This window comes from Bos grunniens, chromosome 5 (genome assembly GCF_055505025.1).
Source record: "Bos grunniens cultivar Pamir isolate PY7600 chromosome 5, Bosgru_T2T1.0, whole genome shotgun sequence".
Classification (NCBI taxonomy): Eukaryota; Metazoa; Chordata; class Mammalia; order Artiodactyla; family Bovidae; genus Bos; species Bos grunniens.
The window spans coordinates 71921835-72816282 of record NC_141169.1 but is presented as its reverse complement, the minus strand read 5'-3'; the positions used below and the strand labels follow the sequence as shown (position 1 = coordinate 72816282).

Here is an 894448-nt window from a genome sequence, read left to right as displayed (position 1 = left end):
GACCCAGCTCATACCAGCTCACGAGAACTTACTGCGCACATCTCTTTCTTACTCCTGTGTTCAGTAACATCACATTTGTAGCATGGAATCACCTGTGATCATAGTATTTACACCATGGAAATCAGGAAACACCACAAATCAGGGCACCAACACCCTGAGAGCCAGTTGTTAAACATCCACTGGCACACCACCTTTTCCTTTCCCCTGTGTACACACACACACACACAGTCTCTTTCAAACTTTCATATGCTGGTAGCTGTAATTCCTTGCTTTCACTCGCATTTCTGTGAGTATGGTTGTGTCTACATAATTTGTTATCTGAAGTGGGTCACCTCTGAGAACAAAAGAAGGTGCTAATTACTTAGACACAGTAGGTATAAATTGGGGGATGGTATTGCTTCACATACACTGAATTTATTAAAGCTAGAATCTGACACTCTATACCAATAAGAGAAAAATCCTGTTTTCCCCCAAGACAGGTGCCTGACACTCTGAAGCCAATCTCACTTAAGGCTAGAGCTCAGATGTTGGCTGATGCCCAAGTTCAACACAGAGACTGCCAACCCAGTGGAGACTGAAGTCTGTAGAGCCAACGGCGTGAATTCCCAGAACTTATGTTGAGAGCAACAGCTCATTGCCAGCCCCAGCTCCTGTGTGGGGAGCTGCAGCCGCTTGGGCAGAAGCAATTGCTGCAGATGTCGATTCCTTCGTATCAGTTTCCTAGGGTAAAACAAGCTTATGAATGGGGCACACTGATGTTTTCATGCTTAAATAAGCCAATACCGTCTTGGCTTTCAGCTGGGAGGAAGGAAAGGATTGTCTCATTCAGCCCCCATAATACTCAGTGTACAAGAGAGCTGAGATTTATTGAGTAACCACTGTGCAAGGACCTTTGGCATGTATGAGCTCACTGAAGCCTTGCAGCAAAACAGCAAAGTGGATATTACTGTTTATTGATTGGGACCCTGAGCTCTGGGAAATTAAGTAACTTCCCCAAATTCACATAGTCTGTATATCGCAGAATCAAAATTTAAAACCCAAGCCTACCTGTTTAAATCCAAAGCCATGTAACCTGCAATGATGCTCTCTTCCCCAATAAAAAAAAAAGAAACATACTAAATATTGCCAGAGGGCCTTCCCTGGTGGTCCAGGGGTTAAGAATCTACCTTCCAATGCAGGGGATGTGAGTTCAATCCCTGGTTGGGGAACTGAGACCCCACATGCCATGGGGCAACTAAGTCTAAGCGCCACAAACTAGAGAGTCCACACGCCACAACTAGAGAGAAGCCCCCGCACCACATTGACGAGTCCCCGGGCCACAACTTACTGACAGCCATAAACAAATAAATACTTAAATACTGACAGAGGATTTGAACCAATGGAGTACTATGAGATTCCTGATCCTTCACCATCCCTCCAATAATGCACACACCGTAGAGAGCAACCCTTCTTTAGATGCTCCAAAACTTGCAATGCTCATGGGCTTTCTGAAAATTCATTTGAAACAGGTCTGGGAAATCTATAACCATATATAGACAGCTGAGATCAACTCTAGGAGGGCAGTAATTGATTCCCTGCACACTTCTCCTGGGTTATTTCCTAGATGGTGTGGCCCAGGTAGAAACACTTAAGTTTTCAGCTCCCCTTTGGACCTCATCTGTGTGCCGCTTCAAAGTCATCTCTCCGAATGCCTTGAGCTGATTTACAGAGGACATATTTGCTGAATTGACTAATAGCGTCTTTGTACCCCATCATGAAAGGACAGACCCTACTTTAATTCTATTCCTTTCAAAGACTCTACTGTCTTTGAGTTAAGGCTTCATTTGTGGTCACCAGGCCTTTAGGGAGCTCTGTGTTAGTGGAAGAAACGTGATTAAAATCCCCTCTCAGATGCAGCCCCTGCACCCTCTTGCTGAAGATAATAAGAGCTGCCATTTACAGAGCCAAGACTTCTATGTGAGTTGGCACTGATAGGTCTTCACATCAACATTATAATATAAGGAAGGTATTATTATCTCTATTATTTAGCTAATGGAAGTGGTCCTGAAAGAAATTATGTTACTTATCTTAATTCACACAGAGGTTGTTAAGGAGGTGCTAGAATTTGAATCAAAATCTAGCTGACATCTGAAACCCACGTTGTTCTGCTCTGTGCTATCTCCTCCTAAGATATTGAAATCAGCTTGGCTGATGGGCTTATACAGTTCTATCTTCATGTAGTTCATGACTATATGCTTTTTTTTTCCTCTTGCTTTTTTAATCCCAAGGGTTTATTTTTCAGTCCAGTGTCAGTAAAGTTTAGGATAGTCAGTTATCTACCAAATGCATTCTAAGAAGTTTCAGATCCCGAGAATCTAGTATCAAAGATATACCTGTCTTTGTTTTCATTCATTTAACAAAAATGTTCTTAGTAAGTGTCCTCTAATTTCAAGGGATGATTGATGATATCTGAAAGGAGACAGTGGGGCACCACAAAGATGTAGGGGTTCTCTTGTGAATATTTGATGGATTTGATTATTGATTTATTACAACACATTCAATAGTCTTCAGAGATAGCATCTTCTGGAATGCAGGAGTGTCTGTCAGTCAGTAGGGAAGTGTTTCTCACTTGGTTCTCAGGTACCAAGACTATCTGGTCAATGAGGCCGGACACTGTCATGAAATGATTGACGGCTTGCTCAGAAGAGACTCATCAACAGATTCCTGGGTAAGTAATGCTGCTGTGGTTCCAAGGAAAGAAGTCAAGGCTGTGGTAGCATCTTTATCACTTCTTCTGTATTCCACACAGCTGAGTATCTGCTCCATGATGGGCATGTGAATACAATAGTAAGCCAGGCACAATCTATTTTTGTGTCATGTAGAATTATATAGTTAACTGAAAAGTAAACAGACGATGCCAAGATGTTTCACCATATTACATTCATGGAAACAGCTTATTTTCAAACTTACAGTGCAGAAGAGTAGCAAAAATAATACAAATGACTTTCGTATACCCTATTTAGTTTCACCCATTGTTAACATTTGGCCACATATGCTTCATATCTCTGTCTATAATATTTTTTCTGAAACATTTCAGAGTAAATTGCATATGTTATGCCCCTTACATCCCAATATTTTAGCATGTGTTTTTTAAATAAAGACATTCCCTTCTGTAACTGCAGTGCACTGATCAAATTTTAGCAATTTAACACTGATGTAATACTATCATCTAACTCACAGCCTACATTTAAAGTCTGCCAGTTGTTCTAGTAATGTTTCATATAGGTAACACTTTTAATGTCCATCCCTTACCTCCACCCCTGATCCCAAGACCCTGTCCAAGATATTGCATTTTAGTTGCCCATAGTCTTTAATGAGAAACAATTCCTGGTTCTTTTTTTTTGCACCTTACGACAAGGACATTTTTGAAGAGCACAGACAATTGTCTTGCTAGCTTAGTGTTTTGAATGAGAAGTAGGTACACATATACAGGGAAATTCAGAAAATAGATATGTATATATATGTGATTTTTTGAGTTCATTAATACTATATAGCACAAGATGTAACAAACATTTATGGCAGATGATGCTGAAGAAGCTGGAACTCAGAAGGCTCCCCACCAATGTGTACACATGTGTATTGCTGAGACGGTCACATGAGTGGTACCCTATAGCAGTGCACACTGTCACAGGACACTTCCTTCACCCCATTCTGCTGCCTTATCACCTGACAATGGAAGTGATCATGTTCTACCTGCTTAAAGTTCTGTAGCAACTTCTAAGATATAGCCACTAATTGAAATATTCTGTGTGTTCTGATGAGTGCATGTTATATGCAGATGTAAATGTGAGCCTTTTGGATTTTTTTCAGCTTCCCAGATCTACAAGAAAAAGGTAAAACAACAATTCTAGGCCTTTCCCTGACTTCATTATATATAAGCCCACATTATCTTTCCCACTAATATTTCCATTCTCCCCAAGGATTATTTAACATTTAGGTAGAACTTGAGAAATCTATATGCAGGTCAGGAAGCAACAGTTAGAACTGGACATGGAAAAAAAAAAAAAAAAAGAACTGGACATGGAACAACAGACTGGTTCCAAATAGTAAAAGGAGTACATCAAGGCTGTATATTGTCACCCTGCTTATTTAACTTATATGCAGAGTACATCATGAGAAACGCTGGGCTGGAAGAAGCACAAGCTGGAATCAAGATTGCCGGGAGAAATATCAATAACCTCAGATATGCAGATGACACCACCCTTATGGCAGAAAGTGAAGAGGAACTCAAAAGCCTCTTGATGAAAGTGAAAGTGGAGAGTGAAAAAGTTGGCTTAAAGCTCAACATTCAGAAAACGAAGGTCGTGGCATCTGGTTCCATCACTTCATGGGAAATAGATGGGGAAACAATGGAAACAGTGTCAGACTTTATTTTTTGGGGACCCAAAATCACTGCAGATGGTGATTGCAGCCATGAAATTAAAAGATGCTTACTCCTTGGAAGGAAAGTTATGACCAACCTAGATAGCATATTAAAAAGCAGAGAAATTACTTTGCCAACAAAGGTCCATCTAGTCAAGGCTATGGTTTTTCCAGTAGTCATGTATGGATGTGAGAGTTGGACCATAAAAAAGGCTGAGTGCTGAAGAACTGATGCTTTCAAACTGTGGTGTTGGAGAAGACTCCTGAGAGTCCCTTGGACAGCAAGGAGTACAAACCAGTCAATCTTAAAAGAAATATACCCTGAATATTCATTGGAAGGACTGATGCTGAAGCCAAAGCTCCAATACTTTGGCCACCTGATGTGAAGAGCCAAATCCTTAGAAAAGACCCTGATTTTGGAAAAGGTTGAGGGCAGGAAAGGAGGGCAACTGAAGATGAGATGGTTTGATGTCACCATCGACTCAATGGACATGAGTTTGAGCAAACTCCAGTAGACAGTAAAGGACAGGGAAGCCTGGTGTACTGCGGTCCGTGGGGTTGCAAAAAGTCAGACACAACACCACTGAACAACACACACCACAGATTATGTATTAATAGTTGGTCCTGCATATGTGGTAAGTAATGGGAATAAGCTCAGAGATGAGCTTTGTCTACATATTATTTTTGGAACTTTATGATTTCCACCAATCACTGAATATGAGGGGCCATGAGCTCAGGAAAAGAGCAGCTCCAGTAAACAGAGAGGAGATGGACACTGCTTTGTGGTCTTCCTCCTGGCAGCAGAAAGCAGCAGTCTGAAGGCCTGGGAATGGGCAAGAGAGGACCGAGACACTTCCACTGGTCTACAGAGACCTGCCTGTCCTACCTGCCTGACATGACACAGCAAAGCTACCATTAGAACTTAAAAACAATGTTAACAGGATTCAGCAACTGGGGCTTCCCTGGTGGCTCAGTGCTACAGAATTTACCTGCCAGTGCAGGAAGACATGGGTTAGGTCCCTGGTCTCGGAAGATGCCACATGCCTCAAAGCAACTAAGCTCGTGTGCCACAACTACTCAACCTGTGCTCTAGAGTCCAGGAGTCACAGCTGCTGAGCCCAAGAGCCACAGCTACTGAAGCCTAAAGGCCCTAGAGCCCATGCTCTGTAACAAGAGAAGCCACTGCAATGAGAAGCCAGCACACTGCAACTAGAGGGTAGCCCCCACTTGCCGCCTCTGGACAATAGTCCGTGAAGCAATGAAAACTCAGCACAGCCAAAAAGAAATAACAGATCTCATTTTGAATCAAGGATTCACTGCTTCCCAGCTAGTTATTGCACCTCTCTGAGCCTCCATGTCCTCATTTGCAAAGTGACAATGCTAAGGATTCCTACTTTCCAGGACTAAGAAATTTATGTGAAATAGTACCTAGGACATAGTAGGTACACAGAGTTGATCCTTTCTTTTCCTTTTATCTTCCCTGTTGTTTCCCTGTCCCTTTCACAGGTGTTTCCTCTGCAAATCCTTGCAGGAAAGAAAGGTCTTTAAGTTTGGACTCTGAGAACCATCAAGAGCGTAGGGGTGAGAGGGAGAAGAGAAGGGTAGAGCAGTGAGACTGGGATGGGAAGGAGCAGGACTGGGGATATCAGAAAGTAGAGCGGGCAGTACAAGATACACAGAAGAGGAAAAACAGAGGGCCAACCCCAACGCCGCTTGTATTTTTAATTACAGTCCTTCCTAGTGTTCCATCACTCTACACGCCTTGTATACATTGTCCCATCTGCCTCACAAAACAGCCCCGAGATATAGGCAGTGTGTACATTTTTAACCTGAGTTTGCAAATGAGGAAGTTAAAGCTTAGAGTGGTTAACCAGGGTGCCCAGGTCATACATAAGAAACAGAGTCGGCACTGGAACTCAGGCCTGACTCCAAGCCCTCTGCTTTTAAGATAACTCTTTGATGAGCCATCATCAAGAGGGGAGCAGCTGGAGGGAACTTTAGGTCCAAGCAGTTCATCAAAAACCCACTCTCAGAACCTGTCAGGGTTGGCAGGGGGCTTATTAATGGGAAAATAAAAGGCTCTGGTTGGCTGGAGGTTAACAAATACAGGAAGCAAAGGTTGAAGAGCTTACAATAAGTCATCCACAGATTTTCTTCAAGATTCCTGGTTGACTGAACAAAAACAACAAAAATGAGCAGGCAGAAAGCAGACAGCAGAGGCAGCTCTGCGTTACAGACAGGAGGAGAGAACGCACAGGCAGTAAGCAGCCGCCATGCCCTGGCCCTGTGCTGGCTGCAGGACCTTCATCACCTCATTGCATCCTCAACCAGCCCTGGGACACAGATGCTGTGATCCTCTTTTCTGTGCATGGGAAGTAAGGGTCATGGAGGGGAAGCAAGGGGACTTCCCTGGTGGTTCCCTGGTTGAGAATTCACCTTCCAGTGCAAGGGACATGGGTTCGATCCCTGGTCAAGGAACTAAGATCCCACATCTTGTGGGGCAGCTAAGCCAGTGCATCGCAACTACTGAACCCAGGAGGCCACATGCCACAATGAGACAGAAGCCCTTACACCACAATGAAGATGCCACGTGTGGCAACTGAGAGCCAATGCAGCCACATAAATAAATAATTTTAAAAAAAGGTGGTGAAGCAAAAGCCCACAGTCTTGCAGCTGGTAAGGGGTGCATCATGGAAATTAACTCAGGTGTGCCAGGCTCCAGAATCCTTGCCACTCCACCAGCATACTTCCCAAGACCAGAGGGATGTCACACAGGATTTCACAGAAGGGAATGAAAGAAACCAGTCTGAGGAAGAGGTTTTAAAATATTGCTTTCAGTCACTAAATCATGTCCAACTCTTGCAACTCCATGGATCGTAGCCCACTAGGCTCCTCTGTCCATAGGATCTCCCAGGCAAGAATACTGGAGTGGATTGCCGTTTCCTTCTCCAGGGCATCTTCCCAACCCAGGGGTTGAACCCACATCTCCTGCACTGGCAGGTGGATTCTTTACCACTGAGCCACCTGGGAAGCCCTTTAAAATGTAGGTTTTGCTATTATTCAGGAATGATGAGGCCAACAGATTAGGAGATGGTTGTCACTGAAAATAGAGTTTGTTACAGTTCCCAAGGTGGCAGGGGGACTAGCACACCACACAGGGCCATGTAGGGAAGTAGCAGGACCAGTTTGGAGGCAGAAGGAATAGGAGAAAAATGTGGACAGGAGGCCCTGCTGAGGTTTCCAGGGAAGGAACAGGTGAGACAGACTAAGCAGGCTTAGGGTTGGCTAGTTAAAATTTCAGTAGGCTCTAGGTGAAGGGCTTTCTCTTCTTGTCTGATACCTGACCCTGCAGTGACTGGTGCAGAGAAGTGGCTCAGTGTCAGAGCTTGATAAAGGAGGCAGGAGAAGTGAGCTTTGCATTGGCTGACTTGCATATGGAAGATGAGCTCTGGGAGGGGCCAACTCTCCAGGGTCAACAAAGCCCCAGATGTTGGACACACATGATCTTACAGAAGAGCAATATTTAACCAGGCAAACAGGTTACACCACAAAACTTCAAAGTAGCTAATAATGGTGCTCCTGGGTCTTCTCTTCATTCTGGAACCAGAGAGTGGAACAATACCAGGAAAGACCTCTCAGTTGCACTGCCATCATTTGGAGAAAGCAGGACGGGCATTATTTTCAGCACCCTGACAGCAAGTGATTGCAGATCAAATGACCCAAGGGGATAAACTAATTGTAATTAAATGAGATTAATCAAAATAAGCTCTGTTATCTCTATATCAGGAATGTCAAGACATTGTTTCCTAAAATGAAGAAGTGCATATGAAGCAAGTGTGTGTGTGTGTGTGTGTGTGTGTGTGTGTGTCTGTGTACAGTGTTCACACAAATCCAGATTGGAAATAAAGAGAGGGCATTTGATTGCCTAGGCAGGCAGGGAAGTAGGATGAAGCAAGGGACTGAAGGAATGTTCTTTCAAGTTTATTTTTTGCCCTTTCGATGATTTCTGGATATAAATAGAAACTGAATCTGCCTCCTCTATTACTTATCCTTAACATTATTTGACAGTGCGATTAAAGGTAAGGAATAGAAATAGGAATCAGATAAACCTTGCAATATATCTAGGATAAAGATAAAGTTTCTTATCATGGCTTATAGGGTGCTGCAGGCTCCAACCTCCACCTCCATTTCTAACCTCGTCTCGCACCACACTCCACCCCACTGCCTAAAATGCCCTTGCTCCTCCATCAGCTGCCTAGCACCCTTTCATTCTCAGCTTTAGCACTATTCCATCAAGAAAGGGTTCACTGAGAAGTCACAAAGAAAAAGACAAATAGCATATGATGTATGTGCAAACTAGAATAGGACACAAATGAACTTACCCATGAAACAGAAACAGGCTCACAGACACAGAGAACAGACCGCGCTCGCCAATGGGGAAGGCTGTGGGAGCGGTGAGTCGGGAGCGTGAAATTAACAGATGACTACTATATGCAAAATATAAACAACAGAGTCATGATGTACAGCTCAGGGAACTACATTCAATGCATAATGGGAAAGAATATGAAAAAGAATACACATATAATATATACATAACTGGATCACTTTATTTTATACCAGAAACACAACATTGTAAATCAACTATACTTCAATTTTAAAAAAGGATTAAAAAAATCCTACTAACAGAGAAAAAAAAAGTGTTTATTGAGCTCCCTGCTCAAGTCAAACCCCCAAACTATGTTCTCAAAGCACCAACAACGTCTCCCTTGCAACATCTGTCACAGCTGAGTTTCACACTTGTTTATGTAATGATTTGTTCAGTAAGGTTGACCTGAGGCTGTAGGCTCTTGAGGTAGGTAAGAACTGAAACTGTTTTCATTCAAGATTCTAACAGGCAGGAGGTCCTAGATACTTGTTAGATGAGTAAACACATGAATGATCTTGCATTCTCTCCCCAGACCCATCCCTATACAGCTCCTCATTCTTCAATAAGTAATTCCCCCAGCTACCGGCCTCCTTTATCTGTAATATGAAAGCATTGATTGCAATGGTTTCTAAAGTTGTTCCTGGTCTGATGCTGTGAAGGGCTGTTTAAAGGCTTTCTGTGTCCTGGAAGGAGCAGTTTTATTTCCTCCTTCTAGTAAAGAGAAAGGGACTTCTTTCAGATGTGGGAAGGCTGTAGGGAGAGACAGCACTCAAAACGTTGAAGGGTGGTCAGGGGAAGTCTCACTGAGACGTTCAGAGACTTGAAGGAAGTGTGTGAGTGAGACGTGTGGACATCTGGGCAATAGCAGATGCAAACGTCCAGAGGCAGGAGAATCCTTGGAAGCCTAGAGGATTGGCAAGATGGCAAGGAGCATGGGAGTAGGGCAGACTAGGGAAGAGTAACAAGCAAGGAGGACCAGGAAGTAAGGGTGGAGAGGACAAACACACAGGGCCCGTGGGGCCATTGTGAGCCTGGCTTTCACTCAGAGTGGGCTGAGAAACCACTGGAGAGCTTTGAGCAGAGGAGTGACACGAACATAAGACCTAACTGGGTTCCTGGATGACGGTGAAAAGATGAGTTATTGTAAATTAAGCTTATATTGTCTACAGGTGCAAATTCCCTGGAGTCCCATGTCCATAAATTCATGTCATGCCATAAAAATATTGCAATTACTGAAGAAAACAAACACCAATATATGTCATTAAAAAAGGTGCCCTTGGAATTCCAGCTACTCATTCCTTCACCTCTCTTTCCAATAGTGTAAACAAGCACTGGATGGATCTAGAGTTTGTCATACAGAGTGAAGTCATAAAGAGAAAAGTAAAGATCATATATTAATGCATATATGTGGAATCTAAAAAAATGGTATAAAGGAACCTATTTGCAGGGCAGAAACAGACACAGACATAAAGAACAGACTTGTGGACACAGGGTGAAAAGTGGGGATGGGATGAACTGGGAGGTCAGGATTGACATATATACACTGCTGCTGCTGCTGCTAAGTCACTTCAGTCGTGTCCGACTCTGTGCGACCCCATAGACAGCAGCCCACTAGGCTCCCCCATCCCTGGGATTCTCCAGGCAAGAACACTGGAGTGGGTTGCCATTTCCTTCTCCAATGCATCAAAGTGAAAAGTGAAAGTGAAGTCACTCAGTCGTGTCTGACCCTCAGCGACCCCATGGACCGCAGCCTTCAGGCTCCTCCATCCATGGATTTTCCACGTGTTAAATAGCTAGCTAGTGGGAAGCTGCTATACAGCACAGGGAGCTCAGCTCAGTACTCTGTAATGACCTAGAGGGTGATAGGGAGATACAAGAGGGAGGGGATATATGTATACATGTAGCTTATTCACTTCATTGTACAGAAGAAACTAACAAAACATTATTAAGCAATCATACTTCAATTTTAAAAAATAGCTTTGTAGTAAATCTAGGACTTTAATTTTGTCTCTGAAAGTTATCAACTATGAGACTTTGAACTTAAGTCATCACTTAAATTCCTGGAATCTGGTCTACAAAATGAACACAGAAATAGACCTTAATACATGCTTCACTGGGCTAATGGAAAAGTTAAATGAAAGTGCACATGTAGTATCCTTCCGATAGTACTTGGGTCATACTTGGTGCTCAGAAAATGCTAGTTTCCTTTCCTCTTTTTTTTGCATGACTTGAACAATTCTCCATATGGGAACGGCAGACTGGGGCTTGGGGCATGTAAAGATCTTGACAATAATATACATTTGACCAGAAATGAATTATGTTCCTAAACACTGGTACCAGACAATTTTGTGAGCTATCCAGAAGAGAGAAAAGTGTCTCCATTTTATAGTTGGAAAGAGTAAAATCCAGCAAGTTAGAGAGGCTTCTGTGGGATCACAGCATGAATAAATGGCAAAGCAGGCGTTTTGAGCTTTACACTCCAGTGCCCATTTCTGTGTTCTCTCCAGCTACTTCACTCCAGCGTTTGGCTTCAGTTTGTTTGAACAGTCAACCAATTTCCAAAAATGCTGGAATCTGTGAAAGGTTTAAATAATAAAGGCAGTCCCCACAGGTGTTATCCACACCATGCCTAAGAATCTCTTCTCATATCCTCCCGATGTATAAAAACCACATTTGAAAGATTCAAGGAGCCACATGTCTCTCGGTAGATTAATTCTGCGGGAGAATTACAGCTGATAAATTCTTGGCTCGCCTTGCTGACAGTTCCCTGCTCAGCTGGTAGAGGAAGCAGCAAGAACTGCCATTCTGGACTTGATTTAGATCAATAAGGAAACACTGACTGCTTGTCTGGCAATGACACTGAAATGAAAGAAACAGATCAGCGTGGGGTAAAAGGAAGAAGCCCCAGCACTCACCTCCTGGGGATCTAAACTTTGATAACGCAGATGTCAAAAGTAAGGCAAAAAAATGAACATGATCCCAGAAACTGACTCTTCAAAAAAGCAAAACATTTAATATAGAAGACCCTAAAAATGAAATCTGACAATATAATTTACAATATTCCTAGTCAGAGATGAAAGAAAGAGACATCTTAAGAAATTAATACGGCTGCCTAGGTGGGGCCTATATCTTAGGTAGGGTCCTTTTGGGCAGAAACAACAAATCACTTTGAACAAACTTTAGAAGAATCAAATAAAGCAGAATACATTAAAAGGATTCTGGGAAATATCACAATATCCACAGGTAGCTAAGTCCCTTTAGTGCTTCTGGATTTCAAACAGTAAACTCAGATATGCCAGAAATATTGCATCAATGTACATCTGGTTGTGGTTCTCCCATTTGCCAGGCTGAAGGGGTATAAAATCTTGGTTATCTGGGGGACATCCTTGCCCATCTTTGTCCATGGAGCACCGGAGAAGAGAGGAGGTCTCTCTGGTCTTTGGTTAGCAGTTCTCAGTTTCCATCTGTTGTTCTGTTTTTTTCCTATCGTCCCAGTCTGCACTTCAGGTCTTGAAACTCTGTTACTTCCTTGCTGAATCACATAAGATTCAATATGGCTATATACAAAACTTAAAAACAAAATAGCAATGGATTAGGATAGAAGTCTAAGGGGCTTCCCTGATGGCTCAGCAGGTAAAGAATCCGCCTGTGATGCAAGAGACCCAGGTTTGATTCCTGGGTCAGGAAGATCCCCTGGAGAAGGAAACATAACCCACTCCCATACTCTTGCCCCAAAAGTCTATTTCCCTCTCATAAAAAAAAAAAAAAAAAAGGAAATCCAGCCACTTTTACAGGGATGACCAGCTAAAATTTGGCATTCTTTTCCTGAATAAGAAAAAAAGACTGGAGATTGGGAAGCTGCTAGCAGTCTGACATCCCTGCCGTCCTCTGGGCCTAGGGACGTCCAGTGAAGCTCAGGAGCACAGTCCTGCTTTTCCAGATTCATGAAGAAGGCAGTGCTCCCCTCTGAGGCTCGGCCCATCCTCAGACACCGCTTCAGAGTATTGCACGAACTGCTGCTCTGCCAGGCCACCCTAATCTCTACTGTCTACATGGTCTGCTCCTCCCAACACACACAGCATCCTACATGGTGCTCCTCTCCCTCATCTCATCCTCTGGGGTACTGTTCTTCAATTAGTTTGGGTCTTCGGGGAGGGAGGAAGTATGATAATAAAAATAACTTGCACTTATTAGTTCCTTTATGACATGATGATGATTGTTCTAAGAATGTTATGTTTTTGCTTAATTTAATTGTCACACTAACACCATGAGATAGGCAGCATTATCTCTACCTTACAGATAGGACAACAGGTAGATTAAGTTATTTGCCCAGGTTCACAGCCAGGAAGCGATACAATATCTTCTAAATCAGATGGCCCAGCTGGAGAACATTTGCTATTATTCACCACCCTATACTGCTTCTGTGTTATCTTTAGGCAGCTCTTGCTTTCTACCCTATAATATGAACAGCAGTAATCCAGCAACCACCTCATAGTGGGAGCAGGGACACACAGAAACGCAAATTGAAGTTTCAAAAAATAATCCTGCCATAATTTGCTCTATAAAAGTGAAACTCGCTCAGTCATGTCCGACTCTTTGTGACTCCACGTACTGTAGTCCATCAGGCTCCTCTGTCCGTGGGATTTCCCAGGCAAAAATACTGGAGTGGGTTGCCATTCCCTTCTCCAGGAGATCTTCCCAACCCAGGGATTGAATCCGGGTCCCCTGCATTGCAGGCGGACTATGTACCATCTGAGCCACCAGGGAAGCCATGATTTGCTAGGACCTGGAAAGTCATCAGGAGCTCATCTCCTTGGTTCACCATCTGTATGTCATTCTGTACATCTGTCCATTTTCCTCTCTCACCAATTCATTGGGTACAGTTCAATTATGCTGCATTGCACAACCTCTGAGGTCCCAATCTTTCCATTCAAGCAGTCCACCCAGACTAAAAGACCAACTCATTCTCAGCTCCAAATTGCTGGGAGAAAGAGTTTGATTCCCTAGGTGTCCATCCTTTGTCCAGTCTGCAATCAAGAGGGATGATGACCTAGCATCAACCCTACATCTGGTGGTAGGCTCAGAGAAAGAGAGTGACCTCAAAAAGAATCGTCTAGGTTCTGTTTTCTTAAATAGAAGCGTCTGTACGAAATCCAGAGAAAGGGAATCATAGCCAAACAACAATGACAAATTACTGGACCCAAAAGAATTTTGCCAGGAAAAGCAGAGGTTGACATAGTTGTAAATAATACAACAAAGCAAACAAAGAAAGGAATAGACTCACTTCTTTACGGCAGATATTAGAATGTTATCACATGAAACAGAGGAAAGTAAATGATTCAAGTCCTACTTTGCTTCACTGCCAAGGGGAATAATTCTAACAATAAATGGTAGAAAAACTGTCTTTAAAAGGACACTTCCCCGAAGATAAAAGATGATAATAAAAGAGCATTTAACATACTTTAAATTCCCAGGACCAGAGTAATTACATCTCAGGGCACAAAATGTATTAATAAAATGTATCTTTGTTGATGCAGTCAACATTTCTGCTCTTTAAGAAATGATGGAGAAGGACAGTTAGGCTGGAAGACTGGGGGAAGGTAAATGTCATTCTGTTTTACCAATAAGGTAAAAAAGAGGACTTTTAGAAATAACTATTAATGTTTTTGAAATTAGAACAAAAAAATGGAAGAAAATATCATTAAAAACATGGTTTATAAGCATTTAAAAACTTTAAAAGATTATTAGGGGCTAGAAAAAATAACTTATGATTAATTTATTCATTTGTCAAACATCTATTGACTACATAATACATGTGTTGACTGAAAAAATATACAACCTAAAAGTTGAGGATTATGTTCTATTTGGTGAACTCGCTGAGGACTTAAGCCCAGAAGGTAGCCTCTCAGATAGCTCTGTGGGAGGGCTCCGAAGAGGGGAAGGAGGAGCCAGGATATATAGGAGTTTTTACAAAATAACAGGTAGTCAAAGAGTACTGGTAATTAAAGAAAACCAGACACCTCAAGTTAATGAATTTAATCCTTTTATACATATAGGAAGATGCAAGAATCTGGGCCTTACCTTTGATGTGCTCCTTAACTATATAGGGCCAGGATCCTGCTTTTCTCCATCCTGAAGCCCCTCAGGGGCACAGTAGAAGCAGCTGCAGTGGCTGATGGCTTGATGGCTGCAACACCATTTGTTTACTGATATGGCAGGGGTCAGTCTTCATCCACATGTGCCAGACAGAGAAGTTATAAAAATATATAACTTGGACTTCCCTGGAGGTCCAGTCCAGTCAATCTTAAAGGAAATCAGTCCTGAATATTCATTGGAAGGACTATGCTGAAGCTCCAATACTTTGGCCACCTGATGAGAAGAACTGACTCCTTAGAAAAGATTCTGATGCTGGGAAAGATTGAAGGCAGGAGGAGAAGGGGACGACAGAAGATGAGATGGTTGGATGGTGTCACTGACTCGATAGACATGAGTTTGAGCAAGCTCTGGGAGTTGGTGATGGACAGGGAAGCCTGGGGTGCTGCAGTTCATGGGGTTGCATGAGTTCATGGGGTCAAAGTTCATGGGGTCAAAGAGTCGGACACGACTGAGTGACTGAACTGAACTGGTGGTCCAGTGGTTAAGAATCCACCTGCCAATGCAGGGGACACTGGTTTGATCCCTAATCCAGGAAGATTCCACATGCCATGGGGGAACTAAACCCACGTACCACAACTATTGAAGCCCAAGTGCTCTAGAGCCTATGCTCTGCAACAAGAGAAGCCATAGCAATGAGAAGCTCCAGCCTGCTGCAACTAGAGAAAGCCTGTCTATGGCAAAAAAGACCTAGCCAAATAAATAAATTAATTCTTTAATTATATATACGTATGTGTACACAACACAAACAGATATGATGATTTCGAAATGTGGTGCTGGAGAAGACTCTTGAGAGTCCCTTGGACTGCAAGGATATCAAACCAGTCAATCATAAAGGAAATCAACCATGACTTGTCATTGGAAGGACTGATGCTGAAGCTCAAGCTCCAATACTTTGGCCACCTGATGCAAAGAGTTGGCTCATTGGAAAAGACCCTGATGCTGGGAAAGATTGAAGGCACAAGGAGAAGGGGGCAACAGAGGATAAGATGGTCGGATGGCATCACTGATTAAATGGACATGAGTTTGAGCAAACTCGGGGATATAGTGAAGGACAGGGAGGCCTGGGGTGCTGTAGCTCATGGGGTTGTAAAAAATTGGACACAGTTGAGCAATTAAACAACAATACATATATATATATATATGGCTTTACTATCAATTTAGTAGCATTTTCCTAGCAAAAATTCATAACTAGCTTCACTGTACTTTTTGATACTTTTACTAGCTTGGTAGGGATACATTTAAATTCCAGTAAGCCCTTTGAAATGGACTCTGATAGCTTACAGACAAGATGAGGATATATGGACTGACTGGTATTTGTTAAATCACCATAAACAAAGGCCATTGACAACTTGTCAGTCTGACCACAGTGAACTTCTCTGAGGCCCAGGCATATTGTTTCCCAGCTGATGGGGACAAGGAGTGAGCTGAAAGGCTGTGTAGATTCCCAGCACCAAGGTGGGAGATGAGTGGAGGAAACTGATCTGGCAACAGAGGCCAGGTTTGGAATTTGAACAAAGTTGAATAATAGCATCCCTCTTCTAAGCTTTTGAATTAGGTGAGAGAGGTGAAACTATAAGTAAAGGGAGAACAAAAGTTCTACTTCGTTTACCAAGAAAAGGTGATATTGGTAAATGTGCCACAAAGGCCAGCTGAATCCCTAATACCAAGCCCTGAAATAGACAGATTCGTCTACCTTGTCACAGCTCATGGGGGATGTTGGCCAGACTGCCTGTGTGAGGGCAGCCCCTTTTCTGTGTTTCACATGGTTCTGAGAGGAAACGAGAGGAAGGCTCTGGGTTACTCATGCCCAGTTTCTTCTTCAAAAATCACAAATCCCAGACTTCCCTGGTGGCCCAGGGTGGAGAGTCTGCCTGCCAATGCAGAAGATGTGGGTTCGATCCTTGGTCTGGGAGGATTCCACATGCCACGAGGCAAATAAGCCTGTACGCCACAACTACTGAGTCCATGCTCTGGAGCCCGTGAGCCACACCTACTGAGCCCCTGTGCTGCAACTCCTGAAGCCTAGGCACCCTAGAGCCCATGCCCTGCAACAAGAGAAGCCATCACAGTGAGAAGCCTGTGCACCACAAACAGAGGAAGCCCACGTGCAATAACAAAGATCCAGCACAGTCAAAAATAAATAATTTTTTTTAAAATTACAAATCCCACAAAAAAAGGATACTTAAGGCCTGGTGTGTTTGACTTGTGGAGCTACCTCCACATGGAAGAACCCATCAGGAGTAAAGAAGAAACCTGTCTTTCTCAAGAACAAGCTCCAGAAGGAGGACACAAGTGGTCCATATTCAAAGGAACATCGTAGTCCTTCTCACCACCAAACTTAAGCCCTCGGCTCCAGGATATTCAACTGAGTGGGTGCAATATCAAGGGCCCAAGTGAGCATACAAGCATGCTAAGTCATTTCAGTTGTTTCTGACTCTTTGTGACCCCATGGGTTGAAGCCCGCCAGGCTCCTCTGTCTGTTGGATTCTCCAGACAAGAATACTGCAGTGGATTGCCATTTCCTTCTCCAGGGGATCTTCCTGACCCAGGGATCGAACCCATGTCCCTTATGTCTCCTGCATTGGCAGGTGGGTTCTTTACCATTAGCACCACCTGGAAATATCAAGTAGTGAGCAATCAGATTTAGTCATGGGTCAAAAAATCAAAGAGGGGTTTCCAGTCTTGCGGGGGAAAGATGTGGCCAAAATGAGGATTGATGTTAACTAAATCAGTGGTCTGTGATTCAAACTGATTTTCTGCTCCAGAGGTAGGGGCCTTTAGAGGAGCTGCTGCTGCTAAGTCACCTCAGTCGTGTCCGACTCTGTGCGACCCCATAGACGGCAGCCCACCAGGCTCCCCCGTCCCTGGGATTCTCCAGGCAAGAACACTGGAGTGGGTTGCCATTTCCTTCTCCAATCAGAATTTCTAGCACCGTCTCAATTTCTCAGCATTTGCAGACACTTCGTGGGCATTTGTTGCACACCAGGCACCAGTCTTAGGTTGTCCATAGCCAGCTCCATCATGAACAGCTTGACACATGTCCAGCTTCCACAATCAGCAGATAATTCCTTAATCTTTACACCTTCTAAATTGGAAGATCCCAATTCATCATTGTAAGGATGTTTAGATAATTCTGACTATTCAATTAAAACACTGACTCGAGAAGAACAAATTTATCACTGAAGATTGCTTTCCATGTTCATTAGACAAAAACACATCATAGGCAAAGTTTTAACTTTAATCTTTCAACCTGAAAGAGGAATACCAATTCATTCTTGGGTTGAATGCATCTCTGGAAAATATTTCTACATGGTTTGTGACAGCATTTTGATGTGATTTTTCAAACACTATCAATAATATATCATTAGTTTCTTTATCTGACAGTGGGAGAAAATAATTATCATGATGACTGAAGAATTTCTTTACAGTTTGGTCTTCTTAAGAAATTCTGCTATCTTGTCCTAAATATTAAAAATTATAATCCTTTATCTCTGAAATGATAGATTCAGTTTATTCAAGATATTGACTCCCATTTTGAAATATATCAATTCATTCCAAGTAATTGAAGTAATCAAGTCACAAAGAAATGTTTCCTTTTTATCCCTAACTTTAAAAAAAACAGAACATTTTGTTTTTATCAGCCCCTATGCATCAGCATGAAAAGAACAATAGAGTTTTGTATACATCAACCATTTTTTCAACACATAGCACCAGAAAATTCACACATATAGGCTTTCATTTATCATGGTAAAAATTTCCATTTTTTTTCAACCTTGGATCAAGATTGGGAGGCATGTTGTTGGCTACTGATGAGCCTCTGGGAATAAAATATTCTAAAAAATATATGTGCTCTATTGGTATGGGTCCTCTGCATCCCTACTTCTCATGGCTCACAAAATCACTTTAATTTAAATGAAAAAAGTTTTCTTACAACACAAGCTTTCAATGATCAGAGGTTACTGAATGCTTTTATGTCATATATGTGGAAAAGAGCAGGACTCTATGGGCCCTTCTCATCCTCATTCATGTCCTCTGTCTGTCTTTTGTATGTAGAAAAACCTTAGCTTCCTAGGCCTTCCCCAAGTTCCAAAGAATAAACTTAAACAAAAAAGTGAGAAAATTCAGAAAGAAAGAAAAACAAAGACAAATAATAATAGCTTAGCTATTAAATAATTTCAAGGACCTTCAGTTTCTCAACAGCTATAGATAATATTCTTAGCCATGTATTTTGAGCTGTTCTGCAGATACTGAAACCCCTAACAAGTGGGAGAAGTTTACTGTATACTGCCCACAAGCACATAGGCCCCAAACCCACTGGAATCAGGTTAATGATGTTGACTCCTGATTACCTCACCAGCAACCAATCAGAAGAATGTCCACGAACTGATGAGCCAAAATCTCCCTCTCTCACCAAGTCTTTATAAACCTTTCCCTGGAAGCCATTCAGGGAGTTTAGGTCTTTTAAGCACTATCTGCCTGGACTCCTCTCTTGGAGCCTTGCAATACACTGCATGTTCCTTCACCACAACCCGGTCTCAGTAGATTGGCTTTACCAGGAGCAGGCAGGTGGACCCAAGTTTGTTCATGTAACACATGCACTATACATGTTTAAGGAGTTGACTCATGTTCTGCAAACCAGTGTGGTGATGCTGCTGCTGCTGCTAAGTCACTTCAGTCGTGTCTGACTCTGTATGACCCCATAGATGGCAGCCCACCAGGCTCCCCCATCCCTGGGATTCTCCAGGCCAGAACACTGGAGTGGGTTGCCATTTCCTTCTCCAATGAATGAAAGTGAAAAGTGAAATTGAAGTCACTCAGTCGTGTCCGACCCTCAGCGACCCCATGGACTGCAGCCTTCCAGGCTCCTCTGTCCATGGGATTTTCCAGGAAAGAGTACTGGAGTGGGGTGCCATTGCCTTCTCCGAGTGTGATGAGCTACATGTAAAGCAAAGCATACACTAGAAATGTACACCTAGTAATTCTTCTTCACATTTTTTTTTTTTTTACAGTTGATAAGATGTAAGGTCAAAAAAAAAAAAAACGCAGACATTTCTTTGCCAACAAAGACCCATCTAGTCAAAGCTATGGTTTTTCCAGTAGTCATGTATGATGTGAGAGTCAGACTGTAAAGAAAGCTGAGCACCGAAGAATTGATGCTTTTGAACTGTGGTGTTGGAAACGACTCTTGAGAGTCTCTTGGACTGCAAGATCCAACCAGTCCATCCTAATGGAAGTTGGTCCTGAATATTCATTGGAAGGACTGATGCTTAAGCTGAAACTCCAACAGTTCAGCCACCTGATGCGAAGAGCTGACTCATTAGAAAAGACCCTGATGCTGGGAAAGACTGAAGGTGGGAGGAGAAGGGGGCGACAGAGGATGAGATGGTTGGATGGCATCACCAACTCAATGGACATGAGTTTGAGTAAACTCCGGGAGTTGATGGTGATGGACAGGGAGGCCTGGCGTGCTGCAGTCCATGGAGTCGCAAAGAGTCAGACATGACTGAGCGACTGAACTGAACTGAAGGTCCAAAAATGTTATATGGTGAAAGAATTTTGCAATTTTTTATTTTGGCCCTTCCTTAATCCAAAATTCACTAACTTTTTGACTAATTTGATAACATTTTCAGTGGTATGATTGGTATAAAGTTTGAATAATGCCTCTGGAGTTTGGAACTCTTTTCTCCATTTGTATATACAATTCACTTATATATCATACTATTAAGCATTATTTGGTGCAAGGACTGAGGGGAGAAAACGTGACTGGATTACCAAAGAGGTCACTATTTTATTTCAAAATAGTACATTTCTATGGCTATCTGTCAGTATTTGCAAGGATTCAAAACTGACAGTTCCCTAGGCAGCAGAAGTAAATGGAACGCAAGCTCAATAAAATACACTTTCAGATACTCACTATTATATTTAATATTTTTTGGCTGAGGATTTATTCTTCACTCTGTGTTGTATGGAGACCTTTCCTTAATTTATATCTATAATGTTATTTTGAATTCCTCTTCACCATGTATTGTATGGAGATCTCTCCACAATTTACATTTGTAATACCATTACTATTTTCATTATTTTTATGTTTCAAAAAAGTACTTTTGAATCAGTAGTATTTTGCACTTTGCAGAATTTAACCCAAAGCAGAATAGTTCTTGTCATCACTTTTTAAAATATGACAGCACTCTAAATGTTGTCTTCATGGTTGTCATTAAGAAATTAGAGAGAAATTAGAGAAGATGTAGGAAACTAGCATAGAGCCAGACACACAGTAAGCAGCTCCATAAATGACAGTAAAGGCCAAGAGAGGTGCCGTCACAGAAGTAAACGGGAGCATGAAGACAACATTCAGATAAATGGCTTTATCCAATTTAATCTTCCAGATAACCCCACAAGCTTGATTCTACATTCTCCTCACCTGGATGCTATAGCCTAAGGGCTTACTCTAAATGTCACTTCTCAGGGAAAGTTTTCACAACTCTCTACCCCAGTCCCCAAACAAGGCTAGATAATCTTGTTCTCTGCTCCTATTCAATTCTGTAATTTCTACCTCATGGCACTTAATTTCTGGTTGATGCTTTGTTATCTTTACTCCCTCATTGGATTACATGTTTTATGAGGGTAGTGACTGTGACTGTTTTGTTCAGTGTTATACCCTTCGTAGCTTAGACAGTGATTAGTTTAAAAAAAAAAATAGAGTAAGGATTGGGTAAATGAATGAATGAATAAAATTGGGGTCCAGTGTTTTTTGAGATGCTAAAAATCTCATAGTCTGCAAATCTCATAGTCTGGGAGGTGTCTAGAGCTACATACTTATACTGAAGTCCTAATGCCAGGTACCTCAGAATGTGATGTTAGGAAATAGGGTCATTGTAGGTGCAATTACATGTATCTAGATCAGGTCATACTGGAGTAGGATGGCCCTTAATCCAAAATGACTAGCGTCCTTATAAAAATGAGGAATTCTGACACAGAGATACACACAAGGGGTGCATCCCCTGAAGAAGAAGGCAGGGACTTCCCTGGTGGCCCAGTGGCCGAGACTCCATGCTCTCAATGCATGGTGCCTGGGCTCAATCCCTGGTCAGGGAATTAAATCCCACATGCTGCAACTAAGAATTAGCATACTGCAACTAAAAAAAAGATACTGGGGGTTTCCCTGGTGGTTCAGTGGTAAAGAACCCACCTGCCAATGTAGGAGATGCAGGTTTGATCTGCATCTGGTGGGGGAAGATTTCCCCATGCCACAGAGCAACTAAGCCCTTACACCACAACTATTGAGCCTGTGCTCCAGAGCCCCGCAAGCTGCAACTACTGAAGCCCACACACCCTAGAGCCTGTGCTTTGCAACGGGAGAAGCCACCACAACGAGAATTCCATGCAGCAATGAGGACCCAGCACAACCATAAACAAATAAAAATATTAAAAAGGAAAGATCCTGCATGCCACAATGAAGACTGAAGATCCTGCATGCCACAAGACCTGGCGTAGTGAAGAAAAAAAAAAAAACCACAAAGGCAGAAATCAGTATGATGCTTGTCTAAGACTGCCAGTATACTACCAGAAACTAGGAGACATGGGACAGACTCTCCCTTACAATCTACGGAAAGAACCAATCCTGCCACCACCTCAGACTTCTAGCCTATAGACTTATGAGAAAGCGCATTTCTGTTTGTAAGACCAGCTTGCAGTTCTTTGTTACGACAGCCCTAACAAACTAATTCATGTCCCTTGAGTTTACTGTTCAGCCTTGTTAACCATTAAATTCAATTTATGTTTATCGAGTGTCATCAAGATCTTCAACATTAATTTAGATCCTATTAGGGGGAAAAACAGGAGAAATAAGAGCTGCTCTCCTTGGGAAAATACAAGTTTTTCTTCCTTTTTTTTCATTCCCAGAAGAAGTTCTGAGATTGTATCCATGTCAACCAAAATTATGTAGAACTGCTTTAAAAAGTAGAGGCCAAAACACTCTTTTACTGCATGAATCTATCTACTATTATGTGTTACCCAGCCAACACATATCTGTTCCAGTTAAGAATCTGCTTGGGAAGGGCTTTGAGATTAGAAGCTTGGTTGGTGCAAATATACTGATTTCGGACAAGGGATATTTTTTAACAAGTGTTGGGGGAAAATAGGTCACCTGTCTCCACCACAGGTACACGACTGCCATAAGGTCTTTAGTGAGTCGGGGTTCCCATCTCCTAAGAGTATTCTATGAACATATTGACAGTATCTATTAATTTTTTTAATTGATTTTTTTTTTTTTGGCCACACTGAGTGGCTTGTGAGATCTTAGTTCTCCAGCCAGGATCAAACTCATGCCCCCTGCAGTGGAAGTGCAGAGTCTTAACCACTGGACCACCAGGGAAGTCCATCTACTTATTATTCATTCTTTCCTCTAACAAATATTGGTGGAGAGCCTTGTCTGGGCCGGGCACTGTACTAAGAGCTGGAAATTTAACAGTGAGAAAAACCCAGCTCCCGCCTTTGAGGAACACGGCATTAAGTGCTGCTATGAGGAATTGCAAGACGCTGTCATGAGAGTTCATAGAGGAACATCTTAACTACCCTTGAGGAATCAGGAATAATCTCTAAGCTAATAGGATGGGGAGTGGGTGTATCTGGGGGAACATATTGTTTGAGGTGGAAGTAACAGGGTGTGCAAAAGTCCAGATTTGAGAGAAAGTGTATGCGTTCACCAAAAGAGATGGCAGGTGTTCATGTGTTCATGAACATGTGTTCATCTTCTGTGAGAACATGTGTTCGTCATCTTCGTGAGAACACCAAAATTGCAACTAGCTGCTAAACAATCGACAGGAGAATGTTGGAATCCACCCAAAAAAGATACCCCATGTCCAAGCACAAAGGAGAAGCTGCAACAAGATGGTAGGAGGGGCTCAATCACATTTAAAATCAAACCTCATACCCGCCAGAGACACTTGAAGGGCATAAACAAAACCTTGTGCAGAGACTTCCCTGGTGGCACATTGGATAAGAATCCACCTGCCAAGGCAGGGGACATGGGTTTGACCCCTCATTGGGGAGGATCCCACATGCAGAGGAGAAACTAGGCCCATGCGCCACAACTACTGAAGCCCATGCTCTCCAATGAAGAGTAGTCCGTTCCCCACAACTAGAGAAAGCCTATGTGTAGCAACAAAGGCCTGCTGCTGCTGCTGCTGCTGCTGCTGCTGCTAGGGCGCTTCAGTCGTGTCCGACTCTGTGCGACCCCATAGACGGCAGCCCACCAGGCTCCTCTGTCCCTGGGATTCTCCAGGCAAGAACACTGGAGTGGGCTGCCATTTCCTTTCAGTGAAAACTGAAAGTCAAGTCGCTCAGTCATGTCTGACTCTTATCGACCTCATGGACTGCAGGCTACCAGGCTCCTCGGTCCATGGGATTTTCCAAGCAAGAGTACTGGAGTGGGGTGCCGTCACCTTCTCTGAACAAAGGCCTAGCATGCCCCAGAACAAATACATTTTAAAAACAAAAACCTGTGTGTACCGGGACCCAGGGAAAGGAGCAGTGACCTTCACAACAGACTGAACCAGACCTGCTTGTGAGTGTTTGAGGGTCTCCTGCAGAGGCATGGGTCAGCAGTGGTCTGCTGTGGGGGACAGGGTCTCTGGCAGCAGCAGTACTGGGAGGTGCAGTGTGTGGGTAAGCCCTCTTGGAGGAGGTCGACATTAGCCCCACTTAAAGCCATCAGGTAGGCGATCCATAAACTAGAGAACAACTCTACCAAAGAAGTTCTCACACTGCTGCGAAAGTTCTAGGCCTACATCAGACTTCCCAGCTGATGGATCCAACAAAGGGACTGAGAATCCCCAGGGAATCTAACTTTGAAGGTCAGTGGGATTTGATTACAGAACTTCCAGAGGACTGGGTACACAGAGACTCTGGGAGGGCACAAACAAAGCCCAGTGCGCACCAGGACCCAGGAGAAAGGAGCAGTGATCCCATAAGAGGCTGAGTCAGACTTGCCTGTTTGTATTTGGGAGTCTCTGGCAGGGGCATGTGTCAACAGTGGCCTGCGTAGGGTCAGGGGCACTGACTACAGCAGTCCTGGGAGGCACGGTGTGTTGGCATAAGTCCTTTTAGAGGAAGTCGCCATTACCCTAGCGTAGTTTGGCCTCAATGAAATTATGAGCCATGCTGTGTAGGGCCACCCAAGATGGACGGGTCATGGTGGAGAGCTCTGACAAAACCCCATGGTGGTCCATGGAGAAGGCAAAGGCAAACCACTTCAGCATTCTTGCCTTGAGAACCCCATGAAAAGTCAAAAAGATATGACACTGAAAGATGAACCCCCCAGGTTGATACGTGTCCAATATGCTACTGGAGAAGAGTGGACAAATAGCCCCAAAAGGAATGAAGAAGCTGAGCCAAAGAGGAAACGATGCCCAGCTGTGGATTTGTCTGGTGATGAAAGTAAAGCCCAATGTTGTAAAGAACAATACTGCATAGGAACCTAGAATGTTAGGTCCATCAGTTCAATTCAGTTCAGTTGCTCAGTCATGTCCAACTCTTTGTGACCCCATGGACTGCAGCATGCCAACTTCCCTGTCCACCACCAACTCCCAGAGCTTGCTCAAGTTCATGTCCATCGAGTCAGTGATGCTATCCAACCATCTCATTCTCCTCCCACCTTCAATCTTTCCCAGCATCAGGGTCTTTTCCAATGAGTCAGCTCTTCGCATCAGGTGGACGAAGCACTGGAGTTTCAGCTTCAGCATCAGTCCTTCCAATGAATATTCAAGAATGATTTCCTTTAGGACGGACTGGTTGGATTTCCTTGTTGTCCAAGGGACTCTCAAGCGTCTTCTCCAATGCCAGTTAAAAAGCATCAATTCTTCTTCTTCTTTTTTTTTTTAAAGCATCAATTCTTCAGCGCTCAGCTTTCTTTACAGTCTGACTCTCACATCCATACATGACTACTGGAAAAACTATAGCTTTGACTAGATGGACCTTTGGTGGCAAAGTAATGTCTCTGCTTTTTAATATGCTGTCTAGGTTGGTCATTGGAGAAGGCAATGGCGACCCACTCCAGTACTCTTGCCTGGAAAATCCCATGGACAGAGGAGCGTGGTGGGCTACAGTCCATGGGGTCGCGAAGAGTCGGACACAACTGAGTGACTTCACTTTCACTTTTCACTTTCATGCACTGGAGAAGGAAATGGCAACCCACTCCGGTGTTCTTGCCTGGAGAATCCCAGGGATGGGGGAGCCCAGTGGGCTGCGGTCTATGGGGTTGCGCAGAGTCGGACACGACTGAAGCGACTTAGCAGCAGCAGCAGGTTGGTCATAAATTTTCTTCCAAGGACCAAGCGTCTTTTAAGTTCATGGCTGCAGTCCCCATCTGCAGTGATTTTGGAGCCCCCCAAAATAAAGTCTGTCTCTGTTTCCACTGCTTCCTCATCTATTTGCTCTGAAGTGATGGGACCAGTGTCCTATCTTTTTTGCCTTTTCATACTCTTTAAGGGGTTCTCAAGGCAAGAATACTGAAGTGGTTTGCCATTCCCTTCTCCAGTGGACCACATTTTGTCAGAACTTGCCACCATGACCCATCCATCTTGGGTGGTCCTACACAGCATGGCTCAGTTTCATTGAGTTAGACCAAGGTTGTGGTCCACGTGATCAGATTGGTTAGTTTTCTGTGACTGTGGTTTTCAGTCTGTTTGCCCTCTGATGGAGAAGGATAAGAGGCTTATGAAAGCTTCCTGATGGGAGAGACTGACTGAGGGGGAAACTGGGTCTTGTTCTGATGGGCCATGCTCAGCAAATCTTTAATCCAATTTTCTGTTGATGGGTGGGGCTGTGTTCCCTCCCTGTTATTTACCTGGGGCCAAACTATGGTGTTTCCCTTGTGGCTCAGATGGTAAAGAATCCACCTGCAATGTGGGAGGCCTGGGTTCGATCCCTGGGATGGGAAGATCCCCTGGAGAAGGGAAAGGCTACCTTTATACAGAATACTCCAGTATTCTGGCCTGGAGACTTGGACATGACTGAGTGACTTTCACTTTCACAAACTATAGTGGAGTTTGTGAAAGTGGAGGTAGTGAAGATAATGGCGACCTCCTTCAAAAGGTCCCATGCATTCACTGCTACTGAGAGGGTAATAGGCAGGAAGGCCAGGGGTCTCCAAATGGAGGAAATAGCCTGCAAATGTCAGACATTTTTATCTCTCTTAAGCGGCAGGAGGAAACAAACTAGCAATATTTTTTCCTTCTCTATACAAATTTAAAGGGAGGTTTCTCTTAAAATACTGTGTTGCCATAATGACACCTGGTTTCGCCTGAAGTTAGCTATTCTTGAGCCTAGAGATGACCAATGCCTTTTCTTATGGAAATGTTCGTCTTAAGCTATGCTAATGTACTATGCCTTTACCCCAAACTCTGTCTCCAAGTCGGTTCCGCCTCTTGGCCCAGAACCTACTTGACAAACCAGTATGTTATACTCAGATATTGTTCCCCTAATCTATGTAAATGAAACTATTTGTATGGTGGTCTGACCTTCTTCAAGATTCAAGTTAATCATTTTATGGCCCAGGATAAACCATTTGGTGCCAAGATTATCCCAAAATGCATCTTACGGGGGAGGGGCCTGGTGCCATTCTGAATTTTAAGACATTCCTTTCTTTCATTAACTGCTAGTGACTATATAACATCCAGCTGAAGACTAGCAGGGGGGTACTCTTTCTGCCCCCTTCTGATGCCTATGTCAGAAGCTTTCTCTATCTCCTTTATACTTTAATAAAACTTTATTACACAAAAGCTCTGAGCGATCAAGCCTCGTCTCTGGCCCCAGATTGAATTCTTCTCCTCCGGGGGCCAAGAATCCCGGTGTATTCGCGTGATTCAACAACAACCTTTCACTACACTCAGTGCCCCCAAGCCTGCAGCAGGCTACACCGACCCACGCCTCCACCAGAGACTCCTGGACACTCACGGGCAAGTCTGGGTCAGTCTCTTGTGGGGTCACTGCTCCTTTCTCCTTGGTCCTGGTGCACACAAGGTTCTGTTTGTGCCCTCCAAGAGTCTGTTTCCCCAGTCCTGTGTAAGTTCTGGTGGCTCTATGGTGGGGTTAACAATGACCTCCTCCAAGAGGACTTATTCCATACCCAAGTCTGCTGGTCCCCTGCCCCTGCGGCAGTCCACTGCTGACCTGTACCTCCACAGGAGACACTCAAACACAGTTCTGTCTCAATTCTCTGGGGGGGTCTCTGGGTCCTGGTGTGCACAAGGTTTGTTTGAACCCTCTGAGTGTCTCTGGCAGGTATGCGGTTTGATTCTAAATGTTAGGTCCATGAGTCACAGTAAATTGGAAGTGGTCAGAAAGGAGACTGCAAGAGTGAACATTAACATTATAGAAATGAGTGAACTAAAATGGACTAGAATCAGCAAATTTAATTCAGATGATCCTTATATCTACTAATGTGGGCAAGAATCCCTTAGAAGAAATGGAGTAGCCCTCATAGTCAACAAAAGAGCCCAAAATGCAGTACTGGGATGCAACCTCAAAAATAACAGAATGATCTGTTCATTTCCAAGGCAAACCATTCACTATCACAATAATCCAAGTCTGTGCCCCAACCACTAATGCCAAAGAAGTTGAATAGTTCAATGAAGACCTACAAGACCTTCTAGAAATAATGCTTTAAAAAGATGCCTTTTTCATCATACAGTCTGGAATGCAAAAGTAGGTCAAGAGACCCTGGAGTAACAGGCAAGTTTGGCCTTGGAGTACAAAATGAAGCAGGACAAAGGCTAACAGAGTTTTGCAAAGAGAATGCACTGGTCATAGTAAACACCCTCTTCCAACTTCACAAGAGATGACTCTACACATGGACATCACCAGATGGTCAATACCAAAATCAGACTGATTATATTCTTTGTAGCTGAAGATGGAGCTCTATACAGTCAGCAAAAACAAGGCTGGGAGCTGACTGTGGCTGAGATCATGAACTCCCTACTGCCAAATTCAGACTTAAATTGAAGAAAGTAGGAAAAATCATTAGACCATTCAGGTATGATCTAAATCAAATCCCTTAGGATTATACAGTGAAAGTGACAAATAGATTCAAGGGGTTAGGTCTGATAGAGTGCCTGAAAACTATGGGAAAATAGCTGAGAAAAGAGAAACCAAAGGCAAAGGAGAAAAGGAAAGATATACCCATCTGAACGCAGAGTTCCAAAACATAGCAAGGAGAGAGATGAAACCCTTAAGTGAACAATGCAAATAATAATAATAGTACAGGAAAACAATAGAATGGGTAAGATTAGAGAACTTTTCAATAAAATTAGAGATATTAAGGGAAGTTTCATGCAAAAATGGGTACAATAAAGGACAGAACTAGCAAGGAGCTAACAGAAGCAGAGGAGATTAAGAAGAGGTGGCAAGAATACACAGAAGAACTATACAAAAAAGATCTTGACCCAGATAACTACAGTGATGTGATCAGTCACCTAGAGCCATATATTCTGGAGTGTGAAGTCAAGTGGGCCTTAGGAAGCATTACTACAAACAAAGCTAGTGGAAGTGATGGAATTCCAGCTGATCTATTTCAAATCTTAAAAGATGATGCTGTTAAAATGCTGCACTAAATATGCCAGCAAGTTTGGAAAACTCAGCAGTGGCCACAGGACTGGAAAAGGTCGGTTTTCATTCCAATCCAAAAGAAGAGCAATGCCAAAGAATGTTCAAACTACGGCACAATTGTACTCATTTAACAGGCAAGCAAGGTAATGCTCAAAATCTTTTAAGCTAGGCTTCAACAGTATGTGAACTGAGAACTTCCAGATGTACAAATTGGACTTAGAAAAGGCAGAGGAACCAGAGATCAAATTACCAACATTTGTTGGATCATAGAAAAAGCAAGGGAATTCCAGAAAAAACATCTACTTCTGCTTCATTGACTATGCTAAAGCCTTTGACTGTGTGGATCACAATAAACTGTGGAAAATTCTTACAGACATGTGAATACCAGACCACCTTACCTGCCTCCTAAAAACTTGTATGTAGGTCAAGAAGCAACAATTAAAACCAGACAAGGAACAACAGACTGGTTCCAAATTGGGAAAGGAGTACATTAAGACTGTATATTGTCACCCTGCTTATTTAACTTATATGCAGAGTACAGCATGTGAAATGTTGAGCTGGATAAAGCTCAAGCTGGAATCAATATTGCTGGGAGAAATATCAATAACCTCAGATATGCAGATGACACCACCCTAATGGCAGAAAGGGAAGAGTAACTAAAGAGCCTCTTGATGAAGGTGAAAGAGGAGAGTGAAAAAGCTGACTTAAAACTCAGCATTCAAAAAACTAAGATAATGGCATCCAGTCCCATCACTTCATGGCAAATAGATGGGGAAAAAATGGAAACAGTGACAAAGTTTGTTTTCTTGGGCTCTAAAACCACTGCAGATGGTGACTGAAGCCATGAAATTAAAAGACTCCTGCTCCTTGGAAGAAAAGCTATGACAAATAGACAGTGTATTTAAAAGCAGAGACATCACTTCGCAGACACAGGTCTGTATAGCCAAAGCTATGTTTTTCCAGCAGTTGTGTACAGATGTGAAAACTTGACCATAAAGAAGGCTGAGTGCCAAAGAGATGATGCTTTCAAACTGTGGTGCTGGAGAAGACTCTTGAGTGTCCCTTGGACAGCAGGGAGATCAAACCATTTAAACCTAAAGGAAATCAGTCCTGAACATTTATTGGGAGGACTGATGCTGAAGCTAAAGCTCCAATATTCTGGCCACCCTATGGGAAGAATGGATTCATTGTAAAAGACCCTGATGCTGGGAAAGATGGAGAGCAAGAGAAGTGGGTGGCAGAAAATGTAATGATTGGATGGCCTCACCAACTCTATGGATGTGAGTTTGAGCAAACTCTGAGAGATAGTGAAGGACAGGGAAACCTGCCGTGCTACAGTCCATGGGGGTCACAAAGAACTGGACAGGACTGAGCGACTGAACAGCAACAAACAAAATATACGTTCAGGGGACTACTAGTGGCTTATGATAGCTGAAGCAGTAATATAAAATAGTGAGGTTAAGTGAGGAAATCAGAGAGGTTCCCCCATTCAAAAGCTTGTCTACCACACTGAGCTGTTTGGAGATTGTTCTCCTGGCTTTTCCCAGGAGTACAAGGCATCCCATGGAAACTGTAAATGAGATTGCCTGGTTCCCAAGACAGAGAGGTCACAATACTGAGTAGATAATCTGAGCAGAACTCACCCAGGAAGAAGATGACAAGCCAGGAACTCGGAGATAAGCTATGGATTGGTAATTAGAGGAGAGGTAAGGCATCAGCAGAGAATATTGGTACCAAGCTAAATTTAATTGGATGACAAAGTGAAGAGTCTAGGAGTTCAGACACAGAACAAGCAGCAAATAGTGCCTAGACCTAGGGTAGATTAGCAGTGGACAAGAAAGGGTTCCTCCAAATCAATGGCTTTTCAATCAATATGTAAGAATGTCCACTCTCTCCAAGCTGATTTATTAATACAAGCTAAATACAATATCAATCAAAACGTCATCGATGGACTTTCCAGGTAATACAGTGGGTAACAATCTACCTGCCAATGCAGGGGACATGGGTTCAATCCCTGGTCCAGGAAGATTTCACATCCCTCAGAGGAACCAAACCCGTGTGTCACACCTACTGAGCTTGAGAGCCCATTAGCCACGGCTACTGAGCCTGCATGCTGCAACCACTGGAGCCCATGTATCTAGAGCCCGTGTTCTGCAACAAAAGAAGCTGCCACATTGAGAAGCCCCCGCTCGCAGCAACTACAGAATAGCCACGCAGCAACAAAAACCCAGCACAGCCAAAAAAACAAAAAAATTATATATATTCTTCATTGACAAGCTTATTCTAAATTTATATGGAAACACAAGGAATTTTTTAAAGTTCATTTATATCATTTTTTTTATTCCAAATACAAGTGATAGCATATCTTTGTCTTTCTTTGACTTACTTCACTCAGAATGATAATATCTAGATCTTGTTCTTTTTTTATGACTGAGTAGTATACCACATCTTCTTTATCCATTCATCTGTTGATAGACATTTAGGTTGCTTCCATACCTTGGCAGTTGTAAACAGTGCTGCTGTAACACTGGCGTGCATGCACATTTTTGAATTCGAGTTTTCTCTGGATATATGCCCAGGAGTGGGATCACTGGATCGTATGGTAACTCTATTTTTAATTTTTTGAAGAATCTCCATACTCTTCTCCATAGTGGCTGCACCTATTTACATTCCCACCAAGAAACACAAAGGATGTTAAAGAGCCAAAGCAATGCTGAAAACTGAGGAAAACCAGACACTATTACAGACACAAGGAGAGACAGACAGATCAATGGAACCTAACAGTTCAGATATATGGTCACACATATATGGTCAACTGATTTTTTCGCCAAGGCACCAAGTCAATTCAGAGGAAGATAGAGGATTTTTAAAAAAAACAAATGGTACAAGAATAAATGAATATTATTTACGAAAAAAATTAAAAAGGGGGGACTTCCCTGGCGATCCAGTGGTTAAAATTCCACACTTTCACTGCAGGGGTGATTCACTGATTCCTTTTCAGGGAGCTATGATAATGCATGCCATTCAGCCAAAAAAGAAAAGAAAAAAAAAAAATTCATACCCAAAATAAAAGAATATAAACAAGTCCTTGAAATCAATAGTACAAAGGCAAACATTCCCCCAAATGGTCAAAGACTTAAAGACACTTGAAAAACAGTTATGAATGGGCGGTATGCAAATGTTACTAGTCTTCAGAACATTGAAAACAAACCGCAAGAAAGAATATGTCACACCCATTATAATGACAAAAATTTAAAGGGCAGACAGAATCAAACGCTGGTGAGAATGCAAAGCAACATGAACTTGCATACATTGATGGTGGGAGTGTAAAATGATTCAACTATATTGGAGAATGTTTTGTCAGTTTCTTACAAAATTTAATGCATTTCTGTATTATGATCCAGACTTTCCACTTTCAGGCATATAGTCTCTAAAAATTAAAATGTATGTTCACAAAATGACTTGCAAATATACTTTCTTCCACTACAGGAGAAATTTTTTCTGCATTTAAATGACATAATATTATTGTCTGGAATTTACAACAAGCTTCTACAAGTGGAATTTTAACCACTAAGAGAAAAATGCAAACGATAGTAAAAATACAGAATTTGAAAGGCTAGTCATAGAAGATAATATATAGAAATATCATTAAATTACTGACAACCAAGGACGTGTAAATTAAAATCACTACGATACACCATCTCACCTGGTTGCAACAAAAAGCCCCAAAGAACAACCTGTTGGTACTAAGTGTTAGCAAGCCTGTGGCTAAGTGAGCACTATCACCCACTGCTGGTAGAAGTGTGAATTATTATAATTATTTTGGAATACATTGACAATACACAATATCCTCTTTGACCCAGAAATTTTCCTAGGTATATACCCTTCCCCCAAATTCCAGCATAAATAGAATAATAAGAATTTTCAGTATAACACATTGATCTCTTTTTCTTTCCTGTCAATAACAATTTTATTCCCATACACCATCAATCACTGAATCAAAATAAAAGTTTCTAAAATCACCAAGAAAAATGACGTTGAGACTTCCAAAGTAGAAAATACAACTCACTCATGAAAGGCAGTCTACCAAATTGTTAACAGTACTGGATTCTGCCTACTACTTAGATAGGTTTCTGGGATGTTCCTAAATAAAAGGAGATCAATTTCCACCAGCAACAAACATAATTATCTAATAAGTCATATTTGTTATTTACATTTTAATGTATAGCTCTGCCTACTTTTTCCATTCCTAATAAGGTCAATTTTTGCTCTCTCTTTTTTTTTTGATTGATATTTTATTCAGTTATTAGTCTTTTAAAGGGAACATTGATTCTTTTGTTTTCTCTCTCATTAATTTTGACTCCTACTATTCCATTCTTTTCCCTTTGGAGAGTATTCTGCTCTTTTTCTTTCATCTTCTTGATTGTGACAGCTTCCTAAATTATTTTCAGTATTGCTTATTTCTCAATATATGAATTTAAAGTTATAAATTTCCCACAAGGCATCGCTTTAGCAATGTCACAAAGTCTGAATGCACTAGTTTCATTGTTACATGATTCTTATTTGCTGTTTAGTCGCTAAGTGTGGTGTTCTGACTCTTTTTGACACCATGCACTGTAGCCTGCCAGGCTCCTCTGTCCATGGGATTCTCCAGGCAAGAAAATTGGAGTGGTTTGCCATTTCCTTCTCCAATAATTCTCCATATGGTTCTTAATATTTTCTAATTATTACTGTTACAATTTCTTTTTCAAACCATGAATAATAAAGATGTATATTTTCAGTTCCAAGCATGGTTTTAGCAGATTGTATTTTTGTTACTGATTTCTAATTTTATGGCACTGCATAATATTTATTCTTTGGTATTGCTAAGTTTTATTTAAGGACTATTTTGTGGTCAATGTGGTGGGAAGATTTGTTAAGAACTGGACTAGAGACCACCACTGTCTAACCGTCCATGGTAATCTCTGCTGTCTTACACTTGTTACATTTTTTAAAACAAGTCCCTATCCACTGTCTCACTTGACAATGAGATGTCAGTAGTTTGATGGTCTTTAAGGTTCAATCTGTAAGTCTTACATGACTGAAAGCCACTCAGTCGTGTCTGACTCTTTGTGACCCCATGGACTGCAGCCCGCCAGGCTTCCCTGTCCATCACCAACTCCTGGAGCCTACTCAAACTGTAAATCTCAGATTCTTGTAAACAGCTGGACTTCCTGAGGCACAGGTGTCTCATATAAGTCTCTCTCTTCTACAAGTATGGTTGGGACACGCTCCATTCTGTCTAGATCCATGGATACTGGTCACATATACCCAGTTCCTGTGGTCGCCTCCTAGCTTTGAACTGGACTGGCCCTTGTGCATTGTGGGGAGAAGTGCCAACAGCCTCCAACAACACCTGGGTGATTAATTATGGCTCCTTGATCTCAGCCAGATGGGAGCTCAGAAATTGTCAAAGCTTTAGCTCAATCTCTACATACTGCTGAGAAAAGTTTAAAATTCAGTCTGGCAGAAAAAACAGTGAAACTTACAGGTTGACGTGTAAGCTATAGACCTACCCCAGGGGAAAATATTGTTGGTGTGTTCACACCCCAACACTTTCCAAAGAAGATATTGAGACTTACAGCAAGGAATACGCACACATATCACACATCATGGGTCACCCATAGAAACAGAACATAGGAATTACTAAAGGGAGAGGAAGCCAAGTTGATGCTACTGCGGCTGTTACTGTTTGGAGATACGAACAGTAACAGCAAATTGTATTTTGCAAAGGTGGGCCTGACAATGTGTGTTTGTATGCTCAGTCACTCAGTCATGTCTGAATCTTTGCAACTCCATGGCCCTTAGTCCACCAGGCTGCTCTGTCTGTGGGATTCTCCAGGCAAGAATACTGGAGTGGGTTGTGATTTCCTCCTCCAGGGGATCTTCTCAACTCAGGGGTTGGACCCGCATATCCTGTGTCTCCTGCACTAGCCCACGGATTCCTTATCACTGTGCCACCTGGAAAGCCTGGGCCTGACATTGTCTCCCATTGTTATTCTTCTCTTCTTCTATGTGACTTTAACACATTTTTATCAAGTGGTGGAGTTCATTTTTTCACTCATGCATTTGTTTTCTAGGGCTGCTGTAACAAATTACCACAATTTGGGAGGCTTAAAACAACAGAAGTTAATTTTCTCAGAGTTCTGAAGGCCAGACATCCTAAATCAAGGTGTCAGCCGGGTTGGTTCCTTGTGGGGTCTCTGAAGGAGGATGGTCCCTGCCTCTTCCCAGCTCCTGGAGTTGCTGACAATCCTTGGTGCTCCTTGGATTAGAGTTGCATCACTCCAGTCTCTGCCTCTATCACATGGGTTTCTTCCCTGTATCTCTGTATCCCGCCTCTTACAAGGATACCAGTGATGATGTAGGGCTCACCCTAATCCAGTATGACTTCATTTTAGCTTAACTAATCACATCAGCAAAGACCCAATAAAATGAGGTCACATTCTGAGATAGTGAATGAAAATGAAGTTTTCTGTGTGTGTGCTTAGTCACTCAGTCATGTCCAACTCTGCGACCCCATGAACTATAGCCCATGAGGCTCCTCTGTCCATGGGATTCTCCAGGCAAGAATACTGGAGTGGGTTGCACAAAAGTATGAGAGACCCTTTCATTTCTTAAGTGTTCCAAGTTTGTCCTGACACTAAGGCCTTGCAATGAACTTTTCTCCCCACATGACTTTTCTTTCAAGCATTCACATGGGTGACTCCTTCCTATCATTCAGGCTTGAGCTCAAATGTCACCTCTCAAAGTAACCAGTCTATCATAAAACCCCTAAATATTGTTGTTAGCTGACATTTACTTGCTTGCATAGTTGTTTACTTGGCTTTTATTCTGGATCTCCTCTTCTTCCTCTAAAATATATGTTCCATGCTGAAGAGACCTGTCTTGTTTACTGCTCTATTCCCAAGTCCACAAGAGTGCCTGACATACAGGGGACTCTCGATAGATAACTGTTGAATGAATGGAAAAATGACAGCTTGTGTTTTAAAGTTGGAAGTTTCTTGAATCAAGCTGTCTAGGGGTTCAAATATTAGCTGTAGCATTTATTAGTGTTCTTATGTGAGTTACCTAATTTTCCTGAGCTGTTTCTTCATCTATAAAACAGGAATAAAACTATTCATCTCAAAGTATTTCTGGTAGTTATTTGATGAAATCATTCATTGTAGCATGTACAGATCTCAGCTGGGAAACACTTTTTTTCCTTTAAATACAATTACTGAATTTTATTGAAACTGGATTTTCTTGTAAGTCCCTTGTGTCTGAAGTATAATCTCAGAACATTTGGGTTTCTCAGTTTCATTTGCATTTTAAGTGCTGAGCATGTATGGTATCACCAGGATATCTGGCCAAACGATTCTCCTTTCTTCCAGATATATGTGGTAGGGTTGGACCCTTTGAGGATAGGCATGACTTTGTGATGCCCATTGCCCACTGAAATATAAGCAGACAAGACACGTGTCACCTCCTGTAGAAGCATTAAGAGTGTCTCATATGCCACAGTCTCATTCTACCTTGGTAACTGTACAAGCAAAAATTAGGATAGAGGCTTCATGAACTGGATCCATGAGCAAATATGATGAGCAGAGACCCTTGCTGATACGTTAGACATGGAGCATGAGTGAGATTTTGCAGATGAGTCCATTGGATGTGGAGGCTGTTACTGCGGTCTATCCTTAGTGATGCAACGTGTTCCCTAGTGCAGGCATTGGTGGGGACACTCTGGTCTATGGGAGGCAGTAAAATACCGGGGCATAGAGCAGGAATAATGTTCCAAATATTTAGCAAACACTGTGGCACAAGCATTTATCTATCTGTGGTCTTATTTGGGAAAGAAGATCTAGCAAATACTTTGAGTTTCCCCTTCTGCTCCTGATCCCTTAGGCCATCATTATGGACTGAACTGTGTGCCTATAAAGTTCCCATGTTGAAGTCTTAACCCCTGGAACCTCGGAGTGTGACTGTGTTTGAAGATAAGTTCTTTAAAGGGGTAACTGAGTTCAAATGAGTTTCCCCAGCGGTTCAGGCAGTGGTTCTGCCAATGCAAGAGACACAAGAGACACGGGTTTAATCCTTGGACCAGGAATATCCCCTGGAAGAGGGCATGGCAACCCACTCCAATATTTCTGCCTGGAGAATCCCATGGACAGAAGAACCTGCCAGGCTACAGTCCATGGGGTCGCAAAGAGATGGACATGACTGAAGTGACTTAGCACACACGCAGTGGTCATCTAATCCAGTATTACTAGGATCCTTATATGAAGAGGAGATTAGGACACAGAGTCACTTAGAAGGTCATGTGAAGACAGTGGAGGGAAGGCAACTATCCATAACTCAAGGAGAGGTGACTCAGAAGAAACCAACACTGTTACCGTCTTGATCTTGAACTTCACAACTTCAGAATCATGAGAAAATAAATTCCTGTTGTTGAAGCCACCCAGTCTGTGGTGGTTTGTTAAGGCAGCCCCTAGAGAACTAATACAGCCATCTCTGGGGGTGTCCAGCTATGAGACTTTTTTCTTAGAGACCAAAGCTTTGTGTCATCTCTCATACTGTCCCTTCACACTAGCCTGGGAAGTCTTTTCTCATCTGCAATCATACTTCTAACCAAGGAAAGCTGATCATGCATTCTCTCTTTATCATCTGAGGTCCCCCATGACCTAGACCTTTCAATCCCGAGGTCAAATGAGTAAAGAGGGGAGGGGACTAAAAACACAGGATGTAGGATGGAGGCCAGAGGAAAGACAGGAGGTAGGAGGAGACACGACACCTTTTATATACGGAGGTTCTCAGCATAGGTTCAGCATAGAGTAAGTGCTCTGCAAGTGGTCACTGCTACTACTGTACTGCCATCATCACCACCACTACACAGGCTGCTAACAACCTAACTTAGCCAACTCCCTCTACCTGGAAGTTCACTACTTCTCCACCTTCATTGTGTTCTCTCCCAAGAGCCTCCCAGAATTCCTCCTCGCTCCCGAGCATGCTCAGTGTCTGGACCTGCCTTAGAAAACCAGTTTCTGATAATGGTTAGCAACCCTTGGAAAAATGAAACTTCAATAAGTTGTAATAACAGAATTCAAAGCACAGCCTACCTGGGAAGCTCTGCAGAGGTCTCCAAGGCCTATGAATTCCCCTGCCCAGATGATAAATGGTGCACACAGATACTTCATGAGTCATGAGGGTAAAATCCTGCTTTCTGCTCCCAGAAAGCTAAGTTGTATTTGGTGTGCAATCGCTTTCTCACTTTTCTCCATTGTTTTGAAGCACGATTGCCAAGTCCTGAAAGACTTATAGGTCCATAAGTTAAGTACCTTGTGAAATGGCTACCATCGCTCTCCCATTCTTCACCCTGCCTTACCCATCAGCCCCATTTATCTGCGGCTTCCACGCCACAGAGCTTCTTCTCCCCTTTACTGCTTTGTGTTTCTGTCAAACAGACCTCACTAAGGCCATCACCTCGGATGCGCTTTGTCAAGAGAATCATGGCAAGAGCTGGAAGGGAGGAGCCTAAGTGAGAAAGCAGAAGCTCAGGCTTTCCAAATACCAGAAGGAAGATGGAACTTAATCTTCAGGCCATCCACTGCCAGACTCATGGCCCCATGGTGGTTTTCTCTTGGTTTATTTTCTCTCTTTCTTCCTGCAGATGAGCTTGACAGAGTTCATCCTTGCCATTGGTCCCCAGAAGATGTACACAGACTTGTCATTTGCAGGAAACATTGCAAGTCAGTGGGTGTGCCACACTTTGGTGCTGTTACAGTTCTTAAAACACAGGCATCTGCTGGGTGTAGAGAAAGCTGTTGGCCTGTGCTTTTTCTAAATAATTAATATGTCACTGGCATTTTGACAAATTGGCACCGATCGTCAGGCTCAGCAACCAGGAGCAATCTGTTTTGCAGGCTGAGAGAAACAGCTGTAAAACTCTGGTAAAAAATCTGTTCCATTGTGTTCAAATACATTTTAGGTTGAAAATTGTTGAAGTGGCAGAGGCATGGTTTGGGGATGCAGAGGTATCTAGGTTTGAATCCTGATACTTCTGCTAACTGTGTCTGAGTGGTGAGCAATTTTTTTTAGACATTTTCCTTGTCTGTAAAAATGGAGAGGTAAATACAGTCCTTGCAGAAATGCTGCAATGATTCGAGATAATGCTTTTATTTTAAACATGTCTAGTGTAAGATCGGTACATACATGGTTTCTGGTAGTAAGACAGAATTTCACAGCAGCGCTATTAGTTATGGTTGTGGTAATAGGAGCTATAATAGCAGTAGTTGAAATTAAGTATTAGTAATAGCAGTTATAATAATAGTAGTAAAGTGATGAAGTTGCTGGTCATGAGCCAGGAGACTGAGGTTGTATAAGTGATAGAGATAATTGAATAAGTGGTAGGTTAAGAATCAAGAGACCTGATGTCTAAGTCTTGGTAGCTCCTCAATATTTTGTGAGTCGGTGTAGAATTTTAGAAAATTGGAAGATTTTACGGTCCTCTCCAAATCTTCGTTTAAATGTCTTTCTCTAATTGCAATAACATGGAAGTTGAATAACAAAGGTTTCTTCCTTGTTCTGTGTGATTTAAGTGTTAATAAAAATAATAGCAATTTATGCTAACTTATATTGAGCATTGCCATGTATCCAGAATATTTCAGTTTTATGCATATTTCATTAAATTCTTAAAAGTACTCTATGAGCTACGTCTTCTTTTATTCTTATAGTTCCATGTTGAGGTATAAAGAAATTAAACATCTTGCCCAAGGCCACAGAGCTAGTGCTAGAATCAGAATTAGATCCTAGGAAACATGGCTCCAAAGCTTGTGTCTAAACAGTTTACTATACTATCCTGCATTAATGAAAGTTGTTCCAGTTTGGAGGGTAGGGCACATGGCTTGTATCATACAGAAGATTTCTTTTTCTATGTACAATCTGGTGTTACACTCTATCGAGTGGTTTAGTATAGCTGAGAAGCCAAGACTTAAAGATATATAAATTGCTTTTGTCTATTCAACCTTTCAGCTAATCAATCAATAAACAATCGATATTTATTTAATAAACAGTTCATAAAATATGACTCATTTTCAAGGGTTGGTGAGCAGTCCAATCATTTCGAGGGGAGGGTTAGTCTGGGGAGTAGTAGATTATCTGAAAGGACTTGATGGTGAAAGGCCTAGGGTGTCAAGCTAAGTCTGAACTAGATAATGAGACAGACACCTCCTCTGGGTGGCCATCACATCCCATTTCTCTACTTAAGAGCACACCCATTCTTTATAATGAATATGAACTTATTGCATTCAGTGTCTTGTAAGTTCTTTGAGATCTGTGACAATTTCAATGTCCTCCTGGTCAGTCCAGACAACTGTGTGTGTCTTCCATTAGAACCTCCCAGGCCAGTAGGCAAGTTCAATCACCTACCCATATACAGACTTCCCTGGTGGCTCAGACAGCAAAGAATCCACCTGCAATGTGGGAGATCTGGGTTCAACCCCCGAGTTGGGAAGGTCCCCTGGAGGAGGGCATGGCAACCCACTCCATTATTCTTGCCTGGAGGATCCCCAAGAACAGAGGATCCTCGTAGGCTACTGTCCATGGGGTCACAAACAGCTGGACATGACTGAGCAACTAGCACACAGCACTTACCCATACTACCAGCCCAGCCCATCTCTGAGAAAGGATTTACTCCCAGAGGTTGGAGTAAGTTAAGAACCTAAAATCAGCACAAACTTATCTGCCATGAGTGTCTTTCCTTTTTCTAGAAAGGAAAAGATGTTTTATTTTTAGGAAATTCTAAGTTCATAAATACTGGCATACACTCTGATTTCCAAGGGCCTTTTCATTGCTCTACAAGGACAAGGTTTGGAACTAATTGTTCCAGGATGCTCATCAATGCAGGGTTTCACCACGGCTCTTGAATAGGAAAGAGTTGGCATTAATTCCAGAATAGGTATTTAAAAACTTCAAAGATACTATTCTACAGTTCTCTAGTCATTATTGTTCATAAGAACTCTACTGTAAATCTAATCATAATTCTTTTACAGGGTAGTCTTTTTTCCTTTCTTGTTGCTTTCAAGGTTTTCTTTTTTGTCTTCGATGTTAAGTTTCACCATGATGTGTCAACATATGGGTTGGATTTTATTTATTATTCTCAAGATTCAGCGTGCCTTTTCAAGCCATCTTTGTTCTAGAAAACTTTGCCACTAATATCTCTTCAAACATTGCCTCTTCCCTATTCTATTCCTTCCTTCTGAGGTATTTATATTCTCTTTCTGAAATTTCTATTAACTGTCTCCTTGCATCTTATGTCCTTATTTAAAACAATTTCATAAATTTTATTCCTCTTTAATATAATTTATTTCCTTGGGTTTATCTTCCAGTTTATTGATTCTTTTTCCAGCTATATCTAATCTTGTATTTAAATCCACCATACTGTTTTAAATTTTAATGACTGTATTTCTTTATTCTTCAATATTTTGATAATTTTTAATATGCGGTTTTTCCTTGCTTTTCTTGTTTGTTATTACTTCTATTTAATAATTTTTCTCTTTATTTTACACATCATTTAATATTTTCTCAGGTTGTTTTCTCAATCTGTGAGTACTAATTCTCTTTATTACTTGTTGAATTTTATCATGATAATTGTTATTTCATTTATAATTTTATATGGAAACTCACGTTCATATGATTTTTCCCCCCAGTGGGAGGTCCATGTGTCTCATAGGTATCCTTACAGAGTGCTTTTGAATTTCCAGCTGCTAAGATCCTTGTGATCACATTAATTCCACAACAAATTAAGACTTTATTTCCTATTTGGGGTTTTCTGATATATGGTAGTAATGTTATTCAGCTTACCTACCAGGATGCTTCAGGCTCAATATTTCTATTTTTTATGGTGACTTTGTTTTTTCACCCATTTATATTAAAGCTTACCTGAGCAGGAGAACAAAGTTTTATTTCCTTCTAACAAATGGAACAGCACTTCAAGGCTCCTAGCTTTGTTAAAGCTCTCTCCTTCTCTCTCTTACCTTGCTACAAAAGCCAAGACTCTTTGCCTTTATATGGCTATAAATATCCCAGTCCATAGCTAACATGACCTATTTATAAGACCACTAACCCTGTGCAGCATCATTTCTTACTTAATATTTTCCTCAACTTCTTATTTTGTTTCTAGCAGCTACATATTTCTTTTTCTTCCTTTTGGGCTCAATGTAAGGTCAAGCACATGGCTGCTACAACAGAAAAAGTGTATTTTCTTTTTTATTTTAATTTATTTTTAATTGGAAAATAATTGGTCTACAATATTGTGTTGGGTTCTGTCATACATCAACATTAATCAGCCATAGATATGTATATGTCCCCTTCCTCTTAAAACTCCCGTCCACCTCCCATCTCATCCCACCTCTCACAGAGCACTCATTGATCTCCCTGCATTATACAGTAACTTCCCACTAGCTGTCTATTTCATACATGGTAACGTATATGTTTCAACGCTACTCTCTCAATTTGTCTCACCCTCTTCTTCCCTCATTGTGCCCTCACATCTGTTCTCTACATCTGTCTCTCTCTTCCTGCCCTGCAAATAGGTTCATCAGTACTATATCTATATCTATATATATCAGTACTATATCTATATCTATTCATCAGTACTATAACTATATCTATATATATAGATTCCATATATATGTATTAATATACAATATTTGGGACAAGGTGTATTTAAAAAAATCTTTAACTGTATTTATTTATTTAGCTGCACCTCCCAGCATGTGGGAACCTAGTTCTCCGACCAGGGATTGCACCTGTGCCCCCTGCAGTGAAGCAAGTGATCTTAACCACTGGACCACCAGGAAATTTCCAAAACAGTACATATTTTACAGGCTCTGTATTAAACTTTTTCTGATTTTAACTTAGTATTTGGAGAGCTAAGAATTCCTGCGACATCAGGTCTGACATACTGTCAGAAGTTGCCCTCAATCAGCATCACAGGTGTTTAGTTTTCAGACAGAGCCAACATTCAAAACATACACAAGGTTTTCTTCCATGCTGCTTCTGTAGCATCCCTCTGATTTTGAGGCAACTAGTTAAGGAACAGAACAACTGTGCTGGGTAAGTATGTACTCCCATATAATGCTTGCTTCACAATGAGGCTGTCAAGGTAAGGATGTACTACCATCTCATTTATAATGATTTAACTTGAGCTCCAGTCACACTACATTTATCTTTTATATCACGGGTATCTATCATTACAGTTGGCAAATGATAAAAATAACAACATTTATTGAGTTCCTACTTTTGTTCCAGGCACTGTTTTACATACTCCACACATACAATTTCATTTTATCTTTACCACAAAGAACTGAGGTACAGAGAAGCTAAATAACTTGCTGATGGTCACACAGCTAGTACGTGGTGGATCCAGTACTCAAGGGCTTACGTTATGGCTCTGCAGTAAAGGATCTGCCTGCAATGCAGGAGACATGAGTTTGATCCCTGGGTAGGCAAGATCCGCTGGAGGAGGGCATGGGAACCCACTCTAGTATACTTGCCTGGGAACTCCCATGGACAGAGCAGCCTGGCAGGCTACAGTCCATGGGGTCTCAAAGGCCGCAAAGTGTCAGACACAACTGAGCATGCGTGCAACTGCACTAGTATTCCAGTCTGGCCATTCTGATAGATGAGTACCTCTAGTGAGAACCTACATAGACACCCATTGGATGAATAGGAAAATGCTGACATTACTATTACTACTATCATCATCATTGTATTTGGAGAAGAATGTATTTGAGTGAGATCCTCCCTGAGTGTGAGCAAATGGAAGACTGATGGGCAAGAGAACCAGGAGGTAAGAAGCGTGTCACGGAAGCTATGCAGGCATGCGTCCAGTTTACATTCCATTTATAACCGTGGCAAATTGCTCTTTCCTTCCGCCATGGCCGCAAGCACATTACTTATGCAACTGATCATTACAGGCAGCTTTTCTTTGAAATCTAGCTTTTCTCCTTCTAAACTCTGCAAGCCTTATAACTGTAGATAAAAGGTTTAAATGGAGCAAATTTTAAAATTATCTTTGGTAGCACCATGTAGATACCGTGCTCTGTATTGTGCAATGAGCATGTTTTTTAAAGTCTAGACAGGTGTAGGGTCAAATCCAAGCTCTACCACTTACTCGCCTCCTTTTTTCCCAGAGGTGAAAGGGAGAGAACATAAACCAGCAGGGTTGTTATAAGAGAAACTTAGATAATACGACTGGGGGAGGGGCTCCAGGATCTAGTCAACAATATTTCTGAAACTGTGATGGCAGAAAGAGGGGACACAGTTGACAGCACTTCTTTTCTAAGGCCCCACCATGTAAGCTTGGTATTCTGTTTGGGACTAGGTCTCTCTCTGGGCAGAGGGGGACCACTGCAGGGAAGCCTAGTCCAGTAGTTAAGAGCACTGCTCCTCAGCCAAATGGCTTGGGTTAAATCCTGCTCTGTTACTTGCTGGCTGTGTGACATCAGTCAAATTACTCAGGCTTTCTGTGCCTCAGTGCTCTCATCTATCAAAATGGATGTTACTTCATATGATTATCATGAGCTAAGTATTTGGCACTCAGGCAGTATTCTGCAGGTCTTCTAAAAACATACCGACAGGGACTCCCCTGGTGGTCCCGTGGTTAAGCGTCTGTGCTCCCACTGCAGGAGGCGCAGGTTCAAGTTGTGGTGCAGGGTGGGGATGGGGGGTGGGAGCACTAAGATCCCACATGCCACATAGCCAAAAAAAAACAAACCCTACTTACCTACATTCATTTATAACTTAGTCACTCAGAACTAAAGGCAAATGCTAAGTTTCACGTGTATATACTTGAATGGCTACTTTTTTTGTTTAATAATTACAGTGCTATCTTCATTACAGGTGGTATAGCTCAAGTGAATTGTTCCTACTTATTTCTTTTTAATTTTCCTCTTGTGAGGCTCTGAGAGGGGAAAGAGAAGGGGGCTGGAATGGCAATGTTAGGACTTAGAGAATTCCTGTCTGGAGAGATGAATGAGCCTGAGTGGGTCACAGTGACAAGACAAGCTTCACGAGAAGGGAAGGGCTGATGTGGCCTAGAAGCCGTGCCTATGGGTGTCCAGGTGCTGTGCAGTGTCCTTGTTTTATTCTTAAACTCTGGTCAGAAGCATCCAGCATGAATTAGCTGTGTGCTGGGACTTCAAAGAGGGTCCTGCCTACAGTGTGGTGGTGAGCAGGATGTGGCAATGTGCAAAGTGGCCCCAGCAAGGCTGGTGACAGCATGGAAACATGATTTTGAGGCAGCCAATGCAAAAAGACATAAGTTCATAAAGCAGCCTAAAGGGAGTGGTGGGCAAGCAACAAATGGGTTTTTGGAACATAAAGTAGTCTGGGAAGCCTCAGAAATTCCTGGGAGATGCCCTGTCCTTCCAGCAAGCTGCAGGATGAATGCTGATATTAGTTATTTAGAAATAAAAGACTTACTCTAAAATTTGGTAAAAGACATATAGCGCCTATCTTTAGAGCAGCCAGCATGGTCCCTAGCACATTATGGATGTTCAAACGTTGATCATTTTCTTCCCCTTAATTTTTTTTTAACCTTCGTGAACTAAGGTACTCCAAAGGCACCCTAGCATTCAGACCAAGAGGTTGGCAGCTCCTCCAGCCCTGCTCCTCAGCTCAGAGCATCCTCCAGGGCTTTGCTCAGCAAGTCACTCTCGGCTGCCTGACCTGGCTGGTCCCTGACACCACCCAGCAACACCTGTTCCCTACATCTACAGCCAAGCAGACGTAGGAAAGCGGTGTCTTCTGTCAGATGCTGAGCAGAAACTTTCTCAATGAGCCATTGAGATCCCTGACAACCAGCGTGGAGGGGACTTCATCGGGGAGTGTGGAGGATGGGACTGTCTGGCTTTCCAACCAGACCTCTGACAGGAGCTTGTCTGTCCAGCAGGCTCCACAGTCACCTAAGCACTTCCTGCAAAAGACGACAGTCTCTTTCTGCTTCTCCTTCAGACAAATGACTCTGAATAATTATTCTGATTCATTACTTTGGGCTGTCAGGCCCTGCTCTGTCTCCTTTTGACAAGGGTTGACAGCCTGGGAGCCCGTGGCCTACCTCTCCTGGTTCTTCTAAACACTGGCTCTCCCTGTCCTGTTACTGACACATGTCATAATCTGAACCACCTTTGATGAGGCCTGCAGTTAGGGATCAGATTCATTATTCACCTGGCACCAGGGAGCTTGTTGAGTCCCGATTCAAGACATGGTGGACTCCAGAACCCAGATCAGTGTTCTCTGAAGTGTGATACCTTTGAAGTGTTCATACCCTATACAGTTTTTGGTCATGTGAGGTTGGAACAGTTTACTGTGATACGATGCTGTTTACCATTTAGAATATGAAAGTGAAAGTCGCTCCATCGTGTTCAAGTCTTTGTGAACCCATGGACTATACAGTCCTTGAAATTCTCCAGGCTAGAATACTGGAGTGGTAGTCCTTCCCTTCTCCAGGGGATCTTCCCAACCCAGGGATCGAACGCAGGTCTCCCACATTGCAGGAGGATTCTTTACCAGCTGAGCTACAAAGGAAGCCCAAGAATACTGGATTGGGTAGCCTATCCCTTCTCCAGCAGATCTTCCCAACCCAGGAATTGAACCAGGGTCTCCGGCACTGTAGGAGGATTCTTTACCAACTGAGCTATCAGAGAAGCCCCTATTTAGAATTTAAAGTACCCTTTAAAGTAGGATTTCTACTCCTCAAACATCTAAGAAAAAAAGGTGATTCAATTTAAAGAATATCAAAAATATACTAGTATGGGCAGAATGTGGGTATAGAAAAACAAAGGTTAAAATAAGAATGAATACATTTGGAAGGGGGGTGGGAGGGAGAGCCAAGAAGCAGGGGATATATGTATACATATAGCTGAGTCACTTCATTGTACAGCAGAAACACAATACTGCAAAGCAATTATATCCCGATTATTTTTTTAAAGTGATGATATGTTATACTATGCCTTGCAATATCCGCTGAAAAAGTTGGCAGAATCAACCAGTGACTGATTTGATGTCTATTATTAATCCTAGCTTATAGTACTCTCCTCCTCATAACAACAACAAATCTGTTGAAACAGTTCATCCATTATCTGACTTGTGGAATTATATACAGTCTAAGATGAATCTTTTATTGGTGATTAGACTTCTAAATTATGCAACTTTCATTTTTTTCATAAGAAATAAAATGTTTTCAATTTAAAAAAAAATTAATACATTTTAGGCAAATTTGACACCAGGAGGAAGCTGTACTGTGTACACAGAAGGGGAATGTGTTAATTTATTCATTCATTAAATAGCTTTTTGAGCACCCACTATGCTAGGCTTTTGCAGAGATGGTGAGAATTGGAGTGGCAATTGTACAAAGACACTGGGTTGCATGAGCATCAGGGAGTTGTTTTGGGCTTGGGTGGTTGGCATTTAGAACAGCAAGCTGCAGGCCCAGGAGCTTGGTAGATCTGAAAAAGGTCTGGCACCAGAGACCTAAAATCAGGTAATGCTAGAGGCTGGTCCATGAAGAACTTGGATATCTTCATTTATGTATAACAAGTATGGTTCCAAGAGTCCAAAATGAGTCACACATGGCCAGTTTGAGAGTTGGCCTTTGAGGGACTGAGTTACATGAAGGATGTTTCTACTGAATGAGGGAAGAAGGAATTTGGTGTATGGGTGTCTGTCCACTTTCCCCCTAATATGGTGTTGGACACAGCATTGACTCATTGACTATAGGACAGATTGGGTACTACGCAACCCTGGAGGGCATTGTTCCCATCTGAAGCACAGACCATTTGAATTGTGGCAGTTTCTGGGCAGATGATAGTAAGCTGTTTTCTTCCATCCAAATTAGCATATTATAACCACTTTCCCATAGATGGAAGCAAAATGTTTTGGGGAAGGTGCACTGTAGGCAAATTCCCAAGTGATTCACAAGGAGCATCTTGTTCCTTAAATTTTGATTTTGCCTACCATCAACATTCTTGGCTCACAGAAATAAACCCACATGCCTACAATCGATCCTAAACAAGAGAAGCAAAAATGCACAATGGAGAAGACAGTCCCTTCAGCAAGTGGTACTAGGAAAGCTGGACAGCCACACATATATCACTGAAGTTAGAACACTCCCTCATAAACTCAAAATGGCTTAAAGACTTAAATCTAAGACACTTACATTAAAATTTCCAGAAGAGAACATAGGTAAAATATTCTCTGACATAAATCATAGCAATGTTTTCTTAGGTCAGCCTCATAAGGCAACAGAAATAAAACAAAAATAAATAATTAGGACCTAATCAAACTTATAAGCTTTTGCACTGCAAAGGAAGCCATAAAGAAAACAAAACAAAATGTATGGACTAGGAGGACATATTTGCAAATGAGACAACCAACAAGGGCTTAATTTCCAAAATATACAAACAGCTCATTCAACTCAATAACAGAAAAACAAATAACCCAGTCAAAAAATGAGCAGAAGATGTAGTCATTTCTCCAAAGAAGACATACAGATGGTCAATAACACATTAAAAGCTGCTCAACACTGCTAATTATTAGAGAAATGCAAATCAAATCTACAACAAAATATCACCCCACACCATTCAGAATGGCCATCCTCAAGAAGTCTACAAATAATAAATGCTGGAGAGGGTGTAAGAAAAGAAAATCCCACTACACTGTTGGTGGGAATGTAATTCCCATTCTTTGGCATTGCATTTCTTAGGGACTGGAATGAAAACTGACCTTTTATCCAGAGAAAATTCTACTTTGAAAAAGATGCATGTACCCCAGCGTTCATAGCAGCACTATTTACAATAGCCAAGGCATGAAAGCCACCTAAATGTCCATCAATAGATTAATGTATAAAGAAGACATGGTATGTGTATACATATATACATACACACACACACACACACACACAATGCAGTATTACTCAGCCATAAAAATGAAATAATGCTATTTGCAGCCACATGGATAGAGCTAGAGTTATCATACTACGTGAAGTCAGAGAAAGACAAATATCATTTGATATCACTTATGCATGGAGTCTAAACTATGATACAAATGAACTTATTTACAAAACAGAAACAGACACACAGATATAGAAAACTTATGGTTACCAAAGGGGAAATGCATGGAGGAGGAATAAATGTGGAGTCTGGGAGTAGCAGATACAAATTACTAGATAAAAAATAGGTAAACAACAAGGCCCTACAGCACAGGGAACTGTGTCGATATCTTATAATAAACTATAATGGAGAAAACCAGTTCAATTGTTCCTCATGGGAATGCCTCGTTAGCATTGATTATTTTGAGATTTTAGGGAGTAAGTAACAGCCTATCTTCTCCACCTGAGAGATGGTCAAAAAAGTCAGGCAGATGGATATCAAAATGTTACCCTTATAACAGACAAGACTGGAGTGAAATGAATCAGATTTTTTGTAAAATGGTCTTGCTAATTTTAATACTGAGTAAGACATGCTCATTCATCCTGATACTGACCCAACTTCTCACACTCACAGAGCTCCCCATGCAGGGGCAGGCAGGCCCTTTACAACAAGGCAGAGAACAGGTGCAAAAAGACATGCAGGTAAGCAGATCCCATATGAGAGGAGATAGAAAGGTCTGGAAACTATGTAATAGGTCATTTTGCTTCCTATGGAGAAAAAGGCCAGGAAGATTACTCAAATGTCCCTCCTATCCAAAATGATCTACAGATTCAATGCAATCCGTATCAAAATTCCAATGGCATTCTTTTCACAAAAATAGAAAATACAATCCTAAAATGTGTGTGAAATCACAACAGACCCTGAATAGCCAAAGGAATCTTGAGAGAAATAAGCTGGAGTCTTTACATGTTCTGATTTCAAACTACATGACAAAGCTGTAATCATCAAAACAGTATGGTGTCAAAACAGACACAATGATCAATGGAACAGAATAGAGAGCTCAGAAATATACCCAGGCATACATATGTGGTCAATTAATTTCTGACAGATGCACTAAGAACACTCAATGGGGAAAGATAGTCTCGTCAATAAACGGTATTGGGGAAACTGGAAAGTCACATACAAAAGAATGAAACTAGAACCTTGTCTTATACTACACACAAGAATCAACTCAAAATGGATTATAGAATGTAAAACTGGAAACTGTAAAACTTCTGGAAGAAACACAGGGATAAGCTTCTTGATACAGGTGTGGCAGCGACACATCGGATTTGACACCGAAAGCCAGCGGAACAAAAGCAACAATAAACAAGTGGGACTACATCAAGTTATACTCAGTTTCAATAACTAGTATTTTTAATACAAAGCAGAAGCAACATTCAGACTTCAAAACTATGGTCTGGCCTTCATATGGCAGGTAGCCGCTTGTAGAAGAGTATCAAGGTGAGCAGAGGGAAGGAAGAGAGGGAGAGGGGGTGAGGGGGAGAAGGGGAGAGAGAGAGGCGGGTATAGGAAAAGACAGCACAGCCACTTTCCCTGGATGTTTATAGTTGACTTTGCTAGAGATGTAAACAACATAATATTTGTTACCAGAATTGTATGTCAAATTAATTCTTTTGTTCTTTGTGTATGCATGTTCAGTCATCTCTGACTCTTTGCGACCCCATGGACTGTAACCCACCAGGCTCCTCAGTCCATGGGATTTTCCAGGCAAGAATACTGGTGTGGGTTGCCATTTCCTTCTCAAGGGAATCTTTCTGACCCAGGGATCTAAGTGCCTTCTGCATTGGCAGGTGGATTCTTTACCACTAAGCTCCCCTTCTGTTCTTCCCTCTCCCTTTTTTCACAAGTGCAAAACATTGAGCAGAAAAGTGATATACCTTATAATTTAATAAGTTCCTTCATGGTAGGAGGATATCCTATACTTTTGCTTCTGGTGTGTGTAGTGGGGAAGATGTGGTGGGGACTGGAAACCTAGGGCCCCATGGAAACCTTCCCTTTCAATTTTTCATGGTCTCTCTCTTGTTGGAGTAGGAGAGATAATAAGGCAGACTGGAGCCCAGAAGTCTTGCTCTACCCATGCAAGGCAGAATCTCTGTACCCTAAATAGCAAGGGATTACACTCAGCTGTCTTCCTAAGAGAACGAGCTTGCAGGATTCAGCTGAAGGGTTTCCAGGAGATGAAGGGAGAGGAAGGAGGGCAGCCAGTGTGGGCTGTTAAAATGTACAAGATGCAAAAATTGATTCCTTTCTGCAGCTGTATCCTCTGTTAAACAGCATCTGACTCAGAGGAGTCTATGCACAGCCTCAGTGCCTCGCGCAAGCAATTGAAAACTTTCTAAGATTATCCTTCAAAACCTAAGAGAAATTGAAGAGGAAAAAAAGAACAGGGTCATGGACAGTCTGGGTGGGTAGGGGCGTCAAGAAAGTGAAAAACTTATGCCACACTCCCTTCAAATGAAAGGGAGAAAGGCAGGACCTAAATTTTCTTCCCCTTTTCAGAATAGCAAGTTCTTTTATCTATTTGCTCTCTTTTTCTATGCTTACTCTCCACTTCCCCTCCGTTCTTTCTTTAGTCTTTTTACTTGGTGTGGGGCTTTTTTCCCCTTGATTTTTCCACATTTTAAACAACTGTTAAAACAAAACATAAAGCTGACAAAACAGGCAAATATCATTTTATAACCTAACCTCTGAGCTCGTAACAATATTAGCATAATATCACTCCCCAGAGAAAGCCATTTTGAGAAAATGGCTTGAGCTGGCAGCAAACTCAATAAATTCCATGCTCCCTGAGCTGTGTGTGACCTCACAAGTCCAGAGAAGGCCTTTCTTTGTCCTCTTCCATTAAGAGAGGTTAGCAGTTTTCCCCAGAGTCCACAGTAGTGGAATTCAAGATGGAATCAAATTCACCATCAGTTGGATGAGGTTAGCATTATCAGTCTTATAGAATAGTACAACACACACCAAGGTTATAGTGGACTTTTACCAGAAAGTAACCTCAAAGTTTCTTTTTCCTCCTCAGGACTAATGCTTTTTGAGGGGAAGGATCCTTTATGAAAGATTCTATTGGGAATAAATTATCCCTGGTGACAGTGGGGGGAAATCTGAGTTTAACCACTGCTCTAAGCTTCAGACAAGTTACCTGCTTCATGGGCAGGCTGGACAGTAAGTCCGGCAGACATGAGGTCTGAGTTGTGACAGCTTGAAAGACAGCCTTCAGAATCAACAGCAGAGGGCCCATTGTAGCACTATTGACGATAGCCAAAACACGGAAGCCAGCTAAATGTCACTGACAGAGGAATGGATAAAGAAGATGGACGTATTTACAACGGAATACTACTCAGCCATAAAAAGGAGGAAACAATGCCTTTGCAGGACATAGGTGGGCCTAGAGATTATCATATTAAGTGAAGTAAGAGAGACAAATAAACGGTATCACTTATACCCACTTATATGTGGAATCTTTAAAAATGATACAAATGAACTCTTTTATAAAACAGAAATAGACTCACAGACTTCAAAAACAAACTCATGGTTATCAAAGGAGAAAGGTGTGGGAAAGAATGAATTAGGAATTAACATACACACTGCTGTTGCTGCTAAGTCACTTCAGTCGTGTCCGGCTCTGCGAGACCCCATAGATGGCAGCCCAGCAGGCCCCGCTGTCCCTGGGATTCTCTAGGCAAGAACACTGGAGTGGGTTGCCATTTCCTCCTCCAATGCATGAAAGTGAAAAGTGAAAGTGAAGTCGCTGAGTCGTGTCCGACTCTTAGCGACCCCATGGACTGCAGCCTACCAGGCTCCTCCGTCCATGGGATTTTCCAGGCAAGAGTACTGGAGTGGGGTACCATTGCCTTCTCCCCCATAGACACTACTATATACAAATAGTCAACAAGGCCTGGTGCATAGCACAGGAAACTCTACTCAACATTCTGTAATAGCCCGTATGGCGGAAAAAACCTGGAAAAGCATGGAGAGAGAGACAGAGAGAGAGAGAGAGAGAGAGAGAGAGAGAGAGAGAGAGATAAAACTGAATCACTTTGCTGTACACCTGAAACTAAAACATTGTAAATCAACTATATCTAGTATAAAATAAAAATTAAACCAAAAGTAAAAAACAAAACCAAAAAAAAAAAAAATACCAGCAGAGGGCCATTTCTGACAATGGTTGTTTTTTTTTTTTTCTGACAATGGTTTAATGTCTTCCTGACTCCAGAAGGGATCCTGAGGGTGTTATCCAATAGGGATTAGGGAAACTGCACTGGATTTGGAATGAGGAAGACATGAAAGATCTGGGGTGCCTTTCCAGATAAATGCCCTGCTGGCTCATACTTTTTGTTCACTCGTGTCCACAAAGCTGCTGGGTCTCTACTCTGTGCAAGCACTATGCTAACTATTAGAAGGAGACAGCACAGAGTAGAAAAGAGTTGCTCAATTTTTAGCATGTGCCTTCCCAGGTGGTGCCCTGGTAAAGAATCTGCCTACCAAGGCAGGAGATGTAAGAGACACACACGGGTTCAAACCCTGGGTCTGAAAGATCCCCTGGAGTAGGAAATGGCAACCCACTCCAGTATTCTTGCCTGGGAAATCCCATAGACAGAAAAGCCTGGCGGGCTACAGTCCATGAGGTCCCAGAGAGTCTGACAGGACTGAGCACGCACTCACAGTGTGAGTTCAATTCTCTTGGGGAGGTTGTTAATAATGCTGATTGTTGTTGTTAAGTACTAGAGAGATTTTAATTCAGAAGACCTGGGGCGAGGTCCCACGTCTACATGTTAGGAGAGCCTCAGGTGATTCTTGTGAAGAGAAAACGTTACAAGACAGCCATCGTTATGAGAGACACTGGCTTTCGATAGTGAAAACTAGGCGTTGGATCTTACGGATAACTCTACCTCCTTATATTATTCCTTCAATCAGAATCAGAATAACTTAAAACTATGCAAAAGCAGGGCTAAGAGGGAAACTTAGAGTCGTAAAGGTTTACATTAAAAAAAAGGACTAGGGGAATAGTCAAGATGGCGGCAGGATGGCCCTGAGCGCACCTCCTCTCTCGAGCACACTGAAATCACAACTACCTCGGGACAACCATCTATGAGAAAGACTGGAACCTACCAGAAAAGGCCTCCTACAACTAAAGACAAAGAAGGAAACACAAGGAGATGAAAAGGAGGGGTGGACTCGAGATACAATCAAATCCCATCCTCCCTGGTTGGGAGACCCATAAACAGGAGAAAAATATCACAGAGGTTTTCCTGCAGACATGAGAGCTCCAAGCCCCACGTCAGGCTCCCCAGTCGAGGGCAGAGGGGTGGGGGGCCCTGCACCGGGAAGACGAGCCCCACAGAACTAGGGGAAATAAGAGTCTTCACTCAGAAAGGGCATACGAAATCTCGCTCTCACTGAGTCCAAGCGCAAAAGCAGTAATTTGATAGAAGCCAGACCTGGGCCAGACCTACCTGCTGGTCTTGGAGCCTCTCCTGGAGAAGCGAGGAGTGGCTTCAGGTCACCATGGGGACGGAGACACATATTGGGGAGCATTCAGCCACAGGGCCCTGTGACGGCTGATATCTTGCCTCGCTAGCCCTGAGGCCTGGCTTCAGCCAACAACCACAAGCCAAACAACTAGCTGGGCGGGCACACAGCCCTTCCCATCAGCCCACAGGCTTCCTAACCACTAAAGAGCCACAGCTGCCTTTGGACATGCCTCCAGGCAAGGCCAGCCCACCTGAGGGCAGAGACCCAGCTTCACCCAGCCCTGCACTTGCACTGCCCCCTCCCACTGCTGCTGCTGCTGCTGCTGCTAAGTCGCTTCAGTCGTGTCCGACTCTGTGCGACCCCATAGACGGCAGCCCACTAGGCTCCTCTGTCCCTGGGACTCTCCAGGCAAGAACACTGGAGTGGGTTGCCATTTCCTTCTCCAATGCATGAAAGTGAAAAGTGAAAGTGAAGTCGCTCAGTCGTGTCTGACTCCTAGCGACCCCATGGACTGCAGCCTACCAGGCTCCCCTGTCCATGGGATTTTCCAAGCAAGAGTACTGGAGTGGGGTGCCATTGCGTTCTCTGGCCCCCTCCCACTAAAAAGCCTTAATTAACTTCTGAACCCCCAGGGAACATAAGCAGAAAGCCATAACCCTGCATTACAGGCCGGATACTACTCTGGAACCAGTTGGGCCCTGGCCCTGCCACTAGGAGGGCAATGCAAACTTCTGGACACTCCAGACTGTCTGGAGTGCTCAGTCATGTCCCACTCTTTGCGACCCCATGGACTGCAGCCTGCCTGGCTCCTCTGTCCATGGAATTTTCCAGGCAAGAATACTGGAGTGGGGCGCCATGCCTTCCTCCAGGGGATCTTCCCAGCCCAGAGATGGAAACTGAGTCCACTATATCTCCTGCACTGTAGGCGAGCTCTTTTCTGCTGAGCCACTGGGGCTTCCCCCGACCTCATACCAGACTGTATGAGTAGTTGTCCCCATCCGGTCCTCCACCCATACCCACTGCACTTCCCCCACTCCCCGAAATGACCTGAACAGAGCTTTGGGACCCCGGGCCCTGCAGCCAGACTCCAGAAACCAGCTCTGCCTGCCAGTAGTCCTACACTAACCATGGGACCTGACCTTACCTGCGAGTGGATGGGGCAGCAGCCTCAGAGACTTTGGGACCCTGACTCCACCTACCAGGCAGCCAGGACGAGCCCCAGGGCCCCTTAGGATTCCACACCAGCCTCCTCACGACCAGGACCTTTAAACAGCAGCCAGAAGCAGCTTCTGCACAAGTCAGAGCCTGACAACCAGACCAGGGGCCAGCCAAGAAAAGAACTACCTCAATTTAACAACCTTGCTTAGAGAATTCCCTAGTAGTCCAATGGTTAGGACTCTGTACTTTCACTGCTAAAGGCATGGGTTCAATCCCTGGTCAGGGAACTAAGATCCTACAAAGCCCTGCAGTGCAGCCAAAAAAAGAGAAAAACCCAAGCCCTAACTTTATACTTCAAGGAACTAGAAAACAAAGAACAAACAAACTAAACCCAAATCTAGCAGGAAAAAGGAAATAAAAAAGATCAGAGCAGAGATCAGTGAAATAGAGAACAGAAAAACAATTTTAAAAAATCGAACTAAGAATTGGTCTTTTGAAAAGATTAACAAAACTGACAAATCCTTAGCTAGATTAACTAAAAAAAAAGAGAAAAGATTCAAATAATAAAACCAGAAATGAGAGAGCTTTATGACCCATGCCACAGAAATAAAAAGGATTATAAGAGAATACTATGAAGATTTGTATGCCAACAAATTGGATAGCCTGGATAAAAATGGATACATTTCTGAAAACACACAGCATACCAAGACTAAATACTGAAGACATGAAAATATGAACAGACCAGTATCAGGTAGGGAGACTGAGTCAGTAATCACTCCCCTTCCCCCACTTTTGCAATACGATCAGTGTCTTCATAAAAGGAGATTAGCACACAGACAGAGGGACAACCAGGTGAAGACATGGGGAGAAAGCGGCCACCCACAAGCCAAGGAGAAAGCGTGGGTGGTGTGAGGCTGGAGGCCAGGGGCTCTGGACTCACACCTGTGAATGACACCAGGGCTGGGAACAGAGCCACAGAGGGTGGTCAGCAGGCAGGCAGAGCACGGGGAAGGCGAAGACCAAGTTCAACAAAGACCAAAACCTCCCCGCTGAGTTTCCAAGGGTGCAGTTCAGGCCAGGCATCTTCCTGGAGTGGCTTCAGTTACCTGGGACAAAAAAAAAAAAAAAACACTGCTGAACCAGTGCAAGGTGTGTAGACTGGGTTCTCCCACGGACTTGTAATTTTTCAGGGAATGGGACAATGGGAGAATAAATTCATTTTCACCACTGGATGTCACCCTTGTGCCAGCAGGCTTCCTTCTTCACCAAGTTCAGTAGAGGGACAGAGATGATCCTGTCACTGCTTCCCTGTGGAGGTTTAACAGTGGAGGCAGGCAGGGATCCCTTCATCAAGGACCAAGCCTGAGGAGGATTTAAAAGGAAAGTTGCACACTATTATATACAAAATAGGTAAAAAAACAAACAAACAAGGACCTTCTGTATAGCACAGGGAACTATATTCAACATATTGTAATAGCCTATAATAGAAAAGAATCTGAAGAAAAAATACATATAACTGAATCACTTTGATGGACACTTGAAACTAACACAACATTGTGAATCAACTATATGGGTGCGCGCGTGCTAAGTCGCTTCAGTCGTGTCCGACTCTTTGTGACCCATGGACCGTAGCCCGCCAGGCTCTTCTGTCCATGGGATTCTCCAGGCAAGAATACTGGAGTGGATTGCCATGCCCTCCTTCAGGGGATCTTCCCGACTCAGGGATAGAACCAGCATCTCTTACATCTCCTGTACTGGCAGGTGAGTTCTTTACCACTAGGGCCAACTGGGAAGCCCTAAATCAACTATACTTCAATTTAAAAAGGAAATTGATGGACTAATGGGAAAGGAGCACTTCCTCTGGATTACTTTACAATAGTGTCTCTTCACTTTGTCTACATACCAGAAACTTCTGGAAAGCTTTAAACAATTTTATGCATGAATCGCACCCTCAAGATCTTCTGTGTGGATTGACTGCGTGTGTAGCAGGGACATTTAGAGTTTCTTCATGCTTGCCCATTCATTCATTTTCAATTATTTATTCATTCATTTCATAAATGTGCTTTTAGCACTTGCCATTTTCCATCCTTGTGCTAGAAATAAAGACTGTAAAGATACCAAAGCTTTATACCCCACTTCAGTTACTTTCAGCCAGTGGAGGGCAGACCAAGAGACTTCCAAAAGAACTTAATAACTTCTATAATAGAAGTTTAAAAAATGTAGGAATAAGGGCATCAACAATGCACAGTGGGGACACAATTGAGAAGAGTTCACCTCTGCTTCGTGAAGTGGGGAAAGTCTCTTCTCAGAGCTGGGTCTCCAAGAAAAATGCTACCTTAACCTTCTTTGAAAAGGGATTTTAAGATATTCCTGGTGAGAGAGTCATTTCCTAGGCAGGTTGATAAGGAGTCTACGGGTCCCCAAGGAGAGAGGGGTCTGGAATTCTCAAGAAGGAAGAAAGGACAAACTTTTTTTTCTTTCTCTACATTCCTTAGGAGTATATAACAATAATGTATCCTGCCTAAGGACAGTCTCTGGATTAAGGACAGTCTCTGGATTAAACCTTCTGTTATCTTAAAATGTAAATTATGGGAGTAGACCTGGTCTATACAAGGATGTATCTTGCCTGAGGACAGTCTCTGGATTAAACCTTCTGGCTAATTCTGTTATCTTAAAATGTAAAGTATGGGAGTAGGTCTGGTGAGGTCTTTACAACCTCCAGACATTCTTTGGATTCATTGGAGAGTATATAACTTCATTGCTAACACTAGCAAGCGGGTACTCTTTCTGCCCCCTTCTGATGCCTATGTCAGAAGCTTTCTCTATCTCCTTTATACTTTAACAAAACTTTAGTACACAAAAGCTCTGAGAGATCAAACTTCGTCTCTGGCCCCGGATTGAATTCTTCTCCACCGGGGGCCAAGAATCCCGGTGTCTTCATGTGATTAAACAACAACCTTTCACTGGCAGGGGAAATAGCACATTCAAAGGCATGAAGTGAAAGTGTTTAAAGGTCGAAAAGAGCTTGACTGGTTCTGGGGGCCCTTGAACTGAGGCAAAGGTCCAGCCCTGCAGAAAGCAGTGGGGTCTAAGATTGGGTGAACACAAAGGCAGTGTGTGAAAGTTGTGCCACACCAAGGAGTTTGGGCTTCTTCTTTCAGACTGAGCATATTCACCTGGGAAGGGGCAGAGCATCTGGGTTTTAGAAAGATTGCTCAAGTAGAATGACCTTGAGATGGATGATGGATTTGAAAGGGGGGAGTTAGGGCTAAGCTGGTGAGGGGACTGTCAGAACGATCTCAGTGAGGAATGATGAGAGACTAACTAGCAGCCTGACAGGAGCCAAGCAATGAGACATTTCTGGGGTCACAGCATTTGACTTTGATTAGTTGGGTGTTGGGAATTAGGGATATAGTGGCGGATTAGAGATATCTTGATGGTTTCTACCTTGGGAGGATGATGAGCCCATAAATAGAGACATTTCCAAGCAAGAAACGTGACATTTCAGTGAAATGCAAAGTTAGAATCTTCTCTAATGGTTTTAGTGATCTTCTGAATTGTAGCCCCTTAATTTCTGCATAAGCCTTTATGTGGCTCTCTTGTCCTTCTGAAATAATAAAGATAATGATTGTCATTATATGGATTTTAGCATGGCACCAATAGTGCTTTCCCTGGTAGTGAGATGAGTTACTTTCTTAGAATTCATGATCACTTCCCGTTAGCTCTTAGCTCTTCCAGCCTCATGTTTCCAGTATTTCTTCCCTCTCTCCTAATGATATTCATTTTTCTGTTCTAAGAGCATTTAATCTGATTCCTCAGAACCAATGTGTATATTTTCCCACTTGTTCTTTATTTTAATCATGCACCTTATAATATGAAAAACCCGCTGTTAAACCTTGGGGACATACAGAATAATAAGATGGTCTGTCTCATTTCAGGACCTAGAGTTTACATGCAAAACAATTATATAAACATTGAAACACATTTAAGTGGTATAGGGAAGAGGGCATGAAGGAGCGGAAAGAAAAGCATGACTGATTTTTACCAGGGAAAGGCAAGGGGTGGTGATCAGACAGAGTTTCATAGAGAAGGTGATAGATGTTCCAGCTGAACCTCCCAGGAAGAGTGGGCATCTCAAGGCAGAGTGGGTGGGGAAAGCATCCTGGGAAAAGGAACCAGAACAGACAGAGTCACAGAAACCCAAAATGTTTGAAATGCGGGGAGAAATGAGCAGGTCTGTGTGCGTCTTAACTTAGCATGCATGTCATCACCCCTGCTTGCCTTTCCAGCTTCATCTCATGAAACTCTACCCTCGCTATAAACAACCTTTCCATACACTAGTTAAAAGCATGGAAAGCTGTAGAAGCCTTGCTGCTGCTGCTGCTGCTGCTGCTGCTGCTGCTGCTGCTGCTAAGTCGCTTCAGTCGTGTCCGATTCTGTGCGACCCTATAGACGGCAGCCCACCAGGCTCCCCCATCCCTGGGATTCTCCAGGCAAGAACACTGGAGTGGGTTGCCATTTCCTTCTCCAATGCATGAACGTGAAAAGTGAAAATGAAGTCGTTCAGTCGTGTCCGACTCTTCTCGATCCCATGGACTGCAGCCTTACCAGGCTCCTCCATCCATGGGATTTTCCAAGCAAGAGTACTGGAGTGGGATGCCATTGCCTTCTCCGGGAAGCCTTCCTAACCATAGCCAAATAATACAGATATTGTTGGCACACCTGGAAATTGATGGAGAAATGGAGCAATAAGGCATTCAAGGATCATTGCTCAACAGTTCCCCCTTAGAACACTGGGTGGCGGTGTCCACCCACTAAGCGGGAAAGACAATTTGAAGCCATTTTCAGCAATCATTTTCTTGGGAGTTAGGACCATTCATCCCACATGAGGAATATGTAAGGCAGTTGGGCTGCCTGCTCTGAATTGGGACAACTAAAAATGTCTGACGAAGAGAAAGAGGGAACCTGGCTTTCAAACTGATTTTGAAGTGGAAGCAGAATTGAGACCCATGATACCAGCCCTGGTTGGTTGATAACATGTTTTACTAGGATCAGGAGCACATACACACACACACACACGTCATGTAACATAAATGTAAAGCAATTTTATTGGTGGACTACTTCAGACAGATGGGTCAGCTGGGTGTGCTGTTCCCCTTCTCTTCTTGTTCTCTTGAGAAGTATGTCAATAGCTTTGGCCACCCTGGAAACACCAAAGAAAGTTCCAATAGCAGGACTCATTCCCATAATTGTACAAAATCACAGGGAATTTCAGAAATAAAGAGGAAACAGTTCACCTGGCTGGTGAACTAACCTGACTAGGGCTTAGTGAGGAGAATTTCCATTCCAACACTGTGGCTATCAATTAGAGAACCCATGTTTCTTCAATTAGCAAAATCAATTCTGCTGAGCCAGCTCCAAGCCAAATAACCCAAAGTGGAAAGAGAAAGAGCCCCTGGACTGTGCAGTAGGACAGCCAAATGATGGAACATTCTTTCCTAAATACACTGCCTGGATCTCCTATAATCCACCTTTTAAATTTTATTTATTTATTTATTTATGGCTGCTCATTGTGATCTTGGCAAGGCAACAGTGAGCAGTGGTGTGAAGCGAGATCTTAATTCCCTGCCCAGGAATTGAACCTGGGTAGCCTGGATGAAAACCAGGAATCCTAGCCACTAGATCAGTGAGAACTAGAGGCTAGAAGCTATTTTCCCCCAGATTTTTTGCCTCTAGTAAAAAATGCATTTATCACAGAGGCAAAACCATGAATGCAGGTACAAAATTGTTAGAGGCAAAGCACAACAAGTGGGAGAGCACACAGAAAAATGGTTTGTTTAGATGAGACAGAAGCAAGGCAGAGATGCACACTCGGAGAGAAAGAAAGAGTGTGGGTGTCCCCCCTAGTGAGGAGGAGCCCAGTAAAGACGTGGTTAAGTCATTTATATAAAGCAGTTCTTCTGGGTCTTTGTCTTCCATCAGGTCAAATATCTGGTTTCTTTTTCACACCTGACCTACCCTGGGACCCTAACCTGGATGCACATGCACCCCTCAGCCAAGATGGATCTCAAAGTGAAGGATTCTGGGAGGAGCAAGACTCCTATGACCTGGCATTATCCCCTGACTTTTGACCCACAAGGAGCTTTTCTGCGCATGTGTAGTGTCTCCCTTGTCCCCAAAGAGGGGGGAATGGAGATCCCTTAATCCTTTACTCAAGCGAGGTTTTGCCCTTCTTTGTCCTTGCCATGACTATTACCATAAGCTGTTCACAAGAGACAAACACTGGCTATTTACCCTGTCTCTGTTGTTACTTCCAATTTGGAGGGCAAACAGGAGACTGTAAATTCCTCAACTAGAGCCTACCTATCTCTTGTCTCAGAAAATGCTAACAGTTATGAGTATCCAGCCCACTTCTTCATTCCCCATGAAATGCAAACAGGAAGCCAGTTGTAAATATCTAACCTGGAGCCCATCTATCACCTAACTCAATTGCAGAGGCTTCTCATTGCAGAGTGTGGGCTCTAGGGAGCACAGTGTTTAGTAGCTGAGGCTCGTGGGCTCAAAAGTTGTGGCGCACACATTTTTCCTGGACCAGGGATCAAACCCATGTCCCCTGCGTTGGAAGGCAGATTCTTAACCACTGGACCACCAGGAAAGCCCTATAAGCGATCTTCTTATGGTTAAGGATGTGGCAAGGTGCCCATAGTCACATAACTTATTAATGGCCAAGTTAGAAGATAAACCTATTAGTTTGGATACTGAAGGACATACCTGTGTTTTAGAGAGGCAAAATATTCATCAGGAAAGTAGAGAAGTTCTTCCCACCCACAAAACAGTAAACAGGGTATGTTGACTTGGTGGATTCCCATATGCTACCAGGGCTTGACGTGTTTAGCGTGAGCAAGGAGAAAGACTCAACAGAAAATATTTCTGAGCCCTACTCTCCTCTCCATTCATTCCCTTATCAAAGTTGGCTCAGAGAAAGAGTCATCAGCACATTTTATTTTTATTGTAATTTAAGCAGTTGTTCACCCTGCACAGAGACATTTACATCAGCAGCGTCATCTTTAGTTGTAAAAGGAAAGACTCTGCCCCCAGGTCTTTCCTTTTACAGGAAAGGGCAGGGGGGTGGGGTGGGTGGTGTTTAGATGCCGCAATTAAGTGATGGAGGGGAATTTGTGAACACTTGGATGTCTTAGAATCATTGCAATTAAGCACTGCTCTCTTTCTACCATACAAACTTGTGCATAAAGACTGGCACCTTTCTGGGCATGTGAGAGATGGCCAAAACAGTAGTTTAATGAACTCAAGGTTTAGTATCCTGTTGAGTAATTCTGCCTAACCCAAAACAATATCCCCGGGTAACCCTTCCAGCCCTCTTGGTCCTGGAATCCCACAGGGTCCTCAACTCCAAGGTCAACAGGGTGGAACGAGGTGCTTGTGAGTCATTTCCACTGTCAATGGCTCTTACCCCACTCTACCTCCTGCCTTTTCAGTTGTCAAATGTATTTGAGACATACATACTGTGAGAAAAAGAATTTCATTCTTTTTACCAAAAGGAGTCACAGAGGTGGGAGTTAGGGCATTAGATAAATTAAATGTTGTTGGCTCTAAGAACTGACTGGGTTTCAGCAAATTTTTACCCATCTAGGCAGGAAGGCAAGTTAACACAGTTCTGACCTCAAATATTCCTGCTTCAATGAGGATGTAAATATAATCATGTATGATTTATTTGAGGGAGCTAGGGTCCCCGGGGACCTCTAAGTACATAAAACAGAACTTGGCTTCCATAGGCGGAGAAGAAAAGGATTTCCTTGAGAAACAAATGCTAACAAGTTGAATATTAAATGCAGCATTATCTTAGTTGTAATTAACATCTAGTCAAGCCTGGGGACATCTACAAATAAGTAACTATTTCCTGTGGCAAGAGATACTTTTTAATATATTGTGGAATTCTATTTTCTGATGTTATCAAAGAATTATATGTCAGTGTTCACAAAAGATTTACTTCTGTGAAGCAAAATGTTCGTGAATGGAGTCAGGGTACCGTGGTTAGTTCCTCATAATTAAAGTGGAGGGAGAATACAAGAGACTATACTGTGAAGTTTGTTGGTTTCTGCAATAACGGAGTCCACGTGTTATTGCCTCTCTGTGTGGTCCATGAGCAGAACTGCTACAAAACTCAAGCTGGTGCTCCTAGATTTCGAGCAGTGGCCCCCAACCTTTTTGGCACCAGGAACCACAGGAAGACAATTTTTCGTGGACCGGGGGATGGGGAGGGGAATGGTTTCGGTTGCTTCAAGTGCATTACACTTACCATGCGCTTTATTTCTATTGTTATTACATCAGGTTCACCTCAGATGGTCAGGCATTATCACATCCTGGAGGTTGGGGACCCATGGTTTAGCAAATTTTAGGCGGAAGTGTCGAAGTGATAGTTCTTCAGACAGAGGCAAGTCAACTACTGCACTCTTGAATTCCATCACTGCCCCCGAAGTTGGAATTGTGGGTCCTGTCAATATGCACAGTCCTGGAGCTGGGACAGTGTTTGTGGATTAGGATTAGGAAATTGGTCTGGCTTGTTAGAGCACAAGGACAGTTCCTGGAAGGAATGTGCTGGGATGTACCTGGCTGGGAGTTACAATAGGAAAGAGAACCTAGGGCAGAGATAGCCTGAGTCAGATGTTATATTGTCAGCCTAGTTGGAGTTGTCTGTATTGAATTTTTAACTTAAATTCATAAGAATTTATAGATTTACAAATTGTAGATTTAGACAGACATTTCACTAAATGTGTCTCTGTTTTCACAATGAATGCATTAAACAGAACAGAATACATGGCACTTATTGGGTTTATAGAAACAGGTCAATAGAGCAGTGGTTAAAACCTGTGGCCCCTAGGGTCAAAGTCCCTGTTTCAAAGGTGGATTCTGAACAAGTTTCCAAACAATTGCTTTGCTTCCGTTTCATTTTCTATAAATTGAAGATAATAATATAACAAATATTATGAGCTCGTTGCATATTAGGTAAAATAAATATGCAAAGCCTGGTACGTAAGAAATTCAGTGTTAGCTATTAGTTTTGTTGTTGTTGTTCAGTCGCTAAGTCTGTCTGACTCTTTTTGACCCCATGAATTGCAGCACACCAGGCTTCCCTGTCCTTCACTATCTCCTAGAGTTTGCTCGAATTCAAGTCCATTGAGTCAGTGATGCCATCCCACAATCTCATCCTCTGTCATCCCCTTCTCCTCCTGCCTTCAATCTTTCCAAGCATCAGGGTCTTTTCCAATGAGTCAGCTCTTCGCATCAGGTAGCCAAAGTACTGGAGCTTCAGCTTCAGCATCCATCCTTCCAATGAATATTCAGGGTTAATTTCCTTTAGGATTGACTGGTTTGATCTCCTTCCAGTCCAAGGGATTCTCAAGAGTCTTGTCCAGCACCACAATTCAAAAGCATCAATTTTTGGGCACTCAGCCTTCTTTATGGTCCAACTCTCACGTCCACACATGATTACCGGAAAAACCATAGCTTTGATTATACAGACCTTTGTTGGCAAACTGTTGTCTCTGCTTTTTTAATATGCTCTCTAAGTTTGTCATAGCTTTCCTTCCAAGGAGCAAGTGTCTTTTAATTTCAGTATTGTTTATAAATCAATAAATTGAGATTTCTCAAATTATGAAGTTATATATAATAGGATGAGATATTTGCATTTTTTGTCTTAAACTTCTGAATAATCACCTCTCAGATCAAATCAGTCGCTCAGTCGTGTCTGACTGTTTGCAACCCCATGAACTGCAGCACGCCAGGCCTCCCTGTCCATCACCAACTCCCGGAGTTCACTCAGACTCACGTCCATCGAGTCAGTGATGCCATCCAGCCATCTCATCCTCTGTCGTCCCCTTCTCCTCTTGCCCCCAATCCCTCCCAGCATCAGTCTTTTCCAATGAGTCAACTCTTTGCATGAGGTGGCCAAAGTACTGGAGTTTCAGCTCTAGAGTACTGTATGTTTCTTTCTTTTGTCTAGGGTAAGTTATTCTACATATTATAGGAATGAAATAATTAAAAGTGTATTAAAAACTCAAAATCAGGCTTGAAACAAAGTAAGCAGTTTTAATATTGTTGCTTTTATTGAAGGAGGAAACAGAACAGGCTCTGTCTTGAAAGCAGGGCTCCATCTTGGGCCGGACTGTGGACTTTGAGCTATATGGCCAGTATCTATGGAAACGACATACCAAGTGGAAAACCAGACCCACCCCCCTCCCCCCCCTGCCCCCCAACCCCCGCCGCCAAGGAAGAGCCCCAGGGCTCTCCATCACCTAAAAGAATACCCTAATTACCTGTGTATCCGAATAGAATCATACATTCTATTATGCTTATTAGGATATGACCACAAGCCTATTGATAATTGTTTACTGTTAACTACCTAAGGCTTAAAGCTTATGAATCGCAGGTTAGCTTTGATTGTATCTTTCTTTTTCCTTTGTTCAGTCTAGTTTCAGGGAATTTTGGGGAAGTGGCTTTGGGCACCTACACTTAGGGTGTATAAGGTTTTCACAAAATCTGGTTGGGGTCCTTGACTAAGAGGAGACTCTGCCTTGGGCCCACCGATGTAATAACCTGCAATCCACTATCTACATTGTCCTTCTGAGCGAGTTTGTTTCCCAGAACACAAGGCTACAAGATTATAAGGAACTCTTTATCTGTAATTCCCATGAAGAAAATTCCTCCTCCTTCCCCAGGCATCCTGACTTGTGGAAAGAAATTTAAACAACTATAGAGCCTCTTGGTTTTTCTGTTCTTATCTCCTGAGCTTCATTTAGATAGATTTAAGTAGGCTGATTAAATGAACTGATCTCAATAAATGTTTGATTTCTTATCTCTCTTAAGGCTAATAGGCTGGTTAATTTTTAACCAGAGAAAATTTAGGGCGATTGACATTCACACTGGAGTCCTTCCCTCTACACCCCTCTGGCAGTGAGTTGCTGGAGACCAGAATCTAATTATTGAAGTAAGTGGACTCCACCCTTGATCTATTCCTCTTTGAGCCACATGAGAGCCCCAGAATATGACCCCAGCTGCTGCCTTATTTTTCCTTCTACCTACAGAATAGGACTGGGTTTATGAGCTTGGATTTTGTCCTTGGCATTCACAAGGGCAGAAGCTAAGGAATTAAAGGATGCCAGCGGGAAAGGCATGAAAGCTACATGTGCGTCTTGATGGCTGACATGAAATTGCCACAGATTTAGGAGCTAAAACAGCATCCATTTATTATCTCATAGTTTCCATGAGTCAGAAGTCTGGGTGAAACTGTGGGAGTGGGGGAGCACCATGTGGGTTCCTGGGCATAGAAGCCTTTTTTTGTCCCCTGTTTCTTGTAGGCAAGATTCCAGCCTCCAAGACCTTCCCTGAATTCCAAAGGGTGGATTCCAACTGTTACTAATCAAGGGAGGAACAGCCAAGAAACCACCCAAGGCAAGATTGAAGGGACCAGAGAAACTAATCAAGATTAGGAAAACCACCACCTCAGACCATGCACACCTGAACCTTGTCAGCAACGGCGCACTGAAGTATTGAATTCTTGGGTCGGGAGGATCCCCTGGAGAAGGAATGGGCTATCCACTCTAGCATACTTGGGCTTCCCTGGTGGCTCAGATGGTAAAGAATCTGCCTGCAATGCGGGAGACCTGGGCTCGATTCCTGGGTTGGGAAGATCCCCAGGAGGAGGGCATGGCAACTCTAGTATCCTTGCCTGGAGAATCCCCATGGACAGAGGAGTCTGGCGGGCTACAGTCCGTGAGGTCACAAAGAGTCGGACACGACTGAGTGACTAAGCACACACACAGTTTCAGTTGCAGCACGTGGTTATCTTCCACCTTCATTGCAGTATGTAGGGTCTAGTCCGCTGACCAGGGATAGAACTCGGGCCCCAAGCATTGGGAGTGCAGAGTCATAGCCACCGGACCATGTCAAACTCTGTCTTTGAGATTCAATTCAGCACAGGAGCACAGAGACCAAGCTTTTGGTATCATGGGCATAATATAGATAAGAGGACTTCTCTGCTGAGAGTCCCAGGAGGCCAAGATCAATGTGCCCATAGGGATGCCTTCCTTTCTGAAGGCATCAGAAGGAAAACTCTGCTTCCAAGCTTATTCAGGCTGTTGGGAGAATCTGTTCCATGAGAATGTAGGTCTGAGGTCCCTGTTTCCCTTCTGGCTTCAAGTTCAGGACCATTCTTAGCTCCTGAAGGCTGCCCTTAGCCCTCAGCTGTTCATTTGTCTGCCTTTTTCTTTTGCCTTCCTTTTCTGCTTATGAGGGCTCAGGTGATTACATTAGGGCTGCCCCAGACAATCGAGGATTATCTCCTTATTTTAAGATCAGTCTGTAAGCTGATAGGTAAGGGGTCTCTGGAGAAAGAGAACCAGGCAGGCTTTCTTGACTTAAGAGAAGCCATTTTCTGATCTAAGCCTTGCTGCAGTGCTTGCCTTTGAACAGGTCTCAGTCATCAATGATCTTAAGGGAACAAAGGAATTCAGGGACAGAGAAAAGGCAAATGAACAACCCTATTGCACTGATGGGGCTTCCCAGGTAGTGCTAGTGGTAAAGAACCTGCTGCAGGAGACGTAAGAGTGCAGACCATCCCCGATTGGGAAGATTCCCTGGAGGAGGGCATGACAACCCACTCCAGTATTCTTGCCTGGAGGATCCCGTAGACAGAGGACCCTGGTAGGTACAGTCCATGGGGTCACAAAGAGTCGGAGAAGACTGAAGCGACTTAGCAAGCACACACGCATTGCATTGATAATTCCTCCTCAAGGATTATACATAAGAATATATCTGAGTTCTGCAGGAACTAAGGCAGAGCATGCGGGATGGAATGATGATGCTGACCCTCCTGACTTCAATCAACTAAAGCTGGAACTCTGTCAACTATGCCCCAATCGTACGCTGAATTCTCCTCTGCTCGAGCGCCTTCATGAATATGCATGTACCTTAGCTTAAAACTTACTCAGTTTTGCTGCTGGAGAGACACTGATTTGGGAAATATCCCTGGTGCCCTACTTATTTGCTGCAAGTAATAATAAACCCTTTCTTCTCTCAGTCTTTGGCTTGGTTGTGTCTATTGGCTCCACATCCAACAAAAGGCAAGCCTAGTTTTCAGGTGACAAGTTGCACGTAGGACAAAACACAATCACAGAAGTGAAATCACATCCACAGGAGGCTGGGCGTGAAATCCTGGGGGAGTGACTCTCTCAGCCACTATATGTTTTAATTTCTCTCAGGATGGACACCCAAGATTGGAGTTGCTGAATCATACAGTTGGTATGTTTAATAAAACTCCCAAACTGTTTTCCACAGCAGCTGTACCATTTTACATTCCTTCTAACACTGTGGGGGAGCTTCAGTTGCTCTGTATCTTTCTTTAAAATTAATTAATTTATTTTAATTGGAGGATAATTTCTGCTCTATATCTTTGTATTATTAGTATTTTTAAAATTTTAATTTTCCTAGTAAGTATGTAGTCATGTCCCATGTTGACTTTAATTTGGGTTTCCCTAATGACTAATGGTTTTGGAACATACTTCAATATATGTTTTAAAATTTTCCATCTGTATATCCTCTTTGGTGAAATGTCTGTTCAAGCCTTCCATTTTCTAAAAGAATCATTTGTTTTCTTACGCTTAGGTTTAGAGAATTTGTTGTGTACTCCCTTTACAAGTTCTTTGTCAGACACTGCAAATACTTTCTCCAGTTTGTGGCTTGTCTTTTCCATCTCTGAGCAGTGTTTAAGAGCAAAATTTTTATTTTCCAGAAAGTCCCTTTATCAGATTTTGTCTTTTGTGATGTAAGTTTTTTATGTCATTTTCAAGAATTCTACCTAGCCCAAGATTAGGAATATTTTTCTCCAATGTTTTCTTCTAAAAGTACTACAGTTTTGCATTTTACATTGAGATCTGTCATCCATTTAGAGTCAATATTTGTATGAGGCCTGAGGTTTTCATTGGAAGGACTGATGCTGAAGCTGAAGCTCCAATACTTTGACCACCTGATGTGAAGGGCCTACTCATCGAAAATGACACTGATGCTGGGAAAGATTGAGGGCATGAGGAGAAGAGGGCAACAGAGGATGAGATGGTTGGATGGCATCACTGACTCAATGGACGTGAGTTTGAGCAAACTCCAAGAGATGGTGAAGAACAGGGAAGCCTGGGGTGCTGCATGCAGTCCATGGGGTCGCAAAGCGTCAGACTCAACTGTCAGACTGTTTAGTGACTGAACAAACAAACAACAAGTGAGGTTTAGGTTAATATTAATTTTTTCAACCACCAATTGCTTCAACATCATTTTTAAATTTTTTATTGGAGTACTATTGCTTTATAATGTTGTGTTAGTTTTTAGTACACAGCAAAGTGCATCAGCTACACGTATACATATATCCCCTCTTGTTGAAAACTATCTTTTCTCTGCTGAGTTGGCTTTGCATCTTTGTATAAAATGGGCTGATTGTGTGTAATTTATGCAGACTTTCTTTTATGTTCCACTGACGTGTGTTTATATCCCTCTGCCAATACCACAGTGTCTTGATCACTAATATTATATACTAAATCTTAAAATTGAGCAGATCATAAATCATATGATTATATCAATTGATGCAGGAAAATAATTTGACAAAATTCAATACATATTCATAATAAAAACTCTCAGCAAACTCGGAATAAAGGGGAACTTCCTCAACTTGATAAAGAACATCTTCCAAAACAGCTACTGTTGACATCATATTTATGGTCTGAAAACTATGTCTGGTACATGCATGATCATTTAATTCTCTTCCCTGTGGTTTTGGCTCCAGCTGCAGCCACATCAAAACACATATTCTTAGCAAGGACTCTCCCCAACAAGAAGTACTTTCTCCAAACAGAATTTAGGGCACACATGAGAAGATAAAATGTTTCCCCATCTTATTCTATGTACGGTCAAGTTCTAACCTTTCCTTGATGAAGGAAATCTCTATTATCATCAATTAGATATATCCTCAGTACAACATTGACTAAAAAAAAAAGGATCAATGTTTTATTACACAAAAGCAAAGTAATGACAATGGTTCAACCCTTTGCTTGCAAAAAATATTCTAGAAGCGGAGTCAAAGGATTCACTCACCTACATGTTCTGGGTTGCTTACTGGGTATTTACAGTCCCCTGCTAGGTCAAACAGAGAAGGCAATGGCAACCCACTCCAGTACTCTTGCCTGGAAAATCCCATGGACGGAGGAGCCTGGAAGGCTGCAGTCCATGGGGTCGCTGAGGGTCGGATACCACTGAGCGACCTCACTTTCACTTTTCACTTTCATGCATTGGAGAAGGAAATGGCAACCCACTCCAGTGTTCTTGCCTGGAGAATCCCAGGGACGGCGGAGCTTGATGGGCTGCCATCTGTGGGGTGGCACAGAGTCGGACATGACTGAAGCAACTTAGCAGCAGCAGCAGCAGCTAGGTCAGAGTTTATTCCCTTTGACAACCATTGATATGCCAGTTGGCCTTGCATTTTAGGCAAGTAGTGGTTTACAGGAAAATAACAAGCAGTTATTCACTTTTGAGTTATAGTTCACCCACTTAATTGTGTTCAGTGCTGAGCTGTCCCCTACCCTAACTCAGAACTAACTTCTAATTTATTCTCTTTATAAAAATGTCTTCTAAAAAAAAAAAAAAGTCTTCTTCCCATACATTTATATATTTGATATAGATACGAAAGGAGACATTTGACCCAAATTTTAGAGTTCATCAAAGTTCAGGGCCATAAGAATTCCAGGGAGAAAGAATTTAAAAAGGGTAATAAGAATATGAAGTGTTCTATAAATAGTTTGATTTGTATAAAATATAATAAATTACAGATATTTTCCTTATAAGATTGTCATTGGGATCAAAAGAGGCAAGTGCCATGCATGTTAAAATAACGCATGCATGCTAAGTCACTTCAGTCATGTCCAGCTCTTTTCACTCCTATGGACTGTAGCCCTCCAGGCTCCTCTGTCCATGGGATTCTCCAGGCAAGAATACTGAAGTGGGTTGCCATGCCCTTCTCCAGGGGATCTTCCCAACCCAGGGATCAAACCTGAGTCTTACATCTCCTGCATTGGCAGGTGAGTTATTTACCACTAGCATCACCTGGGAAGCCCATGTTAAAATAGTATCTAATATTAATTAGCACTGCATACTTTACATTTGTTTGACCACTTAATTATGTATCACAATGTTGGTTCCCCTAGTACATTATTCTTACTGGGAATTACCCTCAATTCTAGACTTCCTGCTCTACATTTGGCCTTCTGTTCAGAAAATGGTCTGTGATGACTCCAGATCTGTGGTTAAACATAAGGAATAAGTCTTCAGAAAGAAGTCAGAATAGGAGAAATGGCCTCCTTATCCTGGTCTTATATGTATTGACAGCTGCTTCCATAATAGACCTGCTGGAAGGGAAATCTGAAAATGATTTAGGACTTCTAGTTGACAATCCTACTGGGCCCAAGATCCAAATTCAGAAAAAGTGGGTGGCCTAAGTCCACTGTGTGATTAAATATTAATTTTGTTGTCTTAGTTTGGACCAGGGATAAATATTTGAACAGGCAGCTTCATATCATTTAGCTAAGGCCTTGACGGAGTGAGCAGTGACCAGAGCCCAAGCCTCAGACACACAGCTAGGCATTTCAGAAAGAAATCTGAGAGATGCCCATCCCACAGAGGAAAGGCTCTGTCCTGAGAATGACTGGTAGGAGACAGACGGAGGTTGTGGGAGGGGGGTCAAGTATTTGTAAGCGGATGGATCTAGTGTATCATTTTTTTAATAGAGGTGAATATTCTAAGTGCCAAAAATGGGTTTTCTGAAATTATTTCTCTGGAAAACAGAAACATGACATAAACATAGAGTGAATATATCCAAATCAAGGTGCTTCTTGGGGGTTGCTGTGCTATAAGACTTAGCTGGACGAGAAAGGTGACAGCCAGGAGCAGAGGGTTTGGAGAAACGAGAGGGCAGGGCCGTCAGCTAACAATTAACTAATTAAAAGTACATAGCTGAGAACGCTGATTCTTAATTCAGAATGCTTTGAATAAGAATCTTGCCTCAGACTGTAACTGGGGTTTCCCAGGTGGCTCAGTGGTAAAGAATCCACCTGCTAATGCAGGAGATGTGGGTTCGAACCCTAGATCAGGAAGATCCCCTGGAGGAGGAAATGGCAACTGGCTTCAGTATTCTTGCCTGGAAAACGCCATGGACAGAGGAGCCTGGTGAGCTACAGTTCATGGGGTTGCAAACAGTCGGATTCCACTGGGCGCATGAGCACGCACCCTCAGGTTGTAACTGACTAGCAATCTGGTGGGAAATAAGTAGAATCACCTCTTTGAATCTCAAACCACTAATCTGTAAAATGAAATATAAACTTTCCCTTGTAGGGGTGTAATGAACAGTTAGGTACAGTTCTAGACCACCAGCTTCTTTGCCACAGACATCGTGGTCGCACGCATTTTCACTACAGATATTGTCGCCTCGTAACTAACTGGCCATAAGGCAATTTTGCTCTAAAAGATAAAAATAATGAAAGATAAAAGAGGGTCACTTAGAAGGATATAGCAAAACATTTAAGAAATGAATAATGAAATTTTAAAAACTTAATTGTGAAATACAATTATTTGAATACATTAAAAATGTGCAGATTCATGACAATATCATGCAAATAACTGATTTTACTTTGTAGATTGTACTTAAGCACTTGTCTTTTTTTTTTTTTTCTTTTGCTTGTGAAGTTCTCTCTTCATTCAGCATTGCACTTTTTTGCTAAAACTTCCTCCTTCAGTTTTCAAATACTAGGATGCATATTTGTAACTGAGCTCTGTATTGCATTGTGAAATCCTCTACAGGATTGTTGCTCTCTTACCATTGTGTCACATGTCCAGTGACAGATGTTCCAAAGTTCCATGGGAAATACTGGTTCAACTTTTTGCCTTCAAATCACCCAAGGATTTGCAAACTGATATGTTGTTATTTTCTAGGATGATATGCAGTCTATCTTATTTCACACTTGTAGTAAGTTTTATCCACTTATTTTCTATTATGTCTTTATATGTAGCTGTTATCATCCACTGTTTTAAGATCACCACGCCTACTCATCACTATTCGGACCATTATGAGGACTAAGATTTATGTAACATAAAAATGGGAGTACTGCATCCATGGAGAAATAAAACCAAACAACGGTCAGCCAGTTGAAACTGAACTCTCAGCCAGTTATTTTTTCTTTTAGGGCAAAATTGCCTTCTGTCAAATTAATTATGTAGCAAAAATGATTGTGGTGAAAATGCTTGGGGCAAAGATGCTTATGGCAAAAATAGCAGGCATGTGATGACTTCTTACTGATATGATGTTTCTAGCCCAATGTCTTTTCCATAATAAGCATTCAATATGTAGTAGGTTGGGGCTTCTCTCTTAGTTGGTAAAGAATCTGCCTGCAATGGAGGAAACCTGGGTTCAATTCCTGGGTCGGAAAGATCCCCTGGAGAAGGAAATGGCAACCCACTCCAGTATTCTTGCCTGGAGAATCCCATGGACAGAGGAGCCTGGCGGGCTACAATCCATGGGGTCGTAAGAGTCAGAAATAACTTAGCGGCTAAAGAAAGAGAGAGAGAAGAGAGGGAGAGAGAGAGATGTGTTAGGTTCTCATAAGAATAAAGGATTTTGTATTTAAGAATTGTGTTTGAGTGCTTTCTATGTTCTATCAGTTCAAAGACAGATGAAGAAAAAATGTTGACCTTTCAGGATTCAGAAACAGTTTTAACTGAGTAATTATTGCTGTATATGAATGATAAGGAAGTTTCAGGGAGTAACTTGCTCGGTTTACTAGTAAGGGCAAAGTTGTTATTTGAGTCCGTGTGTTTAGTTCTAGACATGATATCTTTCCTGGGCCAGGTTGCAACTCTACCTATCCACCCTTCATATATAAATAAAACAAAATAAAAAGCAGAAAAAAACCCCTTCTCTTTGTTTCTTTAATCAAGATCTCCGGATATTGGTCAGCATCATCCTAATGACAAATGCTGTCCTGGAGAAAGGAGGGTGTACCGGACCTCCGGGGCCACCAGGACACCCAGGGCCTCCAGGTATAAGAGGGCCTCCAGGTATAAGAGGGCCTCCAGGTATAAGAGGTGAGAAATACATTCTTCTGCTTTTTATTTGCACCTCCTGTTTCATGTTTTTGGTAGGAATGTCATAATCCTCATAAACTCAGGAGCACAAGGCATTGAGGATTAAAAGAATGTGGAGGAAATGGTCAGCTGTAGGGCTGGGTCCCAGGGCAGGGGAACCAGAGCTCAAATCACAGGCAACAAGAGAGACTGGCCTAGTTCTAGAACCAGGGTACTGGGATCCATGCGGGTTAGTCATGGTGGGAACATGTGCTAAGTAGAGTCAGTATCATGAATCAGACTGTCTGATAAGCAGCAAAAAAAAGGGTTTAATAAGTGTAGCAGGGCATCATGTATCGTCAGAACATTGTGTTTCATTGAGCACTTAGAGCCCCAAACCTGCTGCTAAGTCGCTTCAGTCGTGTCCAACTCTGTGCGACCCCATAGATGGCAGCCCAACAGGCTCCACCATCCCTGGGATTCTCCAGGCAAGGACACTGGAGTGGGTTGCCATTTCCTTCTCCAATGCATGAAAGTGAAAAGTGAAAGTGAAGTCGCTCAGTCGTGTCTGACTCTTAGAGACCCCATGGACTGCAGCCCACCAGGCTCCTCCATCCACGGGATTTTCCAGGCAAGAGTACTGGAGTGGGGTGCCATTGCCTTCTCCAAGAGCCCCAAACCTAGTTCTTATGAATAGGATGATGCCCAGGGAGCACCTGAGTATGAAGCAAGATTCTTCCCAGATTCTGTCCTGATTACCAGGACTTCTTTGTAGCCAATGAGACCAGACCAAGAGGGGCTCTCAGGAAAGATCACAGTTTTGTGTCATCTCTTATGGGGCCATTATCATGGGCCTTAAGGGTTAGATTTGGTAATCAAAAGGCTGTCTGGTCCCCAGACTTAGACACCCAGGCCTTTTTATCGTCTTCAGTAAGATTAGAATTATTAGCAAGAATTTTCCTTCCCAAGGTTGGGACGACCTCCTGGAGAAGGAAAATTTCTGCTGGGAAGATCCTCTGGAGAAGGAAAATTCTTGCTAATGATCAAACCCGGGTCTCCTGCGTTGCAGGTAGATTCTTTACTGACTGAGCCACCAGTGAAGCTCTTAGCAAGAATTAGTCCCACCCAAATCAGGATGAAATAATATACAGGAAAAGGTTCTTTACTGACTGAGCCACCAGGGAAGCTGTAGCAAGAATTAGTCCCACCCAAATTGGAATGAAATAATATATAGGAAATAATACGTATGCACCACGCATAGGTACTATAAGTACCTTACGCGCATTGTCTCTTTACAGCTTCACAATAATCACATGAGACGTCAATAATAATATTTTCAGATGAGGAAATACAGCCCAGAAAGAATGATTAACTTTAGTAAGATTACACAGCTGGTCAGTTTCAGAGATGTGACTTGAAACCATTTAATCATACAGCAAAGATCAATCTCTTAACCATGATATTATTTAAAAAAAAAAAAGTGGTGGTTTCACACATTGACTGGATATCATCTTTTTATTGGATTCTATGACCTTCTTACTGTGTCTTATCCATTTCTCCAAGGAATACCAGGTTTGCCAGGTCCGCCGGGAACTCCAGGACCAAGTGTAAAATGCCCATGCCACAGACAGTCCGCCTTCACTGTGAAGCTCAGTGGCCAGTTGCCTTCCCCTTCAAAGCCTGTGCCCTTCACAGAGGTCCTGTACAATGCCCAGAGAGACTTACAGGAGGACACTGGGGTCTTCACATGCAGGGTGCCAGGAAATTACCATTTCCTCTTCGATGTGGATCTCCATCACTGCAAGGTGACTGTTCAGCTGATGAGGGACAAACGTTCTGTCTTAGAAAAGCATCAGGTCTCCACCAAAGAGCCCAGGAGTCTCTCTGGCATGTTGACCCTGCCGCTGCACGTAGGCGAGAAGGTGTGGCTGGAAGCAAAAGTGGAAACTGAGAAGCCGGAGCAAGCCCGAGTTACAATTTATTTCTCTGGTTTCCTGACATAGTTCTGGCCTCTTTCTGTAGCAAAAGCAAATCCCTTATGATTCTGCTGTCAAAAGCAAACAAATAAATATGCACTATATCTTGACCTCTTGTGTGCTTTCCTTTCCTTAGCATTTTGGAATTTTGGTGAATAGATTCTCTGTTCATATGAGAGAACTGGTAGGTTTGGTCACAGTAGAACTGGACCTTAGAATTCTACTTCAGAAATCATGACATTATTTCACTTAAATCACTCTTCTGATAGCTTTCAGGGCCAAGCTGCCTCCCTGTCCCCAGATCCCCATTACTGGATGGACACCCTCTTATCCAAGAGAAATAGGCTCATGGTGCCTCCCATTCCCCAATCTACTTCTCCACCTAAGTGACAAGTTTCACCATGTGCGCCTCCTCATCTCTCTAATTCTTCCCTGTATGTCACTCACACCATAAATCTGGTCAAGTCATTTTTATGGTTAAAGAAGGTTGAAGAAAAACACACTGCCATCATCCTGCTTATGATAATGATAAGATTTAGTCTCCTTCTGTAACAACAAAAACTTGGGGAAATTTATATGATTTAAGCTAACACTGACTGATGAAACGGGGAAAAGAACTTAACTCAATAGAGGTTTATTTCTCACTTATTAAAATTCCAATACTGGTATTCCTGGCTGGAGGGTGACTCTCTCCTGAACAGTGATTCTGGGATCCAGACTCCTTCCGTCCTTTATGGCTCTGCTATCTTTGACACGTGGCTTACGAGCTTCCATTATTCTTACATCAAGAAAACCAAAGTGGAAATATCCTGGAGAGTCCTGTGGGAGATGTTTTTTTAACTGGGGAATGCCAAGGGATGGGGCACAAATGTTTTGCTTGCATGCCATTGACAAAAATTCAGTCATTGATTATCCCTAACTTTACCTCCTTCAGAAGCGTGGAATTTTGGTAAATAGATCCTAAACACTTAAAAATCACTCTTCTCATAAAGTCACAGATGTAGAAAACAAACTTATAAAGTGGGGGAAGAGAGGGTGGAATGAATTGGGAGAGCGGGACTCACATATATAGATTACTATGTGATAGAAGCAAGGTCCAATGCTGTAAAGAGCAATATTACATAGGAACCTGGAATGTCAGGTCCATGAATCAAGGCAAATTGGAAGTGGTCAAACAAGAGATGGTAAGACTGAATGTCGACATTCTAGGAATCAGCGAACTGAAATGGTCTGGAATGGGTGAATTTAATTCAGATGACCATTATATCTACTACTGCGGGCAGGAATCCCTCAGAAGAAATGGAGTGGCCATCATGGTCAACAAAAGAGTCCTAAATGCAGTACTTGGATGCAATCTCAAACATGACAGAATGATCTCTGTTCGTTTCCAAGGCAAACCATTCAATATCACAGTAATCCAAGTCTATGCCCCAAGCAATAATGCTGAAGAAGCTGAAGTTGAACGGTTCTATGAAGACCTACAAGACCTTTTAGAACTAACACCCCAAAAAGATGTCCTTTTCATGATAGGGGACTGGAATGCAAAAGTAGGAAGTCAAGAAACACCTGGAGTAACAGGCAAATTTGGCCTTGGAATACAGAATGAAACAGGGCAAAGACTAATAGAGTTTTGCCAAGAAAATGCACTGGTCATAACAAACACCCTCTTCCAACAACACAAGAGAAGACTGTATACATGGACATCACCAGATGGTCAACACCGAAATCAAATTGATTATGTTCTTTGCAGCCAAAGATGGAGAAGCTCTATACAGTCAGCAAAAACAAGACCAGGAGCTGACTGTGGCTCAGACCATGAACTCCTTATTGCCAAATTCAGACGTTAATTGAAGAAAGTAGGGAAAACCACTAGACCATTCAGGTATGACCTAAATCAAATCCCTAATGATTATACAGTGGAAGTGAGAAATAGATTTAAGGGCCTAGATCTGATAAACAGAGTGCCTGATGAATTATGGAATGAGGTTCGTGACATTGTACAGGAGACAGGGATCAAGACCATCCCCATGGGAAAGAAATGCAAAAAAGCAAAATGGTTGTCTGGGGAGGCCTTACAAATAGCTGTGAAAAGAAGAGAAGCGAAAAGCAAAGGAGAAAAGAAAAGACATAAACATCTGAATGCAGAGTTCCAAAAAATAGCAAGAAGAGATAAGAAAGCCTTCTTCAGCAATCAATGCAAAGAAATAGAGGGAAACAACAGAATGGGAAAGACTAGGGATCTCTTCAAGAAAATTAGAGATACCAAAGGAATATTTCATGCAAAGATGGGCTTGATAAAGGACAGAAATGGTATGGACCTAACAGAAGCAGAAGATATTAAGAAGAGATGGCAAGAATACACAAAAGAACTATACAAAAAAGATCTTCACGACCCAGATAATCACGATGGTGTTGATCACTAACCTAGAGCCAGACATCCTGGAATGTGGGCCTTAGAAAGCATCACTACGAACAAAGCTAGTGGAGGTGATGGAATTCCAGTTGAGCTATTCCAAATCCTGAAAGATGATGCTGTGAAAGTGCTGCACTCAATATGCCAGCAAATTTGGAAAACTCAGCAGTGGCCACAGGACTGGAAAAGGTCAGTTTTCATTCCAATCCCAAAGAAAGGCAATGCCAAAGAATGCTCAAACTACCGCACAATTGCACTCATCTCACATGCTAGTCAAGTAATGCTCAAAATTCTCCAAGTCAGGCTTCAGCAATATGTGAACCGTGAACTTCCTGATGTTCAAGCTGGTTTTAGAAAAGGCAGAGGAACCAGAGATCAAATTGCCAACATCCACTGGATCATGGAAAAAGCAAGAGAGTTCCAGAAAAACATCTATTTCTGCTTTCTTGACTATGCCAAAGCCTTTGACTGTGTGGATCACAAGAAACTGTGGAAAATTCTGAAAGAGATGGGAATACCAGACCACCTGACCTGCCTCTTGAGAAATCTATATACAGGTCAGGAAGCAACAGTTAGAACTGGACATGGAACAACAGACTGGTTCCAAATAGGAAAAGGAGTACATCAAAGCTGTATATTGTCACCCTTTTTATTTAACTTCTATGCAGACTACATCATGAGAAACGCTGGACTGGAAGAAACACAAGCTGGAATCAAGATTGCCAGGAGAAATATCAATAACCTCAGATATGCAGATGACACCACCCTTATGGCAGAAAGTGAAGAGGAACTAAAAAGCCTCTTGATGAAAGTGAAAGTGGAGAGTGAAAAAGTTGGCTTAAAGCTCAACATTCAGAAAACAAAGATCATGGCATCCGGTCCCATCACTTCATGGGAAATAGATGGGGAAACAGTGGAAACAGTGTCAGACTTTATTTTTCTGGGCTCCAGAATCACTGCAGATGGTGACTGCAGCCATGAAATTAGAAGGCACTTACTCCTTGAAAGGAAAGTTATGACCAACCTAGATAGCATATTCAAAAGCAGAGACATTACTTTGCCAACAAAGGTTCGTCTAGTCAAGGCTATGGTTTTTCCTGTGGTCATGTATGGATGTGAGAGTTGGACTGTGAAGAAGGCTGAGTGCCGAAGAATTGATGCTTTTGAACTGTGGTGTTGGAGAAGACTCTTGAGAGTCCCTTGGACTGCCAGGAGATCCAACCAGTCCATTCTGAAGGAGATCAGCCCTGGGATTTCTTTGGAAGGAATGATGCTAAAGCTAAAACTCCAGTACTTTGGCCACCTCATGCGAAGAGTTGACTCATTGGAAAAGACTCTGATGCTGGGAGGGATTGGGGGCAAGAGGAGAAGGGGACAACAGAGGATGAGATGACTAGATGTCATCACTGACTCGATGGATGTGAGTCTGAGTGAACTCCGGGAGTTGGTGATGGACAGGGAGGCCTGGTGTGCTGCAATTCATGGGGTCGCAAAGAGTCAGACACGACTGAGCGGCTGATCTGATCTGATCTCTGAATGTGAATCTGCTGTATAGCCTAGGGAACTCTGTTCAGTGCTCTGTGGTGGCCTAAATGGAAAGGATATCTAAGAAAGAGGAGACATATTATGTATATGTATGACTGATTCACTTTGCTATACAGCAGAAGCTAACACAACATTATAAAGCAAGTACACTCCAATAAACATTTTTTAAAACTCCCTCTTCTCATAGCTACCAAGGTCATCTTTCTTCTTGTCCCTAAATCCACATCACTGCCTGGAAGAATCCTTTATCATAGTTACAAATTAAATGAGAAAATCACATAGCCATTTAAAAGGACAATAAAAGCACTTGGTGTTTTAAAAAAATCAGAACTTCTTAAAAATTTAAAAATCTGTTAGGAAATAAAGAATAAAAGAGAATTTTCTTTTTTAATTTTAAATTTATTTATTTTTAATTGAAGGATAATTGCTTTACAGAATAGTGTTGGTTTCTGCCAAACATCAATAGGAATCAGCCATAGGGATACATTTGTCCCCTCCCTCTTAAACCTTCCTCCCATCTACCTCCCCATCCCACTCGAGAATTCTCTTAATCTGATAGTGACTACTTAAAAGTTATACACAAAGCCTCTCACCCTGGAATGTGAGCTTGCAGACTGAGACCTAAAAGTAATATGTCCACAATCACTTCTACTCAGTACTGTACCAGAGATTTTCACCCATGGCATAAGCAGGAAAAAATATAAAGTTAGAAAAGAATCAAAGTTTATATTACCAGTGTATGAATTCAAGCAGAAGAAAAAAAAACCACTTATGTGTAATGAAATTAATGAAAATTAACAAACATTTTGGATATAATTTAACTAAAAAATCAATTGTGCTTTCTATAGCAGAATCAATTAATCAGAATATAAAATGAAACCATGCAATTTAACTAGCAACAAAAATAGCAAATATAGGTAACCTGGGCTGGGAAAGAGGGAGCCAAGCTCACCGAGTGAGCCGGCAGAAAAGAGCAAGAAGGGGTTGATCCAACCGCATCTCCCATTGTTTGGCGGTTCCCAGGGCAATCTCTGCTCTGCCTCCGACAGGCCTGTGCGTACTGACTGCTGGGAGGAAGGCTCAGAGTAACGGAGGGCACTGCATCTTTTATTTTTTAAAGCAAATGTATCTAGGATGAGACCTAACAGAGTTGTGAAACGATTATGGAGAATAGTATACATTTTTACTGAAAGGTTTTAAATAAGATAGAGAGAAACCCTGTTCAGGGATTGTAAGACAACATACATGCATTTTTCCCCCAAACTGGCTGATAGCATTCATCGATGGATTTCTAGTCAGATAAAGAAAGATGTTATGGGGGAGTGTTTTGTACAGAATATGCCTAGAGTGTATCCTTAAAGAACTGGCAGGCATATTGAACAGCAGGTAAGTGTGTTGGCAGTAGCATAGTACAACTCCGATGCACCTTGACAGTAGCATAGAAACAGGATTCCCGGAGCACACAGGTCATGGAGTGCTATACAATGAAATTAAATGAGCATTGCCCACACATGTTACACGTACTGTGAAGTGAAAGTACTATCGACTTAAAGGATTCTTACAATAATATCCCACGTTTATAAATTTAAAAAAATGCAAGCCGGGAGCTCCCTGGTGGCCTAATGATTAGGATTGTGGGTTTAATCCCCGATTGGGGAAACTGAGATCCCATAAAAAAAAAACAGAAACAAAAACAACAAAAAAGCACATACTAAAATTAATAAATAAACATTAAAAAAAACATGCAAACCTAGACTACATTGAAACTTTTTAAAATTAGTTTATTTATTTATTTATTTTTGGCTGGGTGGGGTCTTCATTGCTTCATGTGGGCTGTCTCTACTTGCCATGAGCAGGGACTCCTCTTTGTCCTGGTCACGGGCTCTAGGTGTGCAGCTTCAGTACTTCCAGCTCTCGGGCTCTAGAGTGTGGGCTCAGTAGTTGTGGTGCATGGGCTTAGGTGCCCTACAGCATGTAGGATCTTTCTGAACCAAGGATGGAACCCATGCCCCCTGCATTGGCAGGCGGAGTCTTGACCACTGGACCACCAGGGGAGTCCTAAACTACATTTTTAAATGATTGATGTGTATGTATTAAGACGAAGAAAAATTAGCAACAAGTCCTAAAAGGAGCATGGGGTCTTTCAAAAGAATTCTGCCCAGGCAGTTATTTTATAGTTGCTTATCATATTGTTCATTTATGCTTTGCACTTTTTGGTATTCAGGCTTTGTTCACAATTAGGAAATCGTTAGTATGCAGCCACAGTGATTTCACTCTCAATTCAGGACCACTGGTCACAATTAGATCCTTTGCGTTGCTTAGCAACTCCATGCTGTGTCCTTCACTCCCATTTACAATTTCACACCCTCATTCTCTCTAAAGATCTCCAGCACCAACATTCAGCTGATTACCCTGTGTTCTGTTTTTCCTAGAAAAATAAGTATTAGAAGCAAACTTTTCAAAGTGCTTCCATCGCACTGACTCACAGTTCTGCCCCTCAGCTGAATTTCCTGCCTTCTGTCTTGTTCCTCAGACTGACATCTACACTGCTACGTAGGAATTCCACTTGTGCACGTGGTCCTGTTTTCTTGAGCTACTTGCAGACATAGTTTTAGGAAGTCTCCCCTCTCTCACCTAGTTTTGTGCTCTACTAGATCATTCCTTCTGTATGTAAGCACACCAGGTTTCCACATCTTCAAAGAGAAAATTCTCCCTTGACTCCGAAGGCTTCTCCAACTACTGCCTGGTTTATCCTCTTTACACAAAATCTTCTCAAGAAAGTTTCTATGGGCTGAGTTATATATCCATGAAATTATCATGCTGAAGTCCCAAGCCCTAGCACCTCAGAATATTACAGGACTTTTAAGGAGGTGATTTGAGTCATGAGGGGGAATCCTGCCAATTCAATCCTATTATGGATTGGCAATTTGGACACAGGAAGGTGCAGAGGGAAAAAACATGTGAAGACTCAGTAAGAAGGTGGCCATCTACAAGTCAAGGGGAGAGGCCTCAGAGAAAGCCAGCCCTACCAACACCTTGATCTCAAATATCCAGCCTCCAGAACCGTGAGAGAAGAAATGTCAGCTCAGTCACCCAGTTCTGTGGTCCTAAAACAGTTGTCTGTACTTCAGTTCCTAATTTCTCTTTCTTTTCAACACACTTCACTCAAGCCTTCTGTACTGTCCCACCAATAGTATTGTTATCAATGTCACGAATAACCAGGAAATTGGGTCCAGATGATCAGTCAACCTTTTACTTGACACACTTGATCCCTGACTTGTTGCTACATTTCTCCCTTGAGGCCTGTGTCACCACACTTGCCTGATTTTCCTCCAACTCCAGAGGTTTCTCTCTCAATCCCCTATATGTTGGCATGTCCTGTTTTTTAGATTTGTTCTTTTGACTTCTTACCTCCTTTCACCCCAGGGGCTTTCCTGGGGGCTCAGTGGTAAAGAATCTGCCTGCCAGTGCAGGAGATGCAAGAGACGTGGGTTCAGTCCCTGGGTCAGGAAGATTCCCTGGAGAAGGAAGTGGTAATCCACTCCAGTATCCTTGCCTGGAGAATCCCATGGACAGAGGAGCCTGGTGGGGTACAGTCCATGAGGTCACAAAGAATCGGACACAATTTAATAAATAAACAGCAACAAGAATCCATTCACCCCACATGTGATTTCATCCCATGTTGTGCTTTTAAATAGCTTCTAGATGCTGACAGTTCCAGAAATGTCTCTTTCCAGACCAACCTCCTGGATGTCAAACTCCAGCTGAGACATCAGACAGTGCTGAATGGTCAGCACAGTCCCATGAAATAGTAATTCTACAGGAAACACACTTTACTGAAAATGGGCAAAGAACACGACAGAGAAGCCATCACAAATACTACAGAGACATTTGGGAGATTCTGAATATGTCAAGCAGAGATTATGGGATCTCTTTTCTCATCCCAGAAAATGATCAAGTTCCAGAGTGCTGGCTGCTAACTGTGGGATCAGGACAAGATGGCGCAGGAGAGACATTTCATTCAGGGATCTCTAGGGTTTTATGCCTTCCCTGGTGGCTCAGCATTAAAGAATCCACCTGCAATGCCAGAGCTGCACGAGACACGGGTTCGATCCCTGGGTCAGGAAGATCCCCTGGAGAAGGAAATAGCAACCCACTCCAGTATTCTTGCCTGGGGAATTCCATGGACAGAGGAGCCTGGCAGGCTATAGTCTATGGGGTCGCAAAGAGTCCAACACGACTGAAGCAACTAGACACGCATGCAGGGCTTTGTACTTTGAGAGTCACCTGGTCCTTCTGGTCATAAGGGTTACATGACTAGCTTCCACATTTTATCAAGACATGAGTAAGTTGCATATTTATTTAAAATAAACCACTCAAGAGCATTAGCTCTAAGGTTTAGAAAATGTCTGACTGGTTACATTTACAAACTTCCTTGAGAAAGGTGAGGATCAAATGTCAGAGCAACTAACTATTCATCCTTTCTTTATTTAAAAAATAATTTTTAATTGACATATAATTGAATTACAATATTCGTTTCAGGTGTACAGCATAGTGATTCAGTATTTTTACAGATTAGCCTCTGTTAAAAGCTGTTACAACATAGTGGCTATAATTTCCTGTGCTATACAATATATCCTTGTCACTTATCTCCTTTATTCATAGGAGTTTCTATCTGTTAATTCCTTACCCCTAATTTGTACCTTCCCTCTCTTCTTTGGTAACCGTGAGTTTGTCTACATTTGTCAGTCTGTTCCTGTTTAGCATATATATTAATTTATATTTAAAATGAGCTATTTAACGATTGTATATTTTGCTAAATTGGGCTTTCAGAAAATAAACATCCTAGAAAGAATGATAGAAACTCAAAACTTGTTGAAATATATATTATAAATATTTTGTAAGAATTAACATTATACCACTTACATTTCAAAGCAAACTTCTAGTAGCTTGATGAATTATGCTGAATCATGTAACATTTGTCCAAGGGTCATTGAGAGTTTATTTCTTTTCCTTCAATATTTTCTCATTCTGTTTTTTAGATTGGGTAATTCCCTTGATCTTTAGTTTACTGATCCTTCCCCCTGCCAGCTTCAATCTGCTTTTGACATAATCTAGTTAATTTTTATTTCAGTATTTTATTTTCCAGCTCTCAAAATTTACTTTTTGAATGTAATTTTTATTTTGCTATTGCAATTCCCTCTCTAAACATGTATTTCCTTTATTTTTGAACACACTTCCCTTATTTAGAAATGTATATATTTATGATAGTTACCTTTAAGTTTTTGTTAATTTCAACATCTGGGCCTGGTTGAAGTCAATTTCTATCAACTGTTCTTTTTTCTCTGCTGAAGATGGGCACATGTTTCTCATGTTTCTGTTTCTTGTAATTTTTTTGCTTGAAAACTAGTTATCATAGATAATACATTGTTGAGACTCTGGGTTTTATTAAGCTGTTCTGAGGATTGTTATTTTCTATATTGTTTCTACTTATTTATAATATATAAATAATATATATTTCCATATATTATATTTCTATATTATTTTCTATATTGTTCTATTAGGCGGTTAACATGTCTGAACTCTAGCTGCAAATATTTACCCTGCTAATATTTCTGCTCTCTTTCTTGGGCTTCTAACTCTTGATTTATTTATTTTTAACCAGCCCTCTGTGGGTTTTCCCCGATGCCTGTGTGATTTGGTGCCAAACATACAAGTAGAATTTAGAGAGAGATCGGGCTCACCCTGTGGGTAGCCTGCTTGGGGGGATGACCTAATTTCCCACTACAGGGCTGGCTGCACCCTCTACCACCTTGAGGCCACAAGGCCTCAGTGTTCTTCTGTCCAAACTGCATTACTGTGAGAGACGTTCAGTTGCAAAGGCGGAAAATCCCAAGTCTTGTCCTGGGCTGCTATGTCTTTCAAGAACAGATTTCTTTCTGCCTCTGCCTGCTTTTTCAGGAGGCCCTCTGTTGTCTCATGCATGTAATTTTCAGCCAGTACTTGCTTAGAGTTCATACTCACACCTTGGGTCTAGAGACTCTTCAGCTGCCAACACTTCCTTCCTTTAAATTTCTAGGTGATTTTTCCAGCTCTGAACTCCTCATTCTGGCACCTTAGGTGGGTGGTAAGGCTACAGACTTCCTGCTGTTTTTGGCTATAGGGGATGTGAAGGGTTGGGGAGTGTGCTAGGCCAGAAAGGCACACTGCTGCAAATTCTACCCCTTCTAGGGGAACACTTTTAAGCATATACACTTTGCCATCTACTGTCTTATTTTGTATGCTTTCAGTGTCGTTTCAGTATTTTATCAGGTTATTATAGTACCCGTGGCATAAACGTCAGGCCTTTTACTTTGATTGTTATCCTGACAGTCAATTAAGTGATATACTTACGGGAGCAGACCTGACGTAAGATGTTAGTTGGAAAAGCTTTACATCACAGCTGTGCAAACAAGTTAAGTGGAATGAAATCTGAGCCTCCCATGTTCTTCAAAGTTGCTGCCATATTTCAGGGCCTTTCTCTTCCTTCACAGTTTTACACTGATTCAGCTCCTCTTATTTTGTTATATATACACCCACTTACTTTTTGGCTAGAAGGCTATCTTTTCAGATCTAAGGATTTTTTAAAAACAGTCTGTGTCCTTGGAAATTAATTAGAGGGCCCCTCAAGATTGATTTCTAAAGAGGAAAGCTTACAAATATTAATATATAATTATATATACGGTTTATATATATAATTATATATACGTAAAATTTCGTATACATATATATTCACACACATTCTGTATGTTTTAGGATCATATATGTGTTCCTGTATGATTGTTGCAATAAGTTAGTTTGTATCTGTGTTATTAAAATCTAAAAGTATAAGGTGCTAACTCTAATATACATAAATAAATACAAATGATATAAAAGTAAGTGCTAGGAAGTTGAGGGTAAAATTGGACTATTTTTTGGCAACATATCTAAAAGTAGGGGTTAGGATTACGTTTAGGGACAAACCTCTGAACTCCTCACGGCTCATTTCACCTGCGGTTCATCCAAATGGGACGAAAGGGACTTAGAGCATCTGCCGCAGGGAACAGAAAGACAGTCTAAGTGGTCACGCTACTGAAATCATGTCCGTATTTCTTGTGAGACAAATGATGTGTATACTTTCTATTACACTGAAAGTAAACATTTAGCAGAGACGCATGGCCTGGTCAACATTTCCATACCCTAGAACCATGTTAGTGTTTAAACAAAAGGTCATTCATTCCGGATAGTAGAAGCTATGATGTTTTAATCTTTCCTTCTTCTCCCTCCCACCATTGTTAGTGTCAACTACAAATTGGCACTTGCCATAAGGATTAAATCATGTGCTGCTGCAGCTGCTGACCTTCAACAGCCCCTGAAAGGAGTTCAGGGTAGAAAACAGAAATGAGATACTCTGTGCTCAGGGAAAAATTGGCAGAACAGGTCTTCAGATAGTTAGATATTTTCCAGAGCCAATTTTTTGAGCCCAATTCTTGTGTCTTCTCATTTCTAGAAAGCACTAAAATCCTTCATGGTGACTACTGTTGTTCGGGACTAGCAAAAGCTTCACGAGACCAGCAGAAACTTTCTGGAAAAATATGTGCTTGATTCCATGTAGCCTCTCTTTACCAGAATCACATATATACTGACCTTCTCCCCGACCCTGACCCCACCTCTGTGAAGCTGAGGTGCTGTCTCCTGGCTGCAGTCCTCATTTTTGCCCCAAATAAAATTTAGCTCGCAACTCTCACATTGTGTATCTTTTAAGTCGACGTTCAGTTCAGTTCAGTTCATTCGCTCAGTCGTGTCTGTCTCTTTGCAACCCCATGAATCGCAGCATGCCAGGCCTCCCTGTCCATCACCAACTCCCGGAGTTCACTCAGACTCACGTGCATCAAGTCGGTGATGCCATCCAGCCATCTCATCCTCTGTCATCCGCTTCTCCTCCTGCCCTCGATCTTTCCCAACATCAGGGTCTTTTCAAATGAATCAGCTCTTTGCATGAGGTGGCCAAAGTACTGGAGTTTCAGCTTTAGCATCATTCCTTCCAAAGAACACCCAGGACTGATCTCCTTTAGGATGGACTGGTTGGATCTCCTTGCAGTCCAAGGGACTCTCAAGAGTCTTCTCCAACACCACAATTCAAAAGTCGACGTTAGTAAGTAGAAATTAGTAGTAAATGTTTCTTTCCCACTCATGGGAAAAGTAATACCCACCTTCACACCTTGGCTACACATGTGCATGTGGACATGTGTGCACGCACACACACACACACACACACACACACACACACATACTCACTGGAAGTCAGAAGTGGCAAGTGTCACTTTTGTGCTTTACATGTTTTTTCATCGGTATATAAAAATGCCTTCTAAAAATGGTGAGAAATTTATATTAAAAGGGTTTTAGATGGATAAAGTGCCTTGCTGATGTTCTTTACCATTAGTAGAGATTTCACATCCAGAAATAACTAAAACGTTTGAAAGAAAGAAAATACGCTCTTTCCATCTTCCTTGCAATTTTTCAGAAATAACTAAAAAATATAGGTGAAACAATATGTCTTCTTTCAAAATATTCTTGGATATTATAGAGCACCAGGTAAATTAAGACACAAGCAGGTAAATCTATTTTATTGAGAGTGAAGGGCTTAGAGCATAGTAAGTACTTAATATATATAATTTTTCTTATATATAAATATATATAAATTTTATAAATAATTATAAAATTTTTATAAAAATTTTATAAAATTATATAAATATATATAAATTTTCTTCTTGTTCTCTTTGCTGCTGCTGCTGCCGCCACTAAGTTGCTTCAGTCGTGTCCGACTCTGTGTGACTCCATAGACAGCAGCCCACCAGGCTCTCCCATCGTTCTCCCTATCACTCTGTAAATATCTGTCTACTGAATAAATGCATGAATGGTTTGAGTGAGTGTAGACTAAATCACACTACAAGTTATGATTGGAACAAAGTCAATTTTTAGTAACAACAAAATAAGAAATCTGATTATAGCAAGTTAAACTTACCATGTGCTAACAACTGTGCTGTTTCTCTGCTCTCATTATTTCAAAAACTATTGAGCACCTAAAATGTGCTAGACACATGCGGGATTTTGAGATAACAATAAAGACCAAAATAAAAGCTAGTTTTTGATATCATGAAACTCACAGTTTAGCAGAGGGGAGAGACATTAGTCTGAGAATTTTTTAAAATGTAAGAATAAAGTGATGGGTGTTATTACAAAGTAGAAAATCATAATGTAAGAATGCATAAACGGGGCCAGTTAGTTTATTATCAGTTCCTTTCTTAAGAAGCTATTTCTGAATTCTGACTGAGCACAAAAGATGTTGGTGGTTATGGAGATAAGTGACCTGGGAAGAGAGTTGAACAGTGCAAATGCCCTGTGGCAGTGTGGTCCAATGACCGTACATTATTTAAGGGACTAAAACTTCAGCGTAGCTGGAAACCAGTCACTAAGGAAAACTGTAGGAGGAAGAAAATATGGAGAGGTGTAAAGGAAATCATATTAATAATTTATTTCTTTATTGAGGTATCATTGACAAAATGAAGTTATTTCCAGATGCACAACATAATGATTCAATATTTGCATACATATTGTGAAATGATCACCATAGTAAGTCTACATAACATCTGTTATCATACATAGCTACAGAATTTGTTTTCTTGTGACAAGAACTTTTAAGATTTACTCTCTTAGCAATTTTCAAATATACAATTACAATTTGATTTTTATCCTAAGAAAAATAAGACGCCATGAAATGATTTTGATCAGAGATTAGTATGATAACCTTGTCTTTTGTGCAATGAGCATTCACTGCTGGGACGAGATAAATCCGATCAAAGAGGCACCAAGTGGAGGACTGGCCCACCAGTTAGCACAGTGACAGGTGAAGATGATGGTGTTGCTTGTAGGAATGTCATGATGGAAATTGATTTAGCTTGGTGACAGATTGGACTGTGGAGGTGACATGAAGGGAGGTAGGTGGCACTAATCAGTGGATGGTGATGTTCATGGGGAAAGGAAACAATGGAAATAGAAGAGGTGTTGGAGTAAGAAGCAGTCATGAACTCAGTTTTGGACACATCAATACGGCAACCCTGAGAATGCCTCTGTGTGCATCAGTGATTTCTGATCTCCTCTGGCAACACATTACAGAGATGTAATTCATTCTCGTGTCTGTGTGTGAACTAGAGTGGGACCGTTAAGGTTAGAGATTATCTCTTAGCACAGTATAGAAGTTTAAGAGATGATGGAAAGGAAAGGGGGAAGAGTAAGGAGAGTGGATGGTAGGTGAAGTCTCTAGGGGAGAGCAAGTCTGTAAAGGAAAAGAACAGGTTTATCAGGGCTGCATTTGGTTACATTTAACAGAAACCAGTCTGCATTGGCTTACTCAAATCAGGGATTGTTATTCTCATCTGTAACTCTGGTGTGTCTGTGCAAGGACATTACCTGATCTGTTTCCTACTCCTTCAGTCTGCTTAGCAATACATGTCTTTTGTTCTCAGGTTTGCAAAACTGCTGCTTCAGCCACAGGCATTGCATCTTCCTAGGTGTGGGAGTCGGGGAGCGGTGATGGGTGAAAAGGGAAGAGTAGAGGGCAAAGGATAAAAATCCAAAGAAACAAGTCACTTGAGGATTTGTCTTTGAAAGAATCATCCAGGAAGCCCCGCCTGAGTATATTTCATTCTCCAGATGGTGTCACAGGTGACCCACGGTTTCAAAGAGGGTGAAGATCATGCCCTTAACTAGGTTCATTGACAACCCAAAGTTTGAGCTCTGTTAGAAATAAATTTAACAAGTGATAGAATGGGTACTGCATAGTGTCTGAGGAGTATTAAGCAACAAAATAATTCCTTTAATCTGTACCATTGGTCCTTGCTCAAACCATCTTCAAAGTATACTGCTGCTAAGTCACTTCAGTCGTGTCTGACTCTGTGCGACCCCAAAGACGGCAGCCCACCAGGCTCCCCCATCCCTGGGATTCTCCAGGCAAGAACACTGGAGTGGGTTGCCATTTCCTTCTCCAATGCTTGAAAGTGAAAAGTGAAAGTGAAGTCACTCCATCATGTCTGACTCTTCGAGATCCCATGGACTGCAGCCTACCAGGCTCCTCCGTCCATGGGGTTTTGCAGGCAAGAGTACTGGAGTGGGGTGCCATTGCCTTCTTCAATATGCATCAAATGCAAAATATGTACTTGGTAGACTGTAGTGTGACTTGAAGCAAATTTTCTTCATCTCTTTGGGATATTTTCTTTCCTAGCTATACTATAAATTGTGAAATTGAACTGGTGTCGAGGGCTGTGATCAAGACTATGTTTTTCCCTCTGGTGAAAAACTATCAGAAAAAAACAAAAGGCGGGATGACTTTCCTGGTTCCCCAGCCTCAACCAGCCCTTGTTTCCTGACCTACCCTCTTCCCAGAGTTCCTAGGATATAGCAGAATATATGAAATTTCATGGGCTTTCCATAAGAAATTGTTGACCAGTTAATGAATAATTAATCTTTACTGCTTTTTAGGGTTACATTCACATGGGTAAATTGGACGTTCTGAACGTAATTTATTCAATGATCACTGAAAAGTACTAGGGCAGGGAGGGAAGTTTGCTGGGAGGTTTAGGACCACTTGAGGAATTCAAGGGTGCCATTACCCCTTAGCCAGGATAATTTCCATAGAGCAAATACCCAAAGAACATACTTTGAATTGGTCCTTTCTCAGTCTCTGTTGTGTCTAGCTTGGATTCCAGCCAGACTCTGTCTCCCAATGTCAGCTGCAAGACGACATTTCCAGAAAGATGCCTATAATTGTCCTTGGCCTTGGACTCCTTCTCCAGGATTTGAGTGTCATTCTTCATGAGCCCTAGCTTCACAGCATGCTGGAATAGCTCTATGTCAAAGCCAAAGCGGTACACGCCAGGGATGGTGCAGGTGAACACTCCCGTGGTAAGATTGAAGTGGTCCTGGTCATTATGCAGGGCTTCCTTGAAGACAATGGGCTGGGAGGGGGCTGGGAGGGGATCATTCATCTTCACTGCAAAGGCAGATTTAGGGGGAGACAAGCAACTCTCAATGTCTCCCGGAATCCCAGTTGGTCCTCGCAATCCTGGAGGGCCTGGGGGCCCTAAACATCAAAGTAAACAGAAAGAAGATAGAGGAGATGTGAAGTTCATACATTTCACAGTCCATAAATGTCTTTCCACACCACCCCTCCTACTAACTTACACTCTCCCTTCAAGGATCACCTTACACATCCTTTTCCCAGAAAGTGTCTCCTCTCTGTCATTACAGTGGCAGAATCCAGCATTTACTTTGATTGTAGCATTTGCTTACACTGAAGAGTCATCTCTCCCATTAAATACCTATTTTATTTCCTTAAATAGATGATGAGCCAGTGCCCTACCTAATTTTGTTCCTAAAACACGATCATATGATATCCAAGGTCCAGATGATAGGCATAGTATATTTTTGGAAGCAGTGATTGAATAAATAATTGCTTCAATTGCCCTTTCAATTCATTTCATAGGTATGATGTTTTTATTATCACAAATGCTAAGTAGTAGGAGTACTCAGGGAAGACACTGACACAGGGAACTCTAGGAATTGTAGCATTCCAGAGATAAAAAGGGGTATTAGAGCAATGATTCCCTGGCTGGACTGTTCACGACAGTCAGCTGTGGAACCTGTGAATAGTAGTGTCTTAGTTAATAATACGTGACCATCTGAATTGGAATTTCAAGGGGATAAAACCTGGAACCTGAATATTAACCAATGTCCACAGATGATTTAAAGGCAGTCAGGTTAAGGAATCAATGATGCTAGATCACTCTGGTGAATAATTTCCAGTGAGATTGAGATGGCAAAGTAAGTTCTCAGAATTGACTCAAGAGCATAATGCCTTATTCTCAGTTGTTTTCTACAATACAATTTTGCCCTTGAGTTTGCAGGAAACTCAACAGTATTCCAGTGTGAATCAAGGGTGAACACAGAGTAATTGTGGACTTCCCTGGTAGCGCAGCTGGTAAAGTATCCATCCACCTGTAATTCAGAAGACCCCAGTTCAATTCCTGGATTGGGAAGTTCCCCTGGAGAAGGGATAGGCTACCCACTCTAGTATACTTGGGCTTCCCTGGTGGCTCAGATGGTAAAGAAGCTGCCTGCCATGTGGGAGACCTGGGTTTGGTCCCTGGGTTGGGAAGATCCCCTGGAGGAAGGCATGGCAACCCACTCCAGTATTCTTGCCTGGAGAATCCCCATGTACAGAAGAGCCTGGTGGGCTATAGTCCATGAGGTTGCAAAGAGTTGGACATGAATGAGCAAGTAAGCACAGCACAGAGTAACTATGCCATATTAAAGAGTGCACCAATATAATGTCTGAACTGTCATTTAGGTTCACATGGCGGCTTCTTCAGAACCCATCCCTGAAGTTTTTCTGGGGTAAAAACCTCATCATCTGCTTTAAGACTCTAGGTGTGTAGATGGGCGGGGAAGTGGGAGACCTTGGTGATTTCCCTCCAAAAACCATTATCTCTATTGTTACTGACCATCAGAAGCATCTGGATATTTCCTTGAGCTTATAGATATTTCAGTCAGAAAAAAGTGACCAATGCAATGTGAAGAAAAATGTTTTCTCACCTGGAGGGCCAGGAGGGCCAGGAAGGCCGGGAGGGCCTGGAGGGCCTGGAGGTCCTTGAGAATCACAGGACTCGGTAACTGGTACAGAAGTGGCGTCAGCCATGACTGATAGAACAGACAAAGCTAAAATCCAGACATCTAGAACAGGGGGTCAAACGGATAAATATTCACATAAGTTGAAAGATGGTGCTGCTTCTCTTGAAAGATTATGTTCCCAACACTGTCTAGGCAGCCAGGTCTCCCAATGTCAAGAAATAACTGTGAACTCGGTCATAAAGAGAGACTTCCCCCCACTTTCCTTCTTTTTTTTTTTTAAAGTCTTTATTGAATTTACAATATTGCTTCTGTTTTATGTCTTGGTTTTTTCGGCTGAGAGGCATGTGGGATCTTAGCTCCCCAAGTAGGGATTGAAACCACAACCCCTGCATTGGAAGAAGTTTTAACCACTAGACTGCCAAGGAAATCTGCCCCCGCTGCCCGCCTTCCTACTTAATGGGGTGCAATCAGGGCCAAAGATAATCTATAGTTTCCTTGTATTTGCTGTTAATATTCTTACTGAAACGTGAACTTCTGATGACCTAGAGGTTTTCTCTAGGACACTCAAACATCCAGTGTCTTTCCCTCTCTTGTCTCTTTAAGTAAATAGTCTTGTGGTATTATCCTTATGACAGCTAGGCACCTGCAGCCCTTAACAATTAAGCATGGTGTTTCCTCAAAAACAAGTCGACTGGGGGTTTCATTTATTGATTCTACACTGCTTACTAAATGTTTTCCGTGTATCTGCATGGTAAATTTCTTTTCATCCTTAAAAAACAGTTAGGGTTCAAGACAGGGGGACATATGTATACTTATGGCTGATTCAGGTTGTATGACAGAAAACAACAAAATACAGTAAAGCAATTATCCTCCAATTAAAAATAAATAAATTTTTAAAAAAATTCAGAGTTCACTCATCTTGGGATATCCTCCATGATTTCCTCAAAGGGAACTAATCGTTGTATTTTAAAATGCACAGAAAGAGAAGCTGTCAAGTGAACAGGTGATGATGAACAAATTTATGCCAAACAGTGGAATAACTTTCAATTATTTCCAAAGACCTTAGCTTGATCCGGAAGTATTGAAACACAAGATGGTCATTGGAAATGATGTTGTTGGGTGTTTCTTTTTTTTTAATCAGTAAAAAAGTATCACATTTCATTTTATAATGGTATATATGGTTATGTAAAATATATTCCAGGCCTAAGTGACAAAAATAATTGGTAAATAGACGTATATCATAGCAAAATAAAAATCAGATCTTGAGAAATTTAGTTTCTCTGAATATCTCTTTCCAAACTGTGACATAGAGATAATGAGCGTTGTGGTGAGAATCAGTGACAAATAAAGCATGTAATGCACTGTTGGCTGTAAAGAAAATGCTCAACCAGTAACTGAAAATATACGAACACTATGACTTTCATTGAATGACACCCCTTTACCTGCCTGAATTAAGCAGTGGTATTACAGCATAGACATGAGAAGAAAATCTGTTAAGATAGGTGCCTCTGTTTATGGGTTAGCATATGTACAAAGAAAAATTATCCTAGAAAACTGAAATTCATCTCATCAATGAAACACTGATGAAGTAACTTTTGTTAAGTATACACATCCAAGTGTTAACATTTCAACAGGTAAAATACACTAAAAAAAAAAAAAAAAAAAAAAACCAGCTCTTTGTTGAGATATAGTTTGTATACCATGAAACTCTCATTTTAAGTGCAAAATTTAATGATTTTAAACAAATTCCCACAGTTGTGTAACCACCACCACCATCCAATTTTAGAAGATCCCCATCATCCTCAAAAGACCTCAGGTGCCTATTTGCAATCACTCCCCCATTTCTACTTCTAGCTCTAGGCAACTCCCTTCCAAAGGCAAGCAAACAATCATCAATTTTCTGCAACAAAGCTGACTTTCATTTATGATTTTTTTGAAGCTTCAAGTAAAAAGGAAGAAAAGTCAACGAAGACAACAATTACACTCATTTCTTAATGTGTTTTCCGAAGTCATTCAGAGAGAGAAAGTGAAAGTGAAGTCGCTCAGGCATGTCCAACTCTTTGCGACCCCATGGACTAGAGCCTACCAGGCTTCTCCGTCCATGGGATTTTCCAGGCAAGGGTACTGGAGTGGGTTACTATTTCCTTCTCCAGGGGATCTTTCTGACCCACAGATGGAACCCAGGTTTCCTGCATTGCAGGCAGACGCTTTACCCTCTGAGCCACCAGGGAAGCCCTTCAGAGAGAGAGGGGAATTCAAATCCTAGCCGCCTAAGTACGTCCCTTTCGTGGAATGTGTCCCAGATCACCTTCTGTTCCCTCTGCTTAATATTCAGAATGGTGCAATAAATAGCACCTTCCTGTTAAGTGGTTGTGAGGCTTAAAGAAATGAGGTATGAAAAGGGTCTAGCACCATATATGAACGCTAAGGTGTGGTTCTTGAATATGTTCCTCCCACTCTTCTGACCTTCCTCTGAGTATACTATGCTGAGTTCCCAACAAGGAAGGTTACCCCTCAAAGTGCTGGTGGTCACTAATATGACAACCCAGAACATTCATCAAAGCAGTTCTACGATGGACATACAAAAATTGTCTATGGTGTCTACATATGTGTCTTTCACGTCTCTGATCCCCTTTTCTTGACAACTTGTGAAATGGGGAAGAGCTTGATATTGTATTTATCAATGTAGAGAAGAGAAACAGAAACACACATTCCACAGTCAAATACATGAAATTTTTGCATTATCTCTCCTTCTGTTTACTTTATATCATAAGTCCCTTGTGCTAATTTGCTATTAATTAGGGCTATTTACAAATTGATAACATAAGCTTCTGTCCAAACCTAAGGGGGGTGGAAATGGAAGTTTCCATTTATATTTGCTGTATCTGATTGGAAATACTGATATGAAATCTATCCTTTTGTCCTGTGTTGTGGCAAAATTGTATCTCAGAATTGTTATGATCATAAAACGAATCACAAGTGTTGGCAGGAGACAGTCCTTCGGGTAGTTCTTTGTAACAACATATGGAATCCAATTCTCTAGTGATTACACTTACCTACACACACCATGGAGAGAGATTGTCCTCCTCTCCCAGGCATCCTAATGCAAAGATGGAAGTTGTTGTAAGGGGTATGTCTTCAGCTGCTCTGTTCCTCTTTCACTTGTTTGCCTTTCAAAGGTATGAGGAAGATGTTCTAATAAATCAATATTCTTTAATATTTAATTTTTTGCCTGTCTGAGGCCAATGACCTCAGTTGGCTTTTAACCAGAGTGAAGTTGTGCCAGCTGATGTTCAGACAGAAGCTCTATGTGTTATTTGTACCCTCTTTTTCTTTTATGAACTTCTGGAATAATTGAGAATTTAAAACATTTTATTGATTTATTTATTTATTTATTTATTTTTTTCCTTTTTGACTTTTTTTTTTTCTTTCTTTTTTTTTTTTTTTAAATTTTATTTAAAAAAAAAAAAAAAACACATGCTCCCCATCCTGAACCCTCCTCCCTCCCAACCTCCCCATACCATCCCCCTGGGCCTTCCCAGCGCACCAGCCCCAAGCATCCAGCATCGTGCACTGAACCTGGACTGGCATCTCGTTTCATACATGACATTTCACATGTTTCAATGACATTCTCCCAAATCTTCCCACCCTCTCCCACAGAGTCCATAAGACTGTTCTATACATCAGTGTCTCTTTTGCTGTCTCGTACACAGGGTTATCGTTACCATCTTTCTAAATTCCATATACATGCGTTAGTATACTGTATTTATGTTTTTCTTTCTGGCTTACTTCACTCTGTGGTGTTAGGCCTTTTGTATTTTTCCATACACATATGCATATAACTTTTCTATTTAGTTTTGCTTTTTTTCAAGTTTCTATTGTTTGTATGTAGTATTGCATATACATATGGATATCCTGTTGGAGAAGGAAATGGCAACCCACTCCAATATTCTTGCCTGGAGAATCCCATGGACAAAGGAGCCTTGTGGACTACAGTCTATGGGGTCACAAGAGTCAGACACAACTTAGCAACTAAACCACCACCACCACCATGAATAGCCTATGCTTAATATAACTATTTCCTATTGAAGAGCATGTACACTGGTTATAGTGGCTCTTTAAACTTTTACTTATTTTTAATCTAATGAAAGATTCTCTAGATTCTATCAGATCAGATCAGATCAGTCGCTCAGTCGTGTCCGACTCTTTGCGACCCCAAGAATCGCAGCATGCCAGGCCTAGATTCTATAGTGCTTTACATTTTTCAAAAGTTTCACACACATGATTTCATATAATCCCATAATAACCCTTTCCTTTTTCTTAACCCCCTTCCCTCTCTCCACTGGTAACCACTAGTTTGTTGTCTGTATCTGTGAGTTTGCTTTTTTATCCACTAGTTGGTTGTATTTTTTAGATTCCACATAAAAGTGATATCATACAGCATTTGTCTTTCTCTGTAATGCCCTCCAAGTCACTCCATGTTGCTGCAAATGACAAAATTTCACTCTCTTTTATGGTTGGGTAGTATTCCTTATACAAATTATATATATATACATTTTCTTTCTCTCCACTATTGGGTTATTATCTATACCTTTGGTTTTATTGTGTTTTTTTTTAGTATGATTTTTGTAACGTTTAGCATATATATTTTCAACTTATCATAGGCTGACTCCTCAGATTTGTATCCATGAAATTTCATTTCCCAAAGATCAGGAAAAGGTAGGTACATTTGCCCTCACTCTTTTTCAACATAGGACTAGATGTTGTAGCCATTGTAATAAACAGTTACAGGAGATAAAAGGCATGCCATTCGGGAAACAAAAGAAATAAACCTGCCCCAATTGTCTATGTTAAAATTTCAAGGACTCTACAAGAGAAACTCCTAGCACTAATTAGTGAGTTACACAAGGTAACACAAGGTTAAAGGTGAGTTACACAAGATTAAAGGAGACAAGGTCAGCACACACGCAAAAATCGATCATATTTCTATTTACTATCAGTGAACTGATTGCAAATAGAAATGAAAAACACAATACCATATATTATAGCTCTGATGAAATGAAATACTTGTGTAAAAGTCTAATAAGACATGTACAGGATATGTATGCTAAAAGCTACAACCAGCAATCCCACTCCTGGGTATTTATCCTGGAGAAATGAAAATGCATATTTCTGTAAAAACCTGTGCATAAATATTTCAGATAGTTTTATTTGTTATAGCCCCAAACCAATGAGTCACTGTTCATGAATGGATGAACAAGCTGTGGTACATAATATAAAAAATATTAGGGAACAATGTCTTTTGGAGGGAAGGAAATGGTGAAAACTTCATCATATGGATTGACCCATTCCTTTGCAGGATGGAAAGAACCTACGTGACATATTACCTCATTGGTGCTGACAAGAAAATTCCAAACTGGTTGATTAAGATTACATTTTGAAGGAAGATCAAAACTACAATTAAGTTAGGTATTAAATCTAAGTTTGGTATCATGAGCTTTAGCACAAGTGATACTGTTTTGGATCTGTGATTCTTCTATTAAATGGATCTTATGTTCATTAAGGAGATCCAACCAGTCCATTCTGAAGGAGATCAGCCCTGGGATTTCTTTGGAAGGAATGATGCTAAAGCTGAAACTCCAATACTTTGGCCACCTCATGCAAAGAGTTGACTCATTGGAAAAGACTCTGATGCTGGGAGGGATTGGGGGCAGGAGGAGAAGGGGATGACAGAGGATGAGATGGCTGTATGGCATCACTGACTCGATGGATGTGAGTCTGAGTGAACTCTGGGAGTTGGTGATGGACAGGGAGGCCTGGCGAACTGCGATTCATGGGCTCGCAAAGAGTCGGACACGACTGAGTGACTGAAATGAATGTTCATTAAACTGAGTCTCAATCACAAAGTCACCCTAATATCCATCAGCAGAAGAGTAGATAAATGGTGTAGATTAGATAAATAGAGTAGATAAAAGAGTAGACAAATAGATAAATGGTGGCATATTTGTAATGGAAGACTACATTTCCATTCAATGAAACATTTTGGATGGATTTCACAGACATAATGATGAGTGAAAAAAGACTAGACACAAAACATTTTATATTGGATTATATCATTTATACAAAGTACAGGTATAGGCAAAGATGACAGCTTCCCAGGTAGTTCAGTGATAAAGAATCCATCTGCCAATACAGGAGATGCAGGAGATGCGGGTTCAATCCTTGGGTTGAAAAGATCCCCTGGAGGAGGAAATGGCAACCCATTCCAGTATTCTTGCCAGGACAATCCCATGGACAGAGGAGCTTCAAAGTCTACTGTCAATGGGGTCGCAAAGAGTTGGACACGTCTGAGCAACTGAGAGGGAACATCAGTTCAGTTCAGTTGCTTAGTTGTGTGCAACTCCTTGCAACCCCATGGGCTGCAGCAGGCCAGGCCTCCCTGTCCATTACCAACTCCCAGAGCTTGCTCAAACTCTAGGATGCCAGCCAACCATCTCATCCTCTGTTGTCCCCTTCTCCTGCACTCCTGAGCATAAGCATAGGCAAAGATAATTGATAAATGATGCCAACAGTCAGAAAAATAGATTCAATGATGCAGATGTGATTGTGGATGGGAAAGGCACCAAGGAGACTTCTGGGATGACAGAAATGTTCTATGTATCAATCTGGATGATGGGTCCATGCTTGTATGCATATAAAATTAAACAGTTTACTTTAGATTTGTGTTTTACTTTAGATTTGTATTTAAGTTATACTTCAATAATAAAAAGAAACCTGTCAATATTCTTTTGTTTTTTTAAATACTAATTCATGTATTTGGCACCGGGTCTTAGTTGTGGCATACGAGATGGTTAGTTGCAGCGTGTGGGATCTAGTTTCCTGAACAGGATTTGAATACAGTGCCCCTTTATTGGGAGTGCAGAGCAGAGTCTTAGCCACTGGACCACCAGGAAAGTCCCCAATATTCTTTTAAAAGTCTAGTCATCAGTAGCATAAAGATGACTTATGTCAGTGTACAAAAAACATTGTTACTTTTATCTTCCTATTCAACCATGGATTATGTGGCTTTGATTCAATGCCTGGAAGATGGTTGTTGCAGCTGTAAGAACTGCATCTTCATTCCTTATAGAAGAAAAGGAGAAAGCAAAGGGCAGAGATCAAAGGCCAAAAACATAAGCCAGTTGAGTCAAATCCCTTTTAAATAAGACTCCTGTAAGTACCATGCATTTACGTCTCACCAGGAAGGATAGTGTTTTTTTGTGGCCACCCTGAATGCAATAGCAGCTGGTAAAATTACTTTTTTTTTTTTTTAAACTGGGTTCATTGAGGCAATGTGAACAAAATTAGCTAAAATAGAAACTGGTAGAAGGGATATTGGGTAAGTAAGTAAGTAGCAGTTTCAAGTAAATTAATTATTAATCTGAAAACTATGAAGCCACAGAAATTCCTTCACTTCCATCTTTGACCCTCTGCCTTATGCACTATCACTCATCCAATTATCTTTAGGGCGATCATTTGATGGGAAGCATCTTCATTTGGTATTTTAAGCAAACTTGCTATCTCTGCCAGAGATATTTACTTGTATATTTACATCCTTAATTCCCAAAATGGATTTGAGAGTTTCAGTGAGGTTTTTGTCCCCTGGGGGTGAGGTGGGGTGTTGTTGAGTTGTTAAGTCATGATCCAATTCTGTGATCCCAAGCACTGTAGCCCATCAGGCTCTTCTGTCCCTGGGATTCCCCAGGCAAGAATACTGGAGTGGGTTGCCATTTCCTTCTCCAGGGGATCTTACTGACCCAGGGATCAAACGATCAAACCCACAGTTCCTGCCTTGGCAGGGGGATTCTTTACCTACCATTGAGCCACCAGGGAGGAGGGGTGGGGGTAAGCAAAACACGAGCTGAATGGGGGTTTTCCTGGTGTGTTTAACAGCAACCTGGCTGGGCAGCCTCCTACCTCACTTTGTTTTTTCACCCACTTTGTGCCACCCAGGATCTTGAAATTTGGGAATCACAAGAAAATATTGATAAATTGATGAACCATGCATCTTTATTGGTCTCAGCAATTGGTAGTACATTCATTTTGTCCAAGTTGGCCATTACTGTTTTAGTGATTTGTTCATCATTTAACAGTTCTAGATGAAACATTTGGGATGTAGGAAGCTTCTTTTCTTAAATTCAGAGTTACTTGAGGGAGAGAATCATGCAGTTACCCCTAGCTGTCTTAATTTCCATTGAGCAAAAACCCATAAAACACAGCGTGAGTAGTTCCTTTTTCAGATTCTTCTCTGTCCAGCTTAGACTCCAGCCAGACCCTGTCCCCTTTCTCCAGCTCCAAGACGGAACTTCCAGAAGCCTGCTCGTGGCTATCCCCAGCTTCTGCTCGCTTGTCCCGGATCTGGGTGCCATTCCGCATTAGACCCACCTTGACAGCACTCTGAAACAACTCAATGTCAAAGCCAAAGTGGTACACACCAGGGACGCTGCAGGTGAACACACCAGTGGCGGGGTCGAAGTGGCCCTGATGGTTGTACAGAACTTCCTGGAAGACAATGGGCTGGGAGGGTCCTGGGAAAGGCCCACTCAGCTTGACGGAAAAGGCAGACTGAGGCAGGGGTGGGCACTTCTCAACCAGTCCAGGAAGCCCAGGTCTCCCTGTTAGTCCTGGCATACCTATGGGTCCTAGATTCCAAAATAAACAGAAAATAGAATGATATCATTTAAGGTTTTGTATTTTGCATAGTAAATGAATTACTTCTCCTTTCTATGCTTCTTGCCCTTCCAACTACTTTCTTCTCACTGGTCAGAGCCTAGCTCAAGCATCACTGCTTCCAGAAGGCTCGCCTCTCTCCTCTAGATTTGGAAAAGTTCTGTCTCCTTGTACCACATCTGGTATTCATTGTTCCCATAGTTATAAAGAATTACCACAAAGAATTATAATCCTCTCCTTAAGTGACGGCCTCATCCAAACTGGGAACAAGAGTCGTACTTAAGTTTCTTCCTAAATGTCATACTCAGCATCATTTATAAAATTAGCACTCAAAATATGTTCAGTACGTGAGTAATTGAATGAATAAGTATATGAATGGGTCTTTAGACATGTTCTGCCATGTCTTTTCTTTACTATAAGGCTGAGTATTGAGGATCATTATTGGAAGTTACCCAGATAAATCTAAGGATCACACTATGGCAGGACTAAATGGAAATTCTGAACAGGGGTATCCAAACATGCCTGTTTATCAGAACAGCTATGGAATGCCATCCAACCAGAGTCCCCCAGTCACTCAGGGCTAGTCTACACTGCAGGCTTCTAGAGGACTCTCTGAGGATGGAGACTAGGAACCTACATGTTTAACAAGTCTGGGGGTGATTCTGATGCTCAACCAGATTTCAAAACCATTGCTTTAGAAGTTGAATACAAGTCTTCAAAGCGGATGGGATCTCCATGGGAGCTTAACCAAATGTACTTCTCAGCAGATGACAAGGGAACAGGATGTCAAAGTATCTGCTGTTTCATATGCCTGTGGTATCACTGGACGAATCTCAGCTTACACCTGCCCCATGTGATGCCAACATAAGTGCTCTACACTTCTAGAGATGGGGCTGTATTCCTATGTCTCAACTTGCACTGCACACCCAGTGTGTCTGAACAGCTGTTTGAGCATACAGATTTCTTGGGAGTTGGAGGCTGTCTTAGTAGATGAATCTTAGGATTCTACAGAATTGAGAAAAAGAGGCCATAGTCATTCGTTATCAAAAAATGACTTATCTCAATGATCAATATTCTCATCAGATCACCTGGAAGATTTCACTGAATCTATGAACACTGAAACCAAAGAGACACTATGGAGGCTAAGAGAGCCATTAAATTTTTTTTACCTGTATAACCAGGTGGCCCTGGAAGACCACTGAGTCCCGGAGGTCCTCGGGCTCCACGAGGTCCACACAGCTCAGAGTCTGCTGAAGACTTGACATTGGCCACAAGTAAGAGGACAAACTGAGCTAAAATCCAGAAACCTGGATCAGAAGAAAAATCAATGAAGTTTCAGATAGGTTGGGAGATGGATCAGACTCTCTTAAAGATATTGTGCTACAAATTTTGTCAACTGGCTGGATGGTTTTGCCATTCCAAGAAACTGATATTATTTCGATCTTTAGTTCCATGAAGTACTACATGCAACAATGCTGTGATTTATCCAGACAATATCAGGAAGCACTTTGAACTGAGATACTTTCACGTTGAACACAATGAAATTTTTAAAAAAATCTTCTAATTTATGCTATATGAAATAATGCTGCTTTTCAATCTTATGCAAACCTCTCATGGACTCAGAGCCTCCTGCCATCTGTTTAGCAGTGATCTTTAAACAATTGGTGAGAGTAATCTCACCAGAAGATATATAAGGAGTAGCTGTTTGTTGGTGAATGAATCGACAAATACCAAAGACTGAATCAGCCAACTACTACTTCCCACTACCCTAAACCTTCTACTTAGTGCAGTAGCCTTCATTCCACATTGAAGTATCAAGCTGATAAGATCAATATGCTTGCATTATACTTGCTCCTATTAATGCACTTGTTATATTGTCCCCTTTATGACACACTGAACCTTCTACCCCTGGTCCATGGCCCGGGGGTTGGAGATCCCTGATTTATGTCATAATGACCTTGATTTAATTTGAATGATTTGATATTGATTTCATAATGAAAGCAAAGGTCTTGCCCTGTCCCCCGTTAGCTTCTATTCCTTATACTCCCTTTGCAATATCCAATTGGCAAATTTGAAAAAGTGTCTTTATTTTTGTCCAGCATTATAGGCAGCTGCCTTCCAGAGATGTTCTAATTTTTAAAAAATAATATAAATCACATGCTGGGAGACTAAAGTGCTTTAGAAAGTGCTATCTACCAGTGCAATGGGTTAATTTAATTACTGTAGATATTAATAAGAAAACTTACCTGCAATGTTCATGGACCCAACTCTTCCCCTTCCCCCAGGCATTGAAGTGCTTTCGTTGACCACCTCCTCACCTGTCCTATAACTTGATCACCTGCTTGTTTTTGAAAGCTTATGGTAGATGACTTAATAGATTGTTCTTTTCTCAGTATTTGATTTTCTGGTCTCCTGAAGCTGAAGTCAAAGTTAATTTTTAACCAGATCAGTCAAACATTTAAATATGCCAGGAAAGCTCACAAATTGACATTCAAAGTGAAATATTTCTGTCCACCCATATCTGGAAGTCATCTCTTCTTGTGATGGCCAAGCCTGGGACTATTAAGCTGACGAACTTTGTTTGTTAGAGATGAACCCATCTCTGACTCTTCCAGGATAACAGAAATATGAGAGATGGACTATTATCCCATTTCCTCTAGTCTAAATCCATAATTTTATAGACTGTGATACTAGCCCAGGGCAGGAAGTGATTTAGTGGATAAAACTGGAGCTAAATATAGAATAATAAACATTTTTCTCCTACTTTAGAGCCCAGGAGATTTTTCTTCTGCTTGTCTCCCTTACTATCTATATTTTCTGAGACATTTTGCTTTTCTATAATAATCAATCTACTGACATCCTTGTGTGTGCCAACCAGGCACTCTGTGCTTGCCAAAGTGAACCTAAGTTAATAAAAATATAATTAATTGAGAATGAGACATTGGAAATAGCTGAGGAAAGAGCCTGACAATCTTCTCTTTAAAAAGCAAAAATAAAACGGGGCAAAATTGCCACACACAAAAATTGCAACTTTGGGAAATGATCAAAGTACAAAAAAAACTAAGAAATATTTATTTAAAAAGTTCAATGAACCTCATTAAGAACAGTGGTAGTCTATGGCTTCTTTATCGGAGGCTGCTTCCATCTAACTCCTAACTCTGGGCCTGAAGTTCTGCTGGAGTGGGGAGGGCTAGGAGGACTGGTAGGAGAGGGGATGACTTTATTTTGAGCAGTAGGTGGAAAAGCCCATGCCCAGGCCATTGTCAAAATAGTGTTATGAGCATCCAAAGATCAGGGAAAGCCAACACCACAGCTAGTCTGACATCTTGATAATAGTTAGAGCAAACAATGAACTAGCCAGAAATTTTAAAGATTGTTGGGGGAATGGAACAGCCAACCAGGACTTTAATAAGATAGATCCACCAAGGCAATATTCTCTTTACACTCTTCGGTAGTTGGAAAAAGTTGGAAATTTAGTTCTGTTTCTTTCTTATCCTGATCTAATCATTGGGGAGCTTAGTCACTGGAGGGTTTTTCACAAGACTCCCCACCTTGGATAGTTCTGGGACATTACTTGTGTCTTCATTGTCTCATAAAGCAATTAAGTGGCGGCTCCTATATGAACATATTGGAAAATAACTTCTGTAGGGAAAAAGCAGCTCCTGTGTCTTAATTTCCCTTTTTACTTCTCTTACCTCTAAACTCAGCCTTGTGTCTTTCTTAACATATGTTGGCTTTGACATGCTACTAAGGCAAATATAGATATACATACAGAATATATCTATACATATGGATAGATGTATATCTCTATATCAGAGACTGGCTACCTGTTCCCCCAAACTGCTTCTCCTTCATCTTGGTTTCATATGGAAATCCTCTTCATCTTGCAGTTAGTAGGGACCATGCAACTGGCTTCCAGTATTGGCACTTGTAATGGGAGTCACTTTGAAGACTTCGCCACAGATTTCTCCCATGTACTCCCATCCATCTTCTTTTCTCCTCTGCCACTTTGAATGTGCAGAACCTGGAAGCACATGCTGAAGAAGATCCCCATCCACAACAAGGAAGGACTCTGGTTCTCTTACTACTAAAAAGAGATTCACTCTTTTTTCAGAAATACCCTTGCAGAGTTTTTGTGAACACTTTGTTCAGCTATTGAGAGTTATAGGTGACTATGCTACAGCAGCTATTGCCACTTTTTCTAATACAATATTTGAATTCATCCTCATGTTTCAAGAAGAGGAATGATCACAATTTGTTAGCCCTCTATTATTGGCAGGGGAAAGTTCCAGTTTTGCCTCAGCCCCTTCAGTAGTACAAATAGGCTTGCCAGAGCCTTGTGTTCATGCTCAGTTGCTCAGTTGTGTCTGACTCTTTGCAACACTATGGACTGTAGCCCGCTAGGCTCCTCTGCCCATGGGATTTTCCCCAGCAGGAATACTGGAGTGCGCTGTCATTTCCTCCTCCAAGGAATCTTCCCGACCCAGAGATTGAACCCTCATCTCCTGCACTGCAGGTGGAATCTTTACCACTGAGCCACCAAGGAAGCCCCCGAGAGAGCCAATGGGGTGAATTACAGAAAATTCTTTACACGGAAGAATGCACAGAGAATAAGATCTTCAGGCACAAACAAACTCTGAAAAAAGATGGGATGTGAATAGGGAAAGTGGGGAGAATGTATTCATCACATCTTCCCAAGACAGATGAATTGGGGTCCAGTGGACTCTAGTTGGGGTGGTGTAAACAAGAATATCCTTGGTCTTAAGGATGGGGTTGATTGAGTTCATTTCCTGATTCTGATAACATCTTTCAAGCCCCAGTTTTAATGAGAGTAGATATGCCTTTTTTAAAAAATGCAACCATTTTTCTCAGAAGAGGGAGAGGAATAAATCCAAGATTTTAAAAAGTGAAACCTGGCTTTATTCCCTTCCAGGTTGCAGACTCATATGAGGCTTAGAGTTTCAGGGATGAATTAAGGAAACCTGAGAAACAGTGACTTCTGCTTGCTTTTATTCCTCACTTTCAGATGCTTCTAGCCACACCTTATCCCCCTTTTCCAATAACATAATTATAGCATCAAAAATATTATCATACTCTTCTTTGGCCATCAGATGTTTTTTCCAAAACCTGAGTTTGGTTCATCATTAGTTAAACCTTCACTTTGGAATATTAAAGCTCTACGTCAAAGTTGAAATAGTAATTTTCAGGACTCTTGCAGGCTCAGTTCAGTTCAGTCACTCAGTTGTGTCTGACTCCTTGCAACCTGGTGTGGACTGTAGCACGCCAGGCTTCCCTGTTCATCACCAACTCCTGGAGCATACACAAACTCATATCTATCAAGTCAGGGATGCCATCCAACCATCTCATTCTCTGTTGTCCCCTTTTCCTCCTTCTTTCAATCTTTCCCAGCATCTGGGTCTTTTCCAAGAAGTCAGTTTTTTGCATTAGGTAGCCAAAGTATTGGAGCTTCAGCTTCAGCATCAGTCCTTCCAATGAATATTCAGGACTCATTTCCTTTAGGATGGACTGGTTGGATCTCCTTGCAGTCCAACGGACTCTCAGGAATCTTCTCCAACACTACAATTCAAAAGCATCAATTCTTCAGCACTCAGCTTTCTTTATGGTCCAACTCTCATATCCAAACATGACTACTGGAAAACCCATAGTTTTGACTAGATGGACCTTTGTTGGCAAAGTAACGTCTCTGCTTTTTAATATGCTGTCTAGGTTGGCCATAGCTTTTCTTCCAAGGAGCTTTTAATTTCATGGCTACAGTCACTACCTACAGTGATTTTGGAGCCCCCCAAAATAAAGTCTGTCACTGTTGTCATTGTTTCCCCATCTCTTTGCCATGAAGTGATGGACTAGATACCATGATCTTAGCTTTTTGAATGTTGAGTTTTAAGCCAGATTTTTCACTTTCCTCTTTCACTTTCATCAAGAAGCTCTTTGGTTCTTCACTTTCTGCCATAAGAGTGGTGTCATCTGCATATCTGAGGTTATTGGTATTTCTCCCAGAAATCTTGATTTCAGCTTCTGCTTGATCCAGCCCAGCATTTCACAAGATGTACTCTGCATATAAGTTAAAGAAGCAGGGTGACAAGTAAGTCCTTTAAGTCCTTCTGGAAAGACGACAATTGTGGAGGGTGGAGGAAGGCTTGCTTCACTGTGAAGACTGACCTTTCTCCACAAGGGCATTTTACATTTTGACTTGCCAGTCTTGGGATTCCTGGCTCACCTCTCAATCCAATAGGTTCTAGGAGGAACACAGACCAGTCTATGAGAAACTAATTCCTTAGAGGAGCCTGAATCCTTCCAGAATGCACTTGTGGTGTTGTGATTTCACAGACTGATTTTGAGATGCACTGCTCTCTGGGTTGTTCTGTCTAGATTCCAATATATCAGAGTTTCAACTTCTGTTCTAGCTCCCCTTGTGCTATCAGAGTCCTGAATATAGTGTTCCACTGAAAGCAATCCTCCTCCTCCTCCTAAGTCACTTCAGTTGTGTCCGACTCTGTGCGACCCCATAGACGGCAGCCCACCAGGCTCCCCCGTCCCTGTGATTCTCCAGGCAAGAACACTGGAGTGGGTTGCCATTTCCTTCTCCAATGCATGAAAGTGGAAAGTGAAAGTGAAGTCGCTCAGTCGTGTCTGACTCTTAGCGACCCCATGGACTGCAGCCTACCAGGCTCCTCTGTCCATGGAATTTTCCAGGGAAGAGTACTGGAGTGGGGTGCCATTGCCTTCTCCGACTGAAAGCAATATTAGCTCTATTTCTTCCTGGCATTCCCGGATTCAGATGCTTATCCTTTCCTGGAACAGAGTCTCAAGGACTGCTATTCTGTACTTGGCCAGTACCAAGCACTTCAGAACTGTTTCAGTTTTGTATTTCGAGACTCTTGTTCAGAGCTTGGAAACTCCAGCTTGTTACCCACTAGCTGTCTCATCCTTGCTCCCCTGAGATTTTCTTTCACTTTCCATCTGAGCAAACTATGCATCAATCAGAATGTCGACGTCACATTAGCCTTCCTGTGGGGATCAACATGCTACCTTGGTTAAGAGTTTGAGTTTTGGCTTATAAAGGAAACAGTGCAGGTCATATCTCATCCCTGGTCAAGCTTCTTAACATTTATAAGGGTCCATTTTTTCGTCATCCACAAAAGCAAGTCATACTATGAAATCTCATTGGTCTGTTCTAAAATAATGTTATCATTAAATATTATGTGAGTTATCTTACATAAATTAATAGTACAAAGTGGAGAAAATTAGAAGTAGACAAAAGACAAAAAATAAAACCATACTAATGGTCAATTAAAGTGCAGATGTGTGCACCTACCCAGTTTCAAAATTTTAGTTGGAAATATGAAGCTGAGTTTCCTGAAGGCAAAACAAAACAGAAAAAAGTCCCCTTATATAATTCATATTGTTCATAATGAGAAATATGCATTTTATTTGGGAATTTGCAATATGGATAGGAAAAAATTATTCCCAAAGATTTCATATAGGAGCATTGTATGAAATAAGTCAACTGATTATTTAATAACACCTTCCAGTGGTGGTTATATTTTCTAATCAGCGGAAGTACTATTTACAATATCTCTGAGGACAGTGTAGGCAACCTGTATTGAATGACTGTGTGTGTGAGAGAAAACTTTGTGTTTGAGCGGCAAGCAGGTATATGTCTGTGTATATTTATTTGGGGGCAGGGGGTGTAGGGTACAGTTTAGACTCTGAACATACAAGGTATTCCCCACTCATCTCCAGTCATGTGAGATTCGGCCATAACTAAATAACAGCACAATCACTGAAGAGTAAACAGAACAATATTATAGAACAAAAGTTCCATCCTGTAAAACAGTCTCAAAGAAGTCAAAATACTTCCCTTTCCTGGACTTCAATTTTTTCCTCACTCCAATGAGGAATGTAATGTTGAAACTTTCTCAACCTCACAGAGAGGTCTAGAAAATTACAAAAATAAAATAAGGGCTATGTAAGCCTGAACACTTGGGATTTTTCTCATGACCATCTTAAAATTATTTAAAGATGCTCCAAGGCTTTCATATGAGAAACCATCAATAATTTCTGGTCATAAAGATGCTCAAATATGTACAGTCTTTTCATTAGAAGGCAGAGGGTAGGGGCCAGGGGCCAGGAGTTACTACATGGGACTGTTTGATATACCATGCATCATGGCAGGCATATTTATTACATCATTCTCTTTTGCTTCTAAGCAATTCTGTGACTTATGTCAGCATTCATAGCACCACTATAGCTGAGGCTGAGAAACAGTTTAGTTATTTTCTTCAAGGTTGCACAATTGGGAAGTGTCAGAGCTAGCATGTGTGAAAATGTGTCTGACTTTGACAAACAAATTCTCAGATTATTTTGATAAATAATTGTCTTGATTTACACTCATAATTACTTGACTTAACATTTTGTAAGTCATCAATGGAATCAGAAATTACAGCCAGTTTTCATTACCAAGGATATGACTGGTGGCTTAGTTGTCTTTTAAAGCAAGTGTTAAGATTATTAAGAAGACACAGACCTTAGACTTGTAATAACAGTTAGGACCACTCTGCTACAATAGTTGATTTATCAGCACAGACAGAGCTTTCAGTCATTAGGACAACTAGGGACAATTTCCTCTAGAATTTGTATTTATTGTTGACCTATTTTGTTAGATTTAAATCCATGTTCAGGCTTTGCTTTGTTAATGGGAATAAAAGGATGTCAATAAGGAAAATTTCTACCACCTAGATATATTGACAAGACGAGCAATGGTCAGGATAATCTTACGTAGGATGTCAGCCTTGTGCCTTCACTGTGCTAATACTTCATTATATTATCCCCAAACCCTATGCTACCCTCTTAGATAGGCGTAATTACCCCTTCATGTATAGGTGGAAAAACCGAGAAGAAATGAAACTAGACAATTTCTCCAAGGAAGAAACCTCAATGCTTAAATGAGTGGACTTCAGATGCCAAACCATCACGACTAAGACCAAGTAGCAGGTGTGGCTGCCAGAGGCTTCAGGCCAGCTGAAGCATAAGGTGGAAGAAGTGACACTGGATTACAATAGGAAAGATCAGCAGGTCCCTTCTGCCTTCTCCATGTCCCATCTAGAGGGCATTTGGGATAATGCCCTTGGAACCTTCCTAACCTTCTCTGACCCTAGTCCCAGCATTGATGTGGACGCCTGTAGTGACAGATACTTCTTGGGATTGTGAGGGTTTGCATCCCTTTGATGGGGCGGGAATACGATCCTTCGAGCAGCAGCACTGGTTTCAAGTCTGTGAGAACTTTTTCTGTTACTCTTCTGCTCTAGGTTTCTGGATTTGGGCTCTGTCCATCATATCAGCCCTAGCTGATCTCAAGACTGAAGGAGATTCTGAACCTGTGAACCTTTGGGACCCTGAGGCCCCCAGGCCCTCCAGGTCCTTTGGGAATACCTGGTGAAGATGGCGAGGGGTAGTTTTGTTTTGCTTTTACTGGTCTTTCCTTTCTCTAGTTGTAATGTTCACAGACCCAGTTAAATTCCCAAATGTGCTTGATAAGATTACTGAAGCAAGGCATTTCTTCTTTTCAGTGCCTACGAATTATTTTCTTAATTCTGATTATGCATCAGAATGTCAAAATTTCATCCTACAGTTACTGAATCAGGAACTTGGGAATAGATGCAAATTACCTATATGTTTAGAAAGCTTTCAGGAAATTTGATGTACCAATAGAGACCCAAGGCTGTAACTCTACTTGCTATTCATGGTGTGTAGAAAGGACAAAAACGTGCATTAGGTTCATTTAGTGTGTCTATAAAGAAATGTGGGAGAACTCTTATGAGTAAAAGTATCAGTAGCACAAATTCATTCTCATCCCCTCACCATCTTGTTGAGGAGTGAACTGCATTTGAGGCAGTTGGTTTGTACTTCGAAAAGATCTCCAAAAAAGGGATTCCATCTGCATATTGTTATTTATAGTAAGCTAAACCATTCAAAATTGCTGTTTTGTGGGGCAAAATCAGGGAAGTACTGACACTGCAAACATTTCAATCTAATATACATAAATTGGCAATGGGACAGGTGACACATAGTCAACTACATAACAAGAAGTGCTCCCTAAATGGAATATTGATGTTTGGCCGGAAGCTCACTAAGAATTCACCCACCAGTACTGCAGCTCTTGGCTAGAGACCTGGTGTTTTCCCACTAGTTTAGTTCTTTCTCTAGAATTGGGGAAATGTAGTAAGTAAATTGAGATACATTTTGATTCACGTGGTAAGAAAGACCACTCAGTTAACACATGCACGTGAACACATGCACACACCCACACACATGCAACACAATGTGAAAAATAACTCACTTGTAAAACATTTAGAGACAAGTCTTTTTTTGCTAGATTAGAGAAAATGGCTGAACCTGGTGAATTTAGAGAGCACACCATACAAGACTTGCATGAATATTCAGATTGTTCGTTAATTTTTAAGTGTGGTCATGTATATGAGAGAATAAGTTAACTTTATATTCTAAAAAAAGACATCGATAGTGCCCATATGTTTGGTTATCAGTAAGGATAATTAGTTTGAAAAAACAGATTGTACTACTGTTTGATAGTACAATTGTTTGAAAAATTGATAATAAAAATTGATAGATAATTATTTGAAAAAAGCTAGTACTTTTGCAAATATCATTGTTATTTCCATGCAGTGTGGCAGCACATATTTCACACTGAAGCAGTGGCGATTCTCACGAAGTCAGGGGCAAGGTGGTATCATGGAAAGATACCAATAGGCTGGGGATTAAGAGATCTCCATTCAGCTCTGAACATCTGCTCTGTCACTTGGATACCTGAGAACAGTGAGTTCCATCAGATTGACCAATGTACATCATTAACCTCAGCTCCACCCAGGGACTCAGATTTAGAAGAGAGTGCAGACAGGGTATCAGAGAGCCTTTTGAGCTCCATGGGCAACTGTAATGCTTACGTGGGTTTCAGTATCACTGACCTGTGTCTTTTAGCTATATAGTACAATAAGATTTCTGGATTTTTCTGCATTGATTCCTACAGAAAGTGGTCCTTAGATAGAAGGTTTATAATAAAGAAAACATATTATTCTGCCTATGTGATAAGAAAAACAATTCATGCACTTATACATTCAGAAAATATACTTTGACTTCTGGACACTTCAGGTATAGTCAAGGACACAAGTACTTAGGAGGGGGTTATAATTCAGTGTGGTAAAAACTATGACAAAAGTAAGCACTGGATGCCATTCCCATAGACTAGAGAGAGATCCCTGAAGAGAACCTGTAAGATCATAACTAAAAAAGGATGGGAGGGAGGGAGACAGAAATATGCTGATCATAAAATGCATGAGTTCAGACTTATTTCCTCATTTGTCTATGTATCTTGAGGATAGGTCCTCAAGGTCATCCAGGAAAAATGGGACAAAGAAGGCCACCTGGAGCTTCTGAGAAGTGCCCATCGACACCAAAATCTGCCTTTTTCATGAAGCTGAGTGAACCCTTCCCAAAGCCCTTCCAGCCCATTATTTTCAAGGAAGCCCTGTAAACCAACAAGACCATTTTAATCTGACCACTGGTGTTCAGCTGCACCACCCCTTATGTGTTGCACAACTGTGCATGTGACAGTTTATGTATGTGTGCCAATGCAGTTTCATACTGTACCACTGCAATTGTGACTAGTGTCCCTTTCACACTTAAAATTGCTTTATAAGAAAAGTCTATAATCTACACAACCTGCATGCTCAGTTTCTCAGTCGTGTCTGACTCTTTGCCACCCCATGGACCATAGCCTGCCAGGCTCCTCTGTCCATGGAATTTTCCTGGCAAGAATACTGGAATGGGTTGCCATTGCCTACTCCAACACAATCTGTTCAGTTCCGTTCAGTTCAGTCGCTCAGTCGTGTCTAACTCTTTGCGACTCCATGAATCGCAGCACGCCAGGCCTCCCTGTCCATCACCAACTCCCGGAGTTCACTCGAACTCCATATTTATGTATAAATATATATATTTTTTGGAACCATAAAAAGGCAAGAAATATTTAAAGAGGAAAAGAATCACTTTGCCATAACGTTTGAGCCCTTTATGAATATAGCAGGTAAGATAGTGGAGATCATATATTCTATTTTAATATTTTCCAGATTTTTTTCCTAAGCAGCAACACCACTCAATGATAGTGAACTGCCACAGGAACTTTAAAGTTGCAGAATCCTTCATGAACATTTTCCTGTGCAATCTTCAGAGCAAGGTTTTTGAAGAGGCATTTTTTGGTTATATTAGGATGACAAACTGTTATGTGTCCAGTGATTCCCTGGTGACTGAATGGTAAAGAATCTGCCTGGCAATGTAGGAGATGTGGGTTCAATCCCTGGTTCAGGAATATGCCCTGGAGAAGGAAATGGTGGCCCACCAGTATTCTCACCTGGGAAATCTTATGGACAGAGGAGCCAAGTGGGCTACAGTCCACGGGGTCACAAAGAGTCAGACATGACTTAGCAACTAAACAACGACAACAACCAATGATTAGGTTGTTGAGGGCATTAGTCAGCCTATCTACGTCTCCTAAAGACTTTAATCAATAGAAAAGAGAAAAGAGGGGGAAATCAGGAACATAGATCTTCCCTCACGTCATAGTCCAGTGGGTGGTTCTGAGCTGCAGTACTTTCAAGGCTCCTTTGTGCTCATGTGTAATCTAACATCTGCAGTATCCACTGTAAATCTTTGATGGGCGTGGGAACGTATGACTACTTGCTCTTTTTGCCTTACTTCCAATTTTATATGCAACTGGTGCCCTAAGAGTGCACCCTCCAGTAAATTATCTGCACATAAAGGTTCTTCCTCAGCCTGGGTTTTCTGAGGATCTGGGCTAGATGTTTCCATTAACAAGAGCATTTATATGCAATTCACAGGCAAAGAGGTCTTCCATCTTCCTCAAGGAAACCAACTTGAGAAGGAAGCTCTTCTGGTGAGTGATTCCTCAAATGCCCTGTTTTGTCTCACTCGTTTGTTTTTCAAGGTTTTGGTGAGATGTATTATTAACCAATTTCCATTATTATTTGCTAGTCTAGTCTCTTCTAGGCTTCCCTGATGGCTCAGTCAGAAAAGAATCCATCTGCAATGCAGGAGACATGGGTTCACTCCCTTGGTAGTAAAGATCCCCTGAAGAAGGGCATGGCAACCCACTCCAGTACTCTTGGCTGGAGAATCCCATAGATGGAGAAGTCTGGCGGGCTACAGTCCATGGGATTACAGAGTCAGACAAGACTGACCAGAAGTCAGACATCTAGTCTCTCCCAAAATGATACATGCAAGTTAGAAGGCTTTGCTTCTGTATCAGGGTGCAAGCCTAGATATCCAACTCTGCTAATTAATGACCACTTATACTGATGATCATGGATCTTTCATAATTTCCTGATTAGGGCTATTTTCCATCTTCATGTTGCCTAGCTTCCCAGTGGTTCCAGGGCAATAGTGTGTAAGAACAGAAAGACACCTTGAATATTACACTCCATCCCAATAAGTTTATAGATGGAAAGGCTGAGGCTTAAAAAGGAAGTGAGTTCCCACATTTGGGTAGCAGTTTTTAAAATGATTTATCTTTTTTATTTTTAGCTTTTTTGGTCACACCACCCAGCATGTGGGATCTTAGATCCTCAACCTTAACCCATGCCTACTGTAGTGGAGGCATGGAGTCTTAACCATTGGACTGCCAGGGAAGTCCCGCAATTCATCTTTTTTAAATGTGAAAATACTTTAAATTAACTACACATAAAATCATAAAGTATCAGTGCAATTACAGTAATAATTAAGTGAAGAGTCATGTGTTCACCACCCAAGCCAAACTAATGTAGTGTTGCCATACACCAAAAGCCCCTTAGAATCCCCTCCTGCTTTCCCTTTATCCAAATAACTACTATCCTAAAATTTGTGTTGTTGGTGGTGGTTTAGTCACAAGTAGTGCCCAACTCTTGAGATCCCATGGACTGTAGCCTGTCTGTCTATAGTATTCTCCAGGTGAGAATACTGGAGTGGGTTGCCATTTCCTTCTCCAGAGGATCTTCCTGACCCAGAAATCGAACCTGGGTCTCCTGCATTGAGCTATGAGGGAAGCCCCCAAATTTTTGTTAATTACTTTCTTTATTTGTAAATAAAGTTACTAAGTACATATTTTATATTTTCATTAGTGCTCCTAGGCACTCATCTCGTATGCACTTGTCTTTCCTGGATATAATACACCCAAGAGTGGAATTACTGGGTCATAAGGTGGGTATATTCAGTTGCAATAGAAATTGCTAAGCTGGTTTCCAAAGAGGTCATACTATTCTATGCTACCAGCAAGGGTTAAGAATTCAGGTTGTTCCACATGGCCACCATCGCTTGGCATTAATATTTTAAAATGTATCAATTTTGTTAAGTGTGAAGTGATACATCATTGTCATTTTACTTTGCATTTGTCTGAAGAGTAATTACTTGAGCACCTTTTTAACTATGCTTCCTGGCCACGTGGATACCTTCCTTTGAGAATGAGCTGTTTGTCCAGTTTTAAACTGCTGCTGCTGCTGCTAAGTCACTTCAGTTGTGTCCAACTCTGTGCGACCCCATAGACGGCAGCCCATCAGACTCCCCCGTCCCTGGGATTCTCTGGGCAAGAACACTGGAGTGGGTTGCCATTTCCTTCTCCAATGCATGAAAGTGAAAAGTGAAAGGGAAGTCACTCAGTCATGTCCGACTCTTAGCTGGGTTATCTTTTTTAATTAATTGCAAGAAATCTTACATGTTTTATCAGATGCATATGAATTTTAAGGGCTTCCCTTGTGGCTCAGCTGGTAAAGAATTCGCCTGCAATGTGGGAGACCTGGGTTCGATCCCTGGGTTGGGAAGATCCCCTGGAGAAGGGAAAGGCTATCCGCTCCAGTATTCTGGCCTGGAGAATTCTATGGACTGTATAGTCCATGGGGTCACAAAGAGTGGGACACAACTGAGTGACTTTCACTTCATGAATTTTAAATTTCTATTCTAATTCTCTGGATTACCTACGTACTCTGTTCATGGTATATCTTGAACAGATTGAAAGTCTCAATTACCTCCTTTTAAAGTCAGTCGGTTTGTGTCCTGCTTAGAGCAGTTGCCTAACTGAAATTAGAAATAAACTCCTTTATGTTTTCTTTGATAAACTTAACAGTTTTAACATCCTCACTCTAAGAAATTTATTTCATCATTTTCTTTCAGAAACAGAAATAAGGGAACTCCCCAGTGGTCCAGTGGTTAAGACTTTACCTCACAAATGTAATTCCTGGTTGGGGACCTAGGATCCCACATGCCTCAGAGTTGAAAAAACAAACAAACATAAAACATAAGCAATGCTGTAACAAATTCAATAAAGATTTTTAAAATGGTCCACATTTGAAAAAAGAGTAGAAACAGATATGTGTTCTGATTTTTGGTAAGTTGATAATTCTTGCTAATTATTCAAGGCAAAATTGGGTCCTGAATTGGGTCTTATCACACTCTCCTCATCATTATTCACCATAGTACCCCTGCCCCCATCCCCTCTCCTCTTGCATCTCTACATTCAGGAAATGTGTTGTTCTTCAGGTTTCTTTAGTGACAGGAGTGATGTGGAACTTTAAAAGAACTGAGTATGAGAAAGAACTGGAGATTAAATATTTGAGGATAAATTTTATAATTAAAATTGCAGGGACTACCCTGGTGGTCTCAGTGGGTAAGGCTCGGTGCTTCCAATGCAGGGGGCCCAGGTTCAATTCCTGGCGAGGGAACTAGATCCTGTATACCACAACTAAGACCCAGTGCAGTCAAAATAAATAATAAGTATTTGAAAAATAAAAATAAAATTTCACTCTGTAGTTCACTGTGCTTGAATAAGCTCTTCTCTTCCTTCTTCTGACAACTGAACAGGATATGTTATCTAGATGCCCAAGAAGATAATTCAGGCACCATGTTTAGTGAGTTCCTTAGCCCTGAGTCATTGACCTATTTGGGATTCACTAGATTCAGTTACAGTCCCATTGGAAATTTTTCCAGTTGACTCCCTGTGCTCAGGAAGAGAAATCCTGTGTGGCTTGTTGTCTTCAGATCTATCTGGGGGCCGGGTATATAAGCAGCCAAAGAAGTGCATTGATAGGGAGGGGTGAGTGAAAAAAAGGTGGACCCTCCCTCCCTTGCTCCCTGCTTCTGCATCTCACTCACTCCTGGCACATTTCACTTGCACCAGCAACCAAATGATAGGAAAAGTCTACTTCTCTCAAGTGTAACAAATCCCGCTGTTGTCTCTAGCTGTTGTTCAGTCACTAAGTTGTTTCCGACTCTTTGTGACCCCGTAGACATGCCAAGCTTCCCTGTCCTTCACTATCTCCTGAGTTCTATCTCCCGACATGAGCTCAAACTCACATCCATTGTCTCAATGATGCCATCAAACTGTCTCATCCTCTGCCACCCTCTTCTCCTCCTGCCTTCAATCTTTCCCAGCATCAGGGTCTTGTCCAGTGAGTCAGCTCTTCTAATCAGGTAGCCAAAGTAATGGAGCTTCAGCTTCAGCATCAGTCCTTCCAAAGAATATTCAGGGTTGATTTGCTTTAGGATTGACTGGTTTGATCTTCTTGCTGTCCAAGGGACTCTCAAGAGTCTTCTCCAGCACCACAGTTTGAAAACATCAATTCTTCAGTGCTCAACCTTCTTTATAGTCCAACTCTCACATCAGTACATGTCTCTAGAGGGTGCTCTGAATCCACCAGTCTACACGAAAGCAGCTTCCGAACCTACAGTGAAGAACACTGAGGAGCCAGAGAAAGAATAATGCAAAGAAGGAGCAAAGAGCTAAAATGAATAGAGCAAAATCCTTTTCTCCTTGGGGAAAGAATCAGTGACTACTGAAGTTCTGGCTTGCTAGGCCCCAAGATATCACTCAGCATCTAGTATTCGCCCAACAGGTAGACTTGAAGAGAAGACTCTTTAGAATCCCTTGGACTGCAAGGAGATCAAACCAGTCAATCCTAAAGGAAATCAGTCCTGAATATTCATTGGAAGGACTGATGCTGAAGCTGAAGTTCCAATACTTTGGCCACCTGATGCAAAGAGCCGATTCACTGGAAAAGACCCTGATGCTGGGAATGATTGAAGGCAGCAAGAGAAGGGATGACAGAGGATGAGATGGTTGGATGGCATCACTGACTCAATGGACATGAATTTGAGCAAGCTCCAGGAGTTGGTGATGAACAGGGAAGCCTGGCAGGCTGCAGTTCATGGGGTCGCAAAGAGTCGGACACAACTGAGTGACTGAATTGAACTGAACAGGTATCCTGAGAGAACTAATCTATGTCATGAAATTAAAAGACTCTTACTCCTTGGAAGGAAAGTTATGACCAACCTAGATAGCATATTCAAAAGCAGAGACATTACTTTGCCAACAAAAGTCTGTCTAGTCAAGGCTATGGTTTTTCCAGTAGTCATGTATGGATGTGAAAGTTGGACTGCGAAGAAAGCTGAGTGCCGAAGAATTGATGCTTTTGAGCTGTGGTGTTGAAGAAGACTCTTGAGGGTCCCTTGGACTGCAAGGAGATCTAACCAGTCCATTCTAAAGGAGATCAGTCCTGGGATTTCTTTGGAAGGAATGATGCTAAAGCTGAAACTCCAGTACTTTGGCCACCTCATGCGAAGAGTTGACTCATTGGAAAAGATTCTGATGCTGGGAGGGATTGGGGGCAGAAGGAGACGGGGACGACAGAGGATGAGATGGCTGGATGGCATCACTGACTCGATGCACGTGAGTTTGAGTAAACTCCGGGAGTTGGTGATGGACAAAGAGGCCTGGCGTGCTGCAATTCATGGGGTCGCAAAGAGTTGGACATGACTGAGTGACTGAAGTGAACTGATGCATTCCTCTGTGGAATAATATTACATATACTATGAATAATATATATACATATATATATAGCATAAATATAACTACCATTATATGTACATCCATTTTGTGTGTTACTTTGTTCACAATGCTTTACCCACACACTATAGCTTATCCTAGCAGCAACACAATAGGATACATTTTATTCCATTTGTTTCATAGATGTGGAAATTGAGTTGCAGAGAAGATGAACAGCTTGACCAAAAGGAACACAGTGTATTGGTATTGTAACAAATTTCAAATTCATGTTTCCTCCCATACATCATTCAGACCTTTTTTCAGCCTCTCCGAAAGTCCAAAATTGACTTGCTGCTGCTGCTGCTACTAAGTCGCTTCAGTCGTGTCCGACTCTGTTCGACCCCATAGACAGCAGCCCTTCAGGCTCCCCCGTCCCTGGGATTCTCCAGGCAAGAACACTGGGGTGGGTTGCTATTTCCTTCTCCAATGCATGAAAGTGAAAAGTGAAAGTGAAGTCGCTCAGTCGTGTCCAACTCCAAAGCGACCCGTGGACTGCAGCCCACCAGGCTCCTCAGTCCATGGGATTTTCCAGGCAAGAGTACTGGACTGGATTGCCATTGCCTTCTCCAAAATTGACTTAAGGTGCAATGATTTACACACATATTGCAAAATAGCAATGCATGATACAAATTGTTAAATACAATGTATGGAAGTTTATAAAACAGAATTTCAGGGCTAAATCTGACCTCAGAGGCCATTCAGGCCAGAGCACAAATCAATGTGAGTCAATCATCATCATATGTTGAAGTGTCTACTGCGGTTTCTTCATGAATGGCTCAAATGAGAAGGAGTCCCCTACTTTGCAAACACATCCTTCCACTGATAAACTTCTGTCAGATTTTCCTTGTGTGAACCCAAATCTGTTGTCCTGAAACTTGCAGCTGTATCTTAAAGGCGTTATTTGAGTCCACACAGGACAAGACCATTCTTTATTTTATATAACAATATCTCACATTTACATGCTCATTAAGCTGGCCCTACCCCTAGACTTTCTCCAGGTTTTACAAAACTCCAAGTTTCTTCTCTATTACCTTATATATTGCAAGTTTCAGGTTTATCCACAATTCCCTTTGTCTTATTCTGGACACATTTACACAGATGGGTACCAAGAATGAGCAAATATATATTTGTCACATACCAAAAACCTCATGTATGTCCCACCCACTGCAACTCTTTTCCAGACACCTCTTATGAGTTAATCATACACTTCTCAGGACCTCCTCTTTCTAAAGGCTTAATGGCATGTTAACATTTCTGGGTTGTGATTTATACTTTCATTTCTTTAACAAGGATTTGAAGGCAGGAGCTATATTCATCTTTACAACCTTAACAGTGTCTGATACATATTGGATGTTCAAAAAATGTTTCTGTTTTCTACATATATTTTGTTTACTGATGTGTACCCATCACTTAACTGCAGCTTGGCTCTAGTCCTAAAAAAAAAAAAAAAAAATTTATTGAGTGACTGCACACATAACTGAACACAGTGTTCCAGGAAAATCATTAAATCATGTGTTATTTTAAACAGTATCTGCTGAGCATATATTAGGTGCCCAGCATTATTCTGTCCAAAGAGATTCCAAAATCGTAACCCAAAGTGTCATTTTATGATTTTGACAATTTGATATGTTCCAACAGTCTAAGGTTGTTTAACATAAAGGCAAGACTTTAGTCTTTTTTTCAGAGTCTGTTATTAAGCCAACTCTCTCACTTACCCTTTACCACTTTATGACAAACCTTGACACTGTATTAAAAAGCAGAGACAATACTTTCCAGCAAAGGTCCATATAATCAAAGCTATGATTTTTTCAGTAGTCATGTATGGATGTGAGAATTGGGCCATAAAGAAGGCTGAGCACCAAATAATTGATACTTTTAAACTATGGTGTTGGAGAAGACTCTTGAGAGTCCCTTGGACTGCAAAGAGATCAAATCAGTCAATCCTAAAGGAAATCCACCTTGAATATTCATTGTAACGACTGATGCTGAAGCTCCAATACTTTGGCCACCTGATGCAAAGAGCAGATTCACTGGAAAAAGACCCTGATGCTGGGACAGACTGAAGGCCAAAGGAGAAGGAGGTGACAGAGGATGTGATAGATAGTATCACCTACTCAATGGACATGAAACTGAGCAAACTTCAGGAGATTGTGGAGGAGAGGAGTCTGCCATGCTGTAGTCCATGGTGTAGCCAAGAGTCAGATACGACTTAGCACCTAAACGACAACAATGACTCACCTACCCTCATTCTAGTGTTTGAAAGTTTCGAGGCTATGTTTTAGATTTACTGCTAGCATAATTCAACTTGCTCTTTTCTTCCCTTCATGCCAGCCTATTGACAGTTTTCTGAATCCTGATTCTATAATACAATCCATTTGTTCTTCCTCTCAGCCTTGACACATTCTCAGATTTGATCAGAGAACTATCAATGCTCTCTACATGAAACACTGATAAAAATGTTGAACTGGACAAGACCAAAGCCAGAACTCCTCAGAAGAGACCTTTATCCCAGGTTGTCATTAATCAATTAGTCAGCAATCTCAGGACACAGTTATTCAGTGACAATTCCACTCAGCAGTAACACCATCAATATTTGGTCATTTGTTCACAAAGGCATAATGAGATTTTGGAAAATACCACACTAAAATCCACATGTCCATGTCTCTACTCATCCTCCCAACAGATCATGTATAAACAAACCAACAAAGAAGGTGAGTAGGACTTGTTCTTGGTAACACTTTGATGCTTCTTTGTAACCCTGTTGTATCTTCCAAGCTTTCACATGCCATCTTCTTGGTATCCTTATCTAGTCACAAGAAACAATTGTCACCATGAAGGAGTTTAGTGCTTTTCTGGGTATGAGGCAGTATAAGAATTGGGCTCATAAAATCAGCTCCTGAGAATATCTAACTATCTGAAGACCTGTCCAGTCAGTTTTCCTGGAGCACAGAGTGCCTCATTTCTGCTCCCCACCCTGAACTCCTTCAGGGGTGTTGAAGGTCAGCAGCTGCAGTGGCACATGATTTAATCCTTGTAGAGGTAGATGGCAAGTGCCAATTTGTGGCTGACGAAACAGAACAAGGTTCAGGGACATGAAGTAACTTTTCCAAACTAGCAACTTGTAGAAATAGTTGTGTGATTCCGGGCAAGTCACTTATCCTTCTCAATCTCAGTTACTTCAGCTGTAAAATGGTTAATGTTACCTACACAGTAAGTGTGGGTGATAATTAAATGGCATAAATGCATATAAAGCTCTATGCCAAGTTTCTGCCACAAAGTTAGTGCTCAAAATAGTCCCTCTCAACAGTCTGAGAAGTTTATATTGAGCACACATTCTTTTAAAATCCACAAAAACAATAAAAACATTCCCATTTTGAAATGAAACTTCACATGTCATTTGTCTGAGCCACTCGACTTGAATGTATTTAACAGAGCAAGACTGCCTTTTCTTCTCTCTTGGATTTTTATTTCTTTATTCCCTCCAACCAACTTCAGCTTCCACTCTCCTGACTGGGTGATTAATTTTCCTGGCAGGCAGGATGGAGGATAGGAACACTCAGGATACAGGCTGTATATCTTCAGTGGGCTCCTTGTACCAAACTAAAAAATAGCCTTTCCATCCGCCTAGAGATTTTTAAGCTTTCTTTCCCCACCCTCTTCAAAGGCTTTCCCATCCGTCCAGCCCACTTGCCACCTTTAGGACACCTTCTCATTAATTCAGCTCACAAAAGCAGGCACACTGACCTCTTTAGACGACTTCCCTCCTCCCCTCTCTTCTTTCCTCACCAGGACCATTTGTACCTTTTAACCAGGATTTCATTTTTGAGGCGGGCTTGTTCTAATACTCGCTGCCCATGTGGTTTGTTTCCTTTGCTGCTGCAGCGTGCCCTAAGAGCATCCTGCACCGTCTCCAGCACCACTGCTGCCGCCACCAGCAACAATGACACTCAATTCCTTCCTGCCAGCGCTCAGTGTGCGGCAGACACCATGCTCCCTTCGCTGCATGCATGATCTCATCTAATCCCATAATGACTCGGGGACAAGGATGCTGTTATTATCCTCCATAAGCAACTAAAAAACAAGCTAGGGCTCAGCAAGGGTATCCAAAGCCACAGCATGAGCACATGGAACCATCGCCCGCTTTTCTCTACACCCACCTCCATCTCCCCATCAAGGCTGCCACTCCATCACCTAGACTGGGTCACCAGCCTCCCAGCTGGGCAGCTTGTCTTCCGCCTTGACTCTCTACCAATCTTTTTGCGACCCAGGTGAAATGAAGCTATAAAAACATAAATAAAGTCATGGTACTTCTTTGCTTAAAACCTTTGGGTGGCTCCTCATTTCTTTTACGATCATGTGCTAAGTCTTTATGCAGCTTTCAACTATCTGGATTTGCCTGAGATTTCCAACCTCAACTTACTTCCCCTCAATCCCTTCCCCATAGTTTATTGGAAGTCCAGCTCTATTGGACTTCATCTGTCCCGAGGCCTTGCACTGTCTGTTCTCTCAGCTTAAAAAACTGTTCCTTGTCCTCTACCCTCTGCCCTGAAAGAAAGTAAAGGCATCTCTCTTGCTTCTCTGCCCTGTACTTCCTTCAAAAAAAAATATGAATATCCAGGTAATTCAATACATTTGTAAGTTTCTATTACATCATTTAATTCACCCCCAACCCTTCATAGGAGAGGAAACTGAACTGAAGTGAACCACTCAAAAATCCGAATTCTATCAAGAGGCTGAGTTGGGATGTGAACGCATGTCTCTCTGACTTCAGACACTGTGATCTTTCCTCTGAGTTCTGTTGCTATGATGTTGTTCGAGGTTAAAAACCACAGTAGGCAAATATGGCTGGGGGTTGGGATTCTCTAGAGGCTGAAATTAATCAAGTGAATGGGGAGAAAAGGAATCTTAGCCTATGCCCTTGGGGGTAGGAAGGTCAGGCATTGGTCAGAGTGGTTTTCTGTTTTTTTGAATCAGAGTAATGTTTTTGCCTCCCTTTGTGTGCTACAATCACAGGATCTGTTTTATTAAGGCCCTTGGCAAAGCCCAGCAAGATGATCTGTCCTTAGCAATGAAGAGGCAGCTGAAGTCTGGTCTACAGAGCCAGAGGCTTAGCAGGACACGTGCAGGTGAACAGAGAGGAAATCTCCCAAGAAACCAGGTTTTCAGAAATGCTCTTCAGAGAGCTCTCAACATCTCTCCCTCACCCTTCTCTGCCCAGCACTCACCTACTACCTTGAAAGCTCTAGGGAAGGGCGTGTTCCTCATCTCTGACAAAAGACTTTGAGTTACTGCTCTGCTGTGCGACTTTCTCCATGTCCTTTCACCCACCCAGCTTTAGTTTCATCATTTGTGAAATGTAATAAAAGTACTACCTACTGCACAGGTTTGTTTGTGATTTCACTGAAACCATGATATGTAACAGGGACGCACACAGTGCCTGACCCAGAGAGGTTTTCTTCAGTTATCTATGTCGTCACTGCCCTATACTTAGAAAAATGAAATTAAGAAAATGCATGAGATTCCAGTGTAAAATGACCCAAGTCTTGCCTACAGCTTTTGGCCTAACCCCCCACCTGATTTCCTGAAAGACCAACCCTTATCTGAGTTCAGTCTCCTGTCCTACCTAAGCATCAGTCTGCTCATTGTCACTGAGTTCCCTGCTATTTGCCAGACATTGAGAAAAGCAGAGACCAAAGCATCTGCTCCTTGCCCACAGTGCAGCAGATGGACAACTGACCTTCTCATCCACTAGGGCTGTTTTAGCTATTAAGCTGCATGGTAACAGTATCTAAGACCTACAAGCTTTCTAAGGACCTAGGGAAATCTTTGAGATTTCAAATATGAAATCTTTGACCCTGAAATATGAAAGCAATAAAATCTAAATTAATATGTGTCTCATCCAGTATGTCTACAAAATGCATCATAAAAACTTTTATAACTTTATTTTTACAACTTATAACTTTATAATTTGTCATGTATAAATTCCATTTATCATGGGATGTGGGACATTCTAATATGTTTGTGTGAGGAACCAAAGTCAGAATGCATAAAGCTAAAGATGGCCTTAAAACAACCTGTACTAGCACAACAGACAAATTCCATCTGCTTCTTGACAAACCTTCACTCATAGTTTTCCTTTTCCCAAAAGGACTCCACCCCTCTGTGCCACTGGTGCTAACAACCAAGCTGGGCCCTCTACATCCTCAGAAAGCTGTTCTCTCTGTGATTCCATCATTCCCCTATCATTCTCTGTCTCTGTGGTATAACCTCACTACCCTTGATCATTAGGGGCTCTCTTTGTCAAGGAGAGAGAGCTGTCTATGTCCTTGAGGTTCTCCCTGTGAAGCAGGGAACTGAACAAATCCACATAAAAACACAGCTTTAAGCCAGCTTTCCAATGGACAGTAGATTTCCTCGGGCTTTCTCTGGCTTGAGAATTACACGAATCTGCAGGACCTCTAAGTTCCAGGAGCTCTCTTAGCTGGGCCCATGCCTTCAGAAGCTGTCATGATTAAGGTATTTCTATGTAAGATCCTCTATGGTTGGGGGAAATCAGGAAAGTTTGACAATAGCTACAATCAGCTCCTCCAATTGAATAATCAGATCTCAAAGGCAACTGGCATCTAGCCTGTGATAAAAGGTTTGATGCCTTGCTCCTGTCTTTGGCTTGATCCTGTTTAGCTTTTAAAAAAACATGCCAAACACACATCACACAGTTTTACCTTTATATAAGCCTTCTTTTTTAAGCAGAGCTTTTTTATCTCTGCCTCACATGGAATTTTCCCTTTTGTTGTTTTATTATCTAAGCAATGCATACTTATTATGAAAGAATGAGACCAACAGATAAACAATGACTCAAACCACCATCCCCTTGGCATTGTGACTGATGATCAAATCTGCCGCTACAGCAGAATGCCAAAAGCCTCCTGCCAGATGGTAAACAACCTGAGTAGGAGAGCCATGTCTGCAGCCAGGCCCTGTAGGAAAGCATGGATTAGGGAGCCCACGATTTGATCTTGGACTTGGAGCCCAGCTCCCTGCCTTTCTGGCTGTGCAGAAATCTCTACTCAAATTGCTAGGAACAATAAGGACAGTCATTGGCCCAGGGAACTGAAAGCTTCAGGACTGACTTAATCCAATGGTCTGATTCTCCTGGTCATGCCCACCCCCTGTACAAGTCACACTCAGGCTGATGGTGAGGTGGCTGTGGTACCCAGACCCCAAAATCATACACGACAATGTCAGAGGATGAGATCATCTCTTGCCAAGCCCTGCTTTAAAGAGTGAAGATGATATTTACAGAAGAGAAAATTTCCCTTGCAGTTTTTTGATTCAAATGTATGTTCATTTCTGAACTAATCCCATAGCCAACAGAATGCTCTGCACTGATTGGCTTAGGCCTGGGTTCTCCCACTGGAAACAGGGATCTGATTTCCGAGGTCTGTTCTGCTTATCAAGTTCTGCCCTTGCAGATGTTGTGGACTGCATGTTGGGAAGTCGATAGTAATTGTGTGGTGTTGGAAAAGTTAGCCACTCCTCTGAGCATCAACTCTCTCACTGATACAATGGGAATAATCATATACATTTCGTGGTGGAGAGGACCTGAGATAATTCATGAGAAATGGCAAAACATCGTGTCTGATGCTTAGGAGGGGCTCAGCAGGTTAATAATGTTTGATGAATCCATTAACTTAGCAGCTTCCTGAAGGTGGTGATGACCAAATAGAGGATCATTTCGTCACTCCCTGCTGGCTGGACATTTCAGGGTACATAACTTCAGAAAGTCCTTGAAACAGAGTTAAGGTCAAAAATCTACCCATGCTTGAGCAACCAAACCTGGCTGGGTTAATGATGAAAAGCATGGGCTCTGTGGTTAGATTTCCTGAGTTTTGAATCCACAACTTACTGGCTGTGTGCCTGTGAAATCATGGCCTTTCCTCCCCAGGCCTCTTCTGCCCCCATGAGATGATGGGTCCATAAGAAGCAACACCTCAAACACTAGCATCACATGGGCGTCATTCTAATCAGTACACCTCTCTACAACCCCCGCATCTTGGCACTTTCATCACACCACTGCCTGGAAAGGCTAAGTTCTTGCCTAAAACTTTATATTCAGTAAGTGTGGAACAAGGATATTTAACACTAATAGGTTAAAAGTATGTTTTCATAATTGACTTCTATCATTATAATAGTATATACCTCACAGGATTTTTGTGATGATTAAATGATATAATGCATACATGGTGCTCAGTAAGCTCTATAAATATAAATATAAATATAAATATAAATATAAACTCTATCTATAAATATAAATGAAAGATATTTTTACATTAGCTCAAAACTTCCACTATGAGAGCAATATTGATTTGATGCCCATAAGGGCATACATGACTATTGGTTCTCTCATCTCCCAAGGAGAAAGTACAGTTCCTTCTTCGATTCTCCCCTGTGGTTCATCCCATCCTCCCCACAGGGCACAGTGCCAAGCCTGCTGACATAAGCCTCCATTCTCCGCTCAGCTGTTCCCTGTGATGGCACAATCCACTATCTTCCCACCATGCTGACTGAAAAGTGCCCTTTCCACACACCCCCATCCCCCCACCCCCACCCCGCCCAGCGAATCACTCTTTCCTTTGCATCCAGGAGCCACTGGGTCAAGCTCTCCTTTGGTGTAGATTGTAATCAATTTTCAGCTTCATCAGCTTAATGTCTGTCTCCCCCTCAGTCCTGGGATGGGACATCATGTCCCAGCCATCTTCTTTCCTCCAGTGCTTGATACAGCAGGATACAAATTCAATAGATGTTTGTTGAATGAATCACTGTAACACAATTAGGATGAGTACCTACTGAGCACTGACTTGGTACTAGGTATCACCCTAGGTGCTTTTTGTGCTATATTTCAGCTGTGGTTACAAATGACAGATGTGCAGTTTAGATAATCTTATATGGAAAAAGAGAAGACTCTGTTTGACCACATAACCTGATTGGTGCTCACATAGTATTATGAGAATTTTAATATTATATATTATATATATTTTCTTCAGTCTTCTGCATATATATGTTTTATTCATCTTCTTTATATGTGAGACCTTCATTTTCACTTATTTTATTTTTAAAGCTTCAAAACAAAAGCCTGAAGGCAAAATACCTCATTAAGGAGAAAGTCATAAAACTGAATGAAGCCTCATGGTAGCTGAGAATATTAAAATATGTAATTAAATTTTAATATTTGCCTTAAAAGTGGTTCAAAATGCAATGCCATCAATAAATATTTTTTAATGGTTGAAAGACATTTTGGGAATGCTGACTACAGTAAATATATCAGATGATGAGCATAACAGGAATAGAACTGTCACTCTTAGGAATTATTCAGTTTCTTACTCTTGGTATTGGAAGTAGTTTCTCAGTTGAGTGGCCTCCATCATTGTGTGTGAATTATTTTTCTTTCAATTATGGAGAGACTACAGGACAATATGGAGAAGGAAATGGCAGCCCACTCCAGTACTATTGCCTGGAAAATCCCATGGACAGAGGAGCCTGGTAGGCTACAGTCCATGGGGTGGCAAAGACTTGGACACGACTGTGTGACTCCACTCCAGTCCACTCCACTCCACAGGACAATAAATAACCCTGAACTATTCTTGAGGTCTGGAGAAAACTGCAAGGACATTTAAATGTTAAATCATTGGAAGAAAACGAATTTTAACTTCTCTGGTCATTTCATACTGATCTTTTTCTCAGTAAAGTATTTGTTTTTTTTTTAATTTGGCTGGAGCATGGTTGATTTACAATATTGGGTTTCAGGTGTGCAGCAAAGTGATTCAGTTATACATATACATATATTCATTTTTAGATTCTTTTCTCATATTGGTTTCCACAGAATATTTGAGTTAGAGTTCTTTGAGCTATACAGTAGGTCCTTGTTGGTTAGCTATCTTATATATAGTAGAGTGTGTATGTTCACCCCAAGCTCCTGATTTATCCCCTCCCTGCCCACATTTCCCCTTTGGTAACCATAAGTTGGTTTTTGATATCTGTACGTCTGTTTCTATTTTATAAATAATTTTCATTTGTATCAGGTTTTAAAAAAGTAAGTTCCACATATGAGTGATATCATATTTGTCTTTCTTTGACTTACTTCACTCAATATGATAATTTCCAGGTCCATCCATGTTGCTGAAAATGGCATTATTCATTCTTTTTAATGGCTGAGTAATAGTCCACTGTACATATGTCCCACATCATCTTTATCCATTCACCTGTGCACGGACATTTGGGTTGCTTCCATGTCTTGGCTGCTGTAAAAAGCACTGCAATGAACATTAGGGTGCATGCATCTTCTGACTGAGATGGGAAGAGTCTAGTAACAGAACTGAATTCCTACTGAAGCCCACTGGGAATGTTGTAGTCTCTTCCTCATTCTAAGCTCTTTGCATGTATCATTCAATCAGGGCTGAGTAAGAGTTCATACCGCTGGTCATCCTGTTGTCCACATCCTCATCTGCTAGAAACGAGTTCTTAAAGGGACTGTCTCTTTCTCTCTCTTCTGTATCCCCAGCTGTTTCTGAGATGCATGGCAATGCATTCCAGTACTCTTGCCTGGAAAATCCCATGGATGGAGGAAGCTGGTAGGCTGCAGTCCATGGGGTCACTAAGAGTCAGGCACGACTGAGTGACTTCACTTTCACTTTTCACATTCATGCATTGGAGAAGAAAATGGCAACCCACTCCAGTATTCTTGCCTGGAGAATCCCAGGAACGGAGAAGCCTAGTGGGCTGCCGTCTATGGGGTCGCACAGAGTCGGACACGACTGAAGCGACTTAGCAGCAGCAGCAGCAGCAGCATAGTAGAGGCACCCAACCAGCAGGCGCTGATGGAGCCTAGTTCAACTGAGCAACAACTGCCAAGGCCACATCAGAATTTCTTTCTCCACTTTTAACTTCCCATACCTGAGAGCTGGGGCCTAAGAGTAAGCTTGGAGACCTGGCATTTGGGGAGCTGCTCAGATAATCCAAAAGCATGCCAAAGCCAGAGAGAAACGTGAAAATCATCTGGGTTTACATTTTCATTTTGTAACTGAGAGAAAGGATACCCGCAGTGGTGGAGGGTGTTACTGATCTGACACACCTGGTAAACAGTGCAGCTGGGACTAAACCTCACATCACCTGGCTTCCAGCACCTCCTCCTTTGTCACCAGGCTTTGTCTGTCCAGAGGGATGGGTGCCCTTCTTTTAATGCTGGCACAGAAAGTTTCCAGGCTATGAAGCTCCATGCCATCTGTACGAAGGGAAGCCTGCTCCCAACCTGTGTTAAGAGTGAAAGTGTTAGCCACTCAGTTGTGTCCAACTCCCAGCGACCCCATGAACTGTAGCCTGCCAGTCTCCTCTGTCCATGGAATTCTCCAGGCAAGAATACTGGAGTGGGTTGCCATTTCCTTTTCCAGGGGATCTTCCCAACCCAGGGACTGAACCCGAGTCTCCTGCATTGCAGGCATATTCTTTACCATTTGAGACAAGAGGGAGCCAACCTATCTTAGGGGAACTCATTTTTCAGGCTTGCAGCTTTTGGCATAAACAACTTGGACTCAAGGGGGATGTTTCTTACAAGGAGCTGCCATGCAGTGATTGCTTCACTCGAAGAGCTGACTCACCCCTGCCTCAGCCTCTGGGCTTATTTTAGCCCCACGTTTCTGGAGGAGGAAATGAGAACAAGATCAAGGATCCTGTGGGAAGAGCCCGGGGCTTTGGATTTCTCATTGGGGGCCTCAGGCAGTGCCTCACAGCTCCAGCTTCTTTAGAATCTCACAGCCAATTCCTTCTATTGAATTAGGGTTGCCAGCCTGACCCAGTTATAGGGTGCCTGGCTTTAAGAACCGCCCCACCTCCCGCCCCCCGCCACCGGAAGTGAGAATTAGGCAAAAGGACTAAATTTTGAAGTTGATTATTGACCCAGCAAAGAGTTTCTTTCCTTTTCTTCAGTGAACGGGGAAGAGCAGAACAAGTAAAGCTGTTGGATTCCCAGCTTCTGTTATTAAGCTATAAAACCTTGGGTCTGGGATGAACCTTACTGACATTGGGGAACTAGGGGGTCTTCGGGGGAGCAGTTTTGGGCTGGGTCTTGAAAGACTAGTGAGGAAAAGGGAAAGGGTGTTAGAGAGAGAGGAAGGGGAGTACGCCAGTTTCTGGAGGTATGAAAGTGTGGGGAGTCATCTGAAACGACTGCAGAAAAGGAAGGGGAAGCCAGCGGGGTCCCCAGCAGTGTCCTCTCCTCACATCTGGCATACTCCTGTCCACACACTTTTGCTTAGACCAATCCCCTTACCTGAAGTCTTTCCCTGTTTTCTCCAGCTCTCCAACCCTATCATCCATCCCTCTTACGTGGTCCACTTCTCGCTGTCCCAGGCCACGGGTCCCCTCGACTGGCCTCTGGCACCACTTTCCTTCAGCGCTGCACTCAGCCTTTAGCCTTGGCACTGTGTAATCAGTAATGTTTTTCATCTAGAACAGCAACAAAATTCATCTACAGGGACTTCCCTGGTGGTCCAGTGGCTAAGAATCTACCTTTCTATGCAAGGGACGAGGGTTTGATCCTGGTTGGGGAACTAAGATCCCATATGCCAAGTGGCATGGACAAAAAAGAGGAAAAAAATAAAAAAGATTCATCTATGAGCTTTCCCATTACACCTGTTCTCATGCTCCCTCTGTGTTAGTTTTCTGTATTAGTTGCAGGTAACAATTTACTTGGGCTTCCCAGGTGGTGATAGTGATGAAGAACCTGCCTGCCAATGCAGGAGACATAAAAGACGCATGTTAGATATCTGGGTAGGGAAGATCCCCTGGAGGAGCAGGGCTAAGGCAACCCACTCCAGTATTCTTCCCTGGAGAACCCTATGGACAGAAGAGCCTGGTCAGCTATAGTACATAGCATCGCAAAGAGTCAGACACGATTGGAGCGACTAAGCATGCACACTCACAATTTACCGAAAACTTAGAGGTTTAAGACAGCACCCACTTACTAGCTCACGATTCTCTAGGTCAGATATTCAGCCACAGCGTGGCTGGGATCTCTTCTCAAGGTCTCAAGAGGCTGAGATCAAGGTGTCAGCCACATTGTGTCCCTTTTCTGGGTGGTCTGAGGAAATAATCCACTTCTAAACTCCTTGAAGTTGTTGGTCAGAATCAGTTCCTGTGGTTGCAGGACTGAGCTCACAGTTTCTTTGTCAAGGGCTTCTCTGAGCTCCTAGAAGTCACCCACATTCCTAGCCACGTGGCCCCCACAGATGGCTCATGACTTCTTGTTGCTTCTTCCAGGCCACCAGGAGCACATCTCTCTCACCTCTTCCTTAGTGACCACCAAGAGAAAACCCTCTGCTGTGGTCTGTTTTGTTTGCTTTGCCATGTGGTTTATTTTTTTTTTAATAATGCACATTATAAATAGAAACAAATGCATATTATACATTTATATTGATTACAATTTAAAAATTAGAAATTATACATATCTTAATTTTAATAGTTATTTGATGATGTTTCTAAAAACTTTAAGCAATTCCTGTTACCATCAGCAATGTTTGAGAGACTGCTTCTCCCCATATTTAAACTAACAATTAAAGATGAGGGCTTTAAAATTTTTTCCAGTCTGGAAAAAAGTGATTGTATTATTATTTTAATATGCATTTCCATACTTCTGTTAAATCTACCATTTTCACATGTTTCTTGGTCATTCGTCTATTCATATCTTTTACTCATTTTCCTTCTGGGTTATTTATCTTTCTAGTCCACTTTTTAGAGTTCATTTTTCATTGTAAAGAAGTATCATTATATGACCATTTTTTAAAAACTTATCTTTAGTTTTATTTCCATGAGGTTTTGATTTTTTTTTTGAGGTTTTGATTTTAAAGGCTCAAATATAATTACATGTTTTTAATAACTTCTGGGTTTCCAATCTTGGTTAAGATCTCCCCTCCTTGATATTGTACTCAGAGTCTCTTAGATTATACTATGAAACAATGATTACCATCACACTTATCTGTGTAATAGGTCCAGGTTTCTTTTAATGGTTTAAGAGCAGGATTTTGCTCCTCATTTGGATAGCTAGTAGTGTCACCAACATGTATTAAATCACTCACTCTTTTACATTTGGTAAAATCACAACTTTAGTCAAATATGAAATTATCAAATATACTAGGATCTACTTTTGGATTCTACATGCTATTCCACTGACTAGTAAATAAGTCAATCTATAGCTATGCCAATGCCATATTTGTGAAAACTTTCTGCTTTAAAAATGCTCACTTGACTAGGTCAAGCTTCTCTGGAATGATCTCCCTTTGTTAAAGTCAACATGCATGTAATATAATCTGATCACAGGAGTGAAATTCAGCATGCTTACAGTCCCAGGTATTATGCAGGGCATGTACCTCAGGAGCAAGGATCCTAGGGGACATCTTAGAATCCTGTCTACCACACCCTCCAAGCTTCTCTCTATTAAGACAGAATGTTTATATTCAGGATCAGTTTGTGAATTCTCCTTTATAATCTGAGAACTGGACAGATTCATACCCCAAAGCAAAGAGAGGTAGGGCTACAACCCCTCTCCCAGTATGTGGCAAGATGTGGAGCAGGCCAGGAGCATGAGCTTTCTGGAAGGAAGTGGCCCTGTGGACATCAAGACTGGAGGAAGAGGAAATCACAGGAAACAGTTTATGTGTGGAGGGATGGGCAGGTGACAGAGGCAAAGCTTAGGCCTACTGGGAGAAGAGGCAGGAAAAATCAAAAGCTTGATTTTATTTTTTAGATATTTATTTATTTATATATTGACTGTGTCAGGTCTTAGTTGCAGTATGTAGGGTCTAGCCTGCTGACCAGGAATCGACCCCAGGCCCCCTGCGTTGGGAGCATGGAGTCTTACACATTGGGCCACCAAGGAAGTTCCACAAGCTTGGTTTCAGGTTAAGATTTGGTAGGAAGGTGAGAATGAGAAAGGGAGTTGAGAGGAATAAGGAAAAAAGATTTTAAGAAGCTCTGCTTTGAGCTGTAAATTGCATCCTCTGGGACACTCTTCAAGGGAAGCCAGTAAAAACATAAATTTGCTTTTACTAATGTTAGTTATTGGACTGTCTTTCCTTGGATACAACTCTGTGCAGACTCGGTGACGTATCTTTCTGTTGCATATGAAAGGACCTTATATAACTAGTTAAGTAGTAAGCAGGGTTGCCCTAAAATGTCAGCAGAAATATTGAGCAGCAAGGTAAAGGAGAAGCATATATTTTCATAGAAATGTACCATCTAACATCATGAGACATATTTTTTTAATCAAACTAAATAACATCTCAAACCCAAAGACCTATGCGAATGCCAGAAATCTCCAGTGTTACCTAGGAGCTCTTCAAGGTCAGGGATTGTCTTGATCATATCATATTTTCTAGTCCCTAGTACACAGTAGATATATGAGAAAATAGACTTTGCAATTAAACCTATTTGATTAATAAATATATTAGCTAATGTGTCGGGGCTTCCCAGGTGACTCGGTGGTAAAGAATCTGCCTGCTGATGCAGGGAACGCAAGAGACACAGGCTCTGTCCTTAGCAGGAAGATCCCTTGGAGTAGGAAGTGGCAACCACTCCAGTATTCTTGCCTGGAAAATTCCATGGACAGAGGAGCCTGGTGGGCTACAGTCCATGGGGCTGCCAAGAGTCAGACACAATTGAGGGACCAGGCATACACATAGCTAGCATTTATAAAACACAAAATTTCAAAGGTAAGATATTGCTTTATTTCCTGTTTTGATGATAGAAAATGAGGCACAGAGAGGTTAAGTGACTTGTTCAAGTTTACACAGCTATTACAGTATCTTCTATACTATAATTTAACATAGGCATTCTGAGTCTCTAGCCCATGGGCTTGTCCATAAACTATGAACCTTCAGTAAGGGACATGGGATTGATATATGTCTTCTTCCTTGAAGAAAGAAGTAAGACTCAGGATGGGTGTGGAAGGGGTTATGTAGAAGCTCCCTGGGCACCATCTATTTTCTACAAGCACTGGAGAACATACCCTGAGCTCTGAGTCCTTGTTATTGAACAGTGGTTCATGAACCAACAGCCTTGACACCACCAGGGAGCTCGTTAGGAATACAGAATCTGAGTCACCACTTGCAGAACTAATGAATCAGAATCTGCTTGTAACAAGATCCCCAAGTGATTCATATGCACAATTGGAATTTGGGTAGCCTGAGTCATATTATCTAGGCCAGCATAGTCCAATAAAGCTTTCTGCAATGATAGAAATGTTTTATATCTGCACTGTTCAATAGAGTACCCACTTGTGGTCATTAAGCACATGTGGTTAGTATGATTGAAGAAGAGAATTTTTATTTTACTTAATTTTGATCTATTTAGATTTAAATAGCTACATTTGACTAGTGGTTATTTTATTGGACAGCACAGATTCTAAACTTATTGTTCCCCTGTGTCCCCTGTGTTTATTTCCGCATGACACAAGACAAGAGAGTCTTGTCTTAAAACAGCCATGTCAGGGAACTCAGGAGAGGGCTTTGTGTCTCTTCTCTGCTTTGGTTAGAGCATTAGAGAAGACAAGGAATCGTAGCACCAAAGGCATCATGTGGTCTGGCTGATCTTGCTGCCTGCCTGATGTGCCCAGGTACTTCTTCAACAGCCTGTGCACGCTTGTACTGTGATAGGTGTAGTATCTTCTGTTTACTCAACTGTATTCATCACCAAATGCAAGCTTTCTAAAGACAATAACCAAGCCTAAACGTTAGGCAACTTCTTTTTTTTTTTTTTTTTCAAATAATTTCTAAACTTAGGTGGCTCCTGCCCCTCCCTCTCTCTGTCCTCTTGGCTGTTCGGTAGCTCAGAGCGGCTGCCGGGAGCGCAAGCGCAGCCCTCCCCTAGGCAACTTCTATAGCCATCAGCATGCCTTCACTATCAGTAACAGAAAAATAGTTAACAGTAACTATTCAATGAAACACCCATTGCCAACCTTATTTTAAATCACCTCCCTCCTGCTCCATGCTTCTTATTTTTATCCATACTATTTATTCTCATTCAACACACACAGGGAAGGGAAAAAAGCCTTTGTCTGTACAGGCCTAGGTTCTCTAGGAGGCCAGTGCCTGAGACCTTGCAGATGAAACTGAGAGGAGACAGATTAACAAGAGAAAAAGAAACATTGTATTAACACATGCAGCATGCATGCATGTGGGAGAAATCCACTGATGAGTAACTCAAAGGAGTGGCTAGAATTTGGGCTTAAAAAGCATCTTAGCAAAGAACAATAAATGTGCAGAGAAGTGATAAAGCAAAGAAAAAGGTTTAGGTTTCCAAGGGCAGCACAACTGGTGAAGAGAAGTACTGGGGGGAACTAATGGAGGAGGTTTTCTTTGTGCAGATGCATCTCATTGCTGGCTTCCTGTCTTCCTCATATGAACCTTTCCCGGGAGAGGGGATTTATGGTGGTCCTCATTTCTCAGAAGTCTCTGCTTTTAGTCAGATAAGGCAAGCTCCTGGAAGGAGTCTTTTTGCAGCTATTGATTCTTATTTGCCTCCAGCACAAAATAATATGTATGTCAAAGTGACATTTTTTTGAGTGGGATACTTTGATCTTCTATACGTGCTATATATTTAACTTATTTGTGTATGGTCTCACTTCAATCAAAGCTTTATGAAGGTAAATGTTAAGTGCTAGGAATAGAAGAATGAAAAATACATTCCAAGGGTTTCATAAATCCAGCTATCTAATAATAGCTACCATATAATTAAGTTTGTCACTATGCCAGGACTATCTGAAGCACTTGACAGACATCATGTCATTTAATTTTTACAGTAACCCCAAGAGAGCATAGTATCATACTCGCTATTTTAGATGAAGAAAATGACCATCAGAATAAGTGCACTCACCTTCCTCTTACTTGACCTAAACTCTTAATTCTTGAGTTAGCTAGAGTCATATTAGAAATAATTGGGATAACAAAAGATGTCCTTGTAGGAGGTACTGGAGCGCCTAGTGCTAAGATCCAGAAAAAATGAGCTAATTCTCTTGGATAGAGGTGCCCAAAGAGGCTATTTAGATAGAGCATTCCTTACTGACTTATGCTTTTCTTGGGGAAAAAAAAAATCACATTAAGCTTGATTATCTCTTCTGCTGCTCCTTCCTCAGTATTAATAGTTTAATCTGCATGATAGGTGTTGGATGTGCACCTTGGGGCTGTTTACAGCAACTTGTGAAGTACTTAACATTCTAAAGAAATTAGTTGTCTGGTGTAGAGGACTCCAGAGAACAGAAGAGCAAGAAATAGGATGTCTGACAATTCAGGTGTTCTTCCAAAGGGGGATAAATGAGGTTGCTTTCTCCTGGTTCTCCTCCAAACTTGCCGACCTCTTTCATTTTCTTACTGTTATTTATTTCTTTGCTGACCCCTTAAAGGTAGATGTTCCCCAGGTTTATCTTTAGCTGTCCCTTCCACTAATGTTGTATTCCCTCAGTGGACCATCTCATCCATCCAGTGTCCCAGAAGGCAAAGTAAGGGGGCCCATGTGAGGGGTCTAAAGAATCCAGGACACTCAGGACTGGTATTAAAAAATTACTCCCAATTTTTTTCTGTTTTTGTTGGCAATCCTGGAATTCTAGTACCATTAGCTTCAGGAGAGTTTTGAGGATCCTCTAATCTTGTTTGGTCTTTCCATATGGCACAGTGGTAAAGAATCTGCTTTCCAGTGCAGGAGACTCAAGACATGGGTTCAATTCCTGGGTCAGGAAGATCCCTGGAGAAGGAAATATCCAACCCACTCCAGTATTCTTGCCTGGAGAATCCCATGGACTGAGGAGCATGGTGGGCTACAGTTCACGAGGTCATAAAGAGTCAGACACAACTGAAGTGACTCCACACCCACGCACGCATATCATGGACCCAGATGCTTTCAAAACTCAGCACAAGTCCTGAAATGATGTCCTCTGAGCCCGAGTGGACTGATAAACTATCACAAGTAAGTGATTGAGAACAAGCTGCTACCATCTGAGGGGAGGGTGTGGTGGGGAAACTTGCCTAGAACACAGAGGGAAGTAGAGCAAAGACAGAAGGAGCTAAAGACTTGATCACATCACTGGGACCCTTGGATCTAGCCGTGCTTGAAGCAAGACTTTATTCTAGGACTTCCCAATGATATTGTTAATAGAATTTTTAAAAACCCCGCTTTTACTGCTGTGCTTTAAGTTAGCTTGAATTAGACTTTCCATCAATTAGCACTAGATGAATTCTACCAAATTTCGCCACCTAAACTTAGATGCCTTGCAGTTTGACATCCACCCAGATGTCTTTCCTGAGCTTCTGACTCAGATACTCAATGAGCTATTTCTCTGGAGATCCTCACAAGTCCCTCAACTGAATATGGCACCAGTTAAGAACTAAAGAGCCTCTTGATGAAAGTGAAAGAGAGTGGAAAAGTTGGCTTAAAACTCAACTTTCAGAAAACTAAGATCATGGCATCTGGTCCCATCACTTCATGGCAAATAAATGGGGAAACAGTGGAAATAGTGGCTGACTTTATTTTGGGGGGCTCCAAAATCACTGCAGATGGTGACTTGCAGCCATGAAATTAAAAGATGCTTACTCCTTGGAAGGAAAGTTATGACCAACCTAGATAGAATATTAAAAAGCAGAGACATACTTTGCCAACAAAGGTCCATCTAGTCAAGGCTATGGTTTTTCCAGTAGTCCTGTATAGATGTGAGAGTTGGACTATAAAGAAAGCTGAGTGCTGAAGAATTGATGCTTTTGAACTGTGGTGTTGGAGAAGACTCTTGAGAGTCCCTTGGACTGCAAGGAGATCCAACCAGTCCATCCTAAAGGAGATCAGTCCTGAGTGTCCATTGGAAGGACTGATATTGAAGCTGAAAGTGTAATACTTTGGCCACCTGATGCAAAGAGCTGAACCATTTGAAAAGACCCTGATGCTGGGAAAAATTGAAGGCAGGAGGAGAAGGGGAAGACAGAGGAAGAGATGGTTGGGTGGCATCACTGACTCAATGGGTATGAGTTTGGGTAGACTCCGGGAGTTGGTGATGGACAGGTAGACCTGGCGTGCCATGGTCCATGGGGTCGCAAAGAGTCAGACACAACTGAGCAACTGAACTGAACTGAATCTGCCATCCATCCTCCCCTATCATTTACCCTGTTCTATCATTACTCCCCATGAACAACTTGTCAATCTTCATTGTCCCAACTTGTGCAGACCCAGTTGTTCTAACCAGGAAACTTGGGGTCTCTGTCCCTCTTTATCATCTCTCAGACCCAATGATTCATTAAAGCCTTCTCCCAAATAGTTTCAGAATTCAATCTCTCCTCTCCAAGGAGAGGATTTGTAATTCTTTGACTCAGTCCACCATCACCTTTTACTTGGTGATAGCCTTCTAATTTAGTCTCCCACTCTGATTTTTCTTTACCAAATGTAATCTGCAATCATCCTACATTACAGTTATAAAGTTATGTCTCTCTATCCCACTTGCCACTTTAAAAGTTTCTGTGTCACCCCATGACTCTCAAGATGAATTTCAAATCTTTTATTGTGGCATTCAAAACCAGATAACTTTTCTGGTCTCCATCTCTGGCCACTGCTCCCCACCCCAACCCTCTGTGCTCCTATATACATACACACACACACACACACACACACACACACACATATATATATATAGGATTTCCCAATGGGTCAGGGGGTAAAGAATTTGCCTACAATGTAGCAGACACAAGAGACATGAGTTCAATCCCTAGGTCAGGAAGATCCCCTGGAGGAAGAAATGGCAATCCACTCCAGTATTCTTGCTTGGAAAACTCCATGGGCAGAGGACCCTGTTGGGCTAAAGTCCAAAGGGTCACAAAGAATTGGACCCAACTGAGCTCAACAGGAGTGAGCTCATATACAAACACATATAGCTGTAGTAGACTGTAAAAACAGACAAGAATCTTCCTATCCCTATATTCTTGCCCCTTTCAGTGTGACCTTGCAGCTCCTCTCATCAAAAGGGGGTGACAATTCCCATACTCCTTGAATCTAACTTGATCATGTGATTTGCATTGACAAACAAGAGCAGTAAAAACAGCGCAGAAGATGCAGATTGAAAAGTACTTGAACATTAGTATTTGACTTTGTGGCTCTTGGAAATTCTGTGACAACTTTCATTTGAATAAGCCCAGGTTAGTCTATTGGCAAATAGATGGGGAAAATGTGGAAACAGTGTCAGATTTCATTTTCTTGGGCTCCAAAATCAATGCAGACTGTGACTGCAGCCATGAAATTAAAAGACGCTTGCTCCTTAGAAGAAAAGCTGTATTAAGCCTAGACAATGTTTTAAAAAGCAGAGACATCACTTTGCTGACAAAGGTCCGTATAGTCAAAGCTATGGTTTTTCCAGTAGTCATGTACAGATGTGAGAGCTGAACAGTGAAGTAGGCTGAGTGCCCAAGAATTGAAGCTTTTAAACTATGGTGCTGGAGAAGACTCTTGAGAGTCCCTTGGACAGCAAGGAGATCAAACCAGTCAATCCTAAAGGAAATCAACCCTGAATATTCATTGGAAGGACTGATGCTGATGCTGAAGCTCTAATCCTTTGGCTACCTGATGTGAAGAGCTGACTCATTTGAAAAGACCCTGATGCTGGGAAACACTGAAGGCAAGAGGAGAAAGGGGCGACAGAGGATGAGATGGTTGGATGGCATCACTGACTCAATGGACATGAGTTTGAGGAAACTCAGGAAGATAGTGATGGATGGACAGAGAAGCGTGGTGTGCTGCAGTTCATGGGGCTGCAAAGAGTCAGACATGACTCAGTGACTGAACAACAATAACAACAGTCTACTGGAGACACATGGCCCCCAAAACTCCATCACCCCAGCTAACAGCTAGCATCAACTACGGGACATGTGAGTAAAACCATTATGAGCTGACCGTCAGCTGATTGCAGCTGCATGAATGAGCCTAAGCAAGACCAGGAAAAGAACTACCCAAGGGATCTCAAGTCACATTGGCAATCCACATGAGCTAATAAATGATTTTTTTTAATCACTAAATATTGAAATGGTTGTTATGCAGCAAACATTAACTGATCAGCTATGTGACCTTAAGGAAGTCATGTTACCTCTCTAGGCATCAGATTCCTTGTAACTAGAAGGGGATAGCATCTCAATATCCTGGATTAAAGGACTGCCCGAAGGTCAGTTGAAATATGGTTTTAAAATCCCTTTCTAAATTGGCATCAATAATATAAACATGACACTTATTCTGATATATGTAAAATTAATGTACATATTCAGCACTGTTTCAGTCTGTCTTTGGACACTTCTTATGCCATGTCCCTGGTCTAAGACTGCATGTTCCCAGAAGCTGTGGTCAGGTTTTTATTTATCACACAGTCTGAAAAATTAAGACTAAAACCCATTATTAAATGAATATGACACTAATGATGAGGTTCAGAGTATCTGAGGTTACTGGACTCCAAGAGCATGTTTCAACTCTGGAGATTATGTAGAAAGGAAGTGGGCTCCAGCATTTTCCAGAGGCCCAAAGAATTTTTCAAAAAGACTACCAAGAGCCAGAGAGCAAGTGCCAACATCCAGATGCTTTTCAACCTGCATTTGCATCGTATTTACTACTCTCTCATTGGTCAATGTGAATCACATAGTCAAGGTTATAGACAAGGAGTAAGAGAACTGCCTCTAGATTTTGGTGGGGGAGCTGCAAGGTTGTGTTGCAAAGGGGTGAAAATATAGGGATAGAAAGAATGTGTGTTTGAATACATTTTGAATACTATATAACTAATTAACTAATAATATTACTATATAACTAATTAATAGTGTCATAACTTACTTCAGAAAGAATCTGCCTGCAGTGCAGGAGACCTGGGTTCGATCCCTGGGTTGGGAAGATCCCCTGGAGAAGGAAATGGCAACCCACTCCAGTATCCTTGCCTGGAAAATCTCATGGACAGAGGAGCCTGGTGGACTGCAGTCCATGGGGTCGCAAAGAGTCAGGCACGACTGATCGACTAACACTAACTAACTTACTTCACCTTGGGCAAACTCCAGGCGATGGTGACAGACAGGAAGGCCTGGCATGCTGCAATCCATGGGGTCGTAAGGAGTCAGACATAACTCAGTGACTGAACAACAACAAACTTACTTCTATGTCCATTATGTCAATAACCTTGAGAAATTGGGTACTATCCCCATTTCACAAGGGAGGAAATAAGACTCAGAGCAGAACAGGAGTGGAGAAGTGGGGACTCAATCCAGAAGAGCCTACAGGTTTATTTTGTGTCTCCTTGCAGAGAGTAAAACTCCCACAGTTGCTGAGAGGGAACAGGCCCCAGTGATCTTCAGGGGATTGGGGGGGGGGGTCCCAGCTGGACTCCCACGCCCCTGAACTCACTGCCAGGAAGGTCCTGAATTAGTCATGAACAGTCTGGCATCAGACACATCGGTAGGTCTATTTAAAGCTAACGAATGCAGGGTGAGCTGAGGACTGCAAAAGAACACGGCTGGGAAGCCAGGCACTTCGTGGGGAGAGCCAACGATGGTTGAAGCCACATTTTGCTTTCCTCTGTAATCTCACGAAGGGAGGAGCATAAATGGAGGCACACGGTGAATGAGTGTGAACTGGGATAACGAATTCTTCCTTTCACTCACTGTTAGTGCTTTCATCACTAAACGAGCATTTTTAGGTATCACTTAGATGCCAGGCTGGAGAAGAAAATGGCAACCCACTCCAATATTCTTGCCTGGAGAATCCCATGGCTAGAGGAGTCTGGCAGGCTACAGTCCACGAGGTCACAAAGAGTCCGACACGGCTGAGCCACTATCATTAGACGCCAGGCAGTGATACTACAAAAATATATAAAACCTAGTGTTGTGGGTTGAATTGTGCCCCCCAATACGACATGTTGAAGTCTTAACCCTCCCTCTGGCTTCCCTGGTGGCTCAGATGGAAGTGTTGCAGAAACCAGTCTGCACCAGTCTGGCTTCCCTGGTGGCTCAGATGGAAGTGTTGCAGAAAGCAGTACTTGAGAAACCAAGCACCACACTCAGAGAGCTGGAGAACTCAGGTTTATTACACCGGTGGGCCCAGAGGAGTTAACACTCCAAGCTCTGAGCCCCGAACAAAGGGATTACAGAGTTTTTATAGACAGACTGTAGTGGGCAACACCAGCTGTTAATAGGCTGGTTTAAACTGCAGTGTTTTGCGTGCATGGTAACAGTGGTCAAGATGGGAGGGGGATGCCTGACCTGGACAGGCAGGATTAAGTAGGTTTGCAGGGGCTGGGTGACTGCAAAGAGCAGGACAAGGGTGAATGAGATAAACTCCAGTTCCTAGTATTGCAAGTCCCCACTTTCTGAGACTACGTGACCTACGTGATCCAGACTTTACAGGGGCAAGGTGAGTTACAGAGGCAGAAGGAGGTAAAATTTTAACTTTTCCTCTTCAGTAAGGAATCTGTCTGTAATGAGGGAAACCAGGGTTCGATCTCTTGGTCGGGAAGATCCCCTGGTGAAGAGAATGGCCACCCACTCCAGTATTCTTGCTGGGAGAATCCCATGGACAGAGGAGCCTGGCGGGCTACATACAACCCATGGGATTGCAAAGAGTCAGACAAGACTGAGCAGCTAACACTTTCTTTAACCCTTTCCCAACATGTGACCTAATGTGACCTAATTTGGAAATAAGGTCTTTATGGATGTAATCAAGCTTAAATGAGGTCATATTGTAGTCAGGTGGGCGCTAATCTCAGGACTGGTCTTTATGAGACAGAGATACAGAGGAGAAGGCCATGTGATGACAGAGAAAGAGATCACAGTGATGCACTTGCCAGCAGTCACCAGGAGCTAGGAAGAGCCAGGAAGTATTCTTCTCCAGAACCCTCGGAGGGAGCATGGCCCTACAGATATCTTAATTTCAGACTTCTAGCCTCCAGGAGTGTTAGAGAATAAAGTCTGTTGTTTTAAGCCAGTTTGTGGTACTTTATTATGGCAGCCCTAGTAATTCACTGAGTCTTTCTCCTCAGTTGAAGGAGACAGATGCATTAAAAGATCATTGTAATACAAAACGCCAATTATAATACAATGGAGGTATGTGCAAAGTGCTGCCCAGCACAGGGGAAGGAGTGATAAACTCGCTGGAAAAAACAGGGAAGTCCTCATAAAGTGATATCTGAGTGGATTTTGAAGAATGGATGAGAGCTCATTAATCAAAAATTGTGGACAAAAGCATTTCAGGCAGAGCTGACAGCACATGCAAAGGACTGGAGGCTAGGACTCAAATGGTGTTTGCCTGTTGTTTAGTCACTCATTCATGTCTGACTCTTTTGGGATCCCAAGGACTGTAGCCCGCCAGGCTCCTCTGTCAGGCAAGATTCTGGAGTGGGTTGCCATTTCCTTCTCCAAGGGATCTTCCTGACCCAGGATCAAACCTGCATCTCCTGCCTTGCAGGCAGATTCTCTACCACTGAGCCACCAGGGAAGCCTCATGGGTGTTTGGAGGAAATGGCAAATAATTTGGAAAGACTCAAGCTAAGTGTGGGCTGGATGTGAGGTGGGGAATTTCACTGCGATTGGAGTGTGAAGTCTGTTGCAGCCCGGCTCCCTGCCAGGGAGGAATAGCATCATCAGACAGAACTGGAGTGGAGACTGGAGGCAGGACCCTGGTTAGGAGAAACTGCTGAGTGCCAAGGTCCAAACAATACAGGAGAAGCCTCTCCACTGATAGAGACAGAATGAAGGGACAAAATAGGTCATTAGATAGTTAATCCCATTAGGAGATTGTAAGTAGAGAAATATGGGAGGCCCCTGTTAGTTAATGATTACTCGGGAAAGCAAGTTTACTTAACCACAAAGCCAAGCAGGCTTGCTTAGCAATAAAGCTGTGCAACAGAAGCAGGCTCCAAAACAGTAAAACAACTGTGGCACGAGACTCACATCCTGCCCAGTGAGCTCAATAAGTTAACAATCCCTAGGAATTGGTGGACCTAATTTGACCAGACAGGGACAAGAAAATTCTCCTGCTCAACCTGGAGGAGGAGTTGATGATGAAACCAGGACGCCTATTCAAGAAAGACAAAGAAGGTCTTTTTCCACTCTTCGCTTTTCCTTTGATTATAAAACTGTAGCCCACTAAGTTCTTGGGGCATGGCATTTCTAGGCCACCCACTGGTAAATCTCACAAGCATCCTATTCTAATAAATCACGTCTTATCTACCACTTTGCGCTCACTGAATTCTTCTCTGCGCTGACATAAAGGACTGCAGTACTGGAGTTCTTCAGAGCCCCCCTGAAATGACACCAATCAGTTTAAGCACCAGGATTGTGAAGAGAAAGGCTCAATTTGACCAAAGAGCCAGTCTGATAATGACTTGGACAAGCCACGGCCTTCTCCCTAATTCTCCATCTCCCACATCATAATAGCTACAGCTATTCAGGGACAGCATCTTTTCTGATCCCTCAGCTTCAGATGAGCTGTGAGAGTCACTTTTATTGAAGAGCTATACTGAAGATGCTCTGAGATAGAAAGTTCAGTTAGGACTTCTCTAGTGATCCAGTGATTAAGAATCTGCCTGCCAACGCAAGGGACATGGGTTTGATCCCTGGTCCCGGAAGATCCCACAGGCCACATGGAGAAACTCAGCCCGTGCACCACAACTACCAAAGCCCGCACACTCTAGAGCCCATGCTCTGCAACATGAGAAGCCACCACAGTGAGAAGCCCACACGCCGCAAGGAACAGTAGCTCCTGCTTGCTGCAACTAGAGAAAGCCTGCACACAGCAACGAAGACCCAGCACAGCCAAAAACAAATAAATAGTGGAGAATCCCAGGGACGGGGGAGCCTGGTGGGCTGCCGACTATGGGGTCGCACAGAGTTGGACACGACTGAAGTGACTTAGCAGCAGCAGCAGCAGTGTATAATTCACCTTAAAAAAAAGTTCTAGTTATATCTTTATGCCATATTACAATGCAAGAGCCCAGTCTCCTGGATTTAGAATAAACGCTCACTTTATTTGTTACAGAGATAGGCAGCCAGAATGTTTGTGGATCCCTGCATCCACTCTTCCCCACAGTACTTGCTCAGGACACACTGGAATGATTTCCAAAACTACTTCGACAGCCCCTGAGAAGCTGGATTTTGGGCCAGTGAAACTCCTCTGTTGTATTTACTTATTTATTGAAGAAAAGAGAAAAGATAAAACCCTGCTTACTCTACAACTCTCTTCTTACAGAATTAGAAGGAGAGCATAAGAAGTATTTCTGCTGGGGATTTGGGAGACTGGATTTTCTGAGATCTGGCTTTTGGAATAAAATGCTGAAATGGATAGTAATGGGATGGCAGGGAGGAAAACATCAAAGGAATATCAGAGATTAAAACATCAGCTCTGGGGGTAATATCCTGGTGGTCTAACGGCTAAGACTCTGTGCTCCCGGCATAGGGGGCCCAGGTTTGATCCCTGCTCGGGGAACTAGATCCCACAAGTTGCAACTAAGAGTTCACGTGCTGCAGCTACAATATCCTACATGCTGAGACCAAGACAGACTCTCCTTTGTGCCACAACTAAGACCCAGTTCAGCCAAATAAATATTTTTTCAAAGAATCAACTTTGAACCTTTAGGTGGTCCCAGGCAACTAACAACTCATCAAACCACTAAACTTTTAAAACATATCTCCAAGGTCAATACTACTATCTTCACTTCAGGGACACAGAAACAAAGGTTCAGAGATACTAAACCACTCTCCAGAGTCACACAGCACCTGAAGGGGCAGAGCTGGAATTTGAATCCAGGCCTATCAGTTGCAAAGTCTTACTTTTCCCCCATTCTAGCTTAGCACCCAGCCCAGGCCAAGGATGGGATGGCTCTGGCCTGGTCTGCTCCATCCAGGCACATCTGGGCTCCCTTCTGGGCGTCTAAGAAGAAGACCTGGAGCAGAGTCAGAGGAGAGGAAGTAGATGCTGGAGGTATTTGTCATATGAGGAATGGGGAAGACAGCACTCTGGGGATGTGGCAACCGTCTTCAAATATTTGAAGGGCTGTCATGAAGAAGAAAGATTAGACTTGTTCTGAAAGGCCTCCAGGGTGTAGAAATAAAGATGATGGATGGTGATGACAGGCAGTCAGATGTCAACTCAATGAATGAGAGACTTCCACCAGGCAGAACTAGGAAGATGGGAAGATGAGAGCACCCTGTCACCAGGGTGTCCAAGAATAGGCAGGTGACTCTGGTGTCAGGGCTGAGGAAGAAACCCAAGGACTGATGAATAAAAGGACTCAATTCTCTTAGAGGATTCTGATGGCTCTGAGAATCCAATGTTGTGGTCTATTTATACTCTCGGTGACCAAACACGACTAGAAATAACTATGTACTTAGTAACTCAAGCCGCATGGTTATATTCTGTGCACCTCAATAACTTCAGTTCAGTCGCTCAGTCGTGTCCGACTCTTTGCGACCCCATGGACTGCAGCACACAGGCCTCCCTGTCCATCACTAACGCCTGGAGTTGACTCAAACTCATGTCCATTGAGTCGGTGATGCCATCCAACCATCTCATCCTCTATCGTGCCCTTCTTCTCCTGCCTTCAATCTTTCCCAGCATCAGGTCAGGGTCTTTTTAAGTGAGTCAGTTCTTCGCATCAGGTGGCCAAAGTATTGGAGTTTCAGCTTCAGCATCAGACCTTCCAATGAATATTCAGGTCTGACTTACTTTAGGATGGACTGGTTAGATCTCCTTGCAGTCCAAGGGACTCTCAAGAGTCTTCTCCAACACCACAATTCAAAAGCATCAATTCTTCGGCACTCAGCTTTCTTCATAGTCCAACTCTCATATCCATACAAGACTAGTGGAAACACCATAGCATTGACTAGATGGACCTTTGTTGGCAAAGTAATGTCTCTGCTTTTAAATGTGCTGTGTAGGTTGGTCACAACTTTTTTTTTCCAAGGAGCAAGTATCTTTTAATTCCATGGCTGCAGTCACCATCTGCAGTGATTTTGGAGCCTCCAAAAATAAAGTCTGTCACTGTTTCCACTGTTTCCCCATCTATTAGCCATGAAGTGATGGGACCAGATGCCATGATTTTAGTTTTCTGAATGTTGAGTTTTAAGCCAACTTTTTCACTCTCCTCTTTCACTTTCATCAAGAGGCTCTTTAGTTCCTCTTCACTTTCTGCCATAAGGGTGGTATCATCTGCATATCTGAGGTTATTGATATTTCTCCCGGCAATCTTGATTCCAGCTTGTGCTTCATCCAGCCCAAGGTTTCTCATGATGTACTCTGCATATAAGTTAAATAAGCAGGGTGACAATATACAGCCTTGATGTACTCCTTTCCCTATTTGCAACCAGTCTGTTGTTCCATGTCCAGTTCTAACTGTTGCTTCCTGACCTGCATACAGATTTCTGAAGAGTTATTAACTTCACTGGAAGTAAAGCTCTAGTCTTTACAGGGTCCCACAAGGCCCTACATTCTACTCCAGACACAGCAGTCTCTCCCTGCCACACTCTGAACAGGCCAGATGCACTCTTCCTGTAGGACTTTTTGAGTGGCTGTCCCTCTAAGCACACCCTTCACCCAAATAACCCTGTGATTATTTCCCTGGCTCTTCTTTTACAGTTTCCCAAGTGCTCTATTCCTAAGCCTTCCTAAGAATTGTTTAAATATTTCCCACCCCTACATCCCATCCTTCCAATTGCCCTTCAGTGTGCTCAGATTTCTTCATAGTGTTTATAACTTTCTAGTACATTGAATAATTTGCTCATTTAATATGTTATTATTTAACACCCATCTCTGCCTTGCTTCTCCACTGAGATGCAAGTTCCACCAGGGCAGGAGTTGTCTTTGTTTGTTTGTTTTTTTACCATTTTATTCACTGTTGACTCCCAAGCACACAAACAGTATCTGAAACAAGGTGTGTGTGCTTAATCACTCAGCTGTGTCTGACTCTTTGTGACCCTGTGGACTGTAGCCCGCCAGGCACCTCTATCCACGGGGATTCTCCAGGCAAGAATCCTGGAGTGGGTTGCCATGCCCTCCTCCAGGGGCTCTTCCCAACCCAGGGATAGAACCCAGGTCTCCAGCATTGCAGGCAGACTCTTTACTGTCTGACCCACCAGGGAAGCCCAAGAATACTGGAGTGGGTAGCCTATCCTTTCTCCAGGGGAACTTCCAGACCCAGGAATCAAACCGGGGTCTCCTGCTTTGCAGGCGGGTTCTTTACCAACTGAGCTACCAGGGAAGCAAGATAAGTACTCAATAACTATTTCTGGAAATAGTGAATAAATGAATGAGATTTCCTTTCATTTCCATTCTTCTGCCTCGGGGGAGTACCTTTGGTAAACCTGAGTGAAGAGGCAGAAACTGCTCAGCTTGATAGCACATCAACATTCAACTGTGAAATAGGGTCAAAGTCAGCGGGAAGAGTTGTTTTAACAGATATTCCATTCTGCAGAAAATGGAAGACTTACTGTCTTTTCCAAAGATGGCCTGAGTCTTAAGGACTTGTGATTTCTTAAATTGGAACTAGGGTACTATATGGAGGACTGAGGATTAGTGAGGAAGTAGATGGAGACAAATAAGAAAAGGAGGAAATTCCTAGATGCTCACCCATGGTGCATTTAGCATGGATGATAAAAGGCATTGCCCATTTACTGAGAACTTCAAATATGGCAGGCACTCCTTGAAACACTTTACTGTATAATGGATATCTCTCTCTTAATGAACCCTATGCTGCTGCTGCTGCTAAGTCACTTCAGTCGTGTCTGACTCTGTGCGACCCCATAGACGGCAGCCAACCAGGCTCCCCCGTCCCTGGGATTCTCCAGGCAAGAACACTGGAGTGGGTTGCCATTTCCTTCTCCAGTGCATGAAAGTGAAAAGTGAAAGTGAAGTCACTCAGTCGTGTCAGACTCTTAGTGACCCCATGGACTGCAGCCTACCAGTCCTCGGTCCATGGGATTTTCCAGGCAAGAGGACTGGAGTGGGGTGCCATTGCCTTCTCCGAATGAACCCTATGAGATATCCCCATTTTTAGATGAGAAAATGAAGCATGGTAAATTAATTGATGTGCCCATATTCAAACAGTTGCTAAATCCCAAATCTTAAATCCCCTAGCAGTTGGGGATTCAGAGCCTGGCAGTCTGGTTCAGGAGACTGTACCCTTTAACTATATTAAGATTCACTCCCTGAAAAAATAAACAATTAAGCTCAGATCTCTGAATTTGTGTGTTACTGTGATTGGCTGAGAGGAAGACATCTTTCTGCTATCAACTGTACCTATACACAGCCTACCAGCAACACGGGCTTCCCCGGCTACTTAACAAAGTCGTCCTACTTTCTATGACATGGGTACTTTCTGAATGGAGTCACATTCAGCCTGAGACAGATTTCTCACTGGCACAGATGAGACAAAAACACAAACATTTGGACAGTGTTTTAAAACTTATAAATAGAAATATTTTAATTTGATCCACACAGCAAATATGTGAAGTGTTACAAGCAATCTCTTTTAAAGAGGAGACATTTAACACACACAGCTAATGAGCAACGGAGTAGAGACAGCAAGCTCAGTCATTGGGTTTAATGTCCCATGGTTTTCCCCGTTACAACCATGCTGCCTTCACCACACATGGATGTCTACACCACTCCAACCTCTAGAATCCCCACTAGACTATTAAACATTAGATACTGTCTATGTATCACCAATCTTAGATTAGAGAGGAGCTAAGTATGATGCATGAAAAGTTCCCTTGGTATCTCTAATTTTCTTGAAGAGATCTCTAGTCTTTCCCATTCTGTTGTTTTCCTCTATTTCTTTGCATTGATCGCTGAGGAAGGTTTTCTTATCTCTTCTTGCTATTCTTTGGAACTCTGCATTCAGATGCTTATATCTTTCCTTTTCTCCTTTGCTTTTCACTTCTCTTCTTTTCACAGCTATTTGTAAGGCCTCCGCAGACAGCCATTTTGCTTTCTTGAATTTCTTTTCCATGGGGATGGTCTTGATCCCTGTCTCCTGTACAATGTCATGAACCTCAGTCCATAGTTCATCAGGCACTCTATCTATCAGATCTAGGTCCTTAAATCTTTTTCTCACTTCCACTGTATAATCATAAGGGATTTGATTTAGGTCATACCTGAATGGTCTAGTGGTTTTCCCTACTTTCTTCAATTTAAGTCTGAATTTGGCAATAAGGAGTTCATGATCTGAGCCACAGTCAGCTCCTGGTCTTGTCTTTGTTGACTGTATAGAGCTTCTCCATCTTTGGCTGCAAGGAATATAATCAATCTGATTTCGGTGTTGACCATCTGGTGATGTCCATGTGTAGAGTCTTCTCTTGTGTTGTTGGAAAAGGGTGTTTGCTATGACCAGTGCATTTTCTTGGCAAAACTCTATTATTCTTTGCCCTGCTTCATTCAGTATTCCAAGGCCAAATTTGCCTGTTACTCCAGGTGTTTCTTGACTTCCTACTTTTGCATTCCAGTCCCCTATAATTGCCAACATCTGCTGGATCATGGAAAAAGCAAGAGAGTTCCAGAAAAACATCTATTTCTGCTTTATTGACTATGCCAAAGCCTTTGACAGTGTGGATCACAATAAACTGTGGAAAATTCTGAAAGAGATGGGAATACCAGACTACCTGACCTGCCTCTTGAGAAATTTGTATGCAGGTCAGGAAGCAACAGTTAGAACTGGACATGGAACAACAGACTGGTTCCAAATAGGAAAAGGAGTACGTCAAAGCTGTATATTGTCACCCTGTTTATTTAACTTATATGCAGAGTACATCATGAGAAACGCTGGACTGGAAGAAACACAAGCTGGAATCAAGATTGCCAGGAGAAATCTCAATAACCTCAGATATGCCGATGACACCACCCTTATGGCAGAAAGTGAAGAGGAACTAAAAAGCCTCTGGATGAAAGTGAAAGAGGAGAGCAAAAAAGTTGGCTTAAAGCTCAACATTCAGAAAATGAAGATCATGGCATCTGGTCCCATCACTTCATGGCAAATCGATGGGGAAACTGTAGAAACAGTGTCAGACTTTATATTTTTGGGCTCCCAAATCACTGCAGATGGTGACTGCAGCCATGAAATTAAAAGACGCCTACTCCTTGGAAGGAAAGTTATGACCAACCTAGATAGCATATTCAAAAGCAGAGACATTACTTTGCCAACAAAGGTCCGTCTAGTCAAGGCTATGGTTTTTCCAGTGGTCATGTATGGATGTGAGAGTTGGACTGTGAAGAAGGCTGAGCACCAAAGAATTGATGCTTTTGAACTGTGGTGTTGGAGAAGACTCTTGAGGGTCCCTTGGCCTGCAAGGAGATCCAACCAGTCCATTCTGAAGGAGATCAGCCCTGGGATTCCCTTGGAAGAAATGATGCTAAAGCTGAAACTCCAGTACTTTGGCCACCTCATGCAAAGAGTTGACTCATTGGAAAAGATTCTGATGCTGGGAGGGATTGGGGGCAGGAGGAGAAGGGGACGACAGAGGATGAGATGGCTGGATGGCATCACTGACTCGATGGATGTGAGTCTGAGTGAACTCCAGGAGTTGGTGATGGACAGGGAGGTCTGGCATGCTGCGATTCATGGGATCGAAAAGAGTCAGACACGACTGAGCGACTGAACTGAACTGAACTGAAGTATGATGCACAGCCACTTCCCTGGTGCTCAGAGGTTAAAGCGTCTGCCTGCAATGCGGGAGACCCAGGTTTGATCCCTGGGTCGGGAAGATCCCCTGGAGAAGGAAATGGCAACCCACTCCAGTATTCTTGCCTGGAGAGTCCCATGGAGGGAGGAACCTAGTAGGCTACAGTCCATGGGGTTGCAAAGAGTCGGACACAACTGAGCTATTTCACTTCACTTCAAGTATGATGCAACTAAGCTTAGGTCTTAATTCCCAGAGCTCAAGTGTAAAGTTGGTAAAAGATGTTTATCTGGGTCTATTTATTCAAAGAATATTTGATGACAGCATACAGTGTGTTAGACCTGTGCTGTCCAATGCAGTAGCCACCAGTCACATGTGGGTTTTTCTTTCAAGGTTAATTTATTTAAGTTGAAGGATAATTGCTTTACAATACTGTGTTGGTTTCTGCCACGCATCAACATGAATCAGCCATAGGTATACATATGTCCCCTCCTCACTTGAAAGTCTCTTCCGTCTCCCACCCCATCCCACGCCCACATGTGGTTTTTGAGCAGTGGATTTAGAACTAGTGTCACTGAAGAACTGAATTTTTTATATTACTTTTTATTGCTTTATATTTAAAGTTAAAAATGGAAACCATGTAAAATATTTTTAATTAATTAATTAATTTTAATTGGAGGCTAGTTACTTTACAATATTGTGGTGGTTTTTGCCATACATTGACATGAATCAGCCATGAGTGTACATGTGTACATCCTGAACCCCTTCCCACCTCCCTCCCCATCCCATCCCTCAGGGTTCTCCCAGTGCACTGGCTTTGAGCACCCTGTTTCATGCATTGAACTTGGACTGGTGATCTGTTTCACATATGATAATATACGTGTTTCAAAGCTATTCTTGCAAACCATCCCACCCTCTCCTCCCACAGAGTCCAAAAGTCTGTTCTTTATATCTGTATCTCTTTTGCTGTCTCACATATAGGGTCATTTTGGAGACGGCAATGGCAACCCACTCCAGTTCTCTTGCCTGGAAAATCCCATGGACGGAGGAGCCTGGTAGGCTGCAGTCCATGGGGTCGCTACGAGTCAGACACGACTGAGCGACTTCACTTTGATTTTTCACTTTCATGCCCTGGTGAAGGAAATGGCAGCCCACTCCAGCATTCTTGCCTGGAGAATCCCAGGGTTGGGGGAGCCTGCTGGGCTGCCGTCTATGGGGTCGCACAGAGTCAGACATGACTGAAGTGACTTAGCAGCAGCAGCAGCAGCAGCATATAGGGTCATTTAACAGAGCTTTACTGTTTTGGTAGAAGTACATTTCACCTTAGCTTTTGTGTTGTATAAGACAGCACGACTGTATAGTAATGCACATATGTGCATGCTGTTGTTTCCGCTAATACACATAAACACATAACTGATCTAGTTGGAATTGATGGATTGATTCAGTTTGAATGATTTTTTTCTATACATGACACATTGTACTGGGTTTTCTTGGAATACTGTATTCTGACAGCTCCAGTTACTGCATCAACTATGTAAATCTTCATTGATAATTAAATTGAAATACTTGCTAATATTTTAATTAGAATATAGTGAAAAATTTTAGTATAAAAATAAGTATGAACAAATTTTTAAAAATGTAAAACAAAAGCACACTACTGATGCAGAATTGAGTGGTGAAGGCAAAGCTACTACTGTGATCAGAATAGAAAAGAAAAGAAGAGACTGGAAGAAAAATATTTTAAACTTTACAATGAATGGCAATTGCAGTTTCCTGTAGAATAAGACAAAGAAGATTGATGTCTCATAAAAAAAGATAATAGACAAATATTAGAGACATTTATAGCAAATATGATGAATTTGATAAAAAGTTCCTTCTCAATAGTCAAAAAATAATTTACTAAATTGGTCAATAAATTTTAAAGATTTTTAAGAGACTCTGAGCTTGTAATTTTGGCCAGCTATGAAATGGCCCAGATTCTTACACATATATACATATACAGAACCATTTTTTGATAAATAATAAAATGAATTACTATTTCACTTATGAAAATTATTTTTAAATTATTAAGAAAATTATGAGGAAAGTACTAAAAGTGATATTTTACAAAAGTAGAAGATTTTCAACTAAGGCAGTAAGCAGTTGCTCATAGATTATGAGACCTTTTTAACATCAAAGATAAATTAACACAAAATTTTAAAAATTGTTTTGTGCCCTTCCCAGATCCGAGCAGCTCAGCCACTATGGAGAACAGTGTGGAGATTCCTTAAAAAACTGGAAATAGAACTGCCTTATGATCCAGCAATCCCACTGCTGGGCATACACACTGAGGAAACCAGAAGGGAAAGAGACACGTGTACCCCAATGTTCATCGCAGCACTGTTTATAATAGCCAGGACATGGAAGCAACCTAGATGCCCATCAGCAGATGAATGGATAAGAAAGCTGTGGTACATATACACAATGGAGTATTACTCAGCCATTAAAAAGAATACATTTGAATCAGTTCTAATGAGATGGATGAAACTGGAACCTATTATACAGAGTGAAGTAAGCCAGAAAGAAAAACACCAATACAGTATACTAACGCATATATATGGAATTTAGAAAGATGGTAACGATAACCCTGTATGCCAGATAGCAAAAGAGACACAGATGTATAGATCAGTCTTATGGACTCTGTGGGAGAGGGAGAGGGTGGGGAGAATTGGGAGAATGGCATTGAAACATGTATAATATCATGTATGAAACGAGTCGCCAGTCCAGGTTAGATGCACGATACTGGATGCTTGGGGCTGGTGCACTGGGACGATCCAGAGGGAGGGTATGGGGAGGGAGGAGGGAGGAGGGTTCAGGATGGGGAACACAGGTATACCCGTGGTGGATTCATTTCGATATTTGGCGAAACTAATACAATATTGTAAAGTTTAAAAATAAAATAAAATAAAAATTGTGAGGATTGTTTTCAGCTTCTAATGAGTTAGGAAATCTAAGAGATGCTCCTCAATTAATATTTGGTTACATGTTTCTCAAATTTCAAAAATATTGTCAACCCCTGGCCTAAAGTATACTACTTGTGGCATAGATCATTTTTAATCTTTTGCACTTATATAAAAGAGGAATTTCCTTACATGTGGAAAAAAAACAAGTTAAAGTCATAACACATGATGCTCTAGCCATGTTAAATTTTTTAAACTGATTTAAAAAATTTTTTAAACAACAGGCATCTATTGTTTCATTTCACTGTATGATATATATTGAAAATATTTGGACTAAGTATCCAAAGCATTCTTTATGAAAGGTGTCATGTTTGCAGTTGTTAAAATTCTTTAGTATGTACACATAAACCCTGTGAATCATTGTCAGTTTACAGATCTATTAAACAAAACCAAAGGCAATGAAGTCAATGATCTTTGGGGTGTTTTTTTGTTTTTTTACCAGTACTTATCAGTTGTTTTGAAAAAATTTACTGTATTGCTAACTCCAAGATTTTCTTGAAACAAAATTCCCTAAGTCAAAGATGAAACATGTCACTGTAATTTACCTTTCTAGCCATCGGAGAAGGCAATGGCAAGCCACTCCAGTACTCTTGCCTAGAAGATCCCACATAAGGAGCCTGGTAGGCTGCAGTCCATGGGGTCGCTACTAGTCAGACACGACTGAACGACTTCACTTTCACTTTTTACTTTCACGCACTGGAGAAGGAAATAGCAACACACTCCAATGTTCTTGCCTGGAAAATCCCAGGGATGGCAGAGCCTGGTAGGCTGCCATCTATGGGGTCACACAGAGTCGGACATGACTGAAGCGACTTAGCAGCAGCAGCAGCAGCAACAGCAGCCATATGAATGAGCCACTACATAGGAAGGAGCCAGACTTGAGGCTTCATGGAAAGGAAACTTACTTGTGACCCAACAAAACTGGTATGAGAATTTGCTGAAATTAAAAAATTCCATTACACAGGTTGATAATAATGCTTACTTTTCTAGTGAGAATCAATATGCAGAACAGTTACTGAAATTGAAAGAAGTAGGTACTCTGGCTGCAAAACTGACAAGAAAAATTTGAAAAACTTTTTTCAGAGTAAATTTAGAGCTGCTTTTCAATTTATCCAACACCATTTTGCACCCAATGCTAATCCTGAGTTCATGCATGCATGCTAAGTTGTGTGCAACTCTTTGGGACTCTTTGGGACCCCACCAAGCTCCTCTGTTCATGGGATTCTCCAGGCAGGAATACTAGAGTGGGTAGCCATTCCTCCTCCAGGGGTTCTCGCCGACCCAGGGATCAAACCTATGTCTCCTGAGTCTCCTGAACTGGCAGGTGAGTTCTTTACCACTGGGCCACCTGGGAAGCCCAATACTGAGTTCACACAAGAGTCAATGAATCTATATGGATAGACTTAGTTTTGCAATGGATATGCTTTAGCTTCAAGGCCAAATTAATTGTTCTCAACATGATGGGCCAGTTTTGTCTATATGGATTTAAATAGTAAAGGAAAATGATATTTTTGGTATTTAATTCCAATTTTAGAAAACTTTTACGTATGTTTAGAAGAGTATGAGCATATGACTATCCTTTTTTTGAGAAGAAATTTTGTAAACTCTAAATGTAAATCAAGCACTTCTGATGAAGCTTTGGTTGCTGAATTGAGAAACCAAAGTTTCTGAGATGTGCTGTAAGTATAAAATACCTATCAAATTTTGAAAACTTGGTGTGATAAAAAGAATGTAAACTAATATCACTGATTATTTTCCACACCAATTAAGTGCTGAAATGACGATGTATATATTGGTGTAAGTAAAACACATAAAGAAAATGAATTTCCTTTTTTCATATTCTTTAAATAGGCTACTAGAAATTTTAAAATTACACATGTAGTTTGCATTATATTTCTACTACACAATGCTGAGTTGGGCAAAGAGGATAGAGAGGTGAATAAAACCTAATTCCTCCCTCAGGAAGAAAACTAAGCACAAACATCCCACTGTAACACAGTGTGGAAGTCAAGTGGTAGAATACAAAAGATGTGGAAAAAAGAGAGCACCTAACTTAGACTGGAGAAAACAAGGAAGACTTCTTGGAGGAGGTGATAATAGAATATGGCCTTAAAAGAGGAGTAGGGATTAATAAATGAGAAAAAATAAAAATGGCTTTCCAATGCAGTATTATTATCAGCAAATGTCTGAAGAGGTAAAATTGAATCCTCATATAGGGAATGAAATCAGATCTGGTTTACCAGGGTATAAAGTGTGAGGAGAGTGTGGTCAGAGATCAGCTGGAGAGATAGTTGGATCACATAGGCCTAGTAGACTATGCTACCACTGGGACTTATTTTGAAGGTGATGGTAAATAGATTAAGTTGGACACTCAGGCAATAAACTCTAGTTCCAAGAAGTTTTTCTTTCCTAATCCGTTTCAATGGGGGAATGGGATCACTGATTATTTTCACTATTTATTATTTATTCTGGTGGATTATTTATTCTGTTGGATAAATAAAATTAGTTACAGGTACCTTTCTTGAGAGATGAAGAGATGTTGTATGGCAGCTGGCTTCATGTCACTAGTTTTAAGTCTTCCCCACATAGTATGTTTCAAACACAGATGATTTCTAAGCCTGAAGTCTTAAATTTCAGCATTTATTGATTGCACTGATTATTGTCTTATATAATATTATATATTCATTTGTGGCTCAGATTTTCCCACTGGAATATAGTTTTCATGAAGCAGAGATTCTGCCTTGTTCACGACGGTATCCCTAGCACTTATAATAAAGCCCTAACATAAAAGTACATGCTCAGTTCAGTTCAGTTCAGTCGCTCAGTCATGTCCGACTCTGCGACCCCCTGAAATGCAGCACGCCAGGCCTCCCTGTCCATCACCAACTCCCAGAGTTCACTCAGACCCACATCCATCGAGTCAGTGATGCCATCCAGTCATCTCATCCTCTGTCGTCCCCTTCTCCTCCTGCCCCCAATCCCTCCCAGCATCAGAATCTTTTCCAATGAGTCAACTCTCCGCATGAGGTGGCCAAAGTACTGGAGTTTCAGCTTTAGCATCATTTCTTCCAAGGAAATCCCAGGGCTGATCTCCTTCAGAATGGACTGGTTGGATCTCCTTGCAGGCCAAGGGACCCTCAAGAGTCTTCTCCAACACCACAGTTCAAAAGCATCAATTCTTCCGCACTCAGCTTTCTTCACAGTCCAACTCTCACATCCATACATGACCACAGGAAAAACCATAGCCTTGACTAGATGGACCTTTGTTGGCAAAGTAATGTCTCTGCTTTTGAATATGCTATCTAGGTTGGTCATAACTTTCCTTCCAAGGAATAAGTGTCTTTTAATTTCATGGTTGCAGTCACCATCTGCAGTGATTATGGAGCCCCAAAAAATAAAGTCTGACACTGTTTCCACTCTTTCCCCATCTATGTCCCATGAAGTGATGGGACCTGATGCCATGATCTTCATTTTCTGAATGTTGAGCTTTAAGCCAACTTTTTTGCTCTCCTCTTTCACTTTCATCAAGAGGCTTTTTAGTTCCTCTTCACTTTCTGCCATAAGGGTGGTGTCATCTGCATATCTGAGGTTATTGAGATTTCTCCTGGCAATCTTGATTCCAGCTTGTGTTTCTTCCAGCCCAGCGTTTCTCATGATGTACTCTACATATAAGTTAAATAAACAGGGTGACAATATACAGCTTTGACGTACTCCTTTTCCTATTTGGAACCAGTCTGTTGTTCCATGTCCAGTTCTAACTGTTGCTTCCTGACCTGTATATAGATTTCTCAAGAGGCAGGTCAGGTGGTCTGGTATTCCCATCTCTTTCAGAATTTTCCACAGTTTATTGTGATCCACACAGTCAAAGGCTTTGGTGTAGTCAATAAAGCAGAAATAGATGTTTTTCTGGAACTCTCTTGCTTTTTCGATGATCCAGCGGATGTTGGCAATTTGATCTCTGGTTCCTCTACCTTTTCTAAAACCAGCTTGAACATCTGGAAGTTCACAGTTCACGTATTGCTGAAGCCTGGCTTGGAGAATTTGGAGCATTACTTTACTAGCGTGTGAGATGAGTGCAACTGTGTGGTAGTTTGAGCATTCTTTGGCATTGCCTTTCTTTGGGATTGGAATGAAAACTGACCTTTTCCAGTCCTGTGGCCACTGCCGAGTTTTCCAAATTTGCTGGCATACTGAGTGCAGCACTTTCACAGCATCATCTTTCAGGATTTGAAATAGCTCAACTGGAATTCCATCACCTCCACTAGCTTTGTTCATAGTGATGCTTTCTAAGGCCCACTGACTTCGTATTCCAGGATGTCTGGCTCTAGGTGAATGATCATACCATCATGATTATCTTCGTCGTGAAGATCTTTTTTGTACAGTTCTTCTGTGTATTCTTGCCACCTCTTCTTAATATCTTCTGCTTCTGTTAGGTCCATACCATTTCTGTCCTTTATCAAGTCCATCTTTGCATGAAATATTCCTTTGGTATCTCTGATTTTCTTGAAGAGATCTCTAGTCTTTCCCATTCTGTTGTTTTCCTCTATTTCTTTGCATTGATCGCTGAGGAAGGTTTTCTTATCTCTCCTTGCTATTCTTTGGAACTCTGCATTCAGATGCTTATATCTTTCCTTTTCTCCTTTGCTTTTCGCTTCTCTTCTTTTCACAGCTATTTGTAAGGCCTCCGCAGACAGCCATTTTGCTTTCTTAAATTTCTTTTCCATGGGGATGGTCTTGATCCTTATCTCCTGTACAATGTCATGAACCTCTGTCCATAGTTCATCAGGCACTCTATCTATCAGATCTAGTCCCTTAAATCTATTTCTCACTTCCACTGTATAGTCATAAGGGATTTGATTTAGGTCATACCTGAATGGTCTAGTGGTTTTCCCTACTTTCTTCAATTTAAGTCTGAATTTGGCAATGAGGAGTTCATGATCTGAGCCACAGTCAGCTCCTGGTCTTGTCTTTGTTGACTGTATAGAGCTTCTCCATCTTTGGCTGCAAAGAATATAATCAATCTGATTTCGGTGTTGACCATCTGGTGATGTCCATGTGTAGAGTCTTCTCTTGTGTTGTTGGAAGAGGGTGTTATGACCAGTGCATTTTCTTGGCAAAACGCTATTAGTCTTTGCCCTGCTTCATTCCGTATTTCAAGGCCAAATTTGCCTGTTACTCCAGGTGTTTCTTGACTTCCTACTTTTTCCTGCCAGTCCCCTATCATGAAAAGGACATCTTTTTTGGGTGTTAGTTCTAAAAAGTCTTGTAGGTCTTCATAGAACCATTCAACTTCAGCTTCTTCAGCATTACTGGTTGGGGCATAGACTTGGATTACTGTGATATTGAATGGTTTGCCTTGGAAACGAACAGAGATTATTCTGTCGTTTTTGAGATTGCAGCCAAGTACTGCATTTCGGACTCTTTTGTTGACCATGATGGCTACTCCATTTCTTCTAAGGGATTCCTGCCCACAGTAGTAGATATAATGGTCAGTGAATACTTTTTAATAACACATTAGATAAGATGGTGACACCTATTGGTAACATGCAGTATTGCTACCTAGCTCTACTGCAGTCTATAGATACCTGGCTAAGTCACCAATGGAAGACAAATTCCACCAACATGGCATAATTATCTCTGAATCACACTGAGTTAACTGGTTCAAAAAAGTTAAAGCAAGTGGAAAGTCAAGGGAGGAAAATGCATATATATTAAAATAATTAGGCAGCCTAATGTAGTGGAAAAATAAAAGAATTCATAATCTCTCAAGCTAGGCTTCAACAGTATGTGAACTGAGGACTTTCGGATTTACAAGCTGGGTTTAGAAAAGGCAGAGGAATCAGAGATCAAATTGCCAACATCCATTAGATCATAGAAAAAGCAAGAGAATTCCAGAAAAAAACATCGTATTCTGCTTCATTGACTATGCTAAAGCCTATGATTGTGTGGATCGCAACAAACTATGGAAAAAAATCTTCAAAAGATGGAATACAAGACCATCTTATCTGCCTCCTAAGAAACCTGTATGCAGGTCAAAAAGCAACAGTTACAACCGGGCATGGAACAACAATTTCAAAATTGGGAAAGGAGCACATCAAGGCTGTATATTGTCACCCTGCTTATTTAACTTACATGCAGAGTGTATCATGCAAAATGCCTGGTTGGATGAAGCACAAGCTGGAATCAAGATTGCTGGGAGAAATATCAACAACCTCAAGTATGCAGATGACAGCACCCTTATGGCAGAAAGTGAAGAGGAACTAAAGAGCCTCTTGATGAAGGTGAAAGAGGAGAGTGAAAAAGCTGACTTAAAACTCAACATTCAAAAAACTAAGATCATGGCATCCAGTCTCATCACTTCATTGCAAATAGATGGGGAAACAATGGAAACAGTGAGAGACTTTATTTTCTTGGGCTCTAAAATCACTGTGGATGGTGACTGCAGTCATGATTTTAAAAGATACTTGAAAGTAGGAGAAGAAGGGGACAACAGAGGATGAGATGGTTGGACAGGATCACTGACTCAAAGGACATGAGCTTGAGCAAACACCAGGAAATGGTAAAGAATGGGGAATCTTAGTGTGCTGCGGTCCATGGGGTCGCAAAGAGTTGGACATGGCTGAGCCACTCAATAACAGCAACTTAGACCAAAATAGAATTCAATTCTCCACTCAGGTTTTTACTTGCTCTGTGACTCTGTGCAAAGTAACTCACATCTCTGAACCTCAATTTCTTCATCCTTAAAATGGGGCAATAAAATAATTGGAAATAACAGAATTAGAATTTGTGCTATATAGGATTAGTTTCAACGTAAGGTTAGAAGAAGTTAAGAAATGGGGTTTGCTAGTCTGTTTCCAACGTTTCCTCCTCATTTTGATCAAGGAGGAGCCTTACAATTATTCTCAAGTGTGTGTGTTTTCAGAGAAGGTAGTTTCTTTGCTCATTGAATTATAATCCATTTTCTGGCCTCATATGTCAAGCAAATAAGGTAACACATGGATTGCCTAGACTGCTCAGATCAGAAACCTCTCTCCAGAGGTTTTCCAGGCATGAGGAAATCAATATCCATTGTCAAGCAGCTTCAAAGCTGATTACCTTGAAATGAATGGTCACGCCTCCTTTTTAGGTCTCCATCCTCCCCTTTTTCAAAGGACTGACTGCAATACATTAGGTCCCTAATTAAGAAGGATGATGCTCAGCAAATGACTCCTTTGAGCAGAATACTAAACCACTGGAAAAGTCTTGGAGCAGATCTTCTAGCATTCACAAAGAGGGAGCAAATGTGAATAGAGTTGATGCTGCCTTAATTGGCAGTGGTGTAGGGATTATATTTCACCACTCTGCTGGGAGTAATAAAGGCTGACATTATAATCACTGTAGCAGTAAAGAAATGGAAACTTAGAATCTGAGCTGCTCTGCTATTCAGCTAGAGCCAGTGAAAAGGAAATGGATACTGCTTCAGCTGTTTGAAAATACAGACCCTTCACCTAATAATAAAAATACCATTGGCAGGATGAAATCAGACTCTATATCAAATAAAAATAATATTTCTGGAGAGAAGCCAACTTTAATTCAAATTCATTATCATTTATTACCCACTGAACCTAAAGCATATTGCTCAGCCTTTCTGATATCCGGTTTCAACATTTATCAAATGGGATTATAAAAAACATGTTAAATAAATAATTTATTGTAACTGGCAAAGCCTCTGGCACAGAGAAAGCTTGCAAACAATGTCATTTTCTCTCTTCTCTTTCCCCACTATCTGAAATGTCTTTACATTTTTCAGAGGTTACCAACCTGAAATCTGTATGGACATGAGGGTCTTTACCGATAAGCATGTCTATGGTTTTCTGCAGATTCCCAAAGGGGTTTTTAAATCTCAAAACAAGGCTACTGCTGCAAAATCTTGTAAAAACCACTGATCTGTATCTTTCTTTTATGGTCTGGTTCCTGCCTCCCTCTATACTTTCATTAACTTCCAGATTCCTTCTCATTCATTGCACTGCAGCTAATCTAATCCTCTCTGTTCCCAAACACACCACAGCTTCTTCCTGCCTCTGAGGCTTTTTGCTTGTCATTCTCTCTGCTCTCTAGCTCTTCACATGATAAACTTAGATCAAATGTCACTTCTTGATATGGTCTTTCACTGATGTCCCAATCTAAAGAGCCTTCTCTGGTCACTTTCTATCATATATGCAATTAGTCTACTCAGGCTGAATTACAGATTTCTGCATAGATGGGGTGGCTTAAACAACAGACATGGACTTCTCAGTTTTGGATGTTGAGAAGTCCAAGATCACGGTGCCAGCTAATTCAGTTTCTGGTGAGAAATCTTGGTTTGCTGATGACTACCTTTGAAAATCCCATGGAAGGAGGAGCCTGGTAGGCTACAGTCCATGGGGTTGCAAAGAGTCTGACACGACTGAGCAACTTCATTTCACTTCACTTCACTTCACTTACTTGGTAGAGGAATAGTGATCTCTTGTTCTTCCTACTCTTATAAAACCACTAATCCCATCATGAAGCCCCCACCCTCATGACCTCATCATTATCTCTCAAAGGCTAATCTCCAAATACTATCACATTTTGGGTTAGGCATTCAATAGATGAATTAAAGGGGAACACAGTCCAGACCATAGTAGTACCACACATTTTACTTACCTCAGAGCATTTATCCTTATCTGGCTTACTGATTTATTTCTTTATTTATTTTATTAATATCCAGGGTCTCCTCAGTTCAGTTCAGTCGCTCAGTCCTGTTGGACTCTTTGCGCCCCCACGGACTGAAGCACGCCAGGCCTCCCTGTCCATCACAAACTCCTGGAGTCTACCCAAACTCATGTCCATCGAGTCGGTGATGCCATCCAACAATCTCATCCTCTGTTGTCCCCTTCTCCCCCTGCCTTCACTGTTTCCCAGCATCAGGGTCTTTTCAAATGAGTTGGTTCTTTGCAACAGGTGGCCAAAGTATTGGAGTTTCAGCTTCAGCATCAGTCCCTCCAATGAATATTCAGGATTGATTTCCTTTAGGATTGACTGGTTGAATCTCCTTGCAGTTCCAGGGACTTCTCAAGAGTCTTTTCCAACACCACAGTTCAAAAGCATCAATTCTTTGGCACTCAGCTTTTTTAATAGTCCAACTCTCATATCCATACATGACTAGTGGAAACACCATAGCTTTGACTAGATGGACCTTTGTTGGCAAAATAATGTCTCCTTTTTAATATGCTGTCTAAGTTGGTCATAGCTTTTCTTCCAAGGAGCAAACATCTTTTAATTTCATGGCTGCAGTCACCATCTGCAGTGCTTTAGGAGTCCAGGAAAATAAAGTCTCTCACTGTTTCTATTATTTTGCTTCTATTTGCCATGACGTGATGGGACCAGATGCCACAATCTTAGTTTTCAGAATGTTGAGTTTAAAGCCAACTTTTTCACTCTCCTCTTTCACTTTCATCAAGAGGCTCTTTAGTTCTTCTTTGCTTTCTGCCATAAGGGTGGTGTCATCTGCATATCTAAGGTTACTAGACCAGGGTCTCCTAGGGCATGGAAGAATATACCCCACACAAGCACAGAGACTTAGGCTTATTCACTACTAATTCAAAACAATTAGAACAATAATTGGCACACAATAGGTATGCCAATTACTACCTATTCATCCACTACCAAGAGTGGATGAATGGTTGGATGGATGATGGATGGATAATGTCTATGTTTACCTTTGTGAGGGACGGAAGAAAGAGATTTTCCCCTAATTTTACATATGGGGAAACTGAAACTTGGACAAGTTCCTGCTACCTGCTACCTCGCTTCAGTTGTTGTGCCTTGAAAAAGGTTTATGCACAGTAATCAAGAGCAGTCTCTGCAGCTGACCACTTGAGTTCAAATCCTAGCTTTTCCACTTTCCGAACTATGTAACTTTGGGCAACTTACTTAACCTCTCTGTTTTCAGCTTCCACCTCTATAAAATGCTGACAATAACAGTATATTATGGTAGCTGTTGGTCAATATTCTGGTTCTCCTATTTTGGGTAGATAATAAGATATCTCTTCCATGCCCACTAGAAACTAAGCAGAGCCATTAAATGGGAGCCCTGTGACTATGTCACTTTCATGTGGAAGCACTGAAGAGACCATGTGTGATTTGTCTCTTCCTTTTCCCTGACATGAAATCTAAAACATTTCAGATGGAGGCTTCTCGAACAGCTTGGATCTTGGGGTAAAGACAGTGTGGAACGGGGTACCCAGAGACCTACCATGAACACACAGCACGAGTGAGAAGCAAACCACTGAGACTTGGTAGCGATTTGTTATTATAGTATGACCTTGCTTAGCCTGACTAATACACCAAATCCTTGAACCTTTGTGATGACTAAGTCAGTTAAAGTATCACATAAACAACAGGGTCTGGCACGCAGCAGGCACTATATAAATGGCAGCAATTATCATTACCCAGTTAATGTCAAAGCTGGGACAAGAATCCAGGTTTTCTGGCTATCATTATGATGTAATTTCCACCGTATTTTGTTATTTCAAAATCTGTAAAAGAACACCTGAGAGAAAGAGGGGAGAGGATAAGCAGAAGCCTCACCCTCACAAGCCTGCTGCCTCTAGCTCTATGAAACCCAGCACTGGGAGGGATGACAGCTCCTGAAACAAGTTCCTGAACACATGCAAGAACAGAGTCACTTTGGCCAATGATTTCATTGTCTGGGGAGAAAGACTGTGATCCACTTTCATAGGTTTCTTCTTCAGCAGAGCATCCTTGCTTTGCTTTTCTTCCTTCTTTCCTTGGGGTCTGGAGTAAAACTGTGCCTTGAAGGGAAATTTCCAAGCAGCCCTAAATTGCTGGGCTCTTCTCAACAGAATGGACCAACAGTTCAAGTTTTAAAGGGAAGAGAAGGCCATATTTTTGCTAGTTCATTCTGTGAGGAAACTGGGTTTGTTAACTCTACTGATATCTCTGGAAAGCATGGCAAAGCTTGAAAGAAAATTACAGTGTAAGATCCAGTCTAGTCCGTATGATGTCTAATAGAACAATGAGATAGTAATAAGCATAAAAATAATAAAGATAGTGGGTAAGCGCAATAGCTAGCTACTATGGAGTGCTTTTAATAAATATGCCCTACTCTGAGTGATGTGCATATCTTAGCCCTCACATTTAATCCTTACTGCACAACCAAGGGGAGAAGGCAATGGCACCCCACTCCAGTACTTTTGCCTAGAAAATCCCATGGACGGAGGAAGGCTGAAGTCCACGGGGTCGCTAGAGTCGGACATGACTGAGCGACTTCACTTTCACTTTTCATTTTCATGCATTGGAGAAGGAAATGGCAACCCACTCCAGTGTTCTTGCCTGGAGAATCCCAGGGACGGGAAGCCTGGTGGGTTGTCGTCTATGGGATCACACAGAGTCAGACATGATTGAAGTGACTTAGCAGCAGCAGCACAACCAAGGAGGTAACAATATTACCATCCTCACTGTATAGCTGTTGTTGTTGCTTATTATTCAGTTGTTCAGTTGTGTCCAACTCTTTGTGACCCCATGGACTGCAGCACACCAGGCTTCCCTGTCCTTCACTATCTCCCGCAGTTTGCTCAAACTCATGTCCATTGAGTCTATGATGCCATCCAACCATCTCATCCTCTGTCATCCACTTTTTCTCCTGCCCTCAGTCCTTCCCAGCATCAGGGTCTTTTCCAATGAGTCAGCTCTTCGAATCAGGTGGTGAAAGTACTGGAGCTTCAGCATCAGTCCTTCCAATGAACATTCAGGATTGGTTTCCTTTAGGATTGACTGGTTTGATCTCCTTGTTGTTCAAGGGACTCTCTAGAGTCTTCTCCAGCCCCACAATTCAAAAGCAGCATTGTCGAGATGAGAAACTACAGCACAAAGAAGGCAAGGAACTTGCCACTGACCACCAGGTAGAACTAGGATTCAAATCCAAGAAGCCTGGCTTCAAATCTCTGTGCTGTAGTATCTCCCATCTGTTTTGCGCCATTCAGTGTCACATTTCCAAGCCTTGGCACATGCTATTTCCTCTGAATTTTCACTTTTTAAAATTACTTATTTATGTATTTGGCTGCACCAGTTCTGTTGTAAGCATGTGGGATCTAGTTCCCTGACCAGGGATTGAACCCAGAGCCCCCTGCATTGGGAGCATAGAGTCTTAACCACTGGATCACCAGGGAAGTCCCCTGAATTTTAAAAACTTAGATCCAGTGTCATATCTTGTGGAGATCTCCGTGACCACTCCTCTTTTACTCCTCTTTGTCTTCTTCTTTCTCTTATGTAACCCTCTCTGCCTTTATTACAATGAATTTCATACTAAGCCATGAGAACCTCAGGGGAATAATCTTAGCATCTTTGGTGTCTCACACAGTCCCTGGCACAAATAAAAGCTAATTCAATGTTATTGAGTTGATATCTAAGGATTTGAAAACCTTGAGTAGATAGAAAGCAGCAGAACATAGAAACAGACAGCCTGGGCTCTGAAGTCAGACTGCTTGGCTTAAAATACCAGCCACCAATTTTTATAACTAACAGGTATGACCATGGCATGTTGATTTATTTTTCTGTGCCTCAGTTTGTTAATCTATACAGTGGGGAGACAGCACATATCTCAATGAGTCATTGCAAGGATTAAATGAAATGATGTAGCAAAGAACGTAGCCAGGGTCCTGACACATAGTAAATAATAAATGTTAGCTCCTCCTGCCTGACCATCCTGGTACATTTCACACTGAAGACGAATTGTAGCTATGCCTATCACTGACTAATGAGAAAAGAGCTTATAAGACCTTGGCCTAATAATGACAACATGGCAGACTGAGAGGTATAAACCAATTTACCTGTAAAGCTGCTGTACTTAAGTAATTTAGTCCATGCCCAACGGCAATCAACACATGCTTAACATTTTTTTTCCATTCAGATGGATGGAGGTTGAGCAGTCAATAGGGGAAAAAGAAATAGCCCTGAGAAAATTGATTACACCATTACCAGTTATTTTCTGGGAACATAATAATGCAGCTTTCATTATTTCTTTTATATGCCAGTCTCCTACTGCAAATTGAAAATAGTACATACACTTCAGGTATCTCTGAAAAGAAGCCTAGTTTTGAAAAGAACTGAAAACAAAACAGTGGTGTATAAGCACATCCATCCAGATTGGACATGAATTACAGTTTATTATACTCAGACTGCAAGTGGGATTTCAAGTGAAGGATATTCAGTATTCAAGTTTAGACTATTGGCACAATAAACAAAATGGATTATTGAAATTATTTTAATCATTGGATCAGAGGTGAGGGCAGTAAACCAAAAGGCATAACATTCTAATCTCTGTGTTAATATTAATGATAAAATATACATAGCACATATTTAGGATCTACATGCTAACTGTGCTAATCGGAAATGGAAAGGGAAAAATCCCTTATCCTCCTATGTCCTCAAGGAAAAAGATTAAAATTCTGTAAATTTATCTTGCTGTATGTGAGGCTGTTACATTCCAATACTGAAAGAAAATTTTTAGCCCAAAATTCTCTTTGAGCCACCACTGTCTCACCTACAGAAAACACTACTTCCATATCCAGCCTGCCTTCTACATCACCAATTGTGGAAAATCAAAAGTATTGAGAAGCAGCAGTGTTGTGCTTAATGCCCAGATTTTGGATATAGATAACCTAGTTTCAAATCTTAGTTATAAAAGTGCTATGTGGCCCTGGGAACGTTATTTAAGCTCTCTGTCTATAAAGTTCCTCTCTTACAAAAGAAATCAGGTCAGATCAGATCAGATCAGTCGCTCAGTCGTGTCCGACTCTTTGCGACCCCATGAATCGCAGCACGCCAGGCCTCCCTGTCCCTCACCAACTCCCGGAGTTCACCCAGACTCACGTCCATCGAGTCAGTGATGCCATCCAGCCATCTTATCCTCTGTCATCCCCTTCTCCTCTTGCCCCCAATCCCTCCCAGCATCAGAGTCTTTTCCAATGAGTCAACTCTTCGCATGAGATGGCCAAAGTACTGGAGTTTCAGCTTTAGCATCATTCCTTCCAAAGAAATCCCAGGGCTGATCTCCTTCAGAATGGACTGGTTGGATCTCCTTGCAGGCCAAGGGACCCTCAAGAGTCTTTTCCAACATCACAGTTCAAAAGCATCAATTCTTTGGCGCTCAGCCTTCTTCACAGTCCAACTCTCACATCCATACATGACCACAGGAAAAACCATAGCCTTGACTAGATGGACCTTTGTTGGCAAAGTAATGTCTCTGCTTTTCAATATGCTATCTAGGTTGGTCATAACTTTCCTTCCAAGGAGTAAGCGTCTTTTAATTTCATGGCTGCAGTCACCATCTGCGGTGATTTTGGAGCCCCAAAAAATAAAGTCTGACACTGTTTCCACTCTTTCCCCATCTATTTCCCATGAAGTGATGGGACCAGATGCCATGATCTTTCTGAATGTTGAGCTTTAAGCCAACCTTTTCACTCTCCTCTTTCACTTTCATCAAGAGGCTTTTTAGTTCCTCTTCACTATCTGCCATAAGGGTGGTGTCATCTGCATATCTGAGGTTATTGATATTTCTCCCAGCAATCTTGATTCCAGCTTGTGCTTCTTCCAGCCCAGCATTTCTCATGATGTACTCTGCATAGAAGTTAAATAAGCAGGGTGACAATATACAGCCTTGCCGTACTCCTTTTCCTATTTGGAACCAGTCTGTTGTTCAGCAAATAGTGAACTAGTACATCTCATACAGATAAGCTCTCAATACATTTTAATTAATATTCTGTGTCTTGAATATGTTATTCATGAATATCCTTAGCAAAATGGAAAGAGTAATAATAACTTCTTCTTAGTACATAGCACTTTAAATATTAAAGATTTAGCTTTCAGCATTTTTTGTACACTAACCCCTTTGATTCTCATAAAAACCCTTTGTGATAGTTCTACAGGGTAGAGGAGAAATAATTTGTCCAGGATCATACAACTAATGAGTAGTGAGTAGCACATTAGATTCCTTTTAAGCTTGTCCATGTTTATTTCCGCTGAGCCAACTCATTGGAAAAGAACCTGATGCTGGGAAAGATTGGCGGCAAAAGGAGAAGGGGCAGCAGAGGATGAGATGGTTGGATGGCATCACTGACTCAATGGACATGAATCTGAGCAAACGCTGGGAGACAGTGAAGAGGAGCCTGGTGTGCTGCAGTCCATGGGGATGCAAAGAGTTGGACACGACTTAGCGACTGAACAACAACGAATATTCATTTCACTCACAGGCATACTGATAAACACTATTTTCCATGTCTATAGGTTTTTATGAGGTCTAAACATTTGGTTTTGTTTCTTTTGCCTTTTCCTTGACAGCTAAAAGTAACCACATTTGGAACCCTAATGGCTTGTACAATTCAGCACCAGGGACAGAAGACAAACTTGATTGGCACTAGGAATATATCTGAAGCTTTTCTTTCAAATTCCTGAAGATCTGGTACTTTAGCATACACACACACACACATATACACACAGGTATTTAAAAAGATGAAGAATCCTAAAAATTACTAAACACAAGTCTCTCAAACAGAGAGGGAAATTTGTATCCACAAGGCCATAAACTAAATTCCTAGAACTAGTCTTTTTATAATTTATCCCATCTAAAGTACATTGTCACCATCAAGAAGGATTGTGTATACGTTCAGTGGGATGGTGTGGTGTATGGTGACAATTGCCTAAATAAGAATCAAGGAAGAAGTCAGGTACTCTGATTTAAGTTCCACAGGTTTCTTTATTTAGTCAGTTAGGAAGGTTTATTTCCAAATATTAGTATTTATTATTTCATATCCCCATATATTTCCTTATATATTTGAAAGCATGGGTGAAAAGAAGTTCCAGGGTTGATCAGAGGAGAAACAGATCTAAGTTACTATTGTCTCAGATGCTGAATTTCTTTGATCTCATGGCGTACATTAGAATTCTTTCCGGCCTATCAATGTTTATTAGATTTGACGCTGCCTAATTCTGACAACCCAGAGGAAGGTGACTCACTCACAGGAAGCGTGTTATCAGTCTCTAAAGACATGTCTAATCTGAATGACATCACCTTGTCTGGAAGATACATTTTAGGTGGATGGTGCCCAGAGCTCATGAAAGGAAAACTTTCCATTTACTGTGCTTCTCTAATCGCATCCAATCAAAGCAGCTACAAGAGGCTGAAAGGGAAAAAGAATGTGATTCTGTGAAAGAATATAGAATTACAGATTTAATCACTCGACTATATAAGGCAAGGGCTTCCCTGGTGGCTCAGAGGTTAAAGCGTCTCCCTGGAATGCGGGAGACCCGGGTTCGATCCCTGGGTCGGGAAAATCCCCTGGAGAAGGAAATGGCAACCCACTCCAGTACTCTTGCCTGGAGAATCCCATGGAGGGAGGAGCCTGGTAGGCTACAGTCCATGGGGTCACAAAGAGTTGGACACGATTGAACGACTTCACTTCACTCCACTCCACTAGTATAACGCAAAGCTCTTCAAGGAAGTCTTCATAGATATAAATAAGGATCATCATAAATCTTTTTCCTCCAAGAACTTTTCAACAATTATTCAACTTTTACTACCTCTGAGCTATGTAATCACGGAAAGTTACTAAAGTTCTCTAAGCCTCAGTCACCTCTTCTGAATAATGAGGACTGTTTTACTTATGGTTCCTCATTGGGGCATTATGAGGAATAATGAGAAAATTTGCCACCACTGGTGTATAAGAGTTGCAAGCAGAACAGCAGAAATGAGGCCTAGTCGACTAACGCACCTAAGGGAACTGAAATACTTTTTTTATTTTCTTTCAGAAAAATAATGAACAAAATCTCCTAAAGATTGGTGTAAGGATTTTCCTTGTCACTGTCAATGAAATTCTTCAACTACTGAAATGTTAAAAACCCACGAGATTTGGAGTAACAACTGACCTCAAATGCCATCCTTATCACATATTAGCTGTCCTACCTTCTACGTCCCAAACTTTTACTTCTCCAGGCTAAAAAAATATAATTCTTTTACTGGAATATGATTATCACTATATTTTTAGTAAAGAATCTAACCAGCTACTTGGATTAAAAGGTAGAGAAGCAGAGTTGCAGAGTGGTTAACAGTGAAGGCTCTAGCAAGGATTTGAGTTTAAATTCTGATTCTACCACTCACAAGTGGAGTGTTTTTGGACCAGTTTCTTAATCTCTCTGAACCTTAATTGTTAAAATGGGAACAATATCAATAACCATATTATGAGGACATGCTGATTAGAAATGTTAATAGGTGTCAAGCACTTACAGCAGTATCTGGCACCTAATTAAAAAAACTCAGTAAATGTCAGATATATGGAAAACATGCCAGACCAGATATAAAGTAGTCCAGTCCTTTGGAATAGGTACCCCCTGTCCCTTGTATGCAACCCACTCCAGTACTCTTGCCTGGAAAATCCCATGGACGGAGGAGCCTGGTGGGCTGCAGTCCATGGGGTCATGAAGAGTCGTGCACGACTGGGTGACTTCACTTTCACTTTTCACTTTCATGCATTGGAGAAGGAAATGGCAACCCACTCCAGTGTTCTTGCCTGGAGAATCCCAGGGACAGAGGAGCCTGGTAGGAGTCTGTCTATGGGGTCACGCGGAGTCAGACACGAATGAAGCAACTTAGCAGCAGCAGCAGCAGTCCCTTGTATACTTTCTGGACAGAGGACTAAAGACAGAGAATTCTGTCTCCTCTGTATATCTGCTTATTATGAGACCATACCTTGTTTTTCATTTATTTATTTTTCTTAAGGCCATTTCTTGCTCAGATGGTGACTCATACTGTAATCATGATCGTAGGAGGAAACACACATCAAAGATAATTTACTCTACATTACAATGATGCATAAGGGAATTCTATGGAAGAAAAGGAGAGATGAAAGGGTGTCCTGGCAAACAAGCAAGAGACCAGGCTTTAAAGAGTGAGGAAGAAGACACGAAGCAAGGCTATGCTCTTTCCTCCTAACATTTACAAATGCTGGCCCTCTGCTGATTCAGCCAGTTCACCCCCTTTCCTGTTGACATCAGGGCACAGAAAGACAATATGAATCACCAGAATAAGCAGATAATAGAGCTGGAGGAATTTAAGATGAGAAGGAGAGTGAGACCCAGGAAGGAAGCTCCTAGTTAGAAGAGACAGGAGGTCTGAATGCCCTCCTGTGCCTGGGAGGATTACAGGAATACTGTCCTGCTGGCTGTTCACAGGCCTGTCATCTGCAGGGCGATGATAACCCCATCTGTGTTATTAGTGTGCCTATGTTCCCGGCCTCCAAAGTCTCTACTCACCTTTGAAAAATGTTCTTCAAAAGTTGTCTGATTCCACCACTCACAAACTCTCTGAGCCTGGATTTAGTCATCATTAAAATGGGAATAATATCAATAACCTGAGGATGTTATGGTGATTAAAAATGTTAGTAAGTGCTAATAAATGTTCATAATAAACAGCAATTAGTAGAGTTTTGGCATGTTAGTCCAGTTATCAGGGTTCTGTGATAAAATTCAGAATATGAAGAATATGAATGAAGAGATAGGCCTGGAGATCCAAAAAAAAAAAAAAAAAGAAAAGGAGAGAGAGAGAAAGGAAGTAAAAGTAAAAGCTGCAAGGGTTGGGTATTAAGAGTCTGAAGGATTTCATGAGGATGAGCTGAGGAGCACAAAAGGGATGAGAAAGAGGAGAAAGAAAGACTAAAAGGGATTTTTAAAAGTTGTTCTAGGGGATTCCCCTGGTGGTCCAGTGCGTAAGAATATGCCTTGCAATGCAGGGGATGGGGGTTCGATCCCTATAAGATCCCACACGTCACAGGGCTACTGAGCCCGTGTGCCACAACTAAAGAAGCTGTGTGCTGCAGCTAAGATCTGATGTAGCCAAAAATAAACACTCTTTTTAAAAGTAAAATTTAATTTAAAAAAAAGTTGTCCTAGGTTACAAGATAGGCTCCTTTTATTCGTCTTTGAGAGAGTCAGGCATAGTTTAAAATTCCTTTTGATCGTTAGTTTGCACTTTGTAAAATATGACTTTATTTAGAGACTTATTTAAGATTCAGTAATCAAGGTTATGTATGTGTACTCTGAACTCTGAACTTCAGCCCCACTCAGTAAAAACATGGGTTGGCACATACAAGCCTCTTGACTCAATTAAAGGCAAATTCCTTTGCTATCCTAAGGAACTGTAGTGAAGTCCAGTAAGAAAATGTCAGCAAAATCTATTTAAACTTTGGGAATAAAGTTTAAAGAGAATAAAACTAACCCCTCAGTCTTCTCTTGAGCATAAATAGGAGGCACTTCCATCCTGCCCCTATTCCCTATGGGGAAGACGATCCAGTTGGCAGATGACCTGTGTAAATTGGATGAGCGCTGACATGATGTTCCCATCATCAGGGAAATTACCAACTCCAATGATAGGAAACGTATATCCCTTGAGACAGCTACAGGAAAAATTGATTTTCTCCCTTGCCCAGAAACGTCTGTGCTGAGGACTCACCAGGGGCAGGGTGCAGCTGCAATGGGGGCCAGCCCTGGGGGTTCATAGACCAGCATCTGACAGCCAGGACTGAACAACCTTAGCTGGTAGGGGCTTGGTCCAAGAATTGATGAGAAAGGATCTTGGGGCTGTGCACTGTGGGCTGTGGTGGGTGATGCTGGGCTGTGACTTAGACTCGGGACAGAAAGAGTCAGAGCTGGCTTAATGAGAGGATGAGACTGTGCTAGGCTGAGAAATGGTCCATCGCCCACATACCTACCAATCTGAACTGTGAGATTGAGAATGAGATTGAGATATGAGAATCTCCAGGGAATATTTTTGGAAATAAGTGTTCCTGTACCTTACCTGTGGAGACCTTGATTCGCAAGATCTCATATGAGGCCTGGGCATAACTCTTTCATAAGATTCTTAGATGATTCTAGTGAAACTTATCTACAAGCTGGAATTTGAGAACTACCTGTTAAGGCAGTCACAACTGTTCTCTTTCCAATCAACCAAGTAAGAAAATGATTCTAATTGCCACAAACTTCTGCTTCCAAGGTGGTTCAGTGGGTAAAGAATCCACCTGCAATGCAGGAGATGTGGGTTCTATTCCTGGGTTGGGAAGATCCCCTGGAAGAGGGCATGGCAACCCCCTTGAGTATTCTTGCCTGGAGAATCTCATGGACAAAGGAGTCTGGTGGCCTACAGTCCATAAGGTTGCAAAGAGGTGGACACGACAAATGACTAAGCATGCAGGCATGCCGCAAACAAGTCAATCAGAGACTTTTCCCCTTTCATTTCCACAGGAAACTCTCTCCAGGACGAAATGAAGGAAAGTCTCACAGCCTCTCCTAAAAGAAAACATAGTCCTCTTTCTCTCTTTTTTTAAATTTAACATCAAACACCAAACAGCTTTAAAGTGTACACAGCTTACATGAAAACATAAATGTACTTTGTCTCATAGGTGTCTTCAAGAGATCATGCAGGCTCAGGAATGCAGTGCTACAGCTAGGAGGGAGCCAAGAGTGTTGGGGGGAGTGTAGAGAGGTGGATATCAGAAACAAACCTCTCCCTCAATGTCAAGGAGAGATGCTCCCCTTAGGGTTCATGGGCTATGAAGGACCTGTATTGCTCCAGGGTTGATCAGAGGATCCAAGCAGGATCAAGAATTTGGGGTCACTCACTGCTCAGGGGCAGTGAGTCAAGGGACTTAGAGACCCCAAGGGATAGGGATCAAGAATAGTCAGTGTAAGAAGGTTGAGACCTTGATCTTAGTAAGATAATCAAACTTGGGGTCGTCTCTGATTGGCAAACAAGGTTTTCCAAATGCCAGCCCCTGGACATCAGAAGTAGTCAAGGAACTAGTTTAAAATACAGATTCCCAGGCCCCACACCATTTCTGATCCTTGCTACCTTCCGTCTTATTTATGCGAGCCATTCTATCAGTCCATAACGCTGCTATGGACCTGCCAGTCTGTTCACTGCAGGAGAATAGGGTTTGCCTCTCTCTTCTTCAGCCTCAGGGTCTAATGTAAGACTGGAAACAACATCCTTTCATTCAAAAACGGAGTGAGTGCTGACTGCACACCAGGCTGAAGTAGGGACACAATGGTTAATAAACACACTCCCTATACCAGGTCTGGTGGGGCACACATCCCAGAGGTCAAGTGCTTACACAACATGTATAAACATTGCTTACCTTCTGAATACACTGCACACAGAAGCCAGGAAGATAATCCTGAAACACCAAACCCAGCCATGGTATTTCTCCAGTAGTTTCCTCTGGTTCCTCCTTCCAAACAGAGGTCTGCAGACTCCATGCAGACAGGTGTCTGGGAAAGAAGTTTTCATGGTCAAGTAACTTCAGAAAACTCTGAGATAAATTCAATAAAATAATTCAAGTTTCTTTAACGGAGGAATTCTCAGAAAACATACGATACAAATGAGCCTGGCAAATCTCCAAAAGGGGAGGGAGTGATATTAAGCGCTTTCTCATTCTTCTTTCTCTGCAGCTCTTTCTGGGTACATCTTAAAGGATTAGTTCTCAGGGAACCAATTTTGGGAAATTCTGGCTGACCGCATCATGCCCAAGCCCCATAGTATGCCTCCTCTGGGGCCCCCAGGATCTCCTGCCACAGCCTCTGCTCCCCACTTTCATTTCTGCACTTTAACAAAAACTGTACCCCTTCCCACTTTCAAGCCTTTGCTCGTGCTGTTGGCCCTCCGCTCGCATTCCCCAAGCCCTACAACTTCTCCCAGGACATACAGAATTTGCCCGAAGACCATATGTGTCCTTGAAGCACCAGCTCAGCCACTAGCTGCACCAGGAGCCTCTTCTGTCCAGGGTCTCTTGGCTTTGTCCGTATAGTGCTCTCCCTGTCTCGCACACAGCATTCCACATGCCTTGTTATCATGGCCCCCCTGGACCAAGAGCTATTGGAGGGGAGGAGTCTTTATAAGCCTTTGTTCCTCTCTGATCTCTGACACCAGAATTTCTCAACCTCAGCACTATTAACATTTGGGGCTGGATAAGTTTTTGCTTCGGGAGGCTGTCCCAAGTACTGTGGGATGTTTAGCAGCATTCTTTGCCTCTGTCCACTATAGCACCAGCATCACCTCTCCCCGTCCTCCAAGGTGTGAAAGCCAAAGATGTCTCCTCTCATTGTTTGACATTCCTTGGGGAACAAATTCATCCCCCATTGAGAACCAGTGTCCTGTATTTTGCATAATGCCAGGTATTTATCAAACAAATATTTGCTGAACATGTATTACTTCAGACTCTGTGTCAGGCATAAGTAATACAATTATGAGCAATCACATGTCCCTGCCTTCAAGATGTTTATCTAGTTGCAGGGACTGAGAAGTAAAGAGATATTATTAAGAATGTAACAACAGTCATAATTCCATGAAAACTGAGACAGACTTGCCTATTTTGCTTATTTTTATATCTGCAGCTCACAGGACAGTGCCTGTTACATATTAAGTGCTCAATAAATAATTTGTTGATATACTGTATTAATGAAAATGTATAGAGTACTTACTTTGCATCAGAAATTGTTCTACACACTTTATATTAAATAACTTTAGCTCCTCGGAGGCTCTGTTATTGTGCTCATTCTACAGGTAAACAAACTAAATCACAGAAATTGTAGGTAACTTCTGAAGGAGATCAGCCCTGGGGTTTCTTTGGAAGGAATGATGCTAAAGCTGGAACTCCAGTACTTTGGCCACCTCATGCGAAGAGTTGACGCATTGGAAAAGACTCTGATGCTGGGAGGGATTGGGGACAAGAGGAGAAGGGGATGACAGAGGATGAGATGGCTGGATGGCATCACTGACTCGATGGACGTGAGTCTGAGTGAACTCCAGGAGTTGGTGATGGACAGGGAGGCCTGGCGTGCTGCGATTCATGGGGTCGCAAAGAGTTGGACATGACTGAGTGACTGAACTGAACTGAACTGACAGTGATCATGCAGTGAATACAAGGTGGAGCCAAGAACTGAACCCAAGCCACCCAGTCCAAGCTCTGGTGCCCCATGTGTAGCCATCATTGATTGAATCTTGCTTTGTGCTAGGCATGGCTTCCCTGGTAGCTCAGACTGTAAAGGATCTGTCTGCAATGTAGGAGACCCAGGTTTGATCCTTGGGTCAGGAAGATCCCTTGGAGAAGGGAATGGCAACGCACTCCAGTGTTCTTGCCTGGAAAATCCCATGGACAGAGGAGCCTGGCAGGCTACAATCGATAGGGTCACAGAGAGTCAGACACGACTGAGCAACTGACATTTGCACTCTATTGTGCTTCTTTTATTCTCATCCTTATCAGCATTTTACATATGGGAAATGTATAAATTTGTGAACTGAAGCACAGAAAAGTTAAGTAATCTGAATTCTCCCAGAAGAGGTAAGTGTTTGAGCTGATATTGTGCCCTTAACTACCATGCTATACTGCCTTGAATATGGAGGAGTAATAAAGGAACTCTAAGATAATAGAGGGACAGTGTCTAAACGCTTTCTGCACCTCTCACCAAGCAGAGGGCCTGATACAAGGGCTGCGCCCCAATCATGAGTTTAGAAATGATGGCAATGAAGTATAAGGATGGAACATTAGCCTGGTTTTCATATCTGACTTGTTTTCCTGACTCTGACTCAGAGTTATTGTGTGACCTTTAAGACTTCACTCCCACCCAGCCTGGCCTCTCCAAATGAGAGATTCAGATTTCCCAAGTTCCCTCCAGCTCTGATGCTGATTCCAGCAGCCACCGTCCTGAGTCAACCCAGAGAGTCCTCTTTCTATCTTGGAGGCCAACCAGGTAAAGCTCCTCCTCTGACTGCCCTGATTGGTTTGTTCATCTTCTGATGCAGGTGCTGTTTTGGTTGCCTGGTAACACAGTGATGGAGACTGCCAGTTCCCAGAGGAGCAATAAATGAATGAGCAGAGATATTCATGCTGGGAGCAGTGGCCATAGCCAGAGCAGAGCACTGTAGAATTTGTAATTCCACCTGTCCTGAATGTGCTTTTCCCATCATGCTTCGCGAGAAGTCTAATGGGGAATATTTGGTTGGGGAGGAGAGAGAAGAAGAATTTTCATTGTGGAAGTGACAAACTTCCCTATGCACAGTCCCTTACTCACAATCTTACCTGCCCACAGGAGGTGACCCTATCACAAAATCACAAGTGTGCATTTTAGTATCACTAGTACCCACTCCAGTGTTCTTGCCTGGAGAACCCCAGGGACAGGGGAGCCTGGTGGGCTGCCATCTCTGGGGTCACACAGAGTCGGACACAACTGAAGCGACTTAGCAGCAGCAGCAGCAGTAAAAGATCTCCTTCTACTCTCTTTCATATACAAAACTATACTGTTTCCTGCTTGTAAATGTACATCCCAGGTTATGAATAAAAGGACAGGTCATGTAAACTGGCTCAGTCAATCCCCATGCTGTGCTCTGCTGTATTTTGTCACTATGATCACCCTGCAAAATAGGTAGAACTGAAGTCAGCAGACAGGGAAAACTTTAGAAAGGTTAAGAACAATGATTCTCAAACAATGTAGATGTGGGTTCAATTCCTGACTCTGCTGCTTATAAAGTGTGCAACTTTGAATAACTTTCTTAGCTCCTTTGAGTCTCAGTTTCTCCATCTGTAAAATGGGGATATTAACACTAATCTCACGGTGTCACTGAAAAAAGTAAGATAAGGGAGGTTAAAGACAGCAGAGGCTGGTGCATAAATGCACAATTATTATTATTATTATTGCTTTGGGTCATGCACATCACGTTAGTATACAGCTGAGATTTGAACCCAGATCTTACTAATATCAAGGCAAATTTTTGCCATTACTTCATACTTCCTCTGAAAGGAAAAGCTGTTAAGAAGGTATTCTTTGAACAAATATTTATGTGCCACTGTGCGATGGTGATGAAAATGATACCTAACTTCCATTCAGCATTTTATAGACCAAGTAGTGCTCTCACATGCACTCTCTCTCTTAATATGATGGTGGCGTCTCTGATGTCTGGTGGTATGTCTCTGATGAATGGTGGTAATTTTGGGAAAAGCAATTGTCTGAAAGTTAAACTCTGTTCTTCTCCCAGGGGCTAGAAAGCCAGGAGAGGGAGCCCAATCCCCCAGAGTACCGAGACAACCAGAGGGGATGGAACTCTGCACCCAGGTCACTCAACTCATCCTTCTCTCTTCTGTTTGCTCTGACCAACATAAAGGACTCAAAGTCCAGCATGAAGGGACCACTGTATGGCCAGCTGGCTGGAGTCTGGGCTGAATCTGTTCTTCCTGATGACAAGGTAGAAATATCCAGCTAGGAGCCTCTTTCCTGCCTCCCCCAACACACACACACACTAAGATTTAAATCCAATCATCTAGTTTCTGTTGTTACTTGCTTCTGCTTAGAACAGCTGAGCTGAATGGAATCACAGAAATCCTCCCCCTTCTCTCTCCCTCTCTCCCTCTCTCGCTCTCTGTCTCCTCTCTGCCCCTCTCTCTCGAGGTCTCTTTCTCCAAGCCCTGTCACACACCCCTCCTCCTCACATACACACAGTATGCAGTGGCCCCTGAGCCACCTCTGGCAACACTAGGGCACTGAGAAGCACAGTTAGAAAACCATGAATCAGATCCAAACTTCTCCTCAAGCAACAAAGGAAAAACAGACTCAGAGAGGGAAAGTAACTCTCCCAAAGTCACACAGCTGGACAGCCTGACTCCCAATAGAGGGCTCTTCTGTGTGCTTCAGTCATGTCAGACTCTTTGCGACACTACGGACTATACCCCACAGGCCCCTCTGCCCATGGGATTCTCCAGGTAAGAATACTGGAGTAGGTTTCCATCCCCTCCTCCAGGGGATCTTCTTGACCCACTAATCAAACCTGCGTCTCTTATAAATCTCCTGCACTGGCAGGCAGGTTCTTTACCATTAGCTATACCTGGGAAGTTCGTGCTTCCTTCTGCAAAGCACTAAATGTGGAAACTTTCCCCATGTTTCTGTTCCAAACCCTCCCATTTAAAAATATCTTACTGCATTGAATGAATTTAAAAAAAAAAAAAGGATTTGGGTCTTTAAATTATGTTTTGATTATATCAATAATAATGCAAACATATTGTTGTGCTGTGTAGTTGCTAAGCTGTGTCTAATTCTTTGCAACACTATGGACTGTAGCCCTCCAGGCTCCTCTGTTCATGGGATTTCCCCGGCAAGAATACTGGAGCCGGTTGCTATTTCCTTCTCCAGGGGATATTTCCAACCCAGGGATCAAACCTGTATCTCCTGCTTGGCAGGTGGATTCTTAACCACTGAACCACCTGCCCTTGTGTAATGCAAATATAGTCTTATACAGATTTGAATATTATGGACAAGGCTAAAGACTCCTTTGAAACCTACCCACACCACATATAATGAGGTGGTCTTCTTGTGAGTCTTAAAGATAACCATTGGTAACAACTTTTTTGTGCTCTTATAGTATATGTGTGTGTGTGTGTGTGTGTACACATATATGTGTGTATATAGTGTGTGTAGATACAGAGCTAGTGTGTGTATATTTACAAATAAAATAAAATATGTACTTATAGATATATTATCTTTCTATATATATAGACATTCACATACTGTAAATTTTTATTTATTTACTAAGCACTTTCCCTTGATCATGATTAGCACATATTAGCTAATACGGATCTACCTCCTTCTTCTTAGTACTCTATAACATTGCATATATATGGACAAGCTATTTTATGCTTAACATTACCCTGATGAACAGTTAGGGGGTTCATCACGCCTTGATGGACATCTTTGCACTGTACACGACTCCTTCTGTGCATGAGTGAGCCGGCCATTAGAAAAGTGTCCTAGAGGTGAAATAGCTAGATTGTGGAATATATGCATTTTTAATTTGGATGTGGCCTCAAATCCTTCTTATTGATGCACATGGGTCCCCTGAGGGGTATTCCTGCCAAATTACTCCTTCCACATCAAATAGGAAGTGAGATAAAATATTCTGACTAAATAATACCACATGCACAGAACAGATGGGTCTGGAAAATAGAGAATGCACAGAAGGGATAAGCTGATGTGTAAGGAAAAGGTGCCCTAATGGAAAGGCGCTCAAAGTCCCAGACTGAAGCATAGCCTGCCACAGAGTTCCCTCATGAATGGACTTCCTTTGGGCAAAAGCATTAAGTCTTCAGAAAGCTCTTGTGACAATATAAGTATCTTAAATTAGAAGGATGACACATGAAGCCATTAATAGGGGTTAACTGATCAGTTTGGGGACTTCCCAGGTGGTGCTAGTAGTAAAGAACCTGCCTGCCAATGGACATAAGAGATGTGGGTTCAATCCCTGGGTCAGGAAGATCCCCTGGAGAAGGAAATGGCAACCCACTCCAGTAGCCTTGCCTGGAAAATCCCATGGACAGAGGAGCCCAGCAGGCTACGGTCCATGGGGTCAGGAAGTCAGACATGACTGAAGCAACTTAGAACAGCATTAGCAATTGATCAGCAATTGTTTACCCAACAAAGAGATGTAACAACTTGAGCAAACAAGTTCACTTCCCTGAACAATAACTTCAACTTCAGAGGGTTTTGTAAAGTCAAACAGAATAAAATATGTAAATACCTTTGAAAGGACAAATATTTTTCTATAGTTATGCAACTTAAAATGCATCTACTCTGTTCCTTTTTCTCTGAGCCAATACTTAAACCACATTATATGTAAATTTGTTTGTTTGCATATAGCACAGTAGTTTGCACATTTGTTTCTGGGTTTCGCAATCCCAGGCTTGTTCTAACTCGTATGAAGCTAACGTTGATATAATGGCATTTCCCAGGAACTTTAATATTTAAATTTTATTTATTGATTCTTTTTTTTTTTTTCCGGCTGTGCTGCACAGCTTGTAGGGTCTTAGTTCCCATGTGAGGTCTTAGTTCGCTGACCAGGGGCTGGACATGCCCCAACCCCTGCACTGGAAGCACAGAGTCTTAACCCCTGGACTGCCAGGAAAGCTCCAGCACTTATGTGTTTAAGCTTCACAACAGCTCTGTAAAGCTATTTATATTATCCTATTTTATAGGTGAAGAAATCTGCAAGGTGGAGAAGTGAAGAGGCTGGGCCAAGACCACACAGCCATATGGGAAGATGTGGATCTGGGATTCAAACTCCAGCTCAGTGGTTCTCAACCTTGATGACACAATGATGTCATCCAAAAGACTGACAAAAATGCCAGCTGATACCCAGGCCCCATTCCTTGTCACCTGACATATTTGGGGAATCAGAGGCCCAAACACTAGAATATCCAGAGGTGATTCTAACATGCAACCAGTGATGAGAACCATGGCTTATGCATTTTCATTGCCTATCTCATTGGATGGAGGCTGGTGGTCTTTCTGCCTTGCTGCAGCTGCTCCTTAGTGAATTGTGGAGGCAGATGTATTAGAACATTACCTTGAAACTGACTTGATCAGCTAAAACCTTCAAGCGCTCTTAATTACAAAGGAACGCCCACTGACATCTGCCTCCCCTGAAGGGGGATTCCAAAGACTTGGAAACCTAGCTTCCTGGTTGCCATGACAATCTTCTGCAATGTCAGCAAAAAATGCTTTGCACTACACACAAGCAAGCATGAAATCCTTATCTCAAAATCTGCTCAAAGGCTTTAGTTTACAATCTGCTTCAGCTTCAGACCAGGCTACTTTACTTTTGAGCCTTTGCTTTGGGGTTGAAAACAAGAATTACAGATGTTGCTGCTGCTGCTGCTGCTAAGTCGCTTCAGTCGTGTCCGACTCTAGACGGTAGCCCCATAGACGGTAGCCCACCAGGCTCCCCTGTCCCTGGGATTCTCCAGGCAAGAACACTGGAGTGGGTTGCCATTTCCTTCTCCAATGCATGAAAGTGAGAAGTGAAAGTGAAGTCGCTCAGTCGTGTCTGACTCTTAGCGACCCCATGGACTGCAGCCCACCAGGCTCCTCCATCCATGGGATTCTCCAGACAAGAGTACTGGAGTGGGGTGCCATTGCCTTCTCCGATTACAGATTTTAGGACATGTTAAACACTCCCCTCATTTTACTAAGGCTCATGGCTTCCCTGATGGTTCAGTGGGTAAAGAATCCACCTACCAAGCAGGAGAAGCAGGAGATGTGGGTTTGGTTCCTGAGTGGAGAAGATCCCCTACAGGAGGGAATGGCGACCCACTCTCAGTATTCTTGCCTGAAAAGTCCCATGGACGGAGGAGCCTGGTGGGCTACAGCCCAAAGGGTCACAAAGAGTTAGACACAACTGAGCGACTAAGCACAGAGATGTAGTAAGTACAGCACAGAGATGAAATGAATTGCTTCGTGTGGAGGAGTAAATTAATATTTTCAGATTTTCTTTTATTCTATGCCCCACCTCCTTGTCTTTCTAAAACAATTTTTAAATAGAAAGAGGAGGGACTTCTGTGGTGGTTCAGTAGCTAAGACTCCATGCTTCCAACACAGAGGGCCTGGGTTCAATGCCTCATCAGGAAACTAGAGCCTGCATTCTGCAACTAGGAGATTCCACATGCCCGTAAGTAAAAGATCCCGTGTGCTGCAACTGAGACCTGGGCAGCCAGATAAATGAATAAAATAAATATATATCTTTTAAAGAATCTAAAGAGGAAACAAATAAAATAACTATTATTTTTAAAAAAATCAAAAGAGGAAACAGGTGAAATTGAGAAGTTTTTCTACTTTTATGTCTTTTTTTGAAGTCAAATTGTTTTGTTTTTTAGTTAATTTATTTTTAACACCTGAAGAATACTTGATATACACCAGGCATTCTCTAAGAACTTTGTTTCAATAGCTTTTGTCCTTACCAGAACTCCAGAAGGTATTATTGTTTCTGTTGTTATTACTGTCCCTATTTCATATTTTATAGATAAGAACCTGAGGCTGTTACCACATGAGTATTTGATAAGCAAATACACAGTGAAATGTTGACTACATTAACCCTTTCTGGATAGGCTCCAAAGCTGTTTCACCCCCACCCCCAACCCCACCCCCAGCTGATAAAACAGCATCTTACTCCTTACAGGCACATGTGTATTTGTGTCCCTTGATCAATCTTCAAACAGAGCAATTCATCTTTGACTAAGGATTTTAGGCACCATGACAGGTAGAGAGTGGGAAGTATTAAAATAATTTTCTGTGACCTTAAACATCTATGTCTCCATGATGGGCTACTGAATCAACTCTGCCCTTGTTGACAAGTTTGAACAAGCCATAGCCAAACAGAATGGAAACGTTCCTGATTCAGGACCTGGACTCCAGTGATGGCAATGTCTCTCACTGGCTGTATTACATGACACCAAGCCATGTGTATGTTACAAGCACACAGCCTTTGTCATCAAGACAGAACTCTTGAGTTTGGAACAGAACTCTCAGTTTAGGACCTCCCTGGTGGTTCAGTGGTTAAGAGTCTGCACACTCCCAATACAGGAGGCATGGGTTTGATTCCTGGTCAAGGAACCAAGATCCCATACGCCCCAAGGCACAGCCAAAGACATTAAAAAAGACAGAACTGAGTTTGAGTTCTCACATCATCTATATGACCTTGCACAAGCCTCAATTTCATCACCTGTGATATGGGGATACTATCTCCTTATCAGGGTTGATATATGGGTACATAAAGCTTTTAGCACAGTGCCTGGCACACAAAAAGTGTTCAATAAATGAGAGCTATTATTAATTTAATCTCTGAGCCATGAATACTATCTAATCTGCCTACCATACAGGAGCACATATAAAATGAGGGAATTTATGTGAAAGGACTTTGCAAACCAACATTTACATATGGGAAGGCTTATTTCTGCAGTTGTTTTTGTTATTATAAGGACTTGGTCATTTTTAAAGATCTATTAAGCAGAGCAGATCTGGGTTCTTAACAAATATCCTTTTTAACCACCACTACCACCACCATGGAGCCAGATTTCTTAATGAGTGATAGGAGAACAGTGTATGCCTATCAGTGTGTGTCCATCCAGACATGTCCAAATTGTGTCTTATGATACAATGTTTCTTTCCTCCCTGGATCCATCAGGATTCTTGTTAATAGCAAGAGAAACAATTTGAACTGCTAACACAAGAAGGGAATTTAGCAGAGATAGGAGATTCACAAAATAAATCTGGATGGAGGACAGGGCTGGCATGAAGGAATAGGCTTGCAAAACTGACAGAAACCAAGGGAATTCTGGAGATTGGCCAACAAGATTCACGACCAAGGAGCAAGCACTGGTCTTCAAGGTATGGCTGCTGCCTCTACCATCACTCTATTCAGTCTCATGGTCAATCCCTAGCTCTCCATCTTTGTCACTTTCTGGAGAGACAAAGTCCCAGGAGTGAGCATCTAATTGGTCCAATTGAGATGACACCTCTGCCTCAAGAGTTTTGGGAGACTGAGAAGTGGAGAATCGTGGAAAGATCTGGCCCTGGGAATTACCAGGTCCCCACACAATGAAAAATTCCCTCCAAAGAAATGTGGAGACCTGAATACAAATGTCTTCTAGGAAAGCCACCTTTGTGCACCAGTCATTTTAACTGATGGAGAAGGTTCAGAGAGGCTATTCAATGGCTGTGTGCCAGGTCTCCCAGCTCTCAACCTCATGTTCACTCCGCTACACAAGATCCAGTGATTTATAAAATCATAAGCTGTTTCCTCAGTTTTAAACCATATCTCAGGTGGGGACAGAAGGGACTAATGCTATGGGGAGCAATTATCTGCTTTTAGGCTCTTTTCATTACATAAGCTCAGCACATAAGAATAAATAATTCTAGAGTGTAGCTGACCTCCAATACATGACAGGAGAATCTCATTACTGCAACGGTTGTTGGTGATATATAGACAGAATTGGCTACAATATATTGAATTTTTAGTAGAAACCATTAAGCACTCCTGATCTAATTGCCTTTTTTTCTTATTCATAGCTCAATAAAAAATAATTTTCTATACCACAATTTGCCTGGCTTCTCATCTAATCCTCTTACTCCCTGTTTCCTCTTTTCTTCTTTGTTTAAAACTGATACTTAGTGAGACCTTTTGAATTTACAGACCCAGACAAGAACACCTTTTCCATTATTGCTATGATGTAACTCTAAATGTTAGAGTTGGGAGGGGTCTTGGAGGAGCACTATTCTGAGCTCCTCATTTTACAGGTGGGGAAACTGAGGCTTAGAAATGAAATGTCCAGTGGGTCAAGGCAGAGACTGGCCAATGTCATCAAAGACTATGCTGTGCTTCCGAGTTGGGATTTCCTTGGTCCTCTTAACGTCCAACTATTACCAACATCTGTGTCTGGTATCTAGACAGAAAGTATTCAGGAAGTTTCTTGAAAGGACCTGAGATATTATCTAATCCAGAAGTGGAAAGTAGTAGCCAAATAAGCAAATCCTGTCCATACATAAGTTTGATTTTGCCCAACAGTAGTGACTAAAATTAATTGCCAAATTAATAAATCTGGAGATTTAACATAATCTGAATTCCTAGCCCTTTAATAAAAGTCAGATCATTTGGCAACTCAGGGTCCATGTTCCATATGGCAAAAATCAGCTGGTGTGGAATAATGATGGCTCACTTAGACAGGTGGGCACACCCGAGTGTGACACACCAACCACCCTTCTCTGTTTCATCCCCCCTGCCAACTTCACTTGCTACGTTACTGCCTGTCCATGTTCATATCAGAGTGTGCAATCCCTGAGCAAATCTTATTTCCCCTTAGTTACTAAAGTTGGGTCACTTCTTATTGACTAAGGTCACTTAGTAGAGGTCACACAATAAGTGGAAGATGTTGGAAGAGAACCTTGCAAGGGCTTGGCTCTCCTCTCTTCTCATACTGCACGCTCTCTCTTGGTGGTCTCATACAGCCCAGGTCAGGGCATCCTCCAATGCATATTTCCAGTCTCAGACCCTTACTTGTGCTCTAGACTTGTGTATCCAGTCACCCACCTTGGGCAGTGCCTTCATTTCCTCATCTGGAATACGGGGACAGTGAGAGTACTTTTCTACCATATGGTTATCATGGGAATTATATAGACAATTGTTAACACATATGGAATAATTTGAAGAGAGCCCGGCACTGTTATAGGCTATCTAATAGGTTGCTCAAATGCCAACAATGGAGCCTTCCTTTATTTCCCTCTGCTTCCAACCTGTTCCTCCATATTCTTCCCCATGTTGGCAATGGCACCATTACCCCGTGGGTAGTTCAAGATAAATACCGAGGAGTCATTCTTCATTCATTCGTTTTTCTCATCTCCTAAATCCAATCCATCATTAAGCCTTTCCATGATATTCTCAAAATATATTTCAGTCAGTTCACTCTCCCCATCTCTGTTGTAACCACATTGGTCTAAGCCCCTATCATCTCTTGCCTTGATTTCTGTAACAACCTTCTGCTATTATGTACCGAATTATGTACTCCCCACCCCTGTCAGTCATATGTGGTGTTCCTGACCCACAATGTGATGGTATTTGGCGATGAGGTGTTTCAGATTTTAGGTTTAGATGAGATGACGGGAGATTAGTGCCCTCAGAAGCAGAGACATCAGCATGCTTGGTCTTTCTTTCCCCACCATGTGAGGTCTCAGGTAGAAGGCAACAGTCTATAAGCCAGGAAGAGAACTCTCACCAGAAACCCATCCTGAGAGCACCTTGATCTTGGACCTCTAGCTTCCGGAACTGAGAAAATAAATTTCTTTGTTTAAGCCAGCCAGTTTACAGTATACTGTTACAACAGCACAAGCAGGGTAAGACTAAGACATCTCCTTGGTCTCCTGCTTCCGTTCTTTCCCTTCGAAAATCCATTCTCCACACAAAAAGCCAGAGTGGTCTTTTAAAAGGGGTCATATGGCACCCCACTCCAGTACTCTTGCCTGGAAAATCCCATGGACAGAGGAGCCTGGTGGGCTGCGGTCCATGGGGTCGCTAGGAGTCGGACACGACTGAGCGACTTCACTTTCACTTTTTGCTTTCATGCATTGGAGAAGGAAATGGCAACCCACTCCAATGTTCTTGCCTGGAGAGTCCCGGAGAAGGTGGAGCCGGGTGGGCTGCTGTCTCTGGGGTCGCACAGAGTCGGACACGACTGAAGCGACTTAGCAGCAGCAGCAGTCCCACTCAAAACCCTTCTCTCATTTATTTCCGTGCTTACAGCAAAGCTGGAGCCCCTAACACTGCCTCACACTTTTGTGAGCTCTGGGTGACTTAACCCTCTTTCCCCCTGCTCACTGCACTGGGCTATCCTAGACTACAGCTCCAGCCTCAGAACCAAGGTACATCTGCTGCTCCCTGTCAGCAATGCTGCCCCTCCAGCCCTGGAACGGCTTTTATTCTTCATCTCCTTGTTCAAAGTGGCCTTCAAGACCACCCCATTTATAGCGTCCCCGGCCCCCTTTCTTATTGAAATCACCCCACCGATAATGCTCACAACAATCTGGCATTACCTTTTTATTTGTTTATCTGCTTATAGCCTGCCCGCCCCGACCCCCACCTCGTGCAAAATCCGTGAGGGTGACAAACTTTGTGTGGTTCCCCGAGGCACGCCTGGCTCTAAGTGCCTAGCACAGGGCCTGAGACATCTGCTGTGGGATTTCTGGAGTCTCCCAAAGGCCAGGGAGGGTCAGGTGACTTTCTCAAAGCTGGTTTCCAGGGACTCTGCACTCTTCACACTCCCCGAGGGGCGTCTAGACGCTCTTGGGATGGAGAATTATTACCTTTCTCGGTTGCCTGAGCTTGGTGAGAGCTGAGTCTAGAAGCACCTCACCACTTGAAGGGGCCGAGAGCCGGGTAGCCGGGAGGCAAAAGGGGCGCGAGGGGCGCGAGGGGCGGGGCCTCCAGTGGGCGGAGCCTCCCGTGGGCGGGGCCTGGCTGCCCGAGCCAATGGGGCCCCGCGGCGAGGGGAGACGCTCGCGCGCCACGGGGTGCGGAGGCTGAGCTCCGGGACCCCAGTGGATCTGCAGGCGGGCGCCGCGGCCAAGGCACACCCCCGGCTCCGGGTTCCTGGCGGCTCGCAAGGTAAGCAGAACCCGCAGCGAAGTTAAGACTTTGTGAGGTTTCTGGTAACAGGGAGTCCCCGCCACCTCCCGCCGAGGCTGCTGGTGGCGTCCCGGCGCCAGGCTGCGTTCCCAGGCGCTCCGGCTCTGTGCCTGCGGGATGCGGGAGCGCGGAGGGGCCCGACAGTGGGCGGAGGAGCCGGCGCGGCAAGCTGCCTCCTCGAGTGCTGCTGCCAGCTCGCCGGGCCGACCCTGGGACGGACAGGTGTGCGTGCGGGGCACGCCTGAGGGGCCGGGGAGCCAGAGGGGCTTCGGATAGTGGCTTCGAAGAGAATCTCCACCCAGCGACGGGGCCCGGGGAAGAGCTTGCGGGGAACTGGCGACCGCAGAGGCCGGACGTCTGCTCTGCCTAGATCTGCAGACGCCTCCTGACCTGTTGCCCCCGGAGCCAGGGGTCAGATTCATCATGCCATTTCTTATTTCTAGGTCTCTTGGAGCTCAGAGAGGGGGAAAAAAAAAAAAAAACTCAGAGTGGTTCCATGGCCAAGCTAGGACAGAGAAATTAGTGCTTTATGGAGCGCCTCGTGTATTTATTCTGCGTTTATCGGGTTCCTATTGTGTGCCAGACAATGTGCTAAACCCTAGAGTCAGGAAGAAGGGTGTTGGAGGAGTCCCTGGGACTAAGAAGGAGAACAGGAGAAACAGTTATAATGCAGTGTTGTACAGGGGATGTTACCTGGAGAGGAGGACCATGAGCAAGCCAGGAAGGCTTTCAAGAGGAGGTGACTATTGAATGGGGACTAGAGGAGTAGGAGGGTTTGCCAGGGTGAAAGCTGTGTGGGCTGGGTGTGTGTGTGTGATGGGATAGCAGACTGGGGTGTGTGTGTGTGTGTGTGATTGGATACCAAGACTGGGGTAGGGGGTCTGTATGCGTGTGTGTGTGTGTGTGTGTGATAGGATAGCAGGAATTCCAGAGATGTTCCTGTGCAAAGATGAAAAAGTCCAGTATCCTAACTTAGACCATCAGTTAATCCTATGTCAGCTAATCAAATAGGACTGGGGCTTTTGTGGGGAGGAAATGAGCTGTCAACATGGCAGGAGCTAAAACATGCACAGACCTTAAAATGCAGTCTTAGACTCTATAGATTTTTGTCCTGTGATCAAGGAGGGCAGTGGAAGAATTCTGGCAGCTCTATGGAAATGGATAGAGATTCGAGCAATAGAAAGCTGGTAAGTTGCAGTTAATATTTTGGATGTGGTTGTAAATATTCTGGCCCCTAAAGGCAGAAGTGTCTGCCCCAGAGCCCTGCTCCCTGGCTTCCAGGCATGGATCATTCAGGCATGGAGACGTTGCTCATGTGATGCTTTCCTCTGCAACCTACAGGTCATTTTCATATTGTTTCTGGAGGTTTTGACCTGGACCTTGTTGTCAGGGGTGCCCCCTGGAGGATAGTGAAGGGAACCTCTGCCAGTCGTTTCTGATCTTCTGGTTTTCTCTCTATGGGCTCTTTCTGTCTCATGGAGACACAGCCTCAGCTATTAGAGGCTGTGGTGAAGAGAAAAGTCTTGACAGGGAGTCACACCAGAAAGTCACTTTAGCCATGTGCCTTGGGGACATTATTAACCTTTCTGAATCTCAGTTTTCTTATTTAAAAAAGAAGTCATCATCCCCACCTGTCATAGGTTGGATTCTAAGGGAAGAGACTCAGAGGCTCTGAGAATTGGGTGTAAGTGGATTCTTGGGGAATGGTCTCACTCTCCAAGGGATGGATGGTGAGGAAATCAGGATGGGGGCAGAGGGAGAAGTTGGTCAATGATGGAAAGCAAGAGAGGCCTCAGGTGATCTGAGGCTGGGGGCCAGGCCTTTGAAACCCCATGTTGATCAATTAGTGGGGGCAGACTGCCTCCAGGGAAGGGGGCATAACTTTGGGTGTCCCTTCAGCAGGATGGTTCCTGAAGAGGAGCTCAACTGTGAGCTGTGTGCAGCCAGCACTCCCAGAAACCGGCATGGGGAGTGAGAGGTGCCCTCTTCTTAGAGGGGGTTGCTGAGAGCTGTGCCTGGGCAGCTGCTTCCCAGGGTGGGCTTGGGAAGTGGCCGAGATACCAGAGAGAAGGTGCTTTGCGCTGTGCCTGGTGAAGAACAGAAGCATTTCTTTCTCTCACCTTTAAACTCTTGACTGCACTTGAAAATGGATTTTGGAGTTTGAATTGAGTCGATCAGCTTCCACAAGGAAAGAATCTTTCCTGATAATGACTACAATGACTACTATCCAGTGTCTCTTATGCATATGCATTCTCATTTTACAGTCAGCCCATTGTTTTCTAAAACCCAACAGAGTAGGTGTCCTTCTGCTATAAAGTAATGACCACAGCAAAAAACACAGAACTTGTTTCAGTCTGTGGAATGATTTCATTGGTGAATTGATTAACTAATTGATCAGTAATTAATTCATCAATGTGCACTGAATACCTCCTAAATGGTTGGTACTGTCCTCGGTGCTGGGAATACAGTTTAGTCTATTAGGGGAGGCAGAGACTGACATTAAATGCTTTGATTCCTTCAAAGCAAATACTGAAGAATGGACTGTTGCAATACATAGCCAGGGTGTGATGGAAAGTAATAGGCCATCTTCCCGCTGGAGTCTTTCTCACCATTCAGTTTCAATATAACCTCCTCAGAGAGGCCTTTTGGATCATCCGGTATAAAGCAGATATCCTCCCTTTTATGCCCCCTTCACCACACTTGCTGATTCATTGTATTTACTTCCCTGTAATTGGTCCTCCTTGCTACACTGAGGGCTCCAGGAGGTCATACCTCACTTTATCCCAGCACAGTGTTCAGCACATATTTCTTGCATGAGTGAAGTTAATGAAGGGTAGATCCACTTAGAGGAGTAGTATCACCAAGAAGTGATATTTACACTGAGATCTGAGGGATGCGGAAGGTCCAGCAATGCCAAGGTCAAGAGGCAGAGAGAACAACTTGTTCAAGGACCTTGAGGTGGAGGAATGGAATCCAGCATGACTGGAGAGCAGCCTGAGATGAGTTTGGAGAAATAGATGGGGCCATGGAAGGCCATGCTGAGCTTGGATTTTACTCAAGGTGCAATGAAAACTCAGTGAAGGATCTTAATGACCTAGTAACAACCTGGTGTTACATAATTGCTTGTTGTCTGTCATGCCTCTTGGAGACAAACTCCATAAAGAAAAGTGCCCAGTAAATATTGCTGAAGTGAATGGATGATGTGGTTTATGCAGCTCGCGGGTAAAAAAAAGGACTAGGAAGAAGAATGGGATCTTGGCACAAATGAGGAGTTTGGTGAGAGAGGTGTTGGTGTCCTGGCTGCAGGGGAGCAGTGATACTGGAAAAGCAGAAGGAGCTGTATTGGGGGTGTTAAATGGACAAGACTTGCTGATACATTCGATGTCAGGATTATGGGAAATGGAAGGATCAAGGGTGACCCCCCCCCCCCCCGAGGTTTATGGCTCAAGATTGGATGCCAGCTGTCCATAAACAGGGGAATGGATGAACAAAAATGTGGTATGTACTTACAATGAAATCTTACTCAGCCATAAAAAGGAAGGATGTCCTGATACATGCTGGGCTTCCCAGATGGCATAGTGGTAAAGAATCCGCCTGCCAGTGCAGGAGATACAAGAGATTCTGGTTCCATCCCCGAGTCAGGAAGATCCCCTGGAGGAGGAAATGGCAACCCACTCCGGTATTCTTGCCTGAAAAAGTCCACGGACAGAGGAGCCTGGAGGGCTATAGTCCATGAGGTCATAAAGAGTCAGACATGACTTAGTGATTGAGTATGCACTGATACTTGCTACCATGTGAATGAACCTTGGAAACATGTTAAGTTTAAGAAGCCAGACACAAAAAGTCACATATTATATGATTCCACTTATATGAAATAGTCCAAGTAGCCTAATCCATAGAGGCAGAAGGCAGATTGGTGTTGGCCAGAGTTTTGTGTGGAGAGGGGAAGAAAGGTAGACAGGGCGTGACTGCTAAGTGGTTTCCTTTTTGGATGGTGAAAATATTTTGGAACTGGATGGAAGTTGTGTTTGAACTATACTATGAGTATACTAAATGCTACTGAAATGTATACTTTAAAATGGTTAATTTTATGTTATATAAATTTCATCTCAATTACCAAAAAAATAAAAGATCAATAGATAGGAGCACCAGTCAAAGAGTGGTGGTGAAGATCAGGGGGAGAAAATGTAAATGCTGTCTTGGAGATGTCCAAGACACCCACACAGGGACGAGGGGGACCTCCGGCTATTAAGAGGGGTGTCAGCACTTTGATGCCAGCTGATAATATGGATGAGATCGAGGGAGAAAGTGCAGAGGAGTGCATCCAAACTCCTATCATTCTTTAAGTTGATCCTCATAACTACCTACAAGGAAGTTCTTGTAGGTAGTTATGTAATTCTTATAGCTTCTGTTCTTATTTTCAGATGGGGAAACCAAGGCCCCCTGAGAATGGGCTTGCCCAAGGTCAGACAGTTTTGTACCTGTGGTTCCCCTGGCTTCCAGTCCTTTGCCTTTCCCGCATCAGGGTGATGCTGTTTAGAATTTGAGTAAGGACCTTCCCTACCTCCCTCCCTCCCTCCCTCCCTCTTTCCTTCTCTCCACCCCTCCCTCCCTCCCCTCTTTCCACAGTCAAGACTGAGTGCTCACATGTGGCAGGTACTGTGCTGGGTCTATGTTGGTGAAGGTACAAATGGCTGTAATTAATCTTGTGGAATTTACCTGGTAAGCAAGCAGTGAGGCCACTGATGCAGAGGACATAGGAGCCTGGACCAGGGGCATCTCTCCCAGATTTGGAGGTAGGAGGAGGCTTCCCAGAGAAAGTGACAGCTAAGCAGAGATTTGTAGCAGAAGCAGAAGAACTGAGCCTAAGAAAGAGAAGGGTTCTCTGGAAGGTTCATGATCCCTGAACACCTGGTATGGGAATTCCCTTTCTCTTCACTCCCTAGTTCTTCATGCGTCACATGTTACTGGCATTTTCCAGCTTATCCAGGAGGTCTATTGTTTCTATAACCCTGGAGTCAATGAGTAGGCAAATAGCTTGATTTGATTTTGGAAGTTTCAAAAGAGGAGTAAGATAGGGTACAAACAGTCTGACTTTCAAAGCCGGGCTCTGTCTCTGAGCAAATGACTTAGTCTCTCTTTTTATACCTATGAAATGGAGCCAGTCACATCACTGCTCAGCGCAGGAAATAAGTGAGATGATATAGTAATGCATTGGGCATGTAACAAATGATCAGAAAAATCTCATCTCATTCCTTCAGAGAGGAAGCGTTTCTGAATAGGCCAGTGGTTTCCGCACTCTGAACACTGTTTAAGACACAGAAATCCATGCGGGCTTCCCTGCCAGCTCAGATGGTAAAGAATCTGCCTGCAATGTGGGAGGCCAGGGTTTGGTCCCTGGGTCAGGAAGATCCCCTGGAGAAGGAAGTGGCAACCCACTCCAGTATTCTTGCCTGAGAAATCCCGTGGACTATAACCCTCTAGACAGAGGAGACAGGTGGGCTTCAGTCCATGAGGTCGCAAGAGTCGGACCTGACTTAGCCACTAAACCATCACATACTTCTCAAGAATCTGATTTGGATGATTTGGGATGGAACCTAGCAATCTGTATGTTTAGAAAGCACCCCAGATCATCCTGGTAAAAGCATGTCCAGGACCCATAGGCTTGGACCAAATGCTTGAGTCTTTGCTGTGATGTTCACGAAAGGGTTAAGCACCTAGAAGTAGATAATGCCTTCTAGGAATTATTAGCCAATGGTAGTGCTGACTGGTGATGTAATGTCTTTGGCTGGCACTCCATTGGTTAAGTGTATTGTTTCTCTTGCTTCAGCTGTGTGAGGAGCAAAGCTGGAGCCCAAGGGTTAATAATTCTGTGGCAGCACACAGAGCTATTTTTCTCCCAGTCCGCTTCTGCTGGTTGTGAGCGTGGAGCATGGCTCAGCTGGCTGTTGCCCTTCTTCCAGTAAATAGCTGCACCTTCCTCCCTACCTCCTCCCAAGCAGAGCACATGTCTCCATAGTACTACGGAGGGGGAGGAGGGTGATCAGAAGTGTTTAGGGAAGAGAGAGCCCTTTCAAAGTTATACAGGGCAATCTCTCCTTGCCCCTGGGCACGGGCACAGCTCCAGCTGCTCTGGCCTGCAGAGGTCCCACTGGATGAACTGCTAAATGGTCACCTGCTTCTGAGCATTGTTCAACCTGGCAGGATCCTCAGAACCAGGAGGTGAGCCCCCGGTTTTGGAAGGAAGAATGGGCCTGGAGGAGAAGAGCCTTGGGGGCAGCGGGAGGGAACAGCTCTAGAAGGCAGGTTGGCACAGGCTCCATGCAGAACTGCCCCCACATGTGGTGTGAGCTAGGCCAGGACGGTCTCCCTCTCTGTGTTTATTTGCTCAAGAACACCATGTGAGGCTTGGATTAGGGGGCCGCTTGGTGGGGAGTGTGCTGACAAGACACTGTTCACAAGCCTGCTCTTGGTGTAGCTTTCTGCCCAGTGCTTCTGGAAGAGAGATGCTTCTCTCTGTTAATCTGAGGCAGGAGGGGGCTCATCAGGTTAGCAGTATCTCCCCAGAGCCAGCTGTCACCCACGCCCCTCCTTGTCTTATTGGGGCTCCCTCTTCAGTGCTCAGTTGAGTGCCCTTGATGGACTCTGGGCTGAGGTTTCCAGGAGTACCTAAATGGCCTCAGGGATTTTTGATTGTGTCTTTCAGGGGGACCTTTGGATCGCTGGCCCTTGGGTGTGCCTTTGTGGACTGGGTCATGTTCTTAATGTCCCGTGCTGGAGCTCTCCGGGAGCAGGAGGATTCTCTTTGTATTATGACAGCACAGTTGGGGGATTGTGCCGTTTGTGTTTCAGAGGGCGTGCGTTATTGCCTGGACTTGAGACTTCTCACCTTGCTCAGATGGGAACCTAGTGCAGCATGTCTCCCTCAAGGTGTACAAAGTGAAAAAAGTCAAAATGGGGAGGGGAAAGGGGACTGGAGTAACTGGGAAGGGCTGTTAGCAAGAAACTCTGCCCTTCATCTCACAGGGAATTCAGGGAAACTTTGCATTTCATAGACAGACTGTGACTCTACATCTCTTCTGCAGCCCTTGCCAAAATTTGTAAATAAAAAATACCGTTGCTTTTAGAATTTGGTTTTATTTGGAGTGTCCCTATTTTCTTTAAGGAGAGCAGAGCCTGCAGAGGTTTCTGTCTGTGTCTTGTGTGACCCTTGGCGTCTACCACCCCGTGTTCTGGGCCGGGCTTTATTGCTGAAGAACACGTAGGTCCTTGGGCAGGTCCTTGCACCTCTCTGAGTCTGAGTTTCTTCATGTGTCAGTCACAGAGGTGGGAGGGAGTTGAACTAATTGACTTTTAGAGCCCTTCCTCTCTGGCTGTCTATGCTCTGGATCATGAAAAGCCTCAGGATCTGAGTCTGTTGATTAAGTGGATGACTGCTGAGGTGAAGGATGTTTGCACAAAGGGAAACGTAGCATGTGTCCTCTGGGTGCAGGGGGCTTTACACACATTTTAACGCGTCACCCTCCCAGTGGGCCTGGGAGGAGGTAGAATAAGCAATCTAAAGATGTGAAAATCAAGGCTGAAGGAGTTCAGTGATTTACCCAATATCATCACTCAGTGAATGTTGACACTGGCATTTGAACCTGTGCTGGGGTGGTGGTTCATGGTAGAGTAACAAAAGAACTGGAGCTGGAATCTTTGTCTACCTCTGGCTCTTTGCATGCTCTCCATTCTTTTGGAAATTACACAGTGATTTTTCAGATCAGCCAGTTCAGTCAGATTATTGTGGATTATCCACTTTACTGTCTGGGACAGCAGATGGTCCCTGGATCTGGAGAGGACCCTACAGTCCATTGGATCAGGCCCCTCAGTTTATATCTGGGAAAATGAAGGTCTAGAGAAGTTACGTTACCTGTTTTATATCACTCAGTGAGTTGATACATGGTAGAGATGGAGACCAAGACGCCTTACCTTAGGTGTGTGAAGTGATATTATTATTAAAGAGTATTTTTAAACCTTCATTGAGAACTTTGGGATCATTTCAACTGAATTATCCTTATCTCCAGGCCCCTTTGAAGTGCCAGAGAGTGGAGGAAGGCTAAATGAGCACCTCCTGTGGGCTTGACATTGAGGCAGGTCTGAGACATGGATGGGGTAGTAAGTAAACAAAGCTTGAGACCTGGTCAGTTTCCCCAGAGAGACTCAGGATGCAAGCTGTGTTTCGGGAGAGTCTAGTTCATGGGTCAGCAAGCTTTCCTGGTGGGGAGGCAGCTGCAACCCTCACCCTCTACATGTGGCCAGCACCTAATTTGTACATTGTAAGAACACTGGCCACATGACATGTGATCTCTGTTCTTTGTCTTCCTAACTAAGCTGCATATTTCCAGGGCACAGCTCCCAAAATGTAGAACCTGATCAGTGGAGCCGCCTCGTGGGGAGGTGGGTGTCAGTGTCTTGGATGTGCAGAGATGAACACCCAGAAGTAAAAACCATCACTTAGTTATTTAAAAGCGCAATGCAGATATGTGACTCTTTTCTTGATCACTATAACGTTAAGAAAGAATCATCCTAATACCAGGCTTTGAATACGCTAATGATCATCATAGGAAAGAGGGGTTATAAATATTCTGCAGGGCTAGAAAGCAAAGCTAGCAGCCGGGGGTGGATGTGGAAGGGAGTGGGTAGCAGGTAAATGGAGGAAGAGTGGCCTGAGGATGGCAGTGGTCCAGTGGGCAGGAAACTCCTCTCCTTGCCAGCGTCATCAGAAACGGCTGGTAACCGTCAGGCGTTGCTGCCCTGGCAAAGAGTAGCACTTAGTAGCCTCTCTCTGCCTTTCTCGATCTATGATCTCTCGATTATTAACCAGGCAGGAGTAAACAAGAGGATTCCAGGAGGTAGAGAAGAGTTTTGTCTTACTGATATTTAGATTCCAGAGCCATAGTATGGGGGTAGAAATCATTCATAGCCAAAATACCCTTGAAGATATTTTCATTGCCCCTCAAATTGCATTTTGCCTGGTTTCTGTGTATGCAACACTGAACAATAATTCCTGTGCTAACTAGTGGGTAAAACCCTGACCAAGACTAAAAGAACTAGCATATAAAAAAAATTTATATGCAGTTGTTTGAGTTTCACACTGCTCTGTTTTTGAGGTAAGTTCAAAATTTCTAACTGGCATGAAGTGGGGGGTAGAGAATTCTCAGGTGTTCTTGTTTGCTTGCAGGATTGGTACCTTTGTTTTTGGATAAATAGCCCTTAATGCTTCATACATGTAACCCATTTAAAATGATGATGAAAATTAAGTGAGATACTAAACGTGAGCCCATTGACAGAGCAGATGCTCAGTACACTTTTACTGGAAGTGCTCAGCATCTTGCTTTAGCAGATTTGCTGATGCCGACCTTTGAGAAGTTTTAGTGAAGAATCTAGGTGTCCGGGCTGGCGTTTCCTGTTTGAGGTTGGCATGTCTGCTTGGTTCCTCTGGACAGTGTCCACCCTCATGAATATTGCTTCTAAAATTCAGAGTGGGAAAAGAATCGGGTTTGATGTTCCACAGGCCTGAGTTCAGAGCACCAGTCATTACCTATAGCTGTGTGACTCTGGGCATGTTACCTAACCTCTCTGTGCCTGGCTCTTTTCATGTATGAAAATGGGGCCCATAGAGTCCACCTTGAAGGGTGGATGGAGGATTAAATAGAACTTTTAGAGAGTGCCTGGAACATATAGAGTAGGTGTCCTTTAAGTGCTAATTTATTCCTTCTCCTTGGAATGGTGTTGAGGAGAGGTGGTATATTTTTTCTTTCTTCAATCTCACCTCCAACTTCTTTGCACATATTAGTAGCACTTCTAGATAGCTTTTTAGAAGCCCTGAGGAAACCCCATGTGGCATTACTCTAAGAATGAGGGTGCTTGCAGCCTTGCCCCATCCTAGCTCATCCCAAGCCAGGTACCTAACCAAGTACTGGAAGGCTGCACTTAGTAGGGAGTTGTTGAGTTAATTCATTTTTAAAACACTGATAGCTTAATTAAATAGTCTGGACTAAGGCTGCTTTACTTAGGCGCCAAGTGGACAGGTGATTTGAAGGATACTGCAAAGAAGTCAAAGTATGCGGCCAAGTTCAATGCATTAGGAATCTCATCACTAAATGTTCATCTCCTGGGTTTAATCACTGATCATTTAACAATTATTTGTGGAACTCTCATCTTGTGGTAGGCAAAGCCCTAGGTACTGAGGATGTATTGATGAATGGTACAGACAAGATTCCTAGCCTCGTGGATCTTATATTCTGGTGGGAAATATAAAGTGCATACAGATGTGAGTTAGTGATCATGCTATGAATTAAAATGTAAACAGTATAAGGGCAGGGGGGAATGCCATTATAGAAAATTCAGTTTAAGAAGGTCTCTCTGAGAAGTTGACAATTTGAGCAGAGGCATGGAGGAAGTTTGGAAGTGAGTTTTGGAAATATCTGTGGGAAAGAATTTCAGGCAGAGGGAACAGCAGGGGCGCCTCAGGGTAGACAGAGAGACACAGAAGCAAGAGTTTGAGAAGATGTGGCCCGAGAGGTATCTGAAATACCCGCACTGGTGGAACTCATGGGCTGTGGAGAGAAGTTTGGATTCTGTTCTAAGTTGGAGGGTTTTTTCTTTTAAGTTTTACTATTTTTCTCTATTTTCAGCTGTGCTGGGTCTTTGTTGCTACATGTGGCTTCCTCTAGTTGCAGCAAACGTGGGTTACTCTCTAGTTTGCGGTGCACAGACTTCTCATTGCTGGGACTTCTGTTGTGGAGCGTGGGCTCTAGAGCACAGGCTCAGTAGTTCTGGCTCACGGGCTTAGTTGCTCCACAGCATGTGGAATCTTCCTGGAGCAGGGAGTGAACCCGTGTCCCCTGCATTGGCAGGCAGATTCTTAACCAATGGATTACCAGGGAAGTCCCTAAGTTGGAGATTTTGAACCAGGAGGTTACATGATTTGACTTCTTTCATTCGCTTTAACTTTTTTTAATTGCTATATGGTAAAGTAGACTTTGTGTTGGTGTACAGTTCTATGACTTTTAACAGATGTATAGATTCATGGAACTACCAGCACCTCAGTGAAAATACAAACTGTTTCTTTGTCAGAAACATCCTTCCTGTTCTCCTTTTATAACCATGAATACCCCACTTCTGACATTTGGCAATTACAGCTGTACTTTCCATCACTACCGTTTTGTCCTTTTGAGAATGTCAGCTAAGTGGAGTCATACAGTATGTAACCCTCCGAGGCTGGCTTCTTTCCCTCAGCATAAGGTCTTCATGATTCGTTCATGTTGTTGGGTATATCCAGAGTTTGTTCATTCTCATCGCTGACTAGTGTTCCATTGAATAGACATATCACAGTTTGTCCATCCATTCACCCCTTGAAGGACACTTGTTTCCTTTCCAGCTTTTGGCAATTAGGAATAGAGCTGCTATAAACATTTGTGTTCAGGTTTTTGTGTGAAAATACATTTTTGCTTCTCTAGGATAAATAAATATCTGGGAGTTGGATTGCTGGGGCAGATGGTAAATTTACATTCAGTTTTATAAGAAACTGCCAAACTATTTTCCAGCATGGTTGTAGCATTTTGGCATTTCCTTAAGCAGTGTATAAAAGTTCCCATTGCTCTGTGTTCTTGTCCGCAGTTGGCATTTTCAGTATTTATTTTAGCCATTCTGATCATTTAGTGGTATCTCACTGTGGTTTTAATATGCCTTTCCCTAATGGCAAACGATGTTGAATATCTTTTCATTCATGTATGTTTTTTCCCTTTTTGTGTCCTTTTCGGTCAAGTATCTATTCAAGTCTCTTACCCATTTTTGGTTGCTTTTGTGTTTTTTACTCTAAAGTTTTGAGTTTAATTCTTTGTATCTTCTTGATGTCAGTGCTTGCTTTATCTGACTGCATCGGGTCTTAGTTGCAGCACTTGGGATCTTTGTTACATCACGCGGGACCTTTCCCTGTGATGCACAGACTCTAGCTGTGGTGGATGGGCTTCGGTAGTTGCAGTGCGTGGAACCCGCATCCCTTGCATTGCAAGGTGGATTGTTAACCCCTGGACCACCAGGGAAGTCCTTCAGTGCTTTCTTGAATATGTGTTTTGTAAATGCTTGCTTTGTTTTTAAGGAATTATTCTGAATGGTGTGTGAAAAGGAAGTTGTAGGGGATAGGGATCAAAATGGAAGGATCAGAGAGTGGACTGTTGCAGTAGTCCATGGGCAGAGATGGTGGTAGTTTGGACTAGGGTTATTGGGGTAGAAGAGGTGAAAAGTGGCAAAAAAAATATTTTAAAAGTAGAGCTATGGAACCCAGTGATGCATGGAATGTGAGGAAAAAGAGGAGTCCGGCATGGTAAGGTTGCTGGAGGTGCTGAGAGTTTAAATATAATTCAGGCATGTTCCCTGCCCTCAAGAACCTCACAGTCTGGTGACAGGAGATGTACTGTAAGCAGTTCGACTGGCATATGAGCAGGTATCTCTCAAAGTCACATGAAAAGGACTTGGGGAGCCCAGATGACAGGGAAGTTGCTAAGAGACAGTGGTGCAAGGCCAGCTCTCTGGGCTGTAGACTTAGTGTGTGTTGGGAGTCAGCTGGGGAGGTTGGTAACAATGCAGCTGGTTGGACTCCCACCCGCTAAAGTAGGAGGCCTATGGTCAGCAAGCACCACAAATCATTCTGTGTTGGTGATTGGCCAACTACACTGTAAGAAACTCCTGGGGGAGCTCACTGGGGTGACTTCGCAGAAGTAAGTGTGTTTGAGATGGGGTGTCAGTGTTGAGTAGAAATTCTAACTTGGAGAAAGAGGGAGAAGGGGCAGACAGGCAGAAGGAAAAGCAAAAGCAGAAGCTTAGAGGTGGTAGAAAATAACTGGAGCTGAGAGGAAGTGTAGATTGGGTGATGCTGCTGCTGGTTGACCAAGAGTACATGTCTGTATAGTGATGGGTGGCAGTCCTGTGAATTCGTGTGCTCAGTGAGTCTGAGGGGATTGCAGCAACTCAGCAGCTCCCCATTTACTAATAAGGGGCCCGCCACAGTGAAAGGTACCAAGCAATCCAAGAGTTAGGTGCGCAGAGGGGCAGCTGTGCTTTCAAGGCTCTTGTGACACAACCTTTGAGGAAAGCTATGGCTTCAGTGGGGCTTCCTAGGTGGTGCTAGTGGTAAAGAACCCGCCTTCTAGTGCAAGAGACATGAGAGATGAGGGTCCAATCCCTGGGTTAGGAAGATCCTCTGGAGGAGGAAATGGCAACTCACTCCGGTATTCTTGCCTGGAGAGTCCCATACATAGAGGAACCTGGTGGGCTACAGTCCCTAGGGTCACAGAATCGGACACAGCTGAAGCGACTTAGCATGCACACACGTGGCTCCAGTGAACGAGCTGGTGGACCGTGCAGAGGTTTGCGACAGGATGCCCTGTACCCAGTCCTACCACGGCCCTTCCTCAAAGCTCACAGACTCTGCATCTCCTTCTTGCACACCACCCTACCTGCTTTCCAAGGATGCCAGAGCCACATCTTCCTGCAGCTGAACTACCAATTTATTGCACATTCGCTGTGTGCCAAGCTGCGTTCAAAGCACTTTATGTAAATTAACCCATTTCATTCTCACAGCAGACCTCTAGATGAGATAGAATTATTATCTCTGTTTTTGGGTGAGCGGAGTGAGATAGAAAAATGAATGGCAGGCCCAAGGTCACAGTGCTGGGAAATAGAAGAGCTGGCGGGGGTATTAACCCAGGTTGTTCTGACTTCAGAACCCAGGCTTTTAACTGTTACGCTGCATAAACCCTCCAGGGCATCTGCAGAGTATGAGGAGAAGCAGGAGTAGCAGCAATGCCATGCATATCAATAGAATAGCTACGGTTGTGTTATAGAGTAGTGTCACGGTTGTGTTAACGGTGTCGTCTCAGGGTTATTCCACATAGGGACTATTTCAGTGATAAAGTTTCAAGTTATGAAGGTTTTTCTTTTCTGATTTTGGCCTTTGGCTTAAAACTTACTATTTTTATTCTATCTTGTCTAGTTAATAAGAAACAGTATGGTATACCTTTTTTGAGGTTTGAAAGAGTACCACGTGAAACATCACAATACATGTTACCCCTAAAAGTTGCTTTGTTTGGGAATGTTCACCCTTATCCTAGATGACCCTCGATATTATGTTTTTAGAGTTCTTCTAAATCTGTCTTTCTGCTCAACTTTTCCTGCATCCAGTAGATACTCTATTGTCCTCCAGCAAAACTGTGATTTACCGTGTGTTTTTGACTGAAATCGGGGAAGGCAAATGACACTGACAAATATACATGCGTTGTTTCCTAAGCAAGAATCAATAGAATCTGACTAATCACCCCCCCCACACACACTTGAATGTGACCCCCATGAGGTCAGAGATTTGGGGTTTTTTCCATTGTTACATCTCCAGCACCAACTGGAAAGGGTTGGCCCATGGGAGGTGTTCAGAAGATACTTGTGAGTCAAAGAAACAGAGTGACTCCATCCCGTATTGTTTCTTCGATGTCCCTAATGTTATAAACTGTTTGAAGACAGGGATTATATCAGATTCACCTCCATACAATCCCATAACAGAGCGAAGGGTTTGTTATGGGCGTGGGAGTGAATGAAAGGGATGCTTTGCTACTCTCTTCATCTGTCTCCTTCATAGACAGACATGCACAACAATCTCCTTCATAGATCACTGTGAAACCCTCCTTCCTGGTCTCCCTGTGTCCATTAGGTTTCCTCCAAATCCCATTTCCATAGCATATAGTGTCAGAATTTTTTTTTTTTTTTAAACACAAATGTGACCACGTCACTGCCCTGCTTAAACACAGCAGCTGCTTCTTGTTGTTTGTCCAAGCTCTTCCACATGGTTCTGAGACCCTTCACGCCCAGGAGGCTGAAGCTCCAGCTTCCTCTCCCACCATGGTGCCCTTTCACGTTATCTCCACTGCTTGCCTCCCACACAGTCTCATGCCTTTGCCTCCAGCAGCTCAGGGGTCCTTCTCCATCTCAGCTACTTGAGGTAGGATCCAGAGAGGGGAGAAAGGCTGAGTTCTAGCCTGACTCCTAGCCAAGATTCCTCACTTGACTCTTCTGTAAAATGGGATGTCTCCTGCCTGGGGCGGGGTCTGGGGGGCTGTGGGATCACTGGATTCTTTCCTCCACCCCTAACCCCCTTCTGCAAGGAAGAAGATGCTGAAGCACTGGGGGGCAGGGGAGCCGTGGGGGCTATTTTCATGCCATGTTCTGAGGCCTGTGAAGGTCTCCTTTCCTGAGAAGGACTCTGTCTCCAGACAGTTTCAACCCCCCCAGGAAAGAGTTTGAGAAAACCTTTTTGTGATTTAAAAAAAAAAAGTAAGTGGAGGGAAAGAGAGCACTGGTGGCGTGAAGGCGAGTCCAGCATTCCAGCAGCAGTTGGACCAGCGAGCGCAGCGGAAATGACTGTTCTGTGTGGGGGCTGGAGGCCCCACCATGAACATCTCCATCCACGCTGTGCAGAAACCTCCCCTGGTCTGCCAGTGCCAGCAGGAGAGAACCAGAGGGCCGAGCTCTGGAAGGAGTCACGGCGGCTGCCCGGGGATGTCTCGGTGGAAATCTGATGCCAGGATAGGAAGGCTGTGCTTCCCGTGGGCGCGTCCCCCTGCCTGTCACATGTCATCAGTCCTGGGGTATCATAGTGCCTGGCCTGCGGGGGCATTACTGCTGCTTGGCTGAGGCCAGCCGCTTCCCCAGCTCAGTTGCTCCTGAAGAGAGAGGAGTAGGGAAGAGAAACAATCAGACACAACTCGTGGTTAAAGGCCTAGACTCTGGGATCAGACCAACCTTGTTAGACTTCTTCAGCTTCTCTGCTGTGTGACCTCAGGCGAGTGACTGAACCTGTCTGAGCCTCGGGTGCTTCAGCTCTAAAATAAGGATACTAGAACCTTCCTTGTAGGATTACTAGGAGTATGGGACACAGTGAAGGTGCAGGTAAATGCTCAGCTGAGTGTCTGACATGTAGCAAGAATTTTGCCCATATTACTAATATCAGTGGAGGCTGACAAGCATTGTTAGAAATCAGGATAAGGGAAGGCAGAGAAAGAAACCACTTTTCTGTGTCTTGCATCTGAGTTCTTCAGAAAATGTGCATCTGAGTTCTTCAGATCTGAGCTCCTCCTCTTAGAAATGAGAGAAACTCTTGGGTGGAGAAGTGACGGAATGACGTGTGGGGCCACATCCTGACCCCACACTGAATCATGCTGACTACTGGGCAATTTATTGTGCCCTTCTGGCCCTCAGTTTCCTCTGTGTGAAAAATAGATAATAACGAGATTCACGTTCGGACTAATTGGTTTAATATATAAATAGGGCTTAAAACAGTACCCGACACACAGACAGCATTGTATAAATACTGTTTATTACAACAATATTTATAATATTGTTGCTGTTGTATTTTATTGTTACTGTGATTACTGTTAATGTTATTGCTGTGAATTGCTATTATTCTTATTATTACCATTACTGTCATTTTTATTGTTCGGGTCACACAGGGAGTCCGTGGTGGTAGCTCCCACCTCTTTTAGTGAAAGTCTGTGCTAGCGTTGCCCTCACCTGCTCCTTTATGCGAGCATGAGGCTGCCGGGTTCTCTAGCCTGCGAGAGCAGGGACAGTGTCACCATAATTGCAGCTGAGCCCACTGTTCCTGGAACTTTCTGAGCCAGTGCCAGGACTCAGGCTCCCGAAGGTGAAGGACACTGCAGAGGCTGCCAGAGTGCTGCCTGGTAGGTGTCAGGCTCTCGTGGAGCACTCCATTGATACTGATGTCAGGATTATTGGGAGGAGGGGGGCCAGCAAACCAGGGTATCACGTGGTTGAAGGGCTGCATCTGGAGATAGACTAGACTGATCTAGTACATGATGTCCTGCCGAGTCCTGAAATCCCTGAGCCTCGGTTTCCTACCTGTAAAATGGGGCTAAGAGTTGTATTTGCTTTACAGGGTTATGTGAGGATTAATGAAGTAATGCTTATAATTAGATTAGCTCAGTGCTTGAGTAAGCAGTCAGCCACGTAGTGGTTACTAGTATTTTTAATTTAGGAGAAAAGTGTTCCCTGGAGAGGGTGAAATGAGTAGTTGGCAAGTAGGCACTAAAAGCCCGAGAATCTTGTATTTTAATAGTGATATTGGTGGAGTCATTTAAAAAAAAAAACAAACAAAAAACACCAGCTGAAGACTTGGTGACCTGGACTTGCCTGGCCACTTGAATGCACACAGGTAAGTCTCTTCCTTGTCCATACCTGCCTTCCACATCAGGCAACAGAGTCGTGAGAGCAGGGGTGTCATGGTGCGTGGTTCTGTGTGGTTTCACAGGCATCCCCACCTTCCCAGGTCCAGCCCCTCCAGATAGTTGTTTCTGTTGGGATATCGCCCACACCCTCGTTGGGGTCCTGGGATCCTGGAGTCCTTTGACAGAGGATTACCAAGTTCTCAGGGTGCCAGTCTTGCATCTGAATCTTATGTGAGGTGTCAGGAGAGGGCTGAGGGGGTCTGGTCTGGCAGGAAGTAAAACCATTCCCAAGATAAAGAAGATGCCGCAGGAGGGTGGAAGGAGATTAGGGGTCCAGGGTGAACAGGAAATGATCAGAGAAGAGCTCTGGGACAGTGGCATTGGACTTGAGAGCTGGATGACAAGGCCGAGCTGGGAAGAACATTCTGGGCAGAGGGAATGGGCAAAGGGAACAGCATGTGCAAAGGCCTGAGGGCAGGGGATGGTGCTGGGGAAGGAGGCTGGCTTGTTTGGGAAACAGGAAGGTGGGTGGTTTGATGCAGAGACTGAGTGAGGGAAGGTCCCAGACGATGTTGGCCTGCAAGCTTTGAAAGAAGCTTGAATGCCATCCACAAGGAGGGCACGATACTGGATGCTTGGGGCTAGTGTACTAGGACGACCCAGAGGGATGGTATGGGGAGGGAGGAAGGAGGAGGGTTCAGGATGGGGAGCACATGTATACCTGTGATGGATTCATTTTGATATTTGGCAAAACTAATACAATTATGTAAAGTTTAAAAATAAAATTTAAAAAAAAAAAAAAAAAAGGAGGGCAGGAGTCAGAGCTGGGGAGCAGGTGGGGAGACAGGGAGGCCAGAGGAGAGCTTCTGGTTTGGTGCAGGAAGGCAGTTTGGTACAGGTGAGGGATGAGGGCAGCTCACACACTGATGGTGATGGTGATGGTGATGGTGGAGTTGAAAGAAGTAGATGGATTCAGAGGCTTCCTTGGGGATAAGAGCTGGTGGTGGCCTGGATGTGGGAGGCTCCACAGGGAGGAATCCTAGCATCTCCCCACATTTCTAGCTTAAACCACTGGATGGGGTATCTGCTGAAATGAGGAAGATGGAAAAGGGACAGTTTGGGTAGGGGTGAAAAGTGAAAGTGTTAGTCGCTCAGTCATGTCTGACTTTGTGATCCCAGAGACTGTACCCTGCTAGGCTCCTCTGTCCCTGGGATTCTCCAGGCAAAACTACTGGGCTGCATTGCTATTTTCTTCTCCAGGGGATCTTCCCAGGGATTGAACCCAGGTCTACCTGCATTGCAGGCAGATTCTTTATTGGGTGGGTGAGATGGCAGGAAATCAGGAGTTTGGGTTTGGACCTCATAAATTGAAGATGCCTCATAGCACGACTTTGCTCTGCGGAGTGAACTTGCTAAATTCCTCATTAGAGCAGCACCTGGCCACCAAAAGCACCGCCAGCCTGGCCGTCTGCCCTGAGGAAGCTCGGGCGGAGGCTGTGGGAGCTGAGTGACCGTGATGAGTGCCTCAGTGGCTACTGCCTGGGCCCTCTCTGTGTCTCCCGGACTGTTTCTGTCTTAATCTCTGTCTGTGTCTTTCCCTGTCTCTCCGTCTCTGTCTCTCTCTGTATCTCTTTGTCTCTCTATTTCTCTCTCTCTCTCTCTGTGTCTCCTTTTTTAAAATCTATTATTGGAGTATAATTGCTTTGCAATGTTGTGCTAGTTTCTGCTGTGCAACAGTGTGAATCAGCTATAGGTATACACATATATGTCTTTCTGTCTCTGTTTCTCTGTCTCCCTCCTCACCTGTGAATACCTTCATCCACATGTTCCGAGTGACTGGTGTTTCCCTCCGTGTCAGCCCTTCTTTTGTATCCTCAGGTATGCTGCAGACCTGAGCAAGCTTCCCAAAGGTCTCCTTTGTCTCTAGGAAGGTTCCTTATTTAGCTCCATGAGTTTTCTGACCCAGTGCACGGGAATGTGGCAGCTGGTTCCCAGACCTTGGCCATGCTGGCGTCTCTCCTTCACTCTGGGTACCTGGAGCTGCCTGGCACCATCTCTAACGCCAGACTTGGTCCCTACCCCACACCCACAGTGATGGGTGTGTGCCAGCCTCTGCAGGGTCACAGAGCCTTAGTCCTCATCAGTTGGTGAGAATAGTCAGGAAAGCCTCCTCAGAGGAGAAGGGGATGAGCTGAGTCAGAAATAACCAGCTGGAGGACATAGGAAGGCAAAGGGAAGGTCGTGCCAAACAGAGGAGACAGGGGTGTGACACCACTGTGTGGGAGGCAGGGCAGAGAGGAGGGGGAGCCCCAAGGGCATCTGTGTAACTGAGCTAAGGTGAAGGTGCCCAGGAAGACAGATTCCAGGCTCACAGAACCCCAAGGGACCATGATGTGATAAAAAATCAGTAGATCCCAGACAGACCTGGGTTTGGATCCTGATACCGTGAAGGGGCAGTGCTGCCTAGTGATTACCACGGTGCCCACCAGAGCTGCATTGCCTGGGTGTGAATCTCAGCCCTGCCCCTTGTCAGCAGTGTAACTCTGAGCTTCAGCGTCCACATCTGTACAGCACGGGTGAGAATAGCACACCTGCCTCATAAGGCTGAAGGAAGGATGCGTGAGTTCATAGGGACAGGTGCTTAGAGCAGTGCCTGACAGTCTGTAATGATCATTTATAAACTGAACACATGTCTTGTTGTCATTGGACTTCAGTTTCTTCTTCTGTGAAATAGGGATGATTGTACTTCCTGGGCAGGGTGCTTGTGAGGCTTAAGCACCATCTGCAGGCATCTACCTGCAGTCCTGGCTCCCCACAGGGACTCAGTCAGTGGCAGCCACCACCACCAGCGCCACCAGCACCACCACTATCATGGTCGTTATGCTTCCCTGGCGGCTCAGACGTAAAGTGTCTGTCTGCAATTCTGGAGACCATGTGCGATCCCTGGGTCAGGAAGATCCTCTGGAGAAGGCAATGGCACCCACTCCAGTACTCTTGCCTGGAAAATCCCATGGACAGAGGAGCCTGGTAGGCTACAGTCCATGGGGTCGTGAAGAGTCGGACATGACTGAGCGACTTTACTGTACTTTCACTTTCATACTTCCGTGTCGGCTGGTTTGGCACAGAATTCTGGCTCACTTACTCCCTTGCTCTGCCTTGCAAACATCACGGATCACCCAGCCTGGAGACTGGAAATGAAGTGCTGTCTAACAGGGCCACAGCAGTCCTGGAAGCCTGCCTGCCTTTTGCTGGGCAACAGTGATTCAGGTGCTCTTCTGGCCATGCTGGCAGCTGTGTTGTCTGCTTTTTCCCAAGTGATGCAAGAGGCCAACACAGGGTACTCCCTGAAGCTGGTGCAAATTAGCATCACACAGCTGACTCTGGGCCCGACCCTGACAGGGATACAGCTATGATCAGCACAAGGAGATATCCATACCATTCCCCGCTCTGTTTTCTCCATTCACTTGGAGTTGAGACTGGAGAGGACAGGACAGGTTCCTGGGTGTCATGGTTGGGTTCCCTGTGTGGCCCTGTCTGTTTGTTATCTAGTCTTCATCTTAGGAAGGCAGCATGGGGTATTTAAAACTGGACCCAGTTTAGAATGAAAAAGCCTAGAAATGATATCGTGCAATATGTCTTCCAAACCACTTGTGGTTTTTACTTTATTTTACAATAAGTTAACATCACTAGACATTTCCTTAATTTACTTTGAAGGGCACACCATGGGCAGCAATGAGAGGGGCCAAAGATGACCATTTAGCTCCAGATTTCAGCTTGTTTGTATTTTTGACAATGACCTTCAGAGGAAAGTCTTGATAAATCAGAGACAAGCCCATGTGACTGTCAGATAATACCAAGCCTGTGTCCAGTCTTATTTGCTAAATGTCAGTATTCACGTACATGAACATTTTTTGTGGCATTTCTCTATTTGGATATATGCCAAGGTGCGGAGGGTGATTTCTTTTTTTTTTTAAATTGATTTTTATTGGAGTATAGTTGCTTTACAATGTTGTGTTAGTTTTTTCTATACAGCAAAGTGAATCACCTGTCCATATACATATATCCCCTCCTTTTTTTAGTTCCTTCTCATTCAGGTCAACGCAGTGCTACAAGTAGAGTTAAGTAGAGTTCTCTGAGCTGTACAATATGTTCCCAATAGTCATCTGTGTTATACATAGTATCAAAAGTGTTTATGTGTCAATCTCAGTCTCGGAATTCCTCCCATTCCTGGACGCTTGTGCTCAGTCACTTCAGTGCTTGGCCACTTTGGTGGTGTGTCTGACTGAAGCACAGTGTCTGACTCTTGGCAACCTTATGGACTGTAGCCCGCCAGACTCCTCTGTCCATGGGATTCTCCAGGCAGGAACAGTGGAGTGGGTTGCCACGACCTCCTCCAGGGGATCTTCCTGACCCAGGGATCGAACCCACATTGCAGGCAGATTCTTTATCCCTGAGCCCCAGGGGGAAGCCTCCTGCCCAGGTGGGTTCTAATAACCTACAAATCCTGTCTCCAAAGCCCCAATTCTTGGCTGGGGATCCACAGTGTCACACCTGTGGGAACCAGAGTGTTGCTTCTCACAGGAGATCTGGGCCCCTGTGAGTGGATATGAACTCATCAAAGACAGCACACACTTTCATGTGGCTGTGGCTGGAACAGAGCTCAGAGGATGAAAGGCCCGGCGGATCTGTTATGTGGAAATGGAGCTGTTCCCTCGGCAGATGCGTGTTTGACCTTTTTTTCAGGAAGTTAAGCATCTCTTAGCTCTGCAACTTGAGTGGCACACTCTTTGAGTTTGAAGGCTCACCCACACTGCCTGTGCTCATCAATATATGGATGAAGCTCAGCCCATGTTGTCTCCATGAATTTTTAAACTTTCTGCCCAGGCAGAAGGAGTTTTAAACAGTTGTTAATTACCCAAACTCTGGTTCCAAGTGGGGGAGGAAAAAGAAAAAATTTTCAGCACTCATTGAGCCAAAGATAGAGAGAATTTATGAGTCTTGGTATTTCTTCGTAGAGAAGGAGTTAACTAAAAAAATGAAATTGGTTATGCCTTCCTGTTACTCCAGGTGTGGCCCAACTTAGGCTTTTATGCATCCACTAGGATGGCTGCTTCCTCTTACACAACTACACATTTAGTCTTCGCAGACAAAAGATAAGGAGGGTTTAATTTTGTTCCTGTTATTTTAAGCAGGTTTACTCAACAAATATGTATCGAGCCCCTATTATGTGCTAGGCACTTTTCTAAGTGCTGGAGATACATCAGTGAACAAATCAGAAAAGAGTCTCTGTTCTTTGGGGGCGTACATTCTATCAGGGAGCAGAGAACCAACAATAAGGAAAGCAAAAAAGTAGAGTATGTAGTTTATAGAAGGTGATGCATGCTTGGGAGAAAGGAACAAGTGGAGTAGAGTAAGAGAAATCCAAAGAAACAGATGGTTTAACCTCAGGTGGTCGGGAGAGGCCTCACTGAGAAAGTGACATTTGACCAAAGATCTGAAGGAGATGAGGGAGGAGCCATGCAGGTATCTGTAGAAAGGATGCTGCAGGTGAAGGAACAATGAGTGCAAAGGCAACTGATGATCAGGAGGTTCAATTACTGGATTTTTTCCCCCCTAATGTTCTAAGAAATGTACCAGGCCTTGAATATTCCTTATCTGATACCCCATTGTCAGAGAGCCAGGTATCAGCCCATGAAACATCATGCCAGCAACATTTACAGTGCAGTTTAAAGGTTAAAAAGCAATTTCCTGTGGATCGATGGAACTGTTCTCTACCCTGGTTGAGGTGGTGGCTTCATGAATGTGTTAAAATGTACTCCCCAAAAGTCAGTTTTACCCAGCATTAACTTAAAAACATGAACATGTTGAAAACCAGTTTAGCGCATTTTATTTCAGTCTGCTTAAAGACATGTGGAATAGGGAGGGCAGAGATTAGCACCTCCATTTTGCAGACCAAGAACCTGTGGCCAAAATATTACTAAGCTGCCAGAGACAGTCTGGGCTTCCCAGGGGGCTGAATGGATAAAAAATCCTCCTGCAATGCACGAGGTGCAGGAGATGCAAGTTTGATCCCTGGGTCAGGAAGAGCCCTTGGAGGAGGGCATGGCAACCCACTCCAGTACTCTTGCCTGGAGAATCCCATGGACAGAGGAGCCTGGCAGGCTATAATCCATAGGGTCACAAAGAGTCGGACACAACTGAAGTGACTGGGCACAAGAGGCAGACCAGGTCTCAAAGTCTGGTCCATTCAAAGCCTGTTCTCGTGTTTACAGTATCTCGTCTGATACTGCAGACCCTGACACACTGCATCCCAAACAAAAGTGGACCACGCTGCCAGACCTCCTGGCAGTGGGAAAAGAGACAGGCAATGGAGTTCCAGAGTCCTCAAGTTTAAGCTTAAGGCTCATTGTCTCTGTCCAGCTGTGTCCAGCACCAGAGTGCTAAGGCTAGGGTCATCCCTAGTTGGGGGTCTTACACTTGAAGAATCCTTTTTTTGTTTTCAGTAAGGCATTGTTTTTTTAAGTGTGAGGTTCACAACAACTTGCCAGCAAGGTAGCAAGATTTCCTTATACTCCCTGCCCCATCACATGCACAGCCTCCCCCACTATCAACATCTCCACCAGAGTGGTACATCTGTTACAACTGAGGAATCAAAATTGACACATCTTAACCACCCAAGGTCCATAGTTTAGAGTTCACTCTTGGGCATTCTATGGGCTTGGACAAATGCCTAAGGACATGTATCCATCATTATGGCATCATAGAGAGGATTTTCACTGCTGTGAGTATTATACTGTAAGTATTTTCACAGATCTTCTGTGCTCTGTCTCTTCATCCTCCCACCAGTGTCAGATCTCATCCCCCCCCCCCCCCCACCTTCCCACCCCCTGCCATAATCCCTGAAGCCATTGACCATTTTGCTAACTCCATAATTTTGTCTTTTATAGAATGTCATATAATTGGAATCACACACAGTACATGGCCTTTGCAGATAGACTTCTTTTGCTTAGTGCGTGGTGCTCAGTGGTGTCTGATTTTTTGAAACCCCATGGACTGTAGCCCGCCAGGCTCCTCTGCCCATGGAATTTTCCAGAGAAGAATACTGGAGTGGGTTGCCATTTCCTGCTGCAGGGGATCTTCCCGACCCAGGGATCCAACCTGCATCTCTTCTGTCTCCAGCATTGGCAAGTGGATTTTTTACCACCGCGCCACCTGGGAAGCCCCTTCTTTTGCTTAGTCACATGCATTTAAGGTTCCTCTATGTCTTTTCATGGCTTTTATAGCTCATTTTGTTCTAATTTTCTGGAGCTGGTCCTCAACGAGGGTCCTTCTGCTCAGTATTGTTCGAGCAGCCAGAATGAGCTCGAGTTTGGTTTAGAGGCAAAGGAAAGGTTAATCCTTAAATCAGAGGGTGGAGAGGTGCAAGCTTGTGCACTAGAATACACGCCTCTCAAACACGCCACGGGCAGGGCAGCTTTGTAGAGTTTTTGTCCACATGGAGGGAGGCGGAGTTCTTGCCTGGCGGCTGCCGCTGTACTACTCCCCACTGTTCAGATCAAAATGTGGAGCTCAGTGCTTCTGCACCTGGCCCAGTGTCACCATTTAGAAGTGAGGTGCCGAGAGCAGTGCTGCTGCACACGGCCCTCTGCCGCCATCCTGAAGTGAGGTGCCGAGTGCCGCCATCTTGAAGTGAGGTGCCGAGAGCAGTGCTTCTGCATGCGGCCCTCTGCCGCCATCTTGAAATGAGGTGCCGTGTGCATTATCTCTGCACACAGCCCGCCAAGCTCTGAAGTGTAGGGTGCAGCCACTTTGTACTGGGAACCCTGGGCTGAAGTGCCGGTTAGGGGGCTTGTGCAGGCAGTTTCCTGTGAGCAAGTGAAACTAGACTAAATGCAAAGGAGAAAAAAAGGTTAGACTTGACTTTATTAGGCAGATTCTGTTTTGATTTCTCAGAAATTGTTAATGGACTTTGCCAGTGAGTTTCTTCCTAGTACTAAATATTCACTTGCCTGGATGTACCACAGTCTATTTATCACTTCTGAAGAACATTTGATTTCTTCTGAAGTTTGTGCAATTATGAATAAGCATCGTGCTGTAAACATCCTTGTGCAGATTATTTTTGTGTGTGGACATACATTTTTTAGCTCCTTTGGCTAAATACCAAGGAGCATGATTGCTGGATAGTATGGTAGGAGTTTATTAAGTTCTATAAGAAATCACCAGACTTGCTTCCAGAGTCAGTGTTACCACGCCTTCTCACTGGCCACAAGTGAGGGTTCTTGACGCTCCACATCCTCGTCAGCCTCAGGTGTTGCCGGTGTTCCAGATTTGGGCTATTCTCATAGGTGTGTAATGGTATCTCATTGTTATTTTAATTTTCATTTCCCTGCCAACTGTTGATTTGGGGCATCCTTTTGTGAGCTGATTTGCCATCTGTGTATCTTTGGTGAGGTCTCTGTTAAGGTCATTGGTCCATTTTTTACCTTAGTCTGTGAAACAGTGATAGTATTGATGGAGGGGAGGAGACAATATTAAAGATGTTTGGGGGGACAGAATTGACAGGACCCGGTGACTGAGTGGCTGAAACTGCTGAGGCATAAGGAGGAGCAAAAGGTGAGATTCAAGTTCTGGCCAAAGTGAGTCGATGGTTAGTGGTACTTCTGGGAGGAAGGGGAGGCCAGGTACCAAAAATCATCTGAGGATGAGCACAGAAATGAGTCTGGGTGTCTGAGTCAGTGAGACACCGGTGCAGAGATGTCCACTCTCCTGAACAGTTCATGATCAGTTGCTTATCTTCATAATCAGTAGCTGGTGCTGCAATGGGGCAGTTCTCCCTCTATGGAGTTGTTTATGCTTTGATGCAAAACCTGCAGCCATATGATTTATACCGTATTTCTGTTGTGTGGCTCCATTAACAAGTGAGAAGTCTCCAAGCTTTTAAAACCTTCACAGAAAAGTCTTCCCACCAGCTACAGTCTCCAAGAAGTAAGCCTGCAAAGTTGCTTGATATTGTTGTTGTTGTTCAGTCACTCAGTCGTGTCTGACTCTTTGTGACTCCATAAGCTGCAGCACACTAGGCTTCCCTGTCCATCACCAACTCCAGAAGCTTGTTCAAACTCACGTCCATTGAATTGGTAATGGCATCCAACCATCTTGTCCTCTGTCCTCCCCTTCTCCTCCCGCCTTCAATCTTTCCCAGCATCAGGATCTTTTCTAATGAGTCAGTTCTTTGCATCAGGTGCCACAGTATTGGAGTTTCGGCTTTAGCATCAGTCCTTCCAGTGAATATTCAGAGTTAATTTCCTTTAAAATTGACTGGTTTGATCTCCTTGCAATCCAAGGGACTCTCAAGAGTCTTTTCCAGCACCACAGTTTGAAAGCATCAGTTCTTTGGCACTCAACTTTCTTTATGGTCAGACTCTCACATCCGTACATGACTACTGGAAAAGCCATAGCTTTGACTCTACAGACCTTTGTCAGCAAAGTGATGTCTTTGCTTTTTAGTATGCTGTCTAGGTTTGTCATAGCTTTTCTTCCAAGGAGCAAGCCTCTTTTAATTTCATGGCTGCAGTCACTGTTCACAGTGAATTTGGAGCCCAAGAAAATAAAAGTCTGTCACTGTTTCCATTTTTCCCACCATCTATTTGCCACGAAGTGATGGGACCAGATGCTATGATCTTCATTTTTTAAATGTTGAGTTTTAAGCCAGATTTTTCACTCTCCTCTTTCACCTTCATCAAGAGGCTTTTTAGTTCCTCTTCACTTTCTGCCATAAGGATGGTGTCATCTGCATATCTGAGGTTATTGATGTTTCTCCTGTCAGTCTTGATTCCAGCCTGAGTTTCATCCAGCCCACTGTTTTCACATGGTGTACTCTGCAGATAAGTTAAATAAGCAGGGTGACAATATAAAGCCTTGATGTACTCCTGTCCCAGTTTTGAATATGTTGCTTTATGACATGTTTTATTTTTCTGTCTGGTGTGCTTCCCTGGTGGCTCAGACAGTACAGAACCCGTCTGCAATGTGGGAGACCTGGGTTCGATCCCTGGGTTGGGAAGATCCCCTGGAGGAGGGCGTGGCAACCCACTCTAGTATTCTTGCCTGAAGAATCCCCATGGACAGAAGCTGCAGTCCATGGGGTCACAGAGTCGGACAGGGCTGAACAACTAAGCACATGTGGTCACTCTTGCCCTCTAGTGGCCAGTGGAGGCATAGCGTGGGGCTGAGCCCTCACTTGGCCTCTCCTGAATTCTATCCCAGAAAGATTTTATCCCAGGGTCTTCTGACCTTTTGTTCCAATTTCTTTCCTTCCAGAATCTCCCTCACTCCCACCTGGTCCCACCATCAAATTAAGTTTGTCACTGAAGAGATATCCAGTGTCTAGTGGCACAGGAAATCAGTGACTCACAAAACAGGAAGACACCTTGCAAATCATGTAATCCAACTCTCTTCTTTTATACCTAAGGACCTAAGTGATTTTAACAAGCTCCTAACTTGGCTGCTGCATCCATATATGTGCTCTTCAGTCTGTTCTCCACACAGTGGCCAGGTAGATGAGATTATGTGTGTCTCTTGCTTATAATCATCCAGTGGTTTACTTTTCACCCTTGGAATAAAATCAGAATTATTTTCAAGATGGCCCTTCATAATCTGGCTCCTTTCTAGTTCTCTAAACATTTTCTTATAAAAATCTTCTCCTTATTTTCTGATTAAGCTGGCCTTCCTTCTGTTCATCAGATGTGCCTAATACTTTCCTACCTCAGGGCCTTTGCATATGTACTTCCCTTACCCTTTATCCTTACATCTCGGCTTAAAGGTCACCTCTCAGAGAGGCCTTCTCTGTTAATCTCTATAACAGCACTCTGTGTATTGCCCCAGGCCATGAGTTTTTGTTCATTATCTGCCTCCCTTTACCAGATTATAAGCTCCCCCAGGGCCTGCAGTGACAGAAATTACAGAATGAGTCTTTAATGAACACTGGAGTTGGTCAAAAAACATAATGCTTCTAAAGGTGGTGAATTCCTGCCAGTGTAAGGTTGACCAGAGTTCCTAAAGAAGAGATTGTTAAATAATCTCTAAGGTCCCTTCATCTCTGTTTGTAAACTTTTCTATCCAGTATTTGAAAGATGGAAGATGTTCAGATCCAATAATTGCTCAGTAGCTTGTGTTGGACTAACCCTGTCACAGATGATAGTTATAAATTTTGGATAAAGTATTTGAAAGAATCTGAGATTTTTGGAGAGAAATAAAAAGTAGGTGGGATCTGGAGGAGATTTAACCCTTGAAAAAAGGCACCTTCCCCCACTAAGTGAGATTCACATTGATGTGGCTCTTCTCTGTAAAGCACTCCCCAGTCTATATGGCAGGGAGAAGCTAGAACCAGAGCAGGAAGCTGCAGTTTTATTGATTTGACAGGAAGCAGGCAGAGTCTGGGGCTTCCCAGGTGGAGCTAGTGGTAAAGAACCTGCTTGCCAGTGAGGAGATGTAGGAGACATGGGTCTATCCCTGGGTCAGAAAGATCCCCTGGACGAGGGCCTGGTAACCCCTCCAGTATTCTTGCCTGGGAAATCCCATGGACGGAGGAACCTGGCGGGCTATAGTCCACAGGGTCTCAAAGATTTGGATGGGCCTGAAGCAGCTTAGCAAGCACACATGCAGAATACAGGCTATCAGAGTGTCTAGAAAATGAGGAAATCTAAGGAGATGTCTTCCAATCCATGCTCCCAATAAGATCAGCTGAGGCCTCTGTGAAAACTGTATTCCAGTTCAACCCCTCCTTCTGCCCATTTGTGCTTGTCATGCTTGCAGTTGTTAATCATGGAAACACACTCCAGTAAACTTTCTGCTTCCAAATCATCCTGGCAGAGTCAGTTTCCAGGGGAACTTGACTTAACAACAGTCTTAATTGATGTTTATAGAATGTTGTACCCAGCGGCTACAGAATACATGTTCTTTTCAAGTGAAAATGAAGCATTCATCAAGATAGACCATGGTGAGCCATAATATTAATCTGAGTGGATGTCAAAGATGTTGAAGGATTAAACCCCTATAGACTATGTTCATTAATCATGAATGAATCATATTAAAAGCAATAACATTACAATATCTGAAAAAGCACTGGAGTTTGAAAGTTAAAGATATGTTTAAATAACACATAGATCAAAAACAATTAGAAAGAAATAATTTTAATTGAATGATAATGTAAATATAACATGTCAGATTTCTGGATTCAGCTAAAGTGGTGCATGGAGGGAAATAACATTGCTTTAACTGCTTGTATTAAAAAGAAGAAATGTTTAAAATTAATGGTATATTTACATCTTAAGAATGTAGAAAAAAGAGGAAATTAAAAATCGTAAACCCAAAGTAAGAAGAGAGGAAGTAATGAAAAGCAGATATAGGTGAAATAGAAAACAAATAATAGAGAAAATATAAAAAGCTGCAAGTTGTTTCTTTAAAAGATTAATGAAATATATAAATTCTTAACACAGATTAATCAAAAAGAGAAAAAGCAAATGACTAGTATCAGGAATATCAGGGAAAATTACTACAGATCTTGCAGAAAATGAAATGTTAAATGCTATGAACAACTTTATGCCAATAAATTATACAATTAAAATGAAATGGACCAATTGTTTGAAATCATATATTGCCAATATTGAAATAATAAGAAACAGAGAATATGAATAGATTTATAAAAGCATTTGAGGTAATTGTTAAAACCTTTCCAACAACAACAAAAAAATCAGCCCCAGATGGCTTCACTGTTGAATTCTGTCAATAAATTAAGGGGGAAAAGAACCCCAATATTACACAAACTTTCAGAAAATTAAAAAGGTAGGGACACTTCAGAATATATTGTGTAAGGTCAGCATTATGCTGGCACCAAAACCTGGCAAAGACATTGACAAAAAAGAAAATCACAGACCAGATTTCTCATGAATACGGACGTAAAAAATCTTCAACAAAATATTCTTGGCTTGAATCCAGCATTATATAAAGAGGGTAATTCACTATGACTAAGTGGGATTTATCCTAGGAATGAAAGATTGGTTTAGCATTTGAAAATCAATTAATGTAACTCACCACATTAAGCAAATACATGATTTTTAAAAACCTTGTTGTTCAGTTGCTAAGTCGTGTTTGACTTTTTGTGACTCCATGGACTGCAGCATGCCAGGCTCCCCTTCTCTTCACTATGTCCCAGAGTTTGCTCAAATTCATGTCCATTGAGTCAGTGATGCTATCTAACTGTTTATGTCATTCTCTGCCGCTTTTTTCTCCTTTTGCCTTCAGTCTTTGCCAGCATCAAGGTTTTTTCTAATGAGTCAGCTCTTCCCATCAGGTGGCCAAAGTATTGGAGCTTCAGCATCAGTCCTTTCTGTGAATATTCAGGATTGACTTTTCTTTAGAGTTGACTGGTTTGATCTCCTTGCTGTCCAGGGGACTCTCAAGAGTCTTCTTCAGCACCACAGTTTGAAAGTATCAGTTCTTCGCCACTCAGCCTTCTTTATGGTCCAACTCTCACATCCATACATGACTACTGGAAAAACCACAGCTTTGACTATCCAGACCTTTGTTGGCAAAGTGAAGTCTCTGCTTTTTAATATTCTGTCTAGGTTTTTCATAACTTTGCTTCCAAGGAGCAAGTGTCTTTTAATTTTATGGCCGCAGTCACCATCAGCAGTGATTTTGGAGCCAAGAAAATAAAATCTGTCACTGTTTCCACTTTTTCTCCTTCTATTTGCTGTGAAGTGATGGGGTCAGATGCTGTGATCTTTGTTTTTTGAATGTTGAGTTTTAAGCCAGCTTTTTCACTCTCCTCTTTTACCTTCATCCAGATGTTCTTCCCTGGTGGCTCAGAGGGTAAAGCGTCTGCCTGCAATGCAGGAGACCTGGGTTCGATCCCTGGGTCAGGAAGATCCCCTGAAGAAGGAAATGGCACCCCATTCCAGTACTCTTGCCTGGAAAATCCCATGGACAGAGAAGCCTGGTAGGCTATAGTCAATGGGATGGCAAAAGAGTCGGACACGACTGAGCGACTTCTTTCGATGCTCTTTAGTTCCTCTTCACTTTCTGCCATAAGAGTGGTATCATCTGCATATTTGAGGTTGTTGATGTTCCCCTAGCAGTCTTGATTCCAGTTTGTGATTCATTCAGCCCAGCATTTCGCATGATGTACTCTGCATATAAGTTAAACAGAGTGACAATTTACAATCTTGTATTACTCCTTTCCCAATTTTGAACCAATCCATTGTTCCATGTTCTGTTCTAATTGTTGCTTCTTAACCTGCATACAGGTTTCTTAGGAGACAGGTAAAGTGGTCTGGTTTAAGAATTTTCCACAGTTTGTTGTGATCCACACGGTCAATGAAGCAGAAGTAGATGTTTTTTTCTGGAATTTCCTTGCTTTCTCTATGATCCAACAAATGTTGGGAATTTGATCTCTGGTTCCTCTGCCTTTTCTAAATCCAGCTTGTATATCTGGAAGTTCTGAGTTTACATACTGTTGAAGCCTAGCTTGAAGGACTTTGAGCATAACTTTACTAGTATGAGAAATGAGCACAATTATACAGTAGTTTGAACATTTTTTGGCACAGCCCTTCTTTGGGATTGGAATGAAAACTGACCTTTTCCAGTTCTGTGGCCACTGCTCAGTTTTCCAAATTTGCTGGCATATTGACTACAGCATTTTAACATCATTTTTTAGGGTTTGAAATAACTCAGCTGGAATTCCATCACTTCCTCTAGCTTTGTTTGTAGTGATGCTTCCTAAAGCCCACTTGACCTCGCACTCCAGGATATCTAGTTCTAGATATGACCACACCGTCATGGTCATCTGGGTCATTAAGACTTCTTTGTATAGTTCTTCTGTGTATTCTTGCCAACTCTTCTTAATCTCTTCTGCTTCTGTTAGGTCTTTACTGCTTCGGTCCTTTATCATCCTGTCCTTGCATAAAATGTTCCCTTGGTATCTCCAATTTTCTTGAAGACATCTCTAGGCTTTCCCATTATATTGTCTTCCTCTACTTCTTTGTGGTGTTCATAGAAGAATGCCTTCTTATCTCTTCTTGCTGCTCGCTGAAACTCTGCATTTAGTTGGGTACATCTTTCCTTTTGTCCCTTGCCTTTGGCTTCTCTTCTTTCCTCAGCTATTTGTAAGGACTCCTCAGACAACCACTTTGCCGTTTTGCGTTTCTTTTTCTTTGGGATGGTTTTGGTCACTGCCTCCTGTACAGTGTGATGAACCTCCATCCATAGTTCTTCAGGCACCCTGTCTACCAGATCTGATACTTGAATCTATTTGTCACCTCCACTGTACAATCATAAGGGATTTGATTTTAGGTCATACCTGAATGGGCTAGTGGTTTTCCCTACTTTCTTCAATTTAAACCTGAATTTGCCATAAGGAGCTCAGATCTGAGCCACAATCATCTTAATTAATCTAGAAAATCACTTCACAAATTCAACATCCATTCGTGATAAAAACTCTAAGCCAACTAAGACTATAAGGCAACTGTCCCAACCACTATGGGAGGGTTTTGGACAGTTTCTTAAAAAGCAAAAACATATGCCTGCCCATGACCTAACAAATTAACTTCTAGATATTTTCCCAAAGAAAAAGTCAGTCCCTCAACCAGTCTCTCTCTCTGTCTCTTCACCCTGCTCTTTCCCCTTTCTTTGTTTCTCTCTCCACAAAATTACTTAAATAGAACATCCTTAGAGCAATTCTATTCAGAATTCCCACCCCAAACTGAAAACATTTCAGACATCCCTCAAAAAGAGAATGTAGTAACAATTTGTAGTTATTCATCTAGCAGAACACTACTCAGCGATAAAAGAGTGACTTGTTACATACAACATAGCTGAGTCTTGAAACCATTATGTTGAGGGAAAGAAGCCACGCAGAAAGGAATAAAACACAATCACATTTATATAAAGTTCAGGAATAGGTAAAATTAACATACGATGATAGACATCAGCAAAGCCTTTATCCATGAGGACACATGGATTGCTAGAAAGGGACACAGGACAACTTCCTGAGGTGACCGGAGTATAAAAAATCTTATGCCAGCATATACATATATCAAAACTCCACGAGCTGTACACTTACAGGCTGTGCATCTCTAAGTAAATTTTACCTCAGCAAAAACATAAAATAATCTTAAAAAAATAAAATATAGGTGGGGTCGAATTGCATGATTGAAACCATTTTTCTCAGTGAGAAATTTTGATCTTAAATGAATAATTTGGTTTTTTAAAACTTATTTTGCTCTGTTTGGAAAAGGACTTCATTTGTTTAGTAACCTGCTGGGCTGTCCTGACAAAATTTCACAGACTGGCTTAAACAACAGAAATTTGTTTTCTCACAGTTCCAGAGGCTGGCAGTCTGAGGTCAGGGTGCCAGAATGGATGGTTTCTGGTGAGAGCTGTCTCCCTGGCTTGCAGACGGCTGCCTCCCCGTGTGTCCTCACATGGCCGAGGAATAGCAAACTCCCTCTTGTCTTTTTTTATGAGGACATTAATGCTCTCACGAGAGCACCACCCTCATGGCCTCGTCTAACCCCATTACCTCCAAAAGAACCCATCTCCAGATACCAGCATGTTACTGGTGAGGGCTTCAACATACGGATTTGAAGGACACAATTCAGTTCGCAGCTGTATATATTCTAGAAAATGTGGAAAATACAGGTAACTGGAAAAAACAAAAGCCCGTGTAGTCTGGTGATGCAGATATAGTCACTGTTAACATCCTGATGTCTTTTTCTTTCCCAAGTTTTGTTATTTCAACTTTTATGTGGTTGTAGTCATTCTGTATCTATAATCTTATATCACGATCTTTTAAATTAAAACATGAAATTTTTTCTGCATGACTAAAATCCCTTTTTAAGTACTTCTTTTTAATAGCCACAAAAGGTTCCGCTGGATGTGCTGTAGTTTACATATTTGTTATCCTGTGGTTGAACGTTGGAAGACTTTCCAGTATTCTGCTAGTGTAAATAATGCTGTGATAAATACATTTGTCCAAGAGGCTTTTTCTGTAACTCGGATTGCTTTCTTGGGGTAGAATTCCAGAAAATGGAAATTGTAGGTTAAAAGGGTGTGCTCTAATTAGATGTTGCCAAATTCCTTGCCAAAAAGATGTCCTACTTTGCACTGTCCCCAGGAGCAGGGCAAGAACGGGCTTTATTGGTTTGCTCTTAAGAGGCTGAGGTCGTTTCCACTAATGTATTTCTTGGCCTGTTTCCACAGGTGAAAAAAAAGACCGCTGTAGCTGACTTGTGTGGGACTCCCTTGGCTCTTTTGGCCCAAGACCCTACCACTCCCTGTCCCTGGCAGCCTGTATTCTGGGCCTCACCTAGACAGCCCGAGTGGGAACAAGCCATCTCGTCCATCACAGCCATGAATTTCCTCCGGCGGCGCCTCTCTGACAGCAGCTTTGTGGCCAACCTGCCTAACGGCTACATGACGGACCTGCAGCGCCCAGACAGCTCCACCAGCTCACCTGTATCCCCCGCCATGGAGAGGAGGCACCCTCAGCCCCTGGCAGCCTCCTTCTCCTCTCCAGGATCCAGCCTTTTTAGCTCCTTCTCCAGTGCCATGAAGCAGACCTCACAGGCCCCCTCGGGGCTGATGGAGCCTCCGGGTCCCTCCACGCCTGTTGTTCAGAGGCCCAGGATCCTGCTGGTGATCGACGATGCCCACACAGACTGGTAAGCAGCAATCTGCAGTTGCCCTCACATAGGGGTAGGAGAGGAGACGGGGCTTATCTCACTCTTGAGGAAGAGAGAGGGGAAGAGCTGTGCGAGACTCTGTGGTATCAGAGACTGGCAGGAGGGAAGGACATTAATGCCAGGCACCACAGCAGCTACTTTGTGCCACACTCTGTCCAAAGGGCTTTATATTTAAGGTCTGCAGTCTCTCACTTGCAAATCCAAAACCCAAAAAGCTCACTAGAAAATATTTTATAGCCCATTTGCTAGCAAAGCGTGATCTGAAGGAAAGTTAGACTGTAATAGTCTTCATTGTACCACTCACTGTGCTTGTTCATATGATTTGCTGAAAACTTCTTAATACATTTGATATGGGCTACTGCCCAGGGCCCATAGGAAGTTTTATATAATATATGGTATATGTACTGTATTACTTTCCTAATAATAGAAAACGTTAAAAAATCTGAAATAACTGTGGTAAGTCGCTTAACCTCTTTGAGCTTCAGCCATGCTCCCTCATTGAGTGAGGTTGCCATGAGGGTAAAAGAAATCAACAAAAGTCCACAGTCCTTAATCTCAAGGGACCAGAGTACCTGAGTTTGCATTCCTACTCTTCCATTGACTGGCAGTCTGGTTCCAGAACCTGTCTTAACAGGACAGCAAAGGTGGGCAGAAATGATATCCCTTCCAGTCTCTTCCCAGGTGTGCCCCATCCTGATAGACGGGAAGCATCCTGGCTGGGGGGCAGAGACTGGACACATGTGTCAAGGTCATTGTAGCAGTAGTTCCACAGGTAGTTACTGAGCACTGATCGAGTGCAAATAACAGCCTTCAGTTCAGTTCAGTTGCTCAGTCATATCCGACTCTTTGCGACCCCATGAACCACAGCACGCCACAACCCCTGTCCATCACCAACTCCCGGAGTCCACCCAAACCCACGTCCATCACAACGGTGATGCCATCCAGCCATCTCATCCTCTGTCATCCCCTTCTCCCGCCCTCAATCTTTCCCAGCATCAGCGACTTTTCCAGTGAGTCAGCTCTCATAACAGCCTTAGGTACTCAAATGAGTAATGAACAGGCCCTGCACACAGGAAGCTGAATGCAGGTGGAAAAGAGGTCTCTCTTTGGAATTTTTGCTAGAGAAGATACATATTATCAGTCCAGTTGGAGACATAGAATTTGCAGTCCAGGAAGTAAACCTAAATATGGAGACCCGGAGGCACCCCATTTAGGGCAGTTCTGGCAATGGACCCATGGATGGCCACGGGGGCTGGAGGGCAAGGTTTCCTGTGTGTGTCTCCAAAAGCCACCATAGAGTAGGCACAGAGTCAGCATCCAGTAAGCATGTATTACATGAAGCAGTTAATATATTCAGTTCACTGAGCATGCCAGTGCTCTCTTATTCTAACATGGATGTGTGTGCTCACCTTCATTCCTTGAAAAGTGAACTCAGGCTGGGAATGGTTGAGCCTGTACTTTGGAGTGGGAGGTAATTATAGTTTATAACATATTCAATGCAGTCAACATTAAAGCATGTTCAGTAGGTTCAGACTTTCGCCTTTTATTTTCCTGCTATGGAATCACTTCATCTTAACCAGGATGGTCGGGTGCCTGGCCTCTGTTCTGATCTATTCTGAGTTGTTTTCAGTGATCCTTGAAGGGTCTTACATGAAGCATTGTTCATCTCTGCCTGTGAAGTTATGCAGAGCATCATATTTAGATTCTGAGCCAAGGGGTTGATTTCTGCAGAGGTGTTGATTTCACTCACCCCTGCCTGTGCAGTCCTGCTGCCTATCTGCCTGGTAATCAGAATGCCTACATGGCTTTTGCAGTCCTCTGTTTCTCTTTAACCCAACTTGACCTTGATTTTGAGTGTTCTCTGTTGACTGCACCATCTCTGGTTCAGTCAAGGTTTGCCATAATATGGTCTTGGGAAGCGGTATTTGTCAAAAGCTTTACTTTTTGTATGGATCCTGAGCTAATAAATGGCAGCAAGGTGAAGTGGTTAAGGATTCAGACTTCAGAACTATCTGCATTAAATCTCTACCCCATAATAGCTATATGACCTTTTAAAGTTACTGCATCTAAATGGTAAAATAGTACCTACCTGTAGAGTTAATATATGTAAGTACGCTTGAAATCTGAATTACTATAAAAGTGTTTAGGAAGTGTCTAGTAGACAGTAAGTGCTATTTAAGTGCATATTATTATTGCAGACTATTGTGACCTTTTGTGCAATATTAATCATCTTGACTGCAACCTCATAGGCATACTTATTTAATTTCTTTATGCCCAATATTAGGCAGAATAGATTAGGATTTACCCCGCTGTGCTATGGTTTTCTAATGGTCAATCTTCCCTACTAGCTCTCAGGTGATAAAGTTGAGTCTTACTAATTAATCTCTGTCTGCCCCCAACCCAGTGCCCATATGGTGTGTAGTTTAATGTAGGCGCACAGCTAATGACGCTGAAATGCCATAAATTACCTTAGCCGAGTAACATTTGAATTTTGACTTTGGTCTTCAATCTCTCTAATCCACAGGAGTGACCAGTGTGTGAATTTTAGTCTGTGCACCCTGGTGGGGGACACAGTTTTTGGCTAGAGGAATTTCTTCCGGTCTGTTTCAATCATGCTTCATGTGCCCACAGGTTAATTAGGGATTGAGAACAGCAGTCCACTTTTCTTGCCTCTCAGAGGGTTGAAAGTGGAACAGTGAGAAACTGAGCCTCATTATAATGTCACCTGGGAGTTAGCTGTGCATTCATTGGATGTTTGTGACAGAGACTTCCAACCCACACATGACAGCTTCTCATACAGAACTCATCTTAGATTCTTTAAGAACTTGAGAACCTTTGCTGGCTGCCTTAGAACCCCGATTTCTTCCCTGCCAAGTTCCGGAAGGATACCTGTCGTCCTCCCATACCAGGAGCGGCCAGCAGGTGGCGGGCTAGCCCCACTGTCCCTGGCTAGTTTTGGCAGAGTCCGGCTGCCTCTGGGTCAGCCCCCTGCCCAGCGCCTCCTTCATTGTGCAGACTGTCTCCTGAGAGGAAGAAGCTGTTGAAGAGGGAGAAGCCCGCTCACACAGTCCCTTTCTTTCTCCTTTGAGATGGTAATGAGAGGGGGAGATGATGCCCGTCTGGACTGAGCATGAACCCATTAGGAACAATGTTGCTCCCTTTTCTCCCTTGTCAGCCTTGGTTCCTTCTCTCTGTCACCCCTTTCCTGGTCCAGGACCCTGCTGCAGAATCAGGTTTCCTAGAGGGTGAGAGAGTTACAGGAACCTCCCCCTCTTGCTTCCTGACAGAGGCCAGCTTGCAGACTCTCAGAACCAGCCTGGGCCTCCCAGGGATGAATGATACCTGGCCAGTGGCCAGGGGGAAGCGAGGGAGAGGAGGACTGTCCATCTTCTGCGGAGACACACAGGATCCCAAAGCCGCCTTTACTGGAAAGGGGGACTAATGGCAGAGCATTTTGAGATCCCACGACCTTTTGGGGTTGCCCCAGAGGTCAGCCTGGCTACATCAGGGAGGTTGGGGAGCTTTGGACCAGACTCACCTGCCAATAAGATCTGGGTCAGGAGTCCCTCTGAACTCAAGCTGGCACTGTCCTCTGGGATGATGGGTGATCAGTCAGGTTTGAGAACCACAAGGGAAAGGAGAAATACAACAAATGGATTTCAGGCTCATTTTTCTTCGGCCCTCTCCACTCATTCTCTTGCCAATTTTCCAGCGCTTTGACTGGTGTCAGTCCTCTAGTCTTGACCTTGCCTCCTGTATACCTTTCATGTTACCACCAAAGTATCCTCTTTCCAAAATCCAATCTTGCAAGTTCACTCCCATGTCCCATCAGGTGTCACCTATTATAACCATTAGGTGGTACATCATTTCCCTCAAGTCCCAAGTCAGAGTGTAAGCATGTCTGCCCTCCCTCTAGGTCTGCCTCCAGCTCAGCGTCCTCTTTGCTGCTTATTCCACAGGAATAGCAAAGGTTTGTAGTTTTCAAACACACCTCTGCCTTAGCCCCTACTGTTCCCTGCTACCTGGAATGCCTTTCCCTATGTTGTTGTTCACTGGGCCAATCTCCATTCATCCTCAAAAGCCTGCTCAAGTTTCACTTCTTCTCTGAAGTCTTCCCTGACACACCTACCCTGCCAACAGTGCTAATAACTTCCTCCTTTGATAACTTAAAATACACTTCATCATGCCACCACAGCACACATCACACTGTGTTGTACTTGGCTTTAGGTAGCTGTCTCTTCTGCAAGAACAAGGCCTGTGTCTTCCTCTTTTTGTATCCCTGGAGCTCACCGTGTAATATATTTTCAGTTAGCATGTGTCATTGTCCCAAACCATTCCAACCAGAACAGCCTGTATTGGGCATCATGGGGCCTGAAATTCACCTTACTGCAAGAGTCAGCAATATAGTGCATACAGTTGAGGGCTTCCCAGTTTTACTCACCTGTGTATAAAGTCTTGGCTGTTTATTTTTCAGTATGTATGCCCCCTTCACCCCCACATCCTCCTCCCCAAGCCCATCCAGGCTCCAGAGACCTTGAAGGTAAAACTGAGATCAAAGAAGTACACCGAACCTTGTTATGAAGAATCTTTCTGGGGGTCATGATCAATGTTCTTATTTTGAAGAAATCAAACCTAGGGTTCTGGTACATTCTGTAGCAATAATTTTAAAAATTCATCTACTTGTTTTAACAATCTCGTAGAGCTGCCTTACACTGTAAAGCCGTAATCTACAGTGTAAATTATTGCCACAGAATGTACTAGAACCCAAGGTTTGATTTTTTTTTTTTTTTTCAAAATGAGAACATTGATCATGACCCAGAAAAGGGTTCTTCATAACAAGGTTGGGTGTACTTCTTGATCTCAGTTTTACCTTCAAGGTCTCTGGAGCCTGGATGGGCTTGGGAGGGGGATCCTGGGGTGAAGGGGGCATAAGGCAGCTGAGGCTGGGCCCCCAGCCCCTCCCTCCAGGGGTCTCTGAAACCCTCCCTCCTCTTGCTTCCCATGGTCCTTGTTCCCAGAATGGCTGCTCTTCTCTTTCAACAATGATCTATTGTTGTTGTTCAGTCGCTCAGTGGTGTCTGACTCTTTGTGACTCCATGGACTGCAGCACACCAGGCTTCCCTATCCTCTACCATCTCCTGGAGTGTGCTCAAACTCATGTCCATTGAGTCGGTGACGCCATCCAAGCATCTCATCCTCTGCCACCCCCTTCTTATTTTGCCTTCAATCTTTTCTAGCATCAGAGTCTTTTCCAGTGAGTCAGTTCTTTGCATCAGGTGGCCAAGTATTGGAGCTTCAGTCCTTCCAGTGAATGTCCAGGGTTGATCCATTGTTACCCTCCCTCTTATTCTCCACCCTTCCCTAGAATTTCCTTTTTCTTTTACTTGTTGAGGAAATGAAAAGGGGATTCTTAGTTTTAAACACCCCTTAGCTACTATCCTTTCAGCCTGGAGTTTATGAGGCTGCCCCATCCTACCATATGATGGTTAATGATACTAATTAGAGCACCTTGTGCATGTCTGGATTCACTGAGAGTTGCTATGTTGTATGATAATTTGTATCCCCACTACCACCCACCCACCCATGCCTACTTGCTGTCTTTGTGTCCCAGAGCCTAGAACAGGGCAGGTAGATAGTGGGTGCTGGGAAACATCTGTTGATTGAATGAGTGATTTGGAGGTGACATTACAGGTAATGGCAAGGATGAAGGTGTGACAGTGATGCTGAGAGTGACCGTGGTGGCATTCTTTAATCCTTTTTCCCTTCTCACACCGCTCAATCTAACTGGAAGTCACACTGGCCACCATGAGAGCATTTACACCATGGAAATGGGCAAATGCTGCAAACCAGGATTTTTAGGTCTCCCTAGAGAGCTAGCCAGTATACCACTGCCAGTCACACTTTCTGATTTTCCTAGGAAGGATTTTACAGACAAGAAAGCAAGGCACGGACATACCATGCACTGCTTGAGAAACCAAAACAGGAGAGGGGTAGGCTGGGACTTTACCAGGAGTAACTTCTTTGCAGGCATATCAGATGGTGACCTACCTCCTGCTGACTGTTTCCCAGGGCTTCAGTGTTTGGCATGATGTAGGTGCTAAGAAGTCTAGGTTGGAAATGAGTGAGCACACAAATGAAGAAACCACGAGCTCTTTGGGAGTACGGTCAGGTCCTCCTCACTGTCACAGGACAAGCACCTGTGCACTTTGCACGGCCAGACACTGTGCTAAGTGGTTTTCCTGGACTCTCTGATTTAACCCTCTCAACAACTGTGTGGAGCACTAGTACTGTTCTCCTCGTGTGAAGAAGGGGACTAAAGCTCCGAGCCCAGGATGAGAGCAGGCACAGTGGCGTGTGCAGCCGGCCCAGGCCGGCCAGCTGACGAGTCTGGCATCCCTGTCCTCCTGTCATCCTTCCCTCTCACACCTGAGCACAGGCCTCGTGTGCTGTGCCCGAGGGCTCTGGAGCCTTGTGTGAGTGCACATACCACACACGCTCATGTCCAAGGGCAGGACTCCCTGTTACAGCACAGTGGCCAAGTGACCTCCTCCTCAGAGGAAAGTGCCCACCTCGAGCACCCTCTCCATCAGTGCCTTTGGGCAGCCAGAATGTTGAGGTGCCAGGGGAAGTGGGGGTTCCTATAGCCATCCAGACACTCGTGAGCTCAGGGTGTCTTGGCAGCCCCTTGAAGCCTTGCTGTGGCCTAATTGGCCTCAGGGTGGCCAGGACTTTCTGCTTCCCACTGTGCCATCTTGTCGGGGGATGGTTGCAGTGGGTGGGAAGGGGGCATTAAATTGAGAGCTGGCATCACCAGCAGAGGCTTTTGGGTAGAGTTCCTTGTTGCTTTAGCCAGTAAAAATAAGGATGTCCAATTAGTAATTAGACAAACAATGAATCAGTATAAACATACCCCATTGCAATATATAGATTTGTACCACAAAATTATTTGTTGTTTATCTGGAATTCATTTTTAAGTAGATGTCTGCTAGTTTATCTTTCCACCCTACTTACGGAGAGTGGCAACAAGAGGCAGTGCCCAGCCCTGCTAACATGGGCCCAGTGAGAAGCTGGCCTTTGTGCGTCCTTGCATTCTGGTTGCGTAGCCAAACCAGCCCTCCCACCCCTTCTATTGACCTCATTCTCAGGAAGCTGCTTTCCTGGCCTGTGATGAGGACTGAACAGTCTCAGTCACCAGCAGGGCAGGAACAAAATCAAGTGGACAGTCTCGAGGCAGACTGCCTGGACCCCCGTCCTCTCTCTCTCTCATGAGACCTTGGGGGAGTCTGACCTCTGGGCCTCACATTCCTCAGTTGTAAGGCAGGATCGTGGCACCTCTCATGAAGGGTCAGTAAGAGGTGGAGATGATGCCACAAGTGGGGCTGGTATTGGGCTTAGCTGTCATAACAGGCACTGAAATGGTGATGGTGTTAACAGTTGATTGCAGGGACTTCCCTGTGGTCCAGTGGCTAAGACTCCATACTCCCAGTGCAGGGGGCCTGGGTTCAATCCCTGGTCAGGGAACTAGATCCCACATGCCACAGCTAAAGATCCCATATGCTGCAGCGAGAGCTCCACATGCCACAAGGAAGACGGGAGATCCTGTGTGCTACAGCTAAGACCCTGCACAGCCAAATAAATAAAAATGTTAAAAAAAACAAACAACCAGCTAATTGTGATACTAACTGCTGGTGAACATAGTGGCACTGGCAGGCAGTGGGGAGGAGGCCACTTGGCACGTTTCTCAGTTCAGCCGGACGTGCTTGAGGGCTGCGTTCTAGAAGCCCTGGAGGAGGGGTGTCTGGGTGCTGGTGGGCTGGCACACTCTCTACTCTGAAGATGGGAAGACGGGGACCGGGCTGGTTCCCCTCCTCCTAGAGTTGGTAGGGGGGCTCAAGGCAGGATACACACCTGTCTGTTCGAGACACTAGGCTCTAGGAAACAAAATCCTTATGTCTCCCCCGACCCACCTCTTCCCCCACCCCTAAGACTCTCCTTGAAATAAGGGCAAGCCCTGCCTCTTCCCTGTGGGGTAATCCAGAGGTGGAGGGCAGGGAGCTAGGAAAGGCCTGGTGAGAGGGGTCTTGCCATCCTCTTACTCCCTTCATTCACGGATTCACACAAGCCACCCCCTGCAACCTGGGGTGGCGCTGGGCTTCTGGGCTCGTCCTCCCAATCTGGGCACCCCCCTGCCACTCCCCCTCCCTCCGCCTTGGTGCCTGGGGCGGGAGGGGCCTTGGGCATTCCCCAGCAGCCTGGCCTGTCTCCTGGACACCAGCGCCGCTTTCCCAGGCCCGGCCCCTTTTATCAGGGGGACAATGTCCGCACACAGTGAGGGCCTTGTGTGGCACCCAGGCCCCGAGCCCTTTGACTTGAGGAATTTTTCAAGTGCTGACCTCTCTCCGTGAGGTCTCCCCGCCATCCAATCCAGAGGCTCTGTGCCCCGGCCGCTTCCTCCCCTGCTCTTGCACGGCGAGAGGGAAGGGAGGGGAAAACAGTGAAGAGTTGTCTCCTGCCCTGGTAGAGTCTTCACCCTGTGAGAGTGTGGCTAGGAAATCTGGGGGAAGTGTCTTAGAGCAGAAGGTAGCACGGGGAGGAGTCTGATGGATGCTGTGTCTTCCCCAGTTCCCCCTTCCCTGCTGATGCTGTGAAATCTAGGAGCCACTGTCCTCTCCAGGCTTCAGTGCCTTCATCAATCAAGCAATGACAATAAACTGAGATCACGGTCCCCAAAGCACTGTTTCCGTCAGAATGACATTCAGATTATCAGGTACCGCTCTTCACCTTCTGTATAGATAGAGTTCTTTGTTTGTAAGAAAAAGAAATGACTTTGGCTGAGTTAGGCAAAATGGAGGGTTTATGGAACATATGCCGGAGACTCACAGAATGAAAAGAAAACAAGAAGACCCAAGTTTTGGAGAGGTTAGGAGAGGCTCTGTCTGGACCTAAGAGGCAGGAGCCTGTGAACCCTCTCTGGAGAAGTCAGCTCCTATTGTCTTCCAAGCTTTGTGCCTCTCTGCTTAAAAATAAAATTCCTGGGCAAGAACAAACCTGGGTGGTTCCATAACATGTCCTGGGGACACTTGGGGACAGTCCCATCAAGACTGTGTGCAAGAGAGAGGCTTGGTTCATGAATACAAGTGCAGATGGAGGTGCTGATAATAGAAGTCAGAATGGGTGTGGGACAGGCCACACTGAGAGGCTCTTCCAGAACTACTGAGTCAGAATATCCAGAGGAGAGTGCAGGAAACATTTTTTAAATGATGAAGAGCCAAGTTTAGAAACCGTCGTGGCTAGAGGACTGGTTTCATGTGGTTCCCAACTGGGAGAACTGAGGCCGGTAAAGCAGACAAAGAGGGAGATGTGTCAGCTCAGTGTATGTAACGGGAACATCAGCTGAAGACCACGCGGGCTGCCCAGTGAGGAGTGAGCCCCCATCACCTGCAGCTTCCAATACAACTAGGCAGGCAGCCAGGGAGGAGTAATGCAGAAGAACCCAGACTCTGAAGGGGCCAGCCTGCAAGCCCTTAAAGGAGTCTCAGACCTGAAACTTTTCATTTTCCTCTCTCTGCTTTTATGTCTTAGTCATTTTTCCTGCCATTGCCCTGCCTTTTTCTGGATAATTCCACTGTCCAACTTCTGAGTCTTCCCTCATTCTTCAAAATGTGATTTTCTTGCCTAGGTCCTCCTCTTTCAGAGAAGTCCCTCAGATGCCATGGGCTCTCTTAGCAATAGCTGTTCCTGTTCCTCCAGACTTCACCTGTCTGGCTACAGCCTTGCCCTGGGGGGGCAGGTCACTGGGCAGACATCAGTCTCATTGCAGAATGTCTTTCCTCCTGAGGCCTGTGGAAGCCTGCATGGGATGTTTCCTCAGCAGGAGGGAGGCTGTCTGTGATGGCAAGAGAGGGGACGGTGCTTTGTATCCATTTTTCTGACCTCCAAACCTGAGTTTGGAGGAAGGGCAGTGGTGTGGGCTTCCTGAAGATTTTCACTGAGCTAATTGCCATCTTCATAATGGAATGAGTTAAATTAGGGGTTGCTTGTGCAGCTGCTCACAGAAGGCAAGGTGGTCGGTGAGTGAAGGGGCAGGTGCCAGGAAAAGGCAAAGGCACAGAGAAATATTTCCCTTCTGTAAGGAAGACAGCGGCCCAGGCTCTATGACAAATGCCTCTGCCACTTGACACTGGCTGCAGAGAGACAACAGGGAGCCATGGGGACTGTTGGGCGTGAGAACCGATGCCCCAACTGCAGGCAACAGCTGCCGTCCTCTCAGCCAGCTTTTGCCACGTGGAAATACAGGTCTCGTGATGCTCAGTTATTGATTTTCAGGGGAAGCCAGAAGTCTGAATTCTTGATAAATGAATTCTCTGTTTTAAAATCAAAAGTATATAATGTAAGTCCAACAAAATAAGACCGTGGACTCCATGAGGTTTGCCAGTTAGTAATTTCTGATGAAGAGAGGAGTCAGAGTAAATATTCTTCATCTGGGCCTGTCTCCTGGCTAGACCAGGAGCACCAGGATGGCAGGGGGTTGTTTTGTTCAGTATGATTCCTAGGGACTAGCACAGTGCTAAGCACATAGTAGAGCCTGGATAGAGAGATGGAACACTTCCTGGTGGCTCAGACAGTAAAGCGTCTGCCTGCAATGCAGGAGACCTGGGTTCGATCCCTCGGTTGGGAAGATCCCCTGGAGAAGGAAATGGCAACCCATCCCAATACTCTTGCCTGAAAAATCCCATGGACAGAGGAGTCTGGTAGGTTACAGTCCATGGGGTCATAAAGAGTTGGACACGACTAGCCGACTTCACTTAGAGAGATGGAGGGATGGATGGGTAAGCAGATGGGTGGGTAATTGGTTGAATACGTGGAAGGAGGGAGGTGGAGGGAAAGTAACTTCTCTTAGGCTTCTCCTTCTGTGCCTTGCCCTTCTCACCTTGACAGGCCTCACACAAACATCAAACACTTAATATTCTCATGGTTCCCTTCTCATTCTACTCATCCCATCTAAACCCCTTTTACGGATGGTCAGCTATAAGTCACTTACACCTTGGTGTGAATTACCTTTCAGGGTATCATCTTTTTTATGGGCATTTTGCAAGGTTGAGCTCTTAGTGGTGTTGTTTAGTCCCTAAGTTGTGACTGACTCTTTGTGACCCCATGGGCTGCAGCACACCAGGCTCCTCTGTCCTTCACTGTTTCCCACGAGTTTGCTCAAATTCACGTCCATTGAGTCAGTGATGCTATCTAACCGTCTCATCCTCTGCCAACCCCTTCTCCTTCTGCCTTCAATCTTTCCCAGCATCAGGGTCTTTTCCAGTGAGTCAGCTCTTCCCATCAGGAGGCCAAAATATTGGAGCTTCAGCTTTAGCATCAGTCCTTCTAATGAATATTCAGAGTTGATTTCCTTTAGAATTGACTGGTTTGATCTCCTTCTAGTCCAAGGGACTCTCAAGAGTCTTCTCGAGCACCACAATTTGAAAGCATCTTAATAGATAAGCATCTGTTAATGAGTTCTTGATAGATGCTCTTTAAATGTTTGCTGAGGGAACAGCTTAGCCTTCTAAATGTGAACTGTTCTTGTGAAATGAAGGCTGTGGACTTTCAGAATTCTGTGGGAGTGAGGATGACACAGTGTTGTGTCTCTGGAGAGAAGAGGGCTAGGGATTGGGAGGTAACATTCTGGCATAATCTCTGCTGTCAGAGTGAGTGGGTGGCTGACGATTTTATTTGCCTTAAAGGCTGGTTCTGGGGAGAAAGAGGAGCTCCCGGAGTGTAGCCAAGGCAGGTTTCCATCATGCTTGACATGAAGCTGGAGATCCTTTTAGAGTAATGAAGATACTGCCACCTTCCCCTGAATGATTTGTCACTTCCCCAGGTACATGCCCACCTGTTGAACGACAGGAGGGAAAGAGATGAACATAACATTTGCCATGTGTCAGGGACAACATTCATGGGGCCTTATGGCAGACATAGCGATGTGCTTATTTTTGCAAATGAGACTGGTGCTTGGAAAGGTTGATGTTTGTCTGAAGCAGCGCTAGGAAGTAAATAGCAGAGCTGGAGAGGACCAGCTAGTTCCAATGCTAGCAGTGCTCACCCACCTTTTTACCTGGAGGGTGAAGTCCATACCAGCAGCTCACCAGAGAGCAACCACTTGCTGGCACATTTTTGGCAGGTTCCCAGAGGCCTTCAAATCCACATCCTCATTTTATCCTCATGACCCTGTGGGTAGAGCTTCCCATCCTCACCCTTCAGATAAGGGAGCAGAGGCTTATTCAGAGTCATGTAGCAGGTGCCAGAGCTGCCATTTCAAATCCAGGTCTTCTGCTCTGTGCCTGTTGCTCATTTTTCCTGCACGTTGAGGGACATGCCCCAGGAAGATTCATTGGCCCCCAAGTGCCACCAGTACCTGCCTAACTCTTTTGCCCTGTGTGCCTTTCACACATATACACACTCATCAGACCTTCTCAGAGCCATCTTTGCAGCCCTTGATGCTGGCAAAGGATAGGTACCAAACGGATGGATGGATGGATAGATGAATGGATGGATGGATGGATAGATTGAGGAACTGGGTCACTTTACCAGGGAAGCAGTCTTAGGCTCTTAAACTGGGCTGGGTCTCTTTCAGTGGGCTGACCTGGTCTTAGAGCTAATGTCCTTTGTGGTCATTGTACTTGATGAGTCTCTCCCTCCCATTAGATAGTAAACCCCCGGAGGCCAAGCACTGAGTTATCTTCATTGCTATTTCTTGAGAGCCTGCAGGCTCTGGCACACAGTAGATGGTTAGTACAACTGTGTTGAGTATCTTCCAAAGAAGGCTTCCTGACTTTCCTGGATCAGATCTCCCTGCTCCCCACATCCTACCCTGTACCACCTTGTTCATCATATTCATCACTTCCTTTTCACCTGGTTAGTTTCCTGACTTTTCCAGGAGAATGTTAGCTCCACAAGAGCAGGGACTGTATCGGCCTTCCACCCCATGCCTAGTAAGGTGCCCAGTCCTTACGAGGCTCAGTGAGTAGTGAGTAAATGATGTGAATTGTGAGCAGACCTCCACAGAGGTCTCCTTCCTTATTTGCTGTCAGAAGGCATTGAGGGAACAGTCATCACATCCTTGAGGCCCTAGTGGGTCTCCTTTCCTTACCTTCACAGATCCTTGTACAGATGCAGGGGCCCTTGTCACTCTCAGAGAGCCCCTCCCCTTTCCAATTCCCTGAGGCCCTTCCACTTGCAAAGAGGTACAGTGAGGTTGCCCCATCACTGGAGGGTCCCCTCTGACAGTGGGAGGGGAGCAGGAGGGTTAGCTGTTCCTGGGAGTAAATAATGGAACTAGAATTGGCCACTTGATGCAAAGAGCCAACTCATTGGAAAAGACCCTGATGCTGGGAAAGATTGAAGGCAGGAGGGAAGAGGGTGACAGAGGATGAGATGGTTGGATGGCATCACCAACTCAATGGGCATGAGTTTGAGCAAACTCCAGGAGATAGTGAAGAACAGGGAAACCTGGCGTGCTGCTGTCCATGGGGTCACAAAGAATCAGACATGACTGAGCAACTGAGCAACAACAACGGAGTTGGGTCTCTGAGTTAGAACTCCATGTTCAAAGGCCCTGTTTTTTGTCACACCTCCATCCATCCAACCTATCATGTTAGCCTCTTTATCTTGCTAACTGGAAAACCTTGAGTGTGTCCACCTTCAGGGTTCTCCTATGTGATCCGTCATCCATCTCCCCCAGTTTCTGTCCAGGCCAAAAATCAGCGACTGACATGTTTCATCAGAAATGTGAAAATCAGTTTCTAGGGCCAGATCCTGCCTTCGCTGTCCCCCCCCACTACTCCCCCAATAGGCTCCAGTGTGCCTGAGAAGTTTCCTGACCCCTCATCCCTGGAAGGGCACCGCCAGGGCCGAGCCACACCGACTTTACATCCCAGACGGATTTATTAGAAGGGCGCTGCTTGTGCACAGGTGGATCCTGTTTGTGCTAATTCTCCTCTTCCTTCTGCTGCTGCTGCAGCCATGAAAGAACTCAGTATCGCTCCCCATAAATCTCTCTCACACACACCACATCCCGCCTCCCCAAACTAGGGATTTCCCACCCCAGGCGGCACTGGTTTTATAATATTCTCCTTCCTGGTGCCTCTGATGTGGCAGTAAAATATGAGACCACCCACAGAGGTGGAAGCTTTGTAGAATCAAGAGCTTCCCCCACCTCCTCCCAAGGCCAAGGCCTTGACTGACTGGCCTGCGGACTCAGAAAACTCATTATGAGAATAAACATATTAGGGCCTTTGGAAGAGGTCTGCGTTTAGGGAGACAGAGCCCTCAGGCACAGTGGGGTCATCCATTCTACCTGAGGTCAGACAGCCGGGCAATTACACCGGCAGCAACCCCAGCCCCCAAGGCATCTAGAATTCCAGACCAGCCCTACCCCTTCCTCTGCCAGACGGAACTGTTCAGAGGCAGCTCAAGCCTGAATGAGCCCCAGGCAAGGAGGCAGCAGTCTGTGTGGCCTGTCAGGAGACAGACTTCTGACTCCCGGCCAGGCGGGGGGATGGACCGCCTGACCCTCAGCTGCAGCCTGAGTCCGTCTGGCAGGCCCAGCGGTAAACATTCCAGAGATGGGCAAAACAAGTGTTTCTCCCGAGAAGGTGAGGCCAGTGGAGGCCAGAGCTGTTTGGGTGGTGGTGGTGTAGTGCTGCGTGCTCTGGGTTCCGAGCTAAGAGTTAGAATCCTGTGCCTGTGGGATGCTAAAAGGGGACTGACTCCACGTGGTAATGGGTGGGGATTTGTGTTGTGTTACACCATTGTATCAGTAGATGGCAGCAGAGCATCTGGAGCACGAGCTGCACCTTGGGCTATCCCAGGAAACATTCATTTACCCAGTCAGCAAGCATTCCTTAAACATGTGCCTGTGCCCTGGCACGTTGTGCCGGATACGAGAGATGCAGTGAGCTTTGAGACACGGTTTCGGGTTTCCAGGAGCTCCTAGACCAGGTGTATGGGGACAGGGGATGTGTAATTCGAACAAGAATGATATGTGTCGTATGGTGGTTAAGTATAGCACCCCGTGGGGACCCAGAGGAGGGACACCTAACCCAGTCTTATTGGGAGGGTGCTTTCAAGGAAACAGTGGTCAGGGATCTTGGGACATGAGAAAGAGGTAACCAAGCAGAGAAGGAGAGAACTGCACAGGCTCAGACTCATAAAAGCACAGGAATTGCAGAAAGTTGAGCGTGTCCAAAAGGTGGGCAGAAAACCAGAGAAGAAATGGGTCATAGGTCAACAGGGTCTAGATCATGAAGGAGCCTAGAGGGTCTAGACTGAATCCTGAAACTCTTGGAGCACAAGATCTAACTCACCATTGCTGCTTGCTTAGAGGCTCTGTGTGACTGAACCTGTGGGAGCTGCTCCCAGCCCTCCCGCTTGATCTCTGGGGTCAGTACAACAGGAGGAGGGATGCGAAGGACCCACAAGCCTTCTGTATCAACATCGCCTATTGATTATCATCACCAATCTCTCATCTCACTGAGGGGGCGGATCAAAGTGAGGCGGACTGTAATTCCGTTCTATAACCCCCAAGAGGGTAAGATGATGTTTGTGGGTCCCCGCACACAGCACCCTCAGCCGCAGTGTAAACACTTGGTAGTTCTTTGTTGTCACTGATTCTGCTTTAGGCCCTGGGCTGTATACTCTGGAGCTTACTCTAAAGTGCTTTGTACGTTGTGTCACATTTAATCCTCGCAATACCCCGTGGGATAGTTACTGTGATTATCCCCATTTCCCAGATGTGGAAACTGAGGCACATGCAGGTTGAGGGAGTTTTTCAGGGTTTCAGAAAAAAAAAAGAGTGAGGGGTGGCGCTGGGATTGCATCCAGGTGTTCTGGCCCTGAGTCCACACTCTCTACTTACTGTCCTTTGAATACAGGATCAAGTGAATTTCTCACCACACCTTGGCTGGCAGATGTTATCACCCCTTAACAAGTGACCTGGAGGAAACTATGACCTGGAGGGATTAAGTACCTTGTCTTAGAACATGCAGTGAGTGAGTCATAGAGCTAAGATTTTGCCCGAGCCTCTGTGATTTGAGATCCATGCTTTATCTAGTATACCAGTGATTTCATTCATTACCATTCGGCTACCATCCTGAGGTCCCAGGATCATCCAGTACTTCTTGTAAACCCAAGCAGCAGGGACCCCTGCCCTCAGTCCTACTTAGTCCTTTACTAGCTATACTCCTTACAACAAAGGAGGACCCTGAAAGTTATACCCTTTGATCATGCAGTGGTTATCCAACCTATAGAATTCCCTGCCCATGAGGACCCAGGCCTAATTCCAGGGCCTGTGTAGGTAAGTTCCCTGATGTATCCTGCCCATACATGGCATGGGGACTGTTGATGGGTGGGCAAGGAGATAAAGTTTGGCCGCATGGGCTGAGTTATCCACAAGCATGCATAGGAAGCCCCAGGGATGCAGGACAGAGAGAAGGCTGGGAGGAGAATTAGGAAGGACGATGGGAACCAAGAGCTGTCAACCTCCAGGCCACTGTGTTCTGGGTGGATCTCTAAGAGTCCTGAGAAGTTCAAATTCTGACCCTTCCAGGTCATTATGAAATTGTATTGTTCAAGGAAGGAAGAGACGGGCATGTTTTATTTAAATGATTGCCACCTTTATCAATTTTAAATGTTAGGCATATGATACATAGACTTCCATTTGTTCTTTTGCCCCATGCTGTACAAATATTAGAGGTGAGCTTATCCCAGTGTCTGGAGTTTGCCAACATTACCTTTATTCGTGATAAAATTCACAAATAATGTGAAAAGGTTCCCTTTGCATGAGGCTGGTCGAACACACATTTTTTAGAAGACCATCCTGGGAGAAAAAAACAAAATCTTGCTTTTTAAAGTCACACTAACAACTCCTGTTCCCATAAAGTTCTATCCACTTGACGTCTGAGCCAATCATCGCCATAAGAAGAAGTGGCATTAATATTAGAGCTGTCAGTCTGAGATTCAGGCAGTCTTGAAGAGAGGTGAATTCCACTGGAGTTGGCTAAATGTAGATAGACTTCAGGAGCAGACAGACTGCAACTGGTCAGAGAATTTGCAGAAGGATTCTTTCACAAGTGGAAGGTTGAAAAGAGATGGGAACATCAATGTTCCAGAGAAAAGAATAGAAAAGAAACTAAGAAGAAGGTTCTTGGATATAACACTACTGATGAGAGCTCAAGCGTGTGGTCATACCATAAAGAAGGCTGAGCACCGAAGAACTGGTGCTTTCGAGCTGTGGTGCTGGAGAAGACTCTTGAGAGTCCCTTGGACTGCAAGGAGAGCAAATCTAAAGGAAATCAACCCTGAATATTCACTGGAAGGACTGATGCTGAAGCTGAAACTCCAATCCTTTGGCCACCTGATGTGAATGCTTACTCATTTAAAAAGACCCTAATGCTGGGAAAGATTGAAGGCTTGAAGGTGAGAGGAGAAGGGGATGGCAGAGGACGAGATGGTTGGATGGCATCACCAACTCAATGAACATGAGTTTGAGCAAGTTCTGGGGGATGGTGAAGGACAGGGAAGCCTGTCTGCTGCAGTCCATGGGGTCACAAAGAGTCAGACACGACTGACGACTGAATAACTTGTGGTCATACCTAGCTGAATGGAAAGCTGGAATATATTGATACATTTCTTGGTGCCAGTCTGTAAAAGTTGTCTCTGTGGGCAAAGAGGAGAATTGGGATTGGGAGCAAATAGCTGTCTGTGCCCCAGAGAAGGTCTATGGATATGTTCAGCACAGTGCTCAGGTTACAGCAAGTCACTAAGAGCTCTTGGTTTCATCAGACCAACAACCAAAAAGAGCCAATGTAAACTTGTATTACTTCTGCTTTGTGGGAGGTCATCTAAACCCAAGAGCACCCCAACATTTGGTCATGTTTTTCAGGGCTGAGAAAAAGCATTGATCTGGCAGTGAAAGTCCAGGATTCAAGCCACTTAGGCAAAGTATTTCATCTCTCTGGGTTTCAGTTTCCTTATTTATGGAATGGAAATAATAATACCCACCTCATGGTGGTGGTTTTAAGTGTTAAATGAGAAGGGCTGTAGGTTAAGATGATAGCACGGTTTTTGGGTACAGAGTAAGTACTCAAAAAGTATCTTTTTTCCTTCATCTATCTCTTCAATCATTTATTCATTCAGCGTATGTTAATTGAGCTCGTACTGTGTATCAAGTACTCTGGTACATGTTGGAAATAGAATGATGAGTAAGATGGATTGTTCCTAGCCTGGAGGAATTGTGTTATAATTCAGTGGGAAACAGGCGTGAACCCAGTTACTAACTATAACGAATTATAGTAAATGCTGTGATACAAAAGTAGAGCATGAAGAGAGAATTTATATGAGAAAAGAAATGACTAAGGTCAAGATTCGGGTGCTTTTAGAGAAAATGGACAAGTGGATGGATTTGAGAAATAATTAGTATGTAGAACCCATGGCGATAGAGAGAAGGAGCTGATAAGAATGAAGTCTGTGTTTTTGCTTCGAGTGATGGGCAGATGGGATGCCATTTAATGCTGATGGGAAGACAGAAGCAGGGGTGTATAGGAAAGATGATAGAAGGGTGGTTGGATGGACGAAGGGGCAGATGAGGTCTGCTTCATTGGAGAGATGGACAAATAAAGGAGTGGATGGATAGAGCAACATAATAAGTCATTTACAGGTCATATAGGGTCTACCTAATAAAATAATTCTGCATTATTTATTTGTGTAGGATTCTTTATTCCTTTTGATCCTTAAAATAATGTTTAGAAATATATTATGCAGACGTTAATATCTCCCTTTTATAGAGGATAAAGCGGAGACACAGAGATGTAAAGTGACTTGGCAGAACCGAAACCTGAGTCTCCAATCCTCACATCCTGTACTCTTTCCCTTTCCCATGTGATACATATAAATAATGAGAAAATCATCCATCTGGGTGGGAGAGAGCAAGAAAGTGGGGAATGTGTCTGGACATGCACCTCGGGGGGTAAGGCCTTTGGAAGAAGGGAGGAAAGAGTGAAGCAATTGGTATCCTTACTCAGTAGATTTCTTCCTCTCCTTCACAGGGCCAAGTATTTCCATGGAAAGAAGGTGAATGGAGAGATTGAGATCCGAGTGGAACAGGTAGGTTGGAGCTAGTCTTTAGTGCTATCACCATGATCTTTTCTATAGGCAGAGCCATTCCCAGAAGCATACTTGGCCCCCATCTTCTGAAACTATAATGAGTAAGGATTACCAGAAAAATCCTGGCTTATACCTGGAAGATGTCTTAAATTCCAGAATTATTTAGTACAATAGTTTTCAACCTTTCTGTTTTAGCAGCAGAACCTTGATTCAAGAGGAATCTCAAGTAGGGCCCATTCTAACAAATAGAGACACATAGAGCTTCTCTGATGGAAATGGGCCATAGGGAGCCCAAAAGTCTGCTCCATTCTGTTCCACCTCCCTCTGTTCCCCACCATGGTCCCTGAGGTGTCTCTTTGGAAGCACAGTGTGGGCGCACAATGGGTTTGAATCCTGACTCCCTCATTTTCTAGGTATTGGGCAAGTGAGTCTGTGTCTCATTTTCCTTGGGATTAAATTATTTAACGCCTCAAAAGAGATTAGAATCTCGACTACTGGCTCTTGTTATTACCACTAGTATCCACACACTTCATTTTATAGGGAAAAAAAAGCACATACTTACCCAAGGTTATAGTGGAAGTCAGTGGTAGAATTAGGCCCAGAACTTGTGGCCTCCAGATCTAGGACTCCTCCCCTTCATTCACTGAAGACTTGCTGGGGACCAACTCAATGCCAAGCACTGTGCTTGGCCTTAGGAGAGCGCATGAGAGCATGGACTCTGGAGCTCAACTCTTGGTTCCAGTCCCAACTAACTTTGTGACATTAGTTCAACAATACTTAAGCCCCCCAAAATTCAGTTTCTTCATCTACCACTGGAGTAGAGCATCAGCTTGATAGGGTAGCCAAGAGGATCGAATGAGTTAGTCCAAGAAAAGTACTTAGACCAGCACAGGGCATACAATAACACTTAGTAGATGTTACCCATTTATCATCATCCTCATCATCAAAGGCAAGCAATAAGATGGAAAAGGCTCTTGCTGTAAGATGAACTCAGAAAAGCACCATAGAAAAATCAAAGGATGTGACTTTTCCAGCACTCTGAGTTTGATGTGTTGGAGGAACAGAAAGCTTTTTGAGCATCAAATTTGAGTTGGCTTAATATTAAAACACCTACAGCTTGAATTTCAATTTGATCCTGTGGCTTTCAAGTCAGTCCAGTGTCTACTGGTTTTCCTTCCATGGCAAAGAACGGGTTATTTTTGTTCACTTGACAAACATTTGTCAAACATCTACTATGCTAGCTAGCTCACATGTGCAGAACAAGGATAGAGAAGCAGAGGCGCTATCCCAAATAACTTGTGGTCTAGGAAGGGAGGCAGGGTAAGTCTTCACAGAACCCAACGCAGGTGGAATCCAGGAAAGAGAGATCCAAACTTAGTGCTGTGGGCAGCAGAGGCCACAGCTATTTGGAGGAGTCCAAGTGACTTCAACGAGGGGGTGGTATTTGAAATGGATTGTAAAGAGTGGCTAGGATTTCAACAAGTGATGATGGCAACAGGAAGAGTGAGGAGATTGAATCAGCGTGAGCAGAGGTGAGGAAAGTGGAAGCTCGGGGTGTGGAATGATTGAGGACACTCTTCCCCTGACCCTAACCTATTCATCCTCCCAAATCCTCTCTCTACCATCTACCTGGCATCTTAGCTAGAAACTGCACAGTCTCCTGGCTGCCTCCTTTTCCCTCCACCATTATACCTGTTCACCACATGCTATAGACGCCATAGCCCACATCCCTCTGGTCTATCCATTCTTCTCTGTTCCCATTGCCAATTCCTTGGCTGAACCATCATCAGCTCTCATCCTGTCTTCATAATCAATAGCCTCCTAACTTCGTATTTTCATCCACTTCCAATTTATTTTTTGTACTAAAACCAGGCTGATCTTTCTGAAAAATCAAAGCTTTAAAAGTGTTAAGTTTAAAATTCTTTTCTCGGACATTCTTTATTTGAGCCCTCCCACCGCAATCTAAATCAGAAAACCTGGTTATTCCCTTACCTAGCACCCCAGTTTTTCCTTTCTAGCCCTTATCTGAGTTTTTAACCACATATTTAGATGTGGTATTATTTGCATGAGGGTAGGGACCATGACTATTTGGATCTCACTCTGTTAAATAACACAGGGCCTGGCACATACTAGAGTGGAAGCAAATATTTGCAGAATGACTAACTGATGGATTCCACAGATTCCAATCTGTTTGTCAGTTTCCAACAGAGATAAATTGCTGTTCTTTAATCTTCCCTCAAAAATCTGAGTTTTCCATAAACCATCTGGTAAATGCTCAGTTGCTAGCTGTCTCACTTCATTCATGAAACCCCAGGAGCATGTTTTAATTTTGCCCTTTATCTCAATGCTGCTTCTGGCCCAACTTATGGGTGTAAATCTGTAAGCAGGAGCATCAGAGAGAGTTGTCCTAAGAATAGCTCACCCAGGACCCTGGGGACACTCAGCCAACCTCTGAAGGCTACAGCCACACTGCAAAAGTTGGCTAATTTAGAGTCATCTTGATTTCTCGTCATTTCCCTCTGTGGCAATCAGAAGGCAAATTATCCAAGAGGCCAATTAGCAGTCATTTGGGCATTTTTCCCTGGAAGATATGTCTTCCTAAACTCATCCTAGAGTCTGAATTGTTTGTCTTTTCCCATCTGGATCGATGGGTGGGTCACATAAGCAACCCCCTAGGAATCTCATATGCATCCTTTAGTACTTAGGAGAAGTCTTAGGATGGAAGCCACTGTTTAGTCTGAGCTGGCCTCACATTTTGGAATTCTGTCTCCCAAGTAAGGGCCAAATTAACCAGATAATTGCACTGTCTGGGTTTTGCTGGACAGAGCAAATGAGTTAGTTGTGGTTGGCCTAAAGGAAGCCTCCGCCCCTTCTCTCCACCCTCTTCCCCCCAGTTCAAAAACTGTTTGCCTCAGCTTTTGCAGAGCCAGGAATCAAGAAACCCTGGGGAGGCCAGTGGGGGAAACTGCCTCATGTTGCATCCCATTACCCAGAATGCCCTGCTGGCTCTGCAGGGCCTCTCAGCAGTGTCCTCGCAGGGCCTGAGAGGTTCCAGCCAGGGTGGCTGGCATGTCAAGCTCTCTTCTGTTTATATTTGAGGCAAAGGATCTCTTTCTCCACAGGTACAAGTCACCCCTCTGTGGGACTCAGCAGTGAGGTTGATGAATGGATTAATACCAAGTAGACTCAAAGTTCTGAGACTAGCTGGCTAGTACTTGGTGGAGCAGAGCCTTGGACTTCATTTTTCTTTAATAAAAAGACCAAAATTATAATAGTCTTTCCTCGGTGTTAACAGAGGTACCAAAGCCTAAGTGGCAGTGCATTGCTCCAGCAGATGGAAAGAAAGGCAGGAGAAGGTAAAGATCCTTCTCCTCTGATTTACGTAGGAATGCCCGTGGCTCCTTTGGAGTCCTGTCCTTGCATGATAGTGGAGTTGAGATGGGCTTCGGTAGATGCATATGGATCCTAGGGAAGGCTGTTGGTTGAAGTCCTGTTCATCTTCTCCTCTTTTTATATTTCCTCAACTTTGTCTGCTGGGAGCAAAGATGGAATTTCCCCCTTAAAAGAATTTAAGCATTCAAGACCATCATGTATATACATCATGTGTATATTTTTCATACCTACTTCAGCCTACCATCCACCATTCTTTCTGGGGCAGTCCTTCTTAGAGTAGATCCTAACTGTAGATATTGTCATAAAGGCTGTGTTATATTTCAAGAAATAATTGTCAGTGAGATAAAGAAGTGGAGGTTGGGTGTTAGTTAATTCAGTTTTGTGGATTGGTAGCTGGCACCCCACTCCAGTACTTTTGCCTGGAAAATCCCATGGACGGAGGAGCCTGGTAGGCTGCAGTCCATGGGGTCGCTACAGTCGGACACAATTGAGCGTCTTTACTTTCACTTTTCACTTTCATGCATTGGAGAAGGCAGTGGCAACCCACTGCAGTGTTCTTGCCTGGAGAATCCCAGGGACGGGGAAGCCTGGTGGGCTGCCGTCTATGGGGTCACACAGAGTCAAACACGACTGAAGCGACTTAGCAGCAGCAGCAGCAGGTTGGACATAACCCCCACGAGGAAATGACTACTTGATGGTAATTCACCTTGAGAGAAATACATCTAACACTTTGCCAAAGAGCTCTGCCCTTGGCTGTGTTGTACATCTCCTTCTCAACTGTGATTTATCGAATTACATTTGCTGATGACTTGAAGTTAATGGGAGAGAGTATGGTGGATTAAATTTGATATGATCCAACTGAGTAAGGATACAATATAAGATCCTATTCAAAAGCTCAGCGGAAGAGGAGCAGGACTGGGGAGACTTAACTTATTAACATCTCATGAGGAGAAAACAAGACCTAAAATTTGAGTTAAACAAATTCTTAATATTTGTGAGAAGAAGTATGGTGTGGAAGTTAGGACTGTGACTCTAGTGCAAGATATACTGGAGATGGAGTCTCAGCTCCATCATGTTTTAACAATAACTGACCTTCCACTTATAGCATCACTAAGTATTAGCTTTTTCATATGAAAAATGAGGATAATAATTTCTATCCTTGGAGTTAATGTGTGGAGTGAATTAGTCAGTATAAGTCATATGCTTGGCATAGTTTCTGACATGTTTATTAAGAGCTCAGTAACTATAGTTATGGGCTTCCCTGGTGGCTCAGTGGTAAAGCATCTGCCAGCCAATGCAAAAGATGTGGGTTTTATCCCTGGGTTGGGAAGATCCTCTGGAGAAGGAAATGACAACCCACTCCAATATTCTTGCCTGGGAAATCCCATGGACAGAGGAACCTGGAGGCTATATATAGTCCATGGGGTGGCAAAAGAGTTGGACAAAACGTAGTGATTGAAACAACAACCATGGTTATCTCTGAAAACCTGATGCATTATCAGGGTGCATTATCAAAGTACAGCATTTAGAATTCAGTAAAGTGATGGCACACACACACAGCACACATACACACTCTCATTGTATTAGCCGGACTCCAGTGAGAGATCCAGTTGTACCATCACGCCGGGAGGGGATAGTAGCAGCCTGAAATGTCTCACGAAGAGAGTGGCTGCAGTGAGAAGCAAAGGAGAGCAGTGTAAGGAACTGGAGATGCTTAGTCCGGAGAAGAGAGCCTTTGGTAGAACTCACTGTACTCTGCAAATATTCACCACCTGAATGAGTGGTTGAAAAGAGTTAGAGCTACCATATGTTGAGTATTAATACTTAGAAGGTAAGGATAAATGCTTTTTGCTGTTGAGATGGGCACTGTCATTGTCTCTGTCTTACAGAAACAGGCTCAGGCGGAATAAGAGTGCTTTCTCAAGGTTGCCTGATTTGTAATTGGCAGGAACCTGTTCTTGAACCTAGACAGTCTAAATTCAGAGTCCTCTTATCCACTGCATTTTTCTGCCATTTGCTGCAGATACCAAGAACAATAACCAGATGTATTGGTTAAATGTTTTTGTATGCATAACCTTATTCCAGCCTTACCCCAACACTTTGAGGTGAGTATGAGGGCTCTCCCTGTTTGGCAGATGAAGAAACTAAGGCTCGAAATGTTAAACATCCTGCTTGAAATGAGTGATGGAGGAATTCGAACCCAGGATTCATCTGCACGTGTGCTGAACCACCAGCCTGTATTGTTTCACTGGGATTAGAATTCAGGCTAACGGTACAATCATAGAAAAAGATGGACTTCAACTTGGTATAAACAGACATTGTTCAGCAATGCCGAGTAATGATGAATGGACCACATCCCTTTGGTGGGTACGGAGTCCCTGTGTTGGACATGCTTCGGCAGAAACTAGATGGTTAATTTGGGAAATATTTCGCAGGAAATGTATGTACCTAATCAGATACAACTTTCATTATTTTTTCTTATTTTTTTGCATAAAAGTAATATGTTTAAATAGTCAAAATTTTAAAAGGTAAAAAATGGTATCTGGTGAAAGATCTACCTCTAACCCTACTGCCCTTACCAATCTATTTCTCTTTTGGCTAATCATTTAACTGGTTATTGGCCAGTTCATTTAAACATTATAACTTGTTTCTTAGGCAGCTTTCCAGAGAAATTGTAAATGCCGTAATCAAATACACATTTGTGTTTGTTTTCCTTTGCTTTTCATAGATGGTTCTGTTCAGTTCAGTTGCTCAGTTATGTCCAACTCTTTGCGACCCCATGGACTACAGCATACCAGGCTTCCCTGTCTATCACCAACTCCCGGAGCTTGCTCAAACTCCATCGAGTTGGTGATGCCATCCAGCCATCTCATCCCCTGTCATCCGCTTCTCCTCCTGCCTTCAATCTTTCCCACCATCAAGGTTTTTTTCCAGTGAGTCAGTTCTTCACATCAGGTGGCCAAAGTATCGGAGCTTCAGGATCAGTCCTTCCAATAAATATTCAGGACTGATTTCCTTTAGGATGGACTTTTTGGATCTCCTTGCAGTCCAAGGGACTCTCAAGAGTCCTGTCCAACACCACAGTTTAAAAGCATCAGTTCTTCAGTGCTCAGCTTTCTTTATAGTCCAATGCTCACATCCATACATGAATACTGAAAACACTCTAACTTTGACTAGATGGACGTTTGTTGGCAAAGTAGTCTCTGCTTTTTAATATGCTGTCTAGGTTGTCATAGATATCATAGTTAGTCATAGATGGTAGTTGATCAGAAAAAAACATAAACAACTGTATTCAGAGGAGTATTGAATATGGAAGTTTGATTCCAAATGGGTCAGAGGGGGAACTCTTATTGCCCAGAGTTGCAGCAGTCCTACATTCACTGTTATCACTGCCTCGGCTAGAACTGCCACTATTGCCAGTGGGAACATGAGCCTGCATCCCCCTGAGGCTGGAGGAATTGCCACCCACCTGCTTTAACCGCTCCTGCTGTTGGCAAAGCTTTGTTGCCACCATTTGCCTAACCTCAACTCTTACCTGAATGGTAAGAAATTGGTAGAAATTAGCTGGAATTACATGTCAAAAGGGCTTCCCTGGTGGCTCAGATGGTAAAGAATCTGCCTGCAGTGCAGGAGACCTGGGTTCGATCTCTGGGTTGGAAAGAAACCCTGGAGAAGGGCATGGTAACCCACTCCCGTGTTCTTGCCTGGAGAATCCCCATGGACAGATAAGCCTGGCAGGCTACAGTCCATAGGGTTTGAAAGAGTCGGACACAACTGAGTGACTAAGCACAGCACAGTGTGTCAAAAGAACCCGGGAAGTGTAGAGATAGGCTTTCAGCCCCCGTAGTGCAGGAGAGGATAGGATGGGTGTGGGGCTGAGCGGCAGTCAACAAGTGAGCAGTGCAGTCCATCCACACGTACCCTGTGGTTCAGTGTATCTTAGAGTTTATTCCTTGAAAGTATGTGCAGAGCTGCCTCATTCTCATTAATGGTTGCTGAGGGGCTGTTATTTGAATATACCATCATTTATTTTCCTTAACTTTACTATTATAAACAATGCTAAACCTATGTCATTTGAAGCATCTGTTTGTATACGCCTAGGATTCCTATCTAGAATAGAAAAAGTGGTTATGAATGTATTGCATGTGGTGCTTGCTATAATGCACCTTGAAGAATGAAGGACTTTCCCCCAGCTGCTGGAGTTGATACCAGAAGACAGCCCTCAGTTGTCAGCCCTCACTCTGTGCCTCCCTCAGATGAAAAGGGCTGCCTTGCCCAAGGGCGCATCTCCTGTGACCTTGGCTGGCACAGGGAGTAAAGACCTAGCTCCTTTATCCCAATTTGAGACAACTCTGAAGGGCCACCCCAGCTTCAGAGTTCCCTGTGGAGTTGGTGGAAGCATCTGCTGAGACGGCAGTGCAGCCCAGCTGCTCTCTCTGCCCAGTCCTGCCTCCTTGCCTTGTCTTCCCTTCCAGTGGTGGTGATCCCCAAAGTTCTTCCTAATGAACTTCTCACGGGCTAATGTTCATCTCAGAGTCTGCCTCCCAGGACATTTATAATTCTGATAGATATTGACAAATTGCCCTCCACAGTGGTTATACAAATGATCTATAAGGCCCTTTGGGTCTGAATTTCTAGGACTTTACATGCCTCATGGGTCCTGGAGACCACCATGCACAGAATGCTCTCCTGGTTCCAGCCCAAGCATCGATGCTGAACTCTGAAGTGCTTCATCATTTGATCGTCATATTTGACCTCCTTGTGTTTGAAATTCACCAGAGCTTGGTATTTCTCTGCAGGGCTGAATCCGGCAGAACTCTACCCGCTCTGATCCACTAAGCCTTGTTTTGTTAACACAATCCTGCAAGATTTATTTGTTTGGCTTGGCTTACCCTGACCTCAGACGTTCTGTTTTGTATTATTTTTAAAAGCGTGCAGGTCTCCATGGAGGTTTTTTTTTTTTTTTCCTTTTCAAATTTAAGAAACAGCTGGAGGAATAAAGAAAAAAAGCAGGTGGGACACTAGGGCTATTAACTGAAACATAACTCATTAGAGGAGCAAGTGTTTCTCTGCTTAACCATAACATTGATTGATGTAGATTTATTACCACTCTTGGTCTGCCTTTAGGCTCACCGACTTAGGAAGACAATAGAGAAATGGAGAAGCAATAATCGTGGTGATAGTAGCAAACATATTGAGCAGGGACTGTATGCTAGAGGCCATGTTACAGCCTTCCTCTGTGTTAATGCATTTACCCTGCATAATATGCCTGTCACTGAGGAAACTGAGGCTCAGAGGGTTTAAATAAAGTGCCCAAACAGAGTCACACAGCTAGTAAGAATGTGGGGATCTAGGGATTTGAAACCAGTTTCAGTCAAGTCCAGGGTCCGCATTCTTAACCAAAGTAGAATGTGTTTGTCACTCAGTCATATCCAACTCTTTGTGACCCCATGGACTTGTAGCCCACCAGGCTCCTCTGTCCATGGAATTCACCAGGCAAGAATACTGGAGTAGGTAGCCATTCCCTTCTCCAGGAGACCTTTCCGAACCAGGAATCAAACCCAGGTCTCCTGCATTGCAGGCAGATTCTTTACCAAAGTATATCCATCAGCTTAAATATGTTGGATCTTGAATTTGTCTTCTTCAGGTTCTTTGCCTTTCCTCTCTTTGCTCGGGTTCTTTGAGCATATCACTCTACCATTGTTTCCTGTCTCACCCTACTCGTTTGATCTACTGGATAAATTACAAGCTCTTATGAGATGTTCTTCCAGCAAGACTCCTCCTTTCCCGACTAACCCTGATGCTCTGACTCATCATTTGATGTTTCTGGCTTATTGCTGCATTGTTCCCCTGTTAACAATTCTGTTTGTTCTTTTCTTCCCCCCAAGGGCTACTGTTTGTCTTTAAGTGTAGCTGTATATTTATAGATTACATAAATAGTGTTAATAGCTCAGACTCTGGAACCAGACCACCTGGGTTGGAATCTCAGCCTAAGTGACCTTAAGCAAGTAATTTGACTTCTTTGTGCCTCATTTTCCTCATATGTAACATGAAAGTAATAATAACAACAACAGCAATATGTACCTATAGAGTTGTTATGAGAATGAAATAAATTATCACATGTGAAAAATGCAAAGCATATCCTGGCATCCAGAAAGTGCTGCCTAAGTGTTAGTAGTTGTTTTTACAGCCACCTTCACATCACTGATCACGTGTTGCCTGAGTAGTTTCTAGGTGTCAGTATGTGGGATTATTCAGAAATGGAAAGAATATAATCCATTCTGTAGAGAACTTAGCTGTGTAGTTGAGGAATAGACGTATATGCATGTCATGTTTATATCTGTGTTTTTATTATTTATACACACACACCACACACACACACACACACACACACACACACACAGGCTTCCCAGGTGATGCTAGGGGTAAAAGAACTCTCCTGCCAGTGCAGGAGATGTGAGAGACACAGGCGCAGGTTCAGTCCCTGGGTCAGGAAGATCCTCTGGAGGAGAGCATGGCAACCCAATCCAGAATTCTTACCTGGAGAATCCCATGGACAGAGGAGCCTGGTGGGCTACAGTCCATTGGGTTTTCACAGAGTGGGACATGAATTAAGTGACTTAGCACGCATTCACGTGTGTGTGTGTGTGTATATATATATATATATATATATACAAATAATATCTCCAATATTATTTCCCATTGATACATGGCATTTAATTGACACCTGGTATAAACTTCTAGCTTTTCCTTGATAGCAGGTAGCACAGGTCCTGGTCAAAGTGTTCATCGAATGTTGAGTGTATGGGTGAGTGAATGGATGACATGATACAGTCATAGAAGGGTGGAGTCAAAAAGGGACTTTGAGATCATCTAATCCAGAGGTTCACAGAGGGCAAGTGACTATTCCTAGCATACACATCGGATTATTGTTGGAGTTCAAAATAGGGAGACCCTGGGCTTCCATCTCCCATGTCATTGTTTTTCCTACTACATTTACTTCAGTGTTGTCTTTTGTCTTACCCTTTGAAGAAACTCTTGGTCACTGCTGATGGATGTGAGAGTTGGACTGTTAAGAAAGCTGAGCACCAAAGAATTGATGCTTTTGGACTGTGGTGTTGGAGGAGACTCGTGAGAGTCCCTTGGACTGCAAGGAGATCAACCAGTCTATCCTAAAGGAAATCAGTCCTGAATGTTCATTGGAAGGACTGATGCTGAAGCTGAAACTCCAATACTTTGGCCACCTGATAATAAAGAACTACTGACGCATTGGAAAAGACCCTGATGCTGGGAAAGATAGAGGCAGGAGGAGAAGGGGACGACAGAAGATGAGATGGATGGATAGCATCACTGACTCAATGGACATGAGTTTGAGCAAGCTCCAGGAGTTGGTGATGGACAGGGAAGCCCAGCGTGCTGCAGTCCGTAGGGTTACAAAGAGTCGGACACAACTGAGCAACTGAACTGAACTGATAGTTTTAATAGCAGACAAATCTAATTTTCTAACTCTGAAGTTCATATTTTCCATGTTTACCTGTAAGAGGCTTTGTTCTTCAAGAATGGGGGGTGGGGGTGAGCAACAGCTGTTAACAGCTGATGGTCAATGAAGGAGCTGCACTAGGGGGGGTGCTGATACCATGTTGGAGAGCCGTACTGATTCTAAGTGTAACCAGGACTGCTTTGCCAGTTGGGTGATTCTTCCTGGTGTGACTATACCTTAACCAGTGATGAGAAGAAAGGAGCCATGGGCATGAAAGCAGGTCCATCTTCTGCACCGGGAATTGCTGCTCATAACTCCTTAGCCTATGCCTGCCAAGTTCTGTAATTTACCCTCCCTAACTGCCACCCACTCCATCAACATCTGTCCTGTCCCCTCTTAATATCATATTGAAAGTGAAAGTGTTAGTCACTCAGTCGTGTCTGACTCTTTGTGACCCTATGGACTGTAGCCCTCCAGACTCCACTGTCCATGAAATTTTCCAGGCAAGAATACTGGAGTGGGTTCCTATGCTCTCTTCCAGGGGATCTTTCCAGCCCAGGGATAGAACCTGTGTCTCCTGAACCTCAGGCAGATTCTCTACCATCTGAGCCACCAGGGAAGTCCAATATTGTGTTAATAGATAGATGAGACTCCAGTGGAGATCAAGTTAGAGGTTCTGTAAAAGTACAAAGTGAAGTCACTCACTTGAGTCCGACTCTACGATCCCATGGAGTGTAACCTACCAGGCTCCTCTGTCCATGGAATTTTCCAGATAAGAGTACTGGAGTGGGTTGCCATTTCCTTCTCCAGGGGATCTTCCCAACCCGGGGATCAAACCCAGGTCTGCTGCATTGCAGGCAGACGCTTTACTGTATGAGAAGGATAAAATAATAAGCCCTTTAATTTCTTGAGGAATGTGTAATAAGAAAGTAAATAAAACGCCGTATCTTAACCTGCCCCTTTGTTCAAGAAACACTTACTGAGCACATGCTTTGTATGTGGCCTTAATGACAGAGCTCACCACTCTCAAAGGGTTCTCCTTCTGGTGGAAAATAAACAGTGGGGGCTGTGGCTATTGTACACTGGGATGTGTGCTGATACAGAGATCATACAAAGCATAGTGGAGCACAGAAGAGGGAGGGATCGTCAACCTTGCCTGGGAACACTCTTAGGAGAGGCTTCACAGAGGCCTGGGGGCAAGAATTAGCCAAGTGTCAGGACAGGAAGGGTACAGTTGTGCACACAGGGTAGTGAGGTAGTCAGGTATTCAAGCCTTCCCACTAAAGAGTATGTTTGAAATTTCAATTTGTTACATGTCAGGGAAATGACCAGAGTAGAGGTTGCATGCAAAAGGGTGGTGGGAGATGAAGCTGAAAAAGAAAACAGTCTCTATCCAGGATGGGATTTGTATGGCAATGCATGCGGTTAGAAATTGAATTGTGTCCTGGGGGAGTGAGACATATTTTTTGGACTTTTTAAACCATGGAGTAATATGATCATGTTTTCATTTTAGGATGCACATGCTGATAGTGGTTTTAGAAGATAGACTGGGTGGCATGAGACTGGAGGCAGGGAAATTCCGCTCTGGATTGGGTGAAAAAAAACTTCTTATCCTGGAATATTATGCTTGGGGAGAAGGTTCATGGAAAGAACTTCATAAAATGTGTGTGTATCCCTGACTTGGTGTTCTTTAGCCCATTGAGCTTCATTCTCATACCTGTAACTTGTATTTGAGAATAGAAGGGATAACCTGTTTTCCTTAAAACAGAGAGGATGGAACCAAACCCGCAGGATGTGTTTGAGCTGGCAACGCATGAAAGTGACCACCGTCACCCTCATCTTGTTCACCAACAGTCCTGGCCACTTGCTCTGACCCATTTCACACCCACATTCCAGCTTACTCCCAACCTGCTGAATCTCTGGCCTCGTGATTTCTTCAACTACTTATGCTCTTCTCCCCATGCCATTTCTCCAGCTTTGACCTCCAGCTTTTGCTCAGCCATTCTTTATGTTTGCTGCCAGCTCTGCTGTCATCTCTACTGTTTGGGGTCTGGCTCACTCCCTGATGAGAGGAGCCCTGCTGGGTTCACCCCAGCCCTGCCAGCAGGCCCTGCCCGGATGTGCTTGCACACAGGATTTCAGTCTTTGCATTTCAGTAGGAATCAAGGGTTATTAATTAACCCAGGGTGGAACCTATTATGAAACATCCCAGAAAGCTGAAACAAACCAAAGGGACTTCTGAACTCACAGCAGGGAAAAATGCCTTTTAATTGACTTGGATGACTTCACTGCAGAAATCTGTCTAGCTGTTATGCTAAACTGGAAACTAATCTATTAGATTGTCTAAGGAATCTCCCAGCCCACCCTGACCAGAATCTCCTGAGGTGGGGAGTGTGGCCGGCACATAAACAGGACACATGCTTTGAAATGGCTTCTTTTGGATCATATCCAGTGTGGCTGCCTTTTCTAGACCCTGGGAAAGAGAGGAGAAGCTGGTATCTGAGAATGAGCTTATATGTCCTACAGTATGTATATTTAACATCACATAGGGAGCTTCCTTTAGAGTAGAATTCAACCTAAGCTGAACCTAAGAGAAGTCTTGGATCACTTCTCTCAGGGAGTTTAGAGGGTAACATGAGATAATTTCCACAGATGGTGTTGTCATGTACACGACAGCTGTGTAGTCTGGACTCAGAAGGGATTAGTGAAAATAACCAATGTCTAATCACTTGCTCACTGGGTGCTGGGCACACGCTAAGTACATCAGACAGATTAGTTTATTTATCTTCATCACTACTCTATGACGAGCAGATGCTCTACCCCCATTCTCCAGATGAGGAAACTAGGGCTAAGAGAGGTTGGGGGGCTTACTGAAGGCCACACAGCTTACCCGTGGCAGAGCTGGAATTCACAGTTTGACTCCAGATGCTCTTTTACTTGGGAAGGTGTATCTGGAGAAGTAAAAATCTGAAAAAGACTTGGTGAATTTCTTCTTCCGTGTAAGGACTGACCTGTCCATGAGACTTGTTCTGTGGGCTGCAGACTTGCCTACAGGGTCCTCTGCAAGTGAGCCCTGCCTACCTTTCCTTAAGGTTTAGCTCAGGCATTATTTCTATTCTGCTTCCCCTGAGCTGCTTCTGTCCAAGGAGGGTAAGGTGCCTCTTGACCATGCTGTCACATACCTCATGCATATTTCTATCATTCCATTTACCAGATTACTTTGAAATTAGTTGTTCACCTGCCTGTCACTCCCTCTAGTCTCTGGGCTTATAGAGAACATGGACAGTATCTTTATTCAACCTACAAATATTTACTGAGTGTCTACTATGTGGTGAGTGCTAAGACTGAAAAGGTGATTAAAAATAGACATAGTGTCTACCTGATAGAGCTTAAAGTCTAATGGGAAAGACAGATGTTAATCACATAATTGATCTCTAGCTCTCTCTCACACACACACACTGACACTTGCACACACTCGCATACATACATGCATACACCACAATTGCAAACTGATCAGGAGCCATGAGAAAAAGACACAGTGTTACAGTAGCACGATACCACTGGCTACTTATTCAGGTATTTAGTAGGTGTTTCCAGTAACCAGATACCTAATCTGTGCTCAATAAATATTTGTCTAATAATCTGAAGTAGGGGAAAATGCAAAAGCTACAGAGAAAATATCGGATCTACCGTAAGAACTTCCCAGGAAACAGATTCACCCAAATATTCTTTGGCATGGTGAGTGACATAGCTACAGCACTAATCTGACACCAGTGATACAGGTGAACATTAGGTGAACACAACAGGCCAGCCACTGTCTGAGTTTATCTGTATATGCTTAACCCTCACTGTGACCTCACCAAGGAAGTGCTGATGAAACTGAGACTCGAGAGGTCGTGTCTTACGCAAGGCCACCCAGCGGTCGGTCAGTGAAAGACCTGAGATGTGAATACTCCAGAAGCCCTGGTGCACCACTGACCCTGCATCTTAATGCCTGTTTTAATCTCTTCTCTAGAGCCAAGGCTAGTCACCAGGTATTCCTTGCCCAAGGTCATAGTGCTGGTTACAGTAAAGCCAAGCTTGTCTCCTCCTTGCCAAGTCAGGCTGTGGGAGTTCTCAAGGGAGAAACCTGGCTATGGCAGAGGGCAGTGGCAGATGGGAAGTAGAACTGAGTCCCCTTAAGGGGCACGGAGTTGCATCTAGGGGGTTCTGGGTGCATGTTAAAACCAAGAAAAAAAAATTATTATTGAAGGTCAGTTGTGTGCCCTTCATGGCTCTAATGCTTCTCTCACGGTGCTAAATTTAGTCTTGTTATTGTTCAGATGACAAGACCAAGGCTGGGAGGGGTAAAGTAGGTATTTGAGGGATTAGCAACAGAATTGTGATTGGAACTTGTGCCTGCCTGCTTTCTTTGGCTCACCTGTTGCCCCGCTGGACCTGGAAAAAAGGCTTGCTTCCTCTTGCCTACAGCACTTTTTCAGATTGATTTTCTCAGGGACCTGTTTACCTGTGTTTCTGGAACTTTCTTTCCTCCCTGAGGTTCCCTTCATGAGCTTCTGGGTGGGTTCTCAGATTGTTTGAGGTGGAACTGAACCAGGTGACCTCTTCACCCACCCCACCTCAGGGCCTACATTTTGTCCAGACAGAGAGGAGACAGTCAGCCCTCCCCTCTGGCTGCCAGGAAAAGCAGGGGAAACGAAGGGGCTGAACCTCCTGTGGCTGGGCCAGCCAAGTGCCAGGAGCCCCACATTTGCATTCATTGGACAGAACCAGGTTTTGATCACGTGTCTCACTTTGCTTACTCTCATACAACCACTTTGGTCTCTCTCTCCCTTTGCTCTCTGTGGCCCAGACTCTTTAATGTCTGTGGGAAGCAGGCCAAAATCTCTCGGCAGCACCAAGGCCCCCCCTAACCAGGCACCACTGCGGCTTTCTCACTGCCTCTCTTCCTCATTCTGCTCACTGGTGCCTCTGAGGGTCTTTGGAGAGCTAATACTTAATTCAGATGATCGCTTATTTATAGTGACTTTCCCTTAGGTTCTGCATCTTGGTTCCCCCACATGTTGTTTCTATAAGCATCTATCTGTCCATTCTTCAACTATCTGTATACCTGTTTGTCCAGTTACCCATCTGTCTAAAACCTAACTCTTACCTCACTGCTTTTTTGGGGGAGGGGTTTTAAAATCAGTTTAGAACTAGGTTCCTTTCCCCCCAAATACCTTCATGAAATTTAGTATTTCATAATACCAATAATAGTAATAATAATAATAAAGTCCTAAATATTAAGCACTTGCTACACACACACACCCCTGATGCTGAGAGTAGGACCATAAAGAAAGCTGAGCATGAAAGAATTGATGCTTTTGAACTGTGGTGTTGGAGAAGACTCTTAAGAGTCCCTTGGACTGCAAGGAGGTCAAACCAGTCAATCCTAAAGGAAATCAATCGTGAATATTCATCGGAAGGAGTGATGCTGAAACTGAAGCTCAGTGCTTTGGCCACCTGATGAGAAGAGCTGACTCTGGAAAAGACCCTGATGCTGGGAAAGATTGAAGGCAGGAGAAGGACAGGACAGAGGATGAGATGGTTGGATGGCATCACTGACTCAATGAAAATGAGTTTGAGCAAGCTCTGGGAGATGGTGAAGGATGGGGAAGCCTGGTGTGCTGCAGTTTGTGGGGTCTCAAAGAGTTAGACATGACTGAGCAGCTGAACAACAGCTACCTCACTTTATCCTCATGGTGGCCTTTGGAGTTACCTGTTTCTATTACAGAAGAAACTAAAGTTCAGAGAGGTCCAGCAATGCAGGTTACAGGATTTGAACTCCTGGCTCCTGAGCAGTCCATACTCTATAAAACAGATTCTCCTGACTTTGCTAATTCACCCCTCATTTCTGGGATACACATCTGCTACCCCCACCACCCTTCTGTGTCGCTTCTGGTTTCTTCTAATCCTTACTTTAACTGTTCTTTGCTTATATTTATTGGGAAATGACATTAAGAATCTGAAAGTAAACAGGCTCATTTCACTAATTCTTACTACTGCTCTGTAGTATTTGTGTGGAGGAAACTTTGTTGCCTCAGAAGATGAGACATCTCAAGAGGGTTTGGTATGATGGACAGAGCTGTGTCTTGGATCAGAAGAGCAAGGATCAAATCCTGGCACCACCTCTTATTACCTATGGAACTTTGAGCATATGACTCCGTGTCCTTGGTTACAGTTTCTTTCTTTGCAAAATGGAGGTAGTAATAGCAATATTACTGTGTTCATCACATTGTAAGATTTGGTTCATTTTAGTTAAATCCAGGAGGACCTTGGATCTGGGTTGACTGATTTGTAAAGGAGAAACTGGCAGATGCATGGAGTGTTTTCTACCTGCCAACTCTCCCCCAACAGACACCACTGCTCGATGAAGGCAGGCTTAGCTTAGGGCAGCTTCATCATTGTCCATGCAGCAACCAGAGCTGGCAGCAAGATGAAACTCACTCGGTAGCCCCAAAGGAACTTTCAGTTCTCACATTCTGTGGGTTTGATACGAGTCTACTTAAAGAGGATAGTAAATTATGGATGAGGTGGTTGGATCGCGCTAGATGAGCTGAGTTGGTAAATACACGATGGAAATAAAACCAAGACCCACCATCAAGAGAGTGCTGAATTCTATTCTGGCAATCTCTGGAGTTGTTCACTAGAGCAACTATTTTCCAGTTGTGCCCCTAGAGCCCTGCTGTTCCACAGGGGTACCTGGGGTTGCAAACATCAAGCATTTTGGAAGAAGAGAGATGGGGAGAGAAAGGAGGAGGAGAAAGAAGAGGAAAAGGGAGAGGTGGAGAGGAGAAAAGAGAAGAAGGGAGAGAGCTTAACTCATTCCTTCTCTGTATCAATAATTCTCAACCAGGGGTGATTTTGCCCCTGGGGGCCATTTAGCAATGCCTGGAAATGTTTCTGGTTGTCCCAACAGGGGGATGCTGCTGACCTCTATGAGAAGAGGACAGGGATGCTTCTAAACATCTTAGAGTACACAAGACAGCCTTCCATAACAATGAATGAATTATCCAACTCAAAAAAGTCAATGTGCCAAGGTTGGGGAACCCTGTACTAGATTGAAGCAACTCCAAGATGATTCCTTTTGTGCAGGGAGCCCTGTGGGCCCCTAGAGACAGGAGGTGGTACTTCAGTTTATGATGATGTGGGCTTCCCAGGTGGCTCTGAAGAAACTTCACCTTCCCTTTTCCTTTTACTCATCACTAAAGGCCTCAGGACAGAGAAGGGGCAGGGACCTTCTCCTTCATTCTTACAAAAATGTCACGGCAGAGGTTTCTATGATTTCCCGAAGATCCCACAGCGAGGAAGTTGCAGAATGAAATAGACACCTCCTGCTCTTGGATCTTTGTAACACAGCCTACCTCAGTCAATGTGAGCCCTGGTTGTGCACCCAGCAACCTGCAACAGAGGCCCAAAGCCAGGTGAAACCCCAAAGGGCTGGACCAAGCCTGGTGTTGTGTAGAGACCTGCGATTTGTTATAGGCGAGTATGATAAGACATGCAGACACAGAAATGACTGTCATGAAGGAAGAATTGTCTCATACTCATAGTCCCCTAAAGCAGGAGGCACAGAATACCACGGTGTGGGGATCCCATGGGGAAGCATCATGGCCAGTCTAGAGGCAGAGGGAGCAAGGGGAAAATGTGGGCAAGAGCCTTTATTATTGTGGTTCCACTGAAAGGAAAAGGCAAGGCATGGTAAGCACATTCTAGATTGACTAATCTGAATAATTTCAGCAGGCTCTGGGGTGTAGGGGCTGTCCCTGGTTGTCTGGCACTTGGCCCTGGGTTGTTGGGGGTCGGGGGAGATAGTGGCCCAGAGTGAGAGCCTACTTGTTGCTGTTCAGTCACTAAGTCTGGTCTGACTCTTTTCCACCCTGTGAGCTGCAGCACGCCAGGCTTCCCTGTCCTTCACCATCTCCTGGAGTTTGCTCAAACTCATGTCCATTGAGTCAGTGATGTTATCTAACCGTCTCATCCTCTGCTGCCCACTTCTTCTCTTGCCCTCAACTTTTCCTAGCATCATGGCCTTTTCCAGTGGGTCATCTCTTCGCATCAGAGCCTGGTAGAGAAGGTCATTACAGTATGGGCTCTGGATGGTTGTCTCACGTTTGACAGGTACTCTCTATGGCACGTCTTTACTTTCTCCAGGTTCTGGCTAACTCTGTGAGAGGTGGTCCATCCAGGTTCAGTGAGCCTGAAAGATATGAAAGCATCAGAATACAGAAAATAAGACCTGGTTAGCACACCTCTCTAACCCCAAAGCCTCACCATACTGCTGCTTTTTAGCCATCTTTTGAAATAAACTCTTTTGTTTCTAACTAAGTCTTTTTTTTTTATTTTTAAACTTTACATAATTGTATTAGTTTTGCCAAATATCAAAATGAATCCACCACAGGTATACATGTGTTCCCCATCCTGAACCCTCTTCCCTCCCCATACCATCCCTCTGGGTCGTCCCAGTGCACTAGCCCCAAGCATCCAGTATCAGTGCATCGAACCTGGACCCAGTATTTAAGCAAATTACAAAGTAAAAATTACTCTTCTGTTTGATGCAGAACCTTTGAACCTCCAGAAAGTATCCCACTCCATAGACATCCTCTTTAGAAGAGATTCTCACTCCCTCCATCCTGCTGCTCTCCTAGCCTTGGGTTCTGCCATGGGTTGGAAGACGCCTAGGGGAGTATTTGAGAGCAGGGATCCTGTAGCCAGATGACTTGTATTTGTATTCTTGATCCATCACCTCCCAGCTGTGTGACCTTGGGGAATTATATTTAATCTCATGCCTTAGTGCTGCCAACTATAAAGTAGGCATAATGATAATATCCAGGAGATGGTGAAGGACAAGGAAGCCAGGAATGCTGCAGTCCATGGGGTTGGAAAGAGTAACACACAACTTAGTGACTGAACAACAACAACAACGATAAAAGGACCTACCTAATGGGCTACTGTCAGAATTAATACACACAAAGCCGTTAGAACAGCACCTGGCACATAGTAAGTGCTTAACCATTATATGTTGTAATCCTAATGTAAATATAATTAGTGATATTAGATTACAAACAGTCTATATTATAATGTTGCTGCCAGAGCTACCAAGGTCACACATACGCTTTTCAGTCCTCTTGCTACTAGCCGTGCTTAGTACCATCACTCCTTCTGTGTCTTCCTCTCCAAAGACCAACACCCCTGCTTCTCCTGCGTTTCTTCATTCCTGCTACTTCTACCATTGCACCCACTGGGATAACCATTGCCCCCTCTGCTGCTGGGCATTGCTGCCATCAAGTGAAAACAATGTCAACTAGATCGTGAGGGTCAAAGAAGGTGTGAAGAAGCAGAAAATGATAGGAGCCACGGATGGGCCACCATGAACATGTTCAGTCTCGTACCCTCTTTGAACTTCCCTTGCTCCTAGTTTAGGGGAGGTTAGTAATAAAGTCCCAGGCCTGTGGGGCCATTATTAATGAAGTTGTACAGTGGTTCTACAATTGTGTTGTGTTTTTCCTGAGCCTGCAGGGTCAGAAATGGCCCATTACAGCTCTTGGTGGTCCTGGATGTGTAGATACCCTCTTGACTCAGGAATGACATTGTTTCAGCAGCTCATAGGGGCTGCCTGCCTCCGGAATGTGGACAGAGAAGCCTCCTCACCTTTGCTTCCCCGCACGGGAGTGCATAGACTGCAGGGGGCTCCTCTCCCCTGACTCTGACCCTGGAAATCCCCATTTGGCAATTAGATTCACGCTGACTCTGGGCTCTATCTGGGTCACACTGTCTTGAAACTGCTATGGCCTCTTGGGAAGAAAAGGAACATCTGAGAAAGGAGAACTCGGCCTTTAAAAATTTAAGTCTCTATTGAGGAAAAGGAATTGGGAAAACAGCCCTTTTGCAAGGAGGAAAATGGCTTTGGGTTCTCCTTTCCCAAGCCCAGCCTTAATTTGGAGATATTTCACAGTGGCCTTTTGAAGGGGTGACCAGTTCATACCAAGCTGCCTTAAATGCTTGGAGCAAAAGCCTGTGGGGACTTGCAAATCAACCCCGGGAAGAGAAATTAGCTGTGTCTTGTCTCAGAACTCCCGAAACCAGCTCCAAAGTAAACACATAAGCTGTGCCGGCAGGGAAAGCATGGCCCCTTTTTCTTCTTCATTTTAGAAACTCCATGTGTGCATTATTTTAAATAGGCGCCAGCACACGAGGCCCTTTTAACAAGATTGAAAACAGATGGGGCCTTAGGCTGTTCAGTAGCTCTCAGAAACTGACATGGGAAGTGCTAAGCCATCCTGTGTCCAGGCGACGTTCGTGTTCTTGAAGCACAAGTCTGGCCAGGCCTCTCATTCCCAGGGAGCAGGAGTCTGCTTCCTGCATCAGGTGTGTCAGCAGGGGAAGGAAATATCTCCTTTCACTGCATTTACCCGTGTTTGCATTTACTTAACCCTCTGGCAGCCTGAAAGAAGAGAGGCTTGTGCTAGCCTTAAGACCCCATGCTTCTGGAGCTGAGAGCATTGGGTTTTAACTTATCATTCATGGGATTGTTACTCCCCACAACCCATGGCTCTCCAGAGGCTCCCAATCTCACTGTAAGTGATGGCCAGAGTCCTTCGCATGGCTATACACCCTTCATGGTTAGACTTCCCTGGCCTTCTTCCTGCTCTTGTCTTTCTTGCTTACTCTGATCCAGTCACACTGGCCTTCTCACACTGTTCCCTAAAATCAAACACCAGGAAACAAGTATTGATGAGGATGTGGAAAGATTGGAACCCTTGTACATTGCTGGTAAGAATGTAAAATGGTATAGCTGCTACAGAATACAGTATGGTGGTTCCTCAAGAAGTCAGACAGAATCACCACATGACCCAGCAATTCCAGTCCTGGGTATATAGCAAAAGAATTGAAAGCAGGGATTCAAACATGTTTGTTAGCCCATGTTCATAGCAGCATTATTCACAGTAGCCAAAAGGTAGACCTAAAACCCAAGGTTCATTGACAAATGGGTAAACAAATGTGGTATATCCATACAATGGAATATGATTCAACCTTTACAGTGAAGGAAATTCCGACATATACTACAACATGGACAAACTTGAGGTCAAATAAGCCAGATGTAAGAGGATGAATATTGTAAGATCCCACTTGTATCAGGTACCTAGAATAGTCAAATTCAGAGAGACAGAAAGTACAGTAGCAGTTACCAGCAGTTATGGAGAACGAGTTACTGTTTCTTGGACACGAGGGTTTTGTTGGGGATGATGAAAAAGTTCTGTGGTTGGATGGTGGTGATGGTTGCACAACAAAGTGAATATATTTCATGCCACTGATTTATACACTTAGAAAACAGTTAAAATGGTAAATTTTACATTGCAGTTATTTTATCACAAAGAAACAAACTTTGAAAAACTCAGGCAATCACACCCTGCCTTGAGCTTTTGCTTTTCTGTTCTCTTTGCCTGGAACCCCCTTTCCCAAGGTATCCACATGGCTTGTTCAGATTCTTTGCAGCAGTGTCACCTTCTCAGAGGTACTCGACTGCCCTCTCTGAAATGGTACTCTCCACGCACACTTCTCAGTCACTCTGTGTCATGTCACTTGCTTCATTTTTCTTCACAGCATTTAGCACCCAGAATGCTGACACTCTGGTCCTTCTGAAGTGTCCAGCACTAAGCTCAGGCTGTAGGGGGCAGCAGGGACTCCATATTTGGGGTTTAAAACCAGCCATGTTTTCTGAGGCCCAAGCAGAGGGAGCAGCAGGCCCTCATCTTGGCGCTGGGCTTTACCCTGGTCCCTGGATGTGTGGACTGAATCAAGGGAAGGAAGGTAAGAGGAAAGACCCCTGGGAAGCAGCTCTAGGGAGAGAAGGTGAGGCCCAAGCTGTGGGTAGCAGTGGGTAGAAAAGGAGGGTTGAATGGTTTTTTCATTTCTACAGCACTGAAATGGTGTTGGACGTGTGAAATGAAAACCAAATAAAGGAAAGCATGTTAAGGTAGGATAGAACATTTTAATTTCTCAGAGCTTTGATGGATGAGATGTTCTTGTCATCACAAGTTTCCGTTTGGGAAAAAAATCTACAGAAATAAATTACATCAGCCCTACTTAAGCTCCTTCAGTATCTCTGCTCACCATACTCGACAGCATCATGCCTGCTTCATCTCTAGGCTCATCATCCCACCCCGAGCAGCTCTTCCCAGAGCTCCAGCCTCACCACCTCACCGTCAGCATCACACCCACCTGTGATACAACTGCCAAACATGGACTCTGCTTCTGCACCTCGATCTCCAAGCCCCTGAACCCATTCATCAACCATCTGGAAAAATACGGGGAGACGTTCACATGTGCTTTGTTTAATCCTATAAACACACATTTCTGAGAATTCAGCAGAATGGTACTTAAACCTGTGGAACCCAGCACAACAGTGAAGAGAAGTAGATGTCAAGGGGACACGATTCATCCTTCTTTAATACGTAGCTAAGTTGTGGTCTTAAAATCTCTGAACATTTGCCCGATCTGTCACAAGTTCGTTGCAGGTGGCAAAATTCACTCCTAGGTCTCTCAACCTTATAAAAGCTCTGGAAATGGGGAGAGATGAGGCTCTGACGATCCTACCATTCTGGGGCCATTCCCACCCCTTAAAGCTTCTTTCTCCCCCTCCCCTCCCCATCCTCCTTCCCCCATTCTCCCCCCACCTCCTCAATCCTCCTCCCCATCCTTTGTCTCCCCTTCCTCCCCCATCTCCTACCCTCCTCTTCCTCCCCCTCCTCCCTCTCTCCTTCAGCAAACACTTTCTGTCCTTCGGACATTATCAGAAGCTCTCCCTACCCTTCAAGTTTTCCCTGGCAGAGGGAAAATGACAGTGGATGTTTTACTTTGATTTTCAGATGCTGCTGTTTCAGTCTCTATTCTTGGCACAATAGTTGCTCAAAAAAAGAATTAGTTGTTAAGTTAATGAATTAATGGATGACTCGAGTTCAGGTAACTTTGTGATCTTGGCCAAGTCATTTTCTCTGTTTCTCATCCACTAATGAGAATGCTAATACCTACTCTCGTATCAGGAGGTCATTGTAATGATCAAATTAAAGAACATAAATGTGATATCTAACATTGATTATTCATTTTTCACTTAGGCACCTTGCTAAGGACTCAAGTGGATATTAATTCCATTTAATGGAATCCATTAATTGCAATGCTCACACCTGCCCTAGGAAGGTACCATTCTTTTTTTTTTTTTTTGGAAGGTACCATTCTTAACCTCATTTACAGATGAGGGACTGAGGCTTAGAAAGGCTAACTTGTCTAAAGGTGCACAACAAGTAAGGGGTAAAGCTTTGATTCAAACTCATGGGGTTCAATTCTAAAAACCTTCACATGCCAGCACTTTGTAAACTGCAAGTCACTGCTACTGATTTTTTAAAAAATAATATGGTGAACTCCAGCTAACTTTGGATATTTTATTACCTGAACATTTAGGAATGTAGGTGTTGTCATTTTATTTGTCTCTATTTTATGTGTATTTTGACATGTTTTTACCTCTCCCTTACCTGCCTTCTACACACACACGCACACACACAGAGGAATATTAAGATTTTTTTTGATGAGCATAGGTGCCTTTGCATCTGCCTCCACAGCTGGGTGTTTGGCACGGGAAGTGGGCAGTACTGCCAGGCAGCTCTCACTGACCCAGGGGCCCAGACCTTTGCTCAGATGCCTGGTACTGCTTCTGCACAATATTTCCTCCTCTGGAAAGGTCCATTGAATGAGTCTTCAGACATTCAAAGCCTGTTTTGTCTGCAAGGTGAGTCTGTACTGGTGGAAAAGAGCTCAGCCCCGAGATGCCAGCCAAGGAAGTCACTGAGCCCACCAGGCCTCAGAGCTGAAAACATGGCCTATGCGGGAAACCGACAGGAAGCAGTTCTTGCTGAGAGCAGGCTTTGGGCCGCCTGCCAAGTACTTGGTATCAGCAGGGCAGTTAGAAGGAGCGGAGCGGTGAAAGAGGGACCTGTGGGCTTCCCCAGCAGACGCTGCACACTGACGTGGGAAAGACACAGGAAGGTGTAAGAATTAGAGCTCTGCGAGTTAAGACTTGAGTCACCCCAGATAAGCCACTTGGTACAGTGTGAAGGGTGTCAGCCTGGGTTTGGACCCCAGGATGTATCTTTGGACAAAGTTACCCTGCTTCCCTGGGCCTCACCTTTGACATCTGCAAAATGGGCATCTGTTCATTCAGTGATATTCACAGAGCACCTGTGTTGTTTCCCCAGACACTGGTTTAGGTGCTGGGCTAGAGCTCTGGGCAAAACAGACAAAATCCCTGCCCCTGGAGCTTCCATTATAGTGAAAGAAATGGACGATTAAATATTCACTTGGGATGGATGTAAATATTTACGTCAGAGGGTGGTGAGTGCTGTGGGGGAGGATTAAGCAAGGAAATAGCTTGGAGCACAGCAGGTGCTTTGTAGGAAGGTGCCACTAGGGGCGCCAGGGAGCAGAGGTGTGCTGCCAGGTCTCAGAAACAAGGTTTAGCGGCTGAGGGATTGGAGGTTGGTGTCTGCTTCCTGTGCTTGATAATGGGAAAGAGGCCAGCATGGCATGGCGATGACAGAGTGAGTTGAAACAGGGGCAGACAGGGAATGGTGGAAGGAGGTGTCAAAGAACCTAAATCCTGTAGGAGTTCACAGCCTGCGTAAAGCTTGGGTTTTCTGTGTTTAATGTTTTATTATTGTTGCTGCTGTTGTTTATGCTTTTAACGAGTCTCTATAAGACCCTGTGAAAGAACTTAAGAAGTGAAGAAGAGACTCCCCTGGTGATCCAATGGTTAAGACTCCATGCTCCCAATGCAGGGGGCCCGAGTTCAATCCCTGATCAAGGAACTAGATCCCTCATGCCACAACTAAGAGATCCTCCATACCGCAGCGAAGATCCCAAGTGCTGCAACTGAGACCCAGTGCAGCCAAGTAAATTTAAAAAGAAAAAAAGAAATGAAGAAGATCACAGTGCATGCAGAATGCTGATTTATTTTAAAAGGAATTTGTTAATAACACACTTTCCTTCCCAAGAGTAAACATAACAATCTGTTAGGGATTAGGGTGGAATTTTGATGAAAACTTGTTAGAGGACTCAAGAATGCCCTAATCCTACCTTGACAGTTACTACCACCACCCCTTTTGCAGGTTCCTAGAGTAGACAAAAACACAAGGAGGAAGAGCAAATAAGTTTTAGAGGGCCTAGGCCCACCACCCCTGTGCAGGGTTGCCTGAATCAGCTCCAGACCAAAGCAGTGCAGCATCTTGCTGCTGCTGCTGCTAAGTCACTTCAGTAGTGTCCGACTCTGTGCGACCCCATAGACGGCAGCCCACCAGGCTCCCCCATCCCTGGGATTCTCCAGGCAAGAACACTGGAGTGGGTTGCCATTTCCTTCTCCAATGCATGAAAGTGAAAAGTGAAAGTGAAGTCGCTCACTCATGTCCGACTCCTAGCGACCCCATGGACTGCAGCCTACCAGGCTCCTCCGTCCATGGGATTTTCCAGGCAAGAGTACTGGAGTGGGTTGCCATTTCCTTCTCCTTGCAGCATCTTACCTGTAATGTCCCATTTATGAGTGTTACTTACTAAATGTGCTAAGTTGCTTCTATTGTGTCAGACTCTTTGTGACCCTATGGACTGTAGCCTGCCAGGTTCCTCTGTCCGTAGGATTCTCCAGACAAGAATACTGGAGTGGTTTTTCATGCCCTCCTCCAGGGGATCTTCCAACCCAAGGATCAAACCTGCACTCTTATGTCTCCTGCATTGACAGGTGGGTTCTTGACCACTAGCGCCACCTGGGAAGCCCTGTGAAAGTGAAGTCACTCAGTCGTGTCCGAGTCTTTGCAGCCCGTGGACTGTAGCCCACCAAGCTCCTCCTTTGGGATTCTCCAGGCAAGAATACTGGAGTGGGTTGCCATTTCCTTCTCCAACTTAGACTAAATACGTATTGCTAAATAATTTTGAAGTACCACAAACACAGTTAGGAAAAAAGAGCAGGACATCTGGGTCTCCTTGGAATCAGAGTTCAGTGCTGCAAACTCATGGGAGAGAGGGTGGCTGAGAGCAAAATGGATGCTGAGGGTGGCTTCTCTGAGGAGCTACAAGGCAGGAGAGAGGAAGTTAACATGAGGACCACCCAGTTCAGCAGGCACTCAGCTGGAGAGAAGCAGAATGTCGACTCCAGAATCACACATGATTGCCTGGTTTTCAACCCAGCAATGACCTTGCCCACTGTTTAAGGCAGCATTATGATGTCCTGAGCACTAGATTAACAGTTCCTCCTTATGAGGTGAGAAAGCGTAGAGAAAAGGGCAGAGGGTGAGAAGTTGTTCTAGCATTAGGAAAGGTCCTGGAGGCTGCCCACCTTCTGCCATCAGCCCAGTATCTATGTGTCTCTCTTGTCTCTCTCTTTTACCCTCCTGCAAATTACAAAGGGTGTCTAAGGCCTTGGAAAGGGGCAGACTGTAAGGGTTTAAGGGTACAGTCTGGACCAGATAGGTCTTCACTAACAAGAATTTCCAGTATCTTATCAGCCTCCCTTGGATTCCAGAACAATCTGTCTGCCAGCATCTTGTCTTTCTCAGGAACTCTGGACAACAGCTCTTTGTGTTGAAATCCCCCCTCCTTCAGTCAGGCTTCATGGTCAAGGCTGATAGCTGCTACCTCCACATTCCCACACATTTTCGGTTTCTTGTGTACATTCCAGTCACTCATCCAATTCCAAGTCCCAATTTCAGTTTCTTTCGCATTGATCTGTTGGCCCAATAGCATCCTTCAACTTACTATAATAATGATGATTGCAATCACCATTTTCTACTCCATCATCAACAACATTATCATTGCAAATGCAATTATCGGTAACTAAACGTGAATACCCCATGCTTTCAGTGATATTATCTGCTTGGCATCACATACTTTCTAGGTTCCACTGAGAACCCATGAAAGACTCTCAGGAAACTGAATGCATTCCATCTTGTTTGTGTGTGATGTGTGCACTCATGAGTGTGTGTGCACGTGTTTTCCTGGAGCTGGATATGTATTTAATTATAAACAGGTGCTTGTATTTCCTTGTGATAGAGGGTGCTATAGAAGAGGTCTTGTTAATGGATATGATTCCAACCATAACTAACTGAGTCTGGAACTTAGAAAGTGCTATGTAAATACTTGTGGTTAAATATTTATCAGTCTCTTATAACACAGCCCTTCGTATTTCCCAGTGGTCTCCCAAAGATGACTATACCCTAATCCCTGGAATCTGTGAAAATGATACTTAGAAGGGAGATGATGATGTGATTACAATTATGGACTTTAAGAAGAGTATCTCTGATTATCCAAGTAGGCCAGTCTGACCACAGAAGCCCTTAAAAACAGAACTTTATCTGGCTAGAGAGGAAGATGTGACAAAAGGGAAGTCAGAAAACTTTGGAGAATAAGGACTTGACATGCCATGACAAGTTTGAAGATGGGGAGTACAATGTGACAAGAACTGCAGACAGCCTTAAGGAGCTCGGACAGTCTCCCAGCTGTGATCAGCAAGGAAGTAAAACCTCAGTCCTATAGCTGCAGAGAGTTCAATTCAGCAAACTTGGAAGCAGATTCTTCCCAAAACCTCCCAGAAAGAGTCCAGATGGCTGATACCTTGATTTTGGCTTTGTGAAACCTAGAACAGAAATCAGCTGAGCTAACATGGACTTCTGATGTGTATGGAGCAGTGAGACAATGCATTTGTGTTGTCTGCGGCTGTTATATTTGTGATAATTTGTTGTGGCAGCAATAGAATACTAATACCCTATAGAGTACTGTTCCTTCACAGGGAGTTCAAAATCCTCAGAATTGGCCTCCCACCCACTTTTCTAGCTCTGTTCTATTGTGTTCCTCCACATACTCCATGCTCCAACAGCAGAAGGCATCTCACTGCTTCATTGCCCCAGAGCCCTGCGGCTCAGCTGTGCTTTTGTTCATGAAAACTTAGATTGGGTCTTTCTCCTCCTTTCTACCTGGAACCACCCTCCTCCTTGCTGTGGTCTAGTGGATCTGGCAGTGGGGCAGTTTCAGAAGGTGAATTATTTAGCATATGTAGGTATTGTAGTTGTCCACTCATCTACAAAGTATAAAAATAACACTTCATTCCACAAGTACGTTTTCAGTACTTCCTGTGTACCAGGAACTGGATATAAAGCGGTAAACAGCTTTCTAATAAAAGTATGATTGCTTGGCATTTCTTTTTCATAAGGTATGCTGTGGTAATAGTATTTTCGTTCCATGATCATTGGGAGACACTGGTTAAGAAAGAGAGGTGAAAATGAAACAGACCATGGACATAATTGACTCAGTTGATGATAACTCATTTTGAAGATGAAGAGGATTAAAGTGGAGAGAGAAAGAGGGGTTTGCCTAAGGCCATACACTTGGTTGGTGCTAAATCTGAAATTTAGATCCCTTGACCCCAGACCTCAAACCAGTTTCTTTTCCACTATTCTTTGATTCCTCCATGCAAATGCTTAATAAAAGTCATGAACAGAAAAACTCGGATAGTCCAGCATTTTCAGGTATCGTTGAGATCAGTGTTGAAAACCTCCCACACCCGGTTTTAGCAAGTGTAACAAAATACAAAGACCTTACATATGCTGCTGTGAAAACCTGCCTGTCTTCACTGGTGTCCATGACCCAATAATTTCACTCCTAGGAATATACCCAAAAGAAATGAGAGTGTATGTCCTTCAAAATAGATGTAGAAGAATGGGCATAACAGCTTTTTTAATAGCCAATGACTAGAAATAGTCCAGGTGTCCATCATCAGCAGAACCAATGAATGTATTATTGTACAGGAGGGCATGGCAACCCTCTCCAGTATTCTTGCCTGGAGAATCCCATGGACAGAGGGGCCTGGCAGGGTACAGCCCATAGGGTCACAAAGAGTCATACACGACTGAAGAGACTTAGCACACACCCCTGTGCAGGCACTGAAGCCCTACACAAAAATAAAATGATTTATTCTAAGCCCAACAGCATGAGTGAATCACACAGATATAGTGATGAGTGAAAAAATGCAAATACCAAAGAGTATATACTCTGAGATTCATATGAAGTTCAAGAACATACAAAACTAAGCTATAGAAATAGAAGATACCCAAGTGGTAGCATCATGGTGTGAAAGTTGATGTCAGTTATATTGAAGTTGACAGAGTACTCAGGGAGGCTGGAATTGTTACCAATTTTCATCTTGATATTAATTGCTCATGCTAAGTTGCTTCAGTTGTGTCCAACTCTTTGCAACCCTGTGGACTGTAGCCCGCCAGGCTCCTCTGTCCATGGGCTTCTCCAGGCAAGAATAATGGAGTGGGTTGACTTTTCCTTCTCCAGGGGATCTTCCCAACTCAGGGATCAAACCCATGTCTCTTATGTCTCCTGCGTTGGCAGGTGGGTTCTTTACCGCTAGCACCATCTGGGAAGTTGATATTGATTATGCAAGCACAGATCAATTAAGATCCATCAATCTGTAAAAATTTGTGAAATTTAATTTAGCTATCCCTCTTTTTTTGAGGCATTCTTCTAAGGTTTATAATAGCTTTAATTAATCAAGATCAATGAGTTTGAGTAAACTCTCTGAGTTGGGGATGAACAGGGAAGCCTGATGTGCTGCAGTCCATGGAGTCGCAAAGAGTTGGACATGACTGAGCAACTGAACTGATCTTTAAATAATGTTATACCACTTTATATACAGTGTAAGGACCTTTTAGCAGTACATTTCCATTTCCATCTTTGTGTTCTTGTTACACATTCTACTTCTTCATGTGTGATGAACTCCCATAATTCATACTATTGTCTTGCAGTCAATTATTCACCTTGAGAAGCACTGACACAAAAGGAACAGACTTCCTTCCAAGTCCGAGAGTATTTACAAATGTACTTTTTATGGCAAAATGTAAAGTGAAAGTAAGGTGCCTACAGGCATGGCAGACTGTAACAACTTGACTCTAATTCAAATTAAGAAATCTTTGAAGAAAAAAGTCATCAGAGCACAGGCTCAGTAGTTGTGACACATGGGCTTAGTTGCTTCAAATCATGTGAGATCTTTCCAGATCAGGGATTGAACCTGTGTCTCCTGCATTGACAGGTGGATTCTTCACCATTGAGTCACCAGGGAAGCCCAGCTATAATTCTTTGCCTCTCTTGATATAAAGTATATTTTTCCCCTCTGATTGCTTTGAAGGTTTTCTGTTCATCACTGGTTTGTTAGTAAGCTGATTATTACGTACGCTGGTATGGTTTTCTTCATATTTCTTCTGCTTGGGAGTCATTAAATTTCTTAGGCCTGTAGGTTTATAGTTTTCATCAAATTTGAAAAACTGAGACTGAGGGGAGCTTCTGCAAAGTTGAGAAAGCTCTAGGTAAACTAGGACAAATTGATCATCCTAGATCCAGAGCACACTGTGATCCAGGGCTCGTTTAGCCCCACTACTAAATTTTTGAGAACTCGACTCTTGCTACAAAGTCTTTACACTTACCTGGTGAGAACACGAACTATCCCCAGCCTTGTGTGTGTTATGGAGTACGAGTCTACTCTTTTCTGATAGTTATGTTACTGGCCCTGAGAAATTTCCTTTCGTGCATGCTCATATCAGTACGCAGCCAAAGACTCACAGATCTGCCTGGAGGCCTTTTTCTGTACAGTTGTATCTTTACTCTGCCCTGCAAATTCTAGCCACCTCTGCTGCTGCTGCTGCTAAATCGCATCAGTCGTGTCTGACTCTGTGCAACCCCATAGATGGCAGCTCTCCAGGCTCCTCTGTCCCTGGGATTCTCCAGGCAAGAATACTGGAGTGGGTTGCCATTTCCTTCTCCAATGCATGAAGGTGAAAAGTGAAAGTGAAGTCGCTAAGTCATGTCCGACTCTTCGCGACCCCATGGACTGTAGCCTACCAGGCTCCTCCACCCATGGGATTTTGCAGGCAGGAGTACTGGAGTCGGGTGCCATTGCCTTCTTCAGCCTCCCTGAATTCTAACATTTGTCTCTTCAGCTTAGTCAGACTACGGGCACTGACTGCGTTCTCCTACACCTGAAAACTGCCTCCAGGCAGTCAGCTAGGGCAGTCACAGGTAATTTCATGTGTTTCCTTTCTGCAAGGTCATAGTCCTACAATGCCTGTTGTTCAGTGTCTGAAAACTATTAATGTATTTTGTCTGGCTTTCCAAGTTTAAGATGAGAGTGTAAATATAGTCCCTATTACTCCATTGTGGACCTAATTAAGGAGAAATCTTTACTCTTTATATTGTATGCCTTCATATTTTAAAAATTGTTTATGTTATAAATATTTGAAAAGGTTTCCCTTTTTCTGGTTATACCCTTTTTTATGCATTTCAATTTACTCTCACTAAGACAGTTAAATATTTGAATATAATACTGATAGCTGTTTATAGACATCTTCCTCCTATGTATGTCTCAGCTCTGTGCTAGGTGTCTCATATACACTATCTTGAATCTTCACTCACCACTGATATCATTGCCTCCATTTTAGAGATGTCAAAACTGAGAGTCTAAGCAGTCAGTAACTGGACCAAAATCATCACATGTTGAGCAGTTACTTTTAAATGTAGTTGCTTTGAATATTTATTTATCTATACCAGCATGCCTAGTATATAGTAAAGAGACATCATATTAGAAATAATTGGGACCAAAATGTCTTTGAGGTCAAAAGGTTAACTTACATCAGAAAATGCAGAAACATGACTCTCATAGTGGTGCTTTATTTTGTGTGTGTGTGTATACATGCATTTAAGTATGTGTTTGCTGAAGTGGATACAGGAGCCTTACCTAAACCAGTTGACATTCTTTGAACCCTGACAGCTTTGCATGCAATACTAAAATTGGATCCAATTTCCAAAATTATTTTATTACATTCCTAGGATTATTGTAACAAATTACTACAACTTGGCGGCTTAAAATAAAATAAATTATCCTCTCAGAGGCCAGAAATTGGAATCAAGGTGTCAACAGATCTGTACTCCCTCTGAATACTGTGCTTCCTTGCTTCTTCCACCTTCTAGTAAGTCCTGTTGTTCCTTGGTTTTGGGGCAGTGTAACTCCAGTCTGTGCCTCCATCTTCATACAGCCTTCTTTCCTGGTCCCTCTGTCTCCCCTTCTCTTCTTTTATAAATACACCTTATTATATTTAGGGTCCACTCTCATCCAGTATCTGAGAGCCTTAATTATATTTGCAAAGACTCTGTTTCCATACAGTCACATTCACAGGTATCAAGGGTTGGGACTCGGACATATCTTTTAGGGGAATCCATTTAACCACTACAGTCTATGAGAGCTCTCCAGGCCCTGATATTTAGGATTCTACCAGCAGGGTCATCCTGCTGTCTTGAAGGAGAGATGGTTGGATACTTCTATGTTCATTTTCATGGTTGTTGAAATTTTTAGAAAGATAAAATTGGAAAGTGTCGTTTCTTTGCTACTCCAGCTATCTGTGCTTGATCTAGCAGAGGCTTGCTGCCCTATAACCCAGGAATCTACCTCCTAAAATTACTCATAAACTATGACTAGGAGACAACTGCAGACACTCAGATCTGAACCAGATGAACTTCTGACTTGTATATCCAAGCCCGAGGGTGTCTTCTATCCAGGTATTTCTCTTTCCATTTAAGCAGCAAGATAGCCTCTGGGTCTTTGCCATCTAATTGGAGATTTTACCATCCAAGATTCTGACTCACTCCTTTTCTTCGTATATCTTGTGCCCAGCAATTCTGTGTTGCAACTTTGTTTTTTCTCCACACAAGCAACTTTTCTCGCTAATTCTTCTTTGTAATCTTAACCAGTGAAATATCTTGAACATGATGGGCTGAATTTTTAAGGCATTAGATTTAATAACTGGGTCATTACCACTGTTTACCAACCTGGCCTCATTACAGAGGTCTTTGCTTTTCACCTTTCCACAGTATAATGAGGTTATTAATTAAAACAAGAGACACAAGCACTCTGGATTTGCTTTAATGCCATCTGGGAAGATAGCTAGGTCTTTGGTCATAATTTCTGGTAAATGATTCCAAGGGGATACATTTATATCACCATGAAATGATATTTCCCTTCAATGTAAACTTGTTTTTCTCTTTGAGTGGTTTATTTTTAGGTCCCTAAAATTCCCAGTTGCAGTCCACCTAATGCCTTATTTAGCTAAACAGTGGGGACAGTGGGGTGCTGCAGTTAAAAGACCGGCTGGAGCCAGACTGCCTGGGGTTAAATCCTGGCTCTGCTACCTACTGTGTGACAGTGTGCAAGTTATTTGATCTCTCTCTGCCTTGGTTTTTCATGTAGACAAGTATGAGGATTAAATGAACTCATACGTATAAAATGCTTAGGACAGTACCTGGCACATAGTGAGTGTTGCATGTATGTGAGCAGTTATTTTTATTCATTAAATCCAAAGAAATAGCTTTTGGTTTCTGTATAAGTCAGTGTAGTATTATGCATTTTCTAGAGTGGGGTTACAGGTTGAATTACGTCTCCTAAAATTCATGTGTTAAACTCCTAAGGCCCAGTGCCTCAGAATGTGACCTTATTTGGACACAGGTATGTGGAGATAGGATCTTTTCAGAGATAATCAAGTTAAAGTGAAGTCAGTAGGGTGGGTCCTAATCCAGTATTACTGGTAGAATGGCTACAGAGACTTGCATAGAGGAAAAACATACTGATAAGAGACAGAGAGAAGGTGACCATCTACAAGCCAATGCGAAAAACTTGGAACAGAGCCTTCTTGCACTGCCTTCAGAAAGAACCAGTGCTGCCCACATCTTGATTTGGGACTTGTAGCCTCCACAGCTGTGAGAAAGCACTATTTTCTGTGTTTAAGCCACCTAGTGGGGTACTTTGTTATTATGGCAAACCTAGGAAATGGTTATAACATCAAGTCACTACCCCCAAGAAGCATATAATCTGGTAGGAGGGATGTATTCCACAGGAAAGGGCTTCCTAGGTAGTGCTAGTGGTAAAGAACCCACCTGCCAATGCAGGAGACATGAGAAATGCAGGTTCGATCCCTTGGAGGAGGGCATGGCAACCCACTCCAGTATTCTAGCTTGAAAAATCCTGTGGACAGAGGAGCCTGGCAGGCTACAGCCCATAGAGTTGCATGGAGTCAGACATGACTGAAGCTACTTAGCATACACACATTCTATAGGAATAGCAACAGAGATTTTTAAAGCTTGCTCAACCAAATAAGCCAACAAAAAGATGAACTTAGAAGGATATAGAAATGTCTAATAAAACACAAATGTGACACTGTAGTTGGTACATAAACATGAAGAATACTCCTTAGTGGGGACCAAAAAAAATAATACTGCTTATATCTCTTGTCTCTGCCCCTCTCTTGGTAACTATGGAGTTTCTCTATACCACTACCTCCTATCTCTCTCTCCCCCTGCCTGTCCACTCCCCTAGAGTTAGAGTACCTTCTTCCACCTTCGAGGAGGTAGAAATTAGTAGCGATGTAACCATGGATGTGTCCCCATGCCTCTCTGCATCTCAGCTTCTTCATCTTTCAAAAAAGGGAAATAAATAATATTACTAATTTCACATGAGATTTAAATGTATATTTGGCACATATAAATGTTTCGAGTCATTGGCATCCCCAGTATTTTGTGAATCCTTATTGTTTTGCTTTCTCTTCTAGGCCGAATTCTCAGAGTTGAATCTAGCTGCCTATGTTACGGGGGGCTGTATGGTGGACATGCAAGTCATGAGAAATGGAACCAAGGTTGTGAGGTAAGGAAGACCAAGGTGCAGAAAACCTTCATTCCAGAGGTGTGTATGAAGTACCTTCAGAGCCAACCCCTCTGTTTGTTGCCTGCAACCTAACGCCTGTACTGCACATGCTTTCTTGTATAGAATGTATGCTTCCAAAGAGTTTAGGTGTTATTACACGTTAATGACTAACGCACAAATAATATGGGGAAGCAGCTGAGTACCCTGGAATGATCCCTGGGCTTGGGGAAAGAAGACTTGGGTTTCATTTCTGACTTTGTGGCTCTGTTCAGTAATATTATTTACTCTCTCTTGCCCTCTGATTCTCATCTGCCACATGATGATAGTGAATATGAAAGTAGAAGGCAAGTATGTGAGAACGCCCTATTGTTAATAATTATAAAGTGCTGTACAAATATAAGAGATTTTTTTAAATAGGCTGCATCCTTCTTCCAGCAGTAGGGAAGAATAAATGTTCAGAGACTCTCTTCTCAGGACTTCACACCTAAAAGTACTGGATATAATATAGTAATACTGGATATAATATTAATATATTAATGGATATATAATGGATAATAATGGGTAATTATCCATTATATTATCCAATAATACTGGATATAATAGTACTGGATATAATATTCCCACCTACCCACCCAAATCTGTAATATATGCTGAGCTAGACAGGACATGAGGGAATTCTTCAGAAGCCCAGGAATGTCAAGAAAGTATAAATCTGGAGGAGCAATAAAGAGCATATTAAAACATTTTTATCTAGTTAAGTACTGAGAGAATGATACAGACCAGGTCTTGTGAGGATTCAGATGGAGAAGAAATAGGATTCATATTTAGGAAAGTAGAGACAATAGGAATAAATTTGAGGAAAATGTGGTATTTGTTCTAATGGGCGTTCTATGTGTTTTAAGAATAGGAAATAGTTCTGATACAAACGAAAAAAAAAGGGAGTATGTTTAGGAAATTGTAATTCAACTAATTCAGCTATCATTTACTGAGTACCTGCTGTGTGCCAAGGAAGACACTACATGGCTTCCTATTTCCAATAATGGTTGACCAATTCTAGATTATCTGGAAACAGCTTCAAAGCTGGTTGTAAATAATTATACCTTCAAAGCCATCAAAGAGTTGACATGGTAGTAACTTGCCAGGAAGAGAATGATGGGGAAGTGGAAATCCAGAGAGAGAAATGAGTACAAAAGCTTCATTTTTGCTGTGAGTATTGCTAAGTTCAACAAACTTGAAAATTGGTTTTGATAGTCTAGCAGGGGCAAGGGAAAAAGAAATCAATACCCAGGGTTACTTAGGATGTAATGGTAGGGCCTCCCCAAAATAAGCTGAGACCTCAAAGGACTACATCTCAAGGTAAATGTGAACCATAGGTATATGAGTCCTCACAAGTAACTGCAGCTTGCGTTGCACTTTGATTGACCTTCCAGGGAACCTCGAGCATTATTCTTAATTTATGGTAATCCCTACATGCAAGAAGTAAAAGCAAATCCTGTGTAGTGGAAGGCACTTTCATCCTCGGCTTCAAATAATTATGCAGATCATTTTTTGTATAATGTCTAGTACATAGTGAAAAATAATAAGGCACGGACATCATGGATGAGAAGAAAATGAAAGTGAAGTCGCTCAGTCATGTCCGATTCTTTGGGACCCTGTGGACTGTAGCCCACCAGGCTCCTCCATCCATGGGGTTCTCCAGGCAAGAATACTGGAGTAGGTTGCCATTTCCTTCTACAGGGGACCTTCCCAACCCAGGGGTCGAACCCAGGTCTCCCGCATTGCAGGCAGACACTTTAACCTCTCAGCCACCAGGGAAGTCCATGAATGAGAAGAAACAGGAAATATAGACAGCAGAAAGATACCCTCAAAAGACACCATATATTGGAATGATCAGACACACGTTCTTAAAAGAAAAAAATCCTACATATTAAGTTGAAAATCAGATTGGAAGATGTCTGCAATGAATAGGAAACTATAAAAAAATGACAGAACAAATTTTATTAAAATCAAAAAGAACGTCTAGAAAGGAAAACTACAATAACCAACATTATTACAAATGTTGTGTTTAATGACATATTAAACAGCATTGAAAAGGTGCTAATGAAGTGAAAGTATTTTATGAAATAAGCAAAATAAAAATATTCAGGAAGACCTCACTGAGGGAAATTGTAAAGTATGTACTTCAAGAAAAAGAAAATGATCTCATTATAACATAAAGCAGCATGAAGACGTGAAGAACAAAGAAGGTGGAAATGTTAATAAATGTTATCTCCAAAAAACAGTAGTAATAATAATATCTTACGGATTTGAAAAATATATGAAGGATTAAAATATACCACAGTAAGTAGATTCTGGGGTTAAGTAGAATTAAGATATTTTGAGGCCCTTGTATTATCAAAGAGGAAACTGAATATATTGATTATTAATAGGCTTCAAGAAGTTAAAAATGAAAATTAAAGAATAATAAAAGGTTATCTCTGTGATAATTATTAAAAATAGAAATGAAATGTAGTACTTAAAGGTGATAAGAGAAAAATAGAAATAATAAGAGAAGACAAAAGGAAAAAAGCCAATGCAGAACAGGTATTATAAATAACACCACTAATGTGATAAATTTAAATCAATATATATCAACAGGCTGATAATCTGAATGGTGTGTACAGCGGTACTGGTTATTAAAATACTGAAATTTTTCTATAGAAATTGGTAAATAGTCCCTCACCTGAGCCCACTGAATGTCTTCAGCCACCCTTAACCATAGATGGGCAGGGACATTGGACTTCTCTTTGTCCCTCAGTTCACAGCTCTTCTGTCCCCCATCTCGTATCCTTGTTTCTCCCATGGTCAGAGGATACCCAAACATTGTAGGGGAGATTCACCCTTGGAAGCAGTAGTGGATTCAAGTTGTTGTTGTGGTTCAATCACTAAATCATGTCTGACTCTGTGACCCCATGGCCTGCAGCACACCAGGCTTCCCTGTACTTTACTATCTCCCAGAGTTTGCTCAGATTCATGCCCATTGAGTTGGTGATGCTCTCTAACCATCTCATCTTCTGCTGTCCCCTTCTCCTTTTGCCTTCAGTCTTTCCCAGTGTCAAGGTCTTTTTCAATAAGTCAGTTCTTTGTATTAGGTAGCCAAAGTATTAGAGCTTCAGCTTCAGCATCAGTCCTTCTAGTGAATGTTCAGGGTTGATTTCCTTTAGGATTGACTGGTTTGAGATCCTTGCTGTCCAAGGACTCTCAAGGGTCTTCTACAGCACCACAATTTAAAAACATCAATTCTTGGGTGCTCAGCCTTACTTATGGTTCAACTCTCACATCTGTACATTACTACTGGAAAAACCATAGCTTTGGCTATATGGAGCTTTGTCTGCTAAGTGATGTCTTTGCTTTCTAATATGCTGTCTGGGTTTGTCATAGCTTTCCTTCCAAGGAGTGAACAACTTTTAATTTCGTGGCTTTAGTCACCATCTGCAGAGATTCTGGAGCCCAAGAAAATAAAATCTGTCACTGTTTCCACTTTTCCCCCATCTATTTGCTGTGAAGTGATGGGACTGGATGCCATGATCTTAGATTTTTGAATGTTGAATTTTAAGCCAACTTTTTCACTCTTTCACCCTCATCAGGGGCCTCACCAGGGCTTCCCTGGTGGCTCAGATGGTAAAGTGTCTGCCTGCAACGCAGAAGACCTGGGTTCGATCCCTGGGTCGGGAAGATCCCCTGGAGAAGTAAATGACAACCCACTCCAGTACTCTTGCTTGGAAAATCGTATGGATGGAGGAGCCTGGAAGACTCCAGTCCATGAGGTCTCAGAGTTGTACACGACTGAGTGACTTCACTCACTCATCAAGAATTCACTGTCATCAAGAACCTCTTTAGTTCCTTTTCACTTTCTGCTATTATAGTGCTATCATCTGCATCTCTGAGATTGTTGCTATTTCTCCTGGAAACCTTAATTCCAGCTTGTGATTCATCTAGCCTGGGGTTTCACATGATATACTCTGTATGTAAGTTAAATAAGCAGGGTGACAATATATATCCTTGTTTTACTCCTTTCCCAGTTTGGAACCAGTCCATTGCTCCATGTCTGGTTCTAACTGTTGCTTCTTGACCTGTATACAGGTTTCTCAGGAGACAGGTAAGGTGGTCTGGTATTCCCAGCTCTTTAAGAATTTTCCACAGTTTGTTGTGATCCACACAGTCAGAGGCTTTAGTGTAGTCAATGAAGCAGAAGTTGATGTTTCTCTGGAATTCCCTTGCTTTCTCCCTTGCCTAGAATCAGAATATCCCACTGTTTAGGAGGGAGAGCCTGGGACCCAAGCCAAGTCAATGAGAATTCATGTGAGACCTTTGCTGGAATTCTTGGGTGAGAGACATATTTGTTCTGCTGGGGCTGCTGAGCCAGTGGAATGGTCTCCTGGAGCTGCTGGTGGCCATGGCTGTTTGTCCTGGAGGGAAGGATCTGCTAAGAATGAAGCAAAAGCAAAGGAAAACACAGCAAAGATAGAGAATAAGAGTCAGTGACCTGATGATGTTTTTCAAGCCCTTGACTCCAGGCTCATCTCCAAACTAGAGCCAAAAAAAAAAGTTCTTTTTGATGAAGCCAGCTTGACTTGCACATACAGAATTCATGAATTTTTATCTACTTAACCCACACTTTATAGCATTTCCTATGTGCTAGGCACTGTCCCCAGCACTTAACATGTATTGACTCATTTCATCCTTTTCAACAGCCCTGTAAAGTGTGTACTATTACCATCCACTTTTCCCAGATGAGAAGACTGAAGTTGGGTAATGGAATCAAGGTCTCCAGCCAGTAAGGGATTCAGGCCTAGGTACTTGGTCCCGTAGTATTTGTGTCACCACTTACTGGTCTGCCTCTTTAACAAGGGGAAGACTGTTTTGTAGTTAGAGCTGCTTAAAGAGGCAGTAAGAGCTTCCCAGGTAGTGCTAGTGGTAAAGAACCTGCCTGCAGGACACATAAGATACACGGGTTTGATCTTGGGTTGGGAAAATCCCATGGAGGAGGGCCTGGCAACCCACTCCAGTATTCTTGCCCAGGGAATCTCATGGACAGAGGAGCCTGGGAGGCTGTGGTCTGTAAGGTTGCAAAAGTTGGACACAACTGAAACAACATAGCACGCGTGCACACAGAGAGGCGTTAAAGTCGTGTACATATGAGCAGTGCACGGATACCATTAGACAAGTATTGAGGTCCCAGAATCTGAATTTTAGACAGTGGGAGGGGAGCTTGGAAAAGTAAGAAGATACTCATTAGTAAAATGAAAACAAAACTGATGAAAGAAGTGAAAGCGTTAGTCCCTCAGTCATGTCTGATTCTTTGTGACCCCGTGTACTGTAGCCCTCCATTCTCTTCTGTCCATGGAATTCTCCAGGCAAGATTACTGGAGTGGGTAGCCGTTCCCTTCTCTAGGGGATCTTCCCAACCCAGGGATTGACCCAGGGTCTCCTCCAATGCAGGCATATTTTTTTTTTTTTTTTTACCATCTGAGCCATCATAGAAGCCCCTATAAAACTGATAAAGGTAAGTATTTGGTCAGATAAAGACTGCGTCCCTGGTGGTTCAGATGGTAAGGAATCTGTCTGAAACGTGGGAGACCTGGGTTCAATCCCTGGGTTGGGAAAATCCCCTAGAGAAAGGAACGGCTACCCACTCCAGTATTCTTGCCTGGAGAATTCCACGGACTGTATAGTCCAGGGGGTTGCAAAGAGTCAGACATGACTGAGCAAATTGCACTTTCACTTTTTAAGAATACTCTATGCTATGCTATGCTAAGTCGCTTCAGTCGTGTCCGACTCTGTGTGACCTCATAGACGGCAGCACACCAGGCTCCCCTGTCCCTGGGATTCTCCAGGCAAGAACACTGGTGTGGGTTGCCATTTCCTTCGGATACTCTAATACTGTAGTAGTGGTGTGTAAATAACTTTTAAGTCTAGTAAAAAGGTTAAAAGGCAAAAGTGTTAAAAATAACAATAGCCACAATGATTCATTAATGAATATACAAAAAAAGATATAAATTGTGGCATCAAAAACATAGACTGTAGGGAGGGGCAAATAAAAGAGTAGTTTTTATATGCAAATAAAGTTAGGTGGTTGTCAACTTAAGATAGACTGTTGTAACTATAAAATGTTTTATGTAAGCCTCATGGTACCCATAAAGCAAAACCCTACAGGAGATACACAAAACAGAAAAACAAAGAATTCAAAGCAAACTACTACTGAAAAGTAGGCTTCCCAGGTATTGCTAGTAGTAAAGAACCTGCTTGCCAGTGCAGGTAGATATAAGAGACCCAGGGTTCGATCCCTGGGTTGGAGAGATCCCCTGGAGGAAGGCATGGCAACCCACTCCAGTATTCTTACCTGGAGAATCCCATGGACAGAGGAGCCTGAGTCCGTGGGGTCACAAAGAGTTGGACACGACTGAAGCAACTTAGCATGCAGGCATAGAAAAGTATCAAGTCATGAAGAAAACCAGCAAGGGAGGAATAAAGGAACAAAGAAACTGCAAACCTGCCAAGAAACATTTAGGAAAATGGCAGGGATTTCCCTGGCAGTCCTGTGCTTAAGACTCCATGCTCCCAATGCAAGGGGTGAATGTTTAATCCGTGCTCAGGGTACTAAGATCCCACATGCCATAGAAGATGGCCTAAGAAAATAAAACAGTAAATAAACAAAATGGCAATGATACTTTAAATAATTACTTTAAATGTAAATAGATTAAATTTTTCAATGAAAAGACATAGGATGACTGAATGAATTAAAAGAAAAAAGATGTTGCTTAAAAGAGACTCACTTTAGCTTTAAAGACATACTTAGACTGAAAGTGAAGGGATGGAAAAAGATATTCCATGCCAATAGGAACCAAAACAGAGTAGGGATAGCTGTGCTGATTTCAGAGAAAATAGGCTTTAAGTTAAAAACTGTAGTAAGAGACAAAAGTGACATCATGCAATGAAAAAGCAATCTATTTAGAGGATCCAACAATTGTAAATATATATGTGCCCAAAATTAGAGCACATAAAAATGTAAAGCAAATATTGACAAATATGAGGGGAAAAGTAGATAGCAATACCATAATAATAGAGATTTTCAAGACCCCACTTTCATCACTGGGTCATTCAGACAAGAAATCAATAAGAACATTAAGCTTGAACTATATGTTAGACCAAATGGACCCAACAGACATACACAGAACATTCCATCTAAGAGCAGCAGAATATACATTGCCAAGTGCATATCGAATGTTCTCCAGAATAAATTATATGTTAGGCACAAAACAAGTCTTAACAAATTTAAGAAGATTGAAGTCACATCAGATATTTGTTCAGACCACAGTTATATGAAACCAGAAATAAATCACAGGAAGAAAACTAATCTAAAACTAAAAATAAGTCTATATAGCAAAGGAAACATCAACAAAATGAAAAGGCAAGCCATTTTTCTAAGGGGTTAATATCCAAAATGTATAAAGAACTCATAACAACTTAATAGCAAAACCAAATAACCTAATTTCAAAAATGGGTGAAGGATCTGAACAGACTTTTTTTTCCAAATGAGATATATAAATGGCCACTGGTCTATGAACAGCTGCTGCACATCACTAATCATCAGGGATGTGCATATCAAAACCGCAGTGAGATACCGCCTCACACCTGTTAGGACGACTGATACCAAAATCGAAAGTAAGTGTGGGTGAGGATGTGGAAAAAAGAGAGTCCTTGTGGATTGTTGGCGGGAGTATAAATTAGTACAGCCATTATGGAAAACAGTATGGAGTTTCCTTGAAAAATTAAAAATAAAGCTATTGTATGACCCAGAAATCTCACTTCTGGGTCATATCCAAAGGAAATAAGATCACTATGTTGAAAAGATATCTCTACTCCTATGCTTATTGCAACATTATTCATAGTATCCAAGGTGTGGAGACAATCCACATGTCCATCAGTGGATTAATGGATTTAAAAAATTATATATATGTGTGTTTGTGTATGTGTGTATAAATGGTATCCAGCCTTAAAAAAGAATGAAGTCCTGCCATTTGCAATAACATGGATAGACCTAGAGGACGTTATGCGAAGTGAGTTAAGTCAGAGACAGATAAATATTGCATGATCTCATTTATATGTGAAATCTAAAAAACTTGCAATTATAGTAACAAAGAATAGAATGGTGGTGACTAGTGTCTGGTGAGTGGGAGGAATGGGGAGATGTTTGTCAAGGGGTTTACACCTACACTTTCAGTTATAAGATGAATAAGTTCTGAAGACCTAATGTACAGCATACCGACTATAGTATATGTATAGTATACTTGAAATCTACTGATTATATCGCAAGTGTTTTTCTAACATACAGAAAAGGGTTAAGTATGTGAAGTGATAGATATGTTAATTAACTTGATCATGGTTTTCATTTCATAATGTATGCATATACCAAACCATGTTGTACATCTTAAACACGTGACAAAATAACGCTGTACACCTTGAATATATACACGTTTTAGAAGAAAGGGGTAGCACTTGGATTTGAATCCAGGTCTCTGGTTTTATGCCAAGTGAGTTCCCAAATGTCTTTAAATCCATAAATTTTGTCCACTCCACAGCACCGGTCCTGTTGAGCCCACCCCAGGCTGACTTGAGTGGACTCTGGGTCTGTGCAGGAAACAGCAGGAAGTAGAGATTTCTCCTGGGTGCTGAGGCTGGCTTAGGCTCATCTAGGGTACAGGATGTGTGTTGCTCTCCTTCAGAAATCTGTTGCTCAGATATGAGATTCTACCTCTTTCTGCTTTTTAATCTATTAAAGTTGATTGTATTATTTTATATAGTCTCAAAAGAATTAAATGAGATGTTATATGTGAAAGTTTGTTCATTCATTCATCCCACAGGTGTTTATTAAGGGCCTATTCTATGTTCCAGGCTCCATTTCAGATATTAAGAATTGTATCAGACATGCGCTAGGCAGAAAACAGAATACACCCCCAAATAATTTAAATAAAGAGATTTTAATGAAGCAATCACTTATAGAAGAATATTGGGACTCAGGGAACATGGGGCCTCCAATAACAACAGCAAGAAGCCATTATCATCATTAGGGATGAAGGGACAAGGAGAGGAAGTAGAATAGACTCAGTCTGGAAGGTTTCATCTATACTTGGGCAGGAGAGCCGTGTAATTGAAGCAGTAGTTGTCGAGGAACTAACTACCTCCAAGGTCTTGGCACTGAAGCACGGTGGGCACTAGAAAGAAGCACCATTGCCCTCCAGTCTCCTGCTTGGGCCTCATTTTGGCCCAGTGAGCAAAAGAGCCCAATAGAACTGTCCACAGAGTTCAGTCTTCTGGGGCTCAGAGCAGGGCAGTGAAGAATGGGGTGGGGGCAGGCGGGTGCCAGAAGAGAATAACTCTCTTAGGAATCTCCGGTAAACAAAACAGCCCACGTCTCTGCTCAAGGCCAGGTTCTACTAGTGTTTTGTAAATGGCAAAGTATTACACATGAATTGGCTAAATCATGGATAATTGTAGTAATTAAATTGATAGCACCCCTTACTCTGGTTTCTGTCAAACACCCAAACTTAGAGTGGACTGCCAGCCAGCTTGAGGTGCTCAAGAGCAACTCAGACAACCCAGGTTGTCAGTAAAGTTGCGTAATTGTATTTAGAGAGCAGAGCAGGGGCCATTCCAGGGCATGTTAACATTAATGCTTTGTGGATGGCTGTGGCCATTCTGGGCCCAGATTCAAGCCTGGCTTCACAATGGAGCAATAAAAAAAAGGGCAGCCGTGTCCATACAGCCAGATGGGATTCAAAATACAGGATAGGAGAAACCAAGAATGAAAAACACCCAAGGAGGCAGACGTTAATGAGGTCCCAGCCTAATTACGCAAGCCCAGCTCTCAGTGTCCCGCATTAGGCAACACTAAATTACAGGCACCCGTTCAAACCACGGCGGCTGATAATGTGTCTCTGCTCATTAGAAGGTCAGACCTCAGAGAGGGTTGAAGAGAGGGAGCCAGCAAGCATAAGTAACACAAGAACTTGAGGAGAGGCACTGAAGACTCTCAGAAATTACCCGCCCCCGTACCCGCTCTAGCTTTAGTGTTTCCAGGGAGAATGTCTGGGGCAAGACGGAGATGTGTGGGCCTGGCCCAGAGGAGAAGTTACTTTACAGAGTCTTAGAGGTCCCGAGTTAGAAGAGTCCCTTAGAGTTTTCTGTGTGTCCTCATTTTACAGATGGGCAAGTTGTGCCCCAGGGGTCAGGGAGGAGGATGTCTTGTCTAAATCATCCTTTTGTGTCAGGATCAGCTCTCCATCCTGAACCTCTGTCCTGAGAATTCTCAGACATCTCACCAAAGAATATTATAAAATCATGTTTATTTCACACATAATTGCTCAAAGTCTTCTGAGCTTCCTGAACTTGAAGTTTCAAATTCCGGATATTCATTCATGCAACAAATATTTATTGAGCAAATTTAGAGTGCCAGGTACCCTCCAGCAAATTACAATGAGCCCAGTTTCTGCTCTCCCTTCTTGGTGCCTGTGTCTGTTTGGAAAAGTGTTTCCTTTAATTCTCTTTCCTTTAATTCTCTTAAGTGGCTACACACTCACTGAGCTTTCCTCCTTTCCTTTCTTTCACGCATTGAAGATGTGCCAGGCACAGAGGATACAATAGTGGACAAAACAGACAATAGTTTTTGTGGAGCTGAGATTTAAGCTACAGAAACTGAAAACAAATTAGACAACAAATATGCAGTCTAATGGCAGGTTGTGAGCAAAGGCTGAAGCCAAAGAAGAGTTCAAAGGTGATTGGTATTTGAGGTGAGTCATCAGGCGAGGCTTCGTGCAGGAGGAGACCTGCATAGAATAAATAATGTGAGCAGAGTGAGCCATGTGGACTTGGGAGAGGCAGTACCCTCTCTCTCTCTTGACCCTGAATGGATGTGCACACAGGTGAGGGGCAGCTTTGGGGCCAGAAGAGGCCAAGGAGGAAGGCAGAGACCGCCCCCCAACCTGGTTTACTCATGTGCCTTTCTCTGCCTTCTTCTGCAAAGTTGAATTTGGCACCCCTCCTCTTTGCAAAAAAGCATCGAGGACTTGCCCAGGTAGGTGGCTTCACAGCCAAAAGTCCCCTTACCTGGGCAAAGCAGGCCGCCTGGAGTGGGTCCCAGCTCTCCCTGCTGCAAGCTGGGAGGCCTTGAGTTAGTGTTTCCACCTCCCCAGCTCTTGGTTTCCCCATCTGTGAAGTGAGAAATACCCTTAGTTCCGAGAGTTAAACACATGAGTGGGTAGGACCGTGTCTGTACCTTTCAGGGACAATCTTTGTACCTGCTCTTCCTTTCTCCTAAAGCACTCCACAAATGTCACTATATCACACACTCTTACTTCCTTTGAAGTGTCTGATCAGATGCCACCTCCTCAGAGAGACCTTGCCAGACCATGCCATTCCCACAGTCGAAGCTCAACTATGTAGTCTTTTCCTTCAAGCAGTTGTCACTGCCTGAAACTGTGGATAGGTAAATAAATAGATGGATGATATATAGATGATTGATAGCTTAATAGATTAGATATATTAATACAACATATTAATGTAATATTATTATATAATATAAACTATTATATACCAATTGTATGCTTTATGCAATTAGTTTGTGCATACATGTGCATGTGCTAAATCTCTTCAGTTGTGTCCAAGTGTTTGCAACCCCATGGACTGTAGACCTCTAGGCTCCTCTGTCCATGGGATTCCCCAGGCAGGAATACTGGAGTGGGCTGCCATGCCTTCTTCCAGGGGATCTTCCTGACCCAGGGATCAAACCCACATGTCTTATGTCTCCTGCATTGGCAGGCGGGTACTTTACCACTAGTGCCACCTGGGAAGCACATTAATAATGTTAATGTTATAATTATTATAATGTGTATCATATTAATACAATCTATCAGTATTTTTTATTGATTATATTACAAATATAGATAGAGTATGCTATTATGTAATTTATTTTATTGTGTTGTTTTCTAGAAGAGAAAACCCTGTAGGCAGGGACTTTGTTTTGCTTCCCCTGTATTCCCAGCCCCTAGAACTGTGCCTGTCGCATATCAGTTTCTCAGTAACTATTTGTTCAGTGAATGAAGGAATGAAACAGCCCTTAACTAACAGCTCCGTGTTCTTGCCTTTACTGCTCATCCCTTACTGTGATCACTTCAGGAGATTAGTAATTGCTATTTACTTCTCGTGCCTCCCACTAACTAGACCTTGAGGATCAGGTTAAGGACTGTTTTTATAAGTGGTACCCCCAGCGCCTGGCACAATGCCAAAATCTTTGCTGAAGGCATTCAAGACTGACCGACTCTTCGAATGAATAAGAATCCCACAACTTTGCAAAATAAAAAGCTCACCAGTGAGAGGACTCCAGCCAGCTTGCACCAGGCATGGACTTGCTGACCAGCACACCGCCCACCGCGTTCTCTCCCCAGGAGGGGATGGGGTCTGGGAGGCCAGAGACAATGAGGCATTGAGGGTCCCGGCGGAGCAGCCTTGGAGGGGGAAGGCCCGGTCTATCTCATCGTCCAGGGCCTTTGCCCTCAGCACTGCAGGAGAAAGCAGAATCCCTGGGGACTTGCAGAGGTGGGGCGTGGGAACGGGAAGAAAGCAGCACAAGAGAGAGACAGTGAGAGCCTGTAAAGAAATGCCAGGCTCCGCTGCCCATGCATCTCCAGCCAACAGGCCAGCTGCGGATCTGCCAACTCCCCCAGGAGAGGGAGCGGTGCACTGATGGGGAAAAACAGTGTGGCTCCTGCTTCCCAGGATCATAGAACTGGGGACGAGAGACCTGGGAGGCCCTCGGAGAGCCCCTGCCCTCCCCACACGCACCTTCCTTCCCACTTGCTGCTGCCGCTCCCAGGAATGGCTCCAGTGCTGAGTCCACTCCGCCCTCCCGGGCACCTGCTCCCAGCCTGACACCATCTGGGTGGGGAGAAATTGCCCAGTGTTCACTTCACCCTTTTGATTTGGGCATTCTGTTTTGCATTCAGAAGCAATCACCTTTTACTAACAAGCTGCTGGGTACCAGGGAACTTCTCGGTGGCAGGTAATTTGATCCCCCTTTTTAATGAAGGGATACTTTCTGAGAAGGGTAGGGCCTAGGTCTATGGTCACACAGCGAATGAGCAGGAGTGTGGGGTTCAGACTCCCATGTCTTCACATCACACTACCCTTCCATCTGCGTGGCAGAACTTGATACCAGAAGCAACACTAGCATTGGTGCTAGGTGGCCCTGGCTTTGAATCTACGTTCCCCACTTACTGTTTGTATGACTGCCCAAGTAACCTCACTTCCTGACTCCCACATTCTGCAACTGTAAAATGGAAGTATTGCCTACTTTGAGGGCCAAATGGGAAAGTCTGCTAATGCCTGAAACATTGGGTGCTCTGCTGGTATTCAGCCTGCCCCTTCCTCGCCCTCCCACCCCACGACTCATCCTGCACACTCTTCCTTTCCTGACTCCCAGGGTGAGTCTGGCAGAGGGGAAGGAGGAGACTGTCTAGGATCCCTTCCTCACCCAGACAGCATGGAGGAGCAATCCATTTACAGTTTGCTAAATGTCAGACTCTGTCTCTTCATTTAAGCATGTCTGTCTGCTTCCTGAGGGCTAATTGACCTAGCAGTTCAGTAACTTTCAGCCTTTCCCATGAAGGAGAATAATTTAAGACTCCTCTCCCCACTCCAGCTTATTTATTAAAACACAGATGCTTGTGCCCCGTTACCAGAAAGTCTCTTTCCTGGGTGTGGCCCGAGAATCTGTTGTCAAGCTCTACCTACAAGGTTTCAAGACCAGGAGTCCAAGGACTCTGCTTTAAAATCCATTGTACAGCTAGCCTGTGAAGAAGAGCTGCAAGCAGACAACTAACATGGAATGATCCTTTGATATTAATCTGTATGGTTTTAAAATAAATGTGGAAATTTTAGAACAGTCATATAAAAAAAATTGAACTTGTGTAGAGAAGTTACAGGTTCAAAGTCTAGCTCTACTGGTTACTGACTATGGGGCTATAGAATAGTAATTGCTTCCTTTCTGAGTGTGTTTCCTCATTTGTGTTTGAGGTGGTATTTCTGACTTCATAGAACAGTAGATAGAATCAAAAGAGGCAATGGGTTTGAGCATGCTTGCTAAATTATGAAGTAGAGCGTACACATTAGATGTTAGGCTAAGATGAACAGTTTTTCTGGGACATGTCTTCATTTTGCTAATAAAGAGCTTTTCTATGCTGTTAAGCCTATTTGGGGGCATTCTGGACAATATCTCTTTACCTTCTGCAGTGTTTGTCTTGATGGCAGTGAAGTTTCTAACAAGGAAGTCAGTCCTGGACAATCAACCCTTCATTGAACGAGGGAGCGGCAGAGAGAAAGCAGGCAGCACCATGCCCAATGGGTATGGGGTCTCCAGACCCCTGAGTTGCTCCTGATGGTGATGATGGGTGTGTAACTTTTTCTCATGTCAGCACTTTTTATTCCCTATCACCATTCCTGCTTCCCTGGTGTCTCAGACAGTAAAGAATCTGCCTGCAATGCAGGAGACCCAGGTTGCATCCCTAGGTCAGGAAAATCCCCTGGAGAAGGGATAGGGTACCCACTCCAGTATTCTTGCCTGGAGATTTCTGTAGACAGAGGAGTCTGGCGGGCTACAGTCCATGGGGTCACAAAGAGTTGGACACTACTGAGTGACTCACACACACACACACACACACACACACATTCACACACACACACACACCACCATTCTTACCTTAGACCAATCGCCTCATTCCCTTACCTGGATTTCTGCAGTACCCTTCTCCCTAGCCTCCCTGCCTCTGTCTCAATTATCAGTAGCTGTGTAACAAACTGCCCCCAAACCTGATGGCTTAAAACCTCAGTCGTTTTATTTGCTTGAGGCCTGTGGGTCAGGAATCTGGGTCGGGCAGGGACGGGCAGTTCTGTGCCTGCCCTCTGGCTTGGCTGGGCTGGACAGTCCTGTCACCTTCATATGTCTCTGGTGCCTCGATGCTCGTCCACCTGTTCTCTCTTTCTCCCCGTGGCTATTGCACTTCCTCAAAGCAGTGTCGTCTCAGGATGTCAGACTTCTCATATAGCAGCTGCTTTACAGAAGGACAAGTTACAAGAGGATAGAAGGTGTAAATATTAATATCTGAAGAGGTCAGAGTTAGAAGCTCCATAGCCTCACTTCTGCCACATGCTAGTGGTCAGAGACAGGGCCAGGGGCAATTAGAGTTAATGAGACCCCACCAGTTGATGAAAGGAGCAGCAGAGAATTTGAGGACACTTTAATTCACCATGGCCCCATTCAATCCATTCTCCACACAGAAGCCAGAGTGATTCTTCTGAAATTAAATCAGATGCCAAGCCCATGAGTTCTTCGCATCTCTCTTAGAGTGGAGTTCACAGTCGTGGTTATGCTCGGTAGGCCCCTGTAGTCTAGACTTCCTCTGTCTCCCCCTTCCTTCCCATCAACCACACCAATCCTCTTTTGTGCCATTCTCTAAACAGGTCATGTGTATTCTCCCCGCCTGAGGGCCTTTGCACCTGCTATTCTCAGCCCGGGAAGGGCTTCCCAGGTGGCGCTAGTGGTAAAGAACCCATCTGCCAATGCCAGAGATATAAGAGATGCAGGTTCAATCCCTGGGTCAGGAAAATCACCTGGAGGAGAACACGGCAACCCACTCCAGTATTCTTGGCCTGGAGAATCCCATGGACAGAGGACCCTGGTGGCCCTGAAGAATCCTATGGACAGAGGAGCCTGATGGTCTATGGGGTCGCAAAGAGTCGGACACAACTGAAGAGGTTTTCTCCCAGATATAAACATGGCTCACTCCTCACGACTTTTGGCTTTGCTCAGATGCCACCACTTCCTTCTCTGACCATCCTATCTGAAATAACCTCCCTTGTGGATCTCTAAGCCACTCCCTGCTTTATATTTTAATGAACAGCAGTCAGCACTACTGCTGTGTCTGTCTGTGGTCCCTGCCTATAAGCTGTTTGAGGGGAGGGATCTTGTCTATTTTGCCAGTCACTGCATCCCTACTGGCTAGCGTGGTGACTAGCACCATTTTGTTTGAATAACTGATTCTTACATCTTGCCATTTGTTTTATTTTCTGCATTTGTACCTATCCTCCCACCCAGACTGGGAGGTCCTTGAGGGCAGAGGTCATGTTTTCGTCGTTGCCGGTCTCTAGCATGGTCTTTGATAACTGTGGGTTGGGTGCCAGGTTTGACCCCCACCCCCATTTGAAACCCCAGCCTTGCTCTTTTAGAAGTTTCTACTGTCCTTCTTTATTCTGAAACATACATTGATTAAAAACTGTATGGCCTGTTACTATTCCTATATTACAGATAAAGAAATTGAGTCACAGAGTGACTAAACAACTTGCCTGAGGTCACATGGAAAGTGGAGGAGCCAGGATTTAAATCTAGGAAGGCTAATTCAGAACTCATGGCTGTAAGGGCTCTACCATACTGCTTCCCCCATGATTGGGTCCTTGGTCACAGCTAATCTGTTTTATGTCATTTCATGACAGTTCTATGCTTACACAACCTACTTCCGCAATTAACTTGGGTTTGTATCTTTTTAATTTTTTTAATTGATTACTTTTTTTTTGTTTGTGACATGTGGCATGCAGGATCTTAGTTCCTCAACCAAGGATTGAACTTGTGTCCCCTGAAATGGAAGTGCAGAGTCCGATTCACTGGACTGCTAGGGAAATCCCCCTTCATTTTATTTTAAACCAGCTCTGTCACTTACATTGGGCAAGCTGATGGGCCTTTCTGTGCCTCAGTTTGCCCAGATACAACAGAGATAATAGTATGTCCTAGTGAGAAGCACTAATTCATAAAAGGCCTTATAATAGGACCTGCGATGTAGTTAGTTTGGTAAACTGTGAGTTTGGGTAAACTCCGGGAGTTGGTGATGGGCAGGGAGGCCTGGCGTCCTGCGGTCCATGGGGTCACGAAGAGTCGAACACAACTGAGCGACTGAACTGAACTGAACTGATGTAGTTGGTAGTCAATAAATCTTAGCTGTTACTGTAATTTATTTCCCCCAAAGCATGAAACACAGCTTTAGCCCTGGGCCATACATTCTTATAAATACTTTTGCCCCTGGCAGTAGACACTGAGACTTTTTTACCTGCTATGGAACACCATCAGAGGATACCCACTGTCCCCCCACAAAGAGCTTTGCGTCCTGACACTGTCTTCCCAGCGTCGAGCTCATTGTTTCACATCCTGCCAGAGTGAACCCAACACATGTGCTGTACCTTGTGTTGCTTTATATTCTTGTCCCTGTACCACAGACGGAGAAACTGGAGCTCTCACAGCTTATGTAACTTGTCCCCAGGGAACCCAGCAAGACAACAGAAAAACCCAGCTCTGTGGTCTCCCCTGCTGGCTTCCAGTCTATGCTCTATACCACAGCCAGACTGAGTTTTTTTCTCTTTTATGTATTTTTGAATTAATTGACTTTATATTTTTAGAGAGATTTTAGCTTCACAGCAGAATTGAAAGTACATGGAATTCCCGTATACCCCGTCCTCCCCACCACAAGTCTCCCCCATTATCCACGTCCACCACCAGAGTGGGACGTTTATTACAACTGACAAGGCTACACTGAAATATCATTATCACCCAAAGCCCATAGTTTACGCTAGTGTTCATTCTTGGTGTCATACGTTCTGTGGGTTTTGATGAATATATAACATATATCCACCATTATAGCATCATACTAGACAGTTTCACTGCCCTAATAATCCCCAGTGCTCTGTTTATTCATCCTCTCTCCTCCCTAACCCCTGGCAACTAATCTTTTTTTTTCTGTCTCTATGGTTTTGCCTTTTCTAGCGTGTCATAAAGTTGGAATCATACAGCATATACTCTTTTTAGAGTGAGCTTCTTAAAACACTGATTTGACCGTGTTGCTTCATCAGTTAAAACCCTTCAATATGTTCCTTGTACTCTTAGACCAAAATCTTGACTGTAGCTGTTGTGGTCTGTCCCTGCCCACCCTGCTAGCCTCCTCCTGCTCTCTCTGCATCAGCCTTGTCAATTCTTGCACAATTCTTCAACCTTCACCTATTCTTTCCCATCACAGGTTTTCACATATTCTGTTCCCTCTGCTTGGAAAGTTCTTTCCTCCCCATTTCACCTAGAAAACTCCTGCTCGCCCTTCAGATAGAAGTGGCACTCAGGGAAACAACCCAACCCTCCCCCATCATATTTACTGTGGCTGGTTCTCAGCAGGCTGGGAGTCAGTCTTCATTGAATAAGTGCAGGCACTATGCATATAGCTATTTAAAGCCCTTACTGTGTCTCAGGTACCATATTGGGCACTTTGCATTTATTACAGATAATTCTTATATCCTCCTTGCATGGTCAGTACATAAGTTATATTTTAGGGATGGGAAATTGGGGCTCAGAGAGGTTCAGTATCTTACCCAAAGTCTTACTGTGCATGAGGGGTGGAGTTGCCATTTGTACCAGCTCTGTCTGAATTTAAGGCCAGATTTTTACAACCATGCCACGCCCTCTTATTTCTCTTAATGCTGGAGCCAGTGTTTGGGCCTCTGTTGGTGGCAGCATACTGGGGCTTTCTGGGTGGGTGGGTGGCTATTCATTTCCAGGGATCAGGGGTCAGGGGAGAGGTTGGTGCCATTTAATAATGTGCAGCGGCAGCTCTGCAGTGGGCAGTCAGAGCATTTGTTCACCATATGATGCTCTGGCTCCCATTCAGCTACCCGGAGAGAGCCATACAGCCATCTTTTATTGCCGCCCTCTGTTCTGAGAAAGAAGGAAGCACAAAGAGATAAAGTGACTGTGTGGCTTGCATTTGCTTTGCGCGATCAGACAGAGCTTCCTGACTGCGCGGCCCCCTTGCTCCTTCGCCTCACCCAGAGCTTTCAGGGCAGGGCTGAGACTAGTCTTTATTTTTCTCATCCAGCCAAATTCAGTCTCTCCCTGAGCTGCTCTCCACCCAAAGCTGAGGCAGGGGAAGAGTGAGGGTCATTGTGTAAGCTTGTACAGCTTGTGAATTGCTCAAAGGCCTATCTGGTGCCCTCCAAGTGAGGGCTAAAAGTTAGCCAGTTCTCCGCTCTTCTTATGCTCTAGCTTGGGGCTGCCTATGTCCTTTCTCTAATAAAGACCATAAGTTAGCCCAGGGCTCTGGCAACCAAACGCCTTTTTTCTGCTTGGAATATGCATTCAGTAGGGTGTTCAGACTCTAACCTTACTGACACCAGAACTCCTGCAAGCATAAATTACTGTAGCCACCTTTAAATATACTTCCTTGTAGGCTCAGAAGTCCTTAAGCAAATTACTAGGAACAGGACCCTTACTTGTAGGGTCAAGAACCCTAGAGTTTTGGCTGAGTGTTAAGACCACAGGCTGCACAGCTGAGCAGACGTGGATTCAGGTCTTCCTTCCATCACCTATTGTGTGACCTAGGGGCACTCTCTTCACCTCTCTGAGCCTCAGTTCCTTTCATCTGTGAAACAGAGTGGTGCTTATAAAAATTAGATGTAACAATTTATTTAGTTGTGAGAAAAGTGGCTAACATAGGTTGCTTACTATGTACCTGGCACTGTTCTAAGCATTTTGTGGAGATTAATTGCTTTAATACTCAGAACAATCTATTTCCCATATGAAGAATCTGAGGCACAGAAAGATTAATGGACTTGCCCAAGGTCACACAGCTGCTAAATTGGTGAAGCTGGGATTTGAATCAGGGCTCTGAATCAGGAGTCTCTATTGACTCTCAAAGTAAATAAGGGTAGAAGTCCAGTCCAGCCCTAGCACAAAGGAAGTGCTCAATAAATAAAAGCCATTACCATTAAGACCCTGACCCTGGGGAAGATTGAGAGCAGGAGGAGACGGGGACGACAGAGGATGAGGTGATTGGATGGCATCACCGACTTGATGGACATGAGTTTGAGCAAGCTCCTAGGGATGGTGACAGACAGGGAAGCCTGGCGTGCCGCCGTCCATGGGGTCATAAAGAGTTAGACACGACTTAGTGACTTAACAACAATAACAATTACTGTTATTAGCAGTAGCAGCTGAAGCTGCCAGAATCAGAAGCTGCCAGTGCTTGAAGTTTTTATAGATCATCTATCATGGCATATGGTTCTCAAACCCACAGAGGTCCCTCCTGATCTCTTTCAGATTATTAGCAAGGCTTATTAGCAGGCAGGATTCCAGCTCCCCCTTTTTCCACTTCTGCCATCTTTATACAGAAGAATCAATCCCACTTTCATCTATTTCTATATTAAAATTCAAAGTAAAATTTTGTTTGAAAAAGAATTCTGCTGCCAGGCAAGAGTTTTAAAATGTGGCTGAGTCTAATCCATTTATCTTTAAATAAAAGTGCCACAGAAAGGGCAAGTACCTTGCTCAAAGACACACAGTGAGTGAGCTGGAGAGCTTGCCAGGGCAGAGCTCTTTCCTGCTTCCCAGAGTAGTGGCTTTTTGCTAAGCCTCGTTCAAGGTCTTGTTTTTTCCCCTCAAGTGCCAACTGGGAGAATATATTTTGTTCACATTTCCCAGACCCCCCTCATTCCACTGCGCTTTCTCCCGGTCTCCGAGCACACCACTTGTGTCTGCATCTGACCTGCGTGCACCCCCTCATGCAAAATGCTGACAGGTGCCTCCAGTCCCAGGCAGATGAACCCCAGCACCACCCTGCTTCACAGAGGCGAGCCGGGCAGGCTGGCCTTACACTGCTGGCTCCACCTCTCACTGTGCTGGTCAGACCTGAGCTCAGGGAGGAGGGAGAGCTGACCGATTCCTAGTGTTAATGGGGTACATTTGAGAAATGCTAAACCAACAGTGTTTGGAAATTCAGGCCAGCAGCCAGGCCTAGAGCCGGCCAAGTTTCAGTTGGGGTGGGAGGGGATGGTTACTCTGAGGCGGAATTAGTGTCTTTTAAAAGCTGGATGAAGACATTGTTTATTCAAGACCCTGGGAGCACAAAGATAAAACATGCATAATAGATTCGGGGTCTTTCGGCAGACAGCTCTTCTAAACTGTCTCCATCATCATCATAAAAGAATCAGGCCCATCCTCTGAGGCCTATTGTGTGGTGGGGCAGCTCTGCAGGAGTCCTCTCCCTGCAGTAAACTGTATGGCACTGATTAGGAAGCTTGCGGTTGGTTCAGAGAGGTGCAGAAACTTGCTCAGGGTCACCTGAATGATGGAGAAGCAGCCAGAATTTAACCAGCGTTCTCGAACTTAGAGATCATTCTTTTGATTAAGACTAGGTCTTAAGGCTTTAGGACCCTGATCTCTAGGGTCAAGGGCAAAGCAGTTTAGCCTGGGTTTGAGACGAACTCTTAGATGGAGGGTTTAGATGGAGACCATTGAGATACTCTAAATTGGGATGGGCAGCATACTGGGATTAAGACATCCTCAAAACACTCTAAACCTTCAAATTAATTTAGGCTTATAGGACAGGTTATCATGGCAAGGAGACCCCTAAAGTCTTGTAATAAGTGCAACAGAAAGACTGGACATTCCCAGGTGGGGTCGACCTAATTGTTTCTCTAGACTTGACTGGCCTTACCACAGTATGATATGCTCATACTACTCACTCACTGAATATTAATGGAGTACCTTCCCTGGCCAGGCGGGAGGCATTGGCACCTATGGCAGTACAGGGTGTATACAGCCACGCAGAGCTGGAAAGTTATGCTTTATCAGAGACACATAGGGACAGAACTTCAGGTGGCTAGATATTTTCAGGAACTGATTTCGTGATCCCAATCCTTGCATCTCTTCATATCTAGAAAAGCACTAAATCCCTCGAGCACACACTGCCTCACTCCCCACCCTGAATTCCCCTCAGAGGGTGTTGAAGGTCGGCAGCTGCAGCAGCACAGGGTTCAATCTCTGCAGAGGCTGATGGCAAATGCCCTTACTGTTGTAGTTGAGTTCAGTTCAGTTTAATCCCTCAGTCGTGTTCGACTCTTTGCGACCCCATGAATCGTAGCACGCCAGGCCTCTCTGTCCATCACCAACTCCTGGAGTTCACTCAGACTCAAGTCCATCGAGTCGGTGATGCCATCCAGCCATCTCATCCTCTGTCGTCCCCTTCTCCTCCTGCCCCCAATCCCTCCCAGCATCAGAGTCTTTTCCAATGAGTCAACTCTTCACATGAGGTGGCCAAAGTACTGGAGTTTCAGCTTTAGCATCATTCCTTCCAAAGAACACCCAGGGCTGATCTCCTTTAGGATGGACTGGTTGGATCTCCTTGCAGTCCAAGGGACTCTCAAGAGTCTTCTCCAACACCACAGTTCAAAAGCATCAATTCTTCGGCGCTCAGCCTTCTTCACAGTCCAACTCTCACATCCATACATGACTACTGGAAAAACCATAGCCTTGACCTTTGTTGGCAAAGTTGTTGTTCAGTCGCTGGCAAATCCTCTTGGCAAGTGCCAATTTGTGGTTGACATTTCCCTTCTAACTGTGGGCATACCTTCACACTCTGCACGCTCATGATGATCTCAGGGTATTCCACAGTGGATAAGGGCAGGGAACAGCACACTTTTTCTGTAAAGGACCAAGTATCAAATTTTTTCAGCTTTGCAGCCCATTTGGTCTCAATTCCCACTACTCAGCTCTGTTTGTGGCATGAAAGTGGACATTTGCAATACATAAATGAATGAGTGTAAGTGTGTACTGATAAAATCTTACTTACAAAAATGGGTGGTAGGCTGGATTTAGCCAGATTTGGCCTGTGGGTTGTAGTTTGCTAACCCATTTTTAGCAGGAAAAAAAAAAAAACCCACATCCAACCACAGAGGATGAGATGGTTGGATGGCATCATCAACTTGACGGACATGAGTTTGAGCAAGCTCCAGGAGTTTGTGATGGACGCAGAAGCCTGGCGTGCTGCAGTCTATGGGGTCACAAAGAATCAGACACGACTGAGCGACTAAACTGACTGAACTGAACCTCTTTTTAAGGGTGTGGCCTCTGGAATGTGGCTGCCTGGGTTCAAATACTGGCTCTGCCCTTTGCTGGCTATGTTGACCTTGGACAAATTATGAAACTTCTCTGTGCTTTAGGGTTACCATTACAAAATTGGGATGATAATCATCCTTCCATTAATAAGGAGGTTATGAGGAATAAAATAATATTTGTAAGGCACTTACATAACAGTGTCTGGCATGTTGACAGCATGCATAATCATTAGCTACCCATAGGGAGAGCAGTGGGTGTGGAAGAGCAATGATATTAATACCTGCCCTGTGGGACCTTAGGGGCTTCCCTGGTGGCTCAGACGGTAAAGAATCTGTCTGCAATGCAGGAAAACCTGGATTCAATACCTGGGTTGGGAAGATCCCTGGAGAACGGAATGGCAACCCACTCCAGTATTCTTGCCTGGAGAATCCCATGGACAGAGGAGTCTGGTGGGCTGCAGTCCATGGGGCTGCAGAGTCGGATACAACTGAGTGACTAACACACACATACAGGGTGTTTAGAAGAGTATGGTACACTTCTTGAACACTCAGTAGTTAGTAACCTCTGTATTATTTTGCTCCTGGCATTATGAGTCACTGATGGGCAAAATGGCAGAAATGAGTAGGGCATCTAAGGAAGAACTAGCTAGAACTGTTTCAGTAAAGTGGCATTTTCTCTTCTTAAACCTTACTGAGCATCAGAACTCTCTGGCGAGCTTGTCTAACATGTGGATTCCTGTTTCCCAGGATTTGGATTCATTACGTTTTTGCCTCCCAAATCCTCTTTTCCAGCTTGCCAGGTGAGTGTGATGCAGGGGTCCCAGGAGCACGTGTTGAGAAACAGCAGATCTTTGGTTTCCAGGGAACAGCGTCTCTCAGGCCTTGCAGCTTCCTGAGAACAAGCAGATCAGCCACTTCCTGTCTCCTTTCCTCCCTCTGTGTCCCTTGAGGAGGCTCTGCTTCCAGATGGGGTCAGTTAGTTTCAGCTGCCGCCAGACCTTTCCCCGGGGCCTCCAGCTGTGCAAACCTTCAGCCCTCTTGTCTCAGGGACTTCCTAGCTTGTGTATTGAGGGCTCTGCTACACCCTTCAGCTGAATGTGGGACTCTTCTGCAGAGGACGCCTTGAAAACCGAGGTGTTCCCAGGAGATCTGGTTCTGTGGTTCTTGATTGTCGAAGGCCAGGATGCCCTTAGAGGTATAACCAGCACCATTCCTTCAAGGGCAGCTGGAAGCTGGGGAGAGAGATGTGCCTGAGATGAGGGCAGAGGCGCAAGGGGAGGATTGCAGGCTCTATAGTATACAGATCATGGGGCCTTAGAGATTCAATATCCATGGACCGCTTGGATCCTGGCAGAGCTCTTGTGAGAGCTAAATGCAGTAAGGAGGCAGAGCACCTAGCTGGTATTGGCACGCTGTCAGAGTGTACCTGTGTTTACAGACAAGAAGGATGTGAGGTGGGTTGGGGGAGACCAGGAGATCTCCCCTGCCTGCTCACCCCTCTTCTACCACTTGTACTGTGTATGGCCCACCCTCTAGGATGTTTCTTGGTTTTGCAGGTATGGTTCTCATCCTTCCAGCTAGATTGTAGGCTCAATGAAGTCTCAAGCTAGAACAATACTGTGTATGGGTGCCACTCACCTAAAGTATATTGACCACCACCTTTGTGGAAAGCAACTCATCTGAAAGCTTCCTACACAACATGAGAGACAGCCCAGATGTTAGCCGCGTCGAAGAAACTGCCCATTATTCATCCAAGTGCTTGGTAAAATCCAAAGACCCTACAGCCATAAGGAGGTTTGTTTGCTTGTTTGGAATGGGGTAGAAAAAACTACGAGCTGTAGAGGAGAATGTCTTTAAAACCCAAGGTCTGGTTTTTCTTTGTGTATATAAGGTGGACTGATTGTAGTGGGGAAACAAACTAGATGGCCTAATGCAAAAGAAGCCCATTCCTCACATTCAGTGAGTTACTTAGGAGGCCAGCCGGGCCCCTTCCGTCATGTGGCTCCATCATCCCTGTGTCTTCAGGATCCTCTGCAGGCATTTGCATCTGCTAACTGACAAGAAGGGAAAAAAAAAGTGGAGGACTGCTGTGAGGATTTTTGTGGGCCAGGCCTAGCAAAGCCATACGTCATTATTACCAGTGTTTCGTTTATTCCATTGGCCAGAACTCAGTCACGTCGCTGCGTCCAGACACAAGGCCTGCAGGGAAATATAGCCCAGCTGGGTACCCAAGTGAGCAAGCTTGGGAACAAGTTTGACCAAGTATCTGGCCTCTGCTACACTTCGTAATCTTGAACAGGTCTCTTCTGTTACCCATCTTTAAATGCAGGAAATGAGGCCTGTTTGTGTCATATAATTGTGCTAAAGATCAAGAGATCATAGCTGTTAGAGGACTCAGAAGAAGGGAATACAGGTGAGCTGCTACTGTTACTATCTTCGCTGCCTCCTGAATGTCTGGCCCAGGGCCAAGTCCTTAGTAGGTGTAAAACAAAACATTGTGCAGGTGATGGTCTTCCTCCCAGCCTCCTGAACGCACTCTTTGCCTGATCTAGCTGGCGTTTGGTTCACACACACATCTTTTCAACAGCTCATCCTTTGCAATCAGTCATTGCCGATGGCCCTGCCAGCTGTGAACTGGAACACAGGAAGGGTTTTATCTGAAGCCAGGGACATCCTGAAAGGATGAGGCCTCCCTTCTTGGGTCCCTGGAAGGCTGCCCATTGCACCTCACATTCTTTTCTGCCTAGAGGCCAATGGTAACCATGCTCATTGATGGGTTGCTGTGGCCAGCTCTGGAAGCTGCTGCTAATGCATGGAGCTCGTGGCATGTGTCCTGGAGATCTTGTTTATTCCTAACCCTTCCAAGAGCCCCTGTGTTGCTCAAAAGGAGGAGGAAATGGCCTCAGATACTGTCAGAAATTGATCCCTAGTGGTGTGCCCAGCTTACCATACCATATTCAAATGGACATTATGAATGTTTAAGACAAGAGTCACTCCTCAGACAGTAACAATACTAACAGCTTATACTTAGGTGATGTTTGCTGTGTGCTAGGCACATTAACTCATTTAGTCTTCACATTAACCCTATGAGACAGGCAGAATTATTATCCCAGTTTTATAGTGAAGAACACTGAGACACAAAACATTCACCAGTCTTCCCCATGATCCATCACAGGAACATTCCTTAGTTAAAGCACAGACTCTGTAGTTCACGATAGCCCCTGCCACTCCTTAATGCCACCCAGATGTAGAGGTTGAGTGTCAGTTGCCACTTTGCTGCACTTGAAGAACAGTAGAGACTTGTGTTGCTTAAGACTGGATGCTGGATCCAGATTGCCAAAGTCCTAGCTCTATCACGTTTTAGCTATGCAAGCCTGGGCAAGTTCTTAATGACTCTAAACGTCATCTGTAACATTCATCTAAAATCATTGGCTTTTTTGCCTCCAAAGGCTAAATTTAGTCCAGGCTACTGGTTTGTAGCCTCTGATTGGAGCATATTCAGATGTGTTGTATTTGCCAGTAGAAGTGAACATGATCCTACAACAGATTCCAACAGATGTGGAGATTGGAGCTCGGAAAGAGGAAGTAACTTCTCCATAGTAGATAAGGGTACCAGATCTTCTGTTCAAAGCTGGGCCTGTAAATCTGCCCACCAGCTGTGTCATCCTCTTCTTTGCATGTCTTGTAAAAGCTTCTATTCCCAGAACCTGGTGTGAATGCTTTGGAATGAACAGCTCTAATGCTTATTAGCAGAGTGACCTACATAAGGTACTTCCTGAGCCTTAATCTTTTCATCCAAAAAATGGGCTAGTAACTACTTTCCGTAAGGTTGTGATTTGCAGATATTGACCAATGTTGCATGAAAAACCTGTTTTACCACCTCGCCCCCAGAAAATATCACTGGCATGGCCAACTCCCAACCATCTTGTTGACTCTGTATTAACACTCAATCGGGTTTAGAAGCCCTCACTGGCTATGTTCCCCCCTCAACTTGGCCTAGCCTGGGATTTGGGGACTGCAGGGAGTACACTCATCATATTGTTTTTCAAATGCGCTCTGTCCTTGCTTATCTCCCAGAACTACCCTGGACTCAAGGGTTGCATGTGTCTTGCTCAAAAGTTTATCTCAAGCACTAAGCCCTATGCCCCATGCAAAATAAATGTATGTTGGGAACAGCAACAACTGGGGTAGGCCGGGGTGGGCCAATGGAATGTGCCATCATTCCCTTACCATTGGCAAGGAATTTAGAGCAGAGTTGGAGAGCTGCCAGCTCCCTTGTCATCTGTCCCGACTAAGCTGTGCAGACTCCCAGTTCTTCCAGGGATCTCTAGACACCTCTTCAGAGGCAGGCTACATATTCTCTGGCTCTGGCCATTGCTCTAGTAGAGCGTACTGTCTAATAGGGAGGTCAACACGTGATTTAAAATGTAATGGTATGATTATGCAAAAAGCTGACTCATTAGAAAAGACCCTGATGCTAGGAAAGATAGAAGGCAGGAGGAGAAGGGGATGACAGAGGACAAGATGGTTGGATGGCATCACCGACTCAATGGACATGAGTTTGAGCAAGCTCCGGGAGATCTTAAAGGACAGGGAAGCCTGCTGTGCTGTAGTCCATGGGGTCGCAAAGAATCGGACACAACTGAGCGACTGAACAACAACATGGAAAGGACTGGTTGCTTAACAAATGCTGTCCCCATTCAAATGTGTAGGGCATGAATTTTGTTTTGTTCACTGTATATGCCTTAGAAGAGTGCCTGGCACGTAGTAGACAGTCAATAACTAGTCATTGAATGAACAAATTACCATGACATTGACACTGGTTTTTAAAGAATGAATGGAATGTTATGAGGAAATATGCCTAGAGATTTGGCAGTGACCAGGATGAAAGAGAGATGATCTTCTTTGATGATCTTCATCAAAGAAAGATGAAGGAAGATTTGCTCAGAACAAGGATCCATGAGATGGTCCTGGACTGAATGGCAGCTTAAGATTCTTTTTATTTCATTTCCCCCCTCTCTTGACTCAAGTCCGTCTTCATGTGTTGGTCTCTCGGTTTTCATTGGAAAGTTCTATTGGAGAAAGAGCCAGAAGGGCACACTCTCTCAGAATGTTTTAGCTGGAAAAGGCCTCAGAAGTTGTCCTATTCTCCCCTCCTCATTTTACCCATAAAGGGACTAAGGCTTAATAGGGGAGTTAACTTGTCCAAGGTCTCAGACTGGTTAGTGTCAGGGCCAGGACAGGAAGCCAGGTTTTTCAACTCCAGGCCTGTGTTCTTTCCATTATATGAGGACTTTCCAAGCCATTTCAGTTTACTTATTTATTTTTGTTTTAAGCAGCAGAATCCTGTTTTTTCCAAACAGAAGCTTATATGGATAAACTCAGAGCTGCCCTGGATAAAGCCACATGAAGGGCCAGTGGTGGGTCCATAATCTCCATCATAGACTAGCTCTTCCCTTCTTATACATACGCTCTTTCTTTGATGGAGACAGTTAACATTTTCTCAGTCTTGTGAAAGTGCATATAAATGCCTCAATTCCCTAACTCCACACTTGCTTACAAAAAGATTTTTTTCTCCTAAGTCTGTTTGTGAAACCATTGCACTGTGTATGATGCTCTTAGCACAATGCCTGGCACACAGTAAGTGCTCAATAAATGTTCATGTATGTCATTTTATCGTGTATTTGGCTCAGTCAGTAGAAAGCAGAGAAGTAGGGAGGGGAGCTGCTGCTTGTGGGCCACCTATTATGTGCTGCACACAGAACTAAATGCTTAACCATAATTTACCTCATTGATCTTCCTAACTAGGTCAATATCACTGTCTCCATTTTATAGCTGAGGACACTCAGAGAGGTCAGCTACTTGCCTGTGGTCACACAGATAGTAAGGACTAAGCTGGGATACTGGTCCAGGTTGCTTGACAGCCCATATCCCTCCCTCTCAGACACACACATACAGAAAGCAAATTCAGTATTCTTTCATTTCATCCAGTCCTGACAACAGTACCATTCCTTCATTCATTGACTCTTTTGAGCACCTACTATGTGCTAGGTACTCTACTAAACCCTGCTGCAAGCATATGCTGTGTAGACAGGTGGACAAACACTGGGTGTGTAGTTACAAGAGTGATGAGTATTACCAAAGGGAGAAAAGAGAGTGACTCTGGACATGTTACTATCCCCATCCTATGAATGAGGAAATAGGCCCTTGCAGGTTCAAGACTTACTTAAAAATCACGGGGTAAATAATAAAAATAGCTGAAATTCATTGTGCGCTCACTACACACCTGGCATTTTTCATGAATTCAAATTCTCTTAATTCTATGAAGTAAGTACTGTAATTCTCTTGATTTCCCAAAAGGAACCAAAGTCATAGAGCATGAAAGTAACTGGCCTTAGTTTACAGGGCTTGAAAGTGGCTGGTTCAGGATTTGAGCCCAGAGAGGCTGGCTCCAGACCCTGTGTTCTCAGCCCATTTGAATCTGCGTGTAACTGGCTTCCCTGCTGCTATTTCTGCAAGAGGGGAGAGGTGGAAGCAGGTTCCCCATCCCTGCCCTTCAAGGCATCCTGTGAAACCTCTATGTATAAACTGGATTTGTCATGATTGAGAGCTCTGTTTTAGGAAGGCCAGGATCCCTGTCCTGGGCAGAAATGACCCTAAAGCAGCATCCTGCAGTGCAGCCTGGCTCAGGAAGAAGTGCCTCCTTGAATCAATGGTGCTTCCCAAGCCTCAGATCTCAGACAGTTAGAGGGAGTTTCATGCTTCAGGAATCTAGGGCCTCTGAGGAGAAGAAGGCAAGGTTCTGACTTCTGTCTCAAAGAGGCTGGAGCCAGGTCCTGGGGCTCACATTCCTCAGGGGCCCGGGTGCTCTGTGGGTGGGCAGGTGGCTTGTCAGGGTAGGGTCAGGAGTACTTCCTTCACAACCTCCCCAGCTTCAGAGATGGGTGTTTATAGAGAACCCAGAGAGGCAGAAAGAGTTCTCCGAGGGGCAGTTCCCACAGCCAAAGAAGCTGGAGAGAAGTGTGTTAAATGGGCCCATCGGAGGAATATGGGGCTCTTTCCAGGGACCTGGGGTGGAGGTAGGACACCACTGGAGAATTTATGATCTCTGAGTCTTCACATGGGGATAATCTCATGCACTTAAAAAAAAAAAAAAAAACTGTTTTAGAAAAGTTAGAGAGAGACCGTGTTCCCTTGCATCATCTCGTGTGAACCTCACAATAAGCCTGTGGCCTCTCATCTGTAAAATGAGAATTATGCTCATTATTTAATGAGATGAGGAGCAAAACGGGGTCAGGTTCAGAGCAAATTTTATGTAGTATTTGCCTCTTTTTCACAAAGTTGTGTGAATTCATAAAAATGATTTAGAAACTTAAAAAAAAAACAGCTATGCAGTATTATCTTTTGCTATATTACTGGGCTTCCTTGGTGGCTCGGACAGTAAAGAATCTGCCTGCAATATGAGAGACTCAGGTTCAATCCCTGGGTCAGGGAGATCCCCTTGAAAAGGGAATGGCTACCCGCTCCAGTATTCTTGCCTGGAGAATCCCATGGACAGAGGAGCCTGGTGGGCTACAGCCATGAGGTTGCAAAGAGTCGGACACGACTGAGTGACTGACATTTTCACTTTCATGTTAGTACAATTAATTCAAATCCTGGAGTGATCCCAAAATACTGTGCTTCATTCTTTGACATATTATTATGGTTTTGTCATCCACTAATTTATGTAAATCTTCCTTGAAGGCAGCTCTTAACCTCCTATCTCTTGTGACAAGAAGGTACTCAGTTTACTTAAGTATGAAAGAAAAATTTTTCCTTTTTTCAATCATGAATGTGCATCTTTAAAGTTTGAGTCATATTCAAATGTGTATATTTCTTGATATTCAAGCTAGACTCTAAACTCCCAAGAGCTGACCAATGTCTAATTTTTAGCTATGAATAATGTTCATTGAGCATTTTTCTACATGCCAGATAATGTTCTAAGTGCCTTACATGGATTAATTCATATGATCTTTCTAGCAACTCTTATCAAACATATTGTTAGGATCTCTACTTTAAAAACAAGGAAGCTGACACATGGAGTGGCTAAGAAATGTTTGTGTGTATGTGAATGGTGAATCTGGGCTTCTGAGCCAAGTGATCTGGCCCCAGAGTCCTCGCTCTCAGGCACTAACTCTGCTGCCTGTCCTGGAGCCCCAAGCTCAGAGCCTTGCAGCCAGGAGGCACTGGGACATGCCTGTGAGTTTCACTTAAGGTCATTCCCTTCTCTGTTCTTTTTCTCATTGTGTCACCTGGGGAAATGAGGCTTAGAGATGTGAGATAATTGGGTGGGTCAGGAATGTTTTCACTGCAGGTAACTGAAAACTTGACATGTAGCAGCGCAGGCAGTAAAGACACTTCTTTTTCTCACATAATAAGGGTCTAGATGTAGGTGTTCCAGATGGAGAGAGTAAGAGAAGTTGCTGTCAAGGATTCAGGCTCTTCTTGTCTTTCTGTCACTTGTCCTTAAAATGTTGGCATTTTGTTCTCAGGTTCAATACCCCAGTGTCTGGGTTCTCCAGAGAAACAGAACCAATAGGAGGAATCCATAAATATTGAGATTCCCCTGTAAAAGGGATTGACTATCCAGTCCAGTATTCTTGCCTGGAGAATTCTGTGGACAGAGGCGGGCTAGAGTCCATGGGGTTGCAAAGAGTCAGACACGACTGAGCGGCTAACAATTTCAAATATAATATATTTCATTTTATAATACGTACAACATATTACAAATATTGTATATATAAATATATATTGTATATAAATACATATATATACACTTACATATAAAACAAGGAATTGGCTTACATGATTATGAAATCTGGGAAGTCCAAGATCTGCAGTCATCAAGCTGGAGACCCAGGAAAGCTGACAGTATAGTTCCACCTTGATTCAAAGACTGGAAAAGTAGAAAAACTTATGGTGTAAATTCCAGCCTAAATTCAGGTCCCAAAGCAGGAAAAGATTGATGTCCCAACTCAAAGAGTCAGGCTGAGGAAGAGCAGCTTACTTCTGTTTTTCAAAGTTGAGCAAGGGCTTCATTTAGTCAAATCTGCTTTATATTCAAAATCTTAGCTCCAAGGAAGTCAGGGAAAGAAGTTCCCAGCATTCCACCCTCCACAGGACAGGAAGACACACACACTTAGAAGAGGCTGGATTTCAAGTGGTATTAGCTTCCTTTCATCCCAGGAAGTACAAAGAAGCTTTAATACATCTTACTCCAGTTGGGAGGAAGAGCCAGGAAAGTTAAAACACCTCCTGGCTACCACCACAGTTACCTTGTGGGAAAAAGCCTCCTCAGAGACATAAAAAATTTGGAGAAAATACTGAAAATATGGCAAAGGATTACTACCTCATATATAACTAGTTCTTATAAATCAACAAAGATGAATATCCCAATATAAGTAAACATATACATCTTCTTCACTAAAAAGAAGAAATGACCTGTGGACACTAGGTGAAAAGATGCTAAATTTCAATAATTACCAAAGAAAACATGGAAGAAACCAGGAGACTTTTTTTTAGAATCAGAAAGATTTAAAATATTGACTTCATGTTGTGAAGGGTAGAGGAGATTGACCTTCTAATACACTATTGATAAAAGCCAAAATTAATATAAGTTTTCTAGTGTGCATGCCAAGTTGCTTCAGTCATGTGTGACTCTTTGTGACCCTATGGAATGTAGCCCACCAGGCTCCTCTGTCCATGGGATTCTCCAGGGAAAAATATTGGAGTGGGTTGCCATGCCCTCCTCCACGGGATCTTCCCGACCCAAGGATTGAACCCGAATTCTCCCGTGGCTCCTGCATTGAAGGTAAATTCTTAACCACTGAATCACCAGGGACACAAGTTTTCTAGAGGACAGTATAATTTTAAATGTTTATAGTCTTTGACCCTCTAAGTTCCCTACTAAAGGCTTTAGGTAAGGAAAAAGTTTAAAAATTCAAAAAGATAGACATTCTTCCCAGGACTGAATGTAATCATTTTTAAAAATCTAGATAGGCACCAAGATAATATGTAATCAATAAAAAGGTCTACTTATTTACATTTTAGCCAAAAAAGATCCCTGTGGAACAGTAATTGAAAAGACTATAGGATGGCATGGATGTATAATTTCCATTTTATTTAGAAATATATGTATTTACATATTGAAAATATGGAAGGAAACTATTGGAATATAAATATTATCTCTGAACCTTAGGACTACTGCATACTTTTACCCTGTTCTTTATATGTTGCTGTGATGTTTGGTATCTTCTTTATTTAAAAAAGCACATGTCATATTGATTAACAGAAAAATCCCTATAAAACTTCTTTCTCCTTTGATGGGGGTAGAGATTTCGCCCTTAGAAACTTGCTGGACACAGTCACTGCCCTTACCCTTCTTCAGAGACTTTAGAAAATCAAGCTTTCAAGACCCCCTATAGCAAGGGTGTTTAGTACCCAGGAATGGATCTTGGGGTGAAGGTGAGAAAGTTGAGGTGATGCTGGAGGAGCAGTGAGGAGGGAGATGTGCTAATTTTAGCATTGCTGATAGAGAGTTGTTCCAGGTTTCCTATAATGTCCCCTCGCACATGCTTAGCTCTCTTTTCCAGCTCCCCGCCCCCCAGTGACTGCAGGGCTAACGAAATGCTTCAGATCTCTGCTGCTTTAAATAGAGGCGTTTGGCACCCTTTTAGATGGCAGGTCTGGCAGGGCTAGGCTCTCAGCACTCACCCTAGTTAAAAGCTCTGCAATGAAGCTACTTGGATGCCAGCTTTCCATTCAACCTCAGTATCTCTAAGGCAAAACTCCTGATCATCCCTAAACCAAGCAGTACCTCCTGCCCCTAAAGTCTTCCAGCTCAGATCCCGAGGCCTCTTGCGTTCTTGCTCCATCTTCTCTGTTCTGTTACCTCTCTCTCTTTCTCCTTCCTGCCTTCTTCAGGACAGAGATCTAGGATATATTATTTAAAGTATATTCTGTGGGCTTTTTATAGACTACTAGAATTCTGCCTCTTAAAAAGTATATAAATAATAATAACTCTTTTATTTGGTGTCTATTAAATACCAACCACATTATATATGTATTATTTTCTTTTTTTAAATTTATTTATTTTACTTTACAATATTGTATTGGTTTTGCCACACATTGACTAGAATCCGCCATGAGTTTACACGTGTTCCCCATCCTGAACTCCCCTCTCACCATCCTCCCTGTACCATTCCTCTGGGTCATCCCAGGGCACCAGCCCCGAGCACCCTGTATCATGCATCAAACCTGGACTGGAGATTTGTTTCACATATGATGTTTTACATGTTTCGATGCCATTCTTCCATATCATCCCACCCTTGCCCTCTCCCACAGAGTCCAAAAGACTGTGCTATACATCTGTGTCTGTTTTGCTGTCTGGCATACAGGGTTATCGTTACCATCTTTCTAAATTCCATATATATGCGTTAGTATACTGTATTGGTGTTTCTCTTTCTGGCTTACTTCACTCTGTGTAATAGGCTCCAGTTTCATCCACCTCATTAGAACTGATTCAAATGTATTCTTTTTAATGTCTGAGTAATATTCCATTGTGTATATGTACCACAGCTTTCTTATCCATTCATCTGCTGATGGACATCTAGGTTGCTTCCATGTCCTGGCTATTATAAATAGTGCTGCGATGTACATTGGGGTACACGTGTCTCTTTTGATTCCTCATTGTGTATGCCCAGCAGTGGGAGTGCTGGGTCATATGGCAGTTCTATTTCCAATTTTTTAAGGAATCTCCACACTGTTCTCCATAGTGGCTGTACTAGTTTGCATTCCCACCAACAATGTAATAAGAGGGTTCCCTTTTCTCCACACCCTCTCCAGCATTTATTGCTTGTAGACTTTTGGATCGCAGTTATTTTGACTGGCGTGAAATGGTACCTCATTGAAACAATCTCATGGGATGGCAGTACTCCTTAAGATTTAAACAGGCATTTGACAAAAGAAAATATATAGAAAAGAGCCAATAAGCACACGAAATGGTGCCAGACATCATTAATCATCAGGAAAATGCAGATAAAAACTATAATGAAATATCAAATTAAAAAGCCTGACAATACAAGCTGTTGGCAAGGATATGGAGAAACAGGAACTCTCAAAAACTACCAATGGGAGTGTAAAATGGTACTACCTTTTTGGAAAATAGTTTGGCTCTTTCTTACAAAGTTAAATATATATGTACCATATAATCCAACTATTCTCCTATTACATTTTTTTCTCAAGAGAAATAAAACATGTCTACTAAATGACTTGTACAAGAATTTTCATAGAAATTTCATTCATAATAGCTCGAAACTAGAGACAACCCAAATCAACTGTTGAGTGGATAAACAAAATGTAGTATACCCACAAAATGGAATGCTTTTCAGGATGAAAAGTCATGAACTACTGAGAGATATGTATTAGTTTTCTATTCTTGGTAACAAACCACCACAAACTTATTGATGTAATATAATAGGTATTTGTTATCTCACAGTCTCTGTGGGTCAGAAGTGGCAGCGTGTCGATCTTGTGTTTTCTCATTCCAAGTCAAGAGTTCTTTGTACCACTAGAGCTGCCAGACTTTGTTAAAAGCCTTATAACAGATTTTAAGAGTTATCATTGCATTTTAAAATTTATCCATATGCATCAGAGTAAATGCGCTTAACAATGTTGTTCTCTTAAAACACATAATCCTATGAGTGAGCTCTTTGAAAGAACAATGTATGGTCATCCATGAAGATGAAGGCTTCAGAAGGTGTGTGTATACTGTTCATTGCTTGCCTTCTTTCTTGCCTCGTAAATCCTGGTTTATCCAGATCTTGGCCATGTACTTCAGGGAAGCATAGGCCTCTTCTAGTCCCAGCAGATGAATCTTGATTTGTTTCAGGCAGGTATGATCATTCTGTTCCCACTGAGAGAGATGTGTTTCGGAGAGAGGCTGAGATGCAGCTTTGACCACTGAGGTCAGAGAGACACCTGCCAGGGGATGCTGAAAACTACCAAGCTTCTTAAAAGCAGCAGAGGGAAGGGTTTTTCTCAAAGGTATAAGAGTGGGAACTTGGGAGCTACAGTGACTCACTGATGATATGAAGGGACAGTATGAGTACAAAAGTCCCCAAGAATATGAAGTAGAAGGACATGAAATATGTAAGTCCTTAAGGATGACAGTGAACCTCTGATTCCCTTGCCCTGGACTGCCCATCTCAGTAATGTAAGGAATACATTTTCTTTATTGCTTTGGTCATCGCTGTGATTTGCAGCCAAATGTATGCTTATATGTTCTTGCATACATAATATATAAGTAGATAATGTCAAATACTTTTCTTGCACCCAATTCCAGGTACAAAAATTCTTATAAGCCCTTGTATGCACTACAGTACATTCAAAATTAATGGCCGTCAGTTGATGTTATACATTATGTGAATGCTAAGATTAGTTTCATTCTTAGAAATGTTTGTTAACCACTGAAGATTAGGAAAACACCTTACTGTTGTTCTGTAGGGAATTGGTTAAGTAAATTAGGGTACAGCCTTATAATGAGATACTGATCAATACCATTTGTCCTGATACGAAGTGATTTCCAAGATATGCTGAATAGAAATACAAGAGTCGTAACAGTATACAGAAGACTTTGAAGTATGCAGTCGTGGAAAAACATCTGAAGTTCATTGCTGGACGGTGGTACAGGAAAGGACTGAACAGAACTTCTGCCGTATATGGGCCTGCTGAGGACATTAAGCGATCATGGGATAAAAGAGTATGCAGAGTGGTGGTGGATCAACAACATGGCAGTGGCTACAAAGCCAGTGTCTTGGGGCAAAAGCATCAGGGATTGTGTGGGTTTTCAGCAGGGCTGCTGTATGTGGTCTCATATACATGAGATGGTCTATTTTCAAGATACTAAAGCAATTAAAAAAATATTTGTGGAAACTTTGGCCTATCTCACAAATAAAGTGCTACTTACCTGTCAGCCCCAGTGATTAGCTAATATAACTACCAATTGTCAGGGCTCACCATGTGCCAGACACTGGCATCCCTGTGTTGGTAGATTTGGTCCTCCTAGATATGAGGTACGTATCATCATCATTGTCATCCTCCTTTTTTACAGATAGGTAAACAGAGGCACAAAAATTTTGACTGGTATCCTAGGATTATCAGTTCAGTTCAGTCCAGTTGCTCAGTCATGTCCGACTCTTTGCGACCCCATGAATTGCAGTACGCCAGGCCTCCCTGTCCATCACCAACTCCCGGAGTTTACTCAAATTCATGTTCATTGAGTTGGTGATGCCATCGAGCCATCTCATCCTCTGTCATCCCTTTCTCCTGCCCCCAATCCCTCCCAGCATCAGAGTCTTTTCCAATGAGTCAACTCTTCGCACGAGGTGGCCAAAGTATTGGAGTTTCAGCTTCAGCATCAGTGCTTCCAATGAACACCCAGGACTGATCTCCTTTAGAGTGGACTAGTTGGATCTCCTTGCAGTCCAAGGGACTCTCAAGAGTCTTCTCCAACACCACAGTTCAAAAGCATCAATTCTTCGGAACTCAGCTTTCAGCACAGTCCAACTCTCACATCCATACATGACCATTGAAAAAACCATAGCCTTGACTAGACATACCTTTGTTGGCAAAGTAATGTCTCTGCTTTTGAATATGCTATCTAGGGTGGTCATAACTTTCCTTCCAAGGAGTAAGTGTCTTTTAATTTCATGGCTGCAGTCACCATCTGTAGTGATTTTGGAGCTAAGAAAAATAAAGTATGACACTGTTTCCACTGTTTCCCCATCTATTTGCCGTGAAGTGATGGGACCAGATGCCATGATCTTAGTTTTCCAAATGTTGAGCTTTAGGCCAACTTTTTCACTTTCATCAAGAGGCTGTTTACTTCCTCTTCAATTTCTGCCATAAGGGTGGTGTCATCTGCATATCTGAGGTTATTGATATTTCTCCTGGCAATCTTGATTCCAGCTTGTGCTTCCTCCAGCCCAGAGTTTCTCATGATGTACTCTGCATATAAGTTAAATAAGCAGGGTGACAATATACAGCCTCGACATACTCCTTTTCCTATTTGGAACCAGTCTGTTGTTCCATGTCCAGTTCTAATTGTTGCTTCCTGACCTGCATATAGGTTTCTCAAGAGGCAGGTCAGGTGGTCTGGTATTCCCATCTCTTTCAGAATTTTCCACAGTTTATTGTGATCCACACAGTCAAAGGCTTTGGCATAGTCAATACAGCAGAAATAGATGTTTTTCTGGAACTCTCTTGCTTTTTCCATGATCCAGCGGATGTTGGCAATTTGATCTAGGATCATACAGCTTTTAAATGTTGGAACCAGGACTTCAAACAAAGTCCATGTCCTAAACAATTTACTAATTAACTTCTGGGGCTATTGAAAGGATTAAATACATTCATGTATGCTTAACTGGTATTGGCTTTAACCAGTGGTCCCCAAACAGTAGTCCACACATCAGCAATGCTAGATATTTGTTAGAAGTGGTACTTAAATTCTTAGACACGTTTCCCAGGTTTAGATAAACCTGGTTTTACATGTTGATATGTTCCTTGGTTGACATGAATATAAGCATTTATGCTGGTGGGACTTCGCTTATATCAGTTGAAAATAAGTCCATACCAGCTGAACCTTGAGGAAAGATACCTAAGTATTGTAGATGTACTTCCCTCCTTGCTTTCTTGTCCAACAGGTGTTTATGGACTCAGCAGGAATTATCCTGTGATCTATCAATGATGTCCTACATGGACCTAATGGGTACCAAGACCCTACCATTCCCGCGCTGGCTGTGTGATCTGTGCATGCCAACACTGGCTAAGTAATTTCTCCTCCCAACACAGTTGCTTCTTAGGAAAGAGATCTCAAACTCCTTCCTTCCTAGATAACAGATGCTTAGTAATGTTCTTTCACATAGTAGATGCTCAGTAATGTCTCTTGATGATGAAGTCATCGCAGTTCACCTGCTGACAGCTGTCTTTTTAGCAAAAAGCACCTAACAGGAGCTCCAACTGTTAAAATCACCTGGAAAGCTTCTAAAAACGCCAGCCTGGGGCCAATTATATCAGAATATCCAGGGGTAGGAGAAGAAGGGGAAGGATTAGGTTTGAGTAGTTTTGCAAGCTCCCCAGGTGATTTCAAGATGCAGCCACGATGGAGAACCCCTGAGCCAGAGTGAAGACGCCACATTGCAGAGTGTTCACCTGATGCACACCAGATCAGCAGAGGGCCACAGGTGGAGACCCGGTGGGGAAAGCCCAGATAGGCTGCCTCAAAAGCTGCCCTCCACTTCTTAGATTAGGCCTGTGAGCCAAGCTGGAAGCAGCCAGAATCCTGTCTTAAGAAGTTCCTGTGCACAATGGAAGGTGCAGCTGGAAGCACTTATGCTGGAAACCCTGACTGGGTAATAGTCCTGAAAGTATTGCCATATGTCTCCAGCAGGGAGGGCAGGGCCCACGCTTGTCCCTCCACCCCCTACAGCTTCCCTTCCACCAGCAGCTCGGTCATCACCCCTGGGAGCCCCCAGTGCAGCTTCATCAAATGATTTTATGGAGCATCTAGACTTTCCTTGCAGGAAGCCGGGCCCTGGAAATGCAGGTAAAAATCCAACATCACCCCAGTGGAGTTCACAGCCTAGAAGGAGAAATGAGCAGTGAATCAACAACTAGAATGGGACGTGATAAGTGTCAGGATGGAGAAAAGCACAGAAAGATAATAATAATGTGATTGATTGTGTGAGAGCTTTGGGGAGGAGGTTTGAGGGGGCTCCAGCAGTCTTCTGAGGAGAAGTTGTAGAAACATTGAGGCTTTTTTTTTTCCTTTTGAAATATTCATATATATTTTTTTAAGTTTGCAATAATTTTAAGCATAAAGTTGAACATACAAATTTAACAAATATTAATATTTTGCTATATTTACTTCAGATCCTTTAAGAAAACAGTTCTAAACTATTTCAAGCATAGTAGAAGTTGAGAGAATAATATAACAAACACCCATGTATTGAGGTGGTCTGGTGAGGGGCCAGGCTTCAGGGCTCTGCAGTGGGACATTGGAGAGGTGACTTAACCCTTTTGTTTCTTTGTCTTATTAAAACAAAAAAACTACCTCTACAGGTAATTGTCAGGATTAATTAAGGTAAAGCTCTTTAAAAGACAAAAGTTCCTCACACACACTATGTGCTTAATAAACATTAACTATTGTTATTTATGTACTCATGACCCTGCTTGTCAAATCCACATTCTGCTGCATTTGTTTTATAAAGTGGGCTTCCCATGCAGTGCTAGTGGTAAAGAACCTGCCTGCCAATGCAGGAGATAAAAGAGATGCAGGTTCCATCCCGGGGTTGGGAAGATCCCCTGGAGGAGGGCATGGCAACTCAGTCCAGTATTCTTGCCTGGAGAATCCCATGGACAGAGCAGCCTGGAGGGCTACAGTCCATGGGGTCACAATGAGTTGGACATCATATCGTAGCTGTTTTTAAAGACCCTTCTGTGCACACTTCCCTGTTCTAACTGCTAAGGAAGAATAAAGGTTAGCTAGGAGGTCAATGTCGAAACGTCCACTGCAGGATACAGGGCAGGGGAGAGCCTGACTTCTGAGAAAACCCTCCAGTGTGGTCAGAAAGGAAGGTGATGGAAGGAGGCAGGAGAGGTGCTCGGTGTGTCAGCGGGGGCCGGGATGAGCCCATTTCCCTCCAGAGAGGACCCACCCAACTCTTTTCTGTCTCTCAGGAAACCCCTGGGGTCCCTTTTAATGGCTCCTTTCAAAAAAACACATGGGTAAGTAACCTCACCCATGCTTGCTCCTCAGCCTGGAAAATTCCACCCTGTACAGGCTAGCTTTAAGAGAAGAGAGTCCCAGGGGAGCTGCAGGAAGGGGGCTTAGGTGCCCTAAGTACCCTGGAGGCAGGAAATGAGTGAGTGAGGGCTGTAGCCGGGCCTGAAGCACTCAACCCCCCTTGGCCCCAAGTCTGTTTCAGTGAACAGTTAGCTTGGGGTAGAACTCCATGGGAACTATGCACCCTACCCCTACCGGTTGGACACTTTTGCTGCCTGAGCTGATGGAACCCCCTGACCCGTTGAGTAGTTAGCCTGATCAGAGGCACACATGGGGTTCATCAGGCACAGACATTTGTGGACAGGGCTTGGGGACAAGTGTGTACTCGCACCCAGTCTCGGTTGGAAATGTGCTCTCCCGTCACTCCTCAGCAACACCATCATTTTTTATCTAACAATGGGCTTTCCTCCCTGCCCCCCTCCCCTGTGCATCTCCGGCATCCGCTCCAACCCTGCTGAGGAACAGCTGCTTGGAGGCCCGTCTCTCATCAGCTGCCTTATCTCCCTGATGAATAATGTTCCCCTTCCCGCAGAGGCAGCCTGGCAGGAGGCCCACCCCCAGGGAGAAGCAGGCTGCTGACGGGCCCTGGAGCCCAGGCAGCTGTCAAAGAGTGGGGTGCTCCCCTGGGCCCTCAGATGGTAGGGACTGAATCCCTGCCTCATAGAGCCATGCCACCCGAGGCTCCACGACCATGGAGAGCTGCACCTCACCAACCCAGCCATTCTAAGCACACCTCACACCATTTTGATGCAGTAACCAGTCTGGGTGCCAAGGAGACAGAGGTCCATGGGTCCTGCTCCACAAGGGTAGGTACTGCTTATGGGAAATGTGATTTGTACTTCATGGTACAGAGTTCTGTGTTTCATAGTTCTGTGACCAAGAGAGTGCATTGAACCTCTCCAGGTCTCGCTTTTTCCCATCTGCAAAATGGGCTAATAATAGTGCTGTGTAGATGCTGTGGTTTTCTGAGACCCCCTTTGCCAGCTAGTGTACCAGTCCCAACGCTGTGAGTGCCATGGTAACAGATATACCTCTGGTCTTCTCCAGAGCCTTTGGCTTAAGGTATTAGCATCCCTGAGGCATCTGAAAGGCTATCTCCTTCTGCCACCCTCCCTCTCCCTCTCCCATCAGCCACGTTGGTAACTGACTAATGCTGGGGACACAGAAGGTGAACCTCTTTCCTCAAGATGGGATAACTCCATGGGACTGTGCTCCAGAAATCTCTACAAATCAAGCCAAGACTAGACCTTAGCCATGACTACATCCATCCTCAGCCCTTTCCCCTTCCTGTCCTACTTCTCTCACCCACTTACCCACTCAAGAGCACCTTCTTCCTCCTCCATGGATCATAGGCTTTGGAAGACTGTTTCAGGAACCACTTCTAGGGGACCCAACCCAAGACAAGTACCCACTTCACAGGAGCTCTGTGTGAGGATTCAATAAGATAAAGCTTAAAAATCCCTGTGTGGGTGCCTGCCACTCAGCAAGTACCAAATAGCCAGTGATTCTGATTCTTATAAACTACTGCTATGTGACAGGATGTCACAAGGAAACTCGGGCAGATACGCCAGAGAGGTGGGTGTTGAAAGCCTCAGTTCCAAGACTGGAGTTGGACGCAGGGCCCTAGGAGGTCATGTAGCCAAACTGTCCTTTACAGTGAGGAAACTGAGGCCCAGAGAGGAGAAGCTGAGGTGTCGGAGGCCCACAGCAAGTCGGGAGCAGAGCTGGTACTAGACTGCGCCACGCTTCCCACCCCTTGCCCTCCCACTCACCCTCCTTGCTCTTTTGGTGTCTTGAGATGCTGTGTCCCTGCTAGTTGTTGAAGTGCTGCTGACTTTAGATGGGCCAGGACTCTGGGAAGGGAAGTTGGAGCACACTCCCAATTCCACACACATGGCCCTGAGCACCTACTAGTACTGGACACCTGCCGGGCGCTCAGAGGCTTGGCATTACATACGGACATACCACCTCCTCGTCATTCAGAGATCTCACTGTTTTTAAAGTGTGCGTGTGTGTGTGTTGTTTAACGTTTATCCCAGGAAGTAAATAATACCAGCCTATTCTACAAGGAACATTTTATTGACAGAGCTTTGAAAGAACAGTAAGAGCAGATAGATGGGAAAGAACATTCCTGGACTCACTTTTTATCATATTAAATAAGAAGGATGTACTTAACTTTCATAATAGTCTCTTTCAATAGCCTGCTGTCCTTGTTTTCCCCAAGTATGTGTTGAATTACAAAGGTGAGACAGATTGTGGCTTCTGGATATAGCTGGAGTCCTGTGGGGTTGAAGTATAGAGTGCATATTATTATCCATGTGACCAACCCAGGCTTCCCTGGTGGCTCAGCAATAAAGAATCTGCTGCAATAGAACCAAATATTCACTATTAATTCATTTAAAAAAAATTCCTGGGGAACTTTTAATTGTCAACTTTTGCTTAGATATAAGAAGCAAATGTAAATATGAATATCAAAATCTGTAAAACTTAGAGAAAATTATGTACTGCAATAATAGTAAAGGTTCTTAAATAAAAACTGTGATATACTTAAAAAAAAAAAAAAAAAGAATCTGCCTGCAATGCAGGAAACCTGGGTTCTATCCCTGAGTCGGGAAGATCCCCTGGAGGAGGGCACAGCAACCCACTCCAGTATTCTTGCCTGGAGAATTCCATGGACAGAGGAGCCTGGTGGGTTGCAGTCCATGTGGTCGTAAAGAGTTGTACAGAACTGAAAGACTGAGCATACACGTCCATGTGACCAGAGATGACCACAGTGGAACTGGAGAAGTAGACTTTTTAAAATCAAACCAGACTCAGGATACTGTGTTGGTGATACGGCAATTGGGCTTGAATCTGCACACAGGAGACAGCATCTAAAACCAGGAGAGCAACATACTCAGATGTGTGTCCCATAAAAAATGTCTCTGGGCAATGTGGAGAAGAGACTTGAAAGGCGGGGTAAGAACCCTGCCCCCAGATAGAGGCAGTGTTGGACAGGTGAAGAGTTAACTAGGAGACCACAACCTGTGAGCAGTTAGGAGATGCTGTGTGAGGAGTTTCCATGTGAGCCGAACCCCCTGAAGGTATGGGAATAGAGGATGGGGAGAAATCATGAGGAGGTAGGATTTGAATTGGAATTTTTGAGGGGCAGTTTCCTAAGCATGGGCTTCCCTTGTGACTCAGCTGTTAAAGAATCTGCCTGCAATGCGGGAGACCTGGGTTTGGTCCCTGGGTTGGGAAGATCCCCTGGAGAAGGGAAAGGCTACCCACTGCAGTATTCTGGCCTGGAGAATTCCATGTACCGTATGGTCTATGGGGTCACAAAGAGTCAGACACAACTGAGCAACTTTCACTTTCACGTGGGCTTCTCTGGTGGTTCAGATGGTAAAGAATCTGCCTGCAATGCAGGAGACACTAGTTTGATCTCTGCATTGGGAGGATCCCCTGAAGAAGGAAATGGCAACCCACTCCAGTATTTTTGCCTGGGAAATTCCATAAACAGAGGAGCCTGGTGGGCTCCAGTCCATGTGGTCACAGAGTCAGACATGACTGAGCAAGTAACACACTTCCTAGGCATAGGAAGTTGCATGGACAGAGCACAGTATGAATGGATGGAAGATGAGCGTGGGGGCAGCAGGGCCATGGACCTTGGTGTAAGGACATTCTAGGAGCAAGGAGGAGATGGAGCTAAAAGGAAGCCCAGGCCACTTACTGTAGAGCACTGAGCCGCCAGGGAAGAAGTTGGAACTCCTGCCTGTGGGCAGTGAGGCTGCCAGGGGTTTGAACAGCAGAGTGGCAGGAGGGAACCATTATTTCAAGATTAGTGCAGGAGTGGAATGTAGATGAGGGTGGTGGTGGAAGAGAGGACCCCTCCTCCCCAAGTTGGAGACCATACACTACTAGCTTTCAGGTCACATGTCTTATCTAGAAAACTTTGGTCTGCACATAGAATGTGGCCCCATGTTTTTTTAAAATGAAAGATTTTACAAAAAAAGACTTCACATAAAAGGCAGGTTTCTGGCTTCATTTGAAAACCAGAGGATTTGGTAAGACTGACCCAGTATTTCCATGTGGCCACCACATGCTGGACTTGGGTCACAGTTGTCCTCCGTAGGTGGAGCCTTGAGTCTCATTGGAGTTTTCCCCATAGCAGTTCTGCTTTATTTATTTTTGGTGTATGATTAAAAAAAAATTTTTTTTTTTTTTTGATGAGCCATCAGCCTTTAAGTTACTGAGAATTTCTTACAAATATCTAGAATTGGACTTCTTTAGAAAGTCATTAGGGCCACCTGGGACCTTGTTCCTAGGTGGGCTTAGCAGCTAGAGCAAAAGCTGTTTTCTATTTTCACCAGCGCCCACTTCCCCCAGCTCTTCACAGAGGCCTGCGTTAGCTGCCGTCTATCATAAAGATTGTGTTCTCCTACAGGAAGATGAAACGTTTCTAGTGTTCAAGTCGTTATCGAAAGTGGGAAAATGAAAGAGTAAGGGGCATGCATGCTTCTAAAAAGAAGGAAGAAAAGTTATGACCAACCCAGACAGCATATTAAAAAGCAGAGACGTTACTTTGCCAACAAAGGTCCATCTACTCAAAGCTGTGGTTTTTACAGTAGTCATGTATGGATGTGAGTTGGAATATAAAAAAGCTGATTGTAGAAGAATTGATGCTTTTGAACTGTGGTGTTGGAGGAGACTCTTGAGAGTCCCTTGGTCTGCAAGGAGATCCAACCAGTATATTGGTGTTTTTTTTCTTTTTCCAACCAATATATTCTAAAGGAGGTCAGTCCTTAATATTTATTGGAAGGACTGATGCTGAAGCTGAAACTCCAATACTTTGGCCACCTGATGAGAAGAGCTGACTCTTTGGAAAAGACCCTGATTTTGGGAAAGATTGAAGGCGGGAGGAGAAGGGGATGACAGAAGATGAGCTGGTTGGATGGCATCACCATCACGATGGACATGAGTTTGAGTGAACTCCGGGAATTGGTGATGGACAGGGAGGCCTGGCGTACTGCAGTCCATGGAGTCACAAAGAGTCGGACACGACTGAGTGACTGAACTGAGCTGGACTGAACTGATGCTTCTAGAAAAGGTTGGAGAGAGCGTTGTAGAAATGAAGACTGTTGCTGTGTTTAATTTCAAAGAGAGTATCTGTTAGAAGAAGACCACTAAGGACACTGCTAGCAAAGACGGCTCACTCTACTGGCCTGATGTTACCTGCTTGGGCTCTGCTGGCATTTAGCTTGAGAATCCCTGGGACAGAGACCATGAGGTCACATCACACTTGGCTTTCAACAGTCTGGATTCTGAGCTTCAAAGAGGATTGAGAGGAGGAACTTGTGACTGGGATTAGGAGATAAGGAAGTGTGTTGAGGTGTGGTGAGATGTCCTGAGCCTAAGGCAATGGGAGGGAAAACCAGAGTGAGAGAGGGGAGCTGGGTACAGGAAAACACCCTAGACACTTCGGGAGTGGGGAGCGGCTCCTTACGTGGGGGGTCAGAGAGAAGACTCACAGATGACTTCAGGGTGATAGATCCTGGGTTGCTGTGGGCCTGGGGGTACTTTGACAGAAGTCAGGAGATCCTCAAAGGGGGAGCCTGATGACTTCGGGTCCAGGAAGGGTGAATTTGAGGTTATAAGGATGATGCTGGTGGCACACTGGTTATGCACATCAACTTGAAGCGCTCCGGTCCATGTGGAACTTGTTCTTACTGTGCTTAATCTCCCAGTGCCTTAGTTTCTTTTTAAAAATTATTCCTTCTCTACTTTTATTTTGGACTTCCCTGGTGGCTCAGCCGGTAAAGCGTATGTATGTCTACAATGCAGGAGACCCGGGTTCGATCCCTGGGTTGGGAAGATCCCCTGGAGAAGGAAATGGCAACCCACTCCAGTACTATTTCCTGGAAAATCCCATGGACAGAGGAGCCTGGTAAGCTACAGTCCATGGGGTCACAAAGAGTGGGACGCAACTGAGCGACTTCACTTTACTTTTATTTGTATTTATTTTTAATTAAAATATAGTTGACTTACAATATTACATCCGTTTTAGATAAAGAACTCAGTGATTTGATATTTTTATGAATTAGTGATGATTTCTTGAAAAATAAGATTATTGATAGTCTCCTTCTTATAGGATCATTGTGAGGATTAAAAAGAACATAATTTTTTTAAAAAGAACATAATTAAAAGCCTACAAATGACTCCTGGGACAGAGGAGGTGCTCTATAAATCTGAGTCATTTCCACTATTGCCTGTGAGGACAAGGTGGGTGAACCAACTGAAGAGAGGTGATTTTCCAGGGCAGGGAACCAACCTTGTGCCTTGGAAAAGAGCCAGTCAGGGTAGAAGAAACAGTGAGGAGCCGGGAGGGAACAGCTGGGAAGCAAGGGGAGAGCATCTTCAGTGCAGGGCAGATGGTAATCCCGCTGCAGAGGACCAGGGTGAATTTGCCCCCAGAGAACTCTTGGCAATGCCTAGAGACATTTCTAGTTGTCACTGCTGGGCCTGGGGGTGCTATTGCATCTATTGGGTAGAGGCCAGTGATGGTCCCAACACCCTACAATGCATAGGACGGCCTCCCACAACGAAGAATCATCCAAGTCCAAGGTCAATAGTGCAGAGAGTGGGAAACCCTTCTCCAGAGCCAACAGCTTCCAGGTTTGACTCATGGTTCCAACAACAACAGCTATGGGACCTCGGCAAGTTCCTTAACCACTGTGTGCCTCAGTTTTCTTATCTGGAAAATGGAGATGAAAATAACAGCTCCTTGAATGAGTCAAGATATACGGAGGGCTTAGAATAGAGGCTCACTGAACATTAGCTGTGATCAGAAATCAGGGAAAGGGAGGGTATAGCAGAATGCATTTGATCTTGGAGTTTGGCTTTTAGGAATGACCTCAGTGTGAGTTCACTAAGGTCGAAAGGGGAGTGGCAGCTGGATGCAGAGGGTGGTGGAGATGGGTATGTGGGAACTGGGGCTGTAGGCACATACTGTAGCAATGGGAAAGAGTGGAGGCGGGGCTAGTTATGGCTGCCAGCCCTAGTGAAGGGGATTGTTTTACCTTCAGTTACTTGTTTATGCCAACTAAAATTTTGGTTAATGTCCAAACCATGGTATAACAAAAACGGAAATTTTCAAAACAAAATTACCTGTAGCCTCACCACCTTAACAAATGAGCAATGTTCCATCTTCCCTCCAGTCTTGTCATGTCTATGGTGCTTTAGTCATAACACAGATTCTCTTTTCTATTGTTTTATGTCTGGTGAAATGGTCCCATAAGCATTTTCCATAATGTTACATCATTGTTACATTTATCATTTTTTTCCAAAAATGAAGATAAACCTCGTTGTTGTTTCATAGTTGTAAAAATGCTTTGTACTCTTTTTTTTTTTTAATATACAGATAGTACAAAAAAGTCTGAAGAGAATGTAAACCCCCCCCATTTCCCATCCCACCCTTCAGAGATAGCCAGCTTAGTGCTTTTGCTGAACATCCTTCCAAATAAATCTCCATACACTTATCTATGTGTTGATTTGTTAACTCTTTTACATAAAGTTCCGTAAGCATTACTTAACTGTCATTCATTTTCAGCCTTGAAGCAAAGGTTTTCTTATTGTTGGAGTCAGGGTTGTTTTTTCAGGAAGTGAGGAGGGGGCTGTGGATGGATATGCAGAAGAAGAAAGAAAGCCAGGAAGCTGCTAGAAAGAGGAAATACTGCGGGTGTGCAGAGTATTTGTTTCCTGAGGCTGCTATAACTAAGTGCCAGAGGCTGGGCAGCTTACACAACAGAAGTTTATTCTCTCCTGGTTCTGAAGCCAGGAAGTCTGCAATCAAGGTGTCAGCAGGGCCATGCTCCCTCTCAATCATCTAGCTGAGGATCCACTCCTGTGTCTTCCTCATTTCTCGTGGTTGCCAGCAATCCTTGACATTCCTTGCCATGTTGGCAGCAATCCTTGACATTCCTTGATGTGTCAACTCATTGCTCTAATCTTTGGTTCCATTGTCACATGGCGTTCTCCTCTTCCTCTCTCTGTCTGCATCTAGATTGACCTTCTCTTATAAAGATCTAGGCATTGGGTTAGGCACTCTACTCCAGTATGACCGCACCTTAACTTGATTAAATCTGCTAAGACCTGTTTCCAAATCAGGTCACACAGCCAGGAACAGGGCTCAGGACTTCGATGTATCTTTTGGGGGCTTACAGTTCAACCCATAACATGTGGGATCCTCAGGGTGATGGAGAAGAAGGATGGAGCAAGGGTGGAGTCACAAGAACTTCTCTGAAATGAAAAGGAGAAGAGACTGAGATAAAGAGACCGATATTCTGATGCTTAGAAGGGAGACGAGGAAGTCTCCTTCCTCCAGCAACTCGTGTCTATGTTTTATTAACCTCCTAGTAGTTTACAAAGAGAGCCCCGAGACTCAGAGAGAGCCTGGTTGTGTGTAAGCGCCGCCGGGCTTCCCCCTGCCGCCGTCGCGCCATGTGGCTGGCGGCTGCCATGTGGGCCCCGCCAACCCCACTGCGGCCTCCTGCTGTCCGCTCCTCGCCAGATTGCTGGTCGGCCACCACCTCGTTTCTCTTCTGCCTGGACTAATTTCTTGCAGTCCTCGGGCTGGCGGCAAGCATCGCGAATTCCTAAAGCCCTTCCATATGGCCCAGTCAAGGCTCTGCATCTGCCTAGCACACACGTCTCCTCTGTTCTGCCCTTGCTGCACAGTACTGGTCCATAGCCTTCAGGAGCGTGCATTCCCCTTTGCTTTTCCTCAGGACTCCTGTTATGGCTGGTGTGCTCAGTTCTCTTGGTTTCCTTCCCATAGATTTGGTACCTGAGGTGGTATTTTCAGAGGTGGAGGGGGATGGGGAAGGAGTGTGAGAAATGGGAGAAGTTCGGAGGACACCTGAAGTTTCTGCTGGTGGGTACAGATATCAAAAGCCCAGAGCCTTCCCAGCCATGGCTGGAGTCACGTCTGGCTTTGATGGGTCAACATGTGACCAAAGTTAGCAACACTGTCCCTTAGTCAGCCTGGGTCTTTCAGAAAAGTGACTGACAAAATAGCAGTCAGGTGGCTGAGAATAACGAGGCTTCTGCATATTAACTTAGGCCCCAGGTAAAGCCCAGTCAAAATCTTTTCTGGCCACTGCAGGCTTCTGCATATTGAGGGAATTATTAAGCTTCTCCAGTGATGAAAAGTGACTCAGCCTTTGGCCCCCCACTTCTTGACACTGCCTGGAGCACCTGGTAATCTCCCAGCAATGCATCACCTGTCCCGTCTCTACCATTTAATTGTATGTTGTCCTTGATTTACTCTCTAACATCGAATGCCGCTTCTGAGAAAAGACCTGGGGTCAGAAACCCATATAACATAGCTCATTTTAAGTCTAAGGAATAAGAAAACCCAGGTACAGCCTCTAGCCAGGATGTGCCAGCTTGTGTGGGACTGAAGGAGGCCTTCTTGCTCAGGCATGAAAGACACAGGACATGTGCCCAGAGGGCCTGTGGAAGCAGAAGAGCGGGAAGGGGTTCACGAGATTCGTTGGGAATGTTCACCCAACCATATCTCTTGCCACCACCTCATTAGACTTTATACCCCTGCCATGTAACCAATTACAGACTTTGCCACTTCCTCCCAATACCAGTCAGAGCAATAGTGAGGGCAAGCACCAGACCCAATTTAAACCAGTGTAGGCAAAATAGAATACTTAACAGCTCAAGTGGGAAGATCCCCTTGTAGCTCAGTTGGTACAGAATGTGCTTGCAATGCAGGAGACACGGGTTCGATCCCTGGGTCAGGAAGATCCCCTGGAGAAGAAAATGGCAACCCACTCCAGTATTCTTGTCTAGAGAATCCTATGGATAGAGGAGCCTGGAAGGCTACATGAGGTCACAAGAGTTGGACATGACTTAGTGACTAGACCACCACCAATAGCACGGGTAACTCAGAAGATAAGGGTGGCTCCAGTGTCAGGCTCAGGAGGATTCAGGGGCTCAGTGAGGCAGACAGGCTTGGTCTCCCTGTTACAGGTGGGGTCCTTTCATGGAGCAGGAAAACGCTGTCTGTCAGCCCAGGTGATGTCACTCAAGCTTAGCTGGCCACTCAAGGAGGATTGTGACAACCCTTTTGACATCAGCAATGCAATCCTTAGACCAGTTACTGCCAAGAGGAAGCCAGTTCTCTGATTGGAGAGAATTTTATTATGGAGTCTATTTCCCCCCAAAAGAGAAGGATACTGAGCAAATAAAACCGATCACAGACCACTATCTTCTCACTTCAGGGATCCCTGAATTCAGTTGCAGGTGCTGTTCCCTCCACCTGGAAACCCTTAAAATCCTGTCCATGTGACAAACCCCTACCTTCCTTTCTTGACCCGAGCCCTCTGGCACACACGCATCCACACCCTCCCCAGGGAGAGTTGGACCACCTTAGTGTTTTGTATTTGCCTCTGTTGTTTCACTCACTCACTCTTTCATTTGTTCTTTTAGCAAATCCTTATCCTTTAGCATTGCACCCACCTCCTCTCGGACTGTAAGTCTTGTGAAAGCAGGAATGATGTCCCAGTCATCCTAGGATTTCCAGCCTCTACAGTGGTGCTTGGCCCACTGTCAGGTCCTGAAACTGCTGACTACATCCTTGGATGGTGGGGTGACATGCAGGATGTGGCTATTCCCTGACTGGACAGAGAACCTTGGGTGCTGGGTGTGGAGGGAGGAACTGCATGCTGGTGTCTCTAATTTTTCACCTTCCATGCAAATCCCAGGCTGTGTGGAAGACAGTGTGCATTCTGTGCAGCAGACAATGGCAGAATTTGAACTGTCACACATGCTTGATTTGCTCTGATACAGTACTTATGGAGAATGTTTATTTCTCACATATTGTGTCTGAAGATCTTAAGCAGTCATGGGGTCCAACTTGCATGTCCTAGGGTTAAAAATTTCTTGGTGATGCTAACGTACCTCCAGGAACACAGGACTCATTGTAAAGCAGCCGACTGGCTATTAGGGTCCACGTGTTAATTTCCTGGCTACTTTGGCCATCAATCCTATTTCTCTTCTCTAGGACCACAATGAGAGACCATTCGTTCCTTTTTCTACTTTGCATTCACTCATTCTTTCATAATAGTAGTGTTAGTCACTCAGTTGTGTCCGACTCTTTGCAACCCCGTTGACTGTATTTGCCAGGCTCCTCGCTCCACTGAATTCTCCAGGCAAGAACACTGAAGTGGGTTGCCTTGCCCTCCTGCAGGGGATCTTCCCAACCCAGGGATCCAAGCCAGGTCTTCCTCACTGTGGGATTCTTTACCGCTCTGCCACCTGGGAGGCCCTCCTCCTTTCATGTGTTCGAGCGTGCATTAACTTCATCATTCGTTTAAAACTACTGGTAAGGACCTGGGCAGGTCCCCTGTTCTCATTGAGCTGACATCTTTAGAGGGGAGAGACAAACAATAAACAACTAAATATGTAAACTTGAGAAATACAGTTGTCGTAAGAGCTGTGAAGAAAATAGGGCAATATGAGCGTTGAAGAAAATTTCAGTAGAGCTAATAGGACAGGTGTCCTTCAGGAAATGAATTTAAGCCAATAAGTGACAAGAATGAGGCAGCCACACACCATTTGGGAAAAGAGCCTCCAGGAAAAGAAATTAAAGGGAGGAGCAGTTGTCAGCATGGTTTTGGTGAAGGTGCTGCTGCTGCTAAGTCACTTCAGTCATGTCCGACTATGACCCTGTGGACCATAGCCCTCCAGGCCCCTCTGCTCATGGGATTCTCCAGGCAAGAATACTGGAGTGGGTTGCCGTGCCCTCCTCCAGGGCATCTTCCTGACCCAGGGATCAAACCCACCACTCTTACACCTCCTAAATTGGCAGGCAGATTCTTTATCACTTGCGCCAGCTGGGACGCCCTTGGTGGAGGTGAGGGAGGAGTAAAGTAGAAATGAGATGAAGAGGCAGGCAGGGGCTTCGCAGCCGAGGTAAGGAGGTGAGCGTTTGTCATCAGAAAGACGGAAGCCTTCTGAGGGTTTTGAGCATGGAGCTGATGTATAATTTTAAAAGAGCACTTGGAATATGGAAGCTTGAGGTAGATTCTCAAATCATGGAAGACAAAGTGGAGGTTGCTACTACTTTATTTCAAAGAGTAAGAGAGATGTGGTTTAGAGGTGAGTTCTAGGTGCTCTAGAGAGACAGCACCGTAATATCCGGGACTAGAGTTGGAGCATCCTGAGACAAGGCATCAGAGTGTGGCCATTGGAAGACTTTTACTTCCTCCCAGAGCAGAGTGGAGACCCCAGAGTGAGGCACCGAGCATGCCAGCACCGTTGTGTGGGAAGGAAACTACACTGCTGGGAAGAGGGTGTGTCGCGCTGTCGGAACCGCGGCCCCAGGGGACCCTCGGAGCTTCAAAGCAGAGAGCAAAATCAAAAGGGAAAGACTCGGGGAATGGAGAATGTGTTCATATATTTTGTTAAGATTCACAGTCATAAATAAAAAGACAACCGACTAGTAAAAACATTACCGCACATGACAGATGAAGGCACCGTCAGAGCTCATGTCAATGAGGAAACAGGGAGACCCCATTATTTTTTCCAGTGAGGAAAGATGTGAGAAGACTTCTACAGTAAAGAAAGTACATACGGTTATTAAAAGTATTCAATCTTACTAAAATCATAAAAATACAAACTGAAACAGAAATGGGGTGCAGGGTATATTTGATAATGGTTTATCAAATTGAAAATTGTATTTTGTAAAAACTGCTGAACTGGTGAGGCTGCAGTGAGACAGACACTGGCATATGCCCTGGTGTTGGGAACATTTAAAAAGGGGTGGTTTTCTGAGCACCTTTAAAAAAGTTCATACCCTTTCACCCAACAGTTCCATTTAGACATTATCTTAAAGAAATAATTTTAAATGAGGTCAATTTGTGTGCAAAGATGTGCATGTGTGAAATATTGGAAAGATGCTACTTGATAATAATAGATGATTGGTTGGCTTAATAGTATATCCATTCAGTGCACTATCAGGAAGCCATTATAAATGATACTTCTGAAGATATTTTGATAGGGAAAATATAATATGTGAAAAACAGAAAAATCATAATTAATAGAAAACATAAAATGAATTATGAGTATGAATGCATATTATATACATAAAATAGATTATTGAGTCATAATGTACACATAAGAAAACACAAATAATATGTGCTTATTATTCTAAAGTTTATTAGAATTTTCTGTGTTGAGAATTGCAGGTAATTTTGTTTCTGTTCTCCAAGGGTGGTTTGGGTTTTTTTTGTTTTTTTATTTGCACAATGAGCATATATTATTTTTAAAATCAGATAAAAGTAGAAAGTGTTTATAAGTCAGTGCTCCCTTTGGTCATCAGATCCCTGTTAGAGACACTGCGTCACCCCTCCTTCCATGGCTGTTGCTGTGAGATACTGCAGAGTGCAGGGCAAAGGAGGGGCGGCAGGAGGAAATGAGGGACGTGGTACAGCCTCCTCCTGAGCCGTGGTGTTGCCGGGTGACCTGGGACACGTCACTGCCTGGCTATAGGGCTCCGTTTCCCCGTCTGTAACATGCATTGGTGGAACTTGTTCATCTCTAAGAATGCAGCAGGGATGTAGGCATAGCAGCTCCAAGGTTCTAGCCAACCCCAACCCTAACCACAGTCACATCACTGACTGTTTCTGTGAGTAAATGCCACCCACACTCAGATGTCACCGTCCACATGGCCACCTTCAGGATCAGTTACAGCTTAGCCAGGGACACTCTTGCCCTTTTCTTTGGGAATGGGATGTGATGTTTATGTACATCATTCATTCCTTCAACATGTTCTTGTAATGACCCTGATCCTGGGGGCAGGCACCATAAGGCCCAAGCTCAGAGCAATTCAAAAAGTGTCTTTCCTGGGGGCAAGTCTTTTCCCTTTGAGAGTTATTTTAATTTATATTTGAATTATTTTAAAGAACTACAGTGTATTTGAAGCTAAGTGTCTGTGTGTGGATGAGTCAGAGGGATCGCACCATTTTAAGTGTAAACCACCTACCTACTGTGAGTCTTGATTTTCTCTGAACTTAGAAGTGAGGAATCCAGGAGCAGGTGGATCCTTGGCAGTGTGAATGAAACACTGTGAATCTACCTGGATCCTTGTGACAGAGGGTAGAGCATGTGGACTTGGAGTCAGATGACCTGTGTTCAAACGTGGCTCTCCTGCTTCCCAGCTTTGTGATTTGGGGAAGTTCACACCGTCTCTGACTTGCAATGTGTTCCCATCTATAAATTGGAGAAATAGTGCTGACCTTACTCTGGTCTGCTTGTGAGCTTCAGTCAGGATCTTATCTCCAGAGGGACCTGGCAGAGCCTGGCATGTTCTCAAGCCATGGCATCACTACTCTTGCTGCTTTCCAGAGGTTGCCACTTGAAAGGGACAAGAAGCGTTGAAGACGCACTAGAAGGAAACTGCACTGCACCATCATTGTGATCCAGGGCCATGAGGCTGTACAGCCCCGGCCCTGCCATTTACCTGCAGTGTGTCTTTGTGAGCAAGTGACCTGGTCTTCCTGAGCCTCTGGTGCTCATCTGTGAGATGGAATTGACAGCAGCAGCATCCACATCCCAGGGCAATAGTGAGGACTGAGTAACTTGTGTATCCGCCATAGTGCCTAGTAAAACCACAGTATGTTCACTGAATTGTTTGATATGTTTTTTTTTTTCCATTTGCCAATTAAATACTTGTTCAGTATAAAAAATCTAGAAAACAACCTTAAAAAGAAATAAAGTGTGAGTTGTTTTCAGTCCTTTTACTTTGCAGTTGCTGTGTGTTTGCATCTGGTCTTCCTCATCCCCACCCCCCCACCCTGTCCCCGTTCTGAATGGAGGTGCCATCCCCAGCAGGCTTTGGCTTGGTGTCCTGATTGTCCCGTCAGCCCATTAAGTATGTAACACTGCTGTTGGTCCCTCTCTTGGCAGATCCTTCAAGCCGGACTTCATCCTTGTCCGCCAGCACGCCTACAGCATGGCCCTGGGCGAAGACTACCGCAGCCTGGTCATCGGCCTCCAGTATGGAGGGCTGCCTGCCGTCAACTCCCTCTACTCTGTCTACAATTTCTGCAGCAAGCCCTGGGTGGTAGGTGCAGGGCCAACCTGACTCAAAAGGAAGGGGGAAGCAGGGACTGGCCTCCTGGCCCTGAAATGGACCCATTCCCCAGCAGGGAGGCTCAGTAATGAAGGGAGTCTTTTATTTAAAGCAACCGAATAAACAACTTGGATCCCAAACCCCTTCCTGTAGTTATTACCTAACAGATGTTTTATAGCATGGGAGAAGGCAATGGCACCCCACTCCAGTACTCTTGCCTGGAAAATCCCATGGACGGAGGAGCCTGGTAGGCTGGAATCCATGGGGTTGCTAAGAGCCAGACACGACTGAGCGACTTCACTTTCACTTTTCTCTTTCATGCATTGGAGAAGGAAATGGCAACCCACTCCAGTATTCTTGCCTGGAGAATGCCAGGGATGGCGGAGCCTGGTGGGCTACTGTCTGTGGGGTCGCACAGAGTCGGACACGACTGAAGTGACTTAGCAGCAGCAGCAGCAGCATGGTACAATGTTACATTATAATATTGTCAGTGGTAAGAGGGGGACCCTACTGCTCTCACTCTTTGAGCATGGTGACAACAAGGTCTCTGCAGAACTGGCACTCAGGATTTATTGAATGCACGTATGCATTCATTTAGTAGGTATGGATAGTCTTTAACCATTGTTACTATGGCCTTGGTCTCCTTATCGTTCTTCCCTGACTAAGCTTTTAGGCCTACAACATCCCCGGAAGGGTCCTCAGCGGTATTAGTTCACCATCCTTTTTTTCCCACATAGTCTTGGTGATGGTAGCAAGTACAATTCATTAGTACTAACTGCACTATGTTGAGCCCTTCATATGCATATTATATTTAATCTTAAAACCACCGTGATGAGTAGGTATTTCTAGTATCTCCATTGGACAGAAGAGGAAATTGAGACTTATGTCGCTAGTAGTAAATAGTGAAGCTGGACATTCTCCAAAACTCTTACTTGATTATGGAATTGCTCTCCTTCTCTGGATGTCAGTTTGCTTATCTGTAGAATGAGGGACCCTCCCTCATTTCTCATATTTCTGAGGTCCCTCAAGCCTATTAAACTGACAGCATGTTGCACCACAACGGCAGGCTGCAGCCCAAGAATCTTCCAGTCCTGGCATGATGCAGAGAGTTCCTGTTGTCTGTTCTTCCCGTGTGAGCTCTCAGTATTGAGTTTACCACAAAGTCAGTTTGGCACAAGACTTAGCTCCTCTTCCAGCCACTAGACATCCACATTAGGCCTTACGCTGCACCTGATTCCTTCTTTCTGATCAGAGTCTACCTTACTCTTCCCTGCTTTAGTTCACTGACAGCTCCCTTTGCCTGATGGGTGAATTCCCAGCTCTTTGTCCGCTGAGCATCTCTAGCACACAGCTGTCTCACTGCACACTGGAATGCCCTTCCTCCTTCTCTTATATAATCTGCTTCTGAAGTCATCCTTACCTCTCTTCCAGGTCCCACAAGCCCCTCACTTCCCTCCAGCAAGATGTTATTATCTCAGCCATCTGCCCACAGGCTGTCTTTCCTCCAGACCTGGTCTCATGTGTTCAGTGTGTTGCCCCTGAACACATATAGCTGTGTGTGCTGTCGAGCTCAGTGCTGGGCACAGAATGAGCTCCCAGGGCTGCTGAGCAAGGTGGATGACGGAGGAGACTGAGGACGAATGTCCAGTCCAGGACTCTGGCCTTTATCCTGTGGGCAAGGAGCAGCTACTGGAGCAGATAGGTGCTTGAGGCCTGGGATCCGGTGGGATATTTCTCCATACCAGGTAGCAGTGGGTGACCAATGTTCTGTCATATTCTATCCTAGTTCTCTCAGCTCATTAAGATCTTCCATTCCCTGGGTCCTGAGAAGTTCCCGCTTGTGGAGCAAACATTTTTCCCCAATCACAAGCCAATGGTGAGTACCTTTTTTCACTCTTACCATTTTTGTGGTATGGAATAAATACAGATGTCCATGTACTCAGTCCGTTTGAATGGAGGAGGTGGGCATGGGGGCTGCTCCCTGACCACCTAGGCTGTAAGGAAGAGCTGTGACATCCTGTGGGAACACCTGGCTTTCCAGGGGAAGAGTCAGGTCTCCAGGTGAAATTTCAGGTGGTAGAGTAAATGACAAAGATACACAGCATTCCGTGGGACCCTGGGAATCTTCAGCAAATCAGGACAACTTGAGCTGGCAGTTGGAAACAAAGGTGAAAGATGTTTCTAAGGTAGAATGTTATTTCATGTGAGCCCTGTGCAGGACTTGGTTTCAACTCTTATTTTAATAAAAGCAGTGATATTTTTGTTTCCATTAATCATCAAAGGGCAGTTTGCTCGTGCATCCTCTCTGCACTCAAACTTTTGAATATACCCAAGGTTGTTGCTGGGAAGTGGTTGGAGTTTAGCTTGGAATATGTGGGATAGCCTCCCATTTGGAGGGTGGGAAAGGTGAACGTCTTTTTGGGTGTGAGGTGAGGGGCTCTCCATCCCGCGGCCAGAAGAAGTTAGATGGAAGAGTTCTGGGATGCTGGAAAGAGCCCGTGACATGCCTGCTGTCATGGTCAGTGGTCTTGTTAAACTTGTCAAAGGAATGCAGGGCCATGGCCCCATGCATGCCTTGCAAAGAACACAAGTCGTGGGGTACAAGATGGTTAATAGAGTTCCAACAGTCTGCTTTTAGTCCCAAGTTTAGGCAACTGAGCTTCCAAGTCCTATTTGGAGACACTGATAGGTGTCTCCAAGTGGGGGGACAGTCTAAGCAGGCAAAAATGTTTCTCATTGATTATCTTTCCCGTGTATCTGATCTAGTGAGGTGTCATACCAGCCAGGGTGTGCTGGTTGGAATAAGAAGGGGGCATGTTCCAACAAAGTGAGAAACAGTGAAGAAAATTCAGGATTTATCCTCAAACCAGCCTGAGTTTGAATCCCAGTTCTGCCTGCTTACTAGGCTTTGGATCTCTGTGAGTCTCAGCTTCCTTGGTAGAAAACCATGAATGACAGTGGAACCACTTCATTGGGTTGTTGAGATTTAACACGATCATGTGTACAGGGTACTGTGCTTGGTATACAATGCTGCTGCTGCTGCCAAGTCACTTAAGTCGTGTCCAACTCTGTTCAACCCCCATAGATGGCAGCCCACCAGGCTCCCCTGTCCCTGGGATTCTCCAGGCAGGAACACTGGAGTGGGTTGCCATTTCCTTCTCCAATGCATGAAAGTGAAAAGTGAAAGTGAAGTCGCTCATTCATGTCTGACTCCTAGAGACCCCATGGACTCTAGCCTACCAGGCTCCTCCGTCCATGGGATTTTTCCAGGCAAGAGTACTGGAGCGGGGTGCCATTGCCTTCTCAGTGGCATACAATAGGTGCTCAAAATAGAGTAGTTTTAAAATTGGGGCAAAGCCATACCTTGAAACATTGTCAACAGTGGGATAATATTTGGGTGAAGGGTTTGCCGCCAACCCAGCCCATTGAGGGTGACAGGCCCAGCTGTAAGTTCTGAGTGGGGCCGGGGCGGTAGCGGGGAGGGTGTTGCACGGCTGTAGTGAGTTCCTGGCATTCCCAACTAGGCCAAGTCATACTTGAAATTCCAGGCAGGCATTTGGCATCAAGGACTGCTGTTTGAGCCTCCCTCTCCGACTTCCACTAGGTTGAGATTCTAAGAAAGAAAATAGGCAAGGCTAAGTCAGGGCTCCAGTAGCAGCAGCAAGTCAGGGCTCCAGTCTGGGAATACCCGAACCACTATCAGGTAATTAGATGTTGATCCAGATTCCATAGAACTGGGGCGAACCCTGGTCGTAGAATTGGGGAGGAAGGTCAGGGCTGGATTAGCCGCCGCAGGAAGTCTAGGATGCCTCTCCTGAAAATGCTCCCGCCTGGGGAAAGGGCTGGGGCAGGTGGGTCCATACTGTGGAATTGAATGGAGGGTAGGGACTATTCACAGGCCAGGGGCCAAAGCAGGCAGGACCTGATTTCTGAGAGCCTCTGTGGTCGCCATAACCCCCAACGGCGGTCAGGACACAAAGAAGCAAGAGACTGCAGGTATGTGATAGAAATAAAACCACTTTACTGTTTAGAATAAAGGACACACTATAAAAAGTGAACATTATGCAACATTACAAGACAATATACATTCTCGGAATATAAAATTCATAAATAACATGGAGGAAAACTGTAAACAGTGCTACAAAATTTAGCAACAAATACATTCCTTCCAGACAGGGTTTTCTCTAGTTGATTTCTCTCCATCACTTCTGGCTCTCAGGACAGCAGACCGGCTAAGGAGGAAGGAGGGTGGTGCCTGGGAGAATTTATGAAGCCCCTCCCCTCAGACCGTGAGCCCTTCTCGTGCCTCCCAGGAGCCCGTTTGGAAGCTGTTTATATCCGTCTCCCCAGCACGCGCCCACTGTGTTTTGTTTTTGCTGTCAGAATTTTTAAAGTGTTTTTCTTGTGTAAAACTATTTTAGTGATATTTTTACTTTCACAGCCAGGAGCCAAACGCTTGGGTGTCATTTTTGGTTAACTCATGTTGCTGGTCAGTGAACACATGATGAAGGACAGAGGCAGGAGAGGGTGTTGTCTCTTGGGGACCACAGTTTCTCTGAGACAGCTGTTCCAATAAGTCATTTTTTTTAATTGCTCAAGAACCTTCATTTTTTTGTATGAAAAATGGTGCTCATGGGCTGTAGCCTGATTGCCATTATGTGTCTGGGGCTGTGCAAGGGTAAAAAGCACAGGAGTCTCCCAGTGCTGGCCAGATGGAGCACTGGCCTGAGAGGCGAGAGCCTAGGTGTGGTGCCTCCTGCATAGGGAGGCAGAAGAGATGGCTAGAGGAGGCCAAGACATCTCAGAATCCCAGGTCCCATGGCCCTGGATTTTTAGGTGAAATCATGGCTTCTCAATGGGTTGGACAAATGGACTAGAGGGAAAAAGGAATGGGAATGACTAGCAGAGCGCCCAGGGCCAGTTGATAACAGGGCAAGGATGTGAATGTACTTGCTATTTTTTCTCTTCTCCTTCGTAGTCCAGAAAGCACTAGGATGCCAACGGGGAAGAGTCTAGAGGACTCTCCAGTGCTCGTTGCTTCTAGTTCCCCCATTTACCAATCTAGCTGCCTGCACAGTAGAAGTCTTTACCCTCCATTCCACTGTAGAATTTGATTCAGAAAAATGGTGGCATGTAGGTTTTGTTTTCTTCTTTTCTCTTAAACACAGTGTACACATATTACAGCCTACACATGACATAAGATTTAGCAAAATAAAACGTTCATGAAATGAATGAAATACGGAAGTGTCTCAGCTACATAAATGACTTTAAATTATACAGTAAGTGAACAGGTGAAATAAACAAAGCTATAGCTTATAGAAAGCTCAAAAACCGCCCTCTGACATCACTTTGCAAAGGACCCTTCTTTGCTCAGGACCTGCTGTTCTCCTCGCCAGGGCCTGGCAGATGGGACTGTGGTTCCACCAACTTTTCAGAGGGAAACTTCAGGTGATTCGGGCTCAGGCCTCACCTCAAGTCTCTCTTTGTGTGAGTGGAGGTGACCCCACCAGGGACCAAGAATAGCCAGATGCCTCATGGAGTCACACTGATGTCCAGTTGTGGGAGGGCACCTGTGCAGATCGGGTTAGGGCTTCTACCTTGTAGGACTTTGAAGTTCAAATTAAGAAAATCTTAAAACACCAAGTCTGGGGCTTACCCCTTAAAAACCACTGGCCTGCTGAACTCAGCTCCTTCTGCTTATGCTGCCCCACTGAGAGCAAAGTCTCCTGTTTCCTGCATGCCAAATGTCCCCACCACAAGGTGAAAGGTACTAGGTAATGAGACCAGTCTGGAGGAAATCAGATGCCTTGACTGCCTTCTCGCTCTGAGGTTCTGCCAAACACCTTGCCTGGGCGTTTGTGTTTGTGAGCGAGACATTACGTTGTGTTGTCTGCTGCTTTTTTTTCTCCCGTTTAAATTGGCAGCTCTGTTTCCTAAAGTGGAATGAACTGAAGATACAAATACTAATAGAGTACAAATACCCATAATCTGAAAAAAAGAGACAGAGCCATCATGTTAAATGTAACCATCCTACCATCCTCAATTCTGTAAAATATACATTATCACCTACTCTTGGCATCTCACTTTCAACACTAAAACTTAAAATAATTTTATTTAATCAGAGAATTTATATTATAGTTTTATTTCAAAAAATACAACAAAAACCCTACAGCTGTTTGCAAAGTCAGGTTTTCCCAGTGACCACCACTTTTAATTCTATGAGGTGAGGGCCTTAGGATGTGTCATTCACTCGCCAGTAAGCTACAGGAAAAGGAGCAAGTTGTCCCCAAACCCAGAAAATGTGGCCATCTAACCAAGGCAGATACTGCAGCTTTCCTTCCTGTGCCCAGGCCCAGACCCACACTAACTCGCATCTCCCATCTGAGCCAGCCAGTAAAGGCAGTTAAATGAAGGCCCCAAACATGAAGCAGGAGAAAAGGAGGACAGAGGTCAGATGACCCCAGTTAGAGGGATGCTGAGGGTGCTCAGAAATTCAAATTTTAATTAAAATGAAAAAAAAAAAGATCAACTTGGAATGTCATGATTTTCTTCAAACAAGCAACAACAACAAAATAGAAGAGATTAAGCTATTGGCATATTTAACAGCATTGAACAGAATTCTGTGTCCTGTAAAAAAAAAAAAATTAGCTTATGTCCCCATGTGGGTATATGTAAATGTGTATGCAAACACACCCCCCTAGGTGAACTAAAATGCTAGTTTGGAAATAATATCCTCTACCCAAATCTACTTGTTCTCTATCTGTGGATAGTGTACGGTGTTCGTATTTCTCCGATTTATATAAAGGCAAGCTCCTGGCCAGATCTACCAAAGACGTTTCCAGGAGGAAATCTTGTGGGCAGTGAGAAGAGGAAAGACATTCATCTTAGTCTCTCACCTGAGCTTTTGTCTAAGGCACATTGCCTCCTGACCTCAGGCAGATATTTAAGTCTTCATCAACTAAGAAAATTCTGTTATTCTGGCCTGGCTGCTTGCTCCAGACTCAGAAGCATCTGGTCAACCCAAGCATCGGTGGGCTGGGGGAGCTGTGTGTGTGCTGCATCATCCAGACCCTCTTGCAGTTTCTTCCTTCCCTCCCTCAGTCTCATGTGCAGACACAGACAGACACAGTCTGGTAAGGACATGCAGTAGCATCTCCTCGGTGTATAACATCTTCTGCGTACCTTGAGTCTATCTGCTGGCTGCCCTTGACTGATTTGAAACAGTTGGCTTTTCAGCAGCTTCCTTGTCTGTGTCCTTTACGTACTGAGGAAGAGGGTAGAGAAGGGCAAAGGAAGGAGAGTCTGGGAGATGGTGAGATGGGGAAGAAGAAAGAAGGGTAGATATTACAATGCCCTAATCGGGTAGTTTTTCAATTTTTGTTTTCCTAAAAAAATATAGATTATATCATCACGAAGAAGAAGAGTACCCACTCCTCATTCTTTCTGGCATGACACCAAAAATTTCCAGGTGGAAATGGGTGATGTCAAACACCAAAAAGAAAGGGAGGGGTGGGGCCAGGAGGATGGTTCCAAATAAACTCCATATGACAGCATAGATTTTCCTCTAAGTGTTCGAAGTGCTAAATTTGCAAGAAAACAGGCACTAATTTCATTGTCATCATCTGAGAAGAGTTAGTGTCCAAGGGAAGCTCAGTGGGAAGGGAGGGAAGTGAGGTGGGGCCGGGTCTGATGCTCAGGGGTCTGTGGCATTGATGATGCTTTTGTCCGGGGGTGCCCATCCTCGGTACCAGCTACAGTAGCCACCCTTCTGCCGGATGCAAGCATAGTGTTTGGACTGGTAGCCAGGGTAGCCGAAATTGGAGAGCATGTCGGTCCAGAGACACTCGTTCTTGGAGGTTACAAAGCAAGGCAGGTAGTAGCAGGATTTGATCTGCAGTGAGATAAAAGCCAAAGGTTGGTGGGCTCTGCCAGGGTGGACTTAGGCCTGATGTGAGATCTCTGTGGTGGAGCCCAGCCACATCCCTCCCTTAGTGAGGACAATATAAATAACACTCACCAATATTTATTGAGCACCTACTATGTACCAGACATTCTGCTAAGTGCTTCCATCTTATTCTTTAATTCTCATAACTGATTTATCTCCCTTTTACAAACAATAGAGCCTCAGAGAGGTTAAGTAACTTGCCCCAAGTCACACAGCCAGAAAGTGGTAGAATTAGATATTTGGGAGAGCTTTTCCTCTCAAGTGGTAACAGGCAAGCATGGGAGTTCTTAACAGTTGTAGGGAACTGAGAAATCAAAAAGATTAAAGCATAAAAATGTAGAGTCCAGCTGCCGTAGGCTGGAAATCAGACAGTGAGCTGTGTGACTTAGGCCTAGCTACTCTCTGGACCTTTTGCAGATGTTTCCTCATCTGCAAAATAGGGATAATTAAAACTATACTAGTAGTAATCACTGTTGTCACAATTTTGCAGAGTTGTCATGAGAATTAATTGAGAGACTGGCCCAACTGCCTCCTACAGCAGCAAGGCTGTGGGCCCTAACTCTGTGCTTGGGTCAAGAAGTTGGGCCAGGTTGAAGAGTGACCTTCTGAAGCAAGTGGTATCTGCAGTCCTGTACCAGTTAAGCCGCCTTGGGTGGGGGCCACCAGTGAGTCAGCTGCCTAAGCAAGCCCACTTGGGACTTGGCAGGACTTGCCATTAAGGATCCTGTACCTTCTACAACCTTGAGTCACAGTGCGGAGCGGGGGGTCAAGAATGCTGAAGAGCCCTCATGCCCCAGCAGCTGCCAAGTGGGCAGCACAAATTAGAGCAGAAAGGCATTCTTTCCTCTCCCTCTTTGCTGCTCAGCATAGGTGCAACATTGCTTGCCACCCCTGCTCAGACCTGCCCCTCTGCCCAGGCCTGAACCGCACACCCTTCTCAGCCCAAGGGTCCAGTGCCCAGTTCTGGAGGAGCTGGTGTTTCTAGGGCTGCCAGCCAGTAGCCGCCCCCGTCTGCTATCCCTGAGGCTTACCTTGCAGTTACAGCCCAGGTGATATCGATAGTTCAGCCCCTTGCGCTGGGAGAGGGTGAGCTGGTCCCACCTCTCTACAAAGTTACACAGTCCTGTGTACATCTTGCCATCATAGACTCGGCCTAGAGGAGGAAAGGGACAAGGGGAGAGTTATTTTGCCCAAAACCCAGCCAGAAGAGAAGGAATTCATGCCTACTGAGTAACCTCCTTAGGTCAGGAAATGTATGTACTACGTACTTTACTGTCCCATGATTTTATTTCATCTTCTCCAACACCTTTTAGGATGGATTGTATACCCATTTTCCAAATGCAGAAAATTAAGCTTGGAGAGGTTAAGCGATGTGTGGAAGGTCCACAAACCCAGTGAGCACTGGAGCTCGGGTCAGAGACCAACTGTTCTCTTCTCACATCAATGGCTTTTTGGTCTTGCTTTTGTTTTTTTCCTTTTCTCCACTGATTGCCTAAAGGTGGACAGCTTTAAAAGACAGACCTAATAGGTTGACTGAGATGTGGAGAGCAATAGGTACTAGCAATTTCTTTTTACTTACTGTAAAGCTGAGAAATTGCAAAACTAGGAGATTTTCTCCACAGTCAGTGGTAGAATGGAGACTAAAACCCAGCCTCGTAAAGCAACTGTACTCCAATAAAAATTAATTTTATTTATTTTTAATATAAATTTATTTATTTTAATTGGAGGTTAACTACTTTACAATAGTGTATTGGTTTTGCCATACATCAACATGAATCCGCCCCAGGTATACACGTGTTCCCCATCCTGAACCCCACTCCCTCCTCCCTCCCCATACCATCCCTCTGGGTCATCCCAGTGCACCAGCCCCAAGCAACCAGTACCATGTATCGAACTTGGACTGGCGATTCGTTTCATATATGATATTATATATGTTTCAATGCCATTCTCCCAAATCACCCCACCCTCTCCCTCTCCCTCTCCCACAGAGTCCAAAAGAGTAAAACCCAGCCTCACGTAGAAACTTTAAGCTCCGACCAATGGCCGAGTAAGATAGACTCAACTCTAGATAACTCCTTACAATTCAGCGGGCACATCACCAGGGACCTGAGAACACTGCTGGGTCTACAACTCGTTCATCTTCTGAACTGAGGAGCAGTGGACCTTGGCCAAACCCTGACCTAGATGCCGGAGTTGGCCATTACCTGTCAGCAGGTACTGGTACTTGTTGACCTCAAGCTTAAGGCCACAGAGACTTTCAGAAGCTTCTGTGTGGATGTACTGCACATGGGGCATCTTGGTGAATCCTCGGTACATCTGTGGGCAGAAGGAATGTCATGAGAGGAGGACCAGACCTCAGAACACATGCCATCATTTGGGCTGTGGGATCGGATTTCCTTTATAGGCCACTGTGGCCAGTCACTGAACTACCTACCAAAGGGTCTTCACTCCAGAGGCAAAGACACCTGCTCCTCTCTCTTCTGAGCCACGGTTGGTGCCTTCCCCAAGAAACCTTCCCATCCAGCCAGTCACACCTCCCACTCCATGTTATAGGTGAGGAGCCCAAGGCCCAGACAGGTTACGTGGCTTGTCTAAGGGCACACGGTTGGTGTGTGGCAGAGACAGGAATGTAAGCAGGAGAACTTGTTCTTAACCATTATCCTATGCTGTCTCCCTGGCAGCCTCACAAGCTCATGGCTAAGGGCCTCTGATGCAGGCAGGTGCCATTTATAGCTATCTGCCTCCTTCATCAGCATGTGCTCAGAGCCACCAGTGTGCACATAATGGAGGCTGAAACCACTTGGCGATTCCAGGTCTAGTCCACGAGCGTTCTGCAGGCCCTGATCTGCTGAGACAACTGTTAACCTTGTGAGCTGGCAGGGGTGGGAGGGGGCACCGAGGTGCTGCCGAATCCCATTATCCCCCAGTTCTTAGCCCTGGATGGCTGGTGGTCTCTGGGATTATCCCAAGGGTTTCCAATAAGACAGTGTTTCTGCTTTAGTTCTGGTATGCGTTATTAATTTACTTAGAGTAATTAATAAAAAGCCAGACATCACCTCACTGGTGTATCATCTAAGTGTCTCCCATTCAATCTAATGGGCTGTTTTTTTTCTCCCTGTTTTCTTTTAAGTGGTGATTGCCTGGCGGGGGTAGGTGGTCCATGAGCCGCCCCCCGCCCCCCACCCCCCCAACCCCCCCCAAATCCCCCAACCCCCCCCCACCCCACCCCGCCATCGTAATGGGTTTGTTAGACTCACAGGGTTTGGGAGCTACTTCCTTTTTAAGGGGAGTACTGTTCTAATTGTGTACAACCATCAGTGCAGGTGCTTTTAATTTACCTGGCCTCCCTTTGCAACCCTCTTCTCCCTCGAGGCTCTCCAGCTAAACAAGGAAATGCAGCCAAGAGCAGGGGGTGGGGGAGACTTCTGTTTTCACTCAGTTTTCAGTTATGCCATGGGGGGCGGGGGCATGTCCCATCCTACTGCCCAGTTCCTCAGTGGTGGATGGTGCCTCTCTTGCTCTAATAAGAACCGTACCTAAGAGGGCTGCTATGTGCATGCCATCATGCGTGGCCCTGGGAGAACATCCCTTGCATTTACTCCCAGGCCCAGCAACTTCTTGTTTTGGTGTGGATTACCCTTGCCTTTTTGGCAAGTGTTCCAACTCAGTACTTGCTCTAGGTTTTACAGGACAGCCTACTGGAGCCTCAGTTTATTCCATGTTGGTGTGTTCCCTTTATCTCCTCTCTGGTTTATGAGTGAGAATCCAGCCCCTGCCCAGTAAGAACTCAACTTGTTGAAATCAGCTTAGCATCATTGCTACTTTTGAACTGAAGAACACCTTATTTTAACATGGTTTCTAGCACTTACACACAAAGTCAGAATCTTAATACATTATAAATGACTGAGTCTGACAAATACAGAGCTGCCTTTTAAGGTCAATTCTGAAAATAACAATACATTTGTAGTAAATGTATGGTAAAGTTAGGCAGATTTTTACTCATTTTGTTGTCTTTTTTTATATTAATCTAGCTTAATCTAAATATTGATCCTAAAGTATTATTATGTCTGTAGCCATAGAGACCTAGAATTGGTTTGAAAATTTTAGAAGGGTTATAATAGGTTTATAATGTCCTAAAATTAGAGAATCTCAGAATTGGAAATGTGGGTAATCTAGTCCAGCCAATGCAATGGAAGATTAATGGTAAACTCAGGTTCTATAGACAGACAGCCAGAGTCTATATCTTGTCTCTGCTATTTATTAGCTTCTTGGAAAGTTGTTTACTATCTTTGGGCCTCAGTTTCTTCATCTCTAAAATGGGGCAAATCACCTTATGCAAAGAACTGACTCATTGAAAAAACTCTGATCCTAGGAAAGATTGAGGGCAAGAGGAGAAGGGGGTGACAGAGGATGAGATGATTGGATGGCATCACTGACTCAGTGGACATGAGTTTGAGCAAACTCCAGGAGATACTGAAGGACAGGGAGGACTGGCACACTGCATCCCAGGGGGTTGCAAAGAGCTGAACATGACTTGGTGACTAAACAACAACCAACTGACTTTATAAGGTGTTTTTGAGAATTAAATGCCTTAGAATAGCACCTGGCACACATTTAGTTAAAGTTAGCTTAAAACAAGTTTTACTGAAGTTTGTCATGAGCAGACAGAAGAATTTGGTCCCCTTCTTCCTACATGTCTTGCCCAGCTTCGTCTCTTGGTACAAATAGTTAAAGCTGGTTTCAGAAGTAGGCAGGTTGCTCCTTCCCCACTCCCCACTGGCTTTATTGAGGTATGATTGACAGATAAAAGATGTATCAAAAGGGTAAGGTATGCAAGGGTTATTTTGAAATATGTATATGATGTGATTACCACAAGGAAGCTAGTTAACACATCTATAACCTCACATAGTTACCTTTTTATGTATGAGAACGCTTAACATCTCTCTCAGCAACTTTCTGGCACGTCCTACAATGTTGTCGACTATAGTCCCAATGCTGTGCGTTAGATCTCCAGAACTCACACATACCTCAGTACTGAAAGTCTGTAACCTTTCACCAACATCTCCCATTTTCTGCATCTCCTAGATCCTGATAACCACCATTCCACTCGCTGTTTCAAAGAATTCTACTTTTTTTAGATTTCACAAATAAATGAGGCTGTGTAATACTTTTCTTTCCATGTCTGGCTTATTATACTTAGCATTAATGTCCTCCAGGTTCACCTGTGTTGTCACAAATGACAAATTTCCCTTTTTTGAGGCTGAATAATATTCCATTATAATATTTCATTGCTGTATATATACACACATATATGCATACCCACACACCACACTGGACTTTACAAGCCTCTCGGCCTCGCTTCATGATAGTAAGTACATGAAGTTCCAAGAACTTCTTAACTTCCCTTGGAGTGAAGGAACAAGTAATGTGAGAAAGAAATTTCTGAGTTTGGGGAGTTTTACCCATTTCTTACGGAATGTCGTCTGGTCTTTATCCATATTCGCAGCGTGAACTGTCACCACTATGTCAGATATTTCTGGCTTGCCTGTGGAGGGTCAGCACTGTGCTGGACACTGCTTTATAGCCTGAACTCATTTAAACTCACACTGCTTCCTATAAGCAGTCGCATTTCAGAGGCAGTAGAAACCTGCCTGGAGCACCAAGTGCACGGACTTTCTCTCACAGATCGGGCTGTCTAGCTGGGGAGGCAGAGCACACGAGAGCAGAGTCACAGGCGTTGGGCTGTGGAGGGGCTCCCCCTCCCTGTGGGCTGGCCGGAGGGAGGGGGAGAGCAGGGAGGGGTGGCCAGAAAGGCTTCCAGCTGCAGCTTCAAAGGCGAGATGCTGCCATTGCTCATTTTGATTAGACAAAGCCCTGAAGGAAGGAAGTCCTGGGGGCCAGGCAATCCGATTGTCCAGCAGATCTGTCCTCCCCAGGGTCAGGATGTGCACAGCACATGACCAGCGGGCCTTCCCATGGGACTTTCCCCGAGACCAGCTGGGACATCATGTCCCCCACTTGCTCTCCCCTGTAGCCAGTCTGAGAGCGGGTTTCCTTGGCATAAACTATAGTCAAAGCAAAGCAGATGCTTTCTCATAGTCCTGATGAGAGATAAGGTCCCCAAAGATTAGAACATCCAATTCTGGGAACTTCCACCTTTGCTCCACAGCCCAGCACCCCAGCCCCAGCTAATCTCCAAGTCTGAGCTCGCAGTAAGCTGCCTCAGCATTCTAACACCCTCCCAGTCTCTCCTGTGCACACTCAAGATATACCTGAGAGGATGACCGGAGGCTCCAGAATCAGCATATGGGAGGGGGTCTGCCTGCCTTTCATCTGGTGAGAAATTAGGGGGTGAGAGGTTGGGAACTCAGAAAAGAAAGCGGTCAGATAGTGCAGCTCAAATTCTCACGTCTTCTGAGTTCCTTTAGCCGTGCTTTAAGGGAGTCCTTGCTTTCCCCAGCGGACTCTCTGGGTAGACTCTAATCCTCTAGAACAAAGCGCCCAGGGACCCGTGCCAAAACTCCTGCAGGCTCCCCTCCCAGGCCTCTTCCCCTTTCTTCCTACAAAGATTTTTTCCATACACCCTTTGCAAGTCAAGAGCTACACTGCTGGATGCTGCTGCTGCTAACTCGCTTCAGTTGTCTGTGACTCTGTGCGACCCCATAGACGGCAGCCCACCAGGCTCCGCCATCCCTGGCATTCTCCAGGCAAGAACACTGTAGTGGGTTGCCATTTCCTTCTCCAGTGCATGAAAGTAAAAAGTGAAAGTGAAGTCGCTCAGTCGTGTCCAACTCTTCGCAACCCCATGGACTGTAGCCTACCAGGCTCCTACATTTATGGGATTTTCCAGGCAAGAGTACTGGAGTGGGGTGCCATTGCCTTCTCCAACACTGCTGGATGACAAACCCACAAACCCAAGCTAACCTCCTTTTGTTTCTAGGGGAATTAGATACAAATGGCGTGTTGCCGGGGAGCCCCCAAAGTGGGCGGGAAGGGTAAATCAGCCTGCTGCTCTGTAATCTTGTAGGCAAAAACTCTAATTTCACTCTAGTCACCAGTTTCTAACTAAATGATCTTGACAGTTGTATAAGCTTTCAAGTCTCACCTGTAAAATAGAGGGTAATGTTTATCTGTTTCATCGAGTTGTTGTGAGGACTGACCCATGCAAAGGCTTATCAGGATGCATGGTACATAGTAAATGTTCTTTCATTGTTACTTGTATGGAGCCTTGTGTTCATTATAACAATTATCTTTGTATCCTCAGCTCAGAAAAGCACAGTGCAAAGCACAGAGAGGGCAGGGAGGAAGAGAGAAAGGAAGTGAGAGAGGGGAGGAAGGCCTACTCCTGCTCCCCTGCCCTGCACCATCTCAGACTAGCCTACCGGTACCTGGAGACCAGCAGAATCCAGTGGCCTCTCTGGATAGAAGGGCAATGACCAATTCTATGGTTTATCCAATAGTGGGCTGGTAGCAGGGACAGAGTTAACAAAGGTACTGGATGGTGGCTGATGATCGAAGTAGGATTTCAGGGAGATTTTGGGGAGTCATGTAAAGAACACCCAGGGTTGGGAAGGAGTCCTGACACCTCAGCTTTGGAACTAGATTTGCCTTTAATGAAATGTGTGATTCTGGGCAACTCATTTCCCTTTGAGCCTCTGTCACAAATAAGACAGGGAATTTTATTTTCTAATGCCCAGCACTCTGATCCATGACCTGGGTGAAAGATGGTGAATGAACAGCATAAGACCAGCATCTTGGGAATGGGTTTTTTTTTCCCTGAAGCAGATAGGTGAGCAAGTATCATTTGGCCTCTAAATAACGCCCAGGGGCTGTTCTTACCCCAGTGAGGCAGGAACAGGACATTGTACCCACAGCAAGGCCTCTGGTGACCCTGGCATCCAGGCCATGAAGGAAGGAGAGGAGCTGGGCAAGCTTAGGAACTGCTGCCCCCAGCTCTTCCCCTCCCAGTGCTCTGCTAGCTGCAGAGCGTCTCTCATAATGTGAAGGGCTGTTTCAGAGCAGACAGGGATTGCATCTCCTGAACCTCTGCCTTTGTCTAATCTGCTTTTGCATCTGCTTGCCAGCTGCCAGTGGTTACACAGTGGGTTTTTGGGTTGTTACTGCTCTTGTTGGTTCCCCCTCCACCCACTCTTCTTTCCCCATGGCTGTCTGAAGACATAAGCTGGTCCCATGACCAGGCTTGGGCAGCCAAGGGCAGCCATCCAGGCCTGACTCTGGACATTACATAACCAGAAGGCTGTGGATGTTTCCAAAATTGAATCCAAAGCAACAGGTTCCGCAAACTCAGTACATCTAACCTCGGGCTTCAGGACGCAGGAATTATGAGGCCTGGAGGTCTGCCTCCGAGATGGCTGGGTACCACCCGTGGCTGTGTCTCTCCCTACTTCTCAGTCCTACCCACGGATTGTTTCCTCTGCAGGGTTTCAGGCTAGTGGGTCTCACCCTCATTCCCTCATTATGTGGACAAGAATTTACTGAGTCCCTATTGGTCCCACTCTAATTGCTGGGAATGCAAATATGAGCACTGAGTTGTACCCAGGCTGGCAGTCCACTGGGACCTGGGCACACCCCATCTCAAACTCCTGACTATAGTTCTTAAACATAGGGACCGCATCTCCCTTGTGGCCTCCAGAGTTCCTGGCACAGAGTGCTGCATGCAAGGAGGTGCTTAAAAAGTGAGGGGGAGGGATGATGGGCCAGCTGCCAAGCTGTTCAGGGTAGAGCCCCAGTCCTCTGTGCCAAAGCACCCAAACTAGCTCCTGCTTAGAAGCAACACAGTCCATGTCCCAGGGCACTTAGAATCCTGAAATGCCTAAGCCAGGAGGGCTCTTAGGAGTGCTAAGTCCAACCCCACACCATTCAGTTTAGTTCAGTTCAGTCACTCAGTCGTGTCCGACTCTTTGTGACCCCATGAATCACAGCACGCCAGGCCTCCCTGTCCATCACCAACTCCCGGAGTTCACTCAAACTCATGTCCATTGAGTTGGTGATGCCATCCAGCCATCTCATCCTCTGTCATCCCCTTCTCCTCCTGCCCCTAATCCCTCCCAGCATCAGAGTCTTTTCCAATGAGTCAACTCTTCGCATGAGGTGGCCAAAGTACTGGAGTTTCAGCTTTAGCATCATTCCTTCCAAAGAACACCCAGGGCTGGTCTCCTTCAGAATGGACTGGTTGGATTTCCTTGCAGTCCAAGGGACTCTCAAGAGTCTTCTCCTATACCACAGTTCAAAAGCATCAGTTCTTTGGTTCTCAGCTTTCTTCACAGTCCAACTTTCACATCCATACATGACCACAGGAAAAACCATAGCCTTGACTAGATGGACCTTTGTTGGCAAAGTACCATTCAGTTCAGTTCAGTTCAGTCACTCAGTCGTGTCCAACTCTTTGCGACCCCATGAATCGCAGCATGCCCGGCCTCCCTGTCCATTACCATCTCCCAGAGTTCACTCAAAGTCACGTCCATTGAGTCCATTAACAGATGGCAAAACTGAGCCCAGGAAAGGGGACAGTTCTAAAGCAAGTGAGCTCAGTGGAGGATGGAGCTGAGACTAGGAGGCGGGCTCCCTAGGTTTAGAATCTGATGTGCTTTTCCTGAAGGCATGCTTCCTGAATGTGTTTCCTAATGCTAATGTGCTCACAAATATGCTCAGTTACATGAATATGCTTAGTAGATGATGCTAACTACTGGGATGTGAGAATACAATTAAACCCAGGAAAATAGGGAAAGGGTGCAGTTCCTACTTTGGCTTGAGGTTCCTGTGATATAAGTTCAATGTAAAGTTTTAAGAGGTCAAACATAGGTTATAATCTTAGTGACTGCTTAAAAGTAGGCATTGTTTAATCCTAAAAAATCAAACCTCAGATGAACCCATAGAGACCATCTAGTCAACATTCCTACGTGCCCCCATTTTATAGATAGAAAGACTGAGGCCCAGGGAGGGGCAGTGACTTAGCCAATAGCTCATCGTAACTAGATAACAGGACTGTCTGCTGTCTGGTTTCAGAGCCCAGCTTCTTAACAGCTGCCTCTGAAGGACTCCACCTGCCCTGGCTCTGGGATGAAACAGCCACCACCACCACCACCCTTCCCCTTCTGCTGCCTCATCTACACCCTCTCCTGCCAGGTAGAGGGGCTATGGCTGGGGATCAGATACCAAGCAAACACACTCTCTAAGTCCAGTTCCAGTTGCCTCCACTGGCCAAGACTCTCTGACAGAAACCTTGCCCTCTGCCCACCCCCAAACCCTCCTGAGCCTGGAATTGGGCTATCACTCACCTTCATCTGCTTGATGGTGTAGACCATCGTGCCAAAGGGCCCCTCCTTCAGCAGTTTCTTCCCTACCACCTTGGCTCGGATCACTGGAGAAAAAGGCAAGACAAACAGGGAGGTTAGGGAGGCCTGAACCATATGAGGGACCACATCTCAGAGCAGGCATCTACCTGCCGTGTGCCTGGAATTGCTTTCTTAGTAATAGTGAGGCAACTGGAATAGATGATTGTGTTTATAAGAGCAAGAATTCAGATAAGAAACCCTGGGATGGGGGAGTAGGGGGCAGGGAGAAGTGGAGGAGAAAAGGGAAGCAGACATCTTTGGAGCTAATTTCCCTAAATGTTCATAATTGCTGTCCAGAAATTTCTAGGCTGCAGTCATCCCTGAAGGAGTGACTCTATGCTTTCACCATAATCCAAAATCTTCTCCTGTCAGTGTTTCCTGCCCTCTCCTCATTGCACCTCTGATAATCCCGTGGTCTCTCAGACCCCTTTCTGAGTTCTTGCTCATTTGGGACTTCCTTTGCATGCCTACGTTTTGCCACATCCTGGTACATCCACAGAGTTGTGATGCACCCCAGTTTCCCTCCATGCCCCAGTTGGTACTGTGATAGGGCCCTTGGTACCCTGCAGTTAGATGGCATGGGATGGCGGCTCAGTGAGGGTGTGGTAGAGGAAGAAGCAGTTGGGAGCAGGGGCTTAGGAGCCAACTGAACTTTCCCCATCCCAGCCCTATTCTTTATGGTTATTATGATTGTGGACAAGTACCTTTGTTTCTGGCCTCTGACTTCTTCTATAAAACAGGATAATAATGTTACCAGTTACCTGAATCAATTAGGCAAGTAATGCCTGTGGAACTCTGGGCACTATGTCTTGGACGGAGTGTGCATTAGGTAAATGTTATTACTGTCATCATCATTATCATCATCACTGGCAAAATGAAATAGGCTGACCATGGAAGGATTGTTACTAGAAAAAAAATAGGTCCCATTTATCACACACCTTCTATGTGCAAAAGTACATTTTACTTATTTACTCTTCACAACTGCCTTACAAGGTCAGTATTAACATCCACATTCCACAGATACAGAAACAGAGAGATGTAACCACTTCCTCTTTCTGAACTTCAGTTGTTTTATCTGTAAAGAGAATGTACCACCTATGTCAGGGAATGAGGATTGGGAATTGGAATGAGGATTAAACAAAACATTTTATGAAATTTCTTATTACAACATCTGGTTGAAGGGAGTTGCTCAGTAAATATTAGTTGATTACGAATATAAAAAGAATTAGAGAGATCCAGTATGACAGAGACTTTAAGACAGGCATTTACTATATGCAGTAAGAACACAGAGAATAGAGGGATTGTCTTGGAGATTATAAGAGGCTTCTTTTTCTATAATATGTGAAGAAGAAGCACCGAACAGTTGTCTTATAGATCTTAAAGACTGAACTCGGAAACTGCAAAGAAGTTGCATTCATTGACTCAGCCAAAGAAAAAATTGTCTAATAACGAGATCTAGCAACAAAGTCAGGGAGATCGAGGTGATGCCATCATAGCGGCAGAGAGTGTCTCCATCAAAGGGAGCTGGATTCTCTCATTGAGTTAACTGCTCAGTCATGTTTGACTCTGTGCAACCCCATGGACTGTAGCCTGTCAGGCTCCTCCGTCCATGGGATTTTCCAGGCAAGAATACTGAAGTGGGTTGCATTTCCTGCTCCAGGGTATCTTCCTGACCCAGGGATCGAACCTGTGTCTCCTGCATTGCAGGCAGACTCTTTACTCTCTGAGCTACCAGGGAAGGACCTTAACCAGAATGGAATGGATTTTTGCATTTATAGTAGCCATGTTTGAATTACAGATTGAACTCTTTCAGTTCTAGGATCTTATCACTCTTTTTTACCTCAGGTTGCATTTAGCCCAAAAAAGAGTAGATGCTCAATAAATGTTTATCAAATAAGTTACCCTTTACACACACACAGACACTCGCGCACACACACACGTACACACACGTACGCACACACACACACACACACCTGCCTACTCTGGTAAATCTGTTATCCTTCCCCATTTTGGATGTCCCAGTGTGTTTCTCAGTCCATCATCTATTCCCCTACTCCAGCTGAATCCTATCCTGTTTCTCCCCAGATGAGCTTAGAGTCTACTCTCCTAGTCAGACATGAAGTCAGGCCCCAGATGATTCAAGGGCCCCTCCAAACCTTAGCTGCCAGGGATGGCAAAACATGGAACCTATTGGCAAGTTTAGCAATTTAGCCAAGGCAGCTCGGTGTGAAAGAGGCAAGTGATTGTTTCCAAGTCTGCTGTAAAAAAAGACAGCTTGGCGAGATCCCAGGCCAAGCTCCCTAAAGATTCTGCCTCCACCTTTGTGTCCAGCTTTGAAACAGCATCCTTGGCAGGAAGCCATCCTCCCAGAGGCCCCAGGGACTATTTCCTCTACATTAACTCCCACAGGCAGGTTGTAACAGCTTAACTGTTGGGCAGAAGGCATCTTTGCCAGGACTTTCCTATTGATTCTTCCTGAATTGATTTGGCTGCATCTTCTGCTGCTTCATTAATACAGAAGGTAAACGAAGGAGTGAGCCATTGGCTTGGGAAGAAAAAAAGCAGAAGGGATTCCTTTAAATAGTAACATCTACGCTTTCCTGGCTCAAAAATGGCTTGCCTTCGTTTAGATATAACATGTCATAAGCAGACCTGTATAAAGCTCGCTACTTCTGGAAGCTTCTGCATGCACAGGGAGCCAGTTCCTTCCTTATCCCTGACATGGTCTGAGCTTAGAATCTTTCATCTGAGAATAGTTCAGGGGAAAGTAAGTTTCTGTAATCGGGAAGCCACATTTACGTTTGAGCTCCATTATGTACAGCCTCAGGCAAATCCTTGTATCCCCAGAGCTCCTTCTTCCTAAATCTGACTGTCTTGGCCCAGTGCCCCTCACATGGCTTCTAAGTGATGTACTTAATACTAGTGAAGAGCAGCATGACATAGCATTTAAGAGCCTGGTCTCTGGAACCTGACTGCCTGGCTCTGAATCCCAGCCCTGATGCTGTGTGACCTTAGGAAAGTTACTATGCCTCTCTGTGCCTTTGTTTCCTAATCTGTGACCATATCTCATAAAGTTGCTATGAAGGTTAAGTAGTACAAACACCAACGACAGTTTGTGGCTCATCCCAAACCCTATGTGTTTGCCGTCACTATTATTAGTATTTCTGCCACTATCATGACTTCTGTGATGTGACCATCCTGAGCATCTTTAGGCTTCTAACATGCACTGTAAGCTAAGGCCTGGGGCTTCTCCTTAGGACGAGGAGAAAGACAAGCTCATCAAAATACTCTAGTCTTGTAAAATTTCATTGAGAGGTGGGGGAACAGACGTTAACTGGTCAGAACAAAGCTTAACAGGTGATTTTAAGCCTGGGGCACCAACTCTATCACAGGTGCCTATCTCATCTCATCATCCATATGTAACCCAAGAGGGACCTCCCAGGATCAAACAAGATCCCATGGTCCTGGTCCAGAAAGACTGAGGCAGGGATGACCAAGCACAGAGGCCACACCAAGTGTTTTCCATACAAAAATAAAATTGCATTAAACTGAACTGAAATAACATTCTGCTCTCACAAATAGATCTGCAAAGTCCGTCCAAAGTAAAATCACTGGCCAACACCAAATCCGCCTATTTGGTCAGTGAATTAATATGTCTTTATTTGCTTCGGTTTTTCCTCTGCAATTCAAATTGTGTGCTATTTTGTACTTTCCTGTTTGGCAATCAGGATGCCCCCAAGGCATTTGTTGGCCTGGGGACCAGAGTGGACAGGGGAGGTGCAGGTCACTGTTCAGCAACAACAGAAAACAGTTTCCAAACTTGAAGTTGGCAGCAGGTCTGACCATTCCCACCACCTTGATGTGGCGGCTGGAAGCCAGCTGCACAGATGGGGTTGGCTGGACACAGGTCTTCTTATTCTCCTCCCTGCTGGGCAGCAGCCCCCACATTGTCTCCCCAGTGTCCTCCGCCAACTGAAGCTACATGGGTGTGAACTGGATAGGCATCCGGGAAAATGGGTTGGGTACTGTTGGAGTTGACAACAAGAAATAGAAGTCCCGTTTCCCACCTCCAGCAAGAACCTTCTAGCAGGAAGACAACATTAAAATTTCATGACTAACACCAGTCAGAGAAGTGGGAGTGAGGTGTAGCCTGAAATCTCAGTCTTGGGGGCCTTTTATACTCCTGGGTTTCTGAGTATATGGAGTTCAAAAGAAATAGTTTAAAAGCAGATAAGAAATTGACCAGGCTATATGTACTTATACCATTGGCATATAGATATTTAAATGTATGTGCTTGTGAGTGCTAAGTCTCTTTGCAACCGCATGGACTATAGCCCACCAGCTCCTCTGTCCATGCGATTTTCAGGCAAGAATACTAGAGTGGGTTGCCACCATTTCCTGCTCCAGGGAATCTTCCTGACCCAGGAATCGAACTCTTGTCTCTTGTGTCTCCTTCATTGTAGGTTGATTCTTTTACCCACTGAGCCATTGGGGAAGCCCAAATGTATGTGGGGCCCTCATGAATATATAATACATCTTAGGATCCAGGTACAAACATATATCTCTATAGAATTATCTTTATTTCCTTTAAATAATTTTTTTATTTATTGGGGTATGAATAATAAGCGCTTACACAAACAAGCAAAACAAGGCACATCCCTTCCAGAAATAATTGTATGCTTCCTGCTCCCACCCATCCATGGTAATATAGACCACAAGCAGCTTAAATTTTAAATGAAAACCAATTTTGATGCCAACAGGGTTCTGCTTCCAATCCAGCTTGCTGGTGTGTCCTGAAAGTGCACATCTGCTGTTCATCAGCATATTCAGAGATTCAGAAAGGGGCCATGAGCTGGCCCTACCTCCTGTCCTCTTCCTTCCACCTCCTATCCAACCATCTTCAATCAAATCCAGACCTTTCTGCCCCAAACTGTTTGGAATTTGGCTAAGTTTGAGAGCAAGGATCCCTTACCTGAATTAATATATACCAAGGGAAGACCTTAGATTCTGCCTATCTTTTAGTATCCTGTCAAGAGCAGTACAGAGCCTCTCCGTGATGTAGGAGTTGATTAAGCCATCTCGTGGTCTAGTGGGTGAGATACTACCTCTGACACACACACACATTCTGCCTCATACCTGTCTCTCAAAGGCCCTTTTGCTGGCTTAATGTACAGTCTTTAGGACAGCAGCAAGAATAACTAAGCCACATCTGGCCAGAAGACAGAATGAACTTCTGCAAAAGCAGAAATCACTATTAATGTCAACCCCAGAGAAGGGCTGTCCTGACAGCAGCAGGCAGGACCTAGGTAGGTACAAAAGCATGGACCCTGGGATCACCCATCTCTTGGGTCTGGACTTAAAGGAAGAGAGGGGTCTAGGAGTTTTAAAATGATGCCCACTCCCATGGAAGCACTCTAGAAATCAGGAAGGGGGGATGTCTGCAATCCAGCTTGTCTAATGGTCACCTGATGTTTATTTGCCAGTTGTCATTCTCAACAGGGTGACAGAGGAAAAGTCCTTTCTGAGGTCAGAGTACTCACAATAAAGGCAGTAAGCAAGAGATTCTACAGCCCACCTGGCTCAGCCACCAAGCAATTCTCACTTCCTATGCATCATGGACAGCCTGCATTTCAGCCTCTGCAAGTAGGGCAGCATCAGGCTCTCTCACTTCTCCAGCTGCCTTTCCACTAATTAACTGTCAGTTCCTTGCCTTTCTTTGCATCACATCAGTAAGTCTAGGGAAGAGGGAAGGTGACAACTACCACGCATGGAACCCCTCTGATGTGCCAAGCAGTGTGTACATGGTATCTCACTCTATCCTCATGGCAACCCTATGAGGCGACTATTATGGTCCCCATCTTCCAACAATGGAAAAGAAAATCAAACACCCTGAAAACAGTTTTGCGTCCCAGGAGGGGTACAACTTGGTAGGCCCCCAAGAAAGCAGACTGGCTCCAGTCTTTTCCACGAGATTTGTACTGACTGTAGAAGAGTTTGTACTTTTTCTGCACCTCCTCCCCACCCGCCACTGTCAGTGCTGCTAAGAATCAGAGAAGACTGTCTCTAGGAGGAGCAACCCCTTTATAATCCCCTCTGACCCCCACATCCTCTGACTGCCCGCTTCCTTTCCAATCACTGACACACATGTCCTCTGATTAGTAACAAGAATCCACAAGTAATCACTATCAGCAGTATAACAGAGTATCATCTGTTAAGCACCCTGTGCTCCCCAGCAAGGCTTTCAGGGAAAAAGAAAAAAAAAAAACTTAAAAACCACAAAACCTACTGATCCATGAGGTTTCTCACAACACTATGAGCCTGAGGTTAATCAGAGTGATTAATTAGGTGAGGCAATGCACATGTAAAGAGGCACTCTGTAACCCTGAAGCCAAACAGATGATTTAAGGCTGTGTTGCTGGTGGTAAGGGCCTGTAGATTCTCAGATGTACTAACCAGAGGGAGACAACCAGGGACCCAAAAGATTCCTTTAATTCAGCCTTTCCTCATCTACTGAGGGTCTTTAGCATCCACCTCCCGTGGCCTTTTCAAGCACCTCTTCAATTATCTGCTGCCTCTTCGGGGACACATTGATGACCCTTTGATGATGTCCTCGTTTGAGGAAAGGGCCTTAGGAATTAAGGGTGGGAGGAAGAGGCCTATGGGATCCACCCTACCTGAATCCTTCTGGTTCCCGGTCTGTTTGTCATGGCCACCCCAAACTCCAAAAGCCCCTCTGGAAAAACTCAGAAGCTGAAATGTCAGATCAGGAAAGCCCTATGGAAGTGACCATGATACACTGGAATGAACGTGCGCAGAGCACATGGCACCTGGATGAAGTTGTTGCCCTATCTCTGTGTGACCTGGGGCAGGACGCTTCCTATCCAACCTTATACATTGGTGTGATGATTACCAAGCTCAAAAAGTTCTTATGATGACCTCGTGGCCCTCCCCAACTCTACCAAAACTGCTCTCACCCATGACCTCCATGGTACTCAGTCCAATCAGCAGAGAATTCTTCACCCTCCTCTTACTCACATGCAGCCTGTGCTATTCATACCAGCTGTACAGCTGACAGCTCCCACATTTTTGCATCCTCCAACCCAGAACTCCCATGACCTTTGACTTATATATCCAATATACCTGGAAGTCTAAGACAACATCTCAAATTCATCCCATCCAAAGCTGAGCCCTAACAGCCCTCACCCACACCTCGGCCTCCCATCAGCTTCCCCATCTCAGGAAGTGGCAACTGTCTCCACACCAGCACACCACTTCCTTCCTACTTTCCTTCACGCCAAACAAGCCACCCTTCCCAGGCCGTTGCCTTTGCAGCACCACTGCTGGAGCACTTTTCCTTCAGTAGCCACATGACCCCCTCCTTCACCCTTCCTGCCCTCCCCTGACCCCCTACATCCCTCCCCCAGGCATTCCCTATATCTGCCGGCCAGCCTTACTGTGCTCAGCACACCAGCCCCCATCTGCCGCATTATAGAGACCTTGTATGTTCATTGATTGTCTCTCCCCACTAGAACGTAAGCCTCATGAGCAAGCAGGGTCTTTGTTCTATAACTACTGTAGCCCGAGCAAGCAGAAGAGAGCCTGGCAGATAGCAGGCCCCCAATATGTATTTGCTGAGCACATGAAGCTAGAAGTGCCACCCACATGGAGGACAATTTGAAAAAAAATAAAGCTCCTCTGAGCAAGTTCTGGCAAATGACCAAGTCTTTCGGAGACGTACACTATCAAAAGGGGCTAACGGCAGGCCCCAGTTCACAGGGTCAGATAAACATCTGTCCAGTAATAGTTTATGGTACTAAGTTCACAGGGATCTGGAGATAAATGAAGCCCTGGAGGAACTTGGAACCGAGTTACTGTGAAATACGAAAGACAGGAAACAAGTGAATGGTACTCAAACCTGGCAAACACAGCCAGTATGCCCCAAAGAGGGGCAAAGCCTGTCCCAGGGAAGGGCGTCAGGAGCTCCCTAGAGGTGGCATCTGATTTGGGTCTTAGCTCATTTCCTGGAGAAGAGACTCAGTTTGCTTTATCTGAATCCAGAGGAAGTATAATAGAAACCTGGACCAGACTTGGTGGGGAGAGCCTAAGAAAAACAGCTGGGAGTGAGCAGAGTCCCACCTTTCCGGGAAGAAGGCCCTGAGAACTTGAGGGGTGCGGGCAGGCAGGGCAGGCTATGTGGAAAAGAATGCTCCTCAGAGAAGTCTCACAAATAGGCTTTTCCTGTATCCTGTCCTGGCCCCCCGAGGGCACTTCTCTCTGTCTATTTCAAAGGCCCTTTTTGTTGATGTCAAAGCCAAGGCCAGACTGTTCAGATGCACTCCCAATCAAGATAGGGAGTCTCCAGTTCAAAGCCTGTCCTGACTAACTCTTTCCTTTAAGTAAAAATATTAATCTTGGTTTTATTTAAGCAGGGTTTTTTTTTTTTTTTTGGCAAGAAATAAACCCCTGCAGCTAAAAATAAACCCGAATACACACACACACACACAGTCAGAAAAATCTGGAGGGCTGCAAATCAATTCAACCCAAGTTTCCATCTCAGGGAAAGCTATTAAAACCCAGAGGATATTAAAACCTCTTTCTGCACAGACTCTTGTTTCTCAGTGCCTGCCTGTGTTCTGAGGTCTGCCCTCCACCCCAGGCAAGGCTGTCCTGTGGATGCCCTGTCCTGGGACTCTTGGCAAGGGGCGGAGGGGGCTGGCAGGGTCCTAGCTCTCCTCACCTTGTAAGCACTGGATTTCTGCATGAGCAGGCCAGGAAACACAAAGGGGCCCCTGCTGACGTCTGTTGTATGTGAGATGAAGGGGCCAGAGGAGGGAGGAAAGGAACACAGTCCCAGAAAGGTCAGGTTGCCTGGAATTTAGAAGTTACTGAAAAGGGAACACAAACAAAATCTGCATCTCACTCCTGCTTTCGTGTTTCAAATGGTGACCTCAATTTTAAACTTCTTAAAGGCAAAATTTAAGAATCACTACCTGGGCACATGCCTAGACGTGGTATCAATACATGTCATTTCTAATCCAACTACTTGTAAAGTCAGCTATTCTCAGTTTCTTCTAGTGGCCACGGCCACCTTGGGGGAAAGATAAGGATCATTTGGCCCAGGAAGAGCAAAGTCCCAGGACTGGCTGGTCCTTGAACTCACGGCTGGCTCGCCTGGAGCTTGATGGCCAACTCTGAAGGGAGATGGTGTTTGTGTGATCTGGGTTTTCTAGGAGGCCAGTAAGGCAGCTGCCCTAAAGTCCTCACCAAGCACAATTAGAGTCACAGAGGCTTTTGCTCTGAGAGTGCAATCAGGAGAGGAGTATCAGTATCCCAAAGCACGGAAAGTGGGAAAGGTTGATCCTTCACCCACAGCGCCCCCTCATTCTCCCAAGAACAAATAGCAGTGACAATCCCATCCTAAGGCTCCCTGGTTTCCCAGCATTGACAGGATTGTTTTGAGGAGCTCAACAATGTATATACTGCTTCCAGAGCTTGGACCCTACCTCAAGACCTGCCCTCTACAGCCTCTATCACCCCACATTGCATTTGCCCCACTACACTGGCCTGTCCTGTAATGCCCCTTGTCTCTGTGAGGATGACTTTCTCCCTGGGCATCTGTCCACACAATCTTTCTTCCTGCACAACTCACTCAGCTGAAATGCCACCTCCTCCTGGAAGCTTTCTGTCCATCCCAGGCCACACCAGTCCCTCTTGTCTTCTGCTCAGCTTCTTTTCTTCCCACATAGATTTCCTAATAATCAGTTTCTTGGTGCTCACTGGCCTGTGTTATTAAACAGTGGGGGCTGCATCTGGGGCTCTAGAACCGAGTACAGTGCCTAGAATGTGGCAGGGGTCCCCCAAGAATGTTTGTTGAATGAAGGAATGGATGACACTACAGGAGGGAATCAAAGGTAATACAATAAAGGGAGACAGGGATGATTTCGTGTTTAGGCTGTTGGAGTGGGGGGGTCCAGAGTCCCAACTCCTAAGGGTCACCCAGACAAGAAGAGGGGTGCAGGGAAAAGTGTGATCCAAGAAGCCAGAATGAGACTCTGAAGATTCACAGCTGAAGAGGTGAGTGACAGGGTCCTGATACAGGAGACACTGGTTAACACGTCTCTGGAGAGGGTCAGCACCCAAACTCCACCCACAGATGACAAACCCAGGGCCTGGCATCCTAACGGAGGTCAGTGGTACCCATCCCTCCTCCTTTGTCCCCCTTCTCCCTCCTCTTCCTTCTCTTCCTTTATCATGAGTGATTGGAATTAATTCATTGACTCATGCTATTCATTCAGATGTATTTGAGGGACTACATGCCTCAGGTCCTGTGCTGTGCCTTAGGGTCTGCAGTCAGCAGGTAGAGGAAGCCCTTATGTCACAGAAGCTTACTTCTATCTTGTGAGATGAGAAGCCAGGTGGTCCTAGTCAGAGAGCCATGGGGGCGTGCAGCAGACACACCCGGCCAAGCGAGGCATATTTTCCATGCTTGGGGTGCTGACAGTCCCGTCCTGACCATGCTTTGCAGAGCAAGAGCCTCAGCGATTCTAATCATGCTTGGTGAACACTTTGAGGTAGTTGACTCACTGGCCTCCTAGAAAGCCAGATCACACTAGCACCATCTCCCTTTGAAGATGGTCCTCACTCCCCAAGTGAGTCAGCCCTGAATCCAGCCCTGGTGGTGCTATGGATATGTCTGGGGAAGGCATCCTGCCTGAGCTGGGATCTAAGAAATCACCACAAGTCAGCCAAGAGAAAGAAAGGAAAAGGTCTTCAGGTAGAGATGGAACCAGAGGCAAAGGCCTGGAGGCAGGAGAGCCTAGCCCATCAGAGTGACAGGAAGCAGAGTTGAGACAAGGGGCAGGGGACAGTGAAATCCAAGAGGTAGGCAGGGATGCTTGGCTTGTGGGGAAGGGGAGCCTCGTTCCAATACATGGCAATGTCATTTCTCAGATGGGATTTCACTCTTTCAGGGCAGTGATGAAGACTTATCACTTTGTCCTGCCAGCAGACCTCATGATAACATGGGCCTAAATGAGTAGGTGCCAGAGCCTCAAGAAAGACCTAGAAAGACCAAGCCTTGCTTGCCCCACTAAGCATCAGACTCACCAGTGAGCCCATTTCAGTTCACATCCTATCTGTGATCTTCAAAGTTAAGATTTAATGAATCTGTCTGCCTCACACCCTCCTCTCCAGCCCATCAACCTCTTCCGGGAGTTTTCCAGGGTGTTTTATCAGGCTCAGCTCCAGTGTGTCCCAGAGTCCAGAGTGCATACCAGCCTCTGGAAGGTTCTATCCCACTCAGTTCAGAGGTGCTGACCTGCTCACTGTCATGCAGGCACATGGGTGAGATGGGTGTTCTGAGCACCCCTCACCCACCAAGTACTCCAGCCCTCCCCAGGGGCCCATGGGAAACTTTATCCCACACAAGAGGCTACCAGAATAGCAGCCTGGTCTTAAACTATGGCCCCTTTGAAGCAATGCCCAGAAAAATACCGTGGCGACGCATGGTTCTCAAGAACTTAGAGCTCTCAGGTCAGGTCACTTTGTGAGACCAGAACAGCTGGCAACATCTCAGGAGTTGTCTACAGTATTTATCTTACTTTCTTGCTAATTGGGATGTGTTTGCTAGGAGAACTGGGCAACTCCAGGATAGGTCCTGGAGCAAGAAAGCCAAGGGACCACCCTTGTTTGTACACCAGACCTGCAGATGGCTCTTTGCAGACAGCGAATCTGCCCCCAAAATGCATCAGAGGCTGGTAGGAGACTTTGTTGTGGTTGCAAAAAACAGCACTGACTGCTCTCTGCTCCATCTCTGGGGACTATACAGCACAGATGCCAAGAAGACCCTGGTGCTTTTATACCTTACTCGTTGAGTAGCTCGTAAAACAGTGAAGGCTTCTCCCTCCTCTCTTCAGCTTCCCAAACTTCAACCGGAAAGATTGTGGACACCAAATGGACACAGCTTGGAGGGTCGCACCGAAAGCAGGTGTTCGCTTGCCCCAGTTCACTCAGAATCTTTTCCCCGTACCCTCAGCTCACCCCAGAACCCAGGGGGAAGACCCTCAGACCAAAACAGGTGTGGGAAGGACTTGGCTATACCTCTTCACGCTCCAAGACAGTGATCAGGGACAGCTAACGCTGAGTGCATGGAAAAATGGCTAGAGATAAGATCTAAGTGCCTTTGAAGGAGGCCAATCTCAGTTTTAAGAAAAATAAGTAGAGAGTGCTAACTGCTGCCCTCTTTGGTCAAAGTGGGTAAGAGCAGAATGACACAGTCCATCCTTGGTATTTTTGAACAAACTGCCCTGGCCTAACACTGTGAATGGGAGGGCTGTCAGCGGTAAAGAATAAGAGCACCTACCCTTTGAACAGCGCTTGAGCCTCTTGTTCATTCAATAAGTATTTCTCGAGTGACTACAACTTGCCAGGCTTTGTGTCCCAGGTGGAAACACATAGGAAATAAAACCTTACAAATGTTATATCTAATCCTTGAAACTAACTTGCAAGATATACAGTATGATTTCTACTGGGTCAATAAAGAAAACATGACTCAGGAGAGATAAGAAATTTTTAAGAGGTCATATGGCTAGGAATTCAATCCACATACACCTGACAGAAAACCTCAGCCACCTTCCTACAACCTGATATTGTACAAATCTGGACATTCACCCAGGAAGTCAAGCGCATCAGAAATGCAGAGAACATGAAAATCCTTAAGACTGAATTATCAGAGAAGGACTTAGATATAAGACAAGATGTTAAGAACTTTGAGGTAGAGTTAACTTCCCCAAACAGAGTTAGCTTCCTAAAGCCTTGTGGTTTGGGGGACAGGTGCACTGGTTTGAGGACTAGGAACAGTAGGAAGGAGGAACAAGCAAACTTTTCTGGATACCTTATCGATAGCCCTGGTCTAACCCTCCTCAGCTGCAAGGCCTCAGGTAGTGTCATTCCCTTTGCATAAGACCTTCTGCTTCCCTTTATCTGGAACTCCTATCCATCTTTTATATTTCAACTATGTTTCAACTCAAAGGGCACCTTCTTGGAGAAAGCTTTCCCTGACCCCTCCCCCAACATCAGACCAAAACAGGACTCCTATTAGGTTTATCATAGTCCCTGGTTTCTGAGTACATGTTTGTGCATTCATTTGAATAATGTGTCCTTCCTCCCCCACCTCACTAAACCGTGCTGGGACCATGCCCTGTTTGGCTCACCATTGTACCCCCAACACCTCACACCATGCCTGCAACATAGTAGGTGCTCAGTAGATAGTTCCTGGGTGAATAGGTGCTTGCGTCTAGTCCTAGCTCCCACTAACCTTCCTCTGCTGTACAGCCATTCCATCCCTATAACTGGCTGTAACTTTGCAAAGTCAGTTCCTCTGCCAGGAGCTGACCAAGAAGAATGTTTGGTTTTGATAATGGAAAGAAAAGAAGAAGGGTGTTCCAGGCAGGGCAACTGTATGAGCAAGGGCACAGAGGTCAAACTGAGCCTGAAGTGTCAGAGGTCCCATGGCTAAGGGACCATGAAGACTTGGCTAGAAAGAAGCAGAGGAGTCCCCATTAGCTCATTCCAACCCCAGCAAATGTCAGGTTCTCTGGGTGACAGGAGCTTGAATGCAGGACTTCTCAGGACTGTCCACAAACTGGGCCTATAGACAATGATGCTACTTCTCTGCGCACAGGTCCTTGGTCCCCTGACCACTCCGCCCCCAGTCCTAGCTTGGTAACCTTACGCTTAACTGTATTTAAGCATATGGATGTCCTGGAGAAAGGATTTCTGAACCCAGCCCAACTCTTCCAAGCTGGGCCAGTACATAATTCTCCAAACCTCAGTTTTCTCATTCTGGAGAAAGGTGAATAGCACATTTGGGAGGATAAAAAAATAAAGATGGAAGCCACCCAAGTCCCCCACTTCCCCCACACCCATCACTTCCTGACACACAGGCTCATTCCCTCCCAGAAGAGTTGCCTGTGGACCAAGTGGGACTGATGAGTATTAGAAACACAGAGAAGCCCACAGGCACTTTCCAGATCTTCTGCAGGTCCCTATCCAGCTGCCAGAATGGCTCCCTTCACCAGACCAGACCAGTCATGTTTACTGGTTCTGTGGACCACCCAGAACGCACCTCTCCTGATGGAGCATCTGTGTTCTCCAAAAGAGGGCTAGCCCAATAAACGGTGCATGTGCTGGATCACAGCCAGCCCTGCTGCTGGATGCTGGGTGACCACGAGTACCCCCATAAAGTGACCTCCCCCCACTCCCTCTGCTGTACATCTGAGGGTGGCCAGGGCTTTGCATTCATGACACGACAACCAGAACTTCCTACTCAATCTGTCCATGGGCAACTCATACTAAAATGTTGGCTGAGATAGTCTCTGGAGCACATCCCTAGTACCTGCAGATGTTGACTCCTGGAATGACACAGAACAAATAGGGACACATTTTCCTTGATATGCCAGTGCTTTTGGAGAATAAGTAATAGGAGTCTCAGAGATGAACATGTTTGCCAGACACTGCCATAAAAAACAGCAGAATGGTCATTGGAGGCTGTGCACAGCTTTCCCTATTGAAAAGAATACTGTTGTCATCAATTATAACACTAATTATAATAGTCATTAATTATAATAAATGCCATCATCCACCAAGCATTTGCTATGCACATTTATGCTCAATATTTGGATTATTCCATTTGAGTTTCATTAAGACTCGGTAAAGTAAGTGCTATCATTAGCCCCATTTTGTAGAAACTGAGGCTTGTAGAGAATGAATAGGATGTGATGGACAAAGCATGCCGGTCCAGGCAGCCTGACTCTGGAGCTGCTGTTTTCCACCACTGGTTCATAAGTCCCTTCCAGAAGCACGTGTGTGACTGCAGTGTAGGGGGACAGGCATATTTCTTAGGCCACAGACTCTAGATTGGTGGAACCTTCACAGTCACTCATCCTATCATCCCAGGGCTAGTCTGGCAACTATGTAACATTGCTGACCTAGGTTCCATGTTGAGCCATTTTTTGACTGTTCTAAAATTCTCTTTTACACTGCCTCTCTGTGGTTTCCTCCAACTAGCTGACATTTTGGGTGTACACAAAACAAGATATCTGAAGAGCATGGCCATGTGCCCTACATAGTCTCCAAGATAAGAATTTGCCTAGATTTTGATGGTTTTTCTCCAACTATGACATGATTCCAAGTCTCCTTGTCTGCCTCACTTGGGGCCTTGAGCTCCCCAATCGAGTTAGTGGAGGATGAATGCAGATTTCCCAGGGGCTGCTGATCAGTGTACAAAGTCAAGAGAGACCTCACCCTCCCCACTCTGTATGCTCTTCCTGATAGATCTACTTTGGTAAAGAATCTGCCTGCGAATGTAGGAGATGCAGGTTCAATCTCTGAATCAGGAAGATCCCCGGAGAAGGAAATGGCAACCCACTCCAACATGGACAGAGGAGCCTGGTGGGCTACAATCCATAGGGTCACCAAAAGTCAGACATGACTTGGTGACTGAACACACACAAATAAAGAACTCCACTTATTCTACTAATTGTTCTTTTTTGGTATGGAAGTAGAGAAATTTGGGGGGTGGCGGCGGGTGGGGAGTCTTATTACATAGAAAGTATCAAGTAGTAGAAAGAGCCCTGGGCCAGGAGTTGGGAGATGGATTCTCTTTCTGGTTCTTCCGCACATGTGCTCTGTGAGTTTGAGGAATCACTTTCTTCTCTGACAGTACTAGTTTATTATTCTGAAAAATAAAGGGCTTAGATTATTATAATAAAGGGCCCTACATGTCTTATAGGGCCCCTCACAACTTAAAGGGCTAAGGTTATTTTTCCATCACCTTGTATCTCTAATTCATTCATTTCCCCTGAGTTCTACTCTATCCATTGGTAATGGGCCAGGACGTCATGCTCTCCCTGTTTACTGGGTCTGTAATCATACTTCTGAAGAGTTGATCAAACCTGAGTAAGTAATTAGGATGCTTTAGGTGACTCTTCTGGCATTGTCGTAAAAGTCCTTGTTAACCGGTTATCTGTCTGGATGATTTGCAGTTGCCAAAACTGGGGACTGCAGCTTGGATGGAACTGGCTCCTAAGTCACCCACCCAGTCCATCAACTGCACAATCTGAGTCACCCTCACCAATCTGTTTTCTTTATGAGCCGTTATCTTATTTTTTGTAGTAACATACTATTTTCCAGGCTGACAGTCCAGTAAAGAGTTTATTTCCAAGAATGTCAATAAACCTGGGATAATTTCAGTGGTTAAAGTCATTATGGGAGCACTGTATGTTAATGCCAGGTCAGGCCTCCTCCTCTGAGTGGCCCCATATCTACCTATAGAAAGAGTCTAAAAATGCTGAGAAGAAGGCTTCTGCCTTTAACCCCCCAATTGTATATTAATCCAAGGTAAATAAAAATGATTCCAGGGTGGCATCTCCATGGGGACTGTGCTCTAATGACCTCACATGTACTAACTGGGGATATGCCACATCCATGAAGACAAAACTCAGTCACCCTTGCCCTGCTGGTTTAGTTTCACAGCAGCTAAGTTAGTGATCTAATAGATGTGTGGATTCTCCAGCCCACTCCAGTGTTCTGAGTAACCTTAAACAACTCACCTCTCCTCTGGGTCCGTCTAGTTCTCCTATAGAGTGTGATGGGGCACCATCTACCCCCATCTTCCCTGGATGGCTTATTTCAAATGCTCCTTGAGCTGCTCAGAAAAGCTGTTGTTAAAATAAGAGGGAGTTTCTTTTCTACCCAACCTGAACCCTAACCTCTTCCTGAAGGGTGTACTTTGAGGCACAGAAGCCTGCCACCTTGATGTCAACTTCAACCTCAATCCAGCCTGAACCCAGCCAAGCTCCATCCTAGCCCCAGAGGTTTCTATTTTTGAAACAGAAGGAATATTCAATATTTTTCACTCTGTCAGTATTTTTACCTTCATCTCTGTCCTCCTCCCTCCCGCTCCCACGCCCCTGGTTGTAGGGTTGGGGGGTGGGGGGGAGAGGGTTTTGTTTTTTTTTTAAAGACCAAACAAAAACAAAACCCGGTCCAGGCAAAGGCCAACAGATCATGATGTTCTGGGCGGATTTTGCTACGTGCCAGCAAAGACTGTCAGCAAGATCTACAGGAAACACCTTGCAGAATCCACTGGGAGAAGCAGAGGCCACCAAGAAGTGCAAGGCAGATATACTCTGGTCTGTGTCGCTGGCTCTTGAAGCTGGGGTACAGGAAATGGCTGTGGGACTCCAGTTCCTCATGGGGGCAAACACATAACTGTGGCAGGGGTGCTGGCAGATCCCTCTGATATTTTCAATTGGGATTTTAATTTGCATATCTCATCCCAACTGCCTGTGCATGATCTGTGCAGAGAGGACCCAATAAAAAAGGTCAAAGGCAATTTCAGAAGGGTCTGTTCCAGAGTTTAGCAGACGCTACATTTTCTGTGAAAGAGAGACATGTCATGTAGTGGTCAAGAACATGAGGACTTGAGCAACAGAGAACCTAAGGTTAACTCTCAGTTCCAGCTTCTACAAGCTGCAGACTCTCAGACAAATCATTTGCTTCTGCGGGTTGTCAGGATGAAGTGAGACCCTGAATGTAAGGAACACTGCATAGTGCCTGGCAAGCCACAAGCTTGACGAACGATGGTGGTAATGGTTGTTTCATGAGAGGCCCCCTTTCCCAAGGCAGTGAAGAGGCTGGAGGACAGCAAGAGAGAGAAAGAAGCGGTTCCAAGAAGAGAGAAAAGAAAATGTAGAATACTAGCCTGAGCCCCACATGGGGCATGGCGAGCTCACAGCCTAGCTGCCAGTCTTCCCTTTATGAGACATCGGCTGCCCCACTTACTCTTGTTCAGGGCATTGTGATTTCAGGTCAGGTTGAGCAAGGGGCAGTGACTGGTATCAGTCCAAGTGGAATGAACGCCCCACAGCCGTTCAGAGAGGCCCAGCAGGAGGCAGCGGGAGGAAGCATTGCTAGAAATGCTGATGAGTAATTAAGTCCTTCAGGGTCACATCTTGGTCCCTGTCTACCCAGAGGTGGGAGGAGTTTGGACGGGCCTGAAGTGGTTGGTCAGAGTGTGGGGGTAGCCCCCAAACCTTCCTTGCAGAGAAGCTGTGTGTATGGGAAGCCAGTCTTGCTGTGCTGAGTGAGGACTGGGAGCCATGGAGTTGGCAGGCCTGCTTGGGCTGGGGTCAGCGACCAGAGCCCGGCATTGTTCTGGCCGGAGGGGGGAACAGCCCGCAGCCAGCGTTCTGTGGGGAGGCCGTGGTAGAGCAAAAGGCCAGATGCAGTCCAATTAGGGTCTGAAGGAAACCAGGGCTGTTTTCATGAAACAGGAGGCGGGTGGCCCTGCCATGGTGGGGACATTGGATGTTGGCTAGTCGGAGCACCTAGCACTCATCAGTCATCAGGTCAAGTGGCCAGCCTGAGTGTGGGTGTACAGGAAATGCCAACGCTGCCCCTGCCCCCCGCCCCCCCCCCGACCCCCCATCTGTGCTGTAATGAAGTGCCAATTGGGAGCCTGCTGGGCAAAGGGAACATGTCTCCACACTCCATCCGCTGTTTGGTAACAATTACTGGTATTCTTTCAGCACCACCAGGACACAGTACACTGGGGGCAATTCTTTGAACCACTAGGCATGATCAAGAAAGGATCAGATCAAAGATGGCACCAGTTTTAATGTTCATCACAACTCCTGAATCTCTGGCTTGGGACTGGAGTCAGCAGTGGTAGGGGTGGGGGCCCACTAAGAAGTGCTGCCCAGCTGAAATGCGCAGTTCCTTTTTTATCCCTGTCCCCTATTCAGCAGTGCACTCTGGTGTGTAGAATTGGTGCCAGTTTCAGCTGGTCCCTTGTGGCAAGTGCAAGTCCACTATAGAGAGCAAACCAGTGGTCTCTTTTTACCCCTCAAGGCAACTTCTGGGGTAGTGGGGAAGTAAGGAATGATTGATCCCCCAAGATCCTTGTTTTTGTCCTGCCCTTTCCTTCCCTGAGGACCCCTAATAAGAGAAGAGTGCATTTCCTCATGTGACTATCTCCCACAGCTTGGCCCTAACACCCCCCACCTCTGCTGGCCCCAGCACTGAATCTGGAAAGGGTCAGTGCAGTGTGCTAAGGGAGCCAAACACCTGGAGTCAATGCGTGCTAGAGGGTGATGCACGCTGTCTCCCAGGGCCAGTCTGGCCAGTCTGCGGTGGGTAGACAATCAGTCCCAGCTGGGTTGCAAAACCATGGTGCCAGGCACCTGGACCACTAACCACAGGGCAGCCACGGGCAAGTCAACCCCATCCCTGGGCCTGTTTCCCCAACTGGGAAGCAAAGATTTTCCATCAGTTCAGTTCAGTCGCTCAGTCGTGTCCGACTCTTTGCAACCCCATGAATTGCAGCATGCCAGGCCTCCCTGCCCATCATCAACTCCCGGAGTTCACTCAGACCCACGTCCATCAAGTCAGTGATGCCATCCAGCCATCTCATCCTCTGTCGTCCCCTTCTCCTCCTGCCCGCAATCCCTCCCAGCATCAGAGTCTTTTCCAGTGAGTCAACTCTTCGCATGAGGTGGCCAAAGTACTGGAGTTTCGACTTTAGATTTTCCATAGTGGCCCTTAAAAAATCAATGAGTCCATATGGCCCTGCCTGTGGTCTGAGAAGTTCATCTAGGTGGGCAGGAGAGGCTTCTTTAAATTCTGGTCCTTCTTCCCAGATACTCACCAGTCGGCGAGTGGCTGGATTGCTGACCTCCTTCAGAGGCTCTACCGCAGCAGCCGACAGATGGCAGAATCTCCCAGAGGCCTGTGTCTCTGAAAGATCTGTTGCTTCACATCAACAGAAAAGAATGTTGTCCAAGAGGCTGTCTGCTCCTAAGTGGCCCTGTAAGAACCCTCTGTCTTGAGTTTTGCCCACTCTAGGCTGGAACACAGGCATTAAGTTGGAGTCCATCATTGGCCCTTGCTAGCTGTGTAACCTGGGGCAAGACTCTTCACTTGTCTGAGCCTCAGTTTCCTCATCTATCAAAAGAGCATTCATTCCTACATTTAACAAATATCAGGGTTGCAAGTATGTTCTAAGCACTGAACCAGACAAATGAGGTCTCTACTGTCTGGGTGCTTAAATAATGGTAGAGGAGACAAAACAGCAAACAACGATCCAATAAGATGTCAGGTACTAGGAGAAAAGGAGGTAGAGAATGGGAGTGGTGGGTGGTATTATAAGACAGGGTAGTCAGGCAAAGCCTCTGGGGAAGTGACGCCCAAGCTGACACCTTCATGATGTGCAGAAGCCAGCTCGTGAGAATCTAAGGATACTGTATTCCAGGGACAGGGGACAACAAGTTCAAGGGCCGTGAGACAGGGACAAATGTGGAGCACAGAGCATTCAGGGAACAGCCAGAAGGCCAATGTAGCCACAACAAGGTGAGGGGAGACAAAGGCCAGATCCCCTGGAGCATTCTAGAACTCATTGAGTTGGGAGGCCACTGGAAGGCTTTAAGCAGTGCATTACGAAGATCAAATGACACATTTAAAAGGTCAGTCTGGTGGCTTTTTGGAGAATAGAGTGGAGGGAGGACTGGAGTGAAAGCAAGGGAATTGATTATAGTCATCACCACTCCTTCCCTGCCCACTTCCCAGGGTCACTTCAGGCTCCCATGAGATTCATGCTGACACCTAGAGAAGTCCAGAGGCACGAGAAGCAGCATATATCCTCACATGTTTTAAAATCCATTTTTACAAGTAGGAGCTTGCAGGGCCTGGCACCAGCTACTTGGAACCATGTCCCTGTATGGATTTCAAGGAAACAGGGTAGGGCGGCAGATTCTGCCCTGCCTAAGCTAGGCAGCTGTCCGGTCCAGATGAGCTCACATGTTTAAGCCAGGAGCTTTGCTCTCAGCCCCGTCTGACTCCGTTTTCCCTGCTGGTGCCAGTGGGGGTAAGCTAACACCCAGCAATGGAGAGAAGCTGACACTCCATGCACACTCGCTCGCTGAACTCCTGGCAGAAGCTCCTCTCTCCTGGCCTCACTTTCAGGACTGGGAAGGAAAGAGCAGGAAAGCTCAAGGTTTGTTCACTTAGGGATTTTTAATTTCAGAGTGGATGCCTTGTAAGGATCCTTGCAAGGGTCATGATCGGCAGAGCCCCTCTCCCGAGGGAATGTCCCAGTGCTCAGAGGAAGCGAAGAGGAGGAGAGCTTGGAGGCATCCTGGCTTCCAGCCCTCTTCCTTCTGCTGGGGTTGGGAGCACTGCCTTGGAAGCTGGAGCTCTGGATTCAAGTCCCACTTCCACCTCTAGATTTCCTCAAGTATGGAGTAAGAGAGGTAGAGTGGCAGCACCTTCTCAGAGCCGTTGGGGGGCCCAGTAGCAGAGCAGACATGAAGGGGCCGGACTCCATGCCTGCCTTCATTCACTCACTCACAGGCCAGGCCTTCTGGGCTGAATGGTGGACACTGGCATTTAGTAAATGTTTGGGGAATCTGAAGATGCATAGTAAACTGTATTACAGCTAAAATGTAATAACTGTATTACAGCTAAAATGCCAGGGAGTTCAGAGAGGAGAATAATCAATAAGATGACTTGTACTGAGTATACAGTTTAAAAGAAATTATGTGTTAATATCTTGGGACCTCAGTTGCCTGTCATCTGTAGACTGGGGACACTGGAATTTCCCAAGACCTTACAGCTGGAATTTGGCAAAATGAGATCAAGGTATCTATTTTTCTGCTGTAGCTCCTGGTCCACACACTGCCTGCAAGTTTTCTGGGGTTTTACCCAGGCTTTTTATTTTCTTACATTCATTCTTTCTTACAGAAGTAATGCAGCTTTACTAAATTAAATTTGGGGGGAGAAAACAAGGAAACAAAAAGAAAACTATAAGATAATTTTTAAAACCTGCACTGCTCAGTTGCAACTATGCTTCATATTTATATGTTACCTTCAGTCTTTTTCCTCATATAAACCTATGGGTATAGGTTTCCTCCCCACCCCAGTCATAGAATCATACAGAACAAACTTGCTGGTGATCTGAGTTTCTTCTCAGTCCTAATATATCAGTCCATCCGGGTCTGCCTCATTCCTTTGAAGAGCTGTATTGTTGCAGTTATGTAGATACTGCGCTTTTATAAGCAATTCTGTGATAAACATCCTTGTGTGTTCATGCTTGTGTATACATACACATATATACATATAAATGTTTATACACATATATAAACACATATTCACATACACATACACATCTTAGCGTACTTACCTGATTATTTCCTCTGGATCTAGAAGTTCTCACCACTTTTTAAACACATCATTTTGATGCTAATTCAGTCCAAATCAGCACATCTTTCCTACTCATAAGCTAGCTACTCTGCAGACATCTAAGCCTCACACGGCATAACTAGGAGAATCAGGCACAGTTTCTCAGGTCCTGCCTCCTCCCATCCTCTCTCCCATAGCCCCTGTCTTACCTAAGCCAGCCAGTAATCAGGTTGGAAGGACATCCTAAGCTTCCTGAGTCCCATCCCTCTTCTGCCTCGTTGGGGCAGGCCTGCTATTTCAAAGCTTTTACAAGGTTTGAGTAAACATCTCAGGACAGGCAGGGCCAGGAGAAGCCTAGCTGTTTATGTCACAAAGTCAGTGGTTAAGGCCACCACCCCAAACAAGGTTCCTTCCTGCCCCTGCCTGCCCTTGTCTGTTTATGAAAGCTCTCTACTTGCAGTGGGCAATTTTAGTATGCTGCACAGGTGGGCAGCATCGCTGTGGGTCAGAGTGAATGCAAACTGCCTTCCCCGTCTCCCTGCTCAGTGTCAAAAGCAAAAGAATAATGTTGAAAGGAGACGAAACAGACCAGAAAGTTTCTTATGAAGAAACTCATGATAATAATCTGTTTAACTAATAAAAGTAACTTCCTTCTATATGTGTACAGGAAATTTGTACCATACACACACACACCTCTAACCAATCTGAACTTGGTGATTTTGTTTGGCATAAACCTATTATGCATACATGACATGCCAAGATGCTTCAGTTGCGTCTGACTCTTTGTGGCCCCGTGGACTGAAGCCTGCCAGGCTCCTCTATCCTTGGGATTCTCCAGGCAAGAATACTGGGGTGAGTTGCTGTGCCCTCCTCCAGGGGATCTTCCCAACCCGGGGATCAAACCCCCGTCTCTTGTGTCTCCTAAGTTGACAAGTGGGTTCTTTACCACTAGTGTCACCTAGGAAGCCCAACCTATGTATATTTTACAGTAATATGTATTTTCCCTCAATTTTAAAAGGTCTGGCCAGGTTCTCCTGCCTCTGGTTCCCAAGTGAGCTTCAGCCAGGGTGTTGGTGTCTCAGTCCCTGTATGACATGTGATTGTCTTAGGCTGCCCCCCCCGCCCCTTTCCTCCTCTCCAAAAACAACTGAGCTGCTGCCCCTGGGGTTGCCCAATGAAGAAATGATGATCTGTCCCAGTGCTAAAGGAAGGCCTGGCTCAGTTATTGAGAGATGGCACTGCATTTCAGAGGAATTTAAGGGCTCTCTGACTTGCTATATATGACTTTTCATCTTTCTAGGTACTGACTTCCTAAGATACCACTCCATTACTTACTCTACAATCATCACATGACAAGGGATTGTAGGTACACCCTGTTCCATAGGTTTGAAGAGGGGGGCTCTGAGGTCAACTGACCTGCGTAAGACAGCACGGGTGACCAAGGATTCCACTCAGGTCTTTTCACTCAGAGCAGTTTCCTCCCCACCCCCGTGAGAGGCCATCAAATCTCTTTCGACCTCAGCCAGTCATTGCTGTGTCCACGGCCCAGCATTCAGGGCCCAAGTTCCTCTTGGCAACACTTTTCCTTCCCTCCAGTTGTGATTCCCACCAGTGTTGGCTCACCCAGTCCCAGGGCCAGCCAGGCTTGGAGGGATGCCTGGCGGGCCCTGTGCCAATCCACAGCACCCTGGCCACTTCTGGGCTGGGACAGGGAGGGCCCACTGCATCCTGGTTTCTCAGAGGTTACTCTTTTTGGCAACCCCCAGGTACAAATCTGTCTTATCTATTTAGAAGAGAAGCAGAGGAAACCCACCCTCCCCACAGCCCCTAACAAGAACACCCCCTCCTATATCCCCTGTGGCAAGTGCCAGCAGGTCCCACCCACTGCAATTCCCACTGACCAGAGGCAGCCCAGCTCAGGTCCTCAGAAGCAGGACAGATGGGCAACAGGAGTTCCCAGGGAACCCACCACAAGACATAGGAGTTCACCCCACCTTGACCAGGAGCCGAAGGTGAGTGCTGGGAAAGCAGGGGGGTCACTGCTGCCTTCCCACAACCATGCTATACACCCAAATCCAGGGGATCTGCTGAGTCCTTACCTTCCCACCATTGTTCTGTTATCTGATTATGAAAATAATGTGTCACCATTGTGAAATTTCATTTTCGAGAATATAACAGTCAAAATTAAAATCACCTAAAGTCTCACAAAGCAGAGATAACTACTGCTGATGTTTTGGTATATAGACATTAAAACTTTCCTCTAAGCATTTATATAAATATTCATATCATTTTTTTTAAACAAACTGGTTTCTTATACTCAAAAGTAAATCTCTTAGGGGAATCTCTCCACATCATTAAACAGAGACTACCTCAACTGGTAGACTGGTGACCACTGTATGGATACACCACAATGAAAGCAATCTCTTTGTGATAGACATTTAGATTAACCCTTTGTGTGTGTGTAATTATAAACAAAGCAGCCATGGACTCGTTGCTTAAGTACTTTTTTGGACTAGATTTCTATAAGTGAGATTGCTGGTTAAAGTGTCTGCACAGCTTTGAGGCTCATGGTTCTTTGTGCCAGCCTATCCTCCAAAGAGGCCACACCAGTCTCTTTTCCCATCAGCAGTCCGTGAAGGTGACAGACCAGACTCCATGAGGATGGGAATGCAAGTGCCAGGATTCTCTGCACGGCTCTGGGCAGACCAGGGACATTATCTGGAAATCCCCAAAAGCATCAGCACAGGAAACAAACTAGTTGTTGGCAGTGGGGAAAGGATGCAGGGGATGGTTCTTGCTTCTCTCAGAGTGATCAAAAGTGGCAGCGTGGGGCTGTGAGTGTTGGGGCGCCCCACAGAGGTCCCTCAGCCTTTCCAAAGTGTCTCTCACCTAGAGGGCGCAGGGTGACAGGGCAGTGATAACTAGCTGGCCCAGGAATGCAGCCCCTTGGAGCTGCCTCTCCTGCTCCCCACCAGCTGTGTGACCCTGGGGAAGGCCCTCTCCCCTCTCTGGGCCTCTGTTTTTCCATCTGAGCTGACATTCTTAATTCTCTGATCCCAGAACCAGCCCTAAAACTAGAGCAGAAATCTCCATTCATCCTTCCTCCATTCACAAAGTCATAAACAAAAGACAGAGCTGAGATTCAACTTCTAGTCTGTTAAACTTAAACTCCATCTCTTTCTAACACCCTCCACTGTGTCTCCAGTCAGACCTATGGAAGGATTCTTCATGTCCAGAAATCTCCTCTAGTGCAGGGCTGAGAGATGGAAAAGCATGAAGTCACCTGGATTTCTCAGAGTGGTCATGTTTGGCTCAGGGGCCTTGAAGCCAATTAATATGTCTCTCCCTAACTTTTATCATCTATTAAATAAGCAGTGAGAGAATTAATTAGCAATGTCTGGCAAAACCTGCCGAGCTTCTTTATCATTCACACAGTACTTCTTGTCCAATAAATCTTTCCTCCTTCCAAGAACCAACATCTGTAGACTTGGATCACAAATAGATGTGAGTGAGCTTCTGTGATCCTCTACCCCAGAATATATCCCAGACTCCCAAGCCCTCCCCACCTCTTACCAGTGCTTCCTGGCATCTGGAAGTTACCAGGTCCTGGTGATGCCAGGACTGGGTTCTCCAGAGTCTGTGCCCATCACTGTAAGCATGTTGCAGAATCAAGATGTTCCAATGAAACATGAATCAGGAAAGATCTCAGACTGACTCTGAAGACTGCCCCTCATCCTAAAATTAAATGAGGTTTTAAAAAAATATACCAATGAGTTGGATGCTTATTGGTTCCTGATTCCAGGAATTGTCCCTAGGTGTAGCTTTTCCAGGTCTCCAGGTGGTGCCAGGAGCTGCAGCAGAATGGTTAGAAGGCAGAGCAAGGACCACACACCCACACCACAGTGGAAAAAGAAAGGAATACTGGGAATGACCTATAGTCATGTCCAGAAGGAATGAGGATGGTCTTAGGCACAGAGCCAGTCTCAGAGAGGGCCTGACTCGGCAAGGGGTCTGACTCCCCTCACTTGCTGAGTCAGGAACAACTCCTGTCGTGCACCTTCATGTGAATCAAAGACATCCTCTCTAGGTGCTGGCAGCCTGAGCCATACACCACACAGAAAGAGGTCCCAATGCTCTTGGGCTCCAGAAGAAAAATGAGTTTCCAAGGAAGCCCTTGTAGTAGGATGGGTACCACAAGAAACCATCACATCATGATTGTAAGAGCTTCCGTGGGCCCATGGGGAGAAAGGAGTCAGGCAGTGAATGGGTTATAAGGAAGTTATTACACTGGCCACTTCAGAACCCCCCTTTTCTGTTTTCTGAACCTTAGGAAACAAAAGATACGGTGGGAAAGGGGGCCCTTTCATGTGCTTCCCTTAAGTATTCATCTGTCCAAGTTGGAAGTGTGGGGAAGGAGCCACAGCCAAAAGAGGGACAGGCTGAGCCGTGGCCTTGACAGAGGGGCTATGGCCAGTTCTTCTCTGTGGCCTCAGTACCTTGTCCAGTGCCTGGAACATAGTAGATGTTCAATAAATCTTTGTTCGAGGAGTGAGTGCATCCATAGTGAACGTATTTGTGGACTTTTACACAGTCCTTTAAAGCTGGGCAGAGGCAGCCAGACTGGGAGATGATGGTGACTGAGGCCCAGGCCTAGTGGTCTCAATGAATGGCAGCTGAAGAAGGAAAGTGACACACAGCCTCTTGCCTGTTCATCTTTCCACATGGAACCAGATAGGGCTTCAGAAGGACACCACTGGTCCTCCCGACATGGTGCCGGGCCCTCTTAGTATCCTAAGATGCCTTCTCTCTAAGCCTCTCAGCCCCGTGGCCTCAGGGGTCTGCAGTCATCAGAGCAGCAGCTCCTCGCAGGCATAACCCAGCACTGGCCCAAGGGAGGCCAAGCCTCCTCAAGCTAACACAGATTATTTCCTCTTTCACTACCTCACTTCTTAGTGGAAAAAATAAGGAAACCAAATTCCCCTGAGCAACCTGAAACCCTGTCACCCCTGGCCAAGTGCAGATGTAGCTCCACCTTCATGCCTTCCACTTAACTCACCTATGTTTAAGCCCACAGGGCAGCCTTGGAGTTATTTATAACCGTGTCAGAGGAGAAGGAGACAGGAAATAGGAAATTATGAAGGAGGGGGTAAGGAGGAGTGACAGGGCCACATGACCCCTCTGGCTGGGAATCCACCGCCTGCCTGGCCAGTGACCTCAGAGCCCCAGGACAGGGAATCCCTCCCCAGCCCACATTCCTCCCCACCTCAGAGTCCTACCTTTTGCTCTTCACCAGCACTGTCCCCTTCCCCAGGCCAAGGTAAAAGCCGAGTCATCCTCAGGCTTTTCCTCAGTCTGGCCACAGTCACTGTGGGCTTTCTGATGGGGGCTATCAATGCAGGGGCTGGGGGCCTAACCCTCGGGGCAGGGAGAGCAAACACCCAGCCTTTTGCCTCTGCCAGCCCCACACTGCTCTTTGCTTCCCCTCTCCCTTTTAAATACCTTGAAAGCCGGGGTCAGAATGGTCAATGCTTAGGGTCCAAGACTTCTCATTAACTGTATCAAGGGTGCCCAAAGGGGAAATGAGTTACTTGGAATCAGACAGCCAGAGTGAGCAGAGCCAGGTCTAGGGCCCTATCCTTCAGGGGCACTGGCCCCCTTTTTCTACACCCCATACTGGCCCCCAGGACCTTGGCTAGTCAAGACTTATTTGGTGCCAATATGAACATACTGGGGACTTCCGTGGTGGCTCAGATGGTAAAATATCTGCCTGCAATGCGGGAGACCTGGGTTTGATCTCTGGGTTGGGAAGATCCCCTGGAGGAGGACACGGCAACCCACTCCAGTATTCTTGCCTGGAGAATCCCATGGACAGAGGATCCTGGCTCGCTACAGTCCGTGGGGTCTCAAAGAGTTGGACATGACTGAGCGACTCAGCACAGCACAGCAGCATAAAGGTACTGGACCCGCTGCAAAGGCTGGGAGTATCTATCCTTGTTTTGCCCAGAGCCACAAACTATGAAATGGAATCCCTAGTTGATCATCTCCAATCCTGTGTGGACTAAGGCAAAACATCCAATCCAGTCATTTACCAAAACATTAGAGGCAGCCACGGAATATGAAAAGCCACTAACTTTCAGATAATTTCACATTGTTAGGCTGTTATTTTTGTTGTTTTGTCTTAACACAGCATCACCAACTCAGGGATTCTCTAGACAAGTGCTCTGAATTGGGTGGTTGGAGGATTGTTTATATAGATGGCCTTAGAGAAGGTCTCTTCTGAACCTCTAGAAATGTGTAGCTTTAACCAGACTCTCAGAGATGCTGCTGTCTGTAAAATGGTAAAACCCCCATCTAAGAGAATTGCAGATCAGAGAGGTGACAGCTCAGGCTAAGACCACATGGGGACCAGGGGTGGGGACACAGATATGTCTCCCTGGCTGCTCATGACCTTCTCTCCACAGTACTTGTGCCCCAGACCTTCAAGTCATAAATGCTTCACGTGGCCACATTTTCCTTCCATCAAGCCCCTAATGGTGTATGCAAGATACTAGGGTTTACAAATCTGATATATGCCTAGGACCAGGCCAACTAAGGTTATAAAACAAGTCAGGGGCAGAGAACGGAAACTTGAATCTGGCCAGTGTTTGGCCTTGAGGGTCTCTCCTCCTTTCCTCTTTTGTCTTGCAGCCCCTATAAGGTGCCCACTAACACTGAAGCAGCCATTTCTGTTCGGCAAGTCCAGGTGAGCAACTTCCCTCAGCAATGATGTAGGTCCTTCTTGGGAAAAATTAATTCCTGGATTAGATACGTTTAGGAAACACTGGGTTCAACAGAGCTAAACAGGTTACCATGCAGCAGGACTTGTCAGAGCCTTTACCCTGCTTATGGTCATTGGGCATCTTCAAAGGAGAATACAGGAAATAGCTTTCCTAAATGTGTCGGCTGAAACAGCATTTCTTACAACTGGTATTCGGAGAATCATGCCCTGGGAAACACTGCTTTAGGCTTTCCCACAGTACAAGGAACTCCTCCCTGCCCCTATTCTCACAGCTCACCTGATAAACAGCAAGAGGTGGTAGTGCTAGGAGTTTCTGCCGGGAAGGCAACCTCAGTTCTTTGGAACCAGACAATGAAGTAACCCTCGGGAAGGACCCTGGAGTTCTGTGTTAGAAGACGGATCCAGGCCTGATGGCAAACTTGGAGGTTCCCACCTTCGGGCTCCAGGGGGACTGGCATCTGCAAAGTGCTCTAGGGAACATGAAATCTTGATGATAAGACAAAAGGAAGTAAGAGCCAGCTTTCCAGCCTGGTGGGACAGCAGGCAACAAGCCAGAAAATAACTCCCTTGTCTTTCCCTGGCGTTCTAACTGCCTGCTGTTCTTCTGGCCAAAAATAAAGACACTGGCCTTGAGACTAAAAAAGTAGACAAATAAAGCTAACAGAGGTCTCCAGCCTGAAGGAAGACTCAAATAACCTCAGTATAAATTCCTTTTTATACGGAGAACAGAGTCACTGGCTAAGGGCTCTCCCAATGACCCATTTTCAGTATTTGTTTATTTCTGTAGTTCACCGCATCGCATTTATTGAGCACCTACTAAATGGGATAGCCTGTGGTCAGGAATACCCATCAATTTCCAGGCAGCAAAGCTATTCTTAGTTTCCTGATGTCTATTTAGAGAGTGTTAATCCTCCCAGCCTCTCGGACCCCCTGCAATTAGGCGCATACCTCTTTCCAACCTGGTACACTGACCTCGCCCAACTGGGAAGGCAGAAAAGACAAGTGTTGTTCACACCCTCCTCCACTGGACCAAGCAGTTGCCCTTCATAGGCTGGAGCAGCCTGGGATCAGCCAAACCAGAGGAGATGTGCCTGTTTTTCCTGGATCCTTCAACCACTGCTGGAGTCCAGAGCCTTCCTGTTCTGATCCTTACTGGCATCAGAACGTGCTGGGAATCAAGAGGGCTGCGATGCAGGCAGTAGAGTGGGATGGTAAAGAAAGACCATGAACAGGAAACAGACATCCCAACTCAAATACCAGCTGTGCGTTTGTGTATGGCTGGGTGACCTTGGGCATAAGTTGTGATTAAAAGCTCAGACTCTGGAATCAGGCAGCTTGGGCTCAAATCTTGACTCCACTATATATGAGCTGCCTTTTAGGTCAGTTACTTAGCTTGTCTCAGCCTCAGTTTTCCCATCTGTTAAGTGGAATGATGGTGATAATAATTCCTAAGTTTATATTAAATAGTAGAATTACTATAATACACATATAAAATTCTTAGAACAGCTGTGAATACATATTAGCCACTTTAAATTTCCTCTAAACTGAGATCACTTCATCTGCAAAATATAAATAAGACTGCTTTCTCATTGGGTGGTGATGAGAGTTTATGGAAATAATGCATGAAAAGTTCTTGGAATAAATGTTTGTTGCTGTCAAATAGTAGTATTATTATCCTATTTCCAGCTTTTATATATTAGGCCAAACTCCTCCACATTTCTGGATCTCAGTTCCCCATTTGTCAAGTGAGAGCAGCAATCACGTGGCTTCCACAGTATTACAACACAGGGACCAGTGGCTGGAAAAGTCACTTGTAGCAAAACTGAGTCAGTAACCCTGATGCACCTCCAGTTTCCCCACATCTCCGTGCATAGCTCATAAAATAACTAGGAGAGAAAAAAGATGGTTCCCATTCACAAATACTGTCTTGACTTGTGCTGTCCTATAATTGAAGTGGCCATGGTTGCTACTAAGCACTTGAAATGGGACTAGTTCAAAGTGAAATGTACTGAGTGTAAAATACATACTGGGTTTCAAAAACTTAAAAAATTCAAACCCCATTGACAATGTTTTACATTGATGACATTGGAAAGATAATATTTTGGAATATTGGATTAAGAACAGTATTAAAATTAATGTCGTGGGTGTTTTTTCTTTTTTTCAAGTGTGGCTACAAGAAAACTTAAAATTACATACATGGCCTGTGTTTGTGGCTTGCAGTATTATTTCTCCCAGAAGGTGCTGGTCTAGCCTTAGTCTTTCTGCCTCCCTGCTTGTGGGTCGCCCAGTAAGAAATTCTTCTCGCAAGGATACCAAAGGAATTTGAACTATTTGGGGTTAACTTTTTTAAACAAAATAAAACACAGATGTTAACTATCCAGGTGGGGCATTAAGTTTTAAGAGCCTCTAGGAATCTCCTCTGGCTTAAAGGGGCCCTGAATAAATAAAATCCGTCAAGCTGCCAAAGTGCCCATGATGTTAAGCACCCAAGGTTCAACATATGAATTCTGGGTTCCATGCCATCTCGTCTCTTCTGTTTGGAAAAGAATGGGCAATAGCTTGGCTGTATTTCCCCAAGACAACCACCACTAGTTAGCATTCTATCTCCTATCCCTGCAGCTTAGAACAGCCTTTTTTTTTTCATTGAGCTGGTCATACCCAACATGTCAAACCTGATTTTCCTTTTTCTCTCTCTCTTTAACACACACACACACACAAGCTAAGTGTACCGTTGCCTGGAAAGGCTAGAAGGCTCTTCCTCCAATGTCTTCATTCATTCAAGACCCTCTTATCACGTGCCTACTATGCCCTGGGCAGTGGAGAGTAGGGTGTGACTCCCTGTACTGAGCAGGCTCACTGTCCAGGAGGAGAAACCAAATGGGAATAAGATAATGGCTGACGTGCATCCAGTCCTCTCAATACACGCCAGGCAGTGGGCCAAGCCGGTAATGCCCATCACCTAAATGCGTTCTCCCACCACCTTAGCAGGTTAAGAGTCCTTTACGACATCTTTCATTTTACAGATAAGAAAAAGGAGTCTGAGAGAACTGACTTGTCCAGGACTGTAGAGCTATCAGTTAATGGAGCTAAGGTTTGAGCCAGGCAGTAAGACCTGTGTTCTTAACCACATCAGAGAGTGCAAGAAGTGTGATAACAAGCATGTGAACAGTATTCTCTGCAGACACAGAGGATAGGTATATCATTTTGCCTGAGAAAGCAGTTAGTCTTATTCATTCAGAGATCCTACAACCCACAGGAGATGCGGGAAATCATCTGGATCACAAAGGTCACAAGGCTGGTGATCCATAGTCTGAAACTAGCCCAGGGATATTTTGTTTGGCTCACACGTGTGTGTGTGTGTGTGTGTGTTTCTTTTTAATTGTGCTGGCATTTAAATATAAGATTTCACGTTAAAATCTTGGATTTCTAGGTTATCTTCAGAGACTGGAAATCTGACAGCACTGGACTCATCATACTCTGATAGATTGGAGCTGATAGCAGCTGTCCCCTTCCAAAGGGAGGTGAACTATTCAGTTGTCCATGGTCAGCACGATTTTCTATCACTTCCCCACTCCCAAGCCAAAGATAAATCACTAGTTTTATCATATTTTCCCACTGTTTTGGTGTTCGTCTTGCAATAAAGAAATAATTTTACTACCCACTCATTCCTCCAAAGTGGGAAAACAAGAGGCTAGGGAGACACATGTATATCTTTTGGTAGATGTGAATAATAATCCAATATGTTTAATATGCAAACATCCAGCTTCCATTGACTGGCCTCTGTGGGCATTTGGGTTTGTGATCTGATGCAGATGAGTGCTGAGGAAACCCAGGCCAAGAGACAATCCATCAAGAAGGAACTGGAAGCCACACCTGCAGCCATTTCCTTAGAACTGCATCTCAGAGAACACGTTGGGTACTGGGGTTCTCTCACATATCTCAGTCTTTCTGCTGGACATTTGTACCAGGAAGCCATGGTTGCGAGATGTCTGGGGGTTCCTGTCCTGTTGTTGGAGAAGGGAGTTGCAGTTACCCAATAGGGCACAAGTTTGATCTGGGTCTTCCAAACCCCTTCCTCATCCATTTAAACAAAAGTATTCTCAGATGACACACTTCTTAATCTAAGCCAGTCTTTTCTTAGTTTTCTCAGATACAGATGTTTAAGGCAAGCCATGAATCAAATTCTGGAGCAAGGGGCTGCTTAGGGAGACCATGGGTCAGGAAGGCCTTGTTCCCATGAGCACTGTCTCAGTCTCACCTTCTCCCTGTCAGCTTTCAGTAGTGTATTAATGGGGTTCAAAAGCATTTTAACCAAGCCCTCCAGTGATCAATGACAGACACTGAAGTGACCTTGACTTTTAATTCTAGCCATCAACTAGTTCTGCAAGTTTGCTATCTTGTTTGGCACATCAGCTCTGCTTCAACAGGAAGTCTGGTGGTCAAATATGTCATCTGATAAAATACATCAACTCATTAGCGGCTTTGTTGAGTCCAAGCTCTCATCTACTTTCATAACCACAGAGATCCTGGCTCTTGTCTTAATAGAGCATATTTGTAAAGAAATTACCTCCTAAAAGGTGCTGTTGATGGATTTAGGTGTTCAATTATTCAGCTAGAATGAAGCGCCCCTTCCAAAGGAACTTAGAGCCAGAAATACTTGACACATAGTAGGCACATTCAGAAAAATATCAGTTACCATAAGTACATGTAGGGAGAAAGTGTACTCATGCCACATAGAGCCAATCCTGCTATTTCACAGATAACAGCCTGAAGTCCAGGAGGGTTGACATCATCCAGGTGATCCTAGGATCCGGAGGAGACCTAGAACTCGACCCCAGGTGTCCTGAATTGCAGCCAGTGCTCACTCCTGGACACTGCACACCTCCCAGCCCTGGGGTAGATGAGGTGAATGGGATAGATGGGGACAGGGCAATGGACTTGATATCCAAGTTCAGTATCACCATTTCCCAGGCCCTCCCATTGACTACCCCAGCATCTACCACCTGAGACTATCAGAGGTAGACATGTGGGAGCAGCCTGAAAAGGGATATGAGCCATCTGACCCTTGAAAAGAGTGTAGGACTTGGCCTTGAAAGACATTGTTTCCACTCCCAATTCCACGTATCAGCTGTGTGGCTGAGTTCCTGAACCATACCAGTTCTCACTGTCCAGCCTTCTGACTGTCTGGTGTGGACAATGACCCCTCACTGTCCTGCTTTTTGAAGGGGGATGTTGTGATCATCAAATAAGATCAGGTAGACTTAAGACTCTAAAATGTGGAGAGTCATGAAAATATAGAGTGGTAACTTTATTTTTCTATGCTGTAGAAGGCAATGTAACAAAGTGGAAAATCATTAGACTTGGGTGGGAAGGGGCACCAAATCATGATTTTGCATGGCAGCTCTCTGGATGTGACCCTGGAAAACAGCCCATCTCCTCTCTGAGCCCCATTTTCCTCACCAAAAATAAAGTGAGCATACCCACTCTGCCATACAACAACATGCATGTGGGTGCATACTCATTTGCTCATTCCAACTGCAGCTCACCAGGCTCCTCTGTTCATGGGATTATCCCCTCAAGAATATTGGAGTGGCTTGCCATTTTCTTCTCCAGGGGATCTTCCCAACCCAGGGATGAAACCCAAGCCTTTTGCACCTCCTGCATTGGCAGGGGGGTCTTTACCACTGTGACACCTGGGAAGCTAATATAACAACATAGCTACTAAAAGCTGGCATCTGTTGAGCTCTTGGTATGTGGCAGATTCTGCACTAAACACTTCCCCGGAATTTCTTTCACTTAATCACCAACCCAGTGTGGTACATACTACTATTCCCCCTATTTTGCAGATAAGGAAACTGAGACCAGAGAACTAACCCACACTAGGTGAGCAGAAGAGCTCACAAGAGGTACTGTGTTTCCAAATTTCAAAGACTGTGAGTCTATTCATGATGATCAAGTATAAGTCAAAGGAGGTCCATCCTGATTCATGACCCGCAAGCACCTTAACCAAATAGCGTGAGCCCTCATGTCACGAAACCACATCCTCAGGAAGTGTGCCCCAGGTTGCCAGGCTCACCTTCCCCATGCCCTACCCTGAGGATAGCAGGAGCCTGAGATTTCTGAATGCACAGTGCTTCTCTAAGGCAACTGGGCTACCTGGTGCCCAGCGCCCTTATTCTGAGATTCCTCTTTGAGGGATCTCTTTGAGGCAGAGGGGGAGGGATAATTGTCAGGCAATATTTTAGGTCTGATTCTGGAATGACTCTAGTCTGCTCTGGATTTCCCCTCCTCTGTCATCCAAGGACTCTATTTTTCTACCTGCTAAGCTTTCTCTTGAGCTCTCTGAAGCCAAATCTTTCAGATTTCCTTCCCTTCCCTACCCGTACAAAAAGCCGGTGGCCACAAACCTGGGAATACTTAAGGTCTCTACTCTCTGCATTGTGAATGCCAGTGTTAAGTGATAGGCTTTACGTGAACATAAATTAGAAGTGGGTGTTGGGCAGCACTTCTATGGCATCCGACCCATCCCAGCCACAGATGGCTTCTACAGGAATCAGGAAAAGTCCTGGCCCCTATACCCCTCCCCTGAACACTAGTTTTTTAGCAACCAAGTAAAAAAGCCTCTTAGTTCCACTACAGCTGGGATAGATACCTTGTGACCTCCCGTCAAATGCTATTTAGTGAGTTCCTTTAGCCAGAGTCAGTACTCATCTGCTCCAGCCCATAAGAGATTAACACAGGAAAACAGACAAAGAAGAGGAACCCATGTCACCTGCTCTGAAAGCCTAGGCAACTCAACCAGGACATGTTGGTTACCCACTGCCTCTGCAGCCCTGTTCCCAGTACTGGGGGGAACCTAGAAAATGGCAAGGGTGGGAGACGTGTGGACCAGTCCACAGGAGGAGAGATGGAAAACTGGTGTGAAAGAAAAGAACCATTCCCAGAGGGTGAACTGCAGTGCTCTGCAAGGGTCCATGAGCTCCTTCTGCACTTCTGTGAACCAGCCCAAATCATACCTTGCCGTCATCCAAGAGCCCATGAGAGTGCTCCCCAGGCTTAAGCAAATACCAGGTTTCTTTGCTTTGGGCAGCAATTAATTGTATTATCTGATTATATCAGAATAATGACTGGCTAGTGTCAGCAGTAACAGATACCATTTAACTAGACTTTGTGATGGAAAAATAATCAACACCCAAGACGTGACGTTGAGATGGATAATTCTTTCCAAACATGAAATCCTTTGAAGGAAAATTAATAAAAACAGTCCATGGTGTTGAAAAGGCAGGGAACCGCTGATTAAGTGGAAAGAGTACTGAGTTAGGAATTAGAAATAGGATGCAAGACTTGGTTTTGTTAGGACTATGGTGTAATAAAACTGGGGTTGGGTAGGGGGAAGCAGGGGCTGCAGAGGCTGGCTGTGGAAGAAAATCCAAGAGAAGCATACAGAGGAGACACCCAAAGTAGGGAGTCAAAAAAAAACAATGTGGGGGAAATTACAACAGGAGTAGCATCTTCTCAAATCCAAAAAGTCCTTGCCATTAGACTATGCCAATTTGGAACACGGATTTTGAAAGTGACTCAGCAAATGTCAGAGGTTCGTGATGTTGTACAGGAAGCAGTGATCAAAACCATGCCCCAAAAAGAAATGGAAAAAGGCAAAATGGTTCTGAGGAGGCCTTACAAATAGCTGAGAAAAGAAGAGAAACTAAAGGCAAAGGAAGAAAGGAAAGACATACCCAACTGAATGCAGAGTTCCAAAGAATAACAAAGAGAGATAAGAAAGCCTTCCTCAGTGATCAATGCAAAGAAACAAAAGAAAACAATAGAATGGGAAAGACTAGAGATCTCTTCAAGAAAATTAGAGATACCAAGGGAACATTTCATGCAAAGATGGGCACAATAAAGGACAGAAACAGTATGGACCTAACAGAAGCAGAAGATATTAAGAAAAGGTGGCAAGAATCCACGGAAGAACTATACAAAAAAGATCTTCATAACCCAGATAACCATGATGGTGTGATCACTCACCTAGAGCCAGACACCCTAGAGTCCCACGTCAAGCGGACCTTAGGAAGCATCACTATGAACAAAGCTAGTGGAAGTGATAGAAGTCCAGCTGAGCTATTTCATGTCCTAAAGGATGATGCTGTTAAAGTGCTGGACTCAATATGCCAGCAAATTTGGAAAACTCAGCAGTGGCCACAGGACTGGAAAAGGTCAGTTTTCATTCTAATCCCAAAGAAAAGCAATGCCAAAGAATGTTCCAACTACTGCACAACTGCACTTATCTCACATACTAGCAAAGTAATGCTCAAAATTCTCCAAGCCAGGCTTCAACAGTACGTGAACCAAGAACTTCCAGATGTTCAAGCTGGATTTAGAAAAGTCAGAGGAATCAAATTGCCAACATCTGTTGGATCATCGAAAAAGAAATAGAGTTCAGAAAAACATCTACCTCTGCTTTATTGACTATGCCAAAGCCTTTGAGTGTGTGGATCACAACAAACTGTGGAAAATTCTTCAAGAGATGGGAATTCCAGACCACTTTACCTGCCTCCTGAGAAATCTGTATGCAGGTCAAGAAGCAACAATTACAACTGGACATGGAACAATAGACTGGTTCCAGATTGGGAAAGGAGTACATCAAGACTGTATATTGTCACCCTGCTTATTTAACTTATATGCAGAGTACATCATGTGAAATGCTGGACTGGATGAAGCACAAGCTGGAATCAAGGTTGCTGGGAGAAATATCAATAACCTCAGATATGAAGATGACACCATCCTTATGGCAGAAAGTGAAGAGGAACTGAAGAGCTTCTTGAGATGAAAGTGAAAGAGGAGAGTGAAAAAGTTGGCTTAAAACTCAACATTCAAAAAACTAAGATCATGGCATCAGGTCCCATCACTTCATGGCAAATAGATGGGGAAAGAATAGAAACAAAATAAAAGGCAGACTTTCTTTTCTGGGGCTCCAAAATCACTACAGATGGTGACTGCAGCCATGAAATTAAAAGACACTTGCTCTTGGAAGAAAAGCTATCACGAACCTAGACAGCATATTAAAAAGCAGAGACATTACTTTGCCGACAAAGGTCCATCTAGTCAAAGCTATGGTTTTTCCAGTGGTCATGTATGGATGTGAGAGTTGGACTATAAAGAAAGCTGAGCACTGAAGAACTGATGCTTTTAAACTGTGGTGTTGGAGAAGACTCTTGAGAGTCTCTTGGACTGCAAGGAGATTCAACAAGTCCATCCTAAAGGAAATCAGTCCTGAATATTTATTGGAAGGACTGATGCTGAAGCTCCAATACTTTGGTCACCTGATGTGAAGAACTGACTCATTGGAAAAAACCCTAATGGTGGGAAAGATTGAAGGCAGGAGGAGAAGGGGATGACAGGGGATGAGATGGTTGCATGGCATCACCAACTCGATGGAGTTTGAGCAAGCTCTGGGAGTTGGTGATGGACAGGGAGGTCTGGTGTGCTGCAGTCCATGGGGCCGCAAAGAGTCGGACATGACTGAGTGACTGAACTGAACTGAAGCAAATGTAGCTTCCAGTTCATCTGTTTCTTCATGGTGTGATCTCAGGTGAGTGATTTCACCCCTCTGGCTTCAGATCACTCACCAGGTAGCTGGGATGGGCAGTCTCCAGCTAATAGGGTGACTGATAATGCAAAAAAGGAGTTTTTTTCTTTGGGATGGTAATGGAGTACCATGTCCAGAAGGTGGGATTGGACTTAATAAGTAATGCAGTGGCTGGTGCCTCCCCTCTTTGGAGGGTTAGATGCGTCTCTCTGGATAGTATACAGCCCTTAGGTCTGCCCAAGAATGAGCCCTTCTAGGAATTTCCCAAGCAGCTCCAAAGAGTTGTTTTTTTCCTAAAGATAATGTTTTTTGACACGTTTAAAATTTGGACAAGGTTTGATGATCCTGCAATAATCCCAAGAAGTGGGCAGGGAAAAGGCACCAAGTGAGATCCAGAGAATGAGACATTAACAAGGGGCACTCAAAATCAAGGCGAGGACAACGGGCAGAGAGAGAACGTTCCCAGAGAGAGAATGGGAACAGCAGCACCTGGAAAAGCCAGTGATGTTGACAAGGTAGACAGAGGCCAGGCTGGCTATTGTTGAAGCCATTTTATGACACTTTATCCCAAGGATCCTGAAAGGTTTAAATCAGAATAGGTGAAATTCTCTTAAACCAGCCATTCTAGTTGCCATCAAATGAGACTCTAGCCTAATCTTTCTTGGCCAGGACCCGCTCTGTCCCCTCTTCACTGTCCATCTTCTTCCTATGGCTATCCCACATCCAAGCACCATCCAAATTCAATGAGGAGAAGGGAGACACAGGGCTGAATCCTCCTTCTGCCACCATGAGCCTGGCCACGCCCAGCCAAAAAGGGGACATCTTTGGGTCAGCAATAAGACCCTGTCTTTAAAACACAAGTCTTTAAAACATGAACCTGGGTTCATGCCAAACGCTGGAGACAAGCATCTTAATGTACTGAAAGGCCCATTGCTTCTTATTAAAGCAAAAAATAAAACCATCTGCAGTTGAATTAATCTAAAATGGCAACAAGTCAAAGGCCATTTGGCCCGTAGCACCACTGGTACATAGCGCCATTCTCCCTACAAAAAAATGCTCCTATCAACTTGGTCTAAGTAGCCTTAATTTTGCCCTCTTTCAAAAGGATGAAAGAATAAGCAAAAAAGGGAAAAAACTCAGTAAGTTAATAAAAGTCATAAATTGTTTTCCTGTTTGAGAGAAGTGTAGAAATGTCTCCAGAACAGGGCTAATGGTCTCTCCATCTCTGCATGTTGCATATATGAAAACAGTGGTTTCCACAGCCACTCTGGAGGGTGAATTGTCAGGAACTGTTCAAATGTAAAGTGCACATACATTATGTCTGAGAATTCCAAATTGTATATTTGCCATGGGGAAATATCCACGCATATGAACAAGAGGATGGTACAATGAATTCTTGTCATAGTGCTCTTTGTAACCATGAAAAGCTGTTAGAAACCTAAAATATCTAATAGAGGAATGGATAAATAAATCTATACCTATACCTATACCTATAAGACTCAGGTTCCATCCCTGGGTGAGGAAGATCCCCTGGAAGAGGGCTTGGCAACCCTCTTCAGTATTCTTGCCTGGAGAATCCCATGGACAGAGGAGCCTGGTGGGCTACAATCCACAGGGTCACAAAGAGTCGGATACGACTGAAGCAACTTGGCACTGGTCCTGGCATAAGGCTATTATATTATTAGAGTAATAAAATAGTATATAATGATATGTATCATATAATATTGCATATACTGTAATATATAGATAGTAGTTGACTATATTTTAGACCTAGGCTGTAAGGGTTTAAATATGGGCTCTGTAACAATCTTGAACAAGTTTCATAATTTTTCTAAGCCTCACTTTCCTCATCTGTAAATTGGAGACAGCAGTAGCACACCTGCCTCATAGAACTTTTGAGAGAATTAAGTTAAACTGAGTTGATGCATGTTAATTATTTAGAATGGTATTTGGTGCACAGTAATCATTCCATAATTATTTTTTATAATTTATAACCCAATGGAATTCTGCACATTAAAGAAAATGAAGTATATATGTGTGCATATGAACTGAGAACAACCTTGAACCTGTTGCTCATTGAAAAGAAGTTGAATGCTGTATTGGTATTCCACTGTTTATAGTATTTGCCATTCATGTTTCCAAGGGGAAGGGCTACTGTAATGAGTATTATATATGTAAATACATAGAGAAGGGAGTAGAATTAGAGGAACTGACCAAAAATGACTTTCCCCTTATCTGACTTTAGATAGATGGATAGACATGGATGGATGATGGTTGATGGATAGATGGATGGATACAGTTGAACACACAGATACATATACACATGGACATAATAGAATGTATGCAACTACTCTTGTAATTTTAGAAATGTGGATAAAAATTAAAAGGCCAAGGATGTACAGATTATTATTCCCCTTTTATAAGTGAGGAAACTAAATCTTAACGTCGGCCCATAGCATACTTAAGTGCATACAGCCAACAAGCCCCGCAGGAAGGATTTAAGCCCTGCCCTGCCCTGCCCATGCCATGGCCTTTTTACCGCCCCCCACTGCCCCTCCAGGCCACCCAGGAGTTGACTATGACAAAGGCTAGAAGAAGGGGCCTCCTTGTCCATAGTGACCAGAATGATAAAAGCTAAATAAAATGGAGAATTGTGTTGTTGTTTTTGTTTTTAATTAGTGAACCTGTTGGAATGTGCCATTCAGCAGTGGAGCTGAATGGTTCCTGCTGTTCCTGCAAAACAAACAAAAGTCCCTCCACCCAAGCCACTTCTGTGGCCACTTTTCTAGTCTTATCTATCGAGGGATTGTGACAGGGACACAGAACTGTGGGAGGGACACCTTCTCCAGCCAGCCCGGGACCCAGCCTCCTAACTCTCTGGTTTTCCTCCCATCATACTGGCAGGCTGCATAGACAGGGCACATTACCCTGGGAAGCCCTCACTCATCAGCCCAACCTCAGAAGGGTAAGAGTATTTGAGGCCAAGCTTCAGTGAGACAAACCGAGTCTTTTTTTTTTTGTTTTTTAACTTTGACTTGGTTATTTTGAGGGTCTCTTCTAGTTCTAACAGCTAAAGAACATTAGAATTTTTTCTTTATTTTTCTCTATTGATAACCTGATATAATGAGGATGACAGTCATTAGTTCTTACTCTCCTATGATGATGTTTAATTATAACCTCTGGCCATTTCAGCTGTCTTCATATTTCTAAGGAAAATTCCCCAAATCCATAAGTAAGGCATTCTTCAAATGTTAACTGTCCATTCCATCCTGATCCTGGGAAGGGTTGTCTGCCTTACAATAGCAAGGATAAATGGAAGTTGAAAAGTTTGGGAAGAATGGCATAATTCAGAATGGCTTCACCTTTACCCTATAGTAGCTGAGTGAGCTTGAGCAAGCACAGTTTATCTCAAACCCACAATTTATCTTCCATCTGAGGAAAAATAGGTGTGATACCTACTCTTAAGGATACTGAGTGGATAAAAGACACAAAGAGCCTGCACCCAGTGGAAGTCTGAGAGATGTCCCCTCCTCCCTAATATAAGCAGCTCTCCTTTTTTCTGACTTGCTAAGATGTCCACAGGCTGGGTCCACTTCCCAAGTGATTGGTTCCTTTCCAAAGTTGGATCCTTTTTATTTTCCTTAAGTCACCAAGCCCAGTGTAAAGTGTTAATTTTGTGTTTGTAAGCGAGAGAGGATTGATCGGGCTTCCTTAAAAATGGCTTCTTCGCTAAAACCACAACCTCAGATCTGATACCGAAAGAATCTGCTGGCACTGGTCCCTTTCAAAACAATCTGGAGACGTCCAGAGACCGTCCTCCGGAGCTGGCAGCGGGCCCCCAGCTGAGCCTCCCTCTCGAATTCCCCACGGGCTCAAGGAGCAGGCCCCCAACACTCCATTGCGCAGCCCCATTCTTCTTTGCAAAGGAGGGGTTGGCATTCTGAAGTCAAGTTCTCTCCCTACTGCTCCCATCCCTGCAGAAACCACACACTCGCACGCAGGCACCAGAGCACACCCACTGCCCGCCCCTTCCTGAGCTGGACAGAACTGTGGAGCAGAAAGCAGGCCAAGGCTGCCTCCTCATTCCTAGTCCTCCCCTCTCCCCTCCTCCAGAGTCCAGGTTTTGTCAAGAGTTTCAGGGGCGGTGACTGGTGGGGAGGGACCATGGACATCGTGGATGCTTCCAAGTCCTTTTCTCTTCGCCATAGTATGTCTTATATGCCAGGATGTAGTTTACTCTTCTAAACACTTCACTGGGGTGTAGGGCCTGGAGTTGCCATAGAAACACCTTTTAACTCCTCATCATCCAGAAGGCAGCACCAATTCCCAGGGCTTTGGGGGAGGGGGGGGGAAGGCAAGAAGAGACACTTGTGGATGAGGAGGAAGGAAATGGAAGGCTGTGGGGGGATTCCTTAGAGAGGGGCTTTGCCCAGCAATGTGGCACCCAGCCATGAAAAGAGCCAGGAAGGTTCTGGAAGAGGAAGCTAGTGGGCTGGAGTGAGCATCTTTTAAGGACTACAGTATTGACTGGTAGAGTCATAGGGGTCAAGGGGAATGGGAGCGTCTACACATTTCCTTCAGGGAGAGAACAGGCAGGCTGGGAACCAGAAGAGGAGCTGTGAGCTAGGAGTACTGGGAGCCACCTACTGGACGCTGGCAGGGTGCTGTAAGGCAGTGGAGGTCAACAAGCCAGCAGCTCGCATCTACACCTCCCAGAAAAAGCATTATCTCATCCCTGCCACTAGTGCAGTGCACCAACCAAGGCAGCACAGCTTTGGATCAGGGCCAGCAGTGCCGAGGTCTTTTTGTTTCTTTTTCATTTTTGCTACCACAATGTTCTTGCCTTTCGGTATTTCCTGGTAACTTCGCTTTTCTCTAGGCAGTCAATTGAGGAAGGGGTCATGGGAAGATTTCTTACTAAAATCCCGCAAAATTACAAGAAACTTTCTGTATCAGTCCCAGACACATAGCAGGAAACCTAAGCAGTGGTCAGGCAGGGCCACCATGGGAAGTGGTCTCCTTGTTCCTGTTTCCACTGTCCCCTGGCGAACTTCCAGGGTAGAAACCTAAAAGCCAAGAGCAAGGGAAGGCATGAGGTCTCCCTCTCCACACACATCAGAAATCCAGGTGAACATGCCCGAACCACTGTCAGGCAGAGGACGACGCCCTGACTCCACCTGACGCCTGGACCCAAGTACGTGCTCTTCACTGAGAGGACCAGAGCCGCCACCACCGGCAGCAGCTGCCAGCATCACTTAGGTGGGAATGACACCCACAGGGTGAGGGGGAACAGGCCAAGCAGAATTTGGGTGGGGGCAGTCAAGGGAGACGAAAACCTTGCAGGGCTCTGGCAGCCCCGAAGAATCCTTCCCAGCAATCCACAAACCCAGAGGCCAGTCAGGTTCCCCCAGGAGAAGGAACGGGGCATAGCAAGGACCCCAGGAAACCACTAATGGGGTGACCCTAGGTCACACAAAATACTCTTGCCTGCCAGCCAGACTGACCCAGTCAGCACAGCCACCTCCCTCACATCTCCTAGGCTTGCCAGGCCCACCAGCAGCACCCCTCCCAGCCTCAGCTCCCTCCCCTGCCAGGTTCCTGCCTCCTCCCCCTCCTCCCCTGCAGTACACTTGTGGAGGACCTCACCCAGGACCCAGTGGAAAATTTCTTTTCCTCTTTATGACTGTGCTGAAAACACACACGCTCCATTCTTCACCTCTGAATCGACACAGGCAGAGGGTGACTAGACTGTGTTGTACCCCACCCCCAGCCTGCATTTACACACAAACAGAGCAAGGGCCACTAGACTTGCATGCTTTATGAGCTGGAAAGGAGAGGAGAGATGTTTTCCAGCTGCTACTCCCCCTCTGGCCATCGAAGCACAAGTGTCCCGAACACTCTGAAACAAGTTCTCCCAGGACTCTCAAGGCCCTTGTCTCTAATCAAGACACTCAGTCCAGTTTGGAATAGTCACCATGATGTGACCCTTGGCATCTTTGTTCTTTTGGTGACAAATCTGTTTTCCACTGCCCTGTCTCCCTCACCCCACACACATTCAAGGGGAAAAAAAAAAAAAAAGGCCTTCCTGTGAATTCTCACAGCTATGTGATAAGTGATCCCTCACACACGCCACCTCCTGCTTGCTATCAACACTCTCAAATACAGTTCCTTCGGGGAGGGTCAACCCCACAGATTCCTTCTCATTTTCCCCCTTAAATCCACCCAAACTTGGCAGTCCAAGAAGCTCAGTTCGCACTTGGCCTAGCGAGTGTGAGTCTGAGTTGGGTCTCAGTGAAAAGAATGAACATCGTGGGGAGATGGTGAAAACTCAGAAAACTACAAGTTTCTCCTGCAACTTTCCCCTGCACATGGCTGCCAACTTTCTTTCTTTTTAATTTTTTTTTAACTCTTCATCATCCCAGCACTTTAGTTCGCATTACAAGTTTTAGAAATGCTCTCCCCACTTTTCTCCCCCAGAGAGTTCTCCGGTGATAGTGAAAAGGGGAATTTTCCAGATGTCAAAAAGAACAGTAAGGACCTCACGCCCTAAGAGAGCATGGCTGCAAGGAGTTCACTCGGCCTCGGTGGGTTTCTCTACGTCTACCCACCTCGGTCATGCTGAAGCATACCTCAGTATCTACCTCCATGGCCTCCCCCCAAGCCCAGGCAATGGAAAGGAGCGGAGGTTGGCGAGGCCACCCGTAGCAGCGCCAGAGTCCCGGCTGCAGCGCGCCCGCGAACGGTCACCGCGGGGGCTCCGCAGGGACACCGGGAGCGCTTACCGATGTCTGAGTTGCAGAACGCGTCCTGGGGGTGGCTAGGCGAGCATGTGCACGCCTCAGCGCCCCAGTCCCCCAGGCTCCAGCTGCCCAGGAGCACGACGAGCCCGAGCCAGGGAGTCATCGCCGCTGCCGTTGCTGGTGCTGCTGCTCGAGTCTCCAAAGTTGCCTTGCGCGCCACGGGCCGGGTCGCTGCAGCCTGCGCTCGCCCGCCCGCCTGTGGGGGGCAACTTTGGCTTGGAGCGCGCCGCTCTCCGAGTGCCCGGCGGGACGGGATGGGGTGCGACGGAGCTGCCTCGGCGCTGGCGCAGGACTGGGCGGGTGGGCAGTCTCTCCGGGCGGAGGAGCAGGAGCTGGAGGGAGCAGAAGGAGGAGAAGCTGTCCGAGCGCCCGTCCGCTGCCCGCTCTGCGCCGCAGCCCCGCGGCCGAGTGATATAGCGCGGGTCCCCCCGGGCACCCCCTCTCGAGCGCGCGGGGCCCGCCGACTCCGACCAATAGCAGAGCCGCATTACCTCATCGGCCCTCCAAAAAGTGGGCGGGGCCGGGGGCGCGGGGCGACGGGGCGGGGCCACCCGTCCAGTTCAGGTCCTTTTAGGGAATAATGCAGCTGTGGGCACGCGAGTGGGTGGGCTGAACGCGCCCCTGGTACGCGCTGGCGCAGGGGCCCTCCGAGTGGCGCCCCCTTGCCCTTCTCGCCTGCAACCCAGCCATACGCCCACCCCGCCCTCTGGGCGCCTCTGACCCAAACCAAAATCAACTACCGCCGACCCCAGCACCAACCCCTTGGCAGGTCAGAGGTGGCCTTGCCTTGGGGACCTTGACTGCGCCTGGTGGAAAGGATAAATAAAGGGTAACTGTGTCTTCTCTGGAGAGAGCCGGGTCAGAGGGGAAAGATCGAGGTTGCTGACATATCCCCTATCCCTCCGTGTATCGCTGCTCCTGACTTTCCTCCTCAGTAGGAAGTCGTTTGCCTTTTGGAACTGGTGGTAATGAAAGGTTGTTTCCCGGGCTCAGCCGGAGTAAATAGTGAGGCCATTCAACAGGCATCGTTCTGGATTCTGGGATGAGCAAAACGAACTCTTTGCTCCCATGGAAGTAGTAGGCAATGCATTAGAAGAAACATGAGTACATAGGGTGATTTACTAAGGTAATAGTGCCCTGAATGATGAATGATGGGTTAGAAATTCTGCGGAGGGCGCTGCTGTCTACGGGATAATAAGCACAATGGCTGAGAAGGTGACAGCCTGGCTGTAAACAAAAAGCCTCAGCCCTTTGGCAGCAGGGAGGAGATAACAGCAAGGGCAAAGTCCCCAGGCTTACTTGAAAAACCGTAAGTTAGGGCACGAGGAAATGGTAACCTCACCTAGGGCAGACAGGTCTCCATCCTTCAGTGAGGAATTAGGGGTGAACTAATCCCAACCGCAAATGAAACTAGATCCTGGAGAACTATCCAGGATTCAAGAATATGAGGAATTATGGATATCTGCTAAAAACTAAGACTATGACTATTTTTCTTATTCAGTAACCTCTTGAGTCTGCCTTATATTAATATTTTCCATACCTCACGTCATTACATCTCACAATGATCCTTTTAGATAGGAAAAACACAAAGTGTTATTCACACTTTCCAGATGAGGAAACTGTTGCAGAAAGGTGCCATTACTTGGCAACCAGCCAGGAACTGAATTCTCTGATTCCCGCCCCAAGAGAGGTGTTTACTTTCTTGGACTTTTTAGTGGCAGTTAGCTTTAACTGTGCAAGTCTTTTTTGGAGCTGGAATCTTGTTTCTATTCTTGCATCTTTCTCACTTTCTCTCCCAACTCATCCCGTTTGGAAAGAGACTAAAATGATTTGGCAATAAAAATGGTAAAAGTTAGGAACAAAAGGACGAGAAGTACCGCTCTGAAGTGCAAGTTCATCCTCTTTCTCAGAAATTCCTTTGTTTACACCTCAGAGAAGTGACACCAAAATGGCAGGAGCAGAAAGCTTCATTGGAAATGATATTTCGAAGAACATTTTTAAAGCTCCTTTTTCCCCCTTAAAAATTTAGCTGTAAGGAGAGGAATCTAGTATCCACAGTTTTCTGTCTTGTTTCCTTCCCAACTTTTAAGACCCTTCCCATCCTAACTTTGACTGTAGCCCCATCCAGAGAGAGCTTTCCTTCTCTCAGTGTTTACTTAGAATTTTACCCCTTGTTCCATGAACTGTAGTTGTACTATTTCCCCAACCGCACTAGAAGAAACACTTTGAAGCCTAAGATATTTGAGCAGGCTACATTTTACTCCTCAGGGTATAAATTAGGTTCTCAGGGGACATGGGTATGGGTGTGGCCAGTAACCCTTCGAGTCTTGAGCTGTGGACACTTTGGAGGCCACTCCAAGGATCCAGGTTGAATGAGGGCATACTTGGTAGGATTTGAGAGTTTCATTTATCCCTGCACTGTGCCGGTCATGTGGAAGGTTTTACAGGCCTTTCCAGACCAAATCCACTTTGGATAAGCATCTTACATGTTGAAGCCTTCTCTTCACTCTCTCTCTCTCTTTTCTTTCTCACTTTAAGGTTTTGTCCAAATTACCAGTAGCTTGCCTAGAAAATGAGTGTCAGAGAAATAACTTTTGCTGAACTTCAAGCAGCAGGTTCCTTATAGAAAACATCTGACACATATGATTTTATGGCAGTTACTTATATAAATGTAAGAGTAATCTGATTGTTTTTCTAGCTGAAAGGTAGTAAAATTGCCCTTTGGTTTATTTCCTCTCACTGCCTATCCTAAACTGGGTCAGTGTGTTTGAGTTCAGCTTTTGTTTCAGTTGGAAAGTTCTCCCTAATGTCTAACCCAAGGGGACTATCTTCTGTCCATCCATCCTCAGTCCTCACTTTGAACAAGAGAAAAAGCAAGCTTCATAAATCCTCATAGAGAGGAGCACTACTTCCTGCCTCTGGGTCAAGGGCAGCAAGCAGACCTCATAGCCATCAATCCGGATGTCATTGTGTCCATGGACCTAATAATATGTAAGAATTGCTTTCTCAAGTCCACTTTAGAAGCTAGATGGAGGGGGCCTGGGGCTAATGGTAAATAAGAATGAAGATACCGGCTCCCCACTTTGTCTTGACAGCTAAGGACACTGATAGATTTATAAACCCCAGAAGAACTGAAGAAGTTTCTAAATCTGAGTGGTCCACCCCCTCTTCATATCAAGTTCCAAGATGTTAAAATCTCTGGGAAGTCTCTAATAGACATTTAGAGGACCTGAAAAATGACCTGAGATTCTGCCCATCCTCATTTTACAGGTGGAGAAAATAAGGTTCAGACAGGTGAAGAAATTTCCCCCGAAGTCTCATGGTTAGCTCATGGTAGAGCTGAGATTGTGCTGTGGCTGCCCGATTCCTTACCTGGGCTCTCTTCCTCACACTTGTGGCCCCAGTCCCCCAAACTGCAGTGCATGATCTAATGTTTAGACTCTTATGCAGCCACTCGCAGTCCTGAATCTGCATTTCAAGTCTAAAGATGAGTTTCAGAGTCCCTTTGTACAGTACCCAACAGGTAGAGAACTACACTGCCCTGACTAAATAGTTCTGTGTTATGTTAAAAATCACCTCTGAGCCAATCATAACAAATGCAGCTCTGTACTCCTCAGAGATTTCTCTCTTGTGTGTTTATTTTTCCCTTTCTAAATTATCTAATATCTTTTGAAAGCATTTCAAGTATTTTGCTGCAAAGTGACATATGAACATTTTCTTTCTGCGGGACAAAAAGAGGCTGGGATGAAAAACAGTAGCAAAAGATGTGAGATTTGTTCCAAAGGTTGCTGCAGAAACAATTGTTGAGGCAAGTCACCTCACCTGTCTAGACTCAATTTTCTTGTTCATTGGATGAAGGTTGTAACTCAGCGATCTTCAAGAACCCCCCTGGCTGAAAAGTCTCAGGATCCATGGAAAAGTCTCAAGGACAAGGTGAATGTCTCTGAAGGGAAGATAGATCTTACCATTAAACAAGTTTGAGAACAATTAAATGTGACTAAGACTAAAGCATGTCCATCAATTTCTCAATCAACACTGAGTTCCTATTCTGCTTTCTGCTCTCTCCTCCAAGACTCAGGCTGAAACCAAAGATTTTGATGGTGAAAGTATAGAAGAGATTGAGGGTCTTATGCCTGATAGAGCCCCATTGTAATTACTTGTTTCTCTGTCTTTTTGCCTCTTGCATCATAAGCACTAAAAGATAAAGAAATAAGCCTTTTTTTATCTCCATACCTTATTTCTAAAATTCATTGAACTCCTGTATTGCTTTCAGATCACAGTTTAAATGTCACCTCCTCTAGAAAGCCTTCTCTGATTCCCATCTCCAGTCTTTGTCGACCCCCTCCCATGTTATCCTGTGCTTCTTTCTTTCACACTACTTGTCTGACTGTAATCTGATTGTTTACCTTCCTGGATGGTAAGTTCCTTGAGCACAGTGTTCGTAATAGAGTGTTGGTAACAAAGACGTCAATAAGGATTAGCTGAATGGATAGAATTAATTGGCTCCACCAACCAGTACTGAGATAGGTAGGTGGGTAGCTCCTTGGAGAGCTCACAGGGCTCTATCCCTCTGACCAATGCTAGGGGGCGCTGTAAGCCAGAGAACACCCATTCCCTCAGCCTGAAGCCTCAGCTGGTCTCACTGAGAAGGGGGGAAAGGCACAGTTCCACACTAGTCAGTGGGGTGTGGGTGCCTTTGAGTGGGTGAAACTAACCCCTCCCGTCTGCAGTGGCCACAGAGCTCTCAGTCAGCATCCCGTCTGGGTCCGCAGCTGCCCAGCTTCTCCACCCCCAGGCTGGCCACGTGTCAACCCAAGGGGAGCCGTGCTCTCAAGAAGCTACATACTTGTGAATCATGGATTTGAGGGGTACTGGGGAGACCTGGGAATACAACAGAGGATTCCATGGTCCTTCTCTTTCAGGGCAGAGCTGGCCTCTGAAAACTGAAACTGGAGAAGGTCCTAAGATGTGTGTCATCTCTGTGGCTGTGTAGGGAAACACCTCTCCTCTTTTTTGTCCCTTCTCCTCCAGACCCCAGCCGCCCTGCCTTCCCCCAAACCCACAGTCCATCTGAAAGTCATTGCATTTAAAAATAGTCTCTTCTGAGCAACAGACAGCTCCGGTCCACCCTGCACCGTGAGCCCTGACCGGGCCTTCAGCAGGGCTGCCACCCGGCACTGGGGGATTATGGACCTAAGGTGGCAGGCACTGCAGGTTCTCTCTGTGTCTGGCACCAGCAGGGAGCGAACACCTTGCCTTGCTTCCATCTGGAGCCAATTTTACGGGAGTAAAATTGCAGGGCGTCTCTTTCCCCGGCTCTGCCCCATCCCTGCCAGGGAGTGAAGACCCCTTAGTGTGAGTCTCTGGCTGAATTCACCTGAATCCTGGGGTGTTGGCATTTCTTTTTGCAGGGAGCTACTCTCAGAGATTTTAAACTAGAAAACACATGTGCTCAGTGGAGACATTTTGTGCTCCTTTTTACTGGAGTGGTGGGAGATGGGAAACAGAGCTAAGATTCCAGCACTTGCTCTTTTTTGTTTTTAAGTGACTGTGTACTCAGTTGGTTGACTGTTTCTATGAAGGGTAATATGAAGTGGAAGCAGAACTTCTCCTCCTCGACCCTGTCTTAATGTCTTCCTTATGCCCATGGAGTCCGTGTGTTTTCCTTTAAAAATGAGCAGCTCCTTTGTGGTTTCTTTGAAGGTTGCATGCTCAGCTTTGCACAGAAGACACCCATGAGTGTCTCTGCCTGCCACTCTGTGGCTTGGGAGGGAATGGGACGGTCAGACAGATATAGGATTGCTCTGCTGTCAGACTGGGCTAGAGATCCTGTTTCTGCCAAGGTGCTCGAGCCCTTTTTGGTGGAACCTGCTGGAATTGAATGGAGAAGGCAATGGCACCCCACTCCAGTATTCTTGCCTGGAAAATCCCATGGATGGAGGAGCCTGGTAGGCTGTAGTCCATGGGGTCGCTAAGAGTCAGACACGACTGAGCGACTTCCCTTTCATTTTTCACTTTCATGCATTGGAGAAGGAAGTGGCAACCCACTCCAGTGTTCTTGCCTGGAGAATCCCAGGGACTGGGAAGCCTGGTGGGCTGCTGTCTATAGGGTCGCACAGAGTCAGACACGACTGAAGCGACTTGGCAGCAGCAGCAGCTGGAATTGAAACTGACATGTCCTATGCAATGCGGATACCATTAAACACATCCTTCCTTAAACTTGACTCCTGAGCCTCCGCTCTCTCTGGTTTTTTGCTTTCTACCTCTCCAACTGGGTACAACTGTACCTTCTCAGTCTTCTTTGCAGACTCTTAAGGCTCTTCCTGCCACTAAAATATAGGTGTTTCCCAATTTTGTCCAAGGATCCCTTTTCATCCCTTCCCTTCCTTCCTAGCTTCCACACTCCCCCTAGCTAATCCCACTGTCTCCCCTGGACCCACCTCCCACTCTGGTCTGTCCACTGCTGTAAGCAGCAGTATCCCTCTGAGCTCTTATCTAGACCCAATTTCCCCTGGACAGTTGCATTTGGAGGTCACATGGGCTCCTCAGATCCCTAAGAGTCCAAACTCACTGTCTTCCTCTCAGTCCTTTCTGGTGAGGTCTGAGGATGGCAGGCCATCCCTGCCACTGGCAGGTCTGAGGATGGGAGGCCATCCTTGCCAGTGGCACCATCATTTACCAAGTCCTGTAGATTCTCACTCCATGCATCTCTTCTAACCTCCACTTCCTCCCTCTTTCCACCATGTCTGCCTTGGATTAGCCCCCTATAGTCTTTCCTGACAATTTCAGTTGTCGCATAATTATCCACTCTGTCCAGGGTCTTTCTCTATAAAAGTCAACTTTTGTACTGCTGCTCATGTTAAGTTTTTCAAATATAAATCTGAAGTCATTCTGTCTTTGGCTTATAATGATTCACTTGTTCTCCGTGGCTTTCTGAACAAAGTCTTAAGCTCCCAAGAAAGGCGTACAAGGCTCTGTGTGCTCTGGCTCATCCTGCGGTCCCCAGAGGAGCACCATTTGAGCAGAATACATTGTGACTGCTATCCCTGCAGTTACACAACAGCATGTCCTGTCGTATTTCCCCATTCAACCTATGCTTCCAACCTATGTCCCCATTCTCATCTTCAAGCCTTTTGTGTTCCAGCTCTCAGTTCCTGCCTCAGAGGCTTGTTCACACTGCACTGTTTGCCTGGAATCCACCTTCCACCACTATATTCCTGACCCTCCTCTGGCTCATCGGTCAGGATCTTTATCGTTCCGCATTCAACTTGAATTACCTCATGGATATTTTCCCTGACCCTGTCTCTGCCTTAGCAGATCTGACCGCTTCTCCGAGGCCTCTCCTTCTTCAGTCCCCTCCCACTCACACAGTATCCCCCAGATTCACACCAGGTTCCTCCCATAGTCTGCTAGTGGTTGATATGTCTTTCTCTCCCTTAGACAGCAAGGAAATCCAGCCCCTTCCTCAGCCTTTAGCACAGCATCTGCACTTCATACTCATAGGCACTTTCCAAATATTGAGAAAATAAACTAACCAATGAATAGCAGAGAAAATGGGGGGAGGGATTGTCAATGTATCAGCTTCACAAGTTCATCATAACAGAGGTTCTGGAATCCAGCTTCTCGAGTCCAGAAAGTCAACTGGATACAGCTCCGAGCTGATCAGTCCCAGGAACACTAGGACTCATAGGAGACCAGCAACCCAAGCAAACTGCATTATTTTTGTTTCCCATGAGAGAGATAATTGTCATGTAGAATAGGATACATGTGTCAACATGACCCTCATATTTTTTCCTGATAACCATAGAGAGCTTCACATGAAGCTAGTTTCTCATCAGAAAGAGCTGGAATAGAGGGAAGGAGATCAGAAGGGTATTTCAGCTGAGATACTGTAGAATTCTCCTTCTCACTGAGAGGAATCCTTGGCCACAAGGGTGACAGTGCCCACAACTGCTGGCTAGAGTCCCTCTACCTGTACATTGACAAGGTCATACACATATTGCCAACTTTGGCTCCCTTGGTCTTTCCATTTTTATTCTCCAAACTTGCCTAGACTTTTTCTATACTAGGAATATTATGATCCATTTGGTTTCTATATTTTAGATTATAAGTCACCATCCTATAATGACCCTCAAATTAACAAGTTTGAAAAAAAAAATTAACAAGTTTGAGTTTTGGATTTTGAATTCTCCTCTTACCATGTTTTGATTTACTGTGAAGCACTTGCATAGCATGTGGATTTATAGCTTCAGTGCTCAGAAGACAGACAGCCTTCTTTCCACTGCTCTACTGTGAGGCAGTCACTAGCAATCAGACACGGCAGTCTATGTATGCCTCACAGCTTGTATGTCACAGTGTGATCATCAGCTCTTTTATGGAAAGTATATGGTTCTCACCTTCCTGCCCTCCTTCCTTCCAGTTTCCTTAGACACTGACTGGGTATGCAACAGGCACACTAGGGATCCAAGTGAACAAGGCACAGACCACCCTCAAGGAGTTCCAGTCTAGCAGGAGAGAAAGACTTGAAAACAATAGTGGGCGGCATGATCTACAGCAGGAGGGTCAGAGGTGCCAGGAGTTGGGCCACCCAACCAGGGAACGGGGAGATGTTTGGAAGCCCATATTAGAATAAGACAGAGAACCAGAGGTGGGAGAGAATTGTGGGTCATCAAATCCAACCCCTATGGAAAAAGGCCCCAGAGATGTGGGCTTCTTTATGGTCACACAGGATTGCTAGAAAAGACAAGGCAAGGAATCAGACCCCTTAGTATCTCATCATCTTCCCATCACTCCAGATTTCTCTAATTTGTGGCTGGGTACATAATAAATATGCAGTAAATAATTATTTTCCTGTCCTGTAATGTTCATCCACCTTGGGATGATAAACTGGAAAGGTTTCTAAGACCAGAGAAAGGAAAGGGAACTTGCATTAATGGAGTAGCTGCTACATACAAGGCTTTTTCAATACAGTGTTTCCTCCAATACTCACAACCTTAAAAAAGAGGTATTATTTTATGTCCATTTTATAGTCAAGAAAACTGAGGTTCAAAAATTAAACTGCACGTCCAATTTCTTACAAGGAAGGGAGTGGCAGAACTGTGATTCAGACCTAGAGTCCTCTTTCCTAATAAGCACTCTTTCTGGAGACTGAAAAGTCACTGTATCCATAGGTTCATGGCCTGCAGGTGACTTCCTCTTCCTCTTTTGGGTTCCCATTGAGTACTCAGAGCTCTTGATCATTGTGTGATGCAACCAAGCAGGAGACATGGTACCTTTCAAAGGAGGGCCAGTGAGGGAGCGTTTAAGCATCATCTCTTCTTTGACCTGGTTTGCAGGGGAGATGACAGGAGAAATCACAGAGCAGGCAGTATCTGGTGTAAGATCATGGCTTTCATGACTGAGTGAATGATACTGGAAAATTACATTTGTATTACCAAAGAAGGGCCCAGAATCCAGAGGCAAGCTGATAAAATATTGGTCAGTATTTTTTAACAGCTAATGAATATGACTTCATTTCCTTCTGAACTTTTAAGCATAAGATTGAGGCAGTATACCAGGTTTTATCTCAGTTCTGCCATACACAATAGTTGAGTGACAATGAGTAAATCAATAAACCCACTTTCTTTAAATGTAAAACCAGTGGTTTAGATTTTATGACCTCTCATAACTTTCCAGTGGAATATTCTGGAAGGCAGACTGATGAGCAGCTTTGGCACCAAGATTTATAATGTCTATAAACCTGTGTTGTGATCTTTTTTGACTTTTTCACATTGTGACCTTGTACAAGTTCCTTAACTTCTCTGAGCCTCAGATCAGTTCAGTTCAGTCGCTCAGTCATATCCGACTGTTTGCAACACCCTGGACTGCAGCATGCCAGACCTCCCTGTCTATCACAAACTCCCAGAGTTTACTCAAACTCATGTCCTCAGATATCTAATGGTAAAACAGAGGAGCAACTCATAGGATCTTCATGAGGATCAAACAAGGTGCAGAGAATAAGGCTCTGGCACCGTGAGAACCTGTGTGGACCAGGGTGTGGCCCTCCAGGTACAAAGACGAATGAGATCCCTGCGGTTAAGTAGCCTGCTGTCTGATGATCTTTGTTTATTAATGAAGACCATGTTCCCATGTCATATCCCCTTTGACCATATCCGTAATACCCAGAGAAGGATGGGGGAAAGGAGGAAGCAAACAAAAGCAATCCTTGATAGTAATAGCTAATTCCTATAGTGTGCCTATGAAATGCAGGGCATTCTTCTTCTAGGCAGTTTTCATATATTAATTCATACTAATCTTATAGAGAAAGCTGTGAGGTAGATGAGCTTATCCTCACCATCCGGTTTTTCTTCAGGTGTAGAAACAAAGCTACAGAGAGATTATGTAACTTGCTCAAGATCACACGGGAAGGATGCTGCAGTGCTTGGATTAGAATCTAGAGCAGCCTGGCCCAAGAGTCAATACTCTTAACCACCCTGCCAGCCTTCCTCTTCAGGGTGAAGGTGAACATGCAGAAAACAGGAAGGATACAAGGGGCCAATGCCCAATGTCTGTCACTGGGTGGGTCTTCCTTCCCAGAATGCCTTGCACCCATCAATCCAAGTATTGAGGATCAGCCATGGTCCCTATCAGTAGGACAATTAGTAGGCCAGAGAGTACATCAGCAGGCCTACTGAAGAGTAATACTTATGGAGTCAGTGTGATTTCTGCCTTGGGTTGAGCACAGAATCTAGAATCAGAACAGTTACTAAAATTCTCTCTCTTCTATCTATTGAGTTTATCTCTAAACTTATATTTATTCCCTATAAAATGGGGAAAAACATTCAATTCACAGAGGAAGTTTTAAGGATAAAAGTAATAAATACCTAATACTGGCTGAGGATTTATTATGTACCAGGTCCTCTTTTATATGTACTTTACAAGTATCAGTTCAGTTCAGTCGCTCAGTCGTGTCCGACTCTTTGCGACCCCGTGAATCACAGCATGCCAGGCTTCCCTGTCCATCACCAACTCCTGGAGTTCACTCAAACTCATGTCCAACAAGTCCGTGATGCCATCCAGCTATCTCATCCTCTGTCATCATCTTCTCCTCCTGCCCCCAATCCCTCCCAGCATCAGGGTCTTTTCCAATGAGTGAATTTTTCACATGAAGTAGCCAAAGTATTGGAGTTTCAGCTTCAACATCAGTCCTTCCAATGAACACCCAGGACTGATCTCCTCTAGGATGGACTGGGTGGATCTCCTTGCAGTCCAAGGGACTCTCAAGAGTCTTCTCCAACATTACAGTTCAAAAGCATCAATTCTTTGGCGCTCAGCTTTCTTCACAGTCCAACTCTCACATCGATACATGACCATTGGAAAAACCATAGCCTTGACTAGACGGACCTTTGTTGGCAAAGTAATGTCTCTGCTTTTGAGTATGCTATCTAGGTTGCTCATAACTTTTCTTCCAAGGAGTAGGCATCTTTTAATTTCATGGCTGCAGTCACCATCTGCAGTGATTTTGGAGCCCCAAAAAATAAAGTCTGACATTGTTTACACTGTTTCCCCATTTTTTGCCATGAAGTGATGGGACCGGATGCCGTGATCTTTTTTTCTGAATGTTGAGCTTTAAGCCAACTTTTTAACTCTCCTCTTTGACTTCATCAAGAGGCTTTTTAGTTCCTCTTCACTTTGTGCCGTAAGGGTGGTGTCATCTGCATATCTGAGGTCATTGATATTTCTCCCGGCAGTCTTGATTCCAGCTTGTGCTTCTTCCAGCCCAGCGTTTCTCATGATGTACTCTGCTTGGAAGTTAAATAAGCAGGGTGACAATATACAGCCTTGATGTACTCCTTTTCCAATTTGGAACCAGTCTGTTGTTCCATGTCCAGTTCTAACTGTTGCTTCCTGACCTGCATATAGGTTTCTCAAGAGGCAGGTCAGGTGGTCTGGTATTCCCATCTCTTTCAGAATTTTCCATAGTTTCTTGTGATCCACACAGTCAAAGGCTTTGGATAAAGCAGAAATATAAATGTATTTAATTCTCAAAACCATAAGATGTAGCAACTGTTATTATCATACCCATTTTACAGAAAAGAAAGTTGAGGCATAAAGAGTTTCAGAAACGTGGTCAAGATCACACAGTTAATAAGTGGTAGTACCAGAATTGGAAGTTCACCATCAAGCTCTGTGCTTCTTACCATCTCCCTGTACTCCAGTGATAGGTTGAAAACATTTTGCAAACACTAAATGTCACTATTGTCTATTCTCTCATTTCCATGTCTTAAGTCTTTGTTCGCGCTATTCCCTTGACCTCGAGTGTCTTTACTCCTCTTCCGGCTACCTCTTACTTGTCTTGTGGGATAAAAAGTGAGGTTCCAGAGCCCCACATGATGTGTTAGAGCTGCCTTACTCTGGCTTATGAGTGAGAGCTGATAGTTATATTTTCTGGATTTTTGCCAGTCAGTTGTTAAACATAGGCATTATTAAAAATGCAATTGTATAAACTTACAATCAAACAAATTATATGAAAAATACAGTAATGAATATTTAAAACCCATCACTTCCTCATTATTTTATTCTGTTATATACTCTCATCTATGCTCTTGATGTTATTTCCAGCTATTGTACCTATATGACAAAAGCAGTCTTCCCAACTCTGCATTCAGTGACATCACACTGGTAATTTAAAATTGGCCATGATTGAAGAAGATCCATTAGAGCAATTGCCAGATGCTACAAACCAGGCTTTTGGTCTTGAAGAGCTAGTTGCTAAGTATTTACCACCACATCACTGCCATTAATTAACCGTGCTCTCGGACAAGTAACCTTTCTGTTAATTTTCTTATCAATAAGATGGAGACAGCATTAGTGCCTACTTCACAGAGTTGTGAAGAATAAACATGATACATGGGAAGGATTTAGCAGAACTCCTAGTACAGAGTCAGCCATGAATGAGTGGACATGGTCAATATTATTATTAAAGCAAACTTACTGTCATCATTAAGTAATCATCTTGTGCGGGTAGCCTCTCCTTCTATCCAAGCTGGGTCCCACCATCAGAGATTATCTGTAACTTGATTTTCATCACAGTACACTGGGATTGTCAGTTTCTATGTCATTTCCCCTCTTTAAGAAGTGAGCTAGCTAGCAAAGTCTGAGTTTTCTCTTCTGAACACTTAGCCCAATGCCTGATGCACAGTAGGACCTCAACAAACTGTTTAGATTATTAGTGAGCAAAGTGTTTAGAAGCTTCTGAAAAACCAGAATTAGGGAACTTGAGGTTTCTTTAATCACATTACAAACTTTAAGAAATTCTTCTCCACATCCAGGCACTGCTGGAATATTATGTTTGGGGTTCATACCTTGGGAGTACCTTATCATGTGGTAATTTTGGAATTTCAGGAACCAAAAGTCCCCTGTTTTGGTGCTCAGACAGACCTACCACACACTGAACTCTTAAAACAAAGTTCTCAGTGTGTATAATATGGAGCCCCTGTGATAGTTTTAGCGTGTCTAGGAAGAATATGACCAGTAACTTTCCAAACCACTTGATCGTAGCTGGAACTGCCTCTGCCTCAAGTATTTAGAGAAAAAAAGATCTTGATGTCACATCAACAAACTCTTAAAGAGATTGCACATACCTGGAGTGCTTTTCAAGGCCTAGGAGCCAGTGATTGCAGGCTGATTTCAGGCAGAAAGGAGGGGAGAGGCCAAAGGCATGTTGAAAAATCATTTTTTGTCTGTTGTTCCTTTGTATGAACTGGTTGCTGGCTTATGCAACACCCAGTAATTAAAATGGCTGGAATGCTTTGCATTTTTACAGCAACGTGAAGGCGGCTCAGAGGCCTGGAGCTGGAGCCAGCTGGAGGCCCAGTGATCCTACCCTAGCTGCCCCTTGGCCTGGCAGAGGTGGTTTGCATCTGCCTTAGGGTGGGGGTGGTAGGGAGTAGGGAGGAAGTCAGAGGGGTCAGGAGTAGTCCCCTTCCCCAGTCAGGTGCATCCACCTCTAGCAGGAAGATACCCATCGGCCACCCACCTTCTGGAAGTCTGTAATGATGAGTGGTGCTGCCGAGAAATGGTAAACAATGAGATAGCTACTCTGTACCAGGTCCTGTACTAATAACGTTATGTATATTATCTGAATTCAAGAAAAAAACTTAGACCATATCACCCGCCTGCTCAAAGCTCTCTGGATCCCTCATGCATTTAGAGTGAATTCTGAATACCTCCTGCTTCCATCCCCAGCATGATGTAGTTCCTGGCGTCATTGCCCCTGCCTCCCCTGCTCTCCCCACTGCTCACCACATTCCCACCTTGCTGGCCTCCTTTCATCCTCTCACCAAACTCAGCTTGCTTCCGGCTCTAGGACTGCCTTCATCTCCTTCCTGGGCTTTCCTCAGTCCTGCCATGGCTGGTTCCTTCTTGTTATTCAGCATCCAGCTCAGTTGTCAACTTCTCAGAGACATATGCCCTGGTTGAAGTAGGACAACCATCCCCAGGCATTTATGCCTCCCACTGCTCTGGGTTTCAGATTTATTTCCTTTTTGCACTTATTGCTATCTGAAAAAAAAAATCTTATTTGCTTATTTTTTATTCATTGTCTTTTCCACATAGAATAGAAATTCCTTAAGGTCAGGGCCCTTGTCTGTGATTTCTCTGGTGTATGCACAGCACCTAGATCAGTTCAGTTCAGTTGCTCAGTAGTGTCCGATTCTTTGCAACCCCATGAACCACAGCACGCCAGGCCTCCCTGTCCATCACCAACTCCCAGAGTTCACTCAAACTCATGTCCATTGAGTCGGTGATGCCATCCAGCCATCTCATCCTCTGTTGTCTCCTTCTCCTGCCCTCAATCTTTCCCAGCATCAGGGTGTTTTCCAATGAGTCAGCTCTTCGCATCAGGTGGCCAAAGTATTGGAGTTTCAGCTTCAACATCAGTCCAACAAATGAACACCCAGGAATGATATCCTTTAGGATGTACTGGTTGGATCTCCTTGCAGTCCAAGGACTCTCAAGAGTCTTCTCCAACACCACAGTTCAAAAGCATCAATTCTTAGACACTCAATTTCTTTATAGTCCAACTCTCATGTCCATACATGACTACTGGAAAAACCATAACCTTGACTAGACAGACGTTTGTTGAAAAAGTAATGTCCCTGCTTTTTAATATGCTGTCTAGTTTGGTCATAACTTTCCTTCCAAGGAGTAAGAGTCTTTTAATTTCATGGCTGCAGTTACCATCTGCAGTGATTTTGGAGCTCAAAAAAATAAAGTCAGCCACTTTTTCCACGTTTCCCCATCTATTTGCCATGAAGTGGTGGGACAGGATGCCATAATCTTAGTTTTCTCAGTGTTGAGCTTTAAGCCAACTTTTTCACTCTCCTCTTTCACTTTCATCAAGAATCTCTTAAGCTCTTCTTCACTTTCTGCCGTAAGGGTGGTGTCATCTGCATATCTGAAGTTACTGATATTTCTCCCAGCAGTCTTGATTCCAGCTTGTGCTTCTTCCAGCCCAGCATTTTTCATGATGTACTCTGCATGTAAGTTAAATAAGCAGGGCGACAATATACAGCCTTGACGCACTCCTTTTCCTATTTGGAACCAGTCTGTTGTTCCATGTCCAGTTCTAACTGTTGCTTCCTGACCTGCATACAGGTTTCTCAAGAGGCAGGTCAGTTGGTATGGTATTCCCATCTCCTTCAGAATTTTCCAGTTTATTGTGATCCATACAGTCAAAGGCTTTGGCATAGTCAATAAAGCAGAAATAGATGTTTTTCTAGAACTCTCTTGCTTTTTTGATGATCCAGCACATGTTGGCAATTTGATTTAGCACTGTGGGCAGGAATACCTTAGAAGAAATGGAGTAGCCATCGTAGTCAACAGAGGAGTCCAAAATGCAGTACTTGGATGCAATCTCAAAAATGATAGAATGATCTCTATTTATTTCCAAGGCAAACCATTAAATATCACGGTAATCCAAGTGTATTTGCCGACCAGTAATGCTGAAGAAGCTGAATTTGAACAGTTTTATGAAGACCTACAAGACCTTTTAGAACTAACACCCAAAAAAGATGTCCTTTTCATTATAGGGGACTGGAATGCAAAAGTAGGAAGTCAAGAAACACCTGGAGTAACAGGCAAATTTGACCTTGGCATACAGAATGGAGCAGGGCAATGGACCATAGAGTTTTGCCAAGAGAATGCAGTGGTCATAGCAAACATACTTTTCCAACAATACAAGAGAAGACTCTACACATGGACATCACCAGATGGCCAACATCGAAATCAGATTGATAATATTCTTTGCAGCCAAAGATGGAGAAGCTCTACACAGTCAGCAAAATTAAGACCGGGAGCTGACTATAGCTCAGATCATGAACTCCTTATTGCCAAATTCAGACTTACATTTAAGAAAGTGGGCAAAACCAGTAGACCATTCAGGTATGACCTAAATCAAATCTCTTATGACTGTAGAGGGGAAGTGAGAAATGGATTTAAGGGACTAGATCTGATAGACAAAGTGCCTGATGAAGTATGATCAGAGGTTCATGACATTGTACAGGAGACAGGGATCAAGACCATCCCCAAGAAAAAGAAATGCAAACAAGCAAAATGGCTGCCTGAGGAGGCCTTAAAAAGAGCTGTGAAAAGAAGAGAAGTGAAAAGCAAAGGAGAAAAGGAAAGATGTAAGCATCTGAATGCAGAGTTCCAAAGAATAGCAAGGAGAGATAAGAAAACCTTCCTCAGTGATCAATGTAAAGAAATAGAGGAAAACAATAGAATGGGAAAGACTAGAGACCTTTTCAAGAAAACTGCGGATACCAAGGGAACATTTCATGCAAAGATGGGCTCAATCAAGGACAGAAATGGTATGGACCTAACAGAAGCAGAAGATATTAAGAAGAGGTGGGAAAAATACACAGAAGAACTGTACAAAAAAGATCTTCAAGACCCATATAATCATGATGGTTTGATCACTCACCTAGAGCCAGACATCCTGGAATGTGAAGTCAAATGGGCCTTAGGAAGCATCACTACAAAGAAAGCACCTAGATCAGTATTCAATACATATATGTCAAGATAAGTTTTTGCAGCAACCAGGAAAGCTAGACATCATTGTCTTCACCTTCCAGGTGAGAAAGCTGAACCTCAGGGCGGTTAAATAACTTGCTCAAGGTCATCCCATAGGAGGGGATGTCCCCAAGGTCTGTCTGATTCCTAAGCCCATGATTTAGGATCGGTATGCATTTACCTTCCCCCTTGCACAGGTGACTGCATTTCAAGGGAAGGAATCAGGACTGAAGGCTAACTGTCAGTGCTTTCATAATATAATGATGATAAGATCAAGAAATTAGAATGTAAACACGTAATGGTACCCACCCCACTAGTGGTCTATCCAAGTTCTGCCACCTTGATATCTTGGATGAGTTAATTGCCCTCTCTGAGCATTTTTTTTTTTTTTAATGTGCAGTGGGTGTCTGCTTTCAACTCCTCAAGGCAATTATATAACAGTGTGTGAAGTCCCACACACTGAAGTCCCACAAGTGTGGAGAGACTGGTATATTGCATGGAACACTAGGGTGGAAGCCACACCCCAGGGGAACAGTGCTCTTCTGTCTATGTGGATAACCTCGGCACTGAGCAGCTGAATTTAGAAGTTGGCCTTTAAAATCCTTTGGGCTGTTTGAGGAAGGGCAGACTTGGTTAAAATAAGGAACATTATCACTACCTTGCCTCCATGATAGAAACTTCTTTCTCCAGAGTCTGACCCGGCCTCACCCCCATCTGCAGGCTTCCTCCTAGCCAGGGAGGATCTGTGTCCTTACTCACCATGACAGATCTGTATCTTTCCCCCACTATTGGCTTTTTAAAAAGTGTTTTATTTTGATGTAATTTCTATCTATAGAAAAGTTGAAAGAATAGTTCAAAGAAATACCAGATACTTCTTGCCCTTAGAGCTTGATTTATTAGTACATTTTCTCTTTCCTCCCTCTCTCTCCCTCTCTCTCTCATACACACACACACACACACAGCTGTTTAGGAGGTAGCTATAGACATGATGCCTCTTTATCCTTAAGTATTTCAGTATTCATTTCCCAAAAACAGGCCTCCATCAGCTCCTGCAGTGTGGAGCAACTTAGGAAATGCGGTTTGCATTCCAAACCCCAAGTCTGCATCTTACTAACCATCTGCTGTTGTGCAGGTTTCACTCTTCTGGACCTCAGTTTCCTCATCTGTACACTGGGGGCACTAAGCACACCTACATCATAGGGTCACTGTGAGAAGTAAATGAGATATCCCACGTTTAGCGGTTGGCACTGTGCTTGGGTTGTGAAAAGTATGTAATAAATAAATGGGAGTGTTTTTCCAGAATGCTATGGTTTTTTTCTTCTTTGAAATGGTTCGACTTCTTGAATTTCTTGTCATCCTTCTTCAGGCCAATTTTCATAGGAGAAAGCAAGAAAGGTTCTTTCCTTCATTCCCCTGTCCTTGCCTACTGAACGCTGATGCCAGCTCTAGGGCTCTGCTTTGAGTACTGAGATAGAGCAGCTAACAAGGCAGTCGCAGTTCCTGTTCTTAGCGTTTGTGTTTGCATGGTGGGGAAAGACAGTAAACATGAGAACAAATAGATGGACCATTTCAGCAGGTCATAAGTGCAATGAAGAAGAGAAGACCAAGTGACTCTAGGGCCCCGGAGCGTATAGGGGATTCCTTTGATTAGGGTAACCAGAGAAGACTTCTCAGATGAGATCAAAGTTCTAGTAGATCATTTTAATCTGAGAAAAATGCCTTCTGGGAACATGTCAGGCACAATTTGGTTGCTCAATAAATGTTTTTTTCATGATTGTGTGCACAGTGGGACGCATGATAATTTTAAATCCTCCGGAAAGAATGTAATCATGGGAACAACACTTCTCTACCACTTGCTTGGAGCTGTGCACTTCACATCGGTTGTCCTGTCAGCCTTCTTGCCCTCCCTCTCAAGTAGGTGTCATTGGCCTCATTTTATAGATAAGGAGACTGAGGTTTGCAGAAGCAAGTTCATTTGCCCAAGAACAAAGAGTCAAATGTTCTCTGACTGCATCTTGCACCAACAATGAGTGTCAGCTTCTTACTGTTTACAGGGACAAAGCAGCAGGTTTTCATTTGAGGAAAGAGGGTTGTGCTGGATGTCAGAGGCACTTTTCTAACCCCAGCTCTGTGGCTTGTGAGCCTTGAGTTTCTGTGTAAACCTCCTTGACACTGGATGGTTCCTCACAATGTCTGCAGCTGAATCAGGTGAGTTCACCTGGTTTGTTACTTTCTCTGCCTCCTCTCAGATAGAGAAACGTAATGCAAAGAGGGAAGAGAATTAGGAAAACAAATGAGCTTGTGGGTACCACCTGTGCCAAGGTGTCACACCGCAAGAGAGTGGGTCTGCTGAGAGGGGCACGAAGGGGAGAGATGACTGCCCTGCCTCACAGCATCCAGCCTAGTGCCCTGTGCACAGTAGGAGCTCAAGCCAGCTCTCGTATGGACACGTGTTCTCTTAGGCCAGTTAGAAAAGCAATGCCACTGCTGCTGGCTGCCCCTCATGCAGTGTGAAGATGTTGCCAGGTATGATTTGCTGCTCTGTTCTAGGATTCCTGTTTTAAGCAGGCCAATGACATATTAGGGAGTTTCCAAAGTAGGGTAGATAGGGGCAAGTTACCATTGTGGTTAATTGACTATATTAGTTATCTATTCCCGCTCGACAATATTACCACACCCTCAGTGGCTTAAAACAACATTCATTTGATATCTCATCGTTTCTATGGGTCAGGAATCCAGGCCTGACTTAACTGGGTCCTCTGCAAGGCCACAATAAAGATGTTGACCAGGGCTGTGGCTTTATCTTCTTTACTCAGTGTTTATGGCCTCGTTGCATTTCCTGTGGACTCAGTTTCTCACTGGCTGCAGGCAGAAGTTCACTCTTAGCTCCTTGCCTTGCGATTCTCGGTAGGAGTTCACTTTATGGCACTGGCTTCTTCAATGCCAGCAGAGAAGAGTACCTCCTTCCCAGATGGACACTGCAGTCCTATGTAATGTGATCATGTACACTCGTATATGTATAATCATATCCATCCCATCTCTTTTGCTGTATTATTCTGGTGGAAAGCATGTCATGGTCCTGCCCACACTCAGGAAGGGAACTATGTAAAGATGTAGATACCAAGAGGAGGGTATAACAGGGACCACTTTCACTTACCTTCCAAAAAGAGTGATAAGAATGTTGAAAACGCCAGCAAGCATCATGTGTGGAAAACAGTCAAAAGTACTTGAAAATTTTTACCTGGGAAAAAGGAAAATAATAATAATAATCAACCCTTATATTGCTTTAACTGAGGACTTTCCATATATTACCTCACTTAACTGTCATAGAACCCTGTGTGGTACTTACCGTTATCATCCCCATTTTACAGATAAGGAAACTAGGTCAAGATATGCCAGGCGTGATACAGCTATTGAGTAGTACTGCTGGGAGTTCGACCCAGGCAGTCTGCCTCCAGGGTTCATGCCTGGCAAAAATTATCAGTCATTAGAAGACAAAGTTGTTTCTCCTAAAAAATACTAGGACCAAAGGAGAAAAGCTACCAGGTGGTAGGTTTGGGGTTTACCAGAAGCTCCAAATCCACATTGCCAGGGCAGAATTAGCCGGCACTTAGGAGCAGCTCTCCAGGTTAGACTAGGAAGTGTGCTTCTGCCTACCGGCGTCTCCACCATGCCCTGTTGTCTCTTCATTGGAAGACATAGGTTGGTTACTTCTCATACTGCTGTTTCAAGGCCCCTTGGCCAGGCATTCAGCTAGTCTAAAACTGTGGTCATGGGAGGAGGCAAAGGAGGAGCTGGTCCTCAGTGAACATGCACAAGGCTCAGCAATTGTAGGAAGAGAGCCTTAAGACAAGTATACAAGTATAAAGCAGGTCAGCCTCCACCATGAACTGAGAATAAGGCCCTCCCCTCCCTAGGTCTTAACTCCCTTACCTGTTTAATGGTAGTGGTAGTTCTGGTCCTTGGGAGGATCCAGTGCAATCCTGGAGAACAAACTAACTCCTACATATCCTTCAAGGCCCAGATCCATAGTCTAAAAGAAGCCAGATTCCTGGTATTAGATCTACAAGACTTGAAAACCCATGAGTTTTCCTTCTTACTGTGGAGTTTCTGTTCAGAGATAGTTTTCAAGGGGGAAAGAGCCCAACCCTTTGAGAAAATAGAAAGGGGAGGATGCATGAAGAGAAAGCACCACTGTGAGGTCCGGAGTTCTTTGTGAATACCTTTTTGTTCTATTTTTTAAAGAAAGATATTCTTCAAGAGAGTGAAAAGAAAGAGTAAGGAGAGAAGTATATTCTGCTGTGAGTCTGCTCTGCCCAAGAATCCCAAAGCATCTCCTGGAGAAAGGAAAATGCATCCAAAAAAAAAATGATCATGGAAAACCTTAAACAGCAATTGTGCTTTGGCCCTACCTCAGCCAGTAACAGTAATAATAGTTGACGATTAAATAGTGCATTTATTTTTATTTACACTTTAGCATATATTTATTATGTACCAGGCAAGGATATAAGTACTTTATTATTGATTCCTGTAAGTCTCAGCTCAGCCCTGTGGGGCAAACATATTACCATAATTCCATTTGACAGGTGGGAACTGAAACCCAGAAAGTTTAGGTAACTCAGCCAAGGCCACACAGCTCATCAGAGGCAGAGCCAGGATTCATGCCCTTACAGTCTTGCTCTAAGACTTGAACTTTTATGTTGATATTATATCCTGCAACTTTACTGTATTCACTGATTAGCTCTAATAATTTTCTGGTGGAGTCTTTAGGGTTTTCTATGTAGAGGATCATGTTATCTGCAAACAGTGAGAGTTTTACTTCTTTTCAAATCTGGATTCCTTTTATTTCTTTTTCTGCTCTGATTGCTGTGACCAAAACTTCCAAAACTATGTTGAATAGTAGTGGTGAGAGGGGGGCACCCTTGTCTTGTTCCTGACTTTAGGGGAAATGCTTTCAATTTTTCACCATTGAGGATAATGTTTGCTGTGGGTTTGTCATATATAGCTTTTATTATGTTGAGGTATGTTCCTTCTATTCCTGCTTTCTTTAGGGGTTTTATCATAAATGGATGTTGAATTTTGTCAACACACAGAAATCCCTTGCATTCCTATACACTAACAATAAAAAAACAGAAAGAGAAATTAAGGAAATAATTGTATTCACCATTGCAATGAAAAGAATAAAATACTTAGGAATATATCTACCTAAAGAAACTAAAGACCTATATATAGAAAACTATAAAACACTGGTGAAAGAAATCAAAGAGGACACTAATACATGGAGAAATATATGTGTTCATGAATCAGAAGAATCAATATAGTGAAAATGAATATACTACCCAAAGCAATCTATAGATTCAATGCAATCCCTATCATGCTATCAATGGTATTTTTCAGAGAACTAGAACAAATAATTTCACAATTTGTATGGAAATACAAAAAACCTCGAATAGCCAAAGCAGTCTTGAGAAAGAAGAAGGAACTGGAGGAATCAACCTGCCTGACTTCAGTCTCTACTACCAAGCCACAGTCATGAAGACAGTATGGTACTGGCACAAAGACAGAAATATAGATCAATGGAACAAAATAGAAAACCCAGAGATAAATCCACGCACCTATGGACACCTTATGTTTGACAAAGTAGGCAAGAATATACAATAGAGAAAAGAAAATCTCTTTAAAAAGTGGTGCTGGGAAAACTGGTCAACCACTTGTAAAAGAATGAATCTAGATCAGTTTCTAACACCATACACAAAAATAAATTCCAAATGGATTAAAGATCTAAACGTAAGACCAGAAAGTATAAAACTCCCAGAGGAAAACATAGGCAAAACACTCTCCAACATAAACCACAGCAGGATCCTCTATGACCCACCTCCCAGAATATTGGAAATAAAAGCAAAAATAAACAAATGGGACCTAATTAAAATTAAGAGCTTCTGCACAACAAAGGAAACTATAAGCAAGGTGAAAAGACAGCCTTCAGAATGGGAGAAAATAATAGCCAATGAAGCATTGGACAAATAATTAATTTCAAAAATATACAAGCAACTCCTGCAGCTCAATTCCAGAAAAATAAAAGACCCAGTCAGAAAGTGGGCCAAAGACCTAAACAGACATTTCTCCAAAGAAGGCATACAGACATATGAAAAGATGCTCAACATCACTAATTATCAAAGAAATATAAATGAAAACCACAATGATGTACCATTTCACACCAGTCAGAATGGCTGCTATCCAAAAGTCTACAAGCAATAAATGCTGGAGAGAGTGTGAAGAAAAGGGAACCCTCTTACACTGTTGGTGGGAATGCAAACTAGTACAGCCACTATGGAGAAGTGTGGAGATTCCTTAAAAAATTGGAAATAGAATTGCCATATGACCCAGGAATCCCACTGCTGGGCATACACACCAAGGAAACCAGAATTAAAGGAGACACGTGTACACCAATGGTTATCGCAGCACTGTTTAAAATAGCCAGGATATGGAAGCAACCTGGATGTCCATCAGCAGGCAAATGGATAAGAAAGCTGTGGTATATATACACAATGGAATGTTACTCTGCCATTAAAAAGAATACATTTGAATCAGTTCTAATGAAGTGGGTGAAACTGTAGCCTATTATACAGAGTGAAGTAAGCCAGAAAGCAAATCACCAATACAGTATGCTAATGCATATATATGGAATTTAGAAAGATGGCAAAAATAACCCTGTATGTGAGACAGCAGAAGAGACACAGATGTATAGAACAGTCTTTTGGACTCTGTGGGAGAGGGCCAGGGCAGGATGATATGGCAGAATGGCATCAAAACATGTAAATTATCACATGTGAAATGAATTGCCAGTCTGGGTTGAATGCATGATACAGGGTGCTTGGGGCTGGTCCACTGGAATGACCCAGAGGGATGGGACAGGGAGGGAGGTGGGAGGGGGGTTCAGGATAGGGAACACATGTACACCCGTGGCAGATTCATGTCACTGTATTGCAAAACCAATGCAATATTGTAAAGTAAAAAAATAATTAATTAATTTAAAAAAAAAAAGACTTGAACCTTTGCTGCTGCTAAGTCACTTAAGTCGTGTCCGACTCTGTGCAATCCCATAGACGGCAGCCCATCAGGCTCCTCCATCCCTGGGATTCTCCAGGCAAGAACACTGGAGTGGGTTGCCATTTCCTTCTCCAATGCATGAAAGTGAAAAGTGAAAGTGAAGTCACTCAGTCTTGTCCAACTCTTCACGACCCCAAGGACTGCAGCCTATCAGGCTCTTCCACGCATGGGATTTTCCAGGCAAGAGTACTGGAGTGGGGTGCCATTGCCTTGAACCTTTAACTGCTGTCTATTCAGACCCTCCAGGATTGATTGAACATGGATAAGGCACCATGCTGAGTGCCAAGGAATGAAAGGTAGGAGGAAGGAGGTATGAGGAAAGAGCAAGATCCTAAAAGCTGAGTCTACCAAGCTAAGTCCGCTTTCAGGCTGTGCGACCACAGGCAGGACTCTAAGCAACTGAGTGTTTCAGGTCCTGGTAGTTCCAGTGCCTTATACAGTTAAAAAACAATCGATGGAAGTCGGGAGAAAAGGAGAGACAGAGGGACGGGTAGAGGGAGATAGTGAGGAAGGAAGGGAGAAAAGAAATAGAAGTAACAATATTTATAATAGTAGCCTGCTCTTAGTAAGTGTTTATTTTGTCAGGTACTCCTCAGTGCTTTACCGACATTATATTATTTAATCTCACAGTGACAACCCTATGACATGGTTAATACTACTATCTCCTTCTGAAGGATAAAGAAACCGAGGCATGAGAATTTCATTAGCTTGTTGGAGGTCACGTGGCTGATGAGTTGGGGGAGCCAGAATTCCGACCAGGCAGTGTCATTTTTGTGCCCAGACTCAGTAAAAAACAGTAAATATTTGAGGTCAAGGTGTAATCCCACCCGTATGCAGGGTATTTGGTGGATTATAAAACTCTTTGTGGTGAGGTTTCCAAGGGTGGAGATGGGGACAGAAATTTCCGGGGTTCTCAGCCAGCGATTCTCAGCTAACACTTGGGTGGAAAATGCCAAGGTGATCGGAGACGGAAAATAGAAACCCAGGGCAGCTGACCACGGCATGAGGCTCAGAGGCTCCTTGGTGGCCTGGTCCACTCAGGGGTGGCTCAGTCTCATGCAGTTCTACTCTGGTCACCTGTAATCTTACTCCCCAGGACACACTCCTGTGATACCCTTATCATTTATCTCCCCTTCCCCCCAAGGCCACCTGCAGCCACGAAATCCCAATCCAGTTCAGCAAAACACAAACCAGATGCACTGTCCCATACCCATGACCTGACACCTGTTTAATTGGTGTTCAGGCAGGTAGGCAAAAGAAGAGCGAAATAAGGGAACACATATCGAGGGGCTCATTAAGGGCACATAGGGTTCCAGGTAGATTTGGTGATGCCAGGGACAGAACACAGAAGTTTGCTCAGCCTTGACGAGAGAGGAAGCTCTTTGTTCTGTCTCCCTCTGCCATGTTTTGCTTTTCTGCTCCCATTATCCTATTGCAGAATGGGGCCACCAGTACCTGCTCAACCTTTGTCGAAGCTGGTGTGTGTGTGTGTGTGTGTGTGTGTGTGTGTTAGTCACTCAGTCGTGTCCGACTCTTTGCAACCACATGGACTGTGTGTGTGTGTGTGTGTGTTAGTCACTCAGTCGTGTCTGACTCTTTGCAACCACATGGACTGTAGCCGTCCAGGCTTCTCTGTCTGTGGAATACTCTAGGCAAGTATACTGGTGTGGGTAGCCATTCCCTTCTCCAGGGAATCTTCCCAACCCAGGGACTGAACCCAGGTCTCCCACATTGCAGGAAGATTCTTTACCATCTGAGTCACCAGGGAAGCTCATCATAGCTGCTACTGAGGATTGAAGGAATTGATATGGATAGTATCACCGTTGTAATCTGCAAAGTGTGTGCAGCTGATAGCCACATTCTTCCTATTTATGCGTTTCTGGGAGAGACAGTGTGTTGTGAGGGAAAGCACATTGTGAGAATCACGCAGACCTGGGTTTGCTTCCCAGCTGTGCTACAGACCAGCTGTGTGCACTTGAGTCACTCAGTGTACTCCACTGTGCTAGGATTTCCTAGCAGCAGTAATGTCCACATCAGAGGGTCTCAGGGGAGATGAAATGAGCTGCACCTGATTCCTGGAAGGACCTTGCTAAAGAGGGACGAGTAGTTTGGTGCCTTACATCCACAGTTTTGCACCATTGTCATTCCCTCAAGGCAGCCTTCTCCGACCTCTGGGACCAGATAAGAATCCGCTGTTGCAAGCCGGAACTTGTAGCAATTCTTTGCGGTATACATCACATTTACATTTATTTGGATGATTATTCGATTCCTATCAGCCTTCCTCACCAGCAATATATGGAGCAATATATGGACACCAGCAATGTCTGTCTTGGACCATCACTGTCACCCCAGTGCCTAAGATAAACCTGGCACATAATAGGTAGTCAATAAATGCATGTGGGGTAAATTAATGAAGGAAGTGAGTCGGAACCTAATATGCTGGTGTATTCCACTTTTTTGGGAAAAAAGAGTTACAAATAGGTTTTTGTTATTGGTAGTGAAAGCTCCGGGGTTCATTTTGTTCCAAAGAAATAATTAAGGCATCTTCAAGATTTTATTTAAAATAGTGTCATTATTGTTAACAGAAGGTTTAGCAGGAGCAATGGTGCAGGTGATCAGGGCCTTGTTGGATTAGTCAGGTTCACTTGACAAACAGAACCAGCCACCAGACACCTGCTTTGAGCCCCACAGCTGACACCACCCTTAGGATAAGATAAGGAGAGGGAGGCATTGCATCAGCTGGGGTTGAGGCCACCCAGAACGGAACCTCCAGGCATGTGGAGCTGCCCTGGCATTGTCAGATGGCTCAGGTGTCCTTCCTGGTGTTCCTTCACAGCCAACACACACTCCAAAGCCCAGCTCTTTCCTCTGGTCCCCTCCTGCTGTCTGCCCTTTCCTCCTCCCTGTGCTTTCGCTGCAAATCCCAGCCTCAAGAGCTGCCCCTGGAAAGAGGGTTGGAGCCTCAACTTCCCGGGTTAGCAGATGGGCCTAGAATTCCACCTGAGTAGGCTAGGCAGGGCCAAACGGTCCATAACTGCCTGAAACTAGCGTTCACCTCAGCCAAAACTGAACTTTACTCACTGTCAGAAATCTCCCTAAACCTTTCACAAATCATCTGGGCCCTGATAAGTGCCAAGGTCAACATTTAGCCTTTCTTGTTTTCTCTGCCTCTTGGCTTCGATCTCTTTCCTGAGACAGTGGAGACAGAAGTAGTTTGCAAGGGCGAGGCACAGCCAGACAAACAAAAGGATTTCTTTCCCTTTCTGCATTTGATTTTGGTGGGGAGGGCAGAGAGGGGCCCGACTGCACTCTGGCAAGAGTGGAATCTCCTCCTGGAAGCACAGGTCCCAAACAAGGGGAAACAAAATGCTCTCAGGTCAAACATTGTATGCATAATAATTCTTAAAAACTGTAGGAAACTTTAACATTATTTTTTAAAAAATGAAAAAATAAAAGTGAAATTATAATAATGTTATCCTGTTTTGCTTGCTTTTTAATATGCTTTCTTCGGTGGAGCTACAGTTCAATGCAAACCTTGGGGATTGCGCTCCACCCATTGTAATCCCATGAGAATGTCTCCTATTCAAATATCCTCCAGTCTTTGGGGTCTTGCTGGAATCAGAAGGTTGAAAAATGTGGTCTTATATGGCAGATCCCCTTTGCCTATTGCCTCAGGCCCAGAAAACTGGAAATGAGAGTGTCCTTGTCTTTCAGATGACGTAAACATTGAAAAGTTAATGTTTCTAAGAACCAAGGGTAAAAGCACAGAGTTATCTGCTTCTTGCCATATAACTTCCTGCCTTGAGATGCTGTTTATCAGTTCTTTAACCCTTCTTCACCAGCCAGGACCTGATAGGAGAAAAGCATTTTCTTCTTGGTGTAGAGCCTTTACATTTCTCTATTCCAGCAATAATTTAGTGTTGTTCACAGGTTTTAGGTAGTATCCCCATCAACTTTTTACTGTAATAGTTAACTTTCTAGTGAAGTAAAAAAACTTATTTGAAAAAAATTATAAAAAATATAACTAGCAAATCAGATCCACAAATTCATGGATATTATTGTTTAGATAAACCCAAAACTGACACATTAAAAAGAGGGGAGAAAAAAGAGTCAATCCAAGGAAAATACTAAGTATTAATAGTAAACCGTTAGGAGAAAATGGCAAAAATGAATGTGGAAAACTAATGTATGAGCTTTAAGAATGCTGCCATTATTTACTTTCTTTTCTCTCCATTAATTTGTGAGTTCTGTTAGGATAGAGACTCCCTTTTATTCTTTATATCCCAAGCACTAGCATAGTACCTGACACAAAGGAGCCCAGTATTCAGTGAAGGTGGGATGTACGAATACAAAAATGGTGAATGGAGAGATGGGCTTGACATCTTGGGCTGTGACAAACCCACCAAGGGTGTGGTCTTCCCAGAAGTGCCTTGGTAACAAAGTACTTGGCAGGACTTTCCTTCCTAAACGTGCTTCTGTGAGATAACAGTTGGTAAACTGAGGGTCAGGAAGGCTGCAGGCTGTGAAATCTAACGTGCCCAAATGCTAGCTTCCCCCATCTCAGATTGTCCCCACAGAAAGAATGTTTAGCTGCTTGGAGTAAAGCAGGAGCTGAGAATATCGGAATCCACAGTGAGGGCACTTCTGATGGGACACACTGGCTGTGAGGCCTCGAATAGGTCACTTCTTGTCTCCTTCCCTGCAGAGTAAATTCATTACAGTGAAAGAAATTCTATGACTCTGGGAGGGGTTGGTTCTGACCTTGAAACCTACAGGAAAGGCAGAGGGGAGGAGGTATTGATAAGCTGGTGCAAGACCAGATTCAAGCTTGAAGAACTGACACCTTGGCGTTCAGCAATCATCTGTGCAGTCAGCATCATGGGTTGCCCTGGGTGGTGACATCTGTCACTTCCAGCTTCAGGAGTTTTCCTATTTGCCTGTGTAGGGGACGGGGGTGGCTTCTACTGCCGGGGCCCCCCACTACCTCAGAGCAGTGAGGGCAGCCTCTCCATGCCTTTTAGGCAAGCATGTTTGCTTCCACTTGGAATTCTTATGCCTCCCCTAGGACCACACTTCACAGTTTATTAAACACTATTCATGTCTTCTATTACATCTGATCCCCATTGGATCCCAGAGGAGGCCACTCAGGGTAGTACAGAGGGAGGTGGTATCTAGGTTCTCTGAGCCATGTGTTATGTAGAAAGAATACCTCCGGTGGGTCAGAGAGCTCACCTCAAGATGGCCCAGGGCCACCTGTGTTCAAAGTCCAGCTCTACCATGTACCAGCTGTGTACCCTCAGGATCGCCAGATCTCTTCTCTGGGCCACAGTTTCCTCATCTGTAAAACTGGACTATAAGAATATCTATCTACCTTATACAGGGTTGTTGTGAATATTGAATGAATGTTATCTGGCACTTAGTAAGTGATCTATTTCATTATTAATTCCTCAGGTTACTTTGATGATTTAGTGAGATAATGGGTGTATTTATTTCCCAGGGCTGTCTTAACAAAGTACCACAATCTGGGTGGCTTTAAACAACAGAAATTTATTCCCTCACATTTCTGGAGGCCAGAAGTCAGTTTCATTGGGCTGCATTCAAGGCGTCAGAAGGGCTGTGCATTCTCTGCAGGCTCTGGTAGAGAATCCCTTCCTTGCCTCTTCCAGTTTCTGGTGGTAGCCAGCATTCCTTTGCTTGTGGCTCTTCGTCCTCTGTCTTCACATGGCCTTCTCCTCTGTGAGTGTGTGTGTGTGTGTGTGTGTGTGTGTGAGAGAGAGAGAGAGAGAGAGAGAGAGAGAGGGAGAGAAATCTCTCTCTGCCTACAAGGATACTTGTAATGGCATTAAGTGTGTATTGTTAGTAACTCAGTTGTGTCCAATTCTTTGTGAGCCCATGAACTGTAGCCCACCAGGCTCCTCTGTCCATGGAGTTCTCCAGTCAAGAATACTGGAGTGGGTAACCATTCCCTTATCTACTAAATGATGACATTTAGGGCCCACCCAACACCGCAGTTCAAAAGCATCAATACTTCCGCGCTCAGCTTTCTTTATAGTCCAACTCTCACATTCATACATGACTATTGGAAAAACCACAGCTTTGACTAGGTAGACCCTTGTTGGTAAAGTAATGTCTCTGCTTTTTAATATACTCTCTAGGTTGGTCATAGCTTTTCTTCCAAGGAGCAATCGTCTTTTAATTTTATGGCTGAAGTCACCATCCGTAGTGATTTGGAGCCGAAAGAAATAAAGTCTGTCAGTGTTTCCATTGCTTCCCCATCTATTTGCCATGAAGTGATGGGACCGGATGCCATGAACTTAGTTTTCTGAATGTTGAGTTTTAGGCCAAATTTTTCACTGTCCTCTCTAACTTTCTTCAAGAGCCTCTTCAGTTCTTCTTCACTTTCTGCCATTAGGGTGATATCATCTGCATATCTGAGGTTACTGATATTTCTCCTGGAAATCTTGATTCCAGCTTGTGCTTCATCCAGCCTGGCATTTTACATGATGTACTATGCATATAAGTTAAATAAGCAGAGTGACAATATACAGCCTTGACATACTCCTTTTCTTATTTGGAACCAGTCTATTGTTTCATGTCCAGTTCTAACTGTTGCTTCTTGAACTGTATACAGATTTCTCAGAAGGCAGGTCAAGAACTGTGGTATTGGAGAAGACTCTTGAGAGTCTCTTGGACTGCAAGGAAATCCAACCAGTCCATCCTAAAGGAAATCAGTCCTGAATATTCATTGGAAGGACTGATGCTGAAGCTGAAACTCCAATACTTTGGCCACCTGATGCGAAGAATTGACTCTTGGAAAGCACTCTGGTTCTGGGAAATATTGAAGGCATGAGGAGAAGGGGATGACAGAGGATGAGATGGTTGGATGGCGTCACCAACGTGATGGACATGAGTCTGAGTAGGCTTCTGGAGTTGGTAATGGACAGGGAAGCCTGAGGGCTGCAATTAATGGGGTCGCAAAGAGTTGGACACTACTGAATGACTGAACTGAACTGAACTGACGGCCCACCCAAATAATCCAGGTTAATTTCCCCATCTCAAAGTCCTTAATCACATCTACAAATATTCTTTTCCCATTTCAGATGATATTTATAGGTTTCAGGAATTAGGATGTGGTTATCTTTGGGGAGCCATTTTTCAGAGTAGCACATGCATGGCCTTTTACAAAGTTTGCTGACCCCTGTTGTAGAAGGATAGGGAAGTCACCCCCAGACTGGTCAGCTCCCACCCTCTGAGGCTGCCTTCCAGAGGCCCCTTGACTCATTTTACATCTGGCCCACACCAGGGGTCTCCATTTTGTCAATCACTTCCTAGGACTATGTATGGTTTTCCTCACTTCTGCCCTGAGGAAAAAAAAAAAGTCAAATTACAGTAACATCTGCACCATATCTGAGTTTCTGTTCCCACTTTTATCTCCCCCATGGCCTAGCACTGTCCTCAGGTACAAAAAGGATGGGAAATTTTTAGCGGACAAGTTCTGTTTTCCAGAGCAGGACTCTTTCTTCGCCTTATTTTACAGGCTTGATGGCTTTTTCTGTTGTCCTAGGCGGGTTTTACCTCATCCCCTCTGGCTAAAACTGCTCTCCTGATAACATATTCCATTCTTATGCAAGCAACCATCCTTCCCACGGTGAACTGTTCTGCTCCCCAAGCCTTGTACAAACCTGGCACCAAGCAGCAGCTCCCGAAGAAATATACTTTCCCTCCCCTTTCCAAGTTTGATCATGCAAATAGACCTATGTTAGTTTCCAGGTTAGTAAAAACTAGCACGAACATAGTGATAAATGAATGTTTACTGTGGGAATGAATGTACACCACACAAACACAGGTAATCCAGTCCATGTAGAGTGTGCATCTTTTTGTACAAGCCACAGCTTGAAAATAAACACAGGACAGTGTTCATGTTTTGGTGGGGTAATTGAAACTGCCAGTTGTGTACACTGAGTACGGACATCACAGTTCTGGGCGCCATTATGTCCTGTGTTCCTCCCCCGTGCAGAAGGCAGACAGGTGTTATTATCTCCATGTTAAAGAAGGGAAACTGGAATTCCATGGCAGTCCAGTGGTTAAGACTCTGTCCTCTCAATGCCGAAGCCCTGGACCCAATCTCTGGTCAGGGAACTAAGGTTCCAGAAGACGTGAGGTGGCCAAATAATAAAATAAGATGGGAAACTGGGGTTCAGAATTGCCAGGTAGGCAACTGGCCTATTATTAGAAAGATAGCAGGCAGCAGACTTGGTCCTGGAGCCCATCCCCCACCTAGTGTTTCCACTGGCCTGGGTGAAGGCCACTGTGTAACAGAGGCAACGTGGAGGGCGCCAAGAGCCTGTCCTGGGAGTTAGGAAATTGTTCTGTGTGTCTTCTCTGCACTGTCTGTCAGTGAACTTTTTCCTCTCTGGTTATTCAGTTTTCAGAATTTTATCATCTGTGTCACGGACAACTTCAGGAGGCCAGCATGATTACATAAAATAGTTTTTAAAAATAATAGTAACGGCTACCATTTCACCGGGTACTTGCTATGAGCCAGGTACTTTTCTGTGTGCTTTACGTGGGTTAATTTGTTTAATCCTCGTAGCATCCTTATGAGTGCTCTTACTGTAGCCGCTTTATAGAGGAGAAAACTGAGACAGAACTGTTACGAACATTGATTCGGGCCACACACCTATTGGTTGGGGAATATGTAGTGACAGGAATAAGGATGTTGCTATAGTATGTGGGTAGATAAGGAGAGGTTTCTCCAATGGAGTGGACACATGAATAAAGATGAGAGAGAACCATATGGCTATATGGGAGAAGAGTTTTTAAACCAAGGGAATATCGAGTGGAAAGGACTGAGATGGGAGCATCCTTGGTGTGTCCAAGGAGCAGCCAGTGAGCAGTGGCGGTGGGAGGAGATGAGGTCAGAGCTGGGTTAGGTGGGGGAGGGGCAGACTGTGTCGGACCTTATAGCTTATGGAATTTTGCTTTAGTTCAGAGTGATTTGGAAGTCACTGCTGGGCCCTGAGCAGAAGAGTGCCACTTGATTCACATTTGAAAGAATTATTTTGTCTGCCATGAGGAAAAGCAGAAGGGAGGCAAGAGCAGAAAGAATGAGTAGATGGAGGAGACTGCAATAATCCAGAAGGAAAATGATGATAACTTGGACCAAGGTAGACATGGTAAAATGTGGTCAGCTCTAATTTTGTTATGAAGGTGTGGGTGGTAGAATTTGTCAATAGATTGAATGTGGAGTATAAGAGAAAGAGGAAAGTCAAGGGTAACACTAAGACTCTGGGGCTGATCAAATAAAAGGAGTTGCCATTAACTAAGATGGGAAAGTCTGCAGATGAATCAGTGAGCGTTTGGCTGTCAGCATATTTAACTAGCAGTGCCTGTTAGGCATCCTAGTGGAGATGTTGAAGAGGCCACTGAATCTGCAGTAGAGAGTGAGGGAGAGATCTGGGCATATAAATTTTGGGAATCATCAGTACATAGATGATGTTTAAAGTTGTGAAAATAAGATCACCATGGGAGGGAGTGTGGATACAGAAAAGCCGAGACCAGAGTGCTTCAAAATAATCCACATGCAATGCAGGAGACGCTGGTTCGATTCCTGGTTAGGGAAGCCACAGCTTCCCTTGTGGCTCAAGTTGTAAAGAATCCACCTGCAAAGTGGAAGACCTGGGTTCGATCCCTTGGTTGGGAAGATCCCCTGGAAAAGGGAAAGGCTACCCACTCCAGTATTCTGGCCTGGAGAATTCCATGAACTGTATAGTCCTTGGGGTTGCAGAGAGTTGGATACAACTGAGTGACTTTCACTTTTCAGAGTGTTTCAAAATTTACAGGTCAGGACAATGAAGAGGAATCAGTGAAGTTGACTGAGATCAAACAGTTGGTGAAAATCAAGAAGAGTGTCCCAGACACCAGATGAGGGGAAAGTTTTTCAAAGAGGGGGCATGAACAACTATATCAAGTACAGCTGATTGATAAAGTAAAATGAGAGCTAAAATTTAATCATTGTGTTTAGCAATATGGAGCTCATACAACACCTTGGCAAGTGGAGAGGTGGAAGCGAGTTCATGAACGAGTGGAAGAGAAGTTGAGCTCAGAAGTGTAGACTTTTTGCAGTAAAGATGATTAGAACAATTGGAGGTAAGTGGAGGATAATATGGAGTCAAGAAAGGTTTTCTTAAGGTAGATAGTGCAATAATGTTTGAATGATAAGGAGAATGATCCAATAGTTAAATAAAAGATGTAGGAAAGAAAGGAAAACTTGGTAAGGCAGTATCCTAAAATTGGTGGGGAAAAGGTGATAGCTATACAAAATGGAAGGGTTCCCATGGGTAGAAGCAGAGTTCATTCAAAGGAACAAGAGGGAAGGCATAGTTGATGTGCTAGAAGGTGCTGGAAGGTGGTAAATGTGATGGTGGGAGCTTGGGCATATCTCTTTTGATTGCTTCTGATATTTTTCATAAAATATGAAGCAAGGTTTTTATCACTGAGAATCTAGAGGGGCAGGAAATATCAAACGTGTTAGCATAAAGGATAAAGTATTAAATACTTGCCTAGAAGAATGAGAGAGTGAGTAGATTGGGGAAGTGTAGTATGATGACAGAACTTCAGATGCGTCTTGAGGTTAACAGTCATATTTTTCTGCAGTCATGTTCAGATGTGGTATGTTCTGACCACCTTTGCAGCTGAGAGCAAGATAAGGTGAGATAGGGTGACTTTTGTAGTGGGAAGGCAAGATCAATTTTGAACATGTGTTAGCGGTGAATAAATTAGTTTTCTACAGACACCAAAGCATCTATCAGGGTCACATACCTAAATCATGGGTTTTAGTGTAAGTATATTTACTTCTGTGATCTGGGAACATAGCCCAGTCAGCACATCATTTGACTGGAAGCTGTCTATTGTTACCAATTGTCAACTAGAGTAGACCTCTGAAGAAAGGGGTCTGATAAGACTAATGAGTTTTTTTGAGGAAGAATAAATTAAAGCATATCTGGGAGTCTTAATCTGGGCAACTAGAGGAAAGCCTCATGACAAAAGTGTGAAAGCCCCATGGAAGCAGGGATAGAAACCCAGGACAGAATCAGGTAACTTTACAGAACAATATTGCATAAGGGTGGGACCGGCAGTGCTTCACACTGGGCATGGCCTTCTGAGCTGCAGAGACCTTGGCTCAAATCTTGCTCAGACCTTGGCTCTCAATCACTGTGAGACCTGAGAAGATGATTCCACTTCTCAAAGCATCAGCTTCGTCATCTGTAAATGAGAATGATACCACAGCCCTTGCAGAGCTTCTGTGAATATCATGTGCGTTCAGCAGGTTGTTGCGGAGGGTCCACTGGATACCTGGCTTTGTTCCCAAGGATGGGGGTTCCTTGGTAAAGAAAACATTCGTGTTTTTCCCTTCTGGAGCTTCCCCTCTAGATGATCTCGACCAAGGATATTGTAAGCACAGAGCTTTGGGCATGAGAAGCACAAGTGCTCAGTAGATGTCGCTTCCACCCTGTCCCTTCCTCAAGTGGCTTCCACAAGGGCTCCTCACCCACTCCACTTTCCCAGCCTCCATCCCCATGGTCTCCGAAACTGGGTGGCTCTGAGTAGCTCCCTTCACTCCAGTCTCCACACCACAAAAGTACAACCTTCCTCAACTTTCAGCAAAAATCCTTGAAAATCAAGGTCTCTCATCTGCATACAAAGCTGGCAGAACCAAGTGCTTGGACCCCCGGGTTCCGGGACAGGAGTCCAGCCCAGCTCTTAATGGGTCATCACTTGAGGTCCTCTGCCCCTCAGGACATTCTTCTCTGGCTTGTGTTGGATGCATGGGCTCAAACTTGGAAATACAGGATCACAAACTCAGTAGTGTGTGAGCCACCCAATCTTTGTATCTGTGCAAAGGGGTGCAGAACCCTCCAGGGTTCCCCTATACCCCTTCCCCAAGCCCTTTTCCAGGTGTTTCCCCTCATCAGAAAACCTTTGCTCCCTCTCACATGTTGGTGCTCCCTCTCACATGTTGGTGCTCCCTCTCACATGTTGGTGCTCCCTCTCACATGTTGGTGCTCCCAGGAGGCCTTTCCCACCTGTGGGGCTCCCTCATCACCATGTGACCCCCCCTCCGCTGTCACCCTTTTGCCTGGATAGGCCTGTCATTTTCTCATTATCATCATCACCCCAGACCCACATTTGTCCGCTGCTTTCCTGTTTCCAGTTAAACCATGTGCTATCAGGAATCCCAGGTCACACTGTTCTGTGGTCTCCAGAGAGGAAAATGACAGCATTGGGGGGAGGGGGGATTCCCACTGAGCAGCCTCGTGGACTTGGCCAGAGATATTCTGGGGGTGGGTTGAAAGCTCTGGAGACCCTGAGGGCAGATGGCGTGGGCGGGCGACGTTTGTGGCGGGTGCATTTTCCTTCCTTGCCTTGTGCTTTCCTTTCACAGCTGCAGTTCCTTAGAGCCCTAACATTCCAGAGCTAATTTTAGGTTCTTGGGACTGGCTTGTTCTAAGTGACCCCGGCCCCCGCCTTTCCCCTCCGCCCAGCATATTCATTCCAGCCTCTGGCTCACACAATCCACACTCACTCGGGGGCTCTCTGGCTTTCATCAGAGAGGAGTAATTGTGACCCAGGTCCCCCCACCAGCTTAAAGACCCTCAGTAAGCAGGAAACTGAATAGAGGGGGCGTGGGATGGGAATCCTGCAAAGACAAAAGAGGGTGGGAGGCGGGGAGCCACTTCCTGCCTCCCGGATAAGGAGATAGCGTTTATGGCATCAGTTGAGAGCTCACAACCTTCTCAGAGCCTTGGAGAGAAGGACTAGAAGGAAGGATGAAGGAGCAGGAATGTGAATGAAGACAGATTGGTGGATGCCTGCAGTCTCTCCACTCTCCCCAACACCCGACTCAATATTTGTACAGCTCGTGAACCTGAGCCTACCTACAAGAGTGGCCAAGGTCAGAGTCTCATTGGCCTCTCCAGTCACAAAGTAGATCTGTAAGTCGCAAGAGACAGATGTCATTTTCTCCATGTTTCTAACTCCACAGCAGGGAGAACCAAGGCCCAGAGACAGAAGTGTCTTCCCCATGGTTGGATCTGAATTCGAGGTTATGCGCAGCCAGAGCTGGACTGAGACTAGACTAGAATTGGGCCTTCTGGCCTTCAACTCAGAGTTCCTTCAGCTAGGGTTCTGGTTTGTTTCTTGTCATTTGAGAGCAGGTTGCCACATCTTTCATCACCATCAGCACCATCATGTGCCTCCCTCCCAAACGTGCTCCCTCACACAGCCTTACCTGCTCTTTACAGAGGTGAAGTGGAAACTCAGAGAGGAAGTGAGCTCCATGGGGAATGATCAGCTACCTGCCTTGGTCCGGGACGGGGAGCCATGAGCGACTTACAGAGAAAAAGGGAAATTGTTTCTGTCCTCACTTCTTGTCTCTGCCAGTTTATCAGGAAAGGTGATTAAGAACTGAGTCTTAATAGGCTCCAGTTTCATCCACCTCATTAGAACTGATTCAAATGTATTCTTTTTAATGGCTGAGTAATACTCCATTGTGTATATGTAGCACAGCTTTCTTATCCTATTATACAGAATGAATTAAGCCAGAAAGAAAACACCAATACAGTATCAGTTCAGTTCAGTCGCTCAGTTGTGTCTGACTCTTTGCGACCCCATGAATGGCAGCACGCCAGGCCTCCCTGTCCATCACCAACTCCCGGAGTTCACCCACACCCATGTCCATCGAGTCAGTGATGCCATCCAGCCATCTCATCCTCTGTCGTCCGCTTCTCTTCCTGCCCCCAATCCCTCCCAACATCAGAGTCTTTTCCAATGAGTCAACTCTTTGCATCAGGTGGCCAAAGTACTGGAGTTTCAGCTTTAGTGTCATTCCTTCCAAAGAAATCCCAGGGCTGATCTCCTTCAGAATGGACTGGTTGGATCTCCTTGCAGTCCAAGGGACTCTCAAGAGTCTTCTCCAACACCACAGTTCAAAAGCATCAATTCTTCGGCACTCAGCCATCTTCACAGTCCAACTCTCACATCCATACATGACCACAGGAAAATCCATAGCCTTGACTAGACGAAGCTTTGTTGGCAAAGTAATGTCTCTGCTTTTGAATATGCTGTCTAGGTTGGTCATAACTTTCCTTCCAAGGAGTAAGCGTCTTTTAATTTCATGGCTGCAGTCACCATCTGCAGTGATTTTGGAGCCCAAAAAATAAAGTCGACACTGTTTCCACCGTTTCCCCATCTATTTCCCATGAAGTGATGGGACTGGATGCCATGATCTTCGTTTTCTGAATGTTGAGCTTTAAGCCAACTTTTTCCCCATATATATGGAATTTAGAAAGATGGTAACGATAACCCTGTATGCGAGACAGCAAAAGAGACACAAATGTATAGAACAGTCTTTTGGACTCTGTGGGAGAGGGAGAGGGTGGGATGATTTGGGAGAATGGCATTGAAACATGTATAATATCATATAAGAAATGAATCACCAGTCCAGGTTTGATGCAGGATACAGGATGCTTGGGGCTGGAGCACTGGGATGACCCAGAGGAATGGTACGGGGAGCGAGGTGGGAGCGGGGTTCAGGATGGAGAACATGTGTATACCCATAGCGGATTCATGTTGATGTATGGCAAAACCAATACAATATTGTAAAGTAATTAGCATCCAATTAAAATAAGTTAATTTCAATTAAAATAAATAAATAAAATAAAAAAGAACTGAGTCTTCTAAAAGATTTCCACTGGGGAAGAACCTTCCAGTGGTTTCATGAGGACCTCCCAGTCTCCCAGCCACTGGTGACTCCAGTCACTTCTCCTGATGTCCTGGATCTTCAGGCAGTACCACATGGCTAACAGCCTGCAGACAGACTGCCTGGATTTGAGTCCCTGATCAGTTTCCACACCTGAAAAATGGGAGTAAAGAGTATAGGGCTCTCGTGAAAATTAAATGAGTTCACATGATCTGTGCAATGTAAAAATTGGTCAAACATACTCATAAGGTTAGAAGACTTTATTAATTTACTGTATGTATGTTATATATGAAGTGAAGTGAAGTTGCTCAGTCGTGTCCAACTCTTTGCGACCCCATGTACAGTAGCCTGCACCAGGCTCCTCCATCCATGGGATTTTCTAGGCCAGAGTACTGGAGTGCGTTGCCATTTCCTTCTCCAGGGAATCTTCCTGACCCAGGGATCGAACCCAGGTCTCCTGCACTGTAGACAGATGCTTTACCGTCTGAGCCACCAGGGAAAGATTAAATAAGTTCATACATGTAAATTAGTACATAATTTAAAACTCTTAGTGTCTAGCACATGATACTTACTGTTACTGTAACTATTATTATTTAACTCTGGTTTCTCTAAGGACCAACCTTGCTCAGGTTCTGTTCCAGACTGTGTCAATAAAGTGACTGTGGAATAAAGCAAGTCACACGAATTTTTTAGTTTAAACTAAACTAGTTTAGTGCATATAAGAGTTATATTTATAGTATACTGTAGTCTACAATGGGCAATAATGGCATTATATCTAAAAAAAAGCTCTGTACTTACCTTAATTAAAAAAATATTTTATTGCTGAAAAATGCTAACTGTTATCTCAGCCTCCATCAGGTCATAATGTTTTTGCTGCTGGAGGGTCTTGCCTCAGTGGTGGCTGCAGACGATAAAGGTGGTGGTTCCTGAAGTGACAGCAACTTCTTAAAATAAGACTACAAAGAAATTTTCCCCATCCATTGACTCTTCCTTTACTTGAACACTTAAGAGGCCATTGCAGGGTTATTAACTGGCCTAATTTCAGTAGTATTGTGTCTCGGAATAGGGAGGCTCAGCGGGGAAGGACAGAGATGAGGGAATGGCTGGTCAGTGGAGCAGTCAGAATAAACCCGCAGCGTTTATTAAGTTCACCATCTTATATGGTTAAATATTCGTGTGCGCATGCGTGCTCAGGTGCTTCAGCTGTATCTGACTCTTTGCAACCCTATAGACTGTAGCCTGCTAAGTTCCTCTGTCCATGGGATTCTCCAGAGAAAAATACTGGAGTGGATTGCCATGCCTTCCTCCAGGGGACCTTCCTGACCCCGGGATTAAACCCTCATCTCCTGCATTGCAGGAGAATTCTTTACCCACTTAGACTCCTGGGAAGCCCATGGTTGCAATATGCAGTGTCCCAAAACACTTACAATAATAACATCGAAGATCACCAATCACAGATCACCATAATAGATATAATAATTGTGGAAAAGTACAAATATTGTATGGATTACCAAATGTGACACAGAAGCATAAAATGCTTAAGTGGAAAAAATGGGGCTGATAGATCTGCTCAACCCAGAGTTGCCACAAACCTTCAATTTGTAGAAGGCACTCTATCTGGAAGTGGAATAATCGAGGTGTGCCTGTAATGATAATCTCTCCTGTTTAACTGATGTTTTCCAGTTTACCAGGCACTTTCCCACACTTTCTCTCCATTTCAGTTATTACAGCAATGCTTTAAGATGGCGGTTGTTCTCTCCCACTTTATGGATGGGGAAGCTGAGACAGAGTTGACCTACTCTAGGTCAGCCGGTACGTGCAGAACTGGGACATGCCCCATGTGACTCTCAGGCAAGGGCTTTTACCCTACCTTGATCTGCCCGTCACCAACTGCGTTCTCATATCCTACCCGACTTCCTAGTTAGACAGCAGGTCCCTGACCTTGGTGCTGTCTCTGTCCTTAGGGAAGTGACCTCTGCAAGGTCCCACGGCTTAACACGCCAAAAGCAAAACAGAATCCACATCTCCTGAATTTCCAGTCTGACACTATTTCCTCCACAACCTTTTATCTTACTGGGCTGTTTCCCATTTAGATGCATTATTACATAGAGAAAGCGTTTAGTGTTTGTTTTCCCCACTGAATTAAAAGATCCAAATCCGTTGCATCAGGAATTGTAATATATCACAGCCTGAGGACACAGGGCATGAAGGTTCAATCCATATTCCACCGCTGCCACCAGAGAGCCACGTCATCTCTCTTCCACCGTAGAGTTCAAACCCCTGCCTCATTTCTTCCTCAGAAAGATGGCTCGCCGCAATGAGATGGGGGGAAACTGATGCTGAGATACCCATCCAGGCCCTCCCTACAGAGAACAGGCGTGGGGGCAGCTGCTGAGTCCATACTCCAGCTGTGTGCATCCTTCAGAAGCCCCGCAGGACTCTGCGTCCTGGTCCTCCTCTCCCCTCACTCCTGCCCTGAGAGTCACCTAATACAGTTATTTTAAGGAAAGTTCCACAAGGCAAAACCTCACAGGGACTCTGATGTTTGAGGGTTTGGTTCTTCCTGCCTCCCACTGGAGACAGGTTTTGAGGTTGTTTCGCTGAATCACTTGGCAAAAAGTAAATAAATAAATGGAGGAAGGAAACCTTGCTTAAAAGGAATTCTGTTGCCTCCCAAAAAACAAAGCAGCTGTCATCACCAAAGGAATCTGCAGGACTTGACCTTTCTGGGACTCTGCTTCAGTTCATTCTGGGGTGCCCTCCCCCCAACCCCTGCCCAGAAAGGAGCCCATCGAGCTCTCTGCAGCGTGCTCAAAACTAGGCTGCCCACCCTCCCAGGCAAATTAGCTGTGTACCGCAGGCTCTGATGGCCCAATCTGGCTGCTGTTCTCTGCCCTTCTCCCCTCAAGGTCGAAGAAGAACCAAGGAGTGACCTCTCCCTGTGGCTTGACATCCTGTGAATGTCCTGGCTTCCTTTGGGGTCCCTGCCACAGTCGGTTACTTGTCAACCCGGCTGCCACCAGCCACCCCTTGCCTCTCATTCACATTCAATTACTCTCCTGGGCTTCTGCCCTCCATAAAAATAAAAAGAAACAGCGCTGTAGACCATCAGCTAGTCTAATCCTCTTATCTTACCCTCATGGAGACTGAGGCCAGGAGAGCATCAGCAACCGATCCTGGGTCACATGGCACCTCTGTAAAACGTCAAGGCTAGCACTAAGTACCGAGATTCTGTGGCCCCAACTTCCAGAACCCGACAGCAGCCAACGTCCTGTGGATGGTAGAGCTGGCTGAGCCTCCTTGTGCCCTGGGAGCTCCCTCATCTACAGTGAAAGGGCAGGGAAATAGGAAATTGGGAGAAACATTCAGGGAGACCCCTGGCAGCCACTTGACCAATTTGAAGTCTGGTCCATCACTGTGGGTTAGGGTCTTCTTTAAGCATCTCATAGAGCATCTCTCCTGTCCTGCCTCAAACCCTTCCGTCACCCCAGGCCTTGTCCACTCCCAGTGTCCCTGGCATTCGAGGCCTCTGACATTTTTCCCATCTTCTCTCCCTGCCTCTGTTAACCCTGCCCTCTGAATTGTGGTGAGGAGTAGAGAAGCCACACCCTGTGCCTGGTGAATGCCCGGAGCCTAAGGGGTGGGGGGTTTGGGTGGATATGCCCATGGGTGCCCAACTCATGACTCTGTCAGCCTCCCCATCTGTAGTAGAAGGAAGGCCCAGCCGGAGAGGCTCTGTCCCACACTTCCTCCAAGACCCTGGACAAAGTGCTCACTGCCTCTGAAACCCCATTCCCTCCCCTCACCTGGCATAGTTCAGCGAAGAGTAAAGCTCTGGCTCATAGGAGGTATCCAGTAGATATTCACTCTTCTCCCTCACCTGGGGCAGGCAGAAGAGCAGGATGTAGGTAGAGAGAGCTCTCTCCTGGGATGCTTAGACTCTAGTGCAAGACTCAGGGCTGTGTGAGGTGCTGGAAGGTGGCAGGCAGACAAGCCAGGCCAGCTAGGGCTGAGCATCCCTCCACCACCAGCCGTCTAGACAAGGGCCTCAGAATTGCCTAGTCTCCAGGTTGGGAGGAACCACCTGTCTGAAAGTTCAAGTAGTCTCATCAGAGGCTGATTTGAAAACACTCTTCTGTTAGTCTTTCCATGAAACAGAGTTTCATCCCAGCCCCTTCGCCCAGGATGGCCACTTCCACTGTCTGCTTCATTGGTGAGTTCACTCTGTGTGTCCCCGGCTCTTCCATATTTAGTCTCACTGAATCCTCCCAAGAGCCCTATGAAGTTACCACCACTTTGCTGTGAGGCAATAGAGGATTGAGAAGGTTAAGTCATTTCCCCCAGGCCATCCTGTGATAATTTCAGCTCACAGCTATTTGCTGAGCACCTACTCTATGCCAGGTCGGCTTTGAAATACTGCAGTAAGCAAAGCAACCTGGATTCCCAGCTGACTCCGGGCCTCTCCTGCTTCCTCTTAGTGTTGCCTCTTCCATCTAGAAGCCACGACTAAATACAGGGCTTGAATAACTTAGAATGATATTGAGAAGTTAGGATATAATCTTTTTGAGTAAAGCTTAAAATTTCTCAGTCCTGGTGACTCAATCGGTAAAGAATCCACCTGCAATGCAGGAGACCTGGGTTTGAACCCTGGTGGGAAGATCCCCTGGAGAAAGCTACCCAATCCAGTATTCTGGCCTGGAGAATTCCATGGAGAGAGGAGACTGGTGGGCTATGTCCCTGGGGCCACAAAGAGTCGGACATGACTGAGTGAGTTTCGCTTTTTAGAATTTCTACCAGTGGTTCCTCGTGGGAGCAGTACTGCCCCTCGGGGTGCATGTTGGAAACTGATGGGAAGACTTCTGGTTGTCATCACAAGCACTGGGCACTGTGAGTACTTAGTGGGAGGTTCAGGGATGTGCACAGGAAGATTCTGCATGGCTGAGCACTGTCCCCACCACCAGGCACTAGAGAGGTGAAAGCCCAGTTATAATTAGCCAAAGAAAGAACCTAACTGCACATTCAGTTCACACATGAAGCATTTAAATGAGGAGCAGTTTTAACAAATACCTCCCCTCCTCTCTTACTCACTCACCACCTCCCATCTCTTTAGGGCTTCCCTGGTGGCTCAGGTGGTTAAGAATCTGCCTGCAGCGCCGGAGACCTGGGTTCGATCTCTGGGTTGGAAAGATCCCCTGGGGAAGGGAAAGGCTACCCACTCCAGTATTCTGGCCTGAAGAGTTCCCTGGACTGTATGTATGGGGTCATAAAGAGTCAAACTCGACTGAGCGACTTTCACTTACTTACTCACTTACTCCCCTCAAAAGGCACTCAACCATATAAATTAAGGGAAGACTGCAGTTTGTTTTTTTCTGAATCTTACCAAGAATAGTTTCAGGAACTTATGTCGGCTTCCCTGGTGGCTCAGTGGTAAAGAATCTGCCTGCCAGTGCAGGAAACATGGGTTCAATCCCTTGTCCAGGAAGATCCCGCATGCCACGGGACAGCTAAGCCCTTGTGCCATACCTGTTGAGCCTGTGTTCTCGAGCAGCGAACCACAGCTATTGAGCCCATACTCTGCAAGTGCTGAAGATCGCACATCCTGGAGCCTCCGCTCTAGAGCAGGGAACCACAGCTCCTGAGCCCATACTCTGCAAGTGCTGAAGACCACACATCCTGGAGCCTCCGCTCAAGATCAGGGAACCACAGCTCCTGAGCCCATACTGTGCAAGTGCTGAAGTCCACACATCCTGGAGCCTCCACTCTAGAGCAGGGAACCACAGCTCCTGAGCCCATACTCTGCAAGTGCTGAAGTCCACACATCCTCGAGCCTCCACTCTAGAGCTGGGAACCACAGCTCCTGAGCCCATACTCTGCAAGTGCTGAAGACCGCACATCCTGGAGTCTGTGCTCCGCAGCAAGAGAAGCCATTGCAGTGAGAAGCCTGCACACTGCAACTAGAGGGTAGCCCGACTCGCCGTCACTAGAGAAAAGCCCTCCCATCAACGAAGTCCCAGAACAGCCAAAATATAAATAATAATGGAAGTTATTAAAAAAATGAAATCATGTCACCCATGGCGACCTTACTCCTGACCTTTGTGTTGCTAATGAAACATCGGAATCAATCCACATTTGTAACTTGAGTTCATGGTGATTCTGTGCAAGCATCAGAGTGTTTCGTTGTATCTCTTGATGTAGTCGTGAGTGAATACTTACAAATGAGTGAATACTTACAAATGAAAATACATTATTTTATTATAAATTATTTTTATTTACTTTTATTATAAATTTGATTTCTTTTTTACATTTCATTTAGGGCACCCTGTTAATTTTTTGGAATTGTGTATGTAGGTTAACTGTGAATTTTATTTCGACATGATACAAAGGGCACTATAGGATATGTGTTATGGAAAGGGGCATTGGATATGAGAAGGTGGGAGTGGTGTGGGGTCACTGCCATAGGTGAAAGGTCATCAGCAGCAGAAAGGGAGAGAGCTCTTCCTTGTCGCTGTGCTCAAACAGAGTGGAAGCTGTGCTTGTAGGACTTGGAGAAGAGGTGGAGCATGATTTCCTGGGCCAAAGAGCAGTTTGTCACTAGACTAGATAGTTGATTGGAAAGAGCACTGAGGTTGGCATCAAAAAATGTGAATATGAATCTTGGTCCTGCGACTTCCTGACACTGAAGCCAGGCTCCCTGGCCTTTGTTTCTTCATCGTAAACAGAGCACCTTGACTCAGAAAGAGGTGATCTTGTGGTGTAACGTCCCACGGTGGAAGCGTCAGTCTCCAGGGTTCTCAAGATTCCTTGTGCTGCTCAACCAGCCAATGCAATGAGTCTGGAGGCAGGAGGGCAGAAGTGATAAGAACATCCACCTTGTTTGAACCTGGGTGTGCCACCTAGGAAAGGTCATTTTCCTTCTCCGAGCCTTAGTTTTAGCTTCAGCAAAGTGGTAGTTAGAACAGTCCTACCTTGATAAACGTTATGGTAGCATTTGGGATTTAACAAGATACCATCTGTAAAATGTACTGGAACTCAGTAAGTATCCATAAATGTTAGAGGGTAGTTCTCTTCCTCCAAAACTCCACCTCCCCCCAACTCCTCAGACCAGTTCCTGACCTTTGTCCCTTGATTCCAGAGCCAGGCTCTGGGAAGGAAGGAAGTGGAGTCGTGCTCCAACTTGTCCTGGAACAGCGAGCAGAGGTTACAAGTCCTCCTACACTGGGGAGTTTCCACCTCCTTCTCTGGCCAGCTATAGGGTCTCTGGGGAGCAAAGTGACTAAGATGGGGAGAATTTCTGGAGTCCTCCCTGTCCCTGGCCTTAGGCCTCACCACTGGGAAAAGCAGAGAAAAGTGGTGTCTCAGCCTGGAGATTCTGCACAAGGACCTGGCTTATGGTCCATGGAGTCTCACCTTCCCTTTCAGCATCAGGGTGTGGAACTGTATGGTATGTTCAGGAGCATTTGAGAACTCACTGCAATTCATAATGAGGATCCCAGTGAAGGGCAGGGGGGAGCCAATGGAAAAGCCTGTTTGCCTTACTTGGCCCAGATCTTCAGGTAGCAGATGGTCTGCAGCTGCAGAGGATGGCCTGAGTGGCCTTGGGAATGTTCAGTAGCAAGGACCAGGTGGACATCCCCGGTATGGGGAACTGAGAGGAGGCACAGGCACCTGCCGCAGGACAGCTTCTCCCACAGCGCCCCTACAGGGGGCCTTTGGCAGCAAGGCCACGGGACGCAAGCTCCGCCATATCCAGACATTTCTAGAAGTCTTGTTCACACTAAGATGCGAGTGATTCAGGCTCTTTCAGAAGCCATTTCCAACAGGCATCAGATCTTTCCTGCAGGGGAGTGGTTTGCCAATGATGCGCACTGAGGTTGGCATCATGAGCATCTCAGGGCAAGGGGAGGTTCAGCAGACAGGCTGTGGACCACTCAGAGCAGCACTATGCTGGATAACAGCCACTCGGACCTGGAGACACACAGTCTCACCGGGACCCATCTCCTAGTGAAGACCAATAGTCAGAGAGTGGCATGAGCCACTCCATCCATGGACATGAACCAAGGTGTCTGGGGTGAAAGAGGGTGGCGAGCAGGAAAGGCCTTCCAGAGGATGGGAGGCTTCAGAAGAGTCTTGAGCATGGAAAGAGGATCAGCTGGAGAAGAGGGTAGAGGGCCTTCCAGGCTGGGCGAGCAGTTCCTGCAATGCCTCAGAGGTGTGGACTGTGACCACAGCCCAGGGGCTTCAGGAGCTTGTGGCAAAGTAGAAAGATGAACAGAAGTGCTTTGGAGTCAGACACACCTGTGTTCAAATCACCGCTCTGCCCCCTGCAGCCCATCACCCCAGCTTCGGTTTTTCATTTGTAAAATGAGGGTAATTCCTCACTAGAACGTCAACTTCGTCACAGCAGGCACCCTGTGTCTCTTGTTTTTTTTCCTACAAGCCAAAGTCTGGAACAATGCCAAGCCCAGGTCATCCCCTGGTCTGGATTTCCTGAATGGATGGTTGGATGAAGAACAGTGTATGTGAAGTGTCTGGCAGAAAGCAGATGCTCCTGAATCAAGATGCTTTAGAAGCACAGGGTTCATAGTTCAGGGGGTTCTGTAGACAAGAACGGGATGGTGAGGACGTTGGATGTCAGAAGTTAAGGCTTTTTCTGTAAGCAGTGGGGAGCAATGAAGGCCTCTGATGAGCCCATGAGGCACTACATATAAACCCCTGCTGGCAAGTCAGTTTGTCCTGCCCCCCCTGCCCCCCGATCCCCTGTGCCGGAGCCAGCCCTCCTGAGACCCCTCCCTGGGAAGCTCCCTGCATGTTGTTGTCACAGGGCATTTAGGGTCTTCCCATGAGCCCCCTGGAGACAGTGTGAGTCAGAAATTGCGAATTTCTGGAGATGACCAGATGTCAACCCTTGGGGCTGGTTCTGGGGTTGGGAAATAGCACCTGCCTGACTTGAAGTCATGGGGTCAGCATCCACAGAACCGCAAGACTCATGACCATTGACCCTTCCCTGCACCCTGGCCTCTTCATCCAGCCAGGCCCTAGTAACTGCTTCGCTCTGAGGAGAGGAGGGCTCAGGCTGACGTGGGGCATGGCAGTGCTCTATCTCGCGGGTCTTACTCAGGGGCCCCGAGGCTCCTCTTGGCCTCTTGGTAGTAGTCGTTGCAGTGGTGCTCGTTAGTAGTTATTGTACTGACAGTAACAGTGACAATATTAGTTATAGAGTTTTCTGTGATTTACTGAGGTAGATGGTTGGATGGCAGTACCAACTCGGTGGACATGAGTTTGAGCAAGCTATGAGAATTGGTGCTGGACAGGGAAGCCTGGCGTGCTGCAGTCCATGGGGTCGCAAAGAGTCAGACATGACTGAGTGACTGAACTGAACCGAACTGAGAGATTCTAGGGAAAGAAAAATGTAGGGACATAAAAAACCTAAACAACTGCAATCAGGCAGTTCAGACCTGCACCCTTGTCCTGAGGGGACCAGAGGGAGCCTGGGGCCAGGCTAGCCTTCTACAAGCAAGGCTTTAGTGGTGAGGAAGACAGCTGTGTGTGAAGAGGAGAAAAAAGGATGCTCCAAACTCTGTCAGTAGCCCAGAAAGAGCAGCCACTGGGTGGTTGGGAGACATGAACCTATATTTAGAGAGCATAGGTCTGGTACCTAGTATACAGTCAGTGTATAATAAAGGCTACTGATGCTCCTGGAGTTCCCCTCAGGAATCATCAAGTCCAATACCTAGGGTCCCGCATTCATGTACTCTTCGAACAAGTATTTATTGAGCACCTAGTAATCTTTTTAAGGCTTCCATGGTGGCTCAGATAGTAAAGCATCTGCCTGCAATGTGAGAGACCTGCGTTTGATCCCTGGTTTGGGAAGATCTTTTTAAAGACTATTATCTTTTTAGATAAAGCCACTTTAGGTCCACATCAAATTTAGGAGAAAGGTACAGAGATTTTTGCGTAACTCTTGTCCCCCACACAGGCACAGCCTCCCGCGTTGTCAACATCCCCCACCAGAGTGGCACATGTACTAACAGCACCAAGGAGGAACTTACACCGATATATCACATCAGTCACCCACCCAAAGCCTGTGCTTTATATTAGGGTTCACTCTTGGTGACATACATTCTGTAGGTTTGGACAAATGTACAGTGGCATATATCCATCATTAGAGTATCATACAGAGCATTTTCATTGCCTTACATATCCTCTCTATTTTGCCTATTCCTCTCCCCTCTCCCACATCACACCCCACCCCTGCAACCACCGATCTGTATATTGTCTCCATTATTTTGATTTTTCCAGAATGTCACATAGTTGAAACCATACAGTATGTAGCCTTTTTAGACTGACTTGTTTCACTGACTGATATACACTTAGAGTTCCTCCACATCTTTTCATGAGCTGCTAGCTCATTTCTTTCTAGCACTGAATAATATTCCATTGTCTGGATGTACCACAATTTGCTTATCCATTCACCTACTGACAGACATCTTAGTTGCTTCCAACTTTTGGCAATTATAAATAAAGCTGCTGTAAACATTGGTGTGCAGATTTTTAGGTATGCATGCGTTTTCAACCTTGGGTAGAAACCAAGGAGCGTAGTTCCTGGATTGTACAGTAAAAGATTTTTTAGTTTTGTAAAACACTGCCAAACTGCCTTCAAGAGTAGCTGTACCATTTTGCGTTCCCAACAGCGACGAATGAGAACTCTTGTTGCCCCACATCCTTGCCAGCATTTGGTGTCACCAGTGTTCCAGATTGTGACCATTCTAATAGGTGCAGAGTGGTATCTCACTGTCATTTTAATTTGCATTTTCCTGATGACAATTGGAAAGTTTTGACCAACCTATTGTTTTAGAAGGAAAGTTATGACCAACCTAGACAGTATATTAAAAAGCAGAGACATTACTTTGTCAACAAAGGTCCATCTAGTCAAGGCTATGGTTTTTCCAGTGGTCATGTATGGATGTGAGAGTTGGACTATCAAGAAATCTGAGTGCCAAAACATTGATGCTTTTGAACTGTGGTGTTGGAGAAGACTCTTGAGAGTCCCTTGGACTGCAAGGAGATCCAACTAGTCCATCCTGAAGGAGATCAGTCCTGGGTGTTCATTGGAAGGACTGATGTTGAAGCTGAAACTCCAGTACTTTGGCCACCTGATGCGAAGAGCTGACTCATTTGAAAAGACCCTGATGCTAGGAAAGATTGAGTACAGGAGGAGAAGAGGACGACAGAGGTTAAGATGGTTGGATGGCATCATTGATTCGATGGACATGAGTTTGAGTATACTCCGGGCGTTGGTGATGCACAGGGCGGCCTGGGGTGCTGTGGTTCGTGGGGTCGCAGAGTCAGACACGACTGAGCAACTGAACTGAACTGACGACAGTTGATGTGGAACACCTTTTCATGTATTTACTTGCCATCTGTTTATCTTTTTTGGTGACGTGTCTATAAACGTCTTTGGCCCATTTTTTAATCAGGTTATTTGTATTCTTATTGTTGAGTTTTTAGAGTTCTTTATATATATTGAATAGTCCTTTATCAGATATTTCTCTTGCAAATATTTTCTCCCAGTCTGTTACTTGTCTTATTCTTTTGACTAGTGTTTTACAGAGGAGGAGTTTTTCATTTTAATGAAGGTCAGTTTATCACTTATTTCTTTTGTGGATTGTGCCTTTAGTGGTATATCTTGAAGGTCATCATTATACTCAAGGTCATCCAGGTTTTCTTCTGTGGTATCTTCTAGGACTTTATAGATTTGCATTTTACATCTAGGTCTGTGATCATCTCGTGATCCTCATTGAGAAGGGTGTAAGATCTGTGTCTAAATTCGTTTGTTCCCATGTGAGTGCCCAGGTGTTGTAGCACCGTTTGTTGAAGAGACTAAGTTTGCTCCACTGTATCTCCTTTGCTCCACTGTCAAACGTTGATTGACTCTACCTGTTGGGGAGAAGCTATTTCTGAGCTCTCTATGCTGTTTCACTGATCTTTTATCTATTCTTTCACCATTGTCATACTGCTTTGATTACTGTAGCTTTGTAATAAGTCTTCCAGCATTGTTCTTCTCCTTCGGTGCTGTGTTGGCTATTTTGGGTCTTTTTTCTCCCCATATAAACCTTAGAATCAGTTTGTCAATAAAAAAAAAAAATAGCTGTGAGCTGGGATTTTAATTGGGATTGTATTGAATGTACAAGTCAAGTTAGGAACTGGCATCTTGAAAATATTCAGTCTTCCTATCTATGAATGGGCTAACTCTACATTTACTCATCTTTATGCGTGTGTGTGTGTGTGTGTGTGTTAAATCGCTTCAGTTGTATCTGGCTCTTTGTAACCCTATGGACCATAGCCCACCAGGCTCCTCTGTCCATGGGTTCTCCAGGCATGAACACTAAAAGAGGCTTGTCATGCCCTCCTCCAGTGGATCTTCCCAACCCAGGGCTCCAACCAGAGTCTCTTATGTCTCCTGCATTGGCAGGCAGGTTCTTTACCGATAGTGCCAGCTGGGAAGCCCAACCTACTAAATTTCAAACACTTTTCTAGGAGTAGGACATACAACCATAAACACATCTGGTCCTCAAGGAGCTTACTATCTGTTGGAGGAGAGAGCTGATAAGGAAACAACCTAAAAATATATAGAATACTTTGGTTTTCCATGAAAGTGAAAGTGAAGTCATTCAGTCGTGTCCGACTCTTTGCGACCCCATGGACTGTAGCCTACCAGGCTCCTCTGTCCATGGGAATTTTCAGGCAATAGTACTGGAGCGGATTGCCATTTCCTTCTCCAGGGGATCTTCCCAACCCAGGGATCGAACCCTGGTCTCCTACATTGTAGACAGACACTTTACCATCTGAGCCACCAGGGAATTCTAGTGTATTTCCTTAGGGAAGGACTGTTTATACTTAAGAAAGATCAGAACATTCATAACGTACTTAGGCAGTGCCTGTCTTCATGGTAAGTGCTCAATAAATGTTTCCTATTATTTTAGCTAGTTCTGCTGCTGCTGCTGCTGCTGCTAAATTGCTTCAGTCGTGTCCATCTCTGTGCGACGCCGTAGACAGCAGCCCACCAGGCTCCCCCGTCCCTGGCATTCTCCAGGCAAGAACACTGGAGTGGGTTGCCATTTCCTTTTCCAATGCATGAAAGTGAAAAGTGAACATGAAGTCGCTCAGTCATGTCTGACTCTTTGTGACCCCATGGACTGCAGCCTTCCAGGCTCCTCCGTCCATGGGATTTTCCAGGCAAGAGTACTGGAGTAGCTAGGTTTAGCCATACCAGTCTAGGACTCAGTAATCACTCCGAAAAACATAGAGCAGGATTTCATTGTTGAAGCATTTTAGCCCCTGTCTAGGAGGACTTGTCATGTGGGCTCCCAGAATTTGTCCTCTTTGCAAACATCTTCAACTCTGATTCAAGATGATGATATCCCGCTGCTATTAATATCCTCTTTTAAGGTAAGCACCAGAAACTGCCCAGTTCTGCCTAGCATCCACTGAGGCCCATGTGCTGCCTGACAAGGGTAAGTCAAGGGTGCAGACCCTGAGAGAGTGCTATCCCTGCCCCCCATCTGCCATCATCCGGACTCCTCCAATCCCAGGGAACATCGGATGCACAAATCTTGTTTTTATTTCTTTTTCCCATCTATTATTTTAAAAATGGGGGTTCCCTGGTGGCTTGCTTGGATCATGAAGAATCTGCCTGCAGTGCTGAAGACCTGGGTTTGATCCCTGGCCTGGAAGATCCCCTGGAGAAGGGAATGGCAACCCACTCCAGTATTTTACCTTCTCCCTGGAACACTGAGTTAAATTCTCAGGGCCAGGAGAGGGGACATTCTGAGTGGGCCTGACCACGTTCTGGTCATTCATTACTCCACTGCAGATGCTCCTCTCAAGATCACAGTGACTTCCAGTGGTTGTCCTCAGTCTTATCTCATTTGACCTACGGTTGATCCATTCTCCTCCTTGAAACACTTCCTTCACTGGGTTCCTGGGTACCTCACTCTCCACATTCTCCCCTTGCCTCCCTGACTGTTCTTTCTGCATCTCTCTTCTTGTCCCTGATCATCTCTGCACCTCCTTGCACTGGTTGGGGTCTGAGGTCAGGCTCAGCGATGTCCTTTTCTCTTCTCTACCTACACCCAAACTTTTGCTCCTGTGTTGATCCCACCCAGCGTCATGGTTTTTTTGAAAGTCAGAACTTCAGACACATGTATCCAAGACAGCTATCCTGTGTCTCCTGAGGACATCTAATAGATATTCAAGTTCATGTGTCCAAAATGGAACTCTCAGTGTTTCCCTCCAAACTTGCTTCTCTCTCAGCTTTCCCACCCAAGTTAACATAGGCAACTCTGTCTTCCATCCCAAACCTTAGCGTCTCCCTAGACAGCTCTGTCCCTCCTCACCCTAAATTTAACCCACCAGCAATCATGTAATCCTTACTGTCAAATTCTATCCAGAATCCAGCTAGCTCTTTCCTGGCTGTGTCAGTCACCTTCTAAATGATTTTCTAGCATCTGCCCCTGCCCAGTGTCAGTATATTCTCACAGAGCAGAATGAGACTGAAAAACGTGGGTACACCCTTCCACTGCTCCAGACTGTCCCGTGGCTCCCATCTCAAGAATCAGAGTCACTGCTAGGTCCTTCGACCACATGAAAGGAATTTAGAGCAAAGAAGTCCAGGTCCCAGCTGCGGTTTAACATGACCGAGGTGCTCAAACTGCAGGGCCAATGCCCCCACTCCCCCCTGCCTGAGAGGAGCCCCTTCCAGGTATCCACATGGCTCTGTCCCTCACCTAGTCAAGATTTTTACTCAAATGTCACTTTCTCCAGGCCTTCCTGGCCACACTCTTTAAACTTGAACCCATTCCAATGCATAGCATTTTTTATCCCCTTCTCCTGCTTTTCCCCCTGTAGTTCATATCCCAGCTAAGGCACTCAATTATGACATATTTGTATGTCTGTCGTCTGTTCCTATTCCTCATCTGCCTTATTGAATCACTGTATCTCCACCACCTGGAACAGGGCCAGCACACAGACGTATTTAAATAATTTGTGAAAGACACCACTCCCATCCAATCCTGGCTCATTGCCTTGAACTTCATGTGTGAGAGTTGATTCTCATTGCACTGAGGAAAGTTCTCACACTATCTTCCAAATTCTCATGTTCCACCTGAGTTGACCCATGCCATCTGGGGGCTGCTTCCTTACCGGTGGAGGAGCCGGCAAAGATGTGCTTGCCCATAACTCCTCTTCCCAGCTTGGCAAGGACACATAACTCAATCTAAGCACCTTCCACGTTGAGTCATGGTTATCTGCATGGCAATCAGTCTCGTCCTTAAAGACAGTGAGCCCCAGGCACTCATCTTGGTTGTTGTTCAGTTGCTAAGTCGTATCTGACTCTTTGCACCCCAGGGACTGCAACATGCCAGGATTCCATGTCCTTCACTATCTCCCAGAGTTTGCTTAGATCCATATCCACTGAGTCAGCAATGCTGTCTAACCATCTCATTCTCTCTGTCATCCCCTTCTCCTCTTGCCCTCACTCTTTCCTAGTATCAGGGTCTTTTTCAGTGAGTTGACTTTTCAAATCAGGTGGCCACAGTATTGGAGCTTCAGCTCCAGCATCAGTCCTTCCAATGAATATTCAGGGTTGATTTCCTTTAGGAATGACTGGTTTGATAATCTTGCTGTTCAAACGATTCTCAAGAGTCTTCTCCAGCACCACCATTCAAAGGCATCAATTCTTCAGTGCTCACCCTTCTTTATGGTCCATGTCTCAGATCTCTGCATAAGGAGTGTAAAAACCATAGCTTTGATCACATTCGCCTTTGTTGGCAAAGTGATGCTTATAAGGTCATTAATCAGATTAAATGAGATAATGTTGATCATGTGCTTGTAACAACACACTCACCAGGGTTTATCATTGGCAGCCATAATTACAATCAATTTGTAATCCACATGGGTTATAAAGATTGGGCAATTCATTAAGCCACCAGTAAATGGGGAAAATAATCCAGAGCTCGTGGACACCACCTCCCACTTCTTTTCTTGTTCTTGGAAGAAGAGCACAGGACGTGGAGTCCAAAGATCCAACTTTGGCGTGGATATGTCCAGCTGGTCTAAAAAAGAGAAGCGTTGATACTGGAACCTGTCCTACTTAGCTCCCGGATTCCCACGAAACTTGACAAAATAGTAGATGTAGAAATGTTATATAAAGCATAAAATTCTGGAGAAATATTAGTTAATATGTTATGATGGTTCCCCTTTCTTCTCCTCCACCCTACCCAGGCTCTCTCTAGCCAACTAGTCTACCTCCCACCCTTTCTGGCTCTCAGCTGCCCTGGAATCAGCTCCCACAAAGGGTTCAGAGCACAGCACAAAGTGTCCAAAGGTTGCTTCCAAAGCCTGGCTGCAGCCCTTCCTCCTTGAAAATGTCTGGCCTAATGGGAAAGAATTTGGGCTGGCAGTCCAGTCCTGTTGGAGTCCACTGGCATCCATTGGACTCCTCCTCTGTGCCAGGCCCTGGGCACTGAGGATCTGGGGATGAGCTCGATGGTCCCTGCCCTCAGAAGCTTAAAATCTAGTGAAGAAATAGTCACATCATAGGCAACGATAACATGATGCAATACAATTGGGTAGAACTGTGAGCGAGAGCCCAGAGGAAGTCGCTGTACACAGCATGGGGAAATAAGAGAAGGCTTCCTGGAGGACGGGATGTTTTAGAGGAGACACGTCCCAGTCACGTCAAAATATGAAAGCTTTCACCCCTTGGTGAAGCCTTCATCACACTAGCACCTCCTTATCCCAGTGGTCATAGGTTTGTCCACATTCCAGGCTGGAATTTTAACTATTATTGCATCCAGGTGTCATTTTAATAAGGCCTAGAGAACTCACGTGTCTTCCGGAAACACTAGGCAACTTTTATGTGAAGATCGGTGTTTCCTCCTGGGTATCCATTTCCAATCAGAAGTGGAAAGGACCCCAACTGGTCCTGAAAACAAATCCAGAGGGAGATTCTTAAAGCTCCCTCTTCCTATGCCCAGTGTCCTTGCACAGCCCTTTACAGTTTACACAAGCTATTATATCCCTCCCAGCAAACTGTGAAGCCACCATCATTTAACAAATTTTCACTTAAGGAAACTGAGCCTGGACAGACTCTTTAAGACGTGATTATGAAATTGAGAAATTGGTTTCAGAAGTCACGGAGCCCTGACTCAACATCATGATTCGAGTTCAAACTGGAACATCCATTTTAATATTTAAATCAATTTTTTGAGAGTTGCTTGAAGTGTTAATTGCTCAGTCATGTCCTGCTGTTTGCAACCCCATGGATTGTAGCCCGCCAAGCTCCTCTGTCCTTGGACTTTTCCAAGCAAGAATATTGGGGTGGGAAGCCATTCCCTTCTCCAAGGGATCTTCCTGACCCAGGGATGAAACCTGGGTATGCCGCACTGCAGACAGATTCTTTACCATCTGAGCCATCAGGAAGCTCCTTTTTATTAGTTAGGAGCATGTTACTATATAACTATTTCCTAGCCCTTGCCTCTCTTCTCCTTCTTTCTTATTCTTTTATAAAATTAGCTTCTAAGAGGCAGGCGTTCCTGGTTGGCACCCGGCTGAGTGTGGTGTCTGGATTGGCTCTCCCTTTTCTGCCTTTTGGTTCTGCCTGTCATCTCTCTCTTCACAGCTCACCGTCCTCCTTTCTCTCTGGCTTTCTGTCTCTGTTGCCAGTACTTTTCTGTCTGCCTCTCTCTGTCTTTCCATCATTCCCCGTTTCCCTCCTCCATCCAGTCTCTGTTGTGCTGTGTGTGTATGTCTCCTCTCTCTCTCCCTCTTCCTCCCGCTCTCTCTCTGTTTTTTCCTGCCCTGTGTATCTTTCTGTCTTTGTCTTCTCTCTGCTCTTTCTGCCTCCCCTTCCCAGGAAGGCTGTGCAGGTACTCAGAGGTGCTACATAGCTTTGCTCTCACCCGCCCAGGGTTGTGCTGTGGCTGCTTTCTCAGACTCTCGGGGTTCCCAGCCTCCAGTTCCTCAGACAGTGGGAGGGGGGGAACTGCCAAGAAATCTGACCAGGCCCCTGCCCAAGCTCCTCATTCCCTTGGCAAGAAAGGAAAGAGGAATTGAAAAGCAAAACAGGAGGCATTGGTCAGTGAGAGTCCCCTCCCAGGTCTCCACCCCCGAACATCTGGTCTGAAGAAGGGTGGAGTCTCACCCTCCAGATGTGTGGCCTGAGGCTGGAGCACTTGTGGGAGAGATGGGCGGTGACTTCACAGTCAGCCTAAGCAGAGGGGGCAGAGGGCATGGATGGGAAAACGTAGTAAGTTTAAATGAAAAACAAAATCCACACTCTCTGCCTGCTGTGGATGGGGAGGTGGTTGCTATGAGCTCAGGATTTAGAGGGAGAAGAATAGAAATCCAACATGCCCCTTGTCCCCATTGGCTGGGTTCTAGTCCTGGCCCCTCTTGCTTGTCACAACATGCCTCTGGATCACTGGGTTTCCTTTCCTCGCCTCTAATTCCTTACCTGTCAGGTAAGAACCATGATTCTTCCTTCCTAGAGTGACTGTAATAGTCACTTTTCAAAGGTGCCTGGCCCAGAGGTTAGCAATGCACGTCAATCCCTTCCTTCCCTCTTCCAGAAAGTCTTATTGGACAAGCCCAGCTCCCACTGATTTCCCAACCTCTACTTCCTACAGGTCTTTATTGGTCTTCATCCACCTGCAGGTCTTCCCTCCAGACTGCCTTACTTCTTGGGCAATAGCTGCACCATTACTGTTACTGCTGTTGCTGTTGTTAGTTCTCAGACTGATTTCTGCTGACACCTGTCTCCTTGCTGACACAGCAAGCCTACTTTTTGCCAACAGTATCTCAAACTAAAGGGGAGGTGTTCACATTGAATTTTGGGTGAAAGTGCAGACTTTAGGGTCTGCTAGACCCAGATTGAGGGATTTGACCTTTTCTGCTTATTAGTTTTGTTCATGGGCAATGACTTAACCTTTAAGATGGGGATAATACGGGCCAGGCTGGATTCTGAAGATTGAATGTGATGAAGAGCTTTGCCCACTGAGAAGCCCTTCTTGAATCAGGGGTCTAACTTCCAGCTGTTATGATGGAATCTTAACACCCTTAGCACCTAGTACAGGGCTGGGGGTAACGAGCTGGACATTCAGGGTCAATATGGGATAGAATGAAACAGTTGTCAAAGATCAATTGTTTCCCTTGGTGACTTTCTGTTACATTCAGCTTGGGCAGGGTCTCCTGGGGATGTCAAGCCTCCCAGACTCAGAAGGACTTCAGGAACCATAGGTCTGCCAGCCTATTTCACATTTAGAAGGAAATGATGAGTCCCCAAAGAAGGAAAGAAATTTGCTTAAACTTCTGATAAACATGTTCTGATTTGTTTATTCTCTAGTAATCCAAGGAAGATACAGCATCTCGATTTTATTGATTCCTAACTCCTGAGAATAGGGCGGTGATATACAGATCACTCTCTGACAGCAAGTTTGCACAGTGAAGGGAGAGCAAGGAGCGGCCTGGAATGGCATGGAGTGGGTCGCTCCATTCTTCATCCCTTCACGAAACTGGGAAAGTTCATTCTGTTCTCTCCAATAAGTTCACATGTTCAAGATTACACAGCTAGAGGTGCTCAGAGTTGGGATTCCAGCATAGGTCTGTCTGACCCCAGAGCTGGGCTGCCTCTGAACGAGACCAAGAGGAAAGTACCCCAAAGAGGAGGCTGGGTCCCAGGAAGACCAGCTCACTGCCTCCCTTGGGTGCCTCAGGTTGCCCAAGAGGAAGGGGAAGGTGCCATGGGGCAGCAGTGCTTGATAGCCCAGGTCGACCTTGAAGCTCGCCTGTGCTAACTAGAGCCCATGGTGAGTAACAGCTGAAGACTCCTATCACTTTACCCCATGGATACCAACAGCAGATTCTGTCTGCCTGGGATGGGAAAGTGGCTGATCTCTGCTGCTTTCATTTTCAAACATGTAGCCACTTTGGTGAAATTCGTGGAAACCATGAGACTTATATCTTCAACAGCAGGTTGGCACAGCCAGCCAGGAAAGCTGGTCCAGCCATCAGCCTCCCTCTTCTGTTCCTCTCTTCCCTTGAGGATCCCTCCCTCTCCTTTGCCTTCAGTCTTCCCCTGTGCACTCCAGCCATGGAGTGAAGGAGGAGGAGGAGGCAGCCTGGAGGAGATCCAGGTTACCAGCTGGCTCAGGGCACCAGGATGGCTCACAGTTGTCTGCAGTGGCCAACCAAGGATTTTTCTTTAAGTCCTGCTCAGCTGGTGAAGCATTGTGTGTTCAAAATCAGAGCTGGAGTGTTTGGCCTTAGACGACTGTGACTTCGAACAGGGGCGCTCCCCCTCCACCAGTCCTTCGGAATCCAGTTGTAATTTCCTATGTTTCCCAAAGCCACTTGTGAATCATACTTTCATACTCATGCAAAGGGTTACAGAAGGAGCCAGCATGAGAAATTCTGGTCGTCTCAGATTGATCAACTGATTGATACCTGTAGAGGTCTTCGGTTAATCCAAAGGGATTGACTTAATATAATTATTCATTATTATTTAGCAGACAAAATGTTATCGTACTTTGTATGGTTTCTTACCATCTCTGTTGCCTCCTTTATAAATGAAAGTTCTGATAATCCACAGGGTCCTAATGAGGATTACATGAGCTAATATGTATAGAATGATTGTAGAGACCTGGGTAACTTATAACTGTTAGCTGTTTCTGCTGTTACTGTTTCTGTTAATCTCATGAGTAGATGTACTATCTGAAAGCACATGGCACATTGTAGGAGAGCTGGCAATATATAACTCTCATTTTGCAGGTTAGAAAATCAGCATAAGGAGGAGAAATAGGCTTTGCACTCACACAGAGCTGCATTCAAATCACAGCTCACCTGCTTCCTCGCTGGGTGGCTTTGGGTAACTTGCTTTTCTTCTTTGAGTCTCTGTTTCCCTACCTCTAAACTGACTTAACACATGTCTCTCTTGCCCAGAGTAGACATTCAGACAACGGCTTCCACAGTGGTGATTATCATGTCACGTCCTGTCCCTCTAGACCTTTCTCTTCTTCCCTCAGCTGCCAAGCCAGCAAGAATCAAACCTTTGATTTGAGCCAGGTATTCTGTCCTTCTGTGTTCCACTTTTCCAGAAGTTTCTGCAAAACCTCATGATAGCCCAGCCAAGGCCAGAAGCCATCTGGCCTGTGTAGACAAATGCCTGGTGCTTTAACTTCCTGCCTGGCAAAATGTAGAAGGGTAAATATCTGGGTTTTAAAAACTAGTTTCTTATGTACTTTGTCTCATTTATCAGTACAAGTCTGGAGCACTTTGGCTTAGGACACTTGTTATAATCTGGTCAATAACAGACCTCCGGGATACCCTGTGAGAAATCCACCCATATAGTGAAATCTGTCTCCACTAATTTATCTGTTGGCAAATAAAGGGTTGTACTAATGTTCAGCGTTCTGTTGAATAATTTTTTTAAAAGCATGTTCCACAAGAGAAAGGCACACACTTACACAGTGTAACGTTCAAGTACTGGGCTCAACGGACTTCCCTGGTGGTCCAGTGATGAGGACTCTACACTTCCACTGCAGGAGATACGAGTTTGATCCGTGGTCAGGGAACATAAGATCACGCATGCTGTATGGCATAGCCAGAGTCGGAATGTAGGGGAGTAACTGGGCTTAAGAGTCGGAATTCTCAGGTTTGAGTCCCAGCTCTGGCACTTTGAGTAAATTGCACAACCTCTCTGTGCCTCAGTTTTCTTACATATAAAATACGGACAATAATAGAATTGCACGTGGTTGTGTGGGGACCAAATGAGGAACCAATGCAAAGTGCTCAGAGCAGTTCCTGTGTAAGTACTAGCCCATGAGTATCAACTCTGCATCGCTCCCTTCCATCCCATTGCTTCAGTGGAAAACATCTAGAACCTATTCTTGATGCCCAGCAACTAAGCCACCTAGAAATAAAAATAGCTGAATCTGTGGGAATTCCCTGGTGGCCCAGTGGCTAAGACTCCCCACTCAATGCAAGGGGCCTGGGTTCGATCCCTGGTTAGGAAAAGTGTATTAGTCACTCAGTCGTGTCTGACTCTTTGCAACTCCATAGACGGTAGGCTGCCAGGCTCCTCTATCCATGGAATTCTCCAGGCACAAATATTGGAATGGGTTGCCATTCCCTTCTCCAGGGATCTTCCTGACCTAGGGATCGAACCTGGGTCTCCTGCATTGGCAGGCAGGTTCTTTACCACTGAGCCACCATGGAAGCCCAGATTAGGAAACTAGACCCCATAGGCTGCAGCTAAGAGTTCACATGCTGCGTCTAAAGATCCTGCATGCCACAGCAAGGTTTGGAGATCCCACATGCCGCACTGAGACCTGCTGCAGCCAAATAAATAAATGAGGAAAAAACTAGCTGAAGCCCAAATGGGAAAGCTTTAATGGGTCCCAAATCGTTTCCTTCCATCTGTTTGCCTGCCACCCTCCCTGCATCTCCATCATAGGGCTGTTATATTTAGCTCTCAGAAAAGCCCAAGTTTGCAATGGACCATCAAGGTCATCTCATCTGACCACACTTTGGATATTGGGGTCTGTTTGCTCATTTCCCTTCAAACTGCCCTCCCACCTGCGCTCTAGTGCTTCCAGTGATCAGCACTCATCACACCCTGTTCTGTCCTCTCTGGCTCCCCTGTTATGTCCAAACTCTTAAGACCCTCTCACATGCAAGAACCCTCACGTCATCTCCAGCTGCACCTCTACCCACAGGCCTTCTCCAGCCACACTCCAGGTCTCACCTGTTTGTAGGTGGTGTTGCTCCATTATTTTGCATATGCTGTTCCCACCCTCTTCCCTTCTCTGACTGACAGTTTCCTACCCATTCTCTAAGACTCTGAGCAAAACCCACCTCTGCCAGGAGCCTTGACAGCTCCCCAGAGGGTTTCAAAGTTTCAGTGTCCCATTCTCCAAACTTCTCCAGCATTTCTCATTTTGCACCACTGTCATCTGTTTATGCGTCTGTCTCCCTCACTAGTGACAGCACTTAATGTCCACATTGTGTCCCCTGGGCCTAGTTTTACACCTGCAAATAGTTGTTGTTGCTGCTGTTGTTGTTCAGTTCCTCAGGTGTGTCTGACTCCTTGTGACCCTATGCACTGTGGTGCGCCAAGCTTTCCTGTCTTTCACCATTTCCCAGAGTTTGCTCAAACTCATGTCCATTGAGTTGGTGATGCCATCCAACCATCTCATCATCTGTCTCCCCCTTCTCCTCCTGACTTCGATCTTTCCCAGCTTTAGGGTCTTTTTCAGTGAGTCAGGTGTTCGCATCACATGGCCAAGGGCTTGGAGTTTCAGCTTCAGCATCAGTCCTTCCAATGAATATTCAGAGTTGATTTCCTTTAGGATTGACGGGTTTGACCTCCTTGCTGGCCAAGGAACTCTCAAAAATCTTCTCCAGCACCACAGTTTGAGAGCTTTAGTTCTTTGGTGCTCAGACTTCTTTATTGTCCAACTCACATGTCTGTACATGACTACTGGGAAAACTAAGAAAAACCTGCAAAGTGTATGTTTCCAGAAATTATTTACCCAGTGAACACTTGAGGACTAAATTGGCTTGTAATTCCACCCACTGATACAAGTTCCCTCTTCACACAGCTACCCCTCAGATATGTGACGACCATCTTTATGTTTCCTGGAAACCTCTCTTCTCCAAGTTAACATCTCGAGCTCTACCAGCTATTCCTATATAATGTTGTTTCAAGTCCCCCTTCAGCTCCATCACTGTCCTCTGACAAATTACAGGTCTTTTGTCCATCTCAGTGTTTGTTTCCCAAAGCTACAGCCTGAGCTCCCACGGTGGCCTGGCACTTACAGGGGCAAGATCGTGCTCATTTGTTCAGAAAAGGAAGTGGCTCATCGCATGGAAAGAAGACTTGTCATACAACCAGCTGGACATGTGTTCAAACTCTTAACTGTGTATCCATCAGCCATTTAACTGGGGGTGATACTCAAAATATTTAACAACTGGCCTGGCCCAGGAGTTGGCTGGTCAACTATAGCTTTACAGCAGGGTCAGAAAGCCCCTTCTATGCCTAGTGTTATTCCTTTAGTTTTGAGGGTCACTGGATGAGACTGGTGAGGAAGTAGTCAGGACAGTCACTAATTAGCAAACAGTACAGAAATATCTGGTTATTTTAACAGCTGGAACAGCCATAATTATGTGTACCAGGGAGATATGAGCCCTGGATATAAGCGCATTCAAGTGTCTTCAGTGTTCTGAGCTTCAGTTTCCTCATCTATGATATGGAGTTGAAAGTCGTACCTACTGTTGGGGTCTTTGAAGGGACACCAAAAGTAATGCCCCTCTTCTCTGCCAAAATTCAGAATTAATTAAGGAGTAAGTGAAGAGAAAGGGTAGATTAGAATGACAATATCACCTGGATTCCGGTTTGGCTTGTATCTGCAGGTGAGTGGGCTCCTAACTGAACCCAGGGTTAGACCTACTCACCTTCGAAGTCAAGGCAGCACTGGGCTAGCATTGGCCTCCCCTGTACTGTGGGACCATCTAAGTGTCCAGCCTCACCTGTGTCACACCTTGTGTCCCAGCCACACTGAGCTTCTTGGCAGTTTTTAAACACACCACGTCCTCAGATAACTGCCCCCCTCCCTCGCCTGCTGTTCTCTTTCCCTGGAATGCTTCGTCTTTCCTTCTCTGGCTGACAAACTGTTTCTCATTCACTGAGGCTGGCTTACGTGTCCCTCCTCCAAAGCCTAACCCTATCTCTGAACTTACCTGGGGGCTCTGGGAGTCACACTGAATCCTGAGGGCGAGAGGGAGTCAACTACCCAGAATAACCTGATGGGGTTCATTTTTACGGGAAATCAGACTTCAGGAAGGACTTTATTTTATGCACACACAGAGCTTCATTTTGGCATTCTGCGTCTACCAGAGTCCGGGGAAGAGGGAGTCCACCTATGAAGTGCTTTTCTTTCCCATCCCATGTATTCAAAAGCCATTCAATTCCTGTTTCCCTTTTGAGCCCTGTGTTTCTTCTCCTTGATGAAGTACCATGTGGGTTCTACTTAGTGCCACAGTGTCCACACTTGTGGCGGCAGGCATTTTTCAGACTTGTGCAATTTCAGTACTATTGCTGGTAAGGGAGTTGCTAAGGCCCCAGAATTCTGCCTCCCAGGGAATGTCTTTCCATCACAGATCACTAACAAATTCAGAGCTCACTGGAGACCACCTGTCTCTTATATCTGTAGGTAAGCTTGGAAGGTTAAGAAGAAATTCAGGGAATTAACAGATGCAGAGTATTTAGCACACAATCCCTGGTACAGGGTTAACCTTAGATGAGAGGCAGTAATTGTGGTTATTACTAGTGTGTTAGTCAGGATAATTAATGCTCAGCTGCTGCAACACACAAACCCCTAAAATCCTGATGGCTTACCACAATAAAGACTAATTTCTTGCTTATGTAATATCTGATGTGGATCAGGCAGTCCTCTCCCTTCTGGTAACTATACCATCTAGATCACGTAGCCTCCTGGGACACAAACAGCCAGAAAGAAGGGAAAGATAAAGGAAGAAGATCAACACTTAATTGCTGCCTCCTGGAAGTGATACCCCAACCCCTTCATTCAGGCTGTTGGCTAGGACTCGACCACAAGCCCAAGCCTACCTCCACGGCAGGATGGGAAAGATAGGAAGGTAGGGGATACCGGGGAATTTGGTGATTAATACCATCTCTACCACAACTATTAGGTGTTTAGGAGTAGATTTGCTCCCTCACCTCATTTCAGGTAAGATTTGGGAGCGATGAGGCTGTTTATAGGGAAGATTCATAAGAATGGTTCACTGACATTATTTAGCCCCACCAATCTTGTTTCCTCTTTGGCAAAAACGAGATACTGAGAATACCTACCTCAAAAGGTTGTTTTGAGGTTTGGATGATGAATATGACAGTACATAGGGCCAGGCTGACCTCTTTTGACCATTCTAGAAAAATACTGGGTTGGCCAAAATTCATTTGGGTTTTTTCGGTAATGCTGTGTGCTAAACCACTTCAGTTGTGTCCAGCTCTGCCACCCGATGGACTTGTAGCCCGCCAGGCTCCTCTGTCAATGGGATTCTCCAGGCAAGAATACTGGAGTGGGTTGTCATGCCCTCCTTTGGTGGAACTTCCCCACCCAAAGATGAAACTCACATCTCTTATGTCTCCTGCATTGACAGGAAGGTTCTTTACCACTAGCGCCACCTACAAATATCTTACCCAAAAAAATCCAAGCTAACTTTTTGGCTAATCCAATATTATTTGTATCAGGAGCTCAAATCAATCTGGCTCATTGGGTCTGTAACATCATTGAACGTACTGAATTTCACATACTCAAACCCTGAACTGTTATTTGCAGGTCTCCCTGTTTTTATTCTTCTGTAGCTGGTTTTTTGGACTTTTTTTCTCCTCAGGGAGCTGTGTCTGCTTGTTTACTGGTGTGTCTAGCACCTTGCCTGGCCCTATCATGTCAGTACATGTTTGGTGAATAACCAATAGGGTAGCATTTGAGTTTGATTTGGAAAGATATGCAGGCTTCAAACAAGTGAAGAAAGGGCCAGCAAGGACTTTGAGCCCCCTCTGAAGGAGGCTGTGTGATACTCTGGGAATCTGGGCTCTTGGATTCTCAGCATACTAAAAGTTCTGCCTCTGACTTACAATGTAATGTTGATCAGATTCCTTTAATCCCTGCCTCTGTTTCTCCATCTGTAAAGTGGGAGACAGTAGAGCATTATTCTTATGGATATAGATTCTGGAGTCAGACAGGCTTTGTTCAAACATTGGTTTCAACTTTCATCTATCGTATCAGTTTAGCTCAGTTGCTCACTTGTGTCTGACTCTTTGCAACCCCATGGACTGCTGCACACCAGGCCTCCCTCCCTGTTCATCACAAACTCCCAGAGTTTACTCAAACTCATGTCCTTTGTGTCAGTGATGCCATCCAGCCTTCTCATCCTCTGTTGTCCCCTTCTCCTCCCACCTTCCATCTTTCCCAGCATCAGTCTTTTCAAATGAGTCAGTTCTTCACATCAGGTGGCCAAAGTATCAGAGTTTCTGCTTCAGCATTAGTCCTTCAGGACTAATTTCCTTTAGGATGGACTGGTTGGATCTCCTTGCAGTCCAGGGGACTCTCAAGAGTCTTCTCCAACACCACAGTTCAGACTTGTATTTTGGGACAATTAGTTTGTCTCTCTCTTTAGCCTTTCCCTATTCATGAAAAGGGCATATTTATAGTACCTACCTAATGAAGTTGTAGAAACTCAGGGAGAAAATCTGTACAGAACATTAATGCTATGCTTGTCTGACATGAATCCAATAATTTGGAGTAACATGTAAATAAAAGTGTGTATTCTTTATGATGGAATACTATTCAGTAACCAAAGAGAATGAACTATTGATACAAGGAACAGTATAAATGAGTCTCAAAAACTGTGCCAAGCAAAATTCGCCGGATGTAAAAGTACATTCTATATAATTTTATTTTTCTGGAAAACAGAAAGAGAAATTAAGGAAACAATTCCATTCACCATTGCAACGGAGAGAATAAAATACTTAGGAATATATCTACCTAGAGAAACTAAAGACCTATACATAGAAAACTATAAAACTCTGGTGAAAGAAATCAAAGAGGACACTAATAGATGGAGAAATATACCATGTTCATGGATTGGAAGAATCAATAGAGTGAAAATGAGTATACTACCCAAAGCAATTTATAGATTCAATGCAGTCCCTATCAAGCTACCAATGGTATTCTTCACAGAGCTAGAACAAATAATTTCACAATTTGTATGGAAATACAAAAAACTTCGAATAGCCAAAGCTATCTTGAGAAAGAAGAATGGAAATGGAGGAATCAACCTACCTGACTTCAGGCTCTACTACAAAGTCACAGTTATCAAGACAGTATGGTACTGGCACAAAGACAGAAATATAGATCAATGGAACAAAGTAGAAAGCCCAGAGATAATTCCATGCACATATGGACACCTTATCTTTGACAAAGGAGGCAAGAATATACAATGGATTAAAGACAATCTCTTTAACAAGTGGTGCTGGGAAATCTGTTCAACCACTTGTAAAAGAATGAAACTAGAACACTTTCTAACACTGTACACAAAAATAAACTCAAAATGGATTAAAGATCTCAACGTAAGACCAGAAACTATAAAACTCCTAGAGGAGAACATAGGCAAAACACTCTCTGACATACATCACAGCCCGATCCTCTATGACCCACCTCCCAGAATATTGGAAATAAAAGCAAAAATAAACAAATGGGACCTAATTAAACTTAAAAGCTTCTGCACATCAAAGGAAACTATTAGCAAGGTGAAAAGACAGCCTTCAGAATGGGAGAAAATAATAGCAAATGAAGCAACTGACAAACAACTAACCTCAAAAATATACAAGCAACTTCTACAGCTCAACTCCAGAAAAATAAATGACCCAATCAAAAAATGGGCCAAAGAACTAAATAGACATTTCTCCAAAGAAGACATACAGATGGCTAACAAACACATGAAAAGATGCTCAACATCACTCATTATCAGAGAAATGCAAATCAAAACCACTATGAGATACCATCTCACACCAGTCAGAATGGCTGCGATCGAAAAGTCTACAAGCAATAAATTCTGGAGAGAGTGTGGAGAAAAGGGAACCCTCTTACTCTCTTGGTGGGAATACAAACTAGTACAGCCACTATGGAGAACAGTGTGGAGATTCCTTAAAAAACTGGAAATAGAACTGCCTTATGATCCAGCAATCCCACTGCTGGGCATACATACTGAGGAAACCAGAAGGGAAAGAGACACGTGTACCCCAATGTTCATCACAGCACTGTTTATAATAGCCAGGACATGGAAGCAACCTAGATGCCCATCAGCAGATGAATGGATAAGAAAGCTTTGGTACATATACACAATGGAGTATTACTCAGCCATTAAAAAGAATACATTTGAATCAGTTCTAATGAGATGGATGAATCTGGAACCTATTATACAGAGTGAAGTAAGTCAGAAAGAAAAACACCAATACAGTATACTAACGCATATATATGGAATTTAGAAAGATGGTAACAGTAACCCTGTATACGAGACAGCAAAAGAGACACTGACATATAGAACAGTCTAATGGACTTTGTTGCAGAGGTAGAGGGTGGGAAGATTTGGGAAAATGGCATTGAAACATGTATAATATCATATATGAAATGAGTTGCCAGTCCAGGTCGATGCACGATACTGGATGCTTGGGGCTAGTGCACTGGGACGACACAGAGGGATGGTATGGGGAGGGAGGAGGGAGGAGGGTTCAGGATGGGGAACACATGTATACCTGTGGCAGATTCATTTTGATATTTGGCAAAACTAATACAATTTGTAAAGTTTAAAAATAAAATAAATTTTATTTTTATGAAACAGTAGGAACCTATAGTGATCAACAGATAAGTGGTTGCCTGTAACCTAGTAAGAATGTGTATGTGATATTCCTTTTTTAAAAATATAGTTGACTTGCAATATTTCAAGTAGATGTGATGGTTAATTGTATGTGTCAACTTGGCTGGACTAGAGATGTCCAAATAACTGGTATAACATTCTTTCTGCATGTGTCTGTGAGGGTGTTCTCCAGAAGAGATTAGCCTTTGAATCTGTAGACTGTGGAGAGTAGGTAGCCTTCACTGATGCAGTGGATAACATCATCCAACCCATTCAGGGCCTCGAGAGCACAGAAAGGCAGACGAAGGACAAATTTGCTCCGTTCTCTTGCCCTGGAAACAACAGCATTGCTCCTAGTTCTTGGACTTTTGAACTCAGACTGGGGAATCATCCTAACAGCTCCCCTGGTTCTCAGGCCTTTGGACTCAGACCGAATTACACCACTGGCTGTCCTAAGTCTCTGGCTTACAGATGGAAGAAGGTGGGCGTTCTTGCCTCCCTAAGTATGTGAGTCAATTCCTACAATAATAATTCCTAATTGTGTGTGTGCTATGTCGTGTCTGAGTCTTTGTGACCCTATGGACTGTAGCCCACCAGACTCCTTTGTCCGTGGGATTCTCCAGGCCAGAATACCAGAGTGGGTTGCCATTTCCTTCTCCAGGGGATATTCCTGACCCAGGCAGGGATCAAACCCGGTCTCTTATGCTTCCTGCATTGGGAGGCACGTCACTATCTATAAAGAATCTCCTTATTTACTGGGGTGGCCAAAAAGTTTGTTCAGTATTTTCCATACGATCTTACGGAAAAACCCAAACAAACTTTTTGGCCAACCCAATATATCCTATTGGCTCTGTTTCTCTGGAGAACTAAAACACGGTCTCACTGTCAAAAGGGCACCGTCGATTTGGGGAGTGATGGAAATATTCTGTATCTTGATTGTGAGAATGGCCACATGAATGTATCCATTTATCAACACTCAAGGGCTTGAACACTTACATTCAAGGCTTTTTATCATATGTAAATTATAGTACAGTAAAATAGATTTTGAACATTAATGAAACAGTGAAAAGATTAGAGGCTTAGTCTATATGAGTTCTAACCCTGATTCTAGGAGACCCTACCAGGTCTGGCCACCTGCTCTGCCCACCACATAGGGCTTGCTAGCCGGAAGCCCTTATTCTGCAGCCCTCCCTCTGGGCTCACCCTGGTTCCATTCTCTGCCCTTAGGCCAGCCAACCACAGTACTCTTCTTTGTCTGTAAACCAAGATAAGGATGCAGGCTGGAGCAGTATGAGGTCCTAGACATGAGTGGGAGCCCCAGTTAACAGCTCACAATGGGATGGAAATGTCGGCAGCCCCACCCTCACCCCCTCTGGGTTTGGGGATACCGTGACCCCTGGGCCTTTCGAGTCTGCTGACCATGATTCTCGAGCCAGTGTGGGAGGCAGCAAGGGAATCAGCTGATGGTGACGCTTCAAGGTCTAGCCATCTTTTTTCTAGTTATGAGCAACTATGTCAGGGATAAATAACTCAGCCACCCCCTACGCCATTTTAGGTAATCAGAACTCCCAGGGTCACCGAATTCCCAGGTTAGATATGGAGGGAACCTGGAAAGGGGACAGAATGATATTCTTGTCTATGCTAGGTGACTGACACAGATTCATTTGCTTCCCACTGCAAAATTATGGGTTAGAACTGCTAATAGTAGTAATAGTGATAATAACAGCTAGCATTAATTGAGATTTTACTATGGGTGGGCACTTCCCCAAATACTTTACCTCCGCTAACACTTTTAAGTACTCTATGACACAGATACCATCATTATCCTTATTTGGTTGATGGGGAAATTAAGGTACAGTGAGCTTAAGTAACTTGCCCAAGGTCTCACAGCTGGCAGTTGCAGAGTTGGGGTTAGATCCCAGCGATTCTGATGCCAGAGGTTGCAGAAATCGGTAGCCTCACATCCTGCTCCCTAGCCCACACAGAGTTAATGGCCAGAGCCTCTGGAAACCCTTTTGTGAAACAGCTCACTGGCAGAGCAGATGCAGCAGTAGTGACCTTTCCCTCCTCTCCCAGATCCTGTACCTGACCAGGGAAACAATATTCCCCACCCAGAGCACTAGTTCCAGAGACATCTAGAAATGAAGTCTCTTTAGCTTTTCTTGATTCTTTCAGAGCCAGGTAGGCACATTAGAAGGAAAGTGCAATATATGCTGAGGGCCATGGCTATCCTGAGAAGCAACTGTGATCTGGAGGAATCAAGGCCACGGAGCAGGTGCACGGGGCATTAGGTGAGTCTCCTGGATAAGAAGTAGCAGCAGTTAATGCAAGTAACAGGCTTCATCAGGGATTTAGCCGAGACATATGAGAAATGTCTCATGGACTCGAAAGGCGACAATAAGTTAGGAACAGTCTGGAACCAGGAGATACTGTCAAACCTTCTCTTCATCACTGGTCTCATCCTCACTCTGTGCATTCACTGGAAGTGAGGGTTCTTCTGCTTCTCAAATTAACAAAGCAGGAAGCATATCTGCCCTTCCAGGGCCAGACTCATAGATTCATGATCTGTCTGTCTGCCTGTCAATCTCTTTCTCTTTTCCTGCACTACTTCCAAGTGCCCGGGTAGAGACCTGGATGAAGTTGGTCTGGTGCCCACCCCTGGTCACACCTGTGAAAGCTTGAACAGCCTGGGATGTGTTATACAGAACAGCAGCTGCCTCTCATTTTCTCCCACCCATCCCTACCACTGGAGGTAAAGGCAGGCAGTTAAGATGGTGTGGGGGTAGGAGTTGTCAGTCCGTAGACTAAGAACACTTCCCAAGATATGTCCTACAGATGTCTGTCTACTACATACCATCACCAATGGCATAATCAAGGATCGGGGACTTTTCAGATTTCTCCCATGTGCAGAGGTGCTGCCAAGCTGTCAACACTTAGACCTCAGATGAGGAATTGCATCTGTTCACCCAACCCAGACCCCTAAGGCAGCAAATTCTCTTGATACACCCAGAGATGATGGCAGCATCAGCCCCAGACAGCCTTCTTTCATCTCTGGACCTTTTCTCATTCAGATGCCATCTCCTCTAGAGTCTTGGCTCTTGGTTTGGTGTAATCCTGTCTGCTAGCCCTTTAGATTAATTGTCAGTTCTTGGTTTCTACCTTGTAAATTTCTGTTCTCTCAACCAGGCTTTGGCTAAGAGTGGCCCCATGGTCCTGTAGTGTTCCTCCACCTGCCTAGTGTCATTGGGAAGGCCCCTGTCCACTGCCTTAAAGCTCAGCCTCCACCTCTCGTTGGCCAGCAGCCTGGCTGGGCCAATCTGAGATTCTCATGTTGGAGACTTCAAGAACATCACATGGGCTTTAGTCATTTGTCCTTGGCCAAACTCTTGGGCTTTGGTTCAACATTCTGTGAGTTTGGACTCTACACCAAGCCCTATGCCAGGCAATGGGAAAAAGAAATCAAGAACATAAGGCTGTTGCCTTTGAGCATACCATAGATAAGGCCATAGTAGAACTCAAGCAGACACTGGCCATAGTAAATGTTGGATAGCAAGCAAGAGCCAGCCATAGGCAAAGGCGCTCCTGGCCACAGATAACCGGAGGGGAATTCACAGCAGCCCAGAATGTCAGAGATAATTCTGATCCTGGCATAGGAAGCTGGAAGATAAGAAGTCTTTGTTAGTCCCTCCTCCATGGGTACAATGAGGTATTCATGCTGTTCCCCTCGGGACTTGGGAAGCATTTTAGGCCCAAGAAAGGTCTGTGCGTCATCATAATTGTGTAATATGGCTACCCTCATGCCGCCCCACCCCTTGAAACATCCTGGTCAGGCAAGATAAAGTTCTGTTGATGCTTTAGCTGCTGTGGCCACCATCAATCAAGCATCCTTCAGTGGCCTTGATTGGCCTTTGAAAGAGCTAGGACTCTGGAGGCCACTTCTTTTCGTTGATCTCAACCCTTATTTTCTGCTGCCATGTAGAGCGATCAGTTTACCAAGTGAATTGGTACAGACTCTATCAAAAGGCATTGTGGTGTGAAGAGAAGGCATAGCCTCTGAAGTTTGACAGCCCTGAGTTTGAAACATTTACCAGCTATGAAGGCTTGGATGGTTTTCTTGAACTCTCTGAACATTTTTGGGTTTTTTGTTCTTGTTTTTGTCCACTATGTAAATAAAGACTTACGGAAAGTTGTAGAGTTGATGTCAGGATTAAATTAAACCAGTGAATGTAAAGTCCCTAGCACTTTTCCTGACATATCTATATAGATAGATGCCCAATAAGTATGGTCCCCATCTGTTCAGTTCAGTTCAGTTCAGTCGCTCAGTCGTGTCTGACTGTTTGCGACCCCATGAACTGCAGCACACCAGGCCTCCCTGTCCATCACCAACTCCCCGCGTTTACTGAAACTCATGTCCACTGAGTCGGTGATGCCATCCAACTTCCTCATCCTCTGTCGTCCCCTTCTACTCCCACCTTCAGTCGTTCCCAGCATCAGGGTCTTTTCAAATGAGTCAGTTCTTCACATCAGGTGGCCAAAGTATTGGAGTTTCAGCTTCAACATCAGTCCTTGCAGTGAATATTCAGGACTGATTTCCTTTAGGATGGACTGGCTGGATCTCCTTGCAGTCCAAGGGACTCTCAAGAGTCTTCTCCATCACCACAGTTCAAAAGCATCAATTATTCCGTGCTCAGCTTTCTTTATAGTCCAACTCTCACATCCATACTTGACTACTGGAAAAACCATAGCCTTTATTAGACAGACCTTTGTTGCTAAAGTAATGTCTCTGCTTTTAAATATGCTGTCTGGGTAGGTCATAACTTTCCTTCCAAGGAGTAAGCATCTTTTAATTTCATGGCTGCAATCAACATCTGCAGTGATTTTGGAGCCCCTCAAAATAAAGTCAGCCACTGTTTCCACTGTTTCCCCATCTATTTGCCATGAAGTGATGGGACTGGTTGCCATGATCTTACTTTTCTGAATGATGAGCTTTAAGACAACTTTTTCACTTTTCTCTTTCACTTTCATCAAGAGGCTTTTTAGTTCCTCTTCACTTTCCACCATAACAGTGGTGTCATCTGAATATCTGAGGTTATTGATATTTTCCCGGCAATCTTGATTCCAACTTGTGCTTCTTCCAGCCTAGTGTTTCTCATGATGTACTCTGCATATAAGTTAAATAAGCCTTGACATACTCCTTTTCCTATTTGGAACCAGTCTGTTGTTCCCATCTGTACAGTCCCATATGTAGGTTCTAAGCAAATTTTGTGAAGTACATGGACATGGTCCCCACCTGCAAGAAATGTATTAACTTTATCATAAAGATAGGGGCTTCTTTATTATAAAGCTGAGTGATTAGACCCACATGTGCAAACAGCCCTATTTGTGGGAGCAATAAGATCTACCCATTAGGATGTATAGGCACAGTTAATCCCCACTTCACTGATTAAAAAAAGGAAACACAGAAAGACTGAGTGATTCATGCATGGCCACAGAGCTGGGAAGTAGTGTAGCTGAGATTCGAACCTCCCCTTTTGGCTCCAGAGCCTGTGCTCTTGCCACTTCACTCTGCTGCCTGCAGCATCTTGACAGGCTAAGTGAGTGTAAGGAGACTCCAGGAAGCAGAAGGTGATGGGAAGAGGGTCAGATTTGGAGTCAGGTAAGTTGGAATCTGACTTTACAATCATGGTGACTATGAGCACGTCACTCTGTTTCCTCATTTGCAAAATTACACCAATAATAACCTCTGCCTCAGGACTTTTCTTTAGAGCCCTTTAGATACGTTGATTCAGCAAGTGAGTGCTGGAAGCCTGCAGTGTGCCAGGCACTGTCCTAGGTATTGGTGATGGAGCCATGAGCAAGAGACATGAGCTGGTCTTGGCATGGGTCTCTGCCTTACTGTCTAATGAGAGAATATGATCATGTACTTAGAAGTACTTCCCAGAGGCTTGTCATTAGTATTAAGCAAGTGAAAGTGCTCTCTGCTCTACAGGGACTTAATAAAACAACAACAAGAATAATAATAACAGTTAGCACGTGTTAAGCATTTTCACTGTGCCAGGCACTATACTAAGCTTTTCACACTGATTTTCTTGTAATCCCCTCAGAACATTGAAGATAGGCATCATAATTCTCTTCATTTTACACATAAGAAAAATAAAGCCCAGAGACGCAGTTAATTAACAGCCAGTTGAACGGTGGAGATGGTTTTCAAACGTAGGCGGTCTGCTTTCAGAGCCTCTCTCTATTCCTAAATATCACACCATATGGTTTCTTTTGCATCTTACTACTGCCTCTGGTTACTCGTGTGCCAGGAACTTGTATCTCAGGAACATATTTAGAAACATCTGGAAGGCTTGTAAAGGCTTTATTGTTTTGTGTTGGGAATGTAGCCCATAAGCCTCCGTCATCTGGTCAAGTATGGTCTTAATTCTACACCTCTTTAGACATAAAGACAGATGCTTACTGCAGGCCTGGAGAGCAGAGCACCCAGGGCACTGACTGGCGAGGCTGCCCAGCCTTGGCAGTTACCTCACCACTGGCCTTTACATCACTGCTGGCAAAGCCAAGAGCCTGGTTTGTGTTCTGAATCTAAAAGCCTGACCATAGGCTTTTATGAAGCCGTATCTTTCTGAGAACTTCCTGGGCATTAGCTCAGTTGTCCTCTATCAACTTCCCCAGAAACTGTGGCTGGCATCCTCATCCCAGATTTATAGATTGTGGAGCTGGAGGCTCCAGAAAGAAGACGTGCCCTTCCTAAGGTCACCTAGAAGAGTTGGATACAGAGATGCCTCCAAACCTTGGGTTTCCTGAATCCCAGTTCCAAGACGTCATCTGAAGTACATTGACTAGAGACTTCAAGTCACACAGCTAGAAGGTTGCCAAGGAAAGAGAGAAAGTCTGTGTCCTTGACTTTTAACAAATATTTATCCATTTGGCTGTGTTGGGCCTTAATTGTGGCACATGGGCTCTGCGTTGCATAATGCAGGGCCTTTTATTGCAGTGCACGGGGTCTCTAGTTCAGATGCATGGGCTAAGTAGTTACAACACACAGGCTTTGTTGCCCCATGGCACGTGGGATCTTAGTTCCTTGACCAGGAATTGAACCCAGATCTCTTGCATTTGAAGTAGGATTCTTAACCACTGGAGCAACAGGGAAGTCCCTGTGTTTTTGATTCTTAATCTAAGACCCTTTCCTCTGCACAGCACTGTGTTCATTCTTCCACCTAACAGGTATTGATTGCTCACCTAGCCTGTGGTGCTGCCAGCACTGGGGATACCATAGTGGATGAGGTTCCTGCCATGGCAGAGCTCCTAGCTCAACACGGAAGATGACACGTTAACAAGGCATCACAACTGTGATGAATGTTAACAAGGGGAAGAAACCACAGGTGCCATGACATATCTTGTCCAGGAGACCAGAAAAAGGCCATCCTAGAAAGGAATGGTTATAGTGACCATAAAGATGATGAAGAGTTTTTCAGGTGAAAGGGAGAAAGGGGTACTCCAGGCAGAGGTACTGCATGTGCAACCGGGGCGGGGGCTTGTTCAAGGGTGAAAGGAGAGTGGAAGAGATGTTGCTGCTGGGTAGGCAAAGGCAATGTGAGGTAGGTTTTGAGATTTGAATTTATTTTCTGTGCTATGTAACACGTTACCACAAATTTATCAGCTTAAGACAACACCCACTTATTGCATCAGAGTTACTGCGGATCAGGAGGTGCCAAAACCCAAATTTACCAGTAAATTCTGAGCAAATACATCATTTAGTGGTAGATACATTTAACCAGACTGACAAGATTATTATATAAAAGTGAAATTAAAACTATCAGAACACCCTTGAAGACTCTTCCAGTTCATCTTCTTCCATAAAGATCTCTAGGAAATCGAACTGAGATCAGAATGCCCAAGTATTAATTTATGATGAGAAAATAAGCTCAGATGAGAAAATCCTGGAATCTGCATGTCTATCCCATTGTCTCTCTGAAAGAAGAAACACACGGAAGCACAGCATAATGTTACATGTATGTCTTGCAAGTGTCGGGATGAAGGAAATCCATCCAATGGAATGTTTAACAGTAGTACCAGACTAAGACATCCCAATGCAACCACCTTGCAATAGGTTCATTTGGGCCACTGAGATGGAAAAGAACTGATGTATGCACTCAGAAAATGGTAGCCACAATGAGTTCTTTTTTTAGACACTATCACTCTCTAAGGGCACTAGACTGTGTAACGTTCAAATTCTCTTATGATGCTGATGTGTGGTGATTCCAAGGGCAACTTTTGCTCATCCTGGAGTATCATCTGGAGCCTGAGCACACTGCCCACATCATCAACATCATCATCATCAGTAGCAGTATTGTGGAAAGCAGTCATTTTCTATGGACTACTGCCTATGTTTAGGACACACTGTCAGACACTGGGGCTTCCCTGATTGCTGAGCGGTAAAGAATCCACCTGAAATTCAGGAGACCCTGCTTCGATGTCTGGGTTGGGAAGAACCCCGTAGAAGGGATAAGCTACCTACTCCAGTATTCTTGGACTTCCCTGGTTGCTGACATGGTAAAGAATCCACCTGCAATGTGGGAGACCTGGGTTTGATCCCTGGGATGGGAAGATCTGCTGGAGGAGAGCATGGCAACCCACTCCAGCGTTCTTGCCTAGAGAATCCCCAGGGACAGAGGAGCCTGGTGGGCTACAGTCCATGCGGTCACAAGAGTCAGACACAACTGAGCGAGTAAGCGCAGCACACAGCATTAGGCACTACTGACATTATCTCATTAAATCTCAACAGTAACCTATTGAATAGTTGTTCTCACTCTCAACTTGCAGATGAGTAATGGAGAAACTGAGGTTCAAAGAGGTAGTGTAGTTTCCCCAGGATCACTCCCCAAGACAAAAGAGAGAAAAAGAAGGGACCTCATTACATTCAACACTCTGGCCCTCTGCAGCTTGAATAGGATGGATCATGCTTTGCATGCCTGTCGAGATAGTGCATGTTGTAAATTCAGCCCCTTCTCTCCCACTCAGGAGAGTGGCTCGGATTGTGAGTCAGTGAGAATGATGTCATTATCGGGTAACCTTGAACCCACTTTAATTTAATGAAAGAGGAAGTATTTGTACACTTACTAATTTTTATTCTTAGTAATAGGGATGACTGCTGGCTTTAAAGTTTCCAAACATGTGGTCTTAGGACTTTAGTCCCAATCCATGTAGCCCCCCACTACTTTGGAGTGTCCCCCACAAGGTGCCTCATGTCTGTGCATTAGACAGCCTGTCAGCTGTAATCATCTTTTTTCTCTCAGTCACATTTTTCTCTCTCTTTGTTTGTCTTTCACTTGATTATATGTATCATCCACATGCTGTCTGGAGTCTATGGCCCACAAAATTGGGACCGTGCTTTTGTGCCTGGGTCATGAAGCATAACATTGCTTCATTCATTCAATTAATATTTACTGATGATTTACTTTGTACCTGACACTGTTCTCAGGCCTGGGGAGAAAATGGTGAACAAGACTGATAGGTCCTTGTTCTTATGACTGATGTTCTAGTGGGACGTGAGGAATAGAAAGTTAGCCTTGGGTATCTGAATAAATAAATAAGAAAATTTCAGGTAGAGATGAGAAATACAAAGAGAAGAAATATCCTTGCCTGGGCAAAGAAGTGCTAACTAGGATGGTACAGTAGATGCTGTTGGGGCCCTGTCCCATGTCTCCTTGGTCTACCTGTGAGTTCTCTGGTACCTGCAATGGCCAGTTCCCATGCACATAGACTTCACCCCACCTGCATCTCTCCACCTTTCCTTCTGAGGGCTTTCTCTGGTGCCATAAGAGTGTGCTCTGGCTATACTCAGAGACTGACCACCCTCAGGTCAGCCTTCCACCAAGAAGGGCAAGAGCCAGTGGATAAAAATGCCAACTTCTTCATATCTGGTGGGACAATTCTAAAGCATGTTCTACATGTTACCTTAGAGGTCCCCAGCAGCACCGAAACAGTTTCCTTCAGGTGTAACCAACTCAGTAACACACCCTGTTAACATACCCATCTTTCTTAACATTTTTCTGACTCCCTCACTTGTGCTTCCTGGGATCACCTTGCAAATAAGCTACCTACACCAGGTATCTTCTAGTATCTGGTTGGGGGGAACCCAAACAAATACAACGTCAAAGACAGCCTCGCTGAGAAAGTTATACTTGAGCTGTGACACAAATTATGTGAAGCAACCAAGATGCAAAGATCTGGATGGGAGGACGTTCTAGGTAAAAAGAAGAGCAGGAGCCTAAAGCCTAAATGAACTGGTATGCTCGGGGAAAAGAGAGCTGGTGTGGCCGGAGCAGGGGGACAGAGAGGAGTTGGTGGAGTGAAATCGGAGAGGTGCATAAATGCAGGCCAGGAGCGGGAGTTTGGATTTCAAGTTTAATGGAAGCTTTGAAGGGTGGTAAGCAGAGGAGGGACCTCATCTGATTTACATTTTTAGGAGATCACTCTGAGTGCTTTCGGAGAAGGCAATGGCAACTCATTCCAGTACTCTTGCCTGGGACATCCCATGGATGGAGGAGCCTCGTGGGCTACAGTCCATGGGATCGTGAGGAGTAGGACACTACTGAGTGACTTCACTTTCATGCACTGGAGAAGGAAATGGCAACCCACTCCAGTATTCTTTCCTGTAGAATCCCAGGGATGGAGGAGCCTGGTGGGCTGCCATCTATGGGGCCCACAGAGTCAGACACAACTGTTGTGACTTAGCAGCAGCAGCTGAGTGCTTTAGTGAGAAGAGGCTGTGGGATGTTAAGAGTAGAAGCTGGGGCACCACTTAAGATACTAATTCTGCTGTGCCCTGAGTCTCATGGTTGCCCTTAAGCAGATCTATCAAGTTTTGCTTCTAATGCCCCCTCTCCTTTGAGGATCTAATCCAGAAAAGCCCAGATGCCATTCTATAGTCTTTATAGCTCCTGTTCTCCTAACCATGCCCTCCCCTCAACATCCTCCACCTTGTACAACATCAGCTCACATATGTGAAAATGGAGATGGATACAGGCATATATGATTCGGGAGAGAAATGGAAGCTGTATCAACAACAGTCAAAACACAGTGCCACATTGTCAACCTGGGGCCCCTACCTTTCTTCCACGTCCTGTGTCACACTCTCTGCTTTCACTGCTGCCCATTCGTGAGCACTCGACAGCAAAGGCTGCATCTCCTGGGCGTGACATAGATACAGAATGCAGAAACCCTCCCAGTACTCCCAAAGAATCGACACTGGGCTTTTTGTGGGAAATCTAGATTTTATCTCATATTTCACCAAGATCCTATCCTAGGATGAGAGAGATGTGGAAAGGAGACTCCTGCCAGGAAGGAACCAGGTCAAGTAGAGCTTTTTATGTCATGCTTAGGGGCACCTGTTCCTATTTGGAGGTTGTGCAAATAATAATAAGGCCCAAACTACCCGTATCCAAGGGTAGGGCTGAGGCAGTCAAGGTCAGATTAAAGCAGTGTCAGGCCAAACATTGACTGCATGTATGAGTTTCTATAACAAAGACACTGCATGTATGGCTTCCACAGCAAATAACAGCAAACTTGGTGGTTTGACACAGTTTAAGCCAGTCTTGTGGTTTTGGAGGCGAGACATCTCAAATGGGTCAGCAGGGTGGTTCTTTCTGAAAGCTCCAGGGGAGAATCCCTCTCGTTGTCTTTTCCAGCCTCTGGAGGCCACCTTCATTCCTTGACTTCTTCCAATTACTCCAACCTCTGCTTCCATCATCACATTATCTGTCCCTGAATCCCTCTTTTGAGGACCCTTATTACATTTATCCCACCCACATAATCTGAGATAATCTCCCCATCTCAAGATTCTTAACCATATCTGCACAGTCCCTGTTGGCGTGCAAGAACATACTAGGGGTTAGGGTGGACATCTTTGGAAGGAGCAATTGTTCTGTCTATCACATTCAGTAAGCACATTTTTAGATACAGGAATTAGAAGCTAAATTTTATGTTGAGCTTTATAATAAATAGTTAGATTCTCTTTTGTGGCCTCAGATGGCATGCTAGCACTAGCCAGACAGTCCAGGTGGCAGGAAAAGAGTGTGGAGATGGCTCTATGCAGTGTGTCCCCCTCCTAGAAAATCAAGCCATGTTCTACTGGCAGCAGTCCTCAAAAGCGACAAAACGTAATGCAGTGGAAGATACCCCTTGCAACTGAGTTCTAATCTCCATGCACAACAGGTGTTTGAGGAATGTTTGGCCCACCCAGTCCTCTCAGGGTCTGTCTCCTCACCAGGTCAAGCCCTTTGCCTGGGTTATGACATCCTTGCTTCCCACTATCCTGGCATTTTTAGCAATAAATCAGTTTTCACTTGTTGTCTCCTGCACTTGACTGAGCTCTTTAGGGGGCAAAGTAGCTGGCATTTACTGGCCATTTAATACATTAAAAAGTAAAAACTTTACTGAGCTCTTAACTATTTGTCAGGCACCGTATGTAGAACTGCATATGTATTATCACTTTGACTTCTAATAGCAATCCTATTAGGCAGTAGTCATATTATTCCACATTTTATTAAAAACAGTACAAACAAACAAAAAAAAAAACACTGTGCACAGAGAGGTTAAGCAACTTACTTAAGATCATCCAGTTAGGAAAGGCAGAACCTAAGATAAACTCTGATCTTCTGACCCAGTGCTTATGCTCTGGAACAGAAGGGGTGAGTATGTTAAAGAGCTTTGTATTAGGTACAAAATGATGTAAGTTTTTTCCCAGCTTCACCAACTCTGCGCTGGGCAACTTAGGAAAGTTGCTTCCCCATCTCTGGGCATCTGTTTCAACAAATCACAACATGAGGGCCTCACACAGAAAAGAGCGAGTCTGCTCTGACACTAGCTTTCTGTGCTTCTAACACTGGTAGCCTGTGTGGCCACCTCACCTTGCTTTGACCTGAAAACATCATGCCCATGAGATGTGGCGTTTGCTGTCACATGGCTATGGATGGTCAGCAGCACCAGGGATAGGCTCCTGAGGCCCCTTCACGTGGCGTGGCCAACAGCTCCCGGATCCCCGGGGCCTCCGGTGGGATACAGCAGCAGCCGGCAGCCACAGGCAATGCTGTTTCTGTGGTTTCTACTTAGAATAGTTTCCTATTTCAACCTGCCAGTTCCTTAAAAGCATTAGGTTGAGGTTTTGCTGAATGACTCCGCTCTATTTTCATAAAGGGGTGGAGGGGCTTCTCCTGGGAGCTGAGCCCAGTGCAGAAATTCCACATGAATTAAGAGTATAGAGAGCTTGGAAGTCTGTCTCCTGGAGAAATAATAGTCTGGCGGGTGGTGACTTTCAGGGGGCAGAGAGCCTCTATCAGCCAGATTTAGGGGCCTACCTTGCTTAAGAAGCTGCCGCACTGACTTTCTTGGGGCCTCAGTTTTGCCAGCTGTTAGAAGAGGGCATTGGATCCTCCCTCTAGGTTCCAGACACCCCTGGGTCCCTGGGTGAGACCGCTCAGCGCATATTAAGACAATTTCTACAGTAGTAGCTAACACATGTATAGCACTTTCTGTGCTGTTCTAAGCTCTGCATAAAAATTAATATCAATTCTCTTAACACTGGAAAAATCCCCATTTTATAGATGGGAAACAGAAGTGAGACTGACTCATTTGCTTTGCCCATTTTATATGACCTGGAAGTGGCCCAGTCACCATCTGAACCCCAGGAAGTTTGCCTCCAGAACTTACCCTGCTAGCTCTCTCAAAATAAGACCTTCCGGGGAGCAGACAGATGAAAATTGCTCAGAGTGCAGTCAAATTGGACTTGGAGACCAATATAAAATGGGACTGTTGGAACCAGGCTGCTGATCTCTCAGAGCCCGTGGGGAATTTGAGGTGATGATGGTCCTGAAGAAGGTCAGAAGCATGATTAACAGTCTGCTAACAGAGGGGTATTTTTATTGTTATTATTATTGTCATTATCCCCACAGAAGTCTGATCTCAATACTTCTACCCGCCTTGCGTCTACTCCCACTATTACCTAGTTCTGCCTTTGTGAGAGAGGAACTCCCAGAGCAAGGCCCAGTGAATCCTGACAGTCTCAAAGCCCCCTCCCTGGCCTGGAGTGGGGAGGGTGGGCAGTGCCTTCTTGGCAGCCTTGAGTCAGAGCAGATGGCCCTCTGAGCCTGGTTGCCTCCCCCACAACTCTGAGTTTGTGTGCAGGCCTGTGTGCATGGGTCCCTGTATGACCAGCCTTGGCCACTGCTTCCAGACTTGTATCCATCTGCTTTGTTGGCACTGTCTTGAGTTTCTCAGAGGCATCTCCAATTTAATCTACCCAAATAGAACTCTTGATTTCCCTCCAGAAACCTGCTCCTCCCAGGCTTTCCCATCTTATTAAGTGCCATGACCATCTACCAGACTGTTCAGACTAAAACCTTCCATCTCTCTTCTTTTCTTCACAGTCCATATCCAACCCATGAGCAAATTATGTGGGCTTATTGACTCTGTTCCCCAAATGCTCCCCAATTCTGCCCTTTTCTGTCCCCTTGCTCCCACCTTTATGGGCCAGTGGGGTGGGGGTCCACCACTGTGTTGTACGTGGTCTACCTCAGGTGGCCTCCAACCAGCCTCTCCGTGTGAGCCTTACTCCCTGCCTCCCTTAAGTCTGTTCTCGACACAGCCGAGGACTCCTTTTGAGAACACAAAACCCTTCATGTCAGCCCCTTGCTTGGAACCCCCCATGGCTTCTCTGTGGACAAAAATTAAACTCCTCCCATGATTTCTTGCAGAAGGAAATGGCCACCCACTCCAGTATTCTTGCCTGGAGAATCCCCTGGCAGAAGATCCAGGTGGGCTACAGTCCATGGGGTTGCAAGAGTCGGACACAACTTAGTGACTAAACCACCACCACCGTCATTTCTAGGCCCTTTGCTGCTGCTTCTAAGTCACTTCAGTCATGTCAGACTCTGTGCGACCCCATAGTCGGCAGCCCACCAGGCTCCCCTGTCCCTGGGATTCTCCAGGCCACGAACACTGGAGTGGGTTGCCACTTCCTTCTCCAATGCTTGAAAGTGAAAAGTGAAAGTGAAGTTGCTCAGTCATGTCCAACTCTTTGCAACCCCTTGGACTGCAGCCCACCAGGCTCTTCCGCCCATGGGATTTTCCAGGCAAAAGTACTGGAGTGGGTTGCCATTGCCTTCTCCGCTAGGCCCTTTGAGAGATACTTAATTATGTGGTGTCATGTTGTAGCAATCTCCCCCTTCTTGCTCATTTGCTTCTGCCACACTGGCCTTCTTTCTGCTCCTCAGAGAAGCCTGACTCTTTCTCACCTGAGGATCTTTGCACCAGCATCCCCTTGCCTGTTCACGTTCTACTTTCACATGTTCCTTTGGCTGGCCCTTTGTCATCACTCAGGCTTTAGTTCAGATTATTACCTTCTCAGAGAGACCTCCCCACCCACCTTTTAAAAATGTATTCCCTGCTCCCCAAGCACTCCTCTTAAAGAGATGCCTCTCTTGGTTTTGTTAGAGCACTTACCATCATTTGACATTATCATGTTTATTTATTTGTTCACTTGTGTACCCTCTGCCCCCATTGCTAGAATGAACTTGAAGGCTGAAACATGTGCATGCTTTTTCATCTCTATCTACAGCGTGGAGAGTGGGAGTGGATATCCGGCTCATGAAAAACATTCAAACAATATTTTCCCAGTGTATCCAGGAATACGTTAACTCTCTCATTTCAGTTTCTCCATCAGTAAAATGAAGGAGCAAAAGAAACGTGATAGGATTCTCTTGGTTCTGACTTTGGATTTTCAAGTTCTCATTAGGATGAATGGATGGTAGGTGGATGGATGGATGAACAAATGGGCAGACAGATGAATGATTTCTGAAGGTTTCATTGAAGTCATTCAGGATAAAGGAATATCAGGAGGAATATGGGGACAGGGAAAGAGGGCAGGTAACTCTAGTTTTCTTCTCCTAACTCTACTGAGAGATAGGCATGTTCCTCTCCTATGTCTTCTGCTCACCCCACAGATCACCTTTCCTCATGGCCCCACCAGGGAGATGGCAGCAGCAGCTGCCTGCCAAGAGCTCCACCCAGGAGATAAAAGGAACCAAAGGAATGTGCTGGCAAGACTGGCATCCCTGTCCTCTCAGGGGTGTAAATGGCTTTCCTGCTCCCCCAGGTTCAAAGAGCACTTCATTTCACAGCAAAAGTACAGCTAATGAGGAACAGATTTTCTGGCTCCAGCCACAGCTCCGAGAGCCCAGGAGGCAAAGGAACACCCCCAAAAGCCTGGATGTGAATGTCTGCAGTGTAGGGCCTTCTCCACCCCACCCCCTACCTCTCTGGGGCCACAGCTGCCTCAGCCACATAGAAAAGGGGTTTTTGAGAGGTAGGGATCGGGGCAAGAGCAGAGTCCACATAGTAGTTGAGAGGAGCCTTGGGTAGGGGACTTCTGAGCTGTGGGCCTTCTAACCACACTGAATCTTTTCTTTTTAGGCCTGAACACTAAGTTAGGCAACACATAATAATAATAACAACCTCCTCCTTGTTCTGGGGTCTGGGAAGTACCACCTGTGGGTTGGCACAGTGGGATGGCCACTGGCTTTGAGGCCATAAGATCTAGTTTGTGGACTCTGGGCCTCAGTCTTCTCATTGTCCAGTGAGTACACTAACGGTGATCACTGAGAGTCCCAACACTGCTATCCATCATTCAATGAAACTAATACCAAGGTGAGGCCTAGAGGACCTGGGCTCTAGCCTTGGTTCTCCTGGGTGTGTGACTTTGGGCAGTGAAGGCTGGGGCAGTGAGCCTTGGATAACAAAAAGACTTAAGTCCTAGCTCTTCTCACTTTGCTGGTACTGCTTGGGTTAGTCACTTGGCATCTTAGAACCTCTGTTTCCTCATCTGTAACCAGCACCAATACAGTCAACCTCATGGACATAAGGAGAGGGTAAATGAGAAGAGACACATGAACTACTAGCACTTAGTAGGTACTTGAGGACAGTATCGGAACCTGCTTTGCCCAAAGGTTTGTGACTAAACCAGAAGACAAATCCAGGCTAGATCCATGGTCAAACAATATAAGAAAGGTAACAGTAGTCAACTGTTTGCGGTGTCCCATGTTCTGTGCTCACAATCTCCGTCTGTCCTCACCAAAAACATGTGGGACAAGTACTCCTGTTTTCCTTAAATAGTTAGAACCAAGATCCAGGAAGAGAAAGTTGGATTGCAGAAGATGTGCTAAGTCACTCATCCCTTCTGCAGAACATCTCCTTGTAGCCTTCTCCCCTCATCTCTAATTGCCTGCCTGCCTGCCTGCTGGAATCCAACCTGTGTTCAGTCTTCAGTGGTCTCAAAGTGCCAGAACAGATGTGTATAGAGGGTTTCCTGGAAATAATAAGCAAAATTATGCACAGCATGTTTTAGAACACAGAGTACTCATTCCTATGTAAGTGAAGAAAAGGGTGAATGTAGGGGAGAGACGAGACTGGAGAGTGTAGTAGGAACTCTGGTGCTATCGGGTAAGTAATGAAGGGTAAAGGAGATCTCTAAGTAAGAGTGTGACACAGTCACATGTGTATTTTACTTTTCTATCTTCGTCTTCACTGATCCTTTCTTCACCTGTATCTAAAACAACATTAGACCTATCTTTTGGGTACTTAAAATGAGTTATTTCATCTTATGGTTCTGGAATTTCCATTTGATTTTTGTCAGTTTTATTTTTACATAAAACTTTTCAAGCTTTTTTTCCATCAGTATTTTATTGAACATATTAATCAGTTCTTTCCGCCTATGTTTCACCTGTGAATCTGTTTATATTGTCTGCCTTTTCTTTTGTGTTTTCAGTACTTTGGTCTTGTCTCCTTGTATGCTTGGATGCCTTTGGGTAAAGTGTCCACCAGTGACCATGTCTTGCCCCAAAAATATCCTAGAATCTTTTCTGTGGCAGAGCATTGAGGGCAGGACAGTGTTCCTCCAAAGAGCATGGGAGACACAGCAGATACCATCATTGGCTTCTTGGGTGGGGCAAAATACAGAGAGACTCTGATGGAGAGTGCAGGATAGCAAGGAGGGCTTCAGAAAGAGGCTCTGAATGAAGTGGCCGACAGGGGTGTGGACTCTCCCGGCTGGGCCCCTCTGCAGTAATTGCCTACTAGCCGGAGCAGGAGCAGCACAGAATCAATCACTTTCCACTCCACCCTGCTCCAGCTGGAAAAGACATCCTGGCTGTGTAAACTAACCTTGTGAGTCTAATTCCAAGAAGGCCAATGAATTTGACAGGAAACAACACAAGCTAGTCGCCTTAGATCTTTGTCTGGGCTTGACATGATTGGGCCTGAAATAGCTACAGAGAGCCTCATTATTAGACTTTTAAACCCACAGAAATATACACACACATTTGCTTGTGCAAACAGGAAAGTTTAAGATGAGGCCACCAAAAGGGTGAGACCATACAGGCCCCCACACAGGAACTGAGACCAAGGGTTCAATTTCAAGTCAGATCCCCAGGTCTGGCGAGTATTTGACAGGCCTTGTCACTCATATTCCAGAAATCTGTCTCTACAGCCAAGAATCCTTCATATCTGTTCCCCACTGTCCATCTTGTGTGCGTTGGGAGGCTCTGAGGTGGCTGTTTCAAATGCCGAGTGAACCATCTCTGCCAAGACCTTGTCTTACCAATCACTTCCTTGGCCCCAGCCCTCAGCTTGCCCAAGTCTGACATCACCCTTAGCCCCCCCATCGATACCTCCAGAATAAAGAGCCGCCTGAGAGGCTGTGACTGCCAGACCTGGTCATACTCTGTCTCCATGTTTCTAGCTGACAACTCTCAGGGAAGCAGAATACCCTTCCCAGCCCCATACACAGCTTTTGCTGCTTAGTGGTCTAGCAACCCCAGTTCTCCTCTGATAGGGGTCTGATCATCTGGTATGGGAGGGACAGATGATATCAGGTCCTGGCTCCTCAACGGACAAGGGGGCTCTATCCCTCATGTACCTGGGAGCCTCAAGCAGCCTCACAGTGAAATCTTTCCCCTTGCTGAGTGTCGCATGGATCCAGTTTTGGCCCTGAGGAAGAGAGAAGATATGGAATCATGGGTTCAGGGATCAGATCCGACTGAGTTCACATGCCACCTCTGCTGCTCTTAGCGCTATGTCCTTGGGCAAGTTGTTTAACCTACACTTCTTCATCTTTCCATTCATTATGTGAAGTGGAGATACTTATATCCCAGGGTTATATTAGGATTAAATGTATTGATACTTGCAAATTTCTTAAAACAGGGTCTACGACCTGAGGAGTAGTCAGTGGGTAATAGCAGGAGGGGTGAATGGGGAGTTCGTAACTAATGAACCCAGAGCTGCAATCTGGGGAGATAGAAGGCTCTAAAGATGTATGGTGGTGAGGATTTCACAACTTCATGCTATTTAACTATATACTTAAAAGTGGTAACAAATGGTAAATTTTATGTATATATTACCATATTTTTTTTAAAAAGTAGCAATAATGTTAGTATTACTCCACAGGACCACCTGTAGGTCCTCATGGAGCTCTAGGGTCAATGATGTGGCATTGTGGCCAGCTGGAAGGAGGACAGGCCTCCTTCAGTATGGAGTTCAGGTTCCATGCTGGGCTCCAGCACCTTCTCCCTCTGAAGAGAGTTTGGCTCTCAATTCCTCCAGGACTGATACCCAGGAACCTGGTTACCTGGGGAGCCCTCCAAATCATAGACAGACACACAGATGTGTCAAAGAGATGGACACACAGAAACACGCCCAAGGAGGCAGACAGGAAGAGCCACCAAAGGGCTGATCTAGGAGAGAACCTTGGTCTCTGGAGATGGGTGCTCCAGCTGCTCAGATATGACCTTGAAGAAAACTGGGTGGGGTGGGTGCTGAGTGACCTACCACAGGCTCATTATCTCGTCCAGGTCTTGGCCCTGCCCACTTCCAGTAGCCTCTCTCTCCAAAACCTTAGGAGCCCTCCCATGCTCTCAGGCTTGGCTCACAACCACCTCCTGCAGAGGGCTCTCCCTGTTTCTCCAGCCCCCTCTCTAGACTCTGCCCTGAGCATCACAGCCTCAATGTGTTAGTTCTAGCTCAGCTGTGATTCACCAATCACTTTGTGTCTCCTCCTTAAAGATGGGAGTTGTGGATTTTCTTGTCTGCAGTCCTCAGCTGGTACACTGCTTCTAATTGTGCAGACCATACTTCCGTTTTTTAAATGATGGCATGTTGATAAATGTTTAAAAAAAATACATATATATGAGCTATTTCTCATCAGTAGTTCCTAAAGAATGTTTCCAAGAGCACCAGTTCCATTGAATATCAAGAGGTTTTATGAGAATAGAGGGTTCCATGGTCTAAGATATTTGAGAAACACTGAGTTAAGTAAGGTCTTCCCTGGTGGCTCAGCAGTAAAGAATCTGTCTGCAATGCAGGAGACGCAGTTTTGGTCCCTAGGTCAGGAACAACCCCTGGGGGAAGGGCATGACAACCCACTCCAGTATTCTTTCTGGGAAAATCCCATGGAAAGAGAAGCCTGGCGGGCGACAGTCCATGTGGTCACAAAGAGTTGGATATGACTGAAGTGACTGAGTATGCATGCATGCATGAGCTAAGTAAAACTAAACAGGCTTATTTAGTAATATCACAGGACATATCAGAGATTATGATGTGCTAACAGTTACTTTGGTGGTGTGCTGGCACCAGCTCTGACCAGCTCAAGAATGCCTATTCTGCACATCTCTTCCCATCTCACACTCATTTAGGCAACATTGGTAACTTGAAATTGACCACAGAGGGAGAATTTACACCACGGAAATCAGCAAATACTACAAATCTGGGGTATATTTTTTTTTAAGGAACTGATTTACCTACACATACTAAATGTAACTTCAAGAAGAGACTGTGGCATGCAGGCTTTCCTAATGTATTTTGCCAGAACATTCCTTTCTTACCTTGAGGGACGTGTTTTGAAGGAAGTAGAATTCTACAAAACGTCCTAAGGGGGAAATTGTTCTATGTGAACATACTTTAACTAAATACCAAAGAGAAGGAGTGATGGACAGGGAAGCCTGGTGTGCTGCAGTCTGTGGGGCTGCAAAGAGCTGGACATGACTTAGCAACTGAACTGCACTGAAAGAGAACTCATGAGTAATTGAGTGTTTGCTGTGTGCTCTGCAAGATGTTGGCACTGCACGTACATTATTTCAATTTTCACAATGACATAGGAATGAGATATAAATAGTACCCAGATTTTACAAATGAAGAAAAAAAAGATCAAAGAATTTTCCCAACTACATATATCTAGGAAGTGGCAGCAAAAAGTTTATTTCAGTCAGGGCTTACAGTGTCTAATGGGACAATATTTGCAACAAGGTTTCAGTAATAGTTTTAGACAAGTTTGTTAAATGATCAGTAGACAGGTCATGAGCTATATTTAGAATCTAGTCATCTAGACTTGGGGCTTCCCAGGTGACTCAGTGCATAAAAAATCCACCTGCAATGCAGGAGACACAGGGGACTTGGGTTCAATCCCTCAGGAAGATCCTGTGGAGGAGGGCATTGCAACCCACTACCGTTTTCTTTCCTGGAGAATCCCATGCTAAAGACTACAGTATATGGGGTTACAAAGAGTCAGACATGACTGAAGCGACAACACCTGCTCTAGAGTTGCCAGAAATACTTCTAGAAAGTAATGAAAAAAGTGACCTGAAATCTCAACTGGCCTGCATCTTCCCTGCTTCCTACTTATTATCTCCTATCGGCAGAATATCCGTGATTTCAGAATCTCCTTGGCACCTTTAAAAAAGTGCTGGTACCTGAACTTGACCTCTTCCAAGATTCAGAACCACTGAAACTGATAGAGAAGGACCCTTACAGACCAGGCAGACTGACTCTTATTATTCTACAGATGGGGAAACTGAAGCCCGAACAGGGGCAATGGCCTGTCTAGAGTCACACAGAAGTCAGTTGCAGAACATCAGACTAGACATTGGGCCTCTTGGTACTTTGATCATCTTTCCTCATAGCATAAAGATTTTTCAGAATTCATTGCCTCAAAGAGAGTATTTCACCGGAAATACAAACTCATTTTGGATAAGGAAGGGTAGGTCACTTTTCCACCAAGTAAAAGCTAACTGTATCAGCTAAGGGTGTTCAGGGAGACACGCTCTTCCTTGCATGTGCTGTCACACGATTCAAACAGAATCAGGCCACGCAGTCTTCCAGTGCTCCCTGCTCTCATCTTGGAGGAAGCCTCCATTCCAGCCTCAAATGACTGGGTTACTGGGAAGGTTGGCTCAAGAGGAATTGTCCAGCAGCATCTGACTTCTGTGATCTGGTCTCCCTTGATATTAACGAAGATTTTGGTTGCTTCTGGGGTTCCCTAATAGCTCAGTTGGTAAAGAATCCACCTGCAATGCAGGAGACCCCGGTTCAATCCCTGGGTTGGAAAGATGCCCTGGAGAAGGAAAAGGCTACCCACTCCAGTATTCTGACCTGGAGAATTCCATGGACTGTATAGTCCATGGGGTCCAAAGAGTCGGACACAACTGAGAAAGTTTCACTTTCACTCACTTGGTTGCTTCCCTGGAACATTTTTTTTGCTGAGACACACTGTTAAGTCTGAATGGAAGCAGACTTCCTCCCCACCTGGGCAAGAAGGGTCAAGCATTTTAAAGACAAGGCCTAGGTTATCTCTAAAAATACGCTGGAGCCTGCTGAAGGCAGGAAAAGCAAAACAGGGCTCTGAAAGTGCTCCCTCCAGAACATGGAAACTGGGGAGTGGGGAGATATCTTTTGAATTTGGACAAACTTTTAAGCACCTAAAACATTTTATGTAAAGTATGCCATATTTAAAACTTGAGCATATAACTTTTCAGTCATACTTTTGAAGATGATTTGAGAGTAGAAATTATCTGGTGACTGCATGAGTTAAGCCAGTGTCCAGAAGTATTGACTAAGTCAGTTAAAGGTTGGAGATGGTCTATTACAGTGGTTGGTTTTGACTTTAAAATCACTCATTCATCCATTCATTCAGCCACTCAATAAATATTTACCAAGCATCTGTCTGAGTTTGTGGATATAGTGATAGATAAAAAGAAAGAGAGTCTCTAAACTCATGAAGTTTAAAACCCATGGAGATGGCAGCAGGGTGTTCTCACATAATACAATGGCAAGTGAGCAAATGAATAAGAAATAAACTAGTGGACTCATGTTGTAAAGGATGTGAGCAGGTGGAAGTGATGGAGGCCAAGCTAGGGTGGGGGATATTTTGATGAGAGGGTCATAGGAAGCTTCTCTGGACTACAAAGAAGATAAAATAAGGGGAAGGAGGGACTTCCCTGGTGGTCCAGGGGTTAAAGAGTCTGGCTTCCAATGCAGGGGACGTAAGTTCAGTCTCTGGTCAGGGCACTAAGATCCCACATACTATGGGGCAGCTAAGCCTCTCTGCTACAACTACTGAGCCCACGTGCCACAAGTAGAGAGAAGCCCACTTCCCGCAATGAAGAGCCCACATACGGCAACAAAGATCCAGCATGCTACAGCTGGGACCCAACATGGCCAAATAAATAGATATAAACAAGGGTAAGGCAGAGGAAATGGTGTATGTAAAGGCCCAGGACACAGCTTGACTCGAGGAACATAAAGAAGGGCTGGTAGGGCTGCAGCAGAATGAGAATGGGGCAAAGGGAAGGAGATGATGTTGGGTTGATGAGCAGAGGCCTGGCCCTGAAGGCCTCCTTATTCCAAGTACAGTGTGAAGCTGCTGGAGGCTTTCAAGCTGACAAACACACCAGATTTCCTGAGAAATATATCGGGACCCCAAAATCACACAGCACATAAGCTCATCAGCCATCCCCCACCCCCAGACAGAGCACATGATAAGGGAGCCAATGCACCTTTGCTGTAACAAATTTTCTTCCTCTGCCATTAATTAATTAACTCATTCCTCAGTACCTGCATTCTGTTCTCAAACTCTGCGAATAATAAGCAGTATGTATTAGATTAATCCCAAGGAACTTATATTTAGTGGAGGAAGTAAGCAATAAAATTAATCATTTAGTATGAAATTGTGATAAGTTCTAGATGGAAGATAAAGGCTATGAAGAGTACACAGGGAGATGGGGAGAGGAGGAAACCTCAATAGGTGAGTTAGTCCAGGTCGGCTTCTCTGAGGAGCTAATACTTGAGCTGAAGCCTATATGAAAAGATGCCCCTGGCCATGGGATAACTGGAGATCACTTCTGGCCAAAGAGAGAGCAAGTACAAAGACAGCCTTGACTGAAGGTCAGGGTGAAGTTCTTCCTACTTGACTATAGAGATGGGCTTAAGAAGGACCATGAATTAAAGCAAGAGGCCAAGTGACTTCAGTCAGGTTACCAGGCCTGAGTCAGTGCTGGAAAGGTTGCCATGCTGAAGAGTAGGTGTCAGACACCCCATCGAGGACCCAGCACGTCTTGTCCTGTACCTCACTCATCTGACTCTTTCAATGAATTAAGTCCCGGAAGCATGAATTTCCAGAAGGATGTTCAGATTTATTCAAGATATGCAGGTTTTAAAAAAATTACATGAGAAGTCCATTTTCGCCATTCAGATTTATTGGCAAAAGGAAAATTATGGGTAATATCCAGGAGTGTTGAATAGACTTCTTGGCTTAAAAGGAACTGAGATTCAGTCGTGTGCTGGCAAGTTAATGAGAAGGAGAGGGCATAAGCATTTATTTTGAGGGCACTTGCACAAGAATCCTGAAGAGAACTAGAAAGCCCTTAGGAAGTGCAGGGATGCTGAAGAATCTTGCTTCTCTGTTAAGACAGTTACTCTGCTCCTCTGTCCATCTCTTACAACCATCCCCTCTTCTTTATTCCTACTTTTTTCTCCCATAGTACTGTAGCTGGTGTTTAGCTATCGGACCCCTTTGTCCACTCTTCAGCTTATGAACTTTAGACCTATTTCCCATTGCTCACTGATAAATTCTTTTCTTGTTTCCCAAAGAAGAAATGCGATTGGCTGAGACCATCTCTGCATGCCGCGTGATTAGCTGTCCTTGACCCACTGCTGGGTCAATCAGCTGTCACAACACTCAGTGCTGGAGCGTGTGCAGTTCTCATAACAGTCCTGGCTGCGTGACTATTACGGAGGTTGTATAGGATGACCTACTCATCTTATGTGCTTGGGACTTCCCAGGTTTCAAAACTGAGAATCTCATGTTCCAGGACCCTCCTCATTTCTGGACGAATGGGACAGTTAGTCACCCTGTGGCTGTGGGTGGGGCAGTTCCCTGTGGAGTCCTGGAAGAACAGACAGAGTGACGGACACATTTGGCATCTCAGTGGTAGCCAGCGTTTGGGAAAATCAGCATTTTTATCCACTGATGGTGGGAGTGAAAATTGTTATGACCTTTCTAGGGGAGAAACCTGGAAATATGTGTAAAAAGTTGTTAAAATATATGTGCATTTTTGACTTAGAAACACTTGGGTAATTTATGCAAAATAATCAGCCCAGGGTGCAAAGATTCATGTGCAAAGCTGTTCCCTGAAGCATTATTTGCAAAACTGAAATAATGAAAGTAACCTAAATAACTGCCAGTAGAGAATTAGTGAAATGAACCCGAATGTATCCAGTGAGTAGTTTTCAACCATTAAAAATAATGATGTAGCTTTCTAAATATCAATATGGAACTTTGCCATGAGATATTCTTAACAAGACAAGGAAATATTTATTATTACATGAATAATCACAGTTATGTAAAATGGTGAGGAAGAGCACATCAAAAAATGTTATGGAAATATCCCAGGATGAGATTGCAAATGACATTCATTTTTAAACTATTTCAGTTTTTCTGAGTATTTTGCAATGAGTAATTAGTGTTTCCATATTTGGATTTTTTCCCATTTTTTTAAAAGATATAAAAGATTCCTGGCCCAACAAACCCAGTGAAATAGTGTTTTCATTGAAAAGATGTTTTTATTTTCCAATTTTGTTCTGGTCCATTAATTTTAGAACACATAGGGTTTTGACTCAGGTTCCAACTGATCCACACGGGTTTGGTCTGATTTGAAAACAAAAACAACGTTGACTCCATCTGAATTGCATTTATAGAAAATTAATATTGGGATTTGGTTTAGGATTAGGCCAGTTAAGTGGTTGGTTCCTATTCTTGGTTCATGGTTTGATGCAGTTCAAGTCGTTCCTCAGAATTCCCACAGTAACCCTAAATAGTTGGAATGAAGGCCAAGAGGTTTGGAGCCTGAATTATCCAGAAAATTGCTGTGTCTTTCAGCCTGGAAGGGCCTGCAAACAGCCATTCCCCCAGGGCACAGAGTAAAGCCACAACTGGGACATTTCCAGAAGGCCTGTTGACCCTGACCATGGTGTAACCAGAGCAGTGCTTCCCTGACCTTGGCTCCACTGTAGCTCTTTAAGCTCTGCTTGCCATCACGAGACTGGGGCCAGCCCCACATACAGCCAGCTGGGCTTAGGGGCTTCCCTCGTGCATGCCAGACCTGGGCATGGTCACCCAAAGCAGCTTGATCAGGTCTGTACAACTCTTGGTAGAATTCCTGCAGCCTGTAATGATTCAAATAAAGCTGCCATGCCAGAAAATGGCTGGCTTGAGGATGGTGTGAGTGGTGACCAGAGCTCATTACCCACAAAACATGCATTTTGCTCCTTTTTAATGTCTTTAAAGGTGTGTCCTCTGGCTGTATGGAGGACTTGGTATCCTTCTTTTAGAAGGAGAGGTAAAGATTAAAGGGAGGCAAGTCTGATGAAGTTTAGTTCCTGCCTTAGACAAGTGCTTCTGAGCTTCCTAGGTGGCGGTAGTGATAAAGAATGCAGGAGACATAAGAGAATAGGGTTTGATCCCTGGGTTACAAAGATCCCCTGGAGGAGGGCATGCCAACCCATTCCAGTATCCTTGCCTGGAGAATCCCTTGGACAGAGGAGCCTGGCAGATTACAGTCCATGGGGTTGCAAAGAATCAGATACGACTGAAGCGACTTATCACGCACTTGTGCCCTGTGAAGTGAGCTGGGGGAGGACACTCACTGAGCCACCAGACATGGCCCCCAAAGAGTGCTGGAGGACTACTCACTGATACTTTCCCAGAGACCATCTAAGCCTCAGCCAGGGTGGTTTTACAGCTTGTGTTCTGAAATCACTAGATGGGTACCTCAGTTTCCTCATTTGTGAACCAGAGGAAAAGCACACCTCCCTCCCAATGTTGGCATGAATATTAAATGAAATGATCTCTCTGAAATTGTCTACTGCATCACCTGCCGCCAGTGGCATCTTAAGGGCAGTAGGAATGATATGCCTGGGATACAGGCAGGTGGGGGATGCATCACCTGTAGATATTTAAGACTGTTATAAAGCTCACTAAATCCATTGTCTATGATCCCCACCCATCAGCATTTCTAAATGAGTCAGTAATAAATACCCTTCATCTTTTATGTTGACCCCTCCAACCATCCCTGACCTGGACATGACATTGCCTGCCACTGACTTCACATCATCAATGAGAGATTCTGCTCTTGTATTATTAGATGTTATATGATGATAACACGTAATCTGATGCTCTGCACACAGATGAGAAGCACTGTGGTTTCTCATCTGTGTGCAGGCACTGGCAATTTACAGAATGTTTTCACAGGCATATTCCTTCCTAGTTCTTATACTGGACCTACAGTATATATACAATTGTGCCCATTTTACAGATGAGGAGATAGGGGCTCTGTCGGGTAAAGTACCCTGGGGGCATTTATGAAAATTAGATACAGTGCCTCCAAGCCCCTTTTCCACCAGTCCAGGGCTTAAAGCATTATCTCTAGAGATTATCAGGAGGGAGAAAACAGACCAAACGATTGATTAGTGCTTGGATCTCATTGGTACAGAAAGGAGATTGGAAATGCTCCTAATTCATACTAGGCACTCTCACTTCTTATTGTGTTTGGGCTTCCTATTTAATAGAAACCTCCAGAGGCAGGTACTAGCTTAGCCTCAGTTCACAGGAAAGGATACCATGGCTCAGGAAGATAAAGTTTCCTCACCTGGAGGCACACTTACAAATAAGAGGCAGAGCCTAAAAGTGAATGCTGGTCACTTTGATGCTAATGCCCCTCACCTCCCTTTTGTCCCAGTGGCCTGAGCAGTCGGATGGCTTGACAGCATGGCTGACTGGGAAGGAGGTTAGGATTCTGAGCTTCTGAGCAGGGGTGTTTGGGAAAAGGAATGCTGAGTCCCATGCTTCTCAGAATCACTAGTGGTTCCAAGTTGAGGTTTAGGGGTGAATGAGGTGACTCAAGTATTACCCACATGGCCTGGGTTTTTCCTGACTTACACTAACATGAGTCCCTGATCAGTTGTGTGGCAAGCGCCCACAGCTCCTGGGGTGGCGAATGAACGTATCCGCATCCATTCACGGATTCTGAGCTTGCATCATTGAAGAGGGTCTGGGACTGGGAATCCTTATTCATTCTTTCATCTGTTACCCGTCATGAGTTTTTATCAATATTATCATTTTTATTATTATAGTAATATATGCTCATGTTGCAAATTCAAAAGATGCTGAAGGGAGAGCAGAAAAAAAAAAACCAGAGATCACAGAAAAAGATCACCTTAAAAGGAGAGTGACATTCAGATGTGGGCGGGATGACATAGGAGGCAACAGGATGAAGTTAGTCTCTTACAAAATTGAGTCAGAGAGGCCAGGTGTCCAGCCCTCTGGAGACTGACAAGAACCAAGGAGGAAGAGGAAGGGCCACTGGAGTTGAGATAAGTGATTTGGGAACAAAGAGCAGAAGAGGGAACAGGTCTGGGAAAAGATGCCGGACTCTATTGAAGAAAGGGCATGAGCAGAGCACACAGTGCTGATGGGAATGACGCTGGTCAGACGTCAAAGAGGGCCTCAGCACCATCAGGCTGTATAGTCAATGACGTGAACATCAGTTTGCTGTGAAGGAATTCCTTTTCTACTCTCCCCTCAGATCCTCCATCAGCCCCTCAGTTGTCCCCTCCCTTCCCCTTCATCTCTGCTTTCTGCCCCTCAGCCTCCTCCTTCTGCCAGAATTCCCCTTAACATTTATTTTTGTGAAGATCTGCTGGTCCTGAATTATCTCAGCTTTTGTTGATGTTTACAAGTCTTCCTGCTGCCTTAATTTTTTTTCTTTCTTTTTTTTTTTTAACTTTACAATATTGTATTGGTTTTGCCATACATCAACATGCATAAAGATACTTTCCAGAGTACAGAATCCTCATTGTGACTCTCCTCTGTTTCTGCACTTTATAAATACTTTATTCCATTTTTCTTCTGGCCTTATTGGTTTCTGTGAGAAGCCTGCTGTCATTCTTATCTTTGTTCCTCTTACTTAAGGTGTCTTTAATTTCTCTGGTTTCTTTTATTTATTCATTTAAAATTTGTTTTTATTGAAGTATACTTGATTTACAGAAGGGCTTGTGTCATGTCAACTTAAGTCTCATGCCCTATCTTAAGCAGGGGGTACATCCCTTCCAGGGTGCCTGCTGTTCAAGGCTCGGACTGCTTGGGGGAAATCTGCAGGATCCCCAAGGGATATGCACGTTTGGGATATCACAGATTTTACATAAGCCTAAGACTGTCCTAGTCTGTATGGTAAATCCCTAAGCTAACCCTGAAAGTTGCCCAAAGGAAGGAAGAGGCAAGCCTGTTTTAAAAGGCAAAGCATCTGAAAGCCTTGGAATTCAGAACCCTTATATGAAATTTCAGGCATAAAATTTTAATTATGAGAAGGATCTTTTCTTCTAAAGATCAGAGAACCTAAGTTCTTGGCCTGAGGTTCACTGAAGAGTGTCAGAAAATATCGTCCAATCTGTGGTCTCTACTTTCTGTATCTAAAACTGAGATTGGCATTTATGACATCCCTAAAAATTCTGTATGCTGGGCCCTGGCTCAAGGTGCTTAAAGTCCTAGAATCGAAGTGAAGGGTGGACTGTCCTTCTGATATCCCAGTAAGATATTTTATTTCTTGCAAATATGCTTATACAGAAATCTGAAGAGGACTTTTAGATTAAAAACAAAAATCCCAGCTTCGACTAAACAATGGAAATATCTCTTAGAATCTTAGAACTTTATTCTGAGATGAATCTTATATTATCAGTCTTTCCTCATCTTTTGAAAATGGAAGAAATGGGGTCCCAGAGGGAAGGTGTCTTGTCCAAGGTGACACAGAGAGTTCATGGTTGAACCTAACCCCAGTTTCCCCTCAACACACCACTCTGGATCCCACAAATCTGTTTCTTCACCACCTCCTCCTCTTTGGCACCACCGTCTGTCTCTGCAAGCTCTACTGTCTCTGCAGTGGAACATTCCTACACAGAGGGGATTAAAAGAGCAGGAGTGGAATGCTGAATCTCCCTGCCCATTGGCAGTGGCCTCTCTCTGAACTAAGCCCAGCAGTCCTTGGCTCAGAAGCCAGTAGCCCTGGGTTGTCAGAACCAACTTCAATCCACATGCCAAGGGCCATCCTCACATTGTTCTCTGTCAGGTAAGTCCCCAATCCAAGCGCTCTGAGGTGAGGGCACTGCTGAGTTTGGGTGTTATCCTGGAGCCTTTCTTGGCCAATTCTGTCAGTGTTCCTCGCCAAGCTCAGTGGAGCCTTTGGAGACCCTGGGCCAAGCTTTGTGTAAAGCCAGGCCAAGTTTCAGTGTCCAGCGCCAAGGCTCAATGTCTGATTCAGTGGAGAAAGTAAGAGGTCCAGATGCTTGTCTCCAGTCAACTTCTTATTGGCTTTCTGAGCTTGGATCTAGATGACCTGTTGGAGCCTCGTGATCCTGTGCGGGTAAAATGGAGACAATGTCACCTCCCCATCTGGGAGCACATTATCTAATTTCTCCATCTCATGCAATGAGGGGGTGGTGAAGAAACAGATTTGTGGGATCCAGAATGGTGTGTTGAGGGCAAACTGATATACCATATCTTCCTTGGGTATGGAAAGGATACATAATATTTACTCTCTAGTTGGCTCTCAGTTACCCATTAAAGAGTGATACTAAGAGTATGGATGTTCTAAAATTCTTCCAATGAGCAATGGATATTTCCAAACCCATTCACTAACAACCTAAAGTTCAGTAGCCAACCTAAATGGCTTCCTTGGGTTGGGAAGAGCCTCTGGAGAAGGAAATGGCAACCTGCTCCAGTGTTTGCACCTAGAGAATCCCATGGACAGAGGAACTTATGGGCTACAGTCCATGGGGTTGCAAAGAGACAGGACTGAAAGACTAACACTTTCACTTTCAAAGATAACAGAATTAACAGTGCACCATCTTTGCCCTCAAAGGACTTTTTAATGATGAAGGAAAATAAATGAGGATTACTATTATTTATAAACCACTGGCTTCTACAGAAAGGAGATCCTACAGATAGAAGGACTTTATGAGTACTTGGGCCTGGAATATCTGCAACAGGGTTGATTTGCTCTCTGGAAGAAAGACTGAGACATATTACAGAGGGGATGAAGAAACAGGGACTAGAGTAGATATACACTGGCAAAATAGTGTCCCGTGTAGTAACAGTAAATGAACATTCCTCATTAGCATCTGAGCCAAAGAAATAGGGGAGAAAAGTCATGCTAAGTGGAAATTTATAAAGTTACATGATGTCATACCCCCTTTTGACTCCCCACCACCAGAAGTCTTCAGTAAAGTTATCCATATCTTTTTATTTTTCTGAGTAATATAAAGAGATACCAAGTCCTATGTTCCAGAGAGCATGAAGCCAGGACAGAGTATATCCATTGCCACAATAATGGTGTGTAACAAACAACCCTCAAACTTTAATATACAATAGTAATTCTTGTGCTCGCTTCGGCAGCACATATACTAAAATTGGAACGATACAGTGAAGTAGATTCAATGCAATCCCTATCAAGCTACCAAAGGTATCCTTCACAGAGATAGAACAAATAATTTCACAATTTGTATGGAAATACAAAAAACCTCGAATAGCCAAAGGTATCTTGAGAAAGAAGAATGGAACTGGAGGAATCAACCTGCCTAACTTCAGGCTCTACTACAAAGCCACAGTATCAAGACAGTATGATACTGGCATAAAGACAGAAATATAGACCAATGGAACAAAATAGAAAGCCCAGAGATAAATCCACGCACATATGGACACCTTATCTTTGACAAAGGAGGCAAGAATATACGATGGATTAAAGACAATCTCTTTAACAAGTGGTGCTAGGACAACTGGTCAACCACTTGTAAAAGAATGAAACTAGAGCACTTTCTAACACCATACACACAAAAAAACTCAGAATGGATCAAAGATTTAAACATAAGACCAGAAACTATAAAACTCCTAGAGGAGAACATAGGCAAAACACTCTCCGACATACATCACAGCAGGATCCTCTATGGCCCACCTCCTGGAATATTGGAAATAAAAGCAAAAATAAACAAATGGGACCTAATTAAACTTAAACGCTTCTGCACAACAAAGGAAACTATAAGCAAGGTGAAAAGACAGCCTTCAGAATGGGAGAAAATAATAGCAAATGAAGCAACAGAAAAACAACTAATCTCAAAAATATACAAGCAACTCCTACAGCTCAACTCCAGAAAAATAAATGACCCAATCAAAAAACGGGCCAAAGAACTAAATAGACATTTCTCCAAAGAAGACATACAGATGGCTAACAAACACATGAAAAGATGCTCAACATCACTCATTATCAGAGAAATGCAAATCAAAACCACTATGAGATACCATCTCACACCAGTCAGAATGGCTGCGATCCAAAAGTCTACAAATAATAAATGCTGGAGAGGGTGTGGAGAAAAGGGAACCCTCTTACACTGTTGGTGGGAATGCAAACTAGTACAGCCACTATGGAGAACAGTGTGGAGATTCCTTAAAAAACTGGAAATAGAACTGCCTTATGATCCAGCAATCCCACTGCTGGGCATACACACTGAGGAAACCAGAAGGGAAAGAGACACGTGTACCCCAATATTCATCGCAGCACTGTTTATAATAGCCAAGACATGGAAGCAACCTAGATGTTCATCAGCAGATGAATGGATAAGAAAGCTGTGGTACATATACACAATGGAGTATTACTCAGCCATTAAAAAGAATACATTTGAATCAGTTCTAATTAGGTGGATGAAACTGGAGCCGATTATACAGAGTGAAGTAAGCCAGAAAGAAAAACAGCAATACAGTATACTAATGCATATATATGGAATTTACAAAGATGGCAACAATAACTCTGAATAAGAGACAGCAAAAGAGACACTGATGTATAGAACAGTCTTTTGGACTCTTTGGGAGAGGGAGAGGATGGGATGATTTTGGAGAATGGCATTGAAATATGTATAATATCATATATGAAATGAGTCACCAGTCCAGGTTCGATGCACGATACTGGATGATTGGGGCTGGTAGACTGGGATGACCCAGAGGGATGGTATGGGGAGGAACGAGGGAGGAGGGTTCAGGATGGGGAACACATGTATACCTGTGGAAGATTAATTTTGATATATGGCAAAACCAATACAATATTGTAAATTTAAATAAAATTTTAAAAAAGTAAAAATTAACAAATAAATATTTGCTGCATTACAAAAATAATAGTAATTATTTTTTATGAATCTGGGGTCCTCTGGGATTAGCTAAGAGGCCCTTCTGATCTCGACTACTCTTGCTAACATGTCTGGGTCAGCTAGGTGTGGGCTGATTAAGGATAGTCTTGACTGAGTGACTCGGGCATCTTGGCTCTGCTCCATATATCTCTTTTGCTCCAGCCCACTAGCTCAGGCATGTTCTCATGTTGATGGCAGACTTACAAGAACTCAAGTGCAAGTGCTTCTTCAAGTCTCTACTTGCTTCAACTCTCTTAACATCCCACTGGCCAGAGTTAAGTCAGATGACATAACCAAACTCACAATCAAGGAGTGGAAAATATACTTTGCCTGTTAATGGACAGTGATTGATAGCATTCCAGGTGGTGGCTGTTCTTGCAGCCTGAGGATTACTTAGAGCAGAGTCCCCACCTGACCCTCCGAGGACATGTAGCATGAGCAAGAAATAAGCTCTCTTTGTTTTAAGATACGAGATTTGGGGATTTTGTTGCTGCAGTAAACCTAGCAAACATACCCTGTCATTACTGGTATAACCATCTTATATTGACTGCTTATAACACGCCAGGTACCATGGTAAGAACTTTATGTACTTTTGTATTTATTCATGTAAGATTACATGTTGACTGTCTCTGTCATGTCCTAGATTAAATTTAATTCATCCTCATAACAACCCAGCAGGGTACATACTATTATCTCAATGTTATAGGTGAAGAAGCTGAAGCTCAAGTTGCTTACATAATAAAGGGCAGTAAGGGGCAGAGCAGGACTTAAACTCAGGTCTGTTGGATTCCAAGGATTTAGCTACTTTATCCTACTATTTTCTATCAATGTGCCTTCCTGGGGACTGTCATGGGAAAAGTAACTTGCCATTAGAAGTGGATTTGAATAGAGTGGTCCACTTAGTTCAGGGTGTTTAAAGTAGGAAAGAGTTTTCTACTTGGTCAGGCTCCCTCACAAATGTTTGACCCACATTCTAGTCCCACTTAATGTCCATGACTTTTAACACCAGCTTGAGTGGCACCAAACCTGGCGTCCCCCCATTGAGTTATGTTTCCCCAGACAGAGATTTTCTTTCCCCAGTGTCAAATCTTACAGCCAGGCTACAAGGAGACACGTCGTTAAATGTTGGCGTGGCAGCAATAACCCTGCTGAGCCACGGGCAAGATTCTAACCAGATCTCTTCCAGGGGAGGGTTGAATAAATGTAGAGAAACGAGATACAAGTCTTGAGCCAGACCGTGATGGGAAGGAAAGTAGAGAGGAGACGATGCAGCAGCCCTGACAATTCTTCTCCTCACCTTTCTCCTAAAGAGAGAAGAGAGATATTCAGTTGAGACGAAGATGATGGGAAGTGGAGGTTTTACCCACTCAGGACAGGAATTCACTCATCTTTTCATTTAAGAAACATTTATTCAGTATCTACTATGCCGGCCATGACGCTGGGCCTGGAACATATCAGACAGTTAAATCTTGGATCCCTTTTAAAGACAATCACAAATTGGTAGGAGGGAGATTGGTAAACAAGTTAAAAGATGTTTACTGTACTCCCTTCTCTGAATCCCACTGAAAACAACACAAGGAATAAAAATAGTAAAGAAAAGTCCATCTTCAATAAAACTAGGAAATTGCTATTAGGCTGAGGTGATTAACTCGTTATCAGAGTTCATTCTTGTCTTTTTTATAACAGAGAGGAGTAGGTAGGGAACAAAAGCTCAGGCAGGGGCCACATTTTCTAGCCTCCCCATTGCATTTTGTTTTGTAACTAGTTCTCATAGTAGGAATGTGAGCAGAAGTGAGCAGGGCCACTTCTGAGCCAAGGTGGTTAAGAGATGCGTGTGCCTTTCCCCTCCTCCTCCTCTTCCTCCCCTTCTTCTTCCTCCTCCTCCATTCCCTTCTTCTCCTCCTTCTCCTTCTCCCTCCTCTTCTTCTCTCTTCCCCCTATCTCTTTCCTGTTGTACTCAGTCACTCAGTCATGTCCAACTCTTTGTGACCCCATGGAGTGTTGCGTTCCAGCCTCCTCTGTCTATGGGGATTCTCCTGGCAAGAATACTCAAATCGGTTGCCATGCCCTATTCCAGGGGATCTTCCCAAGCCAGGGATCAAACCCAGGTCTCCCTATCTCTCTCCAGTTCCTCATGCAAAATACAGAGGTCTCTAAGACTCTACAGATTAGAAAGAGCCGAGGCCCCTGAATCACCATGTGCCTGACCCCTGACCAGGAACATTGGCCTTGCACTCTTATGCGAAGGAGGAATGAACTTGCATCATGCTAAACCATTGAAAGTTAGAAGTGGGGTTGTATGTTACAGAGCTAATGTTACACTAAATAAAATGAGTTAAAACCTGTATCTGCCACATTCAGTGAAACTTGGACTTTATCAAAGAAAGACAACAAATTGCCAGGTTTGCCTAAAACTAAGAAAGGATTTTTAAAGGCCAAATAAATTGCTACTTGCTGTTGAGAGTAGGTATGAATGGGCCATGGAAAAGTGAGATTCTTTGTAGTAACTCAGTTCCACGAGGTGGGTAGGCAAGAGAAAGAGGGCCAAAGGAGGCACTGTGTGGGTGACTGGCATTATTTTTTCAACATCAACTCCTATTCCTTAAATGTCTTTGAGGTGAGGTAAAAGAGAAAGGGAAATAACCATTAGACTTGTAGCTTGTGACCAGAAGAGAGATACACATAAATGCTAAGTGACCAATCAGAGAGATATTGATCTATGCATCCTCCTTGTGACCCACACTGATGTCTTCCCTGGGGAAATGCTTGGAAACCCAATCGGAGCATATTTGATAACAGATTCTAAGACTAGAAACTCAAGGGAAAATCTGCTGGCAGTCCTAGCTCACTGCCTCATCCCACCCCATTACATCGCTGAGAAAATAACAGACCAGAGTAAAGCATATAATGCAGATAGGCTCTTACATAGAATAACAAAAATTGAAAATAGTAGTAAAACTCTTATAGAGGGAAAACTTAGCATCAGCAAGATATAAAATTTATTCAGTTGAGAGGAGAGCCAGTAATACAGAGATAAAAAAATTGGAAATCGATGGGAAATAATAAATACAATGAACTAAGATAGAAGGCAATACTCATGAAATACAAAGGATATGCATACTGGGCATTCCTGAAGAAAAGAAGAGAACAAAGGGATGCAAATATATTCAATGATATTATAGAAGAAAACTTTTTCTGAACTAATGAAATGATGAAATCTACAGAATTAAAAAAAAATAACCTTAATATATTGTGGCACTTTGATGGGCAATATTCAGGTAGTAAAATCAGGAAATATTCTAAGGAAAAAATCAGGCTGGCCTGTGACTTTATCCTTTAACGCTAAAAGACATTGTAGCTTTGCCAAAAATCGAAATGAATCTGCCACAGGTATACTTGTGTTCCCCATCCTGAACCCTAATACAATATTGTAAAGTTTAAAAAATAAAAAAAATAAAAAAAGATAAAAAAAAAATAAAAGACATGGTAGAAATGGGTTCAAAATGCTAAAGGTAGTAAGTGTGTTCTCAAATGTGATAGCCAGTCTGATTATCTCTCATGTATTAAAGTCGCAGAAAGACATTTACCAGCACACAGACGCAGAGAAAATAGCACACAACCCTCATAAGTTAATGGTAGATGTGGGAGGAATCGGGGACTCAATAATGAAATTTAGTCTCCCAAAGCATATATCAAAATTACTAATTTAGGAATGGAAAAGCTAGGAAATGTATGAGTTGCTGGTAAACATTATATTCATTTAAATTTAGAACTAAGGCTAAGCAGCACTGGGGATTATGGTTACAGAACAGAATGTAAATATTCTAAACCACAGCTGTGTATAAAAAGAAATTGCTTAACCAACAACAATGCAGAGGAAAGGATGTGGGGAGACTTATACATGCCTTGATTTTTACATCTTATATGGTGGAGAATTTGTGGATTTTATATGGAATAAATGATGTTTGGTATCAACCTGTATGTGCGTGCATGCTCAGTCACTTAAGTCGTGTCCAACTTTTTGCAGTCCTATGGACTGTAGCCTCCTGGACTCCTCTGTCCTTGGGATTCTCCAGGCAGGAATATTGGAGTGGGTTGCCGTGCCCTACTCCAGGGGATCTTCCCAACCCAGAGATCGAACCTGTGTCCCCTGCATTGCGGGCAGATTCTTTACCTACTGAGCTGGGAAGCTCATCAGCCTGTACACTCTGCTATATTTAAAATGGATAACCAAGCAAGTCCTACTGTAGAGCACAGGGAACTCTGCTTAATGTTATGCGGCAGCCTGAATGGGAGGGGAGTTTGGAGGAGAATGGATACATGTATATGTATGGCTGAGTCCCTTTGCTGTCCACCTGAAACTACCACAACATTTTAAAAGTTTTTACAAGAAAGAAATAGATCTTCAGGTATACCGTTTAAAGCTATAAGAGTGACAATTTCAAGGACTAAAACAGACTATAAACCTTCCAAACCATTTGAAGAAGAGAGTGGGAGAAAAGAAACCTCATCAATGAGAGAGAGAGAGAGAAGAAGATGGGGCAGAAAAGGGAGAGATGGGGAGAAGGAAGGAAGGTAATGAGAAGGGGAAGAAGGGAGACAAGGAGGGAGAAACCACGTAAAATATAGAACACAAAGGAAACATTTTATTTTTTTAATAAAGTAAAATGACAGATTCTAGGCCAAGTCTAGTCAAGTCTATGGTTTTTTTCAGTAGTCATGTATGGATGTAAGAGTTGGACTGTAAAGAAAGCTGAGTGCCGAAAAACTGATGCTTTTGAACTGTGGTGTTGGAGAAGACTCTTGAGAGTCCCTTGGACTATAGGGAGATCCAACCAGGCCATCCTAAAGGAGATCAGTCCTGAGTGTTTATTGGAAGGACTGATGTTGAAGCTGAAACTCCAATCCTTTGGCCACCTGATGCAAAGAGCTGACTCATTTGAAAAGACCCTGATGCTGGGAAAGATTGAGGGCATGAGGAGAAGGGGATGACAGATGATGAGATGGTTGGATGGCATCACCGATTCAATGGACATGAGTTTGAGTAAACTCCGGGAGTTGGTGATGGACAGGGAGGCCTGGCGTGCTGCGGTTCATGGGGTCGCAAAGAGTCAGACACAACTGAACGACTGAACTGAACTGGTCCTCCGTATTTATTGACAGAATTAACACAAACAGAGTATAGTTTTCTACAAATATATAAAGGGAAAAGTGCAGGTTGCGTAGCAATAGCTTTATGTGACTCATTTTCGATCGGACAACTAACTCTACCTACCCACACCCTCATATATGCTTACTTACACATACAAATTTCTGGAAGTTCTCCAACGAAACTGCTAGTAATGATTAGCTTTGGAGGATTCTAGGGGAGAGAGAGAGAGAGAATTTTATTCTTTATAAAGAAAACCTGTGGTTACATCTGTAATTTAAAATGTAACTTAAATAAGGCAGTATAGTACAGAATGCGAAATGCCACAGTGGCAGAACATACAAAGGGTTTTGGAAGGTGACAGGAGGAAGAGCTAATTATGCTGAAGGAGTTAGAAAAGGCTTCAGAAAGTAGATGACATGTGAGCTGGGCCTTAAAAAATAACTGTCATTTTGTGAGGTATGGATCAAGCAGACAAGGTAGAGGCAACAGAGGCAGAAAAGAGCATGTATTTTTCACAAATGATGAGCATTCCTGGGGTGATGGGAGCATGCGGCATGTGTGTGTGCTGGAATCTAGGGTCTGCTCCTCCCTGGGACTGAATACAGGCTAATTGGAAAGACATGCAGAAGGACACAACAGATAGAAGAGGATGATTTTAGGGGGACGACCAAGGCTGTCCATCCTCTGAGCCCCAATAGAAAGACAGGGAGGCAGAGGTAGATTCTCAGGACTTCCTGCACTCCCACTAAGCTCAGCTCAGTTTCCCATGCTCCCCTAGGGCTGCACTGACCCCCACCTTGCCCCCATCCCCACCCTCAGGAGCAGGCAAGGGCTGTTTGGCAGCAGTTTCTGAATCCAAGGATCTTCCAGCTTGTGTGTTTGGCAGAGGCTGTTTTGGTTGTATGTCTGTTTCATTCTTTTATCTCTCTGTAGACCACCTTTTTATTATTTTTATTTATTTATTTGTTCTATCGTACCAATGGTAAAAAAAAAAAAAGACTTCTCCAGCTCTAAGGTAATATCATTTCCCTGCTGCATGGCTGCCAATCATCCCACTAGTTTTACTGTTTTTACTCCAAATTCTTAAAGGAGATTGTCTGATTGGCTCAAGGATGAGTATAAGCCAAGGATCCAACGTGGTCCAGTTGGCGCCAGTCAAGGGTCTGAAGTCTAAAGAATAGAAATATGGCCCCGGGAGCTTCCTTTATGCATGTAGGTGAAGGGCAGTTTTTGGAGAATCTCAATCAGCTCAGTCACTCAGTCGTGTCCGACTCTTTGCGACCCGTTGGACCGCAGCACACCAGGCTTCCCTGTCCATCACCAACCACCAGAGCTTACTCAAACTTATGTCCATCGAGTTGTTGATGCCATCTAATGATCTCATCCTCTGTTATCCCCTTCTCCTCTTGCCCTCTATCTTTCCCAGCAGCAGGGTCTTTTCCAATGAGTCAGTTCTTTGCATCAGATGGCCAAAGTAGTGGGGGCCTAAAGATGTCTTGTATGATGAACAGGGAGCCCTGGCGTGCTGTGATTCATGCGGTTGCAAAGAGTCAGACACGACTGAGCAAGTGAACTGAACTGAAAGATGTTTCGTGGAGAAGGAAATGGCAACCAACTCCAGTATTCTTGCTTGGAAAATCCCTTGGACAGAGGAGCCTCTCAGGCTACCATCCATAGGGCTGCAAAGAGTCAGACATGACTGAGTGACTTAGCAAAGATATCTTGTAGCCTCTGTCCCCATCGGTGGGCATGGTAACAAGTGGCTGTGTCCCTTCTATTTGTCCCTCTCTTTCTGACCCAGGCTCCACTTGTGCTTAGCACTCCCTCTCCCCTCTCAAACCTGAGCCTGGGTCACAGCATCCAGATAGCAGCTTAAGCCAAGGGTTCTTCCCCATAACTACCTTCCTTTCTCTTTTCCGTCAAGTCTAAAGTGCTCTTTCTATCTGCATCTCCACCATCACTGGTTTCACTGAGATTGTGTCAGGGTAGATGTAGAAATGCCCACACTTTCCCAGAATGCAAAAATCTATTTCTTTTCTGTTAAGTATGACCTTTCCTAAACCTTGGCAGACACATCAGCACCATACTATTAGGTGGCAGAAATGGGATTTGAACCAGCTCTGCCTGGCTCCATGGCCCAGAGGCCATTCACTTTCCACCTTGACTAACATTCATACTATCACCCAACAAAGGTGCTTTGACAACTTCCTTAGACTGGGCTTTGCAGCTATCATTCTAAGCAGAAACCTCCCCTTCCCTAACCCCCTATGCCTATGATCTTGTAATCCATCCCCACCCCTACCACTCCTAACCCTACCAAAAGCCAGAAAAAGAAAGAATTTTCTTAGTGCTGATTATTTGCTGGGTGTTCCCACCATTAAGCCTAAAGATGTGTTATTATTACTGTTTTACAGTTAAGGAGATGGAGGCATAGGGGCTTAAGTCCGCTTCCCAAGGTCCCAGCATGGAAGAGCAAGGGTTCAAACCTGGCTTTGCTCACTCCTGGCTGTTGTCCAAGACTGCTTCTCACAGGACAGCAGCCCAGGTGTTTACCTGCCAAGGGCTGCCTGAGGACAGCCCAGGACTGCAAACACATCGCAGCACTGGCGGCAAAGAGGTGCTTCCATCCAGGGAGTATATTGGAAAACAAACATGGCTAGACAACCCCCACGTGGGCAGTTTGGGAGGAATGGGTGCCGTGGCAGATGGGACTTTGCCTGAGAGTGAAGTATAAAAATCTTTCTGAAAATCTGGGTTCAGAGACTTGGAGATGAAACATGGGCTACCATCCAAGCCTCAGGATTTAGGAGCTGTTTTCCAAATTCCTATCAGAAATCCCATCATTAAAAAGGATTGAAAGCAGGTCATTACGTCTCAGGCAGCAGACAGTGGGGATAAATAGTTTTCAGGCTGCCCAGCACCGGCTAACAAAGGGGGAAATATTTTTCTTTCCCCAGATGCTAACCAAGTAGCATTCCCTTGGGCAAGACTTCCTACCACTGAAAAAAATATATGAATACCAGTTCTGAGTCAGAAAACAGCAGAAGTCAGATGTCCACCCAGCCATCAGAGACAGAAGCAAAGACAGGACCCCAGGCTAAGGGCTTGAGGATAGGGGCTTATGCTTTCAATTGCTACGAACCTACAGAGTTACTTAATACCCCACTTAACCCTGCTTCTTCATCTGTAAAATGGCCAACATGGAAGTGTTTTTGAGGGCTTCATTGGATGTTCTGATAGAGGTATATAGATATTAGCAAGCATTTACTCAACATCAGTCAAATACTCATAGAGTGCTGTAATATGCACCCTGACAGTCACTGGGGATATAAAGAATTGACACAGTCTTTATTCTGAAAGTGTCCTGACGTCTCATAGAGGCAGTAGATAATGAAACAAATAAAAGCAGTTTGTTGTTGAACTATGATAATTCCAGGTATTATGAAGGTGAATCACAGAATGACCTGACCTCAGAAGGATTCCTCAAAAAGATGACATTTGAGCTGAGATGATAGGAATAAAAAATCACAATAGCTAACACTCATATAGCACTTAGGATGGACCAGCACTGTTCTGAGACCTCGAAGACTGGTTGAGATTAACACTAAGAAGAGACATGGAGAGAGAATTCCAAACAAGTGGGATGGTATAGAAAAGGTCCTTTCGACAGGAGGAAAATGGCAGGTTGGAGGAATTGCAAGCTAGACTGAGGAGGAGAGAGGTACCAAATGGGGTCAACAAGGGAAGTGGGGCTGTGCGGGGTCTTAGAGATTTTGGAGACTGGGCCTTAAGCAGAGAAGTGATGAGATCAGAGAGTAATTAGGAAGCCATTGCAGTGGAAGTTAGGTGGTAGCAGTGAAAAGAAAGAGAAACAGATGAGGGCCGAATATATATACGAGATAGTCTGAATGGATCTTCATGCTTGATCAGTGCTAAGGATGACACACAGCCTTCTGGTCTGGGCACCTCATGGGAAGGTAGTGCCACTTCTCTGAAACAGGGAATGTTGGAGGAGGGGGATGCTGGAGGATGGCAAGGATGGTAAGTAAAGTCCCATTTCAACAGTGGCATGGCAGAAAACTGCTCCGACTTCAGAGTTGGAATCCCTTTGCTGTAGTCTGTCCCTGCTGATATTCAGTTGCATGGCCCCAGATGAGTCATTTCACCACATTAAAGTCAAATGCAGCAATTTGACTAGATTACCTGCAACTCCCCTTCCAGCTCTAAAGTTACATTGGTCTAGGGCAGGCATTTCAAAACAGGTGACGTGGGGGCTGGGTTCAAGACACATGAGAGTTCTAGTTGACGCACACAGAATTTGAAATTGAAAATGTTAGTCATTCAGTCATCTCCAATTCTGTGTGACCCTATAGACAGTAGCCCTCCAGGATCCTCTGTCCATGTAATTCTCCAGGCAGGAATACTGGAGTGGGTAGCCATTCCCTTCTCCAGGGGGTCTTCCCCAACCCAGAAATTGAAAGCCAGTCCGCTGCATTGCAGGGAGATTCTTTACTCTCTGAGACAAATTTTAATCACTGGTAAATTCCCAGCACAATCCCGATTTCTGACTTTTCTTGGAAAAAAAAAAAAAAGATGCACAACATGGAGTCTGAATCACATCCCTACATGGTGATGGCTAGCGGGAGCTAAGTAAACACTGCTGCTTGGAAAGGAGCTCTGCCTCTAACCCTAGTGCCTGATCCCCTCACCCCTCACCCAAGTATATGCCCTGTCCAGGGGATCACCCCTTTTCTAGGGAATGGTAAGGTAATAGATCTAGTCATCAGCTATCTCTCAAGCTTATCCAACCTTAATTGTGTCGTTGTTGTTCAGGCACTCAGTGGTGTCTAATTATTTGCAACTCCATGGACTGCAGCACACCAGGCTTCCCTGTCCATCGCCAACTCCCAGAGCTTGCTCAAACTCATGGCCATTGAGTCTGATGTCATCCAACCATTTCTTCCTCTGTCGCCCCCTTCTCTTCCTGCCCTCAGTCTTTCCCAGCATCAGGGTCTTTTCCAGTGAGTCAGCTCTTTACATCAGGTGGCCAAAGTATTGGAGCTTTAGCATTTGTCTTTCCAATGAATATTCAGGGTTGATTTCTTTTAGGATTGACTGGTTTCATCTCCTTGCAGTCTAAGGGACTCACTCTCAAATCTTCTCCAGTGCCACAGTTTGAAAGCATCGATTCTTCGGCTCTCAGCCTTCTTTATGGTCTAACTTTCACATCCGTGCATGAAATAACCAAATACCATCCACTAAATTATTTTTTTCTGATTAAAAAAATAATTCTTGAAACAAAAAAGAAAAATAAAGCTAGCAATATAAAAGCCTCTAGTGACTTCACTGCCCAGAAGGAAAAATTAACTTTAGGTGTTTTTCCTGCAAGCCTTGTTTTATAAAATTGGGATGATATGATAGATAACATTTCTTTATGATGCTATTTTTTACTATATCAAAACGGACCATTTTTGTACAGTATTAAAGGTTCTTTGGAAACAAGATTTTGAATGTATAATATGATGGATAATTTAAGAAATTATTCCACCAGCATTTCTTAACTTTAAATGTATCTCAACTCTAATATTTCTTTTTTTTCACATTTTTTTAAACTTTACAATATTGTATTGGTTTTGCCATATATCAACATGAATCTGCCACAGGTATACACGTGTTCCCCATCCTGAACCCTCCTCCCTCCCCGTACCATCCCTCTGGGTCGTCCCAGTGCACCAGCCCCAAGCATCCAGTATTATGCATTGAACCTGGACTGGCGACTCGTTTAATATATGATATTATACATGTTTCAATTACATTCTCCCAAATCATCCCATCCTCTCTAATATTTCTTTTTTAAAAAATTTTTTTTATTTTTTAAATTTTACTTTATTTTTAAACTTTACAATATTGTATTAGTTTTGCCAAATATCAAAATGAATCCACCACAGGTATACATGTGTTCCCCATCCTGAACCCTCCTCCCTCCTTCCTCCCCATACCATCCCTCTGGGTCATCCCAGTGCACCAGCCCCAAGCAGCCAGTATTATGCATTGAACCTGGACTGGCGACTCGTTTCATATATGATATTATACATGTCTCAATGACATTCTCCCAAATCATCCCATCCTCTCCCTCTAATATTTCTTAAGACAACTTCTTAAAAAGGTCAAGAGTAATGGTAGTCCCATGCTATCCATGGAGGATACATTCCAAGACCCCTAGTAGATGCCTGAAATTGCAGATAGTACTGAACCATATATATACATACATATGTATGTATATATATATGTATACTATGTTTTTTCCTATGCATATATACCTATGGTAAAGTTTAATTTATAAAGTAGGCACAGTCAGAGATTAACAACAATAGCTAATAATAAAATAGAACAGTTATAACAATATACTTTAGTTAAACTTGTATGTATGTGGTCTCTCTCACTCCTTCAGAATATTTTATTGTAAAATTTTAATGCCTTTTTCATCTTAACTAAGCACTTACCACACACTATGGCTGTAACTTTTGCAGTTTTGGATGCAAAAAAAAACTAGCATGAATTTCTTCTTCCCTCTTCACAATTTTATGAATAGAAGGTTCTTTCTTACCAAAGATCTTACAACCTCAGCATATAATTTTTTTTTTCTTTCCATATTACATCAAAAACTTGCACCTTCTCACTAAAAGGAAGCACTTTACAGATGCTCTTTGGCATATCCGAATTGCCAGCATCACTACTCTTGTGCTCTAGGACCATTGTTAGGTAAAATAAGGGTTATTTTAACATGAGGACTGTAAACCTGTGGACCAAAAGGGAGTATTATATCCTTAAAGCTTTAAAAGAGTTGTCAAGATGCCTTCCAGAAACTTTTGTCTCCATTATCATCATCCATCACATCTTTCCAATACTGGATGTTACCGCTTTACAAACATTCCCTCAAGCTTTCCAGGTGGAAAATAGGAGACCCATGAGAAAACTCTTTGTCACTACAAACTATGCCTTGTGTAGAACAGAGATTTGCAGGTTTCTACTAGAAAGCCCCAGGTAGAATAGGAAAATGCCCCTCAAAATGTTAGTTTTTTGCTTTTGTGCCATTAAGTCTTTGTGGAAATTACTCCACTCTGGTGAGAAAGCAGTTGTAGACGATATGTAAATGAAGGGCGTGGCTGTGTCCCCAAGTAACTGTATTCACAGAAACCATGAGCCCTGCCATAGTCTGGAGTTAGCCTTTAGCCATAGTCTGCCAACCTCTGCTTTATCTATTCCATTTTCTTTATCATCTTGAGAAGTAGGTGGGACAGCAATGAGTGTGCCTTTTATACAAAGAGACTAAAGCTCAGAGAAATCAATTAACTTGTTCATAGCCAAGTAGCTAGTAATTAGAAAAGCTGAAAATTTGAATCCAGATTTCCTGACTCCTAATCTAGGGCTCTCTCTACTGCATAATGAACCCCTTTTCATTAATGCATAGCAATGTGAGTTAAATAACCATAATGCCAAAAAAAAAAAAAAGATGTCAAAGACATAAGATATTCTTCACAGTGATGTTTGATGATGTAGTTGCTGTTTCTGAAAAGAGCTTAACATTGGTGCAAGGCAGCTGAATTAATAAACTTTTTCCATTGAAAGTAACAGAAGTGATTAAGAGATAAAGGAAATTCTTTGGGTTCGGTGTCTCAGATGAAGCTTCCCTGGTGGCTCAGCTGTAAAGAATCCTCCTAAAATGTAGGAGGCATGGGTTCAATCACTGGGTTGGGAAGACCCCCTGGAGAAGGAAATGGCAACGCACTCCAGTATTCCTACTTGGAAAATCGCATAGAGAGAGGAGCCTGGCGGGCTACAGTCCATGGGGTTGTAAAGAGTCAGAAACAACTGAGGGACTAAATAACCGACAGCATCTCATAGACCCAAGGGCATCGGCTCCAGGCATAGCTGGATCCAGGATCTGAAATGATGGCATCAGGATACCGTCACTCTCTCCTCTCTCTTCTTTGCTTGTCCTTGCACCAGTCTTTATGCAGAAGACAGTAAGTCCTTCACCAGCTCTAACTGTGTTCAAAAGAAATGGCTGCTCATCCCCTTGACACCATATTTCAAAATTTCACAGAAGGAATCTGATTGTCTCTTCTTGGGCCATGTGCCCACCACTGGATCAATTATTATGCCCAGAGCCATGTAGCACTATTACCACTGTTGTCAGGGAACCTACCATCATATGTTTGGTACTGCATTAGGATCACATGGGGTAAGGGAGGGGTTGTTCCCCTTCAGATCAGATCAGATCAGTCGCTCAGTCATGTCAGACTCTGTAACCCCATGAATTGCAGCACGCCAGGCCTCTCTGTCCATCACCAACTCCCAGAGTTCACTGAGACTCACGTCCATTGAGTCAGTGATGCTATGCAGCCATCTCATCCTCTGTCATCCCCTTCTCCTCCTGCCCCCAATCCCTCCCAGCATCAGAGTCTTTTCCAATGAGTCAACTCTTCGCATGAGGTGGCCAAAGTACTGGAGTTTCAGCTTCAGCATCATTCCTTCCAAAGAAATCCCAGGGCTGATCTCCTTTAGAATGGACTGGTTGGATCTCCTTGCAGTCCAAGGGACTCTCAAGAGTCTTCTCCAACACCACAGTTCAAAAGCATCAATTTTTTAGCGCTCGGCCTTCTTCACAGTCCAGCTCTCACATCCATACATGACCACTGGAAAAACAATAGCCTTGACTAGAGGAACATTTGTTGGCAAAGTAATGTCTCTGCTTTTGAATATGCTATCTAGGTTGATGATAACTTTCCTTCTAAGGAGTAAGCATCTTTTAATTTCATGGCTGCAATCACCATCTGCAGTGATTTTGGAGCCCCCAAAAATAAAGTCTGACACTGTTTCCCCATCTATTTCCCATGAAGTGATGGGACCGGATGCCATGATCTTCAGTTTCTGAATGTTGAGTTTAAGCCAACTTTTTCACTCTCCACTTTCACTTTCATCAAGAGGCTTTTTAGTTCGTCTTCACTTTCTGCCATAAGGGTGGTGTCATCTGCATATCTGAGGTTATTGATATTTCTCCCGGCAATCTTGTTTCCAGCTTGTGTTTCTTCCAGTCCAGCGTTTCTCATGATGTACTCTGTATATAAGTTAAATAAACAGGGTGACAATATACAGCCTTGACGAACTCCTTTTCCTATTTGGAACCAGTCTGTTGTTCCATGTCCAGTTGTAACTTTTGCTTCCTGACCTGCATACAAATTTCTCAAGAGGCAGATCAGGTGGTCTGTTATTCCCATCTCTTTCAGAATTTCCCACAGTTTATTGTGATCGACACAGTCAAAGGCTTTGGCATAGTCAATAAAGCAGAAATAGATGTATTTCTGGAACTCTCTTGCTTTTTCCTTGATCCAGCGCATGTTGGCAATTTGATCTCTGGTTCCTCTGCCTTTTCTAAAACAAGCTTGAACATCTGGAAGTTCATGGTTCACATATTGCTGAAGCCTGGCTTGGAGAATTTTGAGCATTACTTTACTAGCGTGTGAGGTGAGTGCAATTGTGCAGTAGTTTGAGCATTCTTTGGCATTGCCTTTCTTTGGGATTGGAATGAAAACTGTCCTTTTCCAGTCCTGTGGCCACTGTTGAGTTTTCCAAATTTGCTGGCATATTGAGTGCAGCACTTTCACAGCATCTTCTTTCAGGATTTGGAACAGCTCAACTGGAATCCATCACCTCTACTAGCTTTGTTCGTAGTGATGCTTTCTAAGGCCCACTTGACTTCACATTCCAGGATGTCTGGCTCTAGGTCAGTGATCACTCTATCGTGATTATCTGGGTCGTGAAGATCTTTTTTGTATAGTTCTTTTGTGTATTCTTGCCATCTCTTCTTAATATCTTCTGCTTCTGTTAAGTCCATACCATTTCTGTCCTTTATCGAGCCCATCTTTGCATGAAATGTTCCTTTGGTATCTCTGATTTTCTTGAAGAGATCCCTAGTCTTTCCCATTCTATTGTTTTCCTCTATTTCTTTGCATTGATCGCTGAAGAAAGCTTTCTTATCTCTTCCTGCTATTCTTTGGAACTCTGCATTCAGATGTTTATATCTTTCCTTTTCTCCTTTGCTTTTCACTTCTCTTCTTTTCACAGCTATTTGTAAGGCCTCTGAGACAACCATTTTGCTTTTTGCATTTCTTTTCCATGGGGATGGTCTTGATCCCTGTCTCCTGCACAGTGTCACTAACCTCATTCCTTAGTTCATCAGGCACTCTATCAATCAGATCTAGGCCCTTAAACCTATTTCTCACTTCCACTGTATAATCATAAAGGATTTGATTTAGGTCATATCTGAATGGTCTAGTGGTTTTCTCTACTTTCTTCAATTTAAGTCTGAATTTGGCAATAAGGAGTTCATGGTCTGAGCCACAGTCAGCTCCTGGTCTTGTTTTTGCTGACTGTATAGAGCTTCTCCATCTTTGGCTGCAAAGAATATAATCAATCTGATTTCGGTGTTGACCATCTGGTGATACCCATGTATAGAGTCTTCTCTTGTGTTGTTGGAAGAGGGTGTTTGTTATGACCAGTGCATTTTCTTGGCAAAACTCTATTAGTCTTTACCCTGCTTCATTCCGTATTCCAAGCCCAAATTTGCCTGTTATTCCAGGTGTTTCTTGACTTCCTACTTTTGCATCCCTTAGGAGTTAATAATAGCTTCCAAGACCACTAATGCAACAAAATAATTTTAAGAGATCTGCATCCACCTCTTCTGTGAAGATGTATCTATTCAGAGAGCCTAAGACTTTCACCAGTGCCTTCTAGACTTGCTCCTGTACTTCCAGCTGAGAGGAAAAAGTGGAAAAGGTCACTTTGTACTCCGTATAAAAGCTATGTTGAAGTGCTAACTCCCAGGACTTCAGAATGTGAAATTATACTTGGAAATAGTGTTGCTGCAGATTAATTACTTAAGTTAGCATGAGGTCCTACTGAAATAGGGCAGATTTCACATCCAGTATGACTGATATCATTATAAGAATAAGGCCATGTGAAAACAGAGACACAGGAATATTGCCTTATGATGATAAAAGCAGAGATTGCAGTGATTTGGATGCAATACAAGGAATTCCCAGGATGGCTGATAAACCACCAGAAACTAGGAAGAAGCCAAGCAAGATTCTCCTGCAAGTTTCAGAGAACATATGGCCCTGTCGATGTTTAATTTGAAGATTCTAGCTTCCAGAACTGTGAGACAATACATTTCTGCTCTTTTAAGTCACCCAGTCTGTCACAGTGGCCCTAGGAAATTAATGTAGGCATTATAGGCAAAATAAATGGTGTAAGTAAGGGTTAAGGTGATAAAAGGAGAAGACGGCCGCAGAGGATGAGATGATTATATAGCATCACCAACTCAATAAATAAAAATTTGAGCAAACTTCAGAAGATAGTAAAGATCAGGGAAGCCTGGCATGCTGCAGTCCATGGGGTCATAAAGAGTTGGACACTTGGCCACTGAACAACAATAAGATATAAAGTATGGTAGTGGGAGCCTCAAGAAGAGAGGTTCCAAAAAGGAAGGGCTTGTAGAGCTCGCTCACCTACCTAGGAATGTGGATGGCAGTAGAGGTGGAGGTAAGGTACACCAAGGGCATCTGCTTCACTTTCCTGTCCCTGACAGAGGCAGAGCGGGACCATAGTATTGATGTGGCCATCAGTTCCTGCACTAGCATGACCGAGACAAGTTCACTTTCCATCACGACTTGCTATCAGTCACCGTTCTGGGATTTTACTGGTTGAGCTTTTGCTCTCCTGCAGCCCTCCCCCCACATCTAATTGTTTGCTCTTGAATAAATGACCTTCCTGCTGTTGGAGGAAAGGCCCTAATACAGATGTTTTCAAAGGCTTGGCTCCATCAGTAAAAATGACAACTCCCTGTCACCAGATGCCCAGCAGGAGTCTGTTCTTAACAGAATGTGTAACAGACAACCTCATCACGGTACTTCCCAAAGGCATATTTGCTTAATGATGGCATAGGGGAGTATAGGAGACCTCTACCTGGGCACCTCTAAGAGCTTTCTTCATGTGCCTCTAGAAGGACATGTGCTATATTGGTGTAGAAATAGCACCATCCAGAAAAACACAGAATGACCAGAAATTATGAAACAGAAACACTCTTCTTTCTACTCAAAGCCTTGTTTTCATTCAGGGTTATGGTTACTACTTAAGTAATCAAACTCCAATCTAATGTTGAGGCTAATAAAGATTAGGTACAGTCTAAAAGAAAGGAATGTGAAAGCCTGGCTCCCTCTAGATACTCAGCAATGCCGCTTTCCTTCCTACCTGACTTCACAGGCTTTTTATTAAAGAGATGAATGAGTCACCCTATATCTCATGCCCCGGTTCCAGCAGTTACTTACAGGCTGGTATCCCTACTTCCTCCCTTGCACCTTCCCCACATTCTGTTTATTCTCAAAACAGTAGCCAGGGTCTCCTTTCAAAATATAAATCAGAGTATGTCACTCCTCTATTCAGGATCCCCAAAGGTGTTCCGTATTACTCACAGCAAAAGTCAAAGTCCTGTAAATTTCTACAGCAGAATTTCTCCCTCTCAACATTATTAATATTTGGAGCTGGATAATTCTCAGCATTGGCCACAGGACTGGAAAAGGTTAGTTTTCATTCCAATCCCAAAGAAAGGCAATGTCAAAGAATGCTCAAACTACTGAACAATTGCACTCATCTCACACACTAGTAAAGAAATGCTCAAAATTTTCCAAGCCTGGCTTCAGCTATACATGAACCATGAACTTCCTGATGTTCAAGCTGGTTTTTGAAAAGGTAGAGGAACCAGAGATCAAATTGCTGACATCCACTGGATCATGGAAAAAGCAAAAGAGTTCCAGAAAAACATCTATTTCTGCTTTATTGACTATGCCAAAGCCTTTGACTGTGTCGATCACAATAAACTGTGGGAAATTCTGAAAGAGATGGGAATCCCAGACCACCTGACCTGCCTCTTGAGAAATTTGTATGCAAGTCAGGAAGCAACAGTTACAACTGGACATGGAACAACAGACTGGTTCCAAATAGGAAAAGGAGTTTGTCAAGGCTGTATATTGTCACCCTGCTTATTTAACTTATATACAGAGTACATCATGAGAAACGCTGGGCTGGAAGAAGCACAAGTTGGAATCAAGATTGCTGGGAAAAATATCAATAACCTCAGATATGCAGATGACACCACCCTTATGGCAGAAAGTGAAGATGAACTAAAAAGCGTCTTGATGAAAGTGAAAGAGGAGAGTGAAAAAGTTGTCTTAAAGCTCATCATTCAGAAAACGAAGATCATGGCATCTGGTTCCATGACTTCATGGGAAATAGATGGGAAACAGTGGAAACAGTGTCAGACTTTATTTTTGGGGGCTCCAAAATCACTGCAGATGGTGATTGCAGCCATGAAATTAAAAGACGCATACTCCTTGGAAGGAAAGTTATGACCAACCTAGATAGCATATTCAAAAGCAGAGACATTACTTTGCCAACAAAGGTCCATGTAGTCAAGGCTATGGTTTTTCCTGTGGTCATGTATGGATGTGAGAGTTGGACTGTGAAGAAGGCTGAGTGCTGAGGAATTGATGCTTTTGAACTGTGGTGTTGGAGAAGACTCTTGAGAGTCCCTTGGACTGCAAGGAGATCCAACCAGTTCATTCTAAAGGAGATCAGTCCTGGGTCTTCTTTTGAAGGAATGATGCTAAAGCTGAAACTCCAGTACTTTGGCCACCTCATGCAAAGAGTTGACTCATTGGAAAAGACTCTGATGCTGGGAGGGACTGGGGGCAGGAGGAGAAGGGGACGACAGAGGATGAGATGGCTGGACGGCATCACTGACTCGATGGACATGAGTCTGAGTGAACTCCGGGAGTTGGTGATGGACAGGGAGGCCTTGCATGCTGCGATTCATGGGGTTACAAAGAGTCAGAGACAATTGCCTGACTGAACTCAACTGAACTGAATTCTCTTTTTTCCAGAGGGCTGTCCTATACATTGTTGGATATTTAGCAGCATCTTTGTCGATAGCTCAGTTGGTAAAGAATTCACCTGCAGTACAGGGGACCCTGGTTTGATTCCTGGATAGGGAAGATCCATTGAAGAAGGGATAGGCTACCCACTCCAGCATTCTAGGGCTTCCCTTGTGGCTCAGCTGGTAAAGAATCCACTTGCAATGCAGGAGACCTGGGTTCTATCCCTGGTTGGAAAGATACCCTGGAGAAAGGAAAAGACTACCCACTCCAGTATTCTGTCCTGGAGAATTCCATGGACTCTATAGTCCTTGGGGTACAAAGAGTTGGATACGACTGAGCGACTTTCACATTGTCCTTTATTCACCTGATGCCCATGGCATCCCCTCCTAAAGTTGTGACAAAAAACAGTGTCTCCAAATACTGACATTTATCCCCTGGAGTAAAAACTCTTGTTGAGAACCACTTTTTGAGAACCACTTCCATACACCATCCCAACCCCTGTTACCTCTGTGATCTCATCTCTTACACCCTCTCACCCCTCAGTCCACCATGTTACACTAGCCTTTTGGACATTCCTTGATCCTGCCAAAATAGCTTCTGCATCAGAGCCTTTCTATCAGCTGCCTGCTTGGGAAGTTCTTTGCCTACACCGAACTCCCCAGACTCTTTCCCCAATACTCTGTGACTCTCTTATCTCTTTCACATCTCTGATCTAACATCACCGTCTGAATGTGACTCTGAACAACTGTATTAGAAACTGCATTTATCACCCAGACCCTTAAGACACTCCATTCCCATCACTCAGCTGTCTTTTTCCATGTCACTTATTATTTTCTAGCACTTCATAACTTTTTAAAAATTCTTTTCATTGTTTTCAAGTATCTCCCTTCACTGGAATGTAACCTCTACAGAGGCAGGAGCTTTTGTTTGCTATATCCACCATATGGATCCTAGGGCTTAGAATAATTCCTGGCACGTATGAGGTGTTTGATAAATATTTATTAAATAAAGTGATGTGCCACTGAGAATAGTGGACTAAGTCAGCAACTGTGACACCTCAATACAATGAAGAAAACACAGACTTTCCAGTCAGACAGAGTTGGATACCAGTCTTACCCTGGTCACACACTAGCTGGGTATCTGTGGTCAAACACCTCTACTTCTCTGAGTCTTGGTTTTCTCATATGGTAAATGGGATAATATGTATGCCCAAGGTTGTTGAGAAGTTTAAATATTGTCTGTGTAAAATATTTAGGACACATCCAGCCACATAGTAGTTGCTCAATAAATCCTAAGATTATTATGTGAAAAGTGAAACATGGAGAGGATCCTCATCAAGGAATGAGTAGAATTTAACAAGTAAAGATGTGTGGAGATAAGAAGGAACCACGTTTTGCTGAACTTCACAACTTTCTTCTGGAAATGGAATAATTTTGTCCAGCCTACATTTCCATGGCTTGGATACTTGACATCAGCAATAGCCTAGACATATGGAAGCAACCTCAGAAGACAGGGAAAAAATAAGTTAGGGAATCCATTGATCCTTGACTTCAGTTGTTAATTTTGAAATATGCTGTGAGCATACGAGACAGAATAATGAAGAGAATCAGACTTGTAGCTTCGCCATTGAAATGTATGACTCTGAACAGATAGAAAAATCTGAATCCAAAAGGATGAAACCCATTTGGCAAGTTGAGTAGAGAGGATTGCCTTCTGGAATAGGGAATCAACCTCGACTTAAGATGGCTTTTTGGGGCAAAGAAGGTAAACCAGTTGGCCAGTCTATGCAAGCAATGCTACGGGATTATTGTCAGCCAGATTACATCCCATTGAACAAGATACACTGAAGTATAGGACATGCTGAGCTAGGTGCTGGGGGCAATCAGAGAAAAGTAGATCATGACCTCTGCTCTGAAGGAGATTACAATCTGATGAGAGAGACAAAGAAGCAGCAAACTCTACTATAATGCAGAATTAAATAATTGTAAGAATTCATGCAGTCACAGTGATCAGAGGGCAGTGAGCAATTTTGACATTAAGAATTAAAGAAGAATGTACAGAAGATTTCTCTTGAGCTCACACAACAGAAAATCAGGAGAAATACGTAAGGACTTGACTAAAATGAGAGATTTATTCGAGGAACCACAGGGAAATGTAGTTTAAAAGTAAATAATCTTAACAGCTTGGGCAACCAAGGACCCTTTACCTTCAGGGATCAGGATCATGTGTTCATTAATTCAGTTACAAAATAATGTAGGTATTCACGTGCTGAGAATATAGTGACAAATATACCTGCCTTCATGTAGCTTATAATATCGTGGGCAAAACAGAAATGAAAGATGTAGACAAACAGACAAGATAATTTTGGGGAACAGTAAGCACAACGAAAACTATAGTGGAGGCTTGGTTTTCCTCCCAAGCTCACCAAGTAGCATACTTCATCTGGGTAGGACATAGAGAGCAAGGAGTATGACAAAAGACTCTTGATTTTCTGGAAAATTTTCTCCTCATTGCAACAGTGGAATAAAGAAGGAATACAATTAGGTCCTCCTCCCACAAGGCTATGTGGAATCTCCTAGGGAGAGGACTCAGGATCACATCTAGACAAGCAGCTTTAAGCTTTCAGCTAAAGAAAAGGAAGTCAGCAAAGAAGATCAAAAAAAGTGGTCTGAAAGTGAGACCAAGCACCAGGACCACGTGTCCTGTCACACAAGTCAGGAGTGAAGAACATTTCTATAAAGCAAGGCACACCCTGAATCAAACACTTGAGAGAAGAAGTAAGAAAAGGTCTCTTGGTGACCTTGATGCTTCACTGTTGTTTAGTCGATAAGTTGTGTCCGACTCTGTACAACCCCATGAACTGCAGCACTCCTCCACTGTGTCCCGGATTTTCCTCAAAGTCATGTCCATTGAGTTGGCGATGCTGTCTAACCATCTCATCCTCTGCTGCCTCCTTCTCCTTTTGCCTTCAATCTTTGCCAGCCTCAGGGTCTTTTCCAGTGAGTCAGCTCTTTGCATTATATGGCCAAAGTATTGGCGCTTCAGCATCAGTCCTTCCAATGAATATTCAGGGTTAATTTCCTTTAGGATTAACTGGTTTGATCTCCTTGCAGTCCAAGGGAGTCTCAAGAGTCTTCTCCAACACCACAGTTCAAAAGCAGCAATACTTTGGCACTCAGCCTGCCTTGTGGTCCAGTTCTCACATCTGTACATGGCTTCTAGAACAACCATAGCTTTGACTATATGGACCTTTGTCAGCAAAGTGATATCTCTGCTTTTTAATACACTGGTAGGACACTTATGCTAGTAGGGCATCTTCAGTGGAATGGTGGGGAAGAAGAGATGGTTGGAGCTCATCTTGCCTGAGCTGATTTTTTTTTTTTTCTTCATCTGGTCTTATTCGTCACATGTAGGAGCTTTAGTTGCATCATGTGGGCTCTCTGTGGGCAGCATATGGGATCTAGTTCCCTGACCAGGGATTGAACCCAGGCCCCCTGCATTGGGAGTGCAAGGTCTTAACCACTGGAATGCAGGGAAGTCTGGTGGCAGATTATTAAAGGATCTTGCTTGTGTGTGGCTAGGATGTCATGTGGGATATGACACCCCACACTTTAAAAGAGCTGGGAGTAGATGAGAAAGGTCTAGAGAGGCGAAGGGACTCTAAGAGCTCCCGGTGAGTTCATGGTTGACTGGCCTGGGCCATCGATGTCTGGACTCACCCAGCACTCCTCTTCCTTTACCTCCTCTGTCTCCCAGTATCAATTCAAAGTCAGTTCTGACACCCTCTTTGTGGTTTTGACCATTGCAACACCAAATCCCTGTATGGAAACCAGACTTATGTCTCCCCATCCGAGGACCACACCCGAGATGCTTATCCAATTGCCAAATCAAAGCCTCTCTCCAAAATCCAACCACACCTGCTTTTCAACCCCTGGGAATCTCCTCCTTCCCTCTGAGGGTTTGCGTTCCTTGTGACACTGCAGCAGAAATGAGCTTCCCTGACAGTGGTGTACATCTCCTGACTTTGTCTACACTGTGTCTTTCACACGGAATCTCTTTCTCTGAGTTCATATCAGCATTTATAGATGTTTGTGTGTGTATGTGTGCACAGATATACATATGAAGAATACTTTTCTGCAACTTTTTTGTCACTCAACAAAGCTTACATGCTTTTGATATGACTCCAGTTCAGTTCAGTCGCTCAGTCATGTCCAACTCTTTGTGATCCCATGAATTGCAGCACACCAGGCCTCCCTGTTCATCACCAACTCCAGGAGGTCACTCAGACTCATGTCCATTGAGTTGGTGATACCATCCAGCCACCTCATCCTCTGTCGTCCCTTTCTCCTCCTGTCCCCAATCCCTCCAGCATCAGAGTCTTTTCCAATGAGTCAGCTCTTTGCATGAGGTGGCCAAAGTATTGGAGTTTCAGCTTTAGCATCAGTCCTTCCAAAGAACACCCAGGACTGATCTCCTTTAGTATGGACTGGTTGGATCTCCTTGCATTCGAAGGGACTCTCAAGAGTCTTCTCCAACACCACAGTTGAAAAGCATCAATTCTTCGGTGTTCAGCTTTCTTCACAGTCCAACTCTCATATCCATAAATGACCGCTGGAAAAACCATAGCCTTGACTAGACGGACATTTGTTGGCAAAGTAATTTCTCTACTTTTGAATATGCTATCTAGCTTGGCCATAACTTTCCTTCCAAGGAGTAAGCATCTTTTAATTTCATGGCTGCAGTCACCATCTTCAGTGATTTTGGAGCCCCAAAAAATAAAGTCTGATACTGTTTCCACTGTTTCTCCATCTATTTCCTATGAAGTGATGGGACCAGATGCCATGATCTTCGTTTTCTGAATGATGAGCTTTAAGCCAACTTATTCACTCTCCTCTTTCACTTTCATCAAGAGGCTCTTTAGTTCCTCTTTGCTTCTGCCATAAGGGTGGTATCATCTGCATATCTGAGATTATTGATATTTGTCCCAGCAATCTTGATTCCAGCCTGTGCTTCTTCCAGCCCAGCGTTTCTCATGATGTACTCTGAACAGAAGTGAAATAAGCAGGGTGACAACATACAGCCTTGACGTACTCCTTTTCTTATTTGGAACCAGTATGTTGTTCCGTGTCCAGTTGTAAATGTTGCTTCCTGACCTGAATACAGGTTTCTCAAGAGGCAGATCAGGTGGTCTGGTATTCCCATCTCTTCCAGAATTTTCCACAGTTTATTGTGATCCACACAGTCCGTGGCTTTGGCATAGTCAATAAAGCAGAAATAGATGTTTTTCTGTAACTCTCATGCTTTTTCCATGATCCAGCGGATGTTGGCAATTTGATCTCTGGTTCCTCTGCCTTTTCTAAAACCATATCTAAAGTCATATTAGAGATATGACTGTAATCCATTCCTTTTAATTATTTCAGGATATTTGTTGGTGCGGATGAAGCACAGTTTTTTCAGCCATTCTCCTACCAATGATCTCCCAATTCTCTTGTGAACAGTCATGCAGGAAACATCCTGTAACGTAGTTTTACTTAGCAGTGCATGGAAGGTTCTTATTCCCCTGGTGCATTCCTACTTAAGAGCTTTAAAGTCAGTTCAAGGATCTTTGCTTCCAAAAGAAAAAATAAAAAAGCATCTCTGAATACCCCCAAGGAGTGAGTCCCACCCAATGCCCCTGAGTCCTATGCGCTGCGTCTCTGTTATAGCCTTTTCAAGGATGTGTTGAAATTTCTCAAAAAAGTCTATTAGCCAGTCAGCCCTTTGAGGGCTGGGACTGTGCTGCTCGTCTCTGCGCCCTCCCAGTACAGCATAAAGCTTGCCGCAAAGTATGTGTCCACTGGGTATTTGTTTACCTGAACAGCAGAAAATTTGGGCTTTGAAACTGAACAGGCTGGAGTTCAAATCATCATGGTTCTGTCACATACTGTGTCACTTAGTCTCTGAACTTAGTCTTCTCATCTGTGTAAAGGGGAAGAAAAATCCCCAACTATGTGTTGTTGAAAGGATGGGATGAGACCCTGTAGTGCTAGGAGTGGCATGAGGATGGTGTTTGAGGATGGACACTATTGTGGTTGGCATGTGCTTGAAGAAGGAGACTAGACTGAGACTTTGGCTTGGCACTGGGCCCCTTCTATGCACCTTTGGGCTTCACAGATAGGGAAACACCCTGGAACCAGCAGGCAATTCCCTAACAAATGCCCAGATAAATCTTGCTGGTTCCAAGATGTCTGGGACCTATTGCCTCTACCTGGATCCTCCTAAATACCCAAGCCCTTTCCACATGGAAATGACTGGCTTCCATTCCCTGTGACATAACTTCATGCGTAAGCCTTGTAGAAGTCACCCAAAACTTCTCTCCAAGTTGATTCGCTGTGTTGTGAAGGTGCAAGACTTGATGAAGGGTGTTCAGTATTGTTTTTGATATGGGTGCCATTGGGGCAACGGTTGGGGAGGGTCTTTGGGGGAGATGTTGGGCTGGAATCATCTGAGGTATGTGCTAGATATTGATCCTGGTGGGGCTGTCCTTTTGCCTTTTTACTCCACCATGCCTTCCTGAGAGTCTATTCTGGGAGCTTAGAAGTGTCTTGGACCACTGGGTAGGAACTGATGATACAATAGCAACCTGAATAAGAGGTGGACAATGCCTTGGCGACAAATATTAGTTCCTGCTGGCCAAGCCACCTTTGGTCCTCCTGGAATACCAACACCTGAGCACTGGTAGTAATCATTCTGCTTCTAACCAATGATGGGGCTCCCAGGGCAGAGGTGACAATCTGTTCGCCTCAGCTCATCCCTGTCTGTGGTCTCACCTCCCCCTTCACCACCAGATCAGGGAGGTTTTCATCAGGTCTGCAGTAAGAGCAAGCAAAATACAATCAGGCAATTAATCTGTCAGCCTTAATTTGGCTCAGCTGACTTTTCGCTTAATGCTCATAAATGTGGTGCCTTCAATTCTGGGTTCCATAGTAACGTCCTTCTCCCAAAGCAATGACTCATCTCTGTAGAGGTTGCCCTTCGGAGCCAGAGAAGAAATCCAGTGCTCTGGGAATGCGATGGGTGTCCAGAGTTGCATGAAACATGCTGTTTATAGCATCTTCAGTGTCAACCGAGTTCCCAGACACCAGCCATCGCCTCGTCCCCAAATCACCCCGCCTATGCTGCCATATCTGAGACAACTGGACAACAGACGCAAGTGTCCGCCTTGTGGTCACTGCCTGACATCACAGCCTCCTGACCCCAGCTCTCCCCAGTGAAGCCCTGAGTTGGGCATGCTTTCAGAAAGAGAGTCTGCAGGAGACAGCATTCTGTTAGGTGTTGTGTGAGGTCTCGAAGCTGAACACCTAGGCTTGGGGGCAGGTGACAAAGAAACAAACCCACAAGACGTACTTCCTCCTGAGTTCCCAGCCAGAGCAGGTCGCGAAGAGTTCTCCAGCCCATTCAGACTCTGACAAACCCAGAGGCCTCCTGAGACATCAGAGTTTTCTCTCAACCCCGTAGTCTCTGTTTCGATCACATTTTTGTTACTTACCTGAGACAAGATTCTTGAATACGGGAAGGTGGCCTTAGAGTCAGAGAGACCTGTGTTGACGACAAGATCTGCTCCGTAAGGTGTGGTGACAATTAAGTGAGATAATGTGTACAAAGCACTATGAGTTTGGTTCCTTGTGTGTGTGAAGGTCTTAGACTTGTGATGATAATCACACTGTTGATGACAGTGAAACCAGTGTGATGAGATTATCACTGTGTCTGTGGGTGTTCACACGTGTGTGTGCACACGCACACTTATCTGTTATGTAGATGTATATTTCATACAGTCTCGTGTGCCTAGATATGCTATCAGCCTTCTGCCCATCCTGGTCATTTCCACCATCCTGGTCACCCTGTGATAAAGGGGAGTGTTGAAACCAGAGACATTTCTGTAACATCTTCAAAATGTCCAGTCATTCCATCCCACTGATTGGAATGGCAAATCCCCCCATCCTGTGTTTGTAGCCTTCTTTGTTTTTGCACTCAACAAATATTTTTGTGAGTCTCTGGTGTTCAGGCTTTTGTCTAATAACTGTGGCATAAATAGAAAATAACATCAAAAGTTTCTACCCTCATAGCATGAACATTCTAGTGAGGAAGACAATAAATATGCCCACCATGGTCTGGTCTTTCTGTCCAGGCCATTCTTTTTATTGGAACATCCCTTCCCCTCTCCCTCCATCCCTGACCATGACTCAGGGACAGATAAGGGTTACAGAATTGCCTTCTTCTGAACCCCAAGAGTTTTCAACTTGGAAAACCTCAGTCTCTGCTAAGCTAGAAACCTGGTACCTGTGCAGCAGCCTCCCAGCTTTCAGTCTTAGCCACTGCAAATCCAGTGTCCACTGGGGAGGTTTCCAAATCTCACTTATACTCTTGCTCAGTACTCATCAGGGGGCCTCTTTGAGCCCAGGACAAAGTTCAGCTCCTCAGCCACATCCTGAGTGATCAGGCTGGCTCACTTCTCTGGTATCATCTCATCTCTCCTCAACCTATGTGCAGTGAGATCTTCAGTCATATTCAACTCCGGGAGCTCATCATCTTTCTCTCATGCCTATAGGCAGGGTTTTGCATGTATGATTCCTTCTGTCTTGGAGAAGGAAATAGCAACCCATTCCAGTACTCTTGCCTGGAAGATTCCATGGACTGAGGAGCCTGGTAGGCTACAGTCCATGGGCTCGCAAAGAGTTGGACATGACTGAGTGACTTCACTTTCTTTCTTTCTTTCTTTTTCCTTGTGTTTAGAATACCACTCCACACACATGCCCTTTCGAATCCCAACTCATCCTTGAACTCTCAGCTTGAACATCGCTTCCTCCAGGAAGCCTCCCAGGCTCTACAGGTCCTGTTGAGTCTCCCCTGCTGGGCACTCCATAGCACCCAGTACTCCTCTCTCATGGTGATGGATCCTATTCACTTGTTGGCTCATCTGCCTTCCCTAATACAAAGAGAATTCCTTGAGGTCAGGGGAAATCTCTTGTGTGTTGTATCTGGAACATGGAAGACAGGTTCAGTCATTTCACCCATGTGACGCCAGTGCTTTGCATCAAGGCCCATGGTGGTGAGTGTCCTGTGTGGCTGTGATGGGTGGGTAACTCTTGATTCTGCTGCTGGGTCCCATTCAAGAGGAAGGGACAGTTTTCGAGGAGAAGCCATCTGGCTCCGTCCTCCCTGTCCATTGCTGACACAGCATCCTATGTATGGCTCTCTCCCCCACCAACTACCCACTGAGGAACCCCCTTTCTAAAGCCTGACCCCCTCTTTGCCAGACAACGTCCCACCCACCCTCAATCACATGACACTGAGTTTGTTTTGTAAATCTACTCTACAAACAAAAGCTAAGGGTTTTGTTTTGTTTTGTTACATTACCCAGAAGGGGACCTACATCAGCATCCTCATGGAGGTCCAGTCTCCACCACTTAGCTACCATCTGGGGCCATTGAAAGGTGGCTGGGCCCCAGTTTAGCCAAGGGCAAGCCCTGATAAACAGCCAGCCTCGTTTCTCAGCCCACATCCATGTCAGTGGCCAACCCAGCCATGGCCGGATGGGTGGGGACTATCTCCACAAAGCTCTCTTTCTCTGGCCATCTCTGCATTATATGGAATTCCCAGGGAGGGACCTAGGTCTGGATGCCTGACCACGGTCAAAGGGTTCCCCAGGCCCCACCCAATTTCTCAATGTGAGAACCACCCAACTGGCTCCCTCCCCCGTTCTCAGCTGCAGAGAGAAAGAAAGGGCTGTTGAGAGTGGCTTTGAGTTCCCACAAGGAACATGCCAGCTCCAGACAGCACAGCTTTGTGCTTGGGAGAATCTGTCTTCCCAACAGGCAGAGGGGAATCTGTTCTGTAGAGGATCAGAGGGAGCTCCAAGCCTGGCATGGCCATCCCTGCCCCAAGCATTAGCCAGGAGACACCCACCTGCCCTTGGGGAGAGGACTTCTGACCAAGAACTCAACCTCGGAAACAGCCGTTCCCCAACTTCTCTGAAATAATCAGAATTCCTGTCCAACTCACACATCAGAATTTCTCTACTTTAGTAATTCTTAATTCAGAAAATGGCCCCAAACAAAAAGATACCATACATCTTAATCTACATATGTTTAAAGATAGAGATATATATTCCCATAGATTGGCAAGATGTTCTGTATAAACAGGGCTTGTACACATCTTTTTTCATAAGTACAGCTCCTCAAGGGGCTACAGTGTATCGTGTTGACCAGAAAGTTCTTTCGGGTGTTTCTATACCATCTTATGGAAAACCCGAACCAACTTTTTGGCCAACCCAATATTTTGTCTTCTACCACTAATGAAGGAAAAAACCTCATCAGTGGCTACAGTAGATGGACGAGTAAAAGCAAATGAGAGTAGAAATTCCTAGTCATTTGTCTGGACCTTCATAACTATGACCTTTCTCTATATCCGCTGCTGTTCTCTAGAATTTAAGGCTCAAAGCACCCAACAGTTCCCAGTTTGTATAGACCCGTGGTCTTTAGGGATTTGTAAGGGACACTTGAAGTCATCCAATTCAGCGAACTCTGAAGGACATACCCATATGTTTTTGTAGGGAATAAAAGATTTAATGGGGATCCCTAACACCCTAGCCAATACAAGAAGAAACCAAAGATCTTCCCTAACTCAAAAAACTTGGAAAACAACTGAGCAAATTCAAGTTAATATATCGTTTTTGCTTTACAGATGTGGAAAATGTGAGTCACTGGAGAAAGAGATGTACCAAATAGCTTTATGCTGCCAGGGCTAGAAATCAGATCTCCTAACTTCTACTTGGTCCATCACACTTTGCTCTGTTGCCGATAGAATTGTCTTCAACATTCCTGAACATCTGCAGTGGTCACCAAAGAAGTGTGCTGTCCAGCCTCAGCTTTCCAGAAAGTGCATACACACACTTATGCCTTCCTATTCCATGCTCCCTATACTTATCTCATTTATCCATCTATCTCATTATTCATTATGATGGTAACACATACTCATTGTATAAAATTCAATCTCCTCGTGGTATGAGATCCTCATATACATGTTGTCTTACACAGCATGGTTCCTGGCATGACTGACTGGTTTCCAGAGAGAGCAGCTGCACAAAAATAGGCCAATCAGAGTTCTTCCCTGAGAATGGTGACTACAGAATGGAGAAAGAGAGTCATCCCTTTACAATGGCTAAAGCTGTTAAGATGTGAAACCTGCCTAGTGTTGGAACAAAGTCTACAGCAATAAAAACTGAGTATGAAATACAGATAGTAGAGTTAAGAGATGTAGAGAATCCCTGTTTCAAACTTCTTTAGGACCCAACTTCATCTCTGGACTTACTGTAGTTTGAATGTTTAATTTTCCCTTGGATTTTGTACACTCTCCTCTGCTCTTAAATTAGTTGATTAAAGTGGAGTCTCTTCCCCTTGGTAACTCAAAGCCAAAGAACAACAGTGTAACCATATCCTTTCAACTTTTTCGCCATCTACTTCCCAAATATCTGTTCTTTTTTTTAATTAAATATAGTTTACTATATTTAGTTCTAACTTCTAGATTAGGAAGAATAGAATTTAGAATCATATAATAAGTTAGAGGCAAAAGCAGAAACGAAACAAGTCTTACTATCAAGTCTAGACTCCTTCAAAGAAACCATGATGATGTATACTAATTGTTATAACAGAGACTCAAACTAATATGAGTCTCAACAGAGACTCAAAATAATATGCCATCAATATGGTGGAAGTTTAATTTTTTGTACATCGAGGCCCGAAAGAAGGCATTTCAGGATGAGTATGGTGGCTTTGTTCCATGAAGATCTCAAGGACTCAAACTCCTTCTAACTTGTTGTCCTTATTCCTTTCTTGGTTTCCTTATCTGCAAAATATAGATATAGATAAACATGCCTCATGGCACAAGATGGCTACAGACTAATGGTTTGCAGAACCAAAGAGAGTAGAATGAAACTCAGTTGGAGTGGAGATTCAGGCCAAGTGGCTCTGATCGAGAATTCTTGAACAGACCCGTGATTCAGTTGTGTGTTCCCCAGAGACTTTTGTCCCTAAACTTAGCAGCCTACCAATTTGTAAGGGATGACAAGCTAGAAAGTGTGAATGACTCAGTTCTTACACACACTACTCCCACCTCCATTTTATTACAGAAATATCTTCTGGTGGGACCTTCATAAGGGCAAGTCTGATGCACTCATCATTCATTTATTTATTTGACACATAGTTTTCAGAGGCAGGCTAAAAGGACTAGCCCTAGATTCTAAAAGCCTCATTGCAAACCCCAGACCTACAAGTCTAGGAAATTATTTCACCTGTTTATGGCTCTGTTTCCTTATATGTAAAATACAGATTTATCTATCTGCCTCATAGGATTATTGAAAGTTTATGTCAGGTAATCCAGGTGTGATATATAATAGTAAAAATCTATAAATGCTAGCTCTAGCTAGACCTGCTGTGTTCCAAGAGTGTAGGAAGTACAAGGGTGAATCCTTGGAATTATGTGATTTCTAGAAACATCGAGTGCCATAAGCTAGATCCCATGCTGTGATCAACAGCAGCCTCTAAACACTGAGGCCTTTCTTGGAGCAGACACGGAGATCCTAGAGGGCAGAGAGGCATGGGAAGTGGAAAACCATGCTCTCTGTCTCTTCCTTTCCCTCATCTCCACAGAGGCTCACCTAAAGCATTTTGTGTACTCGGCTTTGTGTTTGGATGGTCCTAATCCCATGCCTTTTTTCTATCCAATTTCTATCAGTTACCTCCTTGAAACTAGCAGCTCCCGAAAACAATAGCAACAACAACAAACCACACAGAAATGGAAGGAAGGAAGGAGGGAGAAGAGAAAACAGCAAACAAAAATTGTCATTTTTGTTAAAAAGACAGTAACAATTTAATTTCCACAGTCTCATATTTTGTTATTGAGGTGTGGTGGTCGTTTAGTTGCTAAGTCATGTCCAACTCTTGCAACCCCATGGACTGTAGCCCTCCAGGCTCCTCTGTCCATGGGATTCTCCAGGCAAGAATACTGGAGTGGGTTGCCACTACCTGGATCTTCCTGGAACATCCAGGGGATCTTCCTGACCCAGGAATTGAGCCCAGGCAGATTCTTTACCAACTGAGTTACAAGGGAAGCACTATTGAGTTATGGCTAATTTACAATATTATATTAGTTTCAGGTGTGCAGTGTAGTGATTCAAAAATTTTATAGATTATGCTCCATTTATAGTTATTGGAAGATATTGGCTATATTTCCTGTATAATATATCTTTGGAACTTATTTATTTTATACCTAGTGGTTTGTACCCTTAATCCCCTCCACAGTCTCTTTTTAACACTTCTAAACAACTGGTTACTTTCAAAAATTAAAATAAGAATCTTGATGTATACTTTATATTTCTACATCTTTGCAGTGACTTTTTTTCAGACATTTATCTCATTACTCATTATAAAAGTAATACACACTTGTATAAAATTCAAGCACTGGAAAGGAATGTAAGTTAAAAAGCAAGTGGCACATGCATGTATACAGTAGAGCCACATAGTTAATATGCTCAGACGAAAAGGCAGAATGAAAAGACAATGATAAGCAATTTGAAACTGTGCAAGAAGTTCTTCCTTCCTTTCTCTTGGATGAACATATTCTCTAGGAGGCTTCATCTGATAGCCCCCTGAGGGGCAGGCTAGTGTTTTATAATGCAGCGGGTATTTTTCATGCAGCAGGACCCCAAGGTACAGTATAGTAATTACTTTGTCTAGTGCTAAATGAAAACAGTATAAGTTTCTTCCAATTTGGAAGGAAAACATTGAGAAATTGTGGCATTTTTTAAATTTATTTTTTAATTGGAAGATAATTGCTTTACAGTGTTGTGTTGGTTTCTGCCATATAACAACACCAATCAGCAAAAAGCATATATGTGGTTCCCATTCCAACCCTCTGAGTCGTGACAGATGCCAGGCTGGCGCCCTGTGTTACAGCAGCTTCCCAGTAGCTGTCTATTTCACACGGGGCAGTGTAGGTATGTCAGTGCTACTTTTGCAGTTCATCCCTCCCTCTCCTTCCGCTGCTGTGTTCACAAGTCCTTTCTCTATGTCTGCATCTCCAAGCCTTCCCTTTAGGTTCTCCAGGCAAGAATACTGGAATGGGTTGCCATTTGCTCCTTTAAGGGATATTCCCTACCCAGGGATCGAACCTTGGTCTCCTGCCTTGCAGGTGGTTTCTTTACTGTCTGAGCCACCTGGGAACCCCCCTTCCTGCAAGGGCTGCATTAATAATATATGATATTTGTTTTTCTCTTTCTGACTTTCTTCGCTCTATATAACAGGCTACAGGGTCAGGTCTGAGAGAAAACCCAACAGGGTACGAAGACAAAAGAACTTAAAATCCAGGAAATGACAAAAACAAAATGAGAATCCATCAGAGTTTCTAGAAAGGATTTATTAAGTTTGTAGACACTACATGGATACAGATCCTGAAGTCCCTGAGAATGTAAGGATGATAAATAGGATATTTATCAGGCATAGCACCCCCAGAGACTAAAAAGTTACAGAAATTGGATGATGCATTTGTTCTCAATTAGCAGATGTTGTTTTTAATGTATTCAATAACAGGCAACAATGACAGAAGCCAAGAGATGCAAAGCAAAATGCATTTTGATATCAGTATTGAAAGCAAGTGAACTGAAGAGGGCTTCCCAGGTGGCTCCGTGGTAAAGAATCCACTGCCAATGCAGGAGATGCAGGTTTGATCCCTGCATGGGGAGGATCCCCTGGAGGAGAAAGTGGCTACCCACTCCCATATTTTTGCTGGGTAAATCCCATGGTCAGAGGAGCCTGGTGGGCTACAGTCCATGGGGTCACAGAAGAGTCAGACACGACTGAGCACACAGCAGCGTGCATAGGGTTCATCCAAGAGATGGTGGGATTTTGTACCGTCTTCTTGATTGGTATTAGAGGTTTTCAAGCATAATTTTTGCTATATGCATTGTTTTCTTTGTGTTATTCTCATACTTTAGAACCAAAATACCAGGATAACATACAATCCCTTCCTTCTTTCCCTCCTCCCTTCCTTTCTCCTTTCTATCCTTCCTTTCTTCTTACCTTCCATCAGTTTTTTTAGAATAGAGTAATACTTTACAAACTATTTGGCAGTTAGTTTTCACTTAACATCTTGACACACTTTTCCATCAGCATGGAATAGTCTGTAGAATTAAATTTTTATTAAACCAGCTTCTGCTGACAGTACAAAAGTACTGCAGAGTCTTGGCGCACATACCTTTGTACACTTTCATGGGTTTTTTCCTTTTTTTGTCAGATAAGTTCCTTGAAGTAGATTGCTGAGTCAAGCATATGCACATTTTAATTTGCTAAATTGCCTTCCAAATATATACCAGTGTGTACTTTGGAGTGTATTCATTTTCATTTCCATGAGCAGTCACAGAGAGGGTCTTACCTGTTTTGTATTTAGCTTAGTTTTCTGATAGAGTGAAGGTCAATCAAGGTCCTGGAAGATGAGAGTCAGGGAAGCCTTCCACGAGGAAGCCCCTGTTAAACTAGACCTTGAAGGATGGCATAATTTTCAACCCAGTTTAACAGGCAAAGGCCATGCCAAGTTTAGGCTGGAATATGAAGTCAAAGAAGCTCCTGGGGCATGGCTAAGTGGGGAGGGTAGTCTAGCCCTGGCAAATTATTGGCGGTAGGATAGTCTAGGCCCCAACCGTCAGCATGACAGGTTCAGTCGCTTAAATAAAATGCACAAAAAGACAAAGGAGCAATTTCATTCTAATAGGGACAAAACAATCAACAGAACCTAAAATCAACTATATGGCATGTTAGATGGTGCTAAGTGATATAGGGAATGAAAATCAGAGAAAGGGGACAAAAAAAAAAAAAATGTGCACCGGAAGGGCAGTAGGTGGACGTTTTCAATAAGGTGATTGGGGGTGGCTTCATGAGACACTGATATTTAATATGGTCTATAGGGAATGAGCCTTGTAGATTTCTGTGAATAGTCTTCCAGCAAAGGGTCAGCAAGGCCCTAAGGTGGGAAGGAGAATGTCTGGAGTGTTGAAGGAGGAGCACAGAGGCCACGTGCCTGGAGCAGAGCAGACAAGAGAGGGGCATGCATGAGACCTGAGGTCCCAGAGGCCTGGGACTGGATGCTATAAAGCTCTGTGGTCCTTGTAAGGTTTGAGCTGCTTTGTAGAGGAAGATGAGAAATCTTTGAGAGGATTTGAACAGAGTGGTGACACAGCTGCCTTATAGTGTAAGGAGATCATTCTGGCTTAAAAATGTGGGCCCAAATGAGGAGATGGGTTTAGAGGTTATGAAAATGATCCAGGTGAGTGATGACAGGGACATGGACCTAGGCAAGGAAGTGATGGTGGTCAGAATTGGTCAGACTATGATATATTTTGAAGGTAGAGCCTTTAAGACTTACCCATAGATTTGATATGAGTTGTGAAAAAGAAGAAAGAATCAGAACAACACTAAGATTTTGTCTGAGAAACTAGAGGGAAGAGCTGCCATTAACCAAGGCAGCTAGCAGTTTGAGGCTAGGGGATATGCAAGGGCTCAGATCTGGATTTTAAACATGTGATTTCTATCAGACATCAGAATGGAGATGTCAAATATGCAATTGGATATGTTAGAAGGAATTCAGGGAGAGGCCGGGGCTAGAAATATAAATAGGTGAGTCATCAGCATGTAGATGGTTGTCAGAGTCATTAAAGTAGATGAGATCACACAGGAATGAACATAGACAGAAAAAGAGATCAGAGAACTGACTCCTGGGGCCCTTGAATGTTACAAAGTCAGGATGGTGGCAGTGGGTGCAGGGGAGAAACCTACAGTGGAGACAGAGTGGGGTAGAACAGAAGAAGGTCAAGCAAAACAAGTGTTCAAAGGAAGAGGGAGAGATTAGGTACTGTGCCAAATCAAAGAAGATAAGGACTAAAATCCCAACTGCATGTTTTTCCCCTAAAGACAATATATTACTTTTAATCTAGTGCTGGTCATGCCTCCCTGGCCTTGGGTAGAAACTATAGCACTTTGCATATCATTCCCCCATATATTGTTTGGATGGTTTAACTTGCAAGGAATATTTTATTTCCAAGTCCTAAAATGGGATTCTTAATAGGAGGGAGAACAGTATTACATGTGAAACTCTGCACAAGGAAGCAGTGTTGTCAGGCAACCTGGGTTGCAGTGGTGGCTTTTCCACTGTGTCTTGGGTGACCTTGAGACCCCCTCTAGTTCTCAGTTTCTTCACAGGCAGTCCGATGTGTGATGAACAGGGAAGCCTTGGCCAAAGAACCACTGTGATACTTTTCATCTCTTCTACTCAAGTCTAAAATTCAGACACTTCCCTCTCTTACACTGAGAACTAGCTACATAATTTGCAGAGTCTCTTTGTTCAAAATGCAAGGAAAAAGTGAGTGGTTTTATAGGTACTAAGATAGAAAGCATTTTAATTTCTTCTACCATCTCTTTCTCAACTTGTCATGGTGTTTTTTATTTGCTACTTAATGTCATTATTAAGTACAAAACTTAAAGAAATAAAATTTTAAATTTGTAAGAATGAATCTTTCCATTTACTTTTTTTTTTCTTTTTGGCCCTGCTACACAGCTTGTGGGAACTTAGTTCCCCAACCAGAGATAGAACCCAGACCCCCATCTGTGGAAGTGTGTTGTTCTAACTACTGGACTGCCAGGGAATTCCCACCATTTATTTTTTTTAAAAACTTTTAATTTTATATTGGAATATAACTGATAAACACTGTTGTGAGAGTTTCAAGGGAACAGCTAAGTGATTCAGCCATACATGTACATGTATCCATTCTCCCCCAGACTCCCCTCCCATCCAGGCTACCACGTAACATTGAGCAGAGTTCCCTGTAGTATACAGTAGATTACCCATTTTAAATACAGCAGAGTGTACATGTCCATGCCAAAGGAGCCTCATTTTAAATAGTGGAAAAGTAATACAAAGCTTAAATTTACTATCTTAACCATTTTTAAGTGTACAATTCGGTTGTATTAATTATATTCATATTATTGTGCAACCAAACTTCACAACTTTTTCATTTTGTAAAAGGAAGCTCTATATCCATTAAACAGCTACCTATTTTCCCCTCCCCAGTCCCTGACAACCACCATTCTACCTTCTTTGTCTACATTTAACTACTCTAAAAACCTCATGTAACTGGAACCCTACAGTATTTACCTTTTGTGGCTGCTTCACCATTTACTTTTATATCACATAATGCCAACTTTAGAGTTAATATGCATTTAAATCATAAGCAGAGTAAATGAAATCATATTTCATAGCTAACACATGCATATATATTTCCTTCTTACAAGAGTAGTGGAAATACAGCTCAAAACTAACACAGCTGTTTTATTTCCCTTCTTGATATGCATGCATTCTCTACTTTTGGCTTATTGATGAGTAAGAAAGGACTGGAAGAAGTAACTACAGGTTGCCTTATCTTTCGCTTTCCTTCTCTGTCATCATTTTCAGCGTAAGTTATTGACTAGTGAGGAAGAATATGAGAGGGTTTCTTGGTTGTTTGTTTCTCTTAGAACATCGTTGCCTTCTTTCTGCATTTGAAGCAAAGCAAGTTCTGGTTCAAACAGAAAGCATTATGTCTCAAGGCTGTCAGCATCCACTGCTTACTTGGCTCTAGATGTCACACATTTACCTGTGCTCACTTTGAGTTTCACCGAATCCCCCTGCATCACAGATATTTGCAGATCCTGGGCTCATGGGGCATCAGTGAGGCTGTTTGCCTTTGGGACAACAAGGAACAGCAGCGGATGTGCATATTTTGACGTCTCCTTTGCTCACACACGTACTCCACTGTCCCATTAGTCATCACGTACAAACCACAAGTTTAAAGGTTCAAATTATTAAGAATTTCAAGATAGTAACACACAGAGAATTAGACCAAGTGAGACCCTTTTGAGTATGAGGCCCTGTGCCACTGACCAGGTCCAGTGCTCAGGAAGCTGGCTCTATTGTCAGTCCCCCGCTGCAAACACCATCCTGGCACTGAGCACACTGCTCCGTGAGACTTGGTTATCCTTGAATGTCCTCCACAGTAGACTGTGAGGAGTCTCATTCAGTCATAGCACCAGTGCATGTTGCATGGTATATATTAGTTGTGGTTTACTCTCTCGGTCATGTCTAACTCTTTCGTGACCCCATCCTTGGACGGTAGCCTGCCAGGCTCCTCTGTCCATGGGATTTCTCAGGCAAGAATACTGGAGTGGGTTGCCATTTTCTTCTCCAGAGGATCTTCCCAACTCAGGGGTCGAACCTGTATCTCCTGCTTGGTAGGTGGATTCTTTACAACTGAGCCTCCTGGGAAGCCCATGGATGGTATAGTAGGGACTTACTAAATGTTGAGGGGATGAACTTACTGTAAGAGCAAGTCACTGTCTAATGCTAACCCAAGGCCACTGGTGGATATTTTCCTTGACCGGTCCCATCTCCTCCTATTTTATTCATTCATTCCTCATCTTCAGTACACCCTCAAGAAGCTCACTGTCTAGGGAGAGAATGAAATAGACAGTGAAACAGTAAATTCATTCTCCCACTCGTGCAATTCACTACCAAGCACAGTGGCTAGTACGATCACATGTAATCTGTGAATATTTGTTATGGGTAAGACACAGTAAAGTATAATGGAGAAGACAGATAATTTAGCATTGAAAACAGATTACAGTGCTTGTATCATGGAAGTTCATTGATGATACTATGGAGGCATAAAGAAAGCGCAGCTAACCCAGCCTCAGGCTTCTAGGCAAGTTTTTCAGAGGAAGTATCTTCTTAGAGGATGACGTATCCTGAAAAGAAAGACTTCCAAAGCAGAGTGAGCAGCATATGGAAAGGCATCAACATATGTAAGAACAGGACTACGTGGGGCAGTTGTCTGCCCCTGGACCTGAGTGTTATGGGAGAAGCAGTGAGAGATATAGCAAGATGTAGGTATTATTATTAGGACTCTGTGACAAATGTGATGGCGGTGGTATAAACAACGAATAAGAACAAAGGAAGGAGCTGTTAACTTCTCGTGAGGGTAATGGCAGTTGGACTCAGTCTGAAGGGTGAATCGGAGTTAGCCTGAGAGAGGCGTATGAAGAGCATCCTCAACCAGCACAATGGCCCTTAGTTTTAAAAGGCCCTGTTGTTGTTAAGAAATGATAAGAATTCAGCGTGGTTCAGTGGGGAGGATACTGAGATGCATTATAAAAATAACAGCTCAGTGCTTAACAGCATGTACTTCGTGACAGGCATTGTGCTAACGCTATTGTTTCAACTCATTTTCCTCTTAATGACAGCCTCATGAGGTAGGTATTTTTATCATGCCCATTTTACAGATGAGGAAATTGGAAAGTTAAGCAATTTTTCCAGGGCCCCATAGCTAGTAAAATGGCATATCTGCAAGTCAAGCCCAGGCCTTTGAGCTTCCAAAGTTCATGCTTCAGAATACTAACTGTACTGGTCCCATAGTTACTTGACAGTAAAGTTAAAATAGTCAAAGAGGGACATCTCTGGTGGTCCCCGTGCACGGGGCCCAGGTTGGATCCCTGGTGAGGGGACTAGATCCCACATGCTGCAACTAAGACCCAGCACAGCCAAATAAATATTTTTTAAGAAAATAGTCCAAGAGCTTTGGAGGAAAATGATGGACTCAGTTTTGGCATCCAAAGAAGGTGCTGAGAATACAGCTGCATATATACATCTGTAGCTAAGAAAATAAGAATGGGCTATAGATAAGATCTGGGAGCCATCAGCTAATAGGTCATTGCTAATACCATGAACATGGGTGTGAATAAAAAAAGAAGGCCTAGGACAGAGCCATATACCACTTTGACGTTTGAGAGCCAGTGGTGGGTAGGTGGGTGGAGGAGCAAAGGCTGCTGAAAATAAGCAGCTACAGGGTTAGGAAAGAAAAACAGAGCGGTGGTGTCAATGGGCACCAATGTCACGTGCTACGGAGTTGGATGAGGATTGCAAAATGGCCTGTAGAATTTGCAGATGACCTAAGTGACCTAGTGCTGACCTATTTCCTAAGACTGAGAGACAGGGGGAAAGGGACCATTGATAGATTTATAACAAAACTTAGTATGACTTCTCATTTTTCACTTGTTGCTGTCCAGTTGCTAAGTTGTGTCCAACTCTGCAAAGCCATGGACTGTAGCACACCAGGCCTCTCTTTCCCTATCTCCTGGAGTTTGCCCAAGTTCATGAAAATCACCCTTTATCAAACTACATTTCCTCACCTGGCATACAGAAAAATGCAGCTGCTGCAGCATAATACAAGATGTAATGAGGCTGTAGGGTATTTATCCAGGAGTTGGTGATGGGCAGGGAAGCCTGGCGTGCTGCAGTCCATAGGGTCGCAAAGAGTTGGACACGACTGAGCGACTGAACTGAACTGAGGATATTTAGCAAGCCACTTCTCTTCTCGGGGCCTCAGTTTCCCCATCTAGAAAAAGAAGGAGAGACAGACTGGTTTTCTCCCTGACCCAAAATTCTATTTTCTGCCATCCCAGATGCTTTTGGAGCATGGTGGTGTTGATGGGGATGGTGAAAAAGGACTCAGGTGTGGTAAAAGAGAAGCCCCCCCCCCCACTTTAACTGCTGCAGTTCCCTTTGTGGTCTCTTCACTCTCAGCCTTGTTTTCTCCCCAGTCCTCCAAGGTGGCTATTGGAGCCAGTGATGAGAAACACATGTTTCTGGGCAGCTCTGGTGTTGCGCAATGCCGCCAAGGGGAGGGGGCGGGAAAGAAAAAGAAAAAAAAGGAAAAGAAAGGCAGGAAAGAAAAGAGCTTTGGTATTCTCAGCCTCCACAGACAATTCCTCCATTGATGTGTAGTGAGTCACGGCGGGCCGCCAGGCCATCGTGGTTTCTGAATCACTTCCTCCAAGAGAGGCTCTCCACTTGTTCCTGGGCTGGCTTCAGCCAGGGCTGGAATGCGAGGAGGTTGAGCCCTTCAGAATGCCTCTGACTGCTTTCTTCTTTTCTGGAGCTCCAACCACAGAGGTGGAAAGGCCTGGCTAGAAGGAGATGGGAAGCAGGTTGAACCTGCTTATTCCAAGGAGTGGACCCTGCCCCCAGCCACATAATTGAAACTCATGCCCCCTACCTGGTCAGAGCTGGAAGTCCAGTGAAAACCTAGATTAAGGGCCATAGTATTCTCCAGTGGGCGCCAGACTCAGATCTGAATTTTCCATCTCCTCCACCTTTATTCTCTGGCTGATTTGGACAAGGCTGACACCTTTTGGGCAGAGTTAGATGTAAAGTGGATCCTGGTCATTCCTCCAGTGAGTAACATCAGGGTATCTTGGACTGCATCTCTCGGTCTCCCATCTTGCAATTTCCATCTTTGAAGACAAGGATATTAATGGCCTGAGACACCCTCTCCAGGATGATGGTACTCAAGTGAGACTGTTTTAAGTTCTTGCTTAGAATAAACTTCATTCATTCAAGAAAGAGCTTTAACCCTCCCTCTGGGTCACATTTTGTGTAGGCGCCAGGCATTGTAAGAGGAAAGGGATGTGGTCCTATCCATATGAAAGAAAAATGGGAAAGCAGTGATGCAAATTCAGTGTGGCAAGTGCTCAGGTGGAGGGACCCAAAGATCCTACACATACTTGGGGTCAGGGTAACTTAGGGAGGGCATCCAGGAAGGTTTGCTGGATTGGATAAGGCATCATTAGCACCATTTTCCTCTGTTCAGCACCATCGCCCTCTCCCCTCAATCCTGGCTGCAGCACTTTCCAGGTTTGTACTTTGAACACTGGAGATGAAACCCACGCTCAGCCCCTGTAAGACAGTAAGTGGTTCCTCCCCTCCATGCCAACAGAAGGCGCTATTTCCCAATAACCCCAGCAGTTGGGAACGTGCTAGAATGCCGCCACCTTGTGGGCACACTGGGCCTTTCCCACTTCTTTGAGGTGGATTGACCTGGAAGCCATCCTCCCAAGAAACAGGGTCTCTGGCTTGGTTACTTACCTGATCGCAGTTACAGGTGAAGGGTGAAAGGAGCACATTTTAGAAACTCCCCTGAGCACGTTGGCCTGCTGAAGTCTCCCTTAAGGAGATAGATCTGGATTAATGAGCTTTCTTAGAGCAGGCACCATATCTTAACATTCTCTATGTCTTTCATGGATCTACCAGGAGGTCAGGCAGGTAAGAGGTGCTCAACACATAGATGTTAGATGGAATCAATTTATGTCAATAATCAGCCCAAATTATAGCCAGGGCTAGACACTCTTTACCATTTTATTCAACACACTAGCTAGGAGTCCTAGTTTCCCTAGGAGAACCAGTATGTATTGCACCAATATGTCCCCCAGTACCTGGCCATGCAAATACGTGTTGACCAAGTGAATGAAATCAGACACTTAAAAGTAAAGTTGTAGAAACAGCAAATGTTGTTTGCTGAAGAGGAGTATGTGTGTGTGTATATATATATTTTTTTCCTTCTGTATTGTCCAGTGGAGCCTCCTTTTTCTTGGGTACATCCCAGAAAGATACAGTGACTATCTGTGGTCACACAGCTGGGGACCTGAAGGCATGTCAGCTGATTCACCACTGCGCTTGCCAGGCAGAGTCAGCTCACACTTACAGGAGAGAAAGCAAGACAGGAGTTGTCTAGAGTTGTGTAGAATTATACCTGGTGGAAGAGTTTTCCACCAAGGATTTTTGAAACACTTTTTCAAAAACTCTAAGACCAGACTGTTATGTGTTAGTTGCTCAGTCATGTCCGACTCTTTGTGACCCCATGGACTGCAGCCCACCAAACTCCTCTGTCCGTGTATTCCTCCAGGCAAGAATACTGCAGTGGGTATCCATCCCCTCCTCCGGGGGATCTTCTCAACCAAGAGATCAAACCCAGGTCTTCTGCATCGCAGGCAGATTCTTTACCGTCTGAGCCACCAGGGAAAAGACAAGACTGGCCTATGCCCCTAGGGAAATGAGGGGTCCTAGCTAGTGTGTTGAATAAAAAGATAAAGAATGTCTCACAATCCAAGGACTATAGAAGGAGCTGAAACACAGGCACTGGGCACACAGCAAGTGATGTAGGAAGTGCCACAGTCATGCTTTGGGGTCATGTGGAGCTTCTGTCTCCCAGGAAAAGCTTGTGAAATAGTGCGACCCGTGTCTTGATGGTGTGTGGACTTGAGTTCCAGGATGGATGATGATTATGTGAAGGGAAAGCAGTCTGGCCCACATGTGAGAACAAAGTGTCTGGCCATCTCCCCAGCGTACCCCCCAGAGACCCCATTCTGTCTGATTCAGCCTCTGCCCTGTGCCACACTCCTCCGCTTAGACCATCGGGGACTTATAGTGCCCGCTGGATAGAATCCAAATGCCTTTATCCTCTTTACCAACTGACCACTCTCCACCTCTCTAGTCACATGGTCCATACATTAACACCTTGATCACACTGTCTGCCAGTCTGAAGTGGCTTCCAGTTCTGGCCACACAACTTAGAATCATTGTGACCTTAAGAAAGTCATTTAAACTGTCAGTGCCTTTGTTTCTTCATCTGTGCAGTGGAGATCCCCTTAGCATTTCCGAGAATGGGTCATGGTGAGAATCTACTGAGCTCAGCGTGGGAGGCCCTCTGAACTGTCCCTGGCACGTGTATGCTCTTAGCATGTGGAGCCATAGTCACTGTGACTATCACTGAATCCCCCATCCTTCCTCATGCTCCCACCCCTTCGGATATTTTGTTCCCTGTGCCTGAAATATCCATGTTTACCTTCTCCAGCAGTGGACAACATCTTTCTTCAAGATGCAACTCAATGTCCCCTGCAGCCACAGGGAAAGTTAACTGTGCTCTCATCTTCACCCACACTCCTACTCCATGTCCATCAGAAGTCCCTGAGCCTCCTTGCATGGGGGTAATGGCATCTGTTGATCATGATGCTACATGGATCAGATGGGCAACTCCATAGTCATCCCCCAGGCTGTGCAAGTTACACAGCCCTTGACAAGCTTGAGACGTGTTATTTTTTTAGTTACAGAAGGGATGTCAGCTGCCTAGCTTATGACCTGCCAGGGCAGGGTCAGTCTGTCCCCTGAGCCCCAGCCTCCAGCAGGGGAGACCCCGTCGCATATACACAAGCTTTCTCTGCAGCCCTGCTTGCCCACACTTGCTTCCCAGGTGCTTGGCCCTTGGCCAACCCACTAGGGCCCAGGGAAGTCATGAGCTGACTCTTAGCACACAGAGCACAGGCTTCACTGCCAGTACAGCCAGCCCAGGAGCCCCTACCCTCTCCTCACCCACCACCTTCCTCCAGTTTCTCCTGGACTCGGGGGCCTCCCAGACTGCCTTCCTTTCCACCCCCTCTGCCTTGCTTGGATTCTGTTTACAGTAAAAGTAGAAAGGTCCCCTCCTGTCTCCCCACCCACTTTCTCTTGTTCCTTTGACCCCCGCAGCTCTCTTTAATGTCCTCAATCCATCCTAGGGGGTTTAACAAGCTTTTCTTCGAGCACTCATCAAGCATTGTGTGAAACACTCTCTGCAATGCATTGTGGGATATTCAGCAATGAATAAGATGCATACACTGAGCTCGTGAGGGGAGGGGAAGACATACATTTTTGAGAGTCTGCTCTGTGCCTGCACAATGGCAAATACTTAGGTTATTCCTTTGAATTTGTACCTCTTGGGTAGGTTCTATTATATAACCCCCACTTCACTGCAGACATAGCTGAGATTAGGAAAGTCGCCTGAAGTTACTACTCTGTGGCAAAGATAAAATTTTAAACTTCATCATTTACCTAAACCATACCCTCACGCAGCACATGGCACAGTAAGACAGATGCATGTAATACAGAGATAAGTGGGATTCAGAACCTAGTAATGAGCATTCTAAAGGCAATTTCTAGTCAGATGTCTGTGTTGACTGTCATCACTCATGTCCAAGATTGCTGAATTCCTCCGAATATATTCTTCATCCTGAAAATTGTTGGGGTGAACTACAGAGCTATCATTTTAGTTAGACCCACGGGACTGGGGAGTGGCAAGAATGCCAACAAAAACTTATTAAAAGAATGACTTATATGTGAGAGTTTTCACCTAATGGTTTATGTGTACTCAATTAATACAGCAAGACAATGAACTGGGTTCTGTTATCACCATTTTAGTGATAAACTGAGACACACCAAGGTAAAGAAACTGAGACACACCAAGGTGAAGAAACTTGCCCAAGATCACAGAGCTGGAAGTGGCTAAGCTGAGGTTCGAGCCTGGAGAAGGTGGCTCTGGAGTTTGGCCTCTGGGTAACTTTACTATATTGTATTTAATGCAGCTACTTCATGGATTGGGTTCTTAGGTGGTACTAGTGGTAAAGAATCTACCTGCCAATGCAGGAGATGCAGGTTCAGTCCCTGGGTCAGGAACATCCCCTGGAGGAGGAAACGGCAGCCCACTCTAATATCCTTGCCTGAAAAATCCCATGGACAAAGTAGTCTGGCGGGCTACAGTCCATGGAGTTGCAAAGAGTCAGGCACAACTTAGAGACGGAGTGCACAGGTGCTCTAGGGATGGGATGCTTACTGTGTGCTGGTCACTATGCTGGTGCCAGAGATTCAATGGTTAAACAATTATGCATGAAGTTGCCCAAGACATAAAGGGGAAATCAGCTATAAATGAGTGATTTCAATACCATACCATCAGCGCCCCAGAGGCCGCAGGTTTCAGGGTTAGGAGTGGGCTGTGGAATCTGTCTGGATTAATATCTCTGTTCCTCCACTTCCAAGCTGTGTGATCTTCAGCATTTTAACTTACCTTTCTGTGCCTCTGTGATACCAGTACCTACACTTGAGAGCATCAGTATAAGGATTAGATAAGGGAATATGGAGTGGTGGTTACCATAGTGTGATATACTGCTTAGGTTTGATTCCCAGTTTTGTCACATCCTAGCTTTGTGGCCTGGAACAGATTACTTTCCGTGCCCCAGTTTCCTCATTCATAGATTGGCAATTATAGTATCTACCTTGCAGAGTCATCATCAAAGAATGGGTTAATACATGTAAAGGGCTTCTCAAGTGGCTCAGGGGGTAAAGAACCTGCCTGCCAACGTAGGAGACACAGGCAGTCGCAGGTTCAATCTTCGGATCAAGAAGATCTCCTGGATGAAGAAATGGCAACCCACTCCAGTATTCTTGCCTGGAGAATCCCATGTACTGAGGAACTAGTGGGCTACAGTCCATAGGGTTGCAAAGAGTCAGACATGACTGAAGTGACTGAGCTTGCACGCATGCAGTGGATTTAACGCCCTTGATTTACGAACATTCGTTGTGTAATAACAGGCAGTGTTAGTTGGGTCTGTCTTCCTGGACATCACCACGTGTTATCCCTGAACACACCGTGCTCCCTCGTGCTTCCTTTGCATGTACTGTTCTCTGCACCTGAAATGCCCTTCCCTCCCTTCTCCCTTGGATAGATGACAGCTCATTCTTCAAGGTCTAACTCAGTGTCCCCTGTGAGCCCCTTCTGTCTTCTGCAGGGAAATTATGCCTTCCTCTTTGCACATAGCTCTAGTTTCTAACACCCACCCTTGTCCCTGACAGAGATATTGGGGCTAAGTTCTAAGAGGAACATAACACTTTTTTCCTATTTGCTCATGGCACTGTGTTGCTTGGGATCACAGAGGACTGTGAGTAGCCTCTGCAATTAGTAATTTAAATACTAGATGTCATATAAGGGCGTTGTCAGAAACTGCCACAAAACATAATAGCTGTCTATTACTGAATATGCACTTAATCCACATTTAATATCACTATTAATCTACTAGCTCATGCTACATATTGGCTGATGCTCTAGTGCATGCTGTTTTCTAATACAAGTCATTTGTATTCTGATTGAGTGTGTTTTGTTTGTTTGCTTCTGAGACCCTGAGGAAAGTATAATACAGGTATTCAGCAGGCATTAAGAAACCATCTTACAGTCAATTGTACTTTCTCTCACATTTGCGTGCTTATTATCCATTTGTTCACAGGGATTTATTATGCATCTATTAAACAATTATGTATCAGAGAGTCAGGCTTATGCCTACACTCAGATGTGCAAAGAAAATGTCATTGCTTTATTTTCTCGAATTCCATAAGCATCCTTACCCCACAGATGGTGGAGAAACTTGGATATATCAGTAATGTTATCTTGGCCTTTTGTGGTTTGAACAGCCACTGGTTGGTTTAGAAATTCAGTCTATCCCAGTTTTAATTCCCCAGCAGAGCTGGGTGAAGTTGTCTCTTTGTGATGACTTGATCCCTTTAGAGAAATACTCAGTTCTTCCAATTTTCACCCTCCCCAGCCTCTCCTCCCCACAGTGGTATTTGGGTTTATAGAGACCAAGTCTGTCTTTGAGGCACTGGGGGTAGCAAAGAGAGGGAGGGCGCAGGCCTCCCGGCCTCAATGTGGTCTTTGGCTGGTCTCCACCAGGGGCTGCAGGCCTGCCTTTGGCTGCGACTGGCTACCAAGCTTAAGGAGTGGTCAGCCTGATCTTGTCCTGGGCATTCAGCTGATGAGCGACACTGGAGCATTACTCCGGCTATCTATGCTCTCAGCACAGTCAAGGCCCCCAAGGAGCATGGACAGCCACCCTTGCTGACCAAGTGCCGCCTCACTCTTGCTGGTGTTTCCAAACCCCTGAGGTATGCCTGCGTTCTTGAGTTGTTTCCAGCCTGGCAGCCTGAATGTGAGTGGCCCCTGGCTAAAGTGTCACTTGGCTGGATGACAGCAAGAGCCCTGCCTCTGGTTCTGTTCCTGGTCACTCTAGAATTGAAAATGTTTCTGGAGAGGAAACTCAGGCTCTCTCGGGCTGAGGCTGACAGAGTATGTGGAAGGGCTTCTGCAAGGAGGTCTATGCCCAGAATTCCAAATAAGGATGCGACAAAAGCCCCCACCCTCTTCATCAGCTTCTCCTCAACCCAGCAAGGGCCCCTGCCCTGACACTGCCTCTCAGAGGTGATGTCGGCAAACCCCACTTCTCACTGGGCCCTCACCCTGCATTTCTCTCTGTCCTTGACTTCCTCCCATGGGTGCCCTGAGGTAGAGAAGGTGACATTGTTCTCCATCCTCTCCGGCATGGATATCCCTACATCATGTCTTCCTCCTATGGACAGTCACCTTGTGGTTCAGCCTTAAAAGCAAAAGAGATAACCCACCCTGTCCTTTCAAAGAAACCCTACACCCCACTCCAAATCTGTCAATAACATCAAAAATAATTTAGAAAAGTCTGTTTTTACTTGACACTATGACCCTACATCAAGCTCAGAAATTCCTCCAAACGTTAAAAGCTGAATAATGATCCCCTGTCATCCTCATGTGCTTGCTTTTAAACTCTAGACTAAGAAAGTCTGATTTGCTCATCTGGAAAATGGGGAAATAATAGAACCCATCTCATGGGCTCTGGAGAGGGTTAAATTAGACGATGTAGATTTCATGCTCAGCCCCTGATTGATGCTTGGTAAGTGTTTCCTGCTGTTACACTCCTCATCCCTCCCCAGGAGGACCACATACCAGGCAGGTCACAGGGAGGCTCCAGCCAAGGAAATGCAAACAAGAGGACATTCTTCATTGTGCTCAGTCACTCAGTCACTTCTAAATCTTTGCAATGCCATGGACTGTAGCCTGCCAGACTCCTCTGTCCATGGGGATTCTCTAGGCAAGAAAACTGGAGTGGGTTGCCATGACCTCTTCCAGGGGATCTTCCTGACCCAGGGATTGAACCCAGGTCTCCTGCATTGCAGGCAGATTCTTTACCATCTGAGCTGCCAGGGACACCCAAGAATATTGGAATGGGTAGCCTATCCCTTCTCTAGAGGATCTTCCCTACCCAAGAATTGAACCAGGGTCTCCTGCATTGCATGCAGATTCTTTATCAGCTGAGCTACCAAAAAACGTTTTGATGGTTCATTGTCCTTGTTCATGGAATAGGTATATCACTTGTTATATTCAATGGACCAGAAATCAAGATGGATGGGAAGGGAAACAGGGAGCACTCCCTCTACTCCTCAGTAACCCAATGAGCACAGGATTTCAAGATTTAAAATCAAGGCTCAGAGATGTTGAGCAATTTTCTCAAAGTTACGAAGCTAGTAAAAGATAGTCAGAATTTTTACCCAAGGCTTTCTCACCACATTCAGTCAACTCACTATCTTCTCCAACCACACTTCCCATCTCCCCACCCGCAAGCTTTCACTTCCTATGTCTCCTGATCGATTAGAAGCTGTCTTTCATCTATGGGCAAACTAAAACTGTTCCTATTGCAAGCCTCCCCATAAAACATAGTACCAGCCTGGTCCCAGCAGACCTTCCAGGGACACTGAGTCTGGTTGGAAGGAGGGTCCCAATATTTTTTTCCTAACTTGTTTTCTTAACTTTTTCTTACTTATTTCTTACCTTGTTTTTTTGTTTTTTAAAAGGGAAGACGGGGAAATGTATCCGGGATGGGAAAATCAGTGGCGGGAAGGCAACTTGATAACTGATGATTTTCTGAGTGCTTCAGCCTGAAGGAAGCCAACAGCTGCAACATATTGGTTACATGGAAATCATTAAGTCATTCTGGGAAGGAATGACAAATGTGTGTGCTTGTGTGTGTATGGTAGACATGTGTTTATGTATGGAGCTTGGTGCCCACAGAGGGAATTGCTTCAATATTGCCTCCAGGCCAAGAGGAGGGGGAAAAAAAAAAAATCGGAAAAAAAAAAAGAAAGAAAAAAAACACAGTGCAGAAGATTCTGAAAATTAAATTCTTGGTTAAGAGTGAAGCTTGAGCTTAAAATTTAGGGGGAAATCATCCGTTCCTTGGCATCCAATCTGAGAGGGACTACCCTTGGCAAGAGGCAGCACAGTGGGGTGGAGCCATCCTGGACAGGGTGTCAGGAACCCCTGGTCTAATTCTTCTCTGTCAGTAACCAGGGTGTGACCCCAAGGAAGTGTCTCCTCCCTTTCAGGCTCAGTTTCTTGAATATAAAATGAGGGATTTGAGAAGGTGGTCTCTGACATCACTTCCTGTTCTGACATTCTGTCAATGTACAATAAATTTTTGTAGCATAAATCCTGTGACTGAACTTCTTACTTCTTAGAATAGAGCTGCCTGTTCCCTTAACCACCACCAAAATGTGTTTCCTTTAGTAAAACCAAAATTTTTAATCTAAATATCAATTTGCCTAGTTGCATATAATCATTCACATTCATGTTTTTGTTATGGCCCCAAGCTAACTCCGCAGAGTATAAAACAATTAAAAGAAAAAATAATTTTAAGTTAAAATCAGTGCCAGCAAAGGTGCTCACATCACAGACTTGGGTGCACGGAAGGGCTGAATCATGTCATGGCTCATGGGACAGAGAACTAACTTCTCTAAGCTTGGCCTCTGAACTAGTATCACATGGACCTTGAGGTACCACATACTGTCCCTAGTCCATGGCGGTTCTGGCTGTCTGTTCTACATTGAGGGTATGTGTTGGGGTGGGGAGTGAGGGGAGGAGGAGGCAGGAGCCAGTTGTTGGTCAGACCCCATTTGATCATCCTGTTGACCTTAAAGGTAGATAGAGTTTTCATCTCCGTCTAGAAGTAAGTGGCAGAGTCAGGACCCAAACCAGGTCTTTTACATTCCAGTGTGCTTTTAACCAGATACTGTAATGCAGAACCTCTCAACCACAGCACATTAACCTTCAGACTGGTTAACTCTTTGTTTGGGGTGTGTTATGTGCTGAGTGTTTGTGTCTCCCCAAAACTCACATGTTGAAGCCCTAATCTCCAATATGATGGTATTCGAAAGTGGGGACTTTGGGAGTTAGGTTAGATGAGATCAAGAGGGGGAGACCTCATGATGGGATTAGTGCCATTTTAAAGAAGAGGAACAGAGTGTGAGATTTCTCTCTGCACACTCACATACCCAGGAGTGGCCACGAGTCCACAGTAAGAAAGCAACTGTCTACAAACCAGGAAAAAGACTCTCACAGGGGACCAAATGTGCCAGCACCTTGATCTTGGACTTCCCACCCTTCAGAACTATGAGAAATAACTGTCTACTGCTTAAGCCGCCCAGTCTATGGTAGTTAGTCACATAGCAGCTGACGAAGACCAGGAGGAGGGCTGTCACATGCACTGTAGGCTATGTGGAAGCATCCATGGCCTCTCCCCACTAGATTCAGTAGCGCTCTTCCCCAGTTATGACAAATATGTCTGGATATTGCCAAATGCTTACTGAAGGGGAAATTGTTCCTGGCTGAGAGTCACTGCTCTAATGTCACTTCAAGGGAGGAGGAGAAGATGGCAGCAACAAGGTCTGTACAACATGATGCTCAAATTCAGGTCTAAAAAATGAGCTTCAGAGATGGAGTTAGGTTGGCATCAGTGGCAGTTAGGGAAGCATGGAGCAGGTCAGGAAGGTGGCATGCAGTTCCATGACTTGAGATGTAAACAACCTAAGGAGTCTAAAGCACCTTCTTGGGATGAGATTCCAAGAATGACCAAGTTGGCATTCATGCAATCAGGCCCCAGTGATCCTTAGTTCTGAGACTTTCATTCACTCACTCAAGAAACATGTGTCCAAGGCCTGCTGAGTTCCAAGGACAGAGCTGGCCCTGGGGAGCCAAGATGAATGAGCAGGCATTCTAAGGAGAGAGATAGGCATGTTGACCATGGTACACGTATTAACAACTTCACCCACATGTCAGCTGCAGACCTCCTGACCCTTTAGGATCCAAGGCAGATTCTTTGGCCTCCCTCACATGTTGCTAATCCCTCAGATGGACTCATCTTCTTCAGAACTCACAGCCCACCCATGACTGTTGTCTTCCAGCACATCAACTGCAGCATAAGCTCAACTGCTTCCCCTTCTCCCATCACAGGCAATAATCTGCCACCTAGATGGTGTCTTAAGTGGGCTCTCTGACCTGCTTAGTGAGGTCCCAAGGGGGAGTCTCATCTCACAAGGCATGGCCTTCATCTTCTTGGTCTTCTCTGCTCTCTCATCTCTGCTCCTCAGCCCTCTCCCAGTTCACCAGCATCTCCAGTTTCTTCTACTCTTCTATTCAGGGCATTCCCTACTACCTATAAGGCCCTGGCTCCAGCTGATCCCAGGACCTTAGAAAGATTTCTTTCTATCCTAATCAGTTACCAAAGTATTTTTGCCACAAAAAATTTCCCTCCCTAAGTAAAACTATGGAAGCAGTCATTATAAAGTTATAAAATAAATTCGTATCAGAGTAGTAATTCTTGGTGTTATAATAATATTTTTATTCTCTCTAATATTAAGCATTGAACTAAGTGCTTAACATGCATCTATCCACTTTAGTGATAGGATCAGATCATTACAATGCTGTGCAAAAAACACACACACAGCAAAGTGCTTCCGACTACACTCACAAGGCATCCCCCAACCTTTTTGGCACCAGGGACCAGTATCGTGGAATAGGGGAATGGTTTGGGGGTAATTCAGGAGTATCATATTTATTGTGAACTTTATTTCTATTATTATTACATCAGCTCCACTTCATATCATCAGGTATTAGACCCGAGAGGCTGAGAACCCCTGCCTAGAGTTCCGGTCCCAGAACTATGTCTTTCTTTTGTTTCTTTAATTTTATTTATTTGTCTGTGTCAGGTCTTAGTATGACACACTGGATCCTTAGTTGCAGCATCTGGGATTTAGTCCCCTGACCAGGGGTTGACCCCAGGTCCACTGCATTGGGAGTATAGAGTCCTAGCCACTGGATCACCAGGGAAGTCCCAACATTGTCTCTTAATAGCTGTATTAGTTTGGGTTTTTCACTTCAGTCCTCTAAGCCTCTGTTTTCTCCTTCATTTATAAAAGGGGGATAATGAAATATCTTCCACTTCAGGTTGTTACCAGGATTGAGAGGGTAAATTAAAGTGGAAAGTGCTCCAAACAGTGCCTAGCACTTCCTATGAGCTCAGTAAACATTGGTTGTTATTGTAATCACTAAAGAATAGAGAGATTTGGGATTGAGTCTGCAACAACTCACAGGGCAGGGGAATTAGAGGAAGAGATCTATAGCCAGAGTTTGCCCCCCTGAATATCTGATGCCCTGAATTTTATGCAGTCAGGTCCTGCTGACCATGCTTTCCCAACACTATCAGCCTTCCCACTTGGCTTTCCCCATTGATTTTTTTCACTCCCACAAGGCTCAGTGAGACACTTGGGAAAATATTTTCCAAAATAAATTTCAAGTCATTATTTGACCCAAACCACCCAATTCTGTGGCCCAACCCTGTCTACTAATGTTACCGCCCTGTTCCTATTTAGACTGAGGTTTATACTGACCAGCCCTTCACCAGGGCTTCCCTGTCCTGCCACCTCCTGCCTGAGTCATCCCATGATGTCACAATCTTAGATTTATGATATTGGCCAGCGTGGTCTCAGGGATGACTATAGACGGGCCCAGACTGAAGCACAGCTGTGAGGCCAGTCACATGGCATTCCACGACCTCCCACCCCTTTCTTTCATGATGTAATGGAAAGAGATGTTCTGGGAATCAGACAGAACAGGGTTGCTTCCAAGCTCTGCTTTTTCCTTTCTGTGTGATCTTGGACCAGAAGGGCTTATGAAGTCTCAGTTTCCTCATTAGTAAATGGGGATGTTGGAGAATCAAATTAAAAAGCCTAAGTAAAAGCACTTGAGCTGGTACATAACACGGGTCATCAGCATCTTAGTGCCACAACTATGATGCCTAACAAAACAGCCCAAAACTCAGTGGCTTTAAAGATAACCATTAATCTTGCTCTTGCTTCTGGGTGGGAATTGGCTGGTCTGGTCCGGGCCTTAGAGAAGGAAATGGCAATCCACTCCAGTAAATTTGTCCAGAAAATCCTGTGGACCAAGGAGCCTGGCAGGCTACAGTCCATGGGGTTGCAACAGATTCGGACACGCCTGAGCAACTAAACAAGACTTGGCCGAGCTAGACTTGGCTCCACATGGACCAGCAAGCTAACCAGGGCGCATTGTCAGCATGGCAAGTGCAGAGGTACAGGAGCCCATGCCCAAGCACACAAGCTCTTGTTAAGCCTCTACCAGATATCTACTGGTATCCTGTTTGCCAAAGCAAGTCAGGCGACCAAGGCCAAAATTAAGCACAGGGTACATATACTTCTCCTTTAATGGGAGAAATTACAAAGTTACCTGCCAACAGGTATTGGTTCAGAGAAGCATGGAAAATTAGGAACAGTGATGCAAAATAGTACAGGAGATGGTCAGAAATCTTTGTTTCCTTATTTCTAACTTTTATCCATACCCAGGGCCTCTTGGTTTCACTTCATGCTCTTAAAACTCACCATGAAAAAGGAATGTAAAATTCACGGCCGTTGTATACACGACCATTGACTGTCGGACAAGCATCTCAGCTTTTAAAGAGTGCTTTTCTAACAACAAAAAACCTAATTGCCCACTTTAGTGGTTCCTGTGCAGCAGGCTTTGTGTTCAGCCTCTACTTTGTGTACATTATATCATTCAATCCATGCAGCAACCCCACAAGGCAGGTGGAAGGACATTCTCATTTTATTGCTAAAGAAACCAAGGCTTTGAAATCAGCTCAAGGTAATTTAACTAATAAGTCCCTAAGAGGGCCTTACAAAGTCAGGTTTCCAATGCAGATATATCACACCACTCCATTAAAACCCTGAGGGCAGGGTTCTCACTGGGACCAAAATTTTCAGTCTACGTTTCCTCAAACTTCAATCATCAGTCACCAACTTTACAATTTTTACCATATTTATGTGTTATCTATACTATATATGTATGGAGTAGGAAATGGCAACCCACTCCAGTGTACTTGCCTGGAGAATTCAATGGACAGAGAAGCCTGGTGGGCTATACTCCATGGAGTTGCAAATAGTTGGACTCGACTGAGCTCGTGAACACATACTGTATATAATTCATATAGTTGCTGATTATTCTTTATGATACATTTTAACTTAAATTTGTTCTAGGATAAACTCAGTATGACTACTGTAAGTGAAAAATCAGTGTCTTCTGCCATAAACAAAGGACGGTAACTACTAAAAGATTTACAAAAACAAAGCAACGTTATGATATTCATGCCAGAAACTCTTGCCTGCTGTGAGCACCAAGAGAAAGATACAGGTTTGCAGGTATGGAGAACAAACACTTAAAGAGCACCAAACGAAGACTCTCCTTGATGGAATCTGAAGGCTTGAAAATTGTTTGAAAAGGAAATGACCTTCTCACCATGTGCTTCAGTCTATTCGATACATAGATTAGTTGGTAAAGAATCTGCCTGCGATGCGGGAGACCCTGGTTCGATTCCTGGGTTGGGAAGATCCCCTGGAGAAGGGATAAGCTACCCACTCCAGTATTCTTGGGCTTCCCTTGTGGCTCAACTGGTTAAGAATCTGCCTGCAGTGTGGGAGACCTGGGTTGGGAAGATACCCTGGAGAAGGGAAAGGATACCCACTCCCGTATTCTGGCCTGCAGAATTCCATGAACTAAGTCCATGGGGTCGCAAGGAGTCAGACATGACTGAGAGATTTTCACTCACTTCACTCACTAATCCAAGCATCACCAAAAGTCATTACAGGAACTCCAGCCCAGCTTCATATGTCTAAAGACTTAGAGGAAGAATCCTCAGTAGGTGCTGAGAAAATACCTTCTAGGGACCTTCCTAGAAGTCCTTCAATCCCTCCCCTGCTCACCACTTGGATTTGGTCTTCATAGACCTGAAGGAGAGTTTTCTTGATGGCATCTTCCAAGGGCAAAGGCCAGTATTCTAGTGACATAGAGAATAAGTGGAAGAGAGAAAACTCAGACATGCCAAACAGCTGATCAGACCAGTCCCAAGCCTTTGGCAATGACAAGGGTATACAGACCTGGGCTGATTCCAGTCCAAAGATGTTTCATTAATTCCCCAGCCAAGCAGGAGAAGGGACCTCAGGATAGTCAGCCCTCATCTTTCATCCTGATGACTTCTTACTGTCCATGCAGATTTGCTCACCAAAAATCTCTCCCACAAGCACAACAGGTCTCCACACACACTTGCTGTTCTCCTGAAATATCCACCATTATCATGTCTCCTCCAACACAGAACCAGAGAGGGGACATTGTTATGTACCATTACTGTTTTCCTACAATATCTGCCTCCATCCTTCCCACCATTTCTTTGTTTCTCAGACTCTGCTCACAAAGGCCATCCTACCAGAAGTGCCTCAATCCTTCACTCATACCTCAGAAAATCTTGCCCGGAGTCTGCGAGGACTGGGAGGCCTTCTCAAGGCCTTCCTGCTTCTGCAGCACTGCCTTTGCAACCTTCCTGTAGCACCTCTTGTAGTACATTCTGTTCTGTCTTTATTCATATATTATCCCTGAAAGATCTAGTGCAGAGAGGTCCTCAAGAAATGTTGAAACCTCAAATATAAACCTCTATTAAAATTGCTAGCATTAAACGAGCATGTGAGTAGGAATCTCAGTCCACCACCATCTCAGGAAGACTCAGATGCAAGAATTGGAACTGGATTTTTCTAAGGTTCAACTTACTTCCTATTTCAACCATCAGCACGGATGTAACTCAGCAATCTGGGGATCTCTCCCCTTCTCCCAAATTTATCCCAAAGATTTGGAGCTTAAGTTAGTTTTGAAGGTTTAGGAGGCAAGAGTCAATGTCAGTGTCATTGAGCCAAGAGATGTGCATTGCTCATGGTCCTCAGTTGATGGTCCGCACAGTTCAAACCTAGTCCACTTCACGTCTGGGTTCCTTTCAGGTCTCTCTGTTGCGTCTGTGCCCTCCTGGATGCACAGGAATCTTTCTGCTCTTCTGAGACCTCATTAGCCACAGGAAATACTGTTGGAGGCTCTGTCCACCTTGGCGTTTCATGTAGAAATCTCTTCTCTATAGTCCTGCTCCCTCCCCCATGATATAGTTCTGCCAGAAAACAGTGCACTTGTCCTCTGGGCACCTGAACGTCATGAGTCCTACTTGGGGATCGCCACCTACCTAGGGCCCATGCTCTGGAAGTAGGTACACCGCCCCCCATCTCCTTCCCCGGACAGTGTCCACCTTTACAGTTTCACCTCCTCATCTCCCCTCTCCCCATGGCCTGGAGAATCCTTCTTCTCATCTGAGGTGAGAGGCCTTGCTCTCACTCAGCGTATTTCTCCCAAGTGTCTCTCAAATCTGTGGTCCAGGGTCGTTTCAGTTTTCCTAAGGACTTGGGTTTTTGAACTCAGAAACCAGGAGGTGCTTCCTCTCCTCTCTGTATTCTGTGGTCACATCCCTTTCCTGAGGCAGTGACCACAGCACAGACTAGCTCCTCAATGGGGGAGGGTCTCAAGAGACAAAAGGACAAACCAGAGTAAAAAAAAGTTACTACTTTTCAGAAATATCATCCAGCCTCACAAACATTAAAGAAACATGAAAGCACATGTTACTTTTAGAGAAATAAGTTAATACAGACAGGTTTAAGATACAAGGGTGTATTTTTCTACCATTCCTAGACCCTTAATGAATGAATAATGTTAGTCTCTCAGTCATGTCTGACTCTGTGTGACCCTATGGACTGCAGCTCGCCCGGCTCCTCTGTCCATGGGATTCTCCAGGCAAGAATAGTGAAGTGGGTTGCCATGCCCTCCTCCAGAATACTGGAATAGGTTTCCATGCTCTCCACCAGGGGATCTTCCCAACCCAGGGATCGAACCCATGTCTCCTGCGTTTCCTGCATTGCAGGCAGATTCTTTACCATCTGAACCACCAAGTTTAGCTCTCTGTTAATTATTCTTTGACTTTAGGAAGGATACTGGTGCCTGCTTAACTTTTAAGAAAAGTATTCTGAAGGAAAGAATGAAAAGTGAAAGAAAGAAAGAAAGTGAAGTCGCTCAGTCATGTCCAACTCTTTGCTACCCTGTGGACTGTAGCCCACCAGGCTCCTCTGTCCATGGGATTTTCCAGGCAAGAACACTGGAGTGGGTTGCCATTTCCTTCTCCAGGGGATCTTCCCAACCCAGGGATGAACTCAGGTCTCCCGCATTGCAGGCAGATGCTTTAACCTCTGATCGGAATGTCACTGTCAAAACTCCCATTTTTACCCTGAGCTTTCTCCTGATCGTGCTCCTTCTGTATTTTCTCAAACTTAGTAACTGCTCCTCTCCTCCGCAGTGTCCCTGTCGCCATCCTCTTCCTCCCTAACTGCTTCACACAGTGAGGTTTAAAATCATTCTCAAGAACTGAGCTGGGGACAGAGGTGAGAGAGGCCTGGGAGGTACAGAGGCTCGGTGATTCCAAAAAGAGACCTGTCCCAAGTTTCCCTCCCATTACCTCCCCTTTCCGGGAACAGCCAGAGAAAGAGGAGAAAGTCATCCAGGCTTCGACACCGGGAGGCCCCCACGCAGCCTCCCCAGGAGTGCAAGGAGGGAGCAGGCAGGAGGTGGAGAGAGGCTGCTTGTGCTATTCCAGCGGGGATTTCTTCACTTCCTGGCAGGCTCCAGCACACAAGCCTGTTTGTTTAGGAGGGAAAGGAATGTCATTGATTGCCTCGGTGGTGGTGGTGGTGAGGGGAAAACAAAAATAATCTGCCCAGAGATTCGCTCTGTTTCCTGTGCATGTGTCTGTGTGTGTGAGTGTCTGTCTACAAGACTAGTGAAGCTCCCTGCTTGTTTGGGCCATTAAAGATACCTTTGGAAGAGGTAGATGGAGCCAGAGCTGCTGAAAAGACACGCAAGGTCCCCCCGCACTCACCTGGCAGAACAGCTGCTACCTGGCACCCAGAAGAAGGACCTTTATCCTCAGTTGTAGCTCCTGGGAGTGCCGGGGAGCACCTCCTCCCTCCTCCCCCTGCTCCTCTGCTCTCTCTGCCAAGCCCTCTCCACTGCCACTGTCTAGTCTTCTGGATGTGTGGCTTGCAGCACCCTCCCTTTCTGTCTCTTGTCTCCCGGGTAAACTGGGCGCCTCCCTGAAGGGTAGTAACTCAATCCAGTTACTCTCTTGTTTGCTCTGCCTAGCACAGTCTGTGCACACAGGAGGTATTTGCTATATTTGTGGAGTGAACTCTGCCTTCTATCTTTCTCCTTTAATATTTCTTTCCTCCCACCATCTGTCTTATCTCTTCTTTGAGCATATTCTCTCAGTTAATGCTCTGAGCAAATAAGCACTGTTATCCCCATTTTACAAATGAGAAGGCTCAGCTCAAGGTCAGTTCATTCAGCTAGTGAAATATTGGAACTTTGAAATATTAGGATGTGAACATGGGCCCTTCTGATCTCTTCCCACTACAGCTCTCTCCCCCGAGCCTTTCCTCTGTTCTTCATTTGTCTTCCGTTTCCGAGCCTGCTCTTGCCGACCCACACACAGCTACCAGTTCCTAGAGACTTTTCTCAATGATTTCAAGGACTCTCTGGGTCTCCAGTAGAGGACATAAGAATACCCTTGAGGAATAAGGCTCGGTGGCAAGAAGAAAGAGTGAGAATAAACTTCTCACCGATCTCTACTCAAATCTCAAACCTTCAAAGAGGGTCTTCCTGTTCCTTTTTTTAAAACTCACCTTTTAAAATGCAAATTGTATGCATATTTTATCATGTTCATAATGAATCCACATAATCACACTAGTATAATTTTTAAATAGATAGAAAAATCACAAATAACTAATGATATATTGAGATGCATCTTAAAATGTTTTGACAGGACCCATCACAGTTTTGTGCCTCAGATTATACTTATGGAGTATGGAGTGAGTCCTTCCTATGTGAGATTGTTCACAGGAACTGCTCTGGGAGTGGGGATTCCCACCTCTGGGGGCCTGGGAGGGGCCGTCTGCAGCCCGGTGAATCCTGCAGAGTTTAACATGGAAAAACCAGAAACAGATTCCTCAAAAGTGGGGTCCCCCACCTCCATCAGAGGGACTTGTTTGTGCATGCATGCTGAGTTGCTCCAGTCATGTCCGATTCTTTGTGACTCTACGGACTGTAGCTCACCGGGCTCTTCTGTCTATGGGGTTCTTCAGGCAAGAATACTGGAGTAGGTTGCCACGCCCTCCTCCAGGGGATCTTCCCTATCCAGGGATTGAACCCACAGGTCCTATGTCTCCTGCATTGGCAGGTGGGTTCTTTACCACTAGTGCCACCTGGGAAGCCCCAGGGACTTATTAAGGGTATCTTAATAACAGCTTTTTTGAGTTTTAATTCACATGCCATAAAGTTCACCCATTGAAAAAATCTAATTGACTGCTGTGAGGGGGTACCTTGTAGTTTTGGTTTGCATTTCTCAAGTAATTAATACTGTTGAGCATCTTTTCATGTGTTTGTTGGCCATCTGTATGTCTTCTTTGGAGAAATGTCTATTTAGATCTTCCCCCCATTTTTTGATTGAGAAACCCCGTATCTTTTAAGAAGTCACTTCTCATTCCCTTCTCTTCCTCCTCCTCCCAGCCCTAAGCAGTCACCAATTTGCTTTCTGCCCCTGTGGATTTGCCTTTTCTGGACAGTTCATAAGAATGGAATCATGCAGTATGTGTCTGGCTTTTTTTTTTTTTTCATTTAGCATAATTTTTCAAGGTTCATTCATATTGTAGCATGTATCAGTACTTCATTCCTTTTCATGGTTGAATAATATTCTTTTGTCTGGATATGCCATATTTTGCTTATTTGTTTATCCATGAATGAACATTTAGGTTATTTCTACCTTCTGACTAATATGAATAAGGCTGCTATGAACCCCCTTTCACAGCTTTTGGGGTGGATGTAGATATCTAGGGGTGGAATTGCTGGGTCAAGGGCACTTGTTTAAAATGCAAATTTCTGGACCTACAGACCTTCTAAATCTGCCCCTCTGGGAAGAGGCTGAAATAGGCATGTTAGCAAACTCTCAAGGGATTCTGAAGTAGGCTTGAGCATTAGAACCTCTGGGCTCAAGGAGGCCCATGTTCATTTTAATCACATACCAGATGACCAGTTAGAGGGAGGCCAGATGGCTAGATAGCATCACCAACTCAGTGGACATGAATTTGAGTCAACTCCGGAAGATTGTAAAGGACATGAGAGCCTGGCATGCTGCAGTCCATGGGGGTCGCAAAGTCATACACAACTTCATGACCGAAGAGCAGCAGCAACAAGCCCTGGCTGACTGCCTGTAATTTAATAACTATCAGTTGATATTTGTGCATAATTTTGTTAGGCTTTTCTCCTATGTGATATGATGCCGTGGAACCACATTTAGTCTACACAACCAGTTTGAGAGGCCAGTATGATTGCACGCATAAAATTGCAAAGAGGCAGAGGTAAGCCAACACCCAGGCGTACCCAGCTTCAGGGCAAAACAGGGCCTCCTGCCTTCGTGAAGGTTCCTCTACACTTCCCCATAATATCTCTTCTGACTCTCTTTTCTAAATCAAAGATCCATCCATGTATGTATAAGAACTGGTCACAGTCTCACAGCATCTGTGTGAAAATGGAGCTATTGCTATCCTTATTTCACAGATGAGGAACCTGAGGCACAGAGAGGTTAGGAGACTCATGCCAGGTCACACAGCAAGCAGGAGTATCGGGATATAAACCAAGCCGTCTGGCCCTAGAAATCTTGCTTTAACCCAACACTCCATTTTACCTCTGATATAATTTAGAACCTCAAACTCCCCAGGCAGAAGAAAATGGTGTTCTATAAATGTTAATTAATTGTTGCTTTTAATTCAGTTTTCTCAGACTGCATACTTCAACCTCTGCACAGGGTGACTCAGGCTTATGGTGGGGGCTAGACAGGGAAGAATAGCTCCATTTTTATCTGTTTTATAAACTGGGATACTGAGTACAGTTCAATTCTGTCTCCAAAAGGGAACCTCTACTTTAAAAAAAAAAAAAATGTAAAACTGCCTGTCTGATCCAATCATCTCATTTTTTAGCTAAAGAAGTTGAGGCCCAGAAATAATGAGCAACTAGTCCAGAGTCACACAGCAAATCAGGGATAGAATTGAGCCATGGTCTGGGTTTCCTAACACCCATTCAAAGAGCCCTGTTGGTCTTTTTAGGGATTCCAGATATCCAAGGGAAAAAAAAAGATGGAAGAAATCAAAGATCCTAAGCGAAGTTTTTTGTCCAGTCCCAAATATATTTTTTGGCCATGGTTGCCCACCCATGGTCAAATTCACCATTACTGAACCTCACTGGAAAAGAAGGGAGGTCAAGGTGTCAAGTCCATTCATCAATGGCCTGTCTCAGGGGCACCCACTTTTAAATTGGATCTTCTCTCTCACCAGTGACTGGAGTAGGTGGTAACACCAGGCCCAGCAAAATAATGTTGACTTTCTAACAGGGCTTGTCAGGTTCTCAGCAGGCTCCCTCAGAATGAAAAGATGGCTTATTTTTTCATTAGGAAGATATTCAGAATTCCAGATTCCTCCTATATCAGTACTTTTATGGAAAAAAAATTATGTATGTAGAGTTTCAAGTTCAAAAACACTTGTATTGAGCCAAGATGGCGGAGGAGTAGGACGGGGAGAACACTTTCTCCCCCACAAATTCATCAAAAGAGCATTTAAACGTCGAGTAAATTCCACAAAACAACTTCTGAATGCCGGCCGAGGACATCAGGCACCCAGAAAAGCAACCCAACTCTTCGAAAGGAGGTAGGAAAAAATATTAAAAATAAAAGAAAAGAGACAAAAGAGGGAGGCACAGAGTTCCGTCCCGGGAAGGGAATCTTAAAAAGACAGAAGTTTCCAAACACCAGGAAACCTTCTCACTGCCGAATCTGTGCCGAGCTTTGGAAGCACAGAGGGCAACATAACAGGGAGAAAAAATAAATAATTAAAACTCGCAGATTGCGAGCCCTACGGTAACTCCCCCAGCGGAGAAGCAGCGCAGACGCCTGCATCCGCCATTAGCAAGCCGGGACTGGGCAGGGAGGCGCGGCGCGGGCTGCATCACTGAGAGTAGGAATCTGGCCTGAATACCCTGAGCGCTATCTGAGCAAAATAATTTGGGCTAGCAAACCAGACTGTGGGATATCTACCCCGCGAAAAGCCAGCCCTAACCTAAGACCGCCAGGCCCGCGCACGGAACAAAGGACTGAACAGAGATAGCCGGCTGCAGATCTTCCCCCTCCGGTGACAGGCAGCCAGAGCCGGAAGGGGGCAATCGCAGCCCCAGAGAGACATTATCTATAAAACTGTAAGCAGGCTTCTTTGCTAACTAAAACTTCTTGGGGGTCTGGACGGTCAAATCTGCCTGAGAAGGTGCGCCGGTTTTACACCCAGATAATCGAGTGGCGGGGAGGCGATAAGTCGCAGCATTGGCTCTCGCCAAACACCTCATCACCTGAGCTGCTCGGACCTGGGAAGAGCACAAAACGCAGGCCCAACTGAGTCTGCGCCTCTGAGGACTACCCGAGTGCCTGAACCTGAGCGGCTTGGACCTGGGAGGTGCATGCAGCCCAGGGCCAGCCTCGGATTGTTCCCGGCGGAACAACCTAGAGTCCGAGTACTGTGGACAGGGAGGCTACACGCGCCGTGAGCGGGGGCAGACCCAGGGTGGCTGAGGCACTGCGAGCGCTCGCCAGTGTTATTTGTTTGCAGCATCCCTCCCTCCCTCCCCACAGCGCGACTGAACAAGTAAGCCTAAAAAAAAAAAAAAAGTGTCCTCCACCGTGCCCTTTGTGTCAGGGTGAAAACTAGATACTGAAGAGACTAGCAAACAGAAGAAGATTTAACAGAGGGAAACGCCTTGGAAGCTACAGGCAATAGATCAAAACCCTGTGGTTACTACGGACTACATAGGAAGGGGCGTATAGATCTTGAGAAATATAAATCTGACCAAGGAACTAGCCAAAAATGAACTGAACCCACAACACCCACAAAAAAAATTAAAAAAAAGTCCTAGATATATTTTTATTATTTTTACGATCATTCTTTCTTTCTTTTTCTTTTTTTTTAATTAAAAAAAAATTTTAAGTCCTCTATTGTTCCTTTAATTTTCACTTTTATAACCTATTACTTTGCAAAAAAAAAAAAAGACCCTATTTTTTTCTTCTTCAGCAAACTTCATATATATATATTTTATAATTTTTTGACCTTGTTTTTTTTTTGTTTGTTTTTTTCTTCTTTTCTTTAACATTGTATTTTTGAAATTCCAAACTCTACTCTAGATTTTTAATTTTTGCTCTCTGGTATTAGTTATCAATTTTGTCCTTTACTTTCTTTATAATTTTCGCGACCTTGTTTGTTTTTGTTTGTTCGTTTTTTTTCTCTTTCTTTTCCTTCTTCTTTTCTTTAACATCGTATTTTTGAAATTCCAAACTCTACTCTAGATTTTTAATTTTTGCTTTCTCGTATTATTTATCAATTTTGTAGCTGTACTTTCCTTATAATTTTCGCGACCTTGTTTGTTTTTGCTTGTTCGTTTTTTCTCTCTTTCTTTTCCTTCTTCTTTTCTTTAACATCGTATTTTTGAAATTCCAAACTCTACTCTAGATTTTTAATTTTTGCTTTTATGTATTTGTTACCAATTTTGTACCTTTAAGGACCCAATCTTCAGTACCCATTTTTCACTAGGGAGTGAGGTTACTGGCTTGACTGCTCTCTCTCCCTTTGGGCTCTCCTTTTTCTCCACCAGGTCGCCTGTGTCTCCTCCCTAACCCCTCTCTACTCTACCCAACTCTGTGAATTTCTGTGTGTTCCAGACAGTGGCTAACACTTAGGGAACTGATTCCTGGCTGGATCTGTCTCCCTCCTTTTCATTCCCCCCTTTTATCCTTCTGGCCACCTCTGTTACCTTACTCCTTCTTCTCTTCTCTGTATAACCCCGTGAACATTGCTGAGTGGTCCAGTTGTGGAGTGCACATAAGGAAGTGACTACTGGCTAGCCCACTCTCTCCACTATTGATTCACCTCATCTCATTTGGGTCACCTCTAACTCCCTCCTCCTTCTTCTCTTCTCCATGTAACCCTGTGAACCTCTCTGAGTGACCCTCACTGTAGAGAAACTTTTCATCTTTAATGTAGATGTTTTATCAATAGTGCTGTATAGAAGGAGAAGTTTTGAAACTACTGTAAAAATAAGACCGATAACCGGAAGCAGGAGACTTAAGTCCAAACCCTGACTCCAGGGAACTTCTGACTCCAGGGAACATTTATTGACAGGAGCTCATCAAATGCCTCCATACCGACACTGAAACCAAGCACCACACAAGGGCCAATAAGTTCCAGGGCAAGACATACCAAGCAAATTCTCCAGCAACAAAGGAACACAGCCCTGAGCTTCGAGATACAGGCTGCCCAAAGTCACCCCAAAACTATAGACATCTCATAACTCATTACTGGACATTTCATTGCACTCCAGAGAGAAGAAATACAGCTCCACCCACCAGAACACCGACACAAGCTTCCCTAACCAGGAAACCTTGACAAGCCACCTGTACAAACCCACACACAGTGAGGAAACGCCACAATAAAGAGAACTCCACAAACTGCCAGAATACAGAAAGGACACCCCAAACTCAGCAATTTGAACAAGATGAAGAGACAGAGGAATACTCAGCAGATAAAGGAACAGGATAAATGCCCACCAAACCAAACAAAAGAGGAAGAGATAGGGAATCTACCTGATAAAGAATTCCGAATAATGATAGTGAAATTGATCCAAAATCTTGAAACTAAAATGGAATCACAGATAAATAGCCTGGAGACAAGGATTGAGAAGATGCAAGAAAGGTTTAACAAGGACCTAGAAGAAATAAAAAAGAGTCAATATATAATGAACAATGCAATAAGTGAAATTAAAAACACTCTGGAGGCAACAAATAGTAGAATAACAGAGGCAGAAGACAGGATTAGTGAATTAGAAGATAGAATGGTAGAAATAAATGAATCAGAGAGGATAAAAGAAAAACGAATTAAAAGAAATGAGGACAATCTCAGAGACCTCCAGGACAATATTAAATGCTACAACATTCGAATCATAGGGGTTCCAGAAGAAGAAGACAAAATGAAAGACCATGAGAAAATACTTGAGGTGATAATAGTGGAAAACTTCCCTAAAATGAGGAAGGAAATAATCACCCAAGTACAAGAAACCCACAGAGTCCCAAACAGGATAAACCCAAGGAGAAACACCCCAAGACACATATTAATCAAATTAACAAAGATCAAACACAAAGAACAAATATTAAAAGCAGCAAGGGAAAAACAACAAATAACACACAAGGGAATTCCCATTAGGATAACAGCTGATCTTTCAATAGAAACTCTTCAGGCCAGGAGGGAATGGCAAGACATACTTAAAGTGATGAAGGAAAATAACCTACAGCCCAGATTATTGTACCCAGCAAGGATCTCATTCAAGTATGAAGGAGGAATCAAAAGCTTTTCAGACAAGCAAAAGCTAGGAGAATTCTGCACCACCAAACCAGCTCTCCAACAAATACTAAAGGATATTCTCTAGACAGGAAACACAAAAACGGTGTATAAACTTGAACCCAAAACAATACAGTAAATGGCAACGGGATCATACTTATCAGTAATTACCTTAAACGTAAATGGGTTGAATGCCCCAACCAAAAGACAAAGACAGGCTGAATGGATACAAAAACAAGACCCCTACATATGTTGTCTACAAGAGACCCACCTCAAAACAGGGGACACATACAGACTGAAAGTGAAGGGCTGGAAAAAGATTTTCCATGCAAATAGGGACCAAAAGAAAGCAGGAGTAGCAATACTCATATCAGATAAAATAGACTTTAAAACAAAGGCTGTGAAAAGAGACAAAGAAGGTCACTACATAATGATCAAAGGTTCAATCCAAGAAGAAGATATAACAATTATAAATATATATGCACCCAACACGGGAGCACCACAGTACGTAAGACAAATGCTAACAAGTATGAAAGGAGAAATTAACAATAACACAATAATAGTGGGAGACTTTAATACCCCACTTACACCTATGGATAGATCAACTAAACAGAAAATTAACAAGGAAACACAAACTTTAAACGATACAATAGACCAGTTAGACCTAATTGATATCTATAGGACATTTCATCCCAAAACAATGAATTTCACCTTTTTCTCAAGCGCACATGGAACCTTCTCCAGGATAGATCACTTCCTGGGCCATAAAGCTAGCCTTGGTAAATTCAAAAAAATAGAAATCATTCCAAGCATCTTTTCTGACCACAATGCAGTAAGATTAGATCTCAATTACAGGAGAAAAACTATTAAAAATTCCAGCATATGGAGGTTGAACAACACCCTGCTGAATAACCAACAAATCAGAGAAGAAATCAAAAAAGAAATCAAAATTTGCATAGAAACGAATGAAAATGAAAACACAACAACCCAAAACCTGTGGGACACGGTAAAAGCAGTCCTAAGGGGAAAGTTCATAGCAATACAGGCACACCTCAAGAAACAAGAAAAAAGTCAAATAAATAACCTAACTCTACACCTAAAGCAACTAGAAAAGGAAGAAATGAAGAACCCCAGGGTTAGTAGAAGGAAAGAAATCTTAAAAATTAGAGCAGAAAGAAATGCAAAAGAAACAAAAGAGACCATAGCAAAAATCAACAAAACCAAAAGCTGGTTCTCTGAAAGGATAAATAAAATTGACAAACCATTAGCCAGACTCATCAAGAAACAAAGGGAGAAAAATCAAATCAACAAAATTAGAAACGAAAATGGAGAGATCACAACAGACAACACAGAAATACAAAGGATCATAAGAGACTACTATCAACAATTATATGCCAATAAAATGGACAACGTGGAAGAAATGGACAAATTCTTAGAAAAGTACAACTTTCCAAAACTGGACCAGGAAGAAATAGAAAATCTTAACAGACCCATCACAAGCATGGAAATTGAAACTGTAATCAAAAATCTTCCAGCAAACAAAAGCCCCGGTCCAGACGGCTTCACAGCTGAATTCTACCAAAAATTTAGAGAAGAGCTAACACCTATCCTGCTCAAACTCTTCCAGAAAATTGCAGAGGAAGGTAAACTTCCAAACTCATTCTATGAGGCCACCATCACCCTAATACCAAAACCTGACAAAGATGCCACAAAAAAAGAAAACTACAGGCCAATATCACTGATGAACATAGATGCAAAAATCCTTAACAAAATTCTAGGAATCAGAATCCAGCAACACATTAAAAAGATCATACACCATGATCAAGTGGGCTTTATCCCAGGGATGCAAGGATTCTTCAATATCCACAAATCAATGTAATACACCACATTAACAAATTGAAAAATAAAAACCATATGATTATCTCAATAGATGCAGAGAAAGCCTTTGACAAAATTCAACATCCATTTATGATAAAACCTCTCCAGAAAGCAGGAATAGAAGGAACATACCTCAACATAATAAAAGCTGTATATGACAAACCCACAGCAAACATTATCCTCAATGGTGAAAAATTGAAAGCATTTCCTCTAAAGTCAGGAACAAGACAAGGGTGCCCACTTTCACCATTCCTATTCAACATAGTTTTGGAAGTTTTGGCCACAGCAATCAGAGCAGAAAAAGAAATAAAAGGAATCCAAATTGGAAAAGAAGAAGTAAAACTCTATTTGCAGATGACATGATCCTCTACATAGAAAACCCTAAAGATTCCACCAAAATTACTAGAAGTAATCAATGACTATAGTAAAGTTGCAGGATATAAAATCAACACACAGAAATCCCTTGCATTCCTATACACTAATAATGAGAAAATAGAAAGAGAAATTAAGGAAACAATTCCATTCACCATTGCAACCTAGGAATATATCTACCTAAAGAAACTAAAGACCTATATATAGAAAACTATAAAACAGTGGTGAAAGAAATCAAAGAGGACACTAATAGATGGAGAAATATACCATGTTCATGGATTGGAAGAATCAATATAGTGAAAATGAGTATACTACCCAAAGCAATTTATAGATTCAACGCAATCCCTATCAAGCTACCAATGGTATTCTTCACAGAGCTAGAACAAATAATTTCACAATTTGTATGGAAATACAAAAAGCCTCGAATAGCCAAAGCGATCTTGAGAAAGAAGAATGGAACTGGAGAAATCAACCTTCCTGACTTCAGGCTCTACTACAAAGCCACAGTTATCAAGACAACATGGTACTGGCACAAAGACAGAAATATTGATTAATGGAATAAAACAGAAAGCCCAGAGACAAATCCACGCACATATGGACACCTTATCTTTGACAAAGGAGGCAAGAATATACAATGGATTAAAGACAATCTCTTTAACAAGTGGTGCTGGGAAATCTGGTCAACCACTTGTAAAAGAATGAAACTGGACCACTTTCTAACACCATACACAAAAATAAACTCAAAATGGATTAAAGATCTAAACGTAAGACCAGAAACTATAAAACTCCTAGAGGAGAACATAGGCAAAACACTCTCTGACATACATCACAGCAGGATCCTCTATGACCCACCTCCCAGAATATTGGAAATAAAAGCAAAAATAAACAAATGGGACCTAATTAACCTTAAAAGCTTCTGCACATCAAAGGAAACTATTAGCAAGGTGAAAAGACAGCCTTCAGAATGGGAGAAAATAATAGCAAATGAAGCAACCGACAAACAACTAATCTCAAAAATATACAAGCAACTCCTACAGCTCAACTCCAGAAAAATAAACGACCCAATCAAAAAATGGGCCAAAGAACTAAATAGACATTTCTCCAAAGAAGACATACAGATGGCTAACAAACACATGAAAAGATGCTCAACATCACTCATTATCAGAGAAATGCAAATCAAAACCACTATGAGGTACCATCTCACACCAGTCAGAATGGCTGCGATCCAAAAGTCTACAAATAATAAATGCTGGAGAGGGTGTGGAGAAAAGGGAACCCTCTTACACTGTTGGTGGGAATGCAAACTAGTACAGCCACTATGGAGAACAGTGTGGAGATTCCTTAAAAAACTGGAAATAGAACTGCCTTATGATCCAGCAATCCCACTGCTGGGCATACACACTGAGGAAACCAGAAGGGAAAGAGACACGTGTACCCCAATATTCATCGCAGCACTGTTTATAATAGCCAAGACATGGAAGCAACCTAGATGTTCATCAGCAGATGAATGGATAAGAAAGCAGTGGTACATATACACAATGGAGTATTACTCAGCCATTAAAAAGAATACATTTGAATCAGTTCTAATGAGGTGGATGAAACTGGAGCCTATTATACAGAGTGAAGTAAGCCAGAAGGACAAACACCAATAGAGTATACTAACGCATATATATGGAATTTAGAAAGATGGTAACAATAACCCGGTGTACGAGACAGCAAAAGAGACACTGATGTATAGAACAGTCTTATGGACTCTGTGGGAGAGGGAGAGGGTGGGAAGATTTGGGAGAATGGCAATGAAACATGTAAAATATCGTGTAGGAAACGAGTTGCCAGTCCAGGTTCGATGCATGATGCTGGATGCTTGGGGCTGGTGCACTGGGACGGCCCAGAGGGATCGTATGGGGATGGAGGAGGGAGGAGGGTTCGGGATGGGGAATACATGTATACCTGTGGCGGATTCATTTTGATATTTGGCAAAACTAATACAATTATGTAAAGTTTAAAAATAAAATTAGGAAAAAAAAACCCAAAAAACACTTGTATTTCTGGAGGCATTGAGGGGCTCCTAATACTTTAAAGCAGGGGACTAAACAGTAGGGGTTTTTCTTTTTTTCTTTTTTTTCTCATTTCTTAAATTAAAAAAAAAAGTAACTCAATTATAACAAAAGTATTAATAAACTTTGGGTTCAGTTCAGGTGATTCAGGAAATTCCTGGACTTGTTTGGGCATCTGCCAAAGTCCATCATATCCCCCTGGTTCTAGAGAGCAGATTCCTAGAGGATAACCCCCAAGCAGTGGGTTTCTGCATAAAGTGACTCAGTCCTCCATTCAGCACGTACCTGCTGAGCACCTGTGATGAGCCAGCCATCAAGCTAGGGGCCAGGAAATTCACCATCAGCCGAAACCCAGGACTTTACCAGGAACCTGTAAAGTTTCTGGCAAACATTTGCTCTGCTTTCCCTAGGCAGCCTTCCTTCAAATCTTTGGCCCCACTGTCTCTAAGGATATGCCCTGATTTGGGTTGAAAGGATAAAGGCAGTGGGTTGATGCCGTATCATCTACAAATAAATGCCCCACTCTGTCAAATTCACTTGAGATTAGGAGCCATTTATTTTGACTAATACCTACTGAGCCCTCCAAATATATGCCAAATACAGTATTGGATTTTGAAGATGAAAATTAAAAATATGGAAGATAGTGAATTGAGATAAATAGATAGCTAGATAGATAATTGATTGATAACTAAGGAGCACAGAATGAGTGTTCCTGATAGACATCATTTCTGTCAAGGGTGGAAAGGTAGAGGTGGGAAGAGGGGTCAGAGTCAGTACAGAGGCGGCCATGGAACCTAGCCAGGGGAAACCAAGGAGTGCTTCCCAGAGAGGAGGCGATGCCTGGGGGCAGTCCTAAAGGATGAATTGGGGTTAGATGAGGAAGAGGGTACAAGTGAGCAAAAGGAGAACAGGTGAGCAAAAGCCTGGGAAGCCATGAAATCCCTCGAGGTAGATAGGGAACCAAACACTTGTGATGGTGGAGACTGGCCGGCTGACTTCACGATGCAGTGCAGTGGTCAGACATGCACTTAATCTTGTAGCTGAAAGTCCTTTTCACGGACTGTGATGCCTTTCCATTTCCTTCCACCACGGATGTCCAAATCTCTTGTCTACACCGTCCCACCCAAGGCTAAAGGCTTTCCCCAGCCACCATGATGCCCCCCTTTTTTCCTAATGCCTAAGCACTTGGGAACTGCCTTGCTTTGAGGGCCTTTCTTCATACTGCCTTAGGATTCCACAGAGAAGTCAAGTGCTTGGGCGATAGTGGAAGATGGCCTCACCTTGGTTTCAGAAATTCTGGGGTAGAAACCAGGGACACTGCCATATACTAATTGTGTACCCTGCCCTCTGAGCCTGTTTCCTCAGCTAAACCTTAGGGGCAACAAAATCATTCCAGCCTGACAGAATCAATAGATATGTCAAATCAGAAAATTAATACAAAGTGCTCCATAAAAATAATAGCTAGTGCATTAATTATTACTCTGGACCTAATACTAAGTGCATCGTATGATGTTAAATCTATTAATCCTTGCAACAGCCCTATAGGGCAAAATGCCGTCATTTCTCCATTTGATATATGAGGAAACCGAGGTACAGTGTGGAAGAAGTTATTTGCAAAGTCTATATGAATGAGCTGGGATAGAACCTGAGGATTAGAGCTCCTCAGCCAACACTGTGGACACCAGATAAACTCTCAAATGCTAGCCAAAGGCCATGTATTATATTAGTGTCCACAACTGTTCAGTGAACAAATGGAAGTGAGGGCCAAAGACATCCACAGCAGTCCTGGGTCTTACAAAACCTGAGTGCATTACTTGAATAGAAAATGAGGCTAAGAAAACACAGCAAAGCAATGATAGCCTTGGCGATTTGGTTTATTTCTCTGCCAATAATATATCATTCCTTGAGTCAAGCTGAAAATAAATAGAAGGTTAACGAGGACTTACCAAAGAGATGCCTGAATGGCTTCTGCCCCAGCATGGAGTCAGTCAGTTCAGTCGCTCAGTCGTGTCCAACTCTTTATAACCCCATGTATTGCAGCATGCCAGGCTTCCCTATCCATCATCAACTCCTGGAGCTTGCTCAAACTCATGTCCATCGAGTCGATGATGCCATCCAAGCATCTCACCCTCGGTGGTCCCCTTCTCCTCCTGCCTTCAATCTTTCCCAGCATCAGGGTCTTTTCGAATGAGTCAGTTTTCACATCAGGTGGTCAAAGTATTGGAGTTTCAGCTTTAGCATCAGTCCTTCCAATGAATATTCAGGACTGATTTCCTTAGAATTGATTGGTTTGATGAGTATCTTGTCCGAAATCCTTGAGAACCAGCTACAGGTACGCAGTCACAGAATCTGAGGGCAGGAAGGAACTGCGGAGAGCATCTGGCCCATTCCTGATAGCTGACACACAAACAGCTAAGGCTCCAAAGGAAGGTATCTTGCCCAAGGTCATACTGCTGCTGCTGCTGCTCCTAAGTCGCTTCAGTCGTGTCCGACTCTGTGCGACCCCAGAGAAGGCAGCCCACCAGCCTCCCCCATCCCTGGGATTCTCCAAGCAAGAACACTGGAGTGGGTTGCCATTTCCTTTTCCAATGCATGAAAGTGAAAAGTGAAAGTGAAGTCGCTCAGTCGTGTCTGACTTAGCGACCCGGTGGACTGTAGCCTACCAGGCTCTTCTGTCCATGGGATTTTCCAGGCCAGAGTACTGGAGTCGGGTGCCATTGCCTCCCATTAATTTAGGACTTACAAATACTTCATACTTACAAACACAGTCTTGTTTATGGATGAAAGTGTTAGTCATTTTCCTGAGGTCACAGAGCTATCAGATGTGAGCTCTGGCATTCTAAAAGGCCAGGTAAGGGCTCCAACAGCCATAGGATGCTGCCCAAAAGGGAGACTATCCCCATGTCCAAGTTGCCAGCTCAAGTCTCTTTTCTTAACACCAAGCTGCCACCTCCTGTGTCCTGGGAAATTCATCACCCACTTCTTCTTCCACATCCTAGCTGCCAGTGCTGGGACACCCATGGCTCTGTGATGTGCCTGGTGACATGGGAGCACAGCCATTCACACATTCCAGTACTACTGCATTGTTCAACAAAGCCACTAGTCCAAGAGTTGCTGTAACACCTTTATCTACAAAGGCGGCCCCCATCTGCCAATCTGCAGCGACAGTCTGGCGCCTGGTAAACCAACAGAAGGGGCAATGAGATCCTGGCCCTGCACTATCTGATTTGTTTTTGTAGGAGGTAAAATTAAGAGCCAAAAGCAAGTTCCTCACCTCATAGGCAAATCATTTCCTGCCTTCAGTGACATAAAAAGGGCTCTGACTTGGGCAAAGCAGACTTTAAGGTAAAGGATCTAAAGTCTGATTACTCCAGTGTCAGATATTAGATTGCAACTTATGGCTGTGTGATCTTGGGCAAGTGACTTACCTTTTCTGGGCCTCTGTAACTTCATCTATTAAGCAAAAGTCTTAACAGTACCCACTTCATACAGTGGTAGGAAGAATAAAGAGGTAACCAGTGAAGATGCGTAGCACTTGGTCGCTGTTCATAAAAAAAATGTAATTCCTGCTGAGACCTTAGGAAAGACCCAGCACTTCTGCTGCCCATCTTTGAAAACCCAACGTTGTATCACGTAGTTTCCAAAGGTCTTTCCTGCTCTGAGGATCTGTGAGTTACTTGACTCTGGGTGAATTGTGATTCCCTTTTACTTGTCACTGAAGGAGCTTCAGGCTCCGCAGTCATAAGCTTTAAACAAAGCTGTGCTGATATGCGGGAGAAGGCAATGGCACCCCACTCCAGTACTCCTGCCTGGAAAATCCCATGGATGGAGGAGCCTGGACGGCTGCAGTCCATGGGTTCCCTGAGGGTCGGCCTCGACTGAGCGAGTTTACTTTCACTTTTCACTTGCATGCATTGGAGAAGGAAATGGCAACCCACTCCAGTGTTCTTGCCTGGAGAATCCCAGGGACAGGGGAGCCTGGTGGGTTGCTGTCTATGGGGTCAAACAGAGTCGGACACAACTGAAGTGACTTAGCAGTAGCAGTAGCAGTGCATATGCTCAGATGACTTAACGGCCTGTCAGTAAGTCAGTTAGTTCAGTTGCTCATTCGTGTCCGACTCTTTGCAACCCCATGAATCGCAGCACGCCAGGCCTCCCTGTCCATCACCAACTCCCGGAGTTTACCGAAACTCATGTCCATGAAGTCGGTGATGCCATCCAGCCATCTCATCCTCTTTCATCCCCTTCTCCTCTTGCCCCCAATCCCTCCCAGCATCAGGGTCTTTTCCAATGAATCAACTCTTTACATGAGGTGGCCAAAGTATTGGAGTTTCAGCTTTAGCATTAGTCCTTCTCATGAACACCCAGGACTAATCTCCTTTAGAATGGACTGGTTAGGTCTCCTTGCAGTCCAAGGGACTCTCAAGAGTCTTCTCCAACACCACAGTTCAAAAGCATCAATTCTTCGGTGCTCAGCTTTCTTCACAGTCTAACTCTCACATCCATACATTACCACTGGCAAATCCATAGCCTTGACTATACAGACCTTTGTTGGCAAAGTAATGTCTCTGCTTTTTAATATGCTATCCAGGTTGCTCCTAACTTTCCTTCCAAGGAGTAAGCATGTTTTAATTTCATGGCTGCAATCACCATCTGCAGTGAGTTTTGGAGCCCCCAAAAATAAAGTCTGACAGTGTTTCCACTGTTTCCCCATCTATTTGCCATCAAGTGATGGGACCAGATACCATGATCTTAGTTTTCTGAATGTTGTGCTTTAAGCCAACATTTTCTCTTTCCTCTTTCACTTTCATCACGACGCTTTTTAGTTCCTCTTCACTTTGTGCCATAAGGGTGGTGTCATTTGCATATCTGAGGTTATTGATTTTTCTCCCGGCAGTCTTGATTCCAGCTTGTGCTTCTTCCAGCCCAACGTTTCTCATGATGTACTCTGCACATAAGTCAAATAAACAGGGTGACAGCCGTGACGTACTGTAGAGCTGAAGATTTCAATAAATTAAAAAAATGACACTTCAAGTATCATCTGACTTTTGAAGGCATCTCAAAATGCCTCGTGGTCCAGAGTTAGCGTTTGTGTTGGTGTCAGCATTGCTGTTGAATTCATGGTCAAGTTTGGCCTCCAGAGGCTGGGCAGTGTGATGTGTTAGACATACAAGTTTTCAGGTGAAACATACCTGTATCTGGCTTCCCATTGAAAATTAGGACATGCACTTCACCCCGGGAAGGAGCCAGCACAAATGGGTCTGATCTTTCTTTTGACAGCAGGAAAATCTCATTGAAAGATTTTAAGCAAGAAAAGGTGCCTACGAGGGAATTTTCTGGAGTCATGGAAATGTGTTCTATTTGATCAAGTGGTGGTCTTAAAGCTGTGCATGTTTACAAACAGTTATAGTCAGGAATATCCTATGGAGGAAGGTATGGCAGTCTACTCCAATATTCTTGCCTGGAGAATCTCATGGACAGAGGAGACTGGTTGGCTACAATCCATAGGGTTACAGAGAGTCAGATATGACTGAAGCAACTTAATCATGAATGCATGGAACCATACTCTTTAGAGGTATTTATTTTACTGTATGTAAACTATACCTCAATTTTTTAAAAGAGAAAAATGTGCCCTGACTAATAATAAGAGACAGAGTGGAGACCCAGATCCGCAAAAGGCCAGTATTAGGGTGAAGCAAGTGAGACAAGAATATGCAAGCACACAGTCAGAGCCTGCCTTTATTGTACATGTTGGTATGTTGTCTATCATGAACTTAATTGCAGTGATTTTTATTTTAAAAAACATGGTACTCCAAAATGTATTTTGATTACTGAGTTTGAAACTCCCCCTTAAATTTTGTATCTGAGGCAAGTGCCTTCCTCTCCTCACCCTAGTCCCAGCCCAGGCGATCCAGCCCTAGTCCTCTCCAGGGCACATGCTTTTAACCACTGCATATGTGGCTTCCCTCTTCCATTCAGCAGCCCCATTATGGTTTCAGGAGCTTTGAACAAGAAGGAATATGTAGAGAGATACTTAAACAAGGAGGGGCAGTCCTAAGATGGTGGAGGAATAGGATGGGAGACCACTTTCTCCCCCACAAATTCGTCAAAAGAACATGTAAACGCTGAGTAAATTCCACAAAACAACTTCTGAATGCTGGCAGAAGACATCAGGCACCCAGAAAAGCAGCCCATTGTCTTTGAAATGAGGTAGGAAAAAATATAAAAGACAAATAATGAGACAAAAGAGGTAGGAATGGAGCTCCATCCCCGGAAGGGAGTCTTAAAAAGAGAGGAGTTTCCAAACACCAGGAAACACTCTCACTGCCGAGTCTCTGGCGAGCCTTGGAAGCACAGAGGACAATATAACAGGGAGGAAAAATAAATAAATAAAACCCATAGATTTCGAGCCCGACGGTAACTCCCCCAGTGGAGAAGCCCCGCAGACGCCTGTACCCACCACTAGCAAGCGGGGGCTGGGCAGGGAGGCGCGGGCTGCATTGCTTAGAGTAAGGAACGAGCCTGAATGCCCCGAGGGCAATCTGAGGGAACTAACTTGGGCTAGCAATCCAGACTGTGGGATAGCTACCATGCGAAAAGCTATCAAACATAACAAAATAATAAAAATAACATAAGACACCGCCAGGCCTGTGCACAGAACAAAGGACTGAACAGAGATGGCCAGCTGTAGACCATCCCCATCCTGTGACAGGCAACCAGAATGGGAAGGGGGCAATCACAGCCCCAGAGAGACATTATCTACCAAACTACAAGCAGTAGTCTTTGCTAACTAAGACTTCTTGAGTTTCTGGATGGTCAACATCTGCCTGAGAAGGTGCGCCGGTTGTACACCCAGACAACCGCTTGGTAGGGATGGGGGAGGCATTAAGTCACATTGACTGCGCTCGCCAAACACCTCATGATCTGAGCTGCTCGGACCTGGGAAGGGCACAAAACGCAGGCCCAACCGAGTCTGCGCCTCTGAGGACTACCTGAGTGCCTGAACCTGAGCAGCTTAGACCTGGGAGATGCAGGCAGCCCAGGGCCAGCCTCGGATGGTTCCCAGTGGAGCAACCTAGTGTCTGAGCAGGGTGGGCAGGGAGGCACTCGCGCTGTGAGCGGGGGCAGGCCCAGTGTGTCTCAGACACTGCGAGCACACACTAGTGTTATTTGTCTGCAGCGTCTCTCCCTCCCCACAGTGCGACTGAACAAGTGAGCCTAAAAAAAGTGTCCTTGAGCGGACGCCTTGTGTTAGGGTGGAAATCACACACTGAAGAGACCGGCAAACAGAAGAAGCTAAAACAGAGGGAACTGCCTTGGAAGTGACAGGTGCAATAGATTAAAACCCTGTCATTAGTACTGACTACATGGGAAGGGGTTTATAGATCTTGAGAAATATAAGCTGGACCAAGGAACTGTCTGAAAATGAACTGACCCCACACTGCCCACAAGAACAGCAGAGAAAGTTCTACGTATATTTTTACTATCTTTATGATTATTTGTTTTTTTTTTAATTTTTAAAAAATTTTAAGTCCTCTATTATTCCTTTAATTTTCCTTTTTATAACCTAGGATTACTTTGCAAAAAAAAAAAAAAGACCCTATTTTTTGAAAGTAAACTTCATATATATACATATTTTTTTAATATACTTTTCGTGACTTTGTTATTTTTTTTCTTTCCTTTTTTTTTATTTTCTTCTCTTCTTTAATATTGTATTTTTGAAAATCCAACCTCTACTCTAGATTTTTAATCTTTGCTTTTTGGTATTTGTTATCAGTTTTTTACCTTTAAGAACCCAATCTTCAGTACCCATTTTTACTTGGGAGCGAGATTAATGGCTTGACTGCTTTTTCCCGCTTTGGACTCTCCTTTTTGTCTACCAGGTCGTTTGTCTCCTCCCTCCCCTTTCTCTTCTCTTCCCAACTCTGTGAATCTCTGTGTGTTCCAGACAGTGGAGAACACTTAGGGAACTGATTACTGGCTGGATCTGTCTCTCTCCTTTTGTTTCCCCACTTTCATCCTCCTGGCCAGTTCTGTCTCCTTCTTCCCTCTTCTCTCCTCTGTATAACTCCGTGAGAATCTCTGAGCAGTCCAGTCTGTGGAGCGCACATAAGCAAGTGATTACTGGTTAGCTTGCTCTCCTCTTTTGATTCCACCTCATCTCATTTGGGTCACTTCTAACTCCCTCCTCCCTTTTCTCTTCTCAATGTAACTCTTTGAACCTCTCTGGCTGTCTCTCACTGTGGAGAAACTTTTCACCGTTAACCTAGACGTTTTATCTATGGTGCTGTATAGAAGGAAAAGTCTTGAGCCTATTTTAAAAATAAGACAAAACCAGAACCAGGAGGCGTAAGTCCAAATCCTGAGAACACCAGAGAACTCCTGACTCCAGTGAACATTAATCGACAGGAGCTCATCAAACGCCTCCATACCTACACTGAAACCAAGCACCACCCAAGGGCCAACAAGTTCCAGAGCAAGACATACCATAGGAACACAGCTCTGAGTTTCAATATACAGGCTGCCCAAAGTTATTCCAAACCCACTGACATCTCATAACTCATTTTGGGACACTTCATTTCACTCCAGAGAGACGAAATCCAACTCCACCCACCAGAACACCGACATAAGTTTCCCTAACCAAGAAACCCTGACAAGCCACCCGTACAACCCCACCCACAGTGGGGAAAGTCCACAATAAAGCGAACTCCACAAACTGCCAGAATACAGAAAGGCCACCCCAAACTCAGCAATATAAACAAGTTGAAGAGACAGAGGAATACCCAGCAGGTAAAGGGACAGAATAAATGCCCATCAAACCAAACAAAAGAGGAAGAGATAGGGAATCTACCTGATAAAGAATTCCAAATAATGATAGTGAAAATGATCCAAAATCTTGAAATAAAGATGGAATCACAGATAAATAGCCTGGAAACAAGGATTGAGAAAATGCAAGAAAGGTTTAACCTAGAAGAAATAAAAAAGAGTAAATATACAATGAATAATGCAATAAATGAGATCAAAAACACTCTGGATGCAACAAGGAGTAGAATAATGGAGGCAGAAAATAGGATTAGTAAACTAGATAGAATGGTAGAAATAAATGAATTAGAGAAGAAAAAAGAAAAACGAATTAAAAGAAATGAGGACAATCTCAGAGACCTCCAGGACAATATTAAATGCCCCAACATTTGAATCAAAGGAGTCCCAGAAGAAAACAAAAAGAAAGACCATGAGAAAATACTTGAGGACATAGTCATTGAAAACTTTCCTCAAATGGGGAAGGAAATAATCACCCAAGTCCAAGAAACCCACAGAGTCCCAAACAGGATAAACCCAAGGCGAAACACCCAAAGACACATATTAATCATATTAACAAAGATCAAACACAAAGAACAAATATTAAAAGCAGCAAGGGAAAAACAACAAATAACACACAAGGGGATTCCCATAAGGATAACAGCTGATCTTTCAATAGAAGCTCTTCAGGCCAGGAGGGAATGGCAAGACATACTTAAAATGATGAAAGAAAATAACCTATAGCCCTGATTACTGTACCCAGCAAGGATCTCATTCAAATATGAAGGAGAAATCGAAAGCTTTACAGACAAGCAAAAGCTGAGGGAATTCAGCACCACCGAACCAGCTCTCCAATAAATGCTAAAGGATCGTCTCTAGACAGGAAACACAAAATGGTGTATAAATTCGAACCCAAAACAATAAAGTAAATGGCATTGGGATCATACTTATCAATAATTAACTTAAACGTAAATGGGTTGAATTCCCCAACCAAAAGACAAAGACAGGCTGAATGGATACAAAAACAAGACCCCTATATATGTTGTCTGCAACAGACCCACCTCAAAACAGGGGACACATACAGACTGAAAGTGAAGGGCTGGAAAAAGATATTCCATGCAAATAGGGACCAAAAGAAAGCAGGAGTAGCAATACTCATATCAGATAAAACAGACTTTAAAATAAAGGCTGTGAAAAGAGATAAAGAAGGACACTACATAATAATCAAAGGATCAATCTGAGAAGAAGATATAACAATTATCAATATATATGCACCCAACATAGGAACAGCGCAATATGTAAGACAAATGCTAAGAAGTATGAAAGGGGAAATTAACAATAACACAATAATAGTGGGAGACTTTAATACCCCACTCACACCTATGGATAGATCAACTAAACATAAAATTAACAAGGAAACACAAACTTTAAATGATACAAAAAACTGTTAGACCTAGTTGATATCTATAGGACATTTCACCCCAAAACAATGAATTTCACCTTTTTCTCAATCGCACTCGGAACCTTCTTCAGGATAGATCACTTCCTGGGCCATAAATCTAGCCTTGGTAAATTCAAAAAAAATTGAAATCATTCCAAGCATCTTTTCTGACCACAGTGCAATAAGATTAGATCTCAATTACAGGAGAAAAACTATTAAAAATTCCAACATATGGAGGCTGCACAACACGTTGCTGAATAACCAACAAATCACAGAAGAAATTGAAAAAGAAATCAAAATATGCACAGAAATGAATGAAAATGAAAACACTACAACCCAAAACATGTGGGACACTGTAAAAGCAGTGCTAAGGGGAATGTTCATAGAAATACAGGCATACTTCAAGAAACAAGAAGAAAGTCAAATAAATAACCTAAATCTACACGTAAAGCAAGTAGAAAAGGAAGAAATGAAGAACCCCAGGGTTAGTAGAAGGAAAGAAATCTTAAAAATTAGGGAGGAAATAAATGCAAAAGAAACAAAAGAGACCATAGCAAAAATAAACAAAGCCAAAAGCTGGTTCTTTGAACGGATAAATAAAATTGACAAACCATTAGCCAGACTCATCAAGAAACAAAGGGAGAAACATCAAATCAATAAAATTAGAGATGAAAATGGAGAGATCACAACAGACAACACGAACTCAAGCTCTTCCAGAAAATTGTAGAGGAAGGTAAACTTCCAAACTCATTCTATGAGGCCACCATCACCCTAATACCAAAACCTGACAAAGATGCCACAAAAAAAGAAAATTACAGGCCAATATCACTGATGAACATAGATGCAAAAATCCTTAACAAAATTCTAGCAATCAGAATCCAACAACACCTTAGAAAGATCATACACCATGACCAATTGGGCTTTATCCCAGGGATGCAAGGTTTCTTCAATATCCACAAATCAATCAATGTAATACACCACATTAACAAATTGAAAAATAAAAGCTATATGATTATCTCAATAGATGCAGAGAAAGCCTTTGACAAAATTCAACATCCATTTATGATTAAAAAAAAAAAAAAAAAACTTCCCTGAAAGCAGGAATAGAAGGAACATACGTCAACATAATAAAAGCTATATATGACAAACCCCCAGCAAACATTATCCTCAGTGGTCAAAAATTGAAAGCATTTCCTCTAAAGTCAGGAACAAGACAATGGTGCCCACTCTCACCACTACTATTCACCATAGTTTTGGAAGTTTTGACCACAGCAATCAGAGCAGAAAAAGAAATAAAAGGAATCCAAATTGGAAAAGAAGAAGTAAAACTCTCACTGTTTGCAGATGACATGATCTTCTACATAGAAAACCCTAAAGACTCCACCATAAAATTACTAGAGCTAATCAATGAATATCGTAAAGTTGCAGGATATAAAATCAACACACAGAAATCCCTTGCATTCCTATACACTAATAATAAGAAAATAGAGAAATTAAGGAAACAATTCCATTCTCCATTGCAACAAAAAGAATAAAATACTTAGGAATATATCTACCTAAAGAAACTAAAGACCTATACATAGAAAACTATAAAACATTAGTGAAATAAATCAAAGAGGACACTAATAGATGGAGACATATACCATGTTCATGGATCGGAAGAATCAATATAGTGAAATTAAGTATACTACCCAAAGCAATCTATAGATTCAATGCAATCCCTATCAAGCTACCAACGGTATTTTTCACAGAGCTAGGGCAAATAATTTCATAATTCGTATGGAAATACAAGAAACCTCGAATAGCCAAAGCAATCTTGAGAAAGAAGAATGGAACTGGAGGAATCAGCCTGCCTGACTTCAGGCTCTACTACAAAGCCACAGTCATCAATACAGTATGGTACTGGCACAAAACAGAAATCCAGATCAATGGAACCAAATATAAAGCCCAGAGATAATTCCACACACCTATGGACCCCTTGTCTTTGACAAGGGAGACAAGAATATACAATGGATTGAAGACAATTTCTTTGGTCAACCACTTGTAAAAGAATGAAACTAGAACACTTTCTAACACCATACACAGAAATAAACTCAAAATGGCTTAAAGATCTAAACATAAGACCAGTAACTATAAATCTCCTAGAGGAGAACATAGGCAAAACACTCTCTGACATACATCACAGCAGGATCCTCTATGGCTCACCTCCTAGAATATTGGAAATAAAAGCAAAAATAAACAAATGGGACCTAATTAAACTTAAAAGCTTCTGCACAACAAAGGAAACTATAAGCAAGGTGAAAAGGCAGCTTTCAGAATGGTAGAAAATAATAGCAAATGAAGCAACTGATAAACAACTAATCTCAAAAATATACAAGCAACTCCTGCAGCTCAATTCCAGAAAAATAAATGACCCAATCAAGAAATGGGCAAAAGAACTAAAAAGACATTTCTCCAAAGAAGACATATAGATGGCTAACAAACACATAAAAAGATGGTCAACATCACTCATTATTAGAGAAATGCAAATCAAAACCACAATGAGGTACCATTTCACGCCAGTCAGAATGGCTGCCATCCAAAAGTCTACAAGCAATAAATGCTGGAGAGGGTGTGGAGAAAAGGGAACCCTCTTACACTGTTGGTGGGAATGCAAACTAGTACAGCCACTATGGAGAACAGTGTGGAGATTCCTTAAAAAACTGGAAATAGAACTGCCTTATGGAGGAGGGAGGAGCCAAGATGGTGGAGGAGTAGGACGGGGAGAACACTTTCTCCCCCACAAATTCATCAAAAGAGCATTTAAATGTCGAGTAAATTCCACAAAACAACTTCTGAATGCCTGCAGAGGACATCAGGCAGCCAGAAAAGCAATCCAACTCTTCAAAAGGAGGTAGGAAAAAATATAAAAGACAAAAAAAGAGACAAAAGAGGGAGGGACGGAGTTCCATCCCGGGAAGGGAGTCTTAAAAAGAGAGAAGTTTCCAAACACCAGGAAACCTTCTCACTGCCGAATCTGTGCCGAGCTTTGGAAGCACAGAGGGCAACATAACAGGAAGAAAAAATAAATAAACAATTAAAACTCGAAGATTGCGAGTCCTTCGGTAACTCCCCCAGCGGCGAAGCCGTGCAGACGCCAGTTCGCGCCATTAGCAAGCGGGGGCTGGGCAGGGAGGCGCAGCTCGGGCTGCATCGCTTAGAATAAGAATCTGGCCTGAATACCCTGAGCACTATCTGAGCAAAACAATTTGGGCTAGCAAACCAGACTGTGGGATATCTACCTCGCGAAAAGCCAGCCCCAACCTAAGACACCGCCAGGCCTGCGCACGGAACAAAGAATTGAACAGAGATAGCCGGCTGCAGACATTCCCCCTCCAGTGACAGGCAGCCAGAGCTGGAAGGGGGTAATCGCAGCCCCAGAGAGACATTATCTATAAAACTGTAAGCAGGCTTCTTTGTTAACTAAAACGTTTTGGGGGTCTGGACGGTTAACATCTGCCTGAGAAGTTGTGCCGGTTTTACACCCAGATAACCGAGTGGCGGGGAGGCGATAAGTCGCAGCATTGGCGCTCGCCAAACACCTCATCACTTGAGCTGCTCGGACCTGGGAAGAGCACAAAACTCCGGCCAAACTGAGTCTGCGCCTCTGAGGACTACCCGAGTGCCTGAACCTGAGCGGCTTGGACCTGGGAGGTGCATGCAACCCAGGGCCAGCCTCAGATTGTTCCCGGCGGAACAACCTAGAGCCCGAGCAGTGTGGGCAGGGAGGCTACACGCGCTGTGAGCGGGGGCAGACCCAGTGGGGCTGAGGCACTACGAGCGCAAGCCAGTGTTATTTGTTTGCAGCATCCCTCCCTCCCTCCCCACAGCGCGACTGAACAAAGAGAAGAAATACAGCTCCACCCATCAGAACACCGACACAAGCTTCCCTAACCAGGAAACCTTGACAAGCCACCTGTACAAACCCACACACAGCGAGGAAAAGCCACAATAAAGAGAACTCCACAAATTGCCAGAATACAGAAAGGACACCCCAAACTCAGCAATTTAAACAAGATGAAGAGACAGAGGAATACCCAGCAGATAAAGGAACAGGATAAATGCCCACCAAACCAAACAAAAGAGGAAGAGATAGGGAATCTACCTGGTAAAGAATTCCGAATAATGATAGTGAAATTGATCCAAAATCTTGAAATTTAAATGGAATCACAGATAAATAGCCTGGAGACAAGGATTGAGAAGATGCAAGAAAGGTTTAACAAGGACCTAGAAGAAATAAAAAAGAGTCAATATATAATGAATAATGCAATAAATGAAATAAAAAACACTCTGGAGGCAACAAATAGTAGAATAACAGAGGCAGAAGATAGGATTAGTGAATTAGAAGATAGAATTGTAGAAATAAATGAATCAGAGAGAATAAAAGAAAAACGAATTAAAAGAAATGAGGACAATCTCAGAGACCTCCAGGACAATATTAAACGCTACAACATTCGAATCATAGGGGTTCCAGAAGAAGAAGACAAAAAGAAAGACCATGAGAAAATACTTGAGGAGATAATAGTGGAAAAATTCCCTAAACTGGGGAAGGAAATAATCACCCAAGTCCAAGAAACCCAGAGAATCCCAAACAGGATAAACCCAAGGCGAAACACCCCAAGACACATATTAATCAAATTAACAAAGATCAAACACAAAGAACAAATATTAAAAGCAGCAAGGGAAAAACAACAAATAACACACAAGGGAATTCCCATAAGGATAACAGCTGATCTTTCAATAGAAACTCTTCAGGCCAGGAGGGAATGGCAAGACATACTTAAAATGATGAAAGAAAATAACCTACAGCCCAGATTATTGTACCCAGCAAGGATTTCATTCAAGTATGAAGGAGAAATCAAAAGCTTCTCAGACAAGCACAAGCTGAGAGAATTCTGCACCACCAAACCAGCTCTCCAACAAATACTAAAGGATATTCTCTAGACTGGAAACACAAAAATGGTGTATAAATTCGAACCCCAAACAATAAAGTAAATGGCAACGGGATCATACTTATCAGTAATTACCTTAAACGTAAATGGGTTGAATGCCCCAACCAAAAGACAAAGACTGGCTGAATGGATATGAAAACAAGACCCCTACATATGTTGTCTACAGGAGACCCACCTCAAAACAGGGGACACATACAGACTGAAAGTGAAGGGTGGAAAAAGATTTTCCATGCAAATAGGGACCAAAAGAAAGCAGGAGTAGCAATACTCATATCAGATAAAATAGACTTTAAAACAAAGGCTGTGAAAAGAGACAAAGAAGGTCACCACATAATGATCAAAGGTTCAATCCAAGAAGAAGATATAACAATTATAAATATATATGCACCCAACACGGGAGCACCGCAGTATGTAAGACAAATGCTAACAAGTATGAAAGGAGAAATTAACAATAACACAATAATAGTGGGAGACTTTAATACCCCACTCACACCTATGGATAGATCAACTAAACAGAAAATTAACAAGGAAACACAAACTTTAAACGATACAATAGACCAGTTAGACCTAATTGATATCTATAGGACATTTCATCCCAAAACAATGAATTTCACCTTTTTCTCAAGCGCACATGGAACCTTCTCCAGGATAGATCACTTCCTGGGCCATAAAGCTAGCCTTGGTAAATTCAAAAAAATAGAAATCATTCCAAGCATCTTTTCTGACCACAATGCAGTAAGATTAGATCTCAATTACAGGAGAAAAACTATTAAAAATTCCAACATATGGAGGATGAACAACACCCTGCTGAATAACCAACAAATCACAGAAGAAATCAAAAAAGAAATCAAAATTTGCATAGAAATGAATGAAAATGAAAACACAACAACCCAAAACCTGTGGGACACAGTAAAAGCAGTCCTAAGGAGAAAGTTCATAGCAATACAGGCACACCTCAAGAAACAAGAAAAAAGTCAAATAAATAATCTAACTCTACACTTAAAGAAACTAGAGAAGGAAGAAATGAAGAACCCCAGGGTTAGTAGAAGGAAAGAAATCTTAAAAATTAGAGCAGAAATAAATGCAAAAGAAACAAAAGAGACCATAGCAAAAATCAACAAAGCCAAAAGCTGGTTCTTTGAAAGGATAAATAAAATTGATAAACCATTAGCCAGACTCATCAAGAAACAAAGGGAGAAAAATCAAATCAATAAAATTAGAAATGAAAATGGAGAGATCACAACAGACAACACAGAAATACAAAGGATCATAAGAGACTATTATCAACAAGTATATGCCAATAAAATGGACAACGAGGAAGAAATGGACAAATTCTTAGAAAAGTATAACTTTCCAAAACTCGACCAGGAAGAAATAGAAAACCTTAACAGACCCATCACAAGCACGGAAATTGAAACTGTAATCAAAAATCTTCCAGCAAACAAAAGCCCCGGTCCAGACGGCTTCACAGCTGAATTCTACCAAAAATTTAGAGAAGAGCTAACACGTATCCTGCTCAAACTTTTCCAGAAAATTGCAGAGGAAGGTAAACTTCCAAACTCATTCTATGAGGCCACCATCACCCTAATACCAAAACCTGACAAAGATCCCACAAAAAAAGAAAACTACAGGCCAATATCACTGATGAACATAGATGCAAAAATCCTAAACAAAATTCTAGGAATCAGAATCCAACAACACATTTAAAACATCATACACCATGACCAAGTGGGCTTTATCCCAGGGATGCAAGGATTCTTCAATATCCGCAAATCAATCAATGTAATACACCACATTAACAAATTGAAAAACAAAAACCATATGATTATCTCAATAGATGCAGAGAAAGCCTTTGACAAAATTCAACACCCATTTATGATAAAAACTCTCCAGAAAGCAGCAATAGAAGGAACATACCTCAACATAATAAAAGCTGTATATGACAAACCCACAGCAAACATTATCCTCAATGGTGAAAAATTGAAAGCATTTCCTCTAAAGTCAGGAACAAGACAAGGGTGCCCACTTTCACCATTCCTATTCAACATAGTTTTGGAAGTTTTGGCCACAGCAATAAGAGCAGAAAAAGAAATAAAAGGAATCCAAATTGGAAAAGAAGAAGTAAAACTCTCACTATTTGCAGATGACATGATCCTCTACATAGAAAACCCTAAAGACTCTACCAGAAAATTACTAGAACTAATCAATGACTATAGTAAAGTTGCAGGATATAAAATCAACACACAGAAATCCCTTGCATTCCTATACACTAATAATGAGAAAACAGAAAGAGAAATTAAGGAAACAATTCCATTCACCATTGCAACGGAAAGAATAAAATACCTAGGAATATATCTACCTAAAGAAACTAAAGACCTATATATAGAAAACAATAAAACACTGGTGAAAGAAATCAAAGAGGACACTAATAGATGGAGAAATATACCATGTTCATGGATTGGAAGAATCAATATAGTGAAAATGAGTATACTACCCAAAGCAATTTATAGATTCAATGCAATCCCTATCAAGCTACCAACAGTATTCTTCACAGAGCTAGAACAAATAATTTCACAATTTGTATGGAAATACAAAAAACCTCGAATAGCCAAAGCGATCTTGAGAAAGAAAAATGGAACTGGAGGAATCAACCTACCTGACTTCCGGCTCTACTACAAAGCCACAGTTATCAAGACAGTATGGTACTGGCACAAAGACAGAAATATAGATCAATGGAACAAAATAGAAAGCCCAGAGATAAATCCACGCACATATGGACACCTTATCTTTGACAAAGGAGGCAAGAATATACAATGGATTAAAGACAATCTCTTTAACAAGTGGTGCTGGGAAATCTGGTCAACCACTTGTAAAAGAATGAAACTAGAACACTTTCTAACACCATATACAAAAATAAACTCAAAATGGATTAAAGATCTAAACGTAAGACCAGAAACTATAAAACTCCTAGAGGAGAACATAGGCAAAACACTCTCTGACATACATCACAGCAGGATCCTCTATGACCCACCTCCCAGAATATTGAAAATAAAAGCAAAAATAAACAAATGGGACCTAATTAACCTTAAAAGCTTCTGCACATCAAAGGAAACTATTAGCAAGGTGAAAAGACAGCCTTCAGAATGGGAGAAAATAATAGCAAATGAAGCAACCGACAAACAACTAATCTCAAAAATATACAAGCAACTCCTACAGCTCAACTCCAGAAAAATAAACGACCCAATCAAAAAATGGGCCAAAGATCTAAATAGACATTTCTCCAAAGAAGACATACAGATGGCTAACAAACACATGAAAAGATGCTCAACATCACTCATTATCAGAGAAATGCAAATCAAAACCACTATGAGATACCATTTCACACCAGTCAGAATGGCTGCGATCCAAAAGTCTACAAATAATAAATGCTGGAGAGGGTGTGGAGAAAAGGGAACCCTCTTACACTGTTGGTGAGAATGCAAACTAGTACAGCCACTATGGAGAACAGTGTGGAGATTCCTTAAAAAAACTGGAAATAGAACTGCCTTATGATCCAACAATCCCACTGCTGGGCATACACACTGAGGAAACCAGAAGGGAAAGAGACACGTGTACCCCAATATTCATCGCAGCACTGTTTATAATAGCCAGGACATGGAAGCAACCTAGATGTCCATCAGCAGATGAATGGATAAGAAAGCAGTGGTTCATATACACAATGGAGTATTACTCAGCCATTAAAAAGAATACATTTGAATCAGTTCTAATGAGGTGGATGAAACTGGAGCTGATTATACAGAGTGAAGTAAGCCAGAAGGACAAACACCAATACAGTATACTAACGCATATATATGGAATTTAGAAAGATGGTAACGATAACCCTGTATACGAGACAGCAAAATAGACACTGATGTATAGAACAGGCTTATGGACTCTGTGGGAGAGGGAGAGGGTGGGAAGATTTGGGAGAATGGCATTGAAACATGTGAAATGTCATGTATGAAACGAGATGCCAGTCCAGGTTCAATGCACGATGCTGGATGCTTGGGGCTGGTGCACTGGGACGACCCAGAGGGATGGTATGGGGAGAGAGGAGGGAGGAGGGTTCAGGATGGGGAACACATGTATACCTGTGGTGGATTCATTTTGATATTTGGTTTTAAATTATTTAAATAAAAGAACAATAAATAAATTAAAAAAATTAAAAAAAAAAAAGAAAAAATAGAAATAAGAAAAAAAAAATCCAGAAGCAATCTTCGAATACCTATAGGATATGTTCTAGGAACCACATGAGACACTGTACAGGGCCCCCGAGGTGAAAAAAAAAAAAAAGAACTGCCTTATGACTCAGCAATCCCATTCCTGGGCATACACACCAAGGAAATCAGAATTGAAAGAGATATGTGTAACCCAGTGGTCATCGCAGCACTGTTTATAATACCCAGGACATGGAAGCAACCTAGATGTCCATCAGCAGATGAATGGATAAGAAAGCTGTGGTACATATACACAATGGAGTATTACTCAGCCATTAAAAAGAATACATTTGAATCAGTTCTAATGAGGTGGATGAAACTGGAGCCTATTATACAGAGTGAAGTAAGCCAGAAAGAAAAACACCAATACAGTATACTAACGCATAAATATGGAATTTAGAAAGACGGTAATGATAACCGTGTATGCGAGACAGCAAAAGAGGCACAGATGTATAGAACAGTCTTTTGAACTCTGTGGGAGAGGGAGAGGGTGGGATGATTTGGGAAATTGGCATTGAAACATGTATAATATCATATAAGAAACGAATCACCATTCAAGGTTCGATGGAGGATACAGGATGCTTGGGGCTAGTGCACTGTATTGACCCAGAGCGATGGTACAGGAAGGGAGGTGGGAGGTGGGTTCAGGATGGGGAGCATGTGTACACCCCTGGTGGATTCATGTTGATGTATGGCAAAACCAATACAATATTAAAAAATAATAATAATAAATAATTAACAAACAAAAAAGATTATAACAGAATCCCAGGGATCGGCTCTGGCAAAATATAAAGAAAAACTTTTAGAAAGTATTTAAATAAATCTGTGCATGACACTAAAAATAGTGAGAGAAGCAGGAGCTGGTGGGGCCTGATCGTTAGAGGGAGGTTAGCTACTCTTGGAAAAAAGGACTTCCCACTAGCCAACATCCCCCCACCCGGTGCTGCCTACTGGACAAAGCCTGAGTTGGCTGTCCCAGGGCTCTGTCCCAGGGAGTCAGCCTCTTTATTAGCTATGTTTGTAATTTTCAGCCACTCAACACAAACATTTTGATGATGTTTTATATATATTGATATTATAACAAGGACAGCAAATGACTATGCATTGCACAGTGCTTCAGAGTTTGTAAATGCTTTTACATATGTTTCCCAGATGTTAGCTGGGCCCCTCTCCTTCCCTTTCAGAGATCTAAATGTAGTTTTCTTGGCTCCTTACCCACTTCACGATCTCCTGGGATATCTATGCAGTGCCGGGAAACCTCCACTTGTACTTCCAGAGGTACTATTCTGCCATCACTGACCCGGGCCCTAACTCGAACCTAAAAGATTCCTGACTATACTTGGTTTCACTAGGATTTGGGGTATACACAGGAAGGGTAGCATCTGGAGACTTCCTGTTGCATCTTACAGGGTCTGAGCTCCTCAACCTCCCCAGATTTCTTGGAGAGCTACAGCTTGTCCAGTGGGCAAAGCAACGCCAGAGTCCCCAAGTACCAGGTCCAGCTGGGTCTAAGTCCCTTCCTAAAGGGCCCTAAAGCCCACCTGGGCCTCTCCTGGGGGAGAAAGGCGCTTCTTCCTCCAAGAAAAGTACCCCCTCCTCGTTTCCATTTCAATTAGAGAAATTAAATGCACACCAAAGAAAACATTCCCAGTAATAGCACTGGTTACAGGATGGAGAAGCAGGTCTCTCTCAGCTTTACCTAAAGATTCCAGTGACTTTTTATCTTCCTTTCTTGTTTTGTTGTCAGAGGAATTGTGGAGCCCCCCTCTCTCAGAACTTCTTTTCCAACTCCTTTTATTCAGCCCCTTTGGGGCACCAACTTGGAAACGTACAGAAACCTCCAGGGTGGGCAGATGACATGGCTACTCCAACCAACCCCAGGCGCTTCCTCCTTGGCCTGTTTCCCTGCCTCTCTCTCCTCACTTCTCCTTAGTTGTGAAGGGCTTACTTTCCAAAAGAAGAATTCAAGCTTTCGAAGTAAAGGAGAACACTATGTGGAACATTTTAGAAACACCAACGCCCCAGGGAAAAGGGGAAAGGCAAAAGGACTGTCCTCGGCACCGCGGAGCCTTTGGAACCTTTGTCTTGCCCACCCACTCTCCAGAGAGCTAAGGGCCTGAGCCTATTGGGCAGCAGGCTGAAGGGTGTGTGCAGACAGGAGCTGCATGTCTCATTTAACGTTGTAGAGTCCCCAGGGGCCAGCTGACTCCTTGGCCTCTTGGAGAAATACTCCCTTGTGTTTGTACAGGTGAATTCAGGGATAAGAAAAAGAGACTAGAGTTCATTGCACGCATGTGTTTTCAATATGCGAATCCTATGCAAATGGCTGTCTCAGAGTCTCCCCGTGTCTCCGTGTGTGTTTGTTTGTCTGCATGTCTTTGGTGTGGTGGTGTGCCCCTCGGTCCTCAGATGTGTGTCTGCATAGGGATCTGCATGTTTCTGTTTTCATTTGCCGTCTGCAAACGTGGCTGTCCCTCTGTTGTTAGCAGGGTGTGTCTGTGTGCACAGAAGCCTTGGTTTTCTCTTCTCTGGGTGCCTGAGGAAGGTGCAGGTAAAGGCTGTCTGTGTATCTGGATGTGTAGGTGTGCATGTGTGGACAGCGTCAGGGGTACATTAGGACTCACAGAGCAGCAGCAAATGTACACACTGTCTTTGCAAAGGCAAGTCATCTGTTTTCCTGGTTTTGTTTTTCTCCTCCCTGTGGGCTCTGGACCCTCCTTGCAAACAAAGGGAGCTTAAAAAACGTGGCCCTTCCTGTGTTCCCAAATGTTCAGAATGCTGCGGTGAACTTGAATGGTGCCAGCTCGGATATCCCGCCCTGCCGCTCTTGCAGGAAGCCACCAGCCAGCCGGGCTACCAACACCCACTTACATAATATGACGGGCAGGGTGGGCAGGAAGGGGAGCCACCCGACTCACTGTACGCCAGCTCCTGAGCTAGCAGGGGGCCCTACGTGGGAACTGAAAGCCCATGTTGGGGTTTAAAGTGTAGCATCTGGAGGCTTCCCCCACAGAGGAGGGCTCCCTGGGAGTGGTGGGAGGGGAGGCAAGAAAGGAAACCTTCCCATGGAAATTATTACCAACCAGTCAACCTCACTTTCCATTTTCCCAGGTCATTTCTAAGCAGAAGTCAACATTTTATCTTTTTCAACACAAGTTTCTGAATACTATATGTTAGACACTGTGAAAGATAAAACAACTAGGCACTACCTTGCCCAGGATCCATGTCCCCCAGCCCCACTCATGGTCTGTCAGTGTTCTCCAAAGCAACACAAGGAGGTTAGGCTGGATATCTCCAAAGCCTCACCTAGACTGGAAATTCCATGATTCATAGTCTGGCAAGTTGATTACTCCAGACCGCCGCCATACTTCTCACTTCTCCACCAGCCCTGGTTTAAGCAGATAAACAGTGTTCCCTTCCCTCCTGCCTCTGCCCAAATGCTCATGTGCTTTCTTCCCTTTCTTCCTTCCCTCTGCAAAACAAGCTATCAGTCCTCCTTCACTTGAAGATAAAAATTACTGATAACTCTGCTCCCTTTTTTGCACATCACTGGGGTTCTCACCTCCTACTCAGGAAATCAAAGCTCATGGCTCCACCCATCTTTCCAACCCCGGGGGCCTACACCACCCCCTACCTGCCTCTTTGTGCCAGTCACACCTGCTACACACACCCCCTCCCCACCCTTGTCTGCATGCTCAGTCGATCAGTTATGTCCAACTCTTTGCAACCCCATGGACTGTTACCCGCCAGGCTCCTCAGTCCTCGGGATTTTCCAGGAAAGAATGCTGGAGTGGGTTGCCATTTCCTCCTCCAGGGGATCTTCCTGATCCAGGAAGTGAACTTGTGTCTCCTGTATCTCCTGCCTTGGCAGGCAGATTCTGTACCAGAGCCACTTAACCTCTTCTTTAGCCCTTCCCTCTGCCTGCCTGGATCCTTCTTTCCTTCTCTCACCCCAACCAGTGCCCATCACTTGACATCCTAGTCATCCTTCAAAGCCCATCTCAAAAGCTTACTCCTTCATCAAGTCTTTCCTGATCCCTTCATCCCTTCCCCGATGGATATGAACTGTTTTTTTTGAAAACTTTCATATGAGGCAGCGTATTTGGCTTTTGCTTCCAGTCATTCCTATCTTTGTTCCCTACATAAGATCCTTAAAACAAAGTCAGAAATGTGTCTCTTGTGCTTGAATCCGCATGCTTGACCTTTTGTCGTGGGTGTTCTGCAAATGTCTATAAGATGCCATGAGGGTGCAGCTCTCAGCTATGGCTCAGCAGTAAAGAATTCCTGCTGATGCAGGAGACATAGGAGATGCGGGTTCAGTCCCTGGGTCAGAAAGATCCCCTGGGGGAGGCAATGGCAACCGACTCCAGTATTCTTGCCTGCGAAATCTCATGGACAGAGGAGCCTGGTGGAGGTGTCACAAAGAGTAGAACACAACTGAGGACACACACACACACACACATAGGGGTTGGGTAGCTTGGATGGAATGAATGACCCTGCTGGGCAGCGAGGCAGGCATAGAAGAAGGGAGCAACCTCAGTACCTACAGCACTGGTCAGCGAGGACAACCAACCCTGAGACCCTTATATCCCCCCTACCCAAAAGGGCCTGAGCCTGGGGAGAAAGATCACGAATGCTAAAGTCGTCTCCTTATTCTGTCCAGAGCATAGCTTTTCCCAGAAATAAAAAGCAAGATAGTACAATGGAGCAAGAAGTCTCTGGGCCAAGGATGACAGATTCAAGGGCCCCTAGACTATCAAATGACTGAAGCAGCAGGGAGATAAGTGGGTAGGGTGGGCAGCAAACAGGAGTACACACCGCATCTACAAGGAGCTGGTTCTCCCTGCAGAAACACGGGCACACGAGTGACCCGTTCCCTAAGAATTATTCAGGAAAAGCCTCATGTCTAAGTTTTTATATGTCATCTCCCATTGGCCACGTACTCAGTTTTAAAAAGATGAGCAGCACTGGGTAGTCCCAGTGAAACTGGTCTGCAGGCCACACTCAGCCCCTGCCCTGCCAGACTGATATCTCTGCTTAAATACCTGCCAGGTGACTGGGTAATATGATTGTGACTGATGAGGGCTGCGTTTGAAATTCACTCAAACTAGAGAAAATGACAGTTGTTGTGCTAAAATTGACCTGGTGCAGAAAGGGAGCCAATAAGAGTAAGAGAAACATGTCAAATGACTTCATGGTCTTTGCTCACCTCCTACCCTATCTCCTTGGCATCAGCCATTCGTTGGTCACTCTGAGCACTCAAGGTTGCCACCCCCGTCCAGAGTTTTCCTACTGCAACCTGACACTGCTTTATTCTACTCTAGGGGGAAATTTGTGCTCTAGATGGAATAGACAGATGCCTTCAATACTCTTGATCAAGCACTTATGGGTATGGGAGATGTTCCCTGGTATATCATGACCTAAAGGAGAGTCAGAAGGCTTGGATGGGTCACCAACTTGCTGTGACTTGAACCAATGACTGCCCTTCTGTGCTGCAGGTTCTCCTCTGTGCAAAGAGTGGGCTGGACTAGAGCACCTCTCAGATGCCTTCCAACCCCTGGCATAGGAAGTGTTAACCCTTGATTAGGCAAGGACTGTGCCTCACAGTGACTGGAGAGAATTCCTTTTAGTAGATCCCAGGCCTGGGAGCCCAAGAAGAAGACTTTGATCCTAACCTACATGGCAGTGGTTTCCTACAGGCAACTGGCCAACAAGCCATGCCTAATTTCTCACATCTCTCTGTGAGGAGCAGTAACCATGCTTTAGCCATACTACAGTACAGGCATCAACTATCAGAAGACTACCAGATAGGTCCTAGAGGTACTGTAGGAATTACGGGATGTTGGCCCAGAAAGAGGCCAGGGCACCCCAGGTGTCCAGAAGGCACCCCACCCCAGCAAATGATTATCAATGAGGATGAATGTATTTCAATATTTTAACAACTGGGGATAGCCCGGCAGGTGTGTATCCACTGAATGTCAGCTCAGCCCTCTTCAGAATGCTGTCCTTCCTTTGTAGAGCAAGGCAGACCAAGATGCCAGCAACAAAGTAGAAAATGAATGCCCCCACCCCCGCAGCCCATGGGGACCTCATGGCGCCCACCCCTCCCTCACAAGTTTGCTTCACTCCCGGGCCCCCTCCCCAGGCCTCCCAGGGCATTGGCAAAGAGCAGGCACCATTCCAAACCCTGACTTCATGCTGACCATCAAATCCCCAAGCCAGGGCGGGAGCAATGATGTCATTGTCCCTGTGTTTCAGAAAAGCAATAATCAGACCCAGAAGAGGATCAACTTTCAAGGCAGAAGGCCAAACAGTTTATCTTGGCAAAGGCCTCTGAGGATTGCCTCATAGAAATAAAGGGCTGGCATGCCCGTGAACATCATTTGTTATGAGCTGGGAATCTGCAGTGTCCTTGGACTCAGGAAAACCTCGGGGATCCTGTTGAGATGGAGGATGTCAAATCCAAAACAAATGAGTGTTAGTATCATCTCTTCCTGTCACAAGCCCCTCTTCTGGGCAGAGAGTGGGAGGAGCCTCTTCCAACAACATTATGCCACTCCACCCTGGACCCAAGTCTCCTCTTATAGAAGTATCACCAGTTTCCTCAATTTGAATAAGTTCCATGACAGCAGGGACTTTTTTCACTACCTTGTCCAAGCATCTGGTATAGACTTGTGGTGGTTTAGTCACTAAGTCATGTCCAATTCTTACAACCCCATAGACTGTAGCCCACCAGGCTCTTCTGCCCATGGAATTATCCAGGCAAGAATACTGGAGTGGGTTGCCGTTTCCTCCTCCAGGGGATCTTCCCAACCCATGGATTCAACCTAGGTTACTGCATTGCAGGTGGATTCTTTACCAACTTAGCTACCAGGGAAGCCCTGGTATGGACTTGAGAAATCAATAAATACTGGCTGACTGAATGGCTAGGAAGAAAGAGCAAGGATTGAGAAGTACCCTTCTGGATTCCAGGGATCCCCTGGCATATCTTGTTCTGCCAGCTGGGCTTAGGTAGGCAGGTTGGGATGGTGTGCAACTGTCATTGGTCAGTGCAGATGTGTGTTATATATTTAAAACCTTAAACTACCTTCTCCCTATGGTTCACAGTCTTGTCTTCATGCTTCTGCCAAGCCTTTAATCTTACCCTTAATAAGCTTACTCGTAATGGCCACCTGGTCAATCTTTGATTGTAAATGCTGTTGAAAAAGTCCTACTTGGGGGAAATGTGTTCAGGAGGAACAGGTCTCCCTGCTACCAGCTCTGCTGTACTCTAACCTAAGCTGGATCACATCAGTGACCTTGAGGGTGACATTTCCCCTCTATGGCCTCCATTTCCCCTTCTACATAAAAGGCAAGACAAACTAGAAGTATCCACTGTGCTTAGCTTTTAGGGGTAAGTGTTTGAGCTCTCTTTCAAAAACAAAAAGCTCTCAGAACCTAAAAAAATACAATTCCTCGCATGCACAGAGGAGCATTTTTGCATCCGGTGTCTGGAAGTCCACAGCCTCCTTGCAGCTCGGCAAGGGACCCCAGGGTCAGAACCTTTTAGACTTGCTGATTCGTAAGTTCCCTCCAGCTCTGACTTTCTGGAATGTTAACCAAAGTGTTACTGCGAGAAAACACGTTCCATTCGCCCTCCTCTGAGTCTGTGCCCTCCCACACCTTCTCTCAACTGCCCCTCGGGAACGAAGGAGCTTGGACTTCACTAATGGCCCCAAATACAGCCCCCAGTTTCCTCCAGACCCGACCTCAAGTCAATAAAGGTAGCCCTCACGGAAATGAGGTGGGAAGCAAAAGGAAATCCAGGCAACTCAGCCTAAAAGGAATTTCCTCCTCTCTGCTTCTCCTTCCAATTTGGTCTTTCAAGAGTTTGACAAAGGTGGCGATGGGGGTTGGAAAAATGCTAGGAGATTTTTTTTATTGAGGCCCAGAGAGGGAGGTGGAGATGGATCACAAAATAGAGAGGTCAGGCACAGGAGGCCGAGGAGGGGACACTGAGGAGGCGACACTGAGGAGTGTGGGCGGGGCCTGCGTGCATTCTCTGGGACAAATTGGGCTTTTCCAGCCTGCTGGTTTTCAGATAGCTATTTACGAAGCTGGGCTAATCCAGCCCAGCTGCGAGACTATAAGTAAACAGTGCCTTTAGTGGAGGGTCAGAAGCACCACTTTGCTCCCTGCCGCCTGTACTTAGAAAGCTTACTTCATCTTTTCTGTAGAGGTGGTGGTGAGATGTCAAGATCAGGCAGGTGAAGCTGAATATGCGTCCAGGACTCATTCCTATCTGTTGTTACTCTCAACCGTGACAAGTCTCACCTGGGCATCAGAGGGTCAATCAGAGCCAAGTCAGGATGTTTGTTCCCAACTTCTGAGCTGGGTAATCTTGGGTATGTTTCTTCATCTTCCTGAGCCTCAGTTTTCCCCATCTGAAAAATGGCCGTGATAGTGCTTAACTTGAAGACCTACTGGGCGGAATCAATGAGGAAATGAACGTAAAAGTGCTGCAGACTGTGCTCATCACAGTTGATCCCCAAGACATACTGCAAGCAAGCCCCTTTTAGCCACTCTTTGCCCCTTTGTCCTTTTCCCTGCAGTAGAGATTAACATATATGAATTAGGAAAGAGTGACCCACAAGGATTGTGACTTGGAAAAGACAGCACTACCTTTAAGCTAAAAGCAGTCCCCACCCTAGATACATGGCTCAGCAAATGAAGCATGGACTGGCCTGAGTCCCCAGTCTCACCCCGTCAGTGGGACACTCTAGTAGAGATCACCACCCACACAGATATATGCCAACAGTGACCACAAAACCCAAGCTGTACTGCCCATCCTTGGACTGAGTTTCTTTTTTTTTCTATTAAAACTCCAATCTTTTATCAAAGTCATTGATCTCCTTTGAAAATGTTTCAGTTTATTTCAGTTCACTCGCTCAGTCATGTCCGACTGTTTGCGACCCCGTGAACCGCAGCACGCCAGGCCTCCCTTGTCCATACCAACTTCCGGAGTTTACCCAAACTCATGTTCATTGAGTCGGTGATACCATCCAACCATCTCATCTTGTGTCGTTCCCTTCTCCTCCTGCCTTCAATCTTTCCCAGCATCAGGGTCTTTTCAAATAAGTCAGCTCTTCCCATCAGGTGGCCAAAGTATTAGAGTTTCAGCTTCAATATCAGTCCTTCCAATGAACACCCAGGACTGATCTCCTTTCGGATGGACTGGTTGGATCTCCTTGCAGTCCAAGGGACTCTCAAGAGTCTTCTCCAACACCACAGTTCAAAAGGATCAATTCTTCAGCGCTCAGCTTTCTTTATAGTCCAACTCTCACATCCATACATGACTACTGGAAAAACCCTAAGGGTTAAAACTGGAGAGTCATTTCACTTTGGTATAAATGACTTTCTGGTTCATTCCTTCCCTAAGAAAGAGACACAAAAAGACAAAGGTAACCGAATCCCCACCTTCCCTGACCCTCAGGACATTGTGTGCTGCCTCTTCTCCCTAAAGCAGCAGCTCCCATCCTTTAACGCAGGTGGCCACCAAACAGCCATCCCTGTGCTTTCCTGCCTCACCCATGTGCACTAGGTTAAGAACTTGGTCATCACTTCTGCTGCAGTTTTGACCAAAGAAAGGCCCAAGGCCATCCATCCCAGATTCAAGGAGTACGAAATGAACTTCATCCCTTCTTGGCGGGATCTGTGAAATCACATTGTAAAGGATCTGGCTGCAGGGGAGCCATTAATTGGGACCATCAATGCAATCAGCCTACCAGGAATTGGGACTGTGTCTAATGCTGGTGAAGCCTATATTTTCCAAAACTAAATTTAGGACTAAAGAGTTGTTTGTCTAACATTTTATATAAAGATCAAACAAATCTCATAATTATTTAATATTTGAAAAGCTTCCATATACTAGTGCAAAAAATGCTCCAGTGAGGTTAATATTACCTTGGGAACTAGACAAGAGTTTCAGTCATTCCATTTTTTTTCAGAACATTAACAGAGAAATATATTTAATACTATTTGGAAAAATTATTAATTTCTATAAAACAGTTTTAAATGAAATTAATATTTATTTTTTGAAAGGAGTCTTTACATTTGGGAATTGTGAAAATGTTTATAGATATAACTGCAAGATCATTTTTAAACAAAAATGAATTCTATTTTTAAATGTAGTAAAAAGTTCACGTTGATCGAGGCATCCTCTTAGGTTACGTGATTTCCCCAAATGTTAATAAAATGTGTTTTGTGCTACCTGAGAATTTATATTCTATTGAGGAGTGGATATGTAATAAATAAATGCTACATATAAGACAAAAAGGACTAAAGGGTTGATTATGTGACACGAGGTTTTCAAATGAGGCTGTATTAGAAACTCTGGGATGCATGGTCATAATTATACCTCCACATCACCCTAGTGTGGGGATGGCACTAGTAAAGAACCCACCTCCAGTGCAGGAGACATGGGTCGGAAAGATCCTCTGGAGGAGGGCATGGCAATCCACTCCAGTATTCTTGCCTGGACAGAGGAGCCTGATGGGCTACAGGCCGTAGGGTCGCAAAGAGTAGGACATGACTGAAGTGACTTAGCACACACACAGCCCCACTCAGTGACCTCCCCTGAATCACATACTCAGTGATTATCTGACCAATTCAAAACCTGGTATTTCAGAACAGGGATGGAACTTCCATGTACATTTTGGGATCAAAGGCTAGTATGTTTTAGCAGGCCTTTAATTTTATAGGGCTTCAGACCTAGAAGCCATTTAAAGTCATATCTTTCACTTTATAAAGAATAAAATAAAATCGAGAGATAAAATGACTCAGCCAAGATGATATGGTTAGGAAGACTGGTGTTTCTCAAACTAAGAGACACATGAATCCCCTGAGTACCTTGTTAAAATGCAGAGTCTGAGCAGCAGGTCTGGAGTGGGGCTCGAGATTTAGCCTTTCTAACAAGAGCCCAGGTGACACTGATGCAGCTGAATCTAGAACCACAGTTCTGAACATTGAGCTCTAGACCTTGCAGATTCTAGAGAGGAGATGGTAGGCAGACACCTGCATTTAGATCTTCTCTCTTTTTTTGAAGTCCTTCACCAACAGCACCAATTTTGTTGTTGTTCAGTCGCTCAGTCGAGTCCAACTCTTTGCAACCCCATGGACTGAAGCACACCAGGCTCCCCTGTCCTTCACCATCTCCCGGAGCTAGATAAAACTCATGTCCATGGAGTCGGTGATGCTGCCCAACCATCTCATCCTCTGTCTTCCCCTTCTCCTCCTGCCTTGGTCTTTCCACACCCATTTTATCAATGAGTAAACTGAAATTCAGAAAGAAGGTATTGGCATTGGATGAACTCCCTGAAATTTTACAGAAGGGGCCCACTTCCCTACACCTCGAGGCAGCTCACCAAGAGGTGAGCTCAAGGAGCTATGGGCCGCTGTGAACCTCTGGTTCCTCGAGCTGAGCATCCCCTTCCTTAAGGGACTGCACCGGACTCATGGTGCTGGCCCGAGGGTCTCTATGTCCCCAGGGCTGAGATTGTCCTGTCTAGTTAGTGATTTAGGAGCTTGGCAGCCTCACTTGTTCTATTGTGTGGCCTCTGAACATTCTGTCCAAATGCCTTTTGGCATGCCACGCGTTTTCAAAATGAAAGGGGAGTGGAAAAAATGAACATTGCCCTTGCTCATTTGCCTAATTCAAAAGCATCTAGAAGCTTTTTTCAGAAGTGCGGGTCGGGGGGTGTGGGTTGGGAGTCACCATCATCTGAAATGGAGGAAGCACCTCATCAAGGGTCCAAGAGAGAAATGGAGACATAAGTTTCAAGGGCTGACATTTTAATGGACAGACCTTGGGCCTGGTTTGTTTTTCCCATCCCCTTTCGGGTTAGAAACCACTGCCTTTTTGGAAGCTCTTGTGCTGAGAGGAAATTGCTTTTTCCTAAAGGAGGATCTGAATCTTCCTCGCCCTGCTAGGATCCTGCACTTTCACATCAGTTCAGTCCCACCCACAGACGTTTATTGAGGGTCTGATATGTGTTGGGTGCTATGCAACAGAGATTTAGTGATCAGGGAAATCCCTGTGCTGTACATTCATCCATTCATTCAGCAGCTGACTATTGCTGGGCATCAATCCAGCTCCGGGAATAAGGAGGGAGGAAGATAGCCATGGTTTGGCTACACCTAGTCTAACCAGAGACACAGTCAGTAAGTAATCTCTCTTGACAGATTGCACTAAGTAATTACTTGCTGTGACAAGGAACCACAAGAGAGCGTAATGCTGGGAAGACAAAGATGAAAGAGGTCCTACTCAGATCCATCTTTCCATTCTGCTCCCTGGTCCCTCTCTTAGGTTGGGTCCTCCCTGGAGGCACTGTCTAGGGGAAGCGTGGAGGGGAAGGCAGGTGCTCCCAGTCCTTGGGCTGGGCCCTCCACGTGACCCCAACCCTCACTCCCCAAACACTTACACACACCTCTACTGTTTTCCAGATGCCAGCTACAAGCGTTCTTTCCCAAATGCAACCCTAATGGTGTCATTCCCCTACAAAAATTCTTTCCTGGCCTTCCCATCATTTGAGGGATTAAGTCCAAACCTCTCAGTAGAGTTTACAGGGGTTTTCACTGTTTGGCCCCAATTCATTTTTCAGCCGGTGATCCCGCCTTCCCCATCATTCCTCCTTCTTTCTTACCAGAAGGAACATCCTAGGACTCCCCAGGACCACTTAGAGTGAAGCGGGGCCTTTCTAAAAAATTCTTTTATTATAGAAATGTTCAAACATACACTGAGGCAGAGAGAGTAAAATGATGAAACTTCGTGTACCATCACCCAGCTTCAATACATTCTCAGTCTTGTGCTCTACATGCCCACCCCACCTTGGATTATTTTAAAGCAAATCTAGACTAAATATATTTTTAATCTGAAAATACTTCAGCATGTATTTCTGAAAGATGAGGACAGGGGTTCTTTTTGAGATTCCAGGTTTGTTTTTTAAATTGCAAAATAGGACAACCAAATTTGTAGTACAGTTTTAATTTGTACATTTAACAAACCAGAGCTCTTAACACGTACACACACACAGGAAAATGACTGTATTATATCCTTATTTTGGGGAGCATTAAAGAGCCCAGATTTGAGGTCCTTGAATGTGAAAGCCTGCTCTCCCAGGATCACCCTCTCCTGACCTTCTACCCCTGTGGCTGGCCCTGACATTTTCTGAGTCCTCCGGGAACTTTCACTCCTTTCTGCATTTTCCCTTGTGGATTCTTGAGCATGGAAAGTCCTTTCCTCTGCTTGCTCAGTTGCTTCAGTCATGTCTGACTCTTTGCCACCCTATGGACTGTAGCCCACTAGGCTCCTCTGTCCATGGGATTCTCCAGGCAAGAATACTGGAGTAGGTTGCTGTACCCCGCTCCAGGAGATCTTCCCAATCCAGAGATCAAACCCGTATCTCTTACATCTGTCTATATTGGCAGGTGGGTTCTTTGCCACTAGTGCCACCTAGGAAGACCAACAGTAACAGCACCAGCATTTATGAGGTTCCTTGGTGGCTCAGAGGTTAAAGCGTCGGCCTCCAATGCAGGAGAGTTGGGTTTGATCCCTGGGTCGGCAAGATCCCCTGGAGAAGGAAATGGTAACCCACTCCAGTATTCTTGCCTGGAGGATCCCATGGATGGAGAATCCTGGTGGGCTACAGTCCACGGGGTCTCAAAGGGTCGGACACGACTGAGCAATTTCACTTTCCCTTTCCCTTTTCAGCACTCTGCTCTTTTCTACTCATTCAGAAAGTTCAGTCAACAGATCCTGAACACTTGCTATGTGTTAGGTAAACCGTGAACAAAATAAATACCAGCCTTGCCCTCGTGGAGCTCAAATGAATAGATGTGGAAGTCAACGTATATGAGCAATCACAGCCTTAGCTTTGCTCATAGATTTGTGAAACCCGCACCTCAAAGCTTCCTCTCTGAATGGCTTCAAAGTTAGCCATGAGGGCTTGGAAAGTTAAGGTGAGTTTCAAAAGGAAAGAGGCAGTGGTCTTATGAGTGGGAGGGAGCACCAAAGGTTACTTTCTCTCTTGCTCTGCTCATGGGTTCCCTGTACCAGTATTTCTTGATACTTCCTTGTTTGGACTAGACATGTTTCCCTCTCAGCCCTTCTCTTTATCAACTTGTTGCTGGGATGACAAATTTAGTAAGAATGTGCCAGAAGCAGAAATCCTGCTTGCTCCAATAATTGGACTAACAATCTGGCTTGGGCAAGGGCTGAAGAGCCTGTGGGAAATGAGACAGATAAGGTCTGACACACACAGGAGGCATGTACCTGCAAGCCAGTGTCAGTTTTCCAGTAAAAAAAAGTCCTCTTTCCCAAGTATTATAAATTCATAAGATGCCCAACTATATATTATAATTTTTTAAGATCAATACTTTTGGCATTGCCAAAATATTATCCTTGTTTATTGAAACTTGCTAAGAATTTCATTTGCCTTCATGGTTTGTAGTTATGCAAGCTATGTGCTAGATATACACATATAGCCGATTCCAAGGTGTGCTTAAAATCTGCTTAAAATTTAAAAAATTTCATACAATGGAATATTATTGTTGTTTAGTCACTAAGTCGTGTCCAGCTCTTTGTTACCCCTTGGATTCCAGCACGCCAGGGTTCCCTGTCCTTCCCTATCTCCTGGAGTTTACTCAAATTCGTGTCCATTGAGTCAATGATGCCATCCAACCATCTCATCCTCTGTTGCCCTCCTTCTCCTCCTGACTTCAGTCTTTCCCAGCATCAGGGTCTTTTCTAGTGAGTCGGCTTTTCGAATTAGTTAGCCAGGTTTTAGAATTGCAGCTTCAGGATCACTTTCCAGTGAGTTATTCGGGGTCAATTTCCTTCAGGATTGACTGATTTGATCTTCTTGCAGTCCACGGGACTCTGAAGAGTCTCTTTCAACACCACATTTCAAAAGCTTCAATTCTTCAGCACTCACCCTTCTTTATGGTCCAACTCTCACATCCATATATGACTACTGGAAAAACCATGGTTCAGATTATCCCCAGAGAATTTCTGGTGAAGATCCAGCTATATGTAGCATGTGATTTACACACAAACTCAAATCTTCACAATAACCTTCCTTGCTGGTGTATCTATTCCCATTTACAGAAAACGAACCTGGGAACTAAGTTGCCCAAGAGTGCTCCGATAGGAAGTGACACAACAGTATTTAATCTGCTGTGTCTGGCTTCAAAGCCTATGCTCACTCTTACTCCTCATTCTACAGCATTCCATGAATAGCGCTTCCCTGAACCAGACAGAGGAAATGACATGTCCCTTTGCTTATAGCCCCAAGTAAGCAAGTTCTGTGCAACACCAACGAGTGTCTTTAGCCAAAATATCACATTTATCTTGAATCTTAAGGCATCACACTGTGAACATAAACTGAAGCAAAGCAATGCAGATGCTGAAGGAGTGCAGTTACTGTTTAGCTAATTTCTGAAGTGACTAAGAAAAAACAATACTTTCCCATGTTAGGGATCATCTGATTATAAAGAGGGCTTTTTCCCACTGAGACATGGAGTTGCAACAAGATTGTGAATAGAAATTAATGACAACGGAAAACCTAGGGAACTTAAAATCACATGGCTGTGTCTCTCCATTCAGGGTGGTCTTGATCACCTTGGTCATTCAGACCCTTCCCAGAGCCACCGTTTTGCTGGGATGCTGTCCAAATTGTGAACAAACCCAAGAATCCTCACAGGAGGAGAGCTGGCAGCCCAAGCCTGTTCAGTGCCATTAACCTCACTGGGGTGAAAACAAGAAAAGTGTATTCGCAAATATTGCCATCCTATCGGTGTGTTTATTTTTGACTGTTCCGTTTCTCAGGGAAACAGGAAATGTAAGAAAAAGGAATGTTTGTGTTTTCATAGGGCAGGTTTAATTTAATTTTTCTAAAAATGCTACCGGTATTTTTCCAAGACACTCTAAAAGTAGGAAGAGGTGATGCAGAGAGTTCAGAGGTGGGGTTCTAAGGGCAGAAAGCATTAAGCTTGGCCATGAGGCCAGAGACCTCATTTAGCCAACATTTTCTGGGCCACTCCTATATGCCAGACCTGGTCGAGGGCAGATACAAAAAGAGGGAAAGCTGGTGGGACCTCTGACACCTGGGTGAGTAGTGGGACCTTTAACTGAGATCAGGATATAGGAAAAGGAGATAGCATTTCCAATGGGACATTTACGAGGTTGCTTGGAAACCTCATGTGTATCCTTGGTTGGGTTGGAGGTGCCTGTGGGACCATCTGGGGCTGGGTTTTTGAGGCAGGTCGGTAACTCAGGAGAGGCCTGAAGGTTCAGTGATGAGCAGTAGCAGACACAGACCTGAAACTTCTTATGGAGGTAACAGACTAGTGAGGGAATCAGACGATTGTTCAGCAATCTCATAGGTGAATTTAAAACGGCCAAGTGCTAAGGAAGAGAAAGAGTTCAGCGGGCTGTTAGCTAGGCAAGAAGCTGAGTGCCAGCTTCTTGAGGAAGCAGCAGTGGAGATGTGATCTGATGTGGGGATAGGAGGAGCAGGAAGAGTGTTCCAGGTAATGAGAGCAGCATGTGTAAAGGCCCTGTGGCTAGAAGGAGCAAAGCCAGTATCAGGTCAGAAAGAAAGCCAGAAAGACTGGGATAGAGAAGGTGATGGGGGAGCGTGCGTAAGATGGGGTGGGGGTTGGGGAAAGGCTGGAGCCAGATCTCGGAGCCATGTAGGCTGCGGTCAGTTTTGTCATGACATGTTCTGTCTTGTCTTTCAATCACCTTGGTAATTTGTAGATTTGTCACAGCATTAAAGGATTGGAAAGGATTGCCCCAGGTCATCTTGTCCATTCTACTCCCTCTAGACAGGACTTTCTTAGCATGCAGTACTTAAACTCCAAGAAGATTCTGTCAGATATTACACACCAAGGTTAAGGTTTATCAAGCAGCTTTCAGGATGTTTCTGTTTTCTCTTTTTAATGAATCTTTTTAAATGTCTGTAACAAGCCCTGTTTCTGCACCTCCCCATATCTGTCAAATCTTCATTGAGTCCCCTGCGGACAACGTGGCATCAGGCTTCCTTGCCCTCTTCTCTCTCTTTGTGTCCCAGGAATGACTGAATTCTGTCCATCGGGCCTTGACATCCCCCTCCACACTCCATGCCCCTAAGATCACAGATGTGAAAGAAATGAGAACTAGGATGGACTGCTGTCCCACTGGCTTCCCAGGTGGCGCTAGCGGTAAAGAGCTGGCCTGTCAATGCAGGAGACCTGAAAGACATGGGTTCAATCCCTGATTCAGGAGGAGTCCCTGGAGGAGGGCATGGCATCCCACTGCAGTATTCTTCTTGCCTGGAGAATCCCATGGACAGAGGAGCCTGGGAGGCTACAATCCTTGGGGGTCTCAAAGAGTCAGTCATGACTGAGCAACTTAGCACATAGCATGCATGCTGTCTGACTACATGCCAGGCCTTGGACATCCTCTAACTCAATTTAAGCCTCTTCACCAGCAGTGACCATTTAGTGACAGACACCTATTATAATGTCACTTCATCAAGTGATCTTCCTAGGGGTATGAGAAGACTGAGTCACAAGAGTAGCCAATGAGTTGCCCACAGGCTCATAACCATAGGTGTCAGCTGGATGTGAACCCTAGGGGCCTTCTGGCTCCACAGTTGATGCTGCCCCCACTGGCCCCCAAGCTGCTTGGTCATCACAGTAGCCAGTCTTGTCCTAATGAGTCTGCTGGCCTCCACCCACCCTCTTCAACCAAATCCACAAATATACACAGTTCTGAACACATGGAAGTCCTTAATGATGAATAGCGTAATTATCCAGAAGCAGCAGCAGGACAGTGGGCTCAGGCCAAATCCTATTTACTCCACTTTCTTGATGAGTAATACTAGGCAACCATCTTCACCTCTCTCAGCCTTCACTTCCTTCATATGTAGTAGTGTAGCATGCATGCTCAGTCCTGTCTGACTCTTTGTGACCGCGTGGACTGTAGCTCGCCAGGCTCCTCTGTCCATGAAATTTCCCGGCTAAGAATACTGGAGTGGGTTGCCATTTCCCACTCCAGGAGATCTTTCTGACTCAGGGATTGAACCTGTGTCCCCAGCATCTTTTGCACTGCAAGCAGCTTCTTTACCACTGAGCCATAGGAGATGGGGCTAAAAATCATCATCTCATAGATGTGTCAAGAGATTTAAAAGAGACGATATTGGTAAAGTGTTTAGCACCATTCCTGGTACACTGTAAGTGCTCCAAAATGGGAGCTGTTGTTAACACAGCTCCCAGAAGTCTTCCTGAACCTGCTTTGTCTATAGGTACACTCTGCACCCAAACCCTCAGTGGCTGCCCAGTGTTCACAGAAACCATCCTAAATCCCTTCCTTGTGTCTAAGGCCCCCTCAAGCTTGCCACTGCCCACATTTTCACCCTAATTCCCACTGCGTCCCCAGCAAGCCTCTACTCACACCAACCTTTACTAACAAGTTTTCCCCAAATTCTGTCCAACTCTGCCCATATACATATGACGTCATTCCTTGTCATGGAAGCCTTTGTCTAACGCCCATCCAACATATACACTTCCTGCACAGTCACTATATGCCACCCCTTGGATGGAGCCTGGGGATACACCTGTAAATGAAACATGCAGAGCACCTTGTTCTCTCAGCGCACCTACCTTGGATTTGACAGAGGGACAACAAAGAAAATAAACGTGCAATTACAAATAGTGGCTAACTCTATGAAGGGAGAGTTCATGGTGTGATAAAGAAGATTCAAGAAGCACTTATTTTTTTAGACCAATATCCAGGGAAGTGCACTCTGGAGACAGAGCATATCAACTGAACTGTGAAGTATGTAAAGGGGTGGCCTAGAAAACAGTGTTAGGTAGCATCTTTCAGAGAAAAGGAGCAGCGGATGCAGAGGCCGGAGGTAATGAGGCTCATTCAGTAAAGATCTGAAAGGCCCATGTGTTGGAACATGTAGACAGAAGCTGGGGTGGTAAGGAGGGGAAACACAGGATGAAACAACAGGTAGTGAGAACTAGTTCAGGCCGAGCCTCAGAGGCTTGGATGGAGACCCAGCTTCTCCTTGAAACCTTCCAAGGTGTTTTTGGTCCTTGTTTTCCTCCCCCAGATTCTTCCAAGCCTTGCTTTCTCCATCACTTAACCAGGACCAAACACTGTGTTTTTAAATCTCCAGAGAGTCGTGAATATACAGAGAGCTGCCTCCTTCAGTGGGGAGCTGCCTCAGACCACTCAGGTCACAGCTCTCTAATTCCTTGGCTTGACGTTGAGGTTGGTACAACTCTGATCTGGCCTCACACTGCTCTGACTCCAACCCCCCAAGAGAATGCCTAGCAGGAGCCCTGGGCCACCCCCACTTACTTGGTTTTCTTGGGAGCCTTCTGAATAGGGCCCTTATCAGCCTGGGGATCTCTGGTTTCAAAAATGGATTTGCCCCTTCTAACAGGAAGTCAGGCCTCTTGCGCCACTGGGCAGTGCTGAACTCTGGAGCCCCGGGGCATGTGAGCGGGGACAGGGGGTCTGTGAGAGACTGATGCAGGCCTGCCGTCCCCAGGGGAACTAAATAAAGCTATTGTTGGGAAGGGAAGAGAGAAAATAGCCGACAAGATGTTTTTTGTCCTTCATGACCTGTCTGTGTTTGGGGAGGGGCTGGCATGTTACAAATGAGTGGAAATAAGAGTGGCCTTTGAAACCCAATTGAATGGCTTGGGAAGGGAAAGGGGAAGCTTGGGGAGAAGACCTGGGTGGCAGTGGAGGAGCTCCATCGTTTCCTAACTGCCTGACCTTGACAGATGGCTTGCCCCCGATTTCTTATCTATCGCATCAGGAAAGGGCAGAATGCTAACAAATCTGAGTGCCTAGAACCATCCCTGGCCCTTATGAGACACTCAATAAGTGTGGCTGTCATTAACCTGGGAGAGCATATGGTTGGGGGATCCATCCAGGGTGCAGTATGTTAGCATCCTTGTTCTTTCTCGAGCTTTTACGTAGCAGGATGTCTCCAGAACCATCCCTGGCCCTTATGAGACACTCAATAAGTGTGGCTGTCATTAACCTGGGAGATCATATGGTTGGGGGATCCATCCAGGGTGCAGTATGATAGCATCCTTGTTCTTTCTCGAGCTTTTACATAGCAGGATGTCTCCAAATACTGCTGATTCTCCCCTTGAGAAGCTCTTGACTAGGATTTATGACACTAGCGTACAAGCTCAGGTGTACAAAGATATTTAGTGGTATTGATCATAGCAGCAGAGAGAGAGAGAAAATGGCACAAATGGCCATTATAGGAAAATGGCCAAGAATTGCAATCCACGTGCCCTGTGGGATATTGTGAAGCTATTAAAACTATTGTATTAGGAATGTAGCTACTGACATGGGGAAGGGAGTGCAAATGGTGAGCTGTGAAGTGAAAAGAGCCATTTTGGAAAAAATTGATCTCATTCATACATATGTATAAATATTTGCAAAGATGGAGCATAACAGGTATTGGGCAGAAATCACCAGGACAATGAGATCAGTCACCTGGGCTGGAAAGTGGGTTGTTGTTGTTGCTGAGTCACTAAGTCATGTCCAACTCTTTGCAACTGCATAGACTACAGCACATCAGGTTCCCCTGTCCCTCACTATCTCCTGGAGTTCAGATTGATGTCCATTGAGTCAGTAATGCTATCTAACCATCTCATCCTCACCTGGCAGAGGATCAGATGGAAAGTAGGGGAGGGATATAAAGGAAAAAAAAATATTGTGGTAAAAATAGGGAAAAAACTAATGGTTTAATGGTAAGTGAATAAATATAAAATTATTTCTCTAATATTGCAGAATATCCCTTTTTTTAATTGAACATATAAATGAGGACTATAAAGTAGGGTGGACCAAAGCAAACACTGATTTGATTAGAGGATAAAGTTGTAGACAATCCTAGTCTTGAATTTCTATGGTCATTTGAAGATGATATTTCCATTTTTTTAAGTGTCATTTAAAAAACTTTTTGGGAGTGTCCCCACTCTCTCCATCACCACCATCCTACTTCAAGCCCAACCAGTAGCCCTTCAAGTCGGTCGTAACCAATTCCAAATTGCTCTCTGGTCCTTCAGTTCAGTTCAGTCCCTCAGTCCTGTCCAACTTTTCTTGACCCTATGGACTGCAGCATGCGCCAGGCTTCCCTGTTCATCACCAACTCCCGGAGTTTACTCAGACTCATATCCATCAAGTCGGTGATGCCATCCAGCCATCTCATCCTCTTGCATCTCCTTCTCCTCCTGCCTTCAGTCTTTCCCAGAATCAGGGTCTTTTCTGTTGAGTCAGTTCTTCACATCAGGTGGCCAAAGTATTGGGAGTTTTCAGCTTTAGCATCTGTCCTTCTAATGAATATTCAGGACTGATTTCCTTTAGGATTGACTGGTTTGATCTCCTAGCAGTCCAAGGGACTCTCAAGAGTCTTCTCCAACACCACAGTTCAAAGACATCAATTCTTCACTGCTCAGATTTCTTTATAGTCCAACTCTCACATTCGTACATGACTACTAGAAAAACTATAGCTTTGACTAGACAGATCTTTGTCACCAAAGTTATGTGTGTGCTTTTTAATAAGCTGTCTAGGTTATCAGAGCTTTTCTTCCATGGAGCAAGCATCTTTTACGTTTGTGACTGCAGTCCCCATCTGCAGTGATTTTGGAGCCCAGAAAAATAGTCTTTCACTGTTTCCATTGTTTTCCCATCTATTTGCCATGAAGTGATGGGACTGGATGCCATGATCTTCGTTTTCTGAATGTTGAGTTTTAAGCCAGCATTTTTACTCTCCGCTTTCATTTTCATCAAGAGGCTCTTTAGTTCCTCTTCACTTTCTGCCATAAGGGTGGTGTCATCTGCATATCTGAGGTTATTGATATTTCTCCCGCCAATCTTGATTCCAGCTTGTGCTGCATCCAGCCTGGTATTTCACATGATGTACTCTGCATGTAAGTTAAATAAGCAGGGTGACAATATACAGCCTTGACGTACTCCATTCCCAACTTGGAACCAGTCTGTTGTTCCATGTTCGTTTTTAACTGTTTCTTCTTGATCTGCATACAGGTTTCTCAGGAGGCAAGCAAGGTGGTCTGGTATTCCCATTTCTTGAAGAATTTTCCACAATTTGTTGTGATATACACAGTCAAAGGATTTGGCATAATCAATAAAGCAGAAGTAGATGCTTTTCTGCTATTCTCTTGCTTTTTCGATGATCCAGCAGATATTGGCAATTTGATCTTTGATTCCTTTGCCTTTTCTAAATCCAGCTTGAACATCCAGAAGTTCGCAGTTCACATACTGTTGAACCCTGGCCCTTCAGCCTCTCCCAATACAATTTAACCTGCTCTCAGCTGACAGGTCATGCTCCTGTCCCAGAACTGAGCTATTTCTCCAGCCCATCCAAGCAACCTAAATTCTTCCCTTCAGATTTGAAGGCCCCTAGCAATCGGGCCCCAAATTGCCTCTTCCTTCTCAGATCACCAGCTCAGAGACTTGCAAGCTGGTTCTGAAAAGAATGCTTTTCTCAATCAAAGTAAAAAATGGCAAAGGAAAATTTCTCCTAGTATCAGGAAAGTTCATTGTTTTAAACACATTTTCAAAATACTTTTTTTGAAATATCCTACTGTAAATTCTCAGATTTCCCTTGATTGACTTTCTGTGTCAATTTCTACTCCCACTATTTTTGACCATTAATATGTTCCTCTAGTCTCATTTAAGAGTGTTGGAGAAGGGCACTCCGTTTAAATATTTAATTCCACTTAGAAATTATGTCCAAAATCACTTTATTGATGATAAACTCATATTAAGTTTCATAAGATAAATCCTCCCTTCCTTTGAGTCTTCATTCATTAAAGCTCATGAAGAATCTAAACACCCTTCATGGGAAGACCATAGCACTCTGAGCTATTCAGCTCTTGAGGGATGCTAAGCCTTCCCTCCACCCACCCACAAAGCTATTCATCCTTCAGAATCCTTCTCTGAGTCTTCCTTTTCTATGGGACTTGCTCATGACACCACCCACTCAGACTCACCCACTGTACTGCTGGGTCTGCTCTTTTATTGCATCGTTCATCTCTCTGGGAAACCCTGTCTCAATCTTCTGTGTGTCCTACACAACATAAAACAGAGAGCCAGCCATGTAATAGTTCTTATTTCAATTAGTGCACACTGAATTGATTTGATCTTATACTGTTTTATTCATCCTTATGTTTAGGGAAGAGTATTTATTGCACCTCAGAGATGCATATGGTCCCCAGGAAAGTGTGCCTTGGTAGAGAGAGGACTTGATTAAGACTCAAAACACATGAGCTTGACTGGTTCTGTTATTATATGTTGTGAAAACAATCACTTCACTCTGGTCTTCAGTATCTAGGAGGACACATGTATTAGTTTCCTATTACTTCTCTAACAATTTAGCAGCTTAAAAGAATACCTCTTTATTAGCTCACAGTTACGTACATCGGGTAGAATGGCATGCCAAGGTTCTCTGCTTAGGGTCTCATCCAACTGAAATCAAGATGCTGGCATGCCACATTCTCCAGAGCTCAAGTTTCTCCCCCAAGCTCATTCTTTTTTCCCACATAATTCAGTTCTTTGCAGCTATGGGTCTGAGGTCCCCAGTTCCCTGCTGGCTTTCAGCCAGGGGCTGCCTTCATCTCCTGGCATAGGAATGATATATTAAGTCTTTCTCATGCTTCGAATCTCACCTCCTTCCTCTTCTGCCACCAGTCTGAGAAAGTTCTCTGCTTTTAAGAGCTCGTGTGACTTAATTAAGATAATCTCCCTGTTTTAAGGTCAGCTGTGCATATAACAGACCAATCATTGTATGACAATCTCATCACATTCACGGACTCCAGAGATTAGAGTGGGACACCTTGGGGAGTATTCCTAGAAACTCTACCTGCCTTAACATGTTAATATAGGGAATAGGCAAGATGATTCCTAAGTTAATCATCTCTGATGACTCCCTGTGGTGTAGTCTCCTGATTTTCCTTCATTGGGCTTCACTTCACTCCCTCCCCTGCTCTTAACCAGATACTGCCAGGTTGGAGCCTCTGGTCTCTTTCTTCCATCATCCAGCCTCCCTCTTTATCTCTCTCTTTGCCCCACAAAACCAGAGTCATCTCCTTCCTCCCTTCAACTCTACTTCACACTTTGATTTTGAACCTCTATGTGGTGCCAGTTTTACATTCTTTATGTCATTTCTTCTTCCCCCAACTAACCTGTGAGTTGGGCATTATTGTCCCCATTTTGCAGATTCAGTTCAGTCAGTTCAGTTCAGTCTCTCAGTTGTGTCCAACTCTTTGTGACTCCATGGACTGCAGCATGCCAGGCCTCCCTGTCCATTGCCAACTCCCGGAATTTACTGAAACTCATGTCCATTGAGTCAGTGATGCCATTCAACCATCTTATCCTCTGTTGTCCCCTTCTCCTCCTGCCTTCAATCTTTCCCAGCAACAGGGTCTTTTCAAGTGAGTCAGTTCTTCGCATCAGGTGGCCAAAGTATTGGAGTTTCAGCTTAAGCATCAGTCCTTTCAATGAATATTCAGGACTGGTTTCCTTTAGGATGGACTGGTTGGATCTCCTTGCAGTCCAAGGGACTCTCAAGAGTCTTCTCCAACACCTCAGTTCAAAAGCATCAGTTCTTTGGTGCTCAGCATTCTTTATAGTCCAACTCTCACATCCATACAGGACTACTGGAAAAACCATAGCTTTGACTAAATGGACCTTTGTTGGTAAAGTAATGTCTCTGCTTTTTAATATGCTGTCTAGGTTGGTCATAACTTTTCTTCCAAGGAGCAAGCGTCTTTTTATTTATTTATTTTAATTGAAGGCTAATTACTTTACAATATTGTAGTGGTTTTGCTATACACTGACATGAATCAGCCATGGGTGTCCCACCCTCGCCTTCTCCCACAGAGTCCAAAAGACTGTTCTATACATCTGTGTCTCTTTTGCTGTCTCACATATAGGGTTATCGTTACCATCTTTCTAAATTCCATATATACATGTTAGTATACTATATTGGTGTTTTTCTTTCTGGCTTACTTCACTCTGTGTAATAGGCCCCAGTTTCATCCACCTCATTAGAACTGATTCAAATGTATTCTTTTTAATATCTGAGTAATATTCCATTGTGTATATGTACCACAGCTTTCTTATCCATTCATCTGCTGATGGACATCTAGGTTGCCTCCATATCCTGGTTATTATAAACAGTGCTGTGATAAACACATCTTTTAATTTCATGGCTGCAGTCACCATTTGTAGTAATTTTGGAGCTCCCAAAAATAAAGTCTGTCTTTGTTTCTACTGTTTCCCCATCTGTTTGCCATGAAGTCATGGGACCAGATGCCATGATCTTCATTTTCTGAATGTTGAGTTTTAAGCCAACTTTTTCACTCTCGTCTTTCACTAAAGGCTCTTTAGCTCTTCTTTTCTTTCTGCCATAAGGGTGGTGTCACCTGCATATCTGAGGTTATTGCTATTTCTCCTGGAAATCTTAATTCCAGCTTGTGCTTTATTTGTAATTTTGCAGATGAGAGCAAATTTTTTACCCATTTTGCAGATTAGAGCACATTATTGTGTTCATTTTGCAGATTAGAGCACTAGGGTTCAGAGAAGTTAAATATCTAATCTAAGATTAAACAGAAGGGAAGGTTAAATCTGAGCACAGTTCTTTCCAGTACCTGCCGGCATGCAGGGAAACAATCAATTTGAGAGGGATGGAGAGGAAGAGAGAGCGCAACGTTGCCCCTCACCTCAAGTTCCACCCTAAAATAAGATGGAGATGAAGCCCCAGTAGTGATCTGGGCAGTTTGCGGACTGCAGAGGGTGTCTAGGGTATGTGAGTGAATGGCTGGGGGTGACGATTTTGCTGGGGAACAAGAGCACTTGGTGAAAATGCACCCATGCATTTCACTGTATGCCCCTTGAGTTGGTAAAATTTCAGTCTTTCAGCCTCAAGTGTCGGGATCTCTTTTCCTGCCTATGAGAGCATAGGTGGGTACATCCACTTTGCAGAGCAATTTGGCTACATCTAGCAAATCTGACAGAGAAGGCAATGGCACCCCACTCCAGTACTCTTGCCTGGAAAATCCCATGGATGGAGGAGCCTGGAAGGCTGCAGTCCATGGGATCGCTGAGGGTCAGCCACGACTGAGCAACTTCACTTTCACTTTTCACTTTCATGCATTGGAGAAGGAAATGGCAACCCACTCCAGTGTTCTTTCCTGGAGAATCCCAGGGACGAGGGAGCCTGGTGGGCTGCCGTCTATGGGGTCACACAGAGTCGGACATGACTGAAGCGACTTAGCAGCAGCAGCAGCAAAGCTGAGGCAAGCACTGCCCCACCACAGCAATTCCATACCTGTGCCTGTGTCTTGGTGAAGCTCCCTTACTAGTATTGTTTATAATTGGAAAAATAGAAGTCACCTAAGTGTTCATTAGCAGGAAATGGGCAAATGGTAATGTGCTCATCAAATGGAATACTTGGCAGCAGTTAAACGGGAATCTGAGCTATATGTATCAACATACATGAATCTCACGAACACAATGTACCCCCAAAATTCATAAGAGTAGATTCTTTTGATGCTACTTACATAAGGTTTTTAAATGTGTAATGTCTATTATTGGGAATCCTTTGTAGTAGTTAAATATGAATAAACACAAGGGAATAATAAACACATAATTTATATGACGGTTACATCTGAGATAGGAAGGAAGGAAATGTGATGAGATAGGAGGGAAGGAAATGTGATGAGAAAGGACATCAGGGGCTTCAACTGTATGGACAATTGTTTATTGCTAAAGCTAAGTGATATTCACAGTATTGCTTTTAAAGTCTTTTTTCATGTGAAATATTCCATAATAACTCTTACACTGACAAATATTACCACCAGGAACATGCTTACCACTTATAACATGAAGTGGAAAGAGCAATAAGCAGAATTGGGTATGCATTATACTCCCAACTTTGTAAGAACAGAATAAATCAAAATAAAAATTTAGATTAAAAAAAGAAAAAGGGAAACCGATAATACACCAAAACCATTAAATTTCAAGGGTGATTTTTATTGTGCTCTTTGTACATAATGACATAGTACTTTTTTATAGTTTACAAAATTTTATAGTGAGTACACATTGCTTTTGGAATCAAAAACAAATATTGCCTTTTCTAAAATCTGCATTTGTTAACTCTAGACACTAGGATATTATACATTTTAGCCTGAAATGAGGAAGAAATTTCTTATTCAGCCTCTACTACAGGAAGCCCTTGCTTAGGTCTTAGAGCAAACAAGTCACATCGAGCTTGGAGTCTAACAGACCCATGTCCCAGCTCCACCCCTTCCCAGCAGCTGCCTGAGTCTCGACTTTTTGTGAAGTGTTACAAGAATACCTTTCCTGCTTGCCTCACGTGACCTTGGTGGGGGAAAATGAAATTGGGTCCGGGCCATGGCTTTGGGTCCCACAACAGACCCTCTGTGGCAGTTACAGTCGTTCCTGTGTGTCAGACCAGGTGCTGGGCACCACAAGGGAAGACCTGGTTCCTCCTCCCAGAGCATCCAGGGTGTCAGGGGACAGCCCAGGGTTGAGGGACAGGCACCAGAATAGAAACCTGTACGGCACAGAGGGTGGGACATGATTACCTCTTCTGGAGTTGACCAAGTTGTGAAATTGTTACTAAATAATGAGGAGGGATAACCTCTGCCCTTAAGCAACTCCAAGTATACTTCTAGACACCGAACAAGCCTATTTCAAACAACATACAGACAGCATGAGCAGGAGATGCGTAGGTTCAGTCCCTGTCCCCTCACTTCCTAGCTGAGTAAGCATGGCCAAGACAAGCATCTGACCATCTGAGCCCCTCTCTTCCTCTGTATCACAGGGAGAGACATGCATGCCTTACAAGTCTTACCCAGACCCAGACTGTACCACAGATTATGTGTCAGCCCCTTCCCTGGGTCAGGCCATGTTCTGGTTGCTGGGGTTATGACAGGGAACTAACCAGGCCAGGCTGCTGCCCCATCAGTCTTTAAAGGTGGGACTCCAGGACAGTAGCTCAACACAGCACCCATGCAGTGCAGCCCATAAATGCTTGTTCTCATCTTGATGTGACCACTATTATTTTTCTTCATTGGAAGGTAATTGCTTTACAATGTTGTATTGGTTTCTGTCGTACAACATTGTGAAATCAGTCAGAACTGTATATATGCATATATAAGGGCTTCCCAGGTGGCACTAGTGACCAGAGTGTCGGCGGTGATGCTCTGGGATGCTAATGAGTGGTTTTCTCTTGTCTCTTTCAGCTCACAGCCCCTCACTTCCCCGTGGTGGTTAAGCTGGGACATGCCCACGCCGGAATGGGAAAGGTATGAGAAGCAGCTCTTCCTTCCACTTACGTTAATACTCACGCGGCTCCCCCGGACCACCTGCTCCCCTCTCTCTGTATCCCCCAACACCCCCACCTTAGCCTAGCCTCCCAGAACAGAGAGTTAGAGGAACCCCACATTCCCTCCCTCCCCCCATAACACACCTTCCTCTGCACTCTCATGGATCACCTCTCCAGCTCGGTCCATACTTGCCAAACCCTCCCTGGCTAATCAGTTCCCGTGATTGTAGATTCAGAGAAATGTATGTACAGCACCTTGTAGATGGTTCTTATCATCTCCACAGCTGCGTGTAAGCACGTGTCTTACTCATCGCTTTATCACCTGCAGAGTTAGAACCTAGAAGGTGGTGAATGCATATGGCTCCATGGAGAAGCCCCTGGAGTCAGTCAGTTTCCACAAAAGTCAAAAACATATCCTCCACAGTCACAGCTGACACTGTTACAGAACCAAACTTGGGTCCACTCGCCCACATGCTATAAAGCCAGTCTCCTGACACCAGGTTGTGGTCAAAGAGAGCACAGCATTTATTGTCAAGGAGGACTGGGGGCTCCTGCTTTAAAACCTTGAACTTCCTAAAGGGTTTCAGCTGAGCATTCTTAAAGGCCAGGTGAGGGAGGGGGTCTCAGGGTATGTGATCAGTTTGCACAATTCTCTGATTGGTTGATGGTGAAGTCATAGAGTGGTTAATATGATCAATCCTTAGGCACCAGTAGGTCTGGAGACTCATGATCATCAAGTAGTTTTAATTTCTTCCATTCAGTGATGGTTTTAGCATCTGCAAAAACAACTCAGGAAGTGTGCATCGGATACTGTTATCTAAATACTTCAGAGAGGAGCTACAGCAGAAGATGAGGGGGAGGGGTCTGTCCCAGGAAGGCCCAAGAGGGTCCTGCTCGGTTACAACATATTGTGACACTGTACTGGTCAGATTTTTGCAGTTGCAAGTATAGAAACACAGCTCACGTTAGAGTGCAAAAGACAATTCGTTGATTCAAGCGTCAGAAAGTCTCGGATAGTTCCTGATAGATTCAGGCAGAGCTGGATCCAGGAGCTCAAATGATACTAGACCTATTGGCCCTGTTAATCTCTGCCTGGTGTTTTCTTCGCTTGGTTGAGTTAGACAGCTGTGGATGGCCCGCTCTGGTCCCTAAGCTCACCATCCCAGAGGAAGAAAGACCCTGTCTCTTTCTGGTGCCTCTATAAATCTCATGGAGGAATATTGATCAGTGCCTGCGCTTCTAGAGATTTACTCCTAAATAAGGGGGATGGGGATGGGGAAGTTGGGGTGGAGGGGAACAACAGGCTACCTCTCAAGCTTCTGGCTCAAACAGGACCGTGTGAGAACAGGTAGATTTCAGTGCCTGCGGTCCCCAGTGGAGGAACCTGAGGCCACATGCGAGGCCCAGCACAGCTGTGCGCCAGCAGGGGCCGGTAGAAACCTTGCTTTGTGTAGGCACAGTCCAACCATGAATAACCCTGCACCCTGCACCTCTGTTCTTCCCGTTCTTCCCATGCCGTATGCCTTCTGTGTAACCTCTTCCCACCTAAACTCCATCCCCTTCAAGCAGCAAAGGATGGAAAGGGTCGGACAGGTCAGGGCATGACCTCAGCTCTGACTTTGATGTTAACTGGAGCAAGTTGCCATCTAACTTCTTTTGGCCTCCTCATCTGGCAAATGATGATACTTCTTACAAACATCTTTAAAATGAATCCTTATCAATTATGTCGCAGTAAAACTGGAAGAAAAAAGTAAAATTTTTTTAAAGTCCTCCCTCCCTACTTCCTCTCCCTAAAAAGTACACATTGTGAGGGCAGAGCTTTTTACCTGTTTGCTCCCTACTGTTCCCACTGCCCACAGTGGCCCCAGCTGCACCCTGGCCCCTCAGGTTGCTGGGTGGTTGACTGACTCCCTCTTCACCCTGAGTCTGTTCCCCACTGCCTGTTCTCCCTACCTCTCCTCCCTCCCCTGTCATCTGACTACAGCTCTCTGCCCTCCTAAGGCTGCCCTCCCCGTGGTCCTCAATGACCCTCTGCTGCTAATTCAGTGATCATATCTCTGTTCATATGTGAACTGACCTGTCTACATCATTTGAAGCTGCTGGCCCTCCTTTCTGTCCTGAGATCCATGCCCCTCTCCTGGATCTCTGGCTCTCTCTCTGACCATTCCTTCACCGTCTCCTTCAAGAGATTTCCTTCCTGCCCCATCTTTAGCCTCATCTGTTCCATCAGCACACACTGTCTGAGTTCTCGTCTGCGGTTTCCACTGCAGCTCCCGTCTACACGCCAGCAGCCCTCCAGTCACCCTTGCTGTGCAGCGTCTCGGGCTCTTCTATCTAGTTACGTCCTCTGCATCTCCACTGGTCCGCCCGGGAAACCTCAGACTCTCAAAATCCCAGACCACACCCATTTTCTTTTCAGAGAGCCCACTCTCCTTCCTTGTCTTCATCCTCCTCCTCTTCCTGGGACTGTCTTTACAACAGGAATCCCCAGTCCCTCCATTGTCTTCAAACAGAAATCTGGGAATCACCTCCCCTCTTCTGTGTACACATGGTCATCATGTCCTGTCACTTACCCTTTATTAATGTTTCTCAAAAATGTCCTTTTCTTCTTGCCCCCCTGCCACCATCTTGGACAGTTTTGATAAAGCTAGAAGTTTCCCAAGAATTAAATTCTGTTTCTAAAGCTTAAAATAATCCCAGACAGGAAATAAAAAGAAGGAAATACTTAAAGAGACTGACGCAATGTCGGAGGAGGGGATGCCTCCCAGAGACGCAGGCCCCAGAGGAACTCCCAGAACATGGAAAGGAGGGCTCATCTCCAAGGATGAAAAGTGTCACTGGCTGGAATAAACTGAGGTTTGCAAAAAATGCTGAGATCAAGGGAAAGGGGCTTTTCTCCTTCTGTTTGGAATAAGAAAAGTATCAGAAACGGTCTGGACATGCCAACTGAGAAGATGATGTCATATTCATGGCTGAACAGGAGAAAAACAGGACAGTACCTTTTACAGGACTTTCACCTTCTCTCCAGAAGAAAGATTGTCTGCCTGGAGAGAAGCAAGGAGAACATTTCCAGGAAGAAACTGGTGAAGAGGCTGTTGAATTAACTCAGTCTTCCTGGAAATTCACCCAGGATCCCATGATTGAAGTTCCTGACCCTCCTCAAGTCTGTTTTTCCCCTTTGTTTGTATTGATCGGTGCCTACTCCATGCTGACAATAAGAGGATGAATAGGACCCAGTCCTTGCTCTCAAAAAACTGAGACAATTGCTTAGATAAATAAGTATAACACATGCTGGGGATCTGATGGAAGGCTGTGCAGGGTGTGTAGAGATGATTGAAGGAAGGAGCTTAATTCCACTTGCAGGGTGGAAGGATGAAAAGAGGTTCCACATCAAGGAAACCACAGGGTTTCGTGTGCCTGGAGATCTAAGGAATTCTAACAAACAAGAGAGACTCCAAGTCAAGAGATGGACTCTCTTATACTAAAACAAAGAATAGTGGATGCCACAGGGCAGAGAGATCAAAATAGAGTGAAGTGCTGTGCAGCTTGGGGAGCACTTAGACAGTTAGGAGGTAATCCGGAGGCACAACAGGAGTTCTCAAGAAACCAGAACGGCCAGATCAATGGTTCTTAAGGGGGGGGGGGGAGGGTAGTCTTCCCCCAGGGAGCATTTGGTTACATCTGGAGGCAGTTTTGTTTGTCACAACTGGGGGTGGGGGGATGTTAGTGACACCTGGCATCTACCCTGCAGAAACCAAGGATGCTGCTGAACACCCTGAAATGCCTAAGACTGCCCTCCGACACACAACAGAGAATTATCCAGTCCAAGATGTCAATAGCATCAAAGTTGAAAAACCCAGGACAAAACTAATATTGTTTCCTTTGTTGAAAGTTTTACCAGGTTAGAAATCAAAGGAAGTAATGGTTATTATGGGCTTCCCTGGTGGCTCAGACGGTAAAGAATCCACCTGTAATGCGGGAGACCTGGATTCAACCCCTGGGTTGGGAAGATCCCTGGAGGAGAGCATGGCAACCCACTCCAGTATTCTTGCCTGGAGAAGCCCCGTGGACAGAGGAGCCTGGCAGGCAGCAGTCCATAGGGTCACAAAGAGTTGGACAGGACTGAAGAACTAAGCACAGCACAGTGGTTACTACAGAGTTCACCAGTCTGTTCCAAAGGATTGTAATTCATCAGGATGCTAAAGGCTATTTTGTTAAATATGAAAATTCCATGTTAAAGTAAATTTCTAGTGCAAAACTTCTCAGACTCATTAAGTTTGCTCATATACCTCCTGAGGGTAGAAGAACATAAAAACTTGTGCAGAATTTTCCAGATTTATAGGACCAATGAAACGTTTGACCAGTTTTTGAGATGCGTGTCCTTTCATTAACTTGTAAAAACTCTTTGCACATTATGACCATTCACCCTGTGTCATACTTTGCAATGATTTTTCTCCATTTGACAGCTACATGTCCATTTTATTATTCAGCTTTTAATCATTGTAAAGGTTTTTTTTTTAATTGTAGTCATGTGTTTCCATCTTTGGGAGTTTGTTATAGTAACTAAAGGTGGTGATTTGATCTACTTGTTAGTTATGAGATCTTAGGTTAAGTTACTACCCTAGTATTATCTCATGTAAAAAGAGGATAATAATAGTATCAACCTAATAAGTTGGTTGTGAGGATTAAGAGACACTATGTATGTCAAACATAGCTCAGTGCTTGGAATGCAGTAGACACTCGATAAGTATTAGCTGTCATTATTACTAAGAATATTTGGGCCTGCTTTCAGAACCCCAAATCCAGCTGAAATCAATAAGGGAGTTATGACTAAACAGCATCCTCTGTCAGAAACCATTTCATTTGGCTACAGGTTCAATATGAATCAAATTGTTAAGGAGTTGCCAAAAGCTCTAATCCATAAACACCTAATAAATAGGTGAAAATGGGCTCAACTTTGTTCACCACTAGGGAAATGCAAATGAAAACCACAATGAGATGCCACTATAAAACCACAAGACTAGCTCAAGTTAAAAAGATTAGTAATTCTAAGTGTTGGCAAGAGCTTGGAACATTTGGAACATACCCACAGAGCTAGTGAAATTGTCAGTTTGTTTGATTTTATTTTTCATTAGAGGTTAATTACTTTACAATATTGTGATGGTTTCTGCCATACATAAACATGAGTCAGCCACAGGTATATGTGTGTCCTCTCCCTCTTGGACCGCCCTCCCACGCCCCTCCTCATCCCACCCCTCTAGGCTATCACAGAGCACCGGCTTTGGATTCCCTGCATCATACAACAAATTCCCACCAACTGTCTATTCAAAGTGTCAACTGATATAACTACTTTGGAATATGTGTTGCTATTATCTGCTGATCTGAAATTACAAAGAGTTGCTTTTTTTAGGTAAAGTGAAGTTGCTCAGTCGTGTCCGACTCTTTGCTACCCTGTGGACTGTAGCCCACCAGGCTCCTCTGTCCATGGGATTTTCCAGGCAAGAATACTAGAGTGGGTTGCCATTGCCTTCTCCAGGGGATCTTCCCAACCCAGGGATCGAACCCAGGTCTGCCACATTGCAGGCAGATGCTTTAACCTCTGAGCCAACAGGGAAGCCCATTTTTTAACTATACCCAACCTGAATGCATGTGTGTGAGTACTCCAGTGTTTATAGACGCTTGTTCATAGTTACCAAAATCTGGACACAGTCCATGTGTCCATTAAGAATAAAATATTAGTAGATAAATAAATTGCAGCAAATTCAGGCAAATGGGAATTTTCCAGAAATGAAAATGAATAAATTACAACTAAATATACAACAACATGCCTGAATCTCACAAACACACCAATGAATGAATTGTCAGATTTAAAAGGATGCCAATGTATATGATTCCATGTATATAAAATTCAAAGCCAGGGAAACTAATCTATAGTGCTATGTGGCATACGTATAAGATTATAAAACTTACGAAAGCAAGAAGATTACTACCTTAAAGAATGAAGTGAAGTAAAGTGAAAGTCACTCGGTCATGTCCAACTCTTGTGACCCCATGTAGCCTGCCAGGTTCCTCTGTCCATGGGGATTCTCCAGGCAAAAATACCGGAGTGGATTGCCATTTCCTTCTCCAGGGGATCTTCCCAACCCAGGAATCGAACCCGAGTTTCCTGCATTGCAGGCAGATTCTTCATCCACTGAGAAATGAGGGAAGCCCATTAAATAATAGAAGTTGCCTTTGTGGAGGAGGGAGGCGTGGTCATGGGGTACAGCCGGAGTGGTTCAAGCCTAGTTGTTGACGTGGGCGGTGCTTATGTGGATGTTTGCTCTGTGATTGGTAGCTCACTGAACTGTCACTTTCTACCAGGCAAGTCTTTCTGTGTGTGTTATATTTCAAGATAAAATAAGGTGTTTTTTTACCTTTATTAGGGCATATTAATGAAGATCTGATTTCCAAAGTAAAGTGAGAATCCTGCACTGCACTGGTCCCTGCATGGCTAGAACATTGTATTACGTTCTGGACTGTAAACAGGCTCTGGATGTTTGAATCATTGATAAATGAATGTGTTCAGGAGAAAATGAGCTGAGTAGTGGAGGGCAGAGCCTTCCAGCCTGGGAGGGCTAGAGACAGTGTGGCTGGCATCCTCAGAAACATGGAGAATTGTCCTGGGAAGGTCGGCTGGATATTTCTGTGTATTAGTAACAGGTAGGAGCCAAAAATGGGACCAAGGTCCGGGAGAAAGGCATGTCAGTTGTGTTGAAAGAGCAACTTTCTAACAATCAGAGGTGAACATTAATGGAATGAACAGCTGCTTTGTGTAGAAAGTTCTCATCAATGCAGAACTGGAGCAAAAATAAATATGTACTAGAGAGTTTCAAGAGAGTTTAAGCATTATTTGAGATTTTCTGCCTGAGATGTTTGAACTTGGTGAAATTGAGACACTTCTGTTTATGTTTTTATGTGGATATGTGAACTTTTTTTGCAACGGAAAGGGTCCATAGCTTCTTTCACCTTTTCACAGGGGCCATGATCCTTCCAAAGTTTAACACACCCTGAAGATGACTGCTACAGTATCTTCCAATGATGAGAATCTGTGGTTTTGATCAATACTATGAGCAGCCTATTGAATGGGATGGTGTATCTGTTATCATCATAGAACTTGAGTTCGTGGCCAACTGCCTATGGGGTAGCATTTGTAGAAAGCAGGGATTCTGATTTTAATCTGGATTTACCATTTACCAGTTGTGTGTTGTTCACTAAGCTGCATAATCTCTCTGTGCCTAGATTTCCTCATGTCTAATATGGGGACAATAATTTCCCTCCTGCAGTTGTAATGATGATAGAATCAATCAGCCCAGGCTTGGGAAGATGCTGGGTCAACACTCAGGGAATGGGAGCTTTAAAAACCCACTGCTAATATAAACTGTTCATCTGATGACTTAACTGCTTATCTCAACTAAGATGAGATAAGCAGTTGCTCATAATAGACCAAAAGGGGAGAAAAATTAAATTCTGGGCAAATTCTTAAAGTAAGCAAAATGGGCTTCTGGCATCCCCAAGAGAGGGCAAGATAACAAACAAACCCCAGCCTGGGAGACGCCTTCTCCTTATTTTGTAAATTCAGACTTTCAGGGCTTGAGTCCCAGCACCTCACTTAGAAGATAAGAACCTGGGGCCCCAGAGAGGAAAAGGGTCTTGCCCAAGGCCACCCAGTGAGGAAGCACCCCACCCCTAGGATCAGAACAGGAAGGGAAAGAAAGTCTTCTGAGATGATTCCACCCCATTACATACTTGAGAGATTAAGAATAGTAGTAATAATAATAGCCAGAGTGATAGTAAAAGCTAATTCTCTACAGAGTTTACTCTGTGCAGGCATTGTTCTAAGTGCTTTATAAATTAGTCATTACTATCTATAAATTACTATCCTCATAACCACCCTATGAGGAAGATATTAATCCTTTCAGTATCCCCACTTGACAGATGGGGAAACTGAGACACCAGGAGTAGGAGGCAGAGTTGGGGTTCAACCCCAGGCAGTCTGGTTCTGGCTTCTAAGTTCTGATAGATAAAGGGCGTTGCCATGATCACAGTTTAGTAAGCCCAGACATGGGTATCCTAACACTCCCCCTTGCCCAGGGTTTGTTGTTCTACTAAGAGTAGCCTGGAGTGATGAGGTGCAGGGTTGAGCTGACCTGTGTATTCTGAGGGGTCAAAGTGACAGCTCCCAATGCACTGTCTCCAGCAGCATCTTGCACACCCTGGCGTCTTGCACACCCTGGCATCTTGCACACCCCGGCGTCTTGCACACCCCTGCATCTTACACACCCCGGCGTCTTGCACACCCTCACATCTTGCACATCCTGGCTCGACCAGGACCGCTGCTGTCCTCAGCTCCCAGCGACCTGGACTCCATCTCTTCTTTCGCGCTGACTCTCCCAGTGAGATTTCCCAGCACTGTCTGCTTCTTTAAGTGGGAGTAGATAGTCAGCTGACACAGTCATGGAGAGAAAGGACTAGAAAACGAGCAAATGAGCAAACGGAACCCAGGGGAACACTTAAGACATAGAGTGCTCCCCCAGCACCTGGGTGACGACCTGGGAGGAAAGTCGCTCTGTGTTTCATGCTCAGCAGAAACCAAGTCAGGTGAGAACAGGAGAGGCTTCACCCTGCAAGGTGTTCAGGGAAGGAGTGTTCAAGGCCCTGCCGGGCTGTGAGGGGAAGAAGGGAGAGGGACCCATACTCTGTACCCCCGCTCACCCTCCCTCTCAACTCCACCGTCCACCAAATCCCCCTCCCCCTGGATGACCACTGCCTCCTTTACTCTCTGCTTCTCTCCAATAACATGGGCCCTGAAGGCAGTTCCATCCACTCTTTACCCCTTAGAGAAAATTGTAAACACCGTACTCTGCTTCTCAGAGCCTCTGGCACGAGGTTACTCTCTCTCTAAGCACGATATACACCGCGGGTCCTCATTATTCACAGATACTGCATTTATGAGTTTACCTACTCACTAAAAATGTATTCATCACCCTGAAATCAATTCTCGCAGCCTTTTCAGTGGCCATTCACAGACACGTGCAGAGCGGTGAATAATTTGCATGTTCCTTCCCAATTGAGGTCAGCTCTGCCTTCTTGTTTCAGCCTGTAATCAAGTATCCTCTTCTTGAGGTGTTTAATGCCACACTTTTGCATTTTTGTACCTTTTTTTTTGGTGATTTCATTGTTAAAATGGCTCCCCAGCATAGGGCTGGGATGCTGTGTTCCTAATCCCAAGCAGGCTGTGATGTTTCTTATAGGAAAAAAAAAAAAAAGCCTGTGTTAGATACGCTTTGTTCAGGTATGAGTCTTGGTGCTTGTGGTTGCCGTTGGCTATGAATTCAATGTTAATGAATCAACTATGTATATTAAAAATTTGTCTTTAAAAGGAAGCACACGTAACAAGGTTATATATTGATGAGTTGATGAAAATGTAGCCATAAGCTTGCAGGAACCAAATCCTGTTTTCCTCTAGGAGCAGTAGTTCAGGATTCACTAATTCAGTGCTTGTTACAATGTTACAGAATGTAACTACTGTGAATAATGAGAACGGACTCGTGTGTGTGTGTGTGTGTGTGTGTACATATGTGTATATACCACACACACAAACACATATTCTGTAAAGAGTTCTAAGGGTCTCTTTCTTCCTTTGGATGCCAAAATGCCACCATTCTAAGGACAAACAGAAGCAACTAAAACAGTCATTTCAGTCTGACACTTGCCATGTTGAAGGTGACATCACCTGGATCATCAACTTGTTTTCCTTACAAGGGTTTAAGGCTGAGATATCTACTGCTGAAACTCACTCCTCTAATCCTCACATCTTTCCACCATCCTTGGTTGGCCTGGGCTCAGGAAACCTGGGTCCTCCTGCCAGCCTCATACTCCCTGGGGCCCACAGCATCCCCTTGGGCAAGTCATTTAAACACATGAGTGCAGGGTGTCAAATACATCAAATATACATGATGTTCCTCACCAAGCACTTGGAAAAGCTAGTGAATCGAATTGTGTTAAAAAGCATGAAGCGGCTCATGACTGTGAGATGGGGAGGTAAGCAGAGGAGGATGTGGACTTTTGACTTAGACCTCACTGGACTCTGATCTGGACTCTGCCATCTGCTAGCATTGTGACCTGGAGCAAATCCCTTGCCTTCTCTGGGGTAATTCAGAGCAGATGAGATGGGATGAGCAAAGGCACACCAGCTGTTGCAGAAGCATCAGTGCCTTCAGCATCTCCTCTAACCCTCAGAGACACTCTGACAGCTCTTCCTGATTGCAGCTTTGCAGAGGTTCCAAGAGCTGTTTTGCTTAAACTCACAGGTAAGTGACAGAAGCAGAATTCGAACTAAGGTTGTCAGGTCCCTCAGCCCGCTTCTTCCTGCTGCCTGGGACCCGCAGGAACGCCCTGGTGGAATCATTGCTTCCTGTTTTAAGGCCACCAGCCAACTTAATAAGAGAGTTGATTTATAAAGAATTTCACAGGGTTCCACCCAAGAAACATGTGAGTACCTTGGAGGCCAGCACTGACCTTTGCCTATGAACCACTCTTGTCTGCTGAACTGACTTCATCCCAGGCCTAAAGCCAAGAATAAGCACACTCATGCAAGAGAATGAGAAGAAGAGAAAGAAGACGATCAGCCCCTGGCACAGTGCTTTACAATCAGGGTACACCCCAGCCACCTAAAAGGCCCCATTTTGTCAAGAGGGACAGAGACATAGAAACAGTCTCCTCTGGAAAGATATGCTACCTGCTCAGTGTGCACTGACCGCACCACTCCTCCATGGAAAACAGAATATTTCTGAGCTGACAAACACTGAAAAACAGTAGGATTTCCTCTTTCTTTTTTCTGCTTTCCTGGCAGTGTCTGTTGACCCATCTTGGCTTTGTATTCAAGAAAGGTCAGAGAAGTCATGCCTTAAGAGGCTCCCAGAAGGAGGAGGGGGCGCACGCTGCCTGTTAGAGTGAGACACTGTAATTTCCCACAATCTGATGAGCAGCTCCGTACTTCTACCCCAGCTTGACAGTCAATTTGCAAAGTATTTCCACACTGGGAGCCTGCTTAGGCTCAAGCCATCTTTTGATGAGAGTATTGTTATCATGACACCCATTTAACAGATGAGACCAGCAGAAATCAAGGAGGCAAAATGATTGGGTGTATGGTCACACACTGCATTCTGTGAAGGCTGTTCATTCTTTCCTCTGGTCCCGGAACCCATGCCAGAGGAGGGAAGCCTCCAGAGAGCTCGCCAGCCCATCCAGAACACAGCCTGTGTGTCCACTGAGGTCTTCCTCAGCCAAAATATGCAGGCGCAGCCCATTGTTGCTATTAGTGGGCTAGAGAAGTGATGGCCTGAAACAAGCAGGTGCCCCCATGCTCACTGCGGCCGTGGCCCAGGGCAGCCTCCCACCACGCTTCCTGCAACTGAGAACAGCCACTCCTCTGGCTTTTTGGAAGTGAGTCCACTTAGAGGCAGCTGGCACTGTGGCTGACAGAGGGAAGTGGCAAGGTTGTTTGTGGGAGAAGGATGTAAACAGTGGGCTCACTATGTTTTGGGGTATGTGTGTTGGGGTTGCAGGGGGGCTGGGTGAGCAGAAGATGTCTTATGCACAGTTATCAGTACCTCTACTAAAGCCTCTGAACAAATGAACTGTTGGCAGAGTCTGTACTCTTACCTCGACTCCTCACCCCCAGCCCCAAGGATCCTTCATACACCAACACTCAATCCTCCAGTAGTGAGATCAGAAGACCCAAGGAGGGGCCGCGTGGGACAGCAGATGCTGTCATGACACATCATGACACTCTTGGAAAATGGTTGAAACGAGGATTGAGTGGATCAGTGGAGAAGGCTCCCTGCAGTTGACAAGAAGAGCCTGAGGCTCCCAGCCACCCTGAGGGATCAGAGAGCAGCAGCAAGAGCACCTTATTAGGATGCTCTGGCTGATGAGTGAGGTGAGTGTAGCCCCTGAGTCAGACAGGCCTGAGATCCTTGACGTGGATCCTTGACAGGCCTTGCTCTTCAACATGGGAACTTTGTAGAAAGATGAGTTAGAAGGATTTAGTTAGAGTTAGAAAAGGCAGAGGAACCAGAGATCAAATTGCCAACATATGCTGGATCATAGAAAAAGCAAGGGAATTCCCAAAAAGTCATCTACTTCTGCTTCATTGAGTATGCTAAAGCCTTTGACTATGTGGATCACAACGAACTGTGGAATATTCTTAATAAAGTGGGAACACCAGACCACATTACCTGCCTCCTGAGAAACCTGTATGCAGGACAAGAAGCAACAGTTAGAACTGGAACCCTGAATATTCATTGGAAGAACTGATGCTGAAGCTGAAACTCCAATACTTTGGCCACCTGATGTGAAGAGCTGACTCACTGGGAACGACCCTGATGCTCGGAAAGATTGAGGGCAGGAGGAGAAGGGGATGACAGAGGATGAGATGGTTGGATGGCATCACCACCTCGATGGACATCAGTTTGAGAAAGCTCCAGGAGTTAGTGCCGGATGGGGAAGCCTGGCATGCTGCAGTCCATGGGGTTGCAAAGAGTAAGACACGACTGAGTGACTGAACAGCAACAACAACAATAATGGGTGAAGAGTTACTCTGCAGATTGACTGACATAAAGTACTTTAAAAATTTGTGGATCATTAAAGAGATGCAGTGAAAGTAGTGACAGCTTTTCTCTTCTTGGGCTCCAAAATCACTGCAGATGGTTACTGCAGCCATGAAATTGGAACATGTTTGCTTTTTGGAAGGAAAGCTATGACAAACCTAGACAGCATATTGAAAAGCAAAGACATCACTTTGCTGACAAAGGTCCGTAAAGTCAAAGCCATGGTCTTTCCAATAGTCATGTATGGATGTGAGAGTTGGACCATAAAGAAGGCTGAGCACCAAAGAATTGATGCTTTTGAACTGTGGTGCTGGAGAAGACTCTTAAAAGTCCCTTGGCCTGCAAGGAGATTGAAGCAGTCAATCCTAAAGGAAATCAGTCCTGAATATTCATTGGAAGAACTGATGTTGAAGTTGAAGCTCCAATGTTTGGCCACGTGATATGAAGAACCAACTCACTGGAAAAGACCCTGATGCTGGGAAAGATTGAAGGCAAAAGGAGAAGAAGGCAGCAGAGGATGAGATGGTTGGATAGCATCACTGACTCAATAGACATGAGATTGAGCAAACTCCAGGAGATAGTGAAGGACAGAGAAGCCTGGTGTGCTGCAGTCCATGGGGTCAGAAAATGTCAGACATGACTTAGCGGCTGAACAAAGAGATTTTTATTCACTTGCTCTGGGCCTAAGTGCTCCCTGTATTTTTAAGTCTTTACAGATCACTGGGGAATCTCCTTAAGATGCAGATTCTGATTCACTAGGCCTGAGTGAGGCTTGCCTGGGAATCTGCCTTTCTAACAAGCTGCCAGGTGATGTCAGTGGTTCTAGTCCCTGGCATCTAGTCATACTAGTCAGGGGTCAGCAAACTTTTTCATTATAGAGCCAGATGGTAAACATCTTAACCTTTCAGGCTAAATGGTTTGTTGCAACTACTGGACTCCACACCGAACTAGCCCTAGACAAGAGGTAAATGAATGTGCATGGCCATGTTCCACTGTAAATTTGTGAACACTGAAATCTCAGTTTCATATGATTTTTACATGTTGTGGGATATTGTTCTTCTTTTGATTTTTTTTCCCCAGCCATTTAAAAACCATTCTTAACACATGGGCCTCACAAAAACCCTCAGTCACCCTTCCCATACTGGGCTGTAAACCCCTGGGTACCCTAGCTGCACCCGCTGACTCCATCTCCCCCCTAGCCTGGCCAGGGCCCTGAACAGTGGGAAGCCCTTCCTTCACCCTGCACAATGGAGGGGCCCTGGGAAGTTGAGGTGTTGCCTTTCAGAGCTGACACTTGTCAGGTGCCTCCCTTCCCTTCCATTCAATCTCACGGTCACACTGTAACTCTATAAACATCCGGGCAAAAGAATCAGTGACCCAGAGCTCAATACCAACAGAAGGAGTTCTGATTTATTAAAGAGAAGAGCAAAGGAAAGGAACCAAAAAACTGATAAGCAGGATAATTAGGCAGTTCCCTAAACAGTCCATCAAGCCCTCTGTTGTTCCCATCACTTCCCACCACCCCTTCCGACCCCTGGCAGCACGTGACCCAGGCTGCCAGGGCGCGGACATCCTTTGGACTCTGGGTCTCAGTCTTCAGAAGGATTGGAGGAGGGGCAAAGGCTTTTGAGAACTTGAGGCCAGGACTCTTGTGTTCATTCAACCAACGTTAATGGAGTTGGTGCCTAGCTGTTCTGAGTTAAGGACTCAGTAAATGTTTATTGAATATTTTGGCAAAAATTTATGAGCATTTGTTATATGCAAAGGATGGGCTAGGCCCTGAGGTGAAGGACCCTTGGTTAAGATCGAGACATGAAAAAGACATGGCTCCTGAATGCAGGAAATTTACACATGAAAGACACAGGCTCTCACTAGACTACACTCTAATGCAGGACTTGGCAGATTACCCCCCACAGGTCAAATTTAGTCCTGGACCTGGTTTTGTTAATAAAGATTTTGTAACACAGCCCTGCCTGTTTGTGTACATATCGTCTATGGCTGCTTCTACACTACAACATCAGAGTTTAATCATTTTCATGGCCTGCAAATCCTAAAATATTTACCACCGTACTCTTCACAGAAAAAGTTTGCTGATCTATAGTCTAAAGCAGTGGTTTTCCAAAAATTTGTATAGCAAATCACGATAAGCAATACATCTTATAGGAGGCGGCAAAGATAAAAGAATAAATAAATTACACTGCAGTATGTCAGGTGAGGAGAAGGATTCTGAAGGCAGAAACAGGATAAGAGGAACAGATCGTGAGGAGGGCAGGGGAGTGATCAGGGAAGCCTTTCTGTGCCGTGGCATATGAAGGAAGGAGAGAGTGAGCTGTGTGGACCCTGAGGAAGAGCCTGACGGTAGAGGGAAGAGCATGCGCAAAGCTCCTGGGGTAGGAGTAGGTGCTTGAGGTGAACAGGGATGGAAGTAAGACTGGTGAGCTGGGGAGAGGTGACAGAAGAAGATCGTGTAGACAGCTGACTACAATCAGGGCATAATGTAGTCAACCTTGCAGCAGAAATGCAAGCCAAGGACTGAGAAGAGAGTTTAGGTAAAACCGGACCACAAGGGCTTTCCTGGTGGGTTAAGAATCCATCTGCCAATGCAGGGGATGCGGGTTCGATCTCTGGTCCGTGAAGATTCCACATGCTGCCGAGCAACTAAGCCTGTGCGCCACAACTACTGAGCCCACGTGCCTAGAGCCCACAAGAGAAGCTCCACAAGAGAAGCTACCACAGTGAGCTCAAGCCTGCTCACTGCAAGGAGAGAAAACCCTTGCAGCAGCCAAGACCCAGCACAGCCAAAACAATGAATAACTTTATTTTTTAAAAAACTGAACCATGAGTAGATACACATATATGTATAATTGAATAACTTTGCTGTACACCTAAAAATATCCCAACATTGTCAATCAACTGTACTCCAATATAAAATTAAAAGTTAAAAAAAAAAAACTGAACCACGATGGAGGGTGTATTCATTTGTCCAGAAATTTTGTCCTGTAAGTGTGTGCAGGGATTGTGATGAGACAACTAATAATCACGAGCCCTCCTTCAAGGAGTTCCCTCCCTTATAGTGTCAGAGGCGGTGCAGCCAAATACATTGTAACAGAGGGACATGTCAGACCAGCAGGAGCACCTCTATGGACCAGAGATTTCCACATGACAGGAAGACTCAGCTACATCTCAAAGGATGAGAGACATACTTCAGGTTGATAAAGCTGGGGAAAACATTCTAAGTGGTGGGATCTGCCCACACAAACACGTAAAGGCCCAAGGGAGCATTGCAAGCTGCCAGGTGCAGTGGGAGCAGGGCTTCTCAAGTCCAACAATGTGTTGGAAGCACCCAGAACGCTTTGAAATTATACTGCTCCCTGGGGCCCACCCCCAGACTTTGCCGTGATTGGCTGGAGGAGGGCCCAGGCATTGGCATTTTTTTTCTCCCCAGGAGATGCTAGGTGAAAGAACTTCCCTGGTGGCTCAGATAGTAAAGCGTCTGCCTACAATACGGGAGACCTGGGTTTGATCCCTGGGTTGGGAAGATCCCCTGGAGAAGGAAATGGCAACCCACTCCAGTTCTGTTGCCTGAAAATCCCGTGGACGGAGGAGCCTGGTAGGTTACAGTCTATGGGGTCGCAAAGAGTCGGACACGACTGAGCAACTTCATTTTCACTTTCAGGCAATACTAATGTGATGCCAGTATTCAGAGCCATGAGCTGCAGGGAGACCTGGACGAGTAGGTGAGACTAGGCAGGGGTCAGGAGCAGATTGTAGGTGCATTTTATTCTGTCCTCTACAATGTGGGCTTTATCTTCTAGGTAAGAGACAGACCCAATGGCAGGGTTTGAACAATGATGGGCGTGGTTAGATTTCTAAGGTGGAGAAAGCTCTCTGGCAGCAATGTGAGAGCAGAGGAGACCAGTGGGGGCAAGGAAGGGGAAGATTAGAGTCCCTGGGAGTTATTAGGGAAACACTGTAGCAGTTCAGAGAAGAAACAAGGGTTTGCACCCAGGCAGGAGCCCAGACAGTGGGACAGAGATAAGGATGCAGTCAAGAGATAAGGGAAAAGCAGAACTGTAAGAACTCAGTGACTGCCTGAATGAGAAGAAAACTGAGACTGTAATGATCCCATTGACTGAAATATGAGATAGAAGAGAATAGGCCTGAGGGGGAAGAGAATGAGTCCAGTTTTAAGCATTTTTATTTGGAGGCACCAGTGGAAAATAACAATAATAATAATCACAAGCCATTTATTGAGCACTTACTAGGTGCTGGGCCCCCTGTACTCCATTCATTGTCTTACTTGATTGTCACAACAGCTCGATGAAGTAGATAATCCCATCGTCCCCGTTTTACAGCTAAAGCTCAGAGAAGCTCGGTAAGTGTGAAGAATGATAACTGTTACTGTATATGTACATGCCACTTTGCAGAGTGGGGCACATCGTGAGTGCTCAGAAAATGGCAGTAATATTAATTATTACTATCTTCTCTCCATCACAGGCAGGAAACACAGGTCAAGTCTGCAGGGAGAGGAACCAGTCATATTTGGAAACCCCATGTCTATATAGATGTATATATACTTAGTATATATGTTTGTATATACTAAGAGATGTATACTTAAATGCCTTAATGTGTATTTATGCCATCAAACTCATACTCCATCTGTTGCTGCTTTTTCTTTTTGGCTTTTTTTTTTTTTTTTTTCAAATTTTTTATTTATTTTATTTTGGGCTCTGCTGGGTCTTCACTGCTGCACACGGGCTTTCTCTGGTTGTGGCAAACAGACTTCTCATTGCGGAGGTTTTTCTTGTTGCAGAGCACAGGCTCTGGGACACAGGGTTTCAGGAGTTGCGTGCTCAGGCTCAGCAGTTGCGGCACACAGGCTTAGTTGCCTCAAGGCATGTGGGATCTTCCTAAACCAGGGATCGAACTCCTGTCTCCTGCATTGGCAGGCAGATTCTTAACCACTGGACTACCAGGGAAACACCTCTTTTTGGCTTTTTAATTAAGCATCTTAAATGCCTCTTGATCTTACCTCTTCTCCAGTCCTACCCACTCCGGCTCCATAATTATTTTATTTCTTTAAATTTTTTTTTTCCCAAAGCTAATCTCATTCTACTCGCATTTGTTCTGTTCTGTGAGCAAACCTGTGTTGCTGGCTGTGCAGCCAGATTAGGTCTTTTTCTTGTGGAAAGAAAGAAAACTTCATTTTTTAAAACATAGCTCCTCTTGCCTGTTCCAATACCAAACAAACAAAGCTGCTATTCATTTCAGCATCTCCCCATCTCTATCATGCCCAGAGTCATTTTATCAGCAGAGCCTCTCGGGCTGTCTCTCCAAGAGCCTGGAACAGCAAATAAGAATGTTCTAAAAGTGAGTGCTATGAAAATATAATCCCATTTAATGAGGCCACCAAGAGCAAGGCTGTTGCTCTCTTGGTGAGTGCAGAAGCAAACGTTCTGTTTAAAGTCATGGTTAGAAAATGCCAGCTTCTCAGCGAAAAGCATCAGCTGGCCCATCACTAGTTAGCGACTCAGGGGCAAGGAGCTGAGGCAGCTGGAAGGAAACCTTAGAAGCCAGCCACCAGTCTCCCGAAGACCCTCTCCTCATAGCTGGAGAGCCCTGCCCCACCATGATATGTCTGCCGTGACCCTGCTCTTCTTGCCGCCTCCCCTCAGTGTCAGAGCTTACTCCATGCTGTCCCGTTCATGGGCTCCTCCGTATCCAGTCGGAGGTGTGCAGCCCAATTTCCTATCCAGCACTTCCTTAGCAATGACCTGGCCTGGCTCTTTGGTCTCTGAGTCCTCTGTCCAGTGAACAATAAAACTGAAACTCTCCATATTTATAGGCAGATCCATGCGGACTCAACTGTGGTCTCCTTGTAGGAGTCTGTGCCCACAAAGAAGGAACCCCCAAGCTTCTCCAGGGTACCTCAAGACTCCGTGGTGTCCAGGTTGAAAACCACTCCTTAGGTCAAAAGAGTGCCCAGAGGTCATGTTCAGCATCTGTTGTTCATTTATTTGTTAAAAAAAAAAAAAGATCCCACTAAGATCCCACTATCCATCCCACTGTATGGATACATATATGTTTATTGGAGAATGCAATGGCACCCCACTCCAGTACTCTTGCCTGGAAAATCCCATAGATGGAGGAGCCCGGAAGGCTGCAGTCCGTGGGGTCGCTGCGGGTCGGACACGACTGAGCAACTTCACTTTCACTCTTCACTTTCATGCATTGGAGAAGGAAATGGCAACCCACTCCAGTATATATGTATATATACATGTGTATATATGGCTGAGTCCCTTTGCTGTCCACCTGAAACCATCACAACATTGTTAAATGGATATACTTCAATATAAAATAAAAAGTTGAAAACATCCCAAATATCTGCTACGTACAAGGAGCAAAGTATACAGCAGTGAATCTAACAGACAAGTCCTGGCTCTCACAGAACTTATGTTCTTGTTGGGGGTATAGACAAGTATAAGACAATGTGAAACCATGATCGTGCAAGAAAGAACGCGCAACAGGTGATGTCACAGAATGCCATAGGGAAGTGAAAGAGCCACTTTACCTTGGATTAGGAGAGGCCTCTCCAAGGAGGACAGAGCAATAGGACAAAGACAATGAGGAGTCAGCTGTGAGACTGTCTGCATTAGGAGCTTCTCTGGAAGAAGGAATGAATACAGAGGCCCTGAGGCAGCATTGCGCTTGGCAGATTCTAGGAACTGAAAGAGTGGAGGGGCAGATGGAAAGGAATGAGGTCAGAGAGATCAGCCAGGCCAAGACACATTGGCCCTTGTGGGTACACACTGACTAAACCCTAGGTTGAGTCTGAACCTGGGTTGAGTTCAGACATTTTGGGCACGTATTACTATGGTGATTTTGTTCCCTGCTCAAAATACAATCTCTGACTTAGGATGGTTCGACTTATAATTTTTTGACTTTACAATCGTGTGAAAGTGATATGCCTTCAGCAGGAACCATACTTGGAAATAATTGCTGAATTTTGATCTTTTCATGGCTAGTGGTATGTGGTTTGATACCCCTTTATGATGCTGGGGAGCAGCTCCAAGTCAGCACACAACCACAAGGGTGAACAACAGACACACTTACAACCGTCCTGTCCCCAGACACCCATTCTGCCTTTCACTTTCAGTACAGTATTTGACAAATCATATGAGACATTCAGCACTTGATTACAGGCTTTGTGATCCTGCCCAGCTGTAGGTTGGTGTAGGTGCTGAGCGCATGGAAGGTGGGCTAGGCTCAGCGATGATGTTCACTAGGTGAGGTGCATTGAATGCATTTTCAACCTAACAGTATTTTCAACTTAGTGTGGGTTTATCGGACGTCACTCCATTGAAAGTCAAGGAAGGTTTGTGATGAAATTTGGACATGTTCCTCCTTCATTCGGGAAAGGGCACTAGGTGGGGGTGCCAGGAGTTCTGACTTTCAGAAAGTCCTCTTCCTTCCTTCCAGGTTTCCTCCCTTCCCTTCCCGGAAGCTGCACCATCAGAAGCAAAGTAACCTTGTCCCTCTAAGATTCCTCTTCTGCAAAATAAGTTGACTGGGCAAAAAAAAAAAAAATTCCTTTTCCAGTGAAATACTACAGAACTTGAAATTATAATGAGTATAAAAGTAGTATTATATTAGCTGTCATTTCATTCTATAACTTTTACGACTCCACCAGAAGAGCATTGAGGCTACTCTGATGAACTTGATCAGCCTCGGCACCCAGCCTCCCTTTATATTTTGTGTCCTTGGAGAGCATGGTTTTGAGAAAATCACTAGTGATTTCTTGCTCCGCAGTATCAGGTTATTCTCTAAATAAACCAAGTTGGAAGGAGAAGCCTTATTCTGCAGACTGCACAAAAAAGGATTGCCCAGGAATCCCAAGTTAATGCATATGAGTGTGCTCTTTGGGTGCTTGAAAAATCAAGCTCTTAAGTATTTTGCTTTAACAAAACAGTAATCCAATTTTTATTGTAACACTTCAAATCCTTCCATGGAACACTGAAAGAGAGTCAGCAAAAGTAGTTTTCCAACCACTGGTGTTCTGGCAAACTGACTCTCTGGGGGAATAAAAATGCCCAAATTTGTAGTGTTTGCCAATTTCTACGGTGTAAGTCCTTCCTTTGGTGACAGCTTGAAGCTAACAATGTTTAATAACTGGCTCACAAATTTTCTAAATATTTAACAATTGCATCCTTGGGAGTTCCTTGATCAGCAAGAAGATCAAACCAGTCAATCCTAAATGAAATCAACCCTGAATATTCATTGGAAGAACTGATGCTGAAGCTCCAATACTTTGGCAACATGATGCAAAGAGCCGGCTCGTTGGAAAAGACCCTGATGCTGGGAAAGATTGAGAGCAGGATGAGATTGTTGGATGGCATCACCGACTCAATAAATGAGTTTGAGCAAACTTTAGGAGATGGTGAAGGATAGGGAAGCCTGGCATGCTGCGGTCCATGAGGTTGCAAAGAGTCAGACACGACTGAGTGACTGAATAATAACTTGTAAGTCAGTATGAGCCAGTTCTAGGATGCTGTCACTTCCAGCCCGCAAGCATGGTCGGTGCTTCTGGATAGAGCCCCCTTGAAGGCCATCATCTGAAACCTGACACCTGCAGTGGCACACAAGGCCCCGAGACCTTGGGCTGGATCCAGGGAAGGGCAGTTAGAATGGGGTGGAGAGAGGGGGAGCTGGTGTCCTTAAGTTCAGGACCTGGTTTGTTGTCAGAAATGGCCAGAGTGTGACCCCAGGAACAGGCAAGCTTAGTCCTTAAGCTAAGTCCTCCCAAACCTACCTGCACTTCACACACCTCAAATCATACTTCCAGATGTCACTCCCTCAGAACTCCTTCTGGACCCAGCTGAAGCAGCCTCTCCCCTTTAAAGCCTTCTATCCTCTCTGCCTTCCTTTGAGCCACCACTGGACCTAGCCCAGCTCCCTCTTACTGTACCGTCTTACTGTTCTGTCATTCTGCATCAGCTTGTCAGTGTTTCAGACTCCTAGAGCAGAAACATGATTGGAGCCCCAGTGCCTAGCATAGACCCTGATATTTTTGTTAATTTCTCAACAAATGTTAATAATGGGATTTCCTTGGCATTCCAGTTAAGCACAGTTGAGACACTGTGCTTCTACCGCAGAGGACGCAGTTTCAATCCCTGGGTGGGGAACTAAGGTCCCGCATACCACAGGATGCAGCCAAAAAATAGGAAAAAAAAAAACAGACATTAATTGAGCCCCTACTAAGTGCCAGGCAGTGTTCTGGTGACTGAGAATACAGTGGAGATCAAATCAGAATCCCTGCTTTCATGAGAATTTTGATGCTAGAAGGCACTCGATCCATGGTAATTTATTATCTCATGGACACTCCTCTATGATCACTACTCTTAAGACTAGGAGACGAGACCTTTCATTTATTTTATCTTAACCCTAGCATAGAACCCACCCACCCTTGGGTTCTTGGGTTCACAAACATGGCCACCCTTCATAGTCCTTTTTTTCTAAATAGAATTTATTTTTTAGAGCATTTTTAGATTCTCAGCCAAATTGAACAGAAGGTAAAGAGATTCCCATATTCCCACGCCCCCCTTACCTGCACAGCCTCCCCCATTATCAACATCCCCCACTGGAGTGGTATCTTTTTTACAATTGGTGAATTTTATTCAATGCTGAAAAGAAATGAACTATGAAGCCATGAAAAGAAATATGAATGCATATTACTAAGAGAAAGAATCCTATCTGAAAAGGCTGCATTGTATGATCCCAAGTATATGTAAAAGGGAAAACTGTGGAGAAAATACAAAGATCAGTGATTACCAAAGGCTAAAGGGGAGGACAGAGCAGGCAGAGAACAGAGGAGTTTTCCGGCATTGGAAGAATCTTGTATGATTCTGTGATGGTGGATGCGTGTCATTATATGTTTGTTAAAACCCATAGAGTGACGCTAATGTAAACTGTAGACTTTGAGTGATAATGATGTGTCATTGTAGCTTCTTTTGATTTTGTATTTTGTATTTTAGTTATGATTTAGGGATATCCCAAGGCCTATTAATGTACCATTGTCATAGACCAGGGGTTGTAGGAGGGGGCTGCTGGTGAGGTATTTATCCACTGTTAACCATTAATATTTTAAGCTGAGGGTTTTTTTTTTTTTTTTTTTTTTACAGGTAGGCAGCTCTGGGAAGAAGGCAAATAGATACAGTAAGCTTGAAATTTCCTGGAGACAGGATGAGAAAAAAACCCAGACTCTGGCCCCCAGCAGCCAGGGTCCTGTATGAACCCCAGCTCCTGGGATGGGGAGCTCACAGATCCGCGTAGGAAAGCCATTCCTCCTGCCTCGTGGCTATTCTGGGTGTGGGGAGCAGAAGGACACAAAGGGAAGGGAGAAACCACAAAGTAGAATTAAAGTACGAGGTGAAGGAAAGGGGACTCTGGGGATTGAGGGGGCAGCCTTCTCAGGCTGAAAATGCCCAATTCTAGGAGAGCCTAGAAAGGCCTCCCCAGGCTTCACCCTGCAGCACCATAAGCCCGAAAGGTGGGGTGAACTGTGGTCATAATTTATAACAAGCCTACAGGTCACCTATTCTGTTATTTCCCAACATTTTAAAAACAATACACAAACATACATACAAACATGCTACCTTTCTGTTTGCTTAAATAAATGTATTTTTAAATGACATTCTATATCCCATCATAGATTATGAGTTTCATGGACGGGACAGTTTTTCCTAACACACATTGAAATAAATAACTAAGTGTTAAAATTTAAATGTTAGCATCACTGACTCAATGAACATGAACTTGAGCAAACTCGGAGATAGTGGAGGATAGGGATGGTCCTCAGCATGTCCTCCTGACATGCTACAGTCCATGAAGTCGCAGAGTCAGACACGACTTAGCGACTGAACAACACGTAGGTCATCCCTTGGACAGCCAATGCCAGGCACACCTCACTGTGGTGCACTGGTGGAGAGGAGTTGGCAGTCTCAGTCCTTGATTTGTGAGCAACTGTGGGCAAGTCATCTGCCCCTCCCTGTATGTCAACTGCCTCATCTGCAAAATGAGAGGGTTGACCAGATGCCCTCTCAGACCCCTTCACACATTGAGGTTCTGAGTTGCTTGTTGAATAAATGTAGAGTTATTGCAGGCAGTATACCCAGGACAGAACTTCTTAGCACTCTGCCCTCTCTCCTTCCACCAAGGCTTTCCCCCACCACCCTGTTAACACCCGCTTCCCTAATTCAAGGCACATCCTCCTGGGAGAGAAGCCTGCACAGATCCAGCCCCAACAGGAAAACTAAGTGTTTGATTTAGAAGAAAAACATCTCAGCTTTTCCAAACCTCAGCACAGTGCTCTTATTTCTTTAACTTTGGTGAAGTGAGTAATACCCCTTGCCAGGGAGTTACCTCCCAACCCACACAAAAGAAATGTCTCTTTTGTTTTTTGAAAAATGTTTATAGTGGCCTTTAATATCTCAATGTGTCCCAAGGGAGCCAAACAGACAAGGAGTCTAACCATCCCCTGGCAGGATCCCTGCACTCAGCGTCCTCCTCCACTGTCTGGCTGGAGATAGACAACACCCAAGTCCTTCAGGAAAGTCAGCAGATTTGCAAACCCTCCCTAAAAGGGCAGAGTGTGGAGACAGGGGTTAAATACCATGTTTAATGGGCTGCAGAATTGCCCATTAAAGATCAGCAAGATTAGGTATGGCATTGATATACCTAACCCTTCTTCAGCATTGCCCATATTAAAACCACTCCACAGACAACGGGGAGAGAGGCCTCTACACCCAGAAAGTATAAGCCACCAGGGCCACAAAAGTAAAGGAAATAGCTTGAATTCTATTTGTATATGTTGACTTTACAAAATGTCTGGATACCTTGTCCATAAAGGTCCTTATAGTTAAGCACAAGCATTCATAATTTTTATAATGAGGTTACACATGGAAATGATAAATATTTTTAGATATTGAGTTAAACAAAACATGTCCTTAATTCTTTCTTTTTTACCTTTACCTTGTTTAATGTGGCTACTGGAAAATTTAGAATTTACACATATGCTCTCAGGACAGCAATGCCTTCGACAATCACATCCACTTGCATCCACTCCTGTGGTCTCACCTGAATCAGAGTGACACCCGAGATATTTCAATATAGTGATAAGAAATCTAAGTTCGAATCACAACTCTGCCAATTTGTAGCTGGGTGACCTTGGGCAGGTGACTTAGGGCAAGGCCTGGCGCATAGGAAAGTGAAAGTGTTAGTCGCTCACTCGTGTCCGACTGTTTGCGACTCCATGGTCTGTAGCCCTCCAGGCTCCTCTCTCCATGGGATTCTCCAGGCAAGAATACCGGAGTGAGCTGCCATGCCCTTCTCCAGGGGATCTTCCCAACCCAGGCATGGAACCCAGATCTCCCGCATTGCAGGCACATGGAAGGAGCTGGATAAAAGTCATTCCCATAGAGAGGCAGTCATGTGCAGTAGTCACAGCCAGGAGCTCTGAATCCAGACTGTGGATAGGCATCCTTCTCTGCTCACCAGCTGTGTGACCTTGAAGCTATTCCACCCTCCTCACTGCAGCACGGCCATTGTGCCGGTGTAGAAGCGCCCAGCAATGGCCACCATGTGGTCAGCACTCTGCACACAGAGCTATGGTGGTTCTCTTGCTTGGCCCCCATGACTCCCACATCCACCGCACACATTCCCTGCCTTTCTCTTCCTTCTATCTCAGGTCAGTTCTGTACCACTTCTGGCTTCAGCTGCAGCAATCACTGCTTAAAGTTCACCAGGCCCCCTGGATGGTCCCTCCTATCCATTTTCCAACGTCTGCTGACCTTGGGTCTTAAAACCCAGAACTGTTACATCCCTCCTCTGCTTAAAACCCAGCAGTGGCTCCATGTTATCCATGAATAAAGGCTCCAAGATCCCCAGGACCTACTAAACCCTCTAGGGTCCTCTCTCCCCTCACACCCAGGGCTCGTCACACCCACTCCCTCTCCAGTCCCCAAACATGCAGCCAGTTTTACTCTCTTCTGCCTTTCCCTCCCTCTTTTATCTTCCACGACCACCCGCACCATGTCAGCCTCATCAACGCTAGATTCAGCTCAAGTTCAAGAGTTCCCTGAACTTCTCCCCGAGCCCTCAGTGGGCCTGACCCCAACTATGTGCCTGTACTGTGCCTGTGCAGAATTCCACTGCTCCACTGGCAACTCTAGTGCACTTTCAGCTGCACGCCTGACTCCCCTTACAGACTGAGCATCTTAGAAGTGAGCAGAGTGATGAGGAATTGTTGAGGGCATGCTACGAGCCAGCACTGCCTGAGGACTGGACACAGATTCGTTTCTTCCCCTTACCTAGAGGGCATCTGAGTCAGGTACTGATAACCACTTAACAGCTGAGGGAGCTGGAAGAGAGAGGTTTTTGATATTTGACATTTGGTGAGCCAGAGTTCAAAGCCAGGAGGTCTGGCTTCAGAGATCTCACTCTTAACCTCAATTTACATCTTTAAAATTAGCATATAATTGACACATAACATTGTGTAAGTTTAAGGTGTACATGTTGACTTGATACACTCATGTATTGCAGTATGCTTACCATCACAGCATAGCTAAAACCTTCCTTTTTCCCATCACATAGTTATCATTTCTGTTTTTGTGGTAATAAAAACTTTACCACCTGCTCCTAGCGACTTTGAAATATAGAATACAGTACTGTTGACTGTAGTCACTCTACCATGCACCAGACCTCCAGAGTTCCTTCATCTTCTAGTTGTCTACTTATACCCTTAAACAGTATTTCCCCAATTTCCCCTACCCCCAGCCCCGGTAAGGACCATTCTATAGTCTGTTTCTCTGAGACTGGCTTTCTTAGATCCACATATAAATGAGATCATATAGTATTTGTCTTTCTCTGCCTGATTTGTCTCATTAGCATAATGCCCTCAATGTCCATCCATGTTGTCACAAATGGCAGGGTATCCTTCTTTCATGTGGCTCAATTACATATATATGTATATGTGTGTGTATATATATATATGTATATGTATATGTATATACATATACTGGAGAAGGCAATGTCACCCCACTCCAATACTCTTGCCTGGAAAATCCCATGGACGGAGGAGCCTGGTAGGCTGCAGCCCATGGGGTCACTAAGAGTTGGGAACGACTGAGCAACTTCACTTTCACTTTTCACTTTCATGCATTGGAGAAGGAAATGGCAACCCACTTCAGTATTCTTGCCTGGAGAATCCCAGGGACAGAGGAGCCTAGTGGGCTGCAGTCTATGGGGTCGCACAGAGTCGGACACGACTGAAGCGACTTAGCAGCAGCATATACATATATATGGAGAAGGCAATGGCAACCCACTCCAGTACTCTTGCCTGGAAAATCACATGAACGGAGGAGCCTGGTAAGCTGCAGTCCATGGGGTTGCTAGGAGTTGGACACGACTGAGCGACTTCACTTTCACTTTTCACTTTCATGCATTGGAGAAGGAAATGGCAACCCACTCCAGTGTTCTTGCCTGGAGAATCCCAGGGACGGGGGAGCCTGGTGGGCTGCCATCCATGGGGTCGCACAGAGTCGGACACGACTGAAGTGACTTAGCAGCATACCATGCATATGTACGTACGTGTATAATATACACACACATATATCCCCAAATTTTCTTTATCCATTCATACACTGACAGACACCACTTAAGCTGTTTCCATATCTTGGCTATTGTGGAGAATGCTGCCCTCAATTGACTTTTATCTCCTAAGCTAGCATGGTTAATTTTGAAGCCAGGAGTTCAGAGAAGGAAGGCAACTTGCTGGAACTGGAGTCCAGGCCTCTTGGCTCTCAGTGGTCTTTTCTTTGGTTTGGTTGGTCATGTGCCTCTGCCATGAAAGCCCAGGCTGCTGGCCTGGATGGGGAGGCGGGACCCTGGGCGACTGGCAGGCAGACATGGCCTGAAGCAGTGAGACGTCCACAGAGAGGTTGAAATAATAAGCCTGGCTGAGGGAGCATCTGCTTTGTTTGCTTGGCTTGGTGTGTTTTCATTACACAGATCTGGAATCTGATCCTGCCTGGGAGGCTCTGAGGCTCCCTTTATTCTCCTGTTGGGCAGAAAAGAGAGTGGGGTGGAGCAGCTTAGCCAAGAAGTGCTGACAGGGAGGCAAAGCCGGTCAAGTCCAGGGTCGAGACACTCCCTTGTGAAAGCCCAGACAAAGCAGAGTGCTAGACAGGGACCTAGGGGAGACGGGCTCACTGTCAGGCCCCGTCGCACAGAGGGGTGATCATGTCATGGTGAGTCATGCCTCTCCAAGCCAACCAGTGCGGTGCCTTGCCTGAAGGTCACATTCTCAAACCCCAAGAGAAGGCTTACTATGGATGGCTTCAGGCAAGGAAAAGGCAGATGTTAATGAGCCCTGCAAGGAGCCTGCTGCCCTCTCTTCAGCCCACAAAGATCACACAAGGAAGGGGGGAAAAGGCAGGAGAGAGGTTCCAGTTGGGTCAAGGGAAGATTCTGGCAACTTTGATAAAACCACGAGTAATGGCATTATTTTGCTATTCATTGTGGAAGGTCTCTTATGAGGAACCACTGATGAATGCCTTTTCAAATTAAGTGTTAAGGGACAAAAAAGTTGACTCTTCAACACAACTGGGGCACTTTGTCAGATAATAGCACCCCTGGGTCTGGATTGGAAGAAGCATGAAAGGTCCTCAACCAGCCTCATGCCTGACTTTACTGCTAGAATACCCTTTTCCAACCAGTCAGTCATGTTGCAGGCACTGTGGGAGGTGTTGTGGTATAGTAAGAGTAAGGAGTTTGAAAAATCAAATGCATTTGTTCGAATAAAGATGTTAAAAAACGTGACTTAGTTGTGCAGGCAAATGGGTTTCCAGAATTAGACAGACTTGTCCATCAGATGCACACATTGCTGGGCTGCCTCAGGCTTCCCTGTGTTGGGCTTGACTCAGAAAACTTACAATCTGAGAAGCGGAGCGGACTAGTGCTGTTTGTGGGAAGACGGCTCCCAAAGACAAAGGAGAGGAGAATGGGTGAGTCTTCTTCGTTTGCCCCATTTTTCTTTCAGACCCTCTGATCTGAATCTGTCACTTCTGAGGAGGAGGAGTGAGCGGCGGGGGCAGACAGGCCAGCAATGTCGCTCCCTCCGTGTAGAAAGAAACTACAGGAGTTTGGAAATAGGAGACTCCCCTAATAGCTTTCCTCCAACCTAAAGGTGCCCTGCTGCTGAGGACAAGGACCTAGAGCCCCCAGGGCCCAGGGAAAAAGGCTGTCTGCAACAACAGCCTTAGCGAGAACACCTTCCCGCAGACAGCCTCATGGCCAGCCAAGCAGGCTTAGACAGCCAGTAGCCAGTAAACGCATCGACCCTGCAAGAAACGGAAAATTCCACCCCAAACTGGCTTAAACCCTCTGAAAGCCCAAGGATTAGTGTCTCAGTGTCACTGAGGTCCTGGGCGCATTCTGTCTCTGCCGGCTGGCCCCAGTCCCAGCTTCAATGTTGGGCAGCTTCCTCGGTCTTACCCCTGCTGCTAGTGGCATTCTGGGATGTTCTCTTCCGTCTCACTGAGCTGATCTATTCATGAGTCCTGCCCTGGGCCATTGAGACAAGAGTGCCATGTTCTGGTTGACTGAACATAGTCTGGATTCACCTCTTGTGTGGGGAATAACTTCAGTTCCCCCTGAAGCCCACGGTCAGGTGGAGGTGGGTAGACAGCTAAACAGAACTGGAGTTCTGTTAGGATTGAGGACATGGGGAATAAGTTTTGAGTAGATCCTGAGATGGCAGCTTGCTTCAAGATGCACATTGGGTTCTGAGCTTGAAAGCACTGCCTTGGGAAGTGAGGGAAGCAGGATTAGGCGGGGGAGAAGTTGAACTGCAGTGCAGTTACAGTAGGGACCTCAGCTGACTCCGTAAGGAGTTCCAGGGCTGAGGTGGCCCTTCAGAATCATCCCAAATCATGGCAAGGGGCTGTGCCATTGAACCCCTGCCCCAGTCCGTCATCACGTGTGGGCCGTATCAGATGTGGGCTGCCCTAGGAGTGTGGGGTAGGCTTGTTGGGCAAGGCATCTCCCCTACCTAAAAAGTCGCATATATGTTTGTTTCCTAACTCCTCATCCAGCCCCATCAGTGCATTCCCTGGTGCCCACAACAGTGCCTGGCTTACAGTAGGGGCTCAATATTTATCAAATGAATGGCTGGATTTGGGAGCCAGACGAACTTTAGCTGGAATCTCAGCATTTCCATATGCCAGCTCTAGGTTCTGCAGCCAATAATATAACCTTGCTAGGCCACAGTCTTTTCATGTGTGAAATGGGGAAGTCACAGTACTTACTATATAGGATTGTCATAAAGGCTATGTGAATTAATACCCAGCTGTTAAAGTAGCACATTAAGAGTAGCCATCATGGTCCATCGTTATTCTTGTTACAGCCATTATTATTGTTTATTCACCAGATGAGTCAATCAGTCCCTGCCCAGTGGCCCCCTCAGCCCCCAGCCTCTTCTTTCCACCCAGAGGTAGAGGGGTGATTCAGGTGGTGGCAGCCTGCCCAGTGAGTCAACTCTGAGCCTCAGCCATGCCAGGATCCCTGGCACAGGCTACCCTGTCCAAGAGGCCCTGGGGTTGAGTCATCTGGGCTACAATTCCAGCTGGGGACACCTCAGCTGTGGAGTTTGGCTGGCAGAGTTTGTCCTCCCCAAGACCTTCCAGGAAGAGACTGGGCACCTGCCCCATTGTACTCCCAGGGGCTACCCTTTGCCAGCTCAAGTCTATCTGTCAGGAGAGTTTGCAAAAGATCCAAGTGAGGATCTGGGGTGGGGCTGGGAAGGAAAAGTGTTGCCTCCATCCTTTGCTTTCAAAGCAGGGCGGTGTCGTGAACAGATCATGGGGTTCTGATCTCAGCAGACTAGTTTCGAGTCTCCATCCCTCCACTTACTAGCTGGGGCACCTTGGACAAGTCCTTTGCTTCTCTGAGTCTCACTGGTGAAGTGGGAGGTTAAAGGGAGGCTTGACCGAGTGGTCATGTTGTCTGCAAGTCCTGCATCTTCCAAGAAGAGGTCTCAGATTTGATCTCTGTGGTCTCTGAGCTTCAGTGACTCTTATAAAAGGGGAGGAGGAATTCTCTGTCTCCACATTTCCCCCACCTCCCATGGGAAGAGGTAGGGCCAATCTGATATACCATTCCTTCCTTCCTTCATTCAGCAGCTCTCTGTTGAGCACCTGTAGCATGCCAGGTGCTGTCCTAGCATGGGGTGTAGGAATCATGGGCTAGTGGGAGAGGCAGATTCAGTATAAATCAGCAAACAAATACACTTATAAACTTTATTCAGTACAGGCAGAAGAACAACAGGTTGTTAAGAGAGAAAAACATGGTAGAGCTGTTGGAGAAACTTCTGAGGTGGTGGCCCGTGAGCACAGACTTGAGGAAAGAGAATGAGCCAGCCTTGCAAAAGCAAGAGTGAAGACCCTTCCAGAGAGAAGCACATATGCAAAAGCCCAAAGGCAGGAAAGAGCTGGGGTGGTTGAAGAAGTGCCAGGGGACCAGTGTGTGGGAGCATTGCGGACACATGCAGAGAGTCTGAGAGGAGACGAGGAAAGGGGCTGGGCACACGGGGGGCCCACCTCCCGATGCCCCTCATCTCAGGCATCAGCCTTGCACGGCCTGTTCCCACTGCCTTAACACAGTTGCCTAGTTATTTTTTTTTCCAGTTTTATAGTCGTTTACAGAGACACGGCTCATGAGGGTATACCATGGCTGGATTCCCCTAGGGTTGTTTGTGAAGAGTAAATGAGATGCTGGAGATAAACTGTGTAGTACAGTTCCTGGCATAGTTAGTCCTCAAGGAGAAATAGGTATCTTGAAAAAATACATGTAAAAATAATGAGAATATTTACAGCCCCATGCCAACACCCACTTCGAACTGTTACTCTGAGATTTAAAAGAGAAGAGAAGCCTTGGGTTTCAAGTCATCCTCTTTTCCATAATCACAACGAAGAAAGTCGGAGTAGAATCCGTCACCTCATCTGGGAAACCTGCCCTGGCTCCCACCGCAGGGTGCATCAGGGTCCCTGTGTCGCAGCATCTGTCACCCTCTATTGAATTGTCTGGTCACCGGTCTTTCCCATGGACTATGAACTCCTCAATGACAGGGACTGTTCCTTGATTCTCCATTTAATATAGTAGTTAAACAACATTTTATTTCAGATAGGTTTAAGGACTAGTCCAAATTGCTTACTCTCATTAACTAGCCCACATTTAAGCTAAGAGACTGGTCTTGATGAATCAATCCAGAATAGAATTTATGTCATTTAAAAAGCACAGTATCCTTGTAACTTTCCTAAGCTGGGGACTGGTTTAAAGTACAGACCGGTTTATTGGCTATCCCACCCCCGCGGGTTTCTCAAACCCACGTTTCACAGGAGGAGCAGACAGGCTCTTCTCCAGGGACGTTGCACCAGAGGCTTGCGTTATTCACTGCTGGGGGAGGGTGCCTGAAGTAATAACATTAGGCCCACAGTTCCCAAACTGCACCCAAGGCCCTAGGGGAGCAGAGTGTATTTTAAATTTTCAGGGGGACACACAGCAGTTCTCGGCATCAGTCAATCACCATGCAAATTACTAGCCGAGGTGGTTCACAGTTTCAACATTAGATCACAGCGTATTTCTTTCAGTGACATCACATTTTTGCAAAACTGGGGTTTTGGTGGTGGTTGTGCTAAAAGGCAAGTACTGTATGAGAATCGGCATGGAACAGGAAGTGGGGGTGAAGCGTCTGCTCTGATTCTAAGGTCCGGAAATGTATGCAGTGCCCAGCAAGCACGCACGGCTCGTTTGTAAGTGATTGTAGTTATTTATGAACAAAATAATATTATGTACGTTGTTTATTTCAGTGACTAAGCTGGTAGGACATAAACAGTTGGCACTTCTTTTGTCCTTGGCGTGCCGTGAAATCATTCCTTAGATGGGCATCATACATCCAGAAAGTGGGGACTCGTGCATTAGGTTCTTTGTAACTCCCATTTAACTCTTTTAAGCTTTTGGTGCTGAACTCAGGAATGATTTTGAGCTAAATTCTGTGAGCGTGGCTTAATGATGTATGCATGGAACCTACCCTTGAGAGTCAAGGAGCTACAAGGCTGGGAAATATTTACTGGGAGGGAAAACAGATATTTAGCTCATCTCTCTCACTCCATCTGACTAGCTTCTTAATGAGCGTAGACCACTTTGGTATGAGCTGGAAGCGCGCCTTCCTGTTATAAAAAACAGAAAAACAAGCATGCGCTTGTGTGCCAGGGATATGGTTTTATTATCTCGAACTAGGAGTGGCCTGAATATCCAGCTGGCTCAACCAGCTAATTATTGCCGGAAAGAGAGACTACAGAGCAAGTGTTCTGAAGCTACAGTTATTATTTTTGGTAGATCCCCCTGCTTAGCTTTTAGCTTATTCATAAATAAATCAGCCAGTTCAGTAAATTGCCTCATATAGTTAGTTATCGTTGAAAAAAACAAGCTTGCCCCGGTCATCACAGCAGATGGAGCCTGCTCCAAACTGGGCCTTCGACAGAAACCTGATGGAGATGGATTTGGCTGGGGTGAGCTGCTGGTCAAACTCGCCTGAAACATTTTCTAGGCTATTGAAATAGGGCAATGGGCTTGAATGGCTCATGTGTATTTCTATCCATGTTGATTCTGAACCATCTTCTAAGAAGGATCTTGGCCCCATTCCCAGCGTTCACCGCTGAGGGCGAGTGGGATTGCCCTTCCTCCAGCCATGAATCCCTCTTAGCCCTCAGCTTCCACAAAGAAACTTCAAGGCTCTGTTTTCTGCTGATACTTGTGAGTCTCTTCTCTCAGGCAGCATCAACCCCAGGGCCACTATACCACCTTTCTCCTTTGCCTGGATTATCTTCACCCAGCTCTTCCCATGACTGGCCTCTTCATTCATTCTTTCAGCAAATATTGAGCCATCTGCTGTGTGCCAAACACTATGGTGGGTTTCAAGGTATAAAAAGGAATGATAATAATAGTTAACATTTGTTGAAAGCCTGTAATGAATGAAGAGTTCTTCTAAACCATTTACATGTATCTCATTTGATGCTGAACAGCAATCAAGTCATCCACATCGGAGATTAACAAGTTACCCACATTTTGCTAATAAAGTAAGACACAGAGAAGCTAAGTACCTTCCCCAAGGTCACACAGCTAACAAGTGAGGGAGCTGGGCTTTGAGCTTGCATTCTTCAACATTTTGTTGTATAGTCTCCTTAGAAAGACACAGGAGGCTCTGGTTTTATTCAGTATTTGGCTTACATTTTAATGGAGGAGAGAGACAATAATCACATTAGCAAATAAGTCATTTCAGCTAGTCAAAGATGATAAGAAAAAAAAATAGTAATATTTCAGTAGAGACTTCTCAGAGTGGCAGGAAGGAGTAGCTACTTGATATCAAGTAGCTGGAAAAGCCTCTGAAAAAAACAGCCATGGGAAGGTGCCCAGGAAAATGATTTCAAGCAGAGAGAATAGCAAATGCAAAAGCAGCAAGGCAGGGACAAGTCGGCCCGAGTGCAAAAGAAAGAGATGACCAGGAACCAGATCGTTAGAAGCTTTTTTACCTGAGCTGCACACATTTTCCTGGGGAGCTTACAAAAATACTGATGCCTTGGCCCATGCCCAGAGATTCTGAGGAAATCAGTCTGAGGTTTTGGCTCAGGCAAGAGGAATTCTAAATGAGACGAGTGCAGCAGTCCAGTGCAAGATGGTGGTGGCGTGGACCAGGGCAGTGGTGGTGGAAAGGCAGCATCTCTTCATCAGCCCTGTTCCCTCCACACCACCCACCTGTGGTCCATGGGAAGCGTTCACATCCTTAGCCTGGATAAACCAAAAGCAGGATGCTCACCTGCGGATAGCCTGGGAAGGATTCAGCACCAGAGACTATCAGTCTTGGTGGGTGACCCACTGAAGTCCCTACTGGACAGAGCACAGCAGAGAGTGGTAGGCAGACATAACCTTTTCCTAAGAAATCACCGTCTCACAGTCTCTAATCTCTGACAGCCCAACCTTATTATGTCAACGTGGGTGAAACTATCAGTTCTTGGCCATAGTGGTGTCTGTCACAGCTCGCTCTGGGAGGTGGCATCTTTGTCTTCTTGCTACAGCACTAGCTGAGACAGAGTGTTCATCGGGGTTGTCCAAAGAAATGGAAACCATAAGAAGGGTATACATAAGGCATTGGTTTATGTGATTAATTTGGTGGTGCTAGTGGTAAAGAATCCACCTGCCAATGTAGGAGACATAAGAGATGCGGGTTCAGTCCCTGGGTTGGGAAGATCCCCTGGAGGAGGGCATGGCCACCCACTCTGAAATTCTTGCCTGGAGAATCCCCTGGACAGAGGAGCCTGGTGGGCTACAGTCCATGGGGTCACAAAGAGTTGGACATGACTGAGATTTTTCTCACATGTTGGGATGGGTTAAGAAGAGAGTGACTTGGGCATACCTGGATGGCTCGCATCCAGTGGATGAAAACCAGACTCAAGTCAAAGAGCCGATTCTTACCCTGTATGATCAGTCATTGGAACCATTCGTGCACTCTTGGTCTAATACACAGTAGGACAAGTTCCCTGACATGGTATGAGCTGCCTTGCCCCGTAGTGAGCTCCCTGTTATTGCTTGAGGTGTTCAAGCAAAGAGCGCACAGTCTGCTGAGGCTGTAAGGTGACTTTCCCATCCCAGGCCTGGATGAAGCCCACTGAGGAGAATCGGAATTGTCTCTTGGCTCTTCTCTGCAGTTTATCTCCCTCTGCACATGTATGTGCCCATGCAAGCACACACACACTCACACGAGGGAGGTGAATGCCAGAGAGGAGGAGAGTGGGAGAAACCACACAGGGATCCAGCGAGGAAAACAAAGAGGAGAGATGGGAAGGCAGGGGGATGGAGACAGCACTGAGAGGGGTGGGCAAAGCGGGGAAGGGGAGAAGCAGGGAGAGGAAGAGATGGAAAAAGGTGGGAGAAGGGACAGGCGACCGCGGGAGATGCAGAGGGAAAGGGGGCAGAGAGGAGACAGGCGGTACTAAAAGCAGGAGGGAAAGGGAGAAGGCAGTGGACTTGGGAGAGAGGAATCATGGGGCCCAGGAGGAGGGAGGTGGGCAAGGCGGAGGAAGCAGGGCACAAGAGACAGGGCTGGGCCGCAGAGTGGGTAGGGAGGTGGGTGAGGATGTGAGTCTTCAGAGTCAAGGAGTTCACTGGGCACAAGTCCCCAGAGCAGCAAATGGGTAATCTTGAGTCACAGCTCATTTAGAGCTTCCTGTTTTCAGCTTGTCTCTGTGAACAGTTGGAGGGGTTTCCAGCTAGTAAATACATCGGAGTGCCAAGACTCCCTCCCCTGGCTGTGGCCGTTCCATGGCTGCCCGTCCCCAGAACCTTCTCATGCCACCTCCCTTTATGCCCTGAGCACCAGCCCAGCAGCTCCTCCAGCACCACCCAACAGACCACCTGCTCCCCTCTGCAAGGCCCCTGACTTCACCAGGTTCTCAAGGCTCCTGAAGGAAGCCGTAAGCCTCTTCCAACTACTGCACTCACATTCACCGATTGCACCACTGGCGCTCCACTAGGAAGCTGTAAACCTTTTAAGTGTGGAATCCAGCCCAAGCATTTACAGAGAAATTTACTTTATAAAACAAGTTTCTCTGAAACACAGTTTCTTTGCCTTTTTCCAAGACCCCATATTTTTCCTTCCATCCCCTTGCACTCTTCCCAGTTACAAGCACATCTTTATCCATCCTTCTTCAACTCAACCCAGCAGACGTGTCTGGGCCATCCACAGCATTCCAGACAGCAGGGTTACATCTGGAAACAAGACTCCTTGTCTGCCCTCACGAAGCTTGTGTCTAATGGGGAAACAGACATGGAGCCAGGGGTGGAGTCGGATTTTATGGGGCTCAGACAGCACACAACTTGAGAATAAAATTACCAGCCCATGTATAAGAAACCTGGGTTACGTGTTCAGTCCTGGAGAGGACAGGATGAGTGCCCAACCCAAACACCCAACTCTAGGAGAGAAGGGTTCACAAAGGAAGGTTGAGATAACCATTAATTAATTAAACCACTGCATCTATACTTTCTCTCTTTGCTCTCTTTTGCCTATCCTGTGAATAAATGAATGCATACATGATGCATTCTACAGACATTTACTTAAGGATGAAGTTTAGCTTCTGTAACAAAAACCTAAGATGGCTTAAACAAGCTAGGACCTTCCCTCTCACATAACTGGCTCCTTCCATCCTTCCTGGGGTGTTGCCTTTCAGATACAAAGTCTATGATGGTGCCCTTCCAGCCAGTCAGATGAGGCAAGAAAGAACTGTGAAGCACTCCCCCTTCCGCCTCACACACACACTTCTCTTTTAAGGCAGACCTGGGAATTCAAACCCAACTTCTGCTCAAGTCCCATTGACCAAAACGTGATCACCCAGCCTTGAGGACATGAGCACACACAGGTCCCAGGGAGATGAGGAGGTATAATGTTTATTCTGGATGGCCATGCACCCCCAGATTAAGGCATTTCACAGCTATATAAAAAGAGAATGGATGCTGTGGACAACTAGAAATCGCCGAGACAGCCTGTGGCGTATGTTGTGCTTACTAGGAAACTGAGGTGCGGAAGTAGCTGTGGTCCTTTCCAGGTCCATCCACTGACAAAACTGAATTAAACAAGCTGTCCCTGCAAGCTCCCAGCCCCGTTCTTTAATTTCAGTAACTGACGCTCTTTACCAGATCCCAAATGTTGGCCGAGAATGAAATACTGTGACCACCCAAGGGGTAGTTGAAGGAAGAGGAAGCAATATAGACTGTGAAGAAGTTGCCAGGGAAAAAAGGAAGAGAACCAGAAGAGAACAGTGAAACTAAATTTCAAGAAGTTTAGCGATTTCCTATACCATGGAGTGTCAATGCAGCAAGAGGACCCAAAGAAACTCGATTGGATTCACCAATGAGGAGGTCAGAACTGACCTTTGCCAAGTCATTTTGTGTGGAGTGGTGGGGAATGGCATCCAAAGAGAGTTGGTTTGGGAGTGAGTGGAAGATGAGGATGCTGAGATAGAGTAGTGGTAACTGAGGTACGGAAAGGCAGGAACAACCTGAGATTAGTGCATCCATGATCATGTTGATTCAAAAGATAAAAAATCAACGAAGAGCAAGAGCTAGAAAACGCATGGCCAACACAGAGTTTGACTGCTTTAACAAAGACCAAAATAACAGTGGCTTAAAGAAGATTAAGGTTCACTTCACTCTCATGTAGGAGTCTGAGCATACACAGTCAAGGGCAGACTAGGGACAATGGTGTGGGAAATCCAGCTCCTTCCACCGTATTAGCCAGTCATGCTCAACGTGCAGCCTCCATCTTGTGGCCCACGAAGGCTGCACCAGCTCCCACCGTCATGTAAACATCCCAGCCAGGCAGAAGGAGGAGAGGGAAGGGGAAGTTTTCTTTCATCTTAAAGGCACCATGCAGAGGTTGCTCACATCACATCTCCTCACATTTTCACTAGCTGGACTTGGACACTTGGCTACATCTACCGAGATAAGGGAGACAGACAAAGTCATCTTTAGCTGAGAGGCCAAATCCCCAGAGAAAACTTAAGGGTCCTATTACGAGGAAGGAGGGAACAGCAAGCAGTCAGAGCCTTAGGGGACCTAGAACAAAGGGTGGTCTCGGCCTTTGGTGGGAGGATGCTTGCTGTCTCCGGGGCGAGGACACACAGAGAGCGGAGAGGAGGTCTACCAAGCTGTTTACGACCTGTTGGGTGAGAGAGTGGATGTGCACTCATAAATACCCTGGGATGGTTCAGAGAACGCTGTGCTTTTGGAGTCCTAGGTTTCATTCTCAGCTCTGTGCTTAGCTGCTCTCTGGCCTTGGACAAGGAGAGAGATCTCCGTTTCCACATCTGTTAAATGGTCATAATAATGCCCACCCTGCCTGCCTCACAATCTTATTTTGAGTCCCAGAAGAGAACTGAGAAGATGTTCTGTAAGTGTGAGGTCAGGGCAGATGTGGGCGGCATCGTTATGGGGGGATGGAGTGGTCTAGGCACTGCTGAGCCTGAAGGGCAGGTGGGAAAGGGCTGGAAGAGGCTGGAAGGACAGCACCACCCCACACACAAGCTCCACACACCCATCCCCAAGGATCTGGCCTCTGCCCACTGCTGGCCAACGAACCCCTCTGTTGTCCAAGTGAGGATGACAGGGGAGGGGGCCCGCAGCCATCCACAGGGGCTGGAGTCAGCCTCTGGTGTGTCTTGAGATCGCCCTCCCAGAGCCTTGGCCTCGTCCCCTGCCCTTGGCCCTGGAAGCTCTCCTGAGACCTCTCGCTGACCCCAGGGCACACCCTGTGTCCCTGGCCTCAGCCCAGTAAACAGCATGAGTGAGTTTCTCCCCCAGGCCTCTGGCCTAGCAGAGCTAGCTGTGTCCAGAGCATGCACACTCCCAACACACTCCCTCCACACACATACATGCCCACACTGCCTGCACACTCAGAAGCACCACACCATGTGCATCACACATGCAAACACCGCACACATATGCCACGAACTGCACATTCCACACACACTTTACATGTCCCCCGCAAACTTCACACACACAGCCCACATGCACGCACCTGCCCATGCACACCACACACACACACACACTTACACTGATCTCTCTCTGTCCCATATCACACCCCCTACCCGGCTCTCCACACTGCTGCAGGAGTGCTTTTTCTAAAACACAAATGTGGCTACTTTCTTGTTTAAACTCCTCCTCTTCAACTGGCTATCCAGAGCTTCAGGCTAGCATTCTAGCCCCTGCCAAAGCTGTTGAGGCCCACCATGGTCTATTCCCTGAAGACCCTCTTCAGGTATATCCACCCTCCTGCCCCCTCGGCCAGTGTAGACCACTGGCCCACCCCTCTCCCCCCAGCTCCTCCTGCCCCTGGCTTGTCCATCCTCCATCCTCTCCAGAGAATGTACCTGTGTCATAGCCCATGTGAGAATCGCATTCCCTCTCCTGACCCCTGTTCAGAGCCCACCCCTCCTATAAAGACTCCCTCGACTTCCCCAGGTGGAATGCTGCCTTTGGGGAGCAACTTGCATCCTGTGTCTGCCTCCCCTGCCAGGCAGATGACCTTCTCACGGTCACTATATATGCAGCCCTGGGTCCCAGCACAGGGTAGGTGCTCAATGAACACCGGGTATGTGGTGCTCATCCCCTCATCCTCCCAACAGATCAAAGTAGAAAACCAGCACGACTACCAGGACGTCACCAGCATGGTGGCTATGGCCAAAACCTATGCCACCACCGAGGCCTTCATCGACTCCAAGTATGACATCCGCATCCAGAAGATCGGGTCCAACTACAAGGCCTACATGTGAGTCCCTGGGCAGGGGCAGGGGCTGGGCGGCCGGGAGGAGGGTAGGAGCAGAGTGTGAGAGGAACCGAGACTAAACCCCATGGCAGAGACCCCACAGGGATATCTTATCTTCCCTTTCTGTCTCCTTTAGTTTCCTTCACCTCTAGTTGTCACACAGGAAGGCTGCTGTTCCATCATGGCTCATTCCAGGGCAAAAAATCTGTCTACCTAAATGAAGGCTATTTCCCCCAGAGAAATAAAGACTGTTGGCCTCTTTGCAAGCATATAGGGGATGTATGTCACAGGAGACATACATGGAAGGGACACTTGGGGACACATCACTTGGGGACACACACTCAAGGATGGCCTTGAGTGCCTTGCTGAGGATTTTGGATTTTCTTCTCTTCCTTTCTGAGCAGAGAAGTGTCATGATCTGACCTGTAACCATGAAAGGAAGGCTCTGGGGCTATGGGCTGCAAAAGGGTTTCCCTGGGACTAATAAGATCAGGTAGGAGATTACACCAGATTTCTTTACCTGCAAGCAGTAAAAACCACATCTGACTAATATGGTGGAATTTTTTAAAGGGAATTTATTAGAAACCCATGGATGATCAGAAACTTAAAAAAACTAACTAACCCCAAATTACCAATTTCAGAAACATTGGGATTCAGGGAAGCCCCAGGAATCTGGGTAGCCAGAAGTAGTAGACAATCTTCGTGGCACCCCATTAGGAAGGGAATCTACCATAATCATTTTCAGGGCTTAACGCAAGATTACAATTCCACGGAAACAGTGCTGATTAGTCCAACGGTGGTCACATGATTATCAGAAGAAGGCAGACGATCCGTATAGAGAGTCCCACCAAGACAGCATGCACCACAGGCAGGGTCATTATCCAGTGGAGATAGAGGTTATGTGACTAAAAGAAAAGGGACGAATGCCAGAAAATTCATCACACATTCAATCCAGGGGTGGTTCATCAGATGATGACTCATGCTGGAGCTGTGGTTACAAGGATGAGTGGGAGCTCTTGACTGCGTGGAGAGCTCTGTCTTTTCTGCTCCAAGGCCTCTCTGTCTTACTTTGGAAAGTGCTGGTTCCACTTGAAATGATGAGACTCCAGAGAGGCAATAAGTGCCTGGTCTCCAAGCCTGGATGGAGTGCTGATTGCATGGTTCCCCCTTTGAAGACTGCAACAGATGGTTCTGGACAGTTGGACAATCTCTCTATGTGCTTCTATGTGGTGGAGCTGTGCTCTAGGTCAGGGTCAGCAAACCACAGCCCACAGGCCAAGTCTAGCTCCCACCTGTCTCATAAGTAAGGTTGCATTGATCACATACATCTCCATTTCTGTATTATCTAGGGTTACTTTTGCTCTACCTGGATTGCTTAGACTGTAGATTGGCAACTTTTTTCTGTAAGTGGCCAGATGGTCATTTTAGGCTCTGCAGGCCTCCCAGTTTCAGTTGCAACCACTCCACTCTGCCACTGCCTGGAAAACTGGAGAAAATGCAGTCCTTTGACCTGCAAGGAAATATGCCCAGGAAAGGGATGGAGCCAAGGAATACTTCTGGCCTGTCTTGCCAACTGTTCTCCCACCCATGAGCCAGGCCAGACCTGTCACTGCTCTCAGATGCCTTCAGGGCGATAAAGTCACCTCCACACCCATAACCCCTCTGAGTCGGAGAACATTCTAGTGCATGGTCCAACACATTCCTGAGGCCTCCACCATCCCTCATGATATCATTTCCCTCCTCTCCTCATTGTTAGCGTTTCCACTTGACATTGACGACACCTTGTCCCAGTTTCTCTTCTTGAGGATTACCTCATTGCCGCATTCTTTATGCTGAGCCTTTCTGTCCCGACAGCTCCAATTTGTCATTAGTTATGGCGTTTCCTGGACCCTGCATTGGCCCACGTCCGAGGGAAGGGGTTCGTGTCAGACCTCAGTGTAGAACGCCCTCTCCTCCCATGACCGTTCAACGTCCTTTCTGGCCCACTTCCTGCCCTGCACTCAGGCCTTTGTGCTTGTTGCTACTGAGTGTCATTGTGTCTAAGTCCTCTCAGCAGACAGAGCTGGGAAATAAATGTGTGTATCTCAACCCGTGTATACACACGTCTGTAATTATTTCTCTCTGTATATATCCGTCTATAGCTAAAGCTAAACAGCTCCTATTGATGTGTCAGACTTTCAACTAGGGCTCGGTTTTCAACATGATTCACTTTAGCCTTCCCAAGTTGCTTATCTGTAACTTTCCACTCCCAACAGTGAAAAAACCTGGCTTCCCCCATCCTCCCTCCACGTACTTCTTTGTTCAATCCCAGCACATGTGTACAGTTGCAGAACTGTCAGGCTGTAGCCCCATGAGGAACAACTTTGGCAACTACGGTGCAGGACTTACATATGGCTTCTTCTGTTCTTAGGCATCCAGTCTCCACTAATCTCCAAAGGTAGTTAGGTCGGCACCTTTCCACTCACCCCTGCCCTCTTCAACCAGGGGGTCAGCATCAAACCTGTGTCATAAACGTAGGTTCCATTGTCACAGCCTACGTTCCATCCTTCATTCAAGCGGCTGCATCATATTTGGGCCAATCAACTTTTTTCCCCAGACCTGTGTTCAGCTCTGCCATGGAGAGTCATGGTTAAGAGCACAGAGTTTCTCAGATACGGTTTCGTGGCTTCTGTCATTCAATGGGACTGATGATAATAATAATGTCCATCTCATTAGGTTTTGTGAGACTGAAGCCTGTGTTTATAAAGCTTTTAGACCCAAGTCTCAGACATAGAAGGCACTCACTATCAGCTCTCTCTATCATTATCTTCTTGGAAGAAGACCAATCTAGCTTGTGCTCCTGCTGTTGCTGGCATAGAATGCTTTCTTTTCTCATCTACACTTACTGAAAAATAATAGTAGCACCCACTGTACTAAGAGATTTATGAGAATCTTTCCTTTAATCCACATGATGCCCTATAAGCATGGTACTAAAATGGTTCCTATTTACTAATAAGAAAATATTCAGAAATGTTGTCCATGGTTAAACTAGGAAACACTACAACCAAGATTCAAACTCGTACCTGACTCAAGTCAGTTCTTACCTTCCCTTGTCACCATACAGATCCCACTCTACCCTATCCTACTCATCCCTCCAGGTACCTCTCAGTCACTACCTTCTGGGGTCACATAAAGTATCTAAAACGTTGTTTCCCCAGAATGCCTCACACCTCACGTGTACTGCTAACCCTACCATGCCTCTGTTCTGGTTTTAGGCTAGTCTACCCTTTAAGGTAGTAAACAGCTGGAGGAGGGGGGTCATCTCTGCACACTCAGATTAGTCCTGTAGTCAAGACATAGGGTGGCCTGATGATTGTTTGCCAAATTGAATTTAATTGCATTGAGTTGAACTGAACTGAACCAACTGAAGCTTATCAATGTGACTGCAACATTTAACCATTTAAATGTTAAATGCGACACTTTAACCATTATGGCTCCTGTTGGCCACCTGTTCTCAGCATCTGCTATTCTCAGATACATTGTATTTTCTCTTTTAGAAAGACATTGGATAGCACTGGTTCACCCTTGAAGCTCAATCACATGCCTTTCCTTGGACATGAAACAGATCACATTATCACTTCCATTTTGCTTAAAGCCATTCAGTCTTTGCTGAATCCAGATATGCCACTGGATATACTTTTTCTGTATTTCTCTTCAGCAAACACAACCCCTTACCTAGTGAGTTGTTACCTGGAACCTACTACCTGCCAGGAACCCTTGGACACTAGAGGTACAGAGGGATGAGTCAAACATGCTCCCTGCCCTCAGGGAAGTCAGCACACTAAAGCGGTCATTGCAACTGAAAGGAGCTTTTCTAAACATTGGTAGAATGTAGTATAGGGGGTTCTTATTGGGGAAGTGTCATGTCAGAAAGTCACATTTTCAGATGAAACTTGAAAGATGAGTAGGACTTAGGGAGACAAGGATGGAGATGAAGACTCTATCAGGCAAAGGGGAAAAGTATATGGAGGCCTATACACTGGAAAAAATCCATGGGCTTTGGAGCACCCGAAGGGATGTCAGTTGTTGCTGGAGCAGAAAAAGCAAAGGAACTGAGAGGGTGATGAGGCAGGCAGAGGCAGAGGCCTTCCTGCTCTTCACCGTGAAAAGGCAGTCACTTCTCGCCATTGGTTATTTTTCCTACATTTTAGTGCTCAAAAAAGATTCCAGAGTCACGAGGGGCTATACTACCCTAGTTCTTCTAAAAAAAACAGGAGGTCATTTGAAGGATTTAATCTGATAGTGTAGGCATTCATTAAATTCAATTTTACATTTCAAACGTGGCTTAGGAAAAGATACATAAGACCCAAGAAATAAGACAATCAATATAAAGGGAAATAAAAACACACACACAAAAATCTGAAGACAGGATGTGTATCTAAGAATGCACATCATAGTGGGCTTCCCAGGTGACGCTTATGGTAAGGAACCCACCTGCCAATGCAGGAGGCATAAGAGACAAGGGTTCGATCCCTGGGTCAGGAAGATCCCTTGGAGAGGGCATGGAAACCCACTCTAGTATTCTTGCCTGTAGAATCCCAGGGACATAGGAGTCTGGTAGGCTACAGTGCATAGGATTGCAAAGAGTCCAACATGACTGAAGCGACTTAGAACAATGTAAGCTAGATATTTGAATCAGAGCCACCAAACAGCCAAAGCAAAAAAGGAAAGCAGATCAATGACAAGCATCCCTACTTCCCTCACTGTGTCGTTTGTTCTGGTACAGGAGAACCTCCATCTCTGGAAACTGGAAGGCCAACACAGGCTCTGCCATGCTGGAGCAGGTGGCCATGACCGAGAGGTAAGAGGTAACGGAGGCGCTTCGGGAAGGGTACCGACCACAGGGGGAGGTAGACAGGGATACAGCAAGGATCCTGTCATGAATGCTGTCTCGCACTTTGGCCAGCGTCTCACCACCCACAGAGCACTTTCCTAGGCATGATCCGCTTTATTGCCCATAATAGCCTTCAGGGAATGTTTTACAATAACCCCATTTTACAGATGGGAAAGATGGTTCAGAGGGGGATCATGGCTTGTCCAAGTCACAGAACTGATCAATGGCAGAGATAAGACTAAAACCTTGACATCTTGACTTCGTCCAGGGGTCTTTGTGGCCCTGCCAGTTGCTGCAGGAAGAGAGCAGGATGTCCTCACCAGTCTCTTCTGCTCTTGACAGCTGTATGGAAGCATCCCGTTAGGGTACCACAGCTCCCACCTGGAGTGTCCACTCCTCTCTCAGTGTCCACTCCTCTCTCAGCATGAGGAGGGAGAGGTCAATTTCCTGTGAATCATGAATGCAGTAGAAAGGCACACTGGCTGAAAGTCCCTCCCTTTAAACAACACCTGTGAGCCATCTTCACCTGAAGAAGGTCCAGCCACCTGCTTTTGAGGCCAGCAGCACACACACATCCCTTGCTGAGTGCCCAGTGATCTCTGCTTGCAAGCCTTCAGTGACACTGGCAAGGCATGGGCTTTAGGGTCAGAAAGGTCTGTTCAGTGAACATGTATTGAGTACCTACTGCATGTTATGTATGCTAAGCACTAAAGAGGTCCAGACGAAAAGACCCCACCCTTCCCTTTAAGAACTCTGTATCAGTTGCCAGTTTCAGAAAATGGATTAGTTGGAGCCAAAGGGGATTTACTGGCTTGTGGCAATGAAAACTTCAAGGTGCAGCTCCAGGTAGGCCTGTAGAACTTATTCTACCCACCCACTCCAGTATTCTTGCCTAGAGAATTCCATGGACAGAGGAGCCTGGTGGGCTACAGTCCATGGGGTCACAAAGAGTTGGGCACAACTGAGTGACTTTCACTTTCACTGCCAACTTCAGTTCAGCTTTCTTCCATGTTGGCTTCATTCCAGAAGGCCAGCTCACTCATATAGTGATCCAATGTGGCTCCAGGCTTACATCTTAACTGCGACAAGTCTAGCAGAAAGATGTCTTTCCCAACTATTTCAATCAAAGCCTGGAATTGAGCCTTATTCACTGATAGGCCTGACTTAAGTCACATGACTATCATGGACCCCATCACGAAGACCCAGAAAGCAGCAGCACTGTAATTAGATACTCCTGTGTCACATCTCTGCCCCAAGAGAATGAAGTGGGACCACCGTGCTGCAGCAACATGGACTGAGACTTAGGGGAGGGATGTAACGCGGGTCCTGCCCTTGTGGAACTCGTTCAGGGCTCTATGCTGAGGAAACAGCATGAACTAAAGTGAGTGGTCCTGCCCCCTTCAGATCTGTGTTACACAGGTTAAGTACCCTTTCTGAACTCCTTCAGCTGTAGGCTGGAGGTAATGCACCCAAGCCAGAGGGCTGATGAGAAAGGGATCTTCAGTGGCAGGAGTGCACTGGAAATAGCAGTCTCCTTCCCTTCCCGCCAGTCCCAGGTGCTGCCCCCAAGGTGGGTGCCCACCTGTGCTCTCCAGTCTCAGGGGTCCCTGGCACAACTGCACCACCTGCTCTGGGGGAGTGACAGCCTTCCCCCAGTGGGCATTCAAGGGGCAGTCGTGGCCCTTTTCTCCACCAGCTTTCCAGAATGTAAGCCCAGCCTTTCCCCGGGCCTCACAGGCTGCTCACAGGTGTCTCCAGCAGGTCATTATCTCCCTGGCTCTGCTCAGTCCCAGGCCCCATGGGCCATTCCTGGAGGAGCCTGCTATGGGAGTGGGGCTGCTCAGGCCTGGAATCCACTTTCCCTTCTGCAAATTCATGGTCAGTAGCCTAAGTGCCTCAAGGAAACTTAGCAGAGGAGATGAGAGAGCCAGCTCTGAGAGCACTTCAGCTCATTCCAGGCCTTATGGCTCAGAGACACAAATAGATCTCCAAGCAGGCGTGCCCCATGTGACCCTGGAGAGTGGGGAGAAAAGCAAGAACATTGACACAAAGTCCCCTGTGACTCCAAATCCAGCCACCACGAGGGAAGCCAAGCACAAGGCCGGGAAGATACAACCATCCCCTTGTTGCAGGGTCAGAGTCCAGCACTGAGATCTTCTCCTGCAAAGCAAACGGACCCTGCAGCCATCAAGTGGCTGGAAAGGGAACAAAAGCAGCGGGTCCAGAGGGCCAGGCCCCCGGGCCAGGCTGGAGAGGCCTGCCAGGCTCCTCTGCCTGCGTGCCTCAGGCCAGGGGGAGAATACACCCTTTGTCCCCGCAGGCTGGGCCTGGGAGGGACTTCTGGGGCCCTTCAAGAAGTTTTCCCAAGGGAAAAAGACTTCAGGGGCAGCTGGGGTCCAGGACAGATCCAGCTGGGGGCAGGACAAGCTCCCCAGTACTGGGGGCCAGCAAAGTCCTGGGGAGGGGAAGGAGATCAGGTCTCTGAGATCCCCCCCAACTCCCCTCACTCCTCCCCCTCATCCTGCTTGTCGCCTGCCTGCCTGGCTCCCTCTCTAAACTCTCTCCCTCTGTGTGTCTCTCACTGCCCATCTATATCTCTGCCTTTCTTTTTACCCATTCTGTCTCTCCCACTGCCTCTGTTTCTCTCTGTGTCTGTTTCTCTGCCTTTCTGTGTCTCTCGTGCATCTCTGTCTCTTATGTCTTCCTGTCTCTCCATCTCTGAATGGATGTGTTTATGTGTATGTCACTGTCTGTCTCCTAGCCTGTTTTTTCTGTGGGTGTCTCTCGGGGTCTCTCCTTCCCCCTGTCTCTGCATCTCTCGCTGTCTGCTTCCCGCCCCTGCCCCCTGTCCTGCATACTCACTGTCTGTCCGTCCCTGCAGGTACAGGCTGTGGGTGGACAGCTGCTCGGAGATGTTTGGTGGCCTGGACATCTGTGCTGTCAAGGCTGTCCACAGCAAAGATGGCAGAGATTACATCATAGAGGTGAGCAATGGAGTAGGAGTTCCTCCTGGCCGGAACCAGGCCCCTGGGCAGGCATTCCAGAGGGAAGGAGTCCAGGTGTGACCTCCAGAGTGGTCAGCTGTGTCTTAGGTCAGGGCTGGGGCACAAGCAGCCTAGGCCTCAGGGAGCAGCTCCAGAGGCTTCTCACCCACTGCCCTCATGTACCCCCACCCACCACCTCGGCTGCATCTAAAGCCTTTGTGCCCAGGGGTCCTGCCCTGGACTTTGATGACTTTGGGCATGAGGTTTGATAACCTTCCAACACCTGTGGCCCTAACGGTAGGGGAAGGGCACTGGGCCAAGAGTTGGCAAGATTCTGTCCCCTCTAGTCTGTTAAATTTTCTTAGTATCTAAGCGGGTAAAGAGGACCCACTTCCACAGTCACCATGCAGAGAGTCCCTCACTGTTCAATCAACAAACATGTATTAGGGGCTCCCATGGGCCTGGTGTGGGGCAGTTCTGGAGATAGAGCGCTGAACAAGACACGTATGGAGTGTGCCGGCTGGCACGGAGGATGGTGCACTAGTCACTGCGGGGCACTGATGGTTAGGAACGGGGTGAGAATAAAGGGAAATGTATGAGAGAGGCTCAGAGGGGCTCAGAGTCCCAGAATCTCTCCCTCAACCTTCCTGCATCTCACAGGCCAACGCGCCCCTGCTGCCCTCCAGAGCTGTCGCCTGTGGGTCCCTGTGGGCCTCCCATTCCCCTGCCCACCCCCATGACTTCCTCCCCAGGCCCCAATCCCACAGTCCTCCTCCCAGGCCATGGCTCCCCTGTGTCTCTCCTGACCTCACAGCCCCCCTCCCCTCCTAACCCTTTCCCGGCCCCCGCCAGAGCCCATGGCTCTCCGTGGCTTCCCCTGAAAAGGCTGCGCTGGCTCAGAGTTCTCTCCCCAGCGTCACGTCTCTCTGCTCACACACCACCACCACCCCCACCAGTCCCTCCGGTACTTCCCTTCTGCGGCCTTCTCCTCACACCACAGCAGAGGGGCGGTGCTGACACACGGCCAAGACACGTGAGGGAGCGCCCTGCGGCTGCCCCCTCCCCTGGGTGTGGGCAGTTAATGGGAAGCACATGGCTGGGATGACCGCGAGAGCCAGCTAATGCTCCAGCCCAGCGTGTCTGCACCACTCCCAGGACCCACAGTGAGCCAGGACCAGTGACCGGAGGGGTGGGAGCCCCGCTGGTCTCCTCCTGCCATGCCAGGAAGGCATTCATCCCACCCTGAGCCCCTAGACTGACCAGCTCGGAGGTGGAGGGGAGGGAGGCCAGGGTGGGCACAGCCCTTCTGCCCACTCTTGGCCCAAGGAAGGCCCGGTAACTTCCAGGGATGAGTTACCATCTATATTAGCAAGTTCAGTCTTACTCTAGAAAACAACTCTCAGGAGTTCCTGCAGTCCAGTGGTTAAGACTCCATGCTTGAATGCACGGAATGTGGGTTTGATCCCTGGTCAGGGAACTAAGATCCCACATGCCATGTGGCACAGTCAAAAAAAAAAACTCTCCCCTCAAGTCCAGTGGCCACCATACCTGAAATCCCCCCAGCAGCCCCTTCTCAGGGGACACTGTAGGGGCCAGGAGCGGAGCCACCATCCCGCACACTTGCTTCCGAGTCAGACCCAGGCTGCTCCCTGGAGGAATGAGGTGCCCAGCTTCCTGAGGACGCCTGAGTGCTTCAGATCCATGCCCAGGGCGCTGCATCTCCGGAATCCCTCCCTGGCCCTCCTGCCTCTGCGTCTCCTCATGGGACCACCAGACATGAACTCAGCTTTAACACACACGTGGTCACTGATCCATTCACCCATTCATTCACCCATTCATTCATTCACTGTTGAGGTCCTCCTCTGGGCACCAGCCCTCCATTCAGGCGATGGGGATACGGCAGGGTAGCAGGGACTCTGCTCTGGAGCTTCCATTCAGAGAGGGGCCTGCAGTCAGCAGATGAAGGACTCCGGGGCTGCTTCCCCCTCTCTTCTGTGAGTTTAGTTCCTTCTCTCTCACTTGAGCATTATCTCTGCCCCTGAGAGCTCCTGCCTCTCTGAGTTTCCTCAACTTTCACTCATAGGAAACAAAAGTTTGTACCCGTGGGCCCAGGCTCCCTGCCTCCAGACATTCAGAGGGTCAGGGATGAAAGACCTTCCACATTTGAAAAGAAAATCGTGGGTTTGGACTTTTAAAAAACAAGAAAACAACTTCTCAAAAATGTATCAGGAGGGAAAGAATGGCTTTTCAGACTTTTTCTTTTTCTCTCAGAAACGTTACAGAGTGGTTTCCCTTGCTTTTTGGTTTAGAGTAGGGGAAGGGAGATAGGGAGCTTTTTACCAGGAAGATAAAAGGTATTTTAAAAAACAAAGACAGGATCCAAAAATACTGATTTCCTTAGCCACCTCTGTGGTGAGAACATAACATTTGTGGGACATGTTTTGTGAAGATCCTCACAGTGAAATACTCAGGGGAAAGACCCTTGAACTTGTCCTCCATGACTTGTCCAGGGAATGACATTGCTCACTGGAAAAATGCTTCCCTGGGGAGACCCGAATGTCCACTTCCTTTAGCTGTGTCCACCGTGGGGACCGCAAAGTGCTCTGACCTCAGGTTCATTGTGGCGGCTGTTTTCCACTGTAGCAAACGTAGGAAACAGAAACCAGAACAAAAAAAGAGTGGGCAGGCAGGGCCAGGAAGAGAAAGGCCAGAGCTGCGCACACTGAGGCACCACAGCCATCGCTCAGCTCAGCCCACGCTGACTGAGAGACTGTCCACGTGCCGGGCAATGGGATCCAGGAAGCCAAGGACCCAGGCCCAACCCACAGGGAGCTCAGTTTGCTAATACAATCTGCATTCACATCCTTGAGTTTGCTTTTCAGCTTCCCAACCATAGTAGGGCTTCCCTGGTGGCTCAGTGGTAAAGAATCCACCTGCAATGCAGGAGACACGGGTATGATCCCTGGATCAGGAAGATCCCCTGCAGAAGGAAATGGCTGCTGCTGCGGCTGCTGCTAAGTCGCTTCAGTCGTGTCCAACTCTGTGCGACCCCATAGATGGCAGCCCACCAGGCTCCCCCGTCCCTGGGGTTCTCCAGGCAAGAACACTGGAGTGGGTTGCCATTTCCTTCTCCAATTCATGAAAGTGAAAAGTGAAAAGTGAAAGTGAAGTCGCTCGGTCGTGTCTGACTCCTAGCGACCCCATGGACTGCAGCCCACCAGGCCCCTCCATCCATGGGATTTTCCAGGCAAGAGTACTATTCTTGCTTGGCAAATCCCATGGACAGAGGAGCCCGGCAGGCTACAGTCCCTGGGGTCGCAAAGAATTGGACATGACTTAGCTACTAAACAGCAACAACTATAGTAGGTGCTTTAGATTAATGCACTCCTAAAAGTCCCAGATGCAAGGGTCTTCGCAGCTGCCCAACCCCCTCAGGTTATAGTTGAGGAAAACAACAGGCCCACAGATGAGAAGTGAGCTACCAAGATCATACCACGAGTCCCTAGGAGAACCAGAGCCTGGAAGCCAGGTCTCCCATTCCTAGTTCTTACTCAGAGCTGTTCGGTGATTGTTGAGATGTAGAAGGAGTGCTCCCAATCTGTCCTGGGACTTGCTACTTCTTTGACCCTCAGCTTTCCCATTGTGATAAGGGCAGTAACGGTACCTATCTCAAAGAGATACTCTGAGATTTATGTGAGCTCTCCACCCAGTGCTTCGAACAGCACCTGGCACCTAGTAAAGCCATACAGCTCTTACTAGTATCCTTATCGATATGAGCAGGACTTGTCCTTCCATTCAGCAGGTACTTACCAAGGGCACACCTGTCTGGACACAGGGCCCATCCCCAAGCCAGGGGCTCATGGTCGGGTTGGGGAGACACAAACAGGAGATGGTGAGACAACCAAAGCAAGGATGGCAGGAGTGCCAAGAAGGCGTCGCAGAGGAAGGACCAGCTAGATGTTCCTGACAGATGAGAAGGGCTAGCCAGGTAGAGAGTGGGCAGAGTCAATGGCCTACCTGCCCAAGGACCTGGATGGGAGACAGAACCTGCTGAGTCCAGAGCTTGGGAAAAGGGGAAACCAGATGGAGAATTAGATGGCGGTGAGCTGGGGAACAGGCTGGGTTCCTATAGCTGGGGAGGAGACAGAGAGCCCACCAAGGCCCCACCCTCCACCAACCCACCCAAGACCTTCTACCTCTGTCCATGCCTAGGGAACCACCTGGATCACTGGCCTACATGCCTTTGGGCAAGCCCTTCCCATCTCTGGGCCTTGGTTTCTCCATCTGCCAAAAGAGTGGATGCACAAATATGATCACTCAGCATGCATGCATGCCAAGTCACTTCTGCCGTGTCTGACTCTTTGCGACCCCATGGACTGTAACCCACAAGGCTCTTCTGTCCATGGGATTCTCCAGGCAAGAATACTGGAGTGGGTTGCCATGCCCTCCTCCAGGGGATCTTCCCCACCCAGGGATCGAACTCGCATCTCTTACATCCCCTGCATTGGCAGGCAGGTTCTTCACCACCAGCACCACCTGGGAAGCCCCTGATCTCTCAGGGCCCCTCCCATTACAAGTGTGCCTCCTTTGAGAAGCAGCCTTCTCCCTGTGGAAGAAATTTCTCTGCAGTTTATTCTGCTAGAGTTCCAGAGAACAGGCCTCGCCTCTTCCCTCTTCTCTCCGAATCTTGAGTTGACTGCAACCCGTGTCATTTTTTGATCATAATTGAGCCCCTTCCTTCACTGCTTCCGGCTTTGTGGAAAACCTTGACCTTGGGCCAAAGTTCAGAAAGCTGGCCCCAATCCTGGGTAGGGGCCGAGGTGGGAAAGGACGGGGCAGAGACCGGCTCCCCAAAGAAAAGAGCAGAAAAGGTCAGCAAAGGCTCCCTGCCCTTGGTCGCATGTCTAAGGCCCAGCAAATGCAGACTGAATTGAACTGAGTCCAGGGAGTTGATTTAGACTGAACTGCGGGAAATCGGCTGTCTCCACGGGGGTCATTTCCAGCCGAGGCGCTGGGCTGGAGATTTGCATGGAGAACACTGCCATCTAGTGTTCACTTCTGTCCTGAGGTCTGAGCCCACCCTCCTGGGATGCGCTGCTCAGCTGCCAAGCTCCCCTCCTTCAGGACTCCTTTCTCGCCCACAGGTGATGGACAGCTCAATGCCTCTGATTGGAGAGCACGTGGAAGAGGACAAGCAGCTGATGGCCGACCTTGTCATCTCCAAAATGAGCCAACTCCTGATGCCAGGGGGCACGGTGCCCTCGCCCCTGAGGCCTTGGGTGAGAGAGTGTATAGTCATGAGAGATGCTTGGCCGTCTGGGAGGGGGTGCCCTGATCCAGAGGAGATGCACCCAGGGAGGAACCGACCTGGAGAGAAAGAAATGGGGTGTGGGTGGGGCTGGGCTTGGGGGAGAGTTTGTACCCCTGCTCCTGACAGGGACATTTGGGAGGCTCTGAGGGGCCTTTCTTCTCTCTGCCACCCTGGAGAGAAAAATGTGGTCTCAACTTGGCTTTGAGTGTCTGCAGGCAGAGATTATTATCATAGAAAACCAGATGTCCCCTCTGTGCCCTCCCTCCCAGGCCTGAATGGTGAGCAGGGTGTGTGTGTGTGCGCGCGTGCACACGCACTTATGCCCACATGTACACACATGCCCTTTGTGTGCTCCCAGGGCACTGGTCAGCAGGGACTCTTGTGTCTTCCATTTGCTCATCTTCCAACCTCTTCACGCTAACACAGAGCTCCTGTCTTCCCTGATCCTCACCATGGGTTACCAGATGATTCTCCAAAGAATTTGCTAGATCTCCAGCTTTCTGGAAAAGCAAGTCTCAAAACCTGATCCCCTTTTTTCCCCCTCAAAACAAATCTGTTATAACAGATGTCAGAAAGATGCTTGTTCTCAAGAAGGCCACTGGCTTGGAGAGGGCGTGGGGCAGCCTTCTCCACTGGAAATGTTCTGTCTTGACCTGCTTGGTGATTACACAGGTGTCTCCACGTGTAGAAACTATTTGTGCTGTGCACATTATGTAAGTTTTACCTCAGTAACGATGGAGAAGGAAATGGCAACCCACTCCAGTATTCTTGCCTGGAGAATCCCATAGACAGAGGAGCCTGGCGGGCTACAGTCCATTACACAACTGAGCACCTCAATAACAAACATGTTTACAAATCCTGCCCTCCCACCCAGGAAGTGAATGGCTGTAGTGGCCACAGCAGTCTTCTTTTCTCTTCTGCTTTAGGCTCCTCAGACTAAACCAGCAAAATCCCCTGGGCAAGCCCAACTGGGTCCTCCACTTGGACAACCCCAGCCACGGCCACCCACACAAGGTAGGACCCACAACGAGCCACCCACCAAGAGAAACCATCCAGGCAAGGATGCTGAAATGCACTGAGGGATCCACATGTGACTTCCAAAAAGGCACTCTGAAAAACTCCATGTTAATACTTAATTACCAGACTTATTCCCTTGCTCTGTGTGCAGAATGAATGAGACCATGAGGTTGTCACTCCCTTAAAGTCAGGAAAGGAGGGAAGAAAGACCGAAAGTAAATGTATTAAGTACCTAATATGTGCCAGGCCCTATGCTAGGGACTTTCCCATTTATGGTCTCATTTTCAGCTTCCTAACATGTCAGCAATGAAAACAGGGGTATTTCCTTTTTACAGAGGTAGCTGTTGAGGCTTTGTGCAAGGAAGCACAAGAAAATGGCATGTTTACAAGTCTGGTCTTTCAGATCTTCTAGAAAGTGCCTGCTTCCTAGCCGCTAGCAGTGCCTGATTATAGATTTATGAGCCAACCAGCAAGAGTGAGAAAGAAAAATGGAACATTACATAGAACCTTGTCAATTCGAATCATTCCTCAAAAATATCCCAGTATTACTAAGTAAATGCCACCATTTATCAGAGAATGTATGAACTGTTGATGACAAGATGAAAGGAGACTGTGGCAGTAACTAACCCCTTCTCTTGGGCTGCCAGCTGCTCGCGTGTTCTCACGCTCAGGCCTGGGGCAAAAGTCACCCATGTCCTCTCTCGATGTCAGAACCTTCCAGGCACCCTCATGGCTCTAGTGCCAGCTTAGGGCCTCAGGTCAGCTTCACCCCAAGATGCCAGGCCAGGCATTTTCACGGTGATTTTTTAAGGACCTGCTTTAAGACCCATCGGAAAGAAAGCACTGCTATCACACTGGGACCTTCCCAGGCGCCTTTATCAAAGTAATGGATTCATTGCTTCTTGGGAAAATGAGCCTTGGGCAGCAAAGGGCTTCCTCTTCCACAGGTCTTATATAAAACACCCATTCATCCTTCTCGTCTGTGCTTCTCTTCCTGGAAAAGCAGAAAGCGTTTAAGAAAAGGGAAATTGCAGGACTTACACAACTGCGTGCCAGTGAACACTGGGTTCTTCTTCAGGCAGATGAACACGTTTGAATCTACTTACAGTGTCTCCCTCTGGCAGACTTAGGCAAGCTACCTCACTTCTCAGAGGCTCAGTTTCCACAGTGATGAAGGAGGAAATGACATCTGCCTGTTTAGTAAGGGGGAGCTGCCTGTGAGATAATGCAAGAGAAGCAGTTCTAACTAGCAAGGTGTCCCATTGTGGAGGTAGTGCTTAGTAGATGCTAGTAATTTACTGCTAATAACCATCAGTCATGTCCGACTCTTTGGGACGCCATGGACTATAACCCACCAGGCTCCTCTGTCCATGGAATTCTCCAGGCAAGAATACTGGAAGGGGTTGCCATTCCCTCCTCCAGGGTATCTTCCCTAACTCAAGAGTCAAACCCAGGTCTCTTGCATTGCAGGCAGATTCTTTACTGCCTGAGCCATCAGGGACTTTAACTGTTAAAAGCTCACTATTAGAGACTTCCTACGCAATCCAGAGGATTGCACTCCACCTCAGGGAGTGCAGTGGAACTAAGATCCCACGTGCCACACAGTGTGCCAAAAAAAAGAAAATCTGGGTCCAAAGAGATGTCAAGTAGATGGAGAAACAGGATAGGGACCTCAAAAGGAGACAAAAGGGATTATCAAAACCTTTGAGGCCAGCAAGGATGCCAAGAACTTTATTCTTACTGGATTTTTCTGTAAGGAAAGCAGTTATGCTGATATAAAGAGACACTGCCAGAATAAACTCTTATATTTTTTAAAACTCACTATTAATAATTTGTGTCTTACTAAGCTTCCCTGCTGACTCAGTGGTAAAGAATCCAACTGTCAATACAGGAAACATGAGCTCGATCGCTGGGTCAGGAAGATCCCCTGGAGAAGGCAATGGCAACCCACTCTAGTACTCTTGCCTGGGAAAATCCCATGGACAGAGGAGCCCGGTGGGCTACAGTCCATGAGAGTCACAAAGAGTTGACCACAACTTAGTGACTAAACAACAACTACAAACAACACAACGATGATAATATACACGTTGTTCTTAATGACGTCATCGTTAAGAATACTTAGGACCACCGCAGCCCACTGTCCTCCTGCCAGGCGATAATTCTTTGCTTATAGAATGTTCAAAAATGACTGATTCATCACCCCGCCAGGCTCTGGCTGTGCCTCTGCCTTACCGTCTCCTTTCCCACTCTGCCCCAGGACTTACTTTTTCAGCCACATTTGCACAGAGCGCTTCTAAAACAGAGAGCTACTGTATTCTTGCTTCCTCTACGGCTCAGAGTAGAGACACGCTCGATAAATAAAGAGATATTATTTTAAGGGACAGGAGGCTAAACATACTTTTAGTGAGTTGAAAAACAATCAATTAAAAACAAATTAGGATAATTAAAGAAAATACTCATTGAATTAACATTTAGAGTAAAAATAACAGGGCTAATTAAAACACAATGCTTTCATTGAGTTCCCAAATTAACAAGATCACATTATTAACTTGTTTTTTGAACTCACTACTCATTTTCAACTCAGTGAAAGTGAAGTTCTCTTCTAAGGAACCTCATCATCTTTTAGCACTGATCCTGTGCTAAAGCAAATACTAAGCAAATACTATCTACATATAAGTTAATTTTTTTTCTATGTGCTCAAACAAAAAGTATTATTATTATTTTTTTTTTTTTTGCTTTGCCAAGAAGCTGAAAGAAAATTACTAGTCTCCTGGTGAATCTCATCTGTATAATAGGGACTAAATGAATAGTTAATAAATGAATGAATAAGAGTCCAGATTTTCTAAGATACTAATCAGCCTTGAGGGGCAGAGTGTTGGGGAAAGAGGGGAGATTTAAGATAAAACTAGAAAACATATTTTTTTTGGACCTATGGTGAGTTTAACAAAACAAAAAAGCAAACCAACATTTAAAAATGAGAAGCTTTTACATAAAATCCAGATTTCCAGCTCCTGTGACGGAGTAGGAGCTCTAGAAACAGTGGGCAGCTATGTGGCAAATGCCACTGACGCTTAGTAACACCTGCTCCCTTAGTGACACTGGCTTCCCGGAGGGTGCTAGCAATAACAAGCCCACCTTCCAGTAAAGGAGAAGTAAGAGATGCGGTTTCCATCCCTGAGTCAGATCGCCTGGAGGAGGGCATGACAACCCACTCCAGTATTCTTGCAGGATACTGGGAATCCCATGGACAGAGGAGCCTGGCGGGCTACAGTCCATGGGATCGCAGAGTCAGACACAACTGAGTGACTTAGCACGCATAGCCTGCTCCCTTGGACAGGGCAAGGACTCCTTCCTTTGCCTCAGGCATGTATTTTTATACATGTCAAAATGTAATTAACCCACAAATACTGTTCTATAAGCTGCTTTCTGTCTAGTAGTCTATATTAATATTTAGCATATATTATCAACAGCATCCCATGGCATTTAATATTGTTCTGCCACATCATACATGATGACCATAGCGCATTCCATTACATGAATGTATCTTAACGCTCCAGTCAGTTCCCCTACAGTTGCGCATTTGTATTGTTTTCAGTTTTTCACTGGCAGGAAGAACCCTGTAATGAACGTCCTCAAAGTGACACCTTTGCACAGCCTTATTTATCCTAAAAGAATTTGAATGGAATCATTTTTTTCTCCCTGTAGGGGGCCCTCGCCCAGCTCAGTCTCCTCAGCCCCCAAGATCTGGGAGCCCCTCCCAGCAGAGGCTCTCCCCACAAGGCCAGCAACCCCTGAGCCCTCAGTCTGGATCGCCACAGCAGAGATCGCCAGGGTCTCCCCAGCTCTCCCGTGCATCTGGAGGCAGCTCTCCAAACCAGGCCCCCAAGTCGAGCGCACCCCTTACCTCGCAGCCCCGGCCTCCTGTGCAGGGCCGCAGCGCCTCCCAACAGGGCGAAGAGGCCAAGAAGCCAACATCACCCCATCCCCATCTCAAGTAAGTGCTTTGGGACCCAGGAAGGGCTGAGAGTGGACTTGCGGTGTGGGTGGAGCTGGGCCGGCTCAGGGTTGGGGACTCAGAGCAAGACCCACTAAGGCCTCACCCCAGCTTTGAATGGGCAAAAGGAGGCCTAGAGGATGGAACCTGGGGGGCAGGCAGGACCTAGCAAGGCCCGAGCATAGGTTAGGCCCCACTGTGATCCTCCATGTGTACCTGCATCAGGTACTCCTTGCTGCATAACAAACCACCCTGAAACTTAGTGGCTTAAGAAAGCAGCCATTTTCTTTGTTCATAGTTTTTTTTCATTTAGTCACTTGTACTGAGTTTGGTTTAGCTGGGAGGATCTCCCAATGGTCTCTCCTGGAGAGTTACCAAATAAAATGCAGGATGCCCAATTAGATTTGAATTTCAGACAATGAATAATTTGGAGTGTATGCCTTCAAATATTGCATGTGCTTAATTGCTCAGTCATGTCTGACTCTTTGCTACCCCATGGACTGTAGCCTGCCAGGCTCCACTGTTCATGGGATTCTCTAGGCAAGAACACTGGAGTGGGTTGCCATGCCCTCCTCCAGGGGATCTTCCCAACCCAGGGATCAAACCCAGATCTCCCGCACTGCAGGCACATTCTTTACTGTCTGAGCCACCAGGGAAGCCAAATATTGCACGGGTTAGACCTATATTCAAAAAGTTTTTTTTTAATCTGAATTTCAAACTTAACTGGGTGTCACGTATGCTTACTAAATCTAGCAACCCTGCTCTCCTGGGATTGCTCATAGGGCTGTAGTTATCTGCCACTTACCTGCGGCTGGCCAGTCCAAGAGGGCTTCTGCACACATCTGGATATTGGTGTCACCTGTCAGCCGAGCCTCTCTCTCTCCTGGGGCCTCATCCTCCAGCAGGCTGGACCCAGCTCCCTTATGTGGTAGAATTACTTTCCAAAACGGCAAAAGTAGAAGCTTCGAGGCCTCTCAAGGTTCAGCCTTAGAAGCTGCACGATGTCATTTCATCCCATCATAGGCTTTTGATAAAAACAAGTCACATGGTCAAGCCCAGATTAAAAAGGTGGGAAAATAGACTCCTTTTTAAAACCGTATTTATCGGGCTGTGTCGGGCCTTATTTGCAGCATGCGGGATCTTTGTTGTGTCACGCAGGCTCAGGAGTTATGGCGCATAGGCTTAAGTTGCTCCTCGGCATGTGGGATCTTAGTTTCCTGACCAGGGATCGAACCCATGTCTCCTGCATTGCAGGACGGATTCTTAACCACTGGACACCAGAGAAGTCCTGGAAATAGACTCGTAATACAAGGACCTGCAAAGTCACCCTGTGAAGGCTAGATGACTGGGATGGGAGGGAAGCTTCCATCCCAGGGCACACATCTGTTCTCTCTCTTGTTTCCTCTCAAGCCCATCTCTTGGTTTGAGGTCAGAGAGAGAGATCCCAATTGTATTTTCTTTGGAAAGTTTTTCCTTTCCTTCAATTCCAAACAAGCTAACCATAAGTTTTCAGAAGAGGTAATATATTCACCTGGTTCAAAGATCTAAAAAATATTGGTGTTTTTATTGAAAACCCTACCCCATCTCATTCTCATCCAATGCTTTCCTGCCCCCTGCTCCCCAAAGGTAAGCACTTTTGTTAGTTCTAGCATGTTCCTCCAGTATTCCCTTATGCATATACGGAAATATATGTTCTGTTTCCTCCTCCCACTTATTTACACAATCAGCAGTGTTCACTATCCACGCCATTCGCTCCTTGCTTTTACATTTAGCAATGCATTCTGGAGCTCTTCCACGCAGGTCATTAACATTTTATCCTTTTCACAGCTGTATAATTATTCCACTGTGTAATTATACTGCAATTTATCTAACTAATCCACTGTAAATGGAAATTTGGTTTTCTCTTACGAAGAAGGCAGCAGTGAATGGCCTTAAAAACAAGCTTTTTCTTACATGTGCAGGATCAACTGTATAGAAAATACCTGAAATGGTGTTGTTGGATCAAAGGATAAAAGCATTTTTAGCTTAGTAATATTAGCAAGTGGTCCTCCAGCAGCAGGCATAGAGGTTGACAGCACAGACTCTAGAGTCAGACCACCTTTGGGTTCAGTTTGAAGTCTGCCACTTAAAAGCTGCCTGACCTCAGAAAAAAGTTACTTAACCTCTCTGTGCCTAAACTTCTTCACATGCAAAAGGGCAATAGTATTTACCCCACACGGTTATTATAAGAATTAAAATGAGTGTTTGCACATTTGGTGCTCAGAATGCTGCTGGCTCCATACACGTATATCTTTGGCTGCCTCTCACATGTCAAAAGATGCAGCCCAGCTAACCATAGCACAGACAAAGGCTCCGGAACTTGAGCCAGGTTTGAGCGCTAACCTTGTAGTAGCCTAGCTGTGTGGGTGTGTTACTCAGTCACGTCTGACTCTTTGAGACCCCATGAACTGTAGCCCCCAGCCTCCTCTGTCCATGGAATTCTCCAGGCAAGAATACTGGAGTGGGTTGCCATGCCCTCCTCCAATGGATCTTCCTGACCAGAGAGCGAACTCGAGTCTCCTGCATTGCAGGCAGATTCTTTACCATCTGAGCCATCAGGGAAGCCCAGCAATCTAGCTAACAACACTTGAATCTCCTGGTTGATGCTCTAAAGTATTATTTGGTTCAATTCAGGTCAACAGGTACCAAACGCCTTAGCAAACACCTACTCTGAACTAGTCTTGAATAATACCCTGGGTGGAAAAAGCAAGGGGTAAAAGATAGCCCTGCTCTGAAGAAGACTTGAGTCACTTAATGTGGTGATAAGAGCCTGTGTGGATCTCTCCTGTCTTTCACCCCCACTAGACTGTGAGCCCCTTGAGGTCAGGGCCTGAATCTCATTCATGTTTGGAGCCCTGTCGCCTGGCATTCGGCTGGCACAAAGAGTCAAACACTGCCTTTCAGATAGGAGGCACTGTGAGAACTCCGAAGCGCATCGGGATGGCCATAAGAGCTTCAGGCAGGGCTGGAGTTGAAGCCCATGGTGTCCGAGCTGCAAGAGGCCTGAGGCTGGGCTGGACCAACCCTCTGTCTCACAGATGAGGGAAAAGAGGCCCCGCTCAGTGACTTTTTTGCCCACAGCTGGAGGAACAGATGGCAGAAAGGGTCTGGAACACAGACCCTCTGATCCCCAAACTGGCGCTGGAACGTATAGGAGGAACAAGCCTAGCCTGCTGCTACCGCACCTTACAGCTTGCCAGGCGGGCGTGTGCACTGAGGCAGGAGAGTGGGCGAGCAGCTCTCCAGCTGTGCCTGACGTCTGAGCAATCTGTTTTTGTGGGAAGAATTTGAGCCTTGGATGCTCCCTGTTCCTGCTATGAGCCTCAGTTTCTGCACCTTTAAAAAAGGAGGGTCCCAGTAGCCACCTGGGGGGTTAATTGTGTGTGTGGTACAAGTGTGGGGATGCCTGGCTGCTGGGCTCAGTATCCTTGCGGTGATGGGGTTCATCCAGCCGGCTCCCAGGCAGGCCCCAGGACTCATTTCCTGGGGAATCCAGCCATGTCACCCCCAACTTCCTTTGCCTTTCTGTTTCAGCAAATCCCAGTCCCTGACTAACAGCCTCAGCACATCTGACACCTCCCAGCGAGGGACCCCCAGTGAGGACGAGGCTAAGGCCGAGACCATCCGCAACCTGAGGAAGTCTTTCGCCAGCCTGTTCTCTGACTAACCATGGTCAGGCCTCTCCTGCCCCACCCTCCATCTCAGCCTTGGTTCCTGCTGGGAACAGAATGGAGGGCCTGAGAATATCCTTTCCAAATGCCTTTGATCCAGGAACTGAGTTCATGTGTACCCATTTCCCTTTGCCGTGGCGTTCCAGCGTCATCCAGCCAAGCGGTGGGCATTTGAGAGCCTCCAGATTCCTCAAAATGGGCCTTACAGATGGGTGTCACATCCACCTTCCTGCCCAGACGCTTGCTCCCTTGCCTCGTTAACCAAGCGAGACATCAGTGTGACTGGTTCCACATTGCTTGTTAGTGTTTTGCTTGCCTTGGGGAAGGGCCCCCTCTGACCCTTGCCCCCATTTCCATCAAATGCAGATGCTGAAGTCAGACCTCAGCAATGTAGGAGGCAATAACCTTTTGACAGTGTTCTACAAACAAAAGGAGAAAAGCCCAGCCAAGGGAACTTAGCACCCACCCGTGTCAGTTCCATCCAAGCTCAAGAGACGGGCCTGCAGACCAGGCAGGCCCAGGCCCCATCACCCCCGCCATCAGTGGGTCTTGAGGACCCCAGAATGCATTCAGACCATGTGACACGTTGAGCCTTTCAGAACACAACAGAAACAGCGGGGAGGCTTTGCAAGGCCACTCCCACCCAGCATGCTATCCTAAATTGGACAGCCAAGAGTAGACCCCGGGTTCTTTTAGGAATCACTACTAGTTCCCAGAGGGAGAAGATGTCCTCAACTAATCAAGGCCCCTCCACCCATTCTGTGTTACACCACCGTTCAGTCTCTCTGAATTCCCACCGGGAATGCTGTTTCCCCCTCAGGGACACACAAGGAACCATAGACAATGAGCAGACAGATGACACAGGATCAGAAAGTGCGATGACAGTAACTTCTAGCTCAGTGCTTCAGACTGAGCAGCAAGGCATTGGTAGGTTACTCAGTTACAAAAGGGTTCACTGGTCAAATGTGCTTAGGAGATACTGTTTTGGGTTTGTTTTCTGAGCTTGATAGTACCTATATCAAAGGTGTTTGGAATTCCTGTAGTAAAGAAATTAGCTTTAACTTTGTTTAAGCCACATTTATTTGACTAAAAAAGTTAACTGCAGAGCTGGAAAATGTAGCCCTGACTGTCTTCCCAATGCTCTTTCTCCTGCATCAGACTCCTCTGGGGAGGGGGAGGGTTGGGGGGGGGTGTCCTGATCACCAAGCACCTGGTGCTAGAAACATCATTGGTGTCAGAACCAGCCTCCTGGTTCTAGAAAGCACTGAGGGTATTAGAACATAGCCACACTGTCCCCTTACATCCCACTTAGCAACTTGAGGGGCTTCCCTGATAGCTCAGTTGGTAAAGAATCCACCTGCAATGCGGGAGCCCTGGGTTCAATCCCTGGAGAAGGGAAAGGCTACCCACTCCAGTATTCTGGCCTGGAGAATTCCATGGACTGCAGTCCATGGGGTCGCAAAGAGCTGGACACAACTGAGCGACTTTCACTTTCACTTGCAACTTGAGACACAGCTTCCCCTTACTGCTCACAGGGAAAGAAGAGAGGGAGGTGAAAATGAAAGCGTCCTTGGCCTGGAGCTGCAATCTGAATAAAAGAATGCAGAGAACTTGTCAGGCAGGTGTAACACCACGGAGCCATGTGTTTTAGGAGATTAAGAAGACAGGAAATACACGAGGCAGTCGTCACTCTCCCACTCTGGAAGTAAGACCAGAAGAAGAAATCAAACTGTCTCACCCAATTCTCACTTGGCAATAAAACACAGCCCAAAATACACAACGATGTGGTAACAGGCTAGACAAGGTTCCTCAAAGCATAGGACATGGCCATGGGCACAAGTCACTTCATTTCAGGCCAGAGGGCCCAGAACTTCTGCTCATCAGGCCTTGAACCTGTGTCTCTGTCAACCTAAGTGTTTGGAATGCCCCTTGAAGTCAGACCTGCCCTGAGCTGTGTGGGAACACTGCTGCTTGAATGGTGTTGGGGTGGAAGCGTCACACCCAGTGGCCCCATAAACAGTGGTGACATGGCTTACATTGTCCCACTTTCCTGTATGCTGTCCCCTGTCCCTGAAAACATCGGAACATTCAAACACCAGATATTCCAGTACAGTAGCACACTCATTTCTCAGGCTAGGCATCCTTGTTTTTATAGCCGTGCATGGACAACCCCCGGACATGAGACAAAGGGTATAACCAACACTGAAACAAATTCTCCCACTGGTCTGCGTGTGAATGCAGAGACCATGCGTGGTCCTTTGTGACAGTCCCCAAAATGGACTGGTTTCTCATGTAAACTAGCACATGTTCCCTCCACACATTTTACCTTTAATAATTGTGATATTTCTAAATGAGAAAGAACAAAATGAAAGGGGCAGAAGAGTCACTCTGGAGAGATTCCGGAAGGTCGTGTTTGTTCGTTTTTGCTTGGTTTCACAACTCCAAAGAAAAGCTAGCATCTCCTGTCCACACTGACTTGGTGAGGCCGAACCAGGACAAAGATCCATTTGGTTTGTGCTGACATGTAGCACAGTGAATAGAGAGTTTAAAATGCAGCCCCGCTGGACACCTCCACCAGCTGCAGAAAATACCTTCTTCCAGATCTTCCTCCTAACAGCCTGGTTAAAAAAGGGCACTGTGACTTAATTGTCACATCAGCTTTCGAGGGACACTGGAATCTACACGTCCTTTCTCTTCCATTCACCCTCTGTCCCCTGGTTCAGTCCCTGCTGATGGGGCAGTTAGTTCTACCTTTCCAGAATTTCAGGGTGATAGGCCTTCACGCCCACGGTAACAAACACAGGAGTAAATCCCGTGAGCCTGAACATCAGTGACCTTCTGGAAGTTCTCATCTGAATTTGCAATGAAAGGAGCTTGAGGGGAAAGCACGTTGGTGCCGGCAGCTCGTGAACAAGCTGCGTGGGCACAGCACAGCGCCTGCCGTCGGCACACAGTTGGTGTGCGGGATGTGTGTTAGACTGGCCCTTCTAGAAAACTGTGAAGTCAACAAAATGCAAACAAAGTGTTAAAAGTACAGAAAAGGTTTGTTTTTTCTGAGAGTATCAATGTGAGGAAGTCACTTGCCCAGGAAAAGAATTAAACCAATAGAGAGATCAATGAGCTAAGAAGCTGAAGAAAACCTGTGCTCCACGGGAACAAGCAGAGCAGGGGCTGTGGTGAGCGTGGACCCCTCAGGTGAACTCTCTGCAGGGCCACCACAGCTGGGAGCAGAAGGGACACGGTGCCACTGTCAGAATCGGTCAGGCGGCATGGTGAGCAGACCAGGATAATACCAAAGCCTGTCCAACTTTTCCAGACCCAGGACCCAGGGGTCCCTCCAGATCACCCAATACACAGCAGAGCCCTACTCTGGCCATCCCGCCCCTCCCAGCTCTGTGCTTCATGTTCAACTTTGTAGAACAGGTTGGTGGCTCAGTTGCTTTTGTGTGTTCAAAATTGGTGAAAGGATGCAGGTTAGGGTACAGTGTAAGCATGTGAAGTCAGCCTCGCAGATACAAGCTGTAACTCAATTATGCTGGAGGATTAAATAGCTCTGAGAGCACTTGCATATGCGTGGTTTTCTTTGTCCGAGCGAGCGCGGGGACTGGTGCTCCCCTGTCCCTGGGATTCTACAGGCAAGAACACTGGAGTGGGTTGCCATTTCCTTCTCCAATACTAATTATCCCCACTAAGTGTCAAAAGTTGTCCTGGACTCCAGGGCAGTCACAGATTAAACCCTGTTCCAGTCTACTATGTAGACTTTAATAGCAGGTGGCATTTTGGGTTTGCTTGCAGACAAACTGGAAGGTTGTGCGATAAGCAAGTCAAACCAGCCCATTAACCAAACACAATGCATAAAGGCCACAGAGGCTCCCTTGTGTTTCCACAAACGAAACATGCAGCCGCAAGAGAGGAGACTCATAGATTCTGTTCAGAACCCTCTCAACGGGCAGGCCAGGAAGAAAAGAAGAAAAATATTTTTTGAAATTTTAGTGTGTCATAAAACCAATCTAAACATTCCTTCTACAGTTGTATAAGAGAAGAGAGAGAGAAAATTCTTTAAAGTCCCAAGTATCTTTCATTATTTCTATTCTGATTGGTCCTGCTGCTGCTGCTAAGTCGCTTCAGTCGTGTCCAACTCTGTGCGACCCCATAGACGGCAGCCCACCAGGCTCCCCCGTCCCTGGGATTCTCCAGGCAAGAACACTGGAGTGGGTTGCCATTTCCTTCTCCAGTGCATGAAAGTGAAAAGTGAAAGTGAAGTCGCTCAGTCATGTCTGACGCTTCGCGACCCCATGGACTGGTGCCCACCAGGCTCCTCCGTCCATGGGATTTTCCAGGCAAGAGTACTGGAGTGGGGTGCCATTGCCTTCTCCACTGATTGGTCCTACTACTTGTAATTTCAATTTCCAGCCTATCATATTTAAGTATCTGCTGTCTCTGGTCTTTTGTTGAATCTAGAGCAGAAGCAAATTAACATCTCCTTCCCTCTTAATTAACATTTCACCTGGTTTGCTCTGGGACAGCAGAAACTTCAGTGCTATAACCTGTTCGCGAATCCCAAAGAGGGCCATTTAATTAAGATGAAACCTTGTCATGTGACCTAATACTTCCATGTTTTATCCACTCCACATTTTCTGCAGTCAACTGGAGGCTGTCCAAAGGAGTGTTAACCCTGCCTGGCTCCTCCCGGAGCACTGTAATTTGGCAGGGTAGGAGAAAAACAAACCTTGGTTCAGGGTCCCAAGTATAGAAAGCGAAGGGGAGTGTCAGAATCACAGAGATATTTAGCTAAGCAGTGATCTCAGGAATTGGAGAGGCAAGCTAGAGTGAGACAGAATTCAATTTTTTGTACCTAAGGAATCACAAAATCTACATTGTTGAGAGGCTACCTGCCATGATTTGATTCCAACCATGCCAAACCAGAGCTTTGTTTTAATAAATGGTGGGGCAGAGGTGGTGGTTGGCAAGCTTCTGTTAATAAAAATAACTAAAGGGGAAAATGAGGGGCCAGGAAAGTCCTTAAGGCTACAAGCCAGCAAGGTGGAGCTTCACCTACCACGGCGCTCATCCATCGCATCAGTGACGTCAGAAAGTCATGCAGCAAACAGGCCACACCCACACCATGACTTCATCCCCATCGTTCACCAGCAACATACAGCTTAACAGTCTCAGTCTAAGGAGAAGAATGTGGATTTTATAAGCTTCTAACTATGAGCTAGTTAAGAGGAAAAGCTTTGATGGTGGTTTTAAGAACTCAGAATAAACTATTATGAGAGGACTGCAAGTTTAGGTGTGTGACACACTGCTGGTATCCTAAGCTGAGCGGGATCTGTCCCATGGGCCAGTAAGTCTGAGATAAGTTTGGGAAGTAGCATCTGTTTCCTTGGGACACCAGCACGGCTCACGAACCTCTCCGAGACCACTCAAAAAGGACCGCATTTTGGAAACTGTTTTATAGTACATGGTGCTTCTGGTTATGACTATGTCCTTCCATCCCCACTACACACACATACACACACACACACACCACAGCGCACCCAAACAATGCACACACACACCACACACGGCGCATCCCAACATTATAAGGCCATGAAGAGGGGTGCTGGAGAACCAGTTTTGGACTCATCGAAGTTTCAGGGTGACTCTTTCAACCTAGACCCAATTAAAGCCATATGGCCTCTGGTGGACACTTTGTTAAAAGCTAATCTATAGCTCAGATATTACAACATTCCACAGGGAAAAGAAAGTGTCAACAGCCCTAATCCTTTACCTGTACATTAAGCCACTAAAGGTGACATGGCCTCTGGAAAATATTATTGGCTGAACTTTCTTCACTGTGATGGGGAAAAAAAAGAATACACATGTGTAGCCCAAAAAGACAAAAATTCACATGTATGTAGGACTCTAACATTCTTGCATCACACAGCATTCCAAGCCATTTCCTTATATGCAAAACCGATTTTTAAAAAAGCAGGACGACGCTGGCAGTGTTCCTTCTGCAGACACCAGCAGAGTTTTACTCCTGCTTTGTGACTCAGACTGATCTGTCACTGTAGCATGCTTCTATGGTTGTTTGTATGCTGAGATATTTGTGTTTGACCTTTTTCTTGTTGTAGGCAAAATAAAACTTGAATTTTGTGTACTTTAAGTCTCAAAAGCAAAATATTCTACAAATGACGAGGCTTTCTTTGCAGAACAAGTACCTGAGCAGCACTCAAAGCACTGTACTTTGTTGTTGGAAGACGTCGTCTACTTACAGGTTAGGCTCCAAGGATTCAAAACCCAAGGAAAAAGAACCCAAGCTCCACTCCAGAAGAAGCCAGAAACAGGAGTCCCTAACAACCCAATGGTGGCCAAAAAGCACTGTTTTGGAGCCCAGAAGTTTCGGCACAGAGCCTGAGGAGCAGCTGCAGAGAGGGGGGTAGGGGCTGAGCTGGCAGGGGTCCATTCACCTCACATCCAGTTCAACCAAACTGCCTCTGCTTGTGTTCATTCCATAAATCAGGCTTTTGCAAATAATTTCACGTGAAGAAAGGGTGCCACTACACAATAAAAATAATCCCCTGCAGCAATCTGATGACAATGAATAGCTTCTCTGATCATTTTCAAATGTCCAAGTAATATTGTAATATTACATATCTTTCTGTAATAAAAGTCAAGACTGCCATGTAATTTATTTAATATTTTATTCTGGTGTGGAACATTATCAATGTGTAACCTGCATTCTAGACGGTAACTGAGAGAGGGGATGTCAGGAACCATATTCCCAAGGCCAACCGTCGAGCAAGTAACCTGTGAGCCATACCACTCCTGGAGCTTTAACAACTAGCTTGGTGCAAAAGTAATTACAGTTTTGCATTGTTAAACATTGCTGTTTGATATTGGAATATTCTTAAATAAATGTGGTAATGCTGTACATCATTTTAATGTGCATTTCTCACTTTATATTTTTTTGCTAATGACTTATTTTATATTTTAGAATAGGGAAATGATGTTAGATGAAAAGCTAATTTGAGTGATTTTCTTATTCAAGATGGGTTGAAAATGGGTCATCAGGCAGCAAGAACAACTTGCAACATGGACAACACATTTGGCCTAGGAACTGCTAACAGTGCAGTGGTGGTTCAAGAAGTTTTGCAAAGGACACAAGAGCCTTGAGGATGAGGAGCACAGTGGCCAGCCATGGGAAGTTGACAACAACCAATTGAGATGAACATCTAAGCTAATCCTCTTACAACTACAGGAGGAGTTGCTGAAGAACTCAACATCAACCATTCTATGGTCATTCAGCATTTGAAGCAAATTGGAAAGGTGAAAAAGCTCCATAAGTGGGTGCCTCATGAGCTGACCAAAAATCAAAAACATCGTCATTTATTGTAGCAACAACAAACCATTTCTTGATCAGATTGTGACGTGATGAACAGTGGGTTTTATACAACTGGCGACAACTAGCTTAGTGGTTGGGCTGAGAAGAAGCTCCAAAGCACTTCTCAAAGCCAAACTTGCACCAAAAAAATGATCATGGTCACTGTTAGGTGGTCTGCTGCCCATCTGATCCACCACCAAATTTCTGAATCCTGACGAAACCATTACATCTGAGATGTATGCTCAGCAAGCCGATGAGATGCCCTGAGAACTGCAACGCCTGCAGCTGGTACTGGTCAAGCATGGGCCCAATTCTCTATGATGACACCTGACCACATGTAGCACAACCAACACTTCAAAAGTTGAAGGAATTGGGTTAGGAAAGTTTTGCCTCATCTGCCACATTCACCTGACCTCTTGTCAACCACCACTTCTTCAAGGATCTGAACAACTTTCTGCAGGAGAAACGCTTCCACAATCAGCAGGAGGCAGAAAATGGTTTCCAAGAGTTCATTGAATCCCAAAGCATGGATTTTTATGCTACAGGACTTCTCATTTGCAAAAATTTGTTGATTGTAATGGTCCTATTTTGATTAATAAAGATGTGTTTGAGCCTAGTTATGATTTAAAATTCATGGTCCGAAACCGCAATTATGTTTGCACCAACCTTAATATGTCTATAAAAGGTTTCTGTGAGTCCATGTCCCACCATCGCAATCAGAAAACAATAGAGGTAGCACCCCAGCAAAATCTGTAGTTTTAAAGAAATAAAACCAAAACAAGCTCCAGAGTGAGGTAACAAATCAATCACATGAATGGTAGCCGGCTGTCAGTTGGCCAACCCCTGCTGGGTCTTAGGGGAAATCTGTCGCTAGGGCCACCTCGCCCTGGCAAAATGGGGTTAGGACCTGGAAGTGGGCCCACTGGGTCAAAACGTGGTCTGAGTGGAGGGAACTGGCTGGGTGTCTCCCCAGGCCCAGGGATGAGTGAATTGATTGGGTCCCCAACATAGGGAAGGGTTAGTCTTTGATCATATTCACCACCGATAATTCCTGGAGGGAGGAGAGAACTGGGAGGAAAAGGTCTGGGGTGCAAGGGGCTGGGGTAGAATGGAATGGGGTGGGGTGATGACGGCAGGAACATCACATGCCGCCCTCTCTGGGCTTCTTTCCTTTGTTTGTACCTCTTCTTGTACAGCTGCAGACAGATAAGAACAAGACATAATGAGTGAGGTGGACACTTCCCCAAAGTTCCAGTTGGCTTTCATTGTACACATGTATATATACTTTTCTTTTCCCACAGTACGGAGGCAGACAAAGAAGCTAGTGCACTGAAGGGAACTTTTACCAGTTCTACCTGCATGAGTAAGGTAGCAGCTGTGAACACAATGCCAAAGGAACTCTAGTCCTTAACCACACTGCAACTCCGCAATTGTGCCAATCTGGAGTAACAACACATCCAGACAAGGGATAAATGAGTGACATGGACTCTCAGGACTGCAATCTAGCACTCTCAAGCTGATAGGAATTTCACATCAGCCTTTGCTGAAAATGGAAAATCTTAATATTTGTTGAAAATATCATGCCATAGAATATAAAAAGTTACGGTATCGGCAGGGAAGGGTGGGGGCGGTCAGTACTTAAGTTCCCTTTCTCACCTAAATTATGTCCCTAATAGACCTCAATTTAAATAACAAAATAGATGACATTTTCGGAGGGTGGAACATATTCCTATCTGCAAATAAAACAATATAACTTATTTTTTTCATAACTTACTATTCTAACTAGCCCAACAGCTGAAGACTGCGGCTGCTGCTAAGTCACTTCAGTCACGTCCGATCTGTGTGACCCCATAGACGGCAGCCCACCAGGCTCCCCTGTCCCTGGGATTCTCCAGGCAAGAACACTGGAGTGGGTTGCCATTTCCTTCTCCAGTGCATGAAAGTGAAAAGTGAAAGTGAAGTCGCTCAGTCGTGTCCGATCCTCAGCAACCCCATGGACTGCAGCCTACCAGGCTCCTCCATCTATGGGATTTTCCAGGCAAGAGTACTGGAGTGGAGTGCAAAGACTACTCCAGCACAAAAACAACTCAGTTTTGTTTTGTTTTGTTTGACTACGAACAGGGAGCCTATATTAAGTAAAGGTGAAAATAATCATTGTGCTAAGATTTTCTCCTGTGTAATTACTAAGGAAAACAGTGGAAACAGTGGCTGACTTTATTTTTCTGGGCTCCAAAATTACTGCAGATAGTGACTGCAGCCATGAAATTAAAAGACACTTACTCCTTGGAAGGAAAGTTATGACCAACCTAGACAGCATATTAAAAAGCAGAGACATTACTTTGTCAAAAAAGGTCCGTCTAGTCAAGGCTATGGTTTTTCCAGTGGTCATGTATGGATGTGAGAGTTGGACTGTCAAGAAAGCTGAGTGCCGAAGAATTGATGCTTTTGAACTGTGATGTTGGAGAAGACTCTTGAGAGTCCCTTGGACTGCAAGGAGATCCAACCAGTCCATTCTAAAGGATCAGTCCTGGGTGTTCTTTGGATGGACTGATGTTGAAGCTGAAACTCCAATACTCTGGCCACCTGATGCCAAGATCTGACTCATTTGCAAAGACCCTGATGCTAGGAAAGATTGAGAGCAGGAGGAGAAGGGGACGACAGAGGATGAGATGGTTGGATGGCATCACCAACTCAATGGACATGGGTTTGGCTGGACTCCGGGAGTTGGTGATGGACAGGGAGGCCTGGCGTGCTGTGATTCATGGGGTCGCAAAGAGTAGGACACAACTGAGTGACTGAACTAAACTGAACTGAAGGACAAAATCTAAGGTAAAAGTTGAAAACATTTTCATTTACTAAAAATTAGCAATAGACTCGAAACAGATTGTATTATATTATAATAAAAGTTGAAAATATGCCCTTAACATATTAATTCACTCATTATTTCCATGCTACAGACATCAGCCTTGGTATTTACAAATACCTACTTCTTTCCAATCTGTGTCTCGACCTCTGATACTACCATCTACAAAGAAAAAAGAAAACATAAGGATTTTAAAACGTTTCATTCATCCAGCATTAAACCTGTCTTACCTCAATTTTCTATACTAAAAGAATCCACTTGGTCTAAAGGACTGTTTATTCTTGCAGAGAACACAAACATGAATGGGGAGAGCTTTGTGGCACAGGCAGAGATAATAAGGCTTAGAATCTCTTTATAATAAGGCTATCCTATGACTATTTCCTACTCTTTTAAAAAAGCCCACAACTTAAAACTTCTGGCCAGCTGAGTAATTAAGCCCTCAGTAACAAAGAACACTTTTCTTGTTAGCATGCCATCATGGAAATCACCTCGAAAATCCCGCAGATACAAACACCTCCACAGAAGTTGATCATTTGAAGTAATACAGAGGTCACGACAAACTGCAGACAGAGACAGGACAGAACGAACGTCCAAAAGTCGGAAGATCCGCAGTTTCAGCTCCAACGGGAGGACTACCAACCCGAATACATCCGGTAGGTTCAGTGCTAGAAGGAAAAAGAGAATAGATCTCACTGAGTAAAGAACATCCAGTTTTCCTCACATCAACCAAAGTGGCCAACTTTGTAGAGAGATTATAAATTAGATGGTATTCTCCAGTTATCCAGGCATAAGTCATCTTTTATCCCCTGGTTGACTATATTACTACTACTAACTCTAAGCCCCTTATTCTGTTTATGTTTTACTATAGAGACAAATTACTTTGTAATACAGATCAAATGAATAACTATAATTTTTAAATACTAGTCAGTGGCCTCCTTTGTTTCAAGATATATTCAGTACAACAAAAAATTCTCTACTCAACTACAGAAAATGGATAATTCATTGGCTTTTACAATTGGTTCCCAATGCTACCACTTACTGTGTGCCTTTGGACAAGTTATTTAAGCTCCAACTCAATTTCTCATCTGTAAAATGGGTTAATACTATACCTCCCTCACTGAGTTGAGAATTAAATGTGTAAATACATATAGAGTGCTCAGAACAATATCCGGCAAGCAATAAGCACTTGAGTGTTAGATTACTATTATTTGATATCTAGCAGGCTATAAAAGAAACGAGGGAGACAAATTCAGAAGCAAAACCAAGAAAGGAAAAGAATAATATATTCCAAAGTCAAGTGACAATTATTTTTTGATTATTAGCTACTTTGCATATAGGGATACTATTCTCCACTAGCAAAGATAACCAAAATCCAATACAAGGTTTTAAAATTCACATTATTCTTTTCCCTCACCATCAACCGAAGAAGAAAACTATGGTTGTAACAGCCTTGGCACCATGCCACTTGAGACCTAAAATACTATTTTTCTACATACAGACAGCAGATAAAAGTCACAGATCTATCTCTAAAAACCTGAAATTATTTATCAGCCAAAGACTGTGGTAGATTATGACTCCACCATATTATTTTCTACCCTGTGTTTCCCCATCCCACTCTCACTAGGTTTGTCCACTGAAAGGAGAGTGCAAGCAGCACACTATTTCTGAATTAAAGCTTTAAGCACCAACACACGGTCACTGGTCCTCTCTCCCCTGTGCTACAGAAGAGCGAGTCCTAGATAAGGACCTCTCACCACTTTTTCAGCTAAACCTAACCCACACACAACATGTACCTGAGTGAGAAATAAATGTTCAATTTAAGTCACTAAGATTTTATAATATTTTTTACTACTGAGAAAACACAAAAAGAAAGCTTATTAATACAAGGATTTTGAGTGAATTATAAACCTAGCTGAATTACAGTTTCATCACCTATAAAATGAGAATAAAATCCACTTCAAAGTTGTTAGCAGTAAGTAAGAATGCATGTCAAATATCCAAAGTACCTAGGCACAGAGTCCCAATAAATAGCTTTTTAAAAAGTAGACCTAATTTACAGGCTATAGATTATTTATATATGTATTTATCGAACACCAATTATGGGCCAGGCCCTGTGCTAGGCCATGAGAATACAAAAGTGAGTAAGACATATTTCCCTGCTTTCAGGGTAATTCATAACCTTAGGTGAAAAGAAATCATGTGAAAAATTATGATACAGTGGAAAAAGGGCTATAATAAAGATACATATAAAATGCAGTGAAGATACAAAGAGGACGTGAATAGCAATTAAGGAATTAGCATTTAAGCTTAAAAGAGCAGAATTTCACTAGGAGCACAAAAGAGGGAAGAGTCATATGTCATCCTTGAACACATGCGAACCTCCGATTCTTCCCAGCCCTTCAGCCTGTGATAATTTATCATTTCTCACCTTGCCGGGTAAAAGCCAGAAGAGGATACACCAGCTGGTCTTTGAAGAGGCGAGAGAGTTTCTGAAGATCTTTGTATATCATGGCTACATTTTCCCCTAGAATATTTTTTAAATGAAAAGTCAAAACACAATAGCAAATGGAAAAACTTGAAATGGTGTCCTCTACTTCTGCCAAACCAAATCAAAGTGGTAAGTTAGTTTTCACAAATAATTCCTACATAAAGAGAAATGAACTAAAGTCTCCAGTAGACGAGGAAGTAGACACTGTGTAACTCTGAAGGCTGAATTCTCTTCAAACAAAATCTTTCTTTAATGGACCTACTAAAAAGTGATTAGGAATTTATAAATAAAAGGATAAATAATAGTACAGAGTATATACTAGGTACTATAAGCCACAGTAAAAATTATTTAAATGACTTGTCAAATGAGCAGCATACTCCTACCCAACATACAAAGTACCTACTGAAAATACTAAATTAATATAATCCGTAAACTGGTGGCTTCCCTGATGGCTCAGGCGATAAAGAATCCTCCTGCAATGCAGGAGACACAGGAGACGTGGGTTCAATACCTGGGTCAGGAAGATCCCCTGGAGGAGGAAAATGGCAACCCACTCCAGTATTCTTGCCTGAAAAATGCCATGGACAAAGGAGCCCGGTGGGCTACAGTCCAAAGGGTCACAAAGAGTCGGACGCAACTGAAGTGACTTAACATGCATTCACATAAACTTGTAATCTAACGGTATTACTTTTCTTCCTCCTTTTTCACTTCCTTATTCCTTACTTAACATAAATCAAATCATCTGAGCGACATTAAACACTGTTCTTAAAAAATAGGCTCAGGAGCCAAATCTACTCCAATCCTAAATTCTACTATTTATTAACTCTGTGTCCTTGAAGTAATTTAACCTCCTCTAGACCTGTTTCCTGAACTAGAAAATGGGCGTAGAAGTGTCTACTGCTGTAATGTAGAGCATTTCTACTCCCCACAGTAAGGACCTCCAGAGTACAGAGATGAATACACAGTGTTGTAGCCAAGGAATCTCAAGTTTTTCTGGTCTTAATGGTAAGACCATCCGTACAGATTCATCAGTCTAGTTCATGCATTCTCAAAAGAAACAATACCGCCTCCAACCAAGCAAAAATCCTAGCTATTACATTGGTTTGTGACCTCAAAAGGGCCATAGTATACAAACATATAGTATATCTATGAAATTAAAATTTCATCAGGGAGAATGATTTGGGAGTTGGGGTGGGGGATTGTGTACAAAGCCTCCTTAGGGGATTGATAATGAAAAAATGGTTGAGCAACACTGGCCTGGTATGACATTAATTGTTCACAGACCATTAAAAATACATATTCTGAGGTCTCCCTTTCTTCATCAACTTCAGTTCATATAAGTTAAGTCTCTCAGAGTCTGATCTCCCCTGGGAACTGACAAAAATAAGTCTCAAGGCCTTCAAAGCAAAGATCTAGATCTAGGTAGCCTACCCTAAAAGACACTGCTGTAAATGCCATTTCCCTGCTATATCACACCAGTCCCCATCCCCCACCCCCGATTTTAAAACCCACCTGAATTTACTATGAGGACAAAATGAAAAATACATCCATAAAGGCACATGTCCAGCAAAAAACAAATACTCCAAAAGACGTTAATTCCCTTACCACCTCATCTCTTTTTCAACTGCCTACCTGTCAGTTACACTTGGGGTTTAACTGAAAAAAGAAAAACTATCTTCTTTGCATCTATTAGTATTATAGAATACAAGCAAAATCACACCTAGAATAAAAACTTTTGAAGTTCCACTCTGTATAAAACAGTAACCAAATTTATTTAAGTTTAAGCAAACATTTTGAGTACAGTTTTTCTTTTAATGATCTTCCATAATGAAGTTGTATTGTATGGTTTCCACAAAACACAGTTCCTCTCCATACTGGTTAAATGCAATGCTAGAAAACTCCAAAGATTTAGTTCAGAAATTATGAAGCATCAATCCTGTGTAATGCATTATATAATAGCATCATTCCATAATGATGCTAAATATAATTTGGTGGTACACTTTTATATTTATATGGCATAATGGCAGTGTAACTATAATTTAGCATCCAAGACCCTAAGAGAAACAGGAAAGAAACTGAAACTCTGTAACACTGTCTTGTATTTGCTTTAGGCTCATCCAGAAATTTTAAGTCTTTGAACATTATCTTTCTGTTGTTCTGTTTTTTTTGTTTTTTGCGTGAACCTCTTAAACTTTTATCCCAAAAGCTAAATCACTGTTACAATACCTGATTCCTCTTTGCAAATAAAAGATTCTGGCAGCAGCTGCAGTCTTTTCACACTTCTAACCTCACTGTTGATTTTTAGGGTAGCTGAAATAGCAAAAGAAAGATGATGAAAAAGTTTTGTCATTTCATCAACTGCTTCACTTTTCGTATGGACTTGCATTCATTCCCTTGCCCCCAATATACAGACACATTATACAAACAAACTGCTCTCCGCTTAATTCCTTCCCTCACAGCAAAGTCCAAAGTGCAAACCTGCAATCACATCAAGTAAAACACCATTTTTAAAAACTACAGTAGACACCTTTATATGAAACCCAGTTAAGTACTACCAATAGCAGCTTATTAATAATTGAAAGATATGCAACAAGGTTAAAAGACAGTTAAACACAATACAATCATTATTTGTAACGAGGTCACTAAAAACTCCATTTATTTTTTATTTAACCCTTGGCAATGAGTCTTCCCTTGTTTATTAAAAGAATCCTGCTAGCTTTCACAGTAATCATCTCTCTCTAGACCCAGAGGACCAATATTCTCGACATCACCAGAAGGTTCATTTTTTAATCCTGTACACAAAGGCGCACTTCATCTCATTCTATGAAAGAACCACTGATGCGCTCGTGCACATGTGCACTGAGCAGGATGTCTTGGGTAAAGGAAAGATTTAAGGACACACTGCTCCTTTTCAAAGAACTAGGCCTGGAATGCTTCTGGAATGGCTGTCTGCCACTAAGTCCACAAACAGCTGATTTATCAAGAATTAGTAAAGGAACAAAACATCAGAAACTAACACATTTAGCAGCTATTCTCTATATTAAGTATCTTAAGACTAGTACATAAAGGTTAATAAATTGCTGAAGTGTTGTTGAGCTGTTTTTATAAGAAACTGAAGCAAAAATTACAACCTCACATTCACTATTTGATAGCTGTGACCTTGCAAGTTAGGCTGTGACGTAATAGCATGATTAGCCCTGTATTCTGTAACCTTTTGGCCCCCGTGTGATTAGTGGTCTGGGGATCAAACAAATTTGAGAAAGATTCCTAGCTGTATTGTGACAGCCAATCACTGAAGTGGCTGTGAAGCATTTGGAGAGAAACATGAAAAGATCCATAAACTAACAAGCCTGACTCTGCCAGCTAGTTACCTATCACGACAGCCCATCACTGAAGTGGCTGTGAAGTGTTGGGAGAGAAACATGTAAAGACTCATAAACTAACAAGCGTGACTCCTCCAGCTAGTTACCATTTATGACGATGAGGTTTCCCAAAGGCACACAGGTGAGCGCAGCAGAGCCACCCTCACAGAGAGGGTGCGTGTACTGCAGCTTATACACGCCTCCCAACCTCCAGTTCTGCGGCATGGACACAGCTTTGGCTTCAGTCCCCTGGGCAATGACATGAAATAGAGGGAAACAGACAATGAAGGACAGTGCACTACTCTCAAAAAGATGAAAAGCACAAGAGGCCCCTAACCTGTCTGCAGATAAGCATTCCATTCAGTCCCTTTAATAAAGTTTATCAAATCATTAATAAAACTGTGATAGAAAAAAAATGTTACATTATCCACCATCAAAAGTTTGGTCCAAATAGATAAAATATCAGAGTTAGAGACTGAGTTCTCACTTCAAAATTTCAATTCTCTGCCTAGCAGAGCCATATCATTATTCAAGAGCCCACTCAAATGCCACTTCTTTTGTGAAGCCTTTTTCAAAACAAATCCACCCTCTGACCCTCTAACATTCTGCTCATATTTCCATTGCAATGCTTCTATTATTTATCATAATACATTATAATTTGCTTTTTACTTGTTTCTTTCATCCCACTTACAGACTCCTTGAGGATAAAGATTGTCCCAGTATCTATATATTCTAAATCCTGACTCAGTGCATGGCATGGTCCCTGTGTTCGCCAATCACTGAATCACTCTACATCTGTTACTCATAACATGGCCCACAGATCAGCAGCATTGTTACTATGTGGAGAAAGCTCACTACTATCTCAGGCTCCACCCTAGACTTATTCAATCAGAATCAGCATTTAATAAGATCCCTTAGGTATTCTTATGCACATTAAAGTTTGAAAAACTTCTAAAGGTTCTCCTTTGTGAATCTCTGGCATGGCATCCTCTACACATATACGTTTCTCCTACACTTTAGCCAATCCAACGTACCAGTCTGTTACTCGTCTTTCTCCTGCATTTGGCCAGTGAGCAAGCTGAGAGCAGAGACAAAGCACTGCACCTGATGCTGGCAGGTATGTGCTGACTGGCTAAGGACTGAATGAATGTGAGCAACAACAACGTAAGAACAAGTCCCTCTTCCTACCTGAATCGTATCAAGGTTCGTGGCGATGCACAGAACCACCAACATAAAAACATAACGTGGTGAGCCATCTATCTAGCCATACACAATCCACATGCACTGACCACGTATTATCATATATGATCTTTTGGGTTCTTTTAAACCATAGATGTCATCAATTCTGTAATACTAACTAAAAGTTGACAAGGAAATAAAGGAGGGAAAAAGGAAAGCGGGAAGGGAACATTGACTGCCTACTGGTATGCTCAGCATTGTCTTTGACAGTTTACATTAATACCCAGACACATTTAAGAAAGAAATCTAGAACACGACCCCTTTTCTAACAGGAAACTTTTGTTCTCAGCCATAATCTCACCTGAGGTATGTAACCCGACTCCAACATGAGAAGATGTATGGATACTATCAGGGCATCGCAGGGGTTCAAACAGTCAGCTGACTGATACAGGATCTCCAATGAATGTGGCACTTGCCCTTCCACTGATTCACTGCAGAGCATTGGCTCTGCGAGATAGTAACCTGTGCCCTCCTCCACATCCACAACATCTGGAACTGCTTCAGCTTCAAAATGCTGACCAGGCCCCGACTGAAAAGGGTAACAAAAACAATGAATTCATTAAACAGCTAAAGCACATTACTAAGCTCAGAAATGGTACACATTTTCTGTGAGGGCTCCTAAACCATGAATAAGCCTGCAATCTGCTCCTCCCTTCTGAGTATCTTGTGTGCATGCTCAGTCAGTCGTGTCTGACTCTTTGTGACCTCAGGAACTGTAGCCCACCAGGTTCCTCTGTCCATAGGACTTCTTTTTGATCTCCATTAATTTTGGAAGGAAAGTTATGACCAACCTAGATAGCATATTAAAAAGCAGAGACATTACTTTGCCAACAAAGGTCCATCTAGTCAAGGCTATGGTTTTTTTCCAGTAGTCATGTATGGATGTGAGAGCTGGACTATAAAGAAAGCTGAGCGCCGAAGAATTGATGCTTTTGAACTGTGGTGTTGGAGAAGATTCTTGAGAGTCCCTTGGACTGCAAGGAGTTCCAACCAGTCCATCCTAAAGGAGATCAGTCCTGGGTGTTCATTGGAAGCACTGATGTTGAAGCTGAAACTCCAGTACTTTGGCCACCTGATGCGAAGAGATGACTCATTTGAAAAGACCCTGATGCTGGAAAAGATTGAGGGCAGGAGGAGAAGGGGACAACAGAGGATGAGATGGTTGGATGGCATCACTGACTCAATGGGCATGAGTTTGGGTAAACTCCGGGAATTGGTGATGGACAGGGAGGCCTGGTGTGCTGCAGTTCATGGGGTCATAAAAAGTCAGACACAACTGAGCGACTGAACTGAACTGAATTTTGGTTGATATGCCAAAAACCTGAAAATCATCCTAGACTTTCCCCTCAACCTTATAAGCCCCACCTCAACATAAGTAGTCATCCAAGTTCCACTGAATCTATCTCCTAAATCTCTCCAAAATCTGCCCCTTTCTACCCCAGTGGTACTTCAGACTCATTTATCTCCTAACCTCCAGCAACAGCCTCCCCAGGTATCCCTGGACTCCACTTTCTTGTCTCCCAAGACACTCCACCCACTGCTGCCAGAGTTTTCTGACAACTGAGAATCCAGTTATGTCCGATATCCCAGCTTAAACTTGCCAGTACTTCCCCTAGGCAGACAGCACTACTGGGCCTATATTGTGCCTTGGAACATGATCCTAAATATTCTTAAGAAAAAAGAGGTCTACAATCAAATGAGTATGGAAAATGCTACATGTCACAGCCACCTAACCTCACCCTCCATATCCACAAAATACATTCCAGCATTATAAAGCTCTGAGAAGTCCAGGAATTACAGAAAGCATGCCCAACATTTAACCAAGAAACACTATCCTCCTTCCTCAACACTCAGCATCCCCATAACACTTACTTTTAATCTCATGAGACAAGTTTTCCATAGAGGACATGCTGAGAAATGCAGGTGTACAAAATAAAGTCCAAACTCCTAAACCCCTTAGCGTACAAGGCCCTTCATCACCTGACCCCTGACTCTGTATCAAGTTCACGTTCTGCAGTCCCTCCCTCTCCATTCCCCCACCTCTTCAAGTATTACAATAGACTATCTTTCTACCTTGCAAAGGCCTTGATTATTGCACTTCACCACCCTGTACTGCAATTTTCTGATTTCATGTCTATATCCTACCATGACAAAAAGCTTAGAAAGGAATAGACATGTCACCCACTGTTGTACAACAGGAATAGTACCTGGCACACAGTAGGTACAATAAATGCTTGCTGAACAAATGATGAAAGATAATATCTTACAATTTCATGTTTTTCAGTGTTTTCTAATTTACCCCAAATAAAAATAGGCAAGACAGATGAGGCAAGACACCTTTTTATACTTGCTATAATTTTGATTCAGATTAAATAAAATATAACCAAGGTTACCAGCTAATAAAAATTTGAAATGATCTAAGATCTCCAGACTCATAGTTTGGAACTTTTTGACATAATACACTGCTTCAGTAAGACTGAGTTACCTACATTAATTTTACTCATAAAGACTACTTCTTAGGTATGTGCTCAACTCTTAATGCAAAGCACATGTTTCTTCTTTTTAAGTTTATTTCCATTAGAAAAAGAGCAGAAGAAAGTATAGTTACATTTTATGAGTGAAATAGTGGAAGAATATAAGGGACCAAGAGGCTGTTCTTTCAAAATCCTTGAGGATCTGAGCCCTGATGGCTTGTAGAGAAGACCCACATTCACCTGTTAAAAACCCAGGGGACAAGGGGTTTAGACAATCCACACTACCCACAATAAGGCTCCTTCCTTTGAGAAAGGAGAAAATACTCATTAAAACCACTTACCTGACGAAATTATGAATTACAGGCATACCTAGAAATGTTGCAGGCTGGGTTCCAGACTATTGCAAGAAAGCAAATATTGCAATAAAGTAGGTCACACATTTTTTTGGTTCCCCAGTGCATATAAGAGCTATGTTACACTATATGGCGCTTATTAAGTGTGCAGTAGCATTATGTCTGGAGAAGGCAGTGGCACCCCACTCCAGTACTCTCGCCTGGAAAATCCCATGAACAGAGGAGCCTGGTAGGCTGCAGTCCATGAGGTCGCTAAGAGTCGGACATGATTTCACTTTCACTTTCACTTTTCACATTCATGCACTGGAGAAGAAAATAGCAACTCGCTCCAGTGTTCTTGCCTGGAGAATCCCAGGGACGGTGGAGCCTGATGGGCTGCCGTCTATGGGGTCACACAGAGTCGGACACGACTGAAGCAACTTAGCAGCAGCAGCATTATGTCTAAACAATGCAGACACCCTTAATTAAAAAACACTTTATTGCTAAAAAATGCTAACCATCATATGAGTCTTCACTGAGTTATAACCTTTTTGCAATAATAACATCAAAGATCACAGATCACAAGTCATAAAAAAATATAAATGTCAAAATATTTTTAAAATGACAAAAATATAATTTAAAAGGTATAAAAATATAATGACAAAAATGTTTAAACTATTATGAGAATTACTAAATGTGACAGAGATAGAAGCGAGCAAATGCTGTTGGAAAAATGACACCAACAGACTTGCTTGACACAGTTTCCACAGACCTTCGGTTTGTAAAAAACACAGTGTCTGCAAAGCACAGTAAAACTGAGGTATGTCTGTATATACGCTCTTTGCTTCTTATGCCTAACTTTTGGCCATTTATTACTTACTGACAGATGTGTGGGAGAGAATATACGTGAGAAGAATGTTTTTAAAGGTTACCCTAGGCTAATAATGACATGGGAGGAAGATATCAAAACCCTCTGGTGAGCTTATCAAACTTTACACCCACTCCATGAGAACCACAGGCACTCTCTGAGCCATCCTGATATACATACTTATCATATTCCTCATGCATGTGGAAACGAGAAAAAATGTTTAGCACCACCTCTCTAAACAGATCATTTGTCACATGTCATTGACAAGTGAGTGGACAAGTGACTGTAATGCAATTTAGAGCTAGTATTAGCATCTGATACCATACTCTCCCTGTTTCTCTTTAAAGATTCAATCAGTACTAGATGAATTCCCAAATACAATGAAATAAGGAATGTGTAAATCAACTATACTTAATAAATAAGATTAATTAAAATTAAAAAAAATTTCTATAAGAATATAATCTTTAGTCTACTGATGGTAATCATCCTGACTGGTACAGAATCCAGTTGAGCTATTCAGTAAGATTTATCAACTACTCTGTTTCCTGTTTTGATATTAATACCCACCACACTGTCGTCATTCCAGACTTCAGATTGGGCTGCCTGTCCCTGGAGCGAGTCATGCAGTTGTGCATCCTGTATGTTGGACTGACTGGAGCTGGCGGCCAAAGAGGGTTGGTCATTATTCTGGACTGAGGAATGCTCTGAAACTGTGGATGAAGGTAAGTTAGGTGCTGCAATGGCATCTTCAAGAATCAAACATAGCAAGTCCCCAGAAACAATCCCATATGAAGCCAAGGTCTCTTCATCTCCAGTGAGGGCATCCTTGTTGTTCAATGTAATTGCAAACCGGGCATCGGAACTGCCAAGAAAGACGAATAAGGACAGTAAGAGCTACCTATTTCGTCAGCCCCGGTAAAATACATTTGAAACATATGCAGAGTACACAGTATGGCCCAGCAACACCAATGAAAACAAAACAAAACAGAGATAAAAAGAAAGCCAAAGTCTAGGAAACTGTCAAAATTATTTGTTCTTCTCACTAAATGTCTACGTTACAGATTCCAGCCTGAGGGACAGGATCAGTAATTCTCTATCATTAATCCATGTTTTCATCAATTCTAAGATACATACTTTTTAATACTTTGTCATCTTTGGAAAAGGGATGCGTCTTAAAATTGATGACATATCACAACTTAATGGACAGCATTTTTTCATATAGTGTGACTTAAGAATGCGCATCTGAGGGCTGATGGCAACTGAGAGTCAATGAAATATATTCTTTTCAAAATACATATTGTATCACATCATTCCTGTGCTGAGAACCCTCCAATGGCTTCTATTTGACCTTGGAATTGGCCTTAAAATGGCCTCCAAAGCCCAACATCTGACCTACCCCTCATCCTCTCACTCACTGTTCTCCATCTACATGAGCTTTCCACTCCTTCCTCTAAAACAGATCAACCTCAGTGCAGCCTCTGGGCCTGTGCATCTGCTCTTCCAGTTCTTCAAATCTTTCTCATCACCCAGGTCTCAACCCAAACGTCATCTCTTGAGAGATGCCTTCTACCCAACCTCCATCACTCTATTCCATTCTTGTGCTTTACTTTTATTGGAACATCACTAATGGAAACTATCATTTATTTGCTTATCATCTCTTCCACACCCATACCACTAGAATTTAAGTTTCATGAGATTGAGGACCTTGTCTGTCTAGTTCAAAATTTCATCTCCAGCACTTGGCAAATAAAAAGTATTTATGGAACAGAAGTAACCAACAAACATTAGATGAAAAGATCAAGATGAGGCTAAAATCAGGGCTAACTATCCAATATCCTTCCACAATAGTTAGCTTATGAAGGTTCCAAAATACTAGACCCATGTCCTAATGAATATTCATAATCACAAAAAGTTAGATGAGTGCACATAGATGACTGAGTATAAATTCATCCCTCTTAACTCAGTAACAGGTTCACCCTTCTCACTGAGGTCTTACTTAAAGTCTTTTATGTGGAAAAAGTGAACTCGCTCCATCGTGTCCAACTCTCTGCGACCGCATGGACTGTAGCCTACCAGGGTCCTCCATCCATGGGATTTTCCAGGTAAGAATACTAGAGTGGGTTGCCATTTCCTTCTCCAGGGATCTTCCCGACCCAGGGATCAAACCCAGGTCTCCCGCATTGCAGGCAGACACTTTACAGTCTGAGCCACCAGGGAAGTCCCTTCTATGTGGAAGACTGCACAAATCCAAAGACCCAGTGCTAAGCAAGTTAAGAGTTCAAATTAAGCTGAAGTAATGAACTCCCATCCTTTCTGCATCACAGATTATCTGATCATAAGCAAGCTAAGAGTTCAAATTAGGCTGAAGTAATGAACTCCCATCCTTTCTTCATCACAGATTATCTATCTTCAGAGAATAATCATTTCATTACACACTGGTGAGGAATAATTAACACCATTGTAGAACATTTTATAAGACATTTATACTTAGCAATACTAACTTCATTAACTTTTTGAGAGGTTAACAAAGGATGAAGTCCTTTGAAAACTGTGCTCTGTTTATTCATTTTTACAATGCTTCATTTTCAAAAGTGCTCCCAGTAATTCATTTATGTTTTTCTTTCACGTGTAAATACATATTTTCTTACCAATTAAAGTGTCTTTGGTACAGAAATTATTGAAGCTTTCAAAACAACTCCTGCTTATGAGAAAATAAGTAGCTATGCCTCTGCTTTCAAATGTTTTGATAAATGTTGAAAATCAGCCAAATGCCCAGAAAAACAATATCCCATTTTTAGCAGGAAAAAAAGAAAAACACCTCAAATGAATTGTGTTTATGGATGATTTGTCACAGCATAAGGTTGGTTTTTTAAAATGATTATCTAGCACAATATTCGTTCAAATATTGATTTGTAAAAAAGGTAAAGAATTGTCTACTTAATAAAACGTTGGCCTCCCCTCCCCTTTAGTAAAAGACCTACTTCTAAAGTAACATATGGTTTTCCAGGAGAATGGTTAAAAAACAATCCTGTTTTCTGACACTGTGGGTGAGGGGAAAAAATTAACTTCATCAGGAAATGCCATCCTAGAAACTCCAGGCCTTTGAGAATTATTTTATGGCAATCTCAGATCCACTTGCTCAGCAAGGACACTTTAAAAGTAATAAAGTCTCATGGACACATTTTTAAACTGCCCATTTATTATAAAATGAACGTACTGTCAGAAGAATGAATTCACTTTCGCAAGCTGAAGCTTACATTCCTTCCGGTTAATCAGCCTCAACTGTAAAAACAAACTTGAAAGAGAAACTAACTTGGGCTCTTGAGTAAACAAAGCTAGTCATATTGGGTTTCACATCCTTTCCAGACTGTCCCATCTAATTAAAAAGTAATATGTATACATATATACAAGCTATTTTTAAAAGGGAAGTTAATTTTGATAATTTGTGGTGGGGTAATGATACCAGCAGGAGAAGGCAATGGCACCCCACTCCAGTACTCTTGCCTGGAAAATCCCATGAACGGAGGAGGCTGCAGTCCATGGGGTTGCTAAAAGTCTAGACACGACTGAGCGACTTCACTTTCACTTTTCACTTTCATGCATTGGAGAAGGAAATGGCAACCCACTCCAGTGTTCTTGCCTGGAGAATCCCAGGGACAGTGGAGCCTGGTAGGCTGCTGTTTATGGGGTCACACAAAGTCGGACATGACTGAAGCAACTTAGCAGCAGCAGCAGCAATGATACCAGCATGCAAAACACTTAGGCTTAACATCAAGAAAAAACAATCAGATCAGATCAGATCATTCGCTCAGTCGTGTCTGACTCTGCGACCCCATGAATCACAGCAGGCCAGGCCTCCCTGTCCATCACCAACTCCCGGAGTTCACTCAGACTCACATCCATCGAGTCAGTGATGCCATCCAGCCATCTCATCCTCTGTCGTCCCCTTCTCCTCTTGCCCCCAATCCCTCCCAGCATCACAGTCTTGTCCAATGAGTCAACTCTTCGCATGAGGTGGCCAAAGTACTGGTTTAGCATCATTCCTTCCAAAGAAATCCCAGGGCTGATCTCCTTCAGAATGGACTGGTTGGATCTCCTTGCAGTCCAAGGGACTCTCCTTGTCTAACTCAATGAAACTAAGCCATGCCCGTGGGGCAACCCAAGACGGGCGGGTCATGGTGGAGAGATCTGACAGAATGTGGTCCACTGGAGAAGGGAATGGCAAACCACCTCAGTATTCTTGCCTTGAGAACCCCATGAACAGTATGAAAAGGCAAAATGATAGGATACTGAACGAGAAACTCCCCAGGTCAGTAGGTGCCCAATATGCTACTGGAGATCAGTGGAGAAATAACTCCAGAAAGAAAAAACAATAGAGGTGTCAATTACTATAACACTTAAAAGGAAGTTTGTCGGTATCTCATTTTCTGTATTTATGTTTTTAATTTGGAGGGAAAAAGGCTTACTTTGAATGTAACGTCCTAAACTGAGAAATGAAAGGGTGAGAAGTTCATAATAAAACCTCATTTTACTGAATTTCCTAAAAATAAAATGTAAGTTTATAAAAGTCTTCTGAAAGGAGTCAGTTAACAGGTTTTCTTTTGAAGAATTCACCTAAAAAGCCCCAGTGAACACCTCTTGTATTTTTTCTCAGCACAAATTCCAAATTCGCTAGCTCAGTATTTGAAGAGGACCACCCTCACTTTTGTCCCTCTACTCCCAGGTTATGGTCTCCAGGATACCCAGGACAGCCTCATCTGCAACCCCATAAATTCAGAATTTGATCCATTATTTCTCAACGTCACTGTCCCCAAACTGCAAGCTCTCCAGGGTCATCATAAGGCCAACGTTTACCATAGATTGCATTAAAAAAAAAAAAGCAACATCTTGCCCAGGAAAATATTATTATTTGAAACAGACCGAAATGCTGCACTTTGCAAAACTTTCCAGCGGGGAAGTCAAAGTGCCCACAGCGGCGCCTGGCAGGTAAACACTTAACGGAGTTTTTAAGCGGACTGCAGGCTGGCAGTCTGAAAGCGGTACAGGTTACAGGTGGCCTCTTATCTCCATACGAGATACGAAGCAGGTTTTTAACTCCTAACACTTTACAAACTTTTTCACTGAAATATTCCGACAGCTGGAGATGGTGAACTTAAATCCCTGGAAGCCTAAAGAGGTTTAACCTAAGCCTAACCCGTAATTTCCCAGCTCACATCTCAAAAGACTCGAGAATTTTGCATCTTAGCCTCTCCCTGGGTTAGTTTACTGCAAACACGGAAGCGAAGGCTCACCCTGGATGAGCTCGGAGCCCTCGGGACGCCGGGCCATGACCTCTGGGAGCCGGGACCCCGCGAGCGGCAACCCTCGTTCCCGCTTCCCGCCTGGCCCGCGCGCATCACAGTCCCGGGGCGCGGGCCCCGCCCGCTAGCCGCCCCGCCTCACGTGACCGCCCGGCGCGGGCCCGCGCCACTGGGCGCTCCTCCCCGCCCCACCGCGCCCCCCCACCCCGCCTCTCCGCGGCGCCTACCTGTACCCCCAGGTGGGCAGGGCCTGGCTCAGGTACGCGCGCAGCTGCCCCAGAGTCGGCTCCACTTCTGGCATATCCAGCGGCCAGGTCCGCTTCTGAAGCCGGACCCGCAGCTTCATGGCGGCCGCGAGAGGACTCAGCGGCCCGGACCCCCGAGGCGGTGACGGTAACTGCGGAGCGGCCGGGGACCTCCCGCCTACAGCGGCCACTACCGTAGCTATGGAGATACTGAGGTGTAACCGACCGAGGACCCCGCCGAGCTGGTCTCTGGAACAGGAGCGCTCCGCCCCTTCTCTTGAGGGCGCCCCCTGGAGCCCACCGGCGAGCAGACCGCTGGAGGCCAACACGGGTCCAGGCCGCTCGGGAACTCACCATCGATGACTCGGCGCGCAACGGCGCCACCTGAGAGCGCGCTATGAGTTCTGCGCAGGCGTGGAGGCTGCCGCGGAGCGCCGGGGTCGCGGCGCTCGAGCAATGGTGTCACTTGTCTCCGCCTTTCCTAGAGAACGTTAACGCTGGAAGGGATACTGCTGCTGCTACTGCTGATAAGTCGCTTCAGTCGTGTCCGACTCTGTGCGACCCCTGAGACGGCAGCCCACCAGGCTCTCCCGTCCCTGGGATTCTCCAGGCAAGAACACTGGAGTGGGTTGCCATTTCCTTCTCCAATGCATGAAAGTGAAAGTGAAGTCGCTCAGTCGTGTCCGACTCTTCGCGACCCCATGGACTGCAGCCTACCAGGCTCTTTCGTCCATGGGATTTTCCACTCAAGAGTACTGGAGTGGGGTGCCATTGCCTTCTCCGGAAAGGGATGCTACAGATCAAATTACTCGCCACTCCGCAAGGTCAGGTGTCCTGGTTCTTACTCCAGTTCCTCCGTGGCTCCAGCACCGTTCGCACCCATCAGCACCTTAGGTTGAACCCAGATTCTTATAGTTTCCCACGTTACAGCAAACTTAAAACAATTTGTAGGGACTTCCTGGTGGGCCAGTGGCTAAGACTCCGCGCTCCCAAAACGGGGGGCCCGGTTCAATCCATGGTAAGGGAACTAGATTCCACATGCGGCCCAGACCCAGGGCGGCCAAATAAATATTTATTTAAAAAAAAAAAAAAACATCGTAGCCGGTGATCTATGTCGGAGAGTATATTGGCAACCTGTCGCTGCCTAATAATCACCCCAAAGCTTAACCGCTTAGGACAACTGACATTTTTCACACAGGTTCTGTAGATCGAAAACTTGGTCATGACTTGGCTGTTTGGTTCTGTCTTGGTCTCTCGTGAGATTACAGTCAAGATGTAGGTCAAGCAGCCTTGACCTGCAGTTATCTGAAATCTTGACTCGGGCTGGAGGATCTCAATCGCATGACTGTTGACCTTGGTTTTTTCTGTTGACGCCTTAGTTTTTCACGCCGTGGGCCTCCCCATTGGGCCGCTTGAGTGTCCCAAGGGCATGGTGTCAGTGTCCCTCACTTCCCTCAGAGCCAGTGATCCCAGAGAGACCAAGGCAGAAGCCACAGTGTCTTTTATGATCTCATCTCAGAAGTCACATGCCATCACTTCACTCGTTCAACCAAGACTTCAGTGTGGGAGAATCAACCCGAAGGCATGAATACCAATAGACAGGGATCACTGGGGTCCATCTGGAAGTCTAGCTACCACAGAGGGCCTGGCAATAATGACGATGATCACTTAGATGAGGAAAAGAGTATTGTCGCTTTTCATCCTTGTAAAGATAGCCTTTTTCCAAATCCTAAAAAAAGAGTTGAATAACATTTCTTCCAATAGGTGGCAGCACTGGTCCACATTCTGACCCTCATTCACTCGATAAATATATACTGATCACCTCCTTTGTGCCGGAGTATCCTAGGTCCTGAGAAGACAAGTTCCTACCCATGCAGAGCTTACAGAGAAGTGAATCAACTTTTGTGGTAGAGTGTAAAAAGTGTCTTGTTTATGATGGAGATAAGAACAATCCTGGGGACTGGGGTACATAGGCAAGGGTGGTTGGCCAGGAAGGTTCTTGAGTGGCAAGCGATATGAAATTGAGGAAGGAAGGATGACAGTGCCAGGGTGGCTTGATGTGGCCAGAGTGGGTATATCCCAGATAAAGAAGAGCCTCAAGCTAAGCAAAGGATTTGGGACACATCCTAGAACGCATAGGAAGCCACTGAAGAGTTTTAAGCAAGGGAGGCTCCATCTATCAGAGTTCTTAGCTCTAAGGAATAGAGACTGACTCTGACCAAACAGAAAGGCAGCAAATGAAAAGGATAATGGATAGTTTTGGGATTCTGGGATGGCCTGAAGAAGTGACTCCAGGTTAAGCTTCTAGGAGGATGCTCAGAACCACACTGAAGAACTGGCCTGATGAGGAAACTGTCTTGACTGGTAGCCACCCCACCCCATCCTGGATGGAAGCTGCTGTCACCGCTGCCAGGAACTGCTGGAGAATGGCTGCCACCTCTAAATGCCACATGATTTTACACCAACGAAATGCCAAGCTTCCAGAAGAACCTATATCCTCACCTCACTCACTTTGAAATTGAAACTTCAATGTATCTGGGATGTGTCTGCTTGAGGGAAACTGAGGCCTGGAAACTGAGGGAAACTCCCGACTGGAGGAGACTGGAATTTAGAGTCTGATCTCTTTCCTTGGGGAAGCAAGACTTACAATATTTTAATTTCCTCAAATGGAGGAAGGCAGTTCAAAAGATGACAGGAGGCTGTGAGTCTGACAGATGGGTCAGATCTGAGATATGAATCTGTCCCTGGTAGAGTATGGGTGAGATCAGGGTTTCTCAAGTTCTGCACTGCTGACACTTGGGCCTCACAAGCCTTTGTTGTGCAGAACTATTATATCTTATACCTTGTAGATACTGCTATTTAGCAGTATCCCTGATCCCTATCCGCAGAATGCCAAGAGAACCCCCCTCCCTCAGTTGTGAGAACCAAAGATGTCTCCAAACTCTGCCAAATATCCCCTAGGAGGAAAATTGCCTTGGAAACCACTGGATTAGAGACCAGCTAAGTTAGACCAGCCGATTCCAGTGGGTTGGAATGACAGTGGGAATGGAAACAGTGGGATGGTCTGGGAAGACGTGTCAGAGGTAGAAATTATAGAACCTGAGAAATGGCTATGTTTAGAGACTGTGGATATGAATTTGAGCAAACTCCAGGAGATAGTGAAGGACAGGAAAGCCTGGAGTGCTGCAGTCCACGAGGTTGCAAAGAGTCAGACACAACTTAGAGACTGAAAAACAGCAAATCAGGGTATAGCTTCAGCTACTTGAACAGAGGTCTGAAATCATAGTGACCTAAGCAGGATATTACTTTGCCAACAAAGGTCCGTCTAGTCAAGGCTATGGTTTTTCCAGTGATCGTGTATGGATGTGAGACTTGGAATGTGAAGAAAGCTGAGTGCTGAAGAATTGATGCTTTTGAACTGTGGTGTTGGAGAAGACTCTTGAGAGTCCCTTGGACTGCAGGGAGATCCAACCAGTCCATTCTGAAGGAAATCAGCCCTGGGATTTCTTTGGAAGGAATGATGCTAAGGCTGAAACTCCAGTACTTTGGCCACCTCGTGCAAAGAGTTGATTCATTGGAAAAGACTGATGCTGGGAGGGATTGGGGGCAGGAGAAGAAGGGGATGACAGAGGATGAGATGGCTGGATGGCATCACTGACTCGATGGACGTGAGTCTGAGTGAACTCCGGGAGTTTGTGATGGACAGGGAGGCCTGGCGTGCTGCAATTCATGGGGTCACAGAGAGTCGGACACGACTGAGCGACTGAACTGAACTGAACTGAAGCAGGATATAAGTTTATTTCTCTCTGAAATAATGTTCTTGAAGAAAGAAGTGTGAGGCTAATATGGTGTCCATCTTTGGAGACTACGTACCACAGTCTGCCTCTTACTATTTTATAAACCTAGGTAAGTTACTGTCTGTAAAAATGAAAATAGTAACAAAAATATATCAAATGAGTATGCTGTAAAGATTCAGTGAGATGATACCTTTTGGTTTTTGTTCTAATCTATGAAGCTTGTGCTGATTTCTTAAGACAACAACAGCAAACTAATCCACATGAGATCTTTGCCTCAATCCTTTGCACAATAGAGTGTAATCACTGGAAGTAATCCAACCACAGGAGTGTAGGAGGGGCCTACAGAGCACCAGGGCACAACCAGAGCACCTCCAGGGCACAACCAAGATGTACAGTACTCTAGAGGACAATCCTCCAAAACCTCAAAAGTCCATGAGAATATTATATACCCCTTCTCTCAACTATCTTCCTCACTGAGAATTTGTTTTTCTCTTTTGCAGGACATCACCTTAATGCCTGCAAGAAACAGTCACTGCAGTTTTCAAAGAGTTCCGAAATTTACATTTTTTAAAATGGGCCATTTTATAGAATATTACAAAAGGATGATGTCACTATTCCATGGGAATTCATTCATTGGCTCCCTGTAAGCTTTTTTTTTTTTTGGAGTATAGTTGATTTACAATACTGTGTCACCTCTGCTGTACAGCAAAGTGACTTAGTTATACACATATAGACATTCTTTTACATTCTAGGCTTTTTTTAAATAAATTTTTTATTTCAGAACAGTTTTAGATTTATAGAATTATTTTGAAGACTTACCCAATTTTCCTTTTATTAACATCTTGCTGCTGCTGCTGCTAAGTCTCTTCAGTTGTGTCCAACTCTGTGTGACCCCTGAGACAGCAGCCCACCAGGCTCCCCCGTCCCTGGGATTCTCCAGGCAAGAACACTGGAGTGGGTTGCCATTTCCTTCTCCAATGCGTGAAAGTGAAAAGTGAAAGTGAAGTCGCTCAGTCGTGTCCGACTCTTCGAGACCCCGTGGACTGCAGTCTACCAGGCTCCTCTGTCCATGGGATTTTTCAGGCAAGAGTACCGGAGTGAGTTATTAACATCTTAGATTAGTATAATAGATTTGTCACAATTAATGGACCAGTATAGATATCTATTAACTAAAATTCATACTTTATTCAGATTTCTCATTTTTTTCCTCTTCTATTTTTTCTCATTCTTTCTGTTCCAGGATCCTGTCCAGGGTGTCACCTTACATTTAGTGGTCGTGCCTCGTAAGCTCCTCTCATTTGTGATGCTTTCTTAGATTTTCCTTGTTTTTTATGACCTTGACAGTTTTGAGGATTACTAATCAGCTATCTGGAAGAGTGTCCATCAATGACAATTTGTCTGGTATCTTCTTATGAAAACACCATGACTGAGGTAATGTGTTTCTAGGAAGAAGACCATTGAGGTAAAGCACACTCATCATATCAAGATGACGTTTGGTGTTAGATTCTGACCACATGGCTTCTCCACCATAGAGTCATTTCTTTTTTCTTCTAGGTTTAGTTTTATAAGTGCCAAACTTTTCCAAAGTGGAAAACATGTTTCATTCCCATCGGCAATGAATGAGACTTCCTATTGCTTTGTATTCTCACCATCAGTTTGTATTGACAATTGTTTGCTTTTTTCATCTTAGCCGTCCTAAAAGGTGCATAGTTGTATCTCACTGTTTTAATCTGCAGTTTCCAATGACAATGCTGAGCATCTTTTTATATGCTTATATGCCATCTATATATCTTCTCTAGTGAGGGTATGTTCTTGCCTGGAGAATCCCAGGGACGGGGGAGCCTGGTGGGCTGCCGTTTCTGGGGTTGCACAGAGTCGGACACGACTGAAGCAACTTAGCAGCAGCAGCAGCAGCAGTGAGGATATCTGTTCAGATCTTCTGCCCACTTCTAATTGGGCTGTTTGTTTTCTTGAGTTTCCTTTAGTTTTCTGGACATAACTCAAATTTCTGTGCTTAACAAAAACCCTTTATAATCTAGGTAGAAACCCCTTTCTTCTATCTGCCCAGTGACCCCTAAAGAATACCCACACTGCCCTATTCCAAAAAGCCTCCTCCACTTCCCTTGACCCCGTCTCCCACGGAGTCAGTTTGCCTCTGAGCTTTTACACATGCTGATTGTGGTACCTAGAATACCTTTCCTATCCTCCTTTTAAGCAAAGTGTGTTGCCCCTTCCTTTTGCTCCAGAAGCACTTGGAACATCCTTTTTAATGTTGTCCATCCCATTGTAGTGCAATTATTTGTGTACCAGGCTTTCTCTAGTCTGAGGCTGTGAGTTTCTCAGGGGGAAAAGGCAGGTCTTATCCATCTTCAACAACACTCAGCCCCCACCTCCAATGTGAGGGCTGGTTAAGCAAGATTCAAAATATGACATAAGGATATCCATGCTTATCTCAGAGGTCTTGATATATTTATTGGAAAAGTAAGATCTGCATTCTGTCTCTACAAGAAAAAGTCTGGTTGGCCTTAGTTTCGATATTTCCTTACAAATCTAATCCATTTTCCTGAATCTTGAGCTTTAATCTACATATTGATAGTTCTCACCCTTTAGAGTGTCTCATAAAACTTATATGAATTACAAGACTTTCCTGGCAGACCAGTTGTTAAGACTCTGCACTTCCAATGCAGGATGTGCTGAGTCAATCCCTGGTCAGGGAGCTAAGATCTCACATGCTGTGCAGTGTGACCAAAAAATAATAAATATTTAAAGAGTTATATGAATGTACATTTAAATTTTAGCATGAAGTTAAATTCATTTTGAACTGCAAAAATAAAAATAAAAAGTAACTCCCTTTTAAATAAACAATAAGTAAGGGTTATTGGGTGAGTGGGTTTGTTTATTTTTCAAAACCAGCAGGAAGTCACTGCCATAAACCATTCCAAAGTGTGATTGGTGGGAGAGACCATGTCTGAGTCAATCATCAGTGTCCACCCAGAAATGTTATCACATGGTCAACAGGGGAATGTGGCCTGGGACTGAGCTGGGAAGGGAGGGAGATGTGCTCTCAGGCAATTGGGTGGTTCTGCTAGATGTCTCCCTAGCCCTTCCAGAGCCACACTAATTCCAGGCAGCTTCCTCTGGTTAGAAGTAAACTAGCAATTTCAAACAAACACATATATCTGTGTTACTCACACAGATTCAATTAGCAGCTCAAAAAACCAGATGTGCTGCCTAGCAACAGCATCCTCTCCTTACCTTCCACATCCGCTAGACTATGGCTTGTCCTTTTGTGACCTTCCTAAAAAAGGCAGCTTAGCACAGGGGTTAAGAGCCTCCCAGATGCAACTTAACCACAGAAGTAAACTTAACCATAGTGGTTCAGAGACTCCCAAAAGCAGAACACCTGGGTCCTGAATCCTGGCTCCACAAACTAGCTGTGATGCCTAAGACTAGGCAAAATTACTTAAACTCTCAGTCTCCTCGTCTATAAAATGGAGATAATATTATTACCTCAAATAGCTTTGGTGGGAATTTAATGAGTTCATATATAAATGGTGCCTGTATGTGCATGCTTATTTGCTTCAGTCGTATCCGACTCTGTGCGACCCGACGGCCTGCAGCCTGCCAGGCTCCTCTGTCCATGGGATTCTCCAGGCAAGAATACTGGACTGGGTTCCCATGCCCTCCTCCAAGGGATTGTCCCAACCTAGGAATAGAACTCATGTCTCTTATGTCTCCTGCATTAGCAGGCAGGTTCTTTACCACTATTATCACCTGGGAAGCCCCATAGAGTACCAAGCATTCAATAAATGTTAACTCTCATTTTTCTCTACCTCTTATGTCGCTCTTCAGGGTTTCCTTTTAACCAGATTTTACCAACACAAAATGTTGGGGAATGGGGAAGTCAAAGTGTCCTTTGTCCTAAAACTGCTTTATCTGGTTCATCCCCACCCCCGCCAACACACACAAAGAATCCCTGTTTCCTCCCACTTTCGTCTCCTACAAAATATAACATAATTTGTTTCCAAGCTCAAAAACAGTCTTATATTCAAATAACTTCTTTCTGTATGGGAATAGCCCGGACATTCTAGAAACCAAGAGCTAGGATGGTCCACTCTTATATCTGACATCTTTCTCTTTTTTGGACACCTTTCTTTAATGAAGATTCTAGCTAGTTGATTTTTATTTTTCTTTTGGAGTGTTAATTAAAGTCTCTCTTGATCTGCAGAGACTAATATACTGTCAGCCATTAATAAGTGAAATAACAGTAGGCAGTGACCAAAACCATCCCAAAGAAAAAGAAATAGAGAAAGGCAAAGTGGTTGTCTGAGGATGCTTTACAAATAGCTGAGGAAAGAGAGAAGCAAAAGGCAAGGGAGAAAGGAAAACATACACCCAACTGAATGCAGAGTTCCAGAAAATAGCAAGGAGAGATAAGAAGGTCTCCTTAAATGAATGCAAAGAAACAGAAGAATGGAAAAGACTAACAATCTCTTCAAGAAAATTAGAGATGTCAAGGGAAGATTTCATGCAAGGATGGGCACAATAGAGAACAGAAATGGTAAGGACCTAACAGAAACAGAAGAGATTAAGAAGAAGTGGCAAGAATGCACAGAAGAGCTATGTAAGAAAAGTCTTAATGACCCGGATAACCACAGTGGTGTGTTCATTCACCTAGAGCCACACATCCTAGAGTGTGAAGTCAAATGGGCCTTAGGAAGCATTACTATGAACAAAGCTAGTGGAGGTGACAGAATTCCAGAATTCCTGTGTTATTAAAAATCCTAAAAGATGTTGCTGTTAAAGTGCTGAACTCAATATGCCAGCAAATTAAAAAACTCAGCAGTAGTCACAGGACTGGAAAATTTCAGTTTTCAGTCCAATCCCAAAGAAAAGTGAAAAGTGAAAGTGAAGTCCCTCAGTCGTGTCCAACTCTTTTCGACCCCATGGACTGTAGCCCACCAGGCTCCTCCATCCATGGAATTTTCCAGGCAAGAGTACTGGAGTGGGTTGCCATTTCCTTCTCCAAATCCCAAAGAAGGGCAGTGCCAAAGAATGTCAAACTACCGCACAATTGCACTCATTTCACATGCTAACAAGGTTATGCTCAAAATCCTTCAAGCTAGGCTTCAGCAGTATGTGAACTGAGGACTTTCATATGTATAAACTGGGTTTAGAAAAGGCACAGGAACCAGAGATCAAATTCCTAACATCTGCTGGGTCATAGAAAAAGCAAGGGAATTCCAGAAAAGCATATACTTCTGCTTCATTGACTACATTAAAGCCTTTAACTGGGTGGATCAAAACAACTGTGGAACATTCTTAAAGAGATGGGACTACCAGACCACCTTACCTGTCTCCTGAGAAACCTGTATGCAGGTCAAGAAGCAACAATTAGAATCAGACATAGAATAATGGACTGGTTCAAAATTGGGAAAAGAGTACGACCAGGCTGTATATTGTCACCTTGCTTATTTAACTTATATGCAGAGTACATCATGCCAAATGCCAGGCTGGATGAATCACAAGCTGGAATGAAGATTTCCAGGAGAAATATCAACAACCTCAGATACTCAGATGACACCACTCTAATGGAAGAAGGTGAAGAAGAACTGAAGAGCCTCTTGATGAAGGTGAAAGGAGAGTGAAAAAGCTGGCTTGAAACTCAGTATTCAAAAAACTAAAATACGGCATCCAGTCCCATCACTTCATGACAAATAGAAGGAGAAAAAGTGGAAGCAGTGACAGTTTTTATTTTCTTGGGTTCCCAAATCACTGTGGATGGTGACTGCAGCTATGAAATTAAAGGACTTTTGCTCCTTGGAAGGAAAGCTATGAAAACCTAGACAACATATTAAAAAAGCAAAAACATCACTTTGCCAACAAAATTCCATATGGTAAAAACTATGGTTTTTCCAGTAGTCATGTACAGATGTGACAGTTGGACCATAAAGAGAGCTGAACACTGAAGAATTGATCCTTTCGAACTGTGGGGTTGGAGAAAACCCTTGAGAGTCCCTTGAACTGCAAGAAGATCAAACCAGTCAATCCTAAAGGAAATCAATCCTGCATATTCATTGGAAGGACTGATACTGAAGCTGAAGCTCCAATATTTTGGCCATCTGATGCAAAGAGCCAACTAGTTGGAAAAGACCCTGATGCTAGGAAAGTTAGAAGGCAGGAGGAGAAAGGCACGACAGAATGAGATGGTTAGATAGCATCACTGACTCAGTGGACTATCTGAGAGACAGTGGAGGATGGAGGAACCTGACATGATGCAGTCCCTGGGATTGCAAAGAGTTAGACATTACTTATCGACTGAAAACCAACCAAATTAGTCTTGCATTCTCAGTTGTCATCATAGGTAGGCTGGATAAGTAGGAATTCCCAGCAAATCCTTAGTTAAATCTGGAAGACTAAAATAAATAATGAAACTGGATATCTGGATATCATGTTGCTGGCTTTTGTTGTTTTTAATGATGAATTTTGCAAATTACTAGAAAATGATTCTTCCAACAGAAAGGAAGGCTTGAGGTAATGTCTAATACCCTTTACAAATAAAACAAAAACAGACCAGCTGTACTCTCTTTTATCTTCGTGTCTTAAACTCCAAGTATCTGAGGCTGTTTTTCCAAAATTATTCCACATCATGCATGAGCTGTACTATTATTTACTTCATAAATAAACCCAATTCTTAAAGTGTATATAAATTTGTTTAAAAGGGGAAGCTATCTAAAGGGGAAATTTTATTAATTTCCTAATAGAGGATAAACATACAAAATAAATATAAATATCATGAACATTAAACTCTGTACAGTACTTCAAAGTAAAACTTGTTTAAAACATCTTTTAAATTATTAATTGAAAATAATAGAGAAAATACAAGTAATAGGGCATCTAAATTATTGACAGTGAAGGAAAAACTTAACATATGCTATCTCACTTAGTTTAATTCTCATAATGACTTTCAAAGTAAATGTGATAACCACTTTTATAGAAGATTCTCTGAGACCCAAAGGAAATAAGTAAATTGCCCAAGTTCCCAGAGTTGGGGTGGGCAGGGCAAGTCTGTGTGAGGCCAGAACCACAAGGACTGCAGGATGGGGTTCCTCCTCCACCCATTTCACATCCTGTCTCCTCTCCTTCATCCAGGCCACACTTCCCAAGACTTCTCTCCAAATCCTGTGCCCAAAATCCCAGGATTCACAACACTGACTTGGGTTAGAGTTTCAGTATTTTGTGCCAAAAATAAAAATTAGTATTTGCATCAGAAAATATACAATTATTTGTATTTTACAGTCTTCAGCTTGCTTTTAAGTGGAGCAGATTCTTATGCAGCTGGTTAATGGGTCTGACGATGCAAATAGGAGGCTAATCAAGGTCTAAGTCTCCCTGACAGAAACAAGGAATGAGGATGGGAAAGATGGGATTGGGGGTGGGGGAAGCAGGAGGTGGAGGTAGAGGCAGAAGCTGCTGGGGAGGTGGGGGAGAGAGAGATCAGAGAGAGAGAAGGGGGATGGAGGAAGAGAGACAGCAGTGCTGCCTCCGAGGGAAGATTCAGAGGGAAGGAAAGAAATATTCACAGGTGCTTGATAAACTATTCCCCATATAATGTATTATGTCATTCATCTTCTTCCATGTCTGGTTCTTGGCTTTTTATAGTACACTAAAATAAATACAATACAATACAATTTCACGTGTTTATCTGTGTAGCACCTGAAATGACCCCATCCTCCTCCTGTAGGACATGTACCATGGGGAACTGCCTCGGATGACCTCACCACTTCTACAGATTTAATTCCATCTCAAGGATAATGACTCGGAAATTCATATTTCTAGTCGACCTCTCCTGGGAACTCCAACTACCCACCTGATGTAGCCATTTAGATGTTTAATATCATCATTTCTGCCCTTACTGCATTCCAGACACACCGGCCCACCTTGGCTATTCCCTCCACCCAATCCCTTCAGGGCTTTTTTGGTCTGGCTTCTAATGATCAGATCTCAACTCAGATACACCTCCTCTGAGAAGCCTTCCTGAGCCGTCCTAACAGAGGAAGCACTTCTCCCCTCAGTTGCATCACCTTGCCAATTACAAGACCACACCCCCCCCCCCCCAGCCCCGCTCCACAATCAACTACTTTCCTTTATTTCCTCCCTAGCACATCACAGTCTACACATTTTGGTTTGTCTTGTTTGCCTGTTTGTTTTGCATCTCCATCCACTAGAATTTAAATTCCATGTGGACATGAATTCTGTCTGTTTTACTGAAAGGAACTTGTACATAGTAGGTGTCCAATATTTGTGGATTTAATGAATGAACTAGTCTATGATAACTGGCAATAACTGATTCTATGAAGAGAGTATCTTCAGGCTCCTATCACCATTGATATGACTGACCACATACCAATGAATAAAGATTTTACAGCACTTTACAATTCAAAAGCACTTTACAGCACAAAAATTTTTCAGCATTTTACAGTTCAAACGTTCTCCTAGGTCACTTAGGATACTGCTATGGTCTGAATGTTTGTGTCCCTCCAAAATTCATATGCTGAAATCTTAACCCAAAAGGTGATGTTATTAGTAGGTAGCACTTAGGGAATTCATTTCTTCTAAAAGAGGCTCCAACACTATTAACTCTTTCCACCCTGTGAGAATACAGCCAAAAGAATCTAGCTGTGAACCAGATCTTAAACCACAACAGTGACCTGGATCCTGCTGAGCAACAGAGTCCTAATCAAGACATAACTATGCTGGCTCCTTGATTGTGGACTTCTCATTTCCAGAACAGTAAGCAACAAATTTGTTGTTTATAAGCTATGTCTTAGCTTATACATTTAGCTGAGCTTAGACTGGCTTGTGAAACTTAGTTATAGCAGCCTGAACAGACTAAGACAGCTATCAACATCTTTTTTTCACCAGTACCTTTTAAAGTAGATGCTATTTTTATTCCCACTTTACTCCTAAGAAAACTGAAGTTAAACAGGTACCTATAACTGGAGCTGTGCTAGATGAGAAATTTAAAAGCTATCAGAAGTACAGACAATGCCAAGCAAACATGCCTGTTGTTCTTCCTAGTTTTCCTGAACTGACCTGGTTTTAGTACTGAAAATCCTGTGTCCTGGGTAAACCAGAACAGTGGATCACCCCATCTTAAATTGTAAACTTAAGACCTTTGATGCTTCATGTAATCAGATTCCTGGCCATCTAAAGTGCAATGATTAAAACATGGGGAATGGGGTTTAGAGACTATAGATACCAAGTTCCAAAATAGATGAACCCACCTAAACTGACTTTAGAGGAATGCTGGGAGTGAAAGTCATTAAAAATCTGAAAAACAAGCTGATAGTTAGAGATACTTTCTGTGATCCTACCCTGAAAGATAAAGATGGTAACTAGGTTGGCCTGGTTATCAAGATGCTTTCAGAATGAATCTGATCCACCGAAAGTCCAAAAGGTATCCTTGGCAGTAGTGGCAACATTCAGTACAGGCAGCCTGACCGAGGGAAACCAGCTTACTCTCCCAGAAAGGAAAAGTCTTCCTCTTCCAATTCAATACAACTTAACACCTTTTTTTAATACACTGGAATTCTGAAGCTTTCTGGTAAAGTAGGCATAATAATTTCTCAGGATGTGTGTGTGTGCACGCACGTGCATGTATGTGTGTGTGTGTGTGTGTGTTAGGGAGATAATTATTGCATAGGTGGCATTGTCTGCTCATCTAGGTAGAGACTGAAGTGTTCATTCATGTCTTCATGTTGTTGGGTAACTGAAGTGAAGCAATTATGTGTCACATTTTGAAAGAGGCTTTTTAAAAAGATTCACCACTAGATGATTCAGACTTAATTATCATCTTTGCAGCAGATGAGTTCAAGGCTCCAGTGGAGAACACATCGACTTCAAAGGCAGAGGGAACTGAAGGCGCTCCCTGGCTTTGGATACTTCCTCTTCTTGAGGTAAGAATCTTGAACCAAGATTGAATCAACTTGAAGCTTGAACCACCTTCAAGTCTCTGCCAGTGCACAGCGTCCCAACGGGAACTACCCTCTTGCTGGAGATGACCCAGATCTGGTAGGGCACCTTGAACAGCCGGCTGTCACACATCCTGAATTATTTTGGTCTGCCTAGCCTTTTCTATGCTTTATTTCTTTACATCACTCAGCCCACCCAGAAAACTGTGAACAGCCCTAAGATAAAAATGAGAGTTGGTTTAGACTACATATTTTAGTTCTGCATCCTTCAAAAGTGGGACTCAATAGTTTGGACTTCTACTTTTGCCTCCATTCCAGTGGGGAACCCAGCACAGTGGCAGGAAATTCTAACTTGTCTCTCGACTGGTGTGGCCAAGACTAAGGAACTTCAGTGATCTCTGTGCTTTGGGATCAGGTCTTAAACCACAACAGTGACCTGGATCCTGCTGAGCAAACAGCCTTCCCATCGACCTGAATTTTGTAACTCTTATGTGTTAAGTATGGAGTTTTGGGGGATGGGGGTGGGGAGACTTGGGGTAAATTTTCAAGGCCCTTGTTATTAGAGATCTTGGTATAAAATCAAATGTGTGGGCTGAATCCCTTGAAATATTCTTCAAGTCTGCCTATATTCCATACCTGTTGATTTAAACTTCTTACCAATTTTATTATCTGTCTTAACCATTAGGTTGGAATATTCTTATAGACTAGGCTTCTTTAAACCAATTGAACTTAATTTCTCAAACTTTGCCTTTATTTTAAAGGCTACACATTTCATTCACTCAACACACCTTTTAATTTTTCCAGAGTCTGCCAAAGCTCTCCTTCAGGAGCAGTAATGGTACACTGATATTTCTCAGGACTTTCCTAAGTCGTATGTGAGTTTTCTTATTTCTAGTCAACAGAATGGCTCAGGCAAAAGCCATTTAATTTAGAAGTATTATTCTGTCTGGATATTGGTATGGAAATGTAATGCCTTTTGAGGCTTTGAGTATTGGAAAGAAGAATTCCTCAGAAGCAACAAAACACGTAACTCGCTAGCAGGTTTTTAAATCATCCTGATCCCTTCTTTTAACAGGCAACTCACCCTGTCCTTACTTGTCAGCCAAATTACCTAAACTTTTAGGAGTCATCTCCTTGTTTGACAAGATTCTGTTCCTCCCCTGCCCATAAATTATCATCCTAACCAAACAATTCAACTGAAAGTTGCATACAATATATTCCTTTATAGCCCAGTAATTTTACTCACTCATAAAATTTAGAGAAGAAAAATATGTGTTTTCTATATGCAGCTTTGAGTTCCTAAATCTCCATCAAAGTAGACCACTTCAGAAACTTCCTTGAACCAAGAAGTGAAAACAGGTTTTTTGGCTGCTGGAAGGAAATTTAAAACTCCACTTGTGCCCAAGAGAATACAAATGGGTTTGCACTTTGATACTTGAACATTTCCAGACACTTAATGAATCTTTCCACATAAAAGATGGCATCAAGCAACTCCTATTTAAAATTCCCAGATAAAAATGAAAAGTGTAGTACTGTCAAGTCATTAAATGAAAAAAAAAAATCATAAACACTAGAATTAGGAGCCAGAAGAACCGGTTTGATTCCCAAGAGTCTGACTTACTCTGGGATCTTGGACAGGTCATTTGAACTCTCTAAGCCTCTGTATCCATATGTCTAAAATGGCAGAAATATACTAGTGTTGTGAGTTTTGTGAATTGTGAAGAAATATAAATGTATCATTTTAATTGCTCTTCCATTCATAAGTAATATCTCTGCTTTGGTTTATTGTGGTTTTTCACTGTAGAAATGAAGAACTATTTATATGATAGTTTGGTTTTCTCATTGTTTTCAACCTTTTCTAGAACTTTCCTTAGCTAACAAGAATCTTGTAAGCCAGTTGGTTAGTAAGTTAGCAAATATTTATTGAGATCCTACTATATACCAGGCAGAGATAATTTCTACCTTACTTTGCATACATCTAATGGGTATAGACTTTTTGGTCTAACATTCATTTCTTTCCACTATTATGAAATCTTTTCCTCATTTAAAAAAATCCCTCTCTGAGAGGGGATATATGTATACCTAAGGCTGATTCATGTTGATGTTTGGCAAAAAAACAACAAAATTTTGTGAAGCAATTATCATCCTTCAATTAAAAAATTAATTTTAAAAATCCCTCTCTTATAATAACCTATAATAGAAAATAACCATATACATATATGCTCATGCTCAGTTCCTAAGTCGTATCTGACTCTTTGTGACCCTATGGATTATAGTCTGCCGGGGTCCTCTGTCCATGGGATTTTTCTGGCAAGAATACTGGAGTGGGTAGTCATGCCCTCCTCCAGAGGATCTTCCCGACCCAGAGTTCGAACCTGCATCTCCTGCATTGGCACAGCACACACACGTATATATGTGTGTGAATCTATGTGTGTGTGTGTGTGTCTCTGTATGATATATATATCATATATATATACACACACATATATACAGTACATGGGGTTACAGAAAGTTGGACACAATTGAAGTGGCTGAGCAGACATATATATATACATATATATGCACATACATATATATATCTATATATATATATGAGTTGCTTTGCATACAATATTATAAATCAACTATACTTCAATTAAAAAAAAACTCTCTTATGCCTGCCTAGCCATGACTCACCCATTTACAGTTCTTTGCCTACAGTGATATCAACATAACTACACATCAGTTTGGCCTCATCCTTTGTTAAAATGTGGAACTACTTCTATACCAGTTGGTAAATAGCCACTAATCTAAGCCCCAGGAGTGTTCCTCTTACTCCCATTGTCCCATCCATCTCTACCTATCCCTCTCTCAAGGACCCCTGGACCACTCCCAGGATAGCTAAAGGATCGAGGAAGGCCTAGGATAGATGGCATGCTATGCATGTTCAGTCGCTCAGTAGTGTCCAACTGGACCTAACTCCTGCATCCACCCTGAGTATAAAATGCTGTTGATATCATCCTGTCTCCCAGAACATGGAGAGCCTCACACTCATTTATCCTGCTCCTCATATTTCCCCCAACCCTCAGATCACTCATTGCTTGACCAGAGAGACCTCTTCTCCTACCAGAATTCTTTCTCCTCGGCTCTCGCTCTCGCTCCTCTGTGCTTTCCTTAGTGTTGTCTTCACCTTATCTTCCTCAAGCTGCACCCCGGGCCTGCCCCCTGCACTGTCCAGTTTCTTTCTGTAGCTTGTCCTTTACTACCAAGACCAAGTCCATACAGCTGAGACACCACACTGTGACCCTATAGACGGTAGCCCACCAGGCTCCCCCATCCCTGGGATTCTCCAGGCAAGAACACTGGAGTGGGTTGCCATTTCCTTCTCCAATGCATGAAAGTGAAAAGTGAAAGTGAAGTCACTCAGTCGTGTCCTACTCTTCACGACCTCATGGACTGCAGCCTACCAGGCTCCTCCGTCCATGGGATTTCCTAGGCAGGAGTACTGGAGTGAGGTGCCATTGCCTTCTCCGGGCATAAGGTCATAGCAGTTTTAAAATATTGAAATACCTCAGTATCTATTAGCAAACAGTCACTGCTCTGGGTTCCCCACCCCACCCCCCAGTATACCCACAATGGCCACTCCTCCAAGACTTCCTCTGTCCCACCCATGATCCAAGACCTAATCTCCCCAGCCCTGCTCTAGAACTGTGGCCACCATCTGTTCTAATGGATGAATATGCTCTGCTAGTGTGTAAATGCTTTAACCACCTCTGCAAAGAGCTATAATAAAATGTAGGGTGAAATAAATCCTATTCCTTTTAGTTGTGTGAGGCTAGAGGTATCCATCTTCACTGCTGTATAATATTCCACCGTGCGCATAAACCTCCGTGTATGTGCATTCTGCTGGGAATGTCTATGTTGTGTTCAACTCTCTGCTGGGCTCACTTTGCTCTTTTGGACATTTTGGCACCTGGCTCACGTGGGCAGGGGGTTCTCTTGAGTGTGTTCCTAGAAGAATAAGGTATGTTATATTCAAGGGAAAAATAAAGGCCATTTCTTTGCTTATGATTCATTGATTCCCTCTATCAGTACTTATCAGTCACTCACCGCGTCCAAGACACTGAGGGATTCAGGCTCTGAAACCTCCAAGCCAGACAAGGCCTTTGGCCTCACAGCACTTATATTCTGGTAGAGGAGACAGACAATAAGTTAAAAAAAAGGAAATACAGGCACATGAATAAATATATATTTTGACTGAGGGTTCAGAAGGAAATGAGATTAGCTTAGGGAAGTCATAAATGGCTTCAGAAGGAGAACTATGTTTACAGTGAACCTTGAGGATGCACAGACTTTCTGTAGGCTAAGTGAAGGGCAACAGCCTAAGTGCGGGTATTAATCAGGAAGCATGGGGTGAGTTTGGGCTTCCTCAGTGGCTCAATGGTAAAGAATCCACCTGCAATGAAGGAGATACAGGTTAGATCCCTGGGTTGGGGAGATCCCCTGGAGAAGAAAACAGCAACCCAGTCCAGTGTTCTTGCCTGGAGAATCCCATGGACAGAGGAGCCTGGCGGGATACAGTCCATGGGGTCACAAAGAGTCGGACGTGACTTAGTGACTAAACAATAACAATAGTGGGATGAGTTTGGGGACTTCTCTGGACAAGGGATATACAGATCCACTGACAAATGTAAGCAGGTTGACTGAACCAGCCTCTTCTCATACCTGAAGGTGGATTTATGCAATACAGGACAAATCAAGACTCTACTTCTCGATCTCATGGCCCTCTAGCAAAATGCCCCTATGAGTACTCACCAGTCTGAGCATACACCCATAGCATGAGTGGGGAAGCTTGTGCACTGGACAGAATGCCAGCCCCAGGGGTGAGAGGGGCAGCCCTTTCTCTGCCACCAAGCTGGATACACTCGTGTGGGGTTTTCCTGGGACATTCTCTGCTGGTCCCACAGAGGCTGGTATATCTCCAGAGGGCATCCTTTCTCATTTCACACAAAAGCCCACCATAAGCCAGCAGTAGCCCTACTCGGACACTCCCTCCCCTGGTCAGACTGCTGTGCTCCTTTCAGATAAATTCTCTGGAACTCCCCTTTGTCTACTTCGTAGCATTCCCATTTCTATGGGCTTACCCAAGGGCACACAAAAATGTTTGTTTTCTCTGTTGTTGTTCAGTCACCAAGTCATGTCCGACTCTTTGCAACCCCATGAACTATAGCCCACCAGGCTTCTCTGTCCATGGAATTCTCCAGGCAAGAATACTAGAGTGGATTGCCATTTCCTTCTCCAGAGGATCTTCCTGACCCAAGTCTTGAACCCTGGTCTCCTGCATCACAGACAGATTCTTTACCACTTGAGCTATAGGGAAGTCCTTTGTTTATCTTGGCCAAGCACAGAGATACTCTCTCTTTCTCTCTCTGTCACACACACACACACACACCTCTTACAGTGACCTTCCCCTTCATCTGGACTGCTCCTGAATCCCAGCCCCTCTGGGGTCCTTCCCTGCCCCAACTGGCCTGACTCCTCCCTCTGTCTAAATACACAGCTCCTACAACTCCCTCTTCCCTGACCACTCCCTCAAGTGCTCCCCTAACTAGTTTCACGTTTGTGTGTTAACTCCGTGGGTAATACAGGAATGACAGGTCCCCCAGCTTGTAAACTCCCAGAACTAGAAACAAGGCCTGTAAATGCATTACCAACTCTACTGTCATTAGAAGAAACCTGTATCACTGATGTTGCTGCTACCTCTGCTTCATTCATCAAGAAAATGGAGTGACATTAATTCATTGAATCCATTAATTCAGTAAGTGTACATTGAACATTTGGTATATGTCAAGCACTAGCAAGATAACAGTGAATAAGATGCGGTCTTTCTCCTTGGAGAAGATGTTTAGTAAGTTTTTTCATGTGTCTTCTATGTGCCAGGTATTGTACTAGGCTCTGGAATCATAGTAGTAAGTCAGACAAGACAATCACAATGCAGGACTGTACATATGAAAATCAAGGACTGTTCCGAGTACTGTGGGACCTCCAAAGTCATGCCTGGCCCACTTCATAGTCTCAAAGAAGAGACAAGCCATTCATTCATTCAATCAATATTTGCCTACTGGATGCCAGTCAGTGTTCAAGGTGCTGAAGTGATGAAGTCCTTCTCCGTGAAGCCTTAAAATTCTAGTAGGAGAGATAGAAAATAAACAAGTAACTAGAAACCATGCTAGGTGATGACTAGTGCTTTGGAGAAAAAATACAGCAAGGGAGGCATGGGGAATATCGAGGTCATGGGGAGTGTGTTTCGTTTAGACAGGTTAGGAAAGGCTTCACTGAGATATCTCTCAAAATACCTGAAGAAAGTGAAAGGCCCAGCCACGTGGTTTCCGGAAGCTGTGTCTGCCAGGCAGAGGGAACAACAAGTGTAAAGACCTGAGATCCAGGCTGCTTAGAGTGATCAAGGAAGATCAAGTCAGCCAATGAGACTGGGTCCAGATGAGCCAGGTATGTCTATGAAGGAAAGTCAAGGAGGAAGTAGAGGTGTGAGCAGGGCAGGGCCTTGCAGTTGGTAGAAGGGCTTTGGATTTTTTGCTGAGTAAGATAAGGAACCACTGGAGGGCTTTAACAGGACGGGGGCAGAAGTGACAGGCCTGACTTGAGAAGTTTTACCAGAAGAAGAACACTTGAGAAGTTTTCCCAGAAGGAACTGTGCAGCTGGCCCTGGAGGATGCATTCACCAGACAGATGTGGGCATGCGACGCAAAAATAGAGAGACAGAAAGAGATGTACATGCATGTATGTTTATATTGCGAGAGTTAAAGACAAAGCCCTCAACTGTGAGAGAACTGACAAACCGAAGGACAGTAAAGAGCTCAGTGTGGACAGCTCAGAGCTCTACCCTCACTGAGATAGGAGAGGAGGGTCAGGAGCATGGGAGAAGTCCGGAGCCAGTTATGAAAGGCCTTGATTGCCATGCTAAGAGCTTAAACCTGTTTGTCCTGTGGGCAAAGGAGAGTCAACAAGGATCTTAAAGCAGATAAGTGGTTGTCTCACATCCACTGAGGCCACCTTTCCAAACTCCTGACTCATTTGTTCTAGAACTCAAGAATTCCTCCATCCCACTTTCATATCCAAAGCATATCCTTCCCAAGATATATCCAAGTTGTTACATTTATTGTAAGACTCTTGTATTGCATTGCACTATATCTTACTGTGTTACAATTATCTGTATGTTTATGTCTGCTAAGTCACTTCAGTTGTGTCCGACTCTGTGCAACCCCGTAGATGGCAACCCACTAGGCTCCCCCGTCCCTGGGATTCTCCAGGCAAGAACACTGGAGTGGGTTGCCATTTCCTTCTCCAATGCATGAAAGTGAAAAGTGAAAGTGAAGTCACTCAGTGGTATCCGACCCTCAGCGACCCCATGGACTGCAGCCTTCCAGGCTCCTCCATCCATGGGATTTTCCAGGCAAGAGTACTGGAGTGGGGTGCCATGGTTTATGTCTAATTCACCCACTATTCTGTGGAAAGCAAAGGTCAGAGGTCACACATGGGTCATCTCTACATCTTCAGCACCTGGAACACATTCTGATGTGTTCAATAAATGATCACTGGATGGATGTTTAGATGGATGGTTGGATGGATGGATGGATGGAGTGAGTGAGTGAGTTCTGGAAGTAAGCAATGAAAATAAGAAAACCTAGAAATGTTAGGTTGGATTGGGCAATGAGAAAGCATAATAAAGGAACTCTAAATGTTGGCTAATTGCAGATGTGTACAAAGATGGCCCAAGTCCAAGTCCTCTGGGGATGTTTCCTCCTGTGGAATCTCTACATCTCATCTGCTCAGGCCATTTACCCTGGAATCAAGGCGAGGGCTACTCAGCGGGCCCTGGACTATGGTGAGTTGGATGCTTTCAGAAGCCAGGCTGTACTCACCTCCCAAGTGGAGTCTTTGACCCAAATCCAGAAGCTCATATTGGGGTATCTCATGACTGAGACAAGCTCGGCAGTGGGCTGATCCAGAGATGTTAAGAAGGCTGAGGGGAAAGTGTTTGCTTGAAAAATAATCCTCTTGACAACAGACATATCTAAATACAGCCACAGACTCATATTCCACTCCCCACCTCTCTTTCCCCTGTACATGCATACACAGTGAACATCTTGGACATAAAAAGCACTTGGAACAGAATCTTGCAATAGCAAATTCCCAATGAAGATTACCTACATTATTTTCACATGTGTCAACAGATACCTCCACAGTTGCTAACATCCCATGTTATAGATGAGAAAAGTGAAGGACAGGGAGATTTTGTAACTTGCAGAGTCACACAAGCTAGTGAGCCAAAGTGTTGAGATTCAAACCCAAGCTGTCTGTGAGTGCTTTGGATTCCATCTTTCTATCCTTTACCTCTGTCTTTATATCTCCATATTACTATGCTATTCACAGTATTATAGAGGATAAATCTGCTCTCCTTAATTTCCAACAAGAATAGGAAAGTGGAAATGAGCTTAAGCTAAAAGGAAAGGAGTGAAAACAAAGCTTCCTCCTTGAGAAGGTTAAAATGAAAAGATTGTTCTTCGTTATTGTGTGAATTACTTTTCTCAAGCGTTCTGATGGGCAGGAGAGCTCTATTTCCCGTCAAGCTCAGAGAAGCGTGTTCTGTGGTGCTATTATATAAAGATGGGCTTATTTCAGAATTAAACAAAATCAGTGGTTACTCAATTCTGGGGGGTGCTGGTATCCTGAGAATAAGATGAAAATGTGAACCCTCTCCCCTGAAAAATTAGATGGACAAACACACACACACACATCACAATATTTTATTAGAATTTTAGGTGTTGAAGAGTTACTAATAGTCCAAGGACCTCAGATCCAAAATTCCTGAATTTAAAGAATCTGGGAGAGAAAGAGGACAGTGTAATATAATTTTCTGGAATAGGCACAAACTCTGGAGTCAAATTGCCCAGATTTGACTATGGTCTCCCCCAGTTCTTAGCTGTGTGACTTAGGCAAGAATTAACCTCTTTGAGGCTCAGTTTCTTCATCTGCAAAACAAGATAATAATGATACTTTACATTTTTCCTAACACTGTCCTGTGTTAACATATTCTCATGCTGTTAGCTCTGGGGTCTCGGACAATTTCAGTAGCCTTTCTGAGGACTAGCATTTTCTTCTACAAAGTGGGGACAGTAACATCCACCTTGTAAGAATCTTGTTTTCTAAGTATGTAGGAGTATGATTTTACTTAATAAATTTCACATATGTATTTAATGATATTATGCCATCATCATCTTGTTTTGATCAATAAACATTTTCTGGGGCTTCCCTGGCAATCCAGTGGTTAAGGCTCTGTACTTCCGATGCAGAGGACTTAGGTTTGATCCCTAGTTGGGGAACTAAGATCTCACATGCCACATGGCGTGACCAAAAAAAACAAATAAACAGTTTAAAAAGTCAAATTAAAAATTTTAATTAAAAAATAATCATTTTCTTTGGTTGCTTCACAGCTGTTCAAGCTGGAATGGAGATGATTGAACAAATGGCCAAGGAAAGAAAGCTCCCAGATTTAAAAGGTTCTGAGTCTCTTGAATTTGTGAAAATCGAATATGTGAACTACAATTTTACCAAGTAAGTAAAAGAGAAGAGCATTTTTAGCAGTGAAATTAATCTTTAAAATCTCAGGGTTGTGGCTATGCCACCATGAGTCCTGGTGTAACACCAGGACAGAGGAGAAGTTAACCAACCTTTGGTGACAGGCTTATCAGATGACTCACCCAAGCGAGAAGGGTCATGGAGTTGACCGAGTGTGTGGTATTTGGGTCAGAACACGTGGGGCCAAGTCACATCTCTGCTGCATGCTCGTTGTGTGCCCCTGACACATCTGCTCAGAGTCTCAATGTCCTCTCCTCATCCCTAAAATGAAAATTGTAACTGAATGTAGATGCCAGCTGTGGCTACCTTGTCCCCAAGATTCTAAACGAAATTCTTGTTTGTTCCATTGCTTACCCCCATAAACCTGGATGCAGGGTTCAATCTCAGTTTCATAATCTACTCTCATCAAGTCTTATCTTACTTTAGTAAAGTTTAGTCAAGACTTCAGAGGTCATAGGAATGGGTTACAAGGCACATGGCCTTCTGCCCTCTTGCTCTCTAGACCTCCCCTCCTTCTCTGAAGCAATGTAAGTTTCTTCCCCTGACTTCATGTGTAGCAGTTCCACCCACTCCTGAGTACCAAAGGATCTTCCTAAATGCTTTTCCAAGTAATTTTCTCTCCAATAAACCGCTTTTCCTAAGAAGAATTCTGGTGGCAGGTACAATCTTTTCTACCACATTACAGCAATTAAATCAAATGTCAAAATCAGTAAACAGTAAAAGTCAGATATTATAACAAATGTGAAGATACTTCATAGAATCTGAAGCTGCTGAACACGAATTAGTTTGATAGACTTAATGATAGTGTAAGACCGTCAATGTAAGAACAACAAAATTGCCACATTGATCCAGATCCTTGTTTCACCCAGCATAGAGTTTTGAGGTTATACTGTTACCCTCCCTCTTACACTGAGGGGCCCCCAACTGGGTCCTTCTCTTGCCCAGTGCTGCTCATGTCAGCTGAGACCAGGTTCAACAAAGAAGAGCAGAAATTTTATTCATCAATCAAAGAATGGAGGAGGAGAGCCTGCACTCTGAAGACACATTCTCCCCATGGGAGGAAAGTGAGGGACTCTTAAGGGGTAGGTAGGAGGCAGGTGCAACATCAGAAACTGGGGGAAAGGGCAGAGATTTTCAGGAATAGTGCTGCTCACACAGGGCCTTGCACCCAGCACTATTTGTGCCTAGTGAGGTACAAGTCCACATGCTGCGGGCAGACATCCTAACATGGCAATGAGGCAGAGGCAACTTTCGGACACATCTAGATTTCCTTGACACAGACGCTGCTCTTGCACTTAGGCTGCAACCAGTTCAAGGCGTTGACTGGCGAGTTTCCTTTGAGATATAACTGATAATCTTTAACAATCATCAAATGTTTTGGAACGAGACTAGAAATAGTTTAAAGCAGAGATCTTTCAGTTCCCTGGTGTGTCTATGTGTGATAGCACAAATTAGGAGTAAGGTTTGGCTGTATATAACAGAAATTGAGAGCGACTTAGATGAACTAGGGGTTCATTTTTGTCTCACAAATAATAAGCTCTAATGAGGCAGTGGAAGAATCCTGTTGAAGCCCCACAGTTTCATTGGAATACAACTGTCTTATATTTTTCTCCTCCGCCATCCTTAACTCTGCCTCTGGCCTCAGTGGCCTCGTGGTCTAATGTGGCAGATGCTCTACAGTTAGTTCTTCAGTGGCAACCCACTCCAGTATTCTTGCCTGGAGAATCCCATGGACAGAGAAGCTTGGCCAGCTACAGTCCTTGGGGTTGCAAGAGTCAGACACTACTTAGGGACTAAACCACTACCACAGCACCACAGCCATCCAACAAGGGTTTGTTGGGCACCTACAGTGTACTAAGGCTTTGTTCTAGGCATAGGATATACTGCAGAGAATGACACAGATATGCTTAGTGTTCAGTGAGAGAGATGAGCATTAAATACGTATTTACAAAATTAATGATTTAATTACACTGATGATAATGCCACAGCAGAAAAATCCAGGGTGATTCCCATAATATAAAGTGAAGTTAAACGTGAGGAGAAACAGGTATTCTCATGCATTGCTACTGGGACCAGATAAACTGGGACAAAAATTTCAGATCTGGCTGTCCAAACAGGAGCTGCTGGCCTCATTTGACTATTGAGCCCTTGAGATATGGCTGGTACAACTGAGAACTGTATTTTTTAATGTTTTCAGCTGAAAAGTTTATAAACTCTAAATACAGCCAAGTATTTTTGATGAAGGGCTTCCCTGGTGGCTCAAACAGTAAAGAATCCACTTGCAATGCATGAGACCCAGGTCCGATTCCTGGGTCAGGAAGATCCCCTGGAGAAGGGAATGGCAACCCACTCCAGTATTGTTGCCTGGAGAAATCCATGGATGGAGGAGCCTGGTGGGCTACAGTCCACGGGGTTGCAAAGAGTTGGACACGACTTAGCGACTAAACAACAACAAAAAATTTTTGATGAAAATTCAGTATCTAGATTGAAGTATATCATTAGTATAGAGCATGTCATATTTTGAAGGCTTATTTTCTAAAAAGGAAAATAAGGTATCTCATATGTTGGTTACATGTTGAAATAATAATATTTCCCTTTTTAATACTACTAGATAATGTTAAACTACATATATGGCTCACACTGTATTTCTATCAGGCAGTGCTATTTTAGGAGATGATTTGCAAGCATATTTTTAGGTGTGCTCTTTGATCCAACAATTCCACATCTCCTCTCTAGAGAAGCATGTACACAAACAGCATGAATGAGGATGTTCACTGTGGCATTGTCTATAATACAGAGATACGCAAACATCCTAGATGTCCAAACACAAAGCAATGATTTTTTTTTTTAATCCACAGCTTGGATTACTCTGTAGCAATTACAAAGAATGAGTTAGACCTATATGTATCAAAATTAAAATATTTCCAAGATACTATAGTCTCTACCATTGTCTTCCCACAGTGATACTCAGGACATTTGACAGAGAATATAGGAAAAGATGCCAAAAAGAGGAAGTAGTGAATAATCATTTCTTTTCAACTGTCACATTTTAAAACTTTCCCTAATCTTAGTTCATAACAACGCTTTCTCCTGTGCAACAGTTATATACAGATGATCTTATTAGTCTTCCCAACCTTCCCATGACACTCTTCTTTTAAGTGATTGACTGGAAGAGTTTAGTCTTCACTAAAGCCATACAGCTAGCAGAAAACTTGGCTCCAAGCTGAGTGTCCTTTGCATGATACCTGTAGTGCTATAGCTTCGTGGTTAAGAGGCCTCACCACAGATGGAGGCTTCCAGGTCTGGTTCTACTACTTATATATGACTTCAACCAAGTTTCTCATCTTTTCATCACTGAATGGCAGATCACAAAATCAGCAGTGGCCTCCTAGGATTATGGAGAGGGTGAAGATGAGCTAATGCATGTAAAGTGCTTACTCCAGTGCCTAAGCAGATAGCAATTGCTCAATCAGTGGTCATAATCATAACTCATAGTAAGGCACATGGCCATCGAACTATGTCTGTTGCATGCCACCTCGGTTCAGTTCAGTTCAGTTGCTCAGTCGTGTCTGACTCTTTGCGACCCCATGAATCGCAGCATGCCAGGCCTCCCTCTCCATCACCAACTCCCGGAGTTCATGCAAACTCATGTCCATCGAGTCGGTGATGCCATCCAACCATCTCTTCCTCTGCCGTCCCCTTCTCCTCCTGCCCCCAATCCCTCCCAGCATCAGGGACTTTTCCAATGAGTCAACTCTTCCCATGAGGTGGCCAAAGTAATGGAGTTTCAGCTTTAGCATCAGTCCTTCCAATGAACACCCAGGACTGATCTCCTTTAGAATGGACTGGTTGGACCTCCTTGCAGTCCAAGGGACTCTCAAGAGTCTTCTCCAACATTACAGTTCAAAAGCATCAATTCTTTGGCGCTCAGCTTTCTTCACAGTCCAATTCTCACATCCACACATGACCACTGGAAAAATCATAGCCTTGACTAGACAGACCTTTGTTGGCAAAGTAATGTCTCTGCTTTTGAATATGCTATCTAGGTTGGTCATAACTTTCCTTCCAAGGAGTAAGCGTCTTTTAATTTCATGGCTGCAGTCACCATCTTCAGTGATTTTGGAGCCCAGAAAAATAGTCTGACACTGTTTCCACTGTTTCCCCATCTATTTCCCATGAAGTGATGGGACCGGATGCCATGATCTTCGTTTTCTGAATGTTGAGCTTTAAGCCAACTTTTTCACTCTCCACTTTCACTTTCATCAAGAGGCTTTTTAGTTCCTCTTCACTTTCTGCCATAAGGGTGGTGTCATTTGCATATCTGAGGTTATTGAGATTTCTCCTGGCAATCTTGATTCCAGCTTGTGCTTCTTCCAGCCCAGCGTTTCTTATGATGTACTCTGCATATAAGTTAAATAAGCAGGGTGACAATATACAGCCTTGACATACTCCTTTTCCTATTTGGAACCAGTCTGTTGTTCCATGTCCAGTTCTAACTGTTGCTTCCTGACCTGCATATAGGTTTCTCAAGAGGCAGGTCAAGTGGTCTGGTATTCCCATCTCTTTCAGAATTTCCCACAGTTTATTGTGATCCACACAGTCAAAGGCTTTGGCATAGTCAATAAAGCAGAAATAGATGTTTTTCTGGAACTCTCTTGCTTTTTCGATGATCCAGTGGATGTTGGCAATTTGATCTCCAGTTCCTCTGCCTTTTCTAAAACCAGCTTGAACATCTGGAAGTTCACAGTTCATGTATTGCTGAAGCCTGGCTTGGAGAATTTTGAGCATTACTTTACTAGCATGTGAGATGAGTGCAATTGTGCGGTAATTTGAGCATTCTTTGGCATTGCCTTTCTTTGGGATTGGAATGAAAACTGACCTTTTCCAGTCCTGTGGCCACTGCTGAGTTTCCCAAATTTGCTGGCATATTGAGTGCAGCACTTCCATAGCATCATGTTTCAGGATTTGAAATAGCTCAACTGGAATTCCATCACCTCCACTAGCTTTGTTCATAGTGATACTTTCTAAGGCCCACTTGACTTCACATTCCAGGATGTCTGGCTCTAGGTCAGTGATCACACCATCACGATTATCTTGGTCATGAAGATCTTTTTTGTACAGTTCTTCTGTGTATTCTTGCCACCTCTTCTTGATATCTTCTGCTTCTGTTAGGTCCGTACCATTTCTGTCCTTTATCGAGTCCATCTTTGCATGAAATGTTCCCTTAGTATCTCTAATTTTCTTGAAGAGATCTCTAGTCTTGCCCATTCTGTTTTTTCCTCTATTTCTTTGCACTAATCGCTGAGGAAGGCTTTCGTATCTCTCCTTGCTATTCTTTGGAACTCTGCATTCAGATGCTTATATCTTTCCTTTTGTCCTTTGCTTTTTGCTTCTCTTCTTTTCACATCTATTTGTAAGACCTCCTGAGACAGCCATTTTGGTTTTTTGCATTTCTTTTCCATGGGGATGGTCTTGATCCCTGTCTCCTGTACAATGTCACAAACCTCCGTCCATAGTTTGTCAGGCACTCTGTCCATCAGATCTAGTCCCTTAAATCTATTTCTCACTTCCACTGTATATAATCATAAGGGATTTGATTTAGGTCATATCTGAATGGTCTAGTGGTTTTCCCTACTTTCTTCAATTTAAGTCTGAATTTGGCAATAAGGAGTTCATGATCTGAGCCACAGTCAGCTCCCGGTCTTGTTTTTGCTGACTGTATAGAGCTTCTCCATCTTTGGCTGCAAAGAATATAATCAATCTGATTTTGATGTTGATGTTGACCATCTGGTGATGTCCATGTGTAGAGTCTTCTCTTGTGTTGTTGGACAACAACACAACAACAACACTATGACCAGTGTGTTCTCTTGGCAAAACTCTATTAGCCTTTGCCCTGCTTCATTCCGTACTCCAAGGCCAAATTTGCCTGTTACTCCTGTTTCTTGACTTCCTACTTTTGCATTCCAGTCCCCTATAATGAAAAGGACATCTTTCTTGGATGTTAGTTCTAAAAGGTCTTGTAGGTCTTCGTAGAACCATTCACTTTCAGCTTCTTCAGCATTACTGGTTGGGGCATAGGCTTGGATTACTGTGATATTGAATGGTTTGCCTTGGGAATGAACAGAGATCATTCTGTCGTTTTTGAGATTGCATCCAAGTACTGCATTTCGGACTCTTTTGTCGATCACGATGGCTACTCTATTTCTTCTGAGGGATTCCTGCCCGCAGTAGTAGATATAATGGTCATCTGACTTAAATTCACCCATTCCAGTCCATTTTAGTTCACTGATTCCTAGAATGTTGATGTTCACTCTTGCCATCTCCTGTTTGACCACTTCCAATTTGCCTTGATTCATGGACCTGACATTCCAGGTTCCTATGCAATATTGCTCTTTACAGCATCGGACCTTGCTTCCATCACCAGTCACATCCACAACTGGGTATTGTTTTTGCTTTGGCTCCATCCCTTCATTCTTTCTGGAGTTATTTCTCCACTGATCTCCAGTAGCATATTGGGCACCTACTGACCTGGGGAGTTCCTCTTTCAGTATCCTATCATTTTGCCTTTTCATACTGTTCATGGGGTTCTCAAGGCAGGAATACTGAAGTGGTTTGCCATTCCCTTCTCCAGTGGACCACATTCTGTCAGACCTCTCCACCATGACCTGGCTGTCTTGGGTGGCCCCACACAGCATGGCTTAGTTTCATTGAGTTAGACAAGGCTGTGGTCCATGTGATCAGATTGGCTAGTTTTCTGTGATTATGGTTTCAGTGTGTTTGCCCTCTGATGCCCTCTCGTGACACCTACCGTCTTACTTGGGTTTCTCTTACCTTGGTCGTGGGGTATCTCTTCACGGCTGCTCCAGCAAAGCATAGCCACTGCTCCTTACCTTGGACGAGGGGCATCTCCTCATGGCCACCCCTCCTGACCTTGAGCATGGAGTAGCTCCTCTTGGCCCTCCTCGCCCACGCAGCCACCGCTCCTTCGAGGTGGGGTTGCTCTTCTCAGCCACCGCCCCTGACCTCAGACGTGGGGTAGCTCCTCTCGGCCACCTCCCCTGACATCAGACATGGGTAGCTCCTCTCGCTGCTGCCCCTGACCTCGGGCAGGGGGTGGCTCCTCTAGGCCACTCCTGTGCTGTTGCAGCCTGGCACACCTACTGCCTCTAATTACCTGTGTGACCAGTGACCACTCAGAGAATCCTTAGGAGGAGTTCATGCTGTAAAGTAAGTTTCTCAACTAGGGAAAATACTGTCCACATAAGAGGGCATTTGGAAGGAAGGCAGGCTGTTTACTGTCCTGATGATTGTGAGGGAGGGGGAACTATTGGCATTTAGTTGGTACACATGCCAAATATCCTGCCAACAGTCCTCTATAAAAAATAATTGTCCCATCCAAAATATGAATGTTCCCCCCATTGAGAAATACTGAAACAGCTGAGGGGAAAGATCCTGATGGCAATATTCTGTCTTTAGAGAAACTAAAGAAGGAGACTGATTACTTGAAAATTTGCTTCTAAACCTGCTCATTTCTCCCCTCCACTAGATACAAGGGGCTTCCTGCCAAGGGTCTGAAGGGAATTAGGAAGCAGTCCCCTGAGGCTGCAGTGCAGACCTGAGGGTCCTTTCTCTACCTTCAAGCAAGCCTTAGTCACTCAGTCGTGTCTGACCCTTTGTGACCCCATAGACTGTAGCCCACCAGGTTCCTCAGTCCGTGGGATTTTCCAGGCAAGAGTACTGGAGTGGGTTGCCAGTCACTTATCCAGGGGAATCTTCCAGACCCAGGGATTGAACTGGGGTCTCCTGCATTGCAAGTGGATTCTTGACCATCTGAGCCACCAGGGAAGCCCCCTTCCTCTATAGGAATTCACAATTGCCTGTTCCTTTCAAGAGTTCTACAACTGCATTTTGGGTTTTGCTTTACTGAAATATGTGCTACGGGAGTTGCACTAATTTTTCTGTTTCTTGTTTTATAGCATAAAAATCAATGCCTTTTCATTTCCAAATACTTCACTCTCCTTTGTTCCTGGTGTCGGAATCAAGGCTCTGACCAACCATGGAACTACCAACATCAGCACAGACTGGGAAGTCAAGTCTCCACTTTTGTGAGTATTCCACTGAAAAGTCTGCTGCTATTTTGGGGGGAAGTGGAGAAAAAAATCAAAACTGCACATGTTTGCCAATGTATTTGACATTAGGGTTCTTTCCCTCAGTCGTTAACTGTCGGGGGAGTGTGTAATTTCCTCGGTTCTGTCTCGCCACAGCAAAAATTTGAAGCGATGGATGGACCAGTGTTACAGCTTGGTTACAGCTCAGTTTTATTTGGCAAGCAAAGGAAAATACACCCTTGAGGTGTGAGGGTGGGACAACCCAAAAGAAGCAAAGAGAAGAGAAGAGAGAGGCTCAATTTTGGCTCCTCTTTTCATGTTTTTTCTCCTCCTCCTGAGCCTGCGCTGTGTAAATTGGGCTAGCCAGGAGGGCTGTTTGTTTCACTTGATGTTTTCACTCTGGTCCTCAGACCTTACTCTGTTCTGTTTTTGCAGGCTTTTTCCTTTCTTTGTCTTTTAATCACCACTATTTTGGACTCCTTTTTCCTAGTCTAACTACCTGACATTAACCATCTTTCTCAAGTGCATTCTTCAAGGAGAGATTTAAAACAGAATATCTTTTCTGGGGACAAGGGAGAGGGGCCTGAAAAGCATCAGTGGCAGAGCCGCTGATCAATGTGCCATTTAAGATTTCCTAAGAGCTAGAAGTCCCTGATTGTTAGAGGCATTGACATGAGCTTAACATTTCAGAGTCCCAGTGAATCGCCATCTGACCTTGAGCTAGTCTTTGAACATGTTTCCCTAACTGTAAGGACAACTGCTTGTAAATAAGCCTTCCTACCTCATAAGGAGGTTGGAGGAGGGTAGTCAGCTTGAGCCCAATCCTCCCTCTACCAAAAGGCCTTTGCACTCTTCTGTAGAAAGAAAGGATCAAGTTCAAGGTGCACTTATAAACTGCCTACTATGTGCAAGTCACTATCCTGAGTGAAATGTTTAGGTCTGCCTTGGTTGATTCCCCTAGGATAACACATTCATTCACCCATTTGGTCGTTCAACATCCATTTATTGAGTGCCTACTGCATCCATTTACAAATGGTACTGAATACCACTCATCTCCCTCTCAAGAACTCTAGTCTTATAGACAGTAGAAAAATAACACTTTCCCTCATAAGAAGCAGAGAGTCATGTATTATTCATTTCCTTGCTGACTTATCAACCATAGATTGAGTGCTTATTCTGTGTCAAGCCACAAGGTAAATCCTGGGGCCTGGAGATGAACACCATCAAGGAGTTCACATACGACATCTAAGTGTCACCTTCCCATCTAGATGCCCGTCCTAAATAAGCTGTGGCCACTTTACCCCTATGTTCTCCCTCCAAACAAGCTTCATATATCAATTGTGGTTAATATTAAAACATGCCCAACCACGATGGAGGCCAGAGCACTCAGGATGAAATACCTACAAGGTGCCTAGAGCTGTCACCATTCGCACATTTGTTACTTCATTTGTTCAGTAAATATCCATTCAGCTCCACCCCTATCTGTTGTTAAGTACCAGGAATCCAGAGGTGATGAGGTTCCTGCCCTCCTGGGGCTTACAGCCTATGGGTAAGCCCTCCTATGGGCGTAGATTCAGAGGAACAAGATCCATCTCCACCCCTGCCCAGGCTTGGGTAACCTTGCACTTTTTCTCTCAACAGCCAAGACACAGGAGCAGCTGACCTGTTTCTCTCTGGGGTCTATTTCACTGGTATAGTTGTCCTGTCCCGAAATGACTTTGGTCACCCTATCCTGAAGCTCCAAGACTGCTATGCTCAAGTGAGCCATGCTGACGTCTCGTTTTCTGGAGAGCTCAGGTGAGCAAGGGCACCCTGGTGGGCAGTGGCCAGGCTGTGGCTGGATTCTCAGGCGGCTCCTAGGGGTGGTTATCAACTGGCAGATATGATTCTGTATAAGCCTTAAAAAAAAAATTTTTTTCCCTAGTGTCCTATATAACTCCTTCGCTGAGCCCATGGAGAAACCCATTTTAAAGAAATTAAATGAAATGGTAAGTCCTTAAAGATTATCCAGCCACAGTGACATGCTGTCAGCAGCAGTTCTACCATGCTTTGATGAACTCTAAGTCAATAAACCTTGCCTGAGCACCAGCTGTGTGCTAAGCACTCCCCAAGGCACTTTCACAAACATTACCCTTTGCAGCTTAATAGTTTCTCAAGTGCCTGCTATGTGCCAAATACTATGGTTGGTGCTAGAGATATAGAGATACATAAAACAGCACTCCTTCCCTCAAATCCTGACCTCAGGGTGGGCAAACAATCAAAAAGATTTGGATTATTGTGTGCCTACTGTATGCCCAGCACTAGGCTATAGTCTGTTGGGGATATGCAAAAGGAATACGCTCCTCTGTTTAGGAAAACCCAGTTCAGACTTGGGAAACTAACTGAATATGTATTTGAATCTTGTACATACCTATGTTGTCCTTAGATTGAACTGAAGGGGTTCAGAGAAATGGAAAAATTAAATAAATAGATCCTGGAAGTATCCTGGGGGATACTTTTGGAGGGTGCAGGTCTTGAACTTGGCCTTGAATTACAGGTAGGATTTGAATAGGTAAGGAATGGGAGAAAAGAATGGATATTTCCAGCCAAGTGAAATAGTGTAAGTTAAGGTGACTTCCTGATTCCAGAAGTCAGCATTTGGAGAAGGAAAAGATGGAATTGGTGGTGAGCCCTCTTTCTAATCCTGACAGTATCTTCCCTGAACACTTCACATGTTTCTGGAGAGACAAGGAGACGGGTGAGGAGGACAGGGAAAAGAAAGGAGATTCATCTCTGGAAAAGAGGAGCAAGGATGGTGTCTGGCTGTCTCCATCCTCCTTGTGTTGAATTCAATGCTCAGAAGGCAGGAGGTAGATAATGAACTTGATGAGCAAATTGACACACAGAAACATTAAGCAGCTTGTCCAACAAGGTTGCCCGGCTTGCCCAAGGATGCTGAAGCTTTCCTATCTTTCTCCATCCTGACCTGGAATTTGCTGAGTGCCAGCGAATGTGCATATTAAAGAGTGGCTGGGAAAGAGTGCTGTCACCTTAAGAGACCCCACCCTTGCTCATCCATCGTTCAAAACGAGTCATGGTCCTTTGGCCTCCAAAAAGAAGCCGATAGTTAAGCTTGCCTGGAGTTTATATATGACATGGAGCTCATAGATGCTTTGCTTCTAGGGTTCCCTCTGTGTCACTGGAAAAGGACAGGAATGCTCCGACCACAGTGGTCTAGCCATGTCAGACCAGATTTCAAATCCTGCTGATCTACTTGATCACCTTCTCTAAGCTTCAGTTTTCCCATCTGTAAATAAAGGACAGTAGTGCCTGCCCCTCAGGACTGTAGTGAAGACAGAATGAGGTTAACAATCGGTAACATTCATTGAATGCTTATGACATAGCAGATGCAATTATCATCCACGTGTTGCAGATGAGGGGGGTGAGGCAAAAGAGTACAAGGAACTTGCCAAGGCATCCAAGGCCAGGCAGTCAGGCTCCTGAGCCTCTGCTTGTAACCCCCACACTGAGTGTTCAGCGTATGCTTAGCACATGGCACCCACCTCGGTACTTTTCCTCCTTCCTACAGATGTGCTTGGGAGTGATTCAAGATTGCTTTTCTGATTCCAAAAGGGGTTCTGATCTAAGTAGATGTTTGATCAAATGAGCTCTCAAAGCAGCCCAGCAAGGAAGTCAAGTCCCTGATCTAACTCTCCCAGGGCAGGGCCTGGCACGCTAGCAGTGGAGGCAAGAGGCAGGGGCATCCCTGCCATCAGGAGAGGCTCAGCAGGTTCCCCAGGTGTCATAGCACATGGACTGGGCACACGTCCTTTCGTGCCGCAGGAAGGAAAGCCAAGAGCTCGTTCTTTGATGGGGCAAGCTGGGTGTAGTCCCAGTTGCTCTGAAGATGAGCCAGCATTCAGTGGCACACCACCCACTCACTAGGAACTTGAGGCCCATGGACATCAATTCATTTAAGGGAAACATTTAAGGGAAAGTCCAAAGGGAGAAGGTCTTCTCACTGAAAGGCCTTTGTGGGCGCGGTCTAGGCCCTGAAACAGAGATGTCCAGTACAATGTGATAACTTGCATTTTTTTTTTTCCTTTTATGGCCAGCTCTGTCCCATTATCACAGGTGAGGTGGAGGCACTGAATGCCAATCTCAGCATGCTGGAGGGTGAGTCCTAGAGCCGTCTCTTCCGGGTGCTTCTTCTCCCACCCTGCACTCAGGTGCTCTCCAGGTGGGCTTTGCTCCAGCTCTCCGGTCTGCTTTCCCCTCTGCAAACTAGTGCCGCTGCAGGGAGGAGCACGCAGGGACTGACCCGAGTGTGTAGGGCCTGCTCTTTTCTGCTGGTTAGCTAGCTTCACTGCAGGAGGAGATGGCTTCAGGAGACAAGATGCAAGGCAGAGGATTAAACTCTCGTGAGCTTGAATCCCAGCTCTGGTACTAAACCCATCCTCTTCAGAATGATGGATGCTCATCCTGATCAGTTACCCCTGGTTCTAATCCCTTTGGTGGTTCCTATAGCTGCCTTCAGGATCAAGTCCAAATCCCTTAACATGGACTACAAGACCTGCCTGTCATGGTCCGGCTCCTCCTCACCTCTCTGAACTTCATCTTCCACCTCTAGCTGCTCCAGCCATCAAACTGCTTCTCCTTCCTCACACCCTTGCCTCCCACCTTGCTGTCCTCTCTGTCTAGAAAAGCCTTCTCTCCTCTTCATCCATTTATTCACTTAAGAGATATTTACTGAGTACCTGTCTCTCTGCCAGCACTGTGCTAAGCACAGCTCCTTCTGCTTCCTGTCCCTCAGCCATTTCTTGTCCATTCCCTCCGCTCAGGCATAGTTCCAGTTCCTCAATGCTCACCTGATACTTTGGGTGTTTCTATCTCTTTGCACTCCATCCACTCATCCCCCAATGATGTGCTGAGCCCCTGGAATAGGCTGGGTGCTATTCTTGGTGCTGGAGATGCAGCAGTGAGCCTAGGAGACAGAAATACCTGCCCTTATGGGGCTAGTGAGAGGAGACAGCCAGCCAGCAAGATAATTAGTAACATCTACAGTATCATTGCAATAAATGGTAAGACGAAAACTAAAGCAGGGAAGGAACTTGCTGGCAGTGGGGCGGGGGCGGGAGTGGGGGCTGTTTAAAATAGCCTGGCCGGGAAAGGCACCCCTGAACAAGTGGCATTAGAGTAAGGACCTGAATGAAGTAGGGAGCTGCTGCTGCTGCTGCTGCTAAGTCGCTTCAGTCGTGTCCGACTCTGTGCGACCCCTGAGACGGCAGCCCACCAGGCTCCCTCGTCCCTGGGATTCTCCAGGCAAGAACACTGGAGTGGGTTGCCATTTCCTTCTCCAATGTATGAAAGTGAAAAGTGAAAGTGAAGTCGCTCAGTCGTGTCTGACTCGTAGCGACCCCATGGACTGCAGCCTACCAGGCTCCTCCGTCCATGGGATTTTCCAGGCAAGAGTACTGGAGTGGGATACCGTTGCCTTCTCCATAGTAGGGAGCAGCTGCTCCTAAATCTGGATGAAGGACTTTCCAGTCAGAGGAAAACTCAAGCTCAAAGGCCCCTGTGGGAACATGCTGAGTGCCTTGGAGGAACTGTTAGGAGACCATACTGGAAACAGAAGGAACGAGGGGGAAGTATCAGGAAACAAGGTCAAAGAGGGGAAAGCAGATGGTTAGAGCTTCAGAGTTCTATAGGTCATCACGAAGGCTGGCTCTTAGTCTGAGATGAGAAGTTGTTGGAGAGTCCTGGTGGCACCTTGCATGTCCTGACTTATATTTTAAGGAGATCACTCTGGCTTCTATTAATTATAGGACAGGGTCAAAGGTGGAGGCAGGGAGACCACTTAAGAGATTGCCACAGTGACCCATATGAGCAAGGAAGGGAGGGGCCTGGATGAAGTGAGGAAGATGGTGAGAGGCGTTCAGGTTCCAGATGTACCTGGAGGGTAGAGACAGTGGTACTTGCTGACACATTGAATGTGGATCATGAAAAGAATCAGGGATGGATGACCCCAGGGTTTATGTTGAGCATCTGAAAAACTGGAAGAAATGGATTTATTGATACCAAGGTGGGGAAGACTATAAGACTCAGTTTGTAGCTGGACCATCCAGAGCTCAGCTATAGATCTGCTCTTATTACATTGTGTTAATTTCCTGTTCCACCTTGAGTTCCTTGAGGGGAGGAACTTTGACTCATCTGTGTCCCTAACACCAAGCACAGTGCCTAACTCATAGTAGTTTAATAAACAAGGGATGAAAGGAGATGGTGTCTGGACAGATGGATTGATGAGTGGATGCAGATAGATGAATAAAAAATAACAGATTGGCGAGGTAGGGAAAGAGTAAGAAGATGTAGAAAAGATGAGGAAAGAACCAGTAGAAGAGTCGCACGCCCTAGCTTGCTGTGGGCAAATTTCTTCACTTTGGGAGCATGTATAACAGGATATGGACGAAAATTTGGTGTACCAATGGACATGAATTTGAGCAAACTCCAGGACATGGTGAACGACAGGGAAGCCTGGGGTGCTGTAATCCATGGGTTCACAAAAAGTCAAGACACAGCTTAGTGACTAAACAACAACAGCCAAAACTTTATTGATGTTTCTCTCAGGGCAATGTGACAAATGAAAGTTTTTATTTTCTTCTTTTGATTTATCTACTTTTCCTGAGTTTTGAAAAGTGAGCAAGTGTTATGTAAGAAATGGGGTAATAGTTAATTTTGTTTTAAATAACAGAGGATTCAGAATTATATTGTTCTGGATAAACATTAATCGTGTTATACTATACCTGTATGAATGTAAATTTTCTTTTTTCTTTGTTTTTTAGTTTTAAGAAAGATTGACAACTATACTCTGCTGGATTATTCCCTAATCAGTTCCCCAGAAATTACTGAGAATTACTTTGACCTCAATTTGAAGGTAATTTTGTCATCATCAGAGTTCTGATTTTGGCCATTAACAGCCAATATTCGAGGAACAAACATTATGTGCAGAAGGAAATATAACTACGTTCTCTTCCAATAATTTAATTTTCTTTCAAGGAATTCTCTCATGTTTATGTTCCTTTAAAAGACTCTTGAACACTTTCTTGATTGGTAAATGATTGTTTGGATTACATAACATATGTCTGCCTTCTTCAAGAAAAGTATCATGTTGTCTTTACCTCTGGGAGTAAGGTTTGAGGCTAAGAGGCAGCAAGTAAGATAGTCTGCATTTATTAGAACTCAACAGATCCATATATTATAAATATTGATACTTCTATTTATTCCTAACTCTCAGGTTAGTGAATTTAACTGAGGGCTGCTGATCTTGGTCAGGGCCATTAGCACATGATAATGGTGTGTGCTGATTCTAGAAAAGTGATTAACTGTGGTTACGTTATTTTGCTCCAAAGTTAATATCATTGTTTTTTTAAATGCATACAGACTTATGTTTCAAGGACTCAGAGTCATTCAAATCAGTTAAACGTTACATGAGACACCATTTTGTAATAACAACCTATAGCTAATGAGGTCAGCATTTAAAATGTCACAAAAATGCTTTAAGCCACGTAGCGTCCTGGGTCCTTTTGTGTCTATGATGCCCCAGATGCTCAGAAGTCATGGGTTTTGTAGATCAGAGGTTTGACATCTTTAATTTTCTACATGGCACTTTGGGAACTATCCAGAGCTGTCCCCTCCAGATACAGGCACTTGCCTTCCTTTCTCTGAGAAGAGGACCAACAAGGACGCTCTCGCCAGATTACACCCCAGGGTGGATCTGCTCAAGAAGTCATCAAAGCGTTGAAACATAGCCCGTAGTCAAGCAGTCAGAGGACTCACGGTTTTCTCATCCCTACTGAGTTTCTGCAATTTTCCGTATTCTGACTTGAGTGGGTCCACGTCCTTTTAACCCTACACAGCTGTCTTCCCCTAATACACTGGTCTTTCTATTTCCCCACAGGGCGTTTTCTACCCGTTGAAAAGTCTCCGATATCCCCCCTTCCCATCAGTTCCTTTTGTGCTCCCGGAACGCAGTGACTCTATGCTCTACATTGGAATCTCCGAGTATTTCTTTAAATCTGCATCCTATGCTTATTTTACAGCTGGGGCTTTCAGCTTCACTCTCACCACAAAAGAGGTGAGGAATGTTGATGGATGATAACAATCGACACCAACATTTAATCTTATTTTAAGTATCCCATTACAGGGGTTGTTATGTTCTTATTCCTGGGCCTTTGCAGACACTATCACTTCTAGCAGGACAATGAATAAAGGGATTGCAGAATGAATGTTGATATGAATTGGAGAGTTGCTGGGTTTCCAGTTCTGCCAATTTCAGCTTTTTATGTTCTTCTAGACTGATCTTAAATAATACTAAGACCCCCCTTCACTACTTATTCCCTGTGATGAATACCTGTGAAATTTTGGCAATTTCAATGTACCTAACATCTCTATGCCAGATTTTCATCATTTGGAAAATAGGAATAATAATAAATCCATACACATGGGGTTGTTTTGGGCATTAAAGAGGTTTACATATATGTAAAGTATTCAGGCCAGTACCTAACACAGAATACATGCTCCATACATGTTTATTATTATTGTTTGTGTTATGCCAACATAAAGATTTCTCCTATTGGTAATTACAATTGACATCTACAATGATCAGTAAATAGCACAGATATTCACTGACCTCTTTGTCATGCCCCTCCCTTTTATAATGAGAACACTCTCTGCAGCCAGTCAGCTAACAACTTTCATTGAGTATCCCTTATGACTCTTTCCATTCTCTAGTTCCCAATTATACATGTAGTTATAAATCTTATGTTCAAAATGCTGGTGGCAACACTGGCTCCCAGACACCGCTGAGAATGAGATATTTCTAGTATCAGACCTGAAAACCATTCATCTGTGAAGATAAATTGCTTATGCATTGTTTATCTCAGTAATCTCTGAAAATGAGGACAATAAAACAAGACTTCTTGTTAACCACTGTAAAACATTTACATATGGGTCATACCTATATGATGTACACTGTGTCCTCAAGGTTAAAAGGTACTTCTCAAAGCAATGTAGCTTCCTGTGTGACCTAAGGGCAAGTGACTTTACTTCTGTGGGCCTCTGAGTTCCTGTGTCTGGGCTATGAATCGATAGATTACCTTCAAACCCTAGGCATTTCTGGTGCAACAGCTTCACGATTCATAAAAATTATAAAGAATGCTGCATTTTCCCTGAAAATACAACCCAGGTGTAAACCTTCCAGTGACATGATGTTCTTGATTTTCCAGATTTCCAACCATTTGCTTCACAACTCTCAAGCCCATGGCAACATGCTCTCCCGGGTGAGTGCTCAGGGTTTGACTCCTTAATGGTGTATTTGCTTTCATTGCAGTTATTTCTGGAAGACTTTGTATTCCTTTTTGGTTCAAGCTTGCATCTATATTTCCCTTCTTAAGAGGTTTTTTTTTTCTTTTTTATTTATTTATTTATTTTTTTACTTTACAATATTGTATTGGTTTCACCATACATCAACATGCATCCACCACGGGTGTATACATGTTCCCCATCCTGAATGCCCCTCCCACCTCCCTCCCCATACCATCCCTCTGGGTCATCCCAGTGCACCAGCCCCAAGCTTCCTGTATCCTGCATCGAACCTGGACTGGCGATTCGTTTCTTATATGATATTATACATGTTTTAATGCCATTCTCCCAAATCATCCCCCCTCCCTCCGCACAGAGTCCAAAAGACTGTTCTATACATCTGTGTCTTTTTTGCTGTCTTGCATACAGGGTTGTCGTTACCATCTTTCTAAATTCCATATATATGCATTAGTATACTGTTTTGGTGTTTTTCTTTCTGGCTTACTTCACTCTGGTGGTCCAGTGGCTAAGACTCCATGCTCCCAATGTAGGGGGCCTGGGTAAAGTACTTATTTATTTATAGTGCCACATGCGGGATCTTCAGCTGTGGCATGTGAGGTCTATATCATTCCCTGACCTAGGACTGAATCCAGGCCCCCTACATTGGGAGCATGGAGTCTTAGCCACTGGACCACCAGGGAAGTCCCAAGAGTTTTGTCTTTTAATCAAATTTCTACAAATACTAACTGAACAATACAAGTTTCTAGTGAAGACATTGTACATTCACAGAATAAATCCTCTCTTCCTTCTATAAGTTCCACCGCTCTTGAAATAATTACTTTAAATGGGAAAGGAAGGAACAGGGCTTCCATTTGTAACCTTAGTAGTAGTAGTGTTAGCCGCTCAGTTGTGTCCAACTCTTTGCGACCCCATGGGCTATAGCTTGCCAGGCTCCTCTGTCCATGGAATTCTCCAGGCAACAATACTGGAGTGGGCTGCCATTCCCTTCACCAGGGGATCTTCCCGACCCAGGAATCGAATCTGGGTCTCTCGCATTCCAGGTAGATTCTCTACCATCGAAGCAACCAGGAACCCATTTGAAACCCTAGTCAAGCAACTACTAAGATCATGGTGGCGTGGCACCTGAGTACTGGGCACAGTGTACTGAAAGGGTCAGGTTTGCCCTGGAGGCCCCAGAGGTGCTCGTGTAGCTTCCTGGGTTTAGAGCAAGGATTGTAAGTCAGATAGACCTAGACTTGAACCCTAGTTCTACAACTTACCTGCCTGAAACCTTGAGAAAATTAATCTCTCTAAGGCTCATTCTCTTTAGTTGTGAAATGGGAATCCTGATAGAACCTGCCTCACAAGGATTTTGTGGACATTGAATGAAATAATACTGAAAGTTCTAACATGTGCCTGATACACAGTATGTGTTCAGTAAATGCCAGCTGTTCTTAATCCTATGTTGTTATTGGTATTATTATTAAAGAGCTTTTTTCTAACTGTGATGATGTAAGATTAATCACCACAGGCCACCCCAGATTTGTGATATCTCCTCCTCATCTCATGACTCCCGATCTCTCTCTTTCCCTGAATGTGGGCAGATTGCAGAACTCTACATCTTGTCCAAGCCCTTCATGGTACAGGTCTTGGCAACAGAGCCTCCTGTGATCAGTTTACTACCAGGTAACTTCACCCTGGACATCCCCGCCTCCATCATGATACTCACCCAGCCCAAGAACTTGACTGCGGAAACCATCGTTTCCATGGACTTTGTAAGTCTGTGGGGACAGGAGGGCAGCCTATGGATACCAATCCTGTCTGTGCAATAGACCACTGACCTGCAGGCTCTACCAAATGTTTGGAGGGATGGGATGAGCTCCATCAATTAGGGGAGGGGGCAAGGTTGAGACTGAGGTAGAGGAAGGTATGGAGGCCAGTTCTCATTCAATGGCTCCCAACCCTTCCCCACATGCTGTGTGCCCTTTCCTCTGCTTCATTTACATTAATAACCAATTTTTTTAATAAGTCCATCAAGGTGGAGTTCAAGTTTATTTGAATAGATGAAGGCCAAATGCAATCTGAGAGAAAACGACTGAACAATGAACCTAAGTGAGATGCTACACACACACACACACAAACATACACACATACTTACACATACATGGAAAATAGAGATTAGAAGAAAATGAAAAATAATTTAAAGGAGATCTGCAAACAGAAAGTCTTTATAGTCTCCCTACCTGCAAGACAGTATTTTCAAGAGCTCTTTCTTTTCAATATTTTTTAAGATGAAAGTAAAGTTTATGTTTCTGCTATGGGTAGTGATATTTGTGGCCAAAATAGACAAATTCACTCATCTTACTAATGAATGCCTTTGTATTCTGCAGGTTGCTAGTACCAATGTTGCCCTGGCTATTTTGGGACAAAGACTGATCTGCTCTTTATCTCTGAACAGGTAAGCTCAGTTGATATGACTATTGGATGGTAGTAACAAGTGAATCAACAGGCCAAGAGACAAGTGAACATTCACAACACAGGTGAAGTTATCATCCAATAGACATGAATCATCAAGCATTTCTCCTGTAACAGTCCAGATAATTTCAAAGTATGGATCTAACTGAAAATTGCATTATGAATTTTTTTATCTTCCCAGTAAACAATATTCAGATAAACCTGGCAACAAAATTAGCATAAGTTTAATTCTACAATGTAAATTCTCATTCTAATGGTACAGCAATAAAAAATGAATTTCCTTTTCAACAAATTTAAAATAGATGCTATTGAAGAAAGAGAATGAAACTTTGAGGTCAAGGAATGAAGTTTCAAAACCCTGCTCCCTGGTTCCAGAACCATGATCAAGTCTTTTAACCTCTTTGAACCTCAGCTGTCTTATCTGTAAAATAATGAAGTCATAAAGAATCACCTCTGAGTTACCTTCAGTCTCTAACATTCAGAGCCCATTACTAGAGTTTAACTAGAATAGAGTTTAACTAGACCATGCCCCATGGCCTGGCTGGCTCTCAAACACAAGCCATGCAGTGTGAAAGAGCTGGAGCAGGTCATGTACACAGATCACTGAACACTAATTGCCACTGGGAAGGATCATCTTCAAAGCTCATTCTCTTCAGCCCTTATAAAGCCCATAGTGAAAGTCATGAATCAGACAAACTAGGAGTGAGGATATACAGAATAATCAGATGGCACAGATTAAATCCATGAAAGGAGGAAGAGGAAGCAATAAAATAGACAAATCAGAATCTGAAAAGACTGGGAAACCAACAGAGGAGAAAAGTCAATCACTGTAAGTCAACTTGATGGCTAGGAAGACTATTGTAGGAACATGGAAAATATGTTCAGTAAAATAATACAAAATGAAATAAGCAGAATATAGAACTGCATAAACACAACAATCAACCATGTAAAATAGCTTTCCATCTGGATTAGAAAGTGAATTACAAATGGAGCATTTTGTTAGGATATGAGATTATGAGTCAGCTGTTTTCTTAAAAATTTTTTTATAACTATGTTGCTTTTCCAATAAAAGGAATGATAAAAGCAAAAAGTAGTGTGGTTTCCCAGAGATAAAAGATTTCATGAAGGCTTTCTCCTCAACTTTACCCAGGTTTTCAAAGAAGGACTTATTTCTCCATTAAATTCAATAGGCATGGTGCCCAGAGCCTATGAAACTTCAGGGACTCATGAAAATGTTTTAATATATTTTAAAATATAATGAATTCAATCCAGACTAGACTATACCATGACTTTATAACACCTCAGTCTTCGGAGATCAGTTTTAATGTTTTTTTGTTTTTGTTTTTTTTTTTTATGGAGGAAGAATTCCCAAAGGCTTCAGGCCACCAGATGTCATGATGTAGCCTTGTTTAGAAGATCAAGGCTGATGAATTTCTTAACCTTGATGGGTGATCTTTGAGATGGCAGTTTTAATGGTTGAAAGGGTAGAAGCCAGAGAGCAGAAAGAGAGAGGGGAAAGGGATGGAAGGTGAGGAGCTGGCAGTATCTGAGATAGGCCATGAGAAAGGACAATTTGGAAGTTGGTTTGCCTGAGTCACAGTACTGTGAGTACAGGTGAGACCTCCATCTGATGGCTGAGAGGAAAGGGGAGCTGGAAGTCTGGAGTGATGGGAGATCCCTGGGGCAAGGCTGCCAACTGAGGCAGCAAGCACTGGGAAGGTAGAAATAATATTTACCCTTAAGCCAGGGTCTGGTTTCCTGGCAGGATGAGAAGGAAGGATTTAACAAGAACAGGACTTCAGGCTGCGGCAAGCAGGTAACAAAGACCTTGAGTTTCAGAGAGACCAAGGTGCTTTCCTGCTGACCCTCAACTCCAACATTCCTACCAGTAAGAAACTGCAGGTACAGTGGGCATTATGTTTCTTTACAGAAAAGTGAAAGTGTTTGTCGCTCAGCCATGTCCAACTCTTTGCCACCCCATGGACTGTAGCCCACCAGGCAACTCTGTCTATGGAATTCTCCAGGCAAGAATACTGGAGTGTTCAGCCATTCCCTTCTCCAGGGGATCTTCCTGACCCAGGGATGGAACCTTGGTCTTCTTGCATGCAGATTCTTTATCATCTGAGCCATCAGGAATAATTAGGAAAACTGATGGTAACCTGTTAAATTCACATCATCCAAAGAAATGTTTGAATTCATTCTCCAGCTTCCTGAGATCCACAAATCGGCTTTGACCCTGCAAACACAAATCTGAAAGTAGGACTCTTGCCTTCCCAAAGTCTCCTCAGACTCCCCTGTGACCTCCTTTAGATTCAGGTCACTGGGCAGGCTTCCAGTACCCTGAGGCCTTGGTGGGCTCTGAACAGGACTACCTACATAATTTGTGAGGCTTGGTGCAAAATGAAAGTGCAGAGCCCCCTGTTCAAAAATCATGAAGAACTGCAAGATGGAGACAGCAGGGCATTAAACTGAGCACAGAGTCCTTCTGAGCACTGCACAGGTCACATGCACTGAGTCTGAGGGTGGCTACTGCCACAGTACAACAGCAAACCTCAGGCAGTGAGCAGACTGGGGGCAAGGCTGGTGGGCCTGGCATCACTCGGCTCCAAGGAACAGAGGCTGTGCTGACAGAATGCTTTAATCTTTGGCAACAAGAATGGTAACCCTGTCTCCCACACGCCCACGCCTCTGCTCCTGGGCTCTGGGAGAGAGGCTTTTCAGGAGGAGCTGGTTTGCCGTTAGGTGACATCATAGAGGGGCTTCCCAGGTGGCACTAGTAGTAAAGAACCTGCCTGCCCCAATGCAGGAGATATGAGATGTGGGTTTGAGCCCTGGGTGGGGAAGATCCCCTGGAGGAGGGCATGGCAACCCACTCCAGTATTTTTGCCTGGAGAATCCCATGGACAGAGGAGTCTGGTGGGCTACAGTCCATAGGGTTGCAAAAAGTCAGACACAACTGAAGCCACTTAGCATTCAGGCACACACACACAACGTCATAGAGACACAGCAGGAAGAGGTGTAAAGAAGACGGGGATCAGTGAAACATCCCTGAGAAGAACCAGGGAACCAGGGTCTCTGAATACATCCCCCCAGAACACCATAGCCTTCCTAACCATCCTCTGCCTGAGGGTGGCTCTCTGGAGCTGCTCAGGGCTGGCTCCCTAGATATAAGATATAGAAATCAGAGGCTAATCCAAGGTGGAGAGTTTAGAGAGGAGGTGAAATCACAGGTTCAGAATAGCTGGTTCAGGTCCCAGCCCAGATATCATTAGCTGTGGGATCCCAAGCAAGTTTCCTAATGTCTCTGGGCCTACATTTTGTCCTCTATTAAATGATATAGTAAAACCTACTTTAAGGACTTGTAAGAACACTGGAGTGGGTTGCCATTTCCTTCTCCAGTGCATGGAAGTGAAAAGTGAAAGTGAAGTCACTCAGTCGTGTCCAGCTCTTCGAGACCCCATGGACTGCAGCCTACCAGGCTCCTCCGTCCATGGGATTTTCCAGGCAAGAGTACTGGAGTGGGGTGCCATTGCCTTCTCCAAAGTGCATGTTAAGTGTCTTAAAAAAAAAAAAGATGGCAATTTAAAACTTGGATGCTGGCTTCAGTCAGGGGAAGCCAATTATTTTTGAATTCAAGAGTATGTCAAGAGTTTCATTCAGAAAATACTTCATTCCTCTGCCTCCTGCCCAGTAATGGGTACTAGACAAATAGCCTTTTGCTCTATTATTTATAACTACTCTTCATTATTGAGCCTTTACTATCTGCTGGTCCTGTGCCAAGCACTACATGTATATTATTTAAACCTCACAGACTGTATCTCCAGAACCCAGTACCATGTCGGCAGATTGAATGATTAATCCTAGAGGAAGCTTATTATCCCCATTTTATGGTTTATATGGGTCAATTAACTAAGTGTTGACCAACATAAATGGACTGCCAGATATTTCTCCAGCAAAGATGGTTTAATTTGGGACAAGCAGAGAACTGCATTTTGGGGTCTATAACCATGGGGAGACTTGTACAAGCCCCCACATGGCAAAGGAAGGAGAACCCTTTTACAGAGGGGACAAGGAAGTCAAGACGGCTGTAATAAAAAGTCCGTGACTTTTCTTTAACTGAGTCCTTGCTAGAAAAGAAGAGGAGGCTTCCTTCTTCCTATCGGGCTCTGCTGTTGTCCCAGGGTGTAAGAGCTCCCCCTTCTGGTTTCCTGACTCTATTTAATCAAGCCTTCTGTTTACTAATAGTTTTTTACATGAGTCACAGAGCTATTGAATGGCAGAGCCAGAACTTGAATCTAAGTGAGTCTTCAAAGCCATGTGTGTTTGTTTCCTTGCTACATTATACTGTATTTGATGTGATGAATAGCTAAGACTTAGAAAATGACACTTAGACCTTCAACTTATAAAATAAATATCCTTGCCTGGAGGAGGAAACCAAGAGCATGGAGTCAGGTTAAACTGAAATAGGCAGCATGTCCTTTCTCAGTTTTAAATACTGATAGAAAAAAGAGAAGACACTGGCATTCTGTGTCCTAAAACGGTAAAAGCACACAGCCCTTTTCTCACTGCATTAAATGAAACTCGGCCAGGGAAAGCTAAAGAAAGCCAAAGCTGGGAGTATTAGTAACAAAGTTGACTTCTTTGGTATGTCCAATTAGAAGCACAGGCTCTGGAGTCACGCGTGTCTCATTGTGAATTCGACCTCAGTCATTTGCTGACTTGTGACCTTGTACAAGTCCACTGATCCCTCTAAGAATCAGTTTCTTCCTCAGCATAACAGAGCCCCTGTTTAGAGTGTTGTATTGGAAGAGATGAGAATGTAGGAAAAGCACAGCTCCCAGCACATAATCAGTGCTCAAGAAACTTTGTTGCAGCTAGTAGTAGGGCTTTATTCTTTCCCATTCTGGGATCAAAGTTGGGCCAAATAAGACAGGAGAAATTGGTCCCAAGAGACATGACAAGTCAGGAGGGTCTTAAAAGCTGTGGAGTTGGCCTTCGGGTTACAGCTCTTTCTACAGTTGAGTCTTTTTTTCAAACACAGTTCTACTTGGAGGTAACTCCGATCCAGATTGGTCTTGTAGTAGGTGTTTTTGAGACTAATTCAGAGACTAAATTAAACAACACTTCCCCTTTTATGGCCTTCATACAGATTACTTAATTCTAACCCTTTTTCTTAATCACGTGTAAAGCTCAAGGCAATCCAGTGCACATGACTGCTCAACCAATTAGAGTGTGGAACATTTTTTTGACATTCCCATAATCAAGAATTTGGATGCTCCCAAACTGCACCCCACCCCACTACCATACACACAGGTGCATGTGCGCGTGCACGCGCGCACGCACACACACACACACACACACACACACACAGTTGCCCTACTACCTCTCCCACGCAGCACTGTCAGAGAATGCAAATACAGCTGCCTACAGCAGATAGTATCACACCCAACTCTACTTCTCACAGTTGGGCAGATAAACTTTTCCCAGCGTGAGCCATCTGGTGAGAAACAGAAAGGAAAACAGGTCTGGGAAGAATGGATTCAGTTTCTGTTGGAACGGTGCTCGGACAGGTCAGCAGAGCTCAGGCTTGGCAACTGGGCTGATTTCCATCTCCACCCTCCCATTGAGCTATGGTTGAGGCCAGCGGAAAGGAAGGCCACAGTGGGGGCCCCTATTGGAGAAGCAACCCCCAATGACTTCTTCCCTTTCTCCCAGACTCATTGGTGGGAGGGTGGATTTCTAAACTGCAGAAGGCAATGGAGTTAAAATACCCGGAAACTTCCTCAGCGAGAGAATCCTTTGCTTCTGGAGGAGGCTCAACATATGCCTCCCCTCAAAAGTGTTCATCATTGGATTAAATCCACAGCCTAGAGTTTTCAAGATCTTCAGCATCTGGTCCTACCTTTCAAACTAGCCAGTCTTCCCTCCCTAAAGTGAACATACTGCTCCAGCTGCCTCACCCTCGAGATGACCTCAGTCCAACAGACCAGCAGTCCCCAACCTTTTTAGCACCACAGACTGATTTTGTGTAAGACAATTTTTCCATGGACCAGGTAGGGGTGGGGGGATGGGGAGAGATGGTTCAGGCAGTATTACCAGCAATGGGGAGCAATGGGGAACAAACGGCATTGATCGCCCACCCACGGCTCACCTCCTGCTGCACGGCCCAGTTCCTAACAAGTACCAGTCCGTGGCCCAGGGGTTGGGGACCCTGCAATATACACTTTCCCATCCATCTTTTATCTGCTCATTTATCCATACGTCCACTCGGTAAGAATTTATAGAGCACCAAGTATATGTTCTGCCCTGTTCTTGATACAGAGCGCTGAGAGAAAAACAATAGTTTCTACCTTCTGGGTCCTCAGCTTAGTGAGGGTAATACTCAGATTAAGAAGCAATTACAGTACTGGGTGCTAAGGGACAGGTGCTTGTACGTGGTAGTATACAGAGTGCTTCTCTCAAAGGACAATTTATTTTCCCCCCATATTACACACACACACACACACAATCCACTCTGGTCCTATCACCTTTTCACACCTTCCCAGAATTCCTGCAACAAGTAGTGTGTAAACCCATAAAACAGCACCTGAATACAAGCTGCTTTGTAATATCCTACAATTGTTTCCTGCACATACAGCTTCTCCCCATCCCTCAAAAATACAGATATCAATAAAATTCTTCACATTGCCTAGCACATTACTGAGCATAGAAGAAGCACCTGGGAATCTCACCCTGCCAATCTTTTCTCCATAGTGCAACTAGAGTGATCTTTACAGAGCACTGACATTCCCTGCCCCTCCTTAGAAACATTCCATAGATTCCTTTCCAGATAAACATAAAATTTCTAACATGGCCTGAATAGCCTAGCCTGGTCAGACAGACAGCCACTATCTGTCTGTCTAGCATCATACTGCAGCTCTCTCCCTAGCTTTCTGTTCTCTCTACACAGACCTTTGCAACCTCTGCGCAGACCCCTTCCCCCTTCCTTCCCCATTTTGCCTTTTTAATCCTGCTCACTCCACTCCAGTACTCTTGCCTGGAGAGTCCCATGGATGGAGGAGTCTGGTGGGCTGTAATCCATGGGGTCGCTAAGAGTCGGATACGACTGAGCGACTTCACTTTCACTTTTCACTTTCATTCATTGGAGAAGGAAATGGCAACCCACTCCAGTGTTCTTGCCTGGAGAATCCCAGGGATGGGGGAGCCTGGTGGGCTTCCGTCTATGGGGTCGCATGGAGTCGGACACAACTGAAGCAACTTAGCAGCAGCAGCAGCAGGATCCTTCTTATGTCAACTCTAAGACACAGCTCTTCCTTGGAGACCTTACCGAATCCACCAAGTTAGATCAGGTTCTTTTGTCATTTACCTCAATGAACGTATTTCTTTCCTTCAGAGTTTTTATCTAACCTTTAATTAAGCCTTCATCAGTGCGATTGTTTGGCTAAAGTCTGCCTTCCCACTGGGGTGTAAACTACAAGGGATAGTGACTGTGTTTGGTTTTTACTCATATTTCTATCTCTGGTACCAGTTCCAGGCCTGACATATACTAGGTTTTCAATAAATACCTGCTAGAAGAGTCAACGAGTGAATGAGGGAAAACTATGTGTGATATATGTCATGCTCTGTACTCAGTCCTAGGAATACAAAGGGAATTAAGGCTGGATCTCAACCCACAGGGAACTTATAGTGAGAGGGCAAAGAGAGAAGCAATTATTTTAGGGACTGCATACAAGGACTCATTAGCAATGTCTGCCATGGCCATAGGGTTGCAGGAAAGGCATTGTGAGTGTCTGTGCTTTGGTCCACTTGGCCTTCATTATGTCACACTTGCTACATTAACTCAGAATATGAAGAAACTTTGTCTTTTGCTGTGTTTTAAAATTTGAACTTTAGCTCTGGTTTTCGATCAGAGCAGTAAACCTTCTCCAAAATGTTCCTTTCTTTTTCTCTTCTCTTCCTTCTTTCTTTCTTTCTGCCATGTGGCATGCAGGATCTTAGTTCCCTGACCAGGGTTCAAACCCATACCCTCTACAGTGAAAGAGTGGAGTCTTAACCACCAGACAGCCATGGAAGCCCCCAAACCCTTAAAAATAGGCTTTACTTGGACTATCAAGTCTAGTGGTTAAGACTCCACGTTTTCAATACAAGGGATGCAAGTTCAATCCCTGATGGGGGGACTAAGATCCTGCATGCCATGTGGCATAGCCAAAATTAAGTAAAATAGGTTATACTTTTATATGCCTGCAACATAGAACTATTTGAGCTCCCTTTCTCTCCAGCTACTCTGTGTTTCTCTAATAAAAATTAGCTGCTAGTAGCAGGACTTCCCTGGTGCCTCAGACTGTAAAAAAATCCATCAGCAATGCCAGAGACCTGGGCTCGATTCCTGGGTTAGGAAGATCCCCTGGAGGAGGGCATGGCAACTCACTCCGGTATTCTTGGCTAGAGAATCCTCATGGACAGAGGAGCCTGGTGGGTTACAGTCCATGGGGTCAAAAAGAGTCAGACATGACTGAGCAACTAAACACAGCCCAGCACAGCAGGGCTTGAAGTAACAGATTAGGGGCCAAGAGGAGAATACAAAGTCAAAGGAGTGAAGTTGGTTGCCACCTAGTGGTCTGAGTTGAGCTTTTGTGTTTTTCAGAGCCAGGACAGGAAGAGTTTAGCCAGTGAGACTTGTCCATTAAATGGCAACCTACTCCAGTACTCTTGCCTGGAAAATCCCATAGACTGAGAAGCCTGGTAGGCTACAGTCCATGGGGTCGCAAAGAGTCGGACACAACTGAGCAACTTCACTTCGCTTCACTTCAAACTAACGGGGTAAATTGAGAACTAGGAAACAGAAGTAATCCCAGGTGGCTCAGTGGTGAAGAATCCGCCTGCCAACTCAGGAGACACAGTAGACACACAGGTTCCATCCCTGGGTCGGGTAGATCCCCTGGAGCAGGAAATGGCAACTGGCTCCAGTATTTTTGCCGGGATAATCCCATGGACAGAAGAGCCTGGTGGGCTACAGTCCACAGGGTCTCAAAAGAGTCACACACAACTTAGCAACTGAGCACACGTGCACAAGGAAAGGAGAGTTTGGTTTGTAGGAACCTCAGATGGTACCCAGTCATGGTTTGGGGATGTAATGAAAGATCAGAAAGGAGATTCACAAGTGTGTTCCTCTTTCGTGTAGGCCGAATTTCTAGACTGCTCTAGATTGTTCCTCATAAGAAGCAGGTTGACCAGGGGGAGGCATTCCCCTCACATTTCCCCAGCAGTATCTTCAAGTGATGTTCAACTGCTCAGCTTCCTTCCTTCAAGGATGCCCTAAAAATTCTGGTCTTCACTTTCTAGTAAGATCAGTCTGAGCCACAGGGCCTCTGATATCATCATCTCTTTCCTTTTTTCTTTTTTTTTTTAAATTTTTTGTGGGGGGGGATCTTAATCCCTCAACCAGGGACTGAACCTGCGCCCCCTGAGATGGAAACACTCTATCGGGAAAGTTCCCTCTGGCACCATTTCTGATCCTTGTCAGAATTAACAGTCTTTCTAGTTTTTGCTCTTAGCTGTCACCTTAAAGAAACCTCAAAGCCTAATTCATACTAACATGATATTGGCTGATAATAAGCAAACTTACCTCTTCCATGCACATTTGTTTCTTAAATGTTAGAGCAGAAATATTCTTGGGAGAGGCACAGCTGAGTAAAGTGGCTACACCTTATTGAAGAGGGGCATAGATAGGGAGACACTTAGACGTTTATGAACTCCTTGATCATCAGTTTTCTTGTCTGCCAAAGGGACAGTGATAGGAGCATCACTCACAGAGTCATTGGGAAGATTACATTCTAAATGTTTATATAGCTTCTAGGAGAGTCCATGTCGCCACCACTGTCATCATCACTGTCATTGTCGTGTTTATTAATAAGGGACCAGTCTAACTCGGGGAAGTTGCAAGGTTGAGTTTAGGGCAAGAAGACATAAAAACTGCTTCTTAAGAATGTTCTGGGAAGTTCCCTGGTGGTCCAATGGTTAGGACTGGTTACTGTCACTGCCAGGGCCTGGGTTTCTGGTAGGAGGACTAAGATTTCAAACACCACGTATCTCAGCCCAAACAAAAATGTTCTGTGTTTCAAGTTGGCAACAGTAAGTCCCTTATAGCAAATGCAGTTGGGCAACCTGTCTTGTTTCCGTTTTTCCTGCCCTGCTTCTTCAGCAGCAAATACAGGGGGAAAGATGCACTAGAACTCGATGTTCTCACAAGTTTGTGTGGCTTTTAAATAATGACTTATTGAACTGAAAAAATTGTATCTTTTTCCTTTTGTTTCTTTCTACTGATGTGGTTGTTTTTAAGCCTTCCCTCCTTGAACTCCTTCCTACTGTTTTTTGTTGTTGCTTTGTTTCATTTTCAGATTCCGCCTTTCTTTGCCAGAGTCCAATCGCGGCAATATTGAGGTAAGAATCAGTGCTCTCCAAGTTCCCACCTAGGGAAAAATAAGAAATCTATATGGTAGCTGGATAATTGTTTTCTTTGCCTCTGAGTGTAGGCTTTGATTTTAAAATTCTTTATGTAGCTACACATCCACCAAGCCCATTAACCATTAAGCAAGAGAGGAATTCCCTTGTATATATTCAAAAAGACTTTAAAAAGAATTCAAAAGATTGTTAAGACTATGTAATGCTGGGGGAGGAAACAGACATTCTCAGGAACATGTCATTTTTTGGATAAAATAATCCTCTAGAGTTTACGATTCAGACTACCAAAGGATGATGCTCTAAATGAATTGTTAGGCATGGTTCAGTTTGTTTTTCAAAGGTTTTCTACCCATCTCCTAAAATTAAGTTAAGGCTGGTTGCGTAGATGCCTCTTTGGAGGGGTCTAGCTTGGTGACCTCCTAATTGGAAGAGGTCATCCCAACATACAACATGGAAACCCTATGCCCCAAGCCTCAGGAAGATCAGCCGAATCAACAATTTGTGTCTCTACCCTATCTCTACAAGTCACTTATGTTATAGAGAAATGATTCTCAGTTAGGGTCAATTTTCCCCTTCAGGAGCATTTAGCGATGTTTGTAGACATCTCTGAAAAAAAATGACAATGGTGTAGATAAGGAATTTTATATCATATTAACTTGTTTAATCCTGGCAAAACCCCAAGGGATTAGTATTATTATCTTCACTTTATGGTTGAGGAAACTGAGGCACAGAGAGGTTAAGGAACTTCCCCAACATCACACAGTAAGGTGGTCAAAACAAGAGATACACCTAGGAAGTCTGCTTCAGAGCCATCCTTGCTAAGCTGCAAAAAGGTTCTTTTCTTATTATTGCTAAGCATATAGGATGCTTAAAAAACATTCATTGAACGAACTGAAGTTCATCATAGTCTATTTGTTTTTAATACCTGAGTCTTCCCAAGAACCAGCAGTTTGCTAAAGTGAAAGTCGTTCAGTCATGTCCAGCTCTTTGTGACTCCATGGACTATACAGTATATGGAATTCTCCAGGCCAGAATACTGGAGTGGGTAGTCTTTCCCTTCTCCAGCGGATCTTCCTAACCCAGGAATAGAACCAAGGTCTCCTGCATTGCAGGTGGATTCTTTACCAACTGAACTATGAGGGAAGCATTTTGCTAAGATTATACAACTACTTAGTTTATTAAAGATAAATTGCATGTTCTGGTGGTGCCATTGACTATAGAGCATAACATAGGGAAACTCCTGTGACTGGAGTTCCCAATAAATTAATGAAAGACCACTAACTGGAATATCTATTGGCCATTCTAGATTGTCTTACTTGATATCTAAGCTGCCACGTTTACTGCCACTGTGTGGTCCCTCTGCATTTGCTGTCACCATGATCCAGTGTAGAAAGGGAAGAAATGCCCATCCTCAATAAGGAAAAAAGATTAGGAAACCTGGGAAAATGGTTTTCCATAAAATAGCTTTCCGTGTCTGGAAACCTAGAATATGTCTGTGGGGAGATGCTGATTATTGCTGCCCATTCTGATAAGGTCTGGGAGAGTGCATGTCCAAACCAGGCATCATACTTTCAAAATACCCTCATTTAACAACTGATCCAGTTTCCCCTTTCATTTTAGGTCTTGAGGTTTGAGAACATTCTGTCCTCCATTCTCCACTTTGGAGTCCTCCCACTAGCCAACGGTAAGGGAATCTGGGGAAACAATGTAACTCGGACACTGGTTACATGTTGGGGATTGGCCGGGATTTTCCATCCTGAAGCTTGTACTTGCTAATATGTTATTATGAATCCAGGCCAGGGCCAGAATTGACAGAGTTGATACCATCAACTATATGGCTTCTAAATTAGATATTCCAGCTTCAAGCCTTGTAGCAACCCTACTTGCAAGCAAGAACTGCTAACTCTGGTTGAGCTAAGGAAATTAAAACCATTCTCCTTAGGCAGTCAAGAATCTCCTTTGGGTCAGCCAGAAATGAGATGAAGCTCTCTTGAGGGTGTCTCTGTGGTTCTTATGCAAAGATCACCACTGGAATAGACAGTGGAATGACAATCCCAGACCTACACTGCAATTGTTCACAAATGGTAGCATCTTGAGTGCGGCTTGGTTAAAATATGTTTTGTATTGGAGATCAAAATATTCTCAGGACCCACTGATTAAGGTATTTTCAAAATATAAATTGGATGAATTGCTATCTTTTTTTTCTGCCATCCATATACACATAGTTGCAAGAACATTTTTATTAAGCACAGACTAACCATTCTTTCAGGAAAATGCTAGGGATATATCAGAGAGAATTGAAGGCACAGAACCAGGAAGAGTGGAAGGATAAATTATCAAAAAGTTTTTTGTTAGTCTCTTACTAAAAAGTTTACCAAATCTTCCATTCCGGTGCCCAATTATTTCACACCTTATTCTGTATTTTAGCAAAATTACAGCAAGGATTTCCTCTACCCAACCCACACAAAATCTCACTCGTCAATTCAGATATTGAAGTTCTTGAGGTAAGAATTATCAGTATTAATTGCGCCATTTCTTTTCATCGTAGAATGCACCTCTTCCTATTTTTCTTACTTTTTGTTTTATTTTGTTCTGCTTTGTTTTTTCCCAGCCCAAGGAATTTTATAAACAAGATATTTAGCTCTTAAAGCTCATAATTAGTAATGAAAAGCCCTTAAACTTGAGTTTAAAAATCACACCAGAAAAAAAAAAAAAAAACACATCAGACCAAATCTGATTTCCCTGTGAAGCCAAGGTTATTCACACCACAGTACAAGAAGATGCACCTGTGCACTTTATTTTATTTGTTCCACAAGATATGCTGTAAGGCTGGGATTGTGAATCCCATTTTATAGATGAGGACAGGAAGACTCAGAGAGGTGAAAAGGTTTATGTAGCTGGAAAGGGCATATTTGAGACCAGATTGGCTCTTCTGATTCCCTTAGTAAGTAAACTTTGGCCTGAACCAAAGACATTCCTCTGGGTTCAGGGATCTGCTGTAAGTCATTTCCTGGTTAATCATTATTCACAAACTTCAGAATACCTTATTTCTTCCCTTCTGGGGCTTTTTGGTTTAGGGAGGTAGATGTTAGAATCCGACAGAATTCTCCAATCCTATATACTACTCTGCACCCCCTGTTCCCTCCCCATGTCCCCTTCTATAATTGCTTAAGTCGCACAAGGTGACAAGAATCCAAAATAGCCTGTTCCCCTGTCTGAGACCTTGACAAGGAGGTGGGGGTAGAGGAGGGTATGATATAGTAGGACCCGGTAAAGAAGCCCCGTCCCCCTCACCCTTCAGGCAGACTTAGACATCCTATGGCAGCACACCCCCAAGTTTGACATCGTCTTCGTTGTTGCATCCTTTTCAGGGTTTCCTTTTGATCTCCACCGACCTGAAGTATAAAACATCAAAGCAGCAGCCAGGTTTCCATGGTTGGGAAGATCTGCACCTGATAAGTGGACAGTGGAGCGGGAAGCCAACCCCATGATTGCCTGTTTAGAGTCCACTCCAGGAAGCAAATGGCCCTTAATCCCACAGCTCCTATAAACCCAGGGCTGGAAGACAGTACACATTGGAATTGTAAAGCCCTTGTGGAACGCCGGAAGTTTTCTTTCTCAAGGCCTCAGGAATATAGAGGGAGGCAAACTGGGTGAAAGGGTTAAACCAGGCTGTGTGTGTCCCCACGGGCGTGGAGGGGTAGCTGTTGGAATGTGCGTTCGTGTTTGCGTGCCTGTTGTGTGCTCCTGTGTCAGTGAGATTCTGTGGCCAAGAACAAGGTATGTATTACTTCTAAGGTCTGTGAGAAGGTCTCAAATACAGACTTGCATCAGTTGTTATCAGCGGAGATCCCTTTAGCCTCTTCAGCTTTCTAGGGTTCCCTCCTCCCTGCATACTGGATTTTATGTTTTATATTTACTGCTACTGTCTCCTGTATTTAATTAAAATTGTTTTCTATCAAAGTAAATTTTGCCTTTTCATTTGCAAAGTTTCTTGTCCCTGATTTTTTTTTTTTGTAATAAAATAAGACAGGTAAGAAGAGAATATAGTGTCCTTAAGGGTTTTTTGTTTGTTTGTTTGTTTTTCTCTCCTACGCTGCACGGCCTTCTGGCTTGTGGGACCTTAGTTCCCTAATGAGGGATGGAATCTGGGACCTCTTGGAAATGCAGAGTTCTAACCACTGGACCATCAGGAAATTCCCTAGTGTTTTTAATACTACCACAAACTGAGCTTGTACAGATTTCAAAACTTGATTTAAAAAGGGAATATGTTCTCTCTTTGGAGAAGGCAATGGCACCCCACTCCAGTACTCTTGCCTAGAAAATCCATGGACAGAGGAGCCTGGTAGGCTGCAGTCCATGGGGTCGCTAAGAGTTGGGCACAACTGAGCGACTTCACTTTCACTTTTCACTTTCATGCATTGGAGAAGGAAATGGCAACCCACTCCAGTGTTCTTGCCTGGAGAATCCCAGGGGTGGGGAAGTCTGGTGGGCTGCCGTCTATGGGGTCGCACAAAGTCGGACATGACTGAAGCGACTTAGCAGCAGCAACAGCATGTTCTCTCTTAGATGTGTCTGGAGAGAAACAGTGATTACAGGAAACTCTACAAATTGTATCACTTTAAGTTTTAGGCTGCTTTCTCTCTCAAATTAAATGAAATGGCAATGCAGAGTACTAGATAAATCATAGATAGATTAATGTTGTTGGAGCAACAAATCAATGGGGTAAAATTGGGGCAGAAGAGGAGGAAAGGGGAACTAAATAGAATCCACACTTTGCTTTTGTGATGCTGACAATCCAGTGGGGGAACAGAAGACAGCTGTTTACTGGAGGGCTTACCCAGTATTTAATCTTCACGATCACTTGTGAAGAATTATGATCCCATTTTATAGAAAAGGAAACAAAAATTATTAAAAAGAGATTTATCATACAAAGCTAGTAAACAGCAACAGTAAAAATTCAATCCAAGCCTTTCTGATTCCAACGTCACTGTTCTTTACATGAGGTAGGATTAGAAATAGAAAACACTTAAGGCTCATTTATTATTGTGAAGAAGAGGCAGTGTGTATAAAAGCAGGTTCATAGAGTACTTAGTCATCAGAGAAGACTAGGCTGGGAAGCCCTAGACATCCATAACAACTGCCATTTACTCATCTTTGTATTGCTCATCTGACCTCAATAGATGTCCTTGTCAGTGTTGTTGGAATAAATGATAAACTGTCATGTTTCGTTCTTCGGAATGCTCTTTTCTGACTTAAGTATTTAATGTGTTCACAAATTCGTTTTGAAACATTACAAAATTTCCATTGTGGTATCTGTTTAAATGTTTCTCTTTCTCAGCTACAGACATCTCTTTCTCCCTCACTCAGTTCAGTTCAGTTCAGTCGCTCAGTCATGTCCGACTCTTTGTGACCCCATGAATCACAGCACGCCAGGCCTCCCTGTCCATCACCAACTCCCGGAGTCCACCCAAACCCATGTCCATCAAGTCGGTGATGCCATCCAACCATCTCATCCTCTGTTGTGCCCTTCTCCTCCTGCCCTCAATCTTTCCCAGCATCAGGGTCTTTTCAAATGAGTCAGCTCTTTGCATCAGGTGGCCAAAGTATTGGAGTTTCAGCTTCAACATCAGTCCATCCAATGAACCCCCAGAACTGATCTCCTTTAGAATGGACTGGTTGGATCTTGCAGTCCAAGGGACTCTCAAGAGTCTTCTCCAACACCACAGTTCAAAAGCATCAATTCTTCGGCGCTCAACTTTCTTTGTAGTCCAACTCTCACATCCATACATGACTACTGGAAAAACCATAGCTTTGACTAGATGGATCTTTGCTGGAAAAGTAATGTCTCTGCTTTTGTGGGGTGTAAACTCCAAGTTGTTCATGGGGTTCTCAAGAATACTGAAGTGGTTTGCCATTCCCTTCTCCAGTGGACCACATTCTGTCAGATCTCTCCACTATGACCTGCCCATCTTGGGTTGCCCCACGGGCATGGTTTAGTTTCATTGAGTTAGACAAGGCTGTGGTCCTAGTGTGATTAGACCGACTAGTTTTCTGTGAGTATGGTTTCAGTGTGTCTGCCCTCTGATGCCCTCTTGGAACACCTACCATCTTACTTGGGTTTCTCTTACCTTGGGCGTGGGGTATCTCTTCACGGCTGTTCCAGCAAAGCACAGCCACTGCTCCTTACCTTGGTCGAGGGGTATCTCCACTTTGGCCACCTCATGCGAAGAGTTGACTCATTGGAAAAGACTCTGATGCTGGGAGGGATTGGGGGCAGGAGGAGAAGGGGACGACAGAGGATGAGATGGCTGGATGGCATCACTGACTCAATGGACGTGAGTCTGAGTGAACTCCGGGAGTTTGTGATGGACAGGGAGGCCTGGTGTGCTGCGATTCATGGGGTTGCAAAGAGTCGGACACGACTGAGCGACTGAACTGAACTGAACTGAAACTCCAAGCTCAAAAGAATTGTTGCTTTTGAACTGTGGTGTTGGGGAAGACTCTTGAGAGTCCCTTGAGCTGCAAGGAGATCCAATCAGTTCATCCTAAAGGAAATCAGTCCTGACCCAGAGGGATGGGTTGGGGAGGGAGGTGGGAGGGCAGTTCAGGATGGGGAACAGGTGTACACCCGTGGCCAATTCATGTCGATGTATGGCAAAACCAATACAACATTGTAAAGTAATTAGCCTCCAATTAAAATAAATAAATTTGTATTACAAAAAAAAGGAAATCAGTCCTGAATATTCATTGGAAGGACTGATGCTGAAGCTGAAACTCCAATACTTTGGTCACCTAATGGGAAGAACTGACTCATTTGAGAAGACCCTTATGCTGGGAATGATTGAAGGCAGGAGGAGAAGGGGACGACAGAGAATGAGATGGTTGGATGACATCACCGACTGGATGGACGTGAGTTTGAATAAGCTCCGGGAGTTGGTGATGGACAGGGAATCCTGGCGTGCTGCAGTCTATGGGGTCGCAAAGAGTTGGACATGATTGAGCGACTGAACTGAACTGAAACTCCAAGCAGATGATTCCTTGGAACAACTGGACCTGATCCAGATTCAGTGCGTTTTTCAATGCTGAATGTGAATGTGAGGTTTGCTCAGTTATGTCCAACTCTTTGCCACCCTATGGACTGTAGCCTACCAGGCTCCTCTGTCCAATGCTGAAAAGCACTTCCAAAACGAAAGATAACTAGATCATACTAAAAAGTACTGGATTTAGCTTAGCTTTAGCGTGGAAGAGACTGACTAGTTAACATCCACAAAGATAAATGCTAGAGGATGGTCTATCTTAACTAGTAAAGGAAAAAGAGAGAGAGCGCGCGCGATTGATACAAGTTTTGAACCTCGGCGCTTGCCGTCGCCCACCCTGCTGCGGAACCGGCCGCGCCTGCGCGCTGAGTGCCGGAAGGCGGTGTTTAAGTCAGCGGGACAACGCGGCCAGTGGATTCTCAAAGGGAAGCCGTGAGTTTTCGCCACCATGAGTCGCAGTTATAATGATGAGCTGCAGTTCTTGGAAAAGATCAGTAAGAACTGCTGGAGAATCAAGAAGGGCTTCGTGCCCAACATGCAGGTGAGGCGGGGGAGCAGGGCCCGTGGCTGGGGGTCCGTGGCGCCTCCCTGCCCACCCGGCTGGGCCTCCTCCAACCCCTCCAGACCCCTAGCGCGCGGGGGCCGCCCTCGTCCCGCCGCCAGCGGATTTCCTCTGGCGTCCACCCCAAGTTCCCCTCCGTCCCATGAGTGCTTCCTCCGTGCCGACCCAACGTCTCCGGTGGAGACGTCCCAGCACGGTGAGGGGGAAGAAAGCGGAATGCGTCCAGCGCATCCACATAAATAAGAAACTGGCCTTTGCGAAGCGTTTTCACACAGAAGTCTCATAAATGGACCGTTGCTGAGCCTTGGAGACAGCAGCGGTCTTCCACTAGGTGCTCAGCAAGTCCGGAGTGGAGTTGCTTGGGCCAAACTCCGCTCCTCTGAGTCATGCTGGTCATTCATGTAACGTTTACGGACCTGTATTCACTGTACCGAGTTTTTAGTTCACTGTACTGTTCTTTGTGGGTGTTTGTTTTTTTTTTTTTTTTTAATTTACAGGCAAAGTTTTAATAGAACAGTCTTTCTTCTCGAAACAGACGAGAAAGGTCACAGGGCGGGGTGTTTTCTTTTTCACAGGCACTTGTCAGTAGGGCCTGGAGGGTCAGTCGATTGCACAACTTCTTTTACTCACCTAGTAGAAGCTCAGCTAAGACATGGTGTCCAGTTCATGTCTTCGTCTGACAGGATGATGTATTCCCGACGAAGACTTGGGACCCTGATACTAGAGAATTTGAAAACCTGGTCTCTGTTATTTTGGGGCTTCCTTGCCATTTGTGTTTACTGTCTTTCATTAAAGTGAAGAAAGAAGGCATTTGTGAGGTTTTGGCGCATATGTTCTTAAATGGCTTTTGAAATCCCTTTAGATACCCTGCAAGTGTACTGAAGGTTTGTGATTCTGCGTCTTGGTAAAAGTTCCTGAGAGCCACTCCACTGTTTTACTCAGTATTATTATTGAGTGTCCCCTATGAACAAAGCACTTAGCTAGACGCCGAGGGGAGGAAAAACCCATAGCGGTAAACCTCCTTTTTGCTCTGTTTTTTCCCCTTGGTAGCGACTTCACTTTCACTTTTCACTTTCATGCATTGGAGAAGGAAATGGCAACCCACTCCAGTATTCTTGCCTGGAGAATCCCAGGGACAGAGGAGCTTAGTGGGCTGCCGTCTATGGGGTCGCACAGAGTCGGACATGACTGAAGCGACTTAGCAGTAGCAGCAGGAGCAGTTTCTTTTTATGGAATCCGGTTCTCTGAATGGAGTAGAAAATAAAAAATCATAGGATCATCCTAAGAGGATTGTGACACACATTGTCATGTTTTGACAGCAGTCCTAGCTTAACTTTTAATTCACACTCTCCTGCTAATTCTGCATGGGAGCAAGTCTGATTTTGCTCAGCACTTTCCATTAACTATTGAAACAACACTTTGCTACCACCTCTCCCTTGGGAATGGAAAGTTGAAACATTGATATATTGCTCTTAAAAAGTTACTGACCTTTATGCTAGGCTTGTGTTGAATTCCCATTCTCTTAAGAGTAGAGAATTTAACGCTTGAATTCTCATCTCTCTCTTAATCTCCATTCCTCTCACAAGAACCATGTGCTACACTAAAAATTTCTCTTTGTTCCTTAAAAACATTTCTCTCCCATCTTTATGTCATCTTTCCATTCAGCTCCTAAATATGTTGCTGTTCCAGTAATGTCTTTTGTCTTTAAAGAGCCAGCTCAGTGTTAACAAAGGGAACAAACTGTGAAGCCCCCCCCCACGCCCCCACCCTAGACTGTTGAGCCCCTTCTACATCAGATTTTTCTGTAGAACTCTGCTTCTATTACAGCACTGGCGTCATTGCACGCTCTGCATGTTCTAGTCGACCACATCCTAGACTGGAAGCTGCACAAAGGGACAACCCTGCATCGTTTCTGTCTCTCCCCTACTGTGCAGTACAGTCCTGACACATAATGAGTCCTCAGTAAGCGGTGAATAATAAATGTGACCCTTTAGAAAAGTGTGCTGGAGATATTCTCCATCAACTGGTATTGTTAGTCTCCCAGTGGTACGATGCAGAAGTTTTCCTTCTGATAAATCAATTTCCTTGTCCAGATGATTATTAAGTCTTTGGTTCTTCACTGCTTGGCAGATCCTTCATAATATTTGATCTCTGATTAACCTGTTCTCACCTTTGGTGTTACATAAGTATATCTTCCATTGTCTTGTGTGTGCCTCTATCATCAAGCTTTTTTATTCTCTTAGAATTACACAGATTGTAAAACTAAGCTTTTTTTTTATTCACTGTTTACATAAGTACAGATTTGTACTTATCAAATCAAAACAGAGGACAGTAAAGTGTAGTGTGCTATTGTCTTAGACATGGAAAAAGTATGCTTAGGTCAGATGATTGCATTTGTATGTTTAGATCTGAGCTTTTGATTCTTTTTTTTTTCCAAAACCTACTGATGTTTTAGAAGCACAAGAATACTGAGACCTTTGGCCTTAGTGAGAGCATTGTTGGAAGACTTTTCTTAATCCCACATGCACACAAAATATTTTACCTGTTGAACTTTTAAATGTGGCTTATGAGAGTAGAAGAATAAACAAAATGATTTGTGGAACATTGTAAAATACATTTCAAAGGTATATTTAAAGATGGGAACATCTTGTAAGAAGTTTTCTGCTATTTAAGGTAGTGTGAGAGTATTTTATGAAGAGTAAAGCAAAATAAATATTGTCTGCAGTGTTTGTATTCTATCCAGTACTTGTATATCAGGTCCGTGTGCTCTGACATAATTTTTCCCTTTCTTTGATACCAGGTTGAAGGAGTTTTCTATGTGAATGATTCTCTGGAAAAATTAATGTTTGAAGAATTAAGGAATGCCTGTCGAGGTGGTGGTACGTAAATTATAGAGTTTTACATGTGGCAGTACAACTAGTGTATACCTTGTGGCGTGAAAATGGTAACTCAAATAATTATAATTTAAAAATACAAAAGTATTGTCGAGGAATGATCAAGACTTGAAGTGAGACAAAAGCCTGTTACTTATTCGTGATCACATTTTTGGCCGCCTGAGCTTGTAAAGCACTTTAGCTGGATGGACCTGGTTGGTTTTGCAGCCAACCTCTGACAGTTACAATAAGAACAACCATTTACTGTGCACTTACTATGTAAATGTACAGGCATTTACATAGCTTATGGCATATAATTCTTGGACTAACTCTAAGAGGAAGATAACTCCATTTTACAGATGTTTAAGTCAAGGCTCGGTGAGGTTAAGTCATTTTAGTTCATCCAAGGCTATAGTTTCTCAGTAACAGAACCAGAATTCAGAACCAGTTGTGTCTAATTACAAAGTCAGTATGCCTTTAGTCTCACTAAACTTCAGTTATCTCATCCATAAAAAAGAGTTTATCACACCTATCTTGCAAGACTACGGGCAGATATAGAGATAAATGTATAACATTCTGATGATGATGGTGAAATAGAAATCTAGTTTTAACCCTCTTATTTTTTAGGTCAACAAACCTAAAATAAATTTCACCACTGTCTCACCAGGGCATGCTGACTTGTCTAAAAAGATGTGCTGATATTACAACCCCAGATCCCCTGACTCCATGCAGTTTCACAACACTTCCTAATTGCCCTTTTTTGTCATTTAGAGTAAAACTGTTTTGTTTTTGTTTTAATAAATATTATGAACAGTTAATGCTTTTTTTATATTGACAACATAATGTGTAATGATTATGTTTTACAACTCCAAGTACAGTATTTGCAGGCAACCATCATAGTCTGCACAGAATACTGACGGCGTGTTTGTAATTAGTGTGGTTGCCCTCACTGCTTTCCTGTGTGTGTGCTGCCTTCTTTCCCACTTATTCTCAAAAACACTTATGAAAACTTTGTTTTTGTAGTCCTAACCACTACCCCTTCATTTAATCCAGTCTAGAAAAGTGACTATATTTCTGCCAAAAATCCCAAAGAAAGGCAATGCCAAAGAATGCTCAAACTACCGCACAATTGCACTCATCTCACATGCTAGTAAAGTAATGCTTAAAATACTCCAAGCCAAGCTTCAGCAATATGTGAACCATGAACTTCCATATGTTCAAACTGGTTTTAGAAAAGGCAGAGGAACCAGAGATCAAATTGCCAACATCCACTCGATCATCGAAAAAGCAAGAGCGTTCCAGAAAAACATCTATTTCTGCTTTATTGACTATGCCAAAGCCTTTGACTGTGTGGATCGCAATAAACTGTGGAAAATTCTGAAAGTGATGGGAATACCAGATCACCTGACTTGCCTCTTGAGAAACCTGTATGCAGGACAGGAAGCAACAGTTAGAACTGGACATGGAACAACAGACTAGTTCCAAATAGGAAAAGGAGTCCATCAAGGCTGTATATTGTCCCCCTGCTTATTTAACTTATATGCAGAGTACATCATGAGAAATGCTGGGGTGGAGGAAGCACAAGCTGGAATCAAGATTGCCGGGAGAAATATCAATAATCTCAGATATGCAGATGACACCACCCTTATGGCAGAAAGTGAAGAAGAACTAAAGAGCCTCTTGTTGAAAGTGAAAGAGGAGAGTGAAAAAGTTGGCTTAAAGCTCAACATTCAGAAAACTAAGATCATGGCATCCAGTCCCATCACTTCATGGGAAACAGATGGGGAAACAGTGGCTGACTTTATTTTTCAGGGCTCCAGAATCACTGCAGATGGTGATTGCAGCCATGAAATTAAAAGATGCTTACTCCTTGAAAGGAAAGTTATGACCAACCTAGACAGCATATTAAAAAGCAGACACATTTACTTTGCCAACAAAGATGCGTCTAGTCAAGGCTATGGTTTTTCCTGTGGTCATGTATGGATGTGAGAGTTGGACTGTGAAGAAGGCTGAGCGCTGAAGAATTGATGCTTTTGAACTGTAGTGTTAGAAAAGACTCTTGAGAGTCCCTTGGACTGCAAGGAGATCCAACCAGTCCATCCTAAAGGAGATCAGTCCTGGGTGTTCATTGGAAGGACTGATGTTGAAGCTCAAACTCCAATACTTTGGCCACCTGATGCAAAGAGCTAACTCATTTGAAAAGACCCTGATGCTGGGAATGATTGAGGGCAGGAGGAGAAGGGCACAACAGAGGATGAGATGGTTGGATGGCATCACCGACTTGATGGACACGGGTTTGGGTGGACTCTGGGAGTTGGTGATGGACAGGGAGGCCTGGCATGTTATGATTCATGGGATCGCAAAGAGTCAGACACGACTGAGTGAGTGAATTGAACTAAACTACCAAAAATCAAATGTGTTCACTTTTTTCATATTGAAATTTTGTTTTCAGGTGTTGGTGGCTTCCTGCCAGCCATGAAACAAATTGGCAATGTGGCCGCCCTGCCTGGGATTGTTCATGTGAGTCCATATTCAGAGCTTTAGTCACTTATATTTTCTTTTAGTCTAAAAGTTTGTTGAATAGGTGAATGGCCATGCCTAGCTGATAGTGGTATCATCTAGACAGTGGCCCTCAAACATCTAGAAATAACTGTGGAATTTAAAGAAATAATTGAATCTGGGTATATCTCAGTTTCTGGTTGCATTTGGCCAGAATCTGTAAGTGTTTGAGAACCTTTGGAGTAGACTTTATTCTCTTGTTTCTTGTTGTTGTACACATTACTCTTGTATTAGTGTACCACCAGGGAAAGTTTCAGTGTGGCCGCATTCAAGAGGAGGACTGGAGGAAGATTGGAAAGAAGTATAAGGGTTAGGACTGAGGGAAGGGAGAGAGGTGCACAATATAACTGTTAAGGATATAAGTGGAAAAAGAGGCTGGTGGTGATGCTGGGGATAGAAATGGATGGTACAAGTGGGGACCCCACCCAAGTCTGCATTTCAGATTCCACCATTAGGGGTAGATGTTAAATCCAGCAGACGTGTTTTGAGGTCCTGATGCAGGTTACTATGTTCAGCACTTGGGGGAAGAAATGAAGAGACGTGGCTTGTACATTTAAGGAAGTGTTCAGGTGTCTGCATATATCCCTACCATGTTGTGATCTCCATTCTTTCTGAGTCAGGATACTTCCCTAGGCCCCGGATGTAGACAGTGCACAGTTTTCACTCCATCTGATGTGTTACATTTGTCTTATTTCTTAAACACTGAGGACCTTTGTAAATCTGGCATTTCTCTCCTGTCAACCTGACATGACCATAATTTGTCAATGTCTAAGCATCATCTTTAAAATGTGATAGTATTAAAATTAGCGTATGGTTGTCCTATATCATGTTGTACTGAGGCATTTCTCTTTTCAGTTTTCTTAGTTAATGGTCAGGATTTGAGGGGGTGGGGAATGTTGTGGATTTTTTTGTCTTTTGGCTGAACTGCAAGTGGGAAAATCCCAGTGGTCAAACTTTGTAAAAAGTCTTTCCTGCCATATCTAGCTTTATGATTAGGAATTTTTATACCCAATTTCCACCAATAGAGAAGATTTCATGAAAACAGAATCTTGATTTGGGGAAGGTTTTAATTCCCAGTCTGTTTTAGAGTAAGATCTGTCAGGCAGCCAGAGTGCCAGGTGGAGAAAGCTGTATTTCTTTTTCTGATTTTCTTTCAGCGATCCATCGGTCTTCCTGATGTCCATTCAGGTTATGGGTTTGCTATTGGAAATATGGCAGCCTTTGATATGAACGACCCTGAAGCAGTGGTATCCCCAGGTAAGGTCACTGTACACGTCTGCTGTCAGGCGTGTAGCTTCTCAGAATCATAGCCTTTCTAGAATAGATTGTGGCTGCTTTTTGTGTGTGCATGTCAGCTTCATCATGTTCTATCATTTCTGTTCTTCATTTTCTAAGAGGATTAATTGTGGACACTTGGAGGCTATTAAAATATCAAATAAAAGCATATATTTATTTAAAACTATTTGAGCTCCTACTTTGTGCCAGGCATTATTCAGACATTGGCTACAAACCAAACCAAAAGACTTCCCTGGCTAGTGTATCTTCTTTGTGTCACAGTTACCTCTTAGACAAATTGGAGCTAATGATATTACTTAACGACATAATATTTTTGTGAAGATTAAATGCATTAAGCTGTGCTAAAGTACTTAGTACAATGCTAGACACTTAGGAAGTACTTGATAAACGTTTGCTCGTATTATCATCGTTATTATCCACTTCTAGTTGTACACTTCTTTTCTGCTGTGGTATGCTTTCACTGAAAATATTTCACACCAGAAGTAGTATCTTTGCTCTAGAGTCTGAAAAAAAAGATGAAAGTACAAATTATATGTTGAGAGTTTTGGTGGACAGGATCATTTTAGAGCAATCCTCTGCCAAGAATAATGAGAAAAGCTGTGTTAAAATTTCAAAACAAAGCCAAAACACATCTGTTGAAACCATAAGAAAACTGTTGAGACAGTAAGAATTTGTGAGGCTAAGATCCAGAGGAAAAAGTGCAAGTACATGCGCCCAATATTTAGCACTTTTAGCTTTTCTTTTGAGGTCATGGCAGATTTGTCCTTAAGGACGCAGATGATGCGAATAACCCTGTTACAGACTTGACACCTTCACCTCTAAGATATGTATGTGATTGTACATGCACCCACATTATAGTGCACCCAAGAATTGTAGAATACACGTTCTTTTCAAGCGCACATAGAATGTTCACCAAAACTAGACCATGTACTGAGCCACGAAGATGATCTCAGATTTCAAAGCATTGAAATCAGAGTAGCAGTTCTCAAACTTTAGACTTGAGACCTTTTTACATTCTTAAAATTATTGAAGGTTGGTCTCAAAGGCTTTTATTGATGTTTACCTTACTGGAAATTAAAACTGAAAAAGTTTAAAACAGTAACATGTAAGGACACATTCCATGTTTCATTATGCCTCACAGCAAACATGTTATCACATGTCATGTAGCCTTTGGAAAACTTCACTGTGCAGTAGAGAGAATGCATTTAGAAGGCTAATGAATGTCTTAGCATTGTTATACAGTTAATCCTAAAGACATGAAATGATCTCTGGGCCATACGTAAGAACCACTGTTACAAAGAGTAGTATCCTACCACAGTGGAGTTAAGTTAGAAATCATGAACAATAAAAACTAAGGGGAAGAAACCCCATATGTTTGTAAATTGAGCAGTATGCATTTAAATAACCCATGGGTCAAGAAAATCATAATGGAAACTACAAATAATTTTAATGATAATTTTTTAAATAACCTGTCTAAAAATTGTTACTATTAATACCATCCTTGAATAGAAATACACAGCCTTCAGTGCACAGATTACAAAGGAAGAAAGGCTACAGTATTAATGATATAAGCATCCATCTCAAAAAGTTAACAAAAAGCACAACAAATTAAACCCAGGAAAGATAGAAAGATGGAAATAAGAGCAAGATTAATGAAACAATATACAATGGAAAGGATCAACAAAGTCAAAAGTTGGTTCTTTGAAAGGACTAATAGAATTCATGAACCCCTGATAAGAGTGACCGAGAAAAAAAGAGAAGCACATAATTCACATTTTAATCTCTAGTCTAAATGTTACTTATGGTTATTTTTGCCTCCTTGGCCCACAGTATGTGTTTAAATTATGTTGTTGTTAGCTACTTTGTCAGCCACTTTAAAACATAATCTTTAAGAGTGGCTATCTTTTAAACCCTTTATTCATAGTGGGTAACCACTGGTAACAATGCTTAACCACCTGGTTTTGCTAATATTTGACTTAATTTTTCTCTATTTTGTAGGTGGTGTTGGGTTTGACATTAACTGTGGTGTCCGCTTGCTGAGAACCAATTTAGATGAAAGTGATGTTCAGCCTGTGAAAGAGCAACTTGCCCAAGCTATGTTTGACCACATTCCTGTGGGAGTGGGGTCAAAAGGTGTCATCCCAATGAATGCCAAGTAAGAACAAAAGTTTCCAATATATGGAATGAGAGATAATAACCACGTGATCCTCATTTTCAGTGTAGGACATTTAGGAGATAGGGATTGTTCAGTCACTTTTCAGGAAGTGTAATGAACTGTTTTTTTAAGCATGAGGTCCATAACGTTTGTTAGAAACACTAGTCAATTCATGTTCATTGTGACAGCCTTTGACATACAGTTCTAAATAGAATAATATCCATTAATGTTTACTGAGCATTTCCTATGTGCAAAGCATTGTGTGGTGGTGGATGTGTATATCATTTTGTGTAGGTAATAATGCTAATATTATCCGTGGTTTACAAGAAAGGAAACTGAGGTGTAAAGAGATAATAGTAAATAAGCTAGTAAAGTCAGGATTCACATCAAGGATCCTTTGGCTTCAGAGGTTATATTCTGAAGAGCACTGTCCTTTGTCAGTGAAGATGTATTTATTGATGACCTTCCTTTTTGGGTGATAGCCCTGAGTTTGTTCTTCACTTACAATATCATGTATTTCCAAAGTAGAGAATTCCATGTAAGACTACCCTGCAGTGGCCTTTTAGTGGCCATCGGTGTACTGTGTCATATCTTGTGTAAAGCTGTACACCTTACACTTTGCAGGGTGTGCTTAATAAGTGTACCTCTTTAATATCTTCTGTTTTATCTTTAAAATTTGTATGAATTTCGTGTTCTATTCAGATACGTGTACAGACATTAATATTAAAACATTTTAGCTATTTCCTGTTATATACAACTCCTATTTACCAAAAAGCAAAACACAACCCCCCAAAAAACACTTAGAGTAAAACTGATACATTTGGAAGATGCTTATTCTGTGATTTTATGTGGTCCCTGACATGCAGTTCCACTTTGAAAAGCATACTTGGAACATCTAATAAATTCCAAGCATCTTTACAAATATTTTTGATAGGAATTTTGTCCTAATAGGTAATGTTTGAAATGAGCTGTTGTGGGGAGAGCACATTGATCATTGTAATTGCTCCTGATAATATTTTGAAAAGGGGCTGGACCTTAGGTGAAGATGAGAGCTTTTTCCTTCTAGGGGTTTAATGTGTATACACCTCAACTTCAAAATGCAGATACAGTAAAGCTAGGTAGTACTTCTGTTGCCTGAGGACATTGAGATAGCTTTATTTATTATTTGTAATTTTTCATACATTACTATGAAAAGTTAGTGTTAACTGTGGTAAAGTTGGTGGTAGATAATGACTGTTGGTTATAGTTACAAATTTTCTGTGGCTGCTTAATCACTGCATCATAGAATTCAGGATCAGAGAGGTAAATAAAATTTGAAAAGTATGAGGGGCTGTAAAAATGTGAAGAACTATAATCATCTCCAATGTGGTGTTTAGTACTTCAGTATTCAATTATTTATGAAACTGCTTTCCTCAAAAAACTAAAATTGCTAATAGCATGAACTGTGTCCCACACGATGCCTGAGGCACAGGCAATAAATGGAGTGCTTTCCTCTGCCCTTTGAGATGTGGTCATTCTTAGGTTTTGATCTGCCTTGGCTGTGAAGTGACCTTCACCTTGTTACTCACTCAGAGACTTGGAGGAGGCCTTGGAGATGGGTGTGGACTGGTCCCTGAGAGAAGGCTATGCCTGGGCAGAGGACAAGGAGCACTGTGAGGAGTATGGAAGGATGCTGCAAGCTGATCCCAATAAAGTCTCAGCCAGGGCTAAAAAAAGAGGCCTTCCCCAGGTAACACTCACTTTGGAGGGGAGACGTTCATTTTTTTCATGGTTTTTTTTTGGTGGGGCGAGGGGAGGAGTCTGTCTGCCATGTGTGGAGAGTATATCCCCAGCGTTTTTCAGAGTACATTGAGAGGAACACAGTTTTATTTATGCTTCATTCTTACTCTTAAAAAGCTGTCAGGAGTTTTCACATATTCATAAAATAAAACAAGGTGTCATGAATTAGAAGTGGATGGGAAGAAAATGAAATATGATTATAAGACTTAAAATGTATACCAAAATTGCTTATGTATAAACTTTGCCAATCTACAGATTTGGCTGAAAGTTTTCTAGCATCTAGGTTGAAAACAGATACCTTGTCAGTTCGTGGTGTCCATGAGATTAAAAATATACCAGATGTTTGAAATTTACACTAATTGTAATGGCTTTGCCACTAATTCACTATGACTTTAGGCAAGTCTCTTGCCTTCTGGGTCTTGTTTTCTTAGCTGAGAATTGAGATAAAAGTTAAAACTAGGCAACCTCTGAAGACTCTTGTTGCACTGCCATTTTCTGGGTCCCTAAATCATCTATTAGCTCCAATTATGGGATATATCCTTCCAGTGATGTGTAAGAGTCAGCATTCATCAGAGTTCATCCCAAAATTTGACCATTCTCTCCATGATGTTTAAATTGTCCTGTGAGCCCTTTGATGGTCTGAGTTTTGGTTGATGAAGCTTTTAATGTGTTGTACCTCAAGCAGATAATGAACAGTAAACTGCAGGAACTGCTGTACACTATTTTAGTTGTGTGGAATACTACTTGAAATAAATGAAACTTTTCTAAGCTTAGAAGTTTCTTTATTACATAAAACACTATTTGTGTGGTTATCTTTTTGTTGATTGTTCCTACCAATTTGCTTTTTAAATGGATTTTTTCAAACCAGAGTAGCTGCTGTTTTATCAAACATTCTTACTTTTGTAGTTGGGGACTCTGGGAGCAGGCAACCACTATGCAGAAATCCAGGTTGTGGATGAGATTTTCAACGAGTATGCTGCTAAGAAAATGGGCATTGACCATAAGGGACAGGTGTGTGTGATGATCCACAGTGGAAGCAGAGGCTTGGGCCACCAAGTCGCCACAGGTATATTCTGGACATAAGTTTTGGCTTGGTGCTAAAAAGTACGTTTTATGGGGAACCATATAGAAGTTTAAGGGAGAAAGTGCTGAAAGTTTACTTGTAGTTTTTTACCCTTGTTCTCCTCACTGGCAATGCGTCTTTGAACAAATTAACTTCACTAGGCTTTAATTTCCTTGTTGGAAAAAAATGAGAATAATTATTTTGTACAGTGTTGTAAAAGCTCCACTTTTTATGTTTACTCTACAGATTACTGTTACTAGCTGACCAAGAAAGAGCAATAAAAATCTTAAATTGTAGAATTTATGATAGATGCAGATTTATCAAGATTGGGTGTTATGATGGATTCAGTGATAAAATAGTAAGGCAAGGACTCTGCTGTCAGATTATCTCATGAGAAAGATGTCATGTTTATTAAAAAGAAAAACTAAAGGCAAAAGATAGTAATTGATAAAATAATATGGAAGAGACAGAATGTTTGGGTAAAAGATTTTAGAGGTGACTTCATAGACACACAACATTTGAACAATCATATGTGCAGGACATTCATGACCAGAAGACAGCATAAACAAAAGCAGGAGGCAGGGAAATAAAGGTCATTTTGGATGGTTCGTAGGATGTGTGAAAGGGTTTATGGATATAGGATAACTTATATGGACACATGGAAATTATAAACTCTGAGTTACAATTATGGTTCATCCTTGTATGTATGTTTCATTCTGTGGGAATTTAATGATCTGTCCCAACATGGCCTGTTTAGGGTATTTTGTCTAGCAGGAGTATGGAGCACTGGCTAACATTTCTGAACTTTCTACTGAGTACTTCTCTACAGTTTATCACGAATTCGAGTTGCATGCAGAAGATCTAGCAACTTATCTCCAGTTCTTTTAGGTTAAGTCACTGAAAATTATTTTCAAAAGCCGTGATAGTAATACATGTTTTACTACTTCTCATTCACATGCCAGGAAAAGAGTAACTCAGACCATGATGTTGTTAATTCTCTATATCTCCATTCCCCTTACAAGTCCTAGAGAGCAAGTGTTCTCTTTGGGGTCCACATACATTGTGTCAGACAGCTCTGACAGAAGATTCTCCATAAATACATCTTAACCAACAAGTAGATGAGCTCAGAAACAATTTAAAGGGAAAAATGTATTTTACTTGTTTCTTTTTAGAATGGTTTTGAATATAGTCTACCTTTCTGCAGTAAATCTGAATTATAAAGGGAAAGCCGGCTGACTTGGACTTGGTTGCTCTCTCTCCTTTCAGATGCACTTGTAGCTATGGAAAAAGCCATGAAGAGAGACAAGATTATAGTCAATGACCGTCAGTTGGCTTGTGCTCGAATTGCTTCCCCAGAGGGTCAGGACTACCTGAAGGGAATGGCAGCGGCTGGGAACTATGCCTGGGTCAACCGCTCTTCCATGACCTTCTTAACCCGTCAGGTACAATTGAAGCTGCTTGTCTGTTCCTAGTTATACATGATGAACTTAAATGATTTAAAACAGTGTAATCAAGTCAAAGCCTATATAATTTGGTTTTGGTGTAATAGATATTCAAAATATTGGCAAAGAGTCCAAGCTTTTGTCGTGTCCTTAAGCTCACTCAGTAGGGTATCAGGAGTGGGGAGAAGAGAAACTAAAATTATTCCTAGAATTTGCCTTGAGCAGTGGAGAGGGTGGAAGTCCTGTTCCCTGAAATTCAGGAGGCTGAGGAAGAAGCACTTCTGAAGAGTGAGATCAAGAGTAGTTGTAATCTTTTTTTCCTCCCCAAAGGGTTTCTTTAAAAAAGAATTTGGCTTTGCTGGGTCTTTGTTGCTACTTTCAGGCTTTCTGTGGTTGCAGGGAGCAGTGGCTACTCTCCAGTTACGGTTCTTGGGCTTCTCCTTGCAGGGGCTTCTCTGGTTGCAGAGCACGGGCTTTAGGCATGTGGGCTCAATAGTTGTGGCTTGTGGGCTTAGTTGCCCTATGGCATGTGGGATCTTCCTGGACCAGGGATCTAACCCGTGTCCCCTGCACTGGCCAGTGGATTCTCAACCGTTGGACCACCAGGGAAGTCCCAAGAGTAGTTGCAATTTATTCGGTGACACTTGCTCTGTGGTCTAAAGACAGTTTTTGTCCTTTACATGAAGATTAATAATTTTGCTAATTTTGAACTCTTAGATCCCTCACTCCCTTCAGGAACAGAGCTTTCAGAATCAATAAGTTCTGAAGAGCTAGTTCTGGCCGCTATTAACATTATGCTTTCTCTCTTAGGCTTTTGCCAAGGTCTTCAACACAACCCCTGATGACTTGGACCTGCATGTGATCTATGATGTTTCTCACAATATTGCCAAAGTAGAACAGCATGTGGTGGACGGGAAGGAGCGGACTCTGTTAGTACACAGGAAGGGGTCCACCCGAGCCTTCCCTCCTCACCATCCCCTCATTGCGGTTGATTACCAAGTACGTACTGAGCCATTTGTGGTTTTAAGCAGTGGGGGCATGACTTGGACAGTTCTAAATATGGACGAATTTAAACAGGAAAGCAGCAATTGTGAAAAGAAAACAGTCTGTCATCCATGAGAACAGTGATTTCCAGTCTTCTCTGAAGTACGACTTCACCCTTCATCGGTGCTTGCAGTGTGCTGTCTAAACAATGCTGCATAGAGAATATTCTGCTCCATTAAGATACATTAAGATTCTCTTTTAAGGCCTTTGAATGATTAGAAGACAGGATTAAGACTAAACTCAGTCTGTTTCATTCCTCTTCTCCTTTCGATATCTGGCTGTGATCAAGTTAGAAGGACCCTTAACCAGCCATTTCACAGATCAGGAAACAAGCCTGAGAGGGCAAGTGCCACGCTTGCTCAGGATGGTTCTTCCTAAAAACTCTTCCCTACACATTTGAGTTTTGTTTTGCTCTTACTTTTGGTCTGTCTTCTATTTTTCTGGTCCTCACATTTTCCCTCCCATCCTCTACCCTTACCTTTCAGTTATCAAAGAATCAAAATACTGTCTTGATGTAGTTGTGAGAGCAGTGCATTTAGAGGCCCAGGCTTCTCCACAGTCCTTTAGTGCAAGAGGAAATTTAAATCTCAGGCATGGAAAGTTCATGCACTCCTGAATGTTAACATGTTTGATTTGTGTGCTTCCTCAGCTTACCGGACAACCAGTGCTCATTGGTGGCACCATGGGAACCTGTAGCTATGTTCTTACTGGTACTGAGCAGGGCATGACTGAAACCTTTGGAACAACTTGTCATGGAGCGGTGAGTTATGAAAACAGAAGCTCACTTAGAAAGACTATCTTCAGTGTAGTCATTGCTTTGCATTTTGATGGGCAAATATACTAGAAAGTGAAAGCGAAGTCGCTCAGTCATGTACAACTCTTTGTGATTCCATGGGCCGTAGCCTGCAAGGCTCCTCTGTCCATGGGATTTTCCAGGCAAGAACACTGGAGTGGGTTGCCATTTCCTTCTCCAGGGGATCTTCCAGAGCCAGGGATTGAACCCAGGTCTCCTGCACTGCAGGCAGACTCTTTACCGTCTGAGCCACCAGGGAAGCCCTTGGTTGAACATTAACAAAGTTGAGGTTTGGATCTGTCTTGTCTTCTACAAGAGTTTATCCCCAGAATATATACTGTCTAGTAATATATACTGAGGTCACCAAGTATCTCAACCTTGGTGAGTTCATTGTATGGCTAGGAACTATTCCTCAACTCTGAATCCACAAAATGTGGATTGAGAAATTGTCAGACTAGCATAACTGATAAAACTTAACCTGATACAAGTTTACTGCACAGTGTTTCTCAGTGATTTACAGACGTAGCCGTTAGCACAGTTTGTTCCTTACTGAGTAGATCCACCCAAGATTTGGAGGAAACGCCCTGTTTTACAAATCAGGACCCATGTGCAGACTGCTTACCTATTTCAGTGTATTGCTTCTTCTAAGCCAGGCGTTGGCAAACTTTCTATAAAGCACCAGACAGTGAACATTTTAGGCTTTTTGGGCCAGAAGATCTCTGTAGGAGCCATTCCATTTTGCGATCATAGTAGAAAGCAACTGTACATAAACAAGTGGGTTTGCTGTGTCTAATAAAACTTTATTTACAAAAACAGGTAGTAGGCCCCCAGACCAGTTTTCTTACTGCTTTTCTAAGCCATCAACGTTCTTAGCTGGTGATGGAGTGGAAAATAGAAACTGTCTAGGATATCTTTTCAACCGGACAGGCCCTCGCATATATATCTCTCTATATGTATATGAACCGTACTATTTTTTCCTGACCCTTTCTTGTTTCCAGTTGCCTTCAACTCCTAATTTTTAACCCAGTGATCAAAATCATCTTCCCTCACACATGTCAACAATGTTTCAGGGCATTTTTTATTGTCACAGTCAGGGAGAGGAGTTTTGCTGTTGGCATGTAGTGAGTAGAGGCCAAAGATTCTGCTAAATGTCTTAGAGTATGTATGACAGTTACCTAATCCAGGATGTCAGTAAGTGCTAAGGCTGAGAAACTGTTTTAAATCACAAACAGCACAAAGTTTTTGTGATGATAGACTTATCATTTACAATTTTAAATGAACATATTTGTATTTACTTGATAATAGCAATCAGAAACACAAAACTGAATCTTAAAATGCTTTGTAAATGCGAATTTGTTTTCCACAAAGATGATGAATCTTACAACAAAAGGTATATTATAAGCTTGATGAAATAGGAAAAGATTGTTTTTAATTCTTTTTATAGTTTAAAAAGAAGTCAAGGAAAAAGCATATAATCCTAAGGGTTTAAATTAATCACTGGGATTGAACATAATTTATAAATGAAGTTCACTCCTTTCCCAACCTAGGGCCGTGCACTGTCCCGAGCAAAGTCAAGACGTAATTTAGATTTCCAGGATGTCCTCGACAAATTGGCAGACATGGGAATTGCAATCCGTGTTGCCTCACCCAAGCTGGTAATGGAAGAGGTAAGTGAAATTTTGAAAAGTATGCAGCATAAAACTGTTCATAATGTATGCCAGTATACAGAGACAGCAGTTGTTACTATTGCTAATAGAAATATCCTTGAGGAAATGAAAATTAGAAAATTAGAGATACCAAGGGAATCTTGCAAAGATGGGCTCAATAAAGGACAGAAATTGAGCTCATCTTTTCATGCAAAGGTGGGCTCAATAAAGGACAGAAATGGTAGGGACCTAACAGAAGCAGAAGATATTAAGAAGAGGTGGCAAGAATACACAGGAGAACTGTACAAAAAAGATCTTCAGGACCCAGATGATCATGATGGTGTGATCACTCACCTAGAGCCAGACATCCTGGAATGTGAAGTTAAGTGGGCCTTAGGAAGCATCACTACGAACAAAGCTAGTGGAGGTGATGGAATTCCAGTTGAGCTATTTCAAATCCTGAAAGATGATGCTGTGAAAGTGTTGCACTCAGTATGCCAGCAAATTTGGAAACCTCAGCAGTGTCCACAGGACTGGAAAAGGTCAGTTTTCATTCCAATCCCAAAGAAAGGCAATGCCAAAGAATGCTCAAACTACCACACAATTGCACTCATCTCACACGCTAGTAAAGTAATGCTCAAAATTCTCCAAGCCAGGCTTCAGCAATACGTGAACAGTGAACTTGCAGATGTTCAAGCTGGTTTTAGAAAAGGCAGAGGAACCAGAAATCAAATTGCCAACATCCACTGGATCATCAAAAAAGCAAGAGCATTCCAGAAAAACATCTATTTCTGTTTTATTGACTATGCCAAAGCCTTTGACTGTGTGGATCACAATTAACTGTGGAAAATTCTGAAAGAGATGGGAATACCAGACTACCTGACCTGCCTCTTGAGAAACCTGTTTGCAGGACAGGAAGCAACAGAACTGGACATGGAACAACAGACTGGTTCCAGATAGGAAAAGGAGTCCGTCAAGGCTGTATATGTCACCTTGCTTATTTAACTTATATGCAGAGTACATCATGAGAAATGCTGGGCTGGAAAAAGCACAAGCTGGAATCAAGATTGCGGGGAGAAATATCAATAACCTCAGATATACAGATGACATCACCCTTATGGCAGAAAGTGAAGAAGAACTAAAGAGCCTCTTGATGAAAGTGAAAGAGGAGAGTGAAGAAGTTGGCTTAAAGCTCAACATTCAGAAAACAAAGATCATGGCATCTGGTCCCATCACTTCATGGGAAATAGATGGGGAAACAGTGGAAACAATGGCTGACTTTATTTTTCAGGGCTCCAGAATCACTGCAGATGGTGATTGCAGCCATGCAATTAAAAGACACTTACTCCTTGGAAGGAAAGTTATGACCAACCTAGACAGCATATTAAAAAGCAGAGACATTACTTTGTCAAAAAAGGTCCATCTAGTCAAGGCTGTGGTTTTTCCAGTGGTCATGTGTGGATGTGAGAGCTGGACTATAAAGAAAGCTGAGCGCCGAAGGATTGATGCTTTTGAACTGTGGTGTTGGAGAAGACTCCTGAGAGTCCCTTGGACTACAAGGAGATCCAACCAGTCCGTCCTAAAGGAGATCAGTCCTGGGTGTTCATTGGAAGGACTGATGTTGAAGCTGAAACTCCAGTACTTTGGCCACTTGATGCAAAGAGCTGACTCATTTGAAAAGACCCTGATGCTGGGAGGGATTGAGGGCAGGAGGAGAAGGGGACGACAGAGGATGAAATGGTTGGAGGGGATCACCGACTTGATGGACATGGGTTTGGGTGGACTCTGGGAGTTGGTGATGGATAAGGAGGCCTGGCGTGCTGCGGTTCATGGGATCGCAGAGTTGGACACAACTGAGCAACTTAACTGAGGAGGTGAAAGGAGGTGAGATCTCATGGGATTTGTCTTTGTTAGGAGCTCAGGTATGAAATCATCATTTAAGAGAGAGTGATTGGCTTAGTGAAATTTAGGTGATTGGCAGGACAGTGTCAGGGATCCACTTGAACTTAAATTTATTGGTTGGGTGTTTTTCAGCTACGTTCAACTCTATGGATGGAGGCGTGAAATAGATGTTGAGTTTCCTTTAGTCAGGGTTGCAAGTACAGCTCAGTGAATGGTAATCAAGGTTGTTGATGGGTTGAATAAAGATTGTGGGTCTCGTGAAGTTTAAAGGATTGTTGGAGGTGAAAACCTAGGCTGTGTTCACCAGCCTGGGATGTTGGGAGCAGAGACTGGGGGAGTTGTAAGCATTGGTGATGACCAGTTCTGGGGTATGACTCTGGGAGTGAATGGCTGAGGTAAGCATTGAAGGAGTAGCAATCAAGGAACTAGGAAACCAGGTACTGAAAGGATCCTCTTCCTGGATATTGAAATTGTTCGAAATTATAGGTGGAGAGGCTGAGGGTGACCCAGGAGCTGGAAATCTTCCAGTAATAACAGGAACGGATTCTAGCAGATGATTGCAGCAAGAAGAGTAGTAGGTGGTATAGATGATGATTGCAAAATTCAGAGCTGGGAGAAAGGAGGGAAAACGATCTGAAAGGAACCATCAAGAGCAGGGACACCTGTCCCTCCTCTCAACTTAATGGCATGACCCAGTTTGGGAGAGAGAACAGCTGCCACTTCAGAAAGTTGGAGGCAGAAGTAACATCCTCAGGGTAGATCCAGGTTTCAGGAAGAACAAGAAGGCAAAGGGAATGTTTAAACAAGAAGGGAAGAAGTTCTTTCCCTTTGACTCAGTGAAAAGGAGTTCAGGGGTTGCAGTGGAAACATTTCAGAAACTGGAAGGGAATGAGAGACGGGCTTTCAGAAAGGGGTGTGTACACAGCCCCATGGGGTTCAGTGAGAGTTCTAAGTTTGCTGTGCTGACAGGCGGGAGATGAAAGGTGTGTGTGAAGAGGTTTGTTCTGTTGGTGGCGAGACTGAAGGAAGGTGGGGAGGTCTTACTAGAAACCACAAACTGTGTGTATGTGTATGTATAAATACACACGTACACCTGCGTAAATACAGAGTTAGTTATATATGTGAATGTAATAACCTTTCCTTATTGTGAAGGTATTATATGTTCATTCCAGGAATTTTGAAAACTATAGAAACATATAATAAGAGAAAATCAAAATTGTTAATAACTCTACCATCCAAAGACAGTTACCACTAAAATAACGATTTGGTACATTTCCTTTCAGTTGGATATTGGTGTATGTGCTTTATTCAGTTACATTTACTGCTTTTCCTACTATGTAAATGATATACGTTCTTTGGGGAAATTTAGAGAAATACAGAAAAAATATAAAACAAGATGAGAACGTTTATCATACTTCCCCCTTACCCACACTGAACTTAATAAATCTTTGCTTATTTTATAGGCGAAAAAAAAACAAACCCAACTCAGTGCTGTTTGTGCATTTCTCTAATTACAAGTGGAGATTAATACTTTGAAAGATTCCATTTTAAGTAGACTTTTGCAATGTTTAACTCCACCCCTACAGGCCCCTGAGTCCTATAAGAACGTGACGGATGTGGTGAACACCTGCCATGATGCCGGAATCAGCAAGAAGGCCATTAAACTGAGGCCAATTGCTGTTATCAAAGGATAGAACCCTGACCACGGCCACCGGACACCACTGACCCTCCGTGAAGTGGAAGTGGACAAAAACACTCTTCAGACATCAGACTCGATACCTGACAGGTTCCAGGGTGTGCAGCTCTAGCTGCCTGTTCCAAAATGATGGTGGGGCGGCTTCCAATTCTGGAGTCAATGTTGTAAACTTTCCTTCTGGGAGGAGTCATGTTGCCCCCACTTGGAAAGAAATGCATATGCTTCCTCCCTGATTATCCCACAGATTTTTAGAAAAATCTAAAAATTTTTTAGATGGTGAGGCTAAGTCAAGAAACTGCCTTACTCAGTCACACAAGTCTTTCTTCATCAGAATGAAGTTCTTTACACCAGCCTCTGTTTCCAGCCTGTGAGGTACTGTGAAGAACATTCTATTAAATAGGAAGGTTTTGGAATGTCTTTTTTCCCTCTGTCACTTGGTCCACTTATCCACTCTTACACCGCCTTGTCCTGCACTGAGCAAAACCCTAAATGCTGTTCTTACTTGGTGCATACAAATGGGTCAAAGGAGGACATTGAACAGGTGGATAATGGGACAAGTTATAGAGGGGGAGTGTGTGTGGAAGTGTAGGGATGGGCCCCCAAAAGAAGATATCTCTTCATAGACTTGTTACCTTTGTTGTTCTAAATATAAGGCAGAGTTTTGACTACCTGTAAAAATGGCATCAGCTGCTGTCTGTCATTAATTAGGCCTGGTCAGGTAGACTTTTCTTGAATAATAACTTACAAGGCAGCATCAGACAACCCCCACAAAATACTGAGTATCTTTACATTTGCGATTGAATTATTATAAAACATGAAATGGCCACAGCTGTGATGCTAATGGTTATTCTTCGTTGACAGGTTGACTAGTCTTGTGCCACCTAATCAGATGAGGTGCTATGTACTATGACACCCGAAGATGTTAAAGTTACAGGTTACTAAGGCCACAGCTGAGTCCAGACACTAAATAGAAAAATCTAATAAAGTTGTAGTATGTTGTTTATATTTCACGCTTAATGTTTCATAGCTTAGGACGGTTAGTATTTCTACTTGATTCACTTTGGTCAATGTTGCTGTTTTCTGATTTTCTTCTGGTTGCTTTCAGAGATGCACCTTAAAGATACTCTTTTCTAACACTTATCCCTCAATTTATAATAAAATCCCCCATTGGAGTATCTTCTAAATGCTAGCTAGAGAAAAGCAGACTTCCTCTGAAAAAATGTGACATGAAACAGCATGTCTTTACTTTGAGCATTCAGTAATGTAAATGGGTTTAGAGTTTGAAAGTTACCAATAAGTTAGTCATCTTAATGCAGTAATTATATATCACTTGTGCCTCTGGGTTGGACCAGTGATCATTGTGCACAGATGAGTTAAGGATGCAGGTTACCTGTGGACACTGGAGGGCATTTGAGGATGAGGAACAGGCTTCAGGCAGGTGCTAGGTTCTCATCTCTAGAGATGAGGCAACAGTGAGTATGTGTGTGGACTCCCTCTAACTGGGCTTTCCCAGTGATGTCATTTAGCAAAATCTGCTTCCAGAACTGTGATGTCAGTGCAGGAAATGCTGCCGATAATCCAAGATACATATGTTACATCCTCTTGGACACTTTGAAAGTCACTCTGGGGAGGGGCTGCTGCTGCTAAGTCACTTCAGTCGTGTCCAACTCTGTGTGACCCCATAGACAGCAGCCACCAGGCTCCCCTGTCCCTGGGATTCTCCAGGCAAGAACACTGGAGTGGGTTGCCATTTCCTTCTCCGATGCATGAAAGTGAAAAGTGAAAGTGAAGTCACTCAGTCGTGTCCGACCCTCAGCGACCCCGTGGACTGCAGCCTACCAGGCTCCTCCGTCCATGAGATTTTCCAGGCAAGAGTACTGGAGTCGGGTGCCATTGCCTTCTCCACTGGGGAAGGGAGAGGGGAGCAGATGAGGTAGAGAAATAGAAATGGTTTGTGCCATGGCATTTCTGTATTATAAGCTTTTCTTATATGTAGCATTTCTCCAAACTTGGCCCTATTAATGACCTTGGGAAGTAATAGTTAATATTTTGAGTTCAAAAAGAAAACTACAAACATTGTTTTCCTTGTTCTAAAGATGTCATTTTCTCATTTCAGGCAAAAACCATTTTAAAATGAATGTTCAAACAAAGTTGAAGTAACCAGCTGTTTTTATTGCTCTAAATGTTCCCCATGCCTGGGCACATGGACACAGCTGGGAATGCACTTTGATAAGGGACTGTCTGGTTTCACCAGGCATGAAATGAGTCTTATTACTGTGCACATCTTTTTCAGGCCTTTAAAGTCAGTAGGTTTATCAGTAATATTTTGAAAAGCACTGACATTCACACATTGATGATGGACTGTGTCATTCCTGTCATCAACATGTGTCTGCAAAAACCAATTTATTAGACATAAAATATGAACACTCACTAATTTTCTAATTTTGTGAAATGTTTTGTGGAGCAACAAGGAACTGAAGATTCAAATATTGAAGTAAAACCTTGCAGATCTTAAGATGCTCCCATTTTGATCTTCATATAACCTTTAAAAGCTTACATACAAGATAACTTTTTTTTTTAGGTTTTCCTATTTTGTTCTTGTTTTTTTTAAGTTACTTTCTCCTATTTCTGAAAATTGCTTTTAGCATCATCTGTATTGCTGAAATGTTTACAACTCCCTGTGCCTAATATTTCAATACACAACTCACATTATCCCTTCTGTCCTTACTTCTCATTTATGTCCTTATTTTTGCATCTGCTCCATTGCTTGACTACATAGGATTTTCACATTGTCCAGAGAGCATGATTTGGGTCCATCTGGATCAGCTGAGTATGAAGATGCTATTAATTATTAATCAAGCACCTTGGAGTGTGCCAAGTTATTAATAGTTTCTGATCTTTAAAGGCTCTTGCTTTGAAACTAGTATCTGAAGTACCAGTGATCTGAAGATCACTGGTATTTGTTGTAAGGAGGACATATCATAGAGAAGTGAGTGGTGATTGAAGTTATACCTTGCAGGTAGACATGTAGTAAATGAAAAAAATACCAAGCATATAGTAGGTGCTTTACACATTAAAAATCACCATTCCTGCTTTGCAGTGTAGCCAACGTTTTTACCTATGGTTTTAGTCCTTAATGAATGAGGGAGGGCTAGGCAGGATTGATGCCCTTACTCAGCCTTGAAGTAATTTCAGAAGACTGACCTTCTTCCCTCTGCTTCCCATTAGAATATGGGAGTAAAATCTCTGAGGAGGGAATGAAACTCTAGGGAAGGGGGCATTCCCCTTTAAACAACCATTAAAAGAATGACAGCCATCAGTTCAGTTCAGTTCAGCCTCTCAGTCATGTCCAACTCTGCAACCCCATGAATTGCAGCATTCCAGGCCTCCCTGTCCATCACCAACTCCCGGAGTTCACTCAAATTCATGGCCATCGAGTTGGTGATGCCATCCAGCCATCTCATCCTCTGTCGTCCCCTTCTCCTCCTGCCCCCAATCCCTCCCAGCATCAGGGTCTTTTCCAATGAGTCAACTCTTTGGCATGAGGTGGCCAAAGTATTGGAGTTTCAGCTTTAGCATCAGTCCTTCCAATGAACACCCAGGACTGATCAGATGTGACAAAGACTGGTTAGAACCAACTATCAACTAGATCCAAGATGGCAAAAGATTCAACTTCCAGTGGGCCTTGAGCCTCCATATATGCTTATTGTAATACATTAGCATATGCAAAATGACACCTACCAGTGCCATGACAGTTCCAGGACCAACCACTGAAAGGCCAAAAGTTGGGCAGTGGCCCAGTTCCTGGACATCACCGCCTCTTCCCTATAATAATTGGGATAATCCTCCCACTCATTAGCCTGTGAAATTACCCAGCCTGTGAAAACTAACCATTCCATATTTCAGGGCCTTGGCTTTTCAAATGGACTGTATTCTGTCTATGGAATGTGCATCTCTCTAAATTTGTTTGTTACCTATAAATAAGCAAGCCAACAAACAAATGAGGGAGGGCAGGAGAAAGGATTATGTGAGCCATTCACTTGAATTTAATTAGGTTTGCATGGTAGGTATTCCTTCATTACAAATTGGAATGTAGCCTGAAACATCAAGTAGTTTGCCGAAGGGCACCAACTAATGACAAAGCCAGGCATGGAGAACCAGGTATTTTGACTCCCAAGTTTAATTTTCTTGCTTTGACTGCTCCAAATGGCTGTTCTGATTGAGACTTGTCTAGTTATTTGAATCCGCATAGGGCTACTTTAGAATAGTAAAAGGAGAAGAGATGTTGGTTGAAAATCAGAGTGAAAAGTCATTGAATTACAAAAATCCTTGCTTTATTTTTCTTGGCCATTATTGCCACCTGAAAACATATTTATGCTTGTTTATTGACTCTTCCTCTTCCAAAATTAAGCTCCGTGTAGGCAACTAGTAAATATTTTCTGATTGAATGGAGGATGTACAGATGGATGGATGAAGACCATCCATAGACGGTTTACTACCACTGATCTGTATGATACATTAACTCCCTAAATTTTAGTTCTTCGTCTGTAAAATGAAAGCGGCATGTAATACGTGCTTCGTTGGATGGTTATGAAGATCAAATGAGAATAATACATAGAAGGGCCAACCTGCTATCAGGTAGGCCCTCAGGAAATGTCAGCTGACGGAGAATTTCTGTTACTAGAGGTCTTTTAAGAGAGAACAGGTATGCTTTTGCCCTGCATGGGTTAATCCTTCATTTCACTAAAACTCCTGGGGTTGAATCGGGTCATTTCCCAAGGCCCTTTCTAGTCCTGAGATTCTGAGATCTGATTCCTTTTTCAGAGGTGTTTCTACTGTTGGGGATATAAAAAATGTCTTCAGTGCCCCCCTCAAGGCTCGCTTTGCAGGCAAAAACCAGTTTGATTGTCTGGGCACACTTCATCTGCCACTTCTTAAGTTCCATTTTGACCATGGTTAATGACAGTGAATAACCCAACAAGAAAAGGCTGCTGACAGGTTTTCGGCAAAGGATGCAGCTAAAGAGCTACAAACAGATTAAAAATCATTCTCACCACCCAGAGAGCCTGTGCATAAAAACAAACACAACTCATCGATGATGATCAAAGAGCTGGGAATGGTTCTGCAGTTTCATGGACTAATAAAGCAGCGTCAGGCCCTCTGCCCTCTCCCAGAAGCCTGTCTGCATGATGGACATGAAAGGCTGGCAGTGACTGAAAGCGAAGGGTCACCAAGTGATCATTCTGTAAAGGATTCCACTGATGGACGTTTCCATCGAAAGTCTCATTCCCAAGGTGACAAGTGGGATTGTTACCCATTTTGGGAGAAGACAATGATAACTTTGGGAGCTTTGAAGAAAACCTTTGTCTAGACAAACAGCTTGGAAAGCTTGTGAAATGCACCATCTGAAACGTGGCTGACTTGGTTATAGCTAGGTAATGCTGACTCATCCTATGAAATACCTTCCCCGACCTGATGGGACTTTGGTCTCAAATTCAATTAAGGTTTATAGCACTTGGAGTCAGAGGATGAGTGTTAAGTTCAAGTGTCCTGAGTTGAAGGTATGTTGTTTGGTTGCTAAGTCATGCCTGACTCGCAACCCCATGGACTGAAGCCCACCAGGCTCTTCTGTTCATGGTGTTTCTCAGGCAAGAATACTGGAGTGGGTTGCCATTTCCTTCTCCAGGAGATCTTCCTGACCCAAGGATCGAACCCACATCTGCATTCTCCTGCATTGCAGGTAGATTCTTTTTTACCACTGAGGCACCAGGGAAGCCCTTTGAAGTTATGTTACCCACAGATCAGAAATGGCTAGGCCAAAGAAGCAGACAACATCTCTCCAAATCTAAACAGCCCAAGGGCATCTCAATTCTACTCCCCTCCAAACCCTGTTCATTTTTCCTAAGTTATTTTTTCTTCCCTATGTCCAGACATTTCCACAAAGGGAAGAAAATAACCACTGTTTTTTTCTTTCTCACTAACCCTTGATACATTGCATCTCCTTTATACCGGTTCTGTAGAAGTTAGTCTCTCTGAGAATTTTATTTTTAGCCCTAGAAGCTACAGAGAAAAAATAAATTATTGAGCATCTGTTATTTGCTGCCTGACTCAGGCAAGGTGTGTTGTGTATATTATCATTATCTCATATAATAAACACTGGTGAACTTTCATAGTTAATTATAATCACAAAATTATAAAATATTAAATACAAATATCATTTTAAGTTTCTGTATCATCACAGGAGTTTGTGCAACTTTTTAACGAAGTCATTAAAAACTGAATTCCATGCTTTTGAAGGCAGACAGTTCTGTGGGACACTATTAAACTCGTAGTCATACTTCTCACACAGCCCTTTTCTCATTGTCATCGCCGTTCCTACAAATGGCAGGCATTTGCAGACATTGCTTCATCTTCTTCAGTGATTTAAAACACCCACCTTAGTCTCAACTGGTTACCTTCTAATCTGGTGCCCTCCCAGTTCTTTAATATTGCCAGTTTCTAGGACCTTCACCTCCAGACTTCAGACTCCTTGAAAAACTTTGTCATCCATGAGCTTCTGTGTTGACTTGAACTGTTTGTAAGACCTCAAGCTCAGAACTGTCTTTGATGTGCCATGTTCTCCTCCAACTGGTCCCCTTTATATCATCCCAGCTGTCCTACTCTTTTCACTGTGAAGCATCTTGAAAGGGCAGTCTTTAGCCTTCCCTCTGCTTTGTCACCCCACTCCTTTCACAAAGGTCTCTGGAAATCTTTTAATGGCTAAATCTAATGGATCCCTCTCACATTTAAATCCCCTGACAGCTCTGACTCATATGATGCTGTCCACTCCCTCCTTCTTGCACAATGACATCTGCATTTAATTACCATGATCTCACACAGCCTGTTTCTCCTTCCAGCTTCTTGGTCCTCTTCAGAGACATTTTTATTGTGCCACTCCTTCAGAGTAGGCCTTCTTTCCCTGGGAAATCTCATCTGCTTCCTGTTCAGTCACTAAGTCTGTATGCGTGTGCCTCTCAGCCTACAGCTGTCCTTGATTTCCCTCCTGACTGCACTGCCAGCATTTTCAACTGCTTGTGGACAGGAGTAACCTGTTACTAGAAACCCAGCATCTCCCAAAACAAGCCGTGTCTCTTTTCAACCTGCTTTCTCCTTTGTGTTTTTTACTTCAGTTGGTGAGAACTCACTAGACACATCTCTTAACTTCTTCCTCTTCCTCATCCACAACCCCATCCTCTATGAGTAGCCAAGACCTATCAATGCTGCTCCCACTTTATCTCCCAGTCCATCCCTTCCCATTCCCACCGCCACTGCCTTTGTTTAAGCCCTCACTTCCTCTTTCTTCATGATTGCAATAACCCTGTTGGTCTGCCGCTTCCTACCACCAGAGTGATTCTCAGCCACAGCGCTGAACAGTTTACCCTCTCTCCAAGCCAAAAAAAACCTTTTTTTTTTTTCAATAGTTTGCCATTGTCTACAAAATAAAGTTCAAGTTATTTTCACCTGGCTCTCAGTGCCTCCTAGAACCTTTTCTCAACCATCATTTCTAATCTCCTATTACTCAGGTTCTGTTCTCCAAATACAGTTCCTTGCTTAAGGCTACATCCCCCAATGCCTTTCCTCCTAGTCCTCACCTCACTTGAAGCTAGAATAAGCCCCTCTTTTCTTTGTATCATAACGTTTTTCATTTTGAACACCAGTTATAACACATAACCTTTTTTCTTCATACTGAGGTGAAATGGGTTCATTTTTCTTCCAGATCGTAAGATTCTTCAAAGTCTACTCCACAAAAGATTATGAAGCTTGCCTTTTTAAAATGAAGTGTTGTAGTAGCAATTAGGATTCAGTAAAGTGTAAAAGGCTGCTCTGGGACTGGATCTTTCCAGTAGGAAGAGATGACACAGAAGCACAGAGCCACTGAGCTGTGTGGCAGGAAGTGGGCATGTCTCACCAACATCTGTTTCCCCTAGTCTAGGATTTCACATGTATCAGAAGAAAGGCATCTTCCAGCTTGAAGGCCTAAAAGATCATGCAGTCCAATCTTCATGTGCTCTAGCATGGGGAAGTGAGATCCCTGAAGTTAGGGACTCGCCCAAGGTTACCAGATTGGTGAGAGACTAAGCCGGAGGGCAAACTCCCACACCCCAGGACAGCCCCTCTGCCTTTGCGCCCTCAGGGTGGGTGTAAGGTGTCACAGTTGTTAATCAGTGTTATGAATATTCCAAAAGCAATACAGTGTAATTAATTACTATATTTGGGCTGAGTATCCAAATAAACAAGATCTTGAACGACATCAACGTTTCTCCTTTCCTGAAGGCATCATTTCCCTAAAACTCCCATTCACTCCATTGCTTTTATGTCACTTGTTGGTAGTTGATTTTGTCCTTTTTGAGTCTTTTTTTTTTTTTTTTTTTTGAGTTTGCCACACAGCTGCAGGATCCTAGTTCCCTGATCAGGGAATGAACATGGATCCTCTGAGCAGTGAAAGCTCAGAGTCCTAACTACTGGCCCACTGGGGAATTCCTGAAAATCAAATTGTTCTATGGTTAGTTAGATGTTCAATCATAGAAAAGGGGAAGATGGAGCATTTTAAGAGGTCTTATTCCTGGATTGGCATGCCTCCCTATGGCATTAGGAAAGTTGCAGGAAAACTGCCTGATTTTTCTTTCCCCCTTTAAAAAAAGTTACATGATTGACATGGGATTTTATTATTATTATTCCAAAAGGTTTCTCAAAATCATTGCTTTATTCTCAATAGGACTGAAAACAAAAGTCTCACCAGATGTCTCTCAAGGCATTTTATCCAGAAAGAAAGTTCTCTTAAAACTGCTTTGTCCCCTCTCTCTCCTTTTTTTTTTTTTAAATTTATTTATTTGGCCCCATCAGGTCTTAGCTGCAGCACTCGGGATCTTTAGTTGCAGCACATGGGACCTACTTCCCTGACCAGGGATTGAACCTGCATTGGGAGCTTGAAGTCTTAGCCATTGGACCACCAGAGAAGCCCCTGTTCTCTCTGTAAACTCATGTCTGCAAGGTGTAGTATATTTATTCATACATTTCATAACACATATTTTGAAGAAGTAAATGGAAAAAAAATCTTTATTTCTTTTTTCCTGCATTGAAAGCAACCACATAACCTGTACAGATTAAGAAAATATACTTTAAAAAAAATTATTACTACTTTAGAAAAGAGAATGTCAAGGTGCCTGCCCATTAGCTGGAGTAGAAAAAAGGAATGAAGAGTGTGATTACCACCTATACAAGGCTCCTGAGAAAAGTCTCTCAAGGTTCTCCAATGAACAGCGTGGTTAGTTTGCCTCTCCTGCAACTCAGCCAGGAAGGTATTATAATAACATGAGTGTTTTCTCTTTTTTCTTTTTTTCTTGATTAGAAAATATATCTCACCTATACATACTTGCTTCACTGAAACTCCCACTGGAGTAAGAACCAGCTTGGAGAACAAAATGGACACATTACAGGAGTTTGTGAGAATGTAACTAAGTAATGGGTAAGAAAATAGCTGTTTCTTGCTCATTCAAACCACAAATCTCCACTTGCTTCTTAAGAAAAAGTAAAGCTTGGTGGTAGATCATGGCACAGCATTTATCTGAGCAGCCAGAAACAATAGAATCCCATAATTCATCATGATAAATATCAATAATACATTTTAACATGGATTCAGCATTCCACCGGTCATGTCTCCTACTGCTGCTGCTAAGTCGCTTCAGTCATGTCCGACTCTGAGCGACCCCATAGACGGCAGCCCACCAGGCTCCCCCATCCCTGGGATTCTCCAGGCAAGAACACCAGAGTGGGTTGCCATTTCCCTCTCCAATGCATGAAAGTGAAAAGTGAAAGTGAAGTTGCTCAGTTGCATCTGACTCTTAGTGACCCCATGGACTGCAGCCTACCAGGCTCCTCTGTCCATGGGATTTTCCAGGCAAGAGTACTGGAGTGGGTTGCCATTGCCTTCTCCGTCATGTCTCCTAGAATCTTAAAATAGAAGATAGAATGCTAGTGAAGAGTGGTTTACTCTACCCTGCTTCTGAAACACTGAGGAAATCACACTCCATCTAGAGATCATTTTTAACCAGGCCTACTCTCTGTAGAGCTAATAAATAACACTACTAACTAAATCATTGGATTGTAGCTTGCAGATTACCAAGGTCTTTAATTTACGCTTCTGTGAAATAATAGGACAAGGAAGCTGAGTTGCAGAGAGTTTAAGGAGCATTTGCTCAGTCACCCAGTTAGCAGATGACAGGGCAAGGGAGAGCATGGTCAGAGAGAAAGCAAGCCTGGGCTTTGGGGTTAGGCCAACTTTGGACTAGATCTCAGCTCAGCTAATTCTTGAAACACTAACTACTGGGCAGGGCATGTAATCTCTCCCAGTCTTTTTTTTTCTTCTTTTTTAAACTCCAAATACGTATAATACCCACCTCACAGATTTATGAGAATAAATTGGACAAAATGTGAAAAGCAGCAAAATTTCTGAAAAGACGTTCATTGCTTGTTAGCATCCCTTCATTCATATATCTGAAGAAAGGGGGTAATAAAACCTACCTCAGTGTGGAACTTCAGTGAATACCTGGAAAAGGCTCACCCTTGTTAGTTTCCTCTTTTCATCCTTTTCCTGGTTCCTCCACCCCTCCCTACCCCCTTATTAGCACAGCTGTCTCTGTGGAAAGGGGAATGCAGCACATTAGAAAACTGGAGAGGAAGCTTATCTTCACATGTCAACAAGCATTTGACTTACCTACTGAATTTATAATTGTTTCTCAGGAAAAAAAAAAAAAAGACCAGAATTAAGTATTTTTAAAAGACTGCCAAAGTCTTTCATTTCAATATAGTTGAAAGCCCTCAAGGTGATAGAAGTTTGAGAATGCACCAGTCTCCATCCCTCCCTCCCCTTCAACCTGGTTGAAAGGAGCAGGTCCTTTTCCTTTTCCTATTTTACAGTCACAGTGTTACTTTAACTGAAGGTTAGGTGGAGTGAGAACAAGGGGAGATGAAAGGAAAATGGACAAAACAACTAAGAGGAGAAATAAGTTTTCATACAAATCTGAGTTCTCTTCCAAAAAGATCATTGATACTAACATATGTTATTCACTAAATACTATGAAGTTTCCACATGGCCACTTTCTGATAAAACAGGATGTTTCAAATATGTAATGTATTTTCTAGTACCAGCGTTCAACATGCTCAGTCAACAGCACAGGCTGGTCTTGCAGGCTCTGGCAAATGTGTTTTCAAGTGTCAGCTTAGGATCACCTTCATCCAAAGCATGGTGTCATTGCATTTCTCATCAGTTCCCAAAGGCAGGAAAACCGTTCCTCTCATCTTAGGACTGTCATTTAGTTAGCTAGTTCGGAAAGTTCTTCTTTGGTTATTGGTTGAATTTGTTTCAGTATTTACATCCCTAATTTACCCACCCCTGCTGACTGTGGCAAATTTCCGTTTTGAGCAGTTCAGAGTCTGGTACGTGCATAGTCGCTCAGTCTCCTCTGTCCATGGGATTTTTCAGGCAAGAATACTGGAGTGGGTTGCCATTTTCCTCCTCCAGGGGATCTTCCGGACCCAGGGATCAAACTGGCATCTCCGGCATTGCAGGCCGATTCTTTACCCGCTGATCCATCAGGGAAGCCCTTGAGTGTGGTACAGCTTTTATTTGATATCGGCAGAGTTTCATTAGCATCTTTAAGTTGCAGGCACATAACAAATAAGGGGTGGTGATGGTGGAGTGTGGATGGAAACAAATAGAGTGTCAAAATCTTTTTCTCCCTAGAGCACTCATTTCTATTTACTAAGATTTATTTCTGGAGAGCAGGATGGGAGTGGGGTGGGGTGGGGGGGTAGATAGCAAATGCAAACTACCTCCGAAGGGAACCTTAGAGCAGACGCCAAACGCGCGCAGAGCCGCGGGAGGGGGCTGGGCCGGGGGGGGCGCTCGCTAGCTGGCCCCGTCCTCGGGCTCGCTGCTGGGCGAAGGCGCCGATGAGGCCTTGGACTCGCCATCGCTGTTGCATTCGGCCCTGCGCGAGGAGCCGGCACCGGCCGCACCCTCCTGTCCCGGTGCGTGGCGCTCCAGCACCTCCTGGAGCTGCTTGATGTAGCCGATGGCGGCGCGGAGAGTCTCCACTTTGCTGAGGCGCCTGTCCGCCACCTCTCGGGGCAGGTGGTCTCGGAGGCGCGCGTACCCCTCGTTGACGCAGCGCACCCGCTGCCGCTCGCGCTCGTTGCGCTTGCGGAGGAAGGCGGGCTCGAAGGCGCCGTCCAGTCGTAGGGGCAGGTAGGGCCGCCTCGGGGCGCCGCCGCCGCCAAGCGCCGGCTCCCAACTCACGGAGACTCTGAAGGAGTCCCGCATGAGGAGGCGGGGCAGGGACCTCGGCATGCCCAGAGGCACCTGGCTCAGGTGATGCGGCAGGGTCAGCAGTCCGTCCTGTGGACGTTTCTCCATGATTCGCCAAAAAGAAAACCAATCACCCCAGAGATGAATCTCCCAGCAGAAGATGAGACTGAAAATCTTCAAAGCGGATATCCTGGTCCATTCAGACTGCCTGATACTGCTGGTCAGCTTTTGGAGAAGTTTCTGGGTCCGGAAGCTAGGTTTCAGAACAAGCTTCAAGAAAACGTTGCAGGATTCCCTTCCCTAAGTTCATTGCACTCCTCGATCTTTTTATAATGATCCAGGAGGAGGTGATAGGCAAAGATTTAGGAACCCCTAATCCACACTTCAAACCCTCTCTTCCCTTCTGATCTTCTTATTTCAAAAGATAACAAAAGGGGTTCCTCTCCTCGGTCCCGTGGCCTGGAAATGAGAATGCACACCAAACACTGAGTAATCTTCCAAAGCCACCAAAAGCTTTGCAATTACTGTAATCCACCGCTCTGGGTCTTCATGAGCACAGGAATCTTCAAGGTTTCAGAAGAGCTCCTCCCAGGAACCAACAGATCTACTGGCGGCTGAGCGAAAGTTTACCAGAGGCTTTCTCCTTGAAAATCAAAACTTGACTGCCCTTTGTGGTTTCCGGCGTCCAGGGCTAATGGAAGGAGCTTTTAGACTGTTTGCAAACTTACACTTGCCCTTTCATTTCTGGAGAGTTGGAGAGACCTCATCAAAGGGAAGACTGCTCCCTTGTGGTTAAAAAATGTGTCAAGTCAGGGAGGACCTCGGGGAAAGTTCGAGGGTTTTCTTCTCCAAAAGTTTGAGCGTTTTCGTCTCCAAAACTTTTAAAAACCCAAGTAGACATTTTTTGAAGGGAACAGAAAAGAAATACACATTAGCAACAAATATATGTGTCTGCCTATTATTATGTTGAAGACTGGGCGGTGATGTATTTGTGCTACTTTTTAAGAGCACATCAAAAGGCTGAGCAGTAACAAACACTTTTAGCCAAAGTTATTTCTCAGTGCTTACTGTAAACACAGCTTAAACACTGCTTCCAGACCTCTTCTAATCCCACCCAGGATATAAGGACATCATCTCTCCACAGTGTAAAGAGTATATTTCTATTGTATTCTTTTTGTTTAAAAGAGAGATGCAATTTATTTTCACCCTTGAGGGTGAGAAAGCAACATTTGAAAGGGGGAGAGCCTCATTTCCAAGGAGAAAAGATGATGGCTTTGAAGACTGTCTTTTTAAAACATAACTAAAAATGAATAATTAAACCACCGTGTTGGTGAAGAGCTTTGAAGATGAAAGTGTCATTAAAAATCCAACTGTACTGGTTAATGTCAAAGAATGTGTTATCACACTGAAAATCAGATTTCCTGTTCTACAAACCAGCACATTAAAGGCAGCTTCTACTTTAAAAGTCCAACTTAAAAACAAGAGAAGCAAACCTCCCTACATTTATAATCAGACTCTCTGCCTGTTCCTCAGGAGCCAAGGTGTCGCCCTAACATGCTTTTTTGACAAGTCCTATGCGTCCCTGTTTACTCTAAATGATCAGCCCGAAGCAATTGGAAAAGTGCTTCCATCAAGGCAAATAAAATAGAAATAATTATTCCTTTCAGGCATAAGTTGTCACATTTTAAAAGGTGTAGCTTCCTCTGAGACTTATACCAGCAAACAAACTAATATGTCATCTTGATTTCTCAGGACAGTAGAGACCCATTGGGAAAGCTCTACTGAGCAAAAAGCTCACCAGAGAGGCGGAAATTAGACCACAAGTTGCTTTTTGGCTGTGTCAAAACGTGACTCTTAGCCATTATTCTAAGAGTGATGGGAAATAAATAAGGCCTTTTGAGCAGAGAGATGACGTGGTAAAGTTTTTTTTGTTTTTGTTTTAAAGAGCACTGCCAAATAGAGAATAGATTGGAGGGGAACAAAAGAGAAAATGCTTACAGATACCATTTTTCATCTTCAGATTGGCAAAAAATTAAAAGATTGCTAACATCCAGGACAGGCAAGGATTTGGTAAGTGGCAGAACATACATTTCTACAAGCTTTGGGAAAAGTAACTGCTAACATTAATAGTACACATCACATATCTTATGACTCAAGATCCCTGCAGTTTTATCCTGCAAAAATAAATGCACCAGTGTGGATTTACATATAATAATATTTATTGCAGCATTGTTTACAGTGATTAAAACAAGAAAACAAATGGAAATAGGCTAGATGTCCATCAATAGGGAAAGGGCTAATACTGTTAGGATATTATGCTATTAAAAATAATGGATTAGATCTATACATAAGAAATTGCAGAGATGTCCACCATAACGTGTTAATTGAGAAAAAAAAGCAAATGGTAGAGTTAACACACAGCATGAACTTAAAACAAACTGGATGATGCATTTGTCTTTATATGTGTGTGAGCACAGAGGAAAAAGGTAGAAAGACACATACTAAACTTTTGTCATTGGCTGCCTAAATTGGATCGGGGATGGGAGGGTGGTTCATTTTACTTTATGGATATTTCTACTATTTAAATTATTACAGAAAACAAATATTACTTTTGCTTTTCTCTGATCTAGTGAAGCTTAAAATACTAAGATAAAATATATAAAAAACTCAAATGATAGTCTGCTGCTGCTGCTGCTAAATTGCTTCAGTAGCGTCCGACTCCATTCGACCCCAGAGACGGCAGCCCACCAGGATCCCCCGTCCCTGGGATTCTCCAGGCAAGAACACTGGAGTGGGTTGCCATTTCCTTCTCCAATGCATCAAAGTGAAAAGTGAAAGTGAAGTTGCTCAGTCATGTCCGACTCTTCTCGACCCCATGGACTGCAGGCTACGAGGCTCCTCCGTCTGGTTTGACGCAAATCAACAGATTTATAACATAATTTAAAGTGCTTGAGCCAGGTTTTCTGGCTTCTTAAAAATTCTCTCTCTGAGGAATAAATATCTACAGGATTTTTTTCCCCACTATAATTTGTTGTTATTTAGTGTCAGACTTTTGTGACCCCAATGGACTGTAGCCTGATAGGCACATTTGTTCATGGGATTTCCCGGGCAAGAATACTAGAGTGGGTTGCCATTTCCTTCTCCAGGGCATCTTCCCAACCCAGGGATTGAACCCTTGTCTCCTGCATTGCAGGCAGTTCCCTTACACTGAGTTACCGGGGAAGCTCTTTCCACAACTACTACCACAATCAAAAATAGTCAGATCCTGATCCCATAGTGGTGTTTTCATAGGGTGTAGTAATATTATGATTACTACATGGTCTACATGGTAGACAAAGAATGCTGACACTCTTTCTTACACTTTTTGAAGGTGCAAGTGCTTTGGAAATAAGTGGCTTTTCCAAAGAAAGAAGCACTGTTTTACTCGCATGATGTATGTATATGTGGTGGGGGTAGGGTGTCTTGGTTTGGGGAAGGAGCTGCCTTCTTTTTTACATAAGAAATCAAAAGAATAGCTTCTGACTTCCAGTCACTCCCCAGTCACTCCTCAGTCAGTTTTGATCCAGACAAATGTTCTCTCCAACTTTAAAAATGTCTTTCTTAAGACTGGCTAGATCAAGTTACAAATATGCAAAACTGCCAAGAATGCTTAGGACTAGGTTTGTGTAGTCCAATTTAGATCTGCTTGTAAAAGGGGGAATAGGATTCCCCCAAACGTCAGGCTCCGTAGATTTAAAGATATCTCTAAGGCCAAGGAAACTAACTTTCCACCCCTAAAACTCAGATGGGTCCCTTATCACCTGCTTTAAGCATGTGGGGTTAAGAGACCTAGATGGGCTCTTTTTATGAAGTATTTGATATCATATTGTAGATTTTGGTTTCCTAAACCAATGGCACAGAGGGATGCATATCTTTCTGGCACCATACCTGCAGTTTGCACCAGCTGCCACAGGGGGAACAGGGAAACATATTTTATTACCTCATCATATAAATAAGATTTAGGCTTCCCTGGTGGCTCAGTGGTAAAGAATCTGCCTGCCGATGCAGGAGATGTGGGTTTGATCCCTGGGTGGGGAATATTGCCTGGAGTAGGAATGGCAGCCCACTCTAGTATTCTTGTCTGGGAAATCCCATGAACAAAGGTGCCTGGTGGACTATAGTCCATGGGGTCAAAAAAGGGTTGGACACAATGACTAAATGACAATAAAGGATAAATTAAAACCTAAAGCTTAAATAACCTTACCTTATAGATTTAAATTCAAAAATATCAACATCAACATTTCTTTGGTTAAACTCCACAGATTATTCCCTGCTGCCGGTGTCTGCTGCCAAGTCGATTCAGTCGTGTCCGACTCTGCTACCCCATAGACGGCAGCCCGTCAGGCTCCCCCGTCCCTGGTATTCTCCAGGCAAGAACGCTGGAGTGGGTTGCCATTTCCTTCTCCAAGATTATTGGAGATTATTCTCGCCCCCTCACCCAATTTCTGATTCTACTCAGTCTCAAATAGAGGTGGTGTACTGCCAAGACTGAGCAAAGTCAGGCTCCTTCAGCAGTTTTAGCCTAGGTGATCAGCCACTGAAATTCGTGTAGCTTCTTAAAATCTGAGGAATGGAATTAGTTCAGCCACACGCATGTTCTGCTTTTTTAAGTCCATACAGCACACAAAATTATCCCAGTTCTAGTCCCATACCCACTACATTTTGAAAACAAGCCATTCTGCAGCCCTTAGAAAAGTTAAACCGAATACTTGGAACTTGTTATTGTTCTTCAGTTGTCCAGTCATCCCACTCTTTGCAACTTCATGGACTGCAGCATCCCAGGCCTCCCTGTCCCTCAACATCTCCTGGAGGTTGCTCAAGTTCATGTTCATTGCATGCATGTTCCAAACACCAGTGCTTACTCTTTTATACCCATGTAACGGTTTCCAAAGTTCAAAGCAGGAAATCAGTGGTATCCAAGAAAAGGCAGGCAGCCTCTCAGAATGGCCATCAAATAAACCATCCTAAGAATCAGTAGCTTAAGACAATAAACAACATTTAATTCTTGAGCCTGAGGGGCAAAGATTTAGGCTGAATTCTAGTATATGTCTAACATGCAAACTCAGAATCAAGGAGCAGAAAACAGCTTTTTCTCTTTTTCCTAGGATGATTGAACTATGAAGTCTCTTTGCAAAGGGCTTGGTTACAAGAGGAGTGAAGAACTGGGGCCAGTAACATAATCATTAGAGATAAAATGACACAATTTAAAATTATACAGTTGTAACTAGGGACACTTCAGGGGCTCATTAACCACATGTGGTTAGTGGCTCCCATACTGCACCATCCAGTGCTAGTCACTGGCCTCCTTGCAGTTCCTCACACTTATCAGGGATTTTCTTGCCTCTGGGACTTTGTACTTGACGTTCCCTCTAAGTGAAACATTCTTCCAAACATGCACATGGGTCACTCCCTCATTTCCTTTGGTTCAAATGTCACCTTTTCAATGACAATTTTCCTGTCTACTGTATTTAAAGTTCCTGCTGCTATCCCTGAGCACTTTCTAGCTATATTCCTTGCCATATTTTTATGGTATTTATTGTTATCTGGTATATTTTATATTTAATTACTTGTTTATTGTCCATCTTTCTTTGCTATAATGTAAGCTCCATTGTTGTGGTGGTTTGTTGTTTAGTCACTCAGTCGCCTCCAATTCTGGACTGCAGTGTGCCAGGCTTCCCTGTCCTTCACCATCTTCTGGACAAGTTTGTTCAGACTCATGTCCATTGAGTCGGTGATGCCATCCAACCATCTTGGCCTCTGTCACCTGCTTCTCCTTCTGTCACCTGCTTCTCCTTCTGTCCTCAATCTCTCCCAACATCAGAATCTTTTCCGGTGAACCAGCTCTTTGCATCAGGTGGCCAAAGTATTGGAGCTTCAGCATCAGTCCTTCCAATGAATATTCTGGGTTGATTTCCTTTAGGATGGACTGGTTTGATCTCCTTGTAGTCCAAAGACCTCTCAAGAGTCTTCTCCAGCACAACAATTTGTTAGCTTCAATTCTTTTCTTCTTTATGGTCCAGGTCTCACATCCGTACATGACTGCTGGATATTTGTTTTGCAAATATTTTCTCCTTATCTCTGGCTTGATGTATCATTTTGTCAGCAGTGTCTTTTCAAGATCAAAAGTTTTAATTTTAATGAAGTTGAATTTGTCAAATTTTTAGTGGTTCCTGATTTTTGTTCCTATCAAGATTGTAAAGGTTTTCTCCTGTATCTCCTTCTGTCAGTAACATAGTTTTAGCTTTCATATTTGTCTGGTCTGATACTTACATTGTTGTTGTTGTTCAGTTGCCAAATCATGTCTGACTCTTCACTACCCCGTGGACTGCAGCATGCCAGTCTTCCCTGTCCTTCACCATCTCCCAGAGTTTGCCCAAACTCATGTCCATCGAGTCAGTGATGCCATCCAACCATCTCGTCCTCTGTTGCCCTCTTCTCCTTCTGCCTTCCATCTTTCCCAGCATCAGGGTCTTTTCCAATGAGTCAGCTGGCCAAAGTTGGCCAAAGTATTGGAGCTTCAGCTTCAGTATATGTTTACATACACTTCTGAAATTAAATAATTATTCAAAAAGAATAGGCAGAATGGAAAGCCAGAATGAAATTATTTAGCTTTTATAAGACATCATCATTCCCTAGGCCCCAGGTTTGATGTGACATTTTAGGGAAAAGTGTCTCTCTCTTGTGATATAAAGACTTTCTTGATTTAGGTTTCTATTTGTTCTCAACAAGTGAGCAGAACCAATGGGACCTGCCAAATGTTCAGTAATTAGTTCCCTCAACTTCTCCTTCTGAGAAGGAAGGGAAATATTGTTAGTTGACTCCTGTCTAGGCTCTCCTACAAAACTGTATATGCCTCTGTTTTCACATGAGACTGAATTTTCAAAACTCATCAGTCCCCACTACATTGCAAGCTGTTGAAATGTATGTTTGAGATGTAATTCAATAAGTGTATTCTGAATGAAAGGAGGAATTCCTGGGTCTCTTTTATTCCGCTGGTGAAAGGAGGCTACCAGGTAGTGTGTTATAGACAATATCCAATCCTTGCAAATTTGGGACCATTTTCCTTTAAAGCCATCTCAGTATCCCTAGGGTTTAGCAAAGCGCTTGGCTTGCAGTAGGGAAAGAATGGCAAAGAGCGAATGGAAAGGTAATCTGTACAAAAATCCCCCAAACCACCCTTTATGACTTCAAGCAGGGAAATTGAGAGACCTTCAGGTGTAACTTGTGGTGACAAATATTTTGGATACAATCCCAATTCCTCCTGGACAACACCGCCAACATAGCTGGTTAAGTCCCTTATTTCAAATCTTGTAGGCTTGCGTGAACCCACGCTTTTCTAACTGAAGGATGCCACGAAGACCGAAACCCGAAGTCTGGGGGATTTTTGCGACTCAGAATCGGCTCCCAGGGCTCAGGCCAGCCCCGGTTGCTTAGCAACGGGGTCGATTGCTCGGCGATCGATTCCACCCGTCCGGACTGAGACGCGGCGCTCCAGGCCGAGCCTCTCACGGCCCGCCCCCTCCGGCCAGGGTCCTCGCCGCGCGCAAGCGCGGGAGTGGGGGGATGGGCCAGGGGAGGAGAAGTGAGCGCGCGGACGCCGCTTGCGGGCCGTAGCGGGGAGGGGCGCACGCAGGAGGGGCGGAGCGGCGGGCGCCGAGAGTGGCTGAGGAGCCGGAAACGCGCCTTGGAGGGTGCGGCCCGGAGGCGATCACGGGCTGGGTCGGGCTGGGTCGGGCAGGGCCGGGCGGGAAACGTTAGGCGAGCGGCCCCCGGGGCGCGGGGGTCGTGCGGGCGGGGAGGGCCCCGAGGCGAGCTCTGCCCGGATGAGGAACAAAGCGGCGGGGCAGGCGCGCGCGCCCCCCCGCGCGACCGGCAGGTGGGCTGCGCGCGGGCCCTGCCGGGGCGGGGCGAGGGCGGCCTGCGAGCTCCAGGCCGGCGGGCGGGTGACTTGGCCGCCCTTGGGAGGCGGTGTCCGCAGGCCCAGGCTCTCCGGCGGCGGAGGACGGGGGCTGCATCCTCCTTACGTTTGGGTGACCGCCCTTGTCCTCTCCCTCAGATCGGGCAGCCCCCCTCCCGAAGCTTCTGGAGGAAAGGCCCCGGGTGTCCCCTGGCATGCCCCATCTCGCGGCAGGGTGCGCGGCCGCCGACCCTCGGGAGAAGTTGGGCGGTCCCGGGCGGCCCCGGGGACGAGTGGCCGCGTTTGTGCAGCGGTTGTAAGCAAGATGCGGTAGCACGTGACCTTGGAACGCAAACCCTGATGCCGGTTCCCCGCCACCCGTGTGCGCTTTTCTCTGACCCTTGGCCCCCAGCAGATGCATCACAGGTGAGTAGCTTAGTGGGCCGAGCGCTGGTGACATGTTTGGAAAACATGTAGCAAATAAGACTTCAGAATGCCTTTGTTTGTGGTGCCGTTGGGCAGGTTACAGGTGCGATTTGCAAATGGATTTGTCCGAAAGGGAACAGGAAATCCAGAAACCAGTATTGGGTTGAATATACTCTGATTAGGCTTGATTTGCGCCACATGTGAGTAGTTATTCCGAATAGCCACAGGTTGATTGTTGGCTTGTTGTGCATCCTCATCCTTGCCTTTGAGTTATTTGCGCCTTTAATTACATATTTGAATCTGAGTTTCGAGATGTATTTTTAGCTCATTACCATGTTTCACCTTGAATTTTGCTGGTTACCAGCTGGCTTGGCTGGTAATGGAGAGAAATTAAGTTCTTAATTCTTCAGACTTAATGTTGAAAGTACTATACTCTACAGTATAGAAATGTGCCAAAGAGTTACATTTGACTGTTCTTTAAAGGGCCCTTTCATAGGCTGTTGAGGATAAGGAAGATTTTAAAAATTCACTCGAATTACTGAAAATTGTCCATTGCATTTGCAAAGTGGCTGCATTTCAGTTAGGTTCTTACATGTCATTCTGACAAAAAGTTAGTAAGATGAGCGAATGGTTCGTACTTGTGTGTGTGCTCAGTTGTGTCGGACTCTCTGCAACCCCATGGACTGTAGCCCGCCAGGCTCCCCTGTCAATGGAATTCTCTAGACAAGAAGCGGGTAGCCATTTCCTTCTCCAGGGGATCTTCCCCACCCAGTGATTGAACCCAGGTCTCATGTATTGGAGGCAGATAGATTCTTTACTGTCTGAGCCACCAGGGAAGCCCCATGGGTCATACATAGGTCATGTAAACTAGAGAAGATGAAGGGAATGATTCTACAACGAATATACGTAGGGAAGAATTTCGAGCTTAGTACAGTATCTTGATTCTGGCCCTTCTCCCAGCATTGCTTCCTAGAATCCTGTATGAAAAGTAGCTAGGATGGAATTGCACTTTGGAATGAGAGTGTCTTAGGAGGATCGTATTGTAAATTCCCTTCATTTGCTTTGTCTCTGTGGGATACTAGTTACCTTTGGTTTATGGCTGCTGAGATCATCACATTTTGGTGACTCACAACAAAGCAGAAATCTGCTGAGCCTCACATTAACTCTGGTTTGAACTGGTTTGAGAAGGTCTAAGAGTCAGCCTAGAAACACCATTTTGATTTTTATCTTGAGATTATTTGCACAGATGAATACTCAGGAATTTTCAGTATAGAGTTTGAAGCTACAGACTTTTAATTCTATGTATGTGCAAGTGGCTCAGTTGTGTCCAACTCTTTGCGACCATATGGACTGTAGCCTGCCAGGCAACTCTGTTCATGGGATTTTCACCGCAAGAATGCTGGGAGTGGCTTGCCATTTCTTTCTCCAGGGGATCTTCCCGACCCAGGGATTGAACCCGGGTCTCCCGAATTGCAGGCAGACTCTTTACCGTCAAAGCCACCAGGGAAGCTTTTAATTGTACTTCAAAGAATTACTGTAATCGTTTTCTGTAGGTCATTCCTGCTCTACTGACTGTAAAGTTTTAATGTTTGTAGCTATAAAAAGTTACAGGAGAATCAAACCCAGAAACTTTGAAATTTATGGTAGCTATGGCGTCTTTAGGTTGTACGGAGTTTTGCACTTTTTTAAAATTATTTTTTTAATTGAAGGATAATTGCTTTACAGAATTTTGTTGTTTTCTGTCAAGCCACTTCTTTTATTTTGAATTTTTGAATTTTTTTTGCCTCTCCTCGTGGCATGCAGAATCTTGGTTCTGACCAGGAATCAAACCCATGGCCCTTGCGGTAGAAGCACAGAGCCCCAACCTCTGGACCACCAGGGAATTCCTACATTCCTTTCCTTTCCCTTCCTTCCTGTGCTGGGTCTTGGTTGCTGCATGCAGGCTTTCTCTAGTTGCAGTGAGCGGGAGCTACTCTGGTTGTGGTGCACGGGCTTCTTATTGCCGGAGCTGCTCTTGTTGCGGAGCACGGGCTATAAAGTGTGCGGGCTCGGTGGTTGAGATAGGTTCAGTTGCCCAATAGCATGTGGGATCTTCCTTGTATAGCATAATTAAATACAGTTATTAATGTGCCGTCCCTCATAAGGTGCACCTCATTTGCTAATGTGATTCTAGTTGTCTTTCTAGTAAGAATGAGTTTGCATTGCTTCATCCAAATCAGAGTGCCTACTCTGTACAGGGTACTGTCCTCAGTTAGCTTTGTATACTTAATTAATGTCTGGGAGCTGAGGTTTATGAGATACCTGGCCTGGGGTAAGGTTGAAGTCTGTAAATATGGAATAATGCAGGAATACGTTTATGTCTGGAGAAGGCAATGGCACCCCACTCCAGTACTCTTGCCTGGAGAATCCCATGGACAGAGGAGCCTGGTGGGCTACAGTCCATGGGGTCACAAAGAGTCAGACACGACTGAGCCACTTCACTTTCACGCACTGGGGAAGGAAATGGCAACCCACTCCAGTGTTCTTGCCTGGAGAGTCCCAGGGACGGGGCAGCCTGGTGGGCTGCCGTCTATGGGGTTGCACAGTTTATGTCAGACATTAAGCATACTCCACTGTGTAAACACAGATCCTGAGTGTTGGAACTGACTGTCAAAGGCAAAACAGTTCTTTTATTGTAATTATCTTAGTTAAGAGCTTGGCTGTCTTAAATTAGGTGAACCTGGATTTAAATGCCAGTTCTGTGACTTCTGTAAATTAGGCAGATCTGGAGTTAAATCTGCCCCTTACTAGTTAATGTAATTTTGGGTTTCTTGGTCTGAGTCCCAGTTTCCTCATCTCTAAAATGGATTAAGAATAATACCTACTCACAGTAGTTATAAGGATTGCTGTTACTGTTGTTTTAGTCCCTCAGTCCTGTCCAACTCTTTTGAGACCCCATGGACTGTAGCCTGCCAGCCTCCTCTGTCCATGGAATTTCCCATATAGAATACTGACTGGCGTGGGTTGCCATTTCCTTCTCCAGGGGATCTTCCCAACCCAGGGATAGAGCCCCCGTCTCCTACATTGCTAGGTGGATTAATCACCACTGAGCCACCAGGGAAGCCCAGTTATAAGGATTAGGTGAGATCATTACATGTTATCACAGCCCAGTGTCTAATACCTATAGTAAGGGAGTAATCAGTGTTAGTAATTACTATTTTCATGTTGATTCATAGCTGATGTAGCCATTTTTCAGGTTAAAAACCTATTAAGTTTTGTTTTCACTGCTAAGGAGTGTGTAGATCCATTTGTCCCCTTCCTATTCTTCACTTCTCCCATGTACTTAGGCACACACATAAGACCTTGCATCACTGTGATATTCGATACAAGGACTGGAGGTTCCTGGTGACCTTCTTTGGATAACCTGTTGGCTGGACTCTTGAAATTGTTTATGATATGGCCGTCTCTAAAATTTTTTTTTTTGGACAGTCTTTAAATTCTGACATAGGAACTAATACTTCCTGATAACCTCCAGTAGGGTCTTACGAGTGTTCCTGTTACTCTAATGATACTGCTAATGGCAGTGCAAGATAGATTGCATAGAAAAGGCAGTTCTCAGATTCTCAGCTTGCTGAAAATGGTCTGTAGATTTTAAAAAGTTTGATGTATTGAAAAGCTTTTTGACAGTGTTTTGCAGCATGATCTGTGTTCTTCCGTTTAATTGCTCTGTGATTTGGGGTGTATGATAAGCCCTCTTTGAGACTCAGTTTCCTCGATTCCCTTATTTTGAAGAATTAGTGAGCTAATATGAAGTAATTTTTTTATAAAGTATCTAGCTTACCTAATGAACCTTGTTATGCGGAGGATTTTACTAAGATTATTGATTAATTATTAAGGTATCTATACAGAGTTTTAATAAAATGCTGATCCATGGAGAAGATACCGTGCTTCTTCACACTGTTTGCAGTCTAATTCAGACCTAGTATCACTTTTAACCTCTGGTGAAAAGAATTAGTAAAAATTCTTTGAGTAAGTTAAAACAAGTCCTGGTTTCAGGTAATAAACCAGTTGGAGAAACGAGATACTGTGAAAGAAAACAGGTGAATTAAAAACACAAAAACGCCTCATTGCGGGTGTACTCTAAGGATTGCAAACTTTGCTTTAAATAGCATGCTTAATATTTGGAACAAGGCACACCTGAGTTAAATCCTGTTTCTGCTATATGACAGCCAAGTTAACATCTCTGAATCCTAATTTCCTTATCAGTAGAAAGACTATCGGAGAGCTGTGTGCATAGAAATGAAGTTGTAGTTGATCAAATTGTATCTCTGCACCACCATTGTTTTAGGTTCTTCAGTACCTTAAACAGAGTCACTGAGGCAATTTTTGCATAACTGGTTGTGTCTAATCTTTCTTAGGATGAATGAAATGAACCTGAGTCCTGTGGGGATGGAGCAGCTGACTTCATCTTCTGTGAGCAATGCCTTGCCGGTCTCAGGGAGTCACCTGGGGTTGGCTGCCTCACCCACTCACAATGCCATCCCTGCTCCAGGTGAGTGGTAAGGGAGAGGGACTGGATTCCAACACTTAATTGCCTTAACCCTTCTAAATGGAATGGGTCAGAGCCCCTTTCAGAGTGGATGGGAGTAGCCCAGCAGGTCAATGGCAGTTTCACCTGTGGTAGCCATTTTTGTAGAGTACTGAAGTTCTAGTGGGTAGGATAGGGGTAGCAGCTTTTCCTGGTAGTACTCTTCTTGAGTTAGTGCCCTTTTGTCTAGAGCTGTAGTTGACTTGGTGTTTTATCTAAGATTACCCATTCATCTATCCTTGCCCTTGACATTCTGTCCCTGGGTTATTAGGAGAGAATTACTGTACTAACTCTTCCTAGAACACATGAGAAATTCAGCTTTGTTCTCTATCATACCTGAAATTTGCACCAGCCACAAATGTGCCAGACCTAGAATTATGGTCAAAGAAGAGGTCTCAGAGAGGGAGCTCCTACATGAACTCCCCCTGAGCCTCAGTACTCGGACAGAATAACAGTGTACGGAAAGCTCATTTTCCCCCAGCACTGTACATTTAAAACCTTTTTATCTGCCCAGTTGAATTTTTTCTTTCTATTGAAATAGAAAAGAAGTAAGCTCTTGAGTCTTATAGCAGTAAGCTAGTGATTCTTGCGGGTCTCTGACATTGTAATGTATTGGACTCTGTTTATCAAAATAAGAGTTAATGCTTAAGAGTATTTTAAATCTGCAAGTTTAAATAGTTCTCTCTAGAGAATTACCTGCTTAATTACTAAAATGTAGAATCCCAGGAATGGGGGAGCCTGGTGGGCTGCCGTCTATGGGGTCGCACAGAGTCGGACACGACTGAAGCGACTTAGCAGCAGCAGCAGTTAAATAAGATTCATCTAAATTAGGGTCTCTTCACATTCCTTTTAGTGTCCACAAAAGAAATTTTTAAAAAATGTATTAGTTCTTAACTCATTTGTTTATTTCTTAGGCATTCCGTTTAGTAGACACTCTTATTAAGGAGGAAAAACCTGTTTAAAAATACTTCCAGTGGCAAAAATAGTGCAAATCTGCACTGCCCAAGTTGGTGAGTTCATTATGATGGGAAGCCACAGGGTCACTTCAGCATTGTGTGGATAGATGTAGTCCAAGGTGGATATTGTGTGTAAATTTTTAAAAATCAGGAAGTATAGCATATATGCAAAAGATTATATCAAGAAATACATGTAGTTTTACATCTGACTTTAGGTTTTTTCCCCAAGTAGAAGCATATCTATGAAATTTTTAAAAGTGATACATTCTCACCATATAAAATGGAAAGTATAATAAAAAATATTTTTTAAAAATCTGTACTGTCACTACTTAGAGACCACTCTGAAGTTTGATATATTTCTTTGAAATTCGGTGTATATTTCTTTCCATTCTTTTTATGTCTAAATAAATTGTTTTCTTAAATTGTATTTAAACTAGGTTTTAAATTGTAGTTAAATGTTTTGGTACCCAAGAGCAATACAGATAACTGAACGATCAAGTTGGCATTTTAAAACTGACTTGCAGACTAAATTTAGGGCTTGTCTGTGGATGTCTGCCAGTACTGTCTGTCTGGGGATGTAAAGGGCTACTGGGTGAGTTTGTAAGAGTTGAGCCAGTGATTACAGAATTTTAAAGTACTTACTTTTAATTGAGGAAAACAATTTTTTTTTGTAGGCCTGCCAGTGGCGATTCCAAACCTGGGTCCCTCCCTGAGCTCTCTACCTTCTGCTTTGTCTCTGATGCTCCCAATGGGTATTGGGGATCGAGGGGTGATGTGTGGGTTACCTGAAAGAAACTACACCCTACCTCCACCACCTTACCCCCACCTTGAGAGCAGTTACTTCAGAACCATTTTACCTGGTAAGTGTTACAGTTATTTGGAAATTTACAAGAAATAATACATCCGACCCTTTTTTGTTTTGTTTTAGTTAGTTATTTAGATGCCCCGGGTCTTAGTTGTGGCACTTGGGATCTTCGATCTTTGTCAAGACATGTGGGATCTTCAGGTGTGGTGTGCAAAATCTTAGCTGCAGCATGTGGGATTAGTTCCCTGACCAGGGATCCAACCCAGGCCCCCCTGCATTGGGAGTATGGGGTCTTAGCCACAGGACCATCCGGGAAGTCCTTATAGCAGCCGACTGTTAACTTCAGTTCTCAAAGACTTGAATGATGCTTTTTTCTCTTTGTCACTGTTAGATATGTGGGGGGGAAATTGTATTTATGTACTTCTCCTCTTAGAACATATAGATAACATTATTAATATAGCAATTTGACAAAGGTTAATTTCTTAATGGCACATAAACAATTCTTCCCTTGTCTCTTCTAGGTTCAGTTTTTATAATTGGTTCAGTTTTTATAATTCTCCTTAGTTCAGTTTTTATAATTCTCCAATTCTAATTCCTACCAACCACATGTCCTGCTGTAGTGTCATGGTTTATTATAAAGTTTACTGAATTTTTATTCTAAAATATTATATACTCATATCAGAAAATTTAGCAAATAGGGAGGGGAATTATTCATAGTCCCATCATCCATCTTTCTGGTGTACTTCCATCCTACCTTTTTTTTTTTGTGTAGCGGTTTTTACTGTTTTCCATAATGAAAACTGTAGTACTTGCAATACAATTATATACCCTTTTTTTTCCACTTAATGTTTTTCTCTATTTTTACATAGTTATTTTCCCCAGCTGTTACATGGTTTTCATAATCATCCTTTTTAATGACATATTACATTCTACTGATGGTTTATTCCATGGTTTATTATATCAGTCTTTATTGATGGACACTTTTTACCAGTTTGTTTATTACTGTTATGTAAATATTTTGGGGTATATTATTTACAAAATGCATTTTGGGCAGTTTACCGTAAGGAGTTTCTTATGCAAGAGGGTATGAATATTTTTGAGGTTTTTATTATATATACTCAATACTTTGCAAAGACATTTTAGAAATTTGGGCTTCTATTGGAGATACAGCATGTACCATTTCACCATATACTCATTAACAGGAATGTTCAAATATTTTTTCTGTTTTAATAAAGCAAGTATAATTGTGACTTATTTTGAATAGAGCCTAATGTTTCTTGATAGTTTAATAAAAACTTAGTTATATTTAATTAAATTTTATTTTTCATATGGAATATCTGCTTTTAAATGATTTGACCTTTTAGCTCTTATAGAGCAAATTTCAGCATCTTGGGACTCAGGAAGTCCAACCATGTATATGTTATTAATGGCAGAAATGATTAATTTCTAGTGACTTCAAAGGAACATTAATTTTTATGATTTCTGAGTTTCACAAAACTGAATTATGGTGTATTATGTTGCTATTTATAAAATATATATATATCAAACCAAAGAAATAGATAGGAGCTTATTTTACTTGAGTTGCATTTGTAAGAAAAATAGCTTTTAGCATTTGGAATTGTTAATATACTGAAAAGTTACTGATATCTCATCTTTTCCTTTTCCCAGGCATTTTGTCTTATTTAGCTGACAGACCACCTCCTCAGTATATTCACCCTAACTCCATAAATGTTGATGGTAATACAGCATTATCTATCGCCAATAACCCTTCAGCGCTAGATCCCTATCAGTCCAATGGAAATGTTGGATTAGAACCAGGCATTGTTTCAATAGACTCTCGCTCTGTGAACACACATGGTGCCCAAAGTCTTCATCCCACTGATGGTCATGAGGTGGCCTTGGACACAACAATCACCATGGAGAACGTCTCTAGGGTCACCAGCCCGATCTCTACAGATGGAATGGCAGAAGAGCTGACGATGGATGGTGTTGCAGGCGAGCATACCCAAATCCCAAATGGCTCCAGAAGTCATGAACCTCTGTCTGTGGACTCTGTGAGCAGCAACCTTGCAGCAGAAACTGTAGGACATGGTGGTGTGATACCCATGCATGGGAACGGCCTGGAGCTCCCTGTGGTCATGGAGACAGACCACATTGCAAGTCGGGTCAACGGGATGTCTGACAGTGCCCTCAGTGACTCCATCCACACCGTGGCCATGAGCACCAACTCTGTAAGCGTGGCACTCTCTACCTCACACAACCTCGCCTCCCTAGAGTCTGTTTCCCTCCATGAAGTTGGCCTAAGCCTAGAACCTGTGGCTGTCTCCTCCATCACCCAGGAGGTTGCTATGGGGACAGGTCATGTAGATGTTTCTTCAGACAGTCTTTCTTTTGTACCACCTTCACTGCAAATGGAAGACTCCAATTCAAACAAGGAAAATATGGCAACCTTGTTTACAATTTGTGAGTGTGCTTAGCCTTTTTCTTTTGGAGATATTGATAGAAAGGGTCATCATCCTTAACAGGTTTAGTCGCAAAGTCAGGTGTTAATTACAGGAGTGTAGAAAGTAACTAGACTTTGAAACTTCTATTTGCCTGTGTATTGTCCTTTGTGTTAATGTGGTGCCTTTTTCTCACATAAGCCAAGTGATATATAGACATTCTGTTGGTTCTTAAAAAATCTTCCTGAAGTAAGGAAACAGTCATTTCTGTATTTTACAGATAAGTTTAGCCTAGTAATACTTATTTCCCAAGGTTTCACAGAGTTAATTATATAAGTAAATTTCAGTAAGGTATTCTGTGTGACCTGCCATGCTCTTTTTCTACATAAGACGAATTTATTAGATCATGTGTAATTTTTCATCCCTGTGGAAAAATGTAAGTGGATACAAGTAAAATTTTGGGGGTTTTTTTTGCTCAGAATGCATATAAATTACCATAGTTTGGCAGGTAAAAGTTCTTTTTATGGGGCAACAGTAACAAAAGCAATATAAAAAGTCGAGTTGTTGGTGTCACTACCGCTTCATTCACGCAGTAAACATGCTGAGTGCTAGCAGGCACCAGCCTCTGTACTAGATGCAGCATAAACATAATCTGCAAGAGGCTTTAAGTAACCTACAGTCTGAAGGGAAGCACAGGCTAGTGAACAGGCTATTGCGTTATGGTATACTGAGTGGAAAGGTGGCATTAAGTGTATGGTGCTAAAGGAGCCTGAGCTGGGAGCGTCTCACCAGACTGTGGAAAGTGCAGGGAAGACTACATATGTGTTAACACAGACCTGAAGAGCAGACATGTCCAAAGTGGAGAATCAGGAGGAACAGTGTGCCCCGTGGGAACTGGCACCTGTAGTTTGAAAGAATTGTGAGTGGTTCAGGATTGCTGAAGCATAAAACAGGTGGAGAGGGACTTCCCTGGTGGTCCAGTGGTTGGGACTCTGAGCTTCCACTGCAGGGGGCACAAGTTCGATCCCTGATCGGGGGCTAGAATCCTACATGTGGTGCGGTACAACCAAAAAAATACAACCCTCCCCGCCTCAAAAAAAAAAAAAAAAAACAGAGGTGGGGAGAGGGATATGTGATGAGAGAAGTAGGGGCCAGCACACAGAGGGTCTTCAAAGAGCAGACAGGGATTTTGAGGAGGGAGGGTTGGGATAGGGGTTCTGCTGTGGTGTGAGGGTAGCAGGCTTGTTAGTGGCAGAGAGGTAAAGATGCCATGGTTTAAGTGCAAGGTCATGGTATTCCAATCTAGAATATAGATAATGATGGAAAAAGTGGAAAATATTAACAGAAAACTGAATAGATCTTGTTGATTGGGTGAAGTTGGAGGAGAGAAGGTTTAAGGAGAAATTACTGGTTTCTGGCTGGGAAACTAGGTGGATAGTGACCATTCCTTAGGATGATGAACGATGGAGGTGGAGTGGTTTTTTTTTGGCTGCCCTTGATCTTCCTTACTCCATGAGGTCTTTCTAGCTGTGGGCAGTGAAGGCCACTCTTGGTTGCGGTGTGTGGGCTGCTCACTGTGGCTTCTCTTGTTGTGAGGCACGGGTCCTAGAGCGTGGGCCTCAGTCTTTGAGGCCCATGGACTTAGGTGCTCCGAGGCATGTGGAATCTTCCTGGATCAGGGATCAAAGCCATGTCCCCTGCACTGGTAGGCAGGTTCCTCCTCCGGGCCACCAGGAAGTCCCTTGTTTTGTTTTTGATGCGTGTAGGTGAGTCCAGTGTCAGACATGTTGATTTCAGTATCCAGTGATACCTAGAGGTGTCGGGTGAGAACTTGAGTCTGGAGCTCAGAGATCTATCCGGAAATATTCAGGAATCCTCAGCATTAAGGTGTTAATCATAGCCATGGAAGTGAGGTGAGATCCTATCCTAGTTAAGTGTGTGGAATGACAAGGCTAGGTATGCTAAGGTACAGTGGCAGAGGAAGAGCTTCTAAAGTAAGTTGAACAGGATGGTCAGAAAAGTAGGAGGCTTCTGGTGCTACTGAAGCCAAACCGTGGGGAGACCTTTCATGTTAACCCTTTAAAGGCTCAAATTTATAATTTTAAAATAATTCAGGATTGTAATTAATGTATAGTCATTAATTGAGGAGAAGGTAAGAGGTGGTTTAAGTCAGTCTATTTATCCTTCTGCGGGGAGGGTCTACATCTAGCGTCGTGTGGGATCCTCGTCCCCTGACCAGGGATCAGACTTGTGCCCCCTGCAGTCAAAACCTGTCGTCTTACCCACTGGACTGCCAGGGATGTCTCCTGTTGATCCTTTTTCAAGTGGGCAAGTGGAACCTCTTGCTTCTGAGTGTTTTTCAGAAGAAATGTAATTCACATACACATTTTAGTGTATGGTTTTTAGTATAATGGTGGTTTTTAGTATAATGACAAGGTTGTAGTGACAACAATCACTACTATCTAATTCAAAAATTTTTGTTACTTCATAAAGAAACCTTGTTAGCAGTTGCTCTTACCTCCACTCCCCATTCTCAGGTAACCACTAAACTGCTTTATCTATGGATTCGCCTAGTCTAGACATGTCGTATAAATGGAATCCTACTGTATATGGCTGTGCCTGGCTTCTTTCCCTTAGCATAATGTTGTGATGGCTTATCTACGTTATAGCATGTATCAGAATAATATTCCATTGTATGGATATACCACATTTTGTTCATCCATTTATTTTTCATGAACATTTTGTTGTTTCTCCTTTTTGACTATTCAGTGCTGGTATGAACATTCACATACAGGTTTTTGAATGAACGTATGTTTTTAATTCTTGGATATATATGGGATTGAAATTCCTCTTTTTGAGGAATCGCCAGACTGTTTTCGAAAGTAGCTGCACCATTTTATATTCCCAGCATCAGTGTATGAAGGTTCCAGTTTCTCTACATCTTTGCCGAGATTTCCTTTTTTTTTTCTAGTAATAAGATTTTCCTAGTAATAATTGAATTTTATTTGTAAAAAAAAAAAAATGTGTGTGTATAGCAATCATAGTAGGTGTGAAATGGCATCTCATTGTTTTAATTTGCATTTCCTTAATAACTAATGATGTTCAGCATCTTACATGACTTATTCACCATTGGTATTCTCTTTGAAGGAAGCCTATGACCCTTTTTTTGTCATATGATATCTGAATCTCTTTTGTTTGAAGAGTTAACATGGTTTATAATTAGGAGCATTGGAGAATAAGTCCTCATAGAGTGTAGGGGATCTCTAGTCTGATTTTAAAGAATTTTAAATCAAGTAGTACTTGAAGAAGTAACGTATTATTACTACTTTGGCTAAATATGAAAACTTTAACTGATATTTTACGCCATTTAACTGGTAATTTCTAATAGGTTGTTTAGGGGAATAAAGGTGCCTAGAAGACTGTGGTTCTACGTATTTCAGCTGTTTTGTGAATGAATTTGGAAAATTTGAACAGTCATTGACGAAATAGGGTCATGAATACTACTCCTTATCAAGGAGAAAGGAAAGTAAAGAGCAAAAGATTTGTGGAGGAGGACACTCCTGAGCTTGTAAACGTGAAGTTACAATAAGCATAGAACAATGTATGAAGTCAGCATTGTTTTTTTGACAATACAAAAAGAAAGACCATATGAACAATAAGAAATTAAGAATGTTAAGCAAACATGTCTGCAAGAGTATGATCTTACCTGCTGTCCTGAAGAGCAGACTGCATATTTTCTTTGTCTTAAGAACCTGTCATCCAAACGTGGTCAGCCAGTTTGTTAACAGTGAAGCAGGAGCGAGCGGTGGTGTCAGCGTCTCTGACTGCGTTGTGCTGTGTTGTCACTGCATCACCGACAGCGTTTCAGCTCAGTTTCCTCTCAGAGTTTGGTAGGCTCTGAATCTTTTCGACTTCAGAACATCATATCTGAAGGAATTACTTGTCCACTTAATGTAAGAAATGACACACTTGATTCTTGAAGTAATGTGTTATTTTTTGATCAGTGTTTTTCTTATGCACTGAATAGGAAACTTGTCCATTTGTAGTAAAAAAAAAAAAAAATCGAATCTTGCTGAAGAAGGATATGAGTGGGTATATATGTATGTGTAATAAAGTGGCCCTTTGATCAGAGCATTTCTCCTAGAACCTTGCTTCATACTGGTTACATTTTAATAATTCACATTTAAATAAAGCAGGTGGTCTTTGATCTGTCTGCTGGAACTGACCCCATTTATGTCTCACATTTGTCATCTGCAGGGTGCACTCTCTGTGACCGAGCCTATCCCTCAGACTGCCCTGATCATGGACCGGTGACTTTTGTTCCTGACACTCCAATAGAGAGCAGAGCCAGGCTTTCTCTCCCAAAGCAGCTTGTTCTCCGCCAGTCAATTGTGGGAGCAGATGTTGGTAAGACCCTGGGAACCATAAAACTTGATCAAAGTCTCTTCTTCCTTTGTAGGGTACAGTTGTAAAAGTGGATGTGTATAATTTAGAGATTACTTGCTTGATCCAGAAGTCAGTGTATGGCTGAATATTTATCCTTTTATGGAATACTTGTCCAGTGGTGATAGCACTAAATCAGGTTGAACACTTTATTGGAAAAGTTCCCCTTTCTTAGGATCAGGATTGAATAGAGGAGAGAATCCTCCTCAAAGGCTGAATCTTTGAAGACTTGGCTTGTATTTTCAGCTGTATCATCCACTGTCCATTATCGTGACAAATCACTCCTTGAAACTTAGTTTCTTTTATAAAACCTGGAAAATTTACCATTTATAACTTACTATCACCAAAAATACTTTCTGTCAATGTTTATAAATTGCTTAATACTCCTTAGGAAAAGAGAGTAAGAAATACAGACTGCCACGGTATGCTTATCCATACTGGAATGTAACGTGGTATCTGAATCTTTGTGCCATTCTTTGAAAATACGATACTAGACTCATTGTTCTTTCAGGTGTAGCTTAGGCATCAGTCAGTTGAAAGCATTAAACCACCTAGGTAATAAAGAGCAGTGCTTTAAGCACAAATGATCTTAGAAGTTTGATTTATTTTGTAGTAATTGCTTTACTTTTTTATAATAGAGTAGTGTTGTCTGATCCTTTTTATGTATCAACTTTGAGGGACATGGTTCCTTGTGTATAAACATTGGTTCAGGAATTTCTGATACTGCTTCTTAATCTGCATATTTCTCCTGAGCCCAGTCTAATCTGTTCATTACTTTTTCCTTATTTATAGAATAGAACCCATAAGACGTACCTACCTTTCAGGAGTGCTAGAATATCAGCAGTTCATAGATTCATGGAAAATAAGACTCTTGGCATGAGTTAAGCTACTGTCTTCTCTATCCTATTAGACGTTTAAATCACTGATTGTGTAGTTGGTGTCCTTCCACTGATAGGTGTGTGGACTGGAGAAACCATCCCTGTTCGGACTTGCTTCGGGCCTCTCATTGGCCAGCAAAGTCACTCCATGGAAGTAGCAGAATGGACAGACAAGGCGGTTAATCATATCTGGAAGGTCAGTGTTTTTGGAAATTTTCTGTGACTTTTGGATGCTTTTAGAGTAATGAAGTAGTTAAAAGCGATGTAAAAGTCAAACTTAGCCAAGATTCATACAGTGCCAGTCATCCATCAGTCATTGAATACTACTTTCTGTTCTTGGTAGCCAAATTATAATACATAGCAAAATGTCAGATATTGAATGTAGAAGATAAACTGTTTTAGTCTCCATTTTGTTAGTAACCCAATGACTGCTCATTTTTATTACTTGTGGCAGCTCAGGCTTTGGACTTTGTTTATATGTTGAAAGTCTTATTTTGTAATCAGCTAAAGCATTCAAATATTTAGCTAGGGAAACAATTCTAGACTTGGAAGCTAAGATTATTTCTCTAGTTTTCTAATGAAAGGGGCTGAAAACTTAAGTTTCTGATATACACACCTGTTCCTATAACATGTTTATATAGAATCTTAGTAGTTTGGGAATGATGCTTGTTAACATTGAATTAAGGCAGAAATGGGTCTTGTGATAGTTGGAGAGGTGAAGTGCCACTGGCATTGGGGACTTTAGTTGTGTTGTCCAGACGAGAACACAGGAATGCTAGGTTGACTGGAGAAAAAAATAAGAGGTGGTTCTCTGACCTTAATGTCCATTTGTGTGGTGGGTGATGAAGACAACTAGAGTTTTTTATGTCTATTCCAGTCAAGCCAAAATGTGACTAATCAAGAGCAACATGATTCTGTATACAGAGCACTAACTGTAGATCTCTAGTGGTCTTTATTGCTGGAAATAGGGTGACTGGTGAAATGACAGACACGTGAGAGGACAGCCATGTGTTTTCACACTGGCTAGGAAAGCTGGTACCTACTGCAAAGTAAATGAGATTATTGCAAGAACTTGTCAGTTCATTTGATGTGTATGTTTGCCTTCTGTTGGCAGATATACCACAATGGTGTCCTAGAATTCTGCATCATTACAACTGACGAAAATGAATGTAATTGGATGATGTTTGTGCGCAAAGCCAGGTGAGATGCAATAAATAGTTATGATTTGGATATTTTTCAGTAGGAAACTTTGAATGCAATAGGAAAGAATTGAAGAATCCAATGACAGTGATATCTGAACATAGCTTAAAGCCTAAGGCTTTTAATTTTCTTCACTCCAGTAGTTGTTGACTAATGGTGATTATAAATTAAAATATAAGAAATTATCCCTTTTTTATGAGCAGCTTGTTCAATTTACCAGTGCCATAAAAAATGATACAGTTACCATTGAATTTTTGAGTAGGTTCCTTTTCTTTATATTGGCTATTGGTCAACCCCTTGGGCTTCTCAGGCAGCGCTAGTGGTAAAGAACCTACCTGCCGGTACAGGCGACGTAAGAGATGCCAGTTTGATCCCTAGATCAGAAAGATCCCCTGGAGGAGGGCGTGACAACCCCCTCCAGTATTCTTGCCTGGAGAATCCCCATGGACAGAGGGGCCTGGAGGGCTACTGTCTGTAGGGTTGCACAGAGTCAGACACAACTGAAGTGACTTAGCATGCACACATGCAATCAACCCCTTAGGCTGCTGTGTTAATTCTGTCTATTTCTGTGTCTTTGTCATAGTGTTTTAAGGCTTCATTTTACTTACTTTTCTTCTAGCAGTAGACTAGAGTGTTTTCTGACTATAAAGAGCAATGAGGTGATATACTGAAGTAAGAGTTCTGTTTCTAAACAAGTTAACCCTAACACGTAGTGTAGGTAATTAGAGAAATCACCTAGAGAAATAGTACATCTAAGTTTTCATGTAAGATTTCACTATAGGGATATGATATATTTAGTATATATTTCAAACTTAATATGCTTGATGGTCATTCCCTGGATTGGGAACTGAGATTCTACAAGCTATGCAGTGTGGCCCCAAAAAAATTTTTTAAGTAAATAAATAATAAGATAAAATTAATATGTTTGATTTGTTAAAGGAATCGGGAAGAACAGAATTTGGTGGCTTATCCCCATGATGGAAAAATCTACTTCTGTACTTCCCAAGATATCCCTCCTGAAAATGAACTGCTTTTTTATTACAGCCGGGATTATGCTCAGCAGATTGGTAAGTTTATATATAAGATTTGTTTGTCATGAATCTAACACAGTAAAAATACCAAGGATCAGTAGTATAGTTTTGGTAATGATTTATGTGTAAGCAGAACACCCCACTCCAGCATTCTTGCCTGGAAAATCCCGTGGATGGAGGAGCCTGGTGGGCTAAAGTCCATGGGGTCGCTAAGAGTCCACGACTGAGCGACTTCACTTTTCACTTTCATTCATTGGAGAAGGAAATGGCAACCCACTCCAGTGTTCTTGCCTGGAGAATCCCAGGGACAGGGGAGCCTGGTAGGCTGCCGTCTATGGGGTCGCACAGAGTCGGACACGACTGAAGTGACTTAGCAGCAACAAAAGCAAACCACATACCTTTGTGTATGTAAAAGCAAAATATTAACCTTACGATAGAAGTGTTAAGATCTGTGAAATTCTTCATATGCTGAAGAACCAGGCAGCCATACCAGCCAGGCAGCATGAACTTTGTGTTAGGACTTTGGGGAATTTGCAGTTCCTGGGTTCCTTTTCGAACCGTTAGTTTTAAGGTCATAAAGGACATGCTGTGAGTTGATTTAACCTTCATAGTCTCTTTCTTTGCACTGTGTCATAATGACAAGTGATGACACTCCGTCCCCTTTCTGATGTCTGTGTCAGAAGCGTTCTCTGTCCTTTTTCACTGTAATAAAACTTCTGCCCCGCCCCCCCCCCCCCCACACAAGAGTTCGTGTGTAACAAAATCTTCAGTTTATTGCCTAGGAAGATGCCTTAAAGTTTAGTATTTACCAGGTCTTCCCTATGTGCCCGACACACTATTTGAGATGCTGGGACTAGAGCATTGAACAAGATTTGTTTAATTCTACAGGTAGTGGGCAAGCTGGAAATTTTGATAGAAGGGAAAATTAGAAGCAACAATCACTAAGTTTTAAAATTGAAGTAAGTACATTGAGTAATTTTATTTTTAAGGTGTTCCTGAACACCCAGATGTGCATCTCTGTAACTGTGGCAAGGAGTGCAGTTCCTATACTGAGTTCAAAGCCCACCTGAGCAGCCACATCCATAACCACCTTCCTAGCCACGGCCACAGCAGCAGCCATGGGCCGAGCCATAGCAAAGAGAGGAAGTGGAAGTGCTCCATGTGCCCCCAGGCTTTTATCTCTCCTTCCAAACTTCATGTCCACTTTATGGGTCACATGGGTATGAAGCCCCACAAGTGCGATTTCTGTAGCAAGGCTTTCAGTGATCCCAGCAACCTGCGGACCCATCTTAAGATACACACAGGTAAGCTGTCCTGGACCATGAAGTGGGATTTTGAAAAATTAGAAATTGGTAAGGGTGTGGCAGCAAGACAAGTTTTCCAAATAGGGTTGAGATTAGATGTTAGAGAATTGGCTGGCTGACAGGAGGACTTCATTGGGTCATGAATTGTGTGGAATAAGTGCCTCCTCAGAGAATATTACTAAGTTGCTCCATCTTCCAGGTGGCCTAGTCATAGTTTGAAGGTGACTGGGAAAATGCAGTTAATAATCAGGGAGTTCATCTGTGTGTTTGGACCTGAAGGTAATTCTTCAGAAACAGCTAGAGCGTACTATTAGAGGTCACCCCTGTCACTAGCCAGAGCCAGTTTCTGTCCTTTGAATATTGTTTGTTGAATACCACCAGAATTTATTGAGTTTCTATTTTCTAAACTCCATGCACACCAAACCCTTTCTCTTAGCTGTAAGGTTTTATCATATGCACTGTAACAATAACTGGTTTAGTTTGGTTTTCTTGGTTGGGTCATTTTCTCCAAAGCTTTGAAGGTAAAATTCTTCCTTATCCTTTTCCATTAAGACTGAGTAGTTCCAGCAGAGCGTGTGTGGCCCACAAAGCTTAAGATTCGGAATGGCTTATAAGAAAAGGTTTGCTAACCCCTGACTTAGAGTAACTTTTTTTCTGCATTCTTAAAAAGATTTTATTTCATCCTTGGTTTATGAAGACATGTATTTTATTTAAAAAAGAAAACTAAAATTTAGGTTGTAAAAATATGTTTGCTTATGGACAAGTACTAGAATTCTTGAGGTCTTTTTTTTAAAAAAAAAAAAAAAGATTGAATTAAGTTAGGCACTAGGGTTATAAGTGATTTTTTTCCCCCAGAACTTGTATCGTGTGTTAGCTGTAAAGAGTAAAGAGTGTGTGTGTAGATAAGCAGTCATAGGTCAGGTTTGTTAGCTTCACTAGCTTTAGTCGCAGCATATAATTCAGTGGCTCTAGGTAGACAGTCCTAGAATGTGAGGTTCCAGGTACCAGTCAATTCTGTTTTATTCCTGCCTCTGCCACATACCTGTACAATGTGTCTCTCCATGCCGAGAGTGCTCTTGGCACTTTGATTCACAGTGTGATCATTCGGGTTAATATGCAGGTCAGAAGAACTACAGGTGTACTTTGTGTGACAAGTCTTTCACCCAGAAGGCTCACCTGGAATCCCACATGGTCATCCACACGGGGGAGAAGAACCTCAAGTGTGACTACTGTGACAAGTTGTTCATGCGGAGGCAAGACCTCAAGCAGCACGTGCTCATCCACACGCAGTGAGTGACCTGTAGCTGACCGTTGCTCAGGCGATGAATGGGGGCTTGTGTGTGCCTGCTCACTGTCTCTCTCCCGCCGTGGCGCCTGTAGCTGTCTCCTGTGTTCCACACAGCCTGTGTTCTCTGACCACACAGATTGTGTTCCGACCACATAGGTCACAAAGCTAAGGTTCTCGTTTATCCTGGAAGAGTTTATGTGCTTGCTTTGTTTTCTTATTTTCACTTCTACTCTATTTCCTTTTTTCTTTTATATTTTTGAAACATACTTTCATTTGATTAACAAATTTTTAAGTACCTCCTTGAAGTTCAGCAATTTGCTAAATGGTGAAAATACAAAGATGAGAATGGTCCTTGGATTTAAAGAGCTCAGAGGCCATTAAGAGAAACAGAAGAGTAAATACTTGCCATGCTGTGTTGCAGATGTTAGAGTAAGTGTAGGATCCTGAAAGACTATAGAAGAGGGTTACCTCGCCCAGTCTGTGAGTATCCTGAGAAAGCTTCCTGGTAGTTGGAGCTAAGTGTTAAGGTAAATTAGAGTTATTCAGGGAATAGTCTGCTAGACAGACGAAACGGGGTATGTAGAAACATGAATGTGAAAAGGACTATGAAATGAAAGTGGTTCTCTATAGTGAGAGCACCCCATGTATGTGAGAGCAGTAGCGGGAGGCAGCAGCCAGTAATGAAGAGCCTTTTATCCAGTTCAAAATTAAATTTCATTCTGGGAATAATGGAGAGTCATAGGGGCATTTTTCCTCCCCATGTACCAGGAATTACCCTGCTTTGTGCGTGTGTGTGCATGTGCGTATTTTCGTTATGGTATATAACACATAAATTTTTCTGTCTTAACCCTTTTTAAGTGTGTAGCTCAGTGATGTTAAATGTATTCACATTCTTGCACAAGCATTGAAGGATTTTAAGGGAAAGAATGTCATGGTGAGATGTCTGTTTTATAGAGACTACTCTGGCAGCAGGCCAAGGGGGTGGAAGGAGGAGAAGGCCAAATATTGGACAGCTCGTTAGGAATTTATTGCATGAATCCAACTGTAATTAATTGTCCTGCCTGTGTTATAGTTACAGTGACAAATAGAAGAGAGCAGGTTCTGTGGTCCTTCGCTTTTAGCAAGTGTTAGAAGAGGGAGAAAACATTAGCTTGTATTTTATTTAGAAATACATCAAAAATGGAACCTTTATTCTTTTTTTTAAATTTTATTTTATTTTTAAACTTTAAAATATTGTATTAGTTTTGCCAAATATCGAAATGAATCCGCCACAGGTATACATGTGTTCCCCATCCTGAACCCTCCTCCCTCCCCCTCTCCCTCCCCATACCATCCCTCTGGGTCGTCCCAGTGCACCAGCCCCAAGCATCCAGTATCGTGCATCGAACCTGGACTGGCGACTCATTTCATACGTGATATTATACATATTTCAATGCCATTCTTCCAAATCTTCCCACCCTCTCCCTCTCCCACAGAGTCCATAAGACTGTTCTATACATCACTGTCTCTTTTGCTGTCTCGTACATAGGGTTATTGTTACCATCTTTCTAAATTCCATATATATGCGTTAGTATACTGTATCGGTGTTCTTATCATGGGTTTTAGATAAATATTTTGTTTTTGTATCAGCTCTTTTATCTGATTTGTAATCACAGTGCAACCTGAAACACTAAAATACCAAAGGAGTCTGGATCTACATTCCTGACTCTCAGAATGACTTTTTAAAACAAAGTTTTCATTAAGTGGTTTCATTATTAGTATGAAATTTTAGAAATTAGATACATTAATTATCAAATTTTATATATAGTTTTACATAGTTGGAACTGAAAGAGCTCTCTGGGGTCATTTAGTCTAGCTGCTTATATTAGCTTGAGCTGCCACATCAAAATACCATAGACTGAGTGGCGGCTTAAACAAAAGAAATTTATATTCTTAAACTTCTGGAATCTGAAAGTTGAGACCAGGGTGCCAGCATGGTTGGGCTCTGATGAGGGCCTTCTTCCTGGCTTCCTTCTTGTTATGTGCTCAGGTGGAGGAGAGAGTGGACAAGCTCTGATCTCTCTTTCTCTTCTTCTGAGGATATAACCCCATCATTGGGGTCCCATCCTCATAACCTCATCTAAACCGTAGGTCCCCACCTCCAGCTCCCATCGCGTTATGAGCTGAAGCATCAGCATACCAGTTTAGGTATTCAGCCCCTAGCACTGCTCGTGATAGTCACTTGGGAAATGTGAGAAACAATGATTGGTCCAAGGCCCCACCTCCAAGGATTCTGATTTAGCTGATCAGGGGCAGAGCCCTGGCCTTGGTATTTTTAAAAAGCTCGCCAAGTGGGTCTAAGGTTCAGTCAGGGTTGAGTGCCCCATTTTATCTGTTTAACATGTTGGATTTTCATTAAGAAACAGGGTTCAGATGCTCAAAAAAAGTTAAAAAATTCGTACTCTGTATGATCCCCAAGTTTCTTGTCAGCTCTAAGATGTCTGGGCCAGGGTTATTACTCCAGCCTTGACGCTGCTGACGTCTTGAATTGGATACTTCTAGGGGCTACTGTTAACACTATAGTTAGATACCATTATGTTGGTCAGTTGGCAAACATTTTCAAATTTGAGTCTTCCAGTTAGTAAGAATGTGGGGCAACAGGAGCTCTGAAATGGCTGTTGATGGACGTGTATATTGATACAACAGCGTTGGAAAATAGCGTAGCATCATTGTGGTAAAATTGAAGGTGTGCATATCCTTGGATCCAGCTGTGCCTCACCTGAGTATATGCCCTAGAGGAACAGACCCACATACCAGTGTAGAAATGTTCACATAGCAGTCTTGCCTGTGGTGTTAAAAAACAAAACCCCCAGAGTACCCATTAACAACAGAGCCAGCGCCACAACCAAGTTGTGGTATATTGGTAAGTAGCCTCCTGCCATGGAAGCAACTTGACTGAATTTCAAAAAGAAGCAAAAACACAAAAGAGATACATACAGTACAATCCCATTTACCTAGAATTCTAAAACAGGCAAAATCAGTCTGTGCTGTTTAAACTGCACACATGTCTTATGGCTGTTCTATATGATACATCTCCTATAGAGAAGTTTGATTCTAGTTGGGTAGAGCTTCTCAGACAAAGGTCTTGAGGTTGTGCAGAGTAAGTGTGTGCCTCAGTTGTTTTTGTAACCCCAAATCAAATGTTTTGTTTTGTTTTTTCCTTGTGTTCCTCTTAGAGAACGCCAGATCAAGTGTCCCAAGTGTGACAAGTTGTTCTTGAGGACAAATCACTTAAAGAAACATCTCAATTCACATGAAGGAAAACGGGATTATGTCTGTGAAAAATGTACAAAGGCTTATCTAACCAAATATCATCTCACCCGACACCTAAAAACCTGCAAAGGGCCCACCTCCAGTTCATCAGCACAGGAGGAGGAGGAGGATGACTCAGAGGAGGAAGAGCTGGTGGACTCGGTGGGGACAGAGGACTGTCGCATCGGCAGTGCTGTGTATTCAGCAGATGACTCTCTCTCTGCACATAAATAGAAAGAAGCTGACTATTCTGGATGGAAAATGCAAAAGGGAAAAACACATAACCAGTTATTCACTACAGTGGTTTTTATATAAAATAGTTTGATTCCTTCCAGCCAACAGTCAAAACAGACTAAATGGGAATGGATAAAGCACTTATAGAAGAGTATCCTAATGAAAACACTTTTAAAAATATTGAGAATAGAGCGTGTGTCCTCTTTTTAAGTGGTGTATGGGGAGGCAGGTGTCAGGTTTTGGAATCTGTTCTTTATTTACATGATAATCTGGGTGATAACATGCCCAACAAATCAGATTTATTTTAAATTCTTTCATTATTTCGTTTTTCTCCCAACCCATTGATTTGGTAGCAACCGTTGATTTGGTCCCTGCGTCACAGTCGTCCTGATTGTGGTTCTGGTGTTACGTTTTATGCAGACTTGTGACTTAAACTCATCCCAGAATGGATTGAAACGTAACAGTGTAAGCTTGTTACTCTGACGGCGGTTCACAGATTTAAAGCACCACCTGCCTTCATCTCTCCTGGCCGCTGGGGAGTTTAGGGTAGATCTTGCTTCCCAGAATTTCACAGGTACCTAGAGGGCAGGTGAGAAAGGAGCAGCCAGGCAGCAGGCACTAATGGAGAGAAGAAAAGGAGAGGCGCCTGGGCCAGTGTCCAGAGTGCTTCTGTCACGTGCTCTGATGGAAGCTGGGGTGAGAGACCTGATTGCTGTTCCTTAGAGGTCTTTGAAGGTTTCGACACATCTCTGTCTCCAGTGAAGCCTCCAGCACCCGGACAGAGTATCTGGAGGTCTAACAAGCCAAGTAACGCCTGCTGCGTTGTCTCCTGATAGCAAGGACATGTGGACCAACTGACAGAGAGGTACCTTGGCCCATGGAAAGAGGGAGGGAGTGATTCTTTCTATCTGGCTGATTCTCTGAAAAGGATCAAGACACCGTTAAAATGTTGCCAGCTCAGAATGAGAAGACATGTTGGTGTGTTTGCAAGGTTAGGCGCTCCCAGTTGTCTGTGGTGAAGGACCTCATCAGTTAAACACTGTGGATTCCAGAGGATTTGGAAGGTGCAGAAGGTCAAATGGTCACCACGTGGATGTATTTTCAGGGTTCCAGCTTAATTCACCTACCCATCTGATCTGTCATCTGGTTTTTCTCATGTATAGCCTGCTTTCAGCAAGAAGCAAACATCCTGAAGTCAACGGTTGATGGAACATGCTCTCCTGCTCTAAGGCACAACCTCTGGGCTGGAGTGGAGAGGACACTGGTGGGAAGGTTTTGCTGCTAATGTATTTATGGAATGAATGTATTTCATTCAAATCTGTATTCCTCTAGGAAGGATTAAAATAAAACCTTTTTAAAAAATACCTCTTGTAATCTCATTTTGTGGAAGGAGAAGATTGAAGCTTTTACAGGAAAATGAGGTCCAGCTTGAGTTTTTCTAAGGTCAGAAGCTGGAGAAAGTATTTCCTAAGTACCTTAGCTTTGAAATTAAATTTTAGAATGCTTGTGCAAAACAGTGCTTAGATAAATCGTGCTTCCTGCATCTCCAGCTCTTGTCCCTGCCCTCTTCCTTCCTTAGGTAGTGCCTTTTCTTTGCTGCCTCCATGGAGAAGTACAGGTCTGCAGTTGAGGGAGTGGGTGAGGTGGTGTTGGTTAGAGGTGGCTGTCAACATGAGGTCATGAGCTGCCGTTAGGGAGCTCTGGTGGGGCTGAGACAACGCCACGTTCAGCTTCCAAGCTGGGAAAGGTGTCCTAGCGGCAGCCACTCCTGTCCCCAGGAAGCCACTGGTGCTGGAGCTCCAAGTGCCCTTTCTCTCTTTGACTCCTGCTGAGTTAAACTTCATCATCTCCAGATGCTGGTTGGAATGCTGCCCAAGATAGTTAAAAGTGTTGATCAGTCACATCTGACTCTTTGTGACCCCATTGATGGTAGCCTGCCAGGTTCCTCTGTCCATGGACCTCTTCAGGCAAGAATACTGGAGTTGGTACACATTCCCTCTTCCAGGGGATCTTCTGGAGCCAGGAATTGATCCTGGGTCTCCATTGCAGGTGGATTCTTTACTGTCTGAGCCACCAGGGAAGCCCAAGATAGTTATTAAAGCAAACAAAAACAGGAGAGGATTTCTGAAAAATAGTTTAAGTGAGAATGAAGATGTTATTTCTTGCTAATGACTGTCTTCCTTTTTTTTTTTTTTTTTAACCTCTTAGACTTAAATAGCACGTTCTAAGTCTTTCTCACAAGATGAGGAAATAAGTAGCTGCCCCTTTACAAGATTTTACTCTGAGCCTTTTCTGCTCGTCACATGTCTCCTCGTCTCTTGCCGCTGTTGGGATCCAGCTGCTGTTGGGTGAATGGTCTCATGCAGAGGCAGGGTATTAAAAGGGTGGGCTCCCGAGCCTGGCTGATTGTTCTCTCATCTGGGCTTTGCTGCATGATGGTCTGGAAGCATGGTCAAGTTGTGTAACCTCCCTGTGCCTCTGTTTACTTAACTGTAAGCAGAGACTACTCATAATAGTTCGAATTTCATAGCATTGTTTGATGTTCATGCAAAGGGCTGGCGCAGTGTTGCAGTTCAGTCGCTCAGTTGTGTCCGACTCTTTGTGACCCCATGAATCACAGCACGCCAGGCCTCCCTGTCCATCACCAACTCCCGGAGTTCACTCAGACTCAGGTCCATTGAGTCGGTGATGCCATCCAGCCATCTCAACCTCTCTCGTCCCCTTCTGTCCCCCCAATCCCTCCCATCATCAGAGTCTTCTCCAGTGAGTCAACTCTTCACATGAGGTGGCCAAAGTACTGGAGTTTCAGCTTCAGCATCAGTCCCTCCAATGAACACCCAGGACTGATCTCCTTTAGGATAGACTGGTTGGATCTCCTTGCAGTCCAAGGGACTCTCAAGAGTCTTCTCCAACACCACAGTTCAAAAGCATCAGTTCTTTGGCGCTCAGCTTTCTTCACAGTCCAACTCTCACATCCATACATGACCACTAGAAAAACCATAGCCTTGACTAGACGGACCTTTGTTGGCAAAGTAATGTCTGCTTTCAAGATGCTGTCTAGGTTGGTCATAACTTTCCTTCCAAGGAGTAAGCGTCTTTTAATTTCATGGTTGCAGTCACCATCTGCAGTGATTTTGGAGCCCAGAAAAATAAAGTCTGACACTGTTTCCACGGTTTCTCCATCTATTTCCCATGAAGTGATGGGACCGGATGCCATGATCTTTGTTTTCTGAATGTGAGCTTTAGGCCAACTTTTTCACTCTCCTCTTTCACTTTCATCACAAGGCTTTTTAGTTCCTCTTCAGTTTCTGCCATAAGGGTGGTGTCATCTGCATATCTGAGGTTATTGATATTTCTCCCGGCAATCTTGATTCTAGCTTGTGCTTCTTCCAGCCCAGCGTTTGTCATGATGTACTCTGCATATAAGTTAAATAAGCAGGGTGACAATACACAGCCTTGACATACTCCTTTTCCTATTTGGAACCAGCCTGTTCTTCCATGTCCAGTTCTAACTGTTGCTTCCTGACCTGCATATAGGCTTCTCAAGAGGCAGGTCAGGTGGTCTGGTATTCCCATCTCTTTCAGAATTTTCCACAGTTGATTGTGATCCACACAGTCAAAGGCTTTGGCATAGTCAATAAAGCAGAAATAGATGTTTTTCTGGAACTCTCTTGTTTTTTCCATGATCCAGCGGATGTTGGCAATTTGATCTCTGGTTCCTCTGCCTTTTCTAAATCCAGCTTGAACATCTGGAAGTTCACGGTTCATGTACTGCTGAAGCCTGGCTTGCAGAATTTTGAGCATTACTTTACTAGGGGGTGAGATGAGTGCCGTTGTGCTATAGTTTGAGCATTCTTTAGCATTGCCTTTCTTTGGGATTGGAATGAAAACTGACCGCTTCCAGTCCTGTGGCCACTGCTGAGTTTCCCAAATTTGCTGGCATATTGAGTGCAGCACTTTCACAGCATCATCTTTCAGGATTTGAAATAGCTCGACTGGAATTCCATCACCTCCATCCACTAGCTTTGTTCATAGTGATGCTTTCTAAGGCCTACTTGACTTCACATTCCAGGATGTCTGGTTCTAGGTGAGTGATCACACCATTGTGATTATCTGGGTCGTGAAGATCTTTTTTGTATAGTTCTACTGTGTATTCTTGCCACCTCTCCTTAATATCTTCTGCTTCTGTTAGGTCCATACCATTTCTGTCCTTTATCGAGCCCATCTTTGCATGAAATGTTCCCTTGGTGTCTCTAATTTTCTTGAGATCTCTAGTCTTTTCCATTCTGTTGTTTTCCTCTATTTCTTTGCATTGATCACTGAGGAAATCTTTTTTTATCTCTGCTTGCTATTCTTTGGAACTCTGCATTCAGATGCTTATATCTTTCCTTTTCTCCTTTGCTTTTTGCTTCTCTTCTTTTCACAGCTATTTGTAAGGCCTCCCCAGACAGCCATTTTGATTTTTTGCATTTCTTTTCCATGGGGATGGTCTTGATCCCTGTCTCCTGTACAATGTCACGAACCTCCGTCCATAGTTCATCAGGCACTCTGTTTATCAGATCTAGTCCCTTAAATCTATTTCTCACTTCCACTGTATAATCATAAGGAATTTGATTTAGGTCATACCTGAATGGCCTAGTGGTTTCCCCCACTTTCTTCAATTTAAGTCTGAATTTGGCAATAAGGAGTTCATGATCTGAGCCACAATCTGCTCCCATCAGAAGGGGGTAGAAAGAGTACCCCCTTGCTAGTGTTAGCAGTGGAGTTATATAGTCTCCAATGAATGAACGTCTGGAGGTTGTAAAGACCTCACCACACTTATTCCCATAATTTGCATTTTAAGATAACAGAATTAGAACGTTTAATCCAGAGACTGTCCTCAGGCAGGATACATTATTGTTATATAATCAGGAGCAGCTGAGAGGAGCTACCCCGTGTCCGAGGCCAGGGGCGGCGACCAAGAGGAGCTACCCAACGTCCTTCGGAGGTTAGGGGCGGCGGCTGAGACAAACTACCGCATGCCTGAGGTCCAGGCGGCGGCCGGGAGGAGCTACCCCATGCCTGAGGTCAGGGGAGGCGGCCCAGAGGAGCAACCCCATGTCCAAGGAGCGGCGGCTGCACAGGCAAAGGAGGGCTGAGAGGAGCTACTCCACGTTCAAGGTCAGGAGGGGCAGCCGTGAGGAGATACCCCTTGTCCAAGGTAAGGAGCAGCAGCTGCACTTTGCTGGAGCAGCCGTGAAGAGATAACCCATGTCCAAGGTAAGAGAAACCCAAGTAAGACGGTAGGTGTCACGAGAGGGCATCAGAGGGCAGACACACTGAAACCATAATCACAGAAAACTAGCCAATCTGATCACACGGACCACAGCCTTGTCTAACTCAATGAAACTAAGCCATGCTCTGTGGGGCCACCCAAGATGGGCAGGTCATGGTGGAGAGGTCTGACAGAATGTGGTCCACTGGAGAAGGGAATGGCAAACCACTTCAGTTTTCTTGCCTTGAGAACCCCATGAACAGTATGAAAAGGCAAAATGATAGGATACTGAAAGAGGAACTCCCCGGGTTGGTAGGTGCCCAATATGCTACAGGAGATCAGTGGAGAAATAACTTCAAAAGGAATGAAGGGATAGAGCCAAAACAAAAACAATACCCAGTTGTGGATGTGACTGGTGATAGAACTAAGGTCCGATGCTATAAAGAGCAATACTGCATAGGAACCTGGAATGTCAGGTCCATGAATCAAGGCAAATTGGAAGTGGTCAAACAGATGGCAAGAGTGAACGTACGTCAACATTCTAGGAATCAGTGAACTAAAATGGACTGGAATGGGTGAATTTAACGTCAATGACCATTATATCTACTACTGTGGGCGGGAATCCCTTAGAAGAAATGAAGTAGCCATCATGGTCAACAAAAGAGTCCAAAATGCAGTACTTGGTTGTAATCTCAAAAACAGAATGATCTCTGTTCGTTTCCAAGGCAAACCATTCAGTATCACGGTAATCCAAGTCTATGCCCCTACCAGTAATGCTGAAGAGGCTGAAGTTGAACAGTTCTATGAAGACCTACAAGACCTTTTAGAACTAACACCCAAAAAAGCTGTCCTTTTCATTATAGGGGACTGGAATGCAAAAGTAGGAAGTCAAGAAACACCTGGAGTAACAGGCAAATTTGGCCTTGGAATACGGAATGAAGCAGGGCAAAGGCTAATAGAGTTCTGCCAAGAGAACGCACTGGCGCAGTGTTTACCATATGGCAAACACTGGCTGGTATCCCTTAGTTTTAGATTTACCAGCATAGATTTCTGTCCTAAAAATATGGCTGTTTATGACCCAAGAAGTGCTGGATTTTAGTAAGACAAGTAAAACTGGCATGAATTGAGTTTTCAAGACTAAAGTCTAGAAGTTACTGACCTATCTACACACTTGCCAGTAAGCACCCTTTTAACTGTGCCTTGAGGAACATAAACGTTGCTAGAGCTATCAGCCTCTTATCAAGTATGTAAACATGTATTACCTGATCACCGAGCTGCCTCTTAGAGTCAAACACTTGAAAACATATCTTCAGGAACATAAATGATATCTGTTGTGGGCAGAATTGTGTTCCTTCAAAGTTTGTGTTTTGAAGTTCTAACCCCAGTACCTCAGAATGTGAGAATATTTGGAGATAAGGTCTTCAAAAGAGTGATTAAATTAAAATGAGGTCCTCAGGGCACACCTTTGGAGAAGGCAATGGCAACCCACTCCAGTTCTCTTGCCTGGAAAATCCCATGGGCGGAGGAGCCTGGTAGGCTGCAGTCCATGGGGTCGCAAAGAGTCAGACATGACTGAGCGACTTCACTTTCACTTTTCACTTTCATGCATTGGAGAAGGAAATGGGAACCCACTCCAGTGTTCTTGCCTGGAGAATCCCAGGGATGGCAGAGCCTGGTGGGCTGCCATCTATGGAGTCACACAGAATCGGACACGACTGATGTGACTTAGCAGCAGCAGGGCACACCTTTATCCAGTGTGACTTGGTCTCCTTATAGAAGAGGAAATTTGAACAGACTGCCGTGGAGGGAAGACCCAGGGCGCCCTGTGTCTGCAAGCCGAGGAGAAAGGTCTCGGAAGAAACAGCTCTGCTGGCATCTGGACCTCCGACTTTTGGCCTCCACAACTGTGAGAAGAATTTCGCTCGTTTGGGCCTCCCAGTTTTAGTTCTTTGTTGTGGCAGCCCTGGCAAAGGAAATACTGTCCACCTGAACACGTCATCGTTAGGAAGATAGCTTATGGAGGAGCAGCTGCCTGGGGAGTGATTGCAGTTTTACCACAGTTTGACAAGTCATGAGCTGCATCATGGCTGTGACAATCTGCAGTGGTGTGTTGCTGAAGCGATAGAATTGTTCCTTAGTTATTCCTTGTTTCTCTTGCGTATACACACTTGACAGTCTTGCAGCCCCCAGGCCTGTGTAGTCCTCCAACAAGGACAAGTTTCTTTTCAAAACCATCTATTGGCAAACAAAACAAAACCAAAATATTTATTTATCAAGTTCTGGCCCAGATTAAAGGCATTGGAGGAGAACAGGAAAATGACCAGAATTTATGCCTTTGTCCGGAAACTCAAAGATTTGCAGAGATGTGGATGCTTCGCTAGATCACCGGAGGAAATGAGAACAGTCAGGCGTCAGGGTAGCTCCAGGCTACTAATGAGCCTCCTGGGCTCGGCAGGTGATCCTGAAGCCGTCTGAGGGAGTCTTCTGTTGGAGACCACGCAAGAGACTGATGCAGACACCTACACCTAAGGTGAGCCAGAGATGGCAAGTGTTTCAGGTACGAGAGGTCTTAAGATCTAGGGGCAGAAGTGAAAAGTGCCATACTAAGAAAAGAACAGTAAGGAAAAGTGGGTGACACAGCCTGCATGCAGGCTACACGTCTTTAAAGGCAGTCACACAAAACATTTAAGTTATTCTGTTTAAACAGAGCATATTTATATACATGAATTAGGGAGCTTGTGGAAAGCATGCTTTGCTCTTTGTATTCTCCTCTGTGTTGAACGCCCCCACTACCCATCCCCTCCCCGTGTTTTGTCCTGAGGCATAGACTGGAGTTGGGCTTTAGGGTGGGACAAACGTCAAGATCTGCTGATGGCCAGAATGAGGAGAGAAGATCACTATGGGATAAAGTACTAACTTTGGGAAAGTCTGCTTCTGGACTGAGCTATCGCTGGTCAGTAGACAACTTCCAGCCCTTCTTGGCTACCACGTTACAGGACGTTTGAGACACATTTATCTGTGGCTGTCCTCTGTGACAGCAGGAGTATATTTTAGTTTCGCATTTGTTGAGTCCTCATCAGTTCAGCTGCTTGGTTGTGTCTGACTCTTTGCAACCCCATATTATAAAAGTAGATTTTACCCTCATTTTATGGTTATTGAAAATGAAATTCAGAGAAAATTAAGATTTTCCACATTTCATATTCATTGCTTTGCTGCCTGGGAGCACTTTTTAAAAAGCACATTTTAAAATGTATGTATTTCTCCTGCAGGGATCTCTTCCATGTGAATCCACATGCTGCCATTCCCACAGCTCATGTCGGGGTGCACCACACTGCTACCTGTACTAGTTGTGTGTTTGTGCTGGGGTTGTGAAATGCACTTTTATAAGCAGAGGACACCATTATGGACCATTGCATTTAATTGGTTAGAGACATTTGGCACTCAGCTATGAAAAGTGAATTAGTCTAGAGCATGCGCGATAACATAATATTCTGTCAGGGACTTTTTCAAGATGCTTGACCCAGATAGGCTGTAGCAAAAAAAGCGAATAAGGCTATTTTGCATCTGAAATTCACAAATGCAAATAATACTTTGAGGCAAAAGAATAACAGGATGATCTATTCATTCAATATATATTTGTTTTCTTTGAGAAAGGAACATTTTAGACTTTAAGGGGGTAGGGGAGGGAGATAAAAACAATGGCTCGTGACCAGGAAATCCAGTCCCCAGTTTTTTGTACACACATGTGGAAAAGTATATTCAGGATCCTAGTCCTTTCTTATGTGTGTGGTTAGGATGAAGGATACATCAGTGTTTTTAACAGCAATGACAAGAAACCTAAGTGTCCTCCAGAAAGGAAATGTTTAAATGATGGTGCATTCATAGTGAGCAATACAGTGCTGCTGTGAAAAAGGATGACTGCTTCCCAGACTCCTTTAGAGCTAAGATTCTGAACAAAACCAAAGTTCCTCTGATCAGATGCACTTGTGTGAGACTTTTGTTTCAGAACTGAGTTATGGGGGAGCAGAAGCAGGGAGGGCCTGAGGCATCTATTTATTATGTAGGCTTGGATCTTAACAAGAGTGACCTGGTTTTGGCGCTGGTGGCTCTGTGGATGGAAGCTTTCTGGTGTGACAGGTAGCTTCTTGATTGTAGAAGCAGCTCCATACCTTGCAAACTCACTTCTATGGTAAGGGATTAGGAGTCATTCTTATAATTCAGCTTATACTCCATTTCTAAGAGCTATCTCTACTGCTTCCCTGGTGGCTCAGCTGGTAAAGAATCCACCTGCAATGTGGGAGACCTGGGTTCAATCCCTGGGTTGGGAAGATCCCCTGGAGGAGGGCATGGCAACCCACTCTGGTATTCTTGCCTGGAGAATCCCCATGGACAGAGGAGCCTGGCGGGCTGCAGTCCATAGGGTTGCAAAGAGTTGGGAATGACCGAGCAACTAAGCACAGCACATACTGCTTAGTAAATTCCTTTTGCTTAGCTTGAGAGGATTCTATTTTCTGAAAATAAGAAAGCTGATCACATAATTGGTATTCAGAAAGAGTATAGGAAGTAGATCCTCAAGGAAATAAGATCTTGCATTAGTTGTCTGACCTGGCTGGGTTTCAAGGCATTGAGGATCCAGCTACTGTTAGAGTATGGGGTACAAAACTGTACCTCTTCCCCCGGCTGAAACATGAGTTAGATCACCAGTGACCACTTATATTGAAATGTGCCCAAAACAACACATTCAGCTTCATCGAAATTATGTTTCTCCTTCCCAGTTTGGCATCCTTTGGACACATTCCTCAAGCATTAGGAAAGCCTTGTAATTCTGTTACTACATAACCTTTCTTTTCCAAATTTTGAAATTAGAGAGAATTTGAGGGTTTGGTTTAGTCATAGGTTAGAGGCAGTAGGAGGCCCTAGGAGTGGTAAATGAAAGGAATTGGAATTTTATTTTGGTGTGGTCATTACAGGGTATTCAAGACAGTCAAAACCATTCTCATTAGGGGAGAAGCTGCTTCTATTGACAAGGGGAAATCTTAGGGCATTAGTAGTGAGTGGAGTTATTACGATTCTCTTAAATCTCACCGTTCCATTTTTCAGGGTGTACTCCCTCCCCACCAGTATTATAGTTTCCACTCAAGAAATCTGCTGAAGCTCTGAATTCAACCTGTGTTGTAGACAGTACTCTACAGGATCAAACTCTGCTTCTGGTTTGTCATGTGTCAGCCTTATAGCTGCAAGAAGGAAGAAATTCTTTCAGGGCAGTCATGGACAACTCCATGGTTCCCTCACTTAGCTTATGTGTCGTCTATCAGGCAGTTAGATACGAATGTTAAGTGTGCTTCAGTATTCTGATTTTTTATTTTTATCACTTCTGATAAGTTATATATTTCTAGGAACTTTTACATCTTATTATACAGGTTTAAATTTCATCATATAAAGTTCCCATCTTATTAATGTCTTTTGGATCTGTAACAATCTCCCCCTTTTTGTTCCGGGTGTTGATAATGTGTGTTTGTATTTTATGATCAGTATTACTCATGGCTTTATCAACTTCCAGCGTTTTATGTTATTGTCAGGCATTTTAATTTTACAGACATCTTAAGTCCTACACAAATTTTTTGTTATTGCTTTATAAAGTAATACTTACTGAAATTTACCTATATTGATCATTATTCTTTCTTGCATTTCCATGTTCCCATCTGAGATCATTCTTCACTCTTAAGTTTAATGTAGGTCTAAAGATAATGTATTTTCTCAGTTTCAAGATACTTTGTCTTAAAATGTCTTTATTTCATCTTTAAAAAAAAATACCTTTAGGGATTCTCTGGTGGTTCACTGGTTAGGATTTGGTGCTTTCATTGCTAAGGCCTGACTTCAATTCCTGGTTGGAGAACTAAGATCTTGCAAAGTGCATGGTGCAGCAAAAAAAAAAAAAAAAAAAAAACCTTTTTCTGAGGGTAATTTACTTACCATAAAATTCATTAATTTAAAATGGTTGAATAGGCAAAGAATCCACCTGCAGTGCAGGGTTCGATCCCCTAGGTTGGGAAGATCCCCTGGAGGAGGAAATGGCAATCTACTCCAGTATTGTTGCCTGGAGAATACCTCAAGGACAGAGGAGCCTGGCAGATTATAGTCCAAAGAGTTGCAAAGAGTCAGACGTGACTTCACACACAGGCACAGCACAGTGTTCAGAGATGTGCAACCGTTGTCACAATCTTATTTTAAAATGTATTCATCACCCCAGAAAGAGCCATTGTGCCTGTTGCAGTCACTCCCATTCTCTCATCCCAGGAAATCATTAATCTCCTGTCTATACAGATTTCCTTTTTCTGATAAATAATATAAATGGAATCATACAGTCTGTGAGCTCTTGTGTCTGTCTTATTTCATTTAGTGTGTTTTAAAGGCCCATGTATGTTGCAGTGTGTGTCAGGAGTTCATTCTTGCTTATCACAGAATAGAATTCCATTGTATGGATGTAGCGCATCTTGTCTATTCACCAGTTGATAGACATTTGGCTTATTTCCACTTTATGGCTATTATGCATAATGCTGCTGAACGTTTGTATACAAGTCTTTGTGTGGACATGTTTACATTTCTCTTGTGTATATAGAGTAGATTTACATTTTTGCATGGTAGATGTATGTTTTACTGTTTTCCAAAGTGGCTGCATGTCTTTACATTCCTGACTTGTATCTGAATCCCCATGTTCCACAATCCCTTGGGTCTGACCACCTCTGTTGCCTGTCTAATCCCTTGAATGTATTTGTCACTTCTACTGTAAAATCATAAGGGATTTGATTTAGGTCATACCTGAATGGCCTAGTGGTTTTTCCTACTTTCTTCAATTTAAGTCTGAATTTGGCAATAAGGAGTTCATGGTCTGAGTCACAATCAGCTCCTGGTCTTGTTTTTGCCGACTGTATAGAGCTTCTTCATCTTTGGCTTCAAAGAATATAATCAGTCTGATTTAGGTATTGACCGTCTGGTGATGTCCATGTGTAAAGTCTTCTCTTATGTTGTTGGAAGAGAGGGTGTTTGCTATGACCAGTGCTTTCTCTTGGCAAAACTCTATTAGCCTTTGCCCTGCTTCATTCTGTACTCCAAGACCAAATTTGCCTGTTACTATAGTTATTTCTTGACTTCCTATGTTTGCACTCCAGTCCCCTATAATGAAAAGGACATCTTGTTTGGGTGTTAGTTCTAGAAGTTCTTGTAGGTCTTCATAGAACCATTCAACTTCAGCTTCTTCAGCATTACTGGTTGGGGCATAGACTTGAATTACTGTGATATTGAATGGTTTGCCTTGGAAACGAACAGAGATCTTTCTGTCGTTTTTGAGATTGCGTCCAAGTACTGTATTTTGGAGTCTTGTTGACTGGGATGGCTATTCCATTTCTTCTAAGGGATTCTTGCCCACAGTAGTAGATATAATGGTCATCTGATTTAAATTCACCCATTCCAGTCCATTTTATTTTGCTGATTCCTAAAATGTCAGTATTCACTCTTGCCATCTGTTTGACCACTTCCAATTTGCCTTGATTCATGGACCTAACATTCCAGGTTCCTATGCAATATTGCTCTTTCCATCACTGGTCTCAGGATTCCCTTGGACTGCAAGGAGATCCAACCAGTCCATCCTAAAGGAAATCAGTCCTGAATATTCATTGGAAAGACTGATGCTGAAGCTGAAACTCCAATACTTGGCGACCTGATGCGAAGAGCTGACTCATTTGAAAAGACCCTGATGCTGGGGAAGATTGAAGGCAGGAGGAGAAGTGGACGACAGAGGATGAGATGGTTGGATGGCATCACCGACTCAATGGACATGAGTTTGAGTAAACTCTGGGAGTCAGTGATGGACAGGGAAGCCTGGTGTGTTGCAGTCCCCGGTGTTGCAAAGAGTTGGACACGACTGAGCGACTGAACTGAACTGTTGCCTGTCTGCTCAGTCACCATGGCCTGTGCTGGCTTTTGGCAGTAGCTGCAAGCCTAGACCTGTTCTTTTTTTGCGACTTTTATTTTTTTTAATTGAAGGATAATCACTTTACAGAATTTTGTGGTTTTCTGTCATACATAAATAAGAATCAACCATAGGTACAGCCATGTCCCCTAGACCCATTCTTTGATCCCAGGTGTCCAGATCTGCTCTAAGGGGTACCTCCCTGCTTAGCGTTCATCACACCTAGTAGTTTAAAGCTGTAAATAGGAATGTCAGTCCTGTTTCGCCATTTAAAATGTTTATTATATGTGTTAAATAAGAATCCTTATGCATATTATACATATGTTTAGGCAGAGCCATACGTCTATATAAAATAGTGAAATATCTTTAATTTTTATACCTAACTTTTCCTGAGATATCCAGGAAAGATGCATTTTTTGGGTAGCTATTCTTTAGGAGAATACAAAATTTGAAAGAGAATTAACTATTGAGTTTAAATGCCAAGTCAGCCTCCAGCTGTCCCTAGTCCGGGGACGGTCATAAAGCCAAATCAAAACAAAACTAAAATAGTTACTCCATCCTTCAGTCTGCAGTCCTTTCTAGAGAGATTTAGTGAACCCAAGTTGCTGTACCTTTATACCAGTATCTAATTTGGAATGACACTCTGTAGGTGTTGTTCAGTTGCTCAGTCATGTCCGACTCTTTGTAACCCCATGGACTGCGACACGTTTGGCTCCTCTGTCCTTCACTATCTCCTGGAGTTTGCTCAAACTCATGTCCATTGAGTTGGTGATGCCATCCAACCATCTCATCTTCTGCTGCCCCTTCTCTTCCTGCCCTCAATCTTTCCCAGCATCAGGGTCTTTTCCAATGAGTCGGCTCTGCGTATCAGGTGGCCAAAGTATTGAAGCTTCAGCGTAAGTCCTTCTAATGAAGACTGAGGGTTGATTTCCTTTGGGATTGACTGGTTTGATCTCTTTGTTGTCCAAAAGACTCTCAAGAGTCTTCTCCAGCACAATTCGAAAGTATCAGTTCTTCGGTGCTCAACCTTCTTTTATGATCCAACTCTCACATGACTAGTGGAAAGACCATAGCTTTGACTATACGGATCTTTGTCAACAAAGTGATAGCTCTGCTTTTTAATATGTTGTCTAGGTTTGTCATAGTCTTCCTTCCAAGGAGCAAGTGTCTTTTAGCAGGATTCACATTAAAATGACTGAAGTCATGTTCATGAATTACACAGGAAATATTAATAGTTCATGAACTGATGATAGCTTTTATTTTATCGTTAAGTTTGGGTTTCATAAGCTAATTTTTACTGCTTGCTAAAATTCACTTTTAATAGGACTTAATAATTAGAATTGTCCCATTAGGAGTTTTGTTTTCTTATTCACATTGAACTTCCACATGTCTGTATGGCACTAGGTACAGAATAGGCATTCAGTATTTGAAAATGATTGAACAGTCTGCCTTTTCTCTCTTACTTTTTAATGTCCATTTATGTGTTGTCTGTGGCTACTTTTGTGCTACAACTGAGTTAAGTGTTGTGGCAGATGCAACTAGCTAGAAAGTTTACCACCTGGCTATTTTTTTGAAAACTTGCCAGCCCCCATTTTAGGTTATAGTGGTCAGAAAACTCTGTGGTTCTTGAAGGATATTTTTTGCTTCAAGAAACAGAATGCAATTCAAGCTTGGCTACTGACTTCTTTCAGAATTTTCTAGTGTCTGTTTTTTTCAGTTTTCAATTATGTTTTATTGTTTCTTTCTTTACCTGATTATTTTCATGCCCTGATTATTGCATATCAAAAATTTTAATAAAACTGTATTGACCAGTACTTTTCTTGGGACTTTGATTCTTTAGATTTCTCTTTGTCACAGAATTATCTTTTGTGTATTTTATTTTATTTTATTTTTAATAAGGGCTGACCCCTGCTCGACTTCCTAGCAGCTTTTCGGTGGCTCTTAACAAGAGACGGTGGTGAGAAGAGCGCCTTCCTGAGCCTTGTGGAGCTGGGTATCCAGGCAGGAGAACACTCAGGATGAGCTTCTTCCATTCCCGACCTGCTCCCGCACAGAGAGGTGCCAGTGGCTGAGCGGACACCGCCTGGAGATTCCCTTTTGTGTATTTTAATATTTGCCTCTTCCATTTATTCTAGTGTAGGTCTCCTGACAGGAAGTTCTGTTTTTCATTTGAATGTAACTTTCACTTTTGTTCTTGAAGAATAATTCTGCTAGATACAGAACTGAAATTTGGCTGCTGTTTTCTTTCAGTACCTTAAATATACACTTCTATGATCTTCCAGCTTCCATTATTTTTGTTAAGAATTCATTGTATGTTGAATTGTTGCTCCTTTAAATTCTCCTCAAAAAAAAAAAAAAAAATTCTCCTCTCTGCCTCACTGTGGCTGTGTCTTAGCTTTTGCTACAGTTTTCAGCAGTTTTCCATTGTGTACTTAAATAGGGTTTTCTTTGGTATATTCTGTAGTGGGGCTACGGTGCCTTCAAATCTGCCATTTGTTTAGTCATTAATTTGATGACTAAGTAGTCATGGAAACCTACTAGCCAGTAATTTTGCACGTATTGCTTCTGTCCTAATCACTCTTTTTCTTCTAGAGAACCTCTTTTCGGTTACATCTGATCTGTTGTTAAGGCCATTTATGGAGTTTGTCATGTCTGTTATGAAGTCTTTCAGTTATAAACTTTACATCTTAAATAGAATTACTAGTTCTTGGCCAAAATTGTCCATTTTTAAGTTTCTTTGATCATGTTAAAGATAGTTATTGCAAAATCTGTTTCCTTTTTTTAAAAAAAAATATGTAATTTTATTTATTTTTGGCAGTGCTGGGCTTTTCTCTGGTTGCAGAGAGCCTTGGGCTACTCTTCGTTTCAGTGTGTGGGCTTCTCATTGTGATGGCCTCTTTTGTTGAGGAGCAGGGACTCTAGGGGACAGGGCTGCAGTCGTTGTGGCACATGGGCTCAACTTTTGTGGTTCCTGGGTGCACAGGCCTAACTGCTCTGCGGCATGTGGGATCTTCCCAGACCAGGGATTGAACCTGTGTCTCCTGCATTGGCAGGCAGATTCTTTACCAGGGACACCCCAAGATCTGTTTCTGATAACCCTTTTGTTTGGAAGTCTTGTGTGTTTCTATTATCTTTTTTTTGTTTTCTGTTTTCAATTATGTTTTGTTTCCTTCTATACCTGGTTATTTTTATGCCCTGATTTCATCACATATCAAATAATAATAAAAATGTATGGCCCAATATGATGCTATCTTCCTCTAGAGAGAACTTGTGGTTTTGGTAGGTGGCTCAGACGGTAACACAAGCTGGAATCAAGATTGCCGGGAGAAGTATCAATAACCTCAGATATGCAGATGACACCACCCTTATGGCAGAAACTGAAGAGGAACTCAAAAGCCTCTTGATGAAGGTGAAAGTGGAGAGTGAAAAAGTTGGCTTAAAGCTCAATTCAGAAAATGAAGATCATGGCATCCGGTCCCATCACTTCATGGGAAATAGATGGGGAAACAGTGGAAACAGTGTCAGACTTTATTTTTCTGGGCTCCAAAATCACTGCAGATGGTGACTGCAGCCATGAAATTAAAAGATGCTTACTCCTTGGAGGGAAATTTATGACCAACCTAGATAGCATATTCAAAAGCAGAGACATTACTTTGCCAACAAAGGTTCGTCTAGTCAAGGCTATGGTTTTTCCTGTGGTCATGTATGGATATGAGAGTTGGACTGTGAAGAAGGCTGAGCGCCGAAGAATTGATGCTTTTGAACTGTGGTGTTGGAGAAGACTCTTGAGAGTCCCCTGGACTGCAAGGAGATCCAACCAGTCCGTTCTAAAGGAGATCAGCCCTGGGATTTCTTTGGAAGGAATGATGCTAAAGCTGAAACTCCAGTACTTTGGCCACCTCATGCGAAGAGTTGACTCATTGGAAAAGACTCTGATGCTGGGAGGGATTGGGGGAAAGAGGAGAAGGGGACGACAGAAGATGAGTTGGCTGGATGGCATCACTGACTCGATGAACATGAGTCTGAGTGAACTCCGGGAGTTGGTGATGGACAGAGAGGCCTGGCGTGCTGTGATTCATGGGGTCGCAAATAGTCGGACACGACTGAGCGACTGATCTGATCTGGTCAGACGGTAAAGCGTCTGTCTAGAATGCGGGAGACCCAGGTTCGAGCCCTGGGTTGGGAAGATCCCCTGGAGAAGGAAATAGCAATCCACTCCAGTACTATTGCCTGGAAAATCCCATGGACAGAGGGGCCTGGTAGGCTACAGTCTATGGGGTCACAAAGAGTCGGACACTACTGAGTGATTTCACAAGGGTATTAGCAGTCCTGGATTACATTAACTCAGATGGTTCAAAACTTGCCTTCAGTCTGTCTGTGGGAGGTACAGTTTCTGGCTAATCATTACTTCTAGGCCAACCCAAAGCCCTGGGAAGTTATTCAGGTAGCACCTACTTGACTCCTCTCAATACCAATTGTTTCCTACTCTTGCCTGGAAAATCCCATGTACGGAGGAGCCTGGTAGGCTGCAGTCCATGGGGTTGCTAAGAGTCGGACACGACTGAGCGACTTCACTTTCACTTTTCACTTTCATGCATTGGAGAAGGAAATGGCAACCCACTTCAGTGTTCTTGCCTGGAGAATCCCAGGGACGGCGGGGCCTGGTGGGCTGCCGTCTATGGGGTTGCACAGAGTCAGACACGACTGAAACGGCAGTGTAAAAAAAAAAAAAAGCTCAGCTTCTCAGGCCCTTTGCTAGGTTTCTATAATCCGCATGTTCCTAAGGAGCAAAAAATAGTCCCAAAATTATGGTACAATTTTCTCAGTCTGTTTTCTCCTGGCTGTTGGTGCTGTAGTTCCTCAATGACTTAGTTCCTTGGGATTTCCTAGGATCTGTATTTCTTAGTCCTGCATTTGTGCAAATAGTTGTTGGACTGTGTAGTGGATGTTGGGCTGGACCGCCTAGAATCCTTTTCATGAACCTATTTCCAGAGGTGCTGGCCTATGACTGCTCACAACTGAATTTTTCTCTGGAGATGGCTCTCAGCCTACGGCAGCTGCCTTGCTCGGGGAGACCGCTCATCCCTGTGGGCACCTAAACCAAATGACTGGCTGGTGTACAGGTAAAGGCTCAGTGACAGTTTAGGGCTTCTGGGAGGGTCATTTCAGCATTAGGGCTAGAGATTTGAATGGGACATCTGTGGAAAGTTCCTATCAGGTTCACCTTACCACCGCATAATTCTGTTCCCTGTTTATTACAGATGTTTCAGAGAGTACTCCCAGTTACCCTGTCACAGAGTTCTAGGGCACTCTGAGTCTTCACTTTTAATATAGTTGTATCATTGCTTTTTTGTTATATTTAACTTATACTGGAAGAGAGAAAGTTCTTTTAGGAGAAATAGAAAGTTTGGGTGAAGTAATACACTTTGTCTACTGACAGAGGCAGTTAAGATACATTTTGTCTTTTGCTTGAGGGTGCACATCCTTACTGTTTTACATTCTTTCCCTTTTTTTTATTGACATATAACATTAGTTTCAGATGTAAAACATAATGATTAATTTTGCATATATTGTGAAATTATTACCACAGTAAGTCCTAGTTAACATCATTCAACACAATTTTTATGATGAGAACTTTAAAAATTTACTCTTGCAACTTTCAAATATATAACACAGTGTTATGAACTATTGTCACCAAGCTGTATATCACATCCCCAGAACTTGATTTTGTAACTGGGAATTTGTACCTTTGACCCACTTCACCCACTTCACCCACTCCCCATCTCTGGCAACAACCAGTGTCTTCTCTGTAGCTGAGCTTGAGTGGTAGTGTTTTGGTGTTTTTTTTTTTAGATTCCACATAGAAGTGAAATCATACAGTTCAATATTTGTCTTTCTCTGACTTGACTTCACTGAACATAATGCCCTCAAGGGACATCCATGTCACGAACGGCAGGATTTCCTTCTTTTTTTATGACCAGTTTGTGTGTGTGTGTGTGTTTGTGTGTATACGTTTTCCTTATTCATCCACCCATAACATGTTTCTGTGTCTTGGCTATTGTACGTAACACTGCAGTGAACATTGGTGTTACATGTATCTGTTCGAGGTAAGTGTTTTCATTTTCTTTGGTTGAATACATAGATGTAGAATTTCTGGATCATTCATTACCGCTATTTTTAATTTTCTGAGTAGCTGCATCCATTTTCTGTAGTAGTTGTGCCAATTTACACTCCTTTTCCCCCAGATTCTTTGCCAAAACTTATTATTTCTGTTTTGATTAATAGTCATTCCAACAGGTATGAGGTGGTATCCGATTGTAGTTCTGATTTGCACTTACTGGATGATTAGTAATGTTGAATTTCTTTTCATGTACCTGTGGCTTCTGTATGTCTTTGGAAAACTATCTATTCAGATTCTCTGTCCATTTTTAAACTGAATTTTTTTTTGCTCTTGAGTTGTATACGAGTTTTTTATATATTCTGGATCTTAGCTCCTTATCAAATATATAATTGCAAATATTTTCTCCCATTCTATAGATTGCCTTTTCATTGTTTGGTTTCATTTGCTGCATAGATGCTTTTTAGTTTGATGTAGTTCAACATATTTATTTTACTTTTGTTCCTTTTGCTTTTTTAACCAATGGCAAGGAAATTAGTGTGTAGGTTTCCAATAGTCATGTATGGATATGAGAGTTGTACTATAAAGAAATCTGAGTGCCCAAAAATGGATGCTTTTGAACTGTGGTGTTGGAGAAGACTCTAGAGAGTCCCTTGAACTGCAAGGAGATCCAACCATTCAATCCTAAAGGAAATCAGTCCTGAATATTCATTGGAAGGACTGATGCTGAAGCTGAAGCTCCAATACTTTGGCCACCTGATTGGAAGAACTGATTCATTTGAAAAGACCCTGATGCTGGGAAAGATTGAAGGCGGGAGGAGAAGGGGATGACAGAGGATGAGTTGGTTGGGTGGCATCACCAACTCGATGGACATGAGTTTGAGTAAGCTCCAGGAGTTGGTGATGGACAGGGAAGCCTGGTGTGCTGCAGTCCACGGGGTCGCAAAACAGTCGGACACAACTGAGCGACTGAACTGAGAGGTTTATGGTCTCAGGTCTACTGGTCAGGTCTTAGAGTTAATTTTAATTTTTGTGTATAGTCCAGTGGTCCAGTAAGACAGTGGTCCAGTTTCCCAACAACTTTTATAGAAGAGATTGCCCTTTCCCACTGTATGTTCTTGCTTTTTGTAAATTAACCACATGTGGGTTTATTTCTGGGCTTAATATTCTATTCCATTGGGCTATGTATGTTTTTATGCCAGTATTTTGATTACTATAGCTTTGTAATATAGTTTGAAATCAAGAAGCATGTGCCTTTAGCTTTTTTCTTTCTCAAGATTTGACTATTTAGGATCTTTTCTGGTTCCCCACAAATTTTAGGATTATTTATTCAATTTTCATGAAAAGTGCCATTTGAATTTTAACAAGAGTTGCACCGAAGATGTAGACTGCTCTGGTGAGTTTATGCATTTCAGTAGTATTCATCTAATCCATGGGCACTGACTATCTTTCCACTTATTTGTGTCTTTGGTTTCTTTCCTCAGTGTCTTAGTTTTAAATGTATAGATTTTTTTACCTCCTTGGTTGAATTTATTCTTAGGTAGTTTATTCTTTTTAATGCAATTGTGAATGGGATCGCCTTAATTTTTTCTGATAGTTTGTTATTGGTGTATAGAACTGCAACAGACTTCTTCTGTGTATTGATTTTGTATCCTGCAACTTTACTGAATTTATTAGTTCTAAGGTTTTGTTTTTTTTTTTTTTTTAGCATCTTTAGGGTTTTCTATACATGTCATCTGTAAACAGTGATAATTTTACTACTTTCTGATTTGGATGCTTCTTTATTTTTCCTGCTCTGGCTAAGGGTTCCAATACTGCACTGAATAAAAGTGGTAAGTTGAGGGCATCCTTGTCTTCTTCCGGATCTTCAAGGAAAAGCTTTCAATTTTTCACCACTGAATATGTTAGCTGTGGGCTTGTCACATATGGCCTTTATGTTGAGGTACATTCCCTTTGTACCACTTTATCATAAATGGATGTTGAATTGTCAGGTGTGTGTGTGTGTGTTTCATCTATTGAGATGATCCTATGACTTTTTTGTTAATGTCTCACTAATTGATGTGGTGTCATATTAATTGATGTCATGTTGATATGCTGTCATATTAGTTGAGGTGGCGTCATTGGTTGGTTTGCGGATGTTGAACCACTCCTGCATCCCTAAGATAAATCTTAACCACGGAGTATGATCCTTTTAATGTGTTGTTGAATTCAGTTTGCTAATACTTTGTAGATTTTTTGTATCTATATTCATAAGGGATATTAAAATTAGCCTTTAATTTTCTTGTGGCATCCTTACCTGGTTTTGGTATCAGGGTAATGCTGGCCTTCTAAAATGAGTTTGGAAGCATTCCCTTCTCTTACATTTTATGGAAGTCTGAGGACCAAAAGAACATTTCATGCAAAGATGGGCTCAAAAAAGGACAGAAATGGTATGGACCTAACAGAAGCAGAAGATATTAAGAAGAGATGGCAAGAATACACAGAAGAACTGTACAAAAAAGATCTTCACGACCCAGATAATTACGATGGTGTGATCACTGACCTAGAGCCAGACATCCTGCAATGTGAAGTCAAGTGGGCCTTAGAAAGCATCACTACGAACAAAGCTAGTAGAGGTGATAGAATTCCAGTTGAGCTATTCCAAATCCTGAAAGTGCTGCACTCAATATGCCAGCAAATTTGGAAAACTCAGCAGTGGCCACAGGACTGGAAAAGGTCAGTTTTCGTTCCAATCCCAAAGAAAGGCAATGCCAAAGAATGCTCAAACTACCGCACAATTGCACTCATCTCACACGCTAGTAATGCTCAAAATTCTCCAAGCCAGGCTTCAGCTATATGTGAACCATGAACTTCCTGATGTTCAAGCTGGTTTTAGAAAAGACAGAGGAACCAGAGATCAAATTGCCAACATCCACTGGATCATGGAAAAAGCAAGAGAGTTCCAGAAAAACATCTATTTCTGTTTTACTGACTATGCCAAAGCCTTTGACTGTGTGGATCACAATCAACTGTGGAAAATTCTGAAAGAGATGGGAATACCAGACCACCTGACCTGCCTCTTGAGAAACCTATATACAGGTCAGGAAGCAACAGTTAGAACTGGACATGGAACAACAGACCGGTTCCAAATAGGAAAAGGAGTACATCAAAGCTGTATATTGTCACCCTGTTTATTTAACTTATATGCAGAGTACATCATGAGAAACGCTGGACTGGAAGAAACACAAGCTGGAATCAAGATTGCCGGGAGAAATATCAATAACCTCAGATATGCAGATGACACCACCCTTATGGCAGAAAGTGAAGAGGAACTCAAAAGCCTCTTGATGAAAGTGAAAGTGGAGAGTGAAAAAGTTGGCTTAAAGCTCAACATTCAGAAAACGAAGATTATGGCATCCGGTCCCATCACTTCATGGGAAATAGATGGGGAAACAGTGGAAACAGTGTCAGACTTTATTTTTCTGGGCTCCAAAATCACTGCAGATGGTGACTGCAGCCATGAAATTAAAAGACGCTTACTCCTTGGAAGGAAAGTTATGACCAACCTAGATAGCATATTCAAAAGCAGACATTACTTTGCCAACAAAGGTTCGTCTAGTCAAGGCTATGGTTTTTCCTGTGGTCATGTATGGATGTGAGAGTTGGACTGTGAAGAAGGCTGAGCGCCGAAGAATTGATGCTTTTGAACTGTGGTGTTGGAGAAGATTCTTGAGAGTCCCTTGGATTGCAAGGAGATCCAACCAGTCCATTCTGAAGGAGATCAGCCCTGGGATTTCTTTGGAAGGAATGATGCTAAAGCTGAAACTCCAGTACTTTGGCCACCTCATGCGAAGAGTTGACTCATTGGAAAAGACTCTGATGCTGGGAGGAATTGGGGGCAAGAGGAGAAGGGGACGACAGAGGATGATATGGCTGGATGGCATCACTGACTCGATGGACGTGAGTCTCAGTGAACTCTGGGAGTTGGTGATGGACAGGGAGGCCTAGCGTGCTGCGATTCACGGGGTCGCAGAGTCGGACACGACTGAGCGACTGATCTGAGGATTGGTTTAAAATTTAACTTGTTTAGTATACATAATTCACCAGTGAAGCCATCTGGTCCTGGACTTCGGTGGAAGGTTTTTGATTAGTGATTCAACATTCTTACTAGTAATTGGTATGTTCAGATTTTCTATTTCTTCATGATTCAGTCTTGGTATTTGTTGGTACACAGTTGCTCATAGAAGTCTCTTATTAACCTGTGTATTTCTGGGGTATCAAGGTATATAACATTTTCCCTTCAGTTCTAAGTCCTTATCTCTTTTTTCCTTACTGAGTCAATAAAGGTTGGTCAGTTTTACCTTTCCAAGAAAACAGCTCTTGGTTTCATTTTTTTATATTTTTTCTATTGTTTTTTTGGTCTCTATTTCCTTTCCCATGTTGACCTTTTCCCTTCCTTTTACTAAGTTTGGGCTTTTTTTTTTTTTCTAGTTCCTTGAGATGTAAAGTGAGGTGGTTTGAAATTTTTTTTCTTGATTGTAGGCATTTATTGCTAGGAACTTTCCTTAACTACTCTTGCTGTAGCCCATAAATTATGATATGTTGTATTTTCATTTTCATTGCTCGATTTCTTCTGACATATTAGTTGTTTAATCTCCACATTTGTAAAATTTTCCAATTTTTTTCTTGTAACTGATTTCAATGTTTTATAAGATTTTAAATTTATTGACTTGTTTTTGTGGTGTAACATCCTATGATCTGTGTATTCTGTTGCTTTTGGATGGAATATTCTATGTATTATCTGAGTCCATTTGGTCTAATGGGTCTCTTACCATTTGCTTTATTTACAAATATTATATCCACTTGTGGACTGAGCCCTTTATCACTGTATCTCTTTTGTTTGGTAACAATACCATGCTGTGGACAGAAAAGGCATGCCACCTATAGACGAGCAGCACTAAGACTTCTAAACCTGAGCATTGACTGGAGAACAGCTGGTCAGGAAAAGTGTAGTCCCCCATGGACCTACCTCTATTCATGGTCTACTCTGGATTCTTGGCCTGATCACCACCTTCCCAAGGCCTAGGTTTACCCATCTCTTAAGATTACAGGATTTTCTCCTTTTAAAATTCCATGAAGTATTACTTATTTTACATCCTAGACTACCTGTGACAGATGGCACATTTAAGGAATGAATTTCTAAAAACCTTTTTATTATTCCTTTCAAGAATGCAAGTGGAGCCCTGTATACCACACGCTTGAAAGCTAAGCACAAAGACCAGCCCCGTTTGTGCTGCCACCGTAGCTGCAAGGAGGAATGTCGGGCAGTTTTGGTTCCGTCATTTTGATGGCTGCAGCTACACAGGGAGCATCTTTAGGCCAGCTTTTAAAAACTGAGTTAGGATACATAAAACAGGAAACTGTATGATCTTCATTAAGACTCCATTGGTGTTTCTGAGCTCCTGTTCCCAAAGGGGCCACTAATAGACGAAGTTCTTGCATTGCCGAGAACAAGCCTCTCTCGTCTTCCAAATGCTTCATTTACTAAAACATAAAATAAATGGTTAAGCAACTACCAGATCAGAAAATTGAGAACCTATAATATAAAAAAACAGACTAAAATGCAGAAATGAACAATGAGGTTCTCTGCCCTGTGGTGGGAGATTTTGTTTTGAAAAACATGTTTAGCGCTTTATAAATAGGAAAGTAACCAACTCAAAGTCTAAAATAATGTTCTGAATGAGATTAACTGTTTTATACTGGTCTATTTTTTTTTATACTTTACTTTTTTTGCCTTGTGCTAGATTTATTGAATCCACCTTGATAACAAATGCCCAATCCCTCATGACAGTGACTCTGTCTTTTCCTTATTATACTTATTTCTGATTATTTCCTGCCTTCATCTTTCTCTGTATCATGACCACAATAGAACTGTTTTGGATTTGGGACTTGTTTTCTTCAGGGAATTGAAGATTCAGGAATCAGAGTGGGGCTACAGCATTCCAAATTACATCAAAGTAATAGAAGGGAACCTGGCCCCTTCAGGAAAGCTGGATTTTGGGAATATGGGAGGGGAGATCATGCTATATACCCTTCCAGCTTTCCAATAAAATCTTTCACTTTTAAAATTCAAATTTTGTCATAGATATTTTAAAATTAAAGTATGAAGACAAGCTTATTTGTGAATATGAACATTTCCAAATTACAATTTGATCTTGTCTGTTTCCTAAGCTGACTGTACTGGATGATGAACACTGGATCTGCCTTTGCTATCTCCTTGATGTATTTAAGCCACACATTCTATGTTAGCTCCTACAGAACTTATCCAGAAAAAGCAGAAAATGAAGATTCTTACCTGAAGAGACTGTGCTTATATCCCAGACCCGAAGCCCTTCCTTCTGACCTCCAAAAGCATAAATAAATGGCAAATCAGGGCAACAGGAAGAACAGAAGAGAACTCCCTGAGAAGAGAATATAAAGTCAGTGATTTCAGTCTTCCCAGAAAGTGCTAATCTCGATTTCCTACTCCTGTCGATTCCCTACTGCTGTCTACAAGACCCTACGATTGAATGTCACTGAAAACCAACCCACCAGAATCTCCTGTGGGGCGCCTGTAAAGGTACTTCACAGTCAAGTTGGCGGGATTATCTCTGTGAGAATGGGTGCAGTTCTGACCACTCAGGCTCACATCGCTATTATCATCTAACAGGGATTTCCTAGTAAATCTAATCTGCTTAATACTCCCAGAAACTAATTCTCCTTTTTAAGTTATAATGCTATAGTACAATCATTTAAAAGTTTAATGTTTTATTTTTTATTACTAGATAATAAAAAGTAATTTTTTGTTACTAGATAACACATGCATCATAGCCTTTCCCTTCTCCAGGGGATCTTCCCAACTCAGGGACTGAACCCAGGTCTCCGGCATTGCAGGCAGATTTTTTACCAGCTGAGCCACAAGGGAAGCCCAAGAAGACTGGAATGGCTAGCCTATCCCTTCTCCAGGGAATCTTCCTGATCCAGAAATTGAACCAGGGTCTCCTGCATTGCAAGCAGATTCTTTACCAACTGAGCTGTGAGGGAAGCCTACATGCATCATAGAAAATATAAACAAGAAGTATAAAAATAACTCTGAGATAATCAGCTGTTCGTGTTTTGGGATAGGGTCTTCTAGATTTACATATAAGCATTCAACACTTAAGTACTTAAAATATATGCATCGGATACTACTATAAAAACTGCTCTGTAGGGTGGGGAGGGACGTTCAGGATCAGGGGGACATGTATACCTATGGCCAATTCATACTGATATATGGCAAAAACCATCACAATATTATAAAGTGATTATCCTCCAATTAAGATAAATACTTGAAAAAAATGCTTTACAAAACTAGCTACCCACATTTTAAAATACAAACATTCATGTATACAGTTTTAAACAGCTGTATAGTGTTCTATGTCTACAGTTGAATTTTTATGATGCCTGGTATACACTATATGTTCAATAAATATTTGATGAATTATTGAATTCTAATCATTTCTAAAACTTTTACTACTATGTAGTAATTTCAGTATAGTAAGAACTATTTAAATAGTTATACAAAGATGTAGGTGATAAACTGACCTCAACAGCTGTGGTACCCAAAAGGTTCATGATTTTCAGAGATGGGCTTGATTTTAAGGTTAAAAAACTGGAGCATACAGTTACCAGCAGGGAATGGGGGCGGGGGTGGGAGTTAGGAAGTGACGTGCACACTGCTGTATTTAAATGGATAACCAACAAGGACCTACTGTAATGCACAGGGAAGTCAGCTTAATATTATGTAACAATCTTAATGGGAAAATAACTTGAAAAAGAATAGATACATGTGTAAGTATAACTGAATCACTTTGCTGACACCCGCAACAACATTGTTCATCAACCATACTCCAATGTAAAGTTGATAAAAAAAATTGTAGCCTTTCCACTTCTGTCCTAGAAGACCACCTCCTCCTCATCCGGGTTTTCCACAAGCATTTGTTAATCATGAAAGTTGGAAAAGGAAGCAGACAGTCATTGATTTCTCCCCAAACTGCCCTAAATTAGAAAACTTCCAGAAGTTGACTAAGCCCCAGATTAACTTGCCAACAAATCCATATTCTTTTGTGCAGGGATTCCTAGAGAAAAACAATAGATCAGAAACAGAAAGAACCAAGATGCCCACAAGTATTCTTACCATTTTCATATCCCGAGAGTGAACCAGACTTGGCCTGTCTCCTAATATGTCCCAGATCTTCACATACTTGTCTGCTGATGCAGTCACAAGACAGCCCTTGATTTGACTGCTTAGATCAAGACCTAGAGGAAGATAAGACTTGTTCAGGGACTCTCACTTTGAAATAAATTTACTTCATCATAGGTTAATAGAAATGAAAGAAACCATATTCTTGCTCACCAGAAATTTCATCATTGTGTGCATTAAGTGTAAAAATTGGCTTATCTGAACGTGCATCCAAATTATATACAAAGCCATCATCTGTACTGGCCTGGAAAGAGTAAAAGAGCACAGCAATGTTACATGACAATAAAATTTAGCAATGGGTAAATAGTATAAATCCTTGTGAAAATCATCTATGGATCTGACATACCTGAGACACTTATTAAAAATTAACATGGACATAAAGAATTCACTTGTGGAACGCTGAGTTGGCTCTTACAAGGACTAGTTTAGCTGACATGTCTATTAGGCAGTTGGATATGAGTATGGAGCAATGGTAGTTGATACAGACTGGGGTCAGAAATATGGCGGCACAGAGGCAGAAGTTACATCCATGAGAAGAGAAGGGATTTGCTCTGTGAGTGCAGAATTTAGAGTGCCGTGTTGAGGACAGAGACCTGGAGAGCACACCACTTAGGGTAAAGGCTGAGGAGGAGCTCACAGAAGTCAGAATCAAAGAGGGAGGAGAAAATAACAACCCAAGGAAGCAGGGCTTCTAAAGAAAGTAACAATGCTGTCAGTATTTTGGCAAAGAGGTTTAATTAGAAAAGGACTGAAAGGCAGATTACAGTTCTACTTTCAAGAAAGGAAGAGAAAACTTTGAAGGGAGTAAGAGACAGACCTGGTCTCTGATGGGAGACAGACTTGAGCCTATATATACAGGCCAAGGGCAAGAGTCAGGCAAGAGTGGCAAAAAAAGGGACAAGTGATGCAGTTTTATAGGTGGGGCTATAATGGGCACAAAAAAGGAAAAGGAGGGGCATTTCATCTTTTGAGACTTGAGGAATGGAGTATACCATTTCATTTTGATTACTTTCCATTTCCTTAAATATTTGTGATTTAAGGACCGATAACCATTTGGCAGCACATAAGCTAGGAAATGTGCGCGCCTGCCTGCTGAAAGCCAGCATTCAAATGTAACTGGGACTTCGCTTGAGAGAACTGCAAGATGGAATCTGGCTTGAGGTGGCTCAGGCTGGGAACTGCATGTGCCTCTGCACAAGGTTGAGATGATATGCCCCCAGAATCACAACTGCAGGAACCTTACTGAAACTTCACATATTCAAAGAAAGCTTTTTTTTTCCCCCCAAAGAATTCTGTCCCTCTTTTACAAAGCACTAGATATTTGCTTTAGGAAAATTAGGAAATACATGATACCTTCTCTTCTGGATAAAAGCTGGGATTTTATTTTTCCATGAACTTAAATATCAGTGGCATCTTTGGATGTAACATGGAAAACTGTTCTCCTGCAGATATTATGGGTATTCATAAAATGATCATAAACTTTCTTCCCATCTGGGAGACAGTGGTACATTAGTAAGTAAGTGTTAAGTCACTCAGTCGTTTCTGACTCTTTGTGACCCTATGGACTATAGCCCACCAGGCTTCTCTGTCCATGGAATTCTCCAGGCAAGAATACTGGAGTGGGTTGCCATTTCCTTCTCCACGGGATCTTCCCAACTCAGGAATCGAACCTGGGTTTCCTACACTGCAGGCAAATTCTTTACTGTCTGGACCACCAGAGAAGGTATATTAAGTGCTATATTAATTAAACATGCTAGCATTAGCATCACTGGAGCTCCATTTAAGTAGTAATATTTAAATAAAGGAACATTTTCTTCAACTGATTTAATCACTGGAAACAAAATGAATTTTTGTGATTTTAGTACTGATAACCATGTTAGCAAATAACCTAGAAAATATGTGTGCCTGCTTAGTATTTGTCATGCTCAGTATTACAAAATAATTTTACAATGATCAACTAATTATTACAACCAAAAAATGTGGCATGCTTTGGAATGGTTGGAAATTAGCAAAATTATTTACATGTTTACCATTGTTTTTTTGTGGTAAATTCACTGTTCTCTTGTTAAAGGGATCTTTAAAAAAAAATAATAAACCCCAAATGCAAATACTTCACACTGCTGATATAGAAAAAGCTTTTCTATAATGGAAGTAAAGAAAATAAGTGATTAATAATCTATTAAACAGTAATATGCGTATTCTTACCAAAAAATGACAAGGTGAAAAGTGATTCCAAGTCACTCTCTCAATCTGCCCACTGAAACGCCACATTCGATGGCTCTCCTCCGGACTCCGGCAGTCATACAGAGCCACGGACCTGGGCGTGTTCAGGCAAAGTTAGGAGTTCAATAAACACCACCATGAAATCAAGATCCAATTATTTACAGCCTATTTTAAGGTTCTAAAAAAACAGATGAATTGATTTTTACTAATTGGTGAACTCTGGTCCTGTCACTTGAAGACACTGGTGGCTCCGGATGTCACAGTGGCTTTGACCTCCCCCAGATTGAATCCTCTACTTTCAAGATGAATCATCCCTATTTCCCAAAGAACAGGACAATTTCTAATTTGTCGTTCCTCAATACTGCTCAGAGCCAGTCTTAGCCACATTTACTTTTTATAAGCAGGCTACCGTGTTGGGGGAACAGATGAATGAAGTGAAGTGAAAGTTGCTCAGTCGTGTCCAACTCTTTACGACCCCATGGACTATACAGTCCATGGAATTCTCTAGGCCAGAATACTGAACTAGGTAGCCTTTCCCTTCTCCATGGGATCTTCCCAACTCAGGGGTCGAACCCCAGGCTCCCGCATTGTAGGCAGATTCTTTACCAGCTGAGCCACAAGGGAAGCCCAAGAAAACTGGAGTGGGTAGCCTATCCCTTCTCCAGTGGATCTTCCCAACCCAGGAATCAAACCAGGGTCTCCTGCATTGCAGGTGGATTCTTTACCAACTGAGCTATCAGGAAAGCCAGGTAACACGTCTCAATCACATTTACTCTCTACAAGCAGGTTACTGTGTTGGGGGAACAGATGAATAGTCTTGTGTAGTTTTGCATGAATCCCAACTACAAAAGGACAGGGATACAAAATAAAAGACCGCATCTTAGTTTCTGTGTTTACTAGCTACCTCTCCCATCTCCAATCTGTAAAGAGCACACATGTGATTTGGAAACCCCCTGTGATGACTGCAGTGGTCCAGGTCTTCATCTCTCCCCACATCCATGCCCTCTGTCAGTGATCTAGGAGTTCCTCCCCTAAAGGCAGAGTTCATCTTCTACTCCGTGTGATGTCTGTTTCGGCCTACAGTAAGACAGATACGTAGTAGGTCTGAGCCCATGTCTAAGAGGCCTTGGTGTCTCTGCTTGTACTCCTGACCTTGCTGTGGCAACGTACGTGGACTAGCCTGCTAGTTTTAAAAGGATGTAAAACAGGAGAGTCTCTGGGCCTAAACAAGTCGAGATTAGTAGAGCTATCAGTTGAATCTAGCCTCGATTAGTTCAACCTTGCAGAGGTCAAGAAGCAAATATTCATCGCTTAAGACACTGAATTTTGAGATGGCTTGCTTCAGAGCAATGTCTAACTCACACACCCTCTAAAAACTGAAGGAGTAGTTGGGAATTACAACAGAACCATATTCCCTTGCAGACCAAGAGGATCAAGCTGAAAGGACATATAAGTACTACTAAAGATTTAAACACATAAAAGCCATACTAATAAATTCTATCTGAACACTCAGTGATACTTTCTGAATTAGTTCAAGAGGAAAAGAAAAAAAAGACAACAATTAATTCCTAAAATGCTTTCTTACTTATCATATGATCCAGAAATCAGAGTCTGGGCTTCAAATGGGTGAAACTGGAGAGTCTGGACCTAAGAGGAAGAAACATAAATTAATAGATGAATGTTTGTTTGGTTTTGGTAAAATTGCCTAATACGTGATGGGAATCAACTTAGCAGTGTTCCTACAAATTCTTTCCTTTGAAATGTATTATATGAAGAAGCATAAATGTATTATATAATTAAAAGGACAAAACATACTTCTAAATAAAGGCTGATACTTAAAAGACCCAATGCAGCATTCCCCAAATTGTGCTAGGCAGAATACATATGTCCCTCAGATGTTAAAGTATAGTCAGAAGAAATAGGGGAGTGGTCACACTTACTGGGCAACACTACACGTTCTGAAAGTTTCACAATGTGCATTAGCACATTAGATTCCTGGGTTCTGCGGTATCATCCGTTAAAATTCTTTAACTCCATTAAGTGACTGAAACCCGTCATCCCTTTCTAGGAGCCTCTGTAAAAATGCTGTAAAGCACTGATGTTCCTAGTCACTTTACCTTTCTGCACCTATTTCTGCAAAGCTCAAGAGGATCATAATTATAACTATCGCAAAAGGCCCTGTGAAGATCCAGTGGGCTAGCACGTCAAAGCACTGTGTAATTCACAAAAAGTCATATATAAATGTTTGGGATTATTTGTTGTACTTCATACATGTCCCAGCTTTTTTAGAATGCCCTTTATCCACGAAATCACCATACCTTGTCTGTGTGAACGGCAAGGCTAGCTGCTGGCTTCCCCAAGGACATATCCCACAGAATAACAGTGTTATCAGCTGATGCACTGGCCAGCACATTTCTGAGAAAGGGAGGAAACAAATCGGGTAATCTTTTAAAAATCAAGAGCATTACATGTAAGAATTCTGCTTATAACCCTACCAAAAAATAAAATACCTAGGAGTAAATTTAACAAAAGAAATGCAAGATTTTCAATATTCTGAGAGGTTACCCAGAAGTTCCGATTTGCAGCTAAGTTTGGGAAATACTAACCTAAACAACATTCTCAAGTCCATTTGCCCAAACAACTGTAACTCTGTAGAGGTCCAAACACAAATGAGAAGACAGGACATCCTTCAGTAAGCTAGCACTCTGGGACCTTCCTAAGAATGCTCAAATTATGAAGTGTCCAGTGTAACAGAAATGCTTTTAAAAAGCTGTCTTGGGTATTCAAGTTTGTTCTTCCCCTCTAAGTAAGCTGTATTCAATGCTTACCTTCCTCACCTCAGTAGCCCCTCAAACCAACTGTATTATTAGGAAAATGGCCCTTTTGAGATAATAAGTATAAAAAAATACATGGATGACATGCAAAAGAATTAAGTTGAACTCTTACCTTACAGAGTATACAAAAATTAACTCAAAATATATCAAAGACTTAAACCTAAGAGCTAAAACTATCAAACTTTAAGGGGAAAATCTTCGTGACAGTGGATTTGCCAATGATTCCTTTGCTGTTACACTAAAAGCATAAGCAACAAAAGTGAAAATGAACTGCACCACTCAAAGTGAAAAACTTCTGTGCTTTGAAGGACACGTAACAGAGTTAAAGTCAATCCATTGAATGGGGGAAAATATTGCCAAATCACAAATCTCATAAGAGATTAATTTTCAGAATATATAAAGAACTCCTACAACTTAACAGCAAAGGGGATCTTCCCAATTTAGTGATCTAACCTGGGTCCCCTGCATTGCAGGTGGATTCCTTACCATCTGAGCCACCAAGGAAACCACATTTCATTCATTTATAACAGCAAAAAACCAAACAACTAAAAAAATGGACAGAAGGATTTGGATAGACATTTCCCCAAACAAAGTATACAAATGGCCAACAAGTACTTGAAAAGATGACTGACATCACTAGTCACTAGGGAAATGCAACCCAAAGCTACAATGAGATACCACTTCACACCAGTTAGGATGGCTACTACGAAGACAACAATAACGAAAACAGCAAGTATCAAGTGTTCAAAAGGATGTGGAGAAACTGGAGCCCTTGTGCACTGCTGGTTAGAAGGTAAACGGTGCAACTGCTGTAGAAAACAGATGGTGGTTTTTCAAGAAGTTAAATGTAGAAATACCATCAGCTCCAGCAATTTTAGCTGTATATTGAAAAGAACTCAAAGGAGGGACTCCAACAGATACATGTAAACCCATGTTATTATATGTGTGTGAATAACACCAGCATTATTCACAAGAGCCAAGAAGTGGAAACAGCCCAGGTGTCCATTCAGTTCAGTTCAGTCACTCAGTCGTGTCCGACTCTTTGCGACCCCATGAATTGCAGCACGCCAGGCCTCCAGGTCCATCACCAACTCCCAGAGTTCACTCAAACTCACCTCCATCAGTCGGTGATGTCATCCAGCCATCTCATCCTCTGTCGTCCCCTTCTCCTCTTGCCCCCAATTCCTCCCAGCATCCGGGTCTTTTCTAATGAGTCAACTCTTCGCATGAGGTGGCCAAAGTATTGGAGCTTCAGCATCAGTCCTTCCAATGAACACCCAGGACTGATTTCCTTCAGAATGGACTGGTTGGATCTCCTTGCAGTCCAAGGAACTCTCAAGAGTCTTCTCCAACACCACAGTTTAAAAGCATCAATTCTTCAACGCTCAGCTTTCTTCACAGTCCAACTCTCACATCCATACATGACCACTAGAAAAACCATAGCCTTGACAAGTCAGACCTTTGTTGGCAAAGTAATATCTCTGCTTTTGAATATGCTATCTAGGTTGGTCATAACTTTCCTTCCAAGGAGTAAGTGTCTTTTAATTTCATGGCTGCAGTCACCATCTTCAGTGATTTTGGAGCCCCTAAAAATAAAGTCTGACACTGTTTCCACGGTTTCTCCATCTATTTCCCATGAAGTGATGGGACCAGATGCCATAATCTTCGTTTCTTTGTTACTCTCCTTTTTCACTTTCATTAAGAGGCTTTTTAGTTCCTCTTCACTTTCTGTCATAAGGGTGGTGTTATTTGCATATGTGAGGTTATTGATATTTCTCCCGGCAATATTGATTCCAGCTTGTGCTTCTTCCAGCCCAGCGTTTCTCATGATGTACTCTGCATATAAGTTAAACAAGCAGGGTGACAGTATACAGCCTTGACATACTCCTTTTCCTATTTGGAACCAGTCTGTTGTTCCATGTCCAGTTCTAACTGTTCTTTCCTGACCTGCATATAGGTTTCTCAAGAGGCAGGTCAGGTGGTCTGGTATTCCCATCTCTTTCAGAATTTTTCACAGTTGATTGTGATCCACACAGTCAAAGGCTTTGGCATAGTTAATAAAGCAGAAATAGATGTTTTTCTGGAACTCTCTTGCTTTTTCAATGATCTGATCTAGCAGATGTTGGCAATTTGATCTCTGGTTCCTCTGCTTCTTCTAAAACCAGCTTGAACATCAGGAAGTTCACGGTTCACATATTGTTGAAGCCTGGCTTGGAGAATTTTGAGCATTATTTTACTAGTGTGTGAGATGAGTGCAATTGTGCGATAGTTTGAGCATTCTTTGGCACTGCCTTTGAGACTGGAATGAAAACTGACCTTTTCCAGTCCTGTGGCCACTGCTGAGTTTCCCAAATTTGCTGGCATATTGAGTGCAGCACTTCCATAGCATCATCTTTCAGGATTTGAAATAGCTCAACTGGAATTCCATTACCTCCACTAGCTTTGTTCGTAGTGTCCATAACAGATGGATAAACAAAATATGGCATATATGTACAATGGAGTATCATTTGTCTTAAAAAGGAAGGAAATCCTGCTATACGCTACAACATGGATGAACCTTCTCTAAGTGAAATAAGCCAGTCACAAGAAGATAAATACTATATGATTCCACTTATAAGAGGTACCTGGAGGAGTCGACTCACAGAGATAGAAACTAGAATGCTAGGTACTAAGACGTGGGTGGGCAGGAAATGGGGAGTTGCTGTTTATCGGGCATATAGTTTCAGTTTTGGAAGCGGAAAAACTTCTGGAGTTGAATGGTGGTAATGGTTGCACAACAATGTGTGAGATGTCCAGAAAAACTGTGTCCAAAAAACTATACACCTAAACATGGTTAAAATGATATTTTATAAAAACACAACATGTGGACAAGATGTTGTCAAAACGAAATGAAGTGAGAACACGTCTTCCGTGCAGTAACGACTCTGCACCGCTGGCACTGCGACCGCAGCACGTGCTGCTTTTCCCAGCGGTGCTGGAAGAAGGGCCTTAGTCCCCAAACATGTAGTGAACATCTACTAAGTGAGGAGATGGCAGGCAGGGTGGAGGTTGCAAGGATATAGACAGCGGCGTTCCTGCCTCCAGCAATGTGTACTGCAGGGAAAGAGAAGAAAGCAAGGACACAAGGACGCGAAACACAGTGCAGAGAGAGTAAATGGAGGTGGGAGGTAAAAAGCACAGCGGTTAGTCTTTAGCAAGCCTTCAAAGAGTATCTTTTCTTACCTGACTAGCTTATTCCAAGAAAGGTCAAGGACAGCATCTGTATGCCCATCTGCTGAGGAATTCTGTAATAATCGTTTAATTACTTTTGGTATTAAAGCATACCCCCAATAAAATTGGGTTTATTAATTTGAAAGATTCTTTAAAACATTAAGATTATTCTGATCTTAAGTAAACTTGCTCCAAGATCTAGGGAAAGAAACACCTTGTCTCCCTCTTACTTCAGAGATATGATAAATGTTCTTTACAGGGAAGAAACTACAGTAGTTCTTAACCTGTTATAATTCTATAAATCAACCCCCAACCCATCTCTCCCTCACCAAAAATGTAACAATTTTAAAAGCTATAGGAATACAAGGATATTTAGAATTCAACATACTCAAGGCTAAAGAGAAACATTTTAAAAGTTCAAAAACAGCACATTAGTGTGAATAGCTACTATACATAAAGGAGGCTCATAATCTAAGAGTAACTTGTCTTGTGCAAAGATGAATAATGTGCCAGTGTAGGTTTTATGTAATCAGAAATCAGTTTTTCCTTGGATGGGCTTTTTGAAACTAGAAACTACAGTAACTTTGTAACTACCTTATCTTATTCCACCAAAACCGTCTGGCTGAAACACTGTACGTTCTCAGCCCCTGTTCCCACCTCCCCCCAACCTATTTCTAGTTATCATTAGAGTTTAAATATCTATTAGCTTGTTTACCTTCTTTCCTTTCTTTTTCTTCTTTTTTGACAGCTTACTTCCAAGTGTGAAGACTGGCTCTAGAGAGTCCACTATATCCAGGTCCCACACTTCAATAACAGGGGTCATGTTTCCCACAGCAATGTAATTTCCTACAGGAGGAAATGATACATTTGTGATTTAAAAAATAACTTCTAATGAAATACATTATACTGCAGACTGAGCCACGGCTTAGAGCAAGTTCTCTCAAACTTTCATGTGCGTGTACATCACCTGGATGTTGTTAAAATGCAGATTGTTTCAAGAGGTCTTGAGTGGGGCCTTAAAGCTGCATTTGTAACCGGCTCCCAGATGGCTGCAATGCTGTGCTGCTGGTCCTCAGATCACAGTGTGAGTAACAAGGGCTCCATTTCCTGGTCCAGGGTCTTCACTGATATAATGACAGACCCTTCCTACCTTCATGGCTGTGGTGAGGATGAGGATTTGCCTAGATCGTGAATGTGAACAAGCTTTGCAAACAAGATGTGAGGTGCATTAACAATTTTTACCCTAATTATTACGTGTGATGGGGCAATGAACAGTGTGCCAAAGGGACTAAGCGAAGATTCCAATTCTCTCTTCATTCTGGTTCTACTTGATGTTTTCTGAAAAGGGCCGTGCACTAAACTCTACCTGATGACACTGGACACAGCATGCCAGCTTATGCTGGGTTTTCAGGAGATGCCCTCACAGTTCTGAGCCCTCATCAGGCCCTTTCCTTCTGCCTAGTGAGCAGCTACCTCTTTAGCCCGTTGAAAGTCTGGAGACATACAGACCCCAAGCAATTAAGTGGCTGTGGTCTGAAAACTATGTAACTTCATGAAACATCAACCATTCTGGAAACACTCATACAAAACAGATGACATGTGTAGCTAGGAAAAACACACAGGAGTAGAACCACTGAGCAATCTTTTAAGTTTTCTAATTACCAGTTGAGTCATCTGGGCTAGGATCAAAATTTAGCCATTCCACACTCAAAGGGTATGCAGACAACAGGATATCATGGTGGACATAAAAAGAATCTTCTTCTTGATTATAAACTGAAAAGATTAGGAAGAGAGATTTTATTACATCAGAGTAAGAAATCATATCCCACTCAAAAGAAGAGAGACTCCCTTTTAAACCTATGGCAGTCACTTGCTTAAAGTCATACATTTAATACACTTAAAATGATGACATTAAAGAAATCCAAAGTATGTACTGCTAGGCAAAAGTTTTTCATGTCTAATATATTCCTAGTACCTGGTGAGCCCCAAAGGGGAACAGAAACACTGACAGAGAATTTTCATCAGGCTGAATGCTCCATCTGCATGTTCCCTGGCTAAAACGGTCTGACCTTTTGGATCACCAAGGACAGAAAACGTTCATAACGTCTCCATTAGAAGTGCTTCATCACTATTTTATCTTTTAAAGATCTATTTGGTCATAAGTCAGAACAAATCAGTACTGGAGAGAAATAACTCATAGTTTTAGAAATTTAAGTGCTTATCAAAAATTGCTTCTTTAATATTTATTATTAAAATCAGTAAGAAATCTTAAAAATTATATAATGAAACACTGATAAACAGAGAGCCTAAGTAACCAGAAATTCTCCCCTAATATGCTTTTTACTAGAAAGAAGCAATTTAAGATGAGCTAAGGATTTTTAAAAAATTCTTCAGACCATGGTATCTGGGGTAGATCTTGGGACTAGCTGATTCCATGTAATGCTCTGGTGCATCACTTTATGATGAGAATGCGTGTTCAAAAGCAACAGCTTGTGGTCCTGCAAGAACCTCAACCATGGTCAATGTACTCAGCTTACATTTTAAAGAAAGATGACGATGAAGCCTTAACATAATCTTCTTTTGAACATGCCTTTTTATTATTCAGATTTAGAGTAATTTTGAAATTATTCCTGAACAGAGATATACCACGTAACTTGGAGATTCACACCAAATCCAAATAAAACATATCATTAATGACCTAACTTAGAATGAAACAGGAATACAATTACTTTACTTCAACTTCTCAGCTCCTGTGTGATAACTCACAAGATTCAAAGGAATGACTAGTGTAAACTTTCAAATGAGAATGTATAAAAATCAATGATGACTAACTGTAATAGCTCCAATTTTTTGAAACTGGAATTGGTCTTTAAAAAATTCCACCAATATGGTTTACGTTTAAAATATGTAAAAAGTTCAAAGATAATTAGAAGAATAACTTCACATTGAAATAATTGCTATTTAAAGCCTTTTTGATTGTATAAATAGATCACAATGGGCCATGGGATAAAAATGGCCTAACTGATAGGCTTCCTATAGGCAAACTTAAAGGCTGTAAAAAAATCCAAGTTAATAAATAGAGTATGAGTAATCTAGAAGGTGCCAATAAACATTAAGCCCAAGGGATTTAATTTTCATACTATGTAACTGTGTTTCCTATTAAAAAAAGGTATTAACCTAATAATCTCTTTAAGCTTCAAAATTTTAAGACAGATGAATAGAATCAACTAAAATGAGATACAACAGGACTTGGTGCCTAGAAATCCATAGTAGTTACTATGGTGTTTATTTTAATATCACTTAAGTACAGAACCTTTTAGTAAGAGATGTATTCCACTTACCATGAACCTCTAAATTGCATTGGTCCTGTTCAGCTCTGCCACAAACTATGAGATTGTCACTGGGCTTAATCAAGAAATCTTCACGTTCATATTGCTCCTAAGTGGAGATAGGAAAAGTCATTGATTAGACTCAGCTATTTGGGAAGGTTTTTCAAACACTTGAGGATAATTAGAAAAACCACATAGGTATTTACCGTATCTTTCAGAGTGACGTAAGGATCTTGATCATTACTCCCATAGACTGTAAGACCCAAGAGAGATTCACCAAGAGTTTCAGCATCTATAAGAATTCATACAATGAAATGAATAAGCCAGTCCTTTTGACTAAAGCATTCTTCCTAAGACATGGGCTTCCCTGGTGGCTCAGACAGTAAAGAATCTGCCTGCAATGCAGGAGACCTGGGTTTGATCCCTGGGTCAGGAAGATCCCCTGGAGACAGAAATGGCTTCCCACTCCAGTATTCTTCCCTGAAGAATTCCATGCACAGAGGAGCCAAGCAGGCTACAGTCCATGGGGTCTCAAAGAGCTGGACACAACTGAGTGAGTCAAATACACACACACATCCCATCTTTAAACTTAGACCCTACTGTCTATTTCATAACTGAATCATTTATAATTGGGAAAGGAAATAGTAGATAATAATAAATAGGAATTTAAAAGCCATTTACTTTTGGCCCTGGAATGCACATCTAATAGTCTTGAAATATACACTCTTCCAATACAAGAATCAACTCAAACCAAGAAACTCCCTTTTAGAAAATATCAGAACTCTACTCAGATCCTCTAGCTTGCTCCTTGTAATCATTCAAAACTGCTACAGAGAGGTGGCCTTGTAGACCTGGAAAGAAACAGGTCCCTAAAACACTGGTATCAACACACTAAGTGTTGCCTGGTCAAAGAAAACTGTAAACTGATGAGCCTCATACAGTTAAGTGCGCTTCTTTATTGCAAGACATCTCATAATTGCTGACAGGCTAACTTGCCCAGTGAATCTGAAAGAGGAGCTACTACCCTTTACACCAAGTCTACCTCAAAGTGGCATTCTTTCAGGGCATGCCTACAAAGCTGACAGAGTGGACCCCGAGTAACAGAAAACTCAGGAGAAGGAAGGTACTCTCAATTTCCAGGAGAAGCTCCTTAAAGGAGGCAGGGCTCCTAGGCCTTAAACATCTGACAGGTAACAGACGGGAATTTCTATGGGACAAGGCAGACAGAGTCAGCAGGGAATGGAGTGTATGAGGAAGCAGTGTCTGAATGGCTTTTCTCTGGGCTGATTAGCTCTTCCTTCTCCGTATTTCAATGGTACTCTGTCCTAACAGGATGGAAGCAACCCAGAGCGGGGCCTACAACCCAGAGTCCAATGGAAAAAAAGTATCCTCTGCATCTGAGGAAGTACACTGAAAAGCATGAAGGTTTTAGAGTCAGAGGATATTCAAACCTCAGCTCCATTATTCACCAGCTGTGTGACACTGGTAAAGTTATTTCATCTCCGTAAGCCAGTATTTTTTCTGTAAAATGGAGGTAATAATTTCTCTCTCATAATTGCAGATAAAGAAAAATGAATTACAGATTAACCACTACTTGCAATAAAATATACAATACTATTTTTTTGTTTTGTATTTTAGATCTTAGATAAGTGGGTTGAACTGATTTTTTTAAACCAGTTTAGGAAACATGCTGTCTGCCTTCAGCCTTGACCCAGATTATCTGACTGACATAAAGGACAACGGGATTTCAGAGTAAAGCTTTGGAACCCTAGTAACATGATCTAATGCACTGAGCTTGGAATAAAAACCAGTGTAAGTGACTAAATTCTAACCTGGGTCGCCTTCCTCGTCATATTTATCCAAGTCGTACTCAGCCAGCTCGTCATCATCCAGCGTCCTGTCATCTTCTGGGTCGCCATCCTCCAGGGGCTCCCGTGGTCGGGCCTGGGTACGTGCACTCTGCATGCCATCCTCTGAAGGATTGCCCGTTTCCTCTTCATCACTGCCACCTTCTTCTCTACGCCAGAGAAAAAAAGAAAAAGTAAAAAGATCAGCCAAAAGACACTGTTCAATAATAAGACCACCCTGTTATCACTGTTTAGCATTTACAGTTCATCTAGACTTGACTACAGGAATCAACATCCCCAAACTTACTGTAATTTTTCCTTTGCTTCAGCAATGAGACGTTTCACTTCTTCTTTACTAAGTTCTACCTATAAGAGAGCAAACATTTCATTATGATATATTTAAGGAAACCATTTTTAAGTCTCTGAATTAAAAAGATTGCAAATTAATCTAAAATATGGTTTTAAGAGACATCCAAAGTCAAATATCAATCCAAAGTCTCTAAATTTAATATAAATGGACTTCTGACATGTCCTTATAAATTAAGATCCCTCCTCACCCAGAACTGTTAAAAAATCATGTTCTCTCCAGACTTTTTTTTAAAAAAGATGGACTTGTATAAACTGCCTTCTAGGATAGCTCATCTCATTTTCTTCTGATTACCTCCGCTCGTTGGCCATTTCTCCCCATGTTCCCTGTGGATATTCCTAAACAAACCACTTTTGCCTTCATCCCCCACTCTGTTCCCTGGTATCACTGCCAAGTATTCACTCACTGTGCTGTCAACACCTTGCAAAGCTCATTCTCTCTGAATGGATTACTCCAAACTTTCCTTGCTCTATCCCTACACTGCAGTTTCATTTTTCTGACTGTCTATAAGACTCTCCACTTGGACATCCGGTTCAAAACTGGTCATCCTCTTTAGTGCCAAACTGTAAGCTCCTGGTTACTGTGTTCCACCATTCTTGATAGATGATGAACCAATCAATCACCCAGTTTGTACCAAAATGCCTTTAATAATATAGAAATCCTATTGGATAGGATTTCTATCCAGAAACTAAAGGGTCTTAAAATTTTAATTAGGAGATACTTATTTTTCTAATTTCTCTTTCTGGGACTTTGTAGAACAAATCCAATTTCTTCTTCCTACAAACTCTTATGCAATGGTTCCCAAATCTGTCTCACATTAGAATCACCTGAAGGACTCTTTAATCTCAGACTATACTCCAAACTAAATAAATCACAATACCTGGGAGCTGGTAGTTTTTGAAGCTCCCCAGGTGGTTTCAATGTGTGGACATATTTGGAAATCAGTGTCCTCAAGTATTTGAAGTCTCTGGTCCCCTTTTAACAACTCTTGCTTCCTTCAATAATTTTTAATATATTATTTCCTGTCCCCATTCTATATGCATGCTCAGTCGTGTCCGACTCTTTGCAATCGGATGGACTGTCCTCTGCCAGACTCCTATGTTCATGGGATTCTCTAGGCAAGAATACTGGAGTGGGTTGCCATGCCCTCCAGGGGGATCTTCCCACCCAGGGATAGAACCCGCCTCTCTTACGTCTCCTGCATTGGCAGGTGGGTTCTTTACCATTAGCACCACACTGAATGCCTACCATGTGCCAAATGCTGGGGAAACTGGAGAATAAAACAGTCTATGTCCTGGTGGAACTGGCTCAATAACCTGAAACAAACACTACCCCGCCCGTTTTTTTCCTTAACATTTATTCCCACTGACAAAGTATTATATATGCACATGTCAACTCCATAAAGGCAGGGAGGGACTTATCCTGTTTTGTTCATGCCTATCCCAGGACCCTGAACAATACTGGGAACAAGAAAGCACTTCGTTAAGTATCTGTTGAATAACGTAGGTAATCTCCTCGGCTACAGACTCAGTCTCTCTTGTAGGCTTTTCCCCTTCATAAAGTGTCACCGTTTACCTCTACCCCACCGCCCGCGGCCTCATCAACACTTCATTTGCACTACTGCGAGAACTCCTAATTCAATTCTCGAGCTCACGACACCGTAGTCTCCACACCAGTTTTTCTACACCACGGTTTTCATCCAGTTCATTCCTCCCCGCCGAGGGGAGGAGGGGAAAGTGGAGTTTCGCCCCCTTTTCCCGGTTTGCCTGAAAACGCACTAGGGTGGTGGGAGACTATGTGGCGTCGTCAAGAGGTCTCGATGGAAGTTCTCAGCAAGCACCATCCCTCCTCCTTCCACGAGGTCCACATGCGTGCGAATCGCGGGGTGTGGGGTGGGTCGGGCTAGGGTGGGAAGGGACGGCGAGGAGGCGGGGCCCAAAGGGCCAGGAGTCCCAGACCCTCGTAACCACAGCCCTAGCCACGACAAACAGGCCACAGCCGGCCCCACCCCAGGTCATTCCCACCAGCGGCGCCAGGGCCGCGCGTTCCGGGTCCAGGTTCCCAGGCGGCGCTGACCCAGGATGCTGCAGAGAGGCTGCTCCCCCTATACCACGGAGCGACCGGGCCTCACCTTGTCTGGCGTCTCTTTGGCCACGCCGCAGCGGACCCAAGCCACGCACGTCACCTGGCGGCTGCGGTTCATGGTCCTCGGCGCAGCGACGCCTCACGCTACAGACTTGGCCCCGGCGGGTCTGGAAACCCCCTCCGCCCTTCGGCCAGCAAGCTCCGTGAAGGTCTCCCGGCCGCAGCTTGGGGAAGAGCGCAGGCGCCGGCCACCCGGTCCTTAGGGGTCGGCGCCCGCTTCTGACGTCATTCGAAAGCGGCGAACGGGAAAGGGGTGGGGAAAGATTTGGTATCCGAGGCAGCGGGGTTAGGAGTCCACGAGGGCTAGACTGCTGTGTACGGTGGTGTGAATGGGTTTTACAAGACATCCGTGACGATGTCTGCGGGCTTCGTGGGAGTAATGAATAAATAAATTGGAACTGTAAAGGTCAGAGCCAGATTTACACCAACCTTTATTTTGCCTCCATATTCTCAGAGCTGACAATGGTAGAGGTTTTAGGTTTGTTTTTAAAAGCTTTCTCCAAAATGAACTTTTTTTTTTTTTTTCCTTCTCTGGCCAGGCGGTAGGGCTTGTGGAATCTTGGTTCCCCAAGCTCAGCAGAGCAGTGAAAGCCCCAGCCTTACACAGGATGACCAGGGAATTCTAAATGAATTATTTCAAGGAGATAGTTCAGCCATTACATTTCATTACATTCTTGCATGTTACTTATGTACTAAGTACAAGGTAGTGGTTGTAGCAGCAGCAAACACAGAGTGCTTGATATATACAGGAGGCACCATTTTAAGTGCCTTATGTAAACTTGGTAACTTCTTAACCCTTTGTGGGAGATCTTAGGGGGAATACTATCCTTCCCAAGGCCACACAGTTAGCAAGTAGCTAGGATACTGTCAACTACAAATTGGCACTTACCATGGGCACTTGCTTCCCTGGTGGCTCAGACAGTAAAGAATCTGCCTACCACGCGAGAGACCTGGGTCTGATCCCTGGGTTGGGAAGATCCCCTAGAGGAGGAAATGGCAACCCACTCCAGTATTCTTGCCTGGAAAATCCCATGAACAGAGGAGCCTGGTGGGCTACAGTCCATGGGGTTGCAGAGAGACACGACTGACCAACTAACACTTTCACACACTATGGACACTTGCCATCTACCTCTACAAGAATTAAATCATGATGGGCTTCTGGAGCTGCTGACCTTCAATGCACCGTGAGACTAGTTCAGGGTGGGGAGCAGAAATGAGGCTGTGTGCTGGGGAAAAACTGGCAGGACAGTCATCAGGTAGGTAGATATTTTCAAGAGCTGATTTTCTTGGCTGTGTGACCCTGTCTTGGTCACTTGCCCTCTCTGAGTTTTCATCTCTCTTCCCTACATCTGAGACTGGCAAGCAAAACAGGAGGGTGATTGCTATGGAGAGAGTGGTGGCAAAGAAAACCGGCAGCATATGCTCTGCCCCATTTTTATTGTCAGAATGGGCTGTCCACATATGGGGTCAATTTGTGGGCAGTTTGCAACACATTTTCCTCACATACTATAGTTTGCTTGGTTTTGCAACAATATTGATTAAACATGATGAAAAATTACCTCCATTTAATTTTTTCCAATATTTTGGCTGCACCATGTGCCTTGCAGCATCTCAGTTCCCTGACCAGGGATTGAACCCTGGCTGCAGGAGTGAAAGCCCTGAATCCTAACCCCTAGGTCAACAGGGAACTCCCCGTCTATTTTGAGATCACACTCAGTTAGGGACTGGCAGAACTACAACTAGACACCAGCAACTCTGTTCACTCAGCTGGATCCCCTTGGAACTTGCCCAGCCCGGGGAGGGATCCTCTCAGGCGTGAACTGCTAATCCCTAGGGTAGGCTGAGTATGTGTTCATCTCTTCCAGGACTGTTTCTCTAAACCGATTCCTCTGTAGCTTCTTTGCTTTTGGTCCATTTTATTAAAAAACCCAAAACTTTTATTTATATTTATTTACTTATCTGGTGTGCCTGGTCCTGGTTGTGACATGTGGGATCTTTAGTTGCATTCGAACACTTAGTTGCAGAATGTGGGATCAAGTTCACTGGCCAGGGATTGAACCCAGGCTTCCTGCATTGGGTGCACAGAGTCTTAGCTGCTGGATCACCAGGAAAGGGCCCTACTTTTGGCCCATTTTCAAAGGTGGTATGACAGGCTGTAGTTTTTCAGAAATGACTGCAACAATATCTTCCTTCAGACGTGTTTTCCCACTATGTGTTCTTGATGCTCCCCCATGAAAACCTGGGGTCTAGCTCTACCCACCCCAGCCTTGAGTTTGGATAGGCTTATGACTGGTTTGACCAATATACAGCATGCCAGAAGTTCCAAGGTTAGGTCATAAATAGGATGCAAGTTCTGCCTTTTCTCCCGCCATGAGACACTTATGTTTGGAGTTCTGAGCTGCCATATAAAAAGTCTGACTACCCTGAGGCCACTGTGTTGTGAGGAAGCCAAACTACATAGAGAGGCCACACGTGGGTGCCCCAGTAGACAGTCCTAGATTTTGAGTCAAGCCAGACACAGAAATGAAAGAGCCTTCAGATGGTTTCAGCACACAGACACTAACCCCTCCTCTCAGCCTTTGAGTTTTTCCACCTGAGACCCAGACCTTGTGGAGCAGAGATGAGCCCTCCCCACTGTGCCTTGCCCCCAATTCTGACCGCTCTCCCCTGAATCTGTGAGCATAGTTAAATGGTTGCTTCAAACCCTTAAGTTTTTTTTTTAATCCTTCCATAATTTATTGTGGTTAAATATACTATAAAATTTACCATTTTAACCATTTTTAAGTGTACAGTTCAGTAGCATTCAGTACCCAACTACTAAGCTTTGAGGTCATTTTAAAATGCAGCAATAATTATGGGAACAGGCAAGAACCTGGGCTATATTTAGACCAGAGCACATGAGCTGATTTATTAGTAAAGACTGACTTATTAACATCTGGCTGCACTTAGGTGTACACACCTGGTATGCAAGAGTGGGCTCGTATTTGAGTAGTTGCCTCTGGATTCATTCACTCTGGGGCTGCCCTATCATGAGACAGCTTCTGCTCCATGATGGTGCTGGTTCAGAGTGGGTATTTGATAAGTATTTGTTAAACGAGTAAATAAAGAATAGAAGGTGGAGTATGGCTCTAGCTACCTTGGGCCTGCTGAACTGACACTTTTTTTTTTTTACTGGTTTTAGATCTGACATTCTGCCACTTTAACCCAAGCTGTGAATTCCCTTTAGGATTGAAAATCCAACTGCAGTTGGCATTATTAGTTCCTTACAACAAGAATTGAAAGAGATCATGCTTAAGTAGTTCCGTTTCTAAGCTTGATTCTTGGGAACACTGATGAGCATATTTAACTCAGAAAAGCCTCTTTGCCAGAGGCCAGAACAAAATATACTTGGTAGCATGTTGGCTATTCTTAGAGCTAAAGGTCCCAGAAGATTGGACTCAAGCCCATGCAAGGCTATCATTACACCTTTTAGCTCAGTGCTGGGTATAATTAGGCTCATAAACATGATTTCTGATTGGTCCTTAGCCAGAGAAGGAAGTGAAGTGCATGGTACCCCTACACCCATTACACTAGGCTCTACTTCTTGCCCCTTCTATAGCTAACCCTACAATATTAGTTAGCTGACAAGGAGTGGAAGGATAATAGCTACCAGTTGCTAAGTTCTAGAAACTTCTACTTCAAACAGATTTTGCCATGACACAATCAATTTTATTTTTTCTAGAACTGAACTTTTCTTTTCATGAAAATAGGAACCGTCAGGGCTTTGTTACTACAGTAGAGCCAATCAATACCTAGCATGGTGCCTGGCACAATAAATGATGTTAGTATTTGTTGAATCAATGAATGATTTGCTGGCTTGCTCAGTTGCTTCAGTCACGTCCAACTCTTTGGACCCCATGGACTATAGCCTGCCAGGCTCCTCTGTCCATGGGGATTCTCCAGGCAAGAATACTGGAGTGGGTTGCCATTTCCTCCTCCAGGGGATCTTCCCAACCCAGGGATAGAACCCAGGTATCCTGCATTGTAGGCAGCTTCTTTACCATTGAACCACCGGGGAAGTCCCAAGTGAATGATTATCAGAGTTCTAAACTGAAGTCCACAGACATCAGGCAACTTGCCTAGAGTCACATAATTAGTAAACAGCAACATACCATCCTGACTTTTAGCACAGAATCTTTTCCTCTATGCCTCAAGTTTTCTGGTAGATTTTTCATCCATTCATTTATCTGTCAGAACTCTTCCAGATGCAAGTGACAGATAACCAAACTCTAATTGACTTGGGCAAGAAATGGAATTTACATACTCTGACGACTCAAGGATGCAGTGGCTTCAGACCTGAGCTGGATCCAGGGGCTTAACCCATATCATCAGGATTTGACCTCTCTCCTATTTTCTGTCTCCGTTTTGCAATGCATTTAACTAATTCCAGGCCTTCAGCAGTTTCCAGGTTATACTACTTGCTGTCTTAACAGAAAAGCACTTGCCTTTATAAACTCTGCTTCTCTGTCTCATTTGTCTCCTTGGTTCTGAAATGGTCACTTGCCCACTCCTAAACCAGTCACTGTAGTCAGGAGAAGGTGATGTTTTGTTTAGCAGAGACATTACTTTGCCAACAAAGGTCTGTCTAGTCAAGGCTATGGTTTTTCCTGTGGTCATGTATGGATGTGAGAGTTGGACTGTGAAGAAAGCTGAGCACCGAAGAATTGATGCTTTTGAACTGTGGTGTTGGAGAAGACTCTTGAGAGTCCCTTGGACTGCAAGGAGATCCAACCAGTCCATTCTGAAGGAGATCAGCCCTGGGAGTTCTTTGGAAGGAATGATGCTAAAGCTGAAACTCCAGTACTTTGGCCACCTGATGCGAAGAGCTGACTCATTGGAAAAGGCTCTGATGCTGGGAGGGATTGGGGGTAGGAGGAAAAGGGGATGACAGAGGATGAGATGGCTGGATGGCATCACTGACTTGATGGACGTAAGTCTGAGTGAACTCCAGGAGTTGGTGATGGACAGGGAGGCCTGGTGTGCTGCGATTCATGGGGTCGCAGGGAGCTGGACGAGACTGAGCGACTGAACTGAACTGAAGCATGTGTCCAGCTCTGGAGCCAGGGAGGGAGTCAGCTCTTACGTGGAGCATGTGGGTGAGAGTGGGGAAAAAGAGAGTTCTTTAGAAGAGAAACTGAGACACTGCTCCCAGCAGTGGGCTGGCAGGAAGAACTGATGCTCATGACATTCATAAAATATTTTCTCTGAGATTTCCATGGTGGTCCAGTGGCTAAGACTCTATTCTCCCAACGCAGGGGGCCCCATTTTGATCCCTAGTCAAGGAACTAGATCCCACAGGCTGTAACCAGGAGTCCACACGTTGCAACTAAAGATCCCACATGCCACAACGAAGAACGAAGATCCCCTGTGTGGCAACTAATACCTGATGCAGCCAGATAAATAAACAAATAGCTTAGAATTATTTTTTTTTTAAAAAACCATTTTCTCTGACATCTTTGTGCAGAGCTCTGAGAGACAGGAAGCTACAAAGAGGAATATACCATAGTCCTCCCCCCAAGAGGAGTTGACACCCTAATGGAGGACCAGAGGTGCAGTTTCTCAAGGGGAAACTGAGAAGTGCAAGTGAATGTGGTTGTGGCGGCCTGATTCCGACTCACTTACCTGGTTCCCCGTCCAGATGCTGTGGGACAGCTGAAGTTTCTGACCACTTAGCCTGCACTGAAACTCTGCATTTTCCCAAACTCTCCCTTCTGGATGCCACCACCATCTCTACCTCTTAGGAAAGAAAACCCTTTCCCCAAGTTCAAGGAAGGTCCTGGGTAAGACCTCACTGTTTGTCTTAAGTCAAAACTTCAATCCCATAAGCTTGCTAACTCCAGTCCTACCTTGGTTTTCTGCTCTCTCCAGGTGACCAGCCGTGCGGTACTGAGGTTCCAACCCCAGACGTGAGGCTGGAGCAGAGTGGACAGGAGGAGACAGGTGGAGAGGTGGGGGCAGCCTGATGGCGACTGTCTTGGCAGCTGGTGGTAAGGGAGGCTGGGGGCCGTCATGGGGCATATGACAGACAAAGGGCGCATGTAACTTAACGTTTTCATGTCATCTGGTCTCCGGTGTGTAGAATGTGTGCTGGGGGACCAAGTGAATGTGGGGAAACCATCAGGAGGCCACCATATGGCTAACCTAGGGGGAGATGATGCCATTTGGATTACAGCAAGGCCGAGGAGGGATGGAGGGAAGTGGGAAAAGCCACCATCTGCTGATGGGAGGGTCTGTAAAGAATTGGTGGCTGTGTTTAATTTACCACAGATGAGAAGACTGAGACCCAGAAGAAGGATGTGACTGATCTAAGATATCGGGTCAGGGCCTGAGTCTTCCAGCTTCATTCTTAGTGGCTCCCTTCACACCCGCACGGCCCCTTCTGGAAGGGAAGGCAGGAATGTGCACCCTGGGAAGACGGAAGCCCCACCAAAGCCCCGGGTGAAAGAAATCAGTCACATCCCCGCCATCTCAAGTCCCACCTGGTGGCATTCAGACAGGTTTCTGAGGAGACAGAACCCTATTTCCATTGTCACGAGAACAAGGACTGGGAAACGGATCCAGTTGCTCACAAGAAGCAGAGAAAGGATGGGCGGGGCAAAGGTTTTGATATCCCTGCTTCAGGATGCCAACAGAGAACCAGCTTGACGCTAAAGGGTCCTGGAGACATTTAAAGGCAAGTTCTGGGCTCCTCTGGCCAGCCTCTGGCAAACATCAGCCATCACACAGGTCAAGTTGAACGCCCGTGTTTGACTTGTTCACCAGAGAGTGATCCATCTTATGACTCCCAGAGCTTGGAGGAGAAGACAAGCCCAGTGAATATCTGAATAAGAAGGGGAAGCATGACATCTCTGGAGCCCTCTTAAGGATGGAGTGAGTAGAATGATGTAGTTGTTGCCTAGTTATGAGACATTAAAACAGAGTTATCAGATTCTAATTACAGGGTTTGTTAGTGCAGTGTTCACTGCTGTATCACCCTGCCTAGCACAGAGTAGGTACTGAGTTAATATTTACTGAGTGAATGAGTGAGTGAGTGAACGCATGAGACTCCTCAGTCACTCCTCTGGAGACAGTTTGAGAGCCCCCTGAATGTGGAAGTGTAGCTCCACCTAGTGGCCACTCAAGGATTGTGCCTGGAGCTTGAGCATTCTTTGCCCCGACTTGTTCTTGAACTGAAGCATCTCTAGTTGCGATCTCTAATTTCCCGTTGGAAAAGACCCTGATGCTGGGAAAGATTGAGGGCAAGAGGAGAAGGGGGTGACAGATGGTTAGATAACATCACTGACTCAATGGACATGAATTTGAGCAAACTCTGGGAGATAGTGAAGGAGTTGGACACGATTTAGCAACTGAACAACTCCACCCAGTTTGGCATGAACCACCACATAGGACAGCCCAGACTTGCAGGTGAGCAGAGTCTATCTGCAGCCCTGAAATGGGAAGCTTCAGAACGACACTATTTGGGGATGGGGGGACCGGCTATGTGAAATAACTGAGAATTGCTGATGTGTCAAGAATGCTGGACCAGGTGTCCAGAGGCCTGTCACTAGACTGCTGTGTGACCTTGGGCAACCAGCTTGCTCTCTCTGAGCTTCAGTTTACCATCACACAGCTGTGCACCCTGTTGTACCCCTGTGCTAATTCTCAGATCCCAACACAGCTTCACTGGACACATGGGGACCACTTTGCCTATGTTCCAGCAGAGGAAACCAGCTTTAAATGAAGAAGCCCATGGCCGCATGGCTAACAAGGATCAGAATCAGGATTTGAGTTCAGATCTGTCTGACTCCAGCACCTGTACTGCTAGCATCAGTCACACTGATGCTAGAATTTCTAAAGCCATTCAGTGCTTCTGCACATCTTCTTGAGCCCCTGTCTTTCCTTTTGAGAGGCTGTGTATCACAAGACTTAAGGGTGTGGCCTCCAGAGTCCACCTCCCTCGGCCTGAATCCTGGGTTTACTTATATACCTGATTCTACGAACATACCTAAAGTTCTAAAGTATGTGACCTTTGGCAAATCACTTGATTTCACTCCATTTCAGTTTTCCCTTCTGTAAAATGGAATTGAAAACAACATAGGATATTCATTTATTATTGATTTAACTCAGAATATTACCTAGGCCATCCAGTACTTATATGCATTGACCATAAATATATAGTTACACAGATACATACATACATAGGTAAGCTTTTATATGTTTTAACTATTACTTTCTGTCTTTGAACTTTCGCTGCTAATGACATAGCCTCAAAGAGCTGTACATTTAGATCTTTAATATTTTTCCAAGTAAAGTATATTTAGAGCTACAGACCAACAAGACTGAAGAAAAGACTTTCACTGTCCACCTATAAGGTTGTGTCCTATTATGGGACAACCTTGTTTGCAGGGCACTCTGAAATAACATTTGAATTTTATAAACATTGTAGTTATATTGCGAAGAGCACAAGTATATTGCATTCTATTATGCAGGGGTAGAAATATTAATTCCTTATATGCAAGTATTTAAAATTAATTGGTATTTTTGTAATCTTGTTTCTGCCTTTCTTTATTTTTATACTTGGAGCTTCCAAAATGGATATGACCTGGATTTCTCTTGACCTCCCAGAGGCCTCCATCTATGCCAAGATACCAGGATTGGAAGAAGCTAAACCTCAGAAATCCCCTTGGAGACTACAATGTAAATGAGGGGGCTTTGCCCTCCCACGAGGCCCTGTGGTAACATAGCTGAGGTGGCCGAACCTGGTGGTAGGGTCTGGAGCCATCTCGGCTCATTGCTAGAGTCTGTTCACGCAGACTTGCCTGTGACCCAAGAAACTATGGGAGGAAGTTCTGACCCAGATTCCTTCAACACCGCCGTGCTGAGCAGCGAATAAAAACACAAACCCATCTTCCCAGAACAGAGCTTCTCAACCTCAACACTGAAGACATTTAGGGTCCGATGATTCTGCCATGGAGCCTGTCCTGTGCCTCGTAGGAGGTTTAGCAGCATCCCAGCTCTGCCACTAGATGCCAGCAGCACCCCCTCCCTCAGCTGTGACACCAAAAATATCTCCAGACCTTGCCAAATCCCCGGGGGGGAAGCTCACAGCCCCCTCCCCTCGCTGAGAACCTCCATCATAGAGTAAGTGGAGGGTGTCACAGGCAGGTGGTTTGCTAAACCAAGTCCCAGTCACATGCACGGCTGGTGCCTGGGTCAGATAGTTTTGGAGAAGTCTGCGATGACGGTTTGTGTACACAGGTAGTTGGGGTGGGAGGTTGGCTTTGCTTATCTGGTTCGTTGACCAATACTCCTTCTCCACACTGCCTTTTAGGCAGGGCCTTGATCTCCTTTGGACGAAAAGACTTGCTTTTTGCAAAAAAGCAAAAAGATCACGTTTCATTAACAGGTATATAGAGACATAATCTAAAGGCTGAAATCGTAGGAGTTTGGGGCTGTCGGTAAACACCATAGTTTCTTATTCTAATTTTTATGCTCTCAAAGGACGTTTCTAAGGAAGATGTTTCAGACAGTCAGCCCCACTCCCTCTGCCCATGTACCCTTGAAACATCCTCTTTCAAGCCATTCACACTTCTTTCCCTTAATCCCCTTCTCTGCTCCTGCCCATTGAGTGGCCTCTCTGTCCCACTTGGAACACAAGCTGCTTTTGGCCAATCTGACGCATGCGTATGTGGTTTTAAAAAAATGCCCTTAGCTTTCTGTGTCATCTCTCCCCAGAATGGACTGACTTATATCTAATGCTTGCTAAAGAAACTAATTCCTACATTGTCATCAGAAACAGGTGACTGGAAAGGGTGACTGCTTATATTTAATAATATATGTGGTGTTTCAAAGCTCTCTTCACAGTGTCCCCTGGTGAGACACAGCAGGAAATAAAAGCCACTCAGCAGGGAAGGCAATTTACCAGACATTTGCAGCGGGCTTGAAAAACATCTCACACCTCTAGTCAGGGAGAAGTGACTGGCAGCGAAAGGATGCACAAGTGACTATTAGAAAACGTCTCCGAGAACACGGAGGTCTTAGAACAACTTGTAACAGCTGAACAAAGAAAACATTACGAAAAGTCTTCTCCCACGTCCCGCCCTGGTCTGCCCCCCAAGTCCTGACATCTATAGATGGTCTTTTCAGGCATGTTTTGGGGTATCCTTTGCGAGATGCCTGATGCAGTCACAATGGCTTGGGAGGACAGAGCAGTATCTCAGACCCCAGAGTACTCAGCAGTTGCTGCTGCTGCTGCTAAGTCGCTTCAGGCATGTCCGACTCTGTGCGACCCCATAGACGGCAGCCCACCAGGCTCTGCCATCCCTGGGATTCTCCAGGCAAGAACACTGGAGTGGGTTGCCATTTCCTTCTCCAACTCAGCAGTTACCTGGGTACAATGCACAGTCCAGGGCTGTAGGTCTGGGGTGGTGGTGAGATTCTGCACTTCCTGCAAACTCCCAGTGGAGCTGATGCTACTGTCTGAGAAGCCCACTCAGAGAAGCAAGGAAGTCAAGTTGAGCACGTCTTTTAGAGAAAGCTACCTATCCTTGCACAGACAGAGAAGCAGGGGTCAAGCAGAGAGCCCTCTGACTTGCCCACAGTTGCCAATAATGGCCAGAGGGAGTGGAGTGTAGGGCTGGGTGGAGCCAGTGGTGTCTACTTCTCTCCTGTGCTCTTTCCCTCATTCCAAGCAGAAGCAGCAGTGGAAGCAGAAGGAGCCAGACTGTACCTTCCTCACTGGACAATTAAAGGATTTTACCCAACCCTGGGCTTCCCAGTTAGTGTTAGTGGTAAAGAACTTGCTTGCCGATGCAGGAGATAGAAGGGATACAAGGTCAGTCCCTGGGTGGAGAAGATCCCCTGGAGGAGGGAATGGCTACCCACTCTAGTATTCTTGCCTGGAGAATCCCATGGACAGAGGAGCCCCAAGGGCTGCAGTCCATGGGGTTGCAAAGAGTCAGACACGACTGAAGTGACTGAGTTCCCACCCAACGATACACAACCTCAGCTCATGCTGCATCCTGCCTGCATCCATGACCCTCCATCAACACAATCGATCAAGTAGTGAGGTGACCCCCATACATTAAGTCACAAACAAAGGCCAGTCCGTCTAACCCCAGGCTGCCACTGAGGACCCTTCCCTGTAGTTCAACCCTGAACCACTGATTTGATGTTGTCCAACGTCCTGACTTTCTGCTGCCTGGACATCACAGTTATTTACTTATTTCCCTATTTCACTTTAAAAAAAATCACTTGCTGGGCTTTCTCAGTCTGCTCTTGTTCCCCCAAACACAGATATTTTGAAGATGAAGATGCTGTATGTACAGTAGGAAATGGGACAAACAGAATGATGTTTCAGTTCCAGCTGCTACTGCTGCTGCTGCTAAGTCGCTTCAGTCGTGTCCGACTCTGTGCAACCCCATAGGCGGCAGCCCACCAGGCTCCTCTGTCCCTGGGATACTCCAGGCAAGAATACTGGAGTGGGTTACCATTTCCTTCTCCAATGCATGCATGCATGCAAAGTCGCTTCAGTTGTATCTGACTGTGTGCGACCCAATGGACAGCAGCCTACCAGGCTCCTCTGTCCATGGGATTCTCTAGGCAAGAATACTGGAGTGGGTTGCCATTTCCTTCTCCTCGGTTCCAGCTGGTCTATTACAAAAACAAAACAAAGAACAGCCATGAAAAACCTCGGGTGCCTGTGGAAGTGTGAGGAGCTTCTGGTGGTTTATTCTTGAGGTGCTTCTGAAAGGTTGCAGCCAAAAGCAAAATTCATGTTCAAGGTGGTCTTAGCAATTGGGAGCAAACAAGCCTCTTGTCCTCCAGGTGGAAGTCAGATAAAGAGTCTAGTTGCTGCGCTGCACTGGGCCGTGGAGGGAATAAAGGGGGCCTTCAGCCGCAGGCTCTGTGAGCCTTTCCTCGTTTAGAAAGCTCTAGGGGCTTCCCTGGTGGTCCAGTGGCTAAAACTCCAAGCTCCCAATGCAGGGGGCCTGGGTTCAATCCCTGGTCTGGGAACTAGATCCATATACTGCAATTAGGGTTGAAGATCCCAAGTGCTGCGACTAAGACCCAGCACAGCCAAATAAGACAACAACAACCGAAAAACCATTAAGAAGCAGTGGAGTCTTTGAAGCCTTTCTCAGCTTTAACAAGAGACTCAAACCCCAAACTCCCAAATTTAGATTGTTCCCTGTGTAGGGAAAGAGGAATAAATCCAATTCTGTGTTAACACAACCACATTCTGCTCCCCACGTCCTGCGGTAACAGAGTCTTGGAAGCCAGGAGATGCTTCATAGGTATGTGCCCTGGGGAAGTGATGGGAAGTTACTCCATCACTGAGTAACTCTTTGGGGGTGAAGTCAGCCTTCAAGAAACTTCCCTCTGATGCTTTTTCTATTTATCCACAAGGCTAGAGACTTAGGTCAGTGGGACCTTGGCCCAATAAAAGTCATATTTCTGAATTGGGAAAGGGGCGGGCTCAGAGGCATAAATGGGCCAATCACGTCTCCTGTTTGACCCATTGCCTGGCAAAGCATGATCACAACTGGTGACCCATCTGCCAAAGAGACATGGGGTTGATCCTGGGGTAGTGGGTCCCTGGAGGCTGTCTGCCCACCTCTCACCACCTTACTTTGCACGGAATCGGCCAGGCAGTAACTTGGTGCCCAGGCTGTGCCTGTGCGTCAGGGAGCACCTTGAGGGACCCATCATACTCCTCTCTGTCCCCAGTGAAATCAATACCCATGAAATATTGGCTGATCTGATCAAAACCCTGATAGCACTCAACACTCCTTTCTCCACCAAACAAAACTCACAACAAAACTACATCCCGAAGCAGCTGACCTTGGACTAATAGCTCACCATAGATATACACGATTAACCTCTGTCTTAGCCCATAAGGCTTTTTCTTCCTCTTCTGAATAGTTATCTGAATGGTCATTTTTAAAGCACTGGGGAGAAGAGAAGCATCATGCTTTCCCCAGCTCTCTTTATAGAAGGCAATGAATGAAGAGGTATGGGTTTGCTTAGAAGTCAGATCAGCCCTGGTCCACAGCCCAGCTCTGCACTTACCTTTTATTTATTTATTTTTAGAAATATTTATTTATTTATTTGGCTGCACCAGGTTTTAGCTGTGGCATGTAGGATGTAGTGCCCTGACCAGGGATCAAACCCAAGCCCCCTGCATTGGGAGCGTGATGTCCTGGACACTGGACCACCAAGGAGTTCCCTGCACTTGCCTTTCAGCTTTGCTCTCTGTGCCTCAGTTTTCCCACGTGTAAGATGGAAACCCAGATCCTTATCAGGTAGGGTTCATGGTGAGGACTGAGATAGTGCATATAAAGTACTTGGTATAGTATCTGCCACATGATGAAAGCTGAATAAGGGTTTGATCTTACTATAATGTCCAAGTCAGAGCAGTGCTGGATTTTACCTGTTTTCATGTTTATATACATGCAGAATGTCTTTCCATGGTAGGAATGTAAGTGATTTGCTGTGGTGATTGTTTACCTGTCAAAAAACCATTCTCTAAAACCAACACCATCCTGTCATGCCAATTTCTGCAAAGATATAAAAGAAGAACATGAAATATAAAGGAATGGGGAAAGGCCACTCTCCCACGCACTGAAAATGATATTTCGGTCACATAGAAGCATCTCTGATGCAGTAAACAGAGGTTTCAAACTTGGGTGCCACTACCACCACCACTCGGATGAAATGTGACAGCGACTGACACTCACAGAGTAAGGTTCCTTACCTGAGAGCTCAGAGCAGGAGTCCCCGGAGGCTCCGGGGAGTGAGGCTGTCAAGAGGGTGTCCAACTGGAAT

The 894448-nt window shown here is 43.9% G+C and overlaps 12 protein-coding genes and 2 long non-coding RNA genes across 36 annotated transcripts; 6 read left to right on the top strand and 8 right to left on the bottom strand.

Moving 5' to 3' along the window:
- Positions 1-11814: 11814 nt before the first annotated feature.
- LOC147372403 (uncharacterized) lies at positions 11815-56668 on the bottom strand. Of its 3 annotated transcripts, none has more exons than XR_015164054.1 (3): positions 55050-56581; positions 14909-15053; positions 11815-12396 (listed from the first exon to the last, which is right to left on the bottom strand). It is a non-coding gene; the product is annotated as an uncharacterized LOC147372403 (long non-coding RNA). The 3 variants fall into 3 exon arrangements; XR_015164053.1 differs by having other exon boundaries at positions 14909-15014; positions 55050-56544; XR_015164052.1 differs by lacking the exon at positions 14909-15053 and having other exon boundaries at positions 55050-56668.
- A 16176-nt stretch (positions 56669-72844) lies between these two features.
- Positions 72845-77479, top strand: LOC147372402 (protein HP-20 homolog). Its single transcript, XM_086401200.1, has 3 exons — positions 72845-72985; positions 75268-75414; positions 76957-77479. Exons 1-3 carry the CDS (start codon positions 72943-72945, stop codon positions 77394-77396), a joined length of 630 nt encoding a protein of 209 aa, XP_086257326.1. The 5' UTR covers positions 72845-72942; the 3' UTR covers positions 77397-77479.
- A 15428-nt stretch (positions 77480-92907) lies between these two features.
- LOC147372401 (protein HP-25 homolog 2) lies at positions 92908-98221 on the bottom strand. Its single transcript, XM_086401199.1, has 3 exons — positions 98088-98221; positions 94996-95133; positions 92908-93484 (listed from the first exon to the last, which is right to left on the bottom strand). Exons 1-3 carry the CDS (start codon positions 98128-98130, stop codon positions 93018-93020), a joined length of 648 nt encoding a protein of 215 aa, XP_086257325.1. The 5' UTR covers positions 98131-98221; the 3' UTR covers positions 92908-93017.
- A 4841-nt stretch (positions 98222-103062) lies between these two features.
- LOC147372400 (protein HP-25 homolog 1) lies at positions 103063-108293 on the bottom strand. Its single transcript, XM_086401197.1, has 3 exons — positions 105987-108293; positions 104910-105047; positions 103063-103712 (listed from the first exon to the last, which is right to left on the bottom strand). The coding sequence occupies exons 1-3, from the start codon at positions 106027-106029 to the stop codon at positions 103255-103257; spliced, it is 639 nt and encodes a 212-aa protein (XP_086257323.1). The 5' UTR covers positions 106030-108293; the 3' UTR covers positions 103063-103254.
- An 84862-nt stretch (positions 108294-193155) lies between these two features.
- On the top strand, positions 193156-689286 carry SYN3 (synapsin III). 4 transcript variants are annotated; one of them, XM_086401179.1, is made up of 14 exons: positions 193156-193425; positions 227976-228436; positions 247552-247609; positions 283208-283299; positions 339149-339305; positions 341101-341190; positions 623676-623738; positions 663696-663838; positions 668601-668675; positions 671590-671692; positions 676837-676971; positions 677930-678017; positions 681726-682014; positions 685588-689286. In XM_086401179.1, exons 2-14 carry the CDS (start codon positions 228126-228128, stop codon positions 685718-685720), a joined length of 1737 nt encoding a protein of 578 aa, XP_086257305.1. In that variant the 5' UTR covers positions 193156-193425; positions 227976-228125; the 3' UTR covers positions 685721-689286. The 4 variants fall into 4 exon arrangements, with proteins under 4 accessions (XP_086257305.1, XP_086257306.1, XP_086257308.1 ...); XM_086401180.1 differs by lacking the exon at positions 681726-682014 and having other exon boundaries at positions 685588-686785; XM_086401181.1 differs by lacking the exons at positions 193156-193425; positions 227976-228436; positions 247552-247609; ... (1 more) ...; positions 339149-339305; positions 341101-341190 and adding an exon at positions 611317-611472.
- Positions 266154-299597, bottom strand: LOC147372399 (uncharacterized). 3 transcript variants are annotated; one of them, XM_086401195.1, is made up of 4 exons: positions 295704-295944; positions 294445-294546; positions 270744-270819; positions 266154-266721 (listed from the first exon to the last, which is right to left on the bottom strand). In XM_086401195.1, the coding sequence occupies exons 1-4, from the start codon at positions 295818-295820 to the stop codon at positions 266663-266665; spliced, it is 354 nt and encodes a 117-aa protein (XP_086257321.1). In that variant the 5' UTR covers positions 295821-295944; the 3' UTR covers positions 266154-266662. The 3 variants fall into 3 exon arrangements, 2 of the variants coding, with proteins under 2 accessions (XP_086257321.1, XP_086257320.1); XM_086401194.1 differs by lacking the exon at positions 270744-270819 and having other exon boundaries at positions 295704-299597; XR_015164050.1 differs by lacking the exons at positions 294445-294546; positions 295704-295944 and adding an exon at positions 282987-283074 and having other exon boundaries at positions 266590-266721.
- TIMP3 (TIMP metallopeptidase inhibitor 3) lies at positions 343314-403404 on the bottom strand. The gene is made up of 5 exons (XM_086401196.1): positions 403000-403404; positions 357558-357640; positions 349464-349575; positions 348291-348412; positions 343314-347205 (listed from the first exon to the last, which is right to left on the bottom strand). The coding sequence occupies exons 1-5, from the start codon at positions 403118-403120 to the stop codon at positions 347008-347010; spliced, it is 636 nt and encodes a 211-aa protein (XP_086257322.1). The 5' UTR covers positions 403121-403404; the 3' UTR covers positions 343314-347007.
- Positions 689287-692396: 3110 nt separating the features above from the next.
- FBXO7 (F-box protein 7) lies at positions 692397-712909 on the bottom strand. 4 transcript variants are annotated; one of them, XM_086401183.1, is made up of 9 exons: positions 712247-712909; positions 707287-707581; positions 703347-703574; positions 701914-702055; positions 700671-700754; positions 698385-698480; positions 696445-696621; positions 696081-696118; positions 692397-694289 (listed from the first exon to the last, which is right to left on the bottom strand). In XM_086401183.1, exons 1-9 carry the CDS (start codon positions 712363-712365, stop codon positions 693900-693902), a joined length of 1569 nt encoding a protein of 522 aa, XP_086257309.1. In that variant the 5' UTR covers positions 712366-712909; the 3' UTR covers positions 692397-693899. The 4 variants fall into 4 exon arrangements, with proteins under 4 accessions (XP_086257309.1, XP_086257312.1, XP_086257311.1 ...); XM_086401186.1 differs by having other exon boundaries at positions 707287-707429; XM_086401185.1 differs by lacking the exon at positions 712247-712909 and adding an exon at positions 712011-712118.
- Positions 712773-770019, top strand: BPIFC (BPI fold containing family C). Of its 8 annotated transcripts, XM_086401188.1 has the most exons (21): positions 713029-716170; positions 716562-716704; positions 716924-717158; positions 717302-717344; positions 724720-724854; positions 725926-726020; positions 733788-733917; positions 735527-735647; positions 743648-743776; positions 745421-745576; positions 745704-745767; positions 747874-747934; positions 750598-750689; positions 751713-751889; positions 753040-753093; positions 754720-754890; positions 755506-755573; positions 765988-766030; positions 767672-767735; positions 768479-768555; positions 769423-770019. In XM_086401188.1, the coding sequence occupies exons 7-21, from the start codon at positions 733788-733790 to the stop codon at positions 769540-769542; spliced, it is 1527 nt and encodes a 508-aa protein (XP_086257314.1). In that variant the 5' UTR covers positions 713029-716170; positions 716562-716704; positions 716924-717158; positions 717302-717344; positions 724720-724854; positions 725926-726020; the 3' UTR covers positions 769543-770019. The 8 variants fall into 8 exon arrangements, 7 of the variants coding, with proteins under 7 accessions (XP_086257315.1, XP_086257314.1, XP_086257317.1 ...); XM_086401189.1 differs by having other exon boundaries at positions 712773-713088; positions 716562-717158; XM_086401191.1 differs by lacking the exon at positions 745704-745767.
- A 3456-nt stretch (positions 770020-773475) lies between these two features.
- On the top strand, positions 773476-800124 carry RTCB (RNA 2',3'-cyclic phosphate and 5'-OH ligase). The gene is made up of 12 exons (XM_086401177.1): positions 773476-773632; positions 776454-776532; positions 778979-779046; positions 780243-780342; positions 782380-782536; positions 784109-784265; positions 785222-785381; positions 786645-786820; positions 787631-787819; positions 788514-788624; positions 790205-790324; positions 793792-800124. The coding sequence occupies exons 1-12, from the start codon at positions 773540-773542 to the stop codon at positions 793897-793899; spliced, it is 1518 nt and encodes a 505-aa protein (XP_086257303.1). The 5' UTR covers positions 773476-773539; the 3' UTR covers positions 793900-800124.
- Positions 800125-802297: 2173 nt separating this feature from the next.
- Positions 802298-838411, top strand: PRDM4 (PR/SET domain 4). Of its 6 annotated transcripts, XM_086401176.1 has the most exons (13): positions 813979-814162; positions 814343-814609; positions 814706-814809; positions 819007-819140; positions 820807-820992; positions 822606-823400; positions 827636-827785; positions 828777-828895; positions 829814-829899; positions 830839-830966; positions 831920-832234; positions 833355-833523; positions 836738-838411. In XM_086401176.1, the coding sequence occupies exons 2-13, from the start codon at positions 814544-814546 to the stop codon at positions 837045-837047; spliced, it is 2562 nt and encodes an 853-aa protein (XP_086257302.1). In that variant the 5' UTR covers positions 813979-814162; positions 814343-814543; the 3' UTR covers positions 837048-838411. The 6 variants fall into 6 exon arrangements, with proteins under 6 accessions (XP_086257299.1, XP_086257301.1, XP_086257298.1 ...); XM_086401175.1 differs by lacking the exons at positions 813979-814162; positions 814706-814809 and adding an exon at positions 813746-813977; XM_086401172.1 differs by lacking the exons at positions 813979-814162; positions 814706-814809 and adding an exon at positions 813746-813977 and having other exon boundaries at positions 828756-828895.
- ASCL4 (achaete-scute family bHLH transcription factor 4) lies at positions 804099-808273 on the bottom strand. The gene has a single exon (XM_086401178.1). It carries the CDS (start codon positions 806353-806355, stop codon positions 805849-805851), a length of 507 nt encoding a protein of 168 aa, XP_086257304.1. The 5' UTR covers positions 806356-808273; the 3' UTR covers positions 804099-805848.
- A 6280-nt stretch (positions 838412-844691) lies between the features above and the next one.
- On the top strand, positions 844692-863900 carry LOC147372391 (uncharacterized). Its single transcript, XR_015164042.1, has 3 exons — positions 844692-844831; positions 862599-862986; positions 863254-863900. It is a non-coding gene; the product is annotated as an uncharacterized LOC147372391 (long non-coding RNA).
- On the bottom strand, positions 861560-880811 carry PWP1 (PWP1 homolog, endonuclein). Its single transcript, XM_086401170.1, has 15 exons — positions 880590-880811; positions 878399-878457; positions 878077-878261; positions 876451-876536; positions 876257-876353; positions 874578-874688; positions 873631-873761; positions 872928-872989; positions 869190-869286; positions 868457-868518; positions 866854-866965; positions 864802-864892; positions 864583-864704; positions 862723-862828; positions 861560-861911 (listed from the first exon to the last, which is right to left on the bottom strand). The coding sequence occupies exons 1-15, from the start codon at positions 880659-880661 to the stop codon at positions 861802-861804; spliced, it is 1503 nt and encodes a 500-aa protein (XP_086257296.1). The 5' UTR covers positions 880662-880811; the 3' UTR covers positions 861560-861801.
- Positions 880812-894448: the final 13637 nt, after the last annotated feature.

Bases quoted from the DNA above. Each gene is read 5' to 3' on its own strand.
- LOC147372402 (XM_086401200.1), top strand. From the start codon at position 72,943: ATGCCCATCCCACAGAGGAAAGGCTCTGTCCTGAGAATGACTG. The intron at 72,986-75,267 runs GTAGGAGACAGA...TCTTTAATCAAG, and splicing joins CTCTGTCCTGAGAATGACTG to ATCTCCGGATATTGGTCAGC. The intron at 75,415-76,956 runs GTGAGAAATACA...CATTTCTCCAAG, and splicing joins AGGGCCTCCAGGTATAAGAG to GAATACCAGGTTTGCCAGGT.
- LOC147372401 (XM_086401199.1), bottom strand. From the start codon at position 98,130: ATGCCTGGGAGAGGAGGACAATCTCTCTCCATGGTGTGTGTAG. The intron at 95,134-98,087 runs GTAAGTGTAATC...CCCCTGTTCTAG, and splicing joins TCTCTCCATGGTGTGTGTAG to ATGTCTGGATTTTAGCTTTG. The intron at 93,485-94,995 runs GTGAGAAAACAT...TTTGATGTTTAG, and splicing joins TGGCCCTCCTGGCCCTCCAG to GGCCCCCAGGCCCTCCAGGA.
- LOC147372400 (XM_086401197.1), bottom strand. From the start codon at position 106,029: ATGCCTGGGGGAAGGGGAAGAGTTGGGTCCATGAACATTGCAG. The intron at 105,048-105,986 runs GTAAGTTTTCTT...CTTCTGATCCAG, and splicing joins TGGGTCCATGAACATTGCAG to GTTTCTGGATTTTAGCTCAG. The intron at 103,713-104,909 runs GTAAAAAAAATT...TTTGGAATCTAG, and splicing joins AGGGCCACCTGGTTATACAG to GACCCATAGGTATGCCAGGA.
- SYN3 (XM_086401179.1), top strand. From the start codon at position 228,126: ATGAATTTCCTCCGGCGGCGCCTCTCTGACAGCAGCTTTGTGGCCAAC. The intron at 247,610-283,207 runs GTAGGTTGGAGC...TTTCTCTTCTAG, and splicing joins TTGAGATCCGAGTGGAACAG to GCCGAATTCTCAGAGTTGAA. The intron at 671,693-676,836 runs GTGAGCAATGGA...TCTCGCCCACAG, and splicing joins GCAGAGATTACATCATAGAG to GTGATGGACAGCTCAATGCC.
- LOC147372399 (XM_086401194.1), bottom strand. From the start codon at position 296,271: ATGGTGTCAGGCTGGGAGCAGGTGCCCGGGAGGGCGGAGTGGACTCAG. The intron at 294,547-295,703 runs GTGAGCTTTTTA...CTCACTTCACAG, and splicing joins TGGCTGGAGTCCTCTCACTG to ATGGGGAAACCAAGAGCTGG. The intron at 266,722-294,444 runs GTAAGGGGACTT...CATATCTTTCAG, and splicing joins AGGCGGCCTGCTTTGCCCAG to GCTCACTGAACCTGGATGGA.
- TIMP3 (XM_086401196.1), bottom strand. From the start codon at position 403,120: ATGACTCCCTGGCTCGGGCTCGTCGTGCTCCTGGGCAGCTGGAGCCTG. The intron at 349,576-357,557 runs GTGAGTGATAGC...TTCTGCCCACAG, and splicing joins ACACCATCAAGCAGATGAAG to ATGTACCGAGGATTCACCAA. The intron at 347,206-348,290 runs GTAAGCCTCAGG...ATCTCACTGCAG, and splicing joins ACCTGGGCTGTAACTGCAAG to ATCAAATCCTGCTACTACCT.
- FBXO7 (XM_086401183.1), bottom strand. From the start codon at position 712,365: ATGAAGCTGCGGGTCCGGCTTCAGAAGCGGACCTGGCCGCTGGATATG. The intron at 703,575-707,286 runs GTGGGTATTAAT...TACCCTTTTCAG, and splicing joins TCTGGAATGACGACAGTGTG to TCGGGGCCTGGTCAGCATTT. The intron at 694,290-696,080 runs GTAGGTATTTGT...ATCTGTCTGCAG, and splicing joins GAGACACAGATTGGAAAGAA to CTGTACAAGAAGAGGTACAA.
- BPIFC (XM_086401189.1), top strand. From the start codon at position 733,788: ATGTGTACAAAGATGGCCCAAGTCCAAGTCCTCTGGGGATGTTTCCTC. The intron at 747,935-750,597 runs GTGAGTCCTAGA...TTTGTTTTTTAG, and splicing joins CAATCTCAGCATGCTGGAGG to TTTTAAGAAAGATTGACAAC. The intron at 768,556-769,422 runs GTAAGAATTATC...CATCCTTTTCAG, and splicing joins CAGATATTGAAGTTCTTGAG to GGTTTCCTTTTGATCTCCAC.
- RTCB (XM_086401177.1), top strand. From the start codon at position 773,540: ATGAGTCGCAGTTATAATGATGAGCTGCAGTTCTTGGAAAAGATCAGT. The intron at 780,343-782,379 runs GTAAGGTCACTG...TCTATTTTGTAG, and splicing joins TGAAGCAGTGGTATCCCCAG to GTGGTGTTGGGTTTGACATT. The intron at 784,266-785,221 runs GTAACACTCACT...TTACTTTTGTAG, and splicing joins AAAAAAGAGGCCTTCCCCAG to TTGGGGACTCTGGGAGCAGG.
- ASCL4 (XM_086401178.1), bottom strand. From the start codon at position 806,355: ATGGAGAAACGTCCACAGGACGGACTGCTGACCCTGCCGCATCACCTG.
- PRDM4 (XM_086401176.1), top strand. From the start codon at position 814,544: ATGCCGGTTCCCCGCCACCCGTGTGCGCTTTTCTCTGACCCTTGGCCC. The intron at 828,896-829,813 runs GTCAGTGTTTTT...TTCTGTTGGCAG, and splicing joins CGGTTAATCATATCTGGAAG to ATATACCACAATGGTGTCCT. The intron at 830,967-831,919 runs GTAAGTTTATAT...TTTATTTTTAAG, and splicing joins GGATTATGCTCAGCAGATTG to GTGTTCCTGAACACCCAGAT.
- PWP1 (XM_086401170.1), bottom strand. From the start codon at position 880,661: ATGAACCGCAGCCGCCAGGTGACGTGCGTGGCTTGGGTCCGCTGCGGC. The intron at 878,458-880,589 runs GTGAGGCCCGGT...GCTCTCTTATAG, and splicing joins CCAAAGAGACGCCAGACAAG to GTAGAACTTAGTAAAGAAGA. The intron at 864,705-864,801 runs GTGAGCAAGAAT...ATCTTCCTCTAG, and splicing joins ACACAATGATGAAATTTCTG to GTCTTGATCTAAGCAGTCAA.